Source organism: Cloeon dipterum, chromosome 3 (genome assembly GCF_949628265.1).
Source record: "Cloeon dipterum chromosome 3, ieCloDipt1.1, whole genome shotgun sequence".
Taxonomy (NCBI): Eukaryota; Metazoa; Arthropoda; class Insecta; order Ephemeroptera; family Baetidae; genus Cloeon; species Cloeon dipterum.
The window spans coordinates 35,033,288-35,993,758 of NC_088788.1; the positions used below are offsets into that span (position 1 = coordinate 35,033,288).

Below are 960,471 nucleotides of genomic sequence, written 5' to 3' on the forward strand. Positions count from 1 at the left end.
TAGTAGACTTTGTTGAACGAGATGAAAGGCTGCATTGCAATCGCAGCTCAAATTACGCGCCGTGGGTTAATTGCTCTCCACTCGGCGGCGTAGAAATTTATGGGCTTGTTGAAAATTAATTTATGACTCGGCGTGCGGACCAGCAGCGGCTCTCGGCGTCGTGCGGTTATTAGTTAATTAATCGAGAGCGTCGTCTGCCCGGTATGCCTGCCGTTGCCGCAACGCGGGCGGGGGAGTTGACAGCTTTCCCTGAAAGCGGTGCGCGCGCGCGCGCTTACTTATTTGGTCGCGTACACCGGACGATCAGCCAAGCGACCACTCTCATTAATCACGCCAGTACTTGCATAACACGTACCTTTTCAAGGTTCACTGGGTCGGCTATTTTTGGAATGGTGCTCCATTCATCTCGAGAATGCGTGAGTGCACGAGCGAAAAGATAAGGAGCAAAAGATGCGTCCTCTAATTTGCCCTCGGCGCGCTTAATCAGCGGCAAACCCGACAATTTTCGAAGAGATAGGCAACCGGCCACTCCACGATGTCGCGCAGACTGCCTACTCTGTATTCGAGCAGGAAGCGTCATCGGGGATGCGGGTTGCAGCTCCGAGGGAGGCGTCCAACCAGCCGAGTGGGAGGCCGGGCAGCTGGGCGACGCTCAAAGTTGGTCATCAGCAGGTGTGGCTGCACGGCGCGGCATAAATTTGGCCGCTCTCTTAAACGAATCCACTTTACTCACGGATGACAAATTTATATCGATGCCTGAGATGACTGTCATTAAAATAAAAATCAACTAAAACTGCAGACGAAATGTCACGGATCGGAGGACAAAATTGGTATGCGAAACAACAATTTGCTCCAGAAATTAGTCTTGAAAATATTCGTTTTTACGAGTTTTACGGGACATTTATGAACAATTTTGAGACTTCAATGGTGCAGTTTGGATTTCTCTCGCTGAGCCCGATCGAATTAACGCTAAATTTGATGTCGTAGGTCAAGTTCAAGAGTCACTACCGTTATTTAAGGTTTCTAGTTAAATTTTTAAAAATGATTTTGGGATTTTGAAATTTTTAAAATGGGCTCAAAAATTGTCCCATTACCTGTGTGGACGTTTGTGAAAATTTCAGAGCGGAATTCCGTATTATTTTCGAGAAATTACACTTCAACACTCGAAAAAACACGTTTTTTTACTTTTTCAATTTTTGCATTTATTTGCAACTCCAAATCTTGGGTTCTAATCATCAGAATATCAGAAACTAGACACCGTTAGACTCGTCTTGACCTCCCCTGACCAGCCAAACTGTTTAGGGATGCTTAACTCCAACCCATTTCAACCCCCTGCACAATTTCAATAGAAAAAACTCACTAATTGGCATCCAGGGTGCTCAGGGTTTATAGCAATTTAGGGGTAGAGGTTATAGCTCCCCTTAAATTTTCAGCTAGACAGGGAAGGTCAATGCAAGTCTAACTAAGGGTAGTTTTTACATTTCTGATGGTTAGAACCCGAGATTTGGTTTTAGCAATATTGGCAAAACGCGAATGAGTCGAAATAGTTGTGTTTTTTAGCTTCGAAGTGGAATTTCTCGAAAACAAATAAAAGAAATTTTCCGAAAATGAAAAATATAGGACCTATTGATCGATTCGTCCCATGTCAAACCAAAATTCACTCAAATTTAATCACAAGATGCGGGGGTAGTTTTGAAATGAAAAAGAGCAAGAACTGTTTTAATCTTCATACACATTATTTATTGCTATAATGGTTGGATTTGACCAATTCTTTGTCTGCCCTGCTTAATCGAGTTTTATTTTTACAACGGCTCATTTTTTCAACTTCAAACAACATGCACAAGCAGTATAACATTCACGCTTACGTAGGAATGTGCGCTGACAATGAGAATAGTTTTGCGGTATTCATGGCACTCAAATTTCAGTCCTTTTGAGCTTCCGTGTGCGCGGCCAACTTATAGAGTACTATTTACAAGTCGTAACGCTTAATTCCAGTTCTCGTTCTACTAAAAGTGTGCAGCAGCGGAAATATACAATCAGCGGCGAAGCCGTCAGTCCTGAAAAAAATACTGAAAGGCGCAGAGGCGGAAGTGAGTTGGGCTTGCGATGCGTAATGCGCGTGTAACAAGATAGACTACGGTGCATGCACCCTCCGCCCTCGCCGCACCCTTCCAACACTGCGGGTAAAAGTCTGCGGTGCGCGACCGCACGCAGTTAGTTCTTGGGACACTTGCACTCGCATTTGTTCACGACTTCCAACTCAAAATCGTGCCACGAGCATGCGCGTCTCGGTCTGCAAAACCACCTGAGCAGGCTGAGCTTGATCTTGGCGGCCGGCTGGCAGTTCATGCCCGGCGGAATGGAGCAGGACCTGGCCTTGTCGTTGACGCAGCTGCCGCTCTTGATGTAGCGCGGCCAGAAGCGCTTGCCCAGGTCGCGCCACCTGAACTCGACCGGACACGCGGTGTGCGCCCACAGCGTCGTCTGGATCTTCAGGTTGAGCCTGTCCGACTGCACGATGGTCGGCGTCTTCTTGCCGTTGGGCATCGTCACGCTTTTGAAGCCGCCCTTCAGGTATTTGGGCATCTCGAGCGGGTGCTTGGGCACCAGCCGGCCGTGTTTGTTCTTGCGGAACGGGAAGTCGTACTCGCGGCTACTGATCGAGTACGGCCGTTCCACAGACAACATGTGCGGGTTGAACCTCTGGTCCAGCCGCCGCAGCAGCGCCGTGGCGTTGAGGTCGGCCAGCCGCGGGTCCAGCCTCGGGTCGGGCGACTCGGGGGGGAACTCTAAATCGTCGTTGTCCGACGCCTCCAGTCCCAGATCGTTGGGCGACATCGGATGACTATTGCTGATGCCGTGTGTCCCCCGGCGCCGTGATGCTGTTGCAGAGACGATGGACACCACCAGCATGAATAGCCAAGCACGCATCTGCGGACAAACGGAAATCGAGCTCAGTAAAACTTCAAACATTCAATTTGTCGGATAAAATGATTTATCAAAAATGAGAAAAAAATGTTTACCAAATTCTCTTCTAAAAATAACTTGTCTGTCACTTTTTGAGTCAAAGATTGGCCCTAATTGACACAAAATGCTGTTGTAAAACCTCGAATATCCCATTTTTGCAGGTTTTACGGTAATTTAGAGATAAAAAACGTCGGGTTTTTTTAGTTTGACGTTGTTCAGGTTGGCCGTAGAACAAAAATCGGTATTTCAATTTGAAAATCTGTATTGGCATTTTAATTTTTTTTATTTAACAATAAAAACGAATTATATGGAATTTTTTATATATAAAAGGTTGTCACGCCCAAATCTCAGCTTCTAATGGTCGGATTTTCCAAAACCGAAAACCTTTATCGTCTCAACCTCCCCTAGATAGCAGAAGCAATCTAAGAGTTCCAATCCTTCAACCCTCTTTCTATACACCCTAAAAACCTACAATTTTCCAATTTTTTTTTGTTTGTTTGTACCTCACTACGCGACGGAATTCTATGTTAATCGTCATGAAACCGCTTCAGTGCATCATAGAACGTGATGACAAGTCAATTGGTATGAAATTGTAGTGAATTTGTCTCTTAGAACCCGAAATTTAGTTGTAACTATTTTTTATAACGATGGGGTCTGAACGAAAAAGATGTATTTCATCCAATCTCGGCTTCTAAGCGTCAGATTTACTAAAACTGAACTACATTCGACTCTTCATGATCTCCCCTAGATAGCTGAAGTAGTAGAAAATTTTTTACAGACAATAGGAAACTACCAAAATCATCTGAATTGGGCAAAAATAAACACAATTGATGTTCGTTAGGGCAAAATCCAGCAAATATATTGTCACTCCTGCTTCAATTAAATTTGATTAATAAAGTGTCTGAATAAGTAAAAATCTACTTAAGAAATACAATATCTTTCTATTATTGAGATTTATGGAAAATCTCAAAATTCAAACCAAAATAGTCAGTTAATTATAGAGTAGAACTTAGTTGAATTTTTTGGCCTTTCTTCCTCGTTGTTCGCCAATGGGAGCAGTCATTGTAAAATCATATTATTAAACCCCCTTTTTAGATAGTCTCCAAAGTATCCTTAAATCGTAACAGTATTTTAAAAATTCTCGGGAAAATGCTATTTTAAGCTTTAAATGCACTATGTTATGATGTACCTAACAAACATTGATTTATTCGAAAAATTTGAATATTTTTAGAAAAAAAACTTCTAAAATTCCCAACCCATATTCATTATCAGTTCATTCCTCAGTCGATTGTCTGAAAGTCCAGCAGAATTAAATTTAAATCGACGTTTTGGCGTCTGTTGGAGGCTGCACCACTATATAAATTGCTTGCAAGAGTTTCCACGAAGGATCAGTACGGTCTTTATCCAGCGGCCAAAAATGATATTTTCTCTTTGATTTGTGTCTCCATTACTTGTCGTGCGAGAAGGCGGAGAGGAAATATTGTTACGCGTGCTTTTTAAGAACGTGAAGGGCACATAAATTCGCTCTGGAGGAAGACGAGAAGAAAATTGGTCTAGCCTACGCAGCGAAAACCTGAGTATGTTTCGGTGCCCATTTGCGCGCAATGAGATGAAAGGGATTCTTTGCGAAGGTGTTTCCCTAATGGCACAGGGGAAAAATGACGTTTCCAACAAACTGCGGCACTTAAGAAAAGGAAATTGAAATACACCAGATAAGCTCCTTTTGAAAAGAAACAAAAAAAACGAGTTTACCATTGCTGCGCACACGACAGATTGCAATTTTACGATGTTTTCGGTCCGAGTAGCAGCGCGCGGATCCAAATTTGCAGAGCGAGCAATAAAATTCGGCACTTGGAGCTATTTATAGAGTAAAGACCAATAAATTTGATTACAAAATAGAGGTGTGCGCACGTAATTTTGTAGCAAAAGCGAGATTTTATTCGTGCCACCCACTCGGTCGCGCGCGCGCATAAAAAGTGAGTCAGCCAGCTCTCGGCGTTGTTGCACCTCGAGACACATTTTATTGGCTTCCACACACTTCTCGCCGCGAGTGACCGTGTAAACACGTTGTCAAAAGCAATCATTTTTCATTGTACACAGCAATAAGTAACGTGCACTGCACAGCAGCAGCCGCGCGCTTCAAACAAAGCGGCGCTTGCTGCTTCCTCGACCGTCCCAATTTTCCCTAAGAGATGCACAGATAAAATCTTTTGTATTTAATGCTTTGTTCACTCCTACTCATATTATATTCGCGAGCGATGATATCGCTCGCGCACCTTAACACTGTAATTCGCTGCGTGTTTGTGAAAAAGGAAACCGACCGGACCGGCAAAAACGATTTCAGCAGCCACGCATTTCTCGCCCAGGAAGTTGGTGCAGACTCTCATCTTTTGCAACGATGAAACGCGGCTGATGCTGTGCAACTGATACACATAAATGAGAGACAAGTTTCAAAAAAAGTCTCATTTTTAAAAATGAAATGTGCAAAAAAATTATTTTTTTTACTTGTATTCAAACATTGTTAACTCCAAATCTCGGGTTCTAAGCATCAGAATTGCAAAAAATAACCACCGTTAGACTCTTATTGATTTCTCCTAACCAGCTGAACTCTCTAGAGGGTTCTCACCCCCTCCCTTTCAACCCCCTGATACAATTGCAATAGCTAAAATTTAATATTATTAATTGTAAGCATGCCTTCTCGAGGCTTAAAAATATTTTAAACTATGCAGAACTCACTCTCTTAGTTGCCACCATTGACATTTTGTAATAAAAACAATGCACATATACACAAAATGCGAAATAAAAATAAATTCCTGCTATGTAAGTATTTTTAATCTTTTTCAAAGAGGTCGAAATGTAGAAATTTAGGGGTGGAGGGTTTAAGCACCCCCTAAACCCTTCAGCTGTTCAGGGAAAGTTGAGACGAGTCTAACGGTGTGCAGATTTTGCAATTCTGATGGATAAAACCCGAGATTTGAAGTTGGCAATATTTGCAAAGCACGAAAATAAAAAAAACACGTTTTTTAAGTTTTGAATGTAATTTTGCTCGAAAACAGTTATCAACACCGCTCTGAAATTTTCACACAAGTTCACAAAGTTCATAGGACAACTTTTGAGCCTATTTTAAAATTTCCAAAAGCCAGAGCTCATTTCCAAAGTTGGAATTAGAAACTAAACCTTGACCTAGGCATCAAATTTAGTATGAGTTCGGTTAGGCTCAGTGAGAGGAATCCAAAGCACACCTTATTTTTGAAATCGCACCACGGGGAGATGAGAAATTGAGGTCTCAAAGTTTTCCAAAATATGCATCCCCTAAACCAGTAAAAATGGATATTTCTGGTGTAAATTTCATCTTATTCAAGTTCACATGTTTCCAATTATTTTTCTCCTCTTTTTATGGAGGTATGTGGTTAAATTCATCTATACCGATAAAAATTAGCGTATAAAATGATCGTTTGAAAAAACAATAGTTAAAATGTAAATTTTGGCACGCAAGCTCGAGCGACTTGAAATTGGTCAAACGAAAAAGCGGCAGAAACGCGCGTGGTGTCTGTGCGGCTCGATTTCCTAATGCGGCAGGAGGCGCTACTCCAATTTGAATAATGATTTTTCCTTTGTTCGGCTGCAATTAGCGGGCAATTTTCGCTCTCCTTGGCGGTCGCACGCCAAATAATGCCGCGCGTAATTGCAGGAAGAACGCCGCCTTGACCTCTGCTCGCTCGCTCGCTCGCTCGCGCGCGCCAAGTGCCGCGTGTGCATTGACAATGATGCTGATTTCTTCATTAAAAGATGCCAACACGGAGAACTGGAAACAATGCAATCGAGACGCTTTTTACTCACTCCGGCCTGCAGCCGCTGCCACGACTCACTCGATAATATGTACATTATTCTTCCGGGGGTGTTTCATCGAATGGCAATTGACAACTTAATACTATGCAATGTAAAATGCTTGTTGCCAATGCAGTTGAAGCCAAAATTGACCAAAGTATATGCGTATTTTTTTAGAAAGGGGTCTAGCATACTTTTCAAATGGTGAGGACTGTCTCCTTATTTGAAATGTTATTTTTTCGCAACTCGAGTTTCCCTAAAAGGTTTCACTACGCTGTTGGACAGATCTCGACGAGACGAATCGAAATCTGCCAAGCCAATGTGGTGCTACAAATTTTGGAGAAAATTTGATTTTTTTCTGTAGCAAGGTCCCAAAATATTCATCTATCAACTGCTTATTGCATCCAACAATTCAAATTATTTTCAATTGTCGCTCTGTAACGATCCAATTTAAAGTGTAGCTTTACAGATATAATTTGTGAACAATCCCTTTTACCTTTACTTGAAATGCTATTTAAAAATTAGGAACAAGTTTAAATTGTCCCGGGACGCCGTTTAAATTTTTGAGAAAAATCGGCTTATGGTTTGCATGCAAATCAAGCACTGTCTCCCTACTCTAAAACCACGATTTATTTCACAATCTGGGAAAATTTTCCTCAAAATTCATGTATCATTGGATAGATCGTGACGTGAGGGATCATTTTCAGCGAAAATGTATTTAATTTTTCGAGAAATTGAGCAAAATCTGAAATTTTAAAGACAAACTGTTGCTAAAATTCAATGAACCTTTTCCTTTAGTCAACAATGCATAATGCTCTTATTTATGACCTGTAATGTCACGAAAAAAAAAGGTTTTTCTGTCTCAAGTGCAAACACAATGGTGTAGCAAATACAAGGTATGAAAGGAGTGGTGTCCAAAGAAGATTCGGAAAATGTTTAATTAGGTTTTGTCCTACTTTTTTATCGATTTCTATTTCCTGTGCGAAAACTGAATGAAAAATTGCTAAAAAGGTGACCCCAGCAGGACTCAACAAAAGCAAAATAGGGAATAGTCTGCGGATCGTTTTTTTATCATTTTCCTAGTTCAGGATTTTTTTTATCATTTATTTAAATAGCCTTGTGGATTAAAATCAATGCATTTAACAACGATTTTCTGTATAAATAAAGAAAGAAATCAGAGGTGTTTTGATCATGGTGGCTGAAAATGCATCGCAATTTTGGAAGGTTTTGATCTTATCAACATAACGTGCCGCGGGGGGGGGGGGGGTACCTGGTAGTGCTGCAGGGAAGTGTCCTTCCAGGATATGCATGTAAAGCGGGTTGTGGAGCTGCACGCAGAACCATGAGCTGCACCGGTACGCACAATACTAGAAAGATGAGTTCGGGTCGCCTTGTTTGCTATCTTATCGGTGCTATGCTCTCTCTAATGTTTGTTCAGGTTATCGCATATTGCCGCCTGATCGACCCCTGTTTCGTGATATAACTCATCTAATGCACGCTCGTAAAATAAAGCGATAGCCAATTTTCGGTCAAACTAATTTATTGTGGATGAAGGGCAGTTACATAATACGGATCGAATTGCCGTTTAGTCTCGTTGTTCAGCTCGTCGGCTCGGATGGAGTGTGCCGTACTCGAATTTCGCTCTCTTCAGCAATCAATCGAGAGAGATGCTTCAATTTTTTCCCCTTCAATCTGCGAGCCTGCTGCGTCTCGATGGCTGGCCGAGATTATAAATCTTATCCGCGCGCAGCAGCCGCAGCAGCAGCAGTTTGTGCTCGATACGCGCTGAGTAATCGCTTCCTATATTTATTTACACCGGCGCGTAAGAATCCAATATCGAGTGCATGCGGTGCAAATAAGAGCAGAATTGCACGCGCGCATTGGGATTGTGCTCATTGCCCTCGCGGCGCGCGGCGTTATCTTGGCGCTAAAAATTATCAGACGGGCGTATAAATTGCCTTGTGTGTGTGTGTGTGCGTGTATGCGATTTTAATCTACGGCCGACTCGAATGATCGGCAGCCTGACTTTGTCGCACTGCTGGAACAACGGTCAAAAGTTTGTTGAACTGTGCGTGGAGAAAGGAGTGTCAGACCTGCGGCTTCATTTTGATCCCGCGCAACCAGACGTTTTAATTAAGCCACTTTCACGGGCAATATGAAACAGGCGAGACCACCACAGTTTCCAAATGCATCACGAAATGAAACTGAAAACAGCGGTTAGGATTTCGTCCTTTTTATTTCTGAGACCCTCTGACATACAAGAAGACAAAAATCAGCCCATTTTGAACTATTAATTATTAAAACAAAATGACTCAATTGGTTCTAGAGTTATTTTTCCTGTGAGTTTGATCCACATTCAGAAAAGCATCTAAAATTGCCACAGATGCCTTTCAAAACAACTCAAAAATACTCGAACTTGTTCTTGATTGTGAAATTTTCAATTTTCAGTTGCATTTAAAACCTGTTCAATCTGGAAAGAGAGAAAGTTGGTTAAAAATTGTGTAAAATCAAAATCTTAGTTATTTCAACTTGGGCTTTTTATCAGTGAGTAAGTCGAGTTGGAACAATTCAGGGCCTATTGAGCTCTGTAGGAAGTCGTTAACCTTTTCAAAACGCTTTCAGTAATAGTTTTGAGTTAGAAACCTTTTTCATCGAAGTTTCCCACTGAAATATTCTCTGAATTCAACCTTGAACATCTTTATTATGAAGCAAAAGCCATGTAAAAATAATTGGAAACCCTGAAAATTTGAATCAATTTTAAGAAAATAAATATTTTGGCAACTTAGGAAAGTATACACGTTTTCGTATTGACTGACACACGGTAATTTGTTGAGGGGTGAGTTAGGGGTTGACGAGGGAGGGTTTTCAAACGTTCAAAGCTTAGCTACTCTGCAATTATCGCTGGAAAATTAAATTTACTACGAGGAGTGGAGGAGGGATGAAAAGGGGCGGGGTTGCCAAACTGAAACCTTTATGGCTCGTCAGGGGGCATCGAGACGAGTTAAACGATATGCAATTTTTTAATTTCTGACCAGCAGAAGCCGAGATCTCGAGTTCAATTTATATTTTGAAGCCGGATATTTTGTTTTAAAAATATTGCTGATGCTAAATCCATAAAGAACTGTCTAAATTTTTTTAAACTGTCTCTCCATCCAAAAAATACCGATATTCCTTGCCTTTTCATATCAAATGTTATCTGGTTTCGTATTTATTATTGGAAAATGGAAAGAATGTGGATAAAAAATTCTCCTAGGGGCAAACGTGACAGCGGTTTTATTTTTCACACTTTATTTGCCGCCACAATTCTTCTTGTTCGCCAGAGCTAGAAAAAAATAAAAGTCTGCTGAAGTAGCGCTAGAAGGAAAAGTTTGTTTTACCAAAGCCATATCCCGCTCGGCGCGATAGCATTTTTTTCTTATCGTCAAGGAAAGGTTTGTTGGACAAGAGATGCTCGCTCGAGTGTTTTTATTGGCGTAGTACTCTCCTCTCGTGAGCCGGTAAACAAGGGAGTACCATAGTAGGAGTTATAGTAAATTCCCAGCGCACCACGTGACTCGCGTCGCGATTTCCACCCCTTGGGCGCCGGCTGCTTTTCGCCAAAGTCGACGACACAGCGGATCGAACGAGCTGATTTTGCGCTCTTTTTTGCCACGGCCACTTGGAATCTATTTCAGAGTTTTATCAGGTCGTAAAACCGAAATTAAAGTGCACACGCCTATTTATGTTTGACCATGAGCTAGGGAAACACGCCAGACCGGCAGAAGCGGCGCTGCCGCAGCTTGAAAGGCACGAGTGCACGAAAACGCGAGTGTGCAGACTACTTTTATTATCAAATCCCAGTGCTTGATTCTAGCATAATTATATTTTACAGCTTTAAAAACAGACTTAATACTCTGGCTGTATATATCGCTCAGAAAATATCGCCCAGAAAATAAATTATTAGAGTCAGAGGAAATACTTAAGCTGAAATGGGCTGGATATTTGTAATTGTAGTGTATTGAATTTAATGAAAATGAGCAATAAATAAAAGTTAAACGCTTATCATGCTTTTAAAGTAGATCGATATACAGGGCGAGAATTGAAAATTATTTGAATTGTTGGATGCAATAAGCAGTTATGTAATAGATAAACAATTGGTTTTATTCCATTTCATACCAGTTCCTTGAATGTGACAAGAACAATTTGACATTGTGCCAAGCCGCCAAAGCAAAAACTGATCTGTTATTTAATAATTATTCTGTATATGTCTGTTGTAAACCTTTGGTATCTAATATATTTCATTCATTTGTTTTAATCAAAAGAGGACCTTGCCTACAATAAAAATTCAAATTTTTCACATTTTCTACAAAATTTCTAGCGCTTGACCACATTTTCTTGGCAAATTTCGATTCCTTGCGTTGAGATCTGTCCAACAGCGTGTGAAAACTTTTAGGGAAACTCTTTGTTTTGAAATAGAATAGGATTTCAAGTAAGGAGACAGTCCTCACCATTTGAAAAGCATGTAAACTAAAAATTACACTGCAACTTAAGTCAATTTTGGCTTCGACTCAATCCTAAAGGACGAGTTCATGCATTGGCAACATGCTTTTCCAGGATTTTGCAGTATCAATCTTCTTTAATTCGCATCAAGAAACAATAAAAATTTGTCCAAACCTTCCAAGAACAAGTTATTGTAATAATTTAGCCTTTTCCTAATTTTTATTAAAGGTAAAAACGATTTTTCACAATTATTCTGAAAAATCCTCGTTTATTGTTATTTTATTTGCTACAGAGAAGAGGAAATTCGATTTTATTAAATACATATTATATTTGGCATTATAAGCTTCAAACGATAAGAATGGTGTGAAATAAAAATTATCCCAATTTTATCGCGCGTTTTATAGGTTTTATAGAGTTTTCATTTGAAGGTTCTTTAGTTTAAAATCTTATCTTAATCGGTGATCAAATTGTCCTGAAATAAGCTTGAATAACTAAACAACTATATCTTGGACAAATTTAAGATCGAAATTAGTTCATGAAATCATCAAGAATGCATCTATGAAAACCACTCGGTATAAAAAATAGAGTTTACAAGAAAAATGGCTAAGTCAAACTCGTAGAAAAACCGACCTAAATTACTAAATACATATTTTTTAATTTTCATATTCATCAGAACATAAAAATATGATTTTAAGGTTTTCTGGAAAATGTATCAAATTCTAAAAATACAGAGCATCTTGAGACCACGAAGCTTCAGTTGAGGTTTTCATCGATTTTCTGAATTGAGATTTCAGAGCTGTACTGCGGTATATATTTAAATGCAAAGATGGCAATATCCGGGTGAGATAAATCACGGCAGAGAGTGGCGGGCGGGCGGGCGGCCGCGATAATAATTACGCGTTCTAATTGAAGACAGCCGGTATCAATTATGCGTGGTGGTGCGGTGGTTCGATTTCAGCATGTACATGCACGAATGAATCGGTAGGTGGTGGCAAGTACGACTGGTGTCGCGCCATTAATAAAGTGTAGGAGAACTGGCCTCATGCACTTTTCCAGCACTCGCAGCCGCGAGATTTAATAATTTATTATTCAAACAAGCGATTCATTCGCGCCGAGCAGAGAAGCAAATGCTGCCGTCGCCTTTTATAAACTCGCATCGCGCGAGCATAATGATATTGCAGCCTTGGGAAATTTATTCTGTCCCGCAACCACACGCATTCTTTTTCTTTTTGCGAATTTAAATAGGCACTCTCGAAACACGCTCAATGGAACGTAAACAAACAAATTTCTGCAAACGGTTCTTTGTTCTGGATTTTATAGACTGAAAATTTAGTTCTGTGTTTGAAAGTAAGAAAATTTGTGAAAATCCTTTTTATCTTTGATGTAAATAATATTTAAACATTTTCTTAAAAAGTTGTTTAAATTTGTGAGAAAATCGGCTCAAATGTTTGAATGAATTGTCTCCCTACTGTACAACCACGATTTATTTCACAATTTAGGGAAATTTTCCTCAAAATTCGCACACCGTTGGACATATCGCAACGAGAGGGTTCGAAATCAAGCGAAACATAATTAAAGTGTCTTAAATTTGGCAAAATCTTCATTTTAACTGTTCCTCGGTTCTGATTTTAGTCTTAAACTGTTGCTAAATTTCACAAACAGTAAACTCAACGAATTTCTTGCTATTGTCAACAACACAAAATAATGTTCTTTAGCCTGTAAAGCCCTGTTCTAATGAACCCACACCGATTTGGAATAACAGAATTCTCTGTGCATGTGCTATTAATGAGCAATGCTGTGCCTTTTTTTAAATAGTGTGATTTTTACGGAAAATAGTATTTGACTCTCAACGATTTTGACAAAAATTCCGCTTCAAGAGCAATCGATCCGTCAAGGGGTTAAAGTTTTTGTGCGCGCGTGACATTTGCTCTTTAGGAGAGTGAAAAAGCAATCTGAGAACTCTCTCTCCATCTGCTTCACTTGGGATCTTTTGACACGCGGGTTTTACATCTGACAATGGAACATAATGATGGCGCCAGCACGTGAAACTAGATATACACAAAAAAAGATTCTCGGTAGCAGCGTTTTGGGAAGAGTCGTGAGAGAAAATTGATACTTTTTTCGACGCAAAATGCCCAGGCTGGACCTTCCGTGTAGACCTGCGGAGCAAGGATTAATAAAGGTGGCTTAAACGGAGTCTATTAGTTGAACCCTGCTCAATCCTAAACGCCGACATTTGATTGTCACGCTGCGACGCTGACATTTTAATCCTTATATCTAAAAGCACAAAAACAAATCCAGGAAGAAGGATGGGACAAAATCAGCTGTTCAGGGGAGGTCGAGAAGAGTTGAACGGTGGGTAGTTTTTGCAATTCTGGTTTTTAGAAACCGAGATTTGAAGTAAGAAATAATTAAAAAATACAAAAAGTCGGAAAGTGTGTTTTTTAGTTTTGTAATGCTGAAATGCTTTCAAAAGTTCACAAATGGCATGGAAAACTTTTAAAAAGTCCAAAATCCTGAGTTCTTTTCCTAAATTTTAACTGACAGTAGTTTGACCTTGACCTGGGACATCAAATTTGTTGTTAGTTCGAACAGGAATCGAAAAAACCATTCATTTTGAAATTGTCCTGTGAATCTACCAGTAAAGACTGATTACTGGTGTAAATTTCGTTGAGTTGGCCCATTTTGTCAGCATACAAAATCAATCACTTTTTACTGCCATACAATTTAAATAAAAAATCAAGGGCAAGCATACACGAATGGAAAAGGGCAGGAGACAATGCTGGCCGGCGTCACGAATCACCAGGAACGGCGGGCGCGGGGGAAGCAGATAGAGAGATGACGGCGGCCGGCTGGGCGACGCACGCACACACAGAGCTAAACCGACTGAGGCTGTTGGAGTGTGCGAGCGAAAAATGAGTGATTGCTTACTCTCCAGTCGCTGGCTGAGAGCTTCGGCGGCTCAGGTTAAAACGTGGGGGTGTTTTCTTGCTCTTATTTCAACAGCAGAAGCAGACCCACCCATGGCTCCAGAGCTCAGCACGCGGCGTGTGTAGGTAAAACTGGCGCCAAACGGCCGGGCATGGAGCCGGCCGGCGCGCACTCGCTTATCGCCATTCAAATTTCAATCAGTGTCAATTAGCCGAGCCTCTTTGTTCTCTCTCTCTCTCTCGCATGATAAACTGTAGAGAGACCTGTGGCCAATTTCAGGGCTGATTAAAAATAAAACAGGACCTTTTCGACTTTAAAATTTTTACAATTGTATTGACCGTTTGAACTGCGTGGTGCGGTTTGATCCTTTTTTGATGGGAGGTCGAGCAGCAGCAGCAGCAGCAGCAGCAGCGCAAAGGTCGCCCATTCAATTCTGCGCGCCCGCGGATTTCTGGCTGCTTCAAGTAGCAAACATAAAAACGCGCCTTTCTTCCCAACTTTATGGCAGCGCGTCAGTAATTACAATTTAACACAGCAATTGTGGCGGCACATGCGGATCGAGCGAGCTGCGCCGTCTCTTTCGACACTCAAGTGGGAGTTTTCCCTCGGCATGTATATGCGCGTTTAATTCTAATTCGAATCGAGAAAAATTGGTAGTGTGTGTTTAAAAGCGTCTTAATCAGGCCAGTGCTTAGCAGCTTGAGCTAATAAATGGCATGGCAGCAGCAATTCCAATTAGCCGGCCCTGCCATAAAGCAATAAAATGGTTAAATCGGCCAAACCGCGAACATAGCAGCTGCCAAAAAATTTAAATCAATCCTTTTTTCAGCCCTCGACATTTTCCAACACATAGGACGTCGTACAAAATTAAAAATCCCCTGTGTGGCCCCCTGCTGCTGTGGCTCTTATGGTCCTTGTGTATGTGTGTGTGTGTGTATCCAACTCGAGCGCTTCACCCACACACAATCGTCTCTTGATGGACTCGCTCCATACAGGCGCCATGCCCATCACCGCGCTGCTGGGACGACCGTGCTGCTCCTTTCAAAAATTTAGCTCCGCCGAATATGATTATAATGTCTCTCGTTTAATTCACGGGGCACTAACCTTCACCACGCTGCTAATTCACAAAAATTTGTGTACTCAATTCGGATTTTTTGCATTTTATATTTATTTAAAGGTCTCAGCCGTGAGATTTATTTTAAACGTCAAGTTTGATAGTGCTTCATCGGAAGACATTTGTTTCTCCTGCAATTTTTAACTTTTGACCCTTTTTCACCGGCGGCCTCTATTATTTATTCCATTGGCACATTTTACTTTTAATTACCGCAATTTCTTAATGAAATTAATTGCATGACAGCAATTTTATCACCATTGCGAATCTTTTTCCTCATTTCTGCAGAGTGACTCACTCAACCCTTGATAAATAAAATCTGCTTGAAATAATGCAGCTTATTCGTTCTCTGAGACTGCGCAGCAACCATTCAGAAACTCCGCTTCTTTTGTCTTGTGTGCTTCTAATTGTCGCGTGTGCGATGATTTATTAAGAAAGGGACTCATCCTTTTCCCAGAAGCGACGCAAGAGCAGTTCATTCTTATCTTCTCTCTCGGCTAACTCTGTCCCCAGCACCGGGTGTGCCAACGCGTCCCAACTGTAAATGATAATTACAAGGAAATTTCGAGTGCACACACACTGATATTCTGGACATTTGTAATCAGGCTCCGGTTCGATCTAGTTGCTAAAGTGGGTTTGTTTGGACTCCTTTTTTATCAGCTCTGGAAAAAACGTTCTAAGGACACACTTCTCTCTCTATTTTTACAATCCCAAGCTCTCAATCTTGATATGGAACTGATAAAATTGCAACTTTGAGTCATCCTCAACATGCTTGTTTCTATGCTGGCCGGAAAATATGGACAATATCATGCGATCAACAGCCATACCTTCGAAATTTATATTTTTGGTATAGATCTGTCGTTTCTGAGTACATACCAATCGATTCTTGAGGGTCGAATTAGGTGGAGTCGTGGGTATTTTTGCGAACCAAAAAGTGCAGCGCGACGAGCGTAGCACAAGTAGAACTTTTTTCCCGCCAAAACAATATGAATGCGAGAACTGCGCATGCGTCAGAGCTGGTTTGAGCACTTGCCGAAAGACCGCGTGTGCGAATGACTTCTTTGTCACATCCCGCCAGCTCTGACGCATGCGCACTTCTCGCATTCATATTGTTTTGGCGGGAAAAAAAGTTCGCACGTCGAGCTGGACTTTTTGGTCGGAAAAAATGTTCACATTACCTAATTCGACCCTCAAGAATCGATTCGTGTGCTCTGAAACTTCCTCAAAGATGGTCTTTAATTTCATTTGAAATTGAATTCCATCCTATCTCTTGAAACTAGTTGAGCAAGACATTTTTGTGGAAATATTCATTTATTCCTGTTGCATGCCATTAATCTTAAATCTCCTATTTCTGTACAATTTGAAATTTCAGCAGCGCTGCGACTGCACGGCTCGAGTTATACGTAAAAAAACTTACAAAAAAGGAGAGGCATTGACGCGCGCGAAGAGGAGCTGACGACGCGAATTACTTTCGCTGGCGGTTCGCGTGGCAGCCACGAATCATCGCGGATTGCTTTAATTGCGCCGGTCTTCCTTTCCTGTTGACGGAATGCGCGGGAGTCTGCGGCTGGAATGTGCAACTTTGGCTCAAAACAATTTGGAGCAGACGCGAGAGCGACAACCAAAGCCAGACCGAGGAGGAATTACATAGCTGCACGAGAAGAAGAACTGTAAGAAGAGCGGCTGTTTTTTCTTCTCTCAGTCGCGATATTCAGAGAGATCTTAAAGCTGCGAAGACTAAGGACTTTTACGCTCTTGCTTGAAAAGATTATTTTCCGATTTTTAAGTCGTAATAGGTTTTAAATTAGCTAAATTTGAAATATTTTTGTGCCTCAACCGGACATTCTGGATTTAATAAATTGAGTCCAATAAATTTAATTTTGTCCAGAGCATGTAGTTCTTTTTGCTAACCGTGCAAAAAACATTAATTATTTTTAAGTAATCAATCATTATTAATTGGCATTATCATTCAGTATACGAGAAAAATCTAATTCCCCTCCCCTTCCCCCTTCAATACAAAATACAAAGCAATAATCTGTCGGTTTCAAAACGAGATTTAATGGATTTTCATAACACAAACAGTCTGTTTTGATAGTCGTGTAATGTTTGTTGTGGTTTGGGTGTTTGTTTATGCAGCATCCCAAATTTGTAGGGTCCACTGATTTAGGCCGTTTTACCGAGAAAAGATTTTTACTATCTCGTCATCGTAAGCACACAAATCGGTGGGCTAGAAGCGTCTGGATGGCTGTCGCCAGACCACTTCCAAAATGGTGTAAATAATCGGTATGGCAAGTTTTAAGAGCAATGTGACACTTACGAAAAAAGTGAAACATTTCTGAGAACTTTGTCATCGATGCGTGTAGCAATTTAATGTGTTTTTTTTCAATTTTGATCGAATCCCCAGCCTCTTAAGTGGGAATCCTTCTCATTGCTTGTGTTCTTAACAAAATTTAACAAGTCGCTATAATTTCGTTAAGGCAACAAGTTGTTTTTACTTGATCTCCAGAAAAAAATATGTTGAAAACGTAAGAAATATATATGCAATTTGTGCGTCTATATTAGAGAGACAAACGCAGAGTTAAAAAGGTCGCTGAACTGCTTTTCCCTCCCATAATGTTAATTGCTTTTGGTAAATTGATTCCTATTCTGCTACCGATCGATTGTTTGGCGGCTATACCAGTTTAAAATCGCATAAATACATTAAAAGTTGATTAAAACCAATTAAATTGAGAATGTTTATCAGGGACGCTGTTTGAAAAATTCTCGACGCTGACTGGCTGACGCAACGCGCATGTCGTAAATCGCGCGGGATTTGTCAACATGCGCATTGCGTCAGCCAATCAGCGCCGAAGATTTTTCAAACACATTCTTTGCTGCATTATCCGATCTTTATCAGCAAGAAAATAGTGCAAGCGCATCGGCTTGTCCCTCCTCTAATCCGAGGAAAGAATTTTACAAGAGTACAAATAATGCCGACCATAAAACACGTAGTGTGTAGAAATTCTCAGAGGCGTGCAAAACGTTTGACGAGTCAATTGAGAAGCGAATCGAACGTGGATTATGGAGGGCCATCTGTGGTTTCGGCGGGAGGCTGGTCGGCGGCAGCGATGCGTGCAGCGAGGAGAATGCGAGGCGACGGAGGATCCGTCCGCCGTGAGAGACGAGAGGCGGTGCAGCGAGCACGATGAAGAGGCGCCTGTCTGAGTGAGCGGCGCCAGCGCACCTGCAGCCGTGCGGACCCAACAATAGCAATTTCTTTTATTTTCTTTCGCCGCGGCCGCGCCAAGCAGCAGCGCCAACGACCTGCTTCTGCTTCTCTCGTTTGAATATTCTTAGTTAGTGAAGCGACTAGAATCCGAAAACAAGAGGAATCCCACGATTGCGTTTTTTCATCGGCGTCTGCCGTTCGCGGAGGCGCCGCTTTTAGAAGTCACGCGTCTCGTTGTTCGCTTTGTGCTGTACCCTTTTTCAAACAATTCTGTTCGAAATAGCACCACCGTCCGCGCGGTTCCCACGCCAAGTGTAAATCGTGTCCACGCTGCAGTAAAATTTGTTCCGCCCCCTTTGGTGGTCATTGAAATATTCAATACTTTTGTTGTGATCCTGTATTTGAGTAAAAAATGGGTTCTAGGCTTGGGAAAGCTGCTCTCTGTTTGCAAGGTCGGGAGACGGACGACGCTATAGTCTCATTTGTTTTTATCTTGATCAAATCACACGAAATAAATATTTGCCGGCGACAAACAAAGTTTAGCTAGTCTGCCGTTCTGCTTCTGCTCTTTGCAGCGAGGCGCCGCCGAGAGGGACTCATGTCAGTAGAAACACATTAAGCCACTTTTATTTCGAGTGCTTTAATTGCAATGCTGCTTTTGGTGCTAAATGCAGACGCAGACGCTGCAGCATCCCTCGCCGCGCGCACGTATGCCCCACCAGTGTTTATCTCGATTTACGCTCGAAAAATCATGATCAATTAATTTGGAGAGATAATGCCAAAGCTAATTCGATTATTTGAAGTATAGCTTTGGTTGAAATAAAGTTTAAACACAAAGTTTGCAGTTTATCCTATAATTTTGTTAGTTCTCAATATTTGTTTATTAATTATTTGTCTTTTTTAACCTTTGCTCAGCACATCTCGTAGAATTTGAGTTCCCCAGGTCCCAATAACACTGCCAAGCGGATATAATAGAGCTTGAGCCTATATTTTCGCTTCCCTGCACAAATTTCTTTTATTGAAACGCCAGAATTTTGTTCCTAAAGCCGCTGGAAATGTGCGAAAACCAGCTAGTGGCGCCTTCTACCAGCCCTTTGAGCAAAATTTTGCCATCTCTGACATTGGGCAGCAAATAATCGATCCCAGAAATACTAAAATTGCCTTGACACTACTAAGAATGCCACGGAACTGAAACCAATTTAAAAATATCCTGATTTAGTGGGGATTTTGTATGCACAATTTATTGGAGAAAGAAGTAGAATAGGGAGATGCGACAGTGCGATTCTGATTTTGCACAGTTGTGTGGTCGGTCGGAAAGACCGCCGGCGAGAAAAGGGCAACCAGCTATATATAATCTATTTTTCTCGCTATGCACAACTATCTCATACTGCTATATCATTGACAATCATCAATTCGTTGACAGTTCTTGCGGCGGAACGAGAGTGCATTGATTGGTCATTGGGTCTCTAGCGGCATATGACGTGCGAGGGAAAAGTAGGGCTTTATTTACAAAAGCAGCCGGCTCGAACCCCGTGTGTGAGTGTGTGCATTATAAAATATGTACGCATGGATTGGCGGTAATCTATTTTATTTCACACGAGGAGCATAAAGAGCGGTTGTTTACACAAGCACGCGGCTCGATTTTCAACTCGAGTGTAATGCATTGCGGCGATGATGAGATACACCTGACAACAAATGGCGAAGCGTAAAGGTATAAATTCTATCTTGGTTTGCACTTTTTCGCAGCGTTTCCACAGGCGTTGCTGCACGTCCTATAGAAAAGAGGGATTTTATTGCAACATCGCTGGATTTAAAAAAATTTCGTAAGTTGCGGATTAAAAGAAATAGCAAGAGCTTTTCCATTGAATTTGTCCTCCTTTTATAGAATTGGTTTAGAAAAATAACAATTTTAATCCAGTTGCGACATTTAAATTATTTTTTTTTCGAAACCACGCACTTCTGTATTTTGCTTCATTGTTCGTTTACCGAGAGAATGAGTCTTTATATCATTTTGTGCAACAAAATTACCTTGCCGCATAATTTGCCGGTAAACAGCAGCTTGCACTTATGAAAATGGAGCTGCTGCCGAGCGTCGAGCGAAGTCAATGCCGCACTTAGCAAACCCACAATAAATAAATCTCCGCCTAATCAGCGCACGATGCGCGTCTCTGGATATCCACATTAATAACAATAAAAATATAAACACCGCTGCGCGCGATACGATGCCGAGTTTGGAGCGAGTGAAGACATAAAAAACGGCGCGTGAATGGAAAATTACCCACCCATACAATTCGTACCTGGTGAGGACAATTAGCCAACACGTCGCGAAGTCGCATGATAAAATATCAACAGTTATGTCAGTCGGAATAAACACGTGTAAGCTATCCGATAGACTTGCCTATCTTGCGTCTTTTTCAGAGAATACAAATTAAATTCCTCCCACACAGTTTAGTGTTAAAACATTTTTTTACTCACAATTATAAAGTTTGGATTCGATTTGAGGAAAAAATTCGAAATCAGCACGGCTCCTGATTGCAGTTGTGGCCTCGTCGGTCTCACAGTCAGCGGTTGCCCATTTTCAGTGAGAAGAAAATTCGTCCTGAGAGAGCTGGTATAAGGAACCGCGAAGCACGTCAAGCGCACGATACGCCGGAGCACTAGGCAGGAGAGCGACTGACTGGCTGCAGCGTGCGAGTCGAGATACTGACTGACCGCGCGCCGACTGCCAGCTTGCGGTGTGCGTGTATCCACCGAAAGTGATTGGGCCTGCGCGACCTGTTAACCAATCCCGAGCCGGAGCCACCCTCGCGAAGGTGTCTCTCAGGGAGCAATATACCACTTGTACTTGTCGGCAACGCCTCTACGAGTTTAAGAAAAGATGCGTGCTGACGGTCTTGTTTTTTGACTGTTCGGCGGCACAGTTTTTCTCCCTCTGCAAGGTGTACATGAAAGCAAAAGCTTTTCAAGATAAATTCTTTTTACTTTTTCATGAAAAAATAAGCTATCTGAAAATGAGAAAAATTTCCCAGGCTGCTGTTTAAAATTTTGAGAGAGTCGGCTCCAAAGTTTGCATGCTAATCAAGCACTTCCTTCCCACGACGATTTGTTTCAAAATATAGCGATTTTTTCTTCAAAATTGGCACATCATTGGATATATCGCAACAAGAGGGATCGAAATCAAGCAAACAATCATTAATTTTCCGAGAAATTTGGAAAATCTGAAACTTAACTGTTCCTCGGTCCTGATTTTAGAGATAAACTGTTGCAAAATTTAAATAAAAATACTTCTTGCAACATTGCAAAGTGTTCTTTGGTCTGTAAAGTACTACTTTGAGTGTGACTTTTGTGACGTCGTCTAAAACTGTAAATTTTGAACTATTTTTCCGTGTAAATTAGATGTTTAAGATGGTTTTCCGAGACATCGTTTTGTTTCAATTCACAGGTTTTTACTGCCAAAATCATTTCTTTTTTTAATTAATCTTTTTAAATTGTTCCTCCTAAATTAGTAAATAGTATAAAAAAAACTTTGCATTTTTTATTTTCCTTTTCTTTTGAACGCATTTTGTAATATCTCTATGCTATTTCAGCATAATTATAAAATAAATTTTCGCAATTAATAATAGAATGGATAGGTAATTAAATTGATAAGAAGGCAATAATTAGATACCAAACTCAATACTTGTGCAATGATTAATGAACAAACGTGGTGACCAGATGTCGATAAAATAACACAACAATGTAGCCGGAAGAGAATCATTTCCCTTGTAAAAGTGAAACTTTTGAGAAGAGGCCTAAACGATAGTTCTCGGAATCATCCCTTAAGAAAGGTCTCTTGTATTAAGAACAGCAGGGCATATTTTTAATTGCATGTATAAAGTTCTTAAATTTCATATCTGAGATAATTTATTATTGCTATTTTTTTATTTCTATAGTTCTTATTCTGTCAAAACGAACAAGGAGTGAATTTCTTTGTGGAAAACAAGTACAAATTTTCTTACCAAAAGGAAACTAACTAAATATTTTTTAACCAATCCGAGGGCAGTTATCTCTGTTTTTCAATTGGTTCTCTTTGATTAAATAAAATTTGGGCCCAAAAATTCCATTTATATTGAAACCATGAGATAATTTTAGTAACGCGAAACGAAATTATGCACCTATCCTTTGATTTTTAGCCGATTTTCAGTTGCTTTTCCAACGCATTTCAACGTTTTCGACAATTATAGATGGTTTAAAAGCTTATAATATTTCATTTCGTGCCCATTTGATGGTCCTGCAACGATTGGAAGCTCAGAAATTTTACGATCGTCCAAATATAATTTTAATTCTATTGGCCAGGACAGCTGCCGATCTGAAAATTAAAATTCTAGCGTTCTTATGGTATTTCTAATCAACTGTAGAGAAATTTTCGGAACCCTTTTTTTGTTTTTTAGCTCCAATTTGATTGTGAAGAGTCGCGTGATATTGTTAGCCCCAAATTCAATTGCTCCAACTCAGTTTATTTAGAACGAATAGACCTTGAATATTAATTTAGATCTTTTATTTTGTTTATGTCAATATTGTCAATAAACTAGCAGTAAAAAAGTCCCTGTCAAAACCTGAATAAAGTAAACTCAGGATTAATTTTATACAAAATAGATTCCAAATAAATTATTTATCGTTTTTATTTATTTATGGAAATCAAGCTAAATAAGCAAGGAGAGTTTCCGCACAAAAAAAATGTGCAACCACGCGCACATACTTAAGAATCTGCAAGCTTTTACTTGCTTTGCTGGGTGTCGTCTGCTAGATTTCCAAGAACCTTGTAACTTTTTCTCCGTAAATCTTGCTTAAGTACATTACGATGAAATATAAGTCAGCATATTAGTAGCAAACGACAGACACTTCTGCTGATATTTGTGAGAGTTTTGTTATTGTGCTTTCGCAAATCCACGACAAACAACGAGACCGAGTTTTGGGAAGTGGTCAACAGATTTCAAACCTTGCGCAGAGCCAAAGAATCGTAATGATCGACCTCAAAAACTAATGGTAATTAGATTGCCGTTTCCTAATGAGACGTATAGGCTGCACTATCATCTAAAATCGTTCCTGTGCAGAGGAAAACTCCTAAAAATGATATATCCATCGCTTTTCCACTCCCCTGAATGGTGATAAGTCGTAAAGATCTAGCTTTTGGCTTTGGCGAAATTTGAGAGCGTGTATAGCGGCAACAATAACAACACATATCTCTTGAGACCGAGGGAAACATTTTGATTTGATCAGAAAACTTGGTGCGCGCCGTGAATGTGAAGAGAGGATGTATAAAATTGCAAACAGTGCCCATCCGGCCTTCATTTCCGCGACTGCTAACTCGCAAAGTGTCCCATCAGCAAATCATTTCATGTAGAAATGCACTCGATATCTGTGTAATAAAGGCGGGCGTCGCGTGATTTATGGAAATGCGCTTTGGCCTCATCAAGTCTAAAAAAATCCAGTGTGCAGCGGAGAAAGAAAACTTCTTAACCGCCGACCTCGCGCTGCAAAGTGATATTACCCTATTCACCTTGTGCAACACTACATAAATTTTCTGTCTACTCCGTTTTTTGTCATTGTAACGAATGCAATCATTCTGAGTGCTCCACTTCGCGAAACAAGATGCAAAAAGAAATTACCTGCTTTCGTGCGTGCTTCTTGGAAAATGAAAAAAAGAATGTTCATGGCCGTCTATCCTAATTTGGATTCGCCAATTTTGCAAGAAACCAGCTGGAAAAAACACAAATTTTATTTTCGGCGTTTTTTCGAATTTAACTCCAAAAAGATCACATTTCGCGCCGGAAAAAGTCAGAGATATTGGAAAATTACGATGCGAGTGTTAAACTTTACGGTCTCTTGGTGAAACCAGAGTGGATTTTCTAAAAATCCCTATTTTCATCATCATATTATGAGAATTTTTCATCTTAAAAAAATGCGCAAAATTGCGAAAAAAACATTTTTTGCAATGCAGTGGGTTTTGGCGGACCCTGTTTCTGATCGAGGGGTAGAGCCATTTGTAAATTAGATTAAATATTTCAAAAAAGGCGGGTCTGGATAAAATTACGATGTGACGAGATCGTTTAGGTCGCGAGTCAAAGGTGACGTTTTTTCCATCTACCGCAGTGTTGGGCGCTACGCCTTGGCAGATGTTCAAATGGAATGAAAACTCGTAGAAATGATGGCGAAACATCAATAAACCATGCCTGGCGGATGAGCAAGCCGCAAAATATATAGAGCACGCGCGCGCCTTTTCCATTATTTATCGCTGTCTCCTGCGTATTTCCACTTCTTACCAAAGCAATTCCTGGAAAACCGTCGCGTCTCTGTGGCGCAAGGGCGGAAACTGCGTATTGCGTTTTGTTTCAAAACAAGATCTAAAAACGTATTTGATGCTGAAATTTTAATCATCGAATGCATAGCTGCACATGAAAAATAAATAAAAGCGCAGTTTTCTGCGGAAAAGCCTGTCAGCTCATTTTCCGAGAAGATGCTGTCGAGAATTTTCTGCTTTTCCACAATAGCGTCGGGCGAGTCGTAAAACAGAGGGTTTTCCAGGAAAAGCCGACGCTCCCTCGCCAAATACATGTTCAACACACACTGGAAAAAGATGCAGAGGAAGCAGAAAGAAATAAAAGTTTTTCTGCATGACGTCCACCGTGCAATAAATATAAAAATTGGCCTCGTCTGATTTATTTGCGCATACCTGGTGCCAACCGAGAGTTATGGCTGCTTAACCCGACGCCGATTGACTTTGTCTGGCGCGATTCCCAGCCTTAGTTTCCGAATGTACGCATTTATTTCAGGTCACAACGATTTTTAGTTTGGATTTTTCGCATAATTACTCTGCAAAATAATTCGAAACGAATTTTTGTGATTTTTTAAGAAAAAAAGAGTTCAATAAAAATACTTCTAGGTGTTAATAAATTATAGATGGGGTGGAAAAAAGGTTTAAGGGATTGAAACCCTTATAGATTTATTCGGCTATCTAGGGGAGATCATGCCGTGTCAAACGGTATGCAGTTTTTGTAAATCTGATGCTTAGAAGCTGAGATTTAGTGAAAAACGTGTTTTTAGTTCGGAGGACGTTGTATAAAATTAAAAAAAAAACTAAATTTCGAGTTTTAAGAGTAATATATTATGCAAAAACTGCATACTATTTAACGCGTCTTGCACTGAAGTAGTTAAAATCGTAACTCCTTTGCACTGCTTGAACATAATGCGGAGCAAAAAATTCATTGGAGCAAAAAAAGGTTGATCGGCGACAGTATAATATGAAGTTAAATAAGCTTTTGATGGCTGGCGACGTTTTCAGGCTGAATTCCCTCTAGGATGGACACCTAGATGAATGCTGCAGACTACGAAAATAAGAACCGTGAAATTGAAAGGCGACAGGCGAGATGAATGGCTCCAGCTCGCGGAAATGCTGAAGGGGCTAAAGTGGGTCGGAGAGCGAGGGGAGGTTTCATTTTATCATTCACGGAAGCATGTTTTGTCAAGGCGTATCCAAATATTTACTAACGCAACAGTAATTTTTAATGATTATTTAAAAATGATCCATTTTGTCTGGAAAGCCTGGACAACAGTTTTTTCCGACTTGGGGAAAAAAATATTTTAATTATTGCCCTTTTCAAACAAAATTTTTCCCGCTGTAAATTCAGATCTCGCGTGGTAGAAAATTAAAAGGGATTAGAGTGATCGATTGGCGAGGCAGAGCGACGCCGGCGTGCAAATATTTTGAAGCTGCCGGGAGACGGCCTCCGCACGCGTTTATTTACATGGCAGAGTGCTGCGCGTTTAAAAATACGAAAAATGATAAGGCGCGTGTTTATCCAGTCGAGTGGAGAAGGAAAACGACGCCACTGGGTCTCTGGACTTCTGGAGTCACGGAAAAATCGGTTCGTCGACGGCGCCACCACTTGGCACCGTGTTTTTGGCGGAGCGGCACGTTTCTCCAAATTAATGCCACAAACCGGGCCCAAAGAAATCGAAATACGTGGAAAAAGCCAGCGCCTCTTTTGTCTGCGACACCGGCGACGGTATTGCATTCGCGGCAATCCGAACGGCCGGCGACGGGCGATGGCGCTATGGTGAAGAATGCGCGCCTTCCTGTCGCGTTCTACAATTTCAGCCATTTGAGGATTACTTGCGAACAAATGCACACCGGAAAGTGCGAGAGGAAGGATCGGCCTCATTCGTTTTTAGCGCGAAACTTTTTTGCGTGCGAATTAACTTCAGCGCCACTAGACTGTTCATATTTGCATAGCTATTGTTAAACATATTAGCTTATTTCTTCACTCACAAAGAAACATTTCATGCACTTCAAGCGATTTTTTCTTTTACCCTTTAGTAGTGCAGAAGACACTGACCAAAATAATTTTCTTTGTAATTGGGTTCTTGTCTCTTAATTGGGAATAAAAAAATAATGTTTCATTAAAATTTTTAAATTTCGTTCATTCTTCCCAATCGTCCGTCAGTTGATCCATGTTGTAAACTAGCATATATATATTTTTTAAAAAAAAAACCTTTGTCATCAACAAAGTCCCAAAGCTATCACCCTCCTACAAAGTTAAAAGTATTTGGCATGACTTGGAGAGTATAAAGTGTTTTTGATCATTCAGGATGTCCAGAGCGATGCCTTACACCAACTTTTTGGAAACAAATTTCAACACAATGACCACTAAAGAGTGGCTCCAGTAAACGTCAAATCCATCAATGATCCACATAGGGTGGTCGGTGCGACCGCATATTTTTCTTGTATTCCCAGTCAAATCCATCAAGGGAGACGCTTCACTCAATGAACTAATGGTAGATCTCGCATGAGAAGACCAAAAATACGGCAGGCTCACTTTGTTTATGATTTGTCTATTTGAGGAATTTTGGTCTATTTGAGGAATGAGCAGGCACGTTTTCTACTAATTATTTGCTTTTCAGCGTGAACGAATTTCACAACAGCTCTCAAGGCCCTTGTGGCATGACATTGTGATGTCCCCCATGCCTTGTTATGGATAAAAGGGGTTTTCTTCCACTTTATTTGATGTTGAAAGGGAAAAAATACAACAGGTTCTTTGCATAAAATTAAATTTTTTGATTTAAAAATAAAAATTACTAAAATGGCGCTTATTGTCAAGTTTGCTCGTCCAAATCTCAGCGTCTAATGGTCCGATAATCCAACCGCAAACCAATAGATTACTCTCGATCTCCCCTAGATGGCCAAAGTATTTTACCTTTCATCCCCTAGAAAGAAAAATACGGTTTTCCGTGAATCTCGGCTTCTAAATATCAGATTTACGAAAACTGCACATCATTCTCCTCTACATTGCCAAGATTAAACCCCTTGTCCACTCGTGCGATCAATTGGGCGCGTAAACAAGACAATTTGAACTATCGTCCTTTTTTCTCCCTCCGTGAACATCCATTAAACGCTTAGTTTTGTTAATAAAATTATGTTCTTCAGGGCGATGTAGCATCTTTCCAGCGTGATCAGGTTGTCAAGAACATTTCGATACAATTTTACAACTCCTAAAACTACTATGATGTAAATCTCTGACAGATAAATTATCTTTTAAATTCGTTTGTCAGCTGATCTGCGATTTAAATATAATTTAAAAACGAAATTTGTTTTCCAAACCACATCTCCTAGAAAAATAAATTAATTTGCTATTGTATTTTATTCAATTCATTGTTATACATGGAATAAAAATATAAAGGAAGATAAGCCTGTGTAAAACGTCGATTAAATATTATTGAGATTTGATGTTTGGGTCTCCTTCTTCGGCCCCTTTTGAAAATAGGCTCTATCATAAACCTGTCAACACTTGATCATTTTGCCTGCGCAGTTTTAAATACGAGTAGACCCCTTGACGTGTATATATGCAATGCGACTTTCGCCTTCCGCCGCGATTAATTGTATTCATGATGGAAAACGAGTCAGGAATTTTGGCGTCGGGACTGAAGGAATCGTGCTCTAATCTGTTAGCAAAGGTTGCCGGCACATCTGTGGCCAGTTGCGTCATTCATTCCGAATGAGCCAGCCGTGTGCTGTCAACCTAACCGCGGGATTATAACACCCCCGTCGCGACCATAAAACCGATTGATGGGTGAGGCCGGATAGAGAACTGCAGGCACTTCATTTGCTAGGCATTCTCGGCGCGGCGCGGGTTAACCCGCTCATGCGACCGGCCGAGGGTGTCGGATTTGGTTGTAATAATCAGTGCTGGACAAAAGAGTACCTGCCGGCCAGGATCAGAGGACTCAGAGGATTAGAGCGGGCTGTTTGATCCGTGGAATTTATACAACGCTATCTTTCCAATTGCATATTTTCACTTATTATTTCCGACAGGGAAAATTTAACGGTCATAATAGGTTGTTTCACATTTGTTGTCTTTTGTTGGCGTGTCGCTCTGGAATGTCAAAGGAACCATTAATGATTTCAACAAATTCTCCTTTAATTAAATAAAAAATCAAACATAAAATATTTAAAGAGGTTTGATAATGTAGCAAGGTCCATTTTTGATTATTGCAAATTGTGCATGGAACATAATTTTTTACTCTCATCCAACAATTCAAATTATTTTTAATTTTCCCCCTGTATCGATCCACTTCTAAGCCATCAATTTGAAATTTTTAACGCCCGCAAAATAAAATTGGGTCCGTTTTAGCTGTACTCCCTTGAGAAATCTTACTATCACATTATGAAATTAGACAAGAGATATCAAATTTCATCGTTTCCACCTCTCTCTATATTTTTAATTAAGAATTAAAACCATTTTTCATAAATTTCTGAAAGTGTGAACACACACATGAGTGATTTTCCACTTATTCCAAACGTTCTAGACCAGAAATTTCAATTTGTCAACAATTTTCTAGGAAAAATATATCCATCTCTTATTTTTCTTGGAAAAATTTAGAAACTTATCTTGCAATACGTCCTGGTCCCGGCAAATTGCGTAACTTTCAACAACCAAACGCGAATTTCCATGTTGCAAGAAAAGTCAACAATCAATTCGACAATGAAAATTTGGGTGTTTGTTGAACGTTGCGCAATTTTGCCGGGACCAGGACGAATAATACCCATAAAAACTGAGTTTCATAACGGACCTAATTGCAATCCCATCCTATACTAAATTAAAAGTGGTACTAGGCACTATACTCTTTTATTTCTTCCCTCAAGGTTGATTCTTCAAAATTAATTGACGGAAAAAGTGCTTGGGCCCCATTTAGGCAGCTATTCTCCTCCCGCACCGAGGTCTTTCCATTGAAACGCTGTAGAAAACGTCCCTAAGACGCGAGAATCAGTTAAGTGGCGAGTCGGCGCCGGTGCGGCTGTTCTCCCGCTGACTTTGGAGCATTTCAAGTCCTTTTGCCATATTTCCGACGTTGAACAGCAAGTAATCGATCTCCCAAACTGCTCAAATACTTGACATCGCTTGGACAATACGCTTTAACAATAACGCGAGCCATCGGGTTGATTTTACTCGGTGGCTGTGGCGCGACGTTCGAACAATCAACCAGTGTAGAGCTACCTAATTTAAAGGATCTTGTAGTGCGCACAATGGACCAGACGTACCTGTCTACTCCTATGTTTGCTTAGTTGTGACACTCAGATTGTTGGCACCAGCCTTTCCCTTCCATGAAATGAATGGCTCCTCGATTTTGTTAGTTCATTCCTCCCTGATTTTACGACGCTTCTACCCTCAGGGGAACAGGAAAAAGAAGGGGGAATATGTATTAAATTTCATGTTTTCAGGTGAAATTCCTTATTTGTTTATTTACATACCTGCACATGAGTAGGCAAGTTTGACAATGAGTTATTCTTTTTCTGTGGCAGAAGCTCACGAGGTTGTCATAATAATGTTATATCCCTTATGCTCTTGTAGCAGGTTTAAATAAATTTTAATAATGGAATGGATAGATGATTAAGTTGATTAAACCAATAATAAACTAAACTCAATACTTGTGCTTTGATAAATTTTGCTTGGCAACCAGCAATATAAAAACACATCTGGGTCAGCTAAAACCCAAAACATCTCCATAAAATAGTGTTTTCATCCTGGAACGCTTTTGTGTTGTGTTTTTAAGATAGAAATTCAAAGACAGACTGCCTGCGAATTTCTAAGAACCGAATTAGACGCGCACATCTGGTTGTTTGTATAAACAGCATAATAACACCAATGTAAATTTATGACCGAGAAAGGGTAACCGATTCTGGGGACATGACACTGTACTGGAGAACAAAGGAGGACATTTATTAGAGTGAGTGCATCTTGAAAACAGCAAGAGACATTACAATTTTAGGGCCGAAAGCGTTTTTTCGTAGAATTTTATTTTGGTTTACGAATTTAAAAGACCGAAAAACGCTGCCCGGTTAATAAGGAGAGAACTAGCGTTAGCTTCACAATCAGGAATGACTAAATTATTTTTTACTTTATTATTACTACCCTGTGCTCAGGTGATTGTAGCAAAATGTCAGTAATAACTTACCTGGTTTGAATTAAAGCCTTGCAGAAATTTTTTCAAAGTCCTTTATACCTTTAATACGCAAATTGCCATCTTAAAATTAGGCAAAATCTAAAATTTTCCTAAATTGTTGTTTAAAATTCTGAGAAAATCGGCTCAAATATTTGAATGCTATTCAAGCACTGTCTCCCTGTCGTAAAACTACGATTTATTTCACAATTTAGGGAATATTTCCTCAAAATTCGCACATCATTGGATAGATTGCGGCCAGAGGGATCGAAAATCGAGAAATTGGGAAAAATCTAATATTTAACTGTTTTTTGGTCCTGAATTTAGCGATAATCTGTTGCTAATTTTTATACAAACAATAAACCCAATGAACTGCTTCTCAACCTTTGCAAAATTGTCTTAATTATTGTCCTGTAAAGCTCAAAAGCTCAAAAAATTCAAGATAAAAAAATGATGCTTAATTGAATATGTAAAAAACGCTTCACTGGAAATATTTCTTTGAATTGGGAGAAAATACTCGGCTTGGACAAAAGAGTGCCTCTTGGCTGGAGCGCTGCTTCTCACGCCGGTTTCTATTCGGTTTTTTATTAATGCAGGCGTCGCGTTGAGCCGCGAAGTCCTTTTCACACCCTGAATGGCGTGCGGCTAATACGAAAAGTCAGGAAGGTTCTTCTCGCGTTTCCTCGCGCGCGACTGCTCGGCGCCATCGGGATTACACATATTCTTACACCTTTTATGCGTGCCCATGGATGTGCGATGCCACCCACAATTTGATAATATGCGCCGGCAGCTGTGCTGCTCGCTTCAAAAAGCCGACGGATTATTTCGTGTAGACGCGCCTTGGACCGCTGCCGGCTGACCTGCGTTGTCTAAATTGCGCGAATATTTATTATATTGCGTGTGAAAGAGCTCTTTTTATTCTGCAGATGCGCCCGAATTCACACACCTATTGAGCGGCACCGGCACAAAGGCACAAGTCTCGGACGATTTTTGTCGAGAAGTGACGTGAAGGTTTTTTTATCCAACTCTTTGCATTCAAAATATTGAGACTGTTTTCAGAGACTTGATATCACGTTTTTTAATTTGAATAGAATATATAATGTTCTTCAAGTAGAAAAAAATAGTAAGTTTGGTTACAGTGATAGATATAAACAGTTTTTCCGCCATAATAATAGTTGACTATGTGTAGACTATTTTGGAGTAATTTAAAAGGTTCTCGGTGATTTTTTTAAATATCCGTAATTTGCAAAAATTTAATTTTTTTAATGCTTCATTGTAATAGATGATTTATTGAACTGTTTAATCAAGCATTTTGATCAAGCTATTTGATAAAAAAAATATAAATTTCTAATTTTTATTATCGTCACCAAATCTTGGGTTTGAGCCATCAGAATTACAAAAACTCCTCACCGTTGGACTCGTCTCAACCTCCTTTAGACAGCCTTAGTGGCTTTGGGGGTGATCTAATCGCCCCCAACCCTGCCTCGATCCAAATTCACCTATTTTTCTGACTCACGTAAAAAATGCGAAGAAATGTCTGGTTATTTGCTATTTAGATATTTATTCCCAAACTCTTCACTCTCTAAAAAGGATATGAAGGGGTAGTTTTGGGGTAAATTTAATTAATTTAAGAGGATTTAGACAGTGAATGTTTGTAAAAGTGCAAAGCACAGCGATTTTTAACGTTACTTCAATACCTGGGATGAAAGTGGAATGAGGGTTGATCACCCTCAAAGCCCTTCGGCTATCTAGGGGAGGTTAAGGCGAGTATAACTGTGTGAAGTTCAAAAATTTAAATTTCTGCCAACATTAAAATCGCTAAATCTCGAGTTTTAATTGTCAGAATTGCAAAAACTAAAAACCGTTTGACTCGTTTTAACCTCCCCTAGATAACCGATGGAATTTGGGGTAGATTATTTTATCAATTTAAAGGAGTTTAATCAGTAAAAATGTTGCTGAAAGTGTTTTTATCGTTACTTCAATGCATGAGGTGGAAGGGGGATGAGGGTCAATCATCCTCAAACCACTTCAGCTATCTAGGAGAGGTTGAGACGAGTCAAACGGTGTTCAGTTTTTGAAATTCTGAACATTAAAACCCGAGATTTGGTAATGACAACATAGGCAATAATTAAACACATTAAAAATTGAAAGAGCAAAAAATGGCAAAAATATATTGCTCTTGGCTAGGTCCAAAAAATTATAAACCTAGGTCAAGGTCCAATGGAAAAAATTCCGCTACGAAAAATAAAAATTTGTTTGCCAGCGATTGGTCACTGCCTCGGCAAAATAGTCAATTTCTCATTATATTTCTAGTTTTAAAGAGAAACCCATGCTTGAAGACAAATTGAACAAATAAGATTGTTGATTTAAACAGTTTTTAGTTTGGTTTAATACTGCTTAAATTTGTACCCTCGCATGAAGGATTGCAGCACAGAAAAAAGGTCGATCATCTTAAATTTCCGACCCTATAGTGATTAAAGTATACTTATTACAAAACTTGATAACGTAATTTTTAAGGCTCTCCGAAACAATTAAGAGTAGAAAAAGTGAGGAAATTATTGTTTTAATAATCGATATTATGTCATGCTGTTCTGCTGGATTAGGGTAAGAAACTGTTGAAATCGTTACTCCATGCCCATACCTGCCGTCGACCTTGCAACAGGGCACACAAATAAGGTGAAATTCGAAGAATCACCTCTGGCGCCAAGTGTTCGAAATTCATTATGTTCATATTAGATAGAATATTTATTCAACGCCAACGGCGTACAACTATTTCCAGCATTTATATGAGGCAGCTTTGGTTATTATGTTCATATTGAAGCGCGTTTTTAGTCAACCAGGCGTCGTATTGTGCAGTCGCAGTTGGCGACAACCAATTTTGTTGCGTTCCGCCCGGAATTATCGGAATTATGACTTTCCAAAGTCGCAGCAGGCGCCTGCCTAGTGCCTGCTCGCACTTCTTTCAAGCACGTCCTCGCTGCCTTTCCACTGTGTTTTATTACTGCAAACATCATTGCTAATTTTATTACGTGTCGTTCTAAGCTCGAAAATTTACTGCTGGCAGCAGGAAAATTGCCGAAAATATGTTTAGAAGTCGAGCCTCGAGCAATAAAAAAGGTTCAGTCCATTCGCGGCACGTTTTCAAGTGCTATTTTCTGGCGTGAGGCTTGACTGCACATTTAGTTGGAAGTTCATATGCAACCCGAGATACTTTCGTGCGGCGCAGGTTGCATAGCTTAAAGCCGTTTATGATGTCTCCCCTGAAAAAACGACTGAAGATGAACAAAAGTAAGGGCTGGAGTAAAATAAAAGTCTGACCAGTACGGAAAACTATTTTACAATTTATTGTCAGCTAGGATCATCAGCGTTTGCAGCCTAACATTATTAAAAAAAACTCTTCGGATTCCAGATGGATTTGCGTGGAAAATCTATCATTATAAATTATTGCACTTGCGATTAGCAAAAAAGGGAAATGTTACTAGGATGATGAATCGCAAAAAACCTTTTCTGCGGAATGAACGTGACCATACATATTGCTAAATCATAGTCTAGGTTTAAAAGTCCACGTAACACGCGAAAAGATCAAGTTTTAATCTAACTTCAGTCTTGTCGTAATCATTCTTCATTCTTGGGCAGGGAGCATTTGCAGTCGACACTGATGGTTAAGGGAATCGACAACCACGAGCAGTAAGGCTCCGTGCTATTTTCCGTCTTTGTTGGGTTCTCCCACCATATATCGTATGACTCTTGTACGATTCTCCTGAAACAAAAAGCATTACACATCCCATTAAAGTGGATTATTGATACAGGGTGGCAGTTGAAAATCATTCTAATGGATGGATGTAAAAATCATTTGATCGATAAACAAGTTGTTTCTGATAAAAAAGACCTGGCTATAGTAAAAATTCAAATTTTATAAATTTTCTCCAATATTTACAGCGCTTGACCAAATTTTCTTGGCAAATTTAAATTATTTTCGTCGAGATCTATCCAACAACGTATGAAACCTTTTAGGGAAACTCTTTGTTGGGGAATAAAACAGGATTTCAAGTAAGGAGACAGTCCTCGCCGTTTGGAAAGCATGCTAACTTTGCAGCCAATTTTCAAAAAGAAAAAATTACAAGCTATACTTGGGTCAATTTTGGCTTCAACTCAATCCTAAAACTCACACGGAGACGGCATACAGGGATTGAAAATATTGAACTGAAGGCAGTGGTTGGATTAGAGTAATAATTACAACTGAAATGTGAGCAGAAACGGTCCAAGCTTTTGTGGTAAATTTTGAGACCATTAATTGTCCCGAGTGGCCACTTCACTGTCTTCGAAAGAGGGAAGTTAAAGAAATTTTCTTATATTCGTTTTTCGAACAGACAACCAGATGATAAGGGTGGATTCGTGTAGGGGTTGGCTGGGGGATGATGATCAAAATCAAATTTGAAATTTCCGTGCACGTCTTTCTGAGGGAAAGTTTTCCCTAAAGACCAGTGCTGATGGCGGAAAATCGAAAAAAATCAAGAAATATTAGAGATTGAAGAATATTTGCAAATATTCCGAATATATTCATATAAGCCGTTAACTTACTTCTTCGTGCAGTGCCACTTGTAGATGTCCACGTTTTCCGTCACCACATTGCAGGTGAGGAGTCCCACAGGCCAGCCGCACGATGCCGGCTTGACCTGCTGATGTCGCTGGAGGTTGGACTTTTTCGCCCCGGCGCACTCGACCATCTGCACGTGGCGTGGCCAGAAAATTCTGCTCAGGGTCACCCATTTCTTCTTGATGGGACAGGAGCCCAGGTTGAAGAGCAACGTGGTCGCCTTCTCACACATCGCGTTGTTCCAGCCTCTCGGTTTCTTGAACTGCCGCGCTTCCCGGAACAAGAGGCGAGATGAATCGCGCGTGATGCTCTTCGATGTCGCACGGTCAACGGTGATGTTGCGTTTTTCTAATAACTGCAGCAGATCAAAATGATATAAAATTAATGGTATCGATTAGGCAATGGCGAACATTCTTTAGTTTGACATGGTTATAATCAATTTTAATTAAGATGCTTTCCGAAGCCTCTCCTGCTTTTTAAAGTTGGTTTTTGAACGAAAAATATTATTTTTTACTGTCAAAGCCGCTGATAAATGCCGCCAGCGGTTACTTTGGATTTTAAGGCGTTGCCAGACACAATCCTGCCACAATGCATCCTTCACTTTAATAAATTATTTATTTTTAGGTTTTACACAATATCCACAGTCCAGTCAATCACCGTAAAAGCGTCAGCAAAGAGCTTTGAAAACAAAAAATTGTGTTTCGCGTTTCTACGACGGTTGGCTTAACCAAATTTGGGTTTGAGCGAATCAAAAGAAATCATTTTAAGAGGATAATTTAGAGCAGCAGGATTTATAGTTCTTAAAATCGTAGGTATGCGGTGGTGCTATCTGTTAGCGGCTTTGAACACTTTCACAAATGACTCTTTTATTCCAAAATATTCTAGCCAATTTCAAATTTTGGCGCTATCTTGGCTTCAAGTAGTCGGGGTTTTTACAATTTTTATACTGTAGATCTTGGTCGAGATCATAAATAGATTCAAAATCTTGTGTATTTACAGATTTTTCTGATTTGCCAAGTCGCATGCGTTGGCTGTCCCAATGGTTTCCATCCAGCATTAGCTTCATCAGCCGGTACGGGTCTCGTTGCACCTTGTTGGGCTCCCTATTCATCTCCTGGTTTTGCACCTGCGCCTGCATCCAAAATTTTGCCGGCATGTACACAGAGCCTGTATTCATGGAGTCATCCGCGTCGTCATGCAGCAGCTCGTGCGGCGACTTGTTTGGGAGTTGAGTGCCGATGTCCTCTGCAGGCACCATCAGCAGGCACAGCATCAGTGTAGCCAGCAGTGTCATTATGAAGTTACCCATGATGAAGCTGCAAAAAAATTAAAAGAAAATTGGTTATTGGAACATCATTGTTGAATATCCCTTTTTCCAGATGCCAAGATTGGCTATGAAAGAGTCTAAAATGCTAAAATGCCTCTTATCCATTCAATTTTTTTTAAACCGTCCTGTGTTCAATGCCATATTTTTTAATTCCAGGTAAAAAAGAATAAACAATCGCGACAGTTTGAAATTATTCACTTTTCGACTCGGGGGATGAATTAGATGCCAATAGGGGTTGAGGGGTGAGGGGTGAGCACCCCAAAAACTGTTCAGCTCACCAGGGGACGTCGAGCCAAGTCGAACGGTGAGCAATGTTTGCATTTCTGACTCTTAGAACCCGAGATTTTGCGCTCAAAACATTTGCAAAAATTAAAAAATCAGTGTTTTTCGAAATTAAAATTTAGTTTCTTGAAAACAAAGCCAAATGTCACATTGAAATTTTCACTCGAGTTTGCAAGTACTATGATATCCCTTTTAAGGGCCGTTTCAGATTTTTAAAGAAAGGAGATGGTTTTAAATTCCCAAAAAACACACCTTTAAATATTCGAAAATTACCCTTTGTGACCATTGACCTTGACCGATGACCTAAAAATTGGTGTTCATTCGATCGGGCTTGACGGAAGGAGTTCAACGCATACCTTAACTTTTAAATTGCACCAACCAAAAATGAGTTATTGCATTCTCAAAATTGAATCATATTGGATATTATTCCTTTAGGGCTCCATAACTTACTAATGAAACGTTTTCCCTGAAATTGTTAATTTCTTAATTTAATATTACTCAAATACAGTATAATTGAAGCGAATCATCTTAAAATTTATTAAATATTTACAAAAAAAGCTGCAGCAGTGATTTGATGTAATAATTTAACTTTGGCACTCTATTTTTAAAACCAATCGAGATTTATTTTTCAAATGCCTCTTTTCTTTTGATATACTTGTGGGCCAACAAGTTGTCACGCTGTCGACAATGGTACACGTTTTACATTATGACAAGTATACATAAAAATAAATCCAAATTTATTTTTTTTTCTTTGTGCAGCATTTTCAAGATCGTCTGCGTCCTTTTGTGTATTTGCCGCTGCTATCTTGACGCACACATATCGCACTTTGCTCAGTACCATCAAGGTGACTTGGAATTTCGTTTCTTTTGTTATGCAAATCCGCGCTTTGTGCATATACCGCCGCAGCTATTAATAATCCAGTCTGGTTCCTAAATTTGGACTAACTTCAACAGCAAAGCCTTACATTTAAACCGCGGCAAAAAACGAAAGTCAATTTGAATTCTTTCACTTTTTAAATTCAATTTCCTGACTCTTGAAAACCGATTGTTTTTTTAAGGAACAATTTATTTGCTTACTTAGAACTATGACAAGAGGGTTGGGCAGCTTTGAAATTACAGAATTTTGTAAATCACCCGCGGCGCTGACGGTTGGATAATATCTACAAACTAGAAAAGCCTTTATCCGCATTCAAATTACAAGAGCAAACAATTTTCCGCTATTTCAATTAACTACGCGAGGTTTCGCGGTTCGCATTGGCCTCTCAGTGAGTCAGTGCGTGTATGGTAAGGAGGATAAAACAAGAAGCGTTTCTACACGTGTACATTTTATATAAAAATGCTGTCCGCGAAAACAGAGAGCACGGCCGCGAGCTGCCCACTCACTTTAAAAACTGGAATTAACTTTTTAATGAAGGTCAATCGCTATCGAGTTGCAGACTGCAAGCAAAAAGAAGCCAAATGTGGATCGTGCTTTGGTCGTCGTTCATTTAACAGAAAATCGAGCTGCCAAGGGAAATTTTTGGCCCGCGCATCTGCGGAAAACAAGCGTATTTCTGAGAAGACCGGCGGAGGAGGGTAGCAAAAAATGCGAAAGGGGCCGCTGCGTGTGTCAAAATAAGTGGCAATAAATCATGGAAATTAAAAGGTTACACCTTTTGCGGCGTGCACGAGAATTGAAAGCCGTTTTTGCCTCACTCGTGCGTGGGACAAGAGCCAAGAATGAGGAAAATTCCACTGCGATCGCTTTTTAATTAGTTCATATTCCGGAGACACACTACGGAATGTGACAATTTGAAAAGTCTCAAATTCCAGTTTATTGAAATTAAAATCCAAGAAACACGGAAGATGCCCTCAACCGTGAAATTATTTATGACAGGGATGCTATCTCCATAATTATTTATTATTTACTTTTGCCATTCCCCACGCATGCAGCGGTTTTCGCTGACATACGTTTTTCTCCCAGCACTCTTGCTAACAGAGCAGATTTTTCAGCTCTGAATTTGCTCTCATCATCAACACACACTCGTTCTCACAAATGACGCGGCCGATCGCTTGCGTAAACGTGTGAATGTGTTTTATTTTTATTACTTGTGCGCTGATACAATTCTCCGTCACTCAAATCGTGGCTCGGCATCGACATATTTATGCTAATTTCTCGTTGATACGTTAAATGTGGATGGATATGAATTGCACTTCATTCGAGAATGCTGTGAGAAATAATCATTGACAGTCGAAAAAACGAAATGAGATCATTTTTGTTCGTTGTAAATTAGTTTGTAAATCTATTTTTTGATTTGATTAGTTCTTTTGAAATGCACGAGGATGCAGTCGTGTGAGCAAGACTGTTCTTGTACGTACGCAGCTATTTTTATTGCTAAATGGTGTGCTGAGACGCCTCCAGAATTTCATGTTTTTGCCAGAGCACTGAGCTGCTCATGCCGTATTACGGAATTTCATTCCCATCCCATACAATTCCGAGCGCACGACGCGCCCTTCAGTCGACAATTCACGCAAAGCAGACGAGCGATCGTAAAATTGCGAACGTGTTAAATACGCGCGATTTCCATAAATATAATTGGCCAATTATTGCGTAATGGACAACCAGTTTCGACGGTCAAGTACTTAACGAATTTGGGCAGTAATAAAAATTTGTGATATCTAAAAAAAATGCGTAGTTGCTTGCAGGTAAAAAATTTCACGTTTTTAAAATTCCGCAGTTGGAGGAGGAGAGGAGATCAATTGGAGCACAGCAATTTCGGCTAATTCCCAAGACGCATATGTAAACTTGGCTATGAATTACTCACCAGTCTTTCCCTCGCCACCGCGGCGTGTGAAATGACCGAAGAACATTTTCTTACGTGCGAGCGAGAGCTGGCGGCTCTTCACACCCCCTCCTGCTTTTGACTCCCTTGGAGTAATTTGCATAGTTTTCTGTTTGCCATCCTTTTTAAATTGTTGATTGCTAAATAAATATATATCGAGGACAAGTTTCTGGCCATAATTAGTTTCGACACTAAAACACAATATTGTGTGGTTGCCTTTTATTAACACCGCACGAAAATGGGGTTTACACCCTTTAGCAATCTAGGAGAAATCATGACGAGTCGAATTATGTGCAGTTTTTGTAAATCTGATGGTCAAAAACCGAGATTTGGTGGAAAATGTGTATTCTTTCGGAGGTCGGCATATTAATAAACAGTGTGTCAACTAAATCTCGGTTTCAAAGATTCTCATTAACGAAAACTGCATATCACTCGACTCATCTTGATGTACTGAAGTGGTTTTAGGATGATAAACATTAAATTCCGTCGCGTAGGGAGGTGAAAAAAAATTGTCAAATATTGCGTTTTTGAGGTTGCAAAAAAAAGGGGTTGAAAGGTTAGCACCCTTAGACTACGTTGGCTATTTAGGGGAGATCGAGACTAGTCTAGAGGTGTGTGTGGTTTTTGAAAATCTGACAAGTAGAAGTTGAGATTTGGGCGTTAAAACATTTTTGAAAATAAAAAAATCATATTTTTTTTAGTTTTCATTTATTTAATAAAAAAAATTAAGGCTAAATACAATTCCAGATTTTAAATTATCTAACCCTTTGATAGTTTCTCTTCAAGATAACAATATAAAAATTGAAAAATTGCAATATATTAATTTTAAATTTTGAGTTTCATTTCGAAAACTTGATTTCAGTGACTTTGATATTCCACCTATCGCTTTGAGTTCAATGTAGGAAAGTTGTTACAATTGACGAGACGAGCAATACAATTCCAGATTTTAAATTATCTAACCCTTTGATAGTTTCTCTTCAAGATAACAATATAAAAATTAAAAAATTGCAATATATTAATATTAAATTTCGAGTTTCATTTCGAAAACTTGATTTCAGTGACTTTGATATTCCACCTATCGCTTTGAGTTCAATGTAGGAAAGTTGTTACAATTGACGAGACGAGTACAACGGTGTCAAATTTTTTGTTCTACGACCAACTTGAACCTATTCAGAGAATTTCAAATTTCAAGCGCACGTATAACACTCAAAAGTGTGAAAGTCAGAGCTTTCTTAACTGCGTTTCCAGTCATAGGGTCTAGTTTCATTAAAAAATATCAAGATCCGCAAGATCCCCAGAGTTAGTTGAAACTACATGTTAAAATGAATATGACACTTTTTCAAAGGTTGTTAGACAGACTTAAATGGTTTGCAGGGTTTTTAGTTCTTCGTTAGTCCTCATGTATTCCTGAGGCTCTTCATCTCTCATATCGCTCACATCTTTTTTGTCGTTTGTTTCTTAAAAATGTCAAATTTTCCGGTCCCAAAAAAGGGATAAAAACATTTTACGGCTAAAACTTACGTTTAAAAGTTCAAAATTCATAAAATTCCTCTCGCAGAAGCAAAATAAAAATTGGTTGAATTTTTTTTGCAGATTAAAAACATTTCTTTGAAATTATTTTGTTACTTTTAAATGTTAGATGATTTCAAGTGCGGCCCAAAAGACTCTGATTGAGTCGTGACAGGTCCCAGGTCAGAAAAAATTGTTCTCATCCATATAATGTTTTTTTATTATCAGGACTCACGGACTTGTCGAGGGGCCAGTTTGCTGTGCGGACGGTCCAGATTTTCCCAGCACGAACGATGCGATTATAAATGTATTTAGGTGTCTCTCTCGCGGTGAAAGAGCGAGAGCGAGAGAGAGAGAGAGAGAGAGAGAGAGAGAAGAGATAGATGAAAAGGCTTGAACAGGCGGGCTGGCACGGCCAACAATGCCCTGGGAAGAGGTATCGCAAGCAAGCCGCGCGGCAGCCGACCGATCCGACTGACTCTCTCGGGCACTAATAACCAAAGTTGCAGGTGCACGAACGAACCGACGGAGCCGAGCAGCGACAAGCAGCGAGCAATTTTAATTCACTCTCGCGCTCCAGCACACTTGCTGCATGCGGCGTTCAATCTTTTTTTTCACCGCGCGTATAATCCCTTTAGCGTGGGTGGGACACAAATGAACATGAAATGACGTCACCCAAAGGTAATCAGAGACGAACCTGCGAGCCTAATCACCTGCGCTCTTCAAATAAAATCCCTGCTCGCTCTCTTGTGCTCCGCGCGCCAGGGATAAACGTGACAACGAGAGAACGCGCCCAAAATTGTAAATTACGTGCCGACCCGACAAGTCGGTTTATTTTTTTCTTTAATTGAAAACATCTTGAAAACAACGGGTGGCTTTGGCCTGCAAGGAATTCTGCAGTCAATCGGGATTAGGACTCGAGTTTATCCTCTCTTAAAATTTCAATCAAGTAATTATGAAAAGAATGAATAAGGGTTCTCACAAAATGTCGTCAAAAATTAATTGCAATTATCCTGGATTGCTCGAAATTATTGGGTCTGTAAAATCAATTTGATATTTTACTTAATTTTTAATTTTTTAAAGGGTTTGTCATTTATACTATATAGCAAAGTAGTCGATTTTGAAAGGGCCATCAGGTATAAACGATAGTTTAATGCCTGTCAGCTAGGATCAAGGTTCCTGTAAATTTGTCACTAAAGCAGAAAAGGGCCCTTTCGCTCTTTCAATGGTCTGACTCCACCCTTTAAAGTAGCCTAATCAAGGCCTTAAATAAAAATAACTCAAAAACCGCCAATATTCATTTTTCACCTATCCCAGCCTGAAAATCCGCCATTAGGAACCCCCATGGTCGCCCTGAAGCAAATACCTTGGCGTAATTAATTTTTTTGGGGTTATTAAGTACTGCTGATGAGGCTTGCGGGGCTGAAGCCGCTGGCTGAAGAATACGGAAGCGCGTGTGACATTATTTTTCTCATCAATTGTTCCCTCTTAGCCTCCCATCCTGTTTCCATATCCGCAAAAAAGCAATTAATTAATAAAATATACTCCTATACCGTCCTGCCGCACGCTCAAAATAAGCTCGAACTCAAGTTTCTGGTGAACATGTATTTATAAAAAATCATCCATCTGAAAACTTCATTATTTGACTCGATATATTCAGCAAAATAAATAAATATTCAGCCATCCCAATTAAAAAATCTTATTTAAAAATCTCGAACTGACTACAATGTGAAGCTCACCTTTATTAGGTAAAGATGCTGCGCGTCTGCTGCGGTAGTTGTTTCACCTCTAGGTGCAGGAATAAAGTGTGGCCGATGAAGGTGCCACGCTGTCTACTCCGTCCAACTCCCCTCCGCCAGCCTGAAAGCCGCCTGCCCACTTTTTCTTATTCTCTGGTCTCCCCCAGAGATGCGGCCAGTACACCTGACAATGAGCCTAAGCAATTTTTCAACCCACCAGCACTTCCAGCGAAAATCGACATATTTACTAAAATTCGCCTCGCATCTATTATATAGTTTTCATTATTTGGTGAGAACAAGAAACCGAGGGTGACAATAGGGATTTTCAGTTGAATGGAACTCACATGACGCTTCCGTGCTGCCCATAGTGCCCATCCGTTGTTTAGCAGCGTACTTGGCCTTGATGCGATTTTGAAGCACACATATGAAGTGCAAGGACCTGAAGAATGAATATAGCAGGTTTTCTACCTGAGCTTTACCATCCCGTCAAAGATGCTATTTTTTCCAAGAAAAAAATCACATTCTGTTAACTACGTGGGTGGCAAAAAATAAACAATGTATGCTAATAAATCTGAGCAGATATACGAAGCTCAGCAACTGTGCTCCTTACAATAACAACAAAAGTCACCCCCTCGCACCCTGACCCACTCCAGCCTCTTCCTATGGAACCACACAAGCGCGGCAATCTTGAATGTCTGCCCCCTACACTAATTCCATTGTTTTGGATGCATGTATTGTCAGCATCATAAATTGTATCGTTTTTTTTTCATGAATGAAGACAAGCCCATGGAAACGACGCGACATACCTTCTGGTTTACATTGCTTGTCTAAATAAAGAGCCGTCAAAACAAAACACCCCCTAATTTTATGGTGGATGATTTTCTCTGAGTGACAGGCAACTGTGACCCGCGGCAACTGTGCCCTAAGTTAAAATGGTGGGAAGAGGAGGAGTGTGGCATCAGGGTTTGGTCTTTAGGGAGGGTCTTTTGAGGGTGGTTGTTGCCTAAATATAAAGCTACTTTAAATAAAAAAATTTGCTTACAATATCGTTGATTTCCTACTTAATTCGCATCGTATATATTTAAAATGTGTGTTGATATCAAGATAATAACATGAAAATCGAGTCTGCTCTTAGTTAATTAAATTCTGAAAAATTTACTTTGGGCACGATTGCCGCGAGTCATAGTTGCCGTTCACTCGCTTCAACTGTGACCGAGAGACGAGCTTGCAACGCAGCACCCTCCGAGGGTGTGTTTAGCCCGTGCACATATTTAGGCTGTGCATAAAAGGGGGCGCGCTGCTTCACAATTAAAAAATCGCTAGCAGGTCAAACTTTTCCTTTGCAGCCGATCGCTTTTGTGTGCTTTGACAATAATGCATTGACTGGCGCGATGCTGGGGATGCGTGAAAAATCAAGAAGTGAACAGACATCCTCCTTGGTTAACGCACTAGAGAAAATATTTCTTTATTTATAGCTGTTTCGGTAAATTTAAGAGTGTGAAACTGTCAATGCCTAGATAATTCCATTACATATTTTTACTCTCTGAAGTATTAACTCGATATAAATGTTTTTTTTTATGGAAAATATGCCTGCACGGCTAAATAAAAAAAAATCTTTGCAATAAAATAATAGCATATGCGGCAATATCCTTATTTTGCAAAATATGGTTATTGCTATCTGCGAAAAAGATTGACCGCACATCGCACACTTAGTGCAATGGAAAATAATGGAATCACTCGGCTCTCAATAGCCATGCAGCAGCTGCGAGAATCGAGCACACAGAGCTCATCAGCCGCTGCAATGGGTCCGTGTTTATAATTAATTATTTGTCCACTTAAGCTCGCGAAGATTTCGACCAGAGTAACATTTTTGGAAAGAACAAAAAATTGTCTTTAACTAGGTGCTAATTTAGATCGAGAGCGTTGATTATGCCAAGAGGGCAGCGGCTGACCTTGACCTCTTGAGGGCTTTAAAATACATTAAGTCCAAACTACTCGTGAAATCGTACATAAAATGACCTCAATGGTGTCAATCGGTCTATTCGTTGCAAAATTATAAAGCCCAAAAGCTACACGTCTTTGTAACGTTTTTAGTACATTTTAAATTTATTTAAATTCAACCAACAACTGTGGGGGAAAATCAACGGTTGAACAAACAACCCATAATTTTTTAGCTGCGTGCAGTATTATTCATTAGCTATTGCATCAACAAAAACGACTAATTAAATACACAAAAAGGATAAAATTGTAGTTTAAGTCTAGATCTTTGCTTTTTTCGGCAAACTCGTAATGAACTTTTGTATATAGAATTGTGATTTTATCTTGTGTAAAATATTCATTGCTTTAATGGTATGAGGGAGCGAAATAATGAGAACAAATGAAATTTTATACCGACTTTGGTCTTCTCGTATACAAGCCCGCGTCGATTCATTCAAGAGTGCTACCGGATTTTATTTTGCCCCAGATCGATCTATTCTTTCGGTTCTAATTGGCGTAAACGCTTCGGTCTTGAAAAAATATAGTTCAATTCTTAGTTTAGAAATTAATTGGTCATGAACAATTTTCCGCTAAACTTATTATAAACCGAGATATTAATTAAAAACACCAATTTTACAATATTTAAAATATTAAACCACCTAAAATACGACAGTTGTTTAACTAGTAAAAATATATTGCCTTCATTGATGTGGAAATTACCAATGTCAAAAGAAAATTTTGATCTAAATATTTCCATTTTTTAATTTTTTATTTAAACTTCGAACACAAGAATATAAGTTCTCTCCTGATATTTTTACGGTACAGATGTCGCCATTCCACTGCGTTTTACAAATATAAATAAATGTATACTCAATTATCGTTTCATTTGATTGCTAACTTTTTAAAAACGATTTTAATTTAGAATACTGGTGTACGGCACAAATTTTTCCGCGCTTGATATTCGATTTTTGTGGATGAGAATTGAGAAACCAAGAGCGGTTCTTTCGTGATTTTTCACGCACCCGCAGCATCGCGCCAGTCAATGCATTATTGTCAAAGCACACAAAAGCGATCGGCTGCAAAGGAAAAGTTTGACCTGCTAGCGATTTTTTAATTGTGAAGCAGCGCGCCCCCTTTTATGCACAGCCTAAATATGTGCACGGGCGAAACACCCTCGGAGGGTGCTGCGTTGCAAGCTCGTCTCTCGGTCACAGTTGAACCGAGTGAACGGCAACTGTGACTCGCGGCAATTGTGCCCAAAGTAAATTTTTCAGAATTTAATTTACTAAGAGCAGACTCGATTTTCATGTTATTATCTTGATATCAACACACATTTTTAATATATACGATGCGAATTAAGCAGGAAATCAACGATATTGTAAGCAAATTTTTTTATTTAAAGTAGCTTTATATTTAGGCAACAACCACCCTCAAAAGACCCTCCCTAAAGACCAAACCCTGATGCCACACTCCTCCTCTTCCCACCATTTTAACTTAGGGCACAGTTGCCGCGGGTCACAGTTGAAGTACCCTCAATTATAAGTATATGGATCGATACAGGGTGACAGTTGAAAATTATTAGAATTGTTGAATGCAATAAGCAGTTGATCAATAAAAAATTTGTATTACAATTTGCATTAATAAAAACAGGACCTTTTTCTACAGTAAAAACTAAAATTTCTCAATTTTTCTCCAAAATTTACGGCACTGGACCACAGATATTCTTGGCAGATTTCGATTCCTCTGGTCGACATCTGTCCAACAGCGTTTTTGGGGAAACTCTTTGTTGTCAAACAAAACATGGTTTCAAGTAAGGAGACAGTCCGCCTCACTATTTGAAAAGCATGCTAACTTTGCAACCACGTTTTCTCAAAAATTTACTTGGCTATATATTCTGGCTTAATCACTCAGCAACAACGATTTTCCAGGATTTTGCAGTATCAATCCTCTAGAACTATAACTAATTATAATTAGAGCATACTTTTTATCCCTAAAATTGTATCCCTATGTAAATACATTTTATTCGGTATGTGATGTGCTCATTCGGAAACTCTCAGAAATAAATAGTCAATCGCTGAAAAGAAATACAGAGATGCAAATACCCGAATTAACAATGCAAATATATTTTGGCCTTCGTAAGAGCGCGCTGGCTGGCGTTCGTTACAGTTGGCGCACGGCTCATTTCGAGATCGACGGGGATAAAAAGCGTCGGCCAGATAGTGATTAATTCTGTCCGCAGACTGACACACAGGTAGCGAAGGGGCCAGACGGCGCCCGTCACCGCTCCAAGAAGCGCGGCGCCTCTCGCTCTCCGCAGCAGCCCGCCCGCTCGCCTATACATACACGTGTACGGCTCCTGAGTGCCGCCTCTCTGCAGATCGATTCAAACTTTTGCGCCTTCTCAGTGAAAAGCTACAAAAAAATTGGCCGGATTAATAAAATCCAACGGTCTGATGCGACACACGTTATTGTTAACGTGCGCACAGTTATCGCAAAAAATGAATGAATTTTTATGACATATCCGCTCTTCTCACGCACGACTTGCATTTTATCAGTTTTGTGAGTAGTAACGACCTTGTTTACATTTGCAGTTTTTATCTTTCTAATTTCTTTTTGGTGAAAATGTTGTAATATGGTGATTATCAAATAAATATTAGTCCTGTTCAACACGATGCAAACGGTTGAGTGTTTGTCTCTGTCTCCCAGCAGATCATCTTGATTTCTAATGCTAGAAAATTAAATTTAACCTGCTAAAAGATGTCCATTAAAATTTGAATTTAAGCCACATTTATTTAATTTTTCCAGATTTTTTGAACAGCAAAAATATTGTATTTTTAAGTTTTTTCTTGATAAATTGTTGCCCTGAGGGTGTGTAACATATATATATATATATCTAGGATTTCTCGTCTTAGTTTTTGAAATAATGAGGATCGGAAGGTTGAAAAACGGGCATTTTTAACTCAGGTAAATTAAATGAGAATATTAATGAAAATCTATATATTGATCATTAATCGGTCGATTTTGGCTTGGGGTCATCCCTTGAGATCATGGTAGCCCTCCAATGATCTATATAACATTAAATTAGCTTGTGTGACCACTTTACCAACGCCTAACGGGCTCCGCAATCGTTCGATCTGCAAGATTTGTACACCGTTGGGACGGCAAAGTCGAGCGCTTTCCGAATACGTGTAATTTGACCCTTGGGAAGTCATCGCAGGTCTCACAGATTACACCCCGATTTACCCATAATCTCGTTCCTGAGCACGCTGAAGGTTAAATAATGGAAAATATGAATACATAATACTCAATTTACTTTTTACTGTCAATAAAAAAACAAAAAATTAGTGGTTTTTGATAATTATTACTAAGTCTGACGGTGCATTCTGGTGGAACTCTCCTCTTTCATCCTGTTTGCAATTTCGGGGTGTGTCCTTCCCTTTATTTTTTTTAATTCGGTTGAATACGTAATGCATGGTCTTTCGGATGTTTTAGTCAGGTTCTGGTCAATAATTTAAGTGAAATTTTGAGAGCCAAATTTAGTGCTGATTATCTATTAGACAAAAATGATTTTCAATGTTGTGGTTTAGGGAAAAACAGCAGTTTAAGTTCTATAACCCAGCCTGCTTACCCTCGTAACATAAATAATCATCATGTTTATTTGTATCCTCAAACGTACATAACGGTAGTGGTTGCGATCCCATATTTCTTTTATTAAAAATCGATTTTTAATATTGTGTGATGAAGCTCCATTCCATAAACATGACCAAGTGATGCTACTTTTATCTTTTACGTTTCAAACGCATACACATTTAGTTTTTATGAAGTGCATGATTTAATTAGGTAATAAATGAGTACATTTTGACAATGTTTGACTCTAATGATTTGATGTGAAGCTATATGTATTATTACAAACAAGTTATATAAATTACAAAAATGAATGTCCCTATTATTACAGGGCTGATTTGAACAGCATGACAAAATTAAAGAAAAATCATCTCATTGGCACTAACACAGATAGCTTTTAATAGCCCAGAACTCAACTTGTTTATAACCGAATCATTCATTCCAGCTCATCTTTTTCTGCACTGCTGTCACTGGATTTGTCCGCCACTTTCATTTCAACATCTCCTCCCTCAGCGTCCAGCTCAATGTTCTTCATAATTGCCTCGAACTTGAGCTTGCTCACCCTGGTCTTGAACTTTTTGTTGCCCAGAAATGTGGGGGACGACATTTCAAGTCTTTTCACCATTTTTTTCCTCTGCTGCTTCTTGGCTTTGGTAGTGATTAGAGGAAAAGTAATTGCTCTCTTTTTCTTTTCAGTCTTGGTCTCAGCAGTGCAGGTTTGTTCTTCCTCGTTGCTCTCTTCGTAGACGGTCTCCAACAGGTTCTGCTTTGGCGCCCTGAAGTTCTCGTTCAGGTACAGTTTTGTGAGCTCCTTCTCGCTCAAGTCTTTCTTGTTCTCCACGAATCTGAAAGCAGGTTTTCTAATCAGGGCCAAGGAACAGTTAAATTTCAGGTTACGCCAAGTTTATCGAAAAATTAAGAAATTTTTCGCTTGATAAGCAATCTCTATCATCGCGATCTATCCAACGGTGTGCGAATTTCAAGGAAAAATTCCCTAAATTGTGATAGATCTGATATAAATCGTGATTAGCATGCAAGACAGCCGACTTTCTCGCAAATTTAAACGGCAACCGGGGATATTTTGGTTCTTTTTTAGCTTTTTCCTTATTTTCAAAAATAGATTTTTAACAAATTTTCTGTACATAAAGACTTTAATTATGTATGTATGTATGTTATCTCTTTGTAAACAAATTACAGAAACCATAAATATGTATGTTTTCTTTGATTTGGAGGATATTAATCGTTAAATTCATACCGTTTTCTCTTTACTGTGGACTTATCATCCAAAGGGTTGACTAAAATCGGTCTTTTGCGAAGCCTGCGAGAGCTGCAGGAGGCAAGGATGATTTCTTCCTCCAGCTGCAAGCCCTCGACGTCGTCGTTCAACTCAGAATCCTCCATTTCTATTTTCACACGCAGCCGGCTTAACTGGCGAATGTTTCAAGAGCACACTCTCATCTCCTCCTATCTCTGCACTTCTTATCTTGCAGTTAATGCAGATTCGAAGAACACTACTTCAACTTTGGTTGGATTTAAATCATAATTTCTTCTCACTTTGGCCACTGCCTTCCCGCTTTGTCATTGTATTGTTGTGATTGAGCGGAGCAATCATCGATCAGCGCCCAGCGGCGTTGGCTGCAACTTTTGTAGGTGGTTGGCGGGAAAACGCACGTGTGATGTAAATTAGGGCTTCAAGGGGGGCGAGAGGGGGACTGCTTGACGGTGGGTTAGCGAAAATTTCAAAAAGTGGGTGGAGTAACCAGAAAAATTGCCAAAAAGAGGCGTGAACAGGGGCGTTCCACTCCTAAATTTCCATGTAATTATATAATATAAATACGATAAATACCTAAAATTCGGCCAAAACCATAGGATTTGGCATCCCGATCTTAAAGGGATAAATACGATTAAGAGCTACAATAATGTCATAAATATTACGGAAAATGTATCATTTCACAATAAAATTCAATGATTTGCAAAAATCGACTGTAAAAGTGGAAAATAAAAGAGTTATTATAATTATTTCATTATTTCTCACTTTTTTTCCTTTTTTTATTTTTGTGTACAGATGAGTAGATTATTATTACTCGTTACAAAATACCTTTTCATTCATTTGATGTTTATCCGCAAGAATAACAGGAATAGAAACCAAAACCTGCCCGAGTGACCGCTTTAAAAGTGTACCGGTGATGGGGAAACGAGAACGGAAGCTGCCGCGGCAGAACTGATAAAAAAAATAGGAAAGTGCATCATCGGTAGAAATTTTCAACAGTGTTTGTGATCTATCACAACTCGCCGACCATACTCGATTTGAATGAGAGGGATGCAGTTTTATTCACCACAGCGAGTCCTGAGCAGAATGCGCGTCAGGGACTTGCTGGGATGCATTTTCGTGGTCACCTTTTCCGTGTACGCGGTTTATACCATACTTTGGGTCATTGACGATATCATGCTAACGGTCAGTTTCTGTGTGTCAAAACTCAAAAAGTACGTTTTTTTCGTGTTTTGCAATTATTGCTAACTCCAAATCTCGTGTTTTAACCATCAGAATTGCAAAATATGCACACCGTTAGACTTGTCCCGACCTCCCCTGACCAGCTGAAGGTCCTCTCCCTCTCTATTTTTATATTTAAAAAATTTATCTACCGCAGAAATTAAAAAAATGATGTTTCTCCAGCTTTCAAAATTTATGGAATTAATTTTTATGATAGCTTAAATGATTCTAGAACATAATGATTTGCGGAATAATTTAATTTTTCTAACATTCACTGCAAATATCCCGTCAAAATAAAAATAAATTGAATGAAAAATTTATTTTAGAGTCAATTTTGAAATTTTAAGCCATTTTGAAGTGTTTTTAAAATTGATGAATCTTCCACAGATCTTGATTTCACCGCCAACTATTAAAAAACTCCTCCAATAGAGTTTCCATGATTCACAGTATAAATATTTATCACATTCTAAAAAATAAAAATAAATTTTCTTTCCAGAATCTCGACCTAGAGGGTGAACCCAACGAAGACTCCGACGACCAGCAATGTCCAAAGGTTGGCGAGGGCCCCAAGGGCATGGTGGTGACGGCGGTCGTGGCCGCCGGAGAACCGTTGCCGGCCGTGGCGATGCGCTACCTCGGTGTGTGGGCCCTGGCGCGCAAGGAGGGTGCCATGCCGGCCTTTCCCCAATCCGCACTCGAAATTCTGCGCGATGCGTTCGCCAACCTGAGCGTCGTTGGGCTGGAACAAGTGGTTGACCAGTGCAACGCCAGCCACTTGCTGCAGGAGTTGGACGCGGCCGGCCCTGAGGGCAACCGAGCCGACCTGCTGAAGAAGTCGGCCTACAATAGAAAAAGCGCCCAGCTTTTGGTCATCGGCGACAAACTGCTGGTCAACGAACTGACCGAAGCGTGGCGTTCCTTGCCGGCTGTGCTCACGTTCAAACGCAGCCTGAAGGAGAAAGCCAGGAGGATTCTGCAGCGAGCCGCAAACGCCATTGAGGACAAGGTTGAAATATTTTTTGCGTTCCCTATAATGTGATGTAAATGGGATAAATCTGGGACCTATACTGGGAAACCCCAGGCGGGTGCAGTGAACTAGCATAATTATCCAAAAAGAAGCGCTGAGATCTGCCAAATTTGATTATTACCAAAATAGGGAAAATATTTTTGAAGGTGAAATTGAAATCTCCAGTTTTTCGATTTAAACTTAAATCCTTCCTTCCATAATTTTTTATTCAAATAAAAAGGTCAAGGTAAAGTGGCCAAAGCCAATCAAATTCCATTGATGTATAAAGGAGTGAGAATTATTAATGGACATCATGCTGTTTAAAATATAAACTCCATTATTTATTATTTTAAGTCATTGCTAGTTTGGGAAACTTGACACATTATAATCATTTACATCTCTACAATAATTAAAATATCCAATTTTGAGACTTAGACATTTGCATTATTTTTCACTGATTAAGTAATTCTTCCAGGGGCACCACAACCGTGTAGAATTCATCGGCGTGTTGGCAATGCCCGGGGCAAAAAATTCCTCATCTTTCTTCATCCAAGCGCTGGCAATGATGCGTTTCAGGCTGACCGGCCTTGGGGCGCCGCTGTTCGTGATTGTGTGTGGCGCCGACGACGGCAGCTGGTGCTCAGCCAATATTCCAGGCGGCGCCGACGTGTTGCACGCATCGCCGCGCGCCGACTCTCCACTCGGCATGGCTCTGCTCGCGGCCTGCAATCACTCTGTGTTCGCGTTCGGCGCCACCGGAGTTGGCGCCGCGCTGCGCACGCGGGACGGCTCAAACTTTGTTTACCACTTCGGCGGTTCACTCACTGAAAGGAGGGATATGCTCAGATTCGTGCAACGTGTCAAACCTCCGTGGTTCCAGTTGGAATTTTAGTTTCTTGTTTAATGCCAAAGGCTTGCAAGTTATATCCGTAATTAGACGAAATTTTAGTACTGTTAAAGAAGTCATGTAAAATCTGATTTATTATATTTTTCTATTATAAATTTTGTTTTATAAAGTTCTTACATGGATATATTACAGGAAAATTTACGAAACATAGTGTAGCTAAAAATGCGTAATTTTTGTCTAATATGTACCATGAAAAATGGGGAAACAATAATGCTTTTGTTAATCTCAGATAAAATCTGAATAGTTTTTATGTATAAAAAATCTGCCCGTTTGTATATCCAGTAAAAAACCTTAGGATGTTGATTTGATCATTTTTCACACTCATATAAGTAACCAATTCGGTGAATTCAGCAAAATTTCTAGTATCTCTACAATTTATTTTACAAAAATGTACAAAATATTATTTCTTATTTTAATCGCAAAATTGGTTAATCACAGCGTAGAAAAATTGTCAAATCCGACATTTTAAAGGTCGATTGCCCAAAATTAGACACCAAACTCGCTTTTACTGTGACACTGAATCAACGCTTTCTCGAAAACTCGTCTCACAAGGCAAGGGGGTGATATTAATGAATATTTTAGGGCTGAAAACTGTCAAGATTGGTTATAATTTGTGAGGCATTAAAGGTAAAATCCAAGCTAAAAAACATTTTTTGATACATACATTTTTTGCGGGGGGAAATCCACGTTCTAAATTATTAAAAAATTATTTAACTTAAAAATAGACTGTAGACCAATTCAACTTACTTTATGGCTACATTTCGAGCAAAATATATCACCTTTGTGGGCACGTATATTACGTGCAAAGATGAAACAGCGAGAACGGCTTGTTTGCCACACCTTATTAGGTGGAGGACCGTTGTCAAATTTGACCTGTGACCTTGGGGATGAACTCAAAATGAAAAATCGGAAATTTAACTGTTTCACGGTCCTGATTTCTTTATTGCACGTATGTAGTAGAGAAACTGTCGCTATAGATGCTAAATTTCACAAACTAACAATATAATATATCATACTCAATGAACTATGTAATTGATTTATTTTTACACGTATACGAATTTTCCTATATATTGTCATGTTGCTGGATGCGCGTAGCTCAGCAACCAAACTCAATTTTTGGTCAACAAATCATTTCAACAATTAAAATTTGAGTGTTTGTTGAGCTATGCGCAATTTTACTGGCACCCTGAAAATACGTGTTTCCTATCGTGGATTTTTTTCACAAATTTAGTAGTGTTAAACAGAAAACTTGAAAATTGAATGGGTGCTCTTGGCCGTCCTTAAACATCTGAAGCAACCCTAAAATGCTGATATTTGACACATTATAGTGGATAGGAAAGATTTCACACTAAAATCAATTAATCATTTTTCACAGTTACGTGCTCCCCAAGTTTGTTATTGCTTAATTCAACTTAAATTGATTGTAACAATAATTTCCACCAAAAAACTGTATTCCAAGTTTTATAAGAATTTGTATAAAATTGTGTCTGCTTGATACCGCCAAGAAATGAAATCTCATTTTTTTCAGCTCACACGGCGCAGAAAATGTGCTGTTTTAAATTCAGGTCACAGCCTTGCGCAATTAACAGTAACTATAAAAAACGATCTCGGTGGCATTCAGCGTGGAGAAGGTTACGCGGGGGTGCATAAAATGCGCGTGCACTGACCTTAGACACCCCCTGGCGCGGGGCCGGGGCGGCTCTCGGGGGTGGTTGGGGTTATCTCGGTCACCTAGGCGACGGCGGCGAGCGTGTTTGTCCGCGCTGTGCTGCTGATTGTGTGTGTGAGAGAGAGAGAGAGAGCGAGGAGAGCGGGGCGGGCCGGCGGGCGGGAGGGTTCGCGGCGGGGTGGTGCGTGTCGGCTAGATGTCTCTGGAGTGCGGCGTCGATAATGCGACGAGGTCGATGGGCACCGTGCGGGCCCTGCACCAGACGGTCGTGGGCCTGAGAACGGCCCTCGAAAGCTGCAAGCAGCAAGGCGAGCGGCTGAGCTCGCAGAACCGCGAGCTGCGAGAGCGCCTCCGCATGGACGACGAGGACGACGAGCTTGACGACATCGAGCTCATCTTCACGACCGAGGGCGCCGGCAGCGTGCCGCCGCAGGAGCCCCTCGAGTCCATCATCGAGGATGGCGGGCCGCTCGCTGCCCCGGGCACCCGCCCCATTTACAGACCCCTGGCGCACAGGTAAATTGCATCGCCTATTTGGAGGGAAAAAAGGGTCAAAGGGTCAACGACTGCTGCGTGTAAATGGGGTGCGGGTTTCCCGTCTTCGAGATGCGTTTCTAGGGGCAGTGTGTGTGTGTTTGGTTTCGTGCTTTCGTTCCCCCTGCCAGCTTGTTTGTTACGAATTGATGCGGCTTTTGACGTGCTTGAACAAAGCAAACGCGTGTCCGGAAAGTTTCTTTGAGCGCACGCATGTTATTCTGAAGTTCTGATTTCTGATGCGTAGTTCATTTGATCTACGCTTATTTCAGAAATAAAATTTGGAGCTCCAGAAAATGTTATCGTGAGCAAACAGTATTATAACAGTATTATTTTATATGATGATAATATTATAGTCAATATGATCTTTTTAAAATTTAATTTAGTTTTGGGTTTAAATTTTTTATATACTCTCAGTTTGGGTTGTTCCGAACGATATTAAATTTAAATTCTCGAAATTCTATAATTATGAAGAAATTATGGAATGCCCCTGAACAGAATTGACGAATGATTAATCACTTTGAGATTAGGTTTTCTTCCTTTTTCATTCATATCCACCCCCATCCTTTGTTAACTCCACGCAGAATAACAGAGCCATTTCCAAAGTTATTATTTTTCAAAAAGGGTGTTCCCAGGAAAGATTTAAATCTTTTGATTCTGTCTGCAATTCCCAAATACTTGTTTTTTCTGTTTTTATTTATTTTATTTTTTCTGTTTTTTGGTGTGTTGTTGGGGGCGTATAGGGGTGTCATAATAACCAAGTTCCGCGGGAAATATCTTAATTAGTACCTTTCCCGGAAAAACGGGCCCGCCGGATTTGCCAAATTGTGAATATCTCGAGTTCTAATGAAGCTAGAACCTTCAATTTAGTGTCAAACGATGGCCGACAACTTTATGTGTTCACTCAAATTAATTTTGAATTTTCGGAATACCCAAATTACGTCATCTTAATTGTTTATTCTAGGTATATTGAGAAAAATGTGTCCCAACTGCGTTTCTTATTATGCCTGAACGATAGAGAAACCGTTTTTGCAATACGGAGGGTCATTAAAGTTGAAATAAAAATCGGCATTTTCTGCATCTGGTGAATAGTAAGAAATTAGATATCACGCGATCGTTTTGTTTTGACGCAGCGAGCCTGTTAGGAGTCAGAAAAGACATTGAAAAAGGTTGAAATTCTAACCCTGGCGTCAGGGTCAGGGTTAGCTACATTTGCAATGCGCCAAAAACCACCAGTTTTGGGTTTTTCGAAATTTTTTCAAATTTAAACTCCGGAAAGGTCACGTTTCGCGACAATAAAGTCAGAAATTTGGGGAAATTACGAAGATCGACTTCTAAAATTGTTGGTCTTTTATTGAAAACCAGTCGATTTTTTTTATAAAAATCCCTAATTTTGGTCAGCCATCATGAGAATGTTTCAAGAGAAACTTAAATAAAAACGCATATGTGTTTCTGTAAGATGCGCTAAATTGCAGGAAAAACGCAAAAACAGTTTTTCGCAATACAGTGTAGGTTTATTTCCAGAAAAATGCAGTTTTTGCCAGGGTACTGCTAGGATACACATTCAGAAGAATTCTTTTAACTTTTTCCCACTCTCCACCTGCCTATAAAACTATTTATTTCTGCTCTCAATGTGCATACACACAAAAGATCTCATGCGAATCAATTTTCAATATTTATAGAGACGCATTGCGCGCGACGCGTGCGCCCGCAGCGTCGCGCAGCAGTGCCGGCGCGCAGACGGATGTGACGGCAGTGCAGTGGCGCAGCGAGGGCTTCCTCAACCGGCGGCCGCTGCGGCCCGTGCTGGCCCTGCCGCGGCCGACGGCCTCCAAGCAGCTGTCCAACCTGGGCTTCACGGCCATGGTGCCCGAGCTGAGCCGCTCCGTGGACCACGACCTCGCGCGCCAGCCGCCGCGCACAGTCGAACGCTGGCCCTGCGAGTGTCTCGCCGCCTCCACGCACCACTGGGACTCGTTGCGCAGTCCCTGGTGCGATAAAGGTACGCACATGAGTCGGTTTGAATAAACTAATTTGCAGCAAAAGCGAAAATTTAAAGAGGAAATAATTCCTTGCAGCTCGTAATACTTAATATATATCATTTAATTAAATTTGAAAATAAGAAAAATCCTTTCTGCAGATTTGATTAAAGAGGGGTTTGATGTGCTGGTCGTTGAAAACGGCACTCGAAATTTATAATCCATACAATTATTTGCTAACGCGTAAGTTGTCTGAAACGAATTCTCCAAAATTCGTCTGAAAGCAAAAAAATGTTATATCAGAAATGTTCACTGTTTTTCTAAAGGCTGATATAGGATTGAATGTTTACTTCTCGATCTTTTACACTCTTCGTTGAAAAAAATAGTATTGTACTATAAGTTTAAGCACTGGTCAAAAATTGTATTTTCAGTATCTTTCGGACGAACGAAAAATTCCGTTTTTGGCGTTTCAGATAACTTTTACGGCCAAAAAGGGGAATTCTATTTTAAAAATCTCGAAAACGCAGACTGAAAATTCATTTTCATGTGCCTCATAATAGGAATACTGCGGGGTAAACCATTGAAGGAGAATTTTTGCGGCAGAGTGCCATGATTTACCCACGTTTGATACCGATCCAATATTAATAGCGCCTGCGATTTAAAAGGGTTGGCAAAGTGCACAACTAACAAGTCTAACTGGTTGCATACATGACATTATTTTACCATGCTATGAAATATTAGAGAGGACTCTCTTGCTATAATCATGGGATAAATAATACAAAATTGGTAGAAAATATAGGATTTATTTTTTCCATACAATTTGCACGCAATTGGATAAATCGCGACGACAGGGATAGATATCAAGCAAAAATATCATTTAATTTTGCGGGTAATTTAGCAAAATCTGATATTTACTTGTTCCTCGGCAGGTTCTGATTTTAGAGTTAAAAACTGTTGCTAAATTTCGCAAACAATAAACTCAATGAACAAATTTTACTAAATGCAAAATGATCTTAATAGTTGTCCTGTAAAGCTCTCCTTAAAATACTAATTTAAAGAGCAAAAAGTTAATTGAAAGATTAATTTTTTTGTTATTTTACAGAAAGAAGACGTTTTTCGTGGCGAACGGCGCAAAGCAGTGCGGAAACTAATAGAGGAACATTAACCAGGAATAGCGCAGTCTGGGGTTCAGTTCCCGCGTCACCGGACGTTCCTCCTCCTGGGTAAGCCCGTGGATTATCCACCCCCAAAACATACTATTTAATTGTTTTCTCGTGAAGACCGTACATTGAGTGGGCTGGAGACGAGCAATGCTGCTGTTGCCGGCGCCGCGTATTCTTCTCATCGCCGTCGCTGGCGGCGCCGCCAGCGGCGTGGCTGTGCCGGGGCTCGCTGCCCGACCTACGAACCACGGAGCCCTTGCTGCTGGACCTGCGGCCGCCGCTGTCCTCGCGACCCTTCCTACCACGCCAGCCGCGCGACCTGAAAGAGGACTGCCTGGCCAAGGTGATCGGCCCTGAAGGGCGCGTGCTCGTCGGCAAGGTGCGCTTCGTCGGTAGCGCCACCACTGCCGGCTTCAAAGAGCCGGTCGTCGGCCTCGAGGTGGCCGAGTGCGGCGACTCGGATGGCACCGTCAACGGCCACAGACTCTTCACCTGGTGAGTGTCCGCGCTCGCTATCAAAGTGATATATTTTATTTAGAGATCAAATGCAGTTGTTTGTTGAAAGGAGATTATTTTAAAGATAACTTTTTAGAAAAAATCCTTTTTACCTTTATTGAGGATAACACTACAAATTTCCTAGGTTGGTTGAAATTAAAAAGAAAAACAATGAGAAAATCGGAATGCAAAAATCAAGCATCCCTCCTACTATAAAATCACGATTTATTTCATAATTTAGGGAGTGTTTTCCTTAAGATTCGGCACACCATTGGATAAATCACCTCGAGAGGAACCGAAATCAAGCGAAATAACATAATTGAATTTTTCAAGAAATTTGGTAAAATCTGAAATTTAACTGTTATCCTTGGTCTGAGAGTTAAATGCAAAATTTAACAAATAATAAACTCAATGAACTACTTGCTAGAGTCGGGAATGCAAAATTTTCCTTATTGTCAGCCTCTCAACTTAAATTTTTTAAATGTTGTGATTTAAACTGATGCAAAAATTGAAGTTAATCAGGTTCAAATTGCCACTAAAATCCGACAATGTTTGTGGTTTTAGAGGGTGCAGAGAAGAACTTGACCTCCTGTTCAAGTTGAAAATGGGTAAAATAAACGACAGTGTGTAAAAAATTATATCCAATTATGGGTAGGTCAACTAGCACTGCGCATTCTATAGGGATGGTTGATCAGGTTGAATTTATTTGTTTTTAATTTTTTTGCACTCAAACGTTTATAGATGCTTCAATTGCTTGCAACCTGCGAAAAATTCATTTTTACTATGTATTTACTCTGTATTTTATGTCTGTTGTACACCTTTTGGTGTTTAATAAATATTTCATTCATTCACTATGTATTTAAGAAGGGGTAGTAAAGGGGTTGAAAGACACACCATGACAAGTCAAATGGTGGGTAGTTTTTTAAAAACTGATGCTTATAGAAGCCAAAAAATTGGTGAAAAACATATTTTCCTCGCAGGCCGCCGTAATCAATTAACAGATTGTCGGGTTCTTTAATTTACAAAAACTGTGTATAATTCACGTCCTATGATTCACTGACGGAAGTGGTTACACAGTGAAAAACACAGTGAGGAGTAAATACCAATAATATTTTTGGTTTTGAAGGGTACAAAAAGGGGGGTTGAAGGACTCTTGTTGACTCTGTTTCGGCTGTCATTTCGAGATTAATACCTAGTCTAGCAGCGCAGTGTGCGGTTTTTTAAAATCCAACCATTAGAAGCTTGAGATTCAGGCGAGAAAACATATTTCAAAATCCAAAATAGCGAAGTTTTTGCAGTTCATATTTTTCACTATAAAATTATAAGGCAAATCAACCTTCTTTCTAGCAAATCTGACTACTAAATCAAAATTATTCAAAATTGAGTTATATTTTTAAAATTCGATTTAAGTGACCTTAACCTTTGACTTGTCTTACAACTTTTGGGGTCAACAACTGAGTTGAGATGAGTTCAACGGCGTGTCTGAAGTTTTTTCTACAGCCAACACGTGATCAAAGTTATACGTGACGCATTCAAAATTCCCTCGTTTTGTTCTTTGGACGCTTAAATGGGAATTTCTCAACAAATTTGCTGATGGTTTTTTAGCATACAAAAAACCATCAAAACTGATATACCCCATGAGAAACTGGCTCTTTTCCGGCTTTTCTAGGTTTCCCAGTCACGATCGTCTTTATGTAACAATTTTTCAGTCATGAATTTTATTTTTAAGGTCACAAAAACCATAATTCCATTTTGCAGGCATGTCTTATAAAAAAACCTCTTTTAACTATTGAAATTGTTACGAATAAACTAAGATATTAATTTCTGTTGCAGTGAGGCTGGCCGAGGCCTATTTGTACCGTTCCGAAAAGTCATCCTTGCCTGGCACTGCTGAACCTCCGCCAAGTGTATGATAACTGTGTAAATGTTTCTCTTCGCGCAGCTTAAAATGTGTGTCATAAAAAGAAATTAAAAAACCCTCTGAAGAGTTTACCAGTGTCGCATCAACAAATATATAATAAATATAGTTTTCTCTTCCATTTACATGCGCAGTCCTCTTTAAATAATTGTTTAGAACCATTACTTCATAACACGATTCAAAAGAGAACTTTGCCTTACGAATTCGTTAAATTGATGGAAGCAAAAACTGCCTCTCGAAAAATGGCTTTAATGTTCAAGAGTATGCAAATAATAATTAAAATAATATCTGATTGTTTAACCAAGACTGTGAAATAGAAAGAACAGACACAACAGTCCCGCGGACGTGTAACTAGATGTTCTGAATAAAAGGGATGAAATATAAAAACACAAAGAAGAGTATCATTGAATTTCCTTTATTGAAAATATTTTTTCCAATACAATTGCTTCGCAGCTCGCAGTCTCTTTTATTTTTGTAAATCAAGGTACGTGTGATGCACCAGACACTAAAACCTACTTAAATTGTAATAAAAAAACGATCTAAAATCAATACGAGGTCCTAAAGGCGATTTGAATCGAAAAATCAGTTTATTAAAAAAGCAAGGCTTGATCGATTAGAGCCGGGTGCATCACAGTGGAATAAAAGAGGGCAGCTCACCTAAAACCTTGCTTCTCTCTGGCCGCACGGCTTTGCACTCCTGCTCCTCGGTGGTCTGGTAGTACCTAGTTTCTGCTTTCTTCGTAGCCCCTTCAGCCACCTGAATTTTTTTAATCCAGCATAGCACTTCAAGTAAATGAACAGACGGAAAAATCACCTTGTTTGCTGTTCCCTTAATCGGGGTGGGTCGTTTGTATTTGAAAAGAGACACGGGAGACAGGTGCGAACGCTCGCAGGCGTCACCTTTGGGGCAACGACCCAACTTGTGGAATATGGTGCACGGCAATGAGGTAGATTTCCTTTTGTTGGACAGAATCAAGAGGCTTTTCTGCTTGGCTTGCCTGTTGATAAAAATATGGTATATAGTTGGTCCCGATGTAATTAATTTAGATTTATCTACCTCTGAATGGTTTGGAGCCTTGTTAGTCTCGTGCCACCATTGCTGACGAATCTCTCGCCGCTAATCAGCGTAACGTTTCCTAAAACAAACACACGGCAGAAGTCTGCTTGTAAAAATAATTTGTTCCTGGAAATATCTAACGGATGAAAAAATATGTAACCTGGTCTCGTCTTCTTCCGGTCTGCGGGACTCTTTTTAGTAACAACTGTTGTTTGCCTGACCAGCTTGTTTTTACTCTTGAATATGAAGGGCGAGCTCTTAGGCTTATTTTCAAGAGAAGCCGCAACAGGCTGTTTTTTCAAAATGAGTTTGTTTTTGCTCTTGTACAGCACTCGAGGGCTCTTCGGCAATGAAAGCAATTTCGGATTGACGTGGATGGCCGTTGGTTGTGAAAAGGCTGGATTGACCAGTATTTTCTTTGGCTGCTTGAAGTTTGGATTGACCAGTATTTTTGCTCCTTGCTGGAAGTTTGGATTCACCAGAATCTTCGTGGGTGCTGGAGGAGCAACCACCGCTGGCAGAGGAGGCTGCAGAAGAGCTGGATTGCGCCACGAACGAGAGGGGCCCTTGGGAGCTCTTCTTATGGCGGGGGCGACCTTGACTGGGGAAACATTATGCCTCGCCAGGAAACCTGCGAGTTCAGACGGACCTTGAGTTTGAATAAGGCGTTCTATATCTATAATTCTTTCATTAATCACCTTTTAAATATTCTACTTCGTTGCGGATCCGTTCCGTTTCTAAATAGCTCGGATAACTCATTGTAATCGTCCGATGGGCTAAACAATTCGTCGCGAACTTTCCAACTAGATAAATGCTTTACAGTCAAAGGTGCAGAAAGATTGTCTTTTCCTATTCCTGTTGTTGTTTCGTAACACGTTAAACAGAAACACCAACCTTACAAAATTACACATGAGTTGTTCTTTTTTCGAACATAACTCAAAAAAGGGTAAGGAAGATAAAAATAATTTTTTTAATATTATGTATGTAATATATTCAAAAATAAAACTTGAATGGATGCAAAACACTAACATAATTGCAAAGGGGGACTTACAAAAACTTTATCACGTTGGCTAGCTTTTATTCCCATTACGTTGCTAAAACAATTAATGTTTCCATTCACTGGATGGCGCCACGGGCTACACAACTGCAACGAAACGAGGGAAAATCGCTGATCAGCCGGCACAAGAGGAATTTACGGAATTTACAAACAAATTAGAAATTTCATCCAGGTTTTTAGTTTAATCTTGAAAAATGACAGACATTGGCATGGATTTCTCCGTGACGTCTGTCCCTCCAGACGGCCAAAGATGGTTCTGCGAACTGGACGGTCGTCTACACAGTCGGCCTCGACAGGGATCTTTTAACCCTGAGTCACCTCTGCTGGCGGCCCTGACTGTTAGTTAATTAATAATTTTTAACGTATCATATAAAATATTCGTTTTAGGCCTACTGCGAGAACTTGGACGCACCGAGTGACAAAGCGCATGACCACTGGCGTGCCCCTCTGGACCATCAGCCCGGCGGCCTCTTCCTGTCCGCCCCGACGTCAACGGCGAAAGCTGCTGTGGCCGCCTTCTACCACCACGGCTGGGTGGCAGGCCTCGAAGTGCTCTCTAAACAAAATCGCTTGCTGGACCGCGTCCTCCGCTCATTGGCTCCCAAGCACCAGGTCGGGGGTCACCGGCCTCTGATGGCCGCCCACCCGACGGACAAAGAGCTGGCCGTCGCTTTCCGAGAGGATGTTGTGCGCGTAGTTGGTTGGGCCAAAGGACAGGCACACGACTTCAAGTCTAAATTCAGGGTGCTCTGCCTTGGTTGGCGGCCGTATGCCCACCACCTCGTAGCTGGTTGTGCTGCTGGACTGCTCGTGTGGAGTGCCAAACAGGTGAATTGTGTATTAATTTTTAAATAAGAATAACCTAAAGAGCTTTTCTACAGTTCTGCACAATATAAAACAGCAAAGCAACGGCAGAACCAAAGCCAGAATATTAATAAAAATTAAATATATCTAATTGACAGGAAAACAAACAGTATTCAGATCTGCCGATGAGCACCGGGCGGCACTGCCTGCTGCCCAGTCCAAACAGCTGTCCAGTTGCCGCCGTGGCGTGGCAGCCAAAGGGTGACTACCTGGTGGCCGCGGCCGGCAACGAGCTGTACCTGGTGCGGCCCGAGACTGAGCATTGGTGGCTTCTGCCACGGGGAGCGGCCGCTCATCTGCTGCTTTGGTCACCATGCGGCCGGCGCCTGCTGGCCGCCTCATCCGGAGCCTCCTTCCACCTGTGGAACGCGGCCACCTGGACTGCTGAGCGGTGGACCGTTGCGCGAGGCTCCTTGGTGGCCGCCGCCTTTAGCCCAGACGGCCGCCTGATGCTGTTTGGCGATGAGGCTGGCCTCTATTGTCTGCCGACGGACGGACAAGCTTTCCTTATTGAGCAAACGCGCGTGACCGCCTTGGCCTGGGATGGGACGGTCCTGGCCGCTATTCATCATGGCAGCGCTGCGGTTCATGTTTACAGCACCAGAACTGATCCCCAACTCAACATTAGACCTTAGTAAGTTGCTCATCATTCAAACAGTTAGAAAATTTTAATTCTAACAGCGCAGAAACTAATTTCTTTCATAAACAACATTTAATTGTGTTTCAGTTTTGTAATTGATGGCAAGGAAGGCGAAATAGCATCATCTATCAACTTCTTCCCTGGCGCCAAGGGCGCCTCCTTGTTGGTGATCCTTTGGTCTTCAGGCAGAGTCCAATCCTTCCCTTTCACGACACAAGAAGCCTTTAGCAAAGCCAACAGCCGCAGATTCTGAGACTGAATTGTGATTTTTTTGTACATGTCATATATAATCTCGCAAAAATAAATTCGCTGTGAAACTCAACACAGATGGACGTTTTTATTTGATCAGAAAGAGATCTGGGTTTGCTTCGGATGGCAGGGTGATTTAGTCTTCATGGTCGGGCCAGACGCTGTCGATTTCCTCCTCGGCCGGCTTTGTCGCTTCCGCAGCAGCCTTGGGCACCAGCAGGTTGTGTACTGCCGGCAAACGGAAGAAGTAAGAGGAAGCCACGCTGCCCAAGGTGGCGCCCAGCCAGTAGACGACGAAGAACTGCGCGAATGTGTGTCCCAGGCAGCCCATCTTGAGTCCCGTGGCCAGCAGGGGGTTGTAATAGCCGCCAGAGTAGTTGAAGCCCATCACCACCTTGCCATTGGAGAATTCGATCAGATTGGTAGAAAGAAAATTCGGTAGATGGCAAAATCCGGAAAAAACGGGCTTCTCGTAAACAACAAGTTGCAAAACGAGTATTTTTGAGTTCAGGAGAAAGTGATAAAATCAAAATTGCAGGTGGAACATCCCTAGATTATGCCTGATGTCAAATAAGACCATAACAAATTGTAAAAAATCGAGCCCTGGCGTCAGGGTAGCTCTCGAGCAATCGATATCATTAAATTCGCACATGTGGCTAATTTAATGACACCTGACGGGCTCTGTATTGGTTTGATCTGCAAGAACTGCACACCGTTGGGACAGCAATGTCAAGAGCTTCCAGAATTTGTCAATTTGACCCTTTGGAAACCTTCAGAGGTAACTCAGGAACGAGATTCTGGGCATATCAGGGTGTTTCCTGATCACCCTGATGGCTTCCACAGGGTAAATTGTACATATTCTGGAAGCTCTTGACTTGCACGTTCCAAAGTTGTGCAGTTCTTGCAGATTGAACCAATACAGAGCCCGTCAGGCGTCATTAAAGTGGCCACATATGGGAATTTAATATATCGCTTGCTGGAGAGCTACCCTGACGCTACGGCTCGATTTTTTTACCTATTCTGATGGTCTTATCTTACCTCAAGGGATGGGTCTAAGCATGTTCCACCGGCAAAAATCGACTTATCATGCGATTTTTATTTTATCACTTCACCCCTGAACTCAAAAACACATGTTTTTCCAACCTTTTTTACTCTCTGCGTAAGTGCGTATCTAGAATTCTAGGAAAATGAAATTCACTAGACATTTAGATCCTGAACTCAAAAAAATACTTTTTGAAAATAAATCCGTGGAAAAGCCCAGCAAGCAATATTTTCATTAATTGATTTACGCTTTTACCAAAGAAGTGGCGATGAAAGAATCAATGGCGGCGCCTTGTTTGGGACCCAGCTCGCTGATAGTCCTTGAGGAGACACGGCAGATAAAGGTGGCGCCCAATTCTACCAAGGCACCATATAAAACGGGCACCTGGAAAAATTGGGAAACATTTTTCAGTGAAAGTGAATTATATGACACATGAGCAGAGTGTCCATGCTATTAAAAATACCTGCAAGTCGGCGGTGCACCTGGCGGTTGCCCTGCCTTTGTGGTTTTCGACCATTTCAAGGCCCCAAATGAGTTGAATGTACTGGAAAACGGAGAGGGCGCCGATCAGGCCGAAGATTGTCTTGAGCACGACGACCCCGTAGTTGGTGCGGCGCTCGAGCAGGTCCTCGATGAAGGTGTAGGGGCAGGCGGTGGCGTCGCCCCAGTGCTTCGACCACCAAATCGTCAGCAGGAACAGTGACACCGCGTACGCTCCCACGCCGTAGTTGTCAGCGACTGCAAAGTGAGTTATAGTTATGAGGAAGGCAGGATATTAACGATTGAGCTGAGGTTGGAATTGTTCTGAAGTGTCTTTACTCGAATTAAATCAATCTGAGCGCGGGTCAAAATTCAAAATCAGCCGCAGCAGCATTTATCATTTTAATAGGTGAAAATTTTCTTGCATAATATTGTTCTCCTTGGTATCTTTAATTGTTTACACATTCTGTTAAGAAATTGAGTTTTATTTTATTGAGGGCTGTGAATTTTAAACATTTTTTTTTTTTCGGAAAAATAGTCGACTATTTTAAGACGGCATAGGATTTCAACTAATTGCATTAAATCCGCTGTCGGCAAGGGTATCGGATTTTGATGTAATTTGGTGGGGGTGTTTTGCCCTAGTGGACCTAAGGCCAGCCCAATAAAATTTATAATTTCAAAATTGCCTACTTTATAGGGGCTCAAAGTTGGCCAATTTTTAAAAAGTTGATTTTTCAGGGAAACTATTTAAGTATAAAGATAAATATAAAAAGGCGTCTAAAATTATCTACGCCCATCAACTTTGCTACGTTGACTAAATTTCTTGGTCAAAGGCCAAGGTCACTAAAATTTGACCTAAGATATCAAGAAATTCCTGATTATCGAAGAGAACAAAAATGTTTATTTTTCAGATTGCCAAAATGTGCCTCATTGAATAAGGAAAAAATAAAAAATGATTTTTCCGCATTTTTGAGAAATTTGAATTTACATTTTGAAAACGTGGTTAATTTTGCCCCAATATTAGACTCTGTAATTGTAGTCGTAATACTTTCACGCGGTCAGATTTGGTTAGTAATTTAGTTAGTGATCCCTTTTAAATTGATATGAGTTTTTAAAAGGGTTAAAATTAGCCCTAGAGAGATAAGTTTATTTTTTCTTTGCTGAGAAAAGAGTACATAAATAAAAACTTTTAACCCTTTAGCTAAAAATCACGTTGTCCGTTACGGACCCCACCGCTGAAGAATCAACGAAATTTGAGAAATATGGTGCAACGTATCTGATAAAATTATATTTGCCAACTTTTTACCCTTAATATTTTATCGCATTTTTCTGTCAAAATTTAACTCTTGCAGTTCCCTCTAATACCCCATTTTCACCCCCTTGTTGATTTCCGATGAGTCGTTGACTCAGAAATAATTTGTCATAGCAATGATTACGCGGTCTGCAACGGTTGAGAAAAACTGTCAATTATATTTCTAGATTTTACAGCCCTGTAAAATGAATTAAAACGCATACTTTTTTAAGCATTTTTTAGCATTACAAAGTGGTCGAAGGAGAGAACGTCAACAAGAAAACACGCGGTATACAATAACCGTGCGCGAAAATAAATTTTGGCCAGTGGAGCCACGGGGAGGAGGCGGTCTACTGAAATGAACAAACCGAAAGACACACGCGACGATCTTCGCCAGTGCCAAAAAAAACTATGTTCGTTCTGACACTATGTTGAAATTTTCTAAAAGTGGTGTATAAAAATATGATTCGCTTACTGATGATGAGTTCGAAGCAGCATCCGCAGAGTTCGAATGCGGCGACCATTTCTTCGAGGCATTGTCGCCAGACGCCAGGGTCGGAGGCGCTGCGCACCGCATTCCGCAGGTACTGGCTCAGGGAGGCGGTGAAAACGATGCACAACACGGAGTACGCGAGTGGACTGATCTCCAGCACATCTCGCACCCCTATTCCCACCAAATTTACACATTTTTAGTTAAATGACAGCCAAACAAATAATAAAAAAGATTAAACCTGAAAATTTTTACACAAGAATCAAAATTATTCTTGCAACAATATATGTTTCAGTTTAAAGTAAAGCTTTATAGAAAATTTTTGAAAACTTCTTTTTACCTTTTATACTTGAAAAGGATAAAAACTTACAGGATTTTCCGATTAAAAAATTGCTGATAAACTTTTTACTTTAAGAGTAAATCATTGACAAACACAGAGCACAGTGTCTTCAATTAAATTGGACCAGAGAGAGCCTAAATAGGAGTGATAAGTATACGAATAAAAGAGATCTAACCGTCGAGAATCTCTGCGATGCTGATCCTCATCGCGGCGGCGGCCGTCGCACCGAACTGCAGTGATATTCGCTTTCGGCCCCGCAGCGGCTATTTTCGGCGGCCCCCCTCGTCCCGCTCGCCCACCGACCCAACGCGAGGCCAAAGAGCCCCTCAACCCCTTTGCGAAAACGCTCTCGCACTTGTTGGCAGTCGCCCGCGCGACAAACAAAAGCCTCCGATCCGCCGTTGTGCACATCTTTTCGCACACCGTTTCAAATCAGTTGCTTTTAATTAATTTCAGCAGAAAATCGAAATAATGAAAAATCATAGAATTATTAAGGGACATTAAGTTTTGATAAAATAGTTATTTTGGCAGCTAATTTGATTGTATATTACTAGAAAATAAAATGAAATCTTCATTATATGATTTGAAATGAACGTTGTTGGCGTAAGTAATCAGATTTAACGCCCTCTTGTTGCACCACGGACGTTTTTTTTTAAATAGGACGGTGGTTTACCATTGGTATCGCGACTAAAGGGACCGAGACGCGATGAAATTAAATAGAAATTTAATAGAATTGAGTTCTCGCGGCAAACAACATAGGCAATAACATAAAGAACACTCAGTTCTAACAGAGTTAATATTTAACTCGAAAATTTCACCCCCGGAGGCAGAGGGGATGGTTCTCAGTCCCCCGAATATGACCTCGAAAAGATAAAATTAAGTAATTTAAATTAAATTTGGGTCAAAGCCGCTCGAAATCTGCACAAAAATGGCATGCCACAAAACCTCGATTTCCAGGGAGCAAAAAATCCATGTATTTTCGACATTTGAATTAAATTATCTCGAAAATAAGAGTAAACGTGTGTCACCATTATTTGAATTTTGTTTTTGCGAAGTTTATGGGGAACATTTTGGCTATTTTGGATTTTCGAAATTTCATATAAGGCAAGCCAGGTATTTTTTTTAACAAATTTTTACTACATTTTGTTGACCAACTTGATTTGCATTAGTATTGAAAAATTTTCTCACCAATTTTCTTGATCTACCTCAATCCAGGCCAAAGTTCTAATTCTCTGAATCCAAATCACCTGTTCAAAGAATCGCAAATGTTATGAAAGCCCTTTAATATTTTGACCCAATATTTAAAGGTGACTAATATCTGGATAATCGTCCAGAAAATATTTCATTCAAATCTAAAAATGGTAGGAAATGAGAGGAAAATTACTATTCAACTTTTTTTATTTGAGAGAGTCACAATACATATTGGGGTATAAAGCTAAAAAGGGAAGGAAATGTTTTGTTGAATTCTTAAATTTTTATCTGATTATGAACTGATTCAAATTAAAAATACTTCAATTTCATTTTCATCTTTATTGTTCTGGAAATGAGGTCCAGAAAAAAATAGCGTGATTTACATTAGTTTATGCGACGTTTCTTGTCAATTATATTATTTAAACAACCAACTAATTTTCTTCAGGTATTGGAACACAATAATATATATTCATTCTGAAAAGCTAACATGCAGCAACAGAAAACAGGAAATACAGCTCCCTAGAATTTAACGTTTAAGTGAGCGAGTAACTGAAAAATCATGAATTTCTCACCAGCAGGAATGGAATGATCAATTCAGTTAATAGCTTCGTTTATTTGAGATTGCTTAAAATGCTCCGTACGCTTAAAGGCAGTAAACAGTTCCTATTGCAACGTTATTTTGAGTCCTGCTAATTTTAAGAGGGGTTGAAGCCGAAAATTGTATTTATTCTGTATCTTCAGGCAAAGGAATTTGTGCTTAAACCTTCTCTAAGTATTGTTGTAAAGCAAAAAAATTGTGTGCGAGAGAGTTTGTGTTTTATACAGAAGGGAAGGCAATAAGTTAAAGGCTTCGACTCCAGCTTCTAAACTCGTGTATCACAACTTTGAATGATTTGGTTTGCCACCAAACAATTCCAAATGGCACAAACGCTGTTTCTTATGTGTGTCAATACCTTTTTATATTCGATGACCGAGTTTATCACAAAAGGTCAGTTTCTTAGTCGGTTTTAAAGCTCTCAGTCGACAAGAACCCGCTCGCTGATGGCCCCCGGGTCGCACGGCCCGGCCACGTCGGTCGCCTCAGCCGGACAGTCGATCAGCGTCGGCCCCATCTTGACGGCCGACAGGTCGGCGGTCACCTTTTCGGGGTCGCTGTGCCCTGAGCGCACCTCGTCTGATTCGTCGTCGCTGCAGTCTTCGTCGTGGTTGTGCGTCACGTGGCGCGGCGTTTCCGGACGGGCGTGCGGCACCTGGCTCTGCGCGCGCTCCACCTGACGAGTCTGCAAAAAAATTCAACAGCGTGGATTTGAGACTATAAGGTTTATGTTTTAAATCATTCCAGAATTTTATAACTATACCCTCTATCTAGGTTCAAAACAGGAGTGTGATCATATTTAAAATTTAAGATTTAAAGTGGATGAATGATTGTGATTTTTTTTTAATTTAAAAAATCAAATTTCATGGCAAGTTAACCGTAACCGACCCTTTTTCCATGTACTTCTGACCAGAAGTGCCCCAAAATTCTATTTTACAAATTTTACTGGTTACGACCTGTTTTTTGAGAAAAGGAACATAATTTTTCTTCCGGGGTGAGAAAAATTATGAAAATTTAATAGTGAGAAGATAAAACTTCTGAGTCTATAGAAAGTTATTTTTTATTTTTTCAAAAATTTCAGACTTTCGAAAGGAGTCTATGTTTAGCCTCATTAAAATTCAGCAGTTGTCTAAATTCACAAAGCTGATTAAATTTCCAGTTTTTCCCCCCATCGAACAAATTCTTCTCAAATTTACTATTTTCGCACAAATTCCGTCTGAAAATTTCAGCTGGCCGTTAAAGAGTCTAAAATTTTTCTGGGAAAAATCAAAATACCCAAAATTAAGTTAATTTATTCAAGAATCATCTCAGGAAACATATTTTTTTCATTTTAATAATTTCATAATGATTTTCAGAGGCAAACTCGGACTCTTGTAGTAGCTATCAGAGACTGCGTATAATACAAATAATGTTTTTAATTAATTTTCAAGGATAAATTCATTGTTTACCACGTGCGAAAATTTCAAATTTTTCTGATAATGAAAACGTAATTAAAATGATAATTGAGTGAAGTAAAGTTGCGCGCAGGCCGCCTTCTGTATTAGAACCAGAAGCGACAGCGTGAAACGCCCCCTTCTGTTACCCAGCAGCGGATAGTTTTTGCCAATTTTCTCCGAAATTTACGGTGCTTGACTATGTTTTCTGACATGATTTGGAATCCTCTCATCGAGATCTATCGGACAGCCAGAGTCTTTTTTTGGGGAAATGCGGAATTCCAGTGAAAATCGCGATTGCACAATTCCTTTCAGAATTCTCTATTTAAAACAATGCTAACTTTGAGGCAGATTTTCTCGAAAATTTACAGTGCTTTCTATGAATTTTTTTTACTGTACATGATCTTTAGGGCCTAACCTGTATGTGTGTTAAAGGAATTAGCGGGAAAAATTAACTTTCCTTCCTCTTTAAAATAATAATATTATTGCGAGACGGTTTAAAAAGGATACCGGAAAAGCCTTGAAAATATGCTTGTTGCCAATTCATGAACTCATCCCTTAGGATTCAGTTGAGGCCAAAATTGGCCTAAAAGTAGCGTCGGAATTATTGGAGAAAAGTGGCTGCAAAGTTAGCATGATTTTCAAATGGCGAGGACTGTCTCCTTACTAGAAATCTTATTTTATTTCACAACAAAGAGTTTCCCTAAAAGGTTTCATACGCCGCGCTGTTAGATATAGATCTCGACCAGAGGAATCGAAATCTGCCAAAAAAAAACTGGTCAAGCGCTGGAAATTTTGGAGAAACGGGGCAAATGTTATGAAAAATTGAATTTTTACTGTAGCAAGGTGCTTTTTTATTATTTTAAATTGCAAAACAAATTGTTTATTGATCATCTGCTTATAGTGTATCCGAGAATTCAAATAAGTTTCGATCGTTTTAGTCCACTTTAAAATTACCGCCAAAGCTGCGCTGCGCCGCGTCATTCGCGGGAAATTTTAGGTCGCGTGGGCAGCCGCCGCCAGCCTCCAAGAATCTGGCTGAGCAGCGCCAGCCACCGGCGGCTGGCGCCAGCCACGCCAGCCGCCGGTGAGAAAGTTTGGGTCAAAAATTAAAACGTGCAGGGGAAAAAACCGGAATGTTTTATACATAATTATAAATTAAAGGGTTTTGCTGTTCGCACCTTTAGGTATAGTTGTGAATTCCTTCACACAGAGGGAGCGCAGATCGCAGAAGTTATATAAGCCCTGACCGAGCGGAAATGCGCCCATAGTCGTTTATCGACAAAACCCCCGCTCACAGCTCCCTCGCGCTTTTTCTCGTTCATTTTTTCGCTTTTCCGCTTTTTCCATGTCGCGCCAGGAGCAGCGTTTCCCGTCCGGCGAGTACCAAAAGTACTTGAGGGTCGTGGATCGCATCCGGCGACACGGCATAAAGCGACCTTCGAACAGCAGATGCAGTATCAGGGTGTCGCATGGCGATTTGTTCAAATGTCCCGGCGTCAAAGCTCAGGCGGTGGGCGCCGACTTCGCCATGGGTGCTGGTCTGGCGAAGCTCACAAGGCAGATGACAGGCTGGCGTCCGGACGCGTTGCGGCGCAAACATCCGCGTGCAGACCTTGGCTACGTGGCAGTTGAAAAAATGGCGGACGATTCCAAGATGCTGCTCTGCGTGTCGAAGCCGCGTTCGACGCAGAAGCTCCACCACGATCCAGACGGTCATATTCGCGGCGTACATCTTATGATCGCTGGGCTGGCGCGTTACACGCGGCGGCACAGGGTTCGCGAGTTGTACTTGCCGCGGATCTGCTCCGGCCTGGATGCTGTGGACCAGGACTATGTTCTGGAGGAGCTTCATTATGCGTTCGCCAGCCAACGGATTTTGATCCACGTGCTGGACTTTGCTCCGGGGGAACCGCGTCCCCGAGCCAAACCTTCACGGTCCGCTTGAAGGTTCCTCCCTTCCCTCAATCGGCCCTTTTCAGGGCCTGGCCTTTCACAAGGCCAAATAATTAATTGAATAATAGCCCTTGTCCCACAAAACAACATCATACAATTCCTGACGACGGCACGCTCGTTTTTCTTAAAAACGGGCGATACTGGGCGATATATTGATATCGTGCCGTGTATAAGGATAGGGAACTATCGATACATCGATACACAGTATTTTTTTTGAAAAAATTGCTTGCTGTGATCTGCTCCAAAATATGGCCCCCACACACATAAGTAATTTGTTGTTTCTAAAAATCAGTTTTTTACTGCACCACGCCATAGCCGGCAAATTTTGTCACGTGGGTTGCGCCGGCCGGCGTGAATCTGACTAAGCTGCGCCGGCCGCCGGTGAAAAAGGGTCGAAAATTAAAAAGTGCAGGCGAAAAAAATGTCCTTCTGCTCTTCAAGCCGTTAAAGACAATCAAACTACACGTTTAAAATATTGTCAGCCACGCCAGTCGCTGTTAAAAATGGCCACCCACTACCGCCGTCAAAAAATTCGGCTAAGCAAGTCCCAGTAGCCGCCGCTTTACACCTCGTGGCTGAGGCATCATCCATTTAAAATATTCACTTTTCGACTCAGGGGAATAAATTTTAGCTAACAGGGGTTGAGGGGTTGGGGCGAGCACCCCCGAAAACCATTCAACTCACCATATGGGAAGTCAAGCCAAGTCAAACGGTGTTCATTTTTGCATTTCTGACACTTAGAACTCGAGATTTGGCGCTCATGTTTGCAAAAATTTAAATTTTGACAAGTTCGCAGTCATTCAAACAAATGAATGCTTATTTTAAAGTAAGCTTTACAGAAAATTTGTGAAAAATGATTTCAGCACACCTTTTAAACAAATCTAAAATGAGGAAAAAGCTAAAAATGTTTGTAAATTCCGAAAATTCAAGCCAAACCCTTTTGAACCATGCAAATAACAATTTAACAAGGACATCAAAAAATGATGAGCGAACACTCACCCTACTAAAGGTTTGCTCAGGCTCCTCTTCAACTGGATGCGGCTGGTCAAGCACGGAGTAGGTCCTTGAGCGGGCAATCATCGGCGATTCCATAATGAAGCGCTGCTCGTGCGCGACAGTCGATTCGTGCGGCATCTGACCAAAACAAATCTCATCCTCAAGTCTTTGAAACTATATATAGAGTTGTACTCACAAGCATGGCAGGCGCTCTGAACATGTAACTGAAGGGGTAGTAGATCAGGTTGAGCAGGGTGGCGGCGTACAGGTCGGCGTAGCGCACGACCTGCGACGAGAAAAAGGTCTGGCGCGAGCCTGACCTGAATAGGCTGCCCATCATACCGTAGGTGAGGTCCATCTTGTGCGTCGCGTCCCTGATCGCCTGACGCAGTTTTGAGATGTCCGGCTTTTCCTTTGCCGAGCTGTCCAGGTTCTTGTACATGTCTCCTAGACGCACGTCCAGCGCCTGCAACTCCTGTAAACACACGAGATTGAAAATTCAGCATTTGCATGTATGGTCACCTTAAGTACACCTGACGGAAACTGTATGGGTTTGATCTGCAAGATCTGGAAGATGAGTGCGCAATTCGACCCTTTGGAAGCCTTCAGAGACCAGATTTTAGGTATATCTTGGCGTTTCCTGAGCGCCCTGATGGCTTCCAAAGGTCGAATTGTACATATTCTGAAAGCCCTTGACATGGCTGTTCCAAAGGTGTGCAGATTTTGCAAATCTAACAAATACAGAGCCCTTCAGGCGTTATTAAAAAGGTCACACGTGGGAATTCAATGAAATCGATCTTGCTACCCTGACGCCAGGGTTCGATTTCCTATCTGCTCTCATGGTTTTTTTCTGACCTTAAGGGCGAACCAAAACATTTTCTGAGGGTAAAATTTTTCAAGGCCCATTCCGGCTCTGCCCTCCTGGGTAGAGTTTTAGCGAGATGTTTGCCAGGAATGGTGCCTTTTCTCACTGTGCTTTATATTTTTTTAGTTTTTGACAAATTGTTTTTTAACATGTATGTACATATCTTTTGGTGAGAATAAACAAGCAATAATAATAAATCAACCGATCGTGCAATATTGATTTTTTCCACTCTCGCTGCAAAAATACCAATTTTTTCAACCTTTGACCCTTTGTATCGCATATACTGAGTGTTTCACCATCTTGGAAATTTGAACACTTCTTGGGGCAGTATTTTTTCCACAATAAGGAAAAAATACAGGTTTGAAGATATTAAAAAATTTACGAATATAAATGTTGTTGGTCATCTAAATAGGCATCCTCTGGCTTCATTAAAACTGTAGATAACCCCAATTTTGTAAGCTTCAAGAGTCTGGATTTCCTAGATTTATTTAGTTGTTGTGCAAACAAAAATTTAAAATTGCAGACCATCAAATCTCTCGAGGAATCACACATCATATTAAAGGTGTGCATACCTGGAAGAGATTGCACTTGTCAGTCCAGACATGCAGCTCTTGGACAAGCTCCGGCACAACGAGGAAAGTTCGCCAGCCACGGATCTTCTTGCTTTTGAGAATGTCACCAAAAATGTGGTCACCAACGTAAAGCACGTCCTTGCCTTTGGCTCCGATCATTTGTGTAAACACGTCGCAGTTTCCTAAAAAAAAACTCCAGGGTAAAAAAACTAGGAGGTGAATAACTAAAAATTCTCACCTCCAGAGTAAACGAATCCCTGCTGGATTGGCCCGACGTGAATGCCGATCTTGAGACCTCCAGTCCGTACGTCAACTTGTCTGAGAATGGTCCCTTCACCGAAAAATAATGGTTTACAAGCGTCCACCACAATGTAATCAAAGTACATTTTCCAGTCACGGTGCGGCTCGTCAGGCTGTTTATATTTTAGTATATTAAATATAGGAAAGAAAAATTTCAAATTTAAATTACTCACTCGAGCGCCATGCGGAAAGTCGAAAAGGAATGTCATGATTTTGTTGGTGAAATTGTAGTCACTGTTAGTGAGCAAGAATGTTTTCGCGCCAGACTCGCGTAGCCTTGCTAGCACAGTGGGAAGACGGGGATCACGTTTCACATATTCTTCCATATTCTCGATGGTTTTGGACTTCAGATCCCCCTGTTAAACGATATGACGAATTCATTTCTCTTTTCAATAAGATCATCTTACATGAATGTGGACCCAGTCAACCGCATTTCGGACGTCTTGGAAGATAGACTTGTACGACATAAAGATGTCGCCTCCTTTCACACCAGTTTTCTCTCTAAAGGATTATTAAATGTTAATTTATTTGCAGTAAATTTGGTTGTTTCAACGAGATTTTAAAATTTTTGTTTGAGCACCACACATGATTTTTTGTTCTGCTGTTGCTAAAAATACAAAGATGGGGGCGAAAGAATTTTGATGCCGTTTTTCCGGAGAAACGGGCTGGAGTCTCACAAAATAAAAATTGCACTTTCTTGAAATATTCTGCAAATGTTACACGCACTTAGGGCAACATTTTATTCCGTTTTAGAGAGATTCAAAATTTTAAAAAAATTGGTTAAAAATTTTGGATTTAATTTAAGAGATGTGGTTTAAATTTAAAGGTTTTAGGCTGACTAATTGGTCACCTTTTGACAGAAGGCTTAAGGTTCTAACATCAATACAACTCGCCATATATTCGCATTTTTGCTAACACAGACTGCCGTTTCATCCCAATTTCTGGAAAACTTGGCAAACCTGGTGATTTCAACAGCTCTAAACCACCCTCAAAAAAAGCTAAAAAAAAAAAATTGCAGACCATAAATATCAACCTATTTAATTTTACCTGATGAAATCCGGCGAGTTTGTGAAGAAGTCGATCAGGCAAGCAAGCAGGTAAGTTTCAGGCAAGTTAAACAGAGTGTTCAGTACGTAAGTGCGGTTGTAATCAAGCTGCAGGAACTTGTTGGGGTATAGCTCATACACCTCCGAGCTGAGATGGACAAAATTAAGTAAACACGCTTTCAAGAAGGTTAAAGTAGCAACTGCCTTACAATTTGAGGAATTCAAAACCATGCACGCAGACGAGGATGTTGCCGTAGGCGTCGACTTTGAGCAGGTTGCCGTAGGTGGAGTCAAACCAGAGGCCGCGCACTGGGAAACTCGGATCGTAACCAAATTCTAAAATCTCGGCAGGGTAGCCCATGTGCACAAGACGCTGCTTCACAAGGTTGAAGCCCAGCGTCTCGTATTGCGGGCTTTTATACTCTGCAAAAAGGTTAGAAAAATATTTAGAAAATTAGGGGATGATTCTTGAGTCATTTTAACTCACCAGCCAGAGTATAGTCCATGTCAAAGCCATAGAATTTAATTTTCTGCAAGTGAAGACTTCTGTTGACAAATATTCTGGAAAGCAAAGTAATACTTAAGTATGTTAATCTATCATCTCGCAGTGCATTTTGCATAACTTAAAGAGGCTAGAACACAAACACACCCGTTTAATGAGGTTGGGGGTCAAAAGATTAAATTTTATCGCAATCAGGTTGCTTAGGAGCTAAATAACAACAATGCGCCGGGCGTCAAGACAGCGGTCACCGTCAATAACAAAGAGTCAGTTTTCTCATCGCGTGAATTAATTGTGAAGTGGGTCGCGCGTGTGCAACAAATGACCAGCGCTTACTTAGTCCGACAGACTTCTCCTCAGTTCGAACTCAACTTGAAAAGCGCAGCGCAATTCAGTCGGAACTGCGCGCAAAATCCGACTCCGTACAAGATCTCTAACTAAGTTAGTCAGCATAAAAACACCGCATTGGATTGTCTTTGGTTTGATTGAGGATTCAAGAGTGAAACCGGTGTAGACACATTGTACAAAAGGATTAATTTAATGCTGTGTGTATACAATAGCAAATGTCAGCAACGAGGGCCGATTGACAATTTTAAAGCGAATGTCCGACGAGAATAGCTCCTTGATGTTATTGTCAAGGTCTGCACGACGCCGTAAAGATATGCCATCAAGTAGTGTTCTCGTCGTGGCTGCCAGAAAATGTGTGTGCTCTTTTTTAAATGTTAATCAGGACAAATAGGCTTTTGCTTTCATCCCTCTCAACAGGTGAATGCTTCAAGATTGCTGATGTGCAAAAGTTTCATTAATTAAATTCTTTGTCGTTACGATAAAAAATGGAGATTGCTGTTTAGTTGGGTTAATTAAAATAACTGGGCGGGTTCTCCATTTGCGCTCGCAAACGCTGGAGCCTCACGCGTAATCTTCAAAATAGCCTGGACACTTTCCAGCCGCCGCTCATCAGAGACACTTTTCTCACATTTCGTGGCCTTGTGTCTAATGCGACGCAGAGGCATCTCGAATTTAGACTTCTAGGTCATTTTGCCGGGCTTAAGTTGCGCCCAATATAATTGTGACTGAGCTGGAAAAATCTTGAAATTTATGACAAGCAAAATTACGTTGTTATTACCATTCATTTGAATGATTCAGGATGGAGAAAATAGTACGAAAAACGATAAACATCACTTCTTGTTGCCAACTCGTGCAAATAATTAGCGGTATTTATCTTGGCAAAAATGCGGAACCAGCACTGCGTCATGTTGTTATAATTATCGTTTAAAATTCTTATATAATGTAAGGAAATATATAGGCCACATTATAACAAAAAGAAAAGAAGGAAATTTAGTCTAAAACAATCAGACGATTTTGATAGATTCAAATAAATCTAGTGTGGGAGGAAATTTATCTGCCATAAGTGAAAATAAATATTTTAGCATGTAGAAACAAGCAGAGGCATTTGCAGACCTCACAATCAGGAAATGCGATCCACGAACAGGAATAAAAACTGAAAAATGGAAAAGCTTAAGTGAGTTAAAATTAATTTCAAAACCTATTGGTTTATCTAGGAAAAGGAAATAGCATTTCTTTATTCCATCGGTTAAAATTTGAAACTATAGCAATTTATGGAAAACTCCATCAGAAGATCTTGAAATTATTTACATTGATTGTAAAAAAAATGCCAAGTTGTTATGCTGTGCATTTATCTAACGCTGGCGCTTTTTCTGTTTACTCTCCTTTCGATAATCTCTTGTACACAAAAAGCTTAAATTAATATATGTTTGAAATGAATGAGTCACAGGCGCTGAATTTTCTTATCTCTCGAAATGCCGTACTTATTGACTCACACAATTCATCAAACCCTGGTGTTGGCGAGCTTAAAACCCGAAACAAGCGAGAGTAAACGAGCGAGCAGAAGCATGTCCGTAGCTTGGTCGTGCCAATATCCAATTAAGCGAAGAGTTAGAAGTTTCAACTCAAACACCAGCGTCACGCGAAAAGCGAATTAAACAGATTTAGCTTAGACGATTAGCTCCCGATTTGAAGCCGTGAGAAAGTGTCAATGTTTAAACTAGAGCAACAACTGTTTTCCTGTTTTCCGTTTTCCGCGACACTGGAAACACATTAGCGATGCACGCGAATTGCGAGCGGTCGCTTTAATTACTTTCTCAAGCAATATATATGTGAGAAATTTCTCCCGCACTAACTCGCCTGCTCTCTTTGTCTTTTATCGATTCGCTGGCTGCTAAATCAGCACCGCTGACGAACGAATGAGCGAATGCACCGAATAAACGGCTCCATGGCAACTCAGATTTGCCACCGATTCGCGGTTCATCGGCTTGGCCGGCTAATTATAGACCATGAGAACGTATAATTGTCGCGATCGACATTGAATGCAAACCTATTTTCCTTAAACGCGCTGTTCGGTGAATAGATTAACGAACTTCAAAGATAACGCATGAAAAAAATCCGTTTCGTAGGTAATAATTTAGCAGGAAATTTGCATTTTAATTTGATTTCATAGATTATTGAATATTTAATGCCGCGTTCAAAGGGCTGTACTGTAATTTCTTTTTCCTCAATCAAAAGAGTCATGATAAAACAATAAATCGTCTGCATCGGCAAATTAGAAAGTCCCCTCGGCATAATTTAAAAAAAAATGTATTGCGTCAGCTTGCTTCAATTCTAATGCGCGCTTCTTTTAAAATAAAATACACAATTCGCACAATTGACAATACAACAGTGATTTTAATACCTCACATCCCGAGCCTGAGGCATCACAAAGCAGTTTACAGTCTCTACTTTAGTTCCGCAATTTTTATACATACGCGCAATTAGACAAAAAATAAGTCTCACTCCACACCGACCAGATATTGCAACACTTGCAGCTCTTAAGTTTGTTTGCTTCTTCTTCGCGTATTCCGAGAATATAAAAACGAGTCGTTGTCTGCCCCCACTTGTTTCGTGATTGTGTGTGAAACGCACCCTTTGTCCGGCTGGTTTTCCTCCTGCGCGTCGAAGAAGGAGCAGCCTCGCTTCGGGGACATGGTGGCTCTCTGCGCGGCGACGATACCAACACTGGCCACTCTCGGCTCGCGCGCTCACCTTTATTTCCTCACACGCAACTTGAATTGGCCGGCGCTGCTCCTTGAATGCGCGCACTTGCAACACTTGATCATCCGTGCACTGCACACTGGCCAAAACCGTGCATTGCCGCACTTATCAATCCACCACTCAAAAACTAAGGGTGCAAAAAGCGATTTAATTACAGTAAAAAGAGTATAAATTAATTCCTGTCGAGCTCAGATCAATGGATTTAACAGATCAACGAATAGGATTTAGCCTAGAGCTTTACAGGCCGGCAATTTAAAACATTTTGCGTTGTTGACTACGGCAAGTAGTTCGTTGAGTTTATTTTTTAGTGAAGATATACGAAATTAGGAGCAAAGAACAGTAAAGTTGTTACATTCAGATTTTGCCAAATTTCTCGATTTTTCGTTCTATTACTTTCCCTCTCGTCACGATCTATCCAAACGTGTGCGAATTTGGAGGATAAATTCCCAATAAATCGTGATTTTACAGTAGGGAGCTAGATTAGCATGCAAACCTTTTCCTCCATAATTGAACCTTATAAATATTTAGCTTTTTTACAAGTTTTCTGTAAAACTCATTGCGTAATCTCGAACCAAAGAGGTTTCTACAGATTCGACAAAATCTGTATCATTGCTAACGAAAGGTCACTAACCCTGGACGAGATTATAATTTGTCGGCATGTGTGCGCCACAAGTTCTGGAGCAACAGGAGAGGTGTTATATAGCGACCGGGGAATTAGGCCCAAGGCTGCGATTTTAAATATGAAGGAGGCACTTAAAGGGCTCTCTTTTTGACAGTTTAACGCTTCAATAAATTTCACAAGAAATGCACTTAACGCATCTCCCTCTAGAATAATTTAGACCGAGTCCAGTTTCTGGGAAAAGCTAGCAAAACAACATGTTGATGAGAACTAAAACAGCAAGCAAAACAAAAAACCACTGGCTGTTATTCTCATTTTTTCCCTAAGCTTGCAAATTGATCAATTGTGAAAAATATAGGATCATTATCAGTGAGAAGCGAGGAATTTTGAACTTGATTATGAAAGAAATTTGTAACTTCAACTCGTCTGATAAGAAATTAACGACCTGCCATAACGACAAGTTGTGCAGACACTCAGCAAAATTAACGTGGCATCGATAACAAAAACCAAAAAATTTCTTCCCTCACCAAATTCAAGCGGAAAAGAATTAATTATTTTATGCAGCATTTTCTTCAGATCTCCGTTTGCTTGATCATCTTCAACTATGAATTTTCTTTTGAAAAACTCTAAAACTCAAATCATTTATGCGACACTTTGGAAGAGGACAAGTTGAGACCAAAAGCAAAGCTCGCAAGATAACTCTTTATCAGCATCACGAAAGTGCTTTTTATCTCTCGACACGTTTTGTTTCTCGCTCTTTTCATCAGGCTGAACTTGAAATTGAGTTAGTGACAAAAAGCAAAGAATTACAAACCTGTGTTCCGCCTTTCGGTACCATTTCCGGCCAATGTCACTGCTCTCTGATGACGGAGTCTTAAAGGCATTTTCCTCGGAAAACACGGCGTCGGGCGAATCGTCGTCTTTCAGCATTGTTAGCCTGCAACACAGCGCCCATACTGCGGTCAATCGAGCGTTCCAGACTCAAATTATCCAATTATTCCAATTGGTTTTCTAGACAGCCCTCTGTCTAGACCATTTGATTGTTTCACTTTCAGTTTGATTAGACGAAAGTGGCATAGGGTCTAACATAAGTAAAATTGATAGGTTTTCACTAGCATAGATTGCGTGTCATAAAAACTTTGCTATTATATAGAGAGGGTTTACGGGACAACTTTGAGACCATCTGTTAATGGTTAATTCGTTAATTCGTAGTGAAATTTAAAAAATTAAGCGGTTTTTTAATCTCGATCGACGTAACAAAATATTTGTGGTCGTAAGTCAAGGTCAAAGGTCACTGCAGGTAATTTTAGCTACTAGTTAAAATTTTGGAAATGCGCGAGCTAAGGATTTTTTAAATGAGCTTAAAAATTGCGTGCGCTTGTGTGGAAATTTGAGACTGGTTTTTTTCGAGTAATTCCCCTCAATAAAGCTTGATAAACACGACTTATTCGTGTTTTGTAAGCTTCAAGACTAAGAATTGCCAGAACTAACGACCAATCGACTCTTCTAGACCTCCCCCTGAGCTCACCGAAATTTGATTTAAATTTACCAAGTTATTGAAATTGAAACCACGGAGATGTTGAACGGAAATTTGCGGCCAAAGATTCAAATTTATGGGTTTTGATTTAAAAGTAAAATTTGATCTACCAGAGTCTGATACTTATAGGAAGTTTAGTGACCCCAAGGTCAAAAATAGATATAGACTTTTGATTTGTGATGAATCCTCTAGACTGAAACAATGTTAAACGGTTACTGGAGGGGACCAAATGCTGAGGATACAGAATTACATTTACTCGATTTGCATGCCTTTGCGGGCATTTGAACCCTGACATTTTTGTACAAATGTAGATTTTGTTTGTGGTGAACGGTGTGAAAAGTATCATATTTTAAAATGTTCAATAACAAGAATTAGTTTAAAGCGAAGCAGCAAAAAGAGTTGTAAAAATTGATTTGGACGATTGCATCGGCTTAGTGTTGCACGCATAATTGCGTTTAATAAATTATTCATCCGTTCACAATTTGTGGGGGTCACGTTTGCGCCTTTCATGAAACAATAAATTACCGATCAATAAAATTTTAACCCAGATAAATGAATATAAGTCAAATTTATGTTAGAAAAATAATCTTTTGTTTATTCCAATGAATAAATTGTCGGTTGGTTTCAAACCACGAGCCTCGTGTTGGCTTGGTTTAATATCACACGACACAGCGATAGAAAAAGTTAATGAAGCACAAAAACAAATAGAAAAATAATATGTATAAAAAAACAGATGGTGCTGGAAAGGTCACCGCCAAGTGGAAAGCCGTTCAAATCACCCTGGCAACAATCTGCTGGAATCCTATCAATCAGCTGCTCCAACATGCGAGATTAAGAGCAGTGGAAAATCACGGAGTGATACATTCTAGCTTACCGGTGTTTACGGGAAAATGTAACAAAAAGCTTTACAGAAATCTTTTTAAACATTTTAGCTTTACTTGAAATTTACTGTCTAAAAATTAGGAAAAATCTCAAATTTTCCTAAATAGTTGTTTAAATTTTAGAGAATTTTTTGCGTGCTAATCAAGCACTGTCTCCCTACTGTAAAATCACGACTTATGTCACAATTTGGGTAAATTTTCCTTCAAATTCGCACACCTTTGGATAGATAGGGATCAAAATCAAGCGAAAATATCATTAATTTTTCAAGAAATTTGTCAAAATCTGAAATTTAAATGTTCCTTTTACTCTTGTTTCATTTCTTTAAGTACTGTATTAAAGTGGATCGGTACAGGGCGACAATTTAAAATTATGTGAATTATTGGATGCAATAAGCAGTTGATGGACGAATTTGTTCTACAATTAGCAATAATAATAAAAAAAGGACCTTTTGCTTTAGAAAAATCAAATGTTTCAAATTTACTCCAAAATTTGCATCGTTTGACCACATTTTGTTGGCAGATTTCGATTCCTCTCGTCGAGATCTGTCCAAGAGCGTATGCAACCTTTTAGGGAATCTCTTTGTTGTGAAATAAAATAAGATTTCAAGTAGGGAGACAGTCCTCACCATTATCAATCCTATTTAATTGCTGTTAAGATTTATTTTAATATTTCGAGATTTATTCCGTCCTGGTCGCGGTAAAAATGCACAACTTTCCACAAAATTTCATTGTCGAATTGATTGTTTGCGTTTGGTTGTTGAAAGTTGCGCAATTTTGCCGCTACTATATATTCATTATCTTGAATCCAAGAAGCTCAATGATTCTGGTACCGTCCAAAATCGAAATCAATATTCAATAATGTTTTATCTAGTGAATTAAAAAGTAAACTAATATTTTTTATAAATCTTTATTCGGAATGAAGTGTGAGTCAAGCGTGGAGTAGCAAAGCGGATATTTTAATAATGCGCAGAACGGATCTGGCAAGCATCAGAAAATAAGTGGAGAGAATGGTGTCGTCTGTCGAGTGTTTGAGTGCTCGAGTGGGCCCAATTAAAACTAAAAAAGGCTGAATAGGGTTCGAACAATTATGCCGCGGCATTCCGACTCAAAGTAGACGCACAAAAGCTGAATATCGATCGTCTGCATTGTTCGACAGCGTGTTGCATTCAAAGAAAAATACCGCAATACCAAATATTTATGGATTTAAGGGGAGAAAAAGCAGCTAACTCCCATCGACAGCTGTGCGGTAACAAGGGAATCTGTAGCGGCATCACAATAAAAAATCTCTGCACCTTAACCCCTCACTCACAATCAGTCACTCACCTAATTAACTAGGGTGTCAACCGTTGGTCAAGCTCTGTCGATGACTCGAATCCCAGTGAGAGATCTGAAGACACTCGCTCGGCGCCTCTGCAGCTGGACTAGATACAATTTAGTCTTCGAGTCTCAACGAAGACAACACGACGATCGCGCAGACTAGAAAAGTTTGTGATTGAAAATAGCGCAGGACGCAAGTACTGCGAATTCCGAGCACCAACACAAGGTGGCACCACTGCCGGTATAGCTGCACCAAAAGCATTATCGTCATTATTCGCAATAAATTCGCACACGCCAATAATACGTTAAAAATATAAAAACTGTTTTTTTTTTCAAAATTTACCAATCTCAATATGATATGGCAAAATGATGTATGTATGTTTATCTAATAAAACTTCAATAAATTTATATCAAAATAGCCAAAATAGTTATTGTGGAGCATAGCACGTTTCCCAGTTTTCCCACGCAAATGTAGCAGAATATAAAAGGCATTTTTTCATTTTCATTCAACAATAACAGTAATGATTATTAGAGGGTGGCCGCTATATAAATGATGTTTTATTACTTTTATTATGACTAAGCATTTTCACGCATAAAATTTCAAAACATTATAACTGCGCATTCAGAAATCGATAATTTAAGCGGGATTCTAGCTAAAGTCTCGCAGTCAGAAACAAAAGTCTCAAATTCTAAAATTTTCCTGCGTTTGCTGCGCGTTGAGACAGCTAACAAATAAGTGCACGCCTTCTTTTATGAGTTTTCAGTGCTCAATCAACTTAACATTTTCTTGAGCTATGCGACAACATGCCAATTGTTGAATTTTCCCGAGAAACACTGATTGTCTCTTTTCAAAATTCGTGAGATACGCTATACGCTCTATTCCGCAAGAATGCAGTATAGCCGTTGTTTTGTTTTATCACAATCACAATAACAATACAATTAATTCCTCGACGCACCGAACACGCATAGCTTTTTCCTTGCCGATCATTGGATCATTTCGCGCCGCTGGAAGAGACGAAGGAAAGCTACGATTTTCCACCGATAGATGTCCTTCCTCCTCTTCACTCATTCCCCTTGGTCTGGTCATCTGTTCTTGTTAAAGTTTCGAACACCGAGACCTGACCGAGACCGAGAATCTATTTTGATTAATTCTTTCGGCGTTTCTTAAACAAAATTTAGATCTGGAGAGAAACTCCGATCTCAGGTGTGTAATAATTTTTGGAGTTCTTGTTTAGAATCTTAACCGGCGGAGATTTTATCCATATACATGTATTAAGATCTACATTCAGCGCAAATTTTTCTTGAATCACAATTCGCAGGTAGAGGTAGTTCATTCAAGTTTGAAGTTGTTAGGAAAGAGAAAGACCCTCCAATGAATAATGGTGACAAAATTATCTCCTAAATATCAAGCACATCTTATAGAATTTTATATATTTTTAAAGGTGATGATGGCTTTACTCTTGTAACACGGAAGACTCGTTCCCAGAAAAAGGTCCGACTGCCTCTAGCCTCTAATTCTTCGGACAAGAAAAACCTTGTGATCGCCGAGGTTTCACGGGATTTAGCTATCAAGTGAGCTACAAAAAGTGGAATCTCTTAAGAATATTTTGTTATTTTATCGAGCTAGAAGACAATTTAATTATTTTAAAATTGCTTCTCCAGGCAGGTGCAAAAGTCTCGCTCAGAGATAGAGGCTAGTGAGTTCTTCAAGCAGGCGTTGTGCTCGCTGCAGGAAGGTCTCGAGTCGATCAAAAACGGCAGCGTCAAACATTTCCTCTGCTACGGCCTAGGCTGCTTCTCCAGCTGTCCAATAGCCAGGCATCAGCTGGGCTTTCTGCTGGCCCTGAAGGGGCATCTGGCGCCCCTGAGTGTGCTCCTCTACGACCCTCTGTTCACGCCGCTCGAACGCAGTCTGCTAATTGACGAGTTTGGCCTCTCGCTGATCGACACGAACGAAGAGGGCAAGCGTTCGGTGTCCAAGGAAGGCTGCACTCTGGTGTTCGCCCCGCACTGTCCCAAGCAGCTGACCAACAACCTTCTCTGGGCCAACTGGCACCCTGAACTGCTCGGCCGTTGTCTGCTTCTGGCCAACAGTTTTAACTCCGTGGCGAACAACCCTGCCAGCCAACCTGAGACGGCAGAGTACCTCTTGCGCATTCACGAACACACCTGCGAGGTCGGCCTCAAGAATTCGTTTCGCCTCTACGACGTGTTCAACGACCTTGCTTTTCACTCATTCGACACTGAAAAGGTCACAATTTCTGAAAGAGATTCCACTTTCCCTAAACATGATTCTGCTCAAATTTTTGACGGGTTTTAAACATTTAGTTGATTTAAGACAGTTTATACATGCATCACCAATAGATGGCGCCAGCGGTTACTCTCATCGTCAAATCCAAAAATGTGCGAATTAGGGACTTTACCGGAAAGTTTTAAAAGAAATTGGGCTTTGAAAATAAGACGATTTTTTTTCGGGAACTAGTCGACTATTTTTTCCTTATATTATATATGTGGTACAAAATATAAGATTTTTGACGGTTTACGATCCGATTTAGACGGTTTTTGAGACGTACTTTTTGCCCAATACCAGTTGTTTAAGCCCGTGGTGCTCAAAGCCACCAACAGATGGCGCCACCAGATTTTTCCGATGTTCTTGCCATAGAGCTTTAATAAATATAATTTTCTTGACGAGCAGGGATGCTCCTAACGCTCAAAAATAAAAACTTACGATTTGAAGTAGGAATTGTTGAGCTAATTTATTGTCATCTGCTGGGAGCGACTCAAGTCGTGCTCATTGGATGGTCACGCAACGACTGGAAGCTTACAAAAAATTTCACAACCTTAAAAATGACTCATTAAACGATTTTTCTTGTCAGAGCTAAAGATATCATCACAGCTGAATGAAAACTGACATTACAATTTGATTTTGAATATTTCCTAATCAGGATTTTCAACCATCGGAGCTCCAAAACTCTAAAACTTCGTCAAATTAAAATTTTCTGTGGTGATAACTTTCAACTCGATTTCAATAGTATCGCCAAAAGCTAAAACGTTTCATTTAAAGATTTTTTGGAACTAAACTATCCCTCCACTAATTAGTCTTAAACAGTCAAAGATGGACGGATGGAGTAACAACATCGTGTTTCATTACAGATCAGCCAAGATTTTTGGGTAAACCACCCTGAACCTATCTACCCTGAGGACGATACAGGCCAAGTGATCAGGAATGGCCAACAATCTTAGAAACCTGAGGCGGCTGCTGTCCGAAATTCGTCTGTCCTCTACGGAAAAAAATGTCAAAGACTCCCTTCTGGTGCAGCACATAATGCAGCTCTACAGGCAAAATCAAGTGAGTATAACCAACCTAATAAATAGTCCTCCCTAAAAATCTTTCTATAATGGAATCAGGTGACTGATGAGCAGCTGTGTCGGGCGCAGTCCGAGTTGGCTCACCTGTCAGAAACGTACTCGTGCTACCTGTCGAGTCTTCGCCGCTACTCTGCTATCAAGGACGCCTACCAAGGCAAGGGCGAGCGCACCGTGCGGCAAACGGCAGACATGGTCGGCTTCAAGCTGCCCCACGACCCCAAATGAACTCGCTTAATCGGATTCGTGCCATGCTCAGTCCGCTAGTGTTGCTTGCCGCGCTCGCCACGGTCGGCGGCGGCCCTGAGGAGGCCACGGGCCTCCGCCGCTGCCCCCGTGGCCACTACAAGCTAGCTGACATGGCCGAGTGCGCGCCCATGCTCACCTGCCCTCAACTTGGCAGCCTCCAGGTGCGCCGATCTAGATGCATTGTATAGATTTTATCTGTGTATAAATGAAGCTCATTTCCTTCACTCGTTATTTTTCTTTTATTTGAAAATTCTCAATTGCCTTGATTTTTAAATTTAAGGTTTGAAATACTTTTGTCGTGATCTTGTTAGCTAGAGGGGTTGCCCTAAATCCTATGTCGCACCCTTAAATAGTGTGCCAAAATTCCTTAAATTGCTTTTAAGATTGTGGGTTTTCAGAGAATAATATCTTACGCCTAGATGAATAAATCTATTAGAAAACTTTTCCATATTTCACGCAGAACACAAAAATTAAGTTGAATTAAAAAATTATATTTAGCATTTAATTTTAAAAAAAATCTAAAATAGACAAAATGTTGCCCACACAGAGACATAGACATTTATCATAAACTGGTGTTTTCCTTCTGACAAAATAAATCATAAAGTGGCAGTGCTCGCCTTTGGAGCCGATATAAAAAAAATTAAACGGCAACCTGGGAAATTTTCAGCTTGTTTCCTCATTTTCCGTACAGCTTAATCCTCTATGGTCTCAGGTCGGCAAGTTGATCGGCGTAGGGGGAGTGAAGGCGGTGTACAACGCCACCTGGCGCGACCAGACAGTCGCCCTGTCCATCCTGAACAACCGGCGCTTTGCCGAAGACTTCGCCTACGGCCAGCAAATGCAACTTCTCTACTCTGGTCTGCCGAACTTCATTCAGGTGGTTGGTTTCTGCGAGAAGCCGGCGCTCACGCTTACTGAGTACCACCCCCTCGGCAGCCTGGCCAATCTCTCCGCCATCGTGGCCAATTACAACCTGGAGGATGACGTCCGGTTCAGGTTGCGCCTCTGCCGCGGCTGGGCGGACATCCTCAGGATACTGCATGGAGAAGGACCTATTAAGGTGAATCTTTAAAATTGCTCGAGGAATAATTTTTTTAATTTCTAATCTCGATTATTTTATTTAGGAAACAAGAGTCATGTGCGATTCCAACTCGATTTCAAAACTGCTGAGTCAAGTGCTACTGGAGGCAGTGACCCTGGAGCCAGTGCTGAACGACGTGGACGCCCTGCCAGTGGTGGGCCCAGGAGGAGTGATATGCGGCAATGGAGGGCCCCTCGAAGGGGACCTGGTCGCTCCGGAGCAGCGGTGGCCCTTCCCTGACCTGCCTTATGACGCTGCCCTCATGCCCGGCTACTCTGAGAAGGCGGACATTTGGAAGGCGGGCGTGGTGTGTGAGCACCTGCTCAATGTGACCGGTGGCGCGTGGGCTCGCTACAGACTCTTCCGGCTGCACCGCCGCTGCCGCCACGAGGTGCCTGCCCTTCGGCCCTGCGCCGCTGAACTGCACGCAGAGTACTCCAACGCCCTAGCCGAATTAACCAGAGATGAACTCTAGCATATTATTATTCCTTGAGCCAGTTGTAATTGTAAAGGGCTGATATTAGCATGTAGGAAAATTGTTCGATATTCCAAAATGAATAGAAACTAAAAATTTCTTCCACGATCTTTCAGTTTTTCTATTAAAATTAATCAAATGTCCTCAAGCGATGATTGACAGTCGAGAATCCCAATGTTTCCTGGTCGCTTAAATCACTTTTGACACCTTGAAGAATTATCAAGGGAGCTCTGTCGAAATTCTAGAGATGATTTGTACCCGCTTGTTGATTTAATTGATTGATAATACTTTTGTCCTGATAATCATAAAAATATAGCTTTCTCTAGTATAATTAATACACGACATTAAAAAAATTAAGAAGTAAAATTCAATTTCAAATAAATTATCAAAACCGGAAAATCAAACAGAATATTTGCCATGTTGCAATAACAAAATTAAAACGCTCTTTCTTACTAAACGAGGGCTGGGCGCGCTTTATCGGCTTAAAAATATTGTTTCGCAACGAGATAACTAACTCATCCGCCTGCTGCAACAGTTTTATGGCGAATGACATCAATCGGAAAGAGATAGGCTCTCATTTTTCCTCAAATTCTTTCAAAACTTGTCAGTTGTTGTCTTATCAAAAATTAGGTGCGTATTCAAAAAACTGACTCCTCAAATCAGGCAGCTTCCTTTCTCTTTTAACCTCGATTGAATGCGCGTATTCCGGCGACTCAAGTCGATGTTTGTCGAAGCACAATACAGCGAGCACCACGAGGTCTCGAGCAGCGTTGAGACCACCAGACCGAGACTCTCGGCCGGTAAGTCAACAAAAGCGGGAAAGCTGAAAGCTCATTACTACATATTTTTGTAAAAAAGCGATGGAATCGAGAAAAGCTCTGGTTGAGGAAGGACTGCGATTCTGCGACCACGTCAAGGACACGCTCAAGAAACTCGACGATGACCTGTAAGCGCGCGCTGCTTGACTAAATATCCTCGACCTGCTTATCTGCTGGGTATATTTTTTTGCAGGGAAGGTGCACTAATTTTGGTTTATGAAAAGGAGGAGCACATCAAAGTGCTCATGATCCAGGTATTATCCAATTTTGTTGAGCAGGGCTGTGAAATATAAGATTTTTTAGCTTCCAATAATCGTTGCGCGACAATTAAATGAGCACTAATCATGCTAAGCTATTTAAACCTTTAATTTTGCCACCAAAATCATCTTAAAAACCAAGGCAAATAGCAGTTTTTTCCGAAATTTTTCGCGTTGTCATGACGTGATTGCCCCTATACACGTTCGCTCAACGATTATCTTATCTTCTTTAATCAAATTTCAGACACACTAGAATAAACCAACATTATTTTATAAATTGACGTAATTGAAAACTGACTTTCATTCTGTTTTCAATAGAAAAATTCAACCAAAGTGATTAAGTGCAATTGACTAAATTAATTATTCTTTATAATTTTTCTTCTTGTTAATTATTTCCTCATTTGACTTATAACAAAAACAGACTGTTTTGCAGTTAAAATATTTTTCTACTCTTTAAGCTTTGCCTAATACAAGTGTAGGTTTTGAACTATGACATTTTATCTCTGAAAGTGTGCATTTTCAACGCAAAAACAGGAAAACACCAAAAACACATCACGTATAATTTCCTATATATATGTAGATAACCGAGTTTGAGGAAAAGCTGAGCGAGAAGTCATCAAAGTATGAAGAGCTGAAGGACGAATATGAAAACTTCAAATCAGAATGTGAGCAGAAGATGGACGATCTGAAGGACAAACTGAAGGATTTAGATGATTTGCGCGAAAAATTGGACGACGCCAAGTCGAGGGCTGACGAGGCAGACAGTCTCAAGGACAAAGTGTCCGAGCTGGAGGAGAAACTTTCAGAGGCAGACAATTCCAGCAAGAACATTATTGATGAACTCAATAAAAAGCTAGAAGAAAAAGAGGCTGAGAATGGTTATTTCCTGCAGTGGATTTATGCGCATTATTGAAAAATGTATTTTGCAGACGAGCTGAGAAAAAAATTGGAGGCGCTCATGGCTTCAAAGAAAGATGACGGCTCAAGCAGTTCCTCTTCAGATGAGGAATAGAAACGTCTCAATAAGGATCAATTATTTTAACAATCCTATATGTGTTGACTAGTCACGTGTTGGCAAATGAACTTTTCAATTAAAGAGCTTTAGCGGAGCATAATAGAAAAATGCCTTTTTCAGTTTGGTGCACCTGCTGGAAATCAACATATGAACGAAAAATCTTTGCAATTCTGAGCAATTTTCAAATAATTTTAGATAATAACTTCCTCCGCCCCGATATCAAAATATTCAACTTGGCTATCCTCTTCATATGAGTCTTTATCATTTTCGTTGGAATTTTCATCATCTCCAACGTCGTCTTCACCAGAATCAACATCTCCGTCATAAAGATGCTCACCCTGATGAGAAAGGATCTCCATAATCTCATCCATATTCAGACCCTCGCAAAGTTCTGCAGGAACATACTGCTCTTGAGTAAACATAGCAAACTGGGCCTTGTTTTTCTCGATGTGCTCTTTCATTTGTCTATAGGCTTCGGTCATTGTGCCGGTCCTTTCGACATTTTCCATCTCTTTGCCTGAAAGAAGTTGTGTGATTAAAAAATAAATATAGTAAACTCTCTCGTGAAGAACCATAAAAATAAACACCATGTCGTAACCATTGATATTGTGTTGCCTTACCAGATTATGCGAACCATATAGAGGTAAAATTTTACAGTTCAAAGATTTGAGTGGCAAATGGAGGTAATAAGAAAATTATTATTTTAATTTTTTTTAGTTTTTTGTCACTTTTTAAGCTATGAAGTTGGGCATTAAAGACTTTTTTGGGCAGGGTGCACACTTACGAAAATCATTCATGTATTTCGAATTCTCCTGGAAAGCTTTCAGTCCTTCTTTGCTAAGGTCAAAATCTTTGCTCCAATTTTTTATCAAGTCCGCAGCTTTGGTAAGGACTTTACCGCGAGAGGGTACCGGGTTCATTCCCTTCAGGCCAGGACAAACATGGATCAGGGCGTCAAAGCTTTCTTTCAGGTCATCTCTTCTTATCTTCTTGAGCTTGATAAAACGGCCTCGCCTGTCACTCTGAATTAGCACCAAATGATTTTCAATTTTGAGACTTATAACCAAAAAGCAATCTACTTACCGGTACCGCTACTCCTTCTACATTACTTAATACGTCAGAAGATTCATCTGAACTACTTGAGCAGCTCAAAGCGTCCACTTAAAAAAATGGAAGTCAATTTTATGGGACATTTTCATTGAGAACATTGCACGTGTGTGAAGGTAAGTTAAGCTTTTCTCAATAATTTAAGAAACTTACTCAACATAGCTTCTGCGCGTGCTCGTTTTTTGGCAATCGAGACCTTCCGACGAGCTAGTTTGGTTTCGGCTTTCACTTCCATTTTCCGATCTGCAAATTAAATATAAAAACTTAAGTATGAAACAGCGTTTTTATACAGCACGTTTTTTAGAAGGATGAATGAGAAGTCGCCTATCAAAATTCAAAATTACTATGTTTACTGAGATGTTTTCGTTATAGGTATTTTCGGCTCGTAAAACGTTTCATAAACCGGCTTTCTCGAGCGTATGCCTTTGCTGTTGAGTTGATATATACATATGTAATATTAAGAGTCGCGCTTATCATGAATAATGTCACATCTAAAATTACAAAAAATTCCGAAACAAAAAATTCCAAACACTTCCCAACAAATATCACCCATACCTACTCATGAGACAGTTCGTCCAAAGACCAAATGTGAAAATTCAAAGTCCACCACATTGTTAAAAATATACGTGCACAGGTGGTATAGGGAACCTTTTTGTTCCGCGTGAGCTAAAATTTCTCCTTTCAGCGCGTAAAATATTCTGATATTCTTCCAAATATCACAAAGCAGGTGGCTTGGGCCCGGGCCTCAAAATCTGAAATTACTCCTTTACTTAACAAAGTACTTAAATACATACAATTTATCAAATAACAAATTTTTAATGACTTAAAATCCCGTCCTAATCGACCATTATTTTATAATTAAATTGCTCGATTCAACTAAAAACTATACTAGTGCTTGTCCTTTTCAATTAATCGTCAAACTAAATTTATCTTTAAATTGCCTCTGAAAAATACAATAATACATATATAACATAAAACTAAAAAATGCGATGAAACAATGAAAAATGAAACCATCTATAACCGACTAATTAGCTCTTAGAAACAGTCTAAAATAGTCGGCTATTTCGGCCAAAAAAATCGTCTAAAACTCACAGCCCTATCCGGCCCTATCTATCATGCAGCAACACAAAAGCCGAAAATTTGTATTGATTGAAGGGTATAGATATATATACAACAAAGTTGTATATACAACAATGAGTAACCTATATATACAACAATGTTGTATACCTACAACAACGGTATATCCTATATATACAACAATGTTGTATACCTACAACAACGGTATATCCTATATATACAACAATTGTTGTATACCTACAACAACGGTATATCCTATATATACAACAATTGTTGTATACCTACAACAACGGTATGTCCTATACCTACAACAATAGCAATCTGGCAACATCGCAGAATGGGCGGCAACGACAAGCACTGAAAAGCCCGTGGACGACACCGACTGCCGGCGCCGGCTCACGGTCGTCGCCGCCATCTTGCCAAGCGGAGAGCGGAGCGCGGACCGGAGCGGAACTGTGAAAATTCCGGAAAACGAAGCCACGAGCACCAGAAAACAGGAAATGCTAGTGGTAAGCGAACAAAGAAAGCGGTCGCCAACTTTGCAAATCACACAGGAAGATTCGCCGTATTGTTCACAGGGACAAACGACCTGGGGACGACCCTGCGCGTCCAAGTCTGGACGGTGCCGATTCCCGCGTGGCATGGACACGACCCGAGGAAGGAAGGATTTGGCCTTGTTGAGGTGAGTTTTAGCAGTGAAATTAGCACTGTGGGCTAATAATAAACCTGCCTTGTCTAGGTTGAGCAGCAGGCCCAGCAAATGTCGTCCGCAGTGGCGACGAAATGCAAAACAGGACACCTGGACGGTGCCGATTTTTGTTCGGTCGAGGAAGGAAGGGTTAGGCCTTGTTGAGGTGAGATTTAGCAGTGAAATTAGCACTGTGGGCTAATAATAAACCTGCCTTGTCTAGGTTGAGCAGCAGGCCCAGCAAATGTCGTCCGCAGTGGCGTTCAAATGCAAAACAGGACACCTGGACGGTGCAGATTTTTGTGCGGTCGAGGAAGGAAGGGTTAGGCCTTGTTGAGGTGAGTATTTTAGCAGTGAAATTAGCACTGTGGGCTAATAATAAACCTGCCTTGTCTAGGTTGAGCAGCAGGCCCAGCAAATGTCGTCCGCAGTGGCGTTCAAATGCAAAACATGACACCTGGACGGTGCAGATTTTTGTGCGGTCGAGGAAGGAAGGGTTAGGCCTTGTTGAGGTGAGTATTTTAGCAGTGAAATTAGCACTGTGGGCTAATAATAAACCTGCCTTGTCTAGGTTGAGCAGCAGGCCCAGCAAATGTCGTCCGCAGTGGCGTTCAAATGCAAAACAGGACACCTGGATGGTGCCGATTTTTGTTCAGTCGAGGAAGGAAGGGTTAGGCCTTGTTGAGGTGAGATTTAGCAGTGAAATTAGCACTGTAGGCTAATAATAAACCGGCCTTGTCTAGGTTGAGCAGCAGGCCCAGCAAATGTCGTCCGCAGTGGCGACGAAATGCAAAACAGGACACCTGGACGGTGCCGATTTTTGTTCGGTCGAGGAAGGAAGGGTTAGGTCTTGTTGAGGTGAGTTTTAACAGTGAAATTAGCACTGGGCTGATTTGGATCTGTATTTTGGGCCATTATTTCTCGATTTTCTTTGGTGGAACTTGATTTTCTATTCATAATAATCATACATAAACAGATTGCATATAATATGTATGGCGGAGACACAATTCTGGGCCAGTCCACACTTCTGGGCCACTTCCATAAGAAAAGCATTGATTTTATGGATTTTATTGTTGTGACCCACGTGATTTTAAATTGAACCAATTGGTTCAAAGTTTTTTGGTTCAAAGGGGGACAAAAATTGAACCAAATCCTTAATGCAATGATTTCAAATAAAGAACCAATTGGTTTAATGAATAAATTTTCAAAATTTTAAATATATTTTAAATTTAGATGCAATTTGCACTTTTCGCACCTAAGGATGAATAGACTGATTAAGTCTTGTAATTTAATTGGCTGAAAACACATAACTTAATTAGTTCTTACCTGGATTCGAACCTTGTGATTTGTGAGCACATCCTCTACCCTCTGCACCACTCGCGTAACGGTATATGTTTTAAAAATTTGACGTATATATATCAAATAGGAAAAAACCGTGGAAGATGCGCCTGCTTTTAGTGACTAATCAGCCATTATGTGAGAAAACGTCCTGATTTAACTTATATTCTACTCTCATTGGGCCAGTTGCAACATTAAATATACCTACAAAAACTTATTAATAAAGATTTCCGGGGTTATGTACCAATAAAATTTTCAAATTTTTATAAAAGGTTTGTTTTTTGGCATTTGGTTATTTGCAAGAAATTAAAAAATGATTGCACACACCATTTGATGTTGGCAAATAATGAGTTAATAAACTGAAAAAAATTGAGAAATTTTTAATTTTGTGGTACTGAAACATATGAAGTTTTTGGTTCTCTGAATGAAAACAGCAATGTAGCAAAATTATACATTCCACCCCATCAATACTTAAAATGTTATTCTATATTGAAACCTAAAAAATATGAACCAAATTCCCTGTTTTCTTGTGCATAGTGATTGTTTAATTAATGAAAGGAGTTAAAATTTAATCGGATCATAACATAATTTTTAAGATGTTCATATGGAAAAAATCCAAAGTTTTTATTCGTTTTTTCCTAAATATTAACCAAAATATTTACATTATTCTGAGTCAAAAATACATACGAATGCTTGAAGTTTTGATTCTTTGTTGCAAATTATTGAACCAATAGATACTCTTAAACAAACTTTGCTTCTATTTTTTAGAAATAAAGAACCAAAACTCTGTTACAGACATGATTTGATTCTTTATTTTAAAAAATTGAACCAAAACTTCTGTATGTTGCTTCATTAAAACAAAAAATTGAACCAACTTGGTTCATTGATTTGATTTTGAACCAAAATTGGTTCTATTAATAGGATAATTGCATCAATTGGTTCAAAAAAGTGCAATCTTTGAACCAAATGACCAAAATTGAACCAATTGGTTCAATTTAAAATCACGTGGGGACCCATCAACAATGAAAACAATGCTATTTAAATGGAAGTGGCCCAGAAGTGTGGAATGGCCCAGAATTGTGTCTCCGCCATATGTAAAATATTATCAAAATGCAAACAGAGAATGTATACATGCAAATATATGTACCATAACTTTTAGCGCATTAAAACCTGCCTTGTCTAGGTTGAGCAGCAGGCCCAGCAAATGTCGTCCGCAGTGGCGTTCAAATGCAAAACAGGACACCTGGACGGTGCCGATTTTTGTGCGGTCGAGGAAGGAAGGGTTAGGCCTTGTTGAGGTGAGTTTTAGCAGTGAAATTAGCAATTCATTTATTAAGGAAATTTATATATAAGGTCAAATTCAAGTACATTAGAATTTTGGTAATATATCACGCAAGACGTGGGAAAGGAGTGTTTGATAGGAGTCTTGTGTACTTACTTGTTGATGTTACGAACACACAAAAGATGAGGAGATAGTTTGTTTGGAGAAATTTTCGGCACTGCATGTGTGAGTGCCTTCGTCAGCTCGCGTAGGTAGAATGAGATGAGAGCGGTGATGATGTAGGAGTACACACGTTATGGTCAGGGTTGGTGGAGGGGGGAAGGGTAGTTGGTGGAGGTGGTTGTGTGATATATTGCTTGATCTTAAAATTTCTATTTTTTTACTTTTTATTTACATGGTTAAGTCTTGCTCTGAATTTATTTAAATGTATCTATTTATGCCAGGGACGGTTTGAGATTGGAAATCGTAAATAAAGGCCTGTTCTAATCTACGTAGGTCGCCGGGGGTTGATTTTTTTGGGAGTGATGTAATTATTTTTACTGTGAAACATTTTTCTAATTCTCTTTTATTGTGACAGAGCGCATGTTCAGCTACCGGAACATCTGCTTCACGCCGTACCGTTTGTCTGTGGCCATTCATTCGTGATCTCAGGGTATTTATTGTTTTGCCAATATAATGGGCGTCGCAAAATTTGCATTGAAGGAAGCAAACTAATTTTTCAGTTGTGCAGGTGTTATGGCCTGAAATAAGGTAATTTTTGCCTGTGTTTGGGGCTGTCACAGACTTTGCTGGTTTGTGGATTTGGCATGTTTTACACGGCGGGCCTCTTGTGGCTTGGGTTTTGAATTGTTTGCAAGGGTATGAGCCTTGTGGGCCTTTTGGTGGCGCCGGGTTTAGATTTTCCGTTGTGGGTTTTTTGCAATAATGTTTGCTAAATTGGCGCTCCTTGAGAATGCGAGAGTCGCTGGCTTTTTAAAGATATCTTTTGTGACTTTTGACGAAGTAAGGATGTTGGAGGCTAAATTTATTACTTTGCGCATTTTTTGTAAGCTGGGTTGATAAGGGAGTACTAGCGGAGGTATGGTATTTTCCCTATTATTTTTAGATTTTTTGTGATATATCGTTCTTTTAATTTGCTTTTTAATTAATGACTCGTCATAACCTTGTTTTTTGAAAGCATCTGAGATCCTTGTTTTATATTTTTCAAATCCTTCTTCTGTCGTGCATATTCTTTTTCCTTCCTTTACCAAAATTCTAATGTATTTGAATTTGACCTTATATATCAATTTCCTTAATATATGAATTTATATTTCCAAAATGGATAATATTTTCATGAAAAATATTGCAATAAGCACTGGGCTAATAATAAACCTGCCTTGTCTAGGTTGAGCAGCAGGCCAGGTGAATGCCGTCCGCAGTGGCGATTAAGATTCAGTGCAAGTAACCATGGATATGGAGGGAGCTGTCATAATCTCCTTGGACTTGATTGGATATCCATGGTAATTAAAATTTCAGAGTTGCATTGACAGCAGCAATTAAAAGTATTGGTATATGGAAGCATTTATAATGCAATTTAATTAACATTGTTTCCATTAATAAATATTGAGGATTTTTTAAAACATTTCCGTAATATGCGATATTAATGGAAGTGAATATAATTTCTATCAATAATATGCGACTGAATGGCAATGAGAGTGTGACCTTCAAAGACACAAGAGTAACTGGTAGAACTGCGATGTTAAGAATTTGCATTTAATCATCATAGTCAAAAATTAATTCACATTTTATTTGGAAAAGGATTTTGTTTAAAATAAATTGTAGATCTGCTTGTTTTATGAATGAAAACTAATGTTCGCGGCGAGTATCTACCAGTATTTTTAAATTTTTAAGAATTAAACGCTGAGTGTTAATGAATGGAAATTTTATTAAATTTTGCTTTTATTGACAAGTATTTGTAATAAATAATTGTTTACAATCAAATGTGAACCTATTGAACTGACACACATGAACAGAAATTCATATTGTTTTACATGTTCACAACTTGCTCTCTAATGTCAATCATTTACTTGCGAATCTTCACAAGTTGAACTAGCACTGTCTGAGTCATTTAGGCCAAACTCTTTGATTGGCGTCTGCCTGATAGTGACTGTTGCACTCAAATTTTTGTCACCACATAGACCACATTTCCAGTTGGCAATTTCCTTGAATGATAAATTCAGGTCACCCTCAATTTCTGCTCTAGGGTGTCCAATACACCTTGGATGTAGCCAATTTTCACAAACAGGACACTGCATTGTGCGTTTGTCAAACGATTGGGGCATTTTGCAAATGCAGTAGAGGGGGACAGTAATGACTTCTCGGACAGAAGTTGTGTTCTTGGGACCAGGCTTTGCCTTCGAAGGGAAAGCAATCAGTTTGTCAGTCACAAGTAAATAGGCCAAATGGCGCTTCATCAAATTTGTTACAAAATGCTTGTTGGGATCAACATGGCCATACATAGCAATCTCTGTTGCATTTGCAATAGCAAACAGTCCACAATTGTTAGCATCCTTCTTTTGATATTGACAGACCATCTTGTTAATTTTCAACTCATTTAAGTCACAATCTTTGGCGATATGAGCAAACTGAATTTCTGTAGAATCTGCAATTGGCCTATTTCGCTTTGAATCGTAGTAGAAAAATTCCTTTCCATCAAACCTAACGGTAATCCAATGCGCAAGGGTGTGCAAAATCTGCACGTATTCTTTTTTAAGACAAGCTTGGTAACAGTCTACTTGCAATTGCACCAGTGCAGGTGACTGAAGTCCTTGATATTTTTCTTCTTTGTCCAGCTTCTCAATAAACATGGCCACAAAGTCATCAGGCACCTCAATGTTGTTGTCGAAAAATTCTTCAATCAGTTTCACACTAAAAGGTGTTTTTTCCATGAGTAGCTCCTTCAGTTTTTCTATAATATTAAGAAATTTTGCAAATTTCATTAACGTAACTCATTTGATCATTATATATGCTTCATAATATAATTGCAAATTGTAATTTTTTTACAATATACCATCATCATTTCCAGCTGGATTCTTGCTCTGCGCGTGCTTCTTCAGCTTGTCCCGGTGCTCGTTACTTGTCCCTTTTGGTCGACCACGGACCTTTGGTTTTAGTGGAAAACCAATCTTCTGCTGAGAAGTGATGTTTCTCAAAAACTCTGATGCTGGAAGAAGTGAGTTATAATTAGTATGCTCATAATTTATTAATCATGATTTTTGTACCTGAAGTAATTCTGATTGTATCAAATCCAGGCTCAGTTGCAATATCTCTGCTCTTACTTGCCTCATTTCTGCCTGCATTGTTCTCTGAAATCGAATACATTGTTTTGGTGAAAAATTTACATTTGTCTTACACACATACCACCTTCTGATTGCTTGCTGTCCAAGCCAGAATTGATTCCAGTGCTGAGAGCTGAAATCTCAGCCTGGCTTATCTGTTGTAAACCATACTCGCTGATTTCATCTGAACGCAGAAAAAAGAAAAATTAATAATTTCATACTTTACAATCATCTCAGTACCACTCAGTTTGCTCTGCTCCTGCCTCTCTCTCTGAGAAAGAGCAATGTCTTCTATTTGTGAAATTTGTCTCAGCGCCTCGTCATCGAGAGCTACGGGAGATAGTTTTTATCAACATTATACAAGATATTGTTGCTGTAAACTAAAAATACCATCATCCTGTTCAACAGCATCAACCTCTGCTTTCTCACTTTTGGTAACGCTTGTTGTTGCATTTATCATTTCATCAGATTCATCTTGTAACATTGATTGTTAGTGGATAAAATACTCTTAGGGAACGGAGTTTTTACCTATTGTAAGATCAATTTCTATCACTTTTTTAGGCGTGCTGCTAATTAGTGGTGGTCCAGCTTTGGCCTCTTTCACATCATCGCTCTTCTCATAAACCTCGACTTCCCCAGAGCTATCTTTCTCATTCTCTAAATCCTTGCCAGCGTCTTGACCCCTAGAGCCAAATTCCTCAATTGCAGATTCTTCTTCATGAGCCACTGCAATTTCCACCGAGCCATCTTTATCCTCCTCGAAATCCTTGCCTGCCTCTTGCCCAGCAGATTCAACTTCTGACACTTCAACCAGCGCCAATCCGTCTTCCGCAGAGCCAATTTCCCGACCCTGTGACTCCTCAGCTTGCACAGAATAGTTTGCCTGTGCCTCAACATTATTTCCATCATCTTCGCAAGAGACAGAGCAGACTTCTTCAACGTCAAAAACTCCTACGTCTTCCACTGGACGCAACACATTCGCATTTCTGCCAGCTATAAATGTGAATTAATGTAAATTTCTAGTACAAATCATATTATTATGTAAAATTACAATTTTTTCCAGCTACAAAGAAAGCTCCTTCAGTGTCAATTAATTGCTTAATCTGCTGCAGGTTCAATAGACTATCGTCAAATTGCTTTGTGCCAAGGTGTGATGCAGAATCAGCAATTTGCTTGCAGATGGCCAGAGCTCTGTTGTATTTTTGTTCTCGGCTCTGTGCTTTGGTAGCCCTTCTCGGAATTTGCACTAGCTGACTCTGAAATACATTTTAATTAAAAATACTAAACCAAAGTTCAATATTGTACCACATACCTCATCATTTGTTTCAGAAGGAGGCAGCTGCTGCTCACAAGTTTGGTATTGAATGGTCCAGCGCATTGGGATTTCCACAGCATCGATCATGGGAAGCCCAATTTCCTTCCTCAGAGCCATGATGTGGTAGCAAGGTAATTTAATGCCCTTATAGAAAGGGCATTGACAGTTTAGCTCTGTAGTTTTGTAAGTAGTGAAGTATTCCCTCTTGCACAAAGGCACATATTTTTCTTGCTTTTCGAGCAGAGTGATGCAGTACTCGGTATAATCTTTGAGAGCTTTTCGTGCCTCCGAGACCACTGCTCCCTGTTGTGGCCTGTATGTGCTAACCTTTGTTGTGTAGCAGTGCTTCTTGTATTCAAGGCTTACGGTTTTGTCATATTGGAGCATGATGAGCTTTTTGATAGTAAACACTAGGGATCCATTCCGTTTAAGAACCATGGATAAGGCTTTATTGTGCGATTCACAATGATTTGTCGTCCGGATTCCGAAGTTCTCTGACATGGACCTGCCAAAAGCAGTCCACATTTCTTTGCAACTGTGCCAATTCTTGTCATAGTAGGCCCTGAACTTCTGCTTGCTATCCGGAATCAGTTGGCACAGTTTGTTGTAGAGTTCCATGTATACAGCTTCTGTTCGTGCTTCGAACATTAGTTTCTCGACAATGGCCTGAATTTCTTCTTTGACTTCTGGTGGTGCTGCTGTTCTAGCTTCATTTCGCAAGTGCTTGCTGCTATGGAACAGACAGTAGTCAACTTGAGCATGTGGGAAAACAGCTTGAATGGCTGCGAATTCTGACATGTCCTTATCGATAAAGACAGTCTTAAGCTCCCCAGTGTAATTCTTGTGTGCTTCTTGCAGTGCTTGCAGGGCAGATGTCACTGTTGAAGCCCTCTCGTCAGCCAAAACACTATAACCAACCACTCTCCCTGCTCTATTTCCATCGACCACCATGAAGCATGTGATTGGTAACCGATATGCATTTTTGTTGTAGGTTGAATCAAACAGGAGCAGCTCTGGAAATTTTGCGTAATTCTTCTTCATCTCTGAGGTTGCGATGAAAAGACATGAGAAGTTGCCCTCCGGACCAGTGATGATTGTGTATGATCCTAATTACAAACATAATATGCAATGGTAAGCTCAATTTAGCTGACATTTTCATAAACACTGGATACCTTCAGAGTCCTTTTCAAACAAATCCCTCATAGTTTCTGCTGCAAGCATCAATTCCCTCTCATGTGGCTCAAAATTTGCATATTTTTCGGTTTCTTCCCTCTTCTTCCTTTGTCTGTGATAAAAAGATGAATATAAACCTGTTTCAAGTAAATTCTAAATTTGTTTATTTTTTTTCAGGCAATCTATTGGCATGATATGGTTCAGGACTTGGGGTCTAAAGGATTGAGAAAGCCTGGTGTCAGATAAGTGAAACATAACAAGTTGATAAATGTGTACTTTGTGAGCTCCTATTTTTTCAGATTCCGGATGGTGGATCTCCATTGGCAAAAAAATAAGCTGGTATGCGAATGTCATAAATAATATTCAAACCCTCTGAAACGAGAACTAAAGGTGCATGGAGACAAGATAATACCTAATGAAATCAAAATGTGCTGTCATCGAGAGTTCACTACTTGAGAAACTCGATTTTAATCATATAACCATCTTTAGAATATTTACATGTGAAAGTATACCATTTTATAATCAATAGAAAATTTTGTAGCCAGATTTTTATGTGTTATATTGATATATTACTTCTCATTGTCCAGATCCTTGGGTAGGACTGCTTTCCCCGTCTCCTTCATGATAACCTCTCTTATCTTGGTTGGATTCACTCCAAGGTCGTCAAGCTGCTGCAGACGCTCCTTCTCTGTGTTGTTCAATCTACGCTGCTTAGGGTATTGTGCAAAATCAGCCGGACATGGTTTGTGCACCTTTTCATGTACGTCTGTGGTCACGTGACAGTCGTAGATGTATAGCATTTCATTACGAGTGCCCACCTTGAAATAGGCACCACAGCCAAGTTTGTAGGATCTGAAAAATTATTGTTCCTTATAACAATGTAGCTAATGATATGCAATATTGAAAGAAAAAATTTGGATAATATGTATTGCATACAAAAATCAAAATAATATGTGCTTAGCATTAAGGATATGTGAAGTTTTTGTATTAATGTATTACAAATAATCACAATTTTCAAATTAAGGGCACAGTGTAGTGCAAATTATTCTCATGTTTCCAATTGCTCAAAATCCCTCATAACTGAATGCACATGTTGGAAAATATGTAATGTATATTTACTTCTGATTGGGGCGCTGCCCTGTCGAACGACCATCAACGGGATCTCCATAATGGATACATGCATATTTGGCAGATCTAATGACCAATTTGTTCTTCTTTGTCTCCAATTTGGCCCTGGCCGCTGCATCAACCACCTTGTCAGAGATTTTTATGTAGTTGCTGCTTAGGCATGTATACACAATGAAGGTTTCTTGTTCCAATGCCTTAATTGCCTCTGAAAGATCACTAAAACTTTTGAAGGTCTTGCCATTTGTGATTGACAGTGTTTGTGCCATTTTACAAAACCGCTTGAATCACAGATCACATACAGACTAAAGAGCAGGAGCACAAGCAAAGAGTACCCAGAGCTGCAGATCTAATTGAATTTGAGCAGTGTTGAAACATGTTCTGTTTGCCTGCTGTTCCCCCTCTTACACTCTCAAAGTTCCATTCCCTGATTGCAAGTGAAGATGCAATAATAATACTGTGCTGTCACCTCTTTTTGTTTGGAGAATGATGTTTATGTATTTGTAGCCAATCTAGCTGCCGCAGATTCACAAAAAAATTATTGTAAAAAATTGTATTAATAAAACACTGATTGTGTTTTCCCATCGACACCAGAACATTTATTATGAATTTCATAAACATTGGAGTTCTCTGCTACTTACATGTACAGTCGATTCCATGATGCTAAGATTTACAGTGCAAGCGATATACATCTTGACGTATGAAATCTTAAATACGGGAATGGATATAATCACAACCTCTGGCGGCTTTACCTCCTGAATTTCCTGGCTAAACCAGGACCCCCAGCCAACAAAGGGGTGGTCCGAACCGAGGGATTAATAAAATTTAGTGGGTACAAAATTATGACTTCCAATCAGGGCCCCCAGCAATGAAAATCCACTTGTGTACTCTACAAACACGTCTGAGAGTCAAGATATCGAAGTGGTCAAAAATGAGTAATAAGTATTTATATTCCATTTCTCGGACTATGGGTAGTTCAAAATGTGTATAAGATCTTGGGTGTGATGAAAAATTCAAAGCAGGAATTCATCAGCGGGAGATAAAATTTATTGATAATGGTTCCAATGCAAGTTATAAAATTTGACTGCCTGTGTAACAATAATGCAAATCATAGTAGGTACCGTTAAATTTAAGAGAATTGAATTACAGGTTTGCTTATGTAACAATAAATTCCAGGTATAGCAAAATATGTAATGCTACACTGAAAAACTTTTAAGAGCTGTCGTAGCTCTTAAAAATACTTGTCACAGGACGAAATCTCGTGCGGTCGTAGCTCTGTTTAAGGCCAATGCTCGCTCTTCAGAACAGCAGCCGCAGCTCGTCCTAAGTGCTGTAACAGCAGGAACAGAATAATTTTTGCAAATTCCAATTTCACTGCTTCTTTCTACACATTCCTCAAATTGATGGTTCAAGTGATTGACAGTCATCCGTGAAAAATGTTTACTCACCACTCATTTTAGCATCAATCTAATGGATCACCCAATCCAAAATCCACCTCTAATTCAACCAACGTCCAGTGCACCCATCATCCATAATATAATAAAAAATTTTACAGTAAACTAGGTACAATTGAATTCACGGTTACTGTAATTTAATTATATTTTCTCCAAAAAACTGACATACCCCCCCTTTACCAATATTTTGGATTGGGAGATCATAAGATTCATGCTAAAATGAATGGCGAATAAACATTTGCAAGGATGACTGTCAATTTGAGGTATGTGTAGAAAGAAGCATTATTAGCCCACAGTGCTAATTTCACTGCTAAAACTCACCTCAACAAGGCCTAACCCTTCCTTCCTCGACCGCACAAAAATCGGCACCGTCCAGGTGTCCTGTTTTGCATTTGAACGCCACTGCGGACGACATTTGCTGGGCCTGCTGCTCAACCTAGACAAGGCAGGTTTATTATTAGCCCACAGTGCTAATTTCACTGCTAAAACTCACCTCAACAAGGCCTAACCCTTCCTTCCTCGACCGAACAAAAATCGGCACCATCCAGGTGTCCTGTTTTGCATTTCGTCGCCACTGCGGACGACATTTGCTGGGCCTGCTGCTCAACCTAGACAAGGCAGGTTTATTATTAGCCCACAGTGCTAATTTCACTGCTAAATCTCACCTCAACAAGGCCTAACCCTTCCTTCCTCGACCGAACAAAAATCTGCACCGTCCAGGTGTCATGTTTTGCATTTGAACGCCACTGCGGACGACATTTGCTGGGCCTGCTGCTCAACCTAGACAAGGCAGGTTTATTATTAGCCCACAGTGCTAATTTCACTGCTAAAATACTCACCTCAACAAGTCCAAATCCTTCCTTCCTCGACCGCACAAAAATCTGCACCGTCCAGGTGTCCTGTTTTGCATTTGAACGCCACTGCGGACGACATTTGCTGGGCCTGCTGCTCAACCTAGACAAGGCAGGTTTATTATTAGCCCACAGTGCTAATTTCACTGCTAAAATACTCACCTCAACAAGGCCAAATCCTTCCTTCCTCGACCGCACAAAAATCTGCACCGTCCAGGTGTCCTGTTTTGCATTTGAACGCCACTGCGGACGACATTTGCTGGGCCTGCTGCTCAACCTAGACAAGGCAGGTTTATTATTAGCCCACAGTGCTAATTTCACCGCTAAATCTCACCTCAACAAGGCCTAACCCTTCCTTCCTCGACCGAACAAAAATCGGCACCGTCCAGGTGTCCTGTTTTGCATTTCGTCGCCACTGCGGACGACATTTGCTGGGCCTGCTGCTCAACCTAGACAAGGCAGGTTTATTATTAGCCCACAGTGCTAATTTCACTGCTAAAACTCACCTCAACAAGGCCTAACCCTTCCTTCCTCGACCGCACAAAAATCTTCCTTCCTCGACCGAACAAAAATCGGCACCATCCAGGTGTCCTGTTTGGCATTTCGTCGCCACTGCGGACGACATTTGCTGGGCCTGCTGCTCAACCTAGACAAGGCAGGTTTATTATTAGCCCACAGTGCTAATTTCACTGCTAAATCTCACCTCAACAAGGCCTAACCCTTCCTTCCTCGACCGAACAAAAATCTGCACCGTCCAGGTGTCATGTTTTGCATTTGAACGCCACTGCGGACGACATTTGCTGGGCCTGCTGCTCAACCTAGACAAGGCAGGTTTATTATTAGCCCACAGTGCTAATTTCACTGCTAAAATACTCACCTCAACAAGGCCAAATCCTTCCTTCCTCGACCGCACAAAAATCTGCACCGTCCAGGTGTCCTGTTTTGCATTTGAACGCCACTGCGGACGACATTTGCTGGGCCTGCTGCTCAACCTAGACAAGGCAGGTTTATTATTAGCCCACAGTGCTAATTTCACTGCTAAAACTCACCTCAACAAGGCCTAACCCTTCCTTCCTCGACCGCACAAAAATCTTCCTTCCTCGACCGAACAAAAATCGGCACCATCCAGGTGTCCTGTTTTGCATTTCGTCGCCACTGCGGACGACATTTGCTGGGCCTGCTGCTCAACCTAGACAAGGCAGGTTTATTATTAGCCCACAGTGCTAATTTCACTGCTAAATCTCACCTCAACAAGGCCTAACCCTTCCTTCCTCGACCGAACAAAAATCGGCACCGTCCAGGTATCGTGCTTTGCATTTCGTCGCCACTGCGGACGACATTTGCTGGGCCTGCTGCTCAACCTAGACAAGGCAGGTTTATTATTAGCCCACAGTGCTAATTTCACTGCTAAAACTCACCTCAACAAGGCCAAATCCTTCCTTCCTCGGGTCGTGTCCATGCCACGCGGGAATCGGCACCGTCCAGACGTGGACGCGCAGGGTCGTCCCCAGGTCGTTTGTCCCTGTGAACAATACGGCGAATCTTCCTGTGTGATTTGCAAAGTTGGCGACCGCTTTCTTTGTTCGCTTACCACTAGCATTTCCTGTTTTCTGGTGCTCGTGGCTTCGTTTTCCGGAATTTTCACAGTTCCGCTCCGGTCCGCGCTCCGCTTGGCAAGATGGCGGCGACGACCGTGAGCCGGCGCCGGCAGTCGGTGTCGTCCACGAGCCTTTCAGTGCTTGTCGTTGCCGCCCATTCTGCGATGTTGCCAGATTGCTATTGTTGTAGGTATAGGACATACCGTTGTTGTAGGTATACAACAATTGTTGTATATATAGGATATACCGTTGTTGTAGGTATACAACAATTGTTGTATATATAGGATATACCGTTGTTGTAGGTATACAACATTGTTGTATATATAGGATATACCGTTGTTGTAGGTATACAACATTGTTGTATATATAGGATATACATTGTTGTATATACAACTTTGTTGTATATATATCTATTTCCTTGATTGAATTTGAACGTCACCGAGATGAAACATTCTTTCAACCTACGAGCGCGCCGACAGAGAGCGAAAAACTCGAGTTTATAAAAGTGAGACTGAATCCAGAGACAACTAAACAAATTCAATTTTAATATCACGCCTCAAATCATCATTGAGTCAATAACGAAAAGGAACTCAATATTCTTACTATTTCAGTTGCTTGTGCAGAGAAGAGAGAAGAAAAACACGTAGTGAGCGGGCGAGGGTGAATACAAGACTGTGGGTCTGCTTGGTTTTACATGAGACACTAGGGGCCGGTTTTCAGTGCGACGAGGGAGAGGGTAGTCAGGTGGTGTAAACCTGCGGAGGCGGACAAAAATAAATGGTGAAATCTTCCCTATTTTTTCTTCTTCCCCCTCTTTTCTTCTTCGCCTCAGCTGCCCTCTCGCATTCCAGAGAATTATTTGTAATTTTCCAAATGCGTGTAGCACAACAACAATAACCTTTTTACACAATACGACTGACCCTCAGCCCCTCACCAGCAGCGCGCACAGGGGGTGGTGGACCACCTAAGTAAATTTACTCAGCGGTCATTCAGGTCTCTCCTGCTAACACGTACAAAATTGTGAATTCGTCTCTTTGCCGCGAGATCGCCTGTTCTTTTATTATTCTATTTTTCTCCATCTCAGTTGCCCTCTCGCATTCCAGCGGAACAACAATAACCTTTTCACACAATGACCCCCCCCCCCCCACGAGCAGTGCACACAGGGTGGCTCTATTTATAATAGCAAAAGAATATGCGTCAATGAGCAGAGTGGTGTAGGTTTTTGAAAATCTAATGATTTGGGAGTGTAAATATTTTTTAAAAACCCAAAAAGGCACAAATATTTCGCTTTTTTTTAAGGGAAATCGCCATACCAGATTTTGACTTAACTAACTTAATTTTTCGGAAATAACAAATTTCAAAATATTTTAAAATTAAAAGAGTTCCATTTGGAAAATTTAATTTAACCTACAATTTTGAGGTCAACAGAAAGGTAATCTATTTAACGATACGAGTTCAACAATGTCCAAATTTCTTCAATTTTGAACCAATTCGGAGAAAAAATCTAAGAGGGTGCATTTGGCTGCCAGTTGTACGCGTCAGTCAGGTGTTGGTTCTAACAAATCGGGCGCTTGGAGCGCGAAAGCTACGTGAACCTTAAATATTGCTCGTCTCACGCTTTCAATAAAGAAATGCCAATTCTGTATATTTAACGATTCTTGATATGGCCGCCTGGTCATGGCGCCTCTAAGGTCAGTAACAGGCCAGAGTGTCACAACATACACTAAACTCGTTTAAAAGGACAAAAATCTATGCCCAATTTTTATTTCAAACCGAATACTCGTTCGGTGTTGGAACAAAATCAAACGCTCATCTTCTCTTGCGAAAGTTATTGGCAAAAAATGTGTAATATTTTTGCAACGATATACCTAAGTATCATCTTGCATGAGGTTTACGGGAGAATGGGGATTGAAATCAATCACAGCGATATATGTATAAGTGTTTTATTTTTTCTAAATTCTTTCACAACTTCAATTATTGTCTCCTTATCGTAAATTTTAAGTGTTTATATTATTCCGAAGCCGACTACTTAATTAGCGATGAACGAGGAAATCGCAGTTGAATGAGTGTAACTCGGTGGCTCAAGTCATGTCAGACGGCGTAAAAGAATCCTGCGAAGACGTCGAGGTCTCGGGCGACATTGACGAAACCAACGAAACGGAACTCTCGGCGGGTAAGTCAACAACAACAGAGAAAGTACAACATACTACATAACTATCCACGAAAAAGATGAAGTGATCGAACCGAAAGATCCTCTGGTTGAGGAAGGACAGAGCTTCCACGAGTACGTCAAGGAGAAAGTCCAGAAACTTATAGATGACCTGTATGCAGCGCACTTATTGTCTAATTTTACGTCCTGCTTATTTTGATTTTTTATCTCAGGGAAAGTGCACCAACTTCTGTATGCCAGAAGAATAAAGAGCACATCAAAATCAGGGGCGGATTTTCAGGGTGGTATTAGATAGAAGGGAATTCCCCTCGGGTTCGTGCGCCTGGGGGAGTCTATAATGATACTTTTACAAGATTCTTATAAATCTTTGCAGGCCAACAATTAAGGACATTTTGCATTGTTGAATATAGGATGAGTTTATTGTTTGTAAAATTAAATCCACAGTTAATCTCTAAAGCGTGCAATAATGAAAGAAGGAAAGGAGAAATCTAAAATTTTGCCAAATTTTACGATTTGTCAGTGACATTTCACTTGATATCGCACAGGCCTTCTGCCACGGATATCCAACCCTGATTCAGATAGATTTTAATTTGATACTGAGCAAAATAAATTAGTCAATCCAACCCATATTATTTTAACATTTTTAACAATCTAACAATTCACGTAATTTCCTACTTAGAAAATAAACTTGACCGAAACACTGGATTCGGTATCGTCTGAGCATGGAGAGCTCAAGGAAGAATATGATAACTTCAAAAAGGAGAGTGAGGAGAAGATAGATGGGCTGGAGGTCAAACTGAAGGGTTTGCGCGAGGAATTAAGCAAGGCCCAATCAAGGGCTGATAAGGTAGAGAATGAAGTCAGTTCCAATGAAAGCACTATCCTTGAACTCCGTGAAAAGATTGCTAAGGCCGGTTTGTTCCTTGTCATTAGTGGAGGTCGATTTTCGCATCAAGTGAAATATTAACTTTGCAGAAAAGAAGAGAGAAAAGAAAGAGAAGAAGAAGAAGAAAAAGAAAGATGGTGATTCTGTCGATGACTGCTCTGATTAAAGTTCAGATGACGACAAAAAGCGTTACAAGGATAAAAAATGAGTAGACTAGTTACTTCTTAACAAGATAGCAATAAAAGAGCATTGAAGGAACATAATTGAAGAATGCCTCCTTTCATTACTTCAGCTATCATCATATTCTTAAGAAAAATAAAAAAATAGATATCTGTTTTGAGTCATTTATAAATTAATATTAAAAAATTCAATTTTTAAATATGAGATATTTAATTACCAGTTTTGACGTCTACACGCTAATAGTACGGAAAATATTGAACCCAGATAGCGCTGTGCTGATAATCACGCCGGGCATTTGCGAGTGCCAATGAAGTTCCTTGACATCTTTCTGGCCTTGGTGGATAAATAGCAACTGCGGCGGCAAATGCTGAAACAAAAATAAAAAAGTTCCAGTTTAAACATGGCCAGAACCCTGGATTGATCCAATCCTTACCGCTGTTTCCTCGTCTGGCGCAACTCTTTCAACAGAGAGGTCCCAGATTGCAATTTGGTCATCAGCACCGCCTGAGGCAAACACCGCGCTGTCGTTCGGGTTCCATTCAACAGTTGTCACGGGGGCTAAATGATGTTTGAATGTTGCAACGGAATCCTAAGGAACATGAAACACAGTTTTAGGCGGGCCTTTAACTAAAAATTAAGAATTTCGCTCAATTCACAGGGGGTAAGGACAAAATTGTAGATGTTTCAGCCAGTCGCCGGTGAAAAAGGGTCAAAATTAAAAAGTTCAGGAGAAAAAAGTCTAAGCACTATCAAACTTCACGTTAAAATATCGTCAGCTGCCGCCGCAGGGCAAAAAATTCGGTTAAGCATCACGTCCTGCTCACGGCTGAGACCTCTACACAATTGGCATGAGACTTTGTCAATTACCTTCAGCAGTCTAGTGTCCCAGACTTTGATTTTGCCATCATCTCCACCAGAAACAATCATGGTTTCATGGGTGCTCCAGTTAATCACGTTGACGTCACTTTCATGGGCCTTGGCCACCACTTTAACGCAGGCCTTGGAAGGAGACTGCCTCAAATCCCACAGTCGGATGCTGAAAAATGTCCAAGTTTTATTTAACATTTCTCGTCTTCATTTTGATCATACCTGCAGTCGACAGAACACGAAGCAAGGAGATCTTGTCCTTTGGGGGACCACTGCAGGTCTTCAACAGAGGCCGTGTGCCCTGAAAGAGGTCGCTGGTCAACGATCCAGCCGGTCATGTTCTCCTTGGGCTTCCAAATGTGAATGTTCTTGGCACAGTCACCAGTGGCCAGCTGACCTGAAATTAATTTTAAAGTAACAAACATACAGTGTCAGTATTATGCATTATACCTTTGTTGGTGGAACACCAGTCAATCGCGTATCCCTCTGTCTGATGTCCAGTGAAGGTGTAGAGCGACTTTTGCTGGTCTTTAATTCCGATGCGCTCGTTGAGCACTGGGTCCTGCGCCCCAAGGGCTTCTAGCTTGCGCAGCTGACCTGTCACATCCCAAATGTGCACCTGGCCCAGCTCAGACCAAGTGGCAGCCACCACTTTGTCTCCAAACATGGCACTCTAAAGATTTAAGAATCGTATTACGATCAGAGGAAATTCTGATGATTTGCTAATTATTACCCTAACGCGGTTGATGCAGCCCTTGTGTGGCATCATGACGCAGTCTAACCTGGGCAAATCACTGCTTTTGCCTTCCTCTTCTTCTTCGTCTGAGTCGCTATCAGAATCTGATTCGTCAGATTCTTCCTTTTTCTCATCTTTTAGCGTTTTCTTGATGTTGGACATCTGTTTAACAATATAATTAATAATAGTACTAACGAAATGATTGCGTAGCTCTTGACTCACTTTAATAGCCATTAGATGGTTAGCGTTTTTGCGCTCGCCCTGAGTGCCAGCAATCACATAGCTCGTCAGGGGAAAAGCATCAGCGCGGTTGTTTCCCAAGTTGTCTCCCACGATATCAAAGCTGAGACAAGGCGAACCTGATCATAGGATTATCATGAGTTTAACAAATTTGTATTTAATTTTTAGATTTTCTACCAGTTTTTGCCTGGTGGAGAAAAATATAAGCCGTCTCGTCGCACTCGAGCTCTTCGTCTGACTGCATCGATTGTCCAGGAAGGTAGACTTTCCGTTCCTTCGGCTGCATGCCGCTCTCGTTCGACTCTGCCATGTCTTCCGTTTCTTCCTCAACCTCCATGTCCACATCATTCTCCATAGTTTCCTCCATTGTGGCTGGAGTGTCAACGAAAATAAAATTTACAATGCAAGAAGCGGTGTCTCCTGGTGTTTCTCCACGTGTGTTTGTTGTTTTCAATGCTGTTTGTGCTCCGTGCTGTGCTGCTGCTGCTTGTAGTGGGCTGTGTGTTCTGTGTTGATTTACACGGGTGGCAGCACTGATTTGGCACCAGAAAAGTCGATTCTTCTGTTCATTTTGATTTGGTTGGAATTATTAAATTACTAGGAAATAATGAACAAAAAATCAATCAGCGAGCTCTGAAATTGTTGAATGAATTCGCAAATTTGTAGAAAGTGTTGTAAAATTAGATTCCGAGAAATTTGTATCGCTTCGCGCGTTGGTTTAGTGAGCGCCATGTTCGACAGATGGCATGACAGTGATGTTTTTCCCAGGACTTGCAGCGCGCACTAGTTGATTGCGTGAGTTCCGCTTCTTGAAGTGCGCCGCCCGTGCCATTAGAATGTGCCATGTGCTTCGTTTTCGGCTCGAAATGTAGCCGAAATCCGCCGTACCGGGCTCCAGCATCGGCGACAAATTGTGGGGCCGACTGCGCCCGTTGATTTGCAAGTGAATTAGTGCCGAAATAGTGCTACCTTGCTCAAGTAATGTGAGTTTAACCACCTCGACGGTGTCACGTTGCCGCTTTTGCGGGGGGCGAGGCCATAGGATGTCTTGCAGAATTTTTTATGGTAATATTAATTTTAATATCCACTGTATTTCATCGATTTATTAAAAATATTTATCAGGCTGGACTGGTGCATCACGTCAAAATTTTAAAACAAAACCGCTACCGTTAATTTTCTGTAAATTACATAATTGTTTAATCATTTAGTATGTTCATTCAGAATGCGGCAGTGTGTAATAGGTATTAATTTGTTAAATCCGTAGTTTTTTGTTTATGCTTTTTTAAACGATTTTCACAGTACAATAATTGTTTGCAGTGCTTGTTCTGGGAGGATTTAGTGCATCTAACACAATTTCCTAGCTTGAGAGCTATCATTTTTATTTTTAAAGTTGCTAGTCGGGAGGCCCGACGAGTCACCTTGACTTACTTTGCGAATGCCAAGTTGTTAACAAACTTGCTTTCCGGTTCATCTTACCGAGTTACTTTATTTACAACCATTTAAAATGTTTTGGAAGTATTAATCTACACAACTATTGTCTTTGCAATTAAATTTTTGAAAACTATTTGTAACAGATCGTTTTTTAAATAATAAGAAACGATTTTAACTGATTTTTACTTAAATATTTTGAAATAATTTGAATTTAAGTTAGATATTCTGATTTTAATTCAATGATTTCAATCTGATGTTTCAGCTCGCCTTCAATTTGTTCAAAAAAGAAAAACCCGCAGTACCTGAGGAGATCTAAGTAAGTTCATATTTCAATTTTCGTTGTTTAAAAAAAACTGGAAATTATGGACAGAGAAACTGCAATTGTGTTTAGTTTTATGATTTTTTTATATAAATTTTTATTTGCTTTTATTCATTTTTAATGTATTTTTGTTCGTTTTGCGTGTGGACTTGACTGCAGTACAATATAAATATTACGCACGACGTGTGTGTGTGTGTGTTTCTATATATATACGTTCTTATAGAATTTAATTTACAATTCGAAAAACAGTTGGCTAACAACATTAATTAATGTACTTGCTTGTTGTGCACAAAGCACGCCACTTCTCGCAGTAAGTGAGTTATTAAAATGTAGCCGTAATTGCTAAACAATTCAGTTAAAATCGTAGTAGAGACAGGTAACGAGATGCATCGTGTGTTTTTCAGCGCGAAATGTTTTATTAATCCGTGTTGGCGTCTTTTAAATAGGTTCTCTCGCGTATTTACATCGCTTCTCAAAATGTACATGAACACTTAACTTTTGCATTTGTATAATAACATTTACTCTGGTCAATCGCCACACGTTTTTTTACAGCACAACTCTTGCTAATAATAGTTTGTTACACATTGCTACTAACCAAAGACAGCTTTTCTGTTTCTGCACTCTTAATTCTCACACATTGAGACATTTAATTGATCGCCGCCGCGTGTGTGTCGCGCGTTATTTACAAGCAACGAGTTTCGGAATCTTAATTCCAAAACGTGATCTGGCAGAAAAATGACACACACGACCTCCTTTTAAATAAGGGCACTTACAACTAAGCAAAAAGTATTACTTCTTCTTCTTCCAAAGTAAAAGCGGAATTTCGCCCGTATGTATACGCAATAAGTTAGGTTATACAAAAAAAGGATAAACTTTCAAATGACTAAACGATTAAAGTGTGTAAAATTACGAGAGATGATGGAAGTCTGCTTGCTGAGACGAGAGTGGTGACTGGCTGCCCCTGCTCGCGCGTGCAGATCGGTTAAGTCGTTAGTGGAGAGAAAATTCATCCCTAAACTGTGTGTTGTGCACTCGGCGTTGCATGAAATATATATTATTGTTTGCCCGCTGCTGTTTTCATGTATCACATTATTACGATGCGCGTCATTGCTGGAGGTGGTGGCGGTGGTTGCTTGGTTGCGGCCAGGGGAAATCAGGGTCGGAGGGGAGGGGGAGGTGGCTGCCTGCCCGCGTCTGCTATTCTTCCGGGTTCGATTAAACTACGTCCCGTCGGCTGGTTAACTGAACGGAAGGAGGACAAGTCGGTCGGTGTGTGTGCGGCGGGCAGGCGACGAGTGGCGTCCTCCTCAGCACTTGCGGTTGTTGTTGGCACCTGAGTGACGCATCTGGTGGTCGCAGCGGCGCGGACGCTTGTTGCGCGCCGAGCCGACGTCGCGGGCCTTGTTGTTGCGGTCCAGCGCAGTGCGACGCATCTGCTGCGCACCAACCTTCTGCTGCACCTGAAATCACGAGCCCATTTACTAACTCTGAGGGGCCGAAAGAACCGCTCTCAGGTAAATGTGGCGGCTTCCCTTTTTTTTCGTTCGAAACGCGTTAAAATTATTCATTCGAAAACTAAAGTAACTCTGGATTTCCATCTGGCCTGAATGAATGGTTGCATCTGACCGCAAATTTTAGATTTTCATTTGGGGAAATGGAAAAATCATTTCTTGCGCCAGAAATTGGTAAAAATTGACCAGTTGTATAGACCCTCAGTGTTCGAAGCTGCTAACAGATGGCGCCACCGTATACTTTGGTAATAAATTTAATTTTAAGGCACTTCCTCTGCGAAATCAGACTCAGTCCTGCTACTATACATTCTTCATTTAATATGTTTTCTTTTGACGTTCTGGAAACCAAAATCGGTTATGCCAACCGTCGTAGAATCGTTGAAAAAACTTTCTTGAAATAAAAAATCTTTTCAGACGGTTCAACGGCGAATTGGGAATTGCCGAGCTGATTTTGGTTTTCAACACGTCAAAAGATAGCTTAATAAGTGAAGAACTCACAGTGACAGGATTGAGTATGAAATCGCAGCGGAAGTGCCTTAAAATTAAATTTATTACTAAAGTACACGGTGGCGCCATCTGTTAGCGGATTAAAACACGAAGGGTTTAACAACTGGTGAATTGAGTGGTAAAAACCAGTAGTAAGCAAATAATGCAACCCTGGCTGGATGACAATTTTAAATTTATTATCCTTTTTCACCTTTTGCGCAGCCTGGACAGCCGCGTTCTGCTGCTGCTGCTGCTTGGCCAGCGTCACGAGGGTTCTCTGGGGGCGGGGGTTGACTGCAGCGAGGGGCTGACGCGCGCGGCCCCTCGGCGGCGGTGACAGGGAGGCGGAGCGGGGCGAGGGCGTGTGCTGCGGCATCGCCGGCCGGTGGTAGACGGACATGCTGGGGTGCTCGATCAGCAGGTTCTCGAGGGGCGACGTCTCCAGCTCGACGGGGCCCTGCGAGGTGAAGCACGGCGGCGGCGTCACGAACCACGACTCCTCGAGCAGCGCCGAGACGGAGGCCGAGCGCGAGCGCGGCGCCACCGCCATGGACGCGAGCATGGCGCCTCGCTGCAGCTGCGCGTCCACCAGCAGCCAGTCGTCCTCGGCCTCCTGCACGCTCAGCTCGTCGCAGTCACAGCAGGCCATCTCGTCTGCTGGGCAGCACGCCGTTTCGCTCTCGGCGCCGGAGGCGGCGCTGGAGGCGCCCAGCAGCAGATTGGCCAGATTCGTGAACATCTGAAATAGCAGATAGGCTTTAATTTTCCTCGCTTGGGGTTGATGGCATTCTAGAAATTTCATACTGGGCTTGGGACTTGGAGGCCGTTCGGGTCAGACAGTAAATAATGACGACAAAATTCACCAGTTAGTGTTTGAAGCCACCAACAGATGGCGCCACTGTTCGATTTTTAATGCACTTGCGCTGGGATTTCGGATTCAATCCTGCCACTGTGTATTCATCACTTAAAATGCCTTTACCTAGTATAAAGAAATAATTCTAGAATGTGTACACAGAGGCAGGATTGAGTATTAAATCACAGCGCAAATTCATTAAAATCGAAAGAAACCAATGGCGCCATCTATTGGTGGATTTGAACACCAAGGGCTTACGCAACTGGTGAATTGAATCCCTTTTTCGCACGTCGTCACCTTGCTTAAATAAAACTAATAAAATACGTAACCAAGTCTGTTGATTTTTAAAATGATTCAAAAATAGAATTCCAGCTGACGTAACGCATGCTTTCCATTTTAATTCAATTTAAGTGAATTGGCAAAAAATTGCAAGCCATCCAGTATTATTTCTGGCCTGTTACGCGGCTAGCATGAAGCAATGGCCGCGGCTCGGGTTTGCGTTGCGAGTTTCGCCTTCGGCTCATCGCTGTCGAAACCACACATCAGCCAGTTGTTGTTATTCAACGAAACTTTGCTGGCTTGCAACTCAATGATCCGATTTCGTGCGACAAATCCGCGACCTTTTTATTGTTCCTCGGGTTGAGAAAAACGGAAAATCGGGCAGTTTCACGCTGCGCGCGATAAGAATTAAGTAAATCGTAAATCGACACAGTCACGCACGCACCGCACCGCGGCGCGCGGTTTGACACACATTTACTTCTTGCTCCAAGAAGGGCAGTGCGCACGCGCTCAAAACGAATCAGCTGCAATTAATTCTTTTTCCTCCGATTGCAGCGTCTCTGTCTCTGCCATTAATTTGAAAACACTTGGCCGGCTGGCTCACGGCTCACCTAGTTAACTGAGGCTTTTCTTGAAATGGCCGTCATTATTAATTTATTTATTACCATCGGTCAAATACTATATTTAAATATAGAATTGTTGATTAATCGTAATATTGATATAAACCAGGTTAAAAAGAAAAATGCTGCTTCGCCTTAGCATTTTGCGCACAAAAATCGAGCTGACGGTCGTCGACCCCGCGCAAACAAAGTCTCGGCGAATGCAACAGAGCCACAAATACAAAGGGAGCTCCGTTTTCTTGAGATTTATGTGTCAGTTGTTTGTCTCTAAGTGCGTTAGTGAGTAATTCATACTTGCGAGACGAACAACTGGGTTTCCAAAACGTTGATGGAATTAAAATTTTGGCTGAGTGAAGTAGAAGTTGATACTTTTATTCACAATTACGATTTTTTGGACAATTTTCGAAATGTTGCGTTTCAAAAGGCTGGGCCGTGGGCCAAAGGCTGCTGTCAGCGTGGCGAAACTTTGATCCTTGGCCAATTCTGCCGATCGCAAAGCAATAATATACCTTGCCCGTGTTCCTCCCACGAAAACAATAAATATATTTGCGGATTTCTCTAGTGGCCGAATTCCTTTCTTGCTCTCCCTCGAGAAGTGCACTTGACTTTCGGTAAGCCACAAAGGTACCGCGGCTAAATTTAGCCTCGCGAAACCGTGTGTATGCGGCACACTCCACCGTTTGACGTCACCGCGCCCGAGACTTATTTTGATCCGACGACACACATTTCATTTTTCATTCAAAACTTTCTTCTAATTTTTCAAACCCTTGATTAATATTCAACCTGCACGTTATGCTAAACACTACTTCTTTTGTTCAGGAAATTGGAATTGGGGAGCTCTTTCAGCAGGACGAATTTGAATATCCCCGTCTCTGAAATGCGTTGCTGACGTCGTGGAAGCGATTTTTCAACTTGTTGCGTTGCAAGCGCACTCGATCGTCCTATGCTAATCGCCAGATACAGATAATCTCAATAATTGAAGAACAAACCTTACGAAATAAGTCCATGCAAGGTGCTTCACCAAAGAGAGTCCAAAGTTTCCCAGAAAGAGTGCGGCTACGCGGTTACGGTTACAGGAAAGTGCGCAATTGAGCGAGTCGCGGCGAACGTAGTAGTTTCTCTGGAGCGCGGGCTCGCCGATTTAGTTTCGCGCTGCAAAAAGTACGCATTTCGCATCACGGGTGACGTCGTTCGCTTCCTCTCCTCTCGCTCGCTCACTCGCTCGCTTACACGCTCGCAGATTTCGCGGCGTTACGCAAAGCTTGATTATAACGTCGATTGTTTTGGTCTTGAATTGCGACAACTATGTACTGCTGACAGGAATGCGAGTCAGCCGCGAGCGCATGCATTTATTAATAAATTGGTCGAGGCATTCGCGAGGCCACTCTTGCACTATTTTCGCCCGCTACAAATTATCTGCCCCAATTCGTCGGACGCGTGCCGTAAATCAAACAAACAAATCGGCTTTGTTGTGTTTCTGACTAATTGGTTTACTCGGAATTATAATATATTTACGGCCCTGATTACTTATCTAAACTCTTGCTAACATTAACATAGGGTTTTCTTTGACTCTTTCAATTCAATTAGTTTTTTAATTTTATAATTATTGCACATTTCGATAATTAAGGACAACTAATGGAGACTTTTAGCTGTTGTGAGCGTGGCGGGCAGGTATCCGTTTTTCGTGCTGCTTCCGTTTCCGCGTCACGCTCTATCGCTCCCTAACTTTGTTTTTTTTTACAAACGAGAACACTGAAATTGCACCAGTGGTGCGATCATTAAACGGGCATTATCTGCAGCTGATAAAGAGAAGAATGCTCGCACATTGAACATTCGACTTTCACCCCCTATTTTTAAAAAAGATAAAACAATAAAGCTGCTGTTCTTTTCACGTGAACTGTGCATGATCGAGCATCAACAGTTTCAATGATTTGTCGGTTTCGGGAGAAAAATCGGTCGTGGTTTTGGCGTACGAGAAGCGGTCAACCTTGCTCTTTTTCAATTGCTCAACCCGACCGACGGAGGCGAAGGCTGCCCAAGATCGCGCAGTGCTCTCCTCTCCTCTGCTCGGTACATGGGGTCCTTTCACTTGCGATGCCTGGCTCGCGTGACGTCACGCGCCCGCTGCACCGAGTGCACCCCGCAGCCACTGCCAAGGACCCGCCCCTCGCGCCCCTTTCCGCCCCCACGGCCCTGCACTCGCGGCAAATCTATCGAAACGCTTGACCTTTCGAACGTTGTTTGTTGTTCGTTACACGAAAATGCTCTTCACAAATTTCCGGATTGCGCAATGCGCGTACTCAAACGAGCGGAAAATTGCTGTGCGTGTGTCGTTCTGATTCTCGCGCGCGTTTTTGCGCAATGCCAATCGCAGGTGTGCAATTGCTTGCTGAGCAGCGGATATTATCAAGTATTAGCAATTGCGATCGCTTTCCATGTTTTCCGCAGCCTTCCGGGAAACGCGATAAATCAACCGAATTCTCACGAGGATGGTGCAATCGCTCGGCGAGGTTTCCTCACGCCAATTCGCAGTAATAAACAAAGGAAATCGCGTCACAAAAAGAATAAAAAGGGGCAAAAAAATTGGGAAATCCGTCGGGGGAGGAATGCTCGAGGGCCAGCCCAAATCGATTCGCGCCCTTTAAACCCGACAAAAATTACGGCCACCTGTACCCCGGTCCGTCTCGCGTCCCCGAACGGCCCCGCGAACCCGGGAGGGACCCCTGGGAGCCCCGAAAAGCGATTGTTGTCGACATTTGACAGCGACCTTGGCGATCAGCTGACCAATGTCAAAAACCCGAGCCTCTCGGCGGGCGCCCTTCGGCCTTCCGCTGCCCTGGGCCGGGCCACGGAAGGCCCGTGGGCCGACGGAACCCCTGCATTGGTTCCTGGCGGGGGCTACTCACTGCGCGGGAGGCGGCGGAGGCGGCAGTCTTCTTGTTACTAAGGAAGGGAACGCTCTAATGGCTCCGAGCGAGTTCGTGCAGGTTCGGGCTTGCAGCAGCAGCTGTTGTCGCCCAAACCAAACACAGCAACCGGTTGTTAGGCCCGCTCTTATACCGGTTTTCTGACCTGCAGCTGCTCACAAAATTACCGTTGTGTGCACGGGTCGATTGAGAGAGATACATCATTTAATTTGGGGTCTTTAACATTTTTTTCATAATTATAAAAAAAAAGTTCAGCAAAGCTCTACAGAAAATTTGTGAAATTGTTTTACCTTTACTTGAAATAAAATTTAAAAATGAAGAAAAATCTAAAATTTTACAAAACTTTTGTTCATTTTGTGAGAAAATTGGCTCGAAAGTTTGCATGCTAACCAAGCATGGTCTACCTACTATGAGATTACGATTTTTTTCACAATTTAAGGAATTTCCCCTTATAATTCGCACATTATTGGATACATCGCGACGAGAGAGATCGAAATCAAGCAGATAAATCACTTCATTTTTCCCGAAATTCGGAAAATCAGAAATTTCCCTGTTCCTCGGTCCTCATTTGCACGATGTAAAAAAATGTTGCTTAATTTTTCAAACATTAAACTACTTGATAAAGCCAACCATGCGAGTAAATTAATGTTTTCAGCTTTTATCCGATTTTTATTTCACTTTGTAAATCGGTTGAATTGTAGAAACCGACCGAATGATGTAGCAGACGCGCCGCGACGTCTGCGCAAAACACCTGGCCGCGTCACCCAGGGAGTAAACACGGGAGTTTCTACATTGATGTCTCGTTGCGTGAAACCGATCATTCCGCGCGTTGATATTAGCTTTCGATTCGCACACATGCGGAACAATGCCAATGTCACTGTTTTATAATCTACTGATGCGCAAGATCTACGCGATGCGAGTCTAATGTTTCAACGTTTCGACTCCGCTCGTAAACGCAGACACGCAACTGAGAGCGGAATTTCCCCAAAGGGGCAATGCCATCAGCCGGGAGAAATTCAAACTTACAAGTAGTCCTATTTTTTGCTATGAGCACGAAATAGTTTAATTTAGAACTTATGTTTTTTTAAGTTTCATTTCTAGCCGAAATTAACCTGTGCAGCGCTGTAATTTTTGTTTACTAAAGTGGCTGCAAAGTTAGCATGCTTGTCAAATGGTGAGGGCTGTCTCCTTACTTGAAATCCTATTTTATTTCACAACAAAGAATTTCTCCAAAAAGATTTCATACGCTGTTGGACAGACCTCGACGAGAGGAATCAAAATCTGCCACCAAAATGTGGTCAAGCGCTGGAAATTTTGGAGAAAATTTGAGAAATTTGAATTTTTATTACTAGCCAGGTGCTTTTTTATTATTGCAAATTGTAGAACAAATAATTTTCGATTATCTGCCTGTATCTACCACTTCAATAGATTCATACTTAAAATTTCTTCCTCTTTTTGTTACAGATTCGTGGACCAGAACGTTTCCTCCTTTCCTCCTCCGATACGAGGTCAAGGAAATGGCAACAGAGGTGAAATTAAAAATGTGATAATCAATAAATGTGTTAAGCTCTAATTATAAACTCGGCTCGTGTTATTTAAGTAACCACACGTCTATGAAAGAAAAAATTTCCATTCATAGTGATCGCTAGGAGAACCGGCTCGCAGCGCAGATGGGGAAACGTGTTGTGCTGCTTCTTTCATGCCAGGTGTCTGGCTGTTGCAGGGTTTCACTTCCTTGAAAAATAATAAATTGTAATTTTTGCAGCTGTAATTTTGCCGGAATTGTTGTGTCCGTCTCAACTGCCGCAGGAGCTACTTTAGTGACGTGCCTCTCTCTCTGTCTGGCCTCTGCCTTACTTTAAAGTAAAACTTGACAGAAAATTTTAGAGGAATCCTTTATTTACTTGAATTACTATCTTAAAATTAGGAAAAAGTTTAAAATTCCTAGGTTGCCGTTTAAATTTTTGAGAAAATCGGCGAATCAAGCGGCGAGCACTGTCTTTCTGTTGTAAAACCACGATTTATTTCACAAATTTAGGGAAATTTACTCAATATTTGCACACCATTAGATATATCGCGACGAGAGGGATCAAACTAAAGCGAAAAAATGAAGAAATTTGGGGAAAATCTGAAATCTTTCTGTTCCTCGGTCCTATTTTCATTATTACACATCACAGAGATAAACTTGCTAAAAATATTATAAAAAGTCAACTGCTTGCTATCTTGCTATAGCCAACAATGCCTCTAAAGCTCTACTTTTTCTTGTCTTTGAATTTTTTAGAAGGTCTGATTTACTGGAAAAACTTTGAGACAACTTGTTTTAACGAGCTGATAAGAAATTATTCCACGTTTGCTTGAGAACGTCCTATACCTGCATAGCTATAGAGCTGTGAAATTTGTACGACCGACTATTTTTTTTCTTATCTGTAAATCATTAAATGAGCACGAATCATGCAATTTGAAGCCACTTTAACCAAACTTAAAACCGTCTAAAAATCGTCAATTTTGAGTTTGAAATCAAATATCTCCATTGTATTGTATTGAACGCTTAAATACATAACAATTAAGCTATCATTGCTCATTTTAATCATTTCCATTTAATATGGGTAAATTAGAAAATAATTATAGTTATTAAATTTATCATTTATATTATTTTAAGTAATTTAGAGACATCTCTATTGTTAGCCATCATAGCCCACCATCAAAACAAGTCGTAATTTGACAGCGCGATCTCTGTATAATGGAATGTTTTGTTAATTAGTGTTATATTTATATTATTACGCTATAAGTGGAGTGACTTCGTTCTTTGGGCCAGTATAATTTAAAAAATGGTTAAACAAAAGTAAAAAATGCTACAATTATACCAGCCATGATTTTCTTATTAAATCAGCTTAAATCTACAAGATTTAAATAAAATACCTAGAATGATTGCAGAGACACAAGAAGTATTGGAAAAAGCGTGTAAAGCTTACTTGTTGGGCGTGGATGTGAAGAATAGGAGCGAAGAGTAGGTACTTCAGTGGTGACTACCGTGACTCTGCCTGCAGCGAGCGCCCGAAGAACGGACGATTGCTGTTTACTTTATCAGCTTGGCGCGTGGGGGAGAGTCTGAAGGAAAAGTGTGCGGAAAAACTTTGTTTTCCGGTCTTTCCTTATTAATGTTAACCACGACTGCACTGATTTGAATATATTGACTGTTCAGTTCGAAAAGAACTAACCCCTGCTGCCCAAATAATGCCAAATAAACCGGATATTTATTAAATTGAATTCTTGATTTCAAGATGGAATATTCTGATAAAAATTAAGAGAGATGAATTTTACTTGGGTAAAATTGCAAGCGCTCTCTTGAGAATCGTGTATTCCCCGTGCGCCACTCGATTCAAACTTTGCACGGATGCTTTTAGATTCAATAGATGGCGCACGCCCCTAGAGGAAGGCAACGTTTCGCAGAGTTTCCAGCGTAGGCAACCTGCTTGACACCACAGCAGAGCCGGTTGCCTTGTCTTATTTGTCAGTTACGTCATCAGTTTAAATTTTTTGCTATCATGCAATCATTGAGCAATTGAAAATCGGACTTCATCTTCGTTGCTTATGTTCGAACACACTGTTACGCATTATTTTCTGACAAACACTAAAATATTTAAAAATAGTTGCCATGCTCAGTCAATAAAAGTTAATATGAATCATTGAACCAAATATAAATATATGATGATGCAAATTAAATGGCACCATAATGCTTCAACTTTTAAGATAACTGAATGCTTTAGCCTCATTTTTTAATTTATTGAAATGTTAAAAGCTTACTTCTTGAAGGATTGAATACCAAAGTGAAGTGAAATGAATTTTTCATTATTTGATCTTTTTCTGCTATTTTATATTTTTCTTAAAAACAAATAATTATTACTTTTTGTGATTTGATAGCAGCAAATAGGAATTTAGCAGGAATTTTCTGATCAATGAACAATAGAATTTAAAATAACAAGAGATCTATATAAAAAGCTATTATCATCATCATCATTTATTTATTAAACACCATCATGTGTACAAAGAAGTAAATATTACAATTTGTCATTTTATTTAGCTGGTCACTTTCCAGCTTGTGTCAGACTCATCTTGTTTTTATCACAACTAAGAAAATGGTAAGAGTCTATACTCTCGTCACAAAGTTTACACACACAAGTAGGTAGAGTTTCGCTATGAAAAAGCTATTATTATGCATGCTGTTTTTTTAAGTTTGCTTCAATAGCTTAATATTATTCGTTTGAGCTTACAAACTTCGACAATTTACTTTGCTGGATTAAGTTTCACGGACTAAATTAAAAGTCATTATTCAATCAAGACTAATGTAGAGAGTGCGAAAGGGGAATAATTGTCGTGCTTGCTCCTGAAGTTAAACTAATAGACCTCTGCATCATAGATCACCAGCTGCATCATTCTTGTGCAAGAGTCGCTCAAAGGAAACAGCTCCATTTGTGTGGGGACAACCCAATCAGTGGATTTTAATTGAAACACTGCTAGTGAAAATTTGTGATAAGATTCATGGCCTTGTAAATTCTACAAACCTGAGCTTAACTCTGATTTGGTTCACTCGATCAACGCAAAATTCACGGTAAGATAGCGTGGACGACGCAGATTGCTGTTCGAAAAATAAGATAATCGGTCAGATCGACTCGGACGCCGCCAAGTGCATTCAACTTTCCACGCAAGGTCTGGAAAAATATAGATTTTTACAAGCAGACCCGGCGTGGATTTAATTCCATTCAGAATGCATTTGTGTCGGACGTCCGCCTTCTCCTTCCTGATTTTCGCTTGTCGACTGGCGATGGGAAGCGCATCTTACGATTTAGTTTTCGAGCCGAGCATTTTGCGACAGCTTGGGATGATGGCCAATCAAAGTATTACCGTCTGGACCAACAATTCTCTTGGCCACTTGTCATTGTGCGCTTTTTCGTCGATGACTGAAGTGGCTGAAGTATCTGAAGAGTGAGTAACAAAATAATATGAATTGTTACCTTTTTTTTGTTTTCAAATTTGTAGGGTAAAAAATATTTCACTTTCATAATTTTATTAAAAATCTTTTGATTTTATTTTATAACTTACAATTAGTTTAGAAATATTTTCAAGGGTCTAAAAATACAACATGCAGATCCGCGAGCTAAATTATTACTCACATGGAACAGCAATTAAAACGCAAATTAAATCCTGAATTTCCAGACCATTAGAGTTTGAGCTGGCTGACGATGAAAGCCACTCCAAGTACAAATCCAACTTTACGATTTTCGGCAAGTTCCTTGGCTACTCCAAGGTGACCATTCGCACCTGTGCTCAGGACATTCCTGAAATGGGGGTCGTGCAGTACAGCGACAAGATGTTCGTCTCGGTCATCCGAGTGGACACCTGGATGGACGCCTTTTTTATCGGCACTATCACGGTACTTCTCTTCTTCATCTACATCAACTTTGGCTGCGCTCTCGACATTGCTGTGGTCAAGAAAACTCTGAAAAGACCCATCGGCATCACTATTGGACTGGTCTCTCAGTTCATCTTCATGCCTCTGGTAACTAATAACTTTAGTATTTTTTAGAGGTCTCAGCCGCGAGGTTTAAGGCGTGGGCTGGTGGGACCCACGTGAGCGTGAAGTTCGATAGTGCTTATTTGGAAGACATTTTTTTTCTCCTGCACTTTTTAATTTTTGACCCTTATTCACCGGCGGCTACCCACGTGACCCAAATTTTGCCGGCTGGCGCGGCGCAGCGCGGCTGGCTGAGACCTCCACATTTTTTCTAAAGCTTGCTCTCATTGACAGGATAGCAAATATTTTTTTCAAACAGTGTCATTATTTTTGTAACACTCTCGAATTAATTTCTTTAGATGAGTTTTTTCATCGCTCGGCTAGTGTTCCCTGAGCAACCAGCCTTGCAGCTGGGTCTTTTCTTCATCGGTTGCTCGCCCGGAGGGGCGGCCAGCAACATTTGGACTCTGGTGCTGGATGGCAACCTCGATCTATCAGTCACGATGACGGCGGTCAGCACATTCGCCAGCTTCCGTAATTGAGAGCACTTATGAAATTCCATAATCTCGAGTACTTACATGTTTTTATCATTAGTCACGATTCCGTTTTGGGTTTTCACGATGGGCCACATAATTTTCTCTGACGCCGAGATCGGGGTGCCGTACAAGAGGATCGGAATAACCGCCATCACTCTTTTCGTTCCGTTGATCATCGGCATTGTCTTCCAGTACAAGCTGCCCAGGGTGGCCAAGTTCCTGATAAAGGCCCTGAAGCCATTCGCCGCCTTCATGCTTGTGTTCATCGTCGTCGGCACTTTCTCTAATTTGTTTCTCTTTAGGTTCGTCGACTGGATGGTGAGAGCAATGAAGTAACCCATAATAAAAATAACGTAATTTCCGCTCAGTTGTTGATTGCAGCAATCAGCAACCCTCTCCTTGGCTACCTCTTCGGCGCGTTAGTTGCCAAATTGTTCAGACAGACGGAGCGGGACATTATTGCAATCTCTATAGAGACTGGAATCCAGAATGGAGCAATTGCAGTCTTGCTATTAAAGACGGCACTTGAAGCTCCAGAATGTGATATCTCAGCAGGTACTCTTACTTCCTATCTCTCGAAAGCGCGCATATGTTAATTAAAAATCTCATACATTTGTTATCAGTGGTGCCAGTGACTATTTTCATCACGACCCAAGTGCCTTTGGTGATCTTGCTCGTGATTTTAAAGATACGCAATCGCATTCGAGCAAAGAGGGAAGAAAAGAATAAGCAGCAGGCGGGCAGCGACGCTTATGAAGTTGAAATTCCGCTCAATCGGAAGCCCATCGTGAGGACCAACTAGAACCCGCGCTATGCCAAAGAAACAATCAGTATTCTGCAATAATTATATTATTTTGCTCATGTAGTATTATATATCCAGTGTAATTAAATCAAAATTGACTAGATCCATCGAATTTAGATAAATTTAAAAATTGAAATATTTAACAGTCAGAATGAAATTAAAAAAAACACTTATTCTGGACAGAAATGTAAATTGAAGGTTTCAATAAAATTAAGGTTATTTTTTTAATTCCTAGTTTTGCTTTAAAGGTTTTTCTAGCCTGTTTCCTTTACTCTAACATTCATAATTTTGTGTGTGATAAAAGCAAAATTTTTAATCGTTCATTTATAATAAATGGCACATTATAGTAGCACAATTTACCACTCGGGAAACTGAAAGTCCGGACGGGAGGGAATCCCACTGTTGCGCGATTCGGAATGAAAACGAGTGCAAAGTCAAGGTCAGTGCGCGTGCGAGGAAGAATCAGCCTGTGCTCGCCGTCCACATTTCTTTCTCATTGCTCTGCCGACGACTATTCTTTCAATTACGTATACGTCCGTTTATCCGTCTAGGACATTTCCTATAGAGAGCAATGTCAGCTGCTGGTGGACATTGAGCATTTCTTTTCTGGCAATTTCGGCCGAAGATTCCAGCAGGGACAAAATTTTCACCGGGATTTTAGGAAGGGGCGCCGAGCTCTAAGAAGACGCGCCTTTCGGGTATAACTTGTTTTTATTTTAAGTTCTAGCAATTTTAGTTATTTTAAGGGAAAAAAATGATTATCATTTCTCCTTAACCTGCAAGACATATTCAATTTAAAGTACGTGAAGTTTGATTTAACTCGCGGCTTGACCATGGTCAGGTAGGTTGGCATGGTGCCTTACAGGTTGCGAACGAGAGGACTTTGGCTGCGTTGCCGCGAGCATGTTCCAGTTCCACCGCAGCTCTGCATCCTCTGCTCACGTGCACGCAGAGGATGCGTTCGGTGTCGCTGTGGTCCAGCATGACGGTGTAGCGCTTTTTTTCGCCCGCGTCACTTTGATATTATAATGACAGTTTTCAAAGAAAATCGGAAAACAGCAACAGAAATTGACTCGTTTTTTTCCATAATATATCCCTCTCGCATATTTATGGTTCAGAGATCTTTGGACCAATGAAACCTCACGTGGAGGGCAACTGGCCAAGGTTATCGGACTGGCCAACAACAAAACGTGCTATTTTATCGGTGTAACAGAACGAATATAGAGCAACGCTTTAGCGCAGTTGCGTATATAAAAATAACATCCCTAATCGTTATCCTGAAAATAAAAACAAAAAGTGTGATTAAAAATTGTGTGGCTGCACTGTAGAAGGTTTATTGTACTAGTTCTGGATTAAAATAAGAATATATGAACTTTGAGTAAATAAGGTGCCCCCCTAAAATTGAAACTAATATAAATTAAAATTAAAATAGGCGGATAACTGAGAAGATGGAAATTTGTGTATCAAAGATTGACGTAATGGAACATAACATAATGAAATCCCCCTCCTTTTTGCATTAAAAATATTAGGGGGGACAAACTCGTACAAAAGAATCACTATCTATAGAGGTCGTTCAAGAAATGATATAACAAATAATATCTCTGCCCGCTGAGACCGTTTATTAATATATTAAGTTCCACGTTCTTCTTACAAGGTAACTCCCCATCTTTTAATTCTTTGAGGAAGAACGGACTGAGTGTATGGCTAATTAATTTAAAGAAAAAGCGCAATGATTCGATCTTTAAATAGATAAATCGTTAAAACAAAAAACATTTTGGTCTAGCTTTTAATAAATCAAAATGTAGGTCAAACGTGAATAATTATTATTTAAATTACTAAATTTAGGAAAAAATGGTATTTACCACACCGACCCTAGAAATTTTAAGCATCAAAATAAATAATATAGAGATCTCAGAAAATCGATGAACGTTAACTCATATTTAAATTGCTTGATTACCTTTCCAAGTGTAAAATATACTTATAAATTTATCATTTTTAGGATGCGAGAAGTTCAAGCGTCCGCCTTTGCATCTCTGTTTTTCTACGCACGTTTAGCGGTGGGAAGCGCAATGATGAATGTTATATTCGAGCCGAGCAGCATACGGCAGCTTGAGATGATGAGCAATAGGAGCGTTATCGTCTGGACCAACCATTCTCATGGCGGGAATATGTCCTTGTGCGCTTTTTCATCAGTGACTGAGGTTGCTGACGTAACTGAACAGTGCGTGCTTACTGTTAAACAACAATTATTGCCTAAATTAACAAAGAAAAACACTCGATTCAAAGCTTAAAATTTCAATTAAATTTCTTAAATTTCAGACCATTGCAATTTGAGTTGGCTGAGCACGAGAGCCACTCGAAATACAAATCCAACTTTACAATTGCTGGCAAGTTTCTCGGCTACTCAAGCGTGTACCTTCGCACCTGTGCTCAGGACGCCTCTGGATTGGAAATCGTGCAAAACAGAATGTTCGTCTCGGTTATCAATATGGATAACTCAGTAATGGACCACTTCTTCATTGTTTCCTTGGCAATCGTCATTTTTACTATTCACATCAACTTTGGATGCGCCCTCGACTTGGCTGTTGTTAGAAATTCTCTGAAAAAACCCATCGGCATCACTATTGGAATTTTTTCTCAATTTGTATTCATGCCTCTGGTACTGCATTGATTCAATTGTAAAAATGCAGCTGAAAATTAAATTAATGTTGAAATAGATGAGTTTCGTCGCCGCACGACTGCTATTTCCTGAGCAGCCGGCCCTGCAGTTGGGACTTTTCTTCACCGGTTGTTCACCTGGTGGAACGACCAGCAACCTTTGGACTCTGGTGCTCGACGGCAACCTCGACCTGTCAGTCACGATGACGGCGGTCAGCACGTTTGCTAGCTTCCGTACTGCAGACCCTTTTTTATTTTAATCCTGATTAATTTTGCTATAAAATATTCTACAGTTACCATTCCGTTCTGGGTGTTCAGTTTGGGCCACGTAATTTTCGCCGAAGCCGAGATCGGGGTGCCCTACAAGAGAATGGCGTTTACCACGACCTACCTTTTTGCCCCCCTGCTCATCGGCATTTTCATCCAGTGCAAATTTCCCAAGGTGGCCAAGATTCTCGCGAAGACTCTTAAACCACTCGCTGGTTTTCTGCTTGTCTACGCTATCATTGCATCCTACCCGAAGTTGTACCTTTTAAAATTCGTCAACTTGAGGGTGATTGTTTGTTTCTCATTTTTAAATCCTAATTTATTTTACAATTAGTTGCTAGTCGCGTGCATCAGCAATCCGCTCCTTGGCTTCATTTTCGGCGCACTTGTGTCGACATTGTTCAAACAGACCGAAAAGGACATCATAGCCATCTCAATCGAGACTGGAATTCAAAATATGCCAATCTCAGTTTTGCTGTTGAAGACTGTATTTGAACGTCCAGAAAGTGATATTTCAGAAGGCAAGTTTTGTCAAGAGTGCAAATTAATTTTAACTTTCATTTCGTCTTTTCAGTTGTGCCTTTGTCAATTTTCGTCGCAACCCAAGTGCCCCTGGGATTGTTGTTAGTGATCTTGAAGATCTGTAAACCAAACCAAGCAACTACGAAGGAAGAAAACGAAATCGTGTATATGGTTGAAGACAATTCTGAATTAAAGAAGAAGCCAACCATGATCAACTAATAGTCACACCAAAAATTAGCAAAATATCCACAACAATCTGAAAGAGAAATTATATAATTTTCAATCGTGTTTAACCGAATAAATAATATTATTAACAATTAACAGAGAATTTTAGCCTTCAAATTTAATGTAATTCTGTAACACGTTTAAAAATAACGATTTTCACACTGATTTCGTATGAAGTTGATTCGTGTTATATTACCATAAATAAAGGTCCGCGTTATTTGAGAAATGGTCATGGCGTCAATACTGTATTATAAGGACTAGGAGATGGAGGCTACAACCATTCACAAACAGGTGAACAAGGAGAAGTCAGTTTGACCTTCATTATATATTGGCGTAGCGTAAAAAGTGTTTCTGTTTCACTGAAATAGTGCCTTTTTTATTTTTCACCTGTATTTTAAAGATGCTTTTAACAATAAATTTGGTCCAAATTAGGAGGGCGACTGTCAAGGTTATCTGACCGGCCAGACAAATCAATATATTATATTTATCGCAGAAAGTTCAAATTGAAGAAATAGTTAGACGATTTACACAATTTCATTTAGATAATGGGAAATATAAATTGTTGAAAACTGATAGGATTATTTCTAGTAGTTTTCAACTAGGAAAAAAATCGAACAAGATGACTAGTTGAGCATGTATCTATATGGTATGAAACCCCCCTTCTTAGCATCTTGAAAATATTTTAGCAAAACTCACTCCGTCAGTCGAGCGGACGTGCGCGAAAGATCAACAACACCTTCGTCTGCTCCGCTTAGCAACATTATATTCTCCTATAAAAGCAGGTAACCACTACTGTCATTTGATTCTGTAAAGGAGAATTATATAAGGCGCCGATCGTGAGATCGAGCGCAATGTTTTGAGCTTTGAGATAAACCATAAACGCAAAGGAAAATAATATTATTTCTGTCCAGTGTTTCAATTTAAAATTGGTAAGCGCAGATCACCAGCTAACAAGAAAATTTGCAAACTTTTATTTTATTTTTTATCCCTGACCGAGGAAGCACTATAAGGGAATGCTGAAATGCTGAAACCCGGGTCCCGCAATAACACCGCAAACGGATAACATATAGGTGCACCAGGCCGCACAGTGACCCAGCCCACTCAAGGGTCACTTGCCTCCGCACCTAGGACTTTTTGAAACGTGATGCCAAATCACTCCTGTTGGAGAGGTGCGAACCAGCAAGTATATAGCGAGTAGCGAGTCGGCCTAGAGCTCTGCAGCCGGGAATTTTTCCTTAACGTCGGTGATATAACGAGAACCGGTGTGTCCAACATGTTACACCTTAGACCTTTTCAATAAGGAAAAATTCAAACAAAAATACATTGCGAAACTCCCTCCTTTGGCATTCCGCCAGCTTCTGAAAATATTTTAGCAGAACTTACTCCGACAGTCGCGCAGATGTAAGCGAAAGACTATCAACATATCTCAGTCGGCTCTGTTTTGCAACTTTTGCTTTTAAAGCAGGTAACCACTCTCATTTGATTCTGTGAGGAAGAATACTATTATCATGCGCATAAATATTAACTTTTACGATAGCGAGCGCAATCATTTGAGCTTTGAGATAATCCATAGTAAAATTATACTCATACACGCAACGAAAAATATTATTTTTATAACCAGAGTTCAAACTCAAAATTGGTGAACGCAGATCACCCGTTAACATTTTAGAACATTTAAAAATAAATGCTGCAACAGTTAGATCTCACGTGACGCAGTAATTATGTGTAATAAAATATGATTTACTTTTGGTTTAATTTGAATTTTCGTAATCAATTATTTTAAAATGTCCTTTTCCTTTCATCCTGTTTAGAATGCAGGAGATTCGAGCGTCAGCCCTCGCTTTCCTGATTCTCTTTGCTCGATTAGCAGCGGGAAGCGGAATGATGAATGTTGTATTCGAGCCGAGCAGCGTGCGGCAGCTTGAGATGATGAGCAGTAGAAGCGTTATCGTCTGGACCAACAACCATTCTTTTGCGAACCAATCATTGTGTGCTTTTTCATCAGTAACTGAGGTTGCCGACGTCTATGAGCAGTGAGCAATAAATCCTTATTTATATATTAAACATTTCTGCCTCAATTGCTACAATTTTATTTTAGACCGTTGGAATTTGAGTTGGCCGAGGATGGGAGCCACTCGAAATACAAATCCAACTTTACAATTGTTGGAAGGTTTCTGGGCTACTCCAAAGTGTACCTTCGCACCTGCGCTCAGGACACGCGAGATTGGGAAGACAGTGAAAAAATGACTGTCTCGGTTATATCCATGGATAACGTAATTGACAGTAACATCTTCATTGGCACTTTCGCAGTCCTGATTATCTTCGCCAACTTCAACTTTGGATGCGCCCTCGACTTAACTGTTGTTGAAAAAGCTCTCAAGAAACCCATCGGCATCACCATTGGATTGTTTTCTCAATTTGTGTTCATGCCTCTGGTAATATTTTTGTTCTTCGACGTGACCAGAAAACGCGACAAGAAACCATTTTGCAAATTTCTAGATGAGTTTCTTCACCGCACGACTGTTATTTCCTGGTCAGCCAGCCCTCCAGTTTGGCCTTTTCTTCGCTGGTTGCTCACCTGGGGGAGTGGGCAGCAACCTTTGGACTCTGATACTCGATGGCAACCTTGACCTGTCCGTCACGATGACGGCGGTCAGCACGTTTGCCAGTTTCCGTAATATACTATTAAGGCTTTTTTCTTTCAATTCCAATTAATTTTGCTAATTTATTTCTAAAGTCACCATTCCGTTTTGGGTGTTCACTCTGGGCCACGTCATTTTCGCCGACGCCGAGATCGGAATTCCCTATAAAAACTTGGTGTTAACAACTGCGACACTTTTATTCCCCCTTCTCGGCGGTGTTTGCATCAAGTGCAAATATCCCAAGGTGGCCAAGTTTCTCGCGAAGACTCTTAAACCACTCGCTGGTGTCACGATCATATACACCACCGCTGCCACCTTTTTGAAGGCGTTCCTTTTCAAATTGGTCAACTTGAGGGTGAGATATACTATTTTTTAATTTATTTTAATCTCGTTCTCATTTTATGAAATTTTCTCAGCTTCTGATGGCGTGCATCAGCAATCCTATCCTTGGCTACCTGTTCGGTGCAATTTTGTCCATGCTATTCAGGCAGAGTGAAAAGGACGTAATAGCCATCTCAATCGAAACTGGTCTACAAAATTTGGGAATCGCAATTTTGCTATTGAAGACTACACTTGAACGTCCAGAAAGGGACATTTCAGAAGGTAAATAATACGCTTCCTGTTTATTTTTTGTATCAGTCATTTATCTTTCATCAGTTGTGCCGTTGATAATTGTCATCGCGACCCAGGTGCCCCTTGGAATCCTGTTTGTTATTTCGAAAATCCGCAATCGCAACCGAGCAAACAGAATCGTGGAAACAGATGCTTCTGAAGATAGTTTTCCACTCAAGAAGATGCCAATCATTGTCGAGATGCAAGCATAATAAAATCAACTCTACAAAATTGAACTCAAAATGAATGTTATTCCTCAACTTTTAAAAATAGCACGCATTTCTCCCGATTGAAATCGGTTAATTTTTATCATGGAAAAATTTAGTTTTGTTATTTGTTATCGTTTATAGTAGCACACAACTCAATAATTTTTCTATTTTCGCCACTAACTGAAAAAAACAAACAGAAAGAGCCATTTGATCATTTTGGTTTTATCGAATCAAACAGTAATTTTAACCTAAATACCTTTAATAATTCGATAGCAAAGGACTGTACTACATTTATAGAAATAAAATAATCGCGCAAGGTAGTGTGAGGTGTGACTCAAAATAGAATGAGGATCGCATCAAGTGTATATATTAATAGAGAGGTCAACAAAATTAAGATTATTACATTGAGGCTTGCTGCAGAAGTCAATTTGTTTATTGCTCCTTTCCGCTCTAACCCTACGACAACTTTGAATGACGCCACACTGACCCCACTTTTATCTAGAGCCCCTCCAATATAAAAGGACAGCGAAAAAGGTGTTTGAAAAGTAAATAAACGACCAGCACGCACGGATGGCAATGCAAAATCACAACTCCGCGGCACACTGATCCTGCTTCTACTGGCCATCGCTCTACCGTCGCTCCTCACTCTCAGCCCGCAATCTTGACAAGGCGCTGATTACGCAAATCAATGCGATAGAGGACCACAGGCATGGACTGATCGACTCGCCAGCCAGATTGGTCCTGTCGGCGCCCAAGCTTTGTTTTTCGTGCAGCTTTACTACAATAGAGTAAGTGCATTTTGTTTTGCCTCTTGACACAACTTACTACCTATTACAGCGATAACTGCGGTATAACGTATTTTTGTTTTGCACTTTAGAGATTACGCGCATTTTTGTTCCATTAGTGTTGAAACGGTATTTGTTTGCATTGCCTCTGACCTCAAAGCACAGATGACAACAAGTCATGTTTGAAAACTGTGTACTGCAAAAACAATCAAGCCAATAAATTAACTGCGTTTAATTCGCACGTAATTACTAGGAGAAGTGCCTTCTCTAGACACGCGTGTCCCATCAATATACACTTCAGTTATCGTTGGTTTTACCTCGACGCTGAGATGTGCAATTAACATAATGTTTGAACATAGGCGCCGGTTAAAAGCTTTCAAAAGATAAAGTAGCTCAAAAGGCAAAGGTACGATTTAATCTATAATTTGCACAATATTCAATGTGAGATTATTTGATTTTGAACCAAAAGGTGCACTAATATCACAATTTGATCAAAATGATTACTATCCAAATAATAATAATATGTTTTTTTAACCTTTGGCATGTACACAAATTGACAATTGAGAGCAATTTGTGTCAGCTTTAAAAGAATTTCTGTACCTAAAGAAATGTTATGATTCAAGTGAATTCTTGGCATTTGCAGAACATTTATGATTTTTGTGTGCACTTTTTGTTTGTGCAATTTGAGGGGCATATATTTAGAAATGTAACCATATCTGATGTATGACCTCGCCAAGAGACAATAAAGTTATAAATTATTATTATTATCAAATCACAAATATTAACACAAAATGTAACAAACAATAATATTACAACTCTTTAACAAAATCAAATTACTCGTCAGCACTGTAGAATCAATGCACGTACACAAATGAACGCAAATTAAGCAGCAACAAACTCTTTGAGCTCGGGCGCAGAGACACTGGCAATACGTTAAACACATTCGCACATGTGGATGAGTTGTATTTGGACGTCACTGTCGTTTGATAGCCAGAATAAGAATTAATTTAAATCACATGTAGAGGTCTCAGCTCATTTTGTGTCACGTGGGCAGCCGCCAGCCGCCGGCGAAAAAGGGTAAGAAATTAAAAGAGTGCAGGAGCAAAAATGTATTTTTGCGTCCATCGGGCCGTTAAGCACTAATATTGGTCTATCAAACTTGACGTTTAAAAATTTGCCAGCTGCGCCAGCCACCGGTGAAAATGGCCAGCCGCCGCATAAAAAATTCGGCTAAGCCGGCCCCGCCAGCCACCGCCTTAAATCTCGCGACTGGGACCTCTAATTAAAAACAAGAAAACAAAAACAAGAAAGGCAATAAATAAATTTTTAAAAATAAAAATTATGATTTTTGTTATTTATAAATGCAGGGGTAACATAAATATATCTGAAAAACATGTATAAAGTTGAAACGCCGATAGTTTATGTTGTTTATAAAATAGGTATCTCTAAGCTTGTGTGAGCATTTTCAACAGGCGCAAACTAATACAAAACAATTTATTTTTTTGGCTCGGAGAATTTAATTTTGAAACATTATTTGTCAGATTTTAGCTCACAAAATGCAGCCCAATATGACCAAAATGACTGCATCAACCCTCACATTGCTCTTGATAGTGGTCTCAGGAATCGCAGGAACACCAGCATCCACTGTCACTTTCATTGAGCAGATAGAGTTTGAGCCCGACAGCGTCCGCCAACTCGTGATCTCGCTGAATGAGACTGTCGTTGTTTGGTCGAACGAATCGTTCACCGGGCTCTCCATCTGCGTCGCCTCTACCGACAGTGAAGTGGCGATCGTCACATCCGAGTAAACTAAAATCTATTTCTATTAACAACCCCTTTTGTTCGTCGTCAAGCTGAACTGAAATTTGTATAAACTCTGATGCCGCATGTAATTTTTCTGTGCATCTTAAACAAACAAAAGTATTGTTTCTTTATTGTTTTGATAAAATGATTTGCTGAAAATTAGGAATCAATTATTTTTTTTAAATTAAGAAACGATTGTTTATAGATTACCCCTTTCAAATGATTTTTTTTATTTTATTAGGTCCCTTTTTTATCCACTACATTATACAATTTCATTTCTTTCATCCTCAACAGGCCGTTAATATTTGAACCTTCTGGCGGTGAGCATCACTCCAAGTTCAGGTCTAGCTTTGAGGTAACCGGCAATTTTCTGGGCTACACGAGACTTTACCTGCTGGATTGCTCGTCGCGCAATGAGTCGAGCGCAGCCAAGCCGGATAAGGAGTCGAGCGTGTTTGTGTCGGTCATCAGGGAGGACAGCGGCATGGATAATTACATACTGGGTACCATCACCGTGCTCATGTTTTTCATGTACATCAATTTCGGGTGCGCCCTCAACCTGCCCGTGGTGAAGAAAACGCTGAAAAGGCCGATTGGCATCACGATCGGACTGGTCTCGCAGTTCATCTTCATGCCCTTGGTAAATTGAAATAGCCTTTCAGCTGATTTTTCCAAATCTGACGACAGATGAGTTTCGGTCTCGCCAGACTCTTGTTTCCCGACCAGCCAGCCCTTCAGCTCGGCCTCTTTTTCATCGGCAGCTCGCCCGGCGGCGCGGCCAGCAATATCTGGACGCTGGTTCTCGAGGGAAATCTCGACCTGTCGGTCACCATGACGGCAGTCAGCACTTTCGTTAGCTTCGGTAAAAAAGCAGGCACCAGAATTGAATCAATTGAATTTATTCTATTTTTAGTTACCATTCCCATTTGGGTTTTCTCGCTTGGAGGCGTTATTTTCGAGGAAGCAAACATTGGAGTGCCGTACGTGAAGATCGCAGTGATCGCCATCACTCTGTTCGTGCCCTTGGTCATTGGCGTTTTGTTCCAAATTTTCCTGCCTAAGGTTTCCAATTTCCTGGGGAAAATCCTTAAACCGTTTGCCGTTATTATGCTTCCCATCATCATCTTTGGCACCTTCACTAACTTGTACCTCTTCAAATTCCTCACTTGGCAGGTAATTCGAAAATATAATTTTTATCTTTAAGACTTCTACTTTGGAAATAGAGGTAAAATTTCCTGTGTTGCTGCTTAAATTTCTTAGAAAATCGGCTCCAAAGTTTCAATGCTCCCTTCTGTAAAATCATGATTTATTTCACAACTTATGGAATTTTTCCTCAAAATTCGCACACCATTGGCTATAGAAGGGAACTGACAAACCGTTTAAATTTTCGAGAAATTCTGCTTAATCTGAAATTTAACTGTTTTTTTTTAGATAATTATTCAAACAAATAACTCGATCAACTGCTAATTGCAGTCAATAATTCAAATTAATTGTGCTTATCAGCTAGGAGTAGCTGCGATTCTTGATCCGCTCCTTGGCTATCTTTTCGGCGCCATAGTGTCAAAGTTGTTTGGCCTGGACACCAGAGACACGATTGCTATTTCCATCGAAACTGGCATACAGAACACAGCCATCGCCGTTTTGCTGCTCAAATTCGCTCTTGAAACACCGGAATCGGACATTGCTGCCAGTAAGAGCCATAACGTTTTATTGCTTTTATCAAATGATTGACACATTTTTTGCAGTTTGTCCCGTGGCTGTGTTCCTCATGACGCAAATTCCACTTAGTATTCTACTCATTTTTATCAAAATACGCGAGTGCAGAGGGCGAAAAGACGCCGAAAAAGGAATCAGGCCCGATGAATATGTAGAGATTCCACTAAAAAGGCAAATCTCAACATAAATTGTGAATATTCTATGAAAGTTCATGTGTAAATAAAAGAGCGCCATGTTAATTATTGAAAATATGTATATTCTGACAGCTAATATCAACTCTATATACAACGACAGTAGTAAAGTTGGAACCTTAGAATTAAGACGCAGTTTTTGGAGGTGATATTTACAATCAACGTACTATTTAAATTAATCAAAGAAGTATGGCATTTTACTTTAATTCCTATCAACTTCACGAACACACTGTCATCCTCAGCAGCTTGTGTACGACTAGTATATGAATCAGATCACTGTCACAAATTCCCAGCATTCTCTCGCTCTAATAACAAGTCTCAGACACGTTCATCAAAATCCATCGAATGTTAGAATAAAAAAAAAAAATAACTCCAGTGGCTAAGTCTGCAGTCACTTTTCCCACTTTGCGTATCAGTCGTCGGCGTCGCGCGGGCGTCGGCTGAGTGAGGCGAGGCCGACCGGCGGCGGTTGGTAGTAGAAGTGCGGCGTGGCCGTGTCCACGGTGCCCAGGGTGGCCGACTCGGCCGGCTGCAGACGCGGCTCGCGGGACCTGTGCACGACGGCCTTGAGGTCCTCGCGCAGCTCGCCGCCACCTTCCAGCCTGCGGTCCAGCTGCTGCACGTGCACGACGGTGCGCAGCTTCGGCTCCAGGCCCGTCGCCTTCTTCTTGCCCTTGTCCACGGGGCGGCTCTTGCGCCGCGGGCTCCGTGACGTCAGCCGGAACTCGGGCGGGATGTCGTAGCACTTGCACACGCAGCACGACGGGAACTTGAACCAGTCGGAGAAGATGCCGCGACACTCGTTGCGCGGATCGTAAGCCAGCAGACGGTGCAGCCGGTACTGCTGCTCGCACCGGCACCCGTCGCGGCAGAACATCTGCTGGTTCAGATCTCTGAAGGACAAAATTTGAAATTAGCATGTAAATTATTTAAAAAAAAATTAATTTTAAAAAGGATCTGTTGGCATTGTAATAGAAACAAATATTTTTGTGGGTAAATGTGAAAAATAAAAACGATTTTCCGATTTTCTGGCCTAATCAGCACCCCCAAAACCCATCGGCTACATAGGGGAGGTTGAGACGAGTCAAACGGTGTGCAGTTTTGCTAATTTTGACTGTTAGAACCAGAGATTTGGCGATGACAATGTTGAAAAAGTTGAAAATTGAAATTTTTGGTAATATTGCCGATTTCAATCATTTTCATATAAAATGCAAATTGATCTCAATAATTAATCAAAAATCATTGAATAAACTTTTTCTAAACATCTGTAAACGCACAGATAAAAAAGCGTAGGAGATTTTTAAAAAGACATTTATTAATTTTAAAAAAGCATCTAAAATTAATCAAATTGTTTCGCAAAGTCTTAAATTATTTGAATATTTCGGGGAAATAAAGAGATTTTAAAAAAGCTTTTCCATTCGAGAATAAAGCTATTAGTGGCTTTTGCAAACTTACGTGCACTTCTCCCAGTGGACGTACTGCTCAAAAGGGTACAGGTTCAGCAGGGCAAGCAGCTCACCCCTCGTGTTGTTGGCCCAGAAGGGGGCGACGACCTCCTCTTTCACGGGGCATGCGTTTCTGCAGATGGGAAAAATTAAATTAGTGTTGATGAAAAACTGAGACTGCTTATATTAATATTTATTTAGTAATTAAATGGATCTTTATCTCTAGACAAGATTTTTTCTCAACAAAAAACTGTTTGTAATGGAGCATCTCGTCATCAATTTATTAATTATTTTTTTATATTAGTCAGGGATTCAATAATTAGTTATTTAACAAACTCAATATCTATGCAACGGCCAGAAATGCCAGTTAAGAAATTAGATAAAAAAAATTGTAGCTGATTTTTCGTTTTTAATTTTGTTATAAGCATCTATTTTCAGTAATTACAAACATTATGATATTTAAGCAAGAGCATAAAGTTATTTTTTACTCACACTCCTCGGACGAGGATTTGCTGCGGCCCCTTGTTGAGGCTCTGATCGCCATCTGACTCGTCCTCGTCAGCGTCCCCTTCTTCCTCCTCCTCGTACTCCTCGTCATCCTCGCCCTCGGCCTCCTCCTCGGCGACCTCGGACTCTTCGGCCTGCTGGTCCTCGGCCTGCAGCGGCTCCGCCTCCGAGGCTTCCATCACCGGCTCCTCGGACACGCTGGTCGTGTCCGGCGCCAAAGTGGTGCTGCCCTCGGTCGTCTCCTCCACAGCCTCGAAGGCCGCCGACGTCAAGGTCGCGTTTCTCGTCGTCGAAGGCACCGTGCCCGCTGTGGTCGTCGTGCGCGCCGTCGTCGTTGTCGTCGTGGTCGTCGTCGTGGTTGAGGTTGTCGTCGACGTCGATGTCTTTTTGGTCGCAGTGGTCGTCGCTTGGGTCGACGTGCTCGTTGGCCGCGGAGGTTTCACCGTCTTGCGGGTCAATGATTCTTTGTTTGGCACTTCTGGCTTCGTTGAGCGAGGCGTCGAAGCAGCTGCCTCGGCCACTGGCCGGTAACGCTTCATTACGCCGTCCCTAACAACCTGCAAGCGGAGGAAAAAATTAATTTAGTTAAATTTCTAATTGCCAAATAGGAAATTAGCAATGAATAGACAGCTACAAAGTCGAAAAATGGTAAATTCGGACCTGCAGGCCTCAGTAGATTTATCTCCAAAACAATATCTTGCTTCAAAATGATTGTTAGATTTTCCATTTTTAACATTGATTCAAATTTGCACTCCTTAAAGACCGTCTTGGATGAAGTTTCTGAGCGCATTAATCGATTCTTGAGGGTCGAATTCGGTTAAATGGATATTTTTTTGCCGAGAATAGTGCAGCGCGACGTGCTTAGCGCAAGTAAAACTTTTTTCCCGCCAAAACAATATGAATGCGAGAACTGAGCATGCGTCAGAGCTGATTTGAGCACTTGCTGAGAGACCGCCTGTGCGAATGACTTCTTTGTCAGATTCAGCCAGCTCTCACGCATGCGCAGCTCTCGCATTCATATTGTTTTAGCGGGGAAAAAGTTTTACTTGTGCTACGCACGTCGCGCTGCACTTGTTGGTCGGAAAAATTATCCACTTTACCTAATTCGACCCTCAAGAATCGATTGGTGTGCTCAGAAACGTCGTCAAAGACGGTCTTTAAATTGTAGAGGTCGTTAAAATTCTTAATCAAAGTGAGGATGAAGTTCAAGCTTTATTTTTTACTACGATAAACCATTTTTCTTGCTAATTTTTTTATTTAAACCCACCTGAAAGTCGGTACCATCGCCTGGGTACAAGTCGTTGGACTCAAACTCGGCGCGGAGCACTGAAATCTGTCTCATCTCGCCGTACATGCGTCGCATCAGTCCTTGATTCTCTCGCACGAAACTTCGTAGTGCGATCCTGAAAACCGAGGCACAATTATCAAACAAATTCCGAGAGTTAAGGAGTTTTTTTATCACTGCCTCATTCCCACTCATCACGAAACGCGGCCGAAAACGAGCGATTGTCCCCAGCAGCCAATTCACTTTTAGTGCGCGAGGCCAATTAGCGAGGAGGCGAGAGAGTTTCTATCTCGTTGGCTGCCCGCGTGGCCCAGTGGTCCGATTCCCGCCCAAGCAACCAACCCATCCCTGGTGCGGCACGTACTGTACTTATATGCGCGTCTGACCCGCTCACGATGAATTATTAATTTAACGTCCGCTCTCGCATCGTCCGCGCTCACGTTTAGAAAGTGCATCTCTCTTACAGGGGGCAGCTGTTCTGATTTAGTTCAACGCAGGGCACTGATCTCGCAATGGGCCGAGTCTCATTATGACCGATTGGCGATAATTCAAATTTCAATGCAGGAAGAAGGCCATGGAAAGTCTTAAAATTAATTCAAAACTACTTGCTCAACTGATCCGCAATAAAATCATTTTGAAGCTGGTGCAAGAAAGCATTACTTTTTAGGGCATAGGTTAACTCATGGATTAAAATTATGATTATTATCTCACCAAGGATAGGAACTTCCAGGGACAGTACACCATTGTTGCTCGTCGGTGAAGTCACAGGGAGGGTCCTTCCAAGCTTTGGACGCTCGGCCGCTGCCTGGCCGCAGGCAAGCTGATGAAAATTCGTCGAAGGCCGCCGCCGACAACCCGCACAACAGCGCCTGCAAGCAAAATCAGAAGATGTCGTATTCAGGACGAAAAGTGGAGCACAGATCTGATGGATAGGTTTTTTATTCCAGCACCGTGAGAACTGTTTTACTTTCTTTCAGTGGTTTGTGGGGAAATAATTTTTTTAGGTCTCGACCGATTGATCTTTGTGATTTCAGGTAAAATGTGAACTGCACATAATTACTTTATGACTTTCCAGAGGCAATGAGTCGATTAATGAACGCAGAACGAGTTGTTTAACTTCGCGTTTCCTCACTGTCGACTCGTGCGAAAACCATTAACCGACACACAGCTCGCATTTTAATTTCTCCCTTTGACCTGCATTCTGCGACACTTTCTTCAAAAGTGTCATCTCCACACCAAAAGTGCTCGTGTCGTGAATAGTGGTTATGAATTTGGTTTTTATTTCCACGTGTAAGGTAAAGTCAACTGTGCCAATCACACCGTCGTTGGCAAGATATTCAAGCTCAAACTGTTGTACATGCACTTGGATAGCTGTCAACTCGGAGATCTGAAGGAAAAGGGACTCTTCACGGTCGGAATAAAACACCATGTTTATTTTAAAGTAATGCTGCAATTTATTTTTTGACAGCACAAATCGATTCCTAAGGGTTAAATTAGGTGTGTAAAACCGTTGTTTTGGAGGTTTTTGGTGGGAACCTGGCTAAACCGTCTAAATATCGAGACTGCAGCAACACAGCGACAGCCAGCGCAATTAAGATAAGGTTTTGGTGGTTTTGGCTGATGCTGTGCCTCAGGAATCGATAGAAACATAAAAAATAATATTCCAGGGCTACTTAAATGACTCACATGAAAATAATTTTCTGCTAAAAATAATACTCATGAAGTTTCACATTTTTTAATAATAAATCTTGAAAACTAATGATGCCGCATCATGGCGTTCAGTCATTTTCATTTAGAAACACTTATGACTGTGCAGTGCATGACACTGAAAGGTGCCGTGAACGCGCGGCGTTTGTTTGTCCCGAGTAAATTTTCGCTAATGAATGAGAGGAACCGTATATTTTTTTCTCTCCTTCGTCCTCGTTTCGGTGCAATCAGGGAAAGTTGTAAGCTGGATTGTCGGCCGGCCGGCTGGCCAGTCGTCCGCCCCTCGACCCAATTTTGACCCTGCATCTCATCTCATTAATTTCTTCTCTTCTCGGCGTCCAAAAAAGCAAACGGAAAGAGATCGGAGAGGAAGAAAGAGCCGACGAATTGCGATTGCCCGCACGTCGAGCGCTCAATACGCGCGTGGAATAATGCATCGCGTAATTGAAAAGGCCGAGAGCGACCTTATTACAGCACGTCCCTAAGAGACAGATGCATTAAACACCTTCAAATTGTTCCCTTCGTTCGTTGGGAAATCAATCAAGCAGATATATAAACACGGTCATGCCGGTTTTTCCTCGGAAAAAAGAGTGAGTTTACTCAATATCAATGTAGATTGTTTTTCAAAACACATTAAATTCGTGAAGAAATTTCCACGGAAAAGAATTATCGAGAATTTTAGTCCTTTAAACAACAAAATAATATTTCTTGAAAATGGTATTTAGAATATTCTTTTAAGTTTTATTGCGAAAAAGGCAACACAAAGATGAAATTGAGATGGAGTGTTGAATCAGGGTCAATCAGAATCAACATGCAGTTCGTTTTTAATTGTTGGAGCCTTTTCATCAATCAAGACGCCAAATTCTGCTTGGTCATGATTGGAACGAAAATCGCAATGTTTCTAATAATCAAATATAGTACATGGAACGACAATTAATGTTGGCGTTTCAACTCATTTTGTCTAATTATGCAATTCATGTGTATCGCGGCAGAAAAGTAATTGCTGGACGTGGATTGAACAGTTAGATTTGCATATTTGCGTCGGCGAGAAGCCTGCTCAGTCAGGCACTTGAGCCGCGGAGATTTTCAGATTAATGCATTACGGAAACGACGAGAGTGGGCAAAACTTGAACAAAATAGGCTGGGGAAAGCTTCTGTTAGTTTTTGTTCCTAAAATTTTAATCACGGTGACTCGGTTGATTGGACAATTTTATGATAATTCATGAAACTTTCCACGGGGAACATTTCACTCTTGCTGACCTCATCACACGAGAAATGAGTTAGTCATCAATGCAAATGCTGACGAACATGGGCAAGAAAGTTTCCACAGCGACTGAACACTCTTTCACTAGAAATATTAATATTTTCCGCAAGTAAATTTATAAGAAACGAACTATGAACCAACACTAACAAAATCAATAAATTTTTAAGAGCACGTAAAGCAAACAAGATTAACTTCTTATCACCGTGGGCCAGCCGAAATTTTTGAAAGACACGTGTGTGTGTCAGTCGGAATATAGGTAAGTGCAGCGAGAGAGGAAAAGTCCCCCTGGCATATCATCACCATTATGCTGCTTCCTCTTTTATAGGCCGGTCATTATTATTTAATTCACATGCTACGGCGGCAGTGTTATAATGATATCGCGGTGCTCCCCGCAGCAGCACCAACACAGATGCAAACTTTGCTCTTAATCGTGCGTCTGAGAGTGGTGAGTCGGCCCGCGAGTATGGGTTAACGGTTGTGCGCCGTGGAATACACACACATCATCCGCGCCGTACGTACTGCGTATTCACGACTAATACAGTATGCACGCCAATATCATTCAAAGCCTTCTCTCGGCGCCACTCGCGGAACTATGCAATTTGGCTAATCAGCGTGTAATGCTATTAAATTAAATTAGATAAAAAGAAGCAAACTGTTTATATAAGTTTTGTAAACAGCTTATTTATTGTTCAATAAATTATATACACTTTAAACTTTTCAGCAAATGTTTAAAATATAAACAAACAAACTTTTAATTTCATTTTTCTACTGTGGTTTATTATTTTGTTGTTCTTGTTTAACTGATAAATTCTGCAGCCTAATATTATATGAAAAAGAAAAACAAATCATGACAAACTCGGTTTTAATTTTTGAGATAGACAAAATGTTCCTTTCTGATAGATTTAATTTAAAAATCAATGAAAATAAATTTACAATTAGTCTTTTGTCATTGGTAGAAACTAGAAATTTGGTTTTTCAGAGCAATGTGAACTATTTTAACATAAATGAAATCTTGTCTTTCAATTTAAAATGTTTTCCTAGTGACGGGATGAAAATAAATTAGCGCTGATTACCATCTTTCACACGTCTGCAGGGACGGAAATAATTTATAAAGAGTCTCATTGCTTAAAACCATGTAGGAGACTGCGGTTGATTGACTGATCGCGCGGAGGTGGGCTAGCTCTCATCAAATTCTCGCTCCTCCGCTCGCAGCTACTGATTTACAACGAGTTATAGTTCAAGTCGCTGCTGCTTAACGGTGTCTTCATTTCTATACTCGCAGAAAATAGCTTAAGTGCTTGGTTCAGGGCAAAATCAATTTCGTCACCAGCCTAATGAATTTCCAAATTGCAGAAAAACTAGATATTTTTATTGACTATCCCGACAATTTTCAGATGTTCATCAACATCCGACTTATCTGGCTCCTCATAAAAATCAATAAAAGGAAATTTGCTGTTGCGTGACAGTTCGTAATTTGACAGACTGCCTTTTGTGAGAGGTGAGAAGGCCGTGCGCGCGGTGTGTCGTGCTGCTCCGATAACTGACCTAGTGATCTAGTGCCGACGCTTTATTGCTATCCAGCTGGCGCGACTCGTTCTCGCGCATCATCTCTATTTTTAGTACTTTTTTTTGTCTCGCTTCCTGATAAGCAGTCGTTTCGAAAGGTGTTTAACAGGTACGTCTATGATTCGTCTAGAAAGCGGCAGGATCCAATAGGCATTGAAGTGAGGTACAAAGGTCAAAAGGGAGCTGCTTGCCTGTCAGAGGTTTAAATTTATTGATCTCTTTCATTGGTTAAGGTGATGAAAAGAAAAGTTATCGTTTGTTGAGGTGAATTAAGTGATATGGAAGAAAATCAGTAGAGATTTTGTTTTTTAAATTCTGGGGGATTTAAAAAAAGCTCGGAGGCGTTAACATACTCTACATAAGAGAAGTCACAACGCTGTTTTGCCTCCGCAGCATCTCAACTGACCGACTGACTGAGCTAAAAATTATCCCGAAATCTGTCACATGCAATAGTACTCCCGTCTTGCTCCAGAAAAGCAGATAAAAAACCCGGAAACTCACCAGGAGGACGGTGAGAGCGGCCGTCGGTGTGGGGGGCATCGTGGGTCCCTGGCGTTGCCCTGTCGGCCGGTATCCGCAAACGGGCACGCAGAGCACGAAAACGAACTACACGTGTGAGTGTGTGTGTTTGCGTCGGCAGTCAAGTGATCATCGGTGTTCACTCGGCTCGGCCGCCGCTCGTAAACTGAGAACTGAGTCGCGACGAGAAAGAGAGAGAGAAAAGGTGGCCCTGCCGCAGCAGCGTCGCCGGCGCAATCTAGGACACTTTGGGGCGGCTCTCGAGCAGCAGATAGACCGGAGGAGGTGGTGGCACTCAGCGGCAGTCAGCTGCTCTCGGCACACGCAGACAGACTGGCCGACGCCGCCAGGCCTTATTTTTGTTTTCATTCATCCTCCGAAATGGGACCAGTCCTCCTTTCACTGCGCCCAACTTGTGGTCCAGTCAGCAGGCCTTTCGGGCGAAAATTGCTAAAATCGAGATCTGACAGGATCGGAATAGCTATTATCGACTCTTAGCTCCAAAAGGGATTTTTAAAAAAAAAATCTTATATAATCCCAATTGATGGAATCATTTATTCAGTCAAAATTCTTGTTGCTTTAAATTGGTCAAGTTGTCTCATTCACGACAGTGATTTTTTGCATCAGAAACGTGTGGTGAACGGACGTGGCCTGCACTCGAGACGGCTCTGACGGTACCGTTAGCCTCTCGCTCCAGTCAGAACCCCTGGTCGCCCGCCCGCCCGCCGTTCAATGTGTGTCAAACTCACTGCTCTCTTCTTTCTTTCTTTCTTTCTTTCTTTCCTTCTGTCCATCTCTCTCACTCGATCCTCACTCCACGCGCGTTTTTTACTACAAACTAACACACTCAATTAAATTCAACATTGCGCGACAGCTTCTTTACTTGAAGTGAAGTCCACTTGGACTGAACAAACCCCCGAGGGCCATAAATGTCATGCTTTAAACTGCTATTTTTTGGTTTGAACTCTTTCTTCCATGCGAGACAAGATGACAGACATAATATGGTAGAAAATAAAGTAACTTGAATACTATGACTTGAAATGAATGACAAAATGAAAAAAAATGGTGTAGAAACGCAGCAATTTTTAAACTCGAACCAATTTTTTGTTACAGGTCCTAGGGGTGAGATTAAGGGATTGAATTTGTGTGATTTAGAATTGTTTGCACGCTCAATTAGATGGATCAATCGATATTTGGCCAAAAAAACTCTTTTTCTTTCGGAAGCCATGTAAAAACGGTGTCAACTAAATCTCGGATTCTAAGTGTCAAATTTACAAAAACTGCCTACCATTTTACTCTTCTTCGCGCCTCATGATCTACTGAAGTAATTTGAGGGGGATTGAATCATTCATTTTCCTTCACTAACTGCGCTTCAGGGCTGTTGCCAGAATTTTTCCCCTTTCGCTGATCCATCTAGGATATATCCTATGAGTTCGGGTCCATAATTTCCAGATTTCTTTATGTAAAATACGCTCATTTCCCTTTTTCCGGCATCCAAGTGCAGCGCATGCCGTCGGGTGGAAGAGTCCCCGGGTATATTATGTAAACTAGGTCAGGGAAACACTTGGCGTACTTAAATATGTGGCCCATATTAATAGTGACTTAAACAAAATAAAAATTCTAAACTCAATCTAATATTTGATTTTGGGATGCTATTTATGTATGGGACATATCCATTCAATGATTTTTTTTATTTTTAGTGCTTGGCGTGTTTTAAAAGAATAATCAGGTTTAATTTGATGGCTATCAGAAAATTCCTTAACTTGATTTATTTTTTGAAGCATATCTAATTTCGTGACTCTTCGTGCGTCAAGCTCACTAAATATTTGTTCTTATACTTAAAGAAGACACAAGCTCTAATGACACTGTACTAATTTACACGATTTATAAATAGGGTAAAAATAGTGTTGAGAAGAATCTCAGCTGCTGAGACTTTTGTTGGAAATCGAAAGAGAGATTTCAAGTCCGCCTTTCTAATTAATATGAGGCGCACGATCGATTCACCAGCCGAATCCTGCGTCGGCTGCAAGGGTAACGATCCAGGATGCGTTTTAAAAAGGAAAAGTCTCGAGGAGGTGGGTTTTTCGTCTCGTATATTCAAATGGGTCCTCTGCTAGCAGAACAATCGCCAGAAAGAAAGTTGAGCTGACAAGCGCGGGCAGGTGATCAGGACCGAAAACGTCACTTTCTTCCGATGACTCACGCAGAACAAGGTGCGTAGTAATGCCCACTAAATTACACAAAACGGAAACGCATCGGCGCCAAGGTGACCTCTTTCTTAGAAAGTCTCGACCGCCGCCTCAATTAAAAATTTATGACTATTCAATCTCGTATTAGCATTGAAAGCTTATCAAAGTAATCTGTTACCTAAAATGCTGCTTCTAAAATTAAATAATCGCCTCGGCTCATCAAACATGACCCAAAATTGGTTGACTCTCCTCCTTTGCACCTGCAGCGAGATGTTTTAGAATGGATCGATTGCCTTCGTCTTATGCATCCAGGTGAGACAACCAAGTCATGCAGGTTGCCTAATTCCTACTTCTCGATCTGGTCGAGTAGTGTACGCAATTTTACGAGGAAATTGTATTTATTTAAATTACAGCAGGAGAAATTAAAATAAAAACCCCACAATTTTAACCAATGTCTGCAAATGTTAAATCTTAATGGTAAATTTCTTTAATTCAATACTGATTGTACACATTTGAAGAGAAATATTATTTTGTATTATTATTACAATAGTAGATTGAATGGAAATCGAAACCATCACTTTACACAAAATGAGGAAGAAATTGTTTTTATACGGAGGGGCCGGACGGCTCGGACACCGACAGCTGCTCGTTCACGGTTTTGTGCTGGGCGGCGGACGGCGGCCGTTGGCCTGCGTTGGCGGCCGCGGCAGCCACGTGCTCCTCCTCCTCGGGCCACATGATGGCCCGGTACTTCTTGGCGATCGTCTCCCAGTCGGCCACGTTTTCGATGCGCTGCTGGTTGTTGAAGCTCAGCTGCGAACCCAGCGGACTGATCGGCGCCACGCTCAAGGCCGTCGAGTCTAAGACACATATTTCGCATTAAAATTTCGCCTGAACGGCCAGAGGTGGCAGCATTTCACTTCAAACTGTGCCCTGGTGACGCAAAATTACGTTTGAATACTGTGAAATTTTGTGTCTACTTGTTTACTTCTACAGGGGAAAAGATTTTGTCGATTCTGAGTTTTTTTAATCCGTAAAAATATTTTAAACTCTTGTTGAATTTATATTTTTTATTTTAATGGCTGTATTTTAATATCATGAATGGTTTTATAAATTTCAAAGTAAAAATAAATTTTGAAATCAGTTTTGCTGCTTGGAAACCTATTCTACTTTGAATGCTAGTCTACCCAACGCCAGTGCCAGAGACTGAATTACGAATTTCTACATATTAATTTGGCCAAAAGTCACAAGTTTGGCGTGACCTCTTGAAATTTGGACAGATTTAGGAAGAGAGAGATGCAAAATTTTCCAATCCAAGAATACTCTACTTGCAGTGAGGGCTGTGGTCTGCTTTCTACGCTGCACATGTGAGCTGGTGCAAAAATCTAGTTACCTTTCCTACCTGCTCTTGGTTGTACTTGCACCTTCTTGATTTTGGACAGCCACTTAGCGGCCACTTTGGTGCGCGCTGAGACGCGGTTCTGGTGCATGCCGACCATCTCCACCAAACTCGGTCTTTTCCGCCGTTTCACTACGCCAAAGGGGGTTAGTTAGGTTTTTTTTCTTTCGGTACCAGACTTACATTTCTGTTTGCAGAACCTTAAAACAAAGATGAACCATGTGGTGACAAGGTTGAGGGGTGAAGGTGCTGTGTTTGTCCGGTGCATATGACGAATCAGTTTGGCAAGACCGTACTTCCACTCAATGTCAGATTGGGCCTGGAAATTCCCAAGAATTACTTATAGGTTCCTTGTCGTCAATTATTTTACAATTATTCAGAGCAAGAGTATTTTTACCTGAATTCGCTGGTAGGTGTCTGACATCATGGCAATGAGCAGGTTGATCAGCACCACAACTGACACAAGGAGGTACAGTCCGAAGACCAGCTTAAAAAGGATGCTGGTCCACTCTGGTTGTTCGAACTTCTTGTCAAGAGCCTTGACCTGCAGGTTGTCCCAGTTGGTCAGACCGAACACGGCGAAGAACAGTTTTTCGAAGGCACTGATCGGGCTCAGTTTGACTGCAATCATTGCCAGAAATGAAGATTATCGATCTGCGCATCAAAATTTCTGGTCAGAACTCATACCTTCTGAGAATGGTCCCGTGTAGACGATGGGGCTCATGTTCTTCTTGATCTCCTCGGGCGTCTGGTTGCGAAATGGCTGGTTAAGTGCGACCACGTGCATCGAGAAGCCGAACACGAAGATGCAGAGCACAGCGAGGAAGCGCGCCAGATCCTTCATCAGGTTGCCGATGATGATGGCCCAGGGACCGAACAGGTAGTGGAAGCTGAGGAAGTCGAGGATCTGCACGGCCGCGAGCAGGAAGGCCAGCGCGAACAGCTGGTTTCGCAGGTACATCAGGGTGGGCCAGTAGGGCCGCGCGATGACCAACCCTAACAGGTGGAACGCCACCCCGAAAATTCCGAACACCAGCACCGTCACCTGAAGAGAAGAAATATTCAATTCGAATACAATGCATATAGTATTTTGCGGTAAACGTACCTTGATCCAGCCGAGGCCGCTTTTATCGCTGGGGTTGGTCAGCTCAAACAGCAGCAACCCCGATAGCCACACAAGAAGCGTCCACTCATACCAATACGGCAACAACGTAGCTCTAACTACTGGATAAATGGGTGTGATGGCAACAAGCATCAGAAGGAACATCATGTAAATGTGTGACGTCAGGTACGACATGAATTTGATGATGGGAATCTGCGAGGAAATACGAAACGCGTGTCAATTCAATTATTACTGGATTATTATTGGATAACTCACTTTATTGAACCTGTGACCTAAAGGAAGAGAAAAGACCATCCAGATCGGTGGGCAAATTATGAAGCCGAAGAAGAGGAGCATTGTGCGCCACGCGGCCCACCCGAGTGACCCGTGCCACAATTCCTGTGGAAAAGTTTGAGTTATTTTTTTGTTTCCCTGACAAGAAATTTCATATTAAATTTGACAGGTCTTGCTCACCTGCAGGTACCTCTGGACGACGGTGTGGGCGATCACCTCCTTCTGCTCGTTCTCGATGAGCACGTCGAGGAACTCGACGTTGCGCCGGTCGGTGGCGTTGAGGATTTTGCCTGCCGAGTCGGCGCCGGCGGCCAGCGCCAGCAGCTCGGTGGCCATCGCCTCGCACTGCTTGCCCGCCGCAATCAAGTCTTTGGCACGTTCTTTTTCCTGCGAAAGCATATAAAAATGTCACTTCCATTGGGAAAAATATTTTTTTACGTAAAGTTATTGGAAAACTATCATTTTCCTGGCGTACAAATTGGAAACTATAATGTTTATGACGATTATTTAAATGCCTCTCATGAATCAGACTTTTTTTTATTAATTTTTGATTCATTTTGTTAAAAAATAAACGTTTAAATGCGACTATGCTACTTGTCTTTTGATATTTTTTGTGACACAAAATATTTGTCACTGTTGAAAAAATTTAATTTTAAAGAATAAAACCTTTTGGGAAAGGTTGTTGAGAATGGCTGAAAGTTTCGCCGCCGCGTCCACCGGCGCCGGAGAGACGAGCACAAACTCCTCAATGGGCCTGTTGTTGTGGTTTTTGCTGCACACCATCAGGTTGTAAACGAACTGGAAGGTGAGATTATATATTATTTAGTCAAGGAATGGAGGCATGTAATGATGTTTGGCGCACCCTCTTGTCCTCCATCAGAGCGTAGGTGTCGTGCTCTCGGTGCATCAGGTAGTGGAGGACGTCGTAGTGGCCTTCGGAGGCAGCGAACCAGATGGGTGCACTGCCGTAGTTGGTTTCGGCCTTCGGTGAGGCGCCGCTATCCGTCAGCAGGGTCACTACGTCGAAGCAGCCAGCGCGGGCCGCGTAATGAAGGGGAGTCCAGCCGTTCTACAACATAATGGATTATGTATTTTTAAAAATAAAAATTAAAAAATTAGGGGGAGTTGAAAAAAATCGTTATTTAGCTCTTTTTTAAGTTCTGCTCGGGAGCTTGGGACATCGTTTTGCCTCCCTGCACCGATTACTTTTATTGAAACGCCAGAAATTGGTCCCTAAGGCCGCTGGAAAGGTGCGAAAACCAGCCAGTGGCGCCTCCTACCTTGAGCATTTAAAGTCGCTTTTAACTAACCACTTTTTGCCACATCTAACTTATGGCAGTGAGTAAACGACACATTTTCTTCGACGTAGATGACTCACCCTGTCGGTGGCATTAATTTCGCCGCCCTGGCCGAGCAGCACTTCCACCATGCCATAGTGGCCGTGCATCGAGGCGATGTGGAGGGCCGTTTTGCCGTGTTTGTCCGTGCTGGGCAGAAGATCGGCGGCCCTGCTCAAGAGGAGGCCTACCACCGCGATGTGGCCGCCGAAGCAGGCCAGGTGAAGCGGGTTGTAACCCTGCATGAATTAAAATTTTTTGTTTTACTTCCCCAACGTGCCATTAAAAGCTTCCATTCTCACGTTCTCGGTAGTAGCCGACTCGACTTGGACACCGGCCGAGTTGAGAAGCAGACGAACGACTCCTTCATTGCCAGAGTAGGCTGCCAGGTGGAGAGGAGTCATACCTGACTCGGAGCCCAGCTCTTCCACCAGACCCTGGCCACTTGGTGCTTCAGATTTTACAGCGCCTGCCACGTGCGCCAGCAACTCTCGCAGCGTGTCTGAACCACGCACAAAAAATTAGTTTCAAAATTCAAAGATCATTTCAGGATATTATAAAAAATATGCAGTAATTGGACGTTTAAATATTATTTTTTTTAACCGAAGAAAACAAATTATAAAATAGTTGCAGTTCTCTGACCTGCTTGTCCGCAAAAGGCAGCGACGTGGAGGGCAGTGACCCCCAGCTTCTTGCTGTTGACCCTGAGGTTGGAGGTGGAGAAGACCTCGAGGGCAGCCGTGTGTCCGTTCTGCGCGGCCAAGTGGACGGCCGTGAGGCCCGCCTTGTTCTCCTCGATGGGTGAGGCGCCGGCCTTGACCAGCACCTTGACCACCTCGGCGTGGCCGCCTTCGGCCGCCAGCTGCAGGGCCGTGGCCTCCGTCACCCTGTTCCTTGCTGAGATCACGCCCTGACGGTCGAACTTCATCAACTCCTCGATCACACGAACGGAGCCTCGCATCGCCGCGATGTGCGCACACGTGTTTCCGTCCTAGATAATCAACGAATTTTGTTAGTTCAATGAAAATTGAGGTTCAAATGCCGTGCCTTGGTGTTGGCGCCGACGAGCTGAGGGTGTTTCTGCAGGAAGAGAGCAACGACGGCCGAAAAGTTGTTCTGCGCCGCCACGTGAATGGGCTTTTGGCCGAGTTCGTCCGTGGCGTCGATGCTGGCGCCGAGTTCCAACAAGAGGCGACAAACCTCAAGCTGCCCGTCGGCTGCCGCCAAATGTAGAGGCGTTTGTTTTTTCTAAAAGTTAGACATAGGGAAAAATTAGTAAGTAAAAACTGCATCAAAGATATGCGTACGAGGGTGAGGACGTCGATGACCGCGATGTGGTCTTTGACGAGGAACTTGACGAGCTGCGTGTATCCGTTCTGCGCGGCCATGTGCAACGCCGTGTAGCCGATTCTCGACTTGCTGTTGATGAAAGCCTTGTGCTGCAGAAGGGCGTCGCACACATTGATGTAGCCGTGCTCGGCGGCCAAATGAAGCGCCGACCGGCCCTCCAGGTCGAAAACGTCCACCCTCGCGTGATTGGCCAAGAGAGTGTTCACCTATTTGAATTAACAAGAAATTTCCAAGAAATTCCAAGCACTCACTAGTTCCATGTGTCCGTGGTAGCAAGCGATGAGGAGAGGTGTCCAGCCTTTGTCCGTCTGTCTGTTGAGGGCCTTCTGAACCTCGGTTTGCGACAAGTGCGAGATCATTTCGCACAGCACGTCGTTGTTGCCGGCGTGCGCGCAGTAGTGAAAAGCAGTTTCTTGCGTCTACAAAGAGCAGGAACATGCAGAAATTTTATTATCTGGAATGTCCGTGAAAAAAATTGGCTGGGCTGAGAGTGAGAAGAGAAAGGTCGCAGAGTTTCAGCCAATATCTGCACTTTTAATCTACTAGTGCTCAAGGAAGATTTTTATTCAGATAAAAGCTTTACCAAAATTACATTGTACGAGAGAATAAAATGGTTTGATGGAATCTCCATCAAACCACTTAATCGATTCTTTCAAAATTACTTAATAAATTCCAGAGCAGTTACTTTTGCAGATACTTAAGCGCATTTGGAAAGAGAAGGAATAGTCAGAAATTACAATAATTACTGGAAAGTTTCAAAGGCTATAAGTCAGGTTCTACTTCTACAGACACAGAATAAGAGTTTGCAGTCCTACAAGGTCCTTAGAGCACGAATAGCTTTGTCCTAAATAATTTCTACTTCACTGTGCAAAATTTACTGTAAAATGTGTGCATGTTGATACTTTGTGTTCTGAATAGGTGTATAGTACGAGAAGAGATAGGCTGAGAAAAGAGTTAAAAGAGAAGACTTGTGGTGTGTGTGTTGTGGAGTGGAAGAGCAGTATAGTATGTATTTTTTATCTGGATCTTACGTCACGGTATGCCTGTGGGCCGCCAAGTTGGACGCAAAATCAGTGTTGCGCGAAACAAATACACTTTTAGAACGAAATCAAGTAAAACACCCTAGACATTATTCAAACTAAATGAAAACACTATGAACATTTTTAACACATTTAACACACAGAGGAGAGAGGACAGAGTCACAAAAGAAGCTACTTCTATTGACATAAATAGACACCTTACCTGAAGGAGATAATATATTTATATTTTGTATACATGAAAACATTAAAGAGACACAGAGAAGGAGAGAGTCAACGCTCGCGTTCAAACTGACCGTTTTCGTGGTCTGCGTGGTGTCTGCTCCGCTCTCGAGCAGCAGCCTGATGACCTCCTTGTCCTCCATGGGGTGTTCGACCTCCTTCTTGGTCACCTGCGCCGCGTAGTGGATGGCACTGGCGCCTTCGTCGCTCGCAGCGTTCACGTACTGTATGGCCACGCTCTTGCCCTTGGAGGCGGTGACGAAGGTGATCAGGTGGCGCACCACGTCCGCCCTGCAGCCACGGCAAGCCAGGTGCAGAGGCGTCTCTCCAATCTGAATAGAAGAAAAATTTATTGCTAAAATTGTTAACACAAATTAATTACGTATTATAGACTAGATATTTTCCCTAAGAGCCAATTTTCCCGAAGATTTTTTTTACTTTTTCGTGTTTTTCAAATATTTTGCACTCGTACTATTATTTTATTTCACACTCCGCACTCTCTGCGTGCACACATACCTGAGTGAATACTTGGGACATAACAGAGTATTTGCTTGTGCAATTCAATATTTTAATCTAGAAAACCATTCCCAAAAGGGCATTGAAGAGTAAAAACTTACTTTGGAAGTCCTGAGAGGGTCGCCTCCGTCCTCGAGCAGAAGGAGCAGGGTGGCAAGGTTGCCGTACTTGGACGCAACGTGCACCGGCGTCTGTCCATCGTCCGTGGGCACGTTAGCACCTGCACCCGACTTGAGCAGCATCAAGCCGCACCGATCTCCGTCCTTGACCCTGGCGGCGATGTGCAGTGGCGTTTCGAGTAGTTTTCCACCTGTTAAATCAGTGGTGGTTAATGTTCAAGAATAGAGTCATTTTTTACCTTTTACGTGCACCTCGGCGCCAAAACCAAGGAGGGTTTCTACTGAGGAAGGCTTGCCTGACTCGACAGCTATGTGCAGGGCCGTGTAGTTATCCTGTAATTGTTATGCATTAGGAAATATCAGCGTAAAAATTGCACAAATTTAATATTTGAAAAAAAATAAAACGATTTTTTAAGATGTGATCTGATCATAATGAGAGAAGATATTTACACTAAGCCTGTTAACCCTTTCAAAATAAGGGGTTCAGATTTTTTAGGTATGTTACTGGTTTTAAAAATCACGAAAAACACTCAAAAATTCAGAAATGAGCCTTACATCAGAATCAAATAATATTAAAAGATTTATCTTACGTTTGTTCTGACGTCGACCTTTTCGCCCTTGCTGAGCAGGGTGCTGATAATGCCGACGTGGCCGTAACGCGCGGCCGTGTGGATGCTGCGCGCGCCCTTTTTGTTGGGCATCATCAGGTAGACGCCCTTCTTGAACAGCATGGTGGCGCAGTCAGCATGTCCGTTCAGCGATGCGATGTGCATCAGGGTGCTGCCGTCTTTGGTCCGCTCCCAGATCGATGCTTTGAACTTGTCGACGAGCGTCTCAATAATGCTCGCATGACCCTTCTCCGCGGCCAAATGCATTGGTGTCCGGTCTGACCATGATCGTGATATTCAAATTAAATTTGTCAACAATCTATTTTACTATTAATTGAAATACAATCTAAAAGTTGGGGAAAGACTGCAATTTTCCTACAGATTAAAAAATAGTAAAGAGATTTTTAAATTAATTTGTAACAAAGACTGCAAATAGTAATTTTTCAGTCAATTTTTCTCTTTTAAATTTCTAGATATTTAAAAAATCTCAAATTAAATAAAGAAAAAAATGAATTTTTTTTAAAAAAAATCCTAAAAATTAAGTATATATATGCCACCCGCGCTAAACGCCTGTTCTGCGGCACAGTTTCTCTTTAATTTCAAGGCGTAAGTGCTTGCGAGTTTTTAACGTTAAATTTTTTGACAGCTAGATAGGGCCTATTTTGACCGTGCCCATCTCATTAAAGTCTTATCATTTTGTTTGCTGTAGTATCTTTCTTATTATAAATTCTTTAGGACATTTAACAATGAACATTTCATGCCAAACTGTAATTCAGACGCAAAGAATGCTATCTGTCTTAAAAGTAGAGCTTTACGGGCCAACAATTAAGAACATTTTGCATTGTTGGCTATAGCAAGAAGTTCATTGAGTTTATTGTATATGAAAATTCATGAAATAAAGACCGAAGAACAGTAGAATTTCAGAATTTGCCGATGTTGCCAAATTTCTCGATTTTTTTTTTGTTGATTTCGATCTAACCTGCGAAATATTTTAGCTTTTTCTAATTTTTAGTTGTTATTTCTAGCAGAAGATAAAGGATTTTCCCTCTTTTTCTGTAAAGCTTTACTTCAAATTATTGGAAACAAGCTCACCTTGTTTGTCTACTATGGAAGCACTTGCCCGGACAGCAAAGAAGAATCTGACCATGGCGTCGTCGCCGACGTCGGCCGAAATGTGCAGCGCGCACTGCCCCTCGTTCTGCACGTGAAAATTGATCAAGTGAACAGTTCCGAGAAAGACATTTAAATTACGTTCTGAGCGTCAACTTCGGCGCCGTATTCAACCAGGATGCGAGCGACCTCGACGTCCTTTTTCCTGGCTGCTAAGTGGAGGGCGTAATCGCCGCGTTCGTTGACCACCGTCAACTGCTCCAACGCAAGGTGCGTCAACAGTTCTCGGCACATCGACTGGTTGCCCACTTCGATGGCAAGGAAGAGCGGAATTTTGCCGTTCTGACACCAAACAATCATTTCAGAATAACCCTTTCTTTGATTTCAGTGCATTTTTCGGTGTTTCGAGCAGTTCATTCCTAGTATCGAAAACGCAGGGGAGCGTCGTGTGTGATTTATTCGCGCTCGTCGTGCCGCTCAAGAGCCGAAGTCTTGGCAAAAGTTGGTTGAATTTAATGATTTTTATATTTCGCTTTGGCCCGTCGGCGGGGAGCAGCAGAACGCAATAAATCGGTTTTCATGCGAGAGACTGCCTGCCTAAGCGCGGTGTTTGTACTATTTATGGGGCCACGCACGCCGCTTCCAACATTTTACTCTCCAAGGAGACACCCTACTGCCGGAATCTCCAGCTCAAAATGTTAAAACCGTATTTTTTTTAATTAAGATGCATTGAGGAATCAGTCCTGCAGCAATAGTAAAATAATTCTTAAACAGCCGTGCCGCAATTTGTAAACAATCAAATGCATTTTGACAAGGATGGAGGCAGGTAAGCGTAAAGAGAATCGATAAATTTTGATGCAAAATCACGGCATAGTACGTGTATTCGGTATTTCCTCCACCCTAAACGCTAAATATACATGGGAATTTTTGATCGCAAAACGAAAGTTGGCGGCGGTTTCGGGGGCGTGCATCTCCTGCGTGGAGGCAGCGGCAGGCGGGCGGGGGGTGGGTCGGGTCGGAGGGCGAGGGGTGCCGCAGCAGCTCTCGGGCTGTACCAGCTGGTGCCGCACAACAAACACGCTGCATGTCCACTAATATCGACTAGGAGCACGCGAGAAAGAGCTTGCTGCCTTCCATCTCTCCCTGCATTCCCCAAAAACCACCCCTGCTCGCGGCTAAAAACAATCAAACAACCGCGCTTTTCTACTCCACCAAGAAGAACAACACAGCCACGCTTGTTCAAACAAATTGGGAAATATGCCGCGAATGAGCGGTTGGAAAGGGCTCAACTAGATTCGGCACGGCTGCACGCTCAACTTTGTTTTCTAACACGCCGGCTCGTCAAAATTACTTCTTTTCGTATACTAATAGGAGAATATTCTAATTTTTTATCTAAACCTCTGAAAATATCTAATTTTCAATCAAAAGAAAACTTTGAACCCCTGTAATATGGGCAATTTTATGAATTTTACTATAGAATTTTGACTACTCGGTCAACAGAGAGTGTCGAAAATGCTAATTTCTAACCATAAATAAATTATTAGAGTTACGGAAGAGCTTCATCACACGCGCAAATATTTCGAATTAACGTTCTAATTTTTTATTCCTCTCGAAACACCGAAAAATCAATCCTTTTTTGTACTGACCACGTCCTGCTTTAGTCTGATTTCTTTCGGGGCGGAGTTTAGAATAACTTTGGCAATGTTTGTAGCCGTGCTGGTCATCCTGCCGGCTATCATGTGAACACACGTTTGCTGGAGTTTCTGTTCAAATGGCAAATTAGCAATTATTTCGCCTGGAAAAAAGACGCTGAAAAAAGTTACCCCTCCAGTTGCAGTCAGGTCAATGCCCCTCTTGGAACACAGAAGTTTGACCACATCCTCGCGAGAGTGGTTGGCCGCGATGTGGATCGCTTGCAGGTTGTCCTAGAAGCCGACACAAAGTCAGCCAAACAAACACACAACAGAGAGAAAAAAGACAGAACGAAAGCTTCTCTCGTCTCAAAGCTGTAAAAAGTTCAAACGGGGCGTTTTGGATCTGTTGTTTTAAGGTTAATTTGCGTTTAGGGGATTTTTATCATCGTGTTTATAGTTTCTTTAGAAGTTGTTGTACACACAGCAAGGTGCAAAGATGAAGCGTGCAATCAAAAGTTTAGTAGCGGTGCTATAATCTAATTTGGGGTCGCGTGCTAAATTAAACTAATGCGAACGCGACTTCCGATCACATTAGCCCGACTAATGTTGCTGCCAGCATTGATGACTGTGATTGGCGTGATCATATTTTACTTTTACCTATAAGTGCAGTGAGGAAATTCGAGATGGTGCGTGCCACGCCCTGTGATTACGTAAATATATTCTAAAGATTAATTTCAATAGGTGTATCAGGGCGTGTTTGTCTAGTTTTATTTGATAAAAAGCACATCAATCTGCTGTCGATCAAATGTGTATAAACAGGAAGGTGCATAACGGGGTGCAGGCCAATCAATTTGAGTTGATGTCCGGTCTCAACTTTGCTATCAATCATGCCCAGGAAATCAGGAAAACGCCCTTTTAATATTCTGGACAGCTTAAATTATTGAATAGACATGGCCAAATGTTTTTGGCCATGCCTAGTCTTGAAAATTAAGAATTGCATTTCTGTGCCCAGGGTTTAGTTTCCTCTCCATTGAATTTATTCCCAGAAAATCTTCCCAAAGCCAGGCAAGACATAAAAAACATGTATAAATTCAAACAATTGAGAGTGAATGTCCTGAAACAGGTACAAGCAGTGCGAGTGTAGACGAAAAGAGGGTGGTTGCCCTCAAGGTTGCAGAGGGTGGACTGACCAAGAGGTTCAGCTCGTCGTTGCGCTTCCGTTTGGCCGAGGTGCCCGGGCTGGTGGCCTTTTTGTCTTCGCCCGACTTGGCGCCCGGCACCAGCAGCAACTTCATTGCCTGATTGTTGTTGTAGTATTCGTTGATGGCCGAGGGCTCGTCGAGGCCCCTTTTCAGGGCCAGCAGCTTCTGCCAGCGCATCATGCCCTTTGTGCGCGGCTTCTGCTCGCAAAACACACACGCACGTACATACACACGCTCATGCAATATTTCACAAGTTTTTGGTTTTCATTTTTATTTCGTGTCATTTTTTTAGTTTTCAGGTTATTTCTTGGGTTTTATTGCGGGGCCAAGGGGAAGGGTTAATTAGGTTACTTACGTGATTTCTCGCTTGTAAATCGACTCCCATCTCGATCAGCCTGTCGACCAGCGACGTTCTGTTGTCCTTGACCGCGTACATCAGGGGTGTCATCCCGTTCACCTGGAAATCACACCTTTTGTGTTGAACCTGACTCAGGGGTACGTCAGCAGGAAACTCAACTTTTGACGTGATGGCGTTTATTTCATCCATTGCGTCTTTGGTCTTTTCTGCTTGGCTCTTGACAATTGTTTTGTATTTTTAAAATATAAGAAAATCTATATTTTTAATAATTTCTTTAATGTAGATCATTAGTACTGATAAATACTGAATATTATGCTCTATTAATTGGTAATGAGCTAAAATTTGCCAAACCTTTGCTTTAATCTTAGTGTAAAAATTTCGATTTATTTCACAATGTAGGGTACTTTTCCTTGGTCCCTGTGATTTAATTATTACACACTGTAGAAATAATTATTCAAAATAATAATTTAAACAGCTGCTGATTGTAAAAAAAAAATCAAATTAGTTTAAATTGCTGCCTGTATCAATTTATTTTAATTTATGAAACGTTACAAGTGTAAGGAGAGCAAATTTAGAAGAGGATTGTCTGTCAATTATGGTGATTTTTTCCTTTGGGTACAACAGTTTTTAAATAAAAGAACTAATTTTCTTTGCAGACAGAGGAAACTATCTCACAGGTTATGTGGTTTTTCTTCAAAATTTGAACCAATTGTTAATTTTTGAGACATTTTACTGACAGTTTCATTTAAACCTTTTTCACCTCGATTTTCACTTATTAATTTGGAGATATTTAATTGGTGCGAGGGAGCTATGAGCTATTCCACCGTCTTACAGGCATTAAAAACATAAGAAATAAGTTTGAAAATAAATATTTCATCCCTAAGAAGAAAATAAAAAATAACCTAGTTTTTTATTCTTTTTTTCTTCAAATTAAGTATATCTTTATTTTTATTACATGTTCCACTCGAATTTCTTTGTATAGATCGCGGCGTTTATGTTTGGTAAAACTATGTCAGGCAGGAACGACGCGTGATTTTATGTGACCCAAATTCGGCCCCCCGCTTCCCTCGCATTGTTTTTTGAAAGGTGCGAATTAAAGAACACAAAGGGGCATATATTTTGAAAAATGACCGGCCTGCCATCATTCACCTTCTTTTGGCGAATTCGCATGCATGGTTCGCGCCGATCAATCTCGTCCATCTGACGCGGTGACGCGGACGCGCGAGACTCCCAGATTAATTTGCGCCGCGAAACCAACTCATTAGCCCACTTTCCCAGAAACGCTGGCAATTAGACTCTTTTCTTTTTTTATTTTGTATCGGCCGGGCGGGCGGGCGGACGGGCGAAAAAACGCAGCAATCTGATCGGAGGCGCCGCGGAAAAATCGGTGGAAGCAGCGGCCACTTGTGGGTTCAGTCACGGAACTCGGCTCCTTTTTAACCTACATTTCTTCCGCTATCAACTGGCGCCGGGACAGAAATATATCCGAAAAGCAAGATTGGAAAGAAAGCTCATAATTATATGCTCGTTGCGTTTCTTGTTCGTCGCCGCGCGATTAAAAACTCGTACACATTTGCATATAGCGAGAGTGATTCAGTCTGAATTCTCCTCACAAATAGAAAATCGGGAAAGCCATTCGATCGGCCTAAAAAGGGCAAAAGTGCAGCTGGCCTCGGACACAGACTGCAACCTGCTATCTCCGCCTCGTTCGTTTGCATGCCTGATCGGCGGAAATATGGAAATTTGTTTGCTGCGCGCCCTTGATGCTTTATTTGTTTGCCTGAAAAGAGCACATTTCGAAATCGACTTTCCATGCAAGACCTCCAATTTATTTCCCTCACTCTGACAGTCAGTCAGTGGCAAGACGTTGTGTATAATAATAGTTAGGGTTTCCTGCTCTTGATGGAAAACGTGCTGAAAAGCGTGACAAAAATGTATACTTCAAACCGTTGATCCTAAAACAAAAAAGTAAGTGCGAGGAACCATTGAATTTTCTTTGCGTCTACCTTACAATTAAATTTTCTGATTTAAAAAAAAATAGGATCGAATTCACCAGTGGCTCCATTGGCTTATTTCGATTTTAATGAACTTGCGCTGTGATTTAATTCTTTAGGCGAGCTGAAAACAAAAATCAGTCCAGCCATTCGCCGTAGAAACGTCAGATAACATTTTTTTATTTCAAAAAATAGTGTTTTTACGATTCTACGGCGATTGGCTTAACCGATTTTGGTTTTCAGTACGTCAAAAGGAAATAGAAAGAATGCACAGAGGCAGAGTTGAGTCTGAAATCCCAGCGCAAGTGAGTTAAAATCAAACAGTGGCGTCATCTGTTGCCGGCTTCGAACACTAAGAGCTTACCCAACTGGTGAATTTCCCTGAAAAGCCAATTGAAAAATTGACTCAAACATACCAGGACGCGGAAATAAATTAAAATGGCCAAAATAAGGCTTGATTTTGTGACAAATAACTTAAAAACTCTACCACAAGCCGTTAAATTTATGCATTTGATTTTCTCAGAGCACATTTCTACCAGAAATATGGGATAAATCACTCAATTTTGCTATAGTCTCGCTGAGTAGATTCCAAATATGTCAAGAAATTGGGGCAATTTAAAATTTGTTAAAATTGAGACTTTAGGCGTGGATTTAGCAATGCATGAAAAACAGGAGCTATATTTCTTTGGAAAATTGTCATCTTTTATCAAACACAGTCGAATTGCAGCGAAAAACAGCACATTTTTCAGATTAATAGAAGCGTTCTCCTTGTTAGTCAATCAATTCCAATGCCCGATAATCTTGAATCTGGTCTGAGGAGCCAATACACCTAGGAGATGAACTAACGAATGAATAAAAATGATATGGGATATGGTTTTAAAATAGAAAAAAAAGAAACCATCAAGACTATTTTTTGGTCATTGGTAAGACCAAAAAAACATCTGCTGTCCATTATTTGAATTTTTCATTTTCCTTGGTTAAAAACATTTAATATTTATTATTCTGGCAACCAAGTTTAATTCTACACAGCCTAAAATAGCGTATTTCGCACAGCAAACAAAGTAGATGTTTATCTCTGCGCTACGGCCTTTGGTCGGCCATAAATCTCGCTCAAAGACAAAGCGAATGTGCATATTCTGGAAATAGCATCGCATCCCCTTTTGCCGGACTGCGTGCGTTCGTGTGTGTTGTTTTTCGCTGCTCGTTCACGGTCAGTGGGGCGAACGATTTCGGTCGGTTGTTGGTTGCTTGTAATGCGCGAGTGCTTATCTGCGCGACCTGGAAATGCTTGTGTCTTGACCCTGACTGACTGACTGAGTCTTATCGCGGCGGATCGGCCCCGCAGCGTGTGCAGCACACATGCAGACGAAAGGGTTTGACGCAGGCAGCCGGCCACCGCGACTCGGCGAAAACAATCGACCGTTCGCTAATTGGACAAAACGACGCGTTTCCACGCGCCTTCGATATACATCCACGGCAAATCTGGATTTGACACGCACAAGACGTTTTTAGACTGCTCCCGATCGTAATCTCCGGTGCACGCTCTTTTTTATTGTTTGTCATAATTTGTTTTTATTGACTTTAAACTGTTCAAACTCTCTAAAACCATTTGATGTTTTTTCATGTGATGATTTTTTTGCAAATAAGAATTAAAATCGTTACATAGACAATCAACAACGAATGGGAGTCTAAAAATTGTAAAAATAGAAGTAGTTTGACACGCTATCGTACTGTACAGCATCTGTTTCGACCCCGCAGACCTCGGATAAGCAGAAATTTACTTTTAATACAAAATTCATGACCGCAGTATAAGCCGCAGAGAATTCCACTTTCCAAATCTTTCAAACAAGCAACAAAATTGAATTTTTAAGCCAGAAATGCCATCCTTTCTTAAGTGAGTCATTTTCCAACTGCTCCTAACGTTTTTATTGTCTGTACTCATTGGGCTTCCACTTAAAAAGCAATTTGAGCTGTTGCAAATAAGCAGTAAGTGGCCTCGCATGAATCATCCTGCTCTTTGATTACGTCCAGTGGCTCAATGAGAAAAAAGGTAATTACTAGCCGCGAGAATGAAAGGGCGCGTATTTCGGCTAAGATCACATCGCGAGATCTGCAGGGCAGATTACGCACGCGACCCACCTCATCAAACCCCGAAAAGAAAAGCAACTCTTTCTTGCATTACTTGGTGAAATTTAAGGAAATTTGGGCCTGCAAAATATATCTTGATTTTCTGATTTGCTGTGTAGCTTCAAACAAAGAAATACGCGAAAATGCACGTCATGTAAATTATTTTAGTTCCTAATTTTCACGAACAACCAAATGCGTGAATATAACATGCATTATAATGACATTAGGGCCCGTGTTGTGAATGAATATCCACAAAATGTCTTGATTAACCTAGTTTCACATTAAATTGCATAACAGATTCAGGGAACAAGTAATAAAGTAATTTCTAGCAGGTTTTCCAGGCCCTTTTTATTTTTAAAGTAGCTCTGGAATCTGGATGTTCATTTTTGACAATCGATTCCTGAAGTTTGAATTAGGTTAGGCAAAGGTCTACAATTGAACACAACCCTGTCGACCAGAATGAAAAAAACCGCTATAATTCAATATTTATCGGTAAATTTCAGCAGTGTAACAAGAACGCTGGCAACCAATCAGAGCATCTCTCTAAATTGGTCTAAAATCAAGACAACAGCGCCACAGTGGCAGCCAGCAGGTTTTAACGATTTCGCTGATTTTTGGCACGTCGACCACGTCTACTTCCTGACCTAATTCAACCCTCAGGAATCGAATATCATTTTGTCATATATTAAATTACTATGCTTCAAATCAAATTGTCATTTAGTAAAAAAGATTTAAGACACTAAAGCAAATTTAAATATCACAGCAGCTGCTGTTGACAAGTTTTTTCAATCTTATTAAAAGAATAAGCAATGGCTTATATTTTATGAAAGAGAATTCTCAACCAGTGAAACCCAAAAAATGGCAAAAGACAGAAAAACACAAGTATTTCAATAGTAATATAAACTAATTTTGATACGTTAGCTCCAATACGTCGGCAAGAAGTGGAAAATTACTTGTTTCAAGCCGTTTTTTTTTGTCGTTTTCATGAATAAAAACTACCCCTTTATTGATATTCATTTGTTTTTTTCCCCGGTGACAGTTATTATCACGGAAAATAATACTGTGAAAAAACAAACGTAGCAGAATTGAGAGAAATTCACAATTACCCCAACCATTTAAGAACTTAATTTTAATTCAAAGACAAAATCACATCCAAAAGCGTAACGAAACAAGATCGCTAAAATTAGCAAAAAAAATCGCATTTTGCGTGCGTCTGGTTAAGCAGCGTCGTGTTTGCGCGCGCGTCACACCGGCCGGCCGATTTGCATGTCTGGGGAGCAATAGCAGCGGCAGCAGCAGCTCAGCAACTCAGCAACATTGGGGTGCGTGACGACTGTGCGGCCGACCGGCTGGCAAGCCAGGCCAGGCCACCTTTGAATCCATAGAGCAGTGGATCTTTGGCGGCGTCCATATGATTAGCCTACATCTCGACGAAGCAACGAACCTTTTTGGAACGCCACTCGCTTTTATTATTATTTTTAACACTATGCCGCGCCGATCAAACACTTTCTCAGCCAACTTTTGTTTCCGCGCAATTCTTAAAGGAACTTCCAGCAAAGAATGTGAATTTGGTTTTAAAAATTGCAAATTAATTATCTTGTTGTCAGTTTTTGTAGTTTTTCAACTAAATTGCTTTGCATTCTCCGATCTGTAAATTAAATTTAATTTGAATTGAATTTTCTGTTCATTTACTCTGTTGAAGAAATTATTACTTAAAAGCTTCAGGCTTGTTGCTTCATAGAATATTCTAAATATTTAGATTTTTTTCATTTAATCGATTTGAAAAATTCCAAACTCTTGCTCTTTATATTTGTTTGATTAACGATCCAATTATTTCATCCAGTATCTCTAATCACGTAGCGTTGAATCTATTTTCGTTGACGATTCAGCGTGCTCTAATTAAATTTTGAGGTTATGCGCGCACGACTGAGAACGTATATGATGTATAGGTCGGGCACATAATTATTGCTGTTTTGAAGCGAGCGTGCAAGTGGTGCTGTGTTAATTTATTTTATATTGTAAATATCTGACGGCGTCATCAGCATGCATTATAATTCTCTCTAATAATAAAATAATGTATGCAAATAACATCCTTTCACTGCCTTGGTAATTAAAAAGAGAGGAGCAAAAACGGGTCAAACGTTTATTTTTGCAGCGAAGCGCCTGCCGTCGCGGAAGTAGGCAACCGGCAAGACTTCGCCGATAAGCGGGTTGCATACGCTAATAATGGTCGGACGTCAAATTACAGTTTGCGATATATGCACGCGGGACATTATTCAAATTCGCAGAAATAATCCATCTCCATCATAAACCAACACTTTTAAATTGCAATTGACCGAGTTCCCGAAATCGACCGTGGCGATTTGTGCGAATTTGGCCGCGCCGGAGGGGGTGACATGAACGAGGGGTCGTGTTTGTGCGGGCCGAGAGTGTGTTTGCGGCGCAGCGGCGGCTCGCATGCGTGAGATAAGCATCTCTGGCGTGGAAGAAGTAAGTCGGCGGGCGGCAGTGTAATTCTCGGAGCAAGAAGAAATACACTTGTGAAAAGGCAGGAAAACGGGGCCACTGGGCACAAGGCCTTTCGCTCGCCAAACCGAAAATTATTTAGGCCATAAACCGACCAACGCAACACACACAGAAAATTTAACTCTCCATTTGTGGTGCTCTACAAAGCACGGCGAATCCAAAAGTTGGGATTTTTTGTTAAAAAAATCTCAGGATTTATTTTAATTCTTTACTTTTGACTTTTTAAAGTTGTGATATAACCATTTAGTTTTCAGCCATCTGTCATAAAAGGGGAAAACCATCTCAGGAATTCGCAATGGTTTATAGTAATCGATTGGAGCATCTGAGTAATTTCACATAAAGCTTTAGTACGAGTTCCAAGTCGTTATTTGCATAAAACCAAAAGTTCTGAGTCGTAAATTTGACGAGGAGGCAAAAAGCGAGCGAGTCTCGTGCGCTGAAAGTTTGTTGCCGCCGCGGAAAAACAAGCAAAAGGGGCAAATCGATCAGACGATTCTTGGCCAACTCGAAAAGCCCTCCACATCAAACAATCCGCGAGTTCTATTTCGGTTGGTCAGTCGGGAGAGCGAGCACTTAATCGTTTTTCCTAGCCGCCGCTGTGCTGAATGGAGGCGAGCGAATCAGTCCATTGAAAATGGAGCACGTGCTGCATAATTAGCCGGAGTCGAGGTCACGCCACACTTGGCTCGCTTTCTTCCACCCGGCCGAGATTCGACTCGGCCTGCGCGCACCGCCAAAAGTCCAAGTTAGGAAAGGCACGCGCACCCTGCTCATTGCCAACCTTGTTTACACTCGATTTCGCAACTTTTCCACATTCCAATTACGCGAGATGGGCAATAAAATTCATACCTTCGGTATGCACGCAAATTTAGGCGCTAAAAATGGGCTGGATTGAAAATTAAAATATTATTTATACAAGATTTTGGTTTGCGTAACTTGAGAATGCATTATCTTGTAATTTTTATGAAATATATTATGTTAATAAGAAAATAGCAGTTTTCAGTCAAAAGGAAGAACTATACACACTTGATAAAAATGTATTAAGATCATTTCGGGAAAGTTAATACCAGTCTGAATATTTTACTAGCTAAGTTGTGGTTCATTTTAATTTTTTTAATTACACGAGGAGTTTTTTAAGAAGATTTCATTAGTTTTCCTGCGGTACAAGCTATTTGCTGCCTCGCTTGAGGCATTCCTGCACCTTTAAAAATTGTATTCGGCATTGGAATACTATTCTTATGTTAAAAAATTATAATTTTTGTTTGTTTACGTGTGTGTTTCTTTTTTAATGCAATTGATTACATTAAAGAATGGATTAAAATTTGTATTTCCATACTGAAAGTCTTATAAAGCTTCATCTTGGTCCAGACACAAAATTTGGATAGCTTTGTAGAGCTTTACAGGCTAAAAATTAGGAACATTTGGCATTGTTTTCTTTAAAAAGTAATTCATTGAGTTTATTGATTGGGAAATTATGGTATCAGGACTAAAAGGAACAGTCAAATTTAAGATATTTTGCCAAATTTATTGGAAAAAAATGATGTTTTTGCTTGTTTTCAATTGCGATCCAACCAACGGTGTGCGAAGTTTGCGGAAAAGTTCCCTAAATTGAGAAATAAATCGTAGTCTTACAGTAGAGAGACAATGCTTGACTAGCATGCAAACTTTTGAGCCGATTTGAGCCGAAATTAAACGGAAAGCTAGGATTTTTGTATCGTATTCCTTATTTTTAGCAAAGGTAAAAAGTATTGTACACACATTTTCTTTATAAAATCACGACTTTTGTTAGTATTTTTCCAAGCAGAAAAGACCGTCGAGTTGGTGGAAAGAGAGAAAGTTTTCTACTCACGGGGTCCTGGACGCCCGCGAGGGGCGGAGAACCGTCTTCAGGTGGGTTCTCGCGGCAGAACTTGTCGATGTTCTTGAGCAGCTGGTCGACGGCAGGGTACTCGCCCTTGGCGCACAGGGAGAGGACCCTGATGCCCATGTCCCTGAGGTTGGGCGCCGCGTTGGCCTGGCGCCCCGTGGCGTGGGTGGCGGGGCCCGCGGCGGGGCCGTCGCCATCCTTGCCGCCATCGCCGCCCGACGAGGAGCCGCCCCCCGCCGAATGCGAGGGGCCCCCGGCCGAGTCGGGGGCGGCCGCGGGGCCGGCCGCCCCCTCTGCCGCCCCCTCGTCCTTCTTGGAGGCGGCGGCGGCGGCTTTTTTGTTGGCGTTGCGGCGGCCGGCCGCTTGCATCTTCTAGCTAGGTGGCTGGCCTAGGCATTTGGCCGCTGCCGAGTGGGCCTCAGCGGCCGTCGCGCGTCCGCCGGCCCATCCTTGCTCTGCACTAACCAAATCTCGACTGGCTCACCAGCGCTCGCCTACCTGCCTGCCTGCCAGGCTGGCGCGCCCCGGTGCCACCCCCCGCGCCCCCTCGCAGCTCTCGCGGCGCGCGCTCATCTCTGCCACAGCCTTTTCGCCACCGTGAATTCTCAAAGGGCAAGGTGAGCTTCAAACTAAAGCATGTTTCCTGAACCAGAGGGTTGGATATTGCAAAAATCTTGTGAAAAATATAATTATTTTTAAAAAACTTCTTTTATATCCACTTTCTTATACACTAATGACAATATTTAAATGTCTCGAGTTCGTAATGACCCATCCCGAGAAATTTAAACGCCATGGACGGCTCAGAAAAAAAGCACCTCACTCGGAACTTCTACAAAAATATTTGTGATAATGATTTATTTATTGCCCCAGTTGAACTTAATATTTCTACGCAAAATCCTGCAATTATGATAGCTCGTATGTTTAATGTGTTGCCTCGAGATGTAAAATTAATCCAAGACAAAGAAGAATTCCTAACACGAGTAAAATCAATTGTATCACACTACCAATTCTTTGATCTCCACGAATACTTCACATGTACTTTTGATTTGACACGCTGAGAAACAATATCAGCATATATGACGAATTTCAAAGATTTACTCTGGAAGTTTAGTGCGTTATCTATTTTTGATATGTCGGTTTCTTGTAAAATGGATGGAGATCTTTAGGAATAAAATATCCATCCGTGTTTACTTGTAGTCAGGGGAACAAGATCATTTTTTTAAATTTGGTTATTGGAAGTGCTGCAATTTGCGAAATTTTCACAAGGTTTGCGATCGATAGGGATATAAAAACTGGTGAGATGATATTATTTAATAGAAGCCGCTAGAAAAATGTGTCTGAAAACCAAAGCAAAGACCGTCAGAGTGCCTCTCAAAATACAAATATTTTTTTTGGAAAGAGAGCCACGTAAACCTTAAAGCAGCATTAAAACGAAAGCGAAATTAAAATGAAATAAGCATGACTACAGTGCTACGTACTTTACAATGTTGCCCTGTACACAGAATGATACAATTCTGCTACATAAAGCTGTTCGAAAAATTTCCAAGAAAAATAAACACATAGACATGTTAATTTTGGATTTGAGAAATTGACCTAAAACCGCTTGAATGGAGAAAAAACGCCAAAAACGCATCTAAAAATCCCAACCTTAGTTTTTTGTTGCGACTAAGTACAAGTCGTATTATTTGATCACGATTACAAGATCTAGAGGTTAGATTTGGCAAGCACAATACACATTGGGGATTTAAAACGAAAATACTGTACACATTTTAAATGGTTGTACTAAATGTGTTTTTGTAATAAGGATTGGTGGCTACAAGTGAACTGTTGAAGAGAAAAATAATATCACACGTTCTCGTACTAAACAGCCACTGTTTCGGACCCTCGCACCTCATCAGTAGTACTTAACAAAATCCATGCTTGAGAGTTTTAGGTAACTGCAATGAATCATCACATGCAAAAAGCTACTAGTAAAGAAAGGGAATTTTGATACTTTTCGATCTTATGTTATTTCGGTGTAATAATATCTAGAACTCAACGAAGGAAATTGTAAAATTATTTAATATGATCTGAAATGGAGACATTTTGTTTTGATTGATACATGAAATCCTTACCGCATGAAAGGTGCAATGAAAATTCACCTTCAACACTGTCGTGAGTAGTTAACAGCGTGAGGTATTGAAAAAAATTAGGTTCATGTGCTTGAATTAAGCGCGTACAATCTTTTGTTTTTAATAGCGTGCTAAATTTGAGCGTCGAGAGCGCAGAAACGGCCGACGCCACTCATTTGCATGCAAATCGCCCGCTCGCGTTTCCACGTAAAATTTTTTAAGTGCAATGTCTTCGTACCGTGCAATCAGATGGAGTACTCTAGTTTTAAAAATTAAAATATTAAAACCCTTTTAACTTTGAGAAAAAGGAAAAATCATGTAGTAGGTATTTTCTTTAAAATTATTTTACAATAGCTATACTCAATTATTACAATTTATTAGCCTTCCATGCATATTTGTTCGCATTATTTATTTATTTATTTTAAATTTAAATCCTGTCTTGATTCAGTTAAAAAAAATTTTAAATTATTACCTAAGTTTTTATTTTTTAAATTAGATTTTCCTCATCAGTGGAATGTCTTGGTCTTGGGGAAGATTTGCAGACGGGGGTGCCTGCCTGTTCGTCCCGCGTGGTCTGTGCACGAAAATTCTGGGGGTAGGGAGCGCTGCGGAGGGGTTCTGGAAAAGGGGTGCGCGCTGCAGTGACGAGTTGCCGCGACGCCGCCGTGATTATCAGAGATTCGTGACCGGCGCGAAAGTAGACCAGCAGCGGCATATCCACACGTAAGTTAAGTTGGAGAGCGAGAGAGAGAGAGAGAGAGAGAGGAAAAGAGCCGCTGGGCTGGTTGACCCAGAACCACTTAATGATTGACCCTCGCTCAAGCGCGGCCGCGTGACGTCACCCCGCCGGCCAGGCCACCCCTGCGTCCGCCGATAATTAATGCGGAGAGCCGTTTATTTCGGCAAGTTTCCACGGCGAATATAAATCACGCTTCCTTACCTCCCTTCCGCTCTTAATTAGGGGAGGAAAAAACAAATGCGACGGAAATCGGCGACCCAAATTCGTACACTTCCGGGTTGGAAGTTACAACGTGCTCACTCTCGAGGGGTTGCTATTTTTAGAGTTTGGTGTTATTCGGCAAGGAATAGTTTCTCCGGCATAACATTTTCCTGAATTGGCCGGATCTTGAATACATAATACTAGGAATTTCTTTACTTGTCCAGTTCCGGTAACAATATTTCCGTGTATTTCCTGTTTTTGTTAATTGAAATTTAGCGCAGCAAACCATCTCAAAATCTAAAAAATGATCTTGATATCGCAAGTAAACGTAATCTTTAACTTAAACGAAACCAAAAAATCCTGAAAAAACTGAAAATTTTAATTTTTAAGGGTGCAAAAAGGGGGTTGAAGGGTTGGCACCCTTAAACTACTTCGGCTATCTAGGCGAGGTTAAGACTAGTCTATCGGTGTGTGGGTTTTGAAAATCTGATAATTAGAAGCTAAGATTTAGACGTGCGATCGCAAACATTTCTTGAAACCACAAAAACTACCAATTTTGTCATTTTTATTTTTTTAAAAACAAATTTAGGCAAAAAGCCATTCTAAATTTTGATTAATTTGACACAAATTTTTAAGCTGTACATTATAGCAATAATAAAATTAAAAAATATTCAGTAAAATATTTTTTTTAATTACAATTCTATTTCGAAAATTTGATTTTAGTGGCCTTGACCATTGACCAACCTCTTTGAATTCAACTGAAAAGTTGCTCCACTTAACAAGACGAGTTGAACGATGTCAGAATTTTGTTATACGACAAATTTGAATCAGTCCGGAGAGAACTTAAAATTCGAGTGCTCGTAACAGCTGCAAATTATTTGGGAAATTCTTTTTTTTTTTGTCAAATTTGGACTGCCTGAACTGTACCTTTTCATTTAACTCTGAATGCAACGACCCCTTTCAAGAACAACAAAATTAAACATAAATCATTCTGTCATTTCCACTGAAAAATTTAACTCAATTAAATAAAGCATTTTAGATCAATAAAATGAAACCTTAAAATTATTTTCAATTTCCGTATACCATGTGATGCACGTTTTTGAGGGGTTATAAGAGGTCAAGTCTTCTTTGCTCTCGTTGGACTGAATATTATATAGAAAAGGGATGAGCCACAAGTGCCTGTTTCGACTGGGAAAGACCTTGGGATCGCCGCACGCCGCCGCGTCAATTTATTCCTCTTGCTCTCGCAGTCAGACTTACACTTTTATTGTGTTTGAATCTTTTGTATTCCACCTGCAGCGGCGTAATGTATCGCATGCACTTTTGCTGCATCCTACTAAGCACGTAAACGGCGCGCACACGCGGACTAATTTAATTCCGCGGAACACGAGAGAGCGGTAAATATTTGCGATTTATTTCGCCCTCGAGACAGGCTGCTGGTAAACAGATTTAAATTTTCCAGCACGCCCTACAAAAGCGAATTCTCGGAAATTTTTATGAAGAGAAAGAAGCATCCAGGTCGTTTGCGAAACATGCTAACCAAGACAAGATAGCTACTGTACCCCATATTTAACTCTGACTGACAGGAATGATTGCAATAAAAATTTCATAGACTCTTTGGAAGCGTTTGCTAGAAAATTATGCCTGACGTTGAATTGTTCAGAAAGGTCGAGAGCACATCAAATGAAAAATACGACTTCTGGCACCTTCATCGTTTTGTCGAATAATTTACCAGCAAAGTTACTGGATTATAAAATCTTAAAAAATCATTTCCCATGATTTGGAGCAATTTAGTGGCATTTCCTACGTTATCTTAAGAGTCTGTGCGTTTATAAATTGCAAAGAAAAATTTATTGAATGATTATATAGTTGTTGGGATCTTCATTTTCATTTTAAATCAAAATTATTGAAAGCTTACAAGTAAGATTTATTGAACCAACTATAATCACAACTTTCGGTTTTTGTTAACATTGTCGCCGCCAAATCTCGGGATTGAGCCAATGGGTTTTGGGGGTGATCTGATCGCCTTCCAACCCCAATTCGCATTTTTTCGCTTTTTTCTGCTATATTTATGTTTAACCTTTTCACTCTCTAAAAGGATAGAAGGTGGTAGTTTTGGGGTAGATTTTTATTATGATAAGATATTAGTGGTCAGTGAATATGATTGCAGAAAGTGCAAAGTGACGCGATTTTTATCGTATTTCAATGCATGGGGTGGAAGGGGGATGATGGATTATCACCCTTCAAACCCTTTGGATATCTAGGGGAGGTCGAGACGAGTCGAACGGTGTGCTTTTCTTGAAATTTTGACGGTTACAACCAAAGATTTAGTGGTGGCAATATTGGCGAAAATACAACTTTCGATTTTTGCTAATATTAACATCACTAAATCTCGAGTTCTAACAGTCAGAATTGCAAAAAAATCACCCTAAAACTCCTTTGAATACCTAGGGAAGGTCAATACGAGTTGAACGATGTGCAGTTTTTGCAATTCTGACGGTTAGAATCCGAGATTTGGGATGACAAAATTGGAAAAAATGGAACAATTTCTTTCAAATAGAGTCAATTTCTACACAACAGGCTTATTATTTATTTTTAAAGAGAATTCTTTGGAAAAATTGTATGCCAAACTGAACAAAAAAGATGGTTTTAGTCACTTTTAGACAATTTTGGCAGACTTTCACGGTTTTAGACAATCTAAATAACATTCCTACCTAGAAACAAAAATCAGCAATTAATTATATTATGCGTGCACATGATAAATACGCGTCATTTATTTCCTTGAATAAACTAGAGAGTTGCTAAACCCTTTCGGAGATCCAAAATTTATCATAAAGCCTATAAATAAAACATTTAAAAAATAAAACTATGTTGCTTCGACGCAACGATTGAAGTTATGAGAAAAATTAAAGAAATTTTAATTATTTATATGTGCTTTTGGAGATGAATGTCTGTAAGTAAAGTGTGCATCGACCCTTGAAGTCTGTTATAATTAGATTAACTTCCAAACTCCTTTTTATTATAAATTAGATTCACATAATTCGAAAAGTTCATGCTATCAATTCTCCGTAATAGAGATATTTTATTAATTAAAATGAAGCAGATTTAAACGATATGACTGTGGAAAGTGGCAATTTCGAAGTTTATAAATTACACAGATCCTTCAAGCAGGATTTATTTAGTTGAATAGCACCGCGGGGCCGGTGGATTGTATTCTTATCATTCATATTCTTTTGGCAAGCCATATTGCCCACAATCCATCACGCCAATTAGAAAATGCTAAATTGAGGCCACATGTTGTGTGGAATTTGAAAGGGCATGATTGACGCAGTTGAGCTATGCTTTTTCTCAAAACTCGCTTCCAATTAGGCGGACTGACAAGAAGTAGCGGCTGGCGAGTATGCAACCAGAGCAGCTTGCCAGCCTCGCCGGTTGCGTGAACAGCAGCATTAATTGGCCGACTGACCACACGCCAATGAGGCATAAAATTGTGTCAGTAATGGCCATTATCAAGGCACACGAGGAATTTCGTTTGAGCAGGCTCTGCTCTTTAATCATCTAGAGCAGGCATACTTCATGAATTGTTTTCCTTGAATGATTTTTTTGGAAAAGGGCAATATCCGCCATTTCAAAGCTAATAACCAAGTCCAAATATGAATTGGAAAAACGAATTGCCTCCTACCCGCTAAGACTTAATAATAAAATGCTTTTATAATTTCATGGTTAACCGGCTCTTTAAGGCCTCTGAAATTGACTTCTGGTATGGCCAACCGAAACTGGAGCCTTTTTTGCTTACAGACGCATGTCCACGAGACACATTCGTTACGGTTTTCATTTTTTTATTTGTAAAGAACTGGCTTATACAGATCAATAAGTAAATTTCTATCTTTTTCTCACAAGGAAACTCCTATAGGATTTGACTCTTTAGTTTTTGATCGTGTACAAGTTAAAATATCACCAAATGAAAATTCGGTGGAGTTTGCAAATTTTAGAAATCTGAAGGGATGGGATTTAACATAGGATATTAATCAAAATCCAATTGTGATGCCAGTATGCCAGTTTTCATTCAATTAGTGATGATTTTTTTATAACTAGACTTTGCTAGGATATGACAAATCGATTAATGGGTCATGTTTAACTTTCAGGAAAATTCCCAGGATTTTAGACTTTTGCCGAGATATTGGCTAATGGCTCAGGAACGGTTCGAAATATGTTTTTTTTTTAGCTTACTGCTAGATCAAGCAACTCCTTTTTTTTGTCACTCAGTAACATATTCTATAAAAAATGCGTTTTTATTAACAAAATGTTTAAAACACCTAGATGACGACGCAAGACAATTTGCTAACTGTTTGTTACTGTGTAAAATATAGGAAATTTTATCAGTTTTCAGAGTACATTTAGTTCTGTACTCTTCGATTAACCATTTTTATAACTTGCAATGCCCGGATCTAGCCTTTGTAGGAAATATTTTAATCAAATACGACGCACCAAACGATTTGTCTCATTAAACAGTGTCTTCAAACCAAAATTGAGACATTTAATCAAGTTAATCTGGAACTTTATAGCCATATTCTCTTAAAATCTGCAAAAAAATCAAATAAAATCGTTGAACATTTTCCGCGGTTGTATTGCAATTTCGCCAAAAAACTTACATATCAAAATTTAATAGTTTCCTCGTAGGCCCTGGTAAATTCTAGTTTTTATCTCAAGTTCCCATAGCTACACGCGGATTGGACAGTTTAATTTTTTTGCTTAGTTTTCTATGAAATATTTATTGTTTGTTTAGGTATAAGAAACAATATTAAAAATTAAAAATGATCGGGATTAAATTAAACTCCCAAAAATTATTTGATAAGATCTCAAACATACTGTCGTCAGAGGAAATTGTTTCAGGCTCCACTTCAAAAGAAAAAAATCCTAAACAGATCGAAAACATTAAAAGATATAATTACTAAAAATATGCGGTCACTAAGTTTGTTTTGTTTTTAAACCAAATATTTGCTTTTTAAATTCTCCTATAGTAGGTTTAGCTTCAGCTAGTGTAGTATGGAGTTTTTGCGATTTTAATCCATAATTTTTAGTTCAATTTGTGGGGAAAATAGTAAGAAGAGATAAAGTCCAAGTTTCAATTTTGTACTGTACAGAATTGCACTGATTTTATTGGCAAAATTTTAAAATATTTGAGATGCGGTGTTATGCGCACAAAACGCGCTTGCGCGGAGCTATGCCCCTCGCACACCCCCTCCTCGGGAGGGGATGGTTGAGGGAGCAAAATCTCCGCGTCAGATCACAAGAACAGGTCAACATGAGCCATGGTTGTCTCGCTTAGTGGCAGTAGGGGTAGTTGGGGCAGGCGGCGGGGTGGACTCCAGCGGGGTACTGGCGGGCCACGGGGGCGGCGGGGGCGGCATAGTATCCGCGAGCCTGGTGCAGAGCGACGACGGTGTTGTCGCAGTAGGGGTAGTTAGGGCAGGTAGCGGGGTGGACTCCGGCAGGGTACTCGCGGGCAACGGGGGCCACGGGGGCGGCGTAGTAGCCACGAGCCTGGTGCAGGGCGACGACGGTGTTGTCGCAGTAGGGGTAGTTGGGGCAAGAAGCGGGGCTCACTCCGGCGGGGTATTTGTCGGCCTGGGCAACGACAGCGGCAACAGCCACGCAGGCGAGGACAACCTGAAATAATTTAAAGATTGCGATTGATTATTTGCGGCATTGACAGAGAGTGATGCAATATGGAGTTGCGGACTGAATAGCGAAACTTGTTTGTAAATAAAGCAAGTGACACCGTTAAGGAGAGAGACTCGACGTGAATTCGAAATCAGGAGAGTACATACCACTTTGGCGAACATGTTGATGTGTGTGTTTTGAGATACGCGTTTGAAGTGCGATGCTTTCAGGGTGGCGACGGCCGCTTATATAGGAGCCTCGGGGTGGGGACTGCCCAAGGTCCGCGCCTGGCCGGCCCTCCCTCCCTGCCTGCCTCCTTCCCTACCTGCCGCCCATTTGCGCAAAAGAGCCGAGACCGCGAGAGAATTATGCATGAAAACGCACTCGCTCGGAACAACAACTTTTTTTTCAATTTCTCACTTTTCTTCCCCGGCCGCAGCAGCCGTGGGATTAATTGATTGTAAAATCGGCCGTGTTTCTCATTAGCTAGTGCACCACTTAGTTCGCCAGCCATACGACAAACAATCAACATTGTAGAAATGATGGAACAATTCGAGCGCGACGCCCAGCGCATTCCTCGGCAGGAAACACACATACGCTTTTATTTTATTTTTTTCTCACTTTTCACAAAGGACGAATGCTTCCGTTTCTCTTTTTTACTCGCGTGCGCGCGTTCACGTATTCAATTATTTATATCTTGTGTCGCCAGAGACACCTCTACCATTGAGTTAAACTGATTGAAATGAACCATATAAATTTATTTGCATTAATACACGAGTTATGCAAATCCAGTGCAATATTAATTCTCACTGGAAGCTGTATGGTTTTCTCAGTCGGTAGCACAGGTGGAAGTTGTGTTATATCGTTATTCATTTTAAACATTTATTTTATTGCTAACCAAGATAAGAAAACTTGAGTCATATGTCAACTCTCGATCAAGCTGCGTTTTTATTACTGAAAACATTATTTAACGGAAGAAACTTTTTATTTGGTTCTTCCTTTTTGTAATTAATAATTAAACAGTAAAAAATGGCCCATCATTCAGCTTTTCCTAAATTTTCTCTAAAGTAAAAAGGTCTCAAAATTTACAGCCGCAAACTGCTATCAAAATATATGTAAAACAGGGAATTTAACTACACTAAAAAAATACAGTTGATTTTTCAGTTTCAGTTTATTTTAACCAATATTTTACAAGGGCGACTCATTAAAATACGTCAAGCTTATCCTAAATATTCAAACTAGAGACTAATTACAGCTATATAGTACAAAGTCACTGGAAAAGAACTCCGCCATGTCGTAAAACTGGTAGATGGTACACAATTCTTTTGACAGCTTTTAGAAATTCTTGGTCTTTTTCTATTAATTTGATTTTGACGGGCAAGACATTGAATATCATCAGGATCACAATAGCTGGGTTCTGGGCTGACCTATATTATGCTCTATTGTTTTAATTAGAATAATGGCAGCTATTGTTTCCTAAAAATTATCTTTATTGTGCTGAAGCCGGCTACTGCTTCATTTTTCTTGATAACAAGTAATTCACATTTTGAAATTGCTTTAAACAATTGAGGTACTTCCAGGCTTGTAAATTTCATTCAATTCAATGATTTAATAAACGAAATATGCGTGCAACGATTTTTTTTAAATTTTAACTGCTTCTCTCAAAGTCATTTTCTTGCTGTAAACTTTTGAATGTGATAGTTTTCGGTATCTTGTCAACTGTTCGCACGTGAGGTTAAATATTCTTCCTTTTGCTCTTTGACCAACAAAACCCACGTCCGCTCATCTTTGGCGAGTGTGCGGTCAGGCTGCTGCCAAGTTCCACCGGGTATTCGGTGGCAGAGCGGACGTGGTTTTTTTTGGTCAGAGAGCAAAAGGAAGACTGCGGATGTTGCTCCTCTGCCAAGCGTTTAACTTGATTAGGACATCTTAGGGCTGCCAACCGCCGATTTTCGAGTTTGGTTCGGTTTTTTGAAAATTTAACACGGGAAGGGATCTCCCGTTTTTGGTCCTAAATTTTAACATGGGTTTATAGAAGATCTCCGGTTTATAGCTTTTTGGTTGTCTTGCACCCCTATAGGCTGGCCGCGTAGAGGGGCACAGGTGGCCCAAGACGCCCCAAAACGTAGGCTTAGCTGACAATGAGCAAGGAAAAAACAACAGAGACGGCACAAGACGAGCAACAACATGCTTCAGGAGGTTTAAAGAACGCTAGGCAGAGGAGCAACATCGGCAGCATAATAGTCGGTGTTATTTTAAATTTCATTAGTGAATGTTTTGTTGCAGGACGGGTGAGTTGTGACTTCCAGAATTCGTCGGTTTTTCTCTTTTTAATTGTGCTGATTCAGATTCTGTGGCATGGATTTTATTTTGCAGGTTACACAAAAAATTCAAATAGAATAGAGCCAAATTGTTTTTCCCTCATAGGTAAATGTAGACATTTTTCCTTTGATCTTTTTCGAATTTTGGACGGTATGCGGGATTATTATAGGAGTACAATTTTTAAATGATCAACAATTACCATTTTAAGTTGGTCCTCAAGGTGAAACACGAACACGCCCAACATTTTATCGGAGATCAGGTTTCGCGCATAATGATGCACTTTTTAGCATTTCAGATCAAGTTTTAAATCAAAAGGTTGTAAATTAAACAGCGTTAAGATCAATTAGGCAATTATTCAAATCAGTTGGCGCGACAAATTGATCGACTGGCAGATATTTCGCGTCGTTGACTTAACTCACGCACGCAACAAAGAATGTCGCCGCGGGCGATCTCGCGTGCAATGTGTGCGAATCGAAAGTCCATTAATTAATATCTGCTTTCAATCGCCCCCGCACAAGAGCGGAATGCGGCCGTTTTTGCAAGTATGTAAGGTTTGTTTGTTTATTGCGTTAATCCACTTCTTATATGCTGCTACATCAGGCGGAAAAAGAAACGGACGCGCGCGCGGGCTGCAAAAAGAGCCAGCTGATTTATTCTTTTACTGTAGCGGAATAAATCAATCCGGCCGAGTAAAACGGATTACATTTATATGCATATTGTGTGCATTCACGGCATTTTATTAACTTGTCTTGTCTCCTTTTGAGCACGCACAACTTTCGCATTTATTTTCTACTCTATATATAAACTCATGCTGGACATTGTGTATGTTCAGTATAGCTCCAAGTGAGTCAGACTCTAAGACTTTAATATTTCCATGTTTTAGATCAAGTAAAATTAGGTTAAATAAGTCTAAATTTGGAATGGTTTCTGGCCTTAATGTTGTGTTATAAAAATAAAAGGTACAAAATATGGTGATATTTGGGGTTTTAAGAAATGTTTGCACGCCCAAATCTCAGCTTCTAACTGTTGGATTTTCAAAAACTAAACACCGTTAGACTTTTCTTGATCTCCCTTAGATAGCCAAAGTGGTCTTAGAATGTTAACCCTTGAACCCCCTTTTTGCACCACAAAAAACGTTAAATTTTAATTTTTTTTTGTTCTTTGCGCCTCCCTGCTTAACGGTATTTAGTATTTATTACCCTGAAACCCCTTCAGTTTATCATGGGACGTGAAGACGAGTCTAGCGGTATGCAGTTTTCGTAAATGAAACCCTTGGAACCAGAAATATAGTTGACACACGGTTTTTTACTACGACGGCCTCGGAACTAAAAAGATGTTTTTCCCCAAATCTCATCTTCTAATCATCAGATTTACAAAAACTGAACACCGTTCGACTCGTCACAGCCACCCCTAGATAGCTGAAGAGTTCAAATGGTGCCAGCCCCATTTCAACCCTATAAACAAAGGAAAAATACAGAAAATTAGTTACATAATTGAGCTGGAAAAGAGTAAATTCTAGTTACAGCCAATCTTTGGTAGGTGTCTTTTCAATTTTGTATTCCATGGGTACAAAGAGGGTTGATTGTTCAGATTGAACTTGAGCTATTTTTAACTATTTATACATGCTCAATTAATCGCAATGTAGAGCCTAATGCATCAAAAATTGCTTCTGACCTGCAAATAGTGCATTTTTTCTATTTTTAATACAATTCATAATTTAGCCAGAAAAAACTGGACAAAAATGAACGAAATAAACAGTCTACCTTGGGCAAAAGACACCACAATGCGGTAAACCACTTAAGACGGCTCAAATTCTGTCTCATGCTAATTTGATGGTCCCGCCAAGACAATTTTACGCACAGGAAAAATATTGAATCGTTGCCTAATGCAAGAAATTTCAGGATTGCATGAGTTTATGAAACAAGAACGTGATTATCATTCTGGATTTGCAACATACACTTGCTTTTAATAGTGCGTGTATACGCGCTGCATCATTACATTTATGTATTGATTTAAGCAATTTAATGATCAAAAGTGGCAACTGCACCTATAAAGTAGCCTGTGATTTACGGTCGAGAAAACGAAGCCAACCGATAACTATATAACGCACCCGAGCCGCGCAATGCAACTTGTTGCCGTTTGCGAAGCGTATTTGTCAATTAATAGAGCATTTGCGTAAAACTAATTAGAAATTTCTCGCGCTCTCGATGTCGCGCGATCGGCGATAGCGGCACGCATTTTATTTTCCTTCAGATGATAGGCGTGAGCATCTTTTGCAATAGCCTTTTGGCCGTCTGCCAGTGAGCCGAATCTCAAGGCGTCATCGCAGGAAGGCTGCTCGAAATAATAATAATACATTTACTGCCTTTGCGGGAATTCAAGTCACTCCTGCTTGGGCTAATCGGCGGCTTAATTTCCAGATCAATCAGATAATGGTGGCATTTATTATAATATCGTCTTCTTTCTTCGATCAGGGGAGATAATCCTGTGTTTTATGCTCTGCTGCAGCTGCAATAATGGCTACACGCTCCATGGAACCCACCATATTCTTGAATTACCACCGTCCATTCATCAAAAAGAGCGTTCAACTCGATTGCTTTGGTAACAAGTCATTAATTGTAATCAAACACTCGTATATTCGAAAACCATTTTCATATCTGGTGTCACTGCTTTTAATTCTTATATTGAAATGTTCAGCAGACCTTCATCAGAGTTCTCGATCTAATTAGATCCCTTTCTAAATAAAATACGCATTTATTCTTCTCACAATTAATCCCTTGATTTTAATTGCTTCTGGACTGTATAGAGATTCGAGGGAAAAAAGCGGTCCCACCAAAAAGGGAACAAGAAACCTCCAGATTTGCGGCAGACTGAAGGAAACGTTTGCGTCTGTTCGCATGCGGTTGACAATGAAAAGCGATCAAGAGCGAATTTGGCCGGCAGCCCTTTCGGACCTTGGGCTCTCAGCGTCAGGTTGGCTTGCTCGCTTGCGTCGGCGACTCCTCTCACGCCTAATCTCCTACATCTGATGCTTTTTCAATGCGTGCAAATAATAACATTTTAACCAGCCGGCTCGCCTCTATCTCCGCCTCTCCGCATCAACAATGCGAATAAAGAACAACCTGTTTGGCCTGGTATGTGGTGTATGTGCAAGGGAACTCGAGCTCATTGCTTTTCTTTCTTCCCATACTTGAGATTGCAATACACGCCCACACGTATAATTTAATTTGCACTGATCCCTTTTATGGATACGGCAGTGAGTAATTAATGGCCTTTTTAATGAAACTCGATGCGAATGTTCCTGAAACTTTTATAAACTCCGGTATTGTTTATGAGAGAAATATAAATAAATAAATAGAACAAAATTTCCTCGCTGTTTTAGATAAAGTAACTCTCGTAATAAGACAGTTTTCAAATATTTTCGACCTGAAAAAGATGACCATTCAGGAATAATTTTAGGTGAGATCGCAAACATTTTTCATGGATTTATTTTTGTTCTTTCGCTTGTAAAATTCAAAAGATCAATTCTACACAGGTTTTGAGACGTTTGAAATTGTAACTGTAACCAAATTTTCCTTTGAGTTTAGGTCGGATGTAGAAAAAAGTGTGTGGTTGCCCTGTTTTTTTACGTTTATTCGAAAAAAGTGTGCATATACTGCGAAAAGAGTGGCTGTACTTTTTGTTCAAGTTAAGATATCAACCTGAAATGTTCAGCTCCCGCAATGACGTTTAAAATCTGAAACAACAAAAAAGTTGTTACGTCAAACATCAAGTTCTTTGTTTGACCTTTTTTCGGAATTTATATTTTCCAGGATGAAAGACCCTCTCCTTCAAACTACTTGTGCACGATTAAGGATCGTATGTTAGTCCATTTTAAGCCAGGTTAAACCTTCAGAATTAAACTCTGACGTGACCCTGAGAGTCAAAATTCCGGAATCATTAAATATATGCGCGCTATAAGTGTCACTTATTAGTTATTAGGTTTCTGACCCTGAGAAACTCAATTTCAGTGGCACATAATGAGCATATTTTTTACTGTTAGAGAAGTTAAATTTAAATTCTAGAAATATTAAATGCTATAAAAAATATTTGAAATTTCTCATCTTCAAAACAAATTAATTCTCTAAAATTATTTGCTTTAACGTGTGAAATATAGGAACTACTTACTGAAATGCAAAGAACAACTTAACTGTAACCCTAGCTTAGAAGATAAGGAGTCACTTTTTTAATTTCCAACTTAAAAGTCGAAAATTTTCAAGTTTTGGAGGCATAAAATAAGAAAATTCTTGTTAGTTGACTATAATATGGACAGAAAACCCCCCCATAAAACTCATTCCAGGAAGGAGTTTTGGTATTAATTTTATTCAGGAGGTCAGAAAAGCCAGATTTCAAGATTTAAATATTGTTCTTGTTCAGGAAATTATCATTCAGAACTGATTTCAATTTAAAAGAGAGTCAATCAAGGCGCAGACGGTGAAAAAATCAATTTGGCGCGCAACGAAAATGGCAAAAGAGGCTATTGTGTCTTGGTCAACGAGTGGCAAAAAACGGTGGCTGCCAATACGTCTGCATAATAGGCCGCTTAATGGCTTTCGCATCGGGCGGCGCTCGGGGCAAAAAGGTTCCAAGGATGCGTTGTTTGTTCCTTCCGCGTGCCCGGCCGAAATCGAGAATAGAGGCGCAAACACGCAGCTCAATGGAATGAAATATCCGATTCTCGGATCTGCGCTCAATTCTCAATTATCGGGTTTCGCAACCTTGGCTGCTGACGAGCACCAGAGCGAGGAATATTATTGACGCGCGCGAGAGACACAAAAACGAGACGGAAGAGAAAACACGCTCGTTCGCACGCTTTTTCATCCCAAAATTTGGCAACGCCAGTTTCTCCTCACAATCTTGTCGCAAGATTCCGATGTGCATCGCACCGCATATATTTATCGAGCAGCAAATTGAACAGGCCCGGCATTCAGAAAAACGTCAGGGTCGCTATTGAGATATTTATTTGACACTTTAGGGCGTCTTTATGTCTCAATTTGCACGTTGCTCCATTAAACGCCGAGATGAATAAAAGTGAAGCAGTGTAATAAAAGTACACGCAGCTGGTTCTAAAAAAAACTGTCCCTGAGCTCTATAGTATTTAGATCAGGACCCTTCGTCCACGCTGCAACCCCTCAATAAAGAAAAATGACTTATTTTTCTTCTACATTAACAAATCAAACCTTTAAATGGAAGTATAATTATGTCTCCTATCAAAAATGAATTGCCTAAATGGTTTCAAAAAATAACCAAATACCTCCAAATTTTCACTTCCAACAGTATCAAATCCACTTCCAGAAAACGGTTCCATTTTCGCTTGCATCAAAATTTTTCGTTCCCATTGAAAACAGCGATTTTTTCTGCTTGGAATTATTTCTAAAATTTATTTCCTTGAAGAAAAAAGATAAAAATATATGGATCAACTTGACCTGAATATTTTTTTTGAATTTAAATTAATTAATCTACTAATAAATTTTTAATAAAGCTAAAATAGACTTTACTTTCCTAGTATGGTATGTTAGGTAAACGAAAAGGTGGATTATGTAAATTTATTTACAAGTGTTTTTGCGCTTAGAAATGTATACACTCAAAAGTTTAATAACTATATAGTGAATAAAAATTTCCTGCTTCTGACATTGCGGCATGAATTTTGTTTTGGGACTGAACCATATGGGACTGAACCAGTCGGGTGTCCTGAACAAGATCAAATTTTTGATGATTTTTTATTCCCACAATTTCGTTTTAGAATAACACGCAGTGTAATTTACATTGAATGATTTATGTAAAACTCGTTTATGTGTGAAAATCCTTGCTTCACACCTTTCCTACTTTACTGAAACAATTATCCCACTCTTTCAACTGTCATTAAAGTAAAGCCGCGTAGAGCTTTACAGACCAACCATCAAGAACATTTTGCATTGTTGACTTTAGCAAGTAGTTCCGTGAGTTTATTCTTTGTGAAGTGCAGCAATAGTTTTTCTATCATATGCAGGACCAAGGGACAGTTAAAATTCAGATTATGCCAATTTTCTCGAAAAATTAATTGCATCATTCGCTTGATTTTGATTCCTCTCATCGCAATCTATCCAATGCTGTGCGAATTACGTGTATAATTCCCTAAATTTTGAAATAAATCGTGGTTTTACAGTAGGGAGACAGTGCTAGATTTTTAGATAGTAATTCAAGAGAAGGTATATAAATTCACAAATTATCTATAAAGAATTTTGCTTACAATGTATATTGCGATTTTGAAATTTGTTATTAAATATAGCCTTTGAAATCAATAAATATGAAATTATAATTGATTTTGTGACAGCAGCCACTACATATTTGTGATCCTGCGTCGGCATTTCACAAGAAGAAAAAGCCGTTTGACTTGACAAGAAGACGTCAAGCTAACCTCTCCGCCGCATGGTGCGAAATCGTAACGCAGCAGTACACAAATCAACGCTAAAATGCGTAAAGTAAAATGAAAAAGACACGTCATAATTTGCCTGCCGACGACTCGCCGCAGAATAATTACACGGTGCGCATGCCAATTATTCGGCTAATTGAGCCTTGCACGCGGTCTGTCCGCTTCTGCTTTTAAGAGCTAATTTATGGTAGCCGCGCATAACAGGTGTCAAAACAAAAATTCCCCTTGCCCTCTTGATTGATTGACTTTTTATCGGTATTTCTGATTTGATGGACACATTACGTTGTTAGCATCTATGGTTTAATTTGCTTATTCGGAGACGTAGAAAGAAACATTAACTTTGCCTCTCTTGGGAGAACGGTTTCTTTCTTTTTGTCTAAGGTCGCGCGCGCGCTTTCAAGTGCCATTAATTGTCGCTGGCTTGCTATAATTATGATTGCTTGTTTTTTTCCGGTTGAAAGACTCAATAAAATGGCTGTCAATATCAATAGAAGAGCCCGAAGGCAAATCACAACCGCAAATCTATAATTTATATATAAGTAGCTTTGTTGCTTATATTTGTTTTTCCAATGCGTGTTTAAACGTTCAATTGACATTGAAAAACTTAAGTTAACAAAGTTAAAATTTGAAAAAATAAAAATTGCAATTTAATAAGATTTAATGTTGGATTTAAAAAAAATATACATACGTGGAAATAGCTGCTAGTAATTTTACAGCTCTGGAAGCGTAGTTTTAAATCCGCATTTTAAAAACAGATACACTCCCTTGTCACTGGCTCGTCAGGGGAGGTTGAGACGAGTCTAACGGTGTCCAGTTTTTAAAATTCTAATGGTTAGAACCTGAGATTTGAAGTCGTCAAGATTTGAAAAACACGAAAAAGTAAAAAATCGTGTTTTTTCGAGTTTTGAAGTGGGAATTTTCGAGAACAAAAGAGAGCACCTCTCTGAAATTTTCACAAAAGTGCATTTGAACAACTTTAAAGCACATTTTCAAAATTCGAAGATTATTTAGAAACTAAAATTAACATGATTGACCTTTGAGATTGATCTAGAACATCAATTTTAATGTTAATTCGATTGGGCTCGGCGAGAGGAATAGAAAGCTTGCCTCATTTTTGAAATTGCACCACGTGGAGATGAAATACTGAGGTTTAAATATTTTCCAAAATTGTGTCCCGCAAAAATGATGCAAAATTTACAAGACTCTAAAGACTGATTTTAGTGCAGATTTATTTTTTAAGTCTTATTTATCCCTTTTTTTAGCAAAAATTACTTTTGATGTATTAAAACTGATTCTGTACTTGTTCCGCTAATTTGAAGCCATTATATCATCAGAGTTTAAAGATCACAACAATTAATCCACACATGCAGTAAATTGCTTTCTAGATTTGAGCAAAGGAAACCTAACCTTTGAAATAGACCAATTTTAAAAAGCATTCGCTCCGCAATTTTCATAGCTAATTATGGTATAATACAGTTTTTATTTCCATGGACAGTGAGCAGCCTTCAGAGCTGCCCTCAGGTGCGAATTCTGCAAAGTGGTCGAGCTGGATGCTGTTCATTTTTCCGTCCAATGAGCTCGCGCTCACATAATCTTTTGTCATCATCAACACGGAAAATCGCTCACCCATTGCGACGAGCAAAAAAAGCAATATTACACCTGATTTCAGCGATCGAAGCTATATAGTAGGTGCACGCCTCACTGATGTAATTTTTAATAGCACTGCTTTACTCGTTGGTTTCATTTAGAAGTCGGGCGCGATGCGACTCCACCTTTTGAAGGCACGTCAAGGCCAGCGCATCCGACGCACTTCCCATTTCTCAAATTTCGACGCGCAACATTCGTCAATCATCAGGCAAACGCAAATTAATGGCCAGCGTCCTCCGGTCTAATATCTGGGTCGCCTTGGCCATTTTCCGCGCGCGCGCCACTGCAAACAAGATAATTTGCCAAATTTATTCCGCACTCTATAAATATGCAAATCCAAATTCCTCATCGCACGTCGTTAATTTTTATTAAAAACGATTTGCTCCTCAATCAATTCAATTTCCAAACGCCTTTTTTTAATTTTCGACCGCACGTGAGCAAATTAGACCAAAATCAAGCTCCAGATAAAATCTCTCATGCAAATTGAGCCGGCAGCGCGGAGACAATTTTTTTTATTGCGTTTCAGCTAACTTGCTCTCCTCACTTCGACAAATCCAATGCCAAAGTTTAGTATCTGCTCAATGTCGTCCTGATTTACTTTTTTTCGAGTGACGTCCTCTTATTTATTGGCTCTGGAAGTACTCGCACTCTTTGCTGGCGAATAAATGTCTCAGTAAAGGACACGGTGCAATTCAGCTGCACGCTTTGATCTTTACATGAATCTAAATTAACTTCTTAACGTGTTTTATTCAAAAGATTAACGTAATGTAGGTTGAATATTAAGTGATTTTAATAAAAATGGCAAAATTACTTAAATAGCTACTTAAGAGAAAATTATTGATCACTGGTATCCTATAATTCCCTTCAAAACTAAAGAATCCGTTAAGGAATAAGAGCCAAAAAAGCCTGGTTTGTCATTCGTTTCCATGCACAATTCAATTAAATTTCAAATCCCTAACCGTACTAGCAAATCAAGTTAATTTATATTTTACTATATTTGAATACTTGTACTTGTAGAATTAGGAGAAGTATACAATTGGCTAATGCAAAAATACTGTTTGATTTTTATGTGCTTTCGCGTTATTTATCCTTTATTTGATATTTTTGTGAGTTTTGGTTTTATTAAGTATTATTGAGAGAATAAATTATCGAATTTTGGTAAATATTTAGTTAAACTTCAGCTATTTCTGTGTTGAACCCTGCTTGTTACTCCCATGCATCGTCATCTTTCAGGAAAATCAATCTCTCGCAGCTTTTGTAAAATTGAGATTGTCTCAAATTCTGATGAAGGTAAATCATCAAACTTTGTGCCAAAAGATGCCTTTCTAGACAGGCAGTGACTTGATTATTTTTTATTTGTTAAATTTAAGTAATTCTGAGTTATTTTTTAAAATATGAATATCTAAAAAAAACAGTCTCATTATTATTTTCTAAGTCTGGAATAAAATTTGAACCCATAAGTGTCTAGAAATGTTCAAGATGGCGAAAAACTATAAGTTTTTGAGACACAGATGCTCAAAGGTTGAAAATTGAAAATAGCCATTTTTTAGTTCAGGCAAATATAGTTAAAAAATCACAATTGAACAATCGGTTGATTTTTACCCTCGGAACATGTTTATGATCTTTCCTCAGATCACTTAAGGCCACCGCAGGACAATTATGAAATCGAACACTGGCGCCAGGGTAGCCCTCAAGCGATCAACATCATTCAATTCTCATTTGTAGCCTTTTTAACGACGTCTGACGGGGTCTGTAATGGTTCGATTTGCAAAATCTGCAATTCTGCACGCAATTGGAACGGCAAAATCGAGAGCTTTCGGAATATGTGCAATCCAACCCTTTGGAAGCCATCAGGGTGTTCAGGTACGAGATTTAGGGTACACGAGGGAAGATAAACTAAAGCAGATTGCAAGCTATCAATTGGAAACCCAGGAAGGACAAAATAAATAGACAAAAATACTCAAAATAGCAGTGTCCAGTTTAGGGAAATTAAAGATAATTTACTCTCTGAAAGCTTTGCAGCAATGAAATAATTATATTTGAATGACGGTTGTAAATTTAGTAAGGAAGTTATCTCCAGAACCAAGCACAATTTGCTTCAAGATGTTAATCTCTCGCCTCAAGCCTTTGCCGTTTACTGCCTCATTATTTTTACGATATTTGCATGAAAGTGGACAGGGGATGGAAGAAAAGGCACCGGTTAGATAAAATAATGATTTTCAATTCATTTTACACTATACAAAAAACACCCATATTTGTATCTTCAGTCTTTTTCGTCGTCCACCGTGACAACACCACACACATTTAGCAGAGCTGGGAAACAAAATTTTATCAATATGTTATTCTCCAAGCAGAGTATATGGTAAAGTTACAGTTTCTGCCGCGTTACACATCTCGCAAGTTCTTATGAGAATCCCATGTTAAAGTAGGGGTGGCGAAAACTGTAACTCGGCGGCGAAAACTGTAGCTTTTCCATATTAATTAAGAAGACTGGGAACTGGATAAACACACCTTTGATAACAGCGTCCAGTACTTTGGCCGTGGGGGACTCGGAATCATCCTCAAGAGCGCTCTCTCCCTGGTCGCAGGCACGTCCGACTCGAGGGTCCAACGGCAAACTCCCCAAGAACGGAACTTTCAGCTCATCAGCCATCTTCTCAGCTCCGCCAGAGTTAGCAGGAAACATGTCGGTTGGTTTCTGTTTAACGCAACAAAACGCCCCTCTTTTAGTATTTAGAGGAATTTGTTTTGTTTGGTGGAAGGAGTTCATTGAAAATACCATTATGAAAATAGAGACATAATACTTAATCTCTTCAAAAACAAGGTTTGAAAGTTTATGGAATTTTAATAGAGGTCTCAGCCGCGATTTTTAAGGTGGTGGCTGGCGGTACCGGCTTAGCCGATTTTTTGCCCGGTGGCTGGCGCGGCTGACAATATTTAAAACATGAAGTTCGAAGGGCCGCAAGACATTTTTTACTGCGTTTTTTTTTAATTTTTGACCCTTTTTCATCGGCGGCCACCGGCTGTTTATGTGACCCAAAATTTGCCAGCTAAAAATTTTGCCTCTAAATTTTAAGAAGCGCCATTAATGTACAAAATTTTAACCATTGCTGGTTAAATTAAAATAAAATAATATCACGGGATAATTTTTCTAGAATTTGATCTTACAGTGCATTTAGGGCAGATGAATGTGGCCATATTTTCGATCACACCAAGAACTTTGATGCCGGTTTTGCGGCAAAAGTCGATCTCCTTGCGCACATCAAGCAAGGCAACTTCTTGCGGGGTAGTCACCACCACGGCGCCGGTCAGGTTGGCATCCTTCAGGTACTGGACAGCAGAAAGGTGCTCGTCTGAAGTGCCAGGAGGAGTGTCCAAAAGGAGGAAGTCGAGGGAGCCCCAGTCGACCTCACTTAAAAACTGCCTGATCATACCTGAAGGATTTAATTTTAATGAAATGGTAGGAAATAAACAATAAACGACAGTCTGTTACCATTTTTCTTAGGGCCTCTCCAAATAACTGCATCGTCAGGGCTTTCAAGCATGAATCCAACGGACATGACGCTTAAGTTGTCGTTCACAAACTGTTAAAAAAAGTAATTAGTTATTATTTTGGCTGTTGTGAATGAATTCTTACGATTGGGGACCACCCAGCATTGCTCGAGTGAACCTGTGGACATAAAATTCATCACAATTTAGAATCCGTCGATCAAATTGCAATAAAAACTCACAGATTCATTGAGCACGCCCATCATCCTGGGGATAGAAGGGCCGCAAATGTCTAAATCAACGACTCCAATCTGTAACAAGGGAAAAAACAAATTGGATTTCCCCCTGGGTGCCAGTTTGTGCCAGATGAGAGAATATTATTGCATATCGATCTGCAGCAACCCGCGGTTCCCCCTCTGGCATAATATATGGGTCACTGTTCCTGGGAGTGCCTATTGATCTGCCAAAATAGCTGCATGGCAACCGGCAAACAAGCCCAAATATTCGCTTTTTCGCCAACGGAGCGGCTGAGGGTGAGTTCTGGTAAGGGTGCTTACATTTTTGTTGGGGTCCTTGGCCAGTCCTCTGGCAAGCAGGGTGGTCACCGTGCTTTTGCCCACGCCTCCCTTCCCGGACAAAACCAAAATCTTGTGTTTTACATTCTCCAGTCGCTCCTGGACCAGTGCAACTCCTGGAAATAAACATTACAAATTTGATTCCTCTGCCATTGTAATAATTCACTTTATTTATTATTATAAAAGTTCATACCGGGGTCAGGTCCCTTTGGGGCTCCAGAAGCGCAGATTGTTTGGTTGGGACAGCCGGCACAGGCAGACGCTTTCCCTGCCGAATCACTTGCTGTTCCTGGGCAGTCTGCAATTCGGGAGCAAAAATGTAAACAAATAGTTTCAGCGGAAGACTGTGTTTCTTACGCTCGGCTGCATTTTCTGGGACGTCACTCATTTTAGGGGCTCTAAAAGTTGAAAAACAAAAATCGGAGCGATCGAGTGTGTGAACAAATCTTTAATCAGCTGCTTGAGGCTCGAGCTGTCGGTGCGTTGGTAGATCGATGAAAAAACGTAACCGGTATTAAAACCGTTTATAAATGAACATTTTGTTTTTATTCGGTCACATTTTCGGTTTTTAGGTGAAAAGTAATAAATTTTGATATGCCTCTCGAACGTAAAATATATTTTTATTTTGTTTTATTAGAGAAAATACACAAAATACCGGTTTTAATTGAATTTTGTGGTAGCCAATAAGGGCAGCTTTCGCAGCATCGATCTTTATTGGCGCGATGGGAAAAATTGTTAACGTCACGAGTGGGAGGACAAAGGACAAAATTGGCAAAATTGGTATGAGGTATGAGGACAATCAAAAGCAAACTTAACGATATTTACACCAGAAATACACATTTTTACGAGTTTTACGGGACAATTTTGGAAAGCTTTGACACCTGAATCTCAGCTACTCGTGGTGCAAATTCAAAATTAAGGCATGCTTTGGACTCCTCTTGCTGAGCCCGATCGAATTAACTTTTAAATTTGATGTCCTACGTCAAGGACATAATTGTTAATTTTTAGTTTCTAATTATGAGGTCAGATTTTTAGAAATGTGCTTAAAAGATGTTCAAGGACATGTGTGAACCTTTGTGGCCAAATTCAAAACTCGAAAAAAAGGATTTTTCAACTTTTCCTTTTTTTTTTGAAATTATTTCTAACTCCGAATCTTGAAAGTTTTAACAATCAGAATGGCAAAAACTGCACACCGTTAGACTCGTATTGACCTCCCCTAAACAGCTGTTTCGTTTGGGTGTTGATTTGTACCCTTCCACCCCCAAATTTATATAATTCAACCCACTTAAAAAATTTAAAAATTACTCTCAAAAATATTTTTTTATTTTAGTAGGAAAAGATCTTGGATTATGGCGCTGCGTCTCGGAGGTGGCGGCGCCGCAGCCATTTTTGACTCTGTAGGCGACACTCAAGCATCATGGGCCCCAACCAAGTGAGAATAACAAAATTCAAGTCCAGTTTATTTGTTTATCTATACGCGACTAACAGAAAAGCTCCGTACATTGCTGAGCCAGCACCGTTTGCGCTGTGCCCGAACCTGCCCAAGATCGCGCAGGAGAGAGGAGTGCTAAGCGCGACCAGGGCTGCTTTATACTCGCGCCACACGCCGCACGAATGGCTGCAGAACAACATGCGCAACTACCACGAGGCAGACTCGACGAGGAACCTGGCTGAGCGGCTCAGGAGCGAGGCTGTCAGGGTCATGCGGTAAAAAAAAAAAATCGCTGACGAGAGGCTCGACGATTTTTTTTTTTATTTTCCATTCAGGGAGGCGCAGGAGTTGACTTCGAGCGCCCAGCGCGATTCAGGAAGGCGGCTTGGCGAGCGCATCTCGGACACGACCTTCTGGCAGCACGAGGTGTCCGCAGAGCTGGAGAAGCTGCTGGCCGAGAGCTCCCTGCTGGCAGAAACTCGGCGGTCGCTGGACAAGGCGGCCAAAGACTGCGATGGGCCCCTGCACGTGGCCCAAGAGTGCCTTTACCATCGTGAAAATAGACAGGGTTTGACCAAATTGGGGAAATAAGCGTCTTATGTAAAAAATTATGCTCTTTAGGAATCGACTTGGTGCACGACCAGGTTGAAATAGCACTGCTTTCAGAGGTGGATACACTCAAGTCTTGCCAATCTCGTTTGCGGGCGCTCCACGACAGGGCCACTGGCCAGGTGACGGGATTCACTAATTGTAAAGGGTGGCCTGATTGAAAAAATCAAATAAATTACCTGAATTTGTAGTTTTCAATTTTTTTGCTTAATTCAATGTTGTTGGCTAGTCTACATTAGGCATCGTTTTAGCACAGAGTTCATTGAATTTGTAAAAAATTATTATCTTCTGGTTTTGGCAAATATTCATTTTTTTAGTATAGTTCTATTATTTTAGTGGAGCAACCTTTTTTAATTTCTGGAGTTTAAACATTTCCAGCTCCGTTCGAACAGAGCGGCCCAGCATGAGCTAGAGAGAGATTTGCGGCACAAGGAGTCAGCGCTGGACATCGACTCAAAGTGTCACGGGCTGTCAAACCATTCAAAAGAAATCAACTTTTACTCAGGAATCGAAAAGGTCGACCCAACGTGAGTGCAACTATAGGAAACCTTCCAGGCCTAATTTAAAATTTTCGTCAGGGTGAGCGTTCCTGAGACATGGGCGCAGTTCAGCAGTCGGAATGTTCAACGTTCTGCAGCCGAGAGGGCGTCAAGTCGACAATTGCGTTCCGAGGCCGACCTGCTGATCTCAACGTGCTCCTCTGAGATGTGGGACGCGTGGAACCGGTCGAATAACAACCTTGCAAAACGCTCATCGGAGGTGATGGACACAAAATCCAAGCTGGAAATGCACCTTCACAAGGTCACAAAGAGATAAGATTAGGGAAAAGATGGTTTATTTCCTTGATGTAGGTCCAGCAAGAAATTTTCGACGTTGAGCGCAACATGTCGCAACTGCGCCGCGCAATATCAGACAAGTGCGCTCCGATGAGGGTGGCGCAGACTCGGCTGGAGGCTCGCATTCACCGGCCTGACGTGGAGCTGTGCAGGGACCCCGTGCAGCACAGGCTCGTCAAAGAGGTAATCTTGTGCCACACGCGAGAAAGGAATTTTGTTTAGAGGTCTCAACCGATTTTTTTTTTGCGGCTGGCCTTCTCCCCGGCGGCTGACAATGTTTTAAACGTGAAATTAAATGTGCTTAGCAACCCAAAGGGCCGGAAGACATTTTTCTTCCTCCTGCACTTTTTAATTTTTGACCCTTTTTCACTGGCGTCTGGCTGAGACCTCGTAAATTTTGTCCGTTTGTCTCCGTCAAGGTGCACGAGATTGAAAGCAGTGTGGAGCGACTGCAGCGCAAGTTGGCCGAGGCGGAGGCTCAGCACCAGCAGTTGCTGCGCACAAAGGCAGCCCTGCAGGCAGATCTTCAGGTCAAGAGCAACTCGCTGTTTATCGACCGTGAACGCTGCCTTGGAATGAGGAGAGGCTATCCCCTTGGATCCTCTGTCAAGTATTGAGCTTAAGTGCTCGAGTAGTCATAGCATAGCCAGTTAAAAGTTGAACCAAAATAAAATAATGTTCGTCTAAATGAAAATGGTGACTTTGTTAAAAAATCAACTCGTTTAATGCATTTGTGGACTATTCATTCATCGCAGCACTTTTTATCTACTCTGGTGGTTTGGCAGAGGCAGTTTAAGACCTTCCCGCGCCTCAAAGAAAGTGTATGACAAGGTGATCGTCTCTACATACTCCATCCTTGGGTCTGACACAAATTCAGGATCGATGTAGAAGAAAACAGGCATGTCAACCTGAAAAAAATTATAAAAAATGGTAAGAAATATTTCATGAAGGTCTTACCTCTTCGTTAGGGTTGAGCATCTGTTCTTCGAAGCAAAAGCATTGAATTTTGTTAAAGTATTGGCCCGCCTCAAAGGGGATCACATTATAAGTGCTAATGCCAATAACAGGTCGGTCTGTAGGGTTTCGCGCTTTGTAGAAAGCCAGGGCGGTCTCACCGGGTTTCACCTTTGAAAAAAAAGTTGTTACTAAAATATCCCAAATTATGGATCTTGAGTGATCTTACTAAAATCTCCGGTTGCTGAGGCTTGAAGTTCCACCGCATGCTCGCACCAAGGTCAGCGTTAAATTTGATCTTGATCACTCGGTTCTCGACCGCCGACATCGATGCCACCTTTTCCTTGTCGTGACCGACGGCTGTCGTTCCACCATAGCTGTAGGCCTAAGAGAAAAATTGACTTAGCTATTTTCTTGTAGAAAATCATCACTAAATCGCGTTACCCCTTAAGAGAAAAATGAGACTGATTTCATAAGCGCTTGCAGGGTGGATATTTTGGTTAATTCAAACTATTGGACTCATGAACAACATACAATATTTTTATTTTATACAGTAAACAGGAATGTTATTTTTTATATTTCAATTTTCAGCTTTGTCAATTCGTCTTGCAAATTAGCAACTTGAACCGAGAGCAATGCTGCCTGGCGAAAGGCCTTCTGGGCCTGCCGCATTTCCGTCGGGAGGAGAACCCCAAAGAGGCGCGCAGGGTCAGTGACCCCTTTTTCCTCCTCCAGACTGCGATGGCCGTCAGGGTCGGCGGCCACGTGAACAGCCGCCTGGTGGTCGCTCTCTGGACCTGGCAGCTGTGACGCGGAGACTCGGCCTGTGCCCACTTTGTATCGGGCGGTGGCGAGCAGATGGTAACCCTGAGACATAGTGGCTGCCAACTGGCCTCGCAAGCGCAGTGTCTCTTGCATAGTGTGCACCAATTGAGCCACTTCCCTGTTCTCCCTCTCCACCGTCGTCTGATCACTGCAACTGAGTGCTCCGAAATCAGTCTCACTTTTCAAAAATAAAAAAAAAATTATACATAAATAAAGAGCACAAAAAGCCAGCATCCCCTGCAATTATTTAATGTTTGGTTTGGAGCTTGAAGAATGTCGTTCCAACTGCCCAAAATGTTACGTCAAAATTTTCTAACCTGGCAGAACATTCTGTAGAGGGGCACGGCGGCGTAGCTGAGTCCGAGGGTGAGGACTCCGGCAGCTGCGACATAGTAAACAGTGCTGCTGCCACTTTTCCTGCCTCCACTATTACTGCTGAAATGCCTGAAATTCCTCGCTGAAAATGCGGGGAATGATCGTAGACAAATGCTGCCCCAGGCACGTAACCCGCCAAGCAACATCGGCCGGTCTATCGGCCCGATTTTACACAAAAACTTGCAAAAACTGTGTAAAAAGCGAGCTTCCACTTGAAAGAGCGAAATCACCTGGGTAAGGGGGCGTGCCGCTCGAAACCGAAACACCCGGCGACAACGCGTGAATGCGCGAGTGGAGAGGGATGACGTGATCGGCGATGTTTCGCTGTTGTTTTCTTCGCCAATCCGGGTAGGCGGGTTGGTCCAGGTCTAGGCGGCAACTCAAGGAGAAATAATATATTATTATGACAAAAATATAAATAAAATACGGAAAATACGACGCATTTTTTAACATTACTTAACTAAGTTAAACTTTTACTGCGAAATGAAAACGTAAAAATTTGTAAATTCCGTAAATTCGATTCATGTATGATATGAATATAATTTTCATAAATTCATTCATTGATATGTAATGTTATTAATAATTATTCCTGATTATTTCTCTAATTCACTGACAGCTGCAGGGAAAAGTCATATTTTTATTTTCTATTGAACGTATTGAACATAAAATTTATGCTATCCGGGAATCATTACGTAACAAAGCGCAGAACACCGTTAATTGCGTTCATTTTACTCAACTCATCATTTTGGTTCGCGGATTTTTGTTCCTTTGGCATCTGAAAGGGGCGTGGCTACTGCCAGCAGCGCTGTAGTGTGGAGAAGTGGCAGACTGGCGAAACTAGTAGTGCGAGCAAAGCAAAGCAAAAGCGAAAAGGAGAGAAGAGAAGAAGTGTAAGAGAAAGAAAACACAAGAATTGGCGGCCGAATTTCGGCCCCCTAAGGTGATCGGCATCGAGGATTGGGCGTGTCGGTGTGCCGAACGGCGACGCCGTTTCGTCCGATTGGCGGGCGAGGCGTCGACGGCGGCGACCGGCGGCGCCGACTGACGCCGCCATGTGCTGCGACAACTGCGGAGGCCTGCTGCAGCTGCTCGAGACCTGTGAGAGCAAGATTCGGCCATTCTTTGGCCAGTCGGACCTTTAATCGAACCTCTGATCTCTTTTGCAGACGAGCAGCAGGTGCGGCAGAATGGCGTCAACGAGAGACCAGTGCTGGCACCGCCGCAGGTCGAGGTGCTCGCAGACTTTGTGCACGCGTGGCCTCAGAGGTACGAAGCCCTTGTCCCTTCTGTAATCCTCCGGCTTTGTCCCTGAGATCTGCTGGTGCACCCTGGCGATGAAAAGATCAGGATTCGCTGTTGTTAGAACGCATTCCAGTGCTCGGCTCTCTTTCTTGTCAGACGCGTACCTTGGCGTCAATTCTGATCATATAATAATATTCAAAAGCATTCTTGATGACTTACACGACTCCTTAGCCAATGGAATGTAGTGTAGGGTCTATATTGGGTCTTTGGACAAGAATCCTGGGTGATATTTGGCTTGTCGCTGGTTTGCTAGTGCTTCTGTCAAAACATAAATAAACAGGGTTGATAATGCCTTATCAAAATTCTCTAAAATCCGTCTTAATCCAAGGAAAAGCTGTTTCACGTTTTTACTGTCGTTTCGCAACACAAAGAAATAAAAAAATTCCACGGCATCACCTTCAAATCCGTTTGATTTCAGACACTGTGCATGCGTGCTGCGGGCTAGCAACTTTGAGCGTTTCAACCTGGTGCTGCAGAGTGTGATATGCGCATCGGTGCTGCAGCTCAAGGCCCTCAAGGCGGAGGGCACCGATGCAGCGACGGCGGCCGCCTCTGGAAGCAACGGCTGGACTCTGGAACGCCGTCTCCAGCTGCTCTCTCTCCTCTCGAAAATGTTCACAATCAATTTCCCCTTGTACTTGGCATACAAGCACCACGCACACCCAAAAGTGAGTTTTTCTGTACCCTTTTGCGAGCGGTTTTATTAATTTGTTTGGAAAGGTTGAGGAAATGTGCGAGCAGGAGGCCTCCATGTTGAGCTCCTTCTGCGATTTGGGAGACGGACCCCTTGGCGGCGAGGGAGCCCCCTTGTGGCTGCTCAGATATGTGTGCCTCTTCTGCAAGAGTGGAGGACTCTTTGCCGCTGCTGAGCTCTTCGAAGAAGGCGTTCACCTAGAGGTAATTTAAAATAAAATGGCACTAAACGATTCAAGAAAATTCAAAGCAACAAATGAATGAATGTCTATTATTAAACTTGCTAGCATTGAATGGAAAGAATGAACTTGCTTGAATAAATAATTATATTTATTGCTGGAACAGTCGTCCAGATTATATTGAAAGACAAAGAAATAATTACGCTCGCAGGTTTAATATATACACTTAATGACTCTACCGTGCGTGGAAAATTAAGTCTGGACGGCTGAAATGAAAGTTCTATGAGAAACAATTAAATAACAAAACAGCATTGAGTATTTGACCTCAAAAAATCATTTTCATGCAGTTCCATTCAGTTTTTCGTAAATTTAAAAATTCAGTGAAGCTGAACGAACCGTCCTTTCAGGTTGGAGTTGCTCAGGCGGTGGTGACTGTGGTATGCAACCTGAAGCAGTGGCTGAACGGTCGATCGGTTGGCCAGTTGCTGGTGCCCCTCAGGTCGCGGGTACTGCGCTTCCTGTGTCGCCTTCCAGATCGAGAGCTTCGCTTGCCAGCCGCCAAGGCACTCGCCGAACTGGTTTGGGCTCTGGCGCCCCCTACTTCAGCGCCCCCACAGCTTGACCGGGACGGTCTTGAGTTGGCCTTTAAGTATTTTGGCAGCTCCACACTCACAATGCGGCTGGCGGGTCTCGCTCATCTCAATCTCCACCTCAACCTCTGCACCGAGCTGGCCGGCGCTGACGCTGCTGCAGACCACTGTGCTCGCGCACTTGCCGATTGGCTCATTGAGCGTGACGTTGTTTCACACATTTTCGGCCCTAATCTTCATGTTGAGGTAACTTTCTCTCAGCCTTGAATTGTTAATATGATTTTTGACACGCAATTAAAATTTCAGGTTATAAAGCAGAGCCAGTTAGTTCTGAGCTTCCTAGCGATGGAAGGTCGGTTGACCAATGAGCATTTAGACGTAATTTGGGCGGCTGCTCAGCAGAAGCACTGCGCCCGGCAGGTGCACGACCTGCTGCCGCCGCTGATCAAGCACTTGGAGGCCAGGCCCGTGCTGCACCTGTACCGCCTGCTCTGCCGACTGGAGCCCAAAGAACACACCGAGCAGAGTCTCTTCCTTGCCGCAGCCCTAATTAAATTCATATGGAGCTCCAGTAGCTCAGACGCTATTCTTAAAGTAAGTTGAACTTGACATACTGGTGATGAAACTAATCTCTAGTCTTTGCAGGCGCTACCAGCAAGGCCTCACTCGGCCACTTCTGACGAAAACAGTGTTAGTATGGATGAGGAAGATGAGTCTGAGGACGGTCGCAAGACCGCCAGCACTGCAAGTGACAAAAGACCGCCGTCAGAGAGTTCAGTAGCCAGCAGTGGCCGACCGGCTTCGCGCCGCGCCCTGCTGCGTCCAACGACAAGCCCTGATTCCGACGAGGATAATAAAATGGTTTCACAGTTCATGATGGTTGATGAGGACGATGATGAACGATCACAGGTATAAATTGAATTGGTTTAGATGATGCGTGCTTTAACCCTGAGATAATTACAGCTTTACGACAGTAAAATATAGTGTAAAATGTTCCAGGCGAGTAGTGCTGGAGGCTTGCGAGGCATGCTGGGCCCTGAAGCTATTGTGGTGGGCGCCGAGGGAGGTCCAGTTAGCGTGACCAGTCCCTTCGAAGGCCCTCCTGGCGGATCAGGCCCCGGAGCCCATTCTGAAGAGGAAGACGAAGAGGGCAGTTATTCATCCCGAATGAGCACCAAGTCTGAGAAAAACATGGCCGACTTTGAAGGCGAAGATGAGGAGGAAGAGCTGTCGCAGCTAGCAGCCGCCTCGGCCGTGGCAGTCGCAGCTTCCGCTGCTGCGGCCGCAGCAGTGGCTGGTGAAGGTCCTCGGCTGCTGCAGCTCTTCGGAGGTCCCAGGTTTCATCATCATCAGCGGGTCACAGACGCGTCCGCAGTGTTTGCTCAGTTCAACGTCGAGGAGGTTTGTGCTGAAGGCAACACATTATTGTGGGACCTTCTTCAGGACGAGACTATCGAGCAGTTGTCAGACGGACTTGCCCTCGAGGCTGAAAAAGCTATGGCCAACTTGCTCTGTTATAATGTGGATAGGTACATCAGACTCAAGTTTGTGGAAGGGTGTCTGGACAACCTGAAAAAGAACAGGTATCGAAATGAATCGCCACCAATAAGATTTTTTGTGGTGCTCAATTAGTAATTTTCACAGATGCGTTGTGGTATCTCTACGTTTGTTGCCCAAGCTGCTGCAGTCCCTGCAGGGCGTCGGCGGAGGCCGAGGGGCTATCAGCTGCATACCTAGCGTCGGATTTGAGCATACTGCCGTGTGGGCGGAACACGAGCACCACATGATGGCCCACTTTTTTGCCAGCTTGGAGGCCCTGCGGAGGGAAGGGCCGCGCCATCCAAATTTGTTCCCTCTCCACCTTGAGCTGCAGGTCAGACTCAACTTTCTCACAGCTGTCTACTCCACCCCCGTGACGCCGGACAACTTCAGACTTTCCCTAGAACAAGTAAGATCTAATTCCATTCTAAATTACTTTTAAATAAAAATATTCTTGTGCAATGCTGTGGAGGGCTCGTCCCCTATTTTTGGTCATTCATCATGAGAATTTTGATCTGCATGTGTTACGGAAAAGTGCGGGTTTTTGCTGTGTCAGAGTCAGAAATTAAGATTTTGTTTTCAAATCTTTAACTAGTTTTGGATTTTTTTAGAGAGCTTGTAGGTTGATTTTGATTTGAAGCTAATTCATATCATGAGCGATTTTCGTAACAATAAAATTCCAGCAAAATTGTTCAAATTTTTACTGACATATTACATTTTTTTTAAGTTAAAATAATATTTTTCTTTTACTTGAGTATGTTGGTCCACATTCCTTTTTCATTCTGGATAGACGAGGCATTTCTGCATATACATCACTGAAATGTCTAAAAATTGGAGTATTTTACTAGAAAAATTAAAATTTGATCGCCATGATTTCTAGGTGGACATCTTGTGGCGATGTTTGTCTGAAGAGGGTCGCTGCTCGGACGAGCTGGCTGCCTGGCTGCTGAGCCAGGCGCGCAGCACGGGAGGCCACGGCCCACCTGAACTGCATGCCCTGTCGCTGGAGGCCCTTAAACATCTTTACCTGCACAAATTGCCGAGCGTGCGGCCGGAGACGATCAGCATGGTGGGCCTGTCGCTGTTCCAGCAGCTGTGCAATCTGGCCCGAATGGCCCAGTCCGCCCCGCAAGCCACCCCTCTCGCCCCTCTCAAGGGTGTAGACCCCATTGGCTTGCAGCACCTCTGGAAGGTGGCTCTCAAAGCCAAGAATACTGGTACCGAATTCTGCGATGCGCCTTAATTTACAATATTGAGATATATATTTAATGCAGAAGTGAGCATGGCAGCGATTCAGTACTTGAACAGCTTCTACGTTGGACGGCAGTTGGAGCTGGAAGCCGAGTTTGTCGAGCAGTGCATGGCCCAGTTGCAAATGGCAACCGCTGAACTGGGCACAAACCTTGAGCTCAGCCTCACCTACATTCAGCGAGCGATCATGCTGCTCAGGTCGCATTTAGAGATATTTAGAAGAAGGTACGACGCTTGAATTAATACAAAATAACTCTTTAAGCTTGATTTTTGTTTCAGGTACGCTTACCACTTACGCCGTTGGCAGTTGGAAGGTGAAGGTGTTGTGTCCCACATGGGTCAAGTGGGGATTGGGGACGGGACAGCATTGAGAGTTGTAGTGCAACCGGCTGGAGTGCCGGACAAAGCGACTCTGGAACTACAGTCTTGTGACCTGGTGGCTGAGCTACGTGCCGAGGTGGCTCACTGGTACGAGGGCCTGCAGGCGCGCTCGCTACTGGCGCCTGCTGCCCCCCAAAGTACGCCTGTGTTAGGATCTCTGCTCGCTGACGGCCCTATTAGAATCATCACGCAAGGCCAGGAGCTCAGCACTGAATTTGACGAAAAGACTTTGCATGAAATGGGTTTCAAGGATAACCAGGTCAGTGTCATTTAATTTTCTTAAATTATTGATCGATTGCTGAACTAAACTTTCAGTTGATCTTCATTTCTATGGGCGCTGCGAGACCAAACAAGAAGCGTGATGAGGCGGCGTCCCTTCTTCCTCCGCCGCCTAGAGACTCATTGCCAACCCTCTTGCTACTTCAGCAGAAGTACTTTGACCAGCTTTTCCAGCTTCTGCACACCCTCAGCTCTCTCCAGCCAGCTGACGTGGTAAATTGCCACTTTGCCGAGCTCTTTTATTTTACGCGGATTACTTTTGTAGAACATGAAGGCTCCTGTGCTCTCTCGGCGCGTGTGGGAAATTCTTACGGTCCTGCCGACCAGCCCAACGCTGTTGAAGGGCTTCCAGGCAATAGGGACGCCAGGCAGCGCCCCTCTAGAATCTCTACTTGACCCCTGCAGCCCCCAAAAATTAATGTATTCTTTACATATTATCGAATCACTCAACAAAGCAGCTACCAAGAGACTTAAGGTAAGTAGAACGCATTTATTGCCGTTGGTTGAAACTAATTGGAAGAATCATTGACAGGCACACGAGGAAGAATCAAATGGCGGCGCGGAAGGTGGTCTGTGGAGTGAGCGTTTCATCCGAGCTGGAGGCTTAAAGCATTTGCTCTCCATATTCGCGTCTGGGGTGCTGCAGGGCGCTGGCGAGTGGCAGCAGGACTGCTTGGCCCAGTTGCTCAAGCTACTTTGCCAACTTGGAGTGGCCCACGAAGGTCCTCAGGGCAGCAACGCTGATGCTAGAAAAGCAAAGCACCGACTGGCTGAAAGACTTGCTGTGCACAGGCTCAATGAACAAACTTTGCAACTCATGCCGGTTAGTATTAGCTCTGGCGATAATAGAAATTCGTCATGCAAGTAAAAATTAAAATTCCAGACTGAATCAACAATGGACCGCATCACTAGCATTCTCCTGGAGGCGGCTGAACAGAGCCGTGGAGGTGGCGGAGGCGGCCTCTGGGGCCGTGCGCAGGTTGTGCACTTTGCAATGGCGTTGCTAGTCTCCTGGGTGCATTCTTCTGAAGAGGCCAAGACTGCTCTCTTGTCTTGTGGTCGACTGCGCGTGTGGCTTCAACGCCTAGTGCTGGAGGATCCTGAGGCTTCAGTGCGCAGGGAGGTTTGCGCAGCCCTGTGCAGAATGTGCATCAGTCCAGAATCTTCCTTGTCACCGCCCCTGCTGGCGCAGCTACTGCACTTTTTGTCCATTGCTCAGGAAATGAAACCTCCACTACCATCCTCAGACTACCATGACGAGTCAAAGGTGATTGAATTTGGTTTGACAGTAGTTCTGACTTAACGTTGTATAATTCAGGAGTTCTTTGGTCCTTCGTCAAAAGACTACTTTTGGTTGATGTGTCAACTGATGGACAATCTTTCAAACGCTGCCCATAATGTGGACCTAGAGGAGTTGGCGTCACGTGTTGCAGAGGCCATCGAGGCCAGGGACTTTCTCGATTCTCGGCCGCGCGAAGATGAGGGGCTCGTGGGGCTTCTCAACCTGGCCACTAATATTGTCAAGCATGATCCACCCTTCAAGACAACAAAGGATGGTGGTCTGCGTCTCCTCTCCACAACTTTTGACATGCTGTTTAGCCTTCCTGACCCTTCTAATAGACTGCTGCCAAAGTGCAAATCGGTGTGTAGGCTAAAGTTTTAATTTTCATCCGTTTTTATAATTAAAATCATTTCCAGAATGGTGCTCGCACCTCTGCTATTGAACTCCTGCTGGAGCTGTGCCGGCGTGCGCCAACAAACTTCGCGCAGCTGCACAGCCGCCTGCTGGCCCAGCACGTAAGGGAGCCCATGAGGAACAGCCCCGGAGGCAGCCAGGGTCAAGTGCCCTGGGATTACTGGCCTCACGAGGATGGCCGAGCTGACTGCGGCTTTGTGGGTCTGACCAACCTAGGCGCCACGTGCTACATGGCTGCGTGCGTTCAGCACCTGTACATGATGAAAGAGGCCAGGGTGGCCATCCTGAGGGCCAAGCCGGACTCTGCGGCCAAACATGCGGCGGCCCTTGAAGAGCTGCAGCGCATGTTCGCCTATTTGCTCGAGTCAGAGCGGAAAGCGTATAATCCAAGAAGCTTCTGCCGCGTTTACCAGATGGACCACCAGCCACTCAACACCGGCGAACAGAAAGACATGGCTGAGTTCTTCATTGATTTGGTCTCAAAGCTAGAAGAGATGACCCCAGAGTTGAAGCGGCTTGTCAAACGACTTTTTTGTGGACAGCTTTCCAACAACTTTGTATCACTGGTGAGATAATCTATTTTTGTTTCATTTATTCATTTTTTCAATAATGAGGGAACCATAGGGTCGTTCCGCTCTGAAAAACTTTTTTTCCTCGATCTCGTGATGTTTGCATGGATCATAAGATGTTCTTGTACGTTTTAAAGTGTTCTTGCAATTTTAAAGGTGTTCTCGCGCGTTAAATATAACTTCTTGCACGTTGAACTAAATGTGTAGCACAATAAAGTTGGGATTAATTTTTTAACCAGTTGAAACTAAAATTCCTAGAACCCCCTTTCCCTTCTCCCAGGTGAAAATTTACCCCAGCCTTGGACTTTCGATGGTTCCTTTTTGACTTTGATAATTTTTTTATAATGAAATAAATTAATTAATGTGTTGCGCAGGACTGTGCTCACGTGAGCCGAAACGTGGAAGAGTTTTACACTGTGCGGTGCCAGGTGGCGGACATGCGGAATCTTTACGAAAGCTTGGACGAGGTCACTGTCAAAGACACCCTGGAGGGTGACAACATGTACACGTGCTCTCAGTGTGGGCGAAAAGTGAGGGCGGAAAAGAGGGCTTGTTTCAAGCGCTTGCCGCGCATCCTCTGCTTCAACACTATGCGCTACACGTTCAACATGCTGACCATGCTGAAGGAGAAGGTCAACACGCACTTCTCCTTTCCACTCAGGCTCGACATGTCGACTTACGTAGAGAAAAACCTGATGCCGCAACATCACCAAGGAGAAGCTAGTGAAGCTGAGTCAGCGAATGGAGACTCCAGCACTAAAAAGGAGGAGGAGGGTTTGGAGTACCAGTTAATCGGTGTAACTGTCCACACTGGCACTGCTGACGGTGGCCACTACTACTCATTCATCCGAGCGACTGATAAGTGGTTCCTCTTCAACGACGCTGAGGTGAAGCCTTTCGATTCAAATCAACTAGCCACTGAATGCTTTGGAGGAGAAATGACGGTAACTAGTGATTAAATGTGGAAAGAATAATTTTAACGCCTGGTGGCTCTTGCAGAGTAAAACCTATGACTCGGTGACTGACAAGTTCCTGGACTTCAGTTTTGAAAAAACCAACAGCGCTTACATGCTCTTTTACGAGCGCGTCGATCCTTCGGGAGAGACGGTAGGCAATAGAGAAACAATCAATGGTCATGGGGAGACTATAGAACTGAGCAAAGACCTGGAAGATTGGATCTGGAATGACAACCGCAGTTTCCTGCGCGATAAAAACATTTTCGAACAATCCTACTTTCAGTAAATATTCTACTCTACATTTGATATCATGTCCCAACTCTTCCATTTACAGATTTGTATGGCAAATGTGTAGCTACGTGCCACAAAGTCTTCCTGTAGGCGCATTTCCTGATGAGCAGCTTGCTCAGCTCACAACCTCTTTCTTCCTCGAAACTTTTGTCCACGCCAAGGAAAAGGTGAATTTTTTTCCATATTATTTGTAGGAGTGTTAGTCACTATGTGTTTTATTTTTATTTTTTATTCGACAAACTGTTTTTTAACATATATGCATTTTGTATGGTCAGAATAAACAAACAAAATAATTTGAATTAGAACCTTTGGTTGCAGCCAATGTTGGTTCAATGGGTGGACTTGGTGAGTCGGCAGCTGAGCGCCTCGCGGGCAGCTGGTGAATGGTTCCTCGGGCACATGGCTTCCGACCCTTGGTGGCCTCACGAGCTTTTTATCCGTTGCCCCATGCAGAATGTGCGCTCGACCTTCCAGCGTCTGTGCTTGCTGATAGTGTCCAAGCTCCGGCCGCATCACGCACCCTTGTACGCCAAAAGCTCCGATCCAAACGCCTCCTGCGTCACAAGATTCGTAAGCACCCTGCTCAACATGGTGAGGACAATTCTAATTTTTGCGAAGAGCTTGGCATTTAATTTAATTTTGCAGCTGGATCCGAGCGCTAAAAGCCACATTAGACACCTGACAGAATACTTCGCCTTCCTGCACGAGTTCTGCAAGCTGGGCGAAGAAGAGTGTCAGTTTTTGATCTCTATCCACGCCATCGCAAGTTTTGTCTTCTTCCTTGTCGGACCTCTTGATGCTGCTGTAAGATTTAAAAATGTGTACTCCTTACAACTATTATTAACTTCCAACAATTTCAGGGTGAAATGCTTAGTATAAGTGATGAAGAAGATGACGAAGAGCTAGTGGCTGCACTCCCCACTGCTGACAAGTTCAAACCTACTTCCCTCGAGAAAATGATCACATTGGTTGCAATGCTGGTGGAGAAGTCAAGAGCCGAGGACCAGCGCCTCCAGCTGTCTCAGGTGGACCTATCTGCAATCACTGGTGGAAAGGTGAGCATTCCATTAAAAAATATATACCAATTTCTAAATCTAACTTTTTTACGCCAGGGCTTTCCATTCCTGTACCTGCAGACAAAGGAGTCGATAAATCTCCAGCAGACGCGCAATTTGATTTTCGCCCTGACGCGTTACAACGAGCGTCTTGCCGCTCAAATTGTCTCAATGGTGTTCTCGGCCGTGGCCAAGCACTCCGAGGCTGGCGCAGAGAAGGCCTCTGGGGGCAGCGATTCAAAAAGCTGGCAGGCTTGTCAGCCCTTCTTCAAGCTCCTCAGTCTGCTGACAGATCCCGGAGGGCCCGGCGGAGGTCCTGCAGGGCTGCCCTGCTTTTCGCAGCTCATCGTGACTCGAATTTGGGAGGCTGCCGAGTGCTGCCCCCAGAGCAGTCTCGAGTGGCTCACGGTGCAGGTGCCAAGAAACAAACTGGCCGCCTCCTGGGTGCTCGATTCGCTTGACAAATGGGTCGAACCCTACCTTTTGGCTCACAATAATCAGCGAGTCAGAGCAGGTGAGTTGTCATTTCTCACTTCTCACAAGGTCTTCTTTAGAGGTCTTAGGGCTGGCAATCTCCTGGAGAGTTTCTCAAACTTGCAGTGCAGTGTGTTTTTTGCGGTTTTTACCTGTTTCTTGCGGTTTATTATTGCACTTAATTTAAGGCGGCGGCTTAGCTGATTTTTTACCTGGCGGCTGGCCATTTTTCTCCTGCGCTTTTTAATTCTTAACCCTTTTTCACTGGCGCAGCGTGGTCTTTAGTATATTTTGATCAAACCTTTTGTAAAAAGTGGTAAATTTATTTTTTCCTCAGCTGCTGCGAATCTTCTGGTGGCTTTGGTACCAAACGCAAACTTCAAGAATCAATACCGACACCCACGCAACATATTGGCCAGCGGGGGGCGTGCTGGGGGCGTTGGAGACCCAGTTATGAGCCCAGAGGCGACGCAAGTACAACACAAAATTTACGGGCTACTGCTCGGCCTGCTGAAACCAGCTCGGCAATACATTGACGCGGCGGTGCACGGCACGACCAAACTAGGCGTATTCTTCGCCCTCATCACACACTTTGCCACCTCACGCACTGAGAAACTCATGGTAGGGTTGATTCCATAAATAATCATTTCGGTCAAGTAATCTTTGTTCTCTCAGTTTGGCCAATACTTTTCGGACCTGTGGCACATCTTCCACCCAAAGCTGTCTGAACCTGCCATCTCGATTAACCACAACAAGCAGACATTGCTTCTCTTTTGGTATCACGTTCTCACCGACTGTCCTGAAAACGTCACTCTCATACTTCAAGACACTGCCGTTGTCAAGAACATCGCATTCAACTACATTTTGTAAGCTCTACCAATCGAAAAGTCTAAACAGACTATAATATAAAATTTTGTTTACTGCGATTAACAGGGCTGACCACGAAGACCAAGAGCTGCTTTTGTTTAATCGGCACATGCTTCCTCCGTACTATGGAATTCTGAGGTTGTGCTGTCAGCAGTCACGGACTTTCACCCGACACCTTGCCAACCACCAGAATCTTCAGTGGGCTTTCAAGAACATCACCCCCTACCATATACATTATTCAGACGTATGATATCCTGAAATAAAATTTAATTTTACTGACTAAATTTAAATTACATAGGCGGTGGACGAGCTGTTCAAGCTGATGCAGCTTTTTGTGACCAAGTATCCAGACTCGACTGAACAAGAGCTGAATGACATCTCCAACTTCCGTAAATCAACCATACAACTCTACCTTCAGGTACACAAACAATTTTGGTGCCTGAAACATTATTTAAACATGCCATCCTTGCAGACTATCGAGGGTAGAAGTAACTGGTCCACCCTGGTGGCAGCTCTGCGTGTTTTGATAGATACTGATGAAGACAGACTTTTTCTTGTGCAGCAAGGAGGACTTTCTAATCTCTTTGAGGTAGGCTTGCATTTAAAATAACCCTGCAAAGAGCCCAATTTACCAGTTAGTTTCGAAACCGCCAAAAGATTGTGCCAACGGTTACTTTTGATTTTAACGCTGGGCATTCTGCTCTTAAAATGACGCTGAAAACAAAAATTTGTCCAGCTAATCGACATAGAAATGTCGGGAAATATTTTTTATTTCAGAATATTGATTTTCACGTTTCTGCAGCGGTTGGCTTAACCAAGAAATTTTTTAGCCATAAATCGCAGCAAAAAATAAATTAAAAATTGTTCTCTCAGGCGCTGGCTGCTGTTCACGTGATGTATCACGAGGCCACGGCATGCCACATCGGATCCGATTTTGTGGAGCAGCTCATCGTTTTGCTGGATATTTTAAGAACCCTGCGCCTGGCTCGTGAAGACGGGCGAGAAGTGGCAGCCTTAGGTCTTCGGGAGGCTGCTGGCGAGGCTGCCCGCCGACTGGCCACCCTGCTGAACACGTACAATCCTGCTGAGCTGCGTTCTGTCGCTGTGACCATCCTTACTGAACTGGTGCTGCTGCAGCCTGCTGAAGTGGTGGGCACCCTGGTGCCGTTGCTCACGCACTGCCACCTGGCCTACCAGGAGGCAACCAACGCCCTTCCTTTGGGACCGTTCTTTCCCAGAAGGGGCCACAAAATCCCGCCCACCTTCAAAAACAACGTGCGCCCACAAAGACCCATGGTCCAGATGATTGTGCCACACATACATCTTTCTGTCGTCAAGGTTAGTGCTCAGTCAGTTTGGAGAAATGCTGAAAGAGGTGAACCGATAAAAAATAGATGCCTCCTCCCGGCAGCCTGAAATACTCTTTACTTCCCTGACGCCAGGGTTTGATTTCTCCCCTGTTCTAATGGTCTTTTCAAATTGAGGTGTGAACCAAAGCATGTTTTAAGTGTAAAACCAATAGCTCATTTTATTTATTTAGCTATAACAGAAATTTAGTAAAATGCAGTTTTTTCATCAGAACTAGCCTAATTCCGTTTATTGTTTCAGGGTTGTGACGAGGAGTTGGAACGCGCTTTATTGGAATTCTATGAGCCGTACCATCGTTTGATCGACCTCATAGTGCGAGTTGCCCTGAAGACGCATTTGGCCACGGAGGCCCTTGTAAACCTGAGCGCGATACTCGGCCTTGAAGGTCTTCCCCTCCAACTGGATATGTTTCCCTGCCTGTGGAACCAAGTGGTGCAAGCCTGCGAAGCTACATCTGATGCCGTCCCAAACCAAGACAAACGACACGTAAGTTTTCTCTCTTTTTTACCTTTTATCAGACTGAAATTGTGTATTTTTTTCTTCAGGAGAACCACCGCTTGCCAAGGCTCAATGAACTGCAATCGGTGGAAGGAGTCGATGCTCGCTTCGTCCAGATGCTGGCGGAAAACGCCTTTCTTGTTAACTATGTAGAGACTGTGCTGCTTGACGAACGGCTTGCCCTCAACAGACCGCCTGTCCACGAGTTTGTTGCAACCTTCTTGCCAAAGGTAGAAATTATATTTTCTGGGATAGCAGCAATTTTAAGCTCGAAAATTTGAATAATCTGTCAAATTTGGCTTGAAATTTTGTTTCTAGACACTACTTAATGAAACAAATAGATTGGGGGGGGGGGGGTATTTTGATGTTTTAGAAATAAAAATAGTAATAACCGGGCTTTGAAGGTTTTCAATGGTTAATTTTAACAGAGAAAAAATTGAGTAGACGCGATTTCCTATTTTTTCATAGTTTTAACAACTTACCTTGGATATTTTTTGGTAAGAACGTAAAAATAAAGAAAATTAAAAATATTATGTAACCCCTTAGCTTTATTCTTTATTTATTTAATATTTTTTTTAAAAGAAAATTACATTATCCTTGTTCCCTTCAGGTCCAGCGGCAAGTCGTGAATGACCAAACGCGAGCAGTGGTGGGCAAGTTGGTGGAAGAGCTGGTGGGTGTGGCCGCGTCCCTCGACCTTCAGGCGCAGGCTCACGCCCTGAACGCCGACCTGCGCGCCCTGGCGCTTGCCCTGAGAGCCAACGCGGCTCCGAGCATTTCTCCAAGATTGGCGCCCGCACTGCGGCTGCTGGAGGAGCGACTGAAGCCCGAGGAGGGCCACGAGGAGCCCCTGAGCAACCCCGCCGGGGGCGGCAGCCCCTCGGACGCGAAGAAGGCGCGCCTCGACTCGTACGACGGACTGACCAATGGCGACGACCAGCGGGGGGTGTGGCCCGCGACCCTGCGAAAAACACTGGCCGACCTGCGCGCCGCCCTGCCCCCCACCGGTGAGAACTGCGCCCCCTAGTCTCTCAGTGGGCCCCCTCGGTTGCCCCCTTGGGGCCCCCGAGCCTTTGTGACTCATGATTATTTTTGTTCTCATTCAACTTGTTGATGATGTTCGATGATCGAATGATAGATTTTTCTGTGGCTGTGCTCGCTCAACTCTGATGAACGATGATAACTCGCGGTTAAATTAAGAAACTCTGTTAATTGACTAAAGAATTAATTAAGCACTGAAGTTGAAGAGAAACCAGCAGACTGCCGATTCGTGAGAAAACTGAAAGATAAATTATGAAGTCTCCTCTTCGAGAGTGAAAAACAAAGTGTTCCTTTTCCCCTCCTTCCCAGATAGACCTGACCCCTCCCCCCTTTTCAGCCCAACACACCACACCAGAGAAAGTTTGTTTTGGGTGTAAACATAATTAAAAAGTAATATGACGATGATGCATTTTTTAAGCTTAAAAATTTGCGACGAAAATTTAATTTCGCTCATTTACGAGAGAATGTTCAGATTTGTCGAATAAAAAACGCTTATCGACAACATTGTTCGCTGTTTTGTAAGAAACAAGATGTTTTATTTGCGTACCTTCATGTTCTTTGTGTTCTTGTCACAAGAACACGATTGGTAAGACTTAAATGAAACGATAATGATTGTGGTTTGCAATGATTTAACATTTATATGGGTTATAGTAATACATAATCCAGCCACTAAAACGTTTCAAGTATAAATAACATTTAACTTATGAAAGAGATAAATAGGCGCCGAGCAGCTTTACCTGAAAGCGATTCAAACAAAAATAAACTATTATTGCTAATTCCTCGGGAGAAGCTTGTCTCTTTTTAAAGTGTTTAAAACAGCAGCCATAACATTGTGATAACAAATAAAGAATCACTTTCTTTCTTTCTTTCCTTGGCGTGATTGGAATAAATGCAACCAAGAAACAAGGACGAAATTGGGGAAGTTATAAAAGACGCACCACCTCCTGTCAGCAGTGAGCAGGAGTTCCGGCCCATAATGAAATAAAAATTGTGAAAATTTCATCGGAAATGTCAAGTGGACGAAATCACTTTCGCAAAGACTGGTAGTAGTTGGAAAGAACCGTCCAAGCGCGAGGCGCCATGAATCCATCAGGAGGATTCTGCCCGCTGCGTGCCAAACCTGAGAAAAGGGTAATCCGATTAATTCGCAATTTCCATTTGGCTTAACGAGATTCTTACCACGCATCTTAGTTCCCGAAATGAACTCAAAGTCGTCTTTCCTGCTCGGCTCAAAGAACTCCATGGCCTTTTTAGTCTTGTCGTAAGCTGCCACCCTGAAGGGCAAGATTTCCAGTCCTGGCAATCCAGGGGCCATGGAGAGCACACGGCTGCCGTGCGTGGCGTCGTAAAGGTCGCGCGAGGGAGGGTCAGGGTGGGGCATGCCTGCAGGGTCGCGCCCCACGATGTAGAAGTTAGCACCAGCGTTCATCCGCGCCTTCGCGTGCCATTGCACCTGAGAACAAAATCAAATTTTTTTATGGATTGAAATGAAAGGGTTTTAATTTGTTGTAAAAATGGGTATTTTTGAGTGAGAAGATAAAAATTGCACGATCAGAATGCTGGGATTCTTCCCGGAGGTCAAATAAGCCCATCAGAACAGGTTAGACATGGAACCCTGGCGTCAGGGTAGCCCTTTAACGATCAACATAATTAAATTCGCAAGTGTGGAAGTTTAACCGACACCTGACAGGCTCTGTATTGGTTCGATTTGCAAGATCTGCGCACCGTTGGATCCTGATGCGCCCTAAATCGCGTTCCTGAGGCTTCCAAAGGGTCAAGTTAAACATATTCTAAAAGCTCTCGACTTGGCCGTTTCAACGGTGTGCAGATCTTGTAAATCGAACCAATACAGAGTCCGTTGGAGGTCACTAAGTGCCTACTCATCAAAATTTGATAATTTCAATCGCTTGAAAGCTACCCTGACGCCAGGATTCGATTCCTCAGCTGTTCTGGTGCTCTGTTCCACCTTACCTCGGTAGGCCCAGCGTACATCATGGGCGAGGGGAAGATGGCCAACAAGGTGGATGCAGGGTCGAGCACGCCCTCGTCAAGTACAGCTCGGTGTTGCTGCATCCTGGTAAGCAGCGGCACGTCGTCCTCCTTGGTCCACCCTCCGAGGGGGTGCAGCAGCAGCACCGGCCGACGGAAGCCGCGATCCTCCAGTAGCCGCCGCCGCGTGTCCTGTCGATGGTTATTCATTATTGGCTTTTTGAGCTTACGTCAGCGACGCACCTGCATCAGGAGAGCGTGTCCGTTGTGGATTGGGTTGCGCAGCTGGAAGGCGAAGACAGCGTCCGCACCCATTGCTCGGCACCGCTCGCGGATCTCGTTGGGCGTGAGACGGTACTCGTCCAGTCCGTCGTGCCACTGGATGCGGTCCAGCACCTCCAGCTCGCCTCCCACCAGCCAATCTCCACTCTCGTAGATCATCTGAAGCGTTTTTTGTGATTTGTGTTCAGTAAATACTCATAAGTTACATAAGATTTTAAAATTATTCCAAAATTTCGACTTTTAAGGTATCCAAAGGGCAATTATGACTGAATATTTCATATCTTCAAATTCCCTGACACTAAATTTGAATTTTTCAGGGTCAAAAACCTATGAAATGACACAGAACTCAATAATTTAGAACAATTATGTGTTTTGACACGTCAGAGTCGAACCTTGAAGGTTGTACTAAACCTCAAATGATTCAGTTTGGTGTACTCAAGAAAATAGGACACGAAATTTTTTATTTCATCTACGCTAGGCACGCATTAGACCAATTTTTACCTTGATGTAGGGGTGTCCCTGATTGTTAATTCCAAACTGTCTGCAGCTCCTTTCCTCCTTGCGGTGCGGGTAGAATTGCGGCTTACGCATGATGGCTATGGGACGGCCGTCATGGTTCAAAGTGATAGCCGAGCAGCCTTCGAGCCGCTCCTTGTCCTCGGTGGTCACGGGAAGGACGATTGGAATCGACTGGTTCGTCACCTTTGTGGATCCGTTTAGCAGGCAGCCAAAGTGCTGGCACTGAGGAGCGAAAAAGTCATGAAATTGGACAAATCCGCATCAGTCACGCACCTGTAAATATTGGTCCTCGGTCATGAAGCCCTTGAGGGGATACGCCCAGCCCTCAGCGAGCACCTGCACCCACTGCAGGTCGATGGTGGTGATGCTGACTGACGGCAACTCGAAAGCCTCCTGCTTGGCAGCGGCAATCTTGTTTTCTTCCACAAACAGCTCGTGGACGCGCGAGTCGCCGTTCATGGAGCGCGGAATGATTCCCTTTAGGATCCAAAAATGGAGTTAGAAAACTTTGATAATATATAATGGGAAAAATGTATCACATTTTCAATGAGCATCTCGACGACCTGGGTCATACTCTCGTCAACACTGCAGTCCACGGTCTTGACCACCAAATCAGGACACTCTGGCTTCTCGTATGCCTGGTCCAAACCAGTAAAACCTATGTAACAATAGCAAATATTTAAAAAAAATACACACATTAGAGGCTAAAAGAAAAATAATGTACATATATTTATTGCTTTATTATTAAATAATTTGTTTATATTCATTTTTACAATATATCGATTTACGACATGCCAAATACGCAAATTAAGTGAAATTAAATTAAAGACCGCCTTTGACGAAGTTTCTGAGCACACCAATCGATTCTTGAGGGTATATTTTTTCCAACCAAAATGTGTATAGCGCGACGTGCGTAGCACAAGTAGAACCTTTTTCCCGCCAAAACAGTATGAATGCGATAACTGCGCATGCTTGAGAGCTGGTTTGAGCAGAGAGACCACCTGTATGAATGACTTCTTTGTCAAATCCAGCCAGCTCTGACGCACGCGCAGTTCTCGCATTCATACTGTTTTGGCGGGGAAACAGTTCTACTTGTGCTACGCACGTCGCGCTACACTTTTTGGTTGAAAAAAATACCCACTTTACCTAAATTAACCCTCAAGAATCGATTGGTGTGCTCAGAAACTTCCTCAAAAGACGGTCTCTAAGCCGTTCCCACCAGCCGCCGCCTTAAATCTCGCAGCTGACAGTTAGACCTTTTAAGAAGTTTTACCCATTTACCTTTGATGTCTCCCTTGCGAGCCTTCTTGTACAGTCCCTTGACGTCCCTCGTTTCGCAGATGTTCAAGGGTGTGTCAACGAACACCTCAAAGAAAGGCAAGTCGCTCTCTCGGTGCACCTTACGTGCCATATCACGGTCCTGCGCAAATTAATTTCAAAATCATGTAGAGCAAGCTAAAATTTCGGCTCACTTTGCCGAACGGCGAAACAAAGCTGCAGAGGGCGATGACACCGCTGTCGGCAAAGAGCTTGGCCACTTCGGCTACGCGTCGGATGTTCTCCTCGCGGTCCTCCTTGGAGAAGCCGAGGTTCTTGTTCAATCCGGTGCGGATGTTGTCCCCATCGAGACTGTAAGCAGGCACGCCGCGGGCCACCAAGTAGGACTCGAGCTCAAAGCTGATCGAGGTCTTCCCAGCACCCGACAAGCCTGTACACATTTAAAAGTATTATTTCCCGCCATTTGCAAGGTTTAAATACTTTTCAACGTTGACTAAAAATAAGGAAAAAGCTTAAAATTTCCAGGTTGCCATTTAAATTTTTGAGAAAAACGGCTGAAGAGTTTGCAGTCTCTCTATTGTAAAACCACGATTTCTTACAAAATTTAGGGAATTTTTCCTCAGAATTCGCACACAGTTGGATAGATCGCGACGAGAGGGATCGAAATGAAGCGAAAATTTATTTAATTTTTCGAGTCATTATAAAGAAAATTGTTCTTTATTGTTGGCCTTTAAAGTTCTACTTGTATATAAGTGGAAAGACAATTTGAATTTACTGTTAAAAGGTCAAGTCAATTATATTGAAAATTCGGATGGCTTTCAGCACTGTTAAATTCCGGATGAGAATAATTTTACGGATGAAGTGCCAACCTGTAAACCAGACGGTGCATCCTCTGAACCCACGCAGGTGGCCAAGCACCTGACCTCGCTTGTCTCGGGAAACATGGTGCTTTTGCTCAGTCACATTCGTCGCCACTTGGAGCGCCTGCAGGGAGACTTTCGTCAGGTTTAATTCACAAATATTAGGTATTAGAATTAGAAAAATATATTTACAAAAGAAAGTAAAATTTTTAAGCAGATTGTTAGCAAAGCAGAAAGCACGTCGACAAGTTCACCATGCAAAAGCTTACCCAGGCCGAGGGTTGCGAAGAGAAACAACCCCCAAGCGAGCGAGAGACCAGCCCAGAGGAAGGGTGCATTTCCTGCAAAGATATTATTTAATGGAATAATGAAACCTCTCGATTTCTGATTTGCGACTCAGCGGAGATTTCACAAAAGCGTTTATGTTGGTAAAAAAAACTGTATTAGAAACGCGATTTCTAAATTTTGGTAATAAAAAATGGGTGTTTCCATGAGAGATTTTTCAGATTTTCAAATCGGACTAATACAAAGCTCGTCAGGCGTCGTTTAAGTGGCTACTGCTACTGGCTTGACTGCTCAAGGGCTACCCTTGACACCAGGGTTTGATTTCTAACCTATTCTGATAGTATTATTTGACCTCAGGAGTATCCCCAGAACCACGCATGAACTAGAAAATGCCCTTTTTGAGATCTTAAATTGGAATTTAAAAAAAAACCTAAAATATCATTCGGATTCGGAAAATTCTAAAAAATTATTTCGCAATTATAAAAGTTGTTTGCCGTCTAAATAGGCATCTTTAAGCTCAAAGTTTGAAGGTTTTACCTTCCAAGAGGCTGGTTTTCCCAGATTTCACCCTGATATCCCGGGAAAACAGCCTCAAATTGTTTCGTCAAATTTGGAACCCCCCAAAAAATGGTGTTCAAAAAAGTTGATGAATTGCAGACGATATTTTAATCTCTCGAGGAAACACCCTGATGCGAATTTCATAGAAATTTAAAAAAATGAAATTGCCGGCACACGACTTTTGGTACACACATGCAGCACGCAGCAATTTTTATTTAATTATTTTGCTACAAACAAAAAATATATCATGTAAAAATACCGATTATATTTAACAAATTAATAACGAGTGTTTATATGGCTTTAGGGACGACAAGCACAATTGTAGGCAAAGCATGATAGAGTCATTAATCGGATGGCAGATCGGATCTCTCTAATAAAAATTAGAATTCGATCTCGTCGAAATTGGGTCGCGTGAAATTCGTCGCGTCACCGTCCGAAATTGAAATGCCATTTAGCTTTTTGTGTGCGCCGACTTTCTTCTTCTTCCTGACAGAAAACCAATTAATTCAATCGCACACAAAGGTGGTATACGATAATAAAACCACTGCGGACCGAACACTACCAACTTGAGCCTTTTTAAAGTGGGTCGTGACAGAAACAGCGACTAAATTTGAGACGAAAAAAATGTGGAGCACAACTTAAATGGCTTTATCACTGCAGTTGGAATGTGTTTGCGAGAGAGGAGGACTGTTAATTGAATAGCAAATATTATTGCCTTCTTCTTTCTTCTTTGCATTGCAATCATGATCATATAGTTTGCAGGAGTGAATGAACTCTCTTGCAAACAAAACACAAAGGCGCATTGACAGAAAAGTGAAACCACTCTGAGACTATAGTTGTGAGAAATATTTAGCTTTCAAAAATGCGTTTTTCCATTAGCCAAGGTGACCTTGGCGAACCGCATAAGGAAGTGAAATCAAAAAAATTACTGTCTCGCTGAAAGATTGCGGCCACAGAGAGAAATTTTCACTTCACACTTCACACGCGTTCCTGAAAAGTCGCCTAAGAGCAAAAGTTATCTGCAATATTTGCACAAGTAATATGGAGCGCGAGCACTGATTTAGATAAAAGGCAGAGATAAAAAAAACCATCAACCATCGCTCGGCTTGCAATACAAATTTAATCAATCGTCTGCCAGCCGAGTTTTTTTATTTACACACAGCATCCTCGGAACTTTCTGAACAAGCCACCATCTGTGTCTTTTCCTCATCTGCCGTTCGCAGGGGCGTGCGAAACTGTTGATTTTAATTGCCAACTTTATAATATGTTTCTGCTTGAGCAAATAAAAACCAGTTTGCTATTCGTATTTTTACAATGATCAATTCCCTTGACCAACTACACATTAAACTAACTCTCCCCTGGAGGCTTTTCACGCCACTGTGCTGATTGAATGAAGTAATAAGTTGTATGTATATTAACTGTCGTAATTGTGTACATATCGGGAAGAGTTGGTCGGCGCGAGGAAAGCAAACAGCACAATATGAGGAAAGAGCTGTTTGTTATTTGTTGGCAGAGCTTCTTCAAGTTATTCCCGAGAATTATATTAGCATATTTTCCTGTTTGTAATATTGCATGCCTCGAATTTTGCTGACAGCAAGGTCAATGTCAATCAGAATATGAAGAAGATATTCATAACTGAAAAATAAGGAAAGTAGAACAAAAATTTGAATATTTGCAAATTTATTTTGAGATTATGATCGATATTGGATTGTTTTGCACAATTTAATGTGCATGAATATTAGAAACTATTTTCCCTGTTTGTTAAAAAAGGTTTTTAAGTTTTTTGCCTTAAATGAATTTGATCAGGAATCAAGATGATGTACATCACAGCAACAGATAAAGTAGAGCTATACAGGCCAAAAATTAAGAATATTTTGCATTGTTGGCTATAGTGAGTTTAATATTTGTGAAATTTAGCAACAGTTTATCTCTAAAATTATGACCTAGGAATATAGTTAAATTTCAGATTTTGCCAAATTCCTCAAAAAATTTAAATTATTTCGATTATTTCTCGTTGCAATCTATCCATTAGTGTGTGAATTGTTGGGAAAAATTCCCTAAATTGTGAAATAAATCGTGGTTTTCAGCAAGGAGACAGTGCTTGATTAGCATGCAAACTTTTGAGCCGATTTTCTCACAAATTTAAACAGCATCCTTGGAAATATTTAGCTATTTCCTTTTCTTCATATTTAGATAATTAACCTCAATTAAAGGTAAAAAGATTATTAAAAATAATTTTCTGTAAAGCTTTACTTTAAACAAATTGCTATTTCTAAATAAAAATAAAACTTTTTAATTTTTGATTATATAAACTTTTCATTTAAGAGGATGACATCACACAAAAGCAATTATTGTAATCAGTTTATACCAATATCAAGGATGAATTTTTAGTGCCCAGAGTGCCCATAAATCTATACAAATTTTGTTAGAGTGAATAATTCTAAGGCGATGAATAAAATAATGTTTTCTCAGTTAAAAGAATAAGCAGGATGAAGTAAAGTAAAAGATTCTAACCGTGCGCTGCTTTTTGCTCTCCTTATCATTGGGCATTTCAGAGAAGCGAGAGATTATATTCGTGCGTAATTTGACGGAGGCTGGACGTTGACTCGAAAAGCGCTCTTCTGCCCTCGTGGCCTACTTCCCAGGCGCACAAAATCCTCTCCTTTGGATACTGTCACGACGAACCTGCCAAAGAGAGAGGGAAATTCAGGATCGTACAATAAAATAAACATCCACGAGGCACCAATTTTCGAGTTGTTTTCACTCTCGGTCTCTGCAATTACCTGTAAGCTTGTCGATGGATGCCGGGTTTGGATGGTGCTAGCTCTAGCTCGTAGAGTGGCCGATGGAATCACACTGACAACTGACAGAAGGAAGGCCGTGCAGAATTATAGTATTTTAAAAAAATTAAAAGAAAAAAGCAGCACGAGAGCACGATGGGGGGATTTAACTCTGGTGGGTGGGATGGTGGGAGTTGACAGATTCGGTTGCACTCGACTCAGAGCGCGGAGCCAGCACTTCTGCTCTGTCTTATGATACAAGGACAAAGGGACAGTGCAGCCGATTTCTTGACTAGACGAACATGCCACCGTCTTAGCCGAAATATTCGATTCGGCAGCCGAAACAGAGCCGAAACGAGCACAATGCTTCGCCCACGGCGGCGCAGGGGGCGTGTTACACTAGGAAGAGTTTTAACAAGGAGATTCATATAGCAAACAAATAACTCCGTGGTATGGGACCAAAAAGGAGAAAAGGGTTTGAAAAATATCATTAATTTAATTTTGAAGTGCTTCGTGTATTTTTTTATATATTTTTATGAAGTTTTTTTTTAGCTCCAATAAAATTATTTTATCTACTCCTTAAAGACTCCCCTTGATTGGCAAGCTGGAGAACGGTTTTACAGATGTTAAAGAATGTATATGCAATTAAACCGGTTTAAAAAAGGCTTTTTGACATAATATGTAGAAATATTTGTCATATTTCACCTTTAATCGAATATATTTTGTTAAAAATCTACAGTTTTAAAAATTATTTTATTTTAAAATTCCACCAATTCCGTAATAAAAAGGAATTATTTAAAAACTACCGGTTAGTTTATCGTTGTTCCGGTATGAAAATATATCGATTATTCCAACTTGAGTTGACATGACAGCAAAATCAAAACATACACCTGAAAACTGAAAAGTGAAAACATTCGTTCTTGCTGATTATCCAGAAGTTCCAGAACAAAAGTCCTCCGGTGTCATTAACAATGAACAATTCAAGTTTTGGCGCTTGTCCAGCCAAGACAAGCATCCTGGACAGATCCCTGAGCAAAGGCAAGGGAGAAGTCAGCCTCAGTGCATTCGCTCTGCTTTTCTCAGAAGTGGTCCAGTATTGTCAGACTAAGGTCTACACTGTTCCTGAGCTACAGAAAAAGTATTATTTATTAAGTACTATAAATCAAACCTCACAAATATTATTTTAGGCTTCATGAAATTGGGTTGGACGTTGGCAGCCGGATTGTTGACCTTTATTTTGTGCGCGACAAAAATTGCAAGCGTGAGACAAAACTGCTCAACATTCTGCTATTCATTAAAACCACCGTGTGGAAAGTAAGAAGTTGCTTACTCTATACCTGACAGTTGACAGTATTATTTGTATTAGAATCTGTTTGGAAGAGAGGCAGACAAATTGGAACATGCTAATGATGACGAGCGTACCTACTATATCATCGAGAAAAATGCTCTGGTCAACTCGTTTGTGTCAGTGCCAAGGGACAAGAGCAGTCTGAACTGCGCCATTTTCACTGCTGGCATCGTCGAAGCTATTCTCACTTCTTGCAACTTTGTAAGACTCTGCCTGTGAAAAGCCTTTCTCTTTTTAATGGTTTCAATTTTTAGCCTGCAAAGGTTTCTGCCCATTGGCATCAAGGCACCACCTACATGATTAAGTTTGATGAAAGCGTCACCTCCAGGGACCAGCAGCTTGAAGAAAGATAAATCTAATTTCTATACATGTTATGCGTGTTTTCATGGTTTAAGTCTCATGTATGTGTTAATTAATCTAAGCATAACAAAAACAAGAAAAGTGTCTGTTGAAAATAAAGCCCTTTATTATGCTATGACTTGGAATGTATAATTTATTCTAAATTTTATTAAATGAATACAAAAGAACTTTATCATGCACATTCAGAGCTCATCCTTGGTTTCGTTGTCTTGGGCACTATTGCCATTTTCATCACGAGCACACCTGAAGCCCAAATTGCTGGCCGAACTGTCTGGCGTGTTCTGACTCCTTGCATCACATCTGTATCGGTAGCAGTAGCTCTTGTGGCACAAAAAGGAACCACCTTTTTTTACCTTGTCCATCTTGGGAAGATCCTGTAGAATCCAGGGTGAGAATTCAGCTAAATTACGCATTAAAAAAGCAAACCCTATGAGGCACTGTCCACCAATCTTCAGTCCATTCCCACACATTGCCGAGCATATTCTTCAGGCCGAATTTGTTTTCAGGGAATTCGTCAACAGGACAAGTTCCTTCAAAGCCATCTTCACCGGTGTTTGTTTGCGGAAATTCACCTTGCCAAATGTTCATCCTGTGGGAAAAAAGAAACTTAAACGTTTGTCAGTTAGTAGAAAATGAAAAGTACCTGTGCTGACCCTTGGGCATTGGGTTATTGCCCCAAGAGAAAAGTCTGTTGTGAAGACCGGCTTTGCAGGCCATTTCCCATTCGGCTTCGGTTGGCAGCCGCATGTCCAACCATTGACAGAAAGCTTTCGCATCATTCCAGCTCACATGCACCACAGGGTGGTCCATAACTAGAAGAAAAAAAATACAGAAATAAAGACGCAAGTTTGATTTAAGTGATAAATGGAGGTTTAAAATTTGGTTTTAAACTTCAGTTGTTACTCAATTTAACTCAAATTTAGCTTATAGACCAATTTTAATGAGACAAACTGATCTGTGGTCATTTTTTACTTTCCGGAAGAAATTAAAAATTTCCGAAGAGGATTTGTTCCGGATTTTGTAAGTTTTTAATGTGTATAGGATGAAGACCAGAGGTCTCAGCCAGCCCATCAAATTTCACATTTAAAATATTGTCAGCCGCCGCCAGGCAAAAAATTGGGCTAAGCCGGTCACGCCAGCCGCCGCCTTAAATCTCCCGGCTGAGACCTCTAAGAATAACATAATATTATAATATATATCAAAAAATAAGTAATTGTTTTTATATTTTTTAAAAATATATATATAATATATTGAACTGCTCAAAGTTTAAGAAAATGTATATTTAACACCCTGAACTTTAATTAATTTTGGCCACATTTCAATGAGATCGCAGAATCGCACTATGCTTACGATCTATGATCGACGAGTCAGCATCAAAGGGATGCCGCCAGTCTGCACCCTTGATGGAGAGCCACCAGGGAGCCGCAGCCACAGCCAACGGCCGCTCGTTTTCCTTTACAGTCTGACTTACGAATTTTTCAAACACAAATGAAGTTCCAAACTTTTCTGCCTGAAATTGCATATAAAAATATGCATTATTTTATAATTAATTGACTGAACTCACACCTCAGTCTTGTAGCCTGTGTCCTGGACAAAGAGCTCAAATTCCCTATTGCTGACTTCCCTGGAGTGCAAGCGGAAAGAGACGAGAGACACGTTCCTTGCTGGTCCCTCACCATCAGCCACAAATACTGGCTTGTCGGTGCCCATTTGGAAAAGACCAGCAGGCACCATCACAGTTGGATTGAGCAGCAACGCACGCTCTGCAAGCTGCGATGGCTCATCTGCGGGGCTTTCTGTGGTGTCAGTGCTTTCTAGGGGACACTGTCCACCGCGACTGGTCGCCGATCCGCAGCCACAAGACGACTCAGAGTCACCTCCGACGCCCAGAAGGGCCGTCAGGCTCACGAGAGCAAAGATTATGGGCCTCATGAACTGAAACATAATTACATAAAACATATTACATATTTTAACCTCAAACTCACCATTTTTGGATTTTTTAAATAAACAAGAGAAATTGAACAAGGATAACGTGCGGTTGTGAAAAACCCCACATAATTTTGAAAGAAGAAAGCGAAAAAGGCAATATAATGATGGCTCTTAATGTATTAAATCGTACCAGCATAATTTGTGTTGCACCTGCTGTGCTGCAGAGCAAAAACTTTTGAGTTGTGCAGCTGATCTTGTTAATTCCCTTCAGTCATGAGTGCCGGTTTCCGGTTTTCTTATATAAAGAGATCCTTAAGCTTAGTGCATAAATATATAGCGCGGTTTGAAATTTTTAGAGAAAAAAATATTGGAAAGCAATAAACATGGCATTGTCTATAATTTCTTAAGGGTGTGGCACTATTCGCACCTCAATTAGGTACAAATAGGGGCAGACACAAACTTAAATTAGATGCTAGAGGCTTCGACACACCTAGCATAAACAACAAAATTTTCATAAAACCCAAAAATAAATGTTGCAAAATCTCATCAATATCATACCGGTTATTATCGAATAAGGCACGAATTTAAGGGCTATTATTGGGTTCTTTTTATCCTATTAGCGCCAAATGTAGGTGCGAGAATAGTTAATATATTAATAAAATAATGATGAATATACACGGTTTGAATCCATTCCTGATTCCTGCCTGTTTATACAGCTGTTAGCTGTTTAAAGACCACTTCTTGTTTACAACAGGTGGTGGGCGTGGTGACGCATAGTAACGATAAAGGAGATCTCAAAAGTAAGAACCTTGTGCAGCTCGTCTTGCTTACGTCATTATTAGCACGAAATCTTTATTTCAGAATATAAAAATATTAAAATTAAAATTCTAGATGTCATGTACTAGACGCTGTTGAACTAGATTTTTGTCTCTTTGAACAAAAGAATTCTGCTCCCCTGTTAACATCCCCGTTGCTGCGTTTAACTGCGTTCTCGGAAGAGAAAGGAAGTTATTAAGCGAGCGGGTTGTCTTTTGAAAAGCGTCAAAAGCTGTGGTTTTCGCAACTGCAGCGCGACTAGAGACGGAGCCGGTCGGCCGGCTGTCTCAGTGGAGCGAGAAAAGTAGAGCGGCTAGCAGTATAGCTCTGTCTTTTTGTGTCGGAAACGAGAAGTAAAAGTTCCCAACGACCAACAACGCTCCTCAGGGTCCTCTATCCGCTCCAGCTTTAGCAACACTACATATTTTCAAATCTTCAGGTCCGTACAGCCACGCTGTTATAAACACAGCACAAAATTAAAAACTTATTTTGAAATTAAAAAATATTATCCCACTACTTCAATAAGGTATATAAACTCTAACCAACCTGTTAAAAACTGAAAAACAATAACGGATAATTTTTCCCCTTGGCACCTTTTCAAGATCTGTATCATACAATGAAAAATGCAAATGCCTCTCATGCGTGGTGACAAAATTAAACACGAAATTAATTTTTAAATAACTGCACTCTTGTCGCGTGCCTTGAAAATATATAACCATGACGGGCGCCGCATAATACCACTAACATTCAGGAGAACTTTGCCCTGAGGCTCCTCCGTTGCGCTGTGAAATAGAATTCAACCGCTCACTCTCCTATAATTATTGCTCAACATTGGATGAAGTCATAGTAATCGGAAACGACACATTATTTGTACATTTTCCTCTAACCAACCTAATTTCTTTCCTCTTATTGTTAGTACAAAAAATTGTTAATATTAATTTACCGACACGACCTTTTAAGATCAATATTCATATATTTATTACGACCGCACCTTGTAAATTTGTCGAGGGGTTGATATTTCGCGCCATTTTATTGATTAAATTTCCGCTGTTTGTTGACCGCAGAACTCGCCAGGGGTGATGGGATCAATGAGTTGTAAAGAAAAAGCGGCCACAATGACAGCAGGCAGTGAAGACTTCCTCGAGGCCGTTGTCGCCGAGTCTGCAGACCTGGCTGAAGGACAGTAAGTGCACAATAATGCTCATATTTTCAAGATTGATTTAAATTCTTAATTAAATGACCCAGTATATTGGCTACAAAGCTGAACAAACATTCATTCTGGGATTTTTATTTTGACTTTCAGGATGAAGGAAGTGGAAGTGGCCGAGAATGTGAAAATCCTATTGGCACGCAGCAAGGGCGGCACTGTCAACGCCATCGGCGCCAAATGCTCCCACTACGGTGCCCCGCTGGTCAAGGGCGCGCTCGGCGACGGCCGCGTTCGTTGTCCTTGGCACGGGGCCTGCTTCAACCTGGCCACAGGTGCGGAAAATAATTAATCTAATTAGCCCCCTTCATTTTTAAAGTTTGATTGATTCGTCGGTCGCTAAACTAATTTATTTTTTACTGTCGCGAAAAATAATATCAAACGCTTTTTTAAATGATGGCTTCTATTTTGGCCCCGCAGGCCTTGGATCAGCAGTACTTTACCTCAAAAACAACTTGTTATAATTTTCCCAATTTTAATAAAATTATAAAAAAATAACAACCCGGCAGATTACAGAAATTCCCTCAAATTAAGCCGAAAATCCTATTCTTTCTTGTGTGAGCTATTTCCAACGAGTGATAAATCGACGCTGCCATTCCTGAAGGCTGCTAGTGCCGCCCAATTATTAATATTTAATTTCTGTTAATTTATTTGTGTGTTGACGCCGTTATTATCAGGCGATATCGAGGATTTTCCCGGTCTGGACGGCGTGCCGAGCTACGAGGTGCGTGAGCTGGATGGCAAAATCGTGGTGCGCGCGCGCAGGAAGGACCTTCAGAGCAACAAACGCACTTGCCACATGGTGCCCAAGGACGAGAACAATAAAAAGACAGCCGTCGTAATTGGAGGAGGTAAATTCTTATCTTGATTTGATATTACTATTTATTCAGTCCTTTGAAGTCCAGACTGGCTCAGACAGAACCACTTATTGTGTACTTTTATTATCAGCGTCGTTTAGATTACTAAGAGCTTAAGTCATCGTTGACTCAAATTGCTTCTTTTTGCCAATTCATTGGACATACTAATAAGATTAAATAATTATATAATTTGTTCTAGAATTTGCAATAACATAAAAAAGGACTGTGCTACAGTACAAATTCAAATTTTTCAAATTTCCTCCAAAATTTTCAGCGCTTGACCACATTTTCTCAGCAGATTTTGATTCCTCGTCGTGATCTGTCCAACAGCGTTTTTAGGGAAACAGTTTGTCGTGATATAAAATTAGATTTCAAGTAAGGAGACAGTCCTCACCATTTGAAACGCATGCTAGACACTTTTCTAAAAAAATTACACTGCTACTTAGGTAAATTTTGGCTTCAACTGAATTCTGATGGATGAGTTCATGCATTGGCAAGAAGCATTTTCGAGGATTTTGCAATATCAATCCTCTTAAAACTGTGTTTCCCATATTTAATTGAAACCTGCAATCCCAGAAATAATTGCCACTAATTATTGTACCCACGACCTTATTCTTTTGATTAAAAAGCCGCAATAAAGTCAAGGTTGTGTGCAACAATTAATTTTTTTTATAGGGGCCGCTGGTGCAACTTGTGTAGAATCTCTTCGTCAGGCTGGCTTCTCAGGCCGAATAATACTTCTGTGCGCTGAAGACTGCCTCCCATATGACCGACCTAAGCTGAGCAAGGCCTTGGACACTGAAGCAGCCAAAATCGCTCTAAGGGATGGCAAGTTCTACCAGGTAAACTACCAAAACATCAAATTCTGTAAATAATATTTATTTGTACTTTTTGCATAATTTTCAAAACAGGATAATGGAATTGATGTTCGTCTGGGGGCAGTTGTGGAAGCGGTCAACTCCGCAGAGAAGACGGTTACTATTGTCGGAGGGGAAGTCGTCAGTTTTGATGCGCTTGTTGTTGCTTCAGGTTCGATGTAGGTTTTAAATTAAAAATAAATATTTCTGGACTGATATATTTGAATGAACCAGGGCGAGAGGAGTGCAGAATTTGCCTGGCGGAAACTTAAAGAATATTTTCACTCTGCGAACCGTGAAAGATGCGAACCAGATTGCCAGCATTGCGAAGGACAAACGGGCTGTCATCATAGGAAACTCATTCATTGGTAAAGAAGCCTTTTTTATCAATTTTAAGTGACACTTAAAAGACGCACGATTCATGTCACCGCTGTGGATTTTCCATCTGATTACGCATGTTTGTTTTATTCAGGTATGGAGGTCGCCGCATACTTGAAAGGCAAAGCAGCGTCTGTGGTAGTGGTCGGAAGGTCTTCAGCACCTTTCGAAGCAGTCTTGGGTGCCGATGTGGCTGGGGCCGTGCTTCGCCTTTTCACGGACGCGGGCATTGAACATCTTGGTGGTCGCCAGGTGTCGGCCTTTGAGCCTGATAACGTCAACCAAGAGCAGGTGTCGGGCGTTCGCCTCGATGACGGCCGCCTGCTCGACGCGGACATCGTGATTGCTGGCATTGGCGCAACGCCTTGCACTGCGTTCCTCAAGAATTCCAGTGTTGAGCTTGACAAAAATGATTGCGTCATCGTTGACCAGGTAGCGATTATTCCTCAATAACCCAAAATTTTCAGTGTTTTCTAAATTCTGGCTTAAAAAACCGGATGACGAAATGTCATAAGTCGAGGTCGAGCAAAATTCTTGCGGGGGTTAAGAGGAGTGGGGGTAAGAACCCACTAAACTCTTCAGCTCTTTAGGGGAGGTTAAGATGAGTCTAACGGTGGTTAGTTTTTGTAATTCTGATGGTTAGAACTTTAAAGATTATTTCAAAATTCTAGAATCCCGAGCTCTTTTCCAAAATTTTAACTAGAAACAAAAATAAACAGTAGTGGCCTTTGACCTTTTGATCGAGCACATCAAATTTGGTGTCACTTCGATCGGGATTGGAGGTATCCAAAGCACAATACATGTACCTTACATTTTAAATTGCACCACAGCGAGATGAGATACTGAGGTCTCAAAGTTTTCCAAAATTATCAGTAAACCCCATAAAAATGGATTTATAACTCAATACATTAGTCGACTGATATCTGGTGTATATTTCGTTAAGTGTGCCACTTTTTTCTCTCTGGCCCGCAACATTTTGTCAGTTTCTTCAAATTTTTATTTTTTTCGTTCCACAGAACATGCAGACCAACGTGAAAGGCATTTTCGCAGCAGGCGACGTCACGGCTGCTCCTCTGTCTCTGAACGGCGAGATGCTGGCCGCGCCAGTCAACATTGGCCACTGGCAACTGTCCCATTTCCACGGCAAGGTGGCTGGCCGCAGTGTGGCCGCCTTCTTGGCGGACCAACCCCAGGATCTGGCGGTTCTCGACGCCGTCCCCTTCTTCTGGACCATGCTCTTTGGCAAGAGCATTCGTTACGCAGGTTGGCTGAAGGATTTCCTCCCTAGATTTCTTAACTGTCAATTGTTCACAGGCTACGGGGCTGGATTTGAGGAGGTGCACCTCACAGGCGATTTGACGCAGTTGCAGTTTGTGGCGTACTACTTGAAGGGTGGAAAAGCGGTTGCCGTGGCCTCCCTCAACTCGGACCCGGTGGCCGCACAGTTTGCCGAGCACTTGTCGGGCAAGCGACCGCCCATCACCAAGGAGAAACTGCTCCAAGACCATACCTACTGGCTAAAGTTGTGAAGTGTCGCACGAAAAAGTCCTCAAAGTCATTTTTTCTTTCCTTAATTTTTGTGATGGTTATTTCGATTACAGTATTGCAGCGGTGCTTAGGCTTAGGTTGTAATTGAAAAGGGTTGCAGTCTCTGATGAAAGACAAGGATTAGTGGATTGATAGATTTATATGAGCAAGTACTTAAATGCTATTTACATCTCATCATTTTCGATATTTATATTCACAAAGCGCACATGTATATTTTATTAAAATGAATTGTTTAAAAACATATCAATATCCTATACATGATTTGAGATCCGATCCTGCGGTCTAAGGTATGAGAGAATTTAGCAATTTCGCCAGAAAAAAAGGCGAGATAACTGTCAGGATATGAATCCTACTACTGTCCGTGGCTGCACTTCAAGAGCCTTACCGCCAGTTTCGGCTTCAGTGCCTTCTTCAACTTCTTCAGTCTTGTCCTCCAGCTGTTCGGTCACGCTCGCGATTTCTTTGTCTCTCAGCATTTTTCCGCCCGTAAAACCTGATACATACATCAAAATTTGATTAATTTCCAAGAATTTAACCTAAATTGCCTGAATTCACCAGTTGTGTAAGCCACCAATAGATGGCGCCAGTGGTTTCTTTCGATATGTTTAATAACTTAAGCTGTTGTTTCAGACTCAATCCTGCTGCTGTGCATTCTGCTTTTAGAATCATTTCTGTAGGCGTGCTGAAAACAAGAATCAGTCCAGCCCTCCGCCGTAGAAACATCGTAAAATATTTTTATTGCAAAAAATTGTGGTTTTCACGATTCTATGGCGATTGGCGACAACCGATTTTATTTTTCAGCTCGTCATTAGAAAACACTATTAAGTGAAGAATGCACAGTGGCAGAATTGAGTCTGAAATTGCAGCGCAAGTGCCTTAAAATCGAAAGTAAACGGTGGCGCCATCAATTGGCGGTTTCGATCGCTCTCAGGCTTTTGTATTGAACTTACCAAGGATTCCTCCAGATAAGCCAGCAATGGCTGCCACTTTCATTCCTGCGAGCACGCCGATGGGTCCAGCGACTGCGCCGCCGATTAGGGCGCCGATCATGGGGAGCGTGACCGCCTTGGTCCGCACCGCGGCGGCCAGAATGCGGTTGCCCTCGGCCACCTCGATGGCGGCAACCTCGACATTCTGCTCGATTAACTGCACAGGTTCAGCCTGTGCATCAGCCATCTTGGAAAAGTCCCTGAAGATGAGGTTGAGGTCCTCGAAGTCCGCCTGCAGTCGGTTGTACGCGTGCAGGGTAGCTTCTTGCTTGGCCAACGCGCGCTCCTCGTCGCCCAGGCTCAGTTGCACGCGCAAAGGTGGCAGCTCGGCATTCTCGAGAGGCCCCTCGCATGGCCAATCCTCAACAGGGCTACCGGAAGACGTCAGTCGAGGCACTGGCTTGTCAAGTTCTACAACATAGAAAATATTTTATTTGTTGGCAGACTGAAGAGATTTCCTCCACACTAAAATAAGTTTTTCTGTCAGATTTTACTCCTCAAAATGGTGTGTTAATGTCTATCTTGCTTAAATATTCATAATTTCCCAACAAAAATAAAAATTTTAATATAATAGACATTTTAATAATATTATTAATTTGGTAACATACCAGCAAAGGCCTGGATTGCTTTTTGAATACTGTCAGTGGACTTTTGAGTTCGTCGAGCAAACTCAGGGCGATCTTCGACACAGGCCTGCGCCCTGAGCCCATCAATATCAAAGATGAGAGCTTTCAGCTGTTGCACAGCACGCGTTGCCTCCAAGTACTCTTTGTGGGCGAGCTCCCAATTGTCATTGCGTTGAAACTAATAAGAGGAAAAGGCCTTTTATCAGATGTGTTGCGTGTTGAAATGAAATAATTACCTTGAGAATGTTGAGCCTGTGCCTGTTAAGCTGATCTACGTGGAAAGGCACAGCTTCCTTGTTCAGCCTCTCGATTGGCACCTCGAGCCACTTCAGGGGCTTTTTGTCTCTTCCGTCCGCTGACATTTCACCTTCGACTAACAATAAAGGTCTCCTTCAGTGTGACATCATTTTGAGCCAAGCAGGCGTTCTTCGATCAAATTTAACCCGACGTCAGATCAAGTTTCCCAGGAATGACAGGTCTTCTAAAGGTCCAGGAAACGTAGATATAGCAAGTTCAAATCCACCAAGAGGAAGTTCTAGCGTAAAATGGGTTGGCGATTTAATACAAGCTGCCTTGTTTACAATTCCGCAGTAGGAATTAACAATAACATTGCTGCGCGATGGCCAGTTAATTGTTCTTGTTATTCCGTCAATCAGCGCCTGGCTAGTGCGATCGTGCGGGCAAACAGCAAAGCTCGTTGCGAACAAATTGCTTTGGCGGGAAAAGGGCGTGCAATGTGCAATGGGCTCCCTTTGGCCCCTTTGGCCATACTATTTTTCCTATTTTTAATGTGGCTACTTATAGAAACCTGGCAAAAGTGGCTCTTCGTCTTCAGCTATTCGGGAGCTACTGAAATGCGCGTTGCATCAGCCAATCAGCGTTGAGAATTTTTCAAGCAAAGAATTTCTATCTTCGATTTGCGTGTTTTCAATCTAAATAAAATCTGTTTAAATCAACTTAAAGTAGATTTCTGTGATAATAAATCGATTAAACAAGTCTTGAATTATTTACTAGAAGGCACCAAACAGTCGGTTGCAGAATAAAGAGCGATTTAGGTTTGGGAATAGGAGAGGCATAATATTACATGCCGGCTGGGGTTCTTATGGAAGCGCGATTTGACGACTTTTGGACCTTACTTATCTCTTTTAAGGTCTCTCTAGTGGCTACTGATGAGCCGGATTATATTTTTTAAAACAACACTATATCAAAATTAAATTAGCTAAATGTGTAAAATCGATAGTCGATTGAACACATACTTTCAAATAGATATACTCCTTAATAATATACAATCAAGTTAATATTATTTGTAATTTTGACAGATACATACGTATTAACTAAAATTTCTAAACTAAATCAGAACTCTGCCTTGGTTATTTAGCCCAGGGCCCCAAATAAAGTGAAAGAAATGCCAAAAGGTTAAATCTGTCATAACCCTTGAACTACAAACAATTATTCTAAGTTTTATCTTGTTGTGAATCTCTCAGACTCCACGAGTCTCTTACTTAGCCAACACGTCGGAACCACATTGGTTTTTGAAACATCATATAGAGCGACAGAATTATGTTGCTCAGAGGCGCGGCTCTTCCCGTATTGATTGCGGTTTTTACATTATTCACTCCGCCAACAATATCCGCTCCCCCGGAAAATCAGGTACTCCTGCTCAGAAAATTTATTATCGGCTTATTTCAATATTTATTTTTTCAGAATGCCGTTAGCAACTGTCCTAGCACAAGTGAGTTTAATCCAAATATATAAAATTTAGAGCATCGTCAAAGTTTAAATTTAAAAATATTGTTTTCGTTTCAAAGGTTTGATCAGCTCGGCAAAACTGCTGTCCAATGGCAAGAAGTACTTCTTCAAAACGAATGGGGTAACAATATTTTCCGGCTAAATTGAGCTCATCCGATTGGATATTTAAGTGAAGTTGATTCAAAACAACACGACTTTTCAATATTTCTAAAACAACAGATGATTTTTTTAATTTAGGACTTTTTGTATTTTTAGCTGACTTGGAACAAGGCAAAGAAACATTGCGAGGACAATAAAATGCATCTGCCATCAATTAAATCTTTAGCACAGCTGGAAGAAATACACGCAACAGCCAAAGCCATCGATGGAAGTAAATTGATTTTGTGTCCGATTTTCCCAAATCAAAGTTCATGAAATTGCAGATATTTGGTGGGTAGCCGCCAACGATGTCGGACGTGGACCTGGCAACTTCAAATGGGAAAACGGGAAAGATTTGGCACTGGACAGTTCGTGGTGGAGGGAAGGACAGCCGCGATCGTATCGCACAGCAAACGAGTCTTGCGTCTTTTTCTCCACTCATTTCGATGAAAAACTGTGGGACGGCGATTGCAACTTCATTTACTACTCTGTTTGTGAGCTGAATGACGGCTGCTGATTTTTTCCAATGAAAATACGTCGAATGTACTCGAAACTTCTCTATACAAATTAAGCTGACAGACATATTAACAAACTCGTCACGTACGTTATTCTGCATTAAAAAAGTGATTAACAATTAACTATCTTTATTATTTCATCTGGAAAGGGGTGTCCTAATTTCCATTTCTGAGAAGCAACCCGAACAAAGATAAAAATATAGAGTACGTTTTGCATATTGGAAATTACGTTCTAGGCTTTTCAACCTGAATGCCTGTCGCGGCGCGTCACACGGTTCATTTGAACTGTCAACGGCCCACGAAAGCAAGTGCATATATATGCGGGCACTTTGATTTGTCCTGCATTAGCTGCGCATTACGTCAAAACGTGCGTAATCCAAGTTGGGAGCGAACGAGGCAAACAAACACAACAAGTGCGAGTGAACAATTGCGTGATTAAAATTCAGCGCTGCAGTCACAATAATAGCTTTCTCTCTCACTTGCTTTCTTAATTTTTCGCGCGCAATTTTTTTGTATCATTTTTTATTGTACTGAAAGTGAAAGGAAATTTGCGGGAGAAAAATAATTAGTAGCTTTTGGACACGAAATATTTCCCTGATTTTTTATTTATTTTTTATTCCAATGAGGCTCGTGATCCCATGAAATCAGGAAGTGGAGAGTATAAGCACTCACTAAACCCTTCGCTCGTCAGGAGAAGTCAAGACAAGTCTAACGGTGGGTAGAACCCGAGATTTGGAGTTGCAAATATTAAAAAAGTCGACAAAATCCATTTTTTAGAGTTTTTAAGTGGGATTTCTCGAAATCAAAATTGAACGACACTCTGCAATTTTCACAGAAGTTCACACATAACAAAATTCTAACTTCCTTAGCTAAATTAGAAACCAAAATTAACAGACCGTGATGTAGGACATCAACTTTGGTGTTAATTGAATTGGGCTCGACGGGAGGAATCCAAAACACACCTTTAATTTTGAAATTGCACCCCGGGGAGGCTGAGGTCTCAAAGATTTCCTAAAAGTCCTATACCCATAAAATCAATATTTCTTAATAGACAAATTTCTAGTGTAAATTTCGTTGAGTCAAAACAATTTTTTCCTTCAACATGTGACATTTTGTCAAATTTAAAAAAAAAAAAGCTAATTACTGTCTAAGTTAATTTACGTCGATCTCTAAAAACATAGATTTCATAGTAACTCAATTAGGTTGCAGGTATTTCACGTTGAATTTTTGCTCAAGCGTCGCCCGCTGCAGTGGTCGATGTCGTCGGTGGGGGCTGCGTCAGGTGCAAATATAGGCGCCTGCAGTTTCCCACGCTTCGTTAGTGTGGAAGAGAAAACGCAACAGAACGAACATGCTTCGCAGGTGCCTGCTGCTCGCCTTGGTGGCCGCCCTGGCCGCTGGCCTCCCCACCGAAAGCCAGCTGACCACAGAAGATACCACACAAGGTTTGCAGATTTTTTGATAATTTAATAGTTATTTTATGGTTTGTACAAAAAGTGCCGCTGGCAGTATATTTGGCAAAAGACTTTTCACCTCTGACAAATTCGTGCTGAGCATAAGTGACGAGTCAATGGGTTGTTCGTCGCGAAAAGCGAAAGTCGACCTCACCGCTCACATGAATGGAGCGAAACGTTAAGCGTGCGTCATGACTTATAATCGCTGGTCATATCTATCGCCTTGGAAACGCAATTAAAAAGTCGTTTGGCGTTTCGACAAGAAAAAAAATCAGATTGCTTCATTTTGGCTTTTCCTGGCAGAAATTGTTAACAGTTAGCCGCGATTTCCCTGCCTTTTAGGACCGAAACTAATGCAGGTACTTTATTTGTTTGCATGGGGGTATATAGTGCTCCCTGCAGGGAACGTTTTTATGAAATGGGATACAGGCTAGAAAAAATTGAGGTTGAAATGTGAGAATACATTTCCCTTTCTTAGACATTTTTTTAAGTTTCAATCCTGATTGATCAAAATCGGTTTTTTGTGAATTCAATTAGCTTTTTAGCACCAAATGAGTACAGAATCACAAGCTTTGAAATTGTTAGCAGCGCTTGAAACTATCTATAATGTCAAAACCCTCTAAAATGCAAACAGGACCTACTTTTTTGCGACTGTTGGCCACCTTAATTTAACAAATAATGCCATTTAAATTTGTTAATCGTGCTTTTCCATTTAAAGCAAAGAAAATTTGGCCTTTACTTAAAATCCTAAAAGTCAAGAAAAAAATAATAACAATATTCTTTTTAATTTATGAGAAAATTACCGTCTCAAAAGTTTGTATGACAACCAAGCATTGGCTCCCTACTGTAAAAATAAATAGCAATTTATTTCGAAATTTAGGGAATTATTCCTCATAATTCGTACACCATTGAAGAGATCACAACGAGAGGAATCGAAATCAAGTGAAAAAATCTATAAATTTGGCAAAATCTGCTAAAGAACTGTTCCTCGGTCCTGATTTGATTATTGCACATCTTATGTTGAGTAACAAAAAATCTAAATTTGTAGTGGTTCCTGAAATCGAGGACGTGGAGGAGGATACAGACGTGCCGATGACGTCGACGGTGGATCCTGCGCCAGCATCGCCCGTTGTGCCGGAGGTGCCTGAAGAGTTGACGCTGAGCAACGCCATCACGAACGGCGTGAGCATGCTGAGCTCAAGCGTGCACAACGAGCCAGCGTGTCTGCGCACTGGGGGAAACTGCCTGCCGGCGATCGAGTGTCCCGTTGGGGCCCTCAGCCCCCAGAAGGGTCTCTGCCCGGATCAACAGGACCTCGGCGTTGAATGTTGCCACGGACGTTAGTATTTTTAAATTCTATACACAGTAACAAAATTTATCAATGTGGTTTGCAATCAGCCGTAAATTCAATAGGATTGATACTGGAAAATGCTTCTGAACTGATCCATTGGGATTCAGTTCATGTCAAAGTAGCAATGTAATTTTTTTAGAAAATTGGCTTTTCAAATGGTGAGGACTGTCTCCTTACATGACATTTTATATAATTTCACAACAAAGAGTTATCCTAAAAGGTTTCACACGCTGTTGGACAGATCTCGACGAGAGAAATCGAAATCTGTCAAGAAAATGTGGTCAAGCCCATTAAATTTTGGAGAAAATTGGAAAAATTGAATTTTTACGCCCTGGCACGGTCCTTTTTTAATTAAAAAACAAATTGTTCTTCGATCAACTGCTTATTGCATCCAATCCTTTTACTTAAATGTGCTAACGGCGAAAAATAACAATTATAACTGTGTAATTTTGCAAATTTGTTCCTCTCTGAAACAGTTTCGCTGTTGGAGAAGCGCTGCACCATGCGCGGCGGACAATGCATGAAGACAAGCCAGTGCTCACGTTCCTTGGTTGAGGACAGAGCCGAAGACTGCCCTGACGACAAAATTTGCTGCGTCCTTGTCCGGTTCTGATCATCCAACAAAAATCATCCGTTTGTAAATAGCGCAAATAAAAGGTTTTCTATAGCACACACCGTAGTAAAGGAGTTTTAAATTGAGCAGATTATTGTTACCTTGAGAAAAGCTGGCTAGGAAGCGAGACAATAGGATTGGGTGAGAATTCCAACGACACTCGCGTTGCGTGGGCTTTACCCAGCCCCAGCAAGTAAGACACGTCGCAACTGTCGCAGTTCAGGGCCAGCTTTGAGGAAAATTATTTCAGGGCCAGTGATTTCCATACAGAGCGAGCTAATTAAATTTTAATGATTATTCTACACTCTAGCCCTTAACAAAAATATTTAAAATCTTTTGGAACCTTGTATTTTAAAAATTGTATTAATTTTATTAAATTATTTTCACTAAGAAGTATGCAGCAGAGTTGATAGATGTTATAAATCTGACGACAGGCACAGATTTTAAGTGACAGTGAAATAAATTTGCTCAATTTTGGAAATTATACTCGCACACTTTTTTAAAGTATAGTATGTACAGTATAAGAGCTTTTTAGGCCAGCAATATATTAATAACGTTTTGGCATTTTATTGTTTGTGAAATTTAGCAACAATTCATCTCTGCATTTTGTGTAATAAAGAAATCAGGACCGAGGAACAGCTGAATTTCAGATTTTGCAAAATTTCTCGATTTTTTCGCTTGATTATGGTCTCTCTCGTCACGATTTATCCAAATTTTGAGGAAAAATCTCTAAATTGTGAAATAAATCGTAGTCTTACAATAGAGAAGATAGTGCTTGATTAGCATGCACATTTTTACAGCCAATTTTCCCAGGAAATTTTTAATTTTGTCTTGATTTTTAGATTCTATTTCACAAATTTCCTGTAAAACTTTACTTAAAATGAAAAAAATTAATAAGTCTTTAATAATCAGTGAATGGGGATGTTTTTGGGAATTTTAAAAATTGAATGTTCTATGGATGATGTTGAATGCAAAATGAACGAGAAATTCATAATTTGACAAATTTAAAAAATGAAAAAATGATTCTGACAGACAGTTTTCTGAAACGTTCCATCCAAAAGCTGGGGAAACATAATCTAAAGGTATATAAAAAACGTAGAGAGAAGAGCGTATAGCACGTGCAAATATTTGCGAGCTAATTAGCGGGGCCGATTGTCCGTCCAGTGGCGCGGCCGGTTGGCCAGCAACACCCCCTCACCCCCTTTTCACGTCACAAGCACACAATCCGCTCGCAACCCGATCTTATACAATGCGCGAGCTGACATTCGGAAAATTCACCTGTCGGCCCCCGCCGTCAGCACCGCACCTCCCCCGCCGGCTCGCCAGTTAATTAGTGCGCAGATCACTCGCATGTGCTGCTGCTGCTGCTGCTGCTGCTGCGGATTATTATTCGAGAATACGATATAATTCTATTATTCCCATTTTCAAACACAGACGCGTATTGTACTGGATCATAAGCCCGACTCATCGCAATAAGCTCTCAACCGACCAGTGCGAATTTCTCTTGTGATATTCAACTCACATTGCTAAAAATAAAAATGCATGAATGAAAATTGATTGGTTGAAAGTTTCAATGGAATTAAATGAATTTATATACATATACACACAATGTTGTGGAAAATTGGCTCTTTTGGGTCATTTTGGGCATATCAGGGCGTTTCCTGAGCACCCCGATGGCATCCAAAGGGTCAAATTAAACATATTCTGAAAGCTCTCGACCTTGCCGATCCAACGGTGTGCAGATCTTCCAGATTGAACAAATATAGAGCCCGTTATGCGTCCATAAAGTGGATATAAAAGGGAATTTAATGATATCGGTTGTTCGATGGCTACCCTGACGCCAGGGTTCGATTTCTTACCTGTTATGATGATCTTTACTGACCTCAGAGGTGACACCAAGGGTAAAAACAACAAATCGGGGAATTTTTACGATCTCTAAACTAAAAATACCGTTTTTTTTTCAACCTTTTTGACCCTATCCAAACTTCAAAAACTAAGATTTTCACTATCCTGAAAATTTCTAGGTACGCCACACGCACTTAGGGTAGCATTTAATTTCTTGCCGTCCATTGCTTAAAGTGATTGTTTATGAGACATTTCAAAAATCAAAATTTGGAAAAAATACCGTAATTTGTAAAATTCCAAAAAAATGTAGTTTTAATTAAAATAATTCAATTCAATTTATTTACTTTATAGCATGGTCAATACAGAGAACAGGAGCAAGTTACACTACCATACTACAATGAAATGCCGTCTATTTGTAAATAACACACGATAAAGAAAGAAACAAAGAAAGAAATAACAATCAATTGGGGCACAATTATCACAAATTGTTGACAAACGCCTTATAGGCATCCACATCATAAAACTTATTGAAGGCTGGCCTATGTAATTGGTTGTCTTTTAGCTTGAAGTTTAATGTTTAAGTACATATCTTTACAACTCGAGATATTTTCATTTTTTTTAACGTCAAGAGGCCTGTTTGTCCTGATTTCACTCCGTTTTTCCAGGAAAAATGTGATGACTTGGTAATTTCGACGCTTCTATATAATTCACCTTAAAGTGGATCGATACAGGGCGACAATTGAAAAATATTTGAATTTTTGGATACAATAAGCAATTACTGATCGATAAACAATTTGTTCTAATCAGAAACGGACCTGGTCAAATTTTCTCAAAAAATTTGTAGCGCTTGACCATATTTTCTTCGCAGATTTCGATTCCTCTTGTCGAGATCAGTCTAGCAGCTTATGAAATTTTTTTTGGAAAGCTCTTTATTGTGAAATGGAATAGGATTTCAAATAAGGAGACAGTCCTCACCATTTGGAAAGCATGCTAACTTTGCAGCCACTTTTATCAAAAATGAACAGTGCTATTTATTAGGACAATTTTGGCATTAACTGAATCCTAAGGGATCAGTTCATGCATTGGCAACAAGAATTTTCCAGGATTTTGCAATATCAATCCTCTTTAACTGGAGATTATCAGTTTTTTATATTGCAAATAATAAATTGCCGAGCACAAGATTTTTACAAAATGTGATGAGTATACACACAACCTGCGTAGCATGCATGTCGCGAAATTGCCTACGCTGCTGTCTGCGATTTTAATGGCTATAGCAGCGTGCGCAAAAAGTGTATTTTGCTCTTGCTCGCGACTCGCGACGGATTTATGCAAAAGAGCATGCACGAGGCTAATGTGGCTGCGATAAACATAAACTTAGTTTGCCCTGAGAGACGAGACATAAAGCGCGCAGAGGGTGAAGCAAAGGGGAGAGATTACGCTGCTATTCTTCTCTCTCTCTCTCTCTCTCTCTCTCTCTCTCTCTCTCTCTCTCTCTCTCTCTCTCGTGTGCATGCCTGGATTAGAAAAGAAGGCAAAGTTTATCGAATTAGGCTGCGCCAGCGACGAAGCAAGAACAAGATAAAAATGTTGCTGATCAAAAGACACAAAACGGTTTACATTCATTTTGGTCGTCTGTGCGGTTGTTTCGGCGGCGCACACACGGCCGCGGGCCTGCTCTCGAAAGGTGCGGTCGGCGCCGCGCGCGCACTCACGGGGCGCCGACCACCAAATCCAATCACCGCTGCAAAATGCAAAATGCTCCAGGCAAAATCCGCCGAAAATGCCTTCACTGACGCAAAAGAGCAATTTTCATCTCCAAGCTCGACGGCCGGAAAAAATCAAAGCCAACCGAAAACTTAAATTTTTTATTTATGTTCGCTGTAATCATGAGAATTTAGAGGATTTCGTTAAAGACTGTCTTTGACGAATTTTCTAAGCACACCAATCGATTCTTGAGGGTGGAATTAGGTGAAATGGATATTTTTTCCGACCAAAAAGGCCAGCGCGATGTGCAAACTTTTTTCCCGCCAAAGCAATATGAATGCGAGAAGTGCGCATGCGTCAGAGCTGGCTATATCTGACAAAGAAGTCTTTCGTACAGGCGGTCTCTCTGCAAGTGCTCAAATCAGCTCTGACTCATGCGCTGCTCTCGCATTCATATTGTTTTGGCGGGAAAAAGTTCTACTTGTGCTACGCACGTCGTGCTGCACTTTTTAGTGGGAAAAAATATCCATTTTACCTCATTCGACCCTCAAGAATCGATTGGTGTGCTCAGAAACCTTGCCAAAGACGGTCTTTAACATAACTTATAATTGAAAAATCAGTAACATATATGTATTTTTCTCTCACATTAAAACATATTTTCGCTGACGAACGAATTTGAACTAATGGATTGATTCACATATTCTCTACGGCTAGGAAAATGCGGAAAAGTTTCGTCTTTGCCATGTCAACCAGCAGAATGCTCCGTTCGGAACAGAATCCTCCCTGTTTCGCAAAGCTCGCTATGCGTAACTTGGTGCGTTGCCGCGGGCACTGCTTTTGCGCTCGAATCCGACGCCCGCAGGGGTGCGCGTGTGCTCCACCAGGCCAGAGTGTATTTCATCCCCCGGCAATCCCCTTCAAAATAAAAGAAGGGAACGCATTATCAGCGGGGCCTTTCTGCATGCACTCTATACAACTGCATGTCAGCTCTGATCGTTCTCAACGTGCTTTTTTCGTTTTACTGATGTACTAGATAAAAATATTCCGACAGAATATTTGATTTTACACGGGGTTCAGACTTTAGAGAACGTTTTTGGGATACTTGACACCTCAGTATCTCAGCTGCCCGTGGTGTGATTTTAAAAATAAGGGGCTTTTTGGATTCCTCTCGCCGCGCCCAATCAAACAAACACCAAATTTTAGGTCCTGGATCAAGGGCCAAGGTCACTTCTGTAATTTTTAGTTTTAATTTAAAAATTTGGAGATGAGTTCGGGATTTTGGAATTTTGAAAATATGCTCAAAAGTTGTTCTATGACATGTGTAAGGTTTTAGGAAAATTTCAGGGTGGTGCTCCTTTTTGTTTTCGAGAAATTCCACTTCAAAACTAAAAAACATTATTTTTAAACTTTTTCGTGTTTTGCCAATATTCTGAACTCTAAATCTCGGGTTCTAACAATCGGAATTGAAAAAACTAACCACCGCTAGACTCACATCGACCTCCCCTGAATAGTCAAAGGGTTAATGGGGTGCTTTCCCTCCAAATTCCTATATTTCAACACCTTGAAAAGAGTACAAATATGCATGTCAATTATTTTGCTGCATTTTAAATACCCCCTAAACTTAAACCCTTCAGCTTCTGAATTTGGTCAGTTTGCTTTCTAAATTCTCCAAACATGTAATTATTAATTTCCTTTATGATTATTTAATTAATTAATTAATCAAGTCTCTTCGTTGGTTTTGTCCTTCGATTGTTCCCCTGGAGGAAAACGAACAAAATACAATGATAATAATACAATATTTTCGCATCAGAAATGAAAATGATAATAGCTAGATTGGCACCAATGGGCGGATGGCGGGTGTCCTGCGGCGGTGCCGGCCGCTGCCGCCTCCCCTCCGCCGCGTGCGTGCCCCTCCGCCCCCAGGGCCGGCGGAGGGGGCCATCGGCGGGCAGAGAGGCGGTCGGCGCCGCCTGAGCGGCAGAAGGAGCGTGCTCGCAGCGGCGTCAGCACGTGTCGCGGTCCATACGCAGCATCCCACGTGCACCCAGCCAAGCTGATCTTCGCACTCTTCAACGCAAACAGTCAAAATTGAGCCCGTTAAGCTGGAGTCGCCCTACCACAAACGGTAAGTCGACATTGTTTGCAATTTATTTATTTGATATATTTGTTTTAAATTTAAAATTGTTGCATCATTCGTGGTTATTCGGATGAGAATTTTATTTAAATCGCAATTCATCTTAATTTATTAAGTGTTGTTGCACAAATTCAAGTAAATTTGCTTGCTAAAGTGTTCTTCTGTGAGGAATTTTTCAATTGCGTCCGTCCATTCTCCTCGCGTGATGTGTTTGATGTTTGTTTGTTTGTTGATGAAAAGGGGCAGCGGGTTGGAAGGGAAAAAACCTGTTGATACGCTGACGACGTGTATTTAGAGGCGGCGAGGGTGGGTGACTTGTGGGTGGATGGATGGTTCAACTGCTCTCTCCTCCGCCGCTCTCAAATACTCGTTTGTTTGCGATCTGCCGGGTCAGAATGCGGAAACTGGCCAGGTATTTTTCGACAGTTGGTTAGATTGAGTTGCTTTGTACGCAGCATTCCTTTTTCTGAAGAAAATGGTTTTTTTAAAATCGAAAATAATTCTATGAAAAGAAATATTTTGTCCCCTCGAAATTCCTGCAAGGATGACAACCTTAAATATTAATTTATTTTTCGACATGACGCTGCAAGATCTCTTTTCTTCAAGCTGTGGTGACGCTATTTGAAAATAAAAACATGAACCACCATGCAGAGATATTAAATTTAAAAAAAAACCATGAAACAAATCAAAGGAACAACCCTAAAATTTTAGGACAGTATTAAAAAATCCCTACTTTGCAGGGGCTTATTTTAAAAAAGTTTATTTTTTCTGAAATTACAGGTGTCTTAAATGATCTACATTAAGAAAAATTCCTGCGTATCGAAGGGAACAATAATTTCGATTTTTTTAGGTTGCCAAAAGGTGCCTCATTTAAGAAGAAAAAACAAATTAAAAAAATGGTGCTGAAGTTTTCCCGTATATTTGAGAAAATCCAATATGAATTTTGAAAAACGCGTTTTCCCCCAAAAAATTCGTACATTGGTTTCACGGATTTTTCGATCAGATTTGGTAGCCCTTTTGAACAGATTTGAGTCTTGGAGGGAGGTTGAAATCTAGTTTTGGTTGTCATTGGTGTCGTTCCCTTTGTTCTTCACCCCCAAAAATGTCAAATCTAGAGTCAATTTTACGTTTATTTTACTTCCTTCAGCTCTTCATGACCGGTCTGAAGCTGTTGAAGCATTTATTCGGCATGATTTTTGTCTCCAGGAAAGCGATCTCTTGCGTAATAAGAGCCAGGGTCAGACAACCCTATTATTCATATTTATTTAAATAAATAAATAAAAAATAATCTCTATTGAATGCCTTTTTCTCGTTTTGGTGATATAGAATTCTAAAATAAATGGAGATCGATTTTGGCCAATTTGTCGATTAATTTGGATTGTTTTCCGCGTGGGCAGGCAGTCGATATGGATATTGAGAGTGAGGTGCGCTCGCTGGAAACACAAAAATTTAGCCCGCGGCTCCGCTTCGGATGGCGAGAGCGAGTTTGCTTTGTTTCCAGCAGGCACACTGAGAGCGGCACACAGTGCGAGAGAGAGAGAGAGAGAGAGAGAGAGAGAATATGGAAAATAAATAGAGAGAGCGAGCGAGCAAGAAGAAATCCAATCAGCATGGAAATAATGCGCCGGCGGCGGCGCAATTTGGAAAATACCTGGTGTGCTGAGCTGGATGAAGTCGGAGGAGCCCCGGGGCCGCCCCCGGGGCCCGTCAGCCCGCGTTCGGCCCGCCGATAAATTTGATAGAGAGCAAAAACGGCCGCGGGGCGAACGAGCGAGCGAGCGAGCGAGCAGGCGGGCGGGCGGGCGGGCGAGCGAGCACACAATATTAAAAGAAGAAAATTACAATGGAGCCAGAGAGAGAGAAAAGAGGCTGCATATTCGCTCCGAGAGCAGCGCCCGCGGCCCCGAATCAGCGCCGCCGCCGACGACGCCCCGCTCGCTATACTCGCTCTGCAATGGAAAATATGTATTGCGAACGCCCTCTCGGCATCAAATCCTCGGAATTCGCTGAAAAGCGAACGTTGGAATTTTCAATTTTATTATTTCTACCTCTAAACGCGTGGGAATCGGTAATAATAATCAATTGCTATCACGAAGTAGCATAAGTATGCTGATTGTGAGCAATAGCGGATGGTGGAGGTTTTAATTTTTTTTATCACCATCTAGATTTTTTTGCATGTTTATGTGGTATAGAAATATAATTAGGTTTGTCGGAAAAATTTAATTAAACGAAATGGCGAGGAATGACCCTCTGGGCGTTCACTAAAACCTGATATAGAACCAAAAGATGCTCATTGAGACAGCCTACCATTTTTAGATTTAAATAAATTTTTTTAAATTTTGTACTAATTAATTTTGGAATAAACTATTCATGTTTATTAATGAATATAATGTTGCCCTAAATGTTTATAACGTGCCTGGACAATTTCAAGATAATATTTTTCAGAGCTTTCTAGAAAACAAGGGTCAAAGTTTGTAAAAAAGGGCATTTTTTTGGTTCAGGTGAATTTTTAAAAATTCAAAATTACACGATCGGTAGATTTTTTACCCTCGGAACATTTTTTGGATTACCCCTCAGGTCAGAAAAAACCATTAGAACAGGTAATAAATATTACCCTGGCGTCAGGGTAGCCCTCGAGCGATCGATATTATCATATTTTGATGCGTAGCCACTTAAGCGACGCCTGACGGACTCTGTATTGGTTATTCGATTTGCAAGATATGAAAACTGTTCGAACGGCCAAGTCGAAGGCTTTCAGAATAAGTGCAATTTGATCCTTTGGAAGCGTTCAGAGTAATCAATAATTAGATAGTTGGCACAACACTAATTAAGCAAACTGTTATCTGAAATTATGAAAAGAGTTTTAAAATCATTTCCAGCAATCGTGTAAATAATCAGAAATTTATCAAACTTATAAATTTGTCATCCCTTCCAGCACCCTGTGTGTATTTTTTTTAAATAACAATATTTGGTTAAAATCATTTAAGGTTTTCACTCCAAAATAAGTAAATTTGATATTTATCAAATTAACATCAGCAAATCAAATCCAAATATTTTGGCTGCTAATTCATCTCAATCTAAGGCGGTGCGTTGGCAGTTGGCACGCGTCTGTCGGCTCGTTATTATTTTTTATAGTTTCAAATCGGTGGGTCAGTCGTGGCAGGCTGCTGATTCTCGTGCGCGCGCGAGAGAAGCAGCGATTTCGGCGAGGAGCTGCCGTTCAGAGGAAAAAATTACAATCCTCTCGCGCGCACGACTCTGAATTAGTGCTTCCATGCACGCGTACACATAATGACCACTTTGCCGCCGAGCACCTAACTAGCACCTGCCCATTTTTTGACACCTCAATTGTTTGCTTTCGATCTGTTCCGTTTCAAGTTTGTCCGAGTTTACGACTTTTTTGTTCTCTCCCGAGACAAAAATTTTGTCCCGCGGCGAGGTGGGACCTAAAAGCGTTGTTTGTTGGCTGCTCGCCCGCCGGCCACGCAGGTGGAGGAAGCGGAGGACCGACGCCCCGGGGGTGCAACGGCCCGGTCGGGAAGGCAGCCACACCGCCGAGGGGTGCATTCCTTCGGCAGGAAGCCGTCCGTCCTTCACGCTTTAGCCCCAAGCTTTTGTCACAGGCCGTATTATTTATAAAAAATATACTTTGACGGGAGGCACAAAAACTGCTTTTGCTTTTCATCCGAAAAAAATTTATACTCCGAGAGGGGTGGTTATTAGTACCAGCCTCTCGCCCGAGGGCATTGTTCCATCTAACTTTTTGGCGTCAATGGAAAAATCTTGTGATGCATCGCCCAAAAAGGTTAATCAACCAAATCTAGCCGGAATTGTGCAGTTTTTTATTTTTTTACAAGAATAAGACGAAATAAGAGGTCGGTCGCGAAACGAACTGACGCAGTGAGTGGCGCGCGTGTTTGCTCAAAAATGTAATTTGAGAGGCTGCTGGCTGGGCCGCCGCGGCGAGTATTTGCTCTCTCAGCAGTTTGTTTTCTCCTGCTCTCCGGCCAGATTAAAACGCAGTCAGCCAAGCCGTGTTTTTAATTTTCGGCCAATTTCACGCGCGCCTGCCCCTGCAATCAAGTCAGCCAACAGAACACACGCACCCCTCGCAAGCGGCGCAGGAGGCAGTTTTGAAAAAAGCCTCGAAACACCTCTCTAGCTAGAACGCCCAAATATTTGGAGTTTTAGTAACGAAATTCCTGCAGAATAAGAGTAATAGGGTGTTTCTCCGAAAAAATCGGGATGAAATATACCCCGAGAACTTTGTGCCACAACATGCCCTGTTAAACAGTTTAATTTTTTTCTTAAATTTGAGTAATTTTTGACTTTATTTTTAATTTCCACTTTCTCAAAAGGAGTATTTTATATTTTTTTCCAAGCAGGGATGAATTTTTGCCTTAAATTGTAATGTAACATGTGTTCAGAAATTTTCTAGATGGTGAAACTTGTAGTTTTTGAGAAATTAAGGGTCAAATGTTGAAAAAAATATTGTTTTTTAGTTTGGGTGAACAATAAGAAAATCAAAATTACATGATCGGTTGATTTTACCCTCGGAACATGCTTTAGGTCACCCCTGAGGTCAGAAAATACCATCAGAACAGATAATAAATCGAACTCTGGCGTCAGGGTAGCCTCGAGCGTTCGATTTCTTTAAATTACAATTTAGTGGCCACTTTAACGACGCATGACGGGCTCTGTGATGCCTCAAATTGTAAGATTTGCACACCGTTGCGACGGCCAAGTTGGGATCTTTCAGAAAATGTTCAATTTGACCTTTTGAAAGCCATCAGCGTGCTCAGGCAAGGCCCTGATGTGACCATTTTCGTCAAGATCGTGTCTAAAACAATCTCGTGAAAATGTTTTTACTGCCGCGCGTGTCACACCAAATTCAAATTGAGAGGGCTTTTTGCGTGGGTGGAGAAAGCACAACGCGCGTTCTCTTTTCCACTCGGCTGCTTGATTAGGGAAGAAAGGACTGTGCCTAATTTCGCTGGCGGTCACGTCGCTCGTTGGCTCGAGTGTGTGTGTTTGTGAGTGCAATTCGCATATATTTTCGCTGGCGAGGGCAGGTGAGCGCGCGGATGCCTTTTCCGCCGGGCAATTTTGCTTTCTGCTTTTGAAAAGGCGAGCCGCGCGGAAAACAAAACGCGCTGAATCGCGTCGTTGTGCGCGTGTTGTGATTAAAAAGGCGGACGCGGCGCTCGCGGCGCAACGACGCGCCAAACGCATTCCCTGCTCTGCTCTGCTCTGCTCTCTCAACCCTTTCCGCGCGCAGCAGAGGAAAAAGTGGCCTTTCCCGAAAACGGCGGCCGCGCACGCACTTGATCCGGCCTGACAGCCCGACGGCCAATTCTTTTCCCTTTTTGCCCGAAACCATGTCACCGCATACGCACTTTTGATTTCCACTGCGCGATTATGAACAACAAAAAGGCTTGTTTTGGATTTTACAGGCCCAAGGGTGCTTTACTATCTGTTCAAAATGAAAACGCGCTTGACTCTTGACTCGTCGCAGCGTGTACGACACAATGTGCGAGGCTGAAAGGCAGAATTTTAATGGGACCACAGCGTCATCGTTAATTATTTTATTATTTCACAGTGTGTAGTAAAGTTAATTAAAGTAGTTCAATGAGTATATTGTTTGTGAAATTGTATAATGTGCAGTCATGAAATCGCAGGACTGAGAACAACAGTAAAATTTTAGATATTTCCAAATTTGTCGATTTTTTTCAATTGATTTCGATCCCTCTCGCCGCGATCTATACAATGGTCTGCGAATTTTGATGAAAAATACCCTAAATTGTGAGTTAAATCGTGGTCATACAGAAGGGAGACAGTGCTCGCCGCTTGATTAGCCGATTTTCGCAAAAATTTAAACAGCAACCTGGGAAATTTTACCTTTATCCTAATTCTTAATGGTATTAAAAGGTATACTTACCTTGGATTTGAGATCTCTAAATCTTCCTGGATTATCAGGAGCTAGAAATTTAAAAAAGGGCATTCTACTATTTTAATATAATTTTTGTCTTAAAATTATTCGACTGCTTTTCTAAAAACACAGCTCGAGCCCCTTGTTCTCAATGTTTTTATACTTGGAACACCCTCTACTTGTGAGCACAAAAATTCTGCTTGCTAATTGTAAGCCAGAACAAGACAAATTATTTTTAAATAATGAATTTTCATTAATCTTAAAACTCTTTTTCTCCAGAACCAATGGGAGGCAATTTTCAATTTTGAAAGCTTTTGTTTACATTCGCTGGCGGTCAAAGCAAAACTTAAAAAGCGTTGTCGGCAGCGGCGGCGGGTGTGTACGCGGCGCAGTTGTGCATAATTGAGCGAGTAGCTGCTGAAATAGGCATGAATCCGCCTTTTGTTTCTTTCTTGGCAAAACACGGAATTGCGGCCGGCCAGGTTGTAGCAGCGGCCCCTTGAGGTGCGCAGCCCACAATGCGGCCGGCCGGGCAAACAAGCCGAAAACGCGAGCCCTTGTTTCGCGATTCGCGCGCGCATTGTTTGGCACGACTGGGCAAACAGCGCCCGGCGAGTGCGTGTGTGTGTGTGTGTGTTGTGTTTGCAGCGCTCGGCCAAAAGGGCCGGCCAACTCTCGGCCGGCGGCCAAATTTTTGATCAAGTAGCCGGGCAAATTGAAACGCGCTCTTTATTATGCTCTTGCTGTGGAAACAAAGCAGCGCGCGCCGGAACACAGAGAAATAATGCGAGGCAGAGGAAACAAAACGCTCTCCGCTCTAATTGCTCGATTTTGAGAGGCGCAATTATTTCCCTTTTTCACGAGAGGCAACATCAAAGTGCCGTGTCTGTGCTCTACGGCTTGATTCTATGTATGTGGCATTCAATTGGACGATTGCGTCAAATTCGCAATTTCAATGCCATCGAAATGTCCCCCCGGCGCTCTGCGCGTGGATATTTTATAATAGAGGTCCACGCTGCGCCGCGCCAGCCTGCAAATTTTGGGTCACGTGGGCAGCCGCCAGCCGCCGGTGAAAAAAGGTCATAAATTAAAAAGTGCAGGAGAAAAATAAGCCGTTAAATACCGTCGTTGACGAAGCTTCTGAGCACACCAATCGATTCTTGAGGGTCGAATTAGGCAAAAATCGATATTTTTCCGACCAAAAAGTGTAGCGTGACGTGCGAACTTTTTTCCCGCCAAAACAATATGAATGCGAGAATTGCACATGCGTCAGAGCTGGCTGGATCTAACAAAGTCATTCGTACAAGGCGGTCTCTCTGCAAGTGCTCAAACCAGCTCTGACGCATGCACAGTTCTCACATTCATATTGTTTTGGCTGGAAAAGTTCTACTTGTGCTATGCACGTCACGCTCGACTTTTTGGTCGGAAAAAATGTCCACTTTACCTAATTTGACCCTCAAGTATCGATTGGTGTGCTCAGAAACGTCGTCATAGACGGTCTTTAAACGATTTGTTGGCTATTGCGTCAAATTCGCAATTCCAATGCCATCGAAATGTCCCCCAGCGCTCTGCATGAAGATATTTTAATTTTCTAGCAAAACAAATTGCGACATTAAGGCCAGTTCAACAGATAAAAAATGCATTTTCAAGTGGAGGCCAATCAAAAAGCGATCTTGGTCGCCCCGCGAGTGAGTGCAGCTCATCCATTTCGAGTGGAGTGTGCCGCCGCAACTGATGTACCAGAGAGAGGCGCCGGGGGCCATCCCGCTGTTCGCTCCGCTCGCTCGCTCGCTGGCAACAACAACAATAATAATATTTCACACACACACACTCTGATGCTTTTGCTCTCTGGCGCGTCTGCAGTAAAATTTGAAGCCAAACGACCTTAGTGAGCCTTTGTGCATTTTTCCTCTCTTTCTCTTCTCTCTCGAATTTGGCTCTTATTGTTGTTGGTTAATCACCGCTCTGCCCACACGGTTTGCTCCAACTTTAGAGCCCGCAACGTCCACGCACGTCCCTTTCCAAGCCATAATTCACAATCAACCCGCTTCACGTTTTTAGTCATGTCTCAGGATTGAATTTTTCAAACGCCGGCTCAATGTTTGATCAGGGTGATTATTTTCTCATCCTGTTTTGTCGCTTCGAGACGGCTCGTTTCGCTTGCTCAGGCGGGCGGGGCGCGTCTTTCAAATCGAGTTTCTTTTTCTCGGGGCCAAACCACAGACGCCTCCGGCAAAAAGCCTCTGCAGATTTTTTCAATACGCCCTCGAGAGGAATTTTCTGTATAAGTGACGCAAGCAAACAAAATTTAAAGTAAAAATAAAATGAGCCGCAGTCTTCAAAAATGATCTACACAATCATCCTGACAGTGGGTTCCCCCAATTTTGTCGCTTTTAAAATGCCTAGTGTGTCATGCGTTTGGTGACTAATAATAATAACCATCTGGCAGCCACGAATTGAATTTAAATTTCAAGGTAAAAATATCTCCCGGTAGAAATGACAATTTCACAGTGGACCTGACCTCCCGAGAAGGTCCCGGGGGAAAATTTTTCCAAATCAAGCCCCAACGAGGGTCGCGAAATTTCAGATTGCGCGATATTTTTTTTCAAAACTGGTCCCCGTCTTGCGCTTGCTGAATCCGCCGCAGGATGAGGAGGAGGGGGAGGTTGGAGGCCTTGTGCACGTAGCTCGGAGGCCTCTATTAAGGCCCACACACTGGTCCGAGCGGCAAGAATGTCGCATAGCCGCGGGCCATCCAGCCCGTCCGTCGGTCGGTTCGGTCGGTCTCTCTCGCTCACTCGCTCGCTCGCTCGCTTCGCTCGGCGGCAGAATAAAAAATACCACCACGAGCCACTCCTCGCCGAGCGCCCGCGGCCACCAACGACAATGGAGACACACACACACAGCCAGTTGGTGACCTCGAGGGGCGACCGACCGACCGACCGAGCGGCCTGCAGAGCGAGCGGGCAATCCAGCCGGCCTCATATGGTCAGAGCGAGCCGCCCGCCCGCGCCTCGGGCCACGCCGCCGTCCGCACACCTCCGTCGGTCGAATCGATCGCGGCCCGCCCGCCCGCACGCCCCCCAGACCGGCCGACCGACCGATCGTTCGCTCTCATTAGCCCGGCAAATTATTATTCATCGCGCCCGAGGTGCCGAAAAAGCGTCGGGACCCCCACGTCCGCGCTCTCCTGGCCCACGCACCCAATCTACCGACACCCGACACGACGGGGTCACCGCGGTCACGTCGCCGGTAGGTGACACCCAGCTGACCTCAGATTTCTCTATGATTGATGATGAGATGGATCGTGTTTTACGGCTGGGCAATTTTACGTGTTTTATGCGAATATGTAATTTTTTCATAACAAAAACAATTAATATTGCTGATAAGGAGAGGAACTATGCCCCATACATCCCCCATCGAAAAGAAACAAGATTTAATATCTGTCAGTTCAGTAATATGAAACAATAAGCTCTGAAGTTCTCGTATACATCCACTGATTCGGCGACAAATTTTTCCATGAACGATTTTTTACCCTTCCTAAAGAGTCTTGTTCGATGCGTCATCGATTACTACATCAATCTCTGACAAAATTTAATTTGAAACCAAAACAAATTCACAACATATTTTATATCCATTCCCTTGGCAGATAGAGTTTTGAAAACAAATGGACTAATTTGCATCCAGGCCGTCGTCTCCTCCTGGGGCACCGGCCAGGTCACGATTCGCAATTATCCTAAAGTGGTCGTTGCCGGTGTCAAATTGCCGGCTTGCCAGGCATGAGATGATTTTCGGACCGAGGCGTAAATGCTCTCGCGTTCAGCACCCACGGCTGAATGCACAAGCGTCGAAACGAGCTGTTAACGAGGCCGGGGTAGGTTTTTATTTTCGCAGCTTTTTTCGGATAATTTTCTTTGCGAGCCGTTTTTCTGGCAGCGATATCAGTCGGTGAGAACGGAATGGATGGATGGAGCCGAGGGCGCGACGCAGCTCAAACAAATGTCCAAAGCGAGCGAGCGAGCGAGACGCCTCGGGCCAACGAGCGAATTCTCTCTCTCTCTGCCGCTCGGCGTGCATGGGAATTAAGAGCTGGCTGGCTGGCTGGGTGCACTCCACCCTCTCGAAAGGAGCACACGCCTTCGGAAAACAAAGGCCCAAAGGGGAATTCATCACCGCGGCGGCGGCGGCAGCGGCGACGAGCCCTGAGCCCACGTAGAGCTTGACTCGGTCGCACCTTGAAGTGCCGCGGGGCTCGTCGCCCCACTCGACCGCCACCAAGACACCACACCACGACACGCTGACGACACTTTAGACCACCTGTCCGTCCATCCCTTCATCCGTCTGTCCAAAGTGCGAGCCTTTGTTTAGCATTCAAATTAACCTGTATTTCATAGAATTGGGATGTTTTTTAGTTGTAAAAGCTCTATTTTGAGGCTCAAGGGGACGTGGAGCTCTTGAAGAGGATTTCCCGCCAAAACGGAGTCAAAAGGTTCGCTCCGAGCATTCACACACCTGTTCTTGTGTTTTCAATCCCGTGGTGCAATTTCGGGGACGCGGGATCGAAAATACATATTTACGCTGGTGGAAAAGGAGCCGAAAGAGAGTGCGAGCGTGTGTTTTGTATTTTTCTCCGGCGGTTGTGTTTCGGGCCGCCGGCGTTTTATTCTTCTCGACTCTGCTGCTTCTCTCTCTCTCTCTCTCGCTTCTTTTTTTAAACTTTGATGATGAGGATGCTGCGGTTGCGCCCGCGGCTGCAGCCAAAGAAAATGAGCAGATTGCGCCCGCGGGCAACCAGCCCAGCCGGCGTCCTCCGCTCTCCTCCGCACTACCTCCCAGCTCTCTCTGTCTCTCCATATCTCGCCATCCTGCCCGCGCGGTCGTGGAAAATAATTCGCAAGGAAAGCCTCATCCCCAGCCAGGTGTATACACGTCCCGACATTATTTTAACCTCATCTCTGCACATTCCGTCACCAAGGAGCAGATAAAATGAGACCCAATGGCCGCAGAGGAGCTTGGGCGCTCAGATCTTTGATTTAAAAGCCAGAAATTTTTTGTCCCTAAAACCGCTGGAAAAGTGTGAAAACCAGCTAGTGGCGCCTCCTACCAGCCCATTGAGCTGTTTGAGCATTTCCAGTCACTTACTAACCACCTTTTGCTATCCCAGAAATGCTCAAACACCTTGACACTGCCTTAAAAACGCGAGCCAACGGTCTGGTTCCATTCTGCGACACACCGAAGCCTAATTTGCAAGTGAAACGGTAATGCACAGAATAATTAATTGCGTTTGCGAATCTTCAACCGAAAATAGGGTCGCTGGAGCACATGTGAGCGTCGTGTTTCCGCTGATGAAGCGGAGTAGTGCCGCTGAAGGCTGCTGCTGGGTGTTTTTCTTTTGAAATCGACCTGGCGAGCGATTATTTTCCACGAGCAGGATCGGTTGACTGGTTGGGCCCGGGAGCGGAGCCGAGCAGCGAGCGCGAGTGAGCGAGTGTATCTTTGCTTGCCAAGTTGAATATTCGCCCGCGGGCGGGAAGCAACCCTTGCCTGCCTCTCTCTCTCTCTCTCTCTCTCTCTCTCTCTCTCTGCATTACCAGCAGCTTCATAATTAAAATAGCGCTCGCTGGCTGGTGCGCCAGAGGCCTTCGGAGGCGGACGCGGCGGAGAAACGGCCCCCGGCGGCCCCCAGCTGCTCCTCGATCGGCCCTGCCCGCCCGGCCGACCGGCTGAATAATTTAGAAAAGTTACTCGAATCGCCTGCAGGCGCCGAAAAAGCAAATCAGCCGCGTACTCCGCTCGTACAGACGCAAAGAGCTCGTTTGATCTCAATTCTCGACCAGCAAGACTAGTCGAGATACACAATTTCGCGAACTCAATGTTCGCCAGTCTACATATATGTATATGCTATCCTGGTGAACGCGGGCAAAACTATCATTAGAGGAAATTGGAGATGAAACATTTCACACGGTAACTCGAGTTGCGTAATCATTTTTGGAAGATATTTGGAGACGTTTCAAGATTATTTGCAGACCAATCAACCGAGAGAGTGGGAGGAGGGCGAGTCGGCAAAAAACAGGTTGCGCTTTACAATACCGCGGATTGCCTGTTTATTATATAATGAAAAGTACTGGCTGGCGCACGAGCCGCGCGGCGCGGGAGATTTATTGCTGCTTGCACGCTCGCTCCCTCAACAACCAGCCACCGAATTGGCCGCCGATATCAAAGTGAAGACAAGCAGCATCAGAAGCGTCGGAAAGGAGCAAAAGGTACATGATTAGAGGAAGTCAGCAGAAACCGCACGCTTGAGAGTAAAAGGTGGGAGTTGAATCACAACAGGAGACTTGAACGGTCGGTTTTCGTTTTCGCTTCACAAATTTATTTTTCTGGCCGCGCCTTTCGCAGAATTCTTTTGAAAATGTGCTCATAGCCAATCGTTTTCAACAGCCAGTGATTTAGAATTCGCTTTTAGCCGCCAATCCTGATTAAAACCCTCATAAATGTATACTTATAAAAGAAGAGTCGAATACTGCTCTTGTTATTTTTTTTCATTTTTTTTACAGTGCTAATCGATTCCTGAGAGTCGAATTTGGTCAAGTAGGCGAATTACTCAGTTGAAAATTCAACACGACATCCCGAAAATCTGCAAAAACGGCAAAAACTGTTATTTTCAGTAGACTTTGTTCAAACCTGGCAAAAAGTGCCACAAGAACGCCGGTGACCAATCAGAGAGGTGACCGGTTCTTTGTTTGGACGTTTAGTGCTGGTCAAAGATCGAGACAGCAGCGCCACAGAAACAGTCAGCGAAAGAAAATCAAGCGACAAGTCTAGCTGTTGGCTGATCTGCCTATTTCCTTGTGCTGACTGTCGCTGTGGCGCTGCTATCTCGATCTTTAGCTAGCGCTCCCTTCTGTGATTGGTCGCCGGCGTTCTTGTGGCTAAGTTCAAATCTAAACCCACCAATGTAACGTTTTTCACGATCCCACTGATTTTTCGCTTGTCGCGTCGGATTTTCGACAAAGTCACTGAGCTCCTTAACTTCAATCGACCCTCCGGAATCGTTTAGCACGATCCAAAACTCTAAAAGTCAATAGATAAACAATTTTGTTAATGAACTTCTTCTTTTCCGGCACTGACAATGAGAGGAAGCAGAAGTTCATTCAAAAAACAAACACGCTAATGAATACCTCGTGCGCATCTGCCTTTTCCAAGCAGCATTTTTTTAGGTGCTCAACTCTCGACAATCCTCTTTTAGCCTCGCGTGTGGCAATTACACGCATTCTTCTACGGCTTTTGGGCCAGCTGACGGGCACGAGCCCCGCGTGTCCGTTTTTTCTCTCTTGCGGAGATCTTAGCTACAGCGCGGAGAACGGTGGCTCGTTTTTTCACGGAGGCAGGTGTTTGCCGCCGCGCGCCGCAGTTTCTCAATGAAGCGCGGCAGCTGAGCCAATTTAATAAAACTTAATTCGCCGACCCGACACGCTCTCGTCCGCGAAAAATTACTCGGCGGCACCGACTCACCGAGCGAACGAGCAGCTTGAGCGGCAGCTGCCGAGACTTCGCTAACTCCTCCTTTCAAATTTACTTTTGCTACCGTGCGTGAGGAGATAAAGACAGAAAGAAGGTGAAATTTTCTGCTCTCTGTCTCAAAACCAGCAATTAGCCAATCGGGATTTTAGATATAATGCTTTTGGGCAGAGCAGGTTTCGGTTGAAAGTTTATTTATTAGCTTCACTGGTTTCTAAAAGCTTTATCATTAACTGTTTAAATTTAAATTCTGATTAAGGTGATCAAACAGAAAGCAATTTTCAAATTTATTTTTATTTAAAAGGTACGACTCCATTTGTTTTTCTATTTTGAACAGGATATTCGGCACTCAATTACTGCTGAGCACAAAAATAAATTTATTTCAACCTGCTGCATCATTCCCAATCTGAAATTTTGGTGAGTGATGATGTCATTGAATGCAATTTACTCACTTGTAATTGTTGTAAATTGTTCTGCAGGTTCATCATGAGCTTATAAGTCTAAAAATAATCACGATTTGACCTGTGCGAATCGGATAAATTTGTTCCGCGGCAAAAACTGACGCTAAACTTTCCAATTCTGACGTCGACGCTTTTGCTGGGTTTTTTTCTTTTCGGAAAGAATTAACAGTTGACTTTTGTGCCGGGCGTATGTTCGGTCCAGGAGTGGAAAGCTGCCAATAGCAGAGAATACCTTTCGGCTTGGAGAACATTGTGAGGGCGACGTGCGAGAGAGCTAGTAGTGAACGCGAGAGGGCGCGCTGTTTTGCTTTTCCTGCCGAAATAATATTTGCCTTTCATCTGTGTGCCTCGGCAGCGAAAACAAAGAAAGCGAAACCCATTAATTAATCAAATTAGCGCCGGGGCCTGTTGGGAAGAAGAACACGGCAAGAAAAGAAGGAAAAGCTTGCAGAGCAGATTCGAGGGACGCGGCCGGTGCGCGCGGCCCTTTTTTCTGCCCGCGCGCGCCGCGCTGCTCATCTAAATATTAACGGCCTCATTAAGCACGGCGGCGGCTCAAAGTGTAATTGAGTTTGCCTCCGCCTGATCAGATATTCAATTAAAGCTCTCTCGCGTCGATCAACAGCAGCACTCACCCCCAACCCCCACCCTCCCTCGCCAGCACTCTTTAAACAGGCAAAAACACTGCGCGCTGTCTGCAAGCCCGGGGAGAATTTTTGCAGAGAGTGTGCCGCTGCCGCGGCGGCGGCAAAACAGGCAAAGAATAACGAAGGGGCTGGTAATTAGAGCTTTGTTATTGCTTGGCTAATGCAAACACGGCGAAAAGTGCAAACTGGCAGGTACTGTACACTCGCGTTAGCAGTTTTTTGTTCTTATTTTTTCCCCTTTGTGTATAGCTGCAAGATGTGATTAGCTTGCAGGCCGGGTTATTTGATATTCAAATCAATTTAATCTATTCAACGCTAAAGCAGGAGATTCTCTCGATATTTTATTTTTTCTGCAAATTTGGAATGTTGAAGGATAAATTTGGCATGAGGTCAAGCAAACTCAAGAGAATTCACACCACAAATGTAGATTGCGTCGTAAACAAATGTTCATTTTTACGGGCTTAACGGGAACATTTTTGAAAACTTTGAAACCTCAGTATCTCATCTCCCCGTGGTGTAATTCAACAAATAAGGTATGCTTTGGATTTCTCTCGCCGAGACAATCGAACGAATACCAAATTTTATGTGCTAGGGTCATTACCGCTAATTTAAGTTTTTAATAAAAATTTCGGCATAGAGCTCAGAGTTTTGAAATTTTGAAAATGCGATCAAAAGTTGTCACATGATGTGCGTGAACTTTTGCGAAAATTTCAGATTGATATTCCTTTTGGATATCGAGAAATACGCTTCAAAACTCACAATAACCAAATTTTTCAACTTTTTCGTGATTTTCCATATTTTGTCAACTCCAAATCTCGGGTTCTAACGGTTAGAACTGCAAAAATTAACCATCGTTAGACTCATCCCGACCTCCCCATACCAGTTAAAGGGTTATAAGGGTGCTTAACCTCCACCCCTTTCAACCCCCTAGTTACAATTTTATAGCAAAATGTTCATGCCAATTTTGTCCTCCGACCTTTTTGGTTGCTAATTAAAATTTTCGAAATGGGCTAAGGATTTAGGAATTTCAAAATGTGCTCCATGACATTCGTGAACTTTGTGTGAAAATGTCAGAGTGGGAAAGCTTTTTTATATGCGAGAAATTCCACTTTAAAACTAGAAAAAACACGAGTTTTCGACAATTTACAAATATTGTCAACTCCAAATCTCGAATTCTAACCATAAGAATTGCAAAAATGACACACTGTTGGACTCGTCTTTAACTCCCCTGACCAGCTGAATGATTTTAATCATGATTTAAACCGTAAAAATAGTGAATTGGCTCGTTAATATGTGGGTCCGAATTTTCTAGGCGCATCAAGTATTTTTTTGCAGACCGAATGCTATTTTAAAACCTTGAGCATGGAATTTGATACGATATAGAAGCTAATATGGTATCGGAGATAAACATAACAAAGGCCAAGGCTCGTAAATTATTCCATAGACATAAAGGAAAGTAGTTCTCACCTCTTGCTCGCCGCCGAGAATAGCTTCTGAATAATAATGATTCCATTTTGACGCTGAGGTGTCCCATTAATATTTAATTTTATAACTCGTTTTGGATTGTCGAGATGCGAAATTGGTGTTCAGGTTCGTGTTGTGCGAGCGTGCCGCCGATTTCACGCAATAAAATGCAAATCAAGCTATAGCCGTGTATACACATACATCTTCATCGCCATATGCTTTTCTTGATTGCCAATGATTTGTGTTTCAGAAGCGCCGGAAAATGTGAAGACCTGTCGCCGGAGGTGCACGAGAAAGAGGCGAAAAGGCGCAACAGCATGTACCCCAGCGCCCAAATCAAAATGAGGTGAGTTATGCCCGGATATTCGCAGCACTCACTCAGGGATCCGTGAGAAGAGAATAGAGGAAAGTCGGAAAGGTCGTGGAATGCGTGCTCCGAACGAAATTATGCACAGAAACCTCTGCCGGGGCACCACGCCGCCGATTATTATACATATTGAGCAGGAAAATTAGCAGCGAAAATAACGTCTCCGGGGGATGAGATAAAACTTGCAAAAAGGCCCTGTTCAAACTTGCGCAAAACTCGATTTACGTTTTGTTAGTGTAATTGAATTTTAAAACTTTTTGATTAGTCAAACAGTATTTTTTTAAGCCAGCCTGGTTTAGTTGAGTTAGACGTTTTTGAAGCGTCGTTTGTACAGCACAATCCCTGGAGACAGGAAAAATCATTATTTATATTGGCGCATGTTTATTCACCAATTTTGAAGAGAATTTTTTATTTTGCTCTTTTTATCCCTGTCCGAGGACCGGGAAGGGCGCGCACTGCACTAGCACGAATGCTGAAACCCGGGTCCCAATAACACCGCGATAATGCATAGTTTAACATTTTATTTATTTTGCTAACTGTGATTAGTGAGATAGCCGCTTGACACGATAAATTTCTAGGAATTGGAATGACCGCGGAAAGATCGATTTTCCAGTCAGTTTTTTTATTATTTTAATGAGTTTATAACGATGTAATGTCAGTTGTGTAATATGAAATTAGCAGAAACACGTAAATTAGAAAAATGATTAGGTAATTTTTTATTATTATAAAACAAGATTTTTAGTCAATCAAGATTCATTGATCACTAATTACACGAGCTGCCACTTTAAAAAATCTAAAATGCGTCCGATCGGCATTTAACAAATAATAGTGTTTTAAAATATTAATAAATAAGTTAATAATATATCTAATTTTCGTGTCTCTGCTAATTTCACATTGAAAACGACATTTTGTCTATATAGGAAAATAATCTGACTGGAAAACAAATAGCCAATTATACTAGGATATAAGAATTTGTAAAAAAATCTCATTCGAACCGAAGATTTTTAGCCAAAACGGCAGTTGTATAAGCACTTAGTTTACGAAGCCGCCAACAGATAGAGCCACCGTATAATTTCGTAATAAAGTTAATTTAAATTGACTTCCGCTGCGATTTCAATCCTGCCACTGTGCATTCTTCACTTAATATGCTTTCTTTTGATGAGCTGAAAACCAAAATCAGTCCAGCCAGTCACCGTAGAAACGTTGGAAAAGATGAGTTGAATTTCAAAAAATAGTTTTTCAAGATTCTACGGCGATTGGCTGAACCGATTTTGGTTTTTAGAACCTCAAAAGAAAGCATATTAAGTGAAGAATGCACAGAAGCAGGATCAAGACTGAAATCGCAGCGAAAATGCCTTAAAATTAAATTTCTTAAGAAAGTATATGGTGGCGCCATCTGTTGGCGGCTTCAAACACTAAGGGCTTATACAACTTGATTTTACAGAGTAAAAAGTCATAAGATAAATGTTAAAATTGCTTGATTTGTGCTCATTTGATGGTCCCACGACGATTGGAAAATAGCCGACCGTCTAAAAGGATTATTTGCATTCAATTCGTGCAAAGAGTCGGGGAATTTGCGTTGCGGCTGGCCGCACCCGCGTTTTATGTTGTACTATTGTTGCCGGGGTTGCGTTTGGGCGGTCGCGTCCTGGCAACAATGGCACAAATGCAAATATGTGCGGCGCGGTGGCGGCGGCGGTGGCGGCGACGGGGTCAAAGGTGGGGTGGGTGGGGGCACAATGATGTGTGGCAAATTAATCCCGAGTGGATTCGGCGGCCGGCCGGCTGATTACAAATAAATGCAGCCGAGCATGTTTGGCTAATTTATATTGTTGTCCGTCGGTGCGTTATTATTGTTCGCTGTTTGACAAAGGGCCGCGCGCGCGTTGCCGCCGCCGCCGCCGATATTGCACAATGGATCAAAGGCCGCGCGCTAATTAAAACGCACACACACACACACACACATGCACGTCGGCACGCAGACAAACAAAGCTCGCAAATTGGTCCCCACTGTCAATCGAAAAATGGCATCCCTAATTAAAAATAGAACAAAAGCACCTGCGGTAATTCCATTTGTTTCGCCGCGGACAAAAAAGCCACTTTTGTTTGATTTGCTTCGATTAAAATTCACTTGGCTGCCCTTTGATCTGCGAAATCGCTCCAAATGCCACTCCGACCGCACGAACACAACTTTATACAGTTGACAATCACATTGCAGTCGAATACGAACGAAAATTGCACCATCGATCAGTCTTAACCCAAGGAAATTTAATTTTACGGGTTTTACGGAACATTTTTGGTGAATTTGGGGGCATCGGTCAGGGTTAAAGGTCATTAAGGGACATTTTAGAAAATTTTCAGGTGTGTTTTAGGATTTTGAAAACCTGAAAAATCGGAAACGCCCCTCAAAAGTGGTCTCAGGGTACGTGTGAAAATTTTAAGGTAGTGTTCGGCTTTGTTTTTGAGACATTCAATTGTTAATTTCGAAAAATGAATCAATATGAATATTTGACACTCATATTTCAATGAATTTGATCTCACAAACTAAAATATCGGTTAGCCGCGAACGATTACAAAAAGAAAAGCTATATTTCACATGAGCGATAAAATTTGCTCAAGGCCCACAGCCTTTCTTTCCGAGCCACAACTTTATGGGGGCGTGATTGGAGAATTACCAGGTCAAGTGTTTGCTTTTCACCAAATTTGATGTTGATTTCCTGTTGCAGGCTATTGTCTCCAAGCATCTCGCCAGCGACGTCGCCGACGATGTCGAATTCTTCGTCGCCGACTCCGCCGGGTGCCGGCGCCATCAACTACAACCACAAAATCACAGGCATCCCGTGCGTGGCGGCCGCTTCGCGCTACACGGCGCCGGTGCACATAGACGTCGGCGGCACCATTTACACCTCGTCGCTCGAGACACTAACCAAGTGAGTTCAAATTTAATCATTTTCAGCATGACCTTTTACACCAATAGAGTTGCTAGATGGAAAAGGTTAAAAATTAAAACAATTACATTGGTAAAAAAAACGAGAATTAAGATTTTCCAACGTTGCATTTAAATTGTTTTAATGACAGATTCTACCAGGAAGTTATTTTTTTAATTTTTATGACCCAGTTTTAATTGGAAATATTTAATTTTTTAAGGTAATAGTTGGGGGTTGAGACCCACCCCCTGTCCCTTGGGGCGGAATGTAACTTACTAGGTCAGAACTGAGCGTTCTTGGCGTCGCTTTCATACGTTTTCCACCACGACAAACTCAATCTTGGACTTTATTTCGCATCTTATCTCACTCCCTTGGGTAAACCAAATCAAACTTTAAAAGAAGTTCATGGCCTGGAAAATGCTCGTTGCCAATGCATGAACTCATCCCTTAGGATTCAGTTGAAGCCAAAATTTTTCTAAGTAGCGCTTGTAAATCTTTTAGAAAAGTGAATTTTCAAATGAAGAGGAATGAGGACTGTCTCCTTATTTGAAACCCTATTTTATTTCTCAACAAAGAGTTTTCCTAAAAGGTTTCATACACTGTTGGACAGATCTCGATGAGTGGAATCGAAATCTGACAAGAAAATGTGGTCAAGGGTCAAGCGTTCTAAATTTTGGAGAAAATTTGAAAATTTTGAATTTTATCTGTATAGCAAGGTCCGTTTATGATTAAAACAAAGTGTTTATCGATCTATAATTTCTTATTGTGTCCATCAATTCTAATTATTTTTAAAATCAAAAGATAAAAGGTGACAACTGTTATTTTACTTCCGAGTGCGGGCAGGTCGAGATAAAAATGGAAATAAAATCTCCGAAACGTTTCACATGGCATGCGCATTAATTCGGATGCCCCGGAGACCCCGGCGACCTCGGTTGGCGTGGGTCACGAGGGCCCCCGGGGACCGGGCGCGTCGCCTCGGGCCTGTTCCCACCGCCCGCTCGTGCGTCTCGGCGAAATCGGCGCGCGCAAATCGTTTTCTCTGCTCATTACAACTGGGCCGAAGGGCTTGGAGTCGGTCGGCGGCGCGGCGCGGCTCCGGTGCGGCGCGGGGTCACGGCCTCGTGCATGGGAATGGAAGGGCCGCCGGCCGCGGGCGACACTCTGCATTCCTGCGCCGAGCACGCCGCCGGCCACCGCTCGCTCGCTCTTCGGCCGGCCGAGTGGGGGCGGCCCGCTCCCACACTCGCCCACCCGCCCGCGCGCCAGCCCGCCATGGGAAGAGCCGCTCGCGCCGCCGGCCCCGATCCTAGTCTCTCTGTGTGTATTTCCAAGCACCAGGACAATCGGCGAAATCCGATCGGCCTCGTCCAGCATGCCTGCATTCCCGATTTGGGGAAAACAACCTGATCTTCACCTGAGAGAGGTCAATAAATAAGAAAGCACACTTTTCACTTTGGTAAATAATGTCAGATTGGTTGGCCGTCATTTGAGACGAGTTTGGAATTAAAGACGCCAACAATTCAGAATATTTTGCATTACAAGAGGTTCATTAAAATGTGGACTGATCAAGTTCTCCAAAAATTTTAATGAATTTTCCTCTTGATTTCGATTTTTAAGGATAGAATCCCTAAATTTTTAAAATATTAAGCTACTTGTTTATTTTAATCTAAGTCAAATATTCATATAAAATGCATAGGTCAGTTAATATACAGATGGAAAAAGGCAACAACGCTAGCGAAAACACGATAAACCGTAGTCATCGCGATGCGCCCGTTCGAATTAACTTTCACTATTTTATAGACAATTACAAAACATTTTAAAATTCGTGCTCCACAATTATACTGCTTCAGAAGAGCGGGGAATTGCGCGGTGGTCTTTGAGCACAGGTGGCAAGTCGTTTCAGGGTTTTACGACCCTGAATGAAAACGCTGCGGGTCGGGGGCGGCTGGTGGCGCAGGTGCAAGCCGCTATACCACCCCTGAGAACGCGACTCTGTATGATTCTCGCGCACGCATTTAAGTCAGTTTCTTCACACTCAAACTTTTTGACGCAGTTCAGTGCATTGGGAAAGGCATGATGTTTTGTTCGCGGGTTTCGTACTCCGGACGTAGATTTGCACTGCCCTAATAAATCGTGGTTTTACAGAAAGGAGACAATTTATGTTCGCCGCTTAATTAGCTAACTTTTGTGACGATTTTCTCTCAAATTTAAACTGCGAACTGGTAAATTTTCCCCAAAATTTCCTGTAAAGCTTTACTTTAACATGCTTTTCAAATGATAAGATCTGTCTCCCTTCTTGAAAACCTTTATTCACATCAATGTGTTTCCCCGAAAAGTGGAATACTGTTAGATTTGATATTTTCACGAGAGGTATCGAAATCTGCCAAGAAAATTTGGCCAAGCGCTGGAAATTGTTGAGAAAATTGGCCAAACTTTAAATTTAAATGTAGCACAGTCATCTTTTTCTTCAATTTTTACAAATCAAATAGTGAAAGCCGTGACAAGCGTCAAATTCAATTATCTTGCCCCAAGTGTGTGTAAATTTTTGGGATCGAGAAACCAGTAATTTTTGGGATACTGCGCATGGTGATCAAATGATGAAAAACGGTTTTTTTAGTTTTGGTGGATAAAAAAAGAAATTAAATTGCTTGATCAGTTGATTTCCACCCTCGGAACATGCTTTTGGTAGCCTTTATAGTCAAATAAGACCATTAGAACATCAGAGAAACCGAACCCTGGCGTCAATGAATGACTGACATCATTCAATTCCTATTTGTAGCCTTTTTAACAACACCTGCCGGGCTCTGTATTGGTTCAAATTTAAAGATCTTCACACCGTTGGAACGGCCAAGACAAGAGCTTTCAGAAAATGTGCAATTTTACCCTTTGGAAGCTACCAGGTGATTTAGATAAGTGCTTATTCGGTGTCCAAATAAGTCGACCGTCATAATTCCCAACCCTAAATAAAAAAACTAATTATGACAGGCAGTCGCAGTGACCCTTTGCCCTGAATCAAAACTCGAGCATCAGATTGAATAAAAAACCAAAAGATCCGAGATAAAAAAGTATATCCTGGGAGTTTTACGATTTTATGATACCTCTGATCGCTTTGGCAAAGGTCGAGATCACCTGCTTTAAATGGACCCTCGGAGTGGGTGAGTGAATCAGCGAGGATCCGCGCGAGCGTGTGGCGGGCGAATAGTGCGAAAAAAACTCTGAGCTGGAATTCGTCCTGGGGGCGATCGGCGTTCCCTTGAGAGCGGCCGCGATCGGTCGTGGCATGCGACCGGCCGCGGGCGGTGGCCGCCGGCCTCCGTCCCTGGGTCGGTCGTGCCGTGCGATGCGACGCGAGATGCGATGGGAAAACGAGCGAGCCGCGGCGCAATCATCATCGACGCGACGCCCGCGGCGGCATCTCGAAATGCCTCGCGTTCCAATGAGCCGCTGCCGCTGCCGCCGCCGCCGCCGCGGCGAAAAGAGAATGGGCGCGAGTGAGAGATAAAGAGAAACAAATCGACGCTAGTGAGGAAACACACGCGAAGGATACCAGACACGACCAACATCCGCGTGCGTAAAATCGGAGAGAATAAGTCACGAGTATGGTTCACGCGCGGAAGGAAGTTCATTAAATTTGCTCAGCTCCGGGGAATGGTGATTTATTGTCTCTGAAACAAGAGTAGAACTTTCGATAAGTTTCATAATTACGGCGCAGTTATTTTTTTCTGTTCTACACTTTCACATTTTTTTACTGCTGAGAGCGTTTTTAGTAATTCAAGAACATTGAAACCCTGTGTATGTATCGTTCAGTTTGTTTTATATTTTACAAAACGGACTGCAATGTTTTCAAAATAAAATTTGTAATATTTTAAGGATAATAAGCCGTTCGAAAATTTGATTCAAATCTAACGGGACGGGAAAATAATTTAAAATGGCCACTTTTTTGGAAAATAATTAAAACTCTGTCACAAACTCCTAAATATTTGCCTTCGATTGCAAATCAGAAATAATTTGCTTAGTAGATTTCAAATATTTATATTTTATAAGAGGAAGCCAAAATTGACGGTAAATTTTTGAGAAAAGGATTCAAACGCTGATTGACAGATCTCGACGAGAGGAATCGAAATATGCCAAGAAAATGTGGTCAAACACTGTAAATTTTGGAGAAAATTGGAAAAATTTGAATTTTCACTTTAGCAAAAAAGGTCCTTTTTGAGTATTAAAAATTGTAGAACAAATTTTTTATCGATTATCTGCTAATTGCATCCGACAATTCAAATTATTTTCAACTGTCGCCCTGTATCGATCCAATTTCAGAAATTATGGCAATTTGAAAATTCTTTAGGCGTGGATTTAATAATGGAAATAATTATTCCTTTGAAAAATTGTCCCCGTCAAATTGTAGAGAAAAAAAACATATTTTTCGGATTAATGATTGCGCTCCCCTTGCGAGTATTTGGAAATGCATAAAAGCAGTCCTTTGGCATCTCGCATTCAAGTTCGCGCATATCTAAATTTTACGAGCTCGTGTCTGGATGGCTGGTTGGCTGGCTGTTTAAAATCACAAATTTCGAAATCGTGGAGTCATGTAATTTAGCAGCGATTGCAGGCAGGCAGGCAGGCAGGCAGGCTGACAACAATGGAGCTTTCCTATATTGTTGGCCTCGGGGGAGGCGAGCAGCAATCGCGCCGAGATCAGATCTGCGAGCGCGGTGCGGCCGCCCGCCGGCAGGCATTTTCAAAAAAACGCTCCCTCTAATTCCTCTCGCGTTCTTCGTGCCCGCCGGCGGCCCATCGAGCCGGCGGCCAACGAATTCTTTAAATTTATATTTTCATGTTTTGTTATTTGTCTCATTGCAGATACCCGGAGAGTCGTCTGGCGAAGCTGTTCAACGGCAGCATACCGATTGTTTTGGACAGCCTGAAGCAGCACTACTTCATCGACCGCGACGGCGGCATGTTCCGCCACATCCTCAACTTCATGCGCAACTCGCGGCTGCTGCTGCAGGACAACTTTGACGACCTCGACCTGCTCCTAGAAGAGGCCAAGTACTTTGAAATTTCGCGTAAGTCAGGTTTTTTTAAATTAATTTTAAAGACCGTCTTTGACGAAGTTTCTGAGCACCCCAATCGATTCTTGAGGGTCGAATTAGATAAACCAAAAAAAGTCCAGCAAAACGTGCGAACCTTTTTCCCGACAAAAGGTGTATATTTATTTATAGCGTCGTCCTGATCGCCCTTGTGATTGTGCCCCTGGCTGGCTATGCAGCCGCGCTGGACATGCGCGTCCCGCGGGTTGCATACGCGCCACGCTCGACCTGCGCCCGCTTATGTTAGCTGTCAGTTCCCACGGCCTTTTGACTAATTGTAAGCGGCGGCAGGCGGCACGACCGGCGTGAGCTTTACCGGCCGCCAATGACGAACGAGACTGCGAGCAGTGAGCACCAACAGAGCGTGCCAGCTTTTCCACTCTTGCATTATAATAATAAATAATGTAACAGGATCGGAACAAATGGCGGTCGCTCCATCAACGGAGCAGGTCACACGCAGCCTCAAATTTCTCTTTCTAACCTTTTAACGACTCCTGCTGCCTTTTGGGGAAATTTGAGACAAACATAGGTCTATCACTACTGCAAGAAAAATTCTTAGGAAGTTAATTGAGAATTCGTAGTTTCTTTTAGCTTAATATAAATCGTTTAGATAGATTTTAGGAGCAATTCACATGGTTTTAGACGTTTTTTCTACAATCAGAAAAAATTCTCGTGCTCTAAGTTCTAACGGTCAGAATTGCAAAAACTGCACACCGTCAGACTCGTCTCGTCCTCCCCTAGATAGGCAGCAAAAATATAAAATTTTCGATTTTTGCTAATATTAACATCGCTAAATCTCGGATTCTAACAGTCAGAATTGCAAAAACTGCATATCGTTCAACTCGTCTCAACTTCCCCTAGATAACCAATGGAATTTTGTGTAGATTTTTATTAATTTAAGAGGGTTGTAATCAATGAGTAACTTGCTGAAAGTGAGAAGCGGCGCGATTTTTATCACTACTTCAATGCATACGATAGAAGGGGGATGAGGGTTGATCGTCCTCAAAACCCTTTGAATATCTAGGGGAGGTAGAGACGAGGAGAACGGTGTTCCGTTTTTGCAATTCTAACTCTTAGAACCCGAGATTTAGTGTTCGCAATATTGGCAAAAATTGAACAATTTGTCCCATTGGTCGCGTTTATCGCAATATTAAAAAAGCGAATAAGTATGGTGGTTCTGTGCGTTCAATCGGTCCTAAAATTCCATTTGAATCTAGTTCATGGTTCAAGGGGAAAAATTAATCTAAAATTATGTCAAACTCAAGTTTCATCCCTTTCTAGTTTCAAAAGATTTGCTTTAACAGGCGTTCCTTTGTCTCTGTTGCAGAAATGGTGCGCCAGCTTGAGGACATGAAGCGAGAGCGCCAGTGCGCGTCTTCGGGAGGAGTCGGCGTGGCGTCGTCCCAGCGCTTGAGTCCGGCTTCGCGTCGCGCGCAGGCGCGGCACGAGACCGGCGGTGGCCGAAGGGGAATCGCCGACGCCGTCGACGACGACGAGGGCCACGACGGAAGCGGCAGCAATGCCACCTACGAGTGCGTGGCGCTGCACGTCAGCCCAGACCTCGGCGAGCGCATCATGCTGTCCGGCGAACGCGCCGTCATTGACGAGTCCTTCCCCGAGACTGCACAGGTGAGCTTTTCTCTCTCTTTTTTCATTCAGGGTGGTTTAAAGACCGTTTCGACGAAGTTTCTGAGCTCACCAATCGATTCTTGAGGGTCGAATTAGGTACAGTGAACATTTTTTCCGACCAAAATGTCTAGCGCAACATGCGAATTTTTTCCCGCCAAAACAAATGAATGCGAGAAGTGCGCATGCGTCAGAGCTATGGCTGGATCTGAAAAAGAAGTCATTCGGTCAGGCGGTCTCTCTGCAAGTGCTCGAACCAGCTCTGACGTATGCGCACTTCTCAAATTCAAATTGTTTTGGCGGGAAAAAAGTTCACACGTCGCGCTGGACATTTTGGTGGGAAAAATATCCACTTTACCTAACTCAACCCTCAAGAATCGATTGGTGTGCTCAGAAACTTCGTCAAAGACGGTCTTTAAAATTTGTCTAGAAACCTAACACATTAATCCTTTGCCCCAGAACTTTTCCCATGGTTGTGAAAAATAATAAATCGATATGCTCTCGTGTGTTTGGCAGGCGCTGATGGACGCGCGGTCGAGCGTAGCGTGGAACCACGACGCGCGACACGTGATCCGCTTCCCGCTGAACGGCTACTGCAAGATCAACTCGATGCAGGCGATCACGCGGCTGCTGAACGCGGGCTTCAAGATCGCGGCCAGCAACGGGGGCGGCGTCGAAGGCCAGCAGTTCTCCGAGTACCTGTTAGTCCGCAAGGTGTACCCCATGTGACCGCCGGCCGCCGCGCCCAGGTCGCTGTTGATGCCGAGCAGGCACCGTCTCGCCGCCAACGCCGCGCAGTAACCCCCTGAATGAGAGTTACCCCCCTCCCCCGCTTCCGCCCGTTCAGTAGAAATTCGCCAGTATTCCCGCACCCTGGATCGCCTCCCCTCTCGCCCGCCCCCCTTTCGCCCCTCTCGCGAACGCATTTAACGCGATCAGGGCTGCGCGGCAATTTTTTTCGACAGGGTACGCTGGCTGCTTCCTCTCCAGCCGCAGTCGCGCGACGTGATCTCAGCCCTTCCCCCCACCCCCGGTCCCCCAATTTCCGTTTTTTCGTTGGAATTTTGGACTTTCTCGGCAGCGGCGGCCTCTCGATCAAACGACGCAGTGTTTCTATTGGTTATTTGGTAGGAAAATTCTCCTCGTCGTCGTCACTCACACTCAAACGGAGGACAATCAATCAAACTACTGTTGATTAGTTTTTACTAACTCGCGCTTTTACGTAATGTTAGTTTTTCTTAACACGCACGGCCAAGTGCCGACGGCCATTTTTCGTGCGAACGCGACACGCACGCATTTGCATTCTTCGACGCTCTCGTGAATTTGAGGAGCATTTGCCGAGCTGTCTCGTGCTCGCCCCTTTTTGTACATAGCTCTATCGATCGAACAATCGTCCACATTCCGAAAATCTTTGTCTGTAAGATGTATACAAATAAAACCAAGGAAAATTCGCAAACCAGCTTTTTATTTCCGCAGCAAGACTCACATAATAATACATGTGGCGATAAAATTTTGCTCGATAATTGAAATTGCAGCTTGCAACATGTTTCCATGGAGAGAAATATGCATATTCATGAGTCAACAAGTGTGACAAGCATTTGTGAAGCACGGCCCCATTCTGTTAATTGTGTATTGCATAATTGCATCAACAATCGGCAGCAAACACCGAGTTCCTTCAACCTTTGTTCCATTGTAAAACAACTGAACCCCGATTTCAATCCATTTTTATGGGTCGTCAATTTTTATTTAAATAGAGAGACTAAGTTATTTTTTTAATTTTTAAAACAACTATTTTGCCAAAACAACTGGGGAAAATTTTAAGCCAATAAAAATTGATAATAATTTTGGCGTAATAATAAAATATTGTAAATTTGTCAAAGGTACAATATTGCTAATCCCTGCTTGTCGAGGAGAGTTAAAAAATCTTAAATGTCAAGTGACCTTCTGACAAAGTTGAAAATGAGTAAATTTTGTTTAAATTTCGTAGAAAAACGGAATTTTTCCAATTATATCCAATTAAGGGTAGTTCTTATCACTTGCATTCTAGGGGTGAGATTGAGGAAAAATTTATCAGGTTGAATTCTAGCTCTTTGCACGCTCAATTATATGAGGCAATTAGAGCGCTTGTAACCTGCGAAAAATGTATTTTTACCGTTCTTGAAGGGATGATAAAAGGGTTGGCATCCTTAAACTACCTCGGCTATCTAGGGGAGGCCATGACTATCCGAACGGCGTACAGTTTTGGTCTATTTGATGCTTAGAAGAAAAGCTTTGGTGAAAAATCGTTATTTTCAGAGGCCTAATAAAACAGGGTATCACTTAATCTCGGGTTTTATGAGACAAATTTACTGAAATTACTTACCAATTGACTCGTCTTCAAGTCCCATGATGCATAGAAGTGGTTCCACGATGGTTGACACTTAACTCCGTTGCGCAGTGAGGTACAAGTATTAAAAAATATAAAAAAATCAAATTTTTCGTTTTTTAGGGAGCAAAACGAGGGTTAAAAAAAGATGCAGAAGGATCACTGATTGCTTTATGCTATGACGTATAGCCATTCTGATAACTATGGGGAGATACGGTCATATATATATATATATATATATATTATATGCATCCCATCTCGAACCCAAATCTCCGTCAACGCCTCATGCGTTAACCAATAACTGAGCTGGTCTGGCTCCCCATTTTAATTACATGCCGTTGGCGTTTAATAAATAAATCAATCAATCAAAAGTGTTAAAGGTTTGGCACCCCATGGCTAGTTTGGCAGTCTAGGGGAGATTAAGACTAGTCTAGTGGTGTGTAGTTTTTGAAAATCCAACAAATATAGAAGCTGAGATTTGGGCGTGAGAACATTTTTTAAAATCCTGAAAAAACAACGTTTTTTATTTAAATTTTTTTTAATAAAAAATCTATTGTGAGGCAATAAACCATCCCAGGTTTTGACAGTTCCATCCTATTTTTTGGGCAAAATCCCACAAAATAGGTTTCTCAATGAGTTTCCTGTCAAATGAGGCAAAAAATCAGCAAAATTGCCGGAGCCGCCAGGCCAAAACTTCAATTATTTAGAGATTCTATGACATTCTACAATTAAGAAAATATTTAATTTCAACTTATTTTTAAATATCCCCTTAAATTTGGTAACAACCTGTTTGGACCGTTGATTAATGTTTAAATTATAAATATAGTGTACATACAAGATTAAGACGAAAAATTGGTGTCTTTATATTAAGATATATTTATAACAATAATTTTTCCAGTGAATTTTTTAGAAGATATAATTATGCTACTATCAATTAGCGGAGCTGAAGGTGTGTCAAGCTGAGGGTTAGGCCACTAATGGGGCAGCATGGGAAAGAAGAGGTCACTCGCGGCGGGAGCATGCGTGTGTGTGTGTGTGTGTGTGTGTGTGTCCGCGTGGCGGCAACAATAGTCTCGCGGCCGGCCTGGCACGCTGCTCTCTCTCTCTCTCTCTCTCTCTCTCGCTCGGATTGATTTGCGTGAATGAAATATTGATTGCAGTTTCCGCGGAGATAATTAAAAGTGGCTGCGTCGGCGGCCCGCGGGCGGCCCCGCGGGGCCCGGCCGCAATTGGCGGGGCGAAGGGCCGCCATCGGGTTGCCATGGCGACGCCGACACGCGAGAGTGCAAAGCCGACGCCGCCGCCGCCTCCGGGCTTGCCACCCCCGGCCCCCTACCCCCGTTCATCCTTTCCTCGCGTCCCGCTCAGATGTGCCGCGGGCCAGTGGCGGGCGGGCGGACGGGCGGACGGGCCAGTTTGACAAAATCGACGACTCCTCTCTACTCTCCACTGAGCGGATTTTCCAAAATTTTCGGATTGTTTTTAGTCGCGGGTAGACATCAGAGCCAGCCGCGCCGCGCCGCGCCAGCCGACTCAGCCGGTCCTTTTCTCGAGCCGCCAGCCGCCGACCTTTTTAATCGGCTCAGCCAGCTGAGCCGCGCCAGCCAGCCAGCCACCCATAATTTTTATCTTTTCCATTTTTTCATTTCACGTGCCCCAAAGCTAAAAAAAAACTTTGCACCGTTCTCTGTTTCATGGAAATTTTTTCTGAAGTAGTTTGTACTCAGTAAGTCGACTGTCTTAAAAAACGCTGTTTTTCTTGTGAGTTGCAAATTTATGTAACTTGCAACCGCATTTTTCCTCCGCAAAACTGCATTTTTTTCGGAAAAACCCCCAATGTTCAAAAAACTGTTTTAAGCGTTTTTTTCTGCAATTTAGAGCATTATTTTAAACAACACATGCATTTTTATGGAAAATTCTCATGATGGATAACAAAAAACAGGGATTTTTACAAAATCAGTATAAAAGCGATTGATGGTTTCACTAAGAGTCTGAACATTTTGACTCTTCGATCATCGCAAATTTCCTAAATTTGAGCTTTTTACGGCACGAAATATGACTTTTAGGGGTTAAAATCTGAAAAATGCGGGAGACCCCAAAACTGTGGGTTTGTTGCCAGCTGATTTTTTGCGCATTTTGAAATTGGCGAACCCTGTTCGCAACGTGTTTTTCCAATTTGAAAACCGATTTCCCACCTAATTCGCTTCTTTCATCTTAAAATTTCATTGCTTCTTCATTCCTAAAATATAAACTTCAATTATGGCCATTTGAAAGGAAAAACAAAAATGTAATACAAAAAACTTAATTTTAACATTAATTTGTCGTCCATTTTATAGCATACTTATAGCTTAACAGGGTTCCCCAATTTTGCAATGTGCAAAAATTAACCACTATTTTTTGCGTATAATACCAGCGGGAAAATCCTCCAGATTTAGGTTTTTCTGCATTTTTTCGAAAAACCCAAAAATGGTCACATTCCGTGTCAAAAGTCAGAAATTTTGGAAAATTACGATGACTCTTGAGTGTTAAAATTTTCGGTCTTTCAGAGGAATTAACCCACCGGTTTTTTTAAAAATCCCTTCTTTTGGTCATCCAGCATCATGAGCATTTTTGAAGTTCTATAAAAATGCATGTGATTCAGAAAAAAATCGCAAAATTTCATAAAAAAAACTCTAAAATATTTTTTAGCAATGCAGTTTGTTTTTTTCCGGAAAAATGCGGATTTTTGCGATCGCTGCAGTTTACAGCGTGTTACGCGTAAGTTGTTAGTTGCGATTTTCGAGTTATGCAGTCTTAAAAAGCACATGAGCCGGCTGCAAGCCAGCCGCCAGCCGAGCCGATGAAATTTTGCCAGCCAGCCGCCGATGTCTGTATTGACGGCTCGGAGCCGGAAAGTCAGCCGCCGATCAAAATGCGGGCGGCTCAGATGTCTAGTCGCGGGATTGTTTTCGTCACATAATAATCACAAAAGATAATGCTTGAGTTATAGAGACAATACAATACCATGGCTGTTATTATTTTTTCACGATGAATTTAAAGGGGAATGGGATGAAAAATTGAAATTTAATCAAATGAATGGAGTTCTTTGACCTTTTTCTAACGAATATAATTTTTTTTAAAAGCCTACCTAAAAATTCATGAGGAATTTTTAAAACTAAAATTATAAAATTAAATTTTTATAAAAAAAAATAAAGAGCAAATTTTCAAGATTATTTAAAACCAATGATGGATGTCTAATAATACTTTCAAAAAATGTTAAAAGAACTAGGAAAAGGAGAGAAGAAAAATAAAATTGTTGTCACAAGACTAGTAAAAAGAACAACTTTAAATTTTTAACCACTTTTGATTGTTATTTTTCAAATTTGAGCTATTTTTTCTATTGAATGTCTAAGTAGTGGATACTAGTGTCTAAAATGTTGGATTAAAATGTCGTAAGTCTATGTAACATGTGTAGAAAATTTCAAGAAAGTTCAATCTTTTTTTGTGAGATACGGAGAGTCAACACAGGCTGAAAAAAATAGGATTATTGAGTTAACTTGAATGGCAAATAAAATCAAAATTGCTCGATCAGCTGGTATTGTCCTGCGGAACATGCTGAGGGTTACGCCTGACGTCAGACATATGACCTTTAGGAAAGGTAATAAATCGAACCCTGCCGCCAGGGCCCCCTCCAACGATTGATATGATTAAATTCCCATGTGTAGCCACTTAACCGACACCTGACGGGCTCTGTAATGATTCGATTTGCAAGATGTGCACACTGTTCGAACAGCAAAGTTGAGAACTTTCCGTATATGTGCAATTTTACCCTTTGGAAGACATCAGGGAACGCCCTGGTAAGCCCAAAATTCCGTTCCTGAGTGCCTTGATGACTTCCAAATGGTCAAATATTCTGAAAGCGTTTTAGGAGTTTTCTATCCTGAAAGATAATTTATCCTTAATGCACTGCATTTAAGACCGATATGACTAAAATTTGGTCTTATTTTAAAAGAAGTCAAGAAAATTTTACTTTGAACAAATAAATTCTAAAACTCATTCATTTTACTTTTCTAAAAATTACAAATGTATTTCATTGAACTATGTATATTAATAATAATGAGAAAAAAGGCCCAAATGAACAAGCGATCAAGTCGCTGAAAGGTCGGCAAATCAAAATATAGATTTTTGAAAAATGCGACCACTCGAGGTTGTTATCATGTTGAATATAATTAAAACCAGCTTCATCCTCGTTGTCAAAAAGAGAAATTCGTCGTTTTTATTCCTCGACCAGTTTCATCACATAAATACGTCCTAATCATGAGTTACAATTACAATCAAATACAACAATGCAATAATGTCATATCTAAAATTACAAAAAAAATCCATACAATTCTTAAAAAAATGACGAATTTCTCTTTTTGGCAACGAAGATGAAGCCTGGTTTTAATTTTATTCAACAAAATATAGATGTTACTGTCAGCAAGGAGGACTTCTGCTATCTTTGGTTGAAAAGCTGGTTACGCTAATAATTTATTTATTTAACCATCAATCGATCAGTCTCCGCAGAAGTGAAAATCTTGAACGCAGCTCATCTTCCTGTTTGTTCGCCACTTTGTAATCATTATATAGTTTTAATTAGTTTGTTGTTTGATTTGGTCAATTTTAGTTTTCAAAGTCTATTAACAATAAGTATAGCCACTATGGAGTTGGTTAGCAAGCAAATCGTGGGAGAGGATTCTGGTTCCGCCACTGCGAGAGAGGTGGCCGCGAGGCAGATATTTGATATGCACGCTAGCGAGCAAACGAGCGCCGAACCGCCACTGCCCCCGGCTCTCACCCTCGAGGCCCTTGCCGCCCGATTTTTCTAATCAACTCGCGAAATCCACCCCCAGAAGCCGGAGTGCGTGCTCTATATTCGTGCTTTGAAGAGGCTTTTCGGTACAAATAATTATGCAATGCGGACAATTTTTCTCCGCTCGCTCCGCTCGGAAAATGTTAATTTTTTTATTTTTGCTCTCTTTATTATTCTTCCTGAGCACTTGTCAGAGCAGGAAAAGGAACGGGCAGATTTCCAATTTGAAACTCGATACCACGAGCGCCAGGCATAATTAAAAGTTGAAAAAGCGAATTTGATGCTTGGGAAAACAACAAAGAGCAGCGAGCGTGCCTTTCCTGACAGAAAACACACGCAGCGCGCAGCAGCTAAATCTCCTTTTTTCTTGATCGGTGGGAATATAATGTGCGCCCAATTAGAAAGGGAAAAAACGCTGACATCTGATCAGATTGCTCGTTATCGCGCAATTACCAGATTGAACAAGTAGTCTCTCAATACGGAGACGTCAAACAAGGATAATGAGATGATGATTACAGACATCCGTCGAGTATGCATAGCACCCGGGAGTAAAAATACAGCTGCTATTCTTATTATCCCGCTTGTTTTTTTTCTATCAAAAGGTTCTGTCCCTTCTGACGACTTTCCTCTCTTTGTGGGAGGTTCTTTGATGTGTATTTACGTAATAATAAATTTTACTTACAATTTAAATGTGAATCGTGAATAATGGCGTTCTTTTGTAGAAATCCTTACAATTAGATCAGGAAGAACTGGCAGAATCATATACATGCTTTATATTTATGGAAAAAAAGACAAATAATTTGTTAAAATTTGGTGGCTATGAGCTGAGACATCAAAAAATCATATCATCAAATTGAAGAAGAGCTTTACAGGCCAATAGACAAGGACCGGAACAATTTTTTCGCTTGATTTTGATCCCTTCGTCGCGTTTCATTCAATAGTATGCAAATATTAGACGAAAATTCCCAAAATTGTGGAATAAATCGTGGATAATCTAGTACGGAGACAGATTGCAAACTTTTGAGCCAGTTTTCTCAAAAATTAAAAAAGCTTTCCTTCATTTTTAAATATTTGGGGAAGAGAGGTTGAAATAATGAAGACTGATAAATCTCACCGATTTTCTGGTACAGCTCTACTTTTTAATTTTGGTTTGTTCAAATTTTTCTCTAGACGCGGCCATAAAAAGTCAGTGGAAGGACAACACAATTACGCCCTCACAACGCGAGAAGTTTTTTGCGCGCGATAATTAGCCAGGCCGTTGATTTTTCCCTCTCGTCGGTCGCACGATTTTGCGCGTGCGACAAAAGCTTTTGTTTTCGTCAAAAGTCCACGCGCCCTGCGGCCAAAGTCTACGTTTCCTGCGAAAAAAAAGTCGGGCGAGAATTTGCGTCCGTCGAGCCGACCGACGACGATGGAGTGAGAGAAAAGGACTAATTGGCCCCGCAAGAGCAGGCACAGCTTGATCGTGCACGCATAAAAAAATGCGAGAGGGTAAAAAAGTAAAAACAAACAGCCGCCGAAGCAGCATTTCCTTTTTCTCGCTGGTAAACATTGAATTTCAGTTGAGAGTATATATCGAGGACGAAACTCGAAACCCTCAGCAGGGGAGTCTGATTTAACACCACGCTGATTTTGGAACTTATTCTCTCCTTGAAATTTCAAACTAACGAATTTTGATTAAATCAGTAATTTAATGCTTTTCTGTCAGCCATAGAAACGGACTGAAAAAAGTCACCGAACGCCTTCCAAACCGATTTTGTGTGTCTACTTGCAGCTAATAGTTAGTCTTGATCAAAAATGACAAAAATACAACTAAGTTGATTCAACCCGATTTAATTTCAAATGAAAACACGCAAATCGGAGATTCTTTGCTTGAAAAATTCTTGACGCTAATTGGTTGACGCAACGCGCACGTCAGAAGCTCCCGCGGTTGCCTGACAAGAACTAACTGTGTAGTTAATTGCGCGGGAGATACTGACATGCGCGTTGCGTCAGCAAATCAGCGTCGAGAATTCTTCAAACTAAAGAATTTTCGATTTGCGCCATTTCAATTGTAGTTAAATCGGTTTGTTTACTTAAAATGTGGTTCTATTATTGCAAATCAATGGAACAACTCTCTCTGCTGAGTGAAGAGACCAAACATCGGGTTACAAGAAATATTGGGATTCCATTTTACGTGCGGTTCCAGAGGCGTCCAGCGACTTAATTGATTTCAAAGGTTTCTGATATGACGAAACTATGTAGTTGTTTAAAAGAGATTTCCCCTTTATGTTATGTAATAAAGTCTCTATTATACATCCTTCTCTCCCACTGTTCAATTATTTTAGCTCGAAAATGAATTAAAATAAATACCATGATACTTTTTAATACTTTATTCGTTTGTTTAGTAAGAATTATCACAAATGTTTCGAATCGTATCCGACACTGTAATAGTAGGTTGACGAACAGCAAATGAAAGAAAAGGTCAAGTGCAAAATAAAAATTTTTAATAGATACTCTTCTTCATCTTTTTCATTTTCATCATCAATGTTTTCCGAGTGTCTAAAAAAACATGCACAACACTGAATTAAAACAAACAGTTAATTCTTCCTCTGCTGCAAGTTGGTTAATTATTTCGTTTTTGATTCTCCCTCGCTTGCTCGTGAAATGAATGTGTTGAACAATGACATTGCATTGAAAGTCTTTCAGCATGTGATTTGTCAATCAATCAATCAATCAATGGATTTCTATGTACACATACAGAGATGTACCTTCCCCACGGGCAGAGGGGAGGGGGGAGGTACCCACTAGAAGACCCGAGCTAACACAAACTTAACAATCATTTATTAAATCGTAACCAACTGCACCCACTCGGCCCTTCAGGTTCAGGGGAGGTCAACAAATTAGGGGAGGGGCTCTCCTCGTCAGGGGGTGGGTAGCTAACAATCGAACAAAGGGAAGGTAATGTGTGTTATGCATTCCATTCGCGACTCGATGATTCGGGGGAAGGGGGTACGGGGGCAACTCCCGCTCGCGGAGGGGAGCGCCCCAGGGTCGGGGGAGGTTCGGCTCTTCGCGTCAGGGGAGGGAGGAGAGGTGGTGGCCGGAGGGGCAGCACAATCCAAGTGCACTTGAGACAGTGTGGAATGTGATCAAGGTCCTCTTTGGTGTCCCGCGATACAAAAATAGTGCTGGCTGGCGCTTGGACTCTCTCTCGCGCGCGCGCGCGCGCGCGTCCAGCGCTGCTTGCTTTATACTCAATTAAAACTGCATCGTTCGCTTTTTGGCTGGCTGGTTCACTTGTTATTATTGGTCACAGTCACAGTTTTCATAGTTCACGTTTTGTGTTGTATTCATTTGAGATACGTCTTGTACAGGAACGGAGACCGGCACGTTGGCTTTTCCTGCTCCAGAAGGAACAGAATGTCCCTCATCGTGACTCGCTTCACTCTCGACCGCAATGGCATCTGCAAAAGCAACAAATCGCGCAATTCAAAAAGTGGCAAGCAATTTGGATTGAAATTAGAACAAATTAACACTCTGAAAATTATTCAATAATTTTGAAACAAAAAATGAATAAAGATTAGGGATGCAAAAAACCAGCATTATCGTTTTTAATTTTTAACCTACTTCTAGCAGGCAATGTTTGCACCTCATTTTTCAGTAATTTTCTAGTTATTTGCCCATGGCCTTGACTTGAAAATTGTCAAGAGAGAAATTTCTAGAGAAATTGGGGCAGAAAATATAAATTTTATAGAAGGGAAATTTTGACCACTCTGACCGAAAACTTTTGAAAACAGACAAAGAAATACGCAGACAATTTCTGAAATGACTGAATTTTCATAGCCATTCATTTAAAAAGTCGAACGTAAATTTAAAATTCAACTGTCATAGTGATTTGATTTTAGACACCAAATTCACACAATATTCACATGACCATTTCGCACAACCAAAACCCTCCTAAATGGCATATCAAGACTCAAACGCAATAATTACGTGCGCGAAAGTGTCTACTGAGTTTGTGTATAATTTTAACATAAAATATCCAGTGCTTCAGCACTTTAAAAATTAACATTTTTATCCTGATTCCCATGGTATTTTACCAACCCAAAAGATAACTTACCGCCGCTTTTGTTGCACCACTGCTAGAACCACTTGTTCCCGCTGACGGAGACTGCAAAATTTAAATTGTTAACTCACGCTCAGCAAAATTGTAATTCATCAGAAAATTTAAGCATTATTATTATTTACCACGGTGTGGTTTCCATTGTAGATATTACAAAGCATGTACTGAAAATTCTCGTGGGCGTGACAACCACTTTTGATCAAAATAAGAATAATATTCACCTGTCCTGACGAACTTGAAGCTCCATTAAGGTCAATCTTTGGCCTTTTCCGGGGCCCGATGGCCTGGAGGGCAGTCAGATTCGCCTCTCGCTGCCTCAACTCCTCCATCTCAGCCCTTTGCATCTAAACACCAAAGTGGATAAATTATTAAATATTATTATTCAAGTGGCGTTCATTTACCTCTTTCGCTTTGGCTTTCAGTTTTGCCTGTTCTGGATCCTCAGTTTTGGATCTGCTCTTAGCGGCGCGCAATAACAACTCTCGCTCCTGCTCGTCGTGCCTTCTCCGCTCCATACGGTCGAGATCTTCCAGAAACCGCAGCTTCGCTCGAACGTCCTGCGTCGGCTCGTAATGAGACTCCAACTGAAATTTTTTATTATGATTTGTTCAATGACACTTGAAAATCAGGCAATCGGGAAGAGCGACTGTTTAATCAAGGGTTTGCAGCACTAACTGAACAAGATTTTTGTGATGCTAGGGGGTGATTTCCACTCTTTAAAAAAGCTGCGATTTTACTTTTTAATTAAAAAATCAATTTAATAAAAAAATACCTTCAGCATATCCTGCCTATGTTCTGAAATTACAGCCAATTTTTCTAAGAGGTCTTTCAGTCGCTCCTGGGTGGCGTGAGAAATCATGGCAGCTACGTCAGAGTTTGGGGGCTCATCTAGGCCGTGTTTCGCCACTGAAAGAATGTACACGCAAAATCAGAGCACAGATTCACAACCCAGGGGTAAACTCACAAATTTGTTTAATTTTTTGATGCAAAGGTCCAGCGTGGAGGAAAAGCTCATCCTTAACCGAACGAATCTGCGTTCCTACGAACTCGGTTGAGCCTAGAATGCGCTGCGACTCCTCCGCCAGGTTGACGCCTCCCATGGCAGCAACATCGTTAATGTCGTCATCGCCGCTGTACGAAACATTCAGTGACTTACTGTTATCGAATGAAAATGGCCGACCCTTACGCATATCCCGATGAAGAAAAAGTCTTCTTCTCCTTCTCTTTGGGCAGTGTGGAAATGGTTTTGACCGTGGTGGTGGCAGTGACTGGCGCCTGGCCCCGAACCACTGTGATCGGCGTCGACATCTTGCCCGCCAACGCTGGACGCGTCGGCTGCATCATTGAAAGGCATTCATTAAAATCGGGTGTAATTCCTTCTTACGGAGGATTAGGGATGGACACCATTTACTAAAGAAACCAACCACAAAATAAGGAGAAAAAGGTCCTGGGAGTATTAACATTTAATTTTTAGCATTCCTACTTGAAAATAATTAGGATTGTAATACTACACAAGCCATGGAAAACTGAATTTTTAGGTTCAGGAGAAAATGACTATGATAGAGATAGAGATTTTGAATCTATCAGCTTTTGATTAGAAGCTAGCAACTCAACCTAACCAAAAATATCTACTTCTTGAATCCAGTTTTCACACAAACATGCCAAGGCCCAATTAAAAGAAATTGAGAATGGTCCATTGCAACTTATTAGAGCTTGAAATCCCCTTCAATGTTCCGAATTTTTATCAGCCAGTTTAAGCCAGGGTGGTTAAAACCAGGCAACTTTTGTCGGCCAAAAATACGGCATTTTTAAAAAATGGTTGGAATTTATGGCTAAAATAGGTTGTTTGCTACAGAAACATTTAAGATTTAATGTTTGAAGTTGAATTTTTCAAACCTTTAAAAATTGAATTCCTCAAATTATAAAATTCAAGGTGGAGATGTTTTATACTTGACACATATGATACTTCCCTAATTTAGCCAATATAAACCAGCTCCGTTGAAAATTGTAAAAAAAATTATTGTAACACTTTCCCTGCAAGTAACGTGAAAGTTAAGTACAAGCAATATTCAATCCAGAAGGTTGATGCGATTTCTACCAAGTCACCACTGCATGCCTTGAAATATCTGATTTTGAGATTGGCTTACTGTGGTGAGGCGGACTGTGGTGGTAGTGGTGTTTGAGGCAGCTTGCGGCGCACTCACCGTGACAATGCGGTGCTGCACGGCGGGCGCACGGACGCCCGCCGCCAGCGGTGTCATCACACGCACCTGCGTCGCGAGCTGCGACTGCGCCGCCTGCAGACGGATTTGCTGGCCGCCTTGCGTGGGCGCTCGAGCCTGGCCAAAATAAAAAAGATTATTGTTATTTTTATTACGGAGAGGATTGAAAATGCGAATGCAACCTGGAGGGTGGTGGGCATGACGAGACCGCCCTGAGGCAACTGGTACACTACGGTCATCGGAGGCGGGCGGATGCCGTCGATGACCAGCTCCTTGGTTATCAGGGCCTGCCTCAGAAGCGGCAAGCTCTTTTTCAAGAAGCCGATCAGACATGGCTGCGGAGAAGCGTTCAGCAGCTTCTCTAAACGGTCGCAAAACTCCTCAGGCTCCACCTAAAAACAGAAGTGAATAAACACTTTCCAATCACAGGCAACTTAGTAGCAAACCCTGGTGTCGATGAGCTCTTGTATCAGCGTCCGTACATTCCTCTCGACCTGCTTCGGCTCTCTGCTCGACAGCTCAAGCAAATTGGCAAGGAACTTTCTGCATTTCTCCTTTGTGGAGTCGACTGCCTGCTTCTGTGGAGAAAAAAAGGAGACGCCAAAGTCAGTGCCTGTGGCCAATTGCCGAACAAAGAAGCCAAAATACAAATTAAAAAAGTGGAAAATCACAAGCGAGAGTTAATCACATCACTGAATATGGAGACCCGAGTGATTTTGAGCTGCTTGCTGCAACGAAAAACAACAAAAACCAATCTGTGCGCCACCAAACAACAAAGAAATGACTCAAGAGGAACCGTTTCGGTACTTGGGAGATGTCAAATCGAAAACGTGCGGCTGCTTTCAACAAAAACCCCCGCTTATATCCGAGTTTTATTGATAGGACTAATCTGCTTGGGAAGCATCAATAATGTACACAATAATTAGAAGCATCAGAAGCTAATTAATAAATTTGGGAGGGTCACGAGGAGCCCTGTGGTTGACCGAAAGCTAACACAAAAAAGTCGAGGCCCTGGTAGGTGTTAATATAGCACATGTGGCCTACAACAGTTCCACCCTTTTGGAGGAAAGCAGTCGGAGAAAGAGATGTTTGTGAACACTGATCAGCAGGATTGCCAGTTCACCAGCGTCACGCATTCTCTGCGCGACCCGAGGGAACCGCACAGCGGCGGGACAGTTGGCAACCCTGCTGGAAAAAGAGTGGTGCCCTGGTCACACAAACTGCGAGTGAGAGGAGAGGCAGCTGCAAAGGTCAAACCGTGAGTTTCTTCTCAGGGTACCCACCATCCAATAGTAATTTCTACACTGCGCGTCTCTACAGCACTAGAAAGCACGGAGTCGCATTAAAAAACTGCAAAGGTCGGAGCCGGGAGGTCACTTTAAGGGTTGCCAGACAGGTATGTACACATAAGAATCAGATCTGAGTTTGAGAGCCGAGTCGCACCCTTCCAACTGGGAAATTTGTGCTTTGCTTGGTTGCCAGAAAGCAATTAGCTGGTTAGTAAGCGTCAATTGCATGTGATTTTGTTAAAGAGAATGGCTTTAAGTAGGAAGAGGGCTGAAAAATCTATTGGAAATCAAAATCTAAGCGAGAAGTCTGGAAAATTCCATGATATCCTTATATTCTTTTTTAATACAATGAATTTAATCAAGCAGGGACCGAAAACGTCCAATTGTGGACCAAATTAAAAGAAAAAACAAACGCGCGACGCGGCCCTCAATTTAGAAATGGATTTCAGGGAGCTGGCAACCTTAAATTGAGCAGAGGCGACACCGAGTGGGCGAAATTACCATCATGGCAGCGTGGGGCTGCGGGGGCCCCACGACGGGGTACGCAGGGCGCTGCAGAGGCCTCGCCGCCGGGGGCATTGGGCCCCAGTGGTGCACATTAGGAGGCGGGTACTGAGGCGACGGCTGCTGGGACGGAGAGCTGAAATCGGCATGCGAGCGGGCGCCCATGGGGCCGAAAGGGGGCCTTACCTGCGCCAACTGCGCCTGCTGCGGCGCCACCACGCCCTGAGTCACTGCCACGCCGCTGGACATGCTTGGCCCTGCTGTCACCTGCAACGCCAAACCACAAATCATGCGTTAAAATGTTGTAAATAATTGTCAGTAGGTAAGCCATAGTTCAATATTCATAATTTGCGAAAGCTTTTATAGTATTTTGAAGCTGCCAAGAGATGGCGCCACCTTTAAAAGAAGAGCAATAAGATAAATTTTATTCCTTGCTTGAAAATACTAGAGCAATAAGATAAATTTTATTCCTTGCTTGAAAATACTAACTAAATATTAGGAAAAAGCTAAAAAATTTACAGGAAGCCGTTTAAATTTACGAGAAAATCAAGCACTGTCTCCCTACTGTAAAACAACGATTTCTTTACCAATTTAGGGAATTTTTCCTTAATATTCGCACGCCATTGGATATTGGATAGATCCCACCAAGAGGAATTAATAGAAATAAAGCGAAAAATCGATAAATTTGGAAAAACGTGAAATTGAACTGTTCCTTAGTCGTGATTTTAAGGATTTTTAGAGATTAACCGTTGCTTAATTTAACCTACATTAAACTTGATTAACTACTTGATTTATTTTGTTTTAAGAACGTCAAAAAAATCTTTGAAAGTGCAAAACTCACTAAATTGAGAGTTAAATTAAATACAATCAAAAGTAACAGCTGGCGCCATCGATTGGCAGCTTTCGCAACAGGTCAATTGTTTTATTTAGTTCAAATCATATTGACAGTGAATACAAATTAAATAATTTTCGCATAAAATTACCCATTGAAAACTTGAACGAAAATTCAATGGATCAGTGACAAAATTAATTATATTTTAAATAAAAAATGATTACTATCCATCATACCAGTCTTACTCCTTGAGGCGTTGTGGCGACCTGCTGCATTGGTGCGGGCCGCGGACCTACTGATTGCAGGCGGAAGGTGGTGGTGGCCCCCTGGGCTCCGGCCTGCGTCAGGGTGCCCGGCGACGCGGTCGTTGTTTGGCCGATGCTACCCACTCGCAGCAGTTGCAGCTGCCCATTCTCCGTCTTGACCAGGATGTGACCCTGCGCTCCAGGCTGCAGACCCGGTATAGCTTGCAGGGTGATTTGCTGCAAAGATCGAGAGGCCAAATTAGACTTTTGCTCACTTTCGTCTCGTTCGATTTAGCCTCCTGCCTCACTGAATTTTCTCTATACCTTGGTAGCAAAATTGTTTTGTGCCTGACTTCCATAATATCTGATCTAAAAATGTAAATAAATTATTATTGAACAAGTCAAAACAAAAAGAAAACTGCAGTGAATGTCAAAACGTTACTTTTTAACAAGTGGTGCCGATGCACTGGGCATGCGCGCCCGAAAATGGGAATTAAACGCGCACACGCATGTTATGGAACAAACAAATTCAATAATTTAGCAGTTCATAACATACAAAATTTCTGAATAAATTTCATGTTCTTATGGAATACTGGGAACTGGGAACGCGCACTTGCTCAGGGAAATAGGAAATAAAATAAGCGAAACAGAGGAAAGATTCGACTGTTAAAATTTACAAAAAACAAAGTAGATTCCAGAATTATTACTATTCTGGCAACGTTTTTATTAAATAAGAGATTTCCTTAGAGTTAAAAAATGCAAGCAAAGGTCATTAGAAATTTATTTCAAAAATTAAAACAAAACTAACAAACTTAATAAGGGATCAAAAAATTTTTCAAATGATTGCGATCGCATTTTCTTTAAAATTTACAGAGAATAGACCAATGGAATTTCCTAGGTCCGCTACGCCAATCAACGCACTGGGGTCGGGAGAGTGAACAAAACAGAAAGCGCGCTTTTACCGAAGAGTGAAGACACAACAATAGAGTCATGTGAGGCAATAACCAACGGCAGGTAAAAAGTAACAATGACAGGGTGCATACATACCCCGGGCTGGCCAGGGCGGGCGCCGACCATCTGCTGAGTGCCGATGACCACGCGCTGGGGCATCCCCTTTTGGGCCTGCACGACCCCCTGGGCCGTGCCGGGGGCCGACGGCCTCAGGGGGTTAACGTTGAGGATCTGCATGGTGGGGGCGGTGGCGACTGGAACTGTGGTGGCCGCTGCCGCCGAGGCCACAAGCGCGGGAGGCGGCACCGTCTTTGTGGCGCCGTTGCTGATCACAGCCGGGGGTGGCTTGGGCGACGCTGCGCCGTTCAGGGGCGGCGGCGCTGCCGGCGGAGGCGGCGGTTCCACCTTAATGCTCCTCGTGGGCTCCGCTCCGCCGTTGTTTACGTCCTGAGCCCCGCCGCCGTTGTGCTTGGTGGGTCCGTTGAGCTGTGGCGTAGGGGCTCCTGGCGCCCCGGGGACCGCGTTCGCTGCGCCGCCTCCACCAGTCGCACCTGCCGAACCGAGCTGCGTTTCCAGGGAGCCCACGATAGCGTTCACTGCAGATTCATCGACGTCATTACTCAGGGCTTCCTCGAGAAACTTTGCAGACGCCATTTTCTGCCTGCATCCGAGTGGCGACTGAATGGCGCATGCGTTTCGTCAGAACGTCGGTTTCTTTTGCTGCGCGCCAGGCTTGCCACCTGTTGGGCTATGCTCGTATCTTGTGCTACCTCCTTCCACCACCTCGCAGCGCCGCGTCGAAATGGAATTCAGCGCGCGCCAACACTCGCTAGGGTCATTCAACTTCTTCACGAATGCACTATAATCCAACATGCTTACCGGTACATTACGTAAACTCGTCTTGTTGTGCAATTTAGAAATTTATACAAAATGCCATATTGCCAGAAGACTACTTCTACTTTTTTACCATACAAGATTATTAAAAATTCTAAAATTTAATAATATATGTAAAATATAATTTAGAAGCAATAATCAAAACATCTGATTAAAATTAAATTATATCGTAAAAATTGACGAATGTGGGGGGTTCAAAAATATTCATTTTATGAATTTTAAATCTGAGTTTTTACATACACTGAGCGTTGCAGCTAGGAGACTGCTGCAATTCATTTCATAGATTCAGATAGATTTTTTTTTTTAAATAAAATATTAATTATTTGTGAAAGATCTGTTACCTTTATTTGTATTTATATATGAGAAAAAAAGCTCAAAATTCGCCCGAATGGATTAGATCGCGACGAGAGGGATCAAAATAAAGAGAAAAATCATTGACAAACCCGTTTAATTTTTTGAGAAGTTTTGGCTAAATTTTACTATTTATTATCAGTCCTTGATTTCAATATTATATTTATATTGCCCTTTTTAAAGATTAACTCTGTAAAAGAGTTTCAGAAACAATAAACTCAATGAACCCACAAATTTCCAAAATGTTTTTAATTGCTGGCCTAAAAAGCTCTACTTAATTTAAACTGTTTTATGTACCTCAAATAGAATCGATTATCAAAATTTGACTATGCCAAAATCATCACATCAAAGTAGCGCTAAGTTACTGTTGGTCAATGAAGATTTATTGGGATTTGTCAATCAAACACCTGCTTTGAAATAATTCTAGTTATAAACTTGATTTTATTGAAAGTTTTTGTGTATAATAGAAAATGTGGTCGAGTGTAGAAAGTTTTATTACAATCCAGCTGCAGCACAAAGGCAGTACTCCGTCCAATTCAACAGAGTTTAAATGTGTTGCCATAGGATTAAAAAAGGCTGCTCCGTTTCGTCATGAATTGATCTTGTAATAATCATGATATTTATCACATGTTAAACTAAAAGGTTGATTTTCTATAAAATAAAATTAATAACGTTACAGGACAAAAAACTACATTTAGAGAGTTGTATTGTAGTTGAGGCACAGTGGTGCCCACAAAGCATTTTGTTCATGGGCAGTGCTCAAAAATTGTACTTCCAAACTCACATTAAAATTTTAGGCGATGAGGAAAGACTTTTCCATACGTACATCAAAACAGACAAAAACGAGAATTTAACAAAACGGAGCAACCTTGACCTTAATTATACTACAACTACAGGACAGCTAAGAGGCCGGGGTCTCGGCAGGCACAAGAGCTCTGAGCTGCTCGATGCGTGAGCAGATCTTGAGGGCCGGTCCGAGGCGGATGGCCATGGCAGTCATCAAGTGGTCCGTCTTGAGCAGCATCAACGCCTGCCCGTCAATCTCCTGCAGCCGGAAGTCATCAGCGTACTCGGCGCAGCCGGGCAGGCCTTGGATAAAATCGGACACCTCCACCACCGACCATTTCAGCGGGTTTGAGCCCGCGGTTGGAGGAATTGGCAGCTCCGGCACAGCTCCCGCGCCGCCACTGCCGTCCTCGCCTCCTGCGCCGGTACTGAGATCATTGGAGGCAGCGATTCCACTCTGAAAATTTCCAATCGGTTAGTCCAGCTCTTATAGTTGATCAGTAGACAACTTATTCTTAAATTTGCAATACTCAAAATAGGAACTTGCTAAAAAAAAATCAAATTTTCTCCAAAATTTGCAGCGCTTGACTATATTTTTTGGCAGATTTTGATTCTTCTCGTCAAGATCTATCCAACAGTGTATGCCACTGTTTGGGGAAACTCTTAGTCGAAATAAAATAGGTCAATTTTGGATTCAACTGAATCCTAAAGGAAGAAATCATGCATTGGCAACCATCATTTTCCAGGATTTTGCTGCTGCATCAATACTCTTTAAGGGGAACTACTAAATGCTCGAACCAAGAAATTATTACTAACCGAGTTTTTCAGATCAGTCTCTGTAGCTTGCTTCTTTGCCGACGGCGATCCATCTTCATTCGCGCACCTTTTGCTGAAACTAACATTAAACCTGCATGATTGGGCCACTCTTATGCAATGAAAAACTGAATTTAATTTAATAAATATCCAAATCTCACCTTTTTGAACACGAGTTGCTGCAAAAGCGCTTCGACTTCTTGAACTTGTTGGCTGAGTCGATTTTGTTGCAGAACTCGCAAACGGCTGTTGTACGTGGCGCAATGCCTCCCGCTTCTAATATTTTTTTAAATTACTTAAACTGCAGGCAAAATGAAAAATTGACTCACGATCTGGTTCCGCCGCCCCGTTGACTTGGTTCTCTTTGTCGGAGCACTGGCTCGTCTGGTCTTGCATGGCGTTATTTCGAGCAATAGTAAACGGCTCAGAAGCTGCAATGGAAATGCTATATTTATGACTGTGCTTCCTTTTACCGATTCAAATAACCTTCTTGTATTACAAATCCTTCAATAACGTGTGTGAGGATATGTGGCTGTGGCTTTACGAGCGCCTTCAGTCTTCCTTTGTCCTTCAGATCATCGGCGCCCTCCAAGTCTCCTCCGAGTAACTCCTTGTCCTCAACGCCAGCACCTGCAAATAATCGATAATTTGTATTAAAAAATTTAAGTGGCCAAAGAGGCAAACCTTCTTTGTCCTCGGTGACCTCCATGGGCTCAGCGGTGGTCTGAAGATCCTTGTTTGGCTGAGAGGAGGCCACTTCTTCAATCTTGGGGGCGCTGGGGGGCACGGGCTGCATAGGGGGCGGCACGACGGCTGATGGCACTGCAGGGGGCTGCTGGGAAGGGGAGGCCATGACCAACTGAGACGTCTGCTGGATCGGCGGAGCGATCGGCATCATCTGGCCGGGATGGCCGCCGACCTTGGCCATATGCTGCGGCATCATCTGGCCTGCGGGACCCGCCGCCATGGCTCCCATGGCACCTTGTATGGTGATAGGCATCATCTTTTGCCCTGGCTGGCCGCTGGCTGATACCATGGCCGTCTTTCCGTCAAGACTGGTCGTCAACACCATTCCTTGTTGACCCACATTTGGTGGCATTCCAGGCCCCATCGGACCTTGCGGGCTGCCTAACGTGTTGACTATGTACCTGTTGCTGTAAAATTAGATTTTTAATTATTTTAAGAGTTAAAAGTTACGCACTATTAGTGGGTCGCCGCAAAGAGTAGCTGTCCTGATTTATTTTTTCATATTTTCCAGGAGGGTTCTAGTGTATAATTGGGAGATTTCACATTCATCAGTCAGTATTTTTTCTCATTTCAACAAGATGTGGTTTGATATTATATTTATTTCTCTTTTTACGCAAATTAAAATTTTAAATAAATAATATATTCATTTAATCATTGAAAAATAATACTAATTAATATTAAAATTCAATAAATTAGACTGAATTAATCTCCTAGTAGCTCTTCAGTCTCTTGGAGGACGTCAAGACAAGTCATGTGCGATTTTTATTTATATTCATTGAATTCAAGCAACTGTGATTACGAAAAAAAGCAGTCTGACCTTAAAATCTCATCTCTTAGAAGCAGTGAGAGAGCGCTACCTGTTGATTCTGTTTGGCATAGCACGCGAAATTTGCATCGGAACCCAATAGTGAATTAATCGAGATGCATCGGTTCAAAAACTAGTCGCCTAATATTATCTGACAGCACTGTTTGCGGTGCCCTTCCCTTTTTGGTATGGAACTCACTTGTTGAAAAGAATCTGCTGTTGAGTATGTTGGGGTTGCGGCTGGCCTTGCTGTTGCATCTGCTGCTGAGGGTCGACGACCTGCATCTTTTGCTGAAATTCATCGCCCTTGTTGGGTCTGGCGATGCCTGGGGCGCGCGGCCCAATCTTCTGGCGCACCTTTCCTCCTTGCTGGGGTAGCGAGTTAGCAAACCCTCCTTTCAATGTAATAAGAGTACACCCAACCTTTGCTTGCATTCCGGCTGTTTGAGTCGAGACAGAAGGTCTGACGTCGGAAGGCAGCAAGCTGCGTTGCGCGATTTTCGGCTGGATGTTGGCTGGCAGTTCGGGTCTGATTTGCTTTTGCTGCATTGGAGGAGGCGGTGCAGCTCCTGGCATCGCTGCCGCCGCCGCTGCTGCATTTGACTGCATAGCCGCCGCCGCCGCAGCTGCCGCGGCTGAAACAGCACAGTTTAATATTTCCGAGGAGAAATGTGATCAGTAATAATTACGATTGTGCTGTTGCATTGACTGAGGCGGCGCATTTTGGGGGATGAAGAGGGAGCTGCCGTCAGCCTGCATGCTGCGGATGTAAACCGGGGCGCTCTGCAGCACCGTGTTCTGAGGAAGATTGCCAGAGGTCCAGATGCTTTGCTGCATGCCAGGATTGTACACCTGGTACTGCTACGACACAAAACACGAAATTAAGATGTGCTCTTTGCATGAGAGTCGAAGCTCTGGGATCTAAAACTGGCTGCCCAAGTGCCCGTCAGAGATGGTAAAAAGTGGTTAATCGAGTGACTCATAATGTTTAAAAAGCTCAGCGGGCTGGGAGGACTCGCCACTTGCTGGTTTCTGCACATTTCCAGTGGCTTTAGAGACAAATATCTGGTGTTTCAATTAAAGACCTCGGTAGAGGAGGCGAAAAGATGGCTAAATTGGGCCCAACCTCCTCTGCGGCCACTTGGGCCTCATGTTACCCACTCATAGCTGAGCCCGAATTAAAAAAAAGCAACCTGAATGGGGTTGACCAGTTGTCCCTGGCTGTTGATCATGGGTGCCTGCGTTGTGATCAAGTGAGACTGCTGCATCACTCCCTGCTGCACCTGCGCCTTGCTCACCGCCTGCTGCTGCTTGGACATGTCCGGCTTAGCTTGCTGTGCGTTCTGCGCCGTGGAAATCAAGTTGGACTGACCGGCCAGCACGCCCATGGGAAGCACAAGCGTCTGACTGGAGCTGCTCGGGATGGTGGCGTAGCTTGGATACGACGCTGCAACGAGGAGATATCGATTATTGCGCCAAACGAGGCGTCAAACCAACTGACCTGTTTGTCCCTGCTGCAGCATGGGTTTGCCCTGGGCTGTGATGAGCTGCGGAGTGAACTGCATGTGCTGGAAGGGCTTTCCCGGTGACGCAATCACCTGCAAGCAGTCAGAGGGGCACTTTGAGTGTGCTCTGACACCAAGTGGGCGCGTCTGCGCATAGAAAAAGCAACGCAAAAGCAAAAGAGGATCAATCAACTGGTGTTTCAATCTGATGCACCTACAAGAGCGAATGTGGGACAAATAATAGGACTACTTGGGGGGAAATTCCTTACCGTAATATAAGGCAAGTAGAACTAACGAAATTTGGATAGTAAAAATGCTCTTAAAAGGTCAAAGTTTAAAAATTCTTTGATTTAAAGAGGATTGATACTGCAAAATCATGGAAAATGCTTGTTTCCGATGCATGAACTCATCCCTTAGGATTCAGTTGAAGCCAAAACTGACTGAAACTTTCTTAAAAAAAGTTGCTGCAGAGATAGCATGCTTTTCAAACGGGAAAGACAGTCTCCCTACTTGAAATCCTATTCTATTTCACAATAAAGAGTTTTCCTATAAGGTTTCATTCGCTGTTGGACAGATTTTGACGAGAAGAATTGAAATCTGCCAAGAAAATGTGGTCAAGCCCTGTAAATTTGGGAGAAAAATCGAACAATTTGAATTTTTACTGTAGCAAGTTAATTTTTTTAATAAAACAAATTGTTTACCGATCAACTGATCCAATAATTCAAATAATTTTAAATTGCTGCCCTGAATCAATCCACTTTAAATGGAGCAGTCCAAGTACAATGATTACTTTAATTCCAGCCTATTTCTCATCGATGGGATTTTCCCAGTTGGTAGCTGACGTGATAAAATCTCGATAGAGTGGGTTGCAGACACTTGTTGCTTGCAATCAAACTATTTTGCGTCTAATTAATACGAGTGATCTCAAACACACGGTGAGCGTGCATTATGACACAGCGTGAACATGCTGGTAATGAGTGACGGCATGCAGAAGCAAGGGTAAGGACGGCACCGCCGCTTAAGAAAACCTAAAATTCGTGAAAATCACTGTCCAACAGAAAAAAAACTAAGCAGCCAGGATCAGCCGGGGTTTGAATATCGCGCGCCAGCCACCAACCAACCGCAAAAGCTATATTAAATTATGGCTGTGGAAATAGGGCAGGACCTGGGTAGTGGGCAGAAGACCTGCGGGCAGCTTGTTGTGTTGCAGAGGCACCATCGAGCTCTTGGCTTGCAGTTGCACCACGTTTGGAACGCTCTGCTTGAACCCAAACGAACAACAACGGTTTTCTCAGTCAAGCGCGCAAATGAATTTAGAACGGAACAAAAACGATTAGAGAAAACGAATTAGAGACATGGGTGCTCGACAAGAGCAAAGGACTTGCCTGCAACGGTTGGCCCATGTTGGCAGGCTGCAGCAGGAACTGGCCGTTGGCGGGGTTGTACACTTGCTGGACGTACATTTGATTCTGTTGCGGCTGTTGGATTAACTGGATCTGAAATTTAAGTAATAAAAATTTTAGATGCTTAGTATGAGGTTTGACAGTAACAGTTAGGGCCTCACCTGTTGCATTCCCTGTTGGTGCTGCGCGACGGAGGCTTGCTCCAGCTGCTGTTGCTGTTGTTGGGCCTGTTGCGTTTGCTGAGTTTGAGGTTGTTGTGGCGGCCCCATAGGACTCTGCTGCTGAATGCTGATCTGCGTCATGGTTTGTTGATGGGGCGATGCAGCTTGTTGATGTTGCTGCTGCTGTTGCTGCTGCTGCTGTTGTTGTTGTTGCTGTTGTTGTTGTTGCTGTTGTTGTTGTTGTTGTTGCTGCTGCTGCTGCTGATGTTGCTGCACCTGCTGCTGCATCTGCGCCATCTGCAGCGAGAACTTTGGTCGATTGGTAGGACTGCGCCACTATCAAGAGTTAAGGTGGACATACCTGCAGCGCTGGAGACATCTGAGGGCCACGAACCATTGTTGGTGAAGCCATGCCAGCAGCAGCCGGCGAAGGCTGAGGAGTTCCGACTTTCTGCGAGTTCACGTCAGAGCCCTGCGTTTGCTGCTGGGCGTCAGAGGAGCCTTCATTCGAGGCTCCAGGAGTTTTGCTTGGATCAGGATTCATCTTCTTTAAGTCAAGAATGCCTACAACAATTATAAATTGATTTATAGAAAAATATTCAACTTTAATTTGATTTATGACTGTAAACGTCTCTTGTCATGACAGTAAGATTAAAATGGGAAAAGATAAAACAGAGAAAATGTCGAAAATGTTGACAAACTGGCCCGTGTTTGAAGAAAGTATTTTGCTTAAAATAATTTATTTAATTCAGTCAGTAGGAAATTTTATCTTATACATTTTAAACACTTACAGGATGTGCTGCACGAAAATTTTAATTTGCCATTCGTCCTGGTTGCGTTAAAATTGCTCATAGCTCTACAACCGTCATCTTTTATTTTTAAAAATGAATACAAAACCAAAAGAAATCTAAAATTACAGACGCGGATTATATTATTTAGGGTGGGAAAGCTGCGAGCAATGCGAGAGGCTTTCCTGTTATTGGATCAAAAAGTCGCACAAAAAATAATCCCAGCGGAGTAAAAAGGAAAGGGTCGTCCACATCCCAGTGCATAAAGTAGCAACACGCAAGTAGTGGGGGAAGTAGCGACGAATGTAAATAATAATTGCGGACCGCGGTGGGTCACGCAGCCCATTGGGTCGGCAGCTGGTGGGGTGGCCCCCCCACTCAACCCCACTCGGGCCGACCGGTCGAGAATGCCGTCAAACAAGCTGCCTCTACCTCCCCCTAACCCTCCTATTGTAATATTTCGACTACAAAACAAACGCGTCGAAACCGAAGCTTGAATGGGACAAAAGGGTCAAATTTGGGCCGAAAAGAGGCCCGTAGACCCGAGGCTTGGCAGACGCAATGCCGACGACTGTCTTTCGGCCCCTGGGCCGTCCAGCGGGGCCGCAGACGAACCGGCGGGCCCGCCACACTGAATAGCATGTGGTGAGGGGGCGAATTCAGACATTTTACGCTGGAATAGCACAAGTCAGAGTTGTCGGGCGAAGTTACCTGGTCGGCCGAGCCGACTTTGAACGTTTTGCCAGTCGAATAAGGCTGCAGGTACGGTCGAATCGTCGGCAAATTAGGCGAACGAAGCTCAGCTGACGAGAGACGTCTCCATTTTCGAACCGAGCGCAGGCGTCTCTTTCTCGGCGAGTAGGCGGGCACGTGATGACAGCGCACGCGTCAAACAGAGAGCAGCTCCTATTGGCTGGCCAATAAGCGCGCTTGATTTCAGCCAATCACACTTAAGCATTGAATGCGATATTTCCGCTGCTCCCTCAACCTCCTGTTTGTGGGAATTTACCGCGAAGCGCGTAGTCCAAATAGGTCCATGAATTCTTAGCTCTTTTAAATTTGGCGGACCACGCTCTTAGGAAAGATGGTAGCCTCATCACGCTAACTCCTAAACCTGCTCCGCCCGAGGGCCTTTCGAGAGCATTTACCTGGCTCAGGTGTGATTGCTTGAATTTAATTACAATTAATACCACAAATGATCCGCTATTGGTCGAGCCGGGCACGAATTACGCACCTCAACAACAGTTGTTCACGTGACTGCCTCATTGTCAGGTGGTCAGATTTGTGGAAAGGAATAAAAGGGATAAAATGATTGGGACATGGGAATGATGGTCGCAACACGGCAACAGGTGTGCTTCCTCAAGACAAAGTATTGTGCTATTATTTCTCCCGCGTTTAAACAAAAATACCGAAAAATACAATACTTTTTGTTAGTAGATATAACAGGACCAATTTTCAAAATAAAATATAAAAAAACGTAAAGATATGCTCTCGATGTTCTTTAAATTTATTTAATTTGGATAGTTATATGCAATTGGATCATGAAATTATAAAATTTAATATATACTAAAACACTGCTGAATGATTTATTTTTTAAATTATTTACTAAAATATTTTTTGTCCACAAAACAAAGAAAAAATTCCCTAAAATTATCTATTTTACTCCAAAAAACTTGTTTTTGTTTTTTAATTTATTTTAACTATTACTATCTTGATTGATAAATCCGATAAATTTTTCTATGATCGTATAAATGTCAATAAGGTTATGTTAAAAGAATCATTATTTTTCAAAATGAAGAGGTCATATTTTTAATCAAAATATCTCTTCCAAGAAAGCCTAACACAATTTTACCAATAATTCGTTTTCATAATTGTCTGGTGGTTCGATCCCTATATATAGCTTGCAATTATTCATAAATTAATGTATCTTTTTAATATTGTTTATTATTTCCATGAATAATCTTTATAAAAGAGCTTTTTATCAGCTATGTAACATTAAAAATCCCTTTTTTGTCCATTAATAAATTAAAAACTCAACCTCGCGGTTCATTTTGGCAAACATTAAATAAAACTTGGTTCAACCTTCGCAATATGTGTGCCAACAAATAAAATGTTTGTGAATATATTTTGTTTCAAATTGAAAAAGATACCAAAAACTTATTTTACCAAATTAAAATGTTGAGGCCTTTTATCCTTAATTACAATTTTTTTAAGAATTAGTTAAAAAATTATGTTTATTCCAAAAATATGCTATGTGGCATTGCCTTTCCCAATAAGTAGCTGCTCCCAATGAAACACAAATTTGAGTATTGCAAAAATAAAACCTTTTTCGAAGGTTATTGGAAAACGGCGCTGCAATAAAGAACCGGATGGCAAGATGTATTTTTCCCATTTCCTTTTTATATTAGATTTAAGCAAAGCGAGAAATCAATGGACTATCACGTGAGACTGGAGACGCGTTTGAAGAATCAAAGTAAAGTGTGTAAAAGGAACCCAGAGAGGAACAAGAAAAAAAATCGATTACAACTTTTTTAGAACTTCAAACCAAACTTTTGATATGCTAAAATAAATTTACCAATGAATATGTACTCATAAAATTCCTAAATTTCTAACTATAGTCACAATCATGGTATGAATTATCTAAAAAAAAAAAACATTTTAGCATTTTACAAAAACTTTCATTTAAAAATCAATTTTTTCTACTTTCTTGCTAAGAATGGACATTTCATCCTGCTTCATCATTTAAAATTCTTAATTTCCTTCTCAACTCATGAGCTTCGCTGTCACAGGCAGTCTTTCAATCTTCTGTCACTTCTCGAAGCAAGCAAGCTACGCGCGTTTCCTGCCTGAGTGAGTCAGCGGGTGCGGTCGCGGGAAACAGACGAGGCGCGACTGGCGCGCCATCTGCCGAACACACACAAACAGCAACAGCTGCAGCACAGGAAGCGGTTCCTTCGGTCTGTCGGCCAGCTTATTCCAACTTACTGTCATCACAAAGGCCTTAAAGGTGAGTTCCCGAGTCCCGATCGGCGCCGCAAAGTTCTCGGTACGCATCGCCGAGCCGTCGGTGGCCGACTGGGCCGAACTTTCGGCCTGGGGCCGCTCGAAATGCGGTATTCGGTTGAAGGCGCGCCATGTTGGCAGGCATGGCCGAGAAATGATTGTTCGCGTCTTTTTTCGAACTAATCGAGGCTAAATTTCTGCATTTTCCGCCGTCACGCAGGTGGATTTCAGGATGGTATGTGCGTTCGGCTCTTGAGCTGGTCTTTCCGCATGATGAGGCCGACGCCGCTCGCCTTTCTCCTCTCTTGTCGGTGTGCACCGTCTAGGGTGTCACACACCTTTTTTTCGTTTCGCTTTGATTCCACCTCGTTTTTATAATATAATTCAGTTCGCATGCAACCGACGCTTGAGCTGGACGAGTACTTCTTCGCTGTTTCTCAATTATCGTTTAAGTAATTATGTAGCTCCGATTTTATTTTTACATATTTTCACAGTTTCTGTTTCTGCGGTTGTGCACTTGACTGCTTTCATAACTGTACAATGCACTAAACACCGTGATTTTTTATGTGCCATTTCACTTGCATCACTAAATTGTACAGTTAAACTTGCTGTTGCTGTGCTTTTATCAAGCAAAAGGGAACATTCTTGAATTTTCAAAAATTTTCTTGTTAACGGGCAATTATTATTATAATTTATTTTCTGTTTCGGTTACACCCCGATGTGTTTATTAACTCCAGATTTGGTGCTAATTTGGTGCTGTTTCAATTTTGGGCAGATGGCCGTAAACGTCTACTCGACAAACGTGACGACGGAGAACCTGAGTCGGCATGAGATGCTCAACTGGGTAAACGACTGCCTTCAGCTGGGCTATTCGAAGATCGAGGAGCTGTGCACCGGGGCTGCGTACTGTCAGTTCATGCACATGCTGTTCCCAGGCAGCGTCATGCTCAAGAAGGTCAAGTTTCGCACCAACCTCGAACACGAGTACATCCAGAACTTCAAAGTGTTGCAAGGCTCCTTCAAGAAAATGAGCGTCGACAAAGTAATTCATTTTTAATGCTCTTGTTTTTTATTCTTTTCAAAATTTATCGTTAGAATGTTTTCTCAGTAATTAAAATTCGATTTTCAGATCATCCCAATAGACCGGCTGATTAAGGGGCGATTCCAGGACAACTTTGAGTTCCTGCAGTGGTTCAAGAAGTTCTTCGATGCCAACTACGCGGGCAATCACTACGACCCCGTTGCTGCTCGCGAGGACTTTGGAGCCACCTCCAGTGTCTCAGCGAACCCTGACGCCAGGGCTAAGCCTGCTCCACCTGCCACCACTACAAGCAGAAGTAAAACCGAACGAACCGGATTTTCCCGATCGTTACTCATTGGTTCGATTGATATTCCAGAGGTGAGCAGTGGAGATGCTCCAGCGTCCAGAATTCAACCCATGAAGAGATCTAACGTCGGAGCAGGAGGCGCTGCCTCGGAGAGCAAATTATCAGAGCTCACGAGTCAGGTGCGATAATTTGGAGTGAAAAAATAGTAGTGTTTTTATGAAACGAGTCGCTTGCTTAGTTGGCCGAAATGAAGCTGACGACGGAAGCGTTGGAGAAGGAACGTGACTTTTACTTTGGCAAGTTGAGGGACATTGAAGTTTTGTGCCAGGAAGCTCAACCTGGCGATGACACCCTTGTCGACAAAATTACTCAGATCCTCTACGCAACCGAGGTAAAATTTCTTGTTTTATTGTTGAAAGATTCTTTAGTGTTGGATTTTTAAATTATTGTTTGAGCACCATCTTGATTATTTGGTATTTTGTTTTAATACTTAGATATATTCTTTACGGGAATTTGAGGTGATTTCTGGAGAAACGGGCTTATACTAGAACATATTACATTGCCCATTAAATTAAAACCATTTTTTTAATTTTTCAAATTTGAGTAAATTTTTACTTTTCTATTTTTTCCAAATATGCGATATATTATTGCCCTGAGTGTATCTAACTTGCCTGCAAATTTTCAGGATGGTGAAACTTGTAGTTTTCGAGAAATAAAGGGTCTAAGGTTGAGTTCAGGGTAATTTTTGAGAAAGCCAGTAATGCACGATCGGTGGATTTTTACCCTTGAAACATGCTTGGGGCCACTCGCGAAGTCAGAACTGATAGGAAATTGAACCTTGGCGTCAGGGTAGCCCCTGAGTTATCGATTTCGACCAATTCCCATGTGCAGCCACTTTAACGCCTGACGGGCTCTGTGTTGGTTCGATTAGAAAGATCTGCACGCCGTTGGAACGGCCAAGTCGAGAACTTTCAGAGTATGTGCATTCCGACCCTTTGGAAAGCGTCATGGCGCTCAGGATACACCCTGATGTGCCCTTAATATCAATACCGAGCCCGTAAGACGTCTAGCTCTATATGTCTTGAAATTAATCATCACTTTGCTGTCTGCATTTGCAACCGTAATTATCATCGGGATGTTTTGTTTGCAGGACGGCTTCGCACCTCCTGAAGAAGTTGAAGAGGAGTACTAATAAGCACGCCAGTTGAAATCATACGCAAAGAAATTAAGCTAATGCAAAAAGAAAATTCCAACTGCTTTTGCACGGCCCTTGATGCCTGGGGCCAACAAAATTTTAACTTGAGCATTATCTCTCTCTTTAATTGTATTTAAGCAAAGTAAAATAATATACTTTTAAGGACTGTACATGTCACCAGTGAATACGAGACGAGTGGAACTAATTAACCCCTGATTCGTCGGCCGGTCGCAAGTCCTGGTAGATAGAGTTAGCGCCTATTTATTTGTTCGGTTTTTGCTGCTGCCCAAGGCTGATTTGCACTCTGCATTTTATCCGCGACCCTCTGTGATGGACTAGCAAGCAAATTCGTTGACTCGAATCGGCCTTTGCAACTTTTCTCTAGGTTTAAATGGTAAATAACTAAATCTCATCAGTTAGACTAGAGCTCTGCTTGCTTGGCACGAGGATTTTGGTGGCTTTGGCGCTCAAATCCTCGTTTCTTGCGAGCGGAGATTTGGTTTGCTCACACTCCTCACCTCGATTGAATTTCCTGCAAACAATTTTCAATCATTGGCTGCATTGCATGTATGATATTTAATTGAGCAAGAATGAAGGAGACTTTTGTGCCTGTGGAAAGTCCGGTTAAAACCGATGAATGTTTTTGAGTAAGGAGTTGATTTTCCTGTTGTCCACTCGAGATTCCGTAAGCAAAACTGAATGATTAAAGTTCTATATTATCAATTTCGCGATTGAATATGATGTGTATTGTTGCTGAAAACTTGAAATATATTCAAATATTCTTTTCATTCACTTGTTTTATTACACCACAGGTGAAGTTAACCCTGGAATGCGTCATAATTATCTTCCAAGACAAGTAGCTTCTGCCCCTTGGCGCCAGCCTCTTGGGAATCTCTCGGTCGAGGCGGCGAAATTGACCATAAAACTTAAATAAGCGCCAGCAATAGCAAAACCGCAACGAAACGTGGAAGGCTGGACAGGTAAGGGTGAAAATTCATCGCCAAATAGTGCGTGCAAAGTTGTCGGTAAAACTCTTTTAAAGTTTGCTCCGTTGGGAAAAAAAATCGCGAATTTTCGATTTCCCATGCTATCCTTATGGAGAAAGAGCAAAAATCAAGTTTTTCAAAGTTGAAAATCTATCTCTTCCTAGGATTTTGATCGGATCGGCTCGTATTTGGTCTTAAAATGATACTAGATAAATTTCAGGTCAACTGAGAGGCATTTTTTTTCGAATTTTTGATCTGTAACGTAGATATGGCAAGAAAGTCAGAAGATGGAGAAATAGAATTCAAAATTCCACTTCTGTATAAAATCAACGGCTCGATCAGAGCAGTAAATCAGCTCTCAAAACAGTAAATAGCATTTTTCATGGTAAAAATTGTTTTGAAAAACCGACTGAAAAATAATCGTAATAATTCGAAAAAAGGTTTGATTTTGAAAAACCGCACATGGGCGGACGCGCTCCGCCGTGGGGCATTAGTTAATTTCAAATTGCATACATTACTTTTTCCTACTCTTGATATTTTTTGTGAATAAAATGCAAGGTTTATAATACCGCAGTATTTAATGCAAACAAAAATAGAATAGCCAGTTATATTATGCGAGTGTCTGAAATTCATTTTTGAACTTAAAAGAAAAGTCAGGATGTGCAAAATGAATCTGAAACTTGTGCGTGGTCGGAAAATGATTACATCGTTTTGAAAATAAGAAAAAGCAAGCACATTTACGGAACAGTTTGATGTAACAGGATGTATAACTTAATAGCAAAATATCAAATCAATAACAGCAAGAGCAATTTTCACAGTGCGCACATTTACACAGCAGGAGAAACAAATCATTCACATTTAAACAAGTCTTCACATTTTTTATTCAGCATGTCATTTTCACTTTGCCTTCTTGTCTGCTTTCTTCTCGCCTTCTACTTCCTCTTTGGGCGAATCTTCGTATCTGCATCAAATTAGGAATTAATATCGCTTCGAAAAATCTCTTTCAAATAAAAAAAACTGACTGGAAGAGGAGCTTGGTCTCCCTGCGGAGGACGGCAAGACCAAGAGTGGCCCCAACACAGGCGGGCACCAAGTAGAGAAGGGCAGGCTGAGCATGTTTCGACACGTGCATCACCACGATCGTAGCCGCCATGCCTGCAATGTATGCCAGGAAGCTGGTTGCAAAGTACACGTGCGACTTGCCACTGCTTCGGCTGAAATTAAGCAAATGTATCGTGTAAACCATTTTTATTTATTTTAATTTAGACCTACCTGTGGTCAAATCTGAGGAGGAGAGCGATGAAAATTCCAGGGATGACGATGTCGCCAAGGCCAAGCATTGCAAAGTTGTTGGCAGCTAATCCATTCTCCAAAATGTCTTGCGGGAAAACCACTGAAAATTCATTTCTTTGATTAATTTTATTACTAACGAATTTATCATTAAAAAGATTCTAAGTAAATATTTTTATTTAGAAAAAAATATTAAATAGATAAACATTGTCAACACCCTGTTGGCATGGGGACGAAATTTGCTGGGGGGGTTGTCTTTGTAATCATTTATATCACACTAAAATGTTGGTCAAACGATGGTCAAAAACTTTGCTAATAAAAATCTATGTACATTATTTGACGCTAGACAAGTTGCCCTTGGTGGCCAACTTCATGGTCGCAAAAATCGGATCAAATGATTCGAAAATATCTGTCATACCTTTGTACACTAAATTTTGTAAATCCAAAATAGCCAACACCAAAAATTTGTGGCATGTTTTTAACTCTTTTTGGAGAAAATCAAATACAAAGTTGAAAGAATTTGTCTTTTGGACCCTGAAAATAGGGCATTTTTATCAAGATTTCGAGCGGGTTTGACCTAAATTTGTTTGGAATTTTTGACTATGAAAGTCTTACACTTGATAGGTGCCTCAAAGCTCCTGGCAACAGTCACCATGACATCCGTGCCAAACACCCAGAAAACGTCGTAAATGAAGAGACCGCCAAGCAGAGTGACTCCGGTGGCCACATTGTTCAGGGCCAGCAGCTCCACGCCGTTGACTGCAAACGCCAGACCGAGAAGGTTGTTTGCGATCCAGTGCTGTGATTCAAACACATGATCAGCGAAAATTAAAACATATCCAAATCTTCATTACTTTCTTGAGCAGGTACCAAACGCCAATCACAGTGCAGAAGAGAAGGCAGACTAGGTCGTGCGTGCTGAAGGAGTAGTTGATCAGGTCTTCGTCAGCGCCATTGCCTCCGCTAGTCTGCAATTTTACCATCTGCACCCGATAATGGACGTTCGGGATCGCTGCTGGCACCAGCGAGCTGATGATCGGGCTGCGGCACAATTAAAATGGATCAGTGAAGAGTTAATTTTATTTTAACAACTAAAAACCTGAGAAGGTGGCAAAGAGCGAGGACTCCAAGGAAGAAGAAGTAGCCTGTGAGAAGTAAGTTGATGTACTCCTTGGAGAAGATCTGGAAGAAGATGTACAGGCCGAAGAGAGCGGCGCTGGCGATTATCGGAAATAGGGCTGCGTCTCTGTGAGACATGATGTCCGGTGTTTCGCCAGATTCCTACAAACAATTTAATTAAAATACAATAGTCAAAAATAAATATCCAAAACCCTCTCCTAAATGTAAACTGTAATCACTTATTAAATTAAATGAAAAAAAAACATTCACGACAATCAAAAACCGGAAAGAGTCGGCTGAATATCTACCACTATCAAAATTAAAAAAATATTTATATATTTATTTATGTATAGATATATGTATACCGTACATACAAATGAATCAAAACGATAGTCATAGTTTATGTCGCGCGAGGAATGGAAATTTGTTCATATTAAAAATTTGCGCAGATAGAACGCAGCCTGGAAAGAATAAGCAACCCTTATTCTGCGGGGGTTGTCGGAGGTCTGCAATTGCAGGGGTGCCACGACGACGTTCCATATTGGAGGCATACCCTCTGTTCCTTGTGGTGCTTGACAGATCGGAAGGCGCCGAAGAAGATGGGCAGCAGGGCCATCAGCACCAGGCTGCCGTAGGCGACGGCGGCGCCCTCGAAGGTGGCCGGCACCCTGGCTGACGGCGACGACGCCGTCGCCGACGCATTCTCCTGCAGCGAAGACGACGACAACAAATCTGACTCGGCCATTCCTCTCGCTTTCTTTCTCTCACCGCACTGCTGTTTTTGACAACACGACGATTGCCGGTTGTTTACGCCTGGTGCCTCGGATGGCGCCACAGGTTCGTTTTTCGAAAAGAATTGGCGCAGAATGAGCGTGCGAATGCGAATGAGCGGATACATTCTGAGTTGACCAGATTACTTATAAAAATTTAATAAATACTTGATTTTATTAAAAGTGAATGTATGCAGCTAAACAAATAATACGAGTTCGATTGTAAATCTCCGGTATTGGCTATGGCGAACTTTCATTTCATTAGTATTTTAAATTTAGGGCAAACAATGGACTATTTTTCATGAGATTATCAAATGAACAAGAATTATGCAATTTAAAGCCTGTTAAAACCGCATATTTTAACATCTATAACTGTCTAAATATGCCAAAATCTTATGATAGCGACTGAAACCCGTCTAAATTGCATATTTTTCGCCATCTATTGACTCTTTTATTTACGCGATGAGTGACACAATTTTTTTCATTTTTTCCAATCTTGTCAGCCCCAAATCTCGAGTTCTAACAGTCATAATTACAAAAATTACATACCGTTCGACTCGTCTTCATCTTCCCTAGATAGCCAAAGGGTTTTTAGGTTGATCAACCCTCATCCCCTTTCCACCCCATGCATTAAAGTAACGATAAAAATCGTTTTGCTTTGTACTTTGCTCACAACTTTTTTAAGTATACCCCAAACTACCCCCTTTTACCCCTTTTGAGAGGGAGAGAAATGTTTCAAAATCTAAATAGCATAACTACTAGAAATTTCTTCGCATTTTTACGAATCAATTTTTACTACAGAGCCAAAAAAAAGCGTAAAAAGGCAAATTCAGGTTACAAACATAATATATGATTTTGCACCATCGTTCTGATAGTCAAAATACATTATTCATCACTTCCCTTTAATGAATTAGCCACTCTGGCTGAAATTCTGCGCATGTTTGGCCAACAAAATCGGAAATTTGCATGCTGGTGGCCATTTAATGTAATCAATTTGCGCTGCTCAGGTCGTTTTTCGAATAAAGCTTACGTTTGTCTGCGCACGAAAGGCCGCAAGGGTGGAAAGGAATCATTTTTCACGTGGTCAGCAGCTAACCGTGGTCGTGGTGGCTGCTGGCGTCGATTCAGAATACTTAAAAAATTGCTAGTTATGTGCGCACGATCACAGAGGTGTTTGCATTATATGAAAGTACTTTCCTCCGCCGGTGCGATCGTGAACGAAAATTATTCCCACACTTGCGCGCACATTTAATTTGTTGTTTCCTCTGAATTACGTCATTCGTACGTTGCTTCAATTAAAAACCGAGTCAATTCAATGAATTGCTGCTCTCATTATCTCTGGCATCCATAAAAGGAAAAGTTGCAATTCAACAGTGGAAAGAGAGCAAGGATGTATTAAATTTATTGTCATGTGTGCTTTACAATTCAATTGCAACAAAAGGACACCTGCACTCCAGTTTTCACAAAAAAATCTTTTCGAGAGAAACACGAATCGCGACACGCCAGACGCCAACGCAGAGCTTCTGAATTCTGAACAAACTCTGCACGTCTTTTTTTCTTTTTTCACGTGTAATGTCAAGGCCGCGACTCTTTTTTCCTCTTCACCCAAGTGGCGTGTATTCTCAGAGTGTGATCCTCACGGCCCTCCCACGCACTCCTGCTGCTGTCAGTTTGTTATTTTTTTTGTTCCCACTTTATATTGTCTGTTCTCACCCGTCGTAAACACGGAGGCAGTCGCAGTGAGCCAAACCTAATTATTCTCTTTGGCTAGAGCAATTACATGCGCGCAACACACAAGTGGGAGTGGAAATTGCACCTGGAGGCCGCCAGCCACCTATATTATATTACTTTTCGACCTGACAGATTACGTCGTGATTGAAACAGATTGTGTGTGCATGGCATGCGCAAGAAAAGAGGAATTTGTTCAATTTCAACAACTGCAACTCGCGTTGCTCAACAACTTCGTGTCTTTGCTGAACTGAATGATGTTGTTTTAATTGTTTTTATATAAACATTTGGAAGTATAAAGCTTTGGATCATCCATCACAGTTTATATAAATTTCCATTTCTGGCTTAGATAAAAATATTTCTGATTCAAGGAGGAGGATTCAAAATTGTGAAAATTAAATATAACAAATAAATTAGAGTTTAAATGTGTAGAGCCAATTTCTTTTCAGCCGTTTTGTAGAGCACAAAAATCGGTCTAGAAATTTTAAAAACGACTGTGGTGATTTAATAAAAAAAAATGTAATCAACAAAACAATGCTTTTTAATGTGCCTAAAGAAGTTAGTTACACGCCCAAATCACAGCTCTGATGGTAAGATTTCCAAAAATCTGATACTATAATGAATTACTTGCTATATAGTCAACAACGCAATATGTTTTTAACTCCCAGAATTTTCATTGGCCCTCTACATTATTATAATTTTCTCTTTGAAACATTTAATTCGATCAGATTAATTAAAATCATCTCGTCATTCTTCCTCGTCTGATTCTAAGAACTGGAGACCACAAACTGCACTTTGATAGCCACAAATCTATAATGAAAAACAGAGATCCTTGAAGTCAGAAGCAATTTTAGTCTCGGCTGCGTTGTTGAAAGGAATTTTAGATCCGCTTTGCGCGCGTCACATGACAGGAGGAATTTCCGAGCACAAAACACAGCAAGACAGGAGCAGGATACACTGCTGCTCATCGTGTGTGGAGTAATGTATTACTATTTTATGCAAATGAGCGTGGAGAGATGCGGTTATTAATATTATTGGAGCAATGCCAATTTTCGCGCCGAGGTGAAAGTAAATTCACATTGTTGGCCGCGTGATTAATTGACGAAGTGGCTACATAATTTTTGTCTTTCTGTGTCACGCGCACACATCTCTGATTTTTGTGCCTGGCATGCGCGTTGCAATGATCTGCGCGACCAAGTTTTTGCCAAAAGCGCGTGTCCTGGGTGAGATATGAACCTGTGCGCGTTTGAAGAGCCGCAATTTGATACAGGCCAGGCTTTTGAGAGAGGGTTGGAAACGCCTCAATGAAATCGCTACGTGCGCTGCTCTTTCCACCCTTTCTATCAATGGCTTTTGTGGCCGAATCCGTACGGAAAAGGGGGCGAAAAGAATGCGTCTTAACAAAGAGCCGAGTGAGCTGAAGGAGTTTTAGACGTTTCCTGACAAAAAAAGACGGTTTTAATGCCACTTTTGGTTTTTATTTATATTTTGAAGGGATTTTCTCACAAATAAACCATTTTTCAAGGTTTTTTAATTGTTTTGAACAAAAAAAATAGTTGCAATATTGTGACCGGAATTCTGGAGAATTCGGTCACGTGATCAGTCGTTAGTTGGCGCCAACAGATCATTAAAATGTTCACGCCGGCGAGGCGTGAAGTGTCGAAACGAAAACAATCGCTTAAAAACAGTCGATAATGCATAAAACTGAACGAGCTGGCGAAAACATAAAATTAACGAGTTAGCTGGAAATGTAGAAAAGCATTGCTTGTGTGCGGACCCAAGTTGGGTAATTAAAACGGAATAGCTTGGGTCGAGAAATAAAAAGAGAAACAATGTATCAATATTATGTCTATGTGTGAAAGCATGTGCTTGCAATTAATAGAGGCGTGGAAGGAGAGAGAGAAGGAACGGGGTGACGACGTGGAAAAAGGACGGAGAAAAGGACAGTTCGGTCGGGTGCGGCCGAGGGTGCAGTTGAGTGAAGTGAAGTGCTACTGAGTGAAGGATTAAATCTGTTGGTGTCTGGAGCCCAGGAGAAGTCATCATCAAGAGATCCGTTTGGAAATCCATCCCGTGGTCCTCTCTCTCTCTCCTGACGCGACCTCGTCGTGTATTATCATCATGTTCGCAAAAATAAAGGTACGTGGTTGTTCCCAATGTTTGTCGTTTCCCTCCCTCACGGGTCTTCCCCGGGCGAGTTGTTAGGGCCTAGAGTAAGGGTAGGTAGGTTAGAAGGTTAGAGATAAGTTTGCGAAGCAAAGGTGATTCCGACAGCGTAGAGGAGTGTCCGAGCGGTGAAGAAGCAGGCTGACGACCGGCAGGAGGCATCCGCCTACTCAGCGAGACGAGAAATGCACCGCGCAAGCACGGCGACCAGCGAAAGTAAGTCAGGGGCGTTAGAGTTATAATACTAACGCCTCACAGTAATTGGAGGCACCGGCGAGATAGTCCCTTTCGCGAGACTGGGGCGTAATTTGGACGAATGTATTTAATGCGGACACATGTCGGAGCAGGCGAGCGATACGTCTGAAGAGCTTAACGGGGAAACACTCGCGGAGACCGGGGAAAATAGAGCTAGTACACCCGTGCACCCCGAAGAGAAAGCGGCCGTTGCGCCATCGAGAGGGTCGAGAGCGAAGGAAAGAATTCGGCAATTCTTTTCGTCACCGATTTGGACGCGCGCGAAATCGGCCGAGCACGCCGAGCGAGGCCGTCCGGGGCGGGTCGACGAAGCCGCGGGCCTGCCGGAGGAAGAAATAATCCGCCGAATCGATGCGTATTATTACCAAGGGCAGGGCGGATCGCGAGCGGTGACTCTATTGTCGGACATAGTGGAGGAGAGCGAGGTCCGATTTTTGGACGACACTTTGGGAAGGTTCAATCGCGAGTACTATAGAGCCACGTTAATTAGTGCCGAAGAGATCGAAAATCGCGCCGAAAATTTGCGAACTTGGGTGGCCGAAATTCCGGATTTAGAGGGACCGATTGCTGCACTCGTTAATTTAGCAAGAGAGGGACGCGAGGCGGCAGCTTCGCTCGCGACCGAAGAGAACGAAAGACGAGAAATGGCGACGTCCGCGGCAAATTGCGGTAATAGCGGCGAGTTAAGTGCTAAAGTAGGCGGGAGTGAAAACCGACGGGACGAAGCGATGAAAAAACCGGACGCGTTGCTGGCAAAATCGGAGGCCAGTGAGAAGAAGAAAGAAGTCAACATGGTCACTGGGTGCAAGACGTACGAAACGGGACCGATGGAAGAAATGCGAGAGTTGTGCGAGCAATTAAAGCTTATGGCCCAGCAAGTCGCGGCTGTCAACAAAATACTCGGCCTTGCTCGCCAAGCGTTTGGCGGCGGTGCTGGAGGGAATAACTATCAGCCGCGGCGGCAGCCATACCGCGGCAACAATTACAACAACAAAGGCGGCGGACGAGGGTTCAATCCGGGACGTGGTCAGGCCTGCTACAACTGCGGATACGAGGGCCACCTTGCGCGTAGCTGCTGGCGGCGGCTAAATAACAACAACAGCAACACTGGTGGCAACAACTACAGGAACGGCGGAGGGAACACTTACACCAATGGCGGTGGCAACAATGGCAACAATTGGGTCCTTGGCCCGGTGCAGCAAGGACGACAGAGAAACTAGAAAGCGGGCGTAAGGAAGGGGGGGCGAAGCGCGCCCGAAAGGACAACAAAAGACCCATACTGTGTTTAAAAGGTGTAAATATAGGTAGCGTAGAGCATGGATTAGAGTTAATGGAGTGTATTGAAGACGGGAGAATTTAGTTTGTTTACTCTGTGGACGACGAGGAGAGAAAAAGTGAAGCGAGCGGTGAAATATTATACGTGGAGGGAAAAAGAGCAAGCCAGCACAAGGTCGCGGCCGAGTTGACTCAGCGCATAAATGTGGGTCGAGCGGCATATGAGCCGGGAGAGAAAAGAAAGAAGTGGAGTTGTTGTGAGGAGCGGCGCATGACGTTTGTTTTGTTGTTCATTTGTGAGATGAGAGGATATTGAGAGGATATTGGAATTTAGCCGCGCGGCAATGATGATGTTGCGACGGACTGCACATCATATTTTTTTTGTTGTTTTTGATAATTACGATGAAGATATTGCATATTTTTTTTGTCGAAAGAGGGGCATATCAGCAGAACAAAAAGTTATGCTCTTAGATGAAATGGATTTGTCTTGGGGAAAGGGAACAGGGAAAAGAAAAGGGGAAACGAACGTAATTGGGGAAATACGAATCCATGGTCATGGGAAACCATAGCGGGGTACGGGTTCTGCACAGTAAACCGACCTAATGGGCGTGGGCGCCATCCCACGTTGAATGGAAAGAGCGCTCTTTAATTGCGAAACGAGTGAATGCGACGAGTGAATGTACATGAAAATTGCCAGATCTGCGAATGTGTGAATGAATAACGCAATAGCGGCCGTCGCGATCCGCTATGAAAAAGAATGTTTGTGAGCTGGACGAATGAGTGGTCTGACAAATTTGTGTGGTGAAAATCAAAAAGAACGGGACATGATTGGAGCATGGTTTCAATAATTTTTTTTGGACAATCTCGACGTGGAGACTCTCCTCGAGTACCGCGAGCAACTGGATCATTACGAGATGTGCATGACACTATCGGAACAAGGTAAACTTGCAATGTTACCTAAGGGGGCACAAATGCATCCAGGAAGCTCGGCGGGGGGCCGAGGATGGAAATATATTTCATGCGCGCGCGAATATCACGCTGATGTTTTGTCCTCTGAGGGAAGAGGAGACGATTTCTGAGAAACTGGTTAATGCGATGGGAAAAATCGAGATGCGTCATGAGTTGTACGCTATAGACGCTGCGAGGCCGGAGACCTTGTGGAAATTAACATACGACTGGCTGAGGGAAACTGCCTGTGGTTGGGACTGCTCTGGACGGGAATTTGGACACCTCCTCCGCGAGAGGAGTTGAGGAAATTTCGGAAGGAAGTGGCCAAAATGAGAACGTACCGCAAACCGGAAGCGGACCGAGGGTCCGAGGCCGATGTAAGGGGGGAAAGACCCGTTTAATAACCCCTCTAATTATCTTTTCTTCTTACAGGATTAATTTTATTCTTTGCAGGTTAAGGGAGGTCAATGCCGGCGCAAGTTGGCATTCGCCTCCACCGCTCGTGAGTATCGCTATGCCTTGAGAGAATATTGTTTAAGAAAAACAAAAGAGAAGGAAATCTTCCAATAAGCGTTAACGTACATTAAATAGTACTTGGCGCGTGGCGCACAAAAGGCGCACGGAGCCGCGCCAAAAGCACTAGATTTTATAGGAATATTTTATGCATACCTTTATTAACGCACTCATCGTGCAAATATCCTTATCGTGCGCGTATACTTATTGCACGCATATTTTATCACGAAGAGTATGGAGCATATACCTTTGTTAGCTGTAAAAGACTCCGAACGGAGATAGATAATAATGCAAGTTTTGTGAAAGATTTCGCAAAAGAAAGAATGAAGGAGCATTGAGCGAAAAGGCTGGCGTCACTCACGAGGCGGTGCTTAGTTATGAATTAGGTTTAATCGCTGCACATGTTTGCAGGAGGCGGAGACGGCGATGGAGAAGGAGCGGAGATACGCCGCAAGAGGAGCTGGTCGGCAGACGGCGAAGACGCTTGCGGCATGGCATACATAACAAGTAATAACGTTTTGTTTTGTAAGGGAAAGAGACCATACAGTACGAACGTTGTGAGGAAAGAAAATTTAAAAAATATAGAAAAAGAAATCCTCAGTTGCGAGTTGGAAACGGGACACGTCAATCCCGATCGAAAATTTTCATCCTTGAATAACTTCAAGGCCCTGAAGTGGCGCAGACTGGGAAGGGAAAAACAAAGAAAAAATGGAACCAAATAGGTTAATCAATATTTTATCCAAACTTTTATTATTTTATTGGAATATTAATAACTCACACAAATATTGTCGGCCGCTAGTGCCAATATTTTAAATAACTGGGAGCGGACGTTCGCGACGGAAGGTTGCCTGGGGAAACGCAAAATAATGAGTAAAGATAAAGAGGTAGCGAGGACCTTTAGCCAGGAGCGTCTCGCGGGGCGGTGAATGAGTACACGGGGCTGGGTTGGCGGTGGCTGCATGCGGCACTACAAGGGGTAAGATCCCGAGGGCCGAACCGCGATACAAGCGAAGGGGGCCAGACCATCACATCATTGCAGGGAGCCGCCCGCTCTTGAGATTTAATGCGCGCGTTTGGGAAAACTCGTTAAAACCGGGCGATCGTAAGCGCGTGGCAGAAAGAGGAGAGTCGTGGCGCGCCGCGTAGGGCCGGCCGTAACATAGGTCGTGTGCTCGATGGAATGAATGGGTGCCGTTGTGATGACGTATGCAATAACTCACGGCTTCGCGTACCCAGCTGTTGGAGGAAAACAATACTCGCCGCGAGGACGCTTGAGTGAAGGTCACGCTGCGTGCGTGTTATTATTTGATGGGGGGAGGGGTGGATATCTTTTATCCACCCAGGAAGAGTCGAGGAAAAGGAAATTTTTTCTTTTTCTTGTCATAAACAGGCAACATTCAACGGCGAACACAGATTGACCGCAAAAGAATAATTCACGATTGGTCGGCAGACAATATCGGTGTGACGATTAGAGGAAAAACGCCCGTTGGCATAATATAGAGTAGTGGCAATTATGATAAAGTGCATCATTGAAGTTTGTACTAACAAAGGTAGTTTAACTTTCTAGTTTCTATACGAACAGAGGCAGTTATTTTTCTAGAGGTTGCATTAACAAAAGTAGTTTATTTTTATATACTATCATTTGAATTACTAACAGTATTAAGTCATTTCGACATCTTATGAGTTTATAGAAAAAATGGGGAACGATACTACTAGAGTCAAAGGATGAAAATTTTGAAATAAAGATAAAGCGAACGCGAAGTCAAAGCATTAAACAGAAATGGTCTATTTCCCACAGGGGATCCGTGCACAAGCAACAGGGTTGGAAGAATTTATGCAATTCTCCCAACATTCAGGTGGGGAGGATGTGACCGGAATTCTGGAGAATTCGGTCACGTGATCAGTCGTTAGTTGGCGCCAACAGATCATTAAAATGTTCACGCCGGCGAGGCGTGAAGTGTCGAAACGAAAACAATCGCTTAAAAACAGTCGATAATGCATAAAACTGAACGAGCTGGCGAAAACATAAAATTAACGAGTTAGCTGGAAATGTAGAAAAGCATTGCTTGTGTGCGGACCCAAGTTGGGTAATTAAAACGGAATAGCTTGGGTCGAGAAATAAAAAGAGAAACAATGTATCAATATTATGTCTATGTGTGAAAGCATGTGCTTGCAATTAATAGAGGCGTGGAAGGAGAGAGAGAAGGAACGGGGTGACGACGTGGAAAAAGGACGGAGAAAAGGACAGTTCGGTCGGGTGCGGCCGAGGGTGCAGTTGAGTGAAGTGAAGTGCTACTGAGTGAAGGATTAAATCTGTTGGTGTCTGGAGCCCAGGAGAAGTCATCATCAAGAGATCCGTTTGGAAATCCATCCCGTGGTCCTCTCTCTCTCTCCTGACGCGACCTCGTCGTGTATTATCATCATGTTCGCAAAAATAAAGGTACGTGGTTGTTCCCAATGTTTGTCGTTTCCCTCCCTCACGGGTCTTCCCCGGGCGAGTTGTTAGGGCCTAGAGTAAGGGTAGGTAGGTTAGAAGGTTAGAGATAAGTTTGCGAAGCAAAGGTGATTCCGACAGCGTAGAGGAGTGTCCGAGCGGTGAAGAAGCAGGCTGACGACCGGCAGGAGGCATCCGCCTACTCAGCGAGACGAGAAATGCACCGCGCAAGCACGGCGACCAGCGAAAGTAAGTCAGGGGCGTTAGAGTTATAATACTAACGCCTCACAAATATATTGTTTAAAAGTGTCTGAAAGTGAATTAGATGCACAGAAAAAACAGTCGCCGAGCCAATTTAAAGTGAATCAGCATACATATTGGATATTGGCGTTCATGGTGATATAGTGAAGGTGTTTTTCCGTTCCATGCTTTGTATCAGCATCAACCAATATTTAGAGAAAGGCTTCAGCTAGACATATCTGACGCGAAAATTACACTCGCCGCTATAAGCCACCAATTTGGCTTTGTTGTATTAATTTTAATTTGAGACACTCCTTTCCATCTCATTACGGGCGTGACCTAATTTTTCTAATCTTTGCATAACACTTTATTCAAATAACAATCGCGCCTACACGCACACCACTCATTTTTGCACTCAGATTGTCATCATTAATGTCGAAGTTGGGCGAGTCATTCTTCTCTGGTGTAACTTTTGAAATCAGACTTTTTATTGATGAAGCAACAAGATAATGTAAGTTTAAAAATCGAGAAAATAAATCAAATGAATTAATTAGGGAAAACATGATGAAATACATCACCTTTGACAACACATGCTCTTTATATAAGAGGGACGAAAATTGAAAACATATAAGTTAAAGAGGGGTTAAAGAGGATACTGCAGTCGGGAATGTAATCAGTTTTTTTACAACCCTAACACACGAAAAATCTACGTGAGAAAGTTGAATTTCTACCTGGTTTTATGTTTGCTTGTTTATGGGGTTGCGAAAGGGTTGTTTGGAGGTGTTGTGGCCGGAATACGAACAACCCCTGATGAAATTTGAACTGGAATAAGTCGATTTCGACTTAAATGAACTAATTTCATATTTCCTCACATCGAAAATTCACACTTAAGGGGTTGGAAAATCGTAAGGGGTTAGTGCTGCAATTTAACTAAAATACCCTAATACACATCCCCTGAAAATTTCATAACGATATGATGACAACTATTAAGGCTACAGTGAGAACGCAAAGAGAAATCCTGGCATGTGTTTGCTGCTTATCAAACACGCGCTCCAACCTTTGCAACCAATTTTCTCAAAAGCGACGCAATGTGACATTCCAAAATTTATAATAATAAACATGTTAATGAAGAGACAAAACACGGTAGGGGGTTTTAGACATTTAATTGAAAAATTTAAACTCAAAGTAGTGAGCTTGACCTTTGATCTGCAAAAATATTTCTTTCAGAGATGTAAAAAGTTAAATTGAATGGTGAAAATTTCATATCGAGAGATATCCTATGCAGTTTGAGTATTTAAAACCCCAGAAAAACTCGGAAAATAACTCATAAAATTTTGCAATCTCTTTTGGATTTAAATCAAAGCGTCTTTATCAACATCATTAACAAATACGCACTAATTGCAAATACATACTTGTTAATACTTGCTAAAGTCAATACGTAACAACACGCAATATTGAATTAATGAATTAGGATCCACTTTTTTTAAAGATCAGTATGAAAACGAAAGCCAGCTGTTCCTCAGAATATGCTAGCGCATCAGTAGGATTCGCCCAAAATTATCTTGCGCAAGTAAATTATACAAATAACAAAAAGAAATAATATTTAATGGAACGCAGTCTTCTATGCGTTCAACATGTTTTGAATCGAGTCAGCACTTTTCCCACGTCTCAATACGGAGGCGAAAACTACTATCTGAGCTGAACAAAGAGAGACGAGGAAGAAATGATCCTTTGTTGCCTAAAAAATGAGCTGCCAAGTGCTGACCTTGCCTGTCTTTCCTTTTCGACAGTCGTCTCGCGAGCATGCAATTGGCTAATTGTTCAGCTGGATGGCACGCGGCGTCGACCTCGCGCGGTCAACCGCGGCGAATAAAGAAGAATTATTAGCGCTCTGCTCTCGCAGTTTTTATTTCCTCGTCGTTAATTCAGCGGAGCGGCAAAGTGGGCGACAACTGCGCGCGCGTTCGCGCACTCCTGCCTTCATTAAATTCGGCCTAATGCTGCCCGTCATTTCCATTAATGAGGAGACCCTTGAGGACGCGTACGCAAGCCAATTGGTTTTTTATTATTGCTGGCCAAGCGATGACGATTCATAAAAATCGATTATTGCACGTCGTAAAAGGCATTCGGCGATTGTTACTGTGCCACCGCCGCCGCCACCGCGGCAAAAGAGGAGGAATCCCAGCCAAATTGATCCATTATCTGATTGGACTGTGTCTGCTCGTTTTGGCAAAATATTGCTTTTGTTGCCGATTGATTGGTATGTGTGTTTCAATTACGAAATTACTGGCAATCAAAGCAGGAAATCATGCGAACACAAATAGCGAAGGTTGGCGAGATATGAAATTCGTGTTTTTGTGAATGGAATTTAATTATTAGAAACATATTGTTGGATTATTTTTCCAGTTTAATTAGGAAGGATGTGTTCGCAGATCTCACTCAGTCAGGCACATTTATTATTTTTATTTCCTTGATGATCTATGATCTATTATCTATTAACAATCTAATTTAAAAATTAAAAAAAATGTTTGCAATTATTTATTCCATGTGCAACAACGTACAGAATTAATTAATGTGATAAAATGAAATGGCATATCAATTTTCAACAGGATTTCTATTGGAAATGATTTAAAAAAATACACTGTAAGGAATTGACATAGGTATAAAATGAAATTCTGATGATCTTGATGAAACTATTAATATTTTGCTAAAAAAAACGGTCATTTTTTAGTTAGTTGTTTGAGAAATTAAGGTACAACAGTGTGCAATAAACAAATCAGGACCAAGGAACAGTTAGTTTTCAGATTTTCGCCAAATTTCTCGATTTTTTTCGATTGATTTTGACCCCTCTCGTCGCGATCTGTTTATTGGTGCACGAAAAATTCCATAAATTATGAAATTGTAATAAGGAGATAAAGCTTGATTAGCGTGCAAACCTCTGAGCCGATTTTCTTAAAAACTTTTACGGAAACCTTGGATATTTTTAGCTTTTACCTAGTGGTTAGGAAGGTAAAGAGGATTATTCACAATTAAAATAAACATGGGGTGAATTTAACTATAAAATTAATTTTGAGAGGGCTAAAAGGTCGGAAAATTGTTCTTCTTTGTCTATTTTTCAATCTCCTCAAAATTCTGCTTCTAAAAGCTTGCAGCCATGGGCTTATCAAGTCCCACGAGGCATTAAATTCCTCAAAATCCTATGCAAATTCTCATTGAGACTTCAGAGGGTCCTTTGTTACGAAAAACATGTAACCAGAACAACTCAAAGACGTAATAAAATCCAGATTTAAGGTCGTGACGTCTTGCGTCTTACTTCTCCTTCAGGCTATCAAAATAAATTACGTGTGACTCGTCACATCAAGGCTTTTGAATTTGATCCGTCTTTTCCTTGGCTGATTAACACCGTGAGTGACAAAACCCGTAATATAGCCTTCAAAAATTTCCGTTCTCGTCGTTTGAATCATCCGGCCTACGAGAAGTAAAGCAAAAGTGAGATTTTACAAGATAATTCGCGAGAGGAAAGTGTTGTGGGTGAGTTGGTGTTGGCCCGCCCACGTGTTGGAAGAGATGACGGAGCGCACGACCTCGCCGCAATTACGCGATTGTGCTTCGCAGCCGTTGGCGGGCTATGCAGGTGAGTCGGCGCCGACCGGGATTCCCTCTGCATCTGATAAAGCAGCTGAGAGATCCGGCAGCGGACGAAAGTAAAAGTGGTTCTTTCTCTGAAGAAAGCCAGAGCAGAGACGGCGGGAGAAAAGTCACGCTCCCCTGCCGGTCGCCTGGCCATTGCGAAAATTAGAGGAAGAGAAGCAGGGCTGGAGCAGTATGAATAATAATTTTTCCATTAGTTTCTGTGCGTAGGGAAATGGGAACAGAACGCCAGGTGCCACCATTACAAAAAACAGCCGACCCAATTTAGTTGAGGAGCGGAATTTCCCAGATAAAGTTGATACTAAAAGGGTTGCTCTCAAGAAAATTAACAGCAGAAAGTTTTTTTATTTTTATATTTATTTGTTACAGGTTGAGTCTTGTCAGCCTGTGCGCTTTCAGGCAATTTTAATTACAAAATTATTCTTGGTAGAGGAACCCTACTAGCGATTAAAACAAGTGGCAAAATTCGTGAAAAGGTCGCAATGCTAAGTTACATTTATCAAGCAAAGTGATAGTAGATGAATAAATAAATAAATAATTTTTTCCCGCTGCAGCAAGTTAATTTTTTCAATTTATTCCTAATTACCTTAGGAATTTAATATAAATGATAAAGTGGCACCACAAGCTTTTTACAACACTCAACTTGTTGATTTTAAAATTTTAGAAAGTGCGCACTTATCTACTTTTTCAAAAGAATAAAAAAACGGTTTGTGTCGGATAGGGGATTAAAAGCTAGCTAGCAAGGAGACGGCGCTGTGATTACATGATGCAAATAGGCTCACAGATGGCTGGAGCGCCAGGTGCGGTTGCATACAAAGTAGGGGCATGTGCTTCTCAAAAATCGCGAAACCAGCGCCTGAGAAAATTGAGAAAAACGCGCGGCTAATTTGATTGCAAATTAAGGCGGCGGAAAATTACGTGTGCGAATGGCACTGCAAATTCGATCTGCCAGCGGAAGCAGAAAAGCAGCTGAACGGCGCGTTAAAGGGGAAGCACACACGCGCACGTGGATTACACCCTTAAATAAATCTCGTCGGTGCGCGAGGGTGGCAAGGGGGCAATTAAACTCAACGTGGAATAAAAGAAATTGGGGCGATAACTGGCGAGGGAAAGTAATGGGACTTTGTTACAGCCGAAACTTTTAATCTGTGTTGTCAGTTTGAGATTGCGGAAAAGACACACTTTGCTATATCCAGGGGGTGCATTTTCCAACGTTTCGGCTCAACCAGATTTTTTTTTCTCTCAACACTTTCACTGGTGCGAGTAAAATTTAGACTGTGCTCAGAGATTGTTGTATTTAAACCATACTGAAACCGTCTTTATATTGAAGCCTCATACTCAAAATCCTGAAATTTTTCTTTGAAATGCCTGTGAAACCCGCAAAAATGGGAATGTCAGGGTTGGGTTTTAATTCGCAAATAAAAACATCAAAATTGCTGCTTACAGGGAAATTTGTTAATATTGTTTTTTTTTTTTTTTTTTTTTTTAAGAAGAATATTTATTTGTAATCTTTGGAAGTCCAGCCAATTCCGAAGAATTAACGGCTGGTGCTTATACATAGCTGCACAAGGCAGCATAATTTAATACAGTCGTGTACATATTATCATATTGATACATATTGATATGAATAAACTGTCTAACACAAATTAAATAAATAAACACCCCTTTAAAGTCCCTAGATAACCGACAAATTATCATGGCCTTGCTCATAAATCAAATATTCAACAAAAACCGACCTTGGAACTAATTTTTAAGTGATAAGATGTAATTTTACACGCGGCATTACCTCTTATTTCATAATTGCTGTCTTTCGAGCAGCGGAATGCTGATCTGAAATCGCAGCCACGGCGTCAAGAGTGCAAACTATTCAAACGAGATTACATCAGAGACGAAAAAGCTAAAGTTTCGCTTTTGCAGCTGGTGTGCGCCTCGCGTTTAATAAATGTATCGCGTGCGTGACTCCTCCGCTGGTGGAGGAGGGGATCCAGGTGCGACCTGCTGAGTCTTCCCCTCCCGACCTGACGGCGATCAGTCCGTCTCGAGGCGCAGGACCAGTCGCACGCGCGCCAATTCACATTCCACCATGGGTACCTGCCGGGTCGCGGCGCCCCTGCTGCTGCTGGTCATCGGCCACTGGGCCCACGGCCAGCAGATCTTCGCCAGGACCGAGCTCTACGACGAGCAACTGCTCATGCAACAATTGCAGATTGACCAGCAACAAGTTCAAGCTCAAATACAGGTAGATATTTTTATTAAATGACAAAATATTTGTGAAAAATCCTTTTTAACCTTATTTACTTAAAACATAAGGAAAATCTTTAAAGTTCATGTAGTTTGATGCTTAAATTTCTGAGAAAATCGTGTCAATTATTAACAAATTTTAATTTTTCTTGGAATTTGGCATAAAATATGAAATTAAACTGTTCCCACGCGGTCCTGATATTAGAAATAAACTGTTACTTAATTTCACAAACAATAAACTGTAAATTAACCAATTATTGTTAAAGTCAATAATGCAAAATGTTCTTAATTGCTGGCCCGCAAAGCTCTACTTTATGAAAGTTTTTTAGTATATAATTGTTGCAGCAGTCACGAAAGTTGAACTTAAATAACACTCAACCCTGATGAATTATTTTTACTGGCGCAACGTCGGCTATTTTTAGCCAGACTTTTCTTATTTTTGCAAATTGATTTTCACGAACTCTTATAATGTAGCTTTTAATGCGCTCGGGATCGACTTTTATTGCTCTTCCCACGCCACCAGAAAGAGTCTCAAAGGCAGAGGTTGTTAAATTTAGAAAAAAAACACGTAAAAATGTCTGTCATATCCATTGAAAAAGATGTAAGATGCGATTGTGGATATCTAAAAATATTATTTTTGCAGAAAGGAACATTTTTTGAAATCACTTCTCGTTGAAATAAATTCGCATTAAATTACGCCGCGCGGTGGAATAAAAATCGCAGTCAAGAGTGACACTTTTTATAGTCTATAAAAGTGGATGCGACATTGTGTCTGTTGCTTCCTACGATTTTTATTAATCCCATTCGGCGAAACCACTTTCTGAAGTAAAAGCAAAACTACTTGCGCGTCTGCGGCGAGAGAACAAAGCACCTCGCACACAGTCTGGCATTTCGCAATGATCATCTGCAATCTCGCGCGCGCGGGAGGGCAAAGTTGTAAATATTCATAAATTAGCTGCGAGCAAATTTATTGTCTAGAAAATTACTTATTCATCGTGCAAAAGCTCGAGCACGCGGTAGTTTGAGCTTTGCGCATTTTGACTGCGCACGATTATGCAGTAATAAAAATATCAGAAATAACAAACAGCCTAAGTGTGTAATAAAATTGTAGCGTGCTATTTGCATGAGTAAATTCCGCATGAAGATATATGCGAATTCAGTTGACAACTTAAATTACTCAACCTGTTTCAAGGATGCATTGGGTTTGTAGGGAAGATATTCAAATATAAAAATAATTCTAAATTGTATGGTTTCTTTAAAAATTTCCATTTTTGAAACATTTCCGTTTAAAAAAAACTTATACGATGTCACGCCACTTAACAATTTTAAGGGTTTTCAAAACTCTCTTTACAAAAGAAATGTAATTTTCCAGAATTTGCAACTGGAACGTCAGCTGGCCGTTCGCGGCTCCGCGGAGGCGGAACGACTGGATGCATTCCAGGCCGAGCTGCTGGCCCGATTGCAGGATGACGCCGTCCACTTCCAGGAACTGCAACGTCGTTTGCAACTCAGGGTGCTGCAGGTACGCAAATTGGCAAAGGTGTTGGGCTGCAGAGGAATGAAATGGAGATGACGGTTATTGGCACAAATCGCATTTGACGGGGCAAGCGAGACGGAAAATAATAGGAATCAGCCAAATGTGACAGCGGCTCGATGAATTATTTGCCAGTATTTCGCCGTTGGGTGACATAATAAAATTTTGGCTCTTTTGTGATGCCGTTATATAGTCATCACGTTTGAATTAATTTGCCAAATTTATGCATGCTATTTTGGTTTGACATGCAAACAGAATCATTAAATAAAAATATGTTATTTTCACATCAACAATTTAGGAAATCATTTTTTCGCTGTTGCAGCAATCCCCTGGTTCGCCATTCACTATCTTCCAGCGCCGGCAGACGAGTCCCAACTCGTTCCCACCCCCGCCCCCTCGGATCCAACCTGCTCGCCCAATAGGTTGGTGGTCCATTAATTTAGCGGCAAAAAAGAATTCACACGTTTTTATAAATATTTTGCAGCACCGCAGCAGCCGGCGCTTTCTGGATTTAGCCAGTTTCAGAGGCCGCAGTCTCAAGCACAGGCCCCAACGCGTCCGCCCCCTCCTTTCCAGAGCAGGCCCCCGCCACCCCCACAGCCGGTTGTTAGCCAAAATCAGCCAAATCCCCCCAGTGTTCCAGGTATTTTTTTAAATTTCAAATTTAAATTTAAAAAAATGTAAAAAGACTAATAAAAAAATCCTAAAAATAGCAGGGGCTGCCCCGCCGTGTCAAACGACGCGTGGCGAGCTCGGTCGGTGCACGCCGCTCGTCAACTGCGCCGTCTTCTACACCGACGTCCCGGAGCTGCGTCGTCAGCCGTGTCCTCTGGGGCCGCCGGGTCTGTTCGGGGTTTGCTGTCCCCCGAGGTCGGCCGTCCAGTCGTCACCTCCGGACAAGGGAGGAGTGAACGAGAATGGAGTGCTGCGCGCCCCCTCTCCCCCGAGGGTCGTCGTGCCCCCCATTACCCCCGCGCAGCTGCAAAACGCAGGCCAGAAGGGTATCGACGCTCTCAAGGTATGTTTAAAATTATAAAGAAACTAATTTTCGTATAATTTAATTTCATTTTAGGCTAGGCTCGAGTTTGTGGCGAGGCTCTTTGCATTGGGCATTAAGGTGACTCCTCAAAGCCCCGCTAAGGGGCACCAGGAGTTCTTCCAAACGGACAACGCTACCTTGAAGCAGGGTGAGAACGCGCAGACAGGAGTGGACGCTTCCGTTTCCCTCGTCCAAGAGTGAGTTGAAAGTAAAAGTTTGAATGCCCGTCTAATTTTTTCTTGCAGCCTTCAACTGACTCCAGAGCAGGGTACGTTTGCTCTTCCCGGATTCAGCCTGTTGAACACAATCATCGGGGACTCGTGTCCCCCTGAGATCTCGTGTGACGCCAGGGCAAAGTACCGTGCCGCCGACGGCTCTTGCAACAACCTAATCGACGGCCGTTGGGGCCGCAGAGGGGTCGCCCTCCAGCGCATCCTCCCACCCAAGTACGGAGACGGTAAGTTTTATTCGCCCTGAAAAAAAAACGGAAATTCACGGAATCTCCCTCAGGTGTCAACTCGCCGCGGGCGGGAAGCCGAGGAGCAGCTCTGCCAACGGCTCGCGAGGTGAGCATTCGACTGACGTCCGGAGGCGGCGGCGACACTCCCGACGACAGCCTCACGTTGCTCGTGATGCAGTGGGGACAGTTTCTGGACCACGATCTCACGCACACGCCCATCAGCAAAGGTGAGAATGACGGGAAATTATTTACGCAGAATTTGAATGTTTGTTTGATGTCAAGGCCCGACGCAGAGTGGCATCGCCTGCTGCACCAACGGCAAGATTAACGACCCCGACAAACGCCACCCTGACTGCTTCCCCATCGGCCTCCCCTCTAGGGATCCCGTTTTCGGGCCTATTGGTTCGTTTTTTTATGTACCTCCCCGGAATATCACTTCTAGATTCCTGAGGGGTTAAAGTTGGTTTTAGGCAGCTGAATAACACGGTCAAATATTCGGTTACAACGTCAAAACCGTTACTTTGGTGGTTTTTTGTCAGAGAAAGAACCACAAGAACGCTGGCGAACAATCAGAGATGGGAGCTGTTTTCTGATTGGTCGTACCGCTGGCCCAAGATAGTCAGCGATAGTCAGCACAAATGAGTGATAAGATTGGCTGCTGGCTACTTGTGTTGGCTGTCGCTGTGGCGCTGCCGTCTCGGTCTTATGCCAGCGCTACGACTAATCAGAAAACCGCCCTCCCTTCTCTGATTTTGGTCGCCGGCGTTCTTGTGGCTATAGATTCAGACCAAAAACCGCCAAAGGAACAGTTTTAACGTTTCCTACGAGTTTTGGCACGTCGTATCAAACTGTTGACTAAGTGATACGGTTGCCTAACCGAATTCATCGCTCAGGAATCAATTAACACCGTCAAAAATGAAATTCCAGTGCAATTTTATTAAATAATTAACCCCGCAGGTGAACAGTGCATGGAGTTCGTGCGTTCACTTCCCGCCCCTAGGCCGCAGTGCAACTTCGGTCCTCGAGAGCAAATGAACCAGATCACCGGCTACATGGACGGTTCAAACGTCTACGGCTCGAACCAGGAACAGCAGAACGCGCTTAGACTGTTCCAAGGGGGCTTCCTCCGCGCCCAGCAGACCAGAAGATCCACTCTTCTCCTTCCGGACAACAGGTACGAATTGAAATACATATCTTCACTGATAATAAACCTTTTGTTTCCAGGAATGACTGTCTGGACAGCAGCAGCCAGCTCGCGTGTTTCCGGGCAGGCGACGGCCGCGTGAACGAGCAGCCGCAGCTGACGGTGACGCACACAGTGTGGATGCGGGAGCACAACAGGTTAGCCGCCGCCCTCGGCGAGCTCAACCCCAAATGGAGTGACGAAGCCATTTTCCAGGTTGGCGAATGTTCAATAAAAAATTGCTAAAAATAAAACTGTCAAACAGGAAACGAGGAGGCTGGTTGTGGCGCAGATGCAGCACATCACCTACAACGAGTGGCTGCCCATCATCCTTGGTAAGAGTTTTCCTCATTTTGCAACTAGGAGGGAGAATAAACAACGTTATTTTCCTTGCTCTCCAAATAAAGAGCGCAAAGAGAAACAACATCTCACAAAGCCGGAGCGCCTGCAGATGGACGAATGTAGGCAGCCCGCGCGTTTGCCGCGCCGGCGGGGTTGCATAAATTAACAATCCGCAGGCGTTCGTTCCGCGAGATTTCACTTGAGATATAATAATTGGATTTCAGATTTTACACGCGTTTTATTGACCGAGTTTGTAACGACAACCGAGCAATTAAGAGGATGGTTAGCCCGGGTTTCACTAGGCAGCTATTCATAGATGAAATTGGGCTTGTTTATTGATTATCTGCCTTCGCCAGATAAGGGAAGCAATTTTCTCTGCTTCACTGCCTCCAGCAAATTTTGATTTTTTGTATCTCTCGTCGATAGGGACATTGATTTGTAATCGAAAAGTAGAATTACTAAGGCTGCGAATATGAAACGGATATCTATTTTTTATGACAAGGAAACTCTTAGGCCGGTGGGTTCGTTGATTTTGATGATGGTGTTGCCCTAGTGGACCTAATTGTAAAGGTCAGAATTCCTAAAATTGATTACTTTAGAGGCCAAATTTTTAAAAAGTTGATTTTTTCAAGGAATTGGAGCTATAGTAAAGATAAATTGATAAATAACGTTTCTAAAATTATATACATTAAACGTGTCCAACAACTTTGCAACGTTGCCAAATTCGTAGTTCAAAGGTCATTAAAATTTGCCCTGAGATTTCAAGAAATTCCTGCATATTGAAGGGAAAAATAATTTTAAAATAGCCAAAATGTGTCTCTTTTAATGAGAAAAAAACAAATTTAAAAAACGGTGCAACTGTTTTATCGTATTTTTTTAGATGTTCAATTTTTGAAAACCGTGTTTTTTTGCTCCAAATATTGGACTCTGATTGCAATATATATTAGTTTCACGCATTTTCGGTCAGATTTTGTAACTGACAGATTCCTTTTAAATAATTGAGTGTTTTTAAGGGGGTTGAAATCAGCTCTCATCCCCAGGGGGTGAGTTTTGGTTATCATTGATGTCGTTCCCTATGTTTTCCGTCCCGAAAAAATCTGAAGTCAATTTTACGTTAAACTTGCATCCTTCAGCTCTACATGACCAATCTGAAGCTGTTGGAGTACTTCTGGCTGCACTCGACTTAATTTTTCCAACTCGTGGAGACAAAATTGACAAAATCTGGCAGTCGGCTCAGAGATTTTTTAATTTAATGAGCCATTAGCCAATTTCCTGGCTAGGGAATTTTAAATAAATTAAAACCTCTTACACACAAAAACTGTCTAAAAACGCGTCATATTCACAGCCCTAGGAATTATTAAGATTTTCCGAGCCAAATCTTATTTCTTGTGCTCCAGAGTGTGCATAAAGAACTCAAAAAGCAATTTCCCGTTCCTTTTCATAAGGAAGGTCACAATGCAAAAAAGGAAGTCCTCAAAGCCACGAGCGAGACGCATGATTTATTTTGCGGCCGATGGAACTCGGACCAATTTAAATGGAAACCGGTGGTCAGATAAGTGTATAGGCGGAGTGGAGCAGACAAATCGTTTTTTCGGGCCGATTCCGGCGCACGCAGGGTGCTTTTGCACTCAGAAAAGCAATCGCGCGCGGTATCTCGCGTCAAAGTGCGCTTGGTTGCGAATTACAAATCGCCTTTAGACGGGGAAAAAGCGCCGACCATCCATCCATCCATCGCAACGCCCGATACAGAGCTCACTCATGCCTGAATAAAAACCAACCCGTTTGCTATTATTTATCATTTTGCTTTTCGAGGCAGCCTGTTGGACCCATTTTTCTCTTATTTGCAAGTTTATTGTGCCTCCGCGTCGTCGCCCTTATCGCCCCTCTTCCGCTCCGTAACGCAGGCCCGCCTGACAGTCCGCCTGCACACTTTATTTTAGCTCCTCAGGGAGAAAATCCCGTTGTTGCGGCCACTCCAAACCTTACCGAACAAGGGGAACCCTCCTTGTGCAAAATTAATAAGCTCCAACTCCAAGCACAACCGCAAATCCGGGAAATTTAAATGTAAAACCGAATTTCACACGGGGAAAGGCTTAAATTCGTAACAAATAAAACGTTTCACATGCTCTCCCAGTCCCTGGAGATAAATTCAACCACAAACAATAATTTAAATAATGCAAAAACTCTATATTTTGTATTTAAATTTTTTATTAGCATTGCTGACAATGAGGTCAACAGAAACGTGCTTTTTTATTATTTTCTGATGAAATGATGGCGCCCGTCGCCGAGATTGGCCGTGCGGGCGGAAGAAGCGAAAAAACCCAGTGCGGCAATTTGGGAGCGAGCAAGCGAGTGGGCATGCAACCGGCGCAACACAAACAGCTCTCGAGCGCAAACGGAGCGTGAACGATTGCGGCGGCGGCCGCGTTTTGATTGTGTTATTTGACTTTTGAGGGCACTTATCATGCCCGGCAAGGAAACAAGGGGAACGCGCGTGCAATTAGTTGCTCCTCTGTTTATTCCTCGTACAGCTGTCAGCTTTATTAGTTTATTTTCTTCCCTTTTTTAGGGGATCTATTTCTTTTTTAGTTCTGAGGGCAGGATTCTACGTTCTATCTTATTGGACTCGTCTGTATGAGTCTAGACGTTAAAATCTAGACCAACGTTTTCACAAAAAAATAGTTTTTACAAAAAAATCAAAACAAAATTGTATTTTTTGTATTATTTATGAAATTCGTTCTTACGCCCAAGTCTCAGCTTCTAAGCATTTGATTTACAAAATCTGCACACTGTTTGACTCGTCATAATTTCCACTAGATAGCTGAAGTAATAAAAGGCTATTAACTCCTTTTCAACCCCATCAAAATAGAAAAAATGCACTTTTCGCAGGTTAAAGTCAAATGACATGACTAATTGAGCGTGTTAATAGAGTTTCTTTTTAAGAACATGCGGAAAATGAATTTATAGGAGGTTGATTCGTCTATAAATAAATTATTTTTATTGAAAGTAAGAAAATAAAAATAAGAAAAGGGCGTGTCTGATTTTTTCAGTAATTAATTATTATATTTTTCTGCAGGACGCGAGCGGATGGAGCAACTGAGACTGCTGCCTCGCGAGGAAGGCGCCTCTCGTTTGTACGACGACACTCTCAATGCTGGCATCACAAATGTCTTCGCCACGGCTGCTTTCCGCTTCGGACACTCGCTCATCAGAGACTCGATACAGTAAGAAAAATAAATTAATTCTGGACATTTTCAAGCTCGATTTGCACACGAGGCAGTATATTGACATCACTTTCCATCATTGTCATATCCCTTCCGGTATACAAACAGGCGTGGCGGGCATGATTTCGCGTTGGAATCGATCTCGGCCGCTTTTTCTGAGCGACACGAAAAAGTGACTTTGGCTGGCGTGTGTATCGTATTTCACATCCGAGATGAATTGACACTGCCGAACGCGTCCATTTATTTATCAGCCTGTGAAACGCGCCGATGCTTTTGCATATTTTTCATTCTTGCCTTTCTCGTGAGTGGTGTCAGTCTGCCGCCTCCGCCACCGCCGCCTCCACGCCCCTTGTAGAAGCGACGAAATCCTCGACTCGAGTTGTTTCAGCGCGAATGTGATTTTCTGCTCGGCGGGAGTTTAAAGCTCCGCTCGGTGGAATTAAACGGAACCGGCCAGACAATTTGCCACTCTGCATTCGTTACACTTCTCTCTCGCTTTCTCTTTCTGCCTCGATCCAATTTCCAGCTCTGCGCTTTATTACATTTTTGCAAATCCGGCAGCGAAATATGAGACGCGCGTTTTAAAACGCGCTTGCTTTTTCATTTCAACTCGAATTCGTTGCGCAAAATTGCCATTTTACACAATTTCCGCAGACTGTTCAGCCAATTTGGAACCATAAAGGAGGAGCTGCTGCTGCACCGAAACCAATTTTCGCCGTTCGCCCTGTACAAGGAAGGCGCCTTCGATGATCTGCTTCGCGGACTCCTCACGCAGACCTGTCAACGCTTCGACCGCTTCTTCTCCCGTGAAGTTACTGATAAGCTTTTCCAGGTTCGTATACACTGCAGATTTTTGTGTTTATAAGGGGAGAACAAAAATATTTGGTTTGTTGGAATGTTTATAACTCCCTTCTTAGTGAATTATTCCAGTTGTGATCAATTTAATAAGCTTGTCTACGAAAAGTCGTGATGTTTAAAATTAATTTACGTTCAGAGTTAGGCTATTTGTTAATTTAAAATTTCAATTTTTTTAATAAAATATCGTCCAGCCAGCCTATTTCTCTGTCAATATGCTCTAAATTTAACTATTTCTTATAACTTAGTGAGCATATGTGTATATTTCCTGTCTAAATCCATGATTTATAATTTCGTTTGTAAAAAATCCAATCGAATTTTCAGGGATCGTTGCCGTTCGGTCTTGACCTGGTGGCCCTGAACATCCAGAGAGGTCGTGACCACGGCCTTCCGCAGTACAACGAGTGGCGGACAGTGTGCGGGCTGAACAAGGCGGAGGAGTGGCGCGACCTGGTGCCGCAGATGGAGCCACAGGCGATCGCAGCCCTTCAGGACGTGTACGCCGACGTCGACGAGGTCGATCTCTTCCCCGCCCTGGTGGCCGAGCGTCCTTTGAAGGGCGCCCTCGTCGGGCCAACCCTCGCGTGCATCCTCGGAGATCAGTTCGTGCGGCTGCGCAGGGGCGACCGCTTTTTCTACGAAGAATCCGGACAGACTGGATCCTTCACGCCAGGTTCGGAATTTGATTAAAAACATTATTGACTATAGAGACTAACGAAAAAATTCTTTCCCGCAGAGCAACTCGCAGAGATCAAGAAAACGAGCCTGGCACGAATTCTGTGCGACAACTCCGACGACATGGTGCGTCTGCAGCCGCTTGTCTTCTTCAAATCCTCCTTTGCGTGAGTCTCTTGGCGAAAAATCTGAATTTAAATTGGTAAACAAATTGATTTCCAGGAACCAGAGGGTTGATTGCACGAGCGACGCGATCCCGCGACTCAATCTGGCCGCGTGGGCCAACGAGCCGGTGCCTGTGTGAAAACAAAATCAAAAGGCAGCCATATATTTGATTAAATAACCCAACTGTGTTTTAATGCTCTCTAGACTAGGGTAGAGACTGAGTGGAATGTGACGGCAATAAAAAAGCTTTTTTGATTGCAACGAGAGGATATTTTACTGTTTGCTTTTCGACGCAAAAAACAACGGGCACATATACGGCGAATTGACTCTTCCATTCGTTTGATGTCGCACAAACAGCGCTACAATTAGTCCAAATTAAAGAGCTTTCCCAGCGGTTAGTTGGCACACAGTTTGAATTTGAGCACTCGTCCAGAAATGCACATTTCTGCGTTCAGTGAAAATAAGAATTGAATGGACAGCACACTATACAATAAACACGAAATTGAAACAGCACCGGTTTTTTTTAACATTTTGTAAAGGACAGGGCGCAGCCACCAGGCGACTCACCCTGTACCGAATAATATGAACTAAGATACTTCTCAATATTTATAATTGAACACCTTTTACTGTAGTGACTGACTTACAAGGGGCACTGGTTCTGTTCGAACATTCCAGTAAATTCAGTTTGTGGAATACCTAGAAAATGTTGTGCCTGAAAAATATTATCAATTGGCAGTACAAGGGATGCTCAAAATTATTTCTTTGTGACGAAAATAATTTTTAAGGTCACCAATAATTAAATATTTTTTTTAATTTAAGGGTAGTACAAAAAATATCGCCAATTGTAGTTTGAAATTTTTTCAATGGTGATATTTTATGTTTTTGAGATATTTTAGATCAAAGGTAAAATATGGAGCTTTGGGTCAAAGTCGAAATATCAAGTGCATGCTGGTTAGAAATGCAAAAACTGCATACCGTTTAACTCGTCTTGATGCCCCCTGACGAGCCATAAAGGTTTGGACTCTTTTTCATCCCTCATCCACCCACTGAAGCCACATTTTCGCACGTTCCAATCGATTCCTGAGGGTCGAAATAGGTGGGGTATAATTATAAATAATTTTTCCGATCAAAAAATTGTTTGTGACATGCGAGCAGAGGCGCAAAGCGAAGCGCACGTTGCTTTGGCGCGCGCAACAAATGAACGTTTAAGTCGCTACTGCGCAAGCGTCCCCCATCTGTCGCGTAGCAGCTGAGTGGGGGTAGGAATGTTGCGCGCGCCAAAGCAACGTGCGTTTTGCTTTGCGCCTTTGATCGCACGTCACAAAAAATGTATCCATCGAAAAAATTATTGACCCCAACTATTTGAACACCGAAGAATCGATTTAACATACGAAAATGTGGTTTCAGTGAGTCTTTCAAAAAATTAATTCATTTTTCTAGCACACATTGCCCAAACTTGTTAGAAATCATCTTAAAAATAGTTTTACACACCCCTATAAGTCAAATGCTACCAGCAAATAATATCCTTGAAGCATCGATACTGTTGAAACCAGATAATCTTATAAGGTAATTTCATATATTTCGGGCACACCATTTCACCTGTTTCGTACAAAACCAGCATACCGCCACTTAGAGTTACAACTACGTTTATTAGAGGCAAATATCCGGGCCACCACACAATTTGCGGTCTCGACGCCATCGGTTTGCGTCTCTCGCTCTCTGTTCTAAATGGCCTAATTAGCCGCTAAATTAGAACAACAAACACACTAGCTGCGACATCTAACCGTAATATATATCCATGAACATGCTATCTGAAACACGGTGGGGTTTCGAAGCTATACCAAACAAGAGCTATGTATTCGATTAGTTTTAAACTTGGAACGGACCAGGGTTGAATGATAAATTGGGCAACTTTGGCTCGCTTTCGTCGCGACAAAGCGAGAGCAAATGAAAAGCCCTCCAAGTTTCGATTAGACACGCAAAGCGGCAGCGGCGGCGACGGCGACATCAAAGGACCGGATGATTAGAGAAAAAATGCAACCCCTGGCCGGTTTATAAATTAATTAATTAATCAATTAATCATCCCCTTGTGCAGCGGTCGCCGGACTTGGGGCGTGTCGGCGGCCATTTCTCAGGGTCCGTGCGGGCTGGAGAAGAGGATGGCAGTGGTGGTGACGGCGGTGGTGAAGAGGAAGGCCCACAGCAGCACGCGGTCGCACACCAGCGCCACTTGCTTCCACTCGCGCGACGCGCTCTCGCGACGCTCGCGCTCCAGCACGCGCACCTCGTTCCGCTCGATCGCCGCGTTGATTTTGTGCAGGGCGCGCAGGAACTGACCCTCCAGACTGTCTGCTGCAGCAAATCCGCGCCAACGCGGCAAGCCGGTGATGAAAAGGCACAAAATTGTGAGAGAGTGTGTGTGTTTATGGATTGGATTGGGAGTAGGCGCCAGGCGGGCTCTCAAAGTGATGAGCCGCACAAAAGGCGCTGAGAGCTAGTAGAGCAGCGCGTCTAGTGCTCGGAATCAGAAAGCTGAAGTTTCCACCACCACTGCCACAAAAGCCAAAAGCACGAGCAAAAAGGATTTTCTTTTGTTATGAACATTTTTAATTTTTATACATATCAATATAAGAACAAGAAAAGATGCTACCACAAGAGATTTGGTATGGTCTACAATTTTTAAATTTTTTGTAGCGCTCTATCCTGATTTAAGGAATGTTTTGGTTCTTTAGAAGCGTCGAAATAAATTTAATGCAGTTTTCCAGATAATTGGGGTAGAATCTGGAGAAAAAACATTTGATTATGATTTAAATTTTTTAATGATTTGAGTTGTTTAAACTGCGTATTATTTCTAATTTATCTCTAAAAGTGTTTTGAAATGAGGAAGGGTAGCAGAAGTGATTGATTGTGAGTTGAGGAGAAAAAAATCATTCCACATGCGTTTTACCGCAGTTTTTTCATTTGCTTTTGTGAATTTTTAAGAGGGAGTGTGTCGCAGGGTGGGGAAAGAACTCATTGCAACTGATTGCGAGTGCTGTCAATGATCGATGAGAATCAGAACCCTCGTGACGTATGAATTTTGTATCGCACGTACAGCTGATTGAGTGATTAGGCCTGAGGGGGCTCAAGCAGCTGCTATATTTTGCTAACCATCCCGATTTAAACACAAAAGAACACAAAAATTTGTCTCAAAAATATAAAAAGTAGAATTATAGAAATTGTTTGCATTTCCATTTATATGCGAGCTAACTTAAAATATTTTTTCCTATAAATGCCAAGAAATTTGATTTTTTTCATCATTAAAAATACGGAAATCCTGCATTTATTTTATTTTAGCTCAAATTTTTCATTTAAATACAAATAATTATTTCTGAAAATTTACTGCTCTAACATTTGTGAACAAGCTCGAGCTCAGTTTAACGAAATATGAGGCGCAATATATTGTTCATAAAATGGAGTGGAAACTCGGAGCCGGGATTTATTCGAAACAATAGACGCTGGCGCGAGTTTAGGGGTAAAACAAATATACTGCGTGGAAAGATCAAGGACATCTGTTGCCGCGGATTGACTGTTCCCGCAGTGCAGGTCAAAAGAGGCGGAAATTCGTCGGGAAAACAGTAATGGAAAATTGATTAGGCGAGAGCGGGTTGCGGCCGGCTGTGAATTTTACGATGGCAAATAAAAGGCAAGCCGGCAGGCTGCGCCCGCCGCTGATTATAAATGCGAGCGGGCATGTCGATTTTATCGCGCGCGCCAGCTTAATCCGCCCGCGCCCGCGGGGAGAGCGAGCAGAAGCGGCTTTTCCTCTTGAAATCGCTCGCTTGTGCATGCGACACAGATACAAAACAATGGAACGACTGCTGAGAGAAAAGAGTCACCTGGGTTCGAGTCGCGGCGCTGCTGTCGGCGCGGCACGAACCGCGGCGACCGCTCCGGCGAGTATTCGGCACCGCGGTGATCGCTGTCCGGCGAGTGCGAGTGGTGCGTCCACTTGTCCATCCGCACGCTGTCCCCTCGCCCGCCAGACCGCGAGTTGCTCTCCTGGGAAATGTTGAGCAAAACATTTTGCCCGTGTTTAATATTAATTATTAAAATGCTGTGCAAAAACACCCTGATGTAAAAATTTTTAAAATGTCACTTTCATGACAAATAAAATTCAAAACACTCAAAATTTTCAGTCGGGTCCAAGAAATTCAAAGATTTTATGCTGGTATTATTTAAAATATCTTAACCCCTGCTCGTCCTTGTAATTTAATTATGTGCCTAAAAACTGCATTAGAATTCGTATGAATTTCCTTAAAAACTACTAAACACACAGTTTTCCTTGTTTGCTCTAATAATGTACATAATAAGCTTTGCAATGAGGTTGTGAAATTTGGGGAGCATTTTGTATCGTGTCATATTGTTATTCTATCCAGATTCATCCTAGTTTAAAAAATAATTTAGTTGGCATTTCTACTAAAAAAGAACTGCCATAATTTTTAGACGGTCTTTTTTATTAAAATTTTAAACTATAGAAACAAACCTGAGAAAACAGAAGCAGCAAATAAAAAACTTTAACACAAGATATAATTATTTAAAATATTCATCTCATGTGAAAAGGGGGTGAAACGAGGATTTAAAGGGGGTGCAGGGGTTCCTAGTAGTTGGGGATGTAATTAGTTTTGCGTTCACAACCCAAACACCCAAAATATCAACGCGAACAACTCGAATTTCTACCTGGTTTGGTGTTTGCTTGTGTTTTGGGGTTTGCAAAAGGGTTGTTTGGAGGTGGTTTTCCAGGAATTAGAACAACCCTTGATGAAATTTGAACTGAAAGCCGATTTCGACTCAAATGAACTTATGACTTCTGATTTTATGGGGTGGATTGAGTTAAGGGATGGATTAGTGTTTCCCTTGAATTAAAACACCTTCATAAACATCCCCTGTAAATTTCTAAAAAAGGCTACAGTGAGAAAGCAACCACGTATACCTAGCAAAAAAAGTTAATTTCCATCAACAAATTCTAAAATATTAACTTTAAAGGCAACAGAACAGAACCCAATTCCCTTAATTGGAGTAAAATAGCGTTTTGCATGGAATTAAGCCGTTTTTAATGGTTTAAAGAGCAGTTCAAATGGATTTAATTTGCATTTTCCTTGCTCATTAAATCGATTGGGAGCTACAAAAATTCCCAGCTTATTATTTCAGACAAAAGAGGAAACATTCAAATTATAACTTGAAGCGATGTATATTTAATTTGTGTTTCTTGCATGGAACAAGAACTGATGCTTATAAGATTAAACTTCTCATAAGTCTGCTGCTAAGATTGCAAAAAACTAATTTTGCTTGTTGAAACAACACTAAGCAATTAAATGATGAAACAAAGCTCAACTAGCTCAAGTTAACGTTTCAAATAACGCAGAATCTTCTTATTACAAAACTTTGCAATACAATATGTGCTTTGTTCAATGAAAAAAATTAGCGGTAGCATGACTCTGTCAATAAATTAGTTTTGAACTAAACTGACGCCTCGTTACCTTTTCAGAATAAGCAAATTATGCTCTCAACCGGCGGCTTTTTAACATTTTAGAGAGAAATTAATTGAGGATTGAGTTGAAAATACGCAAAATGCTGTAAGGACGGCGTTGGCAAAATTAATGAGCTCACTCGGATCAAACAAGGCTCGCTGGCTGCAAAAACGCGAGCGAATAACAAGATAGGACAAAGGCGCCGAACAAAAGGCTGCGCTCGCGTTTCTCCGGCGTCGTTATGCGTGCGTCGCGTGAGCCTGGAACCCAGCTTTTATGTGCATAAAAAATCCGCCCACTCAACGCGCAGCTTGCTTGTCAATCTCGTTCGCACATTTCGGCACTGCGGCACAACATCGTGTATGTATTTGCGCTGATTGCTGCCGGGAAAGAAACAAAGCCAACTAGACAGACTTTAAGCAAATCTCGCTGCTATAACGTCAAGGGAGAACGAGTCAAAAGCCATGAAAAGCGAGCGCATGCAGCATTCGTTAGCTGTGGAATGGAACACTCTCGAGCTGCGAATACACTGTAGATAAAGCTTTCAGAGAAACGTTTGATGAAAAGTTTATCATTTCGTTATGTGACTAGCGTGGCAGAAGATAATCTGAGAAAATTAGATTTGGTTGCATTCACATTTTGATATCCGCCACACGTTAAGTACTTAGATTAAGGAGCTGCTGTCATGCGCGTAGCGTCAGCCAATCAGCGTACGTCGAGCATTTTTCGAGTAGAGCCTTTGCGACTTTCTTTGATTTGCGCCTTTTCATTAACAATGAAACCAATTTAAATCAACTTTTTATCGATAGACCAAATCTTTAGCTGCGAGTAGGCAGCAAGCAATCCTATTAGACAGTTTTTAATTTTCAACACAAGAATCATTGGCATTCTTGAGAAAATATTTGAAAAGTGCGACCACTCGAGGTTGTTTTCATGTTGAATATAATTAAAACCAGGCTTCATCCTCGTTGTCAAATTAAAGAGAAATTCGTCTTCTTTATTTCTCGACCAGTTTCGACGTCACCAAGTACGTCCTAATCATGAGTTACAATTACAATCAAATAACAAACAATACAATAATGTCACATCTAAAATCATATAAATTCCATACAATTTTTAAAAAAACACCCACCTATTCATGAGGCACTTGAGGCAAGCTCCAAAGACCAAATGTAACAAATTCTAAGCCACCCCTTTGTTAAATAACACGCACATCTCACAGGTGGTAGGGAACCTTTTTGTTCCGTGAGCTAAATTTTCCCCTTTCAGCGCGTAAAATATTTTTCCACACATCACAAAGCAGGTGGCTTGGGTTACTAATAACGTTTTCTGAGCATTCCATTGCAACCGCCTCCAAAACTACCCTCTTCCACAAATTTGTTTCTTGCTTCAAAATTTCCACATTCTTCCAATCAAACGTATGTCCTTTTTTCTGTGCATGCCGCGCTAACTGGAGACCATTGTTCGTCGAGCTTCCAGTGCTTTTTCCTACGGCTCTCCTATGCTCATCTAATCTGTACTGCACTTGTCTCTTTGTTTGGCCAATATATACTGACGTGCAATCTAAACATGGCACTAAATAAATACAGTTTTTAAGTACTGGTTCCGATGGAGGTTTCACGCGCATCAACCGGTCTCTTAGGGAAAGTCCACTTGAGAAAACTACCCTCACATTTGCGATTTTCTTGCTGAAGTTTTTAAATTTTTCAGAAAACCCCCTCACAAATGGAACGACCACCGACGTTGAATGCACCTGCTCCTCCTTGTCCTCTCTTTTTCTCATCCACTTCCGGTATGCCTTCTTGATGAATTGTTTCGGATATCCGTTCTTCTCCAACAAACCAAAAATCGTGTTTATCTCCTGGTTCAAACTCAAACTGTCGCTGCAATAGCCATGTGCCCGTCTAAACATGTTCAGTGCCACCGCCATTTTTGTTTCGCAACTATGATTTGAGTCATATTGCAAGAAACTATTTTCACTTCCTGGCTTCCTATACACCGTCAGTTTGACTTTGCCTTGTTCGTGTACTAGTAACATATCCAAAAAGGCGATTGACTTGTCCTTCTCCAATTCCAATGTAAGAGTTATGTCAGGATGTACACTATTACAGCTATCCAAGAACTCGGCTATCGGAAAACATGCCTGGTCATAAATTACCAAATAGTCATCCACATACCTCCACATCACTTTCGGTTTTTTTCGGAATTTCTCCAAGCATTTTCTCTCAAAATCCTGCATAAAAACTTCTGCGAGAACCGGGGACAGTGACGAACCCATCGCCAGACCTTTCTTCTGCTTGTAAAATTTTCCTTCGAAAATAAAGTATGTTGACTTCATGCTAAAATCTACCATTTCACATAACGTATCAATCGGAATCAATGTTCTCTCCATTAGCTTGTGATCTTGCATTAACTTTTCTTTCAGGATTTTCAAAACACTGTCTCTTGGCACCGATGTAAATAGACTTTTTACGTCCAGACTACAAAAACAATCCGTCTTTCCTAAGCTCATTGACTTAATCATCGGCAAAATCTGCTCTGCATTCTTGATGCTAATAGCACTGTCATTTGTAATTGGACTGATCATTTTCACCAAAAATTTAGCCAGTGGTTGAAACGCTGAACCAATCGTACTCACAATTGGTCGCAAGGGAACTCCGTCTTTATGTACCTTTGGTAGCCCATAAATATGTGGAGTCTTATACGGAACTGCTGTTGCTCGAGGGTGTTTGCTTTCTGGTGTTATCAACTTCAGTTCTTCTGGATGTGCTGCGTTCGCATTTTTCAACACCTTTTTCAAAATCCTCTCGAGTCCTTTGTAGGGATCTTCTTTTAATTCAGCATATTCTCCACCATTCAACAACTCCAACATCTTTTCCCTGTATTGTTCTGCGTCCAGAACCACTGTATTTCCACCTTTGTCCGCTTTAAGCACTTTAATTGCTGAATCTTGTCGAATGGAACTAAGGGCTTCTTTTTCTTCCGGATTCAAATTCGCCTTCCTTTCACGTTTCCTTCCAAGTTCATTCGCAATTTTTTGTTTCCATTTTAACGCTGTTTCTGGTTGGAGGAATTTCGTGGCTGCTTCAACTGCCGTAATGTAGTCCAATCGAGGCAGAAAGTTTGGCGTCGGATTAAAATTTAATCCCCTTGACAACAAATTCTCTTCTACCTGTGTCAAACTCCTTTTTGACAGATTGATTACTTTTGTTCCATTGTTGCGGCCTTCTTTAAATTCTTCCAGTCTTTCCAGCTTTTTTGACTTGCGTTTCCGCTGCTTCTCCTTTTCCACCTTGCATTTTCTTTCCACCTCTTTATCCAACTTCCTGGCATCTTCGTGTTGTAATTCAAACTGCAGGCTTGTCCAAATATCGTTTTCCTCCTTTATGGACTCTGTCCACTGTTTCCTCGCATTGCTTACAGCTATTCTTACAATCGACTTGTTAGCCCTTTCTAGAACGCGTCCAATCCTTGGATCCCAAGAGATAGCGGATGGAGCTTTTATGCGCAGGGTCTTTGGATACACTTCGTTTTTCCGACATTTCACAAGAAATTCAAATTGTTCTCGAATTCTTGTTGTCCTCAAATTTCTTTTGACATATTGATTGTAAAGACTTACGGTATCAGGCCTGTACCTGTTCTTCAATATTTGAAAAGTGCGACCACTCGAGGTTGTTTTCATGTTGAATATAATTAAAACCAGGCTTCATCCTCGTTGTCAAATTAAAGAGAAATTCGTCTTCTTTATTTCTCTCTCTTTATTCGTCTCTCTTTAATTTGACAACGAGGATGAAGCCTGGTTTTAATTATATTCAACATTCTTGAGAAAGTTTAGCATTTCGGGGGTATGTTTAATTTCCCTTTGGAAAAATAAAAATCTTACCTGCGATTTGTACCGCTGGACAGGGGCTTGGGTTGGTTGGTGGACGGAACTGGGCGTTTCAGCGATGTCAAAGTGGACGAACACGATGCGTGCCAAAGGACCGAGCACGAGTCGCTTGAGCAGTTTAGGCACACCAGCACCTCGCACGCCTCTGTGGTACACGTTCAGGGTGACCACACTCAGCCCGCTGGCGAAGGAAACCAGGCAGATGCTCACTCCGTAGTACATACCTGTGGAAATTGCGTTAGGGGCTCCTTTTTTGCTTTTTGCACTCCATTTTTAGAGGGAATATATGACGTTTTACCTAAATTAACTAATTCAACCCTCAAGAATCGATTGGTGTGTTCAGAAACTTCGTCAAAGACGGTCTTTAAATGCTGCTCCAGAATTGCTCTTTGAAAGAGCAAATTCATGGTTTAAAGGAGCATATCACGATGAGCAAACAATCGAATGAGGATCAATCAGCGCAGTCGTGTCTTCAAACAAAGTGAACAACTTTTGCCTCGCGAAACTTCCGATGAGAAAAGCAAACAGAGGGATATGTGATCGTTTTATTCAAATTTTTAGCTCGAAGCAAGGCGAATGAAACGCACACGAGCGGAAGCATGGTTTGCCGTGGGCGGGAATTCATATTACAGAGAACTTACTTATGAGCGGCGTCTTTTCTGTCGGCGGAAGGCTCTCTCGGATGGTCATGAGGAAGACGGTCATGGAGAGCAGCGCCGAAATGCCAAGAGTCACCTTTTCGCCACTCTCGGACGGCACATAGAACACCAACAGGGCTGGAAATCAACGAAGAATACCTCTTCAGCTGGTTCGTTGGCTGTTTTTTTATATTTTCACAAAAAATAAATTAACAAAAAGGAACCAGGAAAAAGGGATCTCCAATAATGATGAAAATATGGTTCAGCGGGGTTGATGGATGAGCACCTAAAAAAACTGTTGAGATCACCAGGGGAAGTCAAGCCGAGTCGAATGGCGTGCAGTTTTTGCATTTCTGATAGTTAGAGCCCAAAATTTAACGCTCACAAGATTTGCAAAAATTCCAAAATTTTGTGTTTTTCTAAATTCAAAATTTAATTTTAAAGAAGCCGAATGCCACCTTGATTTTTTTGTACCCTGAGGTCACTTTGAGGGGCGTTTCGGATTTTTTAAAGTTTCCCAAATCGCAAAAATCATCTGGATATTTTCTAAAATGACCCTTGGTGACCTTTGACCTTGGCAGATAATCTCAAATTTGGTGTTCATTTGATCGAGCTTGACGAAAGGAGGTCAACGCATCCGTCGAGTTTTAAATTGCATCAACTTATTCTCAAAACTCGCCAAAAAAGTCTCGTAAAACCCGCAAAAATGAAATTTTCCTTGGGTGTGAATTTGGTCAGAATATCTTAACACCACCAAAACCATCCTGCGAACCGTGATTTTCGCTCTTTAGAAATGTTTTAAGGGTTTTTGATTAAAATTACATTTTTCAAAACGTGTCAGAACATAACATTTTCTACTTGCGATATTCCAAGCAGAGTACTTTGATTTTGAGGGCATGTCAAATTCTGCGGACAGGTGACGAGACAAGCAGGTTCTGGAATTTGAAAAGGGGCGTTTGTTTCGTCGGCAGGCGTTTCGTCAAGTAAACGAGACGCGATGGCGCTGAGGACTGAGGATCGAGATGGGAAAAGTTTGCGAGAAAATTAATTGCAAGCGTGAAAGGGCGGGCGAGTGTGTTTGTGGCAGTCGGGCGGGCAAACAATTGATCAAATCGAAACAGGTGCGAGCCGCGGGCGGGAAAAGCAAAATTCGGTCACCATGGCGACGGACGCGCGCGCGAGAGAGAGCTGCTCGTCGCTATTTCGGGCCGCGGCCGCCGAATCATCAGGTCTCCACGCTTAATTGATCGCGCGCGCCGAATTCCAAAAAGCATGGCGCGGCACTAGTGCACTTCAAAGCAACAGTTGCTTTGAACCAGCAGAAACAACATCAGCAGACCGTGGCCGCCGCACAATCAAGGAGGCGACTCTGTCTCTCGTTACTTTCGCAAATAAATAGAGCAGTTCAGACCTTTGAACCCGCGCGTCTTTGGCCAAGGTTACCTACCAGGGTCTCCGTTCAACCGTTCCGTCGTGTTTACCGGTGTTTTTGTTAAAGGCTAACAATAACAACAGCCTCTGTTGTGGTTTGTTGTGCGTAAACACGTGCTTGCAATTTAAAAGTCTTTCATCAGCGTGCATAACTTTAAACCACATTGTTAAAATTCTGCTGCAAAATATAAAATAAAACAAGTGGCTTCCGCCTCTTGTCTGCATCGAGGTAGAAATTGACCAAATAAGATCCAAATATAAGCGACTGAGCCGGCAAAACCACAAAAATATTTCCGAGGTCGCGCAACCTGAGGAACGTCTGTCACAGGCAAGGGTGAAAATTAGTTGCAGAGTATCGCCAAATAATGTGCTCGAAATTGCTGAAAAAGCAATAAAAACCGGCCTGGAGGCGAATCTCAGGTCGGGGTGCCCTGAAAAAGGTCACAAGGGTACCCCAGGTCGAAACGCCGTGCGAGACCTGTCCGATGAGGGGTCGAGGTCGACAATCGGATGAACGGCCGAATTTAAACAAAAATAAAACCATTAGGCGTCACGCAATGCCAAAAAACCGTAAAAAATATTTTTTATTTTTCTATGGGGTCAAAAATCTGAAAATCGGTTTCCAGACCGGTAATGGTCCTGCACGTGCGTTGAAGTTGGTAAAATCTCCATTAAGAAAAAAATCGCGAATATTCGATTTCCCATAGAAAAAGTGCAAAAATCACGTTTTTCAAAGTTACAAAATTTATCTCCTCCTAGGATTTTGATCGGGTTGACCCATGTTTTGTCTTAAAATTATCCCAGAAAAATTTCGCGCTGATTGAAGGTTTATTTTTTCGAATTATGTGCCCTGGACCAGAAATATGGCCGGCAGAAATTCGGCCTGTAAATTTTCGCAAAATTTCGAAAAAATTGTTCGAACCCGGTCTAACGCACCTCACCGAGGGGCGTCAATTGGTACCAAAATCTGTGCTATCCGGCCCATAAGGCCCCGCCTGGACCTCGAAAACCAAAGTTTGAAATGTCGCATTACGCGATTTTTCGACATTAAAAATTATTAACTCGGCTCCTATGTTATGTAGAATTGATCCACCGCAGCAGAGGTGTTCAGAATTTCTATTATAATATAATATTTTAACAAATTTAGATAATAGAATATTAAATTTAGCTAGCAAACTATTCAACAAACTAGTTTCAATAACATTACTTATGTATTTACCAATCGAGTTGATCAGCATGCAGGGCAGAATGAGGTTGAAGACGTAAAAGAGAGGTCTCCTCCGGATGCGGATGGTGTAGGTGATGTCAGGGTAGGGCTCAGGGCAGCACGAGTATATGACCACGTGCCGTTCGGCCTCGAAGCTGACGAGGTCGAACTCCCCGTTGGGCTGGTAGTTGCTCACGTCGCCATGTTCCGTCTGCTTCACCAGGTCCACCTGTCGAGCAATCAAAGCGAAACCTAATAAGGCGAGAAATGATGTACGTGCGTTTAACGATCTCGTTATTCCCGCTCCCGACACAACTTTTCCATCTTCGAAAAATTGTGCTTCTTTGCTTACAAACTTTTCCATCACTGCGATCGTTCGACTTCGAAGAATATGAATGATCTTTAAACATCACTTGCAGTCAGTCGGAAAACAACTGTCGATCTGTATTTCCTTTGACTGCGCGACTTATTCATAAAAAGCTTTCTGCGCTCAACAGAGTCTGATGCAAATCCAATAAAAGGGCCTGGACGCCGCGGGCAGCGAGTAGCAACAAAACTCGCGTTAACATGAAAAGACGATCAAAAAAGTTGTCCCTTGCCTTCGCACGAAAAGTCTCTCTTTTTCTCACACCTTTCTGTCGGGAAAACAGCAACGTTTTTGTCTCCGCACTTATTTCAAGTCAATAGAAAACTGTTAAAATATGCTATTCATTTTAGACGGTCATTTTTTCATTGGTTATCAAGCGAGCACAAACCATTTGATTTGTCTTCCCGCATGATTTTCTCTTTATAAATAAATGAAAAGCTTTGTGTGTGAGAAATTGATTGTTATCTAGGGGAGGTTGAGACGAATCGAGCGGTGTGCAGTTTTTGTAATTATTATGGCTTAAACAACCAGAGATTTATTGGCGATAACAATTTTGATAAGACTGCCATGGCAGTTCAGTATTTCATATCCCAATAAATAATTGGTTTTTAACATTATATATATACATCTGTTATCGCACAGAGACTCTAAGGAAATATTTACCATGAAAAAATCGTGTAGATCAATCTAAACCGACTACTGCTCCAAAAACAGTGTGTTTATTCTTTTGGGACGCACAAAACAACATCTAAATATACAGACCAGTAAAGTATCTGCTAATCTAGAGGACGAGAAAGAAACCCATCCACATGAACATTGATGTTAGTAAATATTTTGCTAGTCTTAATAAGGCCTCTTTCACCACCTGGCGTTTCTAGGAAAGATGAGTGATTATTGACCGACGGCTCGAACAGGTACACCCAGCTTTGCTAAAAGATCATACGCTGCAGGGAGTTGCTCAAGTTTCGAGTTCGAAGCTTGGCAGTCGCAAATAATTAATTGCGTGGGTCTCGATGAAATTATACGCCGTCAAAGGCAGCCGAAATTCGTAGCAACGAGACGACTTTTAATCAAAACGGCTCGCAGAAATCCTCCCACTGACATTCCAGTCGCCGCTGAGCGCTCTCCAAACGCAACCAAAACTCTAGCTGGGCGAAACACTCCAACAAAATTGGTAATTTGCCACCATAGGCGCGACGAGATGCGTTCTCGCCTCAGTGAAGAAACAAGAAATGATGAATAAGCTCCCACCCGCAGAATTATACACATGTCCGTGGTTTGTGCTGTGTGTGCAGCACTGTTATGAAATAATCTGTTACATGCTCAATGTCATAAAAGCAAATAGCCGAAATAACTGCCTCTTCTCTACTTCCAACTCTTAAATAAAGATAAGCAAGGAGGAGTTTCTTAAGCGTTTATTTTTTCTTTTAAATGTCTGAGTACTGAAAGGTTGGCCTGTATTTCGCTGTTATAATGAGAACATTTCTCATAATTCATACTAAAAAATTTAAATCATCTACGAAAGAGGAAAAAATAAAAAAGGCTGAATCTTTACAGCGGAGTGAATTGGGTACCAAGTTTGAGTATGGTGAGCCTACCGGAATGTTTAATATATTTAAAGACCATATTTGACGAATTTTCTGAGCACACCAATCAATTCTTGAGAGTAGAATTAGGTAAAGAGGGATTTTTCCGACCAAAAAGTGCATAGCGACGAGCGTAGCACAAGTAGAATTTTTTCCCGCCAGAACAATATGAATGCGAGAGCTGCGCATGCGTCAGAGGTTGTTTGAGCACTACTTGCAGAGAGACCGCCTGTACGAATGACTTCTTAAATTGTCACATCCCGCCAGCTCTGGCGGGGAAAAAAAAGTTCGCACGTCGCGCTGGACTTTTTGGTCGGCAAAAGATCCCCACTTTACCTAATTCGACCCTCAAGAATCGATTGGTGTGCTCAGAAACGTCGTCAAAGGCGGTCTTTAATGACTACTGCAAAGTTGGCCCAATATAAAGGCATGCACCAATGAGATAAATCAAAATCAGCGATGAAACAATTGCAAAATGTCTGAATCATCAATTTAAAGCCTATGAAAATTAAAAAAAATTGAATCCTTGTTGAGTTTGAAAGTGATATTTCCACGAAATGACTGGCACGATATCTATCTTAACTTCCTCAATTAATTATTATTCGTATAGCCCCTTTATTTTCTGTTTGCATCATTTCTATTCTGAATAATGTATACTGTTTGTTTGTTTGCTACAAAAGCGGCTTGATGGGGGAATGCATTAAAATAATTATTCGAGCACACCTAAACATCCTCGGGGCATGTTTTTGATTAAAACCTGGAATACCAAACTAAAACACGTCTGGCAGCAAGTGTTTCATTCCGCCACAAACGGAAGAGCTCAAAGCACCTCGCTGTGTGTGTGTGTGTGTGTGTGTGTGTGTGTCGGAAATGAGAGGAAAAGATAAAGTTTGTCGCATTTTCGTCTGAAGCTGTTTGGCTAAACACGACTTGTCGTAAAAGGCGAGTCTTTTAGTATGGGTCGGGCGTTCGAGGGGGTTGATCAAACGCTTTTACGCTCTTTAATTGCGCGCGCGCGGCAATAATCTGTTTGCAGTGCAGAGTTGGAGGGCAACTGCCACACACGCCTAATGCACCCCCGTTAAAAATTTACGGCGCGCGACCTCGATTTGCCGCCAAAACAAACCGCACACACAGCACACGCCGGGCAAAGCTCGCAAACTACTCGGCACACGACTTTCAACCAACGTCAACAGTGTCACTTTGAAACACGCCGCCATTATCATTCCTTTTTATCAGCCCTTCAACTCGCAATGGCAATTCGACTGTGTTTTGATGAGTGGGCAAAAAACTTTCTCTGTGCTGTTTTTCGCAGAATAAATCTCAGCGACAACGCGAGCATAAGAATAAAGCATTTGGATATTTTTGTTCGAGATTGAGAGGAAACAGTCGTTGGTGATCACTGCATGGGGTTAGCGATTTTATAGAATCGACTATTTTGAACACAAAATATGCACGAGTCACGCAATTTAAAAATTCTGAAGTGAACTAACAATTAAAAAATCTTAAAAGCCGCCAAAAACCCCATAAAAGTTTATTTTCTTTAATTTTTTGGTAGAATAAAGTATTGTCGACACCCTGTTGGCATGGTTTCTCTGATTTGAATGTAATTTACTGGAAATTGCCCTAGTAGACTTATGTCGTGCCCTAAAATTTCCTATTTTACAGGGGCTCAAAATTTGAAAAGGCATTTTTTCAGAAAATTATAACATAACGTTTGCCTGGATCGACGTGGATAACATCGATGAGGTCAAAGTTGAATAAAATTCGCACCCAGAAAATCGAGATTTTTTCAGATATGGCATTTTTAGTGCAGATTTCAAGAAACTTGACCCAAATTTGTTTTAAAAATAACTCATTTCGACTTTTCAAGATCATGGTTGGGGCTAAGCCCCACCCCGTGCCACGGAGGGAGGAAATTTCGAGTTAAATTAACTTTTTCAGAGCGTTTTTGGTGCCGTTTCATAGATTTTTTTTTAAAGAATAATATTTATTTGTAATCTTTGGAAGTCCAGCCAATTCCGAAGAATTAACGGCTGGTGCTTATACATAGCTGCACAAGGCAGCATAATTTAATACAGTCGTGTACACATTATCATGAAATTAATGCAGTATTATGGTCCATAAGAGTTCGATTTAATTGTTTATAAGGCACTTTTTGATTTTTCGCTACGAGAAACTCAGTTCTGGGCTGGATTTCATCGTATATCACTCTCTGTGGTCGTAATAACAATTTCTTTGAAAACCCGTCTAAAATTGCCAACCCCAGTGATCACGTTGATCGCATTTTCCTTACATAAAGCTGATTTTATATCACGGGGTTGGGAGAGAACGAGTTGATTCGGGAACATCTACAAGAGGAAGAGTGCGGCGGCGGCGGCGGCTTTTGCTCACTTATGAAGAGAAAATATTCTGCGATATTTCCTTTCGGGAAGAAGCAAAAAGGCACGTGAATGAAAATAAAAACAAGAGGGCCAGAGACATCGGAATGAAGTCGGCGGCTGTTTGTGTCGCAACAATATTTCACGTCGTCAAAGGGCTTAGCGTTAGCCTGGCTTGTGCGTCGGAATGCTCGCAAACGAACCGAATTACCGGCCGCCGCGCGCGAGGAATGCGAGGCAGCCCCCACCCCTTTCGGCGCACCGGGTGAACTGGGCAAAGAAGGCACGGCACTCGGACTGACAGGCAGACGGACATGCTCTCTTGTCCCTGCCCGCGGCAACCATAACGAAAAGAGAGAAAGCGCCGCCGTAATTCCACTCAGGCGAGCAAAAAATGCCTCCTTTGCACACACTCGCCCCCCTTAAAGTCAATCTCGCGGATATATATTCCTTTCTGATAACACAAGCGAGAAGAATCGGTGTTAGTTGAAAAACTTGGGATGGCCCTTTTTCTCTCTGCCTCGTAAAAAAGTGCTTTGATCCTAATCCATCCTTATAGATGGATTTTATTGGTCCATCTTTCGGTGTTTTTTTTCTGAATATGAATTGCGCACCCCTGGATTCCCGTACAAGGAAACTCTTTTTGGTGTTAGAGAGCTATGGAGTCCCAAAGAAGGGAAATTTTTTGAGAGTTTAATGTTGGAATTGAGTTAACAACGGCTATCGTTCAGTAATGATGATGATGATAAAGCCCTTAAGAATATTCTTACCTATAGGTAATCTAGCTTCATTTTTGTCATTGGGGATCAGTTATTTTTATAATCTACTTAAAATTGAAATTATTAAATAAATTAAGATGTTTGAAACAAACAAAAATTGCAATCAAACAAAATTCAAACTTATTTTAATGAAATCATTGTTTCCAAAGGTTGTTAAAATAGTCTAATCGAAAAATATCAGCCATCCTTCGATACTGCTTGTCATTTTTGTCATTATTATTATTATTGTTCATGAATCTCCATAATTCATATTTAAAATAACCAAATAAACAGGGATAATAATACTGCTACTTTTGAAAACATCTCAATAGTTTCCTTGTTTGGTCTGATGATTTATTACCGCAATTTTAAGTCCAAAATCACGTAGTTTTGTTGAAAAATTTTATCATTAAAATTCATCATGGTTACTGCCAAGTTTGAACAATGTGCTGTTTTGTCTGAAAAGGTCGAATGAATACAAAACCTAAGAAATCATCGCGGCGACGACAGTTCACTTTGAGAAAAAATCTGCGAGGGGGATTTGGACTTTCGAACACGAGAGAACAGGACCGTAGCAATGAAATTGTAAAAGAAATGTTGACGAATTTCCGGAACTGGCAAATGTAAATCTCGATGCATGGCGGCTGAAAATGCATTGTTCCTGGCTCCAGGCCAAATTGAGCAGTGAGTGAAAAGTTTCTGGCGCAACAAGAAGTGCGTCAGCGAGGGGGAGAGTTAATTTGGTACACAATGCTTCGCGGGTTGTTAAGCACAATAGCAAGTTAGGTCTGAAATAGAGTCAATCTATCAAAATTCCTCAACACAGGCTTGATAATTAATGCGTAATTAAGCAGCGAGAGAAGTTTATGTTTGAATAGACGTGTAGGCACTCGGGGGAGTGTGTTTCTTTGAATCGACGGCATTTCGTTCGCCCACGTGCCGCAAATGTTTAAAAGCAGATTAGCTCATTTCGCTCGGTCCATTCAATCATTCCAGCAAAGCATCTTGGCAAAGTTTGCAGGTAGGTGTCTAGTTCGCAAACCCGGCAGGTGGTGGGCGGACCGAGACGGCTAATTGCACTTGAACGACAGTTTGACGGCGCGTTAACGAGATTCGCTTGTTTGCAAGAACAAAAACGGCACGCACGCACCTGCTGGCACGCATATTGACGATTCCAAAGATAGATCAGCGGCAATATCGTTGCCTGCTTTTTCTACAAACCACGCGTAGGCGTTTGTGATTTTTAAAAGAAAATAAAATTAATGTTTTAGAATTAAAAATCCACGTTGTTTGCGTAACTGGATATATACAGCTCTCGTCACGGGAAAAACGGGCAGATGAAATAAATATACTGATCAGAGAGAGAGAGAGAGAGAAAAGTCGAGCGTGAGAGGAGCTACACTCAACTGTTGGCCGTGAGAGTTTTAATTTCTATGTTATTTGACTAGTCTGACATTTCGAAATAGCAAAGGAATTTAAATCCCGAGGCTTTTTCCGCTCTCTCTGTGTCGAAACAAAAAATTCGTGGAAATCTATGCTACCAATTAAAAATTCGATCATTGGACATCATCATGGAAAAGTGCAATTTTGAGCGCTAACGGAGCCGAAAGAATCGACAGATGGAAAACCAAAAGGCAGCAAAGCGCGAAATTAGCAACTATATAGCTAACCAACGTGAGCTTTAAAGAGGATGTTCAAGCGAATTTTTCACCACAAAAGTTTGTAATTGTAATTAGAGAGGCATTAAACAGATAAATTTCGCCCAAAAGAATCCATTCAATCAATTATTTGGTGTCTTCTTGAAGCTAAAGAGATCTACCAATTTCTATTAAAAGTTGATTTAACAGCGAGTGAAAACACCCCAATCAGCAGCAAAAGGCTCTGCTAAAAAAATCCTCGACGCTGATTGGCTAATGCAACGCGGATGTCAGCAGATCACGTGATGAGCTGCTGACATGCGCATTGCGTCAGCCAATTAGCGTCGAGGATTTTCTAGCAAATAATTTCTAATGATTCATTCGCAATTAAATCAACTTTTAATGTAATTCTGCAAACATAAATCGATAGACCAAGACTTTAGCTACAATCGGTAGCAAAATAAGGAGTTTTATTAGCTAATTGGCTAAAGACTGGATTTGACACGTAAATTATTCAAAGAGAGGATAATTTATTTTTAATTTGGTAATAAATTAAAATTGCAGGGCTGGTGTAAATTTTTGAGGTGGGATCCTAATGCTGTTTTGCGTAATTTATAATAAATAAATAATCACCTCACTTTTGTTCACGCGGATCTTACACAATTTAAATTAAAAGGGATATTACAAAAATAAAAACAAATTAGCCTTCGTTTGAATAATCCGGTCTTTGGCCACTTAAACTAATACAACATTCCAATTTCTCTATAATATTGATCAAACAAACTGACCTGATAGCCGTCGTAGGTCCACGAGGCCCACTTCATTTGGCAGCTCTGCACATCAAAGGGGAAAAACTCGACGTTGATGTCGCACGAGCTGCGGTAGATGCCGTGGCTGAGCCACACCACTTCGCCCCCGCTAGACACGATCACGTTTGTGTTGATCACCGCGTTGCTGTACTGCGAATCAGCGCTGCGAGCAAGAGAAAATATCGGGAAAGAGGATGAAATCACACGAACTCAGCAGTCAAAGTTTTAATGCCAACTATGTTTAACGACGCAAAAGTTGCGGCGCGCACACGAAACCGCGAGGATTGGCTTGCGGTGAAATTTGAAGGCTTACTTGTTGTAGAGGATGACGTCGGGTTTCCAAACGCGCGTGTACGGCAGACGCACCACTTTGATGCCGGCGAACTCGGACGCGTTCCATCGCAGGTGGTGGTCCGTCCACACGTGCGTCAGCCAGCAGTTGGTCGTCAGGATTTGGTTCTTTTCGTCCTGATGGCATAATTAGAGCGGATTGAGGCAGGCGAGAAATTAAGATAGGCAACCTGCTTGGCATTGATGCTGAGCGCGTTGCATAGCTTCAAAAAGTGAGGTTTATTATTAACAGGATGATTTTGGAAAGCTTTCAAACTTCAGTTGTTCTCATCTCGCTGTGGCGCAATTTCAAAAATAAGGTATGATTTGGATTTATCTCGCCAAGCTCAATAGAATGGACACCAAATTTGATGTCCTAGGTCAAGCACAAAGGTAATTTCAGTTTAAAATCAACCTTTTTGTATTTGAGATCAGGATTTTGGAAATTTGAATATATCCTTAAAAGTTTTATTTTGAAATGAATGAAGTTGTGTGAAAATATCAGAGTGCTTTTCTATTTTATTTCCAAGAAATCACGCTTCAATACCCGAAAAAGCTAAAAAACATAATTTTTTAACCTTTTCTCGTATTTTACAAATTTTTTCAACTCCAAATCTCGGGGTACCCATCATTTGACTCTTCCTAACCTCCCCTGACCAGCTAAAGGGTTAAAGGGGGTGCCTTACTATTTTCAAGAAATTACACTTCAAAACAAAAAACAAATACAATTTTTTCAACTAATACCATATATTCCCTCCTCTGGAGAGTGAGCATTAGAAAACGTTAGATTAAATTTTGCTGTTCATCTTTTGATGGTTAATTTTTAAGGCAAAGTAACGTTTTACGAACTTTCTGTTAGAGCCCCTGAGGACTCATCAAAAGTGCTTGATCTGCAAAACGAAATTCCTGCTGCAAACGATTTTGAATCACCCCCGGGCGTTAAAATCGATCGACTGCCGAAGTGGAAAGCACAAATAAAAACGAATAAGTGACGAGACGTGTGTCACCACCGTTCTTACGACAAAATCCTCCCTTTTAAAGTTCCTCCTGCGTGGGTGTCCTAAATATATTCAAATTATTTTTGTCACGTTGGAAACCCTTCCTGTTTACGTGGGGGGAAAGGAATAAATTTATTTCTGCCTAATCGGGTTTAATTAAATGTTTCGAATGAGGCGTTGCACGGGCATTAAATTCAGTTTCTCCTGGAGGAAAACCAAATTAAGTTTCGAGACGTTTGACTGTCAAAGAGGGGTTTAATGCCATTTAAACTCCAGGAAATGTTAAGTTTGAGCATTTTCTCGCGCCCGGAGGATGCGTAATTAAGCAACAGAATTGTTCACACGGCTGAAATTTCATTTCGCGCGAATCTAATAACTTGCAACTTTTATTTCCAAGGCTTCAGAGCCAATCAAATGCCGCGACTAATTGTGGCAATTAATCGCGCCATCACCGCTGATTGCTGTTTCAAAATTAGTAATACGAGTGGGGAGGGAGGCTTGCTGCCCACGTGCCGCGCGGCGTTAAGCCGTACAAATTTCTTACTCACCACGTCGATGATGTGGTGCAGGGAAATGCCGAAGGTGACGGTGAGCGGCAGCGAACTGTTCTCCACGGGTCGCACCGAGGCGTCGTAATCGCGCAACAAGAAGCGCGTCAGCCGGTACTCGTTCTCGTCGGCGCCTCCGCGCAGCACGCCTGCAACGAAATGGTCAGCAAAAAGCGGCGACAATATAGAGCTAATTGCGCGCGTGAAAAAGAAAACAACGAGTACCTTGCAGCAGGATGCAGAGAAATTGCACGAGAAGGCCGGAGCTGGTCATTTCGCGGCTGGAATCCAGAACGAGTTTCAATTTAGTCGGCGAATCAATGACATTGACGGAGGCGCGGTTTTTATGCTGCCGCGAGAGCGAAATGCTCTCAAAAAGTGCAGACGCTGCTCGATGGATGTTTCTCTCGAGCACTTGCGGTCGGATCGGAATTCCTCGCCAAAAAGGTATTTAAAAAAAACCTCCCACGTGAGCAGCGTACATGTATTCCAAAATGCAAAGCCAATATTGAGTCGGAGGCAAATGGCAAAAACGAGAGAAGTTTCCTGATTCAAGTAGATTGACTCTTCAAATACAATGTATACATAGGGAAAAAGTTTGTTTGATTTGCACCAAAACGCTGTGGCCAAAGAGCGAGTAAATTTAGAATTGTAGCCGAATTTCTTGCGTGTTGTGGATGTAAATTTGATGTCTGCAGCAATTTAGACAGTTCGTATTTAATATAAATTCCAGCTGCAGTTGAAAGGGAAATGCTAGATTTTTATGCGCATACTTTGTGTCAGACAAGATTTGCAAAGGAAGAGTGGCACTTGGAACAGAATGGCATCGTTTTTAGGAGCGAGAAACATCTGGAATGTGCGTTTTGCAAATTCCCTCAATTTCTTTCGCCGAGGTTGTTTATAACACTTCTTTCCCTTGATGCCGCGCTGAAAAATAATGTTTTCTACAAATGAAATTCTCACTCGAGGTTCGTTCCATTTTCAGAGGTAATTGAAAATAAAGAACTTCATCCTCGTTGACATCATAGTTTTAATATTTCACGCTACGCAAAGGAAAAAATATCGAATTCGTGGTGTTTTCACGAATTAAATTTTATTATTGAGAATTGGTTTTTATACTGATTGTCTGTCTGGGATGAAGGCGGTTTTTTTACAATTTTTACTGAAAAATAATACAATACAATGGTGATTTTATTTTCATTTCTTGAGTATATGGTTGTAAGCATTTGCAATACATCGGAATATTTTCTGTTTGAAGAAGAAATTTTTAGTTTAGAGGATAATAATTTTAATTTACACATCTGCAATTTGAAACGCAGTTAAAGGATTGATAATGTAAGAGCCTAGAAAATTCCTTTTGCCATTGCGTGAACTCAGTTGAAGCCAAAATTGACTGTGGCTGCAAAGTTAGCATGCTTTTGAAATAGTGAGGACTGTCTCCCAACTTGAAATCCTATTTTTTTCACGAAAAAAGAGTTTCCCTAAAACGCTGTTGGACATATCTCGACGAGAGGAATCGAAATCTGCCAAGAAAATTTGCTCAAGCGTAAGGAGAGTCTCCTTACTAAAGCGATGGAAATTTTGGAGAAAATTCGAATATTTACTGTAGCATATAGGGTCGTTTTTTGCTTATTGCAAATTGTAGAGCAAATTGTTTATCGCTCAACTGCTTCTTGCATCCAATTAACGATTCGAATAATTTTATACTGTCACTCTTTAATTTAAAGTAATGATTTACGTAGGCCAACAATTAAGGACAAATGTTGCAACAGTTTGTACAATTTTGAAATCAGGACCATGGAACAGCTAAATTTCGCATTTTAACAAATTTCTAAAAAAAATGGGTTTTCACTTGATTTCGATTCCTTTCGTCGCGATCTATCCATTAGTATACGAATTTGAAGGAAAAATTCATTAAATTGTTAAATAAATCGTGATTTTACAGTAGGGAGACAGTGCTTGATTAGCATGCAAACTTTCAAGCCGATTTTCTCGCAAATTTTACCTGAAAATTTTCAGCTTTTCCTCATTTAAAGACAAAATCATTTCCAAAAATCCAAATTGCTTTGCAAAATCCAATTAAAGTACATGCAATTTGTTTCCATTGGAGAAGGAACAATTAAGAGAGAACGGAGGAGACAAATTGAAAAGAGTAATACGGCGCTGCTGACTGACCTGGCTGCGTGACCTTTTGATGAGTGTGTGAGTGCGTTGCGTCGGCCGGCGGTCGGAGATGTGCTCGTTGCGGCGCCTGCTTGGTGCACACTCACCCAGCCTGCTCGGCCGCCGCCGCCAACGGCCACCGCGCGCCGCCTGCGCACAAAATTATAAGACACGCGAATGCTCCCGTTTTGGCCTGCTCAACAATAATCATTCCCGGATCATAACCGGGCTGAAGATGAAGTGTGTCAACCTGCATCACAACTTTTCTGCGTACGCGGCTGTCGAATTTCGCCCAGTGTCACGTCAATCTCATCTTATACAATAATTACTTGAATGGGTTCTGCATTTTTTATTAAAGATTTAGTAAAGACTCAACACGAAATTTACGTGAATGTTGCGAATGTAAATTAAATATTAAAGGAATAGTATAAGAGAATGAAATCGATATAAATTTAAAATCAGTGGAACACAGGTATTTTTTTCCAAATTATTCCAACCAATTTCGGGTAGGTCTTAGCATTAAATTTGCTTTCTAAGGGATGATTGAACAGATTGAATTTAAGCAATTTTAAATTGTTTACAACCTCAGTTAGATGCGTCCAATTGCTTTCAACCTGCAAAACGTGCATTTCTACCATTTTAGATGGGGTGGAAAAGGGGTTGAAACCCTGAAAATTAAAATTGCCTGTTCCACAACTAAGAGCTTTTGGTTGATTTCATAGATCGTGACTCAATAAATAAATGTTGGAAAACACACACATGCACCACATACACGTAAGTGGGGGAGCAAGAAAAACACCCTCTTGCTCGCTGGTCATCAGGAGAGAGCGTAAATAATATGTGTGTGAGAGGTAGCGAGCGACCCCGAGCGGCAGTCTCGTGAGGTGCTTTTATTATACCTGATTTTCTCCCTTTGCTCTCCCCTGCAGACGACAGTTCTATTGAAAAATGCCAATTTTACAGTGTGTTCAAATGATTGAGGAAAATGTCTGGGATTTTCGCTGCGATTGCGTACGTTATGATTTCTTTTCCGCACGATAAAAAGACCAAAGACATGTTATTTTGTTTTGCTAAAATTCACCCAGCGGGAATGCCACATTTTTACTTGTCTAAAACAAAAAGGAAAAAATAAGAGGTGGAAGAGTGCGGTAAATTTTATTTTAACTGCCGAAAACACTGCAAAAATCGATTTCATATCGGGAATTTTTGTATTTTTTCCTGCCTAATAAATAAATTTGAAAACTATAAAGATTTCTAGGAGCTTTGCAACCTTATTATTACAGCAGCCAGTGCCTGTGTTTAGGCTTGTATACATCCAATAAAAAAGCCTCTGTTTCGGAATAAGAAAAACTTCGACATGTAAAAGCAAAACCATATTTAATGCATTTTAATTCATTTGTAAGCCCTAATTACAAGACCGGTAATCTCTCACCGAACTGAGCCGTATAATGTCAACATAAGATCTCTGATCACTAGAAATTTGCAGATGGAGGAAACTCGGCCGCAGTGCAATTCTTAGAATCAGGTGGCAGGTCGTTCCTCGGTTTCACCATAACCTGAAGGAAATTGGTTTTAAAAACGAAGAAAAATGAGGTTTTTCATTATTTTTTGCTTTTTGTAGTTGTCTGTGTTCAGATGAAACTCACCTCCTGGTGCGCGAAGCTGAAATGGATTTTGCTTCATCTGCAGCCTTCAAAAGCCTGTATCTTGGCTTTCTGAGCCTATCAAACACCGACAACCAAAGAGTTTCTTTTTGGTCCGAGGCAAAAGCAAACGGCTCAGCAGCATTATCATCCAGTCCAGCGACCTAAAACCAAGCAAAGCATCGAATAAAATGATTAAGAATCACGAATTGGAAGTTTTGAGAAATTGTGCAGCAACTTAATTTTGAATCACTGAACTGCCCAAGCTTGATTTTCGCCAAATTAGATCAAAATATTCAAATGCCATTTTAAATTGATAACATACCTCATAAATACGCCGCACCAAAAATGGCCACATGGAAGTTCTAAACGAGCTAATGTAGTTTTTAAACCAAAATGCGGCATACATGGTCCCGTGGTTGTCAATCCTCATTCTATATGGTCTTTCAGTCCAGTTTCCAAATATTGTTTCCCCATTAACAGTTCCAGTTCCGTTCCGAATTGCGTCGACGGATATTGATTTCAGTTCAGCGGAGAGGTAGTTGCCAAGATAGATCTGTCTTGGAATCTCCTTATTTTTAGGGGTAATGGCAATGGAAGTACCACGTATTCCTGGCGTGTACACATTCCAACTTTGGTTTTTTTCCAAACTAAAAACGATAATGTGTTTTTGACGCCACCGCGAGATGAAGGCCAAGGTTCCGCTGGGTGTTTCGTCTAGCACCAAGTCGTGCAGCCCGTATGAAAAAGAAAAGCGATGAATGATTTTGTTGCGATTGCCGTTCATCAAGTCAATGGTCCATATTTTGGCTTTGCAGTTGTCGCTACCGTTGTCCAGCACCCAAAGCCTTCCAACGGAGTCCACTTGTATCCCTGTTGCTTCTTCAATTTTGTCGCAGTTTCCATTTTTCTGCAAGAATTAAGAGGAATTTAGGGGATATTTGGTTCTTTTAAAACCGAGTCAAACTGGATTTTTTGGATTTCGACGCGCAAACCGCAGTGCAGCTTTTGGCGACTAAAATTTAAATTCGTGTCCAGACTTTTACGACTGAATCTAATTCGATTGACAATGAGTTCTACCCTATAATCCGGTTTTAAAACCTAATGACTTGCATGAAAGGAAAATGTTCACAAGAATTGGATTAGGCTCGCTGCAGACTGGCGTTTTCTGCTTTTAGCCACAAATTTTCAGTGCGGCGATCCATCCAAAATTTTAAAGAATTATTTTGCTAATCGACACTTTCACTGGAATTTTAGCAATTAAATTTCTTGCAAATTTTCAACGAGTTTGGGCATTTTTCTGGCATTAAACAACAAGCCGAGACAACTAAATGTCCTGACGAGGAAATGGGTAAAAAATGGGCCTCCCTCTTGCGGCTAAAGAGCAAAAAGGCCTCGCTGCGGCTCCTTCACACGCGCAAATAATGCTTCTCTTTGCATATTTAAAACAACATTCCCCATTCAAATGTTCACATGTGTTTTTGCTACTTACGTGCATGTCCCACGAAGGGACTGGAGTGAGCTTCGGGGACGCTGAAGACGCGCCGCTCATCGGTAAAGACACCAGAGTCACTGGTAGTATGACACCACCATAGCTCTGAAGGCTGAGAAAGAGTCTTGATCCGTAAATAACCATGGAACGAGGATACATATACTCTTGTTTGAAAGTTTTCAAGGTCTTTATCTTGATTTCTTCCGACGGCCACTCGTAGTCCATGACATCGGGCCACTCGTATACTTGACTGAAGTTGGCGGCGGAGGCCAGGGATGAATAAAGGCCGAGCAAGATAATGGCGCACAAGAACGGAGACATTCTTCCAGCTAATCGCAAAAGGCACGAAAACAAAAAAATGCAATCGTTCATACGAGAAAATTCTAAAAGGAGCGACGAACGAGACGCTCGACACTGTTTAAATCTTTTTAATAACCGTTTTATCAGTTGCAAATTAATGAATCTTATGTAATTCTTTTCGAGCAAAAAATATTTCAGCGTCCAAAAATACGCCGTTTTTTCTATTTTGAAAACACGGCGAATTTTTGACGCTGAAACCTGAGAGACATTTTAAATATAACACTATAGTATTTTTTGCCTTTGAAACTATATGCGCTCTAAACTTTAAAAATCTACAAACACAGTTAGAGATAAAACTAGAAGAATTTAAACGGTATTCTACTTTGAACACCGCAAGTCAGAGGTGAGAAAATGTCACTGCGCTGCAGTGAGAAAATCTCACCCCGCCGTAAGTCACTATGCCTGGGGTGTCAAAGATGAGTTTTTCGCACCGCGCAGCAGTGACATGCGGCGGGGTGAGATTTTCTCACCTCTGACTTGCAGTGAACCAGAAAATTTTTCAGCGCCTTTGGTTTTTCCCTATCAGACAAATCCTGGAGTTAAAAAGTAGCCTGTGTCGACAGTATGTCGAGCAGGTAAACTATTTTCTGCGTACCGTTTTTTAGGTGGCGAAAGGGCGCGAGACGGCTGTGTTGCATTTAAGTGCTGCTCGTGGAACAGTGATTGGCGCTCCGCATCCACACATTCGCCTCTGCTAGCGTTTTTCGTCCAGCTCACCTTTTTATATAACAGTTTCCACCGCAAACTGTGGTAAAGAGACCAAGGGCACGTTATTTTGTTTTGCTAAAATTCAAACAGCAAAATACATACTCGCCAAAAAGGAAAAAATAGGCGGCGGAAGACTGCGGTCTATATTTTAGGCGTCAACACAAATTTGAATCGTACGTTGATGCTTGATAGCTCAAATTTGGAAAACACAACGGGAAAACTGCTTAATTGTGAGCGCGCGTATTCTCTTATGTAACTTATTTATTTTGCAGTGTGCTCAAATGATGCAGGAATATGTCGCGGACAGTGCAGAAGTAGACGGAGGTCGCCGATTCGCCGTGACAGCTGCCCAACCAAAATATATACTATAGATAGGTGATAATTGTATTTTTTCATGCTTGCTTTTTAATGTAGTTTATGTATCTACGTACATGTGTCTGGGATTTTCGCTGCGGTTAAAGTACGCCGTTTAACCAGCCCGTTGGCTCGCATTGTTAAGGCACTCTCAGGAGTGTCAAAGCAATGAGAGGTATTTGAGCAGTTCGGAGATCTAATACTGGCTACCCAATGTCAGAAATGGCAAAAAGTGGTTAGTTTAGTGACTCGAAATGCTAAAATTGCTCAACGGGCTGGGAGGCGACTCGCTACTTGCTGGTTTGCACCTTTCCAGCATGCATGATTTGGCTTCACGGGACGAATGTCTAGCGTTTAAAAAAAGTCCTCGGTGCGGAGGCAAGTGGCCCTTGAGTGGGCTGGGTCCCTGTGCGGCCTGGTGCGCCCATGTTATCCGTTCGCGGTGTTATTGGGACCCGGGTTTCAGCATTCGTGCTAGTGCAGTGCGCGCCCTCCCCGGTCCTCCGGTCCTCGGACAGGGATAAAAAGAGCAAAAAAAGCACGTTATTATTTCTTTTCCGCACGATAAAGAGACCAAAGACGGGTAATTTTGTTTGGTTAAAATTCAAACAGCGGGAAAGGAAAAAACGAAAAAAATTAGCGGTGGAAGAGTGCGGTCAATTTTATTTTAACTCTCGAAAACACTGCGAAAACCGATTTCACGTGGGGAATTTTTGGATTTTTTCCTTTCTAAACATAAAAAATGGAAGAAGAGGGAAAAATTACCAACAAAATAATGAAAGTGGAATCTAATAATTAAATTTGAAAACTATTTGTCTTCTAGGAGCTTTGCAACCTTTTATTATAGCGGCCAGTAGCTGTTTTTAGGCTTGTATATACATCCAATATTTTCGCTCTAAATAATAGTCAATTTTTATGTTAAAAAATTTATTTAAATATTCTTCACGGCCTATGATGAGGCAAGAAAAAATAAAGGTTGAGATGCACTCTTTCTTTTAATTCTTCCTCAACACAATCAAATTATTTGTATAGATTAGAAAAAAATACAAAACAGGATCGTCCTTTGAACGAATATATGCGAAAATTTATTAACTGTTACAAAGACTCTTCATCAAACTGAATCGAATAGAGGCAAACCAAGATGGATTTTGAATTTGTTGTCGCTGAAGGTCGGTTCCTTGACTCTCGTCATCTACTATGGCTTCCAACTGACTCGACCTTTCTACTATTATTTCTAGAGTATGCATATAAAAAACAGCTCACATGTGTACTTTTTTAAAAACCACAAAATTCCCCTTTATTTGAACTAACAATGATTAATAAGCCCGCTAGTAAAACTACAAAATGATGGCCATGGCCAAGAGGAAAACGAAAAATTACGCTCTCTAGTCGATCAGTATCCTTCTTTGGGGGCTGTCTCGGTTCCTGATACTCACAATTAGGGAGGAAACCGTGATTCCTTAGCCTGTGTTAATTTTATTATTTAAATTAATTTTAATTATCTGTAAGTAGCGCAATTTTCTTAATGCTTCAATTCTTAACAGAGGATAACGATGCTGTAAAAATGCATATTGTTGGTTATGACATAATATTTTTATTCATTTTAAAGTCCTCGCGCTTCGCGCCACAGCGGTGTCTGATTTTTTTATATCTACACTGGGGTTTGGATAAGATCAAGCTTAAATATTTAAAGAACCAATTCATTAACGTGTCTAGGACTGCTCGATATTATAGAAATTTCTACTTTTGTTTGTACAAATTATTTTCTTAGTGAACTGCTGGTGATTCAGCTATCATCAATCATTTTTGAGTACTTTTGCAGCTCTGCTCCTTTGTTTACTATCCAGTTCGTGATGTAAACAAATCCAGTGTACGACTTTTACCATGAGGTAGACTACGAGGCTTAATGTAAGACGTAAGACTGTCTCTAATAACAATGGAAGAATCTACCAATGCGGATCAGGAAGCTCTGCAAAGGAAACTTGACTTATACCTAAACGAACTGCGTCTGCTGGCCAAACCTCTGTCTGCGTAAGTAAATAACGAAATCACTGTCAGAACTCGGAACGCCATTCCATTTGCAGTGAGCTAAGGCAGAAAATTAGCGACGAGCTGCTGGCCCGGTTGGCACTTTCCTTGCTGAATGAGACAGTTTTCGCCATAGTCAATGGCCTGATGGAAATACAGCATGTCACCGAGTCACAGCTCGAGCAGCAGCGAATGGCCCTCACCAAGCAGCATCGATGTATATATATATATATACATACTTACATAAATTTTCCCTTGCTCGCACTATAATATATGTATTAATTTTTTTTTTTAGTTGAGAAATCAAGACTTGCTGAAGCATTAAAGAAATCTAGTGAAAGCAGTGAAATCAAGAAAAGGCGAACGGATGAACTGGAGCGAAGTCATACTGAAGCGCTCAAAGAGCTTGACATCTCTATCCTTGGGCAGTTCGACCATAAGGTGCATGGAAATAAATGATTTTAGCCAAAATTAAAACTTTTAAAAAGCCTGATTTACTCTCAGATAATAGGGTCAAGTAAAATAAATTTGAGAAAATCGGCCGGCTATTCAAGCGGTGACCATTGTCTCCCTTCTGTATTTCACAATATAGGGAATTTCTCTTCAAAATTTGTGCACCTTTGAATAGATCGGCTCAAGAGGGATCAAAATTAAGAGAAAAACTCGAGAAATTTGGCAAAATCCAAAACTAAAATGTTCTTTGGACATGATTTCATAATTGTTGCTAAATTTCACAATAATAAACTCTATTAAGTACTTTCTTCAGTCAAAACGTTCATAACTGTTGGCCTTTAAAGCTTTAAATTTTAATAGGTTGCTGACCAGCAGTGCACCTTGGAATTGGCAGGGGTGCCGGGGTTTTTCGTGACAACCAATCCAGTTGATGTTCAGGCCCAGATGCACCTCTTGGACTTCATTATCCAACTAAGTGTGCTCAAACCAAATTCAACAGTCTGATAATGTATTTTAATTGCATGACAAATTTCTGTACAAAATACAAATAAAAAACTATATCTATGGACATTTTTTAATAAACTTTTTATTTGTAAAAAATAACAGAGCGTTTGCGCAACTTCTTAGTTCAGTTCTCTACTCTCTTTCTTCAAATTCTTTCTATGTTTGAGTGCGTGATAACTTTGGAAGAAAGAGAGGAGTTCACAGCCATTTAAAAATTTATTGTTCAAGGCTTCTTCCAGTTGAGGAAGCGTTGGACGGCACATTGCCAGTGCTCAAACTCTGCTGCCAACACTCGATGTTGATCAGAGTTTGGAACAAACTCGCGCTCCACCCGCCGAAGCTCTAGCAATTCTTCTTTGCCAGACCATATTCCTACAAAGAACACAAAAGGTTGATTCAACATTTTTATATTTTATTTTTGGCATTGAAAAATCTTCAAATAAAAGCCATAATCCATTATCATTGGGGATTTTAATTTAAAAATGAATTCTGCAGTGACATTTATAAAAAACACGCAGCAACTCACTTGAATTTTAATAATGAAGCCAGAATCTTTGAAAAAATCAATCTGAGCGAGCAAAATATTTAAAGCCCTTAAAATTATAGTGCCAAGACCTACCCATCAGTTGATTGGAATTTAAAAAATGCCGTTTTTGACACAATTTAATCCACACTTTATTATTTTCTAATTTGATCTTTTTATATTATTCCTTCATTCATGAATTAAATCAAAAGCTCACCAGCGGCAATTCCAGCTAGAAAAGCAGCGCCAAGGGCAGAGTGATCGCACGTGGTGGCCCTTTCGACGTGCAGTCCAGTCAGGTCGGCCAGCATCTGGGCGATAAAGTCATTGCGAGAAACGCCGCCGTCGATTCGGATGCCCTTGACAGGAATCGGAATCTCCTGGTGCATCAGTTGCACCAGCTGAGCACCGCGGAACGCCACACTTTCGAGAAGCGCACGCACCAAGTGTGCCTTCTGCGTTGAAGGAGAAATGCCGAGAAAGCCCGCGGCAGCCAAAGCATCGTTTATGGGAGCCTAGCATGAAACAACATTTAAATAAATAATTAGAGTTGATTTTTTTTGTTACCTGAAGACCAGAGAAAGCAGGAACGAAGTAGACTCCGCCTGAACTGGGCACTGAGGTGGCGAGTTGTGACGATTCCCCAGGTTCCTTGATCAAATCTGAAATGTGGTTGGGGACTTAGCAAGGATGCTTGCTTGTCGAGATAGAAGTTTGCCTCACCACAGCTGAGAGCCCAGTTGATAATGGTGCCTGTGTCATTGGAAGCACTTTCAGCAAGATAAGTCAACTCGGAGCCTACCTTCCAGCCAACCAGTGGGTACATGCCTAAATAAAGCAGCAAATCATTAGAAAAAGTTATTAAAACTATGTGAAAACGTTAGGTATAAAGTAGAGCTTTACAGACCAACAATTAAGATCGTTTTAAATTTTTTGACTATAGCAAAAAATAGTTCATCGAGTTAACTGTCAAAATTGGTAACAGTTTTATCTCATAAATCAGATAAATTAAAAAATTAATGATTTTTCACTTAATATTGATCCCTTTCATGCGCAAATTTAAGGATAAATTCCCTAAAGTGTGAAATAATTCGTGGTATTACAGTGGAGAGACAGTGCTCGAGTGCTCGCCGCTTGATTGGCCAATTTACTCAAAAATTTAAACAGCAAAAAATTCTAAGCTTATTTCCTCTCTTTTAGATAGTATTTCAAGTCAAATTTTATAAAGTATAAAACCATCCAATAAAGCTAATAAATACCTAAGGTTGTCCCCATGGGAGTTTTTCCTGTGTTGATGTTGAGGAAAGATCCAGTGCCCATAGTGAGCTTGACGTCGCCCTCTTTGAAGCAGCATGAGCCAAACATAGCGGCACTTTGATCGGCAACCTGCTCAAGCCAAGAAAAAAGGCAATGAAAAATTTCCAAAATTCCGATTTCCAAAATTCCTACCGAACTGCAGATGGGGAAGGTGGCACCCCAGATTTCAGGGGCGACCACCGCCAAGCAGGCGCCGGCCGATTCTCCGACCGGCGGAAAGATGCTGGCCGGAAGACGGAAGATGGCGCGCGCCCAGCCAGCCCACTCCATGGTGAAAGGGTCGTAGAGGCCGGTGGCCGCCGCCGAAGAGGGATCTGTGCAGTAGGAGCGGCCCCCGGACAGTCGCCAGATGAGGTATGTGTCAAATGTGCCGAACATGACTTCGTCGCGCCTCATGGCTTCTTTCAGACCTGGCACATTTTGCAACACCCACAGCAGGCGGAGCGTGACCTGAAAATGCCATTTGATGATTTGATTGATCAAAACTCTCTCTGAGATATTGTCATAGATTGAAATCGCTCAAAATGAAAGTCATAGAGAACGGAAAGCGGTTTTGCAATTAATTATTCAAAACAAATGCTCAAATTAGTCAATAAAGGTCTCAAACGTGCTTTGGGGTTGATTTATCAAATGGTTCAATAAAATAAGTCCAGTCTACTAACAAAAATTTTTATTTGGAAGTAAATACGCGAAAATAAGAAATTCTTTCATATGAGTGGTTTTAAGGGGTTGAAATAGGGTTAAAAATGAGAGGATGGATCAATTATTAATTTAAGGCGAAGAAATGGAACAAAAATTACCTAAAAAGAACCCTAAAAAAGAGACAAAGTGCCTCAAATGCTAGGGGTTGATTTATGGGGATGTTTAGTTATTTAGGGGCTGGAGATTGCCCTATTATGTTATTCAGATTTTTTGCACAACTCAGTTTAGATGTTATTTCGGGAAAAACCAACTCACCTGCGTGTTCATCAATTTGAGCGTGCTACCAGCGAGGAACCGTCGCTTTCTGGTGATCCAATACACCACCCTGGCAGCTCCCCTGAGCACCTACGGAATAAAAACCATGCACTGAAATTGCCTGTTAGAAATTTGAATTATTCCCACCTTGACGGCGAAACTGTTGTCCCAACTCTTGACCAATTGGGCAGCCCTGATGTCCTGCCAGGTGATTAAATTGTGAAAAGGAGTGCCAGTCACCTTGCTCCACGTGATGAAAGTGCAGCGCTGCGTCGAGATACCCATACAGGTCACGTCGGTCATGTTGAGGTTGGCATCTGACCAAAAATAGACATAATTAAACTCTGGGGTAAGTTCTAATTTCAATTGAAATCACTTGTCACAGCCTCCTCGACGACGGCAACCACCTTCGACCATAGCACCTCAGGGTCGATCTCGAAACGCCCTGGCTTAGGGTAAAGGAGGGTCACCTGGGGAGAATTGAACATGAGTGAAATAAATGTAATTCAATTGACAAGGGAACCCTGGGGACGTTCTCATCTGATATGCAAATTTTTTGTCCAGAAATGAGTTACGGAATGGACAAATATTTAGAAAAGCTTTAAATATACAATTTTTGTTCAATCGTGATGATTTTTGGTGCGTAGACTTCCCCTGACGAGATAATAATAACGGATGCATCGTTTTTCCTTTCCAAAATTCTCGGAGAGATGACTTCAAGCGACTCTAACGTTCTATTTTCATTTTAACATTCTTAGAGTGATACTTCCTAATTAAAATTTTACGTTTTTTATTTTTAAAATAATGATTTATGTTAAAATAAATTTTACAAATTGTGATGGTTTGAAAGATGTTAAAAATGTTCAATTTTTCCAAAATAGTATCATTTTTTGAGATGCCATTAAAGCCGTTAACGTAAAAATCGTAAAAAATATATATTTTAAACAATTAAAAATTAAATATCGATCAATCCGTCTCATCAAGGAGTACGTACCAAATAATTGGATAAATATTGCTTCTTTTTTTTAACTAAATCATGCATAGGAATCTCAATTAGAAGAAATTCGTAAATGGAAAATGAGAAATGAGGCTCTATTGATACTTTTAATGGTCATTTATTTCTTCTAATTTCATGAAAGTCTGTGCGTTTGAGGCAAAAAATTTGCATTTTAGAGCGAACGTACTCAGGGTTCTCTTATGGATCAATTGTCGGAGTATTTTCTTTCATTGTGCCTTTGTTTGATCTTGAATCGCATACAAAAAGTCTACTGTGCTCCACTTGGGTTCATAAGCCAGAAGTGAAAGGTCAAACTTTATTATAACACGAGTCACGAGAGTGTTTCGTCAGGAAAATCATCGCTAAGGAGACTCAAACGCTCTTTCTTCATGAGATTTCGATTAAAAACGTGTCACTTGTGGTGTTCCCGTCTTGATTATCTTTGTGGTACGATTGGCATTGCGTAATTTAGATCGTCTTTCTTTATATTGGCTGACTGTGATCGTGAACTTTTTTTAATGCTCGTAGATTGCGGTGGATTCAGGGACTTTCTAAAATCACACGCAGTGTTTTTTTTTAAAAGCCGTTGGCATTGAAAGCGGCAAAAAATTAGCCAAGATTCGTGTTGGTCATAAACTTTCATATAATAATTTATTTGTTTTTCACAGCTTCAGATCGGGACTCGCACAAATTAATATAACAAAATGGTTACACATGGAAGGAACATTTTATTTAAGTAAGACTATAGTCTATGTTTGCATTCGCTCAACAACGGAGAGTAAATACAGATAGCGTAAACAAGGTGACCTCGTAACTATAAAAGTTGACAGGGCAAGTGGCGTCAAGTGAAACATTATCTTGACTGCATTTAATCTCGAATTAGGGACACGCTCGTCTTGCTTATCGATGACACTTGAGGAATTTCGGGTGCTCAATCGTTGCAGTGCTAATATAAAAAGTTGCAGGGCCGAATGTCGACGAAAACCGCTCAACCAACACACCTGAAGGCCGGATGCAAGTTAAAATAATTGCCTCATTATGCATTCCAGCCAGCAGGAAATTACGAGCTAACAGCTTATCATTTAGCAATCAACTGAAGGTAGAATAAATAATCTCTTAAGACGGTTGTGAGATTTGAAAATAGAATTTGGCACTCTGTTTGAAGCACAGTAAAAAGCCAAAGGGATAAAAAGTTGCAAAGGTCAAGTTCATTTTATTTGCTTCATGACTTAGCGTAAAAATTGAAATTGCAAGACGTAATGCCATTACTCAGCGAGAATTTTATTTTGGTGAGGAATCAAAATATCGTTCAAAATTTAAATTTGTCAGCGGGTTTTTAAAAGATAAGCAGCTAGAACTATAGGAAAATAATTTAATTTCAGCTTTTATGGGTGTTTTTGTGTAAGCGCCTAATGATTAAATGAATAAAACAATTCCTTGGCTTTCCCCGTAAACAAAAAGTAAAGCTTGAAAATTTGTAAAGAATGCTTTAAACCTTTATTGGAAGTACAACTATTTGAAAAGTAGGAAATTCCCTAAATCATTTATTACATTTGTGAGAAATCGGCAAATCAAGCGCAAAATGTGTCTCCCTGCTGTAAAACCACGATTTATTTCACACTTTCGGGAATTTTTCCTCCAAATTCGCACGCCATTGGATAGATCGCGCAAATCATGCCAAAAAATCATTTAATTTTCCGAGAATGAGACAAAACCTGAAATTTAACTGTTCCTTGGTCCGAATTTTAGAGATAAACGTGTTGCTAAATTTCACAAACTCAACGAACCACTTTCTATTAGTCAACAAACATTGCTAAATATAATCGTTAACTGTTTTGGCCTATAAATCAGTGTCAGAATAAAATTTAAAAAAGCGTACCTCTCTTTGAGCTGTGCCGACGACCGTCGCCGCCTGGTTGAGCACATGGCAGCGGACGGTGGTGGTGCCGACGTCGAGAGCGGCCACGAAGCGTTTGGCCGCCTGTCCGAGCTGCGCCTGTTGCTCGCGTTGGTTCGCCATGCGCTGTCCATGCCGCGGCCGCGATGGCACTGACTGGCTCTGCGTCATGCGTGCCCCGCCGCGCACCGGCCCCCCTCCGCAGCACCGGCCGCAGCACCCCTACCCTGCGGCCGAGCAGCGACGCCGGTTGCCTAACGCCGCCTCACGGAGGCGCCGCAGCCGCATCGCCAGGTCTCGGCAGGTATCTCGCAGGCTGCAATTTTTGCTGAGTTTGTTTTTCAGCCGGAACTGAAAGAAGAACAGGGTTGGGTAAAGAATCGTCTGTCGGTTTCTATTTGCTCATTGTCAGCGATAATCGAAAAGGACGCTAATTGCAAATTTGAAAAGTGAAAGTAATGGCAATCTGTTTCTGTTACCTGAGATGGTTATTAATTTTTAGTGCCTATTTCGCAACGATGTGAAGCAACAATTTCGCAATTTATAATACATTAGAGAGTTTTATCATTAATGTAGTAATTGCTTCGAAATTAGTTCATTAAACTAAAATATAATTACTAATTAATTTTAATATATAAAATAGCTGCATAATTATTAGGTTCCTTTTTAAGAGCTTGAAAACATTAAACATTTTGATAAAAATATGAATTAAAATGTGCTAAGTCATAAAAGCAAGCTTCATTTTGGCCAATTCAAATTTTTTTGCGTCCTGATAAGTTTGAATCAACTTAAAAAAAGGCTTTTCCGGGAAATTTGGCACAGGAAAATATGCAAATAAATTGCCAATTTCAACCGCTTTCCGAATTTGAAAAGATTTTTGATCTAGCACCCTAGTCCTATTAAAATATTTTAAAGGCAAACTCGCCCCCTTATATTATTCATTAATTTATGTTCTAATTTGAAATTTTATGCTTAGATCAGAAATTTTACTCTCTTTACACTTGTAAAAAGTTTTCCTTTGGCGTAATGTATGTTCATCTTACTTTAAACTCTGTAAATGCGATTGTTACATAAGAAAAAATAATTGTATCCGATCAATAACACATATGTATTATTTGTTTTTTCTCCTTGTTAAAATTTCGCGATAGAACTTGATAATTGAAAGGTAGAATTTCATTCCCCATGCAGACACACGTGTTATTTTCAATTTAAGAATTGATTTTTCAATCAATGCCCTAGGAAAAGAACGTAATAGCCTTTATAGCGTAATCAATATAGCAAGGGGCGTAACTCGTAACTTGTGAGTGGCGTGATGCACCATGCACCCTTTCAACAAAAAATAACCTATAAACCAATTTGGGCAACCATCAAACTAAAATATTTTCCTTGTAGAACGATCTCATATAGGTTAATGTCCCTTGTAAACCAACAAGAAATAAAGTAATGATGATATAATTGAATACTTTTAGACCCTATATTATAGTTTCGAACTAGACAGCAAGCGACAAAATCAAGCAACTATTTTGGCAAAAATACGGACAAGAGAAATAAAGGCAAGTTGACACTTACGGTAACGAAGAAACAGAGAGTTGAGATATGTGTATTTGATCTATTCTGAGAATTATTATTGCTCTTTGGAATAGATTTTAAGTACAGTTTGTCCGCAGGACTGAATTTTAGAGATCACCCTAACCCTTTCGCATGTTCTCGATTCTCAATTCTGATCAAACTAGTTTAAAACCGGTTTAATAAAACACACCAATCACTGAACATGCTTTCTTCTCTAGTAATAATTTTAATCGGAATTGGCAAAATCAAATCTTACCAGTCTTATTTAAAGAGCTATTTTGGTGAATTTCATAAGAAAGATATTGTTAGTTCTTGACAGTCATTTAAATTTTAAACCGGTTTTTACTAATGGTTCGGTTTTCTACTAATATTTTTCAACCTCTGTTGACAGATGGCGTCAGTGATTGGTTACAGAGTTCTTGAACTCAGCTGTGGGATGTAAACAAAAGAGCTAAAATCAGCCGGCATGGCCAACGCACGCAGGGACTTTTAAATTTGTTGTGATTAATCGTAAATTGAATCAGAGAAATTTGTGCCGAGATGCTGAATCGAATCAGGGCGGTATTGATTGACTTGAGTGGAACCTTGCACATAGACGACACAGCGATTCCAGGCGCCGTCGAGGCTTTAAAAAGGTATAAATTATTTTCAATCGATACAAAATTACCCCTTTGCGTATTTTTCAGGCTACGTTCGTCAGGGATCAAAGTGCGTTTCGTGACCAACACTACGAAGGAGTCTTCCAGATCCCTGCATGCGCGCCTCAGTTCGTTGGGATTTGAGGTGGACCGAAAGGAAATGTTCAGCAGTTTGGCCGCCGCCCGCCTCCTGGCCGAGGAACGTGGCCTCCGACCTCTACTGCTAGTGGACCAGGCAGCTGAGGAGGAATTCGAAGGGTTGCCCGCGCCTGAGCAGGGCCCACCTAACGCGGTCCTTGTCGGACTGGCACCCAAGAGATTTGACTACCAGTCACTCAACCAAGCGTTTAGGTTATTTATTTTATTTTTCTTTCCGCTCGAAATGAAATAAAATTCATGTTTAAATGTTAAAAATGAATCGTTACAGGAAATTAATCTTTGCCTTCACTTGAAATGCTATGTAAAGATGAGGAAAAAGTTTAAAATTTCCCAGGTTTAAGTTTAATTTTTTTAGGAAATTGGCTCCAACGTTTTCACTATCTTCTTACTGTAAATTCACGATTTATGTACTCACACGGAACGTTTCCTTAAAATTCGCCCACCATTGGAGAAATCGTGACAAGAAGGATCAAAATCAAGCGAAAAAATTTATAAATTTTGTCTCTGATTTGGTCTTGGTTGCAGAAAAAATTAAAATGTTATTAAGCTCTATTTTAAAATGTCAACAGATTGGTCCTGGATGGCGCACAACTGATTGCAATTAACAAAAGCCGATACTACCAGACAAAGGATGGCCTGTCTCTTGGTGCTGGGTCTTTCGTGGCTGCGATCGAGTTTGCAACGGGAAAAGAGGCTGAGGTTGTTGGCAAACCTGCCAGGTCCTTTTTTGAAGCCAGTCTCAAGGGGTTAGGAGTTGCTGCTGAAGAGGCCATCATGATTGGAGACGTAAGAGCTTTCTTGTTTGAATGAAAATATTTTTTAAAAAATGTTTTCAGGATGTTAAAGATGATGTCATTGGTGCGATTGATGCTGGGATCCAGGGTTTGCTGGTCAAGACTGGAAAGTATAGGCCAGGAGACGAAAAGAAACTGGCTGAGGGAGTTGTGGTCGCTGAAAATTTCCCTGAAGCTGTTGACAAAATTTTGAGGGCAAAGGAATCGAACTGAGATTATTTATTGTACCCTAGATGTCATGTATTAATTTAAGCAAAATTTTATTTAATTAAAGTTACCTGTGGCACAAATGTCAGCTTTGAATAGCTATAGTCTAGATTGTTCAAGAACAATGTCGGCATTGCATAAAACGAAGGTATATCCAATTAAAGCGCTTGGCAAACAATAAAGCTGGCCGACTGGTCAAGATTCAAGAAATCAAGAGACGCCCACGCACCAGCGGCCGCGCGATCAGACAGGTACAAGCGCCCGCTCGCTCGCCCGCCTTTCCCTGCTGTGGCCGCTGCTGCCGCCGCCGCCGCGAAATCTCATATTCAAAACTGATTAGCAACAATTCCGCAGCCGCGTGTGCCGTGCTGTCGGTGAGGCGAGGCGGCGGCCAAATGAAAAAGAAGTTTGCTCTTCGCGGAGCATAATGGCGAGGTCGTTAGCTGCGCGCCCGCGGGCCACGCAAAGTGGGGCGTGGGAATGGAATCGCCAACAACTGCCCGCGCCTGGCCGCGCAAAAGCACTGCTTGCGCAAAAGCCGAAAGTTGTGTTGCCGCCGCGTGTGCTGTCGGGGGTTCGATTCCGGATTCCAGCCCAATGGGGTGCTTTTTCCTTAATCTTCTTGAGTTTGCGTAAATTTCAACTAAATTCCTCCCAGGGCTAGATTTGACTTTTCAATGAGTTATGTGTTTTCCTAACGCCTGGTGTTACTAAACTGTTAATTATGTTGATCGCGGACGATGCTTTTGAAGGCTGATAGATGCACATGAGGCGTTCGGGATTTTTCCTTTCGTTTCTTCAGATAAAAATTAAGAAAATCCAGTTTTGATATAACCTATTAAGTATTACAGCCAATGAAAATTAAAGTTAATTAACAACATTGTTGACTTAAGTTTATATTGTTTGTGAAATTCAGCAACAGTTTATCTCTAAAATCCGTAAAAACAGTAAAATTTCTCGAAGAATTAAATGATTTAGTCGCTTGATTTCGATCCCTCCCTCCGTGAGCTATCAAACGGGGTGTACGAATTTTGAGGAAAAGTTCCCTCAATCATGCGGTTTTTGTGCCGATTTTATGAAAAATATAAACGGCAACCTGGGATTTTTTTTAGCTTTTTCTTAATATTCAGATAGTATTTGAAGTAAAGATAAAAAAGGATTTTTCACAAATTTTCTGTACAGCTTTAGAGATTGTTCTATAATGCATTGACAACAAGGATTATCAGAGGCTTTCCCTTATCAATCCTCTTTAATTTTTAAAGGCTGGATCTAACTACCTAACAAATTGAATTTCTTAACCTCTCAAAATTCGTAATGAAATCTAACGAATGAATTACAGTAATAATTGCTTTTAAGCGTCATAATCTCAGACTCTACAAAAATTCCCCTTTTAAATCGATAAATTCCCAGTGTAGAATTTTTTGTTGACTCTGCTGTCATCCCAGCATTCTTTCCTTTCCCACTGAATTGCTTGTGCAGCAAAAAAACTCGGATTTAAACGTTGTATGAAATAAAATATGCGCCAACGCACGGCATGGAAGATTAAATGTTCGTGTTTTACGAGTTAGAGGAAAAATATGTTTTATGTGTATTTACTCGGGAGGAATGATTTCGGCTTCAATTAAAATTTTCTTTGGGCTCGTCTGGTATGTGACGTGATATTCTAATGAAATAGATGCAATTTGCCAGCGCCGCGCGCGTAAAACCTGTTTTGTTTTAGTGTGTTCTCTGATGTTAGCCCGTATTATATTGGGAAACCAAGCACTTGTTAGAATTTAAAAGGCAAAAAAATCTTTGATAGTTCAATAAGAAACAATATAGCAGGGACAAATTATAATTTATTTATTGCGAAAGACTAGTTTATTAAAATGTGCTATGCTATATCAGATGTCATTGTTTGATTCAAATACATAATCATTTTAAAAGTAAATGATTTATTTTGACAAGAGAGGTGTCAGCCAGCCGCCGGTGAAAAAGGGTTAAAAATCAAAAAGTGCAGGAGAAAGAAAATGTCTTGCGGTTCTTCGGGCCGTTAAACTCTAAGAAGATATTGTCAGCCTTGCCAGCCGCCGGTAAAAATGGCCAGCCGCCAGGCAAAAATTCAGCTAAGCCGGTCACTGTAAATCTCGAGGCTGACAATGAGACCTCTATAGGAAAAAGAAATTAGGGAATTTCCCGGAATGTAGATCGATTGATTGACTGATGATTTTTAATGATGGCCGATGTTAAATCCCAGCATAAGGATTGTAGCCTTCGGAGCCTATAAACGATTTCAATAATTTCGCCGAAAACTTGTCTTTTATGCTAAAAAGACAATTAAAGTAGAATTGAATTGACTAAAACGATGCATATTAAGAATTTCCTTGTCGGTTTATACTAATTTTTAATCAAAATTGGCAAATCAATAAAGATAAATAATGTATATAGTATATGTGATTAAAAAATCATTAATGTCATGAATAGAACCAAATGTTTGAGGGATGTATAGCGCTTTAAATTGAATTAGATTCCTATGTAAAATCCTCAATATCTCCTAACAAAATAGAGCAGATTACGCAGAAGGATAAACCGGATGTATAATCTGATAGACAAATTATTAAAAATTCCATAATTCATAAAATTTTCACGTCAAATTAAGAAGACCTAAAAAATCTCAAGAATTTTGTACATAAAATAAAAACAAATTAAGTTTAGGACGTGACATTAAACACTCAAATTCGGCTAATTTGCACCTTTCGTGTGTGTCCCGTCTTGCCCTGGGGTCTGATTGTCAGTCAGGGGCTTTAGCGGGCCCTCGGGGAGGGAGGTGGGGAGAGAAACAGCTGACGACATTGCCGGAATTTTAGGTAGCGAGTGTTTGAGTGCGATTTCTTCTCCTCTCCATCTCCTCCAACCTAGAGCAGAGATCTCGTCGGCTCGCGGTTGGTTCGTTCAGTCTTTGACTTGTTAGCACTCGAGCTGCACTAGAGTCGCTGCGGCAGCTGTGAGCCAGCTTCCGCCGACAGTGCCGAAACGCCGACCAAACAGCTGCCGACCAAGCCGGTGATGTCGAAAAATGTAAGTTTACCGAACACAGGGTTGATTTGCATCGGGCCGAATCGAAAAACGCCCCTGGTGCCGCGTGTCGGCAATTCGTCGGCCGAATTGCGGCTTGACACGTGCCGCCGAATGCCGAATCTCGAATGAAAGAAAAACACGTCACTCGCTGGTTCAATCTGCGATAAGACTGGGAATTAAAGAGCCGAGTGTGGGGCCGTGCTCGCGATGAAAGGGCATTTAAATTTCATCATGCCGACTGCGTGGCCGAGTCCAATTCGTCGGTCTTTCGGCCGAAACGTGCCTAAACATGCATTTCTTACACCCGGATCGGCGTAGGGCCGAAAATCCTGCGCGTGTCGTATGGCATATAGGGCTAACCCTCGGAACCGTCAGGAGGAAAATGCGGCCGCGTGTGTTTCGTCGCGGACACGTGTGTTTTCAGGGTTGACTCGGCATATTTTGGAAATTGTGCAATCCGCCCTGATTCGGGGCAACCCGGCTCGACACCGTCTGGTACGTAATTTCACGTGTCACGTGGCCATTTCGTGTCCCTTTTTAGTGCCCCACGTGGTCGGCTGACGTTGCCTCGACGTCCTGGGGGCCCCAGGGGACCGTCCAGGCCCAACGCCAGGGCCGGGGCCCCTCGAAAACGATTCGTTTGCACGGCCGAGATTCGCGACTGACGTCAGAGAAAATGAAAAATTTGCAACGCGAGATGCGAGTGCTGTCGCTAGGCACTAACTCTCGAGGGCTCAATGGGGTGGGAATTTCAGGGACAACCCGTCCAGCAGGCCACTCGAATTCAGGATGATGCCGAAATTATTATATTTTAATTCAAATCTAATCCAGTGATGCTGTTTAAATGTTATTATGTAACTAAATAAATTAAAAACGCAGAAATCCATGTAAAAATTTTAATTTAAAAAATTTCCCGAAATTTAATTTATTTGAGGGGATAATTGGTAAGTTGTACAAATTTAAAATAAAAACTAACTCTACTGCAAAACAGAATTCTCGTAAATTTTATTAAGCTGTTATTCCTGGGCTAATGTTGTAAAAAACAAATATTTTTATTTTGAAAATAATTTAAATTAATTAAATTAGAAGATGTATATTTGTGAAAAGTGACCTGGTACTGACAGTCAAATAAAATTCATTTCGCGAAACCCATAATAATTTTCCATCGTTATTTGTAATTCCCCTTTAAATTTTCCCTCAGAATCCGGTAGATAAATAAATTTCCCTAAACCCCTTAAGTTTATTTAATTTATAATAATAATAATAAATAAAACCGAGATGCAAATGCGTGCACGCCAGCGGGCCCCACGTGGTTTTTGCTTTTGGAATCAACAGGTGGCCAGCCAATCGGAGACTTGAACGTGCCGAGTCGTCATTTTTCTGTTTTCTTAATTTTTAATCCAAAAATCGAGCGACTCAAGTGTCCGGGGCAAAAAACAATCAGCTGGTCGCGTCGTTGCGAGGCGCACGGTGCAGCAGCCATTTTGTCATGTTCTTGCAGGAAGGTTGCAAATTATTTTGGCAAATTGCCCGCCGACCGATTGAGTCGCCGAAAAGTCAGCACCGAACCAGCGGAAACTCTTGGCAGCTGACGCGAAAGGCTCAAAACCGCGATTCCGAGCAAATTCCACATACTCCGCGTGCACTCTCCTAAATCGCCTTTTTATAAAACGTTTAAATAATTTTTTCAAATTTTCTAGTCCGGATAAAAAATGTGATTGCGTCTTCCGGTCTTTCAGTGATTTTCCTTATTGTGATTTCGTCTCTTCTGCGCTTCATTACGTCCGCGGATGTGATTTTCTCACAATCAGAGAGCTCATGAGCGTGCGGCAGTGGTCTGGCCTGAATTAATGGAATTCCGCCCTGATTTCGTCCGGCGGGCCTGCTCACCTTCGCAGCCATTCACTCACTCACTCAATCCGCGATATTTTTATCATTTTGCCACAACAGGCAGATTCTCTCCTCCTTTCTCACTCTCCAGCTTGCGCCAGGAATTTTTCCTCTCCTCGTGCGCTGACAGATAATTCGGATTATTCACCTTTCGCGTTTTACCCGGTTCGCAGCACTTGGGCAAGGTCACAGGGCCAGCCGGCACCTCTGCAAGCAGACACTTTATTTTTGGTAATGACATTCGAAACGGAGATGCGTATTCATGAATCAATTCATAGAAAGAATCTGCATATTTATTAAATTATTCTACTAACTCGTCATTTTTACCGAATAATTTTGAAATTTTTGGTAAAATATCTGATTAAACCAGTAAATTATATTATGAAGTCATGAAAACATGACATAAATGAAATTAAGGCTTATTTTCCACTCTATCAATAAATAAATATTGTTTAAAATTCGACCCACATTACCTTGTGATAGCACACGGGAGTTAAACTTTGCTTTAAGCAGTAATTACCTTGAAGAATGAGCACATTTCGAATTTTAAACGTTTGTTCAGAAATCCATGCTTGTTAGACGGTTTTTCAGACATTGTTTAAGCCCAATTGACACGTTTTTGGTGCTAAAATTGAGCATTTTTCTGAAAACCTTTACATTCTTTGTTAATTTCTTCAGGAAATTTATTTAAAATTCACGAACTGCGTATAGAAAAAAATCAAAATTTGATATTTTTACCAATGTAACTGAAAAATTGTATAAAAGGAAACGTAATTCGATTTTCCATCACTCTCTAGTTTAATTTGGACGCTTTTCTTTCATAAAAGGCTACTAAAAATCATGCATGAACTTTAATTTGTATTTTTCCCCTTTTTTCAATCCTGTAAACGATCAAGGTGGGACTTTTTGTCGTGTTAAGAAGATATAATGTGAATTATTTGAAAATTCACAGGAATTAAAGCATCAAATAGAAATGAAAACAGTTTAAATGAGTGTAAATTACTTTTCTACCCACAATGAGAACAGTTATCTTATATTCTGTCTAGTATGTTACTCGAAAAAAATGTCAGAAAATGTTAATGAGGCGCGTGAAAAAATATTGTTTGGCTAAAAAATTAAATCAAAAAGAATTTTCCGATTGTAAATGAAACGGTGAGAAAAATCTCCTAACATGAAGCAAAACATTTGCACATGCGTTTGGTAGTTTTAGACGATTTTAAGTATGGTTTTCAGCCCTACTCATCAATGATTTGTTAAAAACACATGCAATGATGGATAGAAATAAAAAAGAATGTGTACTTCCACCTAAAATTCAATAAACACCTTGATTTAACCCTTTAAACTATTTTACTGACTTAATATTTCCTTAAAAACTGATTGACGGCTGTGCGCGAAGATGTTCTAATTGAAAGGCGCAGGTAGCTTGACATTGTTTCTGCACGCTTGGTGGTTGATCGCGTGCGGAAAAGTAGCGTCTAATTGCTGACGATTTGCGCCAATTGTTGGTTTGTTTGTTGGCGTTGGTTTGTTCTCGCTGGCTGGTCAAGCACGTCGGCGCGTCCACGCGAGCCATTCAGGCTCAATTAGCCGGCTCGCGACTTAATTTGCAACAAATCAGCCGCAACACAGCCGCCTTTTGTCTATCTTATTCCTTTGACATTTTTCGTTTTTGGCACCCCTGCGCAGAGCCCCTCGAGAAAAAGGAAAGTGCCTTGTTCTGCAGGCTGATAAGCAAAAAGATCTTTCTTCCTGTGACTTGACACATGCCACCGATACGACTGTCTTGCAAGAAAAACTCTCTTGATTTCTGCAAGCAAAAAAGATTTGTGGTTTGAAGAGGATTTATACTGGAAAATGTTTCTTGCCAATGCATGAACTCATCCCTTAGGATTCTCTTGAAGCCAAAATTGACCTAAGTAGCAGTGTAAATTTTTTCAAATGTTGAGGACCGTCTTCTTACTTGAAATCCTTTTACATTTCCCAACAAAGAGTTTCCGTAAAAGGTTTCATAAACTGTTGGACAGATCTCGACGAGAGGTATCGAAATCTGCCAAGAAAATGTTGTCAAGCGCTGGAAATTTGGGAGAAAATTTGATTTTTTACTGCAGCAAGGTCTTTTTTGATTTAAACAAATTGTTTATCGATCTAACAATTCAACTGTCGTTCCATATCGATCCACTTAAAATTCGGGCTGTTATGACAGTCTTGATTAGTTTTAAAAAGTACATCTGAGCAGTAAAACGAATCATATCGCCAAATCAACTCTTGGCTTCTTGATTGAATGAAGGTGCTAAATATTGTTGGCTTTCTTTCGTGAGCCTTGGGATGTTTTGAATCTCAAGAAAAGATATAAAGCATTCACGCAGCAGCGGCGCATTTCCCAATCAAGGCTGCGCTTGACATCTCTCTGGTCATTTATATAAATATTCATTGGCTTCCATTCCGTCAACTGTATAACGGGAGAGAATCGAAAAACAGATCATTTATCACCTATCGCAGCTGTCGAAAAATCGCCTTTTTGAGGAAACAATGCTGGCCTTGTTTAGGCAAGTTGGAATTTAGCTTTAATTGGCATCATTCGAAAATCATTTGCGTGCCGCTCGATTTATTGCTCTTTTCCCGTCGAGCTGGCTCTGCCGGCTGGCGGACTTCTGCTTAAGTGGGCCCAAGCGAAACCTGAGACCCTGCTCTAAAGACCCACCTGGTTGCCCTGGCCCAACAGGACGGTCGCCAAATGCCGCCAATCCAAGAGGAAATGAAGTTGAAAAGATTCGGGTTGACCGAAATGGTGCGGCTTCTCATTTTATACATATCAAGTGTCCATTTTTCCTCGAAAGAGCTAGAAGTTGAATTAAATATCTTTTGTTTTTCTTTCAACAAGGCACATTGATTATAAAGTTTGCTTATTTAATTGAAATACTATCGAAATATGAGGAAAAAGCTAAATTTTCCTAAAATTGGCTCACAATAACTGTCTCCCTACTGTAAAATCACGATTTAATGCACAATTTAGGACATTTTTCATTACAATTCGCACACCATTGGATAGATTGCGACGAGAGGGATTGAACTCGAGCGGAAAAATCGAGATATTTGGCAAAATCTGCCCTCGGTCCTGATTTTAGCAATGAATTTCACAAAAAGGACACTTAAATAACTGCTTGCTATGATCAACAGTGCAAATTATTCTTAATTGTTAGCCTGTAAAGCTCTACTTATAGTTTTGGATATATTTTTTGCATTTTATCTGTTTAGTATGCCAGAGATTGATTAGAGAAACTTGAAATAAAGCATTAATCAGTATTTAACAGTCATGCTCCCCGCAGAATTAAGAAACAAATCACTAAGGAAAAGACACAAATTTTGCGCAGAAGTGCCAACGTGACTTGTCCGCAACAATCCGACAGTAGACGTGAAAACGAACTTGCGGCTGGCGGCATTTTTGAATGGCCAGCGTGAAATCGGCCGCGATCGCGAGTGCAATTTGCGCCGAGCTCGATCCATTCATTGCAAAAAGATGGAATGCGCGCAGTTTCTTGCTCGGCGCCGCCCCGCGCAGCAGCGGCCACCCGGCGGCGTCGTCGTGTCGGCGCCATCCACCAGCGAGCAGGCGAAATTTGCGATCGACGAGTGAATGGGCCGGCGATTCGCCGCGCCGGTAATTGGAGTCGCTTTTTGCGGTCCCGCTGATGCCGAGCGAGGATGCTGGCTCCGAGGCGTGGGAAGATGGACCAGCAGCTCGGCCGCAGACGCGCTCACTCCCTCGCTCACAATCTCGGGCCGGAAGTGGCCCCAGCGACCAGGTGGCGCCCATCCCCCAGTGAGCGAGCAAGCTTCCCCGCGGGCCCTAACAAATCAGAACAAATTTGGCTCTTAAATTGACACCAAATCGCAGTAGCAATTTATTTTTCTGCAGCCCTTTAAACTCACTCGCTCGGCGGGTCGGCGCTTTAAATTCGCCTTGTTTTGCGCGCTAATTGGGCGGCCGGCGCTGCCGCTTGTGTCATCAGCCCATTTTGCACGGCCATTCAAATGATCTCTCTAGCTCCGTTCCTCGTTCGCTCCTCTCTTTCTTTTGCTTGCCTGCTGCATTCCTTCCTCTCTCTCTCTCTCTTGTTGCTCGAAGAGAAGGAGAGGCAACCTGCCTACCTGCTCATGGGAAAGAATTCTCTCTCCGCTGCTCTCGCACCCCTCATCCGATTCCCAGAAAAACTCCCTCGATATTTGTTTTGTGCTCCTTACCTTGCCCAGCCGCGCCTTTCCCGAATTCTTATTCTCACGTAATCCCGATGGGGGCCCATCTCAAAAATGGTATTCGATTCAGCTGCTTTAAGAAATTCAACTGATGGTGCATTTTTACAGGTCCACTAACTTTTAATGTGCCTCTAAGGCATGCGAGCGGGCCGAAATTTCCATTTTCTGGTTCTTAATCTGCCGGTTCAAGCCCTAAAAATGTTTAGTGCGGACCCCCCGGAGCTGGGAAGCTCAGGGCCCGCATCCAAGGAGGCCCTGATCAAGCAAACCGAGGGTTATTCGATCAGGGCGATAACCCAGACCGCAAATTAACATTTTTCGTGGGGCCAGACCGAGTTGGTTGTTAGTAGGCACCAAGTTGGAAGCGTCTCGAATCGATTCCGTCGAGTAATCACTGGTCGCTTTCCCACACAACAAGTCTCGATGAATAAAAACCCGATCCTTTCTTTTGCTTTGTGAAAATTTGCCTTATTTCCTGTGAACCGTTTAAATAGGTGATTTACACACCATACAGATCGGGTCCTGAATGCTTCCACGAAGACCATTGTACCAAGTTTGATTTTTTGCGGTTCTGAATTCAAGCCCTGCGGAAGGTCGTAGCCGAAATCCGCGTTTTCCCTAAGAGCGAGTGAGTCAGGAGGCTGCGAATGAGGCACCCGTGCGCCCAGCCGCCCGCCCGTAGCTCTCAGTCAGGAAGGCTTTTTTGTGCGCATTCCTACCGCAAAGGTCAGGCACGCCGGCCGGCCGGCCCGCCGAGCACAAAAAGAGCCAGCGAGCGAGCGAGCTCTCTTCTCGCCGCGCGCTAACGGATTCGCGAATTGTCGCTGATGCCGAGCATTTTCCGCGCTGCCTCCCAGCTGTAGCTCGGATGCAAGTGATGCAGTGGAGTAATCCGAACCTGCGAATCGGTGGTGTGTTCTCCGTTTATGTTGGCGGCCGGAGAGAAAGAGAGGCGTCCGGAGGGTTTCGGTGAGTGGGCGGCCGGGCCGGGCCGGCCCCCTCCTCCTCCTCTCGGTCAGATGGTATCTGCACACACACACACACACACACAGGCCGGGCTAGCGAGCGAATTCTTTCTCACGGTATTCAAATGAATGGCCACACGCAAATGCCACCCGCAGCCGCCTCCGCCGGCCCCCTTACTGCCCCCCCCCCCCACCCTCGGCGAGCGTGTGCGGTCGGTCGCTCCAGTTTGCGACCTCGCTCAGGGTCGACCTGCAGCTTATTATTGGCCCCTCTTTGTTTTGCAGCAAAGTACCCCCCGGCAAACCTGATATCGTTTTCTTCTCTCTCGAGAGAGTGATAAACACGCAAACAAAGAGTGTGAGGTACCTCAGGGTAGGTGCATCTCAGGACGGAAACGAAATCATTCCGTTGTGTGTGTGTGTGCCATTCGTCTCGCAGCTCGTGCGTCAATCGCGCGTTGTTATTTAATGTCAGAACGATTTTCTGCCGCGAGTCAAATGTGTGTTGAATGGCCGCTTCGACGCATGCATCCATTCAATTAGCGGCAGCGGCGATAATTGGAGCCCTCATCAATTACACGCGCCGCGTTTCTCCTAGAAATATTTTCTTTCCGTTGCCTGCACGCGAGATTCCGGTGATTCATCCGGGCGACTAATTAATTGCGCCGGCCGATGCCTGACCATCGATGATGCTAATCTTCGAGCGCCGCTGACCCGCGGGCGCAATTAAACAAAACAAACTGCAGTCTGATTCGCAGAAATGGCTCATCCCCGCGAGGAAATGGGATTAAAAGAGCAATAAAAGTCGCACGGATGATGCGGTGCTGACGCTTGATCCGAGACATCCTGCGCCGACGGATTGAGAATTGCATGTTGGTTGGCCACCTGTCGCAGCACTTCCTCTTTCCTAATTCTCTTCCTCTGCGGCGCTGCATTTAATTAAGTCCAAGCACGATCGTTAGCACTTTTCACACTTTACACGCCATAGGAAACAAACATCATCCGCATCACTCAAGATGGATTGGCCCAGAGCAATTCAAATAATCACAAACAACTTTTTTGTGAAGAATGTGTGGATTTCTTTATCTACAACATTTGTCTCCCAGCCCATCCACCTTATCTAACAAGTCTAATGGACTCATTCGTTAAACTCCCATGCTAGGGATTTATTTGATTTTAATGAAACAAACGGCAATGAAATTGAGAATAAGCGCGGTTAGTAGAAAAGTTAAGATAAAATATGATCTCTCTTGAACCGGGCCCCTCAGCAAGACCGTTTGGCAAAGCAATTGGCTGCTGAACGCATTATAAAAAAATGAACAAGGGACAAATTCCACGGATTTCACCAACTAACATCCTTTTGTGGCTCATCCCTATTTCAAAAGCGTGTTTTCTACATTATACGTAATGACCAGGATTACATAATTATTACCTCATTTGAAGGTCACAACTGCGACCCACTCTAAACACGTCTTTAGTAATCTCAAGTTCTTGTTCCAGGTAAATTTAGTTTTTTATTTTAAAGATAACGCAACTTCAAAAATGTTATTGACCCGAGACTGAGAGCAGTTTATTACCGCAATTCATATTCAATAGCTGTTTTGTGAGGAAATAATTGACATTCCTCGGCTCGACGAACGCATATGGCATGGAGAGCATCAAATTATACTTTCAATTGTTCGCTGTCCAGGAAATCCTGATTTCAAGGTCTCGAAACGCCGAGCTTGATTTGATCCAATCGAGATCGATTCCGAGAAGCTGGCAACCCTCATCCTGCTGGTGAACAACCACAGAAGAACTAAGAAAAGCTACAAATCACGCGCGGACCGCCCCCTCGCGGAAGTGGGCGCTGGGAAACGCGGCGCAAGCTGGCAAGCGAGGGAAGATAAATTTACACATGACGTTGTTTGGGCGACGGAAACGCGTAGGCTCATTCATTCATTCAACTGCTCCGAGCAGGGAACGTCGCGCGAGCCGTTTGGCTAATGAAGCTGCACGGCGCGGCGGCGGCAGCGGCTGCGGCGGCGGCCACTCCTCGGCAGGTCGCGCGGGCCACACCTCGGGCCCACGCACCGATCCATTCACAAACGCCGGCCAAATATTGATTTCGCCCATCCTGCGAGCAGAATGTGCCGTTGGTGAATTCTCGCCGAGGGAAGGTCGTTCGTTCCAGCGCCAAATTTATGTTCCATTCACGCCGCGCACGATGGTGACCGCGCGCGAACGAGGCTCGTCGCAAGGTTGGTTTTGCATTCGCCGCGTGTGTGACTTGCAGTTTTCTAGGCTCCAAAATCAGATTCCATTCCTTTTGGGATAACACACGCGAAATGTGAGCACAATTGGGCTCCTTTTGGAATCCCCGGCCGTCTCTCTCGCGCGCGGCTTTTATCTGATTCTGACGGAATGCGGCTTTGGATAGCAAATAAGGAGATCAGCGGCTACGGCGGCGGCGGATTTGCGAGGTGCGCGCAAAAATGCGCGCCTCGGTCAGCGCACGAAAATCTCGAGTCACGACCGGAGCACATGCACAATTGTTTAATTAACACCAAACTTTAAGAGCCGGGCCGACGGGAAACACACGCGTTTTCGCCCGATTTATTTTGAAAAACAGACACCACACAAAAAATGGTAATTGCGCGCGGCGCGGCTCTGAGAGGCAACGGGTCGGCCGGGCTCCTTTGTTGTTGATTTCTATTTGGGCATTCCAACTAGGAGAGCAGGTGAATGAAGAAGATGCGGGTTTGTCTCGAGGCGAATTCCTGCCCGCCAGATTCGCTCTTTCTTTCTGCACGCCTCGCTCGCTCGCTCGCTCGTTCGCTGGCTGGCAGGCTCGTCGGCCGGCGCGTACCTTAGCAACAACCTCATAATATTCCTTCTGCAGCGAACACGGGCCGCCCGTCCGTCCGCCCTCCCGCGGCCCCCGACACCGACTGCTCGCAAATACGCGGATGTATTCCGTTCCCGCACTCATCGTCCTCTGCCAAAACGCAATTAATCTGCGTGCGTAAATTGCTGGCTCGTCAAGAAAGGGCTATCTCAATTCCGAGAGTGGATACTCGTGTTCTACGACCCTAAAAAAACTATGAGAAAGACGAGTATCGATTTTCCCACGCCCATCTGAATTGTATTTTAGTCTGGATCTGCATTTGGTCTCTTTTTACTGAAACAATTTCAACCCGCTAAGGTGAAACACGAGTGTGCGCGGATTGATTCTCTCCAGATTGCGGTGCGGCTCGCACTCTCCAATTTACATAATTGGTGTTTTGTGTATTTCTGTAGGCCGTATCTCGTGTCGTCTATTCCAAAAACTGCCATCAATTCTATATTATTACGGCTCAGACATATTTATTTGCATATATTGAACGTAATTTCTATAAATTAAACAAAAATTTGACATAAAATAAAAATCTTAGGTGTAAATTCGGATTTCGTGTGGCTTCTCACGCTCTAAGACAAATGTGAGTGTGGTCTTGTTTGATGTTTTCTTGTCGCTTCCGATATTACGTCCAGGCCAGCCTTCGATAATCAAAATTCCGAACTCGAAGGTCCCGACACAATATCTGATGTCCGCTCATCAACAATGCTCGGACGCACGCGGCCACACGGCGCGGAATATAAATTTTGACACGACCAATTTCCATCGTACGGGATGGTTGGCGTTTTAGTTTTAGATTCCTTCGCGTCCCGTTTTCTTATCTCGGGGAAGAGAGACATTACCGATTAGGTATCAGCAGCCGAATCCGATTGTTTCCGTGCTCTTCTCACTCAGCTGCGCACAATCCAGGTGGTCCCGCGAGTGCGTCAATTCCCGAAATCGAGTTCTCACATATAGGTTCGTGACTGCCGATGGAAATGAGCAGAGAGTGGACACGAAAGCAGGCGATCCGCCGGCGGATTCTGCAATCGCCTCGCCCCGAACTATCATGCGAGCGCAGGCAACTCTTTAAAACCCACCGACGTAATCAATCGTGGAAATTAACAGAGGAAATGGTTCTTTCGTAATTAATTTTATTAGATTGTTCGCGCCTTACGCCGCAGAAATTTAACTGACAGTTGATTTTCATCGCCCTAGTTTGGTATGACCTCCATGGAATTGTATTTATAAAAATATGATAGAGTCTAAAACGTATAAAGAAGTGCGGCTATGCAATTTACCCTGAAGCAAATTCCGTGCTGGTTGATATTCGTAATGATTTTTACCTTCTGATTTGCTCATGAGAATTTAATACGTTTCTATGGTTTGGTTTGGCCTGGTAAAAGGGAAAAGCGGATAAAGGCTAAACATTATATGCAAATAACATAACTTTAAATGCACATTGGATTTTTTGTCGAAGCACTGAAATAGAGCTCTTCAATGGTCGTTTCTGGTTTCAAGGAAAAATAATTGTTTTCCTCATCGGCAGTGTACATCTGAGCAGTAAAACGAATCATCTTCTCTTGGAAAAATATTGGAGGCTTGGGGAAAATAGTGGGTTTTATTGGGTTTTTTAGCCTGGTTAAACCCGATAAAACCCGGGTGGGTTTTATCCGGGTGGGGAAAATTCGGAACCCTGCTTTCTCTGTTGGACTTTCTTTCGTAAGCTTTGCGATATTTTGAATTTCAAGAAGATACCAAGCATTTCTTCTTAAATCATTATTGTTTTTGTCGAATATTTTTTTTAAAAAATAGCGCTCTTTAAAGGTAATTTCTAGGAAAAATTATTGAAATAACACTTTTAAATAAATCATAACTCTAAATTTGACTCGTGGGGAAGCAAGCTATTTGGTATTTCGACAGCTTCGCGCGTTGAAGTCTCCAGCAGCACACCCGCGTGCGTCACACCTTGATGGCACTGAAACCCATTCGGTCGATCACGTCATGTGTCAAGCTGTCTTAAGCTGTTATTTTTGGCTCAGGTTGGCTGCCCTGGGGGGAGAGGGTGCCGGGGGGCGGCAGGTGCGAGGGGCACGCGTTCGCCTAGCTTGCTCGGCAGCTGCTGCTGCTTCTCGGCTCGGCTCAGTCTTCAAGTGTCCGCTCTAACTAGTGCATGGGTGTGTGTCGCTAAACTGGCTCGTGTGCTTACTTTCCTTCCGAAGACATTAGGATCCACTCGTTTAATTGTTCAAATGAGGTATTATTCAGTACTTAAGGGGGTTAAGACGGAAAATAGCATTTTTTTAAACCTTCTGCTCAGCACATCACGTGGGCTTTGAGCTCATAATAACTCTTGGGTCATCTTTTCGCTTCTCCGCACCAAGGTTTTTTGTTTTAAATAACATATATTTGTCCCTAAAGCCGCTGGAAAGGTGCGAAAAGTAGTTAATGGCGAGTTCTCCAAGCCCGTTAGCTATTTTCTTCTGACATTGTACTCACTCCTGAAAATGATGTAATAATTAATTCGATTTACCCAATGTTGGGTAAATTTCGAAGGAATTTAATTTTTATAGCTCCCGAGGCTTTTTAATTTTATCATTGTCTTTTGTTACACGTGTTGTCGAAACGTCTGACATTTTCGAAGCAGAGAGCAACGGAAGTCGGGTTATTGTTGATGGTTAGTTTGGCCCGCGGCGTACACGCTGTTTGGGGGGTATGTATTGCTTCTGCTTCGCTTGCTGGCGTCGCTGCGACTTCCACTCGGCTTGCCTCCCCTAGTTGATTACCTGTTTTTAAAGAAAAGAAACTCTGAGCGCCGTTGCCGTCTCTTCTCGTTTTGAACCCTGGACGAAAAGACGCTTTCTTTCGAAATATTTCATTTCAACCCTCCTCTGCAAAAGTTTCACAATTTTTAGTTAACAAATAGATAGGAGCACGCACGGAAGGGGTAAGTTTGGAGAAGCTCCTTTTTAAATGCTGTTTCTTGTGCTGGAAGGGGAGTTTAAATGGCCCTTGAAGCAACAGTTGGTCTGTGTTTCGACAGCAGCTACGCAGCTGCTCGCATTCCGTCAGGGGTTATGAGCACAAAAGCGCGTGTTCCCCTTTGGTGTTCCCTCCCTCTCAAAACGAATTTCTATACACACACACACACACTCTGCTCTTTTAATCAACGATTCGAAAACGAAAATTTGTTTGCATTCTCGTCGGATTTCTTCCCGAGATAAAACTATGGTTAATAGGATTCATTTTTTTGTTTCACGACACCGCGTGTCTTGTTATCTGAGAATGTTAATTTGCTGACAAAATCTGGAAAACGAAATGCGCGGCACAAGGAATTCTGTGTGAGGCCGAGTCGTAAATTTGTGAAAAGCAACGTGAGAACTATCGATCTGTGTTTACCACGGAAATGAATGGCCGGCGGCCGCGGCGCTAATAAAACGAGTGATCAGTGGAAAGGCATTCGTCGCCGCTCGCTCGCGAGCGCTCAAGAGCAGGTGCACACCGAAAATTGTGTGTTTATTTGCCCAAAAAAGCTGCGGAATTCCGAGAAAGGCCGACGACTCTCTCGCAATGCCGTATTTATTGGATGCATTTGTCAACCTGAACGCGCGCGCGCACGCTCGCGAGAGAAAGACGAGATAACCAAATATTTGGCAGGCGGCCCCCTGTCGGGCCTCCGGGGCCCCCTCGCACCTGGCAGGTGATGCCCTTTCCGTCCGAGCACCTGCCACCTGCCGCCGAATTCCCGGTGTGTGCACCAATTCCGCACACGAATCGCTCAGCGGACGCCGAACCCTTCCAATTTTCGCACACGCCGCGCGTCCACACATATCAAATGAGCCGTGGCCGCCGCCGCCGCTGCTTTTTGCAGTCACTTTCATTCATTCCCGCAACGCAAAAACCGGTCTAATCTCGCAACTCGCAGCCTGCCACTTCCGTTTTTTGAATTCAGTCCTGCTAATCGCGTTTTTAGCGATAAATTCGTTCTCTCCGAGCCTTGCTGCGTTGGAAGCGGTACCGCTAAAATTAAAGACTCTTTCTGTCTTTGATGTGATTTCTGGCAAGCAGAAATGATTTCAAAAGATCTTTAAAACCGTACGAAGGGAATGACTTGAGGAAGGCATTCCTGATGCTGATTAAATTATTTTCTCATGAATAGGGCGCCAGTTGGTGCCGAAATGTGGCAAGAAAAATATACTCTCAAATTCCAAACAAAGAGGACAAGTCCGCTAATGTCCACAGAACGTGTAAACAAGTTTTCAATAATTCGCCAGTTGTTCGAATATACCAATAGATGGCGCCTGTGGTTTCTTTCGATTTTAATAAACTTGCGCTGCGATTTCAGACTCAATCCTGCTGCTGTGCATTCTGCTTCTAGAATTATTTCTCTAGACGTCCTGAAAACCAAAATCAGACCAGCCATTCGCCGTAGAATCGTCGGAAAAGATTTTTTTATTTAAAAATTGTGGTTTTCACGATTCTACGGCGATTGGTTTAACCGATTTAGGTTTTCAGTACGTCAATAGAAAGCATATTAAGTGAAGAATGCAAAGTAGCAGGATTGAGTCTGAAATCCCAGCGGAAATGGCTTAAAATTAAATTTATTACGAAAGTATACGCTGGCGCCATCTTTTGGCGGCTTTGAACACTAAGGGCTCACGAAACTGGGGGAATTCATAAACATACAGGTGAATCAGGCACACATTTTCCGGTAACTCTTGATCTGGATATTACTTTAAGTACTGGTGGAGAAATTCCGAGTTTGAAGCCTAGGAAAAGGGGGCGTTCCCAATTTTTTTGGTTATCTCCCAAAACCCCCGCAAATGAATAATGTAGTGTAACTTTCACGAGTCGAGATAACATCTTAAAATGATCGTGAACAACTTTTCAATTTACATAAATATCGCAGTTTAAAGGTCAAGATCACCTTTCATTCGCGACCTTTTTCAGGGTAATATTGCCCCTCCATTTTTTTTAAATCGTTCCGAATCATCGAGTTTGGTGTCATTTCAAAGGGTTTCGACCCTAAGGTGTCAGAAATTCCAACAGGGTTTTTATTTTAGTAAGAATGGACCTTTGGGAAGATTGATAAATAAATTACAAAATGGTCTTTGTCATTAAAATGTGCATATCCAAAATATTCTTTTGATATAATTATTCATATCGAATTTTGCAGAGATGGTGAGCTGCTGAGGATGCCTGGCGGCACGCACAGCTCGCCCGCAGGGGCAGGCCCCTCGTCGGCTACGGCGGTGGCGGCGGCAGGGTCCGGTGGCGCCGAACTCGGCGCCTCTTTTGGCTCCGGGGTGGGCGGCATCATGGCTCGCGAGTCGTCCTACCACTACGAGGAGATCCACCAGATCGGCACAGGTAAGAGCAAAAAATTGTCGGTTTTTTCTTTCTGGAAATCGAGGAGCGGCCCGTGCTTATGGGCTGCTCTCCCCTCGGTTATTTTTTTATCTTATCACGCGTGCAGAAATGCGTCTTGTTTGTTGCTCGCTCCAGCCGACCAGACACGGTCTCGATAAGTGTTCTTTTGCCCTCTCACATCATTGAAAGGGTTCATTGTGCGCCCGCAGCTATTTTGTTTTTTTCCTTCACTCTTCCGGCAGCTCTGAATACTTTTTGGCACTTAAGAGCTGTAGATTGAGCTGTAAACTGGTGATAAAAAAAGAGTTATTCGTGGTCGAGTCTGGCTTGATTTGATTAACACGCCAGAAACTTTTTTCCTCCTGTAAAATTTCTCGCGTTTTTCCTTTTTGAAAAATTTCGAAATTTAATTGAACTTATCTATCATTCCGGCCATGTGCAACAATTTTAGCACTCGACTGATGCTTTATCAGCTGCTTTGCACGCCGCTCCCTGGCCCTAAACTCGCAGCTCGTACAATTAATTAGTCGGACCCAGTCTAATACAAATTATTTCAACTTTTCTTTAGATAATCCCAATTCACCAGTTTGGTATAGTGTTCGAATTTGCCAATAGATGGTGCCAGGGGTTTATTTCGATTTTAATTAACTTTCGCTGCGATTTAAGACTCAATCCTGCTGCTGTGCACTCTGCTTCTAGAATTATTTCATTAGGCGTGCTGAAAACAAAAATCAGTCCAGCCATTCGCCGTAGAATCGTTGAAAAATAATTTTTTATTTTAAAAATTGGAGGATTTCACGATTCTACGGCGGTTGGATTAACCGATTTTGATTTCCAGCTTGTGAAAAGCAAACATATGAAATGAAGAGTGCACATTGGCAGGATTGAGTCTGAAGTCGCAGTGCAAGTGCCTTAAAATTAAATTTATTACGAAAGTATACGGTGGTGCCATCTATTAGCGGCTCCGAACACTAAAGGCTTCCCCAACTGGTGAATTACCTTTTTCATTTTCAACAAATTCATTATATTTAGCTGTGTTGGCGTGCGATGGAGTTTTGAGTTTCAATAGTGCGTGTGTGAGAAAGCAAAACTTGAGAATCAGTGGGTCGTTGGACAAGAAGTGCACTTTTTGTCGCCGCCGCGTCATTTCCTCGCATGTGTTCTCTTTCGTCTGGCCAGGGCAAAAGGCAAAAGTTGAGCCGGCTGTCATCTGCAAGGCAGATACAGCTCACAATTTCACCTCCACGCATGTTTGTCTTCGCCGGATGCGAGAGATTCGCATTGCACGAGAAAGGTTTCGGTTTTCTGACTCTGCGAAAGAGTTAAAAAGGAAAATGATAATTAAATTAAAATTAACGGATGGCAAAAGAGAAATTAAAACTCATTTATTTTAATTGCGCCTGGTTTTAAATTAGAACGGTTTCTCATTAAAATCAGGAAAAAATAAACTTTTCACAATTTAAAACAACTGTAACGTTGTTTTAAATAAGGTTCCCATTAAGCCATCAACCTTTTCATCGTATATAATGCGACGGAAAGAGAGAGAGAGAAAAAGGATGAGTTGCGACTCAAGACTCGAGTTGGCTGAATTGCCGAGTGGTGGGGCCTCTCATTTTTTTATAATTAAGAATTTCCATTGAAAATGAAGAATCAGTCGGATTTAAAAGTTATAAAGTTTGTCGGCTGGGCTGTTGAAGAGGCGCGCATGTATCGAACAACTCCATCAACCTTGCCAAAATCCTGCGGATTGCTGGAGGAGATGGATTCGCAGCGGTGCTCCTCGGCTGGTAATGGTATGCCGGAGAGATGCGCGAGATTCCTGAGACATTTGGCAAGCGCAGGGGCCACGGCATTCATTCATAAGAAGCGCGGCGCAGGCGGCGTTGCCAGCAACCGGGCCGACCTGCTGATCGGCCGACCGGCCGGCCGGCATCTGCTCGCTCGCGGGGGCCCCACCGGGGGCCGCACTTCTCCGCCCTCCGACCCGGCCTTTTCCGCGACGTGCCAGTGACTCACGCTCGAGAAATTTGTCTAAAAGCTGAGACATTTCGCAGCATCTCGGCATCCAAATTCCAGCAGTCCCCGAAATGACTGAAAGTTAAATTTTTTCAAACTTTGATACACGTGGGTCCTCACAAGGTAGACGTAATATATCAGAATTCGTGAATCCAAATCAAATCCGATCGAGTATTAATGCCCGTTAATTTTAGGTTGTCATGTGCTTTATCCGCATTTTTGCACGTTTTGCTGAATTTGCAGTGTGTGTTTCGAACAAGCGCGAGCGATCGCGGCGTGGAACGGCCGCACACACAGCCTCTCTCTCTCTCTCTCTCTCTCTCTCTCTCTCTCTCTCTCTCTCTCTCTCTCTCTCTCTCTCTCTCTCTCATCAGCATTTCGAGAGCAGTTTTGTTGTACTCTCAAGAGGAGCCGGAGCGGCGTTGAGAAAATATTTGCATGCTTGGTCGTGGAGCTCGCGGGGGACCACCTGCCCGCCGCGCATTTGGCCCATTCCTGGAAGCGGCGGCGCTTTTTGATTGAAAAGAGCAACTTTTGTTTGACGTCTCTGCTTCGCCTCTTAATTTGCCCACGGAGAATTGCAGCCAAAAAAGCTGATGGCTGCGTGCTGCGAACCGTTCCTTCTTTTTTATTATTTTCCCGTCGTTTTCTCAAATCAAAGCACGCGTCGGCGGCTTTGACATTTGAAAGGCAAAATCGTTTGGCAGACTCACTCTTGTGAATTATGCTCTAGGTTCTATAGAAAACTCACGAGCTAAAAATAGCATACAAATGATTTTTTCTTTTATTTTCAAGTCAAGATCGTGATTTTTGTATACCTTTTTCACATAGAGTTATAAAACAGCGTTTTCCTGGCAGATTTATTAAGAAAACAAGAGATGAGTCGTTCTATATACCAATTTTAAACAGTTTCTGATGTAAAAGCCCGGAAAATCATTGTTACCAATGCAGGAACTAGTCACAAAAATTGCTGTAAAATTATCAAAAAAGTGGCTGCAAAGCTAGCATGCTTTTCAAAAAGTGAGGAATGTCTCCTTACTTGAAATCTAATTTTATGTCACAACAAGGAGTTTCCCTACAAGGTTTTATGCGCTTTTGGACAGATCTCAACGAAAGGAATGGAAATCTGCCAAGATTATGTGGTCAAGCGCTGCAAAAATTTGGAGAAAATTTAAAAAATAATATTTTCTAAATAGCAAGATCCATTTTTGATTAAAACCAATAATTTTAATTATTTTTAATTGTTTTCCTGCATTAATTCACTTTGAAACATGCAGAGAAATCAATTACTCTTGTCAAAAAACTGCATACGTTCTCCTAGCTTAGAATTATAAAAATTAAAATGTAAGCATTAAATTAAAGATATAATTTGAGAAACCCTTTTTTGAAGTATGTCAACTGATCGCATTTAGGAAATAATCAAAATTAAAAGTATTCTTCCATTGATTGCCCCCAGGAGCGTACGGCACAGTGTGGAAAGCGCGAGACCTGCACAACCCTGGCAAGTTTGTGGCTTTAAAAAAGGTGCGAGTGCCTCTGACCGAAGATGGCGTCCCCATGTCCACACTGAGAGAGATCGGGCTGCTGAGACAGATTGACCATCATCGCCATCCCAACATCGTCAGGTGAGATTTCGAGTCCTGTTCCTGTAGGAGTTGGTAGGTGTCAATTTTAGCCGAGCAGTGCGAGTGACAGGTCGCCTGGGTGCCGGCCGAGAGCGCTCCTGAGGTTGAAATCACGCGTCGCTCGGCGCCGAGCGCGCGCTATGGTAAACACGCAGACGATTAAGTGCTGTTTATGGTCTGCGGCCGCCCCCGCGAATGACCCTCGACTTCCGGTGCGCCAGGCTGATGTCACCAGGCTCACTTTCTCACGTCTTTTCGGCGCCGAGCAGGCAGGAAAAAACAGATGGAGAGAACAGAAAAAAGCGACGCGCACAGCAGAGCGAACAAAAGGGCGACCGCGACCTGGCCCATTCTTTTCCTTTTCGAGGCGCCTGCTTTTTTCTGGCTCGCGCCGTTGCCGAAAAAGGCGCGACCCGTCTGAGCCTTTCGTGATTTTGGCGGTGGGAAAACGGCTCGTTTCGCGGCTGCAACCAGCGCGAGTGCACTTTTTGGTCTTGACACAAGGATTTCTGCTTTCGGACGTGCCGCGAATGCCGGCTGTCTTTTTGCACCTGCCGCTAACGTAAATGCAGCCTGCACTCGGCTCGCTCGCTGTATTTTGCCGTTTGGCGCGAGGAAAACCAGTCGCCATTCAGCTGCAGCCTTGACTTCTTTTTTGCCCACCGAGAAATGCACAATTTTCGGTCATAAAATCGCCGCCGCGCGCGCACGCTGACCACAATTACAATTGCCGTCTGCCTAATTGCACGCAGCTTGGCCAATCGCGCCATTGTGCAGATGCTAATCAAGCCAATTTTGTACAAAATTGTAATTTACAGGCCAACAATTAAGAACATTTTGCATTGTTAACTATACCAATTGGTCCATCGATTTTATTGTTTGCGAAATTAACGAAATGAGGAGCAAGGAACAGCTAAATATATAAGATTTTGCCAAATAAAATGAATTTTTCGCTTGATTTCGATCCCTCTTGTCGCGATCTATCCATCGTCGTGCGAATTTTGAGGACAAATTCCCTAAATCGAGGTTTACAGCAGGGAGACAATAGCATTGAAACTTTTCAGCCTATTTTCTCACAAATTTAAACGGCAACCTGAGAAATATCCTAATTTTCCAAGTAGAGGTAAAAAGGATTTTTCACACATTTTTTTGTAAAGCTTTAGTAACAATTCAAGCTGTAAATTTACTGTGGTTTTTATTGGCGAGACAACACATTTCAATTAGTAGACGCATCGTATTTGTCTTCTCGCTCTGTGTACTGCCATTGCATTTAACATTTAACTGGTGCAGTACTTCTTCTTTTAAGGCGTCTTCAAAGGGAGCTCATTTGTAGCTCTAAAACCAAGTCGGATCTCGCAGACCGCCCAATTTATTCATTATTCCGTTTGAGTGAGAGAGAGAGAAAAGAGGCGCTCGCCTGGAGCTGGCCCAAACAAGAGAGTTTGTTTGCGTGTTTCTGTTGCTGTGCGACAGCACTGAGTTAGCGAAAGAGAGAGAGAGAGAGACTGTGAGATGGAGAGACAATGGCCCGAGGAATTCGCGATTGCCGGCCGGCGCTTTGAGCTTCGCCGCCGCCCTTTGTGCCGGTGCCGCTGGACCGGCACGGACCCCCGCGAACCAAATTTTCGAAGACGTCGTCGCTCGCTGGCCGCCGCGCAGTTCAAAATTCGCTAATAATATGAATGACACGCGCATGCGCAATGCCTGGCTAACCTTTGACCTGATCCGCAGTCTGCTGGACATTTGCCACGGCCCGCGGCAGGAGAAGGAGCACCAGCTGACTCTGTTTCTGGTGTTCGAGCACGTGGACCAGGACCTGTCGGCCTACCTGGAGAAGCAGACCCTGACGCCGGTGCAGGTGCGCGACATCATGTTCCAAGTGCTGTGCGGCGTCGACTTCCTGCACAGCCACCGCATCGTGCACCGCGACCTCAAGCCCCAGAACATCCTGGTCACCAGAGAGGGACACATCAAACTGGCCGACTTCGGCCTCGCCAAAACCTACGACTTCGACATGTGCCTCACGTCAGTGGTGCGTCTCTCATTTTATTTTTCGCGCGAAACAGGTTGTTGAGAGTGTGTTTCAGGTGGTGACCCTGTGGTACCGCGCCCCTGAGGTGTTGCTAGCCCTGCCCTACGCCACCCCCGTCGACATCTGGGCGTGCGGATGCATCATGGCCGAGCTCTTCAGGCGCTCGCCCCTCTTTTCAGGCAGCTCTGAAGCCAACCAGCTTGAAAGAATTTTCCAGTCAGTGTCTATTTGTACCGAAATTGGAATTTGAAATTCTAAAACTTTGTTTGCGTGTTGCAGTGTGATCGGCACGCCGAGGGAGGAGGAATGGCCCCAATGCGTGAGCATCGCGCACAGTTCGTTCCGCGACAAGCCGGGCATCGACTTGGCCAACCTCGTGCCGCACATATGCAATGACGCCGACGCCAAGCACCTGCTCCAGGTGAGAGCCTCTGCATGTGTTCATTTCTGCCCCAAACGTCTACTTATGCATTTCAATGCTAATCTCCGCTGCATTTTGCAATGCTAATCAGCTGATTTAATTGCGGCGGCCAGATGTACAGAATTGGCACGGACAGGGTCAACGTTTGAAAAATTAAAAATGTGCTTTAAAGTGGTCTCATAACGTATATGTGAAGATTGTTGTTTTCAAAGAATTGAAATTCAAAACTCGATTTTTACTTTTTCGTGTTGCAAATATTTGCAACTCTAAATCTCGGGTTCTAACCATCAGAATTGCTAAAACTGCTCACCGTTGAACTCGTCTCAACCTCTCCTGACCAGCTGAAGGGTTTAAGTGGTTCTTCTCCCGCCCTTTCCCACCCCCTGCTTTAATCTTAATATTTAAAATGTACTACTGAAAACATGCTTCCTCAGGGCTTAAATTTTTCTTAATTATTTAAAACTCACCCTAAATTACCACCCCATACCTTAATTCAAAATTTAAATATTATTTATTTAGATTTAATTTTAAAGATTAAAAACATTCGGATTTATAAAAGTTTTTACATTTTTCAATGCGTATTTGTAACTTAGTAATTAGGGGTCGCGGGTAAGCACCCCCTAAACACTTCAGCTGGTCAAGTGTGGTTGAGATGAGTCTAACGGTGGGTAGTTTTGGCAAATCTGATAGTTAGAACCCGAGAATTGGAGTTGACAATATTTGCAAAAATACAACTTTCGACTAACATTAACATCGCTAAATCTTGGGTTCTAATAGTCAGAATTGCACAAACTGAGCACCATTTCACCCTTCTCAACGTCCCCTAGATATCCAGTGGAATTTATGGTAGATTTTTTAAATTTAAAAGGGTTTTAGTCAGTGAATAAGTTTCCTGAAAATGCAAAGCGACGTGATTTTTATCGATACTTATATGGACAGGGTGGAAGGGGGATGAGGGTTGATCATCCTCAAAACCCTTAGGCTATCTAGGGGAGGTCAAGGCGAGTTGAATGGTGTCTAGTTCTTGCAATTCTGATCGTTAGAACTTGAGATTTGGAGTCTACAAAATTTGAAAAACACGAAAATTTCGTTGTTTATTTTTTCAATTTTTAAAGCGATATTTACCAAAACGAAAAAGGACACTACTCACTTCTCTGAATTTTTCACACTATCTCAAACATGTCATGAGGCCAATTTTAGGCTCATTTCCTATTTAGACTGATTTTTAGATTTAATTTAGCATCATTTTTTGCCCTCCAACCCATGAGATTTCGTAAGAGATAAAACTAAAAAGAATCCCAATTCTGGTAGCAACTTAAAAATATTATTTTTTTTCATGCCTATTGATTAAAACCACTTTGTTGTCGCAGCAAATGCTGGTGTTCAATCCGCAGCGGAGGGTGTGCGCGGCAGACGCGCTGGAGCACCCGTATTTCGCGTCGCATTGCCTCAAACCGCCCGAGATGCAGTCGGCCGCTGGCGTGGCCGGTGGGCCGCTGTCGCCCGGCTCAGCTGCCCTTTTCATGCCCTCCTTGGACGACGCGGCCAACGCCACCACCTCTGAGCCCGACCTCTGACCTGCCTCAGGTCCTCGAGACTGCCCGGGAGCCCCTCTGAGCGGAGCAGGGGCCCCACCAATAGATTAATGTACATATCCCTGCCAAAATTGTGCTAGACAAAAGAGAGAAAGAGAAAGAACAAAAGAATAGTAAAAAAAAACAAATTAAATCTGTCAGTTAGTGGTTAAAGTTTTCTTTTTGTAGACTAGTACTAAGCATGGAATTTTGGCACCAGGGTGGTTGCAGCTGATATAAGTTTTCCGCGCCCCCGACAGCCCGGCACTCGCTGTTACACAATGTTGCTTTAGACCAGCGTGTTCAAGCAGCCATTCTGCTTTTATTCTTATTGATACCGTGGAATGGCTGGATGAGGAAGTTATTGAGAGGGACTGTCCGGATGGCGGGCAGTTGCGACTGAAATATAAGGAACCTGAAATAAAGTCGATCACTTTGAATTAAGCGAGTAAACGAAGTTGATCAGAGTTCCGCCAGGTCTTTTAGAATGCAGCGAGTGCAGAAGTTGGGCCGGAAATTTGACTGCAAGCGTAGCCTTTATTGTATAAATTTATTTTCCTTCCTTTCCGCTGTTATAACTTTGGAGACGACTGCCCTGGCGCGCCGACTACTCTTTTCTCTCGTTTTGTAATTGACGTGATCTAGTCCACCCTGACGAAATGCGTTTGGAAATGGTTGAGCCATCCATCCAATGTCGACCAGCAGCGATTTCCGAGCGCGCCACTCGGGGCCACCAATCACTTACACACTAAACTTCAGAACTTGGGCGCTGGTTATTTTGTGTACATAAAAAAGTAAGACCGCGTGATTGTTGATTTTATTTTTTTCCTCAAGCACTCGTCTTTACGAGAAGAGTGATTTTTACCGCGCGTTTTGTAATGGGTTAGCAAATGTGTTCAAAAAGCAGCCGAACTTTCACAATATTCACTTACGGACAGACAGCCACTGCCATACCTCCACACCTCCTTTTTGTGATACAGCAATCGCCGCCAACCAGTGTTAATCAATTGATCCAACCGAAGTAAGCCTCGCAGTCCCATCCGTTTTGCTCAAATTCTTGAAGTACGCACAACAAAACGATAGTTCAAAAGTTGTTTCAACAAATCAACGCCAGGGACGAGCCAGGGGCTTGCTCTAAAACGGACTCCTTTTCCAAATGTTCAACCACACAGTGAGATGCCTAGCAGGACCGATGATTATTTTTGTAACTCCCATCAAAGCTGTGTAAATACTTCCACAATTTTTAATATTAAAATGACAATCATTTAAAAAGTAAATCACCAGCCGTTTTATTTTCACTCTCAGCACCCTGATGATCCTAAAAGGAATTTAGTTTCTTGTAAGTGTGGGGTACCTGTTGACCCCCAAGGATAGAAGTTGTGAATAGCTTTGTAGATTATTATGTTGAAATTAGCCCCTTTTGAGTTACTTTTCGTTTAAACCAAAATCGATTAGTCCTCTTAAGGAAAAATTGATTCTCAATTATTATAATTACAATAATTTATACCAAAGTGACGATTTCGTAAAATAAAAAACCCATTTTGTAACATAATCAGTACACATTTGAAGATAATTTTATTGCGCGTTTGACCATCAAACGGATATAACAGTAAACTCAACAAAATGATCACCTTGATGCTTTATTCCTCCTGCACGATCATCCACCGTTTATTTAATATTCGCTTACAGTTTTGGCTATGTCATCTATTTTGTATCTGCTTGCAAGGACTAGAGGAGGCGAGTGTTGCTATAATGCCAAGATATAATAAAATATTAATCAGTTCGGTACAGGGAGATCAGGTTGGCCGGCTGATAGTGAGAGAAGAGGGCGGCCTGCTGCTGGCGAGTACACTCTGACTCACCGGCAGCCCAAGTAGAGGGTCTTCATCCAGCTCGTCCATCATCAAACTCACCACTTGGTCGTCAGAGAGCATCTCAACGCTGAAACAAAGCATTTTGTATTTATTTTGTGCATCACGCAAAAAGATTTTATGACAACTTGGAAAAAATCTATAACACTTGAAAACATTCAATTTAGGCGCGGATTTAAAGCATTTATTGTCATCTTTTGTCAAACACTATATTGAATTGTAGCATATAATTAGTTTTTACCTGGCAAGACTTTCGCTATCAGAGGCGCTATCTTCGTCGCCAAGATAGAGCAGAGACTTCTCAAGTGGTGAAGGCACCTTGCTGCACGGTCTTGAGCTCGAGCTTCGCCGTCGGCCTGGAGTGCCTACACAAAATCACAAATGTTTCAAGAATTATTTTATGAAAGAATGCGAGCTAACCATGGGCTGGCGAGTTAGGTGCGTTCAGATTCACCGCGGATATGTTGAGCATCATCATGCCCTGGCTCAACAGGTCACGCACCCTCTCAGACGATTCTTGGTTGCTTCGATAATTCTTCCCCTTTGGGTCTTCAATCACAGTTTTCTCTAGCAGTGCAGCTTCGTCCGCTGGAACCTAATGAAATCAATGAGGACAAACCTTAATTGCCAATCAGGAGAGTCTTACAATGGACTAAAAATCGCGACAGTTTGAATATATTCACTTTTTGACTCGGCGGGAGGATGAGATTATTACCAATAGGGGTTGAGCATACAAAAAATCATTCACCAGGGGAATTCAAGCCAAGTCTAACGGTGAGCAGGTTTTGCATTTCTGACGCTTAGAACCCGAGATTCAGCGCACACAATATTTACAAAAATTTTAATATTTGGTGTTTTTAAATTAAAAATTCAATTTATCAAAAACGAAGCCAAAAACCACCTTGAAATTTTCCCAGAAGTTTACGCATACCCTGAGACCACTTTAGAGGGGCGTTTCGGATTTTTAAAGTTTTTGAAATCCTAAAAAAACTGGAAATTTTTGAAAATGACCCTTAATGACATTTGAATATGACCGATGACCTCAAATTTAGTGTTCATTCGAACGGGCTTGACAAGAGGAGTTCAACGCACACCTCAACTTTTAAACAGCATCAACTCATTCGCAATATTCGCCAAAAATGACATTTTTTGTTGTGACTCTATGAGTTATGAATTTATCAGATTATCTTGACACCGCCTAAACCGTTTTGCGACCTGTGATTTCCGCTCTGCGATTGCTACGTGGCGTTTGCACAAATTTCCTACCGGTTGCATGATTGACGAGGCTGGAGGTTCATTTAAAGCGGATATTCCTTGAATATCGTCAGCTTTCCGCGTGGTGTTCTTGGCAGGTGTGGAAGGACAGGAGCTCTCAGCACCAACGCCAGGGCCTCGCTCGCCCTTGCACTGCGACAGCCGACGTGTTTGATGGATCTCATCGCTGATCTTCTCAAGGTTGCCCAGCGCTTTGGAATAGCACAATTTCGACTGCGACACCTGATTTGGATTGAGGTTAATTTTATTCTTTCAACTAGCTCAATTTATTTGTTATTACCTGATTTTCCAAATCCTTGACTCGTGCCTTTTGCGTTTCCAAGGCAAGGTTGGTTTGTGCTTTCAGCTCGAAATAGGGCCTGCGAAAGTTATGACTTTTATTTAGACTTCAACGTTGCTTTTCCATTTGCAATATCCTACCAAAATCAGCACTTGCTCTGGCCAAACATTGCATAAAACGTGCATGCCTGGGGAATTCATCGACAGCAAACATACCTAGGGAGCAAAATCGTGCATAAAATAAACAACAAAACGTCAAATTAACAAGTGGTTATTGTGCGGTGGTGCATATAAGCGGAGCATTTGCGAGGAGTACAGCTTTGAGTTGGGATAAAATATACGAATTTCTAAGCTAATTTTCAAAATAATACGCGGCAGGACTTCATGCAAATATGGGGTTTTAAACAAATTTAATTAGTTTTGATCAGGCTGGACAGCTTGCAATTATGAAGAGATAAAATTCATCAGAACAAACTGCATATAAATCGGAATATAAAAAAATGCACTGTCTTTGTGCATCCCTGAGTTTCAATGTTGGTGTTACAAGCGATTATGGGTCAAAGACAATCCAAATTTGCACAAAAATTGCCCTATTTAAGACATCTCGATTTTCAGGGTACAAATACACGTTTTTTTCAACTTGAACTTTGATCATCGCATAAAATGAGTAAGAGGCTAACTGCTGATTTTTAAATGTTGATGCGACGTGTATGAGCCATATTTTGGCTCCTTTTTAACATTAATATTTGTGACCTTCACATTTGACCTACAAAGTTGGTCGCCAAGGATAACTTGCTTGGCGTCAATTGAAGAACTTTTCTGATCTCTTATTTTTTATCTTCCTCAATTCAGGAAAAAAATTGTAAATTTTGAGACCCTGCAGGATGTAGGACTGCTAAGGCAACCTCTCCAGCAAATTTCGTCCAAATCTAAGGTGTCCACAATGCAAAAATCTTTATTTCAAATACCAACTATAAATGATTAATTTAATAAAGCGTTCCATTTTTTAAAAAAGTTGATTGCGACAAAGAATATATTATAGTACATTTAATTTTCACTTTTCTCTAGAACCTAATTTTTTGTTGCTAGAAGACGCCCACCCTGATCAAAACTACACTTTTCTGGATGATTTAATTTAATTTAAAATTAATTCAAAATAGCAAAAAAGTGTGTTAAAGCAGAGAGCTGTACCTGGACTTGGCGATTGGCCTCTTGAGCTCTTTCTGCAGGTACTGGACGCGCTGCTCCGCCTCTTGGTATTTGAGAGAGGTCCGACGGTGCTCTGCCTCGCCCAGGGTGCGCTCTCGCTCGCTCTCGTTGACCCGCATTGTCGCGTGATTCAGCATCTCTTGCCAAGCGTGGTCGAACGTCCGACCTTCAGGCTGCAGCAAATAACTCTGCTCAATTTTATACATATTTAATTTACAGTAGGCGAATATACTTTGAGACCTTCTTCAGCGAGAAAGACCATTTCTTTAGCTGCAGCGTGGGCCGAGTTGGCTCTTTCGAAACGGACGGCAGCTGCTTGGGCCTCATGCAGGGCCTCTTTTGCTCTCAGTCGGGCTTCGTAGTACGGCCGAGCCCTCTCAATGCAGGAGCCCAGCTTCCTGGCCAGCTCGTCAATGCGGCGAGTGGACTCCATTAATAACTGCCGGAATGCGGCCCTTGCTTCCTGAAATTTATCATTTGGTGCATTCAGTGAGAGTCACAATTTAATAAATCTAGATTTTTGATGAAAAAGGCTTAATTAAAAGCAAACACTTTAATAGAAAATTTATTTAAATGATATATTATATTAAACTTTATAATATTACATAATTTTATAGTAAAATAACAAGATTTTAGCAAGGGTCTTAGTCTAGTACTTTCTGAAAACCATTTTTGCTGTTTTATGCACAATCATAAAGTTAAAATCGGTATGTATCATAGTTCTTACATCAAGGTCGACTTCCAGCTTGTTGATGTCATCAGTGGCCGAATTAAGTGTTTCCAGCTCAACCTGTGAATAAAATTAAAAGCTAATTTTGGCACTAAATACAAAATATATTAGCGAATTTCGGCCCAAACCCCAAAACCATCGTCTTTGCTATAATAGCCCCGCCCCCTTGAAATATCAAACTGCTTTTCGGCGTTTCTCACTTGGACTCGGGGGTCGACGGCCTCTTCGAGGTCGTCGTGGACTCCACTCGTCGGCGACAGCATCCTCTTCAATCCCAGGTTAGTCCATCTCACCCTGAGACCACCATGAACTTGTTGAAATCGGTGCTGGCTGACTATGCAACCCCCGAGCCCAAATAAATCCTCCGATTTTTGCTGTCACAGCGCTTCCCAGATTGCCCAGCAGGTGGTAGCAGTAACAGCGGTAGCCCTGGAGACTTACATTATTTTAAAGCGGCGGGAACTGAATTGTTAAATCGATCCTTTAATTAACTATTCTTTTTATCATATTACGCTTACGCAAATTGCTTCATCATACTGATGATGTACTCTCCCCTCCTGATTTATTTCTCATCAAGTGAAGAAAATAGCTTTTAAAACGCAGCAGAGAAAAACGAGAAAATGTCGTTCAAACATGGCGGAGAATAGGGGAAAAGTAGAAATTCTCCAGCCGCCTTTGGTGTTGTTTGCGAGCTAAACAGGCAGTGGAGGGGAACCAAGCGAACGAAAGAACCCATTCCCGCCCCCTCCACTCGCAGCGACAAAGGCAAACAACGCACGGTCTCCTCGTTTCTCGCCAGCCTGGAGGGATAAATTGGTGAACGCCTCTGATTGGCTTACTTTTATACCCTCGCACCTAATCAGGGGATCGGACTATTTCATGCGCATGCGCTGTCGGTTGCTCATAGTGGCTTGATTATTTAAAAATGTTAAAAACTCTTTTGGAAATAAGAAATTTAAAAAAAAACACCTGAAGAGTAAATAATTAATTTTATAAAAATTTGGTTCTTCGTTAAATCCAGAAAATCGCAATGATTATTACAGGGAATTTTGTAAAAAAATGGCAATTTGATCATTGAAATTTTGTCATCGATTTTTAATCAAACTAGAAGCTAAACAATAAATAATTCATAATTCTTGTGCTGTAAAGAGTGCAAAGTCCCGCCGGCACTAAAAAAGCACCGTCACCGTATCACCTCCTGGTCGCCTCCGTTCTCTACTACCCACCTACAGATTTAGCCACCTGTGGCGCTGCATGGCGCAGCGAACCAGAGGCAGAGGTTCCAGTTCTAATGGTAGGGAGGCATCAGAACCAGTCACCAGTCGGCGACAGGACAAGCACGCTTAGCTTAGAGTTGGAGTTGCTGCCGAGGAGTCGACCTGACTAGCCTGCGTCAGGGCCGCTCCGAACCGAGAGTTAGTGCGTGAGTGTCGGACAGGCAGCCAGTCGGACGAGACACCCGCACCGACCATCCGACCGACTCGGCGCCGCAACCCCCCGCGTCCACTTGCAACCTGGCTTCCCGTCGATTCGCCCACAAGCATTACTAATACGCAGGTGAGTGCCCCCGCCCTCAGGGTCGACCTCGTTTGCTGACTCCTCGCTCGCCAGGTGATGAGCAGGCACTTTTCTTTCTCCTACTCGGCCCGTTTTTTGCATCTCCTTGAATATACGGAATATATACCTGACCTAAACACCAAAATCTATTATTTTTTTAAATGTTCGAGATCATGTTGAAAATTTGTTCATGATTTTAACACAATAGATAAGATTTTCCAGCTTGGAGGCCCTGAATCTGTTGTAGTAGTATCGAGAAATAAACAAGACAAGTTGAAATACATAAATACATAATGTTGTTTCGTTAATGGACTAATGACCATTAGTGAAGGAGGAAATCAGTCCGCTTTTCGAATAGAGCAGCGTAATAAATCGTTTTGATCTGCCCGTGGAGGAGCGAAGACCAAATTTGTGGCTCAAATCGACGTTTCCAGGTACTCTCAAGTGGCACCTGAAGGTCGCTTGAAAGAAAATTATCACAGGGCGGTCGTGTTTGGTGTCGACTGTCGGGTTTGTGCGGTTGCCGAGCTTTAGAAGGAGCCGAAACCGCAAACGACAGTCGCCGCGCGAGTAAATAATTCAAAAGTGAGCAAAACGCGCTAATTAGCGGTGAAACCAGCAGCTGCCGCGCGTTTGTTTTGGCCTGGCCAGGGCAAGATAGAAAATGAATGGGGCATCCGGCTGGTGTCGTCAATTGTGGGCCATCCACCGCGCGACTCTGCGCTTTGTTTCCCAATTAAGTGTTTCAATAATGCATTTGAATAGAATGCACGCGTCGGCGGGTCAAGGCGCAACGAGCGAGCCACTCTTTGCATTATTAGCTCGAATCGTAACCGCGATTCCAAGTGGGCCGATTGAAAGTGCGCACCGCACGCAGCACGCGCCGTCACAATTTCGGTTCGCCCGCGAGAGAAAATAACGCGTAATCGGGTGTTGGTGTGATTTCTGCAGACAAAAAGAAATTCCTGGCGCGCCGAGGAGAGAATTTGCTCGCCCCGAGACCATTTTGATCCCTGCCAGGACGATGCTGCAAAACTGGTTTCGCAATCAATCATCTGCTGCGCGTCTTCGCCTTGGTCACGTTCGGCTCGTTCGCGAATATGTGTTCAGTTTGGCAACCGGGTCGGGTCACACTCTAGTGAATTTTGAATCGATTGCGCGATTTTAGTGCCGCTCAATAAAGGACGCAACGCACCCGGTGGGCGTTTTCAATTGCTCATTGTTAGTTTAAATGCTCGCTCGTGACCCTGCGTTGGCATCAAAGCTCGTACGTGTGACTCCCCGTCCCAGAAAACGAGCCGAACGCCGAGAAATGCTGCAATTAGCAGGCTATGGCCTTCAGATTCTGGGCTTTTCCACCAAAATCTTAATGGATAACCCGATCTTTTCCTGGTTTAAACTTGTTTGTAAATAGAAACAATATAACATCTGCCTTAATGTTCTCCTCCGTCTCCACTGAATTAAAAATACGTTCAAGAAGAATCGATTTCATTTTCACTAATGAAAATCTAGGGACTGTCCTTGTTTTAGAGTGCACCAGTTTAGTAACTCTGGACATTTTGATGATGCCAATCGATTGCATTGTTTTTTAGGCACTTGGTCGACAATTCAACATGTGTGTCGAAAGTTGACCAAAACATAAAAACGGATTTTAGCTAGAGAGTTAGATTATTTATAGTAAAAAGTTTTATGATACTAAAGACTATTTATATTATGTTAAAAATTTATAAGTGCAGAGATACTTGTAATATATTTTGTAATTCTATTGTGTGACAAATGGATGCCTGCATTGTAGTGATGAATTCCACCTAATCTATTTTGTATTGACATGCCATAAGTTAAATAAAGGAATTGAATAATTGAATATTTATTAAGCACAAATATTTATTTAGAAAAAAATATCAATTGAATGACTTGTTTTTGAGAAGTAAACCGAATTAAATTGATTGAGGAACGCTGGTGACATATTATTAGATAAGAGAACGGTTTTTTGACAGTAGCGCCACAGCGACAGTCAGCGCAAGCAGCTGAGTGCCTTGTTTGACTCCTCGCTGTCTCTGGCTGTCGATGTGATGCTGCTGTCTTGATCTTAGGCAAGAACCAGATTGGTCACCTACATTCTTGTGGCACTTTTTGCTAGGTCGAAACCAAAAACCGCCAAAGAATCGGATTTTACGTTTCAGCCAACTTTTGGTACGTCGTAGCGAATTTCCGACCAACTGATTCGACTTTCTGACCCAAATTCAACCCTCAGGTAACGATTTGGCACTGGCAAAAATGAAATTCCAGAGCTACTCAAATGAATAACTCAATTGTTTCCTGTTTTAAACTTTTGTTTACACAAACAACAGCGTCACGGTCTTAATGTTTTCCTCCGTCTCTGAATGAAACATTGGAATTTTTGAGTGAAGAACACACTTAACAATCATCAAAGGACGTCTATAATGCTGCAAAAAGACGTGATTTGAAGGCTTTATTGCTGGTAATATCACAAGTTGAGTACCATAGCAATGAAAGGTCAAAATCAGTAAATAAAATTCCCTTTGCCTTCAAATTATTTATTAAATGTTTGATCTTTTTTAAATGTCACTGTCATTATCGTTGCCAGATGAAACTTAGTAGACTTAAAAATTATGATAGAAATTGGACGCCTGCCTATAATTTGAATGTGCAAACACACTTTCTTCGCGAATATTATCGTGCGTGCGATGCGTGCAGAATAAATTTCGCTCAGAATATTTGGTGCCGGGCCAAAGAAGCCTTTTTGGCGAGTGTTGCGAACTAATTGTTGTTTGTGTCGCTGCTGTGTTTAGATGAGAAGGCAGAGAGAGAAGCCGAGTTGGCCTCAGGCCCTACAATCGCTCAGGTGGGGGACCCTGAGTGCCAGTGCCAGGCACAGCCTGCCGCCGTGCAACAGGCTCTCTCTCTCTCTCTCTCTCTCTCTCTCTCTCTCATTGCTTTGCTGATGCCTTTTCAAGCGCAAACCTTTTTTCTTTTCACCATTTTCCTCATAATATTTTCGCGATCCGCGTGTGGAAAGTCCAAACTTCTTTTTTTAATGTATTTAATAATCTCTTTCCTCGTGGGATACACAAATTAAGCGCGGTCATATAATTTGACGAGTCAGATTACGTAGAAGCACGCGTCCCCACTTGTGCTGTTTTACTTTTCCGTGTGCGCACGTTCAAATCTCCCGTTTCGTGAGTTTGCTGCGCGGCGCGCGCGCGCTCCTAGCTTTCTGCACGGCGTTTCGAGATTCGTGAACGGATTTCAAGTCGGGCACAAGGACTTTTGAAAAAGGTGCACCGCTAGTGTGCCGGCCGCTGGAGCAAGGCGGTAATTGGCCACTGGGCCTTGCTCTCATTTCCATTCGCCTGCCGCTCGTTCCAGCCGCTCCTCGCGGAGCGCCTAAGCTCGATGACTAATTCTAAAGGAGCACCGTGCGGGGAATGACGCAATTTTATTATTATCAACGTCGCGCTTCCGTTGCTCCTGCGCAGGAATCGGAATCGAGTGTCGCGGCACAACTGGAAATTTATTATTGTGCTTGAGAACTCTGATAAGCCTTTAAAGTTCCATTGTTAATGCATTCTTAGGAGGGACATTATGCAAGGCGATGGGAGATATTTGAGCATTTCAGGGGTCTAAAACTGACTGGGGGTCCATTTAGCTGGACTGGAAATTCTCAAATAGCTAATCGGGCTGTTTGGAGGCGTCATTTGCTGGTTTTCGCACCTTTCCAGCGCTTCAGGGACAAAGGTCTGGCGTTTTAATCAAAGATCTCGGCGCGGAATAGCGAAAAGATTGCCAAACAAGGATCAAGCTCCTCTTCTTTGATAAATATTTCGAAATGCTTGCTAACCAAGTTGTTATTTCTTCAAATTAAAAAGGTATTGATCGGTGGCTGGGTGTAAATTGACTGTATTTTGTAGCTTTTAGGGTCAAGGAATGCTGCAAAAGTCTGGTACTCTTGCCGTTCTCCTCTCTCAAAACATTTACGAGTCCATATCAACGTCATTACAGTCGCAACTCGTTGGAGAGGCGATTTTGCAAGAGAAGGGTTCCTCATCGTTGTTTATAAATATAAACTAACTGCTGATGGTCTGGCGATGACCTTGGGAAGCAGCTGCCTGTTTGCTTTTGCAGTGCCGTGTGTGCATTACTTATTATTCGCCGGTTGGCATTGGACCGGCCGGCTTCCTCTTTCCCATTTCGTCACCGGCTAAAATTCCCTGCTGGCCCGGCCGCGGCTGACACCGACAATGATTGGATAATCTTGGTCTTTTGTGTGTTGCAGGTGTAAGCGGAAGCGGGCACCATGAGGAACAACTCGCTGCTCAGGTGGGCGCAGGGCAACAATAAAAACAACGCGCAGACGAAAAATGGTAAGGCGAATTATTGATCGCAGCCGTACTTTCACTGCAATGCACGGAAACACAGTCATAATTCTTTCATCACACTTTCATTGTTCAGTTCGTTGACCGCAACGTCAGGCTTGGGAAATTTGCATTGCCAGCCGCAAAGCTGACACAAATTTCCAGATCTGGGGTGCTCATCTCTGTGAACCAATTTTAAAATAATAATAATTCCTTCATTCCACGCGCGGCACAGTTCCCATGGGTACCTTTGTTTTACTAGAGATAATTGCGCAAAATCGCCGCTTTTCGCTCCGGTTTCTTTCGTACGAAGAACGACTGGCATTGTGCTAGCGAGACACTCGGGGAATCCGCCCACGAGTCACGATTTTACACCTTTCTCTCTATTCTTGAATCACGCAGTGTTGTTATCTATCTTTTTTTCAGGGGGCGGCAACAGCAAGGCGTGGATACACCCTCCGGACGCCCTTCTGCGGGGACACATTGCCTATCTAGTCAAGGTAAATATATGTATTTCAAAATGGAAAATAAATAATTTAACTTTGCGTCCGCCTGAAAAACGCTTGATCTTGGCCTGAATAAACAAAGAGATAAATTATATTTTTTCCCCTCCAACAGAGATTTGTGTTTGTATTATTTATTATACAGCAGGTTTCTCGAAGTTATATCCGCGTATTTACAAATCTTGTCAAATTACAACAAATTGATAGAAACATTCAATTGGTTGTGAGAAAAAAGTGTGCGTGTTTTGTTACATAGCCGCCCTGAAAATTCATCAACATTTGTTAGAGTTTAAAAAAAAGTTTCCAGCTGCTTCTCGAAAACGGCATACTACGCCTCACCACAAATCTCTGCTTTTGAAGTGAACAAAGTTTTTGTTTGGATCCATGCATTCGGCAATTCAAAAATACTCCGTTTGACATAAATTCACACGCTTAAATGAGCAACGCTTATTATAGTTAATTACTTAATACAAGTCATTTACCGTTTCGTTAATTAAATTCTAGGCCTAGAAACCATTCTGATAACTGGGCCAGTTAGAATCCAGGTCTGAATACTGTGCTTTTTCAAAAGAATTTTTTCTCTGCAAGAATGACACAGCCACAAAGGCAATTTCATCTATAATTTTTACCTTATTCTGTTAGTGTTTTACGCGTAGATCCGCCTAGTGGAAGCTTTTAGTCTAATGCAACTATTGCGCGTGTTCGTGAATATATGCTGCCTCGGAAAATAAATAATGGGTATAAACAAAGTAAGGTTGCGTCAGCGTGCAGCACCTGATAAAAGGGTCACGTGGTTGTCGTGCGTGTGTTTTTCTCGCTTTATTCATCTGCTGGCTGGCTGGCTGTGGTAAGGAGGCAGATGCGTTTATCCTTGAGGGAATGAACGTGTTGCAAAACTGCTACTCCTACTCGCTGTTTTCCTCTTCTTCTCGCTTGCTTCTCGGCCGTCGAGCAGCGCGTACTAACGCAAATAATTCTCTGGCGACTTGACCTTAACCAAGCGAGACGCGAATGCGCTGAATAATGGAAAGCCGCCGCCGCGCGTTCAAATTCGCCGCTTTTGTTTCGTGCTATTGAGAAAACGGCGAGCATTGTTTTCTCCGACGACGACAAAGCCAGCTTTCTTTGCCCAGATGTGATGATTAGAGCACTTTGTTTTGTTATCTGCACAAAAAGCGGCCGTGGCGTATGTTATAAATTCAAATAGAGAAATTTCGCTGGCTGATTATTAGTTTGGTTGCAAAAGCCGGAAATCTAATTAGATTTTTGACGTCACGTGTTTTGCCAAAAATAAATCTGCTATTTTAAGGGTAATGTGGGAAGACGCTTCCGCGTTTTACAAAAAAGCCTAAAGCCGTTTCATATGTATATACAATACCTGTCTCAGTCACCAGGCCTTTTAAAAACACAAGCAAGCCTTCCCTTTTCGAAAACTCTGAGCCACGTTGCGCAAAGCTGTTCAATTTACGAAACCGGCTTGTCGCCAGCCTAGTGGCAGATCGAATTCGAGCAGCCATCACGCGAAAATGCAGCTGCATTAGGCCGAGTGAAAATTCTGCGAGTCGACCTGGGGCCGAAAGAAATCGAGAGTTAGAGCAGCATCCAAAGCAACGTTAGTCGGTTGGTCGTCGATCGGTGAAAAAGCGAGCCTAGCCGCGCGTCAGGCTCTTCCTGACTTTCTCCTCTCGCGGCTTCGATGTAGGCCAACGGCCTTTTGCTTTGTTTCCACGGGAAATGCGCCAGCCTTTCTTCGTTTGCTTTGATACCCTGGAAGGTTGGACACTCTCGGTTTTACTTTTGACCCAACTTTCGCAATCAGTGCGTAGCCCAACTGTATCTCGGACCGAATAAATTTAAAAAAATATAGAAATCGTATCCACTTTTTGGTTTTGCTCAGCACACCGGACGCTTTGCAGCTATACAGTGGCTATGAATTTTGTTTTGGAGAAAAAAATTACTGCTGATCCGAGGCCTGAAGGGGCAAAAACTGCCGTTGTGCAGCAGCAGAACGTGTTATGTAATTTTTCCTCTCGGAATTTTCGCAACTAGCTGACCGTCAACCACAATCAATCACGATCGTTACTGGGAAAATTATTGAAAAAAGGTCATTGTGCCTTCGGAATTCGTGCAAAATGTGTTCTCCATCGCTTCCGGTGAATGTGTGCCAAACAAAGGAAATGAAACAACGTCATCCGAATTCCCATGATTTTCCGCCGCCCATTTGAAATTCAAAATGCACTATCGTCTGCACTGCAGCCTTTGTTACGGGGACGACCGCCTATCAGGACGTGACTCTGCCGAATAAATCTCCCCACTCGCGGCTTGCAACTTGATGAGAGCTTGTAAATTGCAGTGCTGCTGAGTGTGCGTGTGCCGCCGCCGGGTAACGGGAAATCTGCGAGATTGTCTCAGATTGCAGACACATAGAGCGCAAATTCAATGTTTGAGTTGCGTCTGCTCGGCAGCCTGCCTGCCGGCCGGCCGGCGGCTTCAAACATTTGAATCAACCGGTTCCGCACGGCTGATTTTTTGCAGCAAAAATCAATGCGTCTTTCTTCCGCTCGCGGTCAATTTCACGCGCAAACAGACGCGCCGCGCATGTACAGCTAATCCTTCTGGCTGCGCGCTCGACAAACGAGGGTGAACGATCTCTTCTTGCATTGCTTGAACCAGTTAACTGCACTTGCACATACCGTGACCCGCGCCACTCGCCCGCCGCAATCGTGGGAGAGAGGACAAAAACGCTGCCATTCTCGCTGCACACCGCGAACGAAAGCCACTCACTCGCTTTTTGCATTCAGATATTACTTTGAAGCCGCAAATTGACTTGTTTACAAGCGTGTCGCGTAAAAAATTTCATATAGCCCTGGAAATTTATTTTTTAATCGATTCCTGAGGATGCGAATCAGGTCAGGCAACCGAATTACTGGACGACAGTTCAACACGAAGTGCCGTAAATCCTTGGAAACGTTAACATTTTGGTGTGAACCTAGAAAAAAGTGCCTCAAGAACACCGGCGACCAATCAGGGAAGGGAGCAGCTCTCTAATTGGCCTAAAATCGAGACAGCAGCGCCATAGCGACAGCCAGCACAGGTAGCCAGAAGCCAATCTTGTCAATTAATTGCGCTGGCTGTCGTTGTAGCGCTGCTGTCTCGATCTTAGCCCAATCAGAGAGCCACTTCCTTCTCTGATTGGTCGCAGGCGTTCTTGTGGCATTTTTGCTATAGGTTTCACGCTAAAAATCGCCAAATTTTCAAATTTGGCCAACGAAGAGGGCCAACGATTTTTGGCACATTGTGTCGAACTGTTGACCAGTGAATCGGCTGCCTATCTCAATCCGACCCTCAGGAATCGATTGACACTGTCAAAAATAAAGTTCCAGCGCTACTTTAATCTATTTCGGATCATTTAATTAAAAAAAACGCGTTTGGCTACCAAGAAACCAAACACGCATCCTTTTTACTCTCTGCAATCAAAATCATCACCAGCCATTTCAATTTACCTAAAAATAATGCAAAATTGTTCCTATTACTGCAGTTTTTTGGAAGCACCCGCGTGGACCAGCCCAAAGGCATTGAAGTGGTCAAGGAAGGCATCCGCAAGCTCAAGTTCTGCGAGCAGCTGCGCAAGTCGGAGGGAGGTGGTCCCAAAGGGAAGGTGGAGCTGACCATCAGCGTGGACGGCGTTGCTGTCCAAGAGCCAAAGGGAGCCAAACGCATTCTGCACCAGTACCCGCTGCACCGCATCTCGTACTGCGCAGACGACAAGGGCGAAAAGCGCTTCTTCAGCTTCATCGCCAAGGAGGCCGACTCTGACACGCACATGTGCTACGTTTTCATCTCTGATAAGCTGGTTAGATTTCTAATCGTTAAAAGAGGCTTTTATCGGATCAGAGGAATTTCTCATTAGGCACTTAAACATTGATAAAAAGATTATTGATGAAATGTCACGCGTCAGAGGACAAAATTGGCATGAGGTAAGCACCCCCCTAACCCTCAGCTGGTCAAGGGAGGTGGTTTTTGCAGTTCTGAGGATTTGGAATTCAAAATATGAGTTTTTGCCAATTTTATCCTCTGATCTGTGACATTTCATTATTAAATATTTGTGCTACTATTTGAAAATTCTGATTATGAATTCTCTTTGAATAAGAAAAACGTGGAGTTTTGTTGATTTTTATTTTTAATCCATGCCCTTCTTCATTTTAGGCTGAGGACATCACACTAACCATTGGTCAGGCGTTTGAGCTGGCATATCGACGATTCCTTGAGACGTCCGGCAAGGACCTGGCTAGTCAGCACCGCATCAAGACCTTGGAGGACCGCAATTCGCAGCTGGAGACTGAGAATGGAGAGCTCAAGCGCCGCTTGCAGGATCTGGTGGCAATCGCTCCTCAGGTACAACTCCTGTTCTGCAATTTCAGAGCAAAATTCTTAAAAATTAATTAGGATGTGGGTCAAAAAAAGATTTAAGATCGAGAAATAGTCAAAATTATATATTGTTTGATCCGCCTTCTCAAGAAGTCTGAGTTATTGACAAAAATGGGCCATTTTCTTCTAATTTCATGAATATGCACATGCCTGATGCAAAAAAAACTTTAAATTTCATTTGGTATAATGTGGTTTTTTATGTAAATTGATCTCTTCAACCAACAAACTTCCTTGAATAACCCTATTGCTGTAATTTTCAGGGTGAAGTGCAAGAGTACCTGCGGCGCCGTCAGCTGGCAGACATCACAGAGACGTGTGCGTCAAGCGCGAGCAGCCTGAGCGCATCAGGCGGCGACGAGCCGATGTACGTGAGCAGCAGCGGCGGCAGCACCTCCAGCAGCGAGGGCCTCAAGTGTCCACCGGTGCCTCCGCGCGCCTTCGAGCGCATCTCGGACCTGATGGGCCCTCAGATGGTCGCGGGGGCGTTGCAGCCGCCGCAGCAGCCACAGCCGGCCGTCGGCACGCGCCTCCAGGGCCTGCTGCTCGACCAGGACATCGACGACTTCAACCCCCGTGCGCACGAAGACAGCAAAAATGGAAACTACACCTCAACCGTGCCCCCGCCATGTAAGTGACCGATCATTACGGGTCGTTAGATTATTTTGCCGGTGTCAAGATAAATTCTCGCCATTGATCAAAATTATTTAAGGTTTTAGATGAATTTTGAGAATGAGTTGATACAATTTAAAAGTTAAAGGATGCGTTGAACTCCTCTCTTCAATCCTGATCAAATTAACACCAAGTTTGAGGTCAAGGTCAAAGGTCACAAAGGGTCAATTCTAAAATTTATTTTTTGGGATTTTGAAAATCTAAAACGTCCCTTAAGAAGGGTCTAAGGATGCGTGTTAACTTATGTGAAAATTTCAAGGTGTTTTTCATCTTTGTGTTCACAAAATTCAATATTGAATTTCAAAAAACACGAATTTTTCGAATTTTTGTAATTGTTGTGAGCGCCATATCTTGAGTTCTAAGGGTAAGAAATGCAATAAATAACTGCACACCATTCAAATCGGCTTGACTTCCTCTGGTGAACTGAATAGTTTTTGGGGTGCTCAACCCTCAAATTTCTTCTCCTAACTGTTTTATAACTTGCACTTCGGTTTTTATTAATTTTTTTTAGTTATTTTTCCATGACCTCGGCTTGAGTTAGGGGTAGACAGAAAATTATGGTGACTTTAGGGCAAGAAGGGCATTTTATAATTATTATAGCTTGTAACTCTACAAAGTAAATAAATGGAACTGAAAATTTGCGTCTCGTTGGTAAAATTTCTGGAGTTAAAATTTTGTTAGATTGCTTTCTTTTCTTACTCTTTGGGATTTTTTAAAGAGTCAAAAACAGGGCACTACTTAAGGAAAATTCAGCTAGCGTATCAAAAAGCAAATATTATAAATTGAAATTCAAGAAATTAGCGCTTTTAAATTAACAAAGATTCCAATCATTGTACAAATTGTCTCATTTTGCTCCATTTTTGCTCGACAGTGGCGCCGCCGCCAAAGCCCCCTCGCGAGGGAGGCCCACGTCGCTCTCTGGGCTCGCAGGATCCTTTCTCTTGCGACGACTTCAACCCCCGCGCCGGGGAAGAGGATCCATTTGGAATGGGAGAATTCACCGGTGCTCACTTCGATCAGCAGATAATGGAAATGAAGGTGATTGATTGCCTTTTGCAACGCGCAAGGTGGCAATGAAGTAATTAAATTTTGATTGGTTTGCAGGATGGATTCAGCCGCGGATTGTCGTTTGGCAATGACAATTTCTCCCTGGAGAGTCTGGACCCGCTGAAGAATTAAGTGCAACGAGAGTGAGAAGGGACCTGTCCTTTTGTTGTTTTTTTTTCTTCTTCTGGCTGATCAACAGCATTGCTGTTTGTACATAGCTCTTATGATTGTAAATATTTTTACTTGAGAGAATAATATATTATATAAATATTATAATAATTATCAAAAAGTGCAATTAATAGGTAGATATGAATTAGATTAAAAATTTGTATTTCGTACAAGGTTTAACTGAAGATTTTATCTGCCCTCCCTCCCACGCATCTTGTACATTTTTCTATGCCAATTGTTGTATACTGTTACACTGGAGAGGTCAATTGACGCAATAAATGAAAGTAAAAAGCATTTAATGTTAATTATACTTATTTTTGTGACACAATATACCAAGTTCTCACTGTTAACTCTAAGCCGTTTCCACATTACATTTTGAAACGGCAAAGTTGAGAGTTTTCGAAGTACATACAATTCAACCCTTTGGAAGCCTTCAGGGTTGTCAGGATCGAGATTTTGGCACATCAGGGCAAAATGAAATAATCATAACTAATGAATACTCAATGAGTCATTTATTAAACATTTAAATTTATTTTTTATAACATTTATTTCAAACGAGAGAATATGATGAGATAATGAGATATATTTGCTACTCATGAACAATTTATTTTCCGACGCGAAGACTCAATTTTTCATCATGAATGGTTGGACGAGCGGATTCATGAAGAAGACAAAATTAGCAAAGATCATGTAGATAGTGATGACGACGCCGATGAGAAAGAGGATGGTTCTGGTTGGCTGCGGCAGAGGGTAGAGAGCGTAGACGACGCTGTGCGCGAATCGAGCCGCCGCGAAAGCCCAGAAGAGGAAATGACTAAGGGCTAAGTTCGGCTGCGTGTGGATGAACACGAACGAGATCAGCAAAAAGACTGGGATGTTCTCCAAGTCGTTCAGGTGAGCCCTATCAAAGCGAAAATGCTTTTAATCAATGCAACTTTTTTGTTAAACCAGGAAAAATTAAGTTTGTATTTTTTAACATTTTTAATCAATAATGGATAATTATTTATGTACCTGCGGACTCTTTCGACGTCAGGATCTGCTTTGCTTGAGCTTTGAGTGCCCATGGCCCTTGCATCCTCGGGGTTTGGGGTTACCTGCGGAACAGTGTGTTTAGATATGTTCATAATTTTTGAAAATTTCGACTTTTTCGAATTTTCAGCCGAAAAAAAATCGTAGTAATTCGAAAAATGGTCCGATTTTGGATAACCGCACACGGGCAGATGCTCCTCACCGAGGGGCATCGATTGGTGCCAGAATCATTACCCTCCGGCCCATAGGGCCCCGACTGGGCCCCGAAAACCACAATTTTTAAATGTCACAAATCACGTTTTTTCGAATTTAAAAATTAATAACTAGGCTTCTATGTGTCTTAGAATGCAAAACTTAAGTTCGCCGTTAATTTATGCGTCTGTTTAGTTAAATTGCAGCCCCTGTCCGCCACCGTCGCCACCAATGCCCTAAATAATCTGCGCAATTTCGGTTTGATTTTCTTTTTAAATTCACCAATTGGCCGGATGACAATTGTGATTGAATTTTACTTCGTTTTGCATTTAAAGGCGTCGGTTGCTCGGGTTTGGCGGAAAAATTCGCGGTATTGGCGATTTTTTTACACGGGGGAAGATGGGCCCAAATGGGAAAAGCTTCTCGGCCTCATTTTCGATTGGGGTTTGGACAGATCGCCGCCTCCGGAACCAAAAGCGTCCACCCTAGGCGTATTATTAGTATAGTAAGTAACATAAGGAAGGAATTCAGATGGTCGATAATGACAACAACGCACGATATGCAACCCGTGCGACGTACACGTCGAGCGTGATGCTTCCACGCGTTAAAAACGTTAGTTCTAATTTTTATTTGGATCAAAACGGATGCAAACTCTAATGCTTTAATCCTTTTCAAGCTTCATGAATTACATTATTCCAAGCTGAAAAAATTAAGTGTTGATCATTATTAAAAATTTATCGACCAACACACTGAACTTATCGTGCTCTTGACCTTTTTCATGCTTCTGACGACACCGGTGGAGAAGGCGAGGATGAACATTTTGAGGACGAGCAGCCCCGCGTTGAAGGCGTAAAGGGCCCACAGGTGTTGCTGCATCATCTTCTGGGCCGCTTCCATTTGGGCTTGATCCATGTTTAGGTCTGCTGCAGCACTTTCGGGACGGACGAGTTCTGCTCGCGTGCCGACAACACCAGCCGCCCTCTGCTGAATAATGAACTTGGGAACGCGAACACTAGCCTTCCTTTCGCCGCGAGCCGACCGTGAAACACCAGTGACCCCGAATACTAATGAGTTGCTGGCCCTGCGTGCGACGTCCACTTGGAAAAATGATTAGGCGATTTGTACACTTGCTACCTAGCTATTTCTTTGATCTAACGCAGAAGCGCATTAATCACACTAATGCACTGCTCACGCAATTGATCTTCCTGCATGTCTTCATTTAAAATTAAACATGTGTGAATTAATATTAATATTTACTAAAGGCAAATGGTTTGAAATAATTTATTAGCAAATTAAAAATTAACGCCCCGAGACACTATTATTCTTTTGGCACTATGTGATGTTGCAGATATAAAGAAAATTCATGTTTTTATGGGAGAAAGCCGTTTTAAAAGCTGTTAATTTTAGACCAATTGAACCATATTTTTTGCCTTTTTTAAATTTATAAGTATAACGTGTGGCATACACTTTGCTGCATTTTTGCAAAAATTGTCACCCCCAAATCTCAGGTTCTAAGTGTCAGAATTGCAAAAACTGCACACCGTTCGATACGTATCAACCTCTCCTAGATAGCAAAAGGATTTTTATGGCGATCAACCCTCATCTCCTTCCCACCCCATGCATTGTAATAACGAGAAAATTTTTGCATTTACAGCGAACTTATTCACCAGTTAAAACCATGATCTTAAATTATAAAAATCTACCCAAATTCCATTGGATATCTGGGGGAGGTTAAGATGAGTTGAACGGTGCGCAGTTTGTTTAATTCTGGTGGCTTAAACCCGAGATTTGGCGATGACAGTTTTGGAAAAAATCGAAAGTTTCAATTTTTAGCAATCATGTTAAGGTTTAATCATTGTGCTTGATTAGTTGGTCCATATAAATCATCCCTACATCTTTCGAAGCTTTCAATAATTTTCGCAAAAAAATCATGTACCAACTAAATTGCTCCAAAAAAATTGATTTTGTTATGATAAATTAAAGCCAAATAAAACAACAGATGTTCTCGGCTTGACGCAATTTTTATTGTTTTTTCGATTTTTTTTCTCATCGAGGTTTTATTCTGGATTAAACTCTTTAAAAAGTCGTTTGTCGTGTGTGTGTATGTGTGTTTTATGTGTGAGTCAGTGAGTGTGTTTGTGTGTGTGTTGTGTACAGAAAAACATCGATCGACGACGAGACGAGAACAGAAAATCGAGGGGTCAAATAACAAGGGGTCAAGGGGTGAAGCGGGGTGGAGGGCGACCGGACGCACGCCCCCCTTTGGCAACGAGCAACCGAACCGACGAGGGGTCAGGGGTGGAGGGGGATGAAAGACGGCAGGGGGTGTCACAGTTTCCGGCACCTTCGCAAAAAGGTGAGACAAAATTTTTACAGTGTACTTACACAACAGCGTGTCTACAACAGTAATAGAATAAATTCAATTAATAATTCAACACAGAGGCTGGTTTTGGTGCAAACACAGCTTGCTCTCCTCTTTTCGTTAGTTAATAACTCAACAACTAATCGCGATCAATCGATGCAGTCAATACAATGTGTGATCGGAAATATAATAATCAGAATATAATATATATTTATAATTGATGCGCGTGTCTCAACATTAATTAACAATTTCGCGGCCGCACTCAAAGCGTTCGAATTTCCTGCTCTCTGTCGCGCGGTGAGTCTGAGTGTGTGTGTTGTATGTGTTTATACGTATATACTATATAATTTAATATAAAACATGCGCTTTGAGTTTGGCCTCAACATTGAATAGACTTTTTGCTCTATTTTGTTTACCGTACGTACGTGCGAATAGAGAGTTGGAGAGTTTATAGAGAAAGATCGAGGGATAGAAATAGAGAAACGCCTAACAAAGACTATCCAAGCCTGCTTTTACTCACAGCTACGTGGGTTCGCACTTCTTGTATTACCTTTTTTGTGTGTCAACAACGAGAAAGGCCATGTCTAGAGTTATGCAATTACGACGAGTAATAATCTTAACGGATCAATCAATCTCGAGTTAAGCAGCACAACATTTAGCACCTAAACATCCAAACACTTAGTTATATGTTAATACGTTTTTTCATTTTTAATGTTAATTCGCTTTCTTTTCGTAGTAATAATAATAATACTTTATTTAATTACTTTCGTTCAGCTACATCGCGTCGTTAATCAAATTCTCCGTATTTTCCTCTTCGATTTTAATTAATGAATTAATTAATTTACTTCTTTATAATTAACTTACGAGTGTGTATGTGAATAAATTTATTAATTTTGCTCGGGCCCCGCGCGCAGAGCCGCGCGTTCGTGGGTCGGCCCGGAGCGCAGTAGAAAAAAAGAGAGATGAGACGATGAGAGAGTGGATTTTGTGCCAAACGGGCCCCGAGACGACCCCCTCCAATCGAGTCACTCATCGCTTTCGGCAGCGCCCTCGACGGCCCGCCGACGCAGCCCAAGACCCCGCCGCCCGCCCACCGCGAAAAGTACGTGTTGTATAATTAATTAAGCTCTCTGTTTGTTGCAATTGTGCTATACATTCCAACGCCAGAACACAATTTCTCTCGTTCCGAGGGGAAATAAGCAGACGCGGGCGTGGGTCCGTGGTCCGAAATCAGGGTCTACTACGTAGTCTGGCCAAGAATCGAAAAAAAAAACATGAAAACGGGGGCAGCCGCGCGGGCGTTTCCGACTGGCGGCGGGCAGTGCCGAGCACAGCCAAAGTGTCAGTTAATCTGCTTCTTCCACTGTCATTTCACCTACAGTTAGTACAATTTGGCATTTTTTGATTTTAAGTGAGCTAGCAAGAGTCGCCTTTGTGTTCGTGTGTATGTGTCATTGTGTATGTGTGTGTGTGTGTGAACGCGCGTGTTTTTGTTTTCAGTGTGTATCTCACAGAGATAAGAGAGGAGCGTGGACTAGACTCATTTGAGTGAGTTGAGAGGGCGGGAATCAGGGAGCTATCATCACATTCAGTCCTTAAATAACGCTTTATGTTGACCGAATCAATTAATTAGTTCTGCGGCGGGCCGGAAGCGCCGCCTTCCGTGAACGGTTAAATATACCATAGAGACGACGCTCAAGGAGATACGCGCGGAGTGCAAAAGACCCGCCGAACGCCTTTTCCTCTGATAAGAACCACTAACGATGAGCAAAAAACTTATTGTTTGGTCTCCACTCGTAGTTGAAGAGTGGTTCTATCGATTTGTGATCATAGAAACACGTCGAGATGTGCTTAAAACCACCTTAATTCAGTATGAAAACATTTAAATTTATTTCCGAATTTTGGGAATGCTATAAATCATTTTGAGATGGTGCAATTCAAAAGTTAAGGTGTGCGTAGAGCTCCTCTCATCAAGCCCGATCGATTAAACCCTATAATTGAGGTCATCGGTCAAGGTCAAAGGTCACCCTGGCTCATTTTCCAAAATTCCGGATGTTTTTTGTATTTTGAAAACTGGCGCCATACTTTAAAAATCCGAAACGCCCTTCAAACGAGGTCTCAGAGCACGAGTGAGCTTGTGTGAAAATTCCAAGGTGGATTTCTGCTTCGTTTTCGAGAAATTTAAATTTGAATTTCGAAAAATACGACTATTTCGTATTTTTGCAAATGTTTAGAGCGCCAAATCTCAGGTTCTAATCGTCAGAAATGCAAAAAATGAACACCGTTAAACTTGGCTTGACTCCCTCTGGTGAGCTGAATAGTTTTTGGGGTGCTAACCCCCAACCCCTATTCATCCCCTTAGTCGAAAAGTGAATATTTCAAACCGTTGCGATTTTTTTAGTTCTTAATAAATCTAGAATTCGAAATTTGTTCCTCCTCTGTTTTGAGCAAAGGTAGAGGGTAGTGATGCAGGATAGTACATATCGCTTAACTGGCGTTTCAGCTGTAAGAAGATACCAAACAATCGGTTTTTGCTCGTGGCGGGGTGTTCTCAAAGAAGGAAAATGCGTTTGGCGACTTCTAGCAATCCACCTATCTCGTTGAAGCTCGCTTTTAAATTCACTATGCACGCGCTCCAAAATATAATTAGACACTATATTATGCACATTTCTTCACGTCGTCTGCCTTATTTTCTTTTTGTTTTTCGCGCGCACCCAATTTCGTTGGGTGGCCATGTATACTCGGATTGAGCAAAGATTTGCGAGATTCCTTTCCGACCAGTCGGACAGATATGATATAACGGTTTTATTTCTTTTCGCAGCTCTAAATCAAAATACACCACGCATAACCCGCTACGTTTTGACCATAAACATTAAATTATAATATCACTACGAGAAACAGCCTTCGTGTCTAAACCAAAATGCATCAGCTTTTGAGTAAATAAAAATACGTAGATTTTCTGGTGGATTCCTGCGTTCTAGTTTGATCGGTTTTGACAGTTTCCCCTCGTCCTGTGCAGTAGCCGCTACGAAGTATCACAAGAGTGGTCGAAAAACGAAACTCCGTTCAAGGAGGGTGGTTCTCGCGGCCCCGAGCCGAGCTACTTCTATACCGACTGTTTGTATTTTATTTTCCGTCGTGAGCAATCAATCGAAATATCCGCCCATTGTAATTCATCGCAGAGGTTGGAAATGGGAGCGTGTATTATGGGTGTGTGTCTTGGCTGTCCTCCCAACGACAGAAGGCGAAACACACGATTCGACGCGGCGCCGGGTGTTTACCTTTTTCAGTGTTTGTGTGTATGCGTAATGTTCAGCGTTTAAAACGTGTTTTATACGAGTTTAAAATCTTGCTGGGAGCAGCGCGAACCGGCGGCTCTCGAATCGAAACGACATTCATATTTAATCTGCTGGTTTTACGTAGAAGTACATCCATCTTGGTAATTGCAATGCGTGTGTGTGTCTGTCTCGTAGTGAGAAAGAGCAGAAAAAGAGTAAAGTTTCTTTGTATGAACAGTCTACGGCTAAGACAAGGATGAGGACGCCCCCGGGGGCGGCGTGGTGTTTGTTGGCGGCCGGCAATGCGACCGACTACGAGTAGATGGTGATCACTTCGCGGCCGCCCCCGCGCACCATCAACACCTTCTCCAGGCCCTCCGTCAACACCTCCAGGAAGTCCATGTCTGCGAGCGATTTGGTCAAGGAAAATTGATACATAAATTCACATTCGCATAGTTTCTAAAATATCGGGAATTAAAAAAAGTTTGACATTAACATTGTTGACACGCTATTGACATTAGAGTCGCGTGGATTAGCGGACCGACGCGCGTTCGCCCTGCGCAGATCCACTTTTCCCATCATTTCAAATATTAAATTATTTTTTTTTTTGTCAAAATTACTGAAGCCACCCGCGTCTCAATTGGTGTCAAACGGAAGCGCACGAGTTGATCTACAACATAAGTCGATACCATGACCGCGGGAAATAAATCAACCGAGAAATTCGCGTTCAAAATGCCCATTTTTGTCTGGGAAGAAAGCTATACAGCTTGTGTCTAGGCGACACTAGGGACGTCTGCGCATACCCAGCAAGAGCGCAGTGAAGCAAACGCGGTTCAAGCAGTCACGTGCACAAACTGTAGCTTTCTTCCCAGACAAAAAGGGGCATTTTGAACGCGAATATCTCGATTGATTTATTTCCCGCGGTCATGGTTTCGACTTATGTTGTAGATCAACTCGTGCGCTTTCATTTGACACCAATTGAGACGCGGATAGCTTCAGTAATTTTGACACAGAGCCACTAACGAAAACTTATTTAACGTGGGAAAAAATAGGGACGTTGGATCTGCGCAGGGTGAATGTGCGTCGGTTCGAAATTTGATTTAATTCACCCCGTACCCATTGACGAATTTAATTTCCTACCAACTGAAACTCGATGAGTCGTAAACAATTATCACAACATATTTGAAAAGGATACAATTAGACTCCCTTTCAGGACTCGAGTCTTTGGGGGGTCCGGGCAGGTTTAGGATCACAAGTTGCGCCTCGTGGCTTTTGTTGACGATCACCTCGTTCAGTTTGACGGCTGTGTGCATGCGCTTCACGTTGCCCTCGTCCCTGCAAAGAGTCGCGAGATCGAAAGTGCAAAATGGTACCGTAAAGCAACTTACACGGTGACCGATTTGTTGGAGCTGGCGTTGGCCTCGGCCGCTTTGACGGCCTCCTCTTTGGCCGCCTCGGCCTCCTTTTCGGCCTTGTGGCTGGGCAGCGGGCTGCCTGTCTTCGAGGAGGGCGCGTCACCGGCCTCGGCAGGCGCCTCCCCCTCCTCGCTGCCGGCGCCAGGCTCCGTGAAGCGAACCTTGGACGCGGCCTTGGCGTCGGTGCCGTGGTGCGAGTCCACGATTGCTTGCACCTGCCGATTGGAAAAGCCAGTCAGACCACGATCCCGACGGAACTTGGCTCAAGCGCAGCAGGTCGAGAGCCAAGCGAAGGCGAAAATCTCTCTAGGTCTAACACATGGATTAGCAGCACAAACAGGGTCGTTAGGACGAGGCTATGGTTTAAATCCTTCTCAGGACACTGCAGACGACAATGTGCTTCGTTTAGGTTCGGTCCGTCTTTAAGGGATTTTGCAGAGACAAAATAAAAACGAGACAAAACACGTAACAAAACGAATACATAGGTAGATTGATGGCATGCACAAAAGGGTTAGAGGTACGTCTCGCATGTTTCTGTTTTTTTTCTTTGTTTTTGTTACCAGGGGCAGTTTTTCTTCCGTGAGGGCGTCCGGGTTGAAATCAACCAGGTTTTGCACCTGATCAATCCAAGTCCAAGACGGAAGCGCGAGTTTGTTTATTGACGGGGCGAGCAAGTGAGAAGCATTAAGGACAGAAGAGAATGCACATTTGCGGCCATTAATTCTGTGAAAATTTTCTCGAAAATTAGAGTCGCCGAGGCGGAGACCGAGCGAAAGAAAGGACGGCCGCGTTTTAAAACACGGCTGACGCTCTTCCGCCAAAGTCAGCCGACACGCAACTCTCTCGCCATTGAATGATCAATCAATAAGAGGCAACGTAGAGGATGAGAAAGTATGAATATGCGTACCACGCCTTGCGACTCTTTCTTGTTGAGTCGCAGCTCTCTGAGCATTTGGTTGCGCTGCTCCATCACCAGAGTCCTTTCGTACGTATATGCGGAAATATCAGAGTCCATCTGCACAAAAGAGAGCAATTAAAACCGTCTTCTGAATGGTGAATGGCAAGTACCATTTCGATAACTTGCACTTCGGCTTCAATGCGCAAATGGTAGAGGAAGAGCTTAAGGTCCTTCTTCATTTGGATTGAGTTGTCTTCAAGCTGAGCCACCGTGAAGATGCGCAGCTTGCAGTTCTTCCACGTGCGGTGTTGTCGCAGCAGGAAGGGCAGCAGCATCAGCAAACCGCCGTCGTGCACGATCCACCACACGTCGATAAAGCCGCTCACCTGGGAACAAGAGAAGAAATGCAGCCGCGTTATCTTACAACTCAAGTATATTTTGCCATCAAGAAAGAAAGAAAGAAAGAACTTTTCCATCAAGTCGATAAAAAAGTCGTAAAACATGTGCCGTCAGGAAATGACATTCGACTTTTTCCTTGTCGTCGTAAAATTTATGTTTTATTCTTTCTAGAAATATTCTGCGAGTCTTAAGTACAATAAAAACACACCGGTCATGAAAATGGAATAAGTTGCTGAAGACGTTTATTCAATGTATATGCGAAAAAACTGACAAAATTTAACTAAGCAATGAAATATGAAATAAAATAGCATAAAATGACCTTCTGCTGAAAAACAATAATTTTCTAGTTAACAACCATCTTGGGTATAGTGCTTAGCACTTGTATTCTAGGGAAGATAAGGAGCAATGATTTATCAGGTTGAATTTGAAATCTTTTTAACCGTTTACACGCTCAAATAGTCGCATCGTTTGCGTTTAACCTGTGAAAATGTATATTTATTCCTTTCTGACGGGGCTGAAAAAGGGTTGACTGTTTTTGTTAATTGTGGGAGGTCAAGACAAATCAAACAGTGTCTACATTTTATGTAATCTGATGCAAAGAAGCCGAGATTTGGTGAAAAACATCGTATTTGTTTGTTAATATAAGTGTTTTTAAATCTCGTGTTCTCAGAGTCAATTTTAAAAAAAATCTGCACATCTCTTTACTCGTCCTCACATCAAATGATGAACTGAAGTGGTTTCAGGTTGATTGACACTCAACTCCGTCGCACACAGAGAAGCACAAACAGTAAAAAAGAGCTAAATATATTGTTTTTTAGGGTGCGAAAAAGAGGGTTGAGCACCCTTAGACTGCTTATACTAGCTAGGGGAGGTTGAGACGAGTCTAGCGGTGTGCGGTTTTTGAAAATCCAACCATTAGAAGCTGAGATTTGGACGTTTAAAGTTTAAACCTTTTTTAAAACCCGAAAATCACAAGGGTGTTGAGGCTCAGGACAACTTTCTCCTGCTTTGAGAGAAATTGGCAGAAATCCATTTTGTTAAAAAAATAAAATAAAAACAGCTCTCACCTTTTCGGTGGACTCAGGGAAGGCTAGGATGCCCTTGGGAACAAGAAGGGCCATTCTCGCAGCAGACACTGTGCGCACGGTCTGCAGGAAGTTGGCCCACGAGTGGGCGTGTCGCGCCTTGCTCCAGCCGTTGGGCCAGCCAAGTATCACGGTGTTGGGCTTGAGGCCACCCAAGCCAATGGTCTGCACCCTGCAACGACCGACACATATTCAATTAAACCAGCCGCACCTCACTCAACAATGAGCGGCGGTCTACGCACACGTGGCTGATGCCCTCGGGCACGTCAGCAGTCGCCAAGACGTCGGCGAAGCCCTTGACCTTCTCCTTCTCCATGGCCTTCTTCAGGTTATCCTTGACGGCGATCACGTCGGTGACATTGGGCACGTAGTCGCCGGGGTAGACGGCGGCGCCGATGTTCAGCCCCTTGCCTCCCTTGAGCTGCGACGCGAACGCCAGCAGCTTCTTGTACTTGGGATTCAGCTCAGTGTCCGGCTTGCACAGGATCAGCACCTGCGGCCGCCAGTTCTTGGTGTGCGGAGGGCCCTCCTCCAGACGCAGCAGACTGAATCGGGCTGCCGACAGGGCCAGACCGCGGATGCCGTCACCCCACTCCTTTTCAGCCCTGAAAACCAAAATGGTTACTCAGTCAGACCCTTCGAGACCCACAAAGAGCGGGGTGATTCAACGAGTTTTTTTTCCAATTTTTGTGTACTTTTTTAGGAAAATTGGGGTGGAAAGGGGAGAAATGAGCCTCTCAGCGTTCACAAAAATTAAATAATTATCTTGAGTTCTGAATGTGCAAAAAAAAATTTAAATTTAAATTTTTCAAAAAAGGACTTTATATTTTTTTAGTTTAAAAAATGTTGCCCTAAGAAGGTGCAACGTGCCTAGAAAATTTCAGGATGGCTAATCTAACAATTTTAGGGATACAAAGGGTAAAAAAATGTTTAAAAAGGGGTGTTTTTTAGTTTGGGCAAATTTTGAGGGAAGAAATTGGACAATCGGTTGATTTTTACCCTCGGAACATGCTTTGGATCACCCCTGAGGCCAAGCATGACCATCAGAACGGGTAATAAATCGAACCCTGGCGTCAGGGTATCCCTTGAACGATCAATATCATTAAATTAGTATGTATGGTCACTTTAACGACACCTGACGGGCTCTGTATTGGTTCAATCTGCAATTTGCCCCTATGAAATCCATCAAGGGCTCAGGAAACACCCTGATGGGCCTAAAATCCCGTTCCCGCCAAAAAACGATGCATTTTTTAATTTAAAAACTAGGTAGTTTAACTCACCCTCTGTACTCGATGTACTTGTAGATGAGGCCGGCCATGCCCATGGCGATGAGTGCGTAGAACCAGGAGGTCATGAACATGACGGAGATGCAGAGCGAGAGGCCGAACAGCGAGAGCGACCAGTGGTAGAACTTGAAGCGGGGCCGCCAGTTGGGGGTGCGCAGCAGGGTCTGCAGCGCGCAGGCGAGGTTGACGAAGCCGTAGCACATGAGGAAGAACATGGAGAGCAGAGGCGCGAGGATGTCGACGTTGCCGAGCAGCACGCCGCACTGGCAGATGCACACGGTGAGGATGAGCGCGCGCGTCGGCTCGCCCCTCGAACTCGACACGGCGAACGGCTGCAGGAACGGGATGATGCCGTCCTTGGCGATGGCCTGCAGCAGCCGCGGCGCACCAGTCAGGGACTGCAGACCGGCGCCCAGCGTCGACAGGAACGAGCCGATCAGGATGACCCACTCGTTGGGCCACGCGATGTTTGCCACCACCAGCTTGCCGCCGATGCTCTGGCCGAACCTTTCAATCATAAAGAGGATACTGAAAAATCCTGAAAATGCTTGTTGTCAATGCATGAAACGATCCCTTAGAATTCAGTTGAAGCCAAAATTGACCAAAGTAGCAGATTATTTTTTTTAGAAAAGTGGCTGCAACGTTATTCAAATGGTGTGAGGACTGTTTCTTTACTTGAAATTGAATTTTATTTCTTATTTCACAACAAAGAGTTTCCCTAAAAACGCTGTTGGGCAAATCTCGACGAGAGGAATCGAAAAAAATTGGAGAAAATTTGAAATTCAACAATTCAAATAATTTTCATTTGTCGCCCTATATTGATCCACTTTAACTATTTTTTTGGTTATGATTACATTAATCAGAAATTATCAGCAGTTTTAACTCGATGTTTTGCAGGAAAGTGTACTGCTTATCAGATCTAAAGAGGTCTAAATAGCTACTGTGCAGGGCAATAACTCTTTTTCCTTCAAAATTTCCGCTTTTGCAGCCTGCCATTAATTTTAATATAGGCGTATAAAGTCAGTAATTTTAAAACAAGGCTTGTCACTCTCCCTGCGGGGGAGACGCAAAAGTTATCTCGAGGTTGATGCGAAACCTTGGCTAGACAGATCTTGTGGGACATAAAAGTAAGCCTAAATGTAGCAGGAAGGCGGCGAGGTTATACTCACTTGTCTCTGAGGAGAAGGTTGTCGACTGTGCCGGCGAAAAGCAACACCGTGGACAAATAGACGGTGGAGGTGGTGGCAATAGCAGCGATGGTTCCCCGCGGGATGGACAGCTGAGCGTCGGCCAAGTCACCCGATCGGTTCGAGCCGGCCATGATACCTGCAGGAAAAAAGAGTATGCAACCGGCGCAGCGAAAGTGTCGTGCATGTTGCCTAACTTTCAAAATCGCAACCAAAAATGTACTGTACTTTTCTTAGATCTTAAATAACGGATATTAAAGACCGTCTTTGACGAAGTTTCTGTGCACACCAATCGATTCTTGGGGGTCGGATTAGGTAAAGTGGATATTTTTTCCGCCCAAAAAGTCGAGCGCGACGCGCGTAGCACAAGTAGAACTTTTTTCCCGCCAAAACAGTTTTAACTGCGAGAAGTGCGCATGCGTCAGAGCTGGCTGGATCTGATTCGTACAGGCGGTCTCTCTGCAAGTTCTCAAACCAGCTCTGATGCATGCGTATATGCGTTCAAATTGTTTTGGCGGGAAAAAGGTTCGCGCGACTTTTTGGTCGGAAGAAATATCCACTTAATCTCACTCGACCCTCAAGACGTGCTCAGAAACTTCGTAAAAGACGATCTTTAAATATCTTGAATTAATGCAGAGTTGGAAACTCTTAAAAATAAAAATTAACTGTTTCAAGCCTCTTTAAATTTCTGAATTTGTAATGTCACGGTCGTCTTACCGGTTACGGAGGGGAAGAAGATGCCGATGAGGATGGTGAAGGAAGTGGTGATGTCGGCGTAGACCTGGTTGTAAGTCCTACCGGACAAATTCTCGATCACCTCGGGCCTCTTGGTCTGGGCGATGAACTGGCCCAGCTCCAGGAAACCGTTGTCGATGTTGTCTGCGGATGCACAAGAGCAAAAAACGCGGTCGAATCACTTTTGCTCGGCGGCTCTTACTTATTCATCGCAATTTCCCTGAGAGCTGGTCGGCAAGCACGCCAGAGCGCAAATAAATCGCGTTCTCTGAATTAGTGATGCGCGACTGTTTGTTTTACGGCCAGCCAAGTCTGCAACTCTTTGCATCCGAGCAATAAAAACTGCTGCCAGCCATCAAATTCACTGAACTGAACGTTTTTAGTTAATACGCGGTCTTAAATAAATACGAATCAGTGCCTTTCGTGAGGTGAGTGCCGACAACTTGGCACCTACGCACGACGCCCATAAATGATAATTCAATGCTTACTGAAAAAGGTTCCCGACGCAAGACCCTTAATTCCTCGCACCCTGGACACGTTGTTGTTTTCAAAATAGCTGTCGCAGCCCCTCATGTTGATGGGGTCCTCGCAGAAAACGTCCCACAGCGGCGATCCAATCTCCTTGGTGCAGTTCTCAAGAGGGATGTCTTTCAGAAGACGCTCGCCCAACACGCACATACTGTTGGCCGCAAGAAAAATTGATCAAATCTTGATTTATGAGACAATCTCAAAAGAAAACCCCCACATACACTGGGTTGCAAGTTGATTTTATCAATTTTTTCAAGATCATAAATCTATTTATTTGACATAAAAGCCAACCCAACTATTCAGATATAAAAATGACCAAATATGTTACATAGATTTTCCACCTAAACGTAAAAATCAATGCCCTAAGTGCTCTAACAGCTTCAGATAAGTCACGTAGAGCTGAAGGGTGCAAGTTAAATGAAAAATGGCTTCAGATTTGATATTCCTGTGGCGGAAAACATAGAGAACGACAGCAATTATGACCAAAACTCACCCCTTGGGAGCGAGAGTTGATTTCAATCCACTCAAAAACTCATAAATATTTAAAAGGGATAATTTTTTACTAAAAAAACTGACCGAAAAATTCGTGAAACTAGCGCATTGCAATTTTGGGGCGAAAAAAAGATTGTCTAAATTTAAATTTCTCAAAAATAACGTATAAAATCCGTATAATTATTTTTTTATAAATTTTTCTTATTGATTTTAGCACATTTTGGCGATCTTAAAAATATGAATTATAGTTCCCATCGATATGCAAGAATTTCTTAAAGTCTTAAATCAAATTTTAGATGCCTACGAAGTTTTTCAACGTGTCAAAGTTGTTGGGCGTTTAAATGGAGATCATTTTCGAGACCCTTTATTTGTCAATTCATCTTTACACTAACTATAATTACAATTCCCTGTAGATATATTATTTCAAAGACATAAATAAATAAAAATAATGGCCAAATAAGGAAAACCTAGGGCTGTTTTCGTTGCTGCAAAGATTGCGAATAGTATTTACTGGACCGAAGAAAGATATCTTTATCGTACATGAATTTACCGTTGTCAAGTGTCTCAACTATTTATTTTCCGGCGGATTACACACGGCCTGTTTACGTCAAGCCGCGTGTAAGTGCGAGGTGTCATACTCACAAGAGCTTGTCGTTGCCTTGGAAGTTGACGGCGATGCCGACGTAGACGGCGATGATGGAGAAGATGACGCAAGCCAGCGCCACCGTGGCGAATTTGTTGACAAAGGTGACGCCGACGTAAACGATCAACGACATGATGATCAGCAGGCCCGTGCCGTACACACGGAAGTTGTTGTACATGATCTCGGCATCCTTGGTGAAATCGCCGAAAATCGACAACCACGGCGCCATATACGTCTAGAAATAAAAGTGCACGTAAAACCAGGCCCAATCTTTTCTAACGAGGGGAGAGCACCTATTAATCCGAAAAAATGGATTTTTTCGCTACTGTTCAAATGTGGTTTATAAAAGATGATTTTCCAAAAGAAATTTACAGAATCCCCAAGATTTGAATTGTCGAAATTTGTTTTGCAAAAACTTTCCAATTTTATCGGCACTCCGAATTTTAAAATATTTTTTATCTAGGACTCTAAAATCGTCAAGGTTGCATTTACTTACCACCCGGTTTCCCCCACTGGTTTTTAGCACTCAATTTGTACCAATTTCTTGCGCGTGAAATGAATTTTTCCCCTGTGAAAATCTAAAATTTGCGGTCGGAGTGGTCAACATTCCTCTGCTGCGTGCAGATATTTTCTTTTAAATTGCAATTTTCTGGCTCAATTTCTCTCTGATAATTTTTCAAGTCGAGGACATGAGCAAATAGTTAAAAAAATTATTAAAAACTAAGGTGAAAACATTTTAAAAATAAAAAGTTTTTTACCACGTTGCCGCATTTTTTTAAAGTTTTATATATTAATTTTTTAAATATGCGGGTTTTTCCAACCCTTTATGTAATTTGCCAACATTTGAAACCTATTTTTGTCTATTTTTAAATTTCTTTTGAAAACCGCAAATAACGGAAAGTGTTCCCTTGACACATTTCCATCATTTTTTAGACTCTTGTGTGATGGTCATTAAAAAATCATTTGTCAGATTAATAGGTGGGTTCTCCTTTTAAAGAGAGAGCAGGGAACGCACTTTGACACTCATCCAATAAAGGGAAAGATAAATTGCGTAAAAATTCGGATTTAACAGTGTTACAAATCGTGTGCGAAATATCAGCTCCGTCGTGCCGGAAATTTCGTTCAGCGTGAAGTGTTCCGCCCATCAGGCCGCATTTTCGAGCCAAATTAAGAGCTCGTGAGGCGAAAAAGTCGATTAAGTGAGTGAGTGTGTGTGTGTGTGTGTGTGTGTCGCAGTGCGAGAGGTGATGTTGAGGCGCGAAGAAGGGTGAATTTGGCTCCTCGCCAGCCATCGCGCAGCACCCAGCCAGCCAGGGTTAATTTTTTCCGCCCGCCCGCTCGGTCGGTCGGTCGGTGCCCTTTAAATTGCAGGCCCATTGTGTGCGAGTGTGTCGAGGGCCTTGTTGACCGCGAACGGCGAACCGCCCCCTACCGCTGCCGCTGCCGCCCCCCGTCAGCGGCGGCAGGGGAGAAAACGCTGACTGCTGCACGATCCTCTCGCCGGCCGGACGAGAAAACAATCGAATTTGACTCTTGCCACGCGGAAAACCAACAACGATTATGCGCCATCCAAATATTCCAAAAAGGCCGAATCGAATTTTATTCAAGCCGTTAAATTTTGCGAGCACGCAGCTGTGGAATTTTTACGAGAGCGACATTTAGAATAAAAAGCTTTAAATTGGATCGTTACAGGGCGACAATTGAAAATAATTTGAATTGTTGGACGCAATAAGCAACTCGTCGAGATCTGTCCAAAATATTTGTTGGGAAATAAAATATAATTTCAAATAAAGAGACTGGTCAAGTTCTGATAGTTAACTGTTTCTCGGTCCTGATTTCATTGATTGCACATTTTGCAGACAAACTTTTGCTAAATCCGAACGGAACGAGAAAAAAAGTGAAAAAATTCACCGAGAAAATATTTCATTTGAGGCTCAATGTTTCTAAAAAATTAAATATCCCTGTATGTTTCATTTTCTTTTCAATAGTGTAAGCTAATAAGCCGCATTTTTATTTTGCAGTCTTTCAACAATTATGAGAACGACCTATACTTTTTCCAGCTGAAGCCTTGAAAGAAGACCATGTTTATGGCAAAGGCAAAATAAAGTTTCAACAGTGAAGTTAAAAGGCTTCTCTCACATTGTAAGTTTGTTTCTCTCTGAAGTGCGGCATGATGGCAAAAAACGTTTTCTTTCATTACTCACGTAATTTCATTGAGACTAAAAAGGATAGAGCTTTACAGGCCAACAATTAAGAACATTTTGCAAGTACTTCATTGAGTTTATTGTTTGTGAAATTGAGCAAAATTAATGAAATCAGGGCCGAGGAACAGATAAATTTCAGATTTTGCCAATTTCTCGATTTTGATCCCTCTCGTCGCGATCATTCCAATGGTGCTCGAATTTTGAGGAATATTTCTCTAAATTGTGAAATAAATCGTTGTTTTACAGTAGGGAGACAATGCTTGATTAGCATGAAAACCTTTGAGCTGATTTTCTCAAAAAATAAATGGCAAGCAGGGAAATTTTAAGTTTTTCCCTAATTTTAAGATAGGATTTCAAGCATTTGTTGCAAATCTTCTGAACAGCTTTTCTTTCATCTTTGCTAACACATGGACATTTCCCTTGAGGCTTTTATTGCATAAAAATTTTGATTCATAATCTCAAACTCGCCGCTGGTCATTAAAAGCCGCAATCCAATCTGCCACCCCTAACACCCCTTTCCTTTTGCGGCCTGAAAATTGGGATTTAAATTGCGAAATCTCCATTTCTCTGTGAGCTCTCTCTCGGTCTGGGTGATAAGCAAATCCAGTCCCTTTTCCAGTTGAGGCGGCGCGAAAATTGGCCTGCACGGGCCACTCGCTTTGCCACAGAGCTCGATTTTTAACGAGGGAATGCGTAAAAAGGTCAAACCACTCGTGGCGAAGGTCAGAGGTGGTGGGCCAGCGAGGCGGATTGAGTTTGGGGGGCGGCTGGGCGGGGGTGGGAGGAGGTAATTGCGAGTGCGTCAGCAGGATGGAGCAGCACTCGAAGGAGGAAGGAATTGCCAGCCGCTCCATTTCTTACACAGTGAAATAATATATTCGGGATGGCAAAAGGAGTGCTTTTGTTTCCTGCTCTCTCTCTCTCTCTCTCTCTCTCTCTCTCTCTCTCTCTCTCTCTCTCTCTCTCTCTCTCGCGTGGTTTTGAGGTCTTTGAGGATACTCACGATGACGATTTCGACGGCGCCGACGATGTACATGGCTGCGGCGAGCGTGGTGCCCGTGTAGAAGAGCATGCCGACGGCGCCGCCGAACTCAGGGCCGAGCGAGCGCGAAATCATGAAGTAGGAGCCGCCCGCCGGCACCACGCCATTAGTTGCGATCGCCGACATCGAGATCGCGGTCAGCATCGTCTGCAAGATGACAAGAGACGCACATTAGCGGCCAATTCATCCACTGCAAAATTCTTCGGGGGCCAAATGAATGGGGCGTTCGCTCAATTAGAGCAGGGATAAAATCTTTTATGGGTTTTTTAAGACTTTTCAACAAGATAGGAGTAGAAGATTTTGTCTGGGTTATAAATTTCGACTGGAAATTTTCTACATTTTTATTGCAAATCAATTTCTTTACAAGAGGGTCTGTGTTCGTCCTCCTGGATTTCACACAACAACAAAAAAACTTAAAACTCTCAAATTTACATCCAAAATTGATTTTTTTTCATTAATAATATATTCTTAGTAATAATTGTTAGAAGTGGGCGTAACACCCTCCAAAAATCTTAAAACTGAAACATTGTATTCAGTTGTGATATCCACGTTGTAAATTGTCATAAATTCGAGTAAAAATGCAAAGCAAATAGAGACGAGTCGGTATAAATATTAGTACGTCTTTATATACAATCAAAATTTAGTTCTTTTACCGAACAATCTCACACTTTTGTCCAAATATCAAGATATTGAACATTTTCAGGGAGAATTGTATTAAATGCGCTAGTTAAAAAATACAGAAACTTGAGTAGACATTTTAAACTTCTTGCATTGACCACCGAAACTAACGAGACGTGAATTTGTTACGTTGCAAAGATGTGTGAATGATTTAAAAAAAAGGTTAAAATATATTCTTCGTTCTAGAAAATGAGAAAGAAATTTTCTAAACATTTTAGAACCAAAAAACTGGGACATTCTAACTGTTTTTAACAGATCTAACCTTACTTTTGCATGTAAAAACATTGTTTAGACCAAAAAATACAAAAATTAAATTTATTGGAATGAAAAACCCCGCTAAAAAATGAGACCTTGAGTAAAATTAATAAGGAAAGATTTACGCATTTTTCTATTGGTTTTGATTCAATTGATTTTTAGACACCTTTCAGACGCATTTAGATAGTTTTGGCAGTGTCAGATGATTTTAAATATGGTTCAAATGGCTTAAAATTCGTGCTTAACGATTAGCAGAAGCTCAGAAAAAATTGTCAACCGTCTAAAACTGACAGACCTAGATAAAAAGCAACAACAAGAAAAAAAACTCTGCAATCTTTAATAAAAATATAATTTTATGCACAGACAATTATTTTCCCCCATTTTAGTTAAGTGGATGGACGTTTTTTCATAAGACTCCAGCACTCTTAGAGTGATGTAAATTCTCTTTTAAACGCTTTCAAAACTAACGGCCTACTTGCAAGTTGCAGAGAGAATGAACATTTTGCTTATAAACTCTAACGCGTTTTCTGCCTTGGCGCGACGGCTTAGCAAGCAGCATCACGTATACACATATTTCGCCTAATTTCGAGGCGGCAGCACAAATGGCTTGCGAAATAACGTTCCGACGCCGGGGACGCCGCTCGGCGCTCGCTCTCGCACACAAACACACCTAATGCATATTTTCCGTCGATTAAGCAGCGGCGGCGCGGCTTTACGAGCGAGTGGGCAATTTTTCACTCTCGCGAAAAGCGCTCGATTTGAATATCAAAGAGCGAAGCGCCACACTAACATGCAACGACGACCAATTTGCAAAATTAAACGCTAAAAACAGCCCGAAATGCATACAGAGGGAGTTAATTTTTTTAGTTGGCGAAAAAGGTCCGCTGGGACGGCACGGCAAAGTGTTGGAAATGACACAAGCGGACGTGTTTTGTGTGAAAATTCCACCCATGACACACAGGCATGACATTTTATTTTGGGAACGAAAACAAAACGCTTCAGGATGAGTAATTGGATTATAAAAAAATAACTACTAAAGCTAGAAAACTCAGTATCTCATCTCCTCGTGGTGCAATTTCAAAAATAAAGTAAGCTTTGGATTCCTCTCGCAGAATACCAAATTTGATGTCCTATGTCAAGGTCCCTACTGTTAATTTTGGGTTTTAATTAAAATTTTGGAATCGAGCTCAGAGTTTTGGAATTTAAAAGTGTACTCAAACGTTGTCCCAGGACACGTGTGAGCTTGTGTGAAATTTTAGAGTGTTGTTCCTTTTTATAACCAAAATATTCCGCTTCAAAACTAAAACTGAAAAATACGATTTTTTTTAATTTTTCGTGTTTTGAAAATATTTGCATCTCCAAATCTCGGGTTCTAGCGATCAGAACTGCAAAAATTAAGCGACCGTTAGACTCGTCTCAACCTCCCCTGGCCAGCAGAAGTAAAGGGGGTTCTTACCCCTTTCAACCCCCTGTTACAATTTCAATAGCAAAAATTTACTTCTGAAAAAATTTTAAACTACATTTTTTCAAAATAAAACCATATATATGCAAAGGAATAACAAATTCCGGTTATAAGTTTGTGCATCACCTTTTTGAATAAATTTGTTACCATTTACAAAATAATGAACATGTTTCCTCTGTCGCAAGCTTGATTTTCACACCGTTGGTGTCCGCCAACAACAAGTAAACAGTACAATCTAAATTAGTTTACCAAATTTCGCTTAAATTGGTGGGGAATGATTGGTATTTGTGCAGTATTTTGAATGGGACCTCTGCTATGCAAACATTGCCGCAGGGCTTGTGTACGCGAGCCATTATTCAGCAAAGTTGTGTGGCTTTTGTGGGCAACAATAGAGTTCCCTTCCCCCTTCCCGATTTTGTCGCGATGCATTAGCAAACTAATTAATTAATTAAGCATCGCAACTGGCAGTTTGGGAGGCATGCGGTCCACGTGCCTTTCCACATAAACAAACTCGTTCGAATGCATCAAAGCCAATTAAATTTTCATCCCGGCCCCGCGCACTCTCTCCCTCTCAAAAGCCGCGCTTTTTCTCTTGCTCGCGGGACGAAAGGTCAGGCATGATTTATTTAGTGCCGCCATTCAACAGCTTTTCACCGACTGACTGCATGCCGCGGCAGCTCACTCTCTCGGCTCGCGAATTGAGGTGAAAACTTTTCACCGTGCACAAAAAGAGCATGCATTATACGTTTTGTTCCGGATCTCTGCAAATGCAACTGTGAATATTGAGCCGAGACGTGCTTTGCGAATAAATTTCGCCCGACTGAATCCAATCTTATCTGCACATTCCAGGAAGAGGAGGTGCTGCAATTTTCAAAGAGAGGGATTGCATTTTGCGGGAAAAATGAGACAGAAAGTCGACGGGGCGATAAATTTGCACGCTGCTTCTCTTCCGTCTGACAAAGGGATTGTCTGTCTGAGATTGGGAGGCGGGCACCCGACGCTCAAGCCGCTCGACACTCGCAGAACAAATGTGCGACCCAGTCTCTATTATTAATCCTGTCCGCAAAGGAGAAATACCGTGGCAGAGGTATAAATTCCGTTGCCCAGCAGGAAAATTCCAGGTTGGGTAATTTTTTTATTATTTCGGGGGTTGGAAAAATCGATACTCACGACACAGCAGCAGGTGAGCACGATGAGGAATCCGCAAAGGGCGCCGGCCGTGCCGACCACCCAAGTCAGTCTGATGAAGAGGATGACGCCGAAGATGTTTTGGATGCAGGGCAGGAAGACACCGATCAGGGTGCCCATGCGGGCGCCGCCAGCGCCCGCCGCGCCACCCCCGCCAGGTTTGGCCTGGTCAGGGTCGGTGGGCGCCGGGATCGTGTTCGAGTAATTGGCCAAAGAGTTGAGCAGCGTCGACACCTGCGGACGGTCCTCCAGTTCCTCCTGAAATTCACACCACAAAATTCGTGTTAGCAACTTCAATATTTATTTTACGATGAAAATCCAATTTTAAATTTAAACAGGAAGTACAATGTATAAACACTTAAAGACCGTCTTTGACGAAGCTACTGAGCACACCAATCGATTCTTGAGGGTTGAATTAGGTAAAGTGGATGTTTTTCCGACCAAAAAGTGGAGCCGAAGATCGAGACAGCAGCGCTACAGCGACAGCCAGCATAAGTAGCCAGCAGCTAAGCCTTGTTGCTTAGTTGGCGCTGCAGTCTCGATCTTAGGTCAACTCTATATCTAATCATAGAACCGCTCACTTCTTTGATTGGTCGCCGTTGTTCTTGTAGCACGTTTCTGCTGGATTAACCGTATTTTCTTTGGAAATACGAAGAAACTGCATGAAAAATTAGATTTTGAAAAAAAAATGATCAGCTTCTAGTTTTTTGCTCTAAGGCTAGTCAATAAAAAGTAAGAGAGCCCTTGAAACCCCTCCCTGAAAAACGTAAAAATGATCCATCAATCGATTTATACAAATCCAAAATAATAAAACAAACTCATTGGAACAAAAATCTGAAACAAATGATCTATAAAATTTTACGAACCTCTGAATTTCCTTGTTTTTGGATAGAAAAAAGGAAACGCCCTATATATAAAAGGTTAAAATTATTTGACCAGCAAAATAGAGAATAAATTAATTGTAAGCTCGATTTCACCGTGATTATTCATAAATTGCTTTTGTTTTCCTGGTTAAGCTAAAATAAGAAACCTGTTCAAAGCAATTTTTTTATAAATGTTTACAAATTTTCTGCATGTTTAATCAATAGCATCTTTCTGACATTTCAATCAATCGAGAGTATGTACGTGTGTAATCCGAGTGTCTTTGATCGATTGGCGGAAGCGCGAGAGAGGCCGACAAGTGTGTGATCACCGCCTCCGTTTCTCCGCCCCGACCACCCCGTGTCCCGCGCCCAACCGACTAGAGGGGTGACGCGGGTGTAAGGTTTCATTTGCATAACAACGTCGACCAGCCAGAGTGCTGGGCAAACACAAGCGGAAAAGAGACGCGAATGCGAGACCCTTTTTTCATGCGAAATTGTTCTTGCGTTCTTCTTGATTTCACGAACTTGGTTTTCACTCCACGTGGCTACAATTTTTATCTTATTAAGCTCACAGGGGTTGTCGCCATTATTTCTGAATTAGTTCGTTAGCGCGATGTCTGATGAATAATTCTGAATAATGAGTGGCGCAATGCTGAGCAGTGAGAAGAAAGGCTTTTAATGGAGTTCTCGGCAATCTATGTCAACGCCGCGGTCGCGCATTTGCATTTCATTTCTCGCTCTCGTTCATTATCCGCACAAAATCACGGCACAGCGATTCCTTTCAGCGAAAATCGAGTGCAAATGCAAGTTAGGTCGGTTGCATAAGCAAGAAATCTCATTTCCCGCCCTCCCTGCCTCCCCAGCGACAGCGACCCCGGCTTTTTCTGCGCAACGAGAACGACGACAGAGAGGCACTCGAAAGTTGCCCGCTCGCAGTAAGTCTCGCGTCAATTTCGTGCGTCCTTTTCGCTGCGTCGGCCAAAAAGACTTTCGCATTGTTAGTTGAAGAGTTTGACGCGGCGTGCCAGCTGAATGAAACCGGATCCAGCTCCGAGTAATTAAATAGTTGGAACGCGCTCGCTCTCCGGCCGTCTCTACTCTTTATCATGCATCAAACATTGTTATTTGATTGTCTTGAAAGGTTGCTCGGCCTAACTTCCTCTTGCAGAAGATTAGATTGCGCGCAAATCTCATTTGATATGGTCGAAAACTATAATTAATCATCTAAAAATAGGTTTTATCAGGAAAACTAGTCAATTTTGATTGATTTGCATCGTATTCCTACGGGACAACTTACAATTAGAGGATTCTATGTTTTCGATCAGTATATTATAGAAATCTCATTATCAATGATTAATACTTATTGCCTGTCGTGAATTGGTTGATATTGAGCGTATTTTTCTAGACATTTCCCCTGCTGACAGAAAAAACCGTTGAGAAAAACCCGAATTTCCCATTTTTGCGGGTTTTATGGGCATTTCAAAGTGACAATTTCGGGTTTTTGAGCATGATCGTAGAACGAAAATTTGGACACCGTTTAACTCGTATCGTCAATAGAAACAATTTCTATTGATCTCAAAGTGATAAGTCAGAGGAAAAAAATTAATAAGCCGGTTTTTCGAATTTAAAGTCAAATTTGATTATGAAGATCAAACAATTTTTTAGTTTTGGCATTGCCATATATTATAGCGCAAAATACTCCATTAGAACCTTTAAAATCTGGTACAATGAAAATCTTAATTTTTTTAATAAAAATAAAAACAAACCAACAATTTTAGTTTTCAAAAATGTTTGCACGCCCAAATCTCAGCTTCTAATAATCAGATTTTCAAAAACCGCACACCGTTAGACTTGTCTTGATCTCCCCTAGATAGCAAAAGCAATTTCAAGGTGCCAACCCTTCAACCCCCTTTTTGCACCCTTAAAAACCTAAAATTTTACAAATGTTTGGCTTTTTGCACCACACTGCGTGACGGAATTTGATGTTTATCATCCTGAAAATAGAGTACATCATGGGAAATGAAGACGAGTTGAACGGTACCTAATTTTTGATAATGCGACTCTTAGAACTTGAGATTTAGATAATACACTGTTTTTTATTACGACAGTTCCAGAGGGAGAAAAGACTTTTTACATCAAATCCCGGCTTCTAAGCATCAGATTAACAAAAAAACTAGACACAGTTCGACTCTAGTCACAACCACCCCTAGCAATTCTTTAAAATTAAGGGCTCTGCAAATTTTATAGCTTTGATGAACACGCAATTTGGATTAAAAATTAGATGCTGCGTTACTCCTGGAATGGAGATGTGAGATATATCCAACACTTTCTAAAGTGTTTTATGTAGCAAGGGTCCAGTGCTCCTCGTAAGTTGCTCAGCCATCACATATAATCCTGTTTAATGACCGGCTTGAACAAGTTAAAGCGGATTTGCAGCTGTTATCGGACGGAGGGAAAACTTTTGCCGCACCCAGGTGTCTTTGCATTTGCAGCCCGGCCATCGCTCTATTAGGGCGAATTAATAGAGCGAACGATGCATTGTTCCCGGTTCCCGCCGCACTGGAGAGCATAAAACAAATATATATATACAGACCTGGTAGAGGTAGAGGTTGGTGTCGAGGCTGGCCTGCTTCTCGACGCCGCCGCCCTCTGCGGTGCCGCCGCCTCCGTCGCCTGCAACACAGAGAGAGAGAACATCACATCACGATCGTTTCGGATGGCAACATTAAGTGGGGTGCCGGACCAATTTGGCACGGTGTGCGTGCACCCTCAAATCCCTGTCATTTTTCACCTGCCCAAGTGGACAGCGGACACGCGCGCTCCGTCCTCGCCCTCTGCTCTATCGCCGCTCGGGGCTCGTTTTTCACGCGTCAGCTCGGCCGGCACGCGCGCCTCGTAATTATTTCGCGACACTATCGCTATCACAGAATTTGACGTTCCGCTTGTGAAACAAGCGCAGATTGCATCGCAACTCTGGATTAACGATCCGCAGGTGTCTGTCTGGTTGCCATATATCGTGCCAGACCGACAGATACAGAAAATTTCCTAATAATACAATGATTGTTATTTACGACCGTTGTTTTTTTATTCTTGAACAAACGATTGCAAACCGTGGTCTAAGTCCAGGAGATACCTTGTAATTTGATTGGTTTTTTTTTGGAAATTTTCCAAAATATTCTTTGTGAAAAAAGATTAATTTTGAAAAACTTAGCTCATGAAGACCGAGTCCAAATATATATAAATTATACTTCTGGAACGTGCTTGATTTTTCCTTAGAACTTTATTTTAAGGAGCTACACAGGCCAACAATTAAGAACACTTCGCATTGTTTATTATAGCAAGTAGTTTAATTGAGTTAATTAGCTCGTGAAAATCATCAACAACGTGTAATAATGAAATCAGGACCGAGGAAAAGTAAAAATTGAAATTGAAATAAATCGTAATTTTACAGTAGGGAGACAGTGCTTGATTAGCATGCAAACTTTTGAGCCGATTTGTTCAAAATTTAACGGTAGCCTGGGAAAATTTAGGCTTTTTCCTAATTTTTAGTTAGCATTAAAAGGTAAAAAGGATCAATCTCAAATTTTCTGTAAAAGCTTTACTTTATAGAGCTTGAAACCTTTTTTAATGCAGCTAGGATTCATACAAATCATATTAAATAGTTTGAAACAATTATTTTGATGAGGAAAAGAGTTATTCCCATGACACATAAAAAAACTGGTCGTGCGTGGAAAGTAAAAATGACACGCCACTCGATTAGTCTAGACATGTTAAAACCAGCATGATTTAATGAAAAACTGATGCAAAACTTTCAAAATGATTCCAATGCTCAACCAAAGTGGGATGTTATTTTTGTAAAGCCCTGTCATTTGCTTCAGCTTGAATTATTTCACATTGAGGATTTCCCACTATGTTAATTTAATACAACCACCCATTAACGTTTCAAAAAGGGTCGTTTATCAAGGAAACCGTTAAAAGAGTTGTTTGCGTTCGCACTTGAGGTTCACGAGTTGACTTTACCCCACCAAGAAATGAGACGTCCGTGGGCCGTTCAAAACCTGTCTCGTCCAAAGGTCCTGGAGACGTACCATCTGAAGGATTTTGACCGTACCCTGGTACATCCCTGAGTCGTATGTGACGGACGAGTCAAATTTGAGACGAGTCGAGTCCGACCAGTTTGGGACCTTTTCGGAACACCCCGGCCCGCGCGGCCCGGCTCGACCCCCGCGCCCCAGCTGGGCCCCACAGCCTCTTTGGGCCTTCTAAATGCCTTTAGTGGCCCATAGGGACTAGTAATGACCCACGATTGGGCTCGTTTTCAGCTAGACCTAAATAGACGGCAAAAAGACGTACCGAGGACGTAATATTTCAAGTCAGGAAAAGTTTGAGACGAGACAGGAAAAAGATGGCTCATGGACGTTTTTCTTGTCTCGTCTCAATCTTGTTCAGAAACTAGTCCAAGATGTCCTTTTCGCGCTAAGTGTTAGTTCCCTGCAGAAAATGTGGCCTAAAATCTACACTAGAAATGAGGTTAGCTTGAAAGAAAATCAATAAAAGTTTTAGGTTCAAGGTGCTAAGTTTAATAATTCATAAAACGTTTACACATAATATTGACAAGAGGAGGAAATTTTTCTTTGAGAACCTTTTACATAGGAGCGAACACGACCTTTGACTGCTGGCGGCGCGGCACTTGGCAAGCAGCTTTGACGGGGGACGGGGGATGGCTCAGGTTAGGGAGCGAGGATTTGGCGGGTTAGACTCCTTGCGTGTCACCTCCTTCAGACCTGAATAAACACAAATTGAATTTATATTAAGGTGCTCAGGCAGTAAGGAGACACTTCATTGATGTATAACAAAATTGGGCGTGTAAAATGATTTACTATAGAGAGTGCGGCAACGTTCTTCATATCATTTAATATCAAAGTTTCGTTTGTACATCGATTAAATGTCGCAAAATTCAAAATTTATGACTTTCCACTAGATGGAGAGAGAGTGAAGCCTAAAAGAACTGTCTCACAAGACCTGATTCCACCATTTTTCCCAGTTTATTTGTAATTAAAAAAAAATATTGAAATGCTTCATCTTAGAGATCATATTTACTCATGAAGTACAGTGTACCTTTAAAAAAAACAATAATTTATCAATTTAAAGCAGCAAAACATGCAAACTGAGCGTCACTTCTTTAATTATAGCATCTCACTACATAAAATCCTAAATTTTATCGCTTTAACCCACTATTGTAAGGCGGCAAATATTTTAAAATTAATCGTTAGAGTGTTTACTTATGCCAGGGAAGAGCATTGGTAGATAAAAATATGTATATTACACATCATGTAGGCCAATTACGAATTATTTTAAAAGCAGCCGCTACAAACAAAGTGTCTTGCTACCTTGCGGACACCATACTAAGCATATTTGAATAGATAAGATGTATTATTTATTTTTTAATAAGAGTGCATGCTTTGATTTCTTGAATTACGGACAGGCTTTGAAGCGCAAAGTGTGTAATATGTACATTATATACATTATATTATATTACGCATGTGAATAATGTAATCAATTTAAGCATCAATAATAATAAAATAAATAATATATCACATGCATGAACATAAAATACATCAAGTTTAGCATTTAATTTTTAATTGATTATCCCACAATTAGCAGAATTGTAAAAAATTGACACCAAAATAAATATGTGCTGTATGATGTAATCTTTGCAATTTATAAGGGAAAAATTACATTGCATGGTATTTGTGTACGAATGTAAAATATTGCGCATGTGCCGTTAATTTGACTGTCGGTTTGTGACATTACATAATCGTGCACTAGGCTAAAATGATGCATGAAATTTTGAGCAACACAACACGAATTAATTGTTTAATATTAATTGAGCCTCATGCATTATTGTATAATGTACATAATGTCACAAGCCAAAGCAATTGAATTTACTGCATGCATATCCTTTACATTCGCATACATGCATATGTATTGCTGTTTTTCCTTGGTAAATCGTGAAGAAAAAAATTATAGATACATACAGCGCATGTTCGTGCTGGCATCAATTAAAAATTATGTTAATAATTAGAAGAGCAATTAACATTAAATACTTGGTGTATTATGTATGTGCATTGTATGTTGTGGTTAATTGTGTTATTATTTTAGTAGTTATTGGATACTATATAAGAGGCAAGAAATCAAAACAAGAAGTATCTTAAGATACATACTTATTGCAAAATAACCCATGTTAATATATCAATAAACAAAATATATACATAGCATCTGTATGTAATAATAATAATGATTAATGCACGCTATTGTGTTACTCAAATAAATAATATGCATACATACATACTCTTCAAAATGAAAAATGAATGCATAATTATATATGTATCATATCATACATACATTACAATGTAAATGCAAGTGAACATGCATGCAAATACATATGTATGTAATGTTACGTCATACCCACACATAACGGAAATATTGTGCATAAACGCCGAAATATTGTGCATTATTTCCATACATTAAAATATATACATACATAAACCTAATTCATGCATGCAGAAAATTACGTTTGAAAGTCATACATTATTTTGTCTTACACGATGTAGTTCATGTACATAATATATGCGTATCTAAACAGGAAAAAATATCAATTCTTACCAGAAAATATCACAATGCCAGGGCAAGGGGTCGCAAGTTTCAGGGCGTTAGTATCATCCGCTAAGCAGCATAACACGAGTTGCATTGTTGTCACGCAAGCCGCGGGCACGGGTCTGTAAGAAAAATGGGACAAATAATTAATTAATAACAAACAAATCGGCGAAACAGACATTTTGAACTTTGAACCAGCGGCGAGAACAAAATAAACAAATAGCAAGTCCTTACCTGGGGTTATTTGCGGATAAAACAGCTTGTCCTGCATCCTTGGCTTCTTGCTGGTCGACTCGAGGGTGAAAATTCGGCCGAAAATGGGTAAAATTTGACGAGCCGACATCCAACGGCTTTTCTTTGGCACTCGCGCGGTTTGCCGGCGTCTCCGCATGCTCCGGTCGGCTCGGCTGACTAGTGATAATGACTAACTCTCGTCTACAGCGCAGCAGCAGCACGCAAGTGAAGTGACCGGACCGCGCTCATTGGCTCGCTGCAGCTAGTGCGATAATGCGCGTGTTTTTTCAAAAGTTTCAAAGTTTGAATCGCGGCTTCGACTATTCTGGCGAGGTGGCGGGATTTCCGAAGATGAGGAAATAATGCAGCTGCATGCAGCTATCCTATTTCCGATCTCATTAAATCGATTAAATCTAATACAAAATGGCTGAAATTAACGAAATTTACGCTACTTAAAATTTATAATTTGGCGCGCGTGCCTGCTTTTTTTCAACCGCGGATGAATCCCGGCGCAGGTTGTGCACCTTCGAAAATTATCTTGGGTGACGAGAGTTTTGGGCCCGACGGACCCGTAAGGGCTTCGCAGGAGCTCTTCGAGTAAATCGCGTTCGACGATGTTTTTTTCCCCCGCAAATTTTCACCGCTCGTGCAATCCTCGACCATGACCCCTCATCAGATAGGTCCTTGGCTCGGCTTCCATGGGCAATACCCTGACAACCTTTCTCAGGGTACCCCAACCTGAGATCGCGTCCGAAGCGTTCTTTTGGTGCTTTTTCTGCACATTATTTCATAGTGAGAGATGCAATCATAAAATCACACTATTTTGTCCAAAAATTTCTTCACTTGTCATTTTCTAAAGTTGCTAAATTCAAGATATCAAAATCTGGACTCGACACGACTCGACTTTTCTTTGCACCAATTATGAACCACTTTGAAAACATGGGAAATCTCCTTTTTTATTGACAAATTTAGTTTTTGAACTTAAAAGGACCAATATCTTACTCTTAGATTTCAAAAATTTAAATTCTAAACTACAAAATTTGTGAAATGTCCAAAACTAGTCTCGACATGACTCGTCTTTGAGCGGACACAGTCGACATGTCCTAAGCTGGACTTATCTTGACTCGACTCGTCCTTGGATGGGTTTGAAACCACTTTTAAATAAAAGGAAATTCACCGTTTCAATGGTAGAAATTATAGCTTCTTAATCACAAGGACCATTTTGCCGCCCTCAAATTCAAAATTAATTTAATTTAAACTGTTATTATTTTCAAATGTCCGAGATCGGTCTCGACTTGACTCGTCACTAATCGGACACAGTCGTAATGTCCTAAGCTGGACTTGACTCGACTCGACTCGTCCTTGAATGAGTTTTAAACCACTTTTAAATAAAAGGATATCCACCTTTTCGATGGTTGTATATATAACTACTTCTCACAAGGACCACTTTGCCGCCCTCAAATTCAAAATTAATTTAATTTAAACCATTGTTATTTTCAAATGTCCTTAACTGGTCTTGACTCGACTCATCTATTATTGGACAGGACAAAGAGGACGAGTTTAAGCACCGGATTTGGACCGTCCAAAACTGGTCCACACCGGTCCGTCCCGTCTGACTCGTCAAAACTTGTCCAATTTCTTGGTGGGACGTGGAGGGTTGTGCAATTCCACGCGAGGGCCACTTGTTTCGCAAGCAGAATCGAAGCCAAAGCACTTTGCGGCCGCGCATTATTTCATTTTGGCCGGTCGCGTGCGTGACTCGCTCGGTTCGCTCCCGTCTCGCGTGCTCGCCGGCCGGCCGGTCGGCCAGCCGGTCGTCCCGGCGCGAGACGAGACGAGGCGGCCGACTCGCGCGCGCGTTAAAGGGCCAAAGTGGCGCTTGTAATCCGGCGGAATGGCTTTTTAGCGCTTCTCCCAGGCGCTTCTTGCCTTTCACCCGGCGCACGCCCGAGACGCCATTATCATAATTCGGCGATTTGCATAACTCGCTTCTTGCTGCAAGATGCTCTACTTCCGTCGAGATGGGGGCCCTTCGCCCTTCCTTCCGCCTCTGCTCCAAGGCGCGACTTTTGTTTCTCGTTACTCCAAACGGCTCGTTCTTTCGTCACGTAGCCTCCCTAAACCCGACACTTTAAAGAGAATACTGCAAAATCCTGGAAAATCCTTGTTGCCAATGCAGAAACTAATCACCACAACTCCTGCAATTTCTTTTAGAAAAGTGGCTGCAAAGTTAGCATGCTTTTCAAACGGTGAGGACTGTCTCCTTACTTGAAATCCTATTTTATGCCACAAAAAGGTTTCATACGTTGTTGGACAGATCTCGACGAGAGGAATTGAAATCTGCCAAGAAAATGCGGTCTAGCACTGTAAATTTCGGGGAAAGTTCAAAATTTTTAACAAATTATGTATCGATCAACGGCTCATTGCATCCAACAATTCAAATAATTTTCATTTGTCGCCCTGTATCGATCCACTTTAAATGCACATGAATTTCATCCTTGCTGAAATAACTTGTCCGTTCCACATAATTCATGGAAGGGTCTGCTGGTAAAATACCATTGGTTTTTCCATCAGCTGCGGTAACGAATTTAACGAACTATGCACTATGTTCGCAAACGAATAACAATAAGGGCATGCAGAAGGGTTCCGTTGCCCTCTTTGTTCAGAGCGCTAGGAATTTCGGGGAAGCAAATAGCGAGTTCGAGTGCCTGTGCACGCCGCCCAAATCCGAATGGACTGAGAAATGTGAGCAAGTCTAAAGCCGGCCAGAAAACAGCTCACAACCAAATGCCTCGCATTGCAGTTGCACGCTGAGATATATGCGTACAATGAGATAAATCTTTCGGAAACGAGTTTCGAATTCACTATTATTAAATAGTGAAGTTAATTCACATGCAGCAATAACATCATTAAAACAAAACAAAATTATTAATAACGTTTCGTCTCAAATTTAATTCCTAATAGTAAATTCCACGCCGAGTAGAAGATTAAATTTTTGTGGTACTTGCTCTGTTATTTATGCAGGGAAGTATTTATTTTCGAGCGGCCTTTCGAGAAGTGGGGCGGCGTCGAGCCTCAAATCAATCAGCACGGGTACAAAATTAGGTACGAGAGCGAGCGTGTTTATTGCTTTCCGGACATCGACAACGCCGGAGTAATGAGTTGGGACGCTACGCACGAGAATAGAGCGGCACCCTTGACCCGAATAACTCTGGAATATTTCATCCATACTCACGGGTCTTGTACATGTCGCACCTCCGCCGCCAACCACACTTCTTTCAGTATTTTGCGTGCGAGAGCAGCGCGCGGTCAACAAACAGAGTGAGACTGACTGATCGGTGTCCGCACACCCGCCCGCCCGCACTCTCGCGACTCGGACGCACCGACGAGGTGGTTGGCGCAGGACAATTGCATTCGCCCGAAATAGCAGACGAGAGAGCAGCTGGTGGCACGCCAAATGGCCGACGAGTGGCAAGTCGGCGAGCGGCCGCCCTCGCGTCATAGCCGGCAAACCACCTCTGATAATTAATCGCCGACGCTATTTTTAATTGGAATCGAGGCCGACGCACGCAGTACACACTCCCCACGCCGCGTGAAAAATGTGCGGAAACTTGATGGCACCCGTCCACAAACTGCATGCAGGTTTCAGTTTTGGGTCAAGTTTCACCTTTTCCTCTAAAATAATAAATAAATTTAATTAGAGGTCTCAGCCAGCCGCCGGTGAAAAAGGGTCAAAATTTAAAAAAAAAACATCTTTGACGACGTTTCTGATTGTGAGCGCACCAATCGATTCTTGAGAGTGGATATTTTTTCTGATCAAAAAGTGCAGCGCGACGTGCGTAGCACAAATATAACTTTTTTCCCGCCAAAACAATTTGAACGTATATTCGCATGCGTCAGAGCAGGTTTGAGCACTTGCGGAGAGACCGCCTGAACAAATGACTTCGTTGTTAGATCCAGCCAGCTCTCACGCATGCGCACTTCTCGCATTCATATTGTTTTTGGCGGGAAAAAAGTTCTACTTATGCTAGGCACGTCGCTCTGGACCTTTTGGTTGGAAAAATATCCTAAATAATGGTCGGATAAATATACCTAATTCTACCCTCAAGAATCGATTGGTGTGCTCAGAAACTTCGTCATAGACGGTCTTTAAGCACTATCAAACTTCACGTTTAAAATATTGTCAGCCGCGCCAGCCGCCGGTGAAATTGGCCAGCCGCCGGCTGAGACCTATAGTAAATTTAATTTGTATATCTCTGTGTTGATATTAATTTCACTTGAAAGATAAAGCACAGCTCATTCATCTTGTAGCTGTTATTTCCCAGGAAGAACGCAGGCCTAATCAATTTTCCCATCCCTCCATTTTAGCTGAGAAAAGTCGAGGCAGAGTTTTTGCGATGACCAAGCATCTCGGAGAGCGAGCCAAAAAAATTTCGAGTAAAAACAGCTGCGGAAGGAAGAGATCCGTCTCTTTCAAAAAGTGGGCCACGCGCCCGTCGTAGAAATCCGCTAATTGATATATGTCTTCATTAAAAGTTTTGTGATTGCTGCAGCTGCTGCGATCAGGCCGTTGTTGGCGCCCGTTGAATGAAATCGAAAGTCTGGCGTAAATCTTTTCGCCGCGTTCCTCGTTCCGGCCGATTTGGCCGGCTGGGCGGGTGGGTGGGGTGGGTGGAAGTGTAAACAAATTACGCGAGAGAGGGTTTCATTAGTCAGTGGGTCGGAATGGGTCGTCGTCGCAGGTGCTAGTTAGCCTCTCTAATTCTATTTTCGGCCGCGGGCGGATTAAGGCAGAAAAAAGACGCGTGCGCGCAGCCTCGCTCGTGATCCAAGGAGTGATGATGGGCCCGACCCAAAGAATGGAAACAAAGTCAAGGTTAAACGACGCAAAACGGCCCATTAAAAAGGGGAGAGCCATTCCTCAAAAGTGGCATTTACGGGCGACGCTCTGCCACTCTCGGATTTCTCTCCAGGGAGCGCCTAACGAAATTACATAAATATTTGATGGAGCCTGCGACAGCTGACAGCGCTAATTGCGCTTCATTATGTATGAGCGGCGTTTGCCAAAACGTTTCCAGAGGCAATTATGACAGAAAAAACTGGGCAAACAATAGCTAAAAACGGAATTTTAATTACCATGGTACTTGAAAAGGTTTACCACCTAATAAAATAAAAGGTTTTGAAGCAAAAAACTTGAATGCAACGAATTTAGGCTTCAAAGAGTGTTAAAAATGCGTGCTTCGTGCTCATTTGTAGTGTCTGCAGGCGAAACAAATTCTCAACCCCATTTATCACGTAAAATTAATTAATAATTTGTGATACATACGAAAGGAAAAGGAAGGAAATTATAAATTCTTTAATAATGCGGCAAAACGAGCGCTCTGTTGCACTACTGAGAGTTTCGGGGCGAAGTGGAGCAGGTGCAAAGTACATTGAAAAAACCCCTTTTAGTAATGACGCGGCGAGCGAGCCAAGTTTTGCCTTGCCTCTGCAAATATCAGGGGGCCGCGATCAGCAATTTCCGCGCTCCAATGCCACGTGAATTTTAATTAAAACTCTTCCCATTAGCGACACTCGCGGTGATTTTGTCGCCGCAACACTTTGCCATCATCCCCTTTCGGGGATCGAAATTCTTTTGAAAGTCGATTTCGGAAGTCGTGACGAAAATTATGACATCAAATTTATAGGAGCACTTTTTCGCGTTCGAAATCGTCGCCGCAGATTGTGCAGCCAGAGAAAAAGAACGCGCGGCAGCTGAGGAGTAGATCAACGCGAGAAGATTTTTATTTCTCTGGCGTGTGTGCTTTTCTTATTCGGTCTGGCTCTTTTATCCCATGTGACACCCGAAGACGGCGGGCGGAATTCGGTGCAAATCGAGTTAGGGGCGGGCGGGCGCGCACCAGCGTCGTCTGGAGCCGCCTAATCGCCACTAAATCATCGCCTCCGGCAATCCTTCCATCCAACTCGTCAAAAACACCAACAAACTGGCTCGAGACTCTCTTTGATTTCCGTGTGAAGTTTTAGAATTGGCTCAAGACCCAGAGTGCATTGTGCTTAGCTGACAAAGCTTTGGGAGAACGTGCCAGCATTACAATTCCATTAAAACGGCGAGCGACGGGCAGAAATCGCACCCTCAGCCAAATTTGATTAATTGAAACAGCGAATTCATTTGATGGAGCGCGTTGGCAAACACGCCGAGTTTTCCGCGGGTTTGTCCAACTTTTGCGGGCAATGTTTTGGCAAACAGCGAGCGAGAGAGAGCGATGCTGGGGGTCGTGGTAGCGCACGGGAGAGAAATTGGGAGGAAGATAGAGGCTGAGAGGAGCGAAAATGTGTCAGTGGTGCGGAGGAGAGTGCAGCGCGCGCGTCGGGTGGGCCGCCGCGGTCGATAGCAGCACGTGCAGGCTGCCCGGGCCTGCCGCCCCGCCCCACCCAGCAGCCCAAACTTTCCCGCCCGTCCGCCCGCCCTTCCGCCGAATTCGGCCCGACGCGGGGGGTTGATCCGAGGGGAACGCCGCAGGAAATTGAATGCTCTAGTGGAAGGCGACGACTCAATCAAAAGATACAAGTCGGTGCCGGCGGTGTGCCGGCGAGACAATGATCGGGCCGGGGGTGGGGGTGATGCAATATCCTGGTACATCTCGAGGTGTCGCAGAAAAAATTTGTACTGATCTGAAATGCATCTCGTGTCGAAATCGGCCCAAGTGGTGACGCAAAAAGGCCCTTGATGCTAAACAAACACGCCGACCGGAGTGGATTTGGCGCCGCGCAAAAAGGGGTGCGTATCCCTCGCTCTCGCCTCTTATCATTCACGTCGGCTCGGCGTTTCTTTTCTCCGCCCGAAACTTCGCGTGCGAGCAGCCGAGAGAGAATTATGCCCGTGAAGAGGCAGCGCAGAAGGAAACGACCGTCGTTTTTCACGCTGGCGAGTTAATCATGCAAATGAGACGCCAAAACAGGGAGTATATTTGACCCTGACGGATCTGAGGAAGTTCAATTCCTTGAATTTCAGTTTATTTTGTCCCTTTTTATTTTTTCGAGATTTTGAATCCGCAAGAACCCCAAGGGAAATTAACTAAAATTTTAACTCTCCACGGACACCGATGAAAACTTTAGGAGAGAGAGAGAGTGTGTGTGTGTGTGTGCGGCTAAACAGAGAGCCAAGTTTCTTCCGAGAGCTCATTAGCCACACACACACACATACCCACCCAAGGAGCAGGCGGCCTCCAACTTTGACTCGGCACAAGATATAACCTTGAGCGGTGCCTGAATGCAGTCCAACATTTCTTAATAAAGCCGAGTAATAATATTTGAACCTCCAGAGAAGATTGAAAGGCGGACAAATGAGGACATGCGATCGAATGCGACAGACAATGGGCGTCAAGTGGCAGCGAGGGAAACAGTAATCATGTATCGCGAGTGTCGTGCAAAGCACGACAAATGGTGAACAATCTGATTCAACGGGCCGCGTGATAAGGAGTTTGCCGCCGCCGCCGCCACCACCACCACTGTAGTCGTCGTTGGGGTTGTTGTTGTTTGCACGGTCTATTTTTCGCCCGCTCACCCCCACCCCTGACCGGCGAGTTTTGTGAGTGTGTGTATATGTGTGTGTGTAATGTACGGCTCGTCCCCGGTGTGCGTGAGCGAGAGGAAGCTTTTGATGTTTCAATTAATTAAGTTGCACCTGCGGGCCTCTTTGTTACCCAGACACAGCGGCTTATTACATATATTGCGCCCGGCCTGCCGCTGCAAGGACAAAAAGCACCTTATTGGAGGGCGTGTGCCACTCTTCTGGAAGCTTGATTCAATCATCTCTCGCATCCGACCTACTTTTTTGGATGCAGAAGAAAATACGAGCAACAGGAAAGCAGTTTCTTCCGCCGATTTACAGATATCGGTTTGTTTCTCCAAACAACGAGAGTTGTGAACTTTGGCGTCCTCTTGTCCTTATTCTCCAGAGGAAACACAAACAGACACACGTTGAAAAATGCATTAACCGTCCGCACGACGGGTTGTATGTGTGTCTAACAGGTCAGAAGCGGCTGAGGTCACGCGACGCGCGAATAAGCGAGTGATCGATGCCTTATCGCAGGGGATAACTCGCAAATCCATCAATCTAGCGGCAATATCGGAAAGGGGCAGAACAAAAGATTATTGTTTGTGACATGAGCAAAGTACCTTCGTTTCTTGCTCGCCGTGTGCCGATAAATCTCGCGCGTGCCCGGCACATTCAGCAGAACAAACTGCTGGAAGAAACTGATCCTTCGCAATTGGGCGAAATTAATGCCCAAAAATATTGATCGAGGCACACAGAACCTACCGAGGGGCCGCAGAGGAGCTTGAGCCCAATCTTGGCCATTTTTCATCGAGATTTTTTATTCAAACGCAAGGAATTTGTCCCTAAATCCACAGGAAAGGTGTGAAAACCAGCTAGTGGCGCCTCCTAGCAGAACCCAGAGATGCTCAAATATCTCTCCCGTTGCTAAAAATTCCTTAACAATGCGCTGTTGAAGGGAATACAAAAATAATTCCATGCAGCCCAAGAGTGAAATATCCCGCCGTTGCATTTTCATTTGAGCAGCACGCCCTAATTGCTGCAGCGGAGCTGTCAAATTTCCTTTCAACACGTTCCACGACGAGCACAATGCAGACAGAATGAATAGAGTCAGGCGGGGACGTGTGACGAATGTCAATTCCTCTGTGCCAACACGCCTGGCGTTAAAAAAATACGTACTGACGTCACCGCGGGATATAATCAGCGTCGTGATGTTGGAAATTATTTCCCGAATAATTCGGCATCTGCTTAATTGATTCCATTGACGGTTTGATCGGCGGCGGGCGCGCCAACTGTTGATTAACTGCGAGAGAGGCGGATTCGCGACGATCGGCGGCCATTTTTCATGTCCCCTGCAGCGTGCAGGCCGACTACGTGACAACCGTGGCGATAATGACGCGTCGAACCGAGCTGAAAAGGCACCTTTATTTCCTCTCTTTCCCCGGCGGGCGGGCGGACGGGCGTCCCAGCACATTTTCGGCCGTGTTTTTGCCACGCGGACAACGAGACAGGCTGCCGCTCTAATTGTCGCAATCGCTTTTTTGCCGCTTGATTTTGATTAATGAGCCGTTGGCAGAGCCGCCGCGCGTTTATTTACTCGACTCTAGGCGACACAGAGTCGAAATGCACTCAGCTCAGCTTGTTTACATCGAGTCAACCGTGAATGCTTTGCTTTTTGGCTCGCTCACCGTGTTTTGAAATCCGCAGAGCGTGCATTTCTAAATGAGGTGCACTTTTCTCAGCTGCAATCTTAATTAGTCTAATCCATTCGTCTTTTTAAATCCTTTTTAACTTCGCTCTGTGCTAGGCTAATTGGGACAGTTGAAAATATTTGTGTTGGCCCAAGTTCAAAATTTCTGCAATTGTTTTATAACAACAGACGTTGACCCCAAAAAGGCGGCATTTTGTGCTGAAAGTTTGTGGCCGCAGTCGAATGTAAAATTTCACTTCCGAGCAGGAGATTCATTTGCAACTTCGCAAAGGTGCAGCGGCGCGGACAGAATCCAGCAGGATGAATTATAACTCAAACCCGTTTGATTCGAAATATATGCGTGCCCAACTTCATACATCTGGGAATTACAAAAGATGAGGCAGTGGATTAATTGCGGGCACGAACGCTGGTTTAATTGCGTGCGTCCCCAGTGTCGCACATTTTATTTGCTCAAAGGGGCGAATTTAGCGGTGGTATGCTCGTGCCAGACGTGCATAATGTCCTTCTCTCGTGAGCACAGAGAAAGCGTGAGTTTCCAAGCAACCGGAGATGAGAGCAGAGAGAGAGAGAGAGAGAGAGAGAGAGAGAGAATGAAAGAGCCACCCGTGGGAAGGGCGCTTGATTGACTCTTTCTTGCCATTCAACTGGGTCGAGTGGATTACGGAATTCCACCAGCTAGACAAATGTGAAAACCGAATTATGCAAATACGTTTGCTTTATCAATTGGAAAAAGACTGAAAATCGATTTGGTTGAATCTGTATTTTTACTGACCTTATTTCTTGCGTCAGTCGGAGCTAAAATTAGAATACAGCTCAGTAATTTGAAAATATTGCTCTGATTTAAAGTGGATCGATACAGGGCGTGAATTTAAAATTATTAGAATTGTCGGATGCAAACTTATCCAACTTTCTCCAAAATTTCCAGCACTTGACCACATTTTCTTGGCAGATTTTGATTCCTATCGTCAGCGTATGGAACCTTTTAGGGAAACTCTTTGTTGTGAAATAAAATAGGATTTCAAGTAGGAAGACAGTCCTCACCAGTTCAAAAGCCACTTTTCTCAAATATTTTGGCTTCAACTAAATTATAAGGGATGAATTAATGCATTGGCAACAAGGATTTTCAATGAATTTGCAGTTTTAATCATATTTAAGTAATTTGAACGAACAATCTTTGATGGCTGGCAGTTTAACAAATTCCCCAGAAAAGCCAGAAAATGAATCGCAAGATTCGACTGGAAGCGTATAAATATGCCAAGTGCCGATATCCAATCTGCAAACAATCTAACAAAGCACCTAACGTTTTTTGGGCTGAAACAAACGCCGGCGTCGTTCTGCTCTATCGACTGTCGGTTTTTTGCATGCCAAAAGAGAGAAAGGGATCACGTCGAACGAGCCGTGGCGGCGGCCGATTGATCGCCTCCCCATTTTCCTCGGCTGCCAACCGACTACCGACCTCCTCCCTTTTTAATTTGGCCCTCTCTTTGTCCGCTCAGCCCGACGGATGAGATACAAACGCACTCGCTGTGCCCCAATTAAGCGACGACCAGATGAATGGTGCGCTTCGAAAAAAAGGGGCTCTTCTTTTGACTGCGAAAATTGCTCCACCGCCCACGCAAATTTATCACGTACCCCCTTCAAGCGCGATTTTCCTTGAAAGCGGTTTTTGTTCCATTTGTAAATTCCTAGAAATTATTGCACCCAAAGGGTTTCCACGAAATTGAATTGCGTTTCGGTTTGAAGGTGTTCCTAAAACCATACATTTGCATGTGAGGACATTGGTGGCGCGGCAACTCTTTGTGGAGTAATGCTCCCGTCCTCGTCGGCGTTTACACAGGCCAGTACATGTCAGAGTAAGTGCGATATCGATTACTAAATGACCAGTGGGAAAGCACAGAGAAGAGAGCACGAATCGCGCTCGCCAACCCTTTCTCTCTCCCTCAATGGCGGTTCCCTCGCTTGTCATCAAACAAATTGGGTCGTTTTGCCTCGGAAATCACGCGGTGGCAAACAATAGGATTCCGACTCAAATTGCGTATTGCTTTTTTGGATTGCAAGAAAGTTTTCTCGCGGCGGCCTAAAAGTTTTCGGGATAATTCATTGATAAATAAATAAGCAGATGATGCTGGGGATGGAAATGGGCCGCGAGTTTTTTATCGCCTTGGAGCAGAATGCAGAAAACTTGGCCATTTTCAACTTTTCCGTTTAATGATCTGCGAAAAGTTTGCCGCGTGTTGGGGGGCACGATTAGGGGCGCCCGAGGGACGCGAAATTCCAGTCTGCGGCGGCGAGGAGTCGTCAGCAAGCAGCTCTGCGACTTTTTTACGCTGCAGTTTTTGCTGGCTCTCGCGGCGAAGGCGAAAAGCGGGGAAAACAAGCAGGGCAACTCAGCAGTTTTAGAGCGAGCCGACGACAGTTGGCCGACGAGACGGAAAAATTTACGGCCCCGAGAGTGCGCGAAAATAAAAATTTTGCATGGCCGCAGTGAGAGGGAAAAAATAAATGCCTGAAAAGGCCGTTGAGAGGATTAGAGCGAACCATAAAATGGAGAGATTTTTTTTAAACAGACACACTAGAGCAATTTTAAAATTAAAACCTATTTTTGGCACTTGGTATGAAGTGCAGGTCATTCGTTTCGATTATTTGGCGAGAGGGTCAGCGTCCGCTGCAATATTCTGAATTATTCACGCCGAGTCCCGGAAACGGGCCTCGAGGGATTTTCGATCAAATATTCCATTTCGGTCTCTCTCTCTGTGTAATCCAGGTCACTCGCTCAGCGATTTCCTCGCAGAGATGCTTAATACGTACAGAGAACCGATTGTTCGCGGAGAGGCAAATTAATAGAAATGGCCGCGGGCTGATCAAAACGTCTAAATGATAAATGAGCAGCACTCGAGCCGTTCATTAATCCCTTCAATTACACCCCGGAGGAATAAAAATGAGAAGTCGATGCTCAAAAATTAACATTATAAATTTATTCGAGCGAATTTGGTTAAAACTAGCACTCAGAATTTTACGCAGAACCGCAAAAGAGGCTGTGTTGGCACACAAAGTTTTTGTTTCAGCCGCACGCACTCTTGCACACTGCTCTTTTCGTGTTTTTGTTTCCCTTTTTGCTTTGCACCACCGCTGCCGCCGCCCGGCCGGCAATTTGCCCGCGGCACTCCGCCGCCGCGTGCACTGCATTATTAATAAATATACACGGTAGGAAGGTAGGCAACCGGCCGGACGGAGACGCCGTGCGCGTTGCATAGCCGGGGCCCCTTCCCCCAGCCTGCCCCGCGTAAAAAAAATAACGTATTAGATGGGAATTGGGCCTCGTTGGCTTTACGACCGTGTTTATCGTTCCGCAATTCCGATAATTGCCTCGCACGCGGACAGTAAAAAATTAATTAGCAGCCGCGCGCAGATGTATTTTTTATAATCCAGCGACAAGCAGCTGCTTTTTCTCTCCCCCGCCATTGTTTGGTATAATGAAATTGTCTGCAGATATAAAAACGAAGTCGCGTTTTTAATTACGGAATTAAAAGTAAACAACTCGAGTTTCCAGTGAAGGAGATTTACCGAGTTTCTGACGAGCAGCAATAAAAGGCGCAGGCCGTGCGCTTTGCGGTTTCGCTCTCCTGGCCGGAAACCACATTCGCGAGTCCGAATGAATTCGGACTGGAATTCACGGCGGGTTATTTGCTTTCCTGTCAAAGGCACAAAGGACAAAACCGCTTTGAAATCATTTGCGTATTGGTCTGTTGATATTAAAAGCATTTTTGGCAAGTGCTTTGATTAAGACAAAAGGCGCTTTCGTGTTTTGTTTCCTTTGATTTAGAAGGGGATCGCACCCATTAATACCAACAATCTGCTGTTTTATTTCGCTACAATTCGATAACAGATGACGATTTTCCACAGGAATCGCTCTCGTTTTTTTTTATGAATCACTAAATAAAAGCCTAAAGCCGAAATTTTAGCAAGCTTCAAAATGTCAAAGTTGTTGGGTTAAAAAAAACTACGCAGCGAAACGGATCGAATGATATACTTTTTTTCCTAACATTGCTGACAGAAAAGTGCTCTGGGAAAATCGAGTGCAGAAAACGGCTTGTGGTAGATTTTAATTATTCTAAGTTACATATTGAAATAAAATTAAGCTTCATTTTGGCAATTTCAATTTTATTTGCGTCTTTTAAAACGGATTTCACGAAAATTGGGCAGAGGAGAATATGCAAAAATTGTAAATTTTACCAGCTTTCTGGATTTAAACAGATTTTTAATCTGGAACTCATATCAGCTGAATTACAAAGCCAGATTTTGATTTAAAAAAATCTTTTGTTTTAATTAGGAAATTTAAAATCTATGTCAATTTTTGCTAATTATTTATGAGATTTTAAAAATTTGAACAAAGAATAAGGCAATAAAAAAACAATTACTTTAATCCATTCTTTGCTTACTAATATTACGTTTAAAACGAAAAAATAAAATTGTATCATGTTATATAACAGCTAAACAGTACATCGAAATTATTAAAAAGCAAGGTTGTTGAGTGAGCTGCGTTTCCTTTTTATTTTCACGTATGAAGTCCCCTCCCCTTGACCTCTGTTGACGCCGGAAACTTCATTCAGTAATTTCGCTCAAGTCGGCTCGCCCCACCTCCACCATTGATCATGCCGTCCGTTTAATGGCGAAATTTACGCATCGTGTCGACGCAAGAAAGCAATGACCACACATCAAAGCAGCGGCACGAGTTTATTTCGCCCAAAGAGAGAGCACGAGCGAGAGAGGGAGCAAGAGAGAGAGTCGGGTAGGCCCGGGTGTCGCGGATCGATGGTGCAGGGCCGCCGGGGTCCGGGCCAGGCGGCCGTTCGGGGGCCCAGGATGTGGTGAGGGGGGCCGGAGGCGTCGGCTCACCTGTCCTGCCGGCGACATTGTTGGGGCTGGAGGCGGCCGGGGGCGTCTGGCCGGCGCCGTCGCCCTCGTCGGCGATCTTCTCGGTGGTGAACCTGCTCGCTGAGTCGGGCATGCCGCCGCCGCCGCACTACGCCTCCATTTGGCCGCCCGGCACGCTCCAGCCAGCTCCGGGCCCGCACCCTTCCCCGCCGCCGCCCCCTACCGAGCAGAGCACGCGCGCACCGACCGCCCCCGAGCGCCGCCGACCGCTCACGCCGCCGCGATTGATTCCCGTTCTCCAACCAACCCGTCCGCCCGCCGGCCGGTCGGCCGGCCGCACGGCCGGCCGCCCCGTCACTTTATTATTATTTGCTGCCTGTTTGTTTCCTTGTTTATCTGCCCGTCACGAAGGCGCGCGCCTCTTAATTTTCCGCCTCGGCGTTGAATTAACCTAGACTTTGAAATTGCGAGCACAACTCAGCTGTGTTGCTTGGCAGTTTCCTCTTCCGCGAGACAAGGCCCGAGGCCCCACATCCTCTTGCGTTATCAGAAGGAAGTCAAATTAGGAATGAAAAATAAGGATTTGCCGAAGATAATAATTATTTCAACCACATATCCTTAATCTGATTTTTGTTATTGCATGAAATTTTACTGGTATATTTTTTCTGATTCTAATTAAAAAATGTTGTTTTGTAAAAAAATGGATTTAGTATTTTCGTTTCTCATATATCGAGGGTTGAGTATTATGAGTAGCGCTGTTAATTTTAGACGTTTGATTTATTCTGAGCTTCAAACACTCAGTGAGGACGAATTTTAAGCCTCTTGAAACCGTCTAATTTGTTCGGTTTGGTATAAAAATAGTCTCAAAGTATGATTTTCCTTTGAAATTAAAAAATAATTCACCTAGAGTGTGTAATAGATTAAATTTCGGACCGATTGACTGCCCAATTTCATGTTTTTCACCATTTATTGACTTTTTCAATACTATACAAATTGTTGCATTTTTTCCAAAATTGTCACCACCAAATCTCGGGTTCTAACTGTCAGAATTGAATAAACTGCACACCGTTCAACTCGTCTCAACCTCCCCTAGATAGCCAAAGGGTTTTAACGGTGAAAACCCCTCACCCCCTTCCACCCCCATTCATTGAAGTAACGATGAAAATCGCGTCACTTTGCACTTTCAGCAAACCTATCAACTGATCAAAAATCTCTTAAATTAGTAAAAATCGCCCCAAAACCCATCGGCTATCTAGGGGAGGCTGAGAAGAGTCAAACGGTATGCAGTTTTTGTAATTCTGATGGCTCAAATCTGCGATTTGGCGGTTACAATGTCGGCCAAAATTAAAAGTTAAATTTTTTTACCAGTATCGCCAAGGCCATATCATTTAATTAATCATCAGCCTCGAAAGCTTTTGTTTAAATTTCGAATTTTCGCTAGCTGAAGAATTTCGTATGATGCCTGACAGCATGAGAATTAAAAAAATATTAACCGTGACAAGACAAATATAAAAGATGAATTGAATATCCAGATTTTAATTTCACGTTTAATATTACACGATTTATTTGTCTTTATTCGTGACAGGCACAATCACAGGTCAGTGTCAGTTCAACTCTACACCTGAAATTTCAAGCTGAGCGATCTGTTGAGCACGACCGATTTAGGCTGATTGTAGCATGCGATCACATGCAAACAGTCATGTTTACAATTTGTCAACATACATTCGTTTTCCTTGTCTCGCACAAACCAAGATTAGAAGCCGGCAAAGTGCTCCGTGTAATTCTGCCATCGTGACAGCCGGCGCGCAGCCCCCTTGAGGTCGGCAAAAACCTGTTTCCCCTGTCTCGCAGGCACGCACTTTTTCTGTCGTTTCAATGCGGGTGGGCCACTCCTCTGTGTTCCCGCGCACGCGAATAATGATTTTCCGCGCCGAACTTTGACCTTTGGCTTGTTTTTTCGCCGATCACTCCAACCCAATATGCATAATACGGATTTCCGAAAACAACGTAGGGCTTTCGATAATTATTAAAAGTTGTGCGCTGGTGGATTGGAAATCGATGAGGATGAAGCCCCGCCGGTTGCATATATTGGCTGCTGATCGGGCGCCGGCTGATGGGGCCATTTGCAAAACAAACACACGCACTTCCAGTGAAAAACTAGCCGCGCGCAGTTTAACCCACATACCACCACCAACTGACTCGGAATTTTCGCTGTGCGAGGCAAAAAATTTCTCGCAGACAAAAAACAATGTAACTCATGCCGCATTTTCGGAGGCAGGTGGTATTAAGCGGTTTTGTTTGTTCGGCAACTTAATAAAATCTGTTTTCAAGAATAAAACGAAAATTGTATACTAATTGATATTTTTATTTCATGAGCTGCTTATTTTTATGTGTAAAACGTCGGGGATTTTTTAAAGTGGATTTGTTACATTGAAACAGTTAAATTAGACAGTTAAAAACTATTTAAATTGTTGAAAGCAAATTTCCAGCGCTTGGCCACATTTTCTTGGCAAATTTTAATTCATCTCGTCGAGATCTGTTCAACAGCATATGAATCCTTTTAGGGGAACTCTTTATTGTGAAATAAAATAAGATTTCAAGTAAGGAAAAAGTCTTCACCATTTGAAAAGCATGCTAACTTTGCAGTCACTTTTCTTAAAAGTTTACACTGCTACTACGTAGCTCAATTTTGTCTTCAACTGAATCCTAAGGAATGAGTTCACGCAGGATTTTGCAGTATCAATTTCCTGTAATTAGAAAGGATTTGCACCAAACTTTGCGAATGTACGGTGGCGTCATCTGCTGGCGGCTGATTTGAACAATAAGAATTAAGAAAATTATTCGCAAGCAGACTTGAACATCGAGCGGAATAGAGAATTAACTGTAAGTAAGCTTAAGAGGCACGAGCAAAGCAATTATTGTTCCAGTTGCGCTCGCGACAAATCGGATTAGATTGCGCCATGTAACTCTTTGCAAATGAATTCGTCTGGCAGGCGATAATAAGCGAGCAACTGCTCCGTCCGCGCCAATCTCCATTTCTTATTTTTTTTTATTTGGCATGATGTAGCAGCAGGCGGGACAGGTTGCCGGTGTCGTCTCTGTTATTTCTAACGCCGGTAGCCCGCTAATCCGGCTGATGGCATGCGAATGCGACGGGGAATTAGTAGGGATTACACCCGCCCGCCTGCCTGCCAGCCAGTCTGCACCCTGCCTGCTCCCTAACTCCAGCGCCGTTATTCAGCCTCGCCAACCCTTCTTTTATTCCGGGGAGGGTGCAACACATAAACAAACAGACCGAAACTTCGCGTCAGGCCTGTAAGATACAGTACATCGTTTGATATTCTAAAAATTTGGATTATCGATTATTTTTTTTCATTTAAATTTTGTTTGTCCGTATATGAGAACTGTATATTTGGAATTATTTAACTATTCTTGAATATATTGAGACACGTTTCACAGGAAAAACTGTGTTCAAAAAGTTTAAAATCAAATAAAATATTACGTTTCACTGTTTCATGTCTGACTTTATTATCAACTGAGTTTTAAAATTATTTAATGTGATTGAAGTGGAACAGTTTTAATAAAACAATTATGAAAAATTCAAGAAAAATGCTAGTGAATTTGTGTGTTTCAATGAAATCCATAAACCCAATAATGATTAGTCAGAATATATATCTCATTGGAATTTGTGTCGAAAACACTGTAGTTCATAATGATTCATTCAATTTATCGGGAATATTTTTCGATGACTAACTCACGCACATGTCATGTGTTCGTTTCGGTCGAGTTTCATTTGTGAGAGCGCAGAACAGAATATTGACAGCTGTAATTAGATTTACATGACGAAATTATACGCCAGATAGATAAATGGCTTTATTGCGTATCAAATGTCAGTTGGAAAGAGAGTGGCCACGCATTTGAATCAGTCGGCAATTGATCGTCAGCACCAGCAGCTCTGAGCACGAGGTGACATTTAATTTCAGACTCTCTTTGATGGAGAATCAAACTGACACAATTTTTGCAGCATTCAAGAGACCGAGTATGCATATCGCTGGTCTGGCGTGCGCCTTTCTTCTGTTGGCCACGAGCTCTGCTCTGGTGTCCAGGTCGCTTTACGACGCTTGCAGCCTGACCTGCGGCTGCATGCACAAAGTCGGCGCCGAAATTGCATACCAGTAATACGCATTTAATTTTACAATTCCTATAACCTGGCTTGTCCCATACGATAGATTAGGAGAGATTAAAATCTCCGTCGCCGGACTGCACAACGATTTTTCGCAGGTCAAGTACAAATTTCAGGACGCCAGCAGCGGCACAAACTTGGAGGTATATTATTTACTTGATGCCTATGATTTAGATAAAGATGGAAACATTATATTACAGTCCATCAGACGCAAAGAAACGGACAACAAAAATCTGGAAGCTCAAATCAAATCAATTGCGGAAGTGAGTGTTTGAAAAATTGAATATATTGCTTTTTTATTTTAAAATAAACTCTAATTTTTCTAGGAAGTGAAAGCATTGAAGCAAGGAGCGACACACAGCACAAACTCGGTTGAAATTCATTTTCAAAGCAATGATATCTAATTATAAATATAATTAAAATAGCACAACGCTCAAGGAGACGAGTGTAGCGGTAAATTGCAACTTTTGCAACAATCAAGCCAGGCTGAAAAAGAATTACTAGAGCAGAGTTTAGAGCAAGTCAATCAGGTGGGCCTGAGCCGAATTAAAAAAATTAATTGTTTCAATTACTGTGCTTTCAGAGTCTTTCAGCCGCGGTGGAAAGAATACAAATTTTAAACAGCAGTCACGCGACAGTGTGCAACGCGTGCTCGGAAACAATCATACAACTAAACAACACGAATCAGGTTTAAATGATTTAACGGAAAGAATTATAATTTAGGATTTTTCCATCATCAGAATCTATCGGTTTGTCTTATGGTAATTAAAAACTTGGAGAAACAGTTGGCAGAAAGGAAAGATGAAATCGATTGGTTGAGAAACGCGACGCTAAGGGAGCCGGATGAAAAAGAGAACAAGGTCAGTTTATAAACTGTACGGAAGGGTCCATAATTTTGGGTAAATTTTCAGGCCTGTGATGGTGAAGAGGAAAGGTTTCAAAAAGAAATCAATTCGACCACAGCTGAGAAAGAGGAACTGGAGAGGAAATTGGACGCCGCTTTTAACGTAAAATAATTTCAGGGAAACATTTAAAATAACTCCCCACAAATTTTTGCAGGAGCTCCTGACTGCCAACGAGACGATTCAGAATCTACAAGATGAGTATAACAAATTAAGGGCGGAAATGGTGAAGACTAAAATGATGGGGGAAGAGAGGGCGCCGCGGGACAAAGGAGCAGATATCGACAAGGTAAAGTATCAAGTTTCGTGTCATTCAATCAGATTCACATCAGGCGAACAGATTGAAGAGGATTATTTGTGCGACAGTGTGGTGGCGCTCAAGCAGACGATAATTGAAAACGAATCTGTTAAAAGGTCGTTACAGACGGAGCTGCAGAAGATAAATCAGGTCTTGAATTAATAAACTCCTTATTTTAACAATAAAATATAACATATTTCAGACCGCGGCAAATGCGCTGGAGAGAGCAGATGATCTGCAGCAAAAGCTGGACAGCGCAAATGGGAAGATTCTAGAAATGGAGACGAGTCTGCAAAACGCGCAACAGGTGACTGCCGCGTCGTAACAGTCGACCGCAGAATTTATGGGACTGTTTCAGGAGGCGAGCAACGCGAGCAAAATTGCCGAGGACTTGGAGGAAGTACTGCAGAACAATGGCAGCAGTCTAGAAAACTCGAGCGAAACGGAAAATCAGGAGCAACTAGAGGCGGCACAAAAGGTTTAGTACTCTGTGCCTTCCTCACTGGTTATTTAAAAAGAAAAATCATTCAGGCTGCTGAAGAGGCGAGAGAGAATGCCACGCGTTTATTTACTGAGCTGGAGCTGAAGGCGCACGAACTAGCAGCTGCTAAAGAGCGATTGGAAAAAGAGGTGAGAAATGCGAGAGGTGGACAAAATATAAAGGTGGATTTATTTCATTTGAATTTCAGGCCCTTTGTCGGAAAGCACGTGAGTAATTTGTCTTGGGACTGATTTTACAGGAAATGTAATTTTAAAAACACAGGTCGCATGAACTTAATTACTGTAAACCGCAAGAAGTACTTGATTGTTAAACATTTAAAGGTAACTAATTACATTTCGGCCAAAGTTCTATTTATTGATATGGTCGGCCTCGCAGTTGAACTGGACAGAGGGCCTAGAGCACTGCGCGAGTAACGGATTGGAGCTGGCCATCTTGGATCAACACTCGGATTTGAAAGCGGTCATGACAGCAACCGCAAACATCACCAATTGGCGTACGTGTGGTTGTTGCTATATTATTTGGAATTCTAACCAATAACCTATGTCGTGACAGCATATTTTTGGTGGGTCGGAGCGTCAGACATCGACCGAGATCCTGGCGACTTCCAGTGGTTGAACGGCAAACCGCTGCCATTGAACAGCACACTTTGGTACGCCGGATGCCCCAACTATTACGGCAGAGGCGAAGACACTTGCGTCTACTTCCACACTGCGTCCGTCGTTAACTTCAGGCTGCACGATGTCAACTGCACTAAACTGAACAAGTTCATTTGCCAACTGCCACCAGAGTGCTATTAAAACAGATTTACAACTATGCACGATTTTATTAAATAACTATAAGGATGGGTTAAACTGTAGTTTTTTTCTTGATCAGTTACATTCCCATCTTTTTTTTAGTTTAAAAAAATGTGATCTTTATTATGGTTCTGCAGGACTATTTTGCACCATACATTGCCATTTCCAGACAAATAAATGCAAATATGAAAATAATACGTGTTAAAGATCGTCTTTGTCGAAGTCTCTGAGCACACCAATCGATTCTTGAGGGTCGAATTAAGTTAAGTGGATATTTTACCGACCAAATAGTACAGCACGACGCTCGTAGCACAAGTTCAACTTTTTTTCCCACCAAAACAATATGAATGCGAGAAGTGCGCATGCGTCAGAGCTATGGCTGGATCTGAAAAAGAAGTCATTCGGTCAGGCGGTCTCTCTGCAAGTGCTCAAACCAGCACTGACGCATGCGCAGTTCTCGCATTCATAATGTTTTGGCGGGAAAAAAATCACACGTCGCGCTGGACTTTTTGGTCGGAAAAATATCTACTTTACATAATTCGACCCTCAAGAATCGATTGGTGCGCTCAGAAACTTCGTCAAAGACGTTCTTTAAAAAAGAGGTGAGACATAGCGGGTTCAATATCTCTCGAGAAACTAACTGTTTCTTTAAAGATTCTCTAAATTTACTTAAAATTTAGTTCAAACAAAGATTCCGTGGGAGATCATTCCACAGACGGTAGCTTGAAAACAGTTTTCGGGCACTTCAACACTTTACAAACGGGTCCAGCAGTTTCATTTTCATTCTATGCGCTCTTGTCGTGCCAAAAATTGTGGGAAGGATTAGCGGAAAACTCCGCAGACCTCATTGGAGGAAGCCCAGTCGAGAATAGGACCGGCTCGTGTGCCTGCTCCTGCACCGAGGTCATTTATTCAAACGCTAGATATTCGTCGACGCATGCTGGAAAAGTGCAAAGCAGCAAGGAGCGAGTCGGAAAGCTTTCGCAACCCTCCCCAATCCGAATGAGTGCACAAGAGAGTCAAACGTAGGTGCAATTCGACCCAAAACATTTCAACTGCAAGCGCTCAACAATGCGAGCCAACGGCTTGGTCTTATTTGAAGGCAAAAAAATTGAATAGCACACTTTCCCTTGGTATGGTGCGTGCGGCGGTTGGCCAGTTGGGCAAAAACTGCTGACAGCAGACTATTTTCCGTACAAAGACGGTCGAGAATGGCAGCGCAGCCCGGCCTATCTTCAAACAAGCGCATTCGCCTCACGCGAGAAAGGGGTAATCAGCAGGGGCGCGAATGTGGGTCGCGAAATTAGAAGCCAGCCTGTGCAAAATAATGCAATTTCGAGCTAGCCCTCGCTGACAACTCCTTTGGAGCAAATTTGAAATGATCGTCGTGCACGCAAAAACTCGAACAGCCCGACTCGCTCTCCGGCGAGCGGAAATTGATTCGATTGAGGAGGTTGCTCCTTTCCTCCTTTCCGTCTGGCCCGTCGGAACGATAAAAAAGGACGTCTTTTGATTTCGTCAGCTCGTGCCGAGGTGATAAATCACGCGGCGGCGGGCGCATCGCCGGCTCTGGCTGAAAGAGAGCACAGAGTCAGTCGCACATTCAAGTGGCGCAGATGCAAAGCGCTTAATTACCGCTCATTGTTCTGCCCGAAGAGGCTACTGCTGCAAAAGCCTTATCACGCGGCCGCCCGCGCCCGCCCGCCCGCCCTCCCGCTCTGTCAAAGTGAGCGCGCGCTCTGGCCCATTTGGCAGCGTGCCTCCAAGGCCCCCGCCCTGGCACCCCTGCACGGCCAAATTCGAACAAAGCGTTTTGATTTTTCGAATAAATCACTTTCCCTCGTGACAGGCCTCGGAAGTTTCTGCATATTTTCTTTATTGACACGCAGCATGTTTTCAGGCGGCAATAAAACCTTTTGGTATTAAGATAGAATGCAATGCATTCATATTTAAAATGAATCGGCTTTTTGCGGCATTCTTCAGAGAGGAATACGTTATAAAAGATGATAAAAACGTTGTTTAAGGTGGTGTAAAATGGTATCGAGATGATCTTGACCCCCTGATCACGCTGGAAAGGAGTAAATTGATGCTAAATACCGCTCAAAAACGTTAATTTTATAGTTAATGCTAATCTTGGTATGGTCTAAGCACTTTCATTCGAGGGGTGAGAAAGTGAGATGTTTGATCAAATTAAATTTGAGCGATTTTGACTTGTTTAGTTGCTTTTCAATTGCCCCAATCTGCGAAAAAATGCATTTTAACCACTCTACAAAGGGTTGAAGGCTACACGGCTCTCTAGGTGAAGCTATGAAAATTCGAATGGTGTGCAGTATTTGTAAATCCGACGATTAGAAGTCGAGATTTGGTGTAAAACGCCCTTGTCTTACATAATGAAAACAGCGTTTCAACTTAATCTCGGGTTCTAAGAATCAAATTTACAAAAAAAAAAATGTATACCGCTTAACTCGTCTTCACGTTCCATAATCTACTGGAGTAGTTTTAATATGATTAATACTCTAATTCGTTGAGCAGTGAGATGAAAACAAAAGAATACTGTAAAAAATCACTATTTTGCTAGCTCCGTTAGCCATTTCTTGCATTTTTTTTTTTCGAAATAATGTATTGACTGCAAGTTTGTGTTGTGATTTTCACATTTTGCACGAGCGTCATATTTTCGGGGGAAAAACAAACAGAAAATATTTTTAAATAAAAAGAAAAATGCGTTTGCTTTTAGGAAAAAAATTTCGTCGCTTATTGCTCATCGCTGAGTTACAGAAAAATTAAATCTTTTGGCTTTTATACATACTAAAATTTTAAATCTTTTTGAAAGATTTTGAAACCGTTTAAAAAATGTTAAAGGTTCTTAATGAAGGTGATGAGAAAAACGCAAGGTTCGGACCAGTCATTCCTAATCGCTTTACAACTTGCTTTACGTTCTGTGAAAGTTTGCGAGAGAGCGACAGGTCTGCTCCAATTTTGTGACGGATGGAGTGCCCAATTACGCGTTTGTCACGACATGCCGGTCGAGCGATTTCCGACAAAGCAGAGGCATGTCTGTGCGTCTCGTCTTCATTTCTTTTCTCCGCCAGACTCTCGCGGGACTCGTCGAGGCGCATTTTCGGTCTAATTGCGCGATCCGGCGGGCTGCTGCCGCCGATATTTATTTGCACTCGCAAGCACCGAGTTAGTGGGAGTATTGATCAGCGGCGGGAGACGAACGGCGGCAGCTGAAGCGCGCGCGATATTTGCCAGGTCAACAGCACCGGCGACGACGACGAACGCGCGCCGAGAGCACACCACGGCTCACAGATAAAGCCAGATAAGCAAAGAGAGCGAAACACAGCAGCTCTCTCTCTCTCTCTCTCTCTCTCTCTCTCGCTCTCTTCCTCGCGCTAATGAGACAGCCGTGCAGGCCACGAGACTGGCGAAATTATATGCGCGCGTCCAAAAGTTGCGCAAATTTTAAGAAGCAAAGTTGCAAAACGTGACCACCTTTGTCGGCGGGTCTTTCCTCTCTTTCTCGAATTTCTTCCTGCTCAGTTTTGAGTTTTTGTTATGAAAAAGACAAAGTTTTTAGACATTTTTCTTTGACGAATAAAATAAGCAAATAAATAAATATTAATTAAAATGATCCAATTAAACAAAAAGAAAATTATGTTCAATTGCGCGATTTACATGAAATATTGCTTGGAAAAAGAGCAAAATTGGGCAACTAAGCAAATTTTTAATTAAATGGAAACCATTTAAAAAATAAAAATGAACCGAAAATATTAACCAGGATTATTACGAGACTTAACCGATTTTTTAAACGGTTTTAGGTGGTTTTTTAATTAATAGATGTGCGTAAACCAGTTAATTATTGGGATTGATCATTTGCATTTTAAATAAAAAAAAGCAAGGTTGTTTATTGAACCGACTAATCAAACACAATAATTCAACCTTGGTATTACTAACAAAAGTTTTAATTTTGTCCAAGATTGTAAACGCCAAATCTCGGGTTTGAGCCATCAGAATTGCAAAAACTGCACACCGTTCAATTCTTCTTAACCTCTCCTAGATAGCCAATGGAATTTGGGGTAGATTTATTTTAATTTAAGAGGATTTGATCAGTGAACATAATATGTTTACTGAAAGTGCAAAGCGACACAATTTTTATCGTTACTTCATTGCATGGAGTGGAAGGGGGATGAGGGGTTGTCACCCTCAAAACCCTTTGGTTATCTAGGGGAGGTTAAGACGAGTTGAACGGTGTGTTTATGCATCTCTGATGGTTAGAACTCGAGATTTGGTGGTGACAATCTTGGCAAAAATGCAACATTTTGTATATTAGTATTGAAAAAGTCAATAAATGGGGAAAATATGGATTCCGGCGTTCAATTGGTCTAAAAATTTGTCTAGATCTCGGTCATAGTTCAACGAAAAGGGGCTTATTATTTAATTTTAAAGAGAAAACCATGTTTGAAGACAAAGTTTTATGCCAAACTGAACAAATTTAACGGTTTTTATTAACTCTACACTTTCAGTTAATTTTAGACTAGTTTAATAGGATTAAACTTGCGTGGTACGTGCTTTTTTGATAACTTCATGGAGATTTTAAGCTGAGAAAAAATATTCGTGCTGATTTAGCCTCTAGAAAAACCGTCTCAAATCCTGTTAATCAAGGTCTGATTCAAACGCCACCTTTTCAGGCAGTGAGAGTATTATAGTGTAGTTATAGCCGCCCTCTGCGCCCAAGACTTTCCATCCTTTTTATTTCAATCGCGAGCTGCGGGGTTTCTGGCCGCTGCTCAAGAGGGTCACGTCGAGAAGCAAAAACTTTCTTCGCCGGCTTGCCTGCCTCGTGTGTTGTTGATAGTATGAGAAAAACAATAAATCGCTTCCGAAAGCCGCAGCGAGGCGTCACAAGTTCAAATATAATAACGAGGCAATTTGGCCCTCCCCGCGTTGTTTTGGCCGCCGCCGCTCTCCCCTCTCCGGGCCGCTTCTAACTCGGCCGAGGAGTGACCGTCTTTTGCCCTGACAAACATAAAATCGATCAGCCGATAAACGCATATTAACGCCGCCGATTGCGTCATGCTCGATTCGTAATTCACGAGAGTGACACCGATTAATATTCACTTGATGCAGAGTGGCCATGTCCAATTCCGGCAGATTATTTTGGCCAATCGAATTTCCATAAATATTCATTGAATTTTGGCGTTATGTTTTGGTAGGTCAATTATACTATTATTATCGAGCATTTGAGCTCCTGTGGTGCAATTTCAAAAATTAAATATGCTCTGGATTCCGGTAACCGAGCCCGATCGAACTGACACAAAATTATGTGTCAAGGTCAAAGGTCACCAATGTTAATTTTGGTTTCTTATTAAAATTTCGGAAATAAGCTCAGGATATTTTTGAACTTGTGTGGAAATTTCAGAGTGGTGCCCTCTATTGTTTTCAAGAAATTCCAAATCTAAGCTCAAAAAGTATGATTTTTTCGTTTTTTTTTTATTTTGTAAACTCTCGGGTTCTAACCATCAGAATTACAAAAACTAACCACCGTTGGACTCGTCTAAACCTCCCCTGACTAGCTAAAGGGTGTAAGGGTTGCTTATCCTCCACCCCTTTCAACCACCTTGCGACAGTTTTAGTAGCAAAATGCAATAAAAATTGTTCCCAAACATTTTAATTAAAATCAGTCAGTGATCTTTGACCTTGTCCTAGGACATCCAGGAAAATATTGTTTGCTGCCCTGACCAACTGAGATGGGAAGCAACGCCTTCCACCAAATTCAGTTCAAATTCAAATAATGATTTGCCTGCCGCGCTAATCACGTGTCGTGTTGATAACCTCGTCTGAAACCCTCCCGGCAGAAAAGGGCAGCAACCCCAATGTACTCAATTTTGTTCTCTTTTTATTACTAGTTGTTTTTTTTTACTGTACCGTGCCATTGTCTGGCCGTGGCTGCATGCACGTTGCGCTTTTCTTTCGCGAAACGCCGGCGAGACGGGAACAAAACACAATGCTTTTATTGCTCGCCGCCTCGACTCGCTCTCACAGCAGCCAGTCAGTTGATGGCAAAAAGGCACACAGGCTGGCACATAGGAATATTCACCCATCGATATAATGATCCAAAATAAAATCTTTCCCTTTCTGCGTGTAATCGTAATCCCTTCGTGGTGTGTGTTTTGGGTTAACCTTTGCTGTGTGTGTTGTGTATATTTCTGAGGGGAGTGGATCGCAGTGAAAGGCTCGCCGGCTGGGTTGCTGGCTGCATCGATTTCCACTCGCCGCCTCAACACACTCAGTTAGATAGAGAAAGCAAGCGTGCCACCGTGTGCACCAAACTACTGCACTTGAACCGCCTACTGGCCGGATCGGCCGAAATACGAGCCACCTGCCAAATGGCAAGGCCCAAGGTGCAGCCTCCAGGGATACGAGTTTTGCCTCTAAATTTCTATTCCGATACGAGAAAAGAGAACAAGTAGATCATCTCTCATCTGTTTACAGAATTTTTATTACGCTTTCAGAGAAATTTGGAGTCGATTTAACAAAATTTCGTTTAAGCTGCGTCGATGGATAGCTAGCTGTTTTTACATTTTCCTACAGACATAAACTAGTTTAGCTGCTAGTTGGAACACGGGCTACAATTATTAAGGTTTCATTTGAAAATGTGATAAATTTTCCTGCATTACTACCCTCTACCTGTGTTTAAAATTTAATGCCAGTAATAAAAGAACAAAAAATCGCGATCGATATTCACTTTTCGACTCGGGGGATGAAATTATGGCCAATAGGGGTTCAGGGATGAAGTGTGAGCACCCCAAAAACTGTTCAGCTCAAGTCAAGTCGAACGGTGTGCAGCTTTTGCATTTCTGACTATTAGAACCCGAGATTTGGTGTTCACAATATAAGCAAAAAAATAAATTTGTGTTTTACGAAATTCAAAATTTAATTTCTCGAAAACGAAGAGGATCACCACCTCGAAACTTTCACACAAGTTCACACGCACCCAGAAACCGCTTTTGAGGGTCATTTCGAATTTTTATGGTTCTGGTTTTCAAAATAGATAAAAACACTCCAACAATTACCTTTGGTGATTTTTTACGTTGACCGATAACCTCAAATTAGGTGTTCATTCGATCAGGCTTGACGAGAGTAGATCAAAGCACACCTTATCTCGAAAAATGAATTGTTGAAATCTCAAAATTCGCCACACATATTCCCCGTAAAACCCACAAAAATGAAAATTACTAAAAAAAATGCAATAATAGGGCTTTATTATATTATAATTTGTTTTGTTTGAATTAGGATGGGCGGCAAAAGTGGAAAATTGTAAGAACTGCTGTTGAATCTCATTACTGAGAACAAAATAACTTCTAAGAAATTAAGATTTTGTCTCAACAATCTTTGACAAATTCTACGAGACGAACACCGCCTTTCACTCTCCCTGCGACTGCAAAATTCACAAGCTCTAAAAGTAAACCTCATCCGTCTCTTGAGAGGTGGTTTCAATTTCAAAAGAGAGAAATCCTGCTTCCTCCTACTCTTAACAGGCTTCTTAACTTATGCTGCTTGATTCAAAAGAACGTGGAGTTGAAAAAGCACCGTTTTGAATTTTTAAATTTATTGTAAATATTTTTCTGATGAATGGCTCTTCTTGGTAAGAGCCTTTCCGTCGAAACAATTGGCAAATGAATCGTTATTTAAAGTCAACCAACATTTGAACAAGAAAAGCGACATAAAAGCTAAATAAAGTACGCCGGTCTGTAAACAGGAGAACGTGTCGACTGCACCGTTAAACAAAGAGGTCGTTCTGGTTGCATAAGCTCAGCTGCTGCAGGCGCTCCGCCGTGATTAAAACGACTCCATTGCAGAGACAATCCTGAATTGCTCCTGCTGGGCAAAAAGTGTCCCAAGTCTAGCTTTCCAACAAACGCGGCCCCGGACGTTTCAATCGGATTGAGCCTTTCCGATTGTGAATTTGAGAGGAGCACTCCCTTTTTTCGGTGACAATTGCGATTCACCGCGCGGGTAGCGGCGCACATTTTGCTGATTGTGACTTTTGCAGATGGGCTCGGATTTTTGGCAGCCGAGTGGTGGGCCAACTGGCGCCGCCAGCCAGCACTCCTTTGATCTGCCAACCGAAAGGTCTGCGCAAACACACAGGCAAGCACCTTTTGCACGCTCGCGTTCAATCGAATCGCCCGCTTTATGTATAGGTGCACGTGTTAATTCGGCTTGCTTCCGACCGATACGCTGAAGCCAGTGTTTATTTTTAAATCTTTCGCTCGAGCAAGGCTTATTTAAAATTTGATGCAAACCAGCAGAGCGAAACGCTTATAGCACGGCACAATTCCCCGATTAAAATATAGCCCTGAGGCCTGCTCTCTATTATTCAAATATCAACTGGTGAAATAAACATTTTGAATCCACACTGTATGACAATGAGTAATTAATTCAAATAATTAAATCCGGCTTGTTTTTGGAGTAAAGCTTTCAAATAAACACTGTCGACACCCTGTTGATATGGTTTAGCAGATTTTGTTGATGATAAATTTTACAGGGACTTTATGTAAATCTGCATTTTTGTATAAGGGAGATTTACCGGAACGCTATGGGTTTTGCCTGGATTGAGGTAGATTAAAGATATTGGTGTCAAAAATGCTCTGAATTTTACGCTCGGTGATCCATTTCAAAGGTCACAAAATCAGGCTAAATTTTTTCAAAAAATCTAGCATACTTTGGAACATAAAATTTCGATAATCCAAAATAGCCGAAATGTGGCTCATACACGTGGTAACAACGTATCAAAACTTGCAACAGTGGTTTTTTCCTTTTTATTGAGAAAATCTTAGTCAAAATTGAAAAACATATTTTTGCACCCTGAGAATCGATATGTTTTTAAATAGGTCAAATTTTGTGCATATTTTGAGTGGATTTCAGCCAAATTCCATTGTGAATAATTAATTTGGTTTTTCGCGGTGATAATAAGGGGGCTGAGACCCATCACCTACCCTCCATGGGTGGAATTTTTTATTTCAATTAAATTCTTTCCGAACTGATCGTTCTTGGTGTCGTTTCTTGCATTTTTCTCCCCAAGAAACTCAATTCTATATAGGATATTTCATCGTATTTCACCCCCTTTAATTAACCAACCCCCCATTTCGAGGGATCATCTAGTGCACGAAAAATTTTAAACTAAATTTTCCTTCGTTCTGTGATCTGATTGTGAGAAATAAATAAACATAAGAAATTTGTAACTCCCGAGAGGAGAAGTTATAGCGACACGGTCGTGTGGCAGAGTGGCGCTTGGAGGCGCCAGGTGCCGCTCGGAGGCGCCTGTCGAAGGTTTGCCCATTTCCCGCGCGGAGCCACCGTCCAGCCGACGGGCGGAAAAGTCGGAAAATATTCCCGTGCCGCATCTATCTCTTCTTCAATTACGTTATTGCTAAACAAGAGGCGCAGGAGAGTAGCGTGATTTGTGTCTCGCAAAGAAAACTTTTCCAATCACGATTTAATTGGATTTTCGGCTTTTGCATTCTTTGCAAAACGAAATCGATTCGCTAGGCAATTATCAAGCCCCACGTTGACTTTAGTTCTCTATTATTTTTTTTTGTGCCGAGGGACATGACGACTCGTTCTTGTTTGCTCACTCAATGCGAGAGCGCGTGTTTTTTCAGCTGTAAAAATGGCTGGGTATTTTTTTTTCGACAAAAATAGCCATCCATCAGTTCTGCCATTCAATTATTGACGGCCTCTCACGCCACCTCTCAACCTTCTGATATGCTCGTCGTTCATTGTCAGAAGGTTTTTTGCAGGAGCAGCTCTTTACATTCTCGTTCAGTCAAACCAAACCATTCGCCTTTTCTCTGTAACCGGCGCAGAAATCAAAACTTTGATAAATTTGTGGAACGAATGCCTTCATATTTTAGTACAAATTAAATAGCCTATTTAATTTAATGATCTCATGTTAAAAATAATTTATACACAAAACGTCTGAATCTGAATAAAGCCACGCAAGCAAATAATACGATCGTCCGGGAGTTCAGTCAAGCTCAATCACGCATGCTGGAAAGGTAGCGAGTCAGTGTGCATTCGCGTACTATCAAGCCCCGATTGGATCCTATTCGTAATTGCATAAATTCTTTGCGTGCAGCATGAACCATTCAGGTTCTACTACCAAATGCTACGCAGAGCGATCAAACAAATTCCTCGATTTTGTTGCAATGTGCTATTTTATTATTTAAGTTAGCTGTCAAAAAATCAAGCTTTTAAATTTTTTAGCGTCCTGGAAAGTTTTAATCAACTTTTGAAACGGCTTTCCGGAAAATTCAGTAGAGGAAAATATGCACAAAATTGCAAATTTGATCAGATTTCCGAATTTGAAAAGATTTTTGAACTAGCACTCAAAGCAACCGAATAATAATAATATCTTTATTGTCTTTTGGCGAGGTCATACATCAGATATGGTTACATTTCTAATTATACGCCGCTCAATTGAAATGCACGCACACACATGAGAAATACACACAATAATTATAAATTTTGGACAAATGCCATGAATTCACCTGAATCATATCTTCTTAGGTACAGAAATTCTTTTAATACCAAATTCGTACACCTCATGTAATTCGTCAATTTTCTTTTAACCTCTAAACGCTTTTAAAACTGTAGAAAGTTTTCAAAACTCGATATTTGAATGTGCATAAACTCTGTGGGGCCGGATTACGGCAACGCAAGCTTGAAAGAAAATGGCAACGCTGGGCATTGTACAGTGTTTCAAGGTCAAGCTAAAAAAAGCAGTGTCGTAATCCACCCATATGTATGACGATATTTAGAAAAAAATTATATTTTTCCGATCAATAGATGCGTTATCCTTGGGGTGAAAAGAGATATCAGCACCACTGAGCAGAATAACGAGGCAGGTTCAGAATCTGATTTTGCTTTCCTCCATTGTTTACTACTACTTTGTGCGTCCAAATTGACGATGGTATCGGAACAATGCAGCAAAGAAACGTTTCAATGTCAAAGTCATTGAGAATCGTTAATCACCATTAACGTGATTTTAAGGGCTGCGCGTGGAAAGGCGACCCAGATTTCCACGCTCGCGATTGCTTCTATTGTGAGCGAGAGGCAGATAAAAGTGTCGGAGGCGGCGGCGGCCATTTCTGCCCTTTTGGCCGTGATTGGGCGCGATAAGGGCAGGTGATCCGTTTCCCACGTCTGCCCTCCCCCGTCATTGATTTTATTGTAATGAGTAAGCGAGTGTATCAGAGAAGTGTGGCACACAATGCACTCACCCGCCCACGCGTGCGGCTCACCGGTTTTCCGTGCGGGTCGGCCCAAGGCAATTGCAGACACACTCTCGCAGTGTTATCAGTCGAAGCGTGTTCCTCCCGCGATGCATAATGTGTGTATGCGCATAAATTAGTGTTTGATAAGTCATTGAAGTGCGGAAGTTGAGCCAAGGTTAATTTTGGGCTCGGGAGAAAAGCGTCAAGAAATGAAACATGGATCTTTTATGGTCGCCTTTGGCCTGCCGAAATTTTATTTCTTTCCGTCCGTGATCACAGGAAAGTTCTTTTACGACCTCTGGATTATTAAATTCGAGGTTAACCTGTTCAAAATTTGAATTTTCCTATTTTTATATTTAATAACTGAATAAAGCGTTGATATGCTGTCTCAACTTTCGCTGCCTGTCCGTTACTTGCGGTGAAATTCCACGAGACGCTGCCGCCGCAGCAAATATGTAAGCTGCTCGTTTTTTTTTGCGAGGGTTGCGCGCTGCTGGCATTATATATTTTGGCAGCTAAATGGTGTTTACGGGGCTTCTCTCTCTCTCGGCATACGTGTGAAAGCCTCGCGATCACCACTATTATGACAGCCAACAAACTCACACAACACGTCGAGACAAAAAGAGCACACGGCCGCCACAGCCTTCAGCGGCAGTTGCTTCTCTGTCAGGGCAATTCTTGGATGACGAGGGCAAAAATCTATCACGTTCGGATACGTACTTTCCAAACCTCAATTTTGTTTATTTGAAATCAAAATATATCGTTGAATAAATTAGTTAAAAATTACTAAATATTTTTTTGGATTGATTTTAATTAGTATAAGGAGGTTTCCACATTGAAAGCGACTGCAAATTTAAAACTCTTTGTTAAAAACAATTTTGTATTTGGTAATATGTTGTTGTAAAGTTGTCCAAATATCAAAATTTGACAGAAAAATGAAATCAGGGGAAATCAGCCTCTGGGAACGTACAAAATTTAGGTTAACTCGAGTTTTAATTAATCTAGAACATCAAACTTTGTGTCAAAAGAAAGCCAACAGCTCTTATATATTGGCAAAAATAAAGAATTTTTTAATAACCGTCTTTGCTGACGACGTTTCTGAGCACACCAATCGATTCTTGAGGGTCGAATTAGGTAAAGTGGACATTTTTGCCGACCAAAAAGTCGAGCGCGACGTGCGTAGCACAAGTGGAACTTTTTTCCCGCCAAAAACAATATGAATGCGAGAAGTGCAGAGCTGGCTGGATCTGACAAAGAAGTCATTCGTACATGCAGTCTCTCTGCAAGTGCTCAAACCAGCTCTGACGCATGCGCACTTCTCGCATTCATATTGTTTTGGCGGGAAAAAAGTTCTACTTGTGCTACGCACGTCGCGCTCGACTTTTTGGTCGGCAAAAATGTCCACTTTACCTAATTCGACCCTCAAGAATCGATTGGTGCGCTCAGAAACTTCCTCAAAGACGGTCTTTAAACCGACGCCCGATGGGCTCTGTATTGGTTCGATCTGCAAGATCGACACATCGTTGGAACGACCAAATCTAGTGCTTTCAGAATATGTTTAATTCAATCCTTAAGAAGCCATCAGAGCGCTAAAAAAACACCCTGATAGGCCAAAAATCTCTACATCGATTTTAGTAAAGAAGGGCGATACTAACAACAGAAAATACTACTACAAAAAAGCTACTACTCTGGCGAATCAACAGTTTTCTTTTCGCAAATAAAAAAAGGTAACTCACATCGAAACAAATTTATGAGGAAGCTACCAAAGGGGCGTTGCTCGCATTTTTTCTCTTGCGAGTTGTCGTCGGTTATGCTTGCTGCCTGCTCGTCTTTCTTTTCCTGCAAGCAAACACATTTTTGCAACCCCCGCATGATATATTAATAAGGATTGATGTCAATCTCGAGAGGTGAATGGAAGTGATAGGTGTGTGTTATCCGGTTCTAATTTGAGCGGCAGTTTTGTCGTGTCTCGTCCGGGTGCAACATATTGCTGCAGCCAACAATCAATAAAGTGACGCGAGAGAGGTCCAACTAGTTGACCTTGACCCGGTGGTCACCGGACCAGCCGTCTCTGCAAAACAATTAAATTGGCTGTCGGCATGATCGAAAAACAAGTAAGACATTCCTGATGCGTTCAAAAGAGCTTGCGACCGCTTTTTGTTCCACGATCGCTGTTGTTTTTGGTGCAAAAAAACCTGTTGCTCTGATTTATCCCCTGGTTTTTTTTACTGTTCCTCCCGCTGCAGGGAATAGCGGATTTGCATTTGTAAAGCCTGCCCGCAGATGTAGTACGTACACACAATATCGTTCTAGGGAATCGGCTCAGTGCGCCAAGCGGGACAAAAAAGAGGGGGCTTTGCATAATGAAAAGGGCCGTCTCGCTTTTCCTTTCTTTATTATTAAAAAGGCGTTCTAAGTGCTTTTGTCCGCGCGGAACCGACTGAGCCCACCGAGGGTGTGAGCACCTCCCTTTACTACCCTTTTCAACGCCGAGGAATTCAAGCCGCGTGAAAAAAACGAGCTCTAAAACATCCTTTTTCTCGGTTAACTGAGCAACAGTGTGGAGCATGGCGGAATAAAATATTGTTCCCTCGGAGAGAGAAAAACACTCAACCCTGGGACACCTTTTGACCTTTAACACGAAGAAAGATTTCGTGCCGATCGCATTTCGGCCGGAAGCCTGTCTTATCTTAATTCTCTCATCCCTCGGGCGGTGCTGCGTCCGCTTTTCGCGATTTCGCTCGCACTGCAGATATTTGCGCTATCCGCTATTCAGCAATAGGACGCACGTAACGCCAGCCAAACACGCAGGCACAGATCGCAATCGTGCATGTACATCGACCACTTTGTTTGTGCCTGCCTGCGTGCACAGTGTGCGAAATTCAAATCCATGAATTTGCCGCGCTGGTAAATACACCCACGAGTCAATTAGCGGCCGATGTTCTCCGCCTATTTCACCGGAAGCGAAAACCAATATTGAAAGCTGAATTAATTTTACACTGGATGTGCATTCGAACTATAGAAGAGCCAGAATCCCTGAAAGCAACTCAACAAAGTACTAGCCTGGGGCCCAGCAATTTTGCTTTTTTAATCGACCGGCAAATTTTTGTAGGTTTTCGGGCGTCAAAAGATCAAACCCCGGGAATTGTGAGTGAACCAGCATTTTTTCAGGTTGGCCGTAGAACAAAATTTTGAACACCGTTGAAATCGTCTCGACGAAGCAAAGAATAAAATTAAACGATCAAAATTATGTTTTTTCATGGGCTTTAAAAAGGTTGTAACGCCGAAATCTCAGTTTCTAGTTATCACATTTTAAAAACCGTACACCGTTAGTCTCTTATCAAACTCCACTAGATAGCCAAAGCATTATAAAAGTGCCACTCCTTCAACCCCTTATTTGCACCTTTTTGGTGTTTGCACCTCACTGCTCAACGGAATTGTGAGTTTCAAACCCATGAAAGCACTTCAGTGCATCGTTGTACGTGAATACGAGTAAAGTGGTATGCATTTTTGTATTTGGGACACTTAGAACCTGAGATTTAGTTTTTTTTCGATATCCTCTAAAGGATGACAACGTTTTTCACTAAATCTCGGCCTCTTAAGCATTTGATTTACAAAAACTGCACATCATTCGACTCTTCATGACCTACCCTGAATAGCCAAAGCAGTTTAAGGGTGTTAACCCCTCTTCCACCCCATTTAAAATTGTAAAAATTCACTTTTTGCAGGTTGGGAGCAATTGAAAAACCTAATTGAGCTTGCAAACAATTAAAAATCACAGGAATTCAATCTGAATAATCATCCTCCAATCGCACCCCTAAAATTCAAGGGCTAAAACACCTGCACCAAATTGGTTAGAATTTGAAAATTGCCGTTTTTCTACGCAATTTAAAAATTCAGTTTAATTTTGCTCCTCATCGATCACGACGACCATCTCAAGACGTCTCCCTTTAAAAATCTTACTGCAAATCCGCTTCTGACTGCAGGAGAAGCAATTTTGTTGCTCCATTTTTCTTCATCGCAGTCAAATAAGGTGTTTCCGCGCGCGCAAAAAAGAGCGACGGGTGACGGAAGCGAGAGAGGCTTTGATCTAATTTTGGACTCGATTCGATTTTTATTTCCGTCCTGTTCGTTTGCAACTCAGCGTGCTATTGGCAAACGACAACGCATCGTTCAGCCATTTTTTCCCACGCACTTGTTGTTTTCGATTAAACATACCTCTTATTTTTTTCGGAAAAAAATTGGCACGATTCATGGATAGTGGTCAGCCATAATTTACCCCCGTCCGCAACACGCCATCGAGGGAGAAGGCTGACCCTTGGCTGTGATTTTAACATATAGGCTTCATCAGTCATCATCCAAAGATTAATTGGCCGCGTCAGGAGGCGCTGCAGTGCATGGCTAGGCCAACAAGTGTATTGAGTTGCACCCCCTTTATCAAGGAACCCAGTCGGAAAAAACGCACTAGGACACGCATAGTGGGGAAAATGCTGAAAAGCGAATAAAATTGGATATTAATTTTTGAAAAACACGAGTCGCAGAATGGTTTTCTTTTTTGTCTAGATAATCCGACGATATTCATACCATCGATTAATGTTAATTCCAAGAGAAGCCAAAAAAATCCGTTTTTGCTCGTTTTACAGATCATTTACGGCAATAACTCATTTCGAGTAAGTGCAATTTAAATTTTTAAGTGTGCGTTGAACTTCTCTTGTAAAGCCCGATCGAATGGACACCAAATTTGAGGTCATCAGTCAAGGTTAAAGGTCATTAAGGGTTATTTTCTTAAATTTCCAGGTGTTTTTGGGATTTAGAAAACCAGCGAAATACTTAAAAAATCTTAAACACCCCTCAGGGTACGTGTGAAATTTTATGAAAATTTCAATTTGGGTTTCCGCTTCTTTTCCGATAAATTCAATTTTAAACATAAAAAACACATTTTTCTATTTTTGCTAATGTTGTGAGCGCCAAATCTCGGGTTCTAAGCGTCAGAAATGCAAAAACTGCACAACCGTTCGACTTGGCTTGACTTCCCCTGGTGAACTGAATGGTTTTTAGATTGCTCACCCTCAACCCCTATTCATCCCCCGAGTCAAAAAGTGAATATATTTTAAATCGTCTTGATTTTTTGTTCTGTTATATTTTTAATTTGAAAATCTGACGCTAATATTTTGAACACAGGTTGAGGGTAGTAAAAGAGGATGCTCCAAAACATATTTGAACGTGTAAGTCGCTTATTAGCCAAAACTCAAATTCCGGAAAAGGGATTTTCAATTATGATCTGACATTATTCAAGAGAACGAAAGAAATTTCCAATACATTCAGCATCCTTCTCTTTCTGCTCGCACAAAAAGATGTTTAAAATCCGAGTTAAAATTGTTTCGCTTCTTTGAAATAAGAAATTCCAACAATTTTGCCTCCGGACTTAAGACAATAACTTTTCCAGAGCGCTTCTCAGTATTTATCTGCTATTTATATTTCATGCTTACACAGCATACAAAATAAAATGTAAAACATTTCTGCAGTATTCCCGCCAGCAATTATTCATCTCTGAGTATGAAAGCAAACAGACGAAATTGGGCCAAACAGGTATTTGTGCAGATTTAATTTACGGCCGCAGAGTAATCCCTCTGGCCGGGATTCGGAACAAAAATGTGACTAATCCCGCTCGCCACGACGGCGAGGGGCGCAAATCAGAGCGAAAAACGCGTAATTTGGCCGCCGCTGTCCGCACACACCTCGACGCCAGTACTCACCGCAGGCAGCGGCTCGCGCTTTTCGCGGCCCGCGCGTCCTTGAAAGGATTCGCCTGCGTCCCATTTAATTAGATTTGCCAAACGTTCGCAGCGGGGAGCACTGGCACCCCATTGTTGGCCGCTATTGTTGTCACCGCGTTGATAAACGTTCGCTGAGGAAAATATTGATTGCCTTGATTTTCAGCTAATTTCGTTTTAGTTGTATCTTACATACGACATTAGACGTAATTGTACTTTAATTTAATTTCACTATATTGAAATAAAAAAGCTTAGCGGGAATTTTGTGAAAAATCCGCTTTACCTGTATTTGGAAAACAATAGGAAAAATCTAAAATTTTCCTAAATTGTTGTTGTTTAATTTTCTGAGAAAAACGGCTGAAAAGTTTGCATGCTAATCAAGCACTGTCTCCCTACTGTAAAACCACGATTTATTACACAATCTAGGGATTTTTTCCTCAAAAGTCTCACACCTTTGGATAGCTTTCAACGAGGGGGATCGAAATCAAGCGGAAAAATCATTTAATTTTACGAGAATTTTGGCAAAAACTGAAATATAACTGCTTCTCGGTCCTCATTTCGTTAATTTCACAAAAGATAAACTCAATGAACTAATCTTGACTTAACCAACAATGCAAAATGTTCTTAATTGTAGGCCTGTAAAGCTCTTTATTAAATTTATTTAATTTGGATTAAGGAGAGAGTAAAGCTTTACTCTCCTTAACGTGGAAAAATAGTTCTCGCACAAAATTGGAGTTGGAATCTCGCCCCCCTGCCGCCTCAATCAGAACTCATGTTTTAGGTTTCATTCAAGGCAGTAGCCTTCCATCCCAATTTGCAGCAACTTCACGAGGCAATATTGCAGGTTGCGAGTCGAAAAGCCTTTTAATCTGGCCGAAGCAATTACTCTGGCACCGAGACGAGGCCAAATTGGCCCGCCTGCACCAGCAAATCGCGCCAATCTCGCGTCCGACACGATGGAGCAAATTGGGAGACGAGCAGCTTGCACACATCGCATGTGAAAGCTTCTCCGCAAACTCGCAAATTTCTTTTGACACGTATCCGATTTCCCTTCTTTCTAAATATACGCGTGAAAATATATAAAAATCTGTATCAATTTATCTTCACTCTAGTGACAGTTGCGTGAGCCCTTTAGTGTTTGAAGCCACCAAACAGACGGCGCCACTGTATACTTTCGTAATAAATTTAATTTTATTCATTTCAGCTGCGAATTCAGACTAAATCCTGCCACTGTGCATTCTTCATTTAAAGTGCTTTCTTTTGACGTGCTGGAAACCAAAATCGGTTTAGCCAACCGCCATAGAATTATTATAAAAACTATTTTTTGAAAATATAAAATCTTTTCCAACGATTTTGGTTTTCAGCATTTCAAAAGAAAGGATATTAAGTGAAGAATGCACAGTGGCAGGATTGAGTCTAAAATCGTTGCGAAAGTGCCTTAAAATTAAATTTATTACTAAAGCATACGTTAGCGCCATCTGTTGGCGGCTTCGAACACAGAGGGGACTGGTGTATTCCTTGAAAAACTCATCTTTTTTTAAATTTTCCAACTTTGAGCCCCTAAAAACAGGCATTTTTTTAATTCATAAATTTCTGGTCTTCTAGAGCAACACCCCCACTAAATTACATCAAAATCCGAAACCCTTGCCAACCTAGCTTAGACCCAGCCGTTTATTCAGAACATTTAATTGGATTCACGTCCACGATTTCTCTGTTTGTCCCCTCGCCGCGCAGGAAAGTTGGTGTTTACAATTTATTGCCATTTCACGAGCGCAAGAAGTTGTGCGTTGCGCGTCGCTTGAGCATGAATTAATTTGATAAATTCACAATAACGAGCGAATTTTCCGCACCGTTGATTTTGTTGGATAATTAGAACGGGAGCAAGTCGTCCGTTGTTTTTCGCCTCGAAAGGTTGAGTTAGTCGCGCCAAAGGAAAAATAAAACCTGCATGCCTGTTAATGATAAGGCTCGTGTGCACTTTTTTCCCCATTCATTCACTCGCTCACTCACTGAACCCGCTCGGGCCCTTTGCTTGCTGCTCGCTCGGAAAGTTTTAATGGCGGCGGCGGCGTGCGAATCCAGCTCGGAATGCAAAACCTGGGCAGGTGCAAAATGCAACCCTTTTTATTGGGGCAGAGAAAGTTTGGCAGAACTGGAAATGGGCCTCACGCGACTTTTTTGTTTGTTTGTGTCAGTCCACGCGGAGCGAAATCGCGTGAGCAGCCTCTCAGCTAGGGTTGCCGCACCCCACTCGAGAGAGAAATGTCGGAAAAGAGCGGCGTCCGTGAGACAGGTGGCCTAGATTTTGTTATTAATTATGGCTTACGTGGCTTATACACGAATCAGCGGGATAAACAATGACTTTTAACGGCTTCTCTCTGCCGGAATCAGCTGGCAACCCTAATCCGTCGAAAGGACTGTACCAGCCACCCCGAGCCACCCCCGCGCGAGCATCCCGCCTCGTGACGTGTGTAAACAAATTGGAACAGCACGTCAAACATGCACGACACGTTCTCATGGCCTGTTTGCCAACGCACAAGCAGCCAACTCGGCCTTTTTTTATTTTTTCGCTGGTTGATTTTGGTCCAAAATGCCCACTTTGTTCCCTACTCACTGGGACTGACGGGATTTTTGTTGTTCGAAACTGAGCAAAATACACAGTTTGAAATGATGAAAGGGTATTTCTTTGGACATTTGATTTGTTGAGGCAGAAGGAACGCACCTATTAAATTTCTGATAAAAAGAGTCAATTTTCAAAGGAAATTGAAGATTTATGGTTTACTAAATCCACGCCTAAAGAAAAATTTTAATTAATTTTGCCAAGATTTATTTAAAAGTAGTCTTTGACATGTTTGGAATCTACTCAGCGAGACGAATCGAATGTTATACGATTTTTCCTAAAATTTCTGACAGAAAAATGCTCTAGATCAGATTTAACGGCTTGTGGTAGAATTTTTAATTTTTTCCAAGTTAGTTGTAATAAAATCAAACTTCATTTCGACCATTTTAAATTATTTTTTGGGTAAGTTTTTCACTACTACGTTGCTATTTTTTGTTGTTTAAAGTGCGCAATACAAAATATAGCCAATATGCTGATGTGACGAAAAAATTATTGGCAAAATGTGCTTTATTGTCGTAAAGTTTATCGTTTTTTTACACCTTTCTTTTATCACCAACAATCAGAAATCCAATTCTATCGCGCTTTATGCTATTTTCTATTGCGAGAAAGCGTCTTATTCGCGCTCCCGATCTAAAATTCAATTATCAAGTCCGCCTTATTATTGGAAATCGAGGAAGTGAACGTCAATTAAACTTTGTCTCCTGGGAAATGAAGCATTCTCGCGCGCGCGTTTAGGATGAACGCTATTTCAGTTTGGAGGAGGCCGCGATTGTCAGAGTGGCTTGTTGAAAACTCAATCAGCAAGTGCGTCGGAAGCAATTTCCGATCGACTGGCGGCTAATTAACCGCGCCGCACGGCCAATCAGAGCGCCGGCCGGCCAATTGGCGTCCTCGACTTCTGCAAAAATGGGACAAAAGCAGCAGCAGCATTTCTACGAGTTTGACGACACACAGAAATCGAATTGCGCGGACACCTGCTGCGCGCGCGAAAATAAATAGCGGCCACGGCCGCTCAAAGTCGCGTTGTGCAATTGAATGTCAAAGAAAAATGAAAGAACGACAATTTTTAAGCATGCCAGAAAAGAAAACTATCGCCGCGTCCGCATTCTTCCTGCGAATTCCAAAACGCCGGCTCTGCTCCGGACGCATTCCGAGATATAAATAATAAAAGAGAAGGCGCCATATAATAAGTCGCATTCCGACGTGGTTGATGGGGTCGACGAATGGGGTGGACGAAAAGGGTTGACTGACCTTGGGTTGCGCCATAGCTCCTGACCAGGGCGATCTCCTCGGCCGACTTGGTGACTTTGAAGCGCTCCGACATGGGTGGCTGGCGACGCGAGACTCCCTCCGCCGCCTCCGTCCCTCGCTCGCTGGCCCAGCCGCCCCTCCGATCGCCCCCGCCAGCAAACCCGCCACACGCGCCCCTCGAATGGAGACCATCAGACACTACCGCCCGCCGACAGAGAGCGACACGAACCTCAAACCTCCCGTCCAACGCGATTTTCAGCCTTCCTCTAGTTTTTTCTGTGCAATTCGTCAGCTGAATTATTTAAACATTATTATTTTAAAACATTAGTGGGGAGTAAAAGGGTGTCATTGTTTTTTTAATGAGTGTGGCGAAAAAACCGGCCTCTACTGTATTTCCTTACAATTTGGCCGGCACTGTTTTGTTAATAGTGGTTAACGAGCAAACAAGACTACACTGCTGTGCTTTTTTTCAATTTACCTTTATTAAAAATGTACATACTTTTTTGTCGTTTAAAACTCATGATGAAACATCGTGTCGTCAAATTATGATGAAAATGTGGAGAACACAAACAGTTCTGCAGCTGAAAGCTTTTGTCAACAAAGCTATTTTCATTCTGTCAACAGGCAAATTGTAAATCATGTGAGGCCAGATAAAATCCAGTTACCGACAAATACCCATTTGAAAGGACTTCAGTAATTAAAGCCGTGAGGATGTTGACCCGAAAATAAATCAAATCAATAAATAATTGATTAACTCATGAATTTAAATTTATTATCTATTCCGATTAGTGGGGCTGGTGAATAATTCAAATTTCCGTATGGGTTCTTTTATAGGGCGGAGACATGATCGAATTCTGCGGTGGTTGGCAAAAAGCGATGCTATTTATTGCCTGTGCCCGCACCTGCTAGAATGCCGTCTTGATTACAGGTGCGTGCTGCTTTCATTAAAAATTTCTGCTGAGCCTGCTGATCTGGAAGTCTCGCTCGGTCCTGCTGATTCTTCACAACTAGACATCCGGTGGACTTATATCGCATATCGAAAGGGACCGCATTTGAAACGATATTTACCATTTAAGAAATTTTCATATTGAATGCTAATCCTCCGGAGGCTTTTTTACCCTAATGACAATTCGAGAGTGCGCACTCTTTTACTTGTTTCAACGCAACAGCCAATATATTGTATCAAAAGCAGAATGTGACACTTAGAATGATGCATAAATAACCGGTTGGGTTGCATGCAAGGTGTAACAAATTAGTTAACGCTTTTCGCGGCTGCCGGAGGAAGAGGAGAAGGAGTGTTTGTTTGTTTGTTTATTTATTCCTCTAACACCATATGAAAAGGCACTTGCAAAAGCGATCAAGTCGCTAAAATGTCGGCAATCAAGAGATTGCCGAGCCAAATAACACTTTAAAATTTTTGCCACAGATGAACTTTGAGGTCAGATGAAAAATCCTTCACGGGATTCCTGACCAACTACATGCTCAGGGTGAACCTGAACATTGCAATTGTGTCGATGACTGGCGGCGGAAACGCGACAGACTCAAACGGCACATTAATTAGAGAAGCGGATTGCCGAGTCAACTTCAGCACGTCGGCCTTTGATGCAGCTCCTGTAATCAATTTCCTTATCATCTTATCTCTGATTAAACATACTATAGCTATTTAATGTCCCTGCTGCCAAACTTAAATGTTTTTAAAAGTATAGGACACAGTTAGAGGTTTTAGCGAAAATGATTAAAGTTCGATCAGTGAATAGGACTAATACAAGGAGGATTAATTTATAGATTATTTAAATTTTAGAGCAGTAACCTTTAAAATTTGAAAGTGAACTAGTTATCAAAATATTTATATCTGGGTTTTTAAATTTAAAAAAACGCTTATCTTAATTGAAAGATCTTCTGGAATATTAAATTTGGCTAAAATCACAAGTAGAGTTTTTTCCCGCCAAAACAATATGAATGGGAGAATTGCGCATGCGTCAGAGCTGGTTTGAGCATTTGCAGAGAGAATGCCTGTACAAATGACTTCTTCGTCAGATCCAGCCAGCTCTTGACGCATGCGCACTTCTCGCATTCATATCGTTTTGGCGGGAAAAATTTCTGTTTGTGCAACGCACGTCGCGCTGCACTTTTTGGTCGGAAAAATACTCACTTTACCTAATTCGACCCTCAAGGATCGATTGGTGTGCTCAGAAACTTTCATCAAAGACAATCTTTAACCTTTTTTAATTACTTTTACATCAATTTCGGCACATTTTTCGAGACGTGATTATGCAACAACGTCAATAATAGAAATTAGTCCTCCAGCAGTTATCGTAATAATATATGCCCCCACCAGCATTCTCATTGAGTCTCTATGTGTGTCAGAGAGTATCATTGAATAGTGAACCACTGATTTAACGTTATTTTAATTTAATTGATCTTGATTAGTTTGCATGTTTGTTGTTTTCTTGAGAGCGCGGCCGAGTTCGACTGGGACAACGATACGTTACAAGCAAGGCCTGATCCACGGCTCCTTTTACTGGGGCTACGTGCTGTCCATGGTGCCGGCCCGGGCAGCATGCTGGCCGTCCGCTACATTGCTGTCAGCACCGCGGGGCCGCCCAATCGGCTTTCCAATGATGACGAGTTTCTAGATGTCAGAATATATTAACACTCTAGCAAAGAATTCAATCGTAAAAAGTTTTAGAGCTTTCTCAATATTATTTTATGAAGTTTTTTCTTTGAAAAAGATCCTGAAGTCATTTTCCTTTTATTCAGTCGATTTTCATAAATGTTTATTACAACAGTTTCCCATCGCACCATTTGAATAGGTGATAAGTTTTTTTAATTTCTACTTCATGATTAAAACCACAATTGTTCGTACAATGTTGAAGTCCACCTCCCATCTCTCGAATCATTTCGCGTTTTTAACATTTTAAAGAAAAAAGAAACTTTCAATTTTTGCGATTGATATATTATTTACCCTGAGAATTTAATTTAGAGCAGGTGAAAAGATGACAAAAGCAGAATTATTTGTTGGTATTATGTTCTCAGAAAAGGCAAAAATTGTTGCGTTTAAAGGAAATTCCGTGAAATTTTTGGTGCTGTTTGATTCCAATCATTTTTCTTTTGCGCCTCAAAGTAACGAAGGTTTTCCCTAACCACCCCCGATACGAACCATAATCGCAATACCCTACAGAATTCAATAGCAGAAAAGTGTAGAAAAATGGTTTTGATGGCACAACTTACGCCACTCGTACGACAGTCTTGACGTGCGGGTTGCATATTTGAGTTCAATGCAGGCGCTTCTTGGCTTTCACTGCAGAGAATAGGGCGCTACTTTGTTATTGGAATAAATGAAATCTATAGAGGTGTCAGCCGAGATATTTAAGGTGGAAGCTAGTGGGACCGGGCGGCTAAGCCAAATATTTTGCTCAATTCTGAATATTCACGCTCCTACAACGTCAGCATCTCCAACATTTATATGATTTAGCATTCCATATCAGCCAAACTAATTGCTTTTTTGATAGATTACACATCTTTACAATCGACAGCCACGAATGTACATTGAAATTCATTCGTTTGCCGTTTAAAATCCTCTGAAAAATATATTATTTGCCATAATTCATTTATTTCCAGTGCACTCACCAACCATGGATTATCTGCAACCACGTGAAGATTTTTTTCTTAAAACCTTGAAAATATAAACTGTCAGAGGCATATTTTGAATTTTTGCTGGGATCACATGGCAGGAAGGACTTAAATATTTCACCTTCTCCAGTTCCCTCCATCGTGTTTAAATTGACTGTTTATAACCGTTTTTAAGCACCGCTGACAACAGAATAGATTGTTTGCTTATCTCTTGTTGCAGTCGGTTAGTGCGAGTAAGTTGAAACCTGATAGTCAAGGCCGTTTTGTTTTGTTTGCAGAAAGACACTGCGTCATATATGCTTGTCAAATTTTTGATGGCTGATAATTTAATAATACCTCTTCAAGGTTTATTTCATTTTATATTCAGGAAATTCAGTTTTTTATATTTTCAGTATGTTTTTGTCATGATAAAAATTTGTTTTTATTTCCTAACACAAATAAATATCTAATTATTCGCTCCACCCTAAATATTTAATAAAAAAAATATCACAAAATATGAAAGCAAATACGCAAAAAGCATGAATCATTAGGGAGGCTGAATCGCCTCAAGAATACATTTTTAATGTGGCAACTCTGTCCAGTTTTCTCCCCTTACTTTCGGGCAGCGAATCGACAAACTGCAGTCCACCATAGAGATGTTTGTAAGAAGGCAGCTTGTCCGCCACAAGCTTGAGCAGTTCCTCTTCAGAAGCGGTGTTTCCTTCCTTTAAAACAACAAATGCTTTTGCGAGGTTTGTGGTTTCCTTGTTTGGCACGCCGATCACGCAGGCCATTTGGACGGCGGGGTGCTCTTGCAGAATAGCTTCGATTTCAGTAGGGCTCACCTTTGGCGGAAAAAATATCAAAACTGCTAATTTCTTTTATTTTAGAAATACTAACGAAGTGCATGTAGTATTTGAACATGAAGGAAACTCTTTCTCTCACAAATAGTTGGCCGGTTGAATCGAAAAATGCAACGTCCCCAGTGTCAAACCAGTCTTCCTCATCAAAGCACGATCTGTTTGGCTGTAAACAAATAAATCATTTTTTAGTCATTTTAATCATTTAATTTTCTGGAACCATTTACCTCTGTGCCTTTTTCGACCAAGTAACCTTTCATGACGTACATCCCTTTGATGCAGAGTTTGCCGAGCTTGTTGCGCCCAAGCAGTTTCCCTGTCTCCAAATCAAGTATCTGAAATGCGATCGTGAGCTAGAGAAGTAACAACAACTAAAGCAAAATAGACTTACCTTTGCCTGCATCAGTGGACATAAAATTCCCGAGGACACCATTTCTTCGCCTAAAATCATTAAATCGTGAGTGCCATAAAAATAACCAAAATTTTATTGCTCTATACCATCAGGAGCAAATCCAAACTGCGGAAGACCAGAATTTTTAAAATAAATGGAAACAGCGATGGTCTCTGTAGATGCATATGTCTAAAAAATCATTTTAAAGCCGGCTATTTTCGTAAAAGTAGAAAATACCGTGTTGATTTCGGCATTGGGGAAGCCCTTTTGCAAGAGGCGCATCGTTGTCGGATCCATGACGGACCCACCAAGCATAATTTCCTTCATGAAGCTGAAATCATGCTTTTGCAGTTCAGAGGAACGCGCTAGCCAACTGGAGATGTATGGATACAGCGACATTTTCTTTGGCTGCAACATTAATTTTGTTTTAACTTCATCTGTTTTATTGCTGAGTCGAATGGAACCTTGTATTTGAGTACGTGGTCAAGGTACTCTTCCTTCTTGTACTTGCCGATGCAGTACAGTGTGTTGCCAGTCGCGAGGTACATACAGGTTACAAAAAACATAGAAATGACGAAGTTGCTGGATGAGAGGAGCAAACTCTCATCATATCCGTAATTGGCAAGCAACCCTCTAAAAATAAACATTAGATTTCTTATCAAGTATTTAATTGTTTTTTGTTCTCACTCAAAACTTTTCATCACGCTAACGATATTTTTGTGCGTGTGCATCACTCCTTTAGGCGTGCCAGTGCTTCCACTTGTGTTGCAGATGAACAAAACATCATTCTCCGGATCTATATCTGTCGCGGCAGGAAAGGCTGAAAAAAAAACACATTTTGAGAATCATTTCATTCTGTTCTAAAAGATATATTTAATTTTATCTAATGATCACATCCAAGTGCCACACTATTGCACAGTACATGCCAGTTTCGTTGTGGCTTGAGCCGCAATTGATAATGAGTAGGACTGTGAATATTAGCTGGTTGATTTATTTTCTAAACTTCAAATAATCATACAGCGGGTCCATCAAATGAGCATGAATCATGCAATTTTATGCTGTTTGAACCATACTTGAAATCGTCTAAAACCGACTATTTTGTGGTAAAAAATCGTGAACGGTGGGTAGTTTTTGCAATTCTGAATCAAAGCTTTGGCAGTGACAATATTTGCAAAAAACAATCTGTCCAATTTTTGCCAACATATTAATCGCTAAATCTCTGGTTTCAACTGTCAGAATTGCAAAAACTGCCCACCGTTCGACTTGTCTAAACTTTGTAGTTTGGGATAGATCTTTTTCAATTTAAGAGCGTTTTGAACGGTACCTAATTTGCTGAAAGTGCAAAACGATCACGCGATTTTTCTCGTTACTTTAATAAACGGGGTGGAAGGGGGTTGAGGTTTGATCACCGTCAAAATATTTTGGCTCTCTAGGGAAGGTTAAGACGAGTTGAACGGCGTGCAGTTTTTGCAATTCTGATGGTTAGAACCCGAGATTTGAAGTTGTAAAAATAACGATATATTTGCAAAAATTCCTATTTTTCTGCGTGCAGCGCAATTTTTCAGAAAGCTTAAGATAAAGATACGTTTCGTTTTTTTAAGAAAATCGTATGCATGAAAAGTGGGGTTACAGATCAAATTCCGCTGTTATTCAGGGATAAAAATTAAAAAGCGCGCGCGAGACGTTGTTTTGCTCTCTGTGCGCGGCTCCCAAATGATAACGGTATATGTCGTACAGTTTTCGCTTTTGTTTAATTTGGTCAAGGAAGAGTGTAGCTTTTGAATGCTACCAAATTCACGCACGTTTCGGCACCCAGCCTAGCAATTCAAAGGATTTGACGTATTTGGCTCATTGCCGGGAGTCGGTAACGGTATACAGGCGGCACGCGTAGAAAATGGACAAAACTAAAACTGTCTAAATGTATCCTAAACCCCGTTTTAAAAGTGATTAATATTATGTTTTTAGTGTGCATTGCAATTGGGGGGCATGTAACCATATAATGTATGCGACCTCGCCATAAAAGTCAATAAAGATTGTTTTATTATATTATACCTGTTCCGTCATCATTTGCCAAGTCTGAAAATTCCAAAGTGTCTTCAACTTGCGAGTCCCCGACATTGATAAGCGTGCACTCGTAATCAGCAAGAGCAATCGCTTTTTTAATTGACTGCACGGTTTCAGAATCGACAGCCAGAAATTTGCACTGAACCTGATCTATTTGACGTCTAAATTCCTCTGCAATTAAATTTTCAACAGTATTGTACTATACTGAATTGTCAAGGTTTCACCTGGTTGCTCATTTTGGAAACTGCACCGAGTCGCTCCTCCCAAAAGCCAAACGGCTAATTGCAGAATTTGAATGTTGACAATGTCATAGGAAACAAAGTAAAGAATGTCGCCTTTTGCGAATCCGCGGCGAGCCAAGCCACTCGCCACTTTTCTTGCCAGCTCCTCCACTTCCCCGAACAACACTCTCTTTCCAGTGCAGACGTCGACCTTAAATTTATTTGGGTATGTGGCCAAAATTCGATATAATTGCATTATTAAATTTTAACTCACCAACCAGGGGTTGTGTGCAACGGCATGCAGACGTTTATTAAGAAACTCGAAAACGTAGTCGGTCAGAGTCACATTCGGAATTTGGCTGGGATCACACGGCATCAAAGATTTGAATATTTCGCCATCGTCAGTTCCTTCCATCGTGTATGTGTTATTTCTTCTTCTCTGTGGCGCGGCAGACTAAACACTGAAATTCCCGACCTTTATATCTTTTCTTATGAATCAGCCGAGAGTGGGTTGAATCCTAGATTTGATTGCCGAAAGACGCATCGTCATCGTTTTAGCCGCTTGTGGCCATATCTCTTGTCCAAAATTAACTTGATTTTTTTTGCGATTCTGGCACAGTGGCATTTCACTTTCTTTTTGGCATTATTTTCTTTTCTCCGAGGACCAGATTAATTCAAAAATGCCTATTATAAATAATTTTGAGCAAGAATCGGCACCATAAAAATGTAAAATTTTAATTTTAAAATATATATATTAACATGACACGCAAAGCAGGGGCGTGTTTATTTTAACAGGAGGAAAACGTTCATTTATTTGCTACACTTATGCCTTATTTTGAAGTGTGCTCTGATTTTAATTTAATTTTTCACAAAGTGAAACCTTTGTTGAACCTTTTTGAGGGGTCAGACCAAGACTTGTTGAGGGTGGATAGAAAGCTCGTATTTTTTCTGTTAAATAACTTTATAAAAAAAATCAATTTTAGCAAGTTACAAAATGTGGCACTAAATATGTCATTCCTATCTCACGCCACGTGCACTATTGCATCCATATAAACAATTATTATCAGTTAATTTAAAACAGCACACGAATGTCTGTCCACATTGGACGCACTTTGCACTTCAGACTCTGAGCTGCCGCGGCGCGAGTCCCTTTGTGGCACATTTTTGGCAAGGTGTGGTAGGGGGATAGCAGGCGTTCATCCGTTTCGTTCACCTCGGGGTTTAAAGACTATGAGATGCGCGACTGGCGCTGCAGCACGTGCAGATTGGCTGGACCGGCTGATAGCGATTTGTTTGCCGCGTCTGAAGCGTCGTCCGACCTTTGTTTCGCGATCGACGGTGTTACAATCGTTGATTATCAAACAACAAAACAAACACTCGAGCAACACGCCAATTTCTTTCGTTCTCACTCTAGATGAAGTTTGTTTTTCCGGTCATTAATAATAATCAACAACCGCAAAATTCCATTAAAGTCCGTTGCGTAATTTTTTGCGCTATTCCCTCTTAGTTCTATTTTCCAAAAAGGGCAGGGACGAATTCCAGAGACCTTTGGTTTAGAGAAATTAGAGTCATAATTAACTTAATTTTATTTTATTTTATTAGCTAGGTGTGCAAAGAGGAGCACCCGCGCACTGAATAACTGTTTGGCGGCACAGTTTCCATTCCGCCTCATGGTGTATACAAGATGGGCATTGGGGTGCAAAAAATATGAGTAAAACCATCAATATTAAACTGCGAACGTCTGCTTATTTTTTAATATATGCATCTTCCACACAAGATAGTGTTTTATAAATTACTCACTCAATGCTAATGTAATTTAAAGCTAAAATATTAAGTACAATTATCATTATTATCAAGTTATTAGTTTTTCTGTGAGGATAATTAAAATGTTTTCTCCTCAGGGAAATGAGTTAATGAGTAATCATGTGGCCCGGCTAATTAGCAGGGGAAAAACGCATAAAAGGAATTTGAATACCACATTTCTTGGCATTTGAACACATCACTTCCCGTCCAATTTTGAAATCTCTGTTCATTTGAAAATTTCGCTACGATGCCTCCGGTGGACGTGTTGCAGCTGCTGACCCAGAAGCGGCTCCAAAATCGGCGAAGGAAAAGCCTCGGTTTGCAGCAACTCGCTGTTCGAGTGATTTCGAAGCAACTGAATTTTTATAGAACACATCCTGATGAGCTGGAGAAACTGGAGGGTTTGCGTGAGTATTCGTTTTGATTATATAATATTGCAAGAAGAGAACGACAATATTCTACAGCTGGCGTTTTGCGAGACAAAATTTTGCAAGTCATAATGAAGAAGAAGTGTGTGAACATGCTGGGACAGGAAATGGAATTTGAAAATTTGAAAGTGGTCTTCCCATTGCTGCTAAGCTCAAGAACCCGCTACATCGAGTTGAACGGCATTTTGTCCTTTTGTCCCGACTGGTTTAAAGACAGAGAAATTGAAAAGGTAACCGTATTATCACAAGTCATGAACGTGAAGTGAAAACATAATTATACTTTTATTTGTTAGGTTACACAATGGTGCGTCGAACTTTTGAAACAAATAGAAACACGAGCCCCGCAAGTGGAGACTCTGATCATACAACGAAACAATCCTTTTTACATAGAGGGTGTTAATTCTTATTTTAGAAATGCTGAGTTTAATCAGGATATGGTGCAATCACTGATGAAAATGCCAAAATTAAACAGGCTTACAGTAAGCCTGTATTGCTTTAATATAACCGATTTGCTCAAAATTTGCAAAAATCTTTCGAGACTACAGTACACATTAATGTCGGGTTCAAATATCATGGGGACAAAAACAGGCTAACCCCTGAAGAAGTATCGAGCAGTTTTTGCAACTTGAAAGAATTTATTTTCGAATTCCCCTTTCATGAATGGGTGAGTTGTCTGTGCACCCGAAATCTTCCAAACATCGAAGTTGTTCAACATGACCCAAACAAAATGTTGGGTTGGATTCACTTAAAAGTATATAGCGATAGATATCAGAGGGTTTGAACATTCCTGGAACCTCAAATCTGCGACTTATTGGTGTGGACCTATTTAAGGATACAGCAAAAGATGTTGAAGCAATGCCCGCTTTATTTCCTAAAGTCACCTGTCTCATGGTAAGTATTTGCCCATATTGGAATTCTCTGACTTTTTAGATTTTTAATCATAAACTTTAAAGACCGTCTTTGACGAAGTTTCTGAGCACACAGATCGATCCTTGAGGGTTCAATTAGTTAAAGTGGATATTTTTCCGATCCAGCGTGACGTGCGTAGCACAAGTAGAAAATATTTTCCCGCCAAAACAATATGAACGTATAATATGTGAGAAGTGCGCATGCGTGAGAGATGGTTTGAGCACTTGCAGAGATACTGCCTGTATGAACGATTTCTTCGTTAGATCCAGCCAGCTCTGACGCTTGCGGAGTTTTCGCAAATAGATTCATATTGGTTTGGCGGGAAAAAAGTTCGCACGTCGCGCTGCATCTTTTGGTTGGAAAAATATGCACTTAATTTAATTCGACCCTCAAGAATCGATTGGTGTACTCAGAAACGTCGTCAAAGACGGTCTTTAAACATACACCTACTCTGCTTACGCTTCAGCGCTTTTAACCATTATTTTTTTTAATTTCAAAGTTTAAGAATATTACGTATTCATCTTTGATCGAGAATGTGATGCCAAAATTCGACAATATTAGACAGCTTCATTTGTTGAATCCTTACGGCAGTGAAGTAGTTGACAAGTATTTGGTCACCTACGGACAAAAGCTGCAATCACTTTATTTGGGAAACGGTTTCGAAAATTCAAAAATAGATTTGGAATCGATTTTCAATTTCTGTCCAAAACTTGAAAAATTGTCACTGCTCAACGTGTGTTTAAAACCGCCATCATCCAAAATGGATTTTTTTGCGGAGCTGAAGGACCTCGAATGGGTATTTCATTTGTAAGTAATGACTTGCCCCGTAATTATTAAACTGAGATTTTTTAAATACAAAGATACAATTATTCCTCACCTCTTGGAAGGAGTGGAAGGCCTGATCAGGAAATCATGGTATTGTCCAACATTTTGTCGGCGCCAAAACTTGAAAAAGTCAAGTTGGAAGCGACAAATGTGAACCAAAATGATCTTTGGATTCTCAACTCGTTGATTCAAGAAAAGCGGATTTTGAATAACCTAAACACTTTACACGTCTATTCTAAATTTCCAATTGATGAAGCTTTGGCTACTGTTTTGAAGAGTGCGTGTGCATTTCTTCCAAAATTAACTGATTTCAAGTAAGTTATTAAAATTTTATTTGATCATACTTTGATGAAATAATTTTTAACATTTTACAGATACGGAGAAAGATATAAATTTGGAGACCCGCTCCTCACAGTCAGTGATATCAATGCATGTGTTTTTAAGGAGATTGCAGGTGTTTTTGAAAACGAAAAATAGCCAGTTAGAAATTATCATCTTGCTTAATTTTTCTTTAAAAACTCATTACTAAAGAAGAATAAATCTCTTAATTGTGTAACGAAACCTTGTTTTTGCAATGAAAGCTTCTGTGCCTCTTGAGAGCTTTATGTATTTTATTTTTCTGGTTTTCGTATGCCTTACAAACAAAGTTATTAATGGCAATTTTTTCTTTTGTACAACAGCTTTTGCACAACGGAAGAAATTCATTTGAAAATTAAGTATCTGTGGTAATTATTTTTAATTTTGAATGGATTGAATAATTTTATCGTAGTAGAAGGTTTTATTTTTCTAGCCCAAAAAGGAATTGAAATTGCCCTACAGGTAAAAAAATTTGCAAACAATCGGAAACTCAAATCTGGGTTTAAATTTCGTCTATTTTTCTTCCTTTTCCATAATGCTTCGGCTAAAGCAGAAGAATAATTTAAATTAGTGTAAAAAATTAATTGCTAAAGGAGCAGTCTCAAGTTCATATATATGGAGGTTGGAAAGGCGTCGGCATTGAGAAGACGGGCGGCGTAGGGATTCGCGAAGCCGTTAAAAGACGTGCGGCCGAGTCGGGCCGGCCAGCGGCCACTCGCAGTCAGTCATTCAGTGTCATTGCTAGGGTGCTCTTGCTGCTCGCCTTTCAATTGGTGTTGCTGTGCGCCGCGTTCGCCGTCCACGACGACTCTGCCATACGCACCCCATTTACCGCGTCGACGACGTTGCCGACGACGTCATTGCACTCGCCTCCACAGCCGCTGCCCTGGACCAAGAACCTACTGAGGAGACGCAGGTCGAGCCCAAGCCGCACATCGCAGAAAACAACCTAGGCGCAGAAATCAAGGTCGGAATAAATTGAAATGTTTTGGTTTAGAGCAAAAATACACACTGACTGTTAACTTTACAAAAATTAGAAATTTTAGCCTTGTACTTTTTTTTAGTCGGCAAGGATTGTTTAAAATAAATATCGCTTTTTCATTTTAGCTGGTGGCTCTTTAAAATAATGAGCTGTTAAATGTGGTTCCACTTGAAACTGTAGCGAAAATTGTTAGGATAATTTCCTTAAAAGTTTCTAATTTAGAGATTTTAGACGTAAATTAATATATATAAATAACTAGGTCTTTTTTCATACATATTTTTTCATATTAATTTTGATTAGATTAAAATTACACTGCAAATTAGGTAAAACTGAAATGGGGTGCAGCACACCCCATTTTTCAATTTATTTCAGAATTGTGAAATTTGGTTCATTACGCCCAGTTTCAGTAATTTTTATTCAATTATAAAAGCTATTTGATGCCCTTTTTAATATTAAATTTGCGTAGAATATAATTACACAATATACTAAAACAAACTGAAATGGGGTGCAGTGCACCCCATTTCAGAATTTTTAAAAAACACTTTTATTCAACGTTACTCGATATATTTCAGTTTCAGAAATTTTTATTCAATTAAAAGCTGTTTGATGCTCTTTTTTCATATTAATTTTGATTTGATTAAAATTACACAGTAAATTAAGTAAAACTGAAATAGGGCGCAGTGCATCCTATTTCTTAATTTTGCATTTTATTTCAGAAATGTAATATCGGTTTTAGTACACGCAGTTTCAGTAATTTTTATTCCAGGAAGTTTTATCCAACATTAGTCGATATATTTCAGAGCACTGAAACGGGGGGCATTGTACCCCGTTTCAGAATATTTAAAAAACACTTTTACACAACATTAGTCTGTAACGAGTATTTGGATACTCGTTTAGTTGATTTGTTTCTGCCATCTGTTAGGGCGTTTGAGAAAGAATTGTATTTGTGAATTTGTGTTATTTTGTAAGCCAGCAGGGGCTTTATGCTCAGCTCGGCAGAAGGAGAGTGTAGCTGGCCGAGTGCAGCACGACTCGTCCGCCTAGGGTGGCTTGGCCACGATGGGCCAAGACCACGAGAACGGTTTCGCATTGAGTTGCGGATACAAACCATTTCAAGTTGATTGTACAATCTACCCAAATTTTTGTAAGTAATATTGTACTTCAAAAATAGTCTCTGTTGTGATCTTGTTTATTGGAATGTATTTTGATGTTGGCATAAATGATTTGTTAAAAAGGATACCTGGCCAACTGGCTGTAGTGCGCCCATGCGACGACTACGAAACTGATATTGGATAATTCGGTGATGACGGCGGAAGATCTGAGTTTAGAGGACCTTGTACCAACGGATTTGAAACGTTAAAGTGCAAGACTCTGAGTGAAGTCCAACGTTCATGTCAAACGCCTTATTTGTGTATTGATAAGTATGAATGTGTAATATTGTATTGACTAACCCCTGAAATTATCATTTGGCTGAAACGTCTTTATAATTAAATCGACGTCTTTTAAGGAATTTTATATAAATTCGGATGTTTGATTGTTACGTCTTTTCACAATTTGTGTGAATATGTTGAGAATTTCCAAATATTTGAGCCACCCTAAAGAATCTTGTTCTCCTGTACTGGCATCCCACCTTCTACTGTGATATCCCATAAGGGATGCCATAAGGGATGCCATATCACAGTAGAAGGTGGGATGCCAGTACAGGAGAACAAGATTCTTTAGGGTGGCTCAAATATTTGGAAATTCTCAACATATTCACACAAATTGTGAAAAGACGTAACAATCAAACATCCGAATTTATATAAAATTCCTTAAAAGACGTCGATTTAATTATAAAGACGTTTCAGCCAAATGATAATTTCAGGGGTTAGTCAATACAATATTACACATTCATACTTATCAATACACAAATAAGGCGTTTGACATGAACGTTGGACTTCACTCAGAGTCTTGCACTTTAACGTTTCAAATCCGTTGGTACAAGGTCCTCTAAACTCAGATCTTCCGCCGTCATCACCGAATTATCCAATATCAGTTTCGTAGTCGTCGCATGGGCGCACTACAGCCAGTTGGCCAGGTATCCTTTTTAACAAATCATTTATGCCAACATCAAAATACATTCCAATAAACAAGATCACAACAGAGACTATTTTTGAAGTACAATATTACTTACAAAAATTTGGGTAGATTGTACAATCAACTTGAAATGGTTTGTATCCGCAACTCAATGCGAAACCGTTCTCGTGGTCTTGGCCCATCGTGGCCAAGCCACCCTAGGCGGACGAGTCGTGCTGCACTCGGCCAGCTACACTCTCCTTCTGCCGAGCTGAGCATAAAGCCCCTGCTGGCTTACAAAATAACACAAATTCACAAATACAATTCTTTCTCAAACGCCCTAACAGATGGCAGAAACAAATCAACTAAACGAGTATCCAAATACTCGTTACAAGTCGGTAAATTTAAAAAAACTTAAATATATATATGTTGAAGTAACAAAATGATATTTTTTTTGGAAAATTTTTTGGAAAAAAAATCCTATTTTCAGGTGCAGGAGCTGGACTCATTTGAGTCGAGTGTGAAGCGGAGCGGGTGCGGCATGAGCGGCGGTGGCGGCAGCAGCAATAACATGCTGTCGACGCTGGTGCTTCCGCAGGTGCCGCGAAGCGATTTGTACAAACTGTAGACGTTCGGACTGGGCGATGGCTTCTTCAACTTCAGCTGTGTTGCCAGTCTGCTCGGCGTCCTCCAACCAACGGACTACCTTGAGTGAGTTTGTCCAAAAGGAGTTGCTGTATAAAATTTAATTTTAACCAACGACGCCATGCAAAAGCGACTTTCGCTCTCCGACCTGCTCGTCAAGGTAACAATTTTTTGTTTGGAAAATTCTGCTTGACTCGCTCCCTTTTCTGCTAGAAATTCAAGAATGAAACACAATAAAATAATCTTGAAAGGAATCAAAGATGTTTTACGAAATTAAATTAATTAGGACATTTATTCAAATTTGTAATAGTTTTTTTTATTATAAAATTTAATTCTAGTTCAGTTGAGTGGCAGTGTGACCGCTAAAGACCTGACCTCGTTCGCCAAGCAGTGTGGAAAATGTCGCTAACCAGATCCAGGATGGAGCCACGGCTGGAAGACCAAAACTCGCAAACTCATCAGCACCAAATTTTGCCGCTCGATACTAGAAGAGTAAATTAATTGATATTTTTTCAACCTTTTTTACATTTCAAATTGATTGAGGACGAGTTGGTGTACCAGCTGACGGCGCTGGAGGTGCAGTTGATTCCGATCGAGAAGTAGCAAATCACGCAGAACATGTCGCATTTGAAGACGATTCAATACTTCGTCGGCAGCCAGGGCACCGCCATCGCGCAAGAAGTAATTTAGCCCTTATTTTTTGCAGTTTTTTACACATTGGTTTGCAGAAAATGCGGCAGTTCGTGGAGCGCATCCTCAACTACGTGGCGCAGTTCCACGAGTACGTGCTCGACTCAATGGCACCCTGTCGGCCGGTGTGCCCTGGCGACACGCCTCTGCGCCACAAACTTCTCTAGTCACCTCATTGTAATTGAAAAGAAAGTCGATCACCATTTAATTCCCGAAGGGAAGACGTTGCTTCTAGCATTCTAACTAAATTATAAAGTGATTGCAAATAAAATTAAAATATTTTATTTCATCCGTTGCATACCTCAAATAAAAACTACAGTTAAATATGGTTACAATTTTAACGTTTTTATTCAATTTCAATAATTTACAAAATTCTGATTACGTTGGGATTTCGACATTTTTGCGAGTCTACCCTGTCCAACGGGATCAACTCTTTCATTATTGCACCTCTGTCTATGAAATAATACAAACATGTAATTAAGTATCATGCTCACTCTCAAGCTAACTTTACAAATACATTAATCAAACAGCAGAATTTTGAAGCCGACTAAACAACTCGAAGAGCCGCTCAAAAATCAAAAACAAATTTAGCTTTTCGGAGGGTGACACAAAGCTCGCGTGGGATTTAAATTATATTAAAACCTATCTTAAAAAAACATGGCCCGTTTCGTTTGGTGTGCAAATTCAAAGTTTCCCGTCTGGATTCACAGTCAGCTTGCAAATGTTAATAGTGTTTGATTTCGTTAGGGAATTCAAAACTATTTGTTGCCTCGTAGAACGTCGTCTCCGCGATCAGAATGAATGAGAATGGGGCTCTTAAAAACTCTCAACCTGTTGAGAATCCAAGAGGTTTGTTACGAATTTCGATAAATTCTTAAAAGCAGGTGCAGGGAGATCCGACCAAACAGTTTTGAATCCAGAGAAAACTATCGCAGGAATGTGAGGGGTGAGTATCAGTATTCGTAATTGTATTCTTTACATCGTCAGAGTTTTAAAATAGTCAACAGTAGAGCTTATCAACTGAAAAAAGCGTTTTGATCCGCAACTCGGGTCGCGACTTTTTTGCAAAAAGCGCGCGCGCGAGCTATTGCGGACTTTTTTCTGCAATGAGCCCTGGTACGAAGGAATCAAAGTTCGGTCATGTCTTTTAATTTGCAAAGGCGTGACGACGTTGACATCTGAAAGCAAAATCAACGCATCAATCAAAGCCTCTGGGGACTGGAGCCATCAAACACGAAAAATCGGGGTCAAGAAATTCGATCCAAAGCCACTTTTCTCGTCCAAGGCACGTGCAAGCGTCTCACCGCAGCGCAGAGGAAAGGCAGAAAGAGAGAGACGACTCGCGCCAAACATATATCATCAATGGCACCGCGAAACAGTAACGAGATTACATAAGTACTAGGTGCGTTTGCGTTTTCAACATCAAATAGATAACAGCAGCTCTCATCATTTCACCTAAATGCATTTGTACACAGTATTTACCTTTGCGGCCTGCTGGCTGAAACCAGGCCAACGAGTTTATGTGGGTGTTCAGAGAGAAAGAGAGAGAGAGAGCGTAAAATTGTCTTCAAAGCAGCCAGAAAATTATGAATCACATAGAGGGCAGTTAAAAACTTTTTTCTTTCAGCCAGGCACGCGTACAAATGAAAACCTGGCTCTTCATGCAGTGTGATTGGCAAAGAACAAACAAGTAGGCATGTGCAAAAGTAATTGCTTTCAGCAGAAAAACATTTCTTTGACAAGAAATAATCGATTATATTGTTTGGATTCCATGGTTTAATAACAATGAATTTAAACCACAAGAAAAACTCCACTCTCAAAAACCTATTACCTGCGGTATGATCAAATTTATATTCGGGGCGTGGTTTCCAAGAAAATTGAAAAGTGGGGGAGGGGTTGTCCTGGTTCCTGGGGGAACAAAAGAAGGCGAGTTGGGCCTGGACAGTCAAAAATGTGTCCGAGTCAAATCGGACCAAAACAGCCGCCGCATTTTACCAATTTTCAAACAGCGTGAGAAAGCTACATGAAAATGGTTGTTCATTAAATCTCTTTCCAAACGCAGAAACAAATACATTTTGCACATCCCTTCCGACATAAGTTTCGAGTGCTTGGCAAAATATGGAAAATGATACAAATACAGGCCCAGAAGACTCAAACACAGCAGGGGGAAATTATTTGAGCCGTAAATCATGTCCATTGCGGTGAAATGATTTGTTTAAAAATAGGTATTTACAAGAGCGGCGGTGCGTGTGGAGCAATTTTACCTCTTGGACACTCGGTGGATGAGTTTGCGAAACGAGGCGGTCCACTTGGACCTGTTGAGGCTGCTCTTGGGAGGGGGCGACGGCGTGGCCTCGCCCATGCAGGCTGTCTTCGAGTCGCACAGCTCGGACGAGAAGCCCGAGTCGGAGGAGAAGGCGCGCGCGGCCGTCGAGTTGGAGGTCAGTGAGACGTCGGTGGGCAGAGATGAGACAGCCAGCTCTTGCTCCTCCTCATCGTCATCTTCTTCTTCTTCTTCGTAGCTTGTCGTACTAACCTGAGTAAAAAACAAGCAAAATTAGCAATCAAGAAGTAAATGCAATTAATGATAAAGGGTTAACAACAAAAGCAAATAATGGCTTCAATCTGTTACAAGCAAGTTTGTTTCGGTGATTACGTTTGCTTTGTTTCAATTTAGTTGCGGTTACGGCAGGCACCAAAATACATATTTGTGAGCAGGGCACCGTTTTCTTGCATCTATAATTTAGCATGTGTAAAATACAGTAGAGTGTAATGAAAAATCGACAGGATAAGGAAATTAAGACATTTTTTTAAGAAAAATCAGTCCTAGCTAGGTTCTAGGTTTCGAGCCAAACCATTCAAATTTAAAAGATGTTTTACATAAAATGAGTACTCTTTTGTTGATCTCGCATTGTTAGAAAAATAAAATCGATGAATATTGCAAATTTTGATCAATCGTGGGGATTTTTCCCTTGACAATACATGTTAGATTAAAGGATATTTTTTATTTGCTGAATAAAAATTGTTGATATTTTAATTGAAACTAGGCCATAGCCCAAGAAAAAGCGGAGCACTACCATAAGCGTAAATTTTGGGACCAGAAAGCTGGAGTTAAATTTAAAAAAAAAATTACCGGAAAAGATCATCCAGGTAAAACTCTGAAATTGGCAGCCCTACTCAAATCACTTAAGGACTGAAATGATAAAATAAATTTCACAAAGATGATTTCCACGTTTTACGTCGTTTTTTTTCCAGAAAAATGAGGACACTCCAAATCAAATTTCCAGTCTTAGGCTCAAGAGGCACAAAATCAGGACTTTTGATTAATGAAAAAAATCTGACAAAAAATTACCAAAATTTATAATGAAACCAACAGGTCTGTGCAAGGCAAAGAAAAAAGGGTGGCCTGCTCTAAAAAATGAGTTGAAATCAAACTAAAGTAAAATACTTAAAAAAAAACACTTTAAAGCATGTGTATTCAGACTAAAGGGAAGATAAACAAGCTCGTCTAGCAGCAATTATTTTTGTAAATGGAGGAAAAGGTGAAATATTGAAGTACGGACAAAGACAAAAAGCGGCGGGTATCGGTTATTGCTCAAGAAAAGTACGGGTGGTGAGACGAGTATAGTGAGCAAAACCAAAAAGTTATTTGCCATTTGCTGCTTGCCCTTGGATCGAGTACCTCCTCATCTTCGGCGTCGCTCGAGTCGCTGCTCTCGTCGCTGTCGATGTAGGAGAGGCCCGAGGGGCCCGAGACGGCGGGGGCGCGCGTCGGCGACGAGTGCAGCAGGTCTTCGTTGTCCAGCGAGCAGCCGGCCTCCTCCGACTCGTTCTGGCTGCCCAGCGAGTGCTTGTCCATCGAGGACGACGGCCGGATCCACTGCCGCAGGTCCTCCAGAGGTGCTTGGATGCACGAAAATATCTTGCGCCTGCGGACAAAGCCAGCCAAAAATTGAGATATATTTATTTGGGTCTGCAAACAAACTTACTGCTGCCTGAAGCGATCGGCATAGTCACCGAACGTGGCCTTGGTGTAGCTGCACACCGAGCACTTTTTCCTCTTGCAGGTGGCCAAGTGCTTCATCGCTTTTTTGAACTGACTATTCAGCATGGCAGTTTGTTGTGACGACACTTGCAGTTCAGACAGCTGAAATTTGCAACCATTTTTTCAATTTTATTTCAACGTCTCTAAAGAATTCTGTCAAAATCAGTAACAATTTATTCAAAATTGGATGTTCAATCGAGATGGTATCTAATTACTGCGTGCAAACTTTACTTCACCATGTTTAATTTTCAATTTTCTGGACAATTCCCAGAATTCAGGAATTAGCTGGCTAAATTTCATCTAAATTGAGCGCAATCAATTTTGAAAATGTATTTTTTAGTTTTTTAAATCGCTGATTTGTCTTATGTGTATGACTTTGGCAAGAATAAACAACAACAATAATAAAATGGTCGAATCGAACATTATTTTGCGCCTAATTGACACTCATGCCGACTTACCTCTTTTTCGAGAACCGCAACACTTTGATTGGCTCGGTTCTTTTGTTCGGACAGGTCTTCTAGGAAATTGCCAATGCCCTGCCTTTCCTCCTCCAGCTCTCGGCGGAGACGATCATTCTGGAATGCAGAAAGGCGGTGTTAATTTTCCACTCGTGGTGCCGTTTTCACTGCAAATATTCAATCAGAGCGGTGTAAAGTGACACGAATACTACGTAAGGTGAGTTACCTGAGATCCATGTGCAAGTGAGAAAAAGAGAACTACGTACATACTATCCATATTATGTGTTTGTGTGTGGATTAATTATCAAGTAGCAACTACTTGTGTGTTTGGTGAAGGGTGAACAGCGTGTGTCTCCCTCGGCTCACCTCTTTTTCCAACAAGTCCTTCTCGGCAGCAATCACCGTCGCTTGGTGGATTGCGTCGAAGCGGGCCCGCTCCAGGTTCCGCCGTTGGTACTCAGACTGACCTGCCTGAGCCCTCATCTGCCATAAAAGCGCCGGGTCAGGAAGGGGCGGTCTTTCTAAGGGGGGCTCTTGGATTTCGCATGACTGTACCTGTCGCAGGGCAGCGTCCCTCTCCGCTTGCAGTTTCTGTTGAAGGTCCAAAAAACGTTCCTTTTCAGCACGCAGCTGAAAAGGAGCCACCATTAGTCATTTCTTCTTTACAACAACATTTTTAATAACACTATACCGTAAGGTATTTTTCCAGTTTAAAAATTATAAAATTAACTATTTTTTTCAATCCCAAACTATGATGTTTTTTTGTTTCCATTAGAAAGGGTTTGACCAGAGATGATTTGCCAAAAGTAATAGTTTTAAGAAGATGGGAGAAAATAAAATCAATTTTTCGGATGAATAACATTTTAATTACTGCAAATTAAGTTTTTCTATTTTACTGCACGGAACAACCAACCTCGAGTGTGAACTTTTAACTGAGATTTAAATTATTGCAAGTTTAAATTTTTTTCTTGAATGGAATCGAATTGCAATGACCCACACACCAGAGTTTTGAAACTCTTAACTCGAGGCGAAGTTTGTGAGAAATGTTGAGGACCATGATTAGTATCAAGCGTACTATTATTTCAGACCACTTTCGAGAGATAAACGATTTGTTTGGATTGTGTAGTATCATGCTGAAAAGTAAAAGTCTCGTGCAAGGAAAAAACAACTCGTTCAAGTGCAACGTCGGTTCCTTTTCTAATGAGCATGACAGTTAGTTAGAGGAAGTAAAACTACACTTCTTGTCAAAATAAGCAATCAATCAGCGTGTTTTTTTCTTTTCTAGTCAAATTTCACAACTCCTCAGACGTTCATCAAATTTTACTGCTTAAAAAAGCAATTATCATTCGCTGCATAATTTTTTACGCTTTTACAAGGCCGCGCAATTAACCGATATGAATAGGAACAAGCATTCGATAAATCACGCACGCCCTTTTTCCAAAGCTCCTGCGGCAGCTCCTGCACCTTTAACAAGCTGACAAAGGTCTTGATTAAAATCGCCGCTGCCGCCTCTGTGCAACACCAGATACGAACGACGCACGCGGCTGCTGTTATCAAAAGAAGGTCGACTCTCGCCAGGCCTTGCCATTGTGCGAACAATTATTCAGAGGCGAAAAATTGAAAGGAATGATAAGTAGTTCTAATTAACACACAAACGGCTGGGCTAATTACCAGACGCGGCGGGAATGCATTCAATTGTGCCTCTCGAGACGAATTAGCAGTTGTGAAAATTGGCGTGACGCGCACGACTTCAACTTTGCATGCTTCGTTTTGAGCAATAAAACTATAAAACGCTAATTTTCCCTGGCGAAAGACCCAAACTGCGCCGAGTACCAAATGACACTAAAGACGAAATGCCCGAACAAGCTCTAGCTCACATTCAAGTGCAAACTACGCTCTACAATCTGAAGATTAGAAAAAAAAATCTTTTAGAACCTCTCCTAAGCGCGTTTTGAAAACCACCGAGCGGATAAAATGGAACAAGTGGCCACAAAGGAGCTTGGGTCCAATCGTGGCCATCTTTGCATCTTCCCGCACCGAGGCCTTTTAATTGAGACGCCAGACATTCGTTCCTAAAGCCGCTGGAAAGGTGAGGAAAGCAACGAGTGGCGTGTCCAGCCCGTTGAACTATATAATTATGAGTATTTCGAGTGGAGCAGAAAATAATTTGCGCTATTGAACAATATTGTTTGGTCTGTAGTCTACAGAGCTGTCGGGAGTTGTTATCTTTTGCAAGAGGCCAGAAAACGAAGCGTGTGCGATGCTCTCAAAATTATTTAACAAGCAGCAGCATGCTCAACTCAATGTACACAAAATTACGAAATGCTGAAACAAAGATTTGGTATGAAGTGTGTTTGGCACGCGAAAGAGAAAATCCAAACTGACGCGTTAAAGAAAAAATTAAAAATTGAATCTGCGATCATTTAAGGTCAGGCTGATGCCCGGGCAAGGGAAGACGAGAAAGGAATATCAAGGTTGCGGAAACCCAAGCAAGTGTGAGAAAAAGTGTACCTTCTCGCATTCTTCCTCGAGCCGCACGACTTTCTCCAGTTGCAGAAAAAGCTCCTCGTCCTTGTCCAGCAGCTGGGCGTCGCGTTCCTCCACCCTCCTCTCGAGGGCTTCCCTCGCCTTGGCCAGTTCGTCGCGTTCTCCCTGCAACAAAGCAAATTCGCACGAAATCAGAACATGAAGTAGCCACCCTCGCGGCCTACTTTGTGCTGTTGTCCACGGGCGATGCGCACGGTCGTTTCCTTCTCTCTCAGGAGGGAGTAGACCAGCTCGCACTTGTACTCGCCCATGGACGCAATCCGAAAAAGAGCGCAATTAATCCGTGAGAGCCGGTGCGCTGCTGCTGGTGCCTGGGAAAAGGCTCAAGTCCCACTGACTGCCGGCCGCACACCGACTGGTCTGCCTTTGATGCCACCGAGCATTAAAAAAAGATGCCCCGCGCGCGTTTACGTTGTTAGTTGTTATTGCGAGAGCTGCCTTTTGCCTTCCTCCGCACAGCACAACCGGCACGCCCTGTGCTCTGCTCTCTTTGACACTTTCGACGAGGTGGCTCTTGTCGCTCGCAGCGCTTCCTGCGTCCGCGCCTATTCATCACGCACTTTTCGCACGTGCAGAAAAAGCAGCCCCTTGTCAGCGGTCGACGCCGCTCTAATTAAATGAATATTCGTGTCAGCCAGCAACACACACTCCCGTTTCTCTTCAATTTTCATTCAACGGGCAAAATCTTAATCATTGCTGTTGCCAACCTCAAAAACATAATTTTTCTATCAAAATATTGGTGGGTATACGGAAACTGACTTTTAGACTCGAATAGGAGCAGGAAATCAGAGAGCTTTCTTCCATCCCATCTGTAAAAACACTATAGTCCCAAACAAAATCAAACGAGAAGCATCCTCGAAAGTGAATGAACTGCTTGGAACAAGAAATCAATTTATTGCGGGTTAAGAGCCCCATCTGGCCGCCGCCTTGTTATTGTTAACGCCACACTCTCATCAACAAGTGCATTATAGACTGACAAACATTTGCTCTCTCTGCACAAGGTTCGACTTCCTCCCGAATTTCCTATTCAGGACGCATCCTTATAACAAACAACAAACGGTTCATTGCATTAGAAAAAGTGCCGCTGCTCGTGTGTCGTTTGACTAACCGACGCGATAAGATAGAACAACACCTCAATTATCTCGAGGGTGGCGTACACATCGGCATTCACTGACAAAAAATAGCGGTCTGCGTATGTATTTTTTTGCACGGTGGCGGGCGGGCGGGCGCGCGGGATGCGGGCGCGCTGCCAAAGCGGGTGGCTGCGTGAAAAACGAGCGGATACACACGTCTGGCGGCACGACGGCCGACCCATATCTTTGAATTGAAAAATTTGCCACTCAACTGCTTTCCTTTGAATTTGCAAGATGCTTTTTTTATTGTTGAACGCGCCGCTTGATGTAACCGTGCGTAGAGGGCAACTCGCATTCCCATTCTGACGCAGTTCCATAACTTTAATTGCAGCATAGTATAATCAGCGGCGCGATTTAATGATGATTGAGATTAAATTGCACGGCCGTCGTGAGTTTTATGTAATTTGTTTTCCTGCGAAAATACGGAGCGTCCTCGATTTGCACTATTAGCGGCTCTTCCGAGCTTCCAAAGCCACTTTGCCATTCATAAAAACCGTATATTTAAACTACAAATCAAATAAAAACTATCGCATTGGATGACCTGATTTATTTTAGCTCATTTTGTCTGTGTTTGTGCTTGAAAATACGGGAAACAATTGAAATGGGGAATCAATGTATTAATTTAAAGGAAAATTTTAAATTTTCAGGCAATGCAAAAAATTCTGAAAGTCAAAAGTTCCACAGGACTTTTTGGAATCGACCGCCGCGTTAGCCGTCAAGCGCTGCGGACGAAGGAAAATCCAACAATGAAATGCTTCAAAATTTGACGCATCCTAATCTTCGCCACCCTGAGCAGGGATGAGGTCGCAAATATCACAATATGGCCGCTCTCTTTGTCCACTGCTTGACGGCTAACGCGACTTTGTCAAATATTCCAACGCCACACGCCACTCTGAATTTCATATTTATTTCACATTCTCTCACAGAAACTTATATTTACCGACTTACATATTCGTGTCAAAAGCAAACTTTCCTCTTCCTGAAAATTAACTCAATGCTCTACTGGAACGAGTTGACACAAAATTTGCACCGTTTTCTAAACGCTCGCAAACGCAAACCTTTGCCGGGCCGCACAAGTGCCGCAGAAGGATCGTTTCCAGAGAACAATAAGCAGAGTTTGTTTCTCCCAGCAGCCGAGAACAAGTGAAAAATATTAGGCTGGTGAGAGAGCCGTTACAAATTTAATTAGGATTGTTCCAATTGAGAGCGGTGGCGGCGGCGGCGCAGGAAAAGATGATTGATTTAATTGCGGCCGCGCGGCGTTGCGTCACCGCCGCGAGATGCGGCGGATCTTCTGCTTCTCGCGCGCGTCAGCTGCTGCACATTTTGGCATTGTTGTGAGTTTTCTGCGCGATGATGTTGTGCAAGGAAAGTGGCCGAAGGCGGTGGCGGAGAAAGTGTCGGCTGCGTGTTTCCTGCTCCGATTGCCGCCGAGCGATAACCAATTCGCTAAATGGCTAACAAAGCTCGCTCTCCGCGCGTTTAATGCCAGATTAAATGAGACGTGAACCATTTTTGTGCCGCAAGTCGTGAACGTAACGCCGGAAAGTGATTATTTCATACCGTGTGCGTTTGCAGGAAAGTTAAGCTAAACAATCAGGCTCTGCTCTTCCGAAGAATAAATTCCTTTGATTGAAATATTTAAATCTTAATATTCTATAGAAAGATTTTGCTATAACGGTATGTGAAATGATCCTCCAATTTTTCATTTTACTTTATTTTTGAATATAGCAAGTCCGCAGCTAATTATTCAGACAAATTCCCGAAACCCGTATGTAGCGCTTGAATCAGTTTAACTGTTGAAACATAATGATTTTTCCTTGTTCTTTCTCACATGATATTTTACAGGAGAAACACAATATATCCGAGTGACTGAGAGAAGTCATTCTCATGCCTTTTGTCGCAACAAGTTGTCGACAGACTTGTCGGGAAACTTTATTTTTCCCTCGGCTCTTCCCAGAAGTCACTCGCCAGCAGGCTAGTCCACTTTCCGAGCGAGCTGAAACAATACCCCCACGTCTTGCCACTCAAGAAACTCGCTATCCTCTTATTAAAAATTAATCAAACGCGAATGTCATTCCGGGGCCGGACGAGACGTGGGCGGTAGATAATCACGCGGGTGCTTTGCTCGCTCGCATCAATTGCTAGACGTTTTAATTGCAGCCTCTCTCCTGCTGCTTCTGACGTGACCCGGTTTGCCATTGCACACCATATTTTTCTCCGCGTCAGAGACGCAATAATTTGCATTTCCTCAGCTTTAACAGCAAAAATTTGTAATCGGATTCTTTTCTCGAATCAACTCATCACCATCGATGCCAGTGGAATATGCAATTAAAATTAAAACGCTTGCATAAATTCCCTTTTTGCAAAAACAAAGGAAACATTTTGCATTGTTGTAATGGGAAGAGGGGTTGGAGCGATTTGCATGCACACCACAGACACAGAGGCAAGCATATAAATAAAAAGGGCGGTGCTCCGTAAAGCATCAGCTCTCGGCTTTTTGTTCTGCTCCGAGTGGCAAAAATAAAAAGCGAGACCTTTCCACTCATTGCATTGCAGCCGCTACCGAGAGTTTGAGAATTAATTTCCCGGCGTTTTATTTTCCTCGTCCGTGATGAATCTCGGATTTCACTTTCGGCCAGGATTTATCTGCCGAGAGAAATTAGAATCGTATTTGGAGTCTTGCTTTGTTTCACGCGGCTGGAAAGCGGTTTTATTTGCGCAGGGTGAACGAATCTTGAAAGTAAAAAGCTGTTTTCACGGCCACTGGACACGCGCGCAGGGTGTCCATCGCCATTACTCAACGCCTGCACCAAAATGATACATTTTTCAGCATGAACCGGCCCCACGTGCCGAATGAATATGCAAGGCTCCTTCCAGCTGTTGGCTCGTTTCCAAGTGGAAAAAAATTGAGCACCATTTGGTGCTGCCAGCTGACCAACGCTGTCATTATCAAAATTGTCAGTTTTTAAAACGCTCACTTTTATGGACAACACACTGCTTCTTACTCCAAGTTGCTTGAGAACAAGAAGCGTTTTAGAGGTCGTACAGGACAAGAAGAAATAATTGAACGCCTCGTTGCTGGCGGCATGGGAAAATGAATCCAAAGAGACAATATCAGAGAAGGGAAGGAAGTCGGACGGATATCTCGCGTTTTTAAGAAATGTCTGTCATTGTTTTCCACCTTCCTGCGTGTCAGAGGCAGCCTTGCCGAGATCCTGCGCATGCCACCGCAGCCAGCGGACCATGTGCATGTGTGCAGTGCACCCGCATGTAAGCCCTGCCTAATTGCGCTTGCTTTCTGCTGTCGTGATGCGTTTTGCCACCTTGGATCGCCAGAATGTTCAATAATATCGCATTACTGCTCGAGCGAGTCGCAAAATTGGTGAAAGGAATGCAGTGACGAGTATGATAAGTCACACGCGCGGTGGACGTCTCCGCGCACAAATTTCCGGACAATCTGCTGCTACACGAGTTCACTGACTGTTCGTTCATGCTTTGCTGCATGCCGACGACTCGAAAAAAGAAGTAAAAAGTTTGTGCGCCTCACTCGACAAGTGCATTTTGTAGCTAACTTCTGCTTGTTGTTCCTTATGCAACTTTCGATTCAGAGATGACGAATTCAAGGGAATTAACATTTCTCAGGTCTGAATGAGCAAACGATGAATCCATACAAAATACGGACAGGAATTCGAAGCAAGTCCCTTGAGTAAAATTACGCAACTCATGGGCCCAGACAATTACATTAGTTGTATATAAAAGTTTGTGCAATAATTGTAGTTTAGTTTTTACGCAGATGATATGAGGCAGTAGAGCTCATGAAATCCGCAATGCGAATGCGCATCTAAGCAATAAATTGTTTGTGCTTCGACATGGTTCACTTCCGATCTTACTTGTTAAACTTAAATTTTTCATTTTTCATAAATTTTATAATTTTCCTTTTACAAAATAGGTAATCTACTAAGCGTGATTGTTACACAATTCTTATCGCACTTGACAGCACTTTCAAAAAATAAAAAAGTGAATAATTTTAGAGCCCCCAATAAGACTATCATTTCAAATAATCATGTTTGCATATGTGCGGTTAAACAATCGCCGACTTTAACGGTCGACGGACCTTGATAAAAGCATGACTATTATCTGCAATAAGCACTTTCGACCGTGCGGCCTTGCATATTTGTAATTGAATTAGCAAGCGTCAGACTAGCCCGAAAAAACAACCAAATAGCAGTTTTATCTTTTTCTAGCTGATAACCCGCTCTATCGCACTTTTTATTTTCAGACTGTTCCTAGGTAAAAACAAACAAATTCGCCGCAGAACAACAACCTCTGGGAGGAATCGAGCAAACACTCCCGTTTTGACGTCAGCAACGCTCGGTCTGCTGCTGACAAAATTGTAGCGTAAGTGCACAGCGGCCAATCGATACGAAGCGCCGGCAAATTCAACTCCGATAATAAAAGTTCTGCCACTCGCAAACGAATGCAAAAATTAATGAAAAACTGAGTCGCGCAGTAACAAGAAGAGGCAGCCATTACCCACTGCCACCCCAAGGGTGATTAGAAGGAGGAGGAAAAATACTAATAGCACAGGACTTTAGAGCATAGCTTCTAGGGCCTAAAGAGGATATTTAATCAAGGACACGTCAAAACTTCTATAAAAAATATTGATTGAAAAATTCATCTTTAAGGGCTGTCTTCAAATGGGCTTGACACAAAATTAGATTTTTTGGATTTAGTCATTTAGACTAAAATTTAGTTCACTCCTAGAAGAACAATTCGGAAATTCCTCGCTGCAAAAAGTATGTTTTTATGCCGACTAGTAATTTAGTGCGACCTTCAATCAAATCAATTTTTAATCCTTTTTAAATATATTTTATTTTACTGCCTCTAATGTTTCAATTTACATTTTCTTGGGAGCAAAATATAGAAAAAAATTTTCTATTAATAATTACGCCGACTTTTCTAGCTTTTTCTATGGAAAAAAATCACCCGCTATAAGGGTAAAAAAACGCTTTTTGGATCATATAATTCAGACCAACAGCAGTAGTTCAAGAGCCAAGTCCGCCTAATCTTGTTGCAAATTGCGAAAGGCACGTAAGCCAGGCCAGGCAGGAGACTTAAATTGAATTATCTGCGTGGCCGTTATCTATCTCATTTCAGAGCAGCTCAGAGAGATAGATAAGAGAGAGAGAGAGAGCGGCGAGTGAGAGAAAAGATCAATACGCGTGGTGCCGGTGCCGGTCTCCAGCTGGCACCCGGCCCGTTCCATGCATGCCACCACCCCCCGAGTGGCGGGGCTGCTACCCCTCTGACCTTGGGCCTGCCATTGCAAAAAAAATTGCGCTCGGCTGCAACTGGGTTGCTGAATGGAACGAGCTCATTCAAATCCAATTCAATTCTCCTTTATTTGACTTATGGCATGTCACTACAAAATAGATCAACTTGGAGTCGTCACTACCACCAACGAGTGTGTTTGTGCATGCGTGCGCCTGCGATACAATAGATCAAGCCTGCTGCCGTCGGCCATCCAGTCGTCCGTCGTCGGCGCAACGCAACAAATGGCCTTTTCGTTGTTGGGCCACGATTAAATTGTGCGGCGTATCAAGAGCGTGCACCTCGTGTTTTACGATTGCCCAAGGGTCAATCTGAATGGGTTTGACACAGGCAAAATGAATTATTTGTCATTGTAACGCACGCACATGTGGGTCACTCGAATATTCTTATCTAATTCCATGTAAAATTGAACTCAATTTATTTTGCACTTATTAGTGCAAATATTTCATGCAGCGCTCGTTTCTTTGAATCACTAAGTCATCATTCAAAACGGCCCAAGCATGCAAATGAGACTGTTTCGTCATATCTAGCATGCCGACCTCCTTTCTGTGCACTAGACCATCTTCCTGACAACCTTTTTATTCAATTCGGAAAAATCTGAGGTCCAACAGCGAGCTCATAGAGAGTCTCATTAATCCAATGGCATTCACGAAAGTTTTTCAGCCTCGGATTCGAACACTCCGCTTCATTTAAATCTCTCGACACGAGAAACTTGTGCCTCGCATTTTCAAGAGTGAGATGATATACATATACGTTTCTAACCACAGCTCTGTGCTATAAAATATAAGAGAAAAAACGCAATGTTCTCCATGCGAGCGAGTCGGGTGTTTGGAACGGCCGATCAGTTAGAACGAGTGCGATAAAGTCTCGAGTTGCCTGCTGTGCTTGGGATCGCTCCGGAATGCTTGTCGCGTGACTCCCCGCCATTAATGATTTCGACTCGGAAAAGCGAGTATAGTCGAATTTGCATCACGTGCCAATGGCCTCTGCATATATCGACGACTTTTCCAGCCATTGTGATCGACCATTTCCCACAATCAGTTTCGCACACACTATTTTTTGCGCCCGAGAGACAAAGTATAGCTGAGTGCGAAAATTCATATGAATCATACTGGCAGCCAAAAATTGTGAAAGATCAAATTGTTGGAATGGGCCACCACATACAGTATTAAGTGTCATTGGCAGGACAAGCCTGATTGTTTGCTTTTAAAGCATGGGCAACAAAAGAAAGTCTAAACAATCGATTTAAAATTTGACACATCCCAATCTTTGCCCCCCTGAGCAGTGATGACGTCACAATCCGCTATATTTGTCCAGCGCTTTTTCTAAAATTTCCAACGCCACTCTGGTTATATGACTTTCCAGCTTGATAGAAGAAATATGTTTGACACGTATGTTGTTAAACTTTTTGAAAAATCATTTACGGGGTGGAACCTCATGTCATATGTATGTTATGCATGCACACGTGAGGCACTGTCAGGCGGCACAGTGCGCTGCATCGCGTGGTTTAATTAGAGTTTGCCGGCGCGTGAATTTAAATTTACTCGCGTTTCAAGGCTGGCTTTTTACCTCGCCGGTGCACACAACCATGATGAAGCGTTTAATGTTGAATGAGCTGAGAACGGGTGCGACATGAGCTTAATTGCGACCGCAGGGATGGCTGGCTCCACTTTGCTCGGCGGCTTGTTTAATTTGTGCCCTTCAAGAAGGGGCTTTTTAATCTGCAGCACTCCGTCGTCAAAGCACGGAGGAGGATCAATTATTTACATGTAAATGTTGTTTTACTGCTTTACTTAAGGATAGAAACAAAAAATTTCACCGATTTGTTCATAAATGGAGCGTTCGTCGCATGTCAATGAGCTAATTCAATTCAAGAGCTGAACAATGAGTGAGTCATGCCTGCAGAGGAATATTGAAACAATTAACCAAATCATCATTACGGTGGTATAAAAGGATTGAATGACATCGCACAGGCAAAAACATGAACATTGTGCTGAGCGAGCGAGAACAATCAATGCTCTTGAATTCGTTCCCCATGCACAGTCCATACCGAAAGACTTTCTTTCATTAACCGTCCTTGTTGTACGACAGCAGTGAAAGCACCAAACGAGTCTCTTTATTTTATTTGCTGCGCCAAACAATCAAACAAATCGATGAAACTTTATCAACGCCGGATATTCTACAATGTGTCGGGCACGCCCAAGATGTGCCGGTGTGTTTCTTGGATGAAAAATCACCGCAGCACGTTCAAAGTTTCTCTGCGGCGATGGCCCATTTGGGAAACCGATGAAATGCTGTGCAAGTAATTGATATTAATTATCCCAACGCATCGATCACAACACGATCGGCTCAGCTCAGGCAAGAAACACGGCCTAGACCTGTTTATCTTATTAAACAAACACGGTTATTGGCACTTTCTCGAGCAAATACGGTGAAATATGAAACTTACTAAATTTTTTCCTCGTCTTTTGCGGAGCTGAACAAAATTTGAAGGCTGCAGGTTTTCGCAACAATGCAGCGATAAAATAATAATGCTTTGTTTTGCTTCTCACGCAATTTGATCGGCTTATCTGCTGCAACGAGCTCTTTTATTCATCGAGCCAGCGCCTCTCACATACCCACGTACCCATTTATGTATTGCTGATAAAAGTTAGCCCCGCTCGAGGCAGCTATGAGATCACTTCATGTGTGTGTTGGATAATATTTTTATCCGTTGCAAATAGCAACAACTTTCACTGCGGCGAACGGTGCGAGAGGCATGCAGGTCGCTCACTAATAAAATTGACCGCGCGGCCGCCTCGCGATCGATGAACTCGTTTTAAAAAATAAAAAATACATAATGCTCGCCGGCCACGCTCCAGTCCAGAGGCGGGTGGGTGGGTGGGGGTGCGCGGTCTTTGGTTTCAGTAAACAAACACACGACGAGCTGCATCATGTGACCCCTGAGTATGCATTTCGTCCAAACGGAGCCGAAACTTTTGGAAACAATTTGCGTGGGACTTTGACCAAGTGCGTCGAAACAAATATAGGGGAGGAAATGGCTGATATTGGTGATTACAACTATACATGAATTCTTGCGAAAGCAGAAAGATAATTTTGTTGAACGTTGCAAGAATGTTAATTGCAGCATGACGTGACTGGACTTGCGATCTATTTGAGATTCAGCAGAGCCTTTGCAATTTGAATTGGAAAAACCATTGCTTAGGACAAAATTTTTTTAGAGCTCACCTTTTTCCTTGAAAATATCTGTGTTTTTGTGTACATGCAATTTCGATTCTCCTCGTTAAAACTCTCACTAACTTTATTGCAGTCTACCCGACGAATTGTGTCTGGTTCTGAATAAATGAACCAAATAATTATCTTAGTAACGAAACAAATGCCGATGGCATTTACATCAATTTTTCAAACCACACCGAACATTTAGTTCACAGTTAATCCGTTTGCAAAGCATGTTTAGCAGACATTTTGTCCGTGCTTTTGGCACTGCCGCAACGGGTCTCGCAGGTCGTCAAGTCGAAAAATTTCACAAATGTAATTGAAAATGACGAGACACACCTTGTCGGCGGGCCGTTGACTCGCGCATTTGAAACGCTGGCTGCACATTATTCAACGGGGGATGGGCGTGCGTGCGGCAGGGTGCATGCTCCAGCGCGGCAAGGGCGATGCAAGCGATCAATAATATTATCAGCCGCCGTGCAGCCCAGCATCCGAGCAGCTCGCAGACTTTGCTGCCGGAGAACGTGGCGACGGCGGCGGCGGCGGTGCTCACGCAGCACACACACCCCTCGTAAAATACGCACACACCTAATTTTTCGGTTCAAAGCAGGCCAGTTTTTCGGCATGCCCTGCCGCGGGCGGCGAAATTATGTTGTAAATCAGAGGTTGGCAATAATTTGCCTCAAGGGCTGCTTTTATGCAAATACAATCAGGCCGGCCGCCCACGAGCCCAGACTATCGAGCATTATGGCGGCCAATTATGCAGCCTCTTGTTAATCTGCTTGATCTACGACTGAATTTAGCCATAAGGAAAAAGGTTGCATTTCTCACAAGAGGTGCCCGGATACCCTTTTAAAAATTTAACAACTTCAATATTTACGATGGGCTGGCTAGAGAGCAATTAATGTCACAAGCGTTTGCGGTGGCAAATGAGCAAATCATATATAAGAGGGCAATAAAATTATTTATACAAGCCATTATTAACAATAATTTCCAATTAATTAAGTTTCTATTGATAACGGACCGGTATGGTTGGCAAGCATAAACGGATTTGAATGATACTTGGCTTGAATTGAGTCGAGCTCAGTAAATTTGGCCGAAATTAGCACTCTTGGTCCCGTTTCCAATGTTTCATAATAGGCAATTAAGTTAAAAGAAATTTAAATAACAGTCACAAGACTGACAATTATTTTAAAAGGAAAGGACAAATTAGAAGTTTGGATGATTTTGAAACCCAAACTTGCCGCAGACACAATGCACGGATTTGAAATCTCAACTGGGAATTTAACGACCTTAATTTTACGATCGCGGAGAGCTAATGTAAAATCCGATTTACGACACGCTTCCCATCACGAGAGCGGCCGAATTAATTACATGCATCGTTCCGCGCTGCCGCAAAAAGGATAATGCTGCTGTGCTCTTTCTCTCTGCAGCTGGCTCGATCGACGAAACCAAATGCAGCAACCGAATTAAATCAATGCACACAGCAGTTTATAAGAGGTTCATAAATTCAGTGCCGGGCTCATTGTATTTGCTGCGAGGTCGGTTTCGCTGTCACTCAGACGGTCGTCCGACCGGAACCGAAAAAAGGTTAACGCATTTCCAGGTCCACGGACTTTGCAGCCGCCGCGACGAGATGCGCGTCCTTTGTGCCAGCGCTGACCTACAAAAATTGGTGTTTGCTGGGAAACTAACGCGCGTCGCAAAAGACGTGCAGCACGAATTGAATCAAATTATCGCGAGCGGCATTATTATTTTTTAAAAATTTATTTATTGCACGTCTTTAAAAGTAGAGAGTTTCCTTCCCTCGGCTTGCGCTTTCACGCTTGCTCACGAGCAATGAGTGAAAAACGGTGAGTATGTAACAAGTAGCATGCTGGTGTGTTGTTGCGTGATGTCGAATTTTGCGACTAGAGAGAGAATATATTATATTCGGTTTCGGAAAAAGGGTTCACATTACACGTTAAATCAGCTTTCATTAAAAAATATTAGAAATTGAATGCAAATCAATTTCAAAGAGCTAAGAGAACTATCGAATATCACGGTCTGGAAATTGTTACACGTGCTAGCCATTCTTGTTAAGCACGGAAGGAGAGTCGCCGCACAAAAACAGCAAAAACTCATTTGGCACAGGCAGCTCGGAAATAAAACGCTCCGAGGAGGATAATTAAAGCTCAAAATTCGGCATGAAAAACGTGCGTCGTCGAGATGAAAGCAGGTTTTCCGGCTTGATGTAAATCCAAATCCAACCGACTCTCATTAAAGACGTGGGGAGGGAGGTATCGGCGCTTGGTATAATTTCGGCAGTAATTTGGCTGGAAAGCTGGAGGTTTGCGTGGAAGATGATCGGTCGAGCGTGCAACTCGCAGCGTGCCACACCTATTTTCCTGCCAGCCAGCCAGCCAGCCGGGTGGTGATCCTCCCTTTATGATGCATCGCGCAGCCAGCTTTTCGGACAATAAACACTTCTAATGTAATGCATGCATATGCGCGCGGAAGTTGAAATAATTGCTGCGTGGAGAGGCATTTCTGCTTAATTGGGACGCGCACCGTACTTTTTGAAACAGTCTGCGTGCGTTTAGCGCAGGAAATTGCAGGTGAGTCGGCCGCCCATTTAAATTAATCGGCACAACTCGGCTGATTATAGCTCGAAATCAATGGATGCGAGTTGATGAAATTACTATTTTGATCGGAAATCGAGACGCAGGTACCTGTCTGCTCTTGTTTACAGTTACGAAAGCCGGCAAAAACAAGCTATATAAGTGCAATAAAATGATATGCGAGACATGCAACCCTGGGCGGGACACGCGAAGGATGTCGGACGCTGCTGGACGATCGACAAATGCGTAATACCGAGAGCGTTTAAATTTTATTGAGCTTCATTATCGTCAGTTTTCTTTTGTGCGTCAAGAACGAGCAGTCGTAAAAGCAGCCGGGATTATTTCTTCATCCAGAAAGCCCGAGATTAGAATAACAAAACGCTCGGAATTCTCGCGAGTGAAAAGCAAAATAAAGAATCGCATGCGCCGAACATGATTATTTTTATGGCACCTAGACAAGTGTGAGCGAGACGGCACCTGAGCTGCGCTGCAAACACACTTCGCGCTGGCTCAGCTGGCTTTATGGCCCTCGCGGGAGTTGCGTTTATTTAGTAATTAACAGCCGTGCGCCACGCCCTTTTTAATAATTCGGATTGTATTCAAAAACCTTGTCCCGGATCGCAAAACTGTGCGTTTACAGGCTGAACTTTTCAAACCTCGGTTGTATCGGAGAGGTTTTTGAGCCAGAGCAAATTAATTGAGTATGATTGCGGCGCCGAGTTAATAAAATAGTTGCAGTGAAACTATCTCGCGCACATGCGGCACTGCAGCAAAAGTCTCGTTTCGAGTGCTTGCGGTGCAGCCAATTCACCATAATATTCGGACGAAATAAAATTGTGCCTCATCACTCGACCGCACTGCACTCTCCTGCCATGAAATAAATTATATGAGAACCGCCGCGATCACAATGGAGCATTTAAAACGCGCTGCTCCCGCGGCAGGAAGTGCATTTCGAACAAAACGCTGCTGGAGCGTGCGTTTCGTCGCGTCAAAGGAATCGAAAAGCTGCTCGCGCAATCCCGCCGCATCATTTCTGTTTGGAGCCGGTTTCCAGCAGTTGGAGACTTGGGAAATGGGTCGACGCGCGTTTCAAGGGAAGGAATTATTTACGCTTGCGGTCCGCTCTAAGAAAGACACTTAGGCTCCGTGATTGAGGTGAATAATTTTGTTTCTCGCTCGTTTGTCGGCTGATAGTCCTTTCCTCCTTTGTGCAACAACTGATTACGAGGCTGTTTCGAAATGGAGCAATCGGTTCAAACGTAGTCATGAAACCTTTTGGAGTTTTTCAGCCACCTCGCGAGCTCGCTCTCCAAGTATGTCATTTATAAATGATCAAATTCAAAGCTTTCCACGCCGAATCCATAATTCAACACGCACATCGGCAATTATAGTTATTGATTTCTCTGCAAGGCATCTTGTGCATGCGTGAGCATTTTGTCGTAAATTAACAGAAACGCAGCTCATTTCTCAACTTGCGTCATCGAGTCGGCGCGATTAATGGAAAGGGCATCAACTTTTGCATACATACCCTGATCCTGTCGGCCATAAAAAGGTGAGCTAATCTCTGGAGAAACATCTCTCTGCGCCTCGCCTTCGAGATGTGCTGCGTGAATAATTTACAAGACGTTTTATATGTTGATGCGCAGAGGGCGGATTTAACAAGAGCCGAGATGTTCTCCAGATTGGTTCTACGCGTGTAGGACAATGAAAGAGCGAGCGAGTACGGAGAGCAGTCATTAAATCTCGGAGGCACCCTTGCAGCGCATGCTGGGAAATAATTATATGTGCGGAGCTGTGCCCCCAGCAGGGCTCATTCGATTCCTTTTCCTTGCACTGGCACTGCACGCCAACCAGACAGGCCTATTTCAGTTTTTTCGCTCCATTAATCAAATTAATTACTGCGTGAAGGGCGCATTACTCAAAAGAGACGTAGTTAGTTGCGAGAGTTGTTCTAATTTTAATCCGCGGGTAGGGTGTTAAACACAGAAAGACGCGCGCGCGCCTTTTCCGAAACGGCAGAAAACTCATTAACCTGCATTTTTACGCGCGCGTTGCTTAAGTGGCTGGTAATTAAGGAGAGTGATGCCGGCTCGTTCCATGGAGACAATGCATTCCGGCGGGTGGGATGCAGCTGCCGCGGGACAAATCCCTCTGGACCGACTGCTGCTATCTTTGTCGAGCCATCACCTGAGTGAGCATTTCCCCCGTGCAGCGGCGCATAACTCAATCTGCGTTTAACTAGGCTTGAGTAATTCGGTTCAGAAACTATTTTGGACTCTGGCCATCTCGCCAGAGAACAAAAAAACAACAGGCTTGTTTTTGTTTTCTTGGTTGCAACGTTCTCCATTTGTAGATTGCCAAATGGAGTTGGACGAATCCACGAGGGCATTCTTTCTGTTCTGACTGATTAGTCTGTAGCGTTCTGGAAATAATTAGAGAGAAAGGTTGTCCGCAACTTTTCTGAGGTTGACCGAACACTAATTAAAGTAATTGCCAAGAATGATAAGTGAAACTGAATCCAAGTTTTCCTAACGCAGCGTGTGTGTGTCAACTGCGACGTTCTTTTTCCCTCTTGGCTTTTCATTATTTTTTCTGCTCTACAAATCTCAATGCCTTGTTTGCGTTGTTCATGCCCAATGAATTCCCACGCAGCTTCCATTTCACCCCACCTGCGAAGGGCTTGAATATCGCAATGGGATACATCGAAAAGCAAAATTGAATCGAGTGTTTTAGTTTGCAAACACGCTTGAAACCCGACACTGACAGAATTAGAGGCAGTGCAGAATAATCTCGACAGCAGGTTTGCGCTTATCCGCAACGTGTGAGGCGAAGTTATGAGTGTCAAAAGTTCCAGGAGGTCCAGTTTTTAATTAGCAAAGCAAAATGCTCACAGATTTAAGTCAAATTTTCGTGCTTTCAAGAACAAATCAGGAATTTATCTCTAAGCGGAGCATTGAATTGTTGACTCTAGGCTGGGAAGCGTCGCTGTTGATGAGCCGAGCCTGTGAAACAAGGCATGTGTGTGTATTAATGCCTCTAATGGGGGTTGAACTTGAACCCCCACATCCTGTAAGGGCGGCTCGAGTGCGAGTTTATTTTTACGCCACGAGTGCTCAAATCCTCTCGGAAACGAGAGCAGCGCAGGTAATGCACTTCAAGCGTTTTTTTCTCTCTTTTTGCCGCGCCTTCTGGCTCCAATTGCTCTGCAGCCGAGAAGAGCTGCTGGTTTGTTTGTCGAGCAAACAAGGATAAAAAAGCGCAATGGCCGACTGCAAAAGTCAACCGGGCAAACAGAGATGAAAAGCGAAAATCCGACGCTGACAAAACACGTGCCCGCGCGCGGTACGAACAGAACAAGGAAGCCATACACGCACATTTTCCGTTTGCGTAAATAGCACATGATGAGAAAGAGTCGCATAATTGGCCGACGGTTTGAGAGCCGTGCGAGTGAAACTGCGCGATCATCGGCCGCGACCTGCTTGTCCGATGCAATTTAGCACGGACTGCAGCCAAGTGGACGAGACTTTTTGAGCGAGAGTCCATCATCAGCAACACAGCCGACGACTTGTTCTTCTTCAAGGGCTTCCCTCAAGCATCGCCCCCGACGTGCCAGAAAATCAATTTCTCCTTAAGCCCCATTGTGCATGCGGCTGCGACGGTCTAATTATTGCAGCAAAAACAGGCTCTTTTTCTACGGTTTGTGTTCAAAAGAAGTGTGCAAAGTCGGCGGGTCTTTATTAAAGGCAATTTACGCTGTCCACGCTACGTGCAAGGCATAAAAATGTGGCTGCCTACATCGACGTCTCTTAAGTTAGCAAACACTAAACGAACGAACTGCTTTTCTTCTCCAACGCGCAGCGTGTACGCGGCCCACACGACAGATTCCTTTTCTCAAAGTTCCTTTGCTTTGATTTCAAATAATTTGCAATGCGCTTTTCTGCCTTTTGATCCGTCAAATAAAAGGCATCTGAAATGCCGTTTACGTCACACAATGGTCTTGATTAGAGGCCTTAATCGACTGACGCATTTCCCTTCAATTATTTAAACTGTTTCTCGAGTTGGAGTCGCATTTGCATACTTAAACCAGTCTTGCTTTGTACGATTGAATTGAAAGCCGTTGTTCTTTTCTACTTGCTGCTTCCAGTGGCAAATTGTGCTTTTTTATAAACATCAAAAGGCTTTTTGAAGCGTCGCCGAAACGATGCTTGTTTCAAAAGACGTGACACGAGTTAACAGTCAGTCAGCTGATGTCCATTTTACTTTTTGCGCAAGGCTCTTGGCGGCGGTCACCCCTGCGCCTTCCGTGAATGCGCTTTCGGCTGCATTCCGAAAGTGTTCGAGCGGTGTCGGTGCGAGCCTCGCGCGGTGTTATTATTTTTCAAGGCCGTCCAGGTTTATACATCAGCGGCCGGAATTTCGCACATGACGCGAAAACGACCGCGGCCACGGCCACACGACAACTCTGCTTGATCATGGCGAAAAATTGCTCCCTCCAGGAAGTTGGCCAAACAATTTGCACCGCTAATTAGTCTTCTTTTGAAATCTCAACATAGGAGACGAGTCAAGAAAATAAGAACGTAATTCAATCCAACGCACCGAATTCACTTCGAAACCGAATCGGACAGTGTGAAAAAGTCGTCCGTCAAGACTGGTGATTCCCATCGGAGTGAGAGAGCGAGAATTTCTCACCGCCTCGCTCGGAACCGGCCGCACCTGCGGCCACCAGATTCGGCTTCTTGATTTGTCTTTGCTTTTGCAGTGCGCTGCAATGCGTGAACCATAGCTTTCCGGTGTCACCTTCTCCGTCATTTTCGACCGGCCAGACTAGTAAGAACTCGTTATTATTAAATTAATTATGTGCCGTGCACGAGTGTCGAAGACCTCGCGATCCATTTTTAGATTGCAGGCCGATATATTCAAACCGCAAGCGTCGCGCATTTTAATGACAAAACGCGTCACGTGAGCCCCGACGCAACGCACGATATATTACATGCGAGTACTTCACCAAGCAAACCTCTGAATCACCGAGAAGTGTTTTCAAGTGACGCGAAACAGAAAAAACCTGAATACTATCTGTTGTCAACTTTGAGTGCCCTGCAAACGAGCGCGGACATATGTGGCTAAATGGTCAACCTCCCTCCACAAATGATAACAAAATTTTTAGGCTCCTTTTTTCTGAATGCGATGGAGCGTTCAAACAAAGCAACTGCATTACACTTTTTTGTGATTTGAGAGAGACAACGTATAATCAAGTCTTGGAACGTGTTCTTGTGCGAGAAAGTTTCATCTCTGTCTTTTTAGCCAAAACAAAAACTGGCGAGAGCAAATAGTAATAACAATCCGCAGCGGGTCAAAACCGCAAATTTTTGTGCGGCGGCGCGATAATAACGTGTTGGCAGCGCAGCTGAATTGATGCATTGACGCCAACAAGAAGTTTTTAGAAAAAAAAGAAGGAGGTACCGTTGCTCGCGAGCGCGCCGCAGACGAGTTGAACTTGACGACAATAACACATTATAATTTCTATGATTCCAGCTCGAAATGCATTAATGGAAGTGTTACGAGCAACAGTAGAATGAAACCTGTCCGTCTATTGTGCGCGCGCCAAATAAATAACCGCATATTAAGGATGCAGAGCTGCTCTCGTTCGAGTGTGAGTGCGACATGCCAAAAGCCGGCAAATAATGATGATGTCTGAGAACTCGCAATCGAAGGCTGGAAGATGATGTCAGCGGCGAAACGAGTGCTTGGCTGGATTTGCATGGGCGGCAACAACAGTAACGCGCCTTATCCATTATGCAGCCGGCCAGGGGGGGCAGGGGGCCAGGTCGGTCAACCGCCTGCCGCGTGTCCTTTCTCTGTTTACTATCGCCCGTTTAAAGGACCATTAGGCGCGTCCACCCGCCCATTGCATGTCATTCAAAGCAACGCTCCCGTCCGACCTCAGCAGGTTAACACACCAAGAACAGCTATAGTGCAATTGTCATTTGTCGCTCAGCCACCCACGCCCTCGCCCTTGGCCTGCCATGCACTCGCCAAGCACAATTTATTTGCTTCAATATTTCATTTCAATTGAAATTTCTCATAAGGGGTTTAGTTTTTGGTGATAAATTTGAGTAGGCTTCCATGATGTGAATTTGGTGCACAATTTTCGGTTCGACGATTTTAGCAATTATTCAAATCGATTGAAAAATGCAAATTTTGTTGAAATTTTTGATTTTATACTAAAAAGGGCAAAATATTTTTTCTGCGTTTGGTCTTTTTAAAATCAACATGGAAGGATCTAAATCAAGTGACACCCCCCTTGGCAAGTGGTCTTCAGATTTTGATGAAATTCGGTGGAGATGTTGCCCTAGGGGACCTAAGTTGAACCCTAAAATATTAGGTGAAAATTCCAAAAATTGCCCATTTTACAGGGGTTCAAAATTTGAGATTTTTGAAAAAGGTGATGTTTTCGGCGATTTGGAACTTTGACTCTGTTTGTGGTAAACACAAAAATTTGGTATCCAAAATAATCTACGTTTAATGCCAAACAATATCCCCACGACGACCAACTTCGTAGGTCAAAGGTCAAGGTCACTAAATTCGGGTCAAACTTTTCGAAAAAATCCCACATACCCTAGTACATAAAATTTTGAAAATTCAAAATAGCCAAAATGTGCCTCATATCCATGGTAACAACATATAAAAAATTGGCGAGACTTATTTTTTTCTTTTTCGAGATATTTTGAATTGAGTGTTAAAAACCGGTGTTTTCCGGGTCTTCTGATCGCAAATAAAAACACGTTTTCCGCTTAATCTCAGCTTTTATGGGTCCGATTTAGAAAAACCGCACACCATTCCATACGTAATGACCTCCCCTAGGTAATGCAAGTGATGATAAGGGTGCCCACCCCCTTCGAACCCTTAACCACCCCCTGGAAATCCGAAAAAAATATTTTTTCATATATTTACTATCTAAATCGATTAATTAAGCAAAATACTAACCAAATATGTTCCAAAATAATTAAAATATAAAATATTTCTATTTTCTTTGTAGAAATAACTTTAAAAAAGTAAAATTGCTCATAAAAAATTATTTAAGTTTTTTTAAATATATTAATAATTTTGCGTTTCTTTGTTTATTCAAAATGACTGAATTTTATATTTTTATAATGAATTATTAAATATATTTTCTATTCTACAGTGTTTATTTTATTATTATAAATAAATGCAACTATTAATAATTGTTTAACCATTGACCATTGGTATTGGGTAAAAATTGTGTGTTTAAAACATTGTTGCTAATGGTTGCATACCTTTATATTTATAAAAAATACTGTAAAATAGAAAATATATTCGAAAATTCATTAAAAAAATATAAAATTCAGTCATTTTGAATAAACAAAGAAACGCAAAATTATTAATATATTTAAAATAAACATTAATAATTTTTCATGAGCAATTTTACTTTTTTAAAGTTATTTCTACAAAGAAAATAGAAATATTTTATATTTTAATTATTTTGGAACATATTTGGTTAGTATTTTGCTTAATTAATCGATTTAGATAGTAAATATATGAAAAAATATTTTTTTTCGGATTTCCAGGGGGTGGTTAAGGGTTCGAAGGGGGAGGGCACCCTTATGATCACTTGCATTACCTAGGGGAGGTCATTACGTATGGAATGGTGTGCGGTTTTTCTAAATCGGACCCATAAAAGCTGAGATTAAGCGGAAAACGTGTTTTTATTTGCGATCAGAAGACCCGGAAAACACCGGTTTTTAACACTCAATTCAAAATATCTCGAAAAATAAAAAAATAAGTCTCGCCAATTTTTTATATGTTGTTACCATGGATATGAGGCACATTTTGGCTATTTTGAATTTTCAAAATTTTATGTACTAGGGTATGTGGGATTTTTTCGAAAAGTTTGACCCGAATTTAGTGACCTTGACCTTTGACCTACGAAGTTGGTCGTCGTGGGGATATTGTTTGGCATTAAACGTAGATTATTTTGGATACCAAATTTTTGTGTTTACCACAAACAGAGTCAAAGTTCCAAATCGCCGAAAACATCACCTTTTTCAAAAATCTCAAATTTTGAACCCCTGTAAAATGGGCAATTTTTGGAATTTTCACCTAATATTTTAGGGTTCAACTTAGGTCCCCTAGGGCAACATCTCCACCGAATTTCATCAAAATCTGAAGACCACTTGCCAAGGGGGGTGTCACTTGATTTAGATCCTTCCACATAATTTTTCCTCCGCCGTAAAAACAACACCACTTCAAGTGTATTTTACAAATATGCTTTCTAAAATCCACTGCGGTGAGTTTATCACTTATCCTGCGCACTTAATCCTCGAGTTTCAACAGCAAAGTGCACTTATTGCTCATTGACATACAATGTTGCAAATCAAGTGGCGATTTCCTCATTGCCTCCGACCGCACTACTTTCAACAAAATCCCCATCAATCAGCAGCCACTACGAAATCTATCTTATCAGCGTGTTTTGGTCTATCGACGGCGACGGAACAAGCCTCACAGGTGAGGGGAATGACCTTGCAAACGTCCTTGGTGTCGAGAGAATCTCTGCCCAAGAAAACGAAAACGGCCCCAAGCGCAGCCGCTCCATTCCAGTGCGTGATGCGTACAAAAAAACGCGCGCGCCACAAAGCGAGAGAAGAGAGAGAGAGAATGAGAGAGAGAACATAACAAAAAATGACGCTTGATAGCTGCGGGCGGGCGTACCTTTATCTCGTGGTATTTCTCCTCCAGGTAGTACGCGATGTTGCGGGCCTCCTCGTATTTCTGCGAAAGACGCAGGTACTTGTCGTAGTGCCGCTTGAACAGAACAAATCTGCGGACAAATCCAGAGCAATAATTAGTTGAAAAGGACGAGGTTGCGTGTTGTTTATTTGCTAGCGAGATAAGAGGCAGATCAGATTTTCACACCTTTTAATCTCAGTTGACAGCTAACAAAATAATTAGATTAACACTGCGATGCAAGAAATGCAAAGTATTAGCTCCTGGCAATTCCAAGTCAAAAAATGCAAACAATCCGGTATATTTCTTCGGGCCATTCACAAATAGTTACAATTTTTTAGAAACCTAGATCATTTTTGGCTCGCATTCATTCCACCCAACTGCTTTTCACTGTCACGACTATATAAATCTCAAGAAGTCATCACGATTAAAAAAACAATGAAACCACTTGTTTAAATACAGCGGCAAGCCACAATCTTACTCTGCATGCGTGTAAATGCGGTAAATGAGGCATTCTTTGCTCATCAATTGACCGACTTGTTTTCCTGAAGTGCCGCCCTTTTCTCACATCCTTTTTTCATTTTGGCTATGACACATATTGTGAGGCTAAACAATTATAAATAACTGAAAATTATAACGTCATTTATAGCTCTATTAAAAACACAATTATCGACTTTCGTATAAATATAAAAAATGTGCTGAAGTATTGAAATTTGAGAAATTGATTGCGGTAAATTACGAATAAACAAGTATAAGAAATATTTAGGTTTGTGCAAACGCCTCTTAACAAAAAACAAAATAAAATAGAATAAAATACTTCTGAAAATCACTGCTGCTGAGCATATCCGGCAGATGGTCTGAATTTGTTCCCTCGGCCGGCATGGCTTTCTCGGTCAGGGGTTGTGGACCCTTCGGAGGCGCGTTATTCCGTGCGTAGCGCGTGTGACGCCGAGTATACGACTCGCAGCCAAGAGAGAGAGAAACGTGAGCCAATATCGCATTGTCTTTGGCCACACGTCGCGCCGCGAGTCGAATGAGCGCGCACCCTTGCTCAATGCCTCGAGTGCCAGCGATTCCACTTCTTAATAGAATGCCACTAATTCCAGCGTGAACGCGCGGCGTAACTCGGCCCCGCCGGCTCGCAACACAATCAACACGTATTGTCTTTCGTGTGCCTCTCGCCGTCGGCCGTCGATTCGGCGTGAAAGCAAGTTCGCACCAGCCGCCAACTAATTGTAAGGCGAATCGACGGGAGGCACGCGACAACAATTCACATTCACACACGCGGATTATGTCACTTTTCGATTCTCAATTGGCACAAAATTGGTGTTTTTCGCACATTTCAAGTGGTATATACATATTATTTTAAATTTATTATCTAGCTCATATAATGAAGAAAGAGATTAGGAATCTAAATGTGTCGCGGAAAAAAATACGGCGCGTGTCGTTACAGATAAAAATAATTGTGATGGTTAGTTTTCCCCTGTAAAATATAGTTCAAGCTTCTAAATGATAATTCGTAATGTTGTATCATTATTTCATGAATTTAAAAACAGTGTCATCACAAAAGAAAAACTATTTTTAAGGTAACTAACTGTTGTGCTGAGCTGCTAACGATTATACTGTATATGTACATCTATTTTTATTTTTACTTGATTAGCTTCAACAAAACGTTTTTGGATTGTGTTGCTTAAAAATGCATTTTTCCTAGTCAGTGCAAGTATTTCAAAGTAATTTTCGATAAAATTACGAGGAAGTTGTCTGTGAAAAACTTCATCGGGAATTTCAGGAGAAAAATGTTAAATAATACACTTTTGTCATTCCAAAAGAAGTTCAATGTCAGTTTGTGTGACTAACTTACCATGCGGCAAAATATAAACTCTCTTCTTGTAAAAATACATTTGGCAGACAGACACAAGCGAACGGAAACGCTCACTGTCAGCGATTTCCTAACCACCTTACACTCAAACTTTCAAAGAAAAAACCAACACATCGCACCTTCGAGAAAGCAAGTTACAAACTGCTTAGCAGACGCCTAGTATTTAAAAGAAGAAGAGCTTCGTTTGTCCCCTAAACGGATGCAACTTATTTAAACGGCTTTTATATTAAAAATTTCAACCAAAAGACAAAATTAGAAAAAATCGCAATGTTTATTAGCAGAGATTATTAGTTATATAAAGTGTAATTTTTCGGTTTGATATTACGTATTTTATAATCATCTTTTGGAAAAACGCTCAAACAACAGCGAAACACTTTATTATTTTAAAATCATGTTTTGGCTGATGAGCAAATTAAAATTTATACTCAATATTCTATAGAAATTTTTGCAAATCATCATATTATGTTCATACTGTGTTTATTCTTGCTTGTTGATCAATAGATCATAAAAAATGGTAAGAAAATGCGTAAACGAGGGCAATCTCTCGCCGCAGTGAGACACGAAATATCATTAAATTTGTTTTGCAAAAAATGAGCAGTGAAAGATCCGGGTAATTTTTCGAGCATTTTATATTTTTCAAAGACAATTAAAGAATAAACACACTGGTTTGATCTTTAAATTTGGAGAAAAACTGAATGGCTTGAGTGGAAAATTTGCAATTTTTCTGTCAATACCGATTCAACAGAAAACATTATTAATACTTCATGTGACAGGGGACATTTAGGCGAAACTCAACTGTCAACAAAAGGCCTATCTAATTTCGATTTGTTGAGGAAATAATTTCAAAATTTGCAAACTTTGAAAATAACTTGGCCGCGGAGTTGCGGTGATTACAAATGTAATCCAACCCTTTGTCAATTTGCGAGTGAGAAAAATTTGGAAGGATATAACACGTAGATAGATATACCTATAGAAGTCATTCTCGGAGACCATGTCCCTGATGCTGTCCTCAGGGTCGACGCGGTCGCAGAGCAGCCTGGAAGGGCCCTGGTGGTGCTGCTGTGCGGCGGGGGCGCACTCGAGGCGCACGGCGGGCGCCGACTCGGCCTGCTCGAGCACCCTGGCCCTCTGCTTGACGGGCTCGACGCTCAGGTACTGGGTGACGAGGCCGGGCGACGTCAGGCCCAGGATGTTGTCCTCGCTCTTGCGGGCCGCCACGGGGCCCGTCTGGTAGAACTTGGCAGGCGCGGCCGGCGTCGGCTCCACCGTGTCCAGCGAATCCAGCGACTTGTTGTACCTGGGACGGTAGCCGTCCATCAGCAGGGCGCTGCCGCGCGGAAACGTCTCGTGGGTGGGCGACGGCATCAGCAGCTCCGAAGCCATCACGGCAAACACACCGAAATTCCCGATCAGCCACGCATCAACCTTCCCAAGGCACCAACAAACCGGACAGTGCGCGTACGGGCTAAATGAGGAGGATAGGCGCTCGCTCGCTCGTCCTCGACCACTCGCGTACAAGTTGCTCCGCTCTTTGACAGCAGTCTTGGCGCCGCGGGTTTTACGTCTTTGTTTACAAACCCGGCTGTCGAGTCGGCATCTGGCGGGTGGGGGCAAAGCTCGCGGGAAAACACGGAGCAGCCGGTAACAGCTGCCTCCTAGCGGTCAATACCTCAATTCTTATAGTGACTTTGACGAACGGAGCGGAGACGCGGAGAGACGGAGAGTGCGCCAAAGGTCAGAGACAGGTTTGGTCGGAGGTTCATAATAATACAAGTAAGTGTGTCAAATCGAGTAATGTATTTGATTCTCTTGCTGCTTTCCAGTTGGTAAACTTGACTGTAACCGGAAACTAAAATAACTTGTAAAAAACTGTTTAAAAAATTAATAGCGAATTTTCGTTACCCAAAGCGATCGAGCGGCTGTAGCGAGTATAAGCCCAATGTGTGCATGATGTGCTTGAGATTTACTGCCACTATTTTATTTATTACTTGTCTTGTTTTATTCTACAACATACATTCTAAACAGGGCTAAGAGTGAAAAATGGAAAGTTTAATCCGAAATTTGAAGAACGAAACTAAAACACACGTAAAGTTAGATTAGGAAAGAACAAAATTAGAATATTTATTTATTGAGTTCGAATTTTCAATACGTTTGGGAATATTTCTTCTTGGCCGCAGCTCTGTCCAATTTGCCTCCTTTGTTCTCGGGCAGAGAATCGACAAAGTGCAATCCTCCGTGCAGATGTTTGTAAAGAGTCAGCTTATTTGCCACCCATTGGAGCAGTTCCTCTTCAGTGCAGGCGGTTTCCCCGTCTTTCAAAACCACTAGCGCTTTCGCCAGATTCGTGGTTTCTTTGTCCGGGACGCCGATCACGCAGGCCATTTGGACGGCTGGGTGCTTTTGCAATACAGCTTCAATTTCGGTAGGGTTTACCTGTCACAGAGAAATATTAAATTTTCATTTAAATAAAATATTTGGAAAAAATAATAATAACATAGTGCATGTAGTATTTGAACATGAAGGACACCCGCTCTCGCACGAAGAGCTGGCCTTTTGAATCCATGAACACCAAGTCTCCTGTGTCAAACCAGCCTTCCTCATCAATGCTCGATCTGTTTGGCTTATTTTTCAAGTAATTATCAATTATGTCCATTTTGTTATTTCCATTGGTACCTCTTTGCCTTTTTCAACCAGATATCCCTTCATTATGTTCCTTCCTCTGATGAAAAGCCTGCCAAGTTTGTTGCGCCCAAGCAATTTATTTGTCTCCACGTCGACAATCTAAGAATTTAAAAAAAAAATAGAATAATATGCCTTCTTCACGAACAATTTTACCTTTGCCTCTACGAGTGGAAATAGTACCCCGCATGACACGATTTCCTCCCCTATAAAATTAATAATAAAATTAATTTGCCAGACGAGAAAACTCATTTTTACCATCGGGAGTGGTGCCGAACAAAGACAATTGGTTCGTTGCGCTGTTTACAGTCATGGAAATCCCCATACATTCAGTCGAAGCAAAAGTCTAAAAATTAAATTACGCCACACAACCTTTACCTACGAGACTGTGAAATAAGCCATATTATTTGTTTTACCACATTGACTCTGGTATGCGGGAATTTTCTTTGCAGGAGGTGCACCGTTGTTGGATCCACAATTGACCCACCGAGAGAAATGGCTTTTAAAAAGCTGAAATCGTGTTTATCCAACTCGGTAGAGCGCGCAAACCCATTGGTGATGTATGGATACAAGAACACTTGTTGCGGCTGCAAGAATGCATTAATTATTAATTTGTTAATTTTTTTTAAATGCACCCCAGTTAAAATTTTAACCTTGTACTTGAGGAGTTGAGGGATCAACTCCTCCTTTTTGTATTTGCTGACGCAGTGGACAGTGTTGCCAGTTCCAAGATGAAGTGCCGTTGTCCACAAATATGAAATGACATAATTTGAGGCCGTCGTCATTTTGCTCACGTCAGGTCCTTCGGCAAGAAGCAACGGTCTAAAATATTATTTTCAACGATTAATGTTGAAAATCGGCGTTTGCTCAAATCCAGTCTATAGACTCACTCTAAACTTGCAATTAGATTAACAAAGGTTTCGTGAGAATGAATCACTCCTTTTTGAGCGCCAGTACTTCCACTTGTGTTGCAAATAAGCAGGATGTCATTTGGATCGATCTTGACAGAGTCGGGAAATGCTAGAAGGATTCAATGAGTTTGCTTAACGCCATGAAAACTAAAATACATATTAATCCATTTTATCAAAATCGTTTCAGGATGCGTGAGATTAATCTTATTTGATATACCTGTTCCATCATCTCCAGCCAAGTCGGAAAACTTGGTTGTTTCTTCGATATCGGAATCACCAACATTTATTATTGTGCAGTCCATATCAGTTAGGCTGATTGCCTTTCTGATGGCTTGCACTGTGTCGGCGTCCACTGCGACAAATTTACAGTGGATGTCATTCATTTGGCGCCTGTACTCCTCTGAAATTAAAAAAAGCTTTCAATTTCGCTCTGATTCTGCTTTGAAATTCAATACCAGGCTGTTCAATTTGACAACATCCCCGAGTCACTCCTCCCAAAAGCCAGACAGCCAACTGAAGAACTCCAATGCTGACAATGTCATAGCAGACAAAGTACAGAATGTCGCCCTTTGTGAATCCGCGACGAGCCAACCCACTCGCCACTTTCCTCGCCAGTTGCTCCACTTCCCCAAACAACACTTTTTTGTCCGTGCAGACGTCAACCTAAAACATGGACCTTGCATCTCTATTCTTTGCGACTTTTTATGCGAACTCACCAGCCAGGGTTTTTCCGCGACAGCGTGCAGTTGTTTTCCTAGCAATTGGAAAATGTATTCCGGAAAGGATGTTTTAGGAAATTTGCTTGGATCACACGCTATGAACGATTTGAATATTTCGCCACCGTCGGTAGTGTCCCCATTCTTGCTTTGATTAACCATCTTCTCTTTGGGGCCTCGTAGAGCACAATGAATTAAATTTCAACATCTTGTTGTCAGTCTCAATTTTCGTTACACGATAAGATAAAAATGGCATCATATATCTCATTTCGGTAGACAAGCAAATACTGCCCTGGAGGACAAAGTCGAAGTGAGCCCAGACTATAGTACAAATAAACACACTCATGCAAATTTTGTTTGGTTTGTTTTGATCTTTTATTTTACCTTATTAAAATACGTCAAGTGTTATCCTAACCTAGTTTACATACCATATACACAGGCAAAAAATCAGACATGTCATGAAATTGATATTTATGGCCTTAAGAAATATTTGGTCCTCCTCGATCAATTTTATCTCTACCGGTCAATTATTAAATATTCTCGGAATGTTATCACAGACGCCTTGCAGATCGGAGGAAACTGTGCCGCAGAGCAGTCCTTCATTGCGGGTGGCATCGATCATTCCAGTCTTTCACGCCACGCAAATCCAACACATTTTAGCCGTGGTCAGTGCCGGAATGAGCAAAGTTTATAAAAAAAATCAATCACAGGTTCTAAGGGTTGTCTGCCTTTTATTCATTTTATGGACAGCAAATAGTATACGTAAACTCTTAAAAATCTATCATTTCTGGAAAATAACAAAAATAAATGCAAGGTTTAAACATACATTTTCGCTATAGCCACTCTGTCTAATTTTCTCCCCTTATTTTCGGGCAGCGAATCGACAAACTGCAGTCCGCCGTAGAGATGTTTGTAAGATGGCAGCTTGTCCGCCACAAGCTTGAGCAGTTCCTCTTCAGTAGTGGTTTCTCTGTCTTTTAGAACCACAAGGGCTTTTGCAAGATTTGTAGTTTCCCTGTTCGGGACTCCGATCACGCAGGCCATTTGGACGGCAGGGTGCTGTTGCAAAATAGCTTCGATTTCGGAGGGGCTCACCTTGTACGAAAAGAATTAAGAACTGCAATATTATGCTAATTTTTTAAATCCTTACAAAGTGCATGTAGTATTTGAATATGAAGGAAACGCGTTCTCTCACAAACAGTTGGCCAATTGAATCGAAAAACGCTACGTCTCCAGTGTCAAACCACCCTTCTTTATCAAAGCACGATCTATTCGGCTGATATTTGAAATAATTATTCATTAATTTTTAATACAAATAGTAATTTTCAGATTATTCTACAGTGAACACTTATTCTTTTATAATTTTGAAAATCAAATGATACACCATTTTCCCTTTTTCCACCAAGTATCCTGTCATTAAGTGCAATCCTTTGATGTACAGTTTGCCGAGCTTGTTGCAGCCGAGCAATTTTTTCGTCTCAATGTCTACAATCTGTAACGTGTTATAAACATTTAATTTAAGTTTAAACATCCTGTGGACAAAAGTCACCTTTGCTTGAATCAGCGGGAACAGAGTTCCAGATGTCACCATTTCTTCCCCTGCAATTTCGCGATCGTCAAAAAGAGAAATTGAGTAAAATTTCATTGCACCTACCATCAGGGGAGTAACCAATCAGGGACCTTTGACAACTTCCACTGTTAAATGTGAGTGAAATTTTCAGGCATTCTGTTTGACCATAAGCCTAAATTATAGTTTTTTTGTTTTTTGGTTGGAATTCTTGCGAAATTAAATCAAGGTTACCATGTTAATGACAGAATTTGGAAACCCCGTTTGCAAGAGTCGAATAGTTGTCGGGTCGATGACCGAACCTGCTATCGTCATTCCTTTTATAAAGCTTAAGTCGTGCTTCTGCAGCTCTGGGGAGCGCGCCAACCAGCCAGATATGTAGGGGTACAGAAACAGTTTCCTAGGCTGCGAAAATAATTGTGTCAATAATGCAGTCATTTTGCGCCTTAAACTATTTTTAACTCTGAACTTGAATACGTGGTCGAGAAATTCTTCCTTCCTGTATCTTCCGATGCAGTAAACAGTATTGCCAGTGGCGAGATAAACAGAGGTCGTCCAAGCATTGGAAATAGCGAAGCTATTTGCTGTAATCAGGATGCTCTCGTCGTGTCCGTTCTCGGCAGATAATTCACTAGTGATACAATTACAAAGTTCACTCAATTAGCTATTTTTAGATGTGGCAGTTTCTTATACGTACTCACAACAAGACATCAGGGAAACGATGGATTTGTGAGTGTGCATCACTCCTTTTGGCTCGCCGGTGGTTCCACTTGTGTTGCTAATTAGCAATATGTCATTTTCAAGATCGATTTCTATATTTTCCGGAAATGCTGCAATCAACATTGAGTATGCATCCAACCATTGATTGCGGGGACGGATCAATTAAATATTTGCAAAGTTTGACAAATGTGGTGCCACTCTTTGTTGCGTAAATAAATATTCAAATCACCTAATCCGTCGTCTTTGGTCAAGTCAGAAAATCTCAAAGTGCCTTCAATGTTTGCGTCACCGACATCAATAATTGTGCATTCCGTATCACAGAGACGTATTGCTTTTTTGACAGCGAGCACTGTTTCGGTATCGACTGCGACAAACTTGCAATGCACCTCATTCATTTCGCGTCGGAACTTTTCTGCAAGGAATGTTTATTTCCTCATGCTTTATTTTTTCTAATGTATATTTTTACCTGGCTCCTCGGTCTGGAAACTGCCCCGAGTTGCTCCTCCCAGGAGCCAAACAGCCAGTTGAAGAATTGCCATGTCCACTATGTCGTAGGTAACAAAGTAGAGAATTTCGCCTTTGGCAAATCCACGGCGGGCCAAACCACTCGCCACGTTTCTTGCCAGCTCTTCCACTTCACCGAATAACACTTTTTTGCCCGTGCACACGTCGATCTAAAAATTTATTAAAAAAAAATAAGAGAAATGCGTGATATATATATTTTTATATTTTCTCACGAGCCAAGGCTTTTCTGCAACGGCGTCTAAATGATTCCTCAGGTGTTGGAAAATGCAGTCCGTGAGTGTCACGTTTGGAAATTTGCTTCGATTTACTTGCATCCTGTTAGCTGTGCGTCGAATATCGCACTGAATATACATAATTAATAATAAATTAATATGCAGCTTCAGCAAACAAGAAAAAGGTTAAACAACACGTTTCTGCATGCGCCTGAGAATAATTGAGTAAAGCAATGATAAGATAAAAGTGGAATATCTGTTCTAGTTGCGTGGTTAGAAATACGTCTCCGACTTTCAATTTTCTCACTCTCACGTATCATGAAAAAGGATTTTCACCAAAATATTCTCACGGCTAAAGCGGAATTGTTTGCCTATGATTTTGTATGTAGTTCAGGAGTTGCCTCAAAGTAAATAAAAATGGCAAATCTAATAGCATCCTCGTATCTGTTTGATCAATTTAGTTTGGGAGCTAGATTTATATTCATTTCATCTGTCGCCTTTTCCGGTCCTTTTCTGGCGTGCCCATCGGTGGTCGCTCTTGGTTGCTCGGCTTGGCTCACTATATTGAAGCCGATAGCCGCGTGCGCCGCGGACGTTGCTCACACAGTTGTCTCACAACAGTGGCGTGGTACCTCACTCTGCGTCCGCTGCATGACAGAGTGCCCCTGAAACCCGGTGGTCGATCGGCGGCGGGAGCAGAGTCCAGCTGACGGATCGCGGTTCGTCGATCCATGGCGAATACACGTAATAAAGAAGAAAAACATCATATTGCATTAATCAAATAATAAAATATATTTATTTTTAAACCTTGTAAATTGACACAGAAATAGAACTCTGCTTCCAACTATGGAAACACGTTCTTAATCAAATTTAAGCATTTTTTAATATTTCAAAGTGTCAAGACATATGCACAATTGCAAATATATCTTATTTTAGTACAAAAAACAATAAAATTAAAATTTCAAATACTCAGGCATATATTTTCATTATAGCCACTCTGTCTACTTTTCTCCCTTTATTTTCGGGCAGCGAATCGACAAACTGCAGTCCGCCGTAGAGATGTTTGTAAAAAGGCAGCTTGTCCGCTACAAGCTTGATCAGTTCCTCTTCAGAGGCGGTTTTTCCTTCCTTTAAAACAACAATAGCTTTTGCGAGGTTTGTGGTTTCCTTGTTCGGTACGCCGATCACGCAGGCCATTTGGACGGCAGGGTGCTCTTGCAGAATAGCCTCGATCTCGGAAGGGTTCACCTTTGGTGGAAAAATATCAGAACTGCTAATTTCTTTTATTTTTATAAATACTAACGAAGTGCATGTAGTATTTGAACATGAAGGAAACTCTTTCTCTCACAAATAGTTGGCCGTTCGAATCGAAAAATGCAACGTCCCCAGTGTCAAACCAGCCTTCTTCGTCAAAGCACGATCTGTTTGGCTGATTTTAATTTATTACCTCATTCACAGTTAAACACTAATGCTCAGCACCTCTCTTCCTTTATGCACCAAGTAACCTTTCATTATGTGGGTTGCCTTGACGTAAAGTTTTCCAAGCTTGTTCCTTCCGAGCAATTTTTGTGTCTCCAAGTCTATAACCTGACACGGAATAAAACTAAACATGGTTTTGAAACGTTAAAACGAAATTAACCTTTGCCTGCACCAGCGGAAACAAAACTCCAGATGCGACCATTTCTTCGCCTGAAAATAAACTTGGTAATTGAAAAGTGTCTGGTAAAAAATTTTACCTTACCATCAGGAGAAGTGCCGAGGAGTGGAAGTTGAAACCTTGCGCTGTTTAAAGTGATCGAAACTCCCATAGTCTCCGTCGAAGCGTAGGCCTATTCAATTACTTAACTAGTATGGTTTTCAATTTTTCGGATAGCATTAAAAATACCAAATTGATGTAAGCTTTGGGGAATGCCTTTTGCAAAAGACGCATCGTTGTTGGATCCACAACTGAACCGCCAAGTGAAATGTCTTTTATGAAGCTCAAGTCGTGCTTTTGCAATTCGGTAGAACGTGCCAACCAACTTGATATGTAAGGGTATAGGAACAATTTGCGTGGCTGGAAATATATTTCATGGGGAAAACTCTGAGGTTTTAGAGTTTACGAAAATTCCACCTTGAACTTGAGGACGTGGTCGAGAAATTCTTCTTTTTTGTATCTACCTATGCAGTACATGGTGTTGCCAGTTGCGAGATACACAGACGACGTCCATGCGTTTGATATAGCGAAATTGCTGGCCGTTATCAATATGCTCTCATCGTATGATTCAGCAAGCATTCCTCTAATTGTTTAGGGGAAAATTTTAAATTTTCTTTGTTATTTTCCTAGTTTCCTTTCATACTCAAAGCATGCCATTATGCTAACAACTGTTTCATGGGTGTGCATCACTCCTTTTGGCGTGCCAGTGCTTCCACTCGTGTTGCAGATGAGTAAAACGTCGTTCTTAGGATCAATTTCCACATTCTCAGGAAATGCTGCAAGTAGGATAGAATTACTAAAATTTTGACTTCAAAATAGTCTCAAATCTCATGGCTAGTGCGATTTTTTTATTCGAACCTCAAAATCAGCAAAAAATATTATACCTGTTCCATCGTCGTTGCTCAATTCTGAAAATTTCAGCGCTCCATCAACGTCAGCATCTCCAACATTTATGATTGTGCAGTCCATATCAGCCAAACTGATTGCTCTTTTTATAGATTGCACAGTTTCACAATCGACAGCCACGAATTTGCATTGAACTTCATTCATTTGCCGTTGAAACTCCTCTAAAAAAAATATTATTTACCATAATTTATTTAAAATCTGCTTAATTATTTACCTGGTTCTTCAATCTGAAAGCTGCCTCGAGTCGCTCCTCCCAAAAGCCAAACAGCTAATTGCAGAATTCCAATATCCACAATATCATAAGAGACAAAATACAGAATGTCGCCTTTGGAAAATCCGCGGCGAGCCAAACCACTCGCCACTTTCCTTGCCAGTTCCTCAACTTCCTTGAACAACACTTTCTTGCCCGAGCAAACATCAAACTGGAGTAAAATTAGTCAACTAAAATACATAAATATTTTTTTAATAAAAAATTCCAGTGCACTCACCAACCATGGATTTTCTGCAACCACCTGCAAGTTTTTTCTTAAAAACTTGAAAATATAGTCAGTCAGAGGCACATTTGGAATTTTGCTGGGATCGCACGGCAAGATGGACTTGAATATTTCGCCATCTTCAGTTCCTTCCATCGTATTTAAATTGACAATTATAACCGTTCTGCGGGGCCGCTGACTGTAGACTAAAATGTTTGCTTATCTCCTTGTTGCAGTCGGTTATTGAGTGAGTTGAAACCTCATAATATATAGTCAAGGCCGTTTTGTTTTGTTTGCAGAGAGACACTGCGTCATATGCTAGCCAAATATGTGATGGCTGATAGTTTAACAATACCTCTCCACGAGTATAGGAGTGAAATATGTATGAGCATTCTTGCATTGTAGAAACACTTTCATTTTAAATTCAGGAAAATGAATTTTTTATATTCTCATTTGCTTTATTTGTCACGATATAAAGTTGTATTTATTTATTAACACAAAAAATATCTAATTATACGCCAAAATAATTATCGCTCCGCCCTCTATATCAATTAAATATGTATTTAATTTGTAGCACAAAGTGTGAAATCAAATACGTAAAAAGCATGAATCATTAGGGAGACTCGAGCGCCTCAAGAATACATTTTCAATATGGCAACTCTGTCCACTTTTCTCCCTTTACTTTCGGGCAGCGAATCGGCAAACTGCAGTCCGCCGTAGAGATGTTTGTAAAAAGGCAGCTTGTCCGCCACAAGCTTGAGCAGTTCCTCTTCAGAGGTGGTGTTTCCTTCCTTTAAAACAACAATAGCTTTTGCGAGGTTTGTGGTTTCCTTGTTTGGCACGCCGATCACGCAGGCCATTTGGACGGCGGGATGCTCTTGCAGAATAGCTTCGATTTCAGTAGGGTTCACCTATGGTGGAAAAATATTAGAAGTGCTAATTTCTTTTATTTTTAGAAATACTAACAAAGTGCATGTAGTATTTGAACATGAAGGAAACTCTTTCTCTCACAAAGAGTTGGCCGGTCGAATCGAAAAATGCGACGTCCCCAGTGTCAAACCAGCCTTCCTCGTCAAAGCACGATCTGTTGAGCTTTTATTTGACAAAGAGAATGTATCAATTAACCTTATATATTATTACACTATCAAAGTACCTCTTTTCCTTTTTCAACCAAATAGCCTTTCATCATGTGCATCCCCCTAACAAGCAGTTTGCCAAGCATGTTGCGACTTAGTAATTTATTTGTCTCCAAGTCAACTATCTATAGTAGAAATTTATATTATTAATCAATATATTGGATAAAAGAAAAATATTCACTTTTGCTTGTGAAAGAGGAAAAAGAATTCCAGATGATACCATTTCCTCGCCTGAAAATAAGTTGAACCATTTGAGAAACATTAAAAATTTATATTTTAACACTTTCCATCAGGGGAATGCCCGAACATAGGGAATTGCAGTGGAATTTTAGGACTGTTGACGGTAACTGAAACTCCCATTGTCTCTGTAGAAGCATAGGTCTAAATATGGCGAGATTAGAAAAGTGATCAATAATGCTATTCTATCTGAAAAGCACCATTCTAATGACTGAATGCGGAAATGCCTGTTGCAAGAGGCGCATCGTTGTCGGATCCATGACCGACCCACCAAGCATTATTTCCTTTAAGAAGCTAAAATCGTGCTTCTGCAATTCAGGAGAACGCGCCAGCCATCCGGATATGTAAGGGTACAGGAACGTTTTCCGTGGCTGCAATTTTATAATTTCATCTCTGTTTGTCGCGTGCCTAATTCAACCTTGAACTTGAGCATGTGGTCGAGAAATTCTTCCTTCCTGTATTTGCTGATGCAGTACATAGTGTTGCCAGTCGCGAGGTGTACAGAAGTGGTCCACGTATTTGAAATGGCGAAATTGCTGGCGGTGATCAATATGCTCTCATCGTTTGAGTCAGCTAGCATTCCTCTAATGAAAATATTATATTTTTCCAGTCCGCCTTCCTATTTTAGTCTATATGTCTCACTCAAAGCTTGCCATAACGCAAACAACTGTTTCATGCGTGTGCACCACTCCTTTTGGCGTGCCAGTGCTTCCACTTGTGTTGTAAATAAGAAGAACGTCATTTTTCGGATCGATTTCCACCGCCTCAGGAAATGCTGCAAATTAAAGTTTAACTACAGTGTTCAGAGTTGACAAAAAATGCAGGGCAAGGCCAACATATCCTGACGTATAGTTTCCAGTGTGGTAATTTTGTTTTTATAATCTCCTAAAATTAGACCGAAAAGATACGCTATCTTGACCACACAGAGTTGAGTATACCTGTTCCGTCATCATTGGTCAGTGCTGAATATTTCAAAGTCCCTTCAATATCGGAATCGCCAACAATTATAATTGTGCAGTCCATATCAGCCAGACTGATTGCTTTTTTAATCAATTGCACAGTTTCATCATCAACTGCCACGAATTTACAATGAATCTCGTTCATTTGCCGTCTAAACTCCTCTGAAAACAATTAAAAATTAGTTTTAATTTAAACTGAAAACCAATTGGAAACTATTTACCTGGTTCTTCAACCTGAAAACTGCCCCGAGTTGCTCCTCCCAAGAGCCAAACAGCGAGTTGAAGAATAGCAATGTCCACTATGTCGTAGGAGACGAAGTAAAGAATGTCGCCTTTTGCGAATCCGCGTCGAGCCAAGCCACTCGCCACTTTTCTTGCCAGTTTCTCCACTTCACCGAACAAGACTTTTTTACCCGAACAGACATCTAACTACAATTTTATTGCAACAAAAAAGGTGCGCAATTTTCATGTTAACTCACCAGCCAGGGTTTATCGGCAACGGCGGAAAAATGTTTCCTAAGAGACTTGAAAATGTAGTCAGTCAAAGTCACATTAGGAATTTTGCTGGGATCGCACGGCAAGGAGGACTTGAAAATTTCGCCTTCCATGGAGATTAGGTTGTCTCTGATCCTCTGTGCGGTGCGGCGTATGGCCAACTAAAATTTTCTTTATCTCCTGTCGTTTAGGGTCAGTGAGTGAGCTAAAACCGCACTGCCGACGGCCGTTTTTTACGTCAGCATATTTGAGCCAAATATGGGCTCCTCCTTTACTCGGAGTATCTTTTGGTTTTTCGTTGCCACAGTTCCAAACTCTCGTTGATATTAATTTCACATTTATATATAATATGTTTTACGCAACACGTGTAAGGATTCTTCGTTGGCCTTTATGTTAGAATTATCGAAAACGAGGACATATATAACATTTATTAGTTTTAGTTTTTTCTAGTTTTTAGATCTTTTATTCTTGTTAAGTCAAAATTTTGATAAGTCGCCCGTATAAATATTGACTTAACAAAAAAAAAAGATAAAAAAACTAAAACTGATAAATTTGTTCACTGCCCTGCTTCAGTTGCGAATAAGATTGGCTGTAGGTGGAGGATAACATTTGGCGAAAAACGCTCCTATAGGCCCGACCGATGCCGGGCCGCGCTTTGTCGCCGAGGCCCGTAGGCAGTGCCGCCAAGCAGGATGGGACTGGAAGGGCCATTTGAATAAAGTTCCTTTTCTTAGCAAAATTTTCAACATCCCGAAATTTGCATGGCCTGCGTCTCAAATTGTAATGAGGTGTCCGTTTTTCCTGTTTGCTGCTTGCATATTTTGATTTTCATGAACCATTTAAGAAATAATTTGTCCACTTTTGGGAAACGTGTAGAAAATTTTTAACAGAAAATTAAATAAAGTACCTTCTGTTCGAACAACTTACGTATTAGTCCAGTCTAAAGTCAACGGGATTTAGCCAGTAGCATATTTATGTTATTTATTAAAATCCATTAACAATTTAGTAAATCATTATTTCAAAAATAAAATCATAACGTTCTCTCAAATATCTACTATAGTTGTCTAGTCTCTTCCTGAGGAACTAAGATATAAAACATACTTCAGCGAGGAACGTAGGCGTTTAAAACATTTCTGCTCTGCAAATCTACAAGCTGACGGAAAATATAATATTTTGAGCGTGTTTAGCGAAAATTCAATTCTTAATTCATGCCCGTTTCAAATTATTATCCTTCAAGTTTGACTGTTGATAAAAAAAATATGCGGCATGTCTAGGAGTACAGTTTCGTTATAGCTATTCTATCTAGTTTTCTCCCTTTATTTTCGGGCAGCGAATCGACAAACTGCAGTCCGCCGTAGAGATGTTTGTAAAAAGGCAGCTTGTCCGCCACAAGCTTGAGCAGTTCCTCTTCAGAGGTGGTGTTTCCTTCCTTTAAAACAACAATAGCTTTTGCGAGGTTTGTGGTTTCCTTGTTTGGCACGCCGATCACGCAGGCCATTTGGACGGCGGGGTGCTCTTGCAGAATAGCTTCGATTTCAGTAGGGTTCACCTTATTTGGCGGAAAAATATCAGAAGTGCTAATTTCATTTATTTTTATAGATACTAACGAAATGCATGTAGTATTTGAACATGGAGGAAACTCTTTCTCTCACAAACAGTTGGCCAGTTGAATCGAAAAATGCTACGTCCCCAGTGTCAAACCAGCCTTCTTCGTCAAAGCACGATCTGTTTGGCTGTAAACAAATAAATCACTTTTTAGTCATTTTAATCATTTAATTTTCTGGAACCATATACCTCTTTGTCTTTTTCGATCAAGTAACCTTTCATGACGTGCATCCCTTTGATGCAGAGTTTGCCGAGCTTGTTGCGCCCAAGCAGTTTCCCTGTCTCCAAATCAAGTATCTGAAATGCGATCGTGAGCTAGAGAAGTAACAACAACTAAAGCAAAATAGACTTACCTTTGCCTGCATCAGTGGACATAAAATTCCCGAGGACACCATTTCTTCGCCTAAAATCATTAAATCACGAGTGCTATAAAAAATCGACCAAAATTTTATTGCTCTATACCATCAGGAGAAAATCCAAACTGCGGAAGATCGGACCTTTTAAAATGAATGGAGACTGCGATGGTCTCTGTAGATGCGTATGTCTAAAATTTAATTCGCTGTGAAGCCGGCTATTGGCGTAAAAGTAGAAATACCATGTTGATTTCGGCATTGGGGAAGCCCTTCTGCAGAAGGCGCATCGTTGTCGGATCCATGACCGACCCACCAAGCGTAATATCCTTTATGAAGCTGAGATCGTGCTTTTGCAGTTCAGAGGAACGCGCTAGCCAACTGGAGATGTATGGATACAGCGACATTTTCTTTGGCTGCAACATTAATTTTGTAGAAAAAGTTATTCGTCTGTTTTCTTGCTGAGTCCAGTGGAACCTTGTATTTGAGTACGTGGTCAAGGTACTCTTCCTTCTTGTACCTGCCGATGCAGTAGACGGTATTGCCAGTCGCGAGGTACACGCAGGATACCCAAAAAATGGAAATCGCGAAGTTGCTGGCTGTGAGGAGTAAACTCTCATCATATCCGTAATTGGCAAACAGCGCTCTAAAAATATTTTTATTTTGTTAAGGAGTATGCATATTTCAGTTTCTTTTTTCTCACTCAAAACTTGCCATCAAGCTAACGATATTTTTGTGCGTGTGCATCACTCCTTTAGGCGTGCCAGTGCTTCCACTTGTGTTGCAGATGAACAAAACATCATTCTCCGGATCTATATCTGTTGCGGCAGGAAATGCTGAAAACACATTTTGAGAATCGTTTCATTCGGTTCTGTAAAAATATTCTAAATATTTTGTAAATTACTTTGCCAATTTCGTTGCGGCTTGAGCTGCGATCGATAATGAGCAATTCGTGAGTGCTTTGAAAGAATTTCTATGCCTCAAGAAGTTTTATGATTTTTCTGAATTATTTTACTGTTTAAAAAATATGATTTATGCTCCACGGTTTTGCGCGTGCATTGCAATGGAGGGTATATTAATGAAACGTTTAATCACATGTCTGATGTATGACCCCGCCAAAAGAAAATAAAGATTATATTACCTGTTCCGTCATCATTTGCCAAGTCTGAAAATTCCAAAGTGTCTTCAACTTGCGAGTCCCCGACATTGATAAGCGTGCACTCGTAATCAGCAAGAGCAATCGCTTTTTTAATTGACTGCACGGTTTCAGAATCGACAGCCAGAAATTTGCACTGAACCTGATCTATTTGACGTCTAAATTCCTCTGCAATCAAACTTTTATGAGTATTTTTGATAAACTCTAAACCAAGGTTTCACCTGGTTCCTCAATTTGGAAACTACCCCGAGTCGCTCCTCCCAAAAGCCAAACGGCTAATTGCAGAATTCCGATGTTCACAATTTCATAAGAAACAAAGTAAAGAATGTCGCCTTTTGCGAATCCGCGGCGAGCCAAGCCACTCGCCACTTTTCTTGCCAGCTCCTCCACTTCCCCGAACAACACTCTCTTTCCCGTGCAGACGTCAATCTAAAATTATTTTCAATTTGGAAAAATCCGTTAATTTTGCGTTTTTAATTTTTCACTCACCAACCAGGGGTTTTCTGCGACGGCGTGCAGACGTTTTTTAAGAAACCCGAAAAGGTAGTCAGTCAGTGTCACATTCGGAATTTTGCTGGGATCACACGGCATCAAAGATTTGAATATTTCGCCATCGTCAGTTCCTTCCATCGTGTGTCAGTGTTATTCCTTCTGCTCTGCGGCGCGGCAGACTAAACACTGAAACTCCCGCCTTATATCTTTTCAAAGTGAACCAGCGGAGAGTGGGTTGGTGCGTCAAGGGCGTTAATTGTTGATATGTTTGCCGAAAGACGCCTCGTCATCTTTTGAGCCACATGTGGGCAGTTATATATACTGTCGAAATCTAATGTGTTTTTTTGCAATTCTGACAGGTTCAACAATAAAGGTATTATGAATTGCTTTTAACTTTTTCGTCTGGCGCATTATTTACTTATCTCCGACGAGGACCAGGAGAGGGATGTACTTTTTTATTCTCATGCTGATTCAATACAAAAACACATTTTATTTTGAGCAAGAACTGGCAGCAATAAAATAAAATGCAATGGCAATCTCACGCCGCACTGATCCACGATATTTGAAGTGCTAAAAATATGAAATTATTATATTTTAAATTATATGACACGCGAAGACGCAGTTTATTGCAATGGGAAGAAAACGTTCATTTGCTACACTTAAAGCCACCATATTAAGGCTTCCGTATTTTAACATCGCGGCACAAGCATCTGCGTTGCACCTCAAGTTTTTGTTAGGTTCTTGAACGACGAAAATACTGGTCTTATTGAATAGGTGGATAGAAAGTTGGTATCTTATTCTGTCACATAACTTTATTAAAAAATCAATTTTAACATGTTACAAAAATAATTAGGCTCACACAGCTCTACCAAATGTCATTCCTATTTCACGCCACGTACACTATTGCATCTATCTAAACAATTATTATCAGTTAATTTCAAAGAGCACACGAATGTCTGTCTCACTTCCCTCGCTTCACAACTCCACATTTAACGCACTTATTCACACTTCGGACTCTGAGCTGCCGCGGCGCGAGCCCCTTTGCGGCACATTTGGCAAGGTGCGGTAGGGGGAGAGCAGGCGTTCCTCCGTTTCGTTCACCTCGGGGTTTGGCGACTCCGAGATGCGCGACTGGCGCTGCAGCACGTGCAGACTGGCTGGACCGGCCACCTCGTCTGATAGCGATTTGTTTGCCGCGTCCGAAGCTTCGTTTGACCTTTGTCTCGCGAGCGACAGTCTGCGGTTTGTCCGCGTGAAAATGGCGTTCATGCCGGGCAAATCTTCGGGAAACACGCCTTCCAACTCTGTTGGCACATTTTTGCGTTAAAATTTGGATTAAACACAGTCGGGGAATTTGCAACATTTTAACAGTGGGATTTGTGATTATTAGGGTTGGGAAACTTACGACGGTTGATCATTTTTTTATTTTTGAGTGCACCTGATTAAATTTGAATTTTTGATGAGCACGAATCCCTCAGTTTTAAGACTATTTATTGTAAGATCACTTGCTTAAAATGACCAACATTTGCGGACTTTGCTGCTTATGTCAAAGTGGTCTGGTTATTATCACAAAATAGAAATTGATGACTTTTCCGCACAGTTTACACGATACAATGGTAATGTTTGGTTCTACACAATGCAAAATGAAAACCGTGACAGGTATATGTCTCGTGATTGAGTGTCTGTTCGCTCAACAAGCTGCCTTTCAGCTCTGGTTGACCATAGCGGGCGTGTCGTAAAATTCCGGCACTAACTAGGAGAACCTGAACAATTGATTTCGAATAAATTTACTAAACATTGGAGTCTCAGGCAGAGAAAATCTATTAGATCCTTGTAAAAGATGTCAGTATAGCCAGTTTAGAAGTTAATTTTGATTTCATGCGTTCTTACTTAGAGAGGCACACTGCTTTTTTCAGACATCTCGACTTTACACACTCAACTCAATTAAATCATTCAGCGTTAGATAAGGCCAAATTACCTGGATGGCGTAACTGGCGATATGCGCCACGGCCAGATCAAAGAGCATTATTTAACACTGTAATGACGGAGGATTTTGAGAGGGAGGTCATTTTGGCCGTGGCAAAGATTGCGCCTCTACCTTTTTTGGCATTTTGGGTGGAAAATTAACGACCAGAGGATTGAAACGAGACTCCCAAATAAGTAAACTCGTGAGAGACAAATTAAATTATATTTTTTGCAATTGGAAGTATGTGAGACTCAGTGTACTGCTAATTTAATTTGATTCATTTTTTATTTTAAATAAAGAGAAATTAAATTGCCTAATCGTCAACCACATAGAATCAGATTTCTAAAGCCTCCCACTCTACCGTCAATTCTGAATTTAACAGTCTTGCACTTATTAACTCTTAACTGCTCAGACTCCTCTCCAGTAAGTAATCTATTATAAACAAAGTGAAGTGACGTACATGAATAAAGAGACAGATATATATAAGTGTATGTGACCCTCCAAATTATCAGAAAGCAGTGTCACGTCATGTGCAAAATAGTATAAGGTTATTGGGTGCATTTTCCAAAATTAAATTGATGTCAGCAATTGCAAAAATAAAGAGATGAATGGATTCAAGTAGGATGCAAGTAGGACACAAATTAGACAAATTTAAAATAAGTGAATTCTCTTGAGCCAGACTTGGGCGACAAAGTACGGACACGCCACGCATAGGTTTCCCAGAGCGTTTCTTTGATCCAATTAAATGTTTGCAGTAGAAACTAGGAATTGTAAATTGAATGTTTTTCTAAATGCACATGTCCATGCGTTTCTTCTAAATATGCAGACACAGTAAAAATAAACAAAACCATCTAACAATCACGCATTTTGTTCACCTCTATTGACCGTCAAATATTGCTGTTTGGGGACACACTCTTCAGGGACAGTAGTGACTCCTGGTAAAATACAACATCTTGTCGTTTTCAATAAGGGTGTAAATTTAGCAAGGAAATGTGTCATACCTGAAACCACCTGTCTTCGTCTCTGGCCGAAAAACTCGGGGTCCTGCACTTCGAGGGAAGAGTTTGCGCCGGAACTTTGGATCGCAGACTGCGCCGAGTGGTGCCTGAGAGCGGCCATGTGCGTGATTCTTCTCGCGGTCAGTAGCCTGCGTTCCAGGTGGTCCCTCAACTCCTGGTAGTCGTCGTCGATCAAGTTCCTGTTGTGCTTGTAGTGGAACTGTTTGAAATTAAATTTTCATTAAATCGCAATCTCGAAAAAGCCGTGACGCGTACCCTTTGATAGGGTGTGTTCTTCAGGGCCTTCCTCAGCGTCAGGTTGGATGACGTGAGCTCTCCCTCGGTAAGGGTGCGCGACCGTCCTCTCGAAGGCGGCATGGAAGGGCTGGCGGAGGACAAGACCAGGGTGCCTCGGCGGCGCAGCTCGACGCCAGGGAACAGGTCGGTCACCCTGAGGAAGGCTCCAGGCGGCGGCAAGCCCATCAGGGCAGCCTTGGCCGGGTCCAGCGATTCCCGCGAGCCGTATCCGCCGAACAAATTCTGGTCCTCAACCAGCGTCACCGGGCCGTACAAGTGGGCAAAGTGCTCGCTGAACATTTTTTAAATTTATTGACCATCGAAAGAAATACGACAATTAAAACGCACGTCAAAGTGAGCTTTTCGAATAGCCTCGTCAGGTCGTTTTCTGCGTCAGGGTTCATGAAAATGCGCTTCAGGTATTTGTCATCCAAATACTCCAGTTTTCGCTGCAACGATTTTTCTTTGTTCTTAAATCTATGAATTGAGCGTCGACGTCGTACTTACCCTGACATAATAGTCGCCCCTCGCGCCAGCGATTTCCTCTATCCCGGCCATCAGCATGCTTATCACCTGCGGAGAAAACCGCGATTTTTATGCACAGAACTAATCGATAAAATGGGCATACGTACATGATCCGACACTTCTTCGTGCAGCAACTTGTGTCCTGATTGAGACCTTTCAATGTGCAGCAGGTCAACAAGAGTTTTTATTGTACCACCCTGGAAAAATCGTGGATTAAATTTGACTTTTTGAAAATTATCGATTCTGCTTCAAACCTAGGGTAGATTTTGAGCAACAAAAAAAAGATGCTCAAGGGTGAACAATTTAAATGTTCTAGCAAATAATGTATGTGTATAAAAATAAGTGGGGATTAAGATCTACTTGGATTGCCGATTGTTGAAATATTCCTCTCCCTTAGAATCCAATTAAAAAAAGGTTGAAATTAATATTCACAGCTCTCATTTGCATTCGGTGGACGGCTGGGGGCAAACTAATATAATATGCAATCCGCTCGTCACGCAGGTCGCGACGGTTGCATAACTCCGACTCACTTGGATAAAAACGGTGAAGAGGATGACGACGAGGGTGGCCGTGATGAAGAGCTGGCGCGGCGGAACCAGCGACCCGTCCAGCATCACGACCAGAGAAAAGCCGACCGCTCCTCGCAGGCCTCCGTAGGCCATGATGAACTGCTCCTGCATCTCGATCTGGCGCACGCTCATCAAATTGTTCAACGCGGTGAGCAGAAAAACGCCTGAGAAAAAGTGCAGATTTAAATCAAAAGTGTTTAAATCAGGGGGACGAACGGATTGTTTACCTACGAATCTGCATATGAGGCAGAGCAACAGGGTCCACAGGACGAAGCCGGTGTGCCACACGTGCTTGTCGCTGACCAAAACCATTCCCAAAAATAGAAATATGATGGCATCACTAGTCGAACTGCAATTTGCATAACGCCGCAATAAAATTGGTATCGATCCGCCGTTCCGAATCCAAGAGGCTTGCTTACCTGAGCATTTTCGTGAAGTATTTTACGGTTGTGTACGATTTGTGCGAAATGTTTTTGAGCGCGTAGTGAGCTTGAACTAATCCACAGCCAATTATGCTGGAATAATCAATCGAAGCATGCAATTAAGACAGTAAGCCAGATCTGCACGAGAGGTTTTCTCAGATAAAATCTGGATCAATACATTTGGAGCTTTCAAGGCTGATAGAAATGTTATGCTGAGCTTCAGATTCGAGCAAGCTGATCCCCATATTGCTCAAATATGTCCCTTGACACTCGCAAATAATATGCCTTGATTAATAAATGGCACAAGTGGATTGTTTACTCACCTAATGATTCCGGAAAAGTGGAACAACTCGGCACTGAGGTAGGAAAGGTAGGCCATTCCTAAAACGGCCAAAGGCTCCACAACTAACGACAATTTGATGTAAGCAGTGTAACCAAAATCGATCATCCTTAGGGGTGGGGGGACAAACCTCGAACATCCTGAGTCGTCTTCGTGATTAGCGCCGTAAAGAGGCCACCGATGACGCCGACGACCAGGCCTCCGCAGCTCACGGTGAAAAAGGAGAGCACTGCCAACGCGTACTGCTCTCCGCGGATCACGGGCATTTCGGTGAAGGCCACCATCGTCGTGTACAGCACCACGGTGACAGCGTCTGCGCCCCCCAACGTTAATTTAAATTAATTTCCTAATTATTCTTACCGTTCAGGAGGGACTCGCCGAAAACTAGGAAATAGAGATCTTTGTTGACGCCAACCTCTTGAAATATGGCGAGCACAGCCACGGGATCGACGGCCGAAATCAAGGACGAAAAGACCAGACTGTCCAGCAGGGTCAAAGAGTAGGAAGACGAGGCGAATCCGCCGAATTGCCAAAGCGATCCCATGATTCCGAGTTTGTAGATTCCAAATAAAAGAGCGCCTGAAATGATTCCCGTGAGAATATTTGGAATTTCACGGCTGATTCAATTACCGATTGCAAAAGTGTTAAACAGTGTCCCCTGCAAAATCAAATTTAAAATCAGAAAAGTCTTTTCTCGTCGCTTGTTGGGTGGCAATTGTTTTTATTTATAATGTTTTTTCGTACCACAACGGCGTAGAGCAAGATAGTGGACAGATTATCCGCAAACGCTCTGTCGTAGAGCGAGTAAGCCGACTCCAGAATAACCCTGCAATCAATATGCGAAAAGAGTAATTTGCGTTCATATTGCTAAACAATGTTTGCGTTATGTGTGCCGTTGAAAATATCGATTCTTTGAATTTGATGGTTGACAGCTGCGTGCGTGTGTGGCTGCGAATCAATATGGATCCTCCCGTGTGTCCAATAATTTGGTGGGAGGTGACAATCATTAGGAATTCATCGCAAGGTCGGTAATCACACGGAATAGGAAAGCGTCGACACGGAAATGAACGCTTAAGCTCAATAGGTTTTCGCGTGACCGCGTCTCCCGCCAACGGAAATCTTTTCCTCTCGATTCATTTAAGCCGTGATAGAATTCGTGGAGCGACCTCAAATTGTCACGGAATCGATTATGAGGTGAAAAACGCGACGCAATTATGTCAACAATCAATTGTTGGTGCATAATTAATCAAGCAGGGAAATGCGAGATTTATTTTTCGTAAACACTCACGGGGGCAGCAGGACGAGGAAAAACAATCTTGGCGTGAACATGGGCATGATGAAGGGCTGGTCGTGGCCGCCGGACTCGTGCACCGGCGTCGGGTTCACTTTGGGATGGTCGTCGAGGATTTTGTCGGTGGCGAGCGCCGCAGCCTCCGGCCCTTGCACACCCGCAGCACTGCGCAAAACCAAATAATCCGCCGTTACGGAAAAACAATTCATTTCGTGTGCCGCGCTTGACATGCAATATTTCCCAGCTTCAATGCGGAAGTGAAACTGGGTGAATGTGAATGGGGTGTTTGGAAAAAAATGATGTACTTACTACAAGACGCCGCCGACGGCTACGCCCATTATGATCATCAGACTGGGAACAATATATATTTTTAGAATTTAGATTTGTCACAAATAATGGCTTAAAGCTTTATTTACCAGGATTCGGGTATTCTCGAGGATAAAAAATGCACGTGATGGAAAGCTGAAAAATAAAATATGTGCTCTTAATTTCATTATTCTTTAATACTGCTCAAATCAATAACTACTTATATAACTATAGTGTAACTGAAATAAAAAAATTAGTTTTAACGACATGTGTACATATTAGTTTTTTGGAAAATAAAAAATAAGCCATCAATCGACTTGCCTCGTCATAAATCGTCACTATTGAACAAAAATATGATTTTAAAATTTAAGGGAGGGATACCTTTGGAATTTAATTTTGAGTGTCGTCAGGAATAGATGAACTGAAAACGCGCGCTTACCGACTTTGGCCAGTCCCGTGACCAGGACAAATGCAGTGAAGGTGAAGAAAACGCCGATTTCGTCCCATCGCCAGCTGGCCACGTGAATGCCCGAGTGAGTGTGCTGCTCGCCCGCGGTTGAGCTCAGGTGGTCTCGTTCTTTGGCAAAGGTGGCATTTTCCAACAGGTCGAAGTCGAAGGCCACGGCCCCCAGGGCAGTGGTGGCCAGCAGCAAAAGTCCCACTCCTGTGGCGAGCAGCATGCCTCCCGCCCTACCAAAATCATCTTTTTCTTTTTAAAAATATTTTAACTTGTCTGATAGGAAATTTCCATTCACACTAATTCAAATGTCCTCCAGAAAATTGTTGTTTTGAGAAAGGTAAAACAAACAGCAAATGGAACAATGCTAGCGCGGTCCTAAATTAAAAAACGGAACCGATTTAGTTGGTGTGCCAGGTGAGCCTGTGAAGATGTGCTAAATAGAGTTCACCTTAGAAGGCGTCGAAGGAGCGCCTCGGAGAGTGTCGAGACATGGTGCGTGCGACCTGGGCCAAGTCTCACGTGTGTCTGCCCGTCGGGCCGCGCGTCCACTTATTACGCCCTCCCGCCCCCAATCAATACGCCGGCGGGCATAAAATAATAAAAAGGCCTGCGCGCGTTACGGACCTTCGCGCGACCCGCTGACCACATAGAGCAGCGCTCTTTTTCCTATTCGGGTCATTGCATAAGTTAAAAGAAACGAACCGCCACACACCCTGTCTCTTTTTCTCGAATTATTGTCTTCCCATATCGGAATAATGTATTCCAAATCGCCATGGCTTACTTTATAGCACGCCTGATGGATATTCGATAAACCATCTTCGGTTATATGCACGAAATAAAACGTGAGAGTTTTACGATGTCTTTGATTTTTCGTGTAAGAAAAATTGATCTTTCTCTCTCAATCAGATGGAGTGCACATTTTAAGATCTTCACTTGGTGAAAGACGAATAAAGATAATTTAAATTGGAATTACTTTAGTTGAAATTTTGGTCGAATAATTTAATTTAATCAGGAATGTGCCCTAAGAACCAGTTTGTTTTAAAAAATGTCCAATTTTTTTCTTGATTTCGATCTCTCTTGTCGGGACCTATCCAATGGTGTACGCATTATGAACTAAACTTCCCTTCTGGTGAAATAAATCGTAATTTTACAATAAGGAGACGGTGCTGCTTGAGGTAAAAATTGCCGTGATATTTGTATGAAGCGTGAAAGAGGCCTGCTGATTCTGAGAAAAAATAAAAACAATCGTTCCCATTTACCTATCTCACGCATTCCATTTCTTGGGATTTACTCTTGACGAAATTGAGTAACCTATTCTCCTTTTAGCCGCGCAGACGAGCAAACAAAAAATGGAAACTTACGTTTTGGATAGACAAGACGTACACGGCACGCGCGGCAGACACACTGCGGTGGCTTGGCTCTCTTCCCTTCGGCTACCGCGAAAACGAAATGACATACTGCACTTTCAAGAAGAGCGGCAGTCACAGAAAGTGTTCAGCAGTTTAAATTTACACACTCCACCTCAAGGAGAGTGCACCGAGTTTCCCACGAGGTAAATTTACGAGAACGAAAGCCTGCCATGCAGATTGCCTCTTTCTTTGATGTAAATAGGATGCGAATTAAACTTGACCGAGCCACTTTTAATATATGTGCCTTCTGGACAGTGCCAAAGAGTGAGCATGATCTTGTATTCTGTTTTTGGACGTAAGGGGGTTTGGGGCAAAGGTGACCTAAGCTGCGTGTCTCCATTATAAACTCGATATTAAAGTTAAAAATAATCTCTTAACTTTTAAAGTGGCGGTCGATCGCGTCTCGCGCCCCGCCAAACAAATCTATTCCTTTCCATCCTGCTGCTTTTATTTGTTCATCTCAAGCAATTTTTGATCTCTTTAGCCGCGTCAAATTTGAATAATTCCAACACACGCGGTGGTTATTAACGTGTTAGTCTGTCGTGTCATGTCTGCTAGATTACGTTCTTTGTTCTCACTCAGCTGCAAAACTTTAAACGTTAATAGGAATAAGAAAGTGCGTCTGTTTGAGCAAAAGCAAAAGTGTTGGCACCAACAGTCTACTTGTCCAAAATTAACTCGCACGCAAATAAATACAATCTAGTTTGCTCTCAGATTAAAATTTAAAATTTCCGAAGCACCTGAGGATTAAAGATTGAGCATAGGATTAGTCACTTCGGTGCCACTTCCCAGTTTTTTTTTTATCTCGACGCGTCTCATGAAATTGCTGATTTGCCTCAAGAAATGAGAACACGGGGAATGCGACGCGCTAAATAGGGGTTAAATCGGGTGAGACTTACATATTGGACGCCCGCGCTGCCGTATATATTTATGTGTGGTCGCGTGGCATTCTCGGGCCGAACCGCTCTGAATGCACGGACGCACGGACACTGGGCAGCATGCCGCGTGCCGCCACGCAAAACTCGGCAATCTGCGACTCTGTCTGCGTGTGACAGCGTCTCCGACTGATTAAAATTAATTTTGATCGTTGCACTGCGCCGAGTAGGGTCGCTGCCAACAAAGCTAAAATCGGCCCCGCGCCTGCTGCCCTCAATTGATGCTAAAATGCACGCGGACTGCATACGAATCGCACTCAGCGCATTGCCCCCCGCGCCACTTCAATTAGTTGCATTCGACCGCAGCATCCATCCATCACTCGTCGCCTTCGCTCACTTTCGATTCGAATCGCAGACTGACAGTGAGACGCACGAGCAAGTTGAATCAACACAAAATCAGTCGCAATCAGACCCTCCATTTTTACTCGCTTCAAACAAAAATTAACCCTTGCAATTTTAGTTCAGGGTTGCAAATTACCAACCCGAAACTGTGATTTATTTTTATTTTCAGTCATGCGTACAAATTTAAAAAAAATGAATAAATAAGAAAACTGAGGAGCAAATCTAACAAAACATTAATCTCTCGCCGCGCCAAGCCAACAATAATTATCACTATAAGCTCAGGGAGGGGAATTTGGGCACGGAGCAAATCTTAAGCTCGCGGTAAATAAAGGTATAAATGATAAAAACCAGTGTTGAAATCAACGACGAGTAGCAAGAAGAGAGCAATCCTGCTTTAATCCAAGAAATTTTCAAAAAGCTTATTATTATTATTGGCTCTTTAAATCCTTAATTTAATTCAAATTCTAATTTATTTGACGTTCAGTTAGTACACACAGCACATAGCAAAATACCAAAGATTACAAAATTGACATTTTGAAAATATAAGGACTGTGTGTTCAAAGAATAGTGTCGACAGTCAAATGAATCAAATTAATAATCTCTATGCAGCGATAACATTGTTTTCGAACCGTATATTATTTAATTTCTGTCAACGACTAATTAACATGCATAAAACTGTCTGTGAAGCTTTCAGAGCATCACAACCGTATACGAATCTTGATATTGAAAGCCATTTGAATGATTCTTAAAATGCTTAAACTGTATCCAATTAACTATCTCAATTAAAAAAGATACTCGTACTATACTAAGGGATGCTACTCAATGCAACGCAGACCATCCAACTTGTTGTTGCTAATTAATTTATCCAAATATTTAAAATGCATTTCAATTCCTTGAATATTCTTGCAGTCATAAAACTAAATAGAATAAAAAATACAAGTCAAACTATTAATCTTTTTTAAACTATTTTCATTTCTCCTTTGGTAAATTTTGATTCTTTGAGGTTTAAAAAGCAAAAATTATTCTGCTGGGTCAGTTGAATCAGTTTTCTCTATCAAAAAATGATAAACAGTTGACGCGTTCGAATAACAAGAAACAATCTTGATGCCATTTTCAAAGAGAGAATAGGGGTTTGTGGTCAAGCAGTCAAGGATACCTGCGAAAAGATGACATGATGTCAGATGTGTTCCATGAGGTTGAAAGCTGCAGCTGTTATCGCGAAACGTGAGCTTCTGTCTGTTGAAGACTCGTTTCTGGTATGTCTCATCTTTCATTATCAGCGTGACGAGAACCCCACCTTTGCGATAAGGAAGTAACCCGACAGTTCCTTTGTGATGAGCAATTGCCATCTTTCGAGCGAACGCCCCAGTTCCCTCGTGGTATACAAACTTCTATTCAAGGTGACGGAACATGTGAGAAAACAAATACGCGTTGAGCAAGATAGAGTACTTTATTAATGTCATATTACAAATAATGGCATCAGCCTGTAATAGTAAAGCGAGTATTGAAATTGTTCTGTTTAAAATATAAATTAGTAAATTTAATAAGGCAACAGTTGATAAAAATAATATTTTCTAATGGAATGGCACAGCATCGTAAGTAAGTTTGTTCATGAGCGAACCGTCTTTTCAGTCCTTTTGCGGATCTTCCTCGTCGTCGACGTCTTCGAGGTGCTCGTTTTTCTGGTCGGTCACTTCCTCGTAGTCGATCAGACCCTCTCTCGATTCAGCAAGGCCGAGCCCAGGTTCTTCATCCTCGTCGTTGTCTTTCTTCACCGGGCAATCAGGACACCTGCATATATACATATAATTATGACACACAATGCAATAAAATTCGAGTGTGGCACGGACCTGCTTTCGTTGATGCCGTAGTTGATGCACGACTCGCCGACGCACTCGCAGCAGCCGTCGTGGAACCACCTGACGCTTGACGCGCCCATCGTGTAGCAGCTGTCCCTGCACTTGATGAACGACATGCACTGTCGCTGGAAAGCCACGGTGCAGTTCAAAATCACAACCCTGTCCTTGCTGCTGCTGCTGTCCACCACTCTCTCCGTGTTGTCTGCGCAACATTCAATTTCAATTCCATCATAATGATGATAAATCAATTTCCGAGGGTTAATTTTAGGTTTTTTTTAAATTTAAATCTTACAGCTGGGGGTTTTAGACAACTTGTCACATTTTAGGGTGATGCAAACCAACAAAAATCTAAAATAATATCAAATTCAGGAATGATTCCTATTATTTTAATTCAATTCAGGTTGCGTCATCAATTTTTTTTTAAATTTGTCTCACCAATTGTTTGATATTTAATATCCTTTTCTATCTTGGGCACGAACGAGGAGGTGTCGATTTCCACTGGATAAGTGAAGACGACCCATCTCATGAGCTCGTCAGGCGTCTCAGTGTACAATTTAAAGAGGCCCGTGTAGTCGTCCGAGAAGTCCTGGACGTTGCTCTGCTTGCTCAGGTCGCTCAGCGAATTGGTAGCGTTCCTCTTGGGGCAAATGCCTGTGGATGTGGACGCACATTTATTAATTCACATCAATTGGAAGCACTGCTTGAAACCGACCTATGCAGGAGCAGCAGTCCATGTACTTGTCGCCGAGGCACGTGAAGCAGTCCTTGCAGCAGGTGCACTCGTTCGTCACGCTCAGCTCGCACTTGCACGACTGCGTGATCATGCACTTGCTCACCACCGGCGCGCACAGGGCCTCGTTGCACGACTCGGCCCCTTGCACCACCAACATCGCCAAGACAAAAGCCAGCGTCCGCATTGTCATCTGTAAAATAAATGTCACTTCGAAAAATCATGCCCTGCACAATATATAGAAACTACGAATACATCTCAAAATAAACAGGAAAGTTGTTTAAAGGCAATCAACAAATAAATTAGGTTTTTAATATTTATGATTTCCTTAAACGTCAGAGAGGAATGCTCCACTTTAGGACAAATTAGAATCCTCGAAATCAAGATTACTATGAAAAGAGCAAAAAATTATTGAATTTCAGCAGACGATGAAATTACTATAAGAGAATTGCTTCCAAGATGTTCACTGCCGGAGACTGACTCGTTTAAAAACTCATCAGCGTATAGCCAGCTTTGTAATGCCTCTGAAATCGGCCCAAAAACACTGTTGTACACTTTTATCGTTGAATCATTATTTAGCCATGCTAGCGTCAATTTATTTTCCAACCATTTTCGGTTTTTTAAGCACACACCTTTTTGTCGGTAAAAATAAAATATCATATTTCGTTTCACAATTGCTATTTCAAATATTTCCATCAGGAATGGGAAGGCTGTAAGAATTGAAAAAGAAAATTAAAAAAGACCGCGACTCTTTCTGAGCGCAATAATCGAAGAGGGAAACGAGCAGCTCGGATCTCCCTACAAAAATTTAGCCAAGCGCCAACAAATTATATATAATTTCACCCCTTTTTTTCTTTTAGGTGAGAAATTTTCACAGAGTTAAATATTTTAGAAGGGGATGGGAATAAAAATCAATTCGCAAACGAGGAAATGCTACGTCCACATTTTACTTTAGAAAATGCTCTATCTTTCTTTGTTTTTATTATCGTTGACATACATTTCCCATTCTCTGGCGAAGCATTTAATTTAAACCGGGACAGAAAATAAGCAACTTTTGCCATGACCGCGAAAAATTTCAAAAATTTTGCAAACCTATTAAAGAGTACGGATTTATATTTTTACTTGCATATATTTAGTAAATCTGTAATTATTATTTCCTTCTAATCAAAGCTAAAAGAACCAAAATAAATTCGTCTTGGAGGCCATCCGACATGCTGTTCCCTTTACAAAATGAGGTGGCGATTTATTTTGTGGCAAATAAAATTATGATATTCAATGCCAATAATATCCTTCGTACACGACAACCACCTGTTGATCATTCTTTTGCGCTGAATTTATGACGATCGCAGGTGTGCTGAGATGCACCCGCACCCATATATTCGAAATTTGTGCTGCTATTTTGTAGAAAGTCAAGGCAAATAGAGCAAGCAACTTACCCTTGCGGGGATGGATAGCAGAAAACGTGCTGCAATTCACCGACAACAGGGTTTCAGAGCGAGTCGAAGGGTGCAACTGAACGTAAACATCCGAGATTCGAGCGCAGAACGCGGAGAGACTGGTGCAATGATGGCGTGACAGGCGAGACTGCCTCGACTCGCGTCTTTTCTTTTATCCTCCCAAAGGAGCAAATCAGCAGTTAGCTGGCTCGACCAATGAGAAAGGTTCTCCAGATGGGCGTTGAGTTGTCCCGCGGCTCTCACAGCACAAATTCTGTATTTTCATATTTTGCTTTGAAAAAATCGTCACACCGCTTCTTTTATTCTTTAAACAATTCGAACAAATATATATCAACAAAATTGCAGGGAAAATGCTGCTAAAGCACACACATCGTCAATACGAAAAATATTAACCGTCCATTTATGAACACACAAAAAAGGCAATCTCAGATTAGATAAAACGTTATATAATCAAAGAGCAATTCAGGAATTTGCTGATTTCTGATGCTATTGTTGGATCAAGCCTTTCGAGTTTAATTAAGTTAAATTAAGTGGCTGTAGCGCCGCTGAATTAATTAATTAATTTGCTTGGACCAAATTAGCTTCGCTCTGGTACCAATTGGCACTGCAGTTATCGGCACAGGGCAAAAAACTGTCTCCCCTGCCGAACTGCTCGCCTTCCTCCAGGGTGACAGGCAAGGTTTTGTGGCTGGTTTCCGGCAAAAAGAGACAGAGGGCCGCCCCAAACGCTGCCAGCAAGCCCAAGACCAATTCGGGCAGCGACGGGTACACTTGCTCCTGCAAGATTAAATAAAAAAATGTGCGTTATCTCACAGTCGGTCTAGACGCAGCACGTGGAGACGCGGATCAAATACCAGGTAAAGCACTTGAGGGGACAAAATAGAGGCGACGTAGCCGGCAACGTGGATGGCCGCCACTCCGCCCGCCTGCACTTGCGCCGGCACCAATTCCGCCGTGTACTGAGCGCCCGAGTTGTAGGCGACCACCACTGCAAACCGCCCCAGCAGCGCCAGTCCAATAGAGTATTCTGCCGAAAATAAAAACACACTCTGGCTGGCAATTGGTTTTGAGCGGTGCAAATCGGTTACCGTGAGAGATGTCCATGTTGCGAATGGCGCCGGCAAAGGCGATGAAGAGAGCGCAAAAGAAGAGAGCCGACAGCGCGAGCAACTTCCTTCCGACCTTTTCCTGCATGAAAGCGACCACCGCGCAGCCTGGAAGAATGACCAGAGATCCGAAACTGAGCATCGCCAGGGGGTCCGGACCCACCGAGTAGCGAGAAATCGCGTCGTAGCACAGCGTCAGCACCATGCTGAAATTTTTCGCTCAATCTTTTTCATCTCAAATCTGTATTCGGAGACACAAACGATTTGAACAGAAGAATGAGAGTGTTCCTCCTCAGTCTGGGCGAGCAGAATAGCCCCAAAATATTGGCACTGTTGTCCGCTTTCAGCTTACTGGCCATCAGCTGCGAAATTAAAATTTCAAAATAAGACTAAAAATTGAAAAATCATTTTTGGGTCGGCGTCAACAATTTACTGTGAATTGCGCCTCTTCTTCAGCAAGCAGTTTTCTTCTATTCAATTTGGCGATTTTCTTCATCGAGCGAATCGCAGCTTGCGGACCCTTTCCCACTGCCAGCGCCCAGCGAGCGCTCTCAGGCACCAGGAACGGTATCACGAGCAAAATTATTGCCGGCGACGCCGTGAAGAGGAGAAAGAGGCGCCAGTGGCCGGCTAATCGCGACAGCCAAGGCACCGACACGCACCCCACCATGTAGAACACTCCTATGGCCATGTTCAGGCCCACTGACCTCAGATCGGGACGCAGGTACTCCATAACTGAAAATGATTTTTTTTTTCAAATTCTGCAAACTCAGACAGAGTTAAAATTAATCCTCGATCAATTCTCGGACTGACTTAAAAAGCCCGTTATTCCAAATTAAATTAAGAAAATCAGCCATGATTATTTTTTAAGAAAATTAATTAAAACAATAATCTTATAATTAAATAAACTACAAAGGGCAGGAAATATTGATGCTGGAAAAAATGACTTTCAATGAAGCTCAAAAATTCTAATTTAAATGCCTTAAAAAGAAAAATAATAAAGTGGCAACATTTTCCAGATTTTACTTAAAGAAATAAATTGTTATTTTGACGTCAAAGAATCGCTCAACAAGAGGAGCCAGGATTTGTGCTGTTGCTCGCAAAATTATGCTTACGCACCGAGAAGGTACATCATGTTGAAGTTTGAGTCGGAGGCCGATCCGGCGAGCAGACGCACCGCAGAGTAGGAGGCGAAGGTGGCCGGGGCGAGGGCGGTTGCTACGTTGGCCACGGCGGCGACGGCGTTCGACGCCACCAGCACGGGCAGTCTTCCGACTTTGTCGGCTAAGAGGCCGAAGAGCAGCGTGCCGACCGCGCTGCCCAGCGAAAAGGCACTCTGGCCAAAGTACGGCATCCACGACTTGTCGCACACCCATTCAGTCTGCAATAATAAATTTAGACCGCGATTAATTGGACGCGCAATTCACTTGGCCGGCGTCCAAATTCGACTCACCTCTGCGATCAAGGTAACTGGAGAGTTGGTCAGGTTGAAGGTCCAGCCGGAAGTGCAGGGCCGAGATTCTGAGTGATTGGAGGCGTCGGTCCACTCGAGGCAGGCGGCGGGGCCCGGCTTGGCGCACGCGAAAGGTGGACTGATGCTGATCACGGTCTGTGCGAAGTAGTGCCAGGCAGCGCTCACGTTCAACACGCCGAAAAGGGCGAGCAGCACGATCTGAGCAGGGCCCCAGTCGCCGGCGACCTTGAGCATTTGTTCGACCGGGTCCGCCGCCGCGACCACTGCCATAAATTTCACATCAAAAAAGTTGCGCAACTCTTTGCCGCCTATTCAAAATTGTTCAGAAAATGCGACAGTTATTTTTGCTGCGATGCCCTTTTCACGCTTTTTCTTTTCGAAAGTTTGATACGGACCTGTGTATTGGCACATCGTTCACAGCGCGAGCTTGATGGAAAACTACACTGATTTCTTTTTCTTTGTTGCCTATCTTATCGCCGATTAGCATAAGGGTCTTACAAAAAGCCTATCATTAGAGTCAATATAAGAGGCTCACTCACCCTTCCCATGCACCCACTTGACAACACAAACCGAATTCACGTAAACAAAAGCTTTCGTTACCGTTTGCACGCGTTTTCCTCATTTTCTCGCCAGCCGACTTCTTCTTCGCTCCAACCCGCTGTTGTTTTGACACCACAGTTGTTTCCATTCTTCAAATCCAAATCTAGCTAACAAACAAACAGAAATAGAGGAAGCGCCGCACTATCTTGACAATGACAACACCTCCAGCACACGCATCACCGCAGCTGCACTTCTTTTTGCGTCTCACGCTCGAGTCTCCGCAATGCGCACACACAGATCGAACAAAAATTTCAACGCTAGTGTGAATGAAAATTGAAAAAAGCTGATGCCGTGTTTCGGACTAACAAATTTATTGATCTGAACACTAGAAATAATCACTCTTTCTCCGAAGCAGCGTCCTGACTTGCGGTGTTTCCGGCGCCAGCGTCTTCCTGAACCGACAGTTCAAAGTCAGCAGGCGCAATCAGCCTCTTTTTCCCGTGCGGAGGAGGCCCGATCAACGCCTCGACGTCGTCGTAATTCAAAACCTCCTTCTTCAACAGTTCCTCGGCAATCTTTACACCCGATTTCAGCATTCAATTTGGACAAAAAAATGATCAACTCGTTACCTTTTCTAGTTTGTCCATGTTCCTGCGCAGCACTTGCTCCGTATTCCTGTAGGCCCTGGTGACGAGATCTTGCGCCACGCTGTCCATCATGTTGGCAAACTTCTTGCTGTACGGCCGCCTGCCCGATTCCCGCGAATTTTCCTCTGGGAAGGACACTAGACCGACTTCGGGACTCATACCAAACTGCTTCACCTAACACGAGTAAAGAAAATTGTCGATCATAGGAAAAAAATAGTCATTCAGAAATAAATCTATGAACCAAATTTCATCTGTATTTTTAAATCGATTTTGAAATTTTTTAATATTCTCTTTCAACTGTAAAATAATTAATTCAAAAAGTATCTAACATATTGAAAAAAATCATACCTGCGCATAGGCCATCTTGGTGACTTTCTGCAAGTCGTTCTGGGCGCCAGTGGTGATTCGGTTGAAAGTGAGAGACTCGGCTACCCTGCCGCCGAGCGCCATGCACATTTTATCAAAGAGCTGCAAGCAAAGTGTCAAAAGAAACCGACTTTATTGCGTAATGAGAAGAAGCACCTCCTCCTTGGAAATCAGTTTCTGGTCCGTGGGCGTGTACTGCGCAAAGCCGAGCGCCATGTTGGTCCTGGGCACGATGGTGACCTTGAGCAGGGCGTCCGTGTGCGGCAGCAGCCAGCCGACGAGGGCGTGTCCCGACTCGTGGTAGGCCACCACTCTCTTCTCCTGCGGAGACATGGTTTGCGAGCGCTTCTCCGTGCCGCCGACCACCCGCTCGACGGCGTACTCGAGGTCTGCGCCCTTCACGGTGCTGTGCTTGTCTCTGGCCGCGTGCAGGGCTGCCTCGTTGCAAACGTTGGCGATGTCCGCACCTGCACCAGCCCAATTAGTCACAAATGAGCACGCTCAAGCGCATTCTCGTTACCGCTGAAGCCCGGAGTGAGGAAGGCCATGCGGCTTGAATACAATGCCGGCTTTTGCTCCAACTTGATGGCACGCAGGTGGTGCTCGAAAATTTCCCTCCGCTCCTCTAATGTCGGAAGGTCGATCAGGATGTGCCGGTCGAACCGTCCGGGCCTCAAAAGTGCCTAAAAATGTTTAATCATTTTAAAACGCCATGAAACGCCATGTACTTTATTAGGAGGCATTTAATTGTGAGAAAATTAGAAATTTTCTCTAGGCATTATTTTGATAAATTGTATCCAGTTAAGAAGATGAGAGGTTTTCCACAGTATAAGAAAAAAATTGCAGCACAAATTTAGGAAATTTGTACCTTGTCCAAGACGTCTGCTCGGTTGGTGGAGGCGAGCATCAAGACCCCCTCCTTGGACACCATGCCGTCCATTTCGACGAGCAGCTGGTTCAACGTTTGCTCGCCTTCTCCGACTGCGCCATCGAACTGGCCAGAGCCCGAACTCCTTTTGCGTCCAATGGCGTCGATTTCGTCTATGTAAATGATGCAGGGCGACCGCTTCTTTGCCTCCCTGAACAAGTCTCGCACCCTGGCGGCACCGAGCCCACCGATCATCTCGATGAACTCGGACCCGTTCATCGAGAGGAACGGCACGTTGGACTCGGTCGCCACTGCTTTGGCCAGCATCGTTTTCCCACAGCCCGGAGGACCTAGCATCAGCGCCCCTTTAGGAACCTGCACACCAAATTTTACAAAAATCGAACCAGGACAATTGTTTGGCCTACCTTTGCCCCCAGCTTCTTGTAATGTTCGGGCCTCTTGAGGTAATCGACAAACTCGCTGACCTCCTGCTTGGCCTCTTTCAGTCCTGCCACGTCAGAGAAATGCACGCCCTTTCCAGGACTGGTGAGAGGGTCGACCAGCGTGAATTTGGCTCGGCTCATTTGCGACTGAAACAAAATTCGCACTGAAACATAGCGCGCAATCGTTTCCACCGACGAAATGTTACAAACGGATCCATGTTGGTGGGCGACTTGAGCGACTTGCTGCGGGAAAGCAGCGACAGCAGTAAGGCAACCACGATCAGGGAGGCCAGCAGTTTGCCGGCAGTGTCCGAGTTTCTTTCGTAAACGACAGGCACGCCATTTTCGGAATTGATGCCCAGCCGTTGCTCGGCAGCTCGAAGTTTCTCCTCGAATTTGTTCGTGTCAACGATGTTCATGTGGAAGGTTTTGTGTTCCATCTGGAAAATAAATTAATGTATTTCTCTGCCTCTTCAACTTATAACAATGCCACCTACTCTTCGTCCTTTGATGATGGCACCTTCATGGAGAATGATGGTGACGATGTCCATGTCCGGCCGAACAATGATTTCCTCCACCTCTCCTTTCGCCAGCATGTGGTGCACGAATTCATTCCAGGAAACATATCTGGTGACCTTTAAAAAAATCGTCACTAATACCAACACGAGGTCGATTTGTACTTGTTTAAAAAGAAATCTGAATATAATTTGGGCGGGTTTTGTTATTTTTCCACTCATATTCCCTACCAATATACACGCCTTTGGAAGAGGCGTAACTCAAAAAAACTTTCTCAAAAAGGGGCATACATCCCGAAAGTTAACGATTAATTGGCTTTCTAGCAAAAATGTCACGAAAATGAGTGAAATTTAGGATATAAATAGTTTAAAAGTTGTGTAACCTCGGGTTGGTTGCTGCTGGGAAAAAGCAGAGACACGACTCCAATGAGCAAGTACGCCGTGAGCATCCAGAGGAAGGCTTTGGCCAACAAAGACGAAATTTTGGTTTCCTCGTCATCCTCCCGGTTTGGCTTCTTGCCGTTGTTATTGGGCGCTGAAGAGCCAGACTTTTTTCCCTCCTCTTGACAGCGCCTCAACGTAGTGTGAAAGTTTCTCTTGGAAACATCAAAACCTGATCTTTGCAGCAGTTGACACACTGCCCTGTACTCCCTTTTCAGCTCTCTTATTTTCTGCACAAACAGTTTTTTCTCATAGATAATTAGGTTAGGAAAATTGTAAAAACTCACAGAATGACTGATGCTGCTGAATAATCCCGAATTTTGATTCCTCTTCAAGAGACTACGGGCGACAGGACATGGGACGTAACTCAAGCTGCTTGGACGAGAGGCTGATGACAAAATTGAAAATGCTCGGGACGGCGATCTCAGGACCGATTTTAACAACATATTCGCCACTCTTTCCACCATAGTTCATGACTTATGTAACTAACAATTAGACTGTCAATTTATGTATCTACTAAATTCTCCATCGTTGGGTGCTTTATTATGTAACAGCCTGTGATTAAAAGAAACATTATGAATTTAGGACATTATCTAGTTTAAACTTGAGCTCTTTATTTACCTTTAAATTCCGTCAGCAAAGTTTTTAATGACCTGTAACAATTCTTTTTATTCCATCATCGTTGTTGTTGACGTTCTGATTCTTGTCTCCTCTTCTCGCCTTCTCGGCTTTCCAGCTGTTTGTATTGCGACTACTGTGAGTGGAGGGGAGAAGGCGGGAAAACAAATTCGGGACTCTCAGTTTACGCTCGCGCCTTGCAGCGATGAATATTGTACCGGGATATTGTTAGTAAAATTTGGGTTGGACTGGAAGGTCTGGCAAAGCTAGCGAGAAACAAAAACTCACCGTGTGTCGTGGGCTCGCGATTTCCGCTTGGCCCCGGCTCTCCTTGCTCTCGTCGTGGCGCCTCAACGGAGAAATCGTCGTGAGTCGTGAGTCCAGCAGCTGCTCGCTTCCAAATAAGGACGGTTTGTCTCCTCAAATGTCGCCGGTATCGAGCAACTTTAAAAGTTATTTTTAAGTTTATGGTTTCCTCAATATTTCTCCGAGTCCAGATAAGTCTCGGCAACGAATTTTTGCGCTTGTCTGATATTTTTAAGCATGACTCTATTTTACTACGGACTCTTTACGCAGACAGTAATGGAGGAGCTTCAATCTCTGTACCGTATGCAAATAAATATAACAATAAACTAAACTGAAACGTCACAAACTAGCTTTCCACTAGTGCTTTGCGTGGGTCGCGGGTTTGAGGGTTGAACCGTTAGGGATGTTTCATAGTGTGGGTCACTTTTTGGTGCAAGCACAGGGGTCACTAAAAAGTGACCCCTGTGCTTGCACTAAAAAGTGACCCCTGTGCTTGCACCAAAAATATGACCCCTCCCGTTGCACCTAAAAAATGACCCCTGTGCTTGCAGCACAAAAATGACCCCTGTTTTTGCAGCAAAAAAATGACCCCTGTGCTTGCAGCAAAAAGTGACCCCCCTGCTAGCCCTCAAGCCGTTTAATTTCACGAAACATTAGGCAAAATCTGAAATTTAATTTGTTCCGTGGTCTTGATTTCATTACTGCACATTTTATAGATAAACTGACCCGCAAAACCCGCACCAAACCCGCGGGTGCGGGACCAGAATTTGCAAATCCAATATGGCGGATTGTGGGTGCGGGTTGGCGCTAGGTTGGCGTAGTGCGGTTTGGTGCGGGTTCAAATTTTGAAAAAAGACATGGGTGCGGTTTGGGTGCGTTACGAAATAAGCGGGTTTGATGCGGGTTTGGGTTGAAAATTTGTACCCGCGCAAAGCACTACTTTCCACGCATGAATGGAAGAGCACATTTGTAATTTTATCTTTAAAAATGTCTTGTTAAATAAAATCCACAGGAGATAGTTATGTTGGAGATAAGGCAAACGATAATATTATGGACTGTATATAAAGCGATTTTATTGATCGGTTCAAATTCGATACACACATTGTATTTGACTTGTGATAACATTAATGTATTATGACAAAGTGTGAGAATAAATAATAATAATAATCAGCTTTTATGAACGCTGAATACTGATTTTTTTTTAGATCTACTTAGAAATACTCGCTGAACTTTTAAAAAAGTACATATATATTTTAAGGCAACATGAATAACATGATGAACTATCTTAAATATTAAGGCACAACTTAAAAAAAGCCGCGTGAGCTTACCCAGACTGCTCTTGTAGAAGGCGTTGGGGGCGCATGGGGTCATCAACTGGCCCCCAACGATCAGGTTGGCTGGAAAAAGCATTAAAAACTGGCCTGGGAGCGGATGTTAGGTCCCTAAAAAAGGTCGTTAGGGTACCGCAGGTTAAAGCCCCGTTCGAGACCTGTGCGATGAGGGATCGTGGTCGACGATGGGACGAACGGCCGAATTTAAAGAAAAATAAAATCATTTTTCGCCTATGCTCGTCGCGCGATGCCAAAAAAGCGTTCTGAACGGGGAACGGAATAAACAGCGTTTTAATTTTTGAATTTATTGTATGTATATATTTTTCTTGGAAAGTCTTTCCGTTGCTACAATTGGCAAATGAATCGTTATTTAAACTGCACCTGTGCACCAACATTCGAACAAGAAAAGCGACATAATTTAAGTACAGGAGAATGTATCGACTGCACCGTCAAACAAAGAGGTCGTTCTGGTTGCATAAGCTCAGCTGTTGCAGGCGTTATGCCGTGATTATTGGCTCCATATTGCCGGCAAAAAGACGAACAGGGTTGACCTGGCCATAGCTCCTGACCAGAAGGGGCGATCTCCTCGGCCGACTTGGTGACTTTGAAGCGCTCCGACGCATGGGTGGCTGGCGACGCGAGACTCCCTCCGCCGCCTCCGTCCCTCGCTCGCTGGCCCGGCCGCCCCTCCGATCACCCCCGCCAGCAAACCCGTCAAACACGGCCCTTGAATAGAGACCATCAGTCACTACCGCCCGCCGACTGAGAGCAGCGACACGAACCTCAAACCTCCCGTTTATGATAATAATATTTCTTTGTTTTTTTTTTTAATGAGTGTGGGTGTCGGGGCGAGAAAAACGGCCTCTACTTTATTTCATAATTTAGCCAGAACTGTTTTGTCAATAGTGGTTGACGAGCAAACAAGACCGCAATGAGCTATTTTTTTAATTTACCTTTACTGAAAACTAAAACTGCGATGATGAAAATTTGCGTGAATGATGAAAATGTGGAGAACACAAACAGTTCTGCAGCTGAAAGCTTTTGTCAACAAAGCTATTTTCATTCTGTCAACAAGGCAAATTGTAAAACACGTGAGGCCAGATAAAATCCAAGTTACTGGCAAAGACCCAGTCGAGTGCATAGTGCACTTTGAAAGGACTTTAGTAATAAACACGAAAAAATAAAAATCAATACAAAAATGGAAATAATTTCAGTATTTATTCCAATTTAGAATTTTTAGTTGCGAATAATTCAAATGAGATATTTATATATTTTCATTTTTCTGTATCTTGGTATTTTTATAGGGTCAAGACATGAACGAATTCTGCGGTGGTTGGCAAAAAGCGAGCTTTTTATTGCCTGTGCCTGCACCTGCTTACAGGTGCGTGCTGCTTTCATTAAAATTTTCGCTGAGCCTGCTGATCTACAAAAGTCTCGCTCGGTCCTGCTGATTCTTCACAACTAGACATCTGGCGGGACTTAATGGCCTCATTATATCGAAAGGGGACCAGTTACGCTAGAGCATTGGAAACGGAAATTTTATGACTGAATGCTAATCCTCCGGAGGCTTTTTTACACTAATGACGGTTCGAGAGTGCGCAATCTTTGACTCGCTGCAACGCAACAGCGTGTCAAGAAAAGCAATATTATATGTCAAAAGTAGAATGTGACACTTACAATGATGCATAAATAACCGGTTGGGTTGCAAGCAAGGTGTAACAAATTAGTTAACGATTTTCGCGGCTGCCGGAGGAAGAGGAGAAGGGGTTAAATGTTATCTTGTTAATGTAGGCGCGCACTGTTTCGACTCGGCGACAGTCGTGCGACCATGAGCACACAGGAACAACCGCAGGAGCATGCCACAGGTATTTTTCTTTTTGCACCACAATTTTTCTGAATGATTGTATATATTTTTAGGGTCGTGGTTGCACCCCAAAAATGTGCCTGCCAGGGTAGTTTTGGGTTTGCTCTCCTTCACGGGATTCCTGACCAACTACATGCTCAGGGTGAACCTGAACATTGCAATTGTGTCGATGACTGGCGGCGGAAACGCGACAGACTCAAACGGCACATTAATTAGAGAAGCGGATTGCCGAGTCAACTTCAGCACGTCGGCCTTTGATGCAGACACCACACGTGCTCCTGTAATCAATTTCCATCATCTTATCTCTAATTAAACACACCAGCAATTGAATGTCCCTGCCCCCAAACTTTTATTTTTTTTAATAACGAACGAAACTGCTTAAGATATTAGAAGAGCGATCAGCGAATAATCACTTTTGCAAAAGCGAATTGGACTAAATATGAGGAGGATTAATTTATATGTTATTAAAATTTTAGAGCAGAAACCTTAAAATTTTGAAAGTGAATTGTATAGTTACCAAAAGGTTTATGTCTGGAATTATTGTTTTTTTTTAAAAAAAAAAACGCAGCACCAAATATATTTTTTTCTATATCCTGAAAATGCTTGTTGCCAATGCCCTTGGGATTCAGTTGAAGCCAAAATTGACTGTAAATAGAAGTGTAAATTTTTTAGAATAGTGGCTGCAAAGTTAGCATGCTTTTCAAATAGTGAGGACTGTCTCCTTACTTGAAATTCTATTTTATTTTACAACAAAGAGTTTCCCAAAATGGTTTCACACGCTGTTAGACAGATCTCGACGAGAGAAATAAAAAATGTGCTCAAGCGCTAAAAATTTTGGAGAAAATTTAAAAACTTTGAATTTTTACTGTAGCAAAGTCCTTTTTTGATCGAACTTCTATTTCTAATCAAAGCATATATTATGATTAATATTTTACTTATTTAACCTCATTAAATTGTATGAGGTTAATGAATTTTCGGCACATTTTTCGAGACGTGATTATGTAACATCGTCAATAATAGCAATTAGTCCTCGAGCAGTTATCATTACATGCCCCCACCAGCATTCTCTATGTGTGTCAGAGGGTATCATTGTAGTGAACCACTGATTTAACGTTTTATTTTAATTTAATTGATCTTGATCAGTTTGTTGTTTTGTTGAGAGCGCGGCCGAGTTCGACTGGGACAACTACAAGCAGGGCCTGATCCACGGCTCGTTTTACTGGGGCTACGTGCTGTCCATGGTGCCGGGCGGGATGCTGGCCGACCGCTACGGCGCCAAACTCATTTACGGCGGCAGCAACCTGGTCTGCAGCCTGATGGCCTTCTTCGTGCCCTCCGCCGCAAGGTGGAGTCTCAACGCGCTGCTCTTCGTCAGGTTCAGTCAGGGATTTGCAGCTGTATGATTAAATTGGGCCTTAGGGAAAATGTAGACAAAATAAAAAATTGGATTGTACATAGGGAGCCACGTGGCCGGCGATGAACGTGATGGCTAGCAGGTGGATCCCGCCAAACGAACGCAGCAAATTCGTTGCGACTTACATGGGTAAGACGCACGTGTTATTTTTGTGCGAAAAACAGCAGGAAAAACATCCATTTTGGGGTTTCCACATTTTTCTAAATTTAACCACGAAAAGGTCACATTTCGCGCCAAGAAGCTTTGGAAAATTAAGAATAGAGTTAAAAGTTTCGGTCTTTTGGTGAAACTAGTGGCAGTAGAAATCCCTATTTTTTGTCATCCATCAAAATGCGGGTTTTTGCTAACCCTGAGAATAGGACCAGTGTCTTTTTTATTAAAACGCTATAGGCGTTAGCCTCGATAAATTTACCCACGCATGCTGTAAAGGTACAAAGCAACAATTCGGAAACATTTCACAATCCTACCAAATCCAAATGGTCTCCTCATTGCAACTCAAACAAGAGATTCAAATTTAGGCGCAAATCAACCCCCAATTAACGTTTGGATTCAAGTGATTCTTGAATCACTTTCCAGGAAATGCTGTCGGGGTGGCACTGACGTTTCCCCTGTGCGGGATTTTAATCGAAGCATTCGGCTGGGAATGGGCTTTCCACGTGCCTGCGTTCATCTGCCTGCTGTGGTGCGTGGCCTGGTGGTATTGCGTCTTCGACTCTCCTGCACAGCACCCTCGCATTTCCAGACAAGAGCTCAACTACTTGGAGCAACACGTCGTAATTTCCAAAAGGAAGGTGCTGTATCCTGATTAATATATCAATTTTATTTTTTTAAAAATCAATAAGTTAAATAAAAGATGAATTGAATTGAATATAGCCGCTATCCAGTTCAAAATCGTGATTTTCCCAGCTTGTATGCTGCCCATCTTGGTTAAAGACCGTCTTTGACGACGTTTTTCTGAGCACACCAATTGATTTTGAGGGTCGAATTAGTCAAAAAGTGGATATTTTTTCCGACCAAAAAGTCCAGCGCGACGTGCAAACTTTTTTCCTGCCAAAACAATATGAACATGCGAGAACTGCGCATGCGTCAGTGCTGGCTGGATCTGACAAAGTCATTCGTAGAGATGGTCTCTCTGCAAGTGCTCAAACCAGCTCTGACGCATGCGCACTTCTCGCATTCATATTGTTTTGGCGGAAAAAAAATGTTCGCACGTCGCGCTGGACTTTTTGGTCGGAAAAAATATCCACTTTTTGACTAATATTCGAACCTCAAGAATCGATTGGTGTGCTCAAACTTCGTCAAAGACGGTCTTTAAGATTCGCATTTCATTATATGATAGAGCCAACATACAATTTCTTAGTTTTAATCTAATTCTGTCAGTTGAGAGTGCCAGTGGGGGAGATTCTCAAGTCCACCCCGTTCTGGGCCATGCTGGTGGCCAACCTAGGCTCGATGTGGGCTTTCATGACTGTTACAACGTACGGACCGACTTACTTCAAGATGGTGTACGACATCAACGTGAAACAGGCAAGAAATTTAACTCCATGGAGCTATTTTACATTTAATTTAATCATCCCATTAGAACGGCTTCCTATCCGGTTTGCCAAATATCAGTCGCTTCACAGGCTCGCTCTTTTTTTCGTGGCTTTTCGACAAATTGATCTCTCTCAAGCACTGTTCCATCACCTCGGCTCGAAAGGTGTCAAACGCAATATGTGAGCGAAAAAGTCAACATTTTTGGGTAAAATTTTGAATTTCTTATTTTACAGCCCAGCTTATTCCGTCGATATTATTCATGCTAATGGGTGCCGTGGGCTGCAATTATAAAACGGAGGTGATCGTCTTGACCGCAGCAAATCTCCTAGGTGGGGCGTGCTCGTCAGGACCGATTGTCAACAGCGTCGACTTGGCACCGAACTTTTCAGGCATTTGAATACAACCAAGACCTCTTCATTTTCAATTTTAATCTTTCAACTAGGCTCAATCATGGGTTTCATGAGTCTGGCTTCGATGAGCAGTGGATTTTTGGTGCCGATGTTTGTTGGATACATGATAGAAAAAGACGTAAGAAAAATAAACTTTGACCAATTTTGATTATTAATAAAGAAAACTCAATTTACAGCAATCAATGGAGAGTTGGGCAACCGTATTTCAAATAACAGCTGCACTGGGTTTCGCATCGACCATAATATTTTCAATATTTGGTACAGGAAAAGTCCAACCGTGGAATGAACCAAGAAGAAATAAAGAAGGAATTGACAACAACGTTGAGGAAGAGCTCAAAGCTGTGGAGCTGTTGAAGGACGAACACAAATGACCAATTTTTTACTTAACTAAGAATCTCATAAGTTTTGTCAGTATATAGACATCGAGAGAATAAAACTCGTTTTTGGCTGCATTTAAAATAAAAATTGTTATGCAACTCGCGGAACTTTGGTACGGTGCGTGTTGCCTATGAGCCTTACTGACACCTCGATAAAAGGCCTTTCAGCATTCGAAGTTTCATTAATTTTCTTATCGAAGCAATAAAGATAATATAAAATGGAATAATTAAAACAAGTAGGACTTTCTCTAGTCGATCATAGGTATATTTTGGGTCTGAAATTATCGATAAAAGGCACTTAAGCTCTCTCCCATAAAATTAAATTTAAATAAACAAAAAAATTCGGTCACTGTAGATAAATATAGTAGCAATAATGTTTGTTCAGGAAAATTTAAAAAATAATGTGCAGAACGAATTTAAAAATCACTGGATAATTATTGAGTTAGTGCGAAGTTTGAGTGTTGGACGAGCATGACATGAGCTGACCGCTGCGATGGTTCTCGTCGGGCTTGCCCATTGAATTGGCTAATGACTAAATAGCGATCCCCGTCTGAAATCACAATTGTAGTTGGAGAGTGCGGAGCTGTCGAAATAAAATTCATTGAGTGGCTCCACTTTTCTTTGATACACTCTGCTATATGCATGTGGCTGCCCCAAAATCGTTCATCGTTTCGTCACGCGCGTGTACGCGCACTTTTGTTTGCCTTACGAGACGGGCCGAGAGTTTGCTAGTCGTTATCGCTTGCACCAAATACAAATACAGGTACGATTCGCCGAGATTTATTGTTCGCACCGCATCAGGAAGACATTGCTGACCTTCACAATCGCGTTTTGGCCGGATATGTTCAGTTGTTGATTTCATGCACAGATCCACACTCCAGCCATGGCGTGCGCAGGTAAGAAAAAGTCTAAAACCATTATTTATTATTGCACCCTTTTGTGTTGAAACGGGTTATAGAAAATGTTCCGACCCGGTTCGTGCTGGGGATCATGATTTTCTGGGGCGCCCTAACGGCGTTCGTCCTCAGAGCCAGTCTCAGCCTCAGCATTGTCACAATGGTCGGCAAGAGACCCAGGGGACAAAATTCCACCGCAAATGGCACTTCCACGACTGGATGCGCAGTAGAGCCCGTCTTTCACAACACTTCAGCACTATTTACAAACCTAACCGACCTAGGAGAGAACGAACTTCAGGTGATATAATTTTTTAATTTTCGAAACATATGCAATCAGTTTAATAATCAAGGATGAAGCCGGCGAGTTTGATTGGAGTGAGCAGCTGCAGGGAACCATCCTGAGCTCTTTCTTCGTGGGCTACCTGTTTTTCCAGCTACCAGGCGGCCGCTTGGCAGAACTAATCGGCGGCCGCATTGTCTACGGCTTCACCGTGTTAATTCCGTCCTTGCTGGCTGCACTCGTACCTTTGCTGACGCGCGTCCACTACGGATACCTCATCGCCATCAGGATTGGCCAGGGTCTCTTCCTGGTAGGATACGTTCAAAAGCACGTGTCGCATCTTTATTTTAATAGATGCTTTTCACAGGGTGCCATGTTCCCGACCGCTTCGGTCCTTGTCACCAAATGGGTACCTTTGCATGAACGAGCCAGATTCATGTCTACCTTTAACATGGGTATGGTATTTGATATCTTTGAACAAACTGGTGCTCCCCTGACCATGACTTAAAAAATTCTAATTACAATGCTGAGGAATTTATTTACTTTTTTCTTGAACCTTAATCGGCACTTGCCGTGGGCTATGAGCTCAACGGGTCCAAATGAGGAGCTGGGGCCTAATCGTGGTTATCTTTTCGCCTTCCCGCACCGAAATTTTTCCATTGAAATGACAGGCATTTGTCCCTGTAAAGCAACTTTCCTTTCTACCTCAAGCTTGTTTTCTTTGAACGCTAATATTTATTCTTTCAAGACTTCCAGTCTCAAAGGGGGGCACCTTTAGCGGTTCCCGCTCACCAGAGTCCAGCGCGATGTGCGTAGCACAAGAAGAACTTTTTTCCCGCAAAAAATACGAATGCGAGAAGTGCGCATGCGTCAGAGTTGGTTGATCTGACAAGGAAGTCATGCTCTGACGCATGCGCACTTCTCGCATTCATATTGTTTTGGCGGGAAAAAAGTTCGCACCTCACGCTGCACTTTTTGGTCGGGAAACAATATCCACTTTACATAATTCGACCCTCAAGAATCGATTGGTGTGCTCAGAAACTTCGTCAAAGACGGTCTTCAATAATGCTGATTATTGTACATTTCAGGTGGAACGTTAGGGTTGGCATTGGTGATGCCGGTCTGCGGCCTTATCATCGACTTGCTGGACTGGCCAGCGCTTTACTATATAACAGCGGCACAGGGTGTGATTTTCTCGATCTGCTGGTTCGCTTTAGTCCACGACTCACCAGACAAGCATCCCAGAATAACGCAGTTTGAAAAGAGACACATTGAGCTGGGCCTGGTGAAAGGACCTGTCAAGGTGTGCTGAAATTCAAATCTCTATCTCCTCATTGTCTGATCTAATTTGACTCGTAGAAACTGCCGATTCCGTGGGTCAGGGTTTTGACGTCCCTCCAGTTTTGGGGACCCTTTCTCAGTTCCTTTGGAAGCGATTGGGGCTTTTACACGTTCCTCACGCTTGGTCCCAAGTACATGGCGAGCATCCTCGGCGTTGACATCAGAGAGGTGTGTAAAAAAAGTGTTATATTTCTTCAATAATTGATTAATTCGCGCTCGCAGAATGGAATTTTGTCGGCGCTTCCATTTCTCTGCCGTTACATATTCGGTATAATCATTGGAATGATTTTCGATCTGTGCCTTCGGAGACGTTGGATGGCGTTGGTGCACTTGAGAAAACTTGCTGTTTGTTTTTGTGAGTTTTCTAGAAATTAGATTGGTGCAAAGGTTAATTCTGTCCCCAGCGCACTTGATGCCAGCGTTGGCACTTTTAGCTTTCCCACTAGCTGGATGCAACACGACTTTGGCCGTTGCCATTATTTGTACTGCAATGGGCTGCAACGGCGCCATTACTTCGGGCCACATCCAGGCTTACATGGACGTGGCCCCCAATTTTGCAGGTATTATTTCAATATCATTTTATCTATTAATCAGCGGTGGCCGCCGGTCACATCCAAGTTCGCGTTGAAATGTGGGAAACTTTGAGCTGTCTTTTGCTTTCTGCATGAGTGCCGGTTTAATGTTTTTTTTTTTAATCCAAAATTGTCGAAAATCATAAATAATGCAAATTATATCGTAATATTTTGAGAATTCTCGCCTCTAAAACACTTTTAAAGCCGACGCCATGATAACGTGATTTTTCCGTCTGGATTAAAACTTACAGCTTATACAAGGATGCAAAAAGAAAAGGATGCTTTTAATTTCGGTCGGTTTATATGTCAGATTAAAATCCCCTTTTCAATTTAAATATCAAATGTTGCGCTAACTCTGCGACAGCAGTAACAGCAAATCGGATTAAAGTTAAAACTTGGCAGGAACGCTCGGGGGCCTGAAGAACGGTCTGTGTTCGCTGGCGGGCCTCCTTTCTCCGGTTATCATCGGCGCTATACTGCAGCAAGACGTAAGTTGCGCTAAAAATACATATTATTCCTCGATCGCTTTGACTTTGATTCACGTTAACAGGCCAGTATTGTCGGTTGGCGAATTTCGTTTGCCTTGTCAGCCGTGATTTTCGCCAGCTCCTGCGTCCTCTTCCTCGCCACTTACACGGGCAGGGTGCAGTCGTGGAACGATTTGTCAGACCAGCGCGACAGAGAGGCGTCAAAACCTATGCGCCCCATTTTTAAAACTTAAAAAAGCAACTCAACTTTGAATTTAAAAAAAAAAAAACCAATGTGGGTTGAATTTTAATGTCAAGTTGATTTTACAAAGGAATTGGAAAATTATTAAAAGAAAAATAGTAGCAGCTATTTCGGCCCCGCAGGCCTCAGATTTACCTCCAAAATAAAATAGAACGAATGAATGAGACCCATCCGCCTGCACCTGCTTTCATCTCTCAAACGAGCAGCGGAATCGACAAACCCGCAACTTTAAAAAATTCAATGCTGAAAATTACATCCTGAAGGCTGCTAGCGGTGCCCATTCAACAATTTTTCGACACTTTTATTTGTAGAAAATATTGTAAAATCAATTAAATAACTGCCCCACTTGTCAATAAAACAGATTATTAATAACCGAACTGGTATGTTCTATTTATTTTTGTTATTTATTGATTTTCCTTGATACAACGTGGAGGGTATCTGCCAATAATTCGTTTTTGAAAGACATATATATTTTATACAAATCAGTCAGATGACGAATGGCCCTGTGTTAAATGTGTTTTTTCGCTTACAAAATGCTCGCAAAGCACGCACCACACGCGACTTGAAACGAGGCAATAAAAACGAATCCATTCAGCTCGAGTAATCAGCGCGAATTATGAAATTAGCTCAACTTTTTAAGGATTATATAGAGAGTGGAAAAACCGGCGACGTCGCGAAATGTCATAATTTGTAAATTCCCCATCAACATGCAATTCCGTTCTACTTCAGGCAAACAAATATTTGCTTTCATCGTGGACGGGTTAAAAAGACTCGAATCATTCTTTTGTCGCAAATTTCGTCATCGGCGGCGCGCTAATTTCTTCCTGGCGTCAAAGAGCGCCCTAGGGATGGTGGCGCTGAACAAGTGATTTATGACCCCCAGCTCCACAAGTTGGCGTGCCACCGCAATGTCCTGTAATCACGCAACCCGCTAATTAAATTTCTAAGCGCAGCCCTTTTTTATTCTACTGTCTCTTGGTGCACGGGATGCGTTTGCAGCGAACGTTCAAATGGGGCAAGACGCGCGCTTGGAACGCGCAACGTCATTAGCACGCGACGTCGCTCGTCAACCGACTTCCCCCTTTCAAGAATAAAGATGTGTCTATGCATGTGGGCAAACGAGTGTGCAATTCAAATACGTGGTCGTCAAAGATACGGATTTTATAAATAATATAGCGTGTCATAAATTATTTTGAAATAGGATATTAATCTATTAAAATTTAATTTAGAAAAAGGTGCCAGCCAGGGGCCAAGGGGGCGGGCGGGGGAGCATAATTAGCCTATCCAATGCCAAATATTACGGGACGCATTTTTAACTTTTTAGGACCGAGAGGAGCCGAGTTTTTTGAGTCTTAAATTGTACAAACCGCGATTTCGACAATTTCCGAGTTCGGTTTTCGGGGCCTGGTCCGGGCCCTATGGCCCTCAACGAGTTCTACGACGCCAATTTTGTTTTTTCAAAAGCAAATAATTTTCAAATTTTTAAGTTTTGAAAAATTCCGAATTTTTAAGATAAAACTTTGCATTTTTCTTGCTCGAACCTCAAGGTAATAAACATCCATCTTGGTGATAAGCGAGTCTAGGTAATCTTCGTAGGTGGCGAATTTTTCCACGACCTGTTTGAGGACGGCTTCCTTGATGATGCCCACCCTCGGTGCACACATGAGAAAGGCCTCCTGCACTTGTTACGGTGCCACAGCTGGCTGAAGACTGGCACCGTGCTCGAGCGCGTCTCATTTATTTTGTGGGCGCACGGGGGGGACTGCTCTCTCTTTTCTCTGCCTTGCGTGACTTCCAGGGACAATTATTAACTTTTTATTTTGACATCCCACGCCGTTTGCCCGCATAAAGACTGTCTTCCGTGTTCCATTTATCATCTTGTTCTGCAAATCAATTAAATCCGGTGCAGTTTACATAGAAAATTAAAAAAAAATCGGTTGCATTAAAAAACTGGCGAGTGCAATGATCAAACTTTCAGATTTATTGCCTGATATTTTATAATCAATGAAGACGGAGAATAACAAATTTAACCCAGAAGCTGGTAGTTTCAGTTACATGAATGAAAAAAAAACTTAAAATATCGCACTTTGAACTTTGATTGTCTTTCACTCTGCCTGGACGAAGGGGTTTGGAATGGACTCCATGCCGTCTGTAGGACAAATAAGAACGACTGCCGTCCCTCGGCACACGACTAACCCTAGTTGCCTAGTGTCATCTGTCAGTTTGTAGGGGTCATCTGGATCTGAGAACATATTCCCAACCCATTAATAATAGGAAAAGCGAACGCCAGTGAAATATTACCCCTAAGAAACTCCGTGGTGTTATCAAGGACGAGGTTAAGCAAAGGGTCGTAACCCTTGAGCACGCCGAACGCTTCCCGCCCTCCCGCGAATTTGACCCTGATATTCTTCTCAAGGTACTTAGACAGGTCAAGGATGCTCTCCTTCCGCTTCTTTTCCTGCTTATCTGAATTCTGAAACAGTTTCATTTCGCCAGTTTCAGTTATGGAACGTATTGTCTTCAGTGTGCCGGTTAATGATGTTTGTGAATGCGCATGTCGTTTTCTGGCATGAAACGGCAACCACCGATCGGAAACTATCAGAACATGTGCATGAATACCAGTAAAGAAGAATTTGAGTGACGATTTGACCGATTGGGCAGGAAAATATTAAGAAAACAGCAAAAACCAAGGAGAAAATGCATGCTTGTGTACTCACCGACGCCATGTTTGTTTTCAACTCGTGATTGGACGATTATGTTTTCGCGCCTCGATTAGCTGAACTCTGATTGGACAAGAACAGCTGGCACTCTTACGTCGCTCAAGTGGTGGCCTTGGCCTACGCCCACACTGTGAATGTTGGTCATCGCCTGATCGCCTGAAACTGTTTTTGTTGTGTAACTATGAATGTAGTGTAATGAAAAATAAGAGGACATTATTTTGGTCGAAATAGACATTGGAAATCGAAATTGACGTTATATTTATCTAATATCATAATAATGGCCATGATGGACCGTGAAGAAGAGTTCCTGTGTAACTTCTTCAACTCTGTTTCTCATCTCAGCTTTGACAAAGCAAAAGAGTGTTTGGTTTGTAAAAAATTTCTATTACATACATATATTATACACATAATACTTGATGTCATAAAATACTTTATGAACGTTACTTTTTTATAATGCATATCATAGATACATACAATACATTTCAATCTTATTGCTCATTGTTTTTCTACACAGGACCGCAGTAAGGATGAGGCTTTCCTGCAGTCACCCGCTTGGAATTTGCTAATTAGCGCCCTGTCGCAGTTTGCTGCAGCTGAGAAGTCATATGTGGACTTGGGTTTTTTTGCAAGACAAAAAAGTCTCTTCAAAATCAAGGATGTTTGTATAATAAAGTTTTATTGAGATAGTTTACTCACAATTCTCATTTCAGAACTCATTAAGGTCAGTGTACGAGCACCTGCGGATGGAAATCAAGAAGATTGACACAGTGTCCAGAGAGGTTGGCAATAAAACTATTGCCGCTGTGGCTAGTCAACTGGAGGACTCATTAAAAGCTCGAATAGAGCTGATCGAATTGTAATGAAATTTTAGTGATGAAACATCTGTGACAAATCTTTGATTCTCAGCTACGAATTGATGCAGGGCGTGGGCTGCAGCAAGCCTGTTAAATTCTGCGACCTTTTGGGTTCACTAGAGCACATTGTTGAGAGGCACGATTTGGCTTGTCCACACTTGTCTCTGACCTGGCTCAAAGCTGCCCATAGCCTCGAGTGTGAGGTACTAACAATAAGACGATCCAAACTTTTTATTCAGACTCGTAACTCACGTTCCTTTCAGGTTTTACTCCATCTGGTTAGAGCTGGGGCTGAACTGGCTGAGTGGAGATTTTTGCCTTCATTGATGCTTCTGCACGGAGCACACACAAGGCTTGTAGCCTGGGAAACATCCTTAGGAGCCAGATCCTCAGAGGTTTAATTTCCGAACTGTGATTAAATTTATATCATTTGACGAGTCAATCTTAGTCGTGGCGCCTTGGCTCTTTCCTCACCTCGACAAGATTGCCTCTGCTGCACCAGTGGTTGGTCAAGTTGAAAAGCGGGCTGAGCGCCAAATTCGCCCTCCTCTTCTACAACACCCTTCTGCAACAGACCACCGCCTCAGACATAAAAGCCCTGTGCGCGAAACTAACGCCAGCCGTAGACTTCACCCAGAGGTGCAAAATCCAATTAGTTGCCACATTTCTGCTACTTTGATTTCTCTCCTCTCAGGTTGCAGAGTTTCCAGCATAAATCAGGGGCGGTGGCCGTTTGCATAGTTTTTGACAATTATGGCCTGACTGACCACGAAGGACCAGGATACAAAATCCCAAAATTGCAGTCCACACCGACGAGACTCTCGCCATCTCAGGTGTCCCCGTCAGCTAATGAATCTCAGCTAATCGAACACAGATTCGCCCAAGTTTTCTGCATTCCGCAGGTGATTTTATGCCATAATTACCAATATAAAGGGGTTGGTCGGTAAGGACAGAACGATTAGACTCACACTGAGGTTTAGACACTTCAGTTTTTGGCAACATTCATGTGGTTTTTCCTTGAGATCTCAGTAGCCAGCTATGCCGTGCCAGCTGGCAAATTTAGGTTCACGTGGGCAGCCGCCAGCCGCTGGGCAAAAAATTTGGCTATGCCAGTCCCGCCAGCCACCACCTATCTTGCGGTTGAGACCTCTTCGTTTTTCCTGATGAGAACCTTGTATAGTGGTGGAAATTATTCAATTTGGCAATACTAGCAATTTTACAAACTACGAGGAAGGGGCAAAATTTCAAATTTGATTTAAATTAACATTTTGTGCTCAAATTTATCTTAAACATAGGTTATAGACAGATTGATTGGTGGGTCATTTTTGACGTTTTGTATATAATTAAAAAATTTCCCGCTCATCCTGATCATAGAGCAAAAATCGATATAATATACTCTGGAAACTAATAAAAAATTAAAATATTCCAAAATTTTTAATCCCAAATAAAATATATTAAGGATGTTAAATTTTTTATGGAATTTTTTGCTCAGTCAGTGACTACAATAAGTTAGAGCTACATGACCCGGTAGACTGCTCACAAATTTTTAAAACATTATCTCAAACCGTTAATGATCCATCATCCAATTTCCAGGTAACAGTCAAAATCTACAGGGTTTTCCAGGAATTTAAAAATAAACCAACCTCATCACAAATCACGATTGGATAAAAATTAGCTTCACAATTTTTTCTTCTAAAATTTTTTAAACTTTAGAGCTCCATATCCATAACTAGAAAAGTCCATCAAATCAAAATTTCCCCAAAACTCGTGGGATAATAATGAGATATTAATAAATTGACCAAAAAACACCGTCAAATCCTTACCCGCGAAAAAACCTATTTTTGTGCAGACTGGCCAGCACAATTTTGTGGAGGTGACAGGACTGATTCTGGAAAGTACTTCGGAGCTCTCTTCGCTGGACAAGATTGCCATCCATTACAATCAAAAGGTAATTCTCTACATTTTATTACCGTTCTAACAGTTAATCTGTAACATTAATTTGTTACAATTTCAGGACCAGTGTTCTATCTTTATGATTAATTTCGACCCGAGACTAACTCTTGCCGCTGTCTTCAATGGAAAGAAGTCTGACAAAGACACCATGGTGACCACTTTCCTTTTAGACACGGCCGCGCAGCTGAGAGGCAACCGACTGCTTGCCTCACTCAAACCCGGCTCAAAGTGATCTACGTTAATTTTACAGACATAATTATTATTATGTGAAAATATATATGATCAAAATGAAAAACGTGACTGGACAATTCAGAGTTTGGCATTTAAAAAAAGCCGCCTGCGGTGGCTGCTAAACAGAGCAACGCCCCTTTTGAATAGTAAATACAGCAAAAACAGCACTCTCTACTCTCTGTTGATCAGTGTTGTTTTCGATTTGCTTCGATTTAACTGGCCTGGCTATCACATTCAAGAAGATGACGTTAAAAGTGCTGCTTGTCGGAGGTGGCCTGACCAGCGCTCTCATCAGTTCGCTTCTGAAGAAATTGCCTGTTACCTGTCAAGTATGGGACAAAGCTCGTGGAGCCGGTACGTGACTTAATTAAAGTGTGTCCAGGTAGCTCCCAGTTTCAGACATCCCCAAAATAATTAATGGCCTGCCTGACTTGAGAAAGCTCAGCCTCTTTGAATAATAATAAATAATTGTTATTGTTTCAGGTGGTCGCATGAGCACAAGTCGCAGTCCTCTGGACGGCAGCTGCACTGCTGACCTTGGTGCCCAGTACATAACAGCTACTCCCGATTATCAGGCTAAACACAATGAGTAAGATTCATTTATAAATTTAAACACAGCTAAACCATCGCAGCATTTTTATGGTTATAGATTAATGAGCTCACTTTTTTCTCACAAATTAATATTCTTCACTCAAAATACATTTACAGCAACGGCCAAACACTTTTTGTGAGTTAAGAGACGCCCTTAGCATTAGCAGGCCAGGGGCGGGGTACCGAGTTGTCGTCTGAGCTCTGATCCATAATGCGGATGAGGCGTATATTTACAAGTCAAAAACCGAATCGGCTTAAAATATCAAACCTAACACTTAAAAAGCACGGATTTTTAGGGTGTTGACGGGGTTGGGCGGGGGCGGAAAAAGGGGCCTAAAAGATGTAGAATTGTACGGTGAGCCTGAAAATTTTTGGTTTTTTACTGTACAAACTATAGCAGCCGAGTTTTTAATTTTTAAGCCCTAAAAACGCGATTTGTGACTTTTCAAACTTTTTTTCGGGGCCCAGGAGGGGCCCTGTGGGTCGGATGGTGCTGATTCAAATACCAATCGATCCCCCTTGGTAAGGAGCGTCCGCCCGTGTGCGGTATTTCAAAATCGGACCATTTTTCGAATTTTCGCGAACTTTTTCCAGCTGAATTTTCGAAAAAGTCAAAATTAGAAAAAGAACTTAAACTGAATTTTCCTTAGGCCCATCAGATTGTTGATGTGGTTTTTGAAAATTTTGCTTCCAGATTCTACGATAGCCTTTTGACGTCCAAAGTGCTAGAACCACTTAAGTGCAAAACGGAAGGCATGAAAGATTTCGCAGATGGCACAAAGCATTACGTCGCCTCTGCTGGATGCAACTCGATCGTGAAGCACTTTTTCTCTGAGGGAGGTCACCAGCTGCATTTCGAGCAGCACGTCAGTGCCATCGACTTGCAGCCCGACAACAAGTGGCTCGTCCGCACCAAATTGGGCAGAGAGGAGCTTTTTGACGCTGTTGTTCTCACCATGCCTGTTCCCCAAATCCTGCAACTTGAGGGGCAGATAAAGCAGTTGCTCAGTAAATGGATTTGAATATTTATTATCTGGCCTGAAGTAATGGTGGTTTCTGCAAAGGTGATGATGAGGAACTGACGCACAAGTTGCAAACAGTCAAATACAGCTCGAGGTTTGCACTGGGACTGTTTTTCAGCAGAATTTCTGCACCTTCCGAGTCTACTTGGGACGCCAAGTACATAAATGACCATGACGTGTTCAGATTTGTGGCTTTGGACAACCGCAAGAGGCAGAAAGGTGACAAAATACGCCCGTGAAATATTTTTAAATAACTGTATTTAAAAGATGACCTGCCCGTGGCTGCCGTTTTTCACACATCAATCGGCTTTGGGGAGAAGAACATAGACAGAAATTTGGATGAGGTGCAATTGGAGCTAATAGCCAAAGTAAAAGAACTCTTTCCTCATTGGCCTGAACCTGAGTCCGTCAAGTGTCAAAAATGGCGTTATTCCCAGGTAGATTTCCTGGATAAATAATCACAATAATATGATTAATTTATTCTTTGTTCTAGGTGTTGGAGCCTTTCCCTGGAGCTCCTGGTTGTGTTCTTATAAATAAATCTCCACTTCTGCTAGCAGCTGGTGATGGATTTGTGCACTCCAATTTTGATGGATGTGTCAGTTCATCTCTTCAAGCTGTTAAGGTTTTGACAGAAGCAGCTTCTTCAAAATTGTGATCACTATCAAAAACCTTGGAAGATTTTTAATTAGACTACACCTACGTGAAAGGGGGTTAAAAATTTCTGTTATGCCTTAAAGGTCGTAGATTTTTTATAATGATACAGTAGTGGATATATTTCAGGGGGTTATTTTAATTGAAGATTAGCAAACAACATAACAAAAAATGTGATAGTTTTACTATTGATTTTCTGACAAGAAGGTATATTTAATTAAACTTTTAGTAATACTTCTGTTGAACAGCTTTATATATATCTGTTGTTTTTAATTTATGCCTAATAAATTCAAAATCAGATTTATATATAATAAAATTTTATTTCCTATATAGCTTATCCTGCTGCGTGTGAAAGTAAATAAAAATAAAGTAGTGTGTTACAGGCCAAAAATTAAGAACATTAAGCATTTTTTACAAGAGAAAGTTGAACTGTTTGAAATTTAGCAGCATTTTTTCTCTGCAGTGTGCGATAATCAAACAGTTAAATCAGATTTTTCCTAATTTCTCAAAAAGTTAAACGGGCATTGTCAATGTTTTTTTTTTTGCTTGATTTAGATCCCTCTCGTCACGATCTATCCAATATAGTGTGCGAATTATGAGGAAAATTCCCTAAATTGTGAAATAAATCGTAGTCTTACAGTAGGGAGACAGTGTGCTTGATAAGCATGCAAACTTCTGGAGAGCCGATTTTATCAAATATTTAAAACGGCAACCTGGGAAATTTTTGGTTTCTTTCTCAATTTTAGATACTCAGTATTTCAAGATAAGGTAAAAATGATTTTTCACAAAATAAATTTTTAAAAATAGAGGTCCACCTCCTCACTTTTAATTTTTAAAGGCATTCGTGATATTCGCGCGTCAACAGTCGGAGTCTCTCATTGGTCGTTTGCTAGTTTGTTTACGATTGAAAAATTGAGTCTAGCGACAGCAAAACACCGGCATTAACTATATTTTTCCCTTAATCTGTTAAAATATTTTCCAGTTTGTTCAATCTCTCCGACGCAAAGGTTTGTACATCTGTTAATTGTTTAATCTTCCACGAATTATAATGTAATAAAAAAATTAGAAACCCATTTTTAGCTCCTGACTCTTGTTTTCAGTGTCAGCTGCGCCGGATAATCGATCTCTGTCTCTGCATCAAGCCACAATGCCAATTTCAGACCCCGTGGTTTTGAGCTTTTTCGACACCGTCCTCAGGGTGTCAGACGTCGACCTGCTGAAGGGCCAGCACTGGCTCAACGATTCTCTTATCGGTTTCTTTTTCGAGTACTTGCAGAAGATCAAGTACAAGGACTTCAACGACTTGCTGTTCGTCAGTCCTGAAGTGACGCAGTGCATCAAGGGCAGTAGCAAGGAGGACTTGGACGGCTTCCTCGGACCGCTGGACGCCAAGAATAAGAAGTTCATCTTCTTCCCGGTGAACGACTCTGTGGTGTCGGATGAATCGGGTGGATCGCACTGGAGCCTCCTCGTCTACAGCCAGCCAGAGGACAACACGTTTTTCCACTTCGACTCCATGTCCACGGCAAATTATACATCAGCCAAAAAAATCGTGATGAAGCTGGCGCCATACCTGGCCGACGGAGGTGCCGACCTTGAAGAGTTCACCTGCCTAAGACAAGAAAATTCCTACGACTGCGGAATACACGTCCTTTGCAACTCGGAAAACATCGCCAGCCACGCATGTCTGTACGAAAAGGTTGGAATCTGTCCACTTCTCGACCAGCGGGTTATCGACAACCAACGCAAAGTCATGCTGAATCTCATACGAGACTTTGGACACTACGGAACAAAAATGGATTCTGGTGATGCGTCGTAATACGATAAAAAGCGAGCGGCGGGATCACTACTTACTTGTACAATCAAGACCCCTTTTATCTAATTATTTCGCAACACTTAAATTATCCAGAGCTTGAATTCTGCTTATTATCAAGTTTAGAGAAAGTACCAAGCAAGAATCATTTCGTAAAATTGTGATTTAGAAGAGGTAATGAAAGCTTCATCAGAAATTTGTTTAAAAAAAGAAGAGGGGAAATCTTGGGTCCGTTTGCGTTATATGTATGAAAGGAGAAATGTTTGATTAAATAAAAACTTGATTTAAGATATTAAATCTTTTATTTACTTTCTTCCAACCCCGTGGTATTCCACAAGATATTTAAAATCGTCTGCAATTTTTCAACTTTTATTTAAGCACCATTTTGAATTTTGGTTTCTTGTTAGGGTGGTAAAGAGATGTCAAAAATTTAATTTGTCCGTCTTCCTGAAAAATCCGGGTGAACTTTTTACTATTATTATTTTAATCATTTTTTACTCTTACACCTATTATATACAAAAAGGAAAAAAAGTGAAAAGGCTCTTGGAGCTTACAAGACTTTGTACCAAAAGATGCCTATTTCGACATGCCAACAAATTTTAAATTTGCAAAATAATTTAAATTTTTCCGAATTTGAGTAACTTTTTTGTTTGAGAATAAATTTAGAATTGTTTAATGTTCCTTGAAGTCTAGATTAAATTTTGCCTTGAAATTTTCAGGACACTTCAAGTTTTTGAGAAACAGAAGGGTGAAAAATTGGTAAATGTATATTTTTAGTTTGGGTGAAAAGTGAGAATATCAAAATTGCACGATTGGTCAAACAGGCTTGGGGTAAGAAATAAAATCCTGGCATCAGGGTAGCCCTGCAGGAGAGATCATGTGCAGGCCATTTCTGTATTTTCATATAGTTTATTATAAAATTGGTTGATCATCTTCAGATTGTGAGCTCATTTCACTAGCAGAATCTATAGTGCCAGAAATGAGTTTAGGGAAATACTGAATGTTAGTGACGGAAGGGTCCACAGGCAGCTTGTGCACAAGATAGGGTCTGCCGTGTGCGGCTCTGTGGCTGTCGATGCTGATCACATGGGTTTCGTCGTTGGGCTGCGACGCCTCATTCGACAAGTTGCTGGCAGGAACGATGGAAGTAATTAGAGTGCTGTCCTTTTTGGCCTTTACGTCTACAGACACTACCGCCAGGGGCTTTGGGTTCGCCACGATGCTTGAAAAGTGCACCTGCTGCAGGCTCTCTCTCTTCAAAAAAGGCAGGAAAATGAACACGTCCTCACCAGTGCACCTGCAATTTAATTTCCAAGTGTCAGTCCTGTCAAGAAAAGGGATTTGGACACTATTACCTGTAAATTGTGTTGACAGGCCTTTCCTCCAGCCTAAGAGCATTCAAAACTAATTCTCTTTCCAGAGGAGTACCGTCTGGTTGGAAAAATAAAGTGCTACCCTCTTTGGCGCAATGAATCTTTTCTTTATACTCGTTTCTCATAGGAAGGTGAAGAACATCATCCCGACTGAGTGTAAGCAGATCTTCGTTGATCTTCAGAGGATTCAGCCTCGCATTGATCAGTTCACCTTCAACCTAAAAAAGAAAAAAGCGATAACAGATAGTATTAAAAGATAATTCAACATTAAATAGGAATTTAATTAAAGAGGAATAATAGTGCATTTGCCCAAAAAATCCCCTTTAACACACATACATATTAGGTCCTAAGGATCATGTACAGTTAAAAAAAATACATAGGCAGCACTGTAAGTTATTGAGAAAATCGGCTTCAAAGTTAGCATTGTTTTAATATTAAATTTCATTTTTTTTTTAAATAAAAAAATCACTATCATTCCACATTAAATCGCCTCTAATTTGAGAATTAACGCCATTTTTCACCTTTGCTGGCTGCTTGTTTTTCCTGCTGTAGGTCTTGATGGGTTTGGGTGTCATGGCACTGTTGATGTCAATGCTTTTCAATTCCGAGATCTGCCTATGCAAGGCTTTGGTGAAAGGCAACTCTGTTCTATGGTGCCTAACCATGTCCAAGGAGGCTGACAACAGGGCCATGTTTTCGGCGGGCATATCACTGCAAAACGATAATACATAAATTTCAAAAACGTAAAGAAATCAAGCCTCATGACTATACCATGGAGGATTTCCTGACGTAACTAGGGCAAGGTACTGGTACATTTTCTTGAAATCAATCCCTTCGCACAATTCAGGGAGCGGATGCGGTTCACATTCCGCAATGGTGTTTAAAGCCTAAAGAACAAGAAAGTTAGTTAAAAGAATTGAGAGCAACATCTCAGTTAGTACCATAGAGAGTTCTTCCATGAGGAAAGGGCTCTGTGTTTGGTGTAGGGCAGCTGTCCAGTTTTCCAAGTTTGTAAGGGTACTCAGTCTAGCGGAAAACTTTCTGGTCTTTCTCTGCTCGCGTCCTTTTCTTTCGCTTGTTACTAAAAATTTAGCAATCTCACTGTATGATCTGCCAGGAAGAATCTTCACAAGTTCCTCCAGGTTGGTGCCATATTTTTTTAAACAGTCCAACAAAGCGGTCATTTCCTCTTTGCTGAACTTCTCATATGTCGGCGAGGCGGCTTCTGCATTGATAGAATTTTAAATTCACATTCCACGAATAGTCGAGTGCACCAACTAACCTTCCGATCTCTGCTGGGATTTCAATCTCATTGAACTCTTTTCTCTGACCTTAGTCTTTTTCTTTGCACCTATTGGTCGCCCTCGTGGTCTCTTAATGCCGGATTGGGCAACTGGAGCCTCTGCGGTGTATTGCGGGTGGGCAAATGGAGCCTCTGAATCTGATTCCTCAGAGGAAGAAATAGTGAACCCGATGATGTCACTCATTTTGCTTTGGTGACACCCGCTATTATGTATTAAGAGGTCTTAACCTTAACAATCTCACCAATTTGAGAATATAAAGGAATTTTGGTGTGCAAGTACTTCCAAAATCCCCGAAATCCGAATTCAGACGCTCAGTTTTTGCGGTTCTCAGCTCTCGGTAAGTTTGATGACATTGACGTGAGGCTCATGCATGCACGACCAGCTGACTGGGTTTAAGGGGAGTGGTCATTCAGCCAGCCCGCCAGCCGCTCGCCATCGGTGGACGACTGGACGGTGGATCTTTTGTTTGCCGCTGCAATGGCTCCACGGCTCGATCGTTGCGCGATGTAACGCAAAACGAAATTTACAAAGATTTTTACGACTTTAAAGCATATTCCATTTAAACTCTTGTTTTGTAAATTCACAAATTCTATGACACAGATATCTTGATAAATTATAAATTTACACTACTTCTCGGTAAAATGTCGTTCTTCTTATCTACTTACTATTAGAGTGATTATAACGTTATAATCACTCTACTTACTATGATACTATGTTGTACTATGGTACAAATGAGGAGTGTAAATTGGCGGCAAGACAAGTGTAGATATACGATAAGGGTCGTCGACTTCTGTTATCCAAATTCCAAATAACTGTTTTAAATACATAGGAACATTAGTTTAATAGGTAAATTTTAGATTCATTAAAGTAAAAAGCGTAAAAAGAGATTTGAAATTACGGAAATTACAGTTTATTTTGATGATTTTGGAATGCGAATGGATGGAATGAATGAGGAGAGTCATAAAAGAGGGGCAAAACAGCAGTTTCAGCTGTTGCAGGAAAATGTGAATATGATTGTGTTGCATAGAGGCACTACTCGCATCGCGATCGCACATCGCACTGCTCAGGCTCAGGTTGCAGATGGGTCGTTGGGTGACATCTTCATGAATTGCGTGTGAAGGTGAAGAGCAAGAAGCAAGCGCAAAGAGTCGTGAGCAGTCGAGGACGAGAAGATTGTATTTCTGTGAACACATAGACCTGAATTACCCACCAGAGGTTTTCTTCTACAGTTCCACACGGGCTCATTGCAGCTGCAAATCGTAAGTTAAAAAGGTTTTTGCAATGTTAATCTGTAATATATAATATTTTAAACGTGTGTATAAATTAATATCTTTTGTATGTATTTATTTGACTTCTGACTTCTGTCTTGATCACAAAATCGCAATATTTATCTGCATAAAGCCAATTTATGTGTAATGTATGTACATACATTAAATATTTTCTTCATTATGTACATAAGTATGTACATATTAAATCCGTAAAATCCTGCAAACATGCATAATTTAATTAGAGTATTTATGCAATTTTGGTCCAATGACACATTCGCACATTAAATACATATATGTTCATCATAACGCATTCTTAAATATATTTGTGTCAGATCAGAACCTTCATGTATGATACATAATGCATGTAAGTAGATACCGTATACATGAACTATTTTTAATCATATTTCATCAAAAGCAGCGCATTAGAAATGGACTTCTTCGTGGTGCACGGTTATCGACTCATCAAGCCCTTTTTGAGAGTGAAAATCGTCCCGTTCTCAGTTGGCGTCACTTTAATTGGAAGTGGACTGGCGATAATCTACTATTTAAGGAAAGACGATGTAAGATTTTTTTATTGTAATCCCAATTATCTAATATCATTTGGACAAAATAAACAGGTGGATGATGAGTGTGTGAGTGATGTGCCAGTGCGGCCATGCAAAAGAAAGAGGACTTTTACTGAAATTCAAATTGATAAAGATAGAATTGGTCATTTGATCGGAAAGGGCGGCATCAACATCAAGGAATTTCAGGACAAGTCTGCCACCAGGATCACTTTCAAAGACGAAGGTAATTTTTTGACGTTATGGTCACTGATTTTCAATAAATTAATAAACCCGTGTAGTGCCCACAGATAACTTTCGAGTGTGCGTGATTCGTGGTTTGCCTTCAAATGTTCAGAAAGCTGAGTTCATGATCAAAGATTTCCTTGCCAAACACAAAATGGAAACTCTTGAATTTTTCATTCCTCAGGTAATGTATTATTTGTGTACCTTGGGTTGATCAACATAATCAAAACTTTCACTAGAACACGTGCGGTCTCATCATCGGAAAAGGTGGAAGCACCATCCGCTTGCTGCAAAAAGAGTCTGGGGCCAAAATCTTGGTGGACAGCTCGGACTTTGAAGGTTTTGATACAAAAATTGAATTCTTTGTTTAACAATTTTCCCATTTATAGTCAAAGGTCAAAAAGTGACGATCAAAGGCACCTCTGAAGAAATTAATAAAGCCAAAAACATGATCAAATCAAAGATCGAGGAGCAGTTCTCCCCGAGTGAGTTTTCGGGAATTCAAAGAAGGCCCAATTCCTCTGATATCTTTGAGTCCTTTGAATCATCGAACGTGGAAACCTTGGACTCTGGAAGCGAAGTTATGCAGGTGCATGTGTCATCTATGAGGAACCCAAGCTCTTTCTACATTCAGGTATTATTTTCAGTCTCCTGCTAATTTTTAAATTAACAAATTAAGTTTCCAGATTGCAGATGAGAGAAGATGCAAGCTGAAAAAAATGGAGGAAGAGATGCTCACATTTTACGAATCGGCAGAAAACCAGCAGCTGCACAAACTGGAGGTTTGGTGCTGGTTTTAAATTAATTTGCTTGTACTCAAATATAGTTTTTTCTAACAGAGTGCAGGCGTTGGACGCTTAGTGGTGGCAAAGTACAGTGACGGCAAGTGGTACAGAGGAACCGTTGTCAAAATCAAGTCGAGCTCAGACCTGCTGAAAGTGTTCTATGTGGATTACGGAGACATTGAGTGGAAAAACTTGAGCAGCGTCCTTGCCTTGAATCCAAAGTTCCAAGACCTGAAGCATCAAGCCATTCTGTGCTCGCTGGATGGAATAAGAAAAATGTAAGACACAAGTAACATCAGAAAAAAAACAATATTAAACATTTTCAGTGAGGAGAGTTGGCCAGAAGAAGCAACCGATCTATTCGAGTCGTTGACCTATGACCCTGAGTGCAACAAGAAATTGATGGCAAGAGTAGAAGGCTTCTCTGCTTCAAACAACAATGTGTACATTCCATCTGTTTCTCTGCGATCCTTGGAAGAAGAGGTAAAATTAATAATTTTTATTTGGGTATACCCACATCATCTTCTGCTTTAATTACTACCAGGGAAATCTTTCTGTGACGGAAGAATTGATCGCAAAAGGGTTTGGCGAGGCCATTACTTCGTCCATTCCAAATCTGGTTCCAGGTGGAGATGAAGATTGGTCCTAACTAATTTTATTTCAAATGCTTTAAAAAAAACAGATAAAACTAGACTGAATAATTGTCACCTTTAAAAACATCAAGCTAGAGTTTCTAAACTGCTTTTCATAATATAAATTGTGAGTACTTTTAGTAGGGATAAATATATCCATTAAAACTATTAAGATTATAAGCTCTATTAGAGTGCCTTCTCAGTAGTTGTATTAATATATTGTAGCTTTTGTTGAATGTCCACCCTTTAGATTGTATGCTTTTGTAGTAGTTGAAATATGAAATATGGACAGAAGAATTTTGTTCTCTTAATTTCACAAATTTCTATCAACTGGCGGTAAAGAATAAGAAGAATAAAGGTAAGTTGAATTCGCAATTGTGTCAGGCACATGTTCCAAAAATTTTCTAGAACAACAGTTTTGTGCTATTCGTTGCCATCTAACTATAATTAGTTTTGTGTGAGCACCAAAAGTGACGCGGCTGGCTTCCCCTCTCGACGGCGCCCCGCTATCTGTTGCAAAGTCGCGAGTGGCGCGCACCAGCCGCTGTCAGTGTGGGTTCAGAGAGCCTGCCTGCTGCCTAACTCGCGCAAAACACAGCATTCAAATGCCGACTTCGCACGAGTCCAACTCGCGGAGGTCGTCCACTTCAAGCCGCCGCAGATTCAGTGCTGGACACTGGATCAAATCACTCGTTTCTACCAAAAAATCTACCAACGGTGAGTTCAAATCCTTGATATTTGTTTCGAATTAGATTGCCAAGAGCATTGCCCTTTGCAATACACACTTTTTCTGCAACCACGACAGTTTTGCAATTTAGCTGTGTGCAAAACAACAATATAATAAATCACTTAAATCCTCTTGTATTCAACTGTTTACTCTCTTCGGCAACTGCAGATGGAAGGTTCCATTTTATTCTAACGTTTTCCTTCAAACTGGATTGATGTGGTTAAACTAATTGTTGAAACGCCTCTCAAGCGGTTGGTGTTTTCTGTGCTCAAAATATTTTTAATGGTTTATCATAATAACAACAACTGCGAGATTTAATCTCAGCGGCTCTTAACTCCACGCAATCTTGTGTGAAATGAAATCTAAATTTTTTTATCACTCCAAGAGACAGGCAGGTCCGTTGTGTCTTCATTCTCTCTCAGTCTCTGTCGTCTCCATTGTGGCAAAACTCTCTCTTGTATATTTTCGTGAGTATCTATTGCAGGCCTTGATTCGTGTCACGCACATTCATCACTCTTGGATTAATTTTTCACTGATTCACGGTCAGGTCGTTACACTCAAGGTTGATTGCCAAACAATTCGCAGACAAGGCGATTTTAATTTGCGGATGCCCAAGCTCTGAACTTTGCTCCTCTAACAATAAGTCACTTCTAGCATGCGATTTACTTGACGTCGGAAAGCGTATTTTCATCTATTTTCATGCTTTCCTCACAATTAGCGACGTCACAGTGGACAAATATAATTGCTAGCGAGCGCCAGCAAAACGCCAAATTAATGCCGCGTCGGAAATTTCCTACCTTGCTAATCGTTCTGCTTGTGGTATTGCCCTGTTTGAAAACAAGCTCGTTTTGCGACACATATACCTCGCAACTGCGTTTCGGTTCGGTCAGGATGATAATTAAATAAATGGCCCTTTATTGCCCCTCGGCCGTGCGATGATTGACAAATAGATTCATTCGACGAAAGTAAATAGCCAATATTAGAATTCTCTTCATAGTAAACAATTCGCGTTTTATCAAATAATCGTTTTGTTCTTATCGATGGCAAAGGTCCTTGCCTCGCCCAAGTGGTCTTCGGTGCGTGAGAACGAATTTTCGTACCACACGTGTTGTGTTGTGTTGTGTGCGTCGCCGCGTAACCCTATTAAATTTCCCTTGTGGTATATTTATTATTTGCTCTCTGTCTGAATGCCTGAGGTTGGGTTCATTCAGGTCGATTGATCGGAAACAACAAGCCAGTCTTTTGGGACAAAAAGCTCTTCCCTATTGTCATAGTCACGCACGTGTTCGGTAAGCCAATATAAATGTAAAGCAGCGTGTGTGATCATTGTTTGTAACAATAAGTTGCGAGATTAAAAAAGCACTCTCGACAAACAAGTTGTTAGCATCGCATTTTTTTCGTTTGCGTGAACAGGAAAATTGCATACTAAATAAAGTAAACAAACAAGTGTAGCAATTATTTATCATTAATCGAAGTGCGAGAGTAGAGATTGATTTGCATACAGCAGTCTTGAAAGCGTGCTCTCTCCACTTAACCTTTTGCTTAGGTTTACAACCGACGCGGGCAACTCCCTGCCAGCGATTTGGGGCAAGGTCCAGCCGCACGATTTTTCGCCGCTCATTGCAGCCCGCGCGCGCGCTCGCAGATTTCAATTCATCAAAAAGGATTTTGGCCAAGGCACATTTTTAAAAGACCCTCATCCGAGTCTCATGGCAGCTGAAATTTTAGATCGAGAGTGACGTAATGGGAATGCACGAGCGGATCACATGTGCTGATTGGGCCTATTAAGTCGGTGTGACCTTGCTGGCCGTTGTTTGCTCTTTTTTAAGTTCATTGTGCTTTTCCTCGACGAGTTGCTGCCGCTTGCCATCAAATCGCACGCGATTGCACTCCACTATGAATGATTCATCGTGTTTTCTTTTGTTCAGCCACAAGTCAATTAAATAGTTTTTTTTCTCCAAATTATGATGCGCGCAATTGAGTTCGATTTGCGATGCACTTCCGCGCGCTGCATGGCTATTTCTGCTCACCTCAGCTGTTCCATTGTCGATTGGCACTAGTCGGATTTCACTCTTGTATCGAAAGGCTTGTGTTTGCGTCATCATTTAATACCGGCCAAGTGTAAACACGATTTAGAAATACACACGCGCCACACATTTCTGACATTATAGGGATTTTTACTCTCAATCATACGATTTTTAACTTGACCGATAAGTATTTCAGATAATTTAAATTTGATCGCTCTTTTATTTAAATTAAAGATCAAGGCTGCTGAACAATAGACCACTCTTGTCTGTATCTCGCTAACAATAACAGACAAAAAATTAAGAACCCTACAAACGGTCCAAAACACAATTCACTCTTCACTGTGAGCAGATAAGCACTTTTTTACGAAAGTATCTGCATTTTTTGCTCGCGCGCTGCCTTCTTGTAAATTAAAAAAGCTTTGTTATAACTGCAAAATTATATATTTCCTGACTGCAGACGCGAGGGAAATTCGATGCAAGCGAATTGCGATTCAAGCCTTGGCAGTGGCACGATTTGCGAATGCATCGCACTTGAGCGGAAATGTACCGCGATGCACACAGTCTCATTGGCAAAAGGCGAGAGCAAATAATTTATTCGCAGTGTGAGATTTTCGCAACTGCGGTGCTCGCAGTCATCACTTGCTGTGTGCCAACAATTAATTATTCCCTGACCAGCAGCCGCCGTGTCTCTCTCTCTCTCTCTCTCTCTCTTATAAAGCAAGTAGTTTCATCTAGCGACAAGCAGTCTGGCTCGATCGTTCCTCGGGGCGGAGAGCAATAAAAAAAGACAGAGCACTGCCTTTAGAAAGTGGCCCGCGATTGGCTGACCTGGAAACTTATTTGCATACAATTTTGCTCGAGGGGTGGTGTAAATTTTCGAGGTGAGTTGCGCTGCTTGCTTGTTATTGTCGACGGCCGCGCGCTTTTTCTCTAAAGATCATACTAGTGTGAGAGCTGTGGGGATAATTATAGACTTTGTGTCGGGTGGTAAATAAGAAAATGAGATCACTCTGAATTATTTTGAACGACGCTGCTCTGCATGAATTCGTGGAAGTGGTCGTGTTTGTTCTAGATTCGCTGCAGCCACACACATGCTGTACTTTTAATTAAAAATTAAACGCGAATCGAGCCCATATCCGCACCCACCTTTGAGGAAAAGGATGAAAGTGTTTCTGAGACGTGAAATTCTTTTAACGGATGCGCGAATAGTTACGTAACATATTCGATGAAAGAAAAAGAGGGCAAGAGCTCATTTAGCGAGTTTGTTTACAATCATTCAAGCTTTGGACCCGATCCAACAAGGGCACAAATTTGATCTTATCGATAGAGCTCGCAGAGTCCGACAATTTTTGAGTCGCAATATTTAAAACTTGATCAAAATAGGGGATAATTGCAATTGAGAGTATTCTTTAAAGCTGGAATACTGTTTTAAGTGGATCAGAGTTGTTTTTATAACGTACACCCCCTACCTGGAACCGTCTCGCAATCTTGAAAGCATTTATCAGGTCCAAAATAAACCAACCAGAGGCGCTAGGTGATTTCATTTCATGTGTTCTCTATTTTATTTCAACTGTGCTAACGCGTTAAGTTTCCAAATCGGTGTTTGACCGTCTGCAGTCAGATCACACTGGTAATTCCCGTAAATAACTGACTCTAATGTCAAGTTGAAGGTAACGCCATTTGGCACCGCTTGAGAAACCAGGAAATTCGTCATCAGCTTTTACAAATCGCCATAATATAATTTAACAAACTAAGCGCGACGCTAGAATGCACTCTGTCCGAAAATAGTGCCTCACCTTGGATTCTGTGTACGCGGAAACGCGCAATTTCGCTTGAAAAAAACACGCCTAGATTTATAGATGCTGAAAGTGCAAGTCTGCTCTAACAAGGTGCATTCTGCCAGCTGCAAGATGACAAATGAGTTTTTAATTGGACGCGCGGTGCATTCCGTGTGATCCAGCAGCCTTGGCTCGATATATATATTCTCCTCGCGCGCCTCTTGAGATTGACAAAAGGCTTATTCTGGCGCGTTGCATCGATTGAACGAACTGAACTGAACCCGAGACCCGAGAGGCAGTGCAAAAACGCTAGTTAGACGGTCTGGGGCTCCTGCAGAGTTGTTTTCGACCAAGTTGGATGAGTGCAAAACAATTCCAACTTGTTTTCGCAAGCTATTATTGAATCTAGATCTAGACTACTCAAGCGCGGTGTGCTCTCTAACTGGTAAACAACTAGCACCGAATTTCAAAGACCAGATCTGACTCGCTTACTCGCGTTTCTAGAAAGAGGCTCACAATCAGTCGCAATTTTTCCGGAAAGCCCCACTGCATTGCAATTAAATAATGTTTCTGCAATTTTTATTGAAGATCAGAAATTCTTATGATGGACGACTATTAACAGTAATTTTCCTACAGTTTCTTTGCGCAAAATGTGACAAAATGCGGAAGAAACCAAAACTGCGGTAATTTTTCCAGCTGTTTTTTTTGTCGCACAAAACCTGTGGTGCATTTTTGCGTATTGCTAAAAATAGTAGCTCAACTTTTGCATAATTTTTAAATTAGCAAACAATATTAATTGTAAGGAAAAACGACTTTACTGCCTTGCAAATATTTCAGGCCTAAAATAAACTGTGGACCAAGGTATGTGCGTCATCCACTTATTGTCTTGACTGTTCTCGTAATTCAAAAGCTAAACATTATCTGAATGCTGTACAGTAAAGTCAAGAGCGCAGTCAGGTTTGAAGGTCCCTCTCGTGTTTATTTGCGCATGTGGGTTGTACTAATGGCGAGTGCTCGCGCAATGAGTACAAACAAAAAGCCTATCATCAGTGTAATTTGCTTAATCCTTTCACTCACTCGGTTATATGCGGCTCAATTAAAGCGGATTAGCGGATTGAAAGGTTTCCGCGGATGAAATTGTTTTATATAACATGTTGTGCAATTCGCGCTGCAGGTTTTAATTTCTTCACACGCGTTCGATTAATCAGGTGAACAGAGTAACGCGGAGGATGTCAGTTATTGCCTATTGTTTGCACGATTAATTAATGGTCAACCGCATTTATTCAGTTGCAGCACGATTTTGTTGGATAACATGTATTTGTGCTCACGACGTGAATAGAGCTATCCTCCATACTTGTGACATCATAGCGTAGGTAGTCGGAATACAAATTGGAATTATTGCATCTTGCATAAACACCATTCTGTTTTACGCAACTTGTATAGTCGATGGCTTGAATGAAGTCTTGTTGCGTTTAACATAGGCTACATAGTTACAGAAAATTTGAGAAAATCGGCTCAAAAGTTTGCATGCTCTCCACTGTAAAATCACGATTTATTTCCAAATTAAGGTAATTTATCGATAAATTTGGTAAAACCTGGTCCAATGCAGGGATAAACTGTTGATTTTTTTTTAGAAAGATGGTGGCTCTTTTACCAAGTAAATACGCTCGAGTTAATCGTTTCTGCTAAATGCTAAATTCTGCTAAATGCTAAATGTGCTGAAATAAACTTGATACTGAACACGGCGACTCGTTGCAACGCGCGGCAGGGTGTAGCCGACGACAGTATTTTCAAATTAACCAAGCGCGCCGACCTTGCGAATTACAAGCAGCGAGTTGGAAAGGTGAGCAGAATGGATCAAAGGGAGTAACTAAACAGAGCAGAACTGTTTTAAAACAAGCATCTAAACTGGGTTAAATTATCTCCCGGGAAGCGAATGTCATCTTCCCTCGCTCAAACTCGGCCACGGTCGTTGCGGAAGTCAAAGAGGCTTCGTTTCGTCTTTCCGCTTGGCAAACTAGTTAATTAAATTTTCGGCAGCCAGACAATTCGACTAATTGCCTATCCTAAATTCGGGTTTAGTGGGGCAGACTCACAAAGAAAAATGGGTCAAGAGCTGTCTCAAATCAATTTTCTTGTTCTAATTCGATGGACTCGTTGAAGCAAAGTTACGAAGCCTACAAAAATCACGAGCAGACTTTGAATTTTCTCTCTCCTGAGTAATAACGTGCTCTTGCAGACGACACCGGCTCATTTCACCTGAGCTTTCTCGGCGACAAAGCAACCCTTAAGCAGGGCAAGTCTAGGAATAGCTCAGTCAGAAACAGTTACAATTTGCTCCAGTACGTTTGTAATTGCTGCAATTGGCGTGGCGCGGTAATCATGTAGAAACGTTGCATTGCATTACCATTGAAGCGTGCAGAGACAGAGCGGCGAGAGTGCGCTCGATTGGGGGCACGCAATTAAATTGGATCAGCCGCACTTCTCATCAGTGTCACTTGCTTGCACAAATAGTAAGGCCACTGAGAAAGGATTTAACGAGAATTTTGGGGTTTCCGCCTAGTAAGAAATAATAAATTGCATAACAAACAACCTCAACACAGATTGCAATTTATTCTTATCAGCGTGATCCTGAGGAAATAAAATTGTGACATATTCCTATATGTGTGCTACCCATTAGTTGGCGCCCATGTGTCTCAACCGCAAGATAGGAAGTGTGACTAATCAAAATAAAACGCATGCAGTCTTGATACACGTTCTTGGCACGCAATTTTACTCGGAATCCTTGTCAACATCCCTTTCATTAGCATATTGCTCGAGCCTCTTGGCACGATTAGATGAAGCAGGTTTATGCAAATTTTTCCTCAAATTTGTTTCTGTGATGTTTACCTGGAACATTTTTAGGAAATACAATTTTTGTTCAATAATGAAAATTCCTCTCTGACTGGATCGTTTAGTATTTTCCGACACTCTAAAAGGTTATTAAAAAAATAAACTTAAAATTTATGTTAATTGAAATCATTAATTTTTTTTTAGCCTGGTTTTAATTATATTCATCATTAATTTAAACCGTGGTCCTGATCAACTGATTTTTTTATTTTCGCAGATCAAAGGTCCTTATCGCCAGATCTGGAGACGACAGAGATGGAAGACGGGGTTGAGATTTTGGTGCCGAGCGCAAGCGATGTGATGTACAAATACACGTGGACCATTAAGAAATTCGGGCACAACTGCCGCAAGAGACACAGCCCTGTGTTCGACAGCGAGGCCTTCGAACTCAATGTGAACGGCCTGCGAACCCGGTGGAACCTCAGCATCCGCTTCTGGACCGGCATGGACGGTTCGCGGCTCATGAGCCCCGTGGTCGCCTGTCTCAACCTTCTGAGGTAAATGGCTGAATCACAAATTAATGCCGCCCATTTCGTCTGACGGACGAATTTTGATCAGGTGCTGGCCCGAAGACATTGCCGGCACGCAAGCCACTGTCCACTTCCAGTTTGGCGTCCTCTGCAGACAGACCGGCCGCTTTGACACAACTCCGCTGGCCAGATGCATCGTGTCGCTGGGAGCAACCAAAAATATCGTCTCGGTCGGACACCAAGACGTGGAAATCACGGAGAAACACATGCTCTCCCAATCGGGGGACGTCCGTCTAGTCTGTAAAGTGCAGGTAAATTTCAAATAGCATCGGATTTTAGATGTAGCAACTCGAGAAAAAGATTTATTATATAAAGTAGCGGCTGCGAAGGTGAAATCCCAATGTCAAGCTCCTGCGACCTTGACCATCAGCATTCCATTGAAAACTGCGCCAAATCGATATTTCGCGTGAAGCGCACAAGTGTGCAGCAAAGTAGATAAAAGTTCAACCAAGCACATTCCAAGGCCTAGCTGCTGCTTTCTACAAAATTAAATGGCATATTCAGTTGCCAAGTATTAAATTTCACTCCGTACTTTTTATCAAAACAAGTACGCTTGAAATAGAATTTTAACATAACAACACGATTAATTACTCAGGTTTGACGTTTCCGTGCTAAAGATTGCGGTTTGTTTGACAAAGGAAAATATTATTGTCTGCTGTTAAACAAGCGCGTGTAAATTGAAAGAGCGGCTATCGTAATCGTATTACACGTAGTAATTAACAAAGCATGCTTTATAGAACCGTTAAACGTAAAAAAGTTTTTTTACGTTTTAACTAGTCTCCAAAAACGCTGCGTCTCGGGAATTTACGTGTTATTGCTTTTTATTCCGGTTTTTAGGGCTAGCGTTCGTTCATTCATGATATATTGTGAAAGTAATTAAAAAAATCGTATGTATAATATACAAGGAGTTTAGAGAGTTATCATTTTTGATCGGACGGAGTTTACGATGTTTGGAGCACCGAAGGTTAAAAATCCTTTGAAATAGGAAATCATTAAAAATCGAATATTAATACCAATTTTTACTAAATGTGTAGACGCTACTTGATAAGACAAATCGATCTGTGGATAATTTTTGCTATTATTTGGACATTTTTTTTTATTTAAAGATTATAATAAAATGAATCTCAACATAATTTACACATTTTCAATTTACCTAATTTTTCCGAAATTAAAAAGTTACAAGAAAATTTTTGTCAACGTTTAAAACAGGAAATTTTTCATCAGCTTTCAGAATTGTTTTTTTTTCTTATGTAAAACCATTAAAAATTATCAAGGCTCAAAACTAACCCTTAAAGGGATTTTTTTAAACAAAAATGAAATTCTGATCGATTTGACTGCAAACCAAATTTTAGATGAATTCAATGATTTTTTGCTTGATTTTGGTCCCTCTTGTCGTGATCTATTCATTGGTGTGCGAATTATGAGGAAATATTCCTTAAATTGTAAAATTAATCGTGGTTTTACAGTAGAGAGACAGGGCTCGCCGCTTGATTGGCTGATTTCCTCTAAAATTTAAACAGCAACCTGGGAATGTCAAGCTTTTTCTTATTAAACAAAATATTTTTGCAGAAAAAGTCAAATTTGTTTACCTTTGTCAGGCCTTTCAATAAATTATACTTAAATGTTAAAAATAGCCTAAAGGAATGAGCAAGTGAAAGATGTGTTTTTTAGAGCAAGTATTTATTTTATCTCAGATTCTCAGGCAATCTCTGATGACTTTTAAAGGGTAGATAATTAAGCAGTCTTATGGAACGCTTCTTCTAGAAACAAATCCATATCAAGGGTCTAGCAATCTTCTTGATATTTTCTTTTAACTTACTCATGAAAACAAGCTATTTGTAATGAACTCCGCTTCTCCGATGAAATACGGTTTACTCATTAAATCAGCTTTCTTCCTGGCTGAGGCTCTTAACAACAGATAATCTTATTCTTTAAATGGTATTTCAAGTAAAGGCAAATTCACAAATTTTCTATAAATAAAATTTACTTAAAAACCAGTATTTATTATCCATTCATTTATGATAAAAATGTTTTAAAACGCAATAATTAATAATGTTTTGAATCAATTGTTGTCAGGTTGTTCCTACGGGGAGCAACGATGAGCAGCACAGTCTGTCTCAGGACATGGGTTCTCTGCTGTGCAGCTCGGAAGACGACCTTGCCCCGGCGGAACTGCCCTGGGCCAAGGGCGACATCAAACTGCGCGCGGCCGGCGGCGTGCTCTTCCCGGCGCACTGCTGCATTTTGGGCGCGCGCTCTCCGCGCCTCGCGGGCATGATTTCCGAGATGGAGCTGCCCACCAAGCCGGCAGAGACGCCGATTCTGGACCTGAGCGACCTGACCGCGGAGAACCTGCAGGAGATCCTGAGGTACATCTACACGGGGCGCGTGGACAACCTGGACTCGGTGGCCGCCTCGCTGCTGGCGGCCGGCGTCAAGTACGAGCTGCCTGGCCTCACGTGCCTGTGCGAGAGGGCGCTACTGGACACGATGGACGCGGAAAGCGTGGCCGCCAGGTTGCTGCTGGCCGACGAGTTCAACTGCGAGACCCTGAAGAGAGGCGCCCTGGCCTTCATCGAGGGGCACGCCGGCAGGATGCCCAAGAACATGGCGTGGTCGGTCATGGAGATGGTGCGGCCGGAGCTGTTCCAAGAGGCGTGCGAGGCCGGCATTGGAGACTCGGCGTCCAGCTTTGCCAGCTCTCTCAGCGAGGCCGGCAGCAACTCTCGTTGAAACGCCACACTCCCACATGATGACGTCAAAGCAAATGTGATTGGATTTATTTTATTTCAGTATCAAAAAGAGCAGGGTGTGTTCTTCCGTTTTCAAATTCCAAGGGGTTTTATATTTTATTGCTTTCATGGTCGATGCGTATTATCACCTGCATTTCTAGATGGACATTTCAGTTCAGTAGCTGCAAATCGTACTGTTGACAAGTCTTGTAAATTTCCTAAAAATATAAAGATATAAATATCAAACTCTCATTTCCCGTTGAAGATGTTTAAAAAGAGAGTACTAACTTTTTATTTTAGCTCTCAGCATTTAGCACATAATTTAATTACTTCCAGAGTTGATGGCTAATGTATATCAAGATCGCATTATTCCAAAAATGTTCTGCTGTGCCATGTATTTAACCAAGAAAAAAAAGGAAAATAATACACACTCTGTATATTCGTGATGTGAACATTGTTTTAAACTATTCAACTTGAAGGCTTTGTTGTTCTGGTTTTCTCTTTATCACATGTTGTGTGAATGGATTTTTGAAAGAAATCATGATTTTAAGTGAGCGAATGTGTGCACCTTTGTGACACAGTGCAGATCACTTAAGTTTGTAAGAGCTCTTTGTTGCCAAATAAAAAGGTAAATTGCAAATCTTTATAGATTGATTTTATCTATTTATTTCCGTAAGTGAAAGAGGAAAATGGATTTACTAATTTGGTAAAATTTTTGAAAGCTTAGAAAGCTTGAACTGCGACGTCCGCTCTCTTGTTTTCTCCGTAATAGTTATAACTTCACTTTAATAAAGATCGTCGCGTTTGTATACAAAAGAATTAAATACGTTCGACGAGATAACCCTTATATTTCAAATAAATTTATAATATTGCTTTTAATAAAATACGTGAAATACAAGCGAGTGCGAACATCAGATTAGTTTCCGTCTGCGCATGATAGGCTGATCCCCTCAAATTCAAATAAACTTTTCTATTATTATGGCTGAATATTCCATGTACAATTTTTAGAACACTGCACTTAATACCACTTTACACGTACGTCATCTTAAACTGTTAAATTCATCATCAAATTCATTGCGTTTATGCTTTTAGCTAGCCGCAATATTTCCCACTGCGCCAATTTTTATAAATCTCTCCCTTCCCCCAAAATCATAGACAGAGACCTCGTGCGGTGGAATTAAGAAGCAGCAAAATATCCTTGCTGCTCCTCGTAGTCCTCGTGTCTTTGTTGATGTTGATGTGTTTACCTCAGCTGACCTCAGCTCAGTTTAAGACAGCTAAAATCAATTTGTTTTTAACAAACGCAAGCATGGCCTCATCCGCAACACAAATTTGTGGTTTTCTAGGTAATATTATTCGTTATTATTGATCGTCAGGAGATTGTTAAACTGATCTTACAGCTATTCCCGTGAAATACAAAGAATCGAGCGGTGCCAGCCACTGGCTTTACTGCAAAGAGCATTCCGTGCGTGTAAAGACAACAGGGAAACCAGTCGGACGAACACTGTTTGTAATCAACGTTCCGGCCTTCTTTACAGAGGTAAACAATTATTACAATATAATTATGTAGTTTAACTGGAATAACTAAATTAAATTGTGTAGGACTGCTTTCAAAAGTTGTTTGGAGAGTTTGGTACAGTCTCCAAAGTTTTCTTCCACAAGAAGCCGACTGCTTCTGTTCCAGAAGAAGAAACCTCTAATTTCTTCAAAAAATCCGAGCCTGTCAAAGTATGTATTGCGTTAATGACCGTCCTCTTTTGCATCTCATTCGATTTGAATTTTTAGGGCTATAAAGTTGCCTATGTGGTTTTCGAGAAAAGTTCATCTTTGGAGGCTGTCTTAAAATTGAAATGGAAAACGCCAAAAGTGCTTTTCGGAAAGCAAGACAAAGCGCCTCCCTCAGCTGTGCAGAGTAAGATGATCAGTTGAAACAACAAAGGACCAAATTTATTAATTTTATTCTAATGAAGGATGGAATGCGGCGTATGATGAACAAATTACCGCCGTTGCTGACCTCCAAGCCGACATTGACGACTTCATGAGGAAATTCGATGAGAAAGCTAAGGAAGAAGCTGACAATTTGAAGCAGTCCGAGGGTCAGGCTGACGAGGACGGCTGGTTCACAGTTACAAAGAAAGTAAGGAAACCTGGATTGGCCAGAAAGGAGAGCGTCGAGCAGAGGGTTTTGCAGAAAGAAAGCAAAAAGAAGGCAAAGAAGGAGCTGCTCAACTTTTACACCTTCCAAATAAGGGAATCTAAAATGAACCGTAAGAAAATAGTGTAATGGTTTTGTTTTAACGTTTTGACCATTTTCCTCTTGCAGATCTTGCCGAGCTGCGGCACAAGTTTGAAGAGGACAAGAAAAGAATTGCCCAGCTTCGACAGTCTAGGAGGTTCAGACCGTTTTAGTAGAATCAAATCAAATTAAATTCCTGATAATAAGAATTGAAATAAAGTCATTGAAATCGAATGTCAATTTTTTTATTATACACATATATGCCTATAACTAAATTAGTCAGAATCAGATTCCGAACCACTTGAGCTGCTGCTGCTGCTTGAGGACGCCTTGGAGCCCTGGGGAGAAGCTGCGGGCGTGCCCTTTTTGCTCGCTTCCTCGTCGCCGCTTTCAGCGTCAGAAGCCTTCTTACTCCCCTCACCCTCACTTGCTTCGTTTTCACTGGCCTCATTGCCACTCCCTTCTGGTCATTTTTTATATTTATTGGGAAAATACATTACTTATGTGAGCCATTACCTTTGTCAGAATTGCTTTTGTTGCTCTCTTCGCCAGACTTTTCGCCGTCTGTTTCCATTTTCTCATCGTTTTTCTCGCCGCCCTCTTCAGCGTCTGTTGGAAGGGAAAAGTGAGTTGCGTTGGTTGTTTTCAAAATGCCAGAGTTCAAACCTGATTGCTTGTTTTCTTGGTCGTCGTCCTCGGCCATCGGCTCATCCTCCTCCTCTTCGCATACGGTTTCTAGCGCCTTTTCTCTCACTCTTTGTGTTTGGTGCTCGATCTCGTTCAAAGGCCGGTGATGCACTAGCAGCTTGGTGTTCGTCACGCCTCCCTGCTTCTGCCTCCTCTTGTTCAATCGAACCCTTTTTGAGCAAGAATTAATTAATTTGACATGAAGATCAATGATATATTTACAAAATAATATTTTTGGCTTTGGGTGAGCCCTGGTAATTATTATATACCAGCCCGAACGATTTGTTATTACCTTGTTTCCAGCTCGTTGTAGTAAACTCCATCTTCTCGTACAACCAAGAAGTAATTTTCTTCATAACCCTTGGTGGCCTTGCTCTTGACGGTCCAGTTGTACTCCCTGGCCATCTTGTAGGTGTAGTCATTGGCCTCGTCGTCCCAGTCGACGCCAATGCTTTGATCTTGTTTCCGTTTAATCAGCGTTTCTTCGAGTGGCAGGAAGTAGGCGACAAACTGCTCTCCACTCTCGTCCATTACACCTCTGAAAATGAGACGAATTACGTGATTGTCCTCCGGAAACAATTGCAACAAACAGCAAACCTGATCATAGCCTGAGACATTTCTTCAATTTGCGCTGGCACCGATCGGCCAACCGGAGCAGGGTCCGAGTCGAATATGACTTGAGCGCACGCGTATTTCCACATCTGAAAATGTTTTTAATTAATTTGAGGACTCGTTGGATTGAGACTCAGTTACTTTGAAGTCTGGATAAATTGGAAGAATTTCGACTGGAACCACGTTTGGTTTGCTGTAGTGTTTCTCGATGGGAATCTTGGAGTCGGTGAAGGTTTTTTCGATCGCAGCCACCTGACTGTCTCTGTCCATGTACAAAGTCTCGTCCTGCATTAGCAAATTTAATCCATGCTCAATAACAGCTAGGAATTCAATACCTTGAACGCTTTCTTGACCGAGTAACCGACTTTCGCCTCGACCTTCTCCATGGTTTGAGGCTGAAACCTCGTCTGCTCGGTGGAAATGTATTCGGTCCTCCTGAGCCAGGATACGCTCTTGGAGTGCTTTGTTTTCCTGCGAGTAAATGGTGAGAACGGAAGCTGAATTAGCAGGCTAGTGTGAACATATACCTGTTGGCATCGTGCGGCGTGGACAGTTCCTCCTCGAGCAGTTTTTCGTCGGTCGGGTCGAGAACCGCGTCTTGGTCTATGGCATAAGCGTCGCTGTTGATCAGATCGATGGTGACGCCGAGATCGTGCTCGGCCAACACTTCGTACTTGTAGGTCCTCTCGAGGGACGTCGGATTGTTCTGAATAAACCTTCTCGAGTCGAAAGGGTACATGACGAATTTCGGATCGAAAGGGATGTCTGGCAGCGTGTTGCAGTATTTGACTCGGCACACCAGCTCGGTTCTACAGAAGAAACACAAAATTATGTATTCGGTTTTAATTCGAATAAGATCGAGTAAGAAACTTGCCTTCTGTCGTGAGGAGCACCTCGAGCACCCGGCGGGGCCATGGGCCGCTTGTCTGGCTGTGCATTTTGCGGCTGCAGTGTCGGAGCCATTTAAGTGTGTTAAATAATTCTAGACAATTAGCGAATGCAGGGCACAAGCAGGCGTGTAGTAACGCCGCACAGTTTCAGCCGCTTGAAATCTAAACAAAAACACAAACAATCTGGTCGGCCTGGAAGTGCTGGGTAGTGCCACGCCTACTTTATGCAACCGAATGGCGCGATGGAAAGGGGGGAAAATTGCAAAGCAAACAGAAATTCGTCCTGGTCCCGGTAGAAATTGCGCAGCAACGTTCAACAAACACCCAAATTTTCACTGTCGAATTGATTGTTGACCTTTTCTTGCAACAAGGAAATTCGCGTTTGGTTGTTGAAAGTTGCGCGATTTTACCGGGACCAGGTCGAATTCATGGATTTTCTATTTTATGTATTTTATCTAGTGTAAATCGATAAAAAAATGTAACAACGGTAAAATTATTAATTTTGCTAGATCCTAGAAGAACTATTTCATGTCTTTTGCGATCTATGTGAAGAATTTGCAGACTGTCTAATGTCTAATAATGGTATCCATTTCGAAATAAATACACCATGCAAATTCAAGCTGAAAAACCTTTTTATAAATTATTGAGAAATATTGACAAGGGAAACAGTTTGAACACGAAATTATTTAACAAAGTCCCGCACACCATTAAAAGTTATAGTAAAAATGATAACAATTGTATCGAAAATGTAATTGTCTGAAAACATTTTGGTAGGAAAAATGGAAAAAAATTCGAAAAATTCATCCCTTTCATAATTTTCCTGCACATTTGGCTCTTCGATACTGCCGCTTTAGTATAATTAAGATCAAATATTAAATAATTTACAGATATAAACAACAGTACCTAATTTACATTATCGCAGTAAACAATGTTATCAATCAATAATTTTTAATGTTTGGCAGATGGTGATCTCGTGTGTGAGTGTCAAGATTTTTTTATCATTTGTCCCCAAAACTGCACACGGCACCTCAAAAAATGATGAGTATAAATACGTACAGAGCTGACTTGAGAGTTAGCAATTTACCTAGCTATTTTGTTCAGGATGAAAACTGCTGTCATCGTTCTTGCCTGCGTGGCCTCTGCACTTGCTGGTACGATTTCAAAAAAACCTACCGAAGGACTCTACTGATTTATTCAAAAATTTTGATTTGATTTCGCACAGCATGCCCGAACATCGTGTCTCGCGCTTCGTGGGGCGCGCGCCCTCCCAACAGCATCACGTACTTGAGCAACCCCGTGCCCTACGTGGTGATCCACCACTCTGAATCTGGAGAGTGCTCCACCCAGTCCTCTTGCTCCTCGATGGTGCAGGGCTTCCAGGACTACCACATGGACACCAACGGCTGGTCGGACATCGGCTACAACTTCCTGGTCGGAGGTGACGGCAACATCTACGAGGGCCGCGGCTGGGACAAGGTCGGCGCCCACGCTCCCGGCTACAACAGCCAGTCCATCGGCATCTGCTTCATCGGCAGCTATATTTGTGAGTCACATTTCTCCAAAAATGAGTTTAAATATAATTTTCTCTAACTGCAAAATGCAGCCTCGGCTCCCAGCAGCACTCTGGTTGACCCTGTCCGGCAGTTGATCCAGTGCGGAATGGACGACCGTTGGATCCAGCTTGCTCACATGACCATCGGCCACCGTCAGGCTGTCAGCACCGACTGCCCAGGAGATGCTCTCTATTCGCTCATCCAGTCCTGGCCCGACTGGGAACCCAACCCTTAAACACCTCTCAAACCAATGTGCAAAATTAAATGTGATATTTTATAACTGGTGTAGATTGATGAATCAATTTAATAAAAAGAAATCATCCTCAAATCGGTAGGACATTTTTTTAAATTAAAACCCGTTTCAATATTAATTTTGTCATTTATGGCCTCAGTTTACTTCTTGCAAATTTAAATACAACGTAAGAAAAAACTTACTGCTTTCTTGAAAAGGTTAGAATACGCCAGCATCCAGCTTTTAAATTTTCCCCGTCACATAAAATATGTACAAATGGATTTATTTACTGTGCAAAAAAGTAGCAGTACAAAAACAGATAATTTTCCAAATTTCTGAAAACAAATGATTTTTGCGTGATTTCGTTCCCACTCGTCACGAGCAATCCAATAGCGTGTGAATTTTGAGGAAATATTCTCTATATTGTGAAAAACCATGGTCTTGCAGTACGGAGGTTGATTAACAAGCAAACCTGTCAGCCGATTTCATCATAAATTTATGCGGCACAGGCTAGGAATTTTTTAGATTTTCCCTCATTTTTATTAAAGGATTTTTTTACAAAGTTTCTAATACCTGCAATTCAACAATAAGTTTTCACAATTTCGACAATGAACAGGTTTTTTCAAAATTATATGATTTCAAAGGGAATAAATTTATAATCAACATTTTTTAATTATTTGACAAATCAGCTGCAATGGAAAAATATCATCTAAAATGTTCAGTTGAAGAGCATCTGGAATTAAAAAATCTCATTCATTGATTTTTTATCTTTCCTATTTATTTGATGCAATTCTATTTTGTATTTATCTCAGCAAAATAGGTATTTAATATTTTGTCTTGCAGCTATTTTGCACGTTACAAATTTAATATAAATGGTACATTTATTTTTACTTCAACAAGAAGCTATTTTTTCCAAATCATATTATACCACTTCTTGATTAATTCATTTGTTTGAGATTACATATATGTAAGTAGAGCGCGCCGCTTCACCTTATCTCTCTCGAAATTTCCAATCGCAGCGCACTAATCCTTTACAAGATGTTGTAAACATCTTCTGTTCAAGTGGGCAATAAAAACATGAAATCGTTTTTGAAGTGGCTATTATTTCATATATATGAGACCTGTTTCAACACATATATATATATAACGCACGATTCTGTTTAGAAGAGGCGCATATATATCTCTCTAGATTATGATGAGCACTATAGCTACGCCAATTTTTGGTGCGCACGGCACTTCTCTGTTGGATTCTGCACAAAGATATTCAGTAAAAATGAAGGTTGCTGCTGTCTTTGCTCTTTTCATTGCTGGCACCTTTGGTGGTAAGCAGAAATTGTTCATTTTGGCAGAACCACATTTCAAAAGAGGAGTTAGCAAATGTAATTAACCAACTTTCACGGGGCTAAAGGACAAAACTCTTCTTGAAGAATCATTCTTATTAGCGCATTTTTGCTAATAAAAATTATATAGAAAGGAGGTTGGAAGGGGTTGAGCACCCCTAAAAATCTTTCAGCTTGTCAAGGGGGGTCAAGACGAGTCTAACAGTGTGCAGTTCTTTAAATATCTGGTGATTTGGGAATTTACAGTATTTGCAAAAAAATATGTATTATTCTAGTTTTGAAGTTATTTCTTGAAAATGAAACAAAAATACCACCCTGGAATTTTCACACAAGTTCAAAAATATCACGGAGAACATCAAGCCAAATTCCAAAAATGAGCTAATTTCCAAAATTTTAATTACATCAAGTTACCCTTTTTGATCTAGGACATAGAGATATTTGGTTTCAGTTCAATATCGGGCTTGCAGAGAGGAATCCAAACCCTATATTTTTTTAAATGGCACCTTGTATGGCGAGGTGATATACACAACCGTATTATCGAATATTTTGTCATAAAGTGTCATGTTGTTTTTGTGACCTTATGCCCATTTAGTCCTCTTTATTTATCTTTAAAATATTTTTACTCCTTTTTTTATTCAAATCGTCGGTATATTTTATTGAAATTTTATTCCTAGCCTGCCCTGAAATCGTACCGAGGGCCGATTGGGGCGCTCGTCCGCCGTACAGCGTTTCCTACCAACCGCTTCCCATTCCTTACGTGGTGATCCACCACGCCGTGTCCGAATCCTGCTACGACCTGGACACGTGCGCCGCCTTGATTCGTGGAATGCAGGACGAGCACATGGACGTCAACGGCTGGTCCGACATCGGCTTAAATTTTCTGGTCGGGGAAGACGGCCGCGTCTACGAGGGCAGGGGCTGGCAGGCGATCGGCTCGCACACGCCCGGCTTCAGCTCAATCAGCATCGGCGTCTGTTTCATCGGCACTTTCAACGACTACGCGCCCTACGACATCGCCTTGGACGCGGCCAAATTGCTCAACGAGTGCGGCGTTGAGCAAGGCTACCTCTACCCAAACTTCGGGCTCATGGGCCACAGACAGGCGGTGAGCACAGAGTGCCCTGGAAATGCTCTTTATGATGAGATCATCAACTGGCCAAATTATGTGCCTGTTCCCTAACAAGTAATGCGAATGGGAAAATTAAAAATAAAAAGAGACTTTTAGCCTAGCTCACTCTATGAACATTTGGAACATTTTACATTTTTTTGTTCAGTGTCTTAAAGTGGACCAAAAATCACAAGTTTACTTTATTCTCTCTCTCTCTCTCTCTCTCTCTCTCTCTCTCTCTTAAAATTAAATTCTGGAAATTATTTGAATTTTTGGATGTTCTAAAATTTGAAACAATCAAAAAAGGACCTTTTTGGGCTAAAGTAAAATTTGTAATTTTTGAATTTACTCCTAAAGTTCCATCGCTTGACCACATTAACACATTTTCTTGGCAACTTCTATTCCTCTCGTCAAGACGATCTATTCAGTGTATAATATATATGACACTTTTCGGGGAAACTCTTTGTTGTGAAATAAAATAAGATTTCAAGTAAGGAAACATAGAGTCCTCACCATTTTAAAAGCATTTTATTACTAAATTTGCAACCGCAATTTAATCAAAAATTAACAGTGTGCTACTTTTAGATCAATTTTGGCTTCAACTGAATCCTAAATAAAAGGGATGATTTCTCATGCATTTGACAACAAGCATTTTCTGGTGTTTTTTTGCAGCATATCCTTTTCAAAATTGATATTATTTCGTCGGCACTGATTATAAACGTTTATAACTGGCAAAATCTCTGATTGCTAGCAGTGGAAATAATGAAGCGATTTTAGTCAAATTTAATATATTTCAGATCTTAATTCATTAAAATTTAATTAAAAAGGCGTTTCTTTTAAAAATAATAAAATCCCAACATAGTGTTTTTGGTGTGTGTAACTGGTTCCTTTTCAGTTTTTTAAAGGTCCTCCTCCAAATAAGCGATCTGTCCATTACATTTTAAGTAAAAATTCCCTAAATTGTGAAAATAAATCGTGTGGTAAAAGAGATTAGAGCCGAACTTTCGAGCAGATTTTCTCAAAAGTCTAAACGGCAACATAGGAAATTTTTACCTTTTTCCTAATTTTTAAATAGTGTTTCAAATAAAGCTTAAAAAGATTTTCCTCAAATATTTTAGTAGTTTTGAACATTTTTAAACTGCCAGTCTGTGTGTGAATTTTGTCAGGTTGGCCATATTCCCACTACGCACACCATGCTGGAATCATTACACAGCTGTTGGTAGATCAATGTAAACAAATCTATAATTATTATGTAACAGTTCAGTCATTCCCAGAGTTGATTGAGCAAATTACACTTCTTGTAAAATGCTTTAAATCGATTCGGGGAGTGATTTTTAATCTGCATGCAAAGCACTACTTAATGAAATATGGAAGCGATTGCAAAAGCAATATTGAGTTTAAACTTCGATCCAAAGTCGGATGAAGGGAGAGTCCTGCTGGCTCAGGTGAGTTTGTTGGCTGTATTATAAACGCATTTCAAATTGACACCAATTTCAGCTGGTAGAAGCCACTGCAGGCAAAGAGGACACAACATGTTTGATTGGCCCCGTCATGAAATTGTTGCCAAACGTCGATCTCTCGGTAAAAAAGGCTGTCCATCATATTCTTCCTAGGTATATATTCCATCAACAATTATGTACATTTTATCAGTCTATTTTCCAGAGTGTGTAAAAATCATCCACAAGCTGCTGTTCTCGCAGTCAACACGGTTCTCCACGACTGCTCCGATCCAAATCCTGAAATCAAGTGCTTAGGGATAACTACCCTCTGCGCGATTCCAGAATTCGTGGAGCACGTCCCTGGAGCTGTTCATGCATCGCTTTCCGATTCGCACCCGAAAGTCCGCCTGGCAGCCGTCAACGGGTGCAAATCTTTGCACAGCCACACCCCGCAAGCTGCCTCCGAACAGGGCCTCATTAACATTCTCTACTCTCTCGTCCGAGACTCTGACCCACGAGTGCGTTTAACGTTATTTTCATCTCCAACTTTTATTCAATAAAAAAATCTGATCAGGTGTCAACGGCAGCGATTTTGGCACTGGATTTTCTGTTGGCCGAGGAGGGCGGCATAATCGTGACCAAGGCGATGGCAAAGCACCTTTTAAGGAGGCTGGAGCATTATCCTCCTGTCCAGCTGGCGTCCGTCCTGCAGGCAGTTGCCAAGTACAAGCCCAAAGAAGAAGACGAGGTCTTTGAAGAGCTTTCCCTGATCGACCCGTATTTGGTTCACTCGCAATGCCCTGCTGTCAACGTGAACTGCATCAATCTGTTCTTGGACTTGATCGAGGACAATTACGCCCATTTGATCGACCAACTTGTGGAAAGGTCTAGCCCAGGATTGATCGCGTACTTGTCCAGTGCTGCCGAGTCGACAGCCTCGACCGTCCTCAAATTTTTGCTCTCTGAAAGAGGGAAAGCCTGGCTGAAAAACTTGCCGACGACCGACCTGATGCCGAGAATTGCGGAGTCGCCTTCAGTGAAGGTTAAAAAACTGTCGCTCATCGCAATCACCTGCAAGGAAACGGAGGCGGATGATATTTTGGCTGCTGTCACCCCTTTCTGCTATGATAAAAGCTGTGGCTCTCAGGCTGTGCGTTGCATCTGCAAAATCAGATCAAACTTGGAGGTAGGGAAATATAGTTTATTTCTGACAAATATAGCTGTGTTCTCCTTTTAAATTATTAATTTCTTCTAGGCGACCTCAAGCAAGTGCCTGGCCGTTCTTCTTCAACTCTTAGAAACCAGCGATCCAGACTTGCTCAGGAATTGCTTGGTCGGACTAGAAACATTCAGCATGGAAGGCATTCCAAGGTCTGAAATATCGGCCCTTCTCGAGAAGGTTGTGGACAGAATCGATCTGTTCAAGCCAGAAACCATTCCGGCGGTTGCACCTCATCTTTTAGGATTGTACGGAGAACTTCTTCCAACTGCGCCCTACGTTTTGGAGCACTTAGTCAACAATTACAACCAGCTTCAATTTGATACAAAGTAAAATGAAACTCACTTATATTACACGTTTTTAACGCGTGATTCTCTTTCAGAATGTTTTTGCTCGTGGGCACCGTGAGACTCTTCCTGAAGGACCCTGGTGAGTGCCAGCTGACCCTGGGCCGCCTCTTTCAAAGCTGCATCAGTGACTGTGATAACGCGTTGCTCTCTGAAAAAGCGCTGAGGTACTACAAAATATTGTGCCACGACCAGGAATTGATGAAAACCATTCTCGGCGTAACGTAGACCAAATTTATTTAAAATAAAACAAAACTCTTATTTACATGATGCAATTTCCTCTACTTTTAAAGTAGTTTTTCAAGTCTTCTTGCGCGCCCTGCATGGTTTGAGTCAAAAGCGCTTTGCTGCCGCTGTTGCTTAAAGTATTAATCACCTTGAGGAATATATTGACGTTGCTGTCGGTTACTGGCATCTCGTTATCCGCGCACGCGAAAGTCGCGGTTATCATCTGATCGTACAGGCTCTTGATTTTCTTGTCTTTCGAAAGGCTGAACTGAGGGTGGATCGGCAGCGTTTGCACGAGTCCCCAATTATTTTCGCACGCCTCGCACGTGCACCTGAAGTGGTAATGGTCGAGCAGGTAACTCTGCCGCTCTGCTTTCACGTCAAATGCAAAGTGTTCTTTGTACGAGTCAAAAATTTGCTCCCCTTTCCTAATGTGCCTGATTGCTTGGATCACGTTTGCGGTTCCGTAATTGGTGCGGAAGACGTTTGGATTGCATGAGTGGTTGCACAGGGACGAGCAGGAGAAAATGCCGCCTCCGACCACCTCGTAACGCACCCTGTTGGGCCCACCCAAGTGCGTGTGCGTGATTTCGTGAGCGTTGTTTTTCAGCGCTACCAAGTTTTTCAAGCAATAAGCCGCCAGTTTGCTTTCTAAAACCGGGTCGTTAACGTTGAAACATTTAACCAGTTTGATGGAAATGGTGCAAGCCGCGTAAACCATTAGTAAAGGGAGCTGCTCAAGGTTTGTCACGAGGTTAAAAATCGATTCGAATGCGTCAGACTTGTAAATGCCATCAGCGCTAAATCCGTTGGTCCTCGCATCACGATTCTCTTCGGTAGACTTGCTCAAGAAATCCAACACGTTTTTCAGTCCGAACGTAGAAACAATTCGAATGAAATGACAGCTCCGCTGCAGATTCATTTCGTCAATCACTTTGAAACACTTGCTGGAAACGGCGCACTCTTCCTTGTGATATTTTTCATAGGCAATCTCTTGGCACTTTTCGCTGCAGAACAGAGCCTGGAATTTGAATTTAGAAATGATTCCGCACCAATTAATTAATTGATCTAGTTTACCCAGTCGCAGTTTTCACATGGAACCAGCGAGTAGCTTCTCCTCATGCAGTGGCTGCAATGAGTAGTAATGCACTCGGGAGCCAGAACTGCAGCGTACGGTTGTTCAACCAGCACATAATCACCTGGAAATAAATAAACAATTAACAGTCGTAACATATCGTAAAAATCAAGGGTCGATGCGTCCTCAGATTTGGACGCAATTTGCTGGAGGGGTTGAACTAGTAATCCTATATATATGCACCCATATATATGCAGCCAAAATTCCAAAAATTGACTATTTTACAGGAGCACAAAGTTTGCAGTTTTTGACCACCAAAATGTAGATCGATTTTATTTTAATTTTGAAAATCCAAAATAGTCAAAATGTGGCTCAAACACGTGGTAAATATATACCAAAAATAAAATTCAATATATTTTTGGAATTTTTTGAGAAATTCGTTATCAAATTTGAAAAAAAACCCTGCAAATCAAGATTGTTTATAAAGGGCATGTTTAGAGCAGATTTCGAGCAAATTTGACCCCAATTTGATTGAAAATAATTAATTTTCACTATTTTTAAGTCATGATTAGGGGGTTGAGGCCAACTTCCTGACCCCGGGGGTGGAAGCATGGAGTTGGCAAAAATTTTGCTATTCTGTTTTTGATCTCCGCCTTGCCTAATTTTTAAATTTTACAAATTAGTTGAAAATTTCCACTTCTTCCAACTGCGGGGTCTTTTTCACCAATTCGTTTTAACATGTATCTCACTATTAAAGAGGATTGATGCTGCAAGATCCTTAAAAATTAATGCATGTTGCATTTTATCATTAAATTTTGAGAAAAGTGGCTGCAAAGTTAGCATGCCTTTCAAATGGCGAGGACTCACCTTATTTGAAATCCTATTTTATTTCAAAACAAAGAGATCCCTAAAAAGTTTCGAGAGATCTCGAGGAGAGGAATCGAAATCTGCTAAGATAATGTGGTCTAGCGCTGCAAATTTTGGAAAATTTAAATTTTTACTCTAGAAAATTCCTCTTTTGATTTTTTGCAAATTGTTTATAGATCAACTGCTTATTGCATCCAGCAATTCAAATAATTTTCAATTCTCGCCCTGAAGCAATCCACTTTGCGCGAACAAGGAATGTTTTAAAGGTTAATTTTTACCTGCTTGGATGTCTCTGGCAGCTGTCAAATGCCTGCCGAAATTTGCGTCGTGCGATATGGACACCGCATTTGACAAACTTGGCGCCTCCTTGTTCTTGCCGTAGCTCAGGAGCGGTGGGTCAGGATAAATTTCGACGAGACGCCTCGCTTTGGGCTCCAAGCTCTCATTGAACTCTTTTTCAACGCTCGAAGACAGCTGCGTTTTCTTCTCTTCGGGCAGTTTGAGTTCCTTGATGCAACTCTTTGCCTTTTCCAAACTGGCCTTTGCCGCGTTCAGATTTTTGAGTTCCTTGTGGCACTTGGCCTGTCGGACGAACAGTTTGAACGTCAGCATTTGCGGGTAGTCGTTTTGCACGGCTCTTTGCACGTCTTGAATGCACTCTTGGTAATAGCCCATGAGCTCGAGGACGGCGCTGCGGTTTGCGTAAGCTTGTCCGCACGCGCTCGAACCCTTGGGAGCCCAAACGACGCTCCTCGTGTAAAACTCGACAGCCTTGTGGTACTTCCGCAGATTCAGCAAGTCGTTTCCCAGCTTGCGGAAGGTTTCCGCCTGCGCCAGTTTGTCCTTGCCGGACGCGGCGGCGAGCAGCTTTTCGAACTCCTGGCCGATCTCCTCCCCGGCGATATCTTGGCATATTTCGATGAACCGCTGATAACTCACGTTTTGCTGCTTGCCTCCCGTTGCCACCTGGCGCTCAAACAATTTGAAATCTTCCTCTTTTAAGTTCATTTCGGCCCGAATAAATGTATGCTGGCGGGTGTGTATCAAGCGCGAGTTAAAAATAGGTGCTGCTCGATGCCCTGTCTCGTATTAAAGAATAAAGAGCCGCAGAGGATATCAAGCAGTGAGCGAGCCGCTGCAGAAGCTAAATATAAATAAGAGCAGGCGTATTCAAGCGCAAGCATACGCGCGCTTTCAGTTTTCAAAACATCAACTTATGCTGCAATCTCTGCGAGAAATAAAATAAAACACATTTTTGGAATGCTAAATATCAATATTTTTTATTTACAAACCAAAATCACAATATCTGAGGCTAAATTCCTCAAACTCATACAGCGAGAGAGAGGTACTCCGCTACAAAAATTCTCAAAATCTTGTTCAAATTCGCAATGGTGTCAAAGTCGAGAGCAGAATAGTTGTCTCCATTCTTGTGCCACACCGAAGGGAAAGGAGACGGTATCAGGTGCAGAATAGGAACACCTTCAATAAAATTGTTAGTTTTATTTCCTTATTCCCTTTGCACTGCAGCCTTACCTCTCTTCAAAAAGGGAATATGATCGTCTTCAATGCCAGCGTAAACGGACTGGGAGTTGAAGTAGCGGTGCTTGGGATAGCCGTCAAAGCCGTATCTGTACTGGTCGAGCAGTCTCATGTTAGCCAGTTTGTCCTCAGCGTTGACAAGCCGCTTGTACCAGCGGTCGGTGTCTTTAAAGTAGTTGTAGAAGCTTGGAAACTCCACCCCAATCAGATCGAGCAGCAGCAACATGTCCTAAATCGTAATTTGATCAGTTAGTTATTGGCCACGACGTTATTTGGCGAGTAATTAGCACCATTCGGTCCAAATGCGTTGTTCCTTCACGGTTGTTTGGTGGGTAAGCTGTTCTCTGCAATTTCCTGGCCAGGTTCTTGGCGCCGTAGATGGAGTCGGTTGGTCCCCAGACGTTGAACGCCTCTTCTCCGTCGAAGAAAATAAATTTAAGACTAACATCACTCTGCAAAGAAACAAGAGGAGCTTGGTTAATTCAAGAAATATTTTAAATAAACCTTTTTAACTCCGAGCAGTTTCTTTTTTCTACTTGCCCTTTTCCCCCTTAATTTCAAAGAACGTTCCACCTGACGTGGATGACAATTAAGTAATTGCTATTAAATTAAGGAATAATACCTGCGCCGCAGCGTTTTTCTTCAAGTACTGGTCGAGGGCAGCCGCCAAATGCAGCATCATCGCACACGGAACGGCGGAATCGGTCGCTCCGATGAAACTGCCCTCTCTAGTGTATTTGGAATCGTAGTGACAGGCTAGGGTCAAGAATCGGTCGGCCTGAGGGTTCAAGCGGGCCACGACGTTGCCGAACTTGAGACGTCCAATCGGCGTGTTGGCGCTGAAGGCGTCTTCCTCCACTTGCCAGCCCAGATTTTGCATCGTGTCCATTAGGTACTGCGAAAGAATCAACATTTTTAACAAAGGCTGTAAATTAATTTCACTTTTATCACCTTTTTAACTTTTTCGTGGTTTTCGGTGCCGACAACTCTGGGAACCATGATTGGATCCAGCAGTGCCTTGAAATTGGCGTTGTTTTCCATGTCGGAAATTTTTTTGATTTGTTCATCAGTCATGGGTGTGCCTGCATGATTTTGCTAAAAACAAAAATTTCAAATTAAAAATCATTTTGTATAAAATAAAATTTGTCTTCTTACTCGAGCTTGCTTCAAGTTGATTGCCCCTGCACTTTGACCCAGTAAGCAGGAGGAAATGAAAAGTACTCCGTAGATTGTTTTCATTTTCGGTCTTCTTCTACGCTAACATGAAGGCTTAGACGGAGTGAAAGGTTGCCAAAAATTTTACCGCGAGGCTGGATTTAACGAGGCCAAGTTGCTGCTGTAGCTGCTCGCATCCTGCGAAAATGTGTCTTGTTTAATCTTTTCCGCTATCGTCACGATTAACTCGCTCATGCTCAGTCGGCTCTATGAGAAAGTGAAGCAATCTAGCGAAATCTACGATTTGCAACCTTAATGGGAGTTAAAAAATCAGGTTTTTAGCGCTAGTTTGAGTGATCTAAATGACGCCAAGACACCAACAAATTAAGTAAAAAAATTGTGCTAACTCACAGCTAAATCGACCATCACGTAGCCGCGGAGAAAAGGGAAAAGAATTTCTCTCCAAAGTATTTATTTTGGTTTGAAGCCGATTCGTCAAAGGTGAGACGTAAAGGTGTGTGGCCTTGGGCGGCTGACGAACGACGGCCGTCAACGCCTGCCCCCACTCACTTCATCATCTCTTTCAAGGCACGGGAATAAGCACGCTTGCAAGTGCCGCAACCACTCACGATCGGCAGGTCGAGCGTTATTTTCAGCTAATCAGAGCACGCCAACTCCACATTTTTCCCCTACCTCCTAAATTCTCGATGCTGGGAAACTGGAAAGATTTTTTAATACGTTGGCGGCCTCTGATTGGATGAAAAAAGCGCTCGCACGTCATCAGTGAGAGCACGCAGAACTTCTTAATCAGCTTGATTAAGCCGGCGCCATAGAAGTAAGCAAGGGATCCCGGTGCTGCCACCTGCGGGCGGCACGACAAGTGGATATGCAAAACAAAACAAAAAGTACATACCCTGGTGCAGTGGAATTCACAAACTATGGCTTCTATGGCTCTCCACCTGGCGATTCAGTGATACTGTGTTAATATAATGGACGATAATGGTGACAGGGAGGCCAAGTACTCTCGAAGAAGGGTTGAGGAGGCGCAGACTATGTGGCTCAAGCAGGAGCGTGCTGCGCTTTACAAGAAGGTGATCTTTCCTCGACAAATTAGTAAAATTTTATTTCTATGCTATGCTAAAACGGGACTTTAATGTGCACAGGTTACGGCAATACTGCAAAAAGAGGAGGAAGAAAGAACGCAGGACGAAAAAGACGTGCTGCAAGGCTGCTCAGAGGTTGCGGACGAAGTTTCCAAAAGGTATTACAATAATAATATCTCAAACGCATTATAAATTTTTTATTTTAAAAAAATTTCCAGACTCAAGCGACAGCAGCAGCTCAAGTCCAGAGTGGAGGAAGTGGAAGACCCTCCTCACACCTTGGAGGAAAAATGCCGGCTCTTGGCGGCTGCAATCGAGAAATCGACGAGCCTGGTTGTTTACACCGGAGCTGGCATCAGCACAGCCGCCCGAATCCCAGACTACCGCGGGCCTAACGGCGTGTGGACCCTTCTGCAGCAGGGCAAGGACGTTGGCAACCACGACCTCAGCCTGGCCGAGCCGACGCTGACGCACATGGCCTTGAGCCAGCTGTACCACTGCGGAAGGCTCAAGCACATCGTCTCTCAAAATTGTGATGGACTGCACCTGCGGTCAGGACTGCCAAAGAAATCGCTTTCTGAGGTTCACGGCAATATGTACTTGGAGGTAGTGAAAATATTGTCACTTTGAGAGTTTTGTCAATATGAAAATCTATTTCTAATTATCCAGGTGATTTATTTCCAATTTTCTTTCCAGGTTTGCCGATCTTGTAAGCCGCCCAGGGAATACCTCCGATTGTTCGACGTGACAGAGCGGACGGCCAGGTTCAACCACAAAACCGGCCGCCTGTGCCACAAGTGCGGGGAGCCTCTGCAAGACACGATAGTTCACTTTGGCGAGAGGGGCTCCTTGCAGTGGCCCCTCAATTGGCACGCAACCACGAACGCTGCCCGGACAGCTGACGTCATTCTGTGCTTGGGCTCGAGCTTGAAAGTTTTGAAGAAGTATCCGTGGTTGTGGTGCATGGACATGCCAGTGAAAAAACGGCCGCTGCTCTACATCGTGAACCTCCAGTGGACCCCAAAGGACGACCAAGCCACTCTCAAGATAAATGGTAATTATTTTTTTAAGGAAATAATGAAAAATCCACAAGGGGGAATTTTATTATTATTATATTGATTTTACTATGGCTATTAACAAAGGAATGAAAGGCTAAAAAGTTTGAAGCATTACAAGCACCCAAAATGAATGAATATTTAATTACAAATTTTCGTTTCCAAACAAACTTATTTACTCCTCTTTAAAACCACTGCCTTTTTTGACGAAAATACGGTGAAATTCTGCCCATTGACCTTTCTCCTGCTCTGCAGGAATGGTTGGAAAAATGACGTAATTGTTGCTTGATAGGAAACCCTGCAGAGCCTCCACGCCGCCACTGATCTTTTCAAAGTTTACCATGATCACCTAATATTAAACAAAATTAATTTTCACCGTTAAAATATATGAAATTACCTTACCTTGATATCAAATTTATCAAAGGGAACAGTTTTCAAAATGTCCAGCTCAGCGCCTCCAACGCTCAAGCTTAAAAAGTCAATCGATGGTTTGTCCAGAGCGAGCAAAATGGAGTGAAGCGGCATGCAATGAACTATCAAATCGCTGTCCGAAATGTCTAAAACCACTCCTTGTCCTGCTTTAAAAGCAGAGAGCTTTGGCTTTGTCGAAGTGCTCAAACAGGTTGGAATTAAAGACGCGTTTCTCTTCTTGTCCCTTGCCAGCAGCACATTGCCAGGGTCAGGCTCAATAAGGGCGCCAGTCCACGCGAGGGCATTCTCCAGCTGCACCGTTTTGGAGGAATGCAGTCCGTCATTTGCCCCACTCTCGACGAAATATCCTCCTGTCTGATTGTTAAAAACGGGGTTTAGAACTTTGAATTGATTTAAATTTTGAACGTGCTTTGTTTTGAAATATGTGTTGGAGCTGCAATCCAGCAGAATGGTTGGACTCGTATTTTACTGCTGCATTTGGAGGCGGAATTATCATGTATTTCTTTACGTGAGTTACAACTTCAGGATTGTCGCCTTCGAGTTCGTCCAATTTTATTGCTAAAAATAGAAACTGTCAACTGCAACTCTTTGAACTTAAAACTTGTTTCCACCTTCAAATGTTGAATACGTGAAGAAACTCATAACCTCTGAAAAGATTTTGACTTAATTGCAACTCTCATTTTTAAATCCTTGCCTGGGGATATTTTGCTGGATAAAAAGTTTTCCAGCTTTTCGTGGTCAATGAGTAATTCATCAAGATCCAAAGTGTTCAGTTTAGAACTATTTGTCGCGTTTTTCTCCACCGTGTCAATTCTCTGCTGCAGATTCCGAATATCTGATTGGAGGTCGTTTGCTTTTCTCTCCGCGTTTCCTATTCTCTGCTGCAGTTCTTGCATCTTCTGCATCGGCTCGGACGCCTTTTTGTCCATGTCTTGAATGCTCAGCTCCGCACTGTCCAAAGCAACCCTGATCTGCTCGATTTCCGAGGTCAGCACCAATCTCGCTTTGTATATCAAGTAATACTGACAGACAAAAACCACAATTAGAAAGTAGCATATCCACCAGACATTAGTCGCCGTTCCACTAATCATTTTGAGAACGGTCGCAAGCCACGTTCGACTGAGAATTATTAAAAATAAAAAATAAAATGCACGCAGGCTAAAGTTTCACGCGTCGTCATAATATATTATCGCTTCTACTGCACTGCTGCCGTTAAATGATAAGAATCCTCCACAATGCGAGTGACCAGTTGTTCAGTTTGATATAGATAGAGCGTCAACCGAGATAATTTTTTGTCTGGAGTTTACCTTTTTCCTGGCCCCTGGAAAATTTTCTTAATTTTTACTGGAAACCCTGAAACGTTTAAAAACTGACGGGCTCTGTATTGGTTCGATTTGCAAGATCTGCACGCCGTCGGAACGGCCAAATTGATAGCTTTCCAAATTATGTTAATCCGACCCCTTGGAAGTCATCAGGCCCCCCAGGAAACACCCTGAGGGGCCCATAATCCTGTTCCCCAGATTTTCCAAGAAACGCAATTTAAAATGTGAACAGTGACCTGATTTATCAGCTTGTGTTAGATTTAATTTGTACTTTTTGTTGCAGGTCGATGTGATGATGTGTTCCTGAAAGTAATGTCGCACCTGAAGATCGCGGTGCCGTTGTACAACCGGCTAGCAGACCCAATCTTCTCGCACGCCACGCCGCTGCACCCTTCCGAGTTGCGCACAACCAGCAGGCCCTTTCTGCAAGCCGAGCCAATCAAAAGCGAAGTCGATGAATCTCAGGGAGTGGTGAAGGAGGAGGCCAAGGTGGCGCTCGGGGAGCTCTCCACAGATCTCAATGCCACGTACTTGCCCTGGTCAGGGTTGCTGCTGTCACAGGGTGCGTTCGTCAAGCAGGACCACAACTATTGTGCCGTGCAGGACGGCAAGTTTGAGTGTCACTTTTGCTCGATAAGCTTTTCCTCGGCCGAGTGCCAGTTTTACCTGAGGAAGGAGTTGACGGAGAAAGCCATTTTAAGCGACCTGAGCTCCGAGGAGGAGGAAAACTCGGACGAAGGCACCTCCAACTCTAAAAAGTCTGCGAACCCAGGGTGGTTCGGCAAGGGCTACAGGAAGACTTGTAAAAGCAAAAAGCGGAAGCTGACCTGATCACTGTCAGTATTAATAATGCATTCATTTTAGAAAACGTTTTTGTTTGATAAGAGAGAGAGAGAGAGAGAGAGAGTTTTGGGTGCACATTCCATTTTTGTCGCTTTATGCTATATATCAGCCGCTATTTATTTTCCGTCGAAAGATTTTAATACTTAAAGCAATATATATATTGATTCAAATATTAATTCTGCTGTGCAAAAGCGTACCTGTTGATTTGGATTTCCAACTCGGCTCCTTTTTAGTGGTAATTCCTTGGGTGTCGCCGTATTCTTTGCTCAATACAACTTTTTGTGTATGTAATACATCAGCTTGTATTATTTATTGAAATTTAATTTACAATCACCCAAGAATGTTCATGATACTCAGGCAACCGTAATAAAAGCTTGACCTAATTCTCGTTCCGGCTGCTACTTGTGTAATTTGTCGTGTTCTAACTGGAAAAATTGATGTGTTTGGATTTTTCTATTAAGATGCCAAATAAAATCGAAAAGAGAATTTTGTCTAAAAACCAAACAAGTTTCATTTATTCCTCTCCTTCTCGATTAATTCTTCCATAATCGATCGCGCTATTTGCATGTCCACTTGGTTATTAAATTTTTTGTCAACGGCGGAAATCAAGGAGCCAAACGAATTCTTCTTGCCCTTTAGAACGGCTCTCACCTTCTTCTGATTTTCTGCTACCACTTCGGTGCACACTTTCAAAATCACCTCTCTGTCATTGATGAGGAACCAAGAGTTTTCTTCCACGATCTATCCGATAAATAATTAGCTACACGTTTGTTTCTGAAGAGTTTCAGACCTTTTGAGCCGAGTTGCTTGGATCTTGATTCAAAGCGTCCATCACTTTTGAAACTACATGCGAACTGATGAGCCTTTCCTGCTTCAAATGATACAGCTCTAACAGGTTTCCAGTTGAGATCGGACTGTGACACATTTAATTAGAGATATGGCTGTGAAATTTGGACGGCTGACTATTTTTTCTGAGCTTCAATCCAATGAGCACGAATCATGCAGTTTTAGGCCATTTAAACCAAACTAAAATTCGTCTAATTCTGCAGACACCATCTAAATCGACTCAAAATCTGTAGACATTTTTGCTATTTTATTCTTGAAGGAAATAACAAGTCTAAAATAGTTTACTATTTCCCGAAAAAACAGTCTTATTTTCACAGCCCTATTAATGCATTTTCTTACTTTTTGTCATAGCTGATGCCATTCTGTTTGAGTAATGCGAGCAGGTCAATCATGATGACTCCGTACACGGTCCTTCCATTAGGCTTTTCAATTTGGTTACACAATTCGTAAAATAATTCAAGGAGAAATTCATCGTTCTGGATAAAGGTTTAATTAAATTAGAGTCCATAATTTTTTATGTATTTCGCCACTTACAACTAGATTGATGGCTTGAATGGGCACCAGATCGAACTCTTTCATGAGCTTTTCTCTAACTTTCTCAGGCAGTTCTGGGATGCGCTTTAGAATGGTATCAATGGACACAATTTTCTTGTCCCCAGTCTCTCCCTCCGCGAGTCTCAGCGGAGGCAAATTTGGTTCTGGCATAAACCTGTAATCCTGCGCCCAGATTGTTTAATCTGAATTAATTGAGTCTCCATTCAAAACCTGTTTCTCTTCCTTGTCTCTCATGGCCACCGTGGATTTGTTTTGGGCATCGTACGCCCTGGTTTCGACGACAACCCTCTCATTACGCTTGTTCGCATCGATTTGCCTCTGTATTTCAAAATTTATTGCGTTTGCCACGCCTCTAATGCTGTTTATATTTTTTATCTCGGTTCTCGGACCCAAGGTAGTGGAGTTTGTCTTCTGGACGGAAACATTGGCGTCCACGCGCAGAGCACCCTCTGTCAAAATCATCACAGTTAATTGAAAAAAATAACATTAAGAAAAACCTATACCTTCCATTTTGCAGGAGCAAGTTTTCAGTTTTCGAAAAATCAGAGCCAATTCTTTGACGAGAGATGCGGCTTCTTCTCCATTAGAAAGATCGGGTTCGAAAACGAGTTCCATCAATGCGATTCCGGCTCGATTGAGGTCAACCAAAATCCTTTGAAGAAATGAATTTTAGAAAGACAATTTGATATTTATAAAAATAATACTTTCTGCCTTCAATGTCGTGCAGAGATTTTCCACTGTCCTGTTCAAGCTGGAGCTGCTTCAGTTTGGAGCTCTTCAAATACGGTTTGCCATCAGGAGGAGTGACGTAGAACCTTAACACTCCATTGTTGGCCAGAGCATTCCTCTGCTGGGTGATTTGGTAGCCGGCCTAAAGAAGAAATAGTATTATTTTGAGCACGGACGAAATTAATAAACGAATATACAGGCATGTCGGCGTAGAAGTAGTGTTTCCGGTCAAAGGTTGAAGCAGGATTTATTTTACACTGCAAGGCCAGGGCTGTCAGAAGTGCAGATTCCACGCAAGCTTTATTAATCACCTGAATCAGAGGGAAATTAGAAGGGAAAATCTGTAGAATGTTTACATACAGGCAGGGTGCCGGGGGTGGCTGCGTCAAACAGGGCGACATTTTCATTGACAGGCGAGGAAAATTCAGTGCTGGATCTTGAGAACAGTTTTGAATTGGTCGAGATTTGGGCGTGAATTTCTAATCCAACGACACCTTTCCATTCAGCCGGAGTTTCACTGTGAATTAATGTATGAATTAAAATGCATGAATTGCATGAGTTCCCACCTCTCTTTTGCCACTTTACTATGCTGGGACCGACAAAAATTAATGGCCTGTCGAACTGCTCTGCTTTTCACGGACCTTTGCATGATTTTCTAGAGAAAAAGTCACTTTCCTGATTGTTAGACGAGAGCCGGCGAAAGATAAGAATGGTTGTGTTTACCCGATCAGCTGTTGAGCTCCGCGTGTCGATCAGAGCGCCAAACGCGGGCCCCTGTCAGATTTCGTGTTACTTTAACTGCTAGACACACACGTCAAGCAGGTTGTCTACTCGTTTCAAGCGCAGGCGACCCGGAATGCAAATTGAGGGAAAAGCTTAAACACAGCCGCACGACTCGGTGCAGGGCGTCAGATTGACGGCACTGCTAGTTCTATTATGGTTGAGTTACAGTTTCTGCCGGGCTACACATCTCGCCAGTTCTTATAGAGTCTCTGATTTATTCGATTTATTCATGCACTGCAAATCAGGGGTGAGAAAATCTCATCCCGCCGCTGTGTCAAAGGTGAGAGTTTTTCGCAACACACATCAGTGTCATGAGGTGGGGTGAGATTTTTTCACTGCAGCGCAGTGACATTTTCTCACCCCTGACTTGCAGTGTAAACTGTAATTATTTCATAATACCAGAAAATTGGTCCTATATATCCAACTTAAAGACCGTTTTTGACGAAGTTTCCGCGCACACCAATCGATTCTTGAGGGTCGAATTGGGTAAAATGGATATTTTTTCTGACCAAAAAGTCCAGCGCGACATGCGAACTCTTTTTCCCGCCAAAAATATGAACCTATATGCGAGAAGTGCGCATGCGTCAGAGCTGATTTGAGCACTTGCAGAGAGACCGCCTGTACAAAATGACTTCTTTGTCAGATCCAGCCAGCTCTAACGCATGCGCACTTCTCACATTCATATTGTTTTGGCGGGAAAAAGAGTTCGCACGACGCGCTGCACTTTTTGGTCGGAAAAAATTTCCACTTTACCTAATTCGACCCTCAAGAATCAATTTATTGGTGTGCTCGAAAAAATCGACAAAGATTAATTTGGCCCAGGGATGATTTAGTCCAGCCCGCTGCCAGTCTGGCAGAGATGTCTCTACAGTCGCCTGCTGCTGCTGCCTCATTGTTTCCTTGTTTTGCTTGTGATTTGACCAAAAAGATGCGCACAAGCACAGCTCGACGCCTCTGGCTGGTAAACTCGTAATTTATTTAATCGCCGATTTCATTGAGTGATGGAGGCGTAAAACTGGAAACTCGGTCAACGCACGCACATAGTTCATAAAACGCTATGAAGATGGCATAGACAAAATTATTTTATCGATTGCGCCGACGACACACCGCGAGTGTGACTGCCGTGTGTGTGAGTGTGAGTGTGCGAGCAGCGTGTATGTACATCATCGCCGCAATATAAAGCAGCTCCGGCTGGCTGGCTGGCTGGCTGCTGCTGCTGCTGCTGCTGGCTCCTTGTAAAATCGATCGTTTAGGGTAGTTTTTGGTAGAAAAGAGGAGGGCCGTTCTCTCTCTCTCTCTCTCTCTCTCTCTCTCTCTCTCTCTCTCTCTCTCTCTCTCTCTCTCTCTCTCTCTCTCTCTCTCTCTCTCTCTCTCTCTCGCTTGATGAAAGAGTGAAACAGGCAGGGGTGGGAGGAAAATACAAGGGCCGGAGGAGGTGGAGGAGGAGGAAAATCGCGGCGACGGCTGGTCTACATTAGCATTACGCGCGGCGCTCGCTCGCTCGCTCGCCTCGTGCACACACTCACACTCGTTTCGCAGTTTGCATCGCACGTCCACCGTCCAAGGAATTCGGCAGCGGTTGGTTTCGGGCCAGGCAGAAGATGTGACCAGCTCGCCGGCTCGAGGAAAATTGCAGTTGCAGTGCACGCGTTGGCACCGTAAGCCGCTAATAGTCAAGGTAGGTGATGTTTTATTTATTTCCCGACACGGCCACTCCACCGGCGGAGTGATAATAAAATGAAAAAGGCAAAATTGTTTCGCCAGCACGGCGCACAGTCGCACACACGCAGCTGATACTGATACGCGGTCTGGGAGAATTTCCCTCTCGCTCGCTCGGCTTTTTATTAGTATTCAGCGCAGGAATCCAGCAAATATTTGGGGATCCTGTTGAATAAAGGCAAGTGCCTGCTGCTGGCGTGTTTTGTTTATTCGCGATTTTGTTTAGAAATTCTTTTCTCTTGGAACTGGAGGAAATTCGCTACAGTTGTTTTGTCTCCCCTAAATTTCGAAATACGTTCGCCCAACGCCCACACTAACATAAAAATAATTTCCGTTTTCCTACCACCATAAATCCAATGGTCCATCAATTTTTACTGCTCCAAAAATGACACCCACCAGAGCAACGACCTGTTTACGTGCTTCTCCGCGTCAATAAACTGCAAAGATCGATGGTGGTCCTGCTCAAGGTCGCTATAAAATCGAGCAGTAGCCGTCCTTCGTCCTCTGTCGCGACATTCGGGGCCTCGTGTCGGTTTCGGTTTTGCGAGAATCGAGCCGCTTTTTGCGGGGGAACCAGCAGTTCACCAAAGTTGGTGAGAATGGACTTGTCCCCGCCATCCGCCATCCGTCTCCAAATCCGCTCGTCGTCGGCGCCACACACGACGTAAAGGGAGACGAGCCGGCAAAAGTGCCCGTGCAAATGTCTGCGAACTTAATTTATGGACACTCGAGTCTCCAGCACGTTGCCAGCAGGAATGGAGACCCGGAAATTAATTTTACTTTCTTTCATAATGCAAGAGAATATATCGTGTGCTTGATCAATATTCTTTTTTAAATTTAGTCAAAGCACATACGTGGGACAAAAAAGTCTAGATTCATCTCAGTGTGGCTAATGCCATCAATTCCAGTCTAGTTCCCTTCTGCGCCTAATTCAACGCCAGAGAACCTTCTTTTATGCCTAAACTAATCTTATCAGGTCAATTTCATAGGGCTTCTGACGAGGCGGACGCACCTATTGATCCGATTTCGAGTTTTGGACGTACAATTCTCGAATTTTGAAACCTTTTTACGACTGGAATGCTGTATGATTTATTCTAACAATTTTGAAATTGAAAATATCCGGCTGCTTAGAGTGTTAGATCAAAAATCTTTTCAAATTCGGGGAGCTGATTAAATTTGAATTTTAGTGCGTGTTTTTCGCAGGCCAATTTCCCGGAAAAGACGTTTGAAATTTTGATTCAAACTCAAATTAAAATGGCCTTAATAAAGCTTGATTTAATAACAATTAAAAAAGTGTACCAAAAGCCGTTACATTTCTGCATTCTATTTTCTGTCAGAATTTTAAGAAAAATCACTGAGTAGATTCCAAATTTATATGTCGAGTTTTGTTTTAATCCGATAACTTTTCAAGATATCATGGAAATTTGAAATTTGTTAAAATTTAGACTAGACGTCGAGAGGCACGGGGCATTTTCATGCCAATTGAATTTTTAAGCACGCAAACAAGTGGTTTGTGTGAATCTTTCTTTGCATCGAATCAAACGGTCCCCTGCTGTCAATTGTCAATTCTCTCGCGGACGATTTGGACAGTCACCAGGGCGCACTTTGCGTTTTTACATCGTTTCACTGCCTCGACCAGCCACTCTATTTTAATTTCTCTCGCTAAACTAGATCACAAGATAGAATTTGTATTCGGTAGAAATAGCGTGGAGCGCGTTTTATGATGGGCATCGCGCCGAGATTGCAAAAACACTTTTGCGGAGCACGTCGATTGTTCACGTGCGAGTGTGTTGAGCCTCGAAAGTACGTGGGTCAATAGCGGCCGGCCGGCGCGAGTCTATAAAACAGGCGTATACACCTGCTGGTGACACGCCGGCCATTCCGTTCACCACCATATATCAAATATCACGCACGATTTAGCAAACGAAGCCCCGCTCGCTCGCGCCCAGGTCGGATCGCAATTGACGGGGCATAAAAACGAGAACGGGCTCATTTATACGATCCATCAATGGAATATCAAGTGCTGCTGCTGTGCCGGGCTGTTAAACGTGAAAAACGACGCCCGGCCGCCCGCCACCCCCCGATAAATGTAAAGGGATCAAGGTCCGCCCGTGCGCGTAAAACCCAGACAGTGCGCACGAGGTGACGCTTCGTGCCAAGAGCTGCTGCCCTTTGATTGGCACTAACGTTACGCAAGTGCGCGTTTTCTGCAAAACAGCCCTCTCATCGCCCATTAGCTTGATGACGCCAGGCTCCCTTTTTTGATTTACTCTCCAGTCTGATGCAAGCTGATGGATTTTAGATTGAGAGCTTTTAATCCAGCTGAGCAGGACAGGGAGCAGCAGGCTAACATCTCGGTTTGGTCCAGAAGATTTTTTTGTGTTTCTTTTGAACGTGACACGGTTTAAAGAGGATTGGATAGTGCAAAATCCTGGAAAATGTTTTGTTGCCAATGCATGAAATGATTTGGATTCAGTTGAAGCCAAATATTGTCCTAATTTTTGGGAAACGCGGCTGCAAAGTTAGCACTGTCTCCTTACTTGAAATCTTATTTTATATTTCACAACAAAAAGAGTTTCCCTCAAAGGTTTCATACGCTATCGGACAGATTTCGACGAGACGAATCGAAATCTGCCAAGAAAATGTGGTCAGGCGCTGGAAATTGTGTAGAAAATTTGAATTTTTACTCGTAATAAATTTGGAGAAAAATGTCCTAGATTTTTAATGTTTATGGAAACTACAGAAGTCTAGCCAATTCCTGAGAATTATCATCGTTGAGAGTCCATTCAATTGTTCACAAGGCACTTTTTTATATTTTGAAGTTGAAGGACATTTTCAATTTTTTCTTGAAATGAAATATATTTTATATTAAAATATTTAATGTCAAAAGGCATTTTCAATTCCAGTTTGCTCTCAACTTGCATTATGCCAAGGCAAGGCAACATTGAATTAGCCTGGAGGTAGTGCGCCACTCCGCCTTATTCATTGTCACTGCTGTTGGCTCAGCAATATGTCTATGGAAAAATTTGGCGCCCGCCCCGGCCTGCAATTGGCAGATTTTTTACTGCACCGCCGGGAATAGGATGAATAGGCGCGGCGGTTATCTGAAAACCATTAGATTAACCAGCGCTCGGCGAGCCCGTTATTGCCCCTGCTCGTCGGGGGTGGTTCCGCGTCAGGAATCAAAAGCGTGCGAGTGCCGCCGCCCGCCCGTCGCATCGCCACACACTTCTTGCATTTTCGTTATCTATCTGCACGAGAGAGCCAAATGAGACTGGGATATAATACATTTTTGTGTGCGAGAGCGGCCAATGACGTCACGAGAATAATAATATCATTCCGGTTGTCTGGATAACAAAGAGGGCCCACCCTGCTAGGCCCGATTTAATGCATTAAACGCGCGCACAGAGAGTGGACTGGACAGCTGCCGGCGGCATGAAAATCGTTGCGAGTCGCACTTAATTCGTCACCATGGCGCGCCTCGCACCCCGCACCCCCTTCCGTCTTCCGTCTTGAGCCTTTGTTTACGCCCCTATACTTGCGAATTGCCACTGCTGAGTGATTGTGATGCTAATGTCCAATGCTCAGCGGATTGCGTGCGAAAAGCAAGTCGGAAACCTGCGGGAGAGCTGTTTGCAACTCTAATTCGCAGCAAATAATCAGATTTACTTATTCATTTTGAGGCCACCAACCACCGCGAGCATTTTGAAACTTGAGAATGTTCAACTTTAAAGGTTTCTTTAGGGATTTGAGCAAAATTTCAGTGACGATCGCTCGTTGTAAAGACGGTAGTTTAAAAATAAATCTCGGCCTGTCCTTGATAATTTAATTTAAAAAACTTCTTATTTTTTATACAGCAGGATAGTGTAAAAACTATTGCCCACGATACAGTATTCATATCGATTTTGGGCTAATTTTAATTCGGCACGTGCGTGTCTTTTAACACCGTAGCGCACGCTCTATTTGAACTTTTCCTTTTCCGCCGCATCGATCTCGAAAGCACAAATAAAGACTTCTTGGTAGTTGCGTGACGAGAAATGAAACGAAATTAAAATATTCAAGTGCTTAAAACCAGAGTTGTCTTCGTTTGGTATAAGAAGCGGCTGGCTGCTCTATTGAAACTCATCTCCGCATAATAAATTCTCGATTTGCATTTATGTATGTCTTTGTCATACGTTCTCGCAGACGCTGTTTATTGTTACCCGGCCGCGGTGCCAAACACACACAGACTTATAAAAATCATAAATCTCCAGCTCAGTATACGAATCTTTTTGCACAATAGCGCCGCGGCAGTAAAGAAACGTGCAAAAATACTACACTCGTGTGCCGGCGGAGAATCAGAGCTGGTGTGTTTGTTATTGCATCTTTAGAAATCTCAAAGCACCGGTATATGCTGTTTTTCTGCAGCCCCGGACGATATCCATATTGCTGCCTTTTCTTGGGAGCAAAATATAGGGCGAAGCATCGGATTCAACACTATACTTTTTTGCCACGAGCACTGCAGTAAGCAGCACCGACCAAAACTTGAAAGCGACGACGACGAGTGTAGTGTGTGTGCGACCGGCGTCGCCGCCGCTAGACAGAACAATAAAAAATAACGCCACACTGCTCTTTTATTCTACTGCGAATTGGGTCCTTTCGCGTGTAGTGATTTTGTGTATATGTACGGCCCGCGCACAGTGCATGGACCGTCGGTCGCTTTTGCTACTTGCTGCGGCGGGCGGCACAGCAAGCCGCAGAACTTGCTCAGCCCTCACATGAAATGAGTTTGTGGTTTACTTTTTAGTACGGAGCAGCAGGCTCATTGAATAAATTTTGCTCGCCTTGAGAGTTGTGAGATTTTGGTCCACTCCGTTTTTTCGGTTTAATCTAGCAGAAAGTTTTATCGTTTACTGTAGGCCCAAATGAAGACTCTATGGGGAGTCCTTAACTAAAAAAAATAAAATGCTTCGAACGGGTGAAACGGGTTTCACTTCACACTTTAATTTAACTGTTTGACTCTTCCTTTATTATTTGATCTGTCATATCAACCCGAATTAGAACCCGAGTTTTGGCGCTCAAAAAATTTGCAGAAATTGAAAAATATGTTTTTCGAAAATAAAAATTGAATTTCTCGAAAATGAAGCTGAAAACTGCCTTGGAATTTTCACATAAGTTCACACGTACCTTTGAGACCACTTTTAAAGGGCGTTTTGGACACTGGTTTAAAAAAACACCCAGAAATTTTCTAAAATGCCCCTTTGATCTTGACCAATGACCTAAAATTTAGTTTTAACTCGATCTAGCTTGACGAGAGGAGTTCAACGCACACCAAACCATCCTGTGACCGTGATTTTTGCTCTTAAAGTGTTTTTAAGGAGATCACAGTGCCACACGACAAAAATTTATGTAACTATTAAAAAAAGCAAAACTGCCTCTACTTTATCTTATATGGCATGACGCACCGATCGACAAAGAGCAAGCAAATAGTTGTGTTCGGGGATAAAAATTTGCAGACGAACCAAGCAATTTTCGTGGAAAACGAGCGATCGTTCAATGAGGAAAATGGTCTCGGCAGACTTTTAATAAAGAAGAGGACGGCAGGCAGTGCGGCCGTAAAATCAATATTGTTAGACAACAGCCTGCTTCGCTAATGCGTCTTACGCAATATCTTGTCGGCTGATCACCCGAAGTGCAGCAGCAATCATTGTATAAAGATGCAGCTGCGTGTCCCCGCGAAGCCGCACGCCAATATTCACTCTGCTCGCCCAGATGACATATCAAACCCATAAAATCACAGCCGAGACGCTCCCAGGGAATTTGCAACGCTCCATTTTCCTAATGAAAATTTATATGCATGTGATTCCCTGGACGATCGGCCGGCGACGTCGTCGAGCGCTGCAAAAATAAAAGCCGACACCTCTCACGCCGAAAGCCAAGCATTTGCATAAAGAGGATCAACGCGTCGGAGAGCGCGGCCTCAAGATTTTAAGTCTGCCAAGAGTATTTATTTACACAAAAACCTCGGTTTTAGCCGCTTAAACGTGTAATGTACACATAGAAGCGCGGCGATTCTCCTGCAGAAGCAAAGAGAAGTCGTATTAATTCTTCTGCAGGGTCGAATTTCTCTTGCGAAGAAAAATCACGAGCTAAATATAAGTAAATCAAAATAATCATAGCGCAAAAAGAGACAGGAATTTTTATATTATTGTATGAACAGTAAAAATGAAATTTTAGAAAGTTTAGACCATATTTATACGTTTTTAGGAACATCATATTGTTTTTTGAGCACCCTGATGATTTAAAAATGATCAAATTGCACATATTCTTAATGCTTTCAACTTTTTCTTTCTGATCGAACTGAAACAGAGCCCGTCAGGCGTCCGTAAAATGGATACAAAAAGGATTTTAATTATATTGATCGTTCAAGGGCTACCCTGATGCCAGGATTCGATTCCTCACCTGTTTTGATGATCTTGACAGACCTCTGGGGTAACCTAAAAATTTTCAATATAATTAAAACCAGGCTAACCTAAAAATGCTCTGAAGCTAAAATTCTACCGATCGTGCAATTTTCTCAAAATTTACCGCACTGAAAAACACCCTTTCTTTTTGTATTTGAAAAACTAAAGGTTTAAATCAACATCCTCAAAATTTCCAAGCATGTTTACAGACACTTAAGACAGTCCTTACTTAGAAAAAATCAAACAGGCTGTTTTAAAGATATTCAAAATTAGAAAAAAATAAAAAAAATTCTCAAATTTGCTTTATTGCAAATGTAAAAGTTATTGGCATCTAAATAGGGATCCTTTGGAACTCGAGACAATTTTCGAGAGACTGATTTTCCAAGATATTCTATGACGATCGCAAGTTCTATAAATATGTATTAGCACTTGGCCATAAAAATATCCACCTGAAAGAGAATGTTTGTGCAATAAGAGATGAGTTCTTTCAATGAGGCGGCGTTGAGAGGGAGCATATATATTCAGCCGCACGCTCCCAAAGTAGCGATCATCTGAAAACAATGAAGTTGCGCGAGCCAATTATCTGAGCCAGACGTCGGGCGTCGGGCAAATTTTTGCAGATGGCTTTTTTATTATTTGATCAAAGTCTGGTCTGATTGTCGAGTGCTTTGCTCGAGTAGTTGCTTTTTGGTAGAGGTGAGCATCGCTGGGCGTTCGAGTGCGGGGTGTCTATCCTTTCGATAAGCCACCCTCTCGCCCCCCTATTGATTGGCTCGCTAATAACTCCGCGCCAGACTGACGGAATCCCGGCCTTTTTTTGCCAAACGACGGTGTAATATGAAGGCTGGGACACACGGAATTTTCAGAGTTGCCATGGTGATGGGGCAAAATGTACCTACACACAACTGCTAATTAATTCAATAAGTGCGCGGCTCCGCTCTCTGATTTCTCTGCTTACTTTCGGCGCAGCGCGGGGTGCACGCGGCAGGGTTCGTTCGTTGGTTCGTTGGTTCGTCGAGCGATCCGTCTCGGAAAGCGGAGAACGGGTCCCCTATTCGCGAACTGCACACATTCACGCAGAGATAACTGCTAATTAACGCATTCCTCTCGGGAGAGATCGATATAGGATAGAAACCATTGGAACGGCGCCGCCACACAGGTCACCTATATTATGTTAATCGATTTTTGCCCCGGCTGCGTTACGTAAGTTGCATAAAAATCTCGTAAATTTGGCGTCTCTCGGCTCTGTGTGACTGGAGGAGCAAGTTTATTCAAGATTTATGCTTTTTGCCACGCAAACGAGAACTTTTGTTTGGAAACTTTGCCTGTTTCTCGAAGGGGCATAAATTTGGATGACTTAACCGTATGACGGTCAACCTAGAGAAACTTTTTACTTTTGATGATCAAGCTCGACGAAATTAATTAGCAGGCCAAACAAAAAAGCCTCCTTTTTGCTTTTGGCCGCAGGCTGCACCGACAAACTGCCGACATTTTAATGTACATATACTTTTAAAAGTTTCGCCCTCGAGGGAGAAGGCATTGAATTTTGCATGAGCACACCCTTGTGCATTTTTTTCTGCGGCGCCCGAAAAACGAGGGAAAGATTTGTATCAGCGGCCCTTGTGGAAATTGCTAACAAGTGCGTATTCATTGAGGCAAAATCTCTGGGGAGCCGCCGTGGCCTTTGTGCCGGCGACGAGGTGCTGCGCCCTACGTGGTCGGCCGGCGAAGCACGTGGTACCGGCGCCTCCGACCAGAGGGCCTCCCATCTTACACGTGCAAAACTCTCCCCGTAGACAAGACGATAATGCATAAACGATCGTTTAATTAAAACGCAATCAGCCAGCAGCAGTCTGCGCGGCTATTGATTTGATTGCTCACTTCGATTGCAGCCATCAGCTCCCCTCGACTGTGATTTAAGCGAAGTCGCCGCCTGCGGGAAAATTATCATGTTGTTGTGTATATTGGAATATGTAGATTGGTGTGCAGTGTGCAAACTCTGTCTGCTCCGGCCGGTGTATCGAGTGCGCTGCAGTCACGTCGCCCCGGAGAACACATCATGGCATTTGCTTGATTGAGTTGAGCACTGGGAACACTTGGCTGATCACAGTATTAAAATTTCACGCTTTCGCCCGGTGTGCACCAAACTGTGCAATTGCACCATTCCTTTCAATTTCGTCGCCAATAACAGTTTAAACAACGATATAGATTGTGATTTATTTAGCACATCCCGTTGTGTTCATTGTGCATAGGTCTTTTTATAAGAATTAAAGACAAAATTAAGTTAACTGGCAAATATCATGATTGCCAAACGGTGCCTATTTAGACAGTCACAAAAAATTGGTATTTTTCAGAGTCATTTATGAGTTAATTTTTAATTATTGAATACCTTAAAAATTTTTATTTTTCGATATCAAAATTGTATGATTGGTTGATTTTTACCTTCCGAGCATGCCTGGTATCACCCCTAAGATCCGAAAAGACGATCAGAGGAGGTGAGAAATCGAACCCTGGACACATCGATTTTGATAAATTTGCATTTTTAATTATTATAACGACACCTGACGGGCTCTGTTTTGGTTCGATCTGCAAAATCTACACACACTTGGAACGGCCAGGTTGAGAGCTTGCAGAATATGTACACTTTTACCCTTTGGAAACCTTACAGGTGCTCAGGGACGAGATTATTTGTTCTCTTGCATCAAGGTAGGCTAGAAAATCCAACCGTCAAAACGTAAAATCCCATTAAAGAACTAGAATGAACAGCTTTTCCCTAAAAAAAGACGTTAAAATCCCCCCGCAATGGTAAACATCAAATTCTGTCTTTTTTACCGCACAAATGTAAACGGACAGCCAAAGTCTAATAAAAATCAGCACAAAAAGCGGAAACAATGAGGGCAGGTTTGTCTGCTGCTCGGTCGCAGTCATTGAAAGTGGCAGGCCGAATTCAAATAAATTTATCCACACGTCATAATCAATCAAGTTCAGTTAGAGCACTCTGGCAAACGCTGCTGCGACTGCAATAAAGAAAAGCGCTGGCGGCTGTTTCCCCGGAACAAAAAGCCGGCCGCGCGCGCTTTTACTTTCTACGCGGCCAAATTAGCAGAGTGACCGTAGTGAGTGCAGCGCAGCACAGCCTCTTTCACTCCGTGCGAGTTGCAAAGTTAGTCGGGGCTAAGCGGCCATCATTCTCGGCGCAAGTTCCACGTCACTGCCCTCGCCTCGGACGGTCACAGGTCATCTCTGGCGGGCGTGATAACCCTCTCTAATTGTAATTGCACGCTGGAGCTTATCAAACTGGAGATAGAGAAAGCTGCGTGCAAGAGACAAGAGAATAATCTAGAGCTCGGAGCTGCTGGCAAATAATGTATAGCAGCCGTGACGCGCATTTATATATTTCTGTGCTGTCACGTCTGAACTTGAAAGAAATTGAAAGAAGTTTAAATGAAATTCAAACTGATGTTACCACGAAATGTCACGGGGGTCAAAGGACAAATTTAGCATGAGGTCAAGCAAACTCAATGAAATTTACACCAGGATTCCGTCTTTACGAGAAGATTCTGTCATTTTTCGACAGAATATTATATTTTTATAGGTGAAATTTAAAAAATTAATGGGCTCTTTGGATTCCTCTCGCCGAGCCCGGTTGAACTGAAACCAAATTTGATGCCCTAGGTCAAGGTCAATATTTTGGAATTGTGGAAATGAGCTTAAAGGTGTCTCATAACATGTTGTATAAACTTATATTATCTTAAAATTTAAAAATATTGTTTGCTTAAATTTTCGATAAATTACTCTTCGAAGCAACGAATTTTTTTGTCTTGGAGTTTTGTTTGTCAGGGAGTTTTGTAAATATTTTTAACTCCAAATCTCGGGTTTAGATCAGAATGGCAAAAACTTCCCACCGTTAGACTCGTCTTGACCTGCCCTGACCAGCCGAAGGGTTTAAAGGTGCCTACACCCTTACAATAAATTATTTAAACCATTTTTTCCGTTGGTAAATTTTGGCCCACGAATTAAAGACTAAATAGAGATATAATTAAGTTGATTAGGACTTGGAGCAAAAGGCAACAACCTAAGACTAATTATTGAAACTTGACCTGCAGAGGGCAAGAGAACACGTCCGCGTAATATTTCATAGTCTGTTAGACAGCTGCGACGCGGATGGCGGATGTTTTGCATGCAGCAGCAAAAGGAGGAGGAAAGGAGTTGCCGACGAAACTGCTTTGCATAAATAAATATTTTCTCTGTGTTGTCAGATCACCGAGAAATCCAATACGTCGCGTGAGCACATCCAGATAGATAGAGTAGGTACGCGCGCAGCTTCTTAAGATGCAAATCTCGCGAGCGTCTCATGAAGCAGAAAAAAACGTCACTCACTCGTTTCCCTCTCGCGCCGCGCGTCTCGCGAAATCGCGCTGCGTTTTCAATCGGGCAAAAATGGGCTCTTTCTCACAATCAGGAGTCGGCCAGATGCTGACCCACGCGAGCGAGCGACCTCCTCTCCTCGCCGTGCACTCGCGAAATAATACACAATGGATGATAAAGTGTGCGCTCATAAAGATCGCACGCTGACTCGGCAAGAGAGAAACACGAACGCGGAACGCGGCGCGGACCCACTTTTCGGGGAACCTGAGACTGCACCGCGCGCGGCGCGTTATTAAATCCGATGATGCTGGCAGAAACGAAACGGGACGCAGTTAACACGCTGACCTCTCGAAGATTAAACTGGATTATTAACGCGCACAATCTACGCCGAGAAAGGGTTAACGCGCGCGGGTGTGATCATAATTTGTATTTAAAATGTGCATTGTGCTAACAGGATCTTCCCCAAGCATTTCTATGTGTGTTTCTCAGTGTCCGCCATGGGAAACCTTGTACGTTTTGACGTCATCCTATTGGATTAATCGTGTAGCCTGTAATTATAATCCCAGAAAATTATGATTTTTTTATATAAAATAATTAACGGGCTGATTTTCATGGCCCAATTATTAATTGTTTGCAGTTAGTAAAAATCGCAAATCATCAGGATTAAACGAAAAATTCGACTTTTATTCCCATGTTAAAAAGCTCATGAGGATTTTATTCATTTTAAGCTCAATTTACCTGTGGTTACATTGTTGAAAAATTCCTTTCTAAAACGTGTCAACCTTTTTTTAATCAAAGTCCCCTTTTCGATCTCAAACTTGGAAGGTCAATTTATGCTTGTGAAAATAATTTTCATGTCGAAGATCAAGCTGGCGAGTGAAAACATTCGGGTCAGACATAAACGCGACCGTGAAACACTTGGTGCAAAAAGTAATTATCTGCCATCTTTTGCTCTCTCGCGTCTCGTGCACACTGGATGTCGGTGCCAAAGTGCATTATTTTCTGCACACACGATGTATAATGATGCGGCAGATTGTCGAGCCGGAATTTCCTAAGATCGTGAATATTGATCGTGAGCAATAATCAGCGGAGGCATTGTGCGCGCAGCATAGTTACGAAGCGATTTTAAAAAAGAGGCACACCGCGCGAGCAGGTCCATATATTCCAATAATCTCTCATATGCGCGCTCTATGGGATTGTCTGTTCCGTTATTGATCGCGCGCGAGCCGTGAGAAAGCCAGAGACTATTTAGGAATAAATACACACGGCGGAGAAATCAAATCATGCGACCTTTGCCGCGCTCTTCATTCCCCGTGCTTCATGCACTCGCCCAACATACAGGCATATATATATATATATATATATATATATATATATATATAAATGCACTTCTGCTGATTCTTGTTAGCTGCCAGAGAAGTAGTGTTTGGGCTGGCTCTCTACTCTGCGCTGCCCTCTGGCCAATCATGACTCCAGACCGGCTCTTATTAAAGGCTAATACGCCGCTAATGATGCCCCGCGAACGTAAACACGGCTGTAATTAAAATTATTTTGCGCAACGAAATTTCTCCTTTTGGATTTACTGACATAATAAAATTCTTTTACTATATGTTCGTGTTCATGGAAAGAGTGATAGCGGAGTAAAAAGTCGCCGAACACCTTTTTCCACTCGTATTCTGCTAATACCAAGAGCGTCTACTCGCTGCTAAAGAGTTGGTACATTGATTTTTAATCGCAGAAATACATTTTCAAGGGCTCTCTAACCGAAAATCTTCGTTGCGTCAGCCAATCAGCGTTGAGGATTTTTCGAGCAGAGCCTTTGCTGTAGTTTCCTCGCAATTAAACAGGTGTAAATCAACTCAAAATTATGTAAATCGCTGGAACACCGCATAATTTACCAGATTTACACAGAGGGGTCACTAATGGAAAGTGTTCTAATTGATAAAAACAAATAATAATTATATCCGCGCTCCATCTGTTCCGTGTCGTTTTCAATAATCCTCAGAGGGCGGAGAACACACCAAGTACCACTTTTTGCGGATGCAAATTTATTTCCCTGCGGTCTCATTATGCCGCGTTTTACAACCCTAAAATGTGCATAAATTTGGTCAGAGAGACATTATTTTTCAGCTCTAGCCTAGTTCTCGAGCAGGCGTTTTTGCGTGGTGGCAAAAAAGGGTTGCATCCACGCATTTGCGAGGCTGGCTCAGCTCTGTCTGTGTGTGTGTTTATTTGTTTGCAGTTTTTTATGACACACTTGACTCTAGCTCCCTCGCCATAGGCCGGAGCGAAGAATAAAGCGCGCGTCTCATCTTTACGCTGATGGTTGTAAAAACAGAGCCGCCTACAAATCACGGCGTCGAACGCGTAAAAAATATGACAAGCGCTTTTTGCACAGACTGGAGCGGATGAAAAGCGGCCCTCTTTGCTTTTATGGCGGTGCTGGTGAACCCAATTAGCATTCGGAACTGCTCCCTGCTTGACAAAATTGAATTCGAGGTAATATCCAAATAAGTAAATGGGTCCTTGGATGCAGACCTTGGATTTCATTTTCAATTAAATTTACTTTTAAATCTCGTCCGACATGTGCAGTTTTATTCTGCTACCAGGAAAATAAATTTTTTGCTACGCAATGTGGCCTTTATAGTGCGTCTCAGGGGTTGTTTACGACCAAACGGAACAAAGGTCGCGCCGCAGCGTTTCTCACACATGCTGTAAAGCGAAATCGATGAAAAGTTTGGGTTCCATTGGCCCATTCTCCTACTTGTACACGCATAGAACACTCTAGCTTTTTTAATGCACAACAAGCTGCTGCTGGTGGTGGTGCTGGAGCCGACGACCTGTTCCTCCTCAATCTGCATGCGCGGATGCAGTCATACATACTAATTCGCCAGCCAGCAGCAGGAAAGGGTGTACTCGAGTGTGAGGGAGACCCGCCGTGTATCCGCCTCGAAAATAAAAAGGACCTTGAGAGCTGCTGCTGGTGCTGCGCGCTGTCAGTCCATTTTGGGACCAATCTCTCTCCCTTGTCTTGCGTTTTGTGCGTGGTCCGTTTGCGCTCACTCCTTCCTAACTTTCTATGCAAGCAATGAATTTAATTAAAAGATAAGTGGGAATGACTTTCAATGAGTAATCATGCTCCTGCCCACTAACCAAATTGTGAAAGCAGTTTGGCAATCTAGTTCGTATTGATTGATTAATTAAAGCAGATGTTTACGAAATTGGGTTAAATTTTGCAACAGGGTGGTATCCATCAAAATTCAACAAAGGGGTGATTTTAAATTTAAATATTGATGTTAGAGAGAAGGTCGTATTGAGGTCGTATTGATTGTTAGTAAATTACATTTTTTGACGGGCGTCAATCGATTCCTGAGGGTCAGCCGAATTTGGCATGGCGTAAAAACCGTTGCTTATGCGGTTTTTGGTCTAAATCCAGCAAATTGTCTATAGACTACTTCCGTTGGCTGTCACTGTGGCGCTGCTGTCTCGATCTTATGCCATTGCAATGTCCGATCAGACTATCGCTCTGGTTGCCGGCATTCTTGTGGTGCGTTTAGAAACGGTCAAAGTAGCGTTTCAACCCAAATAGGCCCACTGTAATTTTTGGAATTTTTAATGAAAAGAATCAATCTGATGCGAGTTATTTTTATTTTTTGCATCCAAGGATTAAACACACTCCACCACAAACTACACAAATAATTTTGTGTGTGTTCAGGAGTCTTTTAAGGGTAATTGTCAATTTTACCGACTTTATTTCTCCATCCTGAATTTTACATATGTTGTTAGGGGTGTTTCATAGTGTGTAACCTGAAATTTTGAGCAAAAAATTCGGGGGCTTTTTTTGGGAAATCACGATTTTCGAAAACAGAAAATTTCAGATAGTATATCCGAAATGCAAGGTATCTTCGGTCCAGATTGGAATTTCGATGTGGTTTTTTCACCTTCACACGTAACTTTTTGAGTAGAACAAATTTTCCATTGGTCAAAAATTTGTAGTTCAAAGGTCAAGGTCACAAATTCGCGTGCAAAATGTTCAATTAAAAATATCGCAAAATACGCCCCCTCGGATTTTTTTCATGAAAACGTAAAAAATGTAGCCCTGAATTTGTAAAATCGAATGGTGAAGAGAAATCGATGGAGACTCTGATAGATCGCGAGATATTTTGAATTTAAGGATTCGTGTCGCGCGTCCGGCACGACGACAATATCATCCGGCGATTTTACTTTCGTAATTTACGTCGGAATTTGATATGTAACCCACATGTTATGCATATGATTACCTAGAAAAATAAACGAGCTTTCCAGTGGTGTGCTTACATTTTGTATTGGTTTCAAACTTCTCAAGAAATAGCGGCGCGCGAAAAGAAAATATAAATTTTACAAATATTGACATTTTTACAAGTCCCAAATCTCGGGTTCTAACCATCAGAATTGCAAAAACTACCCACCGTTGGACTCGTCTCGACCTTCCCTGACCAGCTAAAAGGTTTAGGGGTGTTTACCCTCCATCCCTAACTGAGGGATGCTACATTTTTTGTTTTTTTTCTTGGGGGTTGAAGTTCAGCAACTTAGGGGTGGAGGGTAAACACCCCTAAACCTTTTAGCTGGTCAGGGAAGGTCGAGACGAGTCCAACGGTGGGTAGTTTTTGCAATTCTGATGGTTAGAACCCGAGATTTGGGATTTGTAAAAATGTCAATATTTGTAAAATTTATATTTTCTTTTCGCGCGCCGCTATTTCTTGAGAAGTTTGAAACCAATACAAAATGTAAGCACACCACTGGAAAGCTCGTTTATTTTTCTAGGTAATCATATGCATAACATGTGGGTTACATATCAAATTCCGACGTAAATTACGAAAGTAAAATCGCCGGATGATATTGTCGTCGTGCCGGACGCGCGACACGAATCCTTAAATTCAAAATATCTCGCGATCTATCAGAGTCTCCATCGATTTCTCTTCACCATTCGATTTTACAAATTCAGGGCTACATTTTTTACGTTTTCATGAAAAAAATCCGAGGGGGCGTATTTTGCGATATTTTTAATTGAACATTTTGCACGCGAATTTGTGACCTTGACCTTTGAACTACAAATTTTTGACCAATGGAAAATTTGTTCTACTCAAAAAGTTACGTGTGAAGGTGAAAAAACCACATCGAAATTCCAATCTGGACCGAAGATACCTTGATATTTCGGATATACTATCTTAAATTTTCTGTTTTCGAAAATCGTGATTTCCCAAAAAAAAGCCCCCGAATTTTTTGCTCAAAATTTCAGGTTACACACTATGAAACACCCCTAACAACATATGTAAAATTCAGGATGGAGAAATAAAGTCGGTAAAATTGACAATTACCCTTAAAAGACTCCTGAACACACACTTTTTCAAATACAAAAGCTGTCAGATATAAATATTGGCTCTATAAGAAAATAAAAGTGATAACAACTAAAGCCAAACTAAACTAAGGAAAATAATTTGTGTGGATCACATTTCTTGCATTCGTTGACCAAGAACCAAGACATGCCAAAACGGAACTCCATTACACTATTATCTAATTGTCAACCTGGTCTAATAGAGGAATAGGTAAAGCTGACAGTGGAAATTAAAAAAAACTGGAGAGAAAACAAGAATAATTCCTTTCGAAATAAATTTGAAATCTAATTAGCTAGCCACATTTGGGTATATGTTTATTACGCTTTGCGTGTCTGACCTTTCAGTGTGCTTGACGTGATATATAGACATCAGCAATAAATCACAGCAAACAATAAATTCGTAATGAAAATCAGGCGTGAAATATTACCCGGCGATGCATTGTCGGGGGATGAAGCCGGTCATTTTAGCACCACACCAAAGCACTCCAACTCTTTCTTCCCCCAGAGCGCATATGGCGCGGGGTGAATTACGGAGTTTGAATGTTTAGATAACCCAATTCGAATCAAAGGCTGGCTGATTTATTGCTCAAGTGCCTGCCCGCGCCGCCGCCGCAGTACGCACTTTTGCATTACCCAACTGCCTTTACTCGGCGCTCGTTTTAATCTCACATCAAACCTGTGTGTGTGTAATGTATGCAAGCGCTCGAGCCGAATGTTTAATTTGATAATTTATATCTGCGCCAGCGAGCGAGCGAGCGCCCGCCCGCCATTCGCAGCAGGGCAAACATACATTAAACGCGCGCTCCAGCCAGAGTTTTATCAAAATGCACACGTTCGCGCAAATGAGTAATAGCGGCAGCCGTGAGAGTGAGAGAGTGTGTGTGTGTGTGTGTGTGTGTGTGAGAGAGAGAGAGAGAGAGAGAGAGAGAGAGAGAGAGAGAGAGAGAGAGAGAGAGCGGCGTGATCAGTGCACACGCCAGAGCAAACACGCGGAAATTTGTGTGCAGCTGCACCCTCAATTAAATTTTCTAGTGTAAACGCTGGGCTCTTTCAATCTCTGAAACTCTCTTGCGGCTAATTGCGCATAATTTCGCCATTAAGTGCTCCCACCCGCTGCATTGGCAACCCCTTCTTTTGTCTCGGTTGAACAAAGCGTTGGGGTAGGCTCTCGCGGGTGGGTGCATTGCCAGCTAATCTCAGTCGCCGGCAGCTGCAAAAGTGCACTAAATGGACTTAATATGAAATGAATTTTGCTGTTTAAAGCGGTTTTCTACTTGAGCTGCAGAGGGGCTGTACACATTTACACTTGAAACAGAAAGCTTTTCTTGAATCTCTCAATTATTTTGCCAAATATAAGCCCTGATATTAAGCTCAACCTCGATTTTTTAAACTGTACTGAGCATTTCTCAGATAAATACTATTCCACACAGTCGTTTGAGCAGTTTTGAATTTGCAAGATGACCCTTTGAGAGCCATCAGTACGTCCTGATGTGCCCTGACGACATCCAAAGGGTTAAAATGCTCACAATTGGAACCAATGCAGAGCTCGTCAGGCGTCGGTAAAGTGAATTTAATTAAATCGATCGTTGGAGGGCTACCCTGCCTCCAGGGTTCGATTTATTACCTGTAATGATGGTTTTACTGACCTCAGGGTTGAACCAAAGATTGTCCCGGGGGTGAAACTGCTATTTTGATTTTTACACTATTCCCAGAAACTAAAAAATACCCTTTCTTCGACCATTTTGATCCTGTGTACCTCAAAAACCAAGTTCCTTTACGTGCTACACTTATTCAGGGCAACACTCCATCCCATACGAAGGTAAAAAATATATAACTGAGCAATAAATTAAATATAACTCAAATTTAAAAGTTGTAGGCTGTCTAAATGGGCATATTGGCACATCAATCAGAATTCGAGATATTCGTCAATTTCTCTAGATTTTGCAGAAAAACCACATTTTAATTATCTGACAAGTTGCAAAAACAAGGAACAATGTTGTAATTTTTTGCCAGACGCAGCTGCAAATAAAATAAAATGCAATTATTGGTGCGTGCCGTCGCTTCGAAGCGCAACCATCGGAGCACGGCAGCAGCTATAATATTTATGCCTGCGCTTTTGTGTTTTTCGAGCGGCCCGCAGGAAAACACGGCCACCAAAAAATGATACGGCAGACGGACCGACGCTCCGTGAACCCGGTGAAACTGAATAATACAAAAAAGCTGGGCAGCCGCGGCTGCTTGCTTTTTTAATGTAACAAAAATTTGTTCCCCTCACCTGCCGAGCGCACTCTGTTCTGTGAGCGCGATAAGCGAAAGGGAGAGGGCGATGGAGGGGGAGCAGCACGGCGGATGGCTGGCTCGAACTGGCGTTATTCTCAGAGTGTGCAAGTCGCTCGGCGAGTCCGGGTGTACGTTAGGTGGTTGCAGACATCTCCTGTCAGCCAGCAGCCCGTTTTCCGAGCGGAAAAGCGGCCCGAGGATTACCTTGGCTTTTCCGCGGCCCGCCGTGTGCTGTTGCAGTTTGCTTGTGACCCTCGGATAGTTGTTGTGCCCGCGTTCATGAGGTACAGTGGTCAGGTTGTGGTTTGTAAGTGCGAGCAGAGCAGAGAGTGCGAGCACTGCTCCATCACCGCGTCGCCCTCCAGAGGTGGCAACACCTCCGGCACCTCCAGGAAGATCGGTGGATTCCTCAAGTTCGCCAGCATGCGCCGAATAAGTGGTGAGTCTCCCTCCGACGCCAAATTGACAGAAAAATGTTGAAATAAATCGCTAAAATTTTAAAAATTTGAGAAGTAAATTTATTGAATTTTCCGAATTTTCCATCAAATTTGCTCACCGAGAGGAATCAAGCGAAAAAATTGATAAATTTGGCCATTTTTTTTAGAGATGCACTGTTGCTAAATTTCACAATCGAACAATGAAAAACGATCTCAATTGTTGTCCTGTAAAAAGCTTGAAACCTGGCGGCAATAGTGTTTATTCACCTGTTTGCGGTAGGTTTTTGGGGGTGGAAAAAGCGCAGACCAGTGGTATGGCGAAGAATTGAACGAATGAGTTCCTTCCATAAACAGCGCTGCTCTTCACTATTAATGTTTCGTGGCGAATCGTGGCAATCCTGGAAATTCGTCGCTTTATTGTGTTTTGTCAGAGTTTTATGAGCGAGCGGGCGAGCGAGCGACTCGTAAGGCTATCGAACCATTGTCCCTGAAAAATACAAACCTTTCGTTGATACGGAATTCTCGGAAACCCAGCCGCGAAAAGCTAAAAAATTTGCACTTTATGATTGCTTTTTAATTATGATGGGAAAAGAGACGCGAATTCCTTCAAAAGGCACAAGTATCTAATGAAACTATTTGATGTTATTACTGTTTGCCGTGCAGTAAAGTAATTCAGGTTGTCCGGCCGTTTGCACAAAATATTATCAAACAAAACACACCCTGCCGTGCACGTCAGCTCCTTTTAATTACCCGCGCCAGCACGTTTGTTGCCTTGGTCAGTAATTAAATTTCGCGCGAGACACACCCTTAATGTGCTTAATCGTGCAAACAAGGCCGGCTGGCTGGCGGGGAAAAAAGAGCAGCCTATCTAGCCAGATGATAGTGCGCGGCTATTAGGGGAAACGCTCTGAAATATTGATGAGGCACCCGCGCGCGCCGGCCAACAAACAATTATTCGGCGAGCAGCTGAAAGGTGGTGCCGACGCAAGAAACACCTGTGATTTATTCCAACTTCCTTTATGGCTTCCTGCCCCCTTTTCGTAATTATTCTGAATAGGAAATTCGATGGCTTCTCAATAATAGACCATCAAAAGAGACTCCCTTTTCACTTTTCGCACCCTATACCCCAGATTTCTCTCTCGCTTGCTGTTTTTTCTTTGTTGAAAATATGAACTATACCTATTTCTAACAATGGATCTCCTGAGGTGACTGTTTACCTGTGTTCAGGACATTGCATTGTGAAGGGATTGAAAGAGACAAAATATTATATATACCTGCCACCAAGCAGGGTTTTAAAACCGCTTGTCGATACAAATAAGAATGTTGGAGGATCGAGAAATGATTCTGTGACGAGCTCATTAGCATCTCAGGTAGCACGCCAAGGGACGCGAGCGCGCGGTTTTGTTGACTCGAGTAATTTCCAAGTCGGACTAGTCCGATTTTATCACGTAAATGCAACAGAGTTTATTTGGGAGGAGAGAGAGTGAGTGAGAGGATGTTTCTCGTCTGTTGACGAAAGGGAAGGGCGTCTTAGATGCGGGTTGGTGGAGGGCTGCGCTGCTGCTGCTGTTGTTGTTGGCATTGAGGGCGGCAGCACACCTGGATTAACAATGGGCCGCGTAAGAACCCCAGAGAGCACTCTGCACTCGACCCACCGCCAACTAGAACAAATTTTATGCTGTTCAAATGAAGTGGCAACACCGACTCGAGAGAAGCATTTTGAATAAATTACGCAAAATAATTCGGACAAACCTGTTTATATGAATAAGTTGCGTGGAAGTCAAATTTCGGGATGTCTCCAATTAAAATGAGAGCGATACCGATCTAACTTAAAATTAATGTTCGCGCCGAGCTGAATATAAATTTCTCTCATTCCAACAGAGAATTGATTGCTCTTTCACGATATGTGGTGCGGACAGAAATTGTATTCATTCCAACTAACAAGAGGCTTCTATATATGCAACATTGTCCCGAGCAGATGGCGAATTCCGCCGACGAAACAATCATCTCGCTGGCGAATCAATGTGGAATTCTGCCGTCCGCTGCGCGAAAGTCCATTAGTCATTTCGGCAAGGTCGCGCTATTTGTCGATGAAAAAGCGCTGGAGCAAAAGTTGCTGCTCATCTTCACACACGGAAAGTCGTCGAGCGCGATGCATGAGCAAACACGCGAGTTTCTGCAGCCTTTTGTTGCCAATCCTGCGCTGCCGGGAAATTTTAAAGTTTCATAGTTTTGAATCGTCGGAGCGCAAGAAAGGGGAGAGGAAAACCAGCTGAGCGAGATGTTTTTCTCTGCGTGTTAATGTCGGATAAGGAAATTAGTTATGCATCGGCTGATCTCAATATTTGAGACAGAACCCGTTTAGAGTCTTTGAAACTACTTATTTTCTGATAAACCACCTTGTAATTGATGTTTATTAAGCGATTCGAGTCGTTTATTTGACTTGCAATCTTCCCAGCTGAGCACACAAGCTTAATTAACCAAAAGTACAAAGCGGCAGATAATTAAAAGCACATATACGCATATCGATCGATCTGGTGGGCAAAGGCAAATAGTATCGATTGCGCGCAGGGGCACTGCTCTTGTATAATTAATTACAAAACGCCCCCGGGTCGAGTCGTGGTCAGAAGCCCGGGGAGAAGTTTCGTAATTGCTTTCTTCTCGGCGTGCTGCTTGTATCATCCCCGATATTTCTATTTGGCCGCCTCTCGCGAGACTCATTTGCGGGGGCGGCGGCGGCGGAACGCTGGCGTGCGAAAATTGCGCCGCTCCGGCTAGGGGACCTTGCCTCGAAACAAGCACACGCCATACATTTTATTCAAATGCGCGGCTCATTACCTTTAGATCGCATGTACAAAGTGAGAATATGACAGGAAATACGGTACATTAATCTATATCAGTCGAGCGAGTCGTCGCCTCGCCGCGGTGTAAGTGAAGGCGATTCGTTTTCTAAACGCGCACGCATTTAAACAATTTATCAATCGTTTGTGCCCCTCGTGTGCTTTTATCTCCACTCCACGGCTAACTTTGTAGAAACGTCCAAGGCAAGGAGTGTAATGAGCACTCGTACGTACTCTTGAAAGGTTGCAGCCACTTTGACAAATTGCTTTCTTTAAAATCAGTTTAATTCTAATTTCTCAGCACTCACAGAGATTAAATCTACCTTTCGAAATTCAAATATTTAATCCACCCCCGTGCACGAAAGACGGTGTCAAACAATGAGATTGAGATTCGATGAAATTAAGTCTAGAATTGACTTGTCGTTGTGAAAAACATAGGAAACGACTCCAAGAATGTTCATTTCTGACCAAGTTATTTAAAAAATTTCGTCTCCCAGGGACTGGTCTTACCCCCTACCACGAGCTTGAAAAGGATAAAATATTTGTTTTAAATAAAATCCGCTCCAAATCAGCACAAAATTCGACCTATTGAACAAAAATAGCAATATTCAGGGTGCGCAATTTTTACTTTGATGATTTTTTCTAAAAAGAGAAAAATATTGCAATAATTTTTTATTGAATTGTTTCTTCGTGTATGAGCCACATTTTGGCTATTTAGGATTTTGTACCGATATTTTTTTAAAACTTCGATCTGATTTTCGTGGCCTTGACCTTTGGCCTAAAAACAGCAAACTTTGAGCCACTGTAAAATTAGCAATTCTTGTAGTTTTAAAAAAGTTATTTTTTTCAAAACCATTTTTCATTTGCAAAAAAATTTAAAAAAAGTTAGAAATTGGCACAAATAAACACATTGAAACCTTGTACCATCATGTAATAACAAATTGTGCAAATTGTAATAATTTTGAGCGTGCGTATATCCCGATACGAGTGAATTAACTGAGCGCTTAGTGCTTATTGCGCTCATGTTTATATCTGTATCGTTAAAGCTGGTGATAAGGATCTAAATAACAACCACACAGCCTGTCGGCTTTGCTTTTGATTTTTCGCTTGCTTCAACTCACTTTGGAGATAATTATAATTTGGTACACTTCTCGAGCGTCTAAAAGGTAATCCCTGTATAATGACAAAGCGAGATGCCGTGCCGCGCGGGTGATAAATTATATCTCGCACGAGGTCCGACAGCCAGGCTGTCTCGAGTGTTTTGTTTTTCTTTCATATCTGGCCAATTGGTTGCTGCGAGCAGAAATTTCGCCGCGCTTAAGCCCCTTTGTTGATACTGTGCCGGTGGAGCTAGAGAAGGATCTGCGGCCTGTCGACCTTCGTTCACTGCGCACCAAATAATATATCGCCAGTTTGTTCTGTCTTCGTCGGTTTGCGGAAAACGAAATCGAGTTTGCCGGCGAAATCGAGTATGTGAGGGAAATTGAGTTTGGACTGCAACACGCATGTTAAACTTTGAACGAGCGAGCGCGTTCTTTTCCGAGCCCAGACAGTTTTAAAGCTTTAAAGGCGAAAGGGCATTTAAAAGAGTGCTGTTCGACATGGGAAGCAATTTATGCAATTTACATGAGGGTCACACACACACAACACACATTCGTGGGAAGAGGTGGCGAACGCAATAATTGCGCCGCAGCACCCGCTGCCGCTGGCGAATTGCATTGAGTTTGTGCAGCGCGCGGTGTCTAATTAACGGGGACCGTGCGCGCCTTCCTGCCGAGCCGAGAGCGGCTTTCGGCGTCGGCGTCGCCACCGCCATGTTGGAGAGCAAGAAAAGTCAAAAGTCTGCAAGCACAATGAATGCATTCATTGAGTCGCGGCAGAGAGCAGGCTCAAGTGGCACTACTTCATTTGTTCAGCCTGCAGAATCCAGCCAGCTCGTGTGCTGCTCTTATTACAATAAAAAGGAATAAATTATCATTGTTCGCCGCGGCTACAGGACAGGGGTACAGGCACTGGCAAAAATGCTTTGTCTCTCACTCCACCGTGCAATGAGCCGGGCCGGGCCGGGCCGAGCAGCGCGTCTCCACCCAATCTGCGAAAAGAAAAACACAAACGAAATTGTAATAACGCTGCGCTGACGTTGACTGACGCCTCAAATGAATTCGTTACCTAGTCGCACTCGAGTTGCCCACTTGTGACAACTGGGATTGCTGCTGCTGAATGCTACACTACTGCATATGTCTTCTGAAAGGAGAATTTTAAATTGCAACAATAAAGATATAGAAATTTTCAATACATGGTGTACAGTCATAACGAAAAATTTGTATTTTAAATCAATTTCTGGCTATTCTCTATTGGAATTTTTTCGGGGAATTGTAAATAATTAGCGTCTAAAATGATCTGCTTTAAGAAGAAATTCCTGCATAGCGAAGGGAACAATAATTTTATACATTTTTTATAGCCAAAATGAGTCTCATTTAATATGAAAGAACAAATTAAAAAATTGTGCTACAGTTTTTCCGTATTTTTTTTTTTTAATTTGATTTTTTATATTTGAACGTGTTTTTTCGCCTCAAAATTAGACACTAATTGCAATTTACACTAGTGCCACATATTTTTCGGTTAGATTGTTAGATTTGGTAATTGAGTGATCCCATTTGAATAATTAAGAGTTTTTGAAGAGTTGAAATCAAATATCATCTCCAGGGGGAAGTTTATTCGTCATTTTAGTGTCGTTTCCTGTGTTCTCCACCCCGAAAAATCAAATCTGAAGTCAATTTTCCCTTTCCCTTTAACTTTCTGAAGCTGTTGGACCATGATGGTCTCCACGAGTTGAAAAAAATCACTCTGCCTAAAAAATACCAAAGTAAAATTTAACGCGCAAGTAATTTTTCAAAATTAATCCGATTAAATTGCAAGAAAACTATTTTAGCCGTCTTATTTGAATAAAGTGATACCTAAAGTACTCTTTTTACTAGAGCAGCAGCTTGAGTTTATTTCTATGCAAGATGTTAGGAGGCGTGTTGTTTATCGTCCCGATTCAGCGAGGGGGTTGAAAATTAGGCTTCATTTCGTAAGTGGGTGCGAGGCCGGAATAAAACACACACACACACACCGCGCGCACGCGGTTGCTGGGGAAAATTGATGGCAAGGTTGCATGTTGCTGTACTTAACGAGCGAACGCTGTTTTGAGCGAGAGAGAGAGAGAGAGGGTGAAGACAAAAGGTACATTATTTTTTCCTGCTGCTAGCTGCAGTCGCGTCGGTTGCGTTCCCTCTTGAAAAAGAAAGAAGTCATGAGAGGTGAAGCACCATCGCCACCGACTTGGTTTTGATGCTGCTGGTGAAAAGAATCTTTCTCTCTCTCTCTCTCTCTCTCGCGCAGAGGGACGGGGAAAAGTTATTGCGTAATTACACACAGATGTGTTTGACAATCTCGCTCAGAGTGAACCGGGCATTTTGTACTTTATTGCCGCCATCACGATTTTATTTTTTTTATTATTCTTCTCGAAAGCAACGGGCGTCGGCGCTTTGTTACGCATATTATGCGTCATCGAACTCTGCTTCAAAATCAGTTGGCTCGGACGAGAAAGAAATTCCCAAAATCATAAATTTATAGCTTGATGCACTGCACATCACGTGTCGTAATGATGCAAAATTTCGATATTGCGTGCTAGGAAATCGTCGATGCCAATGCCATCTATCAAAGTTTGCATCCAGCCAAATTGTCGTCTCTGCGCGCGGAGATGCAAGACACAAGCGAGTTGTTAGCTAATGGCGTGACTCGCGAATTGGCTCGCGGTGTAATCTTTTCGCCATGCAGCCGCGTGTGAATTCGTATTAACGCACCGATCAATACGGCGAATAATTTCCGCCTCATAGATAGATTTATGGCCGGCAATTTGGGCTAATTCTCTCTCTAACTCGCGCGCTCAATTGAATAATAGAGCAGCAGTCCGAGGCCATTAGCGAAACTCATGCTCGCGCGGATGCCGCTGCACCAAACACACACACACACACACACACACACACACACACACCTGCGAATGCGGAGAGATCGATAATAACTGCATTCATCATCGGCATGCATGCACACACGCCACTCGCAGCCTCGCCTGTGGTCAAGCGCGCAGATCGAATTTATTTTCCTTCCTTGCCCGCGCGCGCAAAATTGCTCGCAGGGGACTGATTTATAATGCATCGCGCCCGACCGGCTTGGACACGCGTGTTTTCGGCCCCGCGTGACGGATTGTTTGGGGATTTCGCATGGCAAAGAAGGTTGCTTCGTGCACAATTTAATCGGCTTATACATCAATTGGTGCGCGGGCGGACTAATCTTTACTTCAAACTGCATATATTGGCATTGGCAACACTATTTTCAACAGTTTCTTCTCTGTGCGATTGTTTAAATCCCTTTTTTTACTTGCAATAATATTTATGCTATCTGTAAATTGGGAAAAAGCTAAAAAAAATCCCCAGGTTGTCGTTTAAATTTTTGAGAAAATGACTTAAAAGTTTGCACGCTGATCACGAATTGACTCCCTACTGTAAAACCAAGATTTATTTCACAATTTAGGGAATTTTTCCTCAAAATTCGCACACCATTGGATAGATTGCAATGAGAGGGATTGAAATGAAGCGAAAAAAGCTGAAATTTACCTGATTTTGGAGATGAACTGTTGCTAAATATTGTCAACAGTTAAAATGTTGGATTGCATGTAAAACCCTGCTTTAATTAGCTTACAACAATATTTTATTCTAAAAAAAATCAGAGCCAGCATGTAAAATGATAATATGGCTGAACAAGAGAGAACAAATTGGATCGAATAAAGAAATTGCAGTCTCGCGGTGGCACAGAGCCAGAATTCGCGCAGGTGCGTGCAGCTACTTTTGTTTATTGCAAAAATAATGACGCGTTTAGAGGAGGACAGCGCATCCGAGCAGACAAGAAACTCTTGAGCTGGAGCCGGTGGTGAGTTATGGACGCAATAAACCCCTTTTGTTCTGCCGGAATAATAAGGGAGGAGGGCGGCAATAAGCCCTTTTACATCACACTTTAACTACAGCCGCGCCGCACCGACTGAAATTTATGAACACGAACCAACTGCAAGTCTCGCAGAGTCTTCAGCCGTCGTTTTAATTCAAATGCCAGCCTGGCTGTTGATAGCATATAAGAGCGGCCTATTGCAGCGCGCGAGATGCAAAAACGGCTTCTTTTGCAGCCCCTCGTGGCGCGCAATAAATTCAAGCGCCGTCTGCTGGAAAAAGTTTAATCTGTGCGGCAGCTTCATTTCCAATAAAATCGTGATTTAGTGTTTGTAATAAGAAGCGGAATGCAGCTCGCCAGACGCACGCATATTTTGCATGCAGCCTCCCCCTTTTTATCTTTACACGAGCCTCTGACTGAGTGAGAGAGAGAGAGAGAGAGCACCTACCTAGCTCGTTTCTTTTATTTCAATTGTGCTAAAGTCACGGAGACTTTTTTGCCCGGCGTCTCGGAGTCTCGACGAGGCGAAATTATGTTTCTTGAGCTCTCGGCTGAGGCAAAGACAAAAAAAGGAATTTCCTCCATCGGCTGCTGCTTCGCCCTCGAGTAATTGAATTATAAAGCGGGCTTTGCTTGTACCACTGCGCAGACGACGGCGAAAATTATTTTTACGGCTTTACCGCCGCCACCAAGGGGTTGATTTACGTTTAACACGCAATTGCCAAAATTAAAATTGCTAATTTTCTGGTGGGTTCGAATTTTGCAAAATTTCTTGGAACGGCACCCACGTCAGCAGCGGAAATGTTTGCGGATCCGCTCGTCTGATGGATGCTGGAGCGGGCATTTGTTTCCTTTCGGCAATTCAGTCAGCTCGCCAACTGCCAGCGGCTGTTTTTCTGCGTCACCGTCCAGCATTAATATACATTCGTGGAAGTTGCAAATTCGGCCGGCTGTCACGAGCGCATAGTGTCAGATGGCCACTCTCTCTCTCTCTCATATAGTGACGCCGATTTTGCTCTCCTTTCGCCGCCCAAACATTTTGATGTGGATTTACGAGATGAGCCAATTTTCTGTGCAGCCCGCGCGATAATGCGTTTGCTCTGCCAGCATCAAAGAGCGGGCCTTATTAGCGCGATAAGACAAAGTAATGAACCCGCCGCCGCCGCGATGATGGCCATGTGTGCTGACGAGGCCCAACCGACCGGCTGGAGGCTGGACCGAGCGCAAATGCACAAAGCCGGCCTTTGATCGACGCGCTCCGGCCGCATCCGACGGCGCAATTGAAAAGTTTCAAAGCCGTTAGTGATGGATTCGCGTTATTGGCAGCGGATAAGGCCAAACATTATCTGGCATGGAAATGTATGCTAGTTGAAATTGTCTATTACAACCAATAACTGACATTCTGGAAAACACATCAGGCACTTCAAAGGGCTCGCGCGTAAATAAATTACGGAATGGCTCGTTATTCAAACAATGCCATCGTTTATAATTTAATTTATTTCAAAATTTGGCTGTCACTCAAATCATTTTACAATTTTGAAGTGTGTATATTTCCTGTTAAAAATTTGATTTCAACAAAAGATCATGGAGACCGTTAAAATATGCTGCTGGCGTCATCGCGGCAAAGCCGATGCAGCTCAACTTTTTGCCGCGAAACAAAATCGATTGGGTCCCCCACGCAAAAAGCCTTTTCGCTGAATTTCGACAACGCGGATAAACGACGAATGCAGTGTGTGTGTGTGCCTGCCAGCCAGTGTCACTGGCTCAAACAAGATAAAGGTGGGCACATCACTCTTGGCGTGCTTAAAACGCCTCGGCTGAACGTGGGACGATCATCTTTCAACCCCTGCACACCATATGGGTGCTGCGCGTTTGTATCTCTCGGCCATCTCGAATACGCCTACCAAAGCCACGAGTAATTCTCTGCTCTGCTCTGCTCTCTGTGGCGGCGGACGAACGGTCTTAATGTACACACACACAGAGCTGGCTGCTGGCGTCTGCGTGATGATATTATTCGATGCTGATTGCAGCCAAGCAGTGGAAATGACTTGGGGAGGGAGCGAGTTTGATGTCTTGTTTGCTGCGCGGTAAATCGTCGACGGCGTTTTCGGTTTTGCGGCAAAAAAGGCGTTTTTCTTGCAGCCTGGAAAATAGGCGGCGCAGTGTGGCTTTTGTCCAGCAGCTCTGGCGTGGTGAAAAATGTAGAGAGAGGCGACCCACACGTTCGCGTTTAAGAAAAATTACATGTTTTATGCATTAAATCTTATTTTCGGTGCTGACGCAACGTCAAGTGCCGGCCTGCGTGGGGTTTTGCAGTCGACCGGCTCGACGCGGCGCAGCATGAGTTTTATTGCCAAATTTTACTTGCGAAAATGGGGGGAAAAACATCCCGACGCTTTTGTCGTGTTTCAGAATTCCGAAAGGGAAAATTTCAAGCTCATTTATTTGGTGACACATGCCAAACACGATGTTTATTGCGCCGGCGAATCGTGACGCTGATTCCTAATCGTGATAGCACAATAAGGGGCTAATGACACACATTTCCCGCCGACACACCGTGAATAAATAATGCTTTGCAAACGATAAATCATTTTTCCTGCGGAAAGATGCTGTAAATTTTACTCGAAATTTTCAATTGGACGTAATAAATCATGTTTAGAGACGCAATTATGTTTAAAATTCGGCCTCGTCATGCGACTTTCATCATCTGGCCGATTCAGAGAGGCGGAGGCGGCCAGCACGAGACAAATCCATTTTGGTATTTCCAGCGCACATCGGGCAATGACAATAAAAAATAATTTTTCATCTTTCCGTTGGGGTGCAGGCGGTTGCGGCGCACATGTTTTCATGATAGGGATGATTTTTTGCTCCCCCTCCGTACGGGATATGCGAGGGAAGGTGCATCTTTACGGCTTTTACCACGAAAAAAGTGAAGAAGCAAATTTAGAATTTCGAGCTTGAATTTATTCAGAAAATTGAACTCACGCCATTTTTTTAACACGTTTGACAAAATGTTTGAACTGAACATTACCTTTCCAATGCACAAGAAAGCAAAATTCATGATGTAAGGCTTCACCGTCGTGAGCAGGGTGCATTCCCATAAGTTTCCCCCGCGCCACTCGCACACTCACACGCCCCCGCGTCCCTTTCTTCAAGCGAACGAGGGGAGAAAACACATTCCGGACGCAAAGACAGGCTGGATGCTGCTTGCTGCCTGGCTGGAGCGAGGGAAATAACGTATTGTTTGACAAGGCGACAGCAGACACAACATTTTTGATATTGATTGCCCGATGCATTTCCCTTGAAACAAATACGAAATACGCCGTCGACAATGAATATAAACGACCCTTCTTGCGCCACCTCCTTGAGCTTTGACACAAACGCTATTACTTTTCGAGCCCAATTTTTTGCCCGGGGGATTGAGCACGGAAGATGAGCAAAATGCGATTACTCAGCGTCCTTGGGACAGGCAAAACTGGTTTTTCGGCCTAAAACACAAGATTCTTACGCACCCGCCGACAAATTGAGTCATGTCTTGAATTAATCTTCTGGAGAAAATGAGCTTGTGGAAAAGCATTTGCATTTTTTGTTTTTAGAAGGAGCTTGGGCCCAATTGAGGCTATCTTTTCACCGATTTCTTTGATTGAAACATTGAGACATTTGCCCCTAAAGCCGCTGGAAAGGTGCGAAAACCAGCAAGTGGCGCCTCCTACCAGCTCGTTTGAGCATTTCTAGTCACTAAACTAACCACCTTTGACGTTGGGCAGCCCGAAATGCTCAAATATCTCGCATGTAACTGCTGAGAATGCCAACGGCAAACACACACAGCTCCTCGTGTTTGTACATCTTTGATTGCGTTCAATTCAGATCGTGACATTAAAAAGCTGCAGCGCGACGGCTTCGAGTGTGTGGTCAAGAAGTTATCGAAAAATAAATTGCATTTGCGGTACTTTCGTCAATTGCGCTGCCGGAGCGGTGCCGCATCCTTATAGGGTCATGAAGGCCGCGCGCAAGAAGCAAGAAGCAGCCATGCCAGCCAGACAGTCTGCTGATGTTGGCAGCGCAGACCTGTGAGAATTAGAGGCACGGCGCGAGTGTGTGTTTTATGTGCATTGCTTGCATGTTCTGCCAGCAGCAGTGGCCGCGGCCGCGGCCGCGAGATGATATTGCTTGCATTACAATGAAAAGTAACACGGGCAAAAAGAAGAATGCGCCTTAAATGGTATTGATTTCCCGTGCAAGATACACAAAGAGCAGAAGCGGTTTAGTCGCTTGCTTGACTCGTTGGTAAGTGTGGTCAGTTCCATGACCATTTAGATTCAGACTGATAAAACAAAGTTAATGAGCTGGAAATTTTCTGCGCTGATACAACTTTTGATTGCTGCATAAATTACACAAGCGCGACCAATATGGCTTTCAAATATTTCCACAGAAGCCGCGCAAAATGTTTTCTGGCGCATTTTGACATTTAAACAACTAACACCCCAGCATATTTATCTTGTTTATTCTCGCTCGCGTTACCATAGCATTAATTAATGCCGCAGTGCAGGAATTTTAATTTCATTGAGCAAGCAGCCAGGCTGAGGCGGCGCATCACGAGCTGGAATTTCAGCGTGCAGTTGCGCGGCTCAACCATCAAGATAGCCCCCGCGCACGAGGTCAATTAGCGACAAACGCGCGCGTCCAATTAAAATGCACACACCGCCCGCCCGAGGCCCATATTTGCCAGCGGCGGCAAAATCGCAGCACACTCGCTTCGAAATGCAATTTGCGCCGTTTGGAAATTATCTTGCGTCTGGAAATAAGCTGGCAGGCTCACTTGGCCGGTTTCCCGCCAAGTTGAAAAGTCGCCTTTAGCGGTCAAACGCCTCTCCCGCCGCGTGTATAAGCAGGCGGTGTTACAATTTAAAGTGGCGGCATTGTTTGGGTGCTACTGCCAAAGTTAATTATTAAAATTGGCCAGGCGCCAGGCGAATAATAAATTGGCCGCGCGTACGCCGATAGCCAAACAACGTGCGCGCATAATGAAGCCGAATTTCTATTTTTGGTCAAGTGAGAGTGAGAGCTCAGACATACATGTGAAAAAAATCACGCTTTCCGCTCGGCTCGAATTAAAGAGCCGTGTTTTGTAAATGATGTTTTCGAAGGACGAATTGGAGCGTTATAAAATGTAACCATTTGTTACATCACGCGGCACACCATATGGCAAGAGATAAAACAGTTTCGAGTGGAGCTGGCCGAGTTGGGTATGCTGCGAAATTACAAGTAATTGCAAGCACTTGTCTTTTGTTTGAACTCTTCAAATAGGGCCAAAGAAATAACTATATATCACGCATTTTCTGTTTCATCGGTTTGTTTCTTAACGAAAACAAATTAGAACAGTCATCAAACATTATTTTTTTAGATTTTGCCACAGAGGCTACATTCATTCCTCTATATCCAATCCCGTATTTTTTTAAACACACCGCAGGAAAGGCGAATTGTGCGGAGACGCATCCCTCTCGCCGCCCCGCGCTTCTTGGCCTCGCACTCGCAGCGCTCGATGGCATAAAGATTAGATTGAGTAGAAGAGCTCGTGTTTCAAGATTCCTAATGGGATGGCACACACACATACACACATAAACTGGCTGTCTTTTATGGTGCTAAGCGGCTGGTCGGTCTCATAAAAATCCCAAAGCAACAAAGCACGCTGCTCAGGGGAGAACTGTCACAAATTTGACCGGGGCCACTATCGGCATCGAATCGCGCAATAGGCCTGCCAAGAATTTCCCAGGCGTGACTTTACGCCAAATCCGGAGATGATAAACCGCGCCGCCACTGCATCTCGTCATTCTCTCTTTAGGCGAGATTTCGTATAAAGTCAACGGCGTGAAATCTTTTGCCTCCAAATGAGAGGACCGTTTTTTTCTCTCTCTTCCGCGAAGGGCTGGCTGCGCTTGTTGGTGCGGTTGGTGGGTCCTATGCATAATGGATGGGACGGCGGGCTTTTGGGAGATGCTCTCTCGTGTTTTTGGCCTTTGTATCATCGTCGGGGGCGGGCGGGTAATCATCGGCGCCAACCCGCAGACGCCGCTCCATCCAAAATGTGTGAGATGCAGGCCGACCCGAAAAGGTGGATTCACTCATGCATTTATTAAAACTTCCATTCCTTTGGGTTTGGGGAGCCAGCCAGCCAGCGTTTTACTCCAATCCACTCTGGACAGCAACCCGAGTTTAATTTGCAAATTCATCACCTCGGCCAAACTTTCCTCCGAGTTTTCCGAGAAACACACCTTATTTGCAAGCCCCTGCGGTCGAGGGAATTTCCCAATTAAGCCTAGGAAACTTTGAGGAAAATGGCGTGTTTAGTTTTAGGGCAACTGCCGCCGTTGCAATGATCATAAACGCGGCGAGCGTTTGTCAACAGCGCAGAGAGCAAGGTGTTTCTCTTTCCCTGCAAACCGCGTAAATATCTCGGCAATAAATTAGACTGTCGCGCCGCTCTTTCCCTACCTGCCTTCCAGAAAATCAGTGTGAATTTTATTACACAATAAAGCATCTTTTTTTCTCTCATCCTACCTGCTGAAATAATTCACGGCCGCGTCACCAGCAAATAACGTTTTGCTCTCGCACTGAATTTAAAACGTCGGGGAGCAACATGATTTAGCGCCGGTCTGGATTACATCGCGCGCGTATTGACTTTCGGCGCGCAGAGGACTAGTTTATCGAGCGCCGCCATCTGAAATTGAAAATAAAAACGGCAGCTCTGCGCTCTTTCTCTCTCGTTCACTCGTAAGAAAGAGACATTCATTTTTATGCTCGCTCTCGAACTGATTAAACAATAAATTACGCATGCACGCGCGTGGGAAACTGCCTTTCGTCAGGCGAGCCGACCACCTCCCAGGGTGTCTGCGCTCCATCTCGAAAAATTCACCTCGGAGCGCATTGGAAATTAATTATCGCGCCTACTTGACCCTTACGTGTGCGCTTTTTCCTTTCCACGCCCTTTTATTTCAACAATACGTCGATTTTTCTTTATTGTTGCCTCCTTGGATGGGATGGAAGGTCGGCATTCTTCTTACGCGTACAAAGGCCTCAGTGGGCCTCGCTCTCTCTCTCTCTCTCCCCCGTTGCTGAATGGATTGCCGTTGTTCAGGGAATACGTCTTCCCTTTTATTTTTCTGCCGAGAACCTGCTCTCAGATTTCGATTCAACTAGTCCCGGATGGTGAACCTTATTTGCGCAACTCTGGCGCCGATTGTGAAAAGCAAACAAGGTTGTTTCGTTTATCAGCCCGATGCAAATTTAGCATCAATGTTACGACTCTCTTATTTATTCATATCAGAAAATTAAATGCCATAAAATAGCTCGCCACAGGTTTCTCTATTCCGATTGAAATATTTTATTATCCCGCTCTCAGGTCACTTGCAAACGAGATCTCGTCCTTTGCGCGAACTGTACCGTCGGCAGAGGCTAATAAATAAATATTAAAAGTTCAAGAGCTTTCTCGCACAACGCTCTGTGCCAACGTGTGTCACCGGGGCGACAATTTTATGCGAATAAACTCGCGGACGGAGCTCGCTGGGGCAATTAATAAACACGCCTGCCAAGAGATAAAGAGCCCACGTCGCAGAAATATGATCCAGGCCTATTTACAAAACTGAAATTAATAACTCGGGAACTTAGCCGCGAAGCACATTCTCATTTCGTGGGACGAAAATCCCACAACTTGAGCCGAGGAAATTAGTTACATTGTAACAAAGGCGTGAATTAATGTGCTGCAATGAATTTTGTCTCGGGGAAAGTCTACCAGAGGTTTATTCAAGAAAAACGACTTGAAATTGAATTTAACGAAGAACTTTAATTAAAAACGTAAACGCTGGGCTGTCCCCGCGCACTGTATTCGTTATCTATCTCGTCACTAGTTAGTTAATCAATTAAACAAACCGCGAATAAATTATCGTGGAGGCTGGAGAGAGGCTGTGTAAGCGTCTTAAGAGATTAAGACCGAAGGGGAGGGGGAGACGGAGCGACGAGACAAAATAAATCTCTGCACTTTTGCCTGCGCGAAATTGTAATCCCGGGGAGCGTGGTGACGTTGACGCCAGCAAAAGAGCATTAGCCCGCTCTTTCGACCGGCCGGCACAATATTAAATACATATTATACGGCCGGCTCTCTCGGGGCGGCCCGGGATTAAATTAAGAGAACCATACCGCCGGCGTCCACGCATCGGCAGCAGCAGAATCCAGTCGTCCTTCAGAGCGGTCAGCTGAGCGGCGGCTGGGAGGGGAAAGGCCGTTCGGTTCGGCCGGACTCGCGAATGGCGCCTCACCTGTCTCGGCCGCGGCCACCTGTTACTTTGCGGCCGTCTTGCCAGCCCTTGCGACCCCGCACCGGAACCCCCGGGCCGCAAAACGGCCCTCCGCAGGCCCAATTTTCGGCTGCGGCCACCCCTCGGGGCACAGGTGCACCCTTGCAGGCCATCCGGCCAGTTTTGCAACTCGCCTAACGTTTTTTTTGCTTCTCCGTGACGAGGCAGGAGTGGGTTGTGAAAGTATGCGCATTCGAGCCGGCCGGCTGTGTGTCTTGGGCCGAGATGTGCCTAAGCCATTACGTGCACGTCGGCAATTTCGCATTTTTCCCCGTGCATAATTCGCTCTCGTCACGCCGATTTCCAGCTGCAGCCCTCGTGAATTTAATCGAGAGCTTTTTAATTAGCCCAACAGCGGTGGAAAAGTATTAAAAGCCTTTTGCTCGTAAAGCACCTCGAGCTCTTTCTGCCACTCGTGTCAGTGTGTAATGCTCATTTGAGCCTCCAATTAGCGTGCAGTGCGAATACGCGTTTTTTGTGACGTACATCGGTGATAATGCGCGATGTGTGTGTGTATATATTTGTCCTGCGTACCTGCGGCCCTTGCTAAGTGCACGATTAATTGCCCTCGGGCGTCGAAACGATTATTTGTGCTTTGAATTAAACGCACGACGAATACTAATGGCACAGCGAGTATAGAAATTCTAATGCTGCACTTAAATGCACTCTAAAGCGTTCGACTCTCCGACTTTAATTAATCTCTATCATCTCAATCGAAGTGTAATTATAGCTTAATTGTGAATGAAACAACCTGGCAGCTTGTTTTTGTTAATATCCAATTGTTAAAGAGTTCACCATATAGCGTCCGAAACTTCAGCCACAAATTTGCAAAATAGTAGGTTTTCAAAAAGTTGAGATACTAGTTCTGACCGTTTTTTTCGGTGTCAATCGATTGCTGAAGGTCGAATTAGATTAGGCAGCCGATGGAATCGGTTGAAAATTTGACACGATGTGCTGAAAATCAGCGGAAACACGAAAACCGTTACTTTGGCGGTTTTTGGTCTGAGCAGGAGCGCCGACGACCAATCAAAGAAGAAAGCGGTTATCTCTGATTGGATGCAGTGACTTCGAGACAGCAGTGGCGCTGCTGTTCAGACCAAAAACCGCCAAAGTAACGGTTTTACGTTTCCACCGATTTTTTTTAATTGTCGATAGAGTTATTCAGCTGTCAAGCTTTAAATTGAACACCAGGAATCGATTGACAATGTCCAGTGTTCTATTTTACAACATAATTTCGCAACATCTACGTCATTTTTATTGACAACAAAGAAACTGCCATTTCGTATCCTTGTTATTCGCTCTACAATCTGGAGCACATCTCGCTTCTCTTGATATTCATCGTGCCCTTCAAGAGCAAATAACAAATGCATTACGCATCATTTTTTCACTATCCATATTTTCCACACTTCCTTTTTACGCTTGTTTGAGTTCTATTATTAGTTTGCTGCTGCAACTCTTTCACTATCACTACGCTGGCTGCCTCTTGAAAAGCAGAGAGGATTAGAATCGTGACTTTTTCGTACACAACATCCATGTTTTATTATTCCGCGGAATGCTCTCGCAATGTAGTTCGCGCGACACTGGCTGTGTGTAATTTCGCCGATGCTGCTTGACCTGAAATATTGCGGCACCGACCAACGAGCGACCAGTGCCGCGCGGCGCGGCGCAAAAACCAACATCTAGTGCAGCTCGACAGTAATTGGGGTCGGCAATTTAATTCGATTCAATTTTCGGACTTCGCCAGCAGAAGTCTGACGGACCTTTTCTTGCTCAGTTCGATGACCAAGCGGGAATTAATTTGAGCGAGCAGGAAAATTGAATGGCCGCCTGTCAAACAATATAACTTTGTAACGAGCGGGGGATGCACCATAAATAAACACCACCAGTGGCTTTTGTCCTTCATTATGCAGCCTGCAGCACAGCTAGCAAAGGGACGAGATGGATGGTGGTCGGAGGTGTTCTGTTAATAACGCGCGCGACAGGGGCGTGACTTGAATATTAATTGCGCGACGAATTTCGGCTCGCCCAAATTGAAAACTGATCGATTCGGCCGCCGAGTTGGGTCAGCCGAGTTTATCGCTTCTGAAATTTGAAAGCGGGCCTAATAAGAGGTTGTAAAAATTAAGCCGAATTTATAGCGGTCCGCTGCTGCTGCTGCTGCAGCTGGACAAAAGCCAAATTTGATTTGATGTGTTCACATTAAGGTGGATTAACCCAATAGCAAACTGGTTTCTACCGTGAGGAAGAAAGAAATAATTATTACGCGCGCGCTGACGGCCGGCGAACGAGAAGTGAGAGCTCAATTTAGAGTGCGGTAATTGCGGGATTTCGGATAAATTATGGCCCGAGTATATGCATATGAGTTTTGGTGCGTACGGGAAAGAAGAAAGCACCGCCATTAATCCATCGATCGCCATACAACTTTCAAAAAGTAGTTCGATATATTGGAATTTCCTAATCTATCTATCTGCAATAAAAAAATGACTGATGGTTTCGGCCTGCACACGCCACTGTCGCGCGGCGACAGTTTATTTATTTGCCCTCGACTGGCGCAAGAAAGCGGAGAAGAAAAGTTGAAGAATAAAGTAATCGTTTGTAGTCGCGGGGATGCACGCGCGTGCATGCAGTCCATCTGCGCCCTTTTTATTATCATTAGCGCCCGCGACCATTAAAGAGCGGCGCGCGATTGTTTACGCGTTTTCATCCTTGCACGGATATTTACGGCCGAGGAAATAACGAGAGTTAAGAAATTTCAATTCGAAACGTCCGGCAGCGTTTCTTTTTACTAGCGCTGCTGCAGCACTAAATTTGCTCTCGCCATAGCGCTGAGCGTGCATTTTATCGGCTGCGAAATTGCCACCATTAACTGGTGGGCTGACAACCAATACCGCAACACACGCGCGGCCGTGTGTTGTGTTGAAGTGGCCCCGCGATTGATGCGGGCTCGCACCGATAAACTGAAGTCGACGACAACGACCGGCTCGTGATGAATGCACTCTCTTTCTGCTGGCTGCACTTTTCTCTTTCGCATGGTTATCTCGCGCCGGTATTTTTATATACTGGCATTCGTCGTTTGTAATGCGATTATAATTATCTTGTTTATGACGTGCGTTTATCACTTGATTGAAATGCAAACAAAAAGGCATCTGAGATGGTGTTGTTTGTTTGCCTTGGCTCCGCAGCTGACGCTCGGCTTTTTGCACAATTCCATGATGTCTTTTAGCAATTGACATTCATGAGAGTCGGTTATTTGCAGAATCTCGAGGCTTGTTGTGTTCTGGAAAGTTTTGGGGCCTAAATTATTCGTATTTACATCCTCTAAAAGCTGTCAGCACGCATTTTGCTAACACAAAGTCCTTCTTTCTGTTTCAGGTGAGTGATTTATAAACGGCGCACACATGCAGGCTCGTGAGGGTGGCCCCATTTTCGGCCAGCACTCGTGTATGTACATATTTTATTATGATTTAATGTAACATATTTAATATAACAAACGATCTACGCCTTGGGAACATGATGCAAAAGGTCCGCAGCTCTCGTTTTAGGAAATTTTACGGTGTCCATTTGGTGGATGAATATTCACGGCCGGGGCGCATTATCCGGCTGCTGCTGAATAATATTATTGCTGAGAGCTATGAATTATCCGCTTCTGGTTGCGTGTTCATTAAGACTTGTTTTCAAAAATGGCAAAAGCAGCTTCAACAAATAAGATACACACACTCTCTGGCAGCGTGGATGATTTACATTACGGCGAATGATGCGATAATAAAATTTGATGCACTTAGCTCTGCCCGGCGACTGACGACGACGCCGTCTCGTCCTTCATTATACACAAAGCAGAGGCGACGCACATGCAATTTGCATGCTAACTAAATCTCAGCATCTCCTAAATTATTCAAACTGCAATACATTTTAATGACCTTTGCGCGAAGCAAAATTGGCATGCACTCGCCGCGTCGTTGCGCGTTTTCGGTTCAGCTCCAGCATCACACGCAGCGCGGATCAATTTATTTTCTCTCGGCGGCGGCGGCGACTACTTGTGTTTTGAAAGAGCGCCCGAGGAGATCAAAAAAGGAATAATCACCCGTTTGGCGTCCATCAGCACTCTCGGGCTGCGGAATAGAGAGAAAGTAGTGGCGTCAAAGGCCCGTCAAATTACATAAGGGTCGACACACCGGCTGATTGATTAAATGACGATTGGCTCCTTTTATTGTTGCGGCTAGAAAAGACTCTACGATCCTTTTCACTATTTGCTTATCGCTCGGTCACTCCCTCATGAAAAGAAAATCCATCAATGTGATTTTTCATCTCAATTAACTGCCAAGACAGCAGGGATTTGCGAAACAATGACGCTCGAATGATGAAATTTCCACTAAATAATAAATCTGCGTGCATCTCAGGTGTCTATTTCGAGCATGAAGACTTGAAGAGAGCTCATTTGCATTAAAAATTTTCACAATTTGCGTTTAACCGGCCGTAAAAATTAAATTGGCCATTTCTCACTGCCCTAAATGGCTCTTGAGCTGATGCAACGCCACTCCGCAGCAGTAAATTATCAATCTTCGAGAGGTGTATATTCAATTATTTTCATTTTCAATCGAGCTGGCTATGACATATAAAAGTGCATTCGGTCGTAAATAACGCGTGTCTATTTCCAAGTAAATTGTGCAGAGGAGGCTGCAGTGTGCATAAACGCGACGGACATTTACCCAGGCTTTATTGCACCCTTCATAAACGTTGATTGCCCGGTCGTTGTCGTTGCAAGAGCGAGTTTTCGCGGAAAATAAGCTTGTCTCGCGAGGTGTTAGCAGCAGCTTGTCTGTGGAAATGAGCTCGCGGTGGGTAGTGAATGTTAGAGCTGCAGTAAATATGTAACTCGGGTTATAAAACAAAATTATGCCTGCCGTCGTGCATTATTCCACTCGCACAAAACAAGTGGGAGTTTGGAAACCCGATATATACAAAGTGACACAATTGCACAACGCTGTGCGCGTTTTCTTTTGAGCGCAATTGAAACAGAAATTGCTTGATGGAGGAGACGCTCGACGCTCGGTGAAATTGTACACCATGCATCCTTCGCAGACGGGATGAATTTCCTTTGTAAAAATTCGCTGTCGACAACGTTTTATGCTAATGAAATTCTCTTTTTTATGCTAAAAAACTTCTTTGGCTTTAAAAAGCTGTGACTTTCCAGACATTTGTAACAAAAAAATATATATATAATGATGGCTGCCTTAATGTATCTGTTTGCGACAATTGAGGGAAAAAGCACTTCCTTTCATATCAACGCAGCGCACCCCTGTTTGCCACTCGAGCCAAATTAATTTGCCCCCGGCCGTGCCGAGGGCCTCCACCGCAGACTAAAGGTGCATCTGCAGAGGCAATCTGACGATTGCATCACGCGCACTCGGTTGTCAGGGCCTGCAGCTTATTATTATTACGTACAATGACTCGTGCCAGGGATGATGATGATGATAACATTTTCGATATGTACAGATGCCCGCGCACAGACGCATGCAGGGGTTGAGGGAGGCAGCTGTGTTTACGTGCAGCACCTCACCTCTCAAAACTTTGGCTCCCCTCGTGCAAATGCCAAATTCACCTTTGTGCTTTGTGAAAGAGCAGGGGCGCCGGAAAAGCTAGCGCTGCTCCCCCCGCCCGCCTTTCCCACTGGGGCCCATATTGCGGAATTTAAGCAAATATAAACATGGAACTTTTGAACTTGAATGTTTAATAATATAGCCCGAAGAAATGCGGTTCGACTGACGGCAAACCTTGCGGCCATTGAATTATAAAATAAGGAAATTTGCATGAACACCGGGACGTAGCAAGACCACCTATATAGGCCCGCAAAATGTATGCAGATTAACTTGTTTTGCAAACAGCTTTCCGTAAAGTAACTTCTCAGCTTTAACAAATTTTGACTTGTTATCAATTTTAGCGCTAAGAAATTTGTATATTAAAATTAATGGGTTTTTCCTCGTTATTACTTTCACGCAATTTTTTTTGTATTATTTCATCTTTGGAATTATAAGGCAGGATCTCAACTAGGTGGTATAGGTTTCGGACTTTGTCTACACGAAAAATCACGCCGAATGCAGCCCAAAGTGCTCCAACAGCTTCAGAAAGGTCATTAGAGCTGAAGGAAGCAAGTTAAACGTAAAATTGACATCAGATTGTTTTTTTTGGGGGGGCGGGGGAAGGAAAACATAGAGAACGACACCAAAACTCAGCCCTTGGTATAAGAGTTGATTTAAACCCTCTCAATAACTCTTAACTATTCAAAAGGTATCACTCAAATACTAAATCGGACCGAAAAATGCGTGAAACTATTGCAATTAATTCTGAGGCAAAAAACACGTTCAAATTAAAAAATTCGAAATTATCAAACATACAGGAAAACTGTCACATTTTTTTAATTTGTGTTTTTTTATCAAATGAGACTCATTTTGGCTATTAAAAATTTTAAATTATTGTTGTCTTCGATATGCGGGGATTTCTGTTTAATGTTGATTATTTTAGACACCTAATTTATAAATTTATATTTACTCTGACATTTTCTGGAATTCCCTGAAGAAATCATTTTTTTAAATTGACCATTTTTGAGCCCTGTAAATTAGACTGACCTAAAATTTTAGGATTCACTAGGGCAACACCTCCACCAAATTTAATCAAAATCCGAGACCCATGTCAACAGCGGATCCACCTAGTTTAGATCTTGCCATTATATTATAATTTGAATTGGGCTAGTAGCTGTAATTATAGGTTGTTTTCTCCCTGTATCCTCCATGTAAATCGCGGCGAGTGCGGAATTGTTTAAAATGCAAATTTATCCGAATATCTCTGAATGGTAACACGGATTTCAGGGAAAAGCTTTGTAAAATCTTGATTGCCGGAGGAGGTAAAGGCAAAGGGGGAATTATTGGATTAAAAAATGGCACGCCGGGCCGGCGTTGGGAACTGGCAACACAATAAAGCTAAACAAAAAGAGGGCGGAGGAAAATATAATAAAAGCTAATTGGATGTGGCACGACGCAATATTTCTCGTGCCCACTCGCACTGTGCCCAAATATTAAATTATCTCATAAATCCCACTTCATTGAGCCGACCGAAAAGTATTTTTTCATGCAGAGACGTGGTGATGAGCTGCCGCCGTAACTCATATTCCAAATTGTGGAAATCCCCCGCAGCCACAGGCTCGAGTAATAACAACAATATTCCAGCGCGCGGCGGCGGCCAGAATTTGTTTCATAAAATAAGATTAACTTTGCGGGCTCTCGGCGCGTGCATGCATGCATAATGGCAGCCGGGGCGCGTTCTTTTATTTTCACACCCGCGGCAGCGTCGCGTCGCGTCGCGCTGGAAATAAAATAGTATAAAAGCAGGGGAGCTCGCGATACGTTTAGAATGTGCCTCGAAGGGCACGGCAGGGCAGAGCAGGGTAGCGTCCCTTTGCTTTGCATGCGCGGCTGAATGAAAGGCCGCCTGCCTTTTTATTGTTATGTCCGCACGCACTTTTTTCATTACTTTTCTAATCCGCTCTTGCACGGGCCAATAAAATCGGTCATCATGCGTTTGCACCCTCTTCCCGGCCGGCGCAATGACTAAAACGACTTTGGGGTGCAAGTTGGCCATTAGAAGGGATGATTTTCTTACACAAAATCGATCCCCGAGCGTCCGAAACTACGTTTTTACAGCCGCGTGTAAATTACTACTTTTCCGGCTGCCTCTTTAAGTTAAAATAAGGATGCGAGCCTTGCTTTACGACCATGTTTCTATTCCTTATTGCCTCGAATTTGAAAGCAGAGCTTTACAGCCAACAATTGAGATTATTTTTCATTCTTGACTATAGCAAGTAGTTCATTTGTGAAATTTAGTAACAGTTTCTGTATCTCTAAACTCAAGAGCGAGGAATAGTTAAATTTTGCAAAATTTCTTGATTTTTTATCGCTTGATTCGTGATTTATCCAATGTTGTACGAATTTAAAGGAAAAATTCCCTATATTATGAAATAAATCGTGGTTTTACAGTAGGGAGACAGTGCCTGATTAGCATGCAAACGTTTGGGCAGATTTTCTCACAAATCTAAATGACAATTTAGTAAAATTTAGCTTCCTCCTCTTTCTTAAGTAAAGGTTTTTCTGTCTAGAACATTTTTTTACTGCAGCACTCGGATATGATTAAATGAAGAATGCTTAAATGCAGTTTCTCCCCGCTCTATGGTGGATTTCTGCTGCTCAATTGGCGCAGAAGTGTCGGGGGCACTTGAAAGAAGGCTGCTTGCTGCCTCTCGGAGGATCTTGAAAAATCTAATCAAAATTTACCGCAGTCCGGGAGGCTGGGAGGCCGGGATCCTTGACAACAAACTGACTGCCGGAGCCGAATCTCTCGCCGGGCCATTGCACAATAACCCCCTGATAAATTCGTGGCCGAAAGTGGATTATTACTGCCATTTTTCACCGCAGCCTCGACCTCAAGCAGAATTTCTGGTGCACACGCCGAATTTGCGGCGGGTGAGAGTAGCCGAGCAGATATATATAATAAATTTATCAGCGGCCTGGCACCAGGATGGATATCAATTTCTGCGCTCGCTGCCGCCGGAGCAGAGAAGAGAAGAGCAGAGCAGAGCATCTCGCTCACTTTTCTGGCCACACCGCGAACCGAGAGCATTTCGATATAATCCACGCCTCGGCCAAAACACGGCGTATATATTCCCCAGCCCCTTCATAGCTGTTTGATAAAGTGAGTGTCAGATGCACGCCGGTGCTCGAGAACTCTCTCGCGGGCAGCCACTAAATCAATTGAGTTTTGTCCAAATCGAAACTCGTACAGAACTTTGGAATTAGAAGGTAATCCAGTTATGAAATAAAAATCGAGCCACTCACAAGGAGAGCACTTAGTGGTCGGAAATAAATTATTATTTTTCTTTCATTACGCAGAGTTTAAAATAAAAAGAAAATAAATGCCAAATTTCAGCAGCTCTAAAAGCTGTTAGGTTATGTGAACAATTAAAATTGAAAATTGTTTGAAGAGTTTGGCTTTGTAATTTAGCTGCCAAGAGTGCTAAATCCAAAATATTTTCAAATTCGGAATGATCACAAAATTTGCTATTTCCCAACAAATACTGTTTCAAAATTATTTCAATCTTTTAAAATTGAATTGGTCGAACTGAAGCTCGATTTTATGACAACTAACTCAAAAATAAAAATTAAAACTATTGCAGTCCCGCAGCTGTTACATTTCTGCGTTCAATTTTCCCAGAGCACATTTATGCAAAAATCTAAAAATCATACATCATGTAGATATCAAGTATGTCTAGTTTTTTTAAATCCGGCAACTTTTCAAAAAATTATGGCAATTTTGAATCTAGCGAACCATAAAATTGTCATCTTTTATTAATCTCTCGAATTAGAGCGAAGAAATATTCCATATGTTTCGGATTAATATTCAAAGTTAGTATTCAAACGATGTCGGCGGGAAAAATGGCAGGTATGCTGTCCGAGAGGAAATTCCGCACGCATTGCGAAGTTATGCAACCCGCACGACGTTCGCACGCGAATATCGATCAGCGCGAGGAGCACTTGAGAGATGGTATCCGAGAGGGGTTGATGCTTTTGAAATAAAAGCAAGCACATTGTTTCAGCGTTGAGAGGTGCGATGCGAAGAAAGAAAAGCTTTTAGATAAATAACGACGGCCTTAACTTTTGCTTAAATATGGATTCGAGCGTGTGAGGAGAGGCGAGGGGCTGTCGACCCTCTTGCAAATGAGGAAATATTGCGCGCCTCAAGGTGTGGTCGTGGTCGGCCGGCCGACCGGCCGGCGCATCGTCCCACGCACGATATTGTTGCGTGCTGAAAAACGCAATTAATATTCCGATTGTACCTCTCTGGCGGCGCGATTAATTCGATCGCGCCAGCCAGCCAGCCAGCCAACCAGCCGATCAGCTTGATTGATTAGCTCAACGCGGCTGCGGCAGTGGCCGTTTCTTTCATTTTTCATCGGGCCAAGACGTGATTTTTTCCCTCGCTACTCGCGCCGACTGCACAAACTGAATGCACAATTTCGGCGGATGGAGACACACGCGGCGTGCTCTTACTCTAATGACTGCTGGAGGCAGCTCTTTTTTGATGAATGAATGATTCGACGCGGAAATGGGCAAGGAGGGTGCTGAAAAAGATAAAATTTTACTCGTCTTCTGCGACAGGCGGGTGACTAATTTTTTTAAAAAGTCCCCGGCCGTCAGGGGACAGCCTAAAGGAGATGGGTGGCAAGGAAATATTTATTGTTCCGCGTTTTTTTTAGCACACCAGCGCCATTATTGTTACGAAAAAGGCAAAAGCTTGGTGCTGCTGAGTGAATACTGCGTAACGGCCGAAGGTAAATCTTGGAACCCTGCCGTTCAAGAATGCGAATTGGCATCTGGCTGAAATGGAGACATCAAGCTGTTTAAAGCTTTTACGCTTCCACCGCTGACTCTACACTTTTTCCGCCTTTTAGCCGCGCAGAGAAAGTGTTCGGCTTTGTTGGACTGCGACTGCTGGCGCGCGAAAAGGCTGAAAAATTGAAAATATTTAGCAGCCGATGGGATTTTTGCGAAGCACGTGCGGGAGTGAAAGAGGAATTTCCAAACGCCTGTAATCTCTATAGTACACAACAGCAAAATGGCATTAGCACGGCGAATATTTCGCCTCTTGAATGGAGCTGCGGCTGCTGGCAAAAGTTGAGTGAGAATAACAATAATAAAATCTGCATTGCGGCGGAACCCATAAAATCCATTTTTATTATAAATAGCTGTATCCGACGGCGGCTTGCCAAAAATTTTAATCGCAATTTGTTCGCTGTGCAGCACAACAAGCTGCTGTGTGCGGTTGAAAAGCGTCATTTTGCAGCTGAAAATATGGCCGACTGCTTGAATAGAGCAGCGGCGGATAATAATCCTGCGCCCACTTGAGCACATTTGTACATACGCCACGCCGGCACACACACACACACCGACCGACTCAATTAACAAATTATTACCATTGTGCTGGCTGCAATTACGGAAAACACTCTGGCGAGCACAGCACGACGCCGCAAAAGCACAATCACTGAAAATTTACGCAGCTGCCGCCGTTTTGCAGCACCGGCGAATTTGGTAAACTGTAATTGCGTTTATTGCGGCACACAGATCTCTTTCTCTCTCTCTCTCTAATTTAATATAGCAGCGTCTACTCCGTCGTGAGCCGACTGCAAAAACTAGAGATCTTAAACAGAGATAAGTCGCCAAACGCATGATACATGATGTGCCTCTCGCGTACTGTACCGATTTTTTGGTGTCTACTTGCAGCTAAAGAGTTAGTCTATCGATTTATGATCGCAGAAACACATTAAAAGTTGATTTAAATCGATACAACAACACCAAACAATCGGTAGCAGAAAATGCGTTCGGTGAATTTTTTGAGAGCACTTATCTCAGCTTTGAAATTAAGGATGCACCTAATATTCTTTAACAGTTGGTTTTAAAAACGATCAACTGCGAATCACAGTGCTGCTGGCTGCAGGCTGTACACCAACAGGTTTTTCCAGACTGGAAGTTATTAATATTAAATTTGTCAAATACTATACAAACAAGGGGTGGAGCAATATCCATTTTTACATACACGCGCGGCAACAATTTTGAGGACAAAAACCACTTAAAAGCGGCGTGATTCACGCTTTCCAAACACTTTGCTCAGCTCAAATTTGCATACTCTCAAAACTGAAAGCGCGCCGGGGAGTATTACTCATCTCCAGTGAGCAAACAGCGCGGGAAATCTGCACACACAGCAGCCGCAGATCGCTGCCGGCGCACAATGATTCAGAAGTTCCGAAAAGGTGTTGAAATGACCGAAAGCCATAATTATTCCGGCCTGAGTGCATCCATCATGAAAAGGCGCAGGGGACTAGCCTGATTACGAATGGAAATTCGAGCCTAGCTGCAAACGAGCTGCTTTGCATATTCCGGCACTCCGTCATTATCGTGTAGTTGTCTCTCGCCGGAGAAATAAGAATTTCTTTTCATAACGATGTAATGGTCATTTAATTGCCAACGGCGTGGCTATTATTGTCTTCCCAACCTCCTACGTGAACTCGACATAGCAGACGTCCGTCAGCTCCTGGTGTACCTACAATTTTAATAAATATTTCATGACGCAAGAGGCGTACACGTGTGTGTGTGTGACACTGCGCGCATTGTTTCACTAACCACAAGCCGGCGCGGAGATGCATTATTATGATAAACGCGCACGCCGTGGTGTCCGACGTAGTACGCTGCGCTTGTAAGACGAGGAAGGGAGGAGTGTATCTCGCTGGATGCATCTCGAATTCACAAACACCGGTAATTACACGCCCTCTGCCTCTCGCATTCGCACGGAACTACCAATTTGAGTGTCAACATCGCGACTTAAAATTAGCCTAACGTCGCCTCGCGCCTCGCGGGGAACGTGCAACCGCAGGTGGCGAAGCCAAATAATCAACGCGTTTAGATTCAGATAAGACTGTCACTCAAATCATATAAGAAAAACGAAGTCGTGTTTTTGGTCCCAGTCGTCGAATTTAATTGATATAGCTCAATTATATTTAATTGGATCGTTGGTTAATTGCTGGATGTGTATTTTTAACAAACTGCAGCGACCAAAGCGCCAATTGGAGCGCTGTAAAATTAATAATCAGTTGTGCGACAGCGACAGCAGCACGGAATCGGAAAGTGATGCTCCGTTTCGATAGAAAAACCGATTCCATTAATTTCCCCTTTGATTCGCATCGCGGCTCGAGTTTTCTGGCCAAACATCCTGCAAACAGTGTGACACGCCGGCCACTGAACAGACTCCAACTGGTTGTTTGGTGGAATAATTTATGGCCCGAAATGCCAGGCGTGTGACAATAATTCCGGCCGACAGACGTAAACGCCGGGCCAAAAGTGCAATCTTGTCGGGCGGTCCAGCCGGGAGCAGAGTATAGAGTCTGATCATTAAAGGGACAGACGCACCAGCTGCTGCGGTGCCGTGCCACCTTTTGGCACTCGTCGAACGACTCCCAGGGGCGGCCTAAAACGCATCTCGCCTGCAAACAACACGTTCGCTCTCGCTCTCGGCGACACTCCCTGCTGATCCGCAAAACCAAAACTGACTTTGCACCACCTGCAGAATTACTGGTCCGCCCCACCGAATAAATGACGCTCCTGATTCTGTACACTCGTAAAATGCACTCCGGCCGAGGCGAGTCGACTCTAAATTTGCCTGTTGGTGAACTGGGAGGCTGGGCTGTGAAACAACGGTTTTATTTTCGCAATCAAAATGAACTCCCTGGATAAAATTAGAATAAAACCGTGAACTCTAAAGTAGCACTTCTGGAATTTCATTCAAAGCCGAATTAAGCAGCCGAAACACTTGGTCGACAATTTGACATGACGTAAAAACCGATACTTTGGCGGTTTTTGGAAAAATCGAGACAGCAGCGCCTCAGTGACTGCCAGCGCAGGTAACAAGCTGCTATAGACTTGTCAAAAATGTAACATTAACAGACTTTTAAAATACGAAGTACACTCGCGAAAATTTGGAAATCCCAATGATGTTGACTTTTCAATTTTGATGAACACACCGCCAAAATACACGCGGACGCAGTAGTTTTTTTTTCTGGTCATTTGGGCAGCAGCTGCGTCTCTCCAGTCGGCGGCGGTGTTTTATTTGCCGCTCCACTGCAATTCTGGTGAATTTTGCAATAAAATTTTATGCCCGGCCATCATATGTGTACGCGTTCGGTTCGGTCGGCCGGCTTCAGTCTGGCGTAAATCAATAGCACATCACCGAGCGGCAAGAGAGGATTTGCGCGTTTGATTTTTCATCCCGATTCAATCATTGCTGCTGCCTTTCGCACACAAACTCATTCATTTTTCATCCGGGCCGTCACCACTCAGACGAAAATGCCAGAGGAGCACTCTGGCGAAACTAAAAATATTTATACCCGCCAGAGCTCGCCGGAAGGGACAGCAAAAAAAACTGACACTTTCACTCTGCGCAATCGATTTTATTGAATTGGGCAACTTTATGAAATTGAATTTTAACACAACAGATGCAGATGGAAATATGTTTCTAGTGAAGCGTTGAAGCTAACAGCCGTAGACAGAGGTTTTGTTTTGTGCTGCGCTGGAGGAAAGAACGTTTGCCCTGCTCAACAGTTTGATTCCTGCTCTTTTTATTTGGCTCGAAGGAAGCATTCTCGCTTACTTTATCTGGCGTCGTGCGAGCTAGCGAGCGAGCGAGCGGTTTTATTGTACTTTTCCGGCGTGCAAAGAGCACGAATAAAATTCCTTGGCCCTATCGCATGTACGCGTACACACAGAGCGGAGCTTAAATATTCAGTGCGAGAACAGCAGAGAAGACGCGTAAATTATCACGCCGCCTGAGGCGAGAGTGCGGAGCGCAATTTTAATTAAAAAATTTAATCAGAGCGACGAGGGTGCGATAATTTGGAACGGGCTTTTCTGCTTTTTCTACTGCACGCGGAATAAGAAAGAAAGAAAGAAAGGAGAAAATTGGTAGAGTAGGACGCGAGGCACGCACGCACACACAAGCTGCTGGTTGCAAAACAATTTTTCAGCCGACGCTCATTAGAAGTTCGGAGGCATCTTCCTGTCCGTCTTCTCTATCTTTCTTTCTTTCTCTCTACTTTACGACTCGGCATAGAGTGAGAAGTGCTTTTACTGCCAACCTTGGCGAAAAACCAACCGGCCGACGACGTGGCCGCGAGTAATTTTTCCCCTTTTTATGGCTGCCCTTTTAGCCGCTGCGCTGCTGCTCGAGATATATTGATGATTGGGAAGATCCATCATAATAATGCATGCCCCTGAGGCAAAGTTGGTTCGTTCACTCCTTTGATTTCGGCGGAAATTGTATATCAGCTCGTTTTTTACTATGTTTGCGACCTCGGCCATTATCATCAGCATACGAATGGATATAACAACCGAGATGATTGCGTTTTTATGCCTGTCATAGGCTGCTTTTTGGGCTTCATCAACGCCAAACGGCCGACCTTTCTCTCCGCCATTGTGTGCCGAGTGCACTCTCTGCGCGCGTGAAACGAGATTCGTTATATTTCATTTCATCTCTCCCCAGAGATGATTTGTTTTGCTGCTTTCATCTCTTTTAAGCGCATTTCGCCTCATGTAAGAGGCTCAGGCGCGCCAGTGTGGGCCCGGTATCTAGATTTCTGAATTTTCTGCCTTGTCATTTGAAATGTGTGCTGCAAAACAGATTAAAACGTCTTTTGAGCTTTACATTTGCGTTCCTAATGACGAAAGAATAAAATTTAGAGCCCTGGAGGGAATGTCGCAATTTTGATACCTAAACCGTAAACGTGAATTGCCAAATTTGGCGTTGCTGCACACACACACACACACACACACACACACACACACACACGCAAATGTTAATATTATCCGGCCTTAAAAAGCAGCACACGTCTGGCATCATATGTATTTTTAAATAGTTGGAAAAGGGATTCGGGCAGACGCCGACGAAAGAGCGGCTCTTTTACGACCTTCTCAAGTGGATGAATGTCATCAAATGAACGCGTAAAAGTGCGCTTCAAACTCACCACCGCGGCGGCGCGCGCGCGTCTGCACAAATTGTTTCGCGAAGCTTAATTTACGGCTCACATTACTTTATTTAGCCTATAAAAAGTGCTCAAGATTTCTTGACTTGTCTGCCTATCTGCCTTCAAAGGACGCGCATATACATGTAAAATAGGAATAAATGAAACGAACGCGTAGCGTACACGTTTACAATCGTGATGTGTAGATTAATAAAAACCAGTTTCGAGGCGGGCGGTCGTAAATATTGCGAGCATTTTCGCTGCCGCGCTGATTTCAAATATCAATTTACATCGCGAGATACACAATCTCTCGGATATTGTGCCAGCGAAAGCTGCTAGCTGCTGGATGGCTCCGCCAGGTCCAACTACCAGAGCAAGGCGACACAACGGCACAAAGGCCAATTTGTCATTCAGAAATTCGATCCGTCAAAACATTTTGCTGGCCCATTTGCGGCTAATTGTACTCCCAACTGGTACAGAGAGAGCCAGAGCGAATAGGAACCTTGGCTGTTCAGCGGGGAAATCATGTTTGCTTTTGTGTGTTGTAATCCCTTCTATGCATGAAAGAGGACAACTACTTCATTTCACTACGAAAAAATCGTAAAAAACAGACTTTAACCCAAGCATTAGACTAGTTTCCATCTGCGCATGCGCAACTGGGAAGGCGGCCAATCAAAGGTGTCCCTCCAGCCGGGTGGAATAGCGAGAAGAAGGGAGAATGGACATTGTTTGCCTCTGTCGCTGCGAGTGGAGGGGGGCTAGACCGTGTTTTTTCCCTCCACTGCCCCTAAAGACCGTCTTAGACAACGTTTCTGAGCACACCAATCTATTCTTGAGGGTTGAATTAGGTAGAGTGGATATTTTTCCCGCCAAAAAAGTGCAGCACAACGTGCGTAGAACTTTTTTACCGCCAAAACAACATGTGAGAAGTGCGCATGCGTCAGAGCTGGCTGAATCTGACAAAGAAGTCATTCGCACAGGCGGTCTCTCTGCAAGTGCTCAAGTCAGCTCTGATGCGTGCGCAGTTCTCGCATTCATATTATTTTGGCGGGAAAAAAGTTCGCACGTCGCGCTCGACTTTTTGGTCACAATATACATCCATTTTGCCTAACTCGACCCTAAAAAATCGACTGGTGTGCTCAGAAACCTCTTCAAAGACGGTCTTTAAGCACCACGGCTTCAGGCGAACCCCCCAGTCTTCGCGGTCTCCATCTACCGCTATATGTCTGACAATGAGCGCAAATTTCTCGTGCACTGCGCTTTTCTCACCCTTGTTTAAATAACTGGTGTTTGTTTTGGCGCCAACTCTTTTATGAAAAAGGAAAATAAGATATGAACTTTTTTATTGATGTTTGGAAAAATTTAGCTGAGTTTGCGACGGGTAGCTGGGGGGCCGGGCTGATAAACACGTAACACCCGCGAGAGATAATTTATTCGCATCCGTTCGCAAATGGATAAACCTCAAATTCAATTATTCACGCGTGGCTAGTTCCAAAAACCGCACTTGCTTTTTTACGACGCTCTCGCATTCGGTGGTGCCATATATTAAAAAGCGGCAAACACGGTGTGCGGTAAGCGGCCGCAAATGCGTCCGATTATTCAATTGTGCGTCCGGAACAGCAGCAGAAATCAATGCGAGTTGTCCCTGGGTGCCAGGCGTGCTGCGTTATAGGACTGGTGTTTGCGTTGTAATTAGGCTGGGGCGCAAATTTAATTAGCACGGCCGCCGACTGTGTCGTTTTCGCATCGACGCCAAATTAATCGAGCTTAATTACCTTTCCATTATGGCAAAGAGCATAATTCACAAAGCAAACGGCCACCGCGTGTCCACACTCGTGTCGGCGGCTTTCACTGGGAATTATTACATATGCAAATTGGATTCGGAATGATTATTTTTCGCATGCTTGACCACACCGTTGCTAATTAACGTTTGCTCGCTTGATGTAGATCTTTTTGTCGGATCAAGCAGAAAATGATATGATTTAAATTTTACTAACAATGAAGAGCCAGTTAAAAATCTCCAACAGAAGGAACTAATTGGCATGCAAAATAATTTTATCTTGACAGTTGAACATTATTAAACACTAATTTAAATAATGTGACTTAAAATTGCTCCCGTTGGTCACAGTTTTTGGTCAAATAGAATGTAAACTATTCCCTTTTCCCTTTTCGAGCAAGTGAAGCGCGCAGAGAGCCTTATACAGCTGGCTGAGAAATTCGCGGGACAGTGAGCATTTCCAGGGCGCAGCAACAATTATTTCGAGCAAGCTAGCTGCGCGCGGAATAAAAATGTTGCTGCTGCTGCTGCTGACAAAGCGCTCCATTCTTCAGGCGCGACCTGTTCCCGGAATCGGCAAAGTTGACGGGACAACAAGTCGAGCTCGGTCGCTTCGTTTTGCACTTGCATCAGCAACAAATAAGGAGCTTTGGCCGCGCGCGGCGCGGATTCGCAGGAACACACCGCCGTGCAAACTAACTCGAATAACAAAGTGGCCGTGCCGTGATCGGCAAGTTAAAACTGCTGACCGCGATTATCGATTTCATTTGCCGCCGCCGCAGTCGCAGCAGCAGCAGCGAATTGATTTTTAATTACGCGTATACGCTGCACACAGCCGGCTCTAATCTCGGCTTTAATTAATTAAAATTGGCATGCCGAGACCGAAGGCAAAAGTGGGCGGCGGCCGCGTTTGGGCCCAATTAATTGCGATTGGCGGGCGAGAAGCCCCCTGAACATGCTGCCGAGGTCGTTAGTCGGCTTCAAGGGCCGTCAATTGAGAAGCAGCTCATTTGAAAAATAGCGATCAGATCGCCAGATAGATGCAGAAAATTAGATGATTTGTGCAGAGCAAAACAAGCAGACCGTAAATCACCCAGCTGGAAAAAGATTGATGAGAGAGCCCTTTCTGATTTTACCTTGAGGTTTCGCGCTCATCAATCTAATAGAAAAGTGGCCTATTAGTGCTCCGCTTGACTTGATTGGTGCAAGGCACGTCGCTACTTCCGCAGCCCTTCTTATTCTAATGGAAAAAGGCCAAATTTCTCGATTTTTTTGTTCGCTTGATTTCGATCCCCTCTCGTTGGGATCTTTTCAAAAGTGTGCGAATTTTGAGGAAATATCCCTTAATTGTGAAATAAATCGTGGTTTTTACAGTAGCGACACAATGCTTGTTCTCTTTTATTTCGTTCTTCTCTTTAGTACCGTACTTAATATGTTAAAATCATAGTCAGCTATTGTGCATTTGAAAAGGGATGGCGTCACCGGTGCAGTTAGTGTGCGGTCCTCTCACAATCCCACACTCGAGTCTGACAGTGGAGGCAATCCATACATTATGCGGTGATTATTATTATTATTTAAGGAGCAGCGACCGGTATGTACCGTTTCTATCCTGCCGCATTTACGAAGGATGAAAGCCTCGATATTACTATATTAAACTCTATCACCGAGAGGCCCATTCCCCGAGCTGAATATTTAAAAAAGAGGGAAAAGGACACGTGTTTTCCCATGCGCACCACGAGTGCTTCGATAAATAGGAGCAAAAGAAAGAAGCTTAAACACATAGGCCGAAGGGATTATTACGTGGCGCGGCTGATAAACAAAAATTACATATATATATCTGCTGGTGGCGGTGGTCGCGGGAGATAAGGATAAGTGCTGGCTGCTGCACACGATAGCGGATACACAGCGAGACCAAGGTGCTTCCAAGGTTGATCTTTCTTTCGCTGCCTGCCAGCGCCGAAATCCGCCTTCCTTGCCAAATTGTGTTATGGTACCATATTAATTTCGCCTGTTCATGTAATTCGCTGCGAAACGCGCGGTGACGTCATGATTATTTATTAACGCGTGCGCCAACAGGAGGAAATACCTGCCATTGCTTTGCTTTTCCATGCACGTGTCTGTATATATTTTATTATTATAAAAAGCTCGCCTCCGCTGATTTATTGCCCGGCAGCACACAGGAAATTTGGTAGGCGGCGTTTTCGGGCAGAATTTCCTGATAAAAGCGATAGCCCGTTGGCGAAAATGTCAAGGCGCTTGTCGCCGACGAGAAAATCGTGTTTTCCTGCCACTCTTTTTGCACGCTCACGTTCCCATGTGAACAAGAAGGTGAATGTGTGTTTTGACGCAGTGAAAAGAAACGTTGTCAAATTGGATGGTATTGATGAGTGATAAAATAAGCCCTGTGCGAAACAGTTTCAGTTCATTTCACAAGAAAATTATGTACTTTAAAACTAAAAGATTTCGTTTTGTTTTATCAGAAGCAGATGAAATAGTCAATTTTACAATCCAGTCAGAAATAGATAAGATCAAATTTTCAATGCATGTGGTGCAAATCATAATAATCACTTGTTGACTATAATGGATGGTTTTGGAAAATTTTAATTAATATTCCCTGGCATTAATAAATTCACTGCGCCGTCACACAAGATGATGGCTGCCCCATTTTGAGTTCAACTTAAAAAAATACAAATAATAGTCTTACCAGGCGAAACTTTCGCAACAATAAGAAAATAAATTCGAGTTTGTTTGGTAAGTAGCGGTTCCGATTCCTGACCTACCTCAAGACACTGGGAGCGGCCATGTTTGAATTGGTTTTATAACTGATGCGCAAATAGCACAAAAACACAAGATTGAGGTGAATAATTTTATCTAAAAATCTAACTACAAAATTTGACAACTTTTGACGCATAATTGAGAAATGTCCGCAAGAAATCTCATCTTTTTAGCCTAAATACCCAATTTATCACTCATAAACCGTAGCCACTATTCTTCTCGTCCGAAATTTCTCCGAATGCCATCGCGTGTCAGAGCAGTAATCAATTAATGAGCAAATTAATAAAATTTAAAAAGCCGGCATTAATTTATTACTTCAGCCAAAAGTAATCTTACTCGAAGATCTTTTTAATCGTGCCGCCTGCGATGCCAGCAGGAATGAATCAATAAAACCCATTAATTAATGCACCCATAAAGGTGTTGCAGGAACTGGACAAGGATCGAAAGAAGGAAAGCTGGTCAGACTTTCCTCCATTACGTTTGCACGCAAATCTGTTTGGCAATAAGGAAACTTTTGCTGGGATCTGCCGATTCATTCGGGGAGCGGGGCTCAGCTCGCTGCTCATTTCGGCTGGCTTATCGGTTGTCACCGCATCCATATAAACCTACCTAGCCAGCTTATTGAGCGCCGAGCGAGCTTTCAGCAACAGGAAATGAACCTGACAGCTGCACATCTCTCGTTCGCACCGCCAGGTGAACTCATTATTTTTGCTCGCGAGCAACCCTTTTGGGTCGCAAATGGCTTCTCTGCTCCCTCGACGCTGCTGGCGGCGCGATATTTATGGCCCTGAATTATGCAGACCCAAACGCAGCCCCCAGATAAGCAAAATTCGAAGACGGAAGACGGGCACGCACATTTTTATCAAGCCACCGCCTCGGGCCATCCAGCCTTGCGAGTTGCGAGACTCGATTGCAAACAATGATACGTGTACAACTTGTCGCAGTCGACCTTGTCTCGATGCGAAGATTAATTTTAATCAAAACACGGCGCGCTTCCCTTTTCTTCTCTTCGTGCAGGACCACCCGTGGCTTAAGTAACGAGGTTTCTCGCAAAATGCAGGAAGACGAGCATCGATTTTTTAATTAATTGGACGTGCGCACCATATATTTCGGCCTTTTCAACGTGCTGCCGGTGTTTACGCTATATATTTTGATCTGCCCTAATGTGACGTTCCCATTTTGTTTAATTAACTTTGCTGTTTTTATGCCCTAAACTTTAAATAAATGGGTGAAGTGTTTTTTTTTTTAGAAAACAACCTACGTGTAGTTTTTGACCACATTTCCCAGTTTTGAAAACATTTTCTTGGCTTTTTATTGATTTTTTTTAAATAAATTCTTTCCAATGGTAAGAATTGGAGAACACATTTACTATTTTTGAGAACGTCATAAATCATCAATTTTTCTCGTTGAACAGTGTCTACAACCCAAATTTAAAAAAACGTATTTTCTTATATTCTAAAAAAATCGCTCGAATTGTTATAATAAAAAATATACCTTGTTCACATGAGGAAAATTCCGCACAAATTGATAATTTTGCCAAAAACTAAGAGTTTCCTTGTGAGTAGCACTTACATTTTGCATTTTCATTTTATTCCTGCGCACAATGATGTTTTCATGGCATGAATTGCATCAAGAACCTGTAAAAGAAACATCGTCAAACGTTTCACCATCATTTCAAGCCTTTTTTGCTACCTTTCCTTGTCGAAAATGAGAGTCATATTGTTGCAAAAAAGGTGAAATCAATTTGCATAAATTGGCCCTTTCTTTGGCAAGCACCCCGCGATGAAAGTATCATTCCAAGTGGAAAATCAAACTCGCGCAGCGTTATTGCTCTCCTCACTTTCCGGCTGCGTTGCAAATTTTTTAAAATAGCTGCTCCCGCGGGAGCGAGCAAGAACAGAGCGCTGCTTCTTGCCGTTTTTGCTGCGCTCACTTTAAAGGAGCATCTTTCTCCTGCTCGGCCGCGTTTATTCGCCTGTTTTCTTTTTCACAGCACGAAAACGATCCGCCGCGGCGTAAACAGCAGGAAAAAAGAACTCCCTGAAAGGCAAGGCGGAGCCGGTCGGAGAAATAAAGCCGTGTTCAGCCCAAATGTAAATCTAAATCACGCGCAGCGTCATAGACCGTGGCGCCGCGAAGGGAGATCTCATTAAATTTCAAAAGCTGTGTGGAACTATCATCCAGTTTTCCGTAAATTTATTCCAGCGGCCAAGGTCGTAAATTGAATTTACTATTGCGGCCGGTTGGTTCGGTGCCACCTTCAAAAGTGACAAAAGTTTATGACGCCATGTGTGGCGTCGTTTTAAATAAATCAATCCGGGCAGTGTGTGTGTGTGTGTGTGTTTTTACGGCTAAGCTAACGACGCAGATAAAACCAGAATAATGGAACAGAAATCTCGAACAATTGAACAGGAATGCCGTGGAGAGTGCATGCGTGGGCTTTGTGGAAGGAAAATTAATTTCAAATGCAGACGGTGTGCCGGCCATTTGGTGCCGTTTTTTCCCGCTTTCATGCCGGTTTTCGAAAAGTGGCGGCGACCACTAGTCTCCGTCCTACCTGACTGACTGCCGCGCGCTGAAACTTCTTTTCATCCTTGAGTGCAACTAAGCAAGAGCTCATTGCGATGCAGCGGCGGCTATTTGCTCAGTCTGTGCGAGTCGAGACAAAAAAATGAACAAACGAGTTGCTCTCCCGACTTCCAGCACCAGAGCAGATTATTTGCTTCATAAACAGACACTGCAGGTTATTAAATAAATAATATGCGCCTGCTGGACGGCAAATAATCGCGTTCTCAGTGCTGCAACTTGTGCTCCGGAGTTTGCTGACAACAAACATTCAGCACAGAGAAGAGTCTCTATCGCGCACAGCATTTGCATAATTCCGCTCCTGCTGCAACTTAATACAAGGGATTTTACAGCTCTCTCCCGTGAAGTCAGTTTAACGCTACTAAGATGCTTAGAAATGAGTCTTCTCTTCTGTATTCAAAAGTGTTTGCTGTTTATTTCTTCACAGAAGCATGGGAATTTCATTTTTGACAGGTACCTGTCGATTACTGAGGGTGCAGCCAAATCAATCGATCGAAGTTTGACACTACGCAACATATAAAGTGTGTCAGGAGAGCGGTCCTTTGGTTGACTTAAGATCGAGACAGCAGCGCCACAGCGACAGCCAGCGCAATTAAGCGACAAGGTTGGCTTCTGGCTACTTGTGCTGGCTGTCACTGTGGCGCTGATGTTTCGATCTTAGGCAAGCACTACGTCCAATCAGAGAATCGTTCCCTCCTCTGATTGGTCACCGTTCATTTTAAACGCCAAAAAGTAACGGTTTTTATATGTTTCCACTGACTTTGGGCTCATCGTGTTGAATTGTCTACCGAACCCTCAGGAATCGATTAGTTTGTGAAAAATGAAATTCCAGTGCATATCTAACTTGAAACATATTTTCCATTTGAATTTAAAAGAACGCTGTGGAAACGAGCACAGTATAACAAGAACATGATTGAATTATCTTTTAATATAAGTATTATACTTTTAATCCTTTCATGTTATTACATTAATTACTATTGTTGCCGGTTTATCTTAATATCGTCGAGGAAACATTTCTCAATAGTATGACATTACCGTTGCTACACATTTATTTTCTGCATAATAGCAATCTGCGTCGTAAATCTCGTTTCAGAAGCGTGCATTCGAAATGTGCAGTCAATCGCTTGTGTATTTATTATTGCTAATGCAATGAGCCTTGAATGTGCGCCTTTTCTTTTTCTCTGCGTACATCAACGAAAGAATTTATTCACAATATATGCACTTTTTTCTTGCACGAGGGAATGGAAAAGAATGTTTTGCGTGTCGTATAAAGTACACGCGCGTGCACATTGTTTCAGTAGAAAAGAAAGAAAGCTGAAAATTGTAAAGTTTTATCCTAATGAGCGTATTTCTTTTGTTTCAGGTAAGGGAAATCTTCCGAATTAGGCCATCGTTAGCGAAATAGCTGGACAGTAAGTGCGAGAATGCATTAATTCGACGGAAAAACTAAACTCGAAAAGCTGAATAGGCTGAAATGCGCGCACGAAAACGCGCGCGTCTCGGCTGCGGCCGCTCTCGTGAAGGTCATTCGCCGTAATTCCCTTTGTTTCCGCGCTCGACCTTCAATTGCACGAGTCCAAAAAAGCTGAGAGAGAGCGAGTGGTCTCTCCTTTTTCTCCTCTCCTCCTGCTCTGCGGCTCACCTGAACCCGTTCCGCTCAAGAAGAAGCGGCACGCGAAAAATTGCAATGCTGCTCAGACGGCCAGGCCACAATGGAACCGAGTCGTAAAAGAGCGGCGCGCAGCACAATTTTACTATCATTTTTTCGGCTACGTGCCCATAATGGTCCAGGGAGGTTTAATTTTAAAAAGAGCACTGAGCGGATTTTTATTGCTGCACCAAGGAAGACGGCGTTTAATAAAAAATGGGTTTTATCATCGACGCGGCAGCTTTTATGAATTCAAGTACGCCCGGCACGAAATATTTCCGTAAATTTGGACGACCTTGCGCGGGAATGTGACTCAATTGCTAAAATTCGTCGGTAATCGCCGCGCAGGAATCCAAACAGGCCCACACAGACAGAAAATTACGAAAATTAATCCACTCAAAAGCCGGATTACCCAATGAAATGGAAACCTTGAATTGTATTCTTCAGAAATAACTTAAAAATTCCTTGTGTAATCGAGCTTGTAAGTTTCCGGCACCCTCGCCTGAAATATTTTGCTTGGACACAAAAAACAGTCAATAAAATTCCTTTTCAGTCTGTCGACATCAGTTTTAAATCGAATTTTAACGCTTGCTGCGGCAATTAAATTAAAACCGAAGTGATGTAAAGCCCCGATAAGATGCACTCTCTCGCGTGTTTTATGCGCGGCAGGCCCGAAATAAAAGGCAGCTGATCAAACGCTCTCGGCTCGATTTATATGTCTCCTCCTCGGATAATAGGCACCTCTCTCTTTCTCTCGTGTGTTACCCCTTTGGGCTTCCTCTCTGTCTGTGCCGCCGCCGCCCGACATGAATAATATCAGCGTCAAACGGGACGAAACAATGAGTACAAAAAGTTGACATCCATTTCAATTATCGCGTGACACTCAGACGGGCCCATTTAAATCTCGTCTAGTTTTATTTTCAGCTCCATTACTTCTCTTTACTTTCCGGGCGGACGTCGAGAGTTCGAGAGATTGCACACATCACGAGGGTGGATTCGAGTTGCTCTCGCTGCCGCCGGAATTGACTTTTCGTTCTTATTCCTCCCCGTGCACCATAAAAAAGCCGGTGCATTCTCTGGGAATCTCGCGGCTTGTATCCACGGCGTTTTTTCCGCCCGTCCGTCCGTCCTTGATAACAATGAGGGAAACTAACTTACAGTCGGCTTTTTGTTGGCTCTTCGGGCTTCTGGATTTTGAAGCCTTTTTTTGTTTGGGGTTGGAGTAATCTAATCGAGCGAGGCAACTAATTGCTTGGCTACCCTGAATGAAACATTTGTTTGATCAGAATAATGGATTCTAATCCGAAATAGCTCTCTGATCAATTATAGGACCAGCACGAGAGTGATAATGGGAAAGAGTGGAATTTACCTTTCAACAATGAATGGAAAATGGAACGGTAAAAATATCCTTTAAAGGAAAACATTTTCTAGGATTTTTCTTATCATCGAATTGATTGTTATTGGTTGAAAGCTGGATTTCCATCTTCCACTCATAGAATAAAACATTCCATCGTTTCCTCTGAGGCCTGGAGAACAATTCAGCAGGATCAGCTTTTTATTGCGCGCAGTAAAAGTTTCGTGTTCTCCCCCGAAAGTTGAAATTTGGCAAATTTATCATGCACTGCAACGTCAAATTAAAAAGAAAAGTTGCTATTTTCTACGACCCCAAGGCTCGACGGAGATCCATGCGCTCAAAGCCGCTTCCTTTTAAGATAAGGGCAGTCATTATTTTGAATTGGATTAAAGTTGCAGCGCAGGCTGCATTACCCGCGTGCGGCCCTTGTTTAATTCCCTCCGTCGCACTCGGCGGCTTTACGACTGCCACTGCGATCTCGAGAGCAACCGGAAAAGCAGGGAAGGTGAAGCCTGGATTTATGCAGGCAGCGCATGGAATTATGCGCGCAGCAGGCGGCCCCGGCACCAGGGACCAGTATTCATTTCAATTGTCCCTGTGCAAATTGTTTCTGCAGTCGCTTTTTTGTTGCTTTAATTATCTCGTGCACGTTTAACATGGCCTCGTTTCCGCGCGCGCACCCCAAATCGGCCCCGAAAACGGGTTTCCTGCTCACTCTCTCTCGCACGCACATTTCGATTTTGGTGCATGGGTGGGTGGCCCCGCGCGCGGTTGTATATTATTTTTAATGTTCCGCCGCACCCCCTGTAATTACGGTGGTCTCTAGGATTTTCCCCTTTTATCGAGGCGTCGAGTGCAACATTCCTATGCTGTGTGTGCTGGGTTGCGGGCTGCGTGTTTCGCTATCGTGTCCACGTTGGGCTTTTACGAAAACACTCGTCTTGAACCGGAATCTGAATCATTAAGATTCGAAAATTACCCTTACATAAGACTCCAGCTGAGTGATAAAATGTCCACTGCGCTCTTTTTGTCAGCAAAAGTCCATGACAATTAGTAATTAAGCTACTTTTCTTTGTTTTATTATTTTACGAGTTGATTTAAATGCAAATTAAACACGTAAGAGGTCGAAAATATGACCTGAACAGGAGCGCTGATGACCAACCAGAGAAGTGAGCATCTCTGATTGGACGTAAGATCTAGACAACAGCGCCACTGCGACTGCCAGAGCAACTTATCGCTGCTGTCTTGATCTTATAGACAAGCACTGCCTTCTCTGGTTGGTTGCCGGCGTTCTTTTGGCTTGCTTCAGACCAAAAACCGCCAAAGTAACGGATTTTTATGTTTCCACCGACTTTCCGCTCATTGTGTTGATATAATCCACCTAATAATTCGGCTGGCTGACCTATTTTGATCCTCAGGAATCTATTGGCATAGTCAAAAATATAATTCTAGAAGAATTTGAAAACAATTGGGATGTTTATTCAACGTTATGGACATAAATTTGGAATTGACAGCAAGAAACATCAATAAAATTGTGGCAATATTGGCTACTCGTCGTCGTCACAGAGAGGGTAGCGAACGGGAAGGCCATCATGTCCAAGTTTGTTGCCGGTACACGCAGGGCGAAAAAAGGGTAACAGCAGTGGCTGAGGCCAAAACCGAATTCAACCGGTTGACGAATTTTGCGATCCGCCAAGCAGAAAAGCCTGCGGGCCGGCGAACAACCTGCTTCCGCTTGGCAGCTCTTTCGCCGCAGCAAGCGTGTGCTGACATTTGACCCGAATTGGTTGGTCGCTCGAATCGCCGATCAATTATTCGCCGACAAAAGTGCACATCGCTGAAGGGCGTCGCGGGCACAGACGCGACAGAAGAAGAGCGGCACCAAGCTGCTGTGCTGCGCGAACGAGAACTCGTCGAGCAAACACAAATTGAAACATGAGATATATGGAGGCGAAAACGCCTGCCGATCCTGCAGTGAGATGCGCAAACTGCGAGTTGTGTGATTTTCTGCACCATGCTAGCTTTATTTAGCATTTTTGACTATAGCAAGTGGTTCATTGAGTTTATTGTTTGTGAAATTAACGAAATCAGGACTTAGGAACAGTAAAAATTCAAATTTCAATATTTTTCGCTTGATTTTTAACCCTCTTGTGGTGTACAAATTGTTAGGAAAATTCCCTTAATTGTAAATTAAATCGTGGTTTAACAGTAGGGAGACAATGCTCACTGCTTGATTAGCTGATTTTCCCAGAAATTAAAACGGCAACCTGGAATTTTTTTACAGTTTTTCGTAATTTTTAGATAGTAATAAACTGAAAAAAGGATTTTTCACCAATTTTCTGTAAAGTTTAAATAGCGTTGCGAAACGGTGCATGTCTTGCCGCATCTCCGTAAAAGGTCTTTCAAGACTGGCAGCCGCAGGTCGCGTAATAACTCGAGCTGCGATGACCTGTAAGTGAAATTCTATATTTACTCCCCACCGGCGGCGGAGGTGGAATTCTCTGCTCATATCGTAATCTCGCCAGCCATATTGAGTGCCGTGTGTGCGGAAAACTGCGGGCCAAATGTAGCAAATGTAGATGTGTGCAAAGGGAGCGAGCGCTCCCTCGAGATTTGCTCGTGTCAAACTACAGAATGTGTATGAAATAATGCTGCACGTGCCTTCCAAATGCGTTCTGTGAGTTACGGCACAGAGCATGCATTTTTTACTGTTTCCCTCGGTGCGACACACAATTTTGATTGATTTGCATGCCGGATTAATGAGCTTTCCGTGTCTGCTGTGACGTGTGCGTCATAAATGCATGCAGAAAATGAGAGTAGGTCCTATTTTGTCTTTCATTTTATTAAAAAAAGCCAATATTTAGCAGCTGCTGATTTCTATAAAAATATCTCTCGGATTTAACGTCAAACTCCATTAGCCGAAAACAAATTGCCGCTTTAATCTGATTATTTTGGCTGCTGACAGAAAGCGCGCGAAATCGCTGACAAAGATCCACTTAAAGCCCCACAAACGCTGCGCTGTGTGCTGCTTTTTATTTCCACAAACTCTCGCTCTCTGCTGTCAATTTTCGATGACACAGCCACGCGCACCATGGCATTCATTATCGACCGTGACCAGTGGCACGTTATTATTTCAGCCGAGATCAGTCTGGCGTGCGGTGCCGATGATGAAAGATCACGCATGAAAAAAGTGTCATCAACTGGAGCTGCAGCAGCCAGATAAAATAAAGGGCCGCTGCAAAACAAAACACGGCGACGCAGCGCTCCTCCAATTGTGCAAAACCGATCATCATAAAAGGCAATTTCGAGTCTTTAATTAGCTTTCCCATTTGGGGGCACTGATGACTCCATTCGAGCACCAGCAATTCGCTCGCTTTACGAGCAGTAATTAACGCGAACCAAAGAAAACACACCTAATATATTGGCGACAAACCGAAACAGACGCGCACGCCATGTGCTTGTGCGTGAACGCTCTTCTCCCGCGCAGTTTTATTATTATTATTTTTATCTGGGCTGCAGTCTCCAGGCAGTCTGCCGAATCAGAGGGAGCCCGTAAAAAGCAAAAGTCATTTCACACCCCTGTTTTTACTGCCGCTCATCTGGTTGCCGGGAGAGCCAGGCCAGGCCAGGCCAGGCCAGAGATGCTCCCTATTTTCGACGGAAATGTAGGATTGCATTTCAAGAGCTTCGCGTCTGAAAGGAAGGCTAAGTGCGTAAGACGTAAAAAGGTAGAATGCATACTTTTTTAGCTAAGGTGTTAGAACGAACGCCGAACGGTGACAGCAGGCTGGAATATCCAAATGGCGACATCTCAATTTCAAAATGCACAACCTGATTTAGTTAATAGGAACGGGCTCCCCTATATACCCTGCTCAAAATTTGATCTTTTCACAAGGGGGAAATGTATTCGGAAGTATTTTCGCAATCGTTTCTCCCCGAATTGTAAATGAGCCGCAGAGGTCATTGGCCACTTGGCTTTGTGCTTTCATTTGTTGACCTTTCCATTTTGAAAATATGTAATACGAACCGAGGCCGTAACGAATGTACATTGAAGATCATGAATGCCTCATTAATAATAGTAAACGAATAAATCCTGTGTTGGTGTATTATATTATATGCAGTGCGAGAAAGAGAAAATATGAGAGCGTATCCATCTTGCTGCCCAATTACAAGGCAGACACGTGGAAAGTAAAAAATGAGCCAGCCAAGTTCGAAATTGATAAATTAAGCAAGCAGGAAGCACGGGAGTGAATCATGACAGATTGGCCGCCGTCCGCTTGTGCGCGCTCGCCCGCCCGCCTCCCGAAATTTCTAAATAAAATATCGCACCGTGCCGTCAGCCGCGCGCGCCACCCCCAGCAACCCCTGTCGACCGGAAATTCCATTTGAATTAGCGATAATTGCCTCAAATAATTGGCCGGGTGGGGGATGTATCGCGGCGACAGCCACACGCCACGCGGAGAGGAGCTGCTGCCGCGGCAATTTTCGGCCCCTTTCAATGGTCATCTCAGAATTTGCTGCTTGCCACCGCTTCGGCTGAATGATAGCTGTGATGATGATGATGGGGCCCGGCACAAAAAGGCTTGTTAAAACTTTTTTTTCACCAGCCGCGCGGCAGCAGCAAAAAGTTGTTCCAGAGCTGCAGTCAGTTCGTCTTTTTTTGCGCTCGACCCGGCCAGCAGCTCCCACGCCATTATGGGAAGACAAGGTGGCGTTGGCATTTCATCTCTAGGGTGGGTCCCAAATTTGGCAAACGGAATGGCCATTCGACAACTCTGCCAATTACTGCTCCAGACGGCACGCAAAATTTCTGATGGATAAAGTCACAACCCAATGATTCCAACGAGGAGAGCAGTTTGTGTATATTTTGTAATATTTGACAGAGCAAATCGATAGATTGTTGGATCAAAAACCACCGCCTCATCCCTTAACACGCAACCATTTAACTCGCTTGTTTTCTTTGCGATATTGGACCCTCCCGGAACTTTGCCGAGCCTGGAGGAGGATAAGCTGGCGCGTGAAAATGGAAAGGAGATGGCTAATTCATCAAGCGGCGTTCATCCTTGGCTTTATGCCCTTTTCTTTCGTCTTCGCTTATTATAATCCCGGTGGGGCTGCTTTTATTTTACTCACGCGTGGAGTATTAGAAATCGATAAGTAGATCAGGCACGCTCGGCTATTCCTCCGCCCGCCCGCCCGCCGCTTTCCTGCCGAATGCTCAGGGCACGGGAGCGAAATGCATCTTGATTCTGGCAGGGGATGAGCTCAGCCAAGCGGATTTTCCAAATTGAAAAAGTTGCCCGTCGCACGAGTGGTGTAGGTGCGCTGCCGGAGCCGAGTCACAAGTTGAGCTCGACTAAGCTCCGCTCGGGCTTTTAAATAAATTTGAAATGCGAGCTAAAAATCTCCTTAAATGCAAAAAAGTTCCGACTCTGTTTGGGGAGTTGTTGTGCCTCTACAAGCTGCTCATTTATTTTCTGCTCAAGTTTGATCAAAAGGAGGGAGACATCACTTTATTTTTCTTTGAATAGAAACCGTGTAAAAGAAGAAAGCCCTTTGACGCCCTTGGACACGGTGGGCAGTGCCGCACTAAAATTAATGTCGGAATGCCCCTTTTCGGCCGAGTCCGCCTCCCTGGGCAATAAGGAAATTAAAGAGGAGGTGCACTATTAGCTCGAAAATATGATTCAGCCACCCCATTTGCACCCCGGCGTCGACAATATTTCCTGATCAAAGGCTGCGCCGTGCAACAGAAAGAAATTGGCGTGTTGCTGGCCGAGATTTATCTCGTGCGAGGCGGTGTCTGCTTTGCATGCAAAGCACCGTCGGAGGTGCAGGTTTTGATCTCGCGTCCCGAGAAGCCAACCGCCTTTAACGTGTTTTGATCGAGGGCATGTGTGATTATGATGATGTGTGTGTGTACGCCGAGTTGTAACCCAGAAGATGAAACTTGGGTTTCGCGTCCACACGTGCAGGCGGCCGAATCGGGCGATCCGAGGTGATGAGCCGGTACACTCACTGCCAGATGCTTATCACTTCTTGCCAAATCGCTCGGCCGAGCAATTTGTGCCTGCCTTTCGTGTTTCAGACCGAGCACGCGATTTTGCAGGTGATTTGACACTTTTGCCGAACAGGAACTGACTCTGCTTGACTCTTCACACGCAGTTTCCAATCTTCATTTTCATTGTTAACTTGGCCATTGTATTTTTTCTTGATCGGTCCGTCTCAAAATGGACACCGAACCACTCGCGAATACATCCAATTGGCTCACGCGCCTCATTGGAGGAAGAAAAGATCCAGTAGCTCGTGTTCCTGACCCTGCACTGTGGTCTTTTACTGAAACGCTAGACACTCGTCCGCTGAAATCAATTCACCAAAGTCCCAAATCCGAATGAATGAAAGAGAGTCAAACGTAGGTAGAAACCCTTAGTGTTTAAGTCCACCAGTAGATGGCGCCAGTGATTTCTTTCGATTTTAATGAACTTTCGCTGCGATTTAAGACTGTGCTTTCTGCTGCTAGAATTATTTCTTCAAAACAAAAATCAGTCCAGCCATTCGCTGTAGAAACGTTGGAAAGTTTTTTTTAAAGATAAAAAAAGTATTTTTCACGATTTTGCGGCGATTGGCTTCACCGATTTTGGTTTTCAGAACGTCAACATTAAGCAGGCAGGATTGAGTCTGAAATCGCATAGTGCAAGTGCATTAAAATCCAAAGTATACGGTGGCGTCATCTGTTGGCGGCTTTCGAACACTAACGGCTTACGCAACTGGTGAATTCGACCCCAAAACACCGCTCGGATTCTCACAATGCAAGTGTGTGTTCTCAACGGCTTGGATTGCAGTATACTAATTTAAAAAAAATGCAATCAGGAACAGACGCGGCGTCAGTGTGTGCGTTTAGATGAGTAAATTATAAAAATCCATTGGCGATCGGACTAATGCGAAGCTTTGTGCTGATTAATTGCATCGCATGTGATGCTGGAAGCCATCAATTCCAGCTCGGTGTCGCATCGACAGCTGCTCTGTTTATTCAATGCAAAATCTAATTAACGCGGCTGTGGAGTGCAGATGAAGCGCCAGATCAAGCGATTTCGTACCGGTGTGTGTTTACTCTGCTTTGCTCTCGCATAGTCAGTTGGATTGGACAACACACACACACACACACACACTCGGCGTGTGTTCATAAATAAATTTATACGTCCGTTCGTCCTCTTTGTGCCGTGTCGCGCTCATGATGAATGGAGGCGGCACGAGCTGCATTCGCAATCGCATGCACTCTGCCGAGGCATGTTCAGCCCTTTTTTTAGTGGCTTTGCGCACGTATACACGTAATGAGTGCATCAAGGCCGAGCATGCATTTTGAAAGTTGGGAAAAGTGGCGTGTATTATCCTTTGTGTTGGAGCTGCATGGGAGTGCTGAACTTTATGTTTAAGCCTGAGATAAGCATCTCGTGGGGATTGAACCCGGCGGCTCAACAGAGATGGAGATATTATTAAAACATATTGCTCTCAAATCCGTGCAAACTGAATTGGATCTAATTATAACTATGCATAGTTTCACCGGAAAGTTGAGCCGTTTCGTGTTTATTTTCTACTTTTAATGGGAATTCTGATAATCTGATTGAAGTTTTGAAGGTGCTAAAATCCTGTTTAATTGGGTAGATTTTCACTTTTGGAAATATATGCGACGGAAGTTTTTGAATTTGCTTGTTAATTGTTGTTCTCTTCCAATTTTCATTTTAAAAACATTTGCAGTCATTTGTTTATTTTAATTTTTAATGATAGAATTTGGAACCAACAGTGCAACAATTGAAAATAGTTCGAATCGTTAGATGCAATAAATAATTTGCTCTACAATTTGCAATCATAAAAAGGACTTTGCTACAGTTTAAATTCAATTTTTTCAAATTTTCTTCACAATTTCCATCGCTTGACCACATTTTCTTGGCAGATTTCGATTCCTCGTCGTCGAGATCTGTCCAACAGCGTGGTGAAACCTTTCAGGGAAACTCTTTGTTGTGAAATAAAATAATATTTCAAGTAAGGAGACAGTCCTAGTAAGGAGTCAAAGCTAACTTTGCAGCCACTTTTCTCAAAAATTGACACTGCTACCTACATAGGACAATTTTGGCTTCAACTGAATCCTAAGGGATGAGTTCATGCATTGGCAACAAGGATTTTCCAGGCTTTTGCAGTATCCTCTTTTAATAAGTTTAAGGTCATTGTCGAATAAAAATGCCTAATGCAGACAGCAAGCTTATTCATTTATCACGCGCGTGCAGGCATGAACGATTATTACCCTAACGAGGTAAATACCTGTTAGATGCATGAAGGGAGCGAGCAGAAATTCCGCGTCGTGGCGTGAAATGAGCGTGGTGCAATTAAAAATATGCCTATTAATCGTCTTACACGGTCGGGCGCAGCGCATCCGACAGACACACAGACAGTGCTGTGTGTAACCTTTCGCCCGCTTGCACAGCACACGCTGCGGGGCTCGTCGTTAGGCAAATAAATTCACGTGATTAACGCAGCCACCTTATTAGCGAAGCCAAACATTCCTTTCACTGACGCGATAATTCTGCTCTCTCTGTTGCAGGTATGTTTCCTTCTCCCTTCTTGTGCTCTTATCTCGCCGGGTGCGGAGACGTGTACGCGGGCGGCTTCCCTGCTCTCGGCTGTTGATATAAGTCACCCCTTTGGGTCGCACGATAATACCGTTGCCATGAATACCTTAATATGCTGCTATTCGCCCGCGCGCGTATGTGAGCTGTGCTCGTCTTTTATCATCATGGCTGCGCCCCTTTTCGCTGCTGCTGCTGCTGCTGCGTGCCGCTCTCAAAGGGGCTTCCTTCGTTCGGCCCACATTTCCTCCGGGATAAATGGCAAAAATTCTTGTACCGTTCCAGCCAGCCGCACACGTTTGTTGCGAAAAATTGGACGAGCGCGGAACCCGGCAGCGTGCTTTCGCACCCGTCGGCGAGAAACTGACGATTTCGCCTGTCTTGCATGCGAGACAAGCAGTTTGCTCCCAATGATTAGTTCTGAATTCACGAGATAAAACAACTGCAAGCCGGATTTTACAGTTTTATTATGAGCTATAGATAAAAAAGACCTAACTTCCTTATACCACTGGCTTTAATAGACTGTAAAATATAAATAATTTACAAATATTAAAATTGAAAAGATATTATTTTGCTGTTTAGTCTTGAGACGAGAATATGTGCCTCACAAATGGCTGAAATATAAATAACCCTGCAATGCCTTTTGCCATACGACAAGGTGGCTAACAATAAGCTGAACATGACGTCAATAATGTAGCTCCCAAAAAAGTATTGCTTCGTGGCGTGTCGAGAATTCGATCTGGCCGGGGCAAAAAACAAGCGGAAAGTAGGATCGGATCATTATTCGAAACAACACAAAGCGTAGGCAGCAGACAACATGCGTGCGAATGCTGGCCCGGCGTGGGCGTGTCACTTGTGTGGTTTGATTTTCGCAAGTCGACAGGTCAAGGCTGCATGCGCCTCTGCTCTTGCGCCGATTATTTGCTCAGACACCGACTGTACGCAGCCGGCAACGCAGGCGGCCAGCCATCCGTGGGATGCAAATCAGTAATGAGCTCGTTCAGACTCTATTGTTTACACAGGCCGCGAATCGCGACCGTGACCCCGCGGTTTGCGCTTGCCCTCGTCGTCGCACACACACACACACACACTCGCGCGAGACTTGTAATATCAAAAAATCCGCGTCTTGACAAGCTGATTTATGAGTGCTTCATTTGCGCGCATTATTATAATGAGCCGAGCGAGCAGGTTCAATAATCGAATTTGGACATGTCCTGGGTCGCGGATTCTAGACAGAAATTTCTGGAGGGTAAATTTAATTCCTTTTAAAAACTCAACGTGTTTTTAAATTAATAACAAAATGTGTTAAATAATTCTCTATAGTGTTGGATTTAAAATTTTCAGATATAAAAGAACAAAAAATCGCGACGGTTTAAAATATTCACTGTGTGACTCGGGGGATGAAATTATGACCAATAGGGATTGATGAGTGCAGGGTGAGCACCACAAAACCCATTCAGCTCACTAGGGGAAGTCAAGCCAAGTCGAACGGTGGGCAGTTTTTGCATTTCTGACCCTTAGAACCCGAGATTTGGTGTTCACATCACAACATTCGCAAAAATTTAAAAATTGCGGTGTTTTTTAAAATTCAAAATAATTGAATATTTTAAAAACGAGGCCGAATATCACCTTGAGATTTTCACAAAAGTTGACACGTACCCTGAGTTCACTTTTAAGGGTCGTTTTGAATTTTTAAAATATGCCGCTGTTTTTCAAAACCCCCAATAGCTTCAAAAAATGACGAGAGCAGTGTTACGCATACCCTTACCAACTAAAAATGAGTTATTGCATTCTCAAAATTGGCCAAAAATTAAAATCTCGACGGCTGTGAGCACTGTAATCGATTTGTTTAGAATGGCAAACCCCGATCATGCGATCAGCGAATTTTTTGCGCGCGACGCCCTTTTCCCATGCATATTAGGCAACGAGCCGTGAAAAGAGCGCAGTCGTAGGCCATTGTTGCTGATTACACACACACAGATCGCATTGTCTCCGCAGCATTTAATGAGCGCAATTACCACGGAACATTAACTGTGTGACAAATATTCAATCAAGCCTGCTGGGCCGATGGACGAGAGCGCGGCTCACTTTTTGTTGCCGTTCGTCACAGCTGTGCGACACCAGTTGTCTGGTGGCTGTTTTTTGCGCCACGTGGTGATGCAATTCGCGCATGATTGAGTTATTGAGAGGCTGCGCCTCAGTGCTCGATCAGCCAGTGACGCGCACGTAAGTGAAATTGGCTCGGAATCGGACATGTGGTCGGCGCTACAAACAAAAAGTATTGTGTCATATCGGCCGGCGCAGCTGTCCGGCCGGCTCTGCGAAACTTAAAAGCTGCTACCTTAAATGGAAAGCCATTTCAATTTGGCAATATAGCTGCTTAAACTAATGCCTCTTTCTCTCCGCACACTTGAATGGAACGATTATTGGCGAGAAATCTGCATGGCCATTCGGATTTGCATCGTAAAACTACTAGGATTTCGCATGCATTGGGCAATAATTGTTCACAAAGAGAATCGTGTTTTTGTGAATGTTGGTCTGTTTTTTAGAATGACTGTTGATTTAGACCTTAGAACTGCTTGGAGATTGTGTAATCTTGACTTTTAGAGTCTCAAGAAGCTTACTAGTTCAACGGCCAAGGAGATAAAACATTAATAAGAAAAATGCCGAGCAAGACGGGAATAATTGATAAATTTGATACAGTTATAAATGATATAAGTTGATATCAGCCGAAGTCTCCGAAAGCAGAAGAATATTGTCCTCGGGTCTGGGTATTTTGGGGTTTAATGAGCCCTGATGCCGTTGGGATGAACCCGAATTTCCCATTTTTGCGGGCATTCAAAGATCGAAATTTCTGGTTTTAGAGTAAGACGTTGTTCAGGTTGGTCGATGAACAACAGTTCGGACACCGTTAAACTCGTCTTGTCGGTTCAAACAACTTTTCTGTTGATCTCAAATTTGTGGCTCAAAGAACAGGGTCACAAAAATAAAATATAATTTACAAATCAAGGCCGCAAATTTTTTTGGTTTTCACATTGCAATTTTGTAGAACATTTTTTTCTTATTTCTTATATAAACGATTTTGAATCTCGGTTTTTTCAAAAAATGTTTACACGCCCAAATCTTAACTTCTAATGATCAGATTTTCAAAAACCACTCATCACTAGACTCGTCTCAACCTCCCCTAGATAGCAGAAGCAGTCTTAGGGTGCCAACCCTTTAACCCTCTTTTTTCACCCTAAAAAACGTAAAAGTTCCCAATATTTTGTTGTTTTCACCTCACTGCGCAGCAGAGTATAAGTTGTTTAACGCGCTTAAATCATTTCAGCTCATCACAAGACGTAAAGACGAGTTGAATTTAAAACAATTTTTGTATTTGTGACACTTGAATCCGAGATTTAGTTTAGATTACGACTGTACGTAGAACACATTTTTCACCAAATTTTGGCTACTATATAAGCATCGGATTTACAAAAATTGCACACCACTCTGCTAATAATAAATTTTGTATGCAAAGTGTGTTCTAAAAAATGAAATGATGATAAGTATGTCACGTGTACTTAAAATGTCATCTTTAAATTTAAATAATTTGCTCGAAACCTTATAAGGACACTCTTAGAGGATGCTGCGTTGTAGTGGGGGCTTGTTATTAATTCAATGCTTGACAAAATGTACAATCTTATCAGTTTCCGTGTTTCAAACGGAGTCGACGTCACGTGCATCCAAATCATGTGGCACACGTTTGCATCCTGATAGCTGTTCAACTGAAGGTTTCACTTTCGTCGCGGACTGATGCCCATCTTCAATCCGTCATTTTATCGCCTTGGAGAAAATGAATTACGTGTCTGAAAGGGATAATCGGCGGGGTCGTTGCACAAGAAGTGCCGCTCGTCGTCCCTCTCAGTGCAATTTGCATGGACTCTTATCGTTCGTGCGTGGGAGGCGAATTTCGAGAGAGAGTGAGTGAGTGAGCGGCGCAGAATTAAATTCAGCGGGCGGCAATCGACGCTTGATTCGTCCGCTCGCTGCTGAATTACGCGGATTAGGCGTGGATGGAATTGAAATGGATGACGGCCAAGCTAATTTGCCAGCAGCCTGCCAATCCGATAAAAATGGTACGCGCACCAAGTGATCCGTCTGCATGCAGAGACGCTTATTTGCATGCAAATTTTCGTCCATTCATTCTGCCTTCTGCCGGCTCTTTTTGCCTGCGGATCCGAGTAATTAATTTGCCACTGCCGCCGAGGCGAACGAGCCAATTGATCTTCTCGCAAATGCAATGAAATTCAACCAAACAGAGGAGATGACCCTGAAAAACGAAGAGTGGAACAATCACAAAACACAAAACCACCTGAGTCGCTCTATTTGCCTACTCAACAGATTGGGGTCTCGATGTGACTCACGGCGACGGAGAAAGCTCCGTTCGGACCTGCGGTGAATGAGGGAAAAAAAGCAAGCGCGCGGCTTCCTCAATAAAAGGCTCGTTTTTACGCCTAGCGGTGAATAATTAGCATATGTATATGCACTTGCATGTGTGCTGCTATCTCATTAATTATACCGTCTGATTAGTGGCAGACCCACCGTGTTACACGAGAGAATAATGGCCGCCCCATGCAGCTCACTCATTATTATTATTATTTAACGCTATTACATCTGCTCGACTGATGGGAATTTCTAGCGTCGCGCTCTCACACTCGCACTTGGCGCGAACAATGCCATCGGCACGCATATTTGGAGCGGAAAATCTGCGGACGCGTTCCTAAACTTCGAAACCCGGCGGCCACGAGTTTGAAACTTTCGCCGCACAGTTGTGATGGGGTTAAAATCGAAATCATTTCCGAAACTGACGTTGGATGAGGCAAATAATAACGCACGTGATTTTGTGTGAATTGGATCGTGGATTGAAAAAGTTAATAGAAAAAGTCAGATTTCCTACTTAACCCTTCAGCTTGTCAGGGGAGGTCGAGACGAGTCTAACGGTGGGTTGGATTTGCAATTCTGATGGCTAGAACCTAAGATTTGGAGTAAGCAAAATTTGTAAAAACCAAAATAATCGAAAAAACGTGATTCCTCGAATTTTGAAATGGAATTTCTCGAAAACTTACATTAACAAATATCTGAAAATTTACCATGAAACATTGCGAAAATTAAAAAATCCTGAGCCTGGACCTAGGACATCGAACTTGGTGTTATTTCGATTGGACTCGTTGAGAAGAATCTAAAGCATTTTTTTAAATTGCACCACAAAGAGATCAAATGCTCAAACTTTTGAAAAACTGCCGTAAACACTCGTAAAAATGAATAGCATATTTGGTCTAAAAATTCTTAAAAACAAATTTTTAGTGTTAATTTCGTCGAGTTTGCTAATTTTGTCCTATGACTCGTGACATTTTGTCAGCGAATTAATAAAAAAATTCACTTTTGAAAGAAAAACTGATCTTTTGAATCGCACAAATGTTAACAAACGGTTCGCTGTGCTTTTTGTGCAGAGAGCGAGCAGCTCTCGCAGCAGCGTGCTTATTGTTCAAAAAAGCCTTTGGGCGTCAGTGGCTGCATGGCGATGGCGAATCGATGCTGGCGGCACCACGCTGTCTGCATTCGAAAGGCAGCAAGCATTAGGCTGGCGGGGGGCGATATCACGGGGTCACCCCTCCACCCTTATCAGTCGGCCATAAAACACACAAGTCAACAAACGGGCCACACACCAATTTCGCAGCGATATCGCAAAGTGCGGTCGCCTGGACAAACATGCAGCACGCGGATATGTGAGTGTGTGTGGTGTGCAACCCGACGCAAAGGGTTGTTGTTTTGCAGATTGCCAGTCGGGCCTCGGACTGTAATTGCACTTGCACGACCGCCGATTGACGTCTCTGCGACAGAAAAGGGCGTGGGAACAAGTTGGCGCTCTCCAAACTCGCCACGCAGGGAGGAAACTTGAATCGCACGTTTCAACTGACGTGTTTTGACAGGCTTAAGCATGCAATGCGGTTTCAAGATGTGACACAGAGATTGCTTTCGTGATTTGTAAGGACAAATGTGACAATGTCGGCGTTACATTTATTGATCAGTCATGACGTATTTATTGCGATAGGAAAAGAGAGAAGGGTTTTCTAGAGAAGATTGTGAAAAATTAAAGCGAGTGAGAAATTTCTACATTTCCCTTCTAGAATTTTTTTCCTCGATGTTAGGAGCAATTTTTCACTTTAATTTTTGGCTTGCTTCGAGGAAATGTCTGTCTCAGGAAGATGCGAGTTGCGGGGTTGTCGATTTCGTTGCTCGTTTCTTCAAAATTCACCGCTTTAAATTTTGTTTTGGAGATAAAGTACTGCTAATCCAAGGCCTAAGGGGTCGGAATCGGAACAGGTCGCGAACGTGTGATTTTATTGTTCTTTTTACAATTTTTCAGCTTTTTCGCCCTATACTGTATTAGAATGAATTTAATAAAAGTCTACGATTGAAAAAAAAAATCGATTAAAAATTATCTAACTGAGGAATGCAACGTATTAGGCGCTGACAAAAGGCCCCGCTGAGTGGCCCAGAAACATTTTAATTCGATCTATCTGTGTATAGCCACAATTAGACTTGGGGGAACTGTGTTGTTCCTCGATCGGCTCGATTATCCACGCACTGGACCTGTGCATTGTCTGTAACGGTTGCGAGATGATAGAGGCCAGAGAGAACCTTATTGGCATTTTTGCCTCGAGCGGGCATGTAAGACGCTGAAGAGAAGGAGGATGCTAGTGGTTAACCTCACCTCAAGTAGCTAACGCACGTAGTTTTTGTTTTTTACTTTTTGTATCTGCTGCGCCAAGAGATGGAGCAAGCAAGAGATTTTTTTCACGCCGGGCGTCCCGCGCGTACACACGCGCGCGTACACAAATAAAAAGGCTCCCTCTCCATTTCCAACAATAACAAGGCGACTGTTACATTTCAATCCTGCGGGCGGGCTCCCTCTTTTCTTTCTTCTGCCCGAAAAGAAAGAAAGGAACGCGTTACTCTTTCTGCTGGGAGCTGTTAACTTTGTTGCCTCACAGATTCCTATAAATAAAACCGCAGAGCAAGTTGCCGCCGCACCGATATAATGAAAGCGCAAACTTCAAAGCGGGCAGCAAACTTTTAACACCTCGGCTCTGTGCAAAAGGGGAGCCAAAATAAGGAGGCTAATTTAATAAATGCCCCTGCCTTCGGAAGGGAGCCGCAATTTCCACGGAGTTCGGATCGCGCACGGCTGTGTGCGTGGGCGTGTGTGCATAATTTTAATGCACTCGAGGATTAAACGACTCCTTCGCCTGCCTGGCTTTCCGAGGGCTTCAACTTTGAGCACCCTCCTCAGTCAGTCGGCCCGGTGCGGCGGCGGGCTTCCTTTTAATCCTCCCTTATTTGCGGCACTGTTTATTGAAATGGCAATTAGCTTCACAAGTTATTGACGGCCAGACACGGAGGCGGCTCAATTATAATTGAATTTCACACTGCTGGATCAATTCAGCCCCAGCCTGATGAAATTCCACTCTAGCAAAAAGACAGAAGAACGTGTGTTGTGTCTGCATACGTAATGCTCTGAGGGCTTTCGTTTGACCGAAACACAAAGCCAGAGCGTCTAACCATGTTCACCTGCATTTTACAACAAAATCCAGCGCGGCACTCGAGCGCAGGCTGCTTTTGAAAAGCACGAGTCGTATATTCCATTTGAAAAGGCGGCCGGCCGTGCAGAGAAATAATTGGAACCACGAGTGGCCGGTCTTTCTCTCCTTTGTCGCCGCCGCCACCGCCGAGTCGAGTCGAGTGGAGGCTGCAGGCCAACGGAGTGGTGAATATTTGCCACTTTGCCTCCGCCGTCATTAAATTTGCCTCCGCGATCGCTTTCTAATTTCTGCCAAAGAACGCGCTTGATTGGATTCCGTGCCGGCTAATTATCGCGACGTGCGAAGCAGATCGAAAGATGAGATTCTCCGCGCAGACACGCTGTCTGTCTTCGTTTGCTGCTGTTGTGTGACGTGTGACAACTCGAGCTAGGAAATGTCACATAACGCGATATTTCTTCTGCGGAATCAGTGGCCTGTTTTCGATCAGAGGTCGAATCTGCAGGTGGGCCGGTCAGCGCGTAATTAATACGTGCTTAACCTCTGAGCCGAATGCACTGGGCGTTTTTCTGCTCGGCAAGTGGAGGATAATCAGAAAGGAGGCTGACACGGCACTCTGCGACCGCCGAGCATCCAATCTAGCCCGGCGTGCATGTGTTTTGCATGAGAGCCAACACACCGTACACTCGAGTGGTTTCCATTTTGCATACAAACCCACCGCCTGACTATAAATACATTTGCATATACGTATACACACACACACACACTCAGATAGTCGGTCGTATCGCCTGCTGCTGTTGGCTTTTCTTGCCTGCACACACTCGTTTTATTGTGTGCACACACCACACACACACTCGCAGGCCTGGAGAGAGTGCCATTAAACCGCGAGATTTTCAATTTAATTACGTCAGCACGCAGCTTGAGCCTTGTTTTGCTTAATATTTGAAACGCACACTAGCTTTAATGGCCGCTTTGCTATCTACGGCCTTTTCGTTGAATGGGCAAACACGACCGCGTGCGTAACGGACGAATAGTGAATTTGTAACCATTTTTACCAGTTTGCTTTTTGTTTGCTCTGTTGGAATGCAAAGCCCTGGGCGGTGATAAATTATTTAAGCATGCGGCGCACAAATTACCACTCTCACCTCCTCTCCGCACATCAACGTCGTGTCGCGGTGACCGAGCCAAAATTGATGCAAATTATGACCTTCTGGGACCGGCGCAGCATTTTTCATATTTCATTCGGCGCGGCAGCATCCCTTCTTCCATCTCTCGGCTGCTGACACCCGCCGAGTCGCCATGGCAACGGCTCTTAATGCAATTTTTGAGCCCACTTAAGTGTTCACACTCCACCGTTCGCAAATTAGCTGCCAAAGTCGACAATCGTGCCGTTGCGATTACGGCGAGACTACTTGATCAGCCAAGATTGCCAAGGTAGGCAACCTGCTCGACACGCGAGCAATCGGGTTGCATAACTCGCATTCTGCCAGTTAAAAACATCATTTCACCTTGAAATATCAAATCTGATTCCAATTATATGAATAATAAGACGGAGAGTGTCATCTGAGCGACTCGTTTTTGCCACTCGTTGACCTTCGTCGACCAAAATGGTGCGATTACGTGCTGAAAAGTGATATTTGCAACCACCAAGCTGACTTTTAAATTTCCGCTCTGATTTCACTGCCGAGTGAGAACATGATCTCGAAATGCACGAGCGAGGGCTTTTCTCGATGTTGACTCAACACAAGGAGCAGCAGCATCTCAGCAAATATTGGCGCGGCAACCACCCTCGAGAGATGGCGTGTCGTCGGCCGCAAGAGAGACGAACCGAGTGCCGGTGCCGAGCTATTTTATTACACTTGACTTTCACACCTACTTTGCACTAAAATTCGCTAGGTAATATCAGCCGGCAGTCAGTCGGGGAATCATCAAAGTTTATGCGCGTACTTAAAAACTTACAGAGGGCTGCTACTATCGCGCCCCCGAGCAGCCAACACGCTCTGTCGTATTAACAAGGCGCGCTCTCGCGCTCGTAATAAATTTAGCTCGAGATATCGAAGAAAGATGGGGCATATTAGCAACTCGGGTGTGAGCCGTTCGTTATTAAACGCGCAGCCGAGATGCTTTGCGAATTGGTCCGTGTGCATGGCGACGCACTTGATTAAAATTCGCCCTCGCATGTCTTCGAGCATCGTAAGCCGCTGAATTTAGCTCAATATCTGGAGATTCGTGTGTGAGTCATGTGTTTTGACGTTTGAGCTCCTTGAAATCGCGATAAGACACTCGAAAGAAAACATCGCTCTCAATCAGTAACATATCCTATTCTGATATCACTCTTGTTGTGACTCAAACGTACTTTCCCAAAGCACTGCGATTTCATTTTTAATCGATTGTTTGAGAAGGGAGCAGCTCAGCGCAGGTTGAAGATCGAGACAGCAGCGCCACAGCGACACCCAGCGCAGTTAAGAGACAAGGTTGACTGCTGGCTACTTTCGCTGGCCAATCAGAGAGAACCGCTCTCATCTCTGATTGGTCGCCGGCGTTCTTGGCCAGAAATCTCCGAATTCGACCCTCAGGAATCGATTGGCACAATCGAAAATGAAATTCCATGCACTTTGCTACTTTGAATGATACGTTTATAGTACAAGTTTGGCAGGGGAGGGAATAAACTCGAGAGCGAATGTGTTGCTCATTTTGCAGCCGGATAGCGGAGTCGAATTACGCTCCGAGCGTCTTCATTCACAAGTGAAATCCTATTTAAACTCGCAAACTCGGATCGTTTGCAGCCGGCATGTGCGTCACTTTGGTGCAGTTTTGCTCCACTTGAGAGAAGAGACCTCTCCATTCTCCATTTGCGCTGCAGATAAGATAGCCTCGTCCTTAATGAAACAAGTAATGACTCTCTTCACCTTGCTGTGTTATTATGCTGCATAGAATAAAACCGGCGTTGAATTCTTGTTTTCTATCTCTAATCGAACACCTTCACTCTGTAGCCGGGTTCAATGTTCACGTTTTAACGACTTTGACTGATAAGCTGGCAATTAGGTCTTTGCAGGCGCGGAAGAGATTTCGTGAGATACTTCGCGGCAGATTTTCTTATTATCGGTCCTAATTGGGTCACTAATGGAAATAATCAAGTGCCGACTCAATTAACGCGGTCGTAATTTCACCGCTGGTCGCTCGTACAGTAATAATTGCCGCGTGTAAATTATTCAGTCAATCATCAGAGAGCGAAAGGGCTTGCCGGCAGCCGCTGCGAATTACCTCTGCTTTAATTAAACACTGCGTATACACACTCAGACGCGGCGGCGGAGAGTATTTAATTAAAATGTGTGTATGCATTCGGCCACACAGCCACCCACGCGCAGCATCGCAGATTTTCTGGCGGGCCTTTTTCAGTCTGCTGACACGAAAATAATGAAGTCTTTCTTGCGCCGCCTGCCTACATAATGGGGCATTAGGGAACGTCAAGCAGCAGCCCCCATTGTGTGTGCGTGTGCGCGAAAATTCGGCACGGAAAATATTTCACGCTAGGAGAAGCCGCTCAAAGTGCAGCCCGCGTGCGGCTGAATTTAATATTTGCGCCTTTGTCACCTCGCAGCGCGACGACGCACGGAGAATGGTGCAAACCGAGCGTGAAACGCGCGCACTGTTATTTCGGTTTGCGAGCCAAACGAGCCGCATTATTTCGCCGTTTCGCCAGTCAACGGTTGTCCAAACAGTAACTTTACGACACCTTTGTATTGCCCCGCCCCCGAGGCACCCCTTTGAAACGGAGAGGCTGTAACAAAAAATCGACCTTTTTTCTCGTTTTTAACCCTTTCGTGAGCGTAAACAATGGCAGGGCTAACAAAGCACTGCTTTTTGCAATGATGCAGCCGCAGCTCCCATTGTGGCAGAGTCTAGTGGAAATTCGGCTTCCGCTCTGCGGGCTCATTTTTCGCAGTCCCTCGACAGCACTAGCCAAATGTGCTCACGAGTCGCCACTTTTTCTCGCAGCTCACCTTTCCAGGGCGGCGGCGGCGGCCAAACATTACCCGCCTACAAATTAGAAACGACCGAGCGAGCAGCGCATTTTTTGCTCTCCTTTTCCTGCCGAACGCGGCGAAACTCTTGATTCGGAATAATTAGATTCGCTCGTGATTCCGATTCCCTTCGCCCGATGCGGGAAATGAAGTTTGCTTTTGCCGGAAAATTGACTCTGCAAGCCAGCCCGCGGCCGTCTGCGCCTAATGGCGCATCCGTCTTTTTATTCGGCTCTTCTAATGCGCTGTCCAGAGCTCGGATGGCTCCCATAAAGATAATAGCACGTCATATTTCTCGCAGTAAACAGGCGAAAAAGGGTGCAAAAACTTGGGCAATAAAGCCGAATGCACATAAAAATTTGCCTTGCAGCTCGACGGGGCCGGGGCACTGGGAAATTGAAATTTGCTCCTTTGTCTCTCTATCTCTCTCTCACTCTCGCGTTGGTTGCCGAAGAGATATTTCAGCAAACTTTTTGACAGCGGCAGCTATATCGCATTAAGTCCGCCACTCTCGCTTGCTCTCTCTCTCTCTCTCTCTCTCTCTCTGCTCTCTCGCTCGTGTTCGAGTTAACAATCCTTAAACCCAATAAAAACCCTGCGGCCATTCGATAAAATTCGTCCCGCGCGCCGCCCTCGCTTTCCCTCTCCGCCGGCAAGTGCGATAAAACACACCGTACATGCAGGCCAAGTTAGCGTCGTCGTTTGCAGCCGGATGAAACGACCCTTTGTGCTTTTTGCTGCAAAGACAAAGCCGAGTCGGGCCGCTTCATTCGACAAATCGTGCGGAATTCCCGAAAAGTCAGCACCCGACCGACGCTGTGCAAATATGATTTCTCGGACCAACTTTGCGACTTCGGCAAGATCAATAGCCGGCTCACAGTTGACTTTTCGCGACCCGAATGAAAGGAAGGCCTGCGCGCGCGTTTCACTTTAATTAGTTTTCTCTGCGTTTGAGATGTTTCATTCAAGTCGGGAATTCCGCGAACACAAATATTTGTTTAATTAAGAGAATATGCGCTATTTTGCGCCACATGTCTGTCCCGGCGCAGAAATGAAAAATTCCAGCCGAAAACTGTTTCTCTGCGCCATAATCTGTGCGCGCGGCGGCGGCGGCAGCGGCGACATTCCCTCCCTATTAGGCGACGTGGAATCCCGCTAAATTATTATGACGCAAAAATAGTCAGCCGTTTAATTACGCTCAACAGCGCGTCGTTTTCTGCATTTCAGCTCTAATGAAATTGCCCGATTCGCAAGCGAGGCAGGCAGGCTAACGCAACACTCGCTTCGTAGATGGCGTAAGGAAGGGCTTAAAAAATTCAACAGAGTCGCCACGTGACCGCGTTAGTAAAGAATGAGTGAGAGAGCTGGCCGACCGGCCGGCGGTTCTCCTCTCGCGGACGTGAGCAGCGCAACGCTAACTTTGTTGCTTTGTTGTCTTGTGCCAAGTCGAGCGAGAGCAGCAGCAGACCTTTGACTCTGTTTTCAAAGAAACCGTCGAGTGCAGTTCATTTGTACAATAGTCAGCTGAAAGAATAAGGAACTCGATCTGGGTCCGAAACCCATGAATTATTTGATTTTCCTGCCCAAATCAGAATCAATCATTGTCAGAAAAGCCGGAACATGATTATTCCTGCCTGCGTTCGGCACATTCAATCGACTCCCCTTTGTTTCGCGTTTGATTTCCTGATTTTCCGCCCCAGCTCGACCCGCTTCCGATGAACAAGCCATAAAACGAGCGCAGCTAGTATATCAGAAAAGAAAGCCCTTTAAAAAAACCGCAGCCCCGTGATATATTTTAATTGCGCCGCCCCTTTGCCTTTGGTCCGCGGTGCGACTCTTTGGCCAGGAAAAACGACTTGTTCCTTCGGCAACAAGCAAGAAATCACGCGGAAAGGGGTGTCCGTCCACCCCTGAGCCGGCACGGTCGATAACCGCCCGTCGCTACGTGAGGGCGTAGATGGAATATCGTACATGTAAGGGTCAATCGGACAGAAATTTGATCGACGGGCCCCGATTTATTTCTACTGATTGGATTGAATTTGACGAGGTCGCCAATTAGTGTCACCGACGGCTGCTCGGTTAGCTGAGCCGGCCAATATGGAGCGATGGAAAACAGAAATTGCACTGGGAGGCAGGTGCACCCCTGCCCCTGTCGACTGGAGGAGACGCAAAGCCGAAATTGGCCTGCCCCAGAAACACCAGAACGCATTTCTCCTCTCGCCTCGATGCCAATTCTTGATTTTGCTAGGCTTACATAACGTATAAATGCAAAAAAATTCATTTTAACATTTTTTAACTTCAATTCGCAATTTTCATGATGGGAAATTGATCTGATTGACTGCTCCCAAAAACGCCTACCCTCTATCTTCGTTTAAAGAAGGAGTATCAAATTTTCATATAGAGGAAAACGGAAAAAGTCGCGACGATTAAAAATATTTACTTTTTGACTCGGGGGATTAAATTGTGGCCAATAGGGGTTTAGGGGTGAAGGATGAGCAGCCCAAAAACCATTCAGCTCACCAGGGGAAGTCAAGCCAAGTCAAACGGTGTGCAGTTTTGCATTTCTGACGCTCAGAACCGGAAATTTGGCGATCGCAACATTTGCAAAAATAAAAAAATATCATTTTTAAATTCAAAATTGATTTTTAAAAAAAAAAAAAAAAAAGAAGCTGAACACCACCTTGGAATATTCACACAAGTTCACGCGTACCCTGAGACCACTTTTGAGGGGCGTTTCGGATTTTTAAAGTATGGCGCTGGTTTTAAAAATCTAAAAAAACGCCTGAAAATTGTTAAAAATGACCCTTTGACCTTTACTGACGACCTCAAATTGAGTGTTCATTCGATCGAGCTTGAATAGGGGAGTGCAACGCACACTTTTACTAAAAAAAATTCGCCAAAATTGTTTTGTCAAACCCGTAAAAATGAACATTTTTGACTATCATATAGATTACTCTTGGATTAAAGATTTGACCTTGAAGCGTCCTGAGGGTCGTTATTTGGAATTTGTCGGGCAAAGCCGCATTAGAGGTCCCGTGTTCCATCAAACAAGTGAACAACACGCGGAGGCAGGAGGCAAAAATTAATTTGAAACTTTTTTTACGATGTGTACACATGTCTGCGGGCGGGCAGCACACCTGCGCGCCGCCCGGCATAAAAATGACACCATTACGGCACGCAGAGAGCATTACGCGGCTGTCATTACTAGGGTTGTATTTAATCCCAACACACAGCTCTGCTCAACCCTGCCGCTCTCCTTTTTTGCATAAACCGAGTCGCCCGCCCGCCCGCAGCGCCGCCAAAATAGTATAATCCACGCCACGCCGGCGGACGTGCGTCCGCAACCCTTATCCAAGCGCGCGTGAACCATAATTTTTAACTTTCGCGTTGGCAAAACGCTTCCACTTTGCCAGTGAAATCTCATCATCTTGCGATTTATGCGACGAACAGTAGTTGCAAACAACGCCTTGTTTTGGCCTAATTTCTGTAAAACGCGTATGATACCAAAATTTAGGACAATAACGGAGGGTTATATTTATTGTCAAGGTCGCTGACTTCGAATGATACAGAAAATTTTTGAACGCTTAACTAAATCTGACTCTAAATTGACAATTTCATTAGTGTTTGATGCCGCTAACTGATGGGGATCCGTCTATTTCTCTATTCATAAAAAGATTTGAAATAAATTAATTCTTTCCTCTTGTAGAAGCATCCGCAAAATCAGGATTGAATAAAATAAAATAATTAAACCAAATATAGATTGAATTTGCAGGCCGGAAAAGCGTTTACAGAATATCATTGAAAAATCGTTTTTACCCTTGCTTAAAATACTCTCAAAAAATCTGGAAAAAGCTAAAAATTTTCCTAAACTTTTTAGCACTGTGTCCCTACTGCAAAGTAATGATTTATTTCTAAGTTTAGGGAATTTTTCGCCAAAATTCGCACGAGATTGGATAGATCGCGACGAAATAGGGATAGAAATCAAGCGATAATATATCGATAAATTTGGTAAAATCTTAAATTGAACTCTTCCTCGATCCCGATTTCAATAACTTCGTCGATAAACCACTTGTTCAAGCCAACAATGCAAAATTTTCTCAATTACTGGCTTGTATTGAGCTCTACTTTATTAGATTTTAAGCAATAATTGAAACAAACTGATTAAGATATGTATCGGATAAAATGCTAATTACTTATTGAATTGGTTTAATTTCATAAATATTGCTCGTAGGCTATGATCATTTTTCTGTACGTTAGCAATATATTTGATCACGTATCAGAACATCAAATCAATAGCCAATATAAGCCAACATTGGCCAATAAAATCGGTGCGCGCGGCAAAAATGGAAGCGTAAGCAAAAAGGCGGCGGGAGTGGTAAAATCTGGCTGTACGACATGATCGCACACGTTCACCCTTATCATATTTCGCAAAGGGCGGCCAGTAAAAATGTTATCCACGCATTCTCTTTTCTCCTGCCTGCAACTTCGAGACATAAACTTTTGCTTTCTCATAAAAGAGACGCGCGGCCGTAAACGTCCCGAGTTGTGCACACACTCACGTGCGTATAAATCGAGAATCCGGCGGCAGTAGCAGCATTGCTCTCATATATTTATTTGTTTGCTCCGAAACAGGGCAGGCAGGGGTGTCCTTGCCGTGGCCAGATAAGACGCACTTATTGAATCCGCACACCTCTCCTCGTCATCTGACACTTTCGCTGAATAACGATTTGCAAACACGTCCGATTTTGGGCGCGGCCATTGTTTACACGCGCGTGCTGCTGCGATGCCGGGAATCGTCGTTGATTATATTCAAATTAGATAATACCGGCACCAGAGCCGAGTAAAGGGGCAATCGATCAACGCGTTTTGACACCTCTCTCTATTTGATTTTGGCTCGGCCAGAGGAAGTTACCGTGCGCGCTGCGTCAAGCGCTAATCGAATATGACAATATCGAATAAATTTCAACTTGTATTATGCAGTCGCTGCCGCGCCTCAAGTCACGACTTGAAAACTCACAGTTGTACCTTTAAAGGAGCACTGCAAGTTTTTTGAATTGCCAGTGGAGTTAAATTATTGTAAATTGACGATTTATTTCCTCAAAATTCGCACACCATTGTATAAATCGGGACTAGAAGGATAAAAATGAAGTGAAAATATATATAAATTTGGCAAAATGTTAAATTTAACTGCTCCTTTAGAGGTAAACTGTTGATGAATTTCACAAATGAACTAATTGCAAAATATTCTTAATAGTTGACCTGTAAAGCTCTGTTTTAAATTCGCAACCCTGACTGGCAGATTTTGAAACACAAACGTTCAATTAAAATCCGTAAAACACCTACTACTGTTAGGAGCGAGAAAGAATTTGCCTCGATTTTGTAATTTTCCCTCCTTTGCACGGGCTGAAATTAATTTGGGTCGTAATGAGTGTACAAATTGCCCCTTAAAGTGGACACTCGAGGGTCAAAGACGCGGTGCTTTGCTGGCGGGCGTATCGCGCCGCTTCGTAAATTGCCTGTCGTGTCGGTGGCGGTGGTAGCAGCGGCGGCGGCAATAAGGAGGCGCCTCTAAAGTGAACCCCTTTCCGTTCTTACTCTCTTTCCGACCACCTTAACGACTGTGTGCATGCGCCACCCGCCCGCCCGGCCCGCTTAAAAAGTTCGCTCAAACTCTCGGCAGTCGATTTCAGCTCCATTTATTTACGACAGTTCCGCCTCGCGATTTCGTCTAATCGCAGCAATTTAGATGAAAGCACGGATATTTCTTTCTTCTCCGTTCCTTCAGCCGTTGCTGCGGCGGTTTGCGCTAATTCCTTCCACACAGATCAAAGACAGCCTTCATTGATTGTCCCGAAATTTAAATTCGTGGCTATGCAACCAGCTCAGCCTAGCAGTCGAGCCGGTTGCCTAACACTCTTTAATCTCGTCCAGGCAGCTGCGTTCGGTTCTCTCGCGTGCCTGCCCGCTTTAAGCTTTAATTGACGCCGTCACGACTGAAAATTCTCCGCAGAGCCCAAATTTCGCCATTTTTGGAATTAACGATCATAGTTAAAAGGCACGGTTAACTACTTAATTTTTAATCAATCCCTCTAAAAAAAGACCGTGCTTGCAAAAGAACCAAGAGTGCATGTAAATATTTTTAGCAGTCGGAAAAAACTCGCGGCCGGAACGTGCTGGCCGCTCGTCTACTGAAATAGGCGCGCGCGCGCGAGTGAGAGTTTTTACTGACTGCCGGTGCTGAAAAAGAGTTGAAAAACACGCGCCTCGTGGTAACAAGGGCCATCTGCAGCACTCTCGCGCCCTTTGCACCGAGGACCCTGCTGCTTGCTGCCGGCGGCGAGTAGCAGCCAGCCAGGCGAATTCATTCCACGTGCAGTGCACCACCACCTTTGAAGTCATGCTCGGCTGCTCCGTGCAAATGGAATTTTAATTTGTCGAGTTCCCACGCGCAATCGAATCATAATAACTCTCGCCACTCAACATGCGTGCTGCGGCCTGAGTGGCCCTTATCGTCCTTTGCATGCGCAGCCACTTGTCCTCCCTCTGCCGTGTCTAGTCTGTTTACCGTCACATGCGTCCCTAATTGGCACGACTCGTGGCTTTTCACTATCTGCACTTGCATCGCGGTGAGCCATAATCGTTCGTTAAGAACTTTTAGGGGATTATACAGGGCTTTCGTTGTATGAAATTATTTTTTGCTATCAATTAATCGGTGACATGCATCGTTTGTGACCAAATTTAAAAATTGTGTTTCTGCAAAATTCCTATATTTAATTAGCAATAAGAGCCTAAATTGGTGGGGGGTGGTCTCCTAAAAATGCCTCGGCTATCTAGGGGAGGTCCTGACGAGTCTAACGGTTTGCAGTTTTTGTAAATACGACGCTTAAAACCGAAATTTTGTGAAAAATGTATTTTTCTTTCGGAGGCGGTCGTAAAAAAACATTGTGTGTTAACCAAATCTCAGGCTCTAATTGTCCCATTTACAAAAACTGGATACCGTTCAACTCACGATGAATTGAAGTGGTTCAAGGGTGATAAACACTGGACTCCATCCCGAACGAATTTTAATTTTTAAAATGAATAAATATCTCAAAAATAATTAAATAACTATCGCCAATCACGAGAAAAAATACACAATTTTGTTTAGGATAAAACGTTAACTCTGCAGTGAACCCGAAATTTCTGGCTGCCAAGAATTCGGGCAAGATGAAAAAAGGCGCCTTTTGGAAGGTGTAATTGGCAAGCAGTGCCGCTCTTTGCTGAGCGTTCCGAGTCCCGAGAAGCCTGCCGGGTAGAAATCAATGAAGAATTCAGAAATCCAATACCGCGGGCGCGCCGTCAGCTCTTTCCCTCTTGCATAATAATATTCTTTGCGCCCATTTCTCTGGCAAAAGTGCCACCGTCAAAAGAGCTAAAGAGGAATTCCGTCCAACACCGCACGCCAAATCTGCGCCACCTTGAAACCCAAACCCTTAAGAGAAAGAGGAATCAAGCTGCGAGCGCGGCGCTTTTGCAGCCGCTTCGCATGATAAAACCCTATTTTCAAAGCTGCTCTGCATTTTTTTCGCCTTAATAGATAAAAACGGCTGGCGGGCTGCGTGAAATATCGGATTTCCCGGCGTTTCGTGGAACTGCGCTATCGTACAGAGTTGAATTTTGCATTTCACATGGACATGCACAGCCACGAGCACAACGCCGGCTTCTGTTGTGCCTCCGATAATTTATTATTGCGACACTCGGCACAAAAAAATCACAGCGGGCGCGCGTTTTTGCACAAACAATGCCACAACACGCAACGTACACATGTCATGACTTTTGGCGTTCAAAATAAAAACTTTATGCTGGACCAGCAAAATTTGTGCATCCCGGAAAAGCCATTTGAAACTTACAAAATTGAAGTGGCCAAATTTAAAGACCGTCTTTGATGTAGCACACCAATCGATTCTTGAGGGTCGCATTAGGTAAAGTGGACATTTTTTCCGACCATAAAGTCCAGCGCGACGTGCGAACTTTTTACCCGCCGAAACAATATGAATGCGAGAAGTGCGCATGCGTCAGAACTGGTTAGAGCACTTGCAGAGAGACCGCCTGTACGAATGACTTCTTTGTCAGATCCAGCCAGCTCTGACGCATGCGCACTTCTTGCATTCATAATGTTTTGGCGGTAAAAAGTTCCATTAGTGGTGCTACGCACGTCGCGCTGGACGTTTTGATCGCAAAATTTCCACTTTACCTAATTCGACCCTCGAGAATCGATTGGTGTGCTCAGAAACGTCATCAAAGACAGTCATTACGCTTGATTTTATTAGAACAAACTAAGAAAAAAATTAAAACTCTAGCACATGTTGATAAGAAATTTTAGTGGAAAAATCCGAGAGTCCGAATTTCTAACTAGGAGGGTGATTGACGGCTTTTCCATCAAGCTGGAAACACAAGACAGCTCTTCTTCACACGCATGCCATTCATTTTGTTTCGAGCCGAAAACTTTTGCATCGGCAAGTTTGCTAACGATTTTCCTTCTTGTTTGTTTTAGGTGAGTGTCTGTCAGAGGCAGAAAAACTTCTCGAAACTTTTTTGCCCCGCTGGCAAGAAGTGGTCTCGGCGAGTCGAGTAAGTACATTCCACGAGGAAATGCTCGAGGATTGACAAGTGCTTGTTAATTTCATCCGCAGATTAAAAAATGATACTCGTTGCGTGCGGCTGGCTGGCTGGTCCTCTGCGCGCAGAGACGAAAGCGCCCACGCGTAAAGTTGAAGATACAGAAATTGATTTGTGGTTGCGGAGCTATTGAACTTGTTTCCCTGTGATCAAGAGCACGCACGTCGCATTTTGGGCGGCAAAAAAAAAAAAGATAACGAGCCGTTTCTGCGTGTTTCTCTTCATTGAATTTCGCTTACTGCCGGCGCCCCTGCGCTGCGCGAAATCTAAATTTAAAAAGAGGCAGCTTTTGACAGCAGCGCGGAATTGGTTGCCGACGAACGAGATTAAAAATGCGACAGAAAAATAGAGGGTGCACCGTTCCGCCCCCTACTCTCTCTTTTCTTCTATACTCATTTCCATTATGGCTCAGCAATTTTCAAAGGCTCGCTCGCTCTCGCTGTCTTTTAATGATAAGAAGAAGGACCCATCGGCAAGAGACCATCTTGAATCAGAAATTACTTCAAACTCGAGCTTGTTGTGGGTTTTTTTGTGCCTTTCCTTTCAGAGAGGGGTGAGAAACCAGAGATAAGATTATAGGAGATGAAGAAAAAAGGAGGGATCCGTTTGGCTTCCCTGCTGTTTGCGGCAGGACGGCAGGATAGCGAACCAAAAATCATAGTCGGCCGAAAGAACTAATTGAAATCGATTCTTAAGGCTACGGATATTTTATTGGGTGTTGCGGGACATTTTTGACGAATTTTGAAAGTTACGGTGCGCGTTGAACTCCTCTCGTCAAGCCCGATCGAATGAGCACCATATTTTTTGACGTCATCGGTCAAGATCAAAGGTAGCCAAATGTAATTTTCGAAAGTTTCTGAAAGTTTTTTGGGATTTTAAAAACCCAAAAAATCGGAATCAAACCTCAAAATTGGTCTCAGGGCACGTTTAAATCTTTGTGTGAAAAGTTTAAGTTGGTGTTTGGCTTAATTTTCGAGAAATTCAATTTTATATCTCGAAAAACACAAATTTTTCGAATTTTTGCAAATGTTGTTAGTGTCAAATCTCGGGTTCTAACTGTCAGAAATTCAAAAACCGTTTAACTTGGCTTGACCTTCCCTGGTGAGCTGAATAGTTTTTGGGGTGCTCACTCCTAACCCTCCACCCCTATTGACCATAATTTCTCTCGAGTAGAAAATGAAATATTTCCAACCGTCGCGATTTTTTGTTCATTTTTTTTAATTTGACTCTGAAGAAAGTAAGAGTCTTGATGTTTGGCTCATAATTGGAAAAACGCGCCCCAACTGCTGGAAAAGGAGCTTAATTTAAAGTACAATTTAATCGCATTAGGTCGATCGAAATCTCCCTTCCAACTGGCAGCAATAAATGAAATTATTATAATCAGACTAGAGACACAAACATTGTAAAGTTCCATGACTCGCATTCAAGATCAAGAAACGCGGGCACGCAGGTATAAATAAAAATCCTGCAGGGTGGTCCGTGGCTGCCTGCGTTACGAAATGATAACCTGGCTGGTGTGTGGCAGCAGAGCAGGAGATTTTTCTCTCTTGCAACCGCCGGCAGCCAGCACGACATGATAGAAAGAGAGCAAAGAAACTAAGAAACAAGCCGCGCGTCACTCTTTATATTGCCGTATATTTCCGGCGCACACATACACACGCGGCTTTGCGAGATGTCATTCCCGTGATAAATTGCGTCTTTGCTTTAATATTTGGCGCCCGCAAAGATGACGCCTGCCCGTCTTGCCGATTATTATCGCTCGCTCGGCGCTCGGCGAGCCACAACTTAATTTCGGCCGCAATAAATTAGGTGGCGAGAGTGAATCCCGCAAGACGACGGCGACGACGGCCGGCCCTTGGCTTTTTCTATTTATTTATTGGAGGCAGCGCCAAGAAAAACACTGCACGCTGGCTTGAGACAAGAGGAAAGTCGAAAATTATATTGTGCTGCGCGCGGTTTAGCCGCTTGTTCCGTGCTGCTTTCGCCAAAAGTTGTTAATGTTAAGGGCACGATGATTTAGGGGACACTCAAATTAGCTGCCTGCGCCTTTGATCTGCAAAAAGTTGTGCGTGGGACAGCTTTTGAATTATCGAGGGGGACTGAAGAGCTCTTCTCGTGATTATTTTGATCAAATTTGAAAATTCCCTTTCTTTTCGACTGGTGATTTGAATTTAAAATCAATTAAAACACTACCACGTTACGAGTTCTGCAGGGGCAATCCAGAATCCAGCTCCGACAATGTAAGCAGTAATTAAAATTATTGCACATCCGCTCCGCATGTAAATTACACTCTTGATGGTGCGCCAAGAGATTGGCCTGCAAGAGACATGTAATTAATTGGACCACAGCAGCTCTCCTCCGCGGCGCAAGTTCACGACCCTCGCAGGCCGGATTTAATGCACGCGGTGATAATGTGAAATTACCATCAGCGGAGAGTAAGTAACATTCACTGCACGGTACAGTTAAACCAGAGCCACTTTTTCATATACGCGAATAAGAGAGCGAGAAGGAAATGTCGTCCCACTGCCGTGCCCATAACTCACATGCACCGTTCAAATGAAAATGTATTTGAACACGCTCTCGGCTTGTGTGCCGAGATTTCCTTTCCAACAAAAAACAGTCGCATGCAAAGCAACCGGGAATTGAATCGAATCGACGTGTTTTTTCAGGGGTTGTTTACTCTAGGTGTTTTTTGGGATACAATTCCTATTAAATGGAGTGAAAACGAAATGCAGAAACACGAAGTGAAGGGTGTAATAAATTTCGCACTCGAGCAGTTTGTTTTGATTAATCCGGCTGCACGTCATCTTTTCATCGGGCCGATTCGTGCGGCAGCAATAACGATAATTTTTATCCCGCGCCTTCTATATTATGCTAATTTTTGCGCATAAAGCGTGATGGTGCTCTTTTGTTACCCGCTCGGCCTTGATTGCGTCAGATTCGTGTCGCGTGCAAGAAAATCATTTCCACGCAGATTCATTTGTGTATGTGCGACGAGTACGCGCGTTACATAAACCTCGCTTGCACCCAGTCGGTTTAGCTGTTAAGTACCTCTTTCGTCATTTTATCTCTGATCTCGCGCTAATTGATTTTGCGGACGCGAGGTGATGGATTTCAGCCGCCTTCGCACCTGCCAAACAGCCAAGCTCTGAGCTTTGTAACGCTTTTCATGATTCTAATGATTTGTAAACTTCTGCATCGCTTGGAGGAATTTTTAAATTATTAATTCAAGGACGAAATTGAGACGTCAAAGCTGATGATAAAAAATTCATGGCGGTGTAAAGATTACAATTTACAACCAACTCAGTCCTGCTCGTGCAACAAAATAGTTAACTTGGAGGGAGGAGAGGTGGAAATGAGGGCCTGCTGCTCTCTATTGATTTTTCGCCTGAATGTGGATCAGAGGAGACAACTTGCCTGTTTATTAACCATTTAATCGGAGCGCTTCGCAGAACAATGCGACCAACGGTGCGGAGACTGCACAATCTGCCTATTATACCAACTCAATTAATAAGAACAACTTTGGAATTCAGCGAGACGGAAAATGATTTACAGGTCTGCTGCGGATTGAAAAGAACTGCCCCAGCAGCTCACAGAGAGGCGTCTAATTATTTATAGGTCACGAACTTCGTGGTAAATACTCCTTGCTTCGGGGAGGAGAAATTTCTATGCATCCAGTTGAATTACGAGTCTTGAACACGCTATACGTACAACTCAATTTAATTAAAGTTAAAAAATAAATCCCGCGATTTCGTTAATACTGGGTGTTAAAAGATAAGATCTCGTTAACTTCTTGGAGTTTTGAAAGTAAGCGGTGGCCCAAACCTGAGATGAATGACCCAAGCGCGAGCAATTACTGCCGCCGAGAGAATAATCGCGAGCGTTCAGTTTTAATGACCGAGGCGCATATGCATGTCTGAGCGCAAATTGCGCAATTACTCTAATTGAACCGTATAATAGCAATGATTATTTTACCTAATACGCTAGAAAACAAGATGTTTTGCGGCCAAATCGGCGCCGGGTGCACGTGACGATTATTATTCGAGCGTTGAAATGAATTCCAAGGAGCAAAAAAAATCGCTGCTTAGCATGCAAAGGGCAACGCAGACACTCGCCGAAAATTCTCCGCTGATCAAACATCGCGGCGAATTTCGATTCTCGCGCTCTTTTTCGCACCGACTGACAAATCTCGAGCCACCTACGTGTCTGGCGTCTGGCGGCGGGCGAGAGATGACTTCACATAAACTGTTGTTTGTTTTATTATTTCCCCCTAAGTGCTTTTCTCGTGGATTTTTACAACCGCGGCGGGAGGAAAAGTCTTCGCGAAGCAAATCGATTGTGCGCGTTTTCTGGGAAACTCGTGGGAAGACGCGCGGTTTTTAATAAGGAGGCGTGTCCTTTCCGTATTAAAAAAGAATTAACTGCGGGAAGAGAAAGGCGTGTGTATAATTTTGCACCGGCTGTCGCCGACGAGACGATTTGCCAAGTGGTTTATGGATTTAAAATAATTTATGGGCAAATGCCACCCAGGGCGGCTGGATATTTGAATATTTGGCCCGATAAAGAGTCTCGTGATGAGAAATGAGCGTTTGTCAAAAACAGCAGAGTCATGAAGGCATTGCTGCCGCCGCGCATTTTGGTTGCGGACAGACAGCAGAGTGATGGCCCACAGAACCGGGTAATGAGAATTTCGCGGAAAGGAAAAAAATTATTGTACAGTTTAATAAAACGGTTGGCGGCATAAAGAGCTCGCAGGTGCCTTGGGCTCGGAATAAAAATAATACTCGCAGAGTGAATAAGGCCATTTATCTCTGCTGCGTTTGAAATTAAATTCTCGCTGAGCTGTGCGGTGATGGCAGCGCGTTTTATATTATTATTGGCCTCAAATGACGCGCGCAGATCACTTAGCCGCGCGTTTTTTCCACGATCGGCTTTCGACGTTCCATTAACTTGGACCAGTTCCAGCGTTTCGATTTTAGAAAAAGCGAACGACCACAATGAAGCGTGCAGTATTTAAAAACGAAAAGCGACTCCTGGGAGGAAGGCGCTCGGTAATTAAACGGGGCCACTGATTTATTCCGGGCACCAAACACAAGAACTTCTTCATCAACTTGACAGCCCAATATTTCGTGCTTGGACTGATTCGGCATGTGTGTGTGTGTGCGTGGGGGCCTTATGCATAATTAAAGTTATGTTCTATAAACGCGTGTTTGTCCTCTAGAATTTATTACTAGGCAAGGGCGTTTTTTAACTGGAAATGCGCATCGTTTGACAAACACATTTTTTTTCTTTCTTACGGAGCGATGACCAGCAGCAGCGTAAAGGGCATAAATGTACGCTGTTAATTAGAGATGTGACATTTTAAAGCAGAGAAAATGTCAACTCGCACACTTTCCCCTCTGAAATCCAGGAATAACCGAAGAACACGAAGAAAAATCAAATATCTACACGACCTTGGTGTGCTGCAAGACGATCCATTAAGGGGGCAAATAAAAAACAGTAAATACTATAATTTCAACCGTCTGGAGCTGTATAATTAAGGCAAAAGGCTCCCGATTTCTAAGACGCTCGTCGGCGGCAGCATGACAGGCCGAATCGAGGCAAACACTAAACAGTTGCACGACGACAAACTGAAACTGGCCTGCCGCGCCGCGTTTATTTTATTATTAACTAAGAAACGGGCTGAGCAGTGAGCAGGCTGCCCACGACGACGAAAAGAAGGGGATCGGCGTGAACGGCGGCGGCGGCGGCAGGCGTGTCCCCTTCCTCGTTCAGTGTACCGCTGGCCGCCGCACATGTGCCTCCGCTCCATCCGTCTGCGATGATGGCCTGCTTCGGCCCGCTGTTGCTGCCTCCGCGGCCGCCCCCGGCCCGCAACAACCCCGCCGCCGCCGCCACCCCCAACAACAACAACAGCAACAACCGGCTGGTGGCCCGGCGTCGCAGCTCGAGCACGTGCCGGCCCCCGCTGCCCCCGGCGCTGCCCCCGCTGTCGTCGACCTACCTGAGCTTCGACGACGAGGTCGAGTTCGACGAGATCATCCCCAAGTCGCCCCCTGTGTCCTTCTACGAGCACAACCCCCCACGCGCCAACTTCAGCCTGCTGCAGAGGTCGCACTCGGAGGGCAACCTGCGCAACCTGGGAACAGGTTTGCCCGTGCAGCGGACCTTCAACAAGTGCATCAGGGCCCTCAGCGGCAGCTGGAAGAATCTGCTGCAGGGGCTCAACAAGCCGGACAAGATCGAGCCTCCCAAGGGGTCGCTCACGCCGCTGCCCCCCAGAAATCCCACCCTGAACCTCAACAACCTGCTCAACGCGCCTTCTGTCACCGGTGAGACACTTTATTGCAGTTTTTTCTTCCATCAGTCGTTGAGGAAAACGTGTTTTTAAATGAAGGTGGGTGCATTCCTTCCGAGAAATGCGTCAGAGATTGTTACAGCGGAGTGAGTAATGCTGGCAATTGTTTTGCAAGGCGTTTTGCCCCACAATTCGGGAGGAAAATTGACTCATTAGTCTGCAAGTAAAAAAGCTCTCATTTATCCGAATGACTCTTTTTTAAAAAAAAAATGTGTTGTTGAACGGCAGAGAGCCAGATTTTGCAGGGACGTTTGACGAGGCACGCCGCACAAAAACACGAGCATAACTCTGCCAATTGGTCGGTACCAAAAGGGTCATTATTGCTAATGGTGGTCGCGTCTGTCGCGATTAATTTGGCCAAGTGTTAACAGCTGTTGGTTTGCGCGCTGTGCCAGTGTTTGATTTCACGAGCGTGTTGAATTTCAGTGCGGTCTCGACGCGATAAAGCTTTTATTATGCTCGTTGTCACGAATTTTAGCATCTGCCGAAATTGCACGCCTCTCCAGCATCTGGTCGCTGCTTGGCCGCGCCGGTGAATTGCAGAAATCGGGAATATTTTTATATGTATATACACACACGCGAAGGCAGGCGGAAATCGCGTGGGAAGCAAAAGGTGTTACATCACAGTGAAAGAGGACCCTCTAAATCGTGTATGGACAAACAGCAGAGAAAACGTTCCATCTGTTGTTGTTAAGAAACACATATTCAGGGGCCTTGAGCAGCTCTTTAAGTTTCGAACATAATTATCAATTCAATTTGATTCACTTAAACGAACGCACAATGGCCGTAGGAAGATTTCAAGGAAGTTAAATCACTCAACATTTTCACGCCTGGAATTTACATTTGGGACGTGGGCGGCGCTGAATATATTTGATATTTCGTCCACGTTGTCGGCACGGCAGCTCGTATTTTCGAATCCATTCAGCGCTGCGGCTGCGGCCACGGCCACGCACTGACCGCGCTCTAAGCAGATCTTGTTAATTCGGCGAGTGAGCGAGCGCGAATCATCATCGCGGAGGAGCAGAGTGACTTCATCCTTGTTTCTTTTCTCGGTAGACTCTGTGTGTTGTAATATAATAATCCGTGGCGGTCTGAGGCCGCAGGATTGCTTTCAGCGGCAGAGGCGCACAATGCCCGTTGGTTATTTACTCAATCAATGAGCCAGACGATTTTGTATCAACGCAAACAGAGAAAGAGAGAGAGAGATACGCAATATGTGCGCTGCAAGGAGTAAAATCCAGTTCACGGAACTGCTTCTTTTATTGCCGGTCGTAAAAATCGATTCGAAAATAGTAAATCGGCGGCTGTGTATTCGACCTTTTTGAGAAGAAACATTCGCGGGTGGTTATGCAGAGGGCTCGACGGCTAAATGACTCAATTGTTAGAGATTTCGAGACAGGAAACATTGGGCAGTAAAAAAGAAACGATAAAAATTCCAGCTTAATTGCGCTTTTTTCGTGTCAAATGCAGTGTGTGCCATCAGATATAATCCGCTTTTGAATGCAAATGCAGAAAAGCTTCTCCTTTCTCCCTTTTGTTCGGCAGCAGCCAATATAAACGTAGTAATGCTGCTTCGGTCATCAATCAACCCGATAAACTTGCTCTTATTCCGCCATACTCGGCCGCAGATAGAGCTGCTAGATGTAAAATAAATTGGAGATGATGGAGAGTCGCTATAGCTCTCGAGAGCCTCTTTCTTCCGCGAGCGCACACAACAATACACATGACGAACCCACTCAACAAAATTGCTCTCTCTCTCTTCTCTCTCTCTCCGAATATAAAAGCAGTAAGGTCTGTTTGCGGTGGTGGCTGTGTCCATAAACGCCCGCCAGCCTTCTGGATAACGATCAAAGCCATTTCGGGCGGAGAAACAATCAGCCTGATTACGATTTCATTCCCATCGTCAGGCAATTTACATCGAATCGCAAAAACACAGGAGAAGAAGCGCCTGTCAGAGCCGAGACGGTAATTTATTATGCCGCGGTGGAAGGAAAGTGACTTGGCGAGAAGGATAGGTTATTAATTGATTTGTTGTTGCCTGGCAGTGGCAGAGAGTGTGAAATCCGATATTTGACAAACAAACACTCAATTATTGGTTTGGATCGAACGAGTTGGATTTGGCGTCAACATTGTCTTCGAGGAAAATGTCTTGATTAGGACCGCAGCACTGAAAAACCGTGTCTGTCATTGTCGCGAGAGACGCGCGGCTGCAGCCCGTGTGTCTTTTAAATCGACTCTGCGGGCGCGGTACGATTTATCAGCTTGCGCGCGGAAGCGATCTATTTTTTGCCCGAAGCAGCTGCCCTCTCGCCCGCAAGCTGCCATTGACTGAGTGAACTCTGGTGTTTTCACTTATGCTCAGCGTCTCGATCACGTCGTCATTGTCTCATGGCATGGCTCGTTTGTGACGTCATTAAAGCCGGGCCGAGCATAACACAGGATGTTAATCCACCACGAGCTGGCTTGTATCATAACATATCGAGAGCACATACTCAACCCTTTCGTGACGGAGCGAGTCAAAGGGCCGAGCAGAGCACGGGGGCTGCCGCTTTTATCTTGGCCATTCAAACAAATGACAGCAGTCTGGACCGTGTGCCTTATTAGGGGACATGCCGCTTGGTACACTGCTGTGTACACATACACACACGTTTACTGCAGCCCTGCGCTTGCTTCGTATTTCGGCCGGGCTTTTTAATAAACGCGCCCGCTCCATGTGTGTTTCGTTGCGCAGCCAACAGGGACAAAAAGCATCTCAGCATCGTCGTCGTCGTGAGAAACTGATTTGCGTCAGCACTGCTAAAGATTCGAATCTCCTCCCCGTCTTTTCCCGGCGAGATTTTGGCTCAGCCGGCTGTGGAGCGCAGACATTTGATTTGGGTGTCAGCAAAGTGTCCTAACGCTTGACGACTGATGCCAAACTTATGGAAACTGAGCGAAAAAGCTGGAGGAGCATACAGTGACTTGGACACGGATTGATGATTAGGGAGGGAAAGACAAGGAAATTCAGTGGGCTTTATACTATTAAGAAACTTGATGCAAGAGAGATTATTCCATGCGTCTGCAGACTAAGAATGCTAAAACGGCTCAATGAGCGAAGAAACGAGACCCATTACTTCTAAAGCAACGACTTTTTTAAAGTTCTGACGGCAATGCTATCTGACTCTGAACTTTTAAATAAAAACGAACTGGTATCTCGTAGGACACTTTCAGGTTACCCCTATTTGATTTGTGTGTCTGGAAAAACGCATTGTCTGCGCAGTATCGTAAAATAAAAAGCGGTGCGAAATCCTGGTTTCAAAATAATTACCGCCGAGCGACTACTTTTACGATTTCGCAAATTCGCAAGCGTGACAAAAGCGTGCTTGCCCACTGATCGCACCCGATAAGCTGCAGGCGGGGCCGTTAATTTTTTTTCTCTTTTTGTCTCTCTATAGCTGTATATACCTGCTGTACGCTGGATCAGCATTATTTCTCATTTTCGACGCACCGCGCGGCAGAGAAAAATGCAAGTGGGTGCCGAAGCGGTATAATAGCCGCACGACGAGGCCTCGCTCAGGGAAGCAGGGCGTTTTCCTCACTCTTCCCATATTAGGCGGGTCAGCAGCTGATTGTTAAAGGATGCTGCGCGCATGCTGGACCGTCGGCCGACCCGACGCCTACCCGCGCGAGTCAATTAAATCGCCAGCACGCGCGTCTCTCTGAAATTTGGTAATCGGACGAACGGACGCACACCTGCTCGCCAAGACAGCCGGAAGTTGTGGTTCGTGCTGGCGGTGCGAGCCAATTTGCCATTATCGAATGTGCGATAAATAGAGATCTCAGCCAGCCACTCCAGCCGCCGGTGAAAAAGGGTCAAAAATTCGGCTAGGCCGGTCCCGCGAGCCTTAAAACTCGCGGCTGAGACCTCTAGTTATATCTAGACCAGCTCAAGAATGACAACAAATTTTAGGATCCCCAGAGGAAACACACGTCCAAATTCATCGCCTCTTTAAATTCCCTGCTGCACTGATTGGAAGGAGGAGAAGGAGTTTATTTAGGGCTAGAGGTAATAATAAATATATGAGCCCAATTAGCTCTATTAAAGTGATGCTCGTAAAGAAGCGTCTGTGAAACGCCCGTCTCCCAATATTAATTGGTACACGGTGTAATAGGACACCGTCGGGTTATTTATGCGCCGCAGCCACTGAATATGGACATTGGCATTAATCTAGGCGGAAACTGATGTCCTTGCTCCCCAAATTGGTCTTCCCGAAGAAAATCGTGAACAATTTCTCATGGGAAAATGGGCGAGCGCGATTATCTGGCAGGCGCGGTCACACCTTCTATTAACTCGGCGGCAAGAATTATAATCTCGGCCGGTGGACAGCAGACGGCACTTCTGTGCTGAGCCAATAAACCTACCTGCGCGCTGCGAATGAGTTAGCTGGTGTAAGAGCAGCACTTGTTCTGCGCGGATTCGTCATAAAATAAGTGTAAATTCGAGCAAGCAAGCGAGCGACTGATCCGCCCACCTGCGAGATGGTGCAACAAACCGACTACACGCGGCTAGGACAGCATTTCACCGCCGTGCGCGCGTGAAGTTGCATTTTCCCATTTGTTTGCACGTGGGAGAGCCCCCGCGACCTGCCGTTTTATGCCCTTGATCGAAAAATAAAATTGTACTCTGGCAGCCATTAACGAGTAAAGATCGCTCCATCTCCACTTTGTTTTCGCGGCCGACGTGTGGGCCCTAACACGCATTTTCCGATTGTAATTGTTTGTTAGGGCCCATGCTTGTGGCTGATTTCGAAACACATTTCGGCCCGCGGTGCGGTGCGGTGCCCACCCACAACGACCAAAACTCGATTCAAACGTCTCCCTAATCGGACGTCGAACCAACGGATATCCAATTTTCGATGCTAATAATTCCTCGAATTCACGAGTTTTACGCAAGCCATGACAGATTTATTTGCATTCTCGCATTACTTGCGATTTTGGGCGTCGGGGACATTCCCGAGCACTCTCAGCCGAAAATCCCGGCCCCCGCTGAATATGTGACCAAGTTTTGTGAAAAGTTGTGCCGCCGCCGCCAGCAGAAAAGTTTTGCGGCAGCAAATCAGGGAAAGTGGCAGATGTTCCCTTGGTTTAATAGCCCCGGCTGCTGCTGCTGCTGCTTTTAATTCTCTCTCTCAACTTGCTATAGCATAATGAGAATTTCGGACAAGACGCACGCGGGGGTGCATGCCGCTCAATAAATATATTAAACAAGCAACACGCGTTTCGACCCTCTTGGCGCGCACTAATTGGAGCGTGTGCATTACGCCGAAGCGGAGTGGATCGTCGCATTCTGGGCGCACACACATGTGTCACACACACTATATAGCTGCCTTGGCGCTTTATTGTTACGGCTTCTAAATACTGCTGTAAATTAGTCGGATGGCACTGAGTAAGTAAGTGAGTACAGACACTGGCAATCGCACATAAACACGAGGGGTGCAAATCTGGCGTTGGGGAACACCGAGCACTCACTGCAATTCATTTTATGGTATTCTTTTAAAAATGTAACAGTAAAATCATGTATAAGAAATCAAGATATTTAAAATTCAACCAGTGTTTTACATCTATATTTCAGTCTAAGAACCAGTCTGTAGAGTGGTAATAATTCTAAAAGTCACCTTGAGATCAGCATAACAAAAACGCAGCCGTGCTTTGCATTTGAGCAAAAAGTTGAGTTTTCCACAACATAATTGTTTTACAACTGACCATCGACGTGCATGAGCGAGAACCGAGCAATTCTGTCTCATGCAAGCGCGGATTCGCGCCGTTGTGTTTGCGAAGGGATACTTCTGAACAAAGCTACGTGCTGACTCGAGGCGAGCAAGCAAAATTACACACGAAACAATTGATTCCTCGGTGGCGGACCATGATCAATAACTATCAGAGCCGCCGCCGTGCAACGTAATTGCGTAATTAATAGCGCCGGCCGTAATCCAGTCCGGGTAATAAAATAATCATTACAATTTGTTTGCCTGGGAAAGTCGAAAAAAGCGTGGCGCCTTTTAAAATAATTAGTGTGCATTATCCACGGCCCTTTGTACCGCAATGTCGGCTGTAATTACGATTATAAAAGTTTCTCGCCTCCAGTTTGCGACACATGCATAATTAATCGGCGTCATTCCATTTTTTTTGCAATTATCATTCCCGGAGCGTGCTGACGCCAACTTCTTCTTTCTCATTTCACACTCGGCGAGTTTGAAGTGATTATCTCTCGCTCGCACCTGAGCTGAATTATTTCCCCGGCAGCAGTTCCGCCCGCAGGCTTCAATTCGGGGGTGTAATTTTAATTTTTTCCCTCATACTGTATTCACCCCTTTTGCCCCTCAAACTCGAATTCAAATTCGCAGATGGGGGAGGCAGTTTTCACGTTTTAATTAAAAAATAAAACCCCACGCGCACCTGCTGGCTGGCTGTGCAAATGTAGTTAGTGGCCCCTTTCTCGCTTTCTCTCTGGCGTTTTGTTCGATGCGCAGCATCCTTTTGAAGTCGACTTTTGTGTTGAATAAATTGTAGATGTATTCTCCAAATTAAAGGGGAGATGTTGGGGAGTGTTTTCCTGACAAATTTATTGCGCGCCTTCTTTCACTCTACACAGAAAATTGGATTTTAATTAGGTTGTTCGCGTTTAGACCGATTTTTACGCTTGGGAGACTCTTGGCTTTTTTCAAGTCCTCCAGAGAGCGAAGAAAGCATGCAAATCAAGAAAACATCATATTTTGTTTTCAAATAAGAGAGAAAGCATTAATTAAGATAACTTAAATAGAGATAAGCTCTCTGAGAAAAAAGTCACCGAATGCATTTTTCTATGTTTGCCTCTCGTAAAACACATTAAAAGTTTATTAGATTAAAACTGTGAATAACTTAATTGAATTGAATTGAATGCAATCACTCAAATTGGAGTCAGTAGCAAAGGCTTTGTTCGAAGGATCCTCGACCCTGATTGGCTGAACACCAGGAATCAGCCAATTAGCGTCGAGGATTTTTCTGCTGTCTCCGATTTGTGTATTCACTCGCAGTTAAATCAACATTTAATGATTTTTTGCGATTGCAGAAATCAATCATAGAAGAACTCTTTAGTTGCAAGTAGACACCAAACAATCGGTTGCATGCATTATAATGGCGTGGGGTTCCTGTAGGAAAAAATCCGTTCGGCGACTTTGTGTAGACCGCTCATCTCTACTGAAGGTCTCAATTTCCAATAGGCAAAAGAGGATGTTTTGATAGATCTCAGCAAAAAAAAATATTAAGGAAAGGACGGCTAAAAGGCCGAAGCAATATGGAATGTTCAAAGTTTAGTTTGGAATCTGCTTGGATGCGAAGGTTCAAGTTGAGCGTGTGCCCAAAGGCGAGATTTAAGGCCGAAGTTTGTGCGATGAGCACTCGCGGATAAACAGGCCGAAATAAGTGGCAATAAAGAATCTGGGCGTCTTCATCGGCCGGATTATAACAAGAAGTAGTGCGGTGGTGCCTCTCGATATTGAATAAAGCGATAAATTGCAGAGGCAACAAAAAAGGAGAAGTTTGCGATAAAGCGTAATGGAATGGTGCCGGCCGGCCAGCCAGCCGCCATAATGGGTATTCTTCCCCGAGGGCTTATAAGTTGGGTCGGTCGGCGTGGAGGAGACACGGCGACGAGACACACATTATTTGCAAAACAAACTTGCGGAGCACTCGCTCAGGTGGAAAAGCGAGTCCCTGGCCCGTAATGAAAAATGTCCACGCACGCTGCATGAATTATTCGCCGCCGAACTAACTTCTAAAAGCTCTAGCCGCGGCAAATGATAATTTATTTAAAAAGTCGGCCTCCCGCACGCCCGCCCGCGAGCAGTAAATTATGATCGTTTTAACGTCTCACTCTTAGCCAAAGCGCGGGGGGCGGCCGGGAGGAAATTGCCTTTTGGCGAAAAATGGCTGCGTAAAACACGCGCGCTGGCTGCGCTGTACACAGGAGTGGGCATAAAGCATTTTTATGCGAAAACTTATTCGCGGCGGCAGTCAGTTAGGAGTTCATTACGCCTCGTAAACACTCCTCGCGAGCCACGCCACGCGCCCCGCGTACACAGAATTTCACAAGATGTTCATCCGTGCCTGCCGTGAATTGCGCTGCGCCCGATGCGACCGCTTTTAATGCGTTTTTTCTGTTGGCACGCATAGAATGCGTAGGAGGAGAAAAACACCACAACATTTAAAAGGTTATAAATTAATAACGAGCGTACCCTAAACATCATGGTTAAAAGATTTGGTAAATAAATGGAAAATTATCACTTACCTGTAATTCATATAGCTGCAACGTCGGGCAAGAGCGAGAACTTTAAATTAAAGTAAAGATTTACAGAAAATTATGGAAAATCCTTTTTTTCTTTCCAAGCTGTTTTTGAAAATTGGGAAAAATTGATCCTTGCAAGCTGTCGATAAGACAATGGGAACACGCACGAGTGACAAAAAAGCAGACCAACTCGTGTTTTTGCTAACATCTCTGCGAAGTATTTATTACAATTGGGAGCAAAAAGAAGCGTTCACATGGCGGCTGCTGGATCATATTTTGTTGCGCACTGCGGCGGCGGCGGCAGAAGCAGAGGCAACAACTCACACAACGAGCTGCTCTCGGTCGGAAGCTGTGATGCGATGAGACACTCGAACGTTTGGCACATCTGCATGAGCAGCCGAATTAACGAAACAAAACTTGCTCCGCGGCGCAGACAAACTTCTTGATGGCCAAGTTTCGCACCGCTTTTGTTCAAATCCCCTGAAAGGAGCAGAGACAGAGACGGAGATGGAGATGGAGATGGAGACCGCCGCGACTATTATTGCCGCGTCGCCGCCCGGCCTAATAGGTACAAGTTTGCATCTTTAATGTGCATGTTCGCGCGCCGGGCCCATTTTGTTCGTGCCGCGCGACTAATTTAATTAGCACGCGGCCAAAGTGCGTTTTGCCGCCGCGAAAAAGTCTTTTAGAGAGCTTTACGATTTTTGCGAGTTTGTGTACGGCCAAATTGGAATTAACAGTGGCTTATTCTTTCTCGTTTTGCGTAAAACTAGAAACTCTGCTTTAACTAGAATTTATTCAAACAAATTAAGTGCCTCCACTGGAGTGTTTTTACTATTTAGATGGGTTTAGTTAAAAACTTTTAACCGCAACAAACTTTTCATGTCATAAAACCGAAAACCGGACTTTATTTTTAGCTTTGGTGCGGGAAGGAAATACAAACGCTTTGAAACGCCGCCCGGCAATATAGCTTACACTTATTTCTGCAGTTGTTGGAGGTTGGAAGAGATAAGCGACAAAGTCAATAGTTCTTTGCTAGAACAACGGCATAATTCTCTCTCTGTGTGTGCCGCAGGCTGCGACAAGGCTCATTGTTTCAAGCGCTGAAAGACGATAATGATAAAACAGGCTGTTGGAGCAAAGCCTCGGCAGATGCTGCGCTTCTCGCAGCTCTCGGTGGCTTTTTGTGGCACAGTGTTTTGACTTGAGGAAGTGCGCGGCGGGCGCTAAAAATAAAGAGTCTACTCGCAGCGCAAGATTAAATCCGCGCTCATTTTTCCAGTGCTGAGCAACACCTGATGCACTTCTGCTCGCCACTTTCTTGCTGATAAAACTTACGTACTTGGACATGATATAAAAAAAGCTGGCAGGCTTTAAAAAGTGGCTCTCTGGAGCCGCGCAGCTGCCGGGAAAGATGAAAGTACCGGGGAATTATTTTCGGACGGGATGCAAAATGAAAGTGACAATTTTTTTATTTTTAAAATTGACTTCCGTGTGGATTTTACGGACAGGCAGCAGGCACAATGGACAAATTGCTAGTCTTGCACTTGATCAGAGCCGAGATTTATGAATCAGCGTGTCACATCAAAAGAAAACAAACAAGCAAGCTGCCATTTCTCGCCCCTGGTGATAAATAGCGCGCGAATCATTATTCAAGTGTGTCAGGGCGGCGGACGCAAATGTACACAAACACCTCGGCGCACTACAAGCATCTGATAAAATAATAATTTCGGCGCGGCAGCTGCTGCAAATGACGGCTGGCTCTGATTTGTAATTTTACCAATTGCGGCCGTTTCCTTCGTTTTTTTTCCACTCGGCTAACCCGTAGGTGGCACGAAAGAAGAAAGGGCGTGTGCAGCATTCATAATCAGCAGGCCATTGTGTGCGTGAGCGGTGCAACAGTTTTATGTTCTCTGCGCTCGTGGCTGCGTTTTTCTCCGAGTAACAAGGGTGCCAAGCAAGATATGACCATTTGAGTTATTATTATCGTGCGGTTGCTTGCTTTTTCAAGGTGCGCGAGAGAACCGCCGAGATTTATAGGAAATAGGAGAGAGAGAGAGCGAGCGAGAGCTTCTGCTGCTAGCTGCTGGGGACCAACACACTCACAAGCAGCATAATTTATCGGGAAAGCTAATGGCTTTAGAGTGTATTTTCAACTGGCTATAGCAGAGGGTTCCATTGAAACTCCAGAAAAGCACAATAATGGAATTCTCCAAAGGGAGGCATCTCGAGATATTGAATTACAGCCGCGCTCACTGTTGGTTTTGACAAATAAAACCGCACATTTTAAAAACCAGCCCATTGGATCGTATTGTATTGTATTCAAAAGCAATGGGAGATATTTGAGTATGTCTGGGATCTGTACTGCTTGTCCAACGTCCGAGAATTGCGCGAATTGCTCAAGGGCCTGGTAGGAGGCGCCACTAGCTGGTTTTCGCACTTTCTCATTGGCTTTAGGGACAAATGTCTGACTGGTGTTTTAATCAAAGACCACGGTGCAAGGAGGCGACTTGGGACCCGGTGAGCTCATATCCCACGGTATGTTCTAAAAAAAATGAGTAGAAATTTCATTTGAAAGTTTGATTCATCGCCTTGCACCGTTCAGTCCTTATAAGTTGCACGTTCCTCTCATTTCTTAACTGCCATTGTTAAGCTGAACGAGCGAGACGAGCTCACGAAATTAAACAATCCTGGAAACAGAGAAGAGTTGTGTGCACACCTTTTGTTCCTTTGTCTCGCGGCAGCACAGCTGAAAAATCCACCCGCCCACTTACTGCGCCTTGCAACCCTCCGATATGAATTACACGGCCACCTTCCTCTCATTTTTATTTTCATTTTAAAAAGGAGGGAGAAGAAGAATACAAATTTCCAGCGCCAGAGAGATTAAAACAGCCTGCTGGGGCTCGCTGGCTCGTTTTTCACTTCTTTCCAGCAGACGTCTTGTGTTCTAATTGTTTCAATGATCTATTGTGCTGCACTTTGGACCGAAACTTTTCCGAAACAACGCCGCCCACGGGCTTCACAATGAAAAATAACGTGCTGGGAGCCAAAAAATTACCAGCAAAGTTTGGTCCGTCGCTCGGCGTGTTTATAGACCATTAACGGCGCCCAAACTTGGGCTGAATAATTTGATTTGAGCCGCTGCAAATCGAGTTACGGCCAGCCCGACTTGCAAATGCGCGCCTTCCAGTTCAAAGCGCTGATAATTTATTTAATAGCGAGCGCAGCAGGCAAACAAACGCCGACTCGGTCGGTGGGTCGGCCATGCAGTGCCAAACGCAGTGCGCTTCTCCAGGGGACGCATCCTCCGCTAGAGTTAGTTGCCGCTCGTCATGTTTTACAGCCAGCTTTCTGCTTGATGTGATTAAATAAACACAAGCTCTGGCCCTGCCAAGGTGCACACACTCACTCACTCTCTCTCTCACTCGCCCAAATGAATGTGCATCTCTTTATGTACAAGCGCTCATCCCTCGTCCGACAGTTGACAGTGACGGGAATCCCGAAGAGCCCAGAGGAGCAAATTACAATTTTTTCCTGCCTCGAACTTTTGACCAGTCCTGCAAGAATTTATTTTATCGTTGTGGACACATCATTCAACTTGGTTCGGAAAAGAGGGCGAAGTAAGTGCTCCCAAGCTGCATTCAGCGCCGTCTCAGAGTGCCGATTACTTTTGATGATTATTCTGCTGCCGGGGTTGACACCTTTTTCCCTCAAAAATAGAAGCAGCGTGCACATAAAAATTCCTGGCTCGACCGCCTGATTTCATTTGAGCCCGGAGATTCGGATTGAGTGTAAAATCCTGCTCTCTCGGAGCTGTGAGAAGAATTTCCGAGTGCTCTTGTTTTCTTTTTCTCTTTTGATCTCTTTCGCAACAACAGTCGCGAGCCTCTAGGTGTTTGTCTTCATTATTTTCGCGTCAGCTCATCTTGTTCTGCCCCGACAAACATTTCCTGCTTGCAGCACTAAGACAATTAATGGCGCCGTCCCACTTTTTTCACCCGCCAGCCAGTCCAGAAAGGTGTGAATTTCTAATTTGGACTTCTGGCTTTGTCTTGACGAAGATGCAGCAGTTTAGGGAGTGGTAAATGGTGTTTAAATTGTCGCCGCAGACACTTTGGTCTCGAAACGACGCGCTGCACATAATGTGAAATCAGACACGGCAATCTCGGTGAATTACTGCCTTTTGTGGCTGCGGAACATCTTATCGGTCTGTGAAATCAAACACTGCGTCTAATTCGTGCTCCGCAGCAGGCTCTGATTTCAGCTGCCCGAGCGAATTTGGCCAAAGGGCTGCACTGACAATGTGCTCAATTACTGCACGCAGATAAAAAGGCCTCCCAGTTTCCATTTCCCCAAATTTACGGCAATCCAAACGCATTTTTTACCCGTCTGCGGCGGCAGCCGCAGTCGGGAGTCTCAAAAGCGGATGGTTATAATTTTCATTTTTCATCCCGGAACCGCATTTTTCAAGCACATACACGACAGGGTGGAAATTTGATGTGGTTGACTGCTCCGCCCGCCCTTTTTCTCCAGCAGCAGCTCTCGATTCACTGACCCGGCGCTTTTGAATTCAATTTTTTGCAATTACGCCGAGGCTTTCATTAAAAAATTGTGGCCGTATCACTCAATACGTCGACTCCCCCTCGGCTCTTCGTAATTTGAACTTGTCAAAACACACACCACCGCCGGTGTGTGAGAAGAAAAATGCTGCTGCATTTTATTCAAAAAGGGCGTGCAGTGGAAAGGAGGAAAAAACGGGGCGCCGGCGAAATGAGCGCTTTTTCAGCTCTTATTATTAATCTTCATCTCTCGAGGCAGAAGAAACAAAAACACGCCCCCGCAGCAGAGCAGCGTATTATGCATGCACAAACAGACACATTCACACGAGGCGGGCGCGATGCACACTATTGATTACGCGCCGTGATTCATCATCTCTTGTTTTATCAGCAGCAGGGAAATGGGAAGTCATTTTTCTCACTTGCCCTTGTTGTCGTGCATGTACGCTAAATGATGAAAAAATGGATGGCGTCGAGACTCGCAAATTGCAAACTGAATAAGTGAGAGAGCTTCTCCTCACAAGAGAGTGGAAAAATATCACCTCTGCCTCAACAAGATTGCTTTACTGCACTGCCTGCTGACGTTCAAATTAGTTTCAAATTATTGGAGAAATTTCAAAGGCTCGAGAATGATTGTAAGAAATGGTCTGATTCATTTTGGATAGGTGGCAAAATAATTCTATCGAGTTCCCTGACGGGAAATCAGTTGGGTTCGGCCTCTAAGGCCTCGACAGAAGTTAACAAAAATGCAATATGCTGGTTACGAGTGACGGAATCTGCGAGAAACTCATTTTTCTGGACCGAATACCGTTCGACTCGTGTTCGCATCTTATGATGCTCTGAAGTGGTTTAAGGGCGATAAGTAAAATATATTCCTTTTTTAGGGTGCGCAAAGGGGGTTGAAGGGTCGGAACCTTTTAACTTCTTTGACTGTCTAGGAGAGGTTGAGACGAGTCTAGTTGTGTGTGGTTTTTGAAAATCGGATCGTTAGAGGCTGAGATTTGGGCGTGAGAACATTTTCAAAAATAAAAAAACGCAATAATTTTCGTTGTTATTATTTTTTTAATAAATATTGATTTAAAAAATCTTCCAGATTTTGACATTTCAAGACATATTTTGTGCTTTCAAATTTTACTCAATTTAAAAACCCGAAACCCGAATAAATCGAAGTAGACCGTTCACCTACCACTTTAAGGTCAAGAAGACGAGTTCAACAAAGTCTGAATTTTTGTCAAAGGGATAACGTGAACAAAGTAACGTCAAACTCCTCTAGTCCAGATGACACACGGAGTAGATTTCAGTTATATTTAATTGAATAAAATGCATTCTTCTGTGTCTAATTGATTTTTTTGTTTTATTCATATCTCTGAACATTAGACAGCGGCATTTATACCAATTAAATCGAGGTGCATAAATTGTAGTAACGTATACAAGCATTGTGTCATTGAGAGATATTCGTGACCGACAGTAGTGAGAACAAGTATTTATGTTTATGAATGGCGCGCATGTACGCGAGCGACATCGCAGAATGATTTATAAACTCAGCGAGGCATCCGAATCGCTTGTTGCCAGTGTTGCATTGGCGTGTGCTTAATAAATTCCTGAATTTGAGTGTATGTCTGAGAGTGAAATGCAAATTCGCTTGTTTCAGTGGGCGGCATGAGTCGGCCGCCGAACAAGCAGCCTGCCCAGGTGAAGAAGGTGGCTCCGCCGTCAGTACCTGAAGTCTACCGCCATTCTGGGAGCAGTTTTGGCTCGGCAGGCTACAGCAGCAGCGAGGATGGCTGCTTTCTGCCGCCCCCGGACCCCAGCTTACGAGGTAAACGCGTCTCGAAATTCATGCAAGGTGCTCGCCAAACACAATTCCGACTGCCTGCTTTGTTATTTCCTCGCCGGCCGCCACCGCGCAATCTAAAATAGATCTACCGCCGCGCGTTAAAACTAACTCTTTCAAAATTGCTGCCTTTTTACGCCCTTCCAAACTGCCAAATACGCAAGTTCATTTTAATAACTAAATTTCTCCGATTCGGAGCGGCCTGCGTCCGAGTTGTCCCTGGCCGTTATCACGGCTGCCCCTGCACAAAAGCTAAAAATCTATGGCCCGGCACTCGTGCGATGGCTCTTTTAATGCGCGACGCTACACAAATTTTATTGCCCTTTGGCCCGTTTTGTTTAAATAAATTTGCATTTTAGTGCAGCAACGGCGCGTATCGGCGAATGCGGCGTGTCCATTAATTACCACGACTCCAACCCCTCCAGCTGGCCACGTGTGCTGCTGCTGCCGCCCGATTTTTGCCGCCATTTTCGCAAAAAGCTTTTTAAAAAGCATAGGGACCTTTGATTTCGTGCTTTTCCCCCTGCTCCCCCGTTATGCTAATTCGCATGCTTTTTCTGGAATCGGAAAAATACACCCCTTTTTGTGGTATTTAGCTTTCAGGTTTTTACTAAATCAATATTCCACTCGAGGTTCGTTTTTAAAGTAGAGCTTTGCAGGCCAACAATTAAGATCATTTTGCATTGTTGACTATAGGAAAAATATCATTGATTTAATTGTTTGTGATATTTAGAAACAATAATGAAATCAGGATCAAGGAACAGTTTAATTTCAGATTTTGACAAATTTCGCACTTGATTTCGATCCCTCTCGTCGCGATCTATAAAATAGTGTGCGAATTTGGAGGAAAAAGTCCCTAAATTGTGAAATAAATAGCGATTTTCAGAAGGGAGACAGTGCTTTATTAGCATGCAAACTTTTCTTACAAATTTAAATGACAATTTAGATATAGGCTTTAGCTTTTTTCTTAATTTTTAGATTTTAAATAAGTTTTCTGTGAGTAAAAAGATGAAGTCGTTATTAACTCCCAGATGTCAGACATAAATTACTGATCAAATCATCAGTGGCAATATTAACGATCTCACATTAATAAACAAGTGTTATTAGTGTGTGGTCATCGTCGGCAGAGTAATCGAGTGCACCACTTAACTCTTTCGCCTTCGCTTCGGCGTTGAGACAAATGAGCTCAGCGGGTGTAATTCCAGTTCCACACCTGGCGCCTCTGACGGTTAAAAGTATTTAGTAATTCACGCAGGGCGCAAAATAGTATGACGAGACAGAGAACACAGTAGTTTATTCATCGTCGTGCCGAAGGAAGCCCCAGCAAAATACGTAATGACGTGCATTCAGATTATTTGCAGAGCTTTTCGGATCGCTCGAGTGGCAGCCCACTTTTTTTAAGAGGGCAAAATCACCTTGTTTGCATGTTGGGTTTGACGCGCAAATTGCTTTTTTGGCTGCCGCCTAATTTCCCAAGCCAAATATTTGTTGGTGGCACGCGCCACGTCCGCCTCCCCCCTCCTCCCACGCCAACTAGAGTTGAATAAATATACAGGATAAACAAATCGGGGTCTCCCTTGTTGTTGTGTCCTTGGATAAGACATTAAATGATATTTCGATCACAATTCAAAATTATAAAAAATGGCTGATTATTTGGTTTAATTCGTGAATTATTATGATGCGATTGCTACGATTTCTTCAGAAAAAAACGGGATTGGGATTAATTTTAGATTTATAACTATAGTGATTCAAAGAAAATCAGACGTGTTAGGTTTATTAACTAAATATGAGCTCTTACTTTGTAAACAGTTATCTCGTCGACAGCTTTTGCACCAAAAATATAAAAATCAATTTACATACATAGTAGTGTGACACCAAAAAAAAGAAAGATACATTGGAGTGACGTCCAATCTGAATGTAAAACGTGTAAATATCCAATTCGAGTGGAAACAACCTAATTTCCTGGGCCAAAACGAGAAGGTTGCCTCCCGTTAAAGCAAACCCACTCGCTGTTTCGCGGCGACACGCACGCACGGCGAACGCGAATCAAAAACGATAAATTGCGCTGTGCCGCGTGCGTCCTTGATACCAGCGAGCAGAGCAGAAGAAGAAGAAAATAAAAATGCTCTTCTCTGGCTGCGGCTGGTTGGCTCATTTTCCTGCTTCTTGCGTCTTGCGGCGGCCAACCTTGCATTAATTTGGCGTGTAGGTGGGCTTAGCGCCACCCTGGCCGTGCGTCTGGACCGTCTTCGCCGCGCCACCTGCCACTAACTCAGCCCTTTTCTTTGCAGACGAGCAGCACTCGGGACCCGGAGACCCTGCGTACCCTGGCATTCAGGGAAAGTCACCTGGCGCCCAGTTCAACTATCCGGCCTTCACTTTTCCAGGCCCGCAGGTCAGTGTTTGCCTCGCCATCTGCGCCTCTTTATTTCCACTCCGTCGGCGCCGGCGGAAAATTTTCCCTTCGGCGAAACGCTTTTTTATATTGCGCCTTTTAACAGCTCCTCCGTCGTTTCATTCCGAGAAGGACCTTTGTTTTAGAGCTTTGCTTTAATTTATTGGTCGCTCTACATGGCTAATTAACCTTGATTTATGACGGTCTTACTTTTGTGCTCTCTAAAAAATTCAATGGGAAAAGGTATTACAAAAACTGATGAGCAAAAATCACGATGACCAGACGAAATTTACACCAACTCTTAAGAGGAACTAAAAATTATATTTTCGCGGGTTTTACGGGACATTTTATCGAATTTTTGAGAACGAGTTGATGAAATTTAAAAGTCAAGAGTCTAAACTAAAAGTCTAACTCTTCTCGTCAAGCCAGATCGAATGAACACCAAATTTGAGGTCATAGGTCAAGGTTAAAGGTCACCAAGGCTCATTTTCAAAAAGTTTCTTTTAAATATTTTTATTCAAAACACTGGTTTACTTATGAAAAATTTCGCTATTATGGTCATGTCTGTTGGCTTATAATTCAATATCAATTTTTCTTATGGCCTTATAGGGCTGAAAAGAAGCCTAAATGTTAATTTTTGTGATTTGATTCATTTTTTTGTTCATGCCATCAGGTTAAAAATATTTTGTTGGTCAGTGGTGAGCATTTATTAGGAAGCAGTCATTTTTCACGCCATTGTGCCGCGTCGGCGTCAAACGAGCGGAGGAGCAGAGTTGAATGAAAAACGGGTCGGATTTCGATTTCCTTTTGAAATGCAGAAGTGTTTGATGTCACTCTCGCCTCGAATAACGCAGCGAGTGGCACTTTTGGGCTGCGGCTTACTCATTCCACGTTGTGTGCTTGCAGCAATTCACGCAGTTGTCCCACGCCAAAGCGTCCTACTTCCACCAGCAGGAGGATCAAGGAATCGACATGACCCAGGTGAGCGATAATGCTGTGTATATTATTTCGCCAACCCCTCCCCCTTTTTTCATTTCGCGCACTTAATTTTTACAGCCAGACGGTAGTTTTGCAACCCCTAAAACTCGGTGGCGAAATAATCCACCCGCAGCAGAGCGACTAAACACACACACCGGCCGTAATAATTTTTAATGCCGCGTGCGGCGGAAAAAACACCAAGTTTTGGTATTAGCACGTGCGCGCGTGAATAAAAAAAGCCTTTCTTGCTTTCTTCGCCGGCGTGTTTATGGCTTTGCTGCGTGCTGGCGCATCCCCCCGCTAAACAAAGCAAAACGAAAAAGCCAAGAAGTGGCAATTAGGCGTCGTGCCCAGCGCAAACCGCACGCTGTGAATGTTAATTTTTCCCTGCAAAGCATCCTTTTCCGGTGAATACACGCACTTTGTCGTTTGTCTAGCCTACCAAACACAATAGATTTTGTCCGAGATCAAGCGATTGGCCAGCATATAAGCTTTGTTCTCGCTATAATCGCCCTTTTCTGCTTGCAATGCAAGGAGCATTACATCATCGCAACAAGGTGGTTTACATACCAAATATCGCTATTGTTTTCGCATATCGTCACGAATCTCTTATATCTGCCGTAATTGATGTTTGTTTTATTTGGAATAGCATTTTACTGGCAACGTTCACATGAAAAATTATTTTTGACCACGCCGATTGATTCCTGAGGCTTGAATCACTCGTTTGAAAATTCAACTCGGCTTGCAGAAAATCGGTAGCAACGTAAAAATGGTTCATTTTGGTCTGAACCTAGCCACAAGAACGCCGGCGACCAATCAGAGAAGGCATTGTGGTTCTCTGATTTGACGCAGTTGATCGAGACAGCAGTGACAAGTTGCTCTGCTAGTCGTTGTGACGCTGATGTCTCGATCTTGAGTCCAATCAGAGAGCCAATCGCTTCTCTGATTGGTTGCTGACGTTCTTACCAGTTTTTACAATTTTTTTTAACCTCATGGAAAATGAAGTCCCTCGTCTCAATTTATTTAATAATTCATTTTATGTAATTCCGCCATTGCAGAGTCCCGGCAGAGACAGTCCTGGTTCGTCTGGTTCCGGCTCGAGCAGCGGAGGCTGTCGCCACAGCACTGCAAGCTTGGACAGTGGACGGGCCTCGGGCTACCTGCCTTGTCCGACCAACGCCACTCGGTCCTCCATGCTGGACAGTCCGAGGTGCTCGCTGTCCTCGTCGTCCATCGGCAGCGACCACGCCACCGCAGCCACCAGGGTAGAGAGACTTCTTAAGCAAGGCGTTCCGGTAAGAGGCATTAAATTACGATCCATGCAAATTCGAGTCCTCGTAAATCAGGCCGATAATTACACGTTTTCGGTGGAATTCCTTGGTGTAATTACAGAATCGGCGACACTCAGGAAGCTGCAGAAATAAATCTCTCGATCCTTTTGCGTATTTTTAATGAAAACGCGGCCCTCAGAGGCATGAATCACGAAAATATCATTTGCCCTTGAACTTTGCGCGATTGATTTTTTTTTAAAAACGTGTTTCAACAAAAAGACGGCAGCCTCTCTGAATAATAAATCGCACTCTTTGTGTTGAACGTGGCGCCGCGGGCGCTCTCGCAGGAGAATAAGAATGAATAAAACGAATCGCAAATGCTTTTCGGCGCAGTCTGTTTAAAGAAAATCGATATTGCCAATATTTAAGAGAGGTCTTACTTAATAAAATTCCTTTCGCGTTTGTGTTGAAAGGAATTTAATTTACTTTTCCGGCGGATTCGTGATATAGTCTGCTTTCATCCATTTAGCAATTTCAATAAGGAGTCGCTCGATTAAATCCTTTCGCCAAAATCGAATTTCCATTTTGCAGGACCAGGACGCGATGCACGCTTGGCTGATGGACCTGCACTTTGAAGAGTACTTCCCTCTGTTCGCCAACGCCGGCTACGACATGGCCATGGTGGCGAGGATGACCCCAGTGGTGAGCATCTCGAAATTTTTCGCTGCGTGTTGCGTGACATGTGACTAACCACCACGTCTTTTCAGGACTTGACTGCTATCGGAATCAAGAAGCCAAACCACCGGAAAAAGCTCAAGGCAGAAATCGCCCAGCTGAACATTCCTGACGGCCTGCCAGACTTCATACCGGTGAGCAAAAAAATATTAATCCATCTTGCTCTTGCCTTGCGCACGTTGCGAATAAAAGTAAAAAATTGGAAACCAGTTCCAGTATCGTCACTGGCCACTCTCTCTTACCTGTTTAATGCTTATACCACCTTGTGTTGTTTGCGTGTTCTTCTCGCAACAAAATAATTTGCTATCATTTATTGGGCTATTTGTTTAGACCATCAATCATTTTGTCCGCATTTCTATTCTTCATGGAACAGAGTAAAATTATTTTTGGGCTGAAAAGCTCCCTGGGTTTTTTTCGGTTTCCTTACAATTGATAAATTCTTATAAGGGAATTAAATTAAACTTTTTTGGAAAGCTTGATATAATCTTCATGATAAAATGTCTTTGTTGGTAAATTAAAATTTTAGCCGACAATTTTTCCCAAATGAAAATGATCTAGCCATATTCAATTTTTTTAACTAGTTAAACGTTGACTAATTAAATAACAATAATTTATTGCTCCCTTTAGGGATCTCTTGACGAGTGGCTGCGAATTTTGCGTTTGGAAGAGTACGGGCCTGGGATGGCCCAACAGGGATACAAAACGGTTGAGCAGGCGGCACAGCTGGCTTGGGAAGACTTGGAGGAAACGGGCATCGTCAAACTGGGTCACCAGAAGAAAATTCTGCTAGCGATCAAAAGAGTCAAAGACATCCAGGCGGGCAAAAGACCTTTGCCTGGCTTCCCGCACCAGGTGAGCTAGAAGCACCGCAAACCGTTTAGATACCATTATTCATAAAACACACACACACACACACAAACACAGTCCATTCCCGCCATTAGAGTAAGCAGCAGATCTCACTTTTAAAAATTGGAAATACTTTCAAACATTGCCCCTTTACATTATCACTCGTGGATTTTGCTGAATTGTGCAAACTTGAGCAGAATCTACCTGCCATCCTCATCCTGTCTGCGTGCATTATTGCTGTGCTAACTGGAGAAAATGTAGCATGGCCACAAAGCACTCTCTTGATTTGTTTGATGGACGATGCTTTAGATACAAATATATGCTGCTAGTCTGCATGTTGGGCACTCATTATCGCCTAAACACAGATTTATCATTTGATTCTTCTGACATCAAAGTGCCTTTGAGACTGTTTAAATATCTACAAGAAAGGCACAGAAATGAATAATTTTAATTTTTGTTATGCTGACCATCAATGTTCCCCTCATTTAGGATGTGTTGATCACGACCGTGGGCACTGACTACTCCTCGCAGCATGAGTGTTTAACGTCCTCCTCGTTCCAAACTTTCCACCGCATGGCGCCCTCCTTACAGCAGTTCCAACAGTTGCAGTTGCCAGGCAACGCCACCGGGCAAACCTGGAGTCCCGATCGGCCCCTGCAGGGCGAGCTCTTCCACATGCAGCGGCACCAGTTCGTCACCACCGCCCAGATCTGCAGCTACCCTGAGTTTGTGCCCATCAAGGTACAGTCGAGCCTTTCCTCTTTCTGTCTGCCTTGCCTGTTATATAACCGATATATATATTATTTATCTCACGAGAATCGCGCCCGTCCGTCCGTTCGTTCCTCGCTCACGTCGCATTTTCGTTCGCAGATCCGCGGCGCCCGCGGCAAGTCCCTGGAGAGCCTGGAGGGCCAGGAGGAGCAGCCCACCTACTCGACGTTCGGTGCTACCGAGGTGCAGATCCACCCGAGGCCAATGGTGCTGGCGCCTGGCCCCGGACCCGCCTGCTGGCGGCCGCGCAGCTACGACGACGGGGACATCACGCCGACCAACGAGGTGGCCATGGCCGCTCTGCACGAGGGAGGGGGCACGCTGCCCAGGCCCAGGGGGCTCGCCAAGCCCAGACCCGTGGCCAAGGTCAGTAGAATTGAATTCACCCCAACAGATGGCGCCACCATTTGGATTTAAAGACAGGATTTCAGACTCAATCCTGCCACTGTGCATTCTTCACTTCATATTTTTTTCTTTTGACTTGCTGAAAACCAATTTTGGATTTCATTTCAATATTTAAAACGCTTCGACCCGAGGAAGTAATAGAGGGCCAATTCCAACAGGTGATGGCAACGCGGCCGCAGCCAAACAACCAGCAGTTTTGCAACCAAGAAATCAAGACGATACCTCCGCCGCTGTCCTACAAAAGCCTGCCAAGAGAGTTGACTGAGCGCGAGAAATATTTCGTCCAGTTCGACCCGTCGTGTCAAAGACTACCTCCACCGTCGCCTCCGAAACGGTTTCCTAGGCCAGGTAAAAGTAAGAAGCAACCAACACTCTTCCTTACGAATCAATTCACGAACGCGGTTTGAAAACAGCAGGCGATGGAATGGAGCATCCTGTGATGAGTGGAGAGCCGACCACCATGGCCGCGGCCAGGCAGCAACTGGAAGCGCTGACCCTGGCCAGCAACCGGCAGCAGCAGCCTCACCAGGGCTGGGACATGCACGAGACTGAACTCATCGGCAGCCTTGCCATGCAGCAAAACAGGAATGGCTCTGACGCCAGTTTCAAGGTACATATTTTAACCAAACCTGCAGGTCGTTATTGGATCTAATTCGAATCTGTCCACTTGCAGTCAAGCTCAAGCACTGAGTCTGATTCCTTGCCGTTTGCTAACGAGAACGCTGGAACAATAAAGCAAAGAGCGAACAGGCCAATGCCTCCAAATCCAGCAGGTGACGAGACATTTGTTTACGAGTTTTTGAATAAAGAAATAATCCTGTCGTCTGATCATTGCAGAGTTCTCGTCCCCTAAAAGGGTGCAAAAGTCGCAATCTGTTCAGGAACCAAGTCCGCTTTCTTATAGGTAAGTGAAGCTATATTTTTCTTAATTCACAAAATAACAATTTTCAACAAATTGAAATGGTCAAAATGAAGCTTGATTTGATGACAATTAATTTAGAAAATATTAAAACTCTGCCACAAGCTTTTAATTTTTTGCATTTTTCCCCCAGAGCATTTTTCTGTCAGAAATATTAGGAAAAATCGTACACCATTTGACCCATCTCACTGAGTAAATTCCAAATAATTCAAGTTTTTTTTAAATCTGACTCCTTTTCAAGAAATGACGAGAAATTAATTTTTTTTTAAATTTAAAAAATTAGAATTTAGGTGTGGATTCAGTTAATTCCTCTTGAAAATTATTATCTCTTGTCAAAACATACTGCATTGCAGTGAAAAAACTTCCCCTTTTTGCGGGAGATTAGTGTCAGGGTGAGCAGGTTATTGCGTTTATTGTGAGAGGGAAATGTATCTTTCGTTGAACCAACGTTCAGAGCTTAAAATATTTTATTTTCAAACTGTTTTTGCAGAACGGATGAGGGCCAGGAACCAGCTGACGTGCTTAACGACATCGGCAACATGCTTGCTAACCTGACAGACGAGTTGGACGCCATGCTAGAAGAGGAAAAAAGGCAAGGTCTCGGAGGCCAATGAGCACCATCACTGCCTTCACTTCACAGCCGACGACCTTAACTGCACTCAACAACCACCTTGCACTCGCACCCTCTTTTCCGGATATTCTTTATTAGTTGTCTCGTCGCGATGGTCTGCAGGGAACCGCACTGCGTTGAAATGGGATTTTAAGTGTTTTTTTGTGTTGGCCTCCATGGGTGTCATTGTGATGAAATTTGTAGACGAACCGCCCTCGACTTTAGCCGGCCATGCTTCAAATAATGTTTTGTAAAGTACTTGATGTGTTTAACTCTTATCCCTTTATGCAGGTTATTAAAGCTAAACTGCTAGGAATAACGCTCTAAGCTGCGCAGGAAACCAAACTTGTAACTCTTTCAGGCATTTTTCAACTTTGTATACTTTGTACTGTCTTCGCCTGTGGATATACAAATTTTTCAATCAGGAACTGTGCCATACACACAAAAATTTGGGTTTTTAACAGCGTGAAAAACGTCAAATGTACAGCCGCTCACTGGTTCTGTTCTCTAACCAAAGTAAAATGGTGGTATTAAGAGTGTACAGTGATTAACACGTAATAAATCAGATCCGGTGGGGCCGCTGCCCTCGGCTTTTATTTTCCAAAAACCGGTTTTTTTAATAGATTTTGGCACCATGTATCGTCTAAGTTGTTATCTTGATAAACATTTAAATTATATTAGGGTATAGCATTAACGGAAAATAGGAATGTACAATACATATTAAGGAGGACACTTGTAAATAGCAGCTAAAATTACTTGATAATATAAAGACTGGTGTATCTAATCCTACTGGATATTTCCATTATTGTTGTTGCTTATATGATTAATATATATTTATATTCACACAAAAAAATGAAAGAAAAGAAAAGAAAGCGCGAAAAGCTCGATTTCTGCCACTTTAATTCCTCGTCACCCTTTGTTGTTCATTGTGAGATTTAATAAACTTGGCATCTTGAATATTTAAGAAGAAAAAAAATTACTATTTAGGGAGATCGTTTGTAAAAATACTTTAACCTTTTGTGTCCATCTGAGCGGGCATAAAAATCGATAGAGGTACACAGCAATGTGAATGCATAATAATATTATTTTTACTATTAACCGATGGTGTACATGAACAATTGCTGCTTCAAAAGTACACAACATTATGTAGCACAACTCTGTTTAGAGCAGCTCATTGTAAAGAAGAGATGGAATAAAATATAATTATAATTAAAACAAGCCTGAGATGTTTTCATTCCTAAAAACAACATTTCCTATACTGATATAAAATAAACAACTTGTTAGGCTCATTTCCTAATGCTTTTCTTCCTTAGACAGAGAGAATTAATAATTCATACGCGAGTAAAATGAAAGTTGTGTTGACCCTTGTTGATAAACACGCCGCTCGTAAAGTATTTTTGCACAAAGTCACGCTTTTACACAGATAAATGGTCTAGCTGTCAGCGGCTAGTCGAAACAAAAACGTGAAAGCGTTAAATCGGTTTATTTTGTTGCATCCCGAGACATAAAACGAATCGGTGCGAAAACAACGAGTGACAATTGTATGTAAAAGGGGGCAATGATAATTTACTAGCTTCTATAATTGAGGAGATGGAAACTTTATGAGTCATATATACGATTTCTCGTTATCTTTCCCCTCACTTAAATTGGTGAAATGCGTGCGTGCATAAATTAAGGGTAATTAAATCATCGAGCGCCTCTTTCTCCAAACCTTGATGATGTGCTTCCAATTTCTTGCAGATGAATTAATTTTATGAAAGTCGGCTGCGTTTTGAGCGGATTCTTAATGCTAATGCACACGATTATCGACTTATAATGCCATTAGGTGATCGCGCGCACTGCTCTCGCTATATAATTGCAAATTCGTGTATTGCTAAATTTCACTAACGATGACGACTGACCGAGCATGGCGGTGAACACGATTCCTTCCATTGCCAGAAACACATCCAAACTGCTCTCCACTCGCCAGCAGAGAGTGAGTTCAAATAATATGTGCAAACGGAGCCAATTAGGACAATTGCATAATTCATTTGTCATAAATACACATTGCTCGAATACCCGCATTTATATGAATTATTCAGGGAAGCAAGAGAGAGCATTATATTTTTTTACAGGTGGATGGCCTCTGTAAATTCTCTTAACTTTTTGTCAGGGTTTTACCTGGGGGCGGATTTACGGCAACGCAACCTTGAGAGAAAATGGCAACGCTGGGCATAAGGATAGCATTAGGGCTGCCACTCTCCGGGCTTCGACCGGAGATCTCCGGGTTTGGGACTGAAAATTTTAACACGGGGAGTATAGGGATCTCCGGGTTTTCGAGTTCAAAATCTCCGGGTTTTAGCTTTGGAAGTCTGGCACCCCTAGATAGCATTTTGTACAGTGTTTCAAGGTCGAGCTAAAAAAACAGTGCCGTAATCCGCCCCCGTGAGAGTCTTTTTCTGATACCAAAAAGCCTTCCAAATTTTGTTGAACAGATACCCCACCGACAAACGCGACATTTCCTTCTAAAGGATATGTAAAATTGAACTCACGAACCCGTCATGCAAATTTTTGTAAATATTGTATAGAATTTAGGATATGTCAGGTGCATAAAAGGCGAGCTAAGAATTTTTTTGTTTGCACACTAACTACTAATGCAAATTAAAATGGACGTAACATCTGAGAAAAATCGGACTCAACCTAGTTGAAGACTTTCGGTGCTGAGAGGACCTTGAACTATTTCTAAAGGAATTAAACGTAATTAGAAAATTCTCGGGAAAGACAAAGCTCTCTTACAATTAGTCACTAGAAACAAACAAACCCTATTAACCCCTATTACATCTTTCACATTCGAAAGCCTGGCATTTCATTACGCAACTTCTATTATTTATTTCACACAGCACGATCCTATACAACACAATGCCTTTTTGTTCGCGTCAAACGACACATAAACATTTTAGAAGGTCGAGCAAAAACCTAAATTACCATGCAATGCATCCTGTCTGGTACTTTACAAAAAGCAAAAATAAGAATTGCCCGGTTCTTACAAAGCTTAGAATTCCTTTTTATGGTGCATCGATTTATGTAAATCGATTGGTGGGTCATCTTTGACGTTCCCGAAAAAAAATAGAAATTTATTCTCACATATGGGTTAATTATTTGATTCAAAGCAGAACCCACTAGCTAACATATACATATAATGCCCTGGCTAGTTCACTGCGCCTAGAGCCCCGTTTCAAAGAATTTTCGGCTGCCTTAAAGGCATTCCTGTACCTTCACAAAGTTTACTCTGCGCAGGAATATTTCTCCTTTGTTAAAAATCTTTAACAAAAATAATAATAGTAATATTGTTTGTGTTAGTTTGTAATTTGCAATCAGATAGGGTGCATGTGAGAACATCATCACCTGTACGTATGTTCTACTATGCATGCTGAGAGTCAAATAAATTGAATTGAATAGAATTGTAGAGCATAAAACTTAACATATAATCTGAAAACTGAGAAAATTTCTTATTTTTGTATGTTTGCAAAATGACAAAAACAGAGCAGCAAGACCTGGTAGTTAGCGTGAATTGCCAATGCGCCATTAGCCAATTTCCTGGCTAAAAGTCTAAGATCCGGCAAGAATTTGATTTCTAATTACAATTGTTGCGTGAAGAGAAAAAATCAAACTTACCACACATAAATATGTTGAAACCTGTTATAAACGCGACAGCGGATAAAAAGCTAAAATTAAATATTCGCTCCTAAACCCAAATAAAAAAAATTGCGAGAACCAGACTCAATTCGTGAATATATTTGGCCACAACCACGCTCAAAACTGGTTATTCTCACCAGACGAAAAGTGACCGAAGGGAGAATTGAAGGGAGTCACGGCAGCCAAGCTAGTAAAGCATAAGTGTAGGTGATATGTGAAAAAGTTGCGGAAGTTGGGTCGTGGGATCAGCTCTTGTGAAAGTGTTAGCCGGGTCCGCATCCGAGCCAAGCCACCGCCAATCGTATATACACACTCTCAGTCTCGGCAAAATCGAACGCGAATATTTGCGCTATTGAATAGGAGACAGTGGTGTTATTATGCTCATTACTGCCGCCGCGCGTCTAACGAGCGACAATTGTGCACGTCGGGCCGGCATCCAATTTGCGTGATTTTCCTATGTTCTGGACGCACTCGAGTGGAAATTCAGCGACAAGCAATGTCAATGGCACCTCTCGAACGCTCTTGTAATCGGCGCGTGCGTTCGCGCGGGCACAAAAACATGTACCCGAACCGAAATTGGCCTGCTTTTCGCACATCATGAATTTTCATGCAGCCTTTTGAAAGTTAGCGTGCGCGAAGATCCGGTACATCTTTCTATCGTATAGAAACTGCTGCTATTTCAAACCGAGATAATTCCCCGCGGTCAAGTTGCTTCATGCGTTGCGGCGGGCAATAATTTGGCACCAAATTAGCCAGTCCGCCCCCCGCCCGACTTGTTGCATAAGAGAAACAAACGCGAGGTGGTCCGCCCACTCTAAATCCATTAGTGTCTCTTTTTTCATTCGCCGCACTTTTTGCACTCGTGGAAGTGAATTAACTAGGGCAGGAATGCCGAGATTGTTGTCGAGAAGAAAACGTCTTGATTAATAAAAATGTTCTTTGTGCGCTCGCGGCGCGCTCAAGAAATTGAAGAACCAATTCTCGCACTCACATGTGGGTTTCGCGTACACACCCTTTTTGCTTTTGTCGAAGTGAAGGGCGAATATGATTTGCACACTACACAGATCGTGATTGAATTTTTCCATAATCCATTCATCAGCCGTAGCAGCCGTGAGATGAATAAAAGGTGGCTTCTTTCCCAGGCTATATGGCAATTAACATTTTGCAATGCTTCCTTTACACGTTCCTTCTATAAACACAGGCCAAAGATCGCATCCAGTTGTAATTATGGTGTTGCGTATTTCATCAATTTTCATTCTATGAGACGACCTCTGATTTGGTTCCACAGACAATTGAATGCGATTTAACTGTTTTTCTAAAGTTAAAAATCGCACCAAGTCAGTGAAAACATAAAAAAATGGCGAGCTTTAGTCGTGATTCAAACGGATTAAAACTGTAATATAATTCAAATTAAGGAAGTTAATCACATACTGTCTTTATTGCCATTTTCCTTGAAAGTTAAAATTAAAATAAAAAAGTTGATTCAATGATGTTTGCAATCCAGTCTTCGAATCTAGCTTAAAGATTGTGGCGTTGGAATAAAAAATCCAGAGTTTTGGCTTTACACCCTGCAAGTATGAGCTTGATAAAATAAAAATCTCTTCGGTCAATGTCCCCCCAAAGGGACCACTGAGTATTTTTGAGTGTTTGTAATGGAGACGCGGAGTAAACAGCCCATTTAAGAATTGGCCTGTTTCTATTTATAGGCTGAAATTACGGATTATTGTTTAGCGCTTGTGAGTGGAGCAATTATTTGCTCTAATATTCGTGCTGCGGCGCGTTTGTTCTGAATAAGGAAATAAAAGTGGTCGTGCAGGTGCAGGTCATTTGAGATGCCCAGCAGTACTGAGACCCAATTTCATGTTCACATAATCAGCCGTCAGCTGTTCGCACATATAATTTATGCTAAACTGGTTGAACGGTAAATAATGCAACAAAGCGACACGCTGGACTCGATTTGATATAAAAAAAGTCTGATTTCCATTTTTTAGAAATAGCGTAATTTGCAGCACGATTAGTGGTTCCTTCCTAATTACGTGTCTAATTGAGACGCCTTTTGATCCAGGAAGGATTGCAGAAATGTCAAAAGTGCTAATTGATCCGCCGATATTAGGGTGGCGACCGCGATGATAGATGCGGCGGCGGCGGCGGCTCATGAAAACCTATCCTATCGAGATCGGTCTAGTGAGAGCGCCGTCCCTTCTGAAAACGGGTCCTGCAGCCGCTGCTCTTTCTCCAAACACCCCGCCCACCGTGATATGCAGCCGGCCGCGGTGCCTATAAAACCGGCGGCGCGCAACCTCACTCTGCAGTTTTATTTTAGTCATCGACTCAGACACGTTCAAAAGATGCTGAAGGTGAGTGTGCCGTTCGCTGCTTTCCGATCGCGGCCAAACCTAACGTTCGAGCTTTTCCAGGCGACACTGTTGTTGGCGGCCCTCGGCGTGGCCCGCGCTGGCGTGGTGCCCGTGCAGCAGCACCAGCAGCAGCAGCTGCAGCTGCAGCCGCAGCAGTACCTGGCCCAGGGCCCGGCCCCCACGTACATCGCCGCCGCCCCCGCCGGCTTCGGCCAGCAGGTCCGCGCCCTGCCCCCCATCTACCGCACTGCCGCCCCTGCCGCCGTTGCTGTGCCCCAACAGGTGAGCATTTCCTTACAATTTTGCGCAGATAAATTTATTATTTTCTGCAACACCATACACGTGTCTAAAGTATAATTTTTAGCACAGTCAAATAATTATGCTTTAAATCCCTGTCTTGTTTTGGCAATTTTGATCTGGACTAATTTTAATCGACAACTTTGTTAGATTTCACGAAGAATCTACGGATGTAGTAAAACAATTACTCGGCTCTCGCTCTCTATAACCTGAAGTGTCCGTAACAACCGCATACTATCGCAATTAATCAAAGTGAAATCTCGGCGAGCAGACAATTACCTCTTACCGCTCGCTCTCAATTGCACTCTTTTACACTGCCGCGGATTACACCTATCGCTGGCACATTCCACACACTCTCGAGAAATCGTCCGCGTCCAAATCCAGTTTACGCGCGATAGAATTAATGAATGAAAGTGAAAACTAGAGCATTTTCTCTCTGTCGTCCGCAGGCCCTGTACCGCGCCGCCCCCGCCCCGGCCGCCGTCGCCATCAACCCTGCCCAGTTCGCCTACAGGCCTGCCGTGGCCGCCGCCCCCGCCCAGTTCGCCTACCGCACTGCCGCGCCTGCCCCCGCCCCCGTGGCCGCCGCCGCTCCTGCCCCCGCTGCCGCCCCCATCCAGGACTACCAGAACCAGGCCCTCGCCGCCCAGAGGGCAGTCCAGGCCCGTCCCCAGGCCGCCAACGCCCTCCGCCGCGTCCCTGCCCAGCAGACCCAGCAGCCCGAGGAGGACTACGACGTGAGTATTTTGGTGTGATTCACATTAAAACGAATGGCACGCGCGTGACGCAATCGGATCGGCGTGAGAACCGGCATTGATGAGCCGCTGACTGCCGTTAGCAAAAAACCACTTTCTCTCGGCCAGTCAACCGGCAGCTCTATTAATTTTTCACGCAGCTAATTAAATGCCAAAATGTCAGCTGCGATTCGATACGGATCAAACAATGACGAGGCCGATTTAAAAAACAATAATTTATATTTTCACAGCCCAATCCCGCCTACAACTTCTCCTTCGACGTCAAGGACGATCAGTTCACCAACTACCAGAACCGCAAGGAGCAGCGTGAGGGAGACCAGATCAAGGGAAGCTACAGCGTCGTCGACTCTGACGGATTCATCCGCACCGTCACCTACACCGCCGACCCCGTCGGAGGATTCAAGGTGACAATTTCAATAGCTTCTCCTGATTTGCTGAGAATTAATCGTCGATAATTTTCCAGGCCGAGGTGATCCGCGAGCCCACCGACATCAAGGTGTTGATCCCCACCCCCGCCCCTGCCACCCAGGCCGCCCAGCGCGCCGCCGCCCCCAGAGTGGCCCAGCAGCAGTACCAGCCCCAGCCCCAGCAGTACCAGCAACAACAGTACCAGCCCCAGCAGCAGTATCAGGCCCAGCAGTACCAGCAGCCCGCCGCCGTTTGAGTTGCTCCTCGAAGCAAGCGAACAGCAGAGCGAGGCTGACACGACAATTATTGCTCGTGTTGAAAGACTCAAAATTCAACCAGTGTGACTGCGTTACTTCCTGTTTCTATAGTGAGCCGCCGAAAAAGTCAAGTGCCTGTCCGCGCGGACCGCTTTTGTATTTTTGTTCTCTTCGCGGAATGCGTGTGGTGCAATAAAAAATTTGTACAAAAACCAACTCACTCTGCCTTGTTTGTTACACGATTTTCATTTTAATGGTCAGGTGCGTGGCTGGCGAATACACTTTTACTCGCCGCCGCTCCAGATCGTCGCTCGACTTTCTCTAATGGAGCATTTAAAACGCGAGATGTACGCCTTTCTCCGCCCGAAATCACTTTCACTGCCGCACGAATTGGCAGGATAACATCTATTTATACATTCAGAAACCACACCTGCGCGAGTACTCGCGGCAATGCGATAACCGCGTGTGTTACATAAGAAAGGGAACACATCCTTTCAGATTGCAAAAAAATGGTGCCAAATTGGAATTATATGCTTCATGTATGGGAATGAAAGTTTATTGCTGATTTAAACATGAATGACGATGGGTACAACAATTAAAATTAGTCAACAAAAAGCTACAGGTTGCTGATCGGTGGTTGCATGAATTATTTTCACTTTCGAGGGAGCTGCGAATTTGAATGAGATCAATTCGGGGAAGCAAGGGTGCTTGTTGGTTGAGCGTCTCCCTAGCCGGCGTACTCCTTGCCAACGTGGTGCTTGACACCCCACTTGAAGTTAGCGTGCTTGTCGGTCTTCACGTAGGTGTGCACGGGGCCGACGACCCCTTCCTTGCCGGGGCTGCGACGCGCGCGGCTCAGAGGAGCGTCGTGCAGGCGCGCTTGGAACTCTTGACCTGGAAAAGGAAATTGTTGAGAGGCCGCTGATTTAAAATTAAGTTTCTCTTGTGCTGGTACTGAGTTGTTATCTTGTAACAGGAGGAGTGTCTTTTATACTTGTTGATTATTTCATGCAATTTGTAAACGATCAAATCAGGTGCAATTCCACTAACTTTCAATGTAAGATGTTAGTAAATTTCATATTGAAATTAAAAGAGTGTGCTTTTAATCAAAACGTGGACATTTATTCTAGTGTGAGGTCCAACCAATAAAGTGTATCACAGTCAAATCGTCAGGTTTTAGATTGGAACAAGTCATGCAGCAGTCAAATAACAGCTAACCCAACCAATTCAATCATTACTCGCTGCTGTACTGATGTTCGAAAATATAAATACTCGTTTTGTGCAGGGTAGTTTGAATGTCGTGCACGTCAGGGTCAGTGGTTGCCGCCGGGGTATCGCACGCCCCACGAGACGTGACCGTGCTTGTTGGTCTTGACAAATGAGAAGACGCCGCCGCCACCTGATTCTGCGTTTTTCGGTCGGTGGTTGGACGGAACCGCGCGGTACTCGTCTTTCGGGGCCCAATAGCCCTGTCTTTTGTGCCTCATCGTGTCCGCTGCGGCGCATAATAATTCAAAAGTCCGTTTTCAAATCGAGCGTTTGTTCTGGTCATGCGTTTGGAAAATCGTGTCACTTACCGTCGTCGATTTCCAGAAGGTACATGCGCGCAGAAACTGTGCTCAAGGTGGCGATCAGCACCACGGCCAGGACGATCATCTGTGGCAAAAATTAATTGAATATCACCAAAAGAGCTAAATTAAAATTGAAAAATTGAAACACTTACGAATTTGAGGGAAACCATGGTGTTAGCTGCTGCAAGTGCTCTCTGCAAATGTTGTCATTTTCACTGGTGCAGCTCTGTTTTATAGTGCGGTCGGCAAACGAACTCGCTTTCGAGTCGGTACCATTGTGCCGACTGTCACTGTCTCGGCTCCACCTCGCGTTATTGTCGACAAAAAGCTTGCGCGGAACCAATGGGTCAGAAAATAAACGCGTTTCTGCTGAGCGACTTTTTGTCTGGGTCGACTCTTGTTATTGTGCGGCCGAGCTTGTCAGCCAGCTCATTGCAGGCTAATAAACTCGATTAGGTACACTACTTTTCTTGTAACCAAGTTAATTTGTCGATTCTCAACGTCAACGCTGATGCAAATTTTGTTATTAAAATATGAAGTGACTCTTTGGTTTCATCACTGGACGCATAAAATACGAAATATTTTTTTCGTCTGGGATACAATGTGGGTTACGTTTGAATGAGCAAATGTGTGAAGAGTAGTTGTTTTATTTGGTTGTCAAGAAGGCCCAGTAACCTAGTGTGCATTGATGAGGCGCTAATTGACGCACTCCGTTACATGCTCTCATCTTCAACTTGGAGAGCACGCAGTATCGTTCCAAGTCGCGATTGATCGACATTATTTGGATGGTGACGCAGGATGAAAGTTGCTAGTGTCGTGCTGGTATGTATTTTCTTTACAGTTTTACGTAAATAATTTCATTTTTGACCAATTATTTGTGATTATCAAATGATTTCACGTGACATAAAAGTACAGTAAATCAATGAATTGCGGAATATTTGAAAACTTAACCATAAAAGTAGATTTTACAGGGCAGCAATTGATGATTATTTTAATTGTTGGATGCAATAAGCAGTTCTAAAATTTAAATTTAATCAGAAAAAGGGCCTGTGCTAAAGTAAAATTGTTATTTTTTTCAAATTTTCTTCAACATTTCCAGCGCTTGACCATATTGTCTTGGCAGATTTTGATTCCTCTAGTCAAGATCTGTCCAACAGCGTGTGAAACATTTAAGGGAAATTCTTGATTTTTGAATAAAATTGGATTTCAAATAAGGAGACAGTCCTCACCATTTACAATTAGACAGCCGCACTTTCTCAAAAATTTACAGTGCGGTCAATTTTAGCTTTAACTGAATCCTAATGGATGAATTCATGTATGGGCAACAACAATTTTCCGGGCTTTTCAGTATCTATCATCTTTAAAGTTGATTTAACAGAATAATTTTATTTGGCGTTATTAAAAGTTTCTCTTTTTTTAGGTCATAGCGGGCTTCGCTCAAAACACCCAGTGTTTTTTCCCTTTGTTTTTCCCCGGGCCGATCATCTATCCCAAAACCACCACCGAAGCACCAAAACCGACGGAACCTCCACCGCCGCCGCCAAAGAAGACGATAATCCACCACTACGTGCCGCAGAAGCACCATTATCATTACTACCAGCCGCACTACGTCAGTTATCATCACAGTGATGAGAGTAATTCAGTGGAGGAGTACACGGAGGAGGTCACTGAACCTACCACTACCCCCAAGCCCACCACCACCACAACCACAACCCCGGAGCCAACCACAAAGAAGCACCACTACTACCGCCTCGTGTACCCAAAGCCTCCGCCTATCTATCACCCTCTTGCTTATCTTAAGCACCATTTTGGCGGCTATAACCATCCTCCTCCTGTGCACTACCTCCCTCCTTTCCACCCTCACGAGTATCCTGCGGCCCGACACCAGGTAGAAACGTTCGTGCCTGAACCTGACGAATTCGACGGTGAGGGATACCCAGTGGAGAAGCCAACTGAACCACCACCACCGCCACCACCGCCACCACCGACCACTACCCCGGTGCCAACCACAACCGCTGCACCAGAGCCAACGACCAAGAAGCACCGCTACCACACCTACGTGCGCCCCAAACACCCGCCTTCCTACTCTCGGTACCACGGTGGTTACGAAGGGCCGCGAGTGCGTTACTACCCTGCCAGTTACCCAAAGCGCCCGGTGGAGCCACCTACCCCACCTCAATCAGGCGAAAGCGATAGCGACGCCTCCCCTCCTTCAATGAAATCGCCTTCTCCTCCACCTACACCGATAGGCACCGAGGAGCCCTTTCATGAGCCAGTTTACAAATCTAGACTAAACCAGAGGAGGCCACCTTCGCCAGGTCAACCCTATCCGGACCAGTTCCAAAATCCAATGCTACAGCGACCGTCCGAACCGAGCGAGCCGCCAGTTTACAGGCTGAACAAATCTCCGGGACGGACACCTGCGCCTCCTCCGGCACTCTTCGCACCAGACGTGGTCGTGTCTACGCCTGCTGTCGTGCCTGAGGTCTCGACGCCCACCTCTGTGGACGTTGAAGTCGAAAAATCTGTCCAACTCCCAGTTTCTAGTGTGAAAAATTTGGCACCGCCGGTGAGAGTGGATGGATCGAAATACGAGTATTGGAACAGACGTGACTCCACTCAAAATCCAAATTTGGAATCAGATTTTGACTCTGCCAGTTTTAATTTGATTAGAGAAATGATTGCGAACAGCACTAGAACACCTTCTTGATTATTTAAATTATTTTTTGATTAAAATGTAAATATTGTAAAACGGCTTTGTTTGTTTGTTTGCGAGGAAATAAAATTGCAACAAATAAGATTTTTCTGTTTTTATTGTGAAAATACTTGAAAATTAAGCCTAAAACTAGAACACAATTTGCTAAGCGTGAACAGGGAACCTAAAACAATTAACAAAACGAGATTCCTTTGGTCATCGGCGTCTTCAAATATGCCCCAAGCGTTGAGCTATAGTCCATCAATTGCCGCCCTGGAATTAAAACAAACAATAAGTTCCTAATCGATCGCTTCTAATTATTTTATTGGCCTACATGCTCATCGTGGTGTCCGTCGTGATTGTAGTCCCACAAGTGTTCGCCGTGTCCTCCTTTCTTGTCTCCCCAGCGGACCTTTAAAAGGAAGTAAGTGTGCATTACAAATCAGGCTGGAACAAATGCAAATTCAGCGAGGTTGCACGAGTCATGCAAACTGCTCGGCGCGTTAGTCATGCGGGTTGCCGAGAGCGCCTCTAAAAAGGCGTTCGCCTTACTTTGGTTTTAAAGTGGCCAGCATGCGGGGCGGCCTTTTCGTGCCTCTCTCTAAAGTGGTGGTGATTTCCACGGTGGTAACCCATCTCGTAAAGATCATGCTCAGGGTGGTGGGCATACCTGATTCATGCAAATCCATGCATTAATTCCACTAATCATCATGCAGGGTTAATGGGGACTATTCGGATTAGTTTTTAGGCATGCTAAACGTTTCAAAAAATGGACTGCGAGACCTTGCCCTGATGGCGGTGGCCTTCCTTCTTCTCAAACCTTTGCTCCCAGTCAGAAGGACTTTCTGCAATGTGACCAAACTCAACGTGGTCTGGAGCTTTCCAGTGAAGGAAAATGTCCCTATTTTGGCGGGAATTCAGCCTTCATGGAATGGTAGTTGTAAAATATAAATTTGTACTTACTGGAAGAACTTTCCGTCACCACCACTTCCACCACCCCCACCCCCACCTCCAGCTCCACCCCCACCCCCACTGAAACCCGACGTCGCAGCTACATCCGAGTCTCCAGCATATCCTGAAAAATTTAAAATCTTTAGAATTAATCAAAAGGCACGGAATGACACTGACCTTGTCTTTTGTAGCAAGAAACGGTGGCCAAGCAGAGCACGGCCGCGATCACCAGCACCTGTTGAATGAAAAGCAACGTCAGACGCTCCAGATTCCTATTAAAATGCACCCACCTGAACCTTTGAGAGCATGTTGAGCGACTGCTTGTCCACAATCGTGTGACAGACGCTTTTATACGAGTAGGTGTTTGTGCAAAATCAGCCGAGGATGCCAGGAGGAGCCAGCCTGCTTTCCACAAAGGAAAGTCGCCGCGTTGATTTTTGTCCCGCGTGCTCCCCCGCCTTGGCATCAGTGACAAAATAAATGGAACGTCGTCGGAGCGTGTAATCAGCGTGTTGCTGCGAGAAAAACGCTTGAAGCGTGGCGGCGTGCGGTTTTTTGGCTTGCGCGCGCTTTTGGAAAAATGAAAATAACAATATGTAGGCTGCTTTCCGAGTGCGGTTTCATTCCTGGTTCACTGAACTGTCCTCCGCTTCATTAACTTTCTTTGTGTCAACTGTGTCACTTGGCTAATTAAGAAGGTGTCATGGGTGCTTTTGTGGTAATCCAGTGATTAAATAATTAAAAAGTCATTATCTGTTTTGTAATTTCAGCTTGAGTAGAATTGCAGTTTGAGCTGAAATTAGGAAAAAAAATAAAACAATAATACGTAAATTGAGATAAGATATGGATGCACTTAAAATGTTTTTCTGGGAAATTCATGCAAATGATAGCTGAAAGAATCAAGTTAAATTCTACTGGACTTTGAAAACATGTGTGATCTTCAAAAGTAATTTTTTATTATTGATAGTGAAAACTCATTATCAGTGTTGCATGTTCTGAATTTATAACCTCACGTGCGCTTTCAAATTCAATTGTTCGTGGAATATTATCTCGAGTCTGAATTTCATTTGAATTTGTGAAAATTAGGGCTCCAGAAAAAGTGATTATCAATAATTTTGAATAAAGAAGAGTGCACTTTTTCTGCTATATTTTTTTAAGACTGTACGACGCATTTGAATTTCCTTCTTGTGGTGCATATTTTAAAGTTATTGTGTAGTCCTTCATAAAAGTCCATTTTGCCTTCACTTTAAATACTCTCTAAAAATTAGGAAATAAGCAAATATTTTATTTCGCTGGTTATGCCGTTGGAATTTGCGAGAAAATCGGAGTCAAGGTTTCCATGCAAATCATGCTCTTTGTTGAAATGAAAATCGTGATATATTTCACCAGAAACTAAAATTAGCTCATAATTTGCGATGATATGAATTATTGCATGTTTAATTCTTGAGAGTCACGGCTGTTTTGTTTTGGAGAGATTTTGGTAAGCATATCTCGGAGATTATTGCAGCAAACTTTTCGAATCTGGTGGTTTTCAAATCCGTCTTGTTTATCGTCCACCCCGCCCACTTCCTCTACGTCTGCGAAAAGGTTTTGAAATAACTCCAAAAAATACACCTAAAACTCGATGTAGATAGAGTTGATGACCTTGGTGTTGCGGCACTGGGTCTATTTTTCATTCAGCTCATTCAGTAAAACACACAAACTCCACTTTCGGCAATTCGGCGAGCTGTCGGGCCGAATTCGGCCGTAAGTTCGACCACTATGTCGGCCAAGTCAACTGGTCAATATGAGACAGAAAGTACCGAAATGCGTCAAGTGGTTCTAGAGTTAATCGCAAAAAACTGGAAACGTTCAATCGCACCCAATATTCACCTGCATCTCACCCATTCTTGACCTGTCCCATCGAATTCAATGCTAAAACGGCGGATTCAATCCATCGGCCGCGGTGGTGTCATCAAAATCAGACCATAAACTCCAATTAAACAACCAGTTCGCGAAAAAATGGCTTGAAAAACGTGAAAATTGAAAAATTCTTGGCCGGCGGCAGCTAAACTATAATTCACACTGGTTTCCGAGAAATATGGTACTCACCAAAAACCCGGAATATCGGCCATCCATCTGCGTGACCGTCGGCCGCGGGTCAGCTATTGTTCTCGGTGGCCACCTGGTGGCCGCAGGCCGCCTCCCAGGCCGCCCAATTCATGCCGCAGTCCAGCCAGTCCAGCACACCGTGCACCGTGCTCGTTCTTCCTATTCCTACATCCGCTCGCTGCCGGCTGCCAGCAACACGCACGCGCACGCACTTCGCATTCTCCTTATATCCTGTTTGCGGCGTGCAGTGAGAATTTTCTCAAAGCACTGAATTTTGGCACAGCAGTCTCAACACGACGGCCGCGCTCTTCCATCAAAATCTTTGATTTTAAAAATCGTAGAAATATTTTCGAGTTGCGAGCGAATAACTGATTCGAAAGAATTCTCCCATTTAATTAACATGCGTTACCATAAGAACACGTGTTAAAATGACCAGCGTAAAAATAACACGCCGCTGATGTCAATTTCTCGGGTTTTTGGCACAAGTAAAAAAATTTGAGAGATAGTGAAAGACCAGCCGTATCTGTCCGGCGTTTCCGGCCAGCAAATTAGGTTGTTTTTTTCAATCATTATTAGGCATTCATAATTTATAAAACATTATTTATTGTTTACATACAGATGGATTAATAAATTTTTGAGCGAATCCAGTCGATGTAAGGGGAAACCTCGGTGTAGACGCCTGGGTATGGGGCGATAGTGCACGGCTTTACAGACCACGAAACGATGCCAGCTTGGTAGCCGTTCACGAACAATGGGCCACCAGAATCGCCCTGCACGGCAGAGAAATTTAAAAAATTCGGTCCTAACTAAATTGTATTAATTACGCTGCACTGTCCCTTGCCACCACCCTGCACTCCTGCGCAAATATTCGTGGGGTGGGGTCTCCCTCCATGGATTGCGCCACATTCCTCGTCCGAGTACACGACCAGCTCTGCCTCTTGCTCAATGTTCTGGATGGTACCACCCGTCTGAAGGAAATCATTACTTTTAGGCGTTCATAAAAAAAGTTTGTCCTCACTCCATTGGTGCCCCATCCAACGAGGATTCCTGCCGATCCGCCCGCACTCTCCTGGTCCTGCGTTGGGAGCACGACAGCGGAGGTGTTGATGTCGAATACGAAAGGTACGCCCACCCTGACAACAGCAATATCGTTGATCCAGTTGTTGCCAGGGTCATACCCCTCGTGAACGATGATCTCGACCACCTGATGCCGAGAGCCCCCGTTGTTCAGGTTGTTTGTCCCTGCCAATGCTGTCATGTACGCCATGGATGCCCTGAAGGTCGGTGGGCATTTATTTAAAATATATTTGAAACGCACGCAAATGGACTATACCCTTGCACGCAGTGTGCCGCAGTCAGGAAAAAGTTCTCGTTCAGTATCGTGCCTCCGCAGGAATGGGACTGATAGTTTTGCAGCGAAATCTGTTCGTTTAATTAAAAAGTCTGTAATACTTTGTCTAAAATTTTAAAATGGGGCAATTTACCAATGTGGGATACTTCCCCAAAGGAGCGTCTGTGCCATTTACGACGCGGAATTCAGGCAGAGCTGTTTGTAAATATTCAAATATTCGGTTTTCTAAATGATAAATTAATTGTGCTTACTGTATGCCGAAGCTGCAGCCGCCAGCAGGCCCAGGTAGATGATGACTCTCATTGCTTGTTTTGGATTGTGTATGCAAATGTGTGATCGGAAGAGACTATTTATACCCAGCTTTCATCAACAATTTCCCACCTGAATGACAATTTATTTTGAAATTTTTAATCTGCATGCCGGGTCATTAACTCCTTCAATTTTCTGCAAGTGCAGTGTTAGAGTAATCTCCAGAGACTGTCATTATCAACAGAAATTTCTTGCAATTGATAATCTGACACTGACCTTTACTCAATTCATACATATTTCTTCTCAATTGTCACGTTAGATAAGCTGGCACGTGGGCATTACTAATAATGTGTTCATCATATTATTAGATCGCAATCCGCATAATTATTTGCTATAGATTTGTATAACAACCTTCAGTTTCAGCCTCGGGAAGAGCCGCACTATCCAGAGCTCGAGTAGCAGTTAAAAACGTTGATTTATGCTAATAAGTTCTAATAACTTAACTTAGTCATTTTTCTCTTGTGTATCTCGAAAAAGGAGGAAGAATCTCCAGGCTGTATCGGTTTATGGACAAATAAAGGGTACAATATAATAATATAGTACGTGCTCTACTGGTTTAATATTTGCTAATCAACGTTTAATTAAATGACCATTACACTATTAGCGGTGACTTTTGATTTTGATTTGTACAATACAATCAAAGGTGCACCTTGCACTCTCCATTAATTGTGCGTATTAATGCAAATATGCAACGCGGTTGCGCGCTTATCGGTCAAACAAACTGAAGATTCTATAAAAAAATCTACATGAGCAGATCATATAAAAAGAGTGGAAGCATGCATGGATTTAGTTTAGTACACCTCTGCAAAGATGTACGTGAAGTCCATTCTGATTGCTGCGTTGCTAGCAGGAGTAGCTACGGCTGCTACAATAGGTAAAACAAGCAGAAAAACTTAATTATTATAAATATAAAAAATAATTCCACAGAGAGCAGGATTGTGAACGGAACTGACGTTCCCGAGGGCAAATATCCTTTCGCGGTTAGCAATTTTGTTCTTAAAACTAAATTAAAATTCATGCTATTTTTCTTGAGCAGGTTTCTCTGCGTTCTTACGGAAGCCACACTTGTGGAGGGTCAATTATTAGTTCTGTGTTCGCCTTGACGGCAGCCCACTGCGTCGATGCGTATGATTTTCCGTACGTTGCCTCGTTAAATGTCTAAATTTTATTATCCCTAGCTCCACTCCTGATTCTTTGGTCTTAGTTGCTGGTTCCGTACATATGAACCAGGGCCACGGTCATCAAGTAGTTGAAATAATAGTGCACGAGCAGTGGAACTCGGGTGCATCCCTGAATGATATAGCCATTCTGCGGGTAATTTGATATTTTAACTGCCCACTTCTTGCATTATTAAAATTTTCCCCAGGTTGACGAACCCTTCGACTTTCAAAATCCGCTACTTGCGCCTGTCCGATTGCCTGGACAATACGATCAAACCGTCGCAGATACTCCCGCGACAGTGATTGGATGGGGTCTTAATTCAGTAAAAAAGAATATAAATTTAACAAATGAGCAGTTATTTGCGAGATTGGAGGTCGATTGGACGCGATTTTTCAGCGTTGAAATTTTTAGGTGGCAGTCATATTTGCTTAAAGTACTTGTTAATAGATGGTGAAATTCCAAATTTGAAGCCCGGGAATGGGGGCGTTCCCTATTTTTTCGGTATCTCAAAAATACCCGAAAAACGAATTGTGTTAATGAATTGTAAACTGCAACTCTTGACTGCATTGAGGTATCACCTTGAAATTTTCACTGCCCAACCTAGTTTTTGATCCTGAACAACTTTTGCATTTACAAAAAATTCGCAGGTCGAAGGTCAAGGTCACCTTTTGCGACCTTTTTTTGAAAATTCAAAATTAAGGGATGATAGCCCCCTACGATTTTTTTGGGATTCAGGGCTGAAATGTAGCCCGTGAAATTCTGCAAAAGCACACCAAGTTTCATAGGTGCAATCGCGAAACTTTTGCTGCAATTTGAATTTGAAGTTTGAAAACCTGCTCGAGGCCGCTTTACCGCGCGTGGACTTTGAGCAGCGAGTTCACCTCTCGTTCTTCAAGTTGATTTTTTTCGCATTTCACTTGCTTAGAAACACCAATGGGGCCTAGGGTAGACCAAGGAAGGTCAAAATCGACCTTCAGGGTCTGTCCCTGACGTGACCCTGAGATCCGAAATATCGAAAATTTCCAATTTCATCGAACTTGGTGTCCTTTAATAGGTTTTCACCATCGTAGAGCTCAAATATATAGCCAAAACCACCAAATGACAATCCCGAAACCGGTTCTTGAAATAATTGTGGTAGCCATTCATCCAGACGTGATGTGTGAAATGGTCAAAATTTTGAAATTTTTAATTTATGAAAAGATACTTCTTATTTGCACATATAAAGTATAATATGTGCTGATAATAAAGGATCTTATGCTTAATGCTATAAAAAATGTTATTAAATGCAATAACAAAAATTAATCTACTTTAAAAAACTAAAAAAAATTTATTTCCATACTTTTTTAAGAAAAAATTTTAAACGTGTAATTTATTTGTTATTGCTCTAAATATATTTGTTAACTTTGTAAAAAAAACGATCGGTTTTTTTTAAACTCAATATAAATTTCGTAAGTACAAAACAGAAGAATCTTTTCATAAATTTTAGATTTCAAAATTTGACAATTTTAACACATGGAATTATGGCAAATACCACAAATATTTCAAGAACTGGTTTCAGGATTGTCATTCGGCAGTTTTGGCTGTATATTTGAGCTCTACGGTGGTGAAAACCTATTAAAGGACACCAAGTTCGATGAAATTGGAAATTTTCGATATTTCGGATCTCAGGGTCACGTCAGGGACAGACCCTGAAGGTCGATTTTGACCTTCCTTGGTCTACCCTAGGCCCCATTGGTGTTTCTAAGCAAGTGAAATGCGAAAAAAATCAACTTGAAAAACGAGAGGCGAACTCGCCGCTCAAAGTGCATGCGCGGTAAAGCGGCTTCGAGCAGGTTTTCAAACTTCAAATTCGAATTGCAGCAAAAGTATCGCGATTGCACCTATGAAACTTGGTGTGCTTTTGCAGAATTTCACGGGCTACATTTCAGCCCTGAACCCCAAAAAAATCGTAGGGGGCTATCATCCCTTAATTTTAAATTTTCAAAAAAAGGTCGCAAAAGGTGACCTTGACCTTCGACCTGCGAATTTTTTGTAAATGCAAAAGTTGTTCAGGATCAAAAACTAGGTTGGGCAGTGAAAATTTCAAGGTGATACCTCAATGCAGTCAAGAGTTGCAGTTTACAATTCATTAACACAATTCGTTTTTCGGGTATTTTTTAGATACCGAAAAAATAGGGAACGCCCCCATTCCCGAGCTTCAAATTTGGAATTTCACCATCTATTAACAAGTACTTTAAGCAAATATGACTGCCACCTAAAAATTTCAACGCTGAAAAATCGCGTCCAATTGACCTCCAATCTCGCGAATAACTGCTCCAAATACATTCATGGATTAAATTTTTCCCCCATTTTCTTTAGAGTTCTGGCACCATTCAACTGATACTGCAGGAGGTCGACATTTTCCTCTTCTGCGACGAGGAATGCTACGATTTGCATGGCTCCAGATACAACCCGAATAATGTCTGTGCCGGAGTCCGGGGAGGTGGAAAAGGGCAGTGCAACGTAACTTTAACTTTCCTCGAGTTTCAAACTTTTTATAATAATGTTTTTTCTTTCATAAGGGCGATTCTGGAGGTCCTCTTATTGTGGACGGTATTCAAGTTGGAATCGTTTCTTGGTCCAGAAAGCCATGCACCATCGCGCCGTATCCTGGAGTGTACACTCAGGTTTCCCCCTTCGTTGACTGGATCTACACAAAGATTGGCAGGACGGGAGAAATGGAAAAAACAACATAATACTCCTTGTTAAAATATATTTAATTAATTTTGAAAATCATTAATTTCATTTGTACCAAAATTTCTAAAAATGATCCACTTATTGAATATTTTTAATTAAATATTATTGTAAAGCAAAAACTTTTAAGAAAATAAATTTACGGTCTTGTAACAAAAGGAATTACAATGTTCGGATTTCGAGTATTCAAATGATTTAGCCTGGATTAATTGTGCTATTTTCTACGTCTTATTGGTAGGAAATGTTTGTTTTAAAACAAATTTAATACAAAAAAATTGAATTGAATCTTACCCTGGATGAATTATTATAAAATCAAAATGTTTCGGGTATTGATTAATAATATCATTTATCCTATTTTTTTCTCTGCCTTATTTGAATGCAAAGCGAGAATCTGAGCGATCAATCAATCGCGGGCTGAATGCATTTTTTATCCCAGTCTGCATTAGAAACTCGCCATTTGCTGGTTTGCATTTTCAATCGAGCATGCGTGCATTAATTTCATTATTTCAAGACACGAATGTCAATCAGAGACGTTTTACGGGCCCAACGGCGGTCCCCTTTACTGTTACAAAAGACCGGTCTTTCCTTGTGGCGTGCGAAGTGGTGCCTTATTCACTTTGTGAAATCGTCCAGAAACAAGTTCATGCCAAAATTATATAACTTGTAAAAGCTAAAAGAGAATATTCGAGAAATTCAATAATTTTATTTTGTACGTCATTTCGTTAATCAATAGCAATTTGTGGATTTCGAAATTTATAAAGAATACTTGAAGGGTCTCTTTTCAACGTCATTGGAAGAAAAAATCAGCCCTTTAAGGTGATAAGGTGAGATTTTACTTTTGATCAATTTTTTCGCAGAAGGGTTATCTCGTCATTTCATCTACATCAAGAGTCAAGGACCGCTTTCATAATTATCAAAAATGCAACGTAAATGTTTGAATTAAGTGCTTCAAATACTCAAATCTACATGCGCGATAGTATTCTTGGGGATTTTCTCAATCTGTTGAGAGTTAAACGCAATCCTAACCCAAACCTGCTCAACTTGAGAAGTAAGGTTACTTTAAAGTGAAAATGGTACTTTTTTTAAACGTATTAAAAAGGACCAGAATTCTATAGGATTACAATTTTAAATTAAAAGATGACATTTTGTGCAAAAATGTGAATATTTTATTAAATTTGATATATTAATCTCTATTTTTATTATGATAATTAATTCAATTGCGTTTTAACTTAATTTGCTAAATCAAATTTTAGCAATGATACCTTATCATCCACGAGAGAAACTGTCGCACGTGATTAAACTAAAAACTTCCTCGATGCATTTCTTAAGAGAGCTTTGAACTGCGCTCTTATCGAATTTCTCGGTCTGGAGCTAATCTGATACTCAGTTTTGCTGTAACGCACTTTTTGCAAATCCCAATGGGGTGACAACTCGATCGTTCATTTGATCTACCGTAAAAAATTTGAATTGATAGATTTCTTCGGCTCGCTTTCATAGGGGTTTCTTTCTCATGTAATGTGCGGCATGTGCGCGCCTATAATGTTTGTCCAGCTAAAAAGTAGTCAAGGCATACTCGGCGCCAGAGATTTATTTCACCATCCTCTTTTGCGATACCTGGGAATTACTATTATTTTCTTTTTCCATTCATATACCGACTTGTGGGAGAAAAATGTTGCCAAGCTTGAGAGATTGTCCTTTGCAAACATTAACATTTTTCACGCAAGATAATGATTCTAAAATAAAAGCTACTGCGATTTCAATCATGTCCAATGTTGTTTATTAGAAACGAAACACAGTTTTTGGCTCTTATCTTGAAATCCATTGATTTAATTTGAAATGCTTTTCGTAAAAGCAATGGCTGATTTATTCTTCAGAGCATAATTCCGAGTTACGTGAGCGTTGTCTACCTATAATTATAATCAAACTGTTCATCTTCTGCGTCTGATCATGCAGCGAATTATAACGATTAAAGCCATAACAGCAAGAATCATTAACAGGGCGATGAATCCAACGATTAATATGTACATCCACATGTCATCTAAAAAGCAACAAACATATTTTATTAGTACTTTAAACCAAAGTTTTACTATCCTAAACAAAGACAATTAAATTCAAATATATAATTGTTCATAAATGCTCTAATAGAATAGGAATTTGGTTTCCAAGTAACGCAATGATTGGCTCTCATATAAAATAACAAGCCTATTTGTTTGGGAAATTTCAATCGTTTACGAATTAAATTTTCAACTTTTTTATTCTGATCGAAAACCAATTTTCATTTTAAAAGAATATGCTTTGAGGTGAGTCAGGTTTATGAAAATCGTATACACACCAGCTTTGCATTCGCAGAAACAATCACTGCATTGATCCAGGTTAAACTTAATTTTAACTCCATTTGAGGTAGTATCTGTTGACGATTTCCAGTATACAAATAAGTAAATTTGAATGTTAATTCTTGATTAACCGGAATCTTTTGCCATTCGTTTCTGAGGCACGAGAATTTGAGTTTCGAAGTATCGTTGGCGTTGCTGCAATCGCAAGATACTTTACTCTTCAGCAGGACCAGCGGTACGACACAAAGAAAATAATGGTTTGTTAGAAATAACATCTATTGTGGGTTATAATACCAACCACAATTATTGACATCCCTCAGATCGTTGCAGAATTGGACGCTCTCATTGGAACCTCTGCATAGATAAATAATCTTGTTTTCTTCGGTCTCATTTAAATGCGGTATAACATCACATTCAGAAGGGACATCTTCGATAGAGTTAAAAATTATTTTTTAGGTTTTAGTGAATTCACATCTAGACTTAAAAAACTCGGAACTCACCTGTAGGGCCTGCACATAACACATTTTGAAAAGCTATCAACACGAATAAAAACCAGACAAGCATTTTGTGACAAGGCTGGTGTGGCCTGCACCCGAGATTGGTTTGTTTGATTCAAGGCGCAAGGCGTATGGAGTAGAAGGAAGTGAATGTTTGTTGCAGTTCTCGTCAAAATACGTCAAGGAATAATTGATCTAGATTGCGCGCAAGTGAGAAAAAGTAAGAACTTTATCGAATTGAATCATTTATTCTTCCGGCTGATTTCTTCTATCGAGTTGAGAGGAAAGAAATACCTGAAAACAAAACAAAAAATGTCAAGCACTCCAACTTCAATATTTCAAATTTTTAGTTTTGCTGCTAAAATACATTATTTCAAAAATTGGCAATCACCATTGACAAAAATATCTAGATGGAAACGTTTATTCTTACACATAAGGAAAAATGTCTACAACAGTTACCAAGTTCTTATTTGTCATTGCTGGTGTGCTATAAAAATTGGGATAAATATTTTGCTTTTTATGCAACATGTTTTCCAAAAATTTGTTATACACCAGGTGTTTACTGGAAGGGAGAATATAAATATTGTTTGAGATCATTAATATTTTAAACAGTCAAATTGTTGAATATACAAGAATCAATCACCTTAGCCTAAACGCAAATAAGACAAAACTGTTACAAATACACGTGCCACAAATGAAAAATGTGATAAACCCCAACATTAAAATCAATGAACTACCAGTTGATGTAGATTGTAAAGGTAAACTATTAGGAGTGTTAATCTCAGACACGCTAAATTGGAATGATCAATGTGATGCCGTTAGCAATAAACTCCGAAGTGTTACCTATTTGTTCACAATGTTAAGAGAAAAAGTGACGAAAAGCATACTAAGACAGGTTTACTTTGCTTACGCACAGAGCCACATCTTGTACTCGATCATTATTTGGGGCGGGTCACCATCTCTAAAAAATGTCTTTGTGGCGCAAAAAAGGGTTGTGCGAGCCATGGCTGGCATGAGATACTGGCGGAAAAACACCGCACTGGACTCATGCCGTCCACTTTTTACAAAATATGAAATTCTTACTGTTTATTCATTGTATATTCTGGAGTGCATGAAATATTTGGTCAAATATAGGGATAAATTCACCCTGGCGCGAGACCAACCCCCCATTGGCCCACGTACCAGGCGTGCGGCTACTAATCTCTCTCCCAGTGACTTTCATGTAGAAGCGTGCTCCCTAAACATTTCAAACCAGAGTCCATCAATTATGATCCCTAGAATTTTTAACAATTTACCGGTAGAGATAAAACTGATTGAGGAAGACCAAACATTTCTTAAAGCCATAAAAGCCATTGTATGGAAATACCAATTCTACGATATGTCTGAATATTTTGCCTGTGATTTTATAATATAGTTAATATTAGTATGTTAGTATGTAATGTAGGTTAGGATAAGATTGACGTATTTTAATAAGTCACCCCTGTAAATATTGACTTAATCAAAATAAAAAGCTAAAACTAAACTAAACTAAACTAATAATATAAACAGGCTGCTGTAAGGATACCCACAATGAGACAGGTGGTTACCTGCCCTTGAGAAGCAAGAATTATACTTAAAAGTGAACAATAGCATATTATATTAAACAGAACCAGAATTAATTAGAATTGCAATTTAAAATAAAAGAGGATATTTCGTTTAAAAATCTGTCACTAGATTATTTATCGATCTCTACTTTTCTATTATTATAATTAAATTGCGTTTTAACCATTTTGCTATAAATCCAATTTTAGAAATTCCTTATCGTCCATGAGATTGCACGTGATTAAACTTACTTAAGACTTCCTCAATGCAGTTCCAATTAAGAGTGCTTCGAACTGCGCTTATCGAATATCTCTCGGTCTCGGTATGGAGCTAATCTGATATTGATTCAGCTCTACCGTAATGCACCTCTCATGCAAATGACAATGGCGTTTATTTGTGATTGCACATTTATCACTATTTGAATCGCATTAGTAGCTGGAGGAGAAGTGTGTATATATAGCTAAAATGCAAATGAAAACGAAAGAAACACTTTAAACTGACAAGATGTTTTCCACAGCCGCACTGATCAGTGCTCTCTGCGTGACTGGCTTCGCAGCAGAATCTGCAATCAGTAAGTCAAATGGTAACTAGTCGCTCTTGATTTTTGCTTTCTCTCTCTCACACTTAGATAACAGATAACCGTATTGTTAATGGAACGAATGCACCTGAGGGGAAATATCCATTCCAGGTTAAAGTGCGAGTTGAAAAAAATTATATCTTAGTAAAATTCGTGTTTAAACAGGTTTCAGTCCAATATTATGGCTCGCATACTTGTGCCGGAACAATTCTCACTGCAGAATATGTCCTAACTGCCGCTCATTGCGTTATCTGGGAGTAATTAATTGCTAAGAATAAGTTATGCAGCCTGCTGCGCTCTCATGCTACGCGGGTTGCGGAATTCGAATTGATATCCTCCTTTTATTCAGTCCTGCTCCAGAGGTCTTCAACGTTTCTGCTGGTTCGAATTACTTGCAAGGCACCATCCATCAGGTCACCGAGATTATGTTCCACGAGGCTTTTAATTTTCCATACGCCCTGAACGACATTGCCGTTCTGCGCGTAATTATCTAATATTCGGCTTGAAATGTAAAATTATTATACATTTGCTAGGTGAGCCCTGCGTTTGATTTCAACAATGAATTGCTCGGTCCAGTGGCTCTGCCTGAGCAATACCAACAAACCTTTGCAGAAACAGAGGCAACCGTCATTGGCTGGGGTTTGAATGCCGTAAGAATATGCTCCACGATGATAGATGAACAATTTAATTCTTCCTCGCCATCAGACGGGTGGCTCTCTTCAGCCCGTCTTGCAAGAAGTTGGGATTTTTATTTTGAGCGATGAGGAATGCTACGATATCTACAACACCTACAATGGCAACTACAATCCAAATAATGTTTGCGCGGGTGTTCGAGAAGGCGGAAAAGGAGAGTGCAATGTAAAGAAAATGCTATTTTATTGAACTTATTGCGTTTTTATCCCGAGTTTCTTCTAGGGCGACTCTGGAGGACCTCTGCTTGTCAATGGTCAGCAAGTTGGGATCGTTTCGTGGTCCAAGAAGCCGTGCACTGAGGCGCCCTACCCTGGGGTTTACACTCAGGTTTCGTCTTTTATCGATTGGATTAAATCCAAAGTACCTGTTTAGGTCCACATTTGTGTGACGACTGAATAAAAAAGTGAACGATGGAATGAATGAAAATAAAACACCATCTTTGCTTCCAATTGAAAGCTCATTTTTAATATGCCAGAATTTTTGGTCTTTTACAACATCTTTGTCAGCACAATTTTTGCTATAAATTTTCCCATTTTTGTTATTGCAACTTGATAACTGAATGCTTCACACAAGAAAAAAGTGAATTCAGGCATAAACAGAAATCAGGAAAAGTCAAATTAGAGCCAAAAATCAAGTTTCGACCAACAGAATGTGAAATAAAATGAAAAAACTGAAAAGTAAACTAAAAAAGTAATAACAAAACAGAAAAGGGCGCCGCAAGTAAAAACGCCACTGCTCAGAGGTACTGCTGCTCGAAGGCTGCTAATTTTCTCCACCCGTTGACTGCTCGGAGCTCTGGGCAGAGAAAATAAAGTAGTCGGCTTCTTTGCCCATTCCCATCTGGTGGCCCTTTTAAGTTGCGACAGACACACCAAATTCTCTTTCCTTCCATGAGTGTTATCAACTTTCTTGGTGAGTTACATGACTTATAGAGTTCCTTTTATGGCGAGTTTGGATGAATGTCAACTCATTCTTTATAGTTCACACGATGTTAAATCACTTCTGGTATTCTGTGTTCGTTTTTTGACTTGGCTTGATCTCTAATTGACTACCTTAAATGTGTGTCGGACATCAGTGAAGGTATTACTTTAAGGGGACTATTTTTTTGTCGGCTTTGTTCTTTTACAATTTTTTTTGTCCTTTTTTAGTTCCATTTTGTTTCGGGAGTGCGTTTAATTCGATGTTCAACAGTTGCCAGGCCGGGAATCGCCCAGTTGCCCTTCAGAGTGTGATTTTCGACGCCTTTGAAAGGAGCAATGTCCGATTCGAGCCCCGGCAGCTGCTCTTCCTCCCTTCTAAGTAATTGTAGGCGTTGACAAGTTTACTCATCGGGCTCGTTCAGACGCAGACGAGCGAAGTCCTCGAAGACGATGTTGTCGTCGTCATCACCACCAGCGTAGTGGGAGTTCTCGTACTTGCTGCGGTCGATGGACTTGCCCTTCTTCATGGCCTTCACCTTTTCGGCTTCGGCAGATCCTAAACAGAGAAATTAAAAGCATCACGTAACTGGAGAGCAATTAGTCAAAGCGGATTGTGAAGGGCTTCGAGCACGAGGCGTTACACGCACTTTGAGTTGCATAACCGCTCTGATTGGAGAAGCCGCACAAATTAAATTTGAAGGCTTCTTCCTCACGCGATGGGTATATTTACCTGGGGCAGGGTGCAGAAGCTTGAAGGGCACGTCAGTGACGAGCTCTCCTCCAAGGGTGCCGCAGTTCAGCTTGACGCGCACGGAGTAGGAGACGACGATACCCATGGCCTCGGACGGGGCGCGTCCCTCCTCCACCATGGTGGAAGAAGCAAGGTTGACGTCGTCGTCCTTGAGGTGGCCGTCAAGGGCGATGCCACGGCGGTCCTTGTTGTTGCTGGCCAGAGGCACCAGGTAGAACACCTTGGTCAGGGACGCGCCAGGGGTCACTGGGCAGCCCTCACGGGTCTCCAACTCAGCCACGTACTTGGAGAACTGGGCGTTCACCATGGTGACCTCGCAATGCTGGACGATGTAGCACTGCAAAGAGTAATTAAAAGATTAGAATCGTCATCGGAAACAATTTCATGTATAAATTACTTTGATGTTCTTGACGTCCTTGCGGGAGTTGTTGGTGATGATGACATTGGCAGCAACCTTCTCGCCGTGATAGTAGATCTCCTTGTCCAGGGTCACCTCCAGGTTCAACTTGCCCTGAGAGAAGGTGAATCCCTTGCTGACGAGGGAGCTAGGAAGACGGCGGCCGCGGGAGGCGGGAGCGAACTGGATCTTCTTGATGGCCAGATTGACGGCAGAACGCTTGTGGGTCTTGTCATCGGCGTTGTCTCCGACGAAGGTCTTGATGGTGTACTCGACGCCGAGGGGCTTGCCCTCGTCGGACTCACCAGGCTGGAGGGTCACGGAGCAGGGAGAGTTGTTGGGGAACTGGAAGGTGAACGGGAAGGCGTTCGGTCCCAGCTTCTTCATCAGACGTTCCTGGATGGGAGTCAGCTCGACCTTCTTGGAGCCGGCAGGAATGATCTGCTCCTTGGCAAGGATCATCTCCTTGCTGAATTTGACGCCCATGACCTCGTCCTCCTCGCGACCGTAGCGGTAAGTGGTCGCGAGCTGCAAGAATGGAAAAATTATTAGAGAATGGTTTAGAAAATCGTCAAATTCCTGATAGCGAATTTAAAAACTCGCACAAGTACCAAAAAATTCACCAATTGAGTTAGCCCTTAAATAGTGTTCCAATCACCAAATAGATGGCGCCAGTGGTTTCTTTAGATTTGAATGAACTTTTGCTGTGATTTATGACTCTATCTTTTAATTGCTGTGCATTCTGCTTCTAGAATGGTTTCTTAGTACGTGCTTAAAACCAAAATCAGTCCAGCCATTCACCGTAGAAACGTATGAAAATATTTTTTATTCCAAAAAATAGTTTTTCACGATTCTACGGCGTTTGGCTTAACCGATTTTGGTTTTCAGCAAGTCAACAGGAAAGATATCAAGTGAAGAATGCACAGTGGAAGGAATGAGTCTGAAGTCGCAGCGGCCTTAAAATCGAAAGTATAAAATGACGACATCTTTTGGTGAATTAATGGATTTTTTAATTGGGAATAATAACAAATAGAATAATGAACTCACTTGGCCATAGACCTTGCGGCCCTTGAGGTAGTCATTGTCAACTACAATTACTCCATCGATGGGTTCGGTGTGATCGATGTGATCTACGAAGTCGCGTTTGCCCAAGTAGACGGTGACTTTACCTGTGAAAGGAAAATAGAGGGTTCGAACCGAAATTAAAATTATAAATGCGCTCTTACCATTCGGGGTGGTTTTCTTGAAAACCTTGACGGCAACGACGTTAACGAGAGAAAGAACAAACATCGAGTGTTGTCTGGTTAATTGGTTTTTTTCCTGTAAGGAGAAAAATGTGCAAACGAGTGCAAAAAAGAGAGCGTTGGTTGAGAGAGTGCAAGCACTGAGAATTCACCAGAAGCGAGAACTTTGGTGTGTAGCCGGTCGACTGTTGCCGGAGCTTATATAGGCGGCCAGCAAGTGGCCCTAACCAGATCAGCGCACTAATTAGATTTTGGAAGCTGAAAAAGTGCGGCGAAATAATAGGCGATACGAGAGCGGAGCGCGCTGCCAGGAATGTTTGCCTCCGCTCGCTTCGCCTGTCTAAAAGCGCGCACTCCACCTTATTGCATTATCCAGCACATGACTGAAGAATGCTATACTCTCTTATTTCCTTTTCTGCAACTCCCAGGAGTTTATTTTTACAAGCTGCCGCTGCGGGCTTATTGATTGCAGTTGGCACAATTCTCTTTTCTTGTTTGTTTCCCTTTCCGCAAATATTGCATCTTTCCGCTCTCCAAGGGACTGCGCACAAGCCGCAAGACGCTGAGTGTGGGGCTTACTCAACACTTAACCCTCTTATACAGCATAAGTGAAAATAAGTTCATGTCTTGCATAAGGAGATGAACGTCTGTTAATTAGTTACGCAGATGTTATGCTAAAAAAGAGGCCCTACATAATTTTTATTTCATCTTATTTTACGCAATGCAACAGTCAAAGTGAATTTTACCCTGAATTTGAAGAGCGCACTATGTTTCTTTGAAATTGATTTTGGATCTACCCTTGTCTGGTGTGGAATTCTCCCAGAAAGTTTATTTTTATTGAAAACTTGCGCAAGAATCGAATCTCTATTGACAAAGTTGTTCTCTGTGAATGCCTCATTTTATTTCAAATAATATTTTGTATATACAAACATATAAAAACTCGAATATAATATGATGTTGTGCAAACGCTTTAAATATACATAATAGTTCAAATCAACTTTGGTGTGAGTTTCTCTCTGCGTGCGAATTGTTCACGCCTCTGAGTCGTCTTCGGCAGGCACCTGCAGTTCCTTCTCAATCTGCTCAGGTGTTCTCAGGTCGATGGCGAATTTCTTTGCCTTTTTGCCGACGCCGTCGAGCGTGCCGCCGGTGGCGGCCCGCACTGCTCTCGAGTACTCGGTGAAGGCGGCGGCGAGTGCGTAAGTGAGTCTCCTGGCGTGGTTGCGGCTGTCGCAGACGTACGCGTGACATTCGAAAGGGTGCTGGCCCCGCAGTTCGGCCGTCTCACGCACCACAATCATGGAAAACACTCGCGTGTACACAAGGTCCTGCGAAATTGGATTGCAATTTAGAACCAGAGGCACACACGTGACTTCTTTCTTCGCCCAATTGCACGACATGGCGACACGTTTTTCACTCACCTGCACACCGTAGGAGATCGTGTCGATAGGGTAAAAAGCGGTTTGCACGCTGTCTTGCCTCTGTAAGTTCGGATGCTTCTTTAAGGGTTTTAAATCATCTTGCTTTTTGTGTTATAACATACCTTTTGGGACGTAATAACAGACAATCCAACGCCGTCTTTGGATACAGTCAGTCTCACTAGTGGCAAAATCACTCCAGAGTTGGTTGCGGATTTAGCAGCGGCCACCATGGCGTCGACTGGTCTTCTTGTGTGTTTTATTCCCCACAGCCCTCTCGCCTCTTTCCTTCCTAAATATTTAACCTGTAAAATAGGATGAAAATAAATATTATTAATTTTACTGTTATGGTTCTTTAAATTATTGACGCGGTGGATTGCAACCAAAAATGTTGCTGACGTAATTTCACGGGTCGGAGGACAAAATTGGCAAAATCAACGAAATTTACACCAGAAATCAGAATTTTCAATTTTATGGGTTTACATGGCAATTTTGGAAAGCTTTGAAACCTCAGCAGTCACTTATATTTCAATGGTAAAAATTTCTAAATCAAGGTGTGATTTGGATTTCTCTCGCCGAACCCGATCCAATTGTCACAGAAATTGATGTCCTATATGACCACTTTTAATTTTAGTTTCTAATTAAAATTTTGGAGAAATTTGGAGAAATTTCTCTTCAAAGCACGAAATTTTTCAACTTTTTCGTGTTTTCAAATTTTGTAACCATCAGAAATGCAAAAATAGACCACCGTTAGACTCGTCCAGATCTCCCCTAACCAGCTGAAGAATAAGGGGTTTACCATCCACCCCTTTCAACCCCCTGCTTAAAACATTTTAAAATTTCAATTTAAAAAATGTACTGCCTCATCCTCAGGGCTTATAAAATATTTAAATTATCCAAAACTCAGTCTAAATTACCACCCCATACCTAATTCCAAAATTAAAACTATTTGAACTGTTTTTATATTCAAATGAAAGGTAAAATATTCAATTCCAGCTAGTCATAGGATCTCAACAGCAACAATTGTCATTTGTTCGTCCTGTTATCTTATTTCCTTTAAAAAGGACACACACATTCATTAATTTTCCCTCATTGTCAGTTAAAGTCGACTGTTCGTTATGTGTTTATTTCATACTTCGCACTTGAAAATGTCAAAAACGTGCGAGCCGAGTTGATGGTTCTTTCTCTTTCTCTCTCTGATGCTACTTAAGCAACGCGCGGGGCTTCCGCAGTAAACTGGTGCTGCGAGTGTGTCGTTGCATATTATTGTTCCACAGTCTTAGTAAGCACGCGACTCTGTTAGCCGTTTAATCGCGCGCTGGAATCGGAAGTTCTCTTAAATGTTTGGTCAGTCTGGCATGCAGTGACCAGTAGCAGGTGAACCGGCCCGGCGAGCATTGATGCAGGTGTATTCTAGCGTTAAAAATAAGAGACACACAAGAGAGAGATGATTAATTTATTATGCTTTAGCCACGCGACCCGTTTCAGGTGGAATGAAGAAGACACACACCAACAAAAAAGAAGGTAAAAGGGAAGTTTCTAAAAACACTCTTAGCGTGAAATTCGTGCATCACGCTTGATTTTCGCCCCTGACAGTGCCTCCTGGTTCAGCATCAATCCTTTGAGTGAGCAAATCGCTTGTGAAGCCATTTCTAAATGAAGCCGCTTGCACACAAAAAGCGCCATATGTGACCGGATGCATGGAATCTATTCAATTTACGTAACCAACAGGCAAGCGAATGGAATTAACTGTTGCGTCGTGTCTGACAGTACGCAACTGCAGTGTTAGTATGTTTGAATGAGTAAAAGCTTCACAAAAAATTCGTTAAAAATGTGGAAAAAGCTAAAAGAAATACCTAGGTTACCGTTTAAATTTTTGAAAAAATCGGCTCAGAAGTTTGCATGCGAGAATAAACGCTTTTTTCACATTTTAGGGAATTTTTCTCTAAATTCGCACACCATATGATAGATCGCGAGGAGAGGGATCGAAATCGCATTTTTTTTCGAGAAATTTGGAAAATCTGAAATTTAACTGTTCCTCGGTCCTGTTTTTAGAGATAAACTGTTGCTTAATTTCTCGGAAAATAATAAACTCACAATCAATTAACTTCTTTCTACAGTCAACAATTAAAATTTTTTAATTGTTCGAACGAAAAGTTCTACTTTAAATAGCGCATTTTTATCTACAAATAAATAATTAAATGAAACCAGGCTCACCTGGAAAATCTGTGGCAAGTCAATATCTGTTGATTTGGCTGCCTGGTCTGAGTCCATGTCTGGCTTGGTGCTGCTGCTCGCGTTGCTGACCAGGGATCCTCTCTTGCTACCTGCCACACTGTCACTACCTGCCGTGCTACCTGAGTCCGCTTCCGGTGCTGATGGCGGTTCCCCTTCCTTCGCGTCCGGTTCTTCCGCAGCGCGGTCCAGCAACCCTTGGTCGCGGCTGATAAACCCATACTCCCCCTCTCCCTCAGCCATCCTATTCAATAAAGAAAATTAAAATTAAAGTTAATTAATTGTATTGTTTCTCGTGGGATGGTTGGATGGCATTCTGCGATATCATAAAAACTACACGGTCGCACGCGACAGATAAGTCCCCATATTTTCAAGGTATGCGCCCGTCAAGCATGCTTAAGAATTTTATCTTAATTGACACGCTGGGTTCCTTTTTAGCCAGTACCAAACGATATTTTCCATGAAAAGCTTCGGAATTGAATTTGCGCTATTTGAATCAATTAAAGACATTTAAAAATAAAATTGATTTATTTTTGTGACCCTGACATCACTACACAAGTAAACAATTATAAAAAATCGACTGTGATGACATTGAGCGAAAAAAACTCACTTCTCACATTTTCCGCTGCACAATAGCCATAGTTATAACTGCTTTTAGCCCATATGGCATGCACGCCGGAGATTAAAGTCAAGCGAGTGAGTGTGTACATATATACCTTAGTCCGGTGCAACAACAAAAACAGCTCGCAACAGGTGCTCTCTCAATAAAATTCGGCCTCACTGCTGTATGGAAATATAGTCGAGCGGGGCGCACCTGTCGCGTCCACGTTAGCCGTTATTGCACATACGGCGCGCCTCGCGACTGATCTCGTCATGGGTGCGCGCTGCATTAGGGGCTCCTTATCTCGCGCTGATAAAAGCTGGCGCTGTGTGCGACCAATTTTTTGTTCGTGGGGCGCAATATTCCTCTTAATAATCGCACGGTGAAATGAGAGAGGAACGTCATCAAAATTGGGCCAATCTGTCAAAACTTATCGCATTTTGGCAGCGGCGTAATTCATTTTGAAGGATAGCTAAAATGGTTCTTTGCTTATTGGTAAAAGAACCAATTCTTGTCAATAAAAATAATCAATTAATTTTTAGTTTTTATGACAGTATACGTTTAGAGTAAACTCAAGAGACATCGTTGTTATTATATTAATTTATTTCCTCACGATATGACAATTCCAAAGCTATCAGTAGCAGAATAATGGGAGAAAATGAGTTGGGCGACTTTTCTGAGGGCGCTTATCTCTGTTTAATAAGGTCTCTAATTAGAATTTGTTTCCTGCTGTTTATTTTCAACGTAAAATATATTTTAAGCTGATAAGACCTTGTATAAGGTATAAGATTATGAGCGATATAAATGTGTTAATCTTCAATTGTGTACTCATCGCGAGTGTAACTAGCGCAATTAATATGAACATATTGATCGATCGGCTCTTGAATTCATTTGAGCAGCTGATGACCATATTTATGACATTTTCATATTTAAATGATTTTGTATTTTATGAATTTTGGTAGTTAAAAATGCATAAAATCAAGTTGATGTTATGTTATTGAATACAATCCGTAGCTCTCTTCTGACGTGTAGGAGATTTCCCGGGTTTTACCGACAAACTTTGCTCCTGTTAACACTGTCGACCACACGGACCAATCACAAATAGCTACTGGGCAACCTAACAAACTTAATATCGATGTATTTAATCAAGAAAATTCTGTAACCTAAGCCTAATTTATTAAATTAAACCATATAAAATCAATAATTTCTAGCACTTTGCTATGCTAAAGAGTAAAAAAAACTTGGAAATTAATATAATTTTACAAATGCGCAGTGTGTTTGGGTTGGCAACCCTTATTGTTGATGATTATTGAAAGCATGGTGCCTGTCGTCGCACGAGCTGAAAATTTCTTGGACCAGTCTTTCTAATTTTTCCGACTTCTTGACGTTATTTTACTGCTAATTAACTACATATCACAGTTTTCAACAAAATATTGAAAGACTCGTTTAAGTGTTTGACCAGCAACAGCGCGCTTTAAGCATCGCTTTCTGCATAACCAACTCGCGTGAAACCGGTAACGTAATTAAAATACACACAGTTAATATTCTAAATATGCTATGTACTTTTTTCTCCTTATATGCATAATATCAATACATTTGCCATACTTGTACCATTTCTTGCTGATGTCAATGTTCTATACTTCGCAGGATATAGAATAAATGCCACTCGACGAGGGTGAACCGAACGAAAACAACCTGGGGAATATCATCAACCCTGTGATGTTGATCAGCGATGATGAAATGGATCTAGATAGTAATGCCGGTGGTGATGATGCGATAGCAGTCGAAGATGATGTAGATATTATTTCTAATTAAATTAAATTAAATTTATTTATTTACTGTATAGCATGGTGAATACAGAGACGACAACGGCGACATAGTAAACAACCCAGCTAGTGATTTGAACCACTTGATAAGACGATGGGAGATTGATCACTCGGCCAATGGATATGACCCTGAGCCCATCATCACAATGTATAGTATCAAAAAACGCATCTTAAATCAGACTGTGACCTGAATATTTTCCAGGATTGCTGAGTTGATCGAAAAGCAGGTTGAAGCTTTTCAAAAGATGGACCCGGATCCATTTGACGAGAGACCAACGTCCAAAATGAAGAGCGATCTCAATACTTCCTATAAAATTCTGTTCAGGAAAGAAAATCTAATCACCAAGGTGAGTTGTTGGAGTGAGTGTTTAGCTAGTGTCAAAAATGTGTATTACAGGTGGTCAACGACTATGTGAGGGAAACTTATTGGAGTAACCTGAACATGGGAACTAGAAATGACCAGAGAACATTTAGACTGAATGTTGCGGCTTGCCGGCTGCTCTTGGGCATAATGCCAGGGCTTCAGTTTGACTTTCTTTTCAAGGTACTGGCATTGAAATACACCATGTTAAGAATTTAACCAAACGTTTACAGCCCGAAGCCATGTCTCCGGTGCCAACTTTCATCAAATGGGCTGAGAAGGCTGACGAACCGCTAAGAACTTACGCAACCGGCCTCTTGGGGATATCCATGCACTTGGCAGATATTGCTGGCACCCATCGGTAAATTGAAATTCAAAAGTTTTTTGCGAAATTTAATTTTTATTATAATCAGGGAAGAAAACTCGAGACTAGTTCCTATAATGATAAGCAGGTTGAGATCGTTGCAAGAAGAATATTTGAACAGTCTCAAGCCGAAAGAGGAGTCGGTTTGCACGCAGAGACCATTTGCCAACCTAGGTGTTCCTAAGGGCGACGAAGACAAAGGTGTTCAAGGTACTGTTTGTGTCTCAGCGCTGAAAAACGTAGCAAATAAACATATTTCAGAAGAAGCGACGAAAGAGAATGGAACTTTGTCTCCCTCGCTGCTGTCTTCTCCTCACTTCAATGACGTTCCTTCGCCTTCAGCCACGCCCCCTACCACCCCAAGCAAACCGATAGAGCTCGAGTTAGGGGTGCTCCCTCTGCAAGACACTCCTCTGCCCAAATCTTCATGCTTGCGCGTCACCCCTGCTCGGGTTGTCGGCTCTAGACAGAGTTCCGAAGGTTTATTTGGAGCTGGCCGCAGTGTTCCATCAACTTCGGGCGCGGTGAACGAGTGCAGCAACTCGTCCTGGGCCGAGATGGAGTCTTTCGTCATTGGCTCTTTCCAAATGCACCCGCCAAACTTAATTACAAAGCAGATCCTGATTCTGCGCTACTTAACCCCAGTTGGGGAGTATATGGAGGTTAGCGCTTTTTTTATTGCACGATTTTTCGTCTGATAAAATAATCTCGCAGTACGTCGCACATGCATACGAACATAATGCGCTGGAGATGGTGATGAAATACGTCAACCTGAAGGAGCATCAAAACGCCAGACTGGCTTTCGAGGCGTTAAAATACCTGGGTTCTTTGCTTTGTCACAAGAAATTTGCCACTGAATTCACCAACTCGCAAAAGCTTTACTACATGAAGGTAAATACTAATTCATATTTAACTGAGGAGTGCTCAAGAAAATCTATTATACCTAGGCATTAATGGAGATTCGAAGGCCAAGTCTGGCTTCCTGTGGCGTGGCTCTGTGCCTTTACCATTTAGCATACTGCGAAGAAATTATGGAAAGGGTGTGTCTCCTGCCAGCCGCCATGGTTAAAAATATCGTCAAGTAAGAAAAAAATCATTTTTCAAAGTTATCATATTTTGGGGTGTTTCCTCGAGAGGTTGGGTATGTTCTGCCATTTAAAATTTTTGTTTGAATACCACACTGTTGTTAGTAATGTAGATAGATGTTGAAATAACTCAAAAATCTAATTTAAGTGCAATGATTCCGTGAACATCATTTGAACTTGTGAACGCAAAAAAAACCCCGTCAAATTAACGGAAAAGTACATTATTTTTGTGACAATCAAATAACGGTGCTCAAACACAAATATAATTTATTCTTCGATTCAAACACTAAGGGCTCGCGCAACTGGTGGATTGGTGTTCAAATTTACTCAAGAAAGTTGTTCCTTGTGTCACAATTTGCTCTAATTTTCAGGTATGCATTGTGGCTGCTGGAGTGCTCACACCAATCAAGTCGGTGCCATGCTGTAATGTTCTTTTACCTCGCCTTCCCGTTCCAAACTATTCTGGAGGAATTCGACAGGCAAGATGGTCTTCGCAAAGTCTTCAATGTTGTAAGTGTCTACAGCGTATTTTTGTTATTGTTTTAAACACAATCTTGTTATAATAGGTTAGCACAATGGATCTGCTGAACAAAAATGACGGAATCAATGATGACGATGATGAAAAACACGCCGCAAGACAAACTATCAGACACGTGTTTGGCTGTTTGAAGCGCTACTTTGAAACGCACCTTGTTTTGCGTTCGCGTCAGCTGCGAAGAAACAATGTCCCTGGTCTTCCCGGAACAGCCATCAGGTCTAACACTTCAGTATTGAAACCCATCAGACCAACCGTGGAGGAAACCCAAGAGTGCATTAAGGCGTTGATGGCCGCAATGCACATCCACACTAAATGGTCGCCGGTCGAAAATTTTATGGAGCTAGGCGGTGTCACACTTCTGCTCAAAGTCCTTGGCTATACTTACGAATGGAACTTTTCTGGACGGTAATATCCGCATTTAGATTAGACATAACAATTAAAACTATTGAATTGCCAGAGGGGAAATGGTGAGAAACGCCCTGGACGTGCTGGCTGTCTGCACCGTCTGCGCCAAAGCACGATTACTGCTTTGCGAGAAAGTGATGCTGCCGGAAGACTCGTTGGCGCCAATGGGCATGAAACTCATTCTTGGAGCCGCTGAAGGAGAGATTGTCAAGGACGCTGACGTCCAGAGAGCAGCCCTCTACGTCATTTGCAATTGCGTTTGTGCACCAATGCACCGCGTCGGCAACTATCAAAAGTAACAGTGTATTATTTAAAGCTTTTAATATAACTCTTCACACTTACTCCTGAGTAGAGTCAGCTCTAGAAGAACGCAACTGAATGAGGCCAGCGAGGACGTGCTTACGAAAATGTGGGAATCGGTCCGTACAAATAACGGAATAATGGTGCTTCTAGAGTTGCTGTCAGGGAAGGGACGCCTCACTGATGCAGACTCCCTGAGAATGCTTGCCGGCCAGGCTCTGGCTGGTCTTGCTAGAAGCGACACCATCAAGCAAATCATCAGCAACCTCCCACTGCTCACCAGTGGACAGCTTCAAAGTACATTATCGTGCCTTGTTAAAATGTTAAATGATAATCAGTCGTGTTTCAGTACTAATGAAAGACCCGATTCTCCAAGACAGGAGACAGGAGCACGTTCTTTTCCAAAAATACGCCCTTCTGCTCTTAGAAAGGGTCTCTGGAAGTTCAAACTGTAATGAACTCTCCGCGTCTGTGGCCAATCTCCACAAAGTAAAGAACACCATTGCACTCTAGATCATAATAATAACTAAATTTCGACTGTTCAGGCCAGTGTTGTCGCGCAAACTAGAATAGAGTACAACCGGCAAGAGCTGAACCAACTGATATACCAAGACTTGGTGAAACAGGGCCTTACCAAGACGGCAAACATGCTTCTGGCAGAGGCCAAATTGCCTGATCCGTCCATCTCCACGCCTACCACTTCTAGACTTGCTCCAGCCAGTGTTTTGACGCCATCAAGCTCTCACCGACAGTCAAGCGGCACTCCATCATGGGTAACTGACTCCGAAAATTCCAGCTTTTTAAAAATAATTTGTACCAAGCCGGTTTGAACGGTTTTTAGCCTGCTAAATTGGCTAAAATGAAGGAAGTGACAAATTAAATCAATTCAAATTTAAAAATCACTTCCACCTTGAATTTTAAAATTTAAGAAATATTTTTAATCATAACTTCATCACCAAAAATGAAAACCCATTTCAGCCATTAATTCAGACCAACTTAAAAAAAGCCTTTTAACTACCTCAAAATTCGGAACATTTCGGAAATGCCTTCTTCATCCCACTAAAACTAAAACATGCTCTGCAGACAAGACAAACTCAAACCTCGCCAGTGACACCGAAACAACTGCAAATCGACGTCAAAGAGGGAGAGCAGATCACACCTTTTAAATTATCACTGCAGTCAACCAGGTACGAATTCTTGCTGAATTAATCCACTTGAGGACTAATCAATGATCTGCAGAAAAGAGCACATGACGTTTGGAACAATGTCCAAGGCAGATGTACCAGAGCAGACCCTGGAACCCCCGAGTTTGACCTTGGGCGGCATAATTACCGAATACCTGAAAAACCAACACGCACTCTGCAAACATCCTGTCGCCACGTGTCCACGATTCGACTTATACAAGTGTGTTTGATCTAGAGTCTTTTTTGCAACTGAATCTAACTGCCAACAAAAATTTTCAGGCCCCACAGGTGTCCCGAACCCCACGATAGGACAAAGTTTGACCATAATTATGCGGTGCGGTATACAAAAAAGGCGCTTTGGCCTCCCTTTGGAGGTTCTGACGGTGCTAGGCTGAACAGGAAACTCATCCACTCGAAATTCTGCCAGACTAAATACTTCAAGCCAGGAAACGACGAGAGCTTCTACACGTCTGTTGCATTTTCAGCAAGTCAATTACCGTTTTTAACATTTTTATTCTGAACGCCTTCCTCATCTTGCAGCACAGCAACACAACACTCTTCATTGGAACCTTCGAAGGAGATGTTAGACCTGTCAACCTGATTCTAGGAGCTGTGAGTTGAAGCTCTTGGAGGGCTTCCGTTGTGATTTATTTGAATTTGTAGGAAGAAGAAATGCTTGTGCAGTGCCATGAGAGCTACATCTCCCGCATTGAGCTGAGTCCGTCTGATCAACTGATGCTCACCTCTTGCACCTGGCACCGACCGCTCTCTTGCATGTTCAAGTATGACGTCAACAGTTGGAGCAAAGTGTATTCATTCAGCGAGGATAGCCACGTCGAGTTCAGCAGGACTGCTCCTTACAATCAAATAATCGGCACTAAAATGGAGACGGCAAGGGTAAAAATGGCATGAAAGCTGAAACAAGCGCACTCACTCATTTTTGGTTTAGATTTACGACGCGGAAACAGGCAAAAAGGTCCTGACCCTGAATCCAACCATGTCGAACAACTACACCAAAAACCGAGCCACATTTTCTCCTACAGACGAGCTGGTCTTGTCGGACGGTGTTTTGTGGGACGTTTCCTCTGGCAAGTCGATCCACAAGTTCGACAAACTCAACCAAGCCCTCTCAGGCGTCTTCCACCCCAATGGACTCGAGGTATGATTGTTTTAGACGTTTCAGCCAGCCGCTGCCTTAAATCTTGTGGCTGAGACCTCTAGATTGTTTCAATTGGATGGAGTAGAGTGTAATTAATTTTTTCTGTCACAGATTCTTTCCAACACTGAGGTTTGGGACCTGCGCACTTTCCATTTGTTGAGAACACTGCCAGCTCTGGACAAGTGCGACCTGCATTTCACCAAGACCGGAGATGTCCTTTACAGCGTCAGTTTTGAAATTGAGAGTGAAGATGAGGTCACCTATGAGTCTTCATACAACACAATGGACGCCACCAATTACTCTAGCATTGGTAAAGTCTTGCCAATTTCAAACCTGCCCCCATTTAAAATAATTGAACTCTAGCCACCATTGATGTCAAGCGCAACATTTACGACTTGGCTCTGGCCAACAACGGATTCCAGCTGGCTCTAGTTGAGAACGTTGGGCAGTTTGAGTCGGTAAACGAGTCATCTGTAAGAATATACGACATTGGCCGTCACCGACACGATGAGGATGAGGTTTGTTTTCCCCATATTGCTTCAGTGCACAGGCTAATTTGAATACCACAGGAGGCTGTCGACGACGAGGAGCCCTTGGATGAAGACAACAATCAGTCCTCATCTACCATGTCTTCTGATTCTGATTCGAGTAGTGACGACAACAATGATGGCGATGACAATGACGATAACGATAATGCCATGAATGCAGTCAGAGGTAAAGCATCAATTTCCGTCTGCAAAGGAGCTTGACACTATTTTTTCTATCAGCAGGAATGGCCGCCTTGGCGAACATTATGGACTTGGCCCGCAACTCAAATGACAGCAATAGTGGCTCCAATTTATGGAGCGAAAATGAATGGGATACCGCCTCCTCGGTGACTGACTCGGATGATGATGATGACGACAGCACAAACGACACTAACCGCAGCTAAAAATTTGATGCTTTGTCCTTAAGATCTTGGAAAAGACACATGAAAGCTAGTTGTGCTGTTCAATCTTGCAGATCTTTTAAGAATTAATCAGCGAGATGCGTTATTTTGTATGTGATGTATATACATTGTATAAAGGTCTGTGAATTGTAGTTTTAATCAAATGTTTTTATTATATCACCTACACCACTACAATAAAGTGGGTCAATCCAATCTCGACGACCTCTCTGCTTCTGGGGCCCTAGCTTACAAGGAGAACGCGCATTATATTATAGTAATAATGTTATGTGCGGATTTAGAGCCGATTGAAAAATTAATTAAACCTTACCAAAGTTTAAAAGCTTGAATTTTACAAGAGCTAAAAAATAAGAAAAAAAATTAAATCTGCACCACAAGCCGTCAAATTTTCTAAGTGAAGTTTTTCTATCAGAAAGAGATATGTATAAATAATATTCTTAAACAACTGCTATCACAATCAGGGTAATCATTTGCCGAATCGCCGAATCTCGACACAACAACGCATTGATTTATTGTTCCGCGAATTAGGAAAAGAAAACTAAATTTCGCGCTTGAATTCAAAAAATGATAATTTAATTCGATGCGCCACCGCTAGAACATCTGAGTGCCATTCTCGTTTTCAAAACACGGTCCCTGCTGCCGAAGAAAAGTCTGCAAAAGCGTCCCAATTGGACAGCAGGAGGGCCGGCGAGATGGGCTACCAATACTTCGACACTCCGCAGGGCAAGGACTGCGACAAGAAGTTATTTTTCGCGACGAAATACGCTGCAGGCGCGTCGGCAGTCTACTCCTTCTACGACGTCCTTATGTTTTCTCAGGTCAATGGTTTCGCACCCACGATGGCCAGGTTCGCGTTCAACGCCTTCCCCTTCGTGGGCAGCGCTGCCGCCTTTTCGGCCGTCACCTGCATGTCGGCCAACTTCCGCAAGAAGGATGACCTGCTCAACTACGTCTTCGGAGGACTCGCTGCCGGCGGAGTGATCGGTGCCTGGAAGCAGAAGGCGTCCGTCGGACTTGGCTCCGGAGCTCTCTTCAGCCTCGCTGGAGTGGTCATCTTCTCCTCAGTTGCCGAAAACTGGGACTTCTTCCCCAAAGAGCCCATCCATAAATTAGTGTCGCCGGATCCATTTGACCATAAGAATGACTACTCTTTCATTAAAAATGACGCCCCGAAGAACTGGGTTAGCAAGTAAACGGAACCTTGTTTGATGCATTAATTATGTAGGATGTAAATATGGAAATAATAAATCTGTTTCGAAAAATATCTAAATTTATTCGTATATTTTAAGTGACAAGATTAACCTTTGAGACGAATTTTAAGTTCTGTTGAAAGTAGCAAAGGAAAAAAGAAGTTGAAAGAAGGGCAAGAAATCATTTTAACGTTAGCTATCTATTTCGGCGTCGCAAGAAGCTTCATTTCTAGGCACAGCGTGTTTTTCAGTCATTTCTCTTGCTTTCTTGTCGAATTCTGCTCTGTTAAGCATGAATTCCTGAGCCTGGAATCAAATTAATGGTGATTTAAACTTTTCTACCCCATTAATCAATATTTTCGTTTGGTTATTATTAATGTGTTGTTAAAGGAAAGTAAAAAACATAAATGAAAAATACTGACAATATCTGGCATGAGGCTGTCGTTGGGGTTGGCATGTTTGAGCAGCATTCGGATTTCGGCTACAAGGTCGACAAGCATGATTGAAGGACTCCAATCTCCGGCTGGAGGGATTTTAAGGCTTTTCAGGCAAATTCGACCAGCCAGGTCCACATTTGGATGGTACAGGGGAGTGATGAATCGCACGACGGGCACGCCAAAAGGGTAACTGAAAATTGCATGAGTGCATGGTAATAAAAATTCATAACACAGAACACAGGACTCACTTGTCAGGAATTTTTAATTCCAACTTGAAAACTCCACTTTCATAGGGTGTTCCTTCAACTCCGGTTATACCTGAAAAATAATATTAGAAAATAAAATGCAAAATAAATAAAAGGATTCTTTTCAGTCTTACTTGCTTGAAATTCGTCCAAGGAATCATTGACTGGACGGAGGAAAACACCAGGACGGGTTTTCTTCTCCATCATTTTCAGTTCCCGGTTCAGTCTAGCAAGCTTTGCCATTTTTGCAATCACTGAAAAAAGAAAAATGAGTTTTTTTATTAATAAAAAGGATAAAAAGTGAGACAAAATGTTTAGTGTGTATTTTACCAAGTATGTAATGGCACTAACAAGGTGGAGTCCTCACTGTCTTCAGTCAAACCCAAGGCCTTCAAGGTTACAGCGGGTTTCAGCAGCACCTTTAGAAAAATGTAAACAAACGCAACAGGAACCAAAAATTCAAAAATTAAAGTCCAGCTGCTCGTGCTAGCACAACACTGCACAACACGAAGGTTGCTGATTTGCTGGAGCTGGGAGCAAGAGAACGCGCGTATTTCCATTGCGCATGCCTGAATGAATGCTCCGCCTTAACTCTTGATTTTTCGTTCAAATAAAATTGGCAAATTGGATCGCGCACTAGAAGGAAAAAGTGTCGCATGATTCTAATTTGAAATAATATATTGTTTTTATATTTAATACCTTATGTTGGAAAATATTTCATAGGTAGAAGATTTGAAAAAAAATTTCTAATTTTATGCCAAATATATAATCTCAGGAAAAGAAGAAAGGAGAATATTTGCCACAATTAAAGAAGAATTAAGTTAACAAAGAGAATATAAAAAATATTATATTCAAGTGACGAGAAGAACACGCACCCTCTTGAAAACAGTAGGAACTTTTATAAAGTATTTTTCGTATTTTTAAGCTCTTAAAAAAACACGCGGTAAAGTTTTGCTATTCAAATTGAGATGGGGTAAGCATCCCTAAATCCTTTAGCTAGTCACGGAAGGGGTAAATATGAGTCTAACGGTGGGTAGGTTTTGCAATGCTAGAGATTTAAATCGTGTATTTTCGAGCTTTGAAAATTTCAATTTTTCAAGAACAAAATAGCACAGCACTCTAAAATTTTCACATAAGTTCGCACACGTCACAGGAAAACGTTGAAGCCGTATATTTTCAATATTCCAAAATCCTGAGCTTACTTCCAAAATTTTAATTAGAAACTAAAATTAACAGTGGTGACCTTGACCTAATAGGACATCAAATTTGGTGCGTGGGGGATCAAATATGCGAATTCCTTTTGGTAGTTAGTTGCGATTTATTGAAGTCCATAATTTAGAATTAGACCCGGTAACGTCTTCGGGTCCAATAATTGCATATTCGCTGCTCATTCTAACGCTCTCTGGCCATAGTAGCCGCTCAAGCGAGCAGAAAATCCTGTAATTACTACACCCGAAGACGTTTTACCGGGTCTAATTCTAAATTATGGACTTCAATAAATCGCAACTACCAAATAAGGAATTCGCATATTTGATTCCGCTGGACCCCCACATTTGGTCCGAACCGCGTGAAATGGAATTGCATCAGGTCCTTTGTATTGCTCAGTTTTTATTGGCTTGGTTCAGCGGAGACTGGTATTTTTGATCCAGAATTAAAATTGAAAGATTAGCAATCTTCAAAAATTGATTCATTTCAGTTTGCCAAACACCATGCGACCTGTGACACATCATCAGGGATAAAAAATGAATTAAAACTTGATTTTTTTCTAGTTTTGGATCTTTAATAATTTAACTGTTTGTGCTGCAGGAAGTGTTTTAGGCAGTCAAACTTATGAAAGGCCCCAAGAGCACGTGCCATGCACACCATGTGTTGTGCAGCGCGAGCGAGCGGAAAAAGACGTTATAACTGCACACAATAATATCACATTCATGAGGAAGAAAACGACGAGAGGGTGGCCGCCGCGAACAGAAGCCACCCGCCTGAGCATGTGGCACGTGCCCCGCCGTCCCAATCTTCCCGCACCTGGAGCCGTGGCTGCTGCTGCGGGCGCGCGTATGCGAGAGAGAGAGAGAGAGAGAGAAAAGCCGAAGAGAGCTAAAAACAAGCGGGCGTTTCAGTGCGAGTGCGAACCGTGAAGCGAACGCGGCAGCTGCAACGGCACAGGCCAAAGGGGGGTTTTAATCGCGCCGGCCGACGGGAGAGGTAATTCGATCGAGTGAGTACGCACAAACTACCAGCGAGTACGCGCGGAAGAAAGGAAGGAAGCAGGAAGCCGGAGGGGAAATGATTTCAATTCCCCTCGTCCGGTGACAGTCGCAGAGTCGTTTGCGGCGTCACCAGCATTTTTGCTCTTGCGTCCTCGGCGATTTGAATGCGCGAAACCTGAGAGGGCGCAAGCATGGCCATCGGAAGTCCCAGGGCGCTGCTGCCCCCGGAACCCCGCACGCCGCCGCGCTCCGCCTCCAACTCGATCCGATTCTCGCGCATCCACCCCGCCGCCGAGCCGCCTCCGCTGCCCCCGCGCCCCTTGTACTACACGCCGCGCAAGCTGCAGATTCCGGCACCCCTGCTGCCCTCGAACTCCTCGTCGTGCAGTCCGCCGCCCACACCCTCGAAACGGGCCTCCTGGATTTTGGCCCAGGTGCCGCCCAGCCAGTCGCCCTACTCGGTCCTCAACGCCTCCACGGTCACCATGGTCGTCTGCGGCACAATCCTCATCTTCCTCTGCTTCTTGGGCATCTCGGAGGTAACAGCAAACATTTTAGTCAATTGTCTGGGTAAATTGGTACATTTCTGGAGGGCTTAAAAATTGTTAAAAACTCAACATTTTTCTAAAAAAAGGTCGTCAGTTAAAATTTTGTTTCTGCCTATTTCACTTCACAAAAACCGTTAGCGTTTTCCCCGTATATCTGTAACATTTTTCAATTATTTACTATAATAATTTGAGGAGAATCGCAACCATAGGAAAGCTTCAAATTTTTCAATCTGAACTTAATAATAAAATTGAAGGTTTCCATGCTAATTAATTTTTTACGCTTCTGCATCGCTAACAATTAAATGCATCATATGTAGCACACACGTAAAGTATGCAACCGGCAAGACGCTTCTGCAAAGCGCATTGCTGTATTTTTTCTTCTCACTTTCAAACCATCTTAGCGTCAATTTTTCCATGAAGCAATCAATCTGGGCCGAACTGGCCTGTCGCGGACGTAGCTTTCGCCTTGGCGCCACCTTGATCCTACCAAATGAGTTGCCCTTTCGTGCCCCCCAAACCGTTAAACTTCTTGCTCGATAAATAGGGCGTTCTTGCACGTTAAATTGAATGTTTTGCCTGATATGAATATTATTTTGTTGGTTTAAAACCCGTCCATATTATTAAAATTGTAATATCTCTATGCTATAATTTAGCTTATTATAAAATAAAAGTTCCCAATTAAGGATGGAATGGATAGGCAATTTAGTTGATTAGAAGGCAATAATTAAATACCAAACTCAATACTTGTGCAATTATTGATGAACAAACGTGGTGACCAGATGTCGGTAAAATAACACAACTTGGTCAGCCAGAAGAAAATAATTTATTTTGAAAATGTAAAATACCGTGAGAAAGGAATAAAGACAGTATACACCTGCAAACCTCAAAAGAACCCAAATTCGACGCGCACATCTGGTTGATTGTATAAACAACAATATTAGTAGAGCCCTAACTAAAAATGATTTTCTTCTGGCTGACCACGTTATGTTATTTTATCGACATCGGATGTTCATTAATCATTGCACAAGTATTGAGTTTGGTTCTAATCAACTTAATTACCTATCCATTCCATTCGTAATTGCGAACATTTATTTTATAATGAGCTAAAATAGCATAGAGATATTACAAAATTCCTAGAATTTTGTCCCAATGACCGCAGCTCGCTTCAAAGTCAACTCTCACAATCAGAACGGATTAATTTTTCCGCGTTGAGGAGTTTTACTAAAAAATCTACAGTTAAAAAAATGTGTTGTTTTAACAATAATTTGATGAAAAAATCTCCAATTTTCAGAGCGGACGCCTTTACTTCTGGGACTTGGGCCTATTTTGCGGCTCAGCTTACATAATAATCGGCCTTCTAGGGATGCGGACGCGATACTGGACCACCATGCCCAACAGGAATTTTCTCTCAGGTATGACCTTAAAACTTGTCACAGTTTTTACGCTGTTTTAACTGGACATAACTCGATTTTCCACCCGCAGGCTACATCGTGCTGGCGGTTTTGAGCTTTCTGATAATGAGTACCGTGCTGGCGATGCTGGTAGTCAGGGTCAGCAAGGCAGACGCAAACTCGGTGATGGACCTGCTCAGCGGGGCGGTCTGCGGGATCACTGTGTTGACCGTGCTGATGACTCTAATCGGCTTATGCTCGACTAGGTGCTGCAGGACGTCGCCGCCAGACAACAGAATCGAACACTGTGCCGAAGGACTCACTTTGTAGATGTGCTTTTGTACAGAACGAAATCAAAAGTCAGTGTAAAAGTGCCTTGATATACATATTTGTAAATTTTTAATTAAAACTATATTCCTTAAAATAATTTATCTTTCTTTATACTGAAAAAATCAAAATTATGATATTAATAACCCGATGCGTGACGCCTGCAGTGCTTATCATGATGTGCTAAAAGCATTATTTCACCAATTAAAAATATGTAGACCGTGCGTTTCCTATTGGCTTAATTTTAGATCGCTGTCGCATCAATCTAGAAAATCAAATGACATATAGAGGCAATAAAAATATAACTGAAACGGAAACGCAGCGTGGAATCTAATGGCCATTCATTTGCCTGCGCATTCATAAATTTTCTTGAGCAATTTTACACTCCTTATGTCGCGATTCAACGAGAGAGCATTACAGCGATGGGTTGGAAGCGCGGTATCTGCGCACCTCTGATGACCCCAAAGCTACTCATTAGAGCATTGCGACGAGATTTTTGAAGCAGAACTAACATGCGACATTACCGCTTCTCCGCCCAAACCATCATTCTCGTGTTGCGAATCTCCGTCAACTGTGGCAGTCATCGAGGTCTGCTACTCCTGTTCACAACTACTGCTCTCCAAATAAGGTATTGGATGCGGGCTCTTATTTTAAGATTTTTTTTTTGTAAATCAAACACGAGAATCTTAAACTATATAGTTACAATTTTTTATTCATTTTATTCATGCCATCGTTTAAGCTCCAGAAGATTCTGCTAACTTTTAAATACTATTTGTATTTAATTTGTTTTGTCTGAAGGAAATCTGCTGCACACAAGCACAATTAACTCACGAGGATTAATAGACGAAAAAAATTATTTTATTAAACTGTCTGCACTTTCTAGGAAAATATGAAAACTCGGATTTTGCTATGGATATTTTTCGCTCCCTGCATTTGGGGCATGGGGTCGAAATACCGGGCAGAGATGAAAAGCGCCTTGTTGAACAGCGACTTCATGCCACCCGGACTGCTCATTCAGCAATCGGCAGCGCCTAGTCCTTTGGCTGTTTTAGCCCCAGCTGCCAACTCGTCGACCGTGTCAGGTGCACTCAACACAATGCGATTCCACAGGCAAGCCTTTGAATTTTGTATAAAAAAATCCAATTTGGTGTCAAAATAATTTACAGGAAAATGATGAACGAGTATTTGTGCCGCGGTTACATGGCTCAAGACATCTTAGACCAGCTTCAAAAAGACGCGGAAGAAGGGTTCGATAACGAGTTGAACGATCAGCCAACGGATAGGTTGCAGCGGAGAGGGGGCCAAAGGAAAAGCAGCCGGCTGAACCCTCTCCTGAAGGACGAGGGATCGTCGAGTTACAAAGATTGGCTATCAAGGTTGACTATTTTTTTAAAGATATAAATATAAATAAAATTATGTTCTTGGTTTTCAGGAGTGCTGTTTTGGAGGATATTTACCGGAGGTATGAGCACTTGGGCGAAGAAGACGAGGAAGAGCCCGACCTCAGGGAGAGAAACATGTCGGACAGGGATGAAGACTATGACGCGGAGGTGAGATTTCCTTTAAAGCCCGCAAAAGGTTCACTCAAACTTATTGAGCCATTTGTGAGCGTGACGCAAACTGACAAGAACGATTGATTCAACCGTTAACATTCGCGAGACTGAAGACGAAAAATTAAAAAAAACTTACCAAACTGTCCCCCTTTTCAATGGGTAAATTAAACTTTGCAATTTTCTCAACCTTTCGCAATTTTGAGGTGTTGGTGATCAATTCTTGTCTGAAATGTTGCTGCACACTATGTGCCCCGAGCCCTGTCCACAAAACGCCAAATGTCAAAGTTGAGTTGTGGCAAACACAAACACACACACACGTTCGGCGTTTTGCGTGAATTGCGCACGCTGGTGCAGGTGACGGGTTGGGCAATAGATCAACCTCTTCAAACGAGGAACGCTCCTCATGGGGCCAAGCAGGACCAATACTCGAGACAAAACTACCCGGACGAAGACCCACGTGACTTTGGCGGCGAAGAAAACTGGGACAACAGCAATTCTCACCAGGTGTCCGATTGGGAATCGTCTGGCCACGGGCATGCGGGCGCTGCGGCTGCGGCTGCTGGCAGTGGACTCCAGCTTGGGATCGGGGACATGTACGACGTGGCCCTCACCGCGATAGCAATCCTCGCCTTTGGAATTTTCATCTTGAACGTCTTCCTCGGCATTTTGCTTCCAGTAAGCTTGATTTTTATATTTTAAAGCATTTTTTAAAATTCTAATTCATTTCAGACTTCATCAACGAGAACGGTCGTCATCTCGAATTTGACCCTGCCGTTCCGAAATCGAGAAGGTGGAGTGGAATTGCCACTCACTAAACTGAAAGCGGACGACGAGGAGAAGACGCACGAGAGAATTGCGAGGTGGGTGTCGGAGGAGCCTGAACCAGAGGAGTCGGAGGAAAGTGCTGCACGACTCGCTTTGATCACCATAAAAGCTGCGTTGCGCGGACAACCAAAGTGCCTCCAATCAGCCTTGTGCACGGGAAACAAAGTGGCGAGAAAACTAGAAGGCAGTGCAAAACTCTGGATTCCAGTCTGGAGGTATGAAACTCGATCGGGCTGCTTGGATCATTAATAAAATCGGCGCTTTTCAGCCTTGGAATGAGCTGGTTGGGGAGACGAGGCGGAGGAGACAAACAGAAAGCAACGTCCAAGCTTTACGCAGGGGCGCTGGAGAATTTGAGAGCAGCCACCCTTGGCTTAGCAGGCGTCAAGTGTTCAGAAATATTTCCACCGTGCTAATAATATTCGGCGCAATGTAAAAAGTGTACATTTGGACAAAAATAAATACCCGCGTGATTGTATTAATACTATATTTATTTTTGCGGTACTACTCGTTGCTTTTGTCCGGCTTCGGACGAACGTAATGGATTTCCTTTGTGATGCGCTCATACTGGACATATTTAATGTTGTTGCGGTCCAGAATTCCTTCAGTGGCCCTGCTGACTTTGGAAGCAAAGGGCCCTGCTTCGTATGCCATAACCCGCTGCGATTCCTTGTCTGGATCTGGAAACTCAATTAATGGCTCTGGATGCTGGGCCACGACCATTTTTTTCCGATTCGGAACCGATTCCTCCTCGGTGGAGCTCGTATCCTCCTGCGACGAGATGGGGACTACCCTCCCAGGCGACATGACTGATTGTGAGACTGGTTTGACGATCTCTTCTTTCCAATTATAACTGTCAATTGGTGGGTCGGCAAAACTGTTCAGTTTTTCATACGCGTCAAATAAGTTGCGAAACAATACCTCCTCAGGCTTGACAACCTGTATTTTAAATTTTAAGGTTAATTTTTATAGTATCATGGAAACCCCTGCTCACTGTTTTCCAGCAACTTGTTGCTTCTACGTAATCAGGGAAGCCATTGAGTTTGCCCCAGTAGAGCACTCGAACCACGTTCCTTCTGATGGCAGTTGGGTCGAGTTCAGTCGGCGGAATATTGCTCGCAAGCTGAGCCGAAACCGCGATCGCCACGTAGCCAGAGTCAACGTCCGAACTTGAAGAGGGGACGTCTGACCTAACGATGGCCTTGGTCAACTCGAAAGGTTGCAGGTTATAAGCCTCAAGAAGCCTGGTGGTGATGGCCGTTGTGTCTGTTGACTCGTTGGTGTTGTACTGGCTGATTTCGGTTTTGCCGTCGTTGTAGCAACAAATCCAACGCGTATGATTATCAAGCAACAGAAAAGCGTGACGCTGTTGCTTTACCTGCCAGTCGAAATAAATTTAAAATTTTTTTCATGTGCAGAAAGAGTTACCTTCCACTTTGCAGGCAACGAGTCAAGGCAATATACTTTCATCCCTGTGAACTTAGTTATGAGCTCACACATGCGGGCCATCTGGCCCAGGGATAGGGGCTCGCCGCCGAGAATGGGGCCTACATCATCTGAAATTAGGCAGCTCCTCCGCCTTACTACGCTCTGTTTTCGTCTTCGGACCATGCTTGCCCAATTGGAATTTTGCAAATTTTATCAGACTTGATAAAACTTGAGAAAAATCAACAATAGTTAATTTCACTGATTGTTAGAGCAACATTCAGATTTTTATATAACAAAAAAGTCGAGTGCCATTGGATTTTTTAATAATTTGAGAGGAAAGGTCGCTCTCGACAGTTATAAGTGGATGTGATCATTATTTCGAGTAGAAATATAGCGGATCTGCACGCGCGATAAGTTTCAAGAGCGACTGCAACTGGTGCTCAGTGAGCGTGCACAACTAAAAGTCACTTTTGTTCCCCAAACACCCACCAGTTTCCTTTCAAACTTTACATTGGCTTGATAGAGCTTCGAAAGATGGAATTGCGGCTGATATTTCGTAAGTAGAGAGATACTTCTAGTTTCTTATCTTGATTGATTTTAAATTTTAGATTTTCTTGGGGTGTTGATTTATCTGACGGAAAAATGCCGGTTGGAAGAGACCACCACGGCAAAATCAAAACCAATCTCATTCGTAAGCGCATTGAATTCAACAAGTAACATGACGGCAGAAACGAATAGAAAGCTTCAAAAAATAGCGAATATTACGATTGCCCAGTTTCTGAACAACCAAACGAGGCACAACTACTCCATCAGCGAGCTGCTGGAACTGAAGGAGCTGGCAGACTCGATAATGGGCCCCGAATCCATAATTCCTGATTTTGTCAAAAAATCAAACGCCCATTTAATTACGCTTCCGTCCGTTACAATGATAAATTTGGCGAGCGCAATCCTCAAGAGCGACTTCATGCCGGTGACGATTATGCAGCCAACTACTCACAGAAAAACCAACGAAAAACTAGAAAAGAAGAAGGGTGAAACCGAAGAGAAAATAACGAATGCAACAATGGACGAGGCGCTGGCCACCATGAACTACCACAGGTATATATTCCTTCAAATTTAAAATTGTTTTTTCATAAACTGTCCGAAATGTGCAGGAAAATGATGAATGAGTTTCTGTGCCGAAACTACGTCGCCGAAAGCATCCTGGACGCCCTTGAAAAAGACGCGTCAATATTTACAGACTACGACACAAACGAGTTTAGCGAACGAATGGGCGAAAGTGAACCAGAAATTGCCGCAGAAATGATAGCAGACTTAGGCTCTACCAGATACCAAGACTGGCTCGAGAGGTGAGAAATTTAATTAGTTTTTAATTTACAAAGGAACCAGAGTACGTTCCGCTCTAATGTGCAATTCCCCCCCCTCCCCCCTCAAAACGTACAAGGCTACAAAGACTATACAAGGGATCGATACAGGGCAATAGCTGAAAATTATTGAATTGTTGCATGCAATAAGCAAAAAATAGTTCTAAAATTCGCAATAACCAAACAAGGATTCCTATTGCAAAATGTTTCAAATTTTCACTTAAATTTGCAGCGCTCGAACAAATTTTCTTGGCATATTTCGATTCCTTTTCGAGATCTGTACAACAGCGTGTTAAGGGAAACTCTTTTCTTGTGAAATAAAATAGGATTTCAAGTAAGGAGACAGTCCTCACCATTTGAAAAGCATGCTAACGTTGCAGACACTTGTCTAAAAAATGTACACTGCTATACTTAAATCAATTTTGGCTTTAACTGAATCCTAAGGGATGAGTTCATGAATTGGCAACATAGATATTCCAGGAATTTTTAGTATCAAATCCTCTTTAATTCAATAGCTCTAATAAATAAATAAAAACATTGCATTTTAAAATTGATTTCCTAAAAAAATTGTCAAAAAGAATGCTAATTTAAACACATTGGACTGGTGGTCCATGTAAACATCACAAAAGTGAACTTATTAGAGGAAAAAGAGTTGCATGTCAAAGGGGAACGACCTTATGAGGTTGGTTTACTGCTTTATGATCCAGAAAATAATTCATGCACATTCTCCTCTACTAATTCAAAATTTTAGGAGCACTGCTCTCACTGATGTGTACAAAAGCTTGGGAGGATTTGAGCCGAATCCTTATATTGTGAGGCCGATCAGTCCAAGTGATCTACCCATAATCGAGGAAAGGAAAAAGTACAAAGATGAAGAGGACGACGAAGATGACGAGGAAGACGATGATGATGATGAGGTAAAAACTTTTTTCTCTCTCAGCAATATTTAATTAAAAAAATTAAGGACGAGAAGAAAAGAAAGAAGCCGTCAAAAAAGAAGAAAAAGAAGAAGAAGAAGAAGCCTAAACCAGATGCCGCCGATGCAATTGAAGAGGAAGAGGAAGTCGAAGAGGAGGACGACGATCATGATGCGGAAGCCGGAGACGATATTTTGCAAGTGGTCGACACGCACGTGCTACATGGCGGCCAGCCATATGAAGACAGTGACCCTGGCTGGAACATCTTCAGGTTCGGATTCGTCGACTTCTACGACTCAGCTTTGACAGCGATTGCCTTCCTGACGTTTGGAATTTTCACTCTGCAAGTATTCATCAACTTAATTACCAACGCCAATGCACCGAAAACCGGCATTCTGGTCAACAACTCAACCTCAGCTCCGCCGGTGAACAAGAAGCGTTCCTTGAGTTTGGAACAGATTAAGATAATCGAGGCGACTGAGCAGTTACCGAGATCAATCACCGAAAGCCCGTCGACAACAGAAACGCCGACGTTTGAACTTGTTTTTGGCGTGAGTGTAACTCCAAGCATCGACTTGGAGCCAGTCAGGGAGGAGCCGCCGGTACAGAGATACATTGGACCTGAGGAGGTGGTGGCAAAGTTTGCTCTGGTCACCATTCGAGCAGCACTCAACAAGGATGAGCCTCGCTGCCTTCACGCCGCCCTCTGCAGGGCCAACAGGGCCTCTTTACAGCTCGAGGGACCGCCCAGACTGTGGCTGCCCATGTGGAGGTGAGAATTTTGAAAACATTTCAATCACAGTTTTTAATTTTTTTTTAATTTTTACGCAGCGTGGCTATGAGCTGGCTGGCTCAGAGAGCCGGAGGAATCCCAGGGAGCCAAGAAATGATTGCAGGGGCTTTGGAAAACCTGAGGGCATCGGTTTTAGGATTGGGTGGCGTTAAATGTGAAGTAGTGTATCCACCTTGTTTGCATTGAAAGAAAAGTAGGAACAGATTTACCTTGTAAATTTTATTCAACTGTAAAAACAATAAAATATCTCATGTCTAACAATCTTGTTCACCACTTAATATTCAGAGCATTTGGAGTCATTTCCACTGCATGGAATTCCATGTGCAAGTCATCATCGGACATACCTTTGGCGAGGGACAAAACATTTGGGTTGCTCTCTACGTTCGGTCTCGTAGGCAGTTCAGTCTTGTATCGCTGGTCCAGGTGCGCCAGAAGCTCTCTCGACTGGGAGGCTTGGTCCGGCCGACACTGGGCGCCTCCATTAAGACAACCTGTAATAAAAAAATAGGGGCAAAGCGTTTTATTCCAACAATGAGGGAAGCTGCAAATTATAATACCTCCAGGGCATGCCATCACTTCGACATAATCGTAGAGGCATTTCTTTCTCTTCATTTTCTGCACTAGATTTTGAATGTTTCTAAATCCGTTGGCCACAGCAAATCTCAACACGATTTCGCCGTCCTTTTCCAAATTCAACTCTTGCAGGTCTGGATTTCTAGAAAAATAGTATTTAAGATTAGATAATTTATTTGATGTCTCTTGGCGGGGTACGTTTTTCAAAATCGGACTATTTTTCAAATTTAATAAAATTCCGCCAAATTTTCGGAAGTCAAATTTAAAAAAAAAATCCCAGTGAAACGAATTTTCCCTGATATGCCGCCTAGCCATCTCACCTAGGCATTAAATGTAGCAAGTTTTGTCAAAGTCTTATCAAAATTGTTGAATCAGTGTATTTTATACAGTCGAAATTGTCGGATTTTACGACAATTTATCATGAATGGCTGGTTACCAATTCACCATGTATCTCGCGATCGGGGTAAAAATTTGACACCTCAAACATTTATCTTGGAACATACTGAGACAAAATACGAGCCTATCCGATCAAAATCCTAGGACTACATAGAATTTGAAGTTTAAAAAACGTGATTTTTGCACTTTCTCCATTAGGATAACATGGGAAATCGCAATTTTTTTCAAACGGAGGAAACTTGAAGGGTATTACCAACCCCATCGAACGCGCAGGTCCAACGCCGGTCTGGAAACCGATTTTGAGATTTTTTCCCCCATAGAAAAAATAAATTTTTTACGATTTTTCGGCTTTGCGCGATATTTACTGGCAAAAATGGTTTTATTTTTGTTAAAATTCGGTCGTTAGTCCAATCGTCAACCACGAACCCTCATTGGACACATCTCGGGAAGAGCTTTGACCTGCGTTACTCAAACGACCTTTTTCAGGGTACCCCGCAACCTGAGATCCGCTCCCATGCCGGTTGCTTTTTCAGTAATTTCAAGCACATTTGGCGATGCTCGACGACGATTATATACCCTTGCCTTCTTGCCTTTCACCAACCTAACTCCGGTCACGCGACCTGAGATCCACCCCCGAACTGTTTGAATGCGGTTTTGACAGCGCTGTCTGCAAAACGCCCCTCTGGAGGCCCGAAGGGTCCAAGCCATTTGTTTAGTGTAAATCATGTCAAAATAAAATTTTAAAAAAAAATCTAGCAGATTTTATGCAAGCCTGCTACACCAAAAAAATCACTCACCTTCCAGGAATGTAGTTTAGTGTGTCAGGAGTGATTCCAAACAACTGTTGGCTCGCATAAACAAAAACACTCTCCGCAAAGCCGCCAGAACCAGAGCCCCTTGGAGTTGATAGCTGTTCGACAGCGCCAGTTGAGTTTGAAAATGGAATCGGATCAAGCTCAATTGGGTCATAGTCCAGCAGAGTTTTGCTCTCGTTCTCAAACATCTGCTGCAGCTCAACTGGTTTTAACACAGACAGAGGTTAATTATAATTTATTAGAGTTGGAGACGAATTTTACCTGCTGTCAAAACGCAGTCGACGTCTTTCTGATCGTCATTGGCAAAGTCAGGCCTGGACGCCTCGAGTTTTCTGTCGTAGCAGGACATGAGGGTGATGTGATACATCGGCTTGCCTGGCTTCTTCAGGAGAGAGCCGGCCAGTTGCTGAGGAGACTTGACACTGCTCAGGTACGGCAAGAGCCAGGAACCGTGTGTTTTCTCTGCGTAGCACACCCAGCCAGGGCAGGCCGAGACCAGCACAGGCACCTGGCCAGTTTGCTTCTTGCGCAAGAATTCCTTTTGGCACTCAAGCAAAACCAAATCCTCCGCCACGGACAAGTCGCACACCAGGTCTGCTCCCAGCGTTTTGAAATAGCCTGCAATTTATTCATGTTCTAGAAGTGTGGTTTCGTAGCTTGAGGCGAAATTCACCTGAAATCCTGTGCGCTGCTTCTAAAGCTCCAACGCTGTACTTGGCGGCCAGAGATAGGACCGCAGTGTTCGAGATGGACACTAGAACAAGTTTCCTCCTGATCTCCGGCAACTCAAAATTTTCAGTGAGCACCCGAAGGACTTCTGGACCGCTTTGCTGAGACACTAGGACGGTTTCAGCCGTGGTCACGCATCCACTGCACGCCAAACAATCGCTTAAGGTGATTTCAACTTTTTGAAGCTTGCTTGACTGGCCCTAAGGGTTGGAAATATTTAAGTACAGAAAATTTGAATTTAGTTGCAAACTCACCTCATCAATTTCCATGCTTTTGGAACGGTCAGCGCCTGCTTTTACTTTGCGATCGACTTTCACAGGTATAATACATTCCTGGATGTAGGTAAAACCCATGTAAATAAATTAACAGCTGATAAAAACAAGTATTAACCTGAGAAGGAGTGATGAAATCATCCAAATCGGCCAATTTCAGCACGCCACTAAAGCCTGGAGTCGTCATTTTAAGGCGAAAGGGACTAAAGCCACAAATTTAACGCCTACACACGTGCACAATCTCAAAATCAGCAAAGAATTGGTTAAATTTCAAGAAATTGGATGCTGGCAAAGGCTCTCACTCAGATGAAAGCATGGGATGTCAACAAAAGCACGTGACCTGTGACGTCATACAAGTTGAGCCGCTAAGCGCGAGGGGAACTTCGACGCGCGACGACGAGTGGAGCGAGTTGCATACTCGAGTGAGCATAGGCGCTAAACTCACTAAAAAATCGAACAATCGGTTGGAATAAATTTTCTGGATATTCCAAGAATAAGAAATAATTATTAATCATAAAGAAAATAAATCGGAATCACATTTCATTTAATCGTTATAGAAAAAAACTAGTTTAAGATATTTTTTAAAAAATTTTCATGATATTATACCTACATTTATTTCCTTAAATTCGCTTTATCTTGAACAAATTGCAGATAAGGCAGTCAAATTTTCCTAATTTTGTGTACTATGTACGACAATTCTACAAAATGGTTTATCCAAATTAAATAAAATAATTGCCAGAAAATGAACAGTTGGGTCTGCAATTTTTAAATTTTCGTTAGAGCACCATCCTGATATTTTGATACATATGTAGTTTGGGTGCTACAAAGGTGTCGAAATAACCAAGTTTGCAAGAAAAATCTAATGCAGTTTTCCGGAAAATTGGTCTGGAATTTGGAGAAAAGGGCCTTCCAGCGTTCAAAAAACGATAATTCGAGTTCCAGCTATTATTATTGTTTTATATTACTTGAGTGCGGTATAAACTGTTGCCTTAAGTGTTTGTAACATGCCTAGAAATTTTCAGGATGGAGAAACTTGTAGTTTTAGAGATACGAAAGGGTCAAAGGTTGAAAAACGGGCTAAGGTGAATTTTAAGAAAATAAAAATTGCACGATCAGTTGATTTTTAACCCACGGAACAGGCTCCTAAGGTCAGACAAGTCCATACGAACAGGAATGAAATCGAACCCTGGCGTTAGGGTAGCCCTCAAGCGATCGATATAATGAAATTCACACATGTAGCCACTTTAAAGTCACCTGACGGACTTTGTATTGCACACCGTTGGAACGACCAAATCAATAAATAAGAGCTTTGAGAATTAAGAATTGTAGATATTAAAACAGGGCCATTATGTTTAATTCAACCTTTATTTGGAATTGTGAAAATTGTTAATGACTCTTTAGTAGACCTACCGGCACCTTCTAGTATTTCACTGAATACTACCATGTGGAAGTAATCAGGGTGCCCAGGAACGAGAGTATAGGCACATCAGGGTGATTCCCAAGCGAGATTTAAACGAATCATTTCTAATTGGAATTAAATAATATCTGCTTATTTTCTATTTTTTTTTTCAAAATTACAACTATAACAAAATGTTTCTCATAAGATTAGTTTCAAAATATCTTTAGGACGGCTCAGACAAATTATGAAACCATGATGATGCACTGGCACGCAAAACAAATTAAATTTTTTAATTTTGTGGGAGTTTAATCCAATTTTGCAAACAGAATTTCAGTAATTAGCATTATTGACTAATTTTTAATTTATTAGCATGCTGTTGGCGTAGGGGATAATACATCGATAAATGGATAAATGCGCTGAACCACTCTCCTGATGATTTCACGGCTAATGAGGCGGAAAAACTGCCATATGCGACTCTTCTTGCCCTCTCTCTTGCTAATTTTGTTCCAGCAACCCCACCATCTGTTCATATTCTAGAATTTACCGCTGGTAGAGTGCTAACTACTATTGCGAAATTTTTATCTCAAATCCAATCCTGGTTGAAATTCTCACTTCTCTTCTTAGTAGAGGCAAAAAATGCACGGTTGGGAGTGCGAGAAGTGTCGCCCCCGCGGCCGCGCGGAGTCCGATTTCCAGGTTTGGCTGCCCGAAAAGGGTTCGCACTTATCTGATGACACTCTTGCTAATTCACACCGCCAAACATAAAGCAGGTAGCGCACCTTGAGCCACAGAGCGAGCTGTCTGTTTCTTTATCTCGCAGACACCGCGACAGACACGCAGCAGGCGCAAAAAGCAGAGGCTTACTTTTAAAAGAAAACAGATTCTGCTCCCGATCATCGTTTCATTCCAAAATAACAAATTTAAATAAGAGCAGGCAGATAATTTTCTTTCCTCTGCGGTAACCGATTTACTGACAATGAGTTGGTTTCCATTCTGCAGGTAACGAGCTTATGATTACTCAAAATTAACATCACGCCGCCGGCTGCCTGCAGTAAAATACAAGCGAAGTTAGACCAATTATCAGGTTTCAGTCCTTTGAAAAGAGTCCCACGTAATAATTATTCCATCTCCTATTTGGTACAGCCGGCAGGGCTAGGCCAGGCAGTTTTTACTAAAAATTAGAAAGCGCGCTGGTCGAAAATTGGAAAATAATTGGTGCAAATTCATTCGAGGATTAGCACTTTATAGACTATAAACTGGATGTTGCAAATTATCAAATAAATTCAGTTCAAATTAAAACCTTTTAAGAGAAATGAGCAATTCCAGACGAATTTGGTGAATTTTTAGGTGGGGAAATTCCAAGTTTCAGATCATTATTTTTTTGTTTTCTCCAAAATCCCCCAAAAATAAAGGGAAAGTATAATTTTTGATTGAGTACTGAAAAAAGCTTACAATTTATACCATCTAAATTTATTTCTGATCTTGAACAAATTTTCAATTAACAAAAGAACTGCAGGTCAAAGGTAAAAGAATTCAGAGAATTCGATTTTTCAGGGTGATAGCCCCCTTTGATTTTTTCTGCACTATCAAAGCGAGTTTCATGCTGACAATCATTACAGTTGTGTGGCAATCTTAGTTTGAAGCTTAAAAACCGGCTTGAAACTGCGCTGCCGTGAATTTCCCTTTAATTGAAAATGTGCCTTGCGTCGATTAAATAAAAAAAATTACATAGCACCCAAATTGAGATGAAATAAAACCTTCAGGGTCCAACCCTGAGTGTCAAAATAGGGAAAATCAAGTTTAGTTTCATTTCTAAGGTTTTCGACCCTGAGTGTAGTTCAAAAATAATTAATATTGTTCATCTCAGGTTCAGTTCGAACCAGTTGAATACAAAATTTGCGTCCAGGAAAAATAATTTTAATTTCAAAGCTGCGAAAGAATGCCGACGAGACTGTGCTCTCAAGAGTCGCGTATTAGTGGCTAGAAATTCCTTCATGGACGCGCAATTGAACAAAGAGCTGGCTCAATTATGCCACCTACTCCGCAATTACAAACCCCTCCCTAGGGGGCGTGGCTTTACCTGATGCCGTTTGTGTGTGTGAGTGAGCTAGCGCGGCGGCAGATTTTCTTTTCGCCGCAGCATCCGCGCGCGGCACAAAAAATAAGGCTCACAAGTGCGCGGCGCGCGGAGCAGAGCGGTCCAGCCCGAGAAGAAGAGGAAAAAGCGAGAGTGCGCCCGCCGCGCGATCGGCAGTGATGTGACATGACACCCTTGCGCTTGTCGACGTCGTACTTGTGGTTGATGCGACAAAGCGGACTGCCGCCTGTGACACTATGTGGCTAGGGGCCCGCAAAGGTCCAGACAAAGCGAGAACCCTTCCGAGTCGCGGCCGCGTTTCCGACCTCAACTGGCACACCCGCCTCCTCTGTGTCCTGTGCGCCACCTTCCTGCTGCAAACCGTCGGCAATCTCAGGTAATTCCAGACCGAAAATTTATTTAGCTGATATCTTGCTAGAATAAATTGGTCCTTTTGTGCAGCGCAGATGAATGGGATGAAACTGGCCCTTATTTTATTCTTAATTTGATTTTAACAATAAAAAAATTGATATCCCGAATGGAGGAAGATTTATAAATTTAATAGGCTCATTTATATTTATAAAAAACGTTCCGCCTTAGTAGTCGGTCATTGGCTTGTCTTTCAAATTTTAATGAGCTGAAATATCGTTAAATTTTTATCTACTTTTATTTTAGGAAAGAATCAAATGGCTTTCCCAGCGCTTTAAAATTTATTTTGCTTGCCAAAGCGTAAAAACCTGCAGAAATCGGTGAAACTGTTCTTTGCGAAATATAAAAAATTCATTTTTTCATTCTAAGCATAAGCAATTTGCTTGAGAATCGTATTAGGTGAAAATCCATTTTCACAGGCATAAAAACTCCTTTGCTTGTCGTGTCAGAACAGTTTCAAGGAAATTATTTAATTTAATGAAGACTTGCTGAATATCGCACAATGAGACATTTCAGGTAATTTTGCATTCAATCCTCGCAAAAACTGGTTTTTGCATTAAAAGCAATTTTAATAATCGACGTTTAGGTTTAAATGGATTTTGCGTAATCAACAAGTCAATGTGCAAAGATTCAATTGCTACAAAGTAACCGCGCAGACACTTTTGCCTGCTTAGTAAGTGTAAATTATGACTCTTATCTAAGAGTGAAAAATTATGAATTTTAATGGGACACCTCCTCGAGCGGGAAATTACAAAAAGTGAGTGCTTTTTGTAATAAATTACTACATTGAGGCAAAATCAAAATTTCAAATCCGAAGCACAAGACGAAACCCTGCCCATCAGCTGTTTCTTCGCATTTACATAAAGGCGCAGAAAAATTTCCAAGAAGGAGGAACATGAAAGAGCGCAAAAAGAAGCTGATACGACGGGCGGAGAGTGAGTTATTGAGCCAGATATATGAATTTATTTCAGCCGCGAGCGGCTACTGCCGAAAATATAAAAAAATAAATAAATAAATACAAAGTGCTGGTTGCGCTGCGAGCAAATTTCCAGCTCGCCGGGACATATATAAATTTCGGAGCAAAAAACGCGTTTCGAGCAGCAAACAAAGTGTACAGGCAAAATGCTTAGATTTGATCTCTCGTGTCGGCGCTGTTATAAATCCCGAGACGGTTGCTGAAAAATATTTCATGCAGATTATGTCCGCGCCTGCCGACCCGAGGAAAAAAATACTCGCGCCGATTACTTCATCTCACTGGCCCAGTGCTCTTGAGAGCCGCCGCCGGACCTGGCCGCGCGAAATTGTATTTGTTCATCACATTAAAGAGCGTGTCATTTGAAATTATTGGTTGTCAACTAAAATGGCTGACAGCGGATTATTTTGATTCAGTTGTTTACGTACTAACGAACCAGTCTAAAACGATTTACTTTATTAAACTGATTTTTCAACAAGCAACAAGAAATGGATGGTTGGAAAGTCGAGAAATTGTAAAAAAGAAACACATACAGAAGGAAACAAAAATCCGAAAAATCATAGCCACAGAGAATTTTGAATCAGCAATCATTGCAAACGTAAAGGGAAACGAGCAACGAAGCTAAGACAATACTGCAACACGCATATCCCCTCAATTAATAATAAGTCAAAAATACCTTCATTTCTTTCTTTTGTGAGCCGTTTTTAGAGTGTGAAAAATTGTTCCAAATGTCACAAAAATTGACACGCGCATTGTTAGGGCATTTTTGTGAGATATTTAAACATTTAAGGGATGTTTTGCCGGCTGCCGAATGTCAGATGTGCCAAAAGGTGGTTGGTTTAGCGACTTGAAATGCTCAAATAGCTCAACGGGCTGGTTTTCACACCTTCCAGCGGCCTTAGGGACAAATATAAAAGATTTCATTGCGGGGAGGCGCAAATATGGCCTCAGTGGGCTCAAGCTCCTCTGCCTCTCTCATATTATTGGGCTTGTAGCCCACGGGATGTGCGGAGCAGAGGTTAAAAAATTCTAGAAATGAATATGATTTCTGATTTTTCTTTTATTTTGAGTAGTTTTGAAATGATGCAAGAACTGATTAGTTAGTAAATAAATTATCCAGATAGCATCTGCTTTTGAGCATTACTTCATGAAACAGATATCATTACCAGTTTTCAAACCATTTTTCTATATCCAACTATTATCAAAAATATGATCGAGCAATTTTCATTTGCTGGGAGTTCTTTTGAAATCTGGCGTCTGCAGAAAAATAAGCCATGATGATGTATTCATCTTGCTATGAAGCACCCCTGGGCGGCATTTCAATTAAGCGTCACAAATCGGTGCTGTTGCCGCCGCAGAAAAGCCAAACAACCAACTAAAACGTGTTCCGCTCACTTGTGAAATAGATTTCAATTTTCATAAATCACGCCGGCAGCTGATCATTAATGGGAATTCAGCGGTCGGCCGGCGGTTGGTCGGACACGGCGGCGGCGGCAACAGGAATACCTCAAGGGTGGGTTGGAAAGGGTCGCTTAATTCTTTTTTACGACCTGACGAGTATGTTCATTACCGCGCGTGGATGCTTTGTGATCATGGTATTTCTACGCTCCGGGCACTAGACTGCCGCGCGCGATAAAATGGTCCATTCTGGCGAGCGAGACACGAAAACACTCTTAGCCTCGCCTCATTACAATATCAAAAACAACCCTTCCCACGCTAAGCTCCCCTAATGCTGCTTTGGATTTCGGCACAGCACTTTGCCACTTGGTCAATGAACAGCGCAAATTGCGACTCTTTGTGTCCAGTTCGGCCGTTCAAATCTCTTCCGAATGTGAAATCCATCCAACGGGCAGGTGGAAAAAGAATGGAAAGCAAAAGTCATCGCGGAGCAATCGGAAAGGAAAACGAATTTATCTTCCAGGAAGCATAAACACCATTTCTGAAAAGGAGATATTATCTTATTAAACCATCGTGCACGTTTGCCTAAAACTTTGCATGTTTGCTGCCGCGCGCAGTTGTAGTAAATTATTATTAAATATTTATCTTTCCATTCTGCGCTGACCATCGAGTGAAGTTAAGCAGACGCGCCGGGCCGCGCGGACATTAACCGCCAATGTGGAATGCAAAGCATTTGGACTTGCGAATAAACATGTTAAAGGCGCTGCTCGAGACTAAAATGAGAAAGAGTGACAATTTAATTAATGTAAGACAGTTGTTGGCGTTCGTTCTCCGTTGGGCTGGTTTGGCGGAGAATTCTATATTAGCCCACGCCGTGCACCATAAATTTCCCTTATTCTGACAGTTAAAACGCTTGCACGCACCCAAGCCCGTGTGAATTTCACCTCGATACATCAAAAATGGCTCTGAGAGAGGGATAAATTTATTCCAGACTGGATCAAATAGTTTTGAAGCTGTTTTCTCTAAAATCAGGACCGGAAATTTTGGCTCATTCCGATCCCTGTCGTTGCGAATTTTGACGAAAGTCCCCTTAATTGTGAAATGAATCGTGATTAAAATAAAAAGAAGATTTACGCTCGCCAATTTTCAAAAATTAATTTTAAATTGTGAAACTCATGACACGTGCAATAATTGTTATTTCAAGATCCGATTATAAATTAATGCTGATCTTGTTTGTAAATATGTCAATTTATTTGAACGAGCCCGTCTCTCTAAACAAGAAATATGTATTCAGATTAGCGAGCTGCCCGTTTTCCGAGTGGGGCAGATCCCTTTCTATATTATAAGCGGCGTGTTATTATTTTAAAATATGATCCCAGCCATAACTATTTCGGAGAGCGAGCGGGGCAATCCATCATTAGGCGATTATAAAGCCCGTGTGTATGTATAGCATCGGAAAGTAATTTACTTAATGATTTTATGTTAATTCTCCCTACAGTTTATTTTATAATAGATGGGAGCCGCTTTCACGGACGTAAAATAATTAGGCCGAGACTCTGGGCAAGCAATTAGTCTCGAGTGATATCAATTTTCTGCACATTTAGCAATGCGTGCTAATTGGAAAATTGATGAGGCGCTGCCTATCTTATCACAAAATCGGACAAGTCAATTCCAATCCTGTTATAATGAATAGTTGTCCACTGCGCTGCACGGTGATCACTCATTAATTATTCCGGAAAAATGCCCACGTGCGTACGAGGTGCGTGCGCTCACTCTTTTTTATTCATAGTGTGGGTCGCAACCGGTAATTAATATTGCTGGCTGGCGTCAAATCGGCAAGCCGGTGATTTTTCACCAATTACGCGCCTGTGACTCAACACTGCCAGTGGCAGCCCGAACAGAAAGCCGGAGCCGTGAAATTTAAACGTTTGCCACTTTTGAGCGTATAATCACGGACTTAAAAATATCATAAGTAATGGTAATTGACAACAAATTGCTTTTAAAGCACCGGCTGACGCTGAGTATAGGTATTTGTATATTATTGAACCGTTAAAAGCCCAATTTGGCAGTGGTCCATGTTGTATTGAGATGATTTTTATCGCGCCCACCACCGTGGAAGCTGAAACTCCTCTTCTCTCTGCTCTGCTGTGCGCGCCGAGAGGACGACGACACGTTTCTCTCTTGGTATTCAGATGAGTCCGCAAAGAAAGTGCTGTCAATTTATCTGCTGATCGCCCATGTAATTGAGATAATTGTTTCACCAGCCATTTGGGATTGACGTCGATTAATCATTCCGCTGACCACCTCCAGATGTTGACCGCAGATAAAGGTTATTTGGTGACGCGCGGCCCATCCAACAGAGAAATTAGCCTCTCGTTCGAATTAATTGATGGCTCGAATTAGAGGAAATCTAGTTAAAAATTTTCCTGCTGCGCCAGGATTTGAATGCGGCAGTAAAAAGTAAAGTTTTAAAAGCACGTCCATTAGACAATTAGCCACCCACTTGGATTCGCCTCTAAAAGGTTGTTTCATTAATCAGAGCCGCGTGCATTATTTTGTGAAATCGCAAGTTGACCGTGCTGGAAATTTCTCATTTTAAAAGCTTTGCCGAGATAAATACCATATAATTTACAAAAGAGCTAATGGCTCCATTCAAACGCACACGCGCACTCGCGCGGCTTCTTTCAATAAATAAATAAATCACCCGGCAAAGTGCTGCTAATGAAACGCGGGCAGTTAACAAGTCAATTCGGGTTTTCGGAGATGATTCCGATCTGACAAAGCCTTTAAACCCAAATAAAGATTGAAATCGGCTAATAATACGACTATTAGAGCGACGTCGCGAGAGTGAAGAGCAAACTTTAACCTTGGCCGGATCACTAGAGGACCAAACTCCTTTCCTCGAGTGCTGGGCTTGCGGAATTTTTCAGCTCGTGTACGTACTGGCAAAAAATCGCTGAGCGCCTTTAATTAAATTGAAACAGATTTATTTATGGTTGTTGCCGCGAAAGCGTTCCGCTCTTCGCAGGCAGATGAATTAACCTTGAGTTGGGGGCCCATTGCCGGCGCACAGCAGCCAACAAATAAACGCAAAAAGAATTTTCTACCGAGAAACGATCGATTGTAGTCAATGGAGCTGCTGATATAATGAGCAGATTTATTTCACTCGGCGGTGCAGCAGTCGATCGTGCTTTTTCTCTCCAACCCGCCGACGAGGAAGCTAGTCTGCCTCAGCAAAGATTTGCTCCTTTTCGCTGTTGCTGTGCTATGATGTACCAGTCAAAAGGCGGTGGGTTCTAATCCACGTGTAATCCGTTTTACGAGATATTCCGCCAGCGACGCAAATGTTCCGTGAAACGCGTTTGTCGGACATTCTGCAGCAGCAGTGAAGGACTCGCATGATATATATGGCACATAATATGTATGACTAAACAACTTTTACTATTTTCCTTGTTCAAGAAAATATTATATAAATCCTCTTTTACTATTTTACTATATTTTATTGAAATAATCTTGACCCCCTGGTCACGCTGGAAATGAGTAAATTGATGCTAAATTACGATGAAAAACAATAATTTCATTATTAAAACTAATCTTGGCATAATTTTGTCTTGTCTCGCTTTCAACCTGAGAAAAATAGTTTCCAAGAGTTTTACATGGGGTTGACACCCTCAAACTGCTTCGGCTATCTGTGGGAAGTCATGACTAGTCAAATGGTGTCAATTTTTTTTTATAAATTGATGCTTACAAGCCAAGATTTGATAAAAAAACGTTCACATAATAGAAAAATTGAAAAAATATTGTCTTCCAAGGTGCAAAAAGGGGGTCGAATGGTTGGCACCCTAAATCTGCTTTGTCTATCCAGGATAAGTTGAGACGAGTCTTACGGTGTGTGGTTTTTTAAAATCCGATAATTATAAGCTGAGATTTCAGTGTGCAAACATTTTAGAGAAAAATCAGAAAAAGAACAAAATTTTTATTTTTTATTAATAAAAAAATAAAGAAAGATTCCATTTTTGATCTAGACAAATTTTTTGCGGTCTAGTGCGCCCGTGTTATTCGTTCGTGGTGTTATGCGGGCCCGAAATTCAGCTTTCGTGCTAGTACAGTGCGCGCCTTTCCCGGTCCTCGGACAGGGATAAAAAATAATATGGAACCAACCTGAAAATTTTCATGCTCAAAAGCCGGAAATTTTGCTTTGAAATGCCCGCAAACCCCTTAAAAATGGGACATATTGTATTTATCCATGAAGAGTGAGATTGAAAGTGCTAAATAAAATTATTTTTATTTCCTTTTTTAATTAATTTACAAGTTCAGTGTCAAATGGGGACTAAAAAATTTAAGTAGATCGAACTACTTAAATCTAATGATATGAATTAATTTGTTTCAGTTAGTCATTATTTCGTATACTTGAGAATTAGTGTCGTTAGAGACAGTTGTCATGTCAGCGGATTTTCAACTTTTCTTATCTGAATCCGTGCAATTCAAGTTTTATCGTACATATCACACCCTGGTTAACCGCAAACAATAATACAAGAAACCAGTTCTGCACACAATATTTGTTCTCTTTTGTACCGTTGCCGCATGTAAATATTGATCAAAAACTGCGTTTAAGTGAACGTAAATGCAATGCCTGCTGGCCTTTCATGTCCCATAAATATTTATTGCTCAGGCAGAATGCAGTATATTGTTATTTCACGTAGCTCATCTATTAACTTCTGCCGTTTGTGAGACCGTAATCCTTTTATTGATGGCAAAGAGTGTTTTATCGGATTATAAGTATCTGGTTGCATTGCGCAGCTCGTTCCTTGATTTTCCTATCGAGTTACGGCAATATATTGAATTCCCTCTATAGGCATAGTTGGTCCAAAAGATAAGAATCAATTTTGCTTCGGAAGAGACACACACATTTTTTAATCTAGATTAAATCACGTTGCGAATTTAATGCAGATTGTTTTAATATTCCGTTCGCGTGATGTGCGTGGCGAATGAGCGATTTAAATACTTCCGAGTTGGTTGGTGTGTGTGTGCGTATAACCTTTTTTGTCACGGAAAGCCTGCACCTTGAAAGCCTGTCATTATCGTAATAATGCGCCGACCGCTCCCTCGCCGCGCGCGGTAATCCAATAATAATTGTCCTCATCAAATGTTTATTATTCAAATCCACTTAACCGGTTCCTCTCTCCGAAAATAATTCCCCGCGCTCAATAAAATAATCGACCTACAGAGCGAGATGCGGTGCGTACCTTGGACGCGGACGGAGTGAAAACGATACTCGCGCCCGGTGTGAGTGTTTTTATTACGAAAATATTCATAATTTTAACACCTCTGCATTCCATTTTGAGAAAAGGGATAAGCTTCGGAGGGAAATGTGATGAATTATTTATTATCGGAGTGCTAGGCGGTCGTTTCCTCGTCCACAGGCGCCGGCCGCGGAGATTTGAACGAGAGTAAATACGTTAGCCGACGCGATATTCGCTTAGTCGGACAAACGAGCCGTTCGTGTGTGTGTGTGTGTGTGTGTGGATACACATTCGACATTAGACTCGTTTGTGTGTGCGTACGAGTGTGTCGGTGTATATTTTATCCTCTTTGATAAGGGCTCATATAGCGGGAAAAACGTGTGCTGGCCTTGTTGACATGATAAAACTATTAAGGATGCCTCAATAAAACACGTACCGCGCTCAAACGCTGATAAAATTGTTTTGTTTAATTAACGAGGCGAAGGATTTATTCATCAGAGTGGCTGTAAAGATTGGGCGGATTTCTCTAGCTGTAATAATAAAGTGGAATCATATACTGGAAATAAGATAAAGATGTAGGGAAACCGGCAAGTCCTAGAGGCTAGATTCGCGGCAGGGTGCATCATATGAACATTAATACCTTTCCTCCGCTCTCAATGAGATTAATTTTTATTTTATTCTATTTACAATGCTGTTAAATAGATTTTATAACGGCTAGAAAAAGGAATAAAGAGGATTGATTCTGCAAAATCCTGGAAAATGCTTGTTGCCAGTGCATTAACGCGTTCCTTAGGATTCAGTTGAAGCCAAAAAGTAGAAGTGTAACCTTTTTAGAAAAGTGGCTGCAAAAATGGCGAGGACTGTCTGCTTACTTGAAATCCTATTTTATTTCACAACAAAGAGTGTTCCTAAAAGGTTTTATACGCTGTGGGACAGATCTCGATGAGAGGAATCGAAATCTGCCAAGAAAATGTGGGCAAGCTGTAAATTTTGGAGGAAATTTGTATTTTTACTGTAGCAAGGTCCTTTTTTGATTAATGCAAATTGTAGAACAAATTGTTTATCGATCCAACTGCTTATAAAGCACTTTAAAGCAGTAGTGCTTTCCTTGAAAAATAAATTCACTGAACGTTCAGCTCATTTCCAAGCATAATTAAAAATATTTTGAGTGAAACCAAGCCACTTTGTCCTCTTTGCGACGAAATTCCATCTATACAGCAGTTTACTAACAAAATCATTCTAAATAAAAATGTTGAAATCCCGAGTTGTAATCCTAATCAGTTACGTGTTTACAGATTTTAATGAAACTAGTAAATTTTTCTCCCTGTTTAATTCTGCTTCTAATTAATGAGAAGGAGTTAAGTTGCTTTTTTAGTATATGTGCACTACCTTCCGGTTTAATATTTTATTCACAAAAGAAACTCTCATTTTGCAGTTGCGAAAGCTCTCGTTGCCCTCTCAGACGGGGTTGATGAATGTCTGCGTTTGCTCACACTTTTTGCTTGTAGAAATATGAAAGAACAGACAGAAGCGAATAAAGAATTCACAAAGCGTTCCTTCCGAGACGATTAAACGGAATCTCTTGAAGTTGTAAAAGTATGGAATGGCCGCTGCTGTATACGATATTTAAAACATCCTCGTGTGTGTGCGCAGTGTAAGAGAGGCAGGAAAATTGGTCATGATCCTCTCTTCCGCCAAGGTTATTCATTTGATGTTCGTCCCCTGCATTTCGCAAAACGCAGCTGCTTCATTTCGAGAGCGAGAGAGAGAGAAAGAGCCAATTGCGAAGCGCGCTCGATTTAATGGAGCCTTTTGCTCTCGCGATAATGGAAGCCACTTTCCGCAAGCATCAAACGCTCACGATTTCTGCATGTGCTTGCGGTCCAAATATTTCATTTTAGGAGGCTAAGTGAATGAAATTGTATCATGTTTCGCCTGGCAAGCCTTTCTCGTCGCTGATGAGCTTTTTATTGGGAATAATTCAGTCGGTGTAATGCGATGGGAAGGTGTCGTGCGCGCTAATTGGGCCGGCCGTAAAGTATATGAGCATATCTGCTCGATGATATGACTGCTTTTCATATTTGGACCAGTGCTAAACAGGTTGCGGCTCAAGCCTCCACGTACATCCGACATTAAATTCAATTTTGCACTCACTCGGCCGGCCGCATCACGTGGCCGAGACGCGCGCGATTCCCCATCAAGTGACCATTTTTATGGACGCGAATTCCGTCCGTAAATAAATCGTAGCTTTTTTTCAACCGCCAGCAGAATTCAAATCTGTTCCGTGGAGAAAAAAAATTAATTCCCGCTGAGGGTACGTTTTTTTCCCAAAAGCATGCGAGACCACACAAAGAAAATTGCCTCTCCTTTTTGGCTGCTGATCGCTGTCACAATCCACCTCAAAATTTATATCCCTCGGCTGCGAAATTGCAGCAGACACACACCAAATCTCCCCTATAAAACACTGCTTCATAAATTAAAAAAAAGATGACCTACAAGAGCCAGAGAAATAAACTATGCAACATGAAACAAAAGATGACGTGTTTATCTGGCTGTGAATTTCCACACTGACAGCTTCCAACATTTGTAAAACGTCTCTTTGATTTAAGTTTTGATCGATATACGGTTGAGATTAAAAGCTACCTGATATAAATTATTCCAGGGTGCGAATAATTCTACAAAGATGTTTACAATTCATGTGTATCGCGGTCCTACTTTTGAAGTTTTATGGCTGTCAAGAGGAAGATAATTCAATGCAAATTAGGCAATTAAGCATAAGTGAAATTGCTCCCTGTTTCCAGTCCGAATCGTGGTTCTCGGAACAATTGCACTCGTTTGGTTACACTTTCCATGGATTTTTTTATGATGCCATTTTAATCCGAAGCAGTTGCCCGTAGGAAATTTTTGTACTACCTGCCTTGATCAACGACAAACTGATTGTAAATCTTTCCAGTCGAAAACTAGACTCGGCTGAGTGTACGAAGCAGAAAAAGCTGGTCAACACGGCGTTACAGAAAAGGCGACAGTAGCCATCAAGGCATGTTTCTACTTCTGTTCTTACACACGCAGCAGGGACTTCTCCAAATAATGGCCTCGTCCCTTTTTCTCACTCACCGTGTCTCGCCGGCCGACAGAGGTTGTTGCCTATTTCAATTTCTGGTAGAGCGCGTGGGCTCGCCTTTAATTTGAGTCGGCTGGTAAGGACAAAAAAGACGCAGACTGTGTGACGGCCTTAGCACGAGACGCAACCGAACAGGCCATTGGACTGCCTCCGCGTGCATCTCTATACTAATTCAATGCGGAGATATTAATTAGAAATGTCTAACAAGCGGAATTAATCAGAAATAAATGTTGTTTATTCGCTACGATTCATTCCTCTTCGAAATTAACCCCCTAAAACAAACAAATTTAAAATTCTGAAATGATTTCCAGGGTGATGTCTGGTGTGGTAGCTGCCATGGCTGCAAATGCGATTTGCGACGGCACGCCCGGCCTGACGCCAAAGCAAAAGCAAATGTGCAAAGCGACGCCGGACGCGTTCGCCGCGGTCAGCGAGGGCTCCAAACTGGGGCTGACGGAGTGCCAGTACCAGTTCCGCAACCACCGTTGGAACTGCTCCACAGCCAGAGGCAACACCACCTTCGGCCACGTCATGATCGTTGGTGAGTCGAGCAAACTGCAAATTAGTGCCAATGATTTGTGCTTGAAATGAGTTTTTCTCTTTCTATAGAAGATCAATAGATATACGATAAAAATTTGCTACGCAGCCATAGTTAACTCAATCACGGCCGTTTGTTGAGTTGTGCTGAGAACTATTCTTCGATAATTCGCAGTTAAACTCGGCGTTTGATTGTGGGCAATTTCCAGCGGCGCCGGTCTGCGGCACTCTAATGATATAATTCCGGGTCCAATGAGTGCTGACAGCCGAAGCGAAATTCACCCTGTGGTTTGCCGGCAATTTGAAAAGTAAGAAATCAAAGGCGGATTATCATTAGCAGCGGCAAACGTGTCATTAAATGGACGAGCATCTTCCCCGAGCTGCGGATGGAACCTTTTTTAATGGTCCAGCGCCGAGAAAATCACAAAAGCAGCTAAATAACAATCTGGTCTGCGCGGCGGCGTCCCGCTGCGAAAATTGGGAGTAATGTTTTCATTTCAGCAGGTTCTTAAATCAACAGGCCGGAATTCCAATTTATGCAGACGCTGCTCCTCAATTTTGTGTTTTCATTCCGCGTGTTATAAATTTAATAAAGTTATTATATCGAGAGAGAATAATCGTAAATAACGATATTGTGTTTGTGAATGAGAGGGCGAGATCATTTGGAGAAACCTACGCCCTGCGTGCAGCTCTGCGCGGCGTGCAGGAACAAGCTGGCCAATTTATAATATCGGGTCCTGTACTTTTAATATTGGCAAGCAGGCAGCAGCAACCCGCTCAGCTGCTGTGCCCAGAATAAATATTGTACTATACACGTGTATGCAAACAAACGCCTTGCGCAAGCCGAGAACGTTGCAGTGACACAGGACATTACCGAGCTGGAATTTTTCGCTATTTATGAGCTGCCATACACAACGTCGAATTTACAATGCATTTTAGAAATTTATCAACAGCAACTTTGCTCTCCTTGACTTTACACGCCAGCAATTAAGTAAATTTTGCATTGTTGACTATAGGGAGGAGTTCATTGTTGAGTTTATTGCTTGTGAAATTTAGCAATATTTTATCTCTCAACTCGCTTGATTTCGATCCCTATCGTCGCGATCTATCCAATGGCGTGCGAATTTTGAGGAAATATTCCCTAAATTGGGAAATAAACCGTGGATTTACAGAAGGGAGCCACTTGACTACCCAATTTTCTCAAAAATTCAAACGGCAACCTAGGAATTTTTACCTCTTTACTAATTTTTAGATACATAATTCAATCCGCAGCCAGTCTCAGAAAATAATTTATGGCAAAAAATTAATTTTAGACAAATTTTAAAATTAATTATTTAATTCAAAATTCTTGCATTGTGAATTCCTTTCTGCCTGCAATTGGAAAGCAAATAATAAACTTGATCGACGCGCGTTGTTTTACATTTGTAGCGTTTATAAAGAAGCTGCATGAGGAGTGCAGTGCTCGGTGTGAAAAACACAGAGCGAGTGGGCATGGTGCATTAATGCTCTCGGGCTGATATCCCAATTTAGTTGGGCGCGCATGCATGATGAATGGCCATCTTCGAGGTAATACGCCGCATTAATACCTGATTCATTGTGTGTACATTACAAGCTCTTTGCGAGCAGTGCTTATAAATTATTGCCGGCGCATAAAACCTTTTACCTAAACAGATGTTCGCATGAATTACACGCATTATTCTCTCGTGTATGTGTACTGTAATGTGTGTGTGTGTGTGAGCTATTCAAATAAATAACCTACAGCACGTACAGTACATACACCCAGCAGACGTACTCTGTTTGAATAAAACGCTTGTCTCGCGCTGCACACTCAAATGCACTTTTCTCGGCCATCAATTTCGAGGCTGATTTTGAATTGCTCGTTTTACTGCCGGCGCGCAATAACTCAGTGGCCTGGCACGTACGCTCGCAAGAATATTATTTGATTATTGCATGTTGTCTGCAAATGTAATGGGGCCGACTCAATACATCACTCGCGCTGCTTGCTGCGCTTCATTGAGAAATAAACAGCTTCGAAGACAACACGCAAATAATGATTTCGCTGCTTGTTAATGAGTGATGCAGCTCGAAGAGACCTTCGACGTTGTTCCTGGAAAATTCCCAGACGTCCCAATTAAAGAAAATGCAGCAATAGATTCTGCGAATTCTTTTCCCGTCTCGCATTGAGGAATCCGCCGAAAACGCTTTGTTCGATATCGTACTCTCAAGAATTCACTTCGGCGCGGACCTTGCTTGTTAGAAGATTTGCAGAATTTCGGCGGGCGGAATTTTCTTTCATTAAAATTCTGCGTGCCTTATTAAGCGTCGCGTCTGTGGGTAACTAGAGTGCACTTTTGCTTTTGGATAAAACACGTGCAGCCTTGATCTCATTCCGCAGACACGACGAATCGAAGGTGCTACCTGAGATATAATTTTGTTTGCATAACAGGTGGACTGGCGGGGGGTCGTCAGCTTTTTAGGCACCGCCTTCACCTCAATTTGCTATTGTTTGAGGCGCCATGTTCAGAGCCAGAGTTTTGCAGACGTGCATGTCACATGGAGGCGGAAAAAGATTCAATGGAATGAACACTCCCATGAATAGCGCCATTCATACCCAGAGAGCCTTTCGGTTTTTATTTCATTTGCTCTGATTTTGTGGCAAAATGTTTGGATCCGAATACTAATATTTAAAGACCGTCTTTGATGAAGTTTCTGAGCACACCAATCGATTCCTAAGGGAATTAGGTAAATTGGACATTTTTTCCGACCAGAAAGTCGAGCACCACGTGCGTAGAACAAGTATAACTTTTTTCCCGCCAAAACAATATGAATGCGAGAAGTGCGCATGCGTCAGAGCTGGTTTGAGCACTTGCAGAGAGACCACCTGTGCGAATGACTTCTTTAATTGTCACATCCCGCCAGCTCTGACGCATGCGCACTTCTCGCATTCATATTGCTTTGGCGGGAAAAAAGTTATACTTGTTCTACGCACGTCGCGCTGCACTTTTTGGTCGGAAAAATAATTCGACCCCCAAGAATCGATTGTTGTTGTCAGAAACTTCGTCAGAGACGGTCTTTAAAGACACCACATTTTCGTATGTTCCAATCGATTCCTGTGGGTCGAAATAGGTGGGGTAAATAATTTTCTGATCGATATTTTTGTTACGTGCGCGCAAAGGCGCAAAGCAATCTTTTGGTCTCTAATAAATAAATGCGCAAGCGTCTTCCCCTCCTTTCCCAGTGCTGCCAATGCCATGCTTCGTGAGCTGTGACGTCAGAGGAGTGACGCTTGCGCAGTGGTGATCAAAAGGCTCATGCGTTGCGCGCGCCAAAACAACGCGTGATTCGCTTAAAAGCGCCTCTGCTCGCACGTTAAAACAAATTGTGTCCTGTAAAATTATTTATCCTACCTCTGTAGACCCTCAGGAATCGAATGAAACATACGAAAATTTAATTTCAGTGGGACTTAAACATTCACAAAAATTAATTGTTCAATGCTCTAATGAGAAATTTGTGCATTGCTTTATTTTTCCCAAGACAAAAGTGAAAGTCTTGCAGTTTAATCGACAGAATCTTCCTTTCCCAGGATTTATAGCAGGCACTCCGCGGGCAAAATATGTCGGTTGGTTGGAGTGCACACACGCGATTTAATTAACTGCAAAACGAGGCGTCGAACATGATGGAAAATGGCATAGCCGAGAGAGTGATTTTGCGTGTGTTCCCGCGCTTTAATGGTGCTGCTGCTCGCAGAGGCACGAAAAAGCAGTTGTTCTCCCTACTTGGATGTTTGCGCGTCGCCAATTTATGGGTGGAGGTCGGTCGCCGGCGAAAGAGAAGGAAAACGCGCGGCGGTTCGATCGGCTCTCTTTTTATGAGCTGCTTTTTTATTTGTCGTCTGGTGCAAATTTTTTGATTGCCGCAGATATACTGGTGCCAAATTTGCATATTGCAAATTATTTTTTCGGTCCTGCCAAAAGAAACTTGTTACGCGTGAGATAAGCGTCTTTTAAAAAGACATTAAATACACACGCGCGCGAGAAAATGAGAAAAAGAAAAGTCGCGGCGCGCGGCGTAGGGCGTTCATTAAAAATTACGGTTTATTTGCTTTGATTCTGCGCGATATTCCGCGCACGTGGGAGCCGTCTCGGCTCCTCTGGTAAGCTCGAAATCTGCATTTTTGTAAACATTTTATTTCAGCAGCGCGAGGTGCAGTTTCTCTTTTTGCCCACTCTAGAGTCTAGCCACCGTGCTGCGAGCAGTCGAGTTCGCTCCGCAGCCAGGCACAAAACCAACAAAGTGACAAGCCGAGTGATTTATCTGACTCAATTTAAATGGCAAAGTTAATAGTCAACCACTAGGGCCATTTATTTGATTTAAAACAGGTTGCGCTGTCAATTATTCGCTATCTGTTAGCCAATAAATTAATCACCTATTTGCGGTTCCGGGACGTTTGGAATTTAGTCGGACACACGGATGATAGCAATCGTTGTCCTGCGAAAAGTTGCGGAATTTGTAGCTCGTAATTTAGTGCTTGAGCGCTCGGCCATCGCTAATTGGTTTGCCAGTCTGAGTGAATTTTAATAACCATTAATTGCTAAACAGAATTATGTTTCTAACCTAAAGGAAGGTGAAATAATGTGCCAAAGTCAACAGCTGGAATGGGGGCATGATTGCTCAATGCGTATTTAAGTCAAATGCCAAAATCTCTATAAAAACTAATTAAAGATTATTGTTTGTGATTTTTTTCCTGAAATAATGCATTCAGGACCCAAGGTCAGTAAAATTTAAGATTTCGCCGTATTTTTTATGAAATGAAATGATTTTTTCGCTTGATGTCAATCCCTCTCGTCGTAATCTATCCAACAGTGAGCGAATTTTAAGGAACAATTCCCTAAATTGTAAAATACATCGTGGTTTTACGGTAGGAAGACAGCCAATTTTCTCAAAAATTTAAACAGCAATCCGGAAATATTTAGTTTTTTCCTCATTTTTAGATAGTACTTGAAATATAGGTAAAGCTTAATAATTTTTCTTACTAACAGTTTAAACTGTAATGATCAGCGCGTTATTGGCCCCCGCAGGCAAGAATGCTCATCTTGGGTCTAAAAGTGGCTCTTTGTTGCGAGAGAGGAGATGGAAGAAGTGAAAAGAGCCTTGAGCAGGGTCATTATTGGCCCTATTGTCTGGTCAGTTGTTGCAGCGTCTCTTTGATGTTTCTATTATTACCCGCTGTCGCTTCTTCATATTATCTTGTCTCACCTGGACGCCGGCTTTTATTCCAGGCTTCTGCTGAGTAATTTGACCCCAGGAGATGCAGTTACATCAGCTGCCCAATGTATCGCGAACACACACACACACACACACACACACACACACACACACACTCTCACACAAAACACAAAAACACGCTGAGAGTTTTATCACCCCTCGAGACATTTGTACACACGCTCAATTTGGCTGTTCAACTCGCAGCAGAACAAGCGAGAATGTGCGTTTTTATGAACTCGCCCGGCCGTAGAGAGAGCTTTTGGTTTCATATTTTTATATGGGCCGTCGCCACCTCTCCAACGATTTATCTGCCGGCTGATCTTGTTTCTTATTCTACTTGTGTGGCTTGTCGCGGCTCAAACTGACCTCGCATCTTTATATTTTTTATTTTTATTGCCAAACCGTTTAATGCGGCGCTCTGATTAAACGGCATAAAAATTAAGTGTCCTGAACAATGCGCCCGTCATATTTTCTTCTTAAGAGACAAATTAACATCATATTGTAGTTTATACCAGTTGTTTATTAATGAGAGTAAGTTATCAAAGGAAGATTTATGAAATTAAATGTGTTTTTATGATTTATTCTTTCCCTTTGTTCATTTGAACCAGATGATATATAGATCAAAAGCAATGATTTCTAACCCTACAACGAAAATCGATCTATTTTTGCTCGGCGGAGGACTACGGACGGTCTGATTGGCCGTCGGCGGTATATAAGTTATTAATAGCCAATTAGAACGCCCGCAGTCCTCCGCCGTGCATAAATAGATATCGCTTTTCGACACCGCACAACTCACAACGGGGAAAGTAAATTAAAGTTTTTAAAGAGGTTTGGTTACTGCAAAATCCTGGAAAATGCTTGTGGCCAATGCATGGAATCATCCCTTAGGATTAATTTGAAAATTGACCTTAGTAGCAGCGTAATTTTTTTAGAAAAGGGGCTGCAAAAAGTTTGCATGCTTTTCAAATGGCGAGGACTGTCTCCTTTCTTGAAATTCCAACAGAACAAATTGTTTATCGATCATCCGAAAATTAAAATAATTTACAATTGTCACCCTGCATCGATCCATTTTGAACTAATCATCTTTTTGTTGGGGAAAATTCATTCAACGCCAAAATAACATGCGAACTCACGGATTTTCTGTTGTACTTCCAAGCCACAAAAATATGAGAAACGAAAAATGAATGGAGCAGTAGATTGGGAGCTTCATGACTATTGTGGTTATTATAAAATGCACCCATGTCGGTGCGCAGGCGAGCGTCGTTGGCCGCGCGCGATATTTCCTTTCAGCCCTTTCATTACGCGCCACAATGAGAGGAAATCCTTTGAATCTGCCCTGTTATTACATCATGGCACACAGATTGAAAAACTCAGATACATGTGTCAGCGTTCTCCTTCTTCTTCTCTCCTCCTCCTTAGAGACTAGACAATGGTCTTTACATCGATTTATCAAGCCACGATTTCAATTACAAGACACATCAATGTTGTTATCCGCAGCCTCCTGCTGGCTCCACTCGCACAAAAATGTATTAGTAAAAAGAATTTGTGCTTATTATTCTGCCTGCGTGCGTGCTTTCGAGATAAGTGGCCGAAACGAGAATTCTGCGCTCGCCCGCGTGTGTTGTGTGTGTGCGTCTGTTTGTGTGACCATTAGCTCCGAAACAGCGGCATTGGCCGACCATTAATTTATCTCTTCGAGCTTTTTAATTGCGATTATTATTGCATGTTGTGTCGCGTGAGCGGTCTCTGTTTTTTCCTGTCCTTCGCAACTAATAGTTCAGGCCGTGCGTGATGGTCAAAAATTCGCAAATTGGCACAAAACACGCAAATCTATATGACCTCAGTCTCTCCTCTCAATGGGTATATTCTGTATAAAAAAATCTTTCCGTCCAACCAGATAAGGGCAATTCATATTCCTCTTAATTCAGCTGAATGGCCATTAGTCGTTAATTAAAATCGAATAGGGCGCCCACGCAGCAGTTGCAAGCGTCTGGCGGATCGAATCATCGCAGTGTCCCCGCGCGCGCAGCCGGTTCATTTTAATAATCGAGTTTGCTTGGTTTCTCGCTCTCTCGCTCGCAATGGCCCGATTTACCAAGCGGCAGATGAAAAATGGACGCAATCTGTAACGCAGCCCGCAGGTGTCAACATGAAAGAGCAGCTCACGTCTTCATTGCCTGCGAGAGATAAATCTCGGCGAAAAACAACCGCTCGCTGAGCTTAGATTGTGCTCATCAATCCACCGCCCAAATAACGCTCGGCGCGCGAAGTGGCAAATTCGAAATGAAAAAAATGAGTCAGTTTATCCCATTGATTCGCTGCTGACTATTCTCAGGCCTGGTGTTTTTCTCTTTGTCACAAATGTGGGAGACGTTCATTCATTTGCAGTGAGCAATTCCATTGAAAAGGGCGAGCAAATCTCCTGTTAGTTTCTGGAGATATTCAGCGTCTTGCTGATTCTCTGTTTTGATACCCTCATCCAAAAGTAGCAATAAAATATTTTGTATCATCAAATAACTGCAAAGAACATAAATGTCATGCTTCCTAAAACAGACTACCAATGAGGTGAGTAAATTGTAAAAAATTTAGAATTATTTACGTTACGGTTAAAAGGATGATTCATACATTATATATAGTAAAGGAAACCTTTATATTTCAAATTAAATGTAAAGAAAGTCTAAGCAAGTGGAAACAGTGAATATTGTTGTGAAATGTGTTGGGAACGCGCGCTGACTGAGATCCGTTTGAGAAATCAGCGCTTTTGAGGTGTATCCCTTGAATATTCATGCTTATCATTGATGTCAGGCTCACGATTCCGAGTGGCATGAATATTCATGACCGGACCCAGATGAGCCATGATTTATTACTGCAGACCATAACTTACAAACCGGCAGGAAAAAGGAGGAAAATGGAGCGGGGCAGTGCTGCCGGTGCAATTCACGACTCTAATTTATTCCGTGACAAAGAGTTTCGTGCAAAAATATACAATGCTCGAGAAACTGCAATCAATAATTTTGTCCGATTCATCTGGTCCTTTCTTGAACGTCTGAAATTTTTGTTGCATTTAAAAAACCAAAACTTTGACTGCCTCGAGGTACAAATTACCACAAGACTAAGGCTTTCCTCATTTAAACAAATACTTTACTGCGGTTTCTAGTAATGAATTGCTGCACGTGACTTATATAAATGCGCGGTCACATTGCCGATTTATGTGTTTTAAAAGTGTCTCTCGTCCGCTTTATTTTCTCATTCAGGTAACTTTATTGCTCAGCTGGTTTTATCGTCGTCTCGTGTGCCAGCAGTTGTTGTGCTGCATTTTATTTAGCCGGACAACGAGTAAGAGAGAAAGACCGGACTGTGTGTTGGTACGTGCGTGTGATTTAATTCGTTTTACAAAAGAGCGTGTGCGTCGTAAAGGAGAAGTGCATAAAAAGCCGAGAAATTAATACATTTCCAAAGGCTGGGAGTGTTCGCCGGCTTTTTCCGCTTGTTAACAGTGATTTAATGAGGCGGGGTGCTCGTCAGGGTGTTCGTTTACCTGTGTTTTCTCCGCGTGTGTGTGCTGCAAATTGAGAAGGAGTCGCTTCGTGGAATTCAAGTGCATTATTTATGGACTCGGCTTTATAGTATAGTGCTTGCTCGAGATGAGAAACATTGCATCTCTAGTTATTATTCCGTTAAAGCAGCACTGGTATTATATTTTTAACAATACCAATCAATTCCTCAGGGTCAAATTAGGTCAGGCAGCCGAATCACGACGTACTAAAACCCACCGAGAAAAAAGTCAACCAAAAGGTGCCCATTGGGTGCCCGCGTTCGGTCACCCGGCTACCCCCCGTGGGCACCCAGATGGGCACCCATTGGTTATACCGCATGTCCAACCCTTCGGGCACCCGCGAGTGGTCATGCCCAGAATTCGGGCACCAAATGGGCACCCATTAAATGACCTTTCATAGAATCTCCTTTTATGTACATTAAAGGTATACCTGAATTCAGGGAGCGTAATAAATGAGAGGCCGATAAAATTCGTTGACCAAAAGCTAACCATCGGGTGCCCGGCTGAGGTTACCACCAGTGGGCAGCCATTGGTTACCTTTTGGCTACCTTTTATCTAGGGCTGTCAGGTGGCACTGGTGGCAGGTCAATTGACTCTGTCCATTAAAAAGATAAATTTCAGTATAGCGCAAAATGACAGCCCGAGGTAAGAGGTAGCCAAAAGGTAACCATTTGGTGCCCGCCTGCGGTTACCTTCAGTGGGCAGCTAGATGGGCAGCACTTTTATTGGATGATATTCATACAACAATTAACGTACAATTAAATAATACATTTTATACATCAAATTTAAAGATCCCTATTTTTAAAAATCCCCGAAAATCAAATAATGTGAATGAAGGGTGGAATGTAACTCTTTACTGGGTTAAGTTATCACCTTGAAATTTTCATTGTCTATCCTAGTTTTCTACCATGAACAACTTATCAACCTACAAAAAATTCGCAGGGCAAAGTTGAAGGTCACCTTTTGCGACCTTTACTCGAAAATTAAAAATCAAGGTATGATACAACCCTTAGATCTTTTTGGGGTTCAGGGCTGAATTGTAGCCCTTGAAATTCTGCACAAGCTCACCAAGTTTCAAAGGTGCAACAATAGTTTTGCTGCATATTTTAATTTGAAAATTAAAAACCTGCTCGAGGCCGCTCGGTCGAGCATGCCTTTAGTCTTCGAGTTCACCTATCATTTGTCGAGACTATTTTTACATATACCATTAGATTAGACACAACAAGAGGGCCCAGGGTAGACATAGTAAGGTTGAAATCGACCTTCAGGGTCTGTGCCTGACGAGACCCTGAGATAAAAATTAAAAAAAAACTCAATTTCATCAAACTTAGTGTCTTTCCATAGGCTCTGCAGCTCTAATATAAAGCCAAAACTGCCGATTTTCAATTTTAATAACAATTAACATCACGTCAGGATTAATGGCTTCCACAATTATTTCAAGAACCGGTTTCAGGATTGTCATTCGGCAGTTTTGGCTGTATGTTTGAGCTGTGCAGCGGAGAGAAAACCTATAAAAAGACACCATTCTTGATGAAATTGGACATTTTCTAAATTATTATCTCAGGGTCTGGTCAGGGTCAGACCCTGAAGGTCGATTTTGACCTTACTATGTCAATTCTTGGTCCTCTTGTTGTGCCTAATCAAATGGAATGGGTAAAAATATTATCGACAAATGATAGGCGAACTCGCCGACTAAAGGCCGTGCTCGATCGAGCGGCATCGAGCCTAATTCAAACTTTATTTTTCAAATTATGACAAACTATTTTTGCACCTCAGAAACTTGAACTGCTTGTTCAGATTTTCACGGGCTACATTTCAGGCTTGAACCCTGAAAAATCTAAGGAGGCCATCATCCCTTAAGGTCGAGAAAGGTGACCTTGACCTTCAAATTGCAAATTTATGGAAAAATAAGTTTTTCAGGATCGAAATCTGGGTTTGGCAGCGAAAATCCCAAGGTGATACCTCAATACAGTTAAGTTACATTCCACCTTCAATAACGGAATAAGCAAAAACAAATAATAAATAAATTAATAAATAATGTAAAGAACAATTTTTCAAAACCAAAAATCAAGTACAATAGACTTTGAAGAACTGCACACTTACAAGTTAATAAAACTATAATAACACATTAATTTATGAGGTGATGCAGCAACAAAGCAAAAATAATGTTGGATGATTATATAAATTGTACGAGTTCACCAGAAGCTGTGAATTCCCCTTGGCTGCCAGCTGTTACTTTTGATTTTAAAAAGATTCCTGATGCTGTGCATTCAACCCTTAAAATAATTCTATTTGATGTGCTGGAAACCAAAACCATCCATTGTCTAAACCTGATTATATATATTTTCAATCTGTTGATGGTTCTAGGGTAATTGGTTGAACTGGTTATGGTTTTCAGCACATTAAAATTAATTATTTTCAGTCAAGAAGGCACGGTAACAGTATTTAATAAAAACCACAGTGCAATTAAAATCAGTATGTGGTGGCTCATCTGTTGTTTTTGATTTCAAAACTTTAAGGCTTTTGCAATTTTAAACTTTAAACCCACGATGATTATCTGACAATAAGTAATTGATTTTAAATTTTAGTTGCCACAATAGCTAACTGTCTTGGAAATTATAATAAAATCTTCTTCAAGAGGAAGCCAACTTAAACTAAAAAATATGCCGCAATCCCAAACTAAATCACAAAACACAAAAATAGTTATGGGATAATATTATAGTTGTTACAAACATAACAATAGAAAATTGAAGTATTTAAGCAGCAAATTGAACTTTGTTAAAATTAATTTTCAAGGTATAAACACAAAATTTATCATAAAATATAGCCATTAAACATACAAAGATTACCACAAATTATCCCTATACCAATGTCGTCCAGCGCGCTTCCTGCAAAAACATGTGGGTTCGTTGCTTTTCATCTCTGCAGGAGTTCATAGTCCCAGCGCATTCCATGTCGGTAGCAAAAGCAAATCGAACCAACAGCACACAACTCTACAAAATAAAATAAAAAGTAACAATTTTCTACTCATTAATTTTGCCATGTATTCAACTACATACCTGGATAATCTGCGGGCGATGTTTAGTTAAGTTTTCCAGGCTTATAACCGGATGGCCATCGTGTACAGGCAGCTATTTCCAACCAGGACATCAGGGCGGGATGCGGTAGAAGCCTGCTGACACACAGGATTGATTAAAAAGCAATCTAAAATAAATATTTTGATGTCAGTGTCCGCGCGCGTATTTTTGTAGCCCCCAATCTAAGTAAATTCGGTAAATTCAATGATACCCTTACCTTTCGGAATATCAGGAACATCGACCATCCGTCCAAGTATCTGTTGATGTTGTCGATTTGCCGAAATGCAACCGAAATCAGGGCGAAATAATCGGCTAACAATGATGATGCAATCGCAGCGCGTATCAACCGTCATGCTTGTTTACAGTCAGTAAGTAACTGTGAGCTAGAGGAGAGGCAGCCGGCAGCAGCTGGTGCTGCTGCCGACAGTGGCGCCACACGCGCGGTTGACGAGTGTAACATAGAAACGCGCGCGATAATGCTGAGCATGAATAAGTGCTCAAAACGAGTTAATTTAAAGAGTTTGAAATGCTAATTAGTGTTATAACCAAATAAATTTCTAAAAAATAATTTTTACGAAACACGAACTCAAGAATTTACGGTGGTTATTTATTAGGTTGCTCATTGGTTGCCCATTGGTTAACCCATTTTGGTTATCAAAGTTTTTTTTATTTATTTGTGTAATTTTACTACATACTTTTACAAAAATATTTACCAAAATAAGTTAAAACTTGTGGTGACGAAAATCTGACAAAATTTGAGGGTAAAAGAAAATAGTGCCCGCGCATCGGTTAACCATTGGGTAACCAAAAGTTGCCCCTTTTTAGCAATCATATTAAAGTGCATAAAAAATTTAATTTTCAATCCTAACAATAACCAAAACAATATTTTTTTCTGTGCCCAAAAGTTTACGAACACAGTTCATGATCCGGTCACACCGCAGTTATCCAATCCGAGCTACCCGAAAGCTGCCCGATGGTTGCCCACGACTGGGCACTGGCAATTTTAGGTGAACCCAGCCAAATATACAAAAATTCCAATCAAGCCAGGTTCAGGGTCATGCCTGATATGCAAAACCACTCTTAGTTTAATTTTTTTAGGTGACTGCAAGTGACCAAAGTTAACCGCCTGCCCACGCCGAGTATCCGAAAGGTGCCCGATGGGTGCCCAAGACTGGGCACGGGCAATTTCGGTTATCCGAGCTAAATTTCGAAAAAAAATCCGATGAAACATGATTCAGGATCATGCCTGAAATGCAAAACCACCCTTAATTTAAATTTTGTTAAGTAACCGCAAGTGACCCCCTGCCCGCTCCGGGTAACCGAAAGGTGCCCATCGGGTGCCCAAGGCTGGGCACTCAAAATTTGCATGATCCAAGCAAAATTTCAAAAAAATACCAAAGAAAAATGATTCAGGATCATGCCTGAAATGCAAAATCACCCTTAGTTTTAATTTTTTTTTAGGTGACCGCAAAGTGACCATAGTTAACCGCCTGCCCGCTCCGAGTATCCGAAAGGTGCCCGATGGGTGCCCAAGACTGGGCACTGGCAATTTCGGTGATCCAAGCCAAATTTAGACAAAAATTTAATGAATCATGATTCAGGATCATGCCTGAAATGCAAAATCACCCTTAGTTTTAATTTTGTTAGGTGACCGCAAGTGACCCCATGCCCGCTCCGGGTAACCGAAAGGTGCCCATCGGGTGCCCAAGACCGGGCACTGGCATTTTGTTATGATCCGCAAGCAGAATATCAAAAAATCAAGTAAAAAATGATTGAAGGTCACTCCTAAAATGCAAAACCACCCATAATTTTAATTTTGTTAGGTGACTGCCAGTGACCCCCTGCCCGCTCTGGGTATCCGAAAGGTGCCCATTTGATGCCCAAGACTGGGCACTCAAAATTTGCATGATCCAAGCCAAATTTCAAAAAAATTCCAATGAAACATGAATCAGGATCATTCCTTAAATGCAAAACCACACTTTGTTCAACTTTCGTCAGGTGACCGAAAAGTGACCGCGGTTACCCCTCTGCTCGCTGGGAAATCGGCTAAAACGTAAAAACCGCTATTTTTTGGCAAAGTTATCTCGGATTGGCCAGATCGAGACAGCAGCGCCACAGTGACAGCCAGCGGAAGCAACAAGACAGACCAGCCAGTGTTTTTGTGTCACTTCCTTTGGCTGTCACTACTGTCTCGATTTTGGTTGCACTTCACACGAAAAAACCGCAAGAGTAACGGTTTTTTACGTCTCGGCAGATTTTCGGGACGTTGTGTTGAATTGTCGGCTGCCCTCAGGAATCTATTGGCACAACTGTCAAAAATAAAATTCAAATGCTTCCTGTAATTAATAAAAGCAAAAGGCATAAATAAAATGCGAGGAACCCAATACGAAGGACAAAGGATTGTGATTTAAATTTTACAATTCAATATAATTACAAAAAAGAATCTCAAAGAGCGAATTAGGGTTGATGGCCAGCACTGGAAATAGCACAAAAACAAGTTTGGCAGCCGTATGTAATTATGTACTTGTTAAACCGTTCCTGAGGTAGCTCCCGCTCATTAATGCAAATTGCAATAACAATTAAGTTGGTTGGGCGAGTTGCGTTCGGCGTGCTTTTCCTGATGGGATCGCTGCTCGTCTCGCCACATAATTTCTTAAGGTAGGCCTAAATATAATGCGCGCAGGAGAAGAGTGCGTCATCTCATTAAAAAGCACCTGTGCGCCGCTGGACAATAATCGTATGCACGCGGAGCTGGGCGGAACTGGGCTGCTCAAAACTGAATTGTCCATTTTTAGAATCGAACGCAGATCTGGCGACTGGTTTTATTTTTGCAATGTCGGTAAATAAGCGAAGGGAGACAAGGACCGTGCGGTAGAAAAATAAATCTCGCTGATTTGTTGTAACAGTTGCAGCAAAAAATTAAATCAGTGGTTTTGTTGTTTCCGAGTTTCAAATTTTGCAGTAAAGATTTTGAAAACATTAGAGGAAAAATCAGGGATTAAAAATCACGAAAGAGTCTTGTTTGCGCTCATGCATGTTGGCTCAATAAATTCCAAATCAGAGATTGCGCCCATAGGATCGATTATCCATCCACTCGAGGCGGAAAAAATTTATAACTGGCTGCTTTCTTTGTGCGTTTGGCTGGCGAGATATCGAGTAACGACGGGGGCGAAGATTGTCGGCGCAGATTCCCACGACGGCCGACATAAATAACCAAATGAGCGGACAAACAAACACACAAACAAACATTTCATTAAGCGGAAAACGCAGTTGAATAGGGATAAAGGAGCGCGATTAATGAATAGGTGCACGCGGCTCTCAATCTATCAGTGCAGATGGCTAATCAATTTACGTGCTCAAATGAGACACACGATATCGTATGCGTGCGTGTGCTTAAAACTTAAAGAGAACGGACCGGCATCGCGCAAGGGTCAAGGGGTCGGCGTGGTCACGCCTCGCGCGCAGGTGTGGGCGCCACGGCCAGCAGCGACAATATTGCGGTGGAGGTTTTTCTTTCGCGTCCAGCCAGAGCTTTGGGCGCCCTATTATTATTATCTTGCCGCCGATCACGCGCTATGAGATGTTAATTAACGTCTTGCTTCGTTATTAAATGATGTAGGTAGCGGCCGTTTAGGCGCTCTCGCTGTGGGTGCGCGGGCGGAAATTTATGCAGTCTGCTGCAATTATCTCACTCCCCGGCCGCCACATTCACGAATTTCGGTAAAAGCCTCGATTTCAAACAAGAGAGATGTTTTCCGGCAACAAAATAAAAATGAAAGGAACAGACGTTTCATTAGAGTAGCATTGGATTTTAGTTTTAAAAACCGTTTACTTTGCCGGTTAATGGTTTGAACCTAGAAAAAAGAGAAGGGAGAGCGGCTCTCTGATTGGCTCTGGCCGAAAGACCGAGACGGTAGCGCCACAGCGACAGAGCAAATAGACTTATTTTCTCTTAACTCGTTTTCACTGGCTGCCGCTGTGTCGCTGCTGTCTCGATCTTAGGCCAGCGCTAGCCAATTAGAGAGCTGCTTTCTTCTCCAGCGTTTTTGTGGCGTTTTTTGGATCAAAAACAGCAAAACTAACGGTTTTTACGTGTCCAAAGATTTCAGCTCGCCCTGTCGAATTATCAACAATCTAATTGGCACTGTGGAAATTTAAATTTTTGTGCTGTTTCAAGAACCAAAGTCATTTTCCCGATGGATTTAACATATTTATCCGTTCCAAACTCAAAATTTAATTGAGTTTGTCTTGCTGCTCAATTGTGTCTGAATTATTGGAGGATATTGCTGCGAGAAAGTGAGTGTGTGCCTAGCTAATTTCGACCCAGCCTCGAATTTATTTTATTCGGCGTGGGTCAGGATGAAATATTTATGTTGTACAAGAATAAAAGGCAGAGAGCTTTTTGAGTAATACCTAGCCATAACTCTGGCCAGCCGCGCGCGATCATAATCCTATAACTATGATATCCCCGCCCGCTCAATGGGCACTTCTCTCACAATAAATTTATACACAGAAAGATAAATAAAATGTAATCCGCGTCTCTGACGTTGATTCCTCTCCCGGTGAATAAGCCCTGTGTCTTAATTAGCTGGAGAGGAAAAAGAAAATCGTTATTTGCTGCTATCTGTCAGGGAGTTTATCAATCGACTCGCACTATATCACTTTTTATTTCGTCTCGCTCCTCTCCTCCTTTAAGTGAGCAACTTTGTCCCTTTTATCTCTCGCCGGTAAATCACACACACACACGCACACACACAGAAATTTATACAAGAAAGAGCATTTCGCCTGCCCAAACAGCAAATATGATGACGTTACATCAGCCCTGGCGCGCGGGTAACATGCCTATTAAAAGAAGTGGTGAGAGAGCGCGTGGAATCAAGATAAAAACGACGTACGCCTCTTAGTGCAAACATGTAAACGCGATTTGTTGCAAAACGCTTTCTGTCGCGCGCGCGTGCGAATACACGTTGGCAAATATTAATTCTAGTTTCCATACCTGTATAGCAGAAGATAATAATTTGGTGCTGCGGCCGCGGGACAGCGAGAAACCGCATCGAGCGCGCGCGCGCGCGCGATACGAGTTTTCCCATTTGCATTATTATTCCACATTCACCTATTTGTCACCGATTTGCGCCCACGTCCCGAAAGCTATTTTTCATGGCTACCTCCAGCCAGACGAGCCCGGCGCACTGTGAAACACACGAAACATAAACTTCTGCTGCAAGTGTGCCACTTCCGTTTCAAGTACAAAATTTAATCCTTTCTTCACTCACAAGATAAAAGCACAAAACTGACTAGAAAATCGGACAGACTTCCCCTTCAGAATTTAGACATAGATAAATTATTTATAACAGGACAAAAGCTACGGTATAAATTCAGAGATCAAATATTTCTCCGAAAATTTACAGCGCTTTATCATTTTTTCTGGCTGGTTTGAATATTTTCACCAGAACTGCACACCTTTTGACTCTTCGTAATCTTTTATTTATTTGCAATATAAGCAGTTGATCGATAAACAATTTTTTTACGATTTGTAATCATACAAAAGGGCCTTGCTACAGAAAAAAAATCAAAATTTCTCCAAAGCTTGATCACATTTTCTTGGCAGATTTCAATCCCTCTGGTCGAGATCTGTCCAACAGCGTATGAAACCTTTTAGGGAAACTGTTTGTTGTGAAATAAAATGGAATTTCAAATAAGGAGACCGTTCTCACCGTTTGAAAAGCATGCTAACTTTGCAGCAACTGTTCTTAAAAATTTACATTCGACTTTGGCTTCAACAGGGATGAGTTAATATATTGGCAACAAGCATTTTACAGGATTCTGCAGTATCAATCCTCTTTAACATTCAGAAATAAAAGTTTCTACCAGCTATTGTTAAGTTTAAATGCAAGGATTTTAAATTTTCAAGCACTGAATACTAAAAATTACAAAAACACACGTGATGATACAAATTGCTAACGAACCGAACCGTTTTGTTTCAGGAAGCAAAGAGGCAGCGTTCAGATACGCAATCGCAAGCGCCGGCATCACTTACGCCGTGACGCAGGCGTGCAGCCAGGGCAACATCTCCTTTTGCGGCTGCGCGACTACCTCAAAGGCCGACATGGTGGCGGCCAACACGCCAATCTCGGACGACGACCTGACGTCGTCGGCCGCTTGGAAGTGGGGTGGCTGCAGCCCCGACGTCAAGTTCGGAGTGCGTTTCTCGCGCAAGTTCGTCGACGCGCGCGAAATCGAGCGCGACGAGAGAAGCCTCATGAATCTGCACAACAATAAGGCTGGCCGAAAGGTGAGCTTGCTTCAGTTAAATCTGGGGAAAATGTTTTGCTTGTTACCATAGCAGAGCAGAGCTGAATTTTTTTGAGAAAATCGGTTTAAAAGTTTGCTTTGTCTCCCTACTGTAAAATCACGATTTATTTAACATTTTAGGGATTTTTTCCTCAAATTACGCAGACCATTGAATAGATCGCTACGAAAGGGATTGAAATCAAGAAAAAAATTGAGAAATTATAGGCAAAACCTGAAATTTAACTGTTCTTCGGCCCTGATTTTAGAGATAAACTGTTGCTAAATTTCATGAACTACTTGCTTTAGTCAACAATGTTCTTAATGGTTAAGCTGGAAATCTTTCTATTTTGTGTTGATTTATTTCCTGTTTGATGGTTAACTCTCTTTCACTAGTTGTTTGAGCTTTATGCGTGACCAAGTTTCGTATTTCCCCTGAAACGCGGAGCATTAAGCTGCAAAATCGACCTGTCAATCAATCAAATGCTCATGAAAAGCTGCACGTTAACTACGTATATTATTAGAAACACACACGCGGCATTGTTTTATTGCTGCCGTCTGGGAAAAGATGGCGTAGGCGATCCCAGGAAATGACGAAGAAAGGGTTCAGCCGTAGAGCGTTATTATTGCGCGCGGCTTTTGATAATGTTGGTCGCTGCCATAAAAGGGATCCTCTCTTTATTCTGACGAGTGATTACACACGACTCTAATTTTTGATTTATGCCGCGCCATTCACGTTTTGAAAGCGAGCCTAATGTCGGCGCGACTCCTTATTTTACGAGTTTGATTGAAATATTTATACGCTTGAGGAGGCGGCGTGTGTTGGTTTTGCGCTCGCCCAAACGCAACTGCAGCCGCATTAATTCGCGATTCATGCTTGCAATTTATCATAATTCTGAAACGAAACACTTGTTTGCCGCGCCGACTTGCACGCTCACGCCTTAATGCACCTGTTTTTGCGACCCCTTGTGCTGAATTATTCATTTTTTTTCATTTCACGACGAGGGCGACACACACACTCACAAAACTCCCACCGAGGTTTTTTTAGCTGCGATTTTGCGCAATGAGTCACGAGTTTCTCTTATTTATACTTAAATTCTCAGTGCTTCCTTTTAGCATTCACCTATCAAGTCTGATTCGATGATCGAGTTGTTAGTGAAGCAGAAATTTAAAGAACAGTAGTGGTTGGGATAAAATCTTTTCCATTGATGTCTTTAAAAGGACGGTCTTTAAATGACAACCTGGAAACTCCCAGCTTTTTCCTAATTTTAAGACAGTAAAGGTAAAAAGGAGTTTTCTTTCTGCAAAGCTTTACTTCAATCTTCGTCCATCCAAAAAATAAAAAAAAACTATAGAGAATTAAGAAATATAAAAAATCTCAAATAACAATAACTCAAACCCCCGGCCTCTTCAGTGTTTGTTCAACGCTGCCACAAACGCTTATTATTTATTACTTGAAGCACGCTCGAACTGCAAAATCAAGAAAAACTTGGTCTGCGGGGCGAGAAGCGACTAGGCAGACAAAAGTGCAAAGGCGGTATGCCCTGTGGCAACGGCTGCCGTATCATCAAGTCCAGTCGAAGACATAAATATTTATTTCGAGTACAATCAGCTCACATTTCCATTAAATCGCCACCGGCGAGCGTGTTAAAATATTAGAGCGAGGCGAAGGGAAATAAATAAATCGCAGCAGCCAACGTAATTTAATCAAATTGTCGCACCATAATTGAACGCAAATAGCTCAAGGGGTGAATATTTTACGCGTGACTCGGCTGCAGACGGGTTTCCGAGCTTTTCCTCTGAGATTTTCAGCTCCTCCAGGTATGCAGGCACCTTTTTAAAAGGCGGCCGTGCTTGTTTTTTCTCGTGTCTACGTGGGCAACAAGCTGATTAAAATTTTCAACAGAGGCCGGTGCATTCCATTCTGGCTGAAAAGAGAAAACTAGCTCTTCGGAAGTGAAATTACACATTTTTGCATGTGGATGCGTTAATTATGGTGATGTGCCGCAACTTCATTCATTGCAGGATTATTTATTCCAATTGTAAAAACGAAATTGCTTCTGAAAAGTAAATTTGGAGAAATGGGCAAACTTTTTTAATCCGACCGCTTTACAATAAATCATGTTAAATTTGAATTTGTTAAAATTTTGATTTTGGGCGTGGATTTATTTGGAAAATTGTCGTCTTTTATCAAATTAAACACTATCGAATTGTAGCGAAAAACACCATCTTTTTCGGATTAATAGGTGTTCCCCTTGTAAATAAAAACGAGTAAAAATACCACACAATCTGTGATCAGAATGGCCAGTGCCTGTGTCCTGTGTCCATTCATCATCATGCAAAGTTTTTCTCCCTAAATTTAATTCCGCTGTCACTACTTATCCGGCAAGTTCAAAAGTAGACAGTTTTCCAGGAAAAGAAAACGGCGGAGTGGCAGTGCAGGCAACTCTTTCTTAATGAAATTCAGTAGCTCTTTGCGACGTGCCTTTAACTCAAATGTCATAATATAACGCGCGCGCACCGGTGAAGGAACTCGTTATGTAAATTAATTTATAATTCGCGTTATTGTTTCGCTTTTCCGTTTTGTGCTGCACACGTGGTCCTCGAGCCGGTTCACCTGCCTTTTTTGAACAAATTGCCATATTTAGTTTTAACACCTACGGTTTCACGGTGTTGTTCCCCTTGCTGGATGAACACAACAACAATTCCGCGAAATTCTGACGAAATTTACGGCACTCCCCCAAAACTCTGGTACCATTTAGAAATAACTCACATAAAAGGTTAAATAATAAGGAATATTTCAATTTAAATAAGTTAACGGGATGATCTCCAAAATCAAGGAAGCTTTTGGATATTGATTTAGAACGTTCAAACTTTTTTGTTACGTAACCATTGCTCACTCAATTTGAGCTAAGAGACCTCAGAAATGTCGCCCATAAGAACCATTTTACTGCTACCATTGCACGTGCAAACGATTTCTTGATCTCTACTTGCAGCTAAAGAGTTGGTTTATCGATTTATATTCGCTGAAATGCATTACAAGTTGATTAAAACCGATTTAAGTGAGAACGAAATGACGCTGATTGGCTGATGCAATACCGTGAATCGCGTGGGAGGTGCTGACATGCGCATTGCGTCTGCCAATCTGGGTCGAGGATTTTTTCAAGTTATTTGTCTCCGAGTTGGGGTTTAAAATAAAACTCGAATAAAACGATTTAAATCAACTTTAAATGGGAGTCTGCGATTAAAAATCGATGAAACAACTAAAAAATCGTCGTTAGCAGAACATGGAGTTCTAATTGGAGGAAAAATGCATTTGGAGACTTTTCTCAGTGCGTTTATCTCTGTGTACTGTTTCAAATTAAAGCCATCGAATTTCCAAATATTTACGTGTTAAATTTAATGTATTCATGATATTTTTTCTATGATTTTCAGGCAGTTAGAATAAACCTTCAAACCGAGTGCAAGTGCCACGGCGTGTCGGGCAGCTGCACCCTGAAAACCTGCTGGGTGTTCCTTCCGCCGTTTCGCAAAATCGGCGACCACTTGAAGAAGAAATACCACAAGGCTCGATACGTGCGGTCCACCACGCGCAACACCAACAAGCGTTCCGGGCCCAACAGCGTCTCCTCCGACCCCACCATCCACAACATGGACCTGGGCAGGTCGAAGGTGCCCTTTCTGGCCCTGCACAAGCCTGCCAGGGATTCGTGGGCGCGGCAGCAGGGCGCCGTGAGGAGGTCGCCGCCGACGCTGCAACGGCCCAAGAGGGCCGAGTTGGTCTACCTGTACGAATCGCCCAACTACTGCGAAAGAGATTATTCCAAGGACTCGCTCGGCACCTCCGGCCGCCTCTGCAACAGAACCTCCTCTGGTAAGATTCCCAATTAGTTTAAACATTTTTTTCTGTATTCTTCAACCAATATGGTGTTACCTTCATATGTACCTGAAAAAATGACAGTTGATTTTTTATGTAATTAAGCCAAAGTTTCCCAAAGCAGAAGAAAGTTGTCCTGATTTCTTGTGCCAAAAATTGGTTCTTTTTGACTGAAAATATTACCGTTGGAAAAACCCCAAATTCCCCATTTTTCGGGTTTTGCAGGCATTCAAATATATATAAATTTCTGGTTTTTGAGAATAAAGTTCTTCAGGTTGCTGGAAGAACAAAAATTTGGGCACCGTTGAACTCGTCTCGTCAATAGAAACAAATTTTCCGCTGATTGAAATGTTATAGGTCAAAGATCAAGGACATTTACGTTGGTTTTTCGAATTAAATGTCAAATTTGAAATAAATAGAGACCACAAATTAATTAAATTTTGACATTTCCATTTTGTATAGTGCCAAAAAGTAGGGTAGATCCACCAAAAACTGGAATGGCTTTTTGCTTTATTTTTGTATTATTTTATTAGCTTTATTTTTATATAAAAATTAAAATTTATTTTTCTTGTTAAAAATAAAAAAATATAAAAATTTTTGCTTTTTTGGGTTTCCCAAGAAATGTTTGCACGCTCAAATCTCAGCTTCTAATTATCAGATTTTAAAAAACCAAACACCACACGAGTCGTCTGAACCTCCCCTAGATAGCCAAAGCAGTGTAAGGGTGCTAATCCTTCAACCCCGTTTATTACACTAAAAACTCAAAAAAAGTAACAAATGTATTTTTTTGCATTTCCCTGAGCAACGGAATTTGTTATTTAATACCTTGAAACCACTTCAGCACATTACGGGACGTGCGACTAGTCGATTGATATGCAGTTTTTGTATTTCTGACTCTTAGAATCCGAGAATTAGTTGACCTCCTGTATTATTACGTAAGCGCGCCTTGGAAAAAAGACATTTTTCACCAAATCTCAGCTTCTAAGCACCGGATTTGCAAAAGCTGCGCACCTTTCGACTTGTCATAACCTTTCCTAGATAAATAAAGGGTTTTAACCCCTTCAACCCTATTTCCACCCCATCCAAAATGGTAAAAAAATGCTTTATTCGCAGGTTTCAAGCAATAGAGGCGACCGAATGAGTGTGTAAACAATTCAAAATGGCTCAAATCAATTTTAACAAGCATCCCTCTTTCTCTCCCCTTGAATATAAGTGCTTAGACCATATATCAAGATTAGTTTGAATTATTAATTTAAAGTTTTCCATCGTGATTTAGCAAAAAAAAAGTGAATTTAAGAATGGATTTTCTTCTACTTTTTAATTTCATGCTCGCTATTATTTTTTCAGGTGCTGACAGTTGTTCGAAATTGTGCTGCGACCGTGGCTACAACACGTACCAGTACATCCGCACCGAGCGGTGTAGGTGCAAGTTCCACTGGTGTTGCTACGTCCAGTGCTCGGAGTGCACGGAGCGCGTCGAGGAGTACAGATGCAAATGAGGTTTTCCACCCCATCAAATCGATCGACTGAAGTGAACTCTCTTCGTATTGTGGGAGCGAGCAAACCCGTGTGAACTGACGAGAGATTTGTTGTGTCTTTGCACGCCAAAAATAAACTCTCACACACTTTATTTAATGAAAATAATATTTATACACTCATGAACGTCAAAGGACGAGCCTTGTTTTGTAAATTTTCGACTGCCAACGCTCTCCAGTGAATGTTCTCGAGAATTCCTGAATGTGCATTCCTGCTGGCTACGATTTAATAAATTAACTCGCAATTTTTCATGCATTTGTAATCTCACATTGAATGTATTCCAATCGATTTCTACTGCGTCTCTACTTACAAAATGTGGCAATAATAATTTCCCGTAATTCATAAACCTCGTCTCGCAAAACAGAACTGCCGCTATCTTTTATTTAGCCAATACCTTCCCCCTATATATATTTTGGTACAACATTAGAGGCCGGCCGTCAAGCCAAATAGTTGTCACCGCGTCAGCCACAAAATGAGCCGGCCCTCGAGTGATAGAGTTTCAAGCGCAACGTGAAAAGCGACACCTTTATTTGGCAAACAACCCTTCTCGCTTTTGCGGCGGTTGCACACATCACACCTCATTCAACGCAGCCGGCTTTCTCGCTCACCAAAATAAAAAGCAAGCTTACTTGCACTCACAGAATAATATTCCTCTTCAAAGCTCTTTTCAACACAAACCACAAAGGGCCAGCGCGACATTTTTTCAATGACTGCCTCACAAAAGGGAGATTTGTCATCCCCCTGCGTGCAAGCTGAGGAATCTTATTTTTGTTGAGCAGAATCAAGATGCTATGGACAAGTATATATCAAAACCTTGTTTGTCCTGATGGATCTTTTCAAGTGTGATTGCAGATCCAGCCTATTATCTGGAATCCCTCGAACTCCTGGATTATATACTGAAAAGACGCGTCTTGTCAGTCTGATACCTTGTGTCTAAATGTTTATTCGGATGGAAACTATATTAGGATCAAATCCCTATTTTTGTTTGATACATTTCAATGCATGTTGGTTCTCTATAGCTTGATGTTTTTCAACGCAAATATATGTTTTTTTTTAATATTAAATGACAGTCAGTGCATTAAAGAGGATTGATACTGCCAATGCATGAACTCATCCCTTAGGATTCAGTTGTAGCCAAAATTGATTGCAATTTTTTAGAAAAGTGGCTGCAAAGTTAGCACTGTCTCCTTACTTGAAATCATATTTTATTTCACAACAAAGAGTTTCCCTAAAACGCCGTTAGAAAGATCTCGTCGAGAGGAATCTAAATCTGCCAAGAAAATGTGGGCAAGCGCTGGAAATTTTGGAGAAATTTTGAAAAAATTAATTTTTTACTGTTGCGGCCGTAGCGGCAAGGCCCTTTTTTGATTATTGCAAACTGTAGAATATATTTTTGATCGATCAATTGCCTATTGCATCCAAAAATTCAAATAGTGTCCTATTGTCGCCTTTAAGTTGGGCAATTTTTTGTAATAACAGTTGTAAACTTGCAGCGTCAGATTATATTAAACGGCTTGGAATCGTTGTCTGCAGACGCAGACCAATTAATTTGCTACCTGGCGTGGCGCAATCTCTTCTTATTTCTCAAATGCGAACTGTCCTCGTCGGCGCTCTTTGATTCGCGCATGTTTGCGTATCTATGTACACCATTATTTCATCTGAACGAGTGGGCCTTCTGCTGTAGAACGTGGCGAGCGCCTACCTCTTTTTGCGCAAGGGCCGAAAAGAAGACATGAACATCTGGAAAGTGCGACAGAACATACCTTCATACAGAGATTGTATCTTCGCACGTGGATTAGCAGCTCAAAAGTTCAGGGCGCGTGTTCAAAAGAGAGCAACAGCCAAATTTGTGCCGAACCGTTGCTGCATTAATTAAATTATCTTTAAAAGCAAGCAAATTTCTTCTGGGAATGTCTGTCTCGAGTGCTGCCGATTTCTCGGAACGAGCTGCAATTTAGTGCGACATAAAACACGTTATGCTCGGTGTGTGTGACACTTGATTGCCCAGAGAGCCACTTGGGCATGTGCGTGTATAAAGAGACGCGCGATAAATCAGACTTAAATTCATTAATTTTACATTTACGGCGGCGTGGAGGTAGTAAAGTTGGCAAGTCTACACCACTTCCAGCGATAATTGCCAGAGTTAATTTTGAATTATGAATATACACGCGTAACCACGAGCGGATTTTACGACCAGCTCGCATCAAGCCCGTTGGAGACCATTTAAATGGGATTAATTTTGCCCATACATGTTTGTTTGTGGATTCTAGGAATTTTTCCCCCGTGTTATATTTCCAGACCAATGCATTTTGAGCTTATAATGGCGCTGTTTGTGATGAGAATGTCACAACAAAAGCATCTTCTAGTAAATATATCATTTTGCCGCGATCGGAAGATCGATCGGCGAATCTTGTTGACAGCAAGGTGAGTTTTTACAATGTAAACGCGCGCAGCATGCAGCGCTGGCTCGTCTCGCGAGAGCCTAGCAGCGATCGGTCCGGCAGATAAAACGCCTCTTCGGCGTCATCATACCCTCTTCTTACATTCTCATTTCGTGTAATTCACAAAATATTACGCATTGGCCCTCTTGCTCGCCTGCTATTTATGTTCGGCGCGGATATTGCACGTGGGATTATCACATGCCGTCTGCTCCGCACCACGTAAAATCCAACTTGCAGCGGGGCTGTTGTAATTTTTAACCGAATTAAACCTGTTCCAAATGGGAGAGACGAAATTTCGACTTTAAAAATGAAAATAATGAGTGTGTCCATAAGGTAGAATCGTTCGTTTTATAACATTGTGAAAAATAAAATGTTTGGAGATGTTTTGATTTAATTCTTAGTGTATTCCGGCAAGATAAAAAGTGATGCTGCGTGATTCAAAAGTCGCTCACGTGGAGTCGCAGGGTCCATTCAGAAGATTTGCATTATGATTCAGTCGCTGTTGGTAATTCTCTCGCTGGTCTCTAGGGGTCAGCAGGCACCACAGTAAGATCAACTACATTAATTAACCGAGATATCAATTTCTAGAAGAATTTGTCGACAAAATTGGATGATTTGAGCGGAATTTCTACCAACGCGAAATCTATAATTATTTATAATAAAAGTGTAATTTTTGGGATTTTGTAGATTTTTATCAAATGAGACCATAATAAAAGATCGATTTCAAATTTTATAATCTGCTCTTCATTGTGATATAAAAATTATATTTTAATGTACTGTCTCAATCAAAATTAAAACCAAAAATAAAATCATACTCCTATAATATGACATGTGTAGTTTAAATGTTTCGTTGGCAACCTGCTTGACTGAATTGTATAGCATATTGCATAGCGTTACAATTTAGTATTCATACGCTGAAAAAAGGATGTTAAAATGACACAAAATTATTAGCCAAGCGGGAAGTTTTTTATTCAAAGTAGATTGATACAGGTCAACAGTTGAAAATTAATATATAATATTTTGCCTTCAGTAAACACTTGGTAAAATTTTTAGATTTGATTATCTGTTTTACCATGCGTGCAATAATTAAAAAAATGACCTTGCATATTTGCTTTAAAAAAATTTCTCAAAAATTCAAATGCCGCTTATATGTTTAACTGTATCATATTTATGGATTAGTTTATGCATTGGAAACAAGGATTTCCCCGTGAGTAGAACAAACAAAAAGGTTATTGCTATCCCTCGCAGTTGGGAATCTACAAGCATGTTTTCAAACCTCAAAAGACTAAGCGAATTTCAAGATTTCGTGGCAGTCCTTGGGCATTTCGCACAAGACATAGCGGTCTTTGACCGCACACGGAAAGTCCCAGAGGAGGTTTCCCCAAAGAACGATGCATGTTTCCTGTCCCACCCTGAATCGGGTGGGGCTGAAGTAAGGAGCAGTATTGTACCACATTTCAGGGTGGATTTTCTTTCCGTTGATGGTCCAGCGGTAGTCTCCCGACGACTGGTTGATATCGTTGGCGGCCACCCAGTAGCCCTGACCTTTATTAGCTTGTTTGAGTACTACGGCATTCGTTTAAAAAGTACACATTACTTGGAACCGTCCCAGCGGAGAACACCTCTTTCGCCTTGCCGAGGGTGTCAACCGTAGCCAGCTGGAGGCCGTGTTGTTGACAGAAATTCTCGACTTCGTAAAAGTTCATCTTGTGGTGCAATATATTGATTTCAGAGCTGATTTTTGTTTCAATCAAAACTTACTTTGGTGGTTTTGTCGAAGTAGTAGGTCCCCGAGACTAATCTTTTCATTTCTAGGTTGGCCCCTAAATAGATGTTACACAGATTAAGACTAGTTAAATAATAATTAGATCGTATATAGCTACCGCGTCTCAAGCAATCAACCTGAAAGTAAAATATAAAATAGTGACGTATTCAAGTGGATTGAAAGCTTTATACTTGTTTGACCAGATCACTGGTCGGCTCCTGCTGCTGCAAAGTCCTGCATTTCCGGTTGCATCCTTCCCCCTGACCCTGCGTTATTATTTAAAATTATTGAGGGCGAGAATTATATTTGTTAAAAATTAGCTCTCTTTATTTGCTGGACTTCCTCAATCAGGGTCTCCGTGATGTTCAACAGATGTTTGTAAGCGTCGGACTGAACTACAAGCTTTTCCTTTCCTTCTCGGGATTGGCATACCTGGTGAATCATATATAATTATATCAATTATTGTTTCTCAATCAAAACAAATTAATAACTCACGTCCAGTTTGGATAGCTCAACTTTTTGACCTCTTCGGTTGATTTCTTGCACTTGGGTAAGCAATGCGTTCAAAACTCCGAAAACCGAATTGTCGAGTGCATCTTTGTCATTATCCCTTCAAAAAAAGATTGTTATACATGGGCATGAAAAATTCAGCATTAGTGAACTTAATCTTGGTAATAATATTCCTTTTTAACAGCTCAAAATGTGGTGGTGCCTTAAAATTGCAGCTCGTTTTGCGAAATTTCAAAGTATCCTATGAATTTATTCTAATTAATTGTCTCCAGAATAATATAATCTGTTTTAATTTGCTTAAAAAGATATTTGTGTCTGAAACTTGAAAGTATCCACCGCCAAAAAAAAAAACCAAATCAAATTATGCAAATTATCCTACTGTTCAATCAGCTTCTGTTGGCCAAGATCCTCACTGCTGCCATCGAAGGAAACGTGCTAGCAAAAGTTCAATCATTTTTTAGTTTCGATATTTACCATGCTTTGTATACAAACCTGTTGTTGTTGTTGTTGTTGTTCTTGGGTTTGCTCTTGACCATAAAACGATGCATCCACCGAGAAGATCAGCAGGCCAACAAAAATGCAGCGCAAAACGTTCCACGACATGTTTCAGCCTTCCCGTACAGATTGCTTATGAAATGCTAAACAGCATCAATAAGGGGTCCAAAAAGTTCATCAGATTAAGCAGCCTTGAAAAATATTTACTTCTTTCGTCAACTTTATTATCTTCTGAGCAAAGTCAACTAAAAAATTAGCAATGCCAAAAATAAAAGGATGTATATTTTTTGTTCTACAACGATTGGTTGCACCGATATCCATGATGGAAAAAAGATTTCCGTTGTTGAGAAGTGGTATGCAACCTGCGAAACATCAATGCAAAGCTTGCTGCGTAACTAATTTCATGAAACGGTGTTTGCCCGCGGTGCTGCTCTCTTGAAATTTTCAGATCTAGTTTTTATTTTTGAAAAACTGGAACTTGTATTTTTACATATCCTGGAGACGTAAGTTATAGGTTAAGTAAATTCATAGCTCAGTATTATATTTGGTGACGTAATAAGAACAAAGTTTGTTTTTGACTGGTTAATTTTATTCTAAATTATTTTACTTAAATTCCATAAAATTAAATAAGCTACAAATGGCACAAACCAAGAGATTGCTATCCCTCGCAGTTGGGAATCTACTGCTATGAAATGACAATCAGCCTAAATAGCTAAAAAGTAGCATTTTTACACCGGGATACGCATTACGCGGTTTTCCCCCAGTTTCTAAATGAACTAAGCGAATTTCAAGATGTCGTGGCACTCCTTGGGCATTTCGCACAAGACATAGCGGTCTTTGATTCCGCAAGGGTGATCCCAGAGAAGATTTCCCCACAAGAGGACGCACGTCTCCTGTCCCACCTTGAAGGCTTTGGGGTAGGCGGGACTCTTCCACCACATTTCATGATGGACTTTGCTGCCGTTGTGGATCCAGCGGTAGTCTCCCGACGACTGATTGATATCGTTGGCGGCCACCCAGTAGCCGTGACCTTTATTTGTTTGCTTAGTCGATTAAATTGTGCGAACCGAATGGAAAATGCGTCTTACTTGCTACAGTCCCGGCGGAATAGACTTCCTTTGCTTTGCCTAGGGTGTCCACCGTTGCCAACTGAAGACCGTGTTGTCGGCAGAAATTCCTGGCTTCATTCCATGTCACCTATGTTAATGTAACTCTGAGTTGAGGTTTATGTTTCATTTAAATTATCAAACTTGCCTTGGTTACTTTGTCGTAGTAATAGGTGCCCGAGACTAATCTTTTCATTTCTAGGCTGGCCCCTAAAACAAATACATAAATTAGATACTGATAAAAAATGTTATAAAAATGAGTTACCTCTCCTCAAGCAGTCAACCTGGCATTAATTAAGAAATTATATTAGATGTCAGATTAATATCAAAGTGATAAGTGCTTTACTTGTTTTGCCAAATCGCTGGTCGGCTCCAATTGCGAATTCCTGCATTTCCTGTTGCATCCTTCTCCTTGGCCCTAAATTTTAATTATTTATTTAAAGAGGAAATCTAATATTTTTTAAACTAAACTCTCTTAAGCTCCCGAACTTCATTGTTAAGAATTTCCGTGATATTTAACAGATATTTGACAGACTCTGTCAGTGTAGTGAGCTTTTCCTTTCCTTCTTGAGCAGGGCATGCCTGGTAAAGCATAGATTATTAATTGTTTCTCGTGCAAAATATAACAAATATCCCACGTTCAGTGTGGATGGCGAAACTTTTTGAACTTTTTGGTTGATTTCTTGCACTTGAGTAAGCATCACGTTCAAAACTCCGAAAATTGAAGTACTGAGAAAATCTTCGTTAGCGACGTCCCTTTAAAAATAAATATTTTATCATAAATTCAACCAAGAATTAAAATTCCCTAACTTTTCAATCAGCCTCTGCTGTCCCAAATCCTCACTGTCATCGATGGAAACATGCTAGAAACAAATACATTTTTATAAATTAATGTTTTTATTTTTAAATACTAGCCTGTTGTTCTTGTTCTTGGTGTTGCTGTTGAATACCATACGATGATGCATCCACGCAGAAAAACAGCAGGCCAACAAATATACAGCACCGTAAGTTCCACGACATGTTGCAGCTTTGCCAAACAGTTTGATTCTGAAATGCTAAAAGCAGAATTAATGAATAAGGGGACCAACGAGGTCATCAGATTAAACGTTCTTGACATTATTTAATATATTCGCTAGTGCCGTCAGCTTTATTATCATTTGAGAAAAATTGACCTAAAAATATGGTTGATGTCACACAAATGGATATAAAATCGATCAACAGAGAACCTTCAATTGTTGAGAAGTGATATGCAACCTGCGAAACATTAATGTCACGCTTGCTGCATAACAACTTTCACGCCTGACACTTGTATTTTTACTTTGTGTAGAGACGTAATTTATAGGTTAAGTAAATTCTTAGCTGACAATGAGATTTTCTTGGGCTTTTATGAACACCACGTTGCCAGAAATTGCGGTTCTTCTAAAAAATAGATTTTATCTCAACTTCAAATAACATCAATTAAGGTTTGATTTTAGCAGAATTTATAAATCCGTTTTGTATTTGGTGACGTAATAAGAACAAAAAGCTGTTTAGTGGCTGGTTTATTTTTTTTATATATAGGAGGACAAGAATGAGGCAAGTTGTATTTAAATTCCATGAAAAGCAAATAAGCGACAAAATGGCACAAACCATGAGATTGCTATCCCTCACAATTGGGAATCTACCGCACAAAACAACAAAAAATCTAAAAAGTGGCATGAATACTAGGGATACGCGGTCTTCCCCCAGTTTCCCAATGAATTATGCGAATTTCAAGATATCGTGGCACTCCTTGGGCATTTCGCACAAGACGAAGCGGTCTTTGACTCCGCAAGGGTGATCAAAGAGAAGGTTTTGCCACAATACGGTGCACGTCTGTTGTCCAAATTTGTAGACTGCGGGGTAGCCTGGTAACCACGCTTCAGTCTGGACTTTGTTGCCGTTATGGATCCAGCGGTAGTCTCCCAGCTGCTGATTGATATCGCTGGCGGCCACCCAGTAGCCTTGACCTTTAATTGTTTGCTTAGTCAATTCAATTCTGCGAATCGTATGGGAAATGCGTATTACCTCCAACGATACCGGCGGAAAAGACTTCCTTTGCTTTTTCTCGGGTGTCCAACGTTGCCATTTCGAGGCCGTATAGTTTACAGAAATTCTTGACTTCGTACCAGGTCAACTAATAGTATTTATTGATTTTAGAGTCTATTTTTGTTTAAATCAAAACTTACTAAGGTGGTTTTGTCGTAGTAAAAGGTCCCCGAGACTAATCTTTTCAAATCTAGGTTGATCCCTAAAATAAATTCACAAATCAGAACAATTAAGTATGGGGTGTAAGAATGAGTTACCTCTCGTCAAACAATCGACCTGGAGTGAATTAAGAAAAAGTATTAGGTCAGATTAATGTTAAGCTGTGCTTTACTTTTTTTGCCAAATCGCTGGTCGGCTCCAAATTCTTGCATTTCCTGTTGCATGCTTCTCCTTGACTCTAAATTTTAATAATTATTTGTTTAAGAGGAAATATAATCATATTTTAACTAAACTCTCTTTAGCTCCCGAAATTCATTGTTAAGGGTTTCCGTGATATTTAACAGATATTTGACAGAGTCTGTCAGTGCAGTGAGCTTTTCCTTTCCTTCTTGAGAAGGGCATGTCTGGTAAAGCACAAATTATTAATTGTTTCTCAAGTTACACTAACAAATATCCCACATTCAGTGTGGATGGCTCAACTTTTTGAACTTTTTGGTTGATTTCTTGCACTTGAGTAAGCATCACGTTCAAAACCCCGAAAATTGAAGTGCTGAGAAAATCCTCGTCGCCGACATCCCTTGAAAAATACATATGTCAGAATTAATTCCTCCAATTAAAATTCCATAACTGTTCAATAACCTCTGATTGTCCAAATCCGCATTTTCATTCAGGGAAACATGCTAGAAAAAATAAATTTGATTTTTGCAAAGCTCTATAAATGTTTTTTAATTATAACCTGTTGTCCTTGTTGTTGCTGTCGAATACCGTACGATGATGCATCCACGCAGAGAAACAGCAGGCCAACAAATATACAGCACAGCAAGTTCCACGACATGTTGTAGCTTTCCCAAACAGTTTGAAAATGAAATGCTAATAAGCAGACTGAATATATAATTGAACCAATGAGTTCATCAGCTCAGTTTATCAGTTCTTGATATTATTTAACACTCGCTAAGTGTCGTCGTTGCAGCATTGTTATATCATCTGACGAAAGAGGAAAGTCGACTTGAAATATTGTTTACCTCACATCAATGGATATAAATAAAATGAGGAAATACAACCCCCTTGCCGCACACCATTCGACTGGACCATTTACTCTCAGAGTTTGAAATTAGGTAGTTCGCATTAAACTTTTCCACCAACAGTTAAAGATCACTCGGAGAGAAAATTTCCGAGTGTTCGGCAGCTTATCAAAAATGAAACCTTTGTCTAATGAGTCAAAAGCTTTCTTGGTTTCCAAAAAAGGGTGTACAACACGGCTTATTGTTTTCGTACACTATCTCATCCACCAGGAATTGCACAGCCTTTAAATTAGACCTCCCTCTCACGAAATTCATCATCCGCAATTTTCGCCCAGGCCAAAATGACCTACCAATCAAAGTCTTCTGTCAATACGGCCTTATAAAGCTTTTTGATCTTGGCAGTTGCGCCTATCGCGAGCAATGGTGTCCAGTAGGTTATCTGGCCGTACTTGACATTAAGCGATTTTGCCAAATTAGAGTGGGTAAAGTTGAAATTATAAAGCGGCTTATAATCTGGCCGACGCTATCTTCTTTGCTGAAGATTTAGCTAATATTTATTCGTTATTCCTCACACTCAAAATTACAGTAAATTTGTTCAAAACCAGCGGTTCAAGTTTTCCCGGTTTTTCAACACGATTATAAAATCTAATAAGCAGAATAAATAAGTGGACCAACGAGTTCATCAGATTAAACGTTCTTGACATGTCGGCAGCTTTATTATCATCAGAGGAAAGTCGACTTAAAATATAGTTGATGTCACATAAATGGAAATTATGATCAATTCGTTAAATCGTTTCCTTCAGCGAAAACAGAACTTTCAATTGTTGAGAAGTGATATGCAACCTGCGAAACATCAATGTGTCACTTGCTGCATAACAACTTTTACGAACTTGATATAATATCTAACTCCTAAAAATGTCTAATTACATCTCCTTTGTGTCAGGGAAATAAATAATCCAATTTAAATTAAATGACCATGTATTTCAACAAAAAATATATCTCAATTGAGATATATTAGAAGTAATTTTTTTTCCTAGGCTTTTGGACAGTGATGAATAAAAATTAAAAGCAAAAAGATATTTATGACTGGTTCAGTTTATTTTATACTTAGGAATACAGACAAAAATCACTATGTCAATGATATTGTTTAAGGACAACCTCATTTTGAACACACATTCAGTCGTCAAGATTACGATACTAAACGTTGAGAGCATTAAACGTACATATTCACATTAATTGGCAACTGGCACCCCTTGAAATTAACTTCTGAATAATCTGTCGCCAGTTGCGTTTTTAACCTGTAATGCTGGTTTTTTTTGGGGAAACAGCTTTGGAATCACACAATCGTAAAAAGGAGGCGATGAGAATAGTACTTTGAGAGTTTGGTTACATCGAGTGGCATGAGATCACAAGTTTACTGGCAACTAAATTTAACAGCATTTAATGTTTCGGTGCGATATCTGAATTTCATCAAGACTGGATACAATATATCGTATTGATGCGATTAGTTCCGAAATGATGTCTTACACACCAGCCTTACAAGTAGGATCCAGTACGTGCGAAGGGATTTGGTGATTTTTATGATTTGAACTGCATTTATTTTTTAAAACGAAAAACAAATTTAGAAATAAATCACGTTGATTTTTGTCACCAAAAACCTTTGACACCACAAATAACGGACCTCTGATTGCTAGAGTTCTTTTATTCAGAGTCGCGCCGATCAGCGGACGTACGCGCATTTGATCCCCGACCATATCTCTTCCCATGTTAAATGAGTTTTCGTAAGTGGCTCTATGTCAAAACTTACTGAAGCCATCCGCGTCTCAATTGGTGTCAAACGAAAGTGCACGAGTTGATTTACAACATAAATCGAAACCATGCGAGATCGGGTAATAAAACAACCAAGAAATTCGCGTGCCTCTTTAATGGGAAGAATTGTGCAGGCGACAGTAGAGACATCTGTTCGTACCCAGCAAGAGCATTGAAGCTCATGCAGTTCAAGCAGTCACGTGACTGAATCCCGCCATCTCATTGACTTAGAGCAGGCACTCACTATACTGCTTGGAGGGAGTGTAAGGGAGAACCCTTAAGGCTGTGTGCGCGCTTGCTCTTAGCCAATGAGATGGCGGGATTGAGTCAACGTGACATCTCGAACTGCATGAGCTTCATTGATGTCGCTAGGTATGCGCAGATGTCACTACTGTCGCCTACTCAAGCTGTAGCTTTCTTCCCATACGAAAAGGGGCACTTTTCGAACGCGAATTTCTCGGTTGTTTTATTTCCCGCGGTCATGGTTCCGACTTATGTTGTAGATCAACTCATGTGCTTTCGTTTGATACCAATTTAAACGCGGATGGCTTCAGTAATTTTGACACAGAGTCGCTAACGAAAACTCATTAAACATGAGAAAAGATAGGCGGGACGTGGATCTGCGCAGGGCGAATGCGCGTCGGCTTGCCAGTTTGCACCACTCAGAATTGAAGGACTCTACCGATTACGTAAGCCTACGAAAGTCTGTCTATCACTAGCTATACACATTCGATAATTCAGTTGGATCGCGTCCACGCGTTCACAAATCGAGTTAGCAGCTGGATGAGGGCGACAGCGGCGGCAAGTCCGCGGACGAGACGGTGCCGCCGATGCACTGCACCAGCACGACGGGCTGCCCCGAGGCGGACATGACGAGGGGCGCCGGCCGCTGCGGCCGCCGGCTCGGCTCCCTCCTCAGCAGCTCTTCGATTGAGTAGGGGTTTTTCTTGGCGGGAGCCTCCTCCGGCGTCTTGTGCTCGCTGCCCCACGCCGCGCTGGTCAGCGGCGGTGGCGACGAGTTGCGTGCCGTCGCGGCCACGCGGGCTGCCGCCGCCGCCACGGCCGCCTGGTGAAGCTGCAGGGCGGCCACCAGCCGCTCGTTCTGCTGCTGGTCGTTCGGGTTGAATGCCGGGATGAACGGCGAACTTCTGCGTGCTACCGCCGCCGCCATGGCTGCCTTCAAGTCTGGAAATTATTTTTAATCTGTTAAATTTACAAGATATGAATATTTTGAAGATTTGCGTGAGTTAAGATAGTGGTTTATACTAATATGGCTAAATTTGCAAAATTTGCATACACAGGTTGGAAGATATTCAAGGTGGAAGAAAACGTTTGAATTGTATTCATAAAATTCATGTCGGTCCATAAAATTTACAATGTAATCAGCTTTTAAGTTCATATTATGCGCAATTTTGATGCAGCTGATCTCTAAATTAGAGACAAGTAATTCCAATTCCGTAAGAAATTTTTCACTAAAATGACTTAATTCTTTAATGAATTTAGACAGTTGAAGACTTTTTATAGTTTATTATATTATGCGTTTTTTACTAGAAATTAATAAAGATGATTAATTATTCAACGAACTACTGTGATTAGGAAAAATTAAAACTTCCAATTTTTGTCTACATTGTGATCGCCAAGTCTCGGGCTTGAGCCATCAGAAATACAAAAACTTTGACTCGTTTCAACCTCCTCTAGATAGCCGATGGAATTTGGGGTAGTTTTTTTTAGATTTTTTCAAAAATTAAAATCGCTCAACTAGAATTTTCAGTCAGAATTGCAAAAAACTAAAAACCATTTAACTCATCTAAACCTCCCATAGATAGCCAATGGAACTAGGGGTAGATTTTTTTAATTTAAGAAGGTTTTGATCAAAGACAAAATTTGCTGAAAGTGCAAAGTGACGTGATTTTCATCGTTACTGCAATGCATAGGGTGGGGGGGGGGGCATGAGGGTTGACTACCTTCAAAACCCATTGGCTATCTAGGGGAGGTTGAGACGAGTCGAATGGTGTGCAGTTTTTGCAATTCGGACTGTTAGAACTCGATATTTGGTACTGACAATATTGGAAAAAATGCAACAATTTGCGTCACTCGTCGCGTAAATAAATATTGAAAAATGCAATAGATTGGTCTAGAATTTTGTCCCGACGAAGGTCATGATTCAAAGGGAAAATTGCACTCGAAAACATGTTTGTCAACAAACTGCGCATGCTGGGGAAAGGGACTCGTCTCTTCCACGGCAAAACACGCGATAGGATATTTTTTGTATATTTGAAGACAAGTTTTTAGTCAAACTAAACAATTTATAGGTTTAAAATGGAATGATTTGTGCTCATTTGAAAGCTCAGGAAAAATGGTTCATCGTCTAAAATTTACAGCCCTATTTAAAAAATAATTTATATGAAAATTCTGGTATATGGACATTAAATTTTTTATTTAGCTCATAATTTTTGTAGTTTTAAAAGTTTCTTGTTCGTATTTTGCCACCTTATCCATTTCCAAATCGAAACATTCGTACTATAAAACGGAAAACATCCTGAAACCGGTTTCACTTTTCAAATCCTTTTTTTATATCATATCTGAATTCCTTGCCGAAGCGAAATTTAAAAATTTATTAGCTTCAGATGAGAATCTTTGCATAATCCTTAAGTTAAAAGGTATTTCACGTCGAATAACGGCGCCGCGTTTATGCTACTGTGTGTTGTTTTTCATTTCCATTCGCGGCCAGCAGTGAAATTAGCTTAATTTACACGGGTGTGCGGAGATTTTCTTGTCTGCGGGTTGATTGATATCGGGGGGAGCCAGCTAGTTTGTAATCACGGCCAGATGAAGCGTGTAATTTATATCAATGAGCCGCAGGTGTTCCTGTTAAAAACGTGGGAACGCAGAAGACAGGCAGCTTTTAGCGAGACGGCCCCGCACAGATTTATCAATTATGCAAAGGAACAGGTTGATAAAATTCCAGCCCGGGTGCCGCTATTAACAACTCTCTTTTTGCCACGGCCGAAACTTTGTTAATGTACTGCTAAAGCTCAAGGGGAAAACTGACGCCGCTTAAAATTTTGGTCACGCTCCGCTAAATTGGCCACAAAAATGTCTGCGCGCTTTATTTCACTCGGAGCAAGCCGCGCGAGAATTGACGCAGCGCTTGTTCAAACAAACTCGATGACAATTTTTTTTAACTGCAGCTCAGCCGCTATTTTAGTTTTAATTTTATTCAGCCTGACTGACGGCGTGAAAGATTAACGCCTGAATAATTGGCGCTGTTTCGGAGGCAAAAAATTATACATACTTCAGGGACCTCAGACTGACCTTGCTCGCGCTTTCAATTGCTAATGGACGTGTGTGTTAGGAAATTGCGTCTGCTCCCAGCAAATGCAAATCACGCGCCATCGTTCAATCGAACGACGCGGAATTAACATTTGTCACACACGATTGACTGGAAATTATTTTCAGCCTGTCAAAAATACAGACGCAAGTGTTCTCAAATGTATTCTGCTCCGCTTGTTACAGGTGTTTTTGCAAGTTGAGGCGCCCTTAATGCGAATAAATCAAAACTACATCATTTTTGAAATGCAAAAATGAAATAAAATTTTAAAATAAATTGTGATGAGTTATGTTTTAATTACAAAGGCTTAGTTAAAAATGTAGCATTATCTGTTAATTTTAAGACGAAATCTACCCAGAAAACGATTTTTAATTGTAAAAAAATCGACAAAATATTTTTTTAAGAGTTTTACGGGATTAATTTGGGAAATATCAGAAGCAATTTCAAAATTGAGGTGTGTTTTGAATTCCCTCTCGCCGAGCCCGATCGAACTACGACCAAATTTGATGTCCTAGGTCAAGTTAAAAGATCATTTAAGTTAATTTCAGTTAATAGTTAAAATTTTGGAATTTTGAAATGTTTAAAATATGCTCAAAAGTTGTCTCATGACATTTTTGTGAAAATTTCAGAGTTTTGTTGTCATTCCTTTTCAAGAAATTAGCGTCAAAATTTCAAAAACCCAAAATTTTCAACGTTTTAATTTTTTTCCAATATTTGCAACTCCAAATCTCGGGTTCTAACCATCAGAATTACCAAACCTACCCACCGTTCGACTCGTCTCTTCCTCCCCTGACTAGCTGAAGGGTTTAGAAAGTATTCGTCCCCATCCCTTTCAACCCCTGTGCTACAATTTTAAAAGCAACAATGCTTCCTCAAGGCTAAATAATTTTTTAACTCCACTCTTTTACTAAGATCGATTTATTTATTGAAAATATACCTGGAGGAGAGTTTGGCTGACGTTCGTGCGACTGCATGAGCGTGACGGGCGGGGTTCGTGCGCCTCCGTGCATGGCTGCGAGGTCGGCGTCCGTGGTGGCGCCGGCGTTGCGCAACACCCTGTTGATGGACGACACGCTGGGGATGGTGAGGGGGTCGCATACCCTCTGCGACAGCAGCGACTCTCTGATCTCCCAGGCGAACAGGCCGGGGTTTTCCTGCTTCAGACGCAGAATCCGCTTCACAACCGTGGGTGTGGCCACTTGCTGCAAAAATCGGGCAAAAAGTCGTCAGTCGCACGCTCGACAGAATTTTCTGGGCCCACCCAGTCGATCCGTCCGATACGCTTTAAACGACCGGCGGCTACGTGGTTTAATCAGAATTAAGTGGCCACTTTTTATAAAATTTAATGCTTTCGTAAGGTAACGTTTTTTATACCAGCAGTCGAGAAAATCCGCGAATACATAAAAAAACTAGGACGAACACATTTCGTTTTTTTCTCTTTCCGAAATTCAGCCTATTTGTCGCCGCGTTCTCAGTGGCGATAATTCATCTTAATGTCCGCATTCAAAGCGTAACCAGTTTAAAACCGGTCACGGTGCGCCAACCAAATGGCTTTGGAATTAGCAAGCGTGTCTGGAAAGAGCGACACACACCTGTGTGTGAGAGCAGCTTGGAGGGCCGTCTAATGAGTCCAAACAGTGATTGCAAATCTGATCGGCGCAGGTGTGCATTTAACCACTCAATCGGCTACGCTCGTTCCGAAGCAGCACTGATTTTTATTTGCATCTTGCCATCACACCGTAAATAAAGCCATTTAGCAATCCTAGTTCGTTCCACCTTAGTGAGGTCGTAAAATCGCCAAACACGCTAGTTAGCAGCTTCCAGAATTTCACAGGACGGCCTGGCGTCTCAAATATCATAATCCTGTGTTCCGCGGCGTCAATCACTTGCCTTCCAGTGGCAGTAAAAGCGGCGGCGCGAAGAAAGGGTAAATAATAAATATAAAAAAACGAAGTGCCTCCGCGCCCAGTTTATTATTCGTAATGACGGCCAAGTGGCCCGTGTAATCTTTTTCACGCACTCTGAATGGGGAGCGGCAGCTCCTGTCGATTCGCTTCATTTGTGTTAACCACTTCTCTGAACGAGTGATCTAGATATGACAGAGGATCTAATTAGACCGTTATTGCACTGATCAGAACATTAGAAAAGAAATTTATAATTATTTTTAAAAAAAAAATCACGGCTAACCAGGATCGGGCCGGGGTTTTCGCCATTTTTTAGATTGACAGACACGATTGTCACGGGTTTCCCTATTTAATCTGTAAAAAAGTTACCTATCTCAGGAATGTGTGTGTGTAAATTCTGTGATGAATCAATCAACTTCTAACATTTCCTTCTATGCGATAAGAACAATTTGACACTGTGTCAAGCCGCCAAAGCAAAAACGAGAAGTGATATCCTAATTATTTAATAAATTAACAGATTTACAGCATTAGGAGATTTTCAAATGATAATCCCTGCTGGGCGGCGGGCTTGTTGACAGAACTCTGCGCCGAAATGCAAATTTCTAATTCGATTCAAAGGCTGACACGGCGTAAATCTCTTGTTCACAGCAAATAAAGTGACAGCGGACCTTGACTCGAGCAGCGCACCTGCCATTTTATCCGCAAAAACTGGCAGATTAATTAACCCACCACCGAATGTGTGCCTTTTTTATTCTTACTCGCACTCATTAGCGCCAAATAAAAATATTCACCTTTCACGAAGGTAGGGCAAAAAGTGGAAAAAGTGTGGCTCGTGTTGATTACAGCTAAGAAGTGTTAATTGCAGGTGGATATTCGTGATTGCGCTTTGAGACAGCCACTTTTAGACTTTTTTTAGCCCGCAGGTGTTTGAGTTGTTATTACTTTGCACGATTTGAATGCCATAAAAATTGTCAAGGAGGAGAGATCCATTTAGTAATGGATTCAAAGATTCAGACGTACGCCTGAAAATTTCAACGGCTGCTCCGAATTCGCGAGGGAACACGGCTTGAAGTTATTTCGCGAGACATCTCCATCAAATTTGACAGGCGGCAAAAAGCATTTCTCGTGAAATTGCCACTCGTCACCGGGCTGGACAAAAAAGAAACTGCCCTCTTTCTCGTCGACAGCGGGTAATGTCTCAATTGTCGAGGGGACGCAGGAATGCGGCGTCTCGTAATTGTAAGCTATTTATGCTGCAACGCAAATTACACGACCGATAAAAAGCATCAAATGGAACGCCGTTTATAAATATGAAATTATTATTGCTCACTGTGTTTAAGAGACAACAAAAAGCCGCGCCAGTACTCAAGGTCGGGGCAAAAAGCCGCTACAAGGCACCTGCGAAGCTAATACATAATTATTTTGCCAGTGATGCCCAATTTTTCCGCGTAAATCATTTGATTCCGCAGCGAGTTTTTTTCACGTCGCCAACAACATGTGTTTTTCCCATTCGATTGTGAGTAAATTACATTATTTAATTAATTGACTACCGCTACTGAATACTAATTTAACAAGCAGCGTTACTTTGTAGCTAACATTATCCTCTATTATTTTTTTTCTTTCGGTATCTAGTTAATTAGCTGAGCAATTTGCACTCGTGGATGGTAATTAACGCGGATTGCGCAAATATATGACATTCAACTAAAATTTTTACTTTTTCCTGCTGTGTGTTTTTGCCATTATAATTTACAGCGTCTTGCATTAAATTTCACGCACTTCTTGCCTTTCTGGATGCGGGTACCGAAATTTATGTCTCGCCATTAAAATCTTCACTGCTAGCCTACTCTTGGCTGTCCATTTTTTTCCGCAAGATCAAATTAGTGTTTCATGGTCAGACGCGAACAACACGCTTTTCGCTGCCGCTATTAATTAAACTCTTTTTGCTCGCACACGGCTGGACACATTTTTTCGGCTCAGGTGCTGCCGGAAGACTTAAAGAGAGAATTTTATGTTTGAGATACATAAGTTGATTTTAGTGCCCGAATTTTGTAGCTTACAGAACCAGAATTCTGAACGAAATAATCAGGCTGCTTTTCATCACTGCACGGCAAGGGGCATAATTAAAACTTAATTAACAATTAATACCAAACGAGCACGCGCACAAGCAGACAATATTAGGTTTAATTGCAGGCGCGAGTCAGCGTGTTTTTATTTATTTATTGATCCCAATCTCTCTCCGGCGCATCTTCTGCGGTGTTTATTAATTTTGCTTTCTAACGACTCGAGCAATTAATCATGGCTCCCTTTCCCTTGCCAGGGAGGCTTCGGCATCACGCACATAATACGAAAATAATCCTCTGCAGCCACAAACCATTATGCTTAATATCTGGCCTTTCCATCTCACACAAACACGGTGTACTCGGAATCCAATGAAAATGATTATGTTGCCGCTGGTGGCGATGGCATTAAAACATTTTTATTTGCATTTGTGCGTCCCACGACTAGTCACGCTACCTCTATCTCCATCTATTTGCACCTGTCCAAATTTTCCATTCACAAAACCGCATTCGTTTTCAAATCTGCTGCCAAACCGAACACTTGAAAAGAAATTCTAGCAACTTGGCCTTGTTCAATTTTTATTTGACACGTGTAAGATTGTGTTCCGTGTTAAAAAATTGTATGTACTCGGAGGCAGAAGCAGACGACGCATTAATAATGTTTTAACTAGCGAAAAATTTAAAAGTTTTTATTGAGTTGTAGGGCGAGTGATTAAATTTAATGGCTGAGCGTGCTGTACACCGTCTCTCGTGTTTCCATTCCGCCCTATGCTCGATAATTGGCAGTCATTACCTAGAAACCCTCATCGTTGAGAACCTGATTTTTACCTGGAGTGTCCCATTGAGACGGGCAAAAAGATGCATTCAGGAATACATATATTGATTCGACTCTACGGCAAGGCAATTATTTCTAATTGTAGCACTGACCCATTAATTAAACAAAACTGAAATTGGCCGCAGTTAATGACAAAAACACACCTTGGTCTTGGAGCCACCAATGGCACCGGGTCGGATCGAGCCCGTTTCGTAGAATCTGGTCAGAATCTTGGACACGCAGCCGTGGGACACGAGCAGCTGTCGTGAGATGTCGCACGGCCGGACGCCGAGGAGGGCCAGCTCCACTATTCGGCGTCGGACGCAGTCTGGCAGCGGACGTCCGTTGACGAACACTCCGCCTAACTGGTTCACTCCGGCTTGGCCTGAAAAACAGCAAACCGTCAGTTCCACGGAAATGAGCAAATTTCTATGCGAATTGTGGGGCTTATGAATTTTGTTTTACTGCTGCGAGGCTGAAACAGCTGCTGATCTTTCTTTTTACCATTTTTCGGATATTTTTTATATAAAAAATCTTTTTCGACGATTCTACGGCGACTGGCGATTGAGCACATCAAAAGAAAGCATATTAAGTAGCTGGATTAGGCCTGAAATCGCAGCGGGAGTGCCTTTAAATTAAATTTATTAAGAAAATATACTGTGGTTCCATCTGTTGGAGGCTTCGAACACTAAGGGCTTATAAAAATGGTATATACTTATTAGTTTTTAAACGTTGAAAGATAAATTTTTTGGCATCTCTTACTATGGTAAATTTTTCCCGAAAGTGTATAGATTTTTTTAATTCTATTAAAAGTGGCCACCCATTTGAATCAGTGCAGAATTAAAGTTTTATGGCCACGACCGCCAGCGTATTAAGTGCCACGAAAAGCGCAATAACAATAGTTTAGCGTGCTATGTGCACAATAAAAGCAATATGCATAGAGACGGAGAAGGAAAAAAGATAACATTTCAATCAAGCGCTCGAATTGCCTCGAAAGGTGGCCAATAAAGATTTTATCGGGCGAGCTCTCAATAAATTTCAGAGCCATATCGCCGCGGCGATTAACTTCTCTTCACGGTGGTTTATGATCGCGCCTACAGCGCTGAAAGAGAGCAAAACACTCAGTCCGCAGTCGTAAATCCGACGCACTTAAGGCAAATTAATTCATCAAAAGTTCTTTAATCCTAATAAAAAATTCGACCGAATTTAATATTGAATCTTTTGTTTACATTGTTTTCCTGATTATAGACATAGCGCCTTGTGATTTGCACACATTTGTCGAACAAAACGCGAGCAATTTTTATGAAAAATCGCGCGGCGTGGTGTCGGCGCGTGTATAATTATAGCACCGAAAGTGCAGGCGGCCGAAAGCGGCGAGACCCGATTTGTGTCGAGCATCTCATTAAATTTAATTATATAAACAGTGAACACGACCGAGGAGGAGCAAAAGTGACAAGAGTGAACACCAGAAGTGAAAGAATAGCATGAGGGAAAAATTATATAGCTCGTTTGCACCGAAGTGTTATTATAATTTAGAGCCAACAAACAAATTGCAGCCTGCAGCCCTCGTTTCGAAAAAATCCGGGACCAAACTATTTGTTTTCGCACGTAATAATGCGCTAATTTATATTGTTCGCACCACTTAGCGATCGGACTGGAGGCGCTCTTCGGCAATTAGCGAAAAGCCAGCATTTCGAGGCGGAAGAGGAAAAAATGTGTCTGCTTAATAGGTAATTTGATTTATCAGCCGTCAGACTCATGAAGCATTTCAAATTTATTACACACAGCTCTCTCGGGTCGGTGCGCCGCCGCGCACGTGATTTATAAGTCGATTTTCCGCACCCAGCCAGCGGCTCTCCGATTTCGAAGCGCGCGGTGTTTTGAAACAGGTGTCGGCCTAATTGAAATCAGCGCATCCATCAACCGCAGACAAGCGGACAAACAAAATTTGAATCGCAAAATCGTTACACGCTTCTGACGTGCCATCAGAAATTCAAATTGGAGAAACTGCGCGGTCGGTGCGTGTGCACGTGTTTGCCAAATTCGCTTCTTCGCAGCGTTCGCCGAGTGACCTCCCGTTCTGGTTATAAAAAAAACGAAAATCCTAAGCCACGCATTTACTCGGAAGGAATGAAGGTGGAATAATAAATATCAATAACAGATTATGGTAAAAAAGGAAAAGGCGATGATCAAAATTAGAATTTGGCTTTGCAAGCCAAAAATTTAGAACATTTTGCTTTGGTACGCAAACAGGAGCAAGAAACAGTTAAAATGCTCGAAAATTTTAATTTTTTTCGCTTGATTTGCGAATTAATAGAGAAAATTACCAAAATTGTGAAATAAATCGTGGTCTTACAGTATGGAGACAATTCTTGATCAGCGTGCAAACTTTTGAGCCGACAATTTATGCGGCTACCTGGGAAATTTATAGCATTTTCCTCATTTTAAGTAAATCTGCAAAGCCTCACACATAAAATAAAAAAGGTTGTTGGGCTAATCAGGAAACACATGTCATGTCTGGTCAGGTTTGCCTAAAAGTGTTAAAGTAAGCGCTGTCATCTACTCGCAAATTACGGTGTCTCTCACTTTTACACTTTGTGATCGGCCGGCCGCGTCTTCCTATGAAAACCGCACCAAACAAATAATTTTATAATACGCGCGGCCGGGCGGGCAACAAAAATGCTCTGCTTCTTTTACATTTTTATTGCCGGCGGACTGGAGGAAATGGAAGCAGGCTCGCGAGATATCACAGCGGACGGTGGCGGCCGCGGGCAATTGGGCCCCGACGAGTCTTAATTCACCTGCGCGCCGCTGCCGTATTTTTCGCCGGCGAAATATCATTTTAACTACTTTTTGTCCGGCATTCTTCTGCACCGTCCACCAAAAGTTATGGCATCACGTGCGTGTGTTATTAAATTCTAAACACTCTCTTCTGATGCTTATCTTGATTTGGAAATAATTTGTTTGAACACACAGACGCACACAAATTATTTCACATCCTGTCTTGTGGCACGCTCTCTATTTCTGCATGCAACTCGTCGAGCCTTCAGACCTTTCAATCATTCATTATGATGTTTGAAATTAGGCTAATTTCTCCATAAAATGACCTACGTGGAAAGGTCAAAATGGTCGAATTAAGCCATTCACGGCGGACCTCAATTTTAGCGACAACGTTTTAAGTGGTTCATGAATTTCAATGCATGCGTGCGGAGCTCGATGATTAAAATTATGGACTGCTAATTATAGCTTGGGAGGAAAAGACCCTTTCCGAGTGTAAATAAAATTATGATAATCTCGACTATTTCCCAAAATGAAATTAATTTAAATACCAGATTGGTCGGGAGTTTCTTCACTCGAACGCATCGTCAGCGATGTAATTATCGATTGTTAAGATTCCAGCGTGCAGGAAGGAAAAGGCCGATCCATCTTTTAGGGAAGTGCATGGCAGGTGAAAAAAATGCGGAGGAATCCAATGAATCGAGAGGGAAGGACATGTTAACCGCAATTGAAATAATAACGGCAGTGAATTCCATCCCATCGCGGCTCGTGCAATTATTTCCTCGGAGGTTAAATCCACTGGGTTAATAAAACAAACAGCTCCCGCGAGACACGTGCTCGCGTTTGTATGATTATTTGTCATTAGTGCGCGCGGGGTGCTGTCGACCGCAGTCGTTTGTTTGCGCTTCTTTGACTCAAATTGGCCCCTGCGCGACTCGATAATGACTATCATGCGCGCGTCGCAAACCATTGTTTTGCCGGCATCGCGGCAAAAATTGGTGTTATTGATTCCGAGATTAATTTTCGTATACCTGCCTGGCGTTGATCGCCCTGCGGAAATTCTATTTCTCTGAAACGCAGTTTATTGTCCGAAAAAGCGTAACCATAAAACAGCCCAGCTTGATACTTTTTGAATACAATGTCACAATCTTGGCAGGCATGAAAACGAATTTCCATCTCCGGGCCAGGTCGTTGAATTTTACGACCGAAAATGTGGTTTAATTGAGCTGAATATGTAATTCGATTATTCATTTAAATACATTTACATGCTAATGTGTCAATAAAATGTTTATTAGAAGATAATAAGAGGGAGCGAACGGGTTATTGGACGAGGCCGGTGCGCGAAATAATGTTGCCGTCTCCTCCGGCGGTGCCTCTGCCACGCGGCTGATTGGAAATTTTAACTCTCGCAATTGCTCCATTTGGTTAATCGAATCCATCTACGATTGTTATCGGCTTAGCGATAGTTTTATGGATCATACATGAATTTTGATGAGCTTAAATCACCGAGCCGAAATTAAATTGCAAAAGTGTTGATTGGCGAATGTAAATTAAGATTATTTAATGCGTACTAAATCGTTCTTGTGCTTCACTTTTCAGCCGTTTATTTTCCCTCATTAATGATCGCTATCTGCCGCAACTGTTCATCCAGATAAAAAATCTAAATACACAAATTTCCTGCAATTAAAAATTAGTCTTTGGTGTTTCCTCCTTGGCTTTTCCGGTGACACACGCGCCGAAGAAACAAACAATGGCACGCTTTTCTTTGCTCGCAATGTGTCATCTCGCGATCGTAATCTTTCTTACAAGAGTGCATCGGCCCACTTCACCTTTTTACAACGCGCTCGCCTTCGGCCTTTCCTAGCTGCATGCTCGCGTCGCGTGACGCGTACATTTGAATGTCGGTGCGTGTACCGAAAACGGGCAGATGCGCCTTTCTGACTGGAAACTTCGGGGATCGGCTTCGCCTGAGCTGCCCACAGGGGCCACGGGTGGTCCTTGTTGCGAGACGTGACGGCTCGATGAGTACCAGCGTTTTGCGCGCGGGTGACAGCTTTTTGACATGATAATCGCCACTAATGCGACCGCAAAACCGACAAGTCTCGTAATTGGTCATGAGACGAGTTATTCTCGTTAAATTGTAGCGGGACCAAGTCTTAATCGGTACCTATTCTTTGAATTATTAGAAATTAAATAGTGTTTTTGAACCTCTGCTCAGCCGGGTCCCAATAACAGAGTCCTCAGAGGAGCTTGGAGTCAATCGTGGCCATCTTTTCGCCATAATCCTCCTCTTTGATTGAAACGCCAGAAAACTACTGGAAAGGTGCGAAAACCAGCAAGTGGCTTCTACCCGCCAGTTGAGCTATTCAAGCATTTCCTGTCACTATACATTTGCCATCTCTAACTTTGCTTAGAATTCCTAACAACGGGCTAGTCGGAATCAACGCGATATTACTTTTGGATCTGGATTGCATTTCCATAAAAGAATAAACCCACTCTTGGTCCAGCTCGTCAGGTATTTTTATATGCATAAACATTTTTGAAACTGTTCAGAGTGTAATGAAATTTTCCGAGAACAAAGCAGCCGCACTTTTTGCCCTTGAAGAGAGGCACATGTTTGAAAAGAGTGACGAACAACTTTCTGAAAGGAATTTCAAAAATGAACTCGAGCTCTTGGGGGTTTTCTTCTTAGCAGAATCCGTTTCATTACGGTCCCTGTCATTTCACTGGAGAATTGAAAGGAGAGAGAGAGCGATCTGATATGATTTTTATTGATGGAAGTAAAGCGACGCCAACTTGTCAGAGAATTAATTAGCATTCTTCGGGCCGCTGTTTTATGGGCATCGCTCGCTCATTTTCATCAACCAGCAAATAATTACAAACCACTCAATTAAACCCGACAAAGACGCGGCGGCTGTCCCGTGGTAATTTCAAAGCAGCACTTCCCGTCAAAATACATCTCCGAGTCGGCATTAAAAATGGCGGCGCTCGCCCGGGTAATGACGGGGCCAATAAAATTATGCTAATGCCAGCCTAGGTGGCTTAGACTGCGAAATAAAAACAGCCTATAAATTATTAGAGGCGCACTCGAGGTCCGCGTGCGAGTGTCCTTCCTGATAATGAGTGCGGACCAGACTTTTCGCGATTGGGCCGCGCGCGAGTAGTCGGCCTTGGCGGCTTTTCGGCTGGCCGGCACGCGTCTCTGCCAGAGATTGATGGTCCGATTTTGGTCGCCTCGTGCCCACCTGCCCGATTAATCCGCCGAATATTGGCCATTGGGTCGCCCAATTGGCGATGGCGCATTCCATGCGTGTGCCGCTTTCGCGAAAACGAGTCTTACGCCGCCGCCGCCACCGCCGCATCGAATTTTAACGGACGTGTAGATCTTTTCCTCGATAACGTACGTGATCAAGAGGCAAAAAATTCTGCGCTTCAAGCTGAATTATTGGACTGGCAATGGCGCACTTAAAAGAGCCAACGTGTTTGTGTTTGCGATTTGAACTCAAAAGGCGTTTTTTTTCATGATCGATGCGCGCTTTAATTCGAGTTAATTGGCAATTTATCGCGCTCATACAGTGCTCAACCTTCGGTCAGGATTTTTCCACTCTTTTACCTGCCAGACAAGACGATCTCCAGACTGTTTTTTATACGGAAATATAGCACAATTTTAACACAGCTAACATGAATGGAAAATGAATTTAAATGAGAAAATTTTGTAGGGAGTGGAGTAGAAAAACATTTTTCTACCCTTAAACTAATCATTATTTTAAGTGAGATGGACAATTTTATTTGAGCAGATTTAATTTCAAACAACCTCGAAACTTTGCCTTACCGGTTCGATATGTGTGAAATCATTTTGTACATTACTACCCTGCTCTACCTAAATTCAAAACACGAGTGTTAAATTTATAAATTCGAGATAGAAAATGATAAAAAAATCGATACGATTTAAAATTTAGCTCAGGAGATGAAATTATGGCCATTAGGGGTTGAGGGGTGGAGGGTGAGCACCCCAAAACCTAAGTAGCTCACCAGGGGGAATCAAGCCCAGTTTTTGCATTTCTGACGCTTAGAACCAGAGATTTGGCGCTGACAAAATTTGGAAAATTCCGAAAAAAATGTGTTTTTCCAAATTAAAATGGAATTTCTCGAAAACTAAACCTAATGCCCCCTTGAAATTTTAACACGAGTTCACACGTACCCTGAGACCACTTTTGAGGTCGCTTCGGATTTTTTTGGATTTCAAAATCCAAAAGAGAGCCGGAAATTTTCGAAAATGAGCTTTTGTGACCTCAGATTTAGTGTTCATTTGATCAGGCTTGACATTAACTTTTAAATAGCATCAAGTCATTCTCGAAACTCGCCAAAAATGTCTTTTAAATTCGCAAAAACGAAAATTTGAGCTAAGAATAATCGATGGTGTTTTCCTGTCAGAGTTTCCTTGTGAGCCGCAAGCTAACTTTGTAATTTTATGAGGCAATTGACTTCTAAAACAATTAAACAAATCGAACTTTCTCTTTTGCTACGCGCGTTGCGATTTGTACATTTGTAAATATATGTACAGTTTGACACCAGCGACACGCACGTTGAGAGCATGTAACATATTATAAGAAAAAGAAACGAGATCAAACGAGATTGACTTGTCTGCGCGAGCACGAGCATCGCTCGCTTTTATCGAGGTAAACAAACAAGCCGAGCATAATTGCGCCGGTACGTTTTGCATAGCGCGCGAGATTGTGCCGGAAAATGAGCGTAGACGCGGATGGATGGATGCTGCGTGAAAAAGATTATTTGCCTGTGTGTGGCGCACGGGGCCGAGAGGGAGGTGTGCGTGAGATCACGCTAAGCCCGTCACGAGTCACGGAATTGAGTTGTTTTATGTACGTATGCGCTGGCTCGCTCTCGGACCCCGTGTTTGCATACTGTACCACTTTGCTCAGCGCTCACGTCAGATGTCTATCATCTCCACAGCGCATGTCATTCAAAACACAATAAAACTGTAGTGGAATTTGTTAAACTGAAAATGAATTAATACCCGCAGCGGAGCGAGTGTTCTCTCCGATGTGCTCGTAAAATGGCATAAAGCTGCACACACGACATCACTCCTCGCAGGCACGCCGTTTTCACGCAATTTATTCCGCGAGCGCACTCTTAGATGTTGTGATATGGTGCATAAATTAGAGGCGCCCAAATTTGCATTTTGCTCTTGAATAATCTCAATTTTTCTTCTGACTTTATTGCTTACTATATGCATAGTTTTTTCAGGCAAATTCTTAAATAGCTCTAATGCAATTAATAAACTCAGGGCCAACCAGCTCTTATTTATACATAAAATATGCGAGCGAAGGACTCTGATAAAAACATCTATAGACTTTAAATTTTTCACTGAAACGAATTTGTACCTGAAAAGATTTTCCGCTTGGTCCCCATATCGCGTCCACAAGCCACGCACTTAAGTGTTAAGTTTGTTTGCCGAGCAATTCGCGACTCATGAGTCTATTGCTCTGAGCGCAGGCTTATCTGCCGAAGAGAAATGCGCGAGTGTGTCTTGCCGCGTGATTAGTAGAGTTATTTCTTGCCTTTTCAATCAATCTGCTTCTCGGTTATGGTTATATTTGGACCAGAACCTGCCAAGAGTGGCATGAAACGGCTGCGGCTGCGTCTGATAAGATAAAGTGGCCGCGCTTCAAGTAGCTATCCGCCGTCGCAGAGTCCAATGTTGACGAAAGTCGCCTCATCATGTGCCGAAAATCAGCAAGAAATGTGTGGACAACCGAAGGATCATGCTGGAATTTCTCGAGTGCTCCCGTATGATAAGACGGACGTGACACCGTGATTGTTACAATATGCCAATCGCAAATTTGAATACATCATAATTGATTAAATCGAGTAGTCCATGTCTATAGATTGCGATATTGCACTTCATCTTGAAAACTATTTCAAAATCCTTTTTTAAAGATTTTTACAGTGGCTTCGTTGGGCAACAAACGACCGTGTTCAATTTGAGGAGTTAATTTATTTGCGTGTGTGTTTATTGGCGTCAGTAGCACCCATGTAATTTTATCTGGAGAAAGAGTAAATAAGCTATTGCACCACGAATCAGAAGAGAAGCGCGTTCAGGGAGGTCTGATTGATTGCACGTTCGAGCTCTCGAGTGAGCGAACGTCAAGATTGCCCGCACGTGAGATGTTTCAATTACCGCGGCGAGCAATTGCTTGTCACGTGACTCGTATTTATTGTGACTATCAATGTTTACCACTTGAGAAGAAAGATCTGTTAATTGGCGAAAGCAGAAGGGTGGAAATTTTGTAATTCCTGGATGTTGGTTGTTTTGAAGCCAAAGCGTGACGCCAATAACCTCAAAGTCTATTCGCGAAAAAAGACACGAAGCGGTGGAAAACCTTTGACCTTTTGGTTTGGAAAGGTAAATATTGTGCAATTTGTTGCGATTAATTTTATGGTTATTGTGGAAACTTTAAACCGTTGGAGCTGTAGATGGTGATTAATTTAATTAGCTAGCCGCTATGCAGAAATGAAAATACTGTGGAAAAGCAAAGTGGCATAAAAATGTTCGCCTTAATAGCGTTCTGCGCGCAAATTCTTCTTTCGCAATTGCTGAATGTCAGGTATTTCTTTCAATTAAGAAACCCGCTAAGAGAGGTAATTAAAACGAATGCTGATTAAAGCGTGCAATCTGGACCGCCGGATGAAAGCCGAGTAATCTTTGGCTGCTTTTGCCCCTTATTTCAAGGCGCGCGTGTGCACGCAATGGGTGGTCCCGTCTTTTGCGCGGACCAGCATGAAATCTGTAGTGATATGTAATACAACTGACCGCAAAGTGTAACCTGCCAACGTGAATAATTTACTCGCGCGCGCAGCTCAAACATGCTCTTTTATTTATTCGCACGCGGAATTAATTATTGTATCTAAGTGGAGCAATAATAATTATAATATCTAATGTGAGCGAATGATAATTTTTCTGCATGCGTGGCTGGTCGAAAGAAAAATTGCGTGCGTCGTCCAGCAAAAAATCATGGCTATAAATTTCGACTGACAGAAATGCAAATTTACAAGTAATAAACATGTTTGAAATGGCTTCTAACTTTTTGTAAAACTGTTTTCGATAAGCAATAAAGTAAAAAATGATATAATTCGGCTGAAATTAAATCTTACCTGTGTGCGGCATGTTGTGAGGGTAATCAAGACGGGCAGGCTGCCGAGCTGGGGCTTGAACCTGCAGTGGAGAGCCGGGCAATGCGAGCAACAGCAGCAGCAAATCTGTAAGATAGACGCGCGAGCAGAATTCATTAATCGGCGGGCAGAGAGCAGAGTGCAGGAATAAAGAACGCGCAGACTAACAGCTCGGCCGCAGTTGTCATTAAATATCGCTTATCTCGCTCTAAATGAATGGTGGAGCCACACGCGTCGATTTCAAAATATTGACGCTCGCTGCGAGCGAATAACGCGTAAAAAAGGACGGTGAAACACTTAATGCACTTATCACGAGGCAAGTGCCTCCTAATTAATCTCACCATACCGTCCCGATCAGTTATTAGCTGGAATTAAGAGCAGGATTAATAGTTTTTTTTTTATTTCTTTATAACAAAAACTCAGCGAGATTGATTGTCTTACCCTTGTACTTATGTAATCTAATCGTTAAAAAGTCTAGGGAAATTTTAAATGTTCAAACTGACGGTCAAGAATATATCAAGATAAGTAGGAAAGTCTTTCTAATCAACTTAATATTTCAATGACATTTTTTATCGCTAATTTTTTACAACAAAATCTATGGAACCTCCTTCTATTATTCTTTGAAGGACCGGAACCGAACAGTATAAAATATTTATAAATTTTTCCTATTGCCTGGAGAGCAAAAATCACGGCGAAAAATTATCGACGCCTCCCAACGATTAGATAATTGTCTAATAGGGTTTTGACAATTACGGTGTCTATAATTTAACAGCTCCGCATTAAGCACGCCAAATGAGAGAAAAATTTATCCAGGAGCGTTAAAGAGTGTCGGGTCCAATCATCCCCAGCACAATCTTTGGCATCTCGGCGTTGGATCGAATAATGGAACGCGCGGCGTGCACCTCGCAGGCATCACTTAATTTTTTCTTAATCGGCACCTTGGGTTTTTCTTTGAAGTGCCGATGAGGCAGCGTGTAGAGTGAGTGAAGAAATCATGCGAGCATGCAGCAGCAGCAGCAGCATCCGCAGCATCCAGCGCCGAAAAAACACACAGTTTGTCGTAAAATATCTCAATTAAAGCACGCTTCATTTTGTCGTAATTAAACGGCATTAAGTTGTTTATTCCTCTAATGGCACGAGCGTTCACGGAATCGGGAAAAATGCCCGTTTAATTACGATCGGCAGCAGTCGGAGGCGGAAATTGAGATTAATTAGGCGAAAATTTGTAAGAGCGTTGTAAAGAGAACCGCCGAATCAGACCAAATTAATCTAACTGGAACGCGTTACCTTTGATGTCGGGTCTTTTGGTACACAAAACAGCGGCACCACACTCGTTTTATTGCCTTGAAATATTCGCTGCCCTCGATGAGCGCGGCCCGTCCGGCGACTAAAATAATAAAACGAAAGGTATACCGTGGAAATTAACGAGAACTAACCACCGCCACGGGAGAAGGAAGAACTGTAATATGGTTAAAGCAACCGTTTCTAATTTAATCAGCTGTCAAATCTATCAAAGCTCATTGGCGCGAAATTAAATTTCTAATTGTAACAAAGCGAGGCAAAAGGTTCGAACGATCGACGATCGAATTTTAATTAAAATTTAGCATTTATTTTTTTTCAATCGATGAATTACGTGAAGGCTTTGTAATTTTTTAAACTCAGTTGGGTCGGAGGGGAATTAAACTTCACGGAAGCACTTAGTGCAGCTAATTTTAGAAAATATCGAGTTCGGGAAAGCGGATTTTTTCCGATAATGAATGGGCAGGCCGCACGCGCTTTTGCCAAGCCACCGCGGGAGCAACAGCGAGCCACCGGTAATTACGCGGGCGTGCGATAAAACAACAACCCCGCGCGCGCGAGACGACTAATTATACGCGCGGAGGGCATAAAGGGGCGTTTGAAAAATAGCACCTGATACGCGATCTGCAGCACGAGGGGTTGCACGCGCGCACTCTCGAGTTAAACTCGCGGGGCCAGTGAGCTCCGCGGCCGCTTTGCTACTTTTATTGGATGCTGCGCTTGCTCTCATGACTCTCGTCGCCTGCTATAAATAATTCATCACACCGGTTGTTTTTGCACAAAAGGTGTGATGCCCGTCGTAAAACGATTAAAATTATCGCACCCTGACCGCAATAAAGCGTAATTTTTTGTGCAACCCTCGAGCGAACGGGCTCTCTAGTTTTATATGGCCGAGACTTATTTTCGGTTTGTCAGGTGCGCCTGCAGATATTACACTATTTACACGAGAAAAGTAAGTTGCAAACAAGGTGTGAGCGGGCCGAGTGATATGCAAATTTTCCACTTAACGCAGAGCAAATAAAGCAGCAATATCTCGCCGAAATTGAGTGCCATTTTTTCAGGTCGTTCAATAACATATATATCGTGTTTAAAACTGCCTCCTGGCAAATCAGTGGCAATCTCGAAACCCCGAATCGTTATTTTTTACGGTTTTTTTAAATCGGATAATCAGTCTAAATTATGGAAAAAGTTAAAAATTTCCCAGGTTACCGTTTCAATTTTTTTGAGAATCGGCATATCAAGCAGTGAGCATTGTCTCCTTATGTAAAACCACATTTTATTTCACAATTCAGGGAATTTTTCTCAAAATTTGCAAACCTTTGGATGAATTGCGACGAAAAATCATTATTCGAGAACTTTAGCAAAATCTGAAATTAAACCGTTCCTCTGTTCTGATTTCGTTAGTATTGCTAAATTTCACACAAAATAAACCACTTGCTATGGTCAACAATGTAAAACGTTCTCTATTGTCGGCGTGTTAATTTGTACAAAACTTTCTATCTGACCAGGCAAAAGGTATCGTTTCTGTGTCTCGATGCTGCGCCTGCGATAAGCGCGGTGTGTTGTGCGCTTTATGTTCTGTGGAGAACGGGCCTCTCTCTAATTACAGGTTAAAAGTTATTGCCGCGTAAAAGCATGTAATGCCCCCCGCATTCTGAACGCAATCACCTTTCGCGCGCGCTCGCGTCATTTTATCACAATATTGGCATCGCGCGAACCGAAAACGCGGCGGCGGCCCTGCGGTGTCGGGGGTGATTTTGACAAAGCGTTGAAACAGCCCGCGAGCATGCAATATCTGCATTAATTAGCATTCATTACCTGCCCGGGCTGCAGTTTTAACACACTGATTACACGGTATTAATCGCCCGAGAGCGTGAATAAAGCATTTTGATGTAATGCCCGCGATAAAAAGCTCGAAAACGAATACAACAAGCGCCGCCGCCGGTGTCGCGAAATCGTGTGTTATTTTTCTATACACACGTGCTGAGAAATCGTTATATTTATTGCCCGCACTTAATGGGGATTGCGTCCAAAAGCACAGAAAAATAAATCGGATTCAATCTATATGTATGAAACAGATAAAAGTTGAATGAAGAGCAGCACGCGCGTTGATGTTTCTCTGATGCAAGAGAGAAGCTCGAGCAAAGTTTGTTTTTGATAAATTGAATCTGGTCGGAAAGCACACACTTGACGCGGATGAAAGAAATAAAAATAAAAACTGGTACCGATAAATTTGTCGAGATTACACGCGCGCAAGTTAAAAGCAATTTTCTCGAGCGCCAACACCGTCCTTGACCCACCGAGTAAGTGGACAAAAAGTGACCGGTAACGCTGGTTTTTTGGTGATACGCTTTTGATCGAGTACAGCGATTATGCAACAGAACCACTTTTGCTTCATGGATGTATACAAATTTAATGCGGTCTCAATTACGCAGCAAATTATACGGTTTCGGTTCTACTGGTTAAATGCTGCCGAGCTGGTTTGCTGGCGGTAGTGTTTAAAACGAATTATGCGGACGCAAAATTCGGTTGTGAAGGCGAAAAGTAATGATTAATAATTCAATTTACAGCAAACACACCCTCAAAAACGCCTTATTATGAAAAATAAACAAAATTAATCTAAGTAGACCAAAATAAAACTTCAGACTCTTCCGTAAAAAGACTAAACACGAAGGAGAATTGGCACTCACCACGACGTGTGTCAGTGAGTCAGTCAGGGTGCGGATGCGGAGGAGCCGGCCGGAAAAGGGTGCTTGTGCTGGCAGCGAGCGAATCAAAGTGGCGTGTCGTTCTGGAACCCGAGTGTGAAGATGGCACGGTGGCTGCGGCGCGAGGCGGCGGCGTGCGGAGGCCGCTCGGCTGCCCCCGGCGGCGCGTGCCGGGGGTGGGGGCTACGGTGCGCGTGCTGCGGGGCCGCGGCGCCGAGTGGCGTCGACGCGACGCCTCACGCGCCACCTCCGCCGACGCCGCCGAACCCCCGCGAGCGCCAATGAGACGCGCGGGAAGGCGGGGCACGAGTCGTCCCCGGGCGGGCGAGCCGCTCGGGAGGAGCGCGCTCGTCTGCGCGTCGCGGCTGCTCGATGCTCGCTCGCGAGCTCACTCTGCCGCTGGACCACCACAGCGATGCCCATGCCTTTCCTTCCACTCAATCCCCTGGCTCGCTTCTTCTCTCTTCGCTCCTAACTTTCTTTTTCTTCCCTTCAAACCTGTGCAAATCGAAACCGTTTTATTCTTGATAAAAATTAACTCATTATCCAAGACGCCTGGTTTTTTTTTATTAGTAAAAAGTTTAAAGAAAATTCGTGAATAATCCTTTTTGTCTACTGTATAAAAATTATTAAAAGCTATAATACTTCTTTTAGGAAAACTTCTGAAAAGTTTCCTCACTAATCAAGCACTGTCTCCTTACTGTAAAAACAAGATTGTTTTAAAATTTTTCGTCAAAATTCCTACTCCGTTGGATAGATCGCGACAAGACGGATCGAAATCAAGCGAAAAATCGATAATTTTGGCAATCTGAAATAGTATGTCCCTGTTTCGTTAAGTTCATAAACAAAAATCTCAATTAACTTTGCAATGTTCAACAAAGCAAAAAATGTTCTTAATTATGTTAGCCTGTAAAGCTCTCTTCTAAGTAATTCTGAGGCAATATTTTTCGCCATATTGTAAATAAAACAAACTGTCGGGACAGATTGTTGATAAAAAAAACTACCTGTTTAAATCAAATTACTGGTGATTACCGTCAATTGAATACCAACTAGCGTTTTAAGACTTCAAGGTGCCGACAAAATTTCTCTTCAGTGGGCCTTCAAAAAGCATGAGTAGAAGAAATTAAAACGATAAACAGGGAGGGGAAATATTGAGTGCGTTCAAGAAGAATTGACAAAACCTGAAGGTGGTGCTTAAGGTTAGAGTAAAAATTCCAACGGCAAGGTGTGCAGAAATTGCGTCTTAGGTTTAATTTATGGTGAAATTTTGAGATTACTTCGCTCTCCTCGTGATTGAGAAGTAGAAGAAGGTTCCTTTTTGTTATAAACAACTTAGGAAAACGCCGATAAAAATTCGTTAAGGGTGGTTTGTCCGGGGGATGATGGTCAACATCAAAGTTGACTTGAAGTCTTTCTGTTGAGACCAGTGCTGAAAGTAATGAACCAAAATATAACAGGTATTTCAGAGATTTTACCGGGAATCTCGGCGAAAACTCTTTTATCATCGATAATACGAATAAAGCTGCAAGGGCATACATCTCAAGAAAAACTAATCCCACCTCCTGAAAGCTGATGAAATTTTCAATATTTTCCACACGAATAAACTGCTCCAGTTAATTCCTGTCAAAAGTTTCCCAAAATTTTTAAATTTACAAGATATTTTTCAGGTTTGTCTAGATTTATATTAAGTCTTTGGTAACATTTTCTAAAAAAATCATCACTTTCCCTCGAGCCGTTATTGTGCTAAACCCAAGATCCTGCCAAGAAAAACCAAAACACGACAAGGTTTCCAAGAAAAATGAAAAAATTACAAATGTTTGGACATCGATTGTGTTGTCGGTGTACTGAATAGTCTTTCTGGACCTTGATTATGGAATTCACTCTCGGTTACTTTCGATGTACGAAGGGGAATCTCCAAACCAAAAGGCGAAATTCGGTGAGAGGGAAACGCAAAGAGAGGCGAGGCGCGTGTGGCAGAGAGAGAAGTGGCACGCGAGTCAAACGCGTCTTTAGCGTCAGTCGAGCGACCCATCGCTGATGCAAAGCGTCTCTCCACTGCACGATGCCGTCCTCTCACGATGAGTCGTGGCTATTTGCTAACTAGATATTCAAATTATGGCAAACAAAAATTTCAAAGATTTTATAAACGTCTTTAATTTTTATCTTTAAGGTTCGAAAAAATTATTTAAATTTGATCGATACAGGATGAAAATTGAAAATTATTTGAGTTGTTGGATGCAATGAGTCCAAAAATCGATAACAATTTGTTCTATACGATTTCTACAGTAAAAATTGAAATTTTTTAAATTTTCTCCAAAATTTCCAGCATTTGACCACATTTTCTTGGCAGATTTGATCTTGTCGAGATCTGTCCAACAGCGAATGAAACCATTTTAGGAACACTCTTTGTTGTGGAATAAAATAAGATTTCAAGTAAGGAGACAGTCCTCGCCATTTGAAAAGCGTGCTAATTTTGCAGCCACTTTAAAAAAATTAGATCAATTTTGGCTTAAACTGAATCCTAAGGGATGAGTTCATGCATTGGCAGCCGCAGGATTTTACAGTATTCTCTTTAAGATATAAAACCACGTATGAAAATGCGATAGACATCAGCATTTGGAAGTGAGGGAATTAATTAGAATATTATGGCGTCGTTTGGTATATCTACAACCCCCGATCGGCGGCGGCTCGCGAGTCCACACCCAGGTGGTTCCATTTTTTGTCCGAAATAGGTGGGACTTAGCAGGCAGGCAGGTGCTCTGAGGGCAATCGCCGGCGGACATGGAGAGACACTCGACAACGATTATCCTCGAGCCGCAATTATATCGCAGCAGAATCTAGCCTCAAACAAGAAAAAAAGATATAATGTGTTCTGTAATAGAGGAAGGCCACTCGCGAGCAAGCGAACGAGCGAACGCGGGCACACTTCGTATAAGACAATTTATTTTTTCCTCTGAAAATAAAGCGCCTCCGTTTGAATATGTGTACGTGCGGTTGCTCACCAGAATTTGTTTCATGTGCGCGCGTGCAAGGAAAAATAAAGAGTAAATCTATATAGGCATCGCGTTTTGCAGCTTTGCTCGACGCAGGCTACTTGCGGGTTGTACTTCTGTGTGGTTTCAAATAAATCTTCGAGTGTGACATCCACATACCAGTTCTTGTCTGCTTATAAAAAACATTTTTAATTGATTAATTGAGATTTAAAATTTGATTTCGCGGAATAAAAATGGCTTTTGCGAGGTATAAAAATAAAAGCTTTTAGGTCGAAGTAATTTTCAGCACGCAATCTTGTATTCTAATTTTAGGTATAATTGTTTGCATAGAGTGGCGCCTATTTTTATCCTCTTTATTTTGGAGGGGGAAATCTCCAATATCAAATTGAGAGTAACAGAAAATCAATTTACATTTTAATATCAACCTTGAATTTCGGCAAGTCTGAGAATGGAGCCGCCTGTGCCGCGCACACACGGTCTATTCCTAATAACACCCCTTCTCTTTTGCGCCGACTCTTCCTCCTCTTATTTTAGCACGTGCAGCCGAAATTAACATTTGATCAAATCAGCAGCACGTGAGATGGTGGAAGCGACAGCAGGTGATGTGCCAGTACTAAATCTTCAGTAGCCGCCACCACAAAAAGGAATAATAAAACCGCCGTCGATGGGCAAAAATTGACGCACGAGCCATTAGTGTTTTATTCAAATTGTATAATTAGCAATAGAAGCAGCAGAGAGACCACCCCAAAGCAAGATGATGAAATCTAAAGGACAGTTTTAATGTGGTCAGTACCGAGAAAAGAGCTTTATGTCTTTTTAAATTCTGCGGCTCATCTCCTTGAACCACTTAGGTAGTTTTATATATAAAAGCTTGCCCAAACGCACGATGATTTACGTTCTACCGCCCATTCGACAGAAAAAGGGCTACAATCCAATTTGATAAGTCTGTTTTTAATTAAAGCACATAGATAACACAGTGTTAAATATTTGGCGAATCTGCCGATGATTTAATGCACTGAACGGAAACGTCAAAAATATTTTAATAAGATCAGAGCTATTATTTAAACTATTTTATCGTGTCCGAGGATAGAAACCAGTTTTGAAATGCATAAACTATGCTAGACCAGTTGCTACGTTTTGATATTATAATCGCGGCGTCGGCAGTTCTTCGTATGATATGAATTAATGCTGATTAATTGAGTGGTTTGCTTCTTCCTTTTTGCATCGCGGCATATCATAAAAAATGTAATTCATATGGCGTCGACAAAAGTGTCGTGTCTCTTTTCGAGCGCGGGCTGCGAATTGGCGCAGGTGCGAGTCGGCGATAGCATTTTATATATTGCGGCAAAAACACACCCATCCATCCATCCATCCATCCTGCAGAGTTAACAAACGGACGGACGGACGCTCCAGCGCTTGTTGGACATTAATACCGCTTAGCTAATTGGATTCATCGGCTCATCCATTAAGCCATGCGAACTCAGCATACGTGTATATGCTTAGCCGCGTCTAAATTGCGTCGCGTAATAAAGGCTTCACATGATGTATTCTTGGGTGTCCACCAATTCATTATTCACCGAGATACATTTATGAATGCTAATTTTTCATAATGTCCTACAGCCTTTTTCGCCTCAATATCTCGTCCTGTATTGTTTAATTCTTGATTTATTTCCATTGTACAAACAAATCATTATTAAGACGGACGACTTGATTAAATTTTAGATATTAATGTTGCCCTATTCACTAAAAGATTATTTACGTTCTGGGCGAGCCTGTTTATTTATTGCGTTGAGAAATAGAGCTGTGAATTTCAGAAGACAGATACAAAATTGCAATGAAACCAATGATATTTCACGGGGATGAAGTCAAACAAACTCGATAAAGTTTACAACAGAATACAAATTATTTTTATTGGTTTCACGGGACAATTTTTTAAAGTTTTTAAATCTGTATTTCCAGTCCACGCGGCGTAATTTAAAAAATATGGTGTGCTTTAGATTCATCTCGCTGAGCCCTATCAAATCAATATCAAATTTGATGCCCTACTATTTTAATTAAAATTATGGAAATGGCCTCAGGATTTTGGAATTTTAAAAATGTGTGCTTAAAAGTTGTCCCGTGACATGTGTGAAGTTGTGAGTAAGTATCAGTGTTGTTCTAAACTGTTTCCGAAAAATTACGCATCCAAAACTATAAGAATTCGACTTTTTCGTATTTTGCAATTTTGTCAACTCCAAATCTCCGGTTCTTATTGTTAAAATTGCAAAAACTAACCGCCGTTAGACTCGTCTCGACCACCACTAACCAGCTGAAGGGTCGTCACTCACCCTGCAACCCCAAATTGCTATATTTCACCACCTTGAGGAAAATAAAAACATTATCTATAACGTTTCCAATATAACGCTCGCATTTTTGTTTTAATTTTTACAATAAATATATGTACTGTTGTAATTTTTAAATAGAGTGTATATAGTGAAAATTTTGAGTGAATTTTGGGTAATTTGAAACATTTTTAAGCATTATTGAAGAGGCGTTCTTGTAGTTCATTTTTGCTATTTAAATCGTAGTAGGAGGTTGAAAGGGGTGAAAGGTAAGCACCCCTAAAGCATTTAGCTGGTTAGAGTAGGTCGATAAGAATCTAAAGGTGGATAGTTTTTGCAATTCTGATGGTTAGAACCCGAGATTTTAAGTTGCAAATAAATACAAAACATACAAATTTCGTGTTTTTCGAGTTTTGAAGCGCAATTTCTTGAAAACGAATAAAATCTCCACTCTGAAATTTTACACAAGCACACACATGTTATGGGACAACTGTAAAGCACGTTTTCAAAGTTCAAAAATCCTGAGCTCATTCCCAAAATTTTAATTGGAAACCAAAATTAACTGTAGCGAGCTTTAACAGTTCGATTGGGCTTGTCAAGTGGAATCCAAAGCACACCTTCTTTTTGAAATTGCACCACGGAAGATGAGTTACTAACGTCTCTTTTTTCCTAAATCATATCTCCTAAAACCCCTAAATATCCATATTTTTTCGAAATATTTTTATAACTTAATTTCCTATAGTGAAGACTACAGCTTTGTCCTGTAACCCTTGACATTGCGTCATTTTTATTCATCATGACTAAATTTCAATAAATAATTCTTGCGAAAATTTTTAACAAATTAATTTCCTGCTCGTTTTCCAATTCTAGTAGCATGCCGTGCATGATTCTATGAAACTGTAGACAATGCTCCAGCCACAAAAGGGCTGCAGGAAAAAACGACTCGAAAAATGTATGAGTGCGTGCGTGCGGTGGCTGTGGAAACACCTGTTTGTTTCATCTCGCTGTGTGTGCATTCGATTTTTCTGGCAGACGCGCATCAGCAGGAAACTTCCCCTCAATGAAAACGTTAGCCATTGACTGGGGAGTGGAACGACTAACAAGTTTGCGGTCGACCAAACAGAGATGTTGAAGAATTCTGCGTCTCTTTTGGGAAAGGTCGGTGCGTGTGCTAATTGCTCGGGCGGCATTGTTGTGCGGCCCGCTTAATTGGCCGGCCGACTCGCATTTTTCGCATTTCGCCGAGATGCTTCGGTTCGGTCTCTTTTGCCTTTTGCACAAGGCACGTTCCATTGGAGTGAGTCGCTCAGGCAAAGAATGCTCAGAACGTGGCCACTCAAAATTGACGGCGGATTTTTGCACGTTTATCAAGCAAAATGTCAAAGAGGCAGAAGCGACCTGTTTTCGGCACTTATCGACATCTAGAGTGGAAACCTATACTTGCAAAAGAGCCACGGGCTTTACTTTAAAAAGGGATATAACATTTGCGTGTAAATAATATAGATTTCACAAAAAATGCGGTATGCAAACAGCCATTTTTTTCTTTGTCAGACGACACTAATCAAAATTGGTACGAATTTTTTAGCGGCGAGCAGAGCTTGAATTAATTTCCATAATTTCAATGAATAACGCCTAAGCTAACAGTTTTCCTCCAAAGGTGCTGATAAACGCTGGAGATAAGCAATAAGCTAGTTTTTGCTGCTTTGATTGTGCTAGCAGGCAGGCCAGGCAGGCAGGCAGGCGTTCATGCATTAAACATGAGTTGCGCCGGTGGCCTAACTTCGTGTTTAATGTGTATCATTTACGGCTGCTTAATTACATGCCCACGAGGAAGTGCATTCATTTTTCCATAAGCAAGGACTTTGTTGCGCTGCTCCGCGCCTGATTAATTGCCTGGCAATTAGACCATTAATGACGCCTCCCGTAATGGGAGAAAGAAAATAGACAAAAGTAAACAACGACCAGAAGGTAAACAGGGCCGACAAATTTATCACGTTTTTCTCCCCTGCGGCACCCGGGGAATGCTACCTTAAAATTTTCACCGATTCACCAAAAAGGTGGCAATTAAAATTACTTCTTGCGGCCGCGCGGCTCATAATTTTATTTCATTTCGCTGCAGGAATTTCCAGAAGCATCTCTCGAATTGTGTAATATGTAATTTATAGTTTGTGGTAGCGCATAACAGAAGTGATTCTGATTCGCCTGATAAATTGCTTTAAAGGGGCGAAAAACACATAATGCCGATAACGTGTGCGGACCACCAGTGGTGAATGTGAATTATCGCGGGTGCGCGATCAGTGAGACAGGGAACCATAGAGCGCTCCGAGCGAACAAGTAGACAATCCGACTAAAACAACTCCTCCTTCAAAACAGAAGAGAGCGACTTGATCTATAAATAATAACACATCTCGCTGCGCAGCCGGGCTTTCAAACGCGCACCGTAATTACCCTGGCAAAAGCCTATGGAGCGCGCGCTCTGTAATATCTGCCAACCAAATTTATAACTTATTTCTGGATTCCAGCCTCAAAATTTCAAGATAAGTGCGGTCGGTCGGCTGATGGGCGGCAAAATCGAGCCTATTATGCGGAATAAAAGCGAAAAATTGTACACCAAACAGACGGACACATTCCTTTGCCGAAAAACAGACCCAATCCATCGTCTCAGACAAATTACTGCGTACGTATTTTTATTCTTGATCCATTCATAAGCACCATAATCAATTCGCACAGTTTGAAAATTCATCTAATCAGCTAGAGAATATTAATAAATAATGAATGCTAAGCCTTGTATTGAACAAATAGGTATAATGTTTTGTAATAAGTTGACTTTTCAACGATGAATATCCGGATTGTGTGGAAGTTGGTTGGTATTTTTAATCAACAACCACTTTCTCCTTACTGTAAAATCACGATTTATTTCACAATTAAAATTCGCACACCATTGGATAGGTCGCGAATCATATAAGCAAAAAACATCAAATATTTAAAGAATTTGGCAAAATCAGAAATTAAACTGTTCCTTGGACCAAATTTTAGAGATAAACTGTTGCAAAATGTGTGTCTATTTGGAGTTATTTGCCAGCAGTGTGTCAAACGAGTACCTCTATAGCTTTGACTTAACGTTTCCGAAACTCGTTTTTAACCGGCCATGTAAAGCAAATACGCGTCAATTTATAAATTTCAAGATGCTATCGCGTCGCTCCGTAATTGCGTTTATAAAGCGCCCATTTCTGGTTTTCGTAAGCAATAAGCACATTTGACTACGACAATTTCAGGAATTCAAATAAATTACATTCGCGATCACAAAAAAAGGGCTGAAAATTCAGTTGTTGGAAAGGAAACGTCGCAGAAATTGTATTTTACGAGCAGCCACTAACTCATCGCGGAAATCTCGCGCCGAGCAACACCTGCCTATAAATTTTGTGGCTGTGAGCAGCTCAAATCTAATAAGCCCGGCGCGTGAGTGTTCAGAAAGAAATGAAAAATGATTGGCTCCAAGTTCTTCCAACACTCATTACGTAAGACTATGGCATAGTCTAAAAGGATAAATATTACCCGTATTTTGGGAATAGCTAATAAATATACGTTCGTGAAATAAAACAAGCAGCTACAGGCCAATACGAATAAATACTTATTCAAAATTAAATTTTCAATGGGAGAGTATCATATTTTGTCTTGTTCATTAACACGTTTAACCAGCCTGGAAGGTTTGGAATGGTTTGTTGCGTATTTTTCGAGAATATTGGTTGCAGAGATCGCAGCGCGTGCTCGAACAGCAGCAAAAACATGCTTGGCATAAATAGTTGCCTTCTCACTGCAGCCTTAATAGTTGTCATATCGTTATGAAATCTTCAGAGGATGTGTATGATGGTATTTCAATGGAAGTTCAACTCTAACCCAACCCTTAACTCACCCCTTGCAATTTTTAAATGTGAATTTTCGAGGAAATTAATTCATATTTTAGTAGAAATCCACTTTTCAGTTAAATTTGTATCAGGGGCTGTTCTTATTTCGACCATACCACCTCCAAACAACCCCAAAACACAAGCAATTTCCAAACCAATAACCTACAATTATAGTTTCATACATATTTTTACGAATTAATAAAACTGGACCTACATATAGCGTAAAATTTTCAGTGTTGAGCACTGTGTCTGATTGCGAGGCCAGATGTGCAAAGTGCACGAAATAAAATGAACCCTAACCTCTCCATTCGCTCAACCGAAACGCCACCACATTATTTTCCGCGTGAATTACCTTCCAAAGTGCAGAACGCTTTGAAAGAAAACAAGCGCACGCTTATCCGTTAGGGATTCCAATTACACCCGTGATGCACAAGATCGTGTTTCGTCTGATTGATCACACCCAAGGGTAAAGTTTGTCGGCTCATCCATATGAGCAGGGAAGATACACGAAACAAATCATTTTTAGAGCCTGGATGAATGTGATCCAAATTTTGAGCTGAAAGAAATGAAACACGGTTGGGACGAGCATATTAATTCAATTTAGTCTGCAAAGCCATGAAACCCTAATTAACGTTCAGTAGGAACTAGACAAAGGCAATTATTTCAGCATTAGATTAGGATTCGGGAAGCCGGGCAATTTGCATCTAATTTGCCATAATGTAATGAACCCTTTGGAGCACGCTGATTCAGGTCTAATTTTTGTTAATCAGTAATCACTCCATAATAACAGCCATGCAGATGATGAAGAGCCGAAAACAATTTTCATCTCAGGAAGCCAACCGATCAGGTAGATGATGCATAATGGCTAAAATATTGCTAATTGACTTTTTTTTCATCATCGAGCTGTTCCTGATTCAGTTTAAATTAAAATTACTTATTCCAGCTTAGTTTGGAAGCTGCATTCCAGCTTGAAAAATAAAACGCACTTCGGTGAAGGAGAAGCTCGATTAGCGGCAATCATTGTCCGCATTCCCACACTAAAGTGGCCCCTTAATTGAGCTCAACCCCTTTCGTCACAACGAGAGCGCATTAATATTTTGACAACACGACCCCAACTCATATTAATGTCATAATAAACTCTCGGCGTCTTAACAAGTCGGCCGAGATAAAACTCGGCGTCTCGAGAGTGCTGGAATATTTTAATTAATTGCCCCGCTCCGACGCTTATCTGCAATCAGGGGGTTAATGTCGCCGATTCATCTCGTAACCCTTTCGTGGCGGCGGCGACGACGGCCACCCAGCAGCTAATTAATTCGAGGGCGAAAAAGACGTCAGACGCGCACGATCGCGGCATTCAAATTAAAAAACAATTAAAAAGTCGGAGGGAGGCTCGCTTAATTTGCTTCTTTTCTTCTTCAGGGCGGCTGATTAGGTCGTGTGATTATTCACGACGCAGACAGCTCGTTTTGAATTTCGTCTGCTCCGTCGGCCGGTTTATCACTGCAGCTTTTTCAGCCGCAGCCGCCTCTTCGAGCGCTACATTAAGGGCCATCTGCCAGCCAAAAGTGGCTACCGGATTTTACAAGGCAGCAGCGGTCAAATCAAACCCTTTTACAGCGAATGTATTCAAAACATTATGCTTTCGCCGACGCTGGTGACCACAGATTAGCATGTTAATTTATTTTGCAGCTTTTGTCTTTTAACCCTAATTTCCAGGCAAAGCACATGAATTCGCAAACAAACGTATAATATAAATTCTTCCCTCCCAGAATAAATGAAAATTTTTCAAGTGGATGTCAAACAGCGTCTTTCATTGTAAGAATAAAACAGGCACACTTGCGGACAGCCTGCCTGCTGATTCTTGTAAAAAATTATCGGTGGGCTGGCTAATGAAAAGACGAGCACACGCCAAAGGGCTGGATGCCTCGCGGCCCATTTGTCATCTATCGCTTCTGCGAACGGCCAAAAAGCGCGAGCAGGTGGAGAAAAACGACGACTCCGGCTCACAAGCAGCGTCGCCTCGGGCAACCATCAAATTATTAATATGGGAGCCCTCGCAGCGGTGCTCTCGCCGCGCAGAAGTTCGTTTTCGCCGTTTGCGTCGCCAACAGCGCCTCCAAACTCGATTAATTCGCGCCGCGCGCTGTCGAACACTGCTGTTAACTATCAAAACAGCTTGTATAGTATAATCAGCCAAAACAGAAAAGGAAATTTCTCTTTAAAAGCTTGTTTGGCTAAATTAATAACGTGTCGCATTCATTTTCGAAATCATTTTTTAATACTAACCGATTTTACAGGCTAACAATTAAGAGCAATTTGCGTTGTTGACTTTAGCACGAAGTTCATGAAATCAGGACCGATCGAGGAACAGTCAAATTTTTCACGATCTATCCAAAAAATCACCTTCATATTAAAGTAAATTGGAATTTAACACATTAGGGAGACAATGCTTGATTAGCAAGCAGCCAATTTTCTATTTTGGAAATATTTTTGCATTTTCTTAATTCTTAAACAGCTTGAAAAATTTCATAAAATCTTTTACAATTTGCGCATGTACGTTTAAACTTCAATGGAACACGCAAACATTTAAAGAGATAACAATTTTCCGTTTCGTTTTAAGGTGGGGCTAATTAAAAGGATCAAATCGTAATTGCGCAAATATGACAGATAAATTTGACGGTCTTCCGGCAATTTGCATGTTAGCTGAACTAAAAGAAAAATTGCTGCTTCGCGGGCTCTTTGTTGAAGCAGAAATTGCGTCAATTTTACTTCCAAACGTGTTTCCCTTGTCATTCTCAACTTACACTATTTTAAGTGCACACGCATGCAAAGTATAAGGCCGGTGTCGGGTTAATTTGTAATTCCGTGCAGGCACCGTGCCGACGCATTTTTTGCCTCCTTCGGCACCAGAGAGCATTAATTGACTGGTGTGCCGCGTGAATAATTTAAGTTATTCGGCGGCACATCGAAGGAAGCAACAAGCTGTTTTGCGGCAGAGAGTGCGAGAAATAATGATAAATTCGGCGCACCACCGCCACTTAGTAAATTATACATACAAATTATCCTGCAATATTATGTGCCAGGCGAACCTATAATCTCGCCGGGCATCAATTTTCTATTACCGAGGTGGAAAGTTTCACACCACAGGAGCAGCTCTGCGCCCAAGATAATCACCTGGATCTCATTATTTCCCGTCTAGCCAAAAGCCAAACCTCATTAAAGCTGTAATGTTGTGATTTTCAAGCATCTCCTCGATGTAAACAGCAAAAAGTGTAAACTGAATATTGTTTCGTATTGTTATGGCCTGAAGCAGCATAAAAAACGGACCTCTTTCTCAGTTGTTTTGTATAAAATTACATTTGTTCTCAATTAATCAGGAGGCGTTATTTACCCGAAGCCCGGCGAAGCGCGTCAATAAAGCAGCTCCCTTGTTCCTGGAAATTCCGCACACTGCATGGAGAAATTGGGATCTCTTTTGATGTTAGCCGAATGTGATACCTGGTTATTCGGAGATTTATGAGTTTTATATCATAAACTTTTATTTAGAAAACGCACGGCATCTGGACCAAAAAACACAAGCGCCTGTTTGCGGTCGAGGACTCTACTTTAGCTTGAACTCTGGAAGGAGTGCACTCACCCTAGCAATAAATTATCCTATATTTATCTTATCCTTCGAAACTAACCGAAGAGTTTTTGCTCTTCAGCAAATAAATACATGTAATATAGCAAAAGGTGGTTAATTTATTGACTAGAAATGCTCAAAAAGCCCACCGGGTTGGTAGGAGGCGCCACTAGTTGGTTTTCGCACCTTACCAGCGTCTTTTTTGACAAATTTCTGGCGTTTTGATCATAGGCCTCGGTGAAAAGATGGCTACGATTGGGCCAAAGCTCCTCTGCGGCCACTCGGGCCCCATGTTATTGGACTGAGCAGAGGTTTAAAAAATAATTCGATTCTTATTTCTCCTTGCAGGACTAATTAATTATTTTTTAACTGTGAATCTTTCGGCTGAAATACAATCCGATTTCTTAATTAGATTTTAGGATTGGCGTTCAGACTAAAATCAACAGGCTTCTGGCTGGTATGCGATGAAGCCCGTATTTTGCAGATCTTAAATAGGTGTGCTGTCCCCGATCTATTGCGATGTTTTAATCAAGCGGCGCGCGGGCAATTATCTCCGTTTAATCAGCCGGCCCGATCTCATTTTCAATCAAATCGTCCATTAGACGCACGAATAATTTGAGAACGAAAGTGTCAGTGCCACGTTTTTTGCTTGGACTCGACGACGGGCCACTTTGCATAACTAGTTGGTCCAGCCGCAGCAACATCCCTACTGACACACTGAAATATATAAAGAAGTGGCTCCGTTTAAGACCAGAGTCTCTTACGACTGCCTAGGCACAATCTTTCATTGCAAAGAAAGAATTTGTTGACGCCTTAGACGCGCAGCTTTTAATCTTTATCGGGCAGGTGGACGCTAGTAAATTTTATTTTTATATACCAACCGAATTAGAGTTGCGGCGAGTTTTGTGTGCTAAAATGCCATTTTTAGTTTTTTGTGAGGTCTGGAATTTAAAACTTCTACGTCAGCAAACATTGGATGGTATAACGCGTCCTCGTCTTTGAATTTATTGTTGAAATGTATCATTGCAATTAACCTTGTTGAAAATTTATGAATTTATTTAAAGAGGATTGATACTGCGAAATCCTGGAAAATGCTTGTTGCCAATGCCTTAGAATTCAGTTGAAGCCAAAATTGACCTAAAAAGCAGTGTAAATTTTTTAGAATAGAAAAGTGGCTTCTTACTGAAACCTTTTTTTTCACAACAAAGAGTTTCCCTAAAATGTTTCGTACGCTGTTGGACAGATCCTGACGAGAGGAATCGAAATCTGTCAAGAAATGTGGTCAAGCGCTGGAAACGTTGGAGAAAATTGGAAACATTTGAATTTTTAAAGTAGTTATTTTTTATTGTTGCTAAACAACTCCTTGCATAAAACAATTAAAATGAATTTCAATTGGTGACCTGTATCGATCCACTCTCTAACCAAGCCAATCCTGCTTTAACCTCAATAAGCAGCTGCAGTGAATTATTTATTTCAACTTTTAAATCTTTAAAAAAATAAAGAAAAATTATGTTTCATGATATTTAGCTTTCAAAGCTTTGAAGAAAATAAAAAGCTAAACTTTTTAACCACTTTTGAGAGGGCTAATTTCATTTTCAAGTCGTTTCGCAAGCAATTAGACCATTGCAATTAATTCTCAATTTTAACCCTTCGTTTCATCTGCACAATCCGTTGCAATATACAATATTTGCTTTAACCGTCGTAATGCCTATAATTTCGGCCAAACGCGCGTCGTCCCATCAAATGAATATCATTCTTTATTTTTTATAATATCAAACGTAAGTCTATGTGTATATCTTGCCGCACCGATCTTCCTCGCGCGCCACAAAAAGAGAATTAAGAACACGCGATACCCTTTACGGACGGGCCATTTAGAGAGTAAACGCACTGCTTTTATGGCGATCATCATCGTCTTAATGCAGACAAAAAACTAGAGCGTAGCTTATTCACAGAGAAATGCATAAAACAAAATATTAACCTCACACACAAGTGGAGATTCTTTCGAGAGATGAACGCGTGTGTCATTTTTTGTTGCACTTATCCCAATGTATGGCCTAACTTTATCGGGCTCGCCTATCTGGCTGAGCTTCGATGCTTTCTAAACTGGAAAAGGGTTATCTCTATAAAGAAAAAAATTAAGTAAATTGGAAAATTCCAATTCTCAGCTTGTTTAAACGTGACAGTCGGTTTCAGGTTATATCACTTTGTTATTTATGTGAAAATTATTAAAACATGATTTGATATTCAAAGCACATAGTTTGCATCGATAAATTTTGCTTTTATTACCAGAAGCGAAAAAATTGACACGTAGCGTTCGCACAAATTGATCGACATTCGAAATTCCAATAAACATCGCTTTAATCGTCCTCCTCTGTAATTATGCAAATGAACTTCCAGAGCCTAGTTTTGGTCAAAGTGCGGGTTTACGCATCTGTGACTATGTAATTTGAGTCGCATAAATTTCGGAAAATCAGGACTAGTGAAATAATTTGTGTCATTGGAAGCGCGGTTTCTTGTTGCAGGCCGACAAGCAATATTCTACATGTTAATTACCACAAAATCGACACCGTCGCTTCGAGCTGTCGCATTATTGAGAGCCATTGGAATGTTGTGCAAGGGATTAAAATTCAGTAGTTCCAAGAGAGGCTGCTTCCTTGCCTATAAATCTTGGCGGCCAGTTTGAAGGTTAATATAAAATCAAGCAGCATCAGAGGCAGGGGAATACCGATGGCACGAGCCACCACCGCTCTGCTTTTATCTTTTTATGGCCATGCGGCGGCACACACTGGCCAAAGTAAAAATTATGATTTGGTACTGCCACTGATTAAAATATAAATCAAAAGGCTAGATTAAGAAACTGGATATTAGCCACTTGCTCCCTGAATAAAACACCAATTCAAGGATGTCGTTTCCATCCGTATAGATTGAATATCACGAGCAAGACACGGAATCATGTTTTGGATTAACGATATAATATCTCTCTGATTCAGCATTATCTGCCCCTAATAATATTCTTTAATTTTTTTTGCTTGTAGCTGAATCGCAGCTGACTAATTTCTAAACTAACGTGTGATCAGTTCACTCTTGGCCAATATTTCCATTTATTTTATTTTGCACATGATAGAAGCCACTTCTCCTGCAAAAAATATTTTTTAAATTTATTTCGAATCAAATTTCGGTATCATTTGGATTTTAAATTAAAAACTATTGTAGCTTAGAAAGAATAGGATGGTTATTTGGACCGACTAATCAAGCACAATGAATAAGCCCTGGCAATATTACCAAAAATTTGTTTAGGGGAAGTTGAGGAGAGTCGAACGGTGTGCAATTTTTGCAATTTTGACTGTCAGAACCCAAGATTTGGTGGTAAAAATGTAAAAATATTGTGTTATTTGTCGCGCGAAGCCAATTTATGGCGATAAATATTGTTGTGGGCGTTCAATAGGTCTAAAATAATGTCTAGTCCTAGATAATATGGTTCAAAGGTGAAATAGTCGATTCCTCACATACCGAGGCTAATTATTAATTTTTTAGAAAAAATAATTAATCATGCGTGAGAACAGGTTTTCGCCAAACTGAACAAATTAGACTGTTTTAGACGATTCCGAGTTTAGTTTATCTGGCTTAAAATTGCATGATATAACCTCATGATGATTTGAAGCTCAGAATAGAAAGAGTTGAACGTCTAAAATCAACAGCCCTACTTGGATCATAATTTTAGTTATTTGATTCATTTTTAGCCAGATTAACTACCATACCTTCACGCACATTGACTAAAAGCTGAAATGATGAATCGAGCCCGCAGAGTCACAGTTTTAACTTATTCCCACACCCGGGAGTCGGTGAACGCCTGATAAAAAGGCTTTGCTCGCCGCGTATACAATGGAACACAAATCAAAATCCGTGTGGTGGCTGAGCGCATCTCAACACGTGCTCAAACGCTTTTCGTCGTAAAACGTGGAAATTTACGAGCAGACAAAAGCAGCTTACAAACACACAGTGCAGCCAATCCGCTCTGTCATAATAACTAAAAAAATCTTTATCTGGCAAACGCAATGACATATTGATCCTCATGTAATCCAATTAATAATGTTTTGAGGTCACTCATGTATGCGAGTCGGCAGCCGGCTGGAACAGCTCTTCAACCCCCGTCCGGCGGCCCACCCCGTCGCAGCAGCGGGGTGACGAGTTGCGCGCAGATGTCGTAATGAGATAATTGCTTTCCCACCGGCAGGCCAGGCCGGCCCACTCTGCTCTGCGAGTCGAAAAGCCAGCCAGCCAGTGTACCAAACGCATGTATATATACAGATAAAAAGGTCACGTCTGTTGATGCAACACTCGTCAATCCTACTGCCAGGGATTATGGTTGTTTCAATTGGATTCACACCCCGGGCTGCGAGAGAAGCAGAGAAGAGAGGGTTGCGCCACTAGCCGTTATTGCTTAACACTCCAATAAACACGAAGAATGGGATGCGCATTTCGCGAAAATGAGTTTATGCGACACTCGCCTTTTTATTGCGGTGGCACGGTTGGAAGTTGGAAGGGTCTGATCAAATTTGGAACGGATCGCTTTTGACTAAAGTAGAGCTTTGCAAGCCAATAATTAAGAATTAATTTAGCAACAGTTTGAAATAATCAAATCATGACCGAGGGTAGTTCAATTTCAGATTTTACCAAATTTCTCGAAAAATTAACTGATTTTTCGCTTGATTTCGATTCCTTCTCGTGGCAATCTATCCAATGGTGTGCGAATTTTAAGGAATGTGAAATAGATCGTCAGACAGTGCTTGATTAGCATGCAAAAGTTTGAGCCGTTTTTCTAACAAATTTTAATGGCATTCTGCAGGATATTTTTAGCATAATCCTATTTTTTAGAGAATTTTTTACTGTTAAATTTCAAATATTAGAAAGCAAACAAATTGTCATTGTCTTGAAGAAAGCAATGTGAATGGGATATAAAAAGAAATCTTCGTTGTTTGCTTTGAGAAGTGGGAGAAATGAATATATTTAAATATCATATCTCGCCAAGCCCTTTTGGAGTATTTATTAAATTAGACGCTTGGCTGGTTATAAATTTTTAAACGCGAGCGCCTAGTGAACTGCATAATAATAATCAATGGAGAAGACGCACCTTTCCACTCCGTTATAGCGGACGGAAATCTTCTACTCTCTCAGCTGAATGCGTATATTAATGAGGAAACACACCGCTTTAATGTAACATTATAATTATGATATCCCCGTTTGGGCAAGCACAGAAATCGGTCGGCAAGCTGCGTTTATGGCACCCTATAAATTACAGGAGCCACTCGTAAATCGGCCTATTTCATTTAACGATGCACTAACAATTAATCAGCGATCGTTTTAGAGATTAGGCCAACAAAATAATTTATGCTCTTCACAGCAATTTTCTATCCTTTCGGAACGGATTTTGCCATAATTTGGAAATTTAGGTGGCCACACACAGCCGATCAGGGGTAGACAATTACTTTAAAAGCGCACCCTTTCACTAATGTCGGCACTTTGAAGTCAAAATAATGAAAGATTTGACTGCAACATCAGTAAAATTGCTTTAAATAAAAGCAATCAAATGGCCAAAATTGAAAATAAAATTGTTATGCCGTTTATTTGGTAGAAAGAAACGCAATTCTTAAAACTCATCGTAAAAAAGCTTTAATTTAAAATTCAAAGAGACAAAGTGTTATTTATTATTTACTGGATCAACCAAAATTTATTAAATTTCACTGCACACGTAGTTTGTTCTGTTCATACAGGAAAGACACTGATGAAATATTTCAGCAACATGAGAGTGTCATAGGAGCTAAAATGAATATTCTGTCGTTTGAGTTGGATTTGCGGCGCTTAGTGAGAACCGGCGGCCGTCATTTGTTCCATTGCGCCGCTGTGGAGAATGGAAACGCAATTTTATTCGCGCTGATAGATAATGTTGCCTGGCGACCGGAGCATACAAATATACGTAGTGTGTGTGAATCTGCCGGGTGCCGAGCGAGCGCAGGGGTTGGCGGGCGATAATGAGGGCGAGGAGCGAGGGTGTCTAATCCCGGCGCTCTAGAACGACTCCACGCGGCTGCGGGTACGCTGATAAGCGCCGCCTTCGCGCTTCAATGACGTCAAAGGGCCTCTCGAGGGAACGTGCCCCGGTACACACCCCGGCACACCGACTAGCCACCCCTGGACGAGTCCCTGTCTAATTGACTTTCAGGCCGCCATGTTTTGCCATTTGAATTACGAAAAACTCCACTACATAAAAATTGGTTCCAGAAGAACATCTTTATTTAAAAGCCCTTTTTAGCTATTAAAAAACGTTTAATGTTTCTAACTAATTCAAAACGTTTTAAATCGTCCTGCGTTGTTTAAAACAGGAATGTCAAATTTCCAAATTCCAGTTATAAAAGTACAAAAATCACCTCCATTAAAAATATTCACCTTTCGAGTCTGGGGATGAAATTATAGCCAATAGGAGTTCAGGGTGAGGGGTGAGCACCCTAAAAATTATTCCGTTCACCAGGGGAAGTCAAGCCAAGTCGAACGGTGTGCAGTTTTTGCATTTCTGACCATTAGAATCCGAGATTTAGCCTTCAAAACATTTGAAAATGTTGAAAAAAATTGTTTTTAAAATTCAAATTAGAGTTAAACAAGAGGTAGAGTCAAACAAAGCCAAATATCACTATGAAATTTTCGCACACTCCACATTTAATAAATATCTAAGACCTGAAGCTCATATGTCACTCTCATAATACGTTTGTGAAAGTTGCTTGTTAATCCTTGTAATGCCTTCTCTTTCATTCGATTCAAATTAAAACCCAATAAAAATTATGGTTCACAGAGGCAGCGCATCACCACTAATGCGCAAATGAATTACTTTCACTTTTAGTACATGTGGCCCCAATTGAATTAACTTTTAATGCTTTTTATGAACAGATTCGGTGCAATTTTCAGGTTGTGAAACTATACAGCCAAAAAGCTCGCTTGCTTATACTTCCAAGTGTGTCATGACTCATGAGCGAGATAAATTGGCCAATAAAACAATTTGAATATGCATCTTTTGCAAAAAAAATACTTACATTCCATCAATTTATAACATTTCAAGAAAATCTGTTCATGCAAAATAAATAGCAGAATATATGATTAAAACGGTAGCAAGCTTGGCAATCAGGCATTTGATCAATAGAGAGGCTGCTCTCCTCATTTTGATTTGTAGATTTGCGAATGATTGCCGATAAGATCAACAACTTGAGCTGATTGAGTCATGCGTTTCATATCGCAATATTATAATTTTAAAGAAGGTTAAAAAAGACGCAACATATTAAAACATTACTTTATGGAAATGTGCACTATCACCGAGAAAATCTGGAAAGAAAAAATATTGCGAGAATATCAAGTACTTTATTCAAGCAATAAAGTAAGAGCTGCTCGTCCACGCACGTGTTCTTTCAAACGGCATGGTAGATATCACGCACAGACCACACGGACTCACACACCAGTTGCTTCGTATACACATATATTTTTTGGAAGGCCAGCCAGCGGCTCAATTTTTACCTCCCAAAGCGGCACCGCCGGTCGCGTCGAGTGATATAGGCAACCAGCACGAACGGAGTGTCTGGCTGTTTGCATACACGGTCAAATTACAAGGAGCTTGGCTTTTTTCAGTTTATGACAACCTCATTGCGCTTATTCTCTCGTTATTGACATCTTTGAGTTATTTTTTTTTTTAACATGAACTAAAATCGAGATGGTTTAAAATATTCACTATTCGACTCGGGGGATGAGATTATGGCCAATAGGGGTTGAGGGGTAAAGGGTTAGTGTGAGTACAAAAAAAACTATTCAGCTCACCAGAGGAAGTCAAGCCAAGTCGAATGGTGTGTGGTTTGTGCATTTTTTTTTTGAAAATCAAAATTGAATATCTTGAAAATATATGAAGCCGAACAGCACCCTGAAAGATTCACACAAGTGTACACGTACCCTGAGTTCACTTTTGAGGGTCGTTTCAGGATTTTGGATTTTCAAAATCCAAAAAACACCTGGAAATTTCCAAAATGAGCCTTGTTGACGTTTGACCTTGACCGATGACCTCCAGTTTAGTATTCATTCGATCGGGCTTGACGAGAGGAGTTCAACGCACACCTTAACTGTTAAATTGCAAGAACTCGCTCTCAAGAAATTATCAAACATGATGTCCCATAAAACCTGCAAAAATAAAAATACTTGGTTTATAGACCAAAAATTATCAAAATATTCGCAGTCGGTAGGACTCGAACCTACGCTCCCAGAGGGAATCTGATTTCTAGTCAGACGCCTTAACCACTCGGCCACGACTGCTGGTTGAAAGGTGCGGACGAAGGTTCAATCGATAATCATTTGCTACTTGGAGACCAAATTATCAAAGCTTGATTTATAAAATTAAAGTACGGGACATGATGATGCTATTTAATGCTGTCCCAAATCCTGTAGAAAGGAACCAAGAAAAAAATCTATTTTTAAATTTAGAAAGAATTTTAAATAGCTTTGAGGGTTGGCAGCGTACGGCAGTTTTCATGCAAATCAGAACGGTCCTGTGGCGCAATGGATAACGCGTCTGACTACGGATCAGAAGATTGCAGGTTCGAATCCTGCCAGGATCGATGTGTTTTTGTTTTAAATTCAATGAAGAGTTAAATAATCTCAAAATTCATCAGCATCAGTTTTTTTGAAAATTTAATTAAGTTTTCTTTGGCAATTTGAATTCAGTTTGCCGGTGGTTGTACAAGCCTGCAGAAGCATGGCCGTAATGGAAACTGGTCGATTTAATTGGAACGGAGGCGCAGAGTGTTGGTTCGCCCGCCTGCCTGCCTTCTCTCCCTGGGGAACGCCGTATCAATTGGCACCACCACTGTGCTGAAATTCCATTCAGCGCGGCGCAGCTCTGCTCGTGTCAGATTAAAACTCTTCAGCACGACGTTTGCTCGCTCACACTCTATTCCATTCCATTCTATACGCCCCGCTTTCCAATTTATCTGCACAAAGCCACGCCAACTTCATTCGCAGTGTGTGTCACTGTCCGAGCGGGACGTGCGAATGAACGGACAATGCGCCGCGCTGCGTGCGTGTATATTTGTATTCATTTCCTTTGCGGATTAAATGAGAAACAGTTGGCGCGGCTTAATTACAAATTTTTCTAAATTAACACTGCAATTTAATCATACTTTTGGTTTTGCCAATCGTTTGGCTCGGGGTATAATTACCAAATAACTCGGTCGACATTTCAACACAAAAATCGGCGGAGTAGTAAAAACGGCCACTTTGGCGGGTTTTTGTCTGAAACCTAGCAAAAGTGCGACAGGAGTGCCGGCGACCAATCAGAGAAGGGAGACGTGGATCCAGACAGCAGCGCCACAGTGATAGCCTGTGGAAGCGAAGTGTAAAAAAATGACACAAGTAGTCTAGCTGCTTGATGGCCTGCCTGGTTACTTGCACTGGTTGGCACTGTGGCGCTGCTGTCTCGATCTCATACCCTTCTCTGATTGGTCGCCGGCGTTTTGAAGCACTTTTTGCTGTGTTCAGTTCAGACGAAAAACTGTCAAAGTACATAACGGTTTTGTTACGTTTCCACCGATTTTTGGAATTTTCCGGTATTATACTTTAAAGAAAATATGCACCATTGTCTCTAAAACTATCAGGTGGTTTGAGGATAATTTATTGGATTTGTCAGAGGATCGAGGTACTAGCAATATAAGAACAAACTACATTAGACGTACTAAAAATAAAACATTTCTAACGAAAATAAAAGTAGAAATGCAATTTAAATTAAAATATTATCTTTTGAGCTTTTTCCGTTGTCGAATGATTTGAAAAGGGCAAATTAATATATTTAGCAGCATCTATCGAAAAACTGTAAAAAATCGGAAAATCACATCTAAAACTCAAAATCAGTAATTTGTTCATAGAATTGGATGCCTATGTAAGATTTTGTGTCAGAGATTTTTCTTTCTTTTTAGCTGTAGATAATTTTAAACACAATATTAAGTTAATTAGTGCGCCAATTAGCCAATGAAATTTTTTATAAGACTATTGGTTGTCAGCAAGGCTGACCCACAAATGAAAACACTTTCAAAGCCTGACGGAATTTCTGTTTCACTCTTCGTAAGCAGCAGTCGTGGCCGAGTGGTTAAGGCGTCTGACTAGAAATCAGATTCCCTCTGGGAGCGTAGGTTCGAGTCCTACCGACTGCGAAATTTTTTCAAAGTCTTTCCTGCGTTTATCATTGATTTTGAAATGTCGAACATTTTGCCAAAAGATTCAAAAGTTGTCAAGCAGCTTTGCATAAAAAAGATAAGCAAATGTCTTAATAGTAATAACATCTTCGTAAATTAATTTGTTTGTAAAATCAAGGTAATTGCCGAAATTGCTTTTATTTAATAACTGGGATTTAGCAGCAAAAACGAGCTCTGTAAATAAAAAAAAATCCAGCGGCAGTTTCAGCTGCTCGGAGTAGAACTGGTTTGTTTAAGATAGTTTGGTTAATGTGTTAGTCGGGCGCAACACGTGTCTTCCAATGGAGGAATAAAAATTTAGCTTCTTTCAGATGCGCGCCAGGTACGTTTTACCATATTTAACTCGGCATTGGGGTTCATTTACTTGCAAGTAGCCTTGTAGCCGCAGCAGGCAGGTGTTGCGCGCAAGACTGACTCTTAGATGTTTTAAGTGCTTAAAACTTCACATCAGGAATGATAAATACGCAAGGCGTGTTTTTAACCAACACAACTAATTCATTTAAGAAAGAATACTAATTTTATGCATTTTCGGGGATTTCCAGACATCTGCATCAAAGTCCACGATTAAAAGATATGGTAGCGTATTCCTTACAAGATAAAAACTTACGATTAATTTATTTGAAACCAATTCAAGAAATACAAAACCAGACCGAAGAAAGGTGAATAAATCTTGTAAGAATTAGATGAATCCGTTTCTCTTCACTTGAGCCAAAATGTAACGTAAGTAAGGTAAGCTGAAACGCAAGCAACCGTCTAGGCAATATTCTTGATAACTTCCTCCACCTCCTCTTTAGTGAACATGTGGAAAAGACGGTCCTTGGTGACCGTCACAAGCTCCACGTTTGTTGAGTTCAATTTTTCTTCCATCACTTGTTTCAGAATTGTGAGTGCGTGTGTGATTGCTTCTTGCAGAGTCATGCCCTACAAATTCAAGGGAAAATTTAGAATTAAACTTACGTCTTTTCATGGTTACACTTGATTTTAAAAATTTCAGAGCTAGATACTGGATTTGTCACTAAAAAGGAATTTAAAAAATATATAATGTACTAGAGGTCTCAGCCACGAGATTTAAGGCGCTGGCTGGCAGGACCGGATAATTTTTTACCCTTTTTCACCGGTGGCTGCCAACATGACCCAAAATTTGCATTTAAATTTTCAGTTGATATTGTTGTTTGAAAAAAAAGAAGCAAGAAAGTTTTGGTCTGCAAGTAAAACATAGGAAATAAATCAGCTTGCAGAATATCGTAACCCTTCTGAGGGATTTTTAATTATCTTCTGGCACGTCGAAAACGACCCATCGACAGATTTGTCTCATTGGTCAGTACCTAGAAACCAAAATTCAGCTCAATTGAGTAAAAATCAATTTTGATTTATGGGCCATTTCCGTCAAATCTAAAAAATCGCTTAAACCGTTGAATCGGAAAATTTCCATCACGAATTCAATGGTTTAACCAAAATCTAAATTGTAAAATCCTTAGAGTTTCCATGTATGTTTAGCGAGGTCTGCAAAAAATTTTAAATGCAGTACAGTGGAAAAACCCCTTATTTTCAATTTTTACCAGTTTCTTGCAGGCAATGTTTGCGCCTCAGTTTTCAATAACTGGCTCCTGACCTCGACTTGAAAATTTATAATTAAAACAATCTGCACGGTAGTGGAAATTTTGACCACTTTGACCGCAAATTTTAGATTTTCACAAGCAAAAAATCGAAAATATTCATTCTGTGCGCAAGAAATTGGTAAAAAAAATTGAGTGATTAAGCAAAAAATAATGCAACGCTGTGTTCAGGAAACTTAAAAAATTCCAAAAGTCACTTCCTTTATTTGAAACTGTTGGCAAATTTTCTGAATTTCGAAATTGAATGCAAAGAATCTTTGTTAAAAAGCTCTTTTAACTCGTTCTTAGATTCATATTACTCCCTACAAGACAGGCCATCGAAACATTTTTTTGAAACGTTGCCAGAAAAATGATGGACATTTTGTATCTCCCAAGAACAATTTGCTTGATATAGAAAGGAACATGTTTGCATCAGACATTTTGATGAGTTGCAAACGAATGCCATTATGTAGCATGTCATGATGCTAAGAAATTACAATTCACTGATTTGGAACTTTTTATTTATCTATTGAAGCAATGTAGGGTGCTTTACGAAAAGGTTTGAAGTCAATTGACAAATAATTTTGGGTCAGGTTTGCTTTCAAAACTTGATCGTTGATCAATTTACAAGGAATTCCGACCAAAATTAAAATTTTATTGCATCAGTTGTAGTTGTGCAGACTTCCATGCAATTGGAAGAAAATGAAAAATGACCGATGCAAAGTTTGTGCAAAGTGAGGTTGGTCCTTTAAAAATATGAAAAAAGTATTCATTGAAGTTTGGTCTTGACGAGACAAATCAATCGATATTTTGCAATATTTAATTTTTATGAATTTTTCCACCTCTGCTCCATTCAACCTGTTGGTCACAAGCTCACCAGGTCCCCGAGAGGCCGCAGAGGAGCTTAAGCCCAATTGTGGCCATCTTTTCGCCTCCCCGCAAATAAATCATTGATTGCAACACCAGACATTTGCCCCTAAAGCCGTTGGAACGTTGCGTAAACCAGCAAAGTGGTGCCTCCTACCAGCTTGTAGAGCTTTAAGAGCATTTAAAGTCACTTAATAAACCACCTTTAGCCAGAAATTTATCTCTTATTGCCATAAAACTCCAAAGAATGCCTTACGGCTGGTAGATTGCAGCTGTCAAAACTGCATTTTTAGTTACCTTATGGTAGACTTCTTGCAACTGTTGCTGGGCACCTTCACTGCCAGAACCAATAGCCTTGGCATCGAATTGAATATAAGTTCCAGACGGATCCATGTGAAACAGCTGAGGCCCCTTCTCATCACATCCAGCAAACAACATAGCTACTCCAAATGGTCGGCTCTGCGGGGCAAATACATCATTAGCACTGTTTATCAGTTGAAAATCAGCGAAATTACCATGGACGATCCACTGTCATCATCCGTGTCACCAAACTGAATGGCCAGGTTGGACACAGCCTGTGCAACAGACTCGACGCTCATCTTCTCGTTGTAGACGAACCAATGGTGCTGGGCCTCCACTCTGGCTTTGTCAATGAGGGTTCGAGAATCAGCGATCAAACCACTCACAGCACAACCAATGTGCTTGTCCACCTCCACGATCTTCTTGATTGTGGATGGCTCCATCAGTGACGAAGTGATTCTCTTCTCCACGGCTAAGACAATTCCCTCGGCGGTGGAAATGCCAATCGCGGTTGAGCCTAACTTAATAGCTTCAATGGCATATTCAACCTGAAATTCAATATTGAAACGCAGTGATAAAAAAATAACACCGTCATCATACCTGGAAAAGTCTTCCTTCCGGTGAGAATGTGTTGACACCACGGTCATATTCTGATCTGGTGAGAAACATCTGAAAAGTAATTTAGTCATTATTATTCATCTAGTCTTCAAAATACGTTTTTTTGTTTATTTCTAGACAAATTTATTCGAAAAGGTTTTTGAGGCTCCTACTCTCTGACGATTCTGACACCTTTATTTTGGTGCCATTAATAAATAAAATAGCGATTTCAAGTTGACAATTTCGTTATTTGTTAATCAAGCTAGAGAATTGCTTCCAGATTAAATAAATAATGTGGATTTTGTACCTTAAAATTTGAAGAAACCGGCTCGATTTGCAAGACTAAGCCGACACAATGCGTTTACTAAACAGCAAAACACAAGTCACCCTTCAAGGCTGCCAACCTACAAGAATAAATTCAGAATTTATTTAAGATGATATTTGAATTGGAAAGGTTCTCAACACACTCAAAGAGATTTAAAACTTCATGAAACATTTTATTATTTCTAAAATTTATTGCTGCAAAAGTTTAAATAATTTTTCGTATTAATTTTCACACCAGAACAGATCTCATTGGAATACTCTTATGTTGGTAGCAATGTTGGAGCAGTTGAATTCAAGTCAGCTGCGCGGCAGATTAAAATTATCTTTCTGAAGAATTCCTAACTTACTCCACTTACTCGAGAAATGTTGAAGAAATAATCGTACTGCTGCCATCGTTGCTTTAAAAAAAGCTGAGTGCATTTCATCTACTCTACACCACTTCTACAGCCCTAATCATGAATCATGAGCAAAGACACTCTGGGAGCATCATTACTAGATGAGGAAAGGCAAAAATGTGGGCCATTTTTTCAAATTCAAATATTTTGCCTCTTGATTAGATACATAAATATTATTACAATAAATAGACTCCAAGCAACATGATATTTCGAAAGTAAATTTGCTGCATAATTACATAAATGCATGGGCAATGAAATATTTTCATATCCATGGATTTAAAATCATAATTTATTGGCGAGTAACAAATTTAACAATAAACAAACTGTCTTCATAATGCTCAATATCGAGCTGCCTCATCCAGAGTTTCAGACTGCCACAAAAAGAACATAGAAATACTTTTTTAGTCATTAATGGAAGAGTTGACATTTTTTGTTGTTCTCTTTTGGCACGTGTGTTATTGCAACCTTCCAAAACTGAACATGGAATGAAAAAATCACAAGTATAGGAAACTATAAAATCCACCGTTCTTCAAAATGTTGGTGCATTGAGACTAAAAAGTCTATCCTCTTCTTTCTTCATCCATCGTAGCAATTTGTTGACAGCATTGATAGCATTTAATTTTGTTACCAAAGGCTCAAAAGCAGCGTACAACTCAAATCCACTCGTCACCTGCAGAGTATCAAAGGAAATTAGTTTTTTTTTTCTAAATAAAAAAGATAATTATTGACGTTTACCCATCCAAGCATAGCATCAGTCTCCAGCTGGTAAAACAGCAATTTCAACGGCCTAGAAGGGCTATGCAGCCTGTGATGCAGGGCTTGATACTGGCTCATTAGCCTTTCGGCATTCTCCTTCGTGTGGTAGGGCACTTGCAGGGCAGGGCTTGTGAACTGAGCAGTCGAGATTGCTTTGTAAAGGAAGTGCCTCAGCTCCGGGACGCCAACTTGTTCGATGGTCAAGCCTTCACTGCACACCGACTGGTTGATCGCTTCCAAACAGTTGTTTCTCCTCAGTCGCTACAATCAACAAGAAAATGGGAAAATAAAATTACGTGAAAAGTTAACGCTGACCAACCAATTTTTGTTCATATACTTCTGACCAAAAGCGAATGCTCCAAAATCCAATTTTTCCAATATTACCGGTTACGCCCTCTAACCCGGAACCTTGTTGCTATCTGAGACTCCGCATAACACAAAGAAAATTTTTTATTCATTTATTCATAATTTTGAATTTAAATTTATTTTAGAATATAGAAAAAACTTCAAATTGTCGTTTGGCGCCAATTTCGAATATTTTGAAGGAGTTGCGAGTTAAAGATCGTTAAAATAAATTCTCGAGCTAAACACAGCACATTTTGTTCCCTAAACTTGAATTATAGGGGAGAGTTCAAGTAGCTCTCGGCCGAGCCTGGCTCCTCGGCTGGCGTGCGCTGCGCAGCGCACGTCTACATGTGTTACTTTGATCTCAGTTGGCGTGCGTGCGCACGTCAACATGTACATATGTTACTTAGGTTTAAAGGTTGCTGGCCGCTGGCGAAACTCAGAGGTACCCTGAGCAAAGTCAGAAAGGCATTCAGCACCGAAAGGCGCTGGCTCCGTGCACATGCTCACTGACTCCAGGGAGTGGTCAGTTGAGTGGGGCCAGCTTAAAAAGTTTTGTTTTTTTTCCCGATCCATTCCTTAAATGAGATTTGTTGGTTTCTTATAAAATGGATGCGAGTAAAATATCCATTCGTGTTTACAGACAGGGGGTTCAAGAGTGTTTCAAAAGTGTTTATTGGGCATCCAGCGGAAGGTGCGTGACGTGACCCCCTCTGTTACCCAATAAGATGGTTTTTGCCAGTTTTCTCCGAAATTGACGGCGCTTGACCCTGTTTTCTCACGTGATTTGGAGTCCTCTGATCGAAATCTATTTGCCAGTGTGAGTCTTTCTTTAGCGAAATGCGGAATTTCAGTGAAAATCGCGATTGCAAAATTCCTTTGAGAATTCTCCATTTAAAACAATGCTAACTTTGAAGCAGATTTTCTCAAAAATTTACACCGCTTCCTGTCTATTTTTTGAACTGTACACGATCCTTACGACCTAATCTGTATGTATGTTAAGGTATTTTGCAGGAAAATTCACTATCATTCCTCCTCAAAAAAAATCATGCATTTTTTACATTCATCAATGGCATAAAAATTTAATTTTTATGAAGGAACGCACTGATGTGACCATAATCTCGTTCCTAACAACCCTGATGGCTTTCAAAGGGTGAAATCACACATATTCTGAAAGCTCTCGACTTGGCCTTTCCAACAGTGTGCAGATCTTGTGTGTGTATTTACAAATAGATGGCGATTTCATTGTACAGAAGTGTTACCTTCTCCTGTTCTCTGTATTGACCATGCTATAAAGAAATAAATTGAATTGAACTAATACAGGACCCGTCAGGCGTCGTACAAGTGGATAAAAATGCGAATTTAATGATACTGATCACTCGAGGGCTACCCTGACGCCGGGGTTTGATTTCTGACCTGTTCCAATGATCTTATCTAACCTAAGGTTCATGCTCCCAGGATAAAATCAACCGATCGTTCAATTTTTATTTTCTCTGTATTCACCTAAACTCCAAACCTTTGAGCCTCTATCTCAAAAACTTAAAGCTTGACCAACTTTAAAATTTCCATGCATGTTACATACACTTAGGGCAACATTTTGTGCCATAATTAGAAAAAAAATAAAGAGGTCATTTTTAAGATATTCAAAATTAAATAATAAACTCAATGTATCTTTTGGCACAAAGTTTGATGTTCTAGCTGAATTAGAACTTGAGTTAATCTAAGACTGAATTTTTTAAAAGACTGAAGATTTCACCCTGATATCCTGGGAAAACAGACTCCAAACTGAGCTATTTTGACACCTCTATAATAGCAAAAAGTGCGAAACTTTCGTGGAAACACCAATGAAGCGACTTAAAAACAGTTGGGAAGCCACAAAACTTGGGACATACCTCAGAAATTTTCTGCTTGGCTTCTGATAAAGTGAAAAATGCGTCTCGGTCAACGGTGAGCAGAAGAAGGCAAGCTTGGCAATCGTCGGCTAAGTAGGAAACGTGACCATGCAAATATCCACTGAAATGATGTTAGATAAGAATTAAAATTTCATCTAGGACTTGTTAAATACCTAGCATCGAATTTGGGGAGGCAAATCGGGGTCCAACTCTCTGCCGTCTTGAAGGATTCAGAGGAATTGACGAGGTTGAAAATCAGGTGCAAGTCCAGGGGGTGAATTATGTATTTCTTCATGCGGACTAAAGTGATGAGTTGGTTGTTGGCCAAAAGTATGGCAAAAACCAAATTCTGAAGTGGAAGAAATTGATTTACTTTATTTTAATTGAATGTCTAACCGAAGCGAACCTTAATTTTGCAGCACATGCTGGAGATGGTGTTGGAAATTTGGTCTCGAACTGTCGAGGCAAGAGGTAAACATCTTATTGCTCCGAGTAAAAAGGCCGGCTCCCTTTCTGTCAAGTCGAGCAGACTGTCCAGCAGTCTCTCAGCACCAGCGAGGAGCCTTCTTAAATCATAGTTGCGCCTTTGTTCATATATCCTTGTCAGCTGAGTTTTTGTCAACACGCTCACAATCTGGTTGTACACATACCTAGATTAATTATTAGCAATTAGAAGCTGTTTTATTAATTTTATCAATTCTCACATTAATTGTAAAACTAGCTGAGGTACGCTCTCTCCAGTCTTCGAGACAGACACTAAAATAACGTGGTCCTTGACAAGAAAAACAAAGTGACTATCACCAGCGTGAATTGAGCGGATCACATCGCCCTGGTTTGTTTCAACAAACGAAACCAAAGCCTGCATCACTCCAAAAATTGTAGCTAACTTGTCTTCGTTTCCATGCCTGAAATATTCAAGAAAGGAATTTAGTAGTATGAGAATGGGTTTTTTTTCGAGGTGTGCAAGACATACCTCGAATAGACAGGCTTCCCAGCCTTGCTAAGGATAAAAATATGTTTCTTCTGAGAGCGCCACTCCATGCTGTTCCAGCATTCCTCTTCTGGAGGCGTCGATGCCTCGTCCTGGTTGGTTACCTCTTCTGTTTTATTGCTAGCGTCTGTTGTCACAGTCTAAATAAAAAGTTTTAAATCAATAAATAAAGATAAGGCTGCTGTTATTGACTCACGTTCTCAGGTAGAGGAGCGTCCTCAACCAGGGACTCGCCCTCGTCCTCAGAGTTGACGGCGCACTCTTGCATTCCGTCCTGGATCTCGCTGATGGTGCTGGTTGTACTGCCAGGAACGTTTTTCTCGGTGAAGCTCGAGTCCATTTCCTGCTCGACCATCTCCTCGATGGAGCCGAACGCTATGAGCATTGTCTCGCGGCTCGCACCTGGCTCGCAGTTCTTGGGCACTTCCTCGGGTTCCTCGAGGTTGTCTTCTTCATTTGCAGGCTTCCCGTTCGCCGGTTTGTCCATGAAGGCATCTAATATTGCAATCCCAGGAGAAGCTAAGCACTCATTGCTGTGCAGAAAGCGAAAACACTCTTTTATTCTGATTTGGAAGGAGGATGTCAACACGCCCAGCTGTTTCGGTTGAGTTTCGGATCGGAGCTGTAGTGGAATCTGAGATATTTGAGTTTAAATAAGTAAAATGTGTATATTAATCATTGATTATACTTAATTTTTACATTTTAAGACTATTTAAGTTATATCTAAAGAATTGGTCGGAGAAACGAATAAGTTATTGAAAATTCCACTTTTCTCTTTTCTGATACTCTTATGAAGGAGCAGCCCGCCGTCTCTTTTGCTCTGGTGTGCAGCACGAAGCCTAACCTAACGTCATAACGAAGGCAGCAAGAAAAAATACAATATATTTGTTATCACAAATTACCCCTAACAAAAATTACTCTTCCTAAAAGCAGGAATAAAATCGGTGTAATTAGGACAAAATCGTATGAATTGTGCAAAAGTTGGGATTGAAACGGCACTAAAACGCTAGATCCAGCTTGATCCCCTGATTTTTCACTAAATTGGAAATAAATAACTTGGACAAAATTCGGTTAAATCAAAACTGAGTGTAAACTGAGTTGACAAAACTTTGTATCAAACAAACTGGCTGCGAGTCTAAAGGTCAAGGCCACAAAAATCGCTTTTTCAATGTATGAAAATTAAGGCCGGAAATTTTAAATTTTGAAATCGCCATTTGAAAATCAGGTTTACAATTGTCATAATCTAGAATGGCAATTTTTTTCTAATATTTTTAATAAGCACAACCTTTTTCGAGCCTTCAAAAATTGTTTGCACGATGCACGCCCGAATCTCACTCAGCTTCTAAAGGTTGGGTTTTCAAAAATCAAACACCACTAGACTACTCTTGACCTCCCCTAGATAGACAAAACAGTCTAAGGGTGTCAACCCTTCAACCCCCTTCTTGCACCATAAAAAATGGATTGTTTTCAATTTTTGTGCTTGCATCTCACTGCGCTACGGAGTTAGGTGTTTAGCACCTTGAAACAACATCAGTTCATCATGGGACGTGAGGAAGAGTCGAACGATCTGCAGTTTTTTTACTCTCATGGAGCCCGAAATTTACTCTGCGCCGACCTCCAAACTAAAAACACGATTTTCACCAAATCTCGGCTTCTCAGCATCAGATTTTCAAAAACTGCACACCGTTCGACTCGTAATGACCTCCCCTAGACAGCTAATGCAATTTAAGGGTGTCAACCCCTTTTTCACCCCTTCTAAAATGGTAAAAAATCATTTTTCACAGGTTGGAAGCAATCGACACGACTAATTAAGCGTGTAAACAAGTAAAAATCGCTAAAATTCTATGTGAACAGTCATGAGCCACCGTGTACAGCATTGAGTATGAGGTAAGGATGTGAGAAATGTAAAAAATAAACAATTACATATATCAATCGTCTGCTTCGTCATATTAAATTAATTGTGCTTTAAGTAATACCCAACATAGTATTATTTGTCCAGCAGGCTGTTTAAAAGAATATTTTCTATTATATTTAGTCTCAAATATATTAAAATGCATCTTTATTCCAAATTCTGCCCCTTATAATGTTTGAGGTGAAATTTACCGCTGCAGATGAAAAATGACACACATATATGATATTTGAAGTGCTTACATGAATATAGCATTAAATTGTCAAGTGGTCTACGTGCCATTCAAAAATTGGGAGTGTAAGTTACGTTAGCACACAATATGTCATATAGCTTTATGTAATACTTACGCGCATTTTGAGATATGATCATCACGGCGCACGAGGGCTTGCCTCTAATGGCCAAATGCCATTAATCAAAATTTTAGTTGAAAAGTAAGGAATGCCAGCTTATTTATTTAAATTCTAACCTTAAATAAGCAAAAGGTACGCAACTGAATTCTCATCCAGGATTTAAATCAAATCAAGTTCAAGGGTTCGCTGCGGCCATCCGATTCGTAAATCTAATTGACACGAAATTCAAATTTCCGGGTGAAACAAAGAAAATGAGACTAGCGACACTTCAAGAAAATGAAAAATATACTGCTGCCAGTTTATTACAAAAGACTAAATATTGTATGGTGATGTGTCATCTTTTGTCTTGGCAAGTATTAAAAAAAAGGAAGAGGTTAGTAGGGGTTTAACAATCGTGGTGTGAAATTTTGCGCTATCAAAAACATTATTTCGTACTCATCACTGTAAGAAAGGTCGAGTTCCAATCACAAAACAATTGTAGTCGAAGTTCTCCTGTTGCTCACAATGTATAGTGGTCGCTGTGGCTGCACGGCGAGGACCGGGTAGATGGTCTTGGGTGGACTCAGGGTGTCGAGGGTCCAAACCCGCCGCCCGTACGACGCCCGGGAAGGCTTCGCAGGCCGTCGATTCAAACAGTACAGAACGGCCCCGCAGGGCACCTGAGGTTACAAGAAATTTGTCAGAAAGCGGCCAAAAATAAATCAAGTGCCCAGAAGTCACTTGGGAAAATAGGAAGCCCAAAGATTAAAACTGTAACTTACGTAGTAGTACAGCTTAACAGTTAAATCGGATCCGACTCAGAATAGAAGTCGCAAGTTGGCTGAATGCACACCATCTACACGATGTGTGCTTCGCCAGTCAAGGGGTTTGGGCTTCTGACAAATTTACTTGCAGGCGAATACATATGCACTCGCCCCCACTTAGTGCCTGCTCAGGGTATAGGTTCGTCTATTTTAAATATAGGCGAAGGTGCACTCTTACAGCGAAAATTCACAATACATTGGTTCGCGCGAAACTTATACAATTCAAATTTTGATAGCGCTTGTGTGTAGGGGACATAGTGGAAGGAATAGAGTAATAAAAAAATTAAAATAAATTATTCTCTTTTCGAATAATTACGTGTCTGATTTAATCTTAAGCCAATGAACTAAACAACGTTATATGCCTAATGGAAAAGCTAATTCCATGCCCACACAAGACAAGCGCGCTTTTCAGATACAGTGACATCTTCATCCAATTATATTTTTATACAAAAAATAGTTTAGCGAGTTTATCATGAAAGTAAAACTAATTAATCATTGCTTGTAACTAATCGTCTACGGGCCTTAAACGCAATACCTCCGCAGAGAAAATCTTTGGGTGACGATTAGCAGTGGAGTGTCTTTTGTCGCTGACAAAGTACATAAATAGTCTTTTGTTCGAAATTTCACCAATTAAAAGTTGCACTCTTTACGGAACAAAGACGCCTTTGAGGAGCTGAACAAAAGCTCAAGTTTGGCAAGGAGAAACGAAAGACGTTTGCTGTGGATTGATAAGACCCAAACTCTTGCTTTTACCCTGTTTAATCAGTCCATCACCAACAATTTGGCAACTTAAAACTAATTGAAGAGCTTTTGTTTTTGAACGTATCAATAGAGAAACTGTGGGATTGAAGTCTACAGAATGAAGAATCAAATTTGCATTTTAACTGAATAAATGTAAGATAATTATGCAGTATTTAAACTAGGTGAGTCAGCTGTTTTACAACCCCGAAAAATCAAATCTGAGGTCAATTTTACGTTTAATTTGTTTCCTTCAACTCCACATGACGCATCTGAAGCTTTTGGAGCACTTCAGGCTGAATTTTTCCAAGTTACCAACTAACTCAAAATATGACTGTTATTAAATGAAATATTTTTAGTTATAAAATCGATCAAATTTTCAACATCACGCATCATTAAAAACTAATTAGCTTTTTCTAAAGGAATTGTTTTAGTCTGGTCTACATTCGTTGAACTCGATTCAAAATTAGCAATTAATTGTAACTGGATCCTCAATCAAATATTTGCGAATAGTTAATTGGTTTCATGGAGCTAATGTTTAATTGCTTTGATTTTCATTAAAAGCTTTTGTCAGTATACAAATTAACAGTCGGCATTTCAGCAATTTGCAATAGGGAGAAAATGAATTTGCAGAGTAATTCAGCTTGTTCTAGCGCGAGTGTGAGGGAAAGGCGTCGAAATGAAGGCGGACGAGAGAGAAAGAATGGACGGGTTGAAGTGGAGGCGCTCTTGGCCGCGCTGATTGGTTCATTAGGGCGCGCTCCTGGAGTCGTGGTCTGCAAGATGCTGCTGCTGCTCAAAACCCGCAATCACCAGTGTCCTCGCGCACTTTGCATGTGCCAGTCGAACTTTGCACCGGTCCTACGTCGTGTGTTGCAACGAGTTTGAGGCATAACTGCACACGTCTCAAGAGCAACACTCTCTCGAGGTGCTCACCACAGAGCACAGAGCAGAGCTACTCGCACCAGCACAATAGAGAGCCAGACAAAGAACCACGACTACATTCTTTCAAAATGCCTTCAAAGGTAGGGAATTTTTCATCAAACATTTTCTTGCGAAATAGAACTTGCTTTGATACTTGGCTCATTTTCGAAACAAAAAATGCAAAAGTTAATGATTTCTCTAAATTTGATGGGGATGAGGTTTAGGAAAATAATGCTCCAAGAATTTACTTGATAGATAAAAACCTATTTAAAAAAAATCTGCTGTAATGATGAATTTTACATAAGCTATGTTGGAATTAAGCTAAACTCTCATTCTTGATTTAGGGAAACTAGCACCCATTTTAAACTTTTAATTCAAAGCCCAGAAAGCCGCGCATCTTTAGAAACACAAATATTTGTTCAAATTTCACATTTCCTTAACGAGTTGTAGCGGCCTATATTTATAGTTACTCCGTGTTTGCAAGCATTATAATTTATTCAAATTCACTTGTAGAAAAGCCATAAAAAAGCTACAAACTTTGGGTACACAGCGCAAGAAGCGGCAAGCAACCTGTTTATCCAGGTGCGTCTGAAATGATGCCAAAACTAACTTTTACGGCTTTTTTATTTCTTATTCTCGTTTGTGAATAGAGAAATGCATCTTCCTCATTGCAGTGCAGACACAAAGCGATTATTATATATAGACCCGCTTCTCGAAAAGCTATAAATTTGCGTCCGGCGCGCGATGAAGGTGTGTGCGATCGAGCGACACTCCAGACTGAAAATGTATATATATTCACAGGAGCGGCGGAGACCAAGTTATTTTATCATCATGCGGGCGAAAACTTTTTGCTCATGTTCTTGTCATTACAAAGCGTTGGAGGAGAGTTTTTGTGCAAAAAGAGCAGCAACAAGCGTAATTAATGGAGTGGCAACTTCTCCTTTCAGTTTCTTATCCAAACACGAGTGGAAAACCTCTTTTGAAATGTCATCGCACAAAAATTTCAACTTGCCGAGAGCTGAAAATTTTATCCTCGCTCTCTCGAATGAGGAGGCAGAGTCTCCTCTGATGAGTGGTTTGTTTATATTTGACGACGACACACGCCTTCCTTATTTTATGTTCATTTGTGAGAGAGTATAAAACTTTATCGCGCGTCTTGTGGGAGGGCAAGCTTCAAATGGATATTGTCCATTCAGCCGTTAGCTTCAATCATTACTTAATTACCGCCAGTCATGCCGAGTTTAACGGATTTGCTCGCACGCACAAAAAATTAATTTTGACAGACTTCAGAAATAGAAATGTCGTAATTAGCTTTTGATTCACAAGAAAATTTTGACTCGTGGTGTGGATTTATAAAATTGTCACTGTCATAGTGTAGCGAAAAACACGATATTTTTTCGGATTAATAAGTGAGCAGAGTCATTGAGATGTTTTTTCGTTTAAATCCCCACTTGTTCAACAATTATTACAGCTTATCAAGAAGTGGACATGGATGAACGGTTCGAATTTACGATGAAGAATCGAATGTGCATTTGGTGGTGGGCTAAAACGACATTATTGCCGGTATTCCCACGCCTCGTCTGAGTGCGAAGCGGTAACAATATACTCTAATGTGCGCAAAGTGAACAATTGTGTTGGCATCGGCCATTAAGGCGAAGAATGCAGCTCTCTGATCGATTGCAGATGTCACCTGAGCGAGCAGACAAAGTAAAATTGCAGCTTAATCGCGCTCGAGCGCATTTCAATTAACCGCGCACGAGACATGCAGTTTTATTGTCGCTTCTTGAGAGGAGCTGGGTGGTTTCGAATTGGACACGGCGAATAAATATATTGCTAATAAGCCGTTTTGCCGGGAATTCGATACAGCACAAGCCTACACCTTGTGAAACAACGTAATTATTTCCACTCTGTGGACGCAGCTTACAAGCGTTTTAAATCGAACCCGCTCTCGTGTATGTGTTAGTGCGTTTTAATATGATACCCAGCGCACGATTCAACGAGAATTTTAAAAATTAAAATATGACACTCTATTATATTGAGACGCGGGGAATGCTATGTAAGCTATACTCCATATGCCAATAACGTTTTAATTTCCAAAAAGGTTTCTCAGTATGAATATTGATCTTGTGGTTTTAGTATAATTTCACGGTCCAGAATATATTCAATATCGTTAAGAGCGTCGTTGTTGGCCTGGACTTTTCCGAAAATGCAATATAATATTGATTCATCCTTCACAAAAGAGACACACGCTGAGACCATTTTTGAGCTGTCTAATTGCAATAGTGTGTTGGGATAAAGCAGCAGCAATTTACTTCTTCAAATTGCTATTGACTTTGACCTGGTGTGCTGGCAATTAGAGGCAATACAATAATGACAAATGTAGAGCATGTCTCTCGTCAGTGGCACAAATTTCAGTATCGTTAGTAGGCGCAATGAAGCCGAAGCAGCCTGTGCTCAGGCACAATGGTCCCTTGTTCGTCAACATCAGACAAGTTCTGTAAGATTTCCAAGCCTTCAATATTTTAAAACTGAATATTTTATTTTTCAGCGTTGGCGAAGGAGCGATTGCGCCCAGTGGTATAAAGAGGGGCTTTGTGAGAAAAAGCGCCTCTGTTTCAAACATCGATAGCTATTTTTCCAAAAATAATCTGACTCTGTTTGATAAGAGCGGGATTAATTCTGAGGGAGCTGAACCAACTGAAAAGCCAATAAGGTCCTCTGGTCCAACAATTTTGGAGAGGATACGTAAATTTTGCTCCGATTCTTCTTTGCACGTTGTTAAGTACATCCCTGACAGGGATCGGCATACCATTGAAAGGCAATAATTGTGTATAATTGATGAAATAATAATTCAAAATTCGATTCGAACAGATTATTCTGGAGTTTCATGTTCACGCTAAGTGTTTGTGTATCAGTAGTGCCCATTCAGCAAGCCTGGAGCAGGTACAGAGATGATTCATTGTCGGTTGTAATGCAACAAAGTGAAGATCCAGTTTGGAGTGTATGTATAGCGTTAAATTAAGAACGAAGCGAGTAACTGCTTTTTAGATTCCCTTTCCAGAGATTGTAATTTGTAATGAAGCCCCTGTGCGTGCGGATGTCACGAAAAACATGAAGAAGTATATTTGGGAATCATTTTCGCGCCTTTCGTTTATACTTACGACTGTTAAAAATATTACAGCGATGCAGAGACGTTTAAAAACTTTTCATTGTTCTGCACGAAATATCCACCGCCAGAGGGTTCTAGTTTCATGAAAGAAGGAGACATGATTGATTTTGTTAAGAAGGTGTGAATTTTATTTAAATTTTGGAATAATCTAATTTTTTCACCTTTTAGTTCCTCATCCCTTTAAATGAGTTTGCAATTTCTGATTTTGCTTTCTCACAAACAGACAAGATGGAGACGGTAAACATCTCGACAAAAAGATTGACACCCAGATTTTCAAATTTTGGACTTTGCTACTCGTTTAACGCACTGCCACATGGTCAGTTTTTCAAAGACGAGAGGTTTAATAATTAATTTACACTTCATATATACGATTCTTAAATGTATTTTGATCAAGCTCCTTAGTTTTCGAAGACAGAGAAGATGCAACAAAGCACTATTGGGGTTTGGATAGTGGATACACCAATTCGTGGTTTGACGAAATGCCTGTACCAAAGCGAGCCTTGGGATCAGGCTACAGGTACTCGTATGGAATACTGCTAAAGAGAAAGAAAAATCTCGCTTTTCCCAACTGCGCTCATCCAAATGCCGGATTCAAGGTCACATAAAGAAAGGAATTAAAATGAGAAGGAAATTAATGCAAAATATTGAGCAGATAGCTGTGGAAAATCCGGCAGACGCCTTTTCAAAGGAGGACGACTTCATGCGGGTTTCGATGGGGCGGGGAACAAATTTCTTGATCACTCCAAAGCTCGTCACCACCGACAATGCAGTGCGGAGCAGTATGGATCCAATGGTTCGAGAATGCTATTTTCAGGACGAGATATCGCTTTGCCACTACAAACATTACACTCGAAAAAACTGCCAGTCGGAGTGTTTATCGAATCTTACTATGACGGCTTGCAATTGCGTCGAGTTTTACATGCCGCGTAAGCTTATATTGAAAGGACGAAATATCATTTTAAATTAATGTATTTTACAGGGACGAACGATACTGATATTTGCTTAGGATCAGTAGATAGGCTCTGCGCTAAAGACGTTGCCAGTAAAATTTGAATTTATTGTTTTAGTTGTTAATCATCTGGAAATTTGATTAATTCAGGGAAATTTGACGAGGACGTAGTAAAAAAGGCTTTGGATGGCGAAAACGTAAATGGAAAGTGGGGTCCGTGTGGTTGTTTGCCGTCTTGCACTCATTTGGCATACACTTATGATGTGTTCAATACCGACCTCATGTCCGCTGAGTAAGCTTTATTTAATCGTTTATATGGATATTGGTTAAAATATCTCTTCCAGCGAAAATGCTGCATTTCTAACGTTTTATTTTAAGGAAAATAGCTTTTTTCCTTTGACGAGAATCCAGCAATTTGACTTTCTAACATTTATCAGTGAGTTTGGATTATTCCAATCATTGCTATTTTATCTTTAATAATTTATAGGTACTTGTGGAGGACTTCTCGGACTCTTTCTTGGATTTAGTCTTCTGAGTTTAGTTGAAATTATATTCTACTTGATTTTCATACCTCTAATTAGTTTGGCTAAAATGATTGCGAGTAGAAATTAATTACCAATAGGACATACCATTTGATGAGTTTGAATGTTTTGAATGATAAATTTGCTCAACGGGCTGGGACTCGCTACTTGCTGGTTTGCACCTTTCCAGCAGCATGCGCGTGATTTGGCTTCACGGGGCGAATGTCTAGCGTTTCAATGCAGTCCTAGGTGCGGAGGCAAGTGGCCTTTCAGTGGGCTGGGTCCCTTTGCGGCCTGGTGCGCCAGTGTTACCCGTTCGCGGTGTTATTGGCACCCGGAATTCAGCATTCGTGCTAGTGCAGTGCGCGCCCCTCCCGGTCCTCGGACAGGGATAAAAAGAGCAAAAACCTTGCTTTCAATCGATTTCTATTGATATTGTTTGCTCTCTGGGTTCCATTTTGTGTTAATTGGTGCAAAAATTACGGAAAGCAGGATTATTTTGGTGGTGTCAAGATAAGCCGACGAAATTCCCACCTTCGATTAATCTTAATTTAAGGAGGGACCAAATAAATTTTTGACGAATTTTGAAATGCAAAAAAATTGAGTTGTTGCAATTTATAGGTTAAGGTGTGCATTGAACTCCTCTCATTAAACCCGATCGAATGAACACCAAATTTGAGGTCATTGATCAAGGTCAAGGGTTATTTTCGTAAATTTTCGGGTGGTTTTTGGATTTTGAACACCATAGCGCCATACTTTCAAATCCAAAATGCCCTTTTAAAATGGTCTCGAGGTGCGTGTGAACTTGTGTGAATACTTGAAGGAGTTCTTCAGTTCCGTTTTCAAGAAATTTAATTTTGAATTTTTGCAAATGTTGTGAACGCAAAAAATCTCGGGTTCTATTAAGTGTCAGAAATGCAAAAACTGCCCACCGTTCGACTTCTCCTCATTTTTGAATGGGTAAGACGCATTGCTGGGCCACACTTATCAAGAATCTTCCTTCCTTCCGCTTTACGCTCAGGTGGTTCGTTTGCTACTTTTCTTTGGTTGGAAATTTTGACTGCTCTGTAGAAATTTAATTTATCACGATAGCATTATAATTCCAAATAAATGTTACCATAAATAAAAATAACAAAAAATTAACAATGATAAACTTAATTTAAATTGCGTTTAAATCATTCTCCCGTGATCTGTGATATTTCAGTAATGCGATTTATAACAAAACCGACCCTGAATGGGTTCAGCGATTGCCGGAGAGATGGCCTCCGAGTGTTGGTGCTAGCATTGAGGGGAACTCGTTTTACGGAGCTCTCGGCAGCGGCAGTAGAGAGGGAATGAGAAAAAACTGAGTGAGCGCACGAAAGGGGTTAAATGAAACAACGACTTCTCCTCCAGGTTCTGGCAATGCGGTTTGTGTCGAAGATATCGCGTCACTGTTTCAGTTATTTGACAGAGAGCGGCCAAGTCGGCGACGCATCGCGCCGCCGCGTTTCCCAACGAAACGGCAAAAGGCTCGTCGTGATATCTCAAAGATAACACTATGGTCGCATCTTGAGTGATGTGAGAAGCCGCACGGAAATTCGCCTCCTGCGCTTTTTTGTGCGAGTGAAACTGCGAGACGGCGTTTGAATTTAATGCTAGAATGAACACTGCGCTGGCCCCAAATTCGTGTATACGACGCTTTAGAACGCAAGGTGCTCCCCGAAGCAGCAGCCAAAGCAGGACAGGTGTTTTTTGCTGAGTAAAATCAGTTGGCTGTGCTGCGGGAAGCCGGCGAAACCGCATTTTTTACAACGAGCCTTCCCTTTCCTTTTATTCGTTGCGAATCTGCACCGCAATTGCGTGATCAATGCCGCCGCCAAGTTCATTGATATTTGGCAATGCTCTACCTGCTCTCAATATATTTATTGAATTTACAGTTTTGCACCTCTACGTCGCAAAGCAGGTGCTCAAAACGAGGGACAAACCAGTAGAGTTACTGTACAGCTTTACAGGCCAATAATTTAAGTGGACTGATACAGGGCGACAATTGAAAATTATTTGAATTGTTGGATGCATTAAGAAGCAGACCGATAAATAATTTGTTCTAATCAAAAAAGGACCTTGCTACAATAAAAAATCATTTTTTTTTTTCAAAAATTTTCCAAAATTTCCAGCGCTAGACCACATTTTCTTGGCAGACTTCGATTTCTCTCGTAGAGATCTGTCCAAGAGCGTTTGAAACCTTTTAGGGAAACTCTTTGTTACGAAATAAAATAGGATTTCAAGTAAGGAGACAGTCCTCGCCAGTTAAAAAGCTTGCTAGCTTTGCAAACACTTTTCTAAAAAAAATTAGGTCCATTTTGGCTTCAACTAAATCCTAAGGGATGAGTTCATGCATTGGGAAGAAGCATTTTCCAGACTTTTGCAGTATAAGGCCTCTTTAATTGTGAGGAAAAATTCCTTTAATTGCTTTGATTTTGACAGTAGGCAGACAATTCTTGATTAGCATGCAAACATCTGAGCTGATTAAAAAATTAAACTGTATCACAGCTAATTTGTAGCTTTTTTCTAATTAATAGATAGTAAAAATAAAGAGGATTGAACACAAATTTCTTCCTATGGGATTATTAGTCATTGAAAAATCAATTATTTCTTTAATGAATAGCAAATTTGAAACCGAGGGGAACAAACCGCACCCCCGTTCTCCGAGTGCACCACATTGACCAGAATTACGTGCTTGACTGAAAACACCGAAGTTTGTGTACTCTCAAACAGGCACATAGAAGTACACGTTCGTATTATTATAGTAGTGCGCTGCAGTCTGTTTTTATCACCGAAGGGAAGGGCGCTTGCTGCTGATGTCGGTGCTCATTATCTATGCTCGCTATTCGCCCGCAGGCACGCCTAGGCCGAGGGGACTCTTGCTCGGATCCGCTGTTTTCCCGAGCCAATTTTTTCCCACAGGTAACTTAAATGCTTGCAAAGCATTTTTTTCGCCGCCGAAACTCTTCCCTCGAGTATCCCACTTGGCGCGCTCGCGCTCCTGGGTTGCGAATCGCACTCTCTGCACCCTGGTGCAGCAGCATAATTTTTAATGCCGAGAGTCCCCTAGCTTTTGCTGCACGAGTTTTATGTGTATGCCCATCGAGTTATGCTGCAAACCATGCTCTGCTGACTGTGTGTGAGTGTGTGTGTGTATGTGTGCCCACCAGCCAGTGCTGCATTTTGAGCATGTGAAAGGGGAGGCTTCAGTGTGTGCATATATGTATACGCGTGTGTACAGAGCTCTTTCGCGTACTATATATGAAAAGCGCTCATACCACCGGGGAAGTGAAACAGCTGTGATCTCTTTACTTCAAATATTGTTTTAAATGCAGGGAAAAGCTAAAAATATCCCAGGTTGCTGTTTAAATTTGTGAGAAGAGTTTGAATGCTAATTGAGCACTGTCTCCCTATTGTAAAATCACGATTTATTTCACAATTAATGAGTTTTTCCTCAAAATTTGCACACCGTTGATTAGATCGCAACGAGACGGATCGAAATCAAGCGAAAAAATCATTTAATTTTTCTAGGAAATTGGCAAAATCCGAAATTTAATTGTTCCTTGGGCCTGATTTAAAAGATAAACTGTTTGCTAAATGTCACAAACAATCCAAACAATGCAAAATGTTATAATTTAAAATATTGGTGTTAATTTTACAGGTTTTTACTCAATCTGGCTTCAAAATGTAAATTATCAACGCTGGAGTAACCCAAAAATTGTACATTTTTCCATATCGTTTTAATAAAAAGTAAAATCCAGACCCCCTTGAACCTAAATGTTTTATTAAAATTGTTCCCTTAAAACTTAAGGAGGGACTATCTTGAAATTTTAGCTCACAGTGGAAAACAATTTGCACAGGGTCTGTAAATGATAACCTACATTTTGAACTTAGTTTGTTTTGCAGGCAATAATAAATACTATCTTATCTAACTCGGCCACAACCTAGAAAAATCCAGTGTTCTCTATTTTATTGAACTTCATCATGTTTCGTCAGCCCTGAATCAAACTTTTTGATGTTGCTACACTCTGACACTGCCCCCTGCACTTTACATATTCACATCGGAGGCCTGCTTTTTAAGCTATATATGCGCCACCGAGTTTTAAACCTCCCAACCACCCTGCTTTCGATATTACAGACTAGGAACCGGCAGCAGAATTAAAGCCTCGCTCGCCGCGCACTACAAATACCAGCTCTCTCTCGCTCGCTCTCTGTGTATGTGTTTCCTATGTGCACACATGGTGATGGCGTGTGCACATTCGGTTACATTGGGCAGTCACCAGCAGCGGCAGCAGCAGTGCCAGCAGTTCCAATATAATAATGAATTGCAATGGAAATTAAAACGGCCTATCGATATTCGGATTTTCGAGGCGGAGAGAGTGCCCAGGCAAACCACCGCCGCTGCTCTCTCTCTCTCTCTCTCTCTGTGTCCAGCCTCCAGCCGGCAGCAGAGTTCGTGCCTATTGCCTGCTCAAAACAATTTATTGCACACACAACAGCTAAAATGGATAAATGCTCAATTGGCGAAATTGATATTTTGCGCGAGGCAAACGAAATAACCATTGAGGTGCGTGTTTCGTGTATTTTGGCGCACACATCTAAAAACAAATTTAGCATCGACCCCAAATATTTGTGTTTTTTTACTTTGCAAAATTAAATTAAAATATCTCCTAAGACTAAGAAACCCTCTTTTTGCTTTTCATGCCTGCAACAAAAAACTCGAACGAAATTTTTAATCAAGCTACGCAGTATATGAGAAAAATCGCGAAGCGAAAATCCACCCCTGTGGACATGCACCCACCGACTGTAGAAAATCTCTCTCTCCCTTTCACTATCAGCAGTGAGGGTGTGCGGACCTTTTGAACTATGCGCGACTGAGAGGGTGCGTGAGGAGGGGGTGGGCGTGAATGCGCACATGCACGCACACGGCACATTTCTCCGTTTGATACGCCACGTCAGGGGTGGGTGGGTGGTTGGTCGGGCGGCCAGCCGACCCGACCGGCTGCCCTCTGGCGACCACCGTGCATGTCTTTCACCGACCGGGGGTGGCGGGAACAGGTGCTAAAAACCGCATTCCTAGGTGCACTCTACGGCTTCGTGCCGCTCGCCGCGTTGAAACAAAAGAGGCGACTCGCGTATCAAATGATAATCTCGTATTATGGCACCGCCGGCCGGTCGGCCTGCCACCCGGCCGCTCCTGCACGCAGGCAGGGATAAAAATACTCCATTTCCACCTGCTTTGCCTCGAAATGGAAATTCGGCAGCACGCAACTCTGTCTGGAGTGAGGAGAATGCAGTCTGTCCGTAGCAATGCTTCAACATTTGATTAAATTTATTTGAAAATGTATTCAAAAGGGGCTAAAATCTTGCAGGCATATTTTGAAGAATAAATTTTGAAAATGTCTTTATCCTCGATTCAGTACCATCCCTAAATTTTGTTTAAAGGGTATTGACACTTGAGGCCAAAATTAAATTAAGTAGCGCTGTAAATGTTTTTTAAAAGCGACTGCAAAGTTAGCATGCATATCAAATGGTGAGGACTGTCTCCTTACTTGAAATCCTATTTAATTTCCCAAAAAAGAGTTTCCCTATAAGGTTTCGTACGTTGTTGGAGAGATCTCGACGAGAGGAATCGAAATCTGCCAAGAAAATGTGGCCAAGCGCTGGAAAATTTGCAAAAATTTGAAACATTTGAATTTTTACTGTTGCAAAGTCCCTCTTTTGATTGGGACAAATTATTTATCGATCCGCTGCTAATTGCAACCAACAATTAAAATACTTTTTGATATTCGCCCTGCATCAATCCACCTTAAGTTTTAAAATTTAATTGCCAATTTGCGGCTCCCCTTTTTTTGTACAAATCAGAGGAAAGCTCTGAATGCGACTTAAATCTGCTTCAGGATTGGCAAAAGAAGTTTACGTTAGAGAACAGCACGAAAGGGGTGTTTATTGTCAGAAGTTAGCCTCGCGCGCAGAAGACAATGTGTTGACATACAAACGGCTTCAATGTTGGTCTTAAGTCATCCTAGTGACTGTTCAAATAAACCTGTCCTTCCACCGCGTGATAAATCATAAGAAAATTGAAGTAAAAACAGGCTGCAAATACCCAGACACCCGCGCGTATATTTTTCGTAACAAAAACGCTGAGTTCGAAAGTGAAACGTCCTTTTCTTATTTGTGCCGTGGGAAAGCGTCCTCTTAGAATGCACTGTCACATTTTTTCCATCCGCCATAAATCATCAGTGATGCTCTTCGCCGGGCATGGCTCGAAAAGTGCATTTATTTCATGTGAAAATGTGTTTTGCTCGTGGCAGCGCAGCAGCTTTTTTCGCGCCGGCTAAATGGGCCGCACGTCCTTCCTTCGGAGAGGATCGGGAAGCGGCGCATCATCGAACATCAGCACGTTTTGGACGAGTGTAATAATTTTGCACGGGTCATATAGAGCCGTAATAAGCATTTAACCTGATAAAAAGGGCATAAATCTGGTATTTAACCTCGGCTGCCAGCCAGCATGCAGATAAACATCTCTTCGCTGGCCGGCCGGCGCGCTGATGGAGCCGAAATCCATTACCAACTTGCCGCCCGCCCGCCCGCCGAGTTCCAGCAGCATCCCACTGGGCCTGCCATTTTTCCAAAAAACAATAACAACCCTTTTGCAATGAAAATCAACGATGCATCAATTTCGGCGTTAGCGTTTCGCTGACTCGTTCATCTAGCTGCTGGCTCAGTTGGCTGGCTGGCTTTTCGCGCCGTGTGCGGCGGGCGCAGAATGGGGAGTGAAAAATTTTAAATTATTAAACCGACACAGCAGCAGCAGCCTGCTTTGATAAATGTCATGACACTTTGATGGCTTTTTAATAACAGAATCCACCCAGAGCTCACGCGCGGCAGACTCAATTTTCAATTATTTTTCGAATTTCACGGAAAACGCAATTTGCTAATTGATATTTGCGTCTCGTCGGAAAAAGTGACTAATTTCAACAGCAATATGCGAATTTAATTGAAACATTACGATTTCATGAGAATTACTAGTTAATTTCATGCACACTTTTGTTTGATTTCTGTGCCTTGTGGGATTTCCCCCCTCAAATCGAATTTCAGTGTTCCATGAGGCTCAAAAACTAAATTAAATGCACTGCACTCTATACTCCCGGTTCCAGCAGGGCTGGAATTTAAATTTTTGTTGCTGAGGGTCACTTTCTGTCAGGTGGCGAAACGTAAACACCTGTTATTTTTAATCGAAGAACTAATAAAATCATCACCAGCCAAAATCAAGATGGCAAGTGCCACAGTGACAGGCCCGCCAAAGTAATGGATTTTATGTAAACCGACCTTTAAAAGTATATGTCGGTAAAACATAAATTTCAGTGCTATACTTTGAAGATTTGCAATTCATTATTTCTATTTGGGTTGATAAAATACAAGTGTTCCCCTACTTAAAAGTGTCGACCATATTTTTATTGAGGAGCTTCTCACCACCGGAGTGGAGGAGAGTCGAATATCCTTCGAAAAAAAACTCTGTTGCCAAGGCATGTGAAGGTTTCTCTTCCAGCTGCATTTGATCCAAGCAGGGGGTGTTGAGAAAAAATATAAAGGTTATATAACGCGAAGGGGAGGGAATTTTCCCTTCTGACTGGCATTCCTGCACACAAAAACCATATGACGGACTCGAACTCAATACCTGCTGTTGCGTGTTCTTTTTCATAGTGCTGCTGATGCTGCTTGGTCACAAGATTTCCATTGTAGAAAAAAATACGCCCTCAGCCCCAGCAAGCGAGGGATTTGCAGCGCACGTCCTTAATTTTTTTTATTCACTAGAAAGATCAGGGAAAATCTCTATTCTCATTCCCTCTGTCTGCACTCGCACGGCAGGCCAGCTGGGTCAGAGGGTATGATTCTGTGTTGTCATTCTTTTGTGCGTGAGAGAAGAAATTGAAGCGTTTTGGGGAACGAAGCAATTCTCACACGATTTCACGCGAAAATGACAAAATTTATTCGACCCGCTTTGTCCTGGTTATTTACATATATGCAATGAGCTGCTGAGGAGACGATGACGACGACAACGCTGGCACTTATGAATTTTAATCAAGTTTCAAGTGCTCGAAAAAAGGAGAGAATGAGCCCGAGTTATTGTTAATAATGCGGCCTTGTTATATTTACAAGTGTCATTGTATTAATTCAATACGCAGCCGAGAGCGAGAGAGAGCTATATCATCCTCGCGAGCTCAAGTTCCATCACGAGCGGCTCTTGATGAATTAAGTTAATTAATTCACCCTCGACATGCAGGAAACGCACGCGTATTCCCCAGCTGAAATGGCAATATTCCTTATAAGCGAGCCTTTAAACCTAAAAATTTCATCTTTGGTGGAATTTAAAGTAAACCTGTCCTTTTTTAACATCTAAAAATTCATTTAGGATTGCGATAAGCAGTGGAATGATTCAATTTCAGACTGGTTTGCCAAGCTAAAACTTTTAGAGTTGTGTAAAACAGGGAAAGACAATGACAGCAAATTCGGTTGTAATAAAAACGTTGTTATCGCAGAGAAATGCAAAGCGTGCGTGCCTAATTTACATTTTATTTGATGGCATCGCGAGATTGCTCCGGCTAAGTACGCAGAACAAGACTGGTGTTTTTTACGATTGCACGTCCGTCCGTGGAAAATAAGACCGAAGTGGCGGCCGGGCAAAACATGAGAACTTGGGCCAATTTGCACCATAATAGCAGTTGAGCTCGTTTGCAATAATTAAGCAGGCCATTTATTCAAATTAGCCGGCGCGACTTGCAAGGTAAATTAATCCTGGGAGGCCCGCTGGTGTGCGGTGGTGCCGCCGGTGCCGCGAAAAGAAGAAAAATTGCACGCAGGAAGCGGAAATTCCGGAGAAGGCTGTCGCATAAAATTATTTTGCGCGCGCGCTCGTGCGCCGGCCTTTTCGGCCGCCGCGCCACCGGAAGTCCCATATTTTCAGGCGCCTGTAACTTATAACAATGAAGCATTGTCGCCGCGGCGAGGTGTTTATGCGCGCTGCTTGCATCAGGATATTTCGTATGATGCTTTTTATTTCTTTCCTTTTTATACCGCTCGCACAAAGGGAAAGCTGCGGCGACATGTCGGCTGTGCCAGGATAAATCACCGACAGATTTCTGCAGGAAGGACGCCACCGCTTATTAGAAAATTCGTCAGGTGTCTTCTCTGATGAGACTTGGCGATTGCGTTTTATGCCTTTTCCAGGAGGTAGCACGTTGGGAATAAATTTCGGTTTCCAACGCAGCAGCAACAACCCAGCTTCACCGTTATTTTTCAAACTACGGAGGCTGTACTTTAGTCAGAGGTCTCAGCCGCGAGATTTAAGGCAGCGGCGGGCGGGACCGGCTTAGCCGAATTTTTTAACGCGGCGGCGGCTGTCCATTTTCATCAGCGGCTGACAATATTTTAAAAGTGCAGCTTGATAGTGCTTAACGCCCCGAACACACACACACATTTATTTCTCCTGCACTTCTTAATTTTTGACCCTTTTTCACCGGCAACTAGCGTGACTGTGGCGCGCAGCTTAGCCAGATTCACAGCGGATGGCGGCCGCTCACGTGACCCAAAATTTGCCGGCTATGGCGTGGCGCAGTAAATAACTGATTTTTATAGAAACAACAAATTTCTTATGTGTGTGTGGGCCTCATTTTGGGGCGGATTACGGCAAGAATTTTTTTTTAAAAATAATGCTCGATACTGGGCGATATATTGCTAGTTCCCTATCCTTATACACGGCGCGATATCAATATATCACCCAGTATCGCCCGTTTTAAAAAAAAACTAGCGTGCCGTCGTCAGAAACTATGTATGATGTTGTTTTGTGGGACAAGGGCTATTATTGAATTAATTGTTTGGCCTTGTCAAAGGCCAGGCCCTGAAAAGAGCCGATTTAGGGAAGGGAGGGAACCTTCAATCGGACCGTGAAGGTTTGGCTCGGGGACGCGCTGCCCGCGGAGCAAAATCCAGCACGTGGATCAAAATCCGCTGGCTGGCAAACGCATAATGAAGCTCCTCCAGAACATAGTCCTGGTCCACAGCATCCAGGCCGGAACAGATCCGCGGCAAATACAACTCGCGAACCCTGTGCCGCCGCGTGTAACGCGCCAGACCAGCGATCATGAGATGTACGCCGCGAATGTGACCGTCTGGATCGTGGTGGAGCTTCTGCGTCGAGCGTGGCTTCGAAACGCAGAGCAGCATATCGGTGTGGTCGGGCATTCGTTCAACCGCCACGTAGCCAAGATGCGCACGCGGATGTTTGCGCCGCAACGCGTCCGGACACCAGCCTGTCAGCTGCCTTGTGAGCAGCGCCAGGCCAGCACCCATGGCGAAGTCGGCGCCCACAGCCTGGGCCTTGACACCGCGACATTTGAACAAATCTCCCTTCGACACCTTAATGCTGCACCTACTGTTCGAAGGCCGCTTTATGCCGTTTCGCCTGATGCGATCCACGTCCCTCAAGTACTTTTGGTACTCTCCTGACGGAAAACGCTCCTGGCGAGACATGGAAAAAGCGGGCAACGCAAAAGTGAAATGAACTAAGAAAAACCACGAGAGAGGTGTGAGCAGGGGGTACGTCGATTTACGACCACGGTGCATTCCTCTCAGCCAGGGCTTTTATAACTTTAGAGCAGGTGGAGGTGGAGCCATAACTGATCTGCCCGCCCTCTGTGTAAAGGAATTCACAACTCAAGACCCGCGCCCGCGCGCCGCGCGCGAACCCAATAAAACATTCTGTTTTTCCCCTGCATGCACTTTTAAGTTTATTCCCTTTTTCATATTTCCCCGGTGGCTGGCGCAGCTTAGCCTGATTCACGGTGGCTGGCGGCTGCCCACGTGATCATTAATTTGGCGGCTGGTGCGGCACGGCAACGAAAGAGTGTTTTCGTCCAGGAGACGCTTGTTTTGTGTTTGTAAGATAGAAAGTAAAAACAGACAAACTGTGAGTTACAAAGAACCGAATTAGACGCGCACACCTAGTTGTTTGTCTAAACAGCACAATAACAGCCCGTTGGCTCGCATTGTTAAGGCATAGTAAATGGTAAAGTTTAAATCCTTCAAATACTTCATTTCAACCTTTTAACTGCAATAAACAAGAATGAAACAAATCTGCTTTCGTTTCGATCGATTGAATGGTGACCATCTTCAAATTACAATATATATAGCTCTGCAATCAATTCCTGAGAGTTGAATCACGTCAGGCAGCCTAATCACAACTCGGTCGACAATTCACATGCTGAAAATCAGCGAAAACGCATATAAAAACCCTAACTTCGATTGGTTTTTGTGTGAGCAAGATCGCAGAATTTAGCTCGTTGAATCGAATTTACAACCGAGTGATGAGTGATTCGTCTTCGAAACCTATTTAAAGGGGCGGATTACAGCACTATTTTTTAGCTTGACCTTGAAACACTGTACAATGCGTTGCCATTTTCTTTCAAGGTTGCGTTGCCGTAATCCACCTCAAACCCTCGCAGGCACGGTCAGAAATGGAATTCCAGAGTACATTGGATTGGAAGATTCAGTCCACAAACTGAGATTGTACACTGTCAAAGGACAGGTTAGGAGTTGGAAATATGGTTAGGAAAACTTAACTGATTCCATCATAAATTGAGAAAGGCTGATCATTTAAAATTGATTAATTGAGGCGCTCGTATTTGCCTAACTGTACATTTTGCCTATAAAACGCAGCGGATCGAGACGCGTCATCGTAAACCTTCATCAGCAAACACGCACATCTTGCACAAATACGAATGCACGTTGCTGGTGTGAGGCAAAGCGGAGATGGAGACCCACATCAGTCGCCGCTGCACTGGAGGAGTGTGTTACAAAATATTACCTTGGCTTAATCATCATTTAAGCGCGAGATAATGCCGCACATGCACGCATGTATGCAATATTATTCTATTCAAGCATAAAGAAATATGATTTAGTGCAAGATGCGGCGAGATTTCCCCACACAACCCGGCCGCGCCGGCAGCAGAATTCGTTGTGCTCAATTCCGTATCACAGAGTGTGCATGTCGTATTATTGTTTATTCGCCTGCTGTTCCAGCTGCAACTGTTCCAGCATGTTTATTTTCATTCCAACTCAGTTTGAATCATAAATTTGCGCGCGCGCTGTTTTCTCTCTCTCTCGAGCCCGCCAGCAGCGCGAATATGTTGGTCGTCATCATCGCATGGTACAATACCTTTTTCCAAGTTTGCACTTCTGAAATAAACAGCCCCGAGAAAATGGAAAATAAATAAAGTTTTCTGCTCGGCAACCAATTCAATCTCGAGACTTTGTGCGTTTGTTTTTGTTTGTTCCCACTTGTTTCTTTTGCTCTTGGCTTCATGCAGTTCTGCACTATGCTGATGAAGATTTCCTTTTGATATTCACTTTTGATATTTATAACAATAATTAAAAAAAATTGAGGCCTGGTTAATTGATTTTATTGAGTGTTCACCAGCAGGGTAATTTGATTCTCTCTCTCTCTCTCTCTCTCTCTCTCTATCTCTCTCTCTCTCCCCCATTGCTGACCGAACCGTAAATTTTGTCACTCAACTTTAAGTGCTGTAAACTAGATCCTCAACCGCTCACTTAAGGATGTTGTTAAAATGGCACGAAATTACTTTTGTGCAGAAACCATAAAACGGGAGGCCGGACACGTCCCTTTTTCTCTGCGGCGCGCTTTATTTGAAACGAAACGATCCCAATGCCCCCGCTAATAATGATTACAGGTCGTAAAATTTATCCGGCTGCATTTATTATCGCATCTCCCAGTTGTCATACACAAATCATAACAAAGGGATGGGACTTATTCGCGCACACGTGAGCCCTCTCTCCGCGCGCGCGGCGTCTGACTTTGGCAAACACGCGCAGAGAGAGAGAGAGCCGGCCGGCCGGCCAGCCGGGGCGAACGGAACGAACCAGCCAGCGATGGCAATTACATTTTATACCGCCGCTAATCCCTTGATGGCACTTTGAGGATTATGCATCAGCGCAAATGCATGTGCGTATACCCCACACACGGGCGAACGAACGTTTCCACTATTTTCCGGCCCCCGGCTGTATCTTGCCCGGTCCATCCGCACCGATTTCGCCCAATCGAACGGCCGGCGCGGTAAATCTCACTTTTTGAAGTCAGCTCATCTGAGCCGAAACGGCCGCGTTGGCTGATGCGTGTGCTCTGGCGAGAGGGTTAAGCCCGTGTGCCATGGTGATGAGATGGTCGTAATCCGATTAAATTGCTGGGAAAGCTGCCGAGTTGTAACAAAATATTTTGGTTTCCTCTGTCCTGCGCTCAGCAGTTATGATATATGAATTTTTGTAAATATGTATCATCTACTTTCTCCTGTTTCCGAACACGACTACACGATGGCCAACAGGTCCAATGATTTTTGTTTGTTTTTCTGGGGCCAGACCAATAGCGTTGTGTATTGTCGGTCTGTGCTCTCTTAAAATACAGCCAACAGTTATAGGAATTGTTTAATCCAGCAAGAAGTTCATTGAGTTAATTGTTTGTCAAATTAAATTTAGGACGAAGGAACAGCTGAATATCAGATTTTTATAAATTTCTCGAATAATCAACGATTTTTTGTTTGTTTGATTTCAATCTCTCTCGTCGCGATCTATCCAATGGTGGAGGAATTTTGAGAAAATACCCCCCAAACTGTGAAATAAATCGTTATTTTACAGTAAGGAGACAATTTTATAAATTAATGCTCTTCGCATGATTAGCAAACAAAAAATTGGCCATGCTCTAAAAGTTTTAAAGTACTGTCCAGGACCACCCTCTGCAGTCTGTACCCCCTGCATCGTACATATTGTGCCCTCAAAACTTTTTCTAATCTTCACGATACAGTGCGCGCACATTTTCAAAAGTCCGCGGGCGAAATTTCCAGCCAGCCCAGCATGATTAATTTGCGAAGCCACAGTTTTCGTAGAAGTCGGCCGACGGGGTGTTTGTTTCCCACCCCCAACCACCCACTCAGCCGCACACACGTGCATCGGCGGAGTGCACGTTGCATACGCACCCAGGGGGAGAAACGCCGCGCCTCGCTCGCTCGCATTATGGCACTTGCATCCCCCAAGGCGAGTCTTTTTCATTTCCTACTTGCCGGCACCCCCTGCCGGCACAACTAGCTAGGGGTGTGTACAGTACGGCGCATAAAATAAAATGCGAGGGCAGAGCAAGCACACATGATGCACACACACGCGAGGGAAGGAAATTTCTGCACTGGCTGCTGCTGCTGCTGCCGCGGCACGGGTGCGTGAATGCACTCGACGTGCGATTTATGCAGAAAGGCGTGCCAATGAGTGCGTTCATGGCCATTACGGACGCGCCATGAAAGGGAGACGAGGCACATGAAAGGGAAACAAGTGTTCACGATCGCTCGGAAAATTGAAAATTCATTATTTCGCGAAGAGAAGGCGCGGGTGAGGTCTTTGTGCTCGCTGATGAAAGGATGGTTGGATATTTTGCAATTTCGGGGAGAACACGTTGTTGAATTTTTCTTTCGAAATAAATCAGAAGGAATGATGGAGATTCAAGCGAGTTATATGAATCACCAAATTGCAGTAAAACTCGTGGACTCGACGATTAGAAGCATAGAAAGCAATCACGGAGAGGAAAGATCGAAACTCACTCTTCGCTTTTTATTTGTGCGCCTCTGCAAACTGTAAATCTCAACTTCTATTCATTTGTTTTCATTTCAAACTCGAAGATTCAACGCCGTGATAAGAAATAACAAATGGAAGCGCCGGTCGTCGGTCTTGCTGGAAATATTGGAGCTCAAGCTCTGAAGAGAGAGAAAAAGAGAGTCGGCAGCGAGAATATATAAGAACAGCAGTGAACGCAGTCGGCTGGCGCCTGGACCGGCTCTCTCTCTCTCTCTCTCTCTCTCTCTCTCTCTCTCTCGCTCTCTCTGCTAGAGAGCATGAGCGTATAGTGGTTCCCAGCATAGCGAGGAATAATGCTCGGCAGCAGGGCTGTTATACGGCGTCCTTTTTACGAGCCCTTTGCTGTTCCAAAGTGCACACTAAAATTCCAAATATGTCATAGAGCAGGCGAGTGACATTAATGGCCTCTTACGACCTCTTCCTTCCATCCGTGCGCGCGCGCGCGGACCGCACGTACTCGTAAACTAGTCCTAATTAAATGCGCGTCATTAATTAATTTTAATTAACATTCGTTTTAAACGCCATATCGCGCGCGCGATTGCATGCGACGTGCCATTTTTCCTGCTCGTTCGTCGTTCACGAACATGGGAAACGGTCGGCTGCATTTTTTCTCTCTTACCATTTGTTTCACTCGGCCGTTGCTGTGCTGGTGGCGGCGAAATTCCAAACAGGATGTCACTCATTTTGCATTATCTTATCACGCCATAGACGCACACTCGCGCTCGCTCATAACAAACCCGAGCCCGGCGCTCTCATGCTCTTGTTATCCGCAGCTGTGTATTATTTTGTGCCGCGCGCGTTTCTTGCGACACAGCCACTTGGAGAGAAACGGCGCTTCCTTTGTTGGCCAAATTAAATTACTGATAATTGATAATATGCGGAATTCTGACAAATAAAAAAAATCATGATGATATTTTCGGCGAATTTTGAGATGAAAATACTTCAGTTCGTGCTATTTAAAATTTTAGGTGTGCGTTGAACGCTTCTTATCAGGCCCGATCGAATGAATGCAAAACTTGAGGTCATCGGTCAAGACCATAGGGTAATTTTTGGTAATTTTCGGGTGTTTTTGAGACTTTGTAAAAAATCAGAAATTCCCCTAAAAAGTGAGCTCAGGGTACGTGTGAACTTGTGTGAAAATTTCAGTATGTTTTTCACCTTCGTTTTCAAGAAATTTAAATTTGAATTTCGAAAAACACATTTTCTGAATTTTTGCCAATGTTGTGATTGCCAAATCTCGGGTTCTAAGCGTGCAAAATGCAAAAACTGCACACCGTCCGACTTGGCTTTATTTCCTCTGGTGAGGTGAATGGTTTTTGGGGTGATCAACCCTCACCCCTCATCCCCTGCTGGCCATAAAATCATCCCCCGAGTCGAAAAGTGAATATTTTAAATTAAGGCCAATTTTTTTCTCATATTTCGTCGCAAAACGCTTTATTTGTTGATTTGAGGCTGCGAAGAACCTGTTTACCGATTAATCAATCGAAACAAGAAGAGAAACCTTTGTTGCGGCCAAAAGCCACAGAAGTCCTTCGCAAGAAGTAGTTTGAAATAGTTTGGTTGGCAGCAAAGAGAGTCTCGTTTTGCGCCAAATAGAGTGGCTAGAAATCGAAATTCGGGCGAAAAAAGGGCCGTTAATTCCAAGTATGCAAGTAGTGCGGCGGCTGCTGGTTTTGGTGGCCGATTTTGAAAGGCAGCTGAGCGAGCTGTATAGTTGGCGTCAGAGGCGCGGAATTCACCCACGACTTCCTTCTTTGGCTCCCTTGCCAGGCAGCGAGCCGCGCGGCGTGCAGCACACAGAACTGTTTCCTCCTATTCTGTGTGTGTGTGCGGCGTGCAACCAAGCGAGGGACCCACTCCTCCGCCGCGCTCAGCCAGTACCTCCGTGCCTCTGGTACGACAAAACATTGCGAAATGTCACCGTGCACCGACCATTATTATTATTCAGTTCCGCGCACAATGCCTTGCGGATTGCCGGTTTGTGAATTTTTATTGCCACCACGAAAACACGCGCACTGCCTGAGAATTAGCTTTGCGGTGCTATCACAAGATTGGACCTGAATTTCTGATGTATAAATTTTAATAATTGATCCGCTTTCAAAGCCTTAAAGAAAATTGGTAAATAATCCTTTGATTTAAATTGAGGGAAAAGATATCGATACAGGGGGGCAATTGAAAATTATTTCGCAGTTGATCAATAAAAAAAATTTTTCTACAATATACAATAACCAAAAAAGGATATTGCTCTAAATTTTCAAATTTCCTCCAAAATTTCCAGCACTTTTGACCACATTTTCTTGACAGATCAATTCCTCTCGTCGAGATTTGTCCAACAGCGTTTTAGGCAAACTCTTTGATGTGAAATAAAACAGGATTTCAAGTAAGGAAAGAGTAGCTTTGCAGCCACTTTTCTAAATAATTTGCAGTGTTAGTTTGCTCAAATTTGGCTTCAACTGAATCCTAAGAGATGAGTTCATGTATTGGCAACAAGCATTTTCAGGCTTTTGCCTTTAAGTTCTAATAATCGTCTACATTTTAAAAAACAAGCATAAAAACACTTCTCTCTTTCTCTTTATTTATTGATCAAAATGGTTAACCCTCTAAAATTAACAAACACAACTGCTTGGAGACCCACACGCTCTTTTACAACTAAATTTAATATTTAAAAAGCTCACCATTTCAAATTAAATTAAATGTTTGTATTACAAGACCAATTTTATTAACAAATTACACAATTTAGAAAACTGTGGCATTAAAATTGTACCTTACGTTCTCCTCCAAGGATTGCTTTATTCAATTTTGCACGCAAGCTTTTTCTGCATAATTTAATAGTGGACCGACGTGATTGCGGCGTGCGACCCTATGATAACAGAGGTACCATTATACGCGCGAAACACGGGCCTTTCGGAACAATGCAGCGGCTTGTCTATTCATGATGTGCAGCGAATTTCAGAACAACAAATTCAGCACGCGCGCGTACGCCGGCGAATAAATGTGTGTGCACACGGGTCAGTATAATTATTATTTCACCGCTGGCAGGTATGCTGCTGCTGCTGCTATTTCTGAACCAAAGTTCACCTTGCCCGGCTGATTATGATGAATTATGCAACGCGCCGCGCACGGAGAGAGAGGGGGTTGCGGCAAATATGCATGCGGGGCACACGGGTGTAGCGACCCAAGGACGGCATTGGCGAAAATGCAGCGCGTGCAGCATAAATTTTGCCCTCGCGCGCGCCTCGATGATGGATGGCTGCCACGAGAGCGACATTATATCCCCGATAATTCCAGACTTTTGATGCATATTATGCACCGCGGGCCGGCAGCACGGGGAGACAGACACTCGTGATTTAGGGATGAGAATTTTAGACTGCTGGCTATATTTTTTCTAAGCTTTTAATCGTTATGGACTAGCAAATCTAGTGAGAGAAGTCTAAACGAAAGAAATCCAAAGAAAAAAGCATGCACTTACCCTTTTTGCATTCGGAAATTTTACTCATGATTACGTTTTTTTATTTGCTCAAGTTTAAAGGGGTTTTTAAATGCAAGACCTTTTAAAAAACAGTCAGAACTGTCCTCATTTTGGATGTAAAATTTAAAATTAAAATTAATTTCAATATTCCAGAGATATGAATATTTTTTTTAAATCATTCGCACGTGGAAAAAATTACATCTTGTTCGTTTTAGTGGTTAATGTAAGAAGTTTAAAGAAGCCCAATCATCAAGTAAGGTTCAGGTATGATTAAAAAAGGGTTTAAATCATTCTCAACATTAAACGAAATCACCCTTATATATCGGAAATAAGGACGGGAAATTTTACTAGAGTAAAAATTAACAATATTGACAGTAAACATTAAACCATTTAAATTGCTCCAAAAAATAACAGCCGGAGTAATTGAACTGGGTTTACAAACAAAGTTAAATTGAGCATAAACTGTATTTTTAAATCGATTTTGAAGTTCTGGGCCATTGTCTTAAAATCTCCAAAAATCGCTAAAATTGTAAAATCGAACATTTTTTCACTTCTGTTATGATCTCATTCAAAAGCTGGTGATTCAGGCTCCGGATGTTTTTAAACAAAGAGCTGACATGCGCTTGGAAATTTGAAGTTTTAGTTTTAAAAAAGACAACAATATAGGAGGGGTATTTTCAATAAAATTCTTGATTACTGGCAGGGCCAGCGGCACATCACCTCCGCATGCAGCTGGCAAAACTCGAATCCGAGCCCATCAAGAGGGAGTACATTTATTCGGGCGTGTGCAGCGGTTAATAGCTGCGGCGCTAGCAGCAGGAAAGACTGACTACCCCACTCCTTGCGTAGGGATAGGGTAAGCTTAAGAGCAGGGAAGAAAACGACGGCGCGGCGGCCGCGTGTGCGGGGATCGGCACGAACGCGAGAGAGCGCCGGCGATGAATCGATGGGTGTGCATGGATTGTATGCAGATATGTTGGCCGGCGGCGGCGTGAGTGTGTGTGTGTGTGCGCGCGCGAGGGGTTGGAATTGCTGGCAGTGCAATGTATTGTACGGAGCGGGCGGTCGGCGGGCGGCTGGTGGGTGGCTGCATGAACAATATATTTCGCCTCGTCTCTGCCCGGTCGATATGCCATTACAACGCACCACTATCATTATAAAACATGTACACACACACACACACATACGGGCGCGCGGAAAAGAGAACGAACTCGCTCGCTGGCTGGCTTGCGCGGCACCCACACCATCGGCAGCCGAGGCACAATAGGCCGCGTGCACTTGCAATTCGGAGCAGCCAATGCAATCACCTTCGTTAATTTGGCGCCGACGGCCCCTGCCTATGCCGGAAGAGAAAAAGGCGCCGATGCAGCCAGTTTGTTTTCCTTTTTTTCCCTTTCCGACAGTTATCAGCGGAGCAGTAGAGCGAAATGCACGGGGGTTTTGGCACAGGCCTCGCCAAGGTGAGCCCTGCGGCCAAATCCGCTTCTTCGGCACGATTCTGATGAACCAAAACAGCTGAAAGACTTGCAAATTTAACGAATAATTATCCACTTTAAAAAAATTGCATACCGTTCGATTTTTTCTTCACGTCCTGTGATGAGCGTGGTTTCTCGGTCGCTCAGTGAGATAAAAAATGGCAAATTTTGCATTTTTAGGGCGAAAAAAGGGGAGTTGACACCCTTAAATTGCTTTGGCTATCTAGAGGAGGTTAAGACTAGTCTTTAGGTGTGTCGTTTTTGAAAATCCGATGATTAGTAGCTTAGATTTGGCGTGCAAACATTTTTTGAAAACCCGAAAATCACTTATTTTGTAGTTTTTATTTTTAATTAAAAAATAAATAATAACTTCATTCCAGATTTTGGTGGATCCAGCCAAATTTATTGCGTTCTACAAATTGGCCATGTTAAAAATAAAAAATTTTGTGGCTTTGTTTTTCAAACTTGATATTCAAATCGAAAAATCGACTTTAGTGCATGAGCTTGATCTTTGACCTACTGCTTTGAAGTCCAAAGAAAAGTTGTTCCACTTGACAAGACGAGTTAAACGGTGTCTGTATTTTTGTTTTTCGACCAACCTGTTCAAATTTGATATTTGACCCGCTAAAATGGAAAGACAAAATTTTATTTCTGCTTTGGGAGACAGAAAAAGTAAGAATCCTAGTATGCATCTTTAAAGAAATTCTTTGATTAAAATGCCTCCTTAGGCAAGAAGTGTTATTGACGGTAACCAGCCTCATGAATACATATATGAACTCCATTAAATTTGTCGGTGACCCCGTGCACAAAATTTTTTTCCGCCGAGTAAAGACATGGCGCGAGAGTAGCTTTGGCGCTGCCATAAAAACATCAGCACGGCTGGCGCGCCGAGCTAGGGCAGAGGTAGAGCTTCCTTCTCCCCGTGTGCACTACACTACACTACACACACACAGAGTGAAATTTATATACAAAATTACGAGGCAGCAGGCTGCTTTCCTCGGCCATTGCTCCTTATTTCGCGGGGAAAAATGCAAAAATACTATACAACTGCGGCAAGAGCGGCTTCAGCAGCTGATAATGATGATGGAAGGATGATCCTTTGCCGGAATAATGCAAGAAATGTGTTTTCCAATGTGAATATTCATCAGGGGAGCTACCCCTTGAAATAGTGCGCGCTATACTTTCTTCCTTCTCCGCTCCGCTCGGCAGCCGGCACTGCGCACACGAGAGAGAGAGAGAGAGAGAGAGAGAGATCCGCAGAGCCGGCGAAACTCCCACGTCCCCTTTACGCCGGCTTGTATAACCCTTCCTTCTTCCCGTCATATTTCTCGAGTCTTATCTCTGCACCCCAAAGATACCGAACAACTCCAGTTATAGCTCAAACTTTAATTAGAAAGTGTATTTCTTAGCGCTCGGCGCTCACACACTACCCGGCGCGCTGGCACTGTTTCGTGTTGTGCTTCGTCTGATTTCTGCCTCCGACGCTGCCGCCGCCGCCGCCGTTGTAATTATAATGAGTTATGTATCTCTCATGTGCCGCTGCACAACTTTTGGCACAAAAGATAATGGGCGCCCGACGAGGCGACTGTGCCGCCTCTGTTTATGGCACGCTGCTACTGCGCGCTGCCTGCACAGGGTGTAATCAAAGACGAAAGCAGGCCCGTTCTTTTTGTCTTTTTCTAAATTATATGCGCTTTATAATGGCCAAATGCTTTATACAGCAAGCAGCAAATCCCGTCGTCTGCCGTTCGGACGCTATATAATGCAAAAATGTTAACTGGAGTGCAAGAAATAACTAAAAAATCCAGATAAAAGTCGCAAGAATATTGTTTCCTCAATAATAAAACATAAGGGTATGAATTTTAAATTTTAATCCTTCTAATAAATTGAAAAACATGGCGTAGAATGGTATTTCCTGCGTGTGTATTGTCTGGTTGAATTTCAATTATCATGAAGCTATGCTAAAAACTTTACAAAAAATTGTGAAAATTCATTTTTAAATTAAAATACTATATCTAAAAATTAGGAAAAAAGATAAAATTTCCTAGGTTGCCGTTTCAATTTCTAAGAAAATTTGCTCAAAAGTTTGTATGCTCATTAGGCACTGTCTCTCTACTGTCAAATCACGTTTTATTCCACTATTTAGGGGCCTTTTCCTCAAAATTCGCACATTATTGGATAGATCCCGACTAGAGGAATCGATGTCAAGCGTAAGACCATTTAATTTTTCTAGAAATTCTGTTCGTGAACAAAATAACAAACTCGTTTTGCATCCGCTTGTAACGAGTAATTGTATATCACTCGTTGAATTTTGTGCATGATTGATTTATTTCGCCATCTAAAGGATATATTTGGAAATATTTGTAATTCACTATTAGAATGTTTGTGAGCCGGCAAGAGCGAGTGCTCAAGCCTGGCATTAGGAGTGCGTGTCTGGCCGAGTGCAGCACGTAGCTCATTGAAGGTGGAATGGCCACGACGGGCCATGTCCACGAATGACGCACGCTTTGATGCGGATCTGCGTACCTTTGTAATTTGAACTGATGTTCAAATTAATTTTTGTGAGTATTTTCTTATTGTGAATTTCTTTCCAAACTATTGTTATTCTTTTGTGAATTGTAAATTTATTATGGCGAAATATGTATGTTATAAAGGCAACCTGGCCGATAGGCTGTAGCTTGGACACGGACCAGCTACTATTTTGAATTAAGGACGAACCGATAGGATGTTTAATGCTTGGATCGGATACGTACGAAGAAGAGATTAGCTCCATTGAAGATCGTCGGTTGAAGACTCATTTGTATATTTGTTGAGTATGAATGTAGATTACTAACCATGAAACCAAAATTTATAATTTAATTGCCACACGTCATTTAGAATTAAATCTGACGATTTTTAATTGATTTTTATCAAAACAATCAGTTTACTTCTCCTCTCGCCCCCAAAGAAACTTCTATTCGTTAGACGCTAATGGTGATAAGCGGATGCTTCCTTCGTGAATTATTCTTAAAAGGAAATTATTCACTCTCTTGAACACAATGGCCAAGGCGAAGCATTTAAAGAGTTTAAAGAGGCCCGGCCGCCGAAATACGCAGGTAGGTGCTGCGTATTAGCGGCAACGCACAATGCACAGGATGGCCGCAAACATTAATTTTCTCGTCTGAACTGGTGCTGCTGGTGAGCTCGGCATTTTTGAACTCGCGTAGTAAACAGGTCCACAATTGATATGAAAATTATGCAAATGCCCTCGCCGCCTTTTTTCACCAGCAGCTAGACTTCCTGCGCGCACCACGAGGAAGGTGCTGTGTGTTTTCAGATGCAAATTCGAGAACGCATTGCTCGAGTTTCCATCCTGCAGTGGCGGCTCCAATTTCAAACTCTCTCAAGAGCGAGCATACGCGTATTTCCCAACTCTATGGAGAGAGAGAGAGAGAGAGAGAGAGAGAGTAAAGTGTACCAAGCGCAGAATGCGTGCGCAAATGTTGCACCCCACAAGCGAGGCGAATGCAACACCACGCGACAAAGTGATCCATGAGATTGCTGGCCTTTATCTGACATGACCCAAAGAAGTCCCAAATGGAGAGGAAGAGTGACTCTTACTTCGAGTTTCTTTGTAATTCTTGCGGATGGAGCTTGAAAGTATTATTATGTTTTATTCTATCCATCCGCTCCATTTTCTATAGTTCTGGCATCTTCATTTTAATTTTAAAAATTTTTACTCAATATAAAGGGTAAAAGGATGAAGCTTGGGGTGGAATTAAATTATTTAACCAAAAAGAGCAGCAATCAGATTACATTTCTGAAAGTATGCATGTTTTTCGTTACTGTAAATGAATGGGGTGGAAAGGGGATGAGGGTAAATCACCCTCTAAACCCTTTGGCTATCTAGGGGAGGTTGAGACGAGTCTAACGGTGTGCAGTTTTTGCAACCCTGACTGTTAGAACCTGAGATTAGGCCTTGCCAATATTACCAAATTTCAAAACTTTCAATTTTTGCCAACGTTGTTATCGGCAGATGTCGGGTTTGAACCATCAGAATTACAAAAACTGCAACCCGTTCGACTCGTCTCAACCTTCCCTAGAGAGCCGATAGCTTTTAGGGTTGATTTTTATTAATTGAAGAGGGTTGGGATCAGTGATCAATTTGCTATAAGTGCAAAACAACGTTATTTTTATCGTTACTGCATTGCATGGAGAGGAAGAGGAATGAGGGCTGATGACACTAAAAACACTTCTGCTATCTAGGGTAGGTTAAGACAAGTCGAAAGGTGTGCAGTGTTTGCTAACACGAGATTGGAAAAAACGAAACAATTTATGCCACTTCTCGCGTTTATAAATATCAGAACGCAGCTACTATGGGAAAGAACCGCGCTAAAATTCCGTTGCCATAGGGAATCGTTGCTGCCATGACGATAATGCAAGATATATGTCATTATCTTGTGCACTGAAATAAGGAAAAGATTTATTTTGAAACATTACATATAGGAAGAGGATTGAAAAAACTCTTTTCTCTACAAGGATTAGCTTTTCAACATGAAATCACGCTTAGGCCTTATCGTAATCCTGCCATACTTCAATTTCCTACAAATCCCCGATTGTTTATCTTTGAATCACTGCACTAATGTAAATCGGACATGTTATTTTTGTTAATTTCATAAGTTAAAGTGTGTTTAAATCCCAAATTTTGGATCCGCGTTCGCGCATCTCGGGCGCAACACATATTAAAGCGTGATGTATGAAGCAGCGAAGGATATAGTCCCGGCGCGCAAATATGAAACAGCCCCGTGCCGCCTGCCCGCCCGCGCCAATCCCTTTCTGCTGGCAATACAAAATATTTCTTGGCCGACTGCGAATATATTAAGTTTGAACAAAGCCCTACAGCGCACGCGAGTGGAGCAAGCAAGTGAAATTAGACATTGCGCGCTGAGTATGGGAGGGTGGCATCGGAGAGGGTGGCTGGAATGAGAGCAGGACCGTGGGCCGCAGAGGGAAGGAGGAGAATTTGGCGAGCAGGCTGCCTGCCTGCCTGCTTGGCTGCAAGGGGTTGCGAGCAGAATGAGTGATGGGTCTCGGGGGAGAGCAAAGACTCTCTCTCTCTCTCTCTCGCTCTCATTCTCAGGCACAACTAAAAAGAGGCTGTTTTCCGTGCGTCTATGCCTGCAGGAGGTGTGTTTTCAGGTGCCAGTCTATGCACACACGAGAGTAGGGATGCCAGGGAATATGTTAAAACTGCAAACGTCTTTTTTCAGTCGGTGCATTTTGTGCAATTGGATTTGTTGCCGGCCGACGCGTGGGAGCGGGAGGGAAAGGGATGAAAGAAGGAGTTTTCAAAGTTTTAAGCCATTTATATTTCACTTAGGCAGCCGAGGGGTTGCAACTTTTGAATCGATATATCTGTCGCGGAAGTTTGGAAGAAAAAAGACTAAGAAGCTGGATAAAATTGGCACCTCTTCCTCCGATAGACTTTCTAGGCAATGACGAATTTTTTCTTACTTAAATTTCAAGAAAGGTCTAAACTGATATCATCGATAAGAAGAAGGGTTTCGCTTAATAAACGCTTTTTAAACCACCCCGGGCAGACAGCAAGCTAGAGACGAAACTTTTTTTTTCAGGACCCAGCAGCAGGCGGACGGGAATGAATATTAACTTTCCGCGATTTTCCGCAAAATTAACCCTTTTGCTATTCCTCTCACAACAGAAACGCATGCGCCATTGAAGAAAAGATACGCCAACGTTCGTTCGTTCGTTCGCCGGCTGGCTTGCTCTTTGGGCACAAAGAAATTCTACGCTCGCCAACAAGAGAGAGAGAGAGAAAGAGGAAAGTCGAGGAAAGCAGCATTTCCTTTTTCGCAAGGCGCAGCACGGAGAGAGATAAAATAAAAAAAGTTAGGGGCTGTGCTGCTGCTGCTGCTGGCTGGCTGGCTGGTCGAGGGAGAGAACTATAGTGCTGCATCGGTCGAGGAAGAAATTTTCGCAGCAATTGTTTCAAAGTACAAGAGAGCACCGGGCAGGTAAAGCAGTTTTTGCTTTCGAGTTTGGCAGCACGGCAGTCGGCGCGCGTACACCCACCAGGGCGTGAATGAGGACTTTGTAAAGGGCTTCTGCTGCCGCTGCTGTTGGTACACTACAAGAACTCCTCTTGTTCTCCGTAATGAATTATTAAATAGCCTCTTTGTAATATAAAGCTTATTTCGCAGCAGAAACTCGCTCGCCCGCCCGCCCGTCGTTTGAGCGGCTCTCTCTCTCTCTCTCTCTCTCTCTCTCTCTCTCTCTCTCTTCATGCTCCTATAATATATCAAAGGGCACTCTTTGGAGCACGAATGCACACACACGCTTGTAAACAAGGAAACAAGAGAAAATCGACAGCGTTGCTTCTGTTGAATGGATTTGTAGCCTCGCTGCTTTTATTTGGATGCTGTCTGGAAAATTGGTAAATCGGCGCGTCAAGGGTCAGTTTTCTTTTGCCTAGTGTATATTCGAGACTGAAAATGAGAAAAAGAAAATAAAGGAGGGTGCATGGAAACTTGTGACCGTAACCAATCAGCATGACCGTTTTACCATTCTACCTTATTTAAGAGGTCACAGTGTATTTCATGCGAAGCCCGAGGTGAGATTTTCATTTAATACTTTTTACCAAATTGTTGAAATCCAATTCTGTTGAATAATTTTGAGTGTTGTTCGCACCTATCGCACCTTTCAAACTTACCCCTCACAATCAGTAACAATGACTCACTAATTTGTGAATAGTATTGAACCTATTCCATTGACTGCATATTTTACGATACGCCTCTCGGATATTATTTTGCTGTTTTCTGACAAATTGTTTTTCCAGTTTTCGTATATAGCATGCTTCATTTTTCGAATAAAAATCTAAAGGAAGTGCTGCAACTCATTGAAATTTGCGAAATTTGTTAATAAATCCGAATTTATTCCTTTTCGGCATTTCTTAAAAAAGAAAAGTTTCCCTCCTCTCTCGAGTTGCGCACGGAAGAAGCTTAACATCAATTTCCTCCGCTTCGTGCGCACCCACGTCGCTCCGCTGCTAGTACACATGTAATTTGATTTGATTTACAATAATGCAATCGCGCTTTTTTGCCTGCACCCGGCCGCCACTCGCTCGCTCTTCCTTCTCTCCCTGGCTGAGAGAGAAGAGAGAGAGCCATTCTTTCGCTCGGCGTTGGCTGCAGCCCCGCTTTTCTCATTATATGAGCGAATGTCAGCTGAAAATCTTCCCCAAAGCCCGCCCGGCACGCCGAGAAGCAGCTTATTCTCCCTCAGCACAAAAGTAATTTTAATTAGATCGGAGACATACAAGTTGATTCCTCCTCCCGACCCGTCGGCCGCTGCTTCACCATGCAGACGCCAATAGGGAAAACGGAAGGAAACGGCAATCTAATTTATTTCACTTTGTCTGCGCCGCGAAGAAACAGCCAAAAGGTCTGGCGATTAGAAAGAAAACACGGCGCGCACAGATAGAAAGAGATTCGCGCGCGCGCGACAAACGGAATTCCAAGGTATGCCAGCTATGCGCGGGAGTTAATAAATCTTTTTGGCAAGCCCGACTGGTGCCAGGGGTACAAATCGAGCAGGGTGGCTGTCTGGCCTGCTCCTCCGCCGGCTGGCTGCCTGCGCCCGCTCGCTCGCTCGCTTGATTCATCCCCCAGTAGCAGCAGCAGCAGCAGCAGTTCGGAATTTACGATCGCGACATAAATCTTGCCGCGCGCGGAGGGCGGCGTGGGGCGGCATATTGTGCCGTGTGCATATTACGCGAACTGTGAGCCATCACTCACACGGCGCCGGCTACATTATTATTGTCTCGTGTGACAATTGCTGTTGCTGCTGCCAGGACCCCACGTGCTGCAATTGCACAATTCGCGCCCCCGCCAATGCTTGCTGCAGGTGCAAATTCGGTTCTGCTGCTGCTGCTCCGCGTGACTGACAAGGACGCGACAAAGCAAAATTATCCGTTCTGCCCTAGTTTTCTGTACTTTATTCAAATAATTGAGGTCGACGCGTTTCGAAACCCCGACATAGAGGTATGCAATTGCGCAAGCTGACAGTATTTTATGCAGGTTATTGCTGCACTTTTCCATGAGTTAAAAGGCAAATTAATATTTCGCACTAATGTATAGAAAGCATCAAATTTCACTTTTCTTCAAATGAGTGTGTTTCGCAGAAAATTTAGCTATATTTCTTCTGACCTTCAATTTTATGCAAAAATAAAAACTCAAGTGATTTATTGAATAGCGCCGCGCCAGGTTGAAAGCTCAGCATGCAGTACCTGAATAAATAATGCTCCATTTCCAAGAGTTTGACGGTTAGAGGTTGCACGCAGGTTACTTGCCAATTAACTATTTTTTCGCAATGGCAATTAGCGTGAAAAATACACGGTTCCTTCAAGCTTTTCAAAATTAATCATTCCCTTCGCAGCTAAAAGAGTTGTGGCATAGGATTGCAGTTTGCTTTCTTCACTCGGACCCGTGTTTTCCTTTAAATCATTCATGACTCAAGCTTGGTTTTAATTCCTCCAGTCGCGATCTATCTAACAAATTTAGATTAATAATTCCCAAAATTGTTAAATAAAACATGGTTTTACAGTAGGGAGACCGTGCTTGAGCCGATTTTCTCAAAAATTTAAACTGCAATTCACTAGTTGTGAAAGACGTTAGCGTTCGAATCCACCAATAGAAGGCGCCAGTGGTTTTTTCGATTTAAATGAACTTGCGCTGTGCTTTAAGACTCAATCCTGCTGCTGTGCATTCTACTTCTATAGAATTATTTCTAAAGAAAGTCTAAAGTTAAACTTGCTGAAAACCAAAATCATTCCAGCCATTCGCCGTAGCAACGTCGGAAATATTTTTTTATTTAAAAAATAGTGGTTTTTACGGTTTTTACAATTCTACGCTGATTGGTTTAACCGATTTTGGTTTTCAGAACGTCAAAAGAGAACATTTTAAGTAAAAAAGCAAAGTGGCAGGATTGAGTCTGAAATCGCAGCGCAAGTTCCTTAAAATCCAAAGTATTGGGTGACCCCATAAAAAAATAAATTAATTAGTATCTGAATCTGAAACTGATGGTGGCATCGAACACGAAGCGCTGACGCAACTGACGAATTTAGGTAATTTTTAGATAAAAGAACAGGATTTTTCACAAGTTTTCTGTTAAAGCTGCAAGTAACGAACCTGCGTACTATATACATCATACAGAGCCTTCGATTTACACGTGGCTGCGACGCGACATGTCTGTATTTGCGATCGAAATTAATTTCTCTCGGCCAGCAATGAAAACGTGCGTGTCTCAGTGATTGAGCCGTCACGTTTTCGGTCCGGCGGCAATCAGCGCGGCGGTGCAAGCAAAACAAGAGAAATATGGAATAATTCGGCTCATCGCGATGCATACATGCAGCAGCCGCGCGCAGCAATGATTTGCAACTCGATTGAATCGCAGCCATAACAAGCCGGCTTTATATCCACACACACTTGGCTGCTGCTGTGTGTGTGCAAAAAGCTGCTGCTGCTTGCGCTGGAAATACGTATGCGCGGGCGGGCGAGCGGGCGGCGAATCTGCAAGTCAATTGGGTGGAAAATCCTTTGAAGATTTTATTGATTCCGCAATTGTGACGCGGATTATTCCGATTCAAAGCAGATTATGGGCAAGTTTTCCCACACCAGCAGCAGTTTTTCCACCAGAGAGACCGACCGACCGACCCTTCTGAGCGATGTATTTTGGGAGCGCGCGGCTAAATCTAAACACATATTCGCTTCCCTGCGTGCTGGCGGAAAATGTCTTTTTTGACCTTTGCGAACATTTCTTTTGCTGCCGCTGCTGCTACTTCGCCTACTTCCTTCTCTTGCTGGTCCCCGGAAAACTTTGCTTTTAAGCTTGGCGAAATGTCTGTCTTTCGGAAAACGAAGTACCTGTGGCTTTGAAATTCAAGAGGAAAGTTTTAAAACAAAACACAATTTTCTAAATAGAAATAAGAAATTAAAGTGAAGCTGTACTGAAATTTTTTATTATACCTTAACTTGAAATACTATCTAAATATGAGGAAAAAGCAACAAAATCCAGATTACCGGTTTAATGTTTGATAAAATCAGCTAATCAAGTCTCCCTACTGTAAGACCACGATTTATTTAAAAAATTCGATATTTTTTTCCTCAAAATTCGCTCACCATTGGTAAGGAGGGATCGAAATCAAGTGAAAAAAATATTTAAATTTTCGACAAATTTGGCAAAATGTGAAACTCCTTTGTCTTAATTTGATTATTTCACGAAGAGATAAAACTGTTGCAAAATTTTAAAAACAATAAACTCAGTTAACTACTTGCTATTTATAGTCAGTAATGCAAAATGTCCTTAATTATTGGCCTGTAAAGCTCTGCTTTAATCCTTGCGAGAGATTTTATGTGGTTTTAAGTCTTTTTAATGGTTTGTTGAGGGATTTAGAAAGTATTTTTACACGAATAATGTAAAGATAATATTTTTAATGGGAAGTCGCTCCTGTTATAGTTTGGTTATTTTAACTAAACCACAGGGCCAAGGCACGTCTTAAGAAGAAAACTGTTAAAATAATTTAATTTCTCTTATGATAAACGTTCCAATTAACTTGCAAGATAGAACTTAAAATATTCGATTTTCAGTTCTAGTTCAAAACGATTCAAAAATAACAATCAAAATCAATTTATCGCAAGAAAATCACTTAGGTTTTGCCTCATATCAGTCACAGATAACCCGGAAAACAAGAAGAAAACATATTTTGACCAAAAGAGGCACAATTCGAGATATTGGTTTTTAGAAAAAGCCAATTTAAAGTCAATTAATGAGTATAATTACCAAACTGTTAGAAAAAGCCCAATTTTATGATAATAATAAATATGAAAAAGATTTTTCATTCATTTGCAACTAGAGAATTCATTTGCAACTAGCGAAACCCAAATTGATCATTTTTTAGTTCCACGTGTGTTGCGTTAGCCGAAACGAAAGGTCCAAAAACAAAACAAAATTCGTGTCTCGCGTTTCAACGCACTTGGCGAGCTTTCCTCTTTATTTCATTCCATTTCAAGTCCCCTAATGTCATCAAAGTCGGTGCAACGCACCCCAGAGAGGATCGGCTCGAAAATAGAACCCTCTTGGAAAGCAAAAAACGCCGAGTGTGTCGTGGCGCTGGAGAGAAAGCTCGTTCAGCGGACGATTCCGCTGCTTTTATGCGCGCGACGGCCGGGGCGATCGGCGGCGGGGCGACAACAGCCCTCTTGCATTGTTTTCCATCTCTCTCCATCATCCTCTTTGCGCATTCAAAACAAACTTCATAAAGTGTGTTATGGGCTGGTACTTTAGGCCGATACACACACACACACACACACACACACACACATACACACACACACATACACACACAAAGGTATGCTCTCGGGCTGCTTTTGTAACAAGGGAAGAGCCGCTCTGCGGCGGTGGCGGCGGCGGCGGCGGAGGCTAAAGCAGGGGATTTTCGAGTATCAAAAAACCATCCACTATAAACATTCAATAAAAAGAATATCGACAAACTTTCTCCAAAGGCGGTTTAGAGGCATAAAAAGAAGCGGCTCTGCGTGGAAGGTGGGGCGATCGGAGGCGAGTACGACCAGAGGAAGGGTCAATGACTGTCTTCTTCTTTCCTCGGTGCGCCCGCTTTGGCGCAAAACCTCTTTAGTATTCCACCTTGGACATCACAAACACACACACACACACTCCAGCCGGGCCGACGGTTTTTCTTGTACCAATAAACCATCAAAAAATGGTGGGGACACACCTGCGAAGCCTTTTGATGCGAAACCAGTCCAATAATTTATCTATATATATGTGTGTGTGTGTGTGTGTGTGTATGTGCCCAACAGGCCGGGCCGGATTTTATTTTTTCATACACAACGGCCATTAAGCAGTAAGTGCTTTTCGGCAGGAATTTTTCTCAGCCGAAAAACGCGATTTGCTTATTGTCCCGGCGCACTTTGACTAGCAAATTAGATGACTAATGCTTTTTAATGGAAAAGCTTCGAGTTATTGCACGTTGGCGCAATCGGTGAAAGGGTTAAAGGTGCCTCACGTTAGATTGGGATTGGGTTTTGCAAGAAGTGCAGTTTGTCACAGAGCGGAGCGCCGAGCATGAATGCCCAGGTTGTTAAAGTAGAACTGTGCTACAGGCCAACAATTGTTGACTATTGTGAAATTTAGCAAAATTTTATCACAAATATGAGGTCTAAGTATAGCAGTTAAATTTCAGATTTTTCCAAATTGATTGAGTTTTTCGCTTTATTTCATCGCGATATATCCAACGGTGTGCAAATTATGATGAAAAATTCCCTAAACTGTGAAAGAAACCGTGGCTTTACAGTAGGGAGACAGTGCTTGATTAGCATGCAATCTTTTCTGAATTTAATTTAATTTTTGCTTTTTACAAATTTGTGTGTTAAGGACGTTTGACAAATTTGTCTAAAGCTTTACTTTACCTCCGAATTGCGCAAAACATAGCAGGAAATTTCGCTTTCATCTGTAATAACCAGCAGGATGGAATTTTTTGAAAATGGTACACACGATTATATTCCGCTATAATAGAATTCGAGCAATTTTGCTGGAATAATTTTCATCGCGCAGTCAAATATTTGAATATTAGTGCGTCCAAACCGTGTATATGTGCAAAAACACACATCATTACTCCGGTTTGCTTTCAAAACAACCAGCTGGAGAGAGGCAGAGGGACGGGACACTGCTGAGCGCGCGCGTGCCATTTTCAATTTTCATTATTTCGTCTGAATTCAGCGTCGCAATTAAATTATTGCGCAATAACGAAACTAATCCATCAACACAGACCCCCATTTAATGAAAAAACGCGAATGCGGGAAATGGCACTTTGTGTCTCGTCAGGGAAATGGACTTTTTGCTCTTCGTGTACTGGTCATTTCAAATTTAATCGAATTTTCGTCCAAACTCGTTCTTGCGAACTCAATTGAAAATTAAAATGAGGGACATAGTGATTTTCTTATTAAATGTGCTACTGATCCCATAGAAATTATAAATCCATAGCTTTTGTGAACTTCTGTGAAAATTTCAGAGTGTTTCTCTTTTACGGTATCTAAAAATTACGCTTCAAAACTAGAAAAATCACGAATTTTTAACATTTCCTTGTTTTTGCATTTATTTGCAACTCCAAATCTTAGGTTCTAACCATCAGAACTGCACGTTAGACACGTCTTAACCACCCCTGACCAGCTGAAGTATTTAATTTCTAAATAACTAAACCCCTTTGAAAATAGTTTATATCTCTGTATTTTCAAATTTTTTCTGGGGGGTTTAATTGGAATATTTTAAAATTAGGTATTAGCAAGGAAGCATCATATTTGCTATTAAAATTGTATAGCAAGAGGGTTGCAACTGCGAGGTGATTGATTTCTTGGGTCACTTCCGTTGAGTTTGCCAATTT

General features: G+C 42.2%; 108 protein-coding genes, 7 long non-coding RNA genes and 3 other non-coding genes across 183 annotated transcripts in view; 55 read left to right on the forward strand and 63 right to left on the reverse strand.

The window, feature by feature from the left end:
- Positions 1–1,720: 1,720 nt before the first annotated feature.
- LOC135940527 (noggin-like) lies at positions 1,721–8,313 on the reverse strand. The gene is made up of 2 exons (XM_065485446.1): positions 8,066–8,313; positions 1,721–2,931 (listed from the first exon to the last, which is right to left on the reverse strand). The coding sequence occupies exon 2, from the start codon at positions 2,929–2,931 to the stop codon at positions 2,215–2,217; it is 717 nt and encodes a 238-aa protein (XP_065341518.1). The 5' UTR covers positions 8,066–8,313; the 3' UTR covers positions 1,721–2,214.
- A 26,012-nt stretch (positions 8,314–34,325) lies between these two features.
- Positions 34,326–43,830, reverse strand: LOC135939355 (noggin-like). The gene is made up of 4 exons (XM_065483682.1): positions 43,275–43,830; positions 36,593–36,911; positions 35,580–35,950; positions 34,326–34,758 (listed from the first exon to the last, which is right to left on the reverse strand). Exons 2-4 carry the CDS (start codon positions 36,902–36,904, stop codon positions 34,614–34,616), a joined length of 828 nt encoding a protein of 275 aa, XP_065339754.1. The 5' UTR covers positions 36,905–36,911; positions 43,275–43,830; the 3' UTR covers positions 34,326–34,613.
- A 5,229-nt stretch (positions 43,831–49,059) lies between these two features.
- LOC135940493 (uncharacterized) lies at positions 49,060–50,474 on the reverse strand. The gene is made up of 2 exons (XM_065485400.1): positions 50,131–50,474; positions 49,060–49,720 (listed from the first exon to the last, which is right to left on the reverse strand). The coding sequence occupies exons 1-2, from the start codon at positions 50,274–50,276 to the stop codon at positions 49,312–49,314; spliced, it is 555 nt and encodes a 184-aa protein (XP_065341472.1). The 5' UTR covers positions 50,277–50,474; the 3' UTR covers positions 49,060–49,311.
- A 703-nt stretch (positions 50,475–51,177) lies between these two features.
- On the forward strand, positions 51,178–55,089 carry LOC135939777 (uncharacterized). The gene is made up of 3 exons (XM_065484342.1): positions 51,178–51,330; positions 51,863–52,372; positions 52,848–55,089. The coding sequence occupies exons 1-3, from the start codon at positions 51,187–51,189 to the stop codon at positions 53,262–53,264; spliced, it is 1,071 nt and encodes a 356-aa protein (XP_065340414.1). The 5' UTR covers positions 51,178–51,186; the 3' UTR covers positions 53,265–55,089.
- A 34-nt stretch (positions 55,090–55,123) lies between these two features.
- Positions 55,124–61,158, forward strand: LOC135939776 (uncharacterized). Its single transcript, XM_065484341.1, has 5 exons — positions 55,124–55,464; positions 57,165–57,484; positions 58,564–58,684; positions 58,742–59,119; positions 60,953–61,158. Exons 1-5 carry the CDS (start codon positions 55,145–55,147, stop codon positions 61,011–61,013), a joined length of 1,200 nt encoding a protein of 399 aa, XP_065340413.1. The 5' UTR covers positions 55,124–55,144; the 3' UTR covers positions 61,014–61,158.
- A 278-nt stretch (positions 61,159–61,436) lies between these two features.
- Positions 61,437–62,957, reverse strand: LOC135939779 (uncharacterized). 2 transcript variants are annotated; one of them, XM_065484344.1, is made up of 5 exons: positions 62,793–62,957; positions 62,255–62,725; positions 62,095–62,173; positions 61,852–62,035; positions 61,437–61,794 (listed from the first exon to the last, which is right to left on the reverse strand). In XM_065484344.1, the coding sequence occupies exons 1-5, from the start codon at positions 62,851–62,853 to the stop codon at positions 61,666–61,668; spliced, it is 924 nt and encodes a 307-aa protein (XP_065340416.1). In that variant the 5' UTR covers positions 62,854–62,957; the 3' UTR covers positions 61,437–61,665. The 2 variants fall into 2 exon arrangements, with proteins under 2 accessions (XP_065340416.1, XP_065340415.1); XM_065484343.1 differs by having other exon boundaries at positions 61,437–62,035.
- Positions 62,958–63,211: 254 nt separating this feature from the next.
- Aladin (aladin) lies at positions 63,212–64,977 on the forward strand. The gene is made up of 4 exons (XM_065484597.1): positions 63,212–63,489; positions 63,539–63,979; positions 64,114–64,649; positions 64,743–64,977. The coding sequence occupies exons 1-4, from the start codon at positions 63,346–63,348 to the stop codon at positions 64,906–64,908; spliced, it is 1,287 nt and encodes a 428-aa protein (XP_065340669.1). The 5' UTR covers positions 63,212–63,345; the 3' UTR covers positions 64,909–64,977.
- AQP (aquaporin) lies at positions 64,968–68,847 on the reverse strand. The gene is made up of 5 exons (XM_065484598.1): positions 68,723–68,847; positions 68,193–68,381; positions 66,410–66,684; positions 66,202–66,330; positions 64,968–65,298 (listed from the first exon to the last, which is right to left on the reverse strand). The coding sequence occupies exons 1-5, from the start codon at positions 68,751–68,753 to the stop codon at positions 65,041–65,043; spliced, it is 882 nt and encodes a 293-aa protein (XP_065340670.1). The 5' UTR covers positions 68,754–68,847; the 3' UTR covers positions 64,968–65,040.
- Positions 68,848–70,059: 1,212 nt separating this feature from the next.
- Positions 70,060–85,624, reverse strand: Nt5b (5' nucleotidase B). Of its 2 annotated transcripts, XM_065483675.1 has the most exons (12): positions 85,469–85,624; positions 82,542–82,664; positions 77,989–78,062; positions 77,711–77,924; positions 77,503–77,649; positions 76,863–76,956; positions 76,629–76,811; positions 76,394–76,568; positions 76,156–76,337; positions 74,915–75,193; positions 74,722–74,856; positions 70,060–71,018 (listed from the first exon to the last, which is right to left on the reverse strand). In XM_065483675.1, the coding sequence occupies exons 2-12, from the start codon at positions 82,655–82,657 to the stop codon at positions 70,755–70,757; spliced, it is 1,863 nt and encodes a 620-aa protein (XP_065339747.1). In that variant the 5' UTR covers positions 82,658–82,664; positions 85,469–85,624; the 3' UTR covers positions 70,060–70,754. The 2 variants fall into 2 exon arrangements, with proteins under 2 accessions (XP_065339747.1, XP_065339748.1); XM_065483676.1 differs by lacking the exons at positions 82,542–82,664; positions 85,469–85,624 and adding an exon at positions 80,980–81,117.
- Positions 85,625–86,428: 804 nt separating this feature from the next.
- LOC135939587 (SRR1-like protein) lies at positions 86,429–89,011 on the forward strand. The gene is made up of 6 exons (XM_065484055.1): positions 86,429–86,666; positions 86,782–86,844; positions 86,905–87,034; positions 87,125–87,713; positions 88,616–88,811; positions 88,871–89,011. The coding sequence occupies exons 2-5, from the start codon at positions 86,835–86,837 to the stop codon at positions 88,703–88,705; spliced, it is 819 nt and encodes a 272-aa protein (XP_065340127.1). The 5' UTR covers positions 86,429–86,666; positions 86,782–86,834; the 3' UTR covers positions 88,706–88,811; positions 88,871–89,011.
- A 41-nt stretch (positions 89,012–89,052) lies between these two features.
- On the forward strand, positions 89,053–90,742 carry LOC135939586 (protein O-mannose kinase-like). Its single transcript, XM_065484054.1, has 3 exons — positions 89,053–89,238; positions 89,790–90,137; positions 90,202–90,742. The coding sequence occupies exons 1-3, from the start codon at positions 89,053–89,055 to the stop codon at positions 90,631–90,633; spliced, it is 966 nt and encodes a 321-aa protein (XP_065340126.1). The 3' UTR covers positions 90,634–90,742.
- Positions 90,743–91,237: 495 nt separating this feature from the next.
- Positions 91,238–92,831, forward strand: LOC135939588 (tropomyosin-like). Its single transcript, XM_065484056.1, has 5 exons — positions 91,238–91,433; positions 91,492–91,579; positions 91,645–91,705; positions 92,289–92,586; positions 92,638–92,831. Exons 1-5 carry the CDS (start codon positions 91,328–91,330, stop codon positions 92,718–92,720), a joined length of 636 nt encoding a protein of 211 aa, XP_065340128.1. The 5' UTR covers positions 91,238–91,327; the 3' UTR covers positions 92,721–92,831.
- An 83-nt stretch (positions 92,832–92,914) lies between these two features.
- LOC135938400 (uncharacterized) lies at positions 92,915–93,990 on the reverse strand. Its single transcript, XM_065482019.1, has 4 exons — positions 93,984–93,990; positions 93,807–93,883; positions 93,508–93,745; positions 92,915–93,240 (listed from the first exon to the last, which is right to left on the reverse strand). Exons 1-4 carry the CDS (start codon positions 93,988–93,990, stop codon positions 92,915–92,917), a joined length of 648 nt encoding a protein of 215 aa, XP_065338091.1.
- A 1,099-nt stretch (positions 93,991–95,089) lies between these two features.
- On the forward strand, positions 95,090–105,733 carry LOC135938401 (uncharacterized). The gene is made up of 9 exons (XM_065482021.1): positions 95,090–95,155; positions 95,225–95,416; positions 95,462–95,589; positions 95,819–96,281; positions 99,600–99,714; positions 101,280–101,426; positions 102,862–102,978; positions 103,839–103,978; positions 104,198–105,733. Exons 1-5 carry the CDS (start codon positions 95,090–95,092, stop codon positions 99,618–99,620), a joined length of 870 nt encoding a protein of 289 aa, XP_065338093.1. The 3' UTR covers positions 99,621–99,714; positions 101,280–101,426; positions 102,862–102,978; positions 103,839–103,978; positions 104,198–105,733.
- A 1,370-nt stretch (positions 105,734–107,103) lies between these two features.
- LOC135940162 (uncharacterized) lies at positions 107,104–109,469 on the reverse strand. Of its 4 annotated transcripts, XR_010574829.1 has the most exons (6): positions 109,042–109,469; positions 108,869–108,996; positions 108,500–108,639; positions 107,957–108,442; positions 107,613–107,899; positions 107,104–107,207 (listed from the first exon to the last, which is right to left on the reverse strand). XR_010574829.1 is itself a non-coding variant. In XM_065484941.1 (4 exons), exons 1-3 carry the CDS (start codon positions 109,247–109,249, stop codon positions 108,511–108,513), a joined length of 441 nt encoding a protein of 146 aa, XP_065341013.1. In that variant the 5' UTR covers positions 109,250–109,469; the 3' UTR covers positions 108,134–108,442; positions 108,500–108,510. The 4 variants fall into 4 exon arrangements, 1 of the variants encoding a protein (XP_065341013.1); XR_010574828.1 differs by lacking the exon at positions 107,104–107,207 and having other exon boundaries at positions 107,269–107,899; XR_010574830.1 differs by lacking the exons at positions 107,104–107,207; positions 108,500–108,639 and having other exon boundaries at positions 107,269–107,899.
- A 1,667-nt stretch (positions 109,470–111,136) lies between these two features.
- Positions 111,137–112,270, forward strand: LOC135938402 (uncharacterized). The gene is made up of 4 exons (XM_065482022.1): positions 111,137–111,221; positions 111,278–111,348; positions 111,898–112,132; positions 112,194–112,270. The coding sequence occupies exons 1-4, from the start codon at positions 111,137–111,139 to the stop codon at positions 112,268–112,270; spliced, it is 468 nt and encodes a 155-aa protein (XP_065338094.1).
- Positions 112,271–112,475: 205 nt separating this feature from the next.
- Positions 112,476–114,593, reverse strand: l(2)09851 (WD repeat-containing protein 1 l(2)09851). The gene is made up of 8 exons (XM_065482146.1): positions 114,305–114,593; positions 114,110–114,246; positions 113,885–114,049; positions 113,602–113,824; positions 113,374–113,548; positions 113,152–113,320; positions 112,718–112,873; positions 112,476–112,651 (listed from the first exon to the last, which is right to left on the reverse strand). Exons 1-8 carry the CDS (start codon positions 114,492–114,494, stop codon positions 112,514–112,516), a joined length of 1,353 nt encoding a protein of 450 aa, XP_065338218.1. The 5' UTR covers positions 114,495–114,593; the 3' UTR covers positions 112,476–112,513.
- A 1,346-nt stretch (positions 114,594–115,939) lies between these two features.
- On the reverse strand, positions 115,940–125,590 carry TP53INP (Tumor protein p53 inducible nuclear protein). 5 transcript variants are annotated; one of them, XM_065482149.1, is made up of 3 exons: positions 125,526–125,590; positions 118,086–118,613; positions 115,940–117,337 (listed from the first exon to the last, which is right to left on the reverse strand). In XM_065482149.1, exons 2-3 carry the CDS (start codon positions 118,611–118,613, stop codon positions 117,185–117,187), a joined length of 681 nt encoding a protein of 226 aa, XP_065338221.1. In that variant the 5' UTR covers positions 125,526–125,590; the 3' UTR covers positions 115,940–117,184. The 5 variants fall into 5 exon arrangements, with proteins under 5 accessions (XP_065338221.1, XP_065338220.1, XP_065338222.1 ...); XM_065482148.1 differs by lacking the exon at positions 125,526–125,590 and adding an exon at positions 122,533–122,666; XM_065482150.1 differs by lacking the exon at positions 125,526–125,590 and adding an exon at positions 122,394–122,521.
- A 979-nt stretch (positions 125,591–126,569) lies between these two features.
- On the forward strand, positions 126,570–129,600 carry LOC135938490 (hepatic sodium/bile acid cotransporter-like). The gene is made up of 6 exons (XM_065482145.1): positions 126,570–127,536; positions 127,768–128,110; positions 128,425–128,599; positions 128,660–128,919; positions 128,970–129,156; positions 129,225–129,600. Exons 1-6 carry the CDS (start codon positions 127,319–127,321, stop codon positions 129,401–129,403), a joined length of 1,362 nt encoding a protein of 453 aa, XP_065338217.1. The 5' UTR covers positions 126,570–127,318; the 3' UTR covers positions 129,404–129,600.
- Positions 129,601–129,865: 265 nt separating this feature from the next.
- Positions 129,866–133,491, forward strand: LOC135938489 (hepatic sodium/bile acid cotransporter-like). 3 transcript variants are annotated; one of them, XM_065482143.1, is made up of 7 exons: positions 129,879–131,057; positions 131,403–131,624; positions 131,723–132,062; positions 132,121–132,295; positions 132,355–132,614; positions 132,663–132,849; positions 132,903–133,491. In XM_065482143.1, exons 2-7 carry the CDS (start codon positions 131,404–131,406, stop codon positions 133,067–133,069), a joined length of 1,350 nt encoding a protein of 449 aa, XP_065338215.1. In that variant the 5' UTR covers positions 129,879–131,057; position 131,403; the 3' UTR covers positions 133,070–133,491. The 3 variants fall into 3 exon arrangements, with proteins under 3 accessions (XP_065338216.1, XP_065338215.1, XP_065338214.1); XM_065482142.1 differs by having other exon boundaries at positions 129,879–131,624; XM_065482144.1 differs by lacking the exon at positions 132,903–133,491 and having other exon boundaries at positions 129,866–131,624; positions 132,670–132,809.
- A 219-nt stretch (positions 133,492–133,710) lies between these two features.
- LOC135939796 (sodium-dependent organic anion transporter-like) lies at positions 133,711–136,578 on the forward strand. The gene is made up of 7 exons (XM_065484366.1): positions 133,711–133,857; positions 134,887–135,108; positions 135,174–135,510; positions 135,575–135,749; positions 135,813–136,072; positions 136,134–136,320; positions 136,375–136,578. Exons 2-7 carry the CDS (start codon positions 134,888–134,890, stop codon positions 136,539–136,541), a joined length of 1,347 nt encoding a protein of 448 aa, XP_065340438.1. The 5' UTR covers positions 133,711–133,857; position 134,887; the 3' UTR covers positions 136,542–136,578.
- Positions 136,579–137,296: 718 nt separating this feature from the next.
- Positions 137,297–141,093, forward strand: LOC135939625 (sodium/bile acid cotransporter 5-like). Its single transcript, XM_065484099.1, has 7 exons — positions 137,297–137,326; positions 138,865–139,127; positions 139,421–139,766; positions 139,814–139,988; positions 140,040–140,299; positions 140,630–140,816; positions 140,872–141,093. Exons 2-7 carry the CDS (start codon positions 138,880–138,882, stop codon positions 141,027–141,029), a joined length of 1,374 nt encoding a protein of 457 aa, XP_065340171.1. The 5' UTR covers positions 137,297–137,326; positions 138,865–138,879; the 3' UTR covers positions 141,030–141,093.
- On the reverse strand, positions 141,078–149,631 carry spz4 (Spaetzle domain-containing protein 4). Its single transcript, XM_065484097.1, has 6 exons — positions 149,309–149,631; positions 144,982–145,139; positions 144,253–144,388; positions 142,971–143,542; positions 142,489–142,611; positions 141,078–141,926 (listed from the first exon to the last, which is right to left on the reverse strand). The coding sequence occupies exons 1-6, from the start codon at positions 149,345–149,347 to the stop codon at positions 141,446–141,448; spliced, it is 1,509 nt and encodes a 502-aa protein (XP_065340169.1). The 5' UTR covers positions 149,348–149,631; the 3' UTR covers positions 141,078–141,445.
- Positions 149,632–151,962: 2,331 nt separating this feature from the next.
- Positions 151,963–172,780, reverse strand: nompC (no mechanoreceptor potential C). 3 transcript variants are annotated; one of them, XM_065484516.1, is made up of 27 exons: positions 172,300–172,780; positions 163,801–163,902; positions 163,434–163,643; positions 162,433–162,534; positions 162,256–162,372; positions 160,751–160,951; positions 160,592–160,697; positions 159,482–159,777; positions 159,131–159,224; positions 158,874–159,082; positions 158,331–158,588; positions 157,249–157,416; positions 156,955–157,203; positions 156,695–156,895; positions 156,290–156,638; positions 155,950–156,149; positions 155,689–155,886; positions 155,173–155,379; positions 154,977–155,108; positions 154,491–154,697; positions 154,293–154,415; positions 154,020–154,229; positions 153,602–153,959; positions 153,312–153,535; positions 153,098–153,233; positions 152,909–153,046; positions 151,963–152,375 (listed from the first exon to the last, which is right to left on the reverse strand). In XM_065484516.1, exons 1-27 carry the CDS (start codon positions 172,684–172,686, stop codon positions 152,122–152,124), a joined length of 5,436 nt encoding a protein of 1,811 aa, XP_065340588.1. In that variant the 5' UTR covers positions 172,687–172,780; the 3' UTR covers positions 151,963–152,121. The 3 variants fall into 3 exon arrangements, with proteins under 3 accessions (XP_065340588.1, XP_065340590.1, XP_065340589.1); XM_065484518.1 differs by lacking the exon at positions 163,434–163,643 and having other exon boundaries at positions 152,918–153,046; XM_065484517.1 differs by lacking the exon at positions 163,434–163,643.
- Positions 172,781–180,491: 7,711 nt separating this feature from the next.
- On the reverse strand, positions 180,492–181,357 carry LOC135940363 (cuticle protein 1). The gene is made up of 2 exons (XM_065485209.1): positions 181,200–181,357; positions 180,492–181,038 (listed from the first exon to the last, which is right to left on the reverse strand). Exons 1-2 carry the CDS (start codon positions 181,212–181,214, stop codon positions 180,694–180,696), a joined length of 360 nt encoding a protein of 119 aa, XP_065341281.1. The 5' UTR covers positions 181,215–181,357; the 3' UTR covers positions 180,492–180,693.
- A 12,295-nt stretch (positions 181,358–193,652) lies between these two features.
- On the reverse strand, positions 193,653–195,988 carry Nubp1 (NUBP iron-sulfur cluster assembly factor 1). Its single transcript, XM_065485247.1, has 9 exons — positions 195,874–195,988; positions 195,710–195,814; positions 195,499–195,632; positions 195,184–195,252; positions 195,090–195,122; positions 194,946–195,036; positions 194,621–194,886; positions 193,964–194,150; positions 193,653–193,765 (listed from the first exon to the last, which is right to left on the reverse strand). The coding sequence occupies exons 1-9, from the start codon at positions 195,902–195,904 to the stop codon at positions 193,716–193,718; spliced, it is 966 nt and encodes a 321-aa protein (XP_065341319.1). The 5' UTR covers positions 195,905–195,988; the 3' UTR covers positions 193,653–193,715.
- An 862-nt stretch (positions 195,989–196,850) lies between these two features.
- On the forward strand, positions 196,851–199,071 carry LOC135939741 (tektin-3-like). The gene is made up of 8 exons (XM_065484286.1): positions 196,851–196,948; positions 197,005–197,223; positions 197,284–197,516; positions 197,570–197,679; positions 197,936–198,084; positions 198,136–198,358; positions 198,409–198,576; positions 198,813–199,071. Exons 1-8 carry the CDS (start codon positions 196,866–196,868, stop codon positions 199,008–199,010), a joined length of 1,383 nt encoding a protein of 460 aa, XP_065340358.1. The 5' UTR covers positions 196,851–196,865; the 3' UTR covers positions 199,011–199,071.
- A 15-nt stretch (positions 199,072–199,086) lies between these two features.
- Positions 199,087–200,817, reverse strand: LOC135939745 (cytochrome c oxidase assembly protein COX11, mitochondrial). The gene is made up of 4 exons (XM_065484293.1): positions 200,490–200,817; positions 199,577–199,732; positions 199,351–199,518; positions 199,087–199,301 (listed from the first exon to the last, which is right to left on the reverse strand). Exons 1-4 carry the CDS (start codon positions 200,691–200,693, stop codon positions 199,155–199,157), a joined length of 675 nt encoding a protein of 224 aa, XP_065340365.1. The 5' UTR covers positions 200,694–200,817; the 3' UTR covers positions 199,087–199,154.
- A 535-nt stretch (positions 200,818–201,352) lies between these two features.
- puf (ubiquitinyl hydrolase 1 puf) lies at positions 201,353–216,068 on the forward strand. 2 transcript variants are annotated; one of them, XM_065484282.1, is made up of 34 exons: positions 201,353–201,645; positions 201,714–201,813; positions 202,268–202,517; positions 202,570–202,746; positions 203,129–203,557; positions 203,618–203,905; positions 203,957–204,220; positions 204,296–204,894; positions 204,956–205,259; positions 205,731–206,067; positions 206,125–206,326; positions 206,381–206,741; positions 206,798–206,974; positions 207,027–207,236; positions 207,294–207,584; positions 207,645–208,028; positions 208,080–208,403; positions 208,460–209,023; positions 209,401–209,970; positions 210,026–210,264; positions 210,317–210,440; positions 210,577–210,864; positions 210,919–211,077; positions 211,134–211,328; positions 211,386–211,842; positions 212,140–212,423; positions 212,478–212,668; positions 212,736–212,913; positions 212,968–213,087; positions 213,142–213,258; positions 213,543–214,007; positions 214,278–214,523; positions 214,583–214,765; positions 215,146–216,068. In XM_065484282.1, the coding sequence occupies exons 1-34, from the start codon at positions 201,600–201,602 to the stop codon at positions 215,560–215,562; spliced, it is 9,540 nt and encodes a 3,179-aa protein (XP_065340354.1). In that variant the 5' UTR covers positions 201,353–201,599; the 3' UTR covers positions 215,563–216,068. The 2 variants fall into 2 exon arrangements, with proteins under 2 accessions (XP_065340354.1, XP_065340355.1); XM_065484283.1 differs by having other exon boundaries at positions 210,592–210,864; positions 215,146–216,067.
- A 120-nt stretch (positions 216,069–216,188) lies between these two features.
- Papss (PAPS synthetase) lies at positions 216,189–224,355 on the reverse strand. Its single transcript, XM_065484284.1, has 13 exons — positions 224,131–224,355; positions 223,862–224,032; positions 220,774–220,845; positions 220,514–220,628; positions 219,839–220,074; positions 219,648–219,786; positions 218,906–219,024; positions 218,640–218,843; positions 218,349–218,588; positions 217,809–218,006; positions 217,548–217,757; positions 216,756–217,029; positions 216,189–216,696 (listed from the first exon to the last, which is right to left on the reverse strand). The coding sequence occupies exons 2-13, from the start codon at positions 223,895–223,897 to the stop codon at positions 216,602–216,604; spliced, it is 1,938 nt and encodes a 645-aa protein (XP_065340356.1). The 5' UTR covers positions 223,898–224,032; positions 224,131–224,355; the 3' UTR covers positions 216,189–216,601.
- A 627-nt stretch (positions 224,356–224,982) lies between these two features.
- Trs31 (trafficking protein particle complex subunit 31) lies at positions 224,983–225,953 on the forward strand. The gene is made up of 4 exons (XM_065484294.1): positions 224,983–225,265; positions 225,315–225,441; positions 225,494–225,676; positions 225,730–225,953. The coding sequence occupies exons 1-4, from the start codon at positions 225,099–225,101 to the stop codon at positions 225,826–225,828; spliced, it is 576 nt and encodes a 191-aa protein (XP_065340366.1). The 5' UTR covers positions 224,983–225,098; the 3' UTR covers positions 225,829–225,953.
- LOC135939743 (formylglycine-generating enzyme) lies at positions 225,918–228,526 on the reverse strand. 4 transcript variants are annotated; one of them, XM_065484289.1, is made up of 7 exons: positions 228,441–228,459; positions 227,955–228,059; positions 227,402–227,770; positions 227,186–227,345; positions 226,479–226,647; positions 226,262–226,424; positions 225,918–226,209 (listed from the first exon to the last, which is right to left on the reverse strand). In XM_065484289.1, exons 2-7 carry the CDS (start codon positions 227,958–227,960, stop codon positions 226,018–226,020), a joined length of 1,059 nt encoding a protein of 352 aa, XP_065340361.1. In that variant the 5' UTR covers positions 227,961–228,059; positions 228,441–228,459; the 3' UTR covers positions 225,918–226,017. The 4 variants fall into 4 exon arrangements, with proteins under 4 accessions (XP_065340361.1, XP_065340360.1, XP_065340359.1 ...); XM_065484288.1 differs by having other exon boundaries at positions 228,323–228,443; XM_065484287.1 differs by lacking the exon at positions 227,955–228,059 and having other exon boundaries at positions 228,441–228,526.
- Positions 228,527–228,730: 204 nt separating this feature from the next.
- On the forward strand, positions 228,731–233,670 carry LOC135939740 (apoptosis-inducing factor 3-like). Its single transcript, XM_065484285.1, has 10 exons — positions 228,731–229,019; positions 229,645–229,763; positions 229,884–230,062; positions 230,465–230,638; positions 231,320–231,486; positions 231,556–231,680; positions 231,736–231,869; positions 231,974–232,311; positions 232,896–233,142; positions 233,194–233,670. Exons 2-10 carry the CDS (start codon positions 229,660–229,662, stop codon positions 233,406–233,408), a joined length of 1,683 nt encoding a protein of 560 aa, XP_065340357.1. The 5' UTR covers positions 228,731–229,019; positions 229,645–229,659; the 3' UTR covers positions 233,409–233,670.
- Positions 233,548–235,712, reverse strand: Syx17 (syntaxin 17). Its single transcript, XM_065484292.1, has 4 exons — positions 235,279–235,712; positions 235,025–235,220; positions 234,378–234,827; positions 233,548–233,920 (listed from the first exon to the last, which is right to left on the reverse strand). Exons 1-4 carry the CDS (start codon positions 235,402–235,404, stop codon positions 233,763–233,765), a joined length of 930 nt encoding a protein of 309 aa, XP_065340364.1. The 5' UTR covers positions 235,405–235,712; the 3' UTR covers positions 233,548–233,762.
- An 823-nt stretch (positions 235,713–236,535) lies between these two features.
- Positions 236,536–237,567, forward strand: LOC135939453 (hepatic lectin-like). Its single transcript, XM_065483855.1, has 5 exons — positions 236,536–236,692; positions 236,747–236,774; positions 236,851–236,912; positions 237,047–237,161; positions 237,214–237,567. The coding sequence occupies exons 1-5, from the start codon at positions 236,603–236,605 to the stop codon at positions 237,444–237,446; spliced, it is 528 nt and encodes a 175-aa protein (XP_065339927.1). The 5' UTR covers positions 236,536–236,602; the 3' UTR covers positions 237,447–237,567.
- A 1,161-nt stretch (positions 237,568–238,728) lies between these two features.
- LOC135940747 (U-scoloptoxin(19)-Sm1a) lies at positions 238,729–240,933 on the forward strand. Its single transcript, XM_065485774.1, has 3 exons — positions 238,729–238,889; positions 239,947–240,237; positions 240,726–240,933. Exons 1-3 carry the CDS (start codon positions 238,796–238,798, stop codon positions 240,860–240,862), a joined length of 522 nt encoding a protein of 173 aa, XP_065341846.1. The 5' UTR covers positions 238,729–238,795; the 3' UTR covers positions 240,863–240,933.
- Positions 240,934–246,375: 5,442 nt separating this feature from the next.
- Positions 246,376–274,030, forward strand: twz (BTB/POZ domain-containing protein twz). 2 transcript variants are annotated; one of them, XM_065484898.1, is made up of 6 exons: positions 246,376–246,536; positions 262,818–262,913; positions 265,661–265,864; positions 270,719–270,924; positions 272,276–272,577; positions 273,091–274,030. In XM_065484898.1, exons 2-6 carry the CDS (start codon positions 262,885–262,887, stop codon positions 273,301–273,303), a joined length of 954 nt encoding a protein of 317 aa, XP_065340970.1. In that variant the 5' UTR covers positions 246,376–246,536; positions 262,818–262,884; the 3' UTR covers positions 273,304–274,030. The 2 variants fall into 2 exon arrangements, with proteins under 2 accessions (XP_065340970.1, XP_065340971.1); XM_065484899.1 differs by having other exon boundaries at positions 262,821–262,913.
- An 8,204-nt stretch (positions 274,031–282,234) lies between these two features.
- Positions 282,235–290,611, reverse strand: LOC135939083 (transcription initiation factor TFIID subunit 4-like). Of its 3 annotated transcripts, none has more exons than XM_065483261.1 (14): positions 290,015–290,611; positions 289,292–289,336; positions 288,959–289,204; positions 288,077–288,157; positions 286,544–286,675; positions 286,280–286,489; positions 286,080–286,214; positions 285,062–285,210; positions 284,840–285,006; positions 284,648–284,781; positions 284,277–284,459; positions 284,097–284,219; positions 283,873–283,923; positions 282,235–283,216 (listed from the first exon to the last, which is right to left on the reverse strand). In XM_065483261.1, the coding sequence occupies exons 1-14, from the start codon at positions 290,570–290,572 to the stop codon at positions 283,103–283,105; spliced, it is 2,328 nt and encodes a 775-aa protein (XP_065339333.1). In that variant the 5' UTR covers positions 290,573–290,611; the 3' UTR covers positions 282,235–283,102. The 3 variants fall into 3 exon arrangements, with proteins under 3 accessions (XP_065339333.1, XP_065339330.1, XP_065339331.1); XM_065483258.1 differs by having other exon boundaries at positions 286,023–286,214; XM_065483259.1 differs by lacking the exon at positions 289,292–289,336 and having other exon boundaries at positions 286,023–286,214.
- Positions 290,612–291,574: 963 nt separating this feature from the next.
- LOC135939153 (uncharacterized) lies at positions 291,575–299,041 on the reverse strand. 5 transcript variants are annotated; one of them, XM_065483376.1, is made up of 16 exons: positions 298,883–299,041; positions 297,745–297,947; positions 297,384–297,680; positions 297,205–297,315; positions 296,985–297,077; positions 295,816–295,912; positions 295,508–295,761; positions 295,004–295,175; positions 294,738–294,949; positions 294,514–294,683; positions 293,447–293,916; positions 293,249–293,392; positions 293,092–293,193; positions 292,924–293,038; positions 292,766–292,856; positions 291,575–292,406 (listed from the first exon to the last, which is right to left on the reverse strand). In XM_065483376.1, the coding sequence occupies exons 2-16, from the start codon at positions 297,925–297,927 to the stop codon at positions 292,065–292,067; spliced, it is 2,853 nt and encodes a 950-aa protein (XP_065339448.1). In that variant the 5' UTR covers positions 297,928–297,947; positions 298,883–299,041; the 3' UTR covers positions 291,575–292,064. The 5 variants fall into 5 exon arrangements, with proteins under 5 accessions (XP_065339448.1, XP_065339446.1, XP_065339447.1 ...); XM_065483374.1 differs by having other exon boundaries at positions 295,004–295,172; positions 297,384–297,692; XM_065483375.1 differs by having other exon boundaries at positions 292,766–292,844; positions 297,384–297,692.
- Positions 299,042–301,038: 1,997 nt separating this feature from the next.
- Positions 301,039–304,485, forward strand: Eb1 (microtubule-associated protein RP/EB family member 1). Of its 4 annotated transcripts, XM_065483453.1 has the most exons (6): positions 301,395–301,409; positions 301,950–302,216; positions 302,304–302,511; positions 302,572–302,681; positions 302,741–302,893; positions 303,653–304,485. In XM_065483453.1, exons 1-6 carry the CDS (start codon positions 301,407–301,409, stop codon positions 303,692–303,694), a joined length of 783 nt encoding a protein of 260 aa, XP_065339525.1. In that variant the 5' UTR covers positions 301,395–301,406; the 3' UTR covers positions 303,695–304,485. The 4 variants fall into 4 exon arrangements, with proteins under 4 accessions (XP_065339523.1, XP_065339525.1, XP_065339522.1 ...); XM_065483451.1 differs by lacking the exon at positions 301,395–301,409 and adding an exon at positions 301,039–301,178 and having other exon boundaries at positions 302,304–302,681; XM_065483450.1 differs by having other exon boundaries at positions 302,304–302,681.
- Positions 304,486–305,242: 757 nt separating this feature from the next.
- On the reverse strand, positions 305,243–307,881 carry LOC135939203 (minor histocompatibility antigen H13). The gene is made up of 7 exons (XM_065483449.1): positions 307,646–307,881; positions 307,073–307,254; positions 306,828–307,014; positions 306,589–306,772; positions 305,956–306,076; positions 305,706–305,897; positions 305,243–305,644 (listed from the first exon to the last, which is right to left on the reverse strand). The coding sequence occupies exons 1-7, from the start codon at positions 307,835–307,837 to the stop codon at positions 305,581–305,583; spliced, it is 1,122 nt and encodes a 373-aa protein (XP_065339521.1). The 5' UTR covers positions 307,838–307,881; the 3' UTR covers positions 305,243–305,580.
- Positions 307,882–323,085: 15,204 nt separating this feature from the next.
- On the forward strand, positions 323,086–333,051 carry LOC135939183 (peroxidase-like). Of its 2 annotated transcripts, XM_065483413.1 has the most exons (17): positions 323,086–323,311; positions 324,686–324,835; positions 325,170–325,269; positions 325,332–325,490; positions 325,561–325,865; positions 325,920–326,083; positions 326,132–326,343; positions 326,397–326,573; positions 326,629–326,748; positions 327,304–327,520; positions 327,571–327,745; positions 327,795–327,864; positions 330,948–331,095; positions 331,750–331,927; positions 332,275–332,623; positions 332,687–332,792; positions 332,848–333,051. In XM_065483413.1, exons 1-17 carry the CDS (start codon positions 323,156–323,158, stop codon positions 332,927–332,929), a joined length of 2,868 nt encoding a protein of 955 aa, XP_065339485.1. In that variant the 5' UTR covers positions 323,086–323,155; the 3' UTR covers positions 332,930–333,051. The 2 variants fall into 2 exon arrangements, with proteins under 2 accessions (XP_065339485.1, XP_065339486.1); XM_065483414.1 differs by lacking the exon at positions 324,686–324,835.
- A 1,621-nt stretch (positions 333,052–334,672) lies between these two features.
- On the reverse strand, positions 334,673–357,201 carry LOC135939184 (neuronal acetylcholine receptor subunit alpha-10-like). 2 transcript variants are annotated; one of them, XM_065483416.1, is made up of 10 exons: positions 357,055–357,201; positions 355,105–355,160; positions 354,880–355,028; positions 353,317–353,471; positions 352,983–353,166; positions 345,478–345,694; positions 342,831–342,965; positions 342,184–342,413; positions 336,669–336,831; positions 334,673–335,139 (listed from the first exon to the last, which is right to left on the reverse strand). In XM_065483416.1, the coding sequence occupies exons 2-10, from the start codon at positions 355,151–355,153 to the stop codon at positions 334,922–334,924; spliced, it is 1,500 nt and encodes a 499-aa protein (XP_065339488.1). In that variant the 5' UTR covers positions 355,154–355,160; positions 357,055–357,201; the 3' UTR covers positions 334,673–334,921. The 2 variants fall into 2 exon arrangements, with proteins under 2 accessions (XP_065339488.1, XP_065339487.1); XM_065483415.1 differs by having other exon boundaries at positions 334,673–335,142; positions 357,055–357,184.
- Positions 357,202–358,402: 1,201 nt separating this feature from the next.
- Positions 358,403–361,273, reverse strand: LOC135939185 (uncharacterized). The gene is made up of 5 exons (XM_065483417.1): positions 361,133–361,273; positions 360,178–360,506; positions 359,011–359,595; positions 358,689–358,849; positions 358,403–358,598 (listed from the first exon to the last, which is right to left on the reverse strand). The coding sequence occupies exons 1-5, from the start codon at positions 361,173–361,175 to the stop codon at positions 358,589–358,591; spliced, it is 1,128 nt and encodes a 375-aa protein (XP_065339489.1). The 5' UTR covers positions 361,176–361,273; the 3' UTR covers positions 358,403–358,588.
- A 2,192-nt stretch (positions 361,274–363,465) lies between these two features.
- gdl (gonadal protein gdl) lies at positions 363,466–364,648 on the forward strand. Its single transcript, XM_065483174.1, has 4 exons — positions 363,466–363,630; positions 363,684–363,844; positions 363,923–364,068; positions 364,441–364,648. Exons 1-4 carry the CDS (start codon positions 363,536–363,538, stop codon positions 364,582–364,584), a joined length of 546 nt encoding a protein of 181 aa, XP_065339246.1. The 5' UTR covers positions 363,466–363,535; the 3' UTR covers positions 364,585–364,648.
- LOC135939038 (putative glycerol kinase 5) lies at positions 364,643–372,008 on the reverse strand. The gene is made up of 11 exons (XM_065483171.1): positions 371,845–372,008; positions 370,258–370,626; positions 367,758–367,851; positions 367,529–367,698; positions 367,382–367,471; positions 366,557–366,874; positions 366,367–366,493; positions 365,831–365,935; positions 365,675–365,769; positions 365,325–365,622; positions 364,643–364,956 (listed from the first exon to the last, which is right to left on the reverse strand). Exons 2-11 carry the CDS (start codon positions 370,444–370,446, stop codon positions 364,808–364,810), a joined length of 1,635 nt encoding a protein of 544 aa, XP_065339243.1. The 5' UTR covers positions 370,447–370,626; positions 371,845–372,008; the 3' UTR covers positions 364,643–364,807.
- A 252-nt stretch (positions 372,009–372,260) lies between these two features.
- Positions 372,261–375,528, forward strand: LOC135939039 (haloacid dehalogenase-like hydrolase domain-containing protein 2). Its single transcript, XM_065483172.1, has 4 exons — positions 372,261–372,479; positions 372,531–372,833; positions 373,211–373,427; positions 373,478–375,528. The coding sequence occupies exons 1-4, from the start codon at positions 372,385–372,387 to the stop codon at positions 373,646–373,648; spliced, it is 786 nt and encodes a 261-aa protein (XP_065339244.1). The 5' UTR covers positions 372,261–372,384; the 3' UTR covers positions 373,649–375,528.
- Positions 375,529–376,547: 1,019 nt separating this feature from the next.
- Cdk4 (Cyclin-dependent kinase 4) lies at positions 376,548–400,977 on the forward strand. Of its 2 annotated transcripts, none has more exons than XM_065483263.1 (7): positions 376,548–376,699; positions 391,839–392,032; positions 395,505–395,673; positions 397,405–397,705; positions 397,761–397,921; positions 397,985–398,126; positions 399,497–400,977. In XM_065483263.1, exons 2-7 carry the CDS (start codon positions 391,858–391,860, stop codon positions 399,701–399,703), a joined length of 1,155 nt encoding a protein of 384 aa, XP_065339335.1. In that variant the 5' UTR covers positions 376,548–376,699; positions 391,839–391,857; the 3' UTR covers positions 399,704–400,977. The 2 variants fall into 2 exon arrangements, with proteins under 2 accessions (XP_065339335.1, XP_065339334.1); XM_065483262.1 differs by lacking the exon at positions 376,548–376,699 and adding an exon at positions 388,802–388,919.
- A 262-nt stretch (positions 400,978–401,239) lies between these two features.
- LOC135940749 (SH3 domain-binding protein 5-like) lies at positions 401,240–405,525 on the reverse strand. 2 transcript variants are annotated; one of them, XM_065485779.1, is made up of 9 exons: positions 405,265–405,525; positions 405,062–405,124; positions 404,567–404,797; positions 404,317–404,522; positions 403,127–403,205; positions 402,838–403,068; positions 401,992–402,166; positions 401,813–401,936; positions 401,240–401,641 (listed from the first exon to the last, which is right to left on the reverse strand). In XM_065485779.1, the coding sequence occupies exons 1-9, from the start codon at positions 405,325–405,327 to the stop codon at positions 401,497–401,499; spliced, it is 1,317 nt and encodes a 438-aa protein (XP_065341851.1). In that variant the 5' UTR covers positions 405,328–405,525; the 3' UTR covers positions 401,240–401,496. The 2 variants fall into 2 exon arrangements, with proteins under 2 accessions (XP_065341851.1, XP_065341852.1); XM_065485780.1 differs by having other exon boundaries at positions 404,317–404,507; positions 405,265–405,521.
- Positions 405,526–406,374: 849 nt separating this feature from the next.
- On the forward strand, positions 406,375–418,117 carry ced-6 (PTB domain-containing adapter protein ced-6). Its single transcript, XM_065485781.1, has 8 exons — positions 406,375–406,621; positions 410,919–411,006; positions 411,424–411,497; positions 415,039–415,353; positions 415,707–415,895; positions 416,189–416,555; positions 417,469–417,635; positions 417,702–418,117. Exons 2-8 carry the CDS (start codon positions 410,940–410,942, stop codon positions 417,774–417,776), a joined length of 1,254 nt encoding a protein of 417 aa, XP_065341853.1. The 5' UTR covers positions 406,375–406,621; positions 410,919–410,939; the 3' UTR covers positions 417,777–418,117.
- A 185-nt stretch (positions 418,118–418,302) lies between these two features.
- Positions 418,303–420,264, reverse strand: LOC135940751 (microsomal glutathione S-transferase 1-like). Its single transcript, XM_065485782.1, has 3 exons — positions 419,805–420,264; positions 418,824–418,906; positions 418,303–418,713 (listed from the first exon to the last, which is right to left on the reverse strand). The coding sequence occupies exons 1-3, from the start codon at positions 419,943–419,945 to the stop codon at positions 418,437–418,439; spliced, it is 501 nt and encodes a 166-aa protein (XP_065341854.1). The 5' UTR covers positions 419,946–420,264; the 3' UTR covers positions 418,303–418,436.
- A 771-nt stretch (positions 420,265–421,035) lies between these two features.
- kcc (solute carrier family 12 member kcc) lies at positions 421,036–489,791 on the reverse strand. 4 transcript variants are annotated; one of them, XM_065485775.1, is made up of 18 exons: positions 489,669–489,756; positions 481,760–481,862; positions 443,627–443,706; positions 440,153–440,428; positions 436,549–436,734; positions 433,341–433,576; positions 432,167–432,357; positions 431,661–431,822; positions 430,926–431,082; positions 429,751–430,263; positions 428,713–429,075; positions 428,453–428,642; positions 427,157–427,372; positions 426,996–427,103; positions 426,649–426,705; positions 426,062–426,303; positions 425,869–426,008; positions 421,036–425,077 (listed from the first exon to the last, which is right to left on the reverse strand). In XM_065485775.1, exons 1-18 carry the CDS (start codon positions 489,681–489,683, stop codon positions 424,986–424,988), a joined length of 3,327 nt encoding a protein of 1,108 aa, XP_065341847.1. In that variant the 5' UTR covers positions 489,684–489,756; the 3' UTR covers positions 421,036–424,985. The 4 variants fall into 4 exon arrangements, with proteins under 4 accessions (XP_065341847.1, XP_065341849.1, XP_065341848.1 ...); XM_065485777.1 differs by lacking the exon at positions 481,760–481,862 and having other exon boundaries at positions 489,669–489,791; XM_065485776.1 differs by lacking the exons at positions 481,760–481,862; positions 489,669–489,756 and adding an exon at positions 462,087–462,246.
- Positions 445,595–449,104, reverse strand: LOC135941020 (uncharacterized). Its single transcript, XR_010574942.1, has 3 exons — positions 447,925–449,104; positions 447,700–447,812; positions 445,595–445,817 (listed from the first exon to the last, which is right to left on the reverse strand). It is a non-coding gene; the product is annotated as an uncharacterized LOC135941020 (long non-coding RNA).
- LOC135940758 (paramyosin-like) lies at positions 466,693–468,775 on the forward strand. Its single transcript, XM_065485788.1, has 13 exons — positions 466,693–466,778; positions 466,832–466,936; positions 466,989–467,108; positions 467,160–467,255; positions 467,308–467,439; positions 467,491–467,598; positions 467,651–467,755; positions 467,807–467,926; positions 467,980–468,078; positions 468,138–468,156; positions 468,212–468,270; positions 468,326–468,452; positions 468,503–468,775. The coding sequence occupies exons 3-13, from the start codon at positions 467,007–467,009 to the stop codon at positions 468,745–468,747; spliced, it is 1,212 nt and encodes a 403-aa protein (XP_065341860.1). The 5' UTR covers positions 466,693–466,778; positions 466,832–466,936; positions 466,989–467,006; the 3' UTR covers positions 468,748–468,775.
- A 3,807-nt stretch (positions 489,792–493,598) lies between the features above and the next one.
- On the reverse strand, positions 493,599–497,241 carry LOC135939661 (uncharacterized). 2 transcript variants are annotated; one of them, XM_065484151.1, is made up of 11 exons: positions 497,091–497,241; positions 496,820–497,027; positions 496,584–496,766; positions 495,219–495,351; positions 494,996–495,164; positions 494,769–494,939; positions 494,639–494,657; positions 494,532–494,581; positions 494,368–494,475; positions 494,181–494,306; positions 493,599–494,125 (listed from the first exon to the last, which is right to left on the reverse strand). In XM_065484151.1, exons 1-11 carry the CDS (start codon positions 497,229–497,231, stop codon positions 493,847–493,849), a joined length of 1,587 nt encoding a protein of 528 aa, XP_065340223.1. In that variant the 5' UTR covers positions 497,232–497,241; the 3' UTR covers positions 493,599–493,846. The 2 variants fall into 2 exon arrangements, with proteins under 2 accessions (XP_065340223.1, XP_065340221.1); XM_065484149.1 differs by having other exon boundaries at positions 494,639–494,720.
- A 4,594-nt stretch (positions 497,242–501,835) lies between these two features.
- Positions 501,836–505,817, forward strand: LOC135941407 (uncharacterized). 2 transcript variants are annotated; one of them, XR_010574984.1, is made up of 5 exons: positions 501,836–502,105; positions 504,666–504,886; positions 505,159–505,312; positions 505,364–505,501; positions 505,549–505,817. It is a non-coding gene; the product is annotated as an uncharacterized LOC135941407 (long non-coding RNA). The 2 variants fall into 2 exon arrangements; XR_010574985.1 differs by lacking the exon at positions 501,836–502,105 and adding an exon at positions 504,454–504,573.
- Positions 502,996–503,641, forward strand: LOC135941001 (uncharacterized). Its single transcript, XR_010574941.1, has 2 exons — positions 502,996–503,264; positions 503,356–503,641. It is a non-coding gene; the product is annotated as an uncharacterized LOC135941001 (long non-coding RNA).
- On the reverse strand, positions 503,917–504,427 carry LOC135941408 (uncharacterized). The gene is made up of 2 exons (XR_010574986.1): positions 504,294–504,427; positions 503,917–504,202 (listed from the first exon to the last, which is right to left on the reverse strand). It is a non-coding gene; the product is annotated as an uncharacterized LOC135941408 (long non-coding RNA).
- A 17-nt stretch (positions 505,818–505,834) lies between the features above and the next one.
- On the reverse strand, positions 505,835–536,995 carry LOC135941405 (uncharacterized). 4 transcript variants are annotated; one of them, XM_065486912.1, is made up of 10 exons: positions 536,432–536,994; positions 533,571–533,679; positions 512,525–512,665; positions 510,569–510,643; positions 510,380–510,496; positions 510,014–510,130; positions 509,500–509,657; positions 509,193–509,439; positions 507,775–508,046; positions 505,835–506,688 (listed from the first exon to the last, which is right to left on the reverse strand). In XM_065486912.1, exons 1-10 carry the CDS (start codon positions 536,845–536,847, stop codon positions 506,658–506,660), a joined length of 1,683 nt encoding a protein of 560 aa, XP_065342984.1. In that variant the 5' UTR covers positions 536,848–536,994; the 3' UTR covers positions 505,835–506,657. The 4 variants fall into 4 exon arrangements, with proteins under 4 accessions (XP_065342984.1, XP_065342981.1, XP_065342983.1 ...); XM_065486909.1 differs by having other exon boundaries at positions 510,380–510,643; positions 536,432–536,993; XM_065486911.1 differs by having other exon boundaries at positions 505,835–508,046; positions 510,380–510,643; positions 536,432–536,992.
- Positions 536,996–537,492: 497 nt separating this feature from the next.
- Positions 537,493–539,964, reverse strand: LOC135940708 (uncharacterized). The gene is made up of 11 exons (XM_065485709.1): positions 539,771–539,964; positions 539,510–539,717; positions 539,272–539,454; positions 539,034–539,163; positions 538,797–538,965; positions 538,560–538,730; positions 538,402–538,489; positions 538,300–538,349; positions 538,138–538,245; positions 537,959–538,084; positions 537,493–537,897 (listed from the first exon to the last, which is right to left on the reverse strand). Exons 1-11 carry the CDS (start codon positions 539,930–539,932, stop codon positions 537,607–537,609), a joined length of 1,686 nt encoding a protein of 561 aa, XP_065341781.1. The 5' UTR covers positions 539,933–539,964; the 3' UTR covers positions 537,493–537,606.
- Positions 539,965–540,571: 607 nt separating this feature from the next.
- Positions 540,572–542,911, reverse strand: LOC135941406 (uncharacterized). The gene is made up of 11 exons (XM_065486914.1): positions 542,795–542,911; positions 542,524–542,731; positions 542,287–542,469; positions 542,035–542,167; positions 541,800–541,968; positions 541,572–541,742; positions 541,425–541,512; positions 541,320–541,369; positions 541,155–541,262; positions 540,921–541,046; positions 540,572–540,865 (listed from the first exon to the last, which is right to left on the reverse strand). The coding sequence occupies exons 1-11, from the start codon at positions 542,894–542,896 to the stop codon at positions 540,587–540,589; spliced, it is 1,617 nt and encodes a 538-aa protein (XP_065342986.1). The 5' UTR covers positions 542,897–542,911; the 3' UTR covers positions 540,572–540,586.
- A 651-nt stretch (positions 542,912–543,562) lies between these two features.
- On the reverse strand, positions 543,563–546,077 carry LOC135940435 (luciferin 4-monooxygenase-like). The gene is made up of 11 exons (XM_065485307.1): positions 545,885–546,077; positions 545,611–545,818; positions 545,375–545,557; positions 545,134–545,266; positions 544,908–545,073; positions 544,680–544,850; positions 544,536–544,623; positions 544,434–544,483; positions 544,274–544,381; positions 544,098–544,223; positions 543,563–544,042 (listed from the first exon to the last, which is right to left on the reverse strand). Exons 1-11 carry the CDS (start codon positions 546,023–546,025, stop codon positions 543,764–543,766), a joined length of 1,653 nt encoding a protein of 550 aa, XP_065341379.1. The 5' UTR covers positions 546,026–546,077; the 3' UTR covers positions 543,563–543,763.
- A 229-nt stretch (positions 546,078–546,306) lies between these two features.
- LOC135940436 (uncharacterized) lies at positions 546,307–548,862 on the reverse strand. The gene is made up of 11 exons (XM_065485308.1): positions 548,681–548,862; positions 548,423–548,630; positions 548,181–548,363; positions 547,885–548,017; positions 547,661–547,826; positions 547,443–547,613; positions 547,292–547,386; positions 547,187–547,235; positions 547,023–547,130; positions 546,836–546,961; positions 546,307–546,780 (listed from the first exon to the last, which is right to left on the reverse strand). Exons 1-11 carry the CDS (start codon positions 548,807–548,809, stop codon positions 546,502–546,504), a joined length of 1,647 nt encoding a protein of 548 aa, XP_065341380.1. The 5' UTR covers positions 548,810–548,862; the 3' UTR covers positions 546,307–546,501.
- A 789-nt stretch (positions 548,863–549,651) lies between these two features.
- LOC135941573 (uncharacterized) lies at positions 549,652–552,495 on the reverse strand. The gene is made up of 11 exons (XM_065487200.1): positions 552,297–552,495; positions 552,029–552,236; positions 551,793–551,975; positions 551,355–551,487; positions 551,129–551,297; positions 550,897–551,067; positions 550,764–550,845; positions 550,655–550,704; positions 550,491–550,598; positions 550,304–550,429; positions 549,652–550,245 (listed from the first exon to the last, which is right to left on the reverse strand). The coding sequence occupies exons 1-11, from the start codon at positions 552,435–552,437 to the stop codon at positions 549,967–549,969; spliced, it is 1,650 nt and encodes a 549-aa protein (XP_065343272.1). The 5' UTR covers positions 552,438–552,495; the 3' UTR covers positions 549,652–549,966.
- A 596-nt stretch (positions 552,496–553,091) lies between these two features.
- On the reverse strand, positions 553,092–563,441 carry LOC135941570 (Na(+)/H(+) exchanger protein 7-like). 4 transcript variants are annotated; one of them, XM_065487195.1, is made up of 20 exons: positions 563,316–563,441; positions 559,453–559,703; positions 559,124–559,169; positions 559,017–559,058; positions 558,705–558,872; positions 558,161–558,242; positions 558,047–558,074; positions 557,777–557,995; positions 557,547–557,729; positions 557,400–557,481; positions 557,074–557,169; positions 556,882–557,003; positions 556,616–556,818; positions 556,193–556,282; positions 556,068–556,133; positions 555,909–556,009; positions 555,540–555,852; positions 555,267–555,483; positions 555,141–555,200; positions 553,092–553,603 (listed from the first exon to the last, which is right to left on the reverse strand). In XM_065487195.1, exons 1-20 carry the CDS (start codon positions 563,330–563,332, stop codon positions 553,302–553,304), a joined length of 2,688 nt encoding a protein of 895 aa, XP_065343267.1. In that variant the 5' UTR covers positions 563,333–563,441; the 3' UTR covers positions 553,092–553,301. The 4 variants fall into 4 exon arrangements, with proteins under 4 accessions (XP_065343267.1, XP_065343268.1, XP_065343269.1 ...); XM_065487196.1 differs by lacking the exon at positions 563,316–563,441 and adding an exon at positions 561,782–561,935; XM_065487197.1 differs by lacking the exon at positions 563,316–563,441 and adding an exon at positions 559,922–560,188.
- A 346-nt stretch (positions 563,442–563,787) lies between these two features.
- On the reverse strand, positions 563,788–564,935 carry LOC135938403 (twisted gastrulation protein homolog 1-A-like). Its single transcript, XM_065482023.1, has 4 exons — positions 564,731–564,935; positions 564,454–564,669; positions 564,010–564,220; positions 563,788–563,950 (listed from the first exon to the last, which is right to left on the reverse strand). Exons 1-4 carry the CDS (start codon positions 564,933–564,935, stop codon positions 563,788–563,790), a joined length of 795 nt encoding a protein of 264 aa, XP_065338095.1.
- On the reverse strand, positions 564,803–569,532 carry LOC135941574 (solute carrier family 22 member 13-like). 2 transcript variants are annotated; one of them, XM_065487202.1, is made up of 9 exons: positions 568,765–569,532; positions 568,431–568,692; positions 567,745–568,046; positions 567,573–567,673; positions 567,294–567,517; positions 567,060–567,232; positions 566,801–566,982; positions 566,185–566,458; positions 564,803–564,941 (listed from the first exon to the last, which is right to left on the reverse strand). In XM_065487202.1, coding segments are annotated over exons 1-8 (1,536 nt in total). In that variant the 5' UTR covers positions 569,056–569,532; the 3' UTR covers positions 564,803–564,941; positions 566,185–566,457. The 2 variants fall into 2 exon arrangements, with proteins under 2 accessions (XP_065343274.1, XP_065343273.1); XM_065487201.1 differs by having other exon boundaries at positions 566,185–566,982.
- Positions 569,533–569,674: 142 nt separating this feature from the next.
- Positions 569,675–573,342, reverse strand: Spg7 (Paraplegin). Its single transcript, XM_065487199.1, has 12 exons — positions 573,227–573,342; positions 572,893–573,160; positions 572,548–572,835; positions 572,147–572,284; positions 571,856–572,089; positions 571,632–571,796; positions 571,207–571,581; positions 570,859–571,021; positions 570,495–570,805; positions 570,321–570,440; positions 569,955–570,146; positions 569,675–569,900 (listed from the first exon to the last, which is right to left on the reverse strand). Exons 2-12 carry the CDS (start codon positions 573,070–573,072, stop codon positions 569,721–569,723), a joined length of 2,346 nt encoding a protein of 781 aa, XP_065343271.1. The 5' UTR covers positions 573,073–573,160; positions 573,227–573,342; the 3' UTR covers positions 569,675–569,720.
- Positions 573,343–576,592: 3,250 nt separating this feature from the next.
- LOC135938933 (sialin-like) lies at positions 576,593–580,549 on the forward strand. Its single transcript, XM_065482991.1, has 10 exons — positions 576,593–576,725; positions 576,778–577,004; positions 577,885–578,121; positions 578,183–578,267; positions 578,715–578,929; positions 579,519–579,665; positions 579,721–579,853; positions 579,908–580,063; positions 580,117–580,202; positions 580,261–580,549. Exons 1-10 carry the CDS (start codon positions 576,689–576,691, stop codon positions 580,453–580,455), a joined length of 1,518 nt encoding a protein of 505 aa, XP_065339063.1. The 5' UTR covers positions 576,593–576,688; the 3' UTR covers positions 580,456–580,549.
- Positions 580,550–580,959: 410 nt separating this feature from the next.
- LOC135938934 (sialin-like) lies at positions 580,960–584,661 on the forward strand. The gene is made up of 10 exons (XM_065482992.1): positions 580,960–581,357; positions 581,420–581,655; positions 581,708–581,947; positions 582,005–582,092; positions 582,726–582,940; positions 582,997–583,146; positions 583,201–583,333; positions 583,383–583,538; positions 583,953–584,038; positions 584,101–584,661. The coding sequence occupies exons 1-10, from the start codon at positions 581,345–581,347 to the stop codon at positions 584,269–584,271; spliced, it is 1,488 nt and encodes a 495-aa protein (XP_065339064.1). The 5' UTR covers positions 580,960–581,344; the 3' UTR covers positions 584,272–584,661.
- A 1,576-nt stretch (positions 584,662–586,237) lies between these two features.
- Positions 586,238–587,096, reverse strand: LSm7 (U6 snRNA-associated Sm-like protein LSm7). Its single transcript, XM_065482997.1, has 3 exons — positions 586,997–587,096; positions 586,581–586,752; positions 586,238–586,521 (listed from the first exon to the last, which is right to left on the reverse strand). Exons 1-3 carry the CDS (start codon positions 587,003–587,005, stop codon positions 586,385–586,387), a joined length of 318 nt encoding a protein of 105 aa, XP_065339069.1. The 5' UTR covers positions 587,006–587,096; the 3' UTR covers positions 586,238–586,384.
- A 50-nt stretch (positions 587,097–587,146) lies between these two features.
- LOC135938935 (KICSTOR subunit 2-like) lies at positions 587,147–590,114 on the forward strand. Its single transcript, XM_065482993.1, has 9 exons — positions 587,147–587,366; positions 587,514–587,657; positions 587,710–587,855; positions 587,906–588,056; positions 588,117–588,248; positions 588,302–588,492; positions 588,548–588,755; positions 589,703–589,801; positions 589,868–590,114. Exons 1-9 carry the CDS (start codon positions 587,277–587,279, stop codon positions 590,036–590,038), a joined length of 1,332 nt encoding a protein of 443 aa, XP_065339065.1. The 5' UTR covers positions 587,147–587,276; the 3' UTR covers positions 590,039–590,114.
- On the forward strand, positions 590,097–592,561 carry LOC135938936 (renalase-like). 2 transcript variants are annotated; one of them, XM_065482994.1, is made up of 6 exons: positions 590,097–590,391; positions 590,521–590,626; positions 591,323–591,636; positions 591,693–591,869; positions 591,918–592,087; positions 592,144–592,561. In XM_065482994.1, the coding sequence occupies exons 1-6, from the start codon at positions 590,280–590,282 to the stop codon at positions 592,306–592,308; spliced, it is 1,044 nt and encodes a 347-aa protein (XP_065339066.1). In that variant the 5' UTR covers positions 590,097–590,279; the 3' UTR covers positions 592,309–592,561. The 2 variants fall into 2 exon arrangements, with proteins under 2 accessions (XP_065339066.1, XP_065339067.1); XM_065482995.1 differs by having other exon boundaries at positions 590,306–590,419.
- Positions 592,562–593,187: 626 nt separating this feature from the next.
- Den1 (Deneddylase 1) lies at positions 593,188–594,407 on the forward strand. Its single transcript, XM_065482647.1, has 2 exons — positions 593,188–593,311; positions 593,405–594,407. Exon 2 carries the CDS (start codon positions 593,452–593,454, stop codon positions 594,121–594,123), a length of 672 nt encoding a protein of 223 aa, XP_065338719.1. The 5' UTR covers positions 593,188–593,311; positions 593,405–593,451; the 3' UTR covers positions 594,124–594,407.
- Positions 594,408–594,969: 562 nt separating this feature from the next.
- On the reverse strand, positions 594,970–597,054 carry LOC135938741 (uncharacterized). Of its 2 annotated transcripts, XM_065482640.1 has the most exons (7): positions 597,036–597,054; positions 596,773–596,981; positions 596,432–596,715; positions 596,262–596,377; positions 596,012–596,201; positions 595,473–595,708; positions 594,970–595,414 (listed from the first exon to the last, which is right to left on the reverse strand). In XM_065482640.1, the coding sequence occupies exons 2-7, from the start codon at positions 596,975–596,977 to the stop codon at positions 595,030–595,032; spliced, it is 1,416 nt and encodes a 471-aa protein (XP_065338712.1). In that variant the 5' UTR covers positions 596,978–596,981; positions 597,036–597,054; the 3' UTR covers positions 594,970–595,029. The 2 variants fall into 2 exon arrangements, with proteins under 2 accessions (XP_065338712.1, XP_065338710.1); XM_065482638.1 differs by lacking the exon at positions 597,036–597,054 and having other exon boundaries at positions 596,773–597,012.
- A 185-nt stretch (positions 597,055–597,239) lies between these two features.
- On the forward strand, positions 597,240–600,564 carry LOC135938742 (tudor and KH domain-containing protein homolog). Of its 2 annotated transcripts, none has more exons than XM_065482641.1 (10): positions 597,240–598,053; positions 598,478–598,622; positions 598,680–598,851; positions 598,907–599,034; positions 599,090–599,189; positions 599,240–599,484; positions 599,537–599,632; positions 599,690–599,913; positions 599,962–600,118; positions 600,180–600,564. In XM_065482641.1, exons 2-10 carry the CDS (start codon positions 598,491–598,493, stop codon positions 600,282–600,284), a joined length of 1,359 nt encoding a protein of 452 aa, XP_065338713.1. In that variant the 5' UTR covers positions 597,240–598,053; positions 598,478–598,490; the 3' UTR covers positions 600,285–600,564. The 2 variants fall into 2 exon arrangements, with proteins under 2 accessions (XP_065338713.1, XP_065338714.1); XM_065482642.1 differs by having other exon boundaries at positions 598,481–598,622.
- Positions 600,565–600,708: 144 nt separating this feature from the next.
- LOC135938743 (speckle-type POZ protein-like) lies at positions 600,709–611,596 on the forward strand. Of its 3 annotated transcripts, none has more exons than XM_065482643.1 (4): positions 600,709–600,984; positions 607,906–608,185; positions 608,247–608,469; positions 610,295–611,596. In XM_065482643.1, exons 1-4 carry the CDS (start codon positions 600,873–600,875, stop codon positions 610,949–610,951), a joined length of 1,272 nt encoding a protein of 423 aa, XP_065338715.1. In that variant the 5' UTR covers positions 600,709–600,872; the 3' UTR covers positions 610,952–611,596. The 3 variants fall into 3 exon arrangements, with proteins under 3 accessions (XP_065338715.1, XP_065338717.1, XP_065338718.1); XM_065482645.1 differs by lacking the exon at positions 600,709–600,984 and adding an exon at positions 601,438–601,461; XM_065482646.1 differs by lacking the exon at positions 600,709–600,984 and adding an exon at positions 603,501–603,902.
- A 556-nt stretch (positions 611,597–612,152) lies between these two features.
- On the forward strand, positions 612,153–613,420 carry LOC135939688 (ribosomal RNA-processing protein 7 homolog A). Its single transcript, XM_065484197.1, has 6 exons — positions 612,153–612,296; positions 612,351–612,490; positions 612,553–612,678; positions 612,736–612,862; positions 612,921–613,217; positions 613,274–613,420. The coding sequence occupies exons 1-6, from the start codon at positions 612,182–612,184 to the stop codon at positions 613,357–613,359; spliced, it is 891 nt and encodes a 296-aa protein (XP_065340269.1). The 5' UTR covers positions 612,153–612,181; the 3' UTR covers positions 613,360–613,420.
- On the reverse strand, positions 613,410–615,552 carry atms (RNA polymerase II-associated factor 1-like protein antimeros). 2 transcript variants are annotated; one of them, XM_065484196.1, is made up of 9 exons: positions 615,360–615,552; positions 615,013–615,294; positions 614,821–614,956; positions 614,627–614,770; positions 614,471–614,574; positions 614,166–614,411; positions 613,853–614,043; positions 613,703–613,795; positions 613,410–613,646 (listed from the first exon to the last, which is right to left on the reverse strand). In XM_065484196.1, exons 1-9 carry the CDS (start codon positions 615,446–615,448, stop codon positions 613,462–613,464), a joined length of 1,470 nt encoding a protein of 489 aa, XP_065340268.1. In that variant the 5' UTR covers positions 615,449–615,552; the 3' UTR covers positions 613,410–613,461. The 2 variants fall into 2 exon arrangements, with proteins under 2 accessions (XP_065340268.1, XP_065340267.1); XM_065484195.1 differs by having other exon boundaries at positions 613,410–613,649; positions 615,360–615,550.
- Positions 615,553–616,389: 837 nt separating this feature from the next.
- LOC135939690 (peptidoglycan-recognition protein SC2-like) lies at positions 616,390–617,259 on the forward strand. Its single transcript, XM_065484199.1, has 3 exons — positions 616,390–616,526; positions 616,598–616,918; positions 616,979–617,259. The coding sequence occupies exons 1-3, from the start codon at positions 616,478–616,480 to the stop codon at positions 617,161–617,163; spliced, it is 555 nt and encodes a 184-aa protein (XP_065340271.1). The 5' UTR covers positions 616,390–616,477; the 3' UTR covers positions 617,164–617,259.
- Positions 617,260–618,351: 1,092 nt separating this feature from the next.
- LOC135939689 (peptidoglycan recognition protein-like) lies at positions 618,352–619,790 on the forward strand. Its single transcript, XM_065484198.1, has 2 exons — positions 618,352–618,482; positions 619,175–619,790. The coding sequence occupies exons 1-2, from the start codon at positions 618,353–618,355 to the stop codon at positions 619,678–619,680; spliced, it is 636 nt and encodes a 211-aa protein (XP_065340270.1). The 5' UTR covers position 618,352; the 3' UTR covers positions 619,681–619,790.
- Positions 619,791–620,847: 1,057 nt separating this feature from the next.
- Positions 620,848–627,684, forward strand: LOC135939267 (AP-4 complex subunit beta-1-like). Its single transcript, XM_065483557.1, has 6 exons — positions 620,848–621,053; positions 621,106–621,221; positions 621,271–621,565; positions 621,622–622,233; positions 622,303–622,595; positions 622,649–627,684. Exons 1-6 carry the CDS (start codon positions 620,976–620,978, stop codon positions 622,839–622,841), a joined length of 1,587 nt encoding a protein of 528 aa, XP_065339629.1. The 5' UTR covers positions 620,848–620,975; the 3' UTR covers positions 622,842–627,684.
- On the reverse strand, positions 622,834–625,791 carry LOC135939266 (SET and MYND domain-containing protein 4-like). The gene is made up of 3 exons (XM_065483556.1): positions 625,062–625,791; positions 623,919–624,040; positions 622,834–623,862 (listed from the first exon to the last, which is right to left on the reverse strand). The coding sequence occupies exons 1-3, from the start codon at positions 625,789–625,791 to the stop codon at positions 622,876–622,878; spliced, it is 1,839 nt and encodes a 612-aa protein (XP_065339628.1). The 3' UTR covers positions 622,834–622,875.
- isoQC (iso Glutaminyl cyclase) lies at positions 626,036–627,619 on the reverse strand. Of its 2 annotated transcripts, XM_065483561.1 has the most exons (7): positions 627,478–627,619; positions 627,274–627,417; positions 626,945–627,217; positions 626,827–626,895; positions 626,613–626,774; positions 626,317–626,551; positions 626,036–626,262 (listed from the first exon to the last, which is right to left on the reverse strand). In XM_065483561.1, exons 1-7 carry the CDS (start codon positions 627,559–627,561, stop codon positions 626,111–626,113), a joined length of 1,119 nt encoding a protein of 372 aa, XP_065339633.1. In that variant the 5' UTR covers positions 627,562–627,619; the 3' UTR covers positions 626,036–626,110. The 2 variants fall into 2 exon arrangements, with proteins under 2 accessions (XP_065339633.1, XP_065339634.1); XM_065483562.1 differs by lacking the exon at positions 626,827–626,895.
- Positions 627,685–628,320: 636 nt separating the features above from the next.
- Sirt7 (sirtuin 7) lies at positions 628,321–632,220 on the forward strand. Its single transcript, XM_065483560.1, has 5 exons — positions 628,321–628,568; positions 628,641–628,738; positions 628,799–629,186; positions 629,277–629,634; positions 631,673–632,220. Exons 1-5 carry the CDS (start codon positions 628,467–628,469, stop codon positions 632,218–632,220), a joined length of 1,494 nt encoding a protein of 497 aa, XP_065339632.1. The 5' UTR covers positions 628,321–628,466.
- LOC135939272 (protein Star-like) lies at positions 629,714–631,187 on the reverse strand. Its single transcript, XM_065483564.1, has 4 exons — positions 630,679–631,187; positions 630,477–630,625; positions 630,038–630,421; positions 629,714–629,984 (listed from the first exon to the last, which is right to left on the reverse strand). Exons 1-4 carry the CDS (start codon positions 630,707–630,709, stop codon positions 629,811–629,813), a joined length of 738 nt encoding a protein of 245 aa, XP_065339636.1. The 5' UTR covers positions 630,710–631,187; the 3' UTR covers positions 629,714–629,810.
- Positions 632,221–632,718: 498 nt separating the features above from the next.
- Positions 632,719–635,184, reverse strand: GatB (glutamyl-tRNA(Gln) amidotransferase subunit B, mitochondrial). The gene is made up of 10 exons (XM_065483558.1): positions 634,929–635,184; positions 634,723–634,879; positions 634,560–634,673; positions 634,338–634,504; positions 634,137–634,285; positions 633,844–634,082; positions 633,613–633,795; positions 633,418–633,554; positions 633,023–633,146; positions 632,719–632,973 (listed from the first exon to the last, which is right to left on the reverse strand). Exons 1-10 carry the CDS (start codon positions 635,009–635,011, stop codon positions 632,743–632,745), a joined length of 1,584 nt encoding a protein of 527 aa, XP_065339630.1. The 5' UTR covers positions 635,012–635,184; the 3' UTR covers positions 632,719–632,742.
- Positions 635,185–636,666: 1,482 nt separating this feature from the next.
- Positions 636,667–757,772, forward strand: ckn (CRK like proto-oncogene, adaptor protein). 10 transcript variants are annotated; one of them, XM_065483555.1, is made up of 15 exons: positions 636,667–636,823; positions 747,442–747,609; positions 749,916–750,019; positions 750,926–751,000; positions 752,056–752,292; positions 752,860–752,970; positions 753,036–753,137; positions 753,631–753,855; positions 754,339–754,590; positions 754,720–754,986; positions 755,184–755,379; positions 755,439–755,635; positions 755,699–755,798; positions 755,863–755,929; positions 756,435–757,772. In XM_065483555.1, exons 2-15 carry the CDS (start codon positions 747,450–747,452, stop codon positions 756,556–756,558), a joined length of 2,217 nt encoding a protein of 738 aa, XP_065339627.1. In that variant the 5' UTR covers positions 636,667–636,823; positions 747,442–747,449; the 3' UTR covers positions 756,559–757,772. The 10 variants fall into 10 exon arrangements, with proteins under 10 accessions (XP_065339627.1, XP_065339624.1, XP_065339623.1 ...); XM_065483552.1 differs by lacking the exon at positions 636,667–636,823 and adding an exon at positions 655,428–655,768; XM_065483551.1 differs by lacking the exon at positions 636,667–636,823 and adding an exon at positions 711,857–712,076.
- A 4,690-nt stretch (positions 757,773–762,462) lies between these two features.
- Cpr66D (Cuticular protein 66D) lies at positions 762,463–764,519 on the forward strand. Its single transcript, XM_065484933.1, has 5 exons — positions 762,463–762,586; positions 762,647–762,868; positions 763,333–763,620; positions 763,869–764,042; positions 764,102–764,519. Exons 1-5 carry the CDS (start codon positions 762,488–762,490, stop codon positions 764,300–764,302), a joined length of 984 nt encoding a protein of 327 aa, XP_065341005.1. The 5' UTR covers positions 762,463–762,487; the 3' UTR covers positions 764,303–764,519.
- Positions 764,520–764,843: 324 nt separating this feature from the next.
- LOC135940157 (uncharacterized) lies at positions 764,844–766,186 on the reverse strand. Its single transcript, XM_065484934.1, has 4 exons — positions 766,027–766,186; positions 765,881–765,959; positions 765,700–765,798; positions 764,844–765,197 (listed from the first exon to the last, which is right to left on the reverse strand). The coding sequence occupies exons 1-4, from the start codon at positions 766,042–766,044 to the stop codon at positions 765,031–765,033; spliced, it is 363 nt and encodes a 120-aa protein (XP_065341006.1). The 5' UTR covers positions 766,045–766,186; the 3' UTR covers positions 764,844–765,030.
- A 377-nt stretch (positions 766,187–766,563) lies between these two features.
- On the forward strand, positions 766,564–768,674 carry LOC135940687 (uncharacterized). Its single transcript, XM_065485680.1, has 2 exons — positions 766,564–766,696; positions 767,295–768,674. Exons 1-2 carry the CDS (start codon positions 766,673–766,675, stop codon positions 768,582–768,584), a joined length of 1,314 nt encoding a protein of 437 aa, XP_065341752.1. The 5' UTR covers positions 766,564–766,672; the 3' UTR covers positions 768,585–768,674.
- LOC135940688 (POU domain, class 3, transcription factor 3-like) lies at positions 768,670–770,084 on the reverse strand. Of its 2 annotated transcripts, XM_065485682.1 has the most exons (6): positions 769,811–770,075; positions 769,698–769,755; positions 769,533–769,644; positions 769,122–769,239; positions 768,904–768,981; positions 768,670–768,842 (listed from the first exon to the last, which is right to left on the reverse strand). In XM_065485682.1, exons 1-6 carry the CDS (start codon positions 769,826–769,828, stop codon positions 768,831–768,833), a joined length of 396 nt encoding a protein of 131 aa, XP_065341754.1. In that variant the 5' UTR covers positions 769,829–770,075; the 3' UTR covers positions 768,670–768,830. The 2 variants fall into 2 exon arrangements, with proteins under 2 accessions (XP_065341754.1, XP_065341753.1); XM_065485681.1 differs by having other exon boundaries at positions 769,698–770,084.
- Positions 770,085–772,223: 2,139 nt separating this feature from the next.
- LOC135939271 (chymotrypsin-1-like) lies at positions 772,224–773,343 on the reverse strand. The gene is made up of 6 exons (XM_065483563.1): positions 773,214–773,343; positions 773,096–773,157; positions 772,945–773,033; positions 772,630–772,885; positions 772,436–772,579; positions 772,224–772,381 (listed from the first exon to the last, which is right to left on the reverse strand). The coding sequence occupies exons 1-6, from the start codon at positions 773,263–773,265 to the stop codon at positions 772,235–772,237; spliced, it is 750 nt and encodes a 249-aa protein (XP_065339635.1). The 5' UTR covers positions 773,266–773,343; the 3' UTR covers positions 772,224–772,234.
- A 723-nt stretch (positions 773,344–774,066) lies between these two features.
- Positions 774,067–783,558, forward strand: LOC135938892 (chymotrypsin-1-like). 2 transcript variants are annotated; one of them, XM_065482902.1, is made up of 7 exons: positions 774,067–774,145; positions 774,199–774,251; positions 774,308–774,396; positions 774,450–774,585; positions 774,638–774,754; positions 776,791–776,934; positions 783,069–783,558. In XM_065482902.1, exons 1-7 carry the CDS (start codon positions 774,082–774,084, stop codon positions 783,216–783,218), a joined length of 753 nt encoding a protein of 250 aa, XP_065338974.1. In that variant the 5' UTR covers positions 774,067–774,081; the 3' UTR covers positions 783,219–783,558. The 2 variants fall into 2 exon arrangements, with proteins under 2 accessions (XP_065338974.1, XP_065338973.1); XM_065482901.1 differs by lacking the exons at positions 774,067–774,145; positions 774,199–774,251; positions 774,308–774,396; ... (1 more) ...; positions 774,638–774,754; positions 776,791–776,934 and adding exons at positions 782,031–782,147; positions 782,212–782,264; positions 782,319–782,410; ... (1 more) ...; positions 782,687–782,803; positions 782,859–783,011.
- Positions 783,285–786,336, reverse strand: Arr2 (arrestin 2). The gene is made up of 5 exons (XM_065482897.1): positions 786,141–786,336; positions 785,962–786,083; positions 784,915–785,442; positions 784,497–784,854; positions 783,285–784,322 (listed from the first exon to the last, which is right to left on the reverse strand). Exons 1-5 carry the CDS (start codon positions 786,202–786,204, stop codon positions 784,168–784,170), a joined length of 1,227 nt encoding a protein of 408 aa, XP_065338969.1. The 5' UTR covers positions 786,205–786,336; the 3' UTR covers positions 783,285–784,167.
- On the reverse strand, positions 786,310–790,688 carry LOC135938891 (uncharacterized). 3 transcript variants are annotated; one of them, XM_065482898.1, is made up of 5 exons: positions 790,528–790,688; positions 789,794–790,055; positions 787,702–787,881; positions 787,580–787,657; positions 786,310–787,486 (listed from the first exon to the last, which is right to left on the reverse strand). In XM_065482898.1, exons 2-5 carry the CDS (start codon positions 790,052–790,054, stop codon positions 787,190–787,192), a joined length of 816 nt encoding a protein of 271 aa, XP_065338970.1. In that variant the 5' UTR covers position 790,055; positions 790,528–790,688; the 3' UTR covers positions 786,310–787,189. The 3 variants fall into 3 exon arrangements, with proteins under 3 accessions (XP_065338970.1, XP_065338972.1, XP_065338971.1); XM_065482900.1 differs by having other exon boundaries at positions 787,580–787,639; positions 790,528–790,687; XM_065482899.1 differs by having other exon boundaries at positions 787,580–787,654; positions 790,528–790,687.
- Positions 790,689–791,682: 994 nt separating this feature from the next.
- Positions 791,683–798,714, forward strand: mahj (LisH and WD40 domain-containing protein mahjong). The gene is made up of 26 exons (XM_065482097.1): positions 791,683–791,926; positions 792,060–792,206; positions 792,259–792,386; positions 792,441–792,585; positions 792,636–792,782; positions 792,833–792,960; positions 793,013–793,173; positions 793,225–793,625; positions 793,678–793,854; positions 793,911–794,044; positions 794,420–794,558; positions 794,615–794,991; positions 795,044–795,286; positions 795,344–795,588; positions 795,641–795,780; positions 795,837–796,064; positions 796,375–796,478; positions 796,531–796,695; positions 796,755–796,959; positions 797,016–797,087; positions 797,139–797,372; positions 797,425–797,634; positions 797,746–797,944; positions 797,998–798,152; positions 798,204–798,348; positions 798,402–798,714. Exons 2-26 carry the CDS (start codon positions 792,072–792,074, stop codon positions 798,563–798,565), a joined length of 4,581 nt encoding a protein of 1,526 aa, XP_065338169.1. The 5' UTR covers positions 791,683–791,926; positions 792,060–792,071; the 3' UTR covers positions 798,566–798,714.
- Positions 798,715–799,161: 447 nt separating this feature from the next.
- Positions 799,162–799,850, forward strand: ND-B14.7 (NADH dehydrogenase (ubiquinone) B14.7 subunit). The gene has a single exon (XM_065482103.1). It carries the CDS (start codon positions 799,273–799,275, stop codon positions 799,771–799,773), a length of 501 nt encoding a protein of 166 aa, XP_065338175.1. The 5' UTR covers positions 799,162–799,272; the 3' UTR covers positions 799,774–799,850.
- On the reverse strand, positions 799,833–800,953 carry LOC135938463 (ubiquitin-conjugating enzyme E2 T-like). The gene is made up of 5 exons (XM_065482104.1): positions 800,783–800,953; positions 800,587–800,706; positions 800,456–800,525; positions 800,193–800,397; positions 799,833–800,076 (listed from the first exon to the last, which is right to left on the reverse strand). Exons 2-5 carry the CDS (start codon positions 800,693–800,695, stop codon positions 799,963–799,965), a joined length of 498 nt encoding a protein of 165 aa, XP_065338176.1. The 5' UTR covers positions 800,696–800,706; positions 800,783–800,953; the 3' UTR covers positions 799,833–799,962.
- Positions 800,954–802,554: 1,601 nt separating this feature from the next.
- spdo (sanpodo) lies at positions 802,555–805,025 on the forward strand. Its single transcript, XM_065482101.1, has 3 exons — positions 802,555–803,198; positions 804,499–804,619; positions 804,690–805,025. The coding sequence occupies exons 1-3, from the start codon at positions 802,851–802,853 to the stop codon at positions 804,926–804,928; spliced, it is 708 nt and encodes a 235-aa protein (XP_065338173.1). The 5' UTR covers positions 802,555–802,850; the 3' UTR covers positions 804,929–805,025.
- Positions 805,026–805,501: 476 nt separating this feature from the next.
- On the forward strand, positions 805,502–807,782 carry LOC135938460 (uncharacterized). The gene is made up of 7 exons (XM_065482100.1): positions 805,502–805,553; positions 805,809–806,035; positions 806,092–806,301; positions 806,358–806,475; positions 806,833–807,153; positions 807,208–807,518; positions 807,572–807,782. The coding sequence occupies exons 2-7, from the start codon at positions 805,815–805,817 to the stop codon at positions 807,717–807,719; spliced, it is 1,329 nt and encodes a 442-aa protein (XP_065338172.1). The 5' UTR covers positions 805,502–805,553; positions 805,809–805,814; the 3' UTR covers positions 807,720–807,782.
- A 6-nt stretch (positions 807,783–807,788) lies between these two features.
- LOC135938464 (uncharacterized) lies at positions 807,789–808,939 on the reverse strand. The gene is made up of 3 exons (XM_065482105.1): positions 808,732–808,939; positions 808,298–808,681; positions 807,789–808,242 (listed from the first exon to the last, which is right to left on the reverse strand). The coding sequence occupies exons 1-3, from the start codon at positions 808,912–808,914 to the stop codon at positions 807,808–807,810; spliced, it is 1,002 nt and encodes a 333-aa protein (XP_065338177.1). The 5' UTR covers positions 808,915–808,939; the 3' UTR covers positions 807,789–807,807.
- Positions 808,940–809,067: 128 nt separating this feature from the next.
- On the forward strand, positions 809,068–812,066 carry LOC135938457 (FK506-binding protein 5-like). Its single transcript, XM_065482098.1, has 6 exons — positions 809,068–809,287; positions 809,340–809,829; positions 809,886–810,080; positions 810,847–811,012; positions 811,060–811,784; positions 811,844–812,066. Exons 1-6 carry the CDS (start codon positions 809,266–809,268, stop codon positions 811,989–811,991), a joined length of 1,746 nt encoding a protein of 581 aa, XP_065338170.1. The 5' UTR covers positions 809,068–809,265; the 3' UTR covers positions 811,992–812,066.
- LOC135938459 (probable cytosolic Fe-S cluster assembly factor CPIJ010948) lies at positions 812,004–814,904 on the reverse strand. Its single transcript, XM_065482099.1, has 7 exons — positions 814,709–814,904; positions 814,573–814,650; positions 814,263–814,518; positions 813,851–814,207; positions 813,572–813,791; positions 812,363–812,520; positions 812,004–812,296 (listed from the first exon to the last, which is right to left on the reverse strand). Exons 1-7 carry the CDS (start codon positions 814,775–814,777, stop codon positions 812,073–812,075), a joined length of 1,362 nt encoding a protein of 453 aa, XP_065338171.1. The 5' UTR covers positions 814,778–814,904; the 3' UTR covers positions 812,004–812,072.
- Positions 814,905–818,110: 3,206 nt separating this feature from the next.
- Positions 818,111–853,726, forward strand: Wnt2 (Wnt oncogene analog 2). The gene is made up of 5 exons (XM_065484627.1): positions 818,111–818,463; positions 829,542–829,771; positions 847,650–847,957; positions 851,389–851,827; positions 853,178–853,726. The coding sequence occupies exons 1-5, from the start codon at positions 818,324–818,326 to the stop codon at positions 853,327–853,329; spliced, it is 1,269 nt and encodes a 422-aa protein (XP_065340699.1). The 5' UTR covers positions 818,111–818,323; the 3' UTR covers positions 853,330–853,726.
- Positions 839,062–842,074, reverse strand: LOC135939997 (uncharacterized). Its single transcript, XR_010574808.1, has 3 exons — positions 841,883–842,074; positions 841,648–841,760; positions 839,062–841,581 (listed from the first exon to the last, which is right to left on the reverse strand). It is a non-coding gene; the product is annotated as an uncharacterized LOC135939997 (long non-coding RNA).
- Positions 853,727–856,751: 3,025 nt separating the features above from the next.
- On the reverse strand, positions 856,752–858,726 carry LOC135940680 (uncharacterized). 2 transcript variants are annotated; one of them, XM_065485674.1, is made up of 9 exons: positions 858,575–858,726; positions 858,462–858,517; positions 858,068–858,182; positions 857,894–858,004; positions 857,764–857,838; positions 857,691–857,709; positions 857,569–857,630; positions 857,405–857,513; positions 856,752–857,352 (listed from the first exon to the last, which is right to left on the reverse strand). In XM_065485674.1, exons 1-9 carry the CDS (start codon positions 858,683–858,685, stop codon positions 857,093–857,095), a joined length of 918 nt encoding a protein of 305 aa, XP_065341746.1. In that variant the 5' UTR covers positions 858,686–858,726; the 3' UTR covers positions 856,752–857,092. The 2 variants fall into 2 exon arrangements, with proteins under 2 accessions (XP_065341746.1, XP_065341747.1); XM_065485675.1 differs by having other exon boundaries at positions 858,462–858,518; positions 858,582–858,708.
- A 424-nt stretch (positions 858,727–859,150) lies between these two features.
- LOC135940534 (uncharacterized) lies at positions 859,151–860,850 on the reverse strand. The gene is made up of 9 exons (XM_065485454.1): positions 860,599–860,850; positions 860,494–860,546; positions 860,322–860,439; positions 860,155–860,265; positions 860,030–860,101; positions 859,949–859,967; positions 859,832–859,893; positions 859,666–859,774; positions 859,151–859,607 (listed from the first exon to the last, which is right to left on the reverse strand). Exons 1-9 carry the CDS (start codon positions 860,701–860,703, stop codon positions 859,354–859,356), a joined length of 903 nt encoding a protein of 300 aa, XP_065341526.1. The 5' UTR covers positions 860,704–860,850; the 3' UTR covers positions 859,151–859,353.
- Positions 860,851–861,239: 389 nt separating this feature from the next.
- LOC135940535 (C-type lectin domain family 4 member K-like) lies at positions 861,240–863,062 on the reverse strand. The gene is made up of 9 exons (XM_065485455.1): positions 862,646–863,062; positions 862,549–862,589; positions 862,369–862,486; positions 862,203–862,313; positions 862,082–862,147; positions 862,008–862,026; positions 861,891–861,952; positions 861,730–861,838; positions 861,240–861,671 (listed from the first exon to the last, which is right to left on the reverse strand). The coding sequence occupies exons 1-9, from the start codon at positions 862,742–862,744 to the stop codon at positions 861,424–861,426; spliced, it is 873 nt and encodes a 290-aa protein (XP_065341527.1). The 5' UTR covers positions 862,745–863,062; the 3' UTR covers positions 861,240–861,423.
- Positions 863,063–864,006: 944 nt separating this feature from the next.
- On the reverse strand, positions 864,007–887,149 carry Poxn (Pox neuro). 2 transcript variants are annotated; one of them, XM_065485203.1, is made up of 5 exons: positions 886,805–887,149; positions 882,798–882,902; positions 873,011–873,231; positions 869,009–869,273; positions 864,007–865,925 (listed from the first exon to the last, which is right to left on the reverse strand). In XM_065485203.1, exons 2-5 carry the CDS (start codon positions 882,808–882,810, stop codon positions 865,513–865,515), a joined length of 912 nt encoding a protein of 303 aa, XP_065341275.1. In that variant the 5' UTR covers positions 882,811–882,902; positions 886,805–887,149; the 3' UTR covers positions 864,007–865,512. The 2 variants fall into 2 exon arrangements, with proteins under 2 accessions (XP_065341275.1, XP_065341274.1); XM_065485202.1 differs by lacking the exons at positions 882,798–882,902; positions 886,805–887,149 and adding an exon at positions 881,027–881,230.
- Positions 887,150–907,921: 20,772 nt separating this feature from the next.
- TRNAS-AGA (transfer RNA serine (anticodon AGA)) lies at positions 907,922–908,003 on the reverse strand. The gene has a single exon. It is a non-coding gene; the product is annotated as a tRNA-Ser (tRNA).
- A 229-nt stretch (positions 908,004–908,232) lies between these two features.
- Positions 908,233–908,305, forward strand: TRNAR-ACG (transfer RNA arginine (anticodon ACG)). Its single transcript has one exon. It is a non-coding gene; the product is annotated as a tRNA-Arg (tRNA).
- Positions 908,306–909,810: 1,505 nt separating this feature from the next.
- TRNAS-AGA (transfer RNA serine (anticodon AGA)) lies at positions 909,811–909,892 on the forward strand. The gene has a single exon. It is a non-coding gene; the product is annotated as a tRNA-Ser (tRNA).
- A 626-nt stretch (positions 909,893–910,518) lies between these two features.
- Prosalpha5 (proteasome alpha5 subunit) lies at positions 910,519–913,690 on the reverse strand. The gene is made up of 5 exons (XM_065485089.1): positions 913,601–913,690; positions 913,297–913,365; positions 912,912–913,244; positions 912,694–912,855; positions 910,519–910,855 (listed from the first exon to the last, which is right to left on the reverse strand). The coding sequence occupies exons 2-5, from the start codon at positions 913,363–913,365 to the stop codon at positions 910,688–910,690; spliced, it is 732 nt and encodes a 243-aa protein (XP_065341161.1). The 5' UTR covers positions 913,601–913,690; the 3' UTR covers positions 910,519–910,687.
- Positions 913,691–914,279: 589 nt separating this feature from the next.
- Positions 914,280–918,553, reverse strand: Mon1 (vacuolar fusion protein MON1 homolog). Its single transcript, XM_065484985.1, has 8 exons — positions 918,193–918,553; positions 917,979–918,136; positions 917,710–917,910; positions 917,412–917,655; positions 917,179–917,354; positions 917,006–917,126; positions 914,748–915,029; positions 914,280–914,682 (listed from the first exon to the last, which is right to left on the reverse strand). Exons 1-8 carry the CDS (start codon positions 918,481–918,483, stop codon positions 914,542–914,544), a joined length of 1,614 nt encoding a protein of 537 aa, XP_065341057.1. The 5' UTR covers positions 918,484–918,553; the 3' UTR covers positions 914,280–914,541.
- A 4,241-nt stretch (positions 918,554–922,794) lies between these two features.
- The window catches only part of LOC135940192 (protein Wnt-5a-like), a 128,715-nt gene continuing 91,038 nt past the window's right edge, over positions 922,795–960,471 (forward strand). Inside the window, exon 1 of the mRNA XM_065484988.1 lies at positions 922,795–922,821. Within this exon, the coding sequence (XP_065341060.1) occupies positions 922,810–922,821 (12 nt within the window). The 5' untranslated portion in view covers positions 922,795–922,809. The remainder of the gene's footprint in view (positions 922,822–960,471) is intronic.
- LOC135939831 (uncharacterized) lies at positions 925,596–926,007 on the forward strand. Its single transcript, XR_010574783.1, has 3 exons — positions 925,596–925,721; positions 925,769–925,839; positions 925,902–926,007. It is a non-coding gene; the product is annotated as an uncharacterized LOC135939831 (long non-coding RNA).
- On the forward strand, positions 926,103–927,406 carry LOC135939830 (uncharacterized). The gene is made up of 5 exons (XR_010574782.1): positions 926,103–926,227; positions 926,284–926,485; positions 926,542–926,815; positions 926,869–927,274; positions 927,326–927,406. It is a non-coding gene; the product is annotated as an uncharacterized LOC135939830 (long non-coding RNA).

Coding starts and splice junctions, on each gene's coding strand:
- LOC135940527 (XM_065485446.1), bottom strand. CDS start 2,931: ATGCGTGCTTGGCTATTCATGCTGGTGGTGTCCATCGTCTCTGCAACA.
- LOC135939355 (XM_065483682.1), bottom strand. CDS start 36,904: ATGGGTAACTTCATAATGACACTGCTGGCTACACTGATGCTGTGCCTG. Junction 35,951..36,592: donor TTGGCAAATCAGAAAAATCT/GTAAATACACAA, acceptor GATCTGCTGCAG/TTATTAGAAAAACGCAACAT. Junction 34,759..35,579: donor AAGTGGCACTGCACGAAGAA/GTAAGTTAACGG, acceptor TTTTTGTTTCAG/GAGAATCGTACAAGAGTCAT.
- LOC135940493 (XM_065485400.1), bottom strand. CDS start 50,276: ATGGAGGATTCTGAGTTGAACGACGACGTCGAGGGCTTGCAGCTGGAG. Junction 49,721..50,130: donor TCCACAGTAAAGAGAAAACG/GTATGAATTTAA, acceptor ACCTGCTTTCAG/ATTCGTGGAGAACAAGAAAG.
- LOC135939777 (XM_065484342.1), top strand. CDS start 51,187: ATGAGAGGGATGCAGTTTTATTCACCACAGCGAGTCCTGAGCAGAATG. Junction 51,331..51,862: donor TTGACGATATCATGCTAACG/GTCAGTTTCTGT, acceptor TTTTCTTTCCAG/AATCTCGACCTAGAGGGTGA. Junction 52,373..52,847: donor CAAACGCCATTGAGGACAAG/GTTGAAATATTT, acceptor TAATTCTTCCAG/GGGCACCACAACCGTGTAGA.
- LOC135939776 (XM_065484341.1), top strand. CDS start 55,145: ATGTCTCTGGAGTGCGGCGTCGATAATGCGACGAGGTCGATGGGCACC. Junction 58,685..58,741: donor CCGGACGTTCCTCCTCCTGG/GTAAGCCCGTGG, acceptor TTTCTCGTGAAG/ACCGTACATTGAGTGGGCTG. Junction 59,120..60,952: donor GGCCACAGACTCTTCACCTG/GTGAGTGTCCGC, acceptor TTTCTGTTGCAG/TGAGGCTGGCCGAGGCCTAT.
- LOC135939779 (XM_065484343.1), bottom strand. CDS start 62,853: ATGAGTTATCCGAGCTATTTAGAAACGGAACGGATCCGCAACGAAGTA. Junction 62,174..62,254: donor CCGGAAGAAGACGAGACCAG/GTTACATATTTT, acceptor TGTTTGTTTTAG/GAAACGTTACGCTGATTAGC. Junction 62,036..62,094: donor AGGCTCCAAACCATTCAGAG/GTAGATAAATCT, acceptor TTTTATCAACAG/GCAAGCCAAGCAGAAAAGCC.
- Aladin (XM_065484597.1), top strand. CDS start 63,346: ATGACAGACATTGGCATGGATTTCTCCGTGACGTCTGTCCCTCCAGAC. Junction 63,490..63,538: donor CTCTGCTGGCGGCCCTGACT/GTTAGTTAATTA, acceptor TATTCGTTTTAG/GCCTACTGCGAGAACTTGGA. Junction 63,980..64,113: donor TCGTGTGGAGTGCCAAACAG/GTGAATTGTGTA, acceptor TCTAATTGACAG/GAAAACAAACAGTATTCAGA.
- AQP (XM_065484598.1), bottom strand. CDS start 68,753: ATGAGGATCAGCATCGCAGAGATTCTCGACG. Junction 68,382..68,722: donor CATCGCAGAGATTCTCGACG/GTTAGATCTCTT, acceptor TGGTGGGAATAG/GGGTGCGAGATGTGCTGGAG. Junction 66,685..68,192: donor CTGCTTCGAACTCATCATCA/GTAAGCGAATCA, acceptor CTCACTTTGCAG/TCGCTGACAACTACGGCGTG.
- Nt5b (XM_065483675.1), bottom strand. CDS start 82,657: ATGCTGAAAGACGACGATTCGCCCGACGCCGTGTTTTCCGAGGAAAAT. Junction 78,063..82,541: donor TACCGAAAGGCGGAACACAG/GTTTGTAATTCT, acceptor TTTGCTTTCCAG/AATATTTGTCAACAGAAGTC. Junction 76,957..77,502: donor AACTCGCCGGATTTCATCAG/GTAAAATTAAAT, acceptor ATAATCCTTTAG/AGAGAAAACTGGTGTGAAAG.
- LOC135939587 (XM_065484055.1), top strand. Junction 87,035..87,124: donor TCACGGGATTTAGCTATCAA/GTGAGCTACAAA, acceptor TTGCTTCTCCAG/GCAGGTGCAAAAGTCTCGCT. Junction 87,714..88,615: donor ACTCATTCGACACTGAAAAG/GTCACAATTTCT, acceptor GTTTCATTACAG/ATCAGCCAAGATTTTTGGGT.
- LOC135939586 (XM_065484054.1), top strand. CDS start 89,053: ATGAACTCGCTTAATCGGATTCGTGCCATGCTCAGTCCGCTAGTGTTG. Junction 89,239..89,789: donor CTCAACTTGGCAGCCTCCAG/GTGCGCCGATCT, acceptor CTATGGTCTCAG/GTCGGCAAGTTGATCGGCGT. Junction 90,138..90,201: donor ATGGAGAAGGACCTATTAAG/GTGAATCTTTAA, acceptor TATTTTATTTAG/GAAACAAGAGTCATGTGCGA.
- LOC135939588 (XM_065484056.1), top strand. CDS start 91,328: ATGCGCGTATTCCGGCGACTCAAGTCGATGTTTGTCGAAGCACAATAC. Junction 91,580..91,644: donor AAGAAACTCGACGATGACCT/GTAAGCGCGCGC, acceptor ATTTTTTTGCAG/GGAAGGTGCACTAATTTTGG. Junction 92,587..92,637: donor AGAAAAAGAGGCTGAGAATG/GTTATTTCCTGC, acceptor TGTATTTTGCAG/ACGAGCTGAGAAAAAAATTG.
- LOC135938400 (XM_065482019.1), bottom strand. Junction 93,746..93,806: donor TAGAAGGAGTAGCGGTACCG/GTAAGTAGATTG, acceptor GTGCTAATTCAG/AGTGACAGGCGAGGCCGTTT. Junction 93,241..93,507: donor GAAATACATGAATGATTTTC/GTAAGTGTGCAC, acceptor AACTTCTTTCAG/GCAAAGAGATGGAAAATGTC.
- LOC135938401 (XM_065482021.1), top strand. CDS start 95,090: ATGTTGTATACCTACAACAACGGTATATCCTATATATACAACAATTGT. Junction 95,590..95,818: donor AAGGATTTGGCCTTGTTGAG/GTGAGTTTTAGC, acceptor TGCCTTGTCTAG/GTTGAGCAGCAGGCCCAGCA. Junction 96,282..99,599: donor AAGGGTTAGGCCTTGTTGAG/GTGAGATTTAGC, acceptor TGCCTTGTCTAG/GTTGAGCAGCAGGCCAGGTG.
- LOC135940162 (XM_065484941.1), bottom strand. CDS start 109,249: ATGTCCTATACCTACAACAATAGCAATCTGGCAACATCGCAGAATGGG. Junction 108,973..109,041: donor GAAAACAGGAAATGCTAGTG/GTAAGCGAACAA, acceptor TATTGTTCACAG/GGACAAACGACCTGGGGACG. Junction 108,640..108,868: donor AAGGATTTGGCCTTGTTGAG/GTGAGTTTTAGC, acceptor TGCCTTGTCTAG/GTTGAGCAGCAGGCCCAGCA.
- LOC135938402 (XM_065482022.1), top strand. CDS start 111,137: ATGTCAGACGGCGTAAAAGAATCCTGCGAAGACGTCGAGGTCTCGGGC. Junction 111,222..111,277: donor CGAAACGGAACTCTCGGCGG/GTAAGTCAACAA, acceptor TCCACGAAAAAG/ATGAAGTGATCGAACCGAAA. Junction 112,133..112,193: donor TGAAAAGATTGCTAAGGCCG/GTTTGTTCCTTG, acceptor TTAACTTTGCAG/AAAAGAAGAGAGAAAAGAAA.
- TP53INP (XM_065482147.1), bottom strand. Junction 117,338..118,085: donor CTGTCCAGGCTGCGCAAAAG/GTGAAAAAGGAT, acceptor TCGTGATTTCAG/GTGCAGCAGAAGGTTGGTGC.
- LOC135938490 (XM_065482145.1), top strand. CDS start 127,319: ATGCATTTGTGTCGGACGTCCGCCTTCTCCTTCCTGATTTTCGCTTGT. Junction 127,537..127,767: donor GTGGCTGAAGTATCTGAAGA/GTGAGTAACAAA, acceptor CTGAATTTCCAG/ACCATTAGAGTTTGAGCTGG. Junction 129,157..129,224: donor AGAATGTGATATCTCAGCAG/GTACTCTTACTT, acceptor ATTTGTTATCAG/TGGTGCCAGTGACTATTTTC.
- LOC135938489 (XM_065482142.1), top strand. CDS start 131,326: ATGAACGTTAACTCATATTTAAATTGCTTGATTACCTTTCCAAGTGTA. Junction 131,625..131,722: donor GTTGCTGACGTAACTGAACA/GTGCGTGCTTAC, acceptor CTTAAATTTCAG/ACCATTGCAATTTGAGTTGG. Junction 132,615..132,662: donor TAAAATTCGTCAACTTGAGG/GTGATTGTTTGT, acceptor TTTTACAATTAG/TTGCTAGTCGCGTGCATCAG.
- LOC135939796 (XM_065484366.1), top strand. CDS start 134,888: ATGCAGGAGATTCGAGCGTCAGCCCTCGCTTTCCTGATTCTCTTTGCT. Junction 135,511..135,574: donor AATTTGTGTTCATGCCTCTG/GTAATATTTTTG, acceptor GCAAATTTCTAG/ATGAGTTTCTTCACCGCACG. Junction 136,321..136,374: donor AGAAAGGGACATTTCAGAAG/GTAAATAATACG, acceptor ATCTTTCATCAG/TTGTGCCGTTGATAATTGTC.
- LOC135939625 (XM_065484099.1), top strand. CDS start 138,880: ATGCAGCCCAATATGACCAAAATGACTGCATCAACCCTCACATTGCTC. Junction 139,989..140,039: donor CAGCACTTTCGTTAGCTTCG/GTAAAAAAGCAG, acceptor TTCTATTTTTAG/TTACCATTCCCATTTGGGTT. Junction 140,300..140,629: donor TCAAATTCCTCACTTGGCAG/GTAATTCGAAAA, acceptor TGTGCTTATCAG/CTAGGAGTAGCTGCGATTCT.
- spz4 (XM_065484097.1), bottom strand. CDS start 149,347: ATGCCCCCCACACCGACGGCCGCTCTCACCGTCCTCCTG. Junction 143,543..144,252: donor GCGATGGTACCGACTTTCAG/GTGGGTTTAAAT, acceptor CTCCGCTTGCAG/GTTGTTAGGGACGGCGTAAT. Junction 141,927..142,488: donor GTCCACTGGGAGAAGTGCAC/GTAAGTTTGCAA, acceptor TTTGTCCTTCAG/AGATCTGAACCAGCAGATGT.
- nompC (XM_065484516.1), bottom strand. CDS start 172,686: ATGCAAGCGGCCGGCCGCCGCAACGCCAACAAAAAAGCCGCCGCCGCC. Junction 159,225..159,481: donor AGGTCGACGTCAGAACAAAC/GTAAGATAAATC, acceptor TAACAATTACAG/GATAACTACACGGCCCTGCA. Junction 156,150..156,289: donor TGCCTTTTGCGGACAAGCAG/GTCAGAGAACTG, acceptor TGCGTGGTTCAG/ACACGCTGCGAGAGTTGCTG.
- Nubp1 (XM_065485247.1), bottom strand. CDS start 195,904: ATGAGTGACGTCCCAGAAAATGCAGCCGAGC. Junction 195,123..195,183: donor TGGGCGTGCTCAATGAATCT/GTGAGTTTTTAT, acceptor TTATGTCCACAG/GTTCACTCGAGCAATGCTGG. Junction 193,766..193,963: donor ACTGGACGCTGTTATCAAAG/GTGTGTTTATCC, acceptor TTTGTTTCCCAG/CTCTGCTAAATGTGTGTGGT.
- LOC135939741 (XM_065484286.1), top strand. CDS start 196,866: ATGGCGCTGCGTCTCGGAGGTGGCGGCGCCGCAGCCATTTTTGACTCT. Junction 197,224..197,283: donor GAGGCTGTCAGGGTCATGCG/GTAAAAAAAAAA, acceptor TTTTCCATTCAG/GGAGGCGCAGGAGTTGACTT. Junction 198,577..198,812: donor AGCACAGGCTCGTCAAAGAG/GTAATCTTGTGC, acceptor GTCTCCGTCAAG/GTGCACGAGATTGAAAGCAG.
- LOC135939745 (XM_065484293.1), bottom strand. CDS start 200,693: ATGTTGCTTGGCGGGTTACGTGCCTGGGGCAGCATTTGTCTACGATCA. Junction 199,733..200,489: donor TCTACAGAATGTTCTGCCAG/GTTAGAAAATTT, acceptor TTTTTCTCTTAG/GCCTACAGCTATGGTGGAAC. Junction 199,302..199,350: donor TGCTCAACCCTAACGAAGAG/GTAAGACCTTCA, acceptor AATTTTTTTCAG/GTTGACATGCCTGTTTTCTT.
- puf (XM_065484282.1), top strand. CDS start 201,600: ATGTGCTGCGACAACTGCGGAGGCCTGCTGCAGCTGCTCGAGACCT. Junction 201,814..202,267: donor GTGCACGCGTGGCCTCAGAG/GTACGAAGCCCT, acceptor GTTTGATTTCAG/ACACTGTGCATGCGTGCTGC. Junction 203,558..203,617: donor GCCCTAATCTTCATGTTGAG/GTAACTTTCTCT, acceptor TTAAAATTTCAG/GTTATAAAGCAGAGCCAGTT.
- Papss (XM_065484284.1), bottom strand. CDS start 223,897: ATGCCCAATGATAAGGAGAGCAAAAAGCAGCGCACG. Junction 220,629..220,773: donor CTTCGCAACCCTCGGCCTGG/GTAAGCTTTTGC, acceptor GTCTCCCTGCAG/GCGCTCCAAGTGGCGACGAA. Junction 217,030..217,547: donor TGTACGCTGGGCCTACCGAG/GTAAGGTGGAAC, acceptor TTTTGTTCTCAG/GTGCAATGGCACGCGAAGGC.
- Trs31 (XM_065484294.1), top strand. CDS start 225,099: ATGAACAATTCAAGTTTTGGCGCTTGTCCAGCCAAGACAAGCATCCTG. Junction 225,442..225,493: donor TTAAAACCACCGTGTGGAAA/GTAAGAAGTTGC, acceptor TATTTGTATTAG/AATCTGTTTGGAAGAGAGGC. Junction 225,677..225,729: donor TTCTCACTTCTTGCAACTTT/GTAAGACTCTGC, acceptor TTCAATTTTTAG/CCTGCAAAGGTTTCTGCCCA.
- LOC135939743 (XM_065484287.1), bottom strand. Junction 227,346..227,401: donor ACACAGGCTACAAGACTGAG/GTGTGAGTTCAG, acceptor ATGCAATTTCAG/GCAGAAAAGTTTGGAACTTC. Junction 226,210..226,261: donor GGTGGACAGTGCCTCATAGG/GTTTGCTTTTTT, acceptor TGGATTCTACAG/GATCTTCCCAAGATGGACAA.
- LOC135939740 (XM_065484285.1), top strand. CDS start 229,660: ATGGGATCAATGAGTTGTAAAGAAAAAGCGGCCACAATGACAGCAGGC. Junction 229,764..229,883: donor GCAGACCTGGCTGAAGGACA/GTAAGTGCACAA, acceptor TTTGACTTTCAG/GATGAAGGAAGTGGAAGTGG. Junction 231,870..231,973: donor CATAGGAAACTCATTCATTG/GTAAAGAAGCCT, acceptor TGTTTTATTCAG/GTATGGAGGTCGCCGCATAC.
- Syx17 (XM_065484292.1), bottom strand. CDS start 235,404: ATGTCAGCGGACGGAAGAGACAAAAAGCCCCTGAAGTGGCTCGAGGTG. Junction 235,221..235,278: donor ACAGGCTCAACATTCTCAAG/GTAATTATTTCA, acceptor TCCTCTTATTAG/TTTCAACGCAATGACAATTG. Junction 233,921..234,377: donor CTTATCTGGAGGAATCCTTG/GTAAGTTCAATA, acceptor TGTATGTATCAG/GTTTTACGGGCGGAAAAATG.
- LOC135939453 (XM_065483855.1), top strand. CDS start 236,603: ATGTTGCTCAGAGGCGCGGCTCTTCCCGTATTGATTGCGGTTTTTACA. Junction 236,775..236,850: donor TAGCAACTGTCCTAGCACAA/GTGAGTTTAATC, acceptor TTCGTTTCAAAG/GTTTGATCAGCTCGGCAAAA. Junction 236,913..237,046: donor ACTTCTTCAAAACGAATGGG/GTAACAATATTT, acceptor TTGTATTTTTAG/CTGACTTGGAACAAGGCAAA.
- LOC135940747 (XM_065485774.1), top strand. CDS start 238,796: ATGCTTCGCAGGTGCCTGCTGCTCGCCTTGGTGGCCGCCCTGGCCGCT. Junction 238,890..239,946: donor CACAGAAGATACCACACAAG/GTTTGCAGATTT, acceptor CTAAATTTGTAG/TGGTTCCTGAAATCGAGGAC. Junction 240,238..240,725: donor CGTTGAATGTTGCCACGGAC/GTTAGTATTTTT, acceptor TCTCTGAAACAG/TTTCGCTGTTGGAGAAGCGC.
- twz (XM_065484898.1), top strand. CDS start 262,885: ATGTACCCCAGCGCCCAAATCAAAATGAG. Junction 262,914..265,660: donor AGCGCCCAAATCAAAATGAG/GTGAGTTATGCC, acceptor TTCCTGTTGCAG/GCTATTGTCTCCAAGCATCT. Junction 265,865..270,718: donor TCGCTCGAGACACTAACCAA/GTGAGTTCAAAT, acceptor GTCTCATTGCAG/ATACCCGGAGAGTCGTCTGG.
- LOC135939083 (XM_065483258.1), bottom strand. CDS start 290,572: ATGGCGTCTGCAAAGTTTCTCGAGGAAGCCCTGAGTAATGACGTCGAT. Junction 288,158..288,958: donor CGCCTCAAGGAGTAAGACTG/GTATGATGGATA, acceptor TTGGCGTTGCAG/GTGACAGCAGGGCCAAGCAT. Junction 284,460..284,647: donor ATAGGCAGGATATGCTGAAG/GTATTTTTTTAT, acceptor AAAAAATTTCAG/TTGGAGTCTCATTACGAGCC.
- LOC135939153 (XM_065483373.1), bottom strand. CDS start 297,927: ATGAATCCTGATCCAAGCAAAACTCCTGGAGCCTCGAATGAAGGCTCC. Junction 293,194..293,248: donor AGGATTTGTAATACAAGAAG/GTTATTTGAATC, acceptor TTTCCATTGCAG/CTTCTGAGCCGTTTACTATT. Junction 292,407..292,765: donor AGACTGATCTGAAAAACTCG/GTTAGTAATAAT, acceptor GGAAATTTTCAG/AGTGGAATCGCTGCCTCCAA.
- Eb1 (XM_065483450.1), top strand. Junction 302,682..302,740: donor TATCAGAGCTCACGAGTCAG/GTGCGATAATTT, acceptor TCGCTTGCTTAG/TTGGCCGAAATGAAGCTGAC. Junction 302,894..303,652: donor AGATCCTCTACGCAACCGAG/GTAAAATTTCTT, acceptor TTTTGTTTGCAG/GACGGCTTCGCACCTCCTGA.
- LOC135939203 (XM_065483449.1), bottom strand. CDS start 307,837: ATGGCCGAGTCAGATTTGTTGTCGTCGTCTTCGCTGCAGGAGAATGCG. Junction 306,077..306,588: donor CTTTGAGGCACCTATCAAGT/GTAAGACTTTCA, acceptor ATGAATTTTCAG/TGGTTTTCCCGCAAGACATT. Junction 305,898..305,955: donor CTCCTCAGATTTGACCACAG/GTAGGTCTAAAT, acceptor GCTTAATTTCAG/CCGAAGCAGTGGCAAGTCGC.
- LOC135939183 (XM_065483413.1), top strand. CDS start 323,156: ATGGGTACCTGCCGGGTCGCGGCGCCCCTGCTGCTGCTGGTCATCGGC. Junction 325,866..325,919: donor AGGGTATCGACGCTCTCAAG/GTATGTTTAAAA, acceptor ATTTCATTTTAG/GCTAGGCTCGAGTTTGTGGC. Junction 327,746..327,794: donor GTGACGAAGCCATTTTCCAG/GTTGGCGAATGT, acceptor ACTGTCAAACAG/GAAACGAGGAGGCTGGTTGT.
- LOC135939184 (XM_065483415.1), bottom strand. CDS start 355,153: ATGACCAGCTCCGGCCTTCTCGTGCAATTTCTCTGCATCCTGCTGCAA. Junction 355,029..355,104: donor TCTCTGCATCCTGCTGCAAG/GTACTCGTTGTT, acceptor ATTTCGTTGCAG/GCGTGCTGCGCGGAGGCGCC. Junction 353,472..354,879: donor TGCACCACATCATCGACGTG/GTGAGTAAGAAA, acceptor TTATGCCATCAG/GACGAAAAGAACCAAATCCT.
- LOC135939185 (XM_065483417.1), bottom strand. CDS start 361,175: ATGCAACACAGCCGTCTCGCGCCCTTTCGCCACCTAAAAAACG. Junction 360,507..361,132: donor CTTTCGCCACCTAAAAAACG/GTACGCAGAAAA, acceptor TTTTGCGATTAG/CTGGAAGAATGTCTCCGTTC. Junction 358,850..359,010: donor TGGTGCGGCGTATTTATGAG/GTATGTTATCAA, acceptor GCTTGGTTTTAG/GTCGCTGGACTGGATGATAA.
- gdl (XM_065483174.1), top strand. CDS start 363,536: ATGGAAGAATCTACCAATGCGGATCAGGAAGCTCTGCAAAGGAAACTT. Junction 363,631..363,683: donor CTGGCCAAACCTCTGTCTGC/GTAAGTAAATAA, acceptor TTCCATTTGCAG/TGAGCTAAGGCAGAAAATTA. Junction 363,845..363,922: donor CCTCACCAAGCAGCATCGAT/GTATATATATAT, acceptor TTTTTTTTTTAG/TTGAGAAATCAAGACTTGCT.
- LOC135939038 (XM_065483171.1), bottom strand. CDS start 370,446: ATGACGCAGAGCCAGTCAGTGCCATCGCGGCCGCGGCATGGACAGCGC. Junction 367,699..367,757: donor CGTCGAGGAGGCTGTGACAA/GTGATTTCAATT, acceptor ATTTTTGGTCAG/ATGCCAACCTCAACATGACC. Junction 365,770..365,830: donor CAACTGGGCTCTCAGCTGTG/GTGAGGCAAACT, acceptor ACCACATTTCAG/ATTTGATCAAGGAACCTGGG.
- LOC135939039 (XM_065483172.1), top strand. CDS start 372,385: ATGCTGAATCGAATCAGGGCGGTATTGATTGACTTGAGTGGAACCTTG. Junction 372,480..372,530: donor GCCGTCGAGGCTTTAAAAAG/GTATAAATTATT, acceptor CGTATTTTTCAG/GCTACGTTCGTCAGGGATCA. Junction 373,428..373,477: donor AGGCCATCATGATTGGAGAC/GTAAGAGCTTTC, acceptor AAATGTTTTCAG/GATGTTAAAGATGATGTCAT.
- Cdk4 (XM_065483262.1), top strand. Junction 392,033..395,504: donor GATCCACCAGATCGGCACAG/GTAAGAGCAAAA, acceptor GATTGCCCCCAG/GAGCGTACGGCACAGTGTGG. Junction 398,127..399,496: donor ACGCCAAGCACCTGCTCCAG/GTGAGAGCCTCT, acceptor TTGTTGTCGCAG/CAAATGCTGGTGTTCAATCC.
- LOC135940749 (XM_065485779.1), bottom strand. CDS start 405,327: ATGCTGTCGCCGACGAGTGGAGTCCACGACGACCTCGAAGAGGCCGTC. Junction 403,206..404,316: donor AGGCCAATCGCCAAGTCCAG/GTACAGCTCTCT, acceptor TAACTTTCGCAG/GCCCTATTTCGAGCTGAAAG. Junction 401,937..401,991: donor ACCTAACTCGCCAGCCCATG/GTTAGCTCGCAT, acceptor GATTTTGTGTAG/GCACTCCAGGCCGACGGCGA.
- ced-6 (XM_065485781.1), top strand. CDS start 410,940: ATGAGGAACAACTCGCTGCTCAGGTGGGCGCAGGGCAACAATAAAAAC. Junction 415,896..416,188: donor TGGTGGCAATCGCTCCTCAG/GTACAACTCCTG, acceptor TGTAATTTTCAG/GGTGAAGTGCAAGAGTACCT. Junction 416,556..417,468: donor CTCAACCGTGCCCCCGCCAT/GTAAGTGACCGA, acceptor TTTGCTCGACAG/TGGCGCCGCCGCCAAAGCCC.
- LOC135940751 (XM_065485782.1), bottom strand. CDS start 419,945: ATGGATCAAGCCCAAATGGAAGCGGCCCAGAAGATGATGCAGCAACAC. Junction 418,907..419,804: donor TCGTCAGAAGCATGAAAAAG/GTCAAGAGCACG, acceptor ACTGTTCCGCAG/GTAACCCCAAACCCCGAGGA. Junction 418,714..418,823: donor GACGTCGAAAGAGTCCGCAG/GTACATAAATAA, acceptor TCGCTTTGATAG/GGCTCACCTGAACGACTTGG.
- LOC135940758 (XM_065485788.1), top strand. CDS start 467,007: ATGGTAATTAAAAACTTGGAGAAACAGTTGGCAGAAAGGAAAGATGAA. Junction 467,756..467,806: donor GTCTGCAAAACGCGCAACAG/GTGACTGCCGCG, acceptor GGACTGTTTCAG/GAGGCGAGCAACGCGAGCAA. Junction 468,271..468,325: donor TGATTGTTAAACATTTAAAG/GTAACTAATTAC, acceptor TCGGCCTCGCAG/TTGAACTGGACAGAGGGCCT.
- kcc (XM_065485775.1), bottom strand. Junction 440,429..443,626: donor CCAACCTCTACCTCTACCAG/GTCTGTATATAT, acceptor TGTGAATTTCAG/GAGGAACTGGAGGACCGTCC. Junction 430,264..430,925: donor AACCTTCTCCTCAGAGACAA/GTGAGTATAACC, acceptor TATGATTGAAAG/GTTCGGCCAGAGCATCGGCG.
- LOC135939661 (XM_065484149.1), bottom strand. CDS start 497,231: ATGGAAGGAACTGACGATGGCGAAATATTCAAATCTTTGATGCCGTGT. Junction 494,940..494,995: donor ACCACGTACTCAAATACAAG/GTTCCATTCGAC, acceptor TTAATGTTGCAG/CCAAAGAAAATGTCGCTGTA. Junction 494,307..494,367: donor TGGTCGAAAAAGGCACAGAG/GTAAATGGTTCC, acceptor ATTTGTTTACAG/CCAAACAGATCGTGCTTTGA.
- LOC135941405 (XM_065486909.1), bottom strand. CDS start 536,847: ATGGCTTCGGAGCTGCTGATGCCGTCGCCCACCCACGAGACGTTTCCG. Junction 533,680..536,431: donor TCCGAGAATGACTTCTATAG/GTATATCTATCT, acceptor ATTTGTCCGCAG/ATTTGTTCTGTTCAAGCGGC. Junction 506,689..507,774: donor ATCCACCGAGTGTCCAAGAG/GTAAAATTGCTC, acceptor TTTTGCTTTCAG/ATGTCAACGTCGTCACGCCT.
- LOC135940708 (XM_065485709.1), bottom strand. CDS start 539,932: ATGGTTAATCAAAGCAAGAATGGGGACACTACCGACGGTGGCGAAATA. Junction 538,731..538,796: donor CTCAACTCCTCAAGTACAAG/GTTAAAATTTTA, acceptor GCATTCTTGCAG/CCGCAACAAGTGTTCTTGTA. Junction 538,350..538,401: donor GTTCGGCACCACTCCCGATG/GTAAAAATGAGT, acceptor TTAATTTTATAG/GGGAGGAAATCGTGTCATGC.
- LOC135941406 (XM_065486914.1), bottom strand. CDS start 542,896: ATGCAAGTAAATCGAAGCAAATTTCCAAACGTGACACTCACGGACTGC. Junction 541,743..541,799: donor ACCACGTATTCAAGTTCAGA/GTTAAAAATAGT, acceptor TTATTTTCGCAG/CCTAGGAAACTGTTTCTGTA. Junction 541,263..541,319: donor TCCCGCTGATTCAAGCAAAG/GTGACTTTTGTC, acceptor AACACGTTACAG/ATTGTAGACATTGAGACGAA.
- LOC135940435 (XM_065485307.1), bottom strand. CDS start 546,025: ATGGAAGGAACTGAAGATGGCGAAATATTCAAGTCCATCTTGCCGTGC. Junction 544,624..544,679: donor CCAAAGCTTACATCAATTTG/GTATTTTTAATG, acceptor GTAATTGAATAG/GCCTACGCTTCGACGGAGAC. Junction 544,484..544,535: donor CCTCGGCACTTCTCCTGATG/GTAAGGTAAAAT, acceptor GTTTATTTTCAG/GCGAAGAAATGGTCGCATCT.
- LOC135940436 (XM_065485308.1), bottom strand. CDS start 548,809: ATGGAAGGCGAAATTTTCAAGTCCTCCTTGCCGTGCGATCCCAGCAAA. Junction 548,631..548,680: donor TTGCCGATAAACCCTGGCTG/GTGAGTTAACAT, acceptor ATAAAATTGTAG/TTAGATGTCTGTTCGGGTAA. Junction 547,827..547,884: donor TGCGTTATGGCAAGCTTTGA/GTGAGACATATA, acceptor TATTTTCATTAG/AGGAATGCTAGCTGACTCAA.
- LOC135941573 (XM_065487200.1), bottom strand. CDS start 552,437: ATGGAAGGAACTGACGATGGCGAAATATTCAAATCTTTGATGCCGTGT. Junction 551,488..551,792: donor GGCAAATGATGACGGAACAG/GTAATATAATCT, acceptor ATGTGTTTTCAG/CATTTCCTGCCGCAACAGAT. Junction 550,846..550,896: donor CCAATGCCGAAATCAACATG/GTATTTCTACTT, acceptor ATTAAATTTTAG/ACATACGCATCTACAGAGAC.
- LOC135941570 (XM_065487195.1), bottom strand. Junction 558,075..558,160: donor TCTTGCTCTACGCCGTTGTG/GTACGAAAAAAC, acceptor TTGATTTTGCAG/GGGACACTGTTTAACACTTT. Junction 557,996..558,046: donor GTTTAACACTTTTGCAATCG/GTAATTGAATCA, acceptor GAATCATTTCAG/GCGCTCTTTTATTTGGAATC.
- LOC135938403 (XM_065482023.1), bottom strand. CDS start 564,935: ATGCGGACGCTGGCTTTTGTCTTGGCGATGTTGGTGGTGCAAGGGGCC. Junction 564,670..564,730: donor GGACTGCTGCTCCTGCATAG/GTCGGTTTCAAG, acceptor CCACATCCACAG/GCATTTGCCCCAAGAGGAAC. Junction 564,221..564,453: donor TATTAAATATCAAACAATTG/GTGAGACAAATT, acceptor AATGTTGCGCAG/ACAACACGGAGAGAGTGGTG.
- LOC135941574 (XM_065487201.1), bottom strand. CDS start 569,055: ATGGCAGTGGTCGCGGCGGCGGACCCGGTCGAACAAATGCTCAAGGTC. Junction 567,518..567,572: donor CTCATTCTTCTGTTCAAATC/GTTTGTGTCTCC, acceptor GAAAAATTTCAG/CATGGTGCTGACGCTGTGCT. Junction 567,233..567,293: donor CAACATGGACATCTCTCACG/GTAACCGATTTG, acceptor TATTTTCGGCAG/AATACTCTATTGGACTGGCG.
- Spg7 (XM_065487199.1), bottom strand. CDS start 573,072: ATGGTGGAAAGAGTGGCGAATATGTTGTTAAAATCGGTCCTGAGATCG. Junction 572,836..572,892: donor TCAGCAGCATCAGTCATTCT/GTGAGTTTTTAC, acceptor CTGTTTGTGCAG/AAAATAAGAGAGCTGAAAAG. Junction 570,441..570,494: donor AACTGATTTCCAAGGAGGAG/GTGCTTCTTCTC, acceptor CTTTGCTTGCAG/CTCTTTGATAAAATGTGCAT.
- LOC135938933 (XM_065482991.1), top strand. CDS start 576,689: ATGAGCACACAGGAACAACCGCAGGAGCATGCCACAG. Junction 578,930..579,518: donor TCGTAATTTCCAAAAGGAAG/GTGCTGTATCCT, acceptor TAATTCTGTCAG/TTGAGAGTGCCAGTGGGGGA. Junction 579,666..579,720: donor ACGACATCAACGTGAAACAG/GCAAGAAATTTA, acceptor TCATCCCATTAG/AACGGCTTCCTATCCGGTTT.
- LOC135938934 (XM_065482992.1), top strand. Junction 582,093..582,725: donor CATGTCTACCTTTAACATGG/GTATGGTATTTG, acceptor TGTACATTTCAG/GTGGAACGTTAGGGTTGGCA. Junction 582,941..582,996: donor TGGTGAAAGGACCTGTCAAG/GTGTGCTGAAAT, acceptor TTTGACTCGTAG/AAACTGCCGATTCCGTGGGT.
- LSm7 (XM_065482997.1), bottom strand. Junction 586,522..586,580: donor CACCACGGAGTTTCTTAGGG/GTAATATTTCAC, acceptor ATATGTTCTCAG/ATCCAGATGACCCCTACAAA.
- LOC135938935 (XM_065482993.1), top strand. CDS start 587,277: ATGGCCATGATGGACCGTGAAGAAGAGTTCCTGTGTAACTTCTTCAAC. Junction 588,249..588,301: donor TAGGAGCCAGATCCTCAGAG/GTTTAATTTCCG, acceptor AGTCAATCTTAG/TCGTGGCGCCTTGGCTCTTT. Junction 589,802..589,867: donor CCATCCATTACAATCAAAAG/GTAATTCTCTAC, acceptor TTACAATTTCAG/GACCAGTGTTCTATCTTTAT.
- LOC135938936 (XM_065482994.1), top strand. CDS start 590,280: ATGACGTTAAAAGTGCTGCTTGTCGGAGGTGGCCTGACCAGCGCTCTC. Junction 590,627..591,322: donor TATCAGGCTAAACACAATGA/GTAAGATTCATT, acceptor TTTTGCTTCCAG/ATTCTACGATAGCCTTTTGA. Junction 592,088..592,143: donor AAAAATGGCGTTATTCCCAG/GTAGATTTCCTG, acceptor TCTTTGTTCTAG/GTGTTGGAGCCTTTCCCTGG.
- Den1 (XM_065482647.1), top strand. CDS start 593,452: ATGCCAATTTCAGACCCCGTGGTTTTGAGCTTTTTCGACACCGTCCTC.
- LOC135938741 (XM_065482640.1), bottom strand. CDS start 596,977: ATGAGTGACATCATCGGGTTCACTATTTCTTCCTCTGAGGAATCAGAT. Junction 596,202..596,261: donor ACGTCAGGAAATCCTCCATG/GTATAGTCATGA, acceptor ATCGTTTTGCAG/TGATATGCCCGCCGAAAACA. Junction 595,415..595,472: donor CCTGTCAACACAATTTACAG/GTAATAGTGTCC, acceptor ATTAAATTGCAG/GTGCACTGGTGAGGACGTGT.
- LOC135938742 (XM_065482641.1), top strand. CDS start 598,491: ATGGACTTCTTCGTGGTGCACGGTTATCGACTCATCAAGCCCTTTTTG. Junction 599,035..599,089: donor TTGAATTTTTCATTCCTCAG/GTAATGTATTAT, acceptor AACTTTCACTAG/AACACGTGCGGTCTCATCAT. Junction 600,119..600,179: donor TGCGATCCTTGGAAGAAGAG/GTAAAATTAATA, acceptor AATTACTACCAG/GGAAATCTTTCTGTGACGGA.
- LOC135938743 (XM_065482643.1), top strand. CDS start 600,873: ATGCCGACTTCGCACGAGTCCAACTCGCGGAGGTCGTCCACTTCAAGC. Junction 608,186..608,246: donor GCCTGTCTCAACCTTCTGAG/GTAAATGGCTGA, acceptor AATTTTGATCAG/GTGCTGGCCCGAAGACATTG. Junction 608,470..610,294: donor GTCTAGTCTGTAAAGTGCAG/GTAAATTTCAAA, acceptor AATTGTTGTCAG/GTTGTTCCTACGGGGAGCAA.
- LOC135939688 (XM_065484197.1), top strand. CDS start 612,182: ATGTTGATGTGTTTACCTCAGCTGACCTCAGCTCAGTTTAAGACAGCT. Junction 612,491..612,552: donor TTCCGGCCTTCTTTACAGAG/GTAAACAATTAT, acceptor TAAATTGTGTAG/GACTGCTTTCAAAAGTTGTT. Junction 612,679..612,735: donor AAAAATCCGAGCCTGTCAAA/GTATGTATTGCG, acceptor TTGAATTTTTAG/GGCTATAAAGTTGCCTATGT.
- atms (XM_065484195.1), bottom strand. CDS start 615,448: ATGGCTCCGACACTGCAGCCGCAAAATGCACAGCCAGACAAGCGGCCC. Junction 614,575..614,626: donor CAATTTATCCAGACTTCAAA/GTAACTGAGTCT, acceptor AAACATTTTCAG/ATGTGGAAATACGCGTGCGC. Junction 613,650..613,702: donor CAAAAGCAATTCTGACAAAG/GTAATGGCTCAC, acceptor AAAAATGACCAG/AAGGGAGTGGCAATGAGGCC.
- LOC135939690 (XM_065484199.1), top strand. CDS start 616,478: ATGAAAACTGCTGTCATCGTTCTTGCCTGCGTGGCCTCTGCACTTGCT. Junction 616,527..616,597: donor CGTGGCCTCTGCACTTGCTG/GTACGATTTCAA, acceptor GATTTCGCACAG/CATGCCCGAACATCGTGTCT. Junction 616,919..616,978: donor CTTCATCGGCAGCTATATTT/GTGAGTCACATT, acceptor TGCAAAATGCAG/CCTCGGCTCCCAGCAGCACT.
- LOC135939689 (XM_065484198.1), top strand. CDS start 618,353: ATGATGAGCACTATAGCTACGCCAATTTTTGGTGCGCACGGCACTTCT. Junction 618,483..619,174: donor CATTGCTGGCACCTTTGGTG/GTAAGCAGAAAT, acceptor TTTTATTCCTAG/CCTGCCCTGAAATCGTACCG.
- LOC135939267 (XM_065483557.1), top strand. CDS start 620,976: ATGGAAGCGATTGCAAAAGCAATATTGAGTTTAAACTTCGATCCAAAG. Junction 621,054..621,105: donor GGAGAGTCCTGCTGGCTCAG/GTGAGTTTGTTG, acceptor CACCAATTTCAG/CTGGTAGAAGCCACTGCAGG. Junction 622,596..622,648: donor CAGCTTCAATTTGATACAAA/GTAAAATGAAAC, acceptor ATTCTCTTTCAG/AATGTTTTTGCTCGTGGGCA.
- LOC135939266 (XM_065483556.1), bottom strand. CDS start 625,791: ATGAACTTAAAAGAGGAAGATTTCAAATTGTTTGAGCGCCAGGTGGCA. Junction 624,041..625,061: donor TGCCAGAGACATCCAAGCAG/GTAAAAATTAAC, acceptor ATTTATTTCCAG/GTGATTATGTGCTGGTTGAA. Junction 623,863..623,918: donor CATGTGAAAACTGCGACTGG/GTAAACTAGATC, acceptor TTCAAATTCCAG/GCTCTGTTCTGCAGCGAAAA.
- isoQC (XM_065483561.1), bottom strand. CDS start 627,561: ATGAAAACAATCTACGGAGTACTTTTCATTTCCTCCTGCTTACTGGGT. Junction 627,418..627,477: donor TCAACTTGAAGCAAGCTCGA/GTAAGAAGACAA, acceptor TTTTGTTTTTAG/CAAAATCATGCAGGCACACC. Junction 626,775..626,826: donor AACTGCTCGGAGTTAAAAAG/GTTTATTTAAAA, acceptor GTTTCTTTGCAG/AGTGATGTTAGTCTTAAATT.
- Sirt7 (XM_065483560.1), top strand. CDS start 628,467: ATGGACGATAATGGTGACAGGGAGGCCAAGTACTCTCGAAGAAGGGTT. Junction 628,739..628,798: donor GCGGACGAAGTTTCCAAAAG/GTATTACAATAA, acceptor AAAAATTTCCAG/ACTCAAGCGACAGCAGCAGC. Junction 629,635..631,672: donor AGCCACTCTCAAGATAAATG/GTAATTATTTTT, acceptor TTTTTGTTGCAG/GTCGATGTGATGATGTGTTC.
- LOC135939272 (XM_065483564.1), bottom strand. CDS start 630,709: ATGAGTTTCTTCACGTATTCAACATTTGAAG. Junction 630,626..630,678: donor CACGTATTCAACATTTGAAG/GTGGAAACAAGT, acceptor TTCTATTTTTAG/CAATAAAATTGGACGAACTC. Junction 630,422..630,476: donor AACACATATTTCAAAACAAA/GCACGTTCAAAA, acceptor TTTAACAATCAG/ACAGGAGGATATTTCGTCGA.
- GatB (XM_065483558.1), bottom strand. CDS start 635,011: ATGCAAAGGTCCGTGAAAAGCAGAGCAGTTCGACAGGCCATTAATTTT. Junction 634,505..634,559: donor ACTTCTACGCCGACATGCCT/GTATATTCGTTT, acceptor TTTCTTCTTTAG/GCCGGCTACCAAATCACCCA. Junction 633,796..633,843: donor GAGACAAGGAAGAGAAACAG/GTTTTGAATGGA, acceptor ATCTGGGCGCAG/GATTACAGGTTTATGCCAGA.
- ckn (XM_065483546.1), top strand. CDS start 732,396: ATGATGGCCTGCTTCGGCCCGCTGTTGCTGCCTCCGCGGCCGCCCCCG. Junction 751,001..752,055: donor AAGGAATCGACATGACCCAG/GTGAGCGATAAT, acceptor CCGCCATTGCAG/AGTCCCGGCAGAGACAGTCC. Junction 755,930..756,434: donor CCAAGTCCGCTTTCTTATAG/GTAAGTGAAGCT, acceptor CTGTTTTTGCAG/AACGGATGAGGGCCAGGAAC.
- Cpr66D (XM_065484933.1), top strand. CDS start 762,488: ATGCAGCCGGCCGCGGTGCCTATAAAACCGGCGGCGCGCAACCTCACT. Junction 762,869..763,332: donor CCGTTGCTGTGCCCCAACAG/GTGAGCATTTCC, acceptor TGTCGTCCGCAG/GCCCTGTACCGCGCCGCCCC. Junction 764,043..764,101: donor ACCCCGTCGGAGGATTCAAG/GTGACAATTTCA, acceptor ATAATTTTCCAG/GCCGAGGTGATCCGCGAGCC.
- LOC135940157 (XM_065484934.1), bottom strand. Junction 765,799..765,880: donor CCTTCTGGAAATCGACGACG/GTAAGTGACACG, acceptor TATGCGCCGCAG/CGGACACGATGAGGCACAAA. Junction 765,198..765,699: donor GAAAAACGCAGAATCAGGTG/GCGGCGGCGTCT, acceptor TTCCTTTTCCAG/GTCAAGAGTTCCAAGCGCGC.
- LOC135940687 (XM_065485680.1), top strand. CDS start 766,673: ATGAAAGTTGCTAGTGTCGTGCTG. Junction 766,697..767,294: donor AAGTTGCTAGTGTCGTGCTG/GTATGTATTTTC, acceptor CTCTTTTTTTAG/GTCATAGCGGGCTTCGCTCA.
- LOC135940688 (XM_065485681.1), bottom strand. CDS start 769,986: ATGCCAAGGCGGGGGAGCACGCGGGACAAAAATCAACGCGGCGACTTT. Junction 769,645..769,697: donor TTCTTGCTACAAAAGACAAG/GTCAGTGTCATT, acceptor TAAATTTTTCAG/GATATGCTGGAGACTCGGAT. Junction 769,240..769,532: donor GGTGACGGAAAGTTCTTCCA/GTAAGTACAAAT, acceptor TGCATGAATCAG/GTATGCCCACCACCCTGAGC.
- LOC135939271 (XM_065483563.1), bottom strand. CDS start 773,265: ATGAGAGTCATCATCTACCTGGGCCTGCTGGCGGCTGCAGCTTCGGCA. Junction 773,034..773,095: donor TGGGGAAGTATCCCACATTG/GTAAATTGCCCC, acceptor TTAAACGAACAG/ATTTCGCTGCAAAACTATCA. Junction 772,382..772,435: donor GTGGCAAGGGACAGTGCAGC/GTAATTAATACA, acceptor TCTGCCGTGCAG/GGCGATTCTGGTGGCCCATT.
- LOC135938892 (XM_065482901.1), top strand. CDS start 782,081: ATGTTTTCCACAGCCGCACTGATCAGTGCTCTCTGCGTGACTGGCTTC. Junction 782,148..782,211: donor CGCAGCAGAATCTGCAATCA/GTAAGTCAAATG, acceptor CTTAGATAACAG/ATAACCGTATTGTTAATGGA. Junction 783,012..783,068: donor GCGGAAAAGGAGAGTGCAAT/GTAAAGAAAATG, acceptor AGTTTCTTCTAG/GGCGACTCTGGAGGACCTCT.
- Arr2 (XM_065482897.1), bottom strand. CDS start 786,204: ATGTTTGTTCTTTCTCTCGTTAACGTCGTTGCCGTCAAGGTTTTCAAG. Junction 785,443..785,961: donor GCCGCAAGGTCTATGGCCAA/GTGAGTTCATTA, acceptor CCATTCTTGCAG/CTCGCGACCACTTACCGCTA. Junction 784,323..784,496: donor GCTTCTGCACCCTGCCCCAG/GTAAATATACCC, acceptor TTCTCTGTTTAG/GATCTGCCGAAGCCGAAAAG.
- LOC135938891 (XM_065482898.1), bottom strand. CDS start 790,054: ATGGCTGAGGGAGAGGGGGAGTATGGGTTTATCAGCCGCGACCAAGGG. Junction 787,882..789,793: donor ACTTGCCACAGATTTTCCAG/GTGAGCCTGGTT, acceptor CCTATTTTACAG/GTTAAATATTTAGGAAGGAA. Junction 787,487..787,579: donor CGATCTCCTACGGTGTGCAG/GTGAGTGAAAAA, acceptor CCAATTTCGCAG/GACCTTGTGTACACGCGAGT.
- mahj (XM_065482097.1), top strand. CDS start 792,072: ATGCCACTCGACGAGGGTGAACCGAACGAAAACAACCTGGGGAATATC. Junction 796,479..796,530: donor TTATCACTGCAGTCAACCAG/GTACGAATTCTT, acceptor AATGATCTGCAG/AAAAGAGCACATGACGTTTG. Junction 798,153..798,203: donor ACCGACACGATGAGGATGAG/GTTTGTTTTCCC, acceptor TGAATACCACAG/GAGGCTGTCGACGACGAGGA.
- ND-B14.7 (XM_065482103.1), top strand. CDS start 799,273: ATGGGCTACCAATACTTCGACACTCCGCAGGGCAAGGACTGCGACAAG.
- LOC135938463 (XM_065482104.1), bottom strand. CDS start 800,695: ATGGCAAAGCTTGCTAGACTGAACCGGGAACTGAAAATGATGGAGAAG. Junction 800,398..800,455: donor GAATTAAAAATTCCTGACAA/GTGAGTCCTGTG, acceptor TGCAATTTTCAG/TTACCCTTTTGGCGTGCCCG. Junction 800,077..800,192: donor ACAGCCTCATGCCAGATATT/GTCAGTATTTTT, acceptor ATTTGATTCCAG/GCTCAGGAATTCATGCTTAA.
- spdo (XM_065482101.1), top strand. CDS start 802,851: ATGGCCATCGGAAGTCCCAGGGCGCTGCTGCCCCCGGAACCCCGCACG. Junction 803,199..804,498: donor GCTTCTTGGGCATCTCGGAG/GTAACAGCAAAC, acceptor TCCAATTTTCAG/AGCGGACGCCTTTACTTCTG. Junction 804,620..804,689: donor CAACAGGAATTTTCTCTCAG/GTATGACCTTAA, acceptor TTCCACCCGCAG/GCTACATCGTGCTGGCGGTT.
- LOC135938460 (XM_065482100.1), top strand. CDS start 805,815: ATGAAAACTCGGATTTTGCTATGGATATTTTTCGCTCCCTGCATTTGG. Junction 806,476..806,832: donor ATGAAGACTATGACGCGGAG/GTGAGATTTCCT, acceptor ACGCTGGTGCAG/GTGACGGGTTGGGCAATAGA. Junction 807,154..807,207: donor TCCTCGGCATTTTGCTTCCA/GTAAGCTTGATT, acceptor AATTCATTTCAG/ACTTCATCAACGAGAACGGT.
- LOC135938464 (XM_065482105.1), bottom strand. CDS start 808,914: ATGGTCCGAAGACGAAAACAGAGCGTAGTAAGGCGGAGGAGCTGCCTA. Junction 808,682..808,731: donor CGTTGCCTGCAAAGTGGAAG/GTAACTCTTTCT, acceptor TTCGACTGGCAG/GTAAAGCAACAGCGTCACGC. Junction 808,243..808,297: donor CAACAAGTTGCTGGAAAACA/GTGAGCAGGGGT, acceptor TTTAAAATACAG/GTTGTCAAGCCTGAGGAGGT.
- LOC135938457 (XM_065482098.1), top strand. CDS start 809,266: ATGGAATTGCGGCTGATATTTC. Junction 809,288..809,339: donor GGAATTGCGGCTGATATTTC/GTAAGTAGAGAG, acceptor TTTAAATTTTAG/ATTTTCTTGGGGTGTTGATT. Junction 809,830..809,885: donor GCCACCATGAACTACCACAG/GTATATATTCCT, acceptor CGAAATGTGCAG/GAAAATGATGAATGAGTTTC.
- LOC135938459 (XM_065482099.1), bottom strand. CDS start 814,777: ATGACGACTCCAGGCTTTAGTGGCGTGCTGAAATTGGCCGATTTGGAT. Junction 813,792..813,850: donor CGACTGCGTTTTGACAGCAG/GTAAAATTCGTC, acceptor TGTTAAAACCAG/TTGAGCTGCAGCAGATGTTT. Junction 812,521..813,571: donor CTAAACTACATTCCTGGAAG/GTGAGTGATTTT, acceptor CTATTTTTCTAG/AAATCCAGACCTGCAAGAGT.
- Wnt2 (XM_065484627.1), top strand. CDS start 818,324: ATGTGGCTAGGGGCCCGCAAAGGTCCAGACAAAGCGAGAACCCTTCCG. Junction 829,772..847,649: donor CGGCCACGTCATGATCGTTG/GTGAGTCGAGCA, acceptor GTTTTGTTTCAG/GAAGCAAAGAGGCAGCGTTC. Junction 851,828..853,177: donor CTGCAACAGAACCTCCTCTG/GTAAGATTCCCA, acceptor TTATTTTTTCAG/GTGCTGACAGTTGTTCGAAA.
- LOC135940680 (XM_065485674.1), bottom strand. CDS start 858,685: ATGTCGTGGAACGTTTTGCGCTGCATTTTTGTTGGCCTGCTGATCTTC. Junction 858,183..858,461: donor CAACAGAAGCTGATTGAACA/GTAGGATAATTT, acceptor CTTTTTTTGAAG/GGATAATGACAAAGATGCAC. Junction 857,353..857,404: donor CTCCGCTGGGACGGTTCCAA/GTAATGTGTACT, acceptor AAGCTAATAAAG/GTCAGGGCTACTGGGTGGCC.
- LOC135940534 (XM_065485454.1), bottom strand. CDS start 860,703: ATGTCGTGGAACTTACGGTGCTGTATATTTGTTGGCCTGCTGTTTTTC. Junction 860,440..860,493: donor CAGCAGAGGCTGATTGAAAA/GTTAGGGAATTT, acceptor TTATTTTTAAAG/GGACGTCGCTAACGAAGATT. Junction 860,102..860,154: donor AAGTTCGGGAGCTTAAGAGA/GTTTAGTTTAAA, acceptor ATTAAAATTTAG/GGCCAAGGAGAAGGATGCAA.
- LOC135940535 (XM_065485455.1), bottom strand. CDS start 862,744: ATGTCGTGGAACTTGCTGTGCTGTATATTTGTTGGCCTGCTGTTTCTC. Junction 862,487..862,548: donor GCGGATTTGGACAATCAGAG/GTTATTGAACAG, acceptor GTATTTTTCAAG/GGATGTCGGCGACGAGGATT. Junction 861,839..861,890: donor ACTACGACAAAACCACCTTA/GTAAGTTTTGAT, acceptor AAATACTATTAG/TTGACCTGGTACGAAGTCAA.
- Poxn (XM_065485202.1), bottom strand. CDS start 881,054: ATGGGGACCAAGCGGAAAATCTTTTCAG. Junction 873,232..881,026: donor CAAGCGGAAAATCTTTTCAG/GTACAAATTCGT, acceptor GCTGTTTTTCAG/GCCAAGCCGGAGTGAACCAG. Junction 865,926..869,008: donor TCAGCCAAACTCTCCTCCAG/GTATATTTTCAA, acceptor AATAATTTCCAG/ACTTGAAGGCAGCCATGGCG.
- Prosalpha5 (XM_065485089.1), bottom strand. CDS start 913,365: ATGTTTCTCACCAGATCAGAATATGACCGTGGTGTCAACACATTCTCA. Junction 913,245..913,296: donor CGGAAGGAAGACTTTTCCAG/GTATGATGACGG, acceptor ATTGAATTTCAG/GTTGAATATGCCATTGAAGC. Junction 912,856..912,911: donor ATGACAGTGGATCGTCCATG/GTAATTTCGCTG, acceptor TTTGCCCCGCAG/AGCCGACCATTTGGAGTAGC.
- Mon1 (XM_065484985.1), bottom strand. CDS start 918,483: ATGGACAAACCGGCGAACGGGAAGCCTGCAAATGAAGAAGACAACCTC. Junction 917,127..917,178: donor CTCCCCAAATTCGATGCTAG/GTATTTAACAAG, acceptor ACATCATTTCAG/TGGATATTTGCATGGTCACG. Junction 915,030..917,005: donor CCAAGCAGAAAATTTCTGAG/GTATGTCCCAAG, acceptor TGTTGATTGTAG/CGACTGAGGAGAAACAACTG.